Source organism: Alligator mississippiensis, chromosome 8, assembly GCF_030867095.1.
Source record: "Alligator mississippiensis isolate rAllMis1 chromosome 8, rAllMis1, whole genome shotgun sequence".
In the NCBI taxonomy this organism is placed as follows: Eukaryota; Metazoa; Chordata; order Crocodylia; family Alligatoridae; genus Alligator; species Alligator mississippiensis.
Window position 1 is genome coordinate 32,421,000 of NC_081831.1, and position 1,153,433 is coordinate 33,574,432.

Here is a 1,153,433-nt window from a genome sequence, read left to right on the forward strand (position 1 = left end):
TCCAGTTTGGGGATCCACAATTCAAAAAGGATGTGGAGAAGCTTGAGAGAGTCCAGAGAAGAGCCACGCACATGATCAGAGGTCAGGAAAACAGACCTTATTATGAGAGGCTGAGAGCTATGGGACTCTTCAGCCAAGAAAAGCACAGGCTCAGGGGTGATCTGGTGGCCACCTATAAGATTATCGAGTGCTCACCAGGATCTGGGGGAATGTTTGTTCACCAGAGTGCCCCAAGGGATGACAAGGTCGAATGTTTATAAACTCCTCCATGACCGTTTCAGGCTGGACAAAGGAAAAACTTCTTTACTGTCCAAGCCCCCAAGGTTTGGAATAGCCTGCCACCGGAGGTGGTTCAAGCACCTACTTTGAATGCCTTCAGGAGACAATTGGATATTTATCTTGCTGGGATCCCATGATCCCTGCTGACTTCCTGCCCCTGGGGCAGGGGGCTGGGCTCGATGATCTTTTGGGGTCCCTTCCAGCCCTAGTGTCTATCATGCATCAGCAGTGCGCAGCCTCAACCAGTTCCCTATTAAATTCCCAGTCAAGTGCTTCCTCTTGGTGGGGAGGTCTATAGGAGACTCCTACAAATATGTCACCCTCCCCATGTTCTCCCCATATTTTGACCCAGAGGGTCTCAAGATGCCCTTCCTGGTTAGAAAACTCAATTTGCAGGGAAGTGAACTGATCTTTGATGTAGAGAGCAACACCCCCACCCCTCTTCCAAAGACTGTCTCTCCTATTCAATGTCTAACCCTCTAAAGCAACAGACCAATCATAGGTAGAGTCCAACCAGATCTCTGTTATCCCTACAAGGTCAAGGGCCTGTTCCTCTTGCTTGTTTCCCAAGCTCCTGGCATTCATGTATAGGCAGTTGAGTCTGCCATGAAAAGCTCCATGCTTCCCTGAGGGGTGAGGCAGGACCTTTCCCTGGGCTGTCGTCAGAGTGAGTTCACTTGAGCTGCCCAAGTTATTGGTAATGCAGCTGACATGACCTGGGCTAGAACTGTTAAAAGACCACCCATCCCCCAGCAGTCTTAGTTTAAAGCCCTGTCAAGAAGGTCAGCCATTCTGGCCGAGAAGAACTTCCCTTTCCAGGTGAGGAGGAGGCCATCGCTTCCCAACAGTCCACTCTCTCTGAAGGAAGTCAAAGAAGCCAAACCCCTTGTGATGACACCATTGCCAGAATCTTCAATTCACCTCACCATTGCACTTTTCCCTCCAGAGCCCATGTCCTGTGACTGGGAGAATCGATGAAAAAATTACCTGTGCCCCCAGACCCCTGAACCCAGCCCCCAGAGCTCTGTAGTCATTCATGACCCAGCCCGGACTGCTCCGTGCCATATCATTTGTGACCAAATGGATGAGTAGCATGGGATGGTTGTCTGAGGGCTGGATAAATTTGGGGGTCCTCTCCATCATATCCCAGACATGAGCTCCAGGCAAGCAGGAGATCTCATGGGCAGACCTCAAGGGGTCAGGGCAGCAGATCACTCCCTCTGTCCCCCTAAGAAGGGAGTCACCCACCACAATAACTGTGCACCTTCTTCTAGGCTCAGGTGCTGGTGGCCTTCAGTCCTCACATGCTGGAGTTGGGGGTATGGCTGTCTCAGTTAATGTGAGAGGTGCAAAATGGTTGTGCAGCTCCAGGGGAGTGATAACCCTAATGCTGTGCCTCTTTGGGCCAGAGACAACCATTGTCCAGGCAACCCCATGCTGGACTTCATGGCAGTTCCTTGGTTCCACCACACTATTATCAGCCATCAGGTTGAGAGCCTGGAGGTAAGAGTCCAGCTCCTGCTCCACATCTCTAATGGAGCACAGCCACTGAACCATTGCCTGGAGTTCCCTGATCTGGTACTCCAGGGCCTCCACCATTGGGCACACGCCACAAGGGAAGGTATCAATGTCCCCAAACCCTGCTGCCTGCAATTTTGCTAGGCAGCCTCCACATGGAGCCAGGGGTTCTATCTGAGTGGAGGTCAGGGCCAAGTGTCCTGCCTGGGTGGAGGCAGGGACTGAGGCTCCATTTGGATATAGGCCAGAACCATGGGCTCCATTTGGGTGGAGACCCCAGTGGTGTCGGAGCAGGGGAGTCCAGGGGGAGCCTCAGGGTGCGACGTGTCCCACCCACCATGGTCCTTGTAGTGGCCTGGCTACTACTGTGCAGATCCTTGGCTATGACTTGGTGCCTGGAGCCTTGTGCCCTCCTGATTACCCTCCTGTGCAAATTCCCATGCTAACTTGCGTGCCAGGCCCAGAAGCATTCCTGTTTGCGTGTTCTATTCGCACAGCTCCGGATGCGTGGCTCCCTGGGGAGCTGAGCGAAGTAGGAGCCAGGGTAGGGGAGCCTGTCCTTGGCTCCTATCAGCTGCCTCCCAACAGCTGGCTAGTCTCCTCCAACCACGTCCCGCTCACCTCTGGCTCTGCTGAGGATCATATGGGGCCCGCTGTGGCTGCTGGGGGTTGTTGGGGGTCTTTGGGGTGTGGGGGTGTGACAGGTTTACACCCATGTGTCTCTTGCTGCTCCCAGACCCAAACTGTGTTTTTTTTCTGTTGGCAGGCCCTGTTAAACTGTGTACATGTGCACTGGGCCCGCTGCCAGCACTGCGCTGCTTCCAGGCTGGGGGGACCTTACTCAGGACTAGGCGGACCCTGCCCCACCGGAGAGGGACTGGTAAATACCCTCTCCCTCTCCTTGCTCTCCCTGGGGAACTGGGCCAAGCAGGAGCCGGGATGGGGCGAGCCCTTCCTTGGCTTCTCTCAGCTGCCTCCCTGCAGCTGGCTAGTCACCCACCACGGGTCCCACTCACCTTCAGCTCTGCTGGGGGTCAGTCGGAGTCCACCACAGCTGCGGGGGGTCACTGGGGGTCTTCGGGGTGTGGGGGCACAACGGACTTACACCCATGTGTCTTTTGCTCCCAGACCCGAACTGTGGGGTTTTTCTTTTTGTCTCTCTCTTTTAAGGCTCCTTCTTTAAATAGAAAGCAGGTTGGATCCTTTCTGTACAGTTCAGTTACCCACCTTATCCAGAACAGCCGGAGAGACTTGGCTTCGTTTTGTCTATGAACAGTGGTATTTACATGGGATTTATAATCTCCAGACCTCTTTTCAGAAGTGGTGCAGCTTTTCTAAACAGGCCATGGAGTATTTCCCCTATGCCAGCCCCATACGTTTTGGGCATTCAAGGAAATCATCCTGCCTGGACTTTATAATAATTCCTATATAAGGTAGGGTTCCTATATTTTGTTATAGTTACCATTGTGCTTTTGCTTATTTTTAAAACCCTAATGCTTTCCAGTGATGCAGATGAGGTGTAATCTGGCCAAAACAAAATGAGAATTATCTATTTTGGTCTGCCTTCATTTCAATGGTGATTGGTTCAATGTGATGCTGACTCATGAGGACATTCATGATGATTAAAACACTCATTGTTTCCTCCACAGATGGGAACTCAGTACAATAAAGGTACAGAAAATTCCCCCACAATCTGATGTTCTATATTGACAGTGTATAGATGCAGTGAATTGTACCCCTGGCCCCCCCCCCCCCCCGTAATATTTGCTGCAAAAGGGATTTTTTTTGACATTGGCACCAGGAGCACCCCCAAAATATTTAATAGTTCCCCACCAGTAATAAGAGCATAAGAATTATTGGTGGCTTTAGGTCTGACTTTTTTAGTCATATGATCAAAGTTCATATCTCATTCTGGCAGTGCAGGGAAATAATATTCATATGCTCCAGCAATTTATATACAGATGTATATGCCCATCCCATGAAGTAACTCAATTTCTTAGCTCCAAAAGTAATTTCAAAAGGGGTGTCCTCACTGGTGCTGTTCAAGGTGTGGGGATATGTTATTTCTGGTAAGCCTACCTCCCAAGTCTCCAAGAGTTCCAGAGGTTTAATTTTGAGCTGGTGTTCTGCAGGAGAATCATGGTGCAGAGGAAAGTGATATAAAAACCATCATCATTCATTGTTTTTTCTAACAGAGGTAATGATTTTCTTTTACATTTAAGCATTATAGATTTGAGAGGCTTCCACCTTGCTGTTGAATTTAGCCAGCCATCCCAACACGTTCACCAGTAACTGTTCTTCCTCCTCTTTCCTTTTGTAGCTGCAATCTTTCCAGTTCTGTAAACTCCAGCTTGTCTGGGGTTAACTTGTTTTAATTCTTCAGGGTAAAAAGAGTCAGTGCTACTTTCATCTTTATAATCTTTAAATCTATATAAGGGGAGGAGGGAGGGTGGGCTGTACTCTGTTAACAACTTCATCCACTGTGAAAATGTCATTGGTAAACATTTGTATTTAGATACCCCGACATGGTTTCCTTTTCCAAAAAAGGGTGCTATATCTTTTATTTTTAAATGGTTTACATAAATTGTTTTCCATACCTATGAAGAGTTTGAGTTCACATCAACAGGCCTGGCATGTTATAGTTCTGTGAAAGCTATGATTATAGCTCTTTTAAAACTCTGGTAACACATCAGTGAAAAGTGTGGGTTGTAAAATGTCTCTGTATCTTATTTTAAAGTTCTGTTAAATTGCTCTGCAACAGCAATTTCAACTTCATTATTAGTAACAAAATGGTGAATATAGAGTCATAAATTCATAGAGAAGAAGGGCTGGAAGGGACCTCCAAAGGTCATCTAGTCCAAACCCCTGCCAGAGGCAGGATCACCCCTCTCCAAACCACCCATATAACTATAATCTAAACTCTACATAAGACTACCCTCAACCCTGAGACAATGTAGGCCCAACACACTTAACGTGCCACAGTTAAAGTAAGGGAACCACTGCAGAAAATATCCTGCTTCCCAGCCCCACACACAGTCTGAGTGGAGAGGAGAGGCAAGACCCTCTAGCCAGAAACCTTCGATTTTGATCCTAGCAGGAGAACCAGCACATCCCATTGGAAGTCCCCAGCCTTGGCTGTAGCTGCACCCAATGCCTCTGGGGAGGCTAAAAAACACACTGACACATATAGCTGAAAAAAGTGTGTGTGTGCATGGGGGAGGGTAGGAGCAACCAGCAAAGTCCAGATGCATGGGAAATACCCATGATAGAAGATAGGCATAGCTATGCCTAGATCATCTCAGACCAGTAGCTATTATTTTAAAAGTTTTCTAAAAAGCTTGTTCAAAAATCCATTCTCCTGATTAGTCTGTCATTTTGGGTCAGATGCCCATCTGTGAAAATGGCTATAATGGCTTGGGATATTTTATCTCCCAACTTGAGTTTTAGGCTTGCAGCCCAGGCACACTTTGCTATGCTTTGATTTATCACTGTTAAAATATACTTAAAACCACTGTTGTATTCTGAGAACTGTTGCATATCCATCAACTCTGCTTACCATTGTGCATCTACATCTAAAACAACACTCCTGGTTTTTTTTTAATGTATTCATGCTGGTTTGTGTAGGGTGTAGACATCCTGATCTGAAAGCCAAGCAGCTAGCTGACTTATATTCAGAGCTCAGAGTACAGCACCTGCAGTTACAACAGAACTCTCCCTACCTTAAAGTTCAGGTTATTTACATCACCACTGTCCCCCTTGGATAGAATTGTCTGATATTTCTATGATCTCTGACAGTAAATGAAAGTGGCTAGTGGGGTTCCAAAACAGTTGCAGGGTCAGTTCTTGGAGTCTGAGCATCACTTATTTACATGGGGCACTTGTACACGTGATAAAATTGGCCTTTACAGATGCTTAAGTGCCCTTTTGCACCACTTCAATGGTGTCACTGTTTACACCTACAGTGGCATATTTTGTTTTAATTTCATCATACTGCACATGTGCAGTGGTGTATTTTGCTTTAAATTACTTTATTACATAGTAAAGGAAAACATATCCAATGAATTTTATTTTGCTGTGTAACAAATTGCAGCGATACATCCAGAGAAGGTGGTAGGGACAGTGCACAGGGTACTGGAAGCCCCCATGTGCTTGGGGAAGCTCAGACTTGATGGGCTTCCAATGCCCCGTGCACCATCTCCGCCACCTTCTCCAGCCACCAGCACACCCAGCTGCCCTCCTGCTGCCTTCCTGCACTGCCCCAGAGGCAAGCCGGCCCATTCCTGTGCATGGTAGGAAGGTGGCAAGGACAATGTGCATGGTGCTTGAAGTCTACCAAGCCCAAGCTTCCCCAAGCACACCTGGGCTTTCAGTGCCCCATGCACCATTGGATTGGGCTGGGTGCTGTCTGTGACCTGGGGCAGCACCCACCCACTAGCACCCTGCCTGGGAAGCCCTGGGGAGCACCAGCACCATGGAAGGAAGCAGCAGGCTCCCTGGCAGCTCAGGGACTGCACGGCCCCATAGCAGCTCCCGCAGGCAGTCTCCACTGAGGGGAAAAAGTAAACAAAACAGCGAGGGACCTCTCCCCCACCCCCCATGGAGCCTGCCCACCTCTCCCGTGGCCAGAGGGTGAGCTGCTGGTGGGCTGAGCAGCCCCTGAGCTGTGGGGGCCCCAGCCCTTCCTTCCACCATGGCAATGCCCCCTGGCACCCACTAGCACCCCTCTCTGGCAAGCCCAGGGGGCACTGCTACCACGTAGGGAAGAACCAAGACCTGCGCAACTCAGGCTGTGCGACCTGGCAGCAACCTGGCAGCAACTCACACAGGCAGACTCTGCTGAGGAAAATAAAGAGAAAAGTGCCAAGGGACCTGATCTTTTTTTTTTCTCCTAGAGCCTGCCTGTGTCTCCAGAAAGCCCTGAGTTGAGGGAGATCCTGGTCCTTCCCTCTGTGGTGGCAGTGCCCCCTGGGAAGCACCCACCTATTAGCAGGCTGCCTGCACAGTCCTGGGGGGCATGCATCACCACTGTGGAGGGAAGGACCGGTGCCCCCTACAGCTCAGGTGCTTCTCTGCCTGCTTGTAGCTCACCCCCTGGCCACAAGGGATATGAGCAGGCTCTGGGAGAAAAAAATTTAAGAACCAGGTCCCTTGACATATTTTTTGTCTCAGAGGAGCCTACCTGTAGGAGACTGCCCCCCTGAGCTGCGGGGGGAGGGCAGTCCCTCCATGTGTGGTGGTGGCTCCCAGGATAACCTGGGAGGGGTGCTAGTGGGCAGGTGTCACCCAGGGGCCTCCATCACTGTGGAGGGAAGGACCAGGGGTCCCCACAGCTTAGTTCCCACTGGAAGCTAGCCCCCAGCCATTGGAGAGGCAGGCAGGCAGGCTCTAGGGGAGAAAAAGGATCAGGCCCCTCACCACTTTTTAATTGTTTTTCCTGGAGGCGCCTGCCCATGGTGGCATTGGGGGGGGGGGGAGGGGTGAGCTGATGGGGGGCCGTCACTGTTCCATCACAGTGATGGATGTCCCTACATTGAAGCAGTGGGTTTTTAATCGACACAATTAAAAACCCACCATTTCAATTTAGGGGGAACAAGCAGCCATGGGTTTCATCTATCTTGCTATCAGCACCTCCCCCATGGTGCCTGGGGTTTTTTCCTACACTTGACCTCTATACTGATTCTGGTTGGTTCAACACCACTCTTGGGGAAGCCCAGCTCCCTCAAAACTTATACTCATTTGTGGAAAGTGACCAGGCTATTTGTCACAGGAGTCAAGTATGTCTGGCATCTTTAAGTTAAAAGGGCGTGTTTCCTGGTGGGCCACATGACACCCCTACCTTCTTCTGAAGTTGGAAGCAACACTTTGTCATTCAAAGGGTCTTCCAGAGATGTGGGGGCAGGACTTCTGGGTCCCTGCAGTGGGTGAGCATTGTGGCCATGAGAGCAAGATTTCAGGGGCCGTGAGGGTGAAACTTCCAGTGAAGTGAGAGGCTAGGCCTTGTGGCTGAGTGTGTAGGACTTCCAGGGAGCTTGTGGTTGGATTTTGTGTTCCTTGAGGGTGGTTTCGAAGGTGATGAGGGCAAAACTTCTATACCATGAGAATGGAACTTCTGGGGTTGTTAGGTCTTCTGTGGAACTTGGGGGTAGGCTTGTCTGAGAGGGCAAGACGTTCAGCACATGAGTGTAGAACTTCCACAGGCCTTGGAGTGGGACTTCTGGGCACATTGGAGGGGGGACTTGCAGACAAGAGGGCAGGGCTTCTGGAACATGGGGGTGTGGATTTGGGGGGGTCTTCTGTTGTGGGAGGCCTTGAAGGTAGGGCTCCCGGAAGCCCAAATGGAAGAGCTTCCAGATCAAAGGGAGGGGATACCAGTGTCAAGGATTGAGGGGGAAGGACTTCCAATTCCAAGATGGCTGTGAAATGCAAAAACAAGTAGCAAATTTACTCACAAGTACTTACTGCAGCAACGCACATATAGACACCAACCAGTATCAGATTTGCTTCCAGTCAGCCCTGCCACTAGGGGGCCAGCCTGAGATCAGCCCCAGGGCTGGGGGCCTCTCCTTCCCTATTCCTGGGCCACCTCTATGGCAACCCCAGCCACAGGCCCGTAAAAGTCTGCAGACATTTTTTTGAGCCCTGGATCACAACAGCAGGGAGCCTGGGGGGACTCTTGGGCTCTGCTGTCCCTGCACAGACTGTGGCCTACCTATGCCATCCTGCATGCATCCCTGTGTTGTGTCGCTGTGCTGGGTGCTGCAGGCAGCTGCCCAGGCCCAGTAGCACAGGGACTGCTGCACGGAGGCGTGGAGAGCCATCATGGGAGCCCGGATGGCATCATCACTAACACCATATGCCACCACCTGGGACTCCAACTGGTCACAGGAGAAGACTGATAACCTTGTGGCACTGTGGGTTGAGGCAGAGGTGCAGTGGCAGTTCACAGTGAGGTGGACACTCCAACACCCATGTCTATGAGGGGTTGTCAAGCTGGATGAAGGAGCACAGGCACAACTGCTTGGTGTTGCAGTGGTGCATAAAGACCAAGGCCGTGCAGGCACAGTGAGTCACCATCACTGACCAAAATCATCAGTAGGGGAGTGCCCACAAATCCATGCCCTTTATGTGGCAACCGGATACCATCCTTGCATCACAGGACCCAAGCTATGGTCATGCTGTGTACAGCATCATGGGTGGCCTGCCCAAGGCCCCGCTTTGGCCTAGCATCCATGGTGGCATGTTTCCAGGGGAGGGCCCCCCAGGGTGCCAGCAGCCTGCCCACTGAGTTCCCTGCCCCCAGCTTCCACCATCATCTCAGTGCCTGCCTTGATAGCTCTACAGCCTGAGTCCCAGCCATGAGGTGCAGCCAGCCATGTCACCACCAGCTACCAGCAGTGCCATCTCCTCTCAGGGGAGAGTGGGGGTGGGCTCTGGCCAGGCACCTGAACACTGTGCCCCACTGCCCAAGAAGTTCACCAGGAGTTGCACACCATCACTGCCAACCAGTACTGACTGGAGCCACTGGACATCCCAGCCGCTCCCCACATGGTAAGACCTGCATTGAAGGGAGGGCATTGAGGGGCGTGAGCAGGGACAGGGGGATTGACCAGAATCTATCTGGGCCCTAGTCTGCCCAGCTGACTTACCATGGTCTGTGGGCACCTGTGCATGCTCAACCCCCGAGCTGAGGCTGGGCAGTGCATGGCCTCTGGTACAGAGCATGTTATGTCTGAAATGTTGCAAACTCTCACAAACAGCTTCTTTCTTATGGTTCTGCAGGTTCTGCAGCTGCACATGGGGGAACAAGCCACAGCTGGCAGCTGGGATGTGGCCTCAGGATCACCACCACCTACAGCTGGGACCCTGTGGATGCACCATCTCTGCAGGAGGAGGATCCAGGATCAGACCATCCTCCTGGAATGAAATGGGTCTGGTGGGGGTCCAGCTGGCCAGTGTAGAGCCACATGAATCAGGCCAGGAGTGGGTAGGTGGGGTCTCTGATAAGGAGGGATGGGACCACCGTAAAACCAGCTGGAGGTCTGGCACCTACGGTGCAAAACATTCACTCTCCACCAGGGCTGGCAAGGCAGAGTTCTGGAAAATGCAGGCATTGTAGGCACTGTCCACCCAGCTGGCACTCATGTTGGTGAAAACACTGCAGTGGTCAGTGATGACCTGGAGCACAATGGACTGAAAGCACCACTGGCTGTAATAGGGGTGATCCCTTTGGAGTGGGCATGTGATGGGGATGTGGGTCCTGTCCAGGGCTCTGATGCACTGGGAGAATCCCAGGTCATGGAACCCCACCACCACTGCCAGGAGGTCATGCACACAGAGCATGGTGTATCCCAGCACATCCGAAAGGGTGTCACACACCTCTAAGATGGCCTCTGTGATGGTGGCCTTGCCCATGCCAAAGAGGTGGCCCACATAGTGAAGGCTGGCAGATGTGGCCAGCTTCAGCAGGGAGATGGCCAGCCAGGTGTCTGTGGGGAGGGGCTGCCAGATGTTGGTTTCCTTCAACTCCAGGTGCAGATGGAGCTGTTCCAGGAGGCCCAGGAAAGTGGCCTGGGTCATGAAGAACACCTCCAGCCACTTCTAATTGTCCCAGCAGCCCAGCATGGTGGCCAGTAGGAGCCCTGAGCACTGGGGCATATGCATAGGAGCATATTAGCACTGTCAGTGCTGTGATGCGCTACTGCGCAGTATTATTTGGTTACTGTGTAGTCAACATCTCATGTAGACAAACCCACTAAAAGCCATGGACTTAGCATAGACAATAGTTTTATGTCACATTACAATTTATTTGCTCCTTCTGTTAATTGTTGTGCTCCATAAGTAAGAATGAACCTCTCAACTTTTGAATGGGTTTAATCTTTTACATAATTAGGTTTTCCTATTTCAACTTTCTCTTGACTGGGGCTCTAACTACTTCTGATAATTCCTTTTTGCTCTATAGGTTTACTGTCTACTTCTCTTTTGGAAAGACCACTTTCATTTATAGAATGAGATTAAACAAAAGTAGTTGTTCTGCCTGTTATTTAGGGTAGGCTATACCTGCTTATATCCCAAAACCTGGAAAGGGCATCTTGTGCCCAAAAGCTGTTCTAGCTTTTCTAACATATCTAACAGCAGTATAATTGATCCGGTAAAATCTTGCTACAAACAAGATAGATAGATAACAATTAACTGTCAAATGTAAGGTTCCCAAAGCTTTGTCAGCTTGACCATACTAAATATTCTGTATATTTCACAATGTGGTACACTTGCTAATGTATTAAATTATAATATAACAAAGGAATTAAGAATAATAATAAAATACTTCTATAAATTCATCATGCCCAAATTAATGTTGGTGCTATAACCTTAACTTTCTCATTTCCTGACATTTCTTTTTAAATTTTCATGGCTTTGTTATATATCACAAAGGCTGCCTTTATAATAAATGCTGTATATTTAAAACTCTTTCTTCTTTTTTCAACAGAGTAGATTTTTTTTTTTCTGCTCAGTGCTGTCCTCTGAAATGCCTACTTAACTTCAGAAAGGAAAAGTAGAGTTATACCCCAAGCATTGCTTGCTCTTTCCATAGTAACAACTTAGTCTGCTCTCCTGCCATTTGGAGAAAAATGGGATGCCGACACCAAAATGGCTCCAAGTGTTTTATTATGGATAAAGCCCTTCCTGCATAATTCACCAATTGGGCTAGCAGGGTGTTTGGAGTTATTTATAGATGCTATAAATGTCACCAGGTTTCTCATTCTTCATCCTTTTGAAAATCATCATAGCTACCGTTTGGATGGAAAATGTTACAAGAAAATCAAGATTGAATAATTTGTTTCTTTGGAAGAAAAAAGTCTGACAAGTATAAGATTTCCAAACTGTATCTATTTCAAGAGGAAAATTAAATAAAACTGGCCAAATTATTCATAAGAAACAAATCATTAATCAAAGATTAGACTTCTCTGATCTTGTGTTCTTTAGGGCATCAGCCTGCATAGAGATACATTGCACACCTTTCCTCCCAATATTTGGGTTCTTATGCAGGTGAAAATAACCAAGTGGTGGAAGGTTATACTCCCTTATTCACTGGATAAAGACCATTGTCTTAATCAAAATTCAAAGAGCAACATTTTGAACTTTGAATCTCTTTCAGCTGGCTCTGCAACATTGCAGATTAAAGACCCTAGAAGGAAGCCTTGCAGAACTGAGGACAAAGCATCGTCCCACAGGAGATCATGAAAGGTCAGAGCATACTCTGTCTGCATGAGATGATTGTCTACATGTGATGCTTGCACAGTAGCATTGTTTACTGCAAAGTAAACATGTGCACATGCTTACTAGGCAGTAAACCTTGCTAATCGTGAGTAAACTTGCTATCTGCAAATGCAATTAGCAAATTTACTTTCACTTATTAATGGCACTGTAGCACTTGTTTAGACACCTGATTGGGAGCAAATCTGCTCCCAGTCAGCTGTCTACCAGGGGACAAGAGATTGCTCTCTGCCCCTAGGAGCTGCCTGCTGCTGGGGAGGGCTCTGGCATGGGAGCCTGGGCAGGGACTATGTCCCCCTGCTGTGGCAACAGGGAGCTTCAAGTTCCTCACTACCAGATTACTAACTGTGAGCCAAGACAGGGATCCTTATCTGGGAGCCAAGACAGGGACCCTTATCTCCCAGCCCCCACTCCACCATGGTAATTGGGGAGGGGGAGAGGGGGCTGGGAGATCCTTATCTCCCAGCACTAGCTCTGTGTCTGCAGGGCTGGTGCTGGGAAACCCTTATCTCCTACCACCAACTCTGTGACTGCATAGCTGGTGCTGGAAGATAAGGATCTCCCAGTGCCAGCCCCATGACCATGGAACTGGTACTGGGAGATAAAGATAATTATTTTACAGAAAGAAAATACAATTTGTACTCCAAAGATTTTGTACTGTTTAAGGCACAAAATAAAAAATGAAGGAAAGAGTTGAAAAGAGTTAGTAAAATAATTTCCCTTACACAGAGATGAGCTGAGCAGGGTGCAGGGCCCAGGGCAAATCAGCCTGTGTGGGGCCCTGCCCCTGGATGTGAAGAAGCCAGTGGCGGATTTGGTGGCGGGGGGAGGGGGGTGCTGAATTGCTAGAGGTGAAGCTGGAAGCAGCACGGAGTTGCCATGGCCTCTCCACCCAGCTCTGCAGGGCCTCCCAAAGTGCGGGGCCTGGGGTAGTCATCCAAGTTAAACCTCCGCCCTTCCCCCTCCCCCCCCCCCATGGCCCTGCCCTTACTAATTTTTCTCTAACAGCTTTTTGTAAGGAGATCAGAGGGTGGGGGTTAGGGTGGAGGGGGGAGGATGTTTTACACAGGGCACGTAATACACACGGGGATATTGAAGCATGGCTATTGGGTAACTCACCCAAGGTCACTCAGGACCCCAGTAGCTGAGGAAGGAGGACTCTGGGATGCCCCCATGTAAGCAGGCTCTTACACAGGGCACATACACAGATGGGGAAACTGAGGCATGGTTATGATTACAAGGACATCAAGATGAATGCAGGTGTTAAATTTATCTTCATTGTATTGATTGATTGTACTTATTGCCACTAGTTTTAAGATTAAGAAAGGATGCAACTATTTTATTAGATACTTTGGAGGAAAAAAAAGTGTGGTTTTGTTTATGTTTGGTTTTTTTTAATAATACAAAAATCTTTAACTCACTCGGCCTCACCAGGTGCATCTACATGAGTTAACTGATCATATGATTGTATTTACAAGTCCTACCCTGCTGCAATTTCTTCATGCACAGCAGCACATGTGTAGATGCTGACAGGGCTGGCTGAGGCATAAGGGTGCTTCAGTATGTGGACTGGCTGCATGCTAGCCTTGCACTAAATCACCCTCATGCTCCCATCATCCCCTCTGCAGCACATTGGAGCCCAATAGGAGCAGCCCCAAGCTGACCCCCACGGCCCCCCACCAGCCAGGACTGCTGTGACCGGGCTCCATGTGCTGAGCATAAATATGTTCTGGAAATGATTGCTCTGGAGTTAATTGCTACCAGATGCATGTTCAAACGGCATACCTGGGAACAAAAAACTGCAGACCAATAAGCTTCAGAGGCTATGTGCATTAATTGCACATGTAGACACACCAACTGAGGATAAATGCTTCAATATTTGCAAAAGTAATGGAAGATTACTTTAACCTGGGGGTTACAATGTGGAATCTCCATCTTTGGAGGTTTTTAAGGCCCAGCTAGACAGCAGGGCCCTCAATCAATGCACATAGATTTAACAGATTTCATAGACATTAGGGTTGGAAGGGACCCCAAAAGATCATCGAGTCCAGCCCTCTGCCCCAGGGGCAGGAAGTCAGCTGGGGTCACAGGATCCCAGCAAGATGAACATCCAATTTTCTCTTGAAGGTGTTCAGAGTAAGTGCTTGAACCATCTCTGATGGCAGACTATTCCAGACCTTGGGGGCTTGGACAGTAAAAAAATTCTTCCTTATGTCTAGCCTGAAACAGTCTTGCAGGAGTTTGTAATTGTTCGACCTTGTCATCCCTTGGGGAGCTCTGGTGAACAATCATTCCCTCAGATCACGGTGAACACCCCTGATAAAATTATAGGTGGCCCTCAGATTGCCCCTGAGCCTGTGCTTTTCCAGGCTGAAGAGTCCTATAGCTCTCAGCTCTCATAGTAAGGTCTGTTTTCCTGACCTCTGATCATGTGCGTGGCTCTTCTCTGGAGTCTCTAAAGCTTCTCCACATCCTTTTTTGAATTGTGGAGCCCAAAACTGGATGCAGTACTCCAGCTGCGGCCTCACCAAGGGTGAATACAATGAGAGCATGACGTCCTCGGATTTGCTTGAGAAGCATCTGTGGATGCAAGCCAGCATTTTCCTCACTTTACTAGCAGCAGCATCACATTGAAGGCTCATGTTCATCTTGTGATCAATCCTGACCCCCAAGTCCCTTTCATCTGTAGTGCTAACCAGCATAGCACTGCCGAGCTTATAAGGATGCTACAGGTTTTTCCTCCTAAGGTGGAGAACCTTGCATTTTTCAGTGTTAAACATCATCAGGTTCTCATCCGCCCATTTCCTGAGCCTGTCAAGGTCAGCCTGGATCGCCCTTCTGTCCTCATGTGTAAAGTTTGGTATCATCGGCGAACTTGGCCACTCCGCTTCTAACTCCAGTGTCCTCATTATTAATTAAGATGTTGAACAATATAGGCCCAAGGACAGAGCCTTGAGGGACTCCACTCATCACAGAGCACCATAACAATTGACTTCCATCAACCACCACCCTCTGGGTCTGACCATGAAGCCAATTCCCCAGCCAGCGGATCGTGGTGTACCTGAGGCCACAGTTGGCCAGTTTTGCCAAGAGGTGACCATGGGATACCAGATCTAAGGCTTTTTTGAAGTCAAGATATACAACAACAATCTCCTCTGCCTTGTCCAGGTGATAGGTCACCTGGTGGTAAAAGGAAATAAGATTGGTCAAGCAAGACCTATCCGCAGCAAACCCATGCTGGCTATCCCTCAGGATGTTGCCATCAGCCAGTCCATTGAGAATGGCCACTTTGATTTTTTCTAAGACCTTCCCCAGGATAGAGGTCAGGCTGATAGGCCTGTAGTTTTCTGAATCCACTTTCCTCCCTTTCTTGAAGATAGGCACCACATTGGCCTTCTTCCAATCTTCGGGCACTACACCAGAGCACCAAGAGTTCTCAAAGATCCATGCCTGGGGCTGAGCTATGATGCTAGCCATCTCCTTGAGTACCCTGGGGTGTAAACCATCAGGGAGGGCTGACTTGAAGATGTCCAGCCTCTCAAGGTGTTCCTACACAACAACAGCATTGATGGAAGACAAGGAATCTCCCTCACCCAGGCCTCCCTGTCCCATAATGGGCAGGGGCATCCTGTGGGATAGATGAAAGACCAACGTAAAATACCCATTTAGTAGGTTGACTTTTTCCTGGGCTTCAGTTGCCAGTTGTCCCTTCTGGTTTGGCAGGTATCCAATGTTGCCCTTGCTTTTCCCCCAGCTCCCCACAGATCTAAAAAAGGACTTTTTATTATCCTTGATATTTGAAGCTAGCTGGAGTTCAGTCACAGCCTTGGCTTTCCTTGTTTGCTCCCTGCAGGTCCAGACCATTGTGGAATATTCCTCCTTGGAGGTGGATCCCATCATCCATCCTCTATAGGTCTTTCTTTTTAGCTGCAGGAAGTCTGCTAGTTCCCTAGAGAGCTAAGGGAGCTGCTGTGCCTTTTTGCTGCCTTTCCTCCGAGATGGAATAGAATTAGTTTGTGCATTGAGGATCGTTCCCTTGAGGAGCAACCACTTTTCCTGAACTCCCTTCCCCTTGGGTCGTGGTCCCTTAGGGCCTCACCAACAAGTCTCCTGAGCTTGCAAAGTCAGTTTTCCTGAAGTCGAGGACTTCTGTATTGCTGACTGTCTTGCCAGCTTTACAGCACACGGTGAAGGTGATTAGCTCATGGTCACTGTCACCCAGCTTCCCATCAATTGTTAGGTCGCCGATTAGGTCATTCCTGGTTGCCAGTACCAGGTCGAGCAGTTCTTTACCTCTTTTTGGTGCATAGACTTCTTGTGTCAGAAAGAGGTCATCCACGCATGAGAGGAAGCTTTGTGATGGCTCAGATTTAGCTGAGCGCTGTTCCCATGAGATGTCTGAGTAGTTGAAGTCTCCTATGACAGCCATGGACTGGGAGCATGCAGCCTCATCCAATTCCCTGGTGAACTCCTGGTCAAGCTCCTGACTTTGGGTGGGAGGTCTGTAATAGACTTTCACCATTGTGTCCCCTGCACCGTGTTCCCCATGGATTTTAACCCAGAAGCCTCCAGTCATCCCCCCTTGTCACCAATATTGGCTTGCAGGAACGTGTATCTCTCCTTGACATAGAGAGCTACACCCCCACCCCTTTTGTTCACTCAGTCTCTATCTAGCCATCTATACCCGTGGTCCAGTCATGGGTGGAGTCCCACCAGGTCTCTGTTATCCCTATGACATCTTAATTATTTGTGTTAAGCGGGAAGACAAGTTCCTCCTCTTTATTCCCTAAGCTCTTGGCATTTGTGTACAGGCAGGCAAGTGTCCCCTTAGGGCTCTTGCCTTGACCACAGATTGTACCAGGGCTGGGGAAGGGGTGGGTTCCCTTAAGTGCCTTGGCCTGCTGGCTTTGCAAGGGTTGCTCAGTGGGCCAGCAGTGGCGGTAGTCCCCACGTCCCCTGGTGGGCTTAGTTTAAAGCCCGGTGGAGCAGGTCAGCCCATTTGGCTGAGAAGAGCCTCCTCCCCAGCAGAGAGAGGTGGAGGCCATCCCTTCCCAGCAGCTCGCTGCCTCTCTCACCAGAAAGCGGACTGTGGTCATGGAAGCCAAAGCCTTCCGGATGACACCAGCACCTCAGTCTTTGGTTTACTACCTGGATCCTCCTCTCCCTCCTCAGCTCATAGCCCAAGACTGGGAGGATCGAAGAAAACACCACTTGTGCCCTGAGACCCTTTAGCCCCACTCCCAAATCCCTGTAGTGTTTCATGACCCAGCTGGGAAAGCTCCGAGCCATGTCATTGGTGCCCACATGAATAAGGAGGATAGGGTAGTGGTCAGTGGGCTGGAGGAGTTTAGGGATCTTCTCCGCAATGTCTCAGATTCAGGCTCATGGGAAGCAACAGACTTCCTGGGCTAAGGGGTCAGGGCAGCAGATTGTCCCCTCAGTCCCCCTCAGGATGGAGTCTCCCATGACAAACTCTTTGCGTTTTGTCTTAAGGGAGAGTAGGGGCGTTAGCTACAGTTGAGCCTGTGTTGCCTACAGGAGCTGGCAGCTTAGCAGGCTCTGCTGGGGCTGCAAGAGGTTTGTACCTGTTGCAGAGCTCCAACGGGGCAGGGAGCTTGGTGCTGCAGGCTTTGGGGCCCTTGACCACCTTGGTCCAACCCCTGGTCTGGACAGAAGGGGAGATCCCTGAGTCCTCCCTTGTCCTGGAGGGAGACCGTGGTCTGACCTCCACTTCCCAGGGAAGAAGGGCCTGGTAGTAGGAGTCAGTCTCCTGCTCACAGTCCCTGATGGCTTGCAGTCTCCGTACTGTAACCTGGAGCTCCACCAGAGACCCCAAAAGGGAGCAGACCTCACAACGGGAGGTGGCCATGCTCCTGAGTCCCAGATCCTGAAAAAGTGAAAGGCAGCCCCCTCAGCCGAGAGCCAGGGGCTCTGTCTGCGTGGAGCCCAGAACCATGGGCTCCATCTGGGTAGAGGCCTCTGAGGAGCCAGAGTGGGAGGGGGTGGCACAGACCCTGAGGGGACCCCCAGGTTGTGGCGTGTGCCCATGCGCAGCATGTTGCTGGTAGGCCGGCTACGGTTGGGAATGCCTACCCAAGGGGGCTTACAGGCAGGGCTTCAGGCCCTCCCACTCATTCTCCTTTACAAACTCCATGCTAACTCACGTGCTGGGCAGAGAAGTGTGCCTGTTTGTGCAGCCTGTTCATGCAGCTCTGGTCACTTCGCTCCCTGGGAGGCTGGGTCAAGTAGGGGCCAGGGCAGGGCGAGACCCTCCCCATGGCTAGGCTGGGGCTAGTCCCTCCCACCAGGGGCCCTGCTTACCTCTGGCTGCTGCTGGGAGTTGGCAGGGGTGCTCCATGGCACCTGGGGGTTGCTGGGGGGCTTTGGGGTGCGCGGGCACAGTGGGCTTTCACCTGCATGTCTCACACTGCTCCCGGAGCCTAATATGAATTGTGTTCCCCTCCACCCCCCAGCATCATTTGAGCAGGTGTGCTAAGCCATTTTCACTGTGTACAATCCCTAACCGATATCATTCAGTGGGAAGCCCATTTTTCAATAGCCTGCCAGCCAGGCCTCTTTGAGTGCTTGTACACATGATGATGGGCACTTGTAGACATGATGAAAATGTCCCTTTTGTGTGGCTTAATGGCCTCACACTTTACACACAAGGGAGTTTTTGGTGGTTTAAATGACTTGCATCATCATAAATTAATCCCCATCCCAGTGTAGTTTAGTTTGTGAAGTCACAAATTGGAATGGTGCAGCCATTAATCTATCACATGTACATAGTAATTGTGGTGAACCCCTTTGTCCATTGGGTGTCACTACAATTTTTGTGTAGTGAGCCCCCTTGTCCACCAAGTGTCACTACAATTTCCAGGTATTTGCGTGTAAGGAATGTTTTAGGCTATCAGGGGAGAGCCTGGATGAACATCACTGACTAGCCCACATGCTAGTCAGCAAGTAAGCACACCTGCTTTATAAATAGTGAGTGAGTTCTGTCAGCATTCATTCCTTCACCATCTATTTCTGAACTGCTCAGCAATTCAGAACATGTCCCACTGGGAACCATTTTACATAACCCTGAAAAGTGGAGTTCTGTGAACCCTGTTATGAGCTTTAAGCATGCCCACTTTATGAATAGGGGGTGAGTTGTGTCAGCATTCATTCCCTCATCAGCTATGTCTAAACTGCTGAGCAGTTCAGACGGTGTCCCACTGGGAGCAGTGTCTTGACACGTCACTCAATAGCTTGCTACTGTGTCATGGCGTACACAGGGCTAAAGGACCTAGCAGGGCTAAAACATATCCAGAACAAGCATGCCTATTACAAGAAGTTGTCACTGGTGCAGACAGCGCCACCTCTCTCCCCCCTGCCTTGACCCTGCCTGGTGCCATCATGTGCCAGGTAAACACCACTGACTGGTGCCAAAACTTGCAACAGTAGCAGAGCCTGTATGCTGTCCAAACTTTGCCCAGACACAACAGGGTGGGGGAGGGGAGTGAACATCCCTTGGTCCTGTCACCTCAAGACTTATAAATTGAGCTCATACCTCCCCAGGTTACCCTTACTGATTTGAGATGACATTCAGGGGAGAATGGAACAGACTGGGATGCAAAGTGTTAGGTCCAATCAGTCCTTCACCAAAACAAATATTCTGGTTTGGGTGCTGGGTGACCCTTAGGTCATGAACCAGTTGGTCTGCAGCCCATGGGCCAACTGGCACATCTACCTTGATGTTGCCAGGAGAATGGGTGAGCAGGGACACAACAGGTCCAATGCTGCGTCAAGGTAAAGATGCTGTGGGCTATTTTTAACAGGGTTGTAACCAAAACACCATGGCAAGGCCCCCCACTGCAGGATGTGGCCCATTACAGATACCTGCAGCCACTAGTGGAGGTCTGGATTACTGTGAAGGTGCAGGGACAGAGGCCTCCAGAGCTTCCTTGCCTGTTGAGACATCACCAACCATGGCTATGACTTTTTGCTTTGTTTGATTCTTTACTTCATGTTCCCTGTGTGAAAGAAGGGAATTGTAGAAGGGTGGGGGGAGGGTGGTTGCTGGCCTGTAGTGGCAATTAGCAGTTAGTTAAGCCTGCCTGGTTTTGAATTTTCTTTGTTCTACATCACTGCCAATCATTCAGTTGAACTCCTGACCCCTGAGAAGCTGAATGCACTCAGGAAATATGTGCATTGTGCAGCACACACCCAATTACTGCTCCCTGCCTTAACAAAATTCTGGGCCAGACCACCACCACCCAGCCTTGTTTTGGCCATTGTGTCTTTCTCTGTTCACAGTAATAAAAGCCCAGGCCTTGAAAGCCCCTGCCTCCTCAAGCTCCCCTCTTGGATGGGGTGGCTAGGGAGCCCTGAGAATCTGCATGTGCTCAGAGGAAATATGGGCACTCTACAGGACACCCAATTACTGATCACTGCTGTACCCTGTGGTACCCACATTCTGGGCAAACACCCCAAACCCCCTTCCAGCCAGTCCAGAGGTGGGCATGTCCTCTTTCATTAGTGCAATGTGTCTGAAACAAGTCTGGTTTTATTGGTTAGGCTTACCTCTCCCTACAACCCATGCCTCTAAAACCCTTCCCATGACAGCAGACAGACAGACAAAACCTTTTAATTTCACCAAAGCATTTATTTTATTGTCAGTAATCATAGTAGAACCAAAAACAAAAATGCAGGAGCACACTGCCCACCCCTCGACTTCCTACAGAAGCAACAGCACTAACAACTAAAATCCCATCCTACATCATAGGCTCTTCTCCCCTCCCCCCCACCTCAGTATCTACTATGTCTCAACTTCCCCTTCATCCCTAAAGCATAGTGGTGCTCTCAGCCTGCTAGAATAGGGACACCCCTTGTTCACAGGCACAGTCACTGTCACTAAGGTTGTTGCTATGGGGGGGTGGGGTGCAAAGGAGGGCTCTCACCAAAGTCCACTCACCTATTTTGGGCCAAATACTTGCCTCAATTTTTCTGTATTCAGTCAGTGTCTAGTGGTTATTACCCTGTCTGGAAGATTTTCTCTCTTTCTTACTCTGTTTTCTATACTAAAACAGTCTTATCACTTTGGCTAGGTGACTGAAGCCCACCATGATGTCTTGATGGAACATTCCGCATGCCCATGATCTTGTCTGCCACGACTTGTTGTTAAAGGAGAAAATAAATTCCTGGACATGTGGCTTTTGATGTTGTTGGTCTTCATGTCTGCCTCAGTGTAGTGAGGTCTCCACCAACCCCTACACCCTCGCCTGTTCCACCAGGTCTTAATTCACAATCTGTATAGCCAGCCTAAGAGCTGTATAGACACTTCTTATCTCTCTGGGTCTGACAAATCAATAGCCATGTTGAGCCTCGTTATCCTCCACCAGGCTTGAAGCAACACGAGGAACTGACTTGTATTTTACCAGTTTTTTCCTAGCCTATTGTCTGGATAGTCGCGTCTCATTATCCTGCTATATCTGTGAGGAATTCTGTCCCACTCCAAAGAAATAAGAAAACAAACTTTGACTTCTTCCTTCCCTTATAGTCCAGTCTTTATGGTACCTCTTCTCAGACCTGCTATTAGGCTCTTTACAGTACCTCCTTCCCTGCTTGTCTCCTCAGACAGCCCTGCAGTAGTTTCAGTTTCCCTGAGAGCTGCTCCTTTAGGGTTTCTTCTCTGGTAGCTCCCTCAACAGATCTGCCTCTCTGAAAATCCTTTATAACTGCTCCCTCTGTGCCTTCAGTTGTCCCTGCTGCCTCTCTGGCTGAGTCAGCAACTTCTGGTTCTGGGCAGCCCCCATTTGCCTGTTCTGGGTCTCTTTTTATCTTGGAGCTAATGCTTCCTCCCTCTCCCCTCTGGAAACACTGGGAGAAGAAGGATCCCTGCATGGTTCTTTGCAGCCTCAGGGCTGGGGCGGGTGCTTGCAACTCTAGTGAGTTAATCTTTGCCCCTGGTGGCTCTTCTCTTTCCTTACAGGGTGCTGATCATGGATAGGGGCACACACACTGGATGTCACACGGGTGGGACCTGGGAACCTGGGGCGGAATGGAGGGCAACTCCTCTCTAAACATGCTCTCCATTCACTGGGTCTCCACAATATCCTAATGGCACTATCTGGCCAAGTCAAGGATTTCCCTCATGCTGGCCAAGATGTTCCGGTGAGCTGCTGCCTCTCTTTCTTCAACCTTTCTATACAACTCCCAGAGTTCATCTCACCATTCATCTGTGCGCCATACTCATGATTATGAGGTTACCACCAAATTCTCCATCATACTTTCTCTGTGGTGGTGTTCACACATTCCCTCAGGTCTGGTCTGTCCTGGTGTTCATGCTTTGGGTGCATATCCCTGCCTCCCAGTGGATGTGGTAGGTGGTAACAGGAATGGGGTGGAGGAAGGTGTTCATGGTCAAAGATCTCATCCACATTCCGTGTAGTAGATGGACTATTGGCAATTGCCAAGCAGCATCCCTGCCACTTGGCAAATTAATACAGCCACCCACAAAGGATGATTATGCAGGAACCCAGATATCTCCCCAGTCTACTGAGAAGTTCATAGTATATCTCTCAGCAGCACAGATTCCTGCCACTAAATGTATTAATACTCCTCCACAAGCAACTTTAAGAGAGGACACAGCATGCCCATCCCATTTAAGCAAAACATTGTGTGACTGCAAGCTTACAAAACGCCCTCCTTCCCACTTTGCTGCACTTGGCCTTGGTGCAAAATCGAGGCCAGATCTATGTAAAGTCTAGTCATCCAAGCTAATTCAATGCTCCTTTACCATGACTTACAAATCCCCAGGTATGAATCCTCAGGCATCTCCAGCACTAACACCAATCTTTAGGTCTCTGGAATTTCTGGCATGTCACACAATTCTGGAGACAGTATTATTGTGTAATCTGATACATCCTCTGCCTCTGGGTTATGTGGGCAAGGAGTCGGGGAGCGTGGGGTCACAGTCAAGAAAACTTAATCTTGGCTGTCCCCATCCTCCAGCTACTGTTAGCACTCATCCCCCACCTCCAACTGGTTGCCTGAAGGTTGCAGTGGCAGGACAGTCTGTGGACTCTTGCAGGTTAGATGATGCTATGGGCTCCTGCACCCCTATCATCCTGAAGGATCAGAGGCAAGCATTGCTTGCATCCTTCATGAGAGTACATGGCAGCTTTTCATAGAATGGGACTACTGTGCATCCTGCCTCCAAATGAGAATTCTGGTCCTTGGCCTGATGGAAAGCATACTGCAGGGCTTTCTTCTTGCTGCAGCACTGTGCCCAGTCCCAGTTATGGCTGCACACCTTCATTTCCTGGGCAATGGCCACAGAGACTGGTTTATTTCATTGATTTTCCAGCTGCTTCAGAACTGTTTGCTCCCCTGCAAAAATTAGTATAATCTTCCAGTTCTTCCTAGGCTTAGTTTCATAGTTGTTAGAGTCGAAAGGGACCTCAATAGATCATTGAGTCCAACCCCCTGCCTTGGTCAGGAAAGAGTGCTGGAGTCATATGACCCCAGCCAGGTGCTTGTCTAGTCTCCTCTTAAAGACCCCCAAGGTTGGGGAGAGCACCACCTCCCTTGGAAGTCCATTCCATATTCTGGCAACCTTTACCGTTAAGAAGTTATTCCTGGTGTCCAACCTAAATCTGCTGTCTGTCAGTTTGTGGCCATTGTTCCTGGTTATTCCAAGGATTCCTGGTAAACAGAGCATCTCCTATTTCTTGCTGTCCTCCCTCCCGCTGAATTTGTAAATGGCCACAAGATCACCTGTCAGCCTTCTCTTGTGGAGGCTAAAGAGATCCAGGTCCCTCAGTCTCTCCTCATAGGGTCTTACCTTCAGGCCCCTAACCATATGAGTGGCCCTCCTCTGGACCCTCTCAAGGTTATCTACATCCCTCTTGAAGTGTGGCATCCAGAACTGGATGCAGTACCTCAACTGCAGCCTGACCAATGCCACATAGAGGGGAAGTATCACCTCCCTGGACCGGTTTGTAATTCACCTGCTAATGCATGATAGAGTGCGTTTAGCTTTATTGATTACTTCATCACATTGATGGGTCATATTCATCTTGGAGTCAACAATGACTCCGAGATCCCTTTCTGCCACTGTGCTGCTGAGAAGATCATCCTCTAGCCTATAGGTGTGTTGTGGATTCCTTCTCCCTAGATGCAGCACTTTGCACTTGTGTTTATTGAACTGCAGCCTATTCTTTTCTGCCCACTTTTCCAACATATCCAGGTCTGCCTAGATTCAATCCCTTCCCACTAGTGTGTTTACTTTACCCCATAATTTCATGTCATCCATGAACTTGGACAGAGGTCTCTCCATGCCCTCATCCAAGTTGCTGATGAAGAGGTTGAATAGCACATGTCCAGGGGCCAAGCCTTGGGGGACCCATTGCCCACATCTTTCCAGTTCGATACTGGCCCATCCACCACCACTCTCTGGGTGTGACCCTTATGCCAGTTTGCCATCCACCTGACCGTGTAATCATCTATGTCACAGCCACTCAGTTTGTTTATGAGCATAGAATGAGATACCATATTGAAGGCCTTCTGAAAATCTAAGTAGATGACATCTACCTTCACTCCTGCACCTAAGCGTTTTGTGACCTGGTCATCAAAAGAAACAAAGTTAGTCAGGCAGGATCTACCTGCTATGAACCTGTGGTAGTTGCTCTTCAGCATTATTTTTCCTGCTGGGCTCCCACAAATGTGATCCTTGATAATTTTTTCAAAGGTGTTGGGGATTATGACCACCTTAGTTGGGCCCACACCTTAGTCAGGGCCACACCTTAGGGGTGTATCTGGCTGCTGCTCCAAGCCTGGCAGACATGGCTTGTTCTTCATGCCTTCATTGAGTATATTTTCATGGCCAAAATAAGTCAGAGAGAGAGGTTCCTATGCTCTGACCAGAGCTAAGAGCAGTTATATAGATGTGTGTGTAACCTTTTCATGCAAGTCTCAGTTTCCACATATGCATAACTGTGCAGGTATGAACTGTGTCTCGGTACCAGCACTCACGGAAATCTGCTTATGTGACCTTTCCTAACAGAACACCTTTAACATCCATAGCTTGCCCCAAATTGTTTGCCAGATCCCCCATTCTCCAGAAGGATAATTGTTAATTGCTTGCTGCTGCACACACCCAAATTTTTTTGCCTGGCAGCTTTGTGCTGCAGCTTGAAAGGAATTGCAGCTGTCCCTTCAGGCACCATCCCCGCCTGCCCCAGAAAAACTATCCAACCTATTGTGACAGGAGCCACCCCAGGGCTAAGTACATCACTGGGACACCCCATGTCCTAAGGCAGTCTGCCCCGACTTTCCTGCCATGCTTTTGATGTTACTACAAATTTGATGTTTAAATGTGGGAGGCTGCCCATGTTTTGCTTTGATGCCTAGGGTCAAAACACAGGGCTCTGAATGTCTCATATTACCATATCACATGTCTCACAGATGGCATCTAAACTGCTGAAAACTCTGGCCCCTTACTGGTCTGAACTCTGCCCCTCTCTGGATCTCACCCATTCTGCCCCACTTTGGGTACCACCTGGGCCCTACTTTACACAGTCCTTTGGGCTACTTTTCTCACACACTCCAGAAAGTCTACACACAGTCATTTAGGCCACCCCCAGGCCCTACTCTATGTGGCCTACAGCTTTCTGCTCCACACCAGGCTGGGTTTGGCTTCTCGCCCCTCTCTGGCCCATACTCTACCTAGGCATCTTAAGTTCTCTCAGGCCTATCCCAGCTCCACAGACCTGAATGGTGCTGCCCTTGTCCCTTCTATGGGGCATCCCACTAGGTCATGGGGGCTGGGGCTTACAGGCACCCTATCTCCACCTTTCACTGGGAAGGCAGAGGTGGGGACCACCCCACCACAGACAGCCCCACCACACCATCACACCCCAGCAGGTACAGTTTCAAGTCTTACCCAAGACCACAGGCCCCTAACACCCTTTCCTGGAGCCCTAATCAGTTCCTAACTTTAATGGCTCTTATTCCCCTCTGGCCCACACTTACTCCAGTCCCAATCTCTGCAAAGGCCCACACCTCTCATCTGTGGTTCCTGCCACCAGGTAACCTTATGACACCAGTGGTCCTGGGTTGGGCCAGCTGGGCCACTGGGCTCTGGAGCTAGGGCAGAGATGTAATCCCTGCCTGTGTGCTCCTGCCTGGAGCATGCAGGCTGAAGTTTGAAACTCTGCCCTGGCTCCAGAGCAAGATGCCCCCATTCCAAGATTCCAGTAGCTCCAGAGCAGCCCTCTGCTCTGCTCTGCTTTGATCTGCTCTGCCCTGCTGTGCACCTTGCCAGTGTAGTAGAGGCTGGTCTCCATGGCAACCCTGGCCTTGAGCTTTCACAGTGCAGGTGCAGCTAAGGTCTCCATGGAGACTGGCCACAGCCATGTGGGCAGGGGCTGCTGGGAAATAGAGTCTGGCTGTCGGCCAGATCAGCCATTTTGTCCACTGCTGCCCTAGTGCAAGTAGGAGGTACTCTGAGCAAAACGGTAGTACCTGTTATGTCCTGCATAACAACATGGCTTCAATGAATCCTCATAGAGTCTCCAAGGAGAACCAGATGCTTCTGGACACCCTGGAGGTTTCCAGGTGGAGAATAGAGGCACTCAATAATGCAGAAATACAGATACTGAATGCAATGCAGGCTATGATGAACCTACTACAAAGGTGCCAACACAGGGTAGCAGCTTCTTAGGTCTTGCTATACCAGTCAATGGTCCATGAGCTAGAGTTAGAGAACTGAGAGGAAGTCATGGATCTTGAGGCTGATATGGGTCTATAGTTCAATCTACAGAGCTATGATCATGAGGTCTGGGCTCATGCGAGCAGCTCTGACTGGTGGGGGTGCATCGTACTCTTGACTTGGGATAATTAACAGTGACTTGAGAGCTTCCACATGAGCAGGGACACATTTATGCACATAGTCTTGCTGCTGTTGCCACACATTGAGCATCACGACTCTGTTATGCATCACCCCATCACACCAGAAAGGAGGGTGGCCATAGCCATCATGAAACTGGCCACTTCCACTGGCCTCCACTTAATCAGGAACCAGTTTGGCGTGGCTCCCTTCATGGCTAGGGTGGCGATATATGAGGTATGCCAGCTGCTGCAGGATGTCACTGTGAACAGCTTCATCGGCCTCTATAACCCCCGGGAAGTTGTTGAAGGCTTCAAGGCCATGGTGTTTTTTCCATCATGCATGGCATGATGGAAAAAAGACAGTATTCACCTGGGGTCCCCAGTGCAGTGATCCAGGGTATTGCCATGCCCCTGCTTATCATAGAGGATGTGAATTACCCACTCCTGTCCTGGCTCATGAAGCCATACGGAGGACAAGTTACTGGCCAGCAAAAGATGGTATTCAAGTACTACCTTAGCAAATGCTTGATGATTGTTGAATGCACCTTTGGCCATCTGAAAGCACAGTGGAGGCCTGTGACCAAGGAGCCAGCAAACAGGGAATGCAAACAGGGAAGGCAGTTTGCAGGCAGTTGCTGGAGGCCAGAGGAGAGAAGGAGGAGAGAAGCTGGGAACAAGATCCTGTCCAGGAAATGTAAGTGATCCAGCTGCCCATACCTTTGGTTTTGCTGAGTGTTTGTTTGGTGGGCTGTGTGTGTTTGTTCTCTGAGAAGCTGGGAGTGATTGTTGACTGCTGAGTGATTGCTGATTGTTGTAGAAGTGCTGCCTGGGCCTGACAGGAGCCCTAGCAAAGGGGTGAGTCAGCCCAGGCCCAGAAGGGTATAAATAGAGACTCCCCAGGTGGCTGCCAATGAACAGGGACTGCAAATAGGGGAAACAGTTTGCAGGAAGTTTTCAGGCCAATTTCTAGGCCAGTTCATGGGTAGTAGCATAGCCTATTACCATACAATGGTGGGGACATGTACCCATGGCTTCCCACCTTGGCCGCAACTGGTGCTTCCTTCCCTTGCACCACTGAAGCCTCCACCCAGATGGAGCCCCTGACACTGGGCTGTGTGGGCTGCTTGGCATGGCTGCCAGCAACTTGGAATGGTAGCTAGGTTGCCCTCACCTGTTGTGTATGATCCTTAGTGGGGTCCCTGGAGTCCAAAGGACTGAGCTCCAGGCCCAGGTAGGCAGACTTCATGCCAGCAGGGCCCATGAGCAGGAGATTGATGACTACTACAATCAGGCTCTTCTTCTGAAAAATGAAGAAGAGAAGAAGATAGAGGAGAAAGTGGCCAACAAGAAGGCTGGCCGAAAAGACCCACCCAGCGCTACCTGGAAGACAGACATTTCAGGCTCCATGACATGCAGGGCTAGGGCTGCCCCTCCCCTGGCACTGCACAACAGGTATGCTCCCCTCACCCTGCACAAAGAGGCTCTGATGGAGACACCAGAGGAGGAGGTGGGTAGTCAGTGAACTGCCACCCCCAAGAGGAGAAGCACGGTGGTGGTGGGGGGGACTCCCTCCTATGGGGCACCGAGGGACCCATCTGCCATCCAGACCCCCTAGCTCATGAGGTCTGTTGCCTCCCTGGGGCCCACATCTGGGATGTTGCGGAGAGGATCCCTAGTCTTGTCCAGCCCTCTGACCACTACCCCATGCTCCTCATCCACATGGGAACGAATGACACAGCCAGGAGTAATCTGGACAGGGTCATGAGTGACTACAGGGCTCTGGGGACTGGGCTCAGTGGGTTGGGAGTGCAAGTAGTCTTTTCCTCTGTGCTCCCGGTTGTGGGACACAGACCTAGGAGGGAAGGATGCATTGAAGAAGTGAATGATGACTCCGGCGGTGGTGCTACGGAAAGGGCTTTTGTTTCTTCAACCACAGCACACACTTCAGGGAGAGAGAAATCCTGGGAAGACATTCACCTCATGTGAAGAGGTAAGTCCCTGTTCTCAGCCACAATGGCCTGTCTTCTCGATAGGGCTTTAAATTAAGATCGCCAGGGGTTGGGGAAACACTGACTGGAACATGCCAGGGACTGGCACACAAGAAAGCTCCGAAGTTGGGGACAATAGGAGAGCCTCTTTTGTAAGAGCTGAGGGAATGGTTCTTCCTCAATGTGACAGGAAATCGAGGGTCTCAAATGGAGGACTCAGGTGCCTGTACACTAATGCCAGGAGCATGGGGAACAAGCAGGAGGAGCTAGCCCTCCTACTCTCCAGTGGGCATTGTGATCTAGTAGGGATTATGGAGACCTGGTGGGACTCCTCACATGATGGGAACATAGCCATAGAAGGCTACACTGTGCATAGAAGGGACCGACTGGGGAAGAAAGGTAGATATGTAGCTCTCTATGTGAGGGAGCAGTACACCTCCTTGGAGACTGACATCAGCTCCAAAGAAGAGCAGCTCAAAACCCTCTGGGTCAAACTGTGGGGGTGGGAGAAGGGAGGGAGGGTGCTGTGAGACGTAACTGTAGGTGTATACTACAGACCACCAAACCAGGGGGAGGAGCTTGATCTGCAGTTTTCTTGAGAACTGGCAGAGGCCACACATGCACAAGACATGGTTGTCACAGGTGACTTCAATTACCCAGACATCTCTTGGGAGGAACACTGGGCTAAGTCAGATCAGTCCTGTTGCTTCCTGACCTGTATCAAAGATCTCTACCTGACTCAGGAAATGCACGGGCCAACCAAAGGTAACACTCTCCTAGACTTGGTCTTGGCCAAAGGAGACCATTTGGTGAGTGACTTGAATATAGAGGGTAGCCTTGGCAACAGCGATCATGAAACCATCACGTTCACTGTCTGTCACAAGGCAGGAAAATTAGCTAACAGGGTTGAAGTTCTGGACTTTGAAAAAGTGAATTTCAACAGGCTCAGGGCAATAGTAGGGGAAGCCTTGTGGGATCAGGGACTGAAGGTGAAAGGAGTGCATAAAGAAGGGTTGTTCCTCTAGAACATGATCCTCAAAACACAAAAGAAGTCCATTCCCATGTGGAGGAAATGTAGCAGAAGGGCTGGGAAGCCCTCTTGGCTTAATAGGGATATTATGGTTCTCTTGAAAAAGAAGAACAAAGCATACAAACAATGAAAGCTTAGGACAGTCCCCAAGGAGGACTATACAAAAATGGCCCACACTTGTAGGGAGCAGATTAGAAAGGCTAAGGTAGCAACTGAATTTAAATTAGCAACAGAAATCAAGGACAATAAGAAGTCCTTTAGGTATATAGAGAACAGGAGGAAAACAAATGGAACTGTGGGGCCATTGCTTAACAACTCAGGAGACCTGGTTACCAACACTCAGGAGAAAACTTAACTCCTGAATGACTGTTTTGCTTTAGTATTTCACTGAACTTAAGGGAAAAATCATACTAGATAAGGTTCAGAATGGGCATAGTGGGAATGACCACTTCCTACTGTTGACGTTGAGCTGGTGCAAGAACAGTTAAAAAAATTAGATATTTTTAAGTCAGCAGGGCTGGATGAACTTCATCCAACAGTGCTGAAGGAGCTGGCCAAAGTAATTGCAGGACCTCTGGTGAAACTCTTCCAAAACTCATGGTGCTTGGGGGAGGTCTCTGATAACTGGAAGAGGGCCAATGTTCTGCCCATCTTCAAGAAGGGGAGAAGAGAGGACCCAGGCAACTATAGGCCAATTAGCCTAACTTCTATCCCATGGAAAATCCTGGAAAAATTCTTCAAGGAGTCTATGTGCAATGTGCTTGTAGAAGGTAGGATTCTGAATGACAGCTAGCATGGCTTCATTGCAGGCAGGTCATGTCTTACCGATCTCATCTCCTTCTATGAATAATATATATAACTATAAATAAAATAAAAGCTTTTGTTGCAACATTTCTGTCTGTCTAATAAGTACCTATTCTCTAGTGGGGAGAGCAGGCTGTGGTGATGGTGGGCAAGGGGAGGAGCTGGAATGGGCTGAAATCTACAGGTTTTCCTTTGCTTTGTTGTATGGGGGGAAATGCAGCAAGGACATTAAAATGCATTACCTACTTCTGGTCATTTTAACTCAATGCCCAATATGCACATGAAGAAATAAGAAATTCACAGAGTGCTGATTTGTGTGTATATTTTAAGTGCTCAGAGAATTTCAGTGCCCTGTTTAGAGATGGGGAAGGTGATAATGAAGTGACTCTCTGCTTCTGGGGGTGGGGTATGTCCAGTCAGAAGGCCAGGGTCTTTTGTTAGCTGGGGGTGAGGGGATGTGGATGGGAACAGAGACCTGAACAGAGACACGGCAAGCAGTGTCTGGGTATAGAAGGGAAACATTGAATGAAACAATGACCCCCAACAGTGCAGGGATGTGAACACAGGAATATGAGTGCAGAAGAGGGGGTTCCAGGCATCTTCTGGGATTGGGGCCCCTGTGAGATAACGCAGGGAGCACATTATCAGAGTTCCAATTAGTATATCACAACCCTTCAATAGACATGGGATGTGGTTTGAGAAGTTCAGTGTCCTGTTAGTAGGGGTAGTTGTTTGAGTGAAATAAAAAAAAACAAGCAGATTTATATGCAAAATAAAGTTTACTTGATGACACAGAAATAGTAAAATAAAAAATAAGATCAGAATAAAGATAGGAATGAAAAAAATAAGAATAAAGTAATACAAAATTTTAAAAAATATTAGTGTAAACAAATTCAAAAAAGGTTTTAAAAATAGATGTAAAATGTGTTAAAGATGATAAAATTAATTAAATAAATTAATGATACTTAATTAAATTATTTAAACTAATGAAATCACACCACTCCCAGTCATCTGCATATATCACCAACCTGTGATCTATATACATCATTAGTTTGTAGCAGGGATTAGCAGTGTGCCGCTCCCCCTGCTGTAATTTAGTATGAAGAGATCAGCAGGGTGGATTCTTGTGCGGTGTCCCCTGCAGTAATGTACTGTGAATAGTGCACTGAGCATTTCATGAGATTTAAAGCCTATGAGTGATGCAAAAGTTAAACCCACCATTTGAATTTAGGGGGCATGGAATGTACCCCTGAAAAGCTAAGCCTTTGTCATGTGTACAAGTGCCCCTGGCGGGTAAATGATTTCATTATCTGGCGCCAAGCAATTGTTGGGGTAGGTACAGCCCAGTTGATGAGGCTCTGCAGCTGTATGGGAAATGCAAGCCTGATCCTGCCTCCTGCAGTATTCCCCCAGATGCCCCCCACCTGCTTAGCCAGCGTCCCCTGACTGGTTGGTGCCCTGAGACCTGACCAGCAGCTGCCTCAGCAGCTGTGGGAAAGTTTAAATTAGCTGCTTGTAACCATGGTTCTTTTGTCACTCACAAACTTGACTTCCTGGGATGGACCAGGGGGTGGAAATGTAAACGTACTATAAGGAAATTACCACAGTTAGAAAATGATGCTATGGGTTTTAATGGAGTTTAATATACAGGACTGTTATGGGGTCTTCTGGGATAAAGATTAAGAGATGCCTTCAAAGCCTTGCTTTTCTGGGCTGTGTATACCCTCTCAAGCCTGGTTTGAAGCCAGGTTTGAACCCTTCCTTAAGGAATTAAACAGACATCAGGCTCTTCATGTGGGTTACTTTTTGGCTGGGCTGGCTAGTGGGCAGGAACTTGAGGGGAGAGTCAAAATGCACTGATTGATCAACTGCCAATGGCTGGAAACTCAAACCTCCTGGCAAGGCACAGGTCTGGTCTGATCATAATCTCCCTGACCAAGCTGACTGCTCCAGCTATCTTTGGATCTTTGAGATGGTGGTTGGCAGAGTCACAGCAATAATTGCACTGTTTAAAGTGTTCCAACAGAAGAAGCACAGGCATTGTCTGCTGCTGGCCCTACTGGCCAACTACATTGAGGACAGTGACACTGCTGTGGGTGTCCTGATGGCCATGCTGCATGAGGCACAGGATGACTGTCTTGAAGCTGCAGTTCTGCATGTCCATTTTTGGGTCTTACGGAGGCTTTGGGTCCTACCTGTAGCTTGAGCTGGGGGAAGCAGCTTGCGTTCGAGACCTGGAATGATGACCACTACAGACAGAATTTCAGAATGACCCATGACATGTTCAAGGACCTGTGCTTCAAGCTTGACCTCCCCCCCCACCCAAACTCCAGCGCAGAACATGAGGCTTCAGCATATTGTGTTCATGGAAATATGGGTTGCAATGGAAGCTGGCAAATCCATGGAAAATGGCCCTAGCCATGTGGATAGTGGCTGCTGGAAAATGGAGTCTGGCTGCAAGCCAGATCCACTGTTTTTCCCACCCCTGCTGTACCTGGATCTCCCCTGTCACCCTCCCATGCACCCACACAATGGAGCAGTGTCATGCCCAGAGAGAATTCTCCTGATGGCCTCAGCCCTGCATTCAGCTCTGCAGGGACCAGGTGGCACAGAGGGAGAGGGGTCTTCCAAAACTGGCTGCAGGGGTATGTCATGAAAAAAGTGAGCTACTCCAAATTGAGGGGGCCTTGGTTTATAAGCTAACTCATACTCTTACTGGGCTTGGTTACCCCCTCAGAGACACAGGGGCCCAAACTTTAAGGCCAGGGGATAGTGGAAACAACAGATCAAAAGGGTCTGTGGGTATTTTGTAACCTGCCCTGGGTCCTTGCAACTTTCTGAGAAGACCCTGGATTTTTCTGAGGAGGTTGCACAGAGCTAAGTACCATCTGGCCAAGCTTTTCAAGAGCAGAAACCTCCAGCTTGATCCCTGAGCCCCTAGGTCAGCACTCACATAATGCTGAATGTTACATGGCCCTATAGACACCATACAGCCTCCTCTCCCAACTGAAATCAGGGTCTCCCCATCATGCCAGGAAGCTCCAACTACAATCATCTCTCCTTCCCACTCTTTCTGCCAGATGCTACCCAGACCCTAAAGGAGACCAGGGTCTCAACCCTCAGGAGCATCACACACCTGCGCTCCTACAGGTAGTGGCTTACTGCCACAAACATCAATGCGATGTCACACAGAGCTGCATCACCATGCGTGGAGATAGCCCTGTGGGAGGTGGATGAACACCACACACACCCACTTCCCCATGAGGCTCAAAACTGATGCAGTGGGCCTTTGCAGGTCTACACTATAGTTTAGGTTAGATATTACAAAAGAGTTTCTCACTAGGAGGGTGAGAAACAGGTTACCTAGAGAGGTGGTGGAATATCCATGTTTGGAGGCTTTTAAGGCCTGGCTGATCAAATCCCTGGCTGGAATGATCTTGTTGAAGATGGCCCTGCTTTGAGCGGGGTGTTGGAGTAGATGACCTCTTGAGGTCCCTTCCAACCCTAATTTTCTACGATTCTATACTTTCTTTCAGGTGAATTATGAAACAGGAGGTAGGCCAATTAAAAGACACTGTGTTAAGTTCAAGGAGAAGAGCAGCAGAGAGGATGTCATGGCGACGTCTGCTATAGGCCACCAAACCAAAAGGAAGAAGTGGGCAACACCTCCTTTACACAACTTAGTGAAACTTCCAAATGACAGGACCTGGTTCTTATGGGAGACTTTAATTATTAAAAAACCTGATGGGAGGGAAACACTGCAGTGCAAAAGCTTCTCTTCCCAGTGTTTTCCCTGTCTTGCAAGCTTTTAAAGAGTCCTCCACCTCTCTCATACTTAATTTATGCAATTTTTTTTCTTTCATCCTTGGTTCCTTTCTTTATCCACCCAAGTAACACTCTTATTTTTCTTCCATCCACTCCTATTATGTTGTACAGCTCACCATAAAATTCCACTGCTGAATCCAACACCTTCTCCCTCTCTTCTACTTGGATATCTTCCCAGTTCTCACTGCTTTCAGTCCTTTCCTTCTTTTCTTCAATTTCACTCTAAAATACTTATACCATCCTTCTCCATCCAAGGTGCTCTATTCAGAAAGATTTTTTTCATCCGTTTTCCTTTAGAACCATTCTTTAGTCCATCACTTTACAGCTTCTAGTTTTTTTTCCTTGTACTCCTCTTAATTCCTCCTTTAATTACTATTTCCTTGCCTGCAGTTCTTCTAGCTCTTCCATCCTTTTCAACCGATATTTTTGTTAATTCTCTTGTTCATTTTTTGATCGTTGTCCACCACTCTCAGACCTTTCAGCATCCTCCATCCTTTAATCAGTTTCACATATTCTTGACCTAATAATTGAACATTTAACTTCCACATCCATTTCCCCCTGATTTTGCTTTTGTCTAAACTCACTTCCATTCTCAACATCCAGTGATCACTGAGGGCCATATCTACAATCTCCTTACCAATTCCTATCCCATTTAATGTTAATACAAAATCAACCCTTGACCCCTGTCTCCCACTTGGTTCCATCCTCATAATCACTTTCTCACCAACCTATACATCTTTTGAGTCTCCTTCTCTTATTATATTAATCAATACTTTTGATCAGTTGTCTAGATTTCCCTCCCCTCCACCCCTGCTCCTATCCCTCTCCTCAATAATGCAATTCAAATCCCCCATCTGACCTTGTTGCCTACCTCCACCTACAGACACCTCTAATTTCTTAAACAGAGAAATCTTTCCTTCTCTTTCAGCTGGTGCATAAATAAAAAATCTCTACCACTTTCTTTTCAGACTCCACCACCATCCATCACACTCTCCCTTACACAATCACTTGCACTTGCCACACTCACACTTCCTCTCTTTTGAACAAAATCATGACTCCATCCACTTTGTTTAATCTGATCCCACCCACAACAATGTACCTTCTCCTCATTGTTTTACAAATTCCTTGTAATCCTTCTCTCATGGGACTCCAAATGCCTCTAAACATATTATGTCTACCTTGGCCCCACAAAATATTGGCATAATCTTACCCCACCTGATATTTTCAGCAGCACGAAAGGTGATCCCACTGGACACAGTTCAGGGTTCCCTTTCTAGCCCTCTCCACATGTGGGGTGACCAGAACGGATCCTGAAGAGGGCTACTCAGTCACAGTTCAAGCTGCCAAATCATGTTCCTGTCTTGTCCAAGTGCTAGATGACCTTCTTTTAACTGCTGCCTTAATGCCCATGCATGACTATGGGCTTCTAGACCTTACAATCCTGCTCCCATCACCATTAGCTGGTCACAAAAGTACTTGAGGAATGTGCTGAAAAAGTTGTTTTCATGGAAGACAGATGTGTGTGACTTCTTTTTTTCATGGAGAAGCTGCTGCACATTAGCTGTGGGGCAGAGCTATACTGCTATCTAGTGTGTCCACAGGTGGCAGATTGTTAAATGACCTTCAGGGAAAGTTACCTGTGAAATGAGAAGAAATAACTGATTCGTAAGCAGTTGCAGACCAAGCAGTGGAAGCACCACCAGGATGTGGTGAGGATAGCAGCTGGTAATACTTTCCATCCTGAAAAGCCACATATATCCTTTCACAGTGCCATGACATAGTGAGTATGGGTCACTACTACAATAAACCTGCCCATCCCACAACCATGAGTCTACAAGCCCTCAGTGGTGCAGCATCTGGAAGATGTTAGAATCTCAATGGCTGCAAAGGCAGATTAAGGCTTCAGAGGAATGAGATTCCTAATTGTTTTGGTCTCCTTGCCATTGGATCATGGTCGTGTTCTGTCATATGTCTTTAGTGCTCTATGGGAGAAGGAAAAAGAGCAGGAACCTACTGATTCTCTTCTCCTACATACCCTACTCCATTATCATGGCCTTCTTCTCAGCATCTTCCTCAAGCCTTCCTTCCATCACATATTATGCTCCTTCTTCTGACCTTCCAGAATCCAAGACTGTTCTCCACTCATTTTAGTTCCTCTGTCTCATCTTCCCACTAGAAAACAGGATGCCACAGAAGAGAGCTATGCCTTATTCTTTCAGTTTGTGCCTGCTTAATTTCATCCACCAAACCCTGCTCCTATTTATTTTGACCATCACTTTCTGTACACTCTTTCTCTAGTCACTCATGTGAAGCCTGGTGCAATGATACTCCTTTACAAAGCTTGCACATTATTTTGCAATATTTGAGACAAAGTGGCTGGCACCTCCATATTGCATCTTCCATTTCTTCTTTTACTACAGCCTTCCTCTGCTGGGATTTTGGGGATAGATCCAATAAAGGATTTACACAATACAACATTTCACTTTTAGGCACCTGGCCTCTACAGTGGAGGTCAGAACCCTGTTTACTGCCCAGGCTCCATATACCTGACATGAGAAAAATTAGGGAGCTCAAAATGGTATATACAAAAGTCAACACAGTGAGGAGAGAACCACCTTGAACTCACGAAACAGTGTCTGAAATCCAACCCACAACTCTTGCTTCCCAGGAAAGCACCCTGATCACCAGGTTATTGGTTGCTCTGGGGAGGTTGGAAGGGCCCTCTCCCCCTTTCCTGCTAAAGCTATGCTCCTGGGCAGAAGAGAAATTTTGATATATGGAACCAGAATGAGAGCGAGTATATGTAAGCAGGCACATCATATTGCGTCCTAGTAGTCCCTTTTTCCAGGTTATTTTTGTATTATACATTAAATAGTCATTGGATAGAATAAAGAATGAGATCTGGAAGCAAGGACCAGAACCTAGGACTTTTTTGTCCTAGGTAAGTACTGGAGCCCCAAGGCTGTATTTATGCTCTGCTTTGTTTGACCTCTTTCACTTAATAAATCTTGATTTTTTTTTATTGCACAGTGTCACAGCTTTGATAAGAAGGATGCAGGGTGCCTGCTTTTTACCCAGAATAGCTTCTAGTGATTGGGATGCCTTTTGAAGGATATGGGAGATGTGGGTTTAAATCTGTTCAAGATGAGAAGGAAATTTAAACCAAGCTTCCCAGTTCCTGGACAAGGGCTATAACTAATAGGTAGAGTGACTCTAATAATGTGAGAGAAATATGGGGCAGTGGGGTATCAGGGCCCACCAGCACATGCACATATACATACCTCCCCCCTGAACATAACCACATGACTCCCAGGAGCCATGCACAAATACACGCACACAAAACCGTGGCTTCTTCTCCCTCTGCCTCCACCCCAATTCTATTGAGGAAGTGACTAGTTGCAGCCCAGTGGAATCCAGACCAGGAAGAAGCCCATTGACTGAGCTCCTTGGATAAAATTGAAGCAAAATCCCTGGACTGGTATTGTGGCAGACTTATCGATACAGCCCAGCATGCCTGGACTTGGAGGAGCTTCCTTGTGATTGGTGGAGCATGTTTGCTAATCAGGTAATTGTTGGGAAGGGCTGGCCCAACCCTGCCGGGTAGGGGGGTGAAGAGCCCCAGACCTGATTGAAGCCTGCACCTTTCAGGTCTGACAGTACTCCAAGGGCGAAGCTTCCAGAGACAATAAAAGGAGCAGCATGCCCAGCACTCAGCAGCTGCATCAAGGGACAGAGAAGAGGATGGACAAAGAAGAAGCTGCTGTAAGCTGGCCAGCAGGGTGGAGCCATTTCCCTGAAGAGCCCTGAAGCTCCCCTTGCTGAATGGAAGCAGCGAGTGGCCACAGAAGAGCGTGGTGAACAGTGCACAGATCAGTGCGTGGAGCCAGACCCTGGGAGCTTGCTCGAGGTGGCTCAGGTTTCCACCCCCTGGTGTGTGGCCCGGAATGCAGTGCACAGGCCGGTGCATGGAGCAGAACTCTGGGAGCCGCTGGAGGCAGTACGGGTCTGCAACCCCTGGTTCAGGGGCAGGCAGTCAGTGCCAACAGTGTGGCACAGAGCAGTCTGGGAGCAGACCGAGCCCCGGTGTTGCACGAGGTGACCTGGGCCTCCAACCCTTAGTAGAAGGCAAAGCCCCTAGGAGCATGCAACAGTGCTTGGGGCTCCAAGCGGCTGAGCAGCCCAGAAGGAGTCATAGATCCAGGAGCCTCCTGGAAGCAAGGAGCAACATGCCTGAATGGCCAAGGACCACTTACTCCAGACCCCTGAGTCATGAGTTGTTGGGAAAAAGGATTCCTCCAGGGGAGGGGAAATTCATCCTGGCTAGTACAGGGATCCTGGGAGGGAGGTCCCTCAGGCGGTGAGGGCCCCTCCGAGTTCATAGGCTTCATTGGGGTTTGTGGAAGTTCCAAGGGCATTAGGGTTTTCCCCTCCCACTAGTCACTGGAGTGCAGCCAAGGCCTTAGGAACAGCCTGGGCGTTGGGGACTTTTGAAGATTCAAGTTTATTTTTTATGTTTATGCACCTTATATTTTGTGATGAGTGTCTCATATTTTGTAACACTGCATCTTATATTTTGTGCATTTTTATAACTGTATATTGGTAGCTTAATAGAGTGTAGAATATACGACTCTTAGCCAGGGCTCTGCTGGGACCCCTTCCTAGATGCTTACCTGTACTTACCTCTTGCTTACCTGCTTCAAATCAACTTTTTAGCCATGCATTGTTTGATACTTTTTGAGGTGGTGTAATCTTTTAGCCTTCATTTGTGGGATATAACACTATATGACAATTGTATATTTGTGTATATATGTTCCTCAATATCAATTTCTTTAGATTTTGTATATATTAATAAATTTGTACATAGTTAAACATTCCTTGCCCTGGCCTGACTCTATAGGGAATAGAGGGAACTAGTTTGCATTTGTAGATCCCTCTCACATCACTCCTGTCTAGCCACCCATCCCTTCTATTTGGAAAGGGAAGCATATACTGGGTCCATCCAGGTTACAGTGTGAACCCACCTACATGTGCCTAGTTCCTGAGTCAGCAGCTAGGCACATGTGAGCGGGTTCATGCCAATCAGGGACTTCTGTTTCAAGTTTCTCCAATGGCCAGGGCACTGAGACAGCCTCTGATATTCAGGACTGTCCTGGCTGTGGAAGTGGCTCTTGATGCATTTTGTGATGCACCATTTGGATGAATGTTAGACACAATCTGAGAACACCTACAATATTGGGGACATGCGATAAGGAAGCTCCTGCTGGCTTCCTGTTTCATGGATGGGCAACAATGTGTTGGATGTCCCTTAAGCTAGGAAGGAAGGAATTACTATTGCTGCTGCTTCTACAACTTAAGTAGTTCAACTTATGGTAAATGTTTTAGGAAAGAAAGTTTGATAGAAGGGGCAGTTTGGAGGCTGATGGAAGCAAGACAATTGTCATAACCCTATGATTTTTAGTGCCTTGGCACATTGGAATTTTCCTGCCACATGGAGCTTTTTTTGCACGGTGGATTTCTCAGCTGCAGAGAGAAAACCCTGGTGCAGAAGAGTTCCGCCACACACATGCAAATTTGTGTCCCACTATTGGTCAATTCTAAATTATTCCTACCTGGCGGCTAGCGATTGGTTTGCTAGCCGTATAAAAGGTTAGAGCAGTTTCCGCCCAAGTTGGAGGACCCCTCAACCATCTCGTGGGGAACTCTAAGCATGCTGTGGAGCCTAGCAAACTCCGCGTGTGTCTTGGAGGAGATCTTAGGGACCTGATCAGACTCTAACCACTCCACGTCATCGTGAAAATATTGACGTACCCCCGTGTGAAGCGCTCGTGGAATCGTACACTGATGACTCATCTCGGTTCGGTTCGAACAGAGATCTCACCCCTGTGTGTCTGTGTGCAACTGTAACTCAAACAAGTCTTCTTCCTGCACTGCGACCATCGGCAGTGTAACTAAAGCTTTCTTTATACAACCAATACGCTTTCGTGCCCTACTTTATTCCATCGTGGAAAAACCCCACCTGACGGTCCGGGCTACTGGCCATAGCCTTAGACTGCCCTCGGCTCCCAACATGGCGTCACGAACAGGATGTGGGGAAGACACGATGGCGTTAGAGTTAGTTAGAAACTGCCCTTGGCGCAGTGGGAAATGGCACATAACAGACGCCGAAGAACTAGAGGCGCATATCGCTTACCATCAGGTGGGCGGAACGGGTGAAAGGCCCATCAGCGGCTACTTTTCGCTGAAGGGAGAAGAGAGGGAAGCACATCTTCACCCCGGAGCTTTCGGGTGTGTGATGGGTGGAGAGTGGGTCCTATTCAGATCCCGAGAGGAAGGGGGCAACGTATCCTCAGCCCGAGTGAAACCGGTGAGCGCAGTAGACCTGACACCTCGACCCAGAGTATACCCGCTGCCTGTGATATGTGCAGGAGACGGAAGACCAATTCAGTCCCCAAGCAGTGTTGTCTAGATTGAGGAGCCACGAGCTCCCATCCGATCTCCGTGAGAGTTTGGAGACAGAGGGATGCGCTGCAGCTGAAAGGGCAGCCCCAAAGTACGACGGGGAAAATGTTAAGTGTAATGTTCCGTACTATGACAACTCTAATGCGGGAAAATGCAAGTTTAAAAGCCCAGCTGCTCACAGCCGTTCAGGCGGCTAAAGATGCGGCTGTGAGAGAGGATCCTGAGACGCCATTTCAAGATGGCGCCGAGCAAGAAGGGAGCCACGCAGAGGAGCCGGAAAAGACGGGCGGAGCTTCAAAAGAACAAGCGAGAATCCGTCCAGCGGTCCTGCCCACTGAAGTGACGTCGCTTCTGGCGGCCCCGCCTTCTTGCCACGGGGAGGGAGCATTGAGCGGAGGAGAGCATCCGCCCCTCCTACCAGAATCAATAATGGCTCTAGCAGCAGTTCGCCCTGTGACAACGACCTGCCAGGCAACTGATTCATCGAGTGCAGCTTGTGCCACCACTGATCGTGCTAGTGCTTGGACTGAGTTGCAGGAACTGTATGAGGAGTCAAAGATCAAGCCTGAAGAGACCCTAGCTGTGTGGATGGGACGCCTAGTTGTAGAATTTGGGTCCGACTTGCTGGACTTGGAAGAAGCAAGTGTCCTGATCCGGCGGGCCTCGTGGAGCAGAGGGCATGCCACCGACATCAATACAGTGACTTTCAATGCTCATTGGCCCATTCTGCTTCCAGAGTTTGCTGCAGGACAAGTCGGTCAGGAATCTCACGCGTGGCATGATGGCCGGCCGGAGAAAGCCAGCGCAGAGCAACTTCTGCTGGCCATAATCGGGACCTCATACTGCTCCTGGAACCCCAGAGCATGTGTACTGGGACTAACATCATCCCAACAGAGAGGGCCATGGCCTCACCGCCACCTGTGAAATCCTGGAACTGTTTCAATAAATCTGAACAGCGTAAAAGCCTGTGTTGAGGTTTATGGAGGAAAGAACACCATCGTCCTCCGGATTTTCCTCAACCCAATGGTTGGTCAACCTGTAAGCAACCTTTTGCGTCAGCTTTCGTGACTGCGCATCCTTATGAAGTCGAAAACACCCAGCAACTGGGAGCATTGATCTACTGCATACCCGATCGAAGCTCAGGGCGCAAGCCATAGCGAATCTGATCACCAGCCGTTGCCGCAGAGAACGCCCGAAGAGCGAATCATGTTTGGGTTTCTCCTGAGCCATTCTGGGCTCACTGGGCAACAACTCCGAATCCTGGGAGACGCAGGCCAATGGCAACTGGCCTACGAACTGGGTTTTCAGTATCCAGACAAGCCAGACGACAACTCCTCGACGTTGTCATCGACGTTTTCATCTTGCTGAACGCGGATAAAACCCCGCAGTGTTTGCCATCTACTTCCGCGTTGGTTGTGTCCACGAGCGTGCGAGAGAAAAATCGTCCAAAGCAGAGCTGTGCCCAAGCACCTGTATTGTGTGCTGTGAAAAAGCGGGAAGTGGCGACAAATCTAGCTGACTGCCCTATCGCGCGCGGTTCCATGTAAATACTGTAATATAAGTTAATTTATCGTTTTGAGGATTTTTTCTTTTCACAGGTTCAGGACTCAAAGTGCGTGGTGGAGGGAAGCCCCGAGAGAGAGAGAGAGAACATCATTGGAGAAGCGAGGGCTTGACTTGTGACTTCGTCATGACACCTACTGAAACCCTGATAGTTGAATTTCTTGTTATGAATATAATCATGTGTCTGTGTGTTGGTGCTGGCTATTATTTGGTTCGATCCTTAGAGGACAAACTTATTTTGTTGTCTGAATTTGTGTTTAACCGTTTAGTTTATGAACCAGCTGAGAGAACTCGTAACGACCCAAACGACGCGCATGTGGTTTAAATTCCAGCTGTGCCATTGGAAAGGGGGCATGTCATAACCCAATGATTTTTAGTGCCTCGGCACATTGGAATTTTCCTGCCACTTGGAGCTTTCTTTGCACAGTGGATTTCTCAGCTGCAGAGAGAAAACCCTGGTGCAGAAGAGTTCCGCCACACACATGCAAATTTGTGTCCCACTGTTGGTCAATTCTAAATTATTCCTACCTGGTGGCTAGCAATTGGTTCGCTAGCCGTATAAAAGGTTAGAGCAGTTTCCGCCCAAGTTGGAGGACCCCTCAACCATCTCGTGGGGAACTCTAAGTGCGCTGTGGAGCCTAGCAAACTCCGCGTGTGTCTTGGAGGAGAACTTAGGGACCTGATCAGACTCTAACCACTCCCCGTCATCGTGAAAATATTGACGTACCCCCGTGTGAAGTGCTCGTGGAGTCGTACACTGACGACTCATCTCGGTTCGGTTCAAACAGAGATCTCACCCCTGTGTGTTTGTGTGCAACTGTAACTCAAACAAGTCTTCTTCCTGCACTGCGACCATCGGCAGTGTAACTAAAGCTTTCTTTATACAACCAATACGCTTTCATGCCTAACTCTATTCCATCGTGGAAAAACCCCACCTGACGGTCCGGGCTACTGGCCATAGCCTTAGACTGCCCTCGGCTCCTGACAAAAATGAGTAGTTGTGAGTCTCCCATGGAAGTCTGCCATTCCATCTGGGATGGAAAGGGGGAAGAGGAGAAGGCAGAGATCTGAAGGCAGACCTTGATGAAGGAGGATGCACTAATGGAAATAGAAGAAGTTCCTAAAAAAGAAAAAAAAAAGTGACAGAAGTAGTTCCCAAGCTCTACAAAGTAATGGTGAGTTTAGAAAAATATGTCCCATCCAACCATGAAATGAACTGTAAATGTCTCATGGGCAAGAAGTAGTTATCTTTTCTCTGCAGTTTGATAAGCTAGTTAAACAAGGAGCAGTGACTGTGTTTTCCATTAGAGTGAGGGGAGGAGTTGTGAGAACAGTTCTGCACTAAACTCCCAGGAACAGGCTGAGCAAGGAAATGATGAATGGGTATTGCCAATTGATCCATTCACTGTCAGTGGCCTAATCAGTTGGAAAGTAGGCAAAATTTCTCCTGCCATATTTTTGGTATATTTATGGAGTTATATTTACTCCCACATGCCTTAGAACTACCACAGAGGTCTCCTGCACCTCCCCCTGCTCATCTGCAAGTACAGAGGTGTCAGGTTGAGATGTGCTCGATGCACAACATTTTATGGGCATTCCCCCACTGCTATGTGGTCTTGGGAAATTTGCCAACTGGCTCAAATTAGAGCATCCCACAGGGTGGGCTAGCACAGGGAACCAGGGATTGCATAGATTGCTGGGTCCTGGACAGCACGTATGGAGCAACCAAAGGCTGAATAACTAGCAGTTTTGGTGTCTTTGGTATAGATGTTGTTTACTGCTCTAGAGTGACTGGGGAGGGATCGGTGTGATCTGAATGATGGACAGCAGAGGTACACAGTGCTGCTGGATGCTGTTGGTGACATCTCTAAATTGCTCCCCAAAGCTTGTGCCCTACTTGCCCAACCCTAGCTACTGACCAAAGCTAGTCTTTCCTTCTCTGCAATGAAGTAGGTGGGTAGCAGGAAAAGAGAAAAAGCAGCTTCTAACAGCACTCCTAGCTCCAAATGAAGATGTTTCTGGGATCTATGGTAAAGGACAGAAGACAAATGAGGAAGCAACACCCTGAGTCTTCTGCCATCAATGATGAAACTGATTCATCTTAAGAATCTGAGGGTTCATGATTTCCATCCATCATTAAATATACATTTAAGATCATAAAATCGTAGAGAAGTATGGCTGAAAGGGACCTCCATAAGTCATCTAGTTTAACCTCGTGCCTGAGGCAGGATAATCCCTATCCAAACCATCCTATACAAATCCATAAAAAGTAGAAGTATCTTGGTAAAGTAAAGCTATCTTAGAAAGTAAAACTATCTTAGTAAAACTATCATCAACCCTGACACACCACAATACATAAAGTACTAATAGGTAAAGCAGGGGGACCGTGGCAGCAAAAGTCCTACTTCTGTAACAAGTTGTTAATATATGCTTAAGACATCACAGGGAGAGGCCCACACCCCCTGCTACAGAGGAAGGCAACCTCTCCCCCTCCCTCCAACACACACACACACACACACACACACACACACCCACCCACCCACCCCCCCCCATAACAATCTGACTTTGGGAAAAATTCCTTTCTGACCCCAAATATGTCAATCAGCCTGACTCTGAGTAGAGGTGCAAGACCCTATAGCTAGGAATCGCCAGCTTCATCCTCTTAGCGTCAGCCCAGCTTTGCAATCTGTCAAGAGCCTTCTGAATTGCACTCACATCCTCCAATGTGTTCACAATCCTTCCCAGTTTTGTATTGTCTGCAAAGTTGTTCAAGAAGCTCTCAATTCCAACACCCAAATCATTAATAAACAAGTTGAGCAGCACTGGGCCCAGAAAAGATCCTGTGGGGCTCCACTCAAAACTTCCTCCTATTTTGACATGGATCCATTAATAATTACCCTTTGCTTGTGGCTATTGAGCCAGTTGTCTATCTACCTTATAGGAGTTTTGTTCAGCCTACATTTCTCCAATTTCTTTATGTGAAGGTCATATGGGACTATTTGCTGTCCTCATGCTGCGGACTGCCGCATCTTATCTTGGGGCCACCAATGCGTGGGTGGCTGGTGGTCTTCTAAGGCATCTGGTCTCGCTGTGCAGGTCCGGACAGGTGTTTCAGCCTTCCCACAGGTGGATCTTCAGGGGCTGCCACATATGTTTGGGTGGCTGGGCGCCATAAAAACAGCAACTGATTACTTGGGACAACTAAAGAGAAAGGTCATATGGGACCTTGTCAAAAGCTTTGCCTAAGTCCAGATATACTACATCCACAGTGTTTCTTTCATCCATCTAAGTAGTTATTTTGTCAAAAGAGGTGGTCAAGATTGTTTGACATGATTTGTTCTTAGAAAATCCATGCAGGGCAGGCTGTTTGTGATCAGACTTTCTTCCTCCAGATGCTTGAAAATGGCCTTCCTTAGGATATGTTCCAGTAAGTTCCTGGGTATTGAGGTAAAGTTAACTGGTCTCTAGTTTTCTGGGTCCTGCTTGTTGTCTTTTTAAAAAGAGGCTCACTATATCCACCTTTTTCCAGTCCTTTTGGTATCTGGGACTATCTCCCACAGCTGCATGAAGAATTTGCCAAGGGCTCCATGATCTCATCTACTAGTTCCTTTAGTACCTTGGAATGAAGTTCCTCATGCCCTGCTGACCCAAAATCATTAAGATGCAACAAAAGCTATCTGACTATTGCGTCTGTTACCTCCTCCCTCAGTTTGTCTCCTCCCTTATCCAGATATCCTTATTAGGTATTTGACTGCAGTCTTTTTTTTTTTTTTTTTTTTATGAACACTGAGGCAAAGTAGCTATTAAGTAGTTTTGCCTTCTTTGCGTCTACTTTTAAGAGTTCTCCCTGGCTACTGAACAGTGAACCCACAGCTTCCTTAGTTTTTCTTCTCTGGTCAGCATACTTATAGAACCTCTTTCTGTCGTCTTTAACCTCCATTGCCATTCTTTGCCTTCCTGATTTTGTTCCTGCAAGTTCTTGCTATTTCCTGGTACACTTCTTTAGTGACATGCCCATTTATCTATTGCCTTCCTTTTGCATTTGAGACATCCTAGAAGCTCTTTGTGCAGCCACATTGGTCTCTTGTCATTCTTCTGCTGCTTTCATCACGTTAGAAGAGTTTTTGGGATTCCAGTACTGTGCTCTTTAGAAGTTCCCAGCCTTTCTGGGTACCTTCCTCCTTCAGTTTCTCCCCCCAAGGCACCTTGCCTTTTATTTCCTTCAGTCAGATGAAATAGAGAGAGGGAGACAGAGATTGAGAGACTCCTTCTTGGCTTCCTCCTTAGGCAAACTCTCTATGCTGACTTCTCTGTTCACAAAGGGCCATATTTTATAAGGATGCGTGGCTTGGGTATGCCCAGCCCTGCTCCTCAATTAACTAAACCAGCCACACCTGCAGGAAAACATGCCACAAAGAGTTGCAAGAACAAACCCTTTCAAGCTGTCACTCTAAAACAAGCACTAGTAAAACATACAGACACCACAAATCATATACCTAGATTTTCTGGTCTTCAAATCACAACTGTCCAGCAATGATTCCTTTAGGTTAGGTAATCCCTTTAGAGAGCTTCTTGTCTTCTTTCCTCTCTGCAGATCCCAGGAAAACTCCCAGGAAGCAGGATCAGGATTTTGTATTGTGCATCACACTTCTGCTTTAGCTCACAGAAGTCCTATACATACTTATATATTCCATTTAGCAAAGGCTTCTGAACACAATGGTTTCTGCATATTGCATTAAACCATTATCGGATATTAGGAGCAGAGGACAGAATTTAGAGGTGTGCGCTAATCACTAGGCAAGGTTCTCTGATGCTTGTTTTCTTTCTAGCATTAACTATTTTACCTTTTTCACTACCCAATGAGCCAGGCTTCAACAACAGAGCTTTCTTACCCCAGGATGGTTAGGGTACTTTGATTGGAAGTAGGAAATGTGGGATCAACTCTCTGTTCCCCAGAAGGGCTTCTATAACTAAAGTCTCTGACTTCCTGGTCAAGTTCCTTAGCCACTAGGATACTGAGATGAAAACATTTAAGTGATTTTTTTTAAACTATTTTGTAAAGTTTTTAATGCCCTTCTATGGGATGAAATCTTAATTTTCATGATTTTTTGTAGAGAAATTCTGAGCAGCTCTTAACTGGATCTAATATCACTCCCCATGTCCTGCAAGGATTGAACAAGACAGAGTTTTCCAAAAGGGCTAGGAAATATAAAGTTTTGGGGTCATATTTTATTCCTGTCTGGTCATTCAAGTGGACAGTTTTAATCATCTACAGGTATTTAAAGGTGTCCAGAGAATTTGATTCCTGGGTGCATATGAATGATTATCTAGTTGCAGAGACTGGCAACAAAGAATTTGTGTATGAGAGAGCACACCCTCCTATTTTTTTCTGCAAATAACTGAGTGTCTGGGCTAGAGTTCTAGGCATTTACCCTCATACAGGTTTGAAACTGGCTTGCTCTGCCTTCCCATAAGGGTCTGCTAACCATAACACCTCTGGTCAACCACTTCCTATTCTTTTCTACAGTATTCCTTTTGAAACTGCCCCCCAGGAAGCTACAAGAAAGAAATCTGTGGGAGATATGTGGAGCAAGAAGAAAGAACATAAGCCAGAGTGTGCATGATTCAGTGAAGTGCCTGCTGGCCTGAAAGGAAAAGAGTTAAGTAATTTATAGTCATTATATTTTTCTAAATTCAATCTGGACTACAGCCATCACTATATACACATGGGCGTCTCTAGTCTGAGTTAAAACTGGTTCCATTCCAAATGAACTAATCCTCATTGAATGAGGATTAAAGTTAATGCAGACTAGGGCATTCTGAATTAGGCAATCTGAACAGTTTTAATTAACACAGATGTAATAGTTTTCATAGACATTAGGGATGGAAGGGACCTTGTGAGATCATTGGGTTCAGCCCCCTGCCCCAAGGGGCAGGAAGTCAGCTGGGGTCAGATGACCCCAGCAGGACAAGCATCTAGGTGTTTCTTAAAAGTATCCAGAATAGGTGCTTGCACCACTTCTGGAGGAAGTCTATTCCAGACCTTAGAGACACAGACGGTAAAGAAGTTTTTCCTTATGTCCAGTCTAAAATGCTCTTCCAGTAATTTGTGACCATTAGACCTGGTCATCCTTTGGGGTGCCCTGGTGAACAGATGTTCTCCCAGTTCCTAATGAACACCCCTTATACACTAATAGGCTGCCAATAAGTCACCCCTGAGCCTTCCTTTCTCCAGGCTGAAGAGTCCCATGCCTCTCAGCCTTTCCTCATAAGGCCTGCTCTCTTGACCTCTAATCATGCATGTGGCTCTCCTCTGGACTCTCTCAAGCTTCTCCACATCCTTTCTAATGTGTGGAGCCCAGAACTGGATGCGGTACTCCAGCTGCAGCCCCACCAAGGCCAAGTAAAGTGGGAGGATGACTTCTTGGGTCTTGCTTGAGATACATCAGTAGATACAAGCCAGAATTTGATTTGCTTTGCCAGCTGCAGCATTCCACTGGTGGCTCATATTCATTTTGTGATCAATCATGACCCCCAAGTCTCTTTTGGTCTTGGTGCTAATGAGTGTAGCACTGCCGAGCCTATAAGTATGATGTGGGTTCTCTCTCTCCAGGTGGACTACCTTGCATTTAGCTGTGTTGAATGTCATCAGGTTTTGATCTGCCCACCTTGTGAGCCTGTCCAGGTGAGCCTGAATCACCAGCCTATCCTCTAGTGTGACCACACTTCCCCATAATTTGGTGTCATCTGTGACCTTAGGCAGGCTGCTTTTGACATCCGAATCCAGATAATTTATGAATATATTAAAGAGTACTGGTCCGAGTACTGAACCTTGAGGAATGCCACTGGTCACCATGCACCATGTTGACTCAATTCTATCATCTATCACTTTCTGGGTCTGACCATGGAGCCGGTTCCCCAGCCATCATACCGTAAGGTTGTCAAGGCCACAGTTCTCCAATTTTACCACAAGGACATCATGGGAGACCAAGTCAAAGGCTTTTTTGAAATCCAAATGTATGACATCAACCTCTTCTACTGTGTCCAGGTGGTGTGTCACCTGGTCATAGAAGGAAATGAGGTTGGACAGGCAAGACCTGCCTGCAACAAAGCCATGTTGGCTCTCTCTCAGAAGGTTGCCTTCCATTAGCCTGTTGTTGATGGTTTCATTGATGATTTTTTCCAAGCTCTTTCCAAGGATTGAGGTCAAACTGATTGTCCTGTAGTTCCCTGGATCTTCCTTCCTTCAAGATAGGCACCAACTGGCCCTCTTACAATTTTCTGGAACCTCTCCTGAGCGCCACAAGTTCTCATTTTCCTCGCCATTGGTTGTACTATGATGTCAGCCAACTCTTTTAGCATTCTTGGGTGCATTCCATCCGGGACAGCTGCCTTATGGATGTCCAGCCTCTCAAGCTGTTCCCTCACAAGATCTTTGCCAATTATCAACATGTATATATGATGTTGATTTTAGGAATAACAGTGCTTAGGAACTCAGATAAGCATTCTCTATGAATGCAGATAAGCATTGCAAATATCATCCCCCGTAAGGGAAACTTAGTTGGTTTTTTACAACACAAGGGAAGCTATCAGGAACAAAGTAACATTTTACGAAGTCAAATGTGCCAACAACACCTCACCCTGACTAAGTATCAGTATCCTGACTGAGCCCTCAGCCCTGCCCAAGCACAAGGGGTACTGGTCTGTGAAAAAAGGGGACAACCTCCCTTGATTATCTATTAACACTTAATTAAAATTGAAATTTGATTCAAACTGTAGTTAACATGGTTTTAAAAATGTGAGCATGCTACAAATAGCCTTAGGTTCCAGTCTTGGTGCTTGCCTCCATCCATTTTTGTCAATGAGTATGTTTCTGACTCAACCTTAAAAGGAGCACTGGAGTTGACTGATTTGCTTTGTGGTGAGTAGGTGGCTGGGAAATAAAAGGCACCCTGGTTCAAACTCTCTTTGGGTGTGGGGAGCCTATTACCCAGGGTCTCCAGTTTCCAGAGAGTCCTAGGGCACTGACCTTTGGGAACAAGAGAGGGACTTATATACATGGTCTGATAGTCATGGGCTTTGACTGACTCTATTTTCAGGAGTCTAATGTTTCTATGCATTCAAAAGAGGTGGGCCTGTGGGCCCCAGATAATACTGCATATGCTCACTCTGCACAACTATGTAGTTGCACATAGACATTTGCATGTGCAGGGCTACACATCAAGGAATAAAATTCCCCTGGGTGTGCCGAGTCAAATATGCCGTGCGGATGACTGTAATGGTGTACGTCTATCGCATTATTGTGTGGAAGGTTTGTGAGGGGGAAAAAAGGCAGTGCACCTTTAAGACTATGACTTTTGGGTTGGCAAGGGTGGAGCCAGTGACTACATAAGCTGTAGTAGGAGAGGAAATGATATGTTTGGCCCAGGCAGCACAGGAGAAAGTAGCTCCCAGATAAGGATTGCCAACACATAATAATTGTGAGTAGGCCCAAAAAGGCTGGAGCTGGGTCTAGGCATCAAGGTAGAAGCAAAAGCTTGGCAAAAACACACCCCAGAATGAGTCATGTACCATATTGTCTTAGGTATAAAGATGCCCCCAAATATAATACATATCTTTTTCTGGGAAGGTGGAATGAAGAAAAAAAAAAAAAAAAGATTTTTCCTTCAAAAATCCCAGTAAGTAATTTAATATAATAAATTATAAAATACAAAAAACCTTACAAAGATGAACTTATAAAATGCAACACCCCTCCTCCCCACCCCCAAAAAAGAAAAACCAACCCCCAAAAATATGGGCTTCACCTGTACCTCATATCCTTTATTACAATGCTGGGGTGAGTTTTTTTTCCTGCTTATGCTCACAGTTTTAATAGCACACCTACCTTCTCATGTGCCCCTACTGTAGCCAAGCTTTAAACACCAGCAGCTGCAAGGGGGTTGAGGGAAGCCTATCACTGTTCCATTACATTTCTAGCTGATGCTCCTGACTCAGCAGCAGGCTCTACCTGACAACAGAAGAAGTAGCTCTTTAAGTGAAAGAGTGTAGGGTTGTGGAAGAATCAAAGGTGAAGCAACCTTCTCTAGTGCCCTGGACAAAGCAGGAGAGAAGAGGAGGAATGACAGAATATTTTCTGACAACTGGAGGGGATGGTGGGTAATCATCATCAATAATGGAGGCCCAGGCACCCAAGGAAGAAGCAGCCGGGAGTGCCCTCTGCAGCAGAGTGGCAGACAGTCACAGCCAGGACCGGAGCAGCTCTCAGCGAACCGGTACCAGCTTCTCCAGTCTGACTGGTGAACAGGTACGAGGCCCTGGCGACCCTGCAGGAGATGGAAGGGGAGGAGGAAACCCTTGGGCAAGAAGAAACACCACGTTCTTCACACTCCGAACAGATCAAGAGATCCACGAGGACCCAGAGGAGGAGGCGATGAGTGCTCGTCATAGGCGACTCCATCCTGAGAGGTACGGAAGGACCCATCTGTCGCCAGGACCCCTCAGCACGAGAGGTATGCTGCCTCCCTGGAGCAAAGATTCGGGATGTGATGGAGGTAATCCAGGCCAGGATCAAGCCCACCGGTTACTACCCCATGGTCCTAGTCCATGTGGGTACTAATGATGCGGCCAGGAGAACCCCCGATCACCTGATGGCGGACTACAGTGCTCTGGGTGGCGTGCTGAAGGAGTTCGGTGCACAGGTGGTTTTCTCTTCCATCCTACCAGTGACCGGATGAGGAAGACGGCAGGAGAACTGCATCAGAGAGACCAACTGGCGGCTTCGGCAGTGGTGTCTCGAGGCAGGCTTCGGCTTCCTGGACAATGACCCGCACATCACGATGAGGGACATGCTCAGCTGGGATGGGCTTCACCTGTCCCCCAAAGGTAAGTGTGTGTTTTCTACTAGGTTGGCGGATCTCCTCCGGCGGGCTTTAAACTAGGCTGGTCGGGGGGAGGGGAGTACGAGGGCAGGGGAAGCTGTGGACCACCAAACCATGTGGCACCCACAAGGACAGCCCAGCCTGAAGAAGGAGAACATTGGAAACCTGAAAGCCATGGGGAGACCAGCACTACAGAACAGGTAAGAAACAAGAAGGTAAGAAACAATGGGAACCTTGGGACTCGGAGCGGGGGGGCAGCAAAGGCACCAGTCGCAGGGCTCAAGTGCCTATACACTAATGCTAGGAGCATGGGGAACAAGCAGGATGAATTAGCGCTCCTGCTTGCACTAAACACCTATGACTTAGTGGGGACCTGGTGGGATTCATCCCATGACTGGGCGGTACATATTGAGGGCTATAGATTGTACAGAAAGGACAGGTCGGGGAAGAAAGGGGGGGGTGTTGCACTTTATGTCAGTGAGCAATATACATCAATCCTCATCAAGACAGAATCCAAGGTTGAGGAAGTAGAAGGATTGTGGGTTAGGCTACATGGGGGGCAAGGAGAAAGGGATTTGGTGGTACGGGTCTGCTACAGACCCCCACACCAAGGGGAAGAAATAGATGCAGGGCTCCTGAGGCAACTCTCAGAGACCATAAAAGCTAAAGAGGCGGTAGTCATGGGGGACCTAAACTACCGAGACATCCGCTGGGAGACGCAGACAGCAAGGTCCCATCGCTCACGCAGGTTTCTAACCTGTGTACAGGACCTCCACCTGACACAGGAGGTGCATGGTCCCACTAGGGGGAATGCCATACTGGATCTGGTATTGGCAACGGGGGATGACATGATAGGGGACCTCCAGATCGGTAGCCATCTGGGGGACAGTGATCACCTAATAATAGAATTCAACATAAGACGGCGAGTGGGTAAGGTAACTAGTAGGGTGAAAGTGCTAGACTTTAGGAAAGCTGATCTCAATGCACTCACGCGATTAGTCAAGGACACACTGCAGAGTAGGAGTTTTGAAGGGATGGGAGCCCAAGAAGGGTGGCTGTGCCTTAAGGAAACGATCCTTTGGGCACAAAGCAAGACGATCCCCGAGCGAGGCAAAAAAGGGAAAGGGGCCAGGAGGCTTCCATGGCTGACCAGAGAAATCCAGGGCAGCCTAAGGGCCAAAAGGGGAGCACATAAAAAGTGGAAACAGGGTGAGATCACTAAAGACGAATATACCTCCTCTGCTCGTGCTTGTAGGGAGGCAGTTAGACGGGCCAAAGCTACCATGGAGCTGAGGATGGCAACCCAAGTAAAAGACAACAAGATATTGTTTTTTAGGTATATTGGGAGTAAAAGGAAGGCCCAGGGAGGAAAAGGACCCCTGCTAAATGGGCAGAAACAATTGGTGACAGACAGGGGGGACGAGGCTGAACTCCTCAACGAGTTCTTTGCCTCAGTGTTCCTAAGTGAAGGGCACGACAAGTCTCTCACTGGGGTTGTAGAGAGGCAGCAGCAAGGCGCCAGACTTCCATACGTAGATCCTGAGATGGTGCAGAGTCACTTGGAAGAACTGGATGCCTTTAAGTCGGCAGGCCCGGATGAGCTCCATCCGAGGGTGCTGAAGGCACTGCCCGACATCATTGCAGAGCCACTGGCGGGAATATTCACACGCTCGTGGCGCACGGGCCAAGTCCCGGAGGACTGGAAAAGGGCTAATGTGGTCCCCATTTTCAAGAAGGGGAGGAAGTAGGACCCGGGCAACTATAGGCCAGTCAGTCTCACCTCCATCCTTGGTAAAGTCTTTGAAAAAATTATCAAGGCTCACGTTTGTGAGAGCCTGGCAGGGCAAATTATGCTGAGGGGAAACCAGCACGGGTTTGTGGCGGGCAGATCGTGCCTGACCAATCTAGTCTCTTTCTATGACCAGGTTACAAAACGCCTGCACACAGGAGGAGGGGTGGATGTCGTATACTTAGACTTCAGGAAGGCCTTCGATACGGTATCCCACCCCATACTGGTGAACAAGTTAAGAGGCTGTGATGTGGATGACTACACAGTCCGGTGGGTGGCGAATTGGCTAGAGGGCCGCACCCAAAGAGTCGTGGTGGATGGGTCGGTCTCGACCTGGAAGGGTGTGGGCAGTGGGGTCCCGCAGGGCTCGGTCCTTGGACCGATACTCTTTAATGTCTTCATCAGTGACTTGGATGAGGGAGTCAAAAGTACTCTGTCCAAGTTTGCAGATGACACAAAGCTATGGGGAGAAGTGGACACACCGGAGGGCAGGGAACAGCTGCAGGCAGACCTGGATAGGTTGGACAAGTGGGCAGAAAACAACAGGATGCAGTTCAACAAGGAGAAATGCAAAGTGCTGCACCTAGGGAGGAAAAATGTCCAGCACACCTACAGCCTAGGGAATGACCTGCTGGGTGGCACAGAGGTGGAAAGGGATTTTGGAGTCCTAGTGGACTCCAAGATGAACATGAGCCGGCAGCGTGACGAAGCCATCAGAAAAGCCAATGGCACTTTATCGTGCATCAGCAGATGCATGACGAATAGGTCCAGGGAGGTGATACTTCCCCTCTATAGGGCGCTGGTCAGACCGCAGTTGGAGTACTGCGTGCAATTCTGGGCGCCACACTTCAAGAAGGATGCGGATAACCTGGTGAGGGTCCAGAGAAGGGCAACTCGTATGGTCAAGGGCCTGCAGACCAAGCCCTACGAGGAGAGACTAGAGAAACTGGACCTTTTCAGCCTCCGCAAGAGAAGGTTGAGAGGCGACCTTGCGGCTGCCTTTAAGTTCATCATGGGGGCACAGAAGGGAATTGGTGAGTATTTATTCACCAAGGCGCCCCCGGGGGTTACAAGAAACAATGGCCACAAGCTAGCAGAGAGCAGATTTAGATTGGACATTAGGAAGAACTTCTTCACAGTTCGAGTGGCCAAGGTCTGGAATGGGCTCCCAAGGGAGGTGGTGCTCTCCCCTACCCTGGGGGTCTTCAAGAGGAGGTTAGATGAGTATCTAGCTGGGGTCATCTAGACCCAGTATTCTTTCCTGCTTATGCAGGGGGTCGGACTCGATGATCTATTGAGGTCCCTTCCAACCCTAACATCTATGAATCTATGAATCCATTCTTCAGCTAAGGCTCTCTGCATTCTGATCTGCACTGCTATCATCCAACAGCAGCCCTGCCAGGACGGGTCTATTTGTCATCCTTCAGGGGCTATGCAGGACAGGTTGCCTGCTCTCTGACCCAGGCTGCTGTGAGCCATCTGCAGCTCCAGTTTGGGATAGACTCCAGCAGCCCTGCACTGTGCACTCCCCAGAGGACACCCAGGGCTAATGCCCTGATCACTACTCCTTTCCTTGACTAGCAGCTAAAACAGCATTGCCATATTTTCTTGCATTTAATGTGCACATTAAGTTCCAGCAGTTTGTTTTTGGAAAAACGATAGGGGTTACATGTAAGAAAGTATGGTAGCTCATTTGGAGCTGCTTATGGGGGCTTTTTTTTCATTAATTTGGGTAAGATATATTCTTAGTCTCAGGAACACTGCCCCAAAAACATAGGACAACTGAACAGGCAAGACCAAGGAGGCAACCAGGATACCAAAGTGAAAAGCAGTGTCAAATTGAATGCCGGGGGATGTCAGAATGCACATTAGAACATGGAACCTGCTACAATGACCAGGACAAAGTAAATATTTAAATCCCCCAAAGTGCCTTCTAGATGACCAAATCTGAACACCTAGTCATCCAAGAAAGAACAGAATGCTATCCTTCATAATTTATCAAAGGTTACAAAGGAATAGTGTGGCAGAGGAAAGAACAGAAACTTGATCTCTGAGGGCATGTTCCCAGGAGCAGGAACATGTGTTTTCCTAGGGAAAAAAAGCAGCAGCATAATATGTGCCACTGCTACTTGTCCTTGGGGAACACATGCTCTGGTAGTGGCATGTTGCCTCAGGTGGGGTACAGAAGGCTGGGGCCAGCATCTGGACTAGCCACAGCAGACTTACCTGACATTCTGGGGGCCTCTGGGAGCTGCAGCCATGGCCATCTGGCAGTGGGGAGCCTGGCCAGCACCTGGAGTGTGGCTCTCGCTGGCCAGGATCCAGTTTCAGGCAGTGCATGCTGCCACCATGTATGCTGCCCCCCACCCCTTTTTTTTTTTTTTTTTTTTTTTTTAGGAGTAGGGTTTTTTTTACACCAGGATCTCCCAGGGTCAACCCTTCACTGCTAATTTGCAGCACAGGGAGTGCCTGCATGTGTGGTATGCAGTGCCACAGATGGATCTGCAGCACTGCATACCACACGTGAGCACTCATCTGGACACACCCTGAGGTTTTAAACCCAGCTACTAGTTCATATTTATTTCTGTTCTGCGCAGTTCCTGTGCTGCCTCAATAATAGCATAACTCATTGTTTATTGAGGATATTGTGATATCAGGAGTAAAGGAATGACTGAATGAAAGACAAAGCACACTGTAACAAGGGACCTTCTCTGGGCCAATCTCACTGTGGCCCACCCACCTGTTTCTGGGCTAACTGCCCACCTTCTTGTCTGCCATGCCTTGTTTGTATTGATTAATAGATGTTGATAAAGTGGGAGGCTGCCTATTTCTTGCCTTGATGCTAGGGGGCACTATCTGTGGCTCTATTCCTCCCCTACATTGCAGTCCAAGCCTCACAGATGGCATCCAGTTGTTCTCACAATCACCAGCCCCATAATCCTAGTATTGAACCCCTCTATGATCCCTCCATTCCAGTGGCCTAGTCCACCTTCATCCTGGGCAGCATAGCTCCTTGAACTGCTTCCCCTTATGGGTGCGGTCCCCCTGGGACCTTTGGCTCACTAGCCCTGGCCCACCTCCAGGCCAGTCAGAGCCTGAGGCATGCAGCTGTTGGGCATCCCTCGTGGTGGACCCTGGCCCTTTGACCCTTCAGATCCTGGCCCCAGCATGGACCAGTCAGGGGAAGTCCAGACAGGCCTGAGTCTATGGCCTTTTCTCTCTCTCCAGAGATCCACCCTCCAGACCCTCCAAACAACAGGTAAGGCACCCGATTGTGGGGGCTAGGGGTTAAGGTGCCCCAACCCACCTTTCACCAGGGTGGTAACTGGCCTGGCATTTCCTGGGGGCTCCCACGCCACTGGGAGCCCCACCAGGCCATCCACTCCCAGCAGGGTGCGGTTTTAGGTGATGCCCAGGACCAGGACCCTCCTGACCATCCCTTATAGCTCCTCCCTTACCTCCAGATGATACCAGCAGCCCTCCAGCCAGACAATGTTATTGCCTGGCCCCTAGCAGCAGAACTGCCCTGTTTATATAGGCAGTCCCAGATGCAAAATGGCTGCCCTAACCAGACACCTGGCAGCTGCCAGCTCCAGGCCCTTTAAGTTGCAGGCACCCGCAGTGCCCTGCCCCATACACAAACAACATATGCTGCATAAAAACAATAGTATCATAAGAGAGGTTGAAAACTTTGAGAACACTTGAGAACTCTGGATTTTGTCTTGAACAGAGATGGATTAGCAGTCATTTTTAATATTGGGACAATGTTGTTCCAGAGATATCAAAAAACATTTTGGTATGTGCAGGATTGGGCAACTGGTAAAATGATGGGAGGAGATATATTTTTCAGTTAAAAGAAGCTTCAGTATTAAAAAGTGAACTTAAATTAGTTATTGAATTGAATTAGAAGCCTGGGTGATTTGTTTCTTTTTTTTTTTTTTCTTTATAGCATATATATATATATTTGAGATCAGAATAGGATTTACCAGAACAAACTCATTTTCTGAAATACGGATCCAGTTTTCTCCATCTGCATTATTTATGAAGTTGTCTTAATTATTTATGTCATTTTGATGGAATTTGGATGTTGCTAGATTGTGTGCTATTTTACTATACTCTGTGGACCTAATGAGCTCTGCCATAAATTACAGTAAAAAGTTTATTGGGAATAAGGAGCAGATTTAGAGGAAGATGATTAGATAATGAGATAAAATGCTATTTGTGGTTTCTTACTGAATATATACTGTGAACTGTCTAACTTTAAAAAAAATAATTGCGCCACTTTTTAATGAGGTTGTTTTATCATGAATGACAGGGCCCTGACCACACTTCCTTTGTCTGGATGGAAAGATGGGAGGCAATGTAAAAGGGATCCCCTTTTGTACACTCCCCTTCTGGCATTGATATAACAGAAGCTCCTTCTTGCCTGCACTCCCTCCTTTTTGTGCATTTCTTTTTCCTTCTAAGTATTGGCAGAGACCTAGCACACTCATTGCACGGATGTGGCAAGGCTCGGAGCAAGCCATAAAGTTGAAGTTGCTTTCTGTAGGAGAAACCTACAAACTATATCTACATATCAATTGAGCTAAGTGCCACTAAAGAAAACAAAAGAACTAAACTATCCACTTCAAAGCAAAGCCTGTAAGAGACAAGAAAAGCCAAGGTGCATTGAAAACATAACTGTAAATATATTCTGGTGAACACATTCCCCCTTTAATTAAGACCTATTTCCCAAAGTAAACTTCCCATAACTAAGGTTTTATGCTAAATCAGTCTACATGACTGCATTTAACCTAACTCACTTATTGTCCCCAATGGCCTTTGATCATCACTACCTCATATTGCATTTTTATATATTTTGCACAGTGCATTTTTATATTTCATCTGTCTCATCTTTGCCCAGGCATTCTGTATTTTATGTTTTTACTTTACCTTTACCTTTACCTTTTAACTTTCAATGAATGTATTCTTTAGACTAAGTCATACCTCATATTACTAAAATAATTATTAAAAGAATGCATTGGAATTGTACTGCTGTATTGGGCTGGTCCCCTGAGTGCATGTGAGTATGTATGAGCCAGTAGGTAATTGAATAACAAAGCAAGAGCCTCTGGCTGTTAATTGACAATAGCCTAGCCAGAGGAACTTACTATTACAAAACTCTACTCTACAAGCCATTTTAAGCTAATCAAGTGATGTTGAGCCTGCAACAACACACCCATTGAGTCAATCAAGTCAAGGGTGGACTCTCAAAACTTCACCATTGGGCAGAACCCCCAGTGACTGTGACTGACAGCTGTCATGCACTACATAAGTCCCATGTGGGACAGCGACCTCTGGATTGGGCAGCCAAGATGATGCTGGGGGATCACAGAAGTCTGCGAGAAAGGGATAAAAGGCAGTGATGTGTGACCTTCAGAGGTGCCCACTCATCCAGCACCTGACCTATGAAGACAGAAGAACAAGCAGGCAACCCACTTCTGGAGAAGACATCACCTTGGAGGAAGATGACCGTTGACAGCAGACTCCAGTGCCATGGATAGGTATAAACCAACATCAATGATACACTACCATTGCAGCAATTGCATGTGTGAGTGTGTGTATGTTTGTGTCAGTGTGTTAAGGTGGCCAGTCCCCTCACAACTCAAAGTTTGCATTTATGATTTTATTGGTAACTTCACATCCCGTACAATAAATTACAATTTATTATGATTCTGTGAGTTGGTTCTTTATAGCCAACAGCAGTAATACCAGTGCTCAGCATGTGGTAAAGCCTATGCTGCAAGGAGGTAGATACTGATCAAGAAGGCCTGGCATCATTTTATTTCTCAATTAAAACTGGGATAAAGTTGCCAGGTTTAAATGCAAGACTGGCTTCAATGCCTGGTTTAAATGAAAGGTGACTGGTTTAAATGAAAGATGACTGCCATTTGCAGCAGGTATGGCCGGAGTCTCCAGCTCTTCCAGCTGCTGCAGGGAGTAGCAACCTTTTACAAACAACCAGCCAAATTAATGCAGCTAAGCCCTGAGGTGGGCTGCTGCTTGTGACACAGTTGCTGCAGTTGCTATTTTTTTTGCCAGAAATTCCCCTGGCCACCACATAAAACAGATTCTCCTTGTTACCAAATGCTGCCACAGGCTGGATGGAATGTTGGTGGGCCAAATCGAATCTCTTCTCAGCCCAGATCCAGCCCATAGGCCATAGACTGCCAACCCCTGTGCAAAATGTTTCTGAAATGCTCTGATTCCTCCCCATACTACTTCCTGGGACATCTACATGAAACATGTTACTGCATAGATGCTTACTGCACAGATGCTTACCACACATGAGATGCTTACTGTGTGGTAATTTGCTCTACTCGTGAGTTAATTTTTTACCTGTAAATGCAAGTAACAAATTAATTTGTGAGAGTTACTGGTCAGTAACACAAATTTGCTACTGGTCAGCCCCACCACCAGGGGACAACACTCAGCCTAACCCCAGGGCCATGAGACTGGGAGCTTCTCCAGCCCAAGGGCTGGGGTGGCTCTTTGCCTGTCCCAGCTCCTTGCCCTTAAAAGCCCTTGGGGACTTTGGGGTACTGAGCCACCTGCAACCAGCCTCTTGCCACTGCATCTCCCAGCAGAGGCCCTAAGGCAGCTGCAGCAGCCTGCCTGGACCCCACCGCTGGTGGCTGGCACCATATCACAGCAGGCTTGCCTGTACTATGCCATGCCCCTGTGTTGGGTGTTGCATGGACTTCCCCAGGCCCACCAGCACCAGAACTTCCATATGAAAGCCCAGCAAGCCATTCAGGGAGCCACGCTGATATCTTCCCTGATGGCACACAACACCTCCCGGGGCTGTCACTGGTTCCAGGAGGAGACTGTGCTGTGGAGTGAGGCTGAGGTCCTCAGCCAGTTTGTGTGGAGCGGGTGCTCCAATGTGCATGTCTGCAAGGGCCTGTCAGGCCACATGTGGGAGCACAGGAATGGCTGGCAAGTATGCCAGTGCTGCATAAAGGTCAAGGCCTTGTGGGTCACCATCACCGACCAGAACCACTGGTCGGGGGCTGGCTGCAAGTCCATGCCCTTTATGTGGCAGCTTTATGATATTCTCATGCCCTGAGACCCTGGCTGGAGCTGTTCTGTTTAGTAGGACTGTGCAAAGTAGCTAGTATTTGCTTCGGATTTGGATTTGGCCTATTTGGGGGACAGTGATTTGATTTGGTGATTTAAATCACTGTCCTGAATTGATTTGGCTGAATCTGATTCAGAGATTTCACTGCTGCTGAATTAGCTGAATCTCTGAATCACACAGACTCCACCTCCCACCCATTCTCAATGACTGCCCTGCCTAGCCCCAGCTCCCAGCTCTTTGAAAAAAAAAAAAGCCCCCACTCACAGGCTCCTACCTGGCATGGAGTGGTCCCTGCTGCTCCCCACTGCCCCACAGTACTGGGGGGGCGGTGTTCTGCCATGAGCCCCCTGACCCCTGCTCACTCTCACAGATTCCCCATGGCTGCCTCACCCACCCCAGCTCCCAGCCCTTTAAAACAACCCCCCCCCCCAAAAAAAGCCCTGACTCACCGGCTGCTTCCCACTGGGGAGGGGCAATCCCCACTGCCCCCCACTGCCCAGCACTGCATGGGGGGCTCTGCACAAGCCTGCAGAATCCCTGATGCCACTGCAGCAGCCGGTGAGTTTGGGGGGGTTGGGTTTTTTTTTTAAAGGGCCAGGAGCTGGGGTAGGCAGGGCAGCCATGGGGGGGGGGGTGGTCTATGAGAGTGGGTGGGGGTCAGGGGCACTCAGGGGGGCTGGGGTAGCAGGCAGGGGATTGGGCCTGGTGGGGGTCCCCCCTTGGTACCCTCCCTGCTCCTCCAGCCTCCCTTTCCCCACCCCCTACTTACTGCTTGGAGTCTGGGTCCAGCTCCCTGCTGCAGCAGGCAGGGGCTGCCCGAATCACCAAAACTCTCCAAATCTTTTCCAAATCAATTTGGAGAGCTTTGAATTGATTTGGACCTTTTAATTGGTCCCTTGATTTGATTCAGATTCAGAGACTTGGCCACTGAATCAGGCTGAATCTCCTCGAAATAGAATGAGCACCCAAAGCTTTGCACAGCCCTACTGTCTACTCCAGCATGGGTAGCCTGCCCAAGCTTCCACTTCACCCTGGCATCCACAGTGATGCATCACCAAGGGAAGGCCCCTTGGGCTGACAGAAGCCCATCTCACTGTGCTCCCTGCCCCTTGTCCAGCAGCTCTGGGGGCCCAGGCCAGTACCTGCCTTGACAACTATGGGTGTACAGTCCCACTCAAGAGGCCAGTCTGGCTATGGCACAACCAGCCCTCAGCAGCTTCAGCTCCTCCCTGGAGGGGACCTCTGCCCAGGCAGCTGGAACCCATACCTCTGTACCCCAGGACACCACCAGGAACTGCACGTCCTCACCACCAGCAGGGACCAATTTGGGCTGCTGGACATTCCTGCCATGCCCACATGGTAAGGCCTTCACTGGGGGGGGGAGAAACCTCTCCATGACTTCCCCTGCCCCTGCCTGGCCCAGCAACACTTTCCTTGCCCCGGGTCCCCCCACCCCCATATCATACAGGGAGGAGGGACGGAGTGCAAAACTATATTGAACAGCTGTGCCCCTATAGCTAGGCAGGCATGGGCCTCTCACACATGGAGGAATGTGTCTATGCCTGAGGTGATGTCTTCCAATGCTGTGGGGAGCAGGGACATGTAGCAGAGCAGAGGTAGACCTCTAGGTGGTGGCGGAGGTTGTGGGGCAGTGTAGGCTTGCCTTCCACACTGTTGAAGCTCAGGGTCCTGTGCCTCATTCTCAGGTACACCCTGATCAGCAGCTGCAGCGCATAGTGAGACAGGCACCCCGTGGTCCATGCAAATAGCTCCTTGCAGTGCATCTGGGACATTCTAAGCAGGGACATGCTTATGATGCACAGCTGGCACAGGGAGAGCCTGACCCAGGGCACCTCTCTGGAGAGGCCCCCTTGGGGAAGGAGAGGGTGCTACCAGCTCTGCATCACAGTAAGCTGGGAGCCCCTTGACCCCCAACCCTGGGTGTCATTGGCTTGGAGGCAGCACAGGAGACAGGTTGGCCTGCAGGAGGAGGAAGAGGGGGAATGGCTCTGGAGCCATGGCAGTAGGTGCTGCCAGGAGTCAGGCCTCATCCAGCCTGGGAAGGGGGTGGGGTAGGCAGGCTGCCTGCAGCCAGCACCCAGAGGTTCTTGCCTCGCTGCTGCCTTTGAAAGTGGCACAGTGCAGTGCCATGTGAGTCCCACCTCTGGGTGGACTGGGCAGCAAGGCATATGGCACCGCGCCACTTCCAAAGGTGGCAGTAAGGCAGGGAGCAGGCAGATCCCAGCCCAAAGCTGCAGCCCACCCTTGCCTTGTGCAAAGTTTGGGAGGCCACATCCCACCCCCCACTTTGGCTGCCCATTGCTTTGTCTCAGGAGGAGCTGCCACGCTGTGCCAAGCTCTTCCCCGGGGATGATGTGGGGTGGGCATGAGAGTTCTGCGGGGTCCATCCCCTCTGGCCCAGCAGTGCAGCCAAGGATGGCCCTGTTCTGGCACCTGGCTCTGGGCCCCCCGGGCAGTGCAGGGAGGCAGCTGTGGATGGTGTGGGACAGGGGGTAGCTAATTCTTGGGGGCTGCTGCCGCTGAGCAGTGACTCCAGGCACAGGGGAAGGGACACAGGGGAAGGGATGGCCACATGGGTGCAGTGGGCCCCAGCCCCGATCCCAGTCCTGGCTCTGCTCCAATCCCTGCCCAGTCCCAGCCCCACTCCTCCCCTCCCATGGCCCTTTTCCCCCCTCCCCCCCGCACCTTCCCCTGCAGACTTTGTCATCGGGGGGGGGGGGTGAGATGTGTGTTTACATGCATGCTCAGCCCCCTCCCGCCTTCCAAAATTTTTTTTCTCCCTCCACCTATGGCACCCATGAATGCATGACCCTCAATCTGAGGGTGGGCAGCGCACAGCCCACTGGTATTGAACATGCTATCTCAGAAATGTTGCAAACGCTCACAAACAGCTGCACTTCAATAAGAACATGGAAAAACTTGAGGGGGTCCAGAAAAGAGCCATCCATATGATCAGGGACTTACAAGGCAAGCCATATGAAGAAAGGCCAAGGGATCTGGGCCTCTTTATCCTAAAGAAGAGAAGATTGAGAGGGGACTTGATAGCAGCTTACCACTATATCAGAGGAGTGCATCAGGAGCTCAGTGAACAACTGTTCACTAGGGCACCCCTAGGACACCAGGACCATTGGATACAAACTCCTGGAAGGTCGTTTCAGGCTAAATACCTGAAAAAAAAACTACAGTCAGCGTATCCAGACTGTGAAACAAACTCCCTCCAGAGGTGTTGCAATCACCTACCCTGGAGGTTTTCAAGAAGAGACTGGACAGTCACTTTGCTGGGGTCACTTACCCCCAGTTGTCTTCCTGCCTACAGTGGGGGTGCTGGACATGATGATCTGCGAGGTCCCTTCCAGCCCCTAACAATCTATGAATCTATGAACAACCTCTTTCTCTTGGCTTTGTAGGACCTGAAGCTGCACATGGGGGAGAGGCAGCAGTTGGCAACTGGGATGCACCTTCAGGATCACCACCAGTCTTGGCCAGGCCCTGTGTATGTGTTGGCTCTGGTAAGACCCATGACCAGACCCTGTTGCTTGACTAGCTGCTCATGGTGACTGAGGAGCAGGTAGTGGACTCATGGGCCTGGTGCATGGGGGACTTTGCCCATGAGTGGGAGGGAGATGATTGCAATGTGGAGAGGGATTCATGCAAGGCAGCAAGGGACCAGGAGTTCAGGGACAGGCTCCTGGCCCTGGAGGAGAGGCACCTGGATGCCCAGGAGATGCAGGCTGCCCTGGTGGCCTGGGTAGTGGAGACCAAGGAGAAGGACTGCCAGGTGCTTGACACCATCCTGGCTCTGGTGCTTACCTTCATGCCACTTGCTACCCTGCTCCCAGCCACAGACCCACCTGCTCCCTTGTAGCCACCCACTGCCCAAGAGCAGGCCCAGCCATGGGTCCTGGCTGATGTGCAGGGGTGCCTCCATCAGCCAGGTGCCCCTGCCCCAGTCACCCAGCTCCCCCACCTGGGCCCAGCCTCATTGCTCACCCTGGCTCCACGCAGCCCTGGAGCAGGACCTGCCTGCAGCAGGACCAGGACCATGAGTGGGCTCTCCTGGTCTGGCCTGATGACTGCATGATGTGGAACTGGCTGCACTGGCAGAGCATCACTTGCCATCACCCCCAAGTGAGGCCCACACCTGTCAGCCTCGCTGCCAGATGCACACATATGAGGTTGCAGCCAGAGGCCAGGCTGCTGGACACCTGTCCCTGGGCACCACTCCCTAGGTGCCCCACCCCACTTCTCTCCATCCTGGGAAGGCACAAACACCACTAGACATACTTTGCACAGGTAAAAGGGTGCTTTATCAGTGCTGGGTAGTGGAGGTGCTCTGTGGTTCAGGAAGGAGGGGGGACAGGTTTTGATGTGGGTGAGTGAGGGGAGTGGGGTTCTGTTGTTGGGGAGAAATAGGAGAGGAGGTTCTGTGTTTCAGGAGGGAAATAAAGTGTTTTTCTGAGAACTGCCCACATGAGCATGGTGCTGGAGATGCATGGTGGTGCTGGGGTCTGTGGGCAGTTGTCCAGGTGGCCTGTAGTGGGGAGTGCAGGAGGAGGTGGTCTGCCAGCACCTTTTGCATGCAGTGTTCTGGCCTCTGCTTGTAGGTGAATGGCTTGCCTGGAGTGTTGGCAGGTGGGGCCCTCTGCTGTGGCTGTCACTGCAGCTGGTGCTCCTAGTACCAGATGCCCTCTGCCTACCGCGCCTCCTTCACCCTCCTTGCAGGCCTCATGGAAGAGATCCTCCCAAGCCTCACAGATGTCATGCAGCACACAGGCTGTGATGAAGACCTAGGGGATGTTGGCCTCCATGACCTCAAAGCAGGCAATGAAATTATGCCAGCTTCCCTTCAGGCACCTGAAGAACCATACCACTAGCATGCAGATCTGGCTGAGGCACTGATTGAAGTGTTCCTGGTGGGGGTCCAACTGGCCAGTGTAGGACTGCATGAGCCAGGGGAGAAGGGGATAGGGCTCCCTGAGGAAGAGAAGTGGGACTGCCCCTGTAACCAGCTGGAGAGCCAGTACCCTTAGCGCAAAAAACTGGAAGGTGGAGTTGTGTAATATGTGAGCATTGTGGGTGCTTCCTGACCAGCCAGTGCTCACATTGGTGAAGGCTCCACAGTAGTTGATGATGATGGCTTGGAGCATGATGGCGTGGAAGCCCCACTGCCTGTAGTAGGGGTGATCACTGAGGGGCAGGGCAGGTGATAGGGATATGGGTCCTGTCCAGGGCCCTGATGCACTGGGGGAAGTCCAAGGCATGGGACCCCCCTACCTGTCCAGGAGGTGGTGCACCTGGAGCACAGTGTACCCAAGCACATCCCGAAAGGTGCACTGGCAGTTACCTTGCCTATGCAGAAGAGGTGGCCAATGTAGTGGAGGCTAGTGGATGTGGCCAGTTTGAGCACGTCCGTGGCCAGCCAGGTGTCTGCAGGAAGGGACTGTCACATGGCAGTGGTTAGCCACTTCAGGTGTGGGTGAAGCTGGTCAAGAAGCTCCTGGAATGTGACCTAGGTCATCTGGAATGGCTCCAGCCACTGCTCATTGTTCAAGGTGGTGTGGCATGGATGGCACCAGTAGTGTGTTCTGGCACCATGTTCTGTTCTGGCACTGTGTTCTGTGGACAAGGAAGACATGTGGTCATGGAGTAGGGAGTGGGACTGTCTCTTAAAGATGGCTGACAGCTGGAGGCAGTTATGGCCAGAGTTTCCAGCTCCTCTAGCTACTGAGGGGGCTGGTGCAGAGCTGGAGAGAGTAGGCGCAGATTGATGCCATGAGTAGCAAATCTGCTCCCAAATGGACACATATGTAGATGTGTGCCAAGGGTGGGTTTACTCCAGAGTAAATTGCCTGCTTCAGGTAAATTACCTGCTCCAGGTAAACGCATCCAGGAGCATTTGTATGTGTAGACACTCCCCCTGAGACTGGTGGGCTTGGGAGGCATACTATGTGAGTGGATTATGTGAGAGACTGCCAGCCTGTGTGTTTATTTTGCTAAGATTTTTATTCCATTTCTGTATGTTACAGAGAGAAAACCACATTCTCCTATTTCTCTTATCCAAAAGAATATGCATGGCTGAGTGTGGCAGGGCACTGTTTGTGCCTGCCACTTTAAGACTTGGGGACAAGCAGCCAGTAGGTGCTTAATTGCGGTGGCCATTTTAGAGCTCTGGTCGCCCATATAAACAGGGCATTTTGCTGCTAGCTGGAGAGGGAGCAACATCACCTGGCTGCCAGGCTTCATGGAACACCCTGGAGGTAAGGGAGGAGCTATAGGGGATGGTCTGGAGGCTCCTGGTCCTGGGCATGACCTAAAATTGCACCCTGCCAGGAGTGGGTGGCCTGGTGGGGCTCTCAGTGGCATGGGAGGCCCCAGGAAATGCCAGGCCAGTCACCACCCCAGTGAAAAGTGGGTTGGGGTGCCTTAACCCCAGCTCCCGCAACTGGGTGGGTTACCCCCTTGTAGGTTCTGGAAGGTGGACCCCAGCGAGAGCTTGGGGCCATAGACTCAGAAACTTATCTTGAAATCCCCCATCTGGTCAATGCTGGGGCCAGGACCAGAATGGTCAAAAGAGCCAGGGGCCCACTGCAAGGAATGCCCAGAGCTGAGGGCCTGGGGTTCTGACTGGCCTAGAGGTGAGGCCAGGGCCAGTGTAGCCAAAGGTCCTGGGGGACCACACCCATCATGGGGAGCAGCTCAGGGAGCTATGCAGCCTAGAATGAAGGCGGAGTAGGCCGCCTGAGTGGAGGGATCCAGGTGGGGTTCAAACAGGAGGATTCTGGGGCCCAGGGTGGGGCTGGTGATGTTGACAACTGTGGATGCCATCTGCAAGGCATGGGCTGCGGTGTAGGGGAGGTACAGAGCCACAGATAGCACCCCCTGGCATCGGGGCAGTAAATGGGCAGCCTCCCACTTAATTAACTATTAATTAGATATCATTAAGGCATGGCGGATGAGAAGGCAGGCAGTTAGCCCAGAAACAGGTGGGCGTGCCAAAGACAGGTTGGCATGGAGAAGGCCCCCTGTTACACCGAGCATAAATAAGGTTATTTACAAAAGCAATTGTTGGTAAAGATTTCTCTAATGATTAGTAAAAAGAGCAGCTTCTTTAAAACACAAATAAAACAAGTTCATGAGAAGCCCACTACATCTCACTAATGAGTGCAAACAACTGGCTTGCCAGTCATCTGGATTCAGTGTTACATTGAGCCGGAAGGGGCAATGGCAATGTCTTCCTGACTCTGTCATGGAGAGGAAGGTGAAAACTACATATGCCCAGCATGGTGGGAGCCCCATGCTTGCTGCAGTCTCTGCCCTGCAGTTGGCACAGAGTGGTTTATATAAATGTGACTTAATCAGAGCAAATAGATAAGAGGCAAATTGGGGCTATGCAGATGCTCTTCACAGACTAGCATTAAAGAGCCATGACAATGATTTCACGGACTTCTTCAATTGTGGTCCCCCACTGGTTCCATGGTGATTGTACTCCTTTCAACAAGGACTTGCTACTCTTTTACTTTTAAAATTGCCAGTCCTGAAAGTCTAGTTTGACTATAGGAGCCATGTGGAGGCAGGGAGGGAGGGGCTTAAACCCTCCCAGGCAATGGGGATAAAAGTGCACTCTCTATATACACACGAGAAGCCAAGAACACACCCTGTCCAACATTTCTTACTCAGATTTGGTTGGATTTTTCTAGAGAGGGAAGCAGGGTATGTGAGACAAAAACAAGGCATAGAACACTTTGAAATTGCCAATCCCTAAGTTATTGTCCCTGTTATAACCCACTTTGGCAGCACCAACTGCTGCAGTCCTTGTTGTAGGTCCCCAGGGAATTGGTCTGCAGCTGAGCACCCCTTTGTCTTGGATGCTGCTGACGGCCCTGGCAAGCAGTTTGCTTTAGAGATGCTGTTCTCCACTTCTGAATTCAACAGTGCAGAGGGAGGGGAACATGAGCAGATTTGTGTATTAAGTTAATGATTAGACCCAGTTGACCTGGCACTGATTAATTTTCTGTTTAGCTCCCAGAGACAGGCCCTCTTCTCTGCTGGCAGCAGTGAACTTGCACAGCATTATTACCTCTACTCTGCTGGGAAATTAGCTTTGGGAACAGCAAAGGTGAGAGGAATCCAGATTAAACAAGCCTGGCCTGGTTTATAGTTTAGCTGGGGGTCATATGATGCAGCTCCCTTTTGCCCATTGGTGCCTTCTTGAAGTGAAGGAAAGCTTATGATGCACACTGAAATAGCCAGGGTACAAGGTGAACTGTGGAGAGTGCAAATGTGCAGGCAAATCATCAAAGAGAACTGGACAGAGATAATCTTTGCTCTGTATAAAGCTGAGCACAGCTGCAGCAGGAGGCATCTCCTCCTTGAGTCTAAGTCCAGCCAGTTTGAAGTGAAGAAATAAAAAGTTAAAGGGTTGTTCTCTTCCTTTTCAGGTAGCAAGGCATAAATGCTACAGAAAATACCAGATCCATAGTTTATTATGGTGTGAAAGCCACCACCCAGGCTTGAAAGAGAGAGTGAGAGTTAGCAAAAAAGACTGAACACATCTTAATAAGAATCCCACCAAAAGCTAGACAGACAATGGATGTGATATCCTTCAGGTTTCAGACCCTGGAGACCAGGCTGGTTACAACCCAGACATACCCTGAACTAGACCTTGAAAAGAAAACTGCCTGAAATCTGCTCAGCATGGGCTTTGGAACATTCATACGGTATGAAATCCTTGGCATCACAGGCTGCTTTATAGAAAAAGCTGGCAATGCTCCTGATCATTGATTAGAAAGTGGAATAAATGTATATCCAAAAGTTGGTACCCCAGACTAGCTAGCCTCAGAACTGTTTTAATGTTAAAGAAAAGGATTATGGGGTGCAAATTCAAAATTTGGCATATTTCAGTCCCATTGGAAAATCAAAACACAGTTCATAGTGATTCTGTTCCAGCACTCACTGACAATCTAAATAAGGGAAAGGGAGGGACTTATCCAAGGACACACAGCAGGTTAGAGGCAGACCTGGGACTAAACCCAGATTGCTGCTCCCTGAGGGTATAGTTCCACATTACAATTAGGACATGCAAAAGTTAGGCAGCATTACAAGTTAGACTGTTGTCTAAACAGTTGCATGTTAAGTTTAATAAGCTCTCAAACTTGCACTGCTCACACTTTTTGCTGGAGGACTGGTGAACTGGGGTGTGGCTAGTAACTGTCAAGTCTGCCCTTGCCTGGCAGTTCCCTGCCTATCTGCCAGCTTCTCCTCTTATGCTCCTCCCCCTTCTGTTGGGTTTTCCCCTCTCAATTTACCTGCTGCTGCTTGGCTGTCCCAGCTATCAGTCCAGGAGGACAGCTAGTCCATTTGGGAGTGGTGCCCTCTAGGATACTGGAGGACTGCAGATCACTGGTATTAGCTTCCTAGAGCAGACTGAAGTTACTGCAAAATGAGTTACTTAACACCACCTGGAGTTAATCTTCATCTGAAGAGGATTAACTCTGAGAGCTCATAGGGTACTTATCTTATCTTTTCCTGTGATAACTTGAGGATGCTCTCATCTTAAGTGCATTTGACATGTTTGAAAGGTAACATGTAACTACACCTTAAGATCTCCACTCTGCCAAGAAACAGCACAGTTTTTTTTGAAAGTGAGGGAAATACTTCAAGAGAAAGATACAGATGTACAAAACAGCAAGTAATGGGTCTGAAAGGTTCAGGGTTCTGAAAGGCTTAGCTCCATGATTTGGACCTCCTAGGTCCTTAAAATAAGACTGGAAATATCAAATTGAGAGATGTATCATGGTATTTCTGGTTCTTCCTTTCCTATTTCCTGCCACTATGGAAGTACGATATGAAATAATGTCCCTCCTTTCTAGTAGCGACCAGAAGTGAATAAAAGTATGATTCTGAGGAAGACACTGGCTCAGCTGTTTGCATGGGTTGATCAGATGACTGCAGATAGGAACCCAAATATACCCAGTGTCCTGCTGGGACATGGCATGTCTGCAGGATGTTGCAGGTATTCCATATGCATTTTCCCCAGAAAATACTACTTTAATAGCTGTTCAGGGTTTTACAAGTGCTTTGGGCAGAGCACAACTTACCTGCTTTGACATGTCAAGGATTTGATTGAAGCTCAGGTCAGCTTGAAACAAAGTATCAGCTCTTATCATAAAAGCTGTTTTCATTTTTCATTGTTGGTGGATTTATTAAGGTGGTCATGAAAACAGGTGGACACTACCCTCTTCCCTGTCACTCAGGCTTGTAGCATGGATGTCATTCTTAACTACACTGTCTTTCTAGGTCAGCCAGGCCATATCTAAATCTTGTAGCCCATTCCTATATAGATAACTGTTGCTGGTAGGTGTTGTAAGGGTTTGGTACCTTTCTGGTCGGTGCCTTGTTCCCTAGCGACGTCAGGGTGAGATTGCACTCTTGGGCCACCTAGATGGTTCGGGTGTTGCTCGCCTACTCACCTGCCATACCTTTGATGTTAATTCATGGGGAGGCAGCTCCCTGTTGGTGGTCCCAAAGTAGTCTTGACTCTGGTCTTTCTTCGTGGGGCTCCAAACCTCCCCTTTACCCCACCCTTACCACATCCATGGCATGGGAAGACACTGCTCCCTATAGTCTTCCCTGGGATTATCTCTTCTCATCCATGTTACCCGCCTTGACCTGGGTCAGGTCTTTCTGGCCATCAATCTATCCTGAGTTGATCCCTTGTCTTTGGATCAGCTTTCAGGCAACTAAACCTGCCCCAGCCAGGGGTGACTGTAACTTAGGATAATTTCAACTGAAAAGCTGTTCAGCATCTGCCGATGGGCACCTGGGATTCTGGCTCCCAGGGCCACTCTGGGGAGGGAATCCATCTGTCTTTCCCCTTCTAATGGGCTCAGGGGGCAGGCCACCTCCCGGTGTTTTTTTTCCCGGGGCCCAGCTGACTCAGAGTTAATTACTCCTGGTCCCATCACCTGGTGGTACTTGCCACTTCCCCGTAGGGCTCGATGCAGCTGCCACTTGCTCCTCCCTCTTCACCAGGCTGCCCAAGGGCTTTAGCCATCTCTCATTGCCCCTCACAGCCATGGTACCTGAGCTTTCTGATGCAGCTGTGGCTTTGCCTGGACTTGTGGTGGGAAAGTGCTTCTCCCTGCTGGGGCTCCCTGGCAATACTCTGCTCCCAGAGCCCAGGCTGCTTGTTCCTTTGGCTGGGCTTTCCCAGCAGACACTTGGGTTCCCTTCCCCGTGCTTGGGGCCAATGCCACCTGGCTCTGCCGCTAGTGTCTCATGGCTGGCATGCTGCTCTTTGTCCCTGCGGTGAGTACTGGGACTCATCGGGAGGGGTCCTCGGACATGTTGGGGTGGCTTTTGCCTCCCTTCTCACAATAACATATAGGGAAAGAAAATCAGTCATTTTAGGGGGTTTGATTTGAGAGGTATATGCTAGAGTTCTCTGCAAATAAAACATTTCTAAAAACAGTAGATCATACAAAATGTACTGAACCAACACTAGGTAACTCAGCTTTGGATATCATAACGATGGATAAAAAGAATCATTGACTGAAAAATTGGAGGTTGCCTAGATTCCACTGATCATGACCTGACTAGGCTCAGTGCAGGCAGTCCTCGACTTGAGACATTTTGAGTTGCAATGAATGGCACTTATGAAATTTATGAATTGGCACCCTATTTTGACTTTCTGATGTCAGTTTCAACTTTACAATGGTTGATCTGATGCCACACCATACCAGCGAACAAGTTTGCTGTGTTGCCCATCTCCCTGGAGAACATCTGTCCAAACTTCCTCAGACACTTTCTTTAAGAAAGCAGACAAGACTCCAGAAGAACCTGCAGCCAAGACTCCTGAGAAGAGTCTAGCCACAAGACACCTTCAAAAAGTTCAATCAAGAGCCCTTCAAAAAGTACAGCAAAGACACCTCGAAGAGGTCATTCCAAATCAATATGATTGCTATTTACAATATAAATACATTATTGTAGCATATAACTCATCTATAATTGCTTGAGTACAAAATTTTGGGTTATTCTTGGTGAAAATAGGGTATCAGGCCTTGGTTCAGGAACCAATCCCCCATTTATAACGTTGCTCCTATGGGAAAATCGGTTCTAAGTTATGATATTTTGACTTAAAACACAGTTTTCAGGAACCTATTGTGTTGTAAGTCTGAGGACTGCCTGTACATGCAAAGGTAATTTGTAACCAGTAATATATATTTGGTGCTTCAAAAGGGCTAGTTTCTCAAAGCTGAAGAAAAGTATGAGCAAAATTGACTGAGTGAAAAAAAAAAAGAATTAAAACTTTTTTTTTCCTAAATATTTAATTTGATAATCAAAAAATCATAGATATTGAGATCTGAGAGAGGGTATAACAGTACCCAAAAATGTGTGTGTGTCCCTCCCAACTATGCAGTTGTTTCAATAAAAGATATCACCTGCAAAATGCCTTACCTCATGCACAGATACTTAAGAAAGTGCCTGACGTTGGATTGGCAATGTTGGCATTGTTATTCAATAGCCAAGTAAAGACAGAAGCTAGAAAAAAAACCCCAAACCAATATATAAGAAATGAAAAAGTGGAATAAATAATAATCAGAATATATTGAAAGTTATGACTTGGAAAAATGTAAGGGAAGGTAAAAACATCAGAAAGAAAAATTGGTAGGGCTAAGAATAAGAGTTAGTTTAAACTAAATCAAGGAAATCTTAACAATGAGAGCCCATTACTAGATAAAGATGATAATATTAATTACTAGTAATGGTCCATAAAAGACAGTAACATGATTCTGCATAAGCTCTACATGTTCATGAAAAAGCACAGGCTGCCTCCTGGCATATTTTTAGAACTGAAGTCCACAGTTACATCCATCTCACCTATAGTCTGTTTTTTGCTGATGAATTTAACAATCTAGAGGAAACACTGGATCTTTGGGAAACTCAGGGTTGTTGTTCTAGGCCAGGGTCAGCTGCCAATCCACTGCACAGTCAGCTGCCAGACTGGAAGTGGCCACAGATTGGCAAACTGCGGCCTCTCAGAGCTGGATGGAGAGGCAGCATCTCCTTCTGCAGGGCCTGCAGCAGTGCAGTGTTTGGCTCTGGCCCCCTCCCTGGGGGCGGGGGCAATCCTTACCTGTCTTCTGGCCAGAAAGTCTGGCCGTGGTCAGCTGTGACTACTGGGTCGTGGCCACTTCTGGGCTGTGGTTTGCCAGGCTATGGCATAAAAACTTTGGGAACCCCTGTTCTAGGCTCTTCCTTGTCCCCTTACCAAACCCAGTTGGTAAGAGGCCAAGCATGGGGAGTAGAGATTGCTTTTCAGCAGATGTTGGTGTTCTGCAGAAAAGCAATCCTTACTCCCCATGCTTGGCTGCTTACCAACTGAATTTTCCCTAAAGGATTTGATGGCTGTCCTCAGAGCTTTGTAGACATAACTAGGTGTATTTCAAACTAAATTGAAGACCCTTCAGCAGGAGAGAGAAGTCCTGAGGGCCCAAGATGCTATCCAAAGTAACCCAGCAGAAGCAGCTATTCATGCTTCCTGCAAGTCCAAAGCCTGAGTGCTTTGATAACTACCTGAAAACTTTGGGGGTTTACAAGCAATGAGACCACTTGTTTTCTTTTTGTCTCCAGATCTACCCCTCTGATAATTTGAAGGTATGTGTGATGATAAGCCATATTTTTGCCAGTATCCTCAGACGGGCTCATCCACTGATGTCCCCTTCTGGACATTATGGAAGTGCTTATTCAGGTCATAACAGGAATGCTTGACCCTGCTGGGCCAGGCCATCAGAGACAGCCATGCAAGGGCTAAAGCAGGGCCATAAACCTAATCCAGCTCTAGCTCCTGACCTGTTCCCAGTGTGATCCAGCTCCAGTTCTAGTTCCAGCTCCTGTGTCATTTCAGCTTCATTCCTAGAACCTGTAGGTCCTGTTCCCTTACCTGTCCTCGGTCTTTAAGGTGCTATCCTATCTCATTTTCTGTCTGAATATTAGTATCAACATACTTGGTATAAAACTTTAGATCAACAACAGGGTTGGAACACTGTATGGTAATACAGTATGTTTTATAATTCATGGCTCCTTGTCATCTACCTGCTAATCTATGTGAACTCCATGACCCTCTTCCATCCTGAATGGTCTTATCAGTTTATTCTTCTTACTGCATTTCTCCTGTCTTTCAGCTAATCCCAGTAATGTCTCTTTTCTCCCTTTAAAGACTTTCTCTATTCCTTCAGAAAAACTATTTTTATTTACATATGGAGTTTTCATAGACTATTGTCTGATTCATCACTTGCCTCGAGCTTCTGGAGCAGACTGGAAGAAGCATACATTGTGCTTAACAGTGTCTAAAATCTTTCTTAACCATACAGTTGGTCCAATAATGTGGGGTTTGCAGGAGGGGGGTGGGAAGGTGAGGGGGTGGATGTACAGTTCTTATGTGTGTGCATGGGCGGTGGGGGAGTTCATGGGTGGTTGTGTGAGTAAAGGGACAATGTGGGGTGTATGCGTGGTTGTGTGGGGGGATGTGTGTGGATGTGGTTGTGGGTGTGGGGCTTGTGGGAAGGCCTGAGGGGTCGTTGGGGCCATTGCTCAGCTGTAGGCAAAGCCTCATGGTGGCACAGTGCTGCCTCACCAGAACAGTGTGTACATACTGAATGGACCCAATCCAACCTGGCCCAGCCCTGCCCACTAGCTCATGGCCTTGGACAGAACTGGAGTGGCTCCTGCCACCACCTATCCAAAGCCACAAGCTAGTGGGGCTAGCTGGGCTGGGTCCATTCAGCACATACACACCCTCTGGGTGAGGGAGTGCTGCACTGCTGTGGGGTTGTGCCTGCAGCCAGACATGGCCCCAGTGACTTGACTGGCTGCTGCAGCCAGCACCGCAGGGGATGGGGTGGGGGGAGGCATTTGGCAGCCCCCCTCAAGCCTCCCCACAACCCTCCCCATACCAACCCTATATGCCTCTCACACCCCCACCACTCCTCACAATGCCCCACACCCACAATATGCCTGACCATATACCTGACACCCACAAACCCCCCACCCCCATGTCCCTGTTTACTTGGGACAGCACCTGAGTCTGATCCATCACTGTAGCCTTGCCCCACTGCTGTTTGCCCCAGCACACTAACGCAGCATGCTGGGCAACAGGAGCACCATAGAGGCACACTGGCTGGATGCCAGAACATCTCTCTGGAGGACTCAGCCTCCAGTTGCCTCAGGGCACATTCCTAGACCATGTCCTGCACCGCTTTGTTTCTGCAGGGTTTTTTCGATACCTGGATTTCCAGGTATCAAATTTAGAGCCTAGACTGCAAATATGCAGCGCAGGGAACACTTTCATGTTCCCGGCGTGCCTCTTGTGGCATCTCAAACTGCTTTGAGACACTACAACAGGCACATGTGTGCTCATCTGGACACGCCCATAGTGATTAAAGACTGTTGTAAAGGCAGTTCTACAAATCCCATAGTCAGAGATCTGTTTCTGTGTAAACTAAGACAAGAAGAATTATTTGATAAATAATTTTAGTTTACTCACAGGAAGTTGCTCAATCTCCCTCTTATAAGTAGCAACATGCTTTCCTGCTATTACATAGGACTTATTGGATGAATTAATAAATTCTGTGTAACCAGGGAGCCAGGGGGCACTGTGGACTAAAGCAAATCTAAGTCTAACATGATTCTGCTATTCTGGGAGATTTTTTAAACATTTTAGTTGTTAAAATTCATCAGACCCTTACAAAAATTATACTTGGACCTACTATATTTCCTTCTTTATATATAGGAAAGCTCTCACTACCCTTCATTGTGAGGAGCCATCAAAAATCCTCAAATATCAGCAAGCTTCTTGGCTTGCAGATGGAAGCCTCTCTTGTAAGATCTGAGGGAAATACTTGGCTTCTCTGAAGCAGGGAATGGCTAATATTGGGCATTAAAATTACATTGAACAAGGCTTAGGAATTTGTTATGAACATCCAGGTTGTGCTGGATGCCCTGATGAAGTGAATTCAGGGAGTGGAGGGCAATTTTTTTGCCTGTTTGAGGACTGGGCTGTTAAAGTGGCCAAGCAGATGGGCTTTTGCAGTAAAGAGCTGCAGACCCTGAGGGAATTTGTATACATGCACATGCCACAGTGGCAGGCGCTTTTTTAAAGTGCCCATCACTGTGGCACATACAGTTGTATAAGCAGTGAAATCTGCACTGAGAAAATGGCAGTGGCATGCTTTTGAACTAAAACATATCAGAGGTGCTTTAGTTTAAAAGCGCATTGCCGCCATTTTCTGCACACTGATGTGCATTTCTCCACTTATACAACTGCACGTGGTGAAGTACAGTTTGTATCAAGAGGCAGATCCCTGGCATGTCACAGGATGAAAATGTATGTATATAAACGTCCCGAGAGACAAAGTGCTAGACCTGAAACATCCAGGAGAGACAAAATTCACATTGCTAGAGTGATTCAGGGGTCTAAAAAAGGTAATCCCAGTGTGTTTGTAACAAAAATACTTGTCAGCATTTCAAAATTCCCTTCAGACATTTATTGGAGATAGAGGACTCACCAGTCTTACTAGAGGATGCCTGATCTGGAAGGAAAACCTAGAGCCTTTATACCCAAGTTCCTGTCATTTCCCATGGGAAAAAAGAGTGCTCAGTGCTGCTAAAGAACTCAGAAAGCTGACATGGAGGTGAGCCTGGCATTTATATAATGCTGTTTCCTGATCGTCCCCATTAGGTCACTGAAAAGCAGGCTCTGTTTAAACCAGCAAAATTATAGTCTAGATGCAAGCAGCTGAGATACTTTTATAAGGTATTCTGCCATCCTGAATATGATTCGGCAAGGGAAAACCTTTACTTTCTCTGAACCTAAGGAAGCAGAAACCTTTATTAAAGCAATAACATCAGGAAAGGGCAAACCTATGGAAAATTTTGAATTGTACAATTCCCCCTTCCCCCTCCTCCTCCCCCAAAAAACCAAACCATAAAACAAAGGGAAAATGTGCTTATTAATGAGTGGTATTCATATATTTTTGATAATGTTTGTTTTTATTGTCACAGAATGGTAGACAGGGTTGGGTTACAAATGTCTAAACCTTCCTGGTAGACATAATGGGAGTCTACATGTGAATTTAGTCACAATTAAATTTACTGTGCAGTAAGGTACTGAGCAGTAAGTGATTTTAGCTAGGTGTCTACACATGCGGCAACCTGCCAGGTCCCTCCAGCCCTGCTAGGCACCCCTGTGGCCACCAGAGGGAGCTCCAGCCTCTGGCCCAGCTGCCAGCACCTGCAGCCACATTTTGAAGCTAGCCCCAGCTGCCAGCACTTGGCAGCTGTCTTTAAAACTTAGCTCTGCTCTCTGGGCAGCCGGTTCCTGTGCACATAGGAATAGTGTGGAACATGTAGAGGGAGCACGTGGCAGCTGTGTTTGTGCCCCCTCTGCCTCTCTGTATTATGGCTGCCCTAGCCTCTGGCCCTGGTTTCGAGGAACAGTCTCCTGATCCTGCTTGCCACCTTGGTCACCCTGATGGCCTGCCACACACATTGTTGCCTGGCCCACAGCCATATCACTTGCTCAGCTCCTGCTTATGCAATGACTGCCTGTCCACCAATAGCATGCCCTCCCAGGTCCCCTACTGCAGCACAACTGCTGCCACCAGTGATGCTGATGAGGGGCTCCAGGAGGCCACCTCTGGGACTACTGTCACCCTCCTGGGCCTCCCGCCCCACCACCTGTGGGCCCACTGCTCCAGCCTGCACTGGTGGCAGTACCTAGTGTAGCAGAACTGAGATGATGAATGTTGTATGGAGGCCTTTAGGATGATCCAGGCCACTTTTGCAGATGTGCTCCACCATGTCCAGGCCCACCTGGAATGCTAGGGCACTGGTATGCAGGCGCTCCTCCCTGCCGACACCCGCCTGGCCCTGGCAATGCTCAAGCTGGCCACACTCACCAGCCAGCAAGTATGTGGGCCACATGCTTAGTGTGCACAAGGCCCCCACCATGGAGGACATCCTGGAGGTGTGCAGTGCACTCCAGGACATGCTGATAGACACCATCCTCTGTGTCCATGACCCCCAGGCTCTTGGGGTAGAGTTCCTTGCACTGGGGTTCCCCCAGTGTATCAGGACCTTGGAAGGGACCCACATCCCGGAGTCACACCTGAGTGCCAGTTGGTTTTTAATAATTTTTGTCATCTGCCTCTGGACCCTCTAACTTCTCCACGTCCTTTTTAAAATGTGAAGCCCAAAAATGCACACAATATTTTAGGTGAGGAATAACAGGTTAGGTGCCTGACAACTGTTATGATTCCCACTACAGGTCACTTCATCCCTACTAGTCTCTCTCTTTCTCTCTCTCTCTCTCTCTCTCTCTCTCTTTCTCTCTCTCTCCTGCCTCAAAATCTCACCTTGCTTTCTGTTCATGAGAGGGAGGCTGCCTTCAGACATTGATGACCTTAAGACACTTCCTCTTCCTTAATGGTCAATTCTCCTGACCTCATTTTCCTTCCTGCCATGCCTTGATGGAAACTTAATGAAAGGGAGGCTGCCCTCAGAGACTGACACCTAAGGTGCTCTTTCTTGTCCAGTTGACTCTCTTAACCTGACTTGCCTTAAGGGCTTAAGTCGTGACCCCCATCCACCTCCATAGTTACACCCATGCCTTGCTGAGGTTATGCAACATCACGTCCAGTGGGGCATTTGTGTTCAAAATGAACAGGTCACCTCAGGCCTTTACTCCCTTGTTGGTACTTTAGTCTTCCCGGCTTCCACCCCTCTACTCTAGCTGGTCCTTTAGCCAAGGTACACTGTTCTGGTCATGTCTTCTAGACTCCAGTCCCCTATCCTGCCCTCCAAGACCTTTTTCTCTACCTTCATTGGGCTCTGGACCCTATGGGCCCCAAGCTATGCCTCTTTCTGAGCTCTCACTGTCCCTTCTCAGGCTCCAGACCCTCTGGCCCTAAGCTCTGCCCCTCTCTGGGCACTCTTCACCCTTCTCAGGCTCTGGGGCCTCCGGGCATGTGTGGACAGAATGGGGACCCTAAATTGAAGCAGTGGGTTTTAAAAAACACCACTTCAATTTAGGGCTGATTAAACCCCCATGTTGTACACCCCCCCTTCCACCCCCGGCTGATTTACCTGATTCTTCGGTGGGGAAGGGAGGGCGAGCTGCCGGTGGGCGGAGCAATCCCTGGGCTGGGGGGAGGTGGGGCTGGTGCTTCCTTCCATGGCAGCAGTGGCCGCCCCCCAGGTGGCACCTGCCCCCGTAGGCACCCGGCTCAGGCAATCACGGGGGGCACCTCATCCATGGAGGGAAGCACTGGGCCCCTGCACAGCTCAGGCAGGCAGGCAGGTTTTGGGGGCCTCCAACTACCAGATCAGTCAAACATATGCGCACGCATGCACATGCATGCACGCACGCACACTCTCTCTCTCTCTCTAACAGGACGCACTTGAGCCAAGCTGGATTATTCAGCATTGACAGGTTGACACTCTCATGTGCCTTGAACTCAGTGCATCAGGGCAACAATAAAATGCAGTTAGACACAAGCACATGGGTTAACAGAACCCAGCTGAGTCAGGCCAGGTTATTCAGCATTGACAGGCTGACACCATCATGTGCCTTGAACTCAGTTCATCCCTTATTTCAGCAGGACAATAATAAATGCAGTTTGACACACATGCTAACAAAGTACATCTGAGCAGGTTGGGTCCAATCAGCACTTTCAGTTGATACCCTCACGCGCCTCAAAACTCAGCACGTCCCAATCTCTTGTCACAATGGTCCTAGTAGTAATTCCCTTGATGAGTAGACCCCACCATAGTTTTGGGCATTACAGGGATCTTTGGCTTAGGTAAAAGAAGCATTGCTGCAGAGCAAATGAGGAGGTAAAGGGGAAGGAAGAGTAAGTGAGGTTCAGAGAAAGAATAGCAACCAGCTTGACCATAAAAGTTATCTATTGCCAGGTGTATGAACTTATGATGATACCAAAAGTAATAGCCATACAAGAGAGATAAATAAAACAGTTACAGTATTATATAGTTTCAGTTAGGTATTTGGGCAAGTCTAGCTCAAGTTTGATTAGCAAAAGTCCAGTTTAGAAAGCTGTGCCTGGAGCAAGAAAACAAAAGTCAAGTTCCTGGAGTCCAAGAGAGAAAGAGAGAGGTGGGGTCTCACCACTCAGTGAAGCTTGAACCAGTCGAGGTTCCCAGGTGTTTGTTGGAGCTTGCAGACAGGCAGAGCCCTCAGCATGATCAATGCGGGGATTCCAGGCAGAAAAGGAGTGGAACTGGTGCAGCTTTTGGATCCAAGCACCAGGACAGAAACTTGAGCTTGGGTAGGGTTTTTTGTAGAGAGCTAACAATGTCTCAAGGGACAACACTAGGTTTGTTTATGGGTAAACAATACCTCATGTGCTGGATAATAGGAACTGAGCACTCCTGGCTATGGGTGGCATTACTGTGAAGGAGCTCACAATACAGACAGAGATTCAATGTTTTGGGTACTGATAAAGGAGTCATTACTACAACTGGTCTGATAAATGCTGAGCTGGGTGTGTGTAGATGGGGGTTGATTAGCATTTGGAGCAGGGATCCCTCATCATGCAGTGCTCCCCTGCTTCTCTGGTCCCAAAATTCAGTGTGGTCCTTGCCTTGGAATCTCTGTTCTCCATCCTGAATGCTAATGCAGATGCATTCCTGTCCCATCTCCCATTTAAATAAGTTGTCACCCAGTTCAGTCTCGATGCAAATGAGACATGGGGAGTTGCTCCACTCTTAACACCCTTGTCTGGAGGGTTTTAGATGAGTCTCCCACTGCAACTTCATTGTCTTTTGTATGTCCTTCTTCTAATCATTTCTTGTTCAGGCAGAGGTGGGGAGGGGGAGAATCCTTTGTGAGTCAGACAGGCTGTGCCAGGGTTCCCCAAGAACACAGAGATGAGAGGTAACAGACCACAAGGATGTTCCTTAACCCCTTCTCTCCTGGTTGCCTATGCCTGTGCTGCAAAAACCCTGCTCTATAAGGGGCCACATCACTTCCAGTAACAGGTCACAGTTTCCCTCTTATGTGAGGCCTAAAGAGTGTCAAGTGCAGGGGCAATATCACCTCCTATGTCTTGCACCTTATGCTTTTATTAATGTATCCAAAAAATGAACTTGCATTTTGTGCAGCTGCATCACACTCCAGACTCATACTGAGTTTCTGATATACCCAGATTCCCAGATCCTTCTCTGCAGTGCTGCTATCCAGCCAAGGATAATCTATTTTGTATTTGTATTTACATTTATTGTTCCTGAGGTGTAGCTCCTTGCATTTATCAGCACTGAACTTCATTCTGTTAGTTCCTATCCAGCTTTCCAATCTCTCAAGATCCTTCTGAATTATGCTCCCATCCTTCAGTGTGTTCACAGTCCTTCTCAGTTGCATGTTATTTGCAGACTTCTTAAAGAAGCTTTCTATGCCAGCATCCAAATCATTAATAAACATGTTGAACAGCACTGGGCCAAGGACAGATTCCTGTGGGATTCCACTCAAAATCTCCTGTCATTCTGGCATGGATCCATTTATAACTACCCTTTGCTTGTGGCTATTAAGCTATTTGTCTATCCACCTTATAGTAGTTGTATCCAGAACACATTTCTCCAATTTGTTAATAAAAGGTCATGCAGGACCTCACCATTCCCTTCATTCACCTAAGTAGCTACTTTGTCCAAAGAATGAAAACTTTGACAAAGGATCTTCTAGGGAAGTTATTAAAACTCATATGTCAGACTGGGGTTTAGTAGATATTTGGTGAATAGTGAATCCAACAATGAAAGATGATAGTTGTTCTTCAGTGCCTCATTCAGAATATTTTAGAATTTACTACTTTTTTTTATTTTCTGCAAGCCCAAAATGTAATTGACACTGTCAGAGCCTCACTTTGTTTTATAGCTGTTTCCAGCCATGCTGGGGTGGATCTTCAGGTTTTCCTCACACATAGACCAGATGTATATAATAACTCATAATTCAGCACCTCCCTGTTGAATTATTATAACTTTGAGCATTCATTTTAGAGGAGTTCAAAAAAAGTTACAAGCTTAACCAACCAACTGCTTTCTATACTTTGATATTATAGGAAACTACTAAAGCATTCTTATGACAATGTATGCTTCTGCAAAAAAGAAAAAAAAAAGATATATAGACACTTGAATAAGAAAAAAATAAGTCTTTAGAAAAGGTTTATGCCATAAATCCTTTGTCTGATAAGCTATACATTCTTACCAATATGAGGTATGACCTGAATAAATTACCGTCCCAGAAGTCAGAGCATGCTTTATATAGATTACACCAAGTTTACTGAGAATCTGGGGAATGTGCAGAAAAGGTACTAGCATATAAAATGTAGAATAAATCCAACCATAATAAAATATGAGCTAGAAAAGACTCTCTGGGGAATATGACCAACAGTCAACCAACAGTTCAATCAATTCTGTTTTAATTTATACACTGAGAATCTGAATGTTACTTGTGAGAAAACAGACAGGTTCTTGGACTTTATGCCCGTACCACAAACTTCAGAGATGGAGAAATAAATTTTAGAAGCTCCTATGCCATTAGGTTAAATAATTTTGGCCAGAAGGGACAAGAACAATAATAAATCTCTGGGCAGTGATGGATTTCCAGTGGATTTTTATAAAAAAAAATGTGAAGATATATGATTACCTCAATTATTGGATATTTATAATGATAGTAAAAATGAAGGTACACTACCAACCACTTGAAGCTCTTATTTATGTCATTCCTAAATCAGACAAATAATTGTTCTAAATATGGATGAATTTATTTAACGAATGTAGATGCCAAACTTTTAACACAGAGATTGGAGCAGGTCCTCCTTGATTGTTGTGAATTAATTTAAGTAGGATTTATCAAAAAAGGCAGGGTTCAGATAATGTGTTAGGTTATTTAAATAGTAGCAGCAGTACAAAATTCCAAAGTTCCTATAGCTCTATTAGATATAGAGAACTTTGACTGTCTTTCTTGTACCTTTTTGTAGATTTCAAAAGATGAGATTTGGTAAAGAATTCATAAGGTCGATACAATTGTTATATGCAAATCCCACATCAAGTGTAGTGACAAATAATTATGTTATCTAATCCATTTCCCTTGCAAAGGGAGACTAAAAAGGTTGCCTATTGCCAACACTCCACCCCTCTTCTTTCTATCTGATTTATCATTGGAACCATTGGCTTCGGCTCTGAGGAATAAGGGTGATATAAACCATGTTAAAGTAGGAGATAATGAACACAAGACCCTGCTGTATGCAGATGAGGCACTAGTATTTCTGATACAGCTTGAGAGATCAGATCCTGCCATTTTATTATTAATCAACAACTTTAGCAATCTATCTGGTTATACAATTAAGTAGACTAAACCTGAGCTACGTCAACTAAATAATTACATCACAAAGAACATATTTAGCAAATGGTAGTTTCAATGGCAATCAGAACAGATAATTTATTGGTGTGTTAACATATCCAAGAAGAGTAATATTATTGTCTGACAAAACTGTAAGAAGATTCTTGATACTATATTACAAGATGTGAACAAATGGAGCCAGCCATTTGGCAACATCCTTGTGGGCATGTCTACATGTGCATTAATGAGCTTTTCCTAATACACATTAAATTTAGTACCTCCAATGTAAGGTACTAAATTAATGTGCATTAGGCTGCCCTAATGCACAGTAGTGTAAGCGTATGGTTTTTAGGTGATGTTTAATGCTCAATAGCCTATTTTACTACTTATTAGCATAATAGCATGGGTTTTTAGGTGCTGCTTTAATGCACAGTAAAACAGCCTACTGCACATTAAATCACATGCGTAGATATGCCGCGTGTGTGTGTGTGCGCGCACGCGTGCATGCTGGGGGTGGGGGAGGGGAGGAAGTGGGGATGGTGTTAATATTTTAAAAATTAATGTTTTACCTCACCTAATTTACTTATTTTGTAATTTACCCATCATAACCCCCCAATCCTATTTTGTTAAAATCAAGCAAATGTTAGACAGGTTTCTGTTAGGAGATGATAAATGGGCTTGACTTTTACCAACAAATATTCAACTACCAATTAAAATAGATGGTTTTCATCTTTCAAACCTTCAGCAATTTCACAATGCCTTCTTAGTAAGTCAGGCTATGTACTGGATGACTAGTAAAGCTGATAATTCCCCTGTCTGGTGATTATTGAACAGGAACTTATGCTTTCCCTTCCATTACCAACCATCACGAACTCTACTTATCACTAGATATTTTTAACTCTCTAATCCCTACACATTTTGCAGTCCACCGATCTTCAAAAAATTTGACAAATTTACTGAAGTTCCATCTGTTGTTACATCAGAAGTCTTCTATCTAGGGCAATCCCTTTTTTGAAGTATAGGTCCCATGAACTAATGTAGAGAAATTGATATATGCATGCAGAATCATATTCAATCATTTCCTGAGTTATGTCATGACCTTCCAAAAACAAGAACGGCAATATATGCAATTGTATCAAGTTTTAAAAAGATCAGTTTGGACTTCAGACCTTAGATATAGCAAATACTCCAGACATTTTGTCTTGAAAGCTGCTTCTCTTTCCCATTCGGTGCCATCCCCTAATGAATATATAATGTAACATAACAGACCTGAGACAGACTATCTAAGACTGAGGTGGAATGGAAACCTAGGTATCCAATTAACATAATCCCAGTGGAAATAAAAAATTCACAATATGGAAATATCAGCAATTGATCTTAGACTTTGTCTTACACAGCAAAAGACCATTTTTCATCCGCAATGGGCTTCCTTTAAACTTAAACAATTATGGTATCATGAGTAGATACAAGGTTGGGGATGTCATGCTTTGTAGGAAATGTATGGTCACATGTTTTGGTAATGTCCCATTATCAGTTCTTTTTAGAAATAAATTATAGCTACAGTTAACATGGTTTTAAACACAGTATTGATACCTTTGGTAAATATGTGTGTTCTTGGGCATATTCCTAAGGAATTCAAACTGAATCCTTCCCAAATTGCACTCTTGCAGCAGGTCATATTAGTAATAGACAGAATTATATAGCTGCACTGAAAAAATAGGACATCTCTAAAGGCTGAAATCTGGCACAATGAGATGTCAAAGCTGACATCTATGGAGAAAGTAATTTTTATCAAGCTTAAGTCCTTCAGAAAGTTTACTGCAGTTTGGAAGTATTAGTAGAATGTTTTGGTAGACAGGTTGCTCATTGCACGCTTCTCTTTTCTTTGACTATCCCTCCCTCTTCATGGAATTAATTTCATAGATTTCATAGACATTAGGGCTGGAAGGGACCTCGGAAGATCATCGAGTCCAGCCCCCCGCCCAAAGGGCAGGAAGTCAGCTGGGGTAATGCTACGCAATAAACTCAGGCACACGTCCTGCTGGAGTTTATTGCTTCTAGGCACTGTGTTTACATGTGCACCCTGAACTGCAGCATGTTGAGCCAGGTATCAAAAGACCTGACTGGCAGGGGGCCTGGAGGGCCAGCGTGCCAGGTCTAGTCTGTTCTGACCCAGCTCAACATGCTGTGAAGGACATGCAGCCCCCACAGTGAAGCACCCTTATGACTCAGCTAGCCTTGTCAGCACCAACACTTGGGGTGCTGCGCACTTAATTCCTATGTTTACAAATACAAACTTATGGCAAAGTTAATTTCCTGCAGCCTAACAGGGCAGCATGTATAGCCGCTAAGATTTTACTGTGGCACTAATTAGGCAGCTCTGCAGTAAACATCTGTAGATGTGACCAATATAATGCAGATTATAGTGACTCAAACCAGAGGTAGATCCAGTGGGGGAGGGGGTGCAGTGGTGCAGTTGTACTCCATTTTGATTCCTGCTCCACTGAAACTTTAGTTTCTATTCAGTCAGGGCTCAGGAAGTCAATTGACTTCATGGCTCATTATAATCTACCTGATTCTGGCTACTTTCACTTGTTTCCAAAGATATTAATGACCCTTTCTCCTTTTTAATAATCTTGATGTTCCACTGTTCAAACTATCTTGTCTTCTGAAATTTTCTTGTCTGTTAGCCATTCCTGGTACCATCTCTGTTTCACATGCCACATTTTCACTTCCAGGTAAGTAGGGATGGAGGTAGGGGTGACTGGAGCAGGGGCTTCATGGGTACAGGGGACTGTGTGTGTGTAGAAGAGGAGACAGTGTGTGTGGGTGGGCTGCTTGAGAGGGGTGGGTCCCCCTTCTGCTTCCTGCATGGCCCACAGCACCCCTGCAGCAGTAGCGGCTATTGGGGTGCTTGGGGGCCCTCCTGGCACAGCCACCCCACAATGTGGGGCAGCACGGCTCAGCCTCAACCACCTAGCACCCGGAGCTGCCTGTGCCAAATTGCGTGGGCCCGGCATGGCTCGAAGCAGGGCCGCGTGCCTTTGAGCAACTTTGGGCCACTCAGGCTGTCACCTGGGGCTCTGCACTGCTTGCAGGGACTGCCTATCATGTCGGGTTGGGTCCTGCATGCATGGGCCCTGTGTGTTGTCAAACAGGGCCTATTCTGTGGAGGCAGGATCTGGCCTAGCATGACAGGCAGTCCCTGTGAGTGGTGCAGGGCCCCAGGTGACAGCCCAAGTGGTCAGGAGTTGTCCAAAGGTGCATGGCCTGTGCTGAGCTGGGCCAGGCCCACACGATTTGGCACAGGCAGCACTGGATGTCAGGCAGCTGGGGCCAAGCCATTTTGCCCCATGCCAAGGGGGGCTTTGGCAAGAAGGCCCCGAGCACACTGACGGCTTCTGCTGTTGTGGGGGGAGGACACGTGGGCCCTGCATTGGGGCACATGGGCCCTGTGGGGAAGCATGTGTGCCATGCAGGGGGGCATCTGCTCTTTGGGGGGAAGCTGTGGCCTTGTAGAAAGGGCTGTGGCCCTATAGGGGTGGTTGGCCCTGTGGGGGGAGCTATGGGCCCTGTGGGGGGGTGCATCCTGTGGGGGGGGGGCAGAGGACCCAAGCAGCCCCCCCACAATCCACCCACAACACCCAGATCCTCAAGCCACCCTCACAAACCTCTCACCCACATACACAGCTACAAACCCCAGACCCCCCGAACCTCACCCCCACAAACTCTACACCCACCCACAAAGTCCCCCAACCCTCCCCACCTCCAAATTGCTAAACACTTGTAGATATATCAGTAAAACTTTGCCTGACTGATCTCCCTATATATAGTGGCATTTCATTTTAATGGTGGAGAATTTTGGTTTCTTATCAGCGTATTTGCAGTTCTAAAACAGGGAACACCAGGATCTCTGCTGGTGAGACAAGTGGTGAGATCAGTGCAGAGAAGTCTGTCCAGGGCCAGCACTAGGGCCCAGCTAGAGGAGAAATGAGGTGGCTGACCTCTTGGCCATTTGAGGCCAAGAGGACATGCTTTAACAGTTCAAAGTGGACCACTGCAAGGAGCACATCTTCTGGGTGATAGCTGCCCACATGGCAGAGTGAGGACACCCCATCCAAGTCTGGCAGGGGTTCAGCCTTGGGGCTGCAGGTCCAAGGGGGCAGATGCTGTTGCAGGTGGCAGTAGATCACAGCCAAGCAGCAGGCCCGCCACTGCCCAAGTGCTGCAGTGGGTATAGAGTGAAGGGGCCACTCCAGGTTAGGGCTGCTTCAGCAGTCCAGCTGGCACAAGGGGTAGTGTCCTTAAATACCAAGTGACTGGACCTCAGAAGCTCCTAATTGTTTCACTCAATTACTGTGAGACCCAAGGCCCACCTGGGTAACTATTACTCCCTGCTGTTTGGGGGCTAAATGGTGAATGAAACAACAAAATGCTGGGGACAACAGAGGCAAAAAACAGGACGGGAGTGGCATGTGGGCCAAGGGGTCAAAACATGAAAATGAGTGCTCCTGAGGGGGGCACCAAACAGAGCCTCCCAGGCTGCACCCACCGGTCCTCAAAGGCACCCAAGGAGCCGGTGGATGCTACCCAGTGGTGCTCCGCTTGGACACATATGTGGACCAGTTAGAGAAAAGCAGCCCTACAGTCCCCAGGCACCTTCCCAGCCAGAGCCTCTTTCCTGGTCTGTACAGGGCCCACTTGGCCAGGGACAGAAGGAGGTTGACCAGGATGTCTGTGGAGTTGGTGGGGCCACAGATGGGGTGTCCAAAAATAAGAAGGTGGGGGGTAAAGTTCATCCAGAACCTAAGAGGAGGTTCTGGAGGTGAAGGTGGAGGTGCTGCAGCCTGGCACACTCAAGTGTCATGTATGACAGGGTCTCCCTCCGCCCACAGAAGGGGCAGGAGACTGGGGTGTCGGTAAAGCTCACCACATACACACTTGTGGCAATGACTCCATGGAGGAGCACCCAGATGAGGTCCCCAGTGGTTTGTGAGATGAGGGTGGAGTACAGGCTTAGCCACTGGGGTGCCCCAGCTATGCCCTTGCTGAGCAGAGCCCACCACTTGGTGTCTGGGCAGGATGTGAGGGTGGCATGGTGTCATGGGTAAACCCATGTGCTGGGCTAGTGCAGTGGGGTCCAGCCCTAGCCGCCTACCCTAGTCTAGGAGGTCTCCAATATGGGTAACATCACCCAGGGCCAGCCTGTCACAACTGGGGCACCTGTGCCATCGGCACCTCCAGCTGGGGGTTCCAGAGGAGGGGCTTGACAAGTAGGTCATCACCCTGGGAGAGTGTTGCAGGGGACCTGTAGGTGGAGACCAGCCTCCAGGCCTGGAGGAAGTCCTGGTAGAACTTGGGCAGCCCTCACAGGTCCTGCAGGGAGAAGCCCCGCAGGCCAAGGAGCTGCTAGTTGTACTGGAGTCCACAGAAGTGGTGGAGGAAGGTGTGCCCCATGTGGCCCCATGTTGTGTGGCTACCAACACCATATAGCAGTCACTGCAGGGCCTGAAGACAGAATTTCATGACCTGGTTGTGCATGCAAATCAGGCCCTGGCTGCCTTCCTGCAAGGGGGCGCTCAGGACCTCCACAGTGACCCAGTTCCAACCTGGCCAGGAAAACTCCAGTGCCCATCTCTGGAGCCCAGCTAGGACCTTGTGGGGTTCTGGCAGGTGTGGAAGCAGTGCCAGAGCATGGACAGGATCAGCTGGCTCAACACCAGCATCCTTCTGCACAGGGAGAGACACCACAGCAGTCCCACCCATGCCTGGAGCCTCTCCACCACCCTTACCTTCAGCTTGTGCCAGTTCTCTGGTGGGGAGGTGTCTGTGGAGGACAGGTAGACCCCAGATAGAGCAGCAAGCCTGTGCTCCACCAGATCCCAAGGAGTGTAGGGGGGAGTGAGCCCATCTGCCACCCATCACCCAATGTCAAGCTAAAGCACTTGACCCAGTTGACTTGGCCAGACAAGGCTGCTGAGTACAATGCCTGGGAGGCCTCCACCTATGCCAGGTCACCTGCATCCTGGACTGGGAGGAGTACGTCATCAGAGTATGCTGACAGGACCAGCCACACTGCTGGATCCTGGAGCATCAACCCCACCACCTGCCTGCACAGGAGGATGAGGAAAGGCTCCAGGGCCAAGGTGTACAGCTGGCCTGACAGCGGGCAACCTTGACACACCCCTCACCTGAATGGGAGGGGCTCCATCAGGGTCTAGTTAAGTTTGACCAAGCACTCTGCTGAGGTGTACAGCATATGGAGAGCCCACACAAAGTGGTGCCTGAAGCCAAAGGCCTGCTGCGAGCCTGTGAGGTACCTGTGATCCACCCTGTTGAACACCTTCTCCTGGTCCAGGGACAGGAGGGAGAAAGACGCCCTTCTGGTGCATCAGTTCCAGGAGGTCCCAAACCAGTTACAGGTTGTCGAAGATGGAACATCTGGGTACTGTGTATATCTTGTCGGGATGGATCATGTCCATCAGCATGGACCACAGGTGCAGCAAGACAGCCTCACTGCCACCTTGAAGTCAATGAGGAGGAGAGACACCGGACACAAGTTCCTCAGGTCATTGGGGTCCCCTTTCTTCAGCAGGAAGGTCAACACGGCCCTCTGGCATGACAAGGGGAGCTCCCCACTTCCTTCAGATTCAGCCCAGACTGCAGCAAAGTCCCAGCTAAGGATGTCCCAGAATGCCCAGTAGAACTCTGCGGTCATCCTGTCAATGCCCAGTGCCTTGTTGCCAGGCACAGGTGGAGGGTGGCTGAGAATTTAGCCAGGGTAAGAGGAGCCCCCAACTAGTCTTGATCACCCACACTGACCCTTGGGAGTCCCTCCCACAAAGTCTGACAGGCTTCAGTGTTGGTTGGATCCAGGGAGAAGTGCTCTTCATAGAAGGCCCACTCATGCATCGTACATCTCACCAGGATCCACGAGGGGGGTGCTGTCACCAGCCAGAAGGCAGATGTTGTACTTCTTGGCCCCCCCCTGCCTCCTCTCCAGGGTGCAGAAGAAGTGAGAGCCATGGTCCATCTCCCAGAGGAGCTGGACGTGCAAGCGGACAAACGAACTGCAGGTGTGGTGGTAGTTCAGAGCACGAAGCTCTTCCCACCTCTTCTGAAACTCTCCACAGAGAGACTTGTTGGTTGGGTCAGTGGCCAGGCACCTATACAGCTCTAGCACTTTCTATTCGAGCTGCTCCTGGACCACCTCCTTCTGCTGGGTGTGCCCCTGAGTGTAGCTGTGCCAAAAGAGTTACATGCACACCTTCCCCATGTCCCACCATTTCCGAGTCAAGGGGCAAGCTGCCTGTTGCTCCCACCAGGGCAGCCAGAACTCCTGGAAGGCCTTCCTGGAGACCACATCCTCCAGCATACTGGCATGAAAATGGCAGTAGGCCAACCCTGGCCGCCCAGGCCCCAGCATGGCCTGGGTCCAGACAAGGTGGTGATTGCTGAAGGGGGTCAGCTGGATGCCAGAGGAATGGGCCTGGGCAAAGTGTGCCAATGAGATATAAGTTCAGTTCAAATGGGAGTGGCAAGTCTGGTCCTCCTCCACGCTTACGTAGGTGAAGGCAGGGGATGCGTCAGGGTGACAGGCATGCCAGACATCCACCAGGGAGTACTCCATCAGGATCTCCCTGAGGACACCCACAGTGGCCTGTTTCCACTCCCTGCTTGACCAGTTTCCATGCATCCAGGGTGGTGTTAAAATCCCCGCCGAGAACCAGGCACTCATGAGGGTTGAGTGTGCTGATGTAAGTGGAAAACATGCCTAGCCAGGATGGCACTGGGTTGCTGCAGAGGTCCTGAGTGTCCCCTTGCAGGAAGGCAGCCAGGGCCTGGTTTGCCTGCACAGCTAGGTCATGACATTCTGCCTTTAGGCCCTGCAGTGACTGCTATACGGTGTTGGTAGCCACACAGCATGGGGCCACATGGGGCACATCTTCCTCCATCACTTCTGTGGACTCCAATACAATTGGCAGCTCCTTGGCCTCCCTGCAGGACCTGTGAGGGCTGCCAGAGTTCTACCATATACTATAATTATATATAATTAACACATTTCAAAAAATTCCAAGTGGGTTGAACTTAGGTGGGGAAAAATGCTAATATCAGACCCCAAAGTGATGTGGTGTGATTTGCTTTTTGGGTAAACCCAAGTTCAGGCAGTAACCTATTATAATAATTTCTAACACCTTTTAACCCCATAGGGTAAGAGATGTAGGGTAAGATTGTGAGTAGCTCACAGATTAGCCAACAGATTAGCATAGGACAGGATATAAAGGAACATGCACATCAGGTGACCAGTAGGAAGGACGGAACAGAATGGTCATTGCTGTTCCAAGCCTGGACTCCAGACTCCCAGTGTGAGCAAGGACCAGATCCTGACCGAGGGAACTTCCCCGGTGCTCCCTCTGACAGCGTGGATCAGGGATGCCTGACTTCGCTGAATCAACTTGACATGTACCTGGCTGAGGGACTATCAATAAGTTGCCAACCAAATGGGAACTCTGTCAATTTGTCTGTCTGTTTTCATTATCACTGTCAATTTTTAACTTTTATTGTTATGTTGTCTGTTTATTAGCTTAACATTTTTATTAACTGTTATACATGTAAACTATATTTTGCTGCTTAAATATATTTTTATTGCTATTTTGCTGCTATAAGTAAAATTTATCTTTACTTTTATAAGTGAAACTTGTCTTTGCTTCACTCCCAGCTCTGTCTCCTCGATCCCGAACCAAACAGCCCAGTGGCTGATACAGTTGCAGCAACTAGTCAGCCTGCAACTAAATTGATACACTCACAGTGCCCAGCTGGCCTGTGACAGTTCTCCCAGTTGGGCAGTTGGCACTTCACTCCATGCTTACAGGTGAATGCTGGAAAGGGGGCCCTGCTGCCCAAGCTGGAAGGACCAGCAGTGGAGGGTCCAGGCCCTGCAACTGCAAGTTGCCCCACAGCCACCTGTGCATAGCTGTGGTTCCCCTGTTGGGGGGCTGCCTTGGTGGGGCCAGGGCTAGGGCCAGGGACAGGATGAGTGTGTGTGATGACTGATGTAGTAAACCTGGTCCCCTCCAGTACCAGTGGTCTATTCTTGGGGGCAGGGCCCTTGCCCTTCCCACTGCCAGTTGAGAAGGAGCCCTTCCCACTGCTCCTGTCATGGGTCCCTGATGATGGGGGAGGAGGTCTTGGGAACCCCTCTGAGAGGCGCCTGGCTAGGGGAGACCCGCTGACCCTGCTGTATCCCTGTTAGAGCCCCCACAGTGGGAGTTGCAGGCTTGTCTAACTCTGGTGGGGGTCAGCTGGACTCTGCCTTCAGGGTGGGGGTTGTAGGGACATGCAGCCCCTCAGGAGTCTATCTGGAATCTGCCCCCATAGTGGGGGCAGCAGTAAGTTCTGTGAGGGCATCTGCTACCCGACCACCCAGAAGGCTCCTGCCCTGCCATTGCTCTGCATAAGGGAGAGAAAAACCAATAAAAAAAAGCAAAAAATAGAGCAGGGCTAGTGATTCTAATAGGGGCAGGCTGGGGCTGTGGGGGAAGTTGGGGTGGGGAGGGGAAAGGGGGCTGAAGCTCACTGAGCTACAGCCCCACAGGAAAACAGGTGAGCTATGCCTGGGGAAGGTGGGGGGGGGGAGCACACACATACACAAGGGCTGGGAAGACTCGAGCTGGCTGACTCAGCCACACAACAAACACCAGGGCAGAGGGAGTGCACCACAGGACTTACCACAGAAGGACAAAATACACAGTGGATACTGCTGAGGCTGGTGTAAAAAGATGGCTGGAGTGGTAGAGGGGCTTTGTTTACTGAAGTACAGTGCAGGAGCCCCTCAGGCCTCCAACCAGGCACTCAGCAGCAGGGCAGCAGGCAGGGAAACAAAGCACAGGATCAGATGCAGTGAGGCAGCTGTCAGGGAGTGCAGGAGCAATCAGTCAATTAGGGAATAATCCAGGGCAGGTGTGGTTTTAGGTGGTGCAAGGTGGTGCAGCAGGGAATCTCCCTCTCTCCTCAGAGGGGACAGCAGCAGAACAGACGGCACCAGTAGCAGCAACAGCAGTAGTGGTGGTAGTAGCCATCCAGTTCAGCCACTCAGGGTGTGCTATAGGTGAAAGTGGAGGTGAAGGTGGGGGGTTGCCTGACAAGGCAACTGGGGCAGGCAAGGCACCTTTAGGCTCCCACAGTGATGGTGGGAGAGGGGCCCACAGGCAGCTCAGGTTCCCTCCCCAGGCTGTCCCCCAACCATGGCTTGGCAGTGGGCTGGGCAGCAGGCCAGAACAGGGGTGCATAAGCTGGGGTGCAGTGTGGGGGTGCAGTGCTGGGGTGTGGTGCAGTGTGGTGGGCCCCTCCCTGAGGGGGGGCAAAGGCATGCAGCAGAGGCCCCCCCATGGGGGGGGCAGCAACAGCAGCAGCAGCAGCCCAAGGCAGGAAGGGGTGTGGCCAACTTATCCCCAAAAGTTCTGAGAACAAGCCAGCAGCTAGCAGTAGCCAGAGGCAGGAAAGGGCCTGGCCATCTCCCCAGAAGCTCCTGAGACCAAACTAGCAACAGCAACAGCAGCAGCCTGGGACAGGAAGGGGCATGGTGAACTTCCATCCAGAGGCTCCTGCCCCAGCAGCTCCTGTCTATCTGTGTTACCCAAATGCCATGGGCCCTAAGGCTCACCTGACTAACTAGTGGCCCCTATGGTGTGGGGCCAATGAATGAATAACACAGCAAAATGCTTGGGACAACTAAGGCAAAAGCAAGGTGGGAGTGTTGTGTGGGTCAAAGCATCAAAACATGAAAAGAAGAGTGCCTGAAGGGGACACTGAGCAGAGCCCCCCAGGTCACACCCACCAGTCCCCAAAGGCATCCAAGGGACTGGTGGATGTCTCCCACTGGTGCTCTGCCCAGAAACATACACGGGCAAGTGAGAGGAAAGTGGCCCTGCAGTCTCTGGGCACCTTCCTGGCCAGAGCTTCCTTCCTGGTCAAGTACAGGGCCCACTTGGCCAGGGCCAGGAGGAGGTTGACCAGGAGGTCCCAGGACTTGGTGGGGCCATGGATGGGGTGACCAAAAGCAAAAAGGTGGGGGGTGAAATTCAACCAAAACCTCAGAAGGATGTTCTGGAGGTGGAGGAAGAGGGGTTGCGGCCTGGAGCACTCGAGGGTCCTATGTGCCAGGGTCTCCCTCTGCCCACAGAAGGGGCAGGTGACCGGGGTGCCCATGAAGCTCACCACATACACACCCATGGTGATGGCTCCATACAGGAGCCACCAGCTGAGGTCCCCAGTGACTCGTGAGATGAGGGTAGAGTACAGACTCAGCCACTGGGGTGCCCCAGCTGTGCCCTTGCTGAGTAGATCCCGCCATTTGGTGTCTGGGTGGAACACGAGGGCGGCATGATGGATTATGTGGCATACAAGTGTGTACAGGTGGCAGCAATGGATGGTGGAAAAGTGGACTGGTCTGGTGTCCTCCAGTTGGGTTAGGTGGTGGAATGGGGAGCACCATGAGGCTAGGTGAGGTGCCGGTTCCACAACAAACTCTGGAGGGCTGGAGGACACGGTGGGGAGAGGACCGTCACCGTGCAGGACCTGGTTAACAAGGGCAAGGGCATCTGGAGGTAGGGCAGATTTCACCTTCTGGTCCAGACAACAGGTCGCAAGTCCCAGAAACTCCTGACTATTTGTATCACCCAATTATTGTGGGCCCACATGGCTAACTAATAGCTCCTAATGTATGGGGCTAATGGATGGATGACACAGCAAAATACTTGGGACAACTAATGAAAAAAACAGGATAGGAGTGTCATGTGGGTCAAAGGGTCAAAACATGAAAATAAGTGTGCCTCAGGGGGACACTGAGCAGAGGCCCCTGGGCTGCACCCACCAATCCTCAAAGGCACCTAAGGAGCTGGTGGATGCCACCCACTGGCGCTCCGCCCAGGGACTTGCATGGACAAATGAGAGGAAAGTGGCTCTACAGTCTCCAGGTACCTTCCCAGCCAGAGCCTCCTTTCTGGTCAAATATCAAATAGCCAGGGCCAGGAGGAGGTTGACCAGGGGATCCTGGGACTTGGTGGGGCCGTGGATGAGGTGACCAAAAATTAGAAGGTGGGGGGTGAAATTCAACCAGAACCTCAAGAGGAAGCTCTGGAGGTGGAGGTGGAAGGTTGCAGCCTGGCGCACTGAAGGATCATGTGTGCCAGGATCTCCCTCTCCCTCTGTCCGTGAAGCTCATCACATACACACCAATTGTGATGGCTCCATGGAGGAGCTGCCAGCTGAGGTTCTCAGTGGCTGATGGGATGAGGGTGGAGTACAGACTCATCCACTGGGGTACCCCAGACATGCCCTTGCCAAGCAGGTCCTACCACTTGGTGTTTGGGCAGGGCATGAGGGTGGCATGATGGACAGTGTGGTGCATGAGCATGTAGAAGTGGCGGTGATGGACACTGAGAAAGTAGACTGGCTGGTGTCCTCCAGCTGGCTCAGGTGATGGAGTGGGGAGCACTGTGAAGCCGGGGGAGGCGCCTGCCCTATGACAAATTGCAGTGGGCTGGAGGACACGGGGGAGCAGGTACCACTGCTGCCACACAGAACCTGGTCAATAAAGGCAAGGGTGTTGAGAGGTAGGGTAGATTTCACCTCCTGGACCAGACAGCAGGTCACACATCCCAGAAGCTCCTGGGGGCAAGTAGCCCTGAGATGCTTGCCAGGGCTGCTGGGGCCAGCACAGGGCAGATTTTCAGACTGCTGGGGCCAGCACAGGTGCTGGACCCAAGCTCTATCTCCCCCTGGCTGCAGAGCTGGGAGGTGCTGGCCAGAGTTATTTTGCCCCAAGTGGTACAACTTGCCCCACACCAAAGTGTACATCTGGGCACATATTCTAAGGCAAAAATCCCTGGCTCAAATTTGTACCAATCCTGTTTGAGCTGCTGCAAACACACGTGCCTGCATGTGTAGATGCACTCTTTGTGTGCCTAAATGGGAGTTTTCCAGCCATATAAGTGAGATAGAATTCTTCCCTGTGTGTACAACTTCTGCATTTTATGATTTTGAAGTGCTTTATCATATAGACATGGTGTTCTCCAAATATGGATTTATGTAAGTCAAATAAATTTGTTTTATACCCTAGTATGAAGTCAGACCTGAGAATGATACATCAAGTTAATGCCAACTAGGGAGCTTCTATATTATAGAATTACAACCAGGGATCCAAAGAATTTCTAGGTTAAACTGAATATTTATAAAGGGCTTCAAAGCAGACTGAGAAGAACAGTCACATATCAAAGGCAGCAAATATAGAAGGAAGTTTCTTTACAGGAGATATAATAATTGACAGCACAGTAATTGGTACATAGAGACTCCTGATGTGATAGAAAGAGGACTTTCTTGAAAGTAATGGTCTGTTTTCATTCCTAATTAGATTATATATTTATATCAAAGAAATTCCAGAACCATGAATTTGAAGTGAATACAATTTTTTGGGATCAGTCGTACCTGTTCATTATCCAAATAAATGTGTGTGGATGCTATTATGGTAGGTAATGATATTTCAGAATCTCTGTAATTAAGTTTCTCTGGCACTTCCCAGAAGCTTATACTTTAGTGAACTTTAATCAGGGCTTGTGATTTTTTTTCCCTGCAGCAAAAGTAGTTTGCAATCCTTTAGAGCTTGCAGGCTTTGAAGAAAGTGCTTGGAATACAGCAGAGAAATATCCTTTTTGTTATTCTCGTGAAAATGCATTCACATTAAAATGGGATAAAGCCTTTGAAAAATCGTTATTTGAACATTCTCAAGACAGACTTAGATCCACAGATAAAATATCTGAGGGATGCATCCTTATCTACTATGTTCCATCTCTTCAGAGCTCTTACATGGGACAAGACTGTGCATGTGCCATCCCCGCGGAATTGAAGATATGACAAATGGACCATTTATCTTGGCTCTTGTTCTGACCAAAAGGGAAGAATTGTTTGATGGTATGGGTGAATGTGAAGGTGATGGAAACCTTTGGAGAAAGTTATCATAATAGTATAGAGTTCATGATGCTAAGGCAGAACTAAGAGACTCGATTTCAAAAGGGCAGATTCCAACCAACTCAAGGAGATAGTAGGCAAGGCCCCATGGGAGGAGAAATTGAAAGATAAAGGAACCCAGGAGGGCTGGAAGCTTCTAAAGCCCAACAAGAAGCTTTTATGACATGATGGAATCATGAGAAGAATGGCAAGAGACACTGTGGCTGCACAAGAATCTTTTAGGATGCCTCAAAAGCAAAAAGAAAGTATATAGGCAATAGAAGGATGGGCAGACAACCAAGGAACAATTCCAGAAAATAGCAAAAATCATAGATGCAACAATAAAAAGCAAGCTGCACCTGGTGAGGGGGGCCAACAACAAGAAGAAATTGTATAAATGTGGGGGTCAAAAAAGAAAAATCAAGCAAATTGTTGGTCCATTGTTAAATAGCTAGCGTGAGCTTTTAACAGAAGGTGCAAAAAGGCTCAATGGCAGACAAGGTTCTTTGGGTATATGTGATATATCTTTTATTAGACCAACTGAAGAGTTGGAAAACTTGTTGTTTACAAGCTTTTGGGCAACAAATATTAATATTAATTTTCTAAAAATTTTAGGGCCCCGTGGGCCAGATAGTACGGCCTTGCAGGCCTGATCCAGCCCATGGACCATATTTTGCCCATCCCTGATCTAATACAAATTCATGATATTATATCATGTCGGTTAATTACAAAATATAAAAGCCTTTTGTAAAATGTTAGCAACTCACTACACAATGCTACTCAGGCAGCTCCAGAAAGGGCAACTCTTATACAATTTATTTTGGGAAATATCTTGGCAGGGAAAGGAAGGTGAGTGTGAAGAGGTGATGATCCTGATCTACAGTCATACCAAAACATTGAACTTTATGGTGCAGATGCATATAACAACTGGAATGTTTTGAAATGAAATACACTTGGAAATATTTCAATAAGCATTGATTTCAGATGGCCTATGTGGTGTTTCCCCGAATGGAACATTTCAAAATGCTGCAGCCTCATCTAGCACCAGCCAGAGCGCATTAGAAGAGGTTGCAGGAGCCTGTGTCTCTGCTCACCACTCCCCTCTCCCCTCATAGGGAGAAGCAGATGGAAGAAGAGACTGGAGAATGCTGGTGAGGCTAGGTAAAGGTGGTAGCCATCAGGGGATTTGTAGGGATCCCAATTCTACATCCCCAAATCCCTTAGGTACCACAGCCAGTAGAAACGTGGACCTGGAAACCCGGTTTAGATGGCTGGAAGAACAGCATCAGTAGTAGTTACAAGAAGATCAGTGAATGCACTTTCTGGACAGAGAGAAACACTTGTACATGTGAGGCCATTAATATGTACACATGATGAAAACCACTTTGTGTGGCTTAATGGCATCACAGCCTACACGTGCAAGACTTCTGGGAGTTTCAAACTACTTTGTATCATTGCAATCTAACCTACATCAGGATGCTGTCAGCTCATCCCATGGCCATGGGCAGGTAGGCTCCTCAGAAAAAAAGGATTGGGCCCCTCATTGCTTCTACCTCCAGCAGGCTCCTGCAGCCAGCAGGGTGCCTGGGGCTACCCAGGAACAGATTGGCTTGCCCCTGGAGCAGCACAGGAAGCAGCAGGAGAGTGGCTGGGTTTTCTGGTGGTCAGAAAAGGTGATGCGGATGGTGCAAGGGGCACTGTAAGCCCAGGCAGGCTGCTAGCTGGCTGTGTGCTGCCCAGCTCAGAGGCACCCAATTCAACACTTCCCCAAGCCCACCTTGGCTTCCACTACCCCATGCAAGATTTCTGTTACCTTTTCTGGCTGCCAGAAAACGCAGCCACCCTCCTGCCACCTCCCTGTGCTGCCCCAGGGGCAAGCCAGCTCATTCCTGGGTGGCCCCAGGTATCTTGCCAGCTGCAGGACTTTGTTTTCAAGCAGAAGTGGTGAGGGGCCTGATCCTTGCTGTTGAGGAGCCTCCCCACTCTGCTCCCCCCACCACAGCCAGGAGGTGGGTGAGCTTCCAGCAGGCTTAGTGGGTCCTGAGCTGTGGGGGCCCCCAGTCCTTCCCTCCTTGGTGGTAGGACCCACATCCCTGTCACCTGTCCTCCCAGTTGTGACTGGCCCTATTACAGCTGGTGGGGCTCTGTCATGCTCCAGGCTATCATCGACCACTGCGGCACCTTCACCAATGTGAGCAGCAGCTCAACTAGAAGCACCCACGATGCCCTCATGTTTTGCAATTCCACACTGCCAGCCCCGATGGGGAGCAGGAACTATGCACCAGGGGTGCTGGACCTCCAGCTGGGCAAGGTGATGGTTCCACCCCTCCTCATCAGGGACTCCAAGTTCCTGTTTGACCCCTGGCTCTACATTGACCAGCTGAACCCCTGCCGGTCACATTTTAACAGGTGCCTGGGCCAGACCTGCATGCTGGTGGAGTGTGCCTTTGGGCACCTGAAGGGATGCTGGTGCACCCTCACCACCTGCCTTGAAGTTGCGGAGGTAAACATCACCTTGGTCATCATTACAGACATCTGCGAGGTCTAGGGGAAGCTGTTCAATGAGGGGTGGGTGGAGGAGGTACAGCAGGTAGGGGATGCCTGGCCCTGGGAGCACCAGCAGCAGCAGCAGCAGCAGCAACAATGATGGGCTCCCCATTACTAAGGCCCCAGGCATGCCACACACCTGGCAGTGGGGCCAGGGCACTGGGTGCAAGAGGAGCTGGTGGACCACCTGCTGCTGCACTCGCCACTTTAGGCCACTCAAACTAAAAAGCCATTTGGCTCATTCCCTACAGCTCCCCTGAAAGGGAAATTCCAACGTAATGTGACTTCATACAGGTCAGAAAGCCATAGAGGCCATAGAACTGCAGTAGGCAGTAGTGTTCCCTGGGAAAATATATATGAAATGTTTAGATCCTGATTAGCTGAAGCTGACAGTGCCAAGACAATATTGGTAATTCTTTCCAGAAAAGCCAGTTAATTCCTTGTTCACATCTCTGTTCTGCAGCTCATGCACTCCTCAGAGACCAGGAATTGTTCACTCATGTACCTTCTCCTTTGAAATGCCTTCCTCCAACAGACAGAACTGAACTCCAACTAATGAGAGCTGTCATACTGCTGAGATAAATGGCAAAATTTCAGATTACATCACTTGGGGTGAAATGTTAATTTTCTGATGGCATAAATTTATAGTAACTTCACTGAAGTCAATGAAGATGCTCTGGAATTACTCTTGTCTAGCAGGAAGTACAGCCTCCACCACACATACCTGCAACAATCAGTGGGTATTGACTTCATATTTTGGTGACTATCACAATTTATTATATTTTGAGATAAGCATTACTCTCAACTTTACCTTAGTCATTATTAGGCGCTCTGCTCAACAAATCTCAACATTCTCATCAGCAGAAGTTAATAATAGCTTTGTGCCCTTTTAAGTGATATGAAGAAAATATCTGATTCCTAGTTGTTCCCAGCTCACATATTAGTGCTACTAAGGATTGTGTAATCATGAATAAAACTGCCTGTGAAAAATGAAAGTCTCTGTCTTAAAATGCATTTTAATGAACCCTGCCAGGATTATGCATCTATTATGACCTGCAGCTTTTGTCGTGCTAAACTTTGCCTTGCTAGACTTGCTAGTCTTACTGCTAATTTCCACTGTCCTTGTGAGAGCTGAAATGCTTGAAGGGTTGATGATCCCAAGGTTCTTAGCATTTATATATTTGAGATCTAGTAGCATACACACAGAGGGCCTTGTTACATGTTGCACTTTGAGCTGCTCAAACCTTGATCACTGTCAGCTCTAGTTCCAGTTCAAAGCAGTCACACCTTAAGGCTAAAAACCATCTCTGACTTTCCCACACCTACACAGCTGTGACTTGCCACTAGAGGTCTGGTGAGCTGGGGCCTCACTAGCAGCTACAGCTGTGAGTCGCCACTACAAGGCTGTTAAGCCAAGAAAGGCTTCTATTCCGTCTCTAGATCGGGGTGTATGAGAGATGGGTTCAGGGGGTGCATGAAGCTGGGAAGCAGAGAGTTAATGGGATAGGGTGGGTAATGAAATGGGAACTGGAAAGGAAATGTGGATAGGGAAAGGGTGGGGAAATTAAAGAAGTCAGCCACTGAAGGATAAAATAAAAAGAAGTAATTAAAAAAAAGAAATCAAGAGGAAGCAAATATTAATAAAAGAAATAAAGAAGCAGCCCTCATGTTTTAATGAATTTGGATTAGAGTATGTGTGTGTGGGGTGGGGTGCTGATTGAGCTTCTCAGAGTGTCTGGGAGGTGGGAGCAGTGAAGGAAGGAATTTTAGGAGAGCTACTGCCCCTGCCCTGGGAAGGAAGCCTCAGCTCATGGGGACCTAAACTGGCCCTCTACCTTGTTCCCCCCTAACCCACCCAGACCATAGTCCTGGTCTCCTGTACTCCTGCCAGAGTACCTGGCAGAGTTCCACCTATCCATGGCCTGCAACCTGGATGGCTGGCATGTGCTCTGCAAGCTGTTTGCACCATTGGGGGTGGGAAGGTCACCTCATTGGGGGCAGGAGGGGGACTTGGCTTGGTGTCAGAACTGCCTGCTGGGCAGTAGAATTCAGAGGGTGGAAATTTTGTCTGCACAGCAGGGTGGGGGAGGGGACTCTGACTCCTGATATGCTGGAGGACTGCACATTGGGTGGTTCATCTGTGGGAGTGGCCACACATTCATGGAATATGAGCTGGATAAACTGAATCAGAGATAAACCTGCCCTAGAGAGATGTAACTTTAATCCATCTATAGTGTGCTTAAACTTATTTTCAGTTGTTTCTCTGTGGATAATCCAGGGGCTAAGAGCTCCAGGAGTTGCTTAAAATTAATGTGTAACAAGGCCCTGAGTTCATGTCTTTGAAATATTAAGAGGTCAAAGGGGAGGAGTTGGATGAAGATGTGACATACACTTGACAAGAACAGCTTCTCACAAAGGCTCAGCAATACTTTGTCCCCTGATGAGTTGGATGGGACAAGTTCTGCCAAGCATCTTGAAACCTAACTGCAACGCACAATTTGGTACAGGCTGTACAACATCATAGTGGCCTCTTGGTATGTATTGGGCAGCTAGCCTACACTGATTTCCATGTTGCTATGGCTTCACTGCATTCTTACTCTGGCTAGCAAAATTAAAGCTAATTTTGGCATGTGTACTTATCCTGAAAGCCCCACCTCTGGCTGCAGTACAGGCAAACCTTTAGGCAAGCTTTCCTCTGTTTCCTAGAATCAAGGCATGAATCCAGCAGATGCTTCTTGGTCTCTTTTCAGCTTTCAACAGTGTGGCTTGAAAATTTTCCAGTGAGACGTTTCATGATAGAAAATGGTTTTATGATTTCATGGAAATCTTTTGTTTTCAACAAACATCAAGAAACCTGAATTCCAAGATTGCAAAAAACCCTAATAGTGGAGTGTATTAACAGGAATGTTGTATACAAATCATGGGAAATGATCCTTCCACTAGTAAGGCCTCATCTGGAATAAAGTGTCCAGTTGTTAGTGCTGAACTTCAAGAAAGAGAACAACACATTAAAAAGAATCCAGAGAGCAATAAGAGTGGTTGGAGATCTAAAAAAAATGGATTCTTTAGTTTAGAAAACAGAAGACTAGGGGGCAAAAACCTTTAAATACAAATGGGTTTTCTAACAGAAGATGGTGATCAATTGTTCTTTGTGTTCAAATTGGAAAAAAGAAGAAATTATGCCTTAAATCTCAACATAGGACATTTATGTGGGTTCTTAGGGGGAAAAAAAAATGTAATTATGAGGGTGGTTAAGCACCCAAGCAGATTAAACTGAGAAGCCATGGAATTTCTTTCATCAGAAATTATTAGTTCAGTTAGACAAAGGTTTTTTTAGGAATTATTTAAGCATGGATGATCCTGCCTTGAGCAGAGCATTGGGCTAAGTGACTTATTGAGGTCCCTTTCAGTCTTGTTATACCTAAGCTGCACAAATGTTGATGAGTGTTAGTGCTAGCTCCAATTTGGAACAATTACACTTCAGGCCAGGAGGAGCCTGAAGGACTGGAAAGTAAGGATCCCTCCTTTAGGGTGGCATTGATGCATCCCCAGAATACAGGACATCCCCTTGATGAGGTGGGGGGAGCCACCAGCACCTTTGGCCAATCAGTGGTAAGGGGGTGGGGCAACTGCCTCCTTAACTAATCAGCAATGAAGGACAGGGCCACCACAAAAAGGCCACATCCCTCCCTCCCTGGCTGGCTGGGAGCCTCGTTCCTCCTGGCTCTGCACCACCAATAGAATTGTGAGGATAAATGGTTGGCATGTATTTCTACCAAAGGACTGAAAAACAGGACTTCTTTTAGTTCATTCTTCATTTCAAAACAGACAGGAGACAAAGGGTTTAAAAACAGGATGGTCCAGTTGATATAAAACAGGATGGCAACCCTACCCCCTTCCCATTCCGGGTTTCCCCTATACCCCAGGGTGCCCCCCACCCAATCCCTCAGGCTTTACTTCTGCCTCTTGCCTCTCCCCTGCTCCTGGGGCATTATTTACTTGTGGCTGCCTGTGCTGTCTGTCCAAGGGGAGCAGGCAGGAAGAGGTTAACTTGACTGCCCTGCAGCCACTGCTGCCTGGGCCTGCTCTTCTTGTTGGGCAGGCAGGCTAACCCTTCCCTGTCTTCTTACTGGAGACAGACAGCATGGACAGCCAAATGTAAATGGGGGAGGTGAAGGGGGGCAGTGAGTGGGGATCTAGAGTGCTGGGGGGGGGGGGGGGGGGGGGGGGCAGTGGGACCAATCTGGGACAGCAGAGGAGGGATGGGTGGGATGTTTACAGTACAGTGTAGCTTAGGTATATGAGCTGGGTCCAATGCATCAAGAGATAATCCTGTCCTGGAATGACATCACTTTGAGCCACAAAATAATGTGCAGACAATCCAGGAGTTAGGAGCTCCAGGAGCCGCCCAAAATTGCCTTGTAACAAGGCCCTGATTCTATGAAATTCTGAAAAAATATACAATGCTTTTGCATGAAAATGGCAAAAAGAAACTGTTTTAATTGGAAGCGTATATGGAACTATGAAGGGAAGAAAACTTTTTATTTTTTTCTCAACAGATAATAAAAGAAAACAATTTTTAAGTTGAAATTGCTTTATTTTTAATCCATAAATATTTGTTACTGACAAAAGTGGAAAAATCCTTAAGACTCTAAATTTTACTAAACTGATAATATTTTTGTTTACAGTACATATAGAATGTGCTTTTACAAGTAAGTATAACAACAAGAATAATACAGAGAAAAACAGTCAAATACTGCTCATCTTGAAGCTTATTTAATGGTTAACCAAGATTCTGTGCAAAGTTACAGATACAAATGTACTTTCTCATCAGTACTATCATAGAATAAACATAAACTGGGCTAAAGCACAAAAAAGATCACTTAACCCCTCTTAGGAAATGTTTCCTCCAAACTAAAAATATTACATTAGAATTCTCTCTCTTAGAATCAATAAATTCTTGCTACAAAATGTCTAACTGATTTACAGAATTATGGTTGTAAGAAGCTAATACAAGTCATGTGAGCAGAACTTTAAAAACGCCATGATTCTCACATCTCACTGCTCTTGGTGTATAGGACCAACAGTGAGAATTTCTACAGATCATGAAAGTCACAAAAGAGACACAGAATGTCATTTCTCTAACTACTGATATTATGGATAACTTTTAGATTTACATAAATATATAAGAACAGAAAAATTCCATTTTCCCTAAGCCCACAGGCCTTCAGCAAGTGAAATGCAGATTTATTTTAGCCAGCTGAATTTAGAACTCAACATGGTCACCTTGATTGAAACCCTAAACCACCTAAAGACAGGCAATTACTGAATGTCTTTATGGTCAGCTTGTAAACATTCAATATACAAGTGACTATTTTCTATGAAACAGCTCGATACACGATTATTGCTAACACTTTTTATGATGATATTTATTTCAACTTTTCACATATTTCCCATAGTTTTAACTCCCCTGAAACAAACTAGCACATGGAATCCACATTTATTACATATTGTCCAGTAGAATCACTTCCTCCAGCTGTACACAATAAATCTGAAACAAAAACTAAGATTAGCTATGTCTCTTGTGTAAACAGAAAATGGTTAATTGCTCACAGAGTATAAAATTTATTTCCATTCCTGTTAAATATTACCCTGTTTCATGATGACTTTTCTCAGCTACTGGGAATATTTTACTTTTTTTCTGCAGTATGAATCTGTTCCTATATGATCAACACTCAACTCTCAGACTGCTGCAGATTTCTGATGGGCGTGCTTTTGTGATAGTTATGTGTGTGCAGCTGGAACATACATAATCAGGAAACTGGCTTTGCAAGTGGTCAGGAAAAAAAAGACAGTGGGTAGAAGTTAAGTCCAGATAAGGAAATGAGAGCTTGTATCCCATGGGTAATTGTTTCCCATCCCAATCTTCCCAAAATCCCAAAACATATAAACTCATTTATAAAAAAAAGGAGCATTCAAACATTGAAAAATATTGTCATTTTTTCATTAAAACACAATTTTATGCCTTTAAAACACTTCTGATAATAAATTTTCTGTTAGATTGTTTGTGGTACACTAAAAACAGTTTCCCCTATATACCTCAAGAGATCAAATTATTACAGGGTCACTCAAAACTTCTTGGTTATATTCTAATATACAGAGAGTTTTCTATATAGTTTTATATAGAGAGATATAGATATAGATACATTATTTGATAAAACTGTGTACAATCCACTGTTGTACAGTGCTGTCTGGTTGTACAGTCCTGCATGGGGCATGCAATGGGAAGGAAATAAAAATGCCATGTTCACAGGGCATTCTGGCATTCTATTTTGAACCTCTCCCCTTCCCCTACTTACATTCTCAGAAGTAGACAGTCCACAGAGGCTTGTGACTATCTGGGAACAGAATAAGCATTCTGTGCAAAGTTACAGATACAAATGTACTTTCTCATCAGTACTATCATAGAATAAACATAAACTGGGCTAAAGCACAAAAGAGTTGGAATAGATGAGTCCAGCAACAGATACTATACGGAGGAATCCTGGCTATATTCTGCTTATCTCCTCAGTACAGAATGACATGGTGGTTCAGATGTGGACAGGATAAAAAAAGAGAAAGTGGGGTTTGTGTGTCCAAGAAACCATGGGGATTGCATCCTGCTACTAGGACTGGATGTATATGCCAAAGGAAAAGGAAATGGAAGGGTTATCTCACAAAGCTGCTCCACCTAGTGCACACTCGTATTCTTACTAAAGTCAACACCTGCTACTCTAGAGACTATATTGCAGCACATGTTGTTTTCCTTTTATTCAGACTAGATATGCCAAAACAAGGATTTCTAGCAAACCAATAACAATAGCTATCCAGAGCCAGGACTCCCAATCACAGACCTGAGTCCTTTCAATGAAAGCCTTTCAGATGAAAAGAAGCTTAATCTAACACAACTGCTTGTACTGAAACTTTGTGATAATTACCAATTTAACACATTATACCAGGCAAGTCACAGACATGCGTAGTTTCTGGAAGTAAAGGGAGGCTTTCAACGCATGAAGCAGTCTCAAGAGGAACTTCTGTGGTCTGTCATCATAGTATTGGAATCCCTGAAGAAGTTTCATACTGCTAGTTTCTGTGGAACAAATCTTAATACAGCTGCATGAGATCAAAAAGTATGTGTATGGGAGAGAGGGAAAAGAGCGGGACATGCTGTCTTTGGAGGTTTATTATCAATGTATGTTTAGGATGGGTAAGAAAGGGTCCGTCATGTTTTGCAAACAAAGGAAGGCTCTGAAATCAAATGGCTCAGAACACAACACAGAATCTACACAGGTACTTGAGAAAATAATGTCAGTGTCTACACTTTCCCTAGAGGTTGTGGAAGCTGCAAGTAGCTCCAGTCTGTTCAAATTAACCATGGCTCTTGGACTGCTGGCAATTTGCTGATGGTGAACCTTTGGCATGGGTTTGGCTTGGAATAACTGGGCTGAGGTGGTAAGAGGTGGCCTTGGGAAGGTAGAAAAGAGAAGTCAGGAGATCTTGTGTGATACGCTTGAAGGAAGCCTTCCTTTTTTCTCCTTCCCTTGTCAAAACAGGATGATTTACTTGGAGTTTATAACCTCATCCCAAGGAGGTTTTTGTCTCTCAAAGCATGAAATAAGGAAGAGCATATAGACCAGAGAAACCCTCCTTAGATCCATGAAACAAAAAAATATTTGTCAGCGCTGGAATACATTCTTATCATTGTCTCTTTCATTTTGGGTATAACTAAACCCACTGAGCTAGGGATTGAGGTAAATACACTCCAGAAAGCAGTGGGAAATGTAATGGCCTTTTATTACCTTTGAGCACTGCAGCACAAGTGCCAAATGGGAACTAGCTTTAAAAGCCCTCCTAAGGAGATTACATTTCCACAGTCAGCCTTCCAACATTGTAACCTGGATGCCTCATAGCAAACCTGTGCATGGAAGAGCAGAGGCATAGAGACTAGAATCAGCTTGCATCCTACGCCTTTTGTTTGGGGGTGGCAAACCAAAGCTGAACAAATAGGAATGAGAGAGGGGGAGAGGCAGGACAAGGAGACTGAGGGGAGGCATCGGTTAAGGAGTGTATAGGCTGAGACTGTTAAGAAATGTAATTTTCAATTCTTATAGAAGGCAAGGATGATTTGTCACCTAGGAACACATTTCAGTTGTTCTTATTCAGCTGTTACGTCTGGAAGCTCCTCTAGGAATTTGAGTGAGCTAAACTGTTGTATTATTTAACCCTGAATGAAACAGAATTAAAGGGTATGCTCCACTTTTGCTGCTATGGGAGGATGCAGATGTAACAATGATATCAGAAAAGCTTATATAGCTATAACTGTGATCTCTGTCCAGACCCAGAGCAGGGGGTCTAATTAAGGGCCTAGTTATACATTACACTGTGATCTCCTTAAATATTGATTGGTGTTAATGCTAGCTCAAGTTTGGAGCAGTCACACATTCAGGCCAACAGGAGCCTGGAAGACTGAAAGTTAAGAAATTCCTCTCCCATCCCATTCCAGGCTACCCCTCTGCCTCCCAGGGCTACCCCAGATCCACGCCCCCCTCCACCTGTGGGCCTTCCCTCTACCCTTCAAGGCTCTTCCCACCCCCTAAGTCCCCTCGCCCCTTTACTTACTTGTGGCTTCCCAGTCTATCCCAGGGGAGCAGGCAGGGAAAGGTTAACCTGTCTGCCTGACCACCACTGCCACTGAAGGGCTGCTGTTCTTCTCAGGGATGAGCCAGTCCCAGAAAGTAGCAGGGGCAATGGTGGCTGGGCAGGTAAGTTAACTTTTCCCTGCCTGCTCCTCTGGGACAGACAGTGGGGGCAGCAACAAATAAGCAGGGATAGGGCGCAGGGCAGTGAGTGGGGATCCAGGGTGCTGCGGGGAGGGAGTGGGCCCAATCTGGGCCAGTAGGGGTGGGGGGTGGGGAGGTGTTTACACTAAGGTGAAGCCTAGAGTGGGTACACCTTAGTGTAACATGAGGTGCATAGCACAGATCAGAGATAAACCTAGTCTGGAGTGGAATAACTTTAAGCTGCCTAATGGGTTCTTAAAACTAGTTTCAAATGTTAATGTTTGGACAGTCCAGGGGTTAAGAACTCCTGGAGCTGAGTAGAATTAACGTGTAACAAGGCCCTAAGAGGAATGTAGAGGAAAGGCAATGGTAGGTTAGCTCCAGAGACTGGTGGGTAGGACTGAAGTTGAGTGTAGGGAAGGAGTAAAGAAAGACTGCTAGTTAAATGAGAAAGTATTAGGGTATGTAATTATATAATTATTCATGATCTTTTCCTGCTGGGTGATCCATCTTTCCCAGTTATAAAATCAACTTGCTCATGGGATGCGAATCTGAACATGTGGTATTACTGTGGAAATGCTGAAGAGAGATTGATGCTACCATGGGTGCAGTCGCTTGGTGTGGGATGATAAACTGGCCTGTAATACTATGATATCCTTCCCACAAACAGAGGTATATTCTAGTTCGATAGTTCTGCAAAATTTAAATATGAACTCAAAAAATAAACTCACAAATGAAGGGCCTTTGAGTCTATGTACAGACATTCAGTATCTTATTATCATTATATATCAGATTTACCACATGCCCGTTTAGGATATTTATGTTAGATATATAATTCATGTGCATGAAATGTTATTGTTTGCTCAGTTAGGATTAGGGCTCAATGAACCTGCATTAAGAAAGGTTTTTTAGGCCATTATTATTGATTCAGTGATAGAAAAATGCCCATCTGGTTTTCTGTAGACAGTGTTGCACTTTTGTCCAGGCAGTTTTAGCAGAAGAGTAGTCGAATATTGAGTTCATGATTGTAACTGAAAGGAACATTTAGATCAACAGTGGGCAAGCTGTGGCTCTCTGGAAACTGGCCAAAGCCCTGCCCACTTTTCTAGAGGTGGCTCCAGGGGACAGCACAGCCCAGCACCAGGCTGCCAGGGGTGGAGGCTGCAACCATGCTGCTTACCCTGGGGCATGCTCCGCACGGGGAAAGCTGGAGCGGCTTGGCAGTGCGGGGGGAGGGTGGTTACCTCCACTCTTGGTCAATCAGCATCCCCCTCTGTCTTCAGTGGAGGATCAGATGTGGCTCCCAGGGTAAGTAACTCTGGCCACCCCTGATTTAGACTTAAAAACAGAATTCTGAGAAAGTTGATTGAAGTTAAGTACTAATAGAAATAAAAACATTTAGGGATAAATTCTAGCTTCCTGAAGTCAATAGGAATTTTGCCATTTCAGTAGAACTAGAATTTTAACCTTAGTGTATAAGAGTAAGTAAGTACTTGTGTCTTAGGCATTGCATTGTTGAAAAGCTGAAGGAATGGAAATCCTATCCCTCCTTTGTATTTACAGGAGGGAGACATGGCAAAATTGTGATGAGTGCTGAAAAGGCCTAAGAAACATTTCAGCATAATTGTGCTTATTGACACATCAATCCTACTATTTCCTACACTAATAGAGCAGATGATTTGTAGGCACTAGTATATTTCTGTTTAATGAGTATATTTAATATAAACAGAACTTTAGCCAAACTAATCATGTCACTACATGTTATAATTCCTAGTAAAGTTTGCCTTTGAAGTCACTCAAAGGTTCAGGAAGAACAGCTACTTGGCAACTCACTAACATCTTTCTGCCTGGCTGTGACATTTAGCAGCCAAGGGCAATGTCCTCCAGTCACTGAAAGGTTCCACAGCAGCCCCAAGGGCTGAAGTGAGAGATGGCAACAGGGCCCCACCCTGCTATTTCCTTCTGCCATGCTTCATTTCCTCCTTCCTATCATGGGCTCTGTGAAAGAGAGTCTGCTTGTTGCAAAAAACATTAGTCTTAAATTCATAAAAATAATGAGTTTGTGCAGATAAGCCCTTGGAAGGTGCCAACTACTGCTATGGCTTTCTTAAATAGAAGCTGATACATGTCAGGAAATTTTTCCACTATCCCTTCACTATATCTTGAATTTTCTTCTCATGTCAACAACTTTTGGATGGTTTTAAAAACAATGCAGGTGTGACTGTTGGAAAAATCTTTTCAGATGCTGAGTTAGAGGTTATCTTGGCCAACAAGGCCACTGCAGTGTGGGGTGCTGGGGCCATCCCAGTCCTTACTGTTTATCTACAATGCACAAGGTCATATCAAACAGTCACCTCTGTTTTGCTTGCTGTGGGATAATGGTGGTATCCTGGGATAAAGTGAAGTTGTTCCACCGTGTTGTGCCGTCGGGAGGCAAATGCTTGGCGCTTAGCAGAAGTTTGGTTCATACTTAAGGTATTGTATAAGTTATTTGAGGCACTAGGATGGGAGTGCATCTTTGTCATCCTGTAGCGATCTAAGACAGGTGTTGAAAAAAAGACGTCTGTATGAGACAATGCCCGTGACATAGACTGGTCTGCGAAAGCCGAGTGCTCTGGGGAGAGCAAGGGGTCTTGGGAATGGAGACGCTCTGCCGACAAAAGCTGTTCATCAGAGAGAATTCGTTCATAGGACATGCTGAACTCCTCAGGCATGATCCTCTCAGGGGATAGCACCCGGTCCTGGGACATAGCCCGCAGGGGCCGGCGGGGCCTGTCTCTGTGGTTGGTCTGAGTCATTTTGATGACATTGAGAGGGAGGGTCCCTCGTGCTGCCAGATCTGGAAGGTGCCTTCTTCTCATGTAATATTCATCAGCTTCTTTGTCTGCTATGGAAAAAAAGAAAGTGACACAGCATTAGGTGTAGCAATTCTGCCTGCAGAGGCATTGTGTAAAGAGAACTGCACTCTGGAACAACGCCTTCCAGTGGGCCAGGTAATGCCTGAGGATGTGCGAACATGGAGACACAGCTAGCTTTTCAATGGATTCATAAGAACTGTAGACATGTCCATAGCTATATCACTATGCTGTCAGCCATGGAACACTATGGCCATTCGTTTGGAGTATATTTAAGTATAATACATAGGCATACTTTATATATACACACACATATAGCCAGATGTGTGTGTGTGTGTATGTGTATATATATATATATAACATATGTGTGTTCAGGTGACACATATACTCTTACAGCATGTCACACAAAATGCCGTTGAGTCCACATTACAATACCATGTGATTTATAGTGTCATCAGATCATTGAAAAATTAATCCATGTCACTCATTACTGTTCCAGCAAAGACACACTCTGTTAGCAAAAGAGGAGCCAGGCCAGTTTATCCATTCAAGAAATGACATGTCTTGTATTTCTTTTCAACAGTGGTCACTTGAGGTATCCATAACTTTTGTGAACAGAGCAGTACGCCTGTGCAAAGCGGCTAGTATTTGCTTTGGATTTGGATTCAGCCGATTTGGGGGACAGTGATTTGATTTGGTGATTCAAATCACTGTTCGGATTTGATTCAGCTGCTGCTAAATCGCCAAATCTCTGAATCACCCAGGCCCATCCTCCGCCCGCTCTCCCAGCCTGGCAATGGCTACCCCATCCACCCCAGACTTACTGGTTCCTGCTGGGCGGGGGGCAATCCCCAGAACCCCTTACTGCTCTATGCTGCATGGGGGCCTCTGCACGAGCCCCCTGAGCCCCCCCCCCGCTGTCCCACCCCCATCCCCCATGGCTGCCTTGCCTGCCACAGCTCCAACCCTTTAAGAAAAAAACCCCCTAAAACCCCACACTCACCATTTCTGCCCAGCAGAGGTGATCCCTGTTGCCCCCCACTACCCTGTGCCATGTCGCGGACTCTTCCATGAACCCCCTGAAACCCTGAGGCCTCTGCAGGAGCTGCTGACTTCCAGGGTTTTTCTCTTTTTTTTTCTTAAAGGGCCAGAGCTGGGGCAGGCGGGGCAGCCATGGTGGGGCTGGGGGAGAAGTGGGGGTTGAGGGGCTCATCCAGAGTCCCCCATGCAGTGTGTGGCAGTGTGGGGAGTGGGAATGCCCCCCCCCACCCAGCAGCACCCGGTGAGTCAGGGCTTTTTTTTAAAGCACTGGGACCTGGGGTGGGCGGGGCAGCCATGGTGGGGGGGCTGGGGGAGCGGATGGGGGTCACAGGGGGCCCAGCCTGGCAGGGGTCTCCTCATGGTCCCCTCTCCCCTCCTCCAGGCCCACCCTCCCCTGCCCCTACTTACTGGCTCTGAATCTGGCTGCAGCTCCCTGTTACAGCCACTGGGGACTGTCTGAATCATTGAAGCTCTTCGAATCTTTTCTGAAGATTTGGAGAGCTTCAAATTGATTTGGACCCTTTTATTGGTTCCCTGATTCAATTTGGATTTGGAGAATCGGGCCGAATCTCCTCCAGATCGAATCAGCACCTGAAGCTTTGCACAACCCTACTGAGCAGCACCCTATTAAAAAATTAAGTTATCTATCTATGTTGTACAATTTGTTCCTTAACAAGTGTACCTAGCACTTTGGTCTTCTCTTGTTTGTCCTAGATGATTAGTGTTACAGAGACTGTGCTTAGGAACTGAGCGCACAAACCTCCTTTGTTGGATTAAAAAAACAACATGTAAGACTTGAATTGGGGAATACAATGGTCTTCAGGTATTCCATTCCCACCCCCGAGCAATTGAGGTTGAGTAGGATGAAAAACCTTTAAAAATCTGGCCAAAAATCTGAAGAAAATGCCACAATTATTTGAAAGGAAACCCAAAGGAACAAATTTCCATTGCACCTTCTGGGTGTTAATTTGTCCTGATATTGGGAAACACAAACACCTGTTCAGAGGTATGTCGTATTCCTTGGATGCTAAAACACAGATCTGACTGTGTTCTGTCATGACCTTCATGGTAAAACTAAGAGCAGGTTGAACTAGAACACAGTGGGTTAGTCTACACAAGGTGTTGACTGCGCAGTAGCTGAATAATACTACGCAGTAGCACATCACAGCACCAACAGTGCTAATACCCTACTGCACAGTATTATTAGGCTAGTGCATAGAGGCATCACTTAAAAGATGTTTGCTGGCAGTACTGCACAGTAACTCTAGTTACTACACATTTATTTAGTACTTACTTATACAAGTACTAAATAAATGTGCAGTAACCACTGTGCAGTAGCATCTCATTTAAACATGCTCAGAGTAAACCTTCTCTTAAAGGGTAGTGGAAATGGTTAGTGAAAGGGTGTCAGACTTACAGCCCATGGGCTGCATTTGGCACACAGAGCTGTGTCATGTGGCCTGTAGGACTTGTACAGGGACCTTGAATTTGGGGGCAGAGGGTGAGTGTTGCTCTGTTAACACCCACTGCCACGCTTGCCACTTCCACTGTGACTGGATCTGATTCATGAGGGCCCCTCAGTCTATAACTGGCTGGAAGGAGTGTGGTGAGTTTGACAAAATTAGCTCATGGATAAAGTTGAGGAGCATTAAACTCATTTCTCTGCATTTCTTTCACTGAAATTGCCTGGAATATTAAGCTTGCATGGTGTCTAGAATTACTAAGTTGAAGGAACATGAGATATTCCCAAATCTCCTTGGATCACCAGAGTTTTTTAGTACACAAGATCCCAGTTCAAAACTCATTCAACACATCTGGAACACAGTTATTTCATCTGTGGAGGACAGCAGTTAACCAGCAACAAGCAACACTAGAATGTAGCAGAAATGTTGTTTCCACATACTCTGAGTCATTTGTCTGTGAAATTCTTGTCCCTACAGAGCAGATAGGGCATTATTTTTTAAGTCTCTCATTCAAATGTGCCTTACAATAACAGTAGGACACAAAGCATTTCTGGGCTGGGAGGTATTGAGGGAGACATGGAGCTAGCAAATTGCACAGGTTTGTCAATTGATTATTTTGTGAAAGTCATGACCTCAGAATGTGCTAAGGATAGTATAAAACATAAAGTTTCTCACTGATTTTAACTCATGAAACCAGAAGATATGAAAGTGAAAGGCAGTAAATAGATGAAGAGGGAAGTCTCTTCTTTACGTATTTAGATGGCTGAAAGAACAAACCTACATTGCAGGCCAGTCTGCAATCTCAATACACTTAGGTGTCTGGGAATCTACCTAGGTCCTTAGTCTATTGGGGAGTCGCACAAAAACACAGTCTAAATTTTCACTTTTTCAGTCAGACATAGATACAAATAAAGGCTAAGTTTACCTGCCTTCCCAGAAGAGATATAAAATCTGTTGGAGATTCCATGCAGTGATAACAATAAATGATATATGTAGGCAAGCTTCCCAAAGAAGCTTTCCTACCTATGTCCTTAGATCAACATGGCTACAACCCAAAACCTTGCAAGATGATATATGTGTTTTTTGGTAGCTTGATCAAGAAGTCAGAAAATCAGACTCCAAAAACTATAATGCTGTTTATTTACAGTAACTAGCCAATTACCCATCAAGAATGATTCACGGGGGGGAGGGGAGGGAGCAGGCAGGGACACAGCACCAGCAGCCACCACCCCATGCCACTTCTGCTTCCCAGGAATGGGGGGGGAGGGGGGAATTGCACGTGGCGGCCACCGCTGGCACCCACTGTCCCATGCTAATGCCACTCCGCATCCAGCGCCATGCCAACCCTATCACCCCGCACTTCACATCTGTCCCTGTGCCCCCCCTACCCCATGCCACTCTGCGCCTGGCCCTGCATCTAGAGGCAGATTAATGTGTATTGGGGCCCTGGTCAAATGCAAAATGAGAAGTCCCCTCTGCCCACGGGAGCTGGGCTATGGTGGGGTGGGGCAGGTCCCTTTCCACTCCTGGTGATGGCGGGGGAGGCTGGGGGGACCCTGCCAGGCTGGATGTGGGGGGGCACATGCCCATCTCTTCTCCCTGCTCCCTGCCCCCCCCCCCCGCCCTGTCCCAGTACAGCCAAACATACAAACACTCAGGCATACACACGCAGGCGTACACACAGACAGGTGCATGCTACTCTCACTCACTCTCTGCACCTGGGCACACAGATACAAACATACTCTCCCTGGCAGGAACACAGACACATGCATGCATGCACGCACACAAACACATGCATGCACACACGCAGATGGGCGCACACTCTACTCATTCACTATCTGTACATGGGCACAGACACAAACACACTCTCCCTGCCATGAGCAAAGACACATGCAGACACACTCACACATGCACATGCACTGACATACACATGTGCACACAGACACATGCACGCACAAACACAGACAAGTGTGGGCTGTATTCATTTTCTCTCTGCATATGGACACACAGACACAAACACACTCTCCCTCCTGCCATGAACAGACACACACATGCACACTCATGCATGCACATGGACACACAGATGCATGCACGAACCACTGCTATATGCAAATCATATAATTCCAGCTGCAAGAAAAGCTTCTTTGTTCTGGGAGGCTTATCTGCTAGCCCTTTTTTGGCTATAGTTATCATGTTTGTGATCAGATTCAGATAGAACAGGCCTTACATAAATGAACACACGATTTTTTTACAAGTTTATACTACAGCTAATGCTTCTTTTTTTAGTTTGTGCATATAGGCACTGTGTTTTTTGTATCTGAGTTGTCCCAATGTCTTTTTTAGAGGCATCCATTAACAGTTTACTGGGTCTTTTAGTGTTATAGTAGCTTAACATGGGAGATGTTTTGATTAATTCCTTCAGATTTTCAAATTTAGTGGTGTGGTTATATTTCCAAACTCACTAAACTTTTTTTTTTTTTTTTAGGTGTGTTTTCATGTGTGATTTTGTTGCATTCCTTTGTTTGGGTGTCATATGTTGGTAATGATCTCAACCCTGTCAGGCTCAACTTGAACCTCTTCTGTGAAACTTTCTCTTAAAGTGTTATTTGTTGCAGATCCCAATACAAAAGGAAATCTGCCAAAGCAGTATCTTCCAAAAGGTATATTGAAGATACATAGATTAACTGGGGTCTGGGGTCATGTGATCCCAGCGTGCGCTCCAACCAGTGGTGGGGGGTTAGACTAGATGATCTATTCAGGTCCCTTCTGACCCCTAACTACTATGAAACTATGAGACTGAGTGGTGTTCAATCTTCAACCTGGATATGTGGATCTTGTGTGTGGAAGGGGTCTTGGTCTGTTGACCAAATCCAGTGTGCAGTCAACATTTTGAGTTGGACAGCGAGTATGATCAAGTGCACTGGCTTATGCCCATGTGCTGGGTCTGGCTGCAAAGTACCTCGGTGTGCTTATGCAATCTGGTACCCAAGGCCATATCAACTAGCCTGCAGGGCTCCCCATGGGTCCAGAAACTTGTCAGTGGAGGAGCAGTTGTTGTGTTCATTGCCACAGCTCTGGAATTGAGGAATTTGGTATTGACCTTAGGGTCCACATTTGGCCCACTGCACTACTCTTGTCCTATTATTTTCCATGGGAAGTTGCCAAAACGTAGCACAGTGGTTCCCAATCTGTGGTATGTGTACCACCAGTGGTACACAGACAATCTGTTAGTGGTACGCGTTAAAAGATTTATTATAATTAGTTTGTATGACAAAAATTTGCTGGTGGTACTTAAGGTTGTATCATTTTAAATTGGTGGTGGCAATCTGTCTGAATTTGGGAACCACTGACCTAGCAGATGCATCCAGAATGAAGAAATATGTTTTTGCCATGCTTCAAAAATGTCTTCTCTAGTAGGTACTGAAAGTGTTCCCATTTGCTGTACCTGTTTAATTGTACAGGATCTTAAAGATCTTTTCTGTTGGTTGGTTCTTCTATTTTTTTTTTTTTTTATATTGAAAACAATCTGTCTAGTCCCTCTTTAAGTTTATTTCTTAAAGCAAGTGGAACATTCCTAGGAGCATGATTAGTAGGAGTGGCAGTATTTCATGCTATCACTTCTATCTTATACTCCGTTTCTCTTTACCATATAAAAACATCAGAAAACTGTTCTTCTACACTGCTGCCTAATTCTCAAGAGAGTTTATTCTTTTAAATTCAAAGCTTCACATGTTCTTAACCCAATAATAAACACTAATTCCTGGAACAATTAGAAACACACATTCAGCTCACACATATCTTTAGTTGGAATAAATACTCCATTCAAGGGTGGATCTAGGGCATTTGCAGTGGTACAGAGGAACAGCTGGGATTTTTTAAATTCCCAAATCTAGTAAAAATCCTGCCATGTTCCCCCTGCTCTTGGCACTGCTCCCTTCCCCTCCATCCTCAGCAGCATGGAACCCACCACTGGCACTGCTGCTGTCTCCAGTGACCCTGTTATGCCCAGCTATCTGTTGCTACAACCTTTGGATTTCACAATACATAACCACTCTGAATTGGCACATACAAATGCAAGCTTCTTCTCCTGAGGTGAGGGGGGCAGAGTGGAGCAAAGAAAGAGTGTGTCCTGGACTCCACTCTTAGGAGCGGGGATGTGTAACCAGGCATGGAGTGCAGAGGCAGCAGCACAGCTACCAGTGGTTAAAAGTGTTAACCTTCCAGCTCAGAGGGGGCAGCTGAGAGCAAAGAGTCACTGACCTGGCGAAAGTTAAAAGCTCTCAAGGAGCAGAACTGGGAAAGATAGGGATGGGGCGTTGCCAGTAAATAGCACTGAGTTGAGCGATGGTGTCCTCTCTCTGGGTCTGAAGAAGAACCACAACTGTGAGTTAATCCTTCATTGACATACAAGCGCCGCAAACAGGCACGCTCTTTAGGGGCACACCAGAGTTTGTGCGGGAGTGGGCACCAGGGGGAAAACAGGAGGGGCCTGAGACTCCATGTATCAGAGTTGGCAGCTTCGGATAGAGTCTCCAGAGTCTTTAGGTGAGTGCACATGAGGGTGTGTTAATGGGGATGATGACTTGGAGTGCAGCCAGGGACCCTGTCCTGATGCTGCCTCCTGCCCAGGGTTCCTCTGAAGCCTCCACCCAGACGAAGCCTTTGGGTGGGTAGGCAGCTCCCAGGCCCCCTGCCTGCAGGGGTTGCCTGGTGGGTCCTCAGGGGTTTGGGGGCAGCGGGATGGCCGGGAGTCCCCTCACCTGTCTCACATGTGCTGGGATTGAGGCCCTGGAGGGACAAGTGAGGGAACTCCAGGCAGAGGTTAGCAGGCTACATGGGATCAGAGCCATTGAGGATGAGATTTACAGGTACTTCCACTCTTTGCAGGATCACTCAAATGGTGGGATGGCAACACAAGAGGGACCTGACACAGATGGATGGAAGACAATCACCTCTAGTTCTAGATATGCAAAATTAGACCCAGCATTGCTGGAACAACTCCTCCAGTGCAGCTGGGGAAGCGATTTGGGGTCCTGGCATCACTGGGAGTGAGTGCAGCAATGGAGAGTGCAGCAATGGAGGCCGCACCCACAACTACCACCAGGTGGGCTGCAAGGTAACAGAGCAACTGTAGGAGAAGATGTCAGATAATCATAGTAGGCAACTCCCTGCTGAAAGGAATGGAGGGGGACATCTGCTGCCCAGATCCCACAGCATGGGAGGTCTGTTGTCTCCCTGGGGCATGGATCCATGATGTCACAGAGAGGATCACCAGGTTTATCCAGCCCACAGATTACTACCCTATGCTCCTTATCCATGTGGGAACAAATGACACGGCAGAAGCAATCCAGACTGCATTATGAGTGACTACAAGGATCTGGGAGCTGGGCTTAAAGAATCGGGAGCTCAGGTAGTTTTTTCTTCTGTACTCCCTGTTGCAAGCCATGATCCAAGGAGGCAAGAATGCATCAACAAGGTGAACTGGAGTCTCTGACGATGGTGCCACCAAGAAGGCTTCAGCTTCTATGACCACAGCGCCCACTTCAAGGACAGAGGACTACTGGGGAGAGACAGCATCCACTTAACACAGAAAGGTAAGTTTCTTTTCTCAGCCAGAATGGCCAATCTCTTAGATAGGGCTTTAAACTAAGATCACAGGGGATGCGGAAATGCTAATTGTAGCCCACCTGGGGACTAATATACAGGAAAGCTCCATTGACAATGAAAACAAGCAAGCCATGAAAACAGCTCCTCTTCAATGTGACAAGTGGCTAGTGACCTCAGTAGAAGGACACAGGTGCCTGTACACCAATGCCAGAAGCATGGGGAACAAGCAGGAAGAACTAGTCCTCCTGCTTTCCACTGAGCACTACGATCTAGTAGGGATCACGGAGACCTGGTAGGACTCCTCTCATGACTGGAACGTAGCCGTAAAGGTCTACATCCTTCACAGAAGGTATCAGGTAGGGAAAAGAAGTGGAGGTGCTGCCCTTTATGTGAAGGAGCAGTACACCTCCCTACAGGCCAATGTTGGCCCCAAAGAAGAACAGCTTGAAACCCTCTGGGTCAAGCTCCGGGGGAGGCGTGGTGAGAGATACCTGACTGTAGGTGTATACTACAGGCCGCCTAACCAAGGCGAGGAACTTGATCTAGTGTTCACCCGTGAACTAATGGAGGCTGCGCATGCACAGGACATGGTTGTCATGAGTGACTTCAACTACCCAGACATCTCCTGGGAGGAGTGCTTGGCCAGCTTGGATCAGTCACGATCCTTCCTGACCAGCACCAAAGAGCATTTTTTGACTCAGAAGGTACACAGGCCAACTAGAGGCAATGTAGTTCTTGACCTGGTCCTGGCCAAAGAGGATGGTCTGGTGACCAACTTAAACATAGAAGCCAGCCTAGGCAATAGTGACCATGAAATCATTACTTTCGCGGTTCGTCACAAGCCTGACAAAACAGATACCAAGCTTGAAGTCTTAGACTTCAAAAACACAAATTTTAAGAAGCTCAGGTCACTAGTAGAGAATGCCCTGAGAGATCAAGGACCACAAGTAAAGGGAGTACAAGAAGAATGGTCATTCCTTAAGGATACGGTCCTTAAGGCTCAGAGAAAATCCATTACCTTATGGAGAAAAAGTAGCAGGAGGGTAAAAAAACACCTCTTGGCTAAGCAGGGAAGTTGCAGCTGTCCTACAGAAAAAAGAAAGAGGCGTACAAACAATGGAAACTTGGGACAGCCTCTAAGGAAGAGTACTTGACAATGGCCTGCACTTGTAGAAAACAGATTAGACAAGCTAAGGCAGAAACTGAACTAAAACTAACTACAAGAATCAAGGACAACAAGAAGACCTTCTTTAGCTACAAAGGGAGTAAAAGGAAAACAATGGGAATGTGTGGCTGCTGCTCAATGCCTCAGGATACCTGGTCACTACCACTCAGGAAAAAATGGAACTCCTAAATGACTACTTTGCCTTGGCCTTTCACAAGACCAAGGGGAACAACATGCCAGGTAGGGCACAGAACAAACAGGGCAGGATTGACACCATTCCCACCATTGCCACAGAACTGGTGTATGATCAATTTAAGAAATTAGATGTATGTAAGTCAGCAGGACAAGATGAACTCCACCCAAGGGTGTGCAAGAGCTGACCAAAGTAATCACAGAGCCCCTGGCAAAGGTCTTCAAAAATCATGGGCCTCTGGAGAAATCTCAGAAGAATGGAAGAGGGCCAATGTTTTGCCCATCTTCAAGAAGGGGAAGTGTGAAGACTCAGGAAACTACAGGCCAATTAGCTTAACTTCTATTCCAAGGAAAATCCTAGAAACAGTCATCAAAGAAAATATGTGTGACAAACTTGCAGAAGGCACGATATCAAATGACAGCCAGCCTGGCTTTGTCACAGGCAGGTCTTGTCTGACCATCCTCATTTCTTTCTATGATCAGGTGACTCATCACCTGGACGAGAGAGAAAAGCTGTTGACATCATATACCTCGACTTCCAGATAGCCTTTGACCTGGTATCCCATGAGGTACTGATCAGAAAACTGGAAGATATTTGGCTGAATTGTGGGACTATCAAGTGGGTGCGAAACTAGTTGCGGGGTAGGACCCAGAGAGTCCAGATGAATGGATCAGTGTCATCCTGGCAAGATGTGGGCAGCGGTGTACCCCAGGGGTTGGTACTTGGCCCAGTGCTGTGCAATATCTTCATCAATGACCTGGATGAGGGGGTGATAAGCCCATTGGCCAAGTTGGCAGACGACATCAAGCTATGGGGCTGTGCGGACACACCGCAGATAGGCTGCAGATACAAGCAGCCCTAGACAGGCTGGCATGTTGAGCAGAATGGAACCAAATGAGCTTCAACATACAGAAATGCAAAGTGCTCCATCTGGGAAGGAAGAACCCCCAGCACACCTACAGGCCGGCATTTCTAACCTGACCAGCACTACAAATGAAAGGAATCTGTGGGTAACAATAGACCCCAGCATGAATATGAGCTGGCAGTGTGACACAGTAGCCGCTAGGGCCAATAAAACTCTGGCATGCATCAATCGATGCATCTCCGGTAAATCCAAAGACGTGATTCTCCCACTTTACTCAACATTGGTGTGGCTGCAGCTGGAGTATTGCATCCAGTTCTGGGCACCGCACTTCAACAAGGATGTGCTAAAGCTCGAGAGGGTCCAGAGAAGGGCCACCCACATGATCAGGGACTTGTATGGCAAGCCATCTGAGGAGGGGCCGAGGGATCTTGGACTCTTCAGCCTAAAGAAAAGAAGGCTAAGAGGGGACCTGATTGTGGCTTACCGTTATATCAGAGGCATACATCAGGAGCTCAGTGAACAACTCTTCACCAGGGCACCCTGGGGGAAAACTAGAAACAATGGCCACAAATTCCTAGAAGATAGTTTCAGGCTGAACATTAGGAAAAACTTCTTTACAACTGGGGTGTCCAGACTATGAAACAAGCTCCCCACAGAGGTGGTGAAATTATCTACCCTAGAGGTCTTCAACAGAAGACTGGACGGTCACCTGGCTGGGGTCATCTGACCACAGATGTCTTTCCTGCTCATGCAGGGGGCTGGACACAATGATCCTTCAGAGTCCCTTCCAGCCCTATGGTTCTATGATTCCATGATTCTATATATAGTTAAGTACTTGTTTTGCTATGGACAGTTTTTTCCTTGCGGGGACAAGTTTGCCTCATAAAAATTAAAGTACTGAGAGAGAACCTGCTACAATTACCATCCTATTCTTTTACAATGTTCACTTGCTCAGTAATAAAATCAGACACTACATTGCCCTGTGCCCCTATATCCAAAGTAAGTTACCATCAGTCTATCTGCCTCCAAGATGATTCTCCAGTCCTCAGATGAACTGACTTCCAATGAAATCATTCTAATGACAACTGTATCTTCCAAAACGTATTCTGAAGCTACATTGCTTTATTAGTAATGCTCAAATGAAGAAGTCTGGCAGTTATAATTTCAGAAGCCTGGATAAATATAATTGCTTACTCCAAAGTGAGTTTAGTATTTTCTAAAGCTTTTTTCTAATATTCATATCACTGGTTCCAGGAGCAATTTGGTCTCTCATAAGGGATTCTCTTTTCATTGTTGCTGTCCTTGTTGGGTGTTATTGTTGTGTTGTCACTGTTGAAGTTTCAGGGACTGGGGTGCTGACCAAAAAGTCACAGCCAAGACATCCTAACATTAATATCGTTTTAAAGAACAACCACCGCAGAGCCCTAACATACTTGCAGTCTGACAGACAAGGTATTAATGCATGTATGACTGTGATAAAGTATCAGCCAGGACTGACTGGCCTTTTTCTGTGAGGGGAATAAAAACTGGTTCTTCTGAGATGTGTCTACAGTGAGCATGGTGCTGGGGGTGGGCAGTCCATGGACGTTGGTGCAGGTGGGCTAGAGTGGGGAGTGCTGGAGGAGGCAGTTGGCAAGTGCCTCCTGCACCCAGTGCCCTGGCCCCCACTGAGAGTGCATGGCTTTCCTGGGGCCTTAGCAAGGAGGGCCACCACTGCCACTGTTGCAGCCACTGCAGGTGGTACTCCCACTGCCAGGCTGCCTTTGTGCACCACACCTCATCTGCTCAGGCCTCACAGAACAGCTCTTCCTGAGCCTCACAGATGTTATGAAGCACACAGGCTGTTACAATGACGCAGGGGATGTTGTCCTTGGTGAGCCTGAGGCAGGTAGTGAGGGTGTGCCAGTGGCCCTTGAGGCAGTGAAACGTACACTCCGCCAGGGCATGGGTCTGGCCCAGGTAGCAGTTGAAGTGCACCTGGCAGGGGTTCAGGTGTCCAGTGAAGGGCCGCATGAGCCAGGGCAGGAGTGGATAGGTAGGGTCCCTGATAAGGAGGGCTGGGACCACCATGGCACCCAGCTGGAAGTCCAGCATCCCCTGGTGTGAAGTGCCCATTCTCCACCAGACCCGGTAGGCTAGAGTTCTAGAAGATGCAGGTGTCATGGGTGCTGCCCGCCCAGCCAGCGCTGACATATGTGAAGACCCCACGGTGGTCCACAACAACCTGGAGCACTATGGAGTGTAAGCCCCTCCAGCTATAATAGGAGTGGACTCCATGGGGCAGGCAGGTGACAGGGATGTGGGTCCCATCCAGGGGCGTAATGCACTGGGGGAATCCCAGAGCACGGAACCGTGCTACTACTGCCAGAATGCAGTGTCTTCCAGGATGTCCTGGAGAGCACCTCACACCTCTAGGATGGCCTCCCCAGTCATGGCCTTGCCCATATCAAACAGGTGGCTGACATACCACAGGCTGGAGGATGTGGCCAGCTTGAGTAGGGCAAGGGCCAGGCAGATGTCGATGTGCATGTCAATTGGCTGTCACTCCAGGTTTGACCCAAGCTACTCCAAAAGATCCTGGAAGGTGGCCTGGATCATGCAGAAGGCCTCCAGCCACTGTTCATCATCCCAGGCATTTTGCATGACATGCTGCCGCCAGTCCTGGTGGCCCCAAAGGTGGCAGGGCTGGAGACCCAGGAGGGTGACACTAATACCAGTGGTGGCATCCTGGAGGGTGTTGTTGGTATCTCTGCCAGGATCCAGCCATGTGGATAGGGTCAAGGTGGCAGGTGCATGATGGTGGCCCTGGGATGGTGCACAGTGGCCTGGCAGGTGGTCGCTGCACCTTCAGGAACCAGGCAGGTGCACATAGCCAGGGTCAGGTGGTGATTGGTGCAGCAGGCCAGCAGGGTCAGTGTGGCAGCCAGCAGGAGAGCGAGGGCACTGGTCGTTGCTGCCAAGGACAGGGACTGAAGCAGCCATAATCTGGGGAGGCACAGGCAGAGCACTGCTACATGCTATCCCTAAGCTGTGCAAGCTGCTCCTGGCCAGGGAAGTGACTGGTCAGGGAGCAGTGAAGGAGCTGCCTTTTGAACGTTGCTGTTGGCTGCTGGCTGCTGGCAGCTGCAGCTGGAGCCTAGAGCTCTCCCTGGTGACAGTAGGGGCCCACTGCAGGACCCTGGGAAGCAGGAGAAGATCGGTAGCACATCTGCACCCTCTTCTATGCACACATAGATGCGTGCCCAGCCCTGTTTACTTATGAATAATTTACTTGCAAGTAAACTGGTGCTACATCAAATGCATGTGTAGACATGCCCACTGTGAACCAGTTCGAAATTGTACCTGTTTTTCCAGATGAAGTTTTGAACCATTTCAAATAGCTTTATATTGGTTTAATGGGCCATCCATTTCAAGTTAAGCTGTATTGAAGCCAGGTTGTTATATGTGTCCATACCCTGAAAAACTTAGAAGCACTGGGGAAGGAAGGGTTCTTGATTCTGTACAAGACTTGGACTAGATACCAAGGAAAGTTCTGTAGTGGTGAGGGAACTGAGGCAGGAAAGGGAACTCAGTAATATATAGTTTTGCATAGGTATCCATATTTCTTGTGCTCTGTATAGTAAATAGTAGTGACTTTAGACATCCTTTTGAAAAGTATGAGTCTATTTGTTTGAACTACCATGTCCCTGAAGGCATGAACTATAAACCAGAGTGCCAATTAGAGCAAAGCTCTGGGGGAGGTCTCAGGGTCTCAGCATTTTGTCCTGTAGAAGTAAGGCAGCAGGATCACACTTCCAGAAAGGATACCAGAGAAATACACTGTGCTCAGAGAGTGTGCCAGAAAAACTGAAGTCAGAAACGGTGACTGGAGTCTACTAAGATCCAGGAGAGCTTTAAAAATACATACCACAATCTATGGGTCCAAACACAGAAGTGGGTTAAATGATCATTGTACACTGATAATTCCCTAATCCTAATAATTACACCAATTTGCAATATTCAGAGGTCATGATTAAACAGGAATGTTTAACCTAGGCTGTGACTTTTTCATGTAAGATTGGTTAGTGAATACATAAGGACTACAGTGCCAGGTTGTATAACAATATGTATTGAGGGTAGTAAAGCACTAGAACAGGCTACCCAAAGAGGTTGTAGAATCTCCATCCTTAGAGGTTTTTAAGACCAGGGTAAACAAAGCCTTGCTTGGGATGATCTACTTGGGGATGGTCCTGCTTTGAGCAGGGGGCTGGACTAGATGATCTCCTGAGGTCCCTTCCAACCCTAATTTTTTATGATTCTATGTCAGAGTTCTGTATGTTTTCTTATAGAGAACTATAGGGGTGAAAAGAGAGAATATATTCACAAGTAAACTTGGAATGATTGATTTGCTTGATGCTATGAACTGTGTTGAGTATTTGATAGTCCAGGGTTATACAATACATGCTAGGTAATGTTTATGTCTGCAGTTTTAGCTACATAGTGGGGGAGGGTTTGTTTATTTTTGGTTTTTTGGTGGGGGGGGTTTTTGCAGTGACTGGTTCTGTACTATGTGTTAAGGGTCAAATATTACACACTTTGAAAGGTATTCTTTTGGAAAAAATATATATTTATAAGAAGATTACAGAAAGGTTTAGGACTATTATATAATTCATATTCCAGCAAAACCCCAGAAGCATTAAAATAATGATTTTAAAAGGAACACTGCTAGCTTATTAAAATGGTCCTTTTTACCCCTCTGAAGAGAAAAATCTACTGCTAATAATGTTTATTCTTCCACACTTTTAGAGGCAAAAGTGGCACTTGAGTTGGTTTTCATAAAGCTGTGGGGAGAATATGGGTGAACTGAACATAGGGCTCTGGGAAACCACCTTCACAGGCCATTGCAGAGTTCTTTGAAGTTTAGACTTTTTAGAGGTGGTTCTGTATGGGGTGGGCTGTAGCTTTATCAGACTTACGCTTAAGTATAACTATAACTTCTTTGTATCCCAGTTTATAAATCCTCTCCTACTTGCTTCCCAGGTTTTATCCTCCACCTCACCCAGAGCGGGTTTGAGCCCTCATTGCTCTAACTTCTAAAAAGTATGCTGTACGGTAGGGAAGGACCCTGGGTTCTAGTCTGGACCCTTGCTCCCAGTAAGGTAGAAAAGTCCCATCCTTGCTTTCTGTCTGGTTTATTCAAAGGCAAAGCAAAGGCTCAGATTTAAGAGATGGGCTGGAGAGAATTGCTGGCTAATAACCTGACTGTTACCTGATCAAGTACTGTGTTGGGAAGTTAGAGGTTCAAACGCTCTAAGAGCTACAGTGACTTAGACCCTGGGTTCCATGCTTATTGGATGAGTGTATAGAAGGACCCTCTTCCTCATTTTTTCCACTCCAGAATTTCTGGACTTAAATTCATAGATTCATTGATTGTAAGGCTGGAAGAGACCTTAGAAGATCACTGGGTCCAGCCCCCTGCACCAAGCAGGAAAGATAACTGGGATCAAGTGACCCCAGCAAGATAGACAACATATCTGGCTGTTATCTGACTCTTACCTGATTTAGATCTGAGATCTCAGTAATCTCAGATCACAGGAGCTTTTTAGATCAAAATGAATTGAAACAAACTCAGACTTCAGCTTCCACCATCATGTCTACTGAGTGAAATGTCTGTCTCTGAGCCTGAGTGAAGCTTTCATTTGAGTTTTCAGTAAATCCATTCTCTCAGTACAGACAGACTGTACACAAGGAGCTGGGTCCCAGGGAACTTTGGAGGAGATGGTTTCATTAGGGGCAGGTCATGTCAGACCAACCTCATTGCCTTTTACGATCAGGTCACAAAAGCATTGGATGCAGGTGTTGCCGTGGATGTAGTCTTTCTGGACTTCAGCAAGGCCTTTGACACTGTCTCCCACCCCATCCTCATTAAAAAACTAGGCAACTGTGGCATCAATGCCTACATGGTCAGATGGATTGCTAATTGGCTGAAGGGTCATACTCAGAGGGTGGTGGTGGATGGGTCATATTCGACCTGGGGGGAAGTGGGCAGCAGAGTCCCCCAGGGCTCGGTCCTTGAGCCCGCGCTGTTCAATTTTTTTATCAGCGATTAGGACAATGGGGTGAAAAGCAACCTGTTCAAATTTGCTGACGATACCAAAATTTGGGGTGAGGTGGGCCGCTAGTAGGGAGGGAAAGACTGCAGAAAGACCCGGATAGGTTGCAAGGGTGGGCTAACAAAAACAGGATGCGTTTCAATACGGACAAGTGCAGGGTGCTGCACTTGGGCAGTAGTAACCGGCAGCATGCTTGTAAGATGGGAAACTCCCTTCTTGAGAGCATGGAGGCAGAAAGGGATCTTGGAGTCATTATTGACTCCAAGATGAACATGGGCCGACAATGTGAGGTCAGGGTCAGCAGGGCTAACCGGACCTTATCATGCATCCACAGGTGCAGCTCAAGTAGGTCCAAGGAGGTGATCCTCCTCCTCTATGCGACATTGGTCAGGCCACAGCTGGAGTACTGTGTCCAGTTCTGGGCACCCCACTTCAAGAGGGATGTGGACAACATTGAGAGGGTCCAGAGGAGGGCCACCCACATGATCCAGGGACAGCAGGGCAGACCCTACAATGAGAGGCTACGGGACCTGAACCTGTTCAGCCTTCACAAGAGAAGGCTGAGGGGGGAACTTGTGACCATCTATAAACTCACTAGGGGGGACCAGAAGGGTTTGGGGGAGACCTTGTTTCCCCTAGCGCCCCTGGGATAACAAGGAATAACGGCCACAAGTTGTTGGAGAGTAGGTTGAAATTAGACATCCGTAGGAACTACTTCACAGTTAGGGTGGCTAGGATCTGGAACCAACTTCCAAGGGAAGTGGTGCTGGCTCCTACCCTGGGGGCTTTAAGAAGCGGCTCAATGCCTACCTGGCTGGGGTCACTTGAGTCCAGTTTCCCTCCTGCCCAGGCAGGGGGTCGGACTTGAAGATCTACAAGGTCCCTTCTGACCCTACTTCTATGATTCTATGACCACTGGAAAAATGTGGTGCTTTATGATGGCTTCAGGTTTTTTTTTTCCTTTGAATATGAAAGAAAGGAACCTGAGAGAAACAATTCATGGCTTCAGTGGTGGCCAGTCTCAGGGGGGACATGTGCCCCCCCCCCCCCCGCATGTCCCCCTATAATGTTCATAGATTCATAGATGCTAGGGTTTGAAGGGACCTCAACGGATAATCTAGTTTAACTCCCTGCCTAGGCAGGAAAAAGTTCTGGGGTCATATGACCCTGGCCAGATACCTATCAAGCCTTCTCTTCAGGACCCGCAAGGTAGGGGAGAGTACCACCTCCCTTAGAAGCCCATTCCAAATTTTGGCCACTCTTACCATGAAGAAGTTTTTCCTGATATCTAGCCTAAATCTGATCTCTGTCAGTTTGTGACCATTGTTCCCTGTTACCCCAAGAGGCACTCTGGTGAACAGAGCATCTCCAATCCCTTGCTGTGTCTACCTACAAATTCAAATGCAAGGTAGTCTACCTTGGGGGAAAAAAAACATATCATATTTATAGGCTCAGCAATGCTACACTCATTAGCATCATGACTAAAAGAGACTAGGGGGTCATGATAGACCACAAAATGAACATGGGCTACCAATGCAAAGATGCAGCTGGCAAAGCAAATAAAGCTCTGGCTTGCATCTACTGATTCATCTCAAGGAAGACTCAAAAAGTCATCCTTCTGCTTTACTCAACCTTGGTGAGGCTGCAGCTGGAGTACTACATTCAATTCTGGGCTCCGCACTTTAGAAAGGGTGTTGAGAAGCTTGTGAGAGTCCAGAGGAAAGCCACATGCATGATTAAAGGTCAAGAGAACAGGCCTTATGAGGAGAGGCTGAGAGGCATGGGACTCTTCAGCCTGCAGAGGCAAAGGCTCATGGGTGACTTGGTAGTAGCCTATAAGTATATTAGGGGTGTGCATCAGGAAATCGGAGAACATCTGTTCACCAGGGCACCCCAAGGGAAAACAAGGTTTAACAGTCACATGCTTCTGGAAGACCATTTCAAACCGGACGTAAGGAAAAACTTCTTTACCATCCAAGTCTCCAGAGTCTGGAATAGACTTCCCCCAGAACTGATGCAAGCACCTACTCTGGATACCTTTAAGAAATGCTTGGATGCTTATCTTGCTGCGGTGATCTGACCCCAGCTGACTTCCTGCCCCTTGGGCAGGGGGCTGAACCCAATGATCTCGCGAGGGCTCTTCCAGCCCTAATGTCTATGAAAGCTATAATGTCTATGAAATCAATGAGAGTCACTCTAAAGTGCCCCACCCCAGAGCATGTGTAAAGATGTCCATTATTTTTCTCACTCTCTCTCATTATCTCTCTCAATTATATATGTAGCCTGTATATGCACCCTAAACATATGCCCTCCAAGGCCTTCAAGCAGAAGCCAGTCACCACAAAACACTTTTTGACAGCTGTAACTATTTACAACTAGGCCTTTCAAGAAACCTAATAGTTTTGTGGCGGTTGTTTTTCAGAACCTGTCTTCCTCAAAAACTGTGTAAATATGGAGTTTGTCTTTAACCACTTCTAGATCCTGTCCCCCAGAAGCAGTTTCGGTGATGTTGTATTAAGAATGTGCCCCTATCAAAGTGTGGGGCAGCCATCTGGAGTCCAGTGCATATAGTTACAAACCACAGCATCTGGAGGGGGCAGCAAGATCAACAGACTGCTGAAGTAACATGCTACTTGGTGTGTATGAAGCCAGCCTAGCTGATGGGTAAGAGAAAAGTTAAGGCTTGTCAAATTTCAACACTATATGTCCACTTTGGGTTTTTTTTAAATACATTTTTGATGCTTCAGTAAGGTATGTCAACATATTTAATACTGTACTGTGCTTAAGAGTATTTTCATGAAGAACAGGTGCACTGTATAGCAAACAAATGACATATTTCAAGGAAATATAAGGAAATCAGTTATAGAAAAAGGCAACATTCTAAGGAGTAACTGATAGACATATATTTTGACATTACTACAGCTGAGAAATGGATTAAAAGATCTCAAGAAGGCAAAAGTTAAAATGTCATAGTATTATAACCTAGTAGTTCCATTGACTTATCAGTATCAGTTAATATTTGAAAAATTGTCTAGGAACATACAGTAAGTTTACTAAAGGAAGTATTAATGGTGATTTGAGATATTTACCCTGAACAGAAGTCTGACCTCTTCACTTACTTCATGAAGGAACAAATCTCCCAAGAAGTAATGAAATGTACTCTGTTGATGCACTGAGCACTGCTTTAAATCAGATTCTGATTTTAATATGTGTTTAAACTGAAGCAGGCAGAATTTACCTGATTGCAGTTAAACATGTGCTTATGTGCTGTGCTCAACCAAGGTGTAAATGAGTAGATATTGAACTCTTTATTAAAATACTGAAATTCAGGATCTTTTCAGACTACCATTCACTGAACACATCTACATGTGACACTACATCACTATAGTAATGCGCTATGGTGATGTAGCATCAGCAGTCACAAATTGTGATGCCACAGCTACGCTGCTGTAGCAATGCGCTCCCTTGTTATAGTACATTGCTACAGTGACATAGCAGATAAAAATAACCGTGCACGGTACACACAGTGCAGTATGGGCTGTTAATGTGTCATCTGTTACTGATGGCGCAGTAACAAAGGTGCCATATGGACACATGTAGACACACCCACTGTACATCCAAATTTAAAGAGATATAGCAGCAGTTCCCAAACTGACAGATTGCACACCACGAATTTAAAACAAAACACCTTAAGTACCACCGGCAATTTTTTGTCATATAAAGTAATTATAATACATTTGTTAATGCATACCACTGACAAGATGTCTGCATACCACTAGTGGTACAGGTACCCCAGATTGGGAACCACTGAGATAGAGTTAACTCAAATACTGGTCAAAAACCTACCAGAAATAGGTATGCTAAACAGATGGCCACCAAAGATCTGAGCTTAAGAAATATACTAAAAACATACTGTGTGAACTTGGAGAACGCATTGGCCCAAGACTGCAATAAGTTAGTAGTTGCTCACATGATTAGTCTCACTGAATCTAAAGAGAATAACTGTTACTCTTTAGAATAACTCTAAAGAGAGATGCAACTGTACCCTACAGGATGGTGTTTGGAGAACACTGGGTGCATCTACACATGCATTTACTATGGTCTAGATTTACTCTGGTATAAACTAAGCTAGAGTAAGGGTTTTCTGGCAGGCATCTACACATGCAGAGATTAGGGAGCAGATTTGCATCCAGTTTCATGCAGCTCTGCAATGGACCCCACAGGGGGAGCTCTAGGCTCCAGCTGTAGCAGCCAGGACCTGGCAGCCCTCTCTAAAAGCCAGCCCCGCTTGTTGCTCACTGACCAGCTTCTTCCTTGCTGAGGAGCAGCATGCCAAGTCCAGGGACTGCACATGGCAGCTTTCTCCTTGGCTACTCTGCCTCTCTGCACTATGGATGCTCCAGTTCCCACCCCTGGCAGCAACAACCAGTGCTCCATGATCCTGTTGGCTGCTGCACTAGCTCTGCTGGCCTGCCACACTGACCACTGCCTGGCCCATGGCTATTTTGCCCTGCCAAGCTCCCCCATGAACAGAGATTGCCTGCCTGGCTGCAGTAGGCTGTCCAAGGTCCTTCAGCACCACCATACCACTGCTGCCACCAAGGACACCAATGATGGGCTCCACAATGCCTGGGGCTACCATTATCCTCCTGGTCCTCCAGCCCCACTGTCTCTGGGCCCACCATGCCAGCCAGGACTGGTGGCTGCACACTGTCCAGAACGCCTGGGACGATAAGCAGTCACAGTTTCTGCATGATGAAGGCCACCTTCTGGGACTGCTTTAGCAGCTCCAGCCCCACCTGGAGTACCAGAACAGTGGCATGCACCTGGCCCTCCCTGTAGACACCCAGATGACCCTCACCATGCAGAAGCTGGCCACACCTGCCAGCCACCAGTACTTTGGACACCTGCTTGGTGTGGACAAAGCCACCACCAGGGAAGTTGTCCTGGAGGTGTGCGGGGCCCTCCAGGATGTGCTGGGCCACACCATGCTCCACATCCATGACAGTGGTGTCAGGGTTCCATGCACTGGGATTGCCCCAGTGTATTGGGGCCCTGGACAGGACCCACATCCCCATCACCCACCTGCCATATTGGAGACTGGCCCTACTACAGCTGCAGGGGATTTCACTCCATGGTCCAGCAGGCGGTTGTGGACCACCATGGGGCCTTCATGCATCTCAGTGCTGGCTGGGCAGGCAGCACTCATGACACCCAGGTTTCACAACTCCAGCCTGGCAGGACTTGTGGAGAGTGGGCAATTTGCACCAGGGGAGCTGGACCTGCAGCTGGGCACTGTCGTGGTCCCACCACTGCTCATTGGGTCCCCATCTACTTACTCCTACCCTGGCTTATGGAGCCTTATACCAGACACCTGGGCCCCCGCCAGGCCTACTTTAACTAGTGTCTGGGCTGGACCCATGCCCTGGTGGAGTATGCCTTTGGCCTCCTCAAGGGTCATTGGCATGCCATCACTACCCACCATGAGGTTGCCAAGGATGACTTCCCCTGGGTCATTATTGCAGCCATGTGTTGCATAACATCTATGAGGCCAAGGGGGTTCTACAAGGTCTGGGTGGAGAAGGTATAGTGCATGGGGGTACCTGGAGTACCCACCTGTCCTGCCAACAATGGACCCGCCACCCCCCTGCCCACCTCCAGCACCATGCTCACTCTACACATGCATAGGAAGAACAAGTCTTTATTCCCCTAACATGAACCAGAGACCCCCTCCCATTCCAACACACAGAATAAGGGGCCATGCGCTGCACTGCCCAGCCTCAGATTGGGGGTCAGCCATGCACGGGTGCCCAGGCACCCATAAGTCAGGCAGGGCAGGCCTAGACCCAGGCAGCTGCTGGCCAAGCCTCCCATCCCTATGTGTTCCCCTGGGGCCACCGGTGTGCTGGGTGCTGGCCACAGGCACCCTGCCTCCACTGGCTTACTTTTATGGCCCTTGCAGTTTACAAGCAAAGGAGATACAAAGAAATGGAATGAGATAACACCTACTTAATCTCTTCAGAGAAGAATATTTACTTGGATTAGTCTTGACTGCAGCCTCATAGGATGGTGGGAGGTGTGAGAGGTTCTGGAAGGACCTGGAAAAGGAGAGATCGTACGGCTCCGTAGCAGAAGTAAGAATATTGTTCATGCGTGGTTTTTCTGCAAAAAAAGAACAAAATCATATCCACACAGGGCACCAAGACACAGAGGGAATGAGAAAGACATTTCATTCCTACCCCATTCTTATTCAAGCCAGCCTTTACAGATTTGAGATTAGTAGTGCATTAGGCTAGCATGGTCAATGCATGCCACTTTTTATAGCCAAGAGAATGATTCAGCCAACATCACTTTCAAGCCAGCCCCTGTCTCCTTTGCATAAATGAGTAATTACAATACAACTCCTAAGATGCAGGAGCTGGGTTTTAGTTGCCTCCCCCACCCCCGCTCACCCCAAAGAGGTTGGAAGCTACATCTCAGCACAGTGTTTTAACAACCAGGACATAGGATGGGCATTATGCAGTGTTTTCTTCAGTATCCTCTGCGCCTTTGAAGCAGGCCTACCCCCACCCATCTTTGGATAAGCAAAGAGTGAGAAATCTGTGAGCCTAGAAGAAAGTGAATGTGAGAAGTCAGAAGAAAGGGTGTGTGGCTCACTGAGATAGATAAAGCTCTATAAGGGAAGGAGGCTGTGTTTTAGCATGAATCCTTGCTCCAAACTGGGCTATAATTTCTCCACTGCTCTTCAGTATAAATCATAGAAAAGTAGGGCTAGAAGGAACCTCATGAACAGGGTTACCATACATCTGGGTTTTCCCAGATATGTCCTCTTTTTGGGTCCTCCCATCTCTGTCCAGGTATTTTTATTTAAATATCAGCAAATGTCCAGGATTTTGCTTTGCCTCCACCCAGCATTCAAGTTTATTCCCAGCACTTCCTGGAGCTGCTTGGGGCTGGGGGGGAGCAGGGAATGGCTATTGGAGGCAGGAGCATCACATGCTCTATGTGCATGGCCTGGCAGCTGCAGGCAGGTAAGTCTGTGGGTGGTAGAGGTTGGAGGGCCAGGGCTGGGGACTGTAGGAGGGATGGGAAGGTGTGTGTGTGTTATGCTCACATGCATGCCTGTTGACACTGCTGCTGTGGTAGGGCAGGCAGGTGGGGGAGGGGCCTGCCCTTCCAGTGGAGGAAGGGAGTGGGGGGGAAGGGGGTGGGGGGGTTATTCAGGGGCAGCAGGGAGCTACATGGGTATCAGGGCTGGAGGGGCAAAGGGCTGTGGGTCAGGAGTAAGGGACACTGCAGAGAAGGGGGTGGGGAGGGGCTGTGGGTCAGGAGTAAGGGGCATTGGCACAACTGTGGGGGGGCTGTGGCTTGGGAGTGAGGGACACTGGCGAGGGTACTGTGTGTCACAGGCAGGGACAGGGGGCTGCAGGTTGGGAGTGAGGGGCACCAGCATGGTCGGGGTGGGGACTGTAGGTCAGGAGTGAGAGGCAGCAGCAGGGGTGTGGGGGCTGTGGCTTGAGAGTGACAGTCAGGGGCAGGGCACAAGCAGGCCCCTCACCGCTTTTCTTTTTTCTTTGGCAGAGCCTGCCCACTCTATGGCAGGGGGCCCGGGAGCTTCATCCTAGCTCTAACTTACCTGCATATCTCTTTGAAATGCCTCAGGATCTATAATAATAACATGCTTATTCTGTCTGTCTGGAGCACTGTCTGTCTGCAGCACTCTGGTTGTTTCAGTAAGCATTGATTGGCTATTCAGACAACCAGAGTGCTCTGGACAGACAGAATAAGCCTATTATTATTTTAGATTAGCATCAAACAAACAAGCATTAAACTCACAGGAACAAAACGGGTCACAAAAGCTAATCCAATTAATAAGATAAGAATCCTAGCCTCTGTTTAAGCCACACTTAACCCAGTCCAGTTTGTGGAAGATTTTTTGCTCATACTTTCCTATGCAAACTGGTTTTTATTTTTTATTTTTTTATTTATTTTGCCTGAGAACAGCAATCCCAAGGTCAGTAATGAAGTATCCATGGAGGTTGAAGTGTTCTGCCACATGCTTTTTTGTCTTTCTGCACCTGTCAGATCAGTTTTAATTCATTCTTACGCTTACAGATCATCCTTTCTGTCCAATGTAGACACATGTAGCAGATGGACACTATAAGCAAGTCATGGCATATATGCCATTTATAAAGTTGCACGTGAACAAATTTTGGATATTGAACTCCTTGTTATTAGGCTCAGTGATGATGTGGTCTGTATTGATGTGGGGACATGGCAGGCTTTTGGGTCCATTGCAAGGCCTCCTGCCTCAGTGAAGCTAAGAATTCATTAGTATTTTATTTTAGAGATGATGTTTGAGATTGTAGGGCTGTCTGTAAGCCAGGGCAGGTGCATCTCCAAAGTCAGTCAGCATAGATTTATAAATTAGGCCAGACAAACAACCTCCTTCTTCAAGAATACTATTTGGGTGGATGAAGGGAATGCAGTAGATAAAGTACATCTGGACTTCTGGAAGGTTTTTGACAAAAACATGGCTTTCTCATAAACAATTTGTAAAAATGGAGACTACACAAAACTACTGCCTTGTGGATAGAAAACTGACTCAATACCTGCAAGCAAAGGGTAATTATAAGTGGATCTATGTCAGAATAGCAGTAGTCCCACAGGGGTATGTCTTGGTCCCAGTGCTGTTTTACATGTTTATTAACAAATTGGATGCTGGAATAGAAAGCTTCTTGACCTAATTTGCAGGTGACACAAAACTGGGAAGGAGTGTGAATATACTGGTGGACAGGAGTGCAATTCAGAAGGTACTGTACTCAGAAGGAATTCAGAAGGAACTTGGCATATTGGAAGGCTAAGCTGGAGCTAACAGCCTGAAGTTCAATGCTGACAAATGCAAGGTGTTATACCTCAGGTACAATTATAAAAAACAAATGCAAGATGGGTGACAACTAGCTGGATAGCAACACTGCAGTGAATAATTTAAGATTCTTGGTGGATTGTGATCAATATGAATCTGCAGTGTGACACAGTTACACAAAAGGTGAATGTGATTGTGAACACCATCAACAGAAGAATAAAAAGTGCAAGTATAGAACAGAAGGTGCAAGACATGGGAGGTAATAGCACTTCTTTACTTGGCATTGGTCAGGCCTCATCTAGAATATTGTGTGCTGTTTTAATAAGGCATCCAAATTTTAAAAAGGCCTCTACACGGACTGCCACCTTGATGGGATAGATAGGGTCATCATAGACTGAAGACCCTAAGAGCTACACTGTTGGGAGTCTTGTACTCCTGGTTGGGTCATCTAGATTTAGATTGGATATCGGGAAAAACTTCTTCACTGCTAGGACAGTGAGGTACTGGCACTGTCTAGGGAAGTTGTGGAATTTCCATCATTGGGGACATTTAAGGAGAGGTTGGATAACAATTGCCCAGGAATGATCTAGGAGTAGCTATACTTATGCTAGCTATGGGTACTTCCCACTTTTCAGGGTTTTTCTGTTTCTGCCACATAGGACTGAGAAGGAAATGTTGTCCCCTCTGTTGTTAAATATCACAGGGTGGTAGTTTGTTTCTTTTTTTCTTTCTCAGAAGCATTGGGTATTGACTGCAATCAAGACCAGGGACTTTTACTGGGGCGTGCCAATCCTTCAGCTGGAACTAAAACCCAGAGGTTCTTGGCTAGAGGGTCTTGTCTCTCTGCTCAGGGTAAGACTGATTGCCCCATTAGAGGTCAGGAAGGAATTTTACCCCATGGTCTGATCGGTATGAACTGTTGGGGTTTTTGCCTTTCTATATAGTTGGGCTGTGGGGGGAAGGGGTGTTGCCTTCTTCTGCAGTTGATCTCTCAACTGTATTTTGACAACCCTTCTAGCAGCAAGACACTTAGCATGTCTACACGTGCATTTAGGTGCACCTAAATTTAATGTGTGTTAGCTTAATGCTCATTAAGGCTATTTAGGTCTACACATGGATGTGCTTAACCAAAAGCAGGTATCAAATTTAGTTGTGAATAGCCTAAAAATGCCATTTTAAGGTGCATTAAAGGTATTTACATGTAGACATGCACCCTTAGTGTGCCTTAAATTGGGCAAAAGTGCCTTAAATCAGCACGTATAGATAGACATGCCCACTTACCATCATTGTCACTTAGCCTTATTTATGGCAGTTTAGGTTGTGTGAAAGGGCTGGCTGTGTGGTTTTAGGAATAGGTTACACAAAGATTTACATAGGATGGTTTAGGTAGGGATATTTCTGCCTCAGGCAGGGGGGTGGACTAAATTGGAGCTTTTCAACCCTACTTTTACATGAGTCCATTCTTGAAAGCAAACTGGATAAGGTAGGTCTTGCAACCTGGGTCTTGTACTACCTGATTCAGAATAGCCACTAGGCTATTGGACAAAATATGTGATGACCCTACTTCAGTATCTAGTACCCATTAGTCATAAGTTTTTGCTTAACTATAATTCTGTGACTTATATATGCCTGGAGAAGATGTGTACAGAGCCATGTTCCCACTCAGCCAGAACACCATTCTCTTTAACTGAACTATACTACATGTTGAATGGGACTGTAAACTGTGTGTTAAGTATTAAATCTAGCAGTTTCATGGATGGGTAAGTGTCTTTTGGATGCATAACACGAAATAGGATTCTTCCCCTCCAGCATTTTCCTGAATGATGTAGCACAGCAGGCCTAGATTTAGCACAAACAAATTGAATCAGGATTATCAATTGGGGAGTACTATTCTACCCATGTGGTATATATGAGTTCCCTTTTGTTAAGATAATACCATGAACTGAAACAAAGAGAATACTAGTGGAAAATTATTCCCAACACTCACAGTAAATTTAAGAAGGAAAAATTAAAAATTTAGTATTTGACTAAAGACATAAACAAAGCTTGGCTACTGAGGTTACTTATATTGATACTGACTCTCATCAGAGAGTGGGTTTTAAAAAGTTTGCATCTATTTCTAAAGAGTGGATTGATTGTGTATCCCATCCAGATCATGCTGGATATAGTACAGTGTAGAGTGGTGGATGCTGAGTTGGTGAAACAACCTCTCCTTACCACCACCTGGGCCTCACAGTGTTGTCCCATTTAGCTTCTCAGTGTCCCATCCTGTTATCTCACTTTCCATGCCTTGATGTTATAAACTGATAGGGAGGCTGCCCCTAGAGAGCAAAGAGGGTTTTGGATGGTAGGCCTTTGTCAGGGTTGAGGCCCCCTGGCTTTGTCCTACTTTACTTTGGCTGAGTGCCTTGACTTGGGTCCACTGTCCCAAGACCACAAGCTCCTGGGCCCCAACCGCAGCCATGCCCTTGTGGCTTTGAGTCTCCTGATTCCTGCTTAGGCCTTCATGGGCTCTGGGCTTCTTGGCCTCTGGTCTCACCCTCATGAGTTTTAGGTTTGCACCCCAGTCTTTGCTATTTCTTGCTTCCCCTTGTGGGCTCTGGGCTTCTTGGCCTCTGATTTTGTCCTCTGTAGGCTCTGAGCTTGCACACCCTGTCTCTTCTATCTGACACCAAAGTCCTTCCAGCAATGACAGTGCCTAGAATCTGGAGTGTTCCTGGGTACCTTTCTCAGTAGCCTCACCTTCCCCTACAGTCACAATCCAGTCCTCGAGTGTAAGCTAAAACCAAAAACATGAGCATTTGGTCCAAACCCAAGGGTTCCCCTCCAGGGTTATTCTTGTCCTGAGGAAGTCCTTTGCCCAGAGGACCTGGGTACATATCTGTTCCCAGTTTCAGGGAACAGATGCAGGGTTTCTTTCACCTCCACTGCAGCTCAAAGTCCTTCCTCTGGTTCCCCCAGCAGCTCCTACAGCCAGCCTGCCCCTCTGCTTGGGGCTTGTGCTTGTAAGTTCCTTCCTCAGTCACCTGACCCTCCAATTCAACTTCAAGCCTTGCACCTGGGTCAAGCAGGCAATTTGTTTCAGGACTCCCAGTCTGCATTAGCTTATCTCAGGGGTTGGAGAGAGCCAGTCACCCCTGGGATCCCACCCTCTTTTAGTAATGGGGTAGGGTCCCTGTTAAAGAAATTAATTCAAATTTAAAGTTTCTTTCACACAGTTAAAGAAATTAATTCTCTACATGCCAATATGTACAGATGTCCAAAACTTGAAGACTATTCTAAACTGCACCAGCTGGCTCTGGTCCCATAGGGTCCATCCACCATCTGCGATCAGATGGAACACCTTACATTCCAGTAATTTCTGTGCCTGATATACCCCTTTCCACCCCTGATATACCACTGCATCATAATGTTCATGGAGTGTGTAGACTCTAGCTTTATCAGCTCTGAAGTGGCTCTATTATATCCTTCAATGCTTTATTTTTCTAACTCCTACCCAGCTTGCCTCTCCCAGCAGTGTGCTCTCCTTTCTCCTCCCCCTTTCCTACTCTTTGTATTCTAATCACTGATTTCTGTTTAGAAGTTCTGCTTCCTACAATCCCTTTGCAGTATCTGATGAAGTAAGCTGTTGCTGATGAAAATTTATGCATCTCTGATTTAGTTAATCTGTAAGGTGCAAATCTACACTGGCTTCTGCCTAATTCAAGACTACCATGGCAAATTAGTTCTCTCTATCAACTCATGGGTATTTCCCACAGGTACCAGAGTAGTGATTGGGAAGTACATTAGGGTCTTACAGGTTTTTGGTATGATTCACTAATGTTTTATTTGTTATGTTGTAACTGTTGTTGTGTGGCAAATGATATATTTTATATCTAGTTTGTTGTGGCATACAAAAGTATTGAATCTTGGTTTTCCACTGGTATTCTCTTCACAAAGAGGAACTCATAGGCCCCACTTGTCTCCTCTAACCCTTTGGATAGGTTTGCTCTTTCATTTCCTTTCCTTCTTCTAGCTTCACATTGTCAATATTTCTCTACAGTTTTGTATATAAAAAGTAAACATACCTATTTGTTTGGAGGTTTACACTAGAGGTCTGTTTATCTTTTGATTTCCTTGTGTGTTTATATATTGAAAATAACTCTAAATTTAAAAAGTACTTAATTCTTATGATTTTAAAAAAATGATATTTTAAATAAAACAGACAGAAAAAGCACAGCACATTGTTGGGGGTGATACCAAAGAGCAAGTAGATAATTGGGTATTCTTCCTCATATCAGAATGAACACACACTGAAAATCTATCAAAGACAAGAATACACAATTGCCATTGGGGCACATTTCTCACAAGAAAACCACTCTCTCTCCAGCCTCTCAGTTCTAATCCTCAAAGGGAATTTACAAAACACCTTTCACAGATGAGCCTACAAATTTTACTCCATCAATCTACTGGATACAAAAAGGCATGTGCTAAATATAAACGTTGGATGTATGACACATTATAACCTGCCTAACATCTGACTCTCCAGGTAACCTTTCCAATTTTTACCAGCTATATTCATTCCCCCCCCCCCACCCTGTGTCTCACCCTTTGACTACAGCTACATTCATTGCCACCCCCGCCACCCCCACCTGTCTTTCACTCATTGACTACCTCAATTTATATTTTCACTGACTGGCTTTCTTGCATATGTACTGGCCTCTGGCTGCTTTACTATTCCATCCAAGAAGAGCACAGACCAACTTCAGATGCTTCCTCAGCCTGACAAAGGGTATCTATATCCACAAGCTTGCAAAGAAGAATTTTTCCAACTATTTGAGTTGGTCTAATAAAAGATATCAGATTTACTCAAAGAACCTTGTCCCCCTTAATTATGTGTTTGTTTTATTTAGAATTAAAGTAAGAAGAATACATATCTACAGCTCTAGGTATCCTGTGTAATTAAACACATGCCATTAAATTACATTTTCACCAGCCTTAAAATCATCAGTTCCACAGAAACTTAGCCAGAGAGGCAGCATATATTTCTATTGTAACTTACCCTATGCTGCCTCAGCACTACTTCATACCCTATTCTTTTACATGAGCCACTCTCTTTTAATATTTATGTGAGAAAGTAACTCATACTTTAACAAATTATACTTTGCTTGAATGAAAAATTAGTAACTGAAAAATTCAGTTAAATCATTAAGACAAGTCTTTGTGCTACAGATGCAGAACATTTACCTAACTGAGTCAGAGCCAGGGACCTTACCCTAGGTCTTCCACATCTGAAGTAAGTGTCTGAGCCATATTGAGATGTGGTCTGAAACCAATACATTTTTTGTGAAATAGTTTGGTTTTGACAAAATTTCATTTTTGTTAAAAAAGAAATCTCAAAACAGTTACAACCAGCTCAGTTTACAACCTTAGTCCCATTGACTTTAAATTCACTTAAAGTAATTTAGGAATAAATTCTATTTCATCATCACATGACCAAATGGCACTTCCATAGCTGTGTAACAGAAATTTCTGACTCTTAAGCACATTTTGAATTACATTTGCACCTGTGGCAGAGTGGGATTTCCCTGCATATGTACCTGATGGAAGTAAAATGTTGACAAAACCTCTCAACTTTTTGCCCAACAACTTAGTGATTAAGGAACATACCCACATTCTAGCATCCCTCCAAGGACTTAAATCTGGATTTCTTGTTTGCTAGCAAAAGACTTTAACCACCAGACCACTAGGTACTGCCAAGAGAGCTCACTAGCCCTCCTCTTGAAGTTAGCTCAATGCACTAATCCAGCATTATAAATATGCCTTCTTTGATCCTCTTTCTCTCTCTCAACTGTGTAAAAAAAGTGAAGTACCTGTCAGATCCAGAAAGGAGTTAACATTTTTTGGATGTATTGTTACCTAAAACTATTGAAAGCAAGAAAGAACCTACCTGTCTGATTAGCTAAAAGAGAGGAAGCCAATGGAAAATTCCCAGACAGAAATATTAAGTAAACTGGAGACAATGCTGTGTTATAGTTCTATAAATTAAGCATGTGCTACCTTGGAAGAGCATTTGAGTTTAAAAGAATACTACTCTCCCATTGTAGATCTAAAACCACTTTACTTCTGAAAAAGAGCATCTGTACAATGGGATACACATGCTTTAAGATATACATAGTGGCTGCATTGACACAAGATACTGACTGTGCAGTCATTACTGTGCGGTCATTTAGTACTTGTATAAAGTACTAAAAGGGGAATGCATGGGCGACTGATGCAACCTTAGTCAGCAACAGGGGAGGGGTTTCCCCCCACCGCAGATCTCGCTGACTGGGAGGGGTCCCCCCATGGCTGATCAGCGGCGAGTACGGCCTGTCAGGGGGTGCACCCCCATATACCCCTATGCATCGCCACTGGGGGAATGTATAAAAAAGTACTAAATGACTGCACAGTGACCCAAGGTACTATGCAGTAGAACCAAGGAACAGCTTTTTTGTGACACTGAAGGCCTTAATACATGTGCAAGTGATTTATCTAAATGTGACTTCAACTTCATCTGATATAGATGCATGACCATGTAGATTAGGGTAATATATGTTCATTCGGTCATGTGTATTAAGTTATGTACCTTGTAGTGTCACTGGATGGTACTTACATGCCATGATGTTTTTTTAAAGAGTAGATTTATGTACTTCCATTTCTCATGCTTTGGGTGGCGCTGTTCTAGACAGAAAATATATCTATTTAATTTTAATTTAGCTTTAATTACTTAGCTTTAATTTAAATACCCCAAAAGCTTAAATATTTAAGATTTAAATAGTTAGCTTTAATAGCTTAGCTTTAATTTAGCTATAATTAATAATATATATGTATGTATATATGTATATAAAGTATATTAAAGCTTTCCTCTCTGTAAAGAATAAAATGTATTTGCTTGCTATTCTGAGCCTGGTTTCTTCATGGGGGGAGGGGGGAAGAGGAAATAGTTATCCCACCATTTTTTGTGGACAAGGAGCTACTTGTCTTCACAGTGTTAGCAATTATCAAGTTGAGCCCATTAGTGTTCCTGTCTGCTAGCATTCCAGTTTCTGTCCATTTGCTTGTGAAACTTAAAGGCTATGTGGGCATTCTTATTTTGGCAATGGCAGCCTGTACTTCTGATTATCATAAGGGTAAAATTATTGTGGGTTGGCATAAGGGTTAATTTAACAGGGTATAATGCATAAAACCATAACATCTCAGCTGCCTCCTCACTGTAGCTTAGCTGCAAAAATGCTTCAGGGTCTCAGGTCTTTCACTGAAGGTTGGGGGGCTGCTGGGAAGGACTGAAGGGCCCGAGCAAGGCCAGGGGCTCCCAGGGCTCCAGTGTGAGCTCCCTGCCCCAGCCACCCTCCTGGACTTCAATACCCACAGGCCCCCACAGGCCCCCAGCAGCTTGGGGCCTGGCTTCCACCTTGGCAGTTAGTCACACACCTCATCCACCACATTTCTCAAATACAGCTGTACTGAATAAAGCTCAATGTTACTCAGAAGCTCATTTCAAGGCTTAATGTTGTCTACAAAATGCTTTGAAATCACTTGTATTTTGCACTTCATGCAAGCATGTTCACTTGCAGCAGCTCAAACAGAGTGGTGCAAATTTGAGCCAGGGCTTTTTGCATCGGTGCACATGTCTGGACGTGCACTTTGGTGTGATGCAAGTTGTGCCACTTGGAGCAAAATAACCCTGCATGGCTCCTCCCAGATCTGCAGCAAGGGGGAGCTAGAGCCTGGGGCCAGCACCTATGCTTGCCCCAGCAATGTAAAAAGCAGCCCTGTCCTCACCCCATCAATACAAAAAGCTGCCCTGGCAAGTAGTTTAGGACTACTTGCTCTCAGGAGCTTCTGGGGTCTGGCCAATTTGGTACCTGGGGACACTACACCTTGTGCCAGCTGGACTGCTGAAGCAGCCCTGAGAGCACCCTTTACCCACTGCAGCAGTTTGGCAGTGGGGACTGCTGCCTCGCTGTGACCTGCTGCCTACCTGCCATACCCAGATGGGGACTGCATAGCCAGTAGAGGCATATGCCTCTCTGGGCAAGCTGCCAGTGGGCTGTGGGCTGTGGTTGCAGAGTTGGCCTTTGTGTAGCACCACTGCCATGTGTGCCCCTGCCCGGCCATCCAGGCAGCTATTGCCTGGAAGATGTTCTGGGTGTGGTGGCCTGCTTTGAACTGTCAAAGCATGTCCACCTGTCCCCAATTGGCCAGGAGGTCAGCCAACTCCAGCTGGGTCCAAGGCACCAGCTTTGAGCAGGCTCCTCTGCCTGGATCCTGCAGCTTGCCTCCCTAGCAGGATTTCTAGTGTTCCCTATTTGAAAACTGAAAAATCCCTGATAAAAAAATCCCAAAGTCATTCTGTAAAATACCCTGAAATCAATGTTTCTCCATAATTGAAACAAAAGACCACTATAGAGAGAGAGCGAGAGCAAGAGACAGAGAGATGGAGATAATCTGGGCAGTTTTATTGATATATCTACAGTGTTAAAGCAATTTGGAAGCCTACCAGTGTCTCTATCATCATAATAAAATAAATTCTAAATACCTAAATGTTTTGCTGTTTGCCTTTGGTTTTCTTACCATACAGCAGTTAGAGCTCCCCCTGACCCCTTCACTAACTAGGATGTGGGGACAGCTGCCCCTGCAGCCACAGTTCCTGCCAGCAGGTTTCATCCTGTCTAGCAGATGGGCATGCAGGGTGTGTTCTGGGGAGATGTAGGGTTTGTAGGAGGTGGGTGGGAAGAGTGGTGGGGGGATGTGGGTGGCTGTGGAGGGATGTGGGGGCCACATGGGGTGTGTGGGTAGGTGTGCATGGATCGTGGGGGGACTGTGAGGGCAGGGCTGCTCAGAAGGGGTGGGCCCCCTGCCCTGCACAGGGCACAGCCCCCCTGCACAGCTCACGGACTGATCCCCCCACAGGGCTACAGCCCCCCCAACAGGGGCCACATGGCCCCCACAGGGGCTTCCACCCCCCTTCCTTCAGGGCCCATGTGCCCCATCCCTGCTTGCTCCCCCAGCCCCCCAGATTGCTGCCCCACCTGGCCCCATCCCCTGCCAGCTCCTGCACCCCGCCCGCATGGCTGCCCCACCCAGCCCCAACCCCTGCTTGCACCCCCAGACCTCCTATGGCTGCTTTGACCAGCCCTACCCCCCACTTACACCCCCAGTCCCCCCATGGCTGCCCCACCTAGTCCCAGCCTCCCAGCACTTAGAGAAAAAAAAAAGCCTCACACTCGCCAGCAGCAGCAGCAGCAGCCAGGGTCACTGGGGCCTCCTGGCTGGTAAGTAGGGGCTGACTGGGGGCTGGAGGATGTGGGAAGGGGACCATGGCCCCATCCCCCATCTGCCCCCCCGAGCACTCCCCATCACTGTCCCACCCAGCCCCAGCATCCCAGCAATAAAAAAAAGCCTCACTCTCACTGGCTGTAGCAGCTGCTATCGGGGTCACTGGGGTCTTGTGGTAGAGCCCCTCCACATAGCACGGGACAGTGGGGGGCAGCAGGGTCCAGCCCTGGCTTCCTGGCACCTACATTGCCACTGCCCCATTGCATGGGTGTGGCCCAGGTTGGCAGGGCACTGCCTGGCTCCATGTGCTGTCAGGCAGCTGGGGTCACTGGGGCTGAGTGGTGCCAGATCCTGGGTGACAGCTGTAGGGGCCTCAGCTGCCACACAGCATGTGGAGCTGCGCAGCTCCCTGCCAACCCAGGCTGCACCCATGTGATGGGGCAGTGGCAGTGCGGGTACAAGGTGGCTGGGTTGTGCTTCAGCACCAGGGCAAGGGCCAACCATACAGACACTTTGGCTGGCTACCAGAGCATCTCTGTGGAGGACACAAGCCTCTGGAGCAAGAAAATTTGCAGCACAGGGAATGTTTTTTTGTTCCTGCATGTGCCTCTTGCAGCATTTCAAAGGGCTTTGAGACTCTGTAAGAGGCATGTGAGCGCTCATCTGGACACATCCTGAAGTGAATGTTGCTGCTCTCCTTTATTCATTGAAAAAGACTAGAAAGCAATAGAGATGAATTATACAGACAGTCTATATACCTTTCTTCCTTTTAAAATATTAATTCCTCACACTGCACACTACATAAGACAGATATTAAGACAAAATTCATTAGGAGTACTAAGGGTGTAGGTTGTAGCCATGTTGGTCTAAGGACATAGGCAGACAAGGTTCTTTGGGTTAGGAAGTTTCAGCAGTTGGTGCATGCTCTTCCTGGATGGAATGAAAAGTATAGAAGCCAGAGGCTGGGCTGGTCTGCATACAAGACAGGTAGTCAGTGAAAATGCTGGTTCTGTGCAGATATGTATGTTGGTCTGTGGGTTTCTTGTATAATGTGATCTGTATTTTATCATTCTGGACACTGACCATCGTGTCTAAAAAGGAGATGCTGGTGCTGGAGTATTCTAGAGAAAGTTGGATGGAGGGATGGTGATCGCTGAATTTCTGATGGAACTCAATCAGAGATTGTAGGTTTTCAGTCCACATGATGAAGATGTCATCGATATATCTTAAGTATAGCAAGGGTTTGATGGTGCAGTTCTTGAGGAAGTCTTCTTCCGGGTGGCTTGTAAAAAGGTTGGCATACTTTGGGGCCATTTTGGTGCCCATAGCTGTTCCCATCATCTGGAGGAAGTGTTGGTTATTAAAAGTGAAATTGTTGTGTGTGAGGATGAAGTGTATAAGGTCAGTAATATCTTTGGGTCTGTATTCTGAGTTGTAATTTTGTTCCTGTAGATATGTAAGGCAGGCTTGGATGGCATCCTGGTGTGGGATGTTGGTATATAGGCTGGTAACGTCCATGGTGGCTAGGAGGGTGTTGCTGGGAAGGTGGTCTATGTTTTTAAGTTTCCGTAGAAAGTCTGCAGTATCTTGTACAAAACTTGCTGTGTGGGTGACAAGCGGTTTCAGGATTGATGAAATGAAACCTGATATTTCCTCAGTTAGGGTCCCATGGTTGGATATGATAAGTCTGTCATGGTTCCCTTCTCTGTGGATTTTAGGGAGCATGTAAAAACTCAACAATACCATCAAATCATTTCCATCAAGACTACAAGACTACAAGAAAAACTACAGACCTTGATCCCCCCACTACCTAACCTGGGGACTTTTTACATGCTTCCTAAAATCCACAAACAAGGGAACCCCAGCAGACCTATCATATCCAACCATGGGACCCTTTTTATGAGTCACCTGGAAGAAGACTTCCTCAAGAACTGCACCATCAAACCCTTGCTATACTTAAGATATATCGATGACATCTTCATCATTTGGACAGAACCAGCAATCACCCTAAACACACCAAAAAAGCTGTGATAGACAGCCAAGCCCTCAGATACCACCGAATTTGCACTGAAGAGAACACCAGGGATTGCCATCTCACCAATCTCAAAAAGGCTTTCACCCTTCAGAGAGACAGATTGCATGTTTCAAAGAGCCACTCGGATACCACATGAAGAACTGCTGCAGTACAGAAGAAACCCCCCCCACAAATCGCACACTACTGGTTATGACATATCACCCCTCCCTTGAACCTGTACAGAAAATCCTCAAACAATTGCAACCCATACTAGAAAGAGACCCTAGTCTTAAAAAGATCTTCCCAGAGCCACCCATCCTAGCCTTCAAACAAGCACCGAACCTTGCTAACCTCATCACCAGAAGCAAACTTCCTCAAGCCCAGAGCACATCAAAAGGATCCAGACCGTGCCATGACAAGAAATGTAAAACCTGCCAACACATCTCCACCACCCCACTATCACTACACCCCACAACAGAGCCATCAGCATTCCTGGATCTTACAGCTGCACCTCCAGAAATGTAATATATCTCATCCAATGCACCAAAAGCCCTGATGGAAAATACATAGGCGAGACAAAACAACAACTGTGCACCAGAATGAACGCACACCGGAAATCTATCAAAGACAGGAATACCCAATTACCTGTGGGGGCACATTTCTCACAAGAAAACCACTCTCTCTCCAATCTCTCAATCCTGATCCTCAAGGGAAACTTACAAAACACTTCCCAGAGACAAGCCTATGAGCTCCACTTCATCAACCTCCTGGATACTAAAAATCATGGACTAAATATAGACACTGGATTTATGACACATTATAACCTGCCTGACATCTGACTCCCCAGGTATCTCTCCACTTTCATCCCCCTTCTCTCTCTTCCTCCCCCTCCCCAGCCTGTCTCTCACCCACTGACTCCTCAATCTACATTTTCACTGGCTACCTGTCTTGTATGCAGACCAGCCCAGCCTCGGGCTTCTTTACTTTTCATTCCATCCAGGAAGAGCACATACCAACTGCTGAAACTTCCTTAGCCTGCCAAAGGGTTTTTGAACCCGAAAGCTTGCTTAATAATTGTTTTCCAACTATTTAAGTTGGTCTAATAAAAGATATCAGTTTCACCCAAAGAACCTTGTCTGCCTTAGGAGTACTAATGCTTCCAGCAACCTACAACATTTTTACCCCTCCATAGAAAAAGAAAACACAGTCCTGTGCTACAACCTAAAGGGTCATACTATGATTGTTTCTTTACAGAGCTAAAAGGTTTTGCTTTTTCTGACCTTAACACTTCCTTCACTGTACTTAACATGGAGTGTAACTTTTTTATTAGTATAATAAATGAAAGTTTTGCCCCTCCCGTTGCTAAGACCGTGACAGTCTTCGATTGTATTTGTATGCATACTGAAATTTTCAGTGTTGGCACAGTGTTGGTAGCAACAGAACTTACTTTATTTTGAGGATCTGAGTTTGCAGATCTTGTCATGATTCCTGGCAGAGAACTAGCAGTTTCAATACATGTCACACTCCAACTTAAGCTTGGCCTTTAAGTATACCAAAGTCCACCTCTCCACTCCTTCATCCCACCCCAACCCCAACCCCACGGGTGATTGCTTGGAGGATGAGAGGGGAAACCTCTTAGAACAATGCATTGCCCACCCCACAATTGTGTATGTCAAGTGGCTACTTCCATTGTTGGCAAGTACTAGCTCCATCTCACACCCGTGTCTGTGCCCTGCACCAAGCATGCCCAGTCTCAGCTCCATCTCACACCTGTACCTGTGCCCTGCACTTAGCATGTCTGGGCTCAATGCCCTCTCATACCCATGTCTGAACACTGCACTGAGCATGCCCTGTCTCAGTTTCATCTCACACCTGTGTCTGTGCCCTGCACTGAGCATGCTCAGTCTCAGCTCCATCTTACACCCATGTCTGAGCCCTACACTGTGTGTGCCTGGTCTCAGCACCCTCTCACACCCATGTCTGAGCCATTATAGCTGCAGGACAATTCAGGATCCCACTGCTTAAACTTCCTAGCTCCAGTGGCTACTTGAATTTTCAAATTGGCAAATACCAAGGTGATAATCAAGTACTTTGCATTTCCAGCAACAAAACCTGCTTTATTTATTTCACCTCACTCATACCCACCCACAACAAGGAAGCATGGAGATAAGAAATGACAGGCTCTGGAGCTACACCTGGTGGACAAACTATGTAACTCTTAATGCAGACAATCCCTGAATCACATTTGCATGATAGATGTTACAAAACCAGTCACAGAACCTGGTTCAACTACATCTGGTTTAACTAAACTACATTGATCGAGCTTTAGATATCATGAGATGATCAGGCCCCAAAACAAGATTTAACTCCACGCGCATGTATCGTGTTACAGGCTGATGCACGTTATCAGGTTGTAAAGTGTAACATCTATCATGGCCTTGACTGCACAGGGTCCATGCTTTCAGCCACATGATGGTACTGCAAAATAGTCAAGGGCTACTGTGCAGTCAGTGTCTTGTGTAGACGTGGTCAGTGACTTCATACCTTTGGTTGATTTCCTTTACTTATCTTGACTGTTGCCTATGTAGACAAGCCCTATGTGTCACAGGGTACAGACAGAAATGCTGTAACAGAGAAGGCTTTGCTGGAAGTGTTCTGAGTTACAACGATCCCCCAGACCAAACAGAAGTTCACTCTTGGTTCCATGGAGGAAGAGAATCCAGCTTCTGGCTGAGAGCCTGCAGGTGGTTTACCTTAGTAATGGTCCCTCCTCCCTGTGAGTAGGGCTGTGAGGCTGTAAAGTTTTCAGAAAGGGAGGAGAGAAAAGGAGGAGAGGGAGCTTGTTCTAGGGCTTCCCCAGCTGGTGCTGGAGGGTGGGATCAGTAAATTGGACCCCCCCCCCATCACTTCTGTCTGTGTCCACAGTGACCTCCCAATTTTCCCTGTGAGTTTGAACTTGGCACATGTGAATACAAGTTCGATTTTTAAGTTTTTTTCTTCTTCTTTCTCACTCTCTTTTAGCCAAAACATCACTAAAAAAGTTAGGACACCTTTTTGGAACTCAAAATTACCTTTGTTTTTAAGTCAACATAATTTAGGAACACTTTATCCAATTTGTACAAGATTTAATAAAAATGTCTATCTTCATGCTACAGCTAACCTACTAGTCTTAAAGTCAACAGGACAACCTTTGTGGTTTTTGAAAGGCAGGGCAAAAATCAGCCTTATAATAGAAACTTATTTAGTTCTAAGTTCAAGGTTATTTTTTTTAAGGTCAACTATTTTCTCACCACTTCTCTACACCTAGAGATTTCAATTCAAACAGCAAAGTTTTCATGATAAATGGATCCTACAATATTTTCCAAGAGGTTGTGTAGCTGTAGTCCTAGACAATGAATTCTATGAGAGAGAGAGAGACGCACACACAGGGAAAAAAATTCAAAAGGAAAAACAATATGTATTCAGATAATATTTATATGGTGATGGAAAGCTGCTGTGATAAGACAGATATTTCAAAAGGGTAGATGTTTCAGAGAAGATACATGCAAGCCTAGCTGGAGGATTAAGGGGAAGAGCAATGAGGAGTCCACTGTAAAGTCAGCAGAGGGAGCAGAAACTGATAAAAGGAAGACCAGAATCATTAAAGCTTGACTAACCTATGGACTCTTTTAGAAGGAGGAAGGATAACTGTGACATGGATGGTGGAATACACTGGGAGCCAACACAGTTTGGAGCTGATTGTGATTCATTTGGAATGTTTTATACATGAGACAACTGAGGCAGCAGCATTCTACACACTAGAGTGTACCTGACTGGGTTTGTGCCCCAGGGTGCTGGAATGAAGGTAGAGAGCTTAAAGTCCTGGCAAAGTGGAATGGGGTGGGGACATAATGGGCACTTGTACATATGATGGGGTTTTAGTCCTTAGAGTTGCATTCTATGCCCCCTAAATTGAAATGGTGAGTTTTTAATTGAAACAGTGGTTTTTATTTTTCCATCACTGTATATACATTATTGTCCTGGCAACTGCAGGTGCCTAATGAAGCCAGAAGTGGTGAGGGGCCCAATCCTTTTTTTGGGGGGGGGAGGGGGTGGAGCCTGCCTGCTTCTCCCATGGCCAGGGGCCATTCATCTGTGCCATCAATCTATCAGCTCACCTTCTGGCCATGGGAAAGGTGGGAAAGCTGCACAGAAAAAAAATAATTGGGCTCCTTACCCCCTCTGCCTACAGCAGGCTCCTACAGACAGCAGGACAACTGGGGCCATGCAGGAATGGGAAGGCTTGCCCCTGGGGCAGTGCAGAGAGGCAGCAGGAGGATGGCTGGGTGTGCTGGTGGCCAGAGAAGACAATGAGGACAATGCATGCGGTGCAGAGCCACCTGGATGAGCTGCTAGCTTCCCCGAGCCTGCCCAGGCTTCCAGCACCCCATGCACCATTCCTGCTGCCTTCTCTGGCTGCAAGCACACCGAGCCACCTTCCTACTGACTCTCTGTGCTGCCCCAGGGGCAAACCAGCCTGTTCCCAGGTGGCCCCAAGCATCCTGACAGCCTCAGCAACCTGCAGAAGGCAGAACTGGTGAGGGGCCTGATCCTTGTTTTCTGCAGAGCCTGCCCACCTCTCCCATGGCCGGGGGATGTGCTGACTAATTGTTGCAATGGTCCAAGTTACTGTGCGGGCCGGGAGCAGTCCGAGGCCCTCGGGGGGTTTTTTGCGTGGCAGGCTGTGGCCAGCAGCCCGGACACGCCAGGTCGGGGAAAGCAGGCGGTACACTAGAATTAGGCACGGATGCTTAGCAGTTGATTTAAGATTATTTTACTTACACCGAAGATGGTCGCGGTGCAGGCAGGAAAACTTGCTTGAGTTGCAGTTACAGACAGAAAAGAAGAGAGGTGGACTAGAGTTCCTTCCCGTGAACCTTCTAGCCCAATCTGGTTGAAAGCTCTAAACCGCGAGCCCATCGTGTCAACCGAAGAAAGTAACTCGAAGCAAAGAGCTCTGAATACACTCACACGAAGTTTGCTAGGCTCCGTGGAACTTGCGCACAGGGAAGTGTACGTCGAGGGGTCAGGTGGCGACGGGGAGAGGCCAGAGGTTGATCAGACCCCTATAGCCTTCTTGAGATACATGCTGGGTCCGATAGGCTCCGCAGTGCTTAGAGATCTGCACAAGACGTGAAGATCTCCTCCTCCAGATGGTTGTGGAGTCCTCCCTTGCGGGGTTCTCCTCGGAGTTCTCCAACTTGGGCAGAAACCGCTCAAGCCTCTTATACGGCTAGCAGGCCAATCACTAGCCGCCACGTGGGAATAATTTAGGCCAATAGTGGGACACAAATTTGTATACAAATGGCGGGAACTCCTTGCACCGTGCATTTCTCTTTTGCAACCTAGAAATGCACCCTGCAAAGAAAGCAGTGCCGAAGCACACACAAACAAAAATCACACCCTTGGGTTGTGACAGTTACAATGATGCAAACTCATTAAAAAACCCCAAGACTCGCATATGTGTAATTTCTGATGCCATTAAGCCACACAAAGGGAAATTTTCTTCATGTGTACATGGTAACATTATCATATGTAGAAATGCCCAATGCTCCTGGGAGGGGAGGTATCAAAGCCAACAGTCAGGTTAATCCTCCTGTAACCCTGCAGATACCATAGTTTTATATGCTCCTTTTGCCTCCATTTTATGCCCTCCTTTACTGAGGGCTTGGAGCTTGTGCCCTGGTCACCTACCCATAATTATGCTACTGCTAGATTTCAAATAAACAGAGAAGAGATAAATAAATGAAAAGGGATTTTAGCAGAAGTGGATATGAGGCCCTAATCTGAGCATGAAATAAAATAGGGGAAAATAAAGATTCTGGCCAAATAGAAGAAGAAGGGAAGGAGACTGAAGGAATGAACAAACATACCTTGAACCATTGTTAAAAAAGGGACAGAGAGATGCTGTGGATTGTGCACCAGCTGTTATAATGTAACTATTACCTCTGCATAGGTCAGCACTACAAGTTAACTATATCACCTTAACTTTGTTAATGAACCAGGGTTAAAACTGAAGCATTTTTTCTGTACTTCTATTGCTACAGTATCATGCAGAGGTAACATTTACATTGTAACAGCTCATGCTGGTCTCCTTTGATAATACAGTTGTTACATCTCTCTATCTGGTTAGGTCTAGGATGATGTAAGGTTCTGGATCAATAAGGAAATCATCACTGAGGCTAAGGATATTGATCCTCCCCATGAGAAGTTTGACCATTGAAATGACTGACTGTAGGAAGCTAAGATAAAACCACAGGTTTACATAGCAAAAGAAGGGTGGTGGGGTGACCAGAGAGGGACTACTAAAGGTATTGAAAGGCTGGACTTGGCTTCCCAGCAGTACATGTGGCAGCAGCTTGTTCTCAAGCTGCCTGGCCCATCTACCCTGGACACACTGCCATGGGCGCAGTTCAGAGTGGGTTGGCAGGGGGAGTCTCCATGGAGACTGGCCTGGGACCCCCACAGGCAAGGGGCACTAGGCTGGATGGCTGGGATGGGGCTGTGGGGCAGGATGGGAGTGATGCCTGGGAGTGGAAAAAATAAGTGGGACTGGGGCTAGGACCAGGTTCATGGGGCAGCGACAGCATGGGACTGGGGCCTGGGGCAGAGCCATAATCTGCTCCCACCACATTGCTATGACATGCGCTGGTTCTGCTGGTTCCTGTGACATGGCTGGCCCTTGCCTGAGAAACCAGTGCCTATCACAGGGACATACAAGGAACAGATCATGGCTTTGCCCTGGGCTCCTGGCTCATTCTGCTATTGCCTTGCAATCCTGGCCCTACCTGCCTGTCACACTCCTGGATGCTGCTCCCAGTGTCCCCATGGCCTCATTCCACCTGCCTGGCTGAGTGCACTCTCCCCAAAGGGGTCCTGGACCAGTCTCCATGAAAACCCAATCTACCTGCCCATGTACTCTATCCAGCACCCCAGCAGGGTGGATGGGCCCAGGGCATATAGGATCAATTTGCATCTTCCTGGCCCCTTCCCCACCCCCACCCTGCTGGGTGGTTTAAACTTCTGTGTTGGGGGGGATGAGGCCAGGTCAGCATCCTTCACCCCTGGCCCTCAAGAGCTCATCAAAACTCCTTAAGTGGCCCTCCAGCCCAAATAATTTCCCATTCCTGGTTTAGGGCATAACTGATATGATCTTCACTACTTGCCAGCTTCAGGAAAAATGCCAGGAACAACAAAAACCCCTCTACATGGTCTTCTTTGACTTCATGAAGGCATTCAACTCTGTCAGCTGAGAAGCACTGTGGAGGATCCTTCTGAAGTATAGTTGCCCACCAAAATTTTCACCATTTTTGCCTGCTACACGATGGGGTACACGTAGTGGTTCTCAGTAATGGGTCTATCACAGATCCTTTGAAATTAAGACAGGAGTGAAGCAAGGCTGTATAATTGGTCCAACACTTTTCTCAATATTCCTTACTGGATACACATATACAACATGCTTTACTGAGTATTAGGCTAACCTAATACACAGTAAAGCATCAGTGTCTACGTGTGTGCACAACTTACTGCACAGTAAATTAGGCTAATGTGCTCTTTGGTAGTACCAGCAAATAGAGCTACTAGATTAATGGTGCATTAACTATACTGGTGAACTCCTACCCCATACTGGTGAACCCCACCCCATACTGGTGAATTCCCACCCCATACTGGTGAACAAGTTAAGAGGCTGTGACGTGGATGACTACACAGTCCGGTGGGTGGCGAATTGGCTAGAGGGTCGCACCCAGAGAATCGTGGTGGATGGGTCGGTCTTGACCTGGAAGAGTGTGGGCAGTGGGGTCCCGCAGGGCTCGGTCCTTGGACCGATACTCTTTAATGTCTTCATCAGTGACTTGGACGAGGGAGTCAAATGTACTCTGTCCAAGTTTGCAGATGACACAAAGCTATGGGGAGATGTGGACATGCCGGGGGGCAGGGAACAGCTGCAGGCAGACCTGGATAGGTTGGACAACTGGGCAGAAAACAACAGGATGCAGTTCAACAAGGAGAAATGCAAAGTGCTGCACCTAGGGAGGAAAAATGTCCAGCACACCTACAACCTAGGGAATGACCTGCTGGGTGGCACAGAGGTGGAAAGGGATCTTGGAGTCCTAGTGGACTCCAAGATGAACATGAGCCGGCAGTGTGACGAAGCCATCAAAAAAGCCAAAGGCACTTTATCGTGCATCAGCAGATGCATGACGAATAGGTCCAAGGAGGTGATACTTCCCCTCTATCGGGCGCTGGTCAGATCACAGTTGGAGTACTACGTGCAATTCTGGGCGCCACACTTCAAGAAGGATGTGGATAATCTGGAGAGGGTCCAGAGAAGGGCAACTCGTATGGTCAAGGGCCTGCAGACCAAGCCCTACGAGGAGAGACTAGAGAAACTGGACCTTTTCAGCCTCCGCAAGAGAAGGTTGAGAGGCGACCTTGTGGCTGCCTATAAGTTCATCACGGGGGCACAGAAGGGAATTGGTGAGTATTTATTCACCAAGGCGCCCACGGGGGTTACAAGAAACAATGGCCACAAGCTAGCAGAGAGCAGATTTAGATTGGACATTAGGAAGAACTTCTTCACAGTTAGGGTGACCAAGGTCTGGAATGGGCTCCCAAGGGAGGTGGTGCTCTCCCCTACCCTGGGGGTCTTCAAGAGGAGGTTAGATGAGTATCTAGCTGGGGTCATCTAGACCCAGCACTCTTTCCTGCTTATGCAGGGGGTCGGACTAGATGATCTATTGAGGTCCCTTCCGACCCTAACATCTATGAATCTATGAAACTACTGCACAGTAACGCATGTGCAGATACTGGCTTGGAGCAATTTGCTCATGATCAATCTAGGCAGCAGGGGGCCACAGAGGGTGTGTGTATGGGGGGTGGGGGGTGGGCAAGGAAAGGGGAACTGTCTACACAGTTCCAGTGTGGAGCTCAGGATTGTAGTCCAGCTTGCCGATGCTGGTTTGGAGGGATGTCCTGTGGCAGAGCTCTCCTCTCACTCGGCTTGCTGATGGAAAGGGGGAGCTCTCTGTCTCCTGTCCCAGAGCAGCTCAGCTCCCACAGCTTCACCCCATTCTGGTGCTGCTTATGCTTCCACATCTCCCGCCAGTCTCAGTGCTGCTTAACCCCATGCTCAGGCATGGGGCATCACCCCAAGCCAATGTCACTGAGCTAGGCTACAATCCCAAGCTCCACACAGCTGAGAATTGTCCCCCACTCCAAGATAGCTACTTCCAGTCCCTGGATGCCAGGCTTGACCCTTGTGCCCCCACCAGCCTGGGGCTGGCACTGTGGGAGCCTGGAGCTCCTCCTAGCTACCGCAGCTGGGCAGAGCAGAGAAAGGGGGCAGGAGCAGACCTTGACTCAATGGCTCCCATTGAGAGAAAATTTGTGCCCAATGTGGGCGCATGAGTAGATGCATTCCTGGGCATAGTTTACTGCAGCTTATTTTAATGTGCAGAAACCTTAAGGATATGAATTGAATGTGTAGATGCACCCACTGTGATGCTATATCTGACCATCAGTGAGCTTCCAGATAGAGTGGAGCTAAACTATTGAATGGATGGTAAGCTGTTTAATCTCAATCAACTTTGAGCCAAAACCACAACCACCCTAACCTTAATCAGTGAGCTCCAGTATGCTGATGATACTGTCCTGTGTGCTCACTCAGAACCAGACCTTCAGGGAATCACTGACGTCTTAAGTGAGGCATACAAGAAAATGGGACTGATGCTTAACATTCAGAAGACTAAGGTCCTCCATCAGCAAACTCTTAATGAGCAGTCTCCATCTCTGGTAATTCAGATTTATGGTGAGACTCTGTAGAACATTGAGTATTTTCTGTACGTTGGAAGCCATCTCTTGCAGAAGGCTGACATTGACAAAGAAATCAAACTTCATTTCTAAAAGTAGAAAAGCAGCCTTCAGGCACTTGAGGAAATAAATGGGTGTTGAAAGATTGCAACATCAGTTCTGAAACCCAGCTCATGGTTTCTCACGCAGTCATGATCCTCACCTTAGTGTACAGAGATATGATGTGGACAACATACAGGAGATACCTCAAGTCACTGGAGACCAGTGAGACTGCCTGCAGAACACTGCCTGCAGAAGATCCTTCAAATTCAGTGAAGACAGATGCAACATTAGCGTCCTCTCACAAGCAAACACCATGAGCATTGAAGCGATGATCATCTGACATCAACTTTGCTGGGCTGGCCACATCATCTGGATGCCCAATTCCAGACTCCCAAAGCAAGTTTTATTCTCCCAGCTCAGTCAAGACATATGCTCAAGTGGAGGGCAGAGAAAGTGCTTCAAGGATTCCTCAAGGCCAACTTGAAATAACTTAACATTGACATCAACTCAAAAGAGACTATCACCCAGCACAGCCTGAAATGGAGGAAGAGCCTGTTGCAACAATATCAGTACACTCTGTTGTTGTACTCTTACAATAACAACAGAAGATGGAAAATCTAGGGTGGCAGAAATAGCATGTGGCAGATGGAATCAAGAATCTGGAGCCATCCACCCCACATGGAAACACATGCCCAAGTTGCAAGAGGGTGTCTCAATTCTGGATCAGTCTCATCAGCCATTTTGGACTCACAGATAAAGCGATCATGGAAAAGAATCACCACCCTTGACCATGAGGGATTGGCGATATATTGCCTTAAGAAATCCTTGCCTCTCACATAATTTCTAGACCATCACAGCTACAACATCACTCTTATACTACTATATCACCTGGAAATGAGAAATGGCCTAAACCATCTACTCTGGGGTCAGATCTAGGGCTTGGAGGATAATTCAGTGAAGGCTTAAAGTGTGATTACACTTTAAGTGTGATGAATGATTACAATTAGGTGTTACCCTTTCATTCCTTCAACTGGTGAAGGGGGTGTCAGGAAAAGCAACAAAGAGCAAATCATGACAGCTACCTGTTATGAACAGGTGATCTTTCTTACAGAGCGAGAAGGAGTGGTCTTTCTGGATCATTTCACTTTCTTGCCTTTACTTTTTCTGTCTCCCTCTGTGACCTCTCAGTGATATTCCCATGAATGGAATAAATGCCCATTGACACCATATCAAAGATTTTTTAGGCAGAGTCACTTAAAAGCATGGTGTGGCAATCCTTTTTTAGAAGCTGCAGCTTTCTCAGATCCTGTTTGCTTGAGGTTCAAGCTGATGTGATCTTCTCTCAGGGACTATGCATATTGCCTTTGCAGTTCCTATAGGCTCTGTGGACCCAAATGAAAGGGACTAAAGGGAGCATGGCAAGGTGAGATAAAGGCCTGTGGCACACTCTGTCTGAAGAATCTTAATCTCTAAGGGTATGGATAGTTTGGGAAGGACTCTGATCAAATTTATTTGAGTTCAGATGTGTTGTGATCCCAACAACTAGTAAGTTCAGACCCTGGTTGTTCTTTATTGTATATGCTTAGTCTAACATAGCATATATATAAGCAATTTCATCTTGTATACAAGATGAAATGGCCAGGGTGACAAAGAGGGGCTCTTCTTTGCTTGTCATTACTGCTCCCCCAGTTATCTGGATCTGTGACTGCACATTGTGGTTATGGACATGAGTACAGAGCCTCTAGTCATGAGGAAAGACAAAACTAGCATTTAATTTAAGTTATGAATAACTCTGTTATATTTAAACATGTACATTATTAGAAATATGATCCTACACTTAATGGTAATAAAATAACTTACTCATATATCAATGACATATGAACAATTCTATTACCATTAATGTATTTTAATGCCAGTATGTGTAACAGGCTGGCAGAGGAAAGTTACAACATATGTAATTTTGCTCTTTATTTTCTCTTACCATTTGTAGGTGTCTGGGTTGCACTGTTAAGTACCAGGTGGTTATAATTTTGCTCCTGGTCATCTGAAATTCACAGAAAAAAATACCCCTTTAAGAAACAGTTCAGTGAATACACTGATCTGCAGATGATAATTATGGTTTGCATTATTCACAAGAAATCTCAGCATGATTAAAGAAAGGAGAAGAAAAAGCTTAAGAAAGCAGAAGTCTTTCATGTTATTTGATTAAACTTCCAGATGCTAGAGGAACATGATAATGGAAAACTGCATCCATTCTGCTGAGCCTGAAAATTGGAGTATCTGCAAGGTAAGAAGCTTGTCTTGACAGGAATAAACCATGCTGTGCATTTCAACTTCAACAGTGTGATTATGAGAGGTCCAGTACCTCTAGAACTCTCTATGAAGCCATTTTAGTAATACATCCCCACTCCCACTGAATACAGCATCAGGGTCAAACCATTGTTATTATTATTTTTTTTTTATTTGAAGTGGGCTTAACTACTCTCCTTCTTTGACTGCAATTGCTGACAACAGCAACACTCAAGGAGAAAAATGAGAACATCAACCAACAAAATGCATAAAATGCAATGCTTCCATAGGAGCTGGATCTAAACTACAAAATTCATTCTTAAAAGAATAATCACAGTATAGTGTATTCAATGCTAAATGCACTTTGCTGCAAAGCAACAAGAAAATATTAACAATGTTACTGGTGACAGAAGCCAGAGCCTTCCCAGGGTTGGGACCATCTTACTCAGCCATAACCCCACTGCTTTATAGTCTTCTTGGCCCTATGTATTGTTTTCCTCTTATTTAGTGAGCAAGCTTCAATAGAAGGAGTAGAGGATACTTTTGGCAATGCCTAGCTTATGGGGTGGTAGTTAGGGCATTTTGTTAGGAAGTTGGTTCAAACACCTTCCAGCTGAGCAGGAAACCTAGAACCTGGATCTCTCATTCCCAATACCAGGGGTGCTTAACCCTTGGCCACCAGCCAGATCCAGTCCTCAGCACCCTGTCAACCAGCCACAGTGCTCCCCACAGATCTGTGGAGAGCTTGATGGGCCATGGCCCTGTGGATGCACAGGGTGGTCTAGGGCCTGAACCTCGTGTCCAAAGCCTGCCTGGGGGTGGTGTATGCCTGCTGGAACCAAATCCTAGCTCAGCAGACTAGAGCTCCTACAGCCTAATCTCAGATGGGTAAAGCAGTGTGGAGCCTGATTCTGGCCCTGTGGGGGCAATGTGGGTCTCTGCACTGCCCTCACCCAGACAGGAATGGGTTCCAGCCAGGCGGAGATGGTGTGGGGCCCCAGAGTTCAATCTCAATGCACAGGAACCAATATGGCCTCCAGAACACCACTTCCCTGCACTATTAGGCTATTGAGCAAAAAGGTGGGAGGGCCCTCTTTCATGCAGTCTGTGATTCCCTGGGGAGGTAGACTCTAAATTCTATGTAAATAGTAAAAAATGACACTTGCAAAGCAAACTTAGGACCTTGCTACATGGTGCACTTTGAGCTGCTCAGATGTTGATCAGTATTAGTGGTAGCTCAAGTTTGGAGCACTCACACCTCAAGGCTAAAAAACCTTCTCTGACTGTCCCCCATCTACACAGCTATAACTTGCCATTAGAGAGCTGGTGAGCAGATCTGATTAGGAGCTACAGCTGTGAGTTGTCACTACAGGGCTGGTGAACCAGGACAGGCTTCTATTCCTGCTCTAGATGGGTGGGGGTAGGATGATAACATGAAGCAGAGATGTGGAGAGTTAATGAGATGGGGATGAGTAACATTGAAGGTGGAAAGGAATTTGGGGTGGGTATAGGGTGGTGCAATGAAGGAAGTCAACCACTGAAGAATAAAATAACAAGTAAAAAAGAAAAAGAAATAAAGAGGAGTAAATTAAATAAGGTCTCATGTTTTCAGAAATTGGGATTTGGAGTTGGTGTTTCATGGGGGGTGGGTGCTGGTCATGCTTCCCAGGGTGGCTGAGAGGTGGGAGTAGTAAAGGAATGTACTGTTGCAGAAGTTACTGCCCCTACTCTGGGAAGGAAGCCCAAGCTCATGGGGACCTGATCCACCCCCTACTATGTTTTCCCCAACCACCTAGACCCTACTCCTAGATCTGTTTGTACCCTGCAACCTGGCATGTGCTCTGCAGCCTGTTAGTATGGGGTTACACCCTTGGGGATAAGAAGATCACATTGTCAGGTTGGAAGGGGGAGTTGGTTTGGTGCTAGAACTGCTCCCAAGCAGTTGAGTTTAGAGGGTGGAAAGTTTGTCTACACAGAACAGGAAGGTGGGTGGGGACACTGCATCCTGGGATGCTGCAGGACTGTAACTTGCGTGGTTCCTTTGTCAGAGTGGCCACACATTAATGGAACATGAGCTGGGCAACTTGGATCGGAAATACACCTGCCTTGAAGTGGTGTTGCTTTAAGATGCCTAAAGTATGCTTAAAATTAAGTATAGTTGTTAATGTGTGGACAATCCAGGAGTTATGAGCTTTAGGTGCCATCTAAAATTAATGTGTAACAAGGCCCTTAGCTCCTTAAATGCTACTTACCCATGTCAGTTCACCTGGATTTTGGCCTATGCCCACACTGGTCCCTGCTGAGCCTGAGACTTCTGGGCACATATGGGATAGTTTTATTTTCCTTTGGTCAACTCAATGGAAGCTTTCTAGCCATGTAAGTGGTAGTTTGGACACTTACAGAAATCAGAGAAAATTAGATTTGGAAGGGAGCTCAGGAAGTCATCTAGTTCAACTTGCTCAAAGCAGGCCCATCCTCAACGATCTCATCCCAGCCACAGCTGTGTCAAGCTGGGTCTTAAAACCCTCCAAGGATGGAGATTCTACAACCTCTTTGGGTAATCTGTTCCAGTGTTTTACTACATTTACTACATTCACTATGCCAGAACTCAGATTGCGTGTCGTGCACACCCAGGTGCCCAGAGACCATGGTAAGTCAGTTAGACAGCCCCTCCACAGGTGGCTGTGACTGAGCCCTCTGTGCCCATTCCCTCCATGGGAGCAGGTGGCCTGCTTGGTGCTCACCTCAGGCAGTCTTCCTTCCCTGCCCCTGTCCCAAGCCAGGCCAGGCTATGTCAGGGCTGGCTCCTGGCAGAAGCTGCCAGGGCTGCTCCAGACCTATGCCCCTCTTCACTTTCTGGAGGCCAGGCAGTCTGCTCCTACAGCACCAGGTCCAAGCCAGCCAGAGTCAGGGGGCAAGGGCAGATGCAGAGCTGGTGGTGCCCCACCCTCCCTCTGGGGTTTCATAGATTGTAAGGCTGGAAGAGACCTTGGAAGATCATTGGGTCCAGCCCCCTGCACCAAGCAGGAAAGATAACTGGGGGTCAGGTTACCCCAGCAAGGTGACTGTCTAACCTCCTCTTGAAGATTTCCAGGGTAGGTGACTGCACAAACCTTGGGGTGGGGAGGCTTATTCCACAGTCTGGACACCCTGACCGTGAAGAAATTTTTCCTAATGTTGAGTCTGGATCAGTCTTCCAGGAGTTTGTGGCCGTGACTCCTAGTTTTCCCTTTCAGGTGCCCTGGTGAGCAGTTGCTCACTGAGCTCTTGATGTACTCCCCTAGTGTAGCGGTAAGCTGCTACCAGGTCCCCTCTCAGCCTTCTTTTCTTCAAGCTGAAGAGTACCAGATCCCTTAGCCTTTCCTTATATGGCTTTCCATGTAAGACTGATCATATGGGTGGCTCTTCTTTGGACTCTCTCAAGCTGTCCCTGCCCTTGTTAAAGTGTGGTGCCCAGAACTGGATGCAGTACTCCAGTGCTGAGTAGAGTGGAAGACTCACCTCCTTGGTTTTGCTGGAGATGCATTGATTGGTGCATGCCAGAGTATTTTTTGCCCTACTGGCTACAGCATCGCACTGCCAGCCGTATTCAGACTGTAGTCTATTATTACCCCCAGGTACCTTCCATTCATGGTGCTAGTCAGTTTGGTGCCACCAAGCCTGTAGATGCGTTGGGGGTTGCTCATCCCGAGGTAGAGCATTACATTTCTTGATGCTGAAATTCATCGGGTTCTGATCTGCCCAACTTGCTAGCCTGTCTAGATCTGCCTGTATCTGTAGTCTATCTTCAAGCGTGACCATACTTCCCCATAACTTGGCGTCATCTGTGAACTTGGCCAGTGAGCTCTTCACCCCAACGTCCAAATTGTTAATAAAGATGTTGAAAAGTACTGGACCAAGCACCGACCCCTGCGGGACACTGCTGCCCACTTCTCACCAGCATGACAGAGCCATTCACTATAACTCTCTGGGTCCTATCCTGCAGCCAGTTTATCACCCACCTGACTGTCTCAGAGTTTAGCCCACAATCCTCCAAGTTTCTTGTGAGAACATTGTGGGATACAAGATCAAAGGCCTTTTGGAAGTCTAGGTATACAATGTCAACCTGCTCTTGTGTGTCCAAGTGGCGAGTTACCCGGTCATAGAAGGAGATGAGGTTAGTAAGGCAAGACCTGCCTGTGACAAGCCATGCTGGCTGTTGTTCAGAATCTTACCTTCTGCAAGCTTATCGCAGAAAGGCTCCTTGATGAACTTTATAGGATTTTCCCTAGGATGGAAGTTAGGCTGATTGGCCTATAGTTACCCAGGTCCCCCCTCCTGCCCTTCTTTTGTATGGGCACAACATTGGCCCTCTTCCAGTCCTCAGGGACTTCTCCAGGAGTGCCACAAGTTGTGAAAGAGTTTTGCCAGGGGTTCCATAATGACTTCAGCCAGCTCCTTCAACACTCTTGGATGGAGATCATCCAGTCCCACTAACTTGTATATGTCTAATTTTTTTGATTGGTCATACACCAATTCTATGGCAATAGTAGGAAAGTGATTATTCCTACCGTGCTCATCCTGTACTCTACCTGGAGTTGTTTTCCCCTTTGTCCGGTGAAAAACTGAGGCAAAGTAGTCATTCAGGAATTCACCTTCCCCTTGGGTGCTGGTAAACAGCTCTCCTGAGTTGTTGAAAAATGGCCTCACACTCCCATTCATTTTCCTCCTGTTCCCCATGTACCTAGAGAAGGACTTCTTGTTGTCCTTGATTCCCATTGCTAATCTAAGTTTGGTAGCCACTTTAGCTTTTTTTATCTGTTCCCTGTAAATGTGGGCTGTGGTGGAATAGTCCTCCTTGGGGCCTGCCCCGAGCTTCCATTGTTTATAAGCCTCTTTCTTTTTTCTTAAGAGGACTGTGATTTCACTGTTTAGCCAAGAGGGCTCCCCAGCCCTTCTTTTACCTTTTCTCTGCATGGGAATGGACTTCCTTTGTGTTTCAAGGATGATGTCCTTAAGGTACAAGCACTCTTCATACACAACTTTCACCCTCAGTCCCTGGTCCTGCAGCACTTCCCTTACTAGTGACCTAAGTTTGTTGAAATTTGCATTTTTGAAGTCCAAGATTTCAATCCTGCTATCAGATTTGTCTGCCTTATGTCAGACAGTGAATATGATGGTTTAATGGTAGCTGTCACTCAGACTTCCCTCTATATTTAAGTTGGTCACCAGGTCATCGCCTTTGGCCAGGACCAAGTCTAGCAGAGTGTCACCTTTGGTTGGCCCATGCACCTCCTAAGTCAGGAAGAGCTCCTCAACACAGGTCAGGAAGGATCGTGACTGATCCAACTTGGCCAAGTGTTCCTCAATGTAGAGTTGATGGTGTCCCACCCTCCCTCTAGGGAGCCTTTCCAGACAAGAAGCTCAGAGCAATCCTCTCTCCACCCCCCACCCCCACACATGGCCTGTACCCTAAGCATGCCCCTGGTGAGATTTCTCCGAGCTCACTGCACTGAGTTGTTCAAGTGCACCAAGGGGTGTCCAACCCAGTACAATCTGCTGCTGCTGATTGCCATGGTGCCCCAGGCATACCTGAGAACCTGGTGCAGCACTCTGAGCTTTGATGGTTCCCAAGGCCACAAAGCCTGCCAGCTGTCAAGGAGATCAGTGCAGGGCTTCTGGGTTCTGTCTGTCTTCTTACTCTCTGTCATGGGCAGTTGATTTTCTGTATTAATTATTTCCTCTCCTTAGTCTGTGGTTTTGTAGGTGTTAATCATTGCTAATTAACTGGATTCATTAGCTAGTTACTGTGTATTGAGCTGGTCCCTGAATGAATCATGATTGATTGGTAACTGGTAACACAGTAGCTTAGCAGCCAGGCCTGCAGTAGTATCTCCCCTGCCCTGCCCCAAGACAGACACAGTCCCACAAGCACCCATGTCACGCGTTTTGCCTGTCAGCAGCTAGAGGCACAGGGCCAAAACTCAGAAGCCCTGCACCTATCTCCTTGACAGCTGGCAGGCTTCGTGGCCACAGTAGGGGCTATCATCCCTGCAGCTTTCATTCTGCTGCACCTTAACACACACACTGTCACCCATGTCACGAGTTTTGCTTGTCCGTAGCCTGAGGTGCAGTTTCCCCCAAGCCCCAGCACCTATCTTCTTGAAACTTGGCAGGCTTTGTGGCCTTATCAGGGGACACCACTCCTATAGTTTTTACACCCCTGTGGTGTAACACATACTTGTGACATGAGTTTTGCTTTCAATAATTTGGGGTGCAGTTCCCCCCGGACCCCTTCACTGAACTTCTTGAAACTTGGCAGGCATCATGCTCTCAGCAGGGGGTACCAACCCTGCAAGTTTCATCCAAAGCAGATAAAAAACAACAGAGTTATAGATATTTCATTGATTCCCCATTATATCCTATGGCTGGATCTCTGAGGCAGCTCCAAAGCTCCAGAGCCGCTTTGGCCAGATCAAAGTGGAAACCCAGTCCGGAGCTCTGGATCTGATCGCCGGCATCTGAAGTGGCCGGATCTGAAGCTGGATTGAATAGCTGCCTACTCACACAGGCCTAATGGCCACCCTCATCAACCACGTGGCAGCTCCCTGCTCCAGGCTTTAAAGTGACCCCAAAGGGTGTTCTGTCACAGATGGTCTCATATTGTCATAATTTGGGATTTAGATTGGGGTGTGGGGATGCTGGTCATGTTTCCCAGGGTGACTGGGAGGTGGAACCAGTGGTGGAAGGTGCTTTTGAGGGAGCTACTGCCCCTGCCCTAGGAAGGAGGCCCCCCTTACCCCCACTAGAACCTACTCCCAGACCTGCACGTGTCTTGCAGCCTGGTTAGCTGGCATGTGCTCTGCAGGCTGCTTGCATGAGGTTGCATACTTGAGGGTACGGAGTCACACCTGCAAGGCAGAAGGGGGAGTTGGCTTCATGTCAGAACTTCCCCCTGGGCAGAAGAGTTCAAAGGGTGGAAGTTTGTCCACACAGGACAGGAGGGTGGGGGAGGGGACACTGCATCCTGGGATGCTGAAAGACTGCCACTTGGGTGGCTTCTCTCTGGGAGTGGCCACACATTAATGAAACACAAACTGAATAATCTAGATCAGAGATAAACTTGCCCTGTAGTGGTATAACTTTAAAGTGTGCTTAAAATTAGTTTCAGGTGTTAATGTGTGGGCAATCCAGGGGTTACACTCCAGGAGCCATCTAAAATTAATGTGTAACAAGGGCCTGAATCTGCCTGAGCTGAGCCTCAGCTCATTAGACTTTCTCTTTCACCAAATCTGGCTATTTGCTCAGTTTTGCTGCTTATATCTGAGATGTCCATATCCCATTTTGATTCCAAATAAGATGATTATTGTTTTGGTCGTCATGAACTGTGTTCACAGTACCACTTGAATTATGTTCAAGTTTCTGCAAGTGAAGGTTGGGTTAGATATTAGGAAAAACTCTTTCATTAGGAGGGTAGTAAGTTACCCGAACAGGCTACCCAGAGTGGTTAGGGAATCTTCAATTTTGGAGGTTTTTAAGACCCACATAGACAAAGCCTTCTCTGGGATGATATAGTCAGGGTGGTCCTGCTTTGAGAATGGGATTGGACAGGTGATTCCCTGAGGTCCCTTTCAACCCTAATTATGATTCTATGTTCACACGGGAATGGTATTTTTGCATTTGTAAGGATGGTTGGGCCAGATAGAATTGGAAGGAACCTCAGGAGCTATGATTCAGAAGATCTTTTTACTATTAAACAAAAATTGATGACAAAAAAGACTTTCAGAGACGTCTTTTACAGTTTTCTTGTTCAAATTTTAGCTGTTTAAAAGATTTGTGAAAGCAGAAGTTGGACAATTTCCTATAGATTTCTTGTCAGGAAAATGCACACAAATACAGATATCTGGCAAAAGCAGACATACAAATCAATTTGGTCAAATAGGAACACTGGTTTAGTATAAGCTTAAGGGAAAATCAAGGTAGGGAGTCATAGAGCATCTCCTTGGGAGAGGAAGCAATTTTCTGCTAACCTGAGGCAGAAAGGGGCGGAGATGGGAAATGAAAGATCCCCAGTGGAATGGATAATGGAGGACCTGTCTTGGTGGTTGGATCCACTAGGCCTGTCACATGTTAAGCTCCAGCTGTAACTTATTGTAACAGCATATTCCCCTGATAGGAATTTCTCATAGGTGCAGGAATTTCTGCTCCATCCACAGCCCACCACAGCACATGGGCGTCTGCTTGAGAGGGAGAGCATATATAGGGAAAGACAAAGAATGGCCAATCTTCTAGTAATATCATGTTCCTAGGGGACCATATATCAGTGGCTTGACACAGAAAAATCCCTAGACTCCTCTTACACTTAGACTAGCTTGCACAAAACCAGAGAGTCAAAAAATGGACTGAAAGCCAAGGGTCAAACGTACCCTGCAGTGCTAAGTGGGAGCATGACCAGGTGGTTCTTAGAGTTCAGACCCCATCTCTGACTCTGCCAAGGGAACTGGGAAGGTCTTCCCTTTGTGAGCAAAGAGTAGGGATTGCAAAGCAAACAGGCTTGAATTATACATGTCAGAAATTGAGCCTACACCCCACAATCCTCAGAAAAGGGAAGGAAAAAGAAACTTCCAGTCCCCAGAACCTGCCTTACAGGAATGCAGTTCTCTGTTCTCAGTAGAGCTTGTAACAAGCTTTCAAATCAAAATTTATGGCTCACTATGGCCCCACTCTACACATTACAGGGTATTGCACAGTTACCTAGTTAATTGTGCAATTATCTTAAGACCAGCTACACATGCAAAGTACTTACCACATGATAAAAAACTCAAACCAGATACAAAGTTAGACCTCAAAAATGTGTACTAAGTTTATAGCTGGTTGCTATCAAGTTTTAATGTACACGTGTAGCAGTTTTCCCCTGGGGCTGAAAGTCCCATCAGCTGAAAGAACTCCCAGCCATAGGGGTGCATCATGCTCAGTATGAAACTGCTGGGCCTGGGGAATTGTGACAGCTGTGATCCCACAGACCTGAGGTTTCACGCTGGGCATGGTGAACCCCTATAGCTGGGAGCCTTGTGTGTGAAGACCCTGGGCCTAAGGATTGTGGCTGCCATGATCCCCAAGGTTCTGGGGTGTGTGGGGCACCCCCGCAGCTGGAAGTCCCAGGACTGGGCTCCCCCAGCACCAGCAATAAAGTACAATGAGATCTAATGCATGATCTCACAATCGCACTTCCTGCTATGCATGTACCTTTATCTGCATGTGTAGAGGGAACCTAACTGCAACATGTATAAAGCTGTTAATACTGGATGAGCATGGGCCTTTACATGTTGGTGAACATGGGTTAGAGTAGGGCTGCTCAACCTTCAGCCCATGGAGACATAGATATCCATCCCATAAAGATCCCCATGGATCGGGGAATTTAGTGGCAGGGAAGCAGTGGAAATAAGTATGCTGACAAATTTCCAAATCCCACAGCCAGATTTCCAAACCCCAATACCTGTAAAACAGGTTGGGGCCAGGTCATAACCCCTTTCCCCACCTTCATGGCTGGATGGCACTAGGTCACTCCCCCTTTCCCCCATATGGTCAGCTAAAGCCCCCTTCCTGCTCCCCTGCAAGCCTGACTCAAGCCGCCTTCCCTCTGCAGGGCTGGGTTGGGGCTGAGCCATGCCACCCCACACTGGGCCAGGCCATGGCCCCTCCGCCTGTGGGGCTACATTGGTGCTGAGCCATGTCCCCTCCCTCTACCCATGGGGCTGGTTTGGAGCTGGTTCTATCTTACCTGCCTCCAAGTGGCCAGGTGGGGCCTTGCTGTGACCATCCCCTGCCAGGTTGGGACTACCACCTGCATTCAGCCTGCAGATGACCAAAAAGGTTGAGCACCACTGGGCTAGAGGAAGAGGAACACAGAGGTACGAGGTATATTTCCAGAGAGGGACTCTTGGTTCCAATCATCCAGGGCTTACAGGTAACAGTGCCAATCCAGCTGTTCAAGAAACTCAACTCCAAGCCTTTGCTACAGACTTTTCTGATGTTTTATTTGAGTTTGAATATGGACTTCAATATCCTGCTGATGTTCCTTCTTTCATTCTAAATACTAGAGAGAGGTAGGTAGTCACGTTAGTTTTAAGACTAACAGACGGTAGGGCAGGAGGGATCTTAGTGGGGGGGATGAAGGGGGGAGACACTCTAATTAAAACACCTGCAGCATCTCATGTATTCAGAATCCCACATTTCAAAATGGTGTTGGGGGTGCTTTAACTAAAGCTTGTTCAATGAACTTGAGTTAAAGCACCCCCACAACAATTTTGAAACACGGGGATGCTGAATACATGAGATGCTGCAGCATGCTGGAGTGCTCTGATTAGAATACTAATCAGACTGTGTCAGAGTCCTAATCAGAATGCACTGGAGCATGTGTAAAAGTGCCCTTAGAGATTTATTCTGTAATGTGCTACCCTGTTCTGCCTTCTGCCATTCTAAATACTAGGGCACCCTCTCATCCCATCGGGATGAATGCTCTGCTGCCAGGACTCTAATTTTCTGGTTTGAAAGAGAAACAGCAACAGTAGGCAACACTAACATAATGTTTTCCCTCTCCTGCGTTTGTTGAGCCTGAAATGACAGAGAACCAAACAATGTAGGTTTTACAGTGCTTCCAAGTCCTGGGTCCACTATAGCAATGAGGACACTGAGCCAGTACTGCTCCAATTTCTGAGAACAGCCTATTTCAACCTTTGAACAGTAGGTTTGTTTGGAGTTCAGAAAGCAAGTAAAAGAACTAGAAGAGTTGGCTCATATTTATTTCTCCTCTTCCCCCTTTTTACATACTTTACAAAAAGAAAAAGAAACTTCGTTTTGGGACTAAAGCTAAAGTTCCAAGGGCTTTTTATCCCTGCAGCATCTTGAAACAGTTGCTGATGAATAGTATTCTCCTCTGATGTGATCTCTGGTAGGTAAAAATAATCATAGGCCTCTCTGCAGGAGTTTGTGAGCATTTGGGTCAGGCCACTGCAAGAATGTAGCTGGCTTGCTTTTCAAAGGCTAAACAAGAATAAATCCCTTGAGTCATAGGGAGGGAGGAAGGTTGAAATGAAAGAGGGCAGGCTGCCCCATACAAGGTGAGAAATAACAGAAAATAAAACACCTTCTCTTAATGTGGCAAGAAGAAACTCTAAACTGGATACACTCAGATGAGAAACTCTAGGGAGAGTTAATTTTATTGTCAGAGTTTAATTTTTCTGATATCTGATCACACCCAAACACTGGTACGTTATTGTAACTGCTGTCACGGTCCCAGAAGGGTTCACACCTCTGCTGCAACTGGATTTTTACAGATAACTAAATCATTCTTGCAGTAGTTTCTTATGGAGCCTAGTTGCAACTCCACAGCTACAGTCTTAATTCCAATTTCCATTTAAATTCAGATTTAACCTTATATCAACTAGTAATTTGTAGGGTTCTTAATTCAGTAATTGGCCATGTGTGTTATCAAGGCCCAAACTGCAAACTCAAAATTAATGGGAAATAAGGAGTCATTCTGAAATGTAGTATGACAGAACTATTGAACAGGGAATGAAGAACATGTCTGAGTTTCAACATGAACTCCCATTCCTCAGTTACATGTCACAGATATTAGACACTTAGCACATTTATACATGTGCTCTGGGAGTGAGTGGGCAGAGGGGATACTTTAATGAGAGCAGTTTCAAAAGCTGCTCTCATTAAAGCACCCAAAGTATCATTTGTATCAGTGTCCCCATGCTGAAAAATGGTGGCAGGGGTGCTTTAACTAAAGCTCGAATGAGCTTTAATTAAAACACCCTGCTGCCATTTTTTGGTCCACGGACACTAATACACATGAAGCTGGAGTCTGCTGGAGCGTGGTAATTACTACATTTCAGCAGACTCAATTAATCAAGTCTACTCCAACACACTATAATTACAGCATGCTGGAGAAGTCTCACTGCACATGTATAGGCACCTATAATTTCTTCTGCTACTAGATGCCCAATGATGTGGATGGGCTAAGATCAGAATAACATTTGTGCAGCTTTATCCCAACCTTGGTCCCAGTCTCAAAGGGTGTTTTTACATGTGCTCTGGGGTGGGGGTTGTTTTAATTAGAGCAGCTCTGAGAGACGCTTTAGTTAAAGTGCCCAGAGCATCTTGTGTATCAGCATCCCCCATGCTTCAAAATGGTGCTGGGGGGCACTTTATCTAAAGTTCATTGAAGGCGCTTTAGTTAAAGTGCCCCTGCTACCATTTTAAAGAGCAGGGATGCTGATACAAGTGATATGGAGACTGGCTGGAATGTGGTAATTACCATGCTCCAGGAAATTTGATCAATCATGTCTGCTCTGATGCACTGTAATCACAGCACATCAGAGCAGCCTCTGAGCTTATGTACAGGCACCCAAGCGATTGTTTTTATTTGTGATCAAGATTGATTCAGTTGTGCTTAAACCATACAATTAAGAAGAAAATACACAGAGGCTGTAGCCAGCCTGAAAGTATTCAAATGGTGAATGAGATCATCATCTGCTAATCTGTAGGCAAAATAAATACCCAGTTTGGTGACTTTTTACATTTGATTTTTTTTTTTTAATTTTACATTTCTTTGACTCTCTCCTGTAATAGGGTGCAGTAAACTAATTGGCCACATCCAGATGAACAAGTGGTGCACTTGCAGTGGTAAAAATGCCATGGCACAAATTTTTGCTGCTACTCTGTGCCACAGTGCATGCCCCTGTACATGCACTTTGTTCAGGGGCAAATTGCCCTGCTTCAAGCAAACTGCCCTTTCCCAGCTCCTCCCAGGTCCTGGCATGCTGGAGCAGCCAGGGTGCAAATGAAATAGTAGAGAGACTCTGGGTGGCAGCCAATGTCTCTCTGGAAGACCAAGCCTTTTTTTGATTTGGTGCACCCTATTGTAGCATGCTTTGTGCTGCTTTTTTTCCTGCTGCTTTTTAAGTTTTTTGCTACTGGAAAATCTCAGTAGCAAATTTTGTTCATGCACTGCAAATTTGCAGTGCAGGGCATGTTTTAACATTCACTATGTGTGGTTTGTGGTGCTACAAAGATGTTTGTAGCACCACAAACTGCATTCCCTGTTTTGTCTGGATGTGGCCATTAACTACACCATAAGACTGTATTGTTGGGGACAGTACTATCTTATAGCAGAGTCATTAAGTGCAATCAAACACATGTGTAGTTGGTGACCACTGGGTGCAAACTGCACCCAGTCAGCTCAGCCAAGTGGGTACCAAACCCCTGGCTCCTGCCATCCCTCTGCTGCCTGATGCTGCCACCCACAGTCTGGGGTTGGCCCCCTGCTCCCCCCACACCTCCCCTGCCAGCCGGGGGCTGTACCACCTCAGCAGAAATTGCTGCAGTCCCTGACACACATGTAGATGCTGCACCCAGGAGCAGTTGAATGGCTACACATTAATAGCATGTGTAGATGTTCCCAGTGTCAACCAAGATGTTAGAATCTAGTCCATGTCCTGGTTGTGTTCTATCATGCTCTGTGGAACACTTCTTCTCTAATGGATTAATTTACTAATGGAGAAGAGAATACATGATCTTAGAAGGTTATGGGAAAAGTACCCTAGGACAGATATATTAACTTTCACCACAAAGGAATGCTGTATTCCACCCATAAAATACAGATCTGCACATGTTTTATGTATGCCTGCTATTTAAAAAATTTTCAATAAATAATTAAAACAACAAACTTTCCCCATATGTTCTAATTAGAAATTTTCTGCTTGGCTAATTCAAACCCAACTTAAACTAGAAAGCTGTTTTGTTTTGTTTTGTTTTGCTTTGTTTAAATCTCATGAATACTTAAATAACAGTGATAGCAACTAAATTGTTTTAAATTTATGAGTATTTAAAATGAAGTTTTGTATATACTTAGTACAGCTTCTCCCCTCTTTCTTCCAGGAAGAGAGGTGGGAGAACTATTGAAGCAGGATGTGGTTTGGAAACTGAGACCAGACCTCTTTGTTAGTAGCCACAGGTATCTGCTTGTGATACCTGTGTTAGGAAAATTCACGGAGTCCAGCTACATGCACTTGTATTATTTGGGGCATGAACTCCCATGCAGGTTAGTACAGTAACATTTTTTTAAATAATATATACATTAGGACCTAATGTACATTAGGACCTAATGTACATTAAGTTACAGCAATCTGTCATAGCAGGCTTATCCCACTGGTAGCCTACAGGCCACATGTGGACCAGAAACCCTTGGAGCTGCCTCCCCCACTGCCATGTACTGCAGGAGGGCCAGAAGTGGCCCCAAGCGGCTAGGAGTGGAGGCTGTGTCTGCCTGTGCAGCCTATGCAATGGGGAAAGGAGGGGGCTGTGTGCTTTTGGCATGCCCTGTGCAGCAGAAGGGGTATACTGTGGACCTGCTGCTGCAGCATGTGGCTGGCACAGTGTGTAGCACCTGGCTGCAGGGAACTTGCACAACCCAGTATCAGATGGTCACAGTGCATCTATGTTGAGCATATTACTGGGTACCCGAGTTGCCTCAGACCACCTGTCAAAAGTGATTGGCGGGGACAGACTGCACCTTAGTGTAATGTGAACTCGGTAACATAGATCAGAGACAATCCTGTCCTGGAGTGGTGTAACTTTGATCTGCATAATGAGTGCTTAAAACCAGTTTCAGGTGTTAATGTGCAGACAGTTCAGGAGTTAAGAGCTCCAGGAGATGCCCAGAATGACTGTGTAACAAGGCCCTGAGGGTGGTCAAACAATAGAACAAGCTACATACTGAAATTGTGAACATTCCATCCTTAGAAATGTTCAGTGCAGGTTGGAGAGACACATGGGTGGGGTAGTTTAGTTAGGGATGATCCTGCCTTGATCAAGGGCAGGGTCTTGTGAGGTCCCTTCCAGCCCTACCTTCCTATGATTCTATGATAAGGTAAGAATCTGTGCTTCCATTAAAAAAAGATGTTTCTAATTATCATGATGTACAAAACACAAGAAACAAAGAAAACAAGCAAACAGACAATTCCCCCTCCCGCCCCCAAATGTGGCATGACCATACTCTGGAAGGTTCAGAAGTTAGATGTATAAGAAAACCTTATATTTAACATTATTTGTGTAACGGACCCAAGCAGGAAGGTCAGGTCAGACTGACCCAATGATGATCCCTGCCAGGTGGGAGGAATTACACACCCAAGACCAGATCAGGTGATTAGCCCATGAAAAACCAGCATAAAACCAGCGGTAGGAGACAGACTGATTGCCTTCGGGCACAAGAAAAGGTGAGAGAGACAAGGAGCTCATCTAACGAGCTAGGAAAAGACGTCAGGACTATGGGATCTTAGCCAAAAGATGCCAGGCAGGCTGCTTACCCTACTCCTCAGGCAATCCTGGTGAGTGTGAGGAGAGCTGAGACATGGCATAGCGGCTCGGCAGGGGAATCCCAAGTCATGATAAGAACCCTGGGATGATGGGTGGGCAAGAGGGTCCCAGGCTGGACTAAACCCCGACCCCAGATCCACAGCTTTGCCATGTGCGGCAGTGCGGAGAGCAAGAGGATAACCTAGTCTGCTCCTGGCACTTAATAGAAGCTAGAGGCATGGGGAACGCACTTTGCTAATAAGACAATTGGCGCTTAGACGGTTCAGCGGTACAATGTAACTGGAGAGGCATCCCATGTTGCAAGATCTGCTCAGCAACTCAAACATGTCTCGCTAATGAGGTAATTGGTGAGACTTCTGTTTCTGTGCTATTTTCCTCTGGGAAATAAACTTGCATAAAGTACGTACCATCTGGATGGTTTTATTCAATCCTTAGCCATAAAAAAACGCTGATCTCCTTCTTTTCCTTTTGATCTAAGTTGTGGCAGGTGAGTACAGCAGGGAGACGCAGCTAGGATCACCTTCCCACTCACAATTTTTAAAACTCTATTAATTGTTTTGTCTGATCTCATGATTTTTTTCAGACCGAACTCATGATTTTAAAAAAAATTGTGGTTAGCCAAACTGAAAGTAAGATGATAGCTCATGTCATATATACTATGTCTCTGTATCAAACCCTAATCAGTAATATAAAAAAAAAAATAAATGTAAAAATATACAAAGCAATACATCAATAAACTAATGTTAATATATATCCTATTTAATATTTGTCTATATATTATATAGGCAATATATTATTTATATAATATTTGCCTAATTTACTATAGGAAATCTGTTACCATCTAGTCTATTATGCCTTTATTGTGAAGACTTACAAGTTGGGACCTACTCAATTTGCAATTCTGCAGAAACCACAAAACTCGCAACCGTCCATGAAATTAACATTTTGGGTTTTTTGAAGAAAATGCTGGCTCCCTTCTAGGAGCCAGAAGTCCTTACTGCCTTGCAGCCTGTCTGGGAGGGGAAGGCACCAGCTGGTAGAACAGCACAAAGGGAAGCCAGCAGCCAATATGGTAGCTGCCCCCTCATCTCTCATCCCCCAGGTCTCTCCACCAATCAGCAGCAAGGGGAGGGGCTGAACAAAGGGCGGTTAGCAGCCAAGATGGCAGCCACCCCCTCATCCCTCCTCACACCCAGATCCTCTCTGCACATGGCAGGGTGAAATGGGCTCTCCAGCACTGGTTGGCAACCAGTCTAGGAGTGGAGCTCCAAAAGACAGATGGATTGAAGATCTTCAGATTGGCAGCTCCTGAAGTCAAGCTGGCTCCAAATGTAATAGCTTCTTCTTTGCCTTTGGGATCATTTAGCTAGGTCAAGAGGGGGACATTGATATATAGGCAACTCAGGCATCTCCATATCAACTGCCCCAGTCATTGCAGCCAAAACTGAATGAGAGGACAATCCATCTTTGCTACTTGCATGGGTAGACCATGGAAGGAGGTAGTTATGGGTTATAAGCTCAACTCAATTGATACAGAGTGCCACAGGTCACCTTCGTCAGTGGGAGGGACCAACTATGGTCCACTGGTCAGCCCCCAGCCAGTAAGGTGCTGCCCCACCATGGTCTGCCGTCTTCATTTGGTGCATGGGGATAGACCAAGAGTTGAAAAACAGATGGAAAATCAAGTACCTGGCAACAAGAAAAGAAACCTGAAAACCTTCTGGCTGGGAAGCTGGAATGTCAGGATCATGTGTTCTGGTATTGATACCAATTTACAGATGATGGACAATGTTCAGATGACTTCACTGATTGACTAAGTTCTACAAAAACTTAACATTGACATTGCAGCCTTGCAGGAGACAAAACTGGCCAATTCAGACTCCATTCATGATTTCAACTACATCTTTTTTCTGTGAGCAGAGGACAGCACACACCTCTTGAGGTAGTGAACAAGTTCTACTACCTTGGATCCACAGTGAGTGACAACCTATCACTGGATGAAGAGTTAAACGTGCACATTGGACAAGCAGCTACCACTTCCAATAATCTCTCCAAATGAGTATGAAACAATACATAACTCACAATCAAAACTAAGCTGCTTGTGTACAAAGCCTGTATCCTAAGTGTCCTTATGTATAGCAGTGAGACACGGTCAAAATACGCATATCAAGAAAAGAAGCTGAACATCTTCCACCTAAACTGTTTATGGCACATTCTGGACATCAAGTGGCAAGAGAGAATCACCAACACAGAGGTCATCACCAAAGCCAACCTGCTAACCATCACTGGACTATTCAAACAGCAGCACCTATGCTGGTTTGGCCATATTAGCAGGATGGAAGATGGATGCATCCCAAAGGACATCTTGTATGAGCAAATTGCAGGTGATAAGAGAAGAGTAAAGTGCCCAAAATTGCACTTCAAAGACATCTGGAAGCAGGATATGAAGGCTTTTGGAATAGACCCAAACCTTTGGGATGCTTTAGTGCCTTCATCATTCACTGATGAATGGATGCTATAAACTTAGCTCTGTTCGCACGGTGAAGGCTTTCTAACTTCTATAGTGGATTGTTCACAGAAGTTGCTCTCTGTCCCTAGAACAGTTAATAAACAGCTAAAGAAACAAATTCTCTGTATGTCTATTGCCTCTCTTTCAAAACAAATATCACAACCACATTCCAAAAAGGGAAAGGATTTTACAAAAGGCAACAAGCTTACTGAGAGCATGGACTAATGAGCAAATTACAGAAAGCTATTAGGAACTAGAGGCATATAGTTTCATAGTTGGTAGGGTCGGAAGGGACCTAAGCAGATCATCAAGTCCGACCCCCTGCCATGGGCAGGAAGGGATGCTGGGGTCAAATGACCACAGCTAGGTGGCTGTCTAGCCTCCTTCTGAAGACCCCCAGGGTAGGGGCAAGCACCACTTCACTTGGAAGTTGGTTCCAGCTCCTAGCCGCCCTGACTGTGAAGTAGTGCCTCCTGATGTCTAGCCTGAATCTACTGTCAGTCAATTTATGGCCATTGTTCCTTGTTACCCCTGGTAGTGCTCGGGGGAACAGGGACTCTCCCATTGCCTGCTGGTCCCCCTTGGCTAGTTTATAGGCAGCCACCAGATCCCCTCTTAGCCTTCTTTTGTAGAGGCTGAACAGGTTCAGGTCCCGTAGCCTCCCCTCATAGGGCCCGCCCTGCTGCCCCTTGATCATGCAAGTGGCCCTCCTCAGTATATATCATATACTGATTGCTTCATGGTAACTGTTCAGGCCTTGTCACACATTATACTTAGGGCATGTTAACTGCTCTTAAAATGCTAGCCTCTGAGCTTTCTAGCAGTAAAGCACATGCTATGTGCCATTGTAGCATTGTAAAGTTAGGACTTTTACAGTGAGGAGTATTTACAAGTTGGAGGATAGGGCTAGGATTCAGACTGACCTTGAGAAATTGGAGGATTGGGCCAAAATAAATCTCATGAGGTTCAACAAGGACAAGTGCGAAGGTTTGCATTTAGGATGGAACAATCCCATGCACCAGTACAGGCTGGGGGATGACTGGCTGGGCAGTAGCTCTTCAGAAAAGGACCTGGGGGTTACAGTGGACAATAAGCTGAATATGAGCCAACAGTGTGCCCTTGTTGCCAAGAAGGCTAACAGTATCCTGGGCTGCACTGGTAGGTGTGTTGCCAACAGGTCATGGGAAGTGATTATTCCCCTCTATTCAACACTGGTGAGGCCACATCTGGAGTACTGTGTTCAGTTTGGGGCCCCTATTACAGAAAGAATGCAGACAAACTGGGGAAAATATAGTGGAGGGCAACAAAAATAGTGAGGGTGCTGTGACCCATGATTTATGAGGCGAGTCTGAGGGAAGTAGGCTTATTTAGTCTAGAGAAGAGACGGCAGAAGGGATTTAATAACATTGTGGTGGAGCACCTGTGTGCCTGCCACTTTAAGGTTTGAATTTGGCAGTGGAGCAGCTGGCAGGTGGGTGCTAGCCTCATCAAGGCTAGCTCATGACCCCAGGAAGGCCATGGAATTGGCTGAGGCTGTGGAGCAGCCTCCATTTTAGCCAAGGCCCTCAGAAGGGAAGGCAGCAGTCTGTTGTGGGGAGAGATGGGACAGGACAGGACAGGACAGGACAGGACAGGACAGGACAGGACAGGACAGGACAACACTGGCTGAGCAGCTGCTCAGAAACACCTTGGAGGTAAGGGCAGGAGCTATGGGGGTTGGCTGGAGGCTCCTGGTCCTGGGTATGACCTAAAACTGCACTCTGCTGGGAAGGGAGGCCTGGTGGGACTCCCTGTGGTGGGGGAGTGCCCAAGAAATGCCAGGCCAGTTACCTCTCTGCTGAAAGACAAGGAAGGGTGCCTGGAAACCCCAGCCCCTGCCCATGGGCAGGTTATAATATCAGAGGAGAGTGGGGCCAGACCAGCACAGTGTCAGAGATGGCTGAACCCCGTGTAGAGGGCCGGTGGCAGCCACCTGAGCCCCACAGGGTCAGAGACCCCAGCGTTAGGGGCCAGGCATGGCAACAGCTACCTGAGCCCATAGGGTGGAAGATCCCAGCGGCCCAAAGAGGGGGCTGAGCATATGGAGCGGCCCAACTGAGGGGCTGTGAAATGAGTGGCCCTGGTGAGAAGGCAGAATTACCTAAATGAGGAAGCAGAATTATTGGATAAGAGAATGCTTGATTATTGGATGTGACAAGGCAGACTTACTTAAGCATTGCTAAAGGTCTGGTGTGTGCCACCTGACTGGAGGCTGGGTGCCAGGCCACATATGTGAATGCCCACTGTGTGCCCCAGGTTGGAGGCCAGGTGCTAGGCCAGAGATGGAAGGCCCGGTGTGTGCACCAGGAGGGAGTCCAGATGCTAGGCCTAGAAACATCTGTAAGGCATGGGATACATATAAGGGAAGGTTGGGGTGTGTATTAAGGCCCTTGGCATCAGGAAGGAGAAAAATGGGCAGCCTCCTGCCTTTGTAACAGCATTACTATTGTTTATCATCAAGGCATGGCAGATGAGTGAGATGAGGGTTAGCCCTGAACAGACAGGTGGCCAGCACTGAGACCCAGCCCTGTGATGTGAGCCTGTTACAAACAGCCTTCAACTACCTTAAGGGGGATTCAAAAGAGGATGGAGTTAAACTGTTCTCAGTGGTAGCAGATGACAGAACAAGCAGCAACAGTCTCAAGTTGTAGCAAGGGAAGTTTAGGTTAGCTATTAGGAAAAATTTTCTCACTAGGAGGGTAGTAAAACTCTGGAACAGGTTACCCAGAGAGGTGGTGGAATCTCCATCCTTGGAGGTTTTTAAGACCCGGATAGACAAAGCTTTGGCTGGGATGATCTAGTTGGGCACGGTCCTGCTTCGAGAAGGGGGTTTGGACTAGATGACCTCCTGAGGTCCTTTTCAACCCTAATTTTCTATGATTCTATTTCCAAATCTTAGTACCTGACATGTGTTGAGCTAGTGTCCAACTACTTGACAAAGTTAATACCATCAGGAGACTGGTACCAACTGCTTTGCAGTCCTAGCCCCCAGCACAATAGAGCTGGTCCAAGGCTCCAGTGAAGTGCTGAGGCTGGGAGAAAATTGTAAGGGGTCTGTAGGGCCACCTGGCAGATTGCACTTTAGAAGCTCCTGGGCCTATGAAAAGGTGCCTTCTGTGTGTATTTGTGTGTAGGCCTCTAGGGCAATGCTATATATCAATTATGTTTTTTTTTTTTTAAGTTATGTCCTAGGATGTATTCTGCATTCTGTGAGTTAAATGTCCCTTTTCACCCCTAGGGGGACAAATAGTCTGAGTACAGCAACAGGCACTGTCTAATCTCTGATTGGATGTTCAGCATGTTAAGTTTTATTTTATTGGATAAATTGTGGACCTTAGGTCCAACATTATGTTCCTGTTGCCTTATATAACTAACGCTGAGCGCTAAGGGTGCCTGTAGACATGCAGGACATCTGTTCCAACATGCTGTAATTGCAACATGTCAGAGCAGACTAGTAATCGAGTCCACATGCTTTAGTTAGAGTGTCCCCACCACCATTTTGAAGAGTAGGACACTGAATATACATGGCACTGTGGGGGCTTTAATTACAGCAGCTCCTGAGAGCCACTCTAATTACAGTGCTCCACCTGCCCCCAACCATGGAGCATGTGTAAAGACACCCTAAGCTTATATCACTGAACAGTGTGAGGATTTTGCAGGGAGTTGGTACCTGAAAAGAAGCCAGGCCTTCTCTGCATTGCCCCCCCCCCCCCCCCCCCCAGCAGATGGGGAGGGCCTTTCACTCTGTTGCGAGCTGCAGCCCAATGATTTACTGACAACAGGACCACTGTTGTATTGTTCCAGTGAAGGGTCAGTTAAGCCTGGCCCTCAAGAGCTATTCTTCATCTTGTTTCTCTTATTCCCTGTGGGGGATGGCAAAAGGCTAGATGTGACAACCTCTAGCGTGGTAGATTCTCCCATGGCTAAATCATCTTTTACTTTTATGTGCCTAATGGGCACTTACATACCTATATAACTGCTATTTTTGGCACTTACTCTGCTTGGATCCTGCTTCCACTTATAGCAGAACAGGACTGTCCTACATGTATACCTGATGGAAGGGGAGCCCTTACACCTTTTAGCCCAATAGCCTAGTGGGTGTTGATAAGAATGGAAGATCCAGGTTTTTAGCCACCCTTGCACAGATAAAGTTTGAATCTCAACTTCCAACTTCTGTGTGGCAGCTATCTCACTGAGCCACACCATTTAGAGCTTACTTGGTCTTTCCTGGTCACACATCTTTTTCTAGATTTTCTAGGAAGCAGCAGATGAAGGGTCAAGCCCATGATGGGTAAAGACAATTTAGAACCTAGGTTTCCTGTATTCTGAACTGGTGTCCTAACTGCTAAGCTACTGGGCTAAAATATAAGGGACCCTCTTCTATCAAACACTGACTGGTTATGTATTTTTCTGCAACTGAAATTTCAACACTTATCTGCCATTAAGCATGTTCCCAGGTGATTCTCTTCTGCCTGGATACCTGTATGACCAAAGTGCAGCCTTTAAGCATGTTTAGAAGGGAAGCAAAGGGCTATATAGAATCCAAACTGTGTGGAAGTTCCAGAAAGGTTACATGGCTACATAAGTACCACTTTCCCTAGCAGGTGTTATTTCTATCAAGAAGCAGGTGATGTTGCTCTATGGAAGCTGTCATTCCATATATTCTGCAAGCTATCCAGAGGGGAAAACAGTGTTCTGGGAACTTAGTCTGCCAGCACCTGCAGCTGGAGAGCTTCTGGATGGGATGTCAGCTTTCCTTTATTCCACGCCTTCGCCTCCCCTTCCCCACCACATACCTTCATCTGTGTTCTTAATGAGAAGTGAGCTCTGAAAAATTACTGGGTAATGGAGATGCTTATCCAACCCTTGCACAGAGCAGAGGAGGCCTATGTGAAGGGTTGGGGGCAGGAACATCAGAGCTCAAACTCTCTGGAACACTTTGAGGCCCTTTCATTTGTATGCTTTTCTTCTTCCCCCAACTTACCCCCTCCCCTCCCAACTACTGTATGCAAGTAGGCTTGGCAAAATTTTATTTTTTTTTATTTTTAATTTTGACAAATAAAATCAATATTTATTTTAAAGTATTTGTTTAGATTATTGGCCTAAATTGTCAGGATTGTGGAAACTTGTGGTGTTTTTTATTTTTATCAATTTATCACGCACATGCATGCACATCAGCTGCTGCAGGGGTTGGGGGCTGTGCAGGGAAGAAGGGGTTGAAGGGGCTGAAGGGGCAGGGCTGGCAGCACCTGGGAGCCCAGTACCATCAACTCCTCTTAGGCCAGGTCCCAGCCAGGGCAAGGGCCAAAGTCCCACGGAGCCCGGCCTAGTCCATCCTTTGCAGGAATTTGGCCTCTGCCTGAATTTTCCAGGGGTGGGAGTGGATTCCACATGAGGCTGGCTCCACCCTGATCATCCAGGGGTGGGGCTGGATTCCACAGGAGTTTGGTCCCTGCCCAAATCATGCAGGGGAAAACACCAGCAGAGCCTAGTCTGGTTTGGCCTACATGTGAGTGGGGCAGGGGCCAAACTCCTGCGGAGGCCAGGCCAGGCTCCATGAGAGTTTGGTCCCTGCCCTGGCTGGGACCTGGGCAGAGCAAGTAGTCAATGGCACCTGACACCCTGCTGCTAAGAACCCTGCCCCTCCAGCCTCCCCTCCCAGTAGCTTTACTGACATGGCCTCCAGGTCTTACAGCAACTGCCATGTGTGTGCACCCATATGTGCATGCACACATGCATGCCCACACCTGTGCCAGCTAGCCTAGCTCAAATCAGTCCTTGAGCCCTTTAATCTGGCCCCAGGGTCAGTCTTTCTCTGGGCTGAAAAACTATAATGCACTGGGTTCTTTTCCATCCTGGGGCTCAGACAAAAGCAAAAGCAAACAATCCAGGTGAACATTCCCCCTAACCTGTGCCCAGCAACACAAGCTTTGAAGCCCCAAGTTAATCTGCACCACAGGACTCTGTTGCTAATACAACACAACTCCAAAATAAACACTCCAACCAGGGCTAGTACTGACCCTCTGGTCTTCCTTTAAGGAGCCCACCCTCACCACACAAACAAGCTCTCCTCTAGGCCCTGCTCCCCACTTCCTCTTCCCAACTCCTTTTACATCCAGGTCAACCAATCAACTTCCCCTGATTGATTAACTGAGCCAGCTGTGGGCCCTTAGATAGGTGGCGTGTTTCCAGCTCGCTGATTTCTCTAGGTTGTCATCCTGCAGCCTGTTATAGTCCCCTTTGTGTAAATTTTGATGATTACTGATGGAAATGTTTTGTGTTTGTCTGTAAGTGTCAGGTGAAATCAATGTTTATGATGTCTACTGATAAAAATTGAATCCTGCCAAGCCTATGTGCAAGTAAAGCACATCATGTTGCATGTCTGTTTACACTTTGCTTATTACAGGTGCTAATGACTCTTTAAAGAAGCAGCTTTGAAAGGTGGTTGGGAAAAGGGAGAATAGGGAGTGAATCATGATGGCATTTCCTGCTGAGACACTCTGGGGCAGCAGAGTTTAGCATGAGTCAGACAGTCCCCTTGCAGAAGGAGTGGGAGATGGGGAAAGAGAGAGCAATTTACCCTGGGATACTAGAGCAGTGGTTCTCTACCTTTTTCACACCAGGACTCATTAGCATAACTATCAGCTTGCCCTGGCCCACACCCCAACACACAGTCAGTCTCTCTCTCTCTCTCTCTCTCAGCTACTTTTATATTGCCATGCTGTGTGCTCAACACCCCCCCCCCCCATATGGAATGTACCTTTAAGGGGCCAGCGGTGGGATGACCTAGTCTCTCCCCATGATGCCCTGTGGGTGTGGTTTGTGATGGTGGGTTGTTGTAGTTTTCTCTGCAAGCTGTTAGCATGTGAGTTGCTGAATCCTGTTCCTAATAAAGATAAAGCTGTTTACCATCCCACCGGTCTCTGCTGAATGGTGACTTGGGGACAGAGCCCCAAAGGCATGGAGGTCTGAGTGAGTGCCCCATCCCTGGAACCCAATGGCATAGAGTAAACATTATACCCCCGCCCCCAGTTTCATGCAGCCTTGCAGCGTTTCTCTCAAAACCCTCCCCATGGGCCTTTAAGATCTTGAAACCCACTTTTGGGTCATGACCCACAGGTTGAGAAATGCTCTACTTGAGGATCTGGAAATAGATCAAGGTCCCCCAGACCTCTGAAGAGAAGCAAAGAAATGTAAGGTCTAGGAAATCCTTACTTGGGAGGAGAGGCAAGGTTTTGACTACAGTGATGTGGGGTAAGGGGAAAGTACCATAAGGGGATAGTGCTCTCACCATCACGGATAGCTGAAACCATTCATTGCTGTCTTGGTATCTGTAATACATCTGTTGGATAGAGTTAATGTGATGATTTGCAAGTTTCTTTCTCTGGTATGAACTGTATTACACATCATTATCCTTGATGCTTTCAATACCAACAGAGTGAAATTCAACACTAATTTGCACAAATGCTTGAGTGGCTCAGCTGTAGTGAATTTCAGGTTTATACCAGTGTGGTATATCTGTCAGCAGGATTTGTTGTTTTGAACCCACTTTCCCCCTGCAGAAGATCCTTTGATGTCTCCTTAATGTGTTTGCTGTGTATTCTGTTCTCTGTTTCTGTGACTCCAGCTACTCTGTGTACAAACAGCTTGTAAATCAGTTTGCCTGGGTGAATGTCATTTACCCTGGCCTTTTCCATGGACACCTAGGATTCTCACACCTTGAGTTTTTAACACCAATTAAATTCTGTCAAAAGCATTTTGTAAACTAGGCCAGCAAAGTATAAAGTGCTGGCCACTGAAGCCTGGCTAAATGACTTGGATAACTGCTAAGCTGAAGACATCTTTCTTTCTCTTGCTTTCCTTTCCCAGCTTACTTTCCAAAATATTCTTTAGAGAAAGATGGATATCTATGAAGTCAGGATGTGGCAAATTCCACCTTGGCACTATAACAATATTACTTCGTTTGATCATGAACAACAGTAGCTACTTTATAAGGACGTCATTTTTTTTCGTCTAGTCCAAAAATCTTTGTCTCATTTTCTCAAATGCACAGCAGTTTCAGTTCAAAATATGTGAAAAGCTAATGTACTGGAAATATATGGACTTGAAACGCCTCAGAGAAATTCAGGCCGTCTTCAGTACACAGAGAGATGAATCTCTCTTACAGCTGGCAAACATTGCCTGATTTGCAAAAGCTCAGGCAGAGAGTGATGGAAATAAATAATTTGAAGATAAAAAGTTAAGCTTGGGTTTTCCCAACTGTAGACCTTTATAGTCTTGAATCCTCTTTCAGCTTCATTGTTTAACCATTTCAGCAGGTTGCTTTCTAAGAATCAGTGGGTGCATCGACACGTCTACACCCGACTGCACACTTGTTACTGTGCAGTCATTTAGTACTTGCTTTAGGAAGTACTAAATGACTGCACAGTAACTGCTGGTTACTACACAGTCCCAGTGCCGCATAGGGCATTTCTGATCCTGCTGTGCAATAGGAATGAGTGGTGGCATCATAATTTGTGTCCACTGATGCTATATTGCAATAGCTCATCACTACATTGACTTAGCATCTCATGTAGATGTGCCTAGTAAGTTTAAGTCAGTCTAAATTAGCATAAGTTAAGATTGGGGGGCGGGGGTGGAATCCACATGTATGCTTTACTGTGGAGTTGACTATTTAGTTGTACAGTACAGCATTACTGTTGGCACATGTGCCCCCTGTTAGGCTGAAGTAAACTAATTAATTCCACCATAGGATAGTACTGCCTGTCACAACTACTATCATAGAAAATTAGAGTTGGAAGGGACTTCAGGAGGTTATCTAATCCAACCCCCTGCTCAAAGCAGGAGCATCCCCAACTAGATTGTTCCAGCTAGGGCTTTGTCAAGTTGGGCCTTTAAAAAAACCTCCAAGGATGGAGATTGCATCACCTCTCTAGGTCACCCATTCCAGTGCTTCACCACCATCCTAGTGAGAGAGGTTTTTCCTAATATCCAACCTAAACTTCCCGCACTGCAACTTGAGACAATTGCTCCTTGTTGTATTATCTGCCGCCACTGAGAACAGTCTAGCTCCATCCTCTTTGGACCCACCCTGCAGGTAGTGAAAGGCTACTATCAAATACCTCCTCAGTCTTCTCTTCTGCAGACTAAATAAGCCCAGTTCCCTCAGGCTGTCCTCAGAAGTCAGGTGCCTCAGCCCCCTAACCATTTGCATTTCCCTTTGCTGGACTCTCTCCAACTTGTCCACATTCTTTCTATAGTGGCGGGCCCAAAACTGGACACAGTACTCCAGATGTGGCTTCAGCAGTGAAGAATATAGAGGGGAAGAATTACTTCCTTCCATAGGTGATGCGTAGGGGGGGGGGGCATGTGCACCCTCCCCCCCGAGATTGGCCTCACTGGCTAGGAAGTGGGGAGCACAGGCTGGTGCCACTCCTGAAGCACCGGTGGCACTACCAGTTTTACCAGTGCTTCCAGGGTCAGCAATTGGCTGCTGGGGAAACCCCCAGCCCCTGTTGGCAATCAGCTGCTGGTGCCCCGCCCAGAGTCAGGAGACACCAGTCACCCATGCTTCCTTCAATCTCCTGGCAACACAGATACTAATGTAGCACAGTATGCTGTTAGCCTTCTTGGCAACAAGGGCACACTAACTCATATGCAGCTTATCATTCCCTGTAACTTCCCAGGCAGAGCTGCTGCCTAGCCAGTTGGTCCCAAGCCTGTAGTGGTGCATGGGATTCTTCCATCCCAAGTGCAGGTCTTTGCACTTGCAAAAATCTAGAACTCTTGACCATCTTGAACCTCAGGAAATTTCTTTTGGCCCAGTCCTCCAATTTGTCTAGGCCAGAGGTTTTCAACCTTGATTTTTTTTTTTTTTTTTTTTAAGGAGTGTACCCTGTCTGGTGGGTACCCCTTCTGGAGTGTACTTCCTTCCAGATGGGGGAGTGGAGGGGGCGTTGACGGCCAACTAGATGCAAAGCCAGTGGCGTGGAGTGGTGAATGGTGGTGGCCAGAGGCAGGGAGCTCACACACAGCCGCCACCACCACAGCCATTCACCACTCCATGCCGCTTCCCCACGCGGCTGTGTGCACCCTGGGGCTGTCCCGGGTACCCCCAGGGGTATGCAAAACCCCAGTTGACAACCCCTGGTCTAGGTCATTATGAATTCTAGCCCTACCCTCCAGTGTATCTACAACACTCACCAACTTGGTGTCATCCTCAAACTTGTTGAGGCCACAATCCATCCCATCTTCCTGGTCGTTAATGAAGGTATTGAACAAGACTGACCCCTGGGACACTCCACTTGATACCAGCTACCAACTAGACCTCAAACCATTGATAATTAGCTGTTGAGCCTGACATTCCAGACAGCTTTCTATCCACCTTACAGTCTATTTATCCAACCCATATTTCCTGAGCTTGCTTGCAAGAATGCTGTAGGAGACGGTATCAAAAGCCTTGTTAAAGTCGAGACAAGGTTCTTTGGGTGAATCTGATATCTTTTATTAGACCAGCTTAAATAGTTGGAGAACAATTTTTAAGCAAGCTTTTGGATACAAAAACCCTTTGTCAGACTAAGGAAACTTCAGCAGTTGGTGTGTGCTCTTGTTAAAGTCAAGGTATATCACATCTACTACTTTCCCCACATCCACAGAGCCAGTCATCATCATAGAAGGCAGTCAGGTGGGTCAGACCTGACTTGCCCTTGGTGAATCCGTGCTGACTGTTCCTGATAACTTTCTTCTCCAAGTGCTTAGAAATGGATTCCTTGAGGACCTGTTCCATGATTTTTCAGGGACTGAAGTGAAGCTGACTTGTCTGTAGTTCCCTGGATCCTCCTTATTCCCTTTCTTAAAGATGGACCCTATATTTGCCCTGTTTCAATCATCTGGGACTTCCTCCAATCACCACAAGTTTTCAGAGATAATGGACAGAGGCTCTGCAATCACATCAGCTAACTCCCTCAGCATCCTTGAGTGTATTGCATCTGGCCCCATGGATTTGTACATGTCCAGTTTTTCTAAATAGTCCCTAACCCAGGGGCAGGCAAAATATGGTCCAAGGGCTGCGTCTGGCCCACCAAGGACTTTCATCTGGCCTGTGGGGACCCCCAAAAAACTGTGCCCTACACAGCTCTTCCACCCACGGGGGTAGGAGCGAGGTATCCATGTGTACGTGCACCCCCAAAAAGTACCGTATTGCCTGGCTCCTATCCTTGTGGGCAGAAGCTGGCCAGTGTGTAGCTTCTGTACAGGGCTGCTGCTGCCACTGCTGCGGCCCCGAGGGACCTGTTTCACTTCCCTGGTCTCCTTCTTGCTCCAGGGAGCAGGTAGGGAAGCAGCTGGGGTGGGGCTACAGGTGGGAGGGAGTGCAGAGCTTGGGGCTGCAACTGGTGGCAGCATGAAGCCCATGCCCAGGGGGAGAGGAGGGCAGCAGCATGGAGCTGGGGTGAGCAGTGTGTGGGTGTGAGAGAGTGGGGGGTGTGAGGATCCCCCACACTCCCTGCCCATGGCACGCAGCTCTGGCAGATGGTGGCAGCAGCAGCAAATGGGGTGCTCAAGGCACAGGCACCCAGAAGACGTGACTTTGGCTGTGCTGCACATTGCAGAGAGAGGCATAGCCTCCACCTGGATGCCTGTATTGCCAGAACTCCCTTCCACACACATGCAGCCCCTGCACATGCACAAGAGGGAAGCAAGCCCCATGTGCTGGAGCCAGCTGCCTTCCAGGCCAGGGCTGTGCAGCACTGGAGAGAAGCTTCAGGCATTGGAGCTGTCTGCCTTCCCCACAGAGTCTGTGCTGCAGGGGAGGGAAACCCCATCAGCCTTCCCCTGTGGGGTGGGGAAGGCAGCCAGCTCCAGTGCCTGAGGCTTCTGTCCAGTGGTGTGCAGCCCTGGCAGGGAAAGCAGCTGGCTCCAGCACATGAGGCTTCCCTACCTGCTGTGCGAGTGCAGAGGCTGCGTGTGAGTGGCATGGAGCACCAGCGATACAGGCGGCCAGGCAGAGGCTGCGCTCCTCACTGCTGTGTGCAGCACTGGCTGGAGCTGTGCCCCACTGGGTGCCTGTGTCCTGAACTTCCTCCCTGCTGCTGTGCCATGGGGGGGGAGTGTGTGTGGGGGGGGGTCTGCACACACCCCTCCTCGCACCCCCACCCTGCCCCCACAATCCCCCACATATACAAGAGCTCCCAACATACCCTATGCACCCCCACATACACAGCCATACCCCCCACCCCCCTCCACTATATAAAAAAACTAAGAATTTATTTTGAGGTATTATGCAATCACTTCTGTATACTGTATGCAAACACAAATCATGAAGAAATATACTTTTGGTAATAACATTATAATATGCTATGGTAGGTGTTTGACTTTTTAGTGTGTAATTTATTTTTTTTCTCTCTTTCTAAGATGGCAACCCCCTTTCCCAAAAGGCATATTTCTGGGGGGCAAGGGGAAGGACTTCTGGTGGCAAAGGTCAGGGATTAGGGGGTGGAACTTCCAGTCACAAGATGGCAGCAAGGGGCAGGGCAACTGTCAAGGGGCAGGACTACCCAGGCAGCCCTCAACAGCTTTTCAAAACTTGTTAAGTGACCCTCCACCCAAAATAATTGCCTGCCTCTACCCTAACCTGTTTTTTCACCACTGAGGGCTGCTCACCTCTTCCCCAAACTATGCTGCCCAGTGTAGTAGTCTGGGAGCTGACCTTGCCTGTGAAGACTGAGGTAAAAGGGCCTAATACTTCACTCCTTTATTAGACAAGGCTTCTAGGGCATCTATACACGTGCTCTGGGGTGAAGGACAGGGCATTTTAATTGAAGTGGCTCTTGGAGCCGCTATAATAAAAGCACCCATGGCATCATGAGTATTCTGCATCTTGCAATTCAAAATGGCAGTGGGGGCACTTGAACTAAAACTTGTTTGATGAGTTTTAGTTAAAGTGTCCCCACCACCATTTTGAAGTGCAGAGATACTGAACAGATGTGGCATGGAGGCTGCTGGAGTGCATTCATTAACATACTCCAGCAGATTCGATTGGAAACCTGCTAATCGGTATTCATCGGAGCAGATGTCTGGCTACTGGGAGACCCAGTATGAGAAGGGCATGTTCAAATATCTTCAGAATACCAGTGGCTAATCTCTTGGTTACAACCCTGCCCATTAGAGATTACACGGACCCACCTTCCCACCAATCCCCTTCATTAACAGCAATTACCCTTCAGGGAAATTATACAAGGAAAGGATTTATAAATAGTGAATACTCAAATTAAAGTGAAAGGTTTCTAATCTGACATGAGGGTGAAAAGTTCTTCCTGAAAAGGCATACTGCAGTGTATTTTTTATGTTTTAATCCTCTTCCTTATACACAATTTTAGGCCATAATGTTTGATTCACTGGGTGCATCCACGAGACCCCTTGCTGCGCCGTATGCTAATTTCCTGGTAAAATGTCACCATCTATATGTGCAGATGCTTACTACACAATAAATTCTTCTACTGTGCAATTAATTTGCTACCTGCAAATGTGCATGTAGAAAATGTAACTGTGCTGTAGTTACTGCATAGTAACTTATGTGTTGATGCCAACCAGAAGCAAATTGGTCCCTAGTTAGCCCCACCACCAAGGACCACCCTCAAGCTAGCCCCAGGGCCACGGGGCTTGGAACTTATCCAGCCACAGGGCTGGGTGACTCTCTGCCTGCCCCTTAAAATGCTGTGGTGACCCACAGCACAGGGACAGGCTCCTGGTCCTTGAGGAGAAGCACCTTGCCCTCATTGAGAGGATGGTGGAAGCCCAGGACCAGCAGGCCGCTGTGGTAGCCAGGGCAGTGGAGGGCACAGAGGAGAACCACCCAGTTCTGGACACCATCCTGGCCCTGGTGGTCACATTTATGCCACCTGCTGCCCTGCCCCCCAGCCTTAGCCTTGCTTGCTCCCTGGCAGCCATGAGCCCCTCAGTGGGTTTGGGCTCAGGTGCAACACTCCCTCCAGTAACCAGGTCCACTTGCCCCAGGTTTCCTCCTAGTCAGCTTCACTGCCTGGGCCCAGTTCCTCCACTTGCCCCAGCTCCATGTTGCCCCACAGCAAGAGCTGCCCACAGCAGGGCCAGCAATGTGGATGGGCCCTACTGGGTCTGGCCACTGGCTGCAGGAGGGGGAGCCATGCATGCCAGCAGAGCAGTGGCCATCTTTGTCCATGGGTGAGCCCTCCCCACCCCACCCACCAGCCTCACCATGGTGTCAAGGCCAGGGTGCTGGGTGCCTGTCACCAGGCTCCATCCCTTAGATGCCCCCACTCTGGGAGGGTACACAGAGAACACTGTACATAGTCTGCACAGGGAAGAGGGTTCTTTATTGGTGGTGGCTGGGTGGTTGGCAGAGGGGCTCTTTTGTTGGGGAGGGAGGGGGCAGAGATTGTTGTGGGATGGGAGCAGGGTCTGTTTTTGTGGAGAAGAATAACTCTCTGAAGACTGTCTGTAGTAAGAGTGGTGATGGGAGTGCATGGTAGGGCTGGGATCCAGGGCCGGTCAGCCAGGTGGCCTATAATGGGAAGTGCAGAAGGAAGTGCTCTGCTAGTTCCTCTTGCACTTGGTGCCCTGGCCCTTGCTGCTGGATGTGTGGCTTGCCTGGGGCCTCAGAGGTTGGGGGCCATTGCTGTTGCTGCCACCACAGCTGGTGTTCCCATTGCCAGGCATCCTCTACATGCTGTGCCTCCTCTGCCCAGGTCTCACAGAAGAGCTCTCCCTGGGCCTTAGAGATGTTATGCAACATGCAGGCTGCAGTGATGACCCAGGGGATGTTGGCCTCTGTGACCTTGAGATGGATACTGAGGGTGTGCCAGCATTTCTTCAGGTGCCTGAAGGTGCACTCTACCAGCGGATGGTTCCAGCCCAGGCACCTGTAGAAGTATGCCTTATGGGGGTCCAGTTATCCAGTGTAGGGCCACATAAACCAGGGGAGGAGCTGGTAGGTGGGGTCTCTGATGAGAAGGGGTGGGACCATCACCTCACCCAGCTGGAGGTCTGGCATCCTTGGTGTGAAGTGCCCACCCTTTCCCAGGACTGGCAGGGTGGAGCTGTGGAACACATGGGCATTGTGGGCACTGCCTGTTCAGTCAGCCCTCACATTGGTGAAAGTGCCACAGTGGCACAGCCTGCAACATGGAGTGAAAGCCCTGCCGGCTGTAGTAGGGGCAGCCGCCACAGGGTGGGCATGTGATGAGGAGGTGGGTCCCATACAGTGCTCCGATGCACTTGGGGAATCCCAGGGCATGGAACCCTACCACCACCTGCAGGGGGTTGTGAAGCCAGAGTACAGTGTGCCCCAGAACATCCTGGAAGGTGCTATAGGCCTCCAGGATGGCCTCCCTAGCTGTCCCTTTGCCCATGCTGAAAGGGTGGTTGATGCAGTGCAGGCTGGCAGGTATGGCCAGCTTGAGGAAGGTGATGGTCAGCCGGGTTTCCGTGGGGAGGGGCAGCCATATGGTGGTGGCCTGCTATGCCAGGTGTGGGCAGAGCTGCTTGAGTAGCTCCTGGAAGGTGGCCTGCTTCATGCAAAATGACTGCAGTTACTGCTTATTGACTCAGGTGTGCCAGATGGCATACAGCCACCTGTTCTGGGTGGCCCATCAGGCTCACAGACAACAGATCTAGAGCCCCAGGAGCTCATGGATGGCACTGGTGGCAGTGTCCAGGTGTGCATCATCAGCATCCCTGCTGGGGTTCAGGTGGCAGCACAGGGACTGGGTGATAGCAGCGTGGTGGCAGGGGGCTTCAGATGCCACACTGAGGCTGACCACACAGCTGTGCAGCACAGGGGGCAGACAGGGCCAAGAGAGACCGGGGCCAGGCAGTGGTTGCTGCAGCATTACATTTTCATGAGCACAGTTTTGAGGAGGAGCCTGGGAAGCAGGTCATCATTCCCAGGGCCTGGGAGTGCAGCAGCCATCATGCAGTGGTCACAGACTGTGGTGCCACAGTGACAGAGGGCTGTGCCAACATGCTGCAGCCTGATCCAGGCCAGAAAGGCAGGTGACCAGAAGCACCACATGGCTTTTAAAGAGGGCCCCTGGGCACAGGCAACTATGGCCAGAGCTTCCAGCTCCCCTTGGCTGCTGCAGTGGGGTGGTGCAGGGCTAGAGGAGGCTGGGAGCAGGCCAGTGCCATGAGGAGCAAATCTGGTCCAAAATGGCCGCATGTGTAGACACTTCTCCAGGGCAGGTTTACTCCTCAGTAATTACTGCAGAGTAAACCCATATAGCATTAATTGCATGTGTAGATGCACCCACTGGGTGCATCCAATGTAGGAAATTCCTTCTCTTCATTCCTTTCTTTTCCCATCATACATGTGCTTTTCAGAGGCCCAGAGTTTAGGAAGTATATGTTAAACACATCCTAGAACAACTTCCATCAATAACAGACCTTCCCTACCCTCTGCTTTGTATGTTGCGTCCTTCCAGCAAAGGAGGGAGAAAGGAGACTGGCTGAGCCCACAACATCTACTCCGCTTCATGAATTCTGAGTCAGAAGGTGAATCCTACACTGAAATCTTCCCCTGCCCCCGAAATGCAGATTACTGTTTACAGAGAGGCATCAATATTTCAAAACCTCTAATGCAGCTTTCCATCTTTGCTGCCTTCCCATGAATTCCCTCTGCTGGCTGAATAATTAGCAAGGGGAATGTAGATAGGACTTTTGCAGTTTGGTTTAAAATCACTGGGCTTAAATGGCTCAGCTCATGAGGATGTGGTGTGTAATACAGCTATGCTGTCTGACAAACTGTCCTTATCTGTTTTGCTCAGTGGGCTTTTATTACCATCACAGCCGCCAGCAGCTTTGGCCCAGTGCATGGGACCTGGCACATAACCCCTTTGCTGTAGTACAGTACTCTCAGCTGGGTGGATAGTTTATCCATCAAAAAATGCACTCATGGGTTAGCCAAACCTTTTTAGGTCAAATTAAACAAATAGTTTTGGCCAAAAGGAAAAAATGTGTATTTTTAAAAAGCCAGAATGATTCATTTTTTCATTTCATTTGTCATTTTGCCATTTTTGTTTTGAAATAAAATTTGAGACGAAATTAGCCTACATGTAATTTAAAAGGAATTTTAGAAAAGTTAAACCCAAAATACAACAACAATATTAAACCACAATTTAAATGAACTGCAGTATGTATTTGATTTAAAGACAAGTCCCCTCACCCCATTTAACGTGGGAAGAATGTCCCTTGTCTCTGAATCAACTATGAGGTGGTGGGGAACCAGGCAGCTGCTGCAGCTTCGATTCTGCCCCTGACCCAGGGCTGGAGCCAGAGCCAAACAGCAGCTGCTCCCTGTTCCCCTCTATCCTCTGCCTCTCCCCCCGCCCCCCATTACTCTTGCTCTATCATTGTTGCCAGATGGTTCTGTGTCCACTCCAGCCTGGGGCATGGAGAATGGTGCCACCCTGGCCCAGTAGCAGTGGCAGCTGTGGGGCAGCCCCAGCCTCAGCCCCAGCTCCAGGGCCCAACCACAGTTTCCACCGCTGCTGTTATTAGGCTGGGCTGGGGCCATGCTCTGTGCCCCAGGCTAGAGTGAGGATGGAGCCTGCAGTCTCTAAAGCAATGGTAAGTGGAGGGGAGGGGCAGGTGGGATAGATGGGGGATGAGGCAGTGGAAGGGCAGAGGGCCTGAGACTGCATGGGGAAACAGGCACAAGGGGAAAAGGAAGTAAGGGGGCATGTTGTTGGAAGGGTGAGATATGGCAGGGGGCAAGGGGCATAGGCCAATCTGCTTGACCTTCCCCACCACCTGCCCCTCCTCCACCTCCTCACCTCCTGCCCCCTAACTACCCCACACTGCCTGCTTCCCCCACCTGCCCCCCACTTCCTGCCTCCCTACTGCCTGTTCCCATGCCCCCCGCACCCCACTGCCTGCCCCCTTGCCCCTGATTTCTTTGCTGTAGCAGTGGGGGAGGGAAACAGATTTAAGGTGACCCTCCAATAATTAGATTCTATACATGGAAAATGATAACAAATGTATAAATTTTCCATGTATAGAATGTAATTTTTAGGGTTTCTCATAAATTTGAAATTACCTTGGATTCAGGTAAAAACAGTATTTGGTTTTGGTTAAAAAAAAAAAAAAAAGTCAGTTGATTCAGAATAATTTATTTCCTACTCTTCCTTTTGGCTAGCAAACCCTGATATGATTGGCATGGGCTTACTCATGGTGCCAGGACACAGGGTCTTCCTTTCATTGCATATAGCATAGACAAGTGGTTCTCAATTTGCAGCCCATAGGCCACATGAGGCCCAATCAGCACACTGCTGTGGGCTGTCTGAAATCCTGTTAAAATATTTGTTAAATGGATACATAGGAAGTAAGTGTGGGTATGGCCCACATAACACATTGAGAGCTGCAAGTGTGGCTCACTATGGCCAATAGGTTGAGAACCACTGGCATAGGCTATCTCAAAGGTTGCCCTACCACTGATCACAAATGACATCCCCACCTGGTTCCCTTGCAAAGCAAAACATAGGCCACTACTCCCAAGAGCCCAGTCGCACTCCCATGTCCCATGTAATCCTAGTGGTGTCAAAGAATCCAAAATGGGGGATCAGGCCCAGAGCTAGAAATATTTCAGGGCTTTTTTTAGTGCAACTATATTTTCTTCCTTCAGAATAAACCAAAAATTTTTCTCTTGCAATTTTGGTAAGGAGTAGCCCTGCAAAGCCCCATGGGCAGCTGGGTGTGGTCTTTCTAGGAGTGGGACACAACATGACTAGTCCACAGCCTTTCAGATTTTCATGATTGTCAACAGCCACCACTGATCAGCAAGAAGTGCAGAAAAAGAAAACAGCAGAACTTACATAGTAGGGCTGTGCAAAATTTCGGCAGCCATTTAGTTTCGGAGGTGTTTCAGTCCATTTTGGCACCTGAAACACTGAATCCAAAACAAAACAGAAGGCTAGTCTCTCTTTTTGGAAAGGGTTGGATATAAACCTTTCCAGTAGATTACAGATAGAAGATATAGTAAGCAGATAGAAGAAGATTTAGTAAAGACATAGAAAATATATTACACACACATATTAAGCAGATAGAAGATGTATTATACACACATACACATATATTAAACACATACAAGATATATTACTCACACATACATGTTCCAGTGCAGCAAACATTATGAAGCATGCTGGAAAGGCAGGTGCCAGGTCTTCTGGCAGGCGAGTGAGAGGGGGCAGAGGGAGAGCTATAAGTCCCCCAGGCCCCAAACATATATGCACCCTCTTTCCTAGCAGGCATGAGGCTTCTGCTGCTAGTGGCAACAAGGAGGTGGAAGCAGTGTCTGCATCTGCTCCACCTCCACTAATACCAACAATAATAATAACTCCCAGCACCACCAGCATGATAAGCACCAGCATGACAGTCTCCTCCACCCCAATTTCAGTTCTCAGCCTGAGCCTCCCAGTGCTGGAGGAGGAGCTGGATCTGGAACCAGGGGAGCTCATTACCATAGCCAGGGAAATTCTGGGGAAGGAGGGGGAATCTGAGTTTCTGCTCCACACCCCTCAAAGTTCCTCTAGAACCAGCTCTCCTTCTCCCGAAGGCATTGTGGAGGAGGTTTTGGGGGCAGGTGGCTCACCTTCCCCTGTCCTTGTGCCTCTGCCTGCTGAAGGAGGGGATAAGGCAGGATCTGCACCCACAACCCAGAAACAAGGGACTGGTTTAGTGTGGGATCATTTTGAGGTGGCAGATGATCCCTGTTATGCTATCTGCCTGCACTGCTGATGCAAGACCAGCCGGGGCAAGGACAAGAAATACGTCAGCACCATGGGGATGCTGACGCATATCAGAAGGCACCACTCCCTTGTCCTTTCTCCTCCTCAGCCTGGCAGCAGTGAGAGTGCGCCCAAAGGGAAGTCCCCCTCTCACTCCAACATCCCTGTCTCTGAGAAGCAGAGGCAGAGCACCCTGGACTAGTAGGGGAAAGGCGGAGGGAAAGGGGGGGGGGGTGTTCTCAAGGTGAGCGGGGTCACCCAGAGCATTGCAGAGATACTTGCTCTAGATGGTCAGCCCTTCTCCTCAGTTGAGCAGCCAGGGTTCAGGCAGCTCATGGCGCTCATGGCCCCATCATACCATGTGCCTGCATACACCACCTTCAGCAAGCTGGTGGTGCCCTCCTTGTATGAGGCATGCAGGGAGTACTTGAGGGAGGAGCTGCACAAGGCAGGGCCACAGGTAGCCGTGCACTTCACATTTGGAAGAGCTGGGGTGGCAATCATGCCTACCTCTCCCCCACAGGGCACTGGTGCAATCAGTCAGGCCATCAGTGGGCTCTCCAAGCCAAGGTGATGGATGAGTCCCACACAGCAACAGAGGTCAGTACGGCCTCAGTGTAATGTGTAACTTTATCCTAATTAAAGTACAGGGAACAGAGATTCCACTCCCTGTCTTGGGACAACCCCTCCTGACAGCAGTACCTCTCCTATTTGGATAAATTCTGATCCTTTTTCCTTCTCTCAGGGAAGAAACCTCCATACAGTTCTTTTCCTCTCCCTGCTTCAGTTAGCTGCTACATGCTGCATCCCTGCTGGTTGTTTGCTGTGTTTGTATTCTTTAACACTAGCATGAATATACATGGTCACTACTTCCCATATGACTTAATTGTGCCTTCCCTTTCTCCAACAGTGGGATGGCAGCACTGCCTTTACCCATTCTATTTCTCTTCTAAGTTCTTTGAAACAGGACCTGTTTCTATGATAGGTTTGCAGTGTCTAGTGCAATGGTTCCCTGATGCCTCGCTTATGAGTTACTTAATTGATAAGGTAGGGCTGCTTATTCTTGCAGAAAGTAAATCTTTGCCTTTAGCTGTGATCTATGAAAGCCAAGATGCAAAAGAACTAGAGCAGGTGACTTTCCATAAGGCCCATTTTAGGCCTGTTTCATACACCATGGGTGCATCTACGCAAGATGCTTTACTACAAATTAGCATAGTTTACTGCACAGTAAGCATGTGCATCTACATGGGTGCACAGTAAACCTCACTAATAGCAAGTAAATTTGCTACCAGTTAATGCAAGTAGCAGATTTACTTGTGAGTGGTTACTGTGCAGTAATGCATGTGGAGATGCCTGACAGGGAGAAAATCTGATTCCAGTCAGTTGGAAACCAGGGGGGCAAGAGATTGCTCCCTGCCCCAGGAGCTGCCTGCTGCCAGGGTGGGCTGTGCCACTAAAGCCCAGGTGGGAACTATGTCCTAGCAGCAGTGAGCTCCAAGTCCTACTGCTCCAAGATCATGAATGGGAATCCTTATCTCTGAGCCCCTACTTGACATGATCAGGGAGGAGCTGGGCTTGGAGCTCCATGCTGCTGGGGTAGGGGGCTGGGAGACCCTTATCTTCCAGCACCAGCTCCATAGTCACAGGGCTGGTGCTGGGAGATAAGGGTCTCCCAGCACAGCCCCTTGGTTATGGACCTCATGCTGGGAGCTCCCTGGTGGTTGGGGCTGGGAAGCCTGTTTCTCGCTCAGCTCTGTGATCCTGGTACTGGGTTGGGAACAGGCTGTGAATCTTGCACAGCTGTCTCCTGGCCCCTGCTCCCTGCCAACCCCTGGGTTAGCACCCAGGGGGAGTCCAGAGCTCCCCCTGGTGGTGGCAGGGGCCCACTGCAGGATGGCAGGAAGTGGCAGCAATTTGCTGCTAGGAGCAGGAAATCAGTTCCCATGTCCCTGCATGTGTAGATGCCTGCCCGGGAACATTTACTTCTGAGTAGTTTACCCGGAAGTAAACTGATCCTGAATCAAATGCATGCTTAGATGCACCCCATAAGATTTTCCCAGCAGTGCAATCTGGCTTGTTTCTCTGCTTCTTGCAATTTATTTCCTTTGTGCTTAAATTCTGTTTCAGATGGGAAGTTAACAGTGGCCATAAATCAGTAAACCTAGAAAGCACAATGACAACCATAAATGCTGCCTAGGCAATAGTGTACCTAAGGCATGGTGACCAGGGCACCAGCCTTGGGTGCCAGTTGTGGGGAGTGTGCAAAAATAGCAGCCACTGGGTGAACCTACACATTCATTAATGCACTGTAGTTACCGAACATTCTGTTTAGTACTTGGTTAACCAAGTACTAAATCAATGTACAATAACTTGTGCTACTGCACAGTAGCACCAGCACACAGGTTTTTCTTTATGCCTACTACACAGTAACCTAGTACTACCATGCAGTAGCATATTAGCATGGTTTTTGCCAGGCATGCTACTGCTCAGTGTTATTAGGCTACTGCACAATTAGCGTCTCGTCTAGACATGCCTACTGTGCAGCTTACCCAGCTGCTCCTTGCATTAGTTTCTTCCATTTTACTAGACTCCTTGTGCAATTTATTCCATGTAAACGTGCTCAAAACACCATAATTCTTCGCTCACCCATGTATACCCAGGGGCCACAGATGGCTGGCATAGTTTTCTAGCATCTCTTAGAGAACATCTTCTCTAGGACTTGATGGTCCCCCAATTTACTGCTGAGGAATAATCATCTATGGTTATTATATTTGCTACAATTTGGACAGCACAGTGCAGGGCAGAACTGTACCATCAGTTTAGCTAAAGAGGACCCTTCTAAGTTTTACAAAATCAAAACCATCTCAAATTTTAGATGCTAGGGCTCAATTTTATTAAACAAATTTGGAAGTAATGGCTTACAGACACCCTTGGTAAGCAACCCTCTTAACCTATCCTGAGGCTAGCTAGAAGGAGCCAAGCGTACCTAAGTATTTGTATCCTAAACCTGAGCAAAAATGTCTCTTCTCTTTTCCAAGTAGAAGCATGATCTTCCCTTTCCTTAGTTGAGAAGGCAACACCAACCTTGTTTATTTATTTATTGGTTTTATATGCCGTCTTCTCCCAAGCAAGGCTCAGAGAGGCTATAGTAAAAACAAGATAAAACATAAAAGTAGTTAAAATATTAAAATAAAAGAGTAATTGATAGTTTTTCTGGAAGATGATGGGGCTTGGGCTCTAGTACGCCCCATATGTGAGGGGCACAGATGATGCAAACCCATGCTCTTCCCATTCCTTAGATGTGGTGGGCAGGGAGGAATAAGCAGAGCTTACTCCTCATGCTGTCAGTCTACAGAGATAAGTATACATGAGGTTCAGGGTCAGAATTTACAAGACAAGGTGTCAGAGTAGAAGGGAATTGTAGCATTTCTTGGTACCCTGAAGTGTCCTGAAACATGGCACCTTTGTCCCACCTCTCATTCCAGTTCTAGCGCCTCCCAGCCCAGCCCATCCCAGCCCCTGCCTTGTTTACTTTTCATTCCATCCAGGAAGAGCACACACCAACTGCTGCAGCTTCCTTAGCCTGACGAAGGATTTTTTAAACCCAAAAGCTTGCTTAATAACTATTCTCCAACCATTTGGGTTGGTCTAATAAAAGATATCAAATTCACCCAAGGAACCTTGTCTGCCTATGTCCTTAGACCAACACGGCTACAACCTAAACCCCTGCAACATGGAAGATATCGAATTCAGCTGTCTGAAATGGAAACTGTACAACATGAAAAAGAAAGAAGCCAGACTCAACAGCGACATATATTTTCTAAGCCTTTGCAAGAAACACAACTTCATTCCCCGGGGACTAAACATCTACAATCCCCTGACTACTACACACAACTCCAAATATGCTGCACAGCTATGCAGAAGAACTTCAGAGAAAATTAGAAATCATCTACTTCACCTACTCTACTCCAAAAGAGACCAACTCAGGAAGGAAATCGTCATACACTACAACAACTTAAAAGATAGAAATCCATGCATGTTCCCTGACAATATACAGTGGATACAAAGAGACTACGAAAAACTTTCTATAGCATTCATCCTACATAAAAAGAAGAAATGGAACAAATTACTCCAAGAACAAGCTCCCCAGCCACAAAACAACCATCAGAGGAACAACACCAACACCTTACGACCTTCCAACCTCAGACTTGATGAAACTGCAAGCAGCAACCAACCCACAAATATTATCAATCTCTCCACACACACGCTTACCAAAACTGAAAAATCTGTCCTTTCTAAAGGCCTAAATTTCTGTCCAGAAAAATACCCTAATAAAATACTTCAATGTGGAGAACTAGAAGAATTCTTCCGACGCCTGCGCCTCAAAGAATATTTCCACGACCAAACTGAACCCACTCCCAACAACAACTCATCCTCTGACAACATTCAGGAAAGGATCAATGCCAAAAAGCCCCCAAAAAATCAGATTGGACACCTCGCAGTTGACGAAACCCTAACCTTGACCGCTACATTGACTACTTCAGGGAAAGAATGAACAATGAAATAATCAGCAACACACGCCACCACAACAACCTCTCTCTACCAGAGAAAAAGGCCATAGAATCTCTAAGATCTAACCACCAAATAGTAATAAAACCAGCAGATAAAGGAGGAGCCATAGTCATCCTAAACCGTGAGGATTACATAAAGGAAGCCAAGAGACAGCTCTCTGACACCACCTACTACAAAGAACTGCAAGAAGATCCTACTCCCCTTTTCACCAAAAAACTCAACAATACCATCAAATCTTTTCCACCGAGATTACAAGAAAAACTACAGACCTTGATCCCCCCACTACCTAACCCAGGGACTTTTTACATGCTCCCTAAAATCCACAAACAAGGGAACCCTGGCAGACCTATCATATCCAACCATGGGACCCTAACTGAGGAAATATCAGGTTTTGTTGAATCCATTCTAAAACCGCTTGTCACCCACAGAGCAAGTTTTGTCCAAGACACCACAGACTTGCTACAGAAACTTAAAAACATAGACCACCTTCCCAGCAACACACTCCTAGCCACCATGGACGTTACCAGCCTATATACCAACATCCCACACCAGGATGCCATCCAAGCCTGCCTTACATATCTACAGGAACAAAATTACAACTCAGAATACAGACCCAAAGATATTACTGACCTTATACACTTCATCCTCACACACAGCAATTTCACTTTTAATAATCAATACTTCCTCCAGATGATGGGAACAGCTATGGGCACTAAAATGGCCCCACAGTATGCCAACCTTTTTACAAGCCACCTGGAAGAAGACTTCCTCAAGAACTGCACCATCAAACCCTTACTATACCTAAGATGACATCTTCATCATTTGGAGTGAGAACCTGCAATCTCTGATTGAGGTCCACCAGAAATTCAACAGTCACCATCCCTTCATCCGACTTTCTTTAGAATACTCCAGCACCAACATCCCCTTTTTAGACACAATGATCAGTATCCAGAAGGGTAAAATACAGACCACAGTATACAAGAAACCCACAGACCAACATACATATCTGCACAGAACCAGCAATCACCCGAAACACACCAAAAAAGCGGTGATATACAGCCAAGCCCTCAGATACCACCGCATCTGTACTGAAGAGAACACCCGGGATCGCCACCTCACCAATCTTAAAAAGGCTTTCACCCAGCAAGGACACTCCTCCAGAGAGGTAGATTGCACGTTTGAAAGAGCCACCTGGATACCATGTGAAGAACTGCTGCAGTACAGAAGAAAAACACCCACAAATCACACACCGCTGGTTATGACGCATCACCCATCCCTTGAACCTGTACGGAAAATCCTCAAAAAATTGCAACCCATATTAGAAAGAGACCCTATTCTTAAAAAGATCTTCTCAGAGCCACCCATCCTAGCCTTCAGACAAGCACCGAACCTCACCAACCTCATCACCAGAAGCAAACTTCCTCAAGCCCAGAACACACCAAAAGGATCCAGACCGTGCCAGGACAAGAAATGCAAAACCTGCCAACACATGTCCACCACCCCCACTATTACTACACCCCACAACAGAGTCATCAGCATCCCAGGATCTTACAGCTGCACCTCCAGAAATGTAATATATCTCATCCAGTGCACCAAATGCCCTGATGGAAGATATGTAGGAGAGACCAGACAACATCTGCGCACCAGAATGAACGCACACCGGAAATCCATCAAAGACAGAAACACTCAATTACCGGTGGGGGCACATTTCTCACAGGAGGGCCACTCTCTCTCCAATCTCTCAGTCCTGATCCTCAAGGGAAACTTACACAACACATCCCAGAGACGAGCCTACGAGCTCCATTTCATCAACCTGCTGGATACTAGAGATCAGGGACTAAACATAGACAATGGATTTTTGATACACTACAATCTGCCTGGCGACTGACTGCCCAGCCCAGCCCAGCCCCTGGCTTCTTTACTTTTCATTCCATCCAGGAAGAGCACGCAGCAACTGCTGCAGCTTCCTTAGCCTGACGAAGGGTTTTTGAACCCGAAAGCTTGCTTAATAACTATTCTCCAACCATTTGGGTTGGTCTAATAAAAGATATCAAATTCACCCAAGGAACCTTGTCTGCCTATGTCGGCATAAGAAATACACATTTACATTCCAGCGTTTGGAGTGCAAGAGACTCAACAGCTGCCAGAATGGCATTTGCTTAGGAAGTAGCCCTAGAGGGTGTTGGGGAAAAACAGCTTTGATTGAGCACCAGTTCAGCTGGGTTTCCCATATGACAAATCTTTCTGAGATTTCAGGAATATTCTGGTTTCCCTGAAAGACAAAACCAAAACCATTGGAAGCTTTCTATAACAAAACAGAGTAAGGACACCTGCCCTCTATTAGATGAAATCTGAACTCGCCAATATGTGCCATTGGCTTTAGTAATTCTCTTTCAGCTTAAGTGGTAAGAGTTCGTAGTTCAGGAATATAGGGCCCTTGTACATGTGACTGCTGTCACAATGTACATGTGATGAAAAAGTTATTTGTGTGGCTTAATGGCGTTACACATTACATGTGCGACAATTTGGCAAGTTTTAGATGAGTTTGCATCATTGCAAACTAAACTACCTCCCAATGTAGTTTAGTTTGCAACATTGGATATGGGAAGGCTGGAGCTGTCAGCTCCCCCCCCCCCCCCCCCCCCAGTTGTGGGAGAGGTGGGCAAACTCCACAGAAAAAAAGGAGTGGGCCTGTTGCCACTTCTGCCTTCAACAGGTGCCTGCTGAAGGCAGAAGAGGTGGAGGGACCTGATTTTTTTTTTTTTTTGGCGTATCCTGCCCACCTTTCCTGCAGCTGAGGGGCAAGCTGCCAGCAGACTGAGGAACTCCTGAACTGCAGGAGGCCCCGGTCCTTCTCTCCATGGTGGCAGCACTCCCTGGGCCCGCCCAGGTGAGCTGCTAGCAGGCGGGGTGCTACCCCAGCTTAGGGTCAGGGAAGGGTTGGATCAGTTTGGTTGCTGTCTCCAAGCTGGGGCAGCACCCAGCCCACTAACAGCCTGCCTGGGTGGTGGCCCCAGGGGGCGCTGCCACTGCAGGGAAGGACTGGGGCTCCCCGCAGCTCAGGGGCCTCTCAGCCCCCTGGCAGCTCACCCCCAAGTACAGAAGAGGCAGGCAGGCTCTGCTAAAAAAAACAAAAAGGATCAGGCTCCTCACCGCTTCTGCCTTCAGCAGATACCTCCTGCCACTGTTATGGACAGAATGACCAGGGCCCTTGGCAGCTCCAGGGCTGCTCAGCCCACGTAGCTCATCCCCAGTACAAGAGAGGCAAGCAGGCTCTGCTGGAAAAAAAAAAAAAAAAAAAGAAAAGAAAAGAAAAAAGGATTGGGCTTCTCACCACTTCTGCCTTTAGCAGGTGCCTGCTGAAGGCAGAAGCAGTGAGGAGCCCAATCCTTTTTTTCTGCAGTGCCTACCCTCCCCTCCCATGGCCGGAGGGCGAGCTGCATGTGGGTTGAGTGGCCCCTGAGCTGGGAGGGGCCCAGTCCTTCCACCCACAGTGGCAGCACCCCCTGGGAATGTCCAGAAGGGCTGCTAGCAGGCTGGGTGCTGCCCCAGCTCAGTCAGCACCCAGCTCCATCCAACTTTTCCCTGAGCCTGCCCCTTGGAAGCCCACCAGGTGCTGTCTCCCAGCTGGGGCAGCACCTGGCTTGCTAGCAGCCTGCCTGGGTGGCCCCAGTGGAGGTGCTTCTTCCATGAATAGAAGGACCAGGACCCCCGCAGCTCAGATGCCACTCAGCCCACTGGCAACTCACCCCCCAGCTGCAGGAGGGACTGGGTGTGACAAAAAAAAGGATCGTGCCCCTAACCATAACATGATGGAAAAATTGAAATGGTAGGTTTCAATTGAAAACTCACCACTTCAATTTAGGGGCATAGAATAAAACCCTGAGGACTAAACCCCCATCACATGTACAAGCACCCATGACTCTTAGAAATATGTCTCCCTGATGTCTGTGAAATTCAAACCACCCATGGCATTCACAGCCGTAGTTCCTAGGTTGCTGTAGCTTTGGTACAGTCATTCTTCTGAACATCCTACCTATTAAAATTTAATAATAATAATAAAAAAATAATTTGTGTATTGTTGGATACTGTGCTGTAACCATGTTCAGCCTTCCTTGTAAAACTCATCACTTAGGTATTTGCTTTCTGAGACTCTCAGTGTGATAAAAAAATCTATACAGTATTTATATATATATATAAAGCGAGATGCATGAAACTGACCCTAAAGAAGCTTGCCTCCTAAAACCAAGTTATTCCTTTCCTGTTGTTTAAACTTCCTGAACTGTATTTTCAAAACAGAAGATAAATTAATCAAAGAAACATAGAGAAGAAGTTCTAGAAGGGACACCCATAGGTTGTCTAGTCCAACCCCCTGCCTGAGGCAGGATCATTCCTATCCAAACCATCCTGTACAAATCCATAATTTAAACTTTTAGTAAAACTACACAGTCAACCCTGACACAACACAAGACATAACCTACTTTGCTGCAATCAATACCAGAGATCAGGAGTCTCATTCCCCAAAGACAAGCTTCAGAGAGATAATTTCATGCTCTTACTGTTAGCTGCCTTGCACAGTTTATACTCTCATTACCTCTTCAACAGCAGTGATAGTCACCAACTGATCATGGAAAATATCTTTTGCCATGGAGACATTAGCTTTGGAGGAAAAGCAATAAGTAACATTGCCTTGCTGTAATAAACATACTAAATATCTGTACCAAGCAGCTGGGAACATCTGGGAGAGATAGGGATTGTGTGATTCCAGTGTTTATGAGTGGTCAGTGAAATGAAGAGTATGATCTCTTGAGATCGCTTCCAACCATACTTCTCTATGATAACTATGAAAAGTATTACTCCTTGGTTCTCAGATTTCACCTGACAGGCAGATACCATATTCTGGGAACTAAACCATTCTGGGAACTAAACCTTCCCCCCCCAAAACCCTCTTGGTTAAAAAAAAAAAAAAGTAACCTCAAATCCACATTTTTCCATGATTAAATGAAACACCACTAATATATATATTATTAGTGGTGTTTCATTTTAATCATGGAAAAATGTGGATTTGGGATTACTTTTTTTTTCACTGAAAATTGGGGATTTTCTAAGATCAAAGAAAACCAGGATCCTTGGTCATGAGTACCTTTGTTCAAGAACCCTTCAACCCTTACATCATCTTGAGGACAGAATCCTTCATAGAGAGGAAGCCCAAGAATTTCTGACTTCCAACCCTGAAATTAGTTCAGGAGATCACATCATGATGGCTATTGTGCTGCTGGGTCTGATGTATCAGCCTTAAGGAAAAATATGCTCTCACAACTATATATGGGAAATATAAAGTAAACAGGGAATCACAGCTGAGATAGGGCATGACACTTTTGGAAGAGTGTTTTCAAGGATCTAGTACTGCTCTCATTGACATCAAAGAAAGTCTAGTAAAAGTTTTAAATGTCAGTTCTGAGCAAATCAGCACAATAACTACTCAGCCCTTAGGGTGCTGTACAATATTCTTTCAACAGGGTGGTCTGGTCCTTTAAGAAAGAGCAGGCTACCCTGTTGCAGAAGTCCAGCTATTAGTATTTAGGTAATGAGGGAGTATTTGAATAATACCTTAAAATCCTAGAAGACAAATAAGGGGGGGAAACTGGATGAAGTATCAGTTTGCAGGCATGAAGCAAACTAGAACCTAAATAAGTTTACTAACAGGAAGGAGATACACTACTGTATTGGGCTAGAGCTAAAGGCCCCCTTCTATTGCTCAGAGAAGGGCTGAAGTCTTCTGTCTGATAGTCTGTTTGGAGCAAGGACTGTGTTTCTGTATTTAAAGGCCTGGCTGAGGAGCTCATAGGGAGCAGAAACAGCCTTCAAAACAGCAGGCTCACCAACCTGCTTGCAATCCTATCTTCTGCTGCTCAGAGATAATTATTAGGGGTGTGTAAAGCGGGCAGTATTCGATTCGGATTTGGATTTGTCCTGATTCAGGGGACAGTGTTTTGATTCACTGATTTGGATCACCGTCCTGATTTGATTCAGCCAGATCTGAAGATTCTGTTCTGATTTGGAGAATCAGCAATTCAGCCATAGACACAGCTTTATATGTTTTTTCTATGTATTTTGAGGTACCAGGTGCAACTTGTGAACGCTGAGATGATGGGGCAGATGGAGTGGGGAGTGTGTGGGGGGGTAGGGTCTGCTGCCGAGTGTGTGGGGGACCCCCAAGCATCTTCCTGGATTGGTGATCAGCTGCAGGGGGACCCCGGGTGCTCCCCCTAAGACCCAGGAGGCACCAGCACCGAGCCGGGGGGCAGGGGGTGCCCCATGCTCTCCATGGTGGACCCAGAAGTGGACCAGAAGTGCTTCTGGTCTACTTCTGGGTCCACCAGGCGCTCCCATGGGATGCTCCACCTGCCCCACCATCTCAGCATTCATGAGCTGCACCTGGTACCTCGAGGTACATAGAAAAAACATATAAAGCTGCGTCTATGGCCAAATCATCAAATCTCTCTCAATCTCTTTGAATCAAATCAGAGGCTTCCAATTTGATTTAGAGAAATTAATGGGTCTCCTGATTTGATTTGAATTTGGAGATTTGGCCACCGAATTGGGATGAATCTCCTTTGAATCCAATGAGCAACCGAAGCGTTGCATAGCCCTAATAACTATCTATCAGCTGTAGTGCATGTCTCCACTGAAACCGTAGATAAAAAATAGCTTAACTTTTTTTCCAAAATATAAAATCACAACAAAGTTTATGAAAATATGCACCCTTTAAATCCAAGGGAAATACAGTAGAGATAAAATTGAATGGCCAAGTGTGCCATACTGCTTTTTGTGTGCTGGATTAGTGAAGGGGCAAGGGGAGGCCTGATCCTGATCTTTTACTGGGTGCCTTTCTCTTTGCTTTTCTCTATGTGAATTACCTTATTTTTTCATTGTATTCAATGTCTGATTGACATTATGTTTCATTCTGAAAACACTTGTGGCCAAGGGCAGGGACAAGGATCACATAGACCCATATATATATAGGCCCTTCCATGTATAAGCAAGGCATGTCTTACAGACTTAGAAACATGTTACAGACAACCCAAATTGGTTGTAAAATACATTCTTTAGTTTTTAGTTTTAAGTATATCAATAACATTTAATGAGGTAAGTAATTTTATATAGTACAGTCCAGATACATTGCAGGGTAAAGTTCCTAACCCCATTGCAAAAATTGCAAATGAGCTAGAGGTGTACAAAATAGCAAACAACCTCATGAGACCACTGCAGTGGCAGCTAATCTCTGTGGCTTTTATGTCAGGTGTCAAAGAAAATATGGAAGGAAGTTTGGTACTTTCTTATTCCTCATGTTTGTTTGCTTGTTTTTTCCTGTTATAAGTGCTGGATTGTTAGTACCATGCTAAGAAGCTGATTGCAGGTATCTTAATAGTCTTATTATTCAAATAATTATTTGACAAAAAAAAGGTAAATTATCAGTAGGTACACTTAGGTTAACTATATGCAATCAGGATACCTCAGAGACCAGAATCATGCCCTCAAGCTAGAGATGGGCAGATCATCAATGACATGGTTAAATAGCCAAACCAAATATTTAGGTGAGAGAGAGAGAGAGAAGGAAAAAAAAACCTATTGTAGGATGAATTTTTGTTTTGCTTTTTAACCTTTCAAAATTTAATTTAGATAAATTTCAAAATACAAGTTTTTTAATTTTTTTTTTTAATACTTCATTTATACGTGTCAAGAATGGTTTTGGTAGTGTTGAAGTGATGTTGTCATAATGGTCTAGGAAATATGAGAGAAGGAAAAGTTTTTGTTGGTGGTATAGCTTATTAAATCAACTGCATGTTTGGGAAAGATTTAGACAAACTTTCATTTACCGTAATACCCTTCCTTGGGTATTTTGAAGATAAGTAGGCACAGCAGAACTAAATAGCAGATGAAATAAAGCGACATTTAAAACTCCATGTGTAAATAAAACCAGGATGTAAGAGAAATTATCAGGTAGCCAACAGACAAAAAATGTAGTATGTAGTATTAATATTAATGTATTAATGTAGTATAAAAACTGCAAGGCCAATGGAAAGCCCCTGCCTAAGCCACTGCCAGTGAAAGAGGAACAGCTGATTGTCCTGCAGAGGCCAATCAAATGGCAGTGGACGTGCAAGACATGGTGGCAGACCATGTTGCCAGAATCACAGATGAGGGTCAGGGTGGTAGCATGTGGAGGTGCTCCCCCCCCGCGTCCCTCCCTCCCTTCCAACCTTGCACACACTCCCTAATTAAACATTGCAAGTGAGTCTGAGCTCTCCTGTGGTCATTATTATGTTGGCAGATGGGGTTGGGGGAGCTGGGAGTGAACAGCGGCCTGACACTTTATGGATCCTGCCAGAACTGCAGGGGTTAAGTGGGGCTGTGGGTGACTGCTAACTGAACAGCTGCCATCCACAGCATGGGGAAGGAGGGAAGGGAGAGCTTGGAAAGCACCAAGCAAACTATTTTCTTTTGGGATAAAATGCCATTATACAGAAGTCTACTTCCAGTGTCCTGAGCCAAAGCTTGAAAATCCGTTCAGATAAGAAGCAGTAAGTTTCTTCCAAGACACTGGGAAGTACATCTGAGCACTTGTTTCAGAACACTATCCTGGGACAAGTGGCCTAGGCACTCCACAATGCACCACTTCCTACCCAATCTCAGCCCCTCTTGAAATTGAAGCAGCCACTCTAGCCCTAGTGGCAAAACTCTAGTCCCTAAGATGACAAGGCAAAGGTGGCCTCACTCACCTGTTAATTGCCAGCTATTCTGTGGTCACCAATCACTTGAGATCAGCATTGGAAATGAGTCCATTTGAACAATCATGGACAAATCTACTTATCCTTGGACATAGATTCATAGTTGGTAGGGTCAGAAGGGACCTCAACAGATCATTGAGTCTGACCCCCTGCCTAGGCAGGAAAGAGTGCTGGGGTCAGATGACCCCAGCCAGATGCCTATCCAAAAACAACTTCAAACTCATCCATCCTCTGTGCACAGCCACCCATTGGGAACATCTTCAGACCAATCCTTCATCCACTGAGCCAAGGTCTATATCACCCATCAATCCATTCACCTGGCTTCAGACATCCACCCAGTCATTGATCCTTCAGTAATGTCCCTACCATTTTTGTCCAGTGCCATTTGCAAGTATGGCATCAACTGGGCCCAAGAAGTACTGGATTTCCTTACTAATTAGAAAGAGATTTTGAACCAGTGACCACTCCCATTCAAGCAAGCAAAACCAGGAAGTCTTCAAATAGATCCCTGTGGAAATTGCAGCCTCTGACTGGACCCAGTGCTGCTCAAAGTGCAAGGTTCTGAGACAACAGTTCATGAGATTACAGGATTCCAATTACATGTTTGATGCATCCAAGGTTTCATGTACCTTCTATAAGGAAATGCCTTACTTACTCCTGAGGTATGATGCAGTACAACCCAGCTGCCTAGTGGACAAGGCCTGCATTGCACAGGACACCAACATGGACCCCCATGACACCTTAGTTGAAAGTATGCAGCCCCCTGGATGATCACAGAGACATCCAAGGAGAGGTACCATGTTGAGGACTCTGGTTATCACAGACAGACCCTGAGATGGACCTTGCCTCAGGCATAAAATGGTTGAATTCCTCCAGCTACCCCAGATCTTCAGCATCCTTGATATCCTGCCAGCACTCAAGGCAATTGACTTGCAGCCCACTCCAGCATGCAGAGACTCCCCATCCATGGAAATGCTTCCCTCCTTCAAGTCCCAAGGAACCAGCTTGTGAGAAGATCTAAATAGGGACAGTAGGCAACCTACATCTGGCAATGATAAGTGCCAGCCTACAGCTAGTGTAGGGTAGGGAAAAGCTGGTTAGGGGTGTCTGAGGAGCCAGAACATCTCCTGCAAAAGCCCCTGACCAAACTTCAGGATTTCCCAATTGCTTCCCCTGTCCCCACCCCAGAGCCAGAAGGTATAGTATCTTCATATGCACCTGGGACCACAGGAGTTTGAGCCAGTACAGAGCCTCCCTGGGCTGGCAGCAGGTTAGCGAGGTCAGTCCCAGGCTCTGGGCCATGGTGTTGGGCAATGTAGGGACTGGATACATATTGAGGGTTTTATATATCTATATCTATATATATCCCTTATATATTGAGGGACACATACTGGGACTGGACGGTACATATTGAGGGTTATAAGCTGTACAGAAAGGACAGGATGGGGGAGAAAGGGGGAGGGGTTGCGCTCTATGTCAATGAGCAATATACATCAACCCTTATCAAGACGGAATCAAAGGAGGAGAAAGTAGAAGGATTGTGGGTTAGGTTACATGGGGGTCAAGGAGAAAGGGATTTGGTGGTAGGGATCTGCTACAGACCCCCACACCAAGGGGAAGAGCTAGATTTGGGGCTCCTGAGGCAGCTCTCAGAGACTATAAAAACTAAGGAGGCGGTAGTCATGTGGGACCTAAACTACCCAGACATCTGCTGGGAGACGCAGATAGCAATGTCCCACCATTCACGCAGGTTCCTATCCTGTGTACAGGACCTCCACCTGATGCAGGAGGTACATGGTCTCACTAGGGGGAATGCCTTACTGGACCTGGTATTGGCAACGGGGGATGACGTGGTAGGGGACCTACACATCGGTGGTCACCTGGGGGACAGTAATCACCAAATTAGAGAATTCACCATAAGACATTGAGTGGGTAAGGTAACTAGTAGGGTGAAAGGGCTAGACTTTAGGAAAGCTGATTTCAATGAACTCAGGTGATTAGTCAAGGATGCACTGCAGAGTAGGAGTTTTGAAGAGATGGGAGCCCAGGAAGGGTGGCTGTGCCTTAAGGAAATGATCCTTTGGGCACAGAGGAAGATGATCCCGATGCGAGGAAAAAGAGGAAAAGGGGCCAGAAAGCTTCCCTGGCTGACCAGAGAAATCTAGAGCAGCCTACAGGCTAAAAGGGGAGCATATAAAAAGTGGAAACAGGGAGAGATTACCAAAGAGGAGTATACCTCCTCTGCTCGCACTTGTAGGGAGGCAGTTAGATGGGCCAAAACTACCATGGAGCTGAGGATGGCATCCCAAGTTAAGGATAACAAGAAACTGTTTTTCAGCTATATAGGGAGTAAAAGGAAGGCCCAGGGTGGAATAGGACCCCTACTAAATGGGCAGAAGCAATTGGTGACGGACAGGGGGGACAAGGCTGAACTCCTCAATGAGTTCTTTGCCTCAGTGTTCCTAAGCAAGGGGCAAGACAAGTCTCTCACTGGGGTTGTGGAGAGGCAGCAGCAGGATGCCAGACTACCATGCGTAGACCCTGAGATGGTGCATTGTCACTTGGAGGAACTGGATGCCTTTAAGTTGGAAGGCCTGGATAAGCTCCATCCAAGGGTACTGAAGGCACTGGCTGACGTCATTACACAGCCACTGGTGGGAATATTTGAACGTTCATGGCACACGGGTCAGGTCCCGGAGGACTGGAAAAGGGCCAATGTGGTCCCCATTTTCAAGAAGGGGAGGAAGGAGGACCCAGGCAGCTATAGGCCAGTCAGTCTCACCTCCATGCTTGGCAAAGTGTTTGAAAAAATTATCAAGGCTCACATTTGCGAGAGCCCAGCAGGACAAATTATGCTGAGGGGAAACCAGTACGGGTTCGTAGCAGGTAGATCATGCCTGACTAATCTAGTCTCTTTTTATGACCAGGTTACAAAATGCCTGGACGCAGGAGTAGGGGTTGACGTCATATACTTAGACTTCAGGAAGGCCTTCGATCCCACACCATACTGATGAACAAGTTAAGAGGCTGTGACTTGGATGACTACACGGTCCGGTGGGTGGTGAATTGGCTAGAGGGTCACACTCAGAGAGTCGTAGTGGATGGGTCGTGTCACAGGGAGAGAAAGACTGGGGAAACTCCTGAGTCCATGGGGGGAGCCCCAGGGCAAGGAGCCAGGGGTGGAACGGAGAAAAGGAAAATAAAAAAAGGTAATTTGCTCACCGCAGGATGGGAGGAGGAGCAGGGATGGCAGGAGAATCCTGCGCGGGGCGTAGATCACGCCTTAAATTACCCGCGGCTGGCGGATGACGTCACTCCCAATCGCCGGCCGGCGGAAATAAAAGGGCCTGCGGCGAAAGGGAGCAGGGGTGCGCACGTGGCTGCCGGGAGTGAGTGGCCAGTGGAGTCAGCTGGAACCTGGGGGCGAGCCAGTGCTTGAGGCCAGCACAACAGCTGCAAGCGAGCCAAGAGAGGAAATGGTGAGAGACCCAGCAGCGCGGAGAGGTCAGCGGGCCCGGGAAGACCCGGAGAGAAGGCTGCAGTTCGGGGAAGACCCGGAGAGAGGGACACTGCTCCCAGGGCACCCGGACAGAGGGTCACGCCGGTAGGATACCGGAGAAGGAGTGGCGTGAGGTTGGGATAGGCGGAGAGAGGCCACAGAACCGAGCCACGGGCAGGTGGCCCTGTCAACAAGCGGAGGGATAGAGAGGCTGTTGGCTCCATAAGGAAGCCCAATGGGGCAGAGTTAAGCCTCTTTTGAGGCTCATTGAGCTTTTCATTTGAGTTCTGGAAGGAGTTTTGTGTTTCCCTGTATTAGAAGGGGCTGAGGTGGTGGAGGCAGGGAATTGGAGTGAGAGGTGAGCTCATTGTTTAAGTATTTAGAGGAGACTTGGCCAACTATGGAAACAGCCAAGATCTGCCGGGCTGGGTAAAAGGCGAGGTGCAGGGGAGGAGGAACCTCACAGAAGACATCTAAGAAGCAGGTGACTGACAAGGGCAACCGCGCTGCATGAAGCTCCACCCACTGAAAGATTCAAGTCATGGCAGGCGAGAAGGGGCAGGTTGCGACGCATGGGAAGACCTCCCAGAAGGCCACCTGCGACGGCAAGGCGAGTACCGGCAAGCACTCAGAGCAAGGAATTCCGAGGTAAGATGTACGAGGCCTGGCGGGTACAGGTTGGTATCAACCTGGAAAGGTGTGGGCAGTGGAGTCCCGCAGGGCTCAGTCCTAGGACCAATACTCTTCAATGTCTTCATCAGCGACTTGGACGAGGGAGTGAAGTGTACTCTGTCCAAGTTTGCGGATGACACAAAAATGTGGGGAGAAGTAGACACGCTGGAGGGCAGGGAACAACTACAAGCAGACCTGGACAGGTTGGACAAATGGGCAGAAAACAACAGAATGCAATTCAGCAAGGAGAACAAAGTGCTGCACCTAGGGAGGAAAAATGTCCAGCATACCTACTGCCTAGGAAATGACCTGCTTGGTGGCACAGAAGCGGAAAGGGATTTTGGGGTCCTAGTGGACTCCAAGATAAACATGAGTCGGCAGTGTGACAAAGCCATCAGAAAATCTAATGGCACTTTATCGTGCATCAGCAGATGCATGACGAACAGATCCAAGGAGGTGACACTTCCCCTCTATCGGGTGCTGGTCAGACCACAGTTGGAGTACTGCGTGCAGTTTTGGGCACCACACTTCAAGAGGGATGTGGATAACCTGGAGAGGGTCCAGAGAAGGGCCACTCGTATGGTTAAGGGCTTGCAGGCCAAGCCCTATGAGGAGAGACTGGGGCACCTGGACCTCTTCAGCCTCTGCAAGAGAAGGTTGAGAGGCGACCTTGTGGCTGCCTATAAGTTCATCATGGGGGCACAGAAGGGAATTGGTGAGGTTTTATTCACCAAGGCGCCCCCGGGGGTTACAAGAAATAATGGCCACAAGCCAGCAGAGAGCAGATTTAGATTGGACATTAGGAAGAACTTCTTCACAGTTAGAGTGGCCAAGGTCTGGAATGGGCTCCCAAGGGAGGTGGTGCTCTCCCCTACCCTGGGGGTCTCCAAGAGGAGGTTAGATAGGCATCTAGCTGGGGTCATCTAGACCCAGCACTCTTTCCTGCCTATGCAGGGGGTCGGACTCGATGATCTATTGAGGTCCCTTCCAACCCTAGCATCTATGAATCTACGGATGTGGCATGAGAGTGCCCAAAGGGTGGAGTCCTGTGGCTAGGTGGCAGGTAGAGGTCTGGCCCTCTGCTGCCTGGGCTAACCAGGTGCAATTTATGTCCAGGTCAGCATTTACATGTTTGTTTAAGCACAGCTATTTTCTCCACCATAAGATAGTACTGTCAAGGACAGTACTATCATACAGCAGTGAAAATGAGTTTGCTGTAGTCTAATAGAATTGCATATGTAGACTGTGATGCTTTACACTGTAGCAAATTAGTCTATTTAGCAGTCAAGCACACATGTAGGTAAACCCTATGTGTCCTATTACCTGCATGTAACACTGCTCACTCTGAAGGCAGGCAGACAATAGTTATCTGTAGGTCTATGCCAGGACAGAGGGGGTGGGGCCAGTGGGTGTAAGGTTGGGAATAAGCATGGTGCAGGATGCAGTCTGGGATTTCAGGCTGTAGAGTGAGTAGGGAACCTGTGGGTGGGAGCATCACAGAATAAAATCATTGCTGTAGTCAAGCAAAGTTGCCAAACCAATCATTTATTTCCCCGTAATAATTGTTGGCTTAGAAATGGCATGTAAAGGTTTGCTTTTTGGGAATTGGCTTATAGGTATATATATATGCATTAGAATGGTTCAAGATGGGCAGCAGGGGTTAATTGATTTCTAAGAGCTTGGGTTTGACACACAAAGTGCCTCATGGCCCTGGAGGCAGATAGGCTGTCTACCACAACAAGACCAATGGGTATACACATAGCATAAGAATTGAGGGGGCATCCTATAACATGAGATCACAGCCTTCAAGGCAGGTAGGTTGTTTAACACAACAAGGACACACATCCTGGGAACCAAGGAAGTATGTACCATACTGCCCATAACACGAGATAAGTGACACCAGCTACAAGGCCTTAGAGCACCAGCAGGGGGAGGAGGAGGGAGGGGAGGGGCTGAGTCCTGGTTTTTGGGGAACAGACCAAATTAGGAGAAGGGTCGGAAGGCTATGTGGACGTGTTACCACAGAGACAACCAACCAGAGATAGCCACGAATAAAGAGTCATCAGTAGTCATCAGGAGAGACTGAGAACACAAAAGCAGACTTGAGAATAATAAAGGTTCCCTCCCTTTGTCTTGGCTCTCCCTGTCCCTCCCCATCCTTTTCCTTGAGAGGGGTACTCATCCCCATCCCTGTTCCCCAGGAAGAATCCCTGAGCCCACCATGGACAGCACATCACCAGCCCGTCTCATACACCTCACTGGAGGGGGGCGTGGGCCTCAGCATCCCATCTCCAGACTGCTGACATCTGACACCTAAGAGAGACACCCTCAGAGTAGAGCCTGCATCCTGACCAGATGTACTATGATTTGGTAGATATATAGAATTGTTTTATCGTTTGTATTCTTTTCTGTTATTACTGTGTATAAATAAATTTGCCTGTTATTGAATGGAAAGGTTGTGGCTGGTGTGAGGGTAGGTCCCCCTGACTCGAACAAGGTATCTGGATCCTAAATCCAGAGCCAACAATAATCTGCAAACTTTTTACTGACAACCAAATTTATTTTGGTTGATGTCTCCAGATGTCAAACCCTTATATTTGAGCCCAGCCCTTGCCCAGGGCCTGGCAGAAGGGTTATATTTATATTAAGTAAAACATATGTGAGTAAAAAAAATAGGTGAGTAAAAAAGTTTGGTTGTCATTAAAAACATTAAAGATTATCATTAAAAAAATGTCTTTGGTTGGGAACCTTGCCTGATCTCCAAAGGAAGTTTACTCAAGTGTTGCAATTTCAAGCTCATAAGTCACTTAGACATTTGCCCAATAACTGCTCCAGTGCATGCTAATTAGCACACTCCAGCAGCCTCAATGTCACATATATTCAGCATCTCCATGCTTCAAAATAGGTGTGGGGCCACCTTAACTAAAACTTATCGAATAAGCTTTAGTTAAAGCACCCCTCCACCATTTTGAAATGTGGGATGCTGAATACATGAGATACTATGAGTGCTTTACTTAGAGCTGCTCCAGAGAGCCACTGTAATTAAAGTTACCACCCCACCCCATAGCACATGTAAAGATGCCCATAGGAACCCTGATTCTTAGTGGTGTCCACAAACCTGTGTGGGGGTATTCAGGCTTTCTCTGAAATATATAGGGAGAATTAGGCAAGGTTCTTTGGTTAGATGTGATATATTTTATTAGACCAACTAAATAGATGGAAAATTTGTTCTTTGCAAGCTTTTGGGCACAAACATCCTTCTTCAGGTATAGAGACAGTCTGCTGGTGAATTTTTTGCACTTCTGGGTAGAATAGAAGCCAAAATGCAAAATTCAGGTTCGTGAAAATGCAAATGCATGACAGTGAAGATCAGAGGGATGGGAGACAATAGGTGTGAGACAGGTGGGGGCAGGGAGGGGGAATATAGAACTGGCAATAGAAAAATGTAGCTGGTAAAATACAGACAGGTTACCTGGGGTTATCAGATGGCAGGTAGGTTATAATGTGCCATAAATCTAGGCTTACATACATTCAGGTTTTCCCGCACATGTCCTCTTTTTGGGTTCTCCCATCTATGCCAGTTTTTAAAAATATATATATTTTTAAATATCAGTACATGTCTGGGATTTTATTCTGCCTCCACTTTCCTGGCTTGCCCCAGCAAGGAGCTGCTTGGGGCTGGGGGCAGTGGGGAAGGTGATTGGAGTCTGCGGCATCAGATGCTCTGCACACAAGCCGCAGCAGCTGCAAGCAGGTAAGTGTGTGTGTGTGTGTGTGTGTGTGTGCGCGCGCGCGCATGCCTGCCAGTGCTGGGGCTGCAGCAGGGTGGGAAGGCAGGGGAAGAGGTTGTTGAGGTGGTTTCTTCGGGGGCAGCAGGGTGCTGCATGGGCAACAAGGCTGGAGGTCAAAAATGAGGGGCACTGGCAGGGCTGAGGGAGCAGGGGCTATAGATTGGGAGTGAAGGGCACCGGCAGGGCTGGGTGGGGAGGGGGCTGCTGGTCAGGAGTGATGGGTATCCTCAGGGACTGGGGGGCTGTGGGTTGGGAGTGAGCGACACCAGCATGGTCTGGGGGCAGGGTACTGTGGGTCAGGAGTGAGGGGCAGCAGCAGGGCTGGGGGGCTGAGACCTGGGAGTGAGGGGAAGGGGAAGGGCACAGGCACTGCCCGCTCCACAATGATATACCTCCCCACCACTCCTCATCACATGAGTCCCCTGTTTTGAAACTGGAACTATGGTAACCCTAACAAATCCTATTTAGTCCATGAATTTTTGTATCCAGTAGATTTATGAAGTGAAGTTCATAGGCTTATCTAAGAAAAGTGTTTTGTAAATTCCCTTTGAGGATTAAAACAGAGGTCGGAGAGAGACTTGTTGTTGGTAATTGGGTATTTTTGTCTTTAACAGATTTTTGGTGTGTATTCATTCTGGTACACAGTTGTTTGGTTTCTCCTACATATTTTCCATCAGGGCATTTAGTGCACTGGATGAAAATATATTATATTTCTGGAGATACAGGTGTAAGATACAGGAATGGTGATGGTTCTGTTGTGGGGTATAGTTATAGTTTGAATGGTGGACCTGTGCCATGTGTTGGTAGGTTTTACATTTTTTGTCCTGGCATGGTTTGAATCCAGGGAGAGTTAGACACCTGAGAAGAAATTCATAAATTTAGGCTGAGCAATAAGAAATGCTGAGGAGAAAGGAAAGAGTTTCCTCTCTTCTCAGGAGTTTCAGCCATGAATTCTCATGTGAATTTGGTACTTAAGTCAGGCCTGCCCCTATTCATAAAAACCCATAGAGATCAATGCTACTCCATTATAACTAGTTTCCCACTCATGCTGGGAACTCATTTGAAAGATAGGAGATCTGCTTTCACATCCCCACTCTGCCTTAACCACTTAACTACTGTTGGATGTACTGGGACAGGCCTTTCTCACTCTCTATATTGGAGCTGTTCAACTTTATATAAATGATTAAATACTTAGTTTATTTGAGCCTGACTTGCTTGTATCCCAGGAGGATGTCCTAACTGCTGTGTTATGGAATCAGTCTTTTATTTTTTCTCCCTCTGGCTCAAAGAATGTTTATTCATTTATGCAAAGCAGAGCAACTTCCCCAGAAGAGTTTAGGAAAACTCATATATTTCATAGATGTTTAGGGTCAGAAGGGACCTTAGTAGATCATCAAGTCCAACCCCCTGCCCTGGGCAGGAAAGGGCTCTGGGTTCAGATGACCCCAGCCAGGTGCTTGTCCAGTCTCTTCTTAAAGACCTCCAAAGTAGGGGAGAGCACCATCTCCCTTAGAAGCCCAGATCGGGACCCCACTGCCCACATATTTCCTGGTCGATACTGACCCATCCACCATCACTCTGGGTGCATCCCTTAAACCAATTTGCAACTCATTCTAGAATACCCTATAGCCTACCAGGTAGGGCATTTTCCTGCAATGTGCAAGTCATAGATTCAAATCTTTGTTCCTAATCACCCATAGTGGAAATTTAAAAACAGACATCGTACCTCCCTAGTCAGTGTCCTAGTTTTGAGGTTGAATGGGACACCAAGCCAGCCTGCAGATATCTTGTCCCTAGCTCTTCCCTGTACAAGGCACAATATGATAAGCATGTCCCATAAAAACTTATTGGAACCAGACCACTGGGTGAGATAAGCAGGGAACCATTACATTTGCTGATCTTTCAAGGGATTAGTTATGAGCTACAGCTCTAAGTAGTTTGGTAGAATCAGGATTCAGGAAGTTTGGTGCATGCCTACTGGCAAAAATTTAGGTTCAAAGGGACTTTACACACTTCAGTGTTAAGCAATCGCTGAACCAGGTCTTTGAGGCTCCTCATGTTGCCTACATGCTGTACTGAGGTGCCTAACAACGCAGATGTGAACATATTGCTAAGAAAGGGGGCTTGGTGTTACAGCACTGCTACCTTTGAAATGCCTAACTACTGAGTGGCAAAGTACTCAATACAAAAATAAAGGTGATATGAACAACTTCAATAACTATTGCAGTATATCCTTACTTTGCATCATTGGGAAGCTGTTTGCCAAACTCATCCTGCTAAGAGTGCAGACCCTTGTGGACAGAGTCTACCCTGAGTCTTAATGTGGTTTCAGATCTTCTACATCCATGATGGATAAGATATTTTCCTTGAGACAGTTACAAGAAAAGAGCCGTGAACAAAGTCAATCTCATTTGTCGATCTCACCAAAGTTTTTGATTTGTCAGCAGAGATGAGTTGTTACATACATTCAGGTTTTCCTGCACATATCCTCTTTTTGGGTCCTCCCATCTATGCCAGTTTTTTTAAATATATATTTTTTAAATGTCAGTACATGTCTGGGATTTTATTCTGCCTCCACTTTCCTGGCTTGCCCCAGCAAGGAGCTGCTTGGGGCTGGGGCAGTGGGGAAGGTGATTGGAGGCTGCAGCATCAGATGCTCTGCACACAATCCTGAAGAAGATTGGCTTCCTCCTAAACTCCTGAGCATCATGAAGTCCTTTCATGTCAGTATGTATGCAATTCAAAATCAAGAGTGGTGCCAAACAGAGCTGTGTCCTAGCTCTGGCACTTTTGGGGATTTTCTTTGGTCCTACTTAAATATGTATTCAGTGGCTCTTCAGAAAGAATATACCTTCAGACCAGATATGATGGGAAACTTTTTAACATCACTTTTCTCAAAGTGAAAATGAAAACCTAAGAAGTTCTTGTCTGTGAAATGCACTTCGCCAACAAAGTAGCAATTGTTAGTCATTCAGAAGCAGGCTGCAAAGTCTCATATATCTCTTTTTTTGTGCTTGTGTGCATTAGCCTAAACATGATTTTGGTCTGACCACTAGCCTAAAGAAGATAGTAGTCATGGGTCAACAAGTTGATTGCTCTCCTGAAGTTAGAATAAACGATAAAAGCTTGGAAGTGGTTGAACCAAGAGTTTTAGTTTTTTGTATGTCTTCTTGGAAGTCGTTGAAAAATTCACTTGGACTCCACTGTCTCACAAAATCTTGGATTGGAAGCTGAAATTAATGCGTGCATCAGAAAGGCAAGAAACACCATGGCCAAACTTCAAATGAGAGTTTGGAAAAACAGAGCACTCACTCTATTGATAAAGAAGTCTGTATACAGTGCTTACGTACTTAACTCTGTATTGTATGGCAGTGAAACATGGACTCCTTATGCCAAGGAAGAAAGAATATTAAACAATTTCCATCTTTGTCTCTGCCATATCCTGGGCATAACATGGCATGTCAAATCTCCAACTTTGCTGTTCTGGAATAGGCCAAGATACCCAGTAGGTTCATGTTCCTGAGACAGATGCCTCCATTGGTTAGGACATGTGAATTGTTTGAGCGATGGCTGAATCTCCAAGGACATACTCTACAGTGAGCTCGTGGCTGGCAAACGTCAACTTGGACAGCCTAAACTCTGTTGTGTTGATATCTGCAAGAAGAACCTTTGTGAGCTGTGCATTGATGACCAACACTGGGAATCAGTCACTTTGGATTGCTGTGCATGGATCAGGGCCTACATCACTTTGAGATGGAGAGGGTCAATGATGAGATAGAGAAAAGGCATCAGAGGCAGGCAAGACAAGATGGTACTTGGCATACAAGTGCAAGCTCAACTGAGTTTATATGTGTAACTTGCCAGAAAGTGTACTTGTCACACATTGGACTCCTCAGCCACTCAAGAAGCTGTGGTGGTACCTGGTTACCCACCAGAGGCACAATCTCTATGGTCTTCTGAGACCAATGGCTGACAATGATGACTGAGTGGACTACATCATCCTGATGAATTGCCTGGACTCCCTATCCAGTGCCTGGGGAGAGTAAAGTACCTGAGAACAGGAATGTAAGACTGGAAGGGGCACCCCAGGACATCAAGTCCATTCTCTTGCATTAACAGACAATCAATGATACAAAGAGTCTAAATGTCATCTACTCTTTGATGCCAAACAGTCATAAATAAGGACATACTGAATTTGAAATGTGCGATTTTTGCAGAAACTGAAATAGTGGACTCTATGAGAAACAACAGGCTCTGCAATTTTGGCAGGCTTGCTGCAGAAAAATCCCTCAAAGTTACCAGCAAGCAGAGAAAATGGTGGGAACCCCTGCAATCTTGAAGCGAGGGGGAGAGGGGAGGGCAGAGGAGAGGGAGCAAGGAGGAAGGGGTGCAGGGTGGGGCCTCTCTCAGTGGGAGGTGCAACTACTGCCTTCAGCCTCCATGGCTCCTGCTGTGAGCAGCCCCACCCCACCCCTGCTTCTGCTCTTCACCTCCTCGGGGGGGGGGGGGGGTGTTTCAGTGAGCCCACCAAAACTGAGCCTGTCACTTGGGGATGGCCTGAAGCCATGGCTTAGTTACCTTAATTAAGCCTGGGGAAGCCATCAATCCATGCTTAATAACACATGGATTAATGGCTTTCCTGTGCTTAATCAGGGAAATTAAGCCATAGTTTCAGGCCATGTGGCAATCTGCTGGGACTGTTGGGGCCTCTTAGCTAATGAGAGGCTTAGGGGGCCCCACCACACTCGGCCCATAAAAATGGCAGCTGGCCACAGGATCTGCCCACAATATTGGCCAGCCATCTCCTCGAGTTTGGTAGACCCCTAATTATGAAAACAAAGCCAACATTATGTAACAGCATACCACAGGTATACTGCAAGCGGAATTAAGGACACTGCCAAAAACTTACTACTGTAATAGCAAAAATCCCACCGTCCTTGCCAGTATGACCTGGACCCCAAAGTGAAGCAGCATATTTTGAGGATCTAAATTCTGAAGTTGCATGTCTAAGTCTGTTTATAACTCAAGTCTTTAGTGACCTCTGAGGCCACATCCAGATGTGCAGAAATGTGCAATTTGTGAAGCCTCAAACCTCTTTTTGGTGCTGCAAACCTCAGTGCCTTGGGCTGCCTGTTGCCGCATCTTGTCACTACACGAACAGGCAATGGAAGGAAGAGTGGGTCACTAAGAGTATACCAAAGGATGCTTGCTAGGACAAAATCAGGAAAGCAAAGGCAGAAAAAAATAGATACAGCTGGCAACGGATGTTGAAGACATCAAAAAAAGGTTTTATAAATGTCAGACAAAAGAAAGAATAAGGAAACTGTGGGTCCATTGCTCAAAGGCAAGGTACTAGCAGGGTGCAAAGAAGGCAGAACAGTCTCATGACAACTTTGCCTTAATACACTACAGGGGACAGGCTGTAGATCATGATAAGTGAAGAATGTGTCAGAGAGTTTTTTGATAAAATTAAATTAATTTAAATAAGCAGGTCCTGAATACTGATAGTACTAACTCAAGAAATCTCAGTCACTAGCAGTAATCTTTTCAAAATCATGGATGACAGGCCAGGTCTTAGAGTATTTGAGAAGGGTTGACATTATTAAATGGGAAAAAGAAGGGAATTATGAGCTGATCACCTTAACTTCAACACCTGGAAAGTCACAAGTAGAAATTATAAAATATTCAGTTTTCAAATATACCTAGGGGATTATTACCACTAATGTGGATTTGATAAAAAAAAAAAAAATCATGCAAAATAAACTTAATTGTCTTCTTTGGCAGAATATGAGTCTGGTGATTAAAGGGAATGGGGTAAACATAATATACCACATTGGACTTAGCAAGTCTCTTAACACAGTTCCACATAATAGTTTCTTAAGTGAAATGGAAAAATGTGGGCTGGAGAAAATTGTTGCAGTGGCTAGGCAAGTATGTGGTTATGTATAACTACCCACTTTTGATGCAGAAGATTAAGTTACAGAAACATAGCCAGTCATTAACCCACAGTTAAAGAATGTTAAGTACCAGAGGAAGAGGTGGCCTTTCCCATGTTTTAGCCTTAGGAGCTGCATGGTTAGGGCACTCACCTGAAAGTAAGAGACCCAGGATATTGCCTCCACCTACCCAGAAGTTTGAACCTGCAACTCGTGACTTCCTGCTATAGTGTGCTAATCACCATAGCATATGGTGCTAATCACTGTAGGTTAAGTATTATATAAATCCTTTGAAGGAATTTTTTTTTTGCATGCTGATAATTAATCAAAGCCAGAAGAAATGTGTTTTACAGAACTGTGACTTGCAATGAAGAGCTCACTGGTCCCAGTGCTCAGAAGTGCAAGAAGATTCAGATAGAGTGGTCCTGCTTGGCCACTCCATTTCTTCATTCCCAGGCTCACCCTGATGGCTGTCTGATTCTAGGATAATGATAACAGAATGACTGTTGTGCAGCAGGTGCCCCAAGGGACACGGTCCCAAAGATGTGAGCACTAATGGCCAGTGGAATCTTTTTAATCACATCACCCTCAAAATGCCAATACTTTCTACTTCTTATTGCAGTCCTGGTGTCTCTGAGCAGATAGCAGTTGTCTTGTGTCTCTTAAACATGCTCTATTAACCGCTGTCACATTTTTATCACTTATATAGTAATATCTAGCAACACCTCTGTAATTTATCATCATTAGTTTTTATTTGTAACCATTACAAGGGTCACAGCATCAGGGGGAGCTGTGCACTTTATCTATTTTAGTGCTAAACACACTGGAATAAAAGCTTTTCAAATAGATTATATTAAATAGATATGAAAGGATAATGAGAGATGAGGGGAAGCAGGGTGAGCTGGAACTAGGCTTCCCCCTCTCCTCCCCATCCCCACAAAGACAGGGTATTTCAGTGTTAAATAACAGACCCATGAGGATCTGGTGTGTCTAAGATGGCTTGTGCTTTTGACTGCATATCTCTGAAGATAAGGAATAAACTCCTCTAGGCTGCTGGTCTGAATGTGGCCCAATCCAGGACTGAACAAATGTTTTTATTGGACATGAGGGAAGAAAGGGTTTCCACCCTGTGGGAAATTTCAGCATTCCAATATTTGCTTTCATCCTGATACTGGGGCAAAAATTTGAATTACCTAAACATTTTAAATTAGTGTTGGAAAGATACAGCCTTGATGGTCCAGGAATTATGTGGGAGGGCAAGGATGTTTGTGGGGGGATATCTTTTACTGGACCCACTGCATGGTTGAGATAAAGTTAAACAAGCTTTTGAATGCGAGGCATTTGACAAAAAATGTTTGCTCAGAGTTGTAGCTATATGGTTGTGTGTCCAGGGCAGCTGCCACACCCAGGGGCAGCAGTGACTTCTGGATGGTGTTGCACCACTGGTGTGATTGTATGTCTGCAGTGACAGTCATTCCCACCCACCCCTGTACTTGAAATGAACATAAAGCTGATCCTGGAAGGGTTTTTGCTTCAGTTAATTTTGTACTACAACTGTGCCACCCACACTGTATCTAACAAATGTCTCTCTCAGTGACAGAGGACAGAAGGGAAATCTGCCACAATGTGTTTCAGTGTTGTAAGTGAAGACTGTGCTCGTTCTGGCATTTCTTAAGGGGATTTACAGTTTCCCCTATTAAACAGACTGCTCAGTTGTGTAGCTGTTCTGGAGAGTGTAGTTGCCTCTAAGGATGTTATATTCTACTACAACACAGTTCAAATAAGCACACAGCAGCTTTTCAGTGCGGTAGTAACAAGGTCAATAACAAGGTAAAGGTCAAATCTCCCACTGTTACACTGATTTTTGCCCCAACGTCTGCTATATTGTGAACTTTTTGGGCAGAATCCTAATACACTCCAAAAAGGCACTTACACTGCTCTGTAACAGCTGGTTTTTGATTCTATGTCTTATGCAGTTAGGGCATGCAAGACTTTTACACCTACTGAGAATAGGCAGGAGGCTACATGGTAGCCAGCATGTATACAGCTACATATGCTCATGTTCTGGGTGAGTGTAAGTTACATATTTTTTACAGGGGAAAAGGCCATTACTATCAGGTATTAGGGCTTTCCTTATTCTCATCTTGTGATGTCTGTCATTTTTTATTCAGTAAAAGAGTGGCTAGAGCACTATATAACCTATATAATCTCCCAATGCAGTAGTCTAAACAGCAGTGGCAGAAGCTCCTCCTGGCTTGCCATCAGTTTTATCCAGTGACAACTAAATGTAAGGTGCAGTGACTTGGTTCCAAGATCAGATCTAGTAATTGAGTTTCCGGCTTCCAGGGTGAGTGCCCTAACTATTGAGCTAAAACAGGGGAATGTCACATCTCTGTTTTTGCCAGGCTACAATTTCTGAAGTTATATTCAGGTACGCATGGAAAGAGATGTATACCTGCACAGTCAGTGCACAGCCTACTGCAGGGGCTTTGTAGCTATTTGGACACATCCATTCTGCATGTGGAGTAGGATTGCAAACTATGTGTAAATGCCAACAATGAAAGGTACCGAGACAGATAACTGATGTTTGGGTATATAAAGTAAAATAAGATTCTATCCAAAGTATTTGCAGTTTCTTGATGTTCTGAGCAAAACCTGCCACACAAAGGCCTTCCTTCAGTGAATGGGGGATTACACTGGGACTCCTTCCCCATGAGAGTATCCGCACACTAATGTGCCCAGTTCCATGGATATATAATATGCCTGAGTTAAAGGGTTGAATTCATTACCCAAATGCACATACCTTGTCATTGAGCACCTGATGGGCTCTGTGGTTATTCAGGATATGAAATTTGAACTTGAGTAAAATTTGCACAGTTGAGCGCTAAGATCTGTGAGGGAACTTCCCTGCCAAATCCAGTTTTCTGTGCCTATTAAGTTGCCTGTGTTGCTTAACACACCCTTATCTGGGTAAGCTTGCTAACAGAGATACTTCTGGGGAAAAGTGCAATGTCCTTTGGAGGGCTTTTCCCACACTGTCAAGAACTGATGATGTTAGGGATGTTTCCAACACAATGGCATCCTTTTTATTAGGTTTCTCTGGGATGCACTGAATGCCCCATGAGACTTCTCTTCTGGCTCAAATGACTGTGATTCTTTAGAACACATGCTATACAAGAATTCCCCAGAGCTCATTGCATTTTTGCACAGGCTGGCAAGGAGCTAGCAGGGCTTGTTGTTGGGATGTAAGAAGGGTTAAGGCAGGGAGCTGGAAAAAAAAATGAGGGGATTACACAAATCTCACTTGCCCAAGGGGTTCTCAGTTTAGGACTAGACATAGGCAGCCACTCCCTGCTCAAATATATGTAACATTTAGTTCCAAAGACTCTGCACTTAAAAAGGTGTCTGTGATTTGTAAGATACCTTCAACTTCTGTGCAGTGTCTTGTTACAAAGATTAAGCAAATCACTTCAGAAGTCTGGGGACAGCAAATTGGATGACCCAGATGTTCAACATTAGAGAAGAAGAATAGATTTATAGCCTGGCTCTTTGGGGTGAACAGAGAGTCCTATGTATGAAATACCTTGGGAAGCTGGAGGAGTAACCTTCTAGCATCTATAGGAATGATATGCTGAGCCCCACAAAACATGTGTCTAGTCATTCACTGTTTCAAAAGAACAACCTGGTTATTTCATGTATTTAATTAAACATAACAGGTAGAAGAGGTGTTGGCTCCTCCAACCAAACTCACAGTAAAGAATTAGGAAATAATGCAGCCTGTAAAAAGACGCCAAGGGCTTTGTGATAGAGAACTACAGTCTGTAATTATTTCCCAATTGATAATTCAGATGTGTTATCTTGGAAAGAAGCAAATGAAAATTATGTTCCAATAAATATTTATATTTACTGAGGAGCTATTTTCATTCTTTCAGCACTGGGTATGTGGAAAAGAGCAGGGGGCCTTGCCATGCAAGATTAGCTTCTCTCGCTCCTAGGGAGGAAGCTGAGACACATTTTGAGTTTGTGAATCTTTGTGGTTCCAGCATTTGGTCCCCCTTGTGGAAGTACCTGAATGACTCCATAGACTGGAGCAGGGATAGGATCCATACAGGAACAGTTATGGGGTCCTGTGCTTTAGACCTAAACTCTGAACTCCCTCCAGTTAGATCATGGACAGAATAGAATTGCAAATTGGAGGATGAAGAGGCTTTGCGTGCTCCTGCTCCTTCCTCAGTGTGCTCCAAAACCTTTTCAGAGTTCTTTGTCTTAGCTGCGGAAGTTTAGATAGTATAATAATCTAATTGTGGCTTTACTACAAATAGGGTTTTAGGACATAAAGAATCATAGAAAAGTGGGGTTGGAACTGACCTCAGGATGTCATCTAGTCCAATCCCTTGTTCAAAGGAAGACCATTCCCAACTAGATCATTCCACCCAAGGCTTTATTCCACCCAAGGCTTTGTCTAACTGGGTCTTAAAAACCTCCAAGGATGGAGATTCCACAACCTGTCTGGGTAACCTGTTCCAGTGTTTTACAACCCTCCTAGTAGGTAGTTTTTCCTAATATCTACCCTAAACTTCCCTTGCTGCAACTTGAGACCATGGGCTGCAACACAACTTACTTCCCAAGAGAAAAGCATTAGTGGAACCCTGTTCATGATTTAGGGAAGTGCTGGGGTATATAACACTTGTATACTTCCATTGAACTTTTTCATACTATTTATAAAGCTACAGGAACACTTAAGGGTCCCAACAGCAACCAGGGCTCCATCAAAGTACACTGCTATGCAGACACATAAGGACAGATCCCATTTACCTTTCACTTGCCTAAGTGCCATGTCTGCAGTTCTTGGCATTTATGTACAATTTGGGATTCTGTTTTATCTTGTGTGAGTGCTTGCCAGAAATAAGGAAGGGGAAGAGAGCCCTCTCACTTTTTGACCCAATAGTCTAGTGATTAGGGCACTTGCCCAGGGTGCATCAGGTTCGAACTTGTATCTTGTGCTTCCAAACAAAATACTCTAAGTAATCACTAGTCCACAGGGCAGGCAATGCCCAGAGTCACTACTACCCCACCCTTGCAGCTAGTGCAGAGCAAAGTGTATTTAATATAGATTAGATGAACAGCTCTGGGAAAGTACTGTGCAGTCCTAGCAACGCATGGCTTGTTTCTGACCCTACTGCACAATAGCAAGAAGCTCATTGCTATTTTGCAGTAGAGGTGATGTCATGTTTAGTGCCTGTCAATGCTACATTGCTGTAGCAATGAATTACATCACTGTAGCATGTTGTATAAATGTGCATACTGAGTCACAGAGCATCTGAGTTATATGCTTCCTCCTAGACCCACATATTTCTCTCAGTTGACTAATCAATGGGACAGCTATAGGAGCAGAGCTTGAGAGGGGTCTGGGTAATTCCTAGCCGGTGGACTCAACACTTTTCAGGGAAGCAGGAGATACAAATTCAAACCATCTTTAGATGAGGGGGAGTTGGATCTGAGTCTCCTGCTGCCTGAGAAAATACAGGGATGGAGAGATTGGGGTTGAGATTATTAAACTGAGATTATTAAATCCCTGGCTAATGTTCCCATGGGGTGGTATGCCTGCCCCTCTTTTCAAAATCCTGGATCTGCCTATGCAGAATACTGGACCATTAGTCTAATCCAATATAACACTTCTTATGTTTTTATGAAACTACCTGGTTGATTACTGGTCTGCTGCAAAATGCTGTGGGCTGCATTAAGGTGGCCCTTGATATATTTCACTGCTTTTTAGTACTTCAGTGTGACAAAAAACCTACAGTAAAGGATCCCCAATTTATGCTGTTGTATTGTGGAAATTATGAAGCATGGAAAGCCTTTGGGGATCCTTGAAAAATCATGTTGCTGTATAAACCTTAAAATATTATTCATAATCATAATTATTATTAAAATAATAAAGATCTCATTACAGAACCATCAGGACCAATTCTCAGGTACTACTTTGAGTTATCCTTGGAAAACGCATCGATATGAGACATACTGACATAGCTTCTGGACACATGCATTCTGATAACTTCCACTTTTGCCATATATTTATTATTGTTAATTAGCACAACTGGAGGCCATGTTTCAGAACACAATTTTTACTACTCATTGGAACCTATTACATAAGTAACATTTTCTGTTTATTAATGTTTTGGCTTTTCAAAGGGATTTTAACTACCATATTTACTTGCAAGCCTCATGCACTTTTCTCCCCAAATTCAGCCTCCAAAACTGAATTGCTCATTCATGAGTGGAACAGGTTCACTGACAGTTTTGGCCAATCACCTGTTTCTTGTGTGGAAACAGCAAATGGGTCTTATCTGCAAGCTGCTTGTGGCAGCAGAGATGACAGGGATCTTGGTTTTCTCTGATAAAAAAAAAATTGAAAATTCTCTGATAAAAATGTGCAGATTCTCTGATACCCCCCTCCCCCCCCCCCCCCAGTTCACAATTAAAATGAAATGCCACTATATCTATATAGGTATCAATTGAACAAAATGTTTTATTGATATAATTACAGCTTTAAAGCAATTTGGAAGTCTACCAGTGCCTCAATCAATATAATAAAATTAATTCTAAATACCTATACATTTTTGTATTTGATTTGTGGTTTACCATGGCAAATCAGAGCTTCCCCTGCCATCTTAGCTCACAAAACGCAGATCCAGGCCCCTCACTCCCCCTGCAACCCCAGCCCCCTAGCCCTGTTGGTGTCTCTCACTCCCTCACTAACCCCTAACCTCCTGGACCTGCTGGTACCCCTCACTCCCCTGAACATCACCCCCATCCCTGCCAGTGCTCCTCACTCCCCCCCATAGCACCCCTGGCCCCATTGGTGTCCCTTACCCCACCCCGCAGATCCTCTACCCTGCTAGTACCCTTTACCCCCTACCCACAGCCCCCTGCCCCCCCAGACCTGCCAGAGGGGGCCCCCAGCTGCCAGGGCTGTGAAGCCAGTGACTCAGTTCCCCAGCCCCCAGGCCTCTGCAGCAGCCCCTAAGCCCCAGCTGCTGCCTGTGGGAGGCAGAGGTTGCTGCAGCAGAGCAGAGTGCAGAGATTGACTCCCCCTCCACCATGGGTAGCACAGCTGGAGGGAAGCCCATGTGGGGGTAGGTGCAGGCTGCCTGCTGTGGGCTCGGGTGGGGTGGGGCCAACTCTCCACCATGGTATGCACTGGGGGTGGGGTAGACAGGTGGACTCATGCCCCCTAGATCTGTGCACGTGGGCAGGGATGGGGCGGGCTGCCTGCTATGGACTCAGGCTCCCCACCCTGCTGCCCTCCCCCCAGGACCTCCACAGCCCGGTGGGTGAGACCTGGAACTGCAGGGCAGAATGGGGCCAGGCAGGGAGGCTCCTTGCTGCTGTAAGCTCTGTGCTACTCTGGAGACGTACTCCCTGCCCACCAAAATTATTCATTACTAGCCAGGTAAATGTCTAAAGTCTTTCCCCATCTTTTGAATTTCACTTCAAGCTATCTTAGGGAACTCCCTACTCAGATTTTTGAGGATACCTTGCTCTGGTGTCTATCTTTACTAATGCATTGGAGGAGGCAATCTGGGTTTTTAACTCATAACTGAAGATTTAATTAGGCACTGAGTCTTGTTATGGTTAAGTGTTGTAATGCTTATATTTCTTTAAGAATCCAGCCCTGATTTACTCAAGATGATGCAAGAAGTCTGCAGCGAGTAAGGGCCCCCTTAAACATGGAGCATAGCAATACAGAACAAATAAGAGGTAAGCCATTAAAGCAATGCACAGAAGAGGTGATTACCAGGTCAGGATATAACTGAAGCAACCAGCTACACTGAACCTACTCGAGCTCCTTCATACAGTGACTAGGTTCCTAGAGTAGAAACGCTACAGAACTAAACAGAAACACTGAACAAACTGAGTGTGCAGGTCACTTCCATCACAGATTATATGTTACTGCCAAGCAATCAAACAATCAAGTGTTCTAACTCCTCAGCTAGATAATTCAGCTGCTTAGGATCATCTCTCTACACTTGGCACAGTGCAAGTAGCAAGCACTAGGGGTGTGAGAAATGAGCTGTATTCGATTCAGATTCGGCCTGAATTGGGGACAGTGATTCCATTTGTTGATTCAGATGATTGTCCCAATTTGATTTGGCCAAATCCGAATCTGAAGGTTCAATATTGATTCAGAGAATCAGTGATTTGGCCACAGACACAGCTTTAAATGTTTTTCTACATGCCTGGAGGTACCAGACACAGCTCATGAATACCGCGATACTGGGGCAGATACAGCATCCCACAGGAGTGTGCCCCCCCCCCCCCCCCACCCGCTCCGTGGCGGACCCAGAAGTGGACTGGAAGTGCTTCTGGTCCACTTCCAGGTCCACTGCCAAGTGCACTGGGGATTCCCCCCCGCACTCCTGTGAGATGCTTCATCCACCCCAGCATCTCGGTGTTCATGAGCTGTCTGGAACCTTGAAGTATGTAGAAAAAAACATTTAAAGCTGTGTCTATGTCCTAATCATTAAAATTCTGCTAAACTGAATCAGCGACTGAAGCTTTGCCCAGCCCTAGCAAGCACCTTCACTAGCCTGATTGTTATTATAAAAAGGGAAGGAGAAGGTGGTATAGGGGCAGCTTCATTTTTATTTTGCCAAAAATCCTGAATAGTTTCTATTTGAGGTTTGTAATCCTCTCCCACTCCCTACTCCACAAAACAAAATAAACCACCATACACACCAATTCCTGGTTTGCGCCAGCTCAAAACATTTTTGTTTTGTAAATACAAATTCCGTATTTTCATCACTATCTAGTTTTCGTACTAAAGTTGTTTGGTGAAATGGGCAAGTTCTTAAATTGTGCATTACTGTGCTAAACCTCTCCAGAATTTATGCAAAACTTTGTTTTAGCTATAAGCTTTATGAAAATAAAGAATCACACCTCTACTACAGGGCACCACATGCTGCAGTTAGGGTTCAAATTCACGCCTGAATTTAGGTACTGGAATACCTAACTACTATGATTCAATCTAAGTGAGTAAAGTACCTAGAATGCCCACATAGTCAATGGAGAGACTCTAGAGGCATCTAATTGTGGTTCTGATTTAGGTACCTAGGGACTCCACAAAAAGAATAGGGTGTGGCAGACACCTCCAAAGGGAGATTCAGAAAACCCTGAAGTACCTAGAACTAGCTAAGCAAAGGGGTGTGACTGAACTTCTGCTCTTCTCCGTTTATCTACCTGACTCATACTATCCATTAAGGGGCATGTCTACACATGCTGATTTAAGGTGCATTAAGGGCATGGATCTACATGTGCATGCCCTTAATGCACCTTAAAAAGGTTATTTTAAAATGGCAAAAGCAGGTATCAAATTTAGGCACAGATAGCTTAAGCACCTTAATGCACATGTAGACATGCTAAGGCACATTAACACTGTGTATGTCGACTGACTTGGGACTAACTTTAGTCCCAAGTCAGTCTGCACACTGCATTAATACACCTTTGTATATGCACGTGTAGATGCACACCTAAATCACCTTAATGCACATTAGGCAAATGCAAATTAAGTTTAGGCACACATAAAAGAATGTGTAGACATGCCCAAGCATCTCTATTAACTTGCAGTTCACAATGCCAAGTTTCACTTCCAGTTTCTGAAGTTAGACAATGAATGGTACAGTGATGACATAGCCATGATGGTGCAGGAATTGTGAGCGGTGACAAGGATTTCTTTGAGTGATCTCTTTTATTGGACCAACTGCATAATTGGGACATAGATATCCTTTTAAATGCAAGACATTCTTCTTCAGCCAGAAACCAGGATAGATAAGAACCTTTATAGACTAATTAAATTGTTCAGTTCTGAGGAGAAAAGCCAGCACTCTTAGGCAATTAATTCATGACAATGCTGTCAGCCTTCTCCACTCACTGCAGGTACAGGAAGCCTGGGTTGAGATCCACTTTAGCTTTTGGGGATTTAAGGCACTGTTTCCTACTTCCCAGGAAAGTGTTCTAACCACCAGGCCATAAAATCAGCCAGAAAAGAGTGTCTTGGAAAAGGAACACTCTCCACCTCTTTTGTTGAAGCCAGGCCACTAGGCAGTGGAGTGAACAAGTTAAGGCCAGAGAGGAGAACATACAAGAAAAAGCCTACCCTGTAACATAGGAATTAGGGATACTGCATTATGATACTTGTTGCCAGCATTATTTCTGTTTGATAGCCAATAACTGTCTAATGTAAAAGCTGGAAGCAAGTAAAAGGGAACATGCTATACCTTATGATTAGAGCATTTCCCTAGGAGGAAGGAGTCCTGAGTTCCAGTCACTGAGGCCAGCTTTGTTTGTGCTTCACACATGGTTTTGACATGCTGATTTGAAATGGAATTTTCCTATGTGCATGTTAAAAAAGGGAAAATGTCTCCAAAACTTAATATTTTTTCTGAAAAAAGTGGCAAAAAGGCAGTTTGGGTGCATCCAGATGAGCATAAATGTGTACTTTGCAATGCTGCAGACCCATCTGCGGTGTCACAAACTGCATGCACCACACATGCAGGTGTCCACTTCACTGCACTGCTAATTTGCAGTATGGCAAGTTTTTTTGACAGAGTATTGGCAGAGACCTAGCACGCTCATTGCATGGGTGTGGCAAGGCTCAGAGCAAGCCAGAAAGTTGAAGTTCATTTCTGTAGGAGAAACCTACAAACTACATCTACATATCAATTGAGCTAAGTGCCACTAAAGAAAACAAAAGAACTAAACTATCCACTTCAAAGCAAAGCCTGTAAGAGACAAGAAAAGCCAAGAGTGCATTGAAAACATGACTATAAATATATCTTTCTGAACTCATTCCTCGTTTGATTAAGACCTATTTCCCAAAGCAAACTTTCCATATCTAGCTAAAGTTTTATGCTAAATCAGTCTGCATGACTGCATCTAACCTAACTTATTTATTGTCCCCAGTGGCCTTTGATCCTCACTACTGCACATTGCATTTGTATATATTTCTCACAGTGCATTTTTATATTTCATCTATCTCATCTTTGCTCTGACATTCTGCATTTTATGTTTTATACCTTTTAACTTTTAAGGAATGTATTCTTTAGAATAAGTCATACCTTGTATTACTAAAATTATCATTAAAAGAATACATTGGAATTCTAATCACTGGAATTGTATTGCTGTATTGGGCTGGTTCCCTGAGTGAATGTGAGTATGTATGAATCAGTAGGTAACTGAATAACAAAGCAAGAGCCTATGGCTGTTAATTGACAATAGCCTAGTCAGAGGAACTCCGACTCTAGTTACAAAACTCTACAAGCCATTTTAAGATAATCAAGCCACCTTGAACCTGCAACAACATGGCCATTGAATCAATCAAGTCAAGGCTGGACTCCCAAAACTGCCCTATTGGGCAGAACAGTGACTGTGACTGACAGCTGTCATGCACTACTCAGGACCCTTGTGGGACAGTGACCTCTGGATTGGGCAGCCAAGTTGATGCTGGGGGATCACAGAAGTCTGCCAGAAAAGGATAAAAAGCAGTGACCTGTGACCCTCAGTGGCGCCCTCTCATCCAGCACCTGACCTACCGAGACAGAAGGACAAGCAAGTGACCCCCTTCTGGAGAGGACATGGACTTGGAGGAAGCTGACCATGGACAGGTGCTATACTACTACTGCAGCAATTGCATGTGTGTAAGTGTGTGTCAGTGTATGTTAAGGTGGCCAGTACCCCTTATAACTCAAAGTTTGCATTTATGATTTTATTGGTAGCTTCACATCCTGTACTCTAAATTAGAATTTATTATAATCCTGTGAGTTGGTCATTTGTAGCCAACACTACTAATGAACCAATGTATCCAAGTTAAAGTAAATGCATGGAAACATAACTGGTTTAATGCCAAAGGGCACATCTACATGGTCATTAAAGCACTTTTGCTAATGTGCATTAAATTTAGTATCTCCATTGTGAGGTACTAGAAAAAAGGTGCATTAGCCTTTTTTAATGTGCATTAGCAAAAGCACATGGTTTTATTTGTGACACTTTAATGTTCATTAAAATAGACTAATACATATTAAAACACATGTGTAGATGTGTCCACTTTGCTCCATTCCAGTAATGGTCTGAAAGATACATTCATGGCATCTGTTTTTCCATTAACTATATCCCTAATAATGGATGTAAATAAAAACATTTCATTTTATATCCATGGAATGAAAGGGCCATTATGACTTTTTAATTTTTTTCTCCATAAGACAGCAGTTTTGGGGAAACAGAAAACATCTCAATTCTGCACAAAAGGGAGTTATACAATCTCCCCTGCAGGAACAGACCTTAGTTGCTCCTGCTGAGATTTTACAAAGGCACCTATGGGACACCACTGAATTTAAGTGGGACTTGGGAGCCTGCAACCAAGTTCCCATAGCAAGGGCCAGCCTCTCTGTCAGTGCTTACTGTTTTCAGAATCGGAGGGGGAGAAGGCAACAGAGGGCACTCATTCCTGGGGCTCCCCAGCTGGTGCTGAAGGGTGGGGTTGGTGAATTGGAGCTCCCTGCACCTCAGGGAGGGGGGCTGCAATACACCCAGACTAGGGTTACCATATTTCCAGGTCAAAAAAAGAGGACACCTGTCACTGGTCAGGAAGGAGGGGGGCTGGGGGAATATGCCGAGTGGGGGGCAGTGACATTCCAGTGCTCTGCCCCTGCCCATTCTGTAGCCCCTCATTGACAAGACACCCCCCCTCACTCCCAAACAGCAGTACCCTGCCTCCCAACCCTTGCTGGTGCCCCTCACTCCTGATATGCAGCTCCCTGCCCCACTCCCAACCCTGGTGATGCCCCTCAATCCCTACTCACAGTCCATGCCCCACTGCCAGCTCTGCTGATGGCCCTCACTCCTGACATGCAGCCCCCTGACCCCCAGCCCTGCTGGTGCCCCTCATTCCTGACCCAAAGACCCTGCCCCCCAGCCCTGCTGTCCAAGCAGCTTCCACATTGCACACATGCACGCGTGTTTTCTCTCTCTCTTCCCCTAACACTCCTGGCTTGCCAGAGCCCAAGCAGGAAGCACATGTCTCCTGAAAGCCAATCACCTTTCCTGCTGCTCCCAGCCCCAAACAGCCAACCCTGGAGAACAGAAAATGCTGACATTTGCTTTTATTTTAAAAACCCGCCCGGATGCAGCACAGGGATCCAAAAAAAGGAGACATGTCCAGGAAAACCTAGACATATGGTAACACATACTGAACTCTCTCTGCTCCATTTCCCCCCTACCATTCTGAAAACAGGGACAGGTTGGGAGCTCAGCAGACACAAGTTTCAAAAGAAGCTACACTTTGAAACATGTTTATCTGATACCTCATGCAATGAGGGGTCAGATTTTCACCCAATCGGCCATCTATTAAGCTGTCTGCAGCCATGCACTTGTGTTTGGTCACAACTATAAACTGTTTTCTGTGGCCAGATCAGGCAAAATTTTTCACTACTGTCTGCAGTCTTGGTTCTTATATGACTGTCTTTACCTCTAGTGGTGGGCTCATATAGGGTCTAAGGTACAGAAACTCAGTGGTCAACTTCATGGTGAATCTACAAACTAGAAATGGTGACCAGCCATCTCCGGCAGTTGAAACTATGCAGTGTCCTTCAGGGTAATGCAAGACCAGGAAGCCTTGGTCACTAAGACAGAAGTATGGTCTTTATTTTTTAATGTGAAAATGGAATAACTTCAAACAGTCTGTAAAATGGGGAGGAGGACAAAGTCAAGGAGAAACTTGGGATATCTCCCTGTGATTACTTTGCCTTCTTCAAGATATGATATTAGCCTTTACTATAGTGCTACTGCCTTGCTATAATGCCTTGATTTTACTTGGGTAAGGAGATGGGGCTGACTGTGGAACTCGCCAGAGGGGTATTTCTGAATTACTAGACAATAATGCGATACACTCTGATGCCCAAGAGAAGCATCTGCTAACTAACTAAAGTTTCTTAAACTCTGAGATACCAAGGTCTGCTACTAATCAATTTGATTGACTACCCATTTGCTTCAGCCTCCCAGATTCAGCCACTTCTACTGGCAATTTGTGAAAGTTAATGCCACTTAAGCAGTCATATGCTGGATCATAATTTCCATTCACTAGCAGAAGAGGGCACCATACATCATTTCACTGCAAATCAGCAACAAAGGCAGGTTGCTATTGTTCTCCAGACCAGTTGCTAAGGAAACAATCACAGGAAATTTGAGGGCCACTGACTGTAATTCAAGCAAACCTTACTTAGCATTCTCCTTACTTCCAAGATGAATTCAGTGTAGGCAGAGAAGAGCAGAACTAGCAAACTGTGATCAAAGAGCTGGAATGTTTCCTTTTAACTAAGGATCTTAAAGTGTGTTACTTAAAATATCACTGCTCAGTAGGTACTAATTGTCACTTTTCACCCACACTAGGCTGAATCAGGTAGGAAATATCAGATGACAGCAACACTATATAGCAGGACAGGACATGAGTATTGTGACCTGTGGATATTACGAGAGGACTTTAATGATAAATTGTATGGCATATTTAGCTACATAAGAGTTCTGCTGTTTTCTGTTATTGTTAGGGGCAAGTTTGGTTTGCTCACTCTCCATTCACTGTTTGCTTGTTACTTAAGTTACAGAGTCTAGAGTGTGTACGTTAGTTTGTGTAAACTTTAAGCATGTGCATTGATGCTGCACTAGAGGGCTTTCCAGAAGTTGTAACCTTCTGACCTAGTGATGTCAGTGACACACTTGCATATATTATCATGTGCACTGAAGCTTTCAGTTTTGGCAGGAAAGTATAGAAGATTGGCAGATGTAGAATTGATACACTTCTGAGGTGATTGTGATTTTGACTGGCTAACACGACTGAAAGTATCAGTTTGGCATGACTGATGCATGATTGATATGTGAATATGAATCTTGATTGGTTCTATACATCAGGTGATTTTAGCATTTATAAGGGCAATCAGTTCTGGTGTGAGAGAGTGACCACCACTGACTAGTCAGAAAGTGGACCTGTGTAGATGACTTTGGTGTAAATGACAGTGTCAGACTTTGGTCTGAGTAGGCCTCAATTCAGTCTGTGAGGATTGCAGATCGTGGAAACTTTGGTCCAAGTACACCAAGATCCAGCCTGTGAAGGCTGTGGATCTGGGAGACCCTCAGTGGAATCAGGAGATTCCATCACTCCACTGAATTTGGGTAAAGTTTCACCCTGTCTTTACTCCAGGGAACCTGGTTTGTGTTTTGTGCTAAGGGAGCTTGGACAGGATATCCCTGGTTGCTCCCATGTGTGTCATAGGAAGGTTTGTGTGTGAACTCTGTGGAATGCAGGCTAGTTTGTTGGTTCACAGGTACATTTTGGACATGTGTTAGTTGCTACGTTGTATGGTATCCTTGGTATACATGGGTGAATCAGTACTTACTTGCTATCAGCTGAAGCAAGTGAAAGATCAATTGGAAGTTTGCGTGTGTGAACTGCCTGAGCAAGGCTGCGTGAAATGCTGGGGTTGCCTAGCAACCATCACCCATGTTCCTTGTGGCAGAGGGAAAAGATCTGTTTGCTTACACTCAAAGGATTCTGATGCAAGTGTTTATAGGACTTGAATATTGGCTTGATATATGGCTATTGGCTATGGTCAGTAGTAAGCACTGGGCTGCTGCACATGCCCTGACTGCGCATTCAGTACTGCGCAGTCCTGGAGGCTCACAGTTATTTTTAGACACTACATCACTGCACTAGCGAGCTATGGCAGTGTAGCATTGGCATTACGGTTTGTGTCCACTGATGCTACATCACTACAGTTTGTTGCTACAGCGACGTAGCATCTCGTGTAGATGTGCCCAGTGTGTACAGTAGTTTTTGGTTGTGAAACTGTAAACAGTTATTGTTGTATTGTTGTTAAGACTGTAATATGGAGCTGTTCTTCTTTACACTATATTTTGTTAAACTTCTCTTGTAGCTGTGTTTATTTATAGTACAGAATACCCTCATGTGAGCCTGCTGGACACCCAACCTTAGTCATTATGTATTTCTTGAACCAGTGTTAGCTGGCCCAGAATGCCTAATTCTGAAACATGCTTTCACAAAGGGGAAAAAGGATCTATTGTTTCAAGCTCATGTATTATAAATATAATCTGTTAACACAAAGTAAATGTATTAGCACATTTGGGCTAATTAACATAATTACCAGGTGGAGTTCCCCCCCCCCACATTACTACAACTCAACTCTCTAAAGCAGTGATTCTCAGCAAGGGTGCTGCAGCACTCTAAGGTGCCTAGAGATTAGGGGTGTGCAAAGTGGGCCTTACTTAATTTGGATTTGGCTTAATTCAGGGGACAGTGATTTGATTAATTGATTTGGATCACTGTCCTGGTTCAATTCAGCTGAACCCAAATCTGAAGATTCGATGCTGATTTGGAGAATCAGTGATCTGGCCATAGACACAGCTTTAAATGTTTTTTCTACATACCCCGAGGTACCAGGTATGACTTGTGAATGCTGAGATGGTGGGGTGGATGGAGCATACCACAGGAGCGTGGAGGGGGGGGCCTGCATGCTCAGTGGTGGACCCCCCCCCCCCACACACACATCCTGGCTCAGCGATCTACTGCAGGGGGACCCCAGATTCCCCCCCAGACTTAGGGGGCACCAGTTGCTGAGCCAGGGGGTGGAGGGTAGGGGAGTCCCCCTCGCGCTCCATGGCGAACCCAGAAGAGCTTCTGGTCCACTTCCTAGTCCATCATCAAGCATACTGGGCCCCCCATTGCACTCCCGTGGGATTTTCCAGCCGCCCCATCTTCTCAGCATTCACAAGCCGCCTAGTACCTTGAGAAATGTAGAAAAAACATATAAAGCTGTGTCTCTGTCCAAATCATCGAATCTCTCCAAATCAATTTGGAGGGTTCCGATTCAATTCACAGAGATTAAAGGTCTCCTGATTTGATTCAGATTTGGAGATTCGATTCAGATTTGGAGATTCAGCCGCTGAATCAAGCCGAATCTCCACCAAATTGAATCAGCGATCAAATCTTCGCACAGCCCTACAAGAGATCCTTTCAAGGGTGCTATGGCATACCATTGTGCAAACTTAAATGATTCACAATAAAAACCCAGATATTTCAAATAGGAATCCATAATGTTAAAATCATTCTGAGTCCTTTCCAACAGAATGCCTCTACTATTTTTCCTTGGTCAAAAAAAAGTGAAAGTTAAAACTAGCATTTTCTCAGGGGTGCCTTGGGTCTGGGAAGGTTAAGAACTACTACTCTAAAGCATCTGTTGTCTGAAGAGACAGGCCACCATCTTGCTTTCAGAACAGACTGTCCTAGAAGAAAAGTCATATAGCTGTGCTCTTATGGAAGCTGTATATTTTCCTTACTTATTGTTGTTTTCTTGGTATGAAAAGAGTAATGAAAGTTTTGGTTTGTTCTGGAACAGGTGTTAACCTTGGCAATACTTTAGTACAGATAAAATACCTCTCTGATCCTGTCTTGTACAAATTCTGTTAAACTTAGTCTAGTGTAAATCCAGACTGATTCTGCTGATTTCAATAGAGTTGCTCCAGATTTACACTTATATCAATGGGAATGGAATTTGGCCCATTGCTTGATACCTTAACAACAGTATCCAGGAACATTAGCTTGTTTTCTGTGAGCTTGTACATGTAAAAGTCTATGCAAGTCAGAAAGCTCCCTAAAGCAGAAGCCTCAACTCCAAACCATTTCATCTGACAATGTAGAAAATATCAGAAAATAACTGTTGATACTAATGAGAATGAAAAAAGTGGGGTGGGGGGCAGAAATCACTTTGAAGTTGTGAAGTTGCTACTCTATGCTCTGGGCACAGCAGGGAGAAGGCAGCAAGCACGGGGCTTGCTACAGTTGAGAAGTAGCAGCTTCTCTGGAGGGAGATTGAGTTTAATAATGACAACAGAATCTCCCTGGAAGAAGCAGTGTTATCTTCCAGCCTGTAAGGCAGCAGATGAAGGAGACCTTGTTCATACTGTGTCAGAGTGTGGGAATTATTTCCTCTGGGATCATGACAAAGAAAGTGAGTTTCCAAACTTTTTCTGGATCATGACACTATAGCAAGGCAGCAGCATCTTGGGCTTTTCAAAGAAGTGGCTTTCAAAGCAACAGTGGTACAGATTTCAAGGGCTTGTGAGAACAAAATAAAACAGACAAATGAAAATAAAACAAACAAACAAACAAAAAAATAACACACCTTCCTGCTCCCCCCAAGCTTTTGGATTTGGCTTTGAAAGCTATCAGAAAGCTTTTGGGTCTGACTCTCATTTGGAAAAAAAAAAGGTCAGGTTTGAAAAAAAAAAAGGTAGATAGGGCCCAAGCATTCTGAATCTACATGAGATGCTGAGTGCAGTCATTACTGCGCAAGTACTAAATGACTGCATAGTAACCTGAGTTACTGCACAGCAGCACCAAACATTTTTTTTCACAATGCTACTGTGCAGTATCCTAATACTACTATGCAGTAGCATCACATCACAGTTTTTGTTATGCAATGCTACTGCAGGAATGTGTACACATGGCCAGTGGTACATGCAATGTACAAGCTGGTTTGTAGGGTTGCAATTGAAACTGGACATAGACAGGATTTCCAGTTCATGAGGAAATGTTTTTTGAAACAAGAAACATTGCACAAAATTTCCTGTGAACTGGATATTGAGAAATTTATGTTTTAGAAACATAACATATAGTGCTTCTGAAAGGAAGGATGCTCTCCAGATCCTGTATCTTCTCAGTATAATTGATATTAGCAGCCAAGCTGACAGGAATGTCAGTTTTACCAAGCAGCTGCTTGGGATTCTAGGGGATGAGACTCCCCTTAGAGCTAGGGCTTCCAAGGCTTTCAGACTCCCAGCTCCATGCAAAGAAGCCTGGGAGCTATGGAATGGCTGGCTTTCCTGGAGCTAAGGGTGTGGCGGGCCAGTAGGGGGCACTCCTGCGTTGAGCCACCCACCTCACTGCGCCCGGCCACCTTCCAGGCTCCGAGTGCCCTCCCTGGGGTGCCTCACGTCTGGCCCACCCCTTCCCTGGAGCACACCCGCTAGCCTGTGGTTCCCACTGCCACCATCCAAGGCTCTGGACTGAATTCTGGCTCTGTGCACCTTGGAAAACGCAGGCCTGATTGTCCAATGGGTACTAGACCCAATACAGGCACTTGGGGCACTTTCCCCAAGTCAGGGGCTTATTAGGAAAGTCTCCCTTAGTCCACAGACCTAAGGGGCCTTCTTGGCATAATTTAGACCCACCCCTCAATAAGTCTCCCACACCAGCCACAAAGGAGAACTTTATTGATTACAGGGGGTAGGGTGAAAACAGGGTAAAAGGTAGAGCAATATTAGAGGAATCCCATAGAGCAAACTAGAGTGGCTGAGGTAGCTGTTTAAACACACATCTGAGTTACTGTAAGCTAAATATCTAGTCTGATCTCGAGTAGCTTACTCACACACATCATCCAGAGGTGGTTGGAGTTCTCCTCTGGAGGCAGGTCACTCTGAGCATGCGGTTATGAGGAGACAGCCAGTTTCAGATTCACCTGGATGACCGCATGGCTAATGGCTACCCCTCTTCCTGTACCGGGCCTTTTTATAACCTCTCTGACCTCAACAGCCCAGTCCAATCAAAGCTGCTAGTGCTGGCCACTAGCCAACCAATCTAAAAAAGCATCACTGGCTACCTGGGCCGGTGAGCGGGGCTTTTCCCTCCCCCTCCCCAGGTGACCAGAGCATCCGCCTCCAAGGCACCAGGCCCCTGTCATGTGAGCAGGGAGGCAGATCCCCCGCCCTGAGGAATTCAACACCAGTCTTTCACGCTGGCAGAGACAGATGTCTGGAGAGGGGCACAGACGGTGGCCTTTCTGCCACAAAGGGCCCCATAAATTAAAAGTCCTGGTCCTGAAGCCATCTCCTTGGGGAGTCTGTCCCAAAGTCAGGGCTCCTACAAACACCTATTTCCCAGTCCTGGGGCACCCATACTAATGGGGCTGTCAACAGCCTTGGATCATGGAAACTTTGGATCCTATGCCCCTGCACCTGGTCTAGTGGGGCCGTCCTGAATCTTGGGACACTGTTAGGAACGCTGTACTACAAGCTACCCACATTGAATTCAGTGAAAGTTCATTAAACCCATATTATTTCAGATAAAATGTTTTGGTTTCAACACATCAATATTTTTTGTCAGAAAATTGATGACCAGTGATAGCACTGTGGCCTGGCCATGCAGCCTGCCAGGGAGGAACAGGGGAGGGTCTGCTGCCGCAAAGGGGAGCCAAGACTACCACTACCCCTTCCTGGGCAACGGTTATGCCTCTTGTGTGCTTCAGGCCCCTGGCCTTGGTTCTCACCTCTCTAGAGCAATGCTGGGCTCCCTGGCTCCCATGTCCACCCTGATATGGCTCTGAACCCTCTGACCCAGTCAGTGCCTTGAGCCTGACCCCTGGCAAGACTCAAGGCAGGCACATGTGCTTCAGGCACTAATGGGATCTCCAAGCCACCTTTCTGCCCCAAACCCATTCTGCTGGTACAAGTCATCACAGAAAAGTTTAGCCAAAGTTTGGCTATAAGCCAAAATCCAGCCCCCTAGCTGTATAAGAAAGTCCAGTTCACAGGCAAATCACAGTTCCTTATTAGTAACCCATCTAGTGCAAGGTCTGCAGTGATCTTGCAACCTTGGTGTAGCACAGTACAGTAGTTAGGATTCCTCAGGAAGCCTCTCAACCACAGCCATCAGAAAGGAGCACTTTCCCTAGCAGCCTGTAGAGACAACCTTCTTCTGGGCTCAAGCCCTGGACTTATATAGGGCCTAGGTCCCTCCACTCCAAGTCTTATGATCTCCCAGCCATCACAGGTGCTTTCTTTTAGGCTAACTAGCTGGTTTTTAGAGCCAGTCCTAAGGGCACTTGTACACATGGAGAAGGGTTTAGTCCTTAGGGTTGCATTCTATGCGCCCTAAATTGAAATGGTGGGTTTTTAATTGAAACCCACCATTTCAATTTAGGGATTTCCATCACTGTTACAGTGAGGGACCTGAACCTTTTTTTATTTTTTTTAGCAGAGCCTGCCAGCAGCCAGGGGTCAAATTGCCAGTGGGCCAAGTGGCCCCTGAACTGTGAAAGACCCCGGTCCTTCCCTCCATGTCAGCAGCACCCCCCGGGGCCACCCAGGTAGGCTGCTAGGGAGCCAGGTGCTGCCCCAGCTAGGAGGCAGCATCTACCCCAATCCAATTCTTCTCTGACCCCAAGCTGGGGCAGCACTTTGTCCACTAACAGCCCACCCAGGCAACCCCAGGGAGTGCCGCTACCATGAAGGGAAGGACTGGCCTCCACCACAGCTCAGGGGCTGCTTGGCCTGCTGGGAGTTCACCCCCAGACATGGTAGAGATAGGCAGGTCCACCAAACAACAACAACAAAAAAAGGATCAGACCCTTCACAACTTTTGCCTTCAGCAGGTGCCTAAGCCTTTTTTTTTTCCCCCACGAAGCCTGCCTGCCTCTCCTCCAGCAGGGGGGGGGGGGGGGGGGGGGGATGACTAATAGCTGCTATGCATCATTGTAAACTAAGCTATATCAGGATGTAGTTTAGTTTGCAATGAAGCAAACTCATTTTAAACCCCCAAAACTCTTGCATAAGTACAGCTTGATGCTATTAAGCCACACAAAGTAACTTCCTACATCTTTTTGAGCAGGGACCAAGGCATCTCCCCCACTGGGATCCCCAACAGACCCAGGGGAGGCGCTGCCAGGCCCAGGGTCAATGAGGACCTAGTCATGGAACTTCTGGTGGGACTAGATGTGTTCAAATCAGCAGGTCCTGATGATCTCCACCCCAGAGTGCTGAGGGAATTAGCAGAGGTCATTGTAGGACCCCTGGCACAGCTTTACGAGCACTCATGGTGCTCTGGCGAGGTGCCGGAGGACTGGAAAAGGGCTAATGTGGTCTTCATTTTTTAAAAAAGGGAGGAAGGAGGACCCAGGAAACTACAGGCCCGTTAGTCTTACCTCAATCCTGGGGAAGCTTTTGAGAAAATTATCCAGAAGCACATCTGCAAGGGACCAGCAGGGGACATCATGCTTAGCAGCAACTAACATGGGTTCATTAGGGGCAGGTCCTGTCAGACCAACCCAGTGGCCTTCTATGACCAGGTAACAAAATTCTGGGACGCAGGTGTCTCGGTGGACGTAGTCTTTCTGGACATTAGGAAGGCCTTCGACACTGTCTCTCACCCCATTCTCATTAAAAAAAAAACTAGGTGACTGTGGTGTCGATGCCTACACAGTCAGATGGGTCGCAAATTGGTGGGAGGGCCGCACCCAGAGAGTGGTGGTGGATGGGTTATTTTTGACCTGGAGGGATGTGGGCAGTGGGGTTCCCCAGGGTTCAGTCCTCGGGCCCGCACTGTTCAACATCTTCATCAACGACTTGGGCAAGGGGGTGAAAAGCACCTTGTTCAAATTCACGGATAACACTAAGATGTGGGGAGAGGTGAGCACGCTGGAGGAGAGGGACAGGCTGCAACTAGATCTAGACAGGTTACAGGGGTGGGCGGATGAGAACAGGGTGGGATTCAATACTGACAAGTGCAAGGTGCTGCACCTGGGGAGGAAGAACCTGCAGCATACCTACAGGCTGGGAACTCCCTTCTAGTCAACACAGAGGCAGAAAAGGATTTTGGAGTCATTATTGATTCCAAAATGAATATAGGCTGCCAATGTAGGGACGTGGTCAGGAAGGCCAACCGCACCTTTTCATACTTCCACAGATGCATCACAAGCAGGTCCAAGGAGATGATCCATCCCCTCTATGTGACACTGGTCAGGCCGCAGTTGGAGTACTGCATCCAGTTCTGGGCACCGCACTTCAGGAGGGATGTGGGCAGCATCGAGAGGGTCCAGAGGAGGGCCACTCACATGATCAGGGGCAGCAAGGCAAGCCCTACAAGCGGAGGCTACGGGACCTGAACCTGTTCAGCCTCCACAAAAGAAGGCTGAGAGGGGATCTGGTGGCCATCTACAAACTGGCCAAGGGGACCAGCAGGCTATGGGAGAGTCCCTGTTCCCCCAAGCACTACTGGGAGTAACAAGGAATGGCCATAAGTTGACTGAGAGTAGATTCAGGCTAGATATCGGGAGGCACTACTTCACTGTCAGGGTGGCTAGGATCTGGGACCATCTTCCAAGGGAAGTGGTGCTTGCTCCTACCCTGGGGGTCTTCAAAAGGAGGTTAGATAATAATCTAGCCGGGGTCGTTTGACCCCAGCATTCTTTCCTGCCCATGGCTGGGAGTTGGACTTGATGATCTGCTCAGGTCCCTTCCAATCCTACCAACTATGAAACTATGGAACATTTTTAACAAAGTACATGGTAATGGTGTCACATGTACAACTGCTCTAAATGCCCTGTTTCCCAGTACTACTGTGGTACAGCTAGGCCTTTGCAGTAAGCAGACCACTGTACTTACTCTTCTCTGCTCTATTGACCTATTGCTGTGCTACTACCTCAGCTATAAGCACCAGCCTAGGATATCCACATAGCCTGTCCTTTTGCCACTCTTTTGTGAGTAGCCTAGTCCATCTAAACTATTCCCTCCTGCCAGCTCCTTCTTTCTAGTAACAGGGAGTCCCTGGCTTCCTGTTACAAGGCCCCTGCCCTCTCCTTTTGCTAAACCTTTGCCACAGCTTCCCATGGCTCTTCTCTCCTTAGATTCCACTAGATCTATTGACAGAGGACTGTTCTTAATGGTATCAGATACACAGCTCAATCAAATTAACATTTCTGAATTCTAAGCAAAACAAATTTTGGACTTTATAACATGCTAAACTGATCCAATTAAAGCCTGATGGGACACAAAGATGGCCTCTTGAAATCCTGATCCAGCCAAAACCTTAAATAAAAGGGTTTGTTTCACTTCACCCCCCGCCCCAGCATGATTACTCTATACAATCTTAAAGCAGAGAAAGCCCTTATCTAGATGATTCAATTATATCCATTTCAGTTTTACAGGTGTTAACACTCTCCCTGATCACTTATCTTCTCATAAAAAGATGTTTTTTGTTTATCTTAAATTCCTTCTCAAGTGACGTAAGCAATATTAAAACAGGATACTCTGTTACTACAATGGCACATAGGGAGAAATATATATATTATATATGCATGAAGTGGAGAAAGCAGCATGCAGGTAATCTTCAGAGAAGCAAATACATGTTTTTGGAAAGGATTTGTCAAACATATATGTCAAACCATGTAAGGTTCATCCATGGGTATAAGCTACCATACCTGTCAACCAGTGAATGAGCAAACTGCAGCATGGATCAAGAACTCTGTGACACCCACAATGTTACAGTTTCCTGCTTTTTGGCTACTTAATTTTCCATAGAATAGTGTCTCCAAGGGCCTTGTTACACACTGCACTTTGAGCTGTTCAAATGTTGATCAGTATGGGTGTGTCTACACAACACATTTACTGCAGAGTAGACTAATTAGCTCTGCAGTAAATGTCTCAATGTCTACACATGCAGGGCTGTCAGGTGGGAGTAAACTGATAAACCCCACAGCAGGATAGTACTTGTAAATGCAAGTACTAGCCTGCTGCATTTTTTTTTCACTTTGAAGCCATGCATGTGTAGATGCTGATTCAGGTGGCTGGAGCAAAAGGGGGCTGCCTGCCAGCTAGCCCTGCAATGGAGCACCCCTGTGCCCCAGCCAACCCCTCCGTAGCATGTTAGACAGGGTTGGAGCAACCCCAGGCTGGCAGGCTGACCTCTCAGGTGCATTTACGACTGCTCTGACCCAGGTCAACGTGCTGCAGTCCTAGGCCCACATGTAAACATGGTTCCCAGGAGCAATAAACTCAGGTGCAATAAGTGCAAGTTTGTTGCATCACATGAATATGCATATGCAAATATATGCTGTTAGTGCTAGCTTGCATTTGGAGCAATCAAACCTTAAGGATAAAAACCTTCTCTGACTGCACAGCTGTAACTTGCTATTAGAAGGCTAGTGAACAAGGTCTTGATGAGGAGCTGCAGCTGTCAGTTGCTACTACAGGCCTTGGGAGCCAGGCCAGGTTTCTATCCCTGCTTTAGTTGGGGGTGTTTGAGAGATGGGTTGGGGGGCAGGGGTGGACAATCCAGGGGTTACAAGCTCCAGGAGCTACCTAAAATTAATGTGTAACAAGGCCCCAACTTCCTCACTAACTGTCAGAAAAAAACAAATAGCTTGCCATAGTGAAACTGTAATTCATTCTCCAGGCCTGATTATCATGTAACCCTTAGAGCAGGGGTTGTCAACCAGGGGTATGCGTACCCCTATGGATACTTAGGCTGACGTGGGGACAGAGCACACTATGGGGTGCAGTGGCAGCATCTCCCCCGGTGCGTTCTCATACTTGGCTTTTTACCTGGGGCAGGGGAGGAGTGTGCTGGGTGCTGCTGGCCCCACGCAGTACACCACAGTGCCTCCCTGCCCCCCACCTTCACTCATTCTCTGTGCCCACTCCCAGGAGCAGGGCCGGGCAGGGCAAGGGCAGTTGTGCCCCTCTGCAAGCTGCACATGCACTGCTTGGCTGGCTGGATGTGGGGGGGGGGGGGTGACTTGCACACTGCAGCCACCACTACCACCACCACCACCACTGCCCCTACCTCACCCCTTTCCCCCCACACAAACTTACCTGCTGGGAAGTGGGGTGTCTTTGTGTGTTACTGTATCTACGTACGTCTGTCTGTGTGTATATCTGTCTAAATATGTGTGTGTCTGCATGAGTCTGTGTTTCTATCTGTGTGCGTGTTTGTATCTGTATGTGTGTGTATGTCTGTCCCCTGCTCACCCAGAGGTAGCAGGCACATGGCATCATGCAGCTCTTGGGGGAGTGGCAGCTGGGTGCAGAGTCCAGCCTGCAGCAGCAGCTACCTTCACCCCACTCACAGATCTGGGAGGCACATGCCCCATGGGCCTCCGCCGGGGTGCGTGCAGTGGCGGAGGCCGCTCCCCCCTCCCCATGGATGAATTGCTCTCATGGCTCTGTCCCACATTCCACCCCAGCTGTGCAGCACCTACCCCTGTCCCTGCCCCAGCCCCACTCCCTCCCTCACCATAGGAGCCTTGATCTGCACACCTCTCCCCCACCTCTTAAAAACAACAGAAAAATATAAAGGGGTATATGAAGTGAAACTTTGAGGCAGAAGAGGTACACTTGTTAAAAAAGGTTAAAAACCTCTGCCGTATAGCATTGTTATCCAGTAATTTTGAGTGGCTTGCACAGCTCTTAGCACTGAATTGTCTGCACATTAACACCTGAAAGTAGTTTTAATAATAAATCCTCCAGGGTAGGATTATCTCTGAATTGTGCTACCCAGAGCATCTTGCGCTAAGGTGCAGCCATTCTAGGCTACACCTTAGTGTAAACACCACACCTGGTCCACCACCCCTGCTACCTCAAACTGGGTCCATTGCCCCCACCCAACACCCAGATCCTTGCTCACTGCCCCTCCCCACCCCCAATCTGGTTACTTATGGCTGCTTCTGCTATCTGTCCCAGAGTAGGCACGGAAGGTTTAACCTACCTGCCTGCCTGGCCACTATTACTCCAGCTTTCTGGGGGAGCTCAGCCCCTAGAAGAGCAGCAGTCCCATAGCTGTGAAGGTTGGGCAGACAGGTTAACTCTTCCCTGCCTGCTCCCCTGGGATAGACTGCACAGGCAGTAGCAAGTAGGGCTGTGCAAAACAGCACCATTTCTTTCTGACTTCCATTTCAGCATTTGGAAGGGACAGTGTTTCATTTTGCTGTTTCAAAGCACTGTTCTGTTTCATGTTATCAAAACTTTAGCTGTTTTGATACTGTTTCAATGCATTTTGATGTTTTACCCATAAGCTGTGATGGGGAATCACGAAAATGCCTATAACTTTATCATTTCTTTCCTGATCTGAAAGAAAACTGAAGGGATGGTAGCTCCTGCTAAGGCACAAAGCCTGTCAAATTTTAAGGGGATAGGTGCAGGGGTTTCTTGGAAACTTCACTTTGTCACTGGGTAGGGTCCCTAGAGATGGCCATGATACCCCTAGGGCCCTGTGACCATGCTAGCTCTGCCCTGTGGGTGCCTTCTCTTCTCACCACATATTTTTGGAAAAGATAATAGGGAGGCTGCTCTCAAGCTTCAGCTCAGTCATGGTCCTAATGGACCCCACTAAACCCTGTAGGTTCTTGGACCCCTTGCTGGGACCTGCTCTAAGTAGGTGCCTCAAGGGGACACCCTAAGCTGTAAGGGCTAGATGCATAGCTCCAGCCATCCCTTACTACACCCCATGCATCACAGATAGTATATTGATATCGTCCCTGTAATGAGGTCTCAGTCTCACTCTACATTCTATTGTCGCTGGGCTCTCTATGCCCCTGTCACTGCACTGTCATTGGCCCTGGGGCCTCTACATGACATGGTAGTGTGCCCCAATGAGGCCTCCTCCCCGCTACAGCCTCAGTCCAGTCCACCACATTAAATAATAACAGATAAGCAGCACAGTAGCACTAGCATCTCAGGCAGCCAAACTGTCACAGAGCCTTTCTTTCCTTTCCTGCAGGAGCTTCTTCTCCAGCAGCTGCCAGAGAACTTTCCCTGACAGCCCCAGCCCTGGGGCTTAGATGTCCCCAGGGCCCTGCCTCCTTCCAGTCAGCTGACTGGGAACAGGTGCTAGGCTTGTAGGTTGTAGCCATGTTGGTCTAAGGACATGGCAGACAAGGTTCTTTGGGTCAATCTGATATCTTTTAGTAGACCAACTGAATAGTTGGAGAAATATATCTTAGCAAGCTTTTGGGTTGAAAACCCTTCATCAGGCTGAGTAAGCACTTGCAGTTGGTGTGTGCAAGTGTGCTGTTCCTGGAAGGAAGAAATAGTAAAGAAGCCAGAGGCTGGCATGCAATGCAGGCAAGAAAGCCAGTCAGTGAAAATGGAAATGGAGGCATCAGGGGGTGAGAGACAGGTTGACATAGAGGGGAAGGGGGATGTAGCAGGTAAAAGTTGAAAGGTAACTGGGGAGTCAGATGTCTGGCAGGTTGTAGTGTGTCAGAATTCCAATGTCTATATTGAGTCCATGAGTTTCTGTACCTAGGTGGTTGATGGAAATGTAGGAAAGAGTCAGCATCTCAGTTTCCCCTTCCCTCTCCTTAATTTCTGTTTAGCTGCAAGCAAGCCCAGTTTTGAAACTTGAAACATTTTGAAACTTTCAAAACATTTCAAGTGCCTTCATTTTATTTTGAAGCTGTTTCAAAGCCCTTCATTTCATTTCGATTTTGCTGTTTCAAGCTCAAAATGCATTGAAACGAAACACCCATTGAAATTTCGTACAGCCCTAGTAGCAAGTAAGTGGGAGGGAGGTTCAGAAAGGATCCCCAAGGGGTAGGAGGGAGCCTGGGGGGTGGGGACAGATGGGGGGGGGGGCGGACCTGGAGGCAAAGGGAAGCCCAGAATGGGAGTGGGAAAGCTTCTTACCTTTCAGTTCTCCAGGCCCCTGCTGACCTAAATGAATGACTGCTAGAAATTCAAGCTAGTACTAACATCCATAAACATTTGGGCAGCTCACAGTGTAATGTGTAACAAGGCCCTTATTTGGAGAGCTTCTGAAAACAAGAGGTGTCCTGGGACACAGTTTAGTATTATTGGTCTGATTTCAATTGGATAATTGAATTATTAATTAGAGGTCATTATTTAAAGATCAGTAATATCCTTTATCCTGTTTTTCTGTCATGGCAAATCACATGTATAGTCCAACAATTTCTCTCTCGATATTGCAGTTTGTTGTCGGTGGTGAATAAAAAGTATCACTGGATAAGGAAAATATGCCAGTGTGGTCAATAAAATCAATTCTACACTATGTTCCCATAGTCAGATATTTGTGTTAAAGAGCTGGAGCTGGAAGATAGCTGTATTCTGAGAGAAGAGCAGCCTGGCTTGGCTTAACAGCAGAGGGAAGTTAACTATGGCAATGGAAAAACAGATGATACACAGTGCCATATGCCTGTAAACAACACCAACAGCTGCAGAACAGCAGAGCACAGTTTCCCCCAAGACAAGGATGGCATCATCTATTACAAACCCACAAGGCAGAAGAGCAGCACAGCACAGCCTCCCCCACGTTCAAGAGTAGCAGTCACTGCACAGAAGAGACTCAGGGGGTCCTTTTATCATTCAGAATAACTAACACTGGAGCTTTTCTCTGTGTGAAGGTCTGAAGACATGCCATCCTTTGTGGTGGCAATGCAGATTCCTTTATCTTGTTTTACTTGCCAGGATGGAAGGTGTGCCATCCTGTGTAGTGGCAATTGCAGATTCAGAGAAAGAAGTAAAATGAGATAGTTTTGAGGTCCTGATACCTCCAGGATGGTAGCCCCTGCTTAGTTTTTTCTTCCCCAGAAAGAACTTGCATGGTTCTATGGGTAGGGGTGGGAGGAGCATTCCATGGAAGATCCTCCCTAACAACGGGGGTGGCCTTTTTGGCACACAAATTAGCTCCATGCCTCCCCGAATGCCACTCTGATTGCTTTCCACTGTCTCATCTGTTGCTCTGCTTTCTGCCTTCTTATGATGTGCTGCCTGTACCCTCCCTGATCTGCACTGTGCTGCACACAAAGGCTACCCAAATCATTTGTGGCATGTATGCACCCAAATCATTTGTGGCTGCTGGTTGGCCACCCTTGCTCCATAACAAGCAGCACTAGCTTCCACTGCTTGGCTGCTCTCAGAAGGCTGGGCATGCAACAATGTCAGTGGCATTAGAGGGTTACACCTTGTATAGGAGAGACTGTGTGGGGAATAGAGGTGGAGATGTTCCTCTCTACATCAAAGATCAGCTCACCTCCCTGCAGACTGAGTTTCCAAACCACAGAGGGCATCTTGAGACCCTCCGAGTCAAGATACAAAGAGAACATGGGGACGGTGACTTGTAGGAATCTACTATAGACCCCGCCACCAAGAGGAAGACCTAGATTGGGAATTCAGTAGGGAACTGGTTGCAGCCATGTACTCCCAATGCTTGATCATCATGGGAGACTTCAACTTCCCTGACATCTCTTGGGATGAGCGCACGGCCAAATCTGACAGGTTGCATAGCTTTCTCATGTGCATCGATGGCCTCTACCTAACCCAGCAGGTCTATGGGCTGACTAGGGGAGAGGCATTGTTGGATCTGGTCCTGGCCAAGGAGGAGGACCTGGTGAGTGATCTACGGATTGATTGGAAGCTTGGTGACAGCGACCATGAATTGGTCACCTTCTTAGTTCACTGAAGACCAGGCAAACCCCTCAGTAAAACAGAAGTCCTTAACTTTGGGAAGGCCGATTTCTGCAAATTCTGAGAATTTCTGCAAATTGAGAGAATTGGTCAGTCAGGCAATCAGAGGCCAACGGGGCAACTGACATCAGATGCCCAAGAATAGGCCAATCTCCTAAATGACTTTTTTGCATTGTTTTGTCACCCACCCAGGAGGATTGCACTGCCAGGAATAGCACTAACCAATTCAGGAGTGGGCAACAGGCCCAAAGTCAATGTGGATCAGGTGAGGGAACATCTTGAGAAATTGGACATTCACAAGTCCACGGGCCCAGACATAATGCACCCAAGGGTTTTGAAAGAGCTGTCAGACATCATTGTATCCCCCTTGGCAGGGATATTTGAAAAAACATAGCACTTGGGTGAGGTCCCAGATGACTGGAAAAGAGCTAACATGGTTCCTATCTACAAGAAAGGGAGGAGGAATGACCTAAGGAACTATAGACCAATCAATCTGATGTCCGTCCTTGGACAAATCCTGGAGAAAATTGTCAAGGGATCCATCAACACCAGACTAACAGAAGGCAAGCACCTGAATGCCAGCCAATATGGCTTTGTGACTGGCAGGTCTTGCCTGACCAAACTCATCTCCTTCTATGACCAGGTGACACAAGCCCTGGACAATGGAGATGATGTGGATATCATATATCTGGATTTCAAGAAAGTATTTGACCTTGTTCCCCATGATGGAGCAAGCTGCAGGCAAGGCAAGGCAAGGGCCTCCAAAGGAACTCTTGCCTGCCTCTACACAAATGATAGGAGCTTGGGGAATAAACAGGAGAAACTTGTCCTCCTGCTTAACACAAATAATTATGATGTCATAGGGATAACGGAGACCTGGTGGGACTCCACCCATGACTGGACCACAGGTATAGATGGATATACCCTGTACAGGAGAGATCGAGTGGACAAAAGGGGCAAGGGTGTAACTCTCTATGTCAAGGAAAGCTATTTCTGGCAGAGGGCTGCTTACCAATTTTGGCAAGCTGTCAAGGGCTCCATTGGTAGCCTCTCCCCTTGACAGGTGCTCTGCCCCCAGGTTGCCATCTTGTGCCTGGAAGTCCCATCTCCTAACCCCCAACCTTTGGCACCAGAAGTCCCTCCCCTTGCCCTGGAAAGATGCCTTTCAGTAAGGGGTTTTGCCATCTCAGAACCAGAAAAATACCAAATTATATTCTAAAAGTCAAACATCTACAACATTCATTAATTTGATTTAAAAAAAATATTTTTGTCCTAACTGACACGTGTTTGTGTAGTGTACATAGAGGTGATTGCACAATAGCTTAAAATGAAGTCTTACACTTGTATACTGTGGGGAGTTAGGCAGCATGGGGGGTGGATATAGGTTTCTGGGGGGCTGTGGGTATGTGGGGTGTGGGAAAGAGTGTGGGTGTGTAGGGGTGGATAGGTGTGGGGGGTGTGGGGTGAGGGAGCACATGGATGTGTGTGTGGATATATGGGGTGTGGGTCTGCATATATGGCAGTGTGAAGGGGTTGTGGGTTAATGTGTATGGTGTTTGCCCTATGAACACACACACACACACACACACACACACACGGCCATCCTATACTGCAAAACCTGCAGCCATAGGAGGCCCTGCAGATAAGGGGCCCCCTGCATCTGGCCGCTCACCACCCCCCCCCAGCTGCCAACACCACTGGCAGCTTCACCTCCAGTCACTCAGCATCTCCCCCTGCCCTTGCCACCACCACCAGCTTTTTTGGCTGCTTGCCATTCCCCTCCACCCCCGCTGCCACCACCGGCAGCTTCTTTGGGGAAGGGGGCCCCAAAACTCTTTATGCAGGGGGCCCTAAAAAATTGTGGACCAGCCCTGCACACACACACACACACACACACACAGTCTTTCCCTCCCTCATTGCTTCCTCTGTCTCTCTCTCCCCCTCCCTCATTGCAGGGATGCACATGTGCGCACACACACACATTCACAAGCACACGCACATGCACACACTTCTGCTCCTGGCTCTGGGGTGCCTGTGCAGCCCTGTGCTCCCGTGGTCCAGTGATGCAGCCGGGGGCCACATGATGCTGGAGCAGCCAGCAATGTGCAGGGAAGCAGTGAAAGCTGCAGCAGGCAAAGACTTCTGGTTGAGGGGGAGGTGGGTGGGGTCTGGGGGGATGGGGTCAGAATGGCTTTGCTGGTGAGTTCTGTTGCCTCCCCCCTGGACAGGAAGCCAGAAGCAGATAAATATACATTTAAAAAAAAAATTAGGGGCCCTGCAGGCCAGGCCAGATATGGCCCACGATCTGTATTTTACCTACCCCTGCTGTACAGCCTTAGTCTCCATTTCCTTTTTTGACTTCTTGATGTTTGTGAGGGCATCAGGGAGGGCTCTACATTTCTGTCTTTCAATTCAGAGCTACTTAGAAAAGGAGCATATGAACTGAAGTCAGTAAATCTATATTTGGTTTGCCAACCCCAGATCACCTCAAATCTATGTTTAGATCTACTAAATGGTGATGGGTTGAAACTCAAAAGGTGGAGAACTTGGATGAACATGGAAGGTAACTGGATACCTTTCAGAGGTACCTCCCAAAAAGGTGAAAAACTGCAAAAAGTGGATGATCATATTATTGCCAAAGGTTATAAGAATGTTTTATGGACATGCAGGGAGAAAATAAGGATGGCCTGATTCTAAAAGGGATTCTAAAAATATGTCAAGTGTAAAAGGAAGACCAAAGAAACCAAAGGTCCCTTACAAAGCAAAAGGCCAAGGAATGAGTTCAGATGCAACTGACAAAGGACATAAAAGGCAATAAAAAAAAAAAAAATGATTGTACAAGTATGTCAGAAGTAACAGGAAGACTAAGAAAAGTAGTGACCCCTTATTAAATGCAGAAAGCAACTTAATTCTGGATGATGTGGAGAAGGCTGAAGCATTTTAATACCTTTTTTCTTCAGTCGTAACAAATGAGGGCAGCTGCCAGATGATGAGTGCAGTTGGCAGCAAAGGTAAGGAAGAAGCAAATAACTAATAGTAGTGGAAGAACAGGTTAGGGATTACTTAGAGAAGCTAAATGCTTTCAAATTGGCCTGACCAGATGGGAGGCACCCTAGGGTAATGAAGGAATTGACTGAGATCATTTCAGAGCTATTACCAATCCTTCTTGAGAACACTTGGAGGTCAGGTGAGGTCCCAGATGATTGGAAAAGGGAAAATACAGTTCCCACATTTAAGAAAAGGAAGAAGGAGGAGCTGGGGAATGACAGACCAGTCAGCCCTACCTTGACATCTAGAAAGCAGGTCCTCAAGGACTCAGGTGTGAAGCAACTAGAGGAACAGCCAACATGGCATGACCAAGAGCACATTTTGACAGACCATCCTGACTTCCTTCTAGGATAAGATGATAGGCTCTATGGATGAGGGGAGAGCAGTGGATATGATATACAAGAAACCCACACTATTCACGGGTTCAGCATTTGCGTTTTCAAATATTCGCAAATGCCGTACTCACATTTTAAATACACTTTATACACTTACACAAGCTTCACAGGAGCTTTATGCTTGCTGCTGCTGGTTTCCTGCCACTACTGCTGAGCTCCTGCTGCCGCCGCTGCCAAGCTCCCTCCGTCACCACCGGAGTTGTGCCCCCCGGCCAGCCACCTCGGTGCCTATTCATGGATTTTTTCATTCACGGGGGATACAAGAATGTATCCCCCGCAAATGGCAAGGGTTGCCTGTACCTTGATTTTAGCAAGGCTTTTGATATTGTCTCCCACAAAATTCTCATTAACAAGCTAAAGAAATATAAACTAGATGAAAGTACTGTAAGGTGGATACATCATTGGTTGGATCATCATACTCAATGAGTAATCATCAATGGCTCAATGTCTAGTTGGGAGGAGGTATCAAGTGGAGTCTCTCAGGGGTCTGTCCCAGGTCCAGTATTGTTTAATATCTTTACTTATGCTTTTCATGAAGGGATTGAATATACACTTAGTAAATTTGCAGATGGCACCAAGTTGGTTAGAGCTGGAGGGGAGGGCTGGGGTCCAGAATGACCTGGATAGACTGGACAAATGATCTGCAATCAAACAGATGAAATTCAACACGGGCAAGTGAAAAGTCCTACACTTGGAATGGAATAGTTGCATGCACAAATGCAAACTGGAGAATGACTGGCTAGGGTGCAGTGCTGAGGAGAAGGATCTGGAGGTTACAGTAGACCATTAGCTGTACAGGAGCTAGCTCTGTGCTGTTGCTGCAAAAAAGGCTGATAGTATACGCAGGATTAAGCAACCTTTTCAGGCTGCAGCCCATATTGACACATTTTGGGTTAGAGGTGGGAGGGCCAGGGGAAGCTGGGCACTAGGAGCCAAATGCTGTTACTGCTTTTCCTGGTGATTGCACAGTGAAAGTGTTCACCACTGCTTTCCCTGTGGTAGCACGGGGATAGTCTGCAGATGGCACTTACTCCTGTAGTGGCAGAAGAAAGTAACTGCTATCGAAGCCATCTGCTGATGGCTCTTCCTGTGCCATCATGAGTAAAAGCAGCAGAAGCAGAAGCTTTGTCTTTGCAGCCACTGGGAAAAGTGGCAGCAGCAGCTAGGTGTTAGCACCCACCCTCCACACATCACCCTGACTCTGACCCAAACTGGGTCAGTCCAGCTGCTGCCTGGATTAAATGGCTCCATGGGCTGGTTCTGTAAATTGCTGACTCCTTGTATATCAGGTTGTATTGACAAGTGTCACTTGAAGATCATGGGAATTGATTCTTTTGCTATTCTCAGCAGTAGTGAGGCCTCACCTGGAGTACTCTGTCTTGTTTTGGGCTGCACGCTTGAAAAAGGACATGGACAGAGTACTAAGTGTGCAGCAGAAAACAACAAAAATTATTGGAGGACTAGAAAGCATGTCTTATGAGGAAAGTCTCAAAGAGGCAGGAGTGTTTAGTCTGGAGAAGAGAAGACCGAACAGGGACTTGATAATAGTCTTCAACACTTAAAGGGTGATTATAGAAAGGATGGATGTGAGCTTTACTCTGTGGCTGTAGGGGGCAGGGCTAGGAGCAAAAGCCTCAAACTGCAGCAGAGGAAATTTAGGTTGGAGATTAGGAGGAATTTTCTGATTAAGAGGATACTCAAGCATTGGAATTGTCTACCTAGAGAGATTGTTGAATCTCCATCCCTGGAAATCTTCAAGAGCAGTTTAGAAAGATACTTGGGTGGGATGATTTATCAAGGATGATCCTGATACTGCCTTGAGCAGGGGGATGGAATATATGACCTCTTGTGGTCCCTTTCAGCCCTAGCTTCCTGTGATCCTAATTCTTTCAACCTGTCCTTGCAAGTTTTACCTTCCAAGCCATTTATCATTTTTTGTTTCCTGCCTCTGGACCTTCCCTAACTTCTCCATGTCCCTTTTTTTTTTTAAATGTGGGGCTCAAAACTGCACACAACACTCTAGATGAGGCCTAGACTTCATGTAATAAAAAGGCACTATCATCTCTCTTGTCTTGAGTCTAATTCTTCTATTGATACAGCCTAAATCCACATTTGCCTTTTGTGTGTCTAAATAGAATCATAGAATGACAGAAAATTAGGGTTGGAAGGGACCTCAGGAGGTCATCTAGTCCAACCCCTCTGTTCAGAGCAGGGCCATGCCCAACTAGATCATCCCAGCTAAGGCTTTGTCTAGCCAGGTCTTAGAAACCTTCAAGAAGGGATATTCTATAACCTCTCTGGGTAACCTGTTCCAGTGTTTTACTACCCTTCCAGTGAGAAGGCTTTTCCTAATATCTAACCTAAAATTCCCTTGCTGTAACTTGAAACCATTACTCCTTGTTCTGTCATCTGCCATCACTAAGAACAGTTTAGCTCCATCCTCTTTGGAACCCCCCTTCAGGTTGTTGAAAGCTGTTATTAAAACCCCTCTCAGTCTCCTCTTCTGCAGATTTAATAAGGCAAGTTCCCTCAGACTCTCCTCAGAAGCCATATTCCCCAGCCCCTTAACCAGTTCCTTTGCCCTCCTCTGGACTCTATTTGTCCACATCCTTTCTATAGTATGTGTGCGGGGGTGAGGGGGGGTGGGGTGGGTTAAAACTGAACAGAGTACTCCAGATATGGCCTTGCCAGTGCTGAACAGACAGAAATAATCACTTCCCTCAATCTGCTGGCAACACTCCTAGCAATGCAACCCAGTATGCCGTTAGCCTTCTTGGCAACAAGGGCACACTGTTGGCTCATATTCAGCTTATTGTCCACTGTAACCCCCAGGTCCTTTTCTGCAGAGCTGCTACCCAGCCAGTTAGTCCCCAGCCTGCACCAGTGCATGGGGTTGTTCCATCCTAAAAGTGAAAGACTTTGCACTTAGCCTTATTGACCCTCACAAGCTTTCTTTTGGACCAATCCTTCAATTTGTTTAGATCTCTTCGAATCCTAACCCTACCCTCCAATGTATCTACTACTCCTGCCAGCTTGGTGTTGCTATAGCACACTGCAGACTCATGTTGAATCTGTGATCCACCAAAGCTCCTAGATTCTTCTCCATAGTGCTCCCATCCAGCCAATTGCCTGCTATCTTGTATTTGTGTTTTTGATTATTCTTCATGTGGTATATTTGCATTTGTCATCATTGAACCTCATCCTGTTGACTCTGGTCCAGGACAGAACTCCCACTGAATTCTGTTTGGGTCAGGTTGTGCTCAGAAGCTGCTACCGGATGCAGCATGGTGCCAACCTAAACAACAAGTTCAGCAGCAGCCCTGTCATCTAAAGGTAGAGGTAGCAGATGACCTTTCAGAAAGGCCACAAATAGAAGTGACAGACTGAGGTGGGGAATCAGGACTGTATATGGAGTAGAACAGAGGTGTCAAGGAAGTGGCACCTTGCTAGCTCTGAGAGATAAAGCTCTGTATCAGGGCTAATATAGAAAGATGCTAAAAGATTTTTTATCCGGCAGCAGCTTAAGACAAACAGGAAAAAAATTAAAAACCTCCCCATTTCCTGTAACAGAGCTAGAGACATTTAGAAATAGTCAAGATTGTTAGATTTTTGGGTAAAGTCTGAATCATATTCTGCTGATATTCTGCTGATAAGTCATCTACATGAATTTTAGCCATCTAAGGCACTAAATGCTAACATATTACACTCCATGCAGCAGCTGTAAAACTACTAAGATATCTATATTCCTTAGGTGTGTCTATTCTGGGCTGGAATGTTCCACTGGCATTTAGACATAGGTGACTGGACATACTCAGAAATAATCCAGAATGGCCACTTACATAGTTATCTTCACCTAGGCTGTGTTGTGACCTATTTCTGTCTGGGAAGAGCATTAATTCTGTAAAATTCCCTGGAGTCTTAGTTGGAGAAAAAAAAAATACACAATGCCTGATATGCTAGTGTTGCCATCATTTGCTCAGTAGCCTAATGGTGAAGGTCAAGAAATGGAATAACTAGGTGTAGGTCTTCTTCAACTCAAGGTTATTTGAATCCATATTCCCTTCTTCAGAAGCAGGTACCCACAGGGCCATTAGCTCAGGCACTGGTCAACCAGGAGTAGAAGATTCATGGGGCCAGAGGAGGGCAAGTAAGAGGATATGGTGACTCTGCAGAGTTAGACTATCCAGTGGATGAAAGATTATCATGTTCTGGCCCCTGTTCCCAATGCAATGTATTAATTTTGCATTTGACATTCATAAGCCATTCCTATGAACACTGACTGTGAGACATCTAAAGACGCATGCAAATATGCCTGTGTTACAGCATCACATCAGATTACTACACCTTTCATGTGAAATTGGTTGTATAAAGTTATTCCCCTAAGGATGTGGTGACACTTTGCTAAGAATGTAATATCACTGCATTTTCCTATTAGCGTTGTGTTAACAGGTAGAGATGCAAAAATATTAGATGTGGATGCAGAGTATCAATGTGAAGGAGAAAGAATATGAGAATGATTACATAGTACGTAGATAAGATGGCATCTTTAGGTGGGACTTGAGTGAAGGGTTCCCAGGAATTCCTGTCTGGTTTTAATGTTTTGCAACTGTGAACTCATTAAGCCATTTTACCCAAGCTGGGAGTCAACAATGCTGATTCTCTGAATGCACTTAGCAGAAGCAGATTTGTATTTCTTAGGCGGCTTTTCTCTCCATAGCCCTGGCCCAGGTTGCTCTTGAGCAATTCCAGATCCACATATATACAGGTGATTGAAGGGAAGTCTCAGTACCTTCTTATATGTGTTCATTTAAGGTCATGGACACACATTATATTTTTAATGCTATATGCACCCTTATAGCACTAGAAAAAGTGAGAATACTTATATAGTCACTGCCTATAGCAGTGCTTCCCAACCATTTTCTCAGCAGCCCGCAGCCCCCACAACCCCTAGGTGCCCCTCACTCCCTACCCACAGGTCCCTGCCACCTCAGCAGCACCAGAGCCCTGGCTTTCACCAACAGGAGTCGGTAGCAGCACAGCCAGAGTGGAGCCTATGGATGCAGGCTGCCTGCTGTGGGCTTGGGGCTCCCCCCCTGATGCCTTCCCCCTGAGGCCTCCACAGCCCAGCAGGAGGGATCTGTTGTGGGATGGTGGGGAGGCTAATAGCACCAGTTTTGCAGAGTTGTGCCCCCTGCTGCTGCCAGGCATACAGGGGGTGCCTCACCATGGTGGTGTGGCCAGCTGGGGCTCCCAGCCTTCCTGTTTCATTCTGCTGCAGAAGCCCTGCTGTAAGGGTAGGTGGGTGAGGAGCCCAAAGCCTGCAGTGGGCAGACTCTATCTGCCCTTGTCCCATGCACAAATCTGGGGGACATGTGCCCCCCATGCCTCCCTCCCCTGGAGTACATGCAGCCTCAGGAAACTAGCCTCCCTCCCCCCACCCCAGATAAGCCACCCGTGGCTACAGCTTGCTCCCCTAGCCAGGCCCCACATTTCAACCCTGGCCCTAGGCCCCATGCATCAGCCCACCTGGGCAGTGCCCCCAGCTCCAGCCTTGCCCCACTCCATCCCTTTGTCACCATGGGAGCCTCAATTTGCCTTCCTCCCCACATAGACTTACCTGGAGGAAGCTGTGGGAACGCCTCTCTATGCTGCCTGGTTGCCATGTGCATGTGTGCATGCTCACATACACATGGTAACCCCTGCCTGATTGCCCTCCTCCTGCTCCCTCCATCCTCAAGCAGCCCCTTGCAGGTTGAAACTCTGCCAGACCACAAGGGGAACCCACCATTTCCTGCATTTTTTCTCCTTTAAAGGAGAAAATCTGTGATGGTTATCATGAGGTCATGACCCCAAAGTTGGGAACCACTGGTCTATAAGGCTTCAAAAATGGTGGATGAACCACAACAATGTTTCTGTTTGAAACTAAAACTTCTCTGAACTGCTATATTTTTTAGTGCCACAGGTAACATATGCGCAGTTACATGTAGCACTATAGGCAGTATCTTGATGATCTAACATCCCACAGAACTCTGCTCTCCCTCTCCGCCATAAGAGAGGAGGGAGGGAGAGTGGCTGGATCACTAATAGCCTGAAGGAAGCAAAGCTGACTCCCTGACAGCCCCACGGGACCACTGTAATGGCTGTACCACTGCTGCTGGTGGAGCAGCTGTGGATCTCTTCACCACCCTCCAGGGGAGGAGGGAGTTAATGTGTCAGGCAGTTCACTGGTAATCTGGACACCAAAGCAGCAGCACCCTGGCCTCCATGAGAGGCTGACAGCCTTTCCAGTCCCATTTCCCCAGTTGGGGGAGAGGGCAGACTGTCAATGGTTGGACTCACTGTTAGGACCCTCTTGGGATAGTGGTATCAAAGGAGAAACCTTCTGTCACCACCTATTTGCCACTTTGTAGCATTCCAACCAGGGGACACTAAACATGTGTATTCTCCTCAGTACTTTAATTTTTGTAGAGCTGTAAAAGAGCATGTCCAAGGTATACATGGCTCCAGTTTGTCATGATCAAAACAAAAATGAACTCAAAATTGTTACAGGGGAAAGAAAAATCACATACAGTGTGTGGGTCAAGTAATTTGACTCTGAATTCTCTGTATGGCTAACTGATGCTAATTAGGTTCTTAACAAATACCAATCAGATCAAATTAATTTTCTAATTCTGCATACTGTAATGCAGTTACCTGACCATTTTCAGGACATGTTGGAGGATATGTGCTCACCAGGATTTCCAACTTTTTCCCTCAGCTCATTTCATGAAACTCCTCTAATTATCCTGAGGCATTGAATTAACCACTTATGGAAATAATCAATGACATTAACTGCTAGGAGTGAATGGTGGAATGTCACCAAAGACCAAGGCAGTAGCTGCCAGGGCAGGGAACTGGTTTATCTGCACTTGGTCTATACATTTACTTAGTTGATGCACTCAGTCTTGCATCTTAACAGGGATTGTGGTCTGCATACAATTATTTATTAGGTATAGGAACTTATTTAAAGAACTATACACAGTAAAGAGTCAATAGTCTTACTCCTACCCTTGCAAAGGCCTTGGGGAAAGCCTTGATCCTATTCTACAACACCAGGGATTACCTGCTGACCCCACAAAGACATTTGGGATGCCACACTGCCTACTTTATGTTTCCAGGAGGACTTCCTGTAGTTAATTTTTCTGTTTTTTTCATTAAAAAAAAAACCTTAACTAGACAAATAATATTAATATAACAGCTACTACAAACTCAAACTCACATGTCTTAGTCTCATTGGCTGCTGTTGCAATCTTCCAGTTTTTGCTGTATGGGTTTACCTTGCCAACTACAGGGGTTAGTTTCCTGAAAGTTCCCATGGTTGGCAAAACTGTGGTTGGTAAGACAAAAGGCTTATGGGGAAAATGGGGTTAAGGACTTGAATATGAATAATAAAGGAACATACAGTGTATAAAAATATTTGTTTTTATATTTGCCACATTCTCTCCATGTGCTAGAACATCCAACAACTCCAATTTTGTTTCCAAGGACATCACTTCCCTCGCCCTCTTCAAAAATTGCTCACCTTTACCACTCACTCACTTAGAGGCCATGATTAAGGGCAAAATGCAAAAATCACAAAGAAATTGGGAGAAAAATGCGGAGCACCTGCAACTGGATGTTAATGGCGTGAAGCACAATGTGAGACTGAGTGTACATGAGGAGATGGGAATGCCACAGGTGGCTAGCAAGAGCATGGGTGATTTGAAATGGCAGGTGGTGGGCTGATGCATGACCACAGAAAACTGTGGTTACTCAAAACTGTATACCATGGTAGCCAAAATGATATATAGACTATTAAGTGTGGATACTCAAAACTGTGGTTGGCAAAACTGCGGTTGGTGAGGGAAACCTTTACTGTAGGCCCTCTTTGTCTATATCCTTGTCTGCATTTAAATGTTCAGTCTCTTGGTCACAATGTGAATCAATTTGTAAATCACTTTTAATTGGTCTCTCCGCTCTTGTTTTTCCTCTCATCCTTATTGTCAAGTATTTTGAGCAGATGTCTGTGATTCCATTTTAAGATATGGCCTTCATCTGTGTGCACCAAGCATAGGAAGGTGACCCCTCTTTGATTAGTGTAGCTTTAACTAGCCAGTGTCCATTTTGCCAAATCCATACTGAAACTTTTTTTTAGAACTTGGAAGTAGCCTTCCTCCTTTGTTGTAATTTCTTTCCATTTTTAGCTTTTTCTTTTGTTGTAAGAAGACCAGCTTGGCTTAGCAGGGAATTCCCCAACCAACTAAAACACAAGAAGGAAGCTTAAAAGAAATGGAAACTTGAATGAACTACCTGAGAGGAATATAAGAGGAATATCACTTGGGCATTAAGGGATGAAATCGGGAAGGCCAAAGCACAAGTGGAGTTGCAGCTAACAAGGGACATAAAGGGTAACAAGAAGGGTTTGTAGAACTCTGTCAGCAACAAGAGGAAGATCAGGGAAAGTGTGAGTTCCTTTCCTGAATGGGGGAGGCAACATAGTGAAAGACAATGCCCATTTACCCCAGTCTTCACAGGCAAGTTTAACTCCCAGACAACTGCACCTGGCAGCACAGTTTCTGGAGCAGATGAGCAGCCAACAGGAGTGAAAGAAGAGGTTAGAGACTATTTAGAAAAGCTGAACATGTACAAGTCCATGGGACTGGAAGCAATGGTGCCGAGGGATTTGACCAATGTAATTACAGAGCCACTGGCCATTATCTTTGCAAACTTATGACAGTTGGGGCAGGTCTCAAATAACTGGGAAAGAACAAATATAGTGCCTATCTTTAAGAAAGGGAAGAAGGAGGATCCAGGAGACTAAAGACCAGTCTGCCTCACCTCAGTCCCTGGAAAAACCATAGAGAAGGTCCTCAAGTAATCTATTTTTAAGCACTTGGAGATGAAGAAGGTGATTAGGAACAGCCAGCATGGATTCGTCAAGGATGGATCATGCCTGACCAACTTGATTGACTTCTGTGATGAGATGACTGGCTCTGTGGATGCAGGGAGAGCAGTGGATGTGATATACTTTGACTTTAGCAAGACTTTTGATACTGTCTTCTACAACATTCTTACAAACCACTTAAGGAAGTATGAGTTGCATGAATGGACTGTAGGGGGATAGAAAACTGGCTGGATTCTTGGGCTCAAAGGGCAATAATCAATGGCTCGATGTCTAGCTGGCAGTTGAGATCAAATGGTGTGCCCCAGGGGTTGGTCTTGGGGGCAGTTTTGTTCAATATCTTCATCAGTGACCTAAAAGATGAGATGGAGTGTGCCCTCAGCTAGTTTGTGGATGACATCAAACTTGTTGAGGGTAGTAGATATGCTGGAGGGTAGGGCTAGGATTCAGAGAGACCTAAACAAATTGGAGGACTGGATGAAAAGGAATCTCATGAAGTTCAATAAGAAAAAGTGAAAAGTCCTGCACTTAGGAAGGAATGACCCCACACACTGGTACAGACTGGAGACTGACTGGGTAAGCCACAGAGCTGCTAAAAAGGCCCCGAGAGTTACAGTGGACAATACTTAGAATAGAAACCAACAGTGTGCTCCTGTTGTAAAGGTTGAATAACAGCATACTCGGCTGCATTAGTAGAAGTGTTGCCAGCAAAAAAAGGGAGGTGATTCTTCCCTTCTATTTGGCACCGGTGAGGACACATCTGGAATCCTTTGTCCAATTTTGGGCCCCCCACTACAGACAGGATATGGACAAATTGAAGAGTCCAGTGGAAGGCAATGAAACTGGTGAGGGGGCTGGGGAATATGACTTTTGAGGAGAGGCTGAGGGAACTGGGCTTATTTAGTCTGGAGAAGAGAAGACTTGCGGGGGGGTGGATTAAATAGCAGCCTTCAACTACATAGGGGGTGCTTCCAAGAGGATGGAGCTAGACTGTTGTCAGTGGTGGCAGACAGAACAAGGAGCAATGGTTTCAAGTCACAGCAAGGGAAGTTTAGATTAGATAATAGGAAAAAAACTCTCATGAGGTGGGTAGTAAAACACTGTAACTTGTTATCCAGAGAGGTTGTGGAATATCTATCTTTGGAGATTTTTAAGACCCAGGTAGACAGAGCCTTGACTGGGGTGATCTAGTTAGGGATGATCCTGCTTTGAGGAGGGGGTTGGACCAGATGACCTTCTGAGGTCCTTTCCAACCCTAATTTTCTATGATTCTAATTCCACACATGATTGTATTTTCCCAGTTTATTCTGCACTCTCATGGACTCCTTTCTTATCTTTCATTTTTGGCCCATGTCAGATAGTCAGGTTTTTATATGTTTGTTGTAGAGATGTTATATACATATACAAAACACCTCCCTTGTTTTGCTGGCAACACTTCTACTAATGCAGCCGAGTATGCTGTTATCCAACCTTTACAACAAGAGCACACTGTTGGTTTCTATTCAGAGTATTGTCCACTGTATATACATACATACATACACACACACACACACACACACACACACACACAAACACACACACACACACGTATTTTATATATACATATATATATATATACACACACATATACATCGACCCTTATCAAAATGGAATCGGAGGAGTAGAAAGTAGAAGGATTGTGGGTTAGGTTACATGGAGGTCAAGGAGAAAGGGATTCGGTGGTTGGGGTCTGCTACAGACCCCCACACCAAGGAGAAGAACTAGATTTGGGGCTCCTGAGGCAGCTCTCGGAGACCATAAAAACTAGGGAGGCGGTAGTCATGGGGGACCTAAACTACCCAGACATCTGCTGGGAGACACAGACAGCAAAGTCCCACCATTCACGCAGGTTCCTATCCTGTGTACAGGACCTCCACCTGACGCAGGACATACATGGTCCCACTAGGGGGAATGCCTTACTGGACCTGGTATTGGCAACGGGGGATGACATGGTAGGAGACCTACAGATCAGTGGTCACCTGTGGGACAGTGATCACCAAATAACAGAATTCATCATAAGATGTCGAGTGGATAAGATAACTAGTAGGGTGAAAGTGCTAGACTTTAGGAAAGCTGATTTCAATGAACTCAGGCGTTTAGTCAAGGATGCACTGCAGAGTAAGAGTTTTAAAGAGTTGGGAGCCCAGGAAGGGTGGCTGTGCCTTAAGGAAATGATCCTTCAGGCACAGAGGGAGACGATCCTGATGCGGGGAAAAAGGGGAAAAGGGACCAAGAGGCTTCCTTGGCTGACCAGAGAAATCCAGAGCAGTCTACGGGTAAAAGGGGGGCATATAAAAAGTGGAAACGGGGAGAGATTACTAAAGAGGAGTATACCTCCTCTGCTCGTGCTTGTAGGGAGGCAGTTAGACAGGCCAAAGCTACCATGGAGCTGAGGATGGCATCCGAAGTCAAGGATAACAAATAATTGTTTTTTAGATCTATAGGGATAAAAGGAAGGCCCAGAGTGGAATAGGACCTTTACTAAATAGGCATAAGCAATTGGTGACGGACAGGGGGGACAAGGCTGAACTCCTCAATGAGTTCTTTGCCTCAGTGTTCCTAAGTGAGGGGCAAGACAAGGCTCTCACTGGGATTGTAGAGAGGCAGCAGCAGGGCGCCAGACTACCACGTGTAGACCCTGAGATGGTGCGCTGTCACTTGGAGGAACTGGATGCGTTTAAGTCGGCAGGCCCGGATGAGCTTCATCCGAGGGTACTGAAGGCACTGGCTGATGTCATTGCACAGCCACTGGCGGGAATACTTGAACACTCGTGGCACACGGGCCAGATCCCAGAGGACTGGAAAAGGGTCAATGTGGTCCCCATTTTCAAGAAGGGGAGGAAGGAGGACCCAGGCAACTATAGGCCAGTTAGTCTCACCTCCATCCTTGGCAAAGTCTTTGAAAAAATTATCAAGGCTCACATTTGCGAGAGCCCGGCAGGACAAATTATGCTGAGGGGAAACCAGCATGGGTTCATAGCAGGTAGATCATGCCTGACTAATCTAGTCTCTTTTTATGACCAGGTTACAAAACACCTGGACGCAGGAGTAGGGGTTGACGTCGTTTACTTAGACTTCAGGAAGGCCTTCGATACGGTATCCCACGCCATACTGGTAAACAAGTTAAGAGGCTGTGACTTGGATGACTACACAGTCTGGTGGGTGGCGAATTGGCTAGAGGGTTGTACTCAGAAAGTCGTAGTGGATGGGTCGGTATTGACCTGGAAGGGTGTGGGCAGTGGAGTCCCGCAGGGCTCGGTCCTTGGACCGATACTCTTCAATGTCTCCATCAGCGACTTGGACAAGGGATTAAAGTGTACTCTGTCCAAGTTTGCGGATGACACAAAACTGTGGGGAGAAGTGGACAAGCCAGAGGGCAGGGAACAACTACAAGCAGACCTGGACAGGTTGGACAAGTGGGCAGAAAACAACAGAATGCAATTCAACAAGGAGAAATGCAAAGTGCTGCACCTAGGGAGGAAAAATGTCCAGCACACCTACTGCCTAGGAAATGACCTGCTTGGTGGCACGGAAGCGGAAATTGATCTTGGAGTCCTAGTGGACTCCAAGATGAACATGAGTCGGCAGTGTGACAAAGCCATCAGAAAAGCTAATGGCACTTTATCGTGCATCAGCAGATGTATGAGGAACAGAACCAAGGAGGTGATACTTCCCCTCTATCGGGCACTGGTCAGACCGCACTTGGAATACTACGTGCAGTTTTGGGCGCCACACTTCAAGAGGGATGTGGATAACCTGGAGAGGGTCCAGAGAAGGGCTACTCGTATGGTTAAGGGCTTGCAGGCCAAGCCCTATGAGGAGAGACTGGGGCACCTGGAGCTCTTCAGCCTCCACAAGAGAAGGTTGAGAGGAAACCTTGTGGCTGCCTATAAGTTTATCATGGGGGCACAGAACAGTTAGAGTGGCCAAGGTCTGGAACGGGCTCCCAAGGGAGGTGGTGCTCTCCCCTACCCTGGGGGTCTTCAAGAGGAGGTTAGATAGGCATCTAGCTGGAGTCATCTAGACCCAGCACTCTTTCCTGCCTATGCAGGGGGTCGGACTCGATGATCTATTGAGGTCCCTTCTGACCCTAACATCTATGTATCTATGTTCTTTAGGTAACCTTCAATATTGCTACTGCAATATTGAAGTCTGAATATTGCAGCAACCTTGAGTAGTGCCAAGTATCTTTTTCTTCCTCCATTGTCCTATAAAGCAAGTTCTTTGCAGTGCATACTCCATATTTCACCAGTGCATTGCCTTAGGGTATTTGGGACTAGATGTTTCATTACTGAAGTCATAATTTGAGCAACATTACCTATTTTTGTCAGTAGTTACAGCTTTTGGAATCCTATGGTATGCATGTGTAGATGTGGTATGTGTAACAGGAGGGCGGTCAGGGTCGCTGTCCTCTCCCCCTGCCGCCTCCTTTACTGTGTCAAATTGCCAACTGGCACCCTTCAATTCTCGCCCGCCACGACTTTGATCTTATATATTTTATAGGGAGGCTGCCCTTCATCTGCTTGTCCACGGTGCTCCTGCTATCTCTAGATCTTCTCCGGTAGTGAGTGTTCCTGTACACTCCAGCCTTATGGGCTATGCGTGGCTCCAACCACCCCTGTACCACGCCCCAAGCCTCGCAGATGTGCCTGATATTGTTAGGTCTCTCTCTCACCTCACCCTCTGTAGTGCTCGGGCTCTCCGCAATTCTGTCTTTCTCAAGGGCCTTCTCAGTAATGCCGTCCTCTCTCCAGGGCTCACCACACCCGCACTGGGGCTTCTCAGCAACGCTCCCTCTCTGGGGCTTCTCAACTGCCCCTCTCTGGGCCTGGGGTTTGTGCACCCCAAATGCTGCGCCCTTTCTGGCTGTGGGGTTCCCACACTGCTGTGGGCCCCTATGAGGCCTCCTCCAACCCCTAGTAGCCTCGCCCAAACCACCAGTAATAAAACAGCAACACAAACACAAGCCCCTTTGGCTACAACACAAACAGAAGCCACCCAGCTATAATCATGCTCAAGCCTACTGGGGATCCTTTATCTCTCAGCAGTATCAGACGCTGCTCCTTTGTCAATCCTCTCCTCTCTTACATGGCAGAGAGCTCCTTCCTCCTTGGTCGCTGGTAGGGAACTGCCTCCTGCCTGTGATTTACATAGGAGCCAGGCCCTGACCCTTCCTTCAGCTGACTAGGCAGGTGGGGATAATTAGGTCCCTCTAGCTGCCTCAGCAACCGGCACCTGAGGAGTCTTCCTGGCTCTCTCAGTAGCAGGCACCTTAGTGCCCTGCTACAGTATGCTTAAAAACTGTTGTCGCTGTGGTATCTTCAAATATCACCACTTCTAGGAAATTAATATAGTATTCCATTATAATCAGGTGGTCATGCCTTCCCAAAACAAACAGGTCAATTCCCAATTTGTCCCATGGAATAAAAAGTTTCTCATGAGATATAATTTATTATTTTTGATGGACATCTCTGTGTTTCTGACATGGTCCACACCTTGTCAACATGTCTTCAATTCATTTTAGGCCAAAAGACAACATCTCTAACTCTACTTTTTTATTGGGTCTTTCCCTGATGTCCTTAATGTATTTGTTCCACTATTTTCTCTTTCCCCCTGTGGGTATCACAGTCTCTGTACTCAGGAGATTACTGAAAGTTCATTTTTACATTTAGAATATGTAGGTGGAAAATGGTGATTTTTTTTTCTTTCTTTACTTATTGCCTGTATGACTACTTGCATTGTTTCATATTTGTCTGTTTCCAGCATCATTTCATCTCAAATACCTGGAGATAAATTGCATGATGCTTTAATCATGTTAAATTGTATGATTACAGTTTGTTCCAAATCAGGCTGTGGACTGTTTGCTCTTGAAAGCACAACTGCCATCACCAGGTGGTATCTAGGTTAGAAATCAAGGATCATATCATACATCTGTAATTTAAAAACTAATTGCTGTATCTTTGGTTGTTCATCTCTAAATCCTTTTTTGAGTATTACAGTCATAGATTTCATAGATTTCATAGACATTAGGGCTGGAAGGGACCTCACAAGATCATCGGGTCCAGCCCCGTGCCCAAAGGGCAAACAGTCAGCAATGGTCAAATGATCCCAGCAAGATAGGCAACCAAGTGTTTCTTAAAGGAATCCAGAGTAGGTGCCTGCACTACCTGCAGGGGGAGTCTATTCCAGGCCCTGGGGACTCAGACAATAAAGAAGTTTTTCCTTATGGTCAGCCTAAAATGGTCTTTGTTTGTGACCATTGGACCTATGGGGTGCCCTGGTGAAGAGACGTCCTTCCAGTTCCCGGTGCACACCCCTTATATACTTACAGACTGCCACCAAGTCACCCCTGAGCCTACACTTTTCCAGGCTGAAGAGTCCCATGTCTCTCAAATGCTTTGCTCTCTTGTCCTCTAATCATTCATGTGGCTCTCCTCTGGACTCTCTTGAGCTTCTCCAAATCCTTTCTGAATTGCAGAGCCCAGAACTGGACACGGTATTCCAGCTGTGGTCTCACCAAAGCCGAATAAAGTGGGAGGATGACTTCCTGGGTCTCGTTTGAGATGCATCGGAAGATGCAGGCCAGAGTTTTGTTTCCTTTGGTAGTTGCAGCATTGCATTGGTGGCTTATGTTCATCTTGTAGTCAATCATGACCCCTGAGTCTCTTTCAGATGTGGTGCTACCTAGCGTAGCACTGCTGAGCCTCTAAGTGTGGTGTGGGTTCTTTCTCCCAAGGTGGAGCACCTTGCATTTCTCAGCACTGAATGCCATCAGGTTTTGATCCACCCACCTCGTAAGCCTGTCGAGGTCAGCCTGGATTACCAGACTATCCTCTAGGGTGGCTGCATTTCTCCATAGTTTGGTGTCATCAGCAAAGTTAGCCAGTTCTATTATAACACCTGAATCCAGATAATTTATAAACACATTGAAGAGTACAGGTCTGAGAATGGAGCCCTGGGGGATGCCACTGATTACAGTGCACCAAGTTGATTTAGTTCCATCAACTATCACTGTATGGATCAGTCCATGGAGCCAGTTCCCCAGCCATGGCACCGTGAAATTGTCTAGGCCACAATTCCCCAACTTTTCCATGAGAACATCATGGGACACCAGGTCAAAGGCTTTCTTGAGGTCCAAGAATAAGATATCCACCTCTACTTTGTCCAGGTCATGAGTCACCTGGTCATAGAAGGAAATCAGGTTGGTCAGACAAGATCTACCTGCCATGAAGCCATGTTGGCTATCTCTCAGAATATTACCTTCTCGTAGGATGTTGGTAATGGTTTCCTTGATTTTTTCCAGGATCTTTCCAGGGATTGAGGTCAAGCTAACTGGCCTGCAGTTCCCTGGATCTTCTCTTCCCCCTTTCTTGAAGATAAGAGCCACATTGACCCTTCTTCCAATCATCAGGCACATTGTCCAAGTGCCACGAGTTCTCTAATAGCCTCGCCTTAGGCTGTGCTATAATGTTAGCTAGTTCCTTTAGCACTGTTGGGTACATTCTATCTGTGCCAGCTGATTTGTGGATGTCTAGCCTCTTAGGGTGTTCCCTCAAAAGATCAGTGGTAATGATGGGTGCAGGTTCATCCTTCCTCTGGTGATCCGGCCTCTTGTCAGGCAGGGTGATCCCACTGGGCTGATGGAAGACCAATGCAAAATAGTCATTAAGGAGATTGGCTGTTTCCCTGAGTGTTGGTTATCAGCTGCCCCACTTGCAGTAGTAAGGGTCTAATGTTACCTTTGTTATTTTTCTGACTTCCCACATATTTGAAGAAGGACATTTTGTTGTCCTTAATTTGAGTGGTCAGTTTAAGCTCAGTTTCAGGCTTGGCCTTTCTTGTGTGGTCCCTACAGGTGCAGGCTAGTGCTGAGTACTCCTTCTTAGTGATGTTTCCCATCTTCAATCCTTTATAAGCTTCTTTTTTTAGGTTGAGTTCCCTATTGAGCGAAGGGGGTTCTCTAGCCCTTTTGCTACTTTTTTCTGTGGATTGGAATGGACTTCCCTTGTGCTTCAAGGATTGCATCCTTGAGGAGTGACCATTCATCATGGACATTCCTCCCTGCCAGATTGTGGTTTCTCAGGGCCTGGAACAACTAGCCTCCTAAGCTTGTGCAAGTCAGCTTTTCTAAAGTCGAGGACTTCCGTATTGCTGACTGACTTGCCAGCTTTGCAGTGAATAGAGAAAGTGATCAACTCATGGTCACTGTCTCCCAGCTTACCTTCAATTCTCAGGTTGCTGACTGACTAGATCATCCCCTTTGGTCAGTACCAGGTCCAGTAGCACCTTGCCCCTTTTCAGTCTGTAGACTTCTTGAGACAAATAAAACTCATCAATGCTTGTGAGGAAGCATTGCGACTGATCGTATTTGGCTGAGTGTTCTTCCCATGAGATGTCCAGGTAGTTAAAGTGGCCCATGACAACCATACACTGAGAGCTTGCAGCCTCACTTAGTTCCCTGGCGAACTCATGGTCAAGTTCTTGCTCTTGATTAGAAGGTCTGTAGTAGACTCTGACCATTATATCCCCTTCACCATGTTCCCCTCCTTATTCTTACCCAGAAAGTCTCAAGTCGCCCTCCTTGGTTGCTTGTCTTCGCCTGTAGGGAAGTGTATTGTTCTTTCACATACAGAACTACACCTCCACCCTTTCTTGCAACATATCTCCTGTACAAGGTATAGCCATCTATAGCTGTGGTCCAGTCATAGGTGGAGTCCCACCAGGTCTCTGTAATCCCTATGAGATCATAATAATTACTATTTAGGAGTAGGACCACCTGCTCCAGTTTGTTGCCCAGGTTCCTGGCATTTATGTAAAGGCAAGTGAGCTTGCCCAGTTTTGACAGCCCCAGTTTTCCCTGTACTCCTGAAAGAGCCCCATCCCTGCAGTGGGGTAGGAGTTTGTTTCCTTGTACAGCTTGACCTAATGGTTTGGTGGCTGATGCTTGGTGGGCTTGCACCAGTTATTATCTGCCCTTCCCCTGTCAGTGGTTTGTGATTTGTTTCTGTAGTGAATTACTAAACATAGAGTAAATCATGGAATCTTGTACATTCATAAACCTGGATATTTTCTCACATATAAACCCATATCTTTATGCCCAAACCAGCTGGGAAAAATTGGAGAGCACATTATATGCAAAGAAAAGGAATCCCATGGGTCTATAAATTTGGTCGGCCATGGCAATTAATACTAGCAATTAAAGCTGCTACTGTTCCCCTTTCTACTGCTAAATTTCTGGACCTGTAGGGATCCCTTTCCCCATCTGCACACTGGATTGGGTCAGCAAATAAGGCAGGTCTGTGGCCAGATCTAGCACACCAAGTCCAACCAAGCATACAGCCCTGGATCTGGCATGCTGGGTTCATCCCTGCACACTTGCTAAGGAGCCATGTGCTGGGTCATACCCAGTACTCCAAGTCTGGGATAGTGTGCTGGACATAACGTGTAATCCCAGATGTGGCATACTGGGCTGGACTCATTACATGGCTCTGGAGCCATCACATAGGGTTAGATATGGTGTGTGGCCTCAGCCTGGGTGAGTGGTGTCAGACCTAGCATGTGGCTCCAGAGCCAGTGATCATGGTTGGTTCCACTTGGTGCATGCAGTAAGCAGCACTTTGGGAGCAGGCCCAGCCCCCTAGTTACTGCCACTTACTTACCTCAGTCAAAGATCTTTATCTTTTCTTAAGGCTCTCCTTCAAAATGAAGGTGAATACTATATATAGCAGGGTATTATATGCAAGAAAATACAGTATGTGGGTTTGGACAAATGAACACTTGAAGCCTTTCCAAAAGAACATTTCAAGAGGATAGGAGCAGGCGGTTCTAATTGTTATATGTGAACAATCTGAGAAGGATTTACGTGGAATAACGTTGCTCTAGTTTTAACCCTCGATGAAGCAGTGTTAAAATTGGAGACATTGTTATACTTGAATTGTTCTTGGCTTGTTCACACATAACAATTAGAACATACCAGTTACTGCTCTCTTGAAGAGTTCCCCTTTTGAAAGGCTCCAAGTGTTCCTGTGTGCACACCCTATATGTTCCTATTTTATTTGCACATTTTAGCATAATGTAGTGTTTCTTTGTAAACTCAGGGCATCCTTCAGAAAATAACAGTTCTTAGCTTTCACTCATTTCTTGACTACAGAACAATAATAGATAAATTCTCTGTTGCAAAAGATTCAGAAAGACCACAATAGGTCAGAATGTTTTTTACACTACAGATTCCTATTGGAAATCCGTAGGTTAATTTTATGGATCAAGTGTAGGTGTTTGTACAAAGAGTGCTAATATTATGTGGCACCCAGGAGCACCCTTAAAAGGATTTTGTGGTACCCAGCATGCTTTAAAACTCTGATTAAGAATCAGTGGCATAATGGTTCAGTTTATTATAGCTTACACATTATGCCTGAATGCTGGGCACTTTCTATACTCATGCTGGTTGCCATATTGCTCATATTGTTTTTTGCTTCCCACATGACTCTGCTTGCTTTTTTTTTTTTGCTTTTTGCTGGTTTAATGATGGCACTAACAGTCAATTCTTATGTGCTTTTTTGTTGGCTTCTTACTTGGAGTTCTTGTTCTGCAGATTGAAATATACATATTTCTCTTTCTAGTTTCAGGTCCCCCTCTCTCAGCAATTGTTCCTAGACTTTTTTATTATAACATTACAGGACCATCTCATCTTTAATAAGACAGTAAGTGTTCCATATTCATGCAGTGGCTGACTTTTTAGTTTCGAATTTCTGACAAATGCTTCTTCTGATACCCATTCCTTTTGTGTTCTCATGCTGAACATGTTACATAAGTATTTTTTTTTTTCCTAGGAACACAATAATCTTCAAACATTTTCATTATTTCTGCAAGGCTTTCCTATTTTACCCCTTCCTCCTCTATATTATACCTGGCTAGTGCTTCATTATCTGCAACTGTTAAGAGTAGAGCAATATTTCACTCTTCCTCTAATTTATCTGCCCTTGCGGCTTTCATATACAACTTGAATTGCTGTTTGAACCTTTTCCAGACGTTTTCAGAATTCCCCTTTATTCTCAAGGGCTGGGGGCAAGGTGGCTACTTTGCAGTCTCACAGACTTTGTAGCAGCCATTTCTGTGATATCTCTTTCACTAGGTCTTACAGCATGCCGTGTCTTCCACTCTTGGTACCCTGTAGTATTTTGATAAGGCTTGTGATGTGCAAACATCTTTTTATTATGTACAGGAGCTTATATAAAGAACTATTTAGAGAAAAGAGGTAGCAGTCTTACTACTGCCTTTGTCAAGTTCTTGTGGTAGCCTTTGTTCCTGCTGGTTCCACTGTCTCCTGGGGTACCAGACTTCTGTTTCCAGGAAAATTTTATGTCACACTCACTATCTGGTTTGTTTCTTATGTATACATTTTCTATCAGCTAATTATAAATATGGGTTATTTTCCTGTGTTGACTTGTTTTACTTTAATTCCCTACCCTGAGAGATTGGAATTGCTCAAAAAACCAAAACTCTTCATTTCTCCAGATAGTCTATTTACTTTGTGTTATTTTTCAGTCATTATTTATATTTCTTTGGTGTTATAATTTTTTTTTATTAAGTTTGCAGTAAATTTTGCAATCTGCCAGAGAATCAAGAGAGGCCAATATGGTTTTCAGCAACATATACATCCTGTGTTATTGGTACTTTTCTACATATTTATGGTGCTTGCAAGAAACCTTCTGGGTTATTATATGTATTTCTGATACGAGGACAAATCAGAAGGCATTCACAGGACATGAGCAAAGCGAATGATGAGTAAAGCTGGAGAGACTAATTCATTGGAAAACAAAGAACTGCAGGAACTCTGTATCATATTGCTTACCCAGGTGAAAGAATGGCTTCAAACATTCTCTACATATTTATTATTAACCCTGGATGGAGTTTTGTGAAGACGGAATTAACTCAGAGAGTACCTGTCTGTACATTAAGGTGAAGAATATTATGTTTCTCTTAAGTACTAAAAATGCAAGACATTCAAAATTAAGTTTAAATGAAAAAAATCCATACCTGTTTCGATATAGCAATGCACAGTTAAAACACATTTTAGTTTTCATCTTAGAGGTTAAATGAAATGGATGGTTAAAATACACAATAATATTGGAGTGCCTAAGGACTAGATTCAATAGGCATCTGAAATGGTTCTTTTTCAGGATTTAGGCACTTAACTCTGAAGTTGTGATCCTGAAAACTCACCCAGAACTACCACTTCATTCTAGGAGTGCTAGAGGGTCTGAAAACTTTGGTCTTCAAATTTCTCAAGCTCCTGAAAATTGTAAACCTGTGCCTGGCCATGAGGGCCTCAATTTTGACAGGGATTAGCATTTTGATAATCGTATGCCTAATCCTGAATGTTATCAGAAAATCAGGCCTTTCTGCCAAATTCCCATTGATTTTAATGGGAGCTGGTGTCTAACTTGGACACTTTTGAATACCTTACTAAATGTCTGTCTGCATCTTTAGTCAATTAAATATCTTTGAATATCTACCCCTATGTCACATTTGAAATGGAACTTTTGCTCCTACCTCTCTTTAAGCAACATTCTTTCTTTTTTTTTTCTATGCTGGAGCCACTATTAATGGTTCAGATGAACGACATGATATACGTGTAAAAATACATTTTTTAAACAAATGGATCATTATGATAGCTGATGGTGTAATACTAGAAACTAGTCAGCTGGGTGATATTTCTTGAAATAAGCTGTTCTGCTAGCATCAGTCTCTTTTTGGGCTCTAGAAGGATAGCAGCCCTGTCAAAAGTTAATTTCAGGAGTGAAAGCTACTGCATTTGGTCAACAGCAATTCTTTGTTTTCTGAGCCCCCCCCCCCCCCCCTTGCACACTTTGGACACACTTCTTAGGGTTCTAGGGCAGCAGTTCCCAACCTTGGGGTCACAACCCCTTTTGGGGTCACAATGATAAAAAATAGGATCTCAAAGAAAATCACAGATTTTATCCTTTTAAAGGGGGAAAAAAGTGGGAAATGATGGGTTCCTCTTGCTGGCTGGAAGAGTTCTAGCATGCAAGGGACTGCTTGGGGCTGGGGGGAATGGGAGGAGGCCAATCAGGCAGGGGGCACCACATGCATGCACATGTGCACACATGCATGTGGCAGCCAGGTAGTGTGGTAAGCAGCTCCCACAGCTCCCTCCAGGTAAATCTATGGGGGGAGGGCAGATTGAGGCCCCCATGGGAAGGGAGGGAGGAAATGGGGCAGGGCTGGGGCTGGGGCCACTGCCTAGCTGTGTTGGTGCATGGAGCCCAGGGCCAAAGTGGGAATGTGGGGGAGCAACTGGGGTGGGGGAAGCTGGTTCCTTGCTTCTCCATGCATACCTAGGGAGGGAGACATGGGGGAACACATCGCCCCGCCCCGATTTGTGCATGGGGCAGGGGCAGATATGGGCTGTCCACTGCAGGCTCAGGGCTCCCTGCCCTGCTGCTGTCCCCCAGGACCTCCAGGGCCAGTGGTCAGGACCCAGCGGAGGAGAGTGGGGAAGCTTGGTGTCACTGCTGGGAGCCCCATGCTAGCTGTGCTACCATTGCAATGTGTCCCTTTCCCATCCAGCAGCAGCAGGTGGCACAAATCCATGGTAGCACAGCCAATGTAGGGCGCTCAGCAGTGGCACCCAGCCTCCCCATGCTAGGTCCTGCCCACTGGGCCATGGAGGCCCCCAGGGGGAGGGCAGCAGGTCAGGGAGACCAAAGCCTATAGTGGATAGCCCACATCCTTCTCCCCTGTCAAGGGCTCTGCTATGGCCATGCCACCTGTTGGGAGAGGGGGTGGGGGTGGGGGGAAACTGGACTCCATGCTCTACTCCACCTGCAGCAGCCACTGCCTCCTGCGGGCCTAAGATGGCACTTGGGTACTGCTGGGGTGTGGAGCGCTCTGGACTGGGAGTGAGAGGCATCTGGGGATGGTGGGGGTTGCAGGTTGGGACTGAGGGGCTATGCTGAGGAAATGGAATCATAAATGTGGCCATCCTGAGGAAAAGTTTAGGAAGGACTGTTCTAGGGCTTTTGATGAGTTTAAATTGAAACAAATAAAACAAAACAAAAAAAATTATGGGAAGAGATAAGCTTGAATAAAATTCCAGGAAAACATTCCATTTCAGAGAAATCTGGTTCTGGGGAAAGATATAGACCCTGCTTTCCAGAATCATTCCCTGAAATGAGACAGCTTCTCACACTTAGGCTAAGGAGTGAATCACAGGACCATCTAAGAGGATCCGCCAGATTGCCGGATGCTTCAACCTCTCCCTTTGTCAGAATAACAAAGTCTGAAACCTCCTTAATGCTAGTTGTTAATAAAGATTAATTATCAGAATTATGTGATAGCAGGAGGAGAGCTTTATCATCTTTAATTAGTCTCACCATTGCCAGCTGCTTGGATGTGAGTCATTCAGGAAATGCCACTACAAGAGTTGCACAGTCCTTATACATAGGTGGCATGGATTATAAATGCTGGTAGGCTCACTCACCTATGGGAATGCTCAAGGCTATGGAATAAATGCAAGGCAATTCAAAGTGTTAAATGGTTATAGTTGCTTTTGATATATTATGAAGATTGATGGGACTGACATAGGAATCCATATTCTGTAGCACAGAGGTTTGACATTAGTCTTAGAAAGGACATGATGATAGAGATGTTCAGACTCTGTTTGGGTCAGGCCTATATTTTTACTATACTTTACATATTTTTATGGAAAAATAGATTTCGAGAGGATATAACAAAGTATTTCAGATAATGGCTCAGATGGCATTGGGGAAAACAATTTAAGGGTCATATTACTCCCTATACAGAACTCTAAAGACTGCAACACTGCACACTTTGGGATGAGAAAGATGTCAATAGACTGGAAGAAGTTTGGAGAACAGCATCCAAAATGGTCATATGGCTGGAGGCAATGCTGTAGGAGGGAAGGCTCTGGGATCATATAGAAATAGGGTGGAGATCTAATCCAATTCCCTGCTTGAGACAGGATCATTCCTATCTAAACCATCCTATACAAGTCCTTGTCTAACCTATTTAAACTACACCAAGGTTGTCCAACTTCGAAGCAGCAAGAAGCCACATGTCCCAAACGCCACACCAGTGGGGGCTGCATACTATGTGGCATAGGTGGCAGAAGGGGGCGCTAATGGGGCATAGCCCCCCTAAATGCAAGGCAGTGGTAGGACTGCAAGGCAGCCCTGCTGCAGGCTTCTGGTGGCTGCAGCAGTAGGGAGGGCTGCACAGGCAGTGGTGAGGGAAGGAGTGGGGCTGAGACAGTCTGGAACTAGGGGAGGGGCAGGCACTGCACAGCTGGTGAGGCACGGAACTGAGATGTGGCAGTTCATATGGGAGACATGGCTCATGGTGCTACACACCCCCTGGGAGGCATAGTAGGCATGTGCCCCTGGATCTGCGCAGGGCAGGGCTGGGGCTGGGGCGGCACCAGGCTGTTCATGGTGGGAGGTGGGGGCTGGGCTGGGCTGGGCCAGGCTGTACTCAGAGTGCGCAGCAGAGGCACTGGGAGGGGGCTATGGAGGGGGAGCAGCAGACTCCCCAAAATTTGTTGTAGCCCCCGTGACCCGCCTTCCAGTGCTGCCACCCCCCACTGGGAAGAGCCCAGTGCAGCCCCAGCCCCAGCCCACAGCAGCAGCCTGCCCCATCCTGCACAGATCTGGTGGTGCATGGCCCCCATGCCCTCCCGGGGCATATGCGGTGGCAGGAGCCACCCCCCTCCCTGTGCCCCCCCCCTGATGAGATGCAGCTCCTTCCCATGCCCTGCCCTGACTGGGCAGTACCTGCCCCAGCCCTTGCCCCACTCCCTCCCCCCTCCCCCTTTCCCCTCCCACTGCATACTCACCTGCTGGGGGGGGGGGGAGGAAAGGAAGCACATGTGTATGCACGCATGCACTCAGTTGCCCCCTATTTTTTTTTCTTCTTCTGCCTATGCCATGTGGGCAACACTAGCAGGAGACGCAGGAAGATGCACATCTCAACATTCATATGTGTGTGTGGGCACTCCCCTCTTTGCTTTACTGAGCATACATGTGGATCCCCCCCACCCCATTGCACCAGATGCATACATGTGTGGGTGTAGCCAGGGCTGGGGTCAAGCCACTGCTATGCTTCTGTGGAGCTGGCTAAGCTGGCACGGGACTCACTGCCACAGGTCCAGGACAGTGACATGTCTTCAATATACTGAGGAAGAGGGTCTGGGGAAAACCTAAGAAACAAGCAGGCTGTGGGGGCATGAGACCACGTGCCCCAAGGAGCCTGCACCAATTGGCTCAGAAAATGAACCGGGCAGTTTAAAAGAAGATGCTAAAGAGAGGCTCAGCATGCACTGGAGTGTGAAAAGCACAGTGGAGCCAGGAGCTGTGAAGACCAGACAGCTGAATCACTGGGACCCAGGCTAGCCATGAGCGAGGATCACCCCCATCTTCTAAGAGAGATAAGTAAAAGCAGACATTGGGGTAGTGTGGGTCGCTCTGGCAACCCCTAGAAACAGGACAAGGCAGAGACATTTTCCAGGAAGGCCAACAGAACCCGGTAGGGCAAAGGAGAGGATGGACCTGACAAGAGTAGCAGGGCCTGGAGGGAAATTGAGGCAGTGAGAGTGAAAGAGGGATTTGCACAGTATACCTGAAAAAAAGAAAAAAGTGGGAGATTGACTGTTACAGATTAATGGAACCATAAGACTGGGTAAGAAACAAGAGTAATTACTTTTTTTAGTTTGAATGAACTGTAGGCCATGATTAAGAAATACTCTATAATTTACATTAGCTGTGTAAATAAAGGGCAACTGGAAAGAAGCCCAGAGGGACTGGTTTATGGTTAATCAGGGTCCTATAGCCCGTATCTTAGCATCTCCAAGGAGATTAAGTCTGTAAGGTCTGAAATAAGGGTGAGGAAAGACTAAAAAAATAAAATAAGTTGATCTAAAGACTAGTTATAGGAATTTTGAGTTCCGTGAGGGAAGACTGACAAACAGTGATGGAAAGAGAGTGGAGAGAAGGTCTTACTTGAGGATAACCCAACAGCTTAACAACAGGGAGAGATTCGACCAGAGGAGAAACAGGGACCAGGTAGAAACAGAATGAAAAAGTAGGCAGAGCCCAAAAAGGGGACTTTGCTATACATCCCCACTCCAGGCCAATAGGGATTTTCTACCACAAGCCTGAGAAGAAAGGGGCAGGGTGTAAGGGAGGTGGAGCCCTGCAGAAGACCTGTGACCTTGCCAGATGGACCTATGTCTGAAGAGCTATCCGGCCTCCCTAATAAAATTAAACCATCAAGGCATGGCAAGAAAGTGGGAGGACAGGACAAAGGTCAGTGATATTCCAACACAGTGGTAGGTTGAAGTTGCACACGCCTCCACAGCGGGCAAGCACTCCCTCCTGCCACACTCCCTCATGCAGCATAGCACCCTACCACATCTTCATGTCCCTGTGGGCTCCCCTGTGGCATTATGCTGGTTGGGCAGTCTGGGCTGCCATCTCCACCCAGCACTGCAGGTAGTGCCACACCTTGTTGCCCAGCCCCTTGGATCAGGGGCATGCTGCAGAAGCCAGAGGAGGAAGGAGGAGCCCTGGAACCTTGGCTTCTTCTGCAGCCAGAGCAGTAGAGGCAACAATTGGGTGGGAGCCTGCAGGCCACATGTTAACCACTCACAGGTTGCATGCAGCCCACAGGCCACCAGTTGGAGAACCTTAAACTAACTATACAATAAACTCTGTTGCACACCTACATATTGCCCAAAGACACCAAAAGTGTCCTAACCTGCCACAAGTAGAACAGGGCAATAAATGTTGTCCGTGGCCCACTGAGTCACCAAGGCTGCATCCAGATGAGTGAGCACATGCCTGTTGTGGCATTTCAAAGCAGTTTGAGATGCTACAAGAAGCATCTTGGGAACAAAAAATGTTCCCAGCACTGTATATCCACAGCACAGGCTCTAATTTTCATACCAGGAAATCCTGGTATAAAAAAAATACCCTGGGAAAAAGCAGAGGCTGGGTTCTCTAGAGAGATGCTTTATCATGCGGCCAGAGTGTCTTTATGACTGCGACATGCCCTTGGACCCAGGCTCTGCCCTAGGTAGGTAGGGATATGGAGTTGTGGGGACTGTGTGTGGGTGGGGGAGACTGTGTGGGGGTGGGGAGACATTGTGAGGGTGGGGGAATTGGGGGTGTGGGGGGATTGTGGGTGGACAGGATTATTGGGGTGGGGGCCTGCTCGGGAGGAGTGGGTCCTCCATCCACCCCCCACACAGCACACAGCCCCCTGCAGCAGCAGCAGCAGCAGTTGAGTCACCAATGGCCTGCTGCCACCTGACACTGGGAGCTGCACATGGTGCATGGCTCAGACCCGACCCACTGGCATGTACCCTCAGCCAGAACCAGGCTGGCTTTTGCTGTCACCTGGGCCCCCAGCACCACACACAGCAGCCATGTGCTCTCAGGCTGGCTGGGTCCTGCCTCCATATGTTCCATGCACTATCAGGCTGTGCTGGCTCCATGGAGGCAGGACCTGGCTAAGCCCAAGTGTGCGTGGCCCCTGCATGTGATGCCAGGACCCCAGGTGACAGTAAGAGCTATCCCACTTCTGGTTGAAGGTGTGTGCCAGTGGGCCAGGCCTGGGCTGTGCAACATGTGTAGACCCCAGTCTCAGGCAGCAGCAGATCATGAGCGACCTAATGGCTGCTGTTGCTGACTGCTGCTTTGGGGAGGAGGTGGTCTGTGTGCTGTGCAGGGGGGTGGGTGGGTGACCCACCCCTCCTGAGCAGTCCCCTCCACCCCCACAGTCCCCCCCACCTTCACACAGCCCCAACAGTCCCCCCACGCACATGGAGTCCCCTTCACACAGTCCCCCCCACCCCCACACAGTCCCTCCCACAGTCCCCTGCACCCACAGCCCACCCACCCACCCAGAGTCCCTCTCACACAGTCCCCCCACCCATGCACAGTCCCTCCCAATCCCACAGTCCCCCCACCCAGAGCCCAACCACCCCCATGCCCCTACTTACTGGGTACAGAATCTGGGTCCTATCCACTTCTGCCACCCTTGCCCTCTTCTGTTTACTCCAGCATGCTGAGGCAGCATGCTGGAGCAGCAGAGGCACGCAACAGGCACAGAGACGTTCTGGCCATGTCACACCCACAAAAATCCCTACAATCCACCCACAAACCCCACCCCTACACCCGCACACAAGGTCCAGCCCCCATAAAGGGGCCTGGCACTGGCATATCAGTTCTGCTCAGCGCCCCGCATCCTGATGAGTGAGGAGGGAAGGGGCAGCTCTGATTTTTTTATGATAAAAAAAAACAAAAGCAAATGCCAAAGTGTGTATATATATATATATATATATATATATATATATATATATATAGAATTCATTTTATTATGAAGTTAGAGGCTTCCGAATTACTTTAAACTTGTAAATATATCAATAAAATATTGCCAAACTGACCTCTCTATATATACTGGTGTTTCATTTTAATAGTGGAAGAACATGAATTTTGGGTATTTTAATGAGAGAATTTGGGGTTTTTTTCAGAGAATTTGCAATTTTTAAATGGAACACTAGGATCTCTGGACTCAATGATCTCATGAGGTCTCTTTGAGCCCTAAACTTTTGTGAACCTGTGGATCTCTGCTGGTGAGGCAAGTGGCAGGACCCAGGCAGAGGAGACAGTCCAGGGCCAGCACTGGGGACCCAGCTGGAGGGCAGATGATGTGGCTGACTTCCTGGCCATTTGGGTCCCGAAGGATGCATTTCAACAGTTCAAAGTGGGCCACTGTAATGAGCACATCTTCCGGACGCTAGCTCCCCAGATTGCAGAGCAAGGACACCACAAGACATGACAGCAGTTCTGCATGAAGGCCAACTGTGCAGCCATGCCTCACTGGCAGCTGGCCCAGAGGTGCAGGATGCTCTGCTATGGTGTCCATACCCAGTAGCGACATGTAGGGGGTGCACAGGGGTGCATGTGCACCCCCTGAGAGCACCAGTGCACCCCCTGATGGCCACGCTCGCCGCTTAGGTGATGGGTAGGGAGGGCAGGCAGGAACACCAGTGCCCTCCCTGCAAGTGCTGTCCGATCGCTGCGCTTGCTGCAGCCACTTTCAGGAGAAGCTGCAGTGATCAGCCAGTGCTTGCTCCCAGAAGCAGAAGCAGCCACTCCTGGAAGCAGCTGCAGTGAGTGCAGTGATTGGACATCGTGGGATTGCCCAGGGGAACCTTCCCCCCCCCCCCCCCCCCAGTCCACAGGATCACCCATGGGGGACCCTACCCCCAGACCTCAGGATTGCCCATGGGGGACCACTCCCTCTGGGACTAGTCACGGGGGGGGGGGGGGGAGGGCATGTGCCCACCATGACTAAGGCAGCATCAGTCACCCATGTCCACATCACAGTCACAGCCCAGGCAGCTGTGTGGTCCCAGTCTGGGTCTGGCAGCCATGGGGCTGCAGGTCCAAGGGGGCAGATGCTGTCGCAGGTGGCAGAAGGTCACAGCCAGGCAGCAGTCCCTACTGCCAGACTGCTGGAGTGGGTTGAGGGTGCAAGGGCCACTCTAGGTTAGGGCTGCATCAGGAGTCCAGCTGTTCACAAGGGGCTAGAATCCCCAGATACCAACTGGCTGAGCCTCTGAAGCACCTGAGGGCAAGCAAGCCTAAGCTGTTCACCTATAGCTGGACTCTATAGCTTAAGCGAGCATTTTGAATACCTGCAGGAGAGTTATATACTCCTCTCTTAATAGGTTATTTTTGTTCAGTGTTAATGGCATATAGATGCACCATGCTGTTACACAAATTGAAAGCACTGGAAGGCAACTTTCACATCAGAGGGATACTTAGCTGTAAGCAAAAGAATAATCATACTTTCAAACAACAGTCATCATCCATAATAGGCAATTTAGCTAGACCAATTTTGAACTGAACTTGGTTAATAAATTGAATGAAGCATCCTATAGCTTTTGAATATTAAGAAATTAATCCAACTTGATTAACAATAAATATATTTTCTTAATTTCTAATAACTACCAAATAATTTCCAGCCAACTTTGTCTTAATTCCAATTTATGGTACATGAAAAAATCAATTCCAGCTACGGGGTTATTAAGGGTTATTAAAGTATTTAGTCTATCTGAAGATGTGATTAGATCGAAATGCTCAAAACTGGTTTTAATACCCTTGCTGTAGTAATGTCACCAACTAATTAGAATCTCCTGTGAGATTACTGCTGTGCTGTACTTCACTTCCCATAAAGAAACTACCTACTGGAGTCTGCCGCATTACTATCTTTGAAACAATATACCTACTGGTGACATTTCTGTCACACTTTAAACCACCACCTAATTTTATTCACATTTGGAATATTACCCTATAAAACTTTTTTTCTCTTTGAAGAAGGATTTCAGTCCAGGATTAAAAAGATCAGTATTGCCCCATAAAAAGACATGGTCAAAATTTGATTTGGAGCCTTACTGTAGTGTTTTACTCTTTATTGTGAGTTCCTTGCTCTTAAATTCTGGAGTAGAAAACTGGAAAAAGGAGTTGTCATTTGTAGGGAAAATATGGTGCTTGCCATCCTTGACTGGGTTCATTTTGGGAAGCAAGCAATTGTCATGTTCTAGCCTCTGGCTACAATCACCAGAAGAAGAGTTTTCAGAGCAGCCAAGGGAGGTAACAGGTTATTCTGCAGGGAGAGATGGAAGGACCAGAGCTCTTTGGGGCTGTATATTCATTTCACCTGCTTATACAGCTTCACTTCAGCTCAATTATATTCACATTGGAGTAAAGTCATTTATTAGGTTAATTTTCTAACCTGATTCAGGCTCTAGTTATAATTATCCCATCTATGATTTGTATTTGGCACCCATCAACAAAGTATCTGGAGGCCTCACAATTTCTCATGCAGATGTGTCAGCTCATAGGGCTCTTGGCAAGCCAGATAATTCAAGGGTAGGACCATCAGGGTATAGGGCCTACTGCAGAATCTAGGACTATGGAATCCTATTGCACATGACTTGGCAGGCAGGTGAGCAAGTGCTGTGCCAACATAGCCCCACTTGCCCTGAAGCTTCTTGGTCTACAGCTGCTTGCCCCTCTGCCTCTATCACTGGCTCCACTGCCACCACTTGTACTGTCTCTGTCACCACTTGGTGTGCTGCTAGCTTCATTGCCAGCTATTTCACGGCTGATGCTGCAGCCCTGCCATTACCAGGTCTGGATCCAATCATCAGGGAGTTCTGTGATGTGGATTTGGCCCAGGGCATGGGGTGAGTTAGACACCCCTACTCTAATGGATTTATTCTCAAAACAATCCTAAGAAGTAGCACAACACCATGATTTCCACTGCACAGATGGGAGCTAAAGGAAGTAAGGCAGAGGAACAGATTTTTAAAGGTATTTTGGTACCAAAAAGATAGAGAGAAGGAGTCTGTAGATTTTTTCAAAGGCAACTAAGTGATTTCATATGGGAGTTTAGTTGCCTAGGTACCTAAGGATCTTTAACAAACTGAGAAAGAGACTGAAGGTACATTTTCCAAGTATGTTTCAATCCTATTTTCCAAAATAATTTAATAACACATGACTGAAAGGGACTTCCTGCTGTTGTGCGCACATCTGGGGGAGATATGGGAGGCATGTGCTGCCCAGATTTGTGCATGGGGTGGAAGAGGTCCTGCTGCCATTGCCCTGGGAACTGTGTGATGCCATACTGTGTCTTCCACTGCTGGGTGGGCAGGGGATTCAGTGCAGCCAGCATGCAGCTCCCGGGACAAAGGCAGCTGGATGCAGAGCCCTGCACAAAAATCCAGGTGGCATGTTCCCCCCACGCCTCCCCTGGGGTTGGCACAGTGGTGAGATCCTCCCCCCCCGATGCCCCTGGACGAGACGCCTGCTGCTCCATCCCATGACCTGCTCCACCTCCATTTGCTTGCCATGGTAAAAATGGCTCAAAGGACAGGTGGCTGTGTCACTATAGCCTTCGCTCAGCCCTTGGCTGCTGATCACCATGTCCACTGGGTCCACAAGGTCCTAGAGTCTATGGACTCTATCCACGCTGTAGCCGGGTAGGCCTATGATTGGTGTCCAGCCATAACCACAAATTCACTGGCCAACTGGTGGGCTGGGCAGAAGCCATATGTTTGACACTCCTGTATTACACTGTATTCATCTGGACTGCAGAAAATTTCCTTTCGTTACCACAGTCCATAGGAAATGCTGAGGAAATGGTCAGGAGTCCAAGCCCTGCCTTTCAACTATTATACTCCAGGTTGGAAGGAAACACCATCTGCCACTTAGGATTTTCACGTATGACCTCTCTTCTGGAGTTAGGTGCCTAAGTCAGGTAAACAATTTTATATAACAAATGAAAAAGAGATGATATTTTCACCCACCTGATAGGTCTGTGATTGTAGTACTTATATGGGCAGTGTAAGACCAGGTTTCAAATCTCTCCTCTTCCTGAGTTGGAGTAACTGCAGTACGGTAACTATGTTACATCTGTTTTAGGGACTAGCCTGTGTGGATTGCTTCAGTGCAGTTCTGCCCAGCATTGTCCTCAGGTGATGAAAATTTGACATAGCTGATTTGTCCAAGCTCATACAAAAAAGTCTTTAGTACAGCAAATCTTAACCAAGTGTCCAAATCATTGGGTCATTCTTCCCTCCTTCCAAATAAAACTAATGTATCCTTCTTCTACAGCCACTTTTATTCAAAAAGATCAGAGCACTTTGGAAAAAAACAGTTTATCAATCCACACAGACTTCTTGCAAGGTACAGAGGGATTACTATCCCTGTTAAAGAGAAGGACACTGAGACAGAGAGGTGAAAAGACTTGGTTGCAAATGCATCTATAATGTGATTGATAAAGCACACTGGAAAATCCTTAATAACTGTGCCAACCTTTACAAACATGGGTGTATAAGTAGGCAGGCACTTAGAATATTAATGAAGTATCTATATATGTAGCTGAAGACCATATGAGGCCACAAACTAAAAAGAAGACCAAGGCTGCACTTACTACACCAGGGATGGGCAAAATATGGCCCATGGTGGGTTTCTCAGTCCTGCCCATCCCAGGTAAAGTGGGTAGTTTGGGCCATGGCATGTGTGGCTGGGGCAATGTGGCTGGGGCAGTGTGGTGGCCAGATTTGCTTCCCAGCAGCCCCAGCAGTGGTGGCTACTTTCAGCTTCAGGGTGTGCTGCTGGCAGATGGGATGGGGCAGGCAGGGAGCAGTTTTTGGGAGTGGGATAGGTGGGTGATACCAGGATCATGGGGCAGGACCACAGGGTGGTGAAAGACACTGGCACGGGTTCAGTGGACAGGGCTTTGTGGACAGCAGCTTAAGACTCTGGCCCAGGCCCCAGCCCTGCACTGTCACTGCCTCAAGATCTTGGACCTGGCTCTGGATGTATTCCCCCCCTCCCCCCTGCTACCGGTGGCCCCATCCCATCCACTTAGCCATGTGACCTACCCACACTTGTCCCATCTGGTCTCCATGGAGACCACGGGATTGCTGGGCAGTGGTAGTATGGAGCTGGGGCCTGGGGCAGACCCATGATCTGTTCTCCAGATGCCCTGCCCTCAGAACCGATGCTCATCACAGGAGCTTGTGGGCAGTGGATTATGGCTCTGGCCTGGGCCCTGGCCCTGCACTGTCACTGCCTTGTGATCCCAGCCCCAGCCCCACCCACCCATCCTGCTCCCAGATGCTGCTCCCCACTGCCCACAGCCCCGTCCTAGTCACCTGGCTGAGTGCAGCTCAGAGCTACTTTGGGAGTTTTGGTGAGCTGTTGTGTGTGTGTGTGTGGGGGGGGGAGGAGTGGGGGATAGTGCTGACCAGTGGCAATGTGTAGGGGGTACATGGGGGAGCACATGCACCCCCTGAGAGTGCTGGTGCACCCCCTGAAAGCAGCGTTCCCTGCTTAGGTTATGGGGGGGGGCAGGTGAGAGCATTGGCACCCTCCCTGAGAGTGCCAACTGGGGACGGGGGGCACCAGGAGAAGCGTTCCCCGCAATCCCCCCCACAGCCAATCATGATGGCCCGGAAGTGCCAGTGGCACATCGCCTGCTCCCCTGCCCGTTGCCTAAAAGGGGAACCCTGCTATCAGGGGGTGCAGCAGTGCTCTCAGGAGGTGCGATCAGCTGTGGGGGACCACCCCAGTCAGCGCAATTGGCCGCAAGGGGGGCAAGTGCCCTCCCTAACTCAGGAATCACCAATCGCCCATGGTGCTGACCTAACCCATGACAGCTCACCAAACTTCCTGTGGCCTGTAGGCTCAAATAATTGCCCACTCTTCCTCTCTACATCAAACTTGGCACAACAGGCACCGACAGATATGAGGAAAAAAATAACACAATTTACCACAAGCAGCAGTGCATTACTTCAACCTGGCTCTGCAGCATCTGTTGGACACTTCAGCAGGGCTTTTTGAATCAGCTGTTAGATAACAGCACCAAAAAGTCCCCACTATAGAACGCAATCTATACAGATGTTGGGAAAGCTGGGTCCAACTAATGTGATGCCTGTGCTGGGGCCTGGCATGGAAGCACACCGGGTTTAAATTAAAGCACCTTTTTGGGTTTTTTTTCCACATCTGCAAGCAGCCAACATGTTTATCTAAAGCAACAAGAGGTCTTGCCAAAGGGTATGGGCATGTAAATGATTTCCTTCAGGTCAAAAAGGGGAGTAGAACAGGGACAGGATAGTGGTCACTGCCAATGGCCAGGTTAACGATCTCCTGGCCTCACAGCTGTGGAGCAACAACACAAAGCCCTTATTTAGTGGATGGTTGCAGGGTCAAGGAAGGGTTTACTTGGTAGTTGGTGGGGACACTTCCCCTCAGAGCAGTGTCTTGACCCTGCTCAAGCTCCCCTGATGCTATTCCAGTGCCCCCCTGCTTCCATTCTAGTGTGCCCCTTTACTGAACACCAGGGGCTCATGACACTTTACTGACACTAGGGGCTCTAGTGTGACCCTTTACTGAAGCCAGGGGCTTACACTACTGCTCTAAGTAGACTTAGTTGCTAAAGTGCAATTATATTCACTTTTTTTCTAGTCCCTTAAAATCCATGTAACATTAGCTGGCCAGTCAGAGCGCTCTTTCAAGGATGTCCCTTGTCTAAGTACAGAAAAAACCCTCTCCCAGGAGAACAAAGTTTACTTCCATAAAGTAACTCTATTGTCTTTGCTCCTCATTTATTTCTACATAAGTGAAATCAAAGAAGGTCATAACATTCAGAACAAAAATCAAAGTGTTCCTCAGATCCTTCTCTTGATACTGTACAGTGGAGTGATGTTCATCTCAACACTTTGTGTGCATCTCATGACAAATTTTAAGCCAGTTAAAATTTGATAAAATTTACATCTAAATAGAAATTTCCTCTGAAATAAGTAGACTTAAGCTGATAAGCAAAGTGAGATATGCTGGGATCCTGGTTTTCTCTGATAAAAAAATCCCCAATTTTTATTTTAAAAAGTAACCTAAAATCCACATCTTTCCATGATTAAAATGAAACACGACTAATATATAGATACATATATAGTGGTGTTTCATTTTAATCATGGCAAAATGTGGATTTGCGGTTACTTTTTTTTAACCAAAAATTGGGGATTTTTTTATCAGAGAAAACCAGGGTCCCTGGAAATAAGACTGCTATGTGGAAGAGATGGAATCTTTTGGGAAGCCCAAAAATATCCCCTAAGTAGGTCAGCCCTGTGACCTGGATATGTACTTTTAATACAGGAGTAGCCTATATATCCTCAAGCTGTTTGCAAAGGATATTGCATATTTTGGAGACTATGGATTATTTTTACTAGTTAAAAATGTGACCCTTGTATGAGATCCTGTACTGTAATGAGAACAGCAGTGCAGTTTGCTTTTGCTAAGGCAGGGCCACACCAAATACCTTTGAATTAAAGATGACTGGCACACACCATTTGATGAAAGCTTGGTACAACAGCTACAAAACATTGCTGTGAATCAAGTAAGCATTTCTACCAAGAATGTCTTGGCTACTCCAAATACCAGTATTCCTTAGAAAACAAAGTTGACTGCTGAAGAAGAAAAACTCAGAATCCAAAATTGTTTTGGTGGAACAAAAAGACATTCCTAAGAAGTCTAAAATGAATTATAAACATTAGGCCTCAAATGAGTGTCTCTGCTTGAGACAGGGTGCCCATTAAAAAGTGCAGGTTTCTCTCCTTGAATTTTAGGGATATTTATCTTGGTATACTACTGCTTTTCAAATTCTAGCATAGGCTATCAGGTAATGCTCTTTTCATCTAGGAATATTTTAAACAATTTACAGAGTGGAATCATTATTTATCAACCTATATCTTACTGAAATGGATCCAAACTAGACTGCCATCAGCACAATGTAGCTAGAGATGGGGTTAATCTGCAATATTGTGTTCAACTTCCTTTCCTCTTTGGGATAACTTTGATCTTGAATGAAATAGCTTGGGTCCTTCTCAATAATAAGCCTCAATCAGAATTCCAGATTTAAACTCCCCCAATTACAGAAGAAACAGGAATATAGATCTGAAACTCCAGTCCCACTCAACCTGTAACACCTCTGCAATAAGGAAATGTCACTTTGAAAAATTATTCTATCATTACCTAGGCCTCAAGATATAGAATAATAGACCCCTGGAGCACTCCACTTGATACTGGCTGCCAACCAGACATTGAGCCATTGATTACCACCCTTTGAGCCTAATGATCCAGTCAGTTTTCTATCCACCTTACAGTCCACTCATCCAACCTGTACTTCCTTAGCTTGCTTATAAGAATTTTGTTGGAGACCATGTAAAAAGCCTGGCTAAAGTCAAGGTATATCATGTCTACTGCTCTCCCTGCATCCAGTCATCTCATTATAGTAGGCAATCAGGTTGGTTGAGATATGTCCACATTATTGAATCGAGTCCAGCAGAGGACAACAAAAATGGTTAGAGGATTGGGGAACATGAGGAGAGGCTAAGGAAACAGGGCTTAGTCTGGAGAAGAGAAGACTGAAAGGGGATTTAATAGCAGCCTTCAACAACCTGAAAGGGGGGGGGGGGTCCAAAGAGGATTTATAGATTCATAGGATGGAGCTAAATTGTTCTCAGTGGTGACAGATGACAGAACAAAGAGCAATGGTTTCAAGCTGCAGCAAGGGAAGTTTAGGTTATATACCAGGAAAAAAAACTTTTTCACTAGGAGGGTAGTAAAGGACTGGATCAAGCTACCTAGAGAGTTTGTGGAATCTCCATCCGTGGAGGTTTTTAAGATCTGGTTAGACCAGGGGTGGGCAATTATTTTGGCTGGAGGGCCACTTAATGAAGTATAGTGAGCTGTCAAGGGCCACAAGGGTAGCCCCACACCTTGACAGGTGCCCTGCCCACTGGTCACCATTTTGGGAATGGATTTATACCCCTAACCCCTGACCTTTGCCACCAAAAGTCCCTCCCCTTGCCCTCCCCCATAAGTATTCCTTTTGGGAGGGGAGGTTTGCTGTCTTGGAATCAGAAAAAAGCCAAATCATATACTAAAAGTCAAACACTTACTATAATGTATTTTAATTTTATTACAAAAAATATTTTGTTATGATTTGTGTTTGCATAGTGTATATAGAGATGATTGCATAATATCTAAAAAATTAAGTCTTACTCTTGTATGTTGTGTGTGGACATGTGGAGTGTGGTTGGGAATGGGTGTATGTATGGTGAGGTGTGGGGGGTTGATTGTGAGGGGGTGTGGCTGTGTTTGGGGGGAAATAGGGTATGTTGGGTGTCGCGGCACACCTCGCTGCCCCGCTCCTAGAGAGGGGAAAACTGCTGGGGAAAAGCCCTAGCAGCCATAATGAGTACAGCTGTAGGTTGCCAGGGCGACTAATAAGAGTCAGCTGCCTGTAGGGGGCAGGGCCTGGCTCCTATAAAGCCAAGAGTCAAGGCCAGGCTGGCAGTTCCCTGCCAGCAGCCAGAGGAGCAGGAGCAGGAGCAGGAGCAGGAGCAGGAGCAGGAGCAGGAGCAGGAGCAGGAGCAGGAGCTCGAGCTCGAGCTCGAGCTCGAGCTCGAGCTCGAGCTCGAGCTCCTGGAGTTAGGATGTGGAGAGAAGCTTAGTAGCAAGTACCACGGTTACATTGAGCAATGTTGTTATAGCCAGAGGATGTTAGTTTGAGTTATAGCCAGGAGGCTCTAGTTTATGTTTGTGTTGTTATGGATTAAACCGGAGGTTTGGGTGAGGCTGTAGGGGTTGGAGGAGGCCTCATAGGGACCCTATAGGGGTGTGGTGCCCTAGTGCCAGTGAAGGCGCAGCTTGCGCGCCAGTGGAGGCGCAATTGGCGGCAAGGAGTGCAACCAGTGGGTTGCGGGCGGGCAACTGAGGCCCCGGGTTGTGTGTGGGGTGCATAGACCCCAGCCCCAGAGAGGGGCACTTTGAGGAGCCCAGTGTGGCCCAGAAGGTCCCAGAGAAGGGGACCAGTGCGAGGCCCAAGACGGGCCATATGTGAGAGGCCTGAGAAGGGCCATATGTGAGAGGCCCGGCAACAGGCCTGCACTGCAGGAAGACCCAGGGCAGGGGCAGGGTGCTGCGGTGGACCCAGACCAAAGGGGTTAGCAGCACAGCGCCCCAGAGAAGGGCGGTGCTGCGGTGGTCCCCAGGAAAAGGGGGTAGCAGCACAGTGCACCCGACAAACAAGGGGAAGGCCAGTGGCTCGATAGGGAATCCCAGAGGAGACAAGTGTCCCGAGGAGGGACGATATTTTAAAGAGCGAGCCCGGAGCGGGACAACATTGTTAGAGAAGGCCCAGAGGGTGCACTGAGACCCCGGAGAGGGGGATATCTAGGAGAAGGCCCAGAGCGGGCACCGAGAGCCCTAAAGAGAAGGCAAGATTAAAGGAAGAGCCCCAGAGAGGGGCAGTATAGTCAACAAGGTATTTCTTTGACAGTCCAACGTCTTGTACATCTGTGAGGCTTGGGGCGTGGTATCAGGGGTGGTAGGAGCCACGCATAGCCCATAAGGCTAGGGTGTCAGAATAACACCCATTGTACGGGGAGACCACGAAAGTCCAGGAGAACCACAGGGGACAGAGGTCCCGACACGCTGTGATCAAGGCGGCATAAGGCAGCCTCCCTATATACAGAACATCAAAGTCGTGGTGAGCGAGAATAAGAGGGTGCGCTTGGGCCGGCTTTGACATGGTACGAGGGACCTTAAGGAGATCACAGTCTTCCTGGGGGTCCCGCCGTGACATTGGGGTATATATGTGGAGGGGATGGGGGCAGGGTGTGAGGGAAGGTGGGAGGTGTGGGGATCCTCCAAACACTGTCCCCCATGGCGCACAACCTCCGCCACTGGTAAAAGCAGCAGCAGGCAGTGGGTCCTCAGGGTGCTCATGGCCCATGCAGGTGCTGCCGCCCATTGGCACATGGGTTTGGCCAGCACTGCAAGTGGTGACAGGGAGCACACCCAGGACGGCCTGCCTCTATCACATGGGGTCCACATGGTACAGATGCAACTCCTGGCACTTGCATGCCACCATGGGAAGCTCTGCCCAATGGAACCAGCTGCCTTTGCTGCTCCCTGCAGTGCAGGTCCTAGAACTCCACCAGAAGTGGAGGGGAGTCCCATTCTGTTCTTCCCTGTGGAGTCCTGGGACTTGCACAGCACAGGGCAGGGAAGGCAGCCAGGTCCATTGCATGGGGCTTCCCCCAGTGGCACGCAAGTGACAGGAGCTGCAAATGTGCTGTGCAGAGCCCTATTTAATAGAGGTGGGCTAGCCTGGCTGCACTCCTTGCTACCACATGCAGTGCTAGTAGGAGCTGTGTACCGCCAGGTGGTAACACCTGTGCGGGCCACGAGCACCCTGAATGCTTGCTGCCTGATGCTACTGCTGCTATCAGTAGGGGTCTGTGCACCATCAGGGGGAAGTATGTGGGAGGATCCTTACACTCCCCTACCCTCCTTCACACCCACACCCTGCTCACCCAAGCTCTGCACTCCTGCTGCTCCACTGGGATGACAGAGAAGACAAGCAGGTCCCCAGCAACTGCAACAGTGGCAGCAGCAGCCCCATTTGGAAGCTGTGTGTTGGCTGGGCTGGGCTCTTTCGCCCATGAGGATGGAAGCAATGCTTGTGGGCTGGGCAGGGTACAATTAGTTGGTGAGCCCCCGTGGGCTGGATGAAATTGCCTGGCAGGCTGGACCCAGCCCATGAGCCATATTTTGCTCACCCCTGGGTTAGACAAAGCCTTGTCTGGGATGATCTACTTGAAGATGGTCTTGCTTTGAGCAGGGGTTTGAACTAGATGACCTCCTGAAGTCTCTTCCAACCCTAATTTTTTTGATTGTATCCAAGTCTATGGACATGTGAAGAGGTGGCAAGTTAGGTTGATCCAGTTTTAAAATGCTGCAAATATATGGCACAACCCCTATATGTTCCCCTTCCCCACCACTGGGAATTTTTCCCTTGATGGATTTTTTCATACTTTCAAAAGCTTGTGTGTCAAAAAAGAGCATTGCTGATATGAAAATGTTAAGAGAATGACACGTTTTACTTAATATGATACATATCCAGCCTTAACTGGGAGACTCATTTTGAGACATCACATGCATCTCCTTGGAGGTTGAATCTTGGCCTACTTTGGTGAAATGAAAACTAAGTTAAGCAGAGTGTATGCCCTCTGTGGCAAAGACTTTGTATAGTTACAACCACTAGTTAAGTAAATTTGAGATGGGGTGCCTTGAGATGCATTCAAGGGTGTTGGAGGATGCCACATGATGTTAGAACTGTTACAGTATGTAAATATGATTCTGAAGATAAAAGCAGAGATTTCCTATAGAAACCCATAACTGTGGCCTTTCTGAGTTCTTTGCAACAGCAAAACTGCTCTACTATTTTTTCTGTAATCATAAAAGAGTGAAAACTAAGACCTGGAATTTTCCAAAGAGTGCTGCCAGTCTATCGGGTGAGTTTGTGCTGTTAACCCTTTTCTAAGAAGCAGAGGGTGGCAGCTAGTTAAGATGTCAGTTATGGAGTTTGTAAGTTAGCAGGGTTCTCTTGTCCCCAGACAGTTTGGATCTAATTGGAGATTAATTGACAGGACCCCATTGTAAAATGCAAAAAAATCTGTAGACTCCCTTTAGGATACATTGACAATATAGTCATACATTTCATAGACATTAGGGCTGGAAGGGACCTCGGAACATCATCGAGTCCAGCCCCCTGCCCAAAGGGGGCTGGACTTTCATATTCTAGAAACAGTCCCAATTAAATGCTTTTAGTTTTCTGTTGTGCCAACATGACTTTAATATTTCCTTTTCTGCACAGCAGCTTTTAAATGGCCGATCACCTAAATGAAAACAAATCTCCTCCAATGCACTGACTTAAAGAAAAAAATCCTGATGTACTGATGTAATATGTAAACAACATATTTTATGATCACAGGTTAAAGAAATATGGAAGAGACTTTAAGAGGTCATCTAGTCCAGCCCTGCTCAAGGCTTGATCATCCCTGACTAAACCATTCTTACCTGTCAGCTCTGTGTTCCTGGGGAACCCTGGCACAGTACCCAGCCTGTTTGACTCATGAAGTGTTACTATTCAGTAAGGCATCTACATGTGCATTAATGCGCAGGAACTAATTGGGTGTAATGCAGGTATCAAATTTGGGGCATGATGCAGGTATCAAATTTGCACTCAAGTCAGTGTAAATCACCATATTTACTGCACAGTAAATGTGAACGTGTAGATGCACCCTTTGAGTTTCAAGTCATTACTGTTCTATTTCCCATTCTTCCACTGCATCAGGATAGCTTGCTTTTCAGTCCTTAAAAGGGCCTTGTTAAACTATAAACATCTCTTCTGAACTACTTTTACCCAGGAGATCCAACCCACCAATTCCCTGAGTTTGCTAAAGTCTGCTTTTCTGTAGTTCAATCTTTTTATTCTGCTCCTCTCCTTCCTTTCTCCCCTTGGGATCTTAAATTCTATCATGTCACGGTCACTTTCACCCAAGTAACCTTCCATCTTTATATTCTCAACCAATTCCTCCCTCTTTGTGAACAGCAACTCAAGAAGAACTTCCCTGCTACTTAGCCCGTCTGCCATCTGTATCAAAAAGTTATTCTGAACACACACTGAGAATTTGTTGGGCTGCTTTTGGACTCCAGTGTTTCCCTCCATGCATATGTCCTGATTAAAATCCCCCCTGAGAACTAAGTCATGCAATTTGGAAGTTTCCATCAATTGCTTAGAGAAGGCTTTGTACACCTCTTCCTCCTGGTTTGGTGCCCTAAACCAGATTACCAGTGTGATATCCCCACTGCTTCTCTTCCCTATGAGCGTTATCCACTGCTGATTGGCTGGGAGGGCTGCCATTCATGCTGTTCTGCCCCTCTCTGCTGATTGGTGAAGAGGGGCAGGGCTGTATGACAGGCAGCCTTCTCAGCCAATCAGTAGTAGAGGAAGGAGGGGGTGGCTGCCATCTTGGCTCTCTTTCTGTGTGCCAGGGGCTGTGAGAACTTCTGGCTCCCAATAGGAAGCCATCACTTTATTTTCAGTGAGGTTTTTTTCCCCTGGTGATTCCACTGAAAATCACAGGGAATGCTGATTTTCATGGAAACCTCCTCAAATTATGGTTTCCTCAAAAAATGAAAAATCACAGTATGAGTAGGTCCTTACCTATATATATATATATATATATATATATATATATTACTTTTAAAAAATCCATTTATTGGTGGATTTAGCATAAATACACCCTAAGATAATATAGCCAAGGAATCTGTCAACATCTGTATTTTCTTCCTGGTTTTTCTTTAAAAAAATAACCCAAACAAACCTGGAGCTAAAAAGATAAGATAAGATGTGTGTGATAACCGCCCCCCCCACCCCCATTGCTTTATTGCCCTTAGAATGATTTTATATTCAAAGTTTTTAGGAATCCATTGTAGTGTCAGAATACAAACTAGGTCCCAAAAAACCAGATATAACCCAAGGCTTGGCTTTTGTTTTTTTATGGCTAGAATATACAGCTTGTGTTCATGACTAGAATAAATAGTCTCACTACAGTCAATTGCAATAGGTGCTCAAAAACACAAGTATGGATTGCACAGTTTAAGCAGTGTGTGACCAATATCTACAATATTTGAATGTTCTATGTATAATATAGTCAATGATTTTTTTTAAAAGTATACTTCAATATCTATTCAGAATTTACAGATGTATATTCAGTTCAGGCCTTCCTTAAAATAAATTAAGATTTTATCATTAGATTCCATTTAATCTCCTAAAGCAAAAATGTGCTATTGGGGAAACATGAATTAACTGCTTCTGAATCTAAGAAAACTGTGAGGCATGATCTAAATCACCAGAATGCTCTTTTCCTGTAATGCCCAGTACTGCATTATTAGTGTTAATAATTCCATTTTTGTGTAGAAAATAAATATATGTTGTGATGACTTTTGTATACAACAGGACAGACCTTCAGCTGGTGTAGGCAGACAAAGATGCACTAACTTAAAGTCAATATTTATGTACAGTTATGCACACTGTCCCTTTTGCAGAGCTCCCTGCAGGCCCACATACTCATGAGAGGATGGTGAGGCAAGTTAGTCTTCAAGGAGCTGGGGTAGGGGGTCATTGTTCAATCTGTGTCTTGACTGATTTTTGTTGGAAGCAATATGGAAGGAAGAATGGGGGGCAGATGAACCTGCTAATTATTTAAAGGATGTCTGGAGCAAATGGAAGAACAGTCATAGTTATTCTATATAACTAAACAAATAATAAGGAATACATACTGTCTGAATGGATGAATTAAGATAAGCCTGCAGTAATGTTCACAGTCATTGCTCTTTACACTTTAACAAGGCCTTGACAACAGCAGGATCCAAGTCATGGCCTACTGCCATGGGATCTTATTTTTGCAAAATAGACCTACATACCAAATTTTGCTACAGTTGGCACATGTACAGCCCTAGAAAAATCAGTAAAGTGGTATGCAGCAATACATGCAAGTTAAATGGTAGGAGCCAAGCAGTGTTTTTTTCCTCTGCCCAATCTGCTGCTGTACTTTCTGCTTCCTACCTGGTTCTCCTTTCCCCATTTCCTGCTTTTTTGTCTGCCACTGTGCTGCCTGTCCCCTCCCTGATTTGCCATGTGCTACACCCATGTCACTTGTAGTACTCATGGCACAGGTAGGCCACCCCTAACCTAAGCCATGCAGAAAGCATTGACAAATCCATGGCAGGGATTTTTGGTTGTATAAAAAAGCATATTAAGACCATTATTTTGAGATTTAATGAAGCAATATTTTATGCAAGCATAAGTTAATATTTGCAAAAGGTGCCTTATCATCCCCACCAGCTCCTAAAACTCTGCAATACAGACCTTCATTATTCCTCTTAAAGAAAAAAAAAAAAGTCAGCAGAGATTCCTTGCGTGTAATTCTCAGCAAAATTAGCATTTTGTCAACCTCTGCTATAATCTCCTGAAAGCCAAACAACTCCTCAAGGAATCTAAGAAAAGAGAATTTATTTTAGGACATCACCACACATCTATCAAAAAAGAATATTTAACAAGACAGTCTCTCCCTTCTATCCTCAGTGTCTAGAACTTGTGTAGGTGCCTGTAACAAGGTGCATGATTTAGGGGCTGGAGCCCAGATGCAGAGATTAGAGGGTAATAGCTGACCTGCCTGCCTAGGACCCCTGGGCTAGCTGACAGAGATGATTGGCTGGCTGTAGGAGAAGTAAAAAGCTCCCAAAAAAATAACCCAGGTGAGGGAGGGAAGCTGAGAAGAAAGGAAGTACAGCAGCTCTGTGTTGAAGCCCTTCCCTGGCTAGGAGAAACAAGGGGTGTGGATTCTGATGTTTTGCTATTGTTTAGTTTGAGGTAGGAAAGGGGGAAGGCTGGCTCCTGGGTCTGGCTGAGAGAGTAACAACCTGCTACACCTGGTGGAGAATGTGGGTATTCTAAGTTAACTCTGACAATGAAGACAGCAGCCCTGCTAAAATGGCTGGAGGGGCTGAAGCAGCAGCAGGAGCAGCTGTTTCAGCAGCTCCAACTCCAGAAGCAACAGTTGCAGAGGGAACAGCAGCAGCAGCAACTGCAGCAGTTCCAGAGGGAGTAACATCAGCAATAACAGGAGTTCCTAAAGCATTATTTGGAGTCAAGATGGACCCCCACCCAAATTGGTAAATCACCTGATTCCCAGAGGATAGAGGGTGAAGTACTCACCTGGATGGGAGCTACAGATGACCTGGAAGACTTTCTTGTAATATCTGAGTGGGTCTCAGAGGTTTATCAGTGGCTATAGGACACATGTGTTATGAGGGTGGCCCCTCTGTTAACTGGGGAGGTGCACAGAACTTACTGGGCCCCAGGTAAAAGATTTGACCCAGGATCATTAGACACACAAAGGTGTTATACTAGACTGGTTGGGTCTCGCAGAGAAGGCCTACTGCCACACGTTTCAACAGGAGACTTGAGACCCAAATGCATGGACTTGAGCCATGGCTCAGAAATTAAAGGACTTGTGCATCTTCTAGCTAAACTCTGACACATGCTCGGATGTGGAAATATTTCAACTCATGGCCCTAGAGCAGTTCTGCACCATCCTCCCAGTAGGAGCCTGGAGGTGGGTGTCAGTTGGCACTGGCCAGCTTGGAAGGAGCCATTCAGAAACCAAAGCACTTCATGGGGGTGGAGTTAAGACTGGCTGGATCTCTTGGAAGGCCAGCAGGTCCCAGGACTGAGTAACCCTGGACTGCAAAGGAAACAGGCAGGGTCTCTAAAGAGACCTCTTGTAGGGGTGCTACTTCCTTCTCCTCTGAGACCCCAGCCAGAGAGAGGGCCCTTGATAGCCCCCCCTGAGGAAGATAACTGCATGGGGTATTCCTACAGCCCAAGAGGAGGAAGGGATTCTCTGATAACATATTTACAATACAGGCAGAAGCACCATTAATATCAGGACTGCCCTCAGAGGGAATGTGGTTTTACCGATGGTTATATCTCAGAGGCATCATGGGATAGCCCAGACCAGAAGGGATATGTGGTCCCAGTTAAGATATGGGATGTCCATGTTGTAGGGCTCATAGGCTCCAGCTTTACCCAAACCTTTGTCCATGAACAATTTGTAAACCTGGCAGACATCCTGATAAATCGGCCGGGGAGGGGGCAGGGCAAAATATGGCTTGCAGGCCAGATCCAGCCTATGGAGGGACTTTGTCTGGCCTGTGGAGGGTGTCTCATTCTCATCTGGCCCAGGTGCCATCCAGCCCATGGCACATCCTGCCACTCCCTGGGCATGCAGCAGGACTGTGTTGGATCAGCAGTTGGACTGCCTTTCTAGGCAGCACAGGTGGTGGCAGCTCCTTACAGCTGCCACTGCCTTGGCCCTGTTGGGGACCCTCGTGCACAGCACAAACCCAAGCCCAGCCCACACCCACTCCGGACTTGCCTGCCCATGCTGAGCAGGAACAGCAGCCATGGAAGTTGGGCAGAAGCTGCTTCTCAGCACTGGGTAAAAACAGCCCCTCCTCTTCACCTCTGTCAGGCCCTTTTCGCTGCAGCTGCCCAGAGCCCACACCTGGGCTTCTATGCAGCTCCTCCACACTGCCTTCCTAGGTGGCCTGGAGGTGGCAGTAATGGTAGCAGAGAGGAGTCACAAGATAGCCTGAGTGCAGGCTCTGGGCAGCTGCAGCAAGAAGGGTCCAGCACTGGTGAGAAGGAGGGTCCACTTTTCCCCCATGCAGAGCAGCAGCTTTGGTCTAGCTGCTGCCACTGATCAGTGTGGGCGGGGTGGTCTGGAGCAGGCACGGAGCAGGCCAGGCTGGGGCTGTGTGTGAGGGTCCCGGCTGCTCTGCTCTGGCTGGGGTGAGTCTGGAGTGGGTGTGGGATGGGCTGGGGTCATGGCTGTGGTTGTGAGCTGTTGGCTGTGACGGGGAGGAGCCACAAGGCGTGCAGGCTCCAGGATGTTGTGAGGTGAGGTGCAGGCTAGTGCTGACTAGCTCAGGGAGGCATGTGGGCATGTGTGTGTGCATGCATATGTGTGTGGCTACCATGAACACCCCACCATACCTGCACACTTTCCCCCACAAACTGTGGTCTCTGAGCTATTACAGAGATTCTCTCAGATGGGCATTCTCTGAGAAATTTTGACTGTCCCAGGTATAGTCTTCATATCCTGGTTATTTTAAAAAGTTTAAAGGTCCATTCTGTAAATACTTCAATGTACCATCCCCAAACAGATGAATAAGTCAAAGATTTAATTGGACACTGAAGAGGATGTTTAGACAATTTGTCTTGAAAGAGCCTCAAAAGTGGGACCAGTTATTGCCATACTTATTGTTCACCATTTGAAAAGTTGAAGTTGAGTCCTCCATGGGCCTTTTGCCCTTTGAAATATTTTATGGAAGGCATCCCCATAATGTGCTAGATCTCTCACAAGAATCCTGGCAAGCCCAGAGGACAACAGCACAGGACATAGTCCAATATGTTCTGAAGTTATGGGAAAGATTAGACCTGGTAGATGCCCTTGCAAAAGAAAATCTCAGGCCTACACAGTTTGCACAGCAACAGCAGTATAATAATAATGTCCAGCTCCAGGTTTATCAGCCAGGGGATAAAGATAAAAAACAGGCCTTATGATGAGAGGCGGAGAGCCATGGGAGTCTTCAGCCTGGAAAAGTGCAGGCTCAGGGGTGATCTGGTGGCCACCTACAAGTTTATCAGTTCCACCAGGATCTGGGGGAGCATTTGTTCATCAGAGTGTCCCAAGGGATGAAAAGGTTGAATGGTCACAAACTCCTCCATGACCATTTCAGGCTGGAAATAAGGAAGAGCTTCTTTACTGTCCGAGCTCCCAAGGTTTGGAATAGACTGCTGCTGGAGGTGCTTCAAGCACCTACTTCGAATGCCTTCAAGAGACATTTGGATGTTTATCCTGCTGGGATCCTATGATCCCTGCTCACTTCCTGCCCCTGGGGCAGGGGGCTGGACTCAATGATCCTCTGGGGTCCTTTCCAGCCCTATTGTCTATGAAATCTATTACTATTCCCCTCCTCTGAGAGTAAATTGCTGGCTAAGTGAAAAGGCCCTTTTGAGGTGCTGTATAGAGTAGGCCAGGTAAATTAGGTAGTTTGCTTGGAAGGAAAACAGTGGTGTTGCAGCTATATCATGTAAACTTGCTGAATCCCTGGAGGACCCAAGAAGCCTGCATGTCTCAACATGTTTGCTAGAAGCTGGCCTGGGGATTCCAGATCCCCCACCAGATCCTACGGCTTGCTTCATGCAAGGGAGGCTTTGACCCGCAACTCAGTGGACTGAAGTAAAAGGCCTACTGGAGGATTTTAGAGAGATGATTATGGGTATTCAGGATAAAAGTGCACTGATCAAACACCAGATTAACCTCAAGCTGGGCTGTGAAATTCAGAAGGGATACTGAAGAATTCCAGCATGGTTGAGGAAAATGGTAAAACAAGAGATTAAGAAGACGTTGGACCTAGTGGTGATAGAGGAATCTCCTAGTGAGTGGAGTAGCCCAGAGTCTGATCACACCGTCCAGGTGGTGCCAAACTCTGATCACACCATCCGATTTGGTATTGGTTTTCATAAAGTCAACACAGTTTCAAAGTGTGATGCACATCCTTTGCTGAGAGTAGATGAAATAGTTGAAGGAATAAGTAATGAAAAATATATAACCACCTTGGACTTAACCAAAGGTATTAGAAAATACCTCTGGACCCAGCATCCCAAGAAATCACAGCCTTTGCTACCCCCTGGGGACTCTACCACTTTCAAAATCCACCTTTTGCTCTCCACAGGGCCCCTGAGACCTTCCAACATGTAAAGGACAAAATACTCTGCCCACACCAGACGTATGTGGCAGCCTATCTGGATGATATAGTAATATTTGCCAACATGTGGGCAGAATACCTCCAGTGTGTGAGAGAGGCACTTTGGTCAATACAAGCAGCTGGCCTCATGGCCAAACCTGCTAAATGTCACCTGGGATGCCTGGAGACTAGATATCTAGGGTATATACTGGGCAAGGAAAAGATCAGATTTTTGAGATTAGTGAGCTGTTATTGGCAATCTATCCCACACTTTGCTGCCATCATGGCCCCACTAACTGACATGCACCTCAAAGGATCCAGTCGTCACCCAACTGTGAGGCAGCGTTTGGGACAGTAAAACAAACTATTTTGCAGTGTGCTAGTCCTATGCAGCCTCAATTTAACAAAGGAGTTCATATTATAGATGGATACCTTGGAGTGAAGCTTGGGGGCTGCTCTCTTCCAAGAGGTTGAAAATGGAGAATACCCCATCCTATAGCTCAGCAGGAAGCGCTTCCTCTGGGAACAGAAATATGTGGTGATAGAGAAGGAGTGTTTAGCAATTATGTGGGCAGTTGGGACTCTCCGTTATTACTTCCTAGGGGCCCATTTTCTTTTGGTCACTGATCATGCCCCTTTAACATTGCTTCATACTATGCAGGAGGCCAACCCCCTGTCCCCTCAGTCTTTTGACTTTTAAATAAGCCACCATCCTGGCACTGCACATGCAAATTCAAACTACTGCTGAGAGGGAGGAGGATGGGTTAAAAATGGAAGAGTCTATCCTGGGCTCCACTCATGGGAGGGGGTGTGTATTTCAAGATGCATGGCTCAGAGACAGGAGCCCAGCTGCATGGGGCTGGGCAGTAATAGCCTGCCTGCCTAAGAGTGCTGGGCCAGCTGACAGGGATGACTGGCTGGTCCTGGAGGGAGTTAAAAGCTCCCAGAAAGGAATTTAGGCACTATGACATTGAGACTTACAAAACCTAACTTTTAAGCTTCCAGGCCCCAAATAGAATCCAGCACTTCATATTAGATGTCTAGACCCCCTATGCAGTGCAGAGGGCTGTCTCAGAATGGGATCCACAAATGAGAGCAGGCTAACTAGAAAGCTGCCTAGAGATAGATAGCTGAAGCACTCAAAGCAGTAACTTATAACATCATACTAGAATATTAAACAGTGATGTCACACAGGCTGAATAATAAAGCAGGGGCTATAACAAGTGTAAGATTAAATAGCAACAGATAAAGGTTATGTGTATGGATGTAAAATGAGTGTGTATGGATGCATACAAGAGCATTCTTGTGTGTGTGTAGTGGTAGTCTATGTATATTATGTTAGATCATGTTGTATACAGGTTGCCCTCACTTTTTGTGGTACATGCATTCCCCAAAAACTGCATAACTCAAACGTGCATAAAGGGAACCCAGTTTATAAGGTAACAAATAGGAATATGTTCCCGCAGGAGTGAGGCTGGGGCTAGGGAAGGGGCAGGGGGAGGGGTGCAGTGCAGCTCAGTGGCTATAGGCAGGTGATGTCAGCTGCTCCCAGGGCTGCAGCAGGGAACAAAATGGAGGGAAGTGTCAGTGCATGTGGGGCATGGCTCTTGCTGCTACACGCAGCCTGGGAGGGCTGTGGGCTGGGGGGGCTGCGCTGGGCTCTTCTCAGGGGGCGCATGCCCCTGGACCTGCATGCGGGGCAAGAGCAGGCTGCCACTGTGGCCTGGAGTTAGCAGCAGTACCAGGCTCTTCTTGGTGCTCAGGGCAGATGGCAGCAGCTCTGGGAGGGCAGGTTGGGGGCTGCCAACTCCCACCCTGAGCACCAGGAAGAGCCCAGTGCTGCCACTGGCCCCAGCCCACAGCAGCAACCTGCTCTCAACCCACATGCAGATCCATGGGCACATGCCCCCAGAGAAGAGCCAGGTGCAGCCCCCGAGCTTGCAACCTTTCTGGTGTGCGCGTAGCAGCAAGTGCCGTGCCCCTGCCCCATGCCCCTCACCCACTGATAGTTCCCTCCACTTTGCTCCCTGCTGAAGCCCTGGGAGCAGCCAATGCCACCTGCCTGCAGCTTCTGGGCTGTGCCACGACCCTCCCCCTGCCTCTTCCCCTACAGACTTATTTCACATATAACAAATTTTCCTCACATATATTGAATTTTTGGATGTAAAAAGGGTAATCACATAAGATCAAATTTGCATATACAGAACCCACATAAAGCAAGGGAAACCTGTATTGTTAAACTACAACATCCCATTAACTACATTTGCAGAAGAAAATAATCTAGGAGGTGATACAAAAGCCCTATTGAGGAAAACAGAAAAATAATAATAAAGGATCTAGGGATTTTAGAAATATGGGCAGGAAATAACACAAATGATAGTCTCCAAGCTGCTTTTGAGACAGCTTATATTGGCCATTTACTGGAGAGTCCAATAGGAGCTGTAAATGGAGAGATGATATTTTGAGTATCTTACCCCAGGCATGATGTACCATAGGATTGTCTCAGCATGGGTAGATGAGTCAAAGGGAGCAGTCACACACTTAAAATTAGGCACACACTTAAGTATCTTGGGAAGCTTATTCTAAGAGTGAGACCCAGACAGAGTCCTTAGGTAGCCCCAATACAGGGTTAATGATGTGCAAAACGGGTGCCTGGCTCCATGGAGGCGAGCCACAGAAACACAGAACTGTTTCAAAGTCAATGTGGATTTGGGCATCTAGCTTGTGGTGCCTGGTTATTTCTGTTTTTTGCCCAATGACTGTCCAATGTAAAATGCTTAAACATCCCTAGATGAAGAATTCAGCACTGTCCCCCAAAATGAGTGTTCTAACCCCTACACTACAGTCAAATTCCCTCTTGCTTTCTCTTCTTCTGGACTCATGACTTGGACTTGAAGTTTTCTAGTTATCAAGCTTCAGCAAGAGGGATGGAAGGTGCCCTACCCAGACTATTCTATGTCCTGAGGTTAGGGCACTCTCCTGAATGTGAGAGAAATGGATTTGAATCTATTTGGGTTGAAAAACTAGGGCCAGAAACAAGGTTTCCCACTTCCTGGGTAAGTTCTCTAACCATTATGCTATTCCATGAAAGATAGGCACAGGTTCCTCTTGCACTGCCTTTGTCCATGGTTTTGAATGATAAAAAGTGATTCTGGCTGTAATGTTTTGTAACAAAATCAATGCTCTTGATGTGTTTTAGGTGTGCTCCAAGCATGGCTACTGGACCAGGACTTCCATAAACCTACACACTTTTTTGGTTCATTTTTGTATTCTGACAGAATTAATGGAGGAACATAAAACCTAGCATATCAGACCTTGATATGTATGTGTAGAAACTTAAGGTTAAATGACTCAAAATTTGAGGAGCAAAGTGTCAGTGCTGAATGAATGTAAGTACCTGGGGTCTTGCCCCTTCCCTCAGAGTGAAATGAATTGCCACATCTTCAGTTGGGAAGGATTTTTATACTACAGTCAAACGGATATGGACTGTGGAAGCTTTGGCCTTCCTCTATGGAGGGGGTCATGGCCCTCTTCTTTGGATCTCTTAGGTGCATTTTAAAAACTTTTGCAGTAGCAGCATAGTCCTAATCCCCCTGCTTTACCTGTTGCAGTTTAGGGGACGCATGGTGGTTTCGGGTAATAAACCTTGTTGTAGTTTTGTGACAGGATTGCTTGTGTGGTTTTAGGAATACTGTAGCCAAGCACTTTATGGGATGGTTTGTATAGGGATGATCCTCCAGTGAGCATGGGGGTTGACTAGATGACCTTTTGAGGCCCCTTCCAGCCCTTCTTTTTTATGATTCTATGACCAAGAGATTTGTATCTGTTGGATTTCCAGATACAGTATCAGTGCTTTAACTACCAAGGCACAGCTTAGGCATTATCCACTGCCTTCTCTGTTTCTTTTGAAACTGAGACATTGCCCCATCAGCTCAATCATGAGCAGTGGGGCAACCCCCTCTAATCAGGAATCTCTGGGTTTTAATCCCAGCAGGAGCACTGGCACATCCAATCAAAATCCACAGTCTTGGCTGCAGCCAATACCTAGCACTTCTGAGGAAGGCAAAAACAACCTATGGCCTGCAGTGACAGGAGGAAACCCTTTCCGAGCCCCAATGACAATCAGTAAAGCCTGAAAGCATGGGAAAAAGCAAACATCCTCTCCCTGTTCTGCAAACTGAGGATAACACACCATTCCTATATCATGCCCCCTTTCTGTCATCCTTCCCCCTCCATTCTCTTCTTTTGTAACTAAGTAGGCTTAGAACTCTGCTTTGTTCTCCCATTGTTGAGTATTGGCCTCTGCACAGCTTCTCTTGTAATCTCCCAGAGATCTATGAGTGTAGGATCTTCTTGGTCTCCAACTGTTGCTCTTCACAGCACACTCTAGGCATTGCCATGTCTAGATTTTCCCTAACCAATGCTTATCCAATGCCTTTTCAAAAATCTCCAGTGAAAAAGATTCTCCAACTTCCTTGTGAAGTCTATTCCATTGTCTCACTGTTCTACCGGCAAAGACTTTTTTTCCTGGTATCATGTCTAAACATATCTTGCTACAATTTCAAGCTATTGGTATGAATCCTACTTTCTGCAGCAATGGAGACAAGTTTTCCTTTTTCTTCTTTACCCAAGTCCTTCAGATATTTGAAGATTATTATAATGCCCCCTCTTAATAGCCTTTTCTGCCAATTGAAATATTTTAACCTCTCTTCACATGGCTTGCCTCCCAAGCTTTTTATTATTTTTTGTTGTTCACCTCTAGACCGTCTCTAACCTCACAACTTTTTTAAAAAATGTGAAGCCCAAAATGGCACAGACTCTAGATAAGACCTAATGTGCAGTGAGTAAAAAGGAACTATCACATCCTATGTCTTGAGCCTAATGTCTCTACTAATGCAGCCCAAAATGGCATTAACTTTTTTTACAAATGCAGTACATTACAGATTCTTATTGAGTCTGTGATCCACCAGAACTCCTAGATCTTTTTCCATAGTGCTGCCATCAATCCAGTTTTCATCATTTTGATGTGGGCGTTTGGTTATTTTTCCTAAGGTGTAGCACCTTGCATTTATCAGCATTGTACATCATTCTATTGGCTCTATCATAGCGTACTAACTTATCAAAATCTTTGAATTGCCCTCCTGTCCTCCTGCTTTGAGATCCCCATTGCCAGGCCTGTCAGGACCCTGGGGTGAGGTTTGTCAGTACCCTGGAATGAATTTCATCAAGTCCTGGTATGAGGGTACTAGAATCCAGGCCTCATGTTGTCTAATTAATCTAACCACTCAGATCTTGGGGCTAATACATAGAAGAGTTGAGTTTCTCTTTGATTTTTCTTGAACATATGCTTAGGAATACATGTTCATGCCAAAATCAGTACATAACCTACTCTGTATGTACATTTACATGTTTGCAGTGAAGAGATAACAAAATCTCAACACATGAGTAAGTGCCAAAAAACCATTTATGTGGCTAAAAAAAGTGTCATTTAGGTGCACAAAGGGAAATGGAATTCTGGTCCTAATAGATTTTGTGGCCACTGGAGCAGGGGTATTTTAAGTAGCTTTTTTTGGACTTAGGTGTCTAAATTCCCTATGCTGGCACTAATGTACAGTTCATATACCATATCATGAACAAACCCATTTGCTTTGTGATTCTAGAAACACAGAAAAGTAGCATAATTGGCAGTGTAAATTAGGGCTGTTCAATTGGGAACTCACCGACCACTCAGAAGTTGGATAGCCCTGGTGTAAATTACATTTTTGAGCAGTAATTCCTAGGAGTATGAGAAACATGAGAGCAGACTGTGCAGCTGGAGCATGAAGACCAAGTCAGCAACCTGCTTTTTACTGAGCAGCCTGGGACCCTACTGAGTCAAAGCAAGTGTTTTTGTTATACAGACTTGTCTTCGTAATGAAGTAATCATTGAAAACCAGAGGCACATGTTAGAAAATAGCAGGGAATTTCAATACAATATCATTCTGTGCCTAAATTCAATGCATAATTTACAGCATAGACTATGTATATCTTCCTCCAGCTGCCTCTTACAGGAGCCTCTTCTGGCTTTTTGCTTTAAACAGGTTCTCTGACAAAAGAGGACCTTCATTTGTCATGTACAAGAGGATTTTATACTCAAGGTAACTTTAAAAATCTTTCCAACTAGAACAGGAATAGAATTTTCATGCAGTTTCCACTCTACCCAACTAATGTAACACATGAAAAAATGATCCAGGAATCTGCAGGTTTAAGGAAAATTATGAAGAATTCTGAATTTATGATACCCTGTAGGATACCTATTTGTAGTGCTAATCATGTAACTTACCAAATAATATATATATTCAACTAAAATATATTCAACATACAGAATATGTATGTGTATATAAGGCCGTGATATTGGAACAAGATATGAATGAACCTAGGTGGTGTGTCTGAATGGAGCAAAAAGCCTAGTTGTATAAAATTATGTCATAATCACTGGCCCACAGAAATCTGCAAAGACACTAGCAAATTCTCTTGCAATATTGCTCCAAATCTCTGGGCTTCCCTAAATGATACTAGTAACAACAAACCATATTTATTAAGTGCTTAGCATTGGAATTCTAGGCTCCTTATATAAAGCAATAATAAATCCTTATAAATCTCATTAAAAGATTAACTTTGTATCACAAGCTTAAAGTGGTTAGAATACTGCCAATGCTGAGCTGCCTGTATGAGAAAATGAAGAACCCCCCAAAAATTCCTCTAAAAACCATATTGTATAAAACTCCCTTGGTATCTTGTTGAACAAGCTTTTACAAACTTAAGAGCAAATAGCAGTAATTTGAAGATGCTACTGTGCAAATCTGAAATAAGAATTATGCTCAAAATCATGGCACAGCAAGCCCTGCCATTCTCAGCTCCAGTTAAATACAGTAGTCATCTGGGGAACTGAGACAGCACAGAAAAGATGTTTAGGGGAATGAAGGAACATAAAAGGAAAAAATACCAGTCATAATCTCCCCCTACTCAAAAGCGTTGAAAGTGCAAAAAAGACTCAAAATATAAAACATCAGCCCCAAAGCCTTCTGAGTGTGGAAGAAAGAATACTATTAGGGACCATGTTATACCATATTTACCTACATCCAAGACAACTTTGATTTTAAGATGACTCCCTCATTAATTAGACTCTATACATGGACAATTATAATTTTTTTGTAATCTTCCTTGTATAGAATCTAATTAGTGGAAGGTCATCTTAAATTTGTCCTTCCAGCATGCTACTGTGCCAAGAAAAGCAGTGGTGGGGGGGAGAGGGTGAGGGGCCAGGCCCCTTCCCCTGTCACCTCTGCTTACTCCCACATCATACACCCCTACTCCCCACAGCTGCATATCCCCTCCCCTGCCAAACAAGCCATTCCAAGCTAGGGAAGGCAGCTCAGCTCTGGCGTCAGCCTGGGGCTAGGGGCCAAAATCTGGAGCTAAGCTACTGCTTGCCTTGGGCAGGTACTTCAATCCAAGATAAGACTTTTTTTCCCACCATGCTGCTTGAGCTGGGGGTGTCTTGCATTCAAATAAATCCAGTACATGTTGCCCATGCTTTATGCTGGTTCTGTATGTGCAAATTCGCTCTCATGTGATGACCCTTTTTATACCAAAAATGTGTTATATGTGAAGTAAATTCACTCTGATGAGTGTGGTGGAAGCCCATAGTCAGCTACTTTGTACAGTGCATTGTGGGAGTGACGTGCACCAAAATATAGTCTCCTGTGTAGATCTGCGCTCCTCGCTTGTTGTCTGCAACATGTTTCTGTAGTTGCCATCCCCATTATGATAGTGCCCTGTGCTTGTGTGTACTGTCTGCTATTGGTGAGTACCAAAAGTGTCTTGTAAAAGTGGTAGAAATGGGTCTGGGGATCTGTACAGCCAAGGTCTTGAAACGTATCCCTATTTGTTACATTGTAAAGTGGGTTCCCTTTATGCAAATTTAAGTTATGCACCATTTTTCAGGAACGCGTGTTCAGCACAAAGCACGGGAAACTTGTACGTAAAGTGGTTCTGGCCATGATCTGAGAAACAGAAAATCTCCCTATTAGAGGAAGAGGAAGAATATGTCATGGATGACATTTCTATTAAAAATGTCCCAGTTGACCTCACAGGAAAGTCTTTTAGGTCCTGTCTACATACAAAAGTAGGACTGTTTGGATAATGTTGGTAGTCTCCCTGCAGACATACAAGTATAATCAAGCTTATAATTGTATAACTTATTTCTGTACAGGAAGGAGAATATGCTATATTGAGATAAAAGCAGTTTTATGCCAGTTTTAGTGTGGTAGGGTACTGATATTACTCTATCCTTTAGCACTTTAATTAGCATAGCTATACCAATGCAAAACTGTGTAAGCTGATGCTGATTCATCGCTAAAGCATTAGCAGTTTGACAGCTGATGTCAACAAAACATCCTTTGTTTTGACTAATCAAAAAACAGCCATGACTTGTTAGCTTCTAGAAAACAAGTATTTTCCACATAAGCCATGAAACCACTGCACTGCCGATGACACCTAACTGTTGGTCCTAAAAGCCCCAACACGCTGTTTACAGAACTCATCATTGCTTCATAACCCGCTGTTACCACTGGTAATGACTATCCTGCCAGAGTGTCAACCACTTGCATCTTTACCTCAGGCTGTTCAAAATACATTCCTCAGAGATTATTCCTATACTGTAAATAGCATATGGATAAGGAGAATCACTGCCCCTGTTGTGAAAGGCTTTCTAAACCGACAGGAAAACAGCATGCATAATTATGTTATAAAAATATTCCTTCTGTTCAAGAATGACTTACAATGATGGGAATGTCAGTATGACCTGCCGGGACTGGCAGCACACTTTGAATCCTGAAGAAGTTCACTATTCAGAACTGACCTCTGAAAAAAGTATAGAGGCAAATAACCCCCTCTTTCCTCACTACCTCCCTCTTTCCCTCCTCCCCCCTCAACCTCCCACACACATTCTGGAAGCCAGCAGGTTGTGGTGACCTTTGACACTGCGGGGGAAACAAACAAAGCTGCCCATTCATGGAAGGAAGATACTGAGACACAACAGTGGTGGGGATTCCCCTGTATGCATCCCCTTCAAATCAAACATCAGTTTTCTTCTTCAGCCTGTTGGTTATTGTCCTTAGTTTTCAGTAATATTTGAGATGCTGATGGATGGTTCCAGAAGATGTTCCTTTCCCTGACATGTATATTTCAGCATCAGTGAATGAAAGAAGCACATTTTATTTGCAATATATAAAGGCCAGCCTCTAGTCCCTTCTCTCCCATTGCCTTTCTTGAGCTGAGGAGTTTTCTCACTCTCTACATGGATAGAATTAGATGCTAGAAAAGCAGTGTGCTATGTTAGTTCATCATATCGTAGAGTGAGTGATTGGCATGACGCATAGAGTTATGTTAACCATTGTTTTCTTTGTGAAATGTTTGTGGACAGGTTATGATTTCCTCAGATTTATTTACAAAGTTCATGAAGTGATCTGCTACAGACATTTACGCTTCACTGCTGTTCCCTTCCACCTGAGAAAGCAAAGAATCCTGTTCAAGTGCCCAAATATTAGTCGGAGAAAAGCTTTGTGGCAACTGTTTGCAGTTGGTGCAGGCCCTCCCACTTTTTGGTCCAGAAGCCAATAGTGGTTATGATACTCCCAGTAAATAGGAGACCCAGGTTTGAGCCACCCTCAGCCAGAGAGGGTTTGAACCCTTTTCTCTTGGACCTTAGCAATATCACCTAACCATTAGACTATGGGTTAGGCAAGGCCAAGAACACCTTGCAGATCTATAGAAGCTGGCTGACTGTGTAGCCAGATATGGGGGCTCAGAAGGCTTCCCTGTTTTTTGGCCCCTGCTCCATGCTGCATTAGTCTTTGGATAAAATATATAAGTAGCACTGGGGGCAGAAAGGAGAAGAACCCAGACTTCCCCTCCTCCTTCCCTCCCCCCCCCCCCTTTCAAAAGAGAACCCAGCTCACTGAATTACAGAGCAAAGCTCCCTGAACTGTGTTCTCCTAGTGGGCTGATCTACCTTCCTCACTTGGCTGACACTTGGGCCAATTTCATGAAGCAAAAACTCTAGACAATGCTTAACAACTGGTGAAGTAGGAAATTTGGGTTCAAATCCTCCTGCCCAGCTAGAAGTCTAGAACCTGAGTCTTTAACTTCCTAGGTAAGTGACCTAACTACTAGGTATGGGAGGGATACCTCTGTCAAATGGTTGCTAGTCATGGCTTATCTGCAAGTAAAGTTTTGGGAATTTAAAGAGGATTATGTACTTTCCCAGGTGGAATAAAGTTGCAAAGGTGTGAAAGTAGCCATAGCCTTTTGAGTGTTCTCAGAAAGATGTCTAATTGTTTGGGTAGGAGTATTTAAAATCCACGTGTGGCTCCTAAAGTTAACTAACTTTAGGAGGCTAAGTAGCATTTAGATGCCTAAAGATAAGTTGAATTTTGGTCATAGTATCTGGCCTAGAAACCTTAAACCACTTCAGATATCCCATAGTCTCTTATGATGGAACCAAAATTTATCTGGGGAACAACATTATCCAAAAACCTGCAGTTAGGGTTCTCTCCCACCCCCCTATATAAATTACCAGAAGATGCTAACCTTGAGACTGGAAGCCTTTGTTCACAGAAACAGATACTAAAGGGAAACTTCTTTTGCTCTAGTCCTACAAACCTTCAGCTAGACAGTCAACAAGTTATCTGATCATCCATCAGTTTGGATAGGTTAGAAACAATCCTATGATCCTGACTTGAGCAGGAAGTTGGATTAGATGACATTAGGAGGTTCCTTCCAGCCCTTATAAAATGTGTTCTAACCTGTTACTAAACTTTGGCATCATCCAGTCCTATGGTGTTACAGTATTGATAAATATGACTATTTGTCCAAGCCAGGTGGAGAAAATGACTTTTTCCATAAAGATATATCCCAGTTATGAGCTGGGAGAACAGTTTTGAGGGCTAAAATGACACGAGTTACATGAATGGGTGGCTTAAGCTTGCAAGTATTACCATTTGCTGACTATAAAAGCTGTTTTAAAGTTATTTGGAGTGCCTCTGAAAGCAATGTTATAAGCATACACTGGGTACATCTACATGAGACATGGTACTGCAGTGTTGCCTAGTTTGCTGTGTAGTAAAAACCCTTAATTTTGTTTAAATTTGCTACCTGGAAATGCAGGTAGCAAATTTAAACATGATTAGTAACTATACAGTAATGCATGCACAGACAGGACCCAGCAGCAAATTTGCTCCTGGGTATGCCCAGCCACTTGGGGTCTACCTCAGGCTAGCCCTAGGGCTGCAGCTCAGGAGCCTCTCCTGTTCCAGGGCTTGCTGTTTGCAAGCTATAAAAGCCTTCAGCCATCTTGTGCCCTGGGGCCCACACTACAGGTAGCCTGAGGGCTCTGCAGGCCCTGGGGAGGCCACAGCCAAACTGTGCCTGCTTATCTCAAGCCTTGTGCTGCTGTTTGGCCATGCAAAGCTTTGCCCCTGCCAGGGCACTGCTGTCAGCCCAGCAGGGTGCTGAGCAGTGCTGCAGGCTGCTGCAGCCCTTGGCCAGCACTATCAGCTCCCCAGGGCTGCCTGCAGGCTGCTTCTGGCAGCAGGGCCAGGGTCATCTGCCTGCTGCATGCCCCCAACAGTCTGTCCTATGCCTGCAGCTGCTGCAGAGCATAGCCTGTGCCGCATGGCTGCCATTCCCTTGCTGTGCCCTTGTGAAGAGTGCTGCTAGCAACTGCCCAGGGCTGGCAACAGAGGGACAGCTGCACGAGGGTCCAGAGAGCTGGTATGGGACCCAGCAGAATGGCCTTGTCCTTCCCATCCAGGCCTGGGACCATGTGTGAGCATGCCTGTGCCTTCCACCTGGGGCCACAACTGGAGCTGGGAGGAGATTGGTGACCTTATGGCACTCTGAAGTGAATCAGAGGTGCTGCATCAATTTGAGCAGGGCAGACACTCCAGTACCCACATTTATGAGGCTCTGTCAGGTGGTATGTGCGAGTGAGGGCAAATTAGTCAGCATGGCAGTGCAACATAAGGTCAAGGCCTTGTGGGTGGCCATAATCGATCACAATCATTGGCCTGACCATGCCCACAAGACCATGCCCTTTACATGGCAGCTGACCAGCATTCTAGCACCTTGGGACCCAGGCTATAACCGTGTGATTTATACCCATGAGCATCTTACCCACCCACCCTGACCCCTCTGGTGACACGTCACTGGGGGAGGGACCCTCAGGTGTGCAGTGTCCCATCCCACCCAGCTCCCCAACTGCGTATTCCACCAGCAGCTCAGGGAGCCCTGGTCAGTGCCTGCCTCAGCAGCTGTGTAGCTCTAGGCACCTCCACGAGGAATGGCTGGCCATGTCATTGCTGGCTGTCAGTAGTGCCAGCTCCTCCTGGGGGACAGTGGGGGTAGGGGGGCTGGCTGGGTGCCTGCATGCCAAGTGCTGTGGGTCCAGGACACCAGGTGCAGCCTGATGCATTACTGATTGGGAGGACTATGCCAAGCCACCAGCCACACCAGCCCCCAGACCTGTGGTAAGACTTGCACTGTGGGGAGGGCTCTCCATGCCCCAGCCCACAGCCTGCCCATGGCCCTAGACCTGGCCATGGCCCCTGCCCCTACCCCCACCTCCTGCCTGGCTGACCTGCACTCCTTGGCCCCGTGTTCCCCCTCACAGCATGTAGGGAGATGTGACACAGTGCCAAACTTTATTGAGCAGCCTTTGCCTCTGCAGATGGTTGGGCACAGGCCTCTCACACCACAAGGAATGTATCGATGCTGACAGCGATATCTTCCTTGGTAGCAGGGGGCAAGGACATGCAGGGCTTGCCCCCTGCACTGCTGTAGCTCACAGTCCTGTAGCAGGTGTGCAGGTGTGCCCAGACCACCATAAATATCAGCAGCAGCAGGGCATAGTGGGTTGGGCACCCCTCAGCATGCACAAACAGCTCATTGTGTACTGGCCAGGGCACACACATCAAAGAGACACTCTGGGCACAGCAGCAGTACGGGGCAGGGGTGGGCTGGCCCAAGGACACCTCCTCAGAGAGGATCCCTGCGGGGAGGTCAGGGACACAACACAGGCAGCTCCTCATCCCAGTTGTTTGGGTGCCCCATGCAACCTGAGTCTGGACCTGCAGGGAGCAAACCAGGAAAGCCAAGGCTGTCATGGAACTCCAACTGATCACAAATATCAAGGACAATAAAAAGTCCTTTTTTAGATATATGGGGAGCCGGAGGAAAAGCAAGGGCAACATTGGACCCCTGCTAAACCAAAATGGGGAACTGACGACCGACACCCAGGAAAAAGCCAGCTTGCTAAATAGGTACTTTGCGTCAGTCTTTCACAAGTCCCATGGGATGCCCCTGCCCATTACGGGACAGGGACGCCTAAGCAAGAGTGGTTCCTTGCCCTCCATCAATGCTGACCTCGTAAAGGAACAGCTTGAGTGGCTGGACACCTTCAAGTCAGCTGGCCCTGACAATTTACACCCCAAAGTACTCAAGGAGCTGGCTAGCATCATAGCTCAGCCCTTGTCATGAATCTTCAAGAGCTCCTGGTGCTCTGATGAAATGCCCGATGAATGGAAGAAGGCCAATGTGGTGCCTATATTCTAGAAAGGGAGGAAAGTGGATCCGGCAAACTACAGGCCCATCAGCCTGACCTCTATCCCAGGGAAGGTCTTAGAAAAAATCATCAAGGAGGATGGACTGGCCGATGGCAGCACCCTGAGGGACAGCCGGCACAGGTTTGTTACAGGTAGGTCATGCTTGACCAATCTCATTTCCTTTTATGACCAGGTGACTTATCACCTGGACAAGGGAGACGAGATTGATGTCATATATCTCGACTTTAAAAAAGCCTTCGATCTGGTATCCCATGATCACCTTTTGGCAAAACTGGCCAACTGCAGCCTCGGGTCCACCACGATCCACTGGCTGGGGAATTGGCTCTGGGGTTGGACCCAGAGGGTGGTAGTTGATGGAAGTCAATTGTCATGGTGCCCTGTGACCAGTGGGGTCCCTCTAGGCTCTGTCCTTGGACCTATTTTGTTCAACATCTTCATTAATGATCTGGACATTGGAGGCAAAGCGGACTGGCCAAGTTCGTTGATGGTACCAAACTTTGGGGTAAAGCATCCACACCTGAGGACAGGGTGGTAATCTAGGCTGACCTTGACAGGCTCAGTAAATGGGCAGACAAGAGCCTGATAGTGTTTAATACTGAAAAATGCAAGGTTCTCCACCTTGGGAGAAAAAAACCTGCAGCATATCTATAGGCTCAGCAGTGCTATGTTGATTAGCACTACAGACGAGAGGGACTTGGGGGTCAGGATTGACCATAAGATGAACATGAGCCTGCAATGTGATGCTGCAGCCAGTAAAATGAGCAAAACACTGGCTTGCATCCATAGATGCTTCTCAAGCAAATCCTGGGACGTCATTCTCTGGTTGCACTCGGCCTTGGTGAGGCTGCAGCTGGGGTAGTGTGTCCAGTTTTGGGCTCCACAATTCAAAAAGGATGTGGAGAAGCTTGAGAGTGTCCAGAGAAGAGCCATGTGCATGACCAGAGGTCAGGAAAACAGACCTTATGATGAGAGGCTGGGAGCCATGGGACTTTTCAGCCTGGAAAAGCACAGGCTCAGGGGCGACCTGATGGCTACCTATAAATTTATAAGGGGTGTTCACCAGGACCTAGGGGAATGTTTGTTCACCAGAGCACCCCAAGTTATTACAAGGTCGAATGGTTATAAACTCCTGTAAGACCGTTTCAGGCTGGACATAAGGAAGAACTTCTTTACTGTCCAAGCCCCCAAGGTCTGGAATGGCCTGCCACCAGAGGTGGTTCAAGCATCTACTTTGAATGCATTCAAGAGAAACCTGGATGTTTTTCTTGCTGGGATCCTATGAGCCCAGCTGACTTCCTGCCCCTGGGGCAGGGGTCTGGACTCGATGACCTTCCATGGTCCCTTCCAGCACTAATGTCTATGAAATCTATGAAAACCATGGGCTAAATGGCAGTACAGCAGAGTGGTAGGCCTGCAGGAGGACGCAGGGGTGGGGGCAGCGGGGTCTAGAGCCACGGGAGAAGGTGCTGCCAGGAGCCTGGCCTGTCCCAGCCTGGTGAAAGGGTAGGGGAGACAGGCTGCCTGCAGCCAGAACCCAGTGGTTTGCCAGCCCCAGGGGTATGTGTGGAGATGGGGGGCTTGGTGGTGGCTGCATGGGCCTGGGGCTTTCCACCTGACTTACCATGGTCCCTGGGCACCTATGCACAACTGACCCCCAATCTAAGGCTGGGCAGTGCATGGCCCCTGGTGCAGAGCATCTTATCTCTGATATGTTCCAAACTCTCACAAAAGGCTTCTATCTCCTGGCTCTACAGGCCCAGCATGTATACACAGGGGAGAAATTGGAGTGGCCAGCAGGCATGTCAGCTCAGGGTCACTGCTGCCCACCACTGGGGCCCTCCGGATGCACCTGCTGCACCACAGGCGCACCATGGACAGAACCCTCCTCCTCCAGCACCTGGTAGTGGTGGCTGAGGAGTGGGAGGAGACTGCTCAGGCCTGGCAGGACAAGGACCTGGCCCAGGAGGAGAGGTGGCGGGTGGAGGACTTGGGGTTCCAGGCCAAACTCCTGGCCCTGAAGTGGGGGTGTATCTAGGTCCTGTGGGAGCCGAACGTCATCCTGGGCTGGGCTGGGCTGGGCTGGGCAGTGCAGGCTACAGACGATGACCGTCATACTCTAGACACTGTCCTAGGCCTGGCAGTCTTGTTCATGCCCACTGCTGCCTGGCCCCTGTCCAAAGCTCTACAGGCCCCCTAGCAGCCACCTGCTACCCCACAGCAGGCCATTGCCTGGGCCTGGGAGGAGGTTCTCTGCTGTCTCCTGCTGGTAGGAGCCCCTGGACTGGCCCCGATCCCAAGCTATTTCCCACCTACCTGGGCCCAGGCTTATCATTCACTCCACCAGCTGAAGGGGGAGACACCCACCCCAGAGGAGCACCAGACACCATTGCCCATGGGCAAGCCCCCTTCCCACTACAGTCACTGTGGTGTGCAGATCCACGGGGGAACAGCCTATGGCCGGGATGCTGGTCATCTGCTCCCGACCTGTGTACCCTAGATGCCCCCTTTTTCTGAATGTGATGGATGTTAGTAGAATAAAGATTTCTTCTTTGGACATATGCCTGCAATGAGAGTAGTGCTGGGGCTGGGTAGGTGGTCTATGGGTGGCAGGACAGGTAGGCTAGAACAAGGAGAGCTGAAGGAGGTTCCCTAGCCCCCACTAGTGGGTGTGTGGCTCTCCTGGTGCCTCGATGCGGGGGACCCGCCACTGCTGCTGCCACTGCAGCTCATGCTTCCACTGCCAGGCTGCCTCTGCCCACCATGCCTCCTCTGCCCAGGCCTACCAAACACCTCTCCGTGGGCCTCACAGATATTATGCAGAACACAGGCTGTGACGATGACCTAGGGGAGGTTCTCCTTGGTGACCTCAAAGCAGGTGGTGAGGGAGTGCCAGTGGCCCTTAAGAGGGCCAAACGCACACTCGACCAGTGTGCAGTTCCAGCACAGGCAGTGATTAAAATTGGCCTGGCAGGGGTCCAGGTGGCTGGTGTAGGGCCTCACCAGTCAGGGCAGGAGCCAGTAGGCAGAGTCCCTGATGAGCAGGGGCGGGAGCACAATGGTGTACTGCTGCAGGCCCAGCACTCCCCACGGAAAGCGCCAACTCTGCAGCAGTCCCATCAGGCTGGAGTTCCAAAAGATATAGGCATTATGCATGCTGCCCACCCAGCCAACACTTGCATAGGTGAATGTGTCCCAGTGGTCCATGATGGCCTGCAGGACCATAGGGTGCAATCCCCTGTGGCTGTAATCTGGCCAGTCTCCATGGGGCAGGCAGGTGACCAATATGTGGGTCCTGTTAAGGGCCCTGATACACTGGGGGAACCCCAGTGCACAGAACCCTGCCACCAGTGCCTGGCAGTCATGGACATGAAGCACGGTGTGCTCCAGCACATCCTGGAAGGCCTCACATACCTGCAGGATAGCCTTCCTGGAAGTGGCCTTGCCCATGCCAAACAGGTGTCCCAGCTGGCAGGAGTAGCCAGCTTCAGCAGCACAGGGGCCTTGCAGGTGTTGGCAGGGAAGGCTGGGCACATGCCAGTGTCCTGCCACTCCAGGTGGAGCTAGAGCTGCTGGACCAGGTCCCCAAAGGTGGCCCAGGTCAGCCAGAAGGCATTTGCCCACTGCTCGTCATCTCAGGTCTGCTTTTTTGAATGCAGTGGCTGTTATGCTTGTCCCAGGGCCTTCATATATATATATATTACTCTAGCCACAAATATAGGAAAGAGTGCTGCCAGATTGGCAGGCACGAAAAATATTGGAAACATAAAGTAAAACTATATCTGTATTGGCATCAACAAATTCAACAGAAAGTAACTTTAGATTCCAATGTGCAGATTCAACACTGCTACATATCCCACAGCAGCCACTCTGGCTGAGAACCGTTTTTGGTATTGCCTTAGTTTACCTCAGTGGTTCTCAGTGGGATGTTCCTGCTTACAGGTGTAACTGCCCCATGTGACTTCTGCACAGCCAGATCAGGAAGGGTAGTGGCATACATACATGCTGCTCTTGCTTTGGGGCTCTTTGATAACCCTAGAGACTGGCTCAGGCTGTAGACATCCCCAGTCCAGGCCTTTCCCTCTCCCCTTCCCCACTTTCCTGCTGAAAACAGAGGCATATAGGTAGAAATGTCCCTTGCACCCCTGTTCCTTGCAGCCATGGGGGTGGCTGGACTGGAAGGGAATATAGAGAAAACTAGCTTGCCTGTCCTGCTTTAGGCTTATCAAAGAGCTGTAGTGCAGGAGGAATGCATATGTGTCACAGCCCTGTGCAGAGAACAGTTTTGTCTAGCTGCCACTGAGGGGTCTTCCAGCACTACTCCCATTGAGAACTGCTGGTGTACAGTGTAGAGATAGTCACACTAATTTTAAAAGAACTAGATTGGATACTAATAGCAGACTAACCATGGCAACAGAGAGATGTCAGCATGGACAAGGTTACCTTATCCAATACCAAAACTAGTTAGTTGCTTTCATGACTGCAGTGTTTACAGGCTATTTGATAAAGGATCTCCACTTTTATTTTCTTTCAGCAGCTCCTCAGTGTTTGGTTAAAAGCCCTGGAAATTTCCCCTGCTACTAAGTGTGAAATAGATTTTCAGATACGCAGGTCTAACCATACTTTTTCTTTCATCTGCCTGATATTTTGGTAGCTGGGCTGGAAAAGCAGCAGGGGTGGGAAAAGGGGGAGGAGTTTGCTATCAAGCAGAGGATAATTTCTACCTGTGGCTAGGATCCCCTCTGCTAAAATGTCAAGACTGTTATGGAGGTAATCAAAGCCATTCCAGATTTATCTACTCCAGTGCTTAGTTTTTCTGTAGAAGCTGAATGAAAACCTCCATTACTGGGAGACGATCTTGTATGTTTCCTCTGAGAACCATAGGACCAGAGATGCATGCAGCAGCTCTTCCCATCTATTTAGAAGTCACCAAGTAGTTCATATTTGTGGAGTTAAGCACATTCACTGAAAACTGTAATTAGGAGAAAAGGAACTTTTTAAGGACACAGAGAAAATTGTAGGCAAACCCGTGCTAGTACCACTCAATAATGATTCCCAGTGATTATTTCATCCTTCCCATACCTGGAATGTGATATGATGACACTGCCTCTCTCCTCCCACTAGCATAGCCTGTCAAGGGCACACAATGCAAATCTTTTCCTCCAGAAAGCTGTTGTGGCCATGGCTGGTAAATAACTTATTGCCCCAGTGCCTGCCAATTTCTATATTACAAGCTTTTTGATTAAAACCTGCAGTGACTTCCCTGCCCCTCCTCAATTCCTCAGCAGGTATGTCTGGTGTCATTAGTGGCTATGCTACATACTAATTAGAGAAGAGGGTGAGCTAATAGGCCAGGGCTCCAAACCCAGTCAAGAGGTGCTCAGAGGCCAAGGACTGCTTGTTTTGTCACTGCTTTTCCCTATCAGGATTAAGGGAAACCTCTGAAATCAGAAGACTAGAGGTGGAAAAATCCACATTCATTCTCAGATCCCCAGTGAACAGCTGATGCCTTTCCTATACTTTCTGATGCTTTTGCAGACAAGTATGCTAGAAAATGATTCCACCAGAAATTACAAATTCAGCAGTGAAATGCAACAATGTGAGAGAGAGAGAGAGAGAGGGAGAGAGAGAGAAGAGAGACATGGTATGTATGAAGAGATTAAGAGATTCACCATTCCCAAATTTTCCTTTTAAACAGCCTAGATTTTTCTCACCTTGCTCACTCTGTACAGAATCATACCCCCCCTCCCCCCACCACCACCTTCCTCATTGGTTATTCCTCTTAATTGCCATTATCAGACTACACTGATCTGCCTATGACTGTCAACCATTATGGACAAATTTTGACATTTAATCACAGGTGTGAAGAGGGAGTAGTGTCCTTGCTTCATGGGATTTCAGGAGAATTAGTCTCAGGAAGGCCCAGTGCCTTCCTGACAAGATGGTGCAGTAGATGCTGGGCAGGCTGCATGTTGCTTCCTCTTGTACTTGCCCTTCCCATCTGTCCTGGACACTTTGGGATGCTATATACTCAAGAAGGTAGGGCCTAAATTTCTGTGACTCCAGGGCTGCAAAGGTACAAGTCTTTACCAAAGCTGTGCAAAAGTGGGGTAGGCCCCTCCCTACCCATGGCCTGTCAGAGTTAGTGTTTTAGCTGCAGTTTTGCCAAACTTTCCATATTTAGCTCTATCATTCGTTTCCTAAAATTCTTTATCCCCACTTTCCATTTCTTTGTTCTTCTCTGAACTTGTAATTGGAATGAACAGGGCAGATGAGCACAATACTCCCATTCCATTTGGCAAGTAAGACTGGAGTTAAGAAGAGGCTATTATCATTCCAGTCAGTGGCAGACTTTAATGGGAGTAGCATTAGGCCAAACCAGCCCAGGAAAAGTCTGTGGTTTCTTCTGAAAGGCCTAAAGGAATCAAATCATCAAATGGAAGACTGAAGTGATAAGCTACTTCTGGGAGGAGGCTGAACATCACCACAATAAACACATGGAGTGAGTCACAAATCAGAATTGGGGCTGCAAGGAATGGAAAGACCATTTTCTTTAAGCCACTACCATTTTTTGCACAATTTTGTTGTTGTTGTAAAAAGTGACGTCTTTCATTGTAATTTGGAATGGAGCATGATTTTGAAATCCCCAAATTTGCTGTGGCAGGAAATGACCTTTCTTTAGAACAGCTCTAGAGTTCTCTCTAAACACTGTGCTTCAAACTGAGGTGAGGAATGAGGTATCCAGCAGTCACAGAGAAGAGGAAAATGAAATGTTGACAATTTAAAATGGCTAAATGCCAAAGCAGAACTGGAATTATTGGAACTGGAATTAATGAAACTGTACCATTAGCCAAGAGAATAGGATGGGATTAAGGAGGAGAGCACTACTATCTACAATATTCCCAGGAAAGTAAAAAATGAGGCCCCAAGAAGATAAAAACCTGTAAATTTAACTTCATTGTCTTATTAATTACTAGAAGCACCATATCCATCTGCTATAAGTAACTAAAAGAAAATAAAATGATAAACAACGTTGTAGATGACACAGTTCTGTCAAAAGTAAATCAATGCTAAGCAAAGTTAATTTTTGAGAGAGGATAATAAGCCTGGGTCCCATCTATGCTTTCTCTATTGCTGAATAGTTACACCAATGTAGGGAAAGATTAATTGTTAGTTGTGACATTTCAAACTAGCCAGCGCAAATTCTATCTACCTAAGGGAATTCTATGGCCTCTGTAATAATAAATCCAAGCTTCCCATAGTCTTTGACATATTTATCCTCCTAGCACTGCTGAGAGGGCAGAAAGTGATATCATCCTCTCCACATTACACATGAGAAACAGTGACACCAAATAAGTGGTCCAAGGTCACAGTCTGTAATTCACAGTATATATGCATACTACAATTACTGTGGATTATTTCCCCTTCAATTTTATGTATAGTAAATGTAATGCATAGTGGCTATACTTACACAAGACACTAACTGCTCAGTAGTCCGTGACTACTGCACAGTAGTGTCACATGGCAGAAACTGTGATGTAATGCTACTGTGCAGTAGTCCTAGGCTACTGCGCATTCAGCATCATGAAAAAGCCGTTCCTTGGCGCTACTGGGCAGTAACTCTGGTTACTGAGCAGTCATTTAGCACTTGTTTATACAAGTGGGGTGACAAACAATAGATGAAAAACTTACAAAGAAAATATCTAAAAATCACAATATATATGCATTATATTTGAGAGCTGTTCTCAATGCATAGTGAATCCACCTCCACTGAAGCCCCTGGATGGATTCAAATCTTTATATTTGTTCTTCCCAGCAGGTGCTGACAGCAAGACACACACCTCTCTGGATGACAGAAAAGTCATTCAAATTCCCCCAAACTTCCTTTATTTCCTGGGACAATGGACAGACTTGCCACCCTTCTGCTAGCAGAAGTGAAAGCTGACCCAACCCTGATCAGTCAGTGTTTTCAAAAGAATAGTCCATTTCAGTCAACCAGACTGTGTCCACTTTCACAGTGAGTTCTCTCAGGACACTTCCCTTTGAGTCCCAGCTGCCCCACTGTCTCCAACCTGGTTGCTAAGTTAGTGTTTTCTTCTCTCAAACTCAGTGGTATACTTGCCATGGCTTCCAGCCACCTGCATTTCACCACCAAACATGCTCAAAAGGGTTCCACCAACCTTCCAAAGATGGACACATTTTAAAAAGTTCCCTTCTGCAGTAAAAGGGAGTTGCAATAGCACTTTCATAGGAGACCTGCCATGATTTCTGTTGTGCAGAAGGTGAAACAATGTGAATTCAGTGGCAAGTACTCTTCCCTCAAGCATGGTTTTAAGTTAGTACTACCAGAAAAAGTGTTATGATCTGTCCGCTATGAGACATGTCCGCTACTGACAGTTTTGTTCAATACAGTAGAAGAAAATGACTATCTGGTTGGTTGGCTATGAAGAATTTTTTATGGTATAAGTTTGCAAGCACATAAATGCCTATTTATTATTATTACATTTGGATGCAGTGGTCCCAGTCAAGGATCAGGGGACTGTCCCTGGTCCAATCAGCCTTTTTGCTAAATAATATTTTTCATCTCTCTTTCCAACTCAGGTGGAGCAGGGCAGATCTCAGGTTGAATCTGTTTTCACAAGTTTCCAGAGCAATGAAACTTGATGAAGCAGAAGGTTATGTTATACATGTATTTTGCACCATTGTCTCCTGGCCCCTGTACTTCTGCTTCAAAGACAGATTGTTAAACTCATCTTCCACTGGCTAGGTTTCAGTTCTAGGTTGAATCAAGAGCCAAAAATATTTCTGTCAGCATCGATTTTAAAACTGATGAGCAGAACGGTACAAGGGTTTTTTTTTCAAATCCAGGAGAGTCCAAGTGAATTATATCAGTAGGGAGATATCACTACTTTAGTGCCTTTGTGCCCCAGTATCAGTACAAAGAATATCTAGTAAGATAGCAAGCACCAATTACGAATCTTGACAATACAATAATAAGTCTGTGATTTCCAGCCATGATCTCAGGGTGCAGACAGATATGACACTTTTTGACCGATCTGGCCACAGAAAGCAGTCTATATCCATGACCAAACATAAGTGCACAGCTGCAGTCTGCTTCAAAGATGGACAATTAGGCTAAAATCTAAACCCTCATTGCATGAGGATTCAGATGAAAATGTTTTAAAACAGAGTGCTTTCTGTAACTTGTGTCTGTGCTGCCTGCCAACCTGTCACTGTTTTCAGAAGGGGGGGGGGAAGGGAATGGAGGGAGTTTGGTTAGGGGTTTGAGCCCTGCCATTAGGTGGGAGGAGGCTCCAATTCACCCACTCCACCTTCCAGCACCAGCTGGGGAACCCCTAGAACACGTTTACTCTACTCCCTTTCCCCCATCGCATTCTGAAAGCAGTTCAGGCTCACAGGAAGGAGGGACCATTGCTAGGGGATCCAGCTGCAGGCTTGCGGCCAGCAGCTAGATTCTCTTTCCCCCTGGAACCAACAGTGAACTTCTGTTTGGTCTGTGGGAGTGTTGTAACTTGGAATACTTCCTGCAAAGCGTTCTAAGTTACAGTGGGAAGTTGCACTTCTGACTGCAGCCTCAGTAAGGAAAAACCCAGTAAACCCATTCCTAACGTGGAATCTTTGTTGCTAGTCATTGAGCACATCTACACAAGATGCTACTGCACAGTAACTCTGATTACGGCGCGTTTATTTAGCACAGTAATCAGAGTTACTGTGTAGTAGTGTCAGTGAACATCTTTTATGTGACACTACTGAGCTGTAGCCTAATAATACTGCACAGAACATATTAGCATTGTTTGTGCTATGATGCACTACTGGGCAGTATTTTTTGGCTACTGTGCACTCAGCATCTTGTGTAGAGTGCCCACTGCATTGTAAGTTAGCACTGTCATTTGCCAGCATTTTAACTGTCTGAGGTCAATGAGCTTAAGTCAGATCCATTAGAGGAAATTGTTCATTTACATTTTCTTGTATTTACAGTGTTGCTTTCATTTTATTCCAATTTAGCATTCTAGAAATATTATGATTTATGCAACAGACTTTCTTTGATCTGAAACAACTTGCAAGAGCTTTCAAGGTGCCTTGCCTTTTCAGTCTCTGAGTAGGAGTTGAGCAGACAAGTTCTGGGGATGGATGTGCATCTTTTAGTTAGCTGAGACGGCAGCGGCTTTTTTCTGCAAAAACTGCTGGGTAAGTTATTCTGCGTAGGATGAACTTGTGAACCTAAACAAAGAGCTTTCTTAATTTGAGCTGAATTGCCTCTAAAGTTTTACACAAATTGGTTAAACCTAGCTGCAATGTTTGCTTATTGCCTATACCAGGAATAGCAATTTCACAGGGGAGAGGTATTTGTTTTTAATGAAAGCACTCTAAAGAAATTAATCAGGGTCATTCCATAGAAAAGCACAGCCAATGCAGGGAAGAGCCAGGAACTGTCAGTGAAAGTGGCCTACATTAAAATATAGATCTTTGCCTTATCTTGAGAAATGCCTAAGCAGGCTCACCTGAAGAGTCTTTTGTCATCCAAGAGAACAAAAACAACCTCATAGTAATGTACAACCATCTCCTTCTAACAGGCTAAAATGATGGAGAAGGCCATAGGATTTCACAGTCCCTGGCATGAAATAAAAGGTTGTGAGGGTCATGGATCCAGCCAATATAAGTTCATGTCTAGACTAGGAAAGTCAGTTGTGTTTAAATTTGTTATCCACAGTGGTTTGAAAAAACAAACAATGGGAATGAAATTCTAAAATAGTCAAGTGTTTTTTATGAAATAGAAAAAAAAATAAAGTACAACATTTCTGATGAAAACACATGATATTTTTAGATCCAAAAGAAACTAAAATACATGTTCAAATCACTTTCTGTATGACATCAATTAGCATTCAGACTACCAGAACTCATAGATACAACTCCTAGGTATGTCATATACATATATATTTACCCTAGCTGTATGCTGAACCTCACTGTCCACTTCTACATGAGATGCTGACTGTGCAGTAGCCCAGGACTACTGTGCAGTAGTATAGCATGGCAGAAACTGTGATGAAACACTACTGCACAGTAGTCTTTCCAGAGGACATGCTGGGAAGAGTGCAGAAGTGGCCACTGCCTGCAGGCCACAGCTAGCACAGGCAGCCTGCACTCTCCCGTCCTCTGCCCCCTCCCCAAAGGCAAGTATGTATACTGCTTGCTCCTAATTTAAACTAAACCACTTACAAAAGACTGCATAACTTAGATCAGCAGTTCCCAATCTGTGGTACACGTACCATCAGTGGTATGCGGACAACCTGTCAATGATAAATGTTAACAGATTTATTATAATTACTTTATATGACAAAAAATTGCTGGTAGTACTTAAAGTTGAACTGAAAAATTTGCTGGTGGTACTTAAGGTTGTATCATTTTAAATTGGTGGTGCACAATTTATCAGAATTTGGGAACTGCTGACTTAAATCAGTTCCTCCCCTGACTTTTTAAATGTCTGTACTGAGAAAAATGTATCCATAACTCAATTTTCTGGAAAAATTATAAAAACTCAAACAGGCATTTAGAAGTGAAATGAATTCTTAGCTGACATTGCAGCATCATTTCCAGGAGGGACAAAAATGTGATTATGAAAGACAGGATCTGCTAAACCTGCAGGATTTCTGCTTTCTACAGATTTGTTAGCATAACAAAAAATCCAACAACTGAAGACTCTGAGGTTTTGATCTGTCTTTACTGTACATTTTGTCCCATGTACAAAGAAATCAAGTTAGCAATTCACCATGAAGAGTAAGCATTATACAAAAAAAAACTTTCACAGAATCATAGAAGTAGGGGCGGAAGGGACCTTGTAGATCTTCAAGTCCAACCCCCTGCCTGGGCAGGAGGAAAACTGGGCTCAAGTGACCCCAGCCAGGTAGGCATCGAGCCACTTCTTAAAGACCCCCAGGGTAGGAGCCAGCACCACTTCCCTGGGAAGTTGGTTCCAGATCCTAGCTGCCCTCACTGTGAAGTAGTTCTTACGGATGTCTAATCCAAACCTACTCTCCAACAACTTGTGGCCGTTATTCCTTGTTATCCTGGGGGGCGCTAGGGGAAACAAGGTCTCCCCCAAACCCTTCTGGTCCCCCCTAGTGAGTTTATAGATGGTCACAAGGTCCCCCCTCAGCCTTCTCTTGTGAAGGCTGAACAGGTTCAGGTCCCGTAGCCTCTCATTGTAGGGTCTGCCCTGCTGTCCCCGGATCATGCGGGTGGCCCTCCTCTGGACCCTCTCAATGTTGTCCACATCCCCCTTGAAATGGGGTGCCCAGAACTGGACACAGTACTCCAGCTGTGGCCTGACCAGTATCGCGTAGATGGGGAGGATCACCTCCTTGGCCCTACTTGAGATGCACCTGTGGATGCATGATAGGGTCCGGGTAGCCCTGCCGACCGTGATCTCGCACTGTCGGCCCATGTTCATCTTGGAGTCAATGATGACTCCAAGATCCCTTTCTGCCTCCGTGCTCTCAAGAAGGGAGTTTCCCATCTTGTAAGTGTGCTGCCAGTTACTACTGCCCAAGTGCAGCACCCTGCACTTGTCTGTATTGAAATGCATCCTGTTTTTGTTAGCCCACCCTTGCAACCTATCCAGGTCTTTCTGCAGTCTTTCCCTCCCTACTAGCGGCCCACCTCACCCCAAATTTTGGTATCATCAGCAAATTTGAAGAGGTTGCTTTTCACCCTGTCGTCCCAATTGCTGATAAAGAAATTGAACAGCGCGGGCCCAAGGACCGAGCCCTGGGGGACTCCACTGCCCACTTCCCCCCAGGTCAAATATGACCCATCCACCACCACCCTCTGAGTATGACCCTTCAGCCAATTAGCAATCCATCTGACCGTGTAGGCATCGATGCCACAGTTGCCTAGTTTTTTAATGAGGATGGGGTGGGAGACAGTGTCAAAGGCCTTGCTGAAGTCCAGAAAGACTACATCCATGGCAACACCTGCATCCAATGCTTTTGTGACTTTATCGTAAAAGGCAATCAGGTTGGTCTGACATGACCTGCCCCTAATGAAACCATCTCGTCCAAAGTTCCCTGGGACCCAGTTCCTTGTGTACAGTCTGTCTGTACTGAGAGAATGGATTTACTGAAATCTCAAATGAAAGCTTCACTCAGGCTCAGAGACAGACATTTCACTCAGTAGACATGATGGTGGAAGCTGAAGTCTGAGTTTGTTTCAATTCATTTTGATTTAAAAAGCTCCTGTGATCTGAGATTACTGAGATCTCAGATCTAAATCAGGTAAGAGTCAGGTAACAGCCAGCTATGTTGTCTATCTTGCTGGGGTCACTTGATCCCGGTTATCTTTCCTGCTTGCTGCAGAGGACTTGACCCAATGATCTTCTAAGGGGGCCCCACATTTCCCGGTGCCTTCTTCATCCTCCCTATATATTTGAAAAAGGATTTTTTATTATCTTTGATCTTGGACGCTAGTCCTAGTTCTATGTCCACCTTAGCTTTCCTAACAGCCCCTCTACAGGCCCGAGCAGTGGAGGTATACTCCTCTTTGGAGATATCCCCCCTCCCCCCCCCTTCCACTGGGTGTATGCCGTCTTTTTGGCAACCAGGTATTCCCGGACTTCCTTGGTGAGCCAGGGAGGCTTTCGGGCACTCTTGCCCCCCTTGCTTCTTGTTGGGATCATCACCCCTTGGGCCCTGAGTATCGTCTCTTTAAGAAACGATGACTTATCTTGGGCACTGAGTTCCCCTGCCCTCGAGAACCCCAGTGCCTCTCCCACCAATCTCCTCAACTTGTTGAAGCTGGCCCTCTTGAAGTCTAGGGCTACCGCCTTGCTGCAGGCCCTTGTCACCCTGCGCTGGATGATGAATTCCATCAAGCTATGATCGCTGTCACCCAGGTGGTCAAGGACCTGGAGCCCCCTTACCAGATCATCACCTGTGGCCAGGACCAGGTCCAACAGGGCATTTCCTCTGGTGGGACTGTGCACCTCCTGGGTTAAGTGGAGGTCCTGTATTTCAGCCAGGAACCTCCTGGAATGGTCCGACCTGGCTGACTGATCCTCCCAGCAGATGTCCGGGTAATTTAGATCACCCATGACAACTACATTCCTTGCCTTAAGTGCCTCTGCAAGCTGGCCCGAAAATTCCTGGTCCAGCTCCTCCCCTTGGTTGGGGGGTCTGTAGTAGACCCCCACTGTTAAATCCCTCTCCCCACGACCCCTTTGTATCTTGACCCAGAGCATTTCAGCTTGTCCCTCCTCCAACCCCATTTTGCTGGCAGAGGATGTGTATTGCTCTTTGACATGGAGCTCCACACCCCCTCCCTTCCTTCCTTCTCTATCCCACCTGTAGAGCCTATAGCCCCTAATGCTAACTGCCCAGTCGTGGGATGAATCCCACCACGTTTCTGCAAGCCCCACTATGTCTGGGTTTGAACTGGCTATTCTTTAATAAAGAACAAATTATAAGGACACTTATCTCTTGATGAGGATTTCATACAAAACAGAATTAAAAGTAAAAAGATTTGTGGGTAAAAGATCTGAAAACTTTAACACACACCTATCCCAAGTTTCTGAAGTTGAGACTACTTCTGTGCCTTAGCAGTGCATATTGCTCAGTAAAGAGATTAGAAACAGAGGGCTTAAACCAGTTCCGGATGACATTAATGGGGATTTTGTCACTTGTGGCATTTTTACACATGCTTTGGGTGGGGGGCGGGATGCTTTAATTAGAAATGCTCTGAGGGCTGCTCTAATTAAAGCTCCTGCAACATCTCATGTATCAGTGTCCTGCACTTCAAAATAGCAATGGGGGTGCTTATTAAATGAGGTTTAGTTAAAGAACTTTTGCTCCCATTTTGAAGCCTGGAGATGCTAATGCATGAGATGCGGAGGCTGCTGGAATGCACTAATAGGGACGCTCCGGCAGACTCAATTAATCAAATCTGCTTTGACGTGCTGTAATTACAGAGCATCAGATCAGCCTCCCTGCACATCTACAGGCACCCTTAAGGCCCAGATTCAGTATAGCATTTAGCACATTCTTAAATCCAATTCAGTGCTTTGCTAAACCATGGCCTGTGTGCAGGAGTAAAATATTCTTTATTTTAATAGCATCTGCTGTGTTTATGGCCAACAATTTCAGGGGAAGATGCAATCATTTGCCTAATTCATATTTGCAGCATCCCAACAAAAATGAAAGAAACTACTGAAGATGGAAGAGTAATAGAATTAACAGCAAAACATACTGAAAGCTGACTACAAAGAGGACATTGGGTCTTCTCTGTTTAAACAAACAATGTCTGTCCAATCAAATAACCAGTTATCAAAGAGTATGTGCCACTCCATACAAGTGTTTTTATCACATTTCAAATCCAAAGCCTTTATTTAACAGTGCAAATTAAGATGGGGCACTGCACAGTGTTTGAATCATAACAAAATAGATGGCAAATATACATTAACTCTCATCTAGCCACCCTCTAAACCATGCAAAACAGGATTGCAGTCTATTTTCAAATTCATTATTTCCAGTTTTAATTATAACAAATCATTTCCTAATATTCAGCCTGACACTTCTAATTCATCCCCTTACATATAAAATCCTCTAATCAATTTATTGCCCTCCTGGGGCTTACATTAAAATAGGATGGTGTTGTAACAGAAATAGATGATGTTTCTTGAAATTCTGAGTGTCAGCCAGTGTACGTTCTCTCTTGGAACATGATTTGATCTGTTACTACAGAGACAGAAATGGCAGTCAGATACTGAAGCAGCCTCAGGAAGCTAGACATTTACATAAACATCCCCCACATTACCATTTCAACTGTTCCAGAGCTTCTGAACCATGTCCTCCTGAAATTTTCCTTCGAGGATCGCTGCCATTTGTGGCAAACAGATCATAACAATCCATAACAGAAGGTGAAGGAAGACAGCTGGGTGGGTTTCCATGGTGACAAGTCCATCAAAGACTGAGGGTGAAAATGACATAGCTAACATTGCAAGAGTTTCCAGGGCTTAAGACTTTCACATAACTATGCATGCATTCAGGTAGCTCCAATACTGGGTGTTAGAAGAAAACTGCTGTGAAATAAAGAAGAGATGTTGCTTGCTATATCTCATCATAAAGTAACACAGAGCACATTTGCTTTGGGTCTATATAAAAAAGAATAATCATCAGTCAAATAGGAAGCATCCACTCTAAACTTGAATATTTTGAAACCCAGAAAATGGAGTTGAGCATCTGAATGAATGAGAAAGACAAGCAGCTTTTAGTCCTGCTGTAAGGTAAGTGTTATTATTGCACAAAATAAGAAAATCCTGAGTCATGACTGACTGAAAAGAATCATGGTGACAAGGAAGGAAATCTTCTCAGTGTTCTGAGGAGACGCTAAACACTGCAGCAGAATTAATCTCACAGGACATGTGATAATAGAAATCACTTGACCAGACCACACCAAAACTCTGGCCAGCTCAGCATCCAGTCTTCAGAAATAACCAGTATCAGGTGAGAAATCCCAGATCCCAAATCAAGCAAACACACAGTGTCCTTGCCAGGTGCCCACAGCGGCTTCCTACTCCCCTTAAAGCCACACCATGCCTTGTCGCTAAACAACCCAACTCAGAGACAAAAGCATTAACCAATTTAACTCTCTCTTGGGACTCTCTCTCTTACAGTACCCAGGCTCTCCTCCCTCCTAGCCTTCAAGGATCCCAGCCTGGACCAGACTGACTCTGTTCCCAGAGCAAGGTTTATACCCCTCCCCAATCTTTAGTTCCACCCCTTCTGGTCACATGTATTCCCATTCCCTTAACTGGGCACAGGAGTCCTACATAGTTAGGGTGACTATGGGCCAGCTACACAAAACAACTGATGGCGAATTAGCATAGTTTAGTTTACTGTAAAGTAAGCATGTGGTTCTACATGTGCACATGATCACTTTACAGTAAATCTCCCTAATCCTGAGTATATTTGCTACCTGCAAATGCAAGTAGCAAATTTATTTGGCATTAGTAACAACACTGTAGCACTTGTGTAGATGCTTGCCTGGGAGCCAAATCTGCTAGCAGTCAACTGTCCATGAGGGGATGAGAGATAGCTCCCTGTCCCCAGGATCTTCCTGTTGCTAGGGCAGGCTTTGTCACAGGATCCTAGACAGGGACTATGTCCTTCTGCCCCAGCAGCAGGGAGCTTCAAGCCCCCTGCTCCCAGATTGCTATTGCGGAGCAGGGGCTGGGAGCTACCTGCATGGGGACAGTTACCTGCCCAACCTAGAGCTGGCTGGGACCTGCCCCTGACTGGAACAGTTCCCAGCTAGTGGCTGGCTGTGTGGGGAAGCACACGAAGCCTGGAGGAGACTGGGGACTGTCCTGTTTCAGGCCGTCCCCAGCCAACTCTGGGCTGCATATGCAGACTTCCCCATGCTAGCTAGGAACTGTCAAAGTCAGGGGCAGGTCCCAGCCCAGTACCCCAGTTGGGTGATCAAGGCACAGGGCTTAGAAAGAGGTGTAGGGGTGGGGCAGGTCCCAGCCCCCTGCCCCAATCTGCCAGTGAAGCAACTAGCACCAAGCTAGCTGCTAGGTGCCCCACTGGTGGATCGAGGCAGGGAGCTGGGACCTGCCCCTCCCCTGCAGCTCTTCCCAAGCCCCATGCCCCTGATTGAGGAGCCAGGGCCAGGAGCTCCCTGCTACTGGGGCAGGGGGACAATGTCTCCGCCTCAGCAGCAAGCATCCCCCTGGGGCCAGGAGACAGCTGTCTCCTGACCCAGTGATCTTTGACAGCCTCTGGGCTAGCACCCAGGAGGAGCCTAGCCCCCTCCTCTCTCCCCCCCCCCCCACCCTCTGCAACCACAGGAATGCATTTCAGGTCTGCAAGCCAATGAGAGCAAATCTGTTCCCTAACTCCTACATATATAGAGACCTACCCAAAAACTCTTACTAGGAGTGTCTACATGTTGCTGTACGGCAATGCTATGGCGCCATGCTTTAGTACTTCCTTTTGGAAGTACTATAGCATGGTGTGGGTGGTGCACGGTTAGATTTCCCTGCTATGTTGCTGTAACTGTGCACTGTATGTGGGGAGCGTGTCACTACAGTGACATAGCAGGTGATCACATGAGTATACACGTGATCGCTACATTGCCATGGCATGCTATGCAATGACATAGCATGTCACTACGTCACCACAGGGCAATGTGTAGACCAGGGCCTGGTAATTATTCCAGGAGGAGGGCTGCTTACTGAGTTTTGGCAAGTCATAGAGGACCGCATGACAGGTAGCCACAGGCAGATAAATATTAATTTTTTAATTTTTTTAGGGGCCCTGTGGGCCAGATAGAATGGCCTGGTGGGCCACATCTGGCTCACGGGCCACATTTTGCCCACTCCGGTGTAGACGCACCCACTGTACAGTAGCTTGCTGCACAGTAAGTCTAGGCTGGAGTAAATGCATGTGTAGACTCACCCCACGTGTCCAGGGTTTGGTTGAGAGAGTTCTAGATTTCAGAGGCTGGTCCCAGCAGGCTGTTGAGAATTATAATGGATGTCCCAGAAATTCAGGTGTGCAGGGTGCAATCTGGCCAGGAGTCAGAGCAGCACTGAGCACTTTGCAGGTAGAAAGGGAGGCACCACTGCCTATCCAGCATGAAGCCCTGCTGCTGCCTTATAAGAGTGTGGGGGAAGGTGGCCAGTGTCCCAGATGATGTCCCAGATTTCTGGGATTTCCATATGGTCAGCCTATCCATAGTGTAAACAGCAGCTCACTGTTTCTGCTGCTTGCAGCTCTGTACTCTGCTTTGTAGCATATTTTTCTTTGCAACTTTACTCTGCCTCTTTGCAGCACTGTACTCTAGCCTGGTTAAGAGTCCCTGTTATATACCCACCTCCTTTTTATAAGCGTACTGTAGTGAGGGTTTGGCTGCATATGGTATTCACATCTTAAGTCTTGTTATCTATGCCTTTGATGTGATTTATTGGATTCCATGCTCTGCAGCCAGGACACTGCTGTTTTGCACCAGAATCTTCTCTCATTCTGATACCAGAGGACATTCTCTTAAGATCACCAACATTATTTCTCTCTTCCCTTCAGCTGATATGCACTCTTAGGACTCAGTGGGTTTTTACCAATAGCCCTTCCCACTGGTCCAAGTCCCACCCTAGTGCCCCTTAAGCCACAGGGCAATTGCGGCACTCTCTAGACTACTGCTTTGACGTTTCTACAAGAAACCAACATTACATCCATTTTTATCTGCAGGGACCTATCAAAGAGCAACTGTCCATTGAACATAGATATAGCCTATATGGCTTCAATGGCTTGTTCAAAGATAACTGTTCCCATGGCTTGACTTTTACTCTTTTTAACAGGATTTCTTTCCATTTTACAATTCCTGCAACCTTCTTTTAGCCAACTCTAAATCATCAACAAAGGCAGTGGACCTAAGTTTGTCAGCCTTCAAGTTCCTGTTAACTTTGGGAGGAATATACAGATACTTGAAAACCAAAGATGGTAAATCCCTTAATCCTGGGGCTACCTTGACTCCCTCTTTTCCAAGGAAAAATCCCTTATCACACTATAATGCCCTATGAACATGTTGACCCTCAAGATCTTCCTAATTCTTAAAAATCTTCCCTACAAGGTCATAGTTGCCCATAGTCTATAATACTTTTTTCATGCATTCCTCATCTTTGAATTTAACCATACCACAGTAACCAGGTTGCCCCTTTGTATTCTTAAACAGTTTTACATATGCAAATCCCTAGGGGTGCATCTAAGTGGGAGAGGGGCTTGAAGTGGCATGGACACAAATGGCTTACAGTCAACCCTGCTGTGGGAGCAGCAGCCAGGGACTTAAATTTTAAGTCTTTGAAGCAAATCAGAATCCTTCCTACCTTTCCCTCTACATTCAGCTGCACATCCCGTCCTCTTTCCTTCCCTTCCCACCTCCTCCACTACTACTGCTGTCTCTGGTTTCCCCAGAGCAGGCTTGTTCAACATACGGCCCGCAGGCTGCCATGTGGCCCACTAGCTTCCTAATGGCTGCTGAAGAGCTTGGGAAGGGCCAAGGTTCCCACACGTACCGCGTCAACTTGATGTTGCTGACACGGTGTGTGTGGGAAGAGGAGTAGCCGGCAGCGAAAGCACGGGTCATTGGTGCGGCGCGGGGTTGTCCCAGGCAGAGCTTGCACTGGCCAGCACTGCGGGCAGCGAGCAGAGCCCGGCCAGGCACACGTGGGGTGAGGGGAGCAGGGATGAAACCCCCCCAGACCCTCCCGGGTCAACTTTCCCCACGCTAAATTGTGGCTTGCACCTTGCTCTGCCCCTCGGGGCTGTGGCTGGGGAGAAGGAGGCATCATCCCGGGGCCCCTGTGCCTGCCCCGCTCCACGCTCACCTGCGTGGTTCATCTTCCCAGCGGCGGGCAGAGAAGTTGCAGCCGGAGGCTGCCTGGGCGCTGCCCTGTGCCCGGCTTGCACATTCCTGTGTGAGCGCATGGCGCCGGCCTGGGCTTGCTGAGCCGCCTCTGCTTCCTCCGCCTCCTCCTCCTCCCTCCCCGGCAAAAGCAGCCCCCCTTTTTTTTTTTGCTGGCTCTGGGCTGGGTCCTTTAAGCCCCACGCTGGGGCGGTCCACACTGCATTGGTGGGGAAGGGGCGGCACGGTGCAGTCCAGTGTGGGGATGAGCACACGAGCGTGAAACATGGCTGCCCAGCTATCAGCAGGGCCGTGTCTCCAGGCGGGATGCTGAGGAGACCACACAGGGGTGCCACATGTGTGCGTGCACTCATGAGGAGGAAGAACAAGGTCACACTCGCGCCTTCCTCCTCCTCCATGGGAGCCGGGGGTGAGGAGGGAGGCGGGCTGCGTGCGCTTGGCCATGTGTGAAGACTGGGCTTCTTGTCCCTGATGGAGCCGGGCAGTGTCCTGAGGTGCTGCTTCTCCTCCTCCTTCTTGCTGCTGCTGCTGGAGGCCAACAGCCGGCTGCTCCTCCATGGCTTCCTCTACCTGGTGCTGTACGCCCAGGTGTCCCAGGGCAAGCCTACATTATGCTTCTTTCATTCATTGAGAAGTGAGTAGAAGCTAAAGTGTTTATTTTAGTCAAGTGTTTGGTATTATTTCATTCTTGCTTTTATATTGTTTTTATTTTGGACTTTAAACCACATTTCCAGACCCATTTCATTGTCACTTCCTGCAACTTCATTGGTGTCAAAGGTCATGTGACATCACTTCCTGATGTGATACCACTTCCTGTGAGGTCTTTGAATATGGCTCGCCGGCCCACTGGGTGATAAAAAGTTCGTGATCTGGCCCCATATTCAAAAAGGTTGGACACCCCTGCCCTAGAGGCAGGGACAAGAAGGAGCTCCAGAGATACTTCTGCCTGCTCCAGCTGGGCTCTGTGGGGAGCTGGGCTCAACCCAGAACAATAGCACATGGGGTCTGTTCATACACATGACAGCAAGCACATCTTCCTCAGAGAAATCTGACCTGTTTCTTTGCTGGGTTTGATAGTTTCTTGACTGTTTTCTTTTCTCCACAGAAAGGCGGGGGTGGGGAGTATATCAGGTTTTCACTTCATTATGTGTTATGTTCTACTTCAGTCACTGACACTTACTGACCTTCCTAGGTCTGGACCTCAGACCTTTGGAGCAGGGACCTGTAAGTTAACCTGGTACAACAATAACCATGAGATCCTAGCTCCTGAGAGGGGCTCCTAGTGGTGACTTCAAGATTATTATTATTTGCATACTACCATAGGCAACTCGTAGGGGGGTACAGGGTGGGCACATGCCCCCCATGAGACTGGCTGCTGCCGAAGTTGCCGCTGGCTTCTGCAGACGGTCATTGCCCACACCTGTCCCACCTCACTGTTGACGTGACCGGCGGTGGCTGTGGGCAGTCCTCACTTGCCATCGCCGACACTGCGGGCAGCGGCTGAGGGTGGTCCCTGCTCGCTGCTATGGTGCCCCCCAGTCATGGAAGGCACCACTTGTTCATGCATACTACTACTACTAATGCTCCCCCTACTGCTAATACCATTATAAAGAACCATTGGTATTATTAAACCTGGCCCCCCACCACACACCAGGCTCTCCTTCCTCAGCCAGGCAGCTGAGGAAATTCACAAAAGGTCCCCCTTTTGACATGTTTAGGATGAAGCTGTTTGGTGACCCCCAGTGGAAAAATGGAACGAGGAGGCTATTTTAAACAGTGGGTATCTATTAATTGTCCCAATGCGCTTTATTTAAGATGTGGCTCTTGTTGACAATCTAAGGGCTTCCTTACTTTGTCCTCTAGAAAGAACTTTTATGGTAAACATCCCAGCAAGAACAAACACCTTTCCAGATGGAGACAGGTTTCCCACTTTGCCTGTGAGGTGGCACTCCAGGCCCCACATTTCTCTTGCCTCCAGCACAGACTTATCATTGGCTATTGCAGCTTCTGCCTTTCAGGGCAGCTTGTAAGAAGGAAACAAAGCCCATCTGCTACTGAGAGCAGGAATGGTGGATTAGCAAAAGGAGCAGGATAAAGAAATCTTTTATATTCTACAGTAGACACAGGACAGAAGTGTCAAAGCTGGTGTACAGACTTCCCAGGTTATCTACAGATACAAAAATGGGCATTGATGGTGGTGCTGTAGGAAGTGTTCAGGTGGACCAGGCCCAGAGAGTCATAATCAGACACCAGGATGTGTTACTGTGTCTTGGAAGAAGGCACCATGTAAGGCTCACACAGCAGTACTGTGCTGATGCTGCTGGACCCTGAGTAGGGCCTGCGGCATGTTCTCTGCAGAGGAGTGAAGGGAGCTGACCATCTCAGCAATACTATGAGTTTCCCCTCTGGGGTGATTTCTTATCCAAGGCCATGAAGGCTTGGAGCCTCTAGAAAGAGACGTGCTGTTTGGGGTTAATACACTCCCTTTTCTTGGGACAGTGGGGGACAGACATTGAAGTGATTTCCGTTTACCCCTTTGGCTCTCACACCAGGTAAAAAACATTTCAAGAAATTCATTAAAAATTCTCCCTTGAAAACATAAATGGCCTTGCCTGATATAAGGGCATCACTGAGGCAATTTTCTTGAGTTTCAACAGAATGTGTGTGGGTTTCATATGGAAAGTATTTGGAGCAGGTGCAGGAGAAGGGAACACACCCACTGCTGTTGCTGTCTCTAGCAGAGCCTGGCTCCATGTACAATCTGGCCAGAACAGGGCACAAGCATCTCTGGGGCCCCTTCATCTCTGGGTCTGCTGGGGAAAGTGATAGCAGTGGGCAGAAGAGGGCAGGGAAGGGAGGGGAGGCACCATGCTTCTGAGCAAGGAGGGGAAGGGAGCAGGGAGGAAAGATTTGTATCTGCTTGAGGGACTTAAAAAGAGGTTCCCCACTGTTGCTCCTGTGGTGTGGTATGCCCACTATTGTGAGGGAGGAGGCTGAGAGCTGTAGTGCATCCACCCCTGCAACTCAGGTCACTGATCACGCACTCTGCTTTCCAAAATCTGGATCTACCAATGTAATTCCCTCAACTTTCTTATCAGACTCATAATAGTCCTCCAACTTATATCATTTGGGAGGCTACTCATACATACTGTCTCAGAATCACAAAATCATAGAAAAGTAGGGCCGGAAGGGACCTTCAGAGGTTATCTAGTCCAACCCCCTGACTGAGGCAGGATCATCCCTATCCAAACCATCTAGTAATAACATCCATTGCTATTTTTATTTTACCAATACTGCACAGTCCATCCTGACACAACACAAAACATAATGCTCAAATCTGCCACAGGTAAAGCAGGGGAACCGTAGCATCTAGGGTCCCATTGCTGCACAAGTTTTTAAAAATACACTCAAGACACCTCAGGAAGAGGGCCATGATCCACACTACAGAAGATGGCAAAAACCCCCATAGTCCATACTAATCTGATGGTGTGGTGGGGTAAAATTCCTTCCTGACCCCAAATATGGTGATCAGTCTGACCCTGAACAGACAGGCAAAACCCTCTATCCAAGTTTAAATCCAGCAGGAGCACTGGCACATCTTAAATCCCAATCCCCAGCCTTGGCTGCAGCCAAAACCCAATGCCTCTGAGGAAGGCCTGAAAAAAACACTGACACATATAGCAGCTGTGGAGGGCAGGATCTGGTGCAGTTGGGCAGGTGGGGAGGGTGCCTTCTAAAGCTCAGAAGCATGGGAAATATTTATAACAGAACATAGGCATAGCTAGGCCTAGATGATCCCTGACCAGTGGCTGGCTGACCTCTTCTTGAACAGCTCTAAGGATGGAAAGTCCACAACTTCCATGAACAATCTATTCTATTGCTTCACTGTTCTAACAGTGAAGAAGTTTTTTCCTGATATCCAATCTAATTAGCAGCCCTCTGGTTCTGCTGCTTGCAGTGCTGTAGCCTGCTCTCTAGCATGAAGATTTTCTTTGCAGTTTTGCTCACTTTTTTGTGCATTGCACACTATGTCAACCACCTGCAGGTTTGCAGCACCCTCTAAGTAACAAAGTTTAGGAACTCCTGTTTTGTTAAAGTGTGTGTGTGCACGTGCATGTGTGTGTGCGTGCATCTTCTCCAGACTGTGGAATAAACTCCCTCCAGAGGTGATGCAGTCACCTACCCTGGTGGTTTTCAAGAGGAGACTAGACAGTCACCTTGCTGGGATCACCTAACCCCAGTTGTCTTCCTGCCTAGAGGTGGGGGTGGTGGGGAGGTGGACCTGATTATCTGCAAGGTCCCTTCATAACAATATGAATCTATGAATTACATCTCTATGAACTTCCTTATTGACAAAGTTCAGAGTGGGAGCTGAGCTGGTTGAACAGCAACATGGCAATGGAAGAGATTGAGTGTTGACAGGTAAAAGGGAATGCATATTATAAAAAGCAGTTTGAAATTTTAATGCTAGGTTATAAATAAACTATTTCCTTGGCGGGGGGGGGGGGGGGGGGGGGGCAGGACTGGTGACACTGAGAGTTCAATGTCACTATTGGAACAAAGATCTTAACTGAATTCAAGAAAGGATTTTATAAACACTCCCCCCATAAGTAATTGATGTGTCAGCTGCAAATTTTTTCAGTCAAGTCATGTATGTATAGAAATAAAATTTCTGTCTCCTCAGTGGTGAAAAACAGGGTTTATTAGATCTGTAACTACATCGCCTCTTGGAATATGGGAAAACTATCAATATATGAAGTTCAGACACTTCCCGTAAAGGCCTTCAGGAGATGTATGATAAAGGTGTATCATAAAGGAGGTGTATGATACTGACATTGTTTCATTAAAAAAAAAAAAGCATCATTTCTTCCAGTTCTAGAAATAGTAGCAGCCCGTGTACTTAAATCAATAAACCTTGATAATCACCTCAATAGTAGTCAAAGCTTATACCATTGCTGCATTACCCAGAGGTCAATAATCTTAAAAGTCTAGCATACTATTATACAGTCACATCTTAAATGAAATGAATTACTGCAGGAATATGTGCCGTGCCATGGAAAGCATTGTAATCTAGTGAATAGGGCTGATGATTCTATTTCCAGCTCTGCCTCTACACTAATGTTCATTCTAGACCACTGTTTCCCTGCCTTCCCATTGCCTGTCTTGCCTATTTAGTTTGTAAGCTCACTATGAAAGAGCAGCTTTCACAATATGCTTGTGCAGCATCCAGCTTAGCTGTGGACTAAAAGTTATATAAATAATAGCATACACTGTGTATAGAATTGTATCATAATACTTAGGGTCAGAAGGGTCCTAAACAGATCATTAGGTCCGACCCCCTGCCCCAGGCAGGAACAGGTGCCGGGATCACATCACCCCAGCCAAATATCTGTCCAGCCTCCTCTTGAAGACCCCCAAGGTAGGAAAGAGAAACACCTCACTTGGGAGTCCATTCCAGAGCCTGGCAGCCCTAACCATCTTCTTCTGTTGGCTCTAAATAAATTGCATTTCCATTTTTGTCTTTTATCTTAACTGTTATTCATACTCCTGTACCTAGGATAAAATCTCACAGGCCTTACAAAGAGCTGACTTTGTACTTTCTTGGGGCCTATAACCTTAGTGTGAAGCTTTGGGGATGATCATGGTAGCAAATATCAGGCCCCAGGGGTGACTGGTGGCCACTCAGTTTCAGCTTCACCGTGGTTCTCTGGATGCCCTCCTCATTTTTCCACCTGCCATGCCTTGATGTAAATATTTAATTTGGAAAAGGGAGGCTGCCCAGGGGTCCCAGAATGAGCCCTCACCCTCTAACAGGCTGTGTTATAGTGCATTAATCACCTTAAGAGATAATTTGGTGGCCTCTGAGCTCCCCTTCAGCCATGTCCATGCCTTGCAGATGTTACTGTCCATTTGATCTCCCTTGTAGGTGTCTTGGCCTTCTCAGCTTTCATCCCTTTTCTCTCGCTAGGACTTCTAGCCTAGGCCCACTGTGTTAGACTTGGCTTCTGGGCTTTAGCCCTTGCCTCTGCCCTCTCTCAGGCACGTCTTGCCTGCTTTGGCTCTGGGCTTACTGGCTCAGTCTTCACACTGCTCTGGGCACTGAACTTAATGGCCTTGTCTTTCTGCCTTGATTTGGGCATTGGGCTCTCTGGCCCTTTCTTTGCCCTGGGCACTGGGCTCAATGGCCCAGTCTAATACATTCATAGATTCATAAATGTTAGGGTCAGAAGGGACCTCAATAGATCATCGAGTCCGACACCCTGCATAGGCAGGAAAAAGAGTGCTGGGTCTAGATGAGCCCAGCTAGATGGTTATCTAACCTCCTCTTGAAGACCCCCAGGGTAGGGGAGAGCACCACCTCCCTTGGGAGCCTGTTCCAAACCTTGGCCACTCGAACTGTGAAGAAGTTCTTCCTAATGTCCAATCTAAATCTGCTCTCTGCTAGCTTGTGGCCATTATTTCTTGTAACCCCTGGGGGCGCCTTGGTGAATAAATACTCACCAATTCCCTTCTGTGCCCCCGTGATGAACTTATCGGCAGCCACAAGGTCGCCTCTCAAGCTTCTCTTGCAGAGGCTGAAAAGGTCCAGGTTCTCTAGTCTCTCCTCGTAGGGCTTGGTCTGCAGGCCCTTAACCATACGAGTGGCCCTTCTCTGGACCCTCTCCAGGTTATCCACATGCTTCTTGAAGTGTGGCACCCAGAATTGCACGCAGTACTCCAACTGTGGTCTGACCAGCGCCCGATAGAGGGGAAGTATCACCTCTTTGGACCTATTCGTCAAGCATCTGCTGATGCACGATAAAGTGCCATTGGCTTTTCTGATGGCTTCGTCACACTGCCGACTCATGTTTCTCTTGGAGTCCACTAGGACTCCAAGATCCCTTTCCGCTTCCATGCCACCCAGCAGGTCATTCCCTAGGCTGTAGGTGTGCTGGACATTTTTCCTCCCTAGGTGCAGCACTTTGCATTTCTCCTTGTTGAACTGCATTCTATTGTTTTCTGCCCACTTGTCTAACCTGTCCAGGTCTGCTTGCAGCTGTTCCCTGTCCTCTGGCGTGTCCACTTCTCCCCATAGCTTTGTGTCATCTGCAAACTTGGACAGAGTACATTTCACTCCCTCGTCCAAGTCGCTGATGAAGACATTAAAGAGTATCGGTCCAAGGACCAAGCCCTGCGGGACCCCACTGCCCACACCCTTCCAGGTCGAAGCCGACCCATCCACCACGACTCTCTGGGTGTGACCCTCCAGCCAATTCGCCACCCACCGGACTGTGTAGTCATCCAAGTCACAGCCTCTTAACTTGTTCACCAGTATGGGGTGGGATACCGTATCGAAGGCCTTCCTGAAGTCTAAGTATACGACATCCACCCCTCCTCCTGTGTCCAGGCGTTTCGTAATCTGGTCATAAAAAGAGACTAGATTGGTCAGGCATGATCTGCCTGCCACGAACCCATGCTGGTTTCCCCTCAGCATAATTTGTCCTGCCGGGCTCTCGCATATGTAAACCATGATAATTTTTTCAAAGACTTTGCCAAGGATGGAGGTGAGACTGACAGGCCTATAGTTGCCCGGGTCCTACTTCCTCCCCTTCTTGAAAATGGGGACCACATTGGCCCTTTTCCAGTCCTCTGGGACTTGGCCCATGTGCCACGAGCGTTCGAATATTCCCGCCAGTGGCTCTGCAATGATGTCGGCCAGTGCCTTCAGCACCCTCGGATGGAGCTCATCTGGGCCTGCCGACTTAAAGGCATCCAGTTCTTCCAAGTGACTGCACCATCTCAGGGTCTACGCATGGAAGTCTGGCGCCTTGCTGCTGCCTCTCTACAACCCCAGTGAGAGACTTGTTGTGCCCCTCCCTTAGGAACACTGAGGCAAAGAACTCATTGAGGAGTTCAGCCTTGTCCCCCCTGTCTGTCACCAATTGTTTCTGCCCATTTAGCAGGGGTCCTATTCCTCCCTGGGCCTTCCTTTTACTCCCTATATATCTAAAAAACAATTTCTTGTTGTCCTTTACTTGGGATGCCATCCTCAGCTCCATGGTAGCTTTGGCCCATCTAACTGCCTCCCTACAAGCATGAGCAGAGGAGGTATATTCGTCTTTGGTAATCTCTCCCTGTTTCCACTTTTTATGTGCTCCCCTTTTGGCCCTTAGTCTGCCCTGGATTTCTGCGGTCAGCCAGGGAAGCCTCCTGGCCCCTTTCCCTATTCTCTCTATTCTGGGCACTGGGCTCAATGGCTCTATCTCCAACCTGCTCCCTGGCTGCTGAGATCTCCAGCACTCCTTTATAATCCCAACACAGACCTCCGATATAAACTATAACAAAACATATGCCCATTGGCTATAACACAAACTAGCTTCACACAGGGTTCAAACATAACCCCACAGTGTTGGCTGTACCACTAGGCTTACCCCCACCCTGTGCTGTATTCCTTGCAAGTTAGCAGCATTCTACTTGCATTACACCCAGGTTGGCCAGGTGTTTCTCTGCAACTCTCCTTTCATGAAGCTCTTTCCACAGCAGTCTCCAGGCCAGACTGCCTGCCTAGGTTCAGACCTGGGCTTATATGTTCCCTAAGCCCTCCTCCATTCTGGTCAGATGGCTTCCCCAAGCTGGTTGCAGGTGTGCCTTTACCTTCATGGACCACTTACTGCCTAGGCAGTACATGGCCCCTGTTTAGCTGCCTGGGCTCTAGCTGAGGCAGTTTCTCCCCTTAAAGTAACAGGGGCCCTAAGCTCTTCATTACAGTCATCAACACAGGTACAAAGCTGATGGTATTTAAAAAAAAAAAAAATTGAAATGCTTTGGCATCTCAGTTCTATTCAAAGGAGAAACAATAGGGTTTATTTTTATAGGGCTGTCTTCATAGAAAGTGTTAATATCTCTCCAATCAAAAAACCTTTGAGGGAGAATCTTTATGCTTTTTACAGAATGCAAAGCAAAGGGATGGCATAGAAATAAAAGAGGAATAAAATGCTTGCTTCACAATTGACAGTTTAGGATGAGATTACACATTACAATTAGACCTTGTTAAGGGCACTTAAAATGTGAATAATAATGTGTTCAAGCTCATTAACAAGTGCTAAAACCCTCTGAGAATTTTAAAGTTACCCCAGTTCAGGCAAGGATTATCTATGAGCTGTGCTAGCCAGTTCAACTTAGTATAACTTCTGACTGGTTCAGAGATAAAACAACCAATTTGTGGTCCTCTAGCATCCCAGGAAGCACCATTTCCCAGTGGACCAGCCATCCTCCTGGATTTTCATGCCCTGACAATGACAGGCCAGACGTGGAGCAGTGGCTGATGAGAGGAAAGGGGAGAAGTAGGGAATAGGGGTGAGGAGCTGCTGGGCTGCAGGGAGTCCAGTGGGATGCATACTTGCAAGTATGCACACACACACACATCCATACATAGACTTGTCTTTATCTGCCATCACCACTGCACAACACAGCTGGAGCAGTGACAGCAGGGGTCCTGTCTTTGACTGCATGGGCCTGAGAGCACACAGGAAGGCCCTCCCATTACTGCATAAGCAGTTGTGGGGGTTTGTGGACCGCTGCGCAGCGGTGTGCACCGCTGACTGTCACCACCCCCAGCAGCAGCAATAAGTTGGGTACTCCCTGCACACTCCTGAGCTCTATGCAGCCCTGTGCTGTCAGAGACAGCACCTGCTGATGCTGCTGCCACTCCAATTCCCCAGCTATGCTACTTGGTAGTGATAGCAGCCAAACGCAAGTCTCAGAACAAGTCTATGTGTGCACTTGTGGCTGGGATTGGGTGCATTGCTGCTAGAGAGTGGCGTGAACAGAACAGGCATGGAGCAGACTTGTTAGTTCCTTGCCATGCCCCTGTTTATCATCTCTCTAGCAGAAGGTCAGAGCTGTGCACATTGCAGGTTTTAACCCTGAAGGTGCAACTGCAGGCACATCTACAAAAGACACTGACTGTGCAGTAGCCCAATACTACTGTGCAGTAGCATCGCGTGGCAAAAGCCATGATGTGAGGCTACTGCACAGTCGTATTAGGATACTGCACAGTAGCATCACAAAAAAGGTGTTCGCCAGCACTACTGCACAGTAACTCGGGTTACTGAGCATTTATTTAGTATTTGTTTATACATAAATAAATGCACACTAACCACTGTAGACATGGCCTGCTTGTACTAACTTTAATAATGATTTAGCATTCCTTAGAGTTAGCAAATGCGAATTATAAAGTATTAGCACACCCTTAGAGACAATAGTAGATTAAAATAAGCAAAAAAGCTTTCAAGGCTGACTCTGCTAAAGGCAAACTGGTCAAGCAGTCTCTAACGGTATTCACACAACACTTTATACTCTCCCAGATGAGTAAGGCTGTACTAACCGTAAAGGAGTGGAGAAGAAGACTAGGAGGTCATTATGCTAAATAGCACTCTGGGTTCCTGCGTTAAATCAGCCATCATGGATGAAAGGTGGCAGAAAGGTCATTTGAGCCTAAAAACATGTAGATAAGGCTGGCAGAAAACTTTCCTTTAAAACTGTATTTATGCATAACTTGCAAATTTTTCACTAATGGGTTTCTTCTGAAGAAAATGTCCCTTCTATTTGAAAGTGCTTTTAATGTTAATTTGAAAAACAAAGCCTTTGGGGCTGAGAAATTAATTTTTTTTTTTTTTTGCTTTTCAGTCCAACTGATTTGTTTTTCAATTTTTCAATGAAAAGTCAATATTTTACACAAAGAAAAAGGCCCTGTTTTCCAAGGAGCTCAATGTCCAATAGAAAAATGTCATCAACAGAAATCAAAATGCTTCAAAGCTTGCTTGTGTAAACTGGATAAGCTAAATAGCTTTTCTAGTTTTCACAAGGGGACTTACAAGGACACAGACTTGCCATAGCAACAGAGCAACACCTGGAGGGAATAATTCTACTAGACAATATTTAATGCACATGGATTTCATGTGTTAGTATGTTTCAGGAGAGTTAAAACTATGGGAGATATGTGTAAAGTTGGCTATTTGTGAAAAGTTGACTGTTTTCTAAGAAGGAGCACAATACATGATTACTGCTAACACATCATAAAAAGTGTTAGCAATAATCATGTACTGTGCTGTTTCTTAGAAAATAGTCACTTGTGTAAAGTCTATCAAGCCAGCTTTCTGTTTTTAGCCTCTGAGATCAGAGGTGTGTGCACTAAGGCCTGCTGTGTGGGTGTGCGCATGGAGTGGGAGGCCAAAAGCAGACAGTCAGCTTGATGCAAGGCATCTTGATCTATAACTTGTATCAATACTGGTTGAGACAGTGGGTTACATAGAGCTTGTATTAGACACAGTTGTTTTGTGGCAAAGTGTTAATAATTTGGATAATTCACGGGTCCTTTATGTGTAATGGTAGGCTTAGAATAATAGAATCTTAGAAAATTAGGGGTGGAAGGGATCTCAGGGAGACATCTAGTCCAACTATCTGCTCAAAGCAAGACACCAGCTGTATCACCCCAGGCAAGGCTTTGTCTAGCTGGGTCTTAAAAACCTCTTGTCAGTCTGTGGTTTGGTGTGGGACAACATCTCGCATGTGAACTTAGCTCACTGTCTGTTCTTAGCCAGAATGAATGGTTAGGGCTTGTCTCTCTCAGTAGCAGTCTCAGGTTTACCTTGGAGGTAGTATAGACATCTCCTTACTGCACAGGAGGTTCCAGGTAGCTTGCCATTCTTTCAAATCCACTGCATGCTAGAGCTTCAGGGTTCTGGGGCACCCTGGGGTGTTGCCAGATCCTCTGAATGGTGCCAGCAGGTGTGAGGAGATAAACAGATAAGCAAAGTAGAGAAATGCAGGTTTAGTCTTTTCTCCTACTTCCCAGCCCATCTGCAAGGGATTAAGCACTCTAATATGTAAAATCATTTTTTAAATTGGGTGTTACTCAATTTACAAAAGTTACGGATTGTATCTTGAGTTCAAAAAGGTTGAGAACTACTACTGTATGTGAAGAGCAGGGCCGTCCCTGTGGGGAGGGGAACAGGGGCGATGGCCCCAGGCCTCACGCTTTGGAGGGCCCCACAGAGCTAGGCAGAGAGGATCATGGTCTTTCCTGCAGGGCCAGCTTAGTGCTGGTGACTCTGCACTGCCACTGGCACTGATTTCACATTCAGAAGCTCAACACCCCCTTTTCCCCCCACCACCACTACCACCAGCTTCTTCGTGTTTGGGCCCCACACAGGCTGTTTTGCCCTGGGCCCTGCACCCTGCCAAGGTCATCTCTGGTGAAGTGCATTTAATTTTGGAGTTTGTGTGGAGTAATGAGTGTGCTGTCACCCCCTAGTTTAATTTAGTGCATGTTAAGCTTCCCATATAGACAAGTCAGTATGCAATTTTCTTACTGCTTGCTTTAATTTTTCAAAATCTTGTGGTTACTTTAGCTTGATGTTAGGATGTGCATTGACTTTTAATGGGCACACCTACACATGCAATTAATGCAAAGCAATAAACTCTTAAGCCATTTGAACATGTGCCCAGAAACAATAAACTGTGAGGCAATAAACTCCGGAGTTAATTTCTGCTTGAACGTGCACCTAGGAAAGCAGCATGTTGAACTGGGTCAGAGCAGCCCCAACTGGCAGGGGACCCAGAGGTTCAGCTCCCCCTGGCTCAATGTGCTGCAGAAGGGCTAGCTGGGACATGAGGGTGCTTCAGTGTGGGGCTAGCTGACAGGCAGCCCATACACTTGAAGCACCCTTGTGCCCTAGCCAGCCAGGGCAGCATCTACATGTGAACTGCTGCAGAGTTTTTTACTCCATACTAGTAAATACAACTACTATCCCACTATGAAGTAAATTAGTTTACTCCAGCCTAATAGAGGTGCATGTATAGATGCCAAAACATTTACTGCACAGCTAATTAGCCTACTGTGAAGTAAATGTCTCAAGTAGATGTGCCAAGTTATCACAAGGTGCTGAGTCTTTAATTATAATGATTCTGTGCAACACATTTTTGTGTTATACTACCCTATCTGGGGGCTGAGGTGGTGTGGGTGCTAAGGTGCACAGTTGCTAATCCAGAGGTCACAAGGTCAAGACCATAATAGAAGTGCCCATGGTGTGGCCTTGTCAGATTCTGCTAAAGATCTTCCTACAATAAAGACATGAGAAGGCAAGAAAGGCAAGTCTATATTGGGAGGCATGTCCATATGTGTAGACTTACTTTCATTTTGATGTGATAGTTACAACCTCAATAGACATTTCCCAGGATCAGTTGGGTAACTGTTGATGCATGGAGGTATATACATTTCATAGAACATTAATCACATAATTTTTGCACTCACTACTGCCCCATCTACTATTGCACTCACTACTGCCCTCATCCCCACCCCTGGAACTCAATGCCTTCTCCTTACCACCTTTTCTTAGCAAGCTAACATGTGTGACTCTGTGAGATGAGCACTTCATTGGCAAGGGGCCCTGCGTTCTAGGCTAACCTCTTGCCACCCACAGAGTGGAAACTTCACAGTAGCTCAGTTTCAAGAGCAGTGCTGAAGAAGTGATTGGATAATGTATTTCCTTTGGTCTGGTGGCTGTAGCACTGTGCTAGAAAGTAAGAGTTCTAAATTTAAACCCCAACTGGATGAAGGAGGCCTAAAGTCCGGGTCCTGTTCCTTTTACTATCCACTGGGGGAAAATATGATAGGACTTTCCACCTCCTACCCTCATCCCCCAAAGGTCTTTGCTGGGGTACAGCCTTATAATGTACTAGCAAATTGCCTGTCAAGAATGGTGGGCAGGGCCAGAGGCCTGTGTACACCCCTCCACCCCTGATCAGGGCCAGGGATTCTCCCCAGCTCCCCCCCCCCGCTGCTTCGGGCCAGGTCAGAGTCCAGGTCCGGGTCCACAGCCCCCTCTGCCCTGCTGCTTTGGGCCAGAGCCTGGGCCAGGGCCAAGGCCAATCCCCTCCTCCCTTCTGCCACTTCAGGCCAGGCTGGGCCATGGCTGCTCCCCTCTCCTCCCCACCACTTTGGGCCAAACTGGGGCCAGAGCCAGGCCTGACTTCCCTCATCTTCCCCCTGGGCTATTTCCCCTCTCCCCTCTGCCACTTTGGGCCAGGGCCACTCTGCCCCTACCCCTTCCCCCTGCCACTTTGGCTGGAGCTGGGGCCTTCCTGCGCCCCGCCCCCCATCTGTTGCTGCTGTCATGAGAGGCAAGGGCAGCAGAGAGCTGGCTTTGCCCTCCCACTCCGCTGCCACCATCATGGTGGCGCAGCCATCACCTCCTGCCTGAATACTCACACTCTGATTGGTTGTTTCAGACAAAGGCTGAAGTGCGACTAAAGCATTACGAACAGACACAGGCTTTTATAATATTAGAATGTTCAGGTATGGAACTATGAACTTATCCAACCAGAGCACGGCTTACAGTCCATGCTCAGTAGCCACACATATGCACACCATTTGGACATTTATGCTACATATGGAATAGGACTACAAACTGTGCATAAGTGGGAAAAAAGGCAATTACTTGGCTGAGTAAATGCTATTTAGGAGCATAAAGGGAAAGAGATTCTGCCCCATTCTTCCATAGCACTTTCTTTTTTCCTTATTCTAGAAAATATTTTGACTAGAGGTACACTGATACATCGGTCTAATATTGGATCAGTACTGATATAAAGAAAATTTGCTGTATTGGATATTGGCCCGATGGGGCCAATAAATTGGCTGATAAATGGCCGTGCTGCATGCAGCCACAGTGCAGCACATAGACAGCAAGGAGCAGAGCCCAGCACCTTGGAGAGCTGCCTCCAGCTGGTAAGTCTGGTGTGGTAGAAGGGGAGGGGGGAGGGAAGGGGTGTAGTGGGGGGCAGATCAATGCCTCCGCCCCCATGCTGAGGGAGGGGGCAGGGGCATGTGCTGCCCAGGAGGGATGGGGGGGGGGGGGGCAGAGCTGTGGCTTGCACCCTGGGAAGGCAGGGGGTGTGTATGTGCCCTCCAGATCTGCATGGGATAGGGCAGGGTTGGGTGGGCTGCAGCCAGGGCTGCACAGGGCTCTTTTTGGTGGGGGCTGGGCTTGGAGCAGGTGCTGGTGGTTTTGGGAGGATGCTGCATCTGCCCCAAATTTTGCCGCTGCTCTGCACCCAGAGTGGCTGCCACCAGCTGCAGCCTGGGCTCTTCCCAGTGACTGAGTGGAGGCGGGGCGTTGAGCCAGGGCTGGTGGCAAAACCTGGGGTGGATGCAAAATCCTCTCAGTGCCCTCCCAGGGTGCAAGCAGTGGCAGGAGCTGCCCCCTCCCCACCAAATTCCCACTGCTACTGAGATTCAGAGGCTTGATCCTGTGGGACAGCTGCAAATGAGGGAATTCTGGGTTCCTTGCTTGCAGGTACATGCCCTGGGAATCTCTTGCAGAAGGATTCCTAGGGTATGCATCTGTAACTGCAGAACCTAGAGGTATGAAGACTGGAAGAGGGCCTATGTTGTGCCCATCTTCAAGAAGCAGAAGAGAAAGGACCTGGGCAACTATAGGCCAATTGTAGGGGAGACAGCTGCCCTTGCAGCTCACACAGCTCCCCTGCCACATTGGGGCTTGGCCAGGGGGCAGGGGTGGAGCAGCTGGCTGGGGCACAGTGTGCCTTGAGACAGGGGAGCAGGCAGAGTCTTCACACTGAGGTGTCACATGAAGCCCCCATGCTGAGGCACCCTGCACCCCAGCTAGCTGTGGAGCAAAAGGCTGGAGCTCAGTGTGCCTTGAGATGAGGGAGCAGGCTAGCTGGACCAGCCAGCTGGAGCAGACCAGTTAGAGCAGGGGCTTGTGTTTGCAGGGGCATGCATTTCAGCAGCACAAATAGTAGTGGTACAAATTTGCGCCACTCTTTTGTGCCACAGTGTATACCACTGCCCATTTGCTTTGCAATGGAACACAATGTCCTGTTGTTCCATGTGCTGCAGGGAGGCCAGCTGAGGCATAGGGTGCATCAATCAGCATGGGGGCTAGTAAGGAGGCAGGCCCTGCACTGAGGCACCCTGTGCCCCAGCCAACTGGGGAGTGGCACATGAACACAGGAGAGAAGGCAGCAAAAAAAAAAACACAAAAAAAAACAAAGAAAAAAGCAGCACAAAACATGCCAAAGTGGCATGTGCTGGGACAAATGTGGAGATGGGGGAGCAGGCAAACCAGGACTGACTGTTCTCCCTCTCCACACACTAAAGAGCCCTGCAGTGAAGCACCTGTGCCTCAGCCAACTGCTCCCTGGCTGGCTGGGGTGCAGTATGCCTCAAGACAGGGGAGCAAGCAGCCCTGGGATGACTGTTCCCCTGTCTCTGCATGCCTCAGCGCAGGGGCTCTGCTGAGAAGCCCCGATGCTGCGGCAGGTGGAGCTCCTGCACTGAGGCACCCTCTGCCCCAGCCAGCTGCAGAGCAGCTGACTGGGGTGCAGTGTACCTTAATACGGGAGAGCAGGTGGAGACCCTGCACTGAGGCATGTGGAGCCCCTGCACTGGGGTACAGTGTGCCTTGTCACAGGGGACCAGGCAATGCTCCTGTGCTGAGGCACATGGAGACAGGGGAGCAGCCAGCTCAATGCTGCCTGCTCCCCTATCTCAAGGCACACTATGCCTCAGCTAGCCAGGGAACAGCTGGCTAGGGTGCAGGGTGCCTCAGCGCGGGGGCTCCACAGTGCATGGAGAGGGGAAGCAGGCAGACCAGAACTGTCTGCTCCCCTATTTCCATGTCTGTCCCAGTTTATGCCACTTCAGTGTGCTTTCCTCCACTTTTTTCTTCAGGGTTTCTATTTTGTTTTTTGCTACTGGGAAACCCCAGTAGCAAATTTTGCCCCAGCACTGTGGATTAGGAGCACCATGCATGGTTTAACATGCAAGGGGTGCAATTTGTGGCACCACAAAGAGATTTGCAGCAACACAAACCGCATGTGCCTGCACGCCTGAATCTGTCCAAGAGGTCCAAGGAAGAGGGCCATGCCCTCTACTACAGAGGAAGGCAAAAACCTCTTCAGTCTATTCCAATCTGACAAGAGAATAAAATGATTTCCTGATCCTGAACTGGCCAAATTGGCCTCATCATGAGTGGACAGGGACACCTCCATGTTTTGGTACAGGTTTCCCTCACTTTATGTTGTACATGTGTTCCTGGAAAATGGCACAAAATTTGAATTCACATAAAGGGAACCCACTTTACAATCAAACAAATAGGGATACGTTTCAAGACCTCAACTGTGCTAACCCCCAGATCCATTTTGTACTCACCAACAGCAGACAGTATACACAAGTACAGGGCACTATCATAATGGGGATGGCAACTACAGAAACATGTGTTGCAGACATGGGTGTCTAGTATTTCTTGAGTCAGGGCAGGCACATGACCCCCCTGACACCTGTCAGTGACTGGAGGGGGGTCCCCCAGCAGCCGATCCCACTGACTGGGGGGCGAGGGGTGTCCCCTGCAGCCAATCTCACTCACCATGAAAGCAGCTGTGTTGCTTCCAGAAGTTCCACGGTCACTTCTAGAAGTCGTGTGGCTGCATTTGCTGGCGGCTCTGCTCCCTGGCCGGCACTCCTGGGGGGGGGCACTGGTGCTCCTGCCTGCCCCTCTGCCTGCTGCCTGCTGGCCTGGCAGGGGGTGCACCAGCATTCTCAAGGGGTGCACGTGCACCCCCATGCACACCCTACGCATCACCCCTGGTCACAGACAATGAGTGAGGGGCACAGATCCACACAGCACACTATATTTTGGTGCGCGTCACTCCCACAATGCACTGCACAAAGCAGCTGACTGTGGGCTTCCACCACACTGATCGCGTAAGAGTTTTTGGTATAAAAAGGGTCATAGCATAAGAGCGAATTCACACATACAGAACCCGCATAAAGCGAGGGAAACCTGTACGAGCAGGAGCACTGGCACATATCCGTCAAAGTTGCTAGCCTCCACTGAAGCCAATACCCAATGGTTCTGAGGAAGGCAACCTCCCCTCCCTCCAGCATTCAGAGGAAACCCAAACACCCTTAATTATGCTCTGATACCTGGGCACAGCAAACATAAAATTTGCAGAGCTCTTCTTGTCTCCCAGTCATATGTGTGTGCAAATTGGAGATTGGGGAGAAGAGGAAGGGGGAGGTCCTGGAAATCCAACTTTTGCTCTTTCTTGCATGCTCCAGGTATAGCTATTCCAAGACCATCCCCAACCAATGCATATCCAACTTCTTAAAAAACAAGAATGATGGCTTCCCTAGAGAGTCTAATCCACTATCTCACTGTTCTAACAGCAAAGAAGGTATTCCTCATATCCAGCATAAACCAACTTTGCTGCAACTTAAAGCTATTGGTTTGTGTCTTTCTCTCTGCAGCGATGGTATTCCTTCTTTTTAGCATTCTTCTTTTTTTTGGTGTCCCTTCAGTTAGTTATTTGAAGCGTGATATTGTATCTCCTCTTCAGTGCCTTTTCTGCAAGATGACTATGCCTATTTCGTCTTCAGTGGCTTTTATACACATACCTTTTAGTGCTGCGACACACTGGAGATCCAGCACGTCAAAGAAGACTCAATGAATCGTTGCATGCATTTGTATATGTGGTGAAATGTGCGTCAGTGCGCAGAAAATGGCAGCAGTGCATTTTTGAACTAAAACTGATGTGTTTTAGTTCAAAAGCAGAACACCACTGTTTTCTGTGTGTTGACACACATTTCGCTGGTTATACAAATGCACGTGCTGAAGTGCTTTTCAAAGTGCTCAGCACTGCAGCGCATACAAGTGTAAAAATGCCTAGGAGCCTATCTTTATCTGTAGGTGCCCTAGTCATCAAAGCATTCTTAAAAATTCTCCTAAGAATGTTTCAGGACTTTTAGTCAGCTATATATCTTTCAGACCAGGCCTCTAATGGCCTTGAGGGGATCCAGAGGGGGTATGGTGACACAAAGATGGATCATACCACAAGACCAGAAGCCAGGGGCTTTTTTTAAGGCTCAGAAGCAGGTAAAGAGTCCCCCACAGCTCTTGACACCTCTCATCTCTTTCTCCTCCCTAGCCCTGTCTCTATTTGTACCTCTGGGTGCAGAAAGGGGAGACCCACCACTTCAGCTCCTGTTCCCAGTTACCTTGGGTGCAGTGAAAGCCCCAGAACCATCCTGCTTTACTTCTGCCAGGTCTGTGGGCAGCAGCTACACAGGGAACCAGGCTCAGCCAAAAGAAACAGCAGTGGTGGCCAGATTCCCCCTCCCTGCCTAGTCCTGCCAGGTTTCCTCACCAGCCAAGGAGCAGGGAGGGGGAATCCGCCTACTGCTGCTGCTGTCACCAGCCAAGCCCAACTCCCATGCAGCTGCGCTTTACAGCCCTGACTGGAGCTGGAAAGGAACAGCCGGGACAGCAGCGGCAGTGGATGCATTTTCCCTTCTTGTACAAAGAGGAATAAGTAAAGAGGAAGAGAAGAGGAATGGGAAGGAGGGGAAGATAATGCTGAGCATTGAGGGAAAGGGATGGGGTGCTGAGGGGAAGGTAATTTAAAAAAAATTCCCAGGTGCTTCTTCTACAGCATGGTCTTCCCATCCTGGAGGGGGATGGGAAGCCTGGCAGTTCCTGCACCTGTTTCCAAAATTCTTGATCTACCTATGCTAATGGCTCCTCATCATGATCTTCAAGGGAGAAAACCAAATGATGAAAAGTTTGAAATTTATGTTGGGTGATTTTTTTTGGATTCAAACTCTTTAGCTGAAAAATACATTATCAGACTGGTGAAAACAATTTACAAATTCCAGTAAATTCATTGAAATCCTTCAATTGAAAAGTATATATATACACAGTTAAAAAAAGAATCGCTCCTCCTCTCCCTTCCCCCACAAATAAATTATTTAATCCCAGCAGATAAACCAAATTATGGTAATTTTATTCCAAAAACCTTAACAAAAAATCCAGTCTAACAAAGAAACAAACCAAAACCAAAACAACAACAAAATCAAACACGCAGCTCTACTTTGATTATCAGAGAGCCAGTACTGCATTTGATTTGCAGATATGTGTAGGAGACCAGTGAAGTTGACAGTGAAAAGATGGCACCTTGTAATGAGTACTCCTGCTCTGCACAGGAACCATCTGGCTGTTTACAGCCTTCTGTGGAAGTGTTTTTAACTGTTCCATTCCTCTCTGGGTCGGGGGGGGGGGGAGTATGTGAATACCACAGCTTTTATATTTATATTGTGACATTGATTGCTAAGGAAGATTGTTCATATCAGTGCTGGACTGAATATATTAAAATAGGCTTCTTCTGACACAAGCTAACTGAAAGCTCTCTGTTCCTGACCTCAGGTGAAATTTGTGTGGGAGGCAAAAGAATTCCTGAAGGAGCGTGCTCACGGTGGTGGGTTTTCTTGCTGGGTTTGGGGAGAACTGATTCCCCCTCTTCTCCACAGGATGTGCTTCTTGAACTTTGCACACCAGAAACAATCAGAAGGCAAAAAATGGGTGTAGTTTTGAAATAATAAAATTTACTAAATATGAAATAATATGCTAAACACAACTACATTCACATGGATACTCAGGCTAATTTCTGGTGGTTTTTTACAGCATAGAAGTCTGAGTGCCATTAGAGTGCTTACAAACTATGGAAACGGATACTGCCCTATTTCTAAATTCCAAGGGAACAGATTTAACTGCTTAGCACTTAAATCATTTAAAATGCTGTTTAAATTAGAAGCATCCAGAACTACAAGCCAATTTAGAATTGTTTACATGTTCTGGAAAGTTTCAAAAGTATACTTAGATAATCAAGTATTATTTTTAACTGGGCTTCCTTGAACTGGTTCAGTGATGCATGCAGTGTCTGGTGGGTCCTATAGGCATCTTACACTGCATCATTCCTTACCAACCCCAACCCACATCAATCCCACTGTAGCAACTCTTACGCAGCCAGAACTCTACAGTCCCAACCTATATTGACTGCATTTGACCAAGCGCATGCCATCGCAGGGTGATGGGGGGTGGGGAAGGGGGGTTGTGTGGGTAGATCAAACCACTCTAGTCACTTGCCTCAAATCCTGGTCAGTTGCCACAAATTGAATATACAATTGATAAGCAGCAGAGTTTTGGGCAGACCCCAGAATACATAAAAACCTCAGAGCAAGAGTCCAGGGCATTACCCTGAGCCAGGGCACCATCGTACAGATTTTAATACAGTGCAGAAATGGTCTTTATTGAACTCAGTTGCTCTTTATCAAATTCATTGTTAGTGAGAAAGTGGAGTCAGGAAATTGAAATTACAGGCATTTGATGAATTCTCCTGATATAGCAGTAACTGTCCCCTCTTAGCCTTCTCTTTTTTAGGCTGAAGAAACTCAAGTCCCTCAGCCTTTCCTCGTATGGCTGGCCTGGAAAGTCTCTGATTATACAGGTGGCTCTTCTCTGAACACTCTCAAGTTTTTCCATGTCTTTGTTGAAGTGTAGTGCCCAGAACTGGATGCAGTACTCCAGGTGTGGTCTTACCAGTGCTGAGTACAGCAGAAGAATCACTTCCCTGTTTTTGCTTGAGATGCATCAGTTGATGCATGCCAGAATATTGTTTTCCCTACAGCATCGCACTGACTATTGTGGTAATAGTCAGTTTGGTGCCACTGAGCCTGTAGGTATTTGGGGATTGTTCATTCCCAGGTAGAACACTTTACACTTCTCAGTGTTGAAGTTCATCTGTTTCTGATCCACACAACTTGCCAGGCTGTCTAGGTCCTCCTGTATCTTCAGCCTATTTTCAAGGAGGACCACTCTCCCTCATGACTTGGTGTCATTTGCAAACTTATCCAGTGAGCTCTTCACCCCCATATCCAAATCATTGATAAAGATGTTGAAAAGCACCAGACTAAGCACGGACCCCTGAGGAACACCACTGGCCACTTCTCACCAGAATGACACAGATCTATTCAGTAGAACGCTCTGAGTCCTACCCCAGAGCCAGCTTCCTACCCACCTGACTGTCAAGTAGTTAAGACTGCAATCCTCCAATTTTCCTCGGAAAACAACATCATGGGATACCAGGTCAAAGGCCTTTTGGAAATCTAGTTCAAAGCTCTCAAGTGTGTTCCATGGTTTCACGTGTGTCATGAGGAGCAAATGGCAGAGGTAGGGCATGCTGGCAGTGCTATGACACTACTCTTGCAGAGACCAGGAGCAAGGCCCTATCTCTAAAAGACTCTCTGATCTACATAGGCAACTGATGACTCCCAAGTTCGGGGGGGCACCATACCGACCGTGGGGGGCGGGAGGGGGTGGAGTTCCCCAACAACTGATCGCTGATTGGGGGGGGAAGGGCAGGGGGGTCCCCAGTGACCAATCACTGATCTCAGGGGGTGCATGTGCACCCGTGTGCATCCCCTACACATCACCAGTGCTGATCTATGCTCTTCCTGGGTCCATCCCACCCCATTCCCAGATGGTAGGTGGGACAGAAATCCAGGTGACAGAAATCCAGTGCCAAACTCTCAACTCTGACACCTCAGGCCAAAAGAGAATCCTGCTAGATCTGCCTGCTAGGTGCTACTGCTCTTAGGGCTTGAGCGGGAAGCAAAATTTGACTGTGCTCCCTATGTGCAGAGAATCCTCCATGTCACTGAGGCAATTTCAGTAATAATTCTCAGTGTCTTATCTCCCCTGAGAGGAAGAAGTGTCAGTATGCAGAAGCTAAGCCTTTGTAAGGCTAGCTCTGTTATATCTACAGCTTCCTTGGGCCCCAGTGACCTTGAAGAAATGAAATAGTATAATGAATTATTAGTGAAGAAATATCTAATTAATTCACCTTTAAACTACCGTATTTATTCTTATACAAGACAAGGGTGTCCCCTCCCCCCGCAAATGGCGTGGGAAAAAAGCCTCTTGTCTTATATTCACATAAAAGGAAACCTCATTAAATACATTGGCTATCACTAAATTGCTGCCAAAAGCAGTACATGCTCAGGATTGGAAACCAACTATGAAGATGATTAAATGCAGCCAACACTGAGTATGACTATAAAACACATGGCACAAATTGGGCAAACAAGGTGATGAGAATCCTTTTTTTATTATAAACACAGTAAAAGAAAATACATTAACACAAAACTTAACAACCTCCCCTACAACAATATCTTATTCTTATTATCCTTCCTTTCACCACTAACACACTAACCTCTCACGAACTACCGTACCAACCCAGGAGGAAGCAACAACTTTCACTCAGTCTCTTTGTTCTTTTGGAATAAACATTGCCCTTCTTCTTTCCTCTATCCCTTCTCTGCTTTCTCCTTTCCCATCTCATCTGCATCTTGACCCACATAGTGTTTCAATTCATATATTGCCATTCTCTTCTTGTGAAAACCAGTCCCTTTACCAACAGTAGGTTTTTCACCTTCCATCATTATTGTTGCACAAATAGTATGGTTCTCAGTCTCTGTCTCTCCAGTCATTTGGGCATTAACCCATAAAACACCATTTCATGTTAAGTCACAGTTCATATTGATTGCCCTCAAGAAAATGACACACCCACTCCCATTCCTCTTGGACAAAAGGCCAGTTCCAAAATACATGCAATACAGATTTTTCAGCTCCACATCCACCCCTGGGCCATGCTACTGATTTTACCAAACCCTATTTATACTGACTGCCCCTCACAGGAAGAATATTCTGTATCATCCATATGATATTCATATGTTGTCCTTCCACTCTATTATCTGTCATCGGTCCTTCTGTCAAATGCCCAACTATTGCCATCTTAACTTTCTTTCTTATCATATTAATCACCTTCTTATGGTCTTCCAAGCACTTCAATCCCACTCCCTCTACTTTATTTACCCTTAATAAACTCCATTTTCACAAAGTGGTCCAAACAGGAGATTTTACCAGACCTTCAACTGTCCTATGGAATACAAACTTTCATTTCTACCCAGAAGAACTTTTACAATCTTTTCTCCTATGCCTGAAGAAGGGTGTTTGGGCCTGAAAGCTTGCAATTAACAATTTTTTTTTTTAAATCTAGTTGGTCTGATAAACAATATCACCTCTACCACAAGTCCTGATTCCTTTTGCCTCTAGACCAATATGGCTACAACCTGGATACCTGGGAAATTATAACAAATTTATAAACTTTCCATATATGGAATCTAACTATTGGGCATCATCTTATAAGCAGGGTCATCTTCTATTCAAGTAAATACAGTATATTGAAACTATTAAAGAAGGAAGGGAAGGCTTGGGGTAGTTCCAGCTTCCACTGCTGCTCATCATCATTTCATTTCCCACCCCCTCCCTCCTGCCCCATGATTCCCTTGGTCCCTAAACTAAAATGCCTTATTTTTTCCTCTCTCTTAGAGCATGTCTGTTTGTACTCAAACTCTTCAAACATAAAATATTAACTCATGAAGGCATACAAACCCCACATACTGATGTGGGGCAGATTACAGTGGTGTTGCTAGGCACATTCACTATTCATTTCAATTAAGCACTCATGGCTGGAAGAAGAAAAGAAATGCATTTCAGGAGATTATAATGCAAGTATGCAGCCATTAGAAAATTTGCCAGAAATTTGGCTTGGATTTTTTCATTTGTTTTTCTATGATTTTGCTGCAGTGAAAAGCATGTGATCAAATTCTCTTAGGGAAATACCAGATCTGGAAAAGATTTCAGATGTGCTGAATGCTGGCTCCATAATTTGGAAACACCAAGGCCCATCTGAATCTTCCCCTTGTGGTTCACTGATTATTCCAGTGTTTGAGAACCTACATCAGGGCTGTCCAACTTCTAAGCTCCTAGGGGGAACATACTCCAGGGGCTGCAACACAGCAGTCACACCAATTGGGCCACGGGCCACTGGCTTGTATGGACAGTCCTTCTCACCCTGCTGCTGCACTGCATGCCTATGTGAGCACCTCCTCTTCTGCAGTTGTACTGGGTTCCCTATATCCTGGTGCAAACATGGGCACATGAGTACAATTCCTGCCTTCCTTGATAGAACACACACCCATGTGGGCAACACTTCCTCCTCCCCCAAGGCACATCCCCTATGTAACACCGTGGAGATGCAGGCATGATACTTCATGTGCTCCCCTCCCCACTCCCCAGCCCTATAATCACCCTTAGCTCTATATGCCACATGTCAGGGACTCTAATCAAGCAAGCCTGCCTGGGCCAAGCATGTGAGTTACCACACCTGTCCCTAATCTCTGCCTAATGTGAATGACCCAGTTCTCTGCAACCAGATTGGTTGCTGAAAGTGTTACTCACCCTTCTTAAACACACCTGCAGTCTCAGGCTGCATACATGCCTTGACCTGGCCTCAGTCTCTTCTGGCAAGCCTCACATTCAGAGCTGTCCCTGGTTCTTCTGACTTCTGATCCAGCTTTGGTTTTTCTCTAAACTTGATCCTGGATCTCCCCTGAAATTTGATGCTGGCTTTGCTGTCTCTGGTTTTCCTGGCATTCTGACTCACCTTGGATTCCTTGACCTAGATCTCAGATTCTCCCTGGTACTCAGCACCTTTTTTTCTGACCCCTGACTTCAGCTTGCATGTCAGACTATATCTCTTGGATCTCCCCTTCTGTCTCCCTTGGAATTTGGTCTCACACTCCTCACTCCACTGACTCAGACCCCAAACCCAATGCTCTGGTAACCTATGCGCCTGCCCTGCTGACCTCCTAGTTGTAAACCTCTAGGTTCTGTCCTCAGGCCTGGACACGTATGGCCTGGCTAGACCCTCATATTACTCACTGCACTGTCCAACCCCCTGGTCCAGAGGCAGGAGGTGGCACCTAGAGAAGGAAGAGGAAACTGGTTGTAGTCAGAGTGATGAGGAAAAACAGTGGCTGAGCAGGAACCACAACTTAACCCCTCATGGGCTGCCAGAAGGACATCCATTACCTAGATCAGGGGTGGGCAAAATATGGCCCACGGGCCAGGGCCAGATCTGGCCTGCCAAGCACTTTCATCTGGCCCGCAGCGCCCCCCAATGAATTGCACCCTGCCCAGCCCTAACACTCACGAGGGTGGAAGCAAGGTGCCCATGTGTACACATGCCCCTGATATACCTCGCTCCCACCCTTGTGGGCAGAAGGGCCCAGCCTGGCCAGCACGCAGCTGCTGCAGCCCCCAGGGACCTGCTCTGCTTCCCCAGTCTCCTGCTGGGTCCAGGCAGCAGGTAGGGAAGTGGCAGGAGTGGGGCTGCAGCTGGGCAGGTGCACGGAGCACGGGGCTGAGGCTGGTAGCAGTGTGCTTGTGCCCAGGGGGTGGCAGCAGCGTAGAGCTCGGCTGGGCAGCATGTGAGTATGAGGGAGGGTGGGAGGTGTGGGGACCCCCCCACTCTCCTGCCACGGCATGTAGCCCCAGCAGGCAGTGGCAGTCACAGGAGCAGCAGCAGCAAGAGCAGGCGGAGGTGCTCTGAGCACTTGTGCCTGATTCAGGTGCCCGGAAGGGCATGGCTCGAGCCAGCACTGCATATCACAGCGAGGGGCGCAGCCTCCATTTGGCTGTCTATATCACTGGTGCTCCCTGCACTCATGTGGCATGGGAGGGAAGCCTTGCACTCTGGAGCTGGGTGCCTTCCCCTCAGGGGTGGGGAAGGCAGTTGGTCCTAGTCCCTGGGGCTTCCCTCCCATGCTGCACATCCCCAGCAGGGAAGGCAACCAGCTCCAGTGCATGGGGCTTCCCTCCTGTGCCATGCAAGTGCGGGGACTGCTGGTGATAGAGTACACTATTGGCTCATATCGACTGTCACCCCCAGGTCCTTCTCTGCAGTACTGCAGCCTAACGAGTCATTCCTCAGACTGTATTTGTACAAGCAATTATTCTATCCCAAGTGCAGGACTTTGCAGTCATTCTTGTTGAATCTCATCTGATTGATTGCAGATCATTTATTCAGTGTATTGAGGTCATTGTAAATCCTAACCCTACTCTCCAGGGTATCTACAGTTCCACACAATTTGATGCCATCCACAAATAAGCTAAGAGTGCATGAATCTGGGTGGCAGAACAGAAACAGGGCAGGCACAAGACCCTTGCAAAGGTATTAGTTAAAACTGTTACCTCTTACTGTAAATAGTACTGCATATAAGTTACTGTTAGCAGTAGTGATTGATGTAGACAAATATATTAGATATTATTATAATATGTAGAGATATAATTTATATATAAAGAATTGATTTATATGATATATTTATTATTAAAATAAAATAAACATATAGATATAATTTGTTAAGATTCTTAGATAACTTGTAAGAACAAAGCAGCCTTGTCAGAGAAGACCATAAACTAAAGAAAAAGGGGAAAAAGGACAGAATCGAACAACATTCCACCATGGAAAAATAAAGGAGATCAAAACCCCTCCCTCTTACTTTCCCACGGACATAAATCCCCACTAATTGACACCTTCTAAGTCCACAAAAGATTTGATTCAGTCCAGTCTCTAAAATTTAAATAAAACAAATTGAAATAAAAACAAATCAGGGAACATTTGGTAGAGTATTTAAAATAAGCCATCTACAAATATAGGGCAAAAGCAGCAAATTCAAGAAGATCTGCTACCACCTTGCATGCCACCATCCTCCCTACCTCTTGTGTCAGTATATATATGCACTGTCTATGTTGTGCTGTCATGGGCAGCCAGATGGACTTTGGGGTAAAACAAAAGGCCCAACTATAGCACTTTCTCTTGTCTTTTTTTATCAGTAGCCAACATGTATGCAATATTTTAATCCTTCCTAAAATAAATTAGTGGCTTTGTGTACAGAGCTTACAATCTGCTATGTTTTCCATGTTTTATCAAGTGGGCACAAATATTCAAGTGGGAACAGAATTTAAATTATGTGGTAAATGTTAAACATTTTCAGAGTGAAACAACAAAAGGTTTAGTCATTGCTTATGTGGATTTTAGCATTAAATATGAAGAAAATAAGCAAACAGCAAAGCAAAGAAAAGAATGCTTAGTGAAAATTCCACTGCACAGTTCATAAATTGAACAGCTAGAGTTTTAATAATAGGAACTACTGCCTTTTCTTAATAGCATAGCTTAAAAATAAAGCTAACTGATGGATGCAGAAGAATCATAGCTGTCCCAGGGATCATATTATTAGCAACCTAGGAGATGCTACTCATCTCATTTAGGCCTCACAAATCACAGATTTTTAGGCTAGGGACAGAAATTACACACAAACCAGTTTAAGTGATCAGACACTGATTTAAACTTGTAATAGAACAGAAGTTCAGTGCAAATAAGCCAGTTTCAAAATAGCCAGAAACGTTTTAAGATAAACCTGGTTGAATGTATTATCAGACTTAACTGACTGAAACTCAACTGATTGAAACTGATCAAACTCGTTTCAACTGATTGAAACTGATCAAACTCATTTATGGAAATGTTGTCCCAGACCCCTTCCTGGTTTAAGTTAAATCAGAGTCCCCCAGCATCTCAGCATGCTTTGCAGCCTGGACTGGGCTGCATTGTCTGCTCCAATAGAGCAGGGCTGGCCCTGCCCCTCTGCTGTCTAGCCAGAGCAGGGGCAGGGCTGTGGCCAGATGCCAGCCCACCTAAGGCAAAAGGGGCAAGGAAGGGGTTAATTCCTGCCTCCCTCCTCTGTCCCACCAGCATGGGCCCCAGCTGGGGTCTGCCAGGCAGGGGTGCAGCAGCCTGTCAGGCATTTTGCAGGGTTTAATTCCCCCCTCCCTCCATTGCGCCACCAGTGTGCCAGGGTCTGCCTGGCTGGGGCAGAGCAGCCTATGTCAGGGACCCCCTCCCCCTTGCTGCTACAGTGGCAGGGGTGGGGGCGTGGCCAGATGCTGGCTAGTATGGCCCCCTGAGGTGAAGAGGGCAGGAAGGGTGTTTATTTCTTCCTCCCTCCTCTCTTCCACTGGGGAACCCCAGCTGAGGTCTGCCTGGACAGGAGTGAGCAGTGAATGTGGCGGCCAGGGACTGGCAGAGCCCAGCTGCAGTTCCCTGGTGGCAGAAGGGACAGAATGGGGAATAAGCTCCCTCCCTGCCCCCTTTGCATCAAGGACCATGACGGCCTGTGTCTGGGCATGCTCCTGCCCAGACAGAACCCAGCTGGGGTCCCTGGTGGTGTGACAGGGGAGAGAGGGGGGAATCAAACCCCACTCCATCTCTCTGTTCACTTTAGGCTGCTGCCACGGATGGCCATACCCCCCACCCCTCAAGCAGCGAGGGGCAAGTGGGGGTAATGCCTGGCAGGGGCTCCTTCCCCCTCCAGATACACCCCAACTAGGGACTGTGCAGACCAGGGTGGGGGTTTAAACCCCTCCCCAGTCATACCCAGCTTGCCAGGACATGGCCACACACCCCTCAGCTCAGTTTCCCTCCAGCCAACTTCTTTCTCTAGTGCCCCCCAGCTTCTGACCTGAGCCACTGCAGGCATTTGCCTGAATTTCCAGAATCAAAAGTGAATGTCTATCCACTTTCAAATTGGTTCAATCTACACAAGTTAGACTAACCTGCAGACATTTAATTGATTCAGGCTTGGGCTTTTTGAATGTCTGTACTTAGTTTTAATGTAAATAATGCTAAAGTGGTGGAAGGATATGATGCCTCCTTTATTCAGGAAATGGATTCTTACTCTTAGAATTCTGAGGAGAGCTTTATATTAACATTGGGTTACAGAGACAGATGGAAAGGAGGGGAAGAAGTACTTTTCTGTTGGCCATGTTGCACAAATGCTATAAGTTGTTAAAGAACCAGGGACAGCCAGCTGTAACCAGCCCTCACTGACTTCCCAGTGGAACATAAGGCATCCTTATTGCAAAATTTCATCAAAATTCTTACGTTGGTGTTGCACCAACCCAGCTCCCATCCTCTCATAAACACCTCTTACCCAAGCTTGTTGGCAGTTGGAACCTGGGTAGGTGGTCTGATGCGGGGTATGGATTAAAGTTCATGTAACCTCTCAGGCTTATCATCCTCACAGTATTTGCTGAGGATGCACCCTAAAACCTTCAAACATTGATAGTTCTACAGTGCAGTCCAATAAGTCTCCCCATAGGTCAAGGACAGTCAAGTTCTCCACAGTTCACTAGGTAGGAGGCACAGAGCAGTTCAGATTACAGTAACACAGAGAAGCCTGGGGTGTGGCTTAGGATTTCTAGCACAAATGTGGGACAGAGAAGAACCAAACAGGGTTCTGTACTGTAGTGTTTTTGTAGTAATGGTGGTCAAAGAAACATTGCTTCTTGCATATTTCCTCAGTACTATATTTACCTGAACCAAATATATAATTGGGAAAGAAATTAGAAAAGCTTCTAGATACAAAATACTATATTCTTCAGGTCTGGGAAAGACCTGCTTCAGGAAAGACCCCAGACCTGAGGAAGGGTATTTGGGGAATTCTAATTTCTCTTTCCGTATCTAAGTAGTATGTTTTTCATTTTCTCTCCTTTTGGTTGTTTTTTTTTTTCTTTTTCTTTTTTTTAGATCTGGGTAAGTACTAAAAATGCCACTTATATACAGGTAGCAGTTCTGTTTCAGCAAATGTAAGTAGCTTAACATTATCATGTCCTGGCTGGTCAACATTGTTACTGTCTGGTATAGCATTGTTGCTGTAAGTTGCAAAACTGATGGCTCAACAACAGGTGGGGCTCTAACTGTTGCTGCTGTGCTCTGCTCAACAGGCATGCCTGTATCTTGTAATTGGTCAATGTGGCTGTGGCAAACTATTCAATGCCACTTGTAGTGTGTAAGATAAAGGGCCTGTTTGTGCATTGACAACTACAGACTGTTATTTTTAAATCCCTGGTAACCATGAACCAATATCTTTTGGCCTGTATGTAGCTGCTGACAGGTACCTGTTCCCCTTGTCAAGGCCTGATTGTTTGGAGATTTCTAACGTGTTGTTTTAAGTCTGGCTTTAATAAGTCCAACCATGATGTGAGATTCCAGCCCATAAACAGCATTGCTAGCATCTTATTTCTTGTAGCATGCACTGCATTCAGGTATGCTAGGAAAAAGTAGGTTATCTTTTGTTGTACTGACTTCGTCTCTTCTTTCACGCAAGTCATTTTTGAAAGACTGCAAATTTTTCTGTCAGCTCACTTGTGGCTAGGTGGCACAGTGCAAAAGTGATGTTCTGGGTGCCATATTTCATCATGAAACCTTGAAACTCATTCAACTGAATTATGGGCTGTTTTCTATTAAAACATGTCCTAGCAATCCCGCGTGTGGAGAGTTCACACTAATTCCGTGGGGTTATAAACTTCAGTTGACTAACTTAGGTAACAACTAAACTGTTATTTTTTTTATTTTTCTCTTTTAGTGGTGACCCAAGTCCCACCTGCCATGCCTTGTTGGAAATAAAAGGTTTATTTGGGAGGATGTAACATAAACACCACCAAGTAATAAAATATTGATATATTATTGAGGTTTTAACCTCTCTCACAACACAGAAATATTTATTTATTTATTTATTTTAGACCAAAAAGGCAAACTCACCGGGTGTTCTTTGAACTAAGATTTTCTATTAAGTGTCTATCTAATTTTTATATTTTTATCTTTAGGTTTAAGCATCTTTTTAGTTGGTTGGATCAACAGAAGCCTAATTTTTTTTTTTTCTTTCTTCTAGGCAACTGCTTGACGTCTTCCCAGTAGGGGTAAGTATTTTGTCTTTTATAATCTTTAAATCTCAAACATAAACTCAAACAGTATACAATACAAATAAGGTTTTATCATTTCTTTTTAAAAATATTACAAAGAAAACGGATTGATTTCACCTTAAAAATGCTTTAAGGTGAGCTGGGCGTGTTGTATCTTTCAACTTTTATTTTCTTTTTCTTTTCTTTAAAATCAAGGATTCAGAAAAATGTTACTTGTTATCCTCGGTCTCTGCCATTTCCTCCTGTCTGCTCCTCCACTCCTCAAATGCTAAGCTGACTTCAGGACCCCACTCCGGCAGAACCTTTCTTTCTTTTTTGTTCCGTTTTTATTATATCTTTTTTCTTTTATTTTTTTTCCTCTAGGCAGATGCTGTTTCCCATCCTCTTCGACGCACCCGCAGACACTTCATTTTCACTGCCGACAGCCGATTCTCTTCCCTGATCTGCCCCCGCCATCCCGTCTTCCCTCTCTCCAACACACGGGTCTCTCCTCCCTTCGCTCTGCTTTTGGAAACACTCTAGGTGCATCGAGCAGGTACTCCGGAAGTGCGGTTTCCTTCCATCCTCTCCCCATCTCTGCCAGCTCTCCTGTTGCTCCCCTGCTAGTTCTCTTTCTTCATGACACTGCCCTTTCAAATAGACTTTACGATTTTTATTCTAATGTCTACGCCATAATAACAGTGTTTAATACAGAAAACTTCTAGCAATTTAGAGTGGTTATCCACCACCAATAGGTACATCATGTCTAAAAATGGTCCCACAAAATCAATATGGATCCATTGTTAGGGAGTAGGCAGCCATTCCCAGGGGTATAATGATTTGGGCTTCTTCTGTACCTGGTAGCATCCCACACATTCTTTAACAAGGTGTTCTATTTGTTGATCAATACATGGTCACCATACAAAATTTCTGGCTAATGCCTTCATTTTTACAAATCCTAGATGCCCTAAGTACAGTTCTTCTAGTTCTTGTGTGCAGTTTGCTGGGTATAGCAACACACATTCCCCTTGTGACACTGATGTATAGTAAATTCATCTTTATGTATATAAAGAGGCACTAAATTGGAATTGGCTGTATATGTCCAGCCTTTCAGGGTGGTTTCATACCCCTGTGCCAATGTGGGATCTTTCTTGGTTTGTTGACCAATCATACTACAAGTCACTGGGACAAGATTCTGGCTGAAATAAGTTAACAATTTCAGTAGATACTGTTTGTATTACAGAACGTTCTTTCACAGGTAAACAAGAGACTCCATCAGCATTTCCATGTGCCTTTGTTCTCTCGTACTAAAAGTCATAACTTTAACTGGGTAAAAAGAGAGCCTACAGTTTCATACATGCCATACATGTCTTGGACTCTCCTATCTTGGGACAGAGAAATGTAATTAAGGTTGGTGATTTGTGAACAATATAAAAATTTTCTCCCATATAGGTATTGGTTAAATTGCTTTATTCAGCACACCAGACTTAAAGCTTCCTTGCCTATCTGTGTATAATTCCATTCTGCTGCAGTCAGTGAGTGTGATCAAAATGTCATGGGCCATTCGGTACCATCAGCCATGCTGGGCATGTTTACATGAGATGTTTACTGTGCAGTAGATTAATTAGCTGCACAGTAAACATTTTGATGTCTACATGTGTACCCCCATTAGGCTGGAGTAAACTAATTTACCCCACAGCAAGATAGTACTTGTAAAGACAAGTATTATACAGCACACATGTAGATGCTGCCCTGGCTGGCTAGGGTACATTGACTTACCTTCATGCCGAAGTCAGCCCCTCCATAGCACGTTAAACTGTGGGGAGCATCCCCAGGCTGGCAGGCTGACCCCTTGCCCCCCCGCCTCAGCTCAACATGCTGCAATCCCAAGTGCATATGCAGATGTATGGCCAGCAGTAATAAGCTCCAGAGCTTATTGGTGTGCATTAACAGGCATGTGTAGATGTGCCCACTATGTGATACAACAACAGCCCCAATGCCATGTAAAGATGCATCACATGGTAGCTTGATAAACAACAATGGGTTAAAGTGAACACCCTATCAGATGTCCTCAGACTTTTTTGCTTTTAGGAAAGTTACTGACGCTCATCTGACTAAACCCATTTGTGGTTCACTTGCCACAAACTATTTAATGGATACAACACAAATGCTAGGTTTGCTATAAGTCTGCTCTAGTAATTAATAGATCCTAGAAAAAAATCTAAGTTGTAAAACATCTTTTGGCTGTAGGTAGGATGAACATAACAATGTGAGGGAAATAATTTGAAGTGGGGGGGGTTGCATGCATGTGCGCACATGTGTGTATGTGTGCACACACATACACACACACAGCCCCGATCTCATGGCTCCTAGGAGTGGGGTCAGGCAGGGAAGCACATCACACATGGACCCCCAACCCAATGGCTCTCAGGAGTGGAGCAGGCCATACACACACACACGTGACTGTGACTCCCAGGAGTGGGCCAAGCAGGACAATGGGGAGTGTGCACATGCACCCCCCCTATAGTTTCCAGGAGCAGGGCTGGGCGGGACAGTGCAGTGCAGATATGCACAGAACCCTGACCCTGTGGCTCCCCAAGTGCTCCTCTCCCCCAACCCCAACTCTACCACACAAGCAACTGTGGTCACAGCCTGCCAGGGTCCAGACCAGGAAGCAGCCTACTGATCAGGCTACCTTGAGAAAATTAAAGAAAAAGTCCTGGATTTAAGCAGAAGTCAGGAGCTGCCCATTAGAGGTGTGTGAAGCGGGCCCTATTTGATTTGGATTCAGATTCGGCCCAAATCGGGGACAGTGATTCAATTAATTGATTCAGATCACTCTCCCTGATTCGAATCGGCTAAATCAGAATCTGAAGATTCGATGCTAATTCAGAGAAACAGTAATTCGGATACAGACACAGCTTTAAATGTTTTTTCTACATACCTCAAGGTAGCAGGCATGGCTTGTGAATGCTGCAATGCTGGAAAGCATGGAGCATCCCACAGGAGTGCAGGAGGGCCCTCCATGTCCTTGGCAGGGAACCTGGAAGTGGACCGGAAGTACTTCCAGTCCACTTCTGGGTCCACTGGGGAGTGCACTGGGGACCCCCTCACACACCCCCCCCCCAGCTCAGCAATCAGCTGCAGGGGGACCCCAGGTGCCTCCCCACCAGACCCAGGAGGGACTAGTCACTGAGTGGGGTGGGGGGTGGGAGGGGAGCAGCACTCTCCCCGGCAGACTCAGAAGTGGACCAGATGTGCTTCTGGTCCACTTCTGGGTCTGCTGTCGAGCACGCTGGGGAGCCCCCTGTGCTTTAGTGGGACAGTCTATCCACCCCAGCATCACAGTGTTCACGAGCGGCCTGCTATCTAGAAGTATGCAGGAAAAACATTTAAAGCTGCGTCTATGTCAGAATCGCCAAATCTTTGTGAGTCTCTCCAAATCAATTCGGAGGGTTCCGATTAGATTCAGAGAAATTAAAGGGTCCTCTGATTAGTTTTGGATTCAGAGACTTGGCCACTGAATCAGGCCAAATCTCTGCAAAATTGAATCAGGGACCAAAGCTTCGCACAGCCCTAATGCCCATGGGGGCAGGTTCCTACCAATTCAAGATTTTTGCTTCAATTTTCTCCAATGGCAGGGACGGTCTCTGAAATCCAAGACATATGGTCACACTTAGGGTTACCTTACATCCAGGTTTTCCTAGACATGTTCTCTTTTTGAGCCCTCTGATCTCTGTCTGGGAGGGTTTTTTTTTTAAATCTGACCAAATGTCCAGGTTTTTCCTTTGCTTTGCTGGTGGAAGCAGGGGGAGGGTGATCAGAGGCAGCAGGGAGCACAGACATATCTGCCTGCCACTGTGGAGGGGTGTGCAGACCCATGGGGTGTTCCCTGCTGCCTTTTATCACCCTCTCCCTGCTTCCACCCCTAGAGCAAAGGGAAAAACCTGTGACAGGGCAGGTGTGGTGGGGGTTTGCCTGTTCTCCAGCAGGGGAAAGGGGCGGGGGCCTTTGAGGGCAGTGGGGAACTCTGTGGCCAGGCCAGCAGCACAGGGGCTGGTGCCTGTGTTCACAGGGGCTGAGCGGCCAGGAGATGCTGGAGGGGCGGGAGCGGGGACAGGTGGAGAAGGTAGGGGAGGGGGTGGGGGCCGTGGCCAGGCTGTCTGGCCCAATGCAGCAGCTGCATCCCAGGGCAGGGGGTGCCACAAGCCCCCCGTCCTCTTCTCTCCAACCCGCGTTGGGGCTGGACACACTCCTCCGCCACCTACATGAATTGCAGCCACTGCGCTCCAGCCCAGTCAGGATGGGGACAGCTGGGACCCCTCAAGCAGGGCTAGGGGGCAGGGGGCTACAGGTCAGAAGTGAGGGGCACTGGCAGGGCTGGAGTGACTTTGGCTTGAGAGCATGGAGCACCAGGGTGGGGGTGGGAGACTGTGGGTTGGGAATGTGAGTCACTGGCAGCGCCAGTGGGTTATGACTCTGGAGTGAGGGGCACCAGAAATGACAGGGAGGGGACTGTGGGTCAGGAGTGAGGGGCACCATCATGGCCCAGGGGGCAGGGTACTGCAGTTTGGAAGTGAGGGGCACTGGCAGTGCTGGGCTTAGTGGTTTGGGAGTGAGGGGCAGCAGCAGGGCTGGTGGGGGCTGTGGCTTGGCACTGAGGGGCAACAGAATGGACAGGGGCAGGGCAGCAGCATGTCACTGTCCCCCCACCGTCATAGTCCCCCCACCCCCCTCCTCCACATGACAGGTGTCCTCTTTTTTGGACCTGAAAATATGGTATCCCTAGAGGGTATCTAAAACTATTTTAATCTTCCCTTGAGATTAATTTCATAGGCCTTGTGCATCAATAACGTGTCCAAATACATAGCTGCCTATTTGAAAAAAATAGTATTTTGCACATTTGTTCACAACCCATATTCTTTTAGACATTGTAATTCTCTGTTCAAATTTCTCAGAGGTTCTTCTTCATTTTCACCAGTTACAATCATTTCATCCACATAACACTGCATTCTTGGAAAGCCTTGTAACGTTTGACCCATTGTTTGCTGCCATATAGTAGGAGTGGAGGCAATATGACATTTATTTATTACACTGGTATAATTCTTTTATGTTTTTATGGCAAGGTAACCCTTTGAAAATTCCATGTGCAAGTACGCTTGTGCTAAGTCAACTTTGCTAAATCTCTGCCCCTCCCACCCCACGCTAATGAGGCAAGAGTATCTTCAATTTGAGGTAGGGGATATTTATCAGCTTTCAGTGCAGGGTTTACTGTACTAGAGTTACCATATTTCCAGCATCAAAAAAGAGGACACCTGGGAGGTAGAGGGGGAGGGGGAGAGGAGAGGGGGGAGGGGCATATGATTGTGAGGGGTAGTGATATGCTCATGCCTTGTCTCTGCCCCTCACTCCTAAACCCCTGCTCCCCCAGCCCTCCATCACTCCCAACCTCCAGCCCCCTGCCCCCCCGCCCCCCCAGCACTGAGGTACACCTCACTCCTGACCTGCAGACCCCTGCCCCCCCAGCCCTGCTGTTCAAGCAGCTCCTGCATTGCGCATGTGTGGCCACTCTCTCTCTCTCAAACACACACACACACACACACACACACACATGCCCACAGTATCTCTTTACTTGGCTTCCTGGGGCCCATGCAGGAAGCATGTGACCCCCAACATCCAATCACTTTGCCCACTGCTCCCAGCCCCAAGCAGTCCCAAGCAGCCAGCCTGGAAGAGCACTCGGCCTAATCTAAGCGGTTGCAAAGCTTCCTTTCATGCGTGGATGAGCCCTATCTAACACAAGAAGTCTACGGGCCAACGAGACGTAAAGCACTGCTCGACCTGGTACTGGCAACCAGGGACGACCTAATCAGTGACCTAACTATCGAAGGGAAGCTGGGTGACAGTAACCATGAGCTGATCGCCTTCAACATCCACAGAAAAGCTGGCAAGTCAGTCAGCAGTACAGAAGTCCTTGACTTGAGGAAAGTTGACTTTGACAAGCTCAGGAGGCTTGTTGGTGAGACCCTAAGGGACCACAACCCCAAGGAGAGGGGAATACAGGAAGAGTAGTTGCTCCTCAAGGAAGTAATCCTAGATGCACAAGCTAAGGCTATTCCGTCTTGGATGAAAGGCAGCAAAAGGGCACAGCAGCCTTGGCTCAGCAAGGAACTAGCGGACCTCCTGCATCTTAAAAGAAAGACCTGCAAACGATGGATGATGGGATCCACCTCCAAGGAGGAATATTCTGCACTGATTTGGACCTGCAGGGAGTGAATGAGGAAAGCCAAGGCTGCGATGGAACTTCAACTGGCCACTAGTATCAAGGATAATAAAAAGTCCTTTTTCAGACATGTGGGAAGCCAGAGGAAAAGCAAAGGCAACATTGGACCCCTGCTAAACCAGATGAGACAACTGATGACCAACGCCCAGGAAAAAGCCAACTTGCTAAATGGGTACTTTGTGTCAGTCTTTCATCAGTCCCACGGGATGCCCCTGCCCGTTACGGGACAGGGAGGCCCAGGTGAGGGAGATTCCTTGCCCTCCATCAACGCTGACCTCATGAAAGAACACCTTGAGAAGCTGGATACCTTCAAGTCAGCTGGCCCTGACAGTTTACACCCCAGAGTACTCAAGGAGCTGGCTAGCATCATAGCTCAGCCAATGGCATGGATCTTCTAGAACTCCTGGCACTCTGGTGAAGTACCTGAAGATTGAAAGAAGGCCAATGTGGTGCCTATCTTCAAGAAAGGGAGGAAAGTGGATCCGGCATACTACAGGCTCATCAGCCTGACCCCTATCATGGGGAAGGTCTTAGAAAAGATTATAAAAGAGGCCATTCTTAATGGACTGGCTGACACCAACATCCTGAGGGATAGCCAGCACAGGTTTGTTGCAGGTAGGTCTTGCTCGACCAATATTATTTCCTTTTATGACCAGGTGACTTATCATCTGGACAAGGGGGAAGAGATTCATGTTATATATCTTGACTTAAAAAAGGCCTTTGATCTGGTATCCCATGATCACCTCTTGGCAAAACTGGCTAACAGCAGCCTTGGGTCCACCATGATCTGCTGGCTGGGAAATTGGCTCTGTGGTTGGACCCAGAGGGTGGTGTTTAATGGAAGTCAATCATCGTGGTGCCCTGTGACAAGTGAAGTCCCTCAAGGCTCTGTCCTTGGACCTATTTTGTTCAACATCTTCATTAACAATGTAGACATTGGTATCAGAAGCGGACTGGCCAAGTTTGCCAATGATACTAAACTTCGGGGTAAAGCATCCACACCTGAGGACAGGAGGGCGATCCAGACTGACCTCGACAGGCTCACGAAATGGGCGGATAAAAACCTGATGGTGTTTAACACCGAAAAATACAAGGTTCTCCACCTTGGGAGGAAAAACCTGTAGTATGCGTATAGGCTCGGCAGTGCTACGCTGGCTAGAACTACAGATGAAACGGACTTAGGGGTCATGATTGACCACAAGATGAACATGAACCTTCAATGTGATGCTGCTGCTAGTAAAGTGACCAAAACGCTGGGTTGTATCCATAGATGCTTCTCGAGCAAATCTCAGAACATTATTCTCTCGTTGTACTTGGCCTTGATGAGGCCGCAGCTGGAGTACTGCGTCCAGTTTTGGGCTCCACAATTTAAAAAAAGATGTGGAGAAGCTTGAGAGAGTGCAGAGAAGAGCCACATGTATGATCAGAGGTCAGGAAAACAGACCTTATGACGATGCTGAGAGCTACAGGAGTCTTCAGCCTGGAAAAGCACAGGCTCAGGAGTGATCTGATGGTCACCTATAAGTTTATCAGGCGTGTTCACCAGTATCTGGAGAATGTTTGTTCACCAGAGCGCTCCAAGGGATGACAAGGTTGAATGGTTATAAACTCCTCCAAGACCATTTCAGGCTGGACATATGGAAGAACTTCTTTACTGTCCGAGCCCCCAAGGTATAGAATAGCCTGCCATCAGAGGTGGTTCAAGCACCTACTTTGAACACCTTTGAGAGAAATTTGGATGTCTATCTTGCTGGGATCCTATGAGCCCAGCTGACTTCCTGCCCCTGGGGCAGGGGGCTGGACTCGATGATCTTCCGAGGTCCCTTTCAGCCCTAATGTCTATGAAATCTAGGAAATCTATGAAAAGACCTGGACATTTGCTCTTATTTTTTTAAACCCCGCCCAGACGCAGCACAGGGGGCCAAAAAAGGGGACAAGTCTAGGAAAACATGGACATATGGTGTCCCTAACTGAATCCTTAAAATCTCCACATATCCTTACTGTACCACATTTAAAAAAAAGTCACTATAGGCATGCCCCACTCACTCCAGACTGCTTTTGAATGTATGTCTTCTCCTTTTAGGCGGTCAAATTCCACATCTGCCTTGGCATGCAAGCTGTAAGGGACTGGCTGAGATTTGTGAAACTCGGCCTACTGTTTTCTCTCTCATTATCCTAGCTTTGATATATTTTAAAGTTCACATGCCTTCGTTGAACACTTCAGAGATTTGGTTTAATAATATCCCTTCTAATTGTTCTTTAGCTATTTGTGAAGGGACTTTGGAGAATGCTTGCAGTGTCTTTATAGAATTCTAGTCCAGGAATATCTCTATTTAAATATTCATGATCCCAGAATGGCTCCCCCTTTTCAATTACATCAATCTAAGATGTGCTGCATATTATTAAATTCTATGGATACTGGTCACCCCTGGCCTGTGGCACAATCTTCTTTCCTGTGTATGTTTTTAACAAAACCATGGTTTCCTTTAATTAAAAAAAAAAAAAAATGTTTTTAATAATCATAATATGAGATAACAGCCACTGATAACCCTGTACCTAACTCCATTTTAAAAGTTTTCCCAGCAATCCTGTGTGTCACCTAGATGGCTGATTTATCACCTTTGTTCACAATATAGACCCAGAATAGTTACTCCATTCTCACTGTTACATATATCTTTTTAATTTCCTTTCTTGTACCTTACTACACTTTTCTTTATTTCTTTTAGCATGGTGCACTGCCTGGACATGTCTTTTGTTTAGACATGTCTACAACATTGTCAGTAGCATTCTTTAAACTAGCAATTTCCTGGACCCTTTCTAAGACCCTTTTCCACACCAATATTACATATCAGGCTGCCGACTTCCCTGGCTCTTCTCTTGCATATTTAAGAATTCATTCATTTCTATTCCTATAGGCACTCCTGTATACAATTCTGTGGCATCTTTTGTTGCAGTTTTGATGGCTAAACAATCTCAATAGCATGTTTAAAGGTAAGGCCTTCCTCTGTTAAGAGCTTCCTTTGTACGGCTACATTAAGTAACTCGCCCACAAATCTGTCTCTGAGGGTGTCATTAAACCTATCCTTAAGATTGCAATATTCAGACAATTTCTTCACCTCTGATACAAAAGAAGAAGCAGATTCAAGTTGATTACTCTTATGGAATCTGAGCCTTTCTGCGGTAACCAATGGCTTAGGTGCCAGATGCTCTTGGACAATTTTCACTAATTCCTTTAGAGTTTTGCTTGCTGGCTTTTCTCGGGTGAGCAGGCATCACAGTAAACTGTATGTTTTTCCTCCCAAAAATGCAGCAGTGCAGCTACGTGTTCCTGTGGAGGAATCTCTACAGGCTGGGGAGATTAGTGGCTCCAGCCACTCTATATATAGGCCAGTTCTACTGGGTGCTTTCATAAGACCCTGTTGATCTAATCTATACAACCATTTTAGGTTCCAACAGATTTTAAGCACTCACAGTCAGAGCAGATTCTTCTTATAGCTTTAATGCATGCCCCACTTCTGGGATCCCATTCTTATCATCAGTTGTTATGTTTGTCCCACAGCACTCATAAATAACTTATTCCAACCACAAGTATGGGGAAAAGTGCAGTCAGACTGGCAGGCACAGTGTGAACACAAAGTAAAACTATATATGCATTGGCATCAGCAGATTCAACAGAAAATAATAACATTCACAGAAGCAAATTCAACACTTCTCTATATCTTACAGTTAAGTCACTCACGCAGTAAGTCAGATGAGTAGCATTCTTTTCTTTCCTGGTTCCTAAGGTGGCATTCTTATCTTTCTTGGTTCTCTAAATAGCCATTTTTGGGGTTCCTACAGGGCAATTTTGGTGCTTTCCACACCATGGGGAATTCTTTGATGGACTTAGCCCTACAAATGTAGATGGCTATATACATGCCCAAACCAAAAGCAGTAAACAGTGAGACAGCTCCCATCTTTCCCCTAATGAGTTGAGTAGCTAGGGCACTCACCTGGGAAGTTGGAGGTCCTGAGCTACCCCTCAAGCAGAGGAGGACTTAAAGCTAGGTTTTTAACTAGCACTCTAACCTAACGCTACCATGTCAGTCATTATGGAATGCCTTTCTCTGACATTCCTTTTGAAGCCGCACCCTGGGCAGCTGTTAGAGGGTGATCATTAGGGATCATGGTTTTCTCTGATAAATCTCAAATTCTCTAACAAAAAGTTGCAAATTCTCTGATAAAACCCCCAAAATCTGTTAGTAAAATTAAAAGCCCCCCACAGTCCCCCCCTAGCCCTGCTGGTGCCCCTCCCCCCATGTCTCCCTCGGCCCTGCTGGTGCCCTCACTGCCCCCAAAGCCTCCCGCAGCCCTGCTGGTGCCCCTCACTGCCCCCACAACAGCCCCCCCCACCCTACTCATGCCTCTTGCCCCCCACCCACAGCTCCTGCCCCCCAGCCCTGCTGGAGGGCTGCCCCAGCTCCCAGGGCTATGGGGCCAGGGACCCAAGTCTGCAGCTCCCTGCCCCCAACAGCAGGCAGATGCAGCAGCAGCAGCATGGAGCCGACTCCCCCACTTATGCCACCTGCTCAGGTGGGGGCAGAGCTAACTCCTGGCTCCCCTACAGCCCTGCTGGTGCCCCTAGCCATGACCTGCAACCCCCCTCTCTCCCTCCCCCTTCAGGCAGGACTGGGGGTTTCCTGCCCTGTTTGCAAACAGCTCTTGCAGGCTGGAGCTCAACCATCAAGCAAAGCTCTTTTCAAAAGCAGGGAATCTGTGGGTTTCTCTGCTAAAAGGAGAAATCTGCATTTTCTCTGATAAAAAGGGGAAATCCGTGGTTTTCTCCATTTTTCCATGGCATACAGAAAACCCAGATCCCTGGTGATCATCTGTTTTTTTCCCAAGCATTATGTCTGTTGATTAGCTTCAATAGTAGTGCTGGAAAAGGCAGTAAGCAATGCAGTAAGAACAGAATATAAATCTGTATTTCTAGTCCCACCTTGCCCAGAGGTAGTTTGAACTTGCGTTTTTCAGGTTTCCTAAGCTAGTGATCTAAATATCACACCATATCTCAGAAATTATATTCTATCTTTTTCTAGTGCTCCCTTTGAAGCTGTCCCTCTGAGCAATCAAGGAAGGACAATATGTGTGGCCAGAAGAAAAGCAGCAATCCCGTCAGTGAGGTGGTGCCTACACCAGGAAAAAAGCAGGCCTCTGGTTTTAGATTTGTTCCTTCCTCCCAGTGGGCAAGTGTCTTCCTTGCACTAGCCTCTATCCATTTTACCCAATGATTACGAAATGCAAGGGGCAGTGGTTCAGCTTCAAAAGAAATCCCAGAAAGACATCTTAGCTGTCCTGTGGCATAGTAGTTGGAAAAGTCAGAAAGATATATACTCAAACCCTTTCTGGACAAGGAGTCTAGCCTTCAGGCCTCTGGATTCCTGGGAATGTGCCCTAATAATATAGCTCTTGGAGCTAAACATGGGAGGGTCTCCACCCATCATTTATTCCAGCAGCTATGTAGTTATGCATACATGCAATCTTCATGAGAAGTCTTGTGTGTCCAATACATAAGGTAGGAGCCAAAAACAGCTAGATAGAGAGCAAGAAAACTACCGCTTAGACACGGGCAGAACTAGGATTTTGAAAAGGGTGCTGTAAATGGTGTGGTACTCTGTCACATGGAACATAGTACATATTCTTCTCCAGTTAAAGAGAAGCTAAAAGATTTACTAATCTGTTAGGGCCCAGCACCATGTTATTCAGTTTAAGATCAAAGCAAAAACAAATACAACTTTATGGGAATTTGATCAGTCAGTTTTGGGAGTTATTTCAGTAATGGAAAAAAAGTCAAATGATGAAATAAACTCTCTAGTCTCCCAGGGGTTAAAAAAAAAGAAGAATAAGAATCGAGTCCTAAGAAGGTATATTGAATCAATGTTACCACATCTCTAAATAGGGGCAGCTTTCCTCCCTATCACTGCTAATCCTGTTAATAGAAATCACATCAATAAACCAAATTCCTTTTGATGTCTCCCTCCCTAATCTTCATGGTGGATTACTGCATTAGGTCACCTTGCATCCTATTTTATCCCTGTTAGAACAGCATCCTTTGAAATGTGTAATTATCTCACCAAGATAATTGCCAAAATCATATGCAGTCCTGAAGAGAACTTCAAAACCTACTTGTTTATAGAAGTTAATGATTAAGATTAATCAGATATTGCAAAATTCATCATTCATAATTCTGCCCATGTATGTATTTATGCATCTGCACTTTGACTGTAGTGCAACTAGTCTCCAAAATATATTTATTACAAGACCTTGGAGATGTTATTTGTTAGATGGGGGCTATGCTGATCTGTTTAACTGCAAACTAACAATCTAGGTTGGGGATCAGTTCTTATCCCTTAAGGGAAAATGCCTTAGGAGTGCTGTACCACAGGGAATGTTTTGATGGACAGGCCAACTCCTGAGAGGTGCTGAGCACTTCCAATGCCAAGGTAATCCAGCAAAGCCAGTAGCTCCACATTAGCTTTCAGGTTTTTGTCTTGTGTGCTTAGCAGGTATTTTCAGTCTAACACTGGTGATTTTAGCAGACTATATGATGACAAACAGAGCCGGCTTATATCTCAGGGGGGTGTTTGCTGGAAAGGAAACCCAACTTTGGCAAACCTTTGTTGCTCATTCACTGATCTCTCCAGCACAGGTGTATCCATCCCCAGCTAGGCAAAGTAATAGTATTCACATTTGATCAGCAATACCAATCCTAGATCCAACCTGCAAAACTCTCCAAACCCAACCTCCAAGTTGTTGTGTTTGAAAAGAGACAGAATGGTAGAACAGAATGGAATTGGCTAGCTCCCAAACTGAACCCAGTACATGCCATACAAGGGGTCCAAGGAGATTGAAGGAGAAGCCAGCCTCACAAACTGCTTGCCCTGAGCCAAACAGAAGATATGGGAGAAAGCAGATATATTCCCAAATGAAAAGCAGAAGGAGCAGGACAGCCAGAGAGATGAAGGCTAGGCACAGAGGCTACCAATCTAGCACAATCTCTATGAGGCTCCAAGAGGCGACACACCCCAGACCCACAATCTGGATGACATATTGATGCTTCTGTCTCTCACGGAAGGGAGTCTCCAAGCACCACCATTCTTCTCTTCCTTTTTGGTGCAGTGGTAATAGAGGCCCTGTCCTTGGGGTCTTGAATTTCCTGCTCTCTAGGCTGCTGACTCCTCTGCCTCACGACTGCAGATGGTCTCTCCTCTGTATTTTCCTCAGCAGCTCCACTGCAGTGTGTTGAAAGCAGTTGCTGACTTCAATCTGCTCCCCTTAATGTCTGAAGGCTCTTCCTTCTTTAAGTAGTCACTTGCAGACACTTTTCGTTGCCTTTTGGCCTCTCCAGTACCAGCCTCTTGTAACTAAAGCAGCTTAACTGCCCTTTTGCACCGCTTTAATGGTGCTGCTGTTTGCGCTGTCGGCAGTGTATTGCATGTTAAATGACTTCAGGATGTAGCAAAATAAAACATGTCCAAGGTGTTTCAGTTTGCTACCTTACAGCTGCGGAGGGAAGCACCGGGCCCTGTGCAGCTCAGGGGCTGTGCAGGCAGCTCATGTAGGCATCCTGGTGGTAGCCCATGCAGGCAGGCTCCACTGAAGAAAAAAAAAAAGAGCAGTGAGCTTTATCTTTTTTTTTTCCTTCCTGGAGCTCGCCTACCTGCCTGAGCTGCACCGGGGCCCTGTGCTTCATTCTGTGGCTGTGGTGTCCCCTGGGACTGCCTGGGCTGGGTGCCTGTAGGCAGGTGCCACCACTGCCATGGAGGGAAGCACCATACCCCCTGCAGCTCAGGGACTGCTCAGCCCACCCGCAGCTCGCCCTCCCCTCACCTTGCCGTCGAAGAGGCAGGTAAGGATCAGGTCCTACCCTTGTGTACATGCTACAGGGGTTTGCTTTGGTTTAATTTGAAGTGGTGTTTTTAAAACCCACTGCTTCAATTTAGGGAGAATTAAATCGAAGTAAACCACCGTGGTGTGTACAAGCTGCCCCTGTTTCCTGATGCAAGGCAGTGTAGATACATGTGCTTCCAACCTTTGATTTTCCTTCTCCAGGGCAGACACCAGTTTACACTTGGTGCAGAGGAAGTAATCCTGACCCTCCGGGGTGACATGAACATGATACACCCTACGCAGGTCACAAAAGCTTACTTAGATTATTTGTGTCTCCTTTGCTCCCTGGAGAACACATCCACTATAAGGATCAAAAAAGAGGAGGTGAAGGATGGGGGAGAAAACACCACAAGAACCTATACTCCAAGCACTCACACCTATGCCTTTGCACATGCTTGTTCATATGTGCGGGTGCGCGTGCATGCATGCACGCACGCACACATGCACGCATGCACGCACGCACACAGAGTCACCTGCTTCCTGGCTCTCTCCTCAGGCAAACTCCCTGGGCAAACTCCTTCTCTGTTTGCTGCTCTCTGTTCACAACTTTCATGACATGACTCATTCATGTTCCCTTCTTGTGAAATGACTCATGTTCCTTTCCTTTGCACTTGGGCCACCTTTTTTAATCTACAAGGAAGAATCAGTGGGTTGTGTGCTTAAGCATCCTCTGCCACCGCAAAGAAAAAAAAGGAAGTAACTATAACATTTTAGTCCAACTCCTCTTGAATAACATTTATTATATGCACTTCACTGTGCAAGGCTCTAGTGATATACACTTCCTATTTATTACCATCAGCTCCTAGCCTATTCCTTTGATGTTTCAGAACTGGTTCAGAATTGTCTGATTAAAATGTATTTAAACTGGAAAAATACAGATATTTTGAAACAAAAACTGTCCATAGGAAACAGTCACTTTTGATTAATCTCTTCAACCACAACTCTGAAAAAAAAGTGTTTGAAATTATTTGAATATTCTATTTTAACATCTTGAAAACAAATTACATAATTTTTATCATAAATGTTTTTGTTTAGAAAAAAAGTCTAATTCATAATACAAAAGGTTAGAAAAAAGTTTCAAAATGAAATTAAATGTTTTGAGTCCTGATTAAGAGAGCTTTTTTTTTTTTCCCCTTGGATTGGTTTGAAAAAAAAAAATCTTTTTAAAGAATTTAACTACACTTTAGTTTAAATGGGAATTTTTATTTTTTTCAAAATATCAAAAAATCTTATGGGACAGGAAAACTATTTCCATTCCAGTTCAATTTTGATGAGGCATCTTCTCTGAGCTCCCACAGCCAAAACTGCAGAAAGTTGCTTCCTATACTGCACTGATCAGTAGTCACAGATATTCTAAAATGTCCATGCATCTATCCTACATCTCTCCAATGGGAAAAAAAACAAAACATTTTATCAGAAAACTCAAGTTTTATAACAGCTACACAATTTCATTCTGGGAGTGGATTTGGTATCAACATGGGACCAATTTTCTCATGTATATTTATTTTTTTATTGATTTATCAAGAAAGTAATATATACTCTTATAATGTTGCAGTGTTGTTGCTATTTCATTAGAAGAGGCACTTTCATTCTATTTACCTTTAAAAAAGTACTTCGTGAACTTGATTGCTTATGTCTCATGTGGGTGCTAAGGCAAAGTTTCAATTTAAATCTCCACGGTCACTTCTGAATTGTTAAAATACTTTCTTTGTTCTTAGGTAAACCCAATTTGACATGTTCTAAATCTGCACAGTACGGCATTTTTTACTACTTTAATATGGTTAAATGAGAAGAAATCATTGGTAACCACACATACTATTCTATCATGAGTCCAGCAATATTTTATATTTATAAAATCTCAGCACCTGTAGTCCATTGACTATATGAAAGTCTTATCTGTAATTTTTAATAAAAGTAAGTTTCTTGTTTTCATGTTTGAAGATAAAACTTTAACATGTGAACTGAGTGAATGCTAAAGGTCAAAGGCCAAACGTATTTCTTCTATATAATATTTTTTAATTAAATCTCATGATTCCTATACTAGTGATTGTCTCACCAGGTGTGTCTATAGGAGATGATTTACTGTGCAGTAGACTAATCTACTGTGCAGTAAAGCATCACTATGTAACTGTGCACAGCAGGCACTGTGCATTAAAATAGGCTAATGTGCAGTTTTCTACTACCTGTAAATACAGGTAGTATTATTGCACATTAGCTAATGTACAGCAGTGCACTGTTATATAGCTGACTGGGAGCAATTGGCAACAGGGGGCAGGAGAACTATCCCCTCCCTTGGGCAGACCCACCTCCGATCAGCCAATCAGAAAGGGGGCTGGGACAATGTCCCCTGCCCCTGCAGCAGGCAACTCCTGGCCCCAACTCTGAGATAGGAGCTGGGGCTGGAACATTGTTTCCTGTCTTGGGCAGCTACCTGCTGTCAGGGATGACACCAAGATTGGAACCAGCTCCAAGATTGGAGCCAACCCCAGCAGCAGGCAGCTGCCCAGGGCAGGGGACAATGTCGAAGCCTGACTCCAATTTTGAGGTACCCAGACCTGACCCTAGTGCCCCTTGTCAGCCTGAGGTTGACACCTGGGGAAGCCTAGAGCCTCCCCCTGGCTGCCATATAGGAGCAAAGCAGAGCAGAGCAGGAGTAGCCTTGCCCTGAACTGCTCCCATTGGGAACAAATTTACTGGCAGTGGGTGCACATGTAGATGCGATCTCAGGGAAAGAGTGAATTAATTACACATGTAGATATGCCCACCTAATCTTAAAACTGCATGAACATGCCTGTTGCACAGCTACCAGGCATAATGCCCCCAAAACACCAAAAAACACTCTGTCTTGCCACTGATAAAGCAGAGGGATGAGGGTGATGTCAGTGTCTTGACATTGCAAGGAAAGGAAGCTAGGAAGTAATTTTGTAATCACCAGTTAATCTCAAAACACTTTACCTGGTGGTGAGACACTGTAAAAGCATCTACTACAAATGTCTGCTTTGGAATAACTGGTTATCTATCGGCTCTGGATCGCAGGGCCTGTCTACATGCTCATTAATGCACTTTTGCTAATGTGCATTAAATTTAGCACCTCCATTGTGAGGTACTAGGAAAAGGTGCAGTAGCACTTTTTAATGCATATTATAGAATCATAGAATCATTAGTGAAAGCACACTTTTTTGTGATGCTTTAATGCACATTAAAATAGGCTAATATGCATTAAAGGATACATGTAGATGTGCTCACAGTTTATTCTTATTGATGTATAAATAGATGTAAATTACATCAGTGTCAATATATGGTGGGTGAACAGGTTCAATAATATAAAGAGGAATATTGCAAAACTGAAGATTGTATAATTTTCATCTTCTGCTAGAAATTAAGTCACTTTTGGTCATTTATCTATAAATCTCTGAGGGGTAATGTCAGAGTACTGGTCAGATCTTTCAGAAGAGCAGGCCTTGAACATTATATTTTAGATTCCTCACAATATCTTAAGTTCACATTAGAATGTGCACCTTACTTATTATTGACTCATGGTTTGCACTTGTGGTAGAACAATTCTCTCTGTATTCCCCAACCATTGCTTTGCATTGAATATTTATTTTGTGTTATATAGATAGGATGGTTAGCTCTTGGCAGCAGGGATGGTCTTTTTGTTTTGTTTATATAGCACCTCACACACCACAGGGTCCTGATCCATGACAGGGGTTATGCGGCCATATTTCAATACAAGTAATAATAAAATGTTCCTGACAGGGCAGTCTTATTTATCTTTATATGTACAAATTACACTTATCCAATTATATAACTTGTACATAGTTTTAAATCCTAGTCCACGTGCAACCTAGACACACAAATATTTGCACAGCTACTGAGCACATGCAGGAGGTTGCACACTTTCTGGGCATGTATGAATTCTGTATGTCCATAGCTGGATGAGCAGAAGTACCAAAATCCATGACTATCAGCTAGTAGATGCTAAAGGAAGAGAAGAAAGACCATCCTTTGTTTTGACCCAATAGTCTAGTTGTTAGTATACTTACTCAAAAAAACACCCAGATTATGGGCTATAGAGGGGACCAGCAGGTCTCAAACTTCCCAACATAGTATTCCAACCACTAGCCTGTATACTAGGCTAGGTAGACCATGAGAGGTCATTTGCAGCCCCTGGACTCTCACACAGGTACTGCTCCCCCATCACTTCAGCTACAGCAACAGTAAGGACCTTTGGGTTCCCCATCTCTCTTCTGGCTTCCACTTCTTGCTTCTGCTCTAGGAGACAGGGCAAGGCAGTGCAGCACAGAGCAGTCCATGGTACTTAGGGTTACCATATGTCCAGGTTTTCCTGGACTTGTCCTCTTTTTGAGTCCTCCTATCTCCATCAGGGTGTCTTTTTCAAATCTAAGCAAATGTCCGGGTTTTTTGTTTTGGGAGCAGGGGGAGGGGTGATTGTAGGCAGGGAGATGCAGACAGGTAAGTCTGGGTTGCAGGGCTGGGGCTGCAGCAGGGCAGGGCAGAGCAGGGCAGGGAGGCTGGGGGGGTTGCCTGACCCTCCAGTGGGGGAAGGGGGTGGGGGAGCCTTTTGAGGGCAGTAGCCAGGCCAGCAGCACAGGGACTGGTGGCCATGCTTGCAGGGGTGGAGCGGCCAGGAGATTCTGCAGGGGTGGGGGAAGGGGGAGGTGGGCTGTGGCCAGGCTTCCTGGCATGGTACAGCAGCCCCAGCCCAGGGTGGTGGGTGTCACAAGCCTTCCCTCCTTTTCCCTCCGGCATGTGCCAGGGCCAGATTTGCTTTGAGCCACCATGCTCCAGGCTCGTTGGGATGAGGTCAGCTGGGGCCCCTCCGGCAGGGCTGGGAGGGTGGGGCAGGGGGCTACAGGTCAGGAGTGTAGGGCACTGGCAGGGCTGGGGGAGAGCAGGGGGCTGCTGGTCAGGAGTGAAGGGAACCAACATGGCCCAGTGGGGCAGGGTATTGTGGTTTGGGAGTGAGGGGCATAGGCAGAGCTAGGGTCTGTGGGTCGGGAGTGAGGGAGAGCAGCAGGGCTGGGGAGGGGCTGTGGCTTCAGAGCAAGGGGCAATAGAATGGGCAGGGGCATGGCACTGCCATATCACTGCCCCACTACAGTCAAATCCCTCCCTGCCTATGCGACAAGTGTCCTCTTTTTTGGAACTGAAGATATGGTAACCCTAATGGTGTTGAGGGAACCTGAGGCCTAAGACATCTACATAGCACAGTACACCCACATGGCATAAGGCCCAGAGAGCCCACATCTTGTGCTGGTGTGGCCTGAATTGGGGGTGACTCACAGGGCATGAGACCTCAGTCTCTTAGAAGTTGGACAGCACTGGGCTAGACATTACATAATACTCTAGAAGTTGGTCTCCTGGATAGCTAAGAGAAAGAGATATATTGGGCCCAAAGGAAAAAGATAAAGTAAACTGTGTGTGGCTCAACAAGGTAGCTGCTGCTACTTCGGAAGGGAGGGGCCCTGGGTTGTGGCCTGAACCCTTGCTCTCAATGGGGCAGAAACTTTCCCCCTTCTCCATCTATTTTATGCAATAACTGCAAAATGCAAAGTGTGGTGGCTCAGCTTCAAAAACTATTGCTGGAGAGGGAAAAAGGCCAGAAATGGCATAATTTGTATGAGAATATTTGATTTGTTAATTATTGTATTATAGTAGCACCTAGAATCTCCATTCTGCTGGTGCCGAGACTTATGCATAATGAAAGCCCCTACTTTAGCAAGCTTATAATATAATTTTAAAATAAAATACAAATAAAAAGAAGGATTATTATTCCCATTTTACAGATGACAGAACTCAGGCACACAAGGGTTAAATGATCTGCCCCCAGAGCAGAACTAAGAATTGATTTTAAAAAATCCAACTTTTTTAGTCCATTAATTTAAGTCATACTATAGCAGTATGTAGCCACATACAGAATAATATCTGCCTTTTACTTTACAATTTTCTCACTGTCATCCCCTTGCATAAAATGTACTTGTAAATGTTTGGTCTCAATGTAAGTAGGGTTACTATATGGCACAATGTGAAATCCAGTAAGCTGCCAGCCTCTCCTCCTCCCCTACCTCCACTGCTGCATGCTGTAGGGCAGGGGTAGGCAAAATATTTTGGCTGGAGGGCCAAAAACCCCCGCAATGCCTACCTTGGAAGGTGCTGGAGTGCTGGCATGCCAGAAAAACAAAATGAGGGCAGGGGATACTTGGCAAGATGCCCTGCTTGTTCCCCTTGCCCCCCACCCAAATCCCTGGCACCCCAGTCCTGCTGCCCCTTGCCCCCCAGCCCTGCTGCCCTGTGCCCCCCCACCCAAAGCCCCTGCCCCCCAGCTCGGGTTCTGTGGCTGTCAGCAGCTACCCAGAACCTGGGCCAGCTGCACACATTTGCTGCCTCTCTGCCCCAGCCCTGGCCCCAGCTGCCTCCCAGCCCCAACCCCAGCCCCAGGCTCTGGGGAGGCAGCACATACCAGCAATTCTCCCCGCTGTGCAGCCCTTGCCACTTCTGCAAAGCAGTGTCGGAACCTGGCACAACAGGGCACAGTGGGGGGTGGGGCACAGAAAGCTGCTTGCTCTCAGCTCCCCGCTACCCTCCCACACTTCCCCTGCAGGTGGGGGCAGCAGCGAGGGGCACAACCCTGTACTGCTGCCCAAGTTGCTTCTGCGCACAAAGGAGAAGTGTGGCAGGGCAGCTCCAAGTCCCCTCCCCCTAACTCTGAGACTGCAACTGGGGAGTCAGGGTAGGGAGATCCTTATCTTCCAGTGCCGGCCCACAGTTGTGGAACTGGTGCTGGGAGCTCCCTGCTGTCAGGGCCTGGGGAGCCTGTTCCCTGCCCAGCTCCATGATCATGGAGCTTAGTGGGAACAGGCTCCCCAGCCTGTTCCCCACCCAGCTCTGTGCTCGTGGAGCTGAGCAGGAAACGAGCTTCCCAGCCCCTGCCCTGTGATCATGGAATGGGGTCTGGGAACTGTCCCAGTCAGGTGCAGGTAGAGGCAGTTAAGTCAACAGGGTGTGTGCATGACAGGACGGTTTAATCCACCCTAAATTGAAGCAGTGTTTTTTTAAATCCACACCTTCAGTTTAGGGCCCCTGTTTCATCTAAACTTGCCCAAACATACTTGCTGGCCTTGCCTACATGTCTTCTTAGTCCGTGTGTCTGTTTGACTCCACTGCTTTATCCTGTACATTACATAAACAGCTCTGGTAATTTTGGTTGCTTCTCCAAAGTTCCTCCTCCCGCTATATTATCCTCAGCCCTCACATGGGGATTGGGCTGTACTGCAATTTGAATCTTCAGGAATCAAAAGCAATTAGCTTCTGTATCTAGCGCAATTTTTTTGATCACTCTATCATTTGGGGAGGGCAAAAAAGAAGGCATATAAGTTGTGGAAGCAGGGGGAAGCTACCAAGGAGGAATATACCTACTTGGCCTGCACTTGCAGGAAGGCAGTTAGAAAGGCCAAAGCAACTACAGAGCTGAGGCTGGCAACACAAATCAAGACCACAAAAAGTCTTTTTTTAGGTATGTAGCTGCATCCGAGAATACTGAAGGAATTGGCCAGTGTCATAGCAAAACTACTGGCACGGCTGTTTAAGAGCTCATGGTGCTCAGGTCAGGTCCCGGAGGACTGGAAAAGGGCCAGTGTGGTCCCTATTTTCAAGAAGTGGGGGAAGGAGGATCCAAGTAATTATAGGCCAGTCAGTCTCACCTCATCCTTGGAAAGGTCTTTAAAAAGATTATGAAAGATCATATTTGTGGGAGTCCAGCAGGGACAATAATGCAGCAGGGCAACCAGCATGGATTCGGAGCAGGTAGATCGTGCCTGATCAATCTGGTTTCATTTTATGACAGGGTCACAAAACGCTTAGATGCAGGAGTAGAGGTGGATGTCATTTTCCTGGATTTTAGCAAGGCCTTGGACATGGTATCTCATCCCATTCTCATAAATAAAGAGGATGTGACATGGATGTTTACATGGTCCAGTAAGTGGCAAATTGGCTTAGCGCTTGCACCCAGAGAGTGGTAGTAGATGGGTTGGTAACAACCTGGAAGGATGTGGATAGTGGGGTCCTGCAGGGTTCAGTCCTTGGGCCTGTACTCTTCAATATCTTCATCAGTGACTTGGATGTGGGTGTGTGAAGTGTACTCTGTACATGTTTGTGGATGATACTAAATTGTGGGGTGAAGTGCACACTCCGGAGGGTAGGGAACGATTGCAGGCAGACCTGGACAGGTTAGAAAAGTGGGCAGTACCCAATAGGATGCAGTACAACAAGGACAAGTGGAGAGTGCTGCACCTAGGGCACAAAAATATCTAGCACACCTACTGGCTAGGAAGTGATCTTCTCAGCAGCACAAAAGTGGAAAGCGATCTTGGAATCATAGTGGACTCCAAGATGAATATGAGTTGTCAGTGTGATGAAATCATCAGCAAAGCTAACTGCACTTTATCATGCATCAGCAGATGCATGACAAATAGAACCAAAGACGTGATACTTCCCCTCCGTGCAGCATTGGTCAGACTGCAGTTGGAGTACTGCATCCAGTTTTGGGTGCCGTACTTCAAGAAGGATGTTGATAGACTGGAGAGGGTCCAGAGGAGGGCCACTCATATGGTTAGGGGCTTGTAGGACAAACCCCATAAGGGGAGACTGAGGGACCTGGACCTCTTCAGCCTCCACAAGAGAAGGCTGAGATGTGATCTTGAGCCCGCCTACGAATTCATTAGGGGAACACAGCAAGGGATCAGAGATGCTCCGTTCACCAGGGTGCCTCTTGGGGTAGCTAGGAAAAATGGTCACAAACTGACAGAGAACAGGTTTAGGCTAGATATCAGGAAAAAACTTTTTCACAGTGAGGATGGCCAAAATTTGGAATGCGCTTCCAAGGGAGGTGGTGCTCTCCCCTACGTTGGGGGTCTTTAAGAGAAGGCATCTGGCTGGGGTCATCTGACCCCAACACTCTTTCCTGCCTAGGCAGGGGGTCAGACTTGATGATCTGTTGAGGTCCCTTCTGACCCTAACATCTATGAATCTATGAATCTATGAATTAATGGTAGTAGCAGTAGTGTCAGAAATTCTAACAGGAATATTAGTGTCTGCTTTTTCCTGTTTTTGAATTGTTCATTTGAGAGTCAGTGGGTGTATCTACATGTGCTGTTAATGCACAGTAACATTACTGCACATTAAAAAAGGAGCAGTAAATTGTCCCTGGGGAAAGGGTCTACATGTGTCCCAGAATGGGAGCAATTTTGCTCCCAACTGGGGCAGGTAAGATGAGGGAAGTTCCTGCCCCCCTGCTCTGCTCTGCCTGATTGCAGCCAGGGTGGGCTCCAGGCTCTCCTGGGTGCCAGCCCTTGGCTGGCAAGGGGAAGGGGGCTGGTCCCAATACCCATGTGTGGAGGGACAGCTGTCCTGGAAGACAGGAGTGTTATATCCCAGCCACATGGGGATTGGACCCAATCCTCACGTGGTTGGAAAAAGCAACCCTGCTTGGCAGGGATGCTGCCTGGCAGCCACATAAAAATCAGGATGGTCCTGATCCTCATGTAGCTGGAAAAAGTGTCCCCACCTGGCAGGGCCACTGTCTGGCAGCCCCACAGGGATTGGGATCAATCCCCACGTGGCTGCCAGGCAGTGTCCCTGCTAGGCGGGGATGCTTCTCCCAGCCATGTGGTGATCAGGAAAGTCCCAATCCCCATGTGGCTGTCCCCACCAGACTGGGACAACTCTCTCAGCCACATGGAGATCAGGTCCCAATTCTCACCTGGCTGAGATGCAGCAGTCCCAGCTACCAGGATAGCTGTCTTGGCCATGTGGGGATCAGGATGGCCATGGTCCACATCTGTGGGCAGTCACTGCTTGCAAGTCCCCCCTTGCTGCTTGCCACCTCACCCCTCTCACCACCAACATCAGCATCTGTGGGCAGTCCCTGCTTGCCACTCGCCATCCCCCCTCTGCCGCCACTGGCTCACCGCTCACTGCCGATACTGCCACCTACAAATGGTGACCTCCCAATCTCAGGAGGCACCAGTTATTCACATATCCATTCTATGCACTTAGTTCCTCTATGTAAAGACACAGAAGCACAAATATATAGAAGCACAAATATCCTCTACTACTTCAGATCTCATCTGGTCATCCTTGCAAAATAATTGCCTTAAGATTTGGAGAGCTACATCATTTGTAGTAGCTGATGGAAAGGCCTTTCATCTCTGTTCTGATATTAGCAAATGGGACGTCGTTAAATGTACCGCAAAATCAGCTTCTTCTGAATTTTCAACACGAATACAAGGTATCTGCAATTGCTAACTCTTTTCCTGGTGTGTGTACAATTTCCAGTTTATATTTCTGGAGCATTATCCACTCTCTTTAAATCCTTCATAGCAACATTATGTAACCCTTCTGCCTGGCCTTGGATGGCAATAGCCATGTTCAAATGTGGGGGTTTTGGCTCAAGTCCTCACTCAGAAACCTTGGAAAATAACCCTTAATGGGGGTCCTAAAATAACAACTTTCCCACTCACAAGCTATTTGTTATCAAACAGAAAATACAAGTGTATTAAAGGAAATGAAAACAATAAAACTTTACCAACCACTGCAACTGTCAACCATTTCAATTATTAAACACCCCAAATATCAAACACCCCTACTATTGAAACACTCCCTTTGTCCCTCAGTTGCAGTATATATCTGAAACTCCCCTTCCCCCCAGGGAGTTGCTACCTTGCCAAGACCAGGAAGGAGGGAGTCTTCCTCAGGATAACTGGTGGAAATTGTGTTGCTGCCTACCACTCTGGGGTCATCTGCTGGTGTCACCACAGTTCCACCACCAAAGATCACCATGGAGGTGTGCCAGCTGCCAATGGTCCTTTTGGGGTCATGAAGCCTGCCATCATTTAGGGTCTCTGCCATTACATGGGAAGCACCTCTCAGAAGTCATGCTACTTGAACCACTCGAGGTCTTTGCTGTTGCTCAGGGTCTCACCTCCTCTGCTACCCCTCCTCATTGGGTTGTCAAAGTAACCTTAACTCTTTTGTTACTCAGTTGCCTATCAGCAGTTCCTGTAATTCAACACTTTTGGATCTTAAGCTGTTTGCCAGACACTCAGGGATTTCAGCATTGGATCTTACTAATACGGTGACCTGACCTGCATATTTTTAGGGAGAGTTTTAGCAAAAATTTCTCCAAAGGGTCATTCTAATCTGAAGCCTCCCTGAATGTTCCAGACTCTCTTTCCACTTAAAAATTGCAAAGAATCTCATCGCAGGCCTCAGCTGAGCTCACAGTGAACATTTATTTCCGAGTGGCCCCTGCAGAACTATCTTCCAAAGCCTGTGTACCTTCCAAATGTAAAAATGTGGGAGGAAGCCTAGTGACACAAATATGGCCAGTGACACAAAGATTTTGCACTCCCCTCAATCCCCAGTCCCAAACTCCTTACATTTATTCTTTTAGGATACAAATCAAGGAACAGCTGTAAACAGGCCCCTAACCTTTTGAACTTGCATACCAAATGAAAGTATACAAACTTTAGAACAGGGTTGGGCAAAATACAGCCCACAGGCTGCATGCAGCCCACTGAGGGATTTTGTCCAGCCTGTGGTGGGTCTCTCAGTCCTGCCCAGCCCAGGTGCAGGGGGTAGTCAGGCCATGTCACATATGCCCATTGCTGCCACCACCAGGCATGCAGCAGGGCTGGGGCAGCTCAGTGGTCCGACTCACTTCCCAGGAGCCCTGACAGCAGCAGCTCCTTCTGACTGCCATCCCTGTCAGACCTGGCCCCGCTGCCCAGGCACCCTAGCAAGTCTGCCCCACACCCATCCCCATAGGTGGGACCCATGCAGACAGGGCACATGGCTCGATGGATGGGATGGGGCCATGGGCAGGCAGGGAGCTACATCTGCGGCTTGATTCTTGAGACAGTGACAGCATGGGGCCAGGGCCAGGACAGAGCCATGATCCACTCTCCACATGCCTCTGTCTGCAGAAACAGTGCCTGTTGTAGGGGTATGCAGGCGCTGGATCATGGCTCTTGTCTACACTCTCTTGGGATGGGAGAGTTCAGTAAAACAGTACCCAGTTCTTTGACATTATAGGAAGTCAGTAGCCTTCTAAGCAGTTCTTTTAAATGTGTGTACACCATCATGTGCTTTGGCATCCCTGTGCTGAGCCACCTCTGTCACTGCACCCATTTACCTACCAAGCTCTGAGGGCCTCCCCAGGGGTGCCTTGCATCTGTCTGACCCCCTTCCTGGAGCACACCCGCAAGCCTGGGGTCACCACTGCCACCACCCAGGGGTTCTGGTCTGTCTTCAGGCCCTGTCCCCATGGGGAACACAGGCCTTGTAGATCTTAAAGGTGCTTGATCCACTGCTAAAACCAGGGGTGCTTCCTTTAGCCTGAAACACCAAAAAGTAACCTCCTTTATTCAGTCAAGCATAGAGTTTGAAGGCATGCTTCCAATCCCTCTCCCAATGAGTTCACCACACCTGTACATTGGAGAACTTTATTAGTTACAGAGGGTAGGCTTGGGGAAGGGTACAAGTTAAATAAATATCAAAGAATAACCTTAGAGCAAACAGTGTCAGTTAACTGGTTGTTTGAAATGCTTCTACATTACAGAAAGCTATACATCTAAATAAGTTCCAAGTAATTTACTTACTTCAGGTTCCTGAGAGAGAAAAAAAGGTTGCATATCTTCCAGTTGTTGTAGGTGTCTCCACATGGCCAATGCCCCCTCCTCCTGGGCAGTTTTGGCTTATACAGGCCTTTTGACATCACCTACCTGACCCAATCCCAGCCAGGTGCAGTTGGACACCAACCAACCAATTTAAAAAGCACCATCGGTCAGCTCCTGGAGTGACAGTGGTCAAGTCCCTGCCCCCATGCCATTAAGTCAATGCTAACACAATAGAGAGCTTGGTTCATGCCCTCTCACCTGGCCCAGGTCATGCAGGCAGAGCTGGTTGCTTAGCAACTGGTTGGCAGACAGGTGAAGAGATAATAGCAAGAAAGAAAAAAACAACAAAAAGAAGTGACTGAGAAGAGACTAGTATGGAATTTTTCCACAGCATCCTGGCCTATTCAACAGAATTTTTCCATTAGTTGTTTTAAAAAGTTGTTATTGTCAACCAGGTAAGTAATCATTCCCAGGAATCTTTGCAATTTGACATTTCAAGTTGAAGGAATCATTTCAGTTACTGGTGCAATTTTTAATTTATCACATTTTTAGATTTTCTTTTCTCAAACAATATCCTAAATATTTTGCCTGTGAGAGCCACTACACTTGTTCTTTTTCAGCTTCAGATTGCTTTCAGACCACCTGATCAAAATTCTTCTAAACCTTTCATTGTGGTCTTGTCTAGCATTTCTCCACACCTCTGTATCATGAATATAACATACAAAACCTTCCAGACTTCAAATCCCTTTTGTATCACTCTTAGGTATGCTTCAGGAGCTGAAAACATACAAAGAGAAAATTGGGTAAATCTGTACATGCCTAACAGAGTTAAGTCTAGAAGTTTTATCAGGCAACTGAGCTTGCTAAAACTCACTGATAGTGTCTAAAACATGAAAATGGCAGCTTTTGCTAACTTACTATGATTTCTTTTACTATCCCATCTTACTTCTTTGTTCAAATTTCTCAGAAGTAAGCATATTCTCCTTGGTTTGTCTACATTCTTGCACTTTTGTTGTAACTTATAATTGTTCTATACAGTACAATTCTCTTTTCACTTCATGCCTTAATTCCATGAGAATACTACAAGATGCATACACTGCAGGTAGTATTTGTAAATGTATCATTATGGTCTCCTTATCTTTATTTTGTTTAACTGGCAAGCAAAGTATGCTTTCAAATATACGATTGTGTTTTGTAAATGTCTCAGTCACATTTTATTTTATTTTTTACCATATTGACTCTTTGAACTAAATTCAAACTTGTCACAACTGGTAAACCACTCAGGGCTTACAATTCAAATTCCACTGTAACAACCTGCAAAGACCCTGTAGATTGGGACAGGAATTTCAGGAGGAATAGCTTGGAGGGTGACATGCGTAATAGTTTTTTGGAATACAGATTGAATAGTCTCAAACTGAAGCATATTAAAAACCTCTACTGGTTCCTCACCTGCTCCATGAAGTAACAGTTATACTAGCAGCCTTTCATTTATTTGTCTGTACTACTTACAATGCAGCACAGTTCAAATGCTTGCTTCTATTTTCCCTTGTTTTTTGCTGTATTTCTATTTCCTGGAGGCTTTAGTTGGGATATTTTCTCAATCGTGTGTCTAATATTGCTAGTTTTTATTCCGGCACCATATACTAGCATCTTCAATTTCTGTACTGGATAAAAATACTAACACTTAACATTACACTATACTTAATTTGAAGTCTAACTGTACTCTCTCTATATAAAGGGCTTAGTCCATCTTTCTGTCTGTCTGTCTGTCTGTCTGTCTGTCTGTCTGTCCATAATGCTCTTGTGGGGTGTGGCTCCCAGCAGGACATGGCTCCAGACAGTGCTGCATCAAGAATGCCCCTCAAGAATGATGGGCAGGGCATGGCTCCAACTGAGTGGGCCAGGTGGAGCAGAGTGGGAGGGGGATGGTGCAGGGCCAGATGTGGAGTGGGGGGGGCATGCGGCTGGGCACAGAGCTGGAGCACAAGGCGGAGTTCAGGGGTGGAGCCAGATGTGAAGCAGGAAGGGAGGGTGGGATGGGTATGTGGATGGTGCAAAGCTGGATGCAGAGCAGCAGCAGCACAGGGTGGTGGGTGGCAGTGGTAGCCACTGCATGCAAGCTTCCCCCCACCCTGCTCCTGGGAGGCAGCGGCGGCACAGGGTGGTAGGTGATGGCGTTCCATCCCCACCTGCCTCCTCATCATTTTGAAGGAAGTGTGAGGATACTGAATACACGTGACACCAAGACTGTCCATACCCACCCACCCCAGCTGTTCTTTTCTGGGCTGGCCGTGGCTGGGAAGGCAGATTAACCTTTTCCTGCCTAGTCCCTCCCCGCCCTCCACAGACAGTGTAAGCAGCCACACAAGTGGGGGTAATCCTGCCCCAGAGTAGCATAACTGAATCACCTAATGAGTGTTTAAATATAGTTTCAGGTGTTAATGTATGGACAATCCAGGTGTTAAAACCTCCAGGAGCCACCCAAAATTACTGTGTAACAAGGCCCTTAGATGCTTAAAACTGCATAAGGGTCAGTTAATGAGTCTTAGCAGGGATATGGAATTCAGCTCAGAATTGTTTGGTGTTTGAATTGTTTGTTTGGTGTTTGGACAGCAGCATTTCCAGGGAGATTATGAAATCTTGTGCATAGTGCAAAAGAAGCACACCCATAATCCTGCTGCGCTTTAAAATCACCTCCCTTTTGTCCTTGGCTTTGTCTTTGGTTTCTTTATGATTTTCCTCTTTTCTTAATAAACCAGATTTTCATGAGGCCATTTCAGTCTTATAAATGTTTTCTGGATAAATCTTGCAGAGGGGAAACAAGTTACAGAACAGAAGAGAGTGGGAGCCTCAGTCCTTAAGAGTTCCTAGTCCAAAGGGATGGAAGAATCTTCCCTAAATTGCATCTCACTGAAGCTCTGGTCAGAATGACACACAAGGGAATGCTATGAGTTTTACAAGAAACAAAAGGCGGAACAGATTCTGGTATGCTGACTTATGAGCATACTCTTACTGGAGCCAAATGCCTTATGAACCCCTCATAGAGACTGGGGCATAATTACTGGTGGGCCTTGCTGCAACAATTGGACTCAGATTCAAGTTCAGAATCTGGATTTTCTTAAAATTCTACACTGAGCAAATATGGAACCTTGGTCCAGGACCATATTTGTTTAGAAAAAACAATTATAATTTGGAGCAAGGACCACACATATGAAAAGCATGCATCACCCATTTTCTTGTCTCTTTCCTCATCTTTAGCAAGCCTAATAGAATATATATATAAAACAGGAGGAAAAGTCAAGTGGCAATTCCAACTGTGGGTATGTTGACTCTATAATTGAAGGTCTTATTGGAGATCACCTGAAAATACCCAAGCTAGAGATCTTGGATACCAACAGTAGTGTAACTACAGCAAGATGGTGTTTAGGATGGGGTGCAAAAAACCTGTCCATGAATCTGAAGAAATACTCAGTCATTAGGCCACATGGAGCTTCATGTTGTAGTGGTTACATGGTTAGAAATACTTGAGCTAAGTAGTTGAAAACTAGCTTGGGTAGTTCTTCAGGAGCAGTATTTACAGTTTTGATTGTATTGAAGATGTACCTTGTAAATAAAAATAGGTAAGAGCTTCTTAGAAATAGAGGACTTGGCAGTAGTTACACCGCATGGCAAATCCTCAATATCTGAATGTAGTCCTGTTTCCAATATTCTGAATGAAATAATTCCAACACACACACACACACACACACACACACACACACACACACTTTGGTAATGCCTAGCCATAAAAGACAGGTAGTCATCAATCTGCCTGGCAATCTCTGGGATCTCAGGAAGTGACTGGGTGTCTTTGTGGCTAGAAACTAAACAGTGGGTTTGCTCTGTTTTTCCTTTCAGCTGTGACTCATCAGAAAGGGCAGCCTCGTACTTATTAAAATGTAATAATGCACAGTTCTGTGCCCTCACACCATCAGCTGCTTTTTATTTATTTGGTATCAGTAATATTTTATGATCAGTCTCAATACGTGATCCTTTAAATAAAACCTGTTTTTACAATGAGATTGTAAAATGAGACATTTTATATCATGGCATCAGGGCTGGGAAGCAGCTTCCTGGGGGGAAGGGACAGTTTCCCCACTCCCAGCTGTCTTATTGGCCCAGCTGTCTGGGCTGACTGGGAGCAATTTACTCCTAGTCCGCAATCTACATGTGTGCTACTGTACAGTAGTTACTGTGCAGTTAATCTACTACCTGTATTTACAGGTACTAGGGAACCATGAAGTAGACTAATTTACTGTGAAGAAAATTTGGCGGACATGTAGATGGTGATGCTTTACTGCACAGTAGATTAGTCTACTGCACAGTAAAGTGTCTCATGTAGACACACCCTAAGATCAACAGAGCCAGACTCGGAACTAGCTCTAACCTGCTTCAATACCAACTCTGGAACAAGGACAACATAATTCTTCTGGCTGTCACCTACAGCCCCCATCTTCAACACCTGAGGCACATCATTAATGAATAGGATGACCATCTCAAGGTAGCCTTTGGGGACAAACCTGTTCTGGCTTATAGACAGTCCTCAACCTCAAACAGCATCCCTGAAACAATAGACTAACAAACTTTTATCATCAGCTAGACACCAGCCTTGCAATGAACCCAAATGCCTGCTGTCCCCCCATGTCAATACAGACCACAACATCACTGAAGATAATAACAAGGAGTACAACATCCAAGATTCATTCACCTGCAACTCTATCAATATCATATACATCATCATCTGTGTACAATGTCCATCTGCTGTTTACATTGGACAGATGGGGCAATCTCTATGCACAGGCATGAATGAATAGTAATCTGACATGGACTGCAGAAAGACACAAAACCCTGTGTCAGAATGCTTCAACTTCTCTGGACACTCCATCACTGACCTCAAGATTGGTGTTCTCAGGCAGAAAAAAAATTAAAACCTACTTTGAACAGGAAACTGTGGAAGAAGACTGGACTGTGTTAAGTATGGTTTAAACGGACTATGGATTCATATCATATTACCTGAACTAGCTTTTGTGATCCCTTTGGGCACCTGTACATGTTCCTGACACCTGCTCCAATACATTTTATTTAGAACATTAGCATGCTCCAGCAACCTTGGTGTCACATGTATTCAGTATCCTCACACTTCAAAATGATGGCAGAGGTGCTGTAAATAAAGCTCATTGAACAAGCTTTAATAATAGTGCCCCCATTACTATTTTAAAGCTCAGGACACTGAATACATGAGATGAGAGTCTGAGGGCACTTAAATTAGAGTGGCTCCTGAGAGTCTAATCCAAAGCACATGTAAAGAAACTCTTTTTTCCTATGGGTTCCTTGCTCATATGCCTGTCCCACTATTTCCTACACAAAGCTTTGGTCCATGATTCAATTCAGAAAAGATTTGGCCTGATTTGGAGGCCGAATCTCCAAATCTGAATCAAACTGGGAGAAGACAAAAAACCTCTGAATCAATTTGGAGTCTGTGGATTGATTCAGAAGAGATTCAGAAAAGATTTGGAGATTCGGAAGACTGTCTTTCAAGGGAACAGAAGCTGAGAAGAAGGAGGGGAAGTGGGGATGGGGGTGGGGGGGAGACACTGACTTCTCTAGCTATCCAGTGACTGTGATCTTTCCCTGACTCCCCTTCCAATCACAGTGCTCTGGGGAAGGGATGTAGAAACAGCATATAAGCCTCTGTCTGCAGGCTTTCTGTGTCTTCTGTGAGCTGTTTCTGCCTGAGCAACAGCATCTGAAATGTACTGGACTGGCTTGGCTTCCTACCTAGTCAGTCTCCTGCTACTTTTTGTTCTTGGAAAGGATTGGATATAGCTTATTAACTAGAATTCCTCTACTTATCTCGATCCAATCCATTTCTTTCAATTTATATTTGTCCTTGGGTTTTTTTTCCCAACGCATTTTAAAAAGAAAGCTATGTTTTCCCTGGCAGTGTGATCCATCATTGTGCAGGGAAGCACATACATTACACACACTCACACACATATATCATAGAAGAAGTCAGATATTATTACAACACAGAAGAAGTCAGCCATTCATAGAAGAAGAAGAGATTATATATAGTTATTAATATTATTAGTTATAGTTACATACAGGCTAAAGACAACACAGAAGAAGTCAGATAGAGATTCATATTAACACAACACAGAAGTCAGAGAGACATAGCAGAAGAGATTATTTTAGTTACAAACACAACAGTAAACACAACAAAGAAGTCAGAGAATCAGAGAAGAGATCAGATTATATATAGTCATTATTATTAATTATAGTTACTATCAGACTACAGACAACAAATAAATCAGAGATTTAGATTAACACAACACAGAAGTCAGAGAGTCATAAAAGAAAAGAAGATTATTTTAGTTACACACACAATACTAAACACAACATTGAAGAAGTCAGAGATTCAGATTAACAACACAGAAATCAGAGAATAATAATATAGTTATTCATAATAATATACTTATTATTATTAGTTATAGTTACAATCAGACTACAGACAACACAGAATTCAGACAGAGATTCTGATTAACACAACACAGAAGTCAGGGTGTCATAGAAGAAGAAGAAGAAGAAGAAGAAGAAATATTATTTTAGGTACACACACAACAGTAAACACAACACAGAAGAAGAAGTCAGATACAGTCATACATCAGAGAAGAAGAAGACATACATTGTTAGTTAGTTACACACACAGACACATTTTCCAGCACAGGAAAGATTACTATGAAGCGTACTGGAAAGGCAGGTGCCAGGTCTTCTGGTAGGGGAGGGAGAGGGGCTAGAGGGTGTAGGGGGAGAGCTAGAGCTGCAGGTTCTCCCCCCTCCCCCAAAATATAGACACACCCTCTTTCCTGGCAGCTATGAGTCTTCTGCTGCAAGGGGAAGCAAGCAGGTGGGAGCAGTACCTGTCCCTGCCTCCCCAAACTCCAGAAATAGGAACCAGCAGCAGAATGAGTCTCCTCTACCCAATTTCATCTCCCAATGTGAGCCTCCTACTGCCAGAGGAGGAGCTGGATCTGGAACCAGGGGACCTGAACACCCTAGCTAAAGAAATTCTGAGGACCGAGGGGCAATCTGACTTTGTGCTCCACACCTCTCAAAGTTTCCCTAGACCCAGCTCTCCTTGTCAGGAAGGCACCTCAGAGGAGGCTGTGGAAGCCAGTGACTCAGCTGAGTCAGATCCTCCTGTTGTTGTGCCTCTGCCTGCTGAGGAGGGGGATAAGGCAGGGTCCCCACCCTCAACCCAGAAGCAGGGGAGAAGTGTTGTGTGGGATCATTTTGAGGTGGCAGATGATCATAAGTATGCTGTCTGCCAGCCCTGCCAAGAGGACCTTGATCTGCCGAGGCAGATCATCTGGGGCAAGGAGGTGAAACACTTCACTACCATGGTGATGTTGCTGTATCTGAGGAGGCAGCATCCCTTGGCCTTCCTCCTCCTCAGCCTGGCACCAATGGGAATGTCTCCAAAAGAAAGTTCCCAACTTGCTCCAAAGCCACCATCCCCCCCAAAGCACAGGCAGGCCACCCTGGAGTGGTGAGGGAAAGCAGCAGATAAGGAGGGGCACATTGCAAGGGTGAGTGAGATCTCCCAGAGCACTGGGGAGATGCTTGCTCTGAATGGCCAGCCCTTTTCCTTAGTTGAGTGGCCAGGGTTCAGGCAGCTCATGATGCTTATGGTCCCATCTTACCAAGTGCCCACACATACCACCTTGAGTAGGATGTTGATCCCGTTCCTGTATGAGGCATGCAGAGACTTCTTGAGGGAGGAGCTGCACAAGACAGAACTGCAGGTAGCTTTGCACTTCACCTCCAACATCTGGAGCAGCTGGGGTGGAGATCATGCCTACCTCTCCCTCACAGGACACTGGTGTGATCAGTCAGGCCATTGGTGGGCTCTCCTTCAAGCCAAGCTGATGGATAAGTCCCACATGGCAAGAGAGATCACAGTGGCCATGAACCACATGGTACAGGGGTGGCTTGTTAGGCGGGGTGAGCTCACCCATGGGTTCATGGTCACCAACAATGGGGCCATTATGGTCAAAGCCGTCCATGATGCCAACCTTGTTGGCATCTGCTGTGTGGCACACAAGCTGCACCTCAGTCAGGGACACCTTGGAGCAGGACACAGCTGCCAATGATGGTACCATCACTATGACCCAGCTTATTTCAAAATGCAGGAAGGTGGTGGGCTACTTTCACTGCAGCATGCTATGGGAGAAACAGGCAGAGCTAAGCATCCTGCAGCACAAAATCATGCAGGATGTGGAGACTCAGTGGAACTCCACATACCTCATGATGGAAAGGCTGGTGGAGCAACAGATGGCCATCCATGCACTCTCTCTCTCTTTCTATTATTTAGTCAGTCTATAAAGGTGCATATCTACCCTGCTTTCTGACTGAGTTCAGACTAACACAGCTAACTACTTCTCACAGGGTCTACTGCCAGAAAGGCCATTTCCTCAACTATCTGACTTTAGCTCCTGAGACCTGTCTTCTGCATGAATCTGTGTCATCTTATTAGCAATGTGTCCCAATCCCTGGATTTGTGACAGGAGATAGTGCTGTCTATTTTTTCTAAAGTGAGCTGTGAGGAATCACTGAAGTTGCTGATTTAATGATGAGCAATTGGAAAATTTGATGTTAAGGTTTTCTTTAAGATAAGTTTCCACTTTCTAGCCAGTTCCATAAGATGTTTTGAAAACATTTTCCAATGGAAAATAGAGTTAAAGATCTGGCACAGTTTCCCTGACAATACTTTTGGTTTCTCGTGATGTATATACATTTTTAGAGTTCCCCTTCTTCATATGTTATACAAAATCTTAACAGTGTTTTGTTCAAGGTTGATCACTGTTCCTAGGTTTAGCATTGTCAAATGGTTCTAGGAAGAGAACAACCATACACACAGTCCTGTCTCTCACTTCGGGTATATAGAAAATCTAGCATAAAGGGGCCTTTATTTCAGCTGGGTCTTCTTGTACTAAAGTAACACATCTGGACTTTGGGGCATGGATCCCCTTTCTGTCCTTGTGACTGCTTCATACAGTGGGATTTGGATCAGTGACAGGGGCTCCTAGATGGTACTGCAGTATAAATAATAATACCAAAAACACAGTGATAATAATACAGCTGCTCTCTAGATAAGTTTACGTGCATATCAACAGCTTAACACAGATGCTTGGGTAAGAGAGTGGCAGACTGCTTTAAGAGCTTTAAAGATTTTCACTTCCAGCCTGCTGTACTATCACCGTAGATGTACAATGGGTAAATAGCTACATCTGGACATGACAAATTCATTTCCTCTTAGGTCAGCCACAGGGCTAAGAAGCTCCTTTTATTTGCCTATTACCCTACATGTTGCTGGCTGGCATACAAAACCTTTCCTGCAATATTCCCATATTTTATCACATACAACATGCACTCTTAAGCTATAGATAGATTTAAGTTATGCACCTTGTTTTTGAAAGGCAGAATGAAGGAATAAAAAGGTATTTATTTTTTAAAATACTAGCAAGTAAAGTATTTTCCTTATTTACCAGTTAAGTAAGAGGCGGGTGAGAGATGGCATTGTGGCTACTCTGTTAACCCCCTAGCTAAAGGGCACTGCAGGTGCTGCTGGCTGACTCAAAATACCAAACTGCCTGTCCCCTCTTCTCTTTCCAATGAGAAGTGAGTAAGCAGTCAATTTCTGCAGCAAGAGTCTCTGCCAGGAAAGAGAAAAAGTATACAGAGTCAGCAGCTGGGAAATCCTACCCACTTACTGGGCTGTCTCTCTGTGCAGCATATGCAGTCTTACCTTCTCTGCCCCACAGCAGAGGCTCAAGTTGAAGAAGCTGCTTTTACCACATTTTATCATTTAAAATGTACACCTGAGGAGAGTGCAGGAAGTTATAATTAGTGCAGCTTTGTTGGGTAGAAGCAGCCAGGCTCTGATAATAGGTTGCATGTGGGAATTCCACCTTCTGTTTTTGAGATTAGATATTCTGCTAAGTATAACAATGTTTCTAATGAATATGCTGTTATCCTCTCCTTAACTGGCCTGGCTGCACTATGTCTATTGCCTGGGCTACTGGATAGTGATAAATGATATTTTTAATTACTTTGTAGCTGGAATTGTACCTCACAAACTAACAGAGATGGGCAGCATGCTAATGAACTACATATTGCTAGACCATGGCAGAGCCCTGGATGCAATCTTCACAGGAATATACAAGCCCAGATCCTCTTCTGCCTGCTACATAACTAAGCATGTGTAGCTGCTTGACCAAAAAAAACCATCTTGCCCCAGGAAAGCAATTGTATTGTGCTTGGCAAGATAAATAGCCTTCACTCTTTCAACAGATACCCCCAGAACACAAAAGCACTCAGCAGAAAATCACCTATATGCAACCAATAGGAAATGCTAGGCATGGGGGAGAGGGATGAATTTCACCCCCAGGTAACTAACTGGGCTGTACACTGTGCACCCCTGTCTTTTTCTCAAGGCTCAAATCTACTCAGAAGGGAGGCACTTGGTGGTGGAAGAATCACCTGCCTTGGCTGGGACACTTCTCCAGGAAATAGGAAACCTAGGGTGTCTATGCACAAGCTCCAGGGTGGTAGTGGTGGGGGAGGGGGGGACTTTAGATTGTCTCTCAGAGAGCCACTCTAATTAAAGTGCCTGCAGCATCACATATTCAGTGTCCTGCACTTCAAAATGGTGGCGGGGGTGCTTTAACTAAAGCTCGTTCAACAAGCTTTAGTTAAAGGGTCCCTGCTGCCATTTAAAAATGTGGGAATGCTGAATACATGTGACGCAGAGGCTGCTGGAGCATGCTAATTAGCACACATCAGCAGACTTGTAGCAGATTCAATATATTTGAGTCTGATATATTGAGTCTGCTCCCACAAGCACTATTTAGCATGCATCAGAGCAGAGCTCCATCACATGTAAGTGCCCTTGGTTTTAGACTCACTTATCTCTGAGGAGGTATAAACACATATCACCCACTTCCTAAGAGACTCCCTTATCTACCAGGCTATAGTGTAAATAGGACTTCAGGCATCCTCTACCCTTCTGTTGAATCCAGGCCACTGTACAGAAAGAAATGTACGAGTCACACTCCTGGAAGGATAGCAAGCAAGACAGAACCTGGTGATTGGATTTCATCATATACCAATGCTTCCTACTTGCTAATAGCTAAAGAACCTATTTGTTTATGATAAGTGGTGAAGGCTTATGATTTTAGTTCCAGGTTGTCAAGTCTTTCCCCACAAATAATACTTGTGACTATCTATACACAGTCATGGATTTGAGGGACACAAGCAAATAGTGTTTGAGCAGGTAAAACTCAAAGGCAGGGTCAGTTTGTATGTACAAAACAAGAAGTTATATTTTGAAAAATGCAATGATCTGATACAACGTCAGTAACACAGTATAATACCAGGGCTGTGCATAAATGATATTCAACAATAACATGACAACAATACCATTCTGGTTCATTTACAAGGTACAACATGTTAAATTGATTTACACATAGTATTTACTGTAACAGCCCCTGTTGAAAGGTTTGCATGTCTTAGAATTCACTTCTTAAATATGAAAACTGATCTCTACTGCAATTAAATTTTAAATTTCAAAAAGCTAGGAAACAAGATGATAAATATGATGGACTTTTCACAGAACACAAGAAATTTCAAAAACTCAAAAGGAGATGCATGAATGTATTATGTGAGGCTTCTGAATCATCTTAAAAACATTTCTGCCTTCCCCAGAGAGAAGTGAGAATTAATTTATTAGTCTGCAGAAGGGAAAGTAAATATCAGTGAATTATTCTACAATACCCACACTCATAATCTCCCACAGACTTCAATAATAAGCCAGGTTAATGCCTGGGATATTACCTGTCCTGGTAATGAAGCAGACTTTGGATACAGACATGCCTCTATGAAAATAATGATGGACTCAAATTTCCTCTAGATGTCTGAGAAGGTATAAATATTAGGACTCTTCTACAAGTGCAGAATATCTAAGTACTCTAATGTCTGAGAGCAGGATCATCCCCAACTAGATCATCCCAGCCAAGGTTTTGTCTAGTCAGGTCTTATAAACCTCTAAGGATGGAAATTCCACCACTCTCTGGGTAACCTGTCGCAGTGTTTTACTACCCTCTTAGTAAGAAAATTCTTTCTAATATCTAACCTAAACTTCCCTTGCTGCAACTTATGACCACTGCTCCTAGTTCTGTCATCTGCCACCACTGAGAACAGCCTAGCTCCATCCTCTTTTGAATCCCTCTTCTGGTAGCTGAAGGCAGCTATTAAATCCCCTCTTAGTCTCCTCTTCTCTAGACTAAATAAGCCCAGTTCCCTCAGTCTTTCCTCATAAGTCATGTCCCCCATCTCCATCACCATTTTTGCTGTCCTCTGCTGGACCCTCTCCAATTTGTCCACACCCTTTCTGTAGTGGGGGACCCAAAACTGAACACAGTACTCCACGTGTGGCCTCATCAGTGCTGAATAGGGGTGAAGAATTCATTTCCTTGACCTGATGGCAACACTCCTACTGATGTAGCCCAGTATGCTATTAGCCTTCTTTACAACAAGGGTGCACTGCTGGCTCATATTCAGCTTATTGTCCACTGTAACCCCCAGGTCATTTTCTGCAGAGCTGCTGCCCAGCCAGTCAGCCCCCAGCCTGTACTGGTGCATGGGATTGTTCCATCCTAAGTGCAGGACTTTGCACTTGTCCACGTTGAACCTCATGAGATTTCTTTTGGCCCAATCCTCAAATTTGTCTAGATCACTCTGAATCCTAACCCTACCCTCCAGCATATTTACTACTCCCCCCAGCTTGGTACCATCTACAAACTTGCTGAGCATGCACTCTATGCCATCTTAGAGGTTCTTGATGAAGACATTGAACAAAGCCGGCCCTAAGACCAACCTCTGGGGCACTCCACTTGATACCGGCTGCCAACTAGACATCAAGCTACTACCTTCTGAGCCCAATCCTCCTGCCAGTTTTCTCTCCTACTTATAGTCCATTCATCCAGTCCATGATTCCTCAGCTTGCCTGTGAGAATGTTGTGGGAGATGGTATCAAAAGCTTTGCTAAAATCATGGTATATCACATCTACTGATCTCCCCACATCCACAGAGCCAGTCACCTTGTCACAGAAAGCAATCAAGTTGGTCAGGCATGACTTGCCCCTGGTGAACCCATGCTGACTGCTCCTAATCACCTTTTTCTCCTCTAAGTGCTTAGAAATGGATTCCTTGAGGATCTGCTCCATGATTTTTCCAGGGACTGAGGTGAGACTAACTGGTCTGCAGTTCCCTGGGTCCTCCTTTTTCCCTTTATTAAATATGGGCACCCAATCATCCAGGACCTCTCCTGATCACCATGAGTTTTCAAAGATGATGGCCAGGGGCTCTGCAATCTCATCAGCCAACTCCCTCAGCACCCTTGGGTGCATCCCATCCAGCTCCATGGACTCCTAGCTTTTCTAAATAGTACCTAACCTGTTCTTTCACCAGTGTTGGCTGCTAACCTCCTCCCCAAGTTGTGCTGCCTGGTGCTGTAGTCTGGGAGATGACCTTGTCTGTGTGACTAAGGCAAAAAAAACCCCTTCTTGTTACCCTTCATGCCCCTTGCTAGCTGCAACTCCAATTACACTTTGTCCTTCCTGACTTCATCTCTGCATGCCTGAGAAATGCTCTTATACTCCTCCCTATGTATTTGTCCAAGTTTTCACTTCTTATAAACTTCCTCCTTAGTTTACTGAAGAGTTCTGTGCTAAGCCAAGCTGGTCTTCTGCCATACTTGCTAGTTTTCTTGCACAACAGGATGATTTGTTCTTGCAATCTCAGTAAGTCTTTAAAGTACAACCAGCTCTCCTGGACTCTTCTCTCCCTCAGATTGGCTTCCCAGAGAATCCTGCCCATGAGTTATCTGAGCAAGTCAAAGTCTGCTTTTCTGAAGTCCAGGGTCCTTACTCTGCTGCTCTCCATCCTTCCTTTCCTCAAATCCTAAACTCTATCATCACATAGTCACTGCTGCCCAAGTCGCCATCCATTACACTACATTCCCCACCAATTCATCCCTGTTTATGAACAGCAGGTCAAGAAGAGCACTGCCCCTAGTTGACTGCTCCAGCACTTGCACCAGGAAGTTGTCCCCATCACTCTCCAAAAACTTCCTGGATTTCATGTGCACTGTTGCATTGCCTTCCCAGCAGATGTCAGAGTGACTGAAGTCCCCCATGAGAACCAGGGCTTGTAACTGAGAAACTTCTGCTAGCTGTTTGAAGAAAGCCTCATCCACCACTTCCTCCTGGTCTGGAGGTCTATAGCAGACCCCCACAATGACATCAAACTTATTGCTCTCTCCTCTAACCTTAACCCAGAAACTTTCAACAGGCCTATATCCAGTTTCATATTGGAGCTCTGAGCAATCATATTACTTTTTTATATAAAGTGCAACTTCCCCTCCTCTTTTTCCTTGCCTGTCCTTCCTGAACAGTTTTTACCCACGCATGACAGTGGTCCAGTCATGCGAGCTATCCTACCAAGCCTCTGTTATTCAAATCAGGTCATAGTTCTGTGACTGTGCAAGGATTTCCAATTCTTCCTGCTTATTTCCCAGGCTATGTGCATTCATATACAGGCACTTGAGTTAACTAGTTGATTGCCCTGATTTCTCAGGATGTATGAGAACCCCTTCCTCCAGGTCTCCTCCTTTCCCATTAACCTCAAGGCTTTTGTCTCCAGCCCCAGAGAACCTAGTTTAAAGCCCTCCTCATTGGGTTAGTGAGCCTGTCTGTGAAAAGGATCTTCCCTCCCTTCATCAGGTGGATTCCATCTCTTCCCAGAAATCATTCTTTTTGGAACAAAATCAATGGTCAAAGAAGCCAAAGTCCTGTTGGCAACACCACCTGCACAGCCAAGTATTGATCTTCAGGATGCACCTGTTCCTGCCTAGGCCCTCTCCCTTGACCAGAAGGATCCAAGAGATCATGACCTGAGTCCCAGACCCCTTCACCCTTGCACCCAGAGCCCTGTAGTCATTTTTGATCCACTCAGGGTCTTCCTTGGCTGTATCATTGGTGCCCACATGGAGGAACAGCATGGGGTAGTAGTCAGAGGGCCAGATGAGTCTCAGTAATTCCTCCCTGAATTCTTGGATCTGGGCTCTGGACAAGCAGCAGACTTCCCAAGACAATAGGTCAGGTCAGCAGATGACTCCCTCTGTCTACCACAGAAGGGAGTCTCCAACCGCCACCACCTGTTGTTTCTTCTTAATGGCTGTTGCCTCAATCCTTCTCACCTTGGTAAGGCCTGGTCCACATTAGATCATGTTTTAGATCCCATCTTGCCTTATTGCTGGAGCAGGGGGAGCCCGAACCTGGGCTCCCACTGCACCAGTAAGAAGCAAAATCCTGTGGCTGGGACCCCCCTCGGCTGCTGTGATCTCCCAGTCCCAGAGGTGCATGGGATGCCTTGGAGTTGGGAGGTCATAGCTATGCCTCATAGCTACTTGGATCCAGAGTCCTGCAACTGTAGGCTCTGTGTCCTGACAGTTCCCCATGGCTGCCGAAACCCAGTGTCCACAGCTGCAGGGCAGTGGGTCCTGCCAACTGCAATGCATAGCTGTGATTTCCCAGCCCTAGGGATGCATGGAGTGCCCCTGAGGCTGGGATATCACAGGTACTGCAGTCTCCCAGCCTCAGAGGTGTGTGGAGCCATAGGGTGCTGCCAAGACCCTGCATGCTCAGATGCAGGATGCTGAGTCAGCAGCACCACAAGGCACTGTTGGTACCCAGTCTGCAGTTGTGGTACTCTGGATATCAGCAGCTGTGGGGAACTCCTGGACCCAGTGTCCACAGCTGCTGGTTGCTGTAGGGATTTAGAGTCCTTTGAGCAGTGGGACTTCTGGCCCCAGCTGGGCATAGTGCACTTCTGTGGCTGGGAGCCCGGTCAGCTGATGGGACTCCCAGCTGCAAGAGAGACCCTGTTACATGTACAAATTAAAGCTGAATAGTAACCAGCTATAAAATTAGTACACATTTTTTAGGTCAGACGTCATAGCTGGTTGACAGTTCTTACAGTGTCATAGGTACTTTGCACATGGGTACTTTGATCCGTTAATTGCACAATTAACCAGTTTATTATGCAATAACTATAAGGTGTAGAGCAGGCCTTATATACATCATGTAAATCCCAACCCTACTGTGGTTTTCTGTTCTTGTTGAAAAAGTGCTCCATTTACAATTCAGAAGATATCAGTGGTATACAGATACTCCAAAAACTCACTAGAAAGGAAACAGCAATCTCTCTAATAGCAGTATGGAGAGCAGTAAGGCCAGATTTTCAAAAGGGCCCAGTCAATCACATTTTTCAGTTTGGATCATTGACCCCAATAGATTCTTCTCTTGTGAGCAGGGGTTGTTTAGTCTATTTTCAACTCTGGCATACATATTACATGCACTAGGTGTGAGTTCACGTACAGATGGGTTGGGCTGAAGGGTTCCCAAAGAAAATGGCTCTGAAGAAAGAGTTGAAGGATGGGAATGTTGCAAGTCATATGAGAAGGAGGAGGCAGTCCAATCATTATGAGGCAGCTCAAAAGAAGTAGAAGAGTAGAATGGGACAAACAAATAAATTATGAAGATCTAAATTTGGAAGAGGTCAGGCTAGAAGAGTGAAAAAGAAGAGGTAGAGAAGCAGTGTTTGAGCATTGGATGGGAGACACAAGACATAGGTTCTGTTCATAGCTCTGCCACTCGCCTGTTATCTGCTATATACAAGTCACTTCAGCTTTCTCCATGTTGCTGTTTCCCTTCCCACCCATTATCCATTTTGTCTAGTTAGAGGATAAGCTCTTCAGAGTAGGGAGTATATGTCCCTTGTATGTGGATATAATCCCAGTTTGGTCCTGAAATGGTTTCCACTTTCAAGAATCCAGGCTGAAAACAGGAGCAGCACTGTCCCCAAACTATGTGGGATTTCCCATGTAATGTACAGTATGTTTGACTTCCATATGCTATGATTTCTCATGGATCCAGCTGATCACATAAGAAGCAGGCACTTCCTGACTGTCTCTTACAAAGGCCAGAACAGCCACAGGTACTTTATTACAAGGCAGCATTCCATTTCTTTAAATGTATATCAATCTCTACCTAATGCATAAGATTAGTCTTTTTAACAATTTAGAAGGAATGCAGTGGTCTAAAATATGGGACTATTTACATTACAGTAACCATTACATTGAATGAGCAGAGCTACAAAGAGATTGGATAGATTATAGGGCATTTAATCATCTTTAACCTTTCCTGCCTGTAAAATTGCTTTCATTCATGTATCTGAATTACTTTTAAGCAATTATATATTTCTAGGCTTCCTTTCATGCTTATTTTTTGTTTAAAAACAAAAGGAGAAAATAAAAGACTGATAAAGACATGACTAAATAAATCAGATGATGGTTTCCATTTATAATGGAAAGTGTTATCTCTTTGGTGATTCCAAGGAGCTCAGTTGCAATTTTTCATGGAATGAATTAAACATTTTGTCGGCTACTCATGTAAAATTTGCTGAATCTCCTATTATATCCCCAGCATTTCAGATTCCCAAAGCCAGGATAGGACATCTTGGGCACATCTACCTGTGCTATTAATGCTATAAAGGCTTACTGCACAGTAAAATACTGTGCAGTAAGTCTTCCCTGGGAGTACATCTACACCTGCTCCCTACTGGGAGGAAATTTGCTCTCAATAGGAGCATCCTGGTACAGGGATACTCCTTCCGTGCTCTGGCCCTCTTTGCAGCCACAGGGCTAGCAGGGAGCATGGGGCCAGTCCCAATGCACCCAAGTCCAGAAAAGGATGTTGGCTACAGTAGCAGCTATCTCCTGGCCCCATGCACATCAGGAGGAGTCCTGATGTGCATGGGGCTGAGAGAGCTGCTGCTGCAGAGGTTGCCCAGCCCTATGCACATGGGGACAAGCCCCATGCCTAATGGGGCTTTCTTAAGCAGCTGGGGGCTGACCAAGAGCTGTCCCACTTCTGGGGGGACAGGAGGGGAGGGCACTCCTCAGAGAAGTGTTCAGCATCTCATAAGGACATATGTTGGCAATAAAATTTAACTCCCTCCCTCACCATGGAGGCCTTGATCTGCTCCAAACCTCACACATACTCCCATAGCCTACCACACTTTCACAAATAACACCCCCCCACACACACATACTTCAAAAATAGCATCTCATGATTTACATGCCAAATCTCTTGATTTTTAAGGAGTTCATCTCATGATTTTTGACATGGTGGGGATTACAATACTACATCAGGTTAGTACTTGTAAATACAAATACTATCTTGCCGTAGATTTTTTTAGTTCACAGTAGTGCACGTTGCTCTAACTGGTGCTGCAACCTTGTGTATACACATCCCCATCCTTAAAAATGGTGGCGGGGTACTTGAACAAAAGGTCATTTGATGAGCTTTAAAGAGCCTCCATCGCCATTTTTAAGCATGGGGACACTGATACACAAAACACAGGAGGCTGTTGGAGTGTGGCAATTGCCATGATCCAACAGACTCAGTTAATTTGGGTAGTTAAAATTATCCTTTTCTTTTCATTAAAAAAAATCTTCAGCTTCAGCTCCTTCTGTGCAAAAATCAAATTTATTTCCTACCTATGGGGACTTTTTATCATCTTGCACCATCTAATTTTTCACAGAGCCTGATGAAGGGACTGTGATCCCAAAAGCTTGCAGAAAAGGACATTTTCCTTATGATTTCCCAGTTTGTCTAATAAAAGGCATAATTTTGGAACCAAGAGTTGTAGGGCTTTTTTGTATATCTTCTTGTCTCAGACAAACACAGCTACCAAATACACCCCTGAACTAGCTTAGCTTTCTACCTAGTCAGTCTCCTGCTACTTTCTGTGCTTGGAAAGGATTGGATATAGCTTACTAACTAGAATCCCTCTACTTAACCCTATCCAATCCATTTCTTTCAATTTATATTTGTTGTTGTTGCTGTTGTTGTTGTTGTTTTTCAGCAGCACTTTTTAAAAAGAAAGCTGTGTTTTCCCTAGCAGTGTGATCCATCACTGTGCAGGGAAGTACATACATTACACACACATACATCATAGAAGAAGTAGTCAAATATTATTACAAGACAGAAGAAGTCAGACAGTCATAGAAGAAAAAGAGATTATATACAGTTATTAATATTATTAGGTATAGTTACATACAGACTAAAGACAACACGGAAGAAGTCAGAGATTCAGATTAACACAACACAGACGTCAGACAGTCATAGAAGAAGAAGAAGAGATTATTTTATTTACACACACACAACAGTAAACACAGCACAGAATAAGAAGTCAGAAAGAGATTCAGATTAACACAACACAGAAGTCAGAGAGTCATAGAAGAAGTAGAAGAAAAAGAAGAAATTATTTTAATTACACACAATGCAGTAAACACAACACAGAAGAAATCAGACACAGTCATACATCAGAGAAGAAGAGGATGACATATATTATTAGTTAGTTACACACACACAGACACATTTTCCAGCATACAAAAGATTAATATGAAGCGTGCTGGAAAGGCAGGTGCCAGGTCTTCTGGCAGGGGAGGGAGGGGGGCTAGAGGGGATAGGAAGAGAGCTAGAGCTGCAGGTTCCCACCCCCTCCTCCCAAACATAGCCACATCCTCTTTCCTGGCAGCCATTAATCTTATGCTGCCAGTGGAAGCAAGGAGGTGGAAGCAGTACCTGTCCCTGAACCTGCACCACATCCCCAAACTCCAAGCACCAGCAGCAGAATGACAGTCTCCTCTACTCCTCACCTCCCAGCGTGAATCTCCCACTGCCAAAGGAGGAACTGGATCTGGAATCAGGGGACCTGAGTGACCTAGCTAAAGAAATTCTGGGGACCAAGGGGGAATCTCAGTTTGTGTTCCACACCCCTCAAAGTTCCTCTAGACCCAGGTCTCATGCCAGCTGCTGCCAATATGGGCCAACGGCATGGCTTCAGTGTTGGTGTCCAGAGGCACCAGACCCCCAGACTCAGGCAAGTAGCACCAAGACTTCAGTCACTACCTATCTCACTGAGGACGTGGAGCCACTGGACTGCAACCTCTTGGCCTATTGGGTAACCCACAGCCAGATGTGGCAGGGTCTGGCCACAGTTGCCTGGGAACACCTGTCCTGTCCACCAAGCAGTGTTCTGAGCATTGCTAGGGATGCAGTGACACCCCACTGGACCTATTTGGATCCTGGTTTGGTGGAGCAGCTGGTGTTCCTGAAGATGAAACTCCCGCTGCTGGGGTTCCCCAAACTCTACCTGCAGACAGAGTGCCACCCTCCTCACTTTGTCCACACCTATTTCCATTTATGTTTTTAAACCAGTTAATGCCTTGCTCTCAGAGCTGGAGGGGGCACTCACTGCATCACCAGCCAGCAGGGGAAGAACATGTCCCTGCTGAGCTTCCATGCCAAGATGAACTAGGAGATCTGGGCTGAGGCTATGGGGAAAGAGGTGGCCCCAGATCCTGGGCATGACACTAAAACTGCACACTGCCAGGGGTGGGGAGGCCTGGCTGGACTACTGGTGGCATGGCAGCTCAAAGAAATGCCAGGACTGAGGATCTCCCTGGTGAAAGGTGGGTAGGAGGCACCATAACCTCCAGACACCACACGCACACACACAGTCCTGGCTAGGGAAAGCCCAGACCTGTAACATCTTTGATAGGCCTGAGGCTTGCTGGTTGTAGTTGAACTGTGAGGCTCCAGGTGAGTTCATCTAAGCTGCCTGGGATGCCAGCTTTCAGGTTGAGCAACCCTTCGTTAGGCTGAAAAAGCACCTGCAGTTGGTGTGTGTGCGTACTGTTCCTAGATGGAAGGAATAGTAAAGAAGCCAGAGGCTGGCATGCAATACAGGCAAGAAAGCCAGTTGGTGAAAGTGGAAATGGAGGAATCAAGGGGTGAGAGAGACAGGCTGGGGTAGGAGGGAAGGGGGATGTAGCAGGTAAAAGTGGAGAGGTACCTGGGGATTCAGATGTCTGGCAGGTTGTAGTGTGTCATAAATCCAATGTCTATATTGAGTCCATGAGTTTGTTTACCTAGGAGGCTGATGAAGTGAAGTTCATAGGCCCGGCTGTGAAAAGTGATTTGTATATTCCCTTTCAGAATCAGGCCTGAGAGACTGGAGACAGTGTTTTTTGTGAGAAACGTGCCCTCGCAGGTAAGTGGGTATTCTTGTCTTTCATAGATTTCATAGATTTCTAGGGTTGGAAGGGACCTATTAAATCATTGAGTCTACCCACCTGCTCTGGGCAGGAAAGAGCACTGGGATCAAATAACCCCAGCTAGGTGATTGCCTCATCTCCTTTTGAACACCTCCAAGGTAGGGGAAAGCAACTCCTCCCTTGGAAACCCATTCCATATTTTGGCAACCCTTACCTTAAAGAATTTCTTCCTGATGTCCAATCTAAATGTACCCTCCTTCAGTTTATGGCCATAGTTTCTAGTAACCTCGATGGGCGCCCTGGTAAACAGAGTACCCCTTATTCCCTGCTGACCCCCTCACCCCCACCCGATGAGTTTGTAAACAGCCACAAGATCACCTCTCAGCCTTCTCTTGTGGAGGCTGAAGAGATTCAGGTCCCTCAATCTGTCTTCATAGGATCTTACCTGCAGGCTGTCAACCATATGAGTAGCCCTTCTCTGAACCCTTTCCAGGTTATCTACATCTCTCTTGAAGTGTGGTGCCCAAAACTGAATGCAGTATTCCTGTAGTGGCCCTACCAATGCTGCATAGAGAGGAACTATCACCTCTCTAGACCTGCTTGTGATGCACGTATTAATGCAAGTCAGAGTGTGGTTAGCCTTAATTATTACCTCATCACACTGGTGACTCATGTTCATTTTTGCATCGATTATGACTCCAAGATTCCACTACTGTGCTACTTAGAATGGTACTTCCAATTCTATAGGTGTATTGGTGATTCCTTCTCCCCAGGTGCAGCACTTCGCACTTATCTTTGTTAAATTGCATCCTATTCTGATCCACCCACTTACCCAGTCTATCCAAATCCACCTGAATTTGCTCCCTACCCTCTAGTGTGTTTACTATAGACCATAGTTTGGTGTCATCCACGAATTTGGAAAGAGTACTTTCTATACTCTCATACAAATCACTGATGAAGATATTGAACAGTACTGCTTCAAGGACAGAGCCTTGGGGGACACCACTGCCCACATCTCTCCAGGTAGAAACCAACCCAACCACCACCACTCTCTGGGTGCGTCCCATAAGCCAGTTTTCTACCCACCCGACTGTGAAAAAATCCACATCATAGCTACTTAGTTTTCTTGTAAGAATTGGGTGTGACACTGTGTTGAAAACTTTTTTAAATTCTAAGTAAATAACATCTACCTCTACTCCTGTATCTAAACACTTTGTGAGCTGGTCATAAAAAGAGACCAGGTTAGTCAGGCAGGATCTGCCTGCTATAAACCCATGCTGGTTGCCCCTTAACATTGTATTACCTGCTGGCCCTTCACAAATGTGATCTTTAATACTTTTTTCTAAGGTCTTGCCAAGAATAGATGTGAGGCTAACTGACTTATAATTACCCAGGTCTTCCTTCCTCCCCTTCTTGAAAATAGGGACCACATTGGGCCTGTTCCAGTCTTCTGGGACCTGTCCTGAGCACCAAGAGTGCTCAAACAGTTGCACCTGTGGTTTTGCTATAACACCGGCCAATTCCTTTAGTACCCTTGGGTGAAGATTATTGGGGCCTGCTGACTTAAATATGTCCAACCCCATCCAAGTCAGGTCAGTGCTAACCATTGGTAGATTGATATCTCTCTCAGGCCAAACTAAAGTCTTATTGGGATGTGTGTTTGTATCCATGACCAGGAACACAGATGCAAAGAAATCATTTAAGAGCTAAGCTTTCTCCATCCTATCTGTTATGAGTTGCCCTAGTCCATCCTGTAGCAGCCCTGTGTTACCCTGTGCCTTCTTCTTGCTCCCTATGTACTTAAAGAAGGACTTTTTGTTACCTTCTTTGATAGATTCTGGTGTGCAGTTTGTGGAGGTACTGGAGATATGTTGACAGATTTTGTGTTTTGAGCTGTAGGAATCTGGCTTCTGGTGATGAAGTTAGGTTAGCAAGGTTCGGTGCTTATTTGAATTTACAAACCACTTTTCACAGCCGGGCCTATGAACTTCACTTCATCAAACTCCTAGGCACAGAAACTCATGGACTCAATATAGACGTTGGATTTATGACATACTACAACCTGCCATACATCTGACTTCTCAGTTACCTCTCCACTTTTCCCTGTGCTGCTACATCCCACCCCACCCCACCCCACCCAGCCTGTCCCTCACCCCCTGATGCCTCCATTTCCATTTTCACTGACTGGCTTTCTTGCCTGTATTGCATGCCCACCTCTGGCTTCTTTATTATTCTTTTTTCTACATACCTCAAGGTACAAGGTGGCTTGTGAATGCTGAGATGCTGGGGTGGATGGATCATCCCACAGGAGCACGGGGGGCTCCCCAGTGTGCTCATCAGCAGACCTGGAAGTGAAACAGAAGCACTTCCTGTCTGCTTTTGGGTCCACCTGGGAGTGCGCAGGGGGGTCCCTGCACCCTCCTCAGTTGAGCAATTGGTGCCTCCTGAGGGCCCCCCTGCAGCTGATCACTGAGCTGGAGGGGTCGGGGAAGGGGGGGCCCTGCACTCCTGTGGGATGCTTCATCTGCCCCATCATTGCAGCATTTACAAGCCACACCTGGTACCTCGAGGTATGTAGAAAAAACATTTAAACCTGTGTCTATGATCGAATTGCTGATTCTCTGAATTAGCATCAAATCTTCAGATTTGGTTTTGGCCGAATCCAATCGGGGACGGAGTGATCTGAATCAACAAATTGCTACTTCCCTATTTGCACAGGCCTACTTCCAGACTGCTATATCTTTTTCAGCTAGGCTGTGCTAACCTGTCCTTTTGTTAAGTACCCATCATTAACATAGCTTTTCAGCCTCCCTTGGCTAAGATCAAGTGTAGTGCCCAGGCAGAGGCCCAGTATTTTGCCTGGACTGATGTCAGAAAAACTGAAGGGATAGTGATGGAGTACTAGGATGGAGGAGGAGGAGAACTTCTCAGAGACTGGAAAAACATTGATGGTGGTCTTGGACAGGAGAGTGAGTGTTATGGAAGGGATAGTGCACCAAGAGATGAGAAGCAAATTAGAGATCGGAAGTGAAGATCAAGAGCATCATGACTGTGCCCCGGGTCCTGGCCTTGCACTGTCACTGCCCTGTGATCCCAGCCCTGGCCCTGTCTGCCCATCCCACTCCCAGATGTCACTCTACAACCCACCCATGGCCCCATACTAACCTCCTGGCCAAGAACAGGGAAAAGCCACTTAGGGAGTTTTGGTGAGCTGTGGTGCTGGGGGAGCGGGGGGTGCCTGCAAGGCAGGGAAAGGGGCAGGCATAGGCAGGGGTGCTGACCCAGCCAATGACAGCTCACCAAAACTCTCTATGTGGCCTAAAGGCCCAAATAATTGCCCACCCCTGCCCTACTGTGATGGGAAGTATATAAGTTCTGTGATCAGAGGCCTCTCCAGGGACCTCCAAGATCCCAGGCTGGACATAACTATAGTCTGTGAGGGGGGTAATCCTGGTGATGGTGACCACATGAAAAGCAGACCAAAAGCTCCCTTTTCTCTGGATCTAATACCACCTCCTGATGGTGATCCTCTTATACCCTCATGCCCATGGCTTGAGTCAGCTGAGACTTCCTTTACAGAGATTGTGGTATGATTTCTGGGCTGAGTGCATGAACTCTGTCCAATGGCTCACAAGCCCTTACTGGCTTGTCCCCACCTGCTACTTCAGCTTTTATGGGCCTCTCCTTTTGGCCTGGTCCAAGACTCCCCATGATCTATTCTGGACTCTAAAAAGTCTTCAACATGGTGGACTGCCTCCTTGAGACCCATAACCTGATGTCTACAGACCCACTCCCTGGCCTCCACAGCAATATTTGTTTAACTCATTCTAACATTTGTTTAACTCATCCCCACAGTTTTCATGAACAAATTGGACTCTAGTTTCAGCTACTGGATGCATAAGTTTTAAGACACTGTGCCACTCCTTGGGCTCAGGGGTCTGGATGAAATGTCTCTTCCTGCAAATGGCATTTGTATGTCTTCTCTGGGACCCTCACATGATCTAAAATGGTGGATTTGAGGGTGTCATAATTGCATGAAAACTCAGCTTCCCAACATGGTAGGCTGCCTAAGCTTCTCTGGTCAAGTAGGCCACTGAGGTAATGATATCTTATGGCCACACACTCCAAAGATTCTTAAAATGTTTTGGACTCATTGTCAGGCTCTATTTTTGTAAGCACCTGCTTCTGCCTGTTAGAGGAGTTACACCCGTGCATGTGCTTGGATTCACCTATTCCAGCAGTTGAAGCATAAAAAGTGTTTTTGCTTCTCTTGCCATTTTTGATAGAACTGCTGTTATTGCATCTAGAGTTGATAAAATGCTGCTGTGTGGGAATGTTTGTTGCTGCTGCTGGTGCAGCCCTTCCAGTCCATTCCAACATGACTGTCATCTGCCTGCATTCTCCACCAGTTGTAAGGGATTTAGTGAGCCTGCTGCCTCTTCACAGCTTGTTTTTGACCCAGGGGACTCTTCACTTAGTCTTTTTAAATTCAATTGCAGTCCTTGCTCAGGCAGATGAACAAAAAATAATTTCCAGGCATGACCTTCCTGGTGTCAAGCTATCTGTATTCATCTATCTCCACTCATGGAACACTTCTTCCCCCTAGGTCTAGCTCCTTGCTTTCTCTCTGGGTTTTTTTAATTGCCTGTGGGTACTCACTGGGCACATCTACACATACACTTTAATGCACAGCAGCTTAGCATTAAAGTGTCATGACAAAAACTGTGCTAATATGCTAATGCACAGTAAAATTAGGTTACTGTGCATTAAGCTTTACTAAAAAGCATGTGCTTTTGCTACTGTGCATTAGGGCAGCCTAATGAGCATTTAGTTAGTACCTCATATTAGAGGTACTGAACTTAATGCACAGTAGCAAAAGTACATTTATTTATGTGTAGACACACCCCTTGAATAGCTAACCAGCTGCAGCTGGACCCCTATCAAAGGCTGTCTTCTCCCTCTTAAAGGGCCAAGTCATTCTGTTGAAGCTGGTTATAACATTGCCAAATTGAACTATTTCAATGCTTGGTGTCTCTTTCAGGATAATCTTTATCTTGTGGTGGGTAAGGGGAAATGAGAGCATTAGGGGATTTCAGTCAACACAGTTCAACTGCTTCCAGGAATTAGGTTATAAAATAATGCATTTTTGCCCACATTCAGAAATTATGTGTAAAATGGTGGGCTATGTTTGCTTCACGCAGGGAATCATTAATAACTACCTCTACCTCTGTAAGGTGTTTCATGGTACCTGAAATTTGTCAGGTGCTGCATAATATCAAATTCTTCTCTATTTAGGCAAGCTATAGTGAGACTTGATGATTTTCATTTATCGATTCCATTCCCTTGGCATTCCATTTCCCAAAGCTATTTATCTATTCCCTCTTATAAATTACACTTACTATATCAAAAAGTTACAAGAATCAAACGATCCTCCAACTGTTTCCATGGAACTCCCCTGATGGCAGAAGAGACACATGCTGAGAGAAAAATAAAACTTGTAATATACCACGCAGGTTGAGATATAGATTAACTTTACTGAGCTGGAAAAACAGAGAAAATCATCTTGCAGGATGCTCTAGTCTCTGTTCAGCACATTGTATCTGAACATTACAACATGGTGTCCTTAATTTATGCATTTCAAATGAATTGGGCCCTGCACCCTGTATGACAGCACATCTGTTCCAGGTACACCAACATGATTTCAGGTCTAGAGAGTGTGTCTTTTTTTAGAAGCTCAACCATTTAATTTACAGAAGAGAAGGAGATGAGTTTGTATATATTTACAAATGGATGAGGTGTGTGATAATGGATCAATCTTTAATCTAGCAGTTAAAGGAAAACATCCAACAGATAGAAGTTGAAGCTAAAACAATTCATATTGAAAATAAGGTTTTTTCTTTTTTTTTTTTTTTTAACCAGCACGGGTGATTAAACATCAGAACAACTCCAGTAGAATTGAAAACACAGTCAGTTCACCACATGAAGCCTTTAAATCGTGGCTAGATATATTTATGAAAAACATGCTCTTGTTCAAAACAAAAAGTATGGGTTTGATGGAAAAAATGAATGGTCAAGGTTCTCTGGCTGTGCAGCACAAGTGGGGAGAGCAGGAAATCATGAAGGTCCTTTCTAACCTTTAAAACTTTGGACCTATAAACTATCCTGGATGTTCAGAGCTACTGACAATCCACCAATCCTTGCTGAAATCAGTAAAGGTTGCAAGTGCCCATTGCAATAGGGTGGCCTGTCCTTTTTAGAGAAGGCAACTAGGGTGGCTGAAGGGTTGCAGCTATGGGAAGGCTATTGGGGGCATTGCTCACTGGGATTCAAAAACCTCAGCAGGCAGGACCAGGAGGAGGACTGGAGAAAAAACACCAGAGACTGGAGACCTCTGGACGATGAGGAGAATGAACCTGGGAAAGGAAAGCTGAAGCTACAGCAGTCATCCCAGGATGCAGGACAATAAGGTGGTTGTTGCTGTTTGCTTATTTTGTTTGGTAGGTTGGTCAGTGATGCATCCCCAGAACATAGGACATCCCCTTGGTAAGGGGCAGGACCACTGTCCCCCTCAACCAATCAGAGGTGAGTAGCAGGGCCACTGACTCCTTGGCCAATCAGCAGTGAGAGTTGGGGACACAGGGCCCCTCGGCAAAGTATGGGGGGGAAATAAAGTGCCATATAAGGGTTATCATAATATGTAAAGCAGGTAAACAGTAAACAGGGGTGGGATCATAGAATGGGAGGGGAAAAGTTGGGAGAAGGGAGGAATTAAGGTAGGGTTTGTGTAGATTATGCTTAATAAAAGATCATTAAGAAGAATGCTCTGGGTCAGTCCGGTTCTGAGCATCCCGAGTGCTGTCATGCAATAAACCACAGCTCTGATAACCACAGTACTGGCCTACTGCTATCGAGGCGTTAGGCGTCACATGGAGTCGGGGTCTAACAGACATGTATTTCCACAAATTAACTGAAAAACAACTTTTTGCAATCTAGTTCTCATTCAGAAACAGACAGAGGACAAAAGGTTTAAAAACAGGACCGTCCAGTAAAGAACAGGACCATTGGCCACTAGGCCTGTGTGAAGCGGTTAGTATTCGCTTCAGATTCAGCCAATTTGGGGGATAATGTTTTGATCTGATGATTCAAATCATTGTCCCAAATCAATTTGGCTGAATCTGATTCAGACATTCGGATCCTGAAATCAGCCAAATCTCCAAATTTGGCCCGTCCCCTGCCCGCTCTCCCAGCCATGGCAATGGCTGCCCCACCCACCACAGCTCCCTGCTCTTTGACTTGCAGGGGCAGGGTAGGTCCTAGCCCCCTGTCCCAATCTGCTGATGGGGCAGCTAGCAGTGAGCTAGCTGCTAGCTGCTCCAATGGCAGATTGGGGCAGGGGGCTGGGACCTCCCCCTTCACTGCAGGTCTTTCCAAGTCCCCTGTCCCATATCAGGGAGCCAGGGCTAGGAGCTCTCTGCTGCTTGAGCAGGGGAACATTGTCTCTGCCCCAGCAGTAGGTAAGCCCCCTGGGGGCAGGTGCAATGTCCCAACCCTGCCCAAAAAACAGCTGTCTCCTGGCAGGATGCTCCCTGGGCTAGCAACCAGGGGGAACCTAGAGATCCCCCTGGTGGTGGCAGGGGCCCTTTGCAGGGTCCCTGGAAGGAAGAGCAGTTTGCTGCCAATTAGCAGTAAATCTGCCCCCACTTTCCTGCATGTGTGGAGACCTGCCCAAGAACATTTACTTGCAAGTAATTTACTCATGAATAAACTGCTCTTGGATCTAATGCATATGTAGACAGAACCACTGAAAGCTAAAATTAACAGGCAGGAGTCTTAATTCTTTCCTCTCATTGATTCTTAGGCAAGGATGGCTTCACTGTCTTTGATGGCACTAGCATCTGTTTACTCTATTGTAACTGGTCGCGGAGGACCAGCAGGCAATGGGAGAGTCTCTGTTCCTCCGAGCACTACCAGGAGTAACAAGGAATAATGGACATAAGTTGACTGAGAGTAGATTCAGGATAGACATCAGGAGGAGCTACTTCACAGTCAGGGCAGCTAGGAGCTGGAACCAACTTCCAAGGGAAGTGGTGCTCGCTCCTACCCTGGGGGTCTTCAAAAGGAGGCTAGACAATCACCTAGCCGGGGTTGTTTGACCCCAGCATTATTTCCTGCCTATGGCAGGGGGTTGGACTTGATGATCTGCTCAGGTCCCTTTCAACCCTACCAACTACGAAACTATGAATGGAGTTCTTACAAGCACGTGTACGTAGGTTGCCTAGAGATTTTCATCTCAAGAAAGCCATGGATCTCAAATATTGTGCCATGTAGTCTCTCACATGGTCCTGCAGGCTGCCCCTTTTCTATATAGCCCTCTTACCTAGGTATGACAAAGCAGAACAGTAGCTTTTACTGTAAAGAAGTAGAACTGTCGTAGCATGTTTTCTCCTTATCATTATTTTAGCAAGTGTTTTTGCATATAATTTCTTCCATCTTACAGTAGATTTTTATCAAGATTTTTTTTAATTCTGTAGCATTGTTCCTGATTTCTACTGTTATAAAAAGGGTTCTCTTATCAGATCTATTAGCTGCAATGAGCTCAGTGTGTCAGTCACATTGAGAGAACACATGAATACAGCTCTGAATTAAAGTACCATATTTTGCACCTGTGGATCAATATAGTTGATTTACATATCTCTGTTTATGCATCTGCAGGTCTGACAGGTATGCTGGTATGGCCACAGAATCATCAAGAATTTGCTTTGATAGAATACATGAGGTTGGGAAGTTATAGGATGAATAGCAGTAAGTGGGATGGATGGGAGCTGTCTGGGCATAAGATACATTTAGAAGGAAGCTAGGGATAAATGAGTCAGGTGGAGTAGCCAGGATTTGAACATTTGACTCTGGGCACATCTACATGTGCTATTAATTACATTGCACTAGAGTTTATTGCTCCTAGGCACTGTGTTTACACATGAGCCTGGGACTGCAGCACATTGAATGAGGTTGGAGCAGCCCCAATTAGCAAGGGGCCCAGGGAGTTAGCCTGCCATCCCGGGGCTGCTCAAATCTAGCTCAGCATGCTGTACATGGGCTGGCTGGGGCACAATATTGCTCCAGTGTGGGGATATCCACCCTTATGCTGCAGCCAGCCTTATCACTATCTACACGTGTGCTGAGTCTGTTCTGATGCACTGTAATTACCAGGACTACCATACATCCAGGTTTTCCAAGACATGTCCTCTTTTTAGATCCTCTGACCTTGGTCCGGGTGTTTTTTTTAAATACGATCAGATATCCGGGATCTTGGTCAGCTCAACTTTAATGTTTTTCCCAGCACTTCCCAGCTTTCCCTAACAAGACGTTTCTTGGGACTCGGGGCAGGGCAATCGGAGGCAGTGTGCATACACATATGGCTGGCATGTAGCCAGGCAGGGTGTGGGAGCCACCAGGCAGCTGGATACAGGTACATCTGTGGGGGGGTAGGGGTTGTGCGCGTGTCTGCGTGTGTGTGGTGGAGGGTGGGTCCGGGTCTGCAGCAGGGTGGGGGAGGCACATGCCCTGGACACATGCCCCTTCCAGCAGGGGAAGCAGGTAGAGGGCCCTTCAGAGCAGAGTGGAGCATGACCCAGCCCCAACCCAGCTGTGCAGGGCTTGGGAATTTGGTAGTGGGAGAGGGACAATAGTATTAATTGCCACTGCTCCCCACTGCCAAATTTCCTTACCTGTGGGGAGCCCTGCAGCCCAGATGCCATGGCTACATGGGCTGAATGTTGCCTGCAGGCCAGGGGTTGAGCACCCCCGGTTTAGACATAGCTGTCAGCACCTACAAGCCATAATCTAACTGAAGGTCAACAGGATTTAGGTACCCAAGTCCTTTTTAAAATAGGATGAAGATTCTTAAATCACTTCTGGGCCTTTGAAAATGTTCTTTTTATGCAACTGAACATGTAAGAGAAATTTGGAGTAGGCAGAAAACTTGCCTACTCTGGTCTCGTATCACTTTTTTTTTACTGAGGTGAGCACAGGTGATCAGGATTCTGCCTTGGTACCTTCATCTAAAAGATGAAATACACTGGATGAAGTCAAGTCAAGTCAGTCCTGAGGCCACTGCAACTGTTGGGGCACCTTAGATGCTGTGTATCATTGATGATTTTTTGGGCAAAGTGACCTGGTGTTGCCCATCTCCTCTCTATGTATGGATGGCCACTGGCTCACAGGGAGCTCATCTGTCCTTGAACAGGTCTTGTTTTTAGTCCTGCTGTGTGTCCACACACCCTCCTCACCCAAGATAGCCCATGTGGGGGCATTGGTTTAGTCACCAACAACCTGACCATGGAACAGGCTGTACTGGTTTATTTGGTACCAGATATCAGCCCAAGATGAAGAGCAGGATAAATTATATTAAAAAAAAATTATACATAAGCGTTAGTGCAAACAAAACTACTGTGATATATTTGCCATGTGGGTAGAATAATTGGCATAAGCTTGTGTAAATACCATATTTACTTACATTCCAGAAACACCCTTGTCCCAAAAATAATTCCTCCAAAACTGGGGTGCATGTCTTACATGGGGAAGCTTATGTTATTCACTGGAATAGAAGCATGGAGAGGTATGTTACAAAATGACTACTGCTTATCTCTCAACCAGCAAGCATCAGCGATGGAGTCCACTGTTAACCCTTTAACAGATACTTCTGAATTGGCTTAGGCTGAGCAGTCAAATACTGCTATCAACTGGCACATCTACACATGCCATTAATGTGCACCAAAAAACTCTGGAGCTTATTGCTCCAAAGTTTATCATTCCCAGGAAGTTTCTGAGAGCTCCGTTTATATATGCACCTGGACAACAAAACATTCAGTCACGTCTGATCTGCCGTGACTGGCAGAGGACCTGGCGGGTCAGCCTGCCAGCTGGGTTGCTGATCCAACTGGGTTTAATGTACCACGGAGGGGCTGGCTGGGAAATGAGGATGCTTCAGTATGGGCCTAACTGGCAGGCAACCCCTGTGCTGAAGCACCCTCATGCCCCAGCCAGCCGGGCAGCATCTACACATGTGTTACTGCTCCTGTGGTGGAGCTCAGGCCAGAACAATGTCCCTCTCCCCCGGCAGCAGGTAGCTCCCAGCCCTGGCTCCATGATTGGGGGCAGGGGGCTGGGAAAGAGCTGCTGGTGAAGGGCAGGTCCCTGGCCCCTGCCCTAATCCATCAGTGGGGCAGCTAGCACTGAGTCCCTGGCTAGGCAAGGACTCCCTGCTCAGCTGGCAGTGGCTAGGAGCTGTCCCATCAGTGGGGCAGGTAGCAACGAGCCCCTGGCTGGACAGGGATTCCCCGCCCAGCTGGGAGCTTGATGCTAACTGTCCCATTGGTGGATCAGGACAGGGCACTGGGACCTGCCCCAAAATGGGATGGTTCCCAGCCAGCTCCAGGCTGCACATGCAGACTTCCCCACACAGCCCCGGACTGGCCAGGAACTGTCCTGGTCTGGAGCAGGTCCCAGCCAGCTCCAGGCTGCGTGGGAAACTGTCCCCATGCAGGGAGCTCATGGCTCCAGCTCCATAATCAGAGTGGGGGATGGGAGATTGCTCCCTGTCCCTGGGAAATGCTTACTGCCAGGGTGGACTCTGATGGCAGACTCCGGGCTGGGACAATGTCCCCCTGCCCTGGCAGTCAGGAGCTCCTGGGGCAGGAAGCAATCTCCCAGCCGCTACTCTAATAGTGGAGCCAGGGCTGGGAGCTCCCTGCTGCTGGGGCAGGAGGACATTTTCCGAGCCTCGGCTCCAACATTGGGGACCTCACTCACAGCAGGCAGCTCCTCAGAGCAGGGAGCAATCTCCTGCCCCCTGCTATCCAGCTGACCGGTGGCAAATTTGCTCCTGGTTGGTCATCTATATATGCCTTACTGCACAGTAACTACTCTACAGTTAATGTGCTACCTGCATTTGCAGTTAATCTGCTACCTGCATTTACAGGTAGCAAATTAACCATGGAGTAGACTAATTTATTGCACAGTAAACAACTGCATGTGTAGATGGTGACACTTACTGCACAGTAAATTGGTCTTCTGCATAGTAAGGCATCTCATGTAGATGCATCCAGTGTGAAGTGAATTAGCTCATTAAATGTTAGCTGGTCCTCTACCTCTGTACTGAACTCATGCAGCCATCGCTGCCCTGAAAGTTCCACCCTGCACACAGGGGTTAGAAGAGCTCTGCAGTACTTGGGGGTAGTAGTGGGCAGAGCACCCAGTCCCCTGGGAACCACAAGTGAGTGGCTACAGAGCCTCCTCAAACCCTCTCCCCAACACCTGGTAACCCCCTCATCTGCTTCCCCCAAAATGAGTCTTCCTCCCCTTCTAGGGAAATCCTGAGGAAAACTCCAGGCCCTAATACCTGGAAGGCAGGATGGCCCGGGTACTCTACTATTCCCTGGTGACATCTTTGCAGCAAGGTGCCCGGATTTGGGAGCCTGGGAGTTGCAGGTTAAATCCCTGGAATTTTTCAAGAGTGGTTTACACAGACACTTGAGTAGGATAGTTTAGTCCTTCCTGACATTTTACTTTATTTTATTACTGGGTCTGAGAAAATTCTTTCATGGTAATAACAATTCTGAACACTTTTTTCTCAATACCAATTTTAATTTCCACTAGTTTGGTTGGTAGTGATGGTGACTTTGTGAGTTGCAGTCCAAACTATTTAATTAAAAGATTTCTGCAAGGAAGGACTTGGACCAAAAAAAAAAAAAATGATTTATTTGTTAAACTGCTGGCCTAGAACCCAGGAAATGGTAGTTCTATTCATCCTTTGCCACTGATATGAAATGTGGACCTGGGAATATCATGCCACTCCCTTATAATATTATTTCCAGGTTTCCTAGGGCTTGTGGCTTAGCTTTGAAATCACGTACAAGTCATGGTTGTGATATGCAGCCAGAAAGACCTCAATTATGGTTCTTCTGGAAATGGAAATTAATTACAATTAGCGTGAAAAGGAAGGAAATACTTGCATAATAATTTGCAAAGAGAAACCACTGAGCTTTGCAAGTCTTAAACAAGTCTCATAAACAATGTTAGATGTTCACCATGGGATTGGGAAAGTGTGTGCTACTCTGCATAAGAAAGAACTTCTCTTTTAATGATGAAATGGTGTCTCAATTTACAGATACAAATTAGGGCAGCTCAGAGTCACAGTGAACAGAGGAAGAGCTTTCTTATATGCAAATGAGGGATCATATTATTTCCTACAGTACTTCGAAATTAGTAAATATTTTCAGATCCTTCTCAAAGGCAAAAAAGGCTCATCTAATGTTCCTGAATAAAAATGACAGCAATTGAAAGTTTGATTCTATTCCCTAATGAGTGTTAGTCACATTACTGTATTCGATGGAAATAATTATTAATTACTTGGTATCACTTCAAATTAGGTTATTGCTTAAATATGTTAATATATATAAAATACTGATTTAGAACGCTAACCTTTGTTCTTATGATGACTTTCATAATACAATGTATTAATAAAAATGAAATGGATATCATACCAATACTTGCGCAAGATGTTGCAAGGGGCAGCAGCAAAGGAGTCTTGGGAAATAATTCTTTTACACCTACTGGACAATCAATGTGCAGCTTGCAAAAAATTCCAAGTTACTTGACTGAAGTTTAGGAACTATATTATTACCACCTCTGGATGCCTAAATGCCCTGATAATAGCTGTCTGCTCACCTTCAAAGGGAACAGTGAAAAGTGTAAGACGATTTAGTCAACATGTACAATCCTATTGCTTTTCAGTGACCCTCCTGGAGCTGGAACTTAAGGAAGTCCCAGCACTTAAGGAAGGGATTAAGTGAGACACAGGGGAATACATTAAGAGCTCAGTGAACAACTGTCCACCAGGGCACCGTTGGGGAAAACCAGGAGTAATGGCCACAAACTCCTGGAAGAACATTTCAGGCTTAACACTAGGAAAAACTTCTTCACAGTCAGGGTGTCCAGACTGTGAAATAAACTCCCTTCAGAGGTGGTGTAATCACCTACCCTGGAAATCTTCAAGAGGAGACTGGATGGTCACCTCACTGGGGTCACCTGATCCCAGTTGTCTTTCCTGCCTAATGCAGGGAGGCTGGGCCTGATGATTTTGCTTGGTCTCTACGAGCCTCCAACAATTTATGAATCTATGAGACATGAGAAAGAGTGTCTTATATTCAAAAGCTTGTCTAACTTCATTGGGCCAACTCTGTATTTGGGATAAAAGATAATACCATAAGAAATCATTGCTTCTCATATAATTTCTCAACCATCATGGCTACAACATCACTCTTACACTACCAGGATTTAAGGAACGTATATTCACATAAATGTTAGGAACAGTGCCTAAATTTATTTAGTTTCAATGAGTGCTTTAAGTAGGAGACAAGTCAACTGCCATAAATGAAAAACTGATTACTTTAATTTGCTGTTCTTCTGTTAAGCCCCCTGATGACTTACTAGTGCTTTATGCTTGTTGGGGCAACTGATTTGGAAGTTATCTTCTCAGATGAAATCACATCCCAATTAGAGGCCAATGTCAATTGCTACATTTTAAAATATTTTGGCTTCAAATAATTAATACAAACTGTAGAATAACAACTACTGTACTATTCATTTTGCTCATCATGTCCTGTTGTGGCATTGTGTAAATTATCACTTACAATTCTCAGTTCTCACCTATAGCTATAACAAATTTTATATTCAGTGCAAGATCCTGTTAACCCATTGCAAATACTTAAGAGGTGAAAAAACATATGCAGATTGAGCAAATAAAACATTTGAGATTCTATTAAGGTTGCTAGTGTGGGTGTGCTAGAGAGAGAGAGAACACAAATAGCATCCACACTCCTCTGGTGCCTTTGAGAGTGAAGCGGATTAAGGTTGCTGGGGTTACTGTAATAAAGCTGGTGTTAAACCTGGTTGGCAAATGGGTAACACTTTCAAGACAGCATACAAGTAACAGTGGCGTGTGCCATACCCCCAGAACCCACTCAACATGGCCACATTGGAGTGCAAGGTAGCCCTCGTAGGAATGCTTTAAAAACTGCCATCTGGTTTTGAAATTTTCAGCTTTCCCATAAAACCACAAGGGGGTAGACATTTCCTTTTAACTGGAATTTAAAATTTTCTCATTATCACAGGAGACTAGGAGTGAGGGGCTGTATGCAAAACAAAATATTGTGAGACTGGTAAGAAAATTGGAAGAGATGGCAATGGGCCCCTTCCCCCCAGCACTTCACAGGAATCTCTTCCAAAGACACCTGTTCCCAAAGGTTCCTGAACTCTCATCCTCCCTTCATGCTGTAGCTCACAGAACCATGCAGAAACCCTTAAATGCCAATAGAATATAATGAAAATGTCTCTCTGAAATGGTCATATTTGGTAACACTTCTTTTCTTTTTTTACAAACACCGACTAGACATATCTATGCAACACCCAGCACAAGGGGACCCAGTAGGCATTACTGGAACAACAATAAATAACGATAGTAATGACTGAAGCTCCATCTGCCAGGGCGAAACTGCAGCTTTGAGAACGAGATGTAAAGTTTGGAACATGATATGTAAAAAGCCTGGACCTGTGCCAAAAGCTAGTAAACAAAGTGGAAGCTTTTTTCCCCCTCTAGCTTTCACTCAAATCTAGTCTGTTTGTGGAGCAGAGAGCATGGCTGAACTAAGCAGATTTCTCAGCTTCTGAAACTGCCACATTTTGTTTGGAAAAGAAGTAGAAGGTAAAATTAGTCCCAACTTCTGAGTGCCAAGTAAGCAGTGGGGGAGCAGCGCACAGACTCTAGACTTAGATACGAGATGACACAAAAGAAATAGCTTACAGCTGTCACATCTCATTTATGGAATGATACTATGGTAGCAAATTCAGACCATGGACAAACATGAAAAGCAAAATATATTGATCAAGTACATCTCTGGCAACCAACTGTGCTGGCAGCAGACTTACAAAGGGCTGTGCTGCAGTCAGAGTCAAGCTAATGAGGATGAAACAGTGAAGTCTGGACTGGGTGAGATTTATTCCTAGGGAGAAATTGTGCTTGTCCCAGCATCAGCTAAGATGGTTTGCTGTTCCTCATAACGCCTGTCTTCTAAATGGCTGAGTCTGTCTAGTAATCGCATTGCTGTGAAACGCTAGCAACCTCCTGCATAGAGACAGTGAAGGAGTGTCAATGCTGCATGAAGCACCAGGACTTCAAAGCTGCACTGAATGAAGGGCCCACAGTTCCATAACTGCTGCTTCATCTGAGCTTTGTTCCATGATTTGCAAAGTGTGTGGCACACAAGGTAAGACTTCAATTTCAGATTAATACCATTATGTGCAATTAGACTGCAAGGGTGTGTCGGCTTCCGTGCTAGTGATAGCTCAGGCCTCTGTATATCCAGGACAGATGGCAGCACAGGCAGTATATATTGAGCTGTCTGTAGTTTAAGTCAGTGAGAGATGCTGAGAAATGAGTAATATGGGTAGGGTTTATGGGATTTTGAGAGCCACAGACAGATTAGCCTCAGATCCACTGCTGCACTGTTGTGTTTGCAACTTCATATCATTACCTGTCCGTCTTCACTTCCCCTGGCTATCCTCTGGCCCCTGCCCCATGTCATGCATGTCTGCCTGTGGCCTCTTCTGAATACCTCCCTCAGAGGAGGAGGACAACGGGAAAAGCACATATCATGACCTTGATCATCATTTAGATTTATATCTCACCTTTTCCATAAGGGTCCAGAGAAGCTTACAATAAAATGACAAACAGCAACAACAGATTCTGTAAATGAAATACCAATATTTGAAAAGTCCACCTCACCCCCATCCCCTCCTGCTTTCCTTCTTCTCACTCTTAGGGCCTTGTTACACAGTAATTTAGGGCAGCTTCTGGAGCTCTTAACCCCTGAATTGTTCACACATTAACACTTAAAACTGGTTTTAAGCACTCATCATATGGCTCAAAATTACACCAACCCAGGGCAGGATTCTCTCTGATATGAGCTACTCAGTTCATGTTGCACTAAGGTGCTGCCACTCTAAGCTACACCTTGGTGTAAACACCCCATCTGCCCCCCCCCCCCCACTGGACCCACTGTCCCCCTCCCTGGCCTCCCCAAGACCTCAAATTCCTGCTCACTGCTCTCCATCTTGCCTCCTGCTTATTTGTGGGTGCCTGCACTATCTGCCTTGAAGGAGCAGGCAGGGAAGGGTTAAACTACCCACTTGGCCCTGCTGCTGCTCTCTGGACCAGAAGAGTAGCAGCCATGCAGGAAGGTTAACCTTTCCCAGCCTGCTCCCCTAGGACAGAGAACATGGCAGCCACAAGTAAATGAGGCCCTGGGGTGGGGAGGAGGCAGGGGCCAGCCAGAGGGTCAGGGAGAAGCTCAGAATATGAGGGGGGGTAGGGGGAGGATTATTACCTTTAAGTCCTCCAAGCCCTACTGGCCTGAACATTTGACTGCTTCAAACTCCAGCTAGCACTAACACCAATCAACATTTGTGTAGCTCACAATGTAACAAGGTCCTTAAAGAGCAAATTTTCTAGCCATTTCCAACCTCTATTAACTAAATATTAGTTAAATATTAGATAAATATAACCCCCCTTCTATTCACATTCACCTGCTTCACATCCAGGGGAGATTCCCCACCCAAGACTGCACTCCCCTCTCCTACAGAGGATCTGTGGCTGTGCCAAAAACCACAAAACAAAATAAATCCTTCCCTTTCTCCCAATAAGCACAACATTACCTTAAATTGAAAAGAACTGCAACAGAAAGACCTTGCCTTGAGCATCTGCAGGGCTTGTAAGCTGGCTAGGTCGTTCTCCCTCCACTTGAGTGGCTAATATGGTACCTGAGGTCCCAGTCATCCCCCAGAAGAACCTTCCCCAGACAGCCCAGTAAGTAAAAAGGCAGTTGAAGATGCTGATTATTAATGGCAACCTCCCAAGTAAAGCTACCTACATGATTACTATCCTCTCTGCCAGTACTGTGTGCCTACAGAGAGAGGAGGGGAAATTGTCCAGGGCTCAAATCTCAGAGGACACAATCCCTATACATAAAACAGTGAGAGATGACATGACTTGAAACGACAGTATGGGACTCTAAAAGGGCTTTAGGCTTTTTGATATAGCCTTTTAGACATGTCCAGATACTATGTTTTTAACAGGTCCCCTGCCTCATTCAGTGCCCAGGGTGGGTGGTATTCTGGGGAGGAATTAGTGCTGTTGTTTGTGAGACTCCTGGTTTATCCATTGCAAAAGTTGGAAGGTTTGTGAGAGAGAGAGATGGAATTGCAGTAAGAGAAAAGATAAGATGACAATGAATGAGCAAGGAACACTACTCTAGAGAACTATATTTACTTGAATCTGAGACAACTCTGAATTTAAGATGACCCCAAATAATTAGATTCTATACATGAAACATTTATAAATGTGTTATAATTTTCCATGTATAGAATCTAATTATTGGAGGATCATCTTAAATTCCCCCCCACCTCTCCTTCCCCCCTTGTTGCAGCGAGGAAAGCAGTGGCAGTGAGGGGCAGACAATGCCGAAGGTAATAGGGGGAAGGAAGTAAGGGAGTCATAAGCAGCCTCTTCCCTGCCTCTTGACCCCTCACACCTTTCCCCCTGCTATCTTTCCTCCCACCACTAGCTCCTCCCTGCTCCCCCCATGCTAGGGTTACCATACATTTGGTTTTTCCAGACATGTCCTCTATTTTGGCCCCCTTTTTTTGAAGGAGGAACCTGCATGCCACCGCTGAAGTCCCTGGCTAAGTCAGACTCCCTGCAGTTCAGGGCAGGAGCAAAGCAGAAACCTCTCTGGAGCTACCACAGCTCCAGATCAGCTCAGGAAAGCAGCAAAATAAGGGGCAGGCAGCAAGGGGAAAAATGGCAGGGGAGACAGGCAGGGTGGGGAGGTGCTGTAGGATCAAGTGGCAGAGGGGCAGATGCTGGGAAGGCGGGGTGCAGGCACAGGGAGGAAGCAAGTGGCAGGTAGGCCAAAGGTGGGGCAAGGGGCAGCAATCAGACCACCTGCTTACTTCCTTGTTGCCTGCCCCCCTGCTGCTGCTTTCCCTACTGCAGAGGTTGAGGAAGAGCTTAAGATGACCCTCCATTAATTAGATTCTAGAAATCGAAAATTTTAAGAAATGTATATTTTTCCATATCCTGAAAGTAATTATTGGGAGGTCAGATTCAGGTAAATGCAGTATTTTCAGGGACTTGAACAGGGTAGAATAAAATTACACTTAGGCACCTAAAGCTACCTAGATTCCCCAAAAGTTTTGCAATTGTCACTAATTCTGCAGTCCTTGTGTTCTGGCTGTCCAACCTTAAATACCTGGATTTTAACCAGTGAAGTGCTGAGTCCTTGCAACTGCAACTAAGTTGATCGTGATCTGTGTTTTACATTTCAAAATGATATAAAACTTCTCTAAAAATACTTTTGATGTCTTAACCTGAATTCAAATATTTTGTAATTTCAGGATTTGACGTTGAAGTATTGATGTTCTTGGCCTCCTAAAAATGCCTCTTTCATTGCAGGGGATTTTATGTTAAAAAATGTGAAGTTCATTGAATCCCAGACCTATGATTTTATGAATACCATAAATACCCTATACAATAAACATTCAGGTCCAGATCAAAGTAGTTTTCCAAGGTGCCTTCACTTAGACATCACAACACCTAAAGATAAGATGTGTTGCCATAGGATGGTTATTTAGGTCAATAGGATCTGTTATAGCCAAAGGAGCCAGTGATTTCCCTCTTAAAAAAAGCTATCCAGATTCCTGAATCAGAAGGCGCTTACAGGTAGTGGATACTCTGGAGCTTAGATGCAGGGACTTACATACTTAACATACTTCATTCAACAACTGCTGTGAGACAGAGAAGTGGGAATTCCTTCTGAAGCATTTTTGAAAAAAAATTGCTGGAGTGGCCAACTAGGGGCTATTCATTGTTTGACTTGCTGCTCATAAACAGGGAAGAATTGGTGGGGAATATAGTAGTGGATGGCAAGTTGGGCAGCAGCTACCATGAGATAACTGAGTTCAGGATCCTGAGGAAAAGAAGTAAGGAGAGCAGCAGAGTAAGGACCCTGAACTTCAGAAAAGCAGACTTTGACTCGCCAAGGGAACTCATGGGCAGGATCCTCTGGGAAGCCAGGCTGAGGGGGAGAGGAGTCCAGGAGAGTTGGCTGTACTTTAAAGAAACCTTTCTGAGTGCAGGAACAAACCATCCTGATGTACAGGAAGACTAGCAAGTATGGCAGAAGGCCAGATTGGCTTAGCAGGGAACTCTTCAGTAAGCTAAATCACAAAAAGAAAGCTTATATGAAGTGGAAACTTGGACAAACAACTAGGAAGGAATGTAAGAGTATTGCATGAGCATGCAGAGATGAAGTCAGGAAAGTCAAAGTGCAATTGGAATTGCAGCTAGCAAGGGATGTAATGAGTAACATGAAAGGTTTCTACAAGTATGTCAGTAACAAGAGGAGGATCAGGGAAAGTGTGGGTCCCTTACTGAATGGGGGAGGCAACCTAGTGACAGAGGCTGCAGAAAAGGCTGAAGTACTCAATGCCTTTTACACCTCAGGCTTCACAGGCAAGGTCAGCTCTCAGACTACTGCACCTGGCAGCACAGTTTGGGGAGGAGGTGAGCAGCCAACAGTGGTGAAAGAACAGGTTAGGGACTATTTAGAAAAGCTGGACATATGCAAATCCATGGGGCCAGATGGGATGCATCCTGGGATAATTTCAAAACTGAATTATGGTGTGGTTTTGACACCAATAACTGGGACTTCCAGACTCCAGTCATCCTTTCTGAAGCTGCCCTCATAAAACAACCTCTTATAGTTCAAAGTAGAAATCCTGAGCAGTTAGGTGAGGGTCTGTCACTATGTTATTTGTTCAGGCCAAGTGGAAATAGAGTGGTCAAAGACTTAGTCTTCCCTCTTCCTCTATAAAATTAGGCTTCTCTCCAATGAGCACAACTTCTCCCTCAGGTTGGCTGCCCAATAAGCCTGGTTCTGTGGAGTCTTCCCTTCTGCCAGCTAGTTCACACTGTTCCCCACCTCCTTTACCTGGTCTTTTACAAGGCCTATCCCCATAGCCAAAAATGTTTCCCTTCTGAACTTTTAGTATTTCTAGTGAAGTTGTAGGCTGTGGTCCAAAGGCCTCTGGGTCAAATCCTCTAATTTGTCCTCAAGGTGGTCCTGACCCACCACCACTGGGTGGGAAAGATTGCTGACTACGACCTCTATCAATTATGAGGTCCAGTCCCCAACCAACAGCCTTAGATTCATGGTTGGATAGGGTCTTGGAGGTGGCAGCACACCCCCAATATGTGGATACCAGTTTTCCAGTAAATAGGGATGTCATCGCTGAGTCAGTAGATGACTGAGGAGATCAATCTAAGATCTGCATGTTCAATTGCAAGTATGGCAAATACTTCCAGGAGGAAGGAGAAGACCCTGGGGATGTCAGGTAATATTTATTTCCCTCTGTCTATCTGCCTCCATAGTGAGGCAAATTTGCTCAAAAGTGATGCCTTGTCATACACCGTGGTGTAACTGGGGATGATTTAGGACTCGAGTCTTCAAGGCATTGGTGTCAATGCCACATTTCTCCAAATTGGCCTTCAAGGTGTCTTTAAATCTTTTCTTTTGCTCACCTTTAAAGTGGTAACCATTAAATTGGGAGCATAGGACCTGTTTTGGGAGCTGGCTTTCAGGTATCTTTATGACATGACCTATCTTTGTTGCCATATAAACATGGCTTCAATGCTGTTGGTGTTTGCTTGAGCCAGAAAGCTAGCATTCATTCTTCTGTCCTTCCAGTTCATACAGACAATTTCATACAGAGAATTTTTGAAGACATTGTTGATGATGATGTTCCAAAGCTTTCAGGTGTTCCTGATACATTGTTCAAGTTTCACACCCATACGAAAGGATAGGGATGACAACAGCCTGATAGCTGAAGTTTGGTTTGGGTCCTGATATCATGATTATCAAAGACAATTTTGGAGATGTCCAAAGGCAGCACTGGCAGATTTTATTTGTTGTTGAATACTGTTGTCCATGTTTACTTTTTGGGATTGGGGGCTACCCAGTTGGTAAGGGAAATGCTCAACATTTTCCAATCAATGCCCTCTAATTGTAGCATATGGAGAAGCAGCTGCTTGATATGGGGTAGATTGATAAATGATCTTGGTTTTTGTGAAGTTGGCGGTGAGTCCAAGCATTGCATATGTTTCACAGGAGCAATTGAGTGACCTGGAGCTCATCATTTGAGTGGGAACACATGACAATCATCAGCAGACTGGAGATCAGTAATGGAGGCGTTGGTTTTCTTGGATTTGAAATGTAACTGGTTGATATTAAAGAGATTCCTGTCTATGCAGTATTGGATGCTGACTCCATATGGAAGTTTCTCAGCAATGAGATACAGAATAGCTGTACAGGAAGTCCTTGACTTACAACGTTTCGAGTTACAATGTTTCACACTTAAAATGTTTCTCAATTGACACCTGCTTTGAACTTTATGATGCTGGTTTCAACTTTACAATGCTTGATCCAACGTGATGCCTTGCTAGCAAACACGTTCACTGTGTTGCTAATCTCCCTGAAGAACATCTGTCCAAACTTCCTTAGAGACTTTCTTTAAGAAAGCAGACAAGACTCTAGAAAAACCTGCAGCCAAGACTCCTGAGAAGAGTCCAGCCAAGAACCCTTCAAAAAGTCCAGCAAAGTGATCTCAAAGAATTCCTATTTACAATATAAATACATTAATGTAGCTATATTACTCATCTATAATTGGTCAAGTACAAAATTCTGGGGTATTTTTGGTGAAAATAGGGTATTGGGCCCTTGGTTCAGGAACCAATCCCCCATTATAACATTGTTTCTTATGAGAAAATTGGTTCTGAATTACAACGTTTCAACTTAAGACACGGTTTTCAGGAACCAATTGTGTCATAAGTCTGAGGACTGCCTGTAATATAGATGGGAAAGAGTGTTGGTTCAATCATACATCCTTGCTTGGCTCCAGTTCCAATAGTGAAGCAGTCCATTTCTAAGTCTGCTTAGGACAGTTGCAGTTATATCATTATGAAGAAGTTTGATAATGGTAACAAATTTTGACAGGCATCCAATTCTCACCAGAATCTTCCCTAGGGTCTTCCTATTGATTGCATCAAAGGCCTTAATCAGGTCAATGCAGGTCATTCAAAGAGCTCTGTGTTGTTCATTACACTTCTTCTACAGCTGTCTATTGGACCTCTGTGTGGTCTGAAACCACACTGAGACTCAAGCAGAATCTTCACAGTGAGAGAAGTGAGTCTACTGAAAAGAATGTGGGTGGAGGAAGTACTCCTGTCCATCCCAGCTATGGACAGGAGTGCAATACCATGATAACTTCTGCAGTCCAATATATTGCCTTTCTTGAATTTGATAACCATGTTGGCATCCCTGAAGTCACTAAGGATCTATTAATTTTTCCAGATTTCATTATAATGGTGAGAGAGGATTTTTTTTCCATCTTGGTTACACATTTCAGTTGATAATCTATCAGAGCCACATGTCTTTTTGTTCTTCATCTGCTTAATGCCTTTCAAGGCCTCTTGATAAGGTGGCACTTAATGAGGTGTTGTAGAATGGCTTGACTGATACTGTCTTCAACATTAGAATCCCAGTTCAGGAGCTCTTGAAAATGCTTCTTCCATCATGCACTGATGGTGGAACTATTTTTAAAGAGTGTTATTCCATCCTTGAACCTCAGAGGAATGGCTCTTTGTGTGCTTTGCCCATAGATAGCTTTTGTTGTGCTGAAGAAATGATGCATGTTGTGGCTGTTGGCAGACTTCTGAATAGGATCTACTGTCTGCATGGGTGCAGGTCGTGTATCCACAATTGACAGCTGGACAGGCTTCACAAGTCACTCATGAACAGGGAGCCTAGTTTTCCATGAACAAAAAGCAAAATTATCCAATAAAAAACATAAAAAACCCTGCATTTTTCTGCAGCAAGCTCCCCCCACAACATAGTTGGGTGAGGGCACCCAGCGGTGGCCCTTCCCCTTCCTGCTGATTTGCCGAGAGGGCTGCCCTTCAGGCAGTTTCGCCTGTCACCTCAGATTGGCAGAGAGGGTTGGGACTGTACAATGGGCTGCCCTCTCAACCCATCAGCAGCAGAGGAAGAAGGAGGGGGCAGCTGTTATCTTGGCTGCTTTTCTGTGGGCAGGCAGCTTCTCCACCCCTCTTCCCCAACCTTAGCAGGCTGCTGCAGTGTCCATGAGAACCACTGGTTCCCACTGGGAAGCCAGCATTTTATTTTCAGTAAGTTTTTTTTTTTCCCCTTTCAGTGATTCTAAAAATTCTAACATAAATTCTGCATTTTCTGTGGCAAATGGATTTCTAGGATTCCTGTTCATGAACAAACTCATGTCCAGAGCCTGAATCTACTAGGCCCAGGACCTAGGTGTCCCCTATCTTCATTCAGACTACATAGCCACTCTGCCTTGGGACCTCTATCTGGACCTTAGAGATGTGATATTGGTATACATGTAGTTGTAGTCCATCTGTGGGCAATCCCTGCACCAGTGGCCTGGTTGTCCACATGTAAAGCCGACCAAGTTTCAACATTTCTCTCATTCTAGCATTATCTCCTGGAGGAAATATTCCATTAGACAAGCATTGTTGAGCCTGCCCTTGTCTCCTTAAGGATTGGGCTAGTTTCCAGGATCAGATGTTGGACCTCTAACCAAAGGTCTTCTAGTTGAAGAAGGTCCCTCTTTTTAAGTTTGTGTCTTGCTGGGCACAGACCTTAGGCCCAGCAGCATCTTCCACATTCTAATTTAACCTCAAGAAAGTTCTCAACTAGGCAAACTACCTCCATGACTTCACCAATCCAGTGTCTGCATGTGCATTCCAGGAGCCCCGCAGGCAACTGCTCTGGTAAAACTTCTTCATCTTTAACACCTCTACTATTTCTTTGGATGAATGGTTTAAGCCATTGAGTAAACAAGTCTTTGAGGTGCTGGGTAACTGCTCAGGTCTGGGAATCTGAGTTTTTTCCCAGAACTGGTGCTGGTATGTATCTTAAGTGAGACCCAGGAGGTCAAAGATGGCAGCTTTGATGACTTCACAGTCCAATGTGGCCTCTACTCCTAGAACCCAATAAGCTTCCTGGCCTTCTGTCAAGTAAAGGTCTAGCTGAGTGGCCCACCAAGTCCAGGGCCATTGGCACATTCTGGTCACCCACTCAGAGGTTTCCAGAAAGGCCTTAGGATCATCCTGTGTCCCTATCTTTGTGATGTTTTTCCCCCCTTCTTTTTGAGCTAGAGTCATAGCACCCACTTTTGTGCTAGGCTTTCTTCAGTCCAGTAAGCAAAGAATCAAGTGGTGATGTTCCTACAGCAATTTTTGCTGAAACTGTTGCTGCTGAACCTGGAGCAGCTGAAATAGTGGCTGTTACTTCTGGTGTAGAACCTCCAGCCATTTTAACATGACTTCCATATCCATATTTCTGTTTCTGGAGGCTCCCAGAGCACCTGAGTCTCTGGCTCCCTGAGCAAATGGAAATGGTGTTAGGTTATTGGGCTAAAAGATGGGAGGGTCCTAATCCATCACTTTACTTTTGACAAGTGCACACCCACGACAATTCTATTTCATCACAGGTGAAAGAAGACTCCTCAGCTGCCTAAGTGTCAAAACTTGTGGTTATATGGTTATGTACATGCCACTAAAGTATGTAAAGAATAGTATTTTTCCTTAAGATATTTTGTGTGTGCCTGGTTGGGAAGTCAGGAGTTCCCCCTTTCTAGTATAACCACGCTATTTCTTCTAGTTCTACAAGGCCATGAGATGACTTTAAAAACATTATATTATTATAGAGTATCATCAATACAGGCCTGAACTGTTCACATTCTAGGCCTCAGACTGGGATAATCTAGAGAAGATAAAGAAACTTCATATTTGGGATGGAGAAAGAAACATTTCTGTCAGGAAGATTAAAAAAGAACAGCTGTTTGAAGTTATTCAGAGGCTTGGACTATATGGGCTCAATACTACACAAGATGAATTAATGGCAGCAAAAGTATGATAAATAAATGTATCATACTCTTCTGTTATGCATTATGCAGTGATCACTGATGCATATATGTACAGTTGGACCTCAATTTACATGATATTATTTTGCACGGTTTCAGTTATGCACAGTCAATTAATTGTGACCTTTTATTTTTGTACACAGCATGGAGTCACTTTAACATAGTGCAGCACAGTTGCCAAGATGCTCAGATAAGTCTAGAATCAGCTGGTTGCTTCTTGTCCCCCCTCCACCACGCTGCTCTCAGTGTAGCTCCTAAGTGTGTTGTGGTGGAAAGGGAGTGGGGGGGGGGAGAAGGGGCGTGGCGGGGGCAAATCGACACCCCCCACAGTGAGGGAGGGAGTGGGATAGGAGCTGGGGCAGGTGCTGCCCAGCAGGGGCAGGGCAGGTATGGGTCAAAGCTGCAGCTCATCCGGGAGGTACAGGGTAGGCAGCTACTGCTGCTGCATGCACCTCAGGAGGACATGGGGTGGGAGGTGTATGCCCCCCAGATCTTTGTGGGGCAGGGTGGGGCAGGCTGGAGCTGGGGCTGCATGGGGCAATTCTCAGTGGGGGCTGCGCTGGGCTGGGCTCAGGGAGGGCAGTGGCGGCACTGGAAGGGGGCTATGGCAAAATTTGGGGTGGCTGCAACCCCCCGTAGCCCCCTCGCAGCGCCACCACCACCTGAGAAAAGCCTGGCACAGCCCTGATTCCAGCCCGCACCTGCAGCCCTCCTGCCCCACCCCGCCACATGCAGATCTGGGGGCATACACTACTCCCCACTGCCGTGCTCTCCTGGGGTATGCACAGCAGCAGAAGCTGGCCCTCCCTGCACCCCCAGACAAGCCATGCTTCTGTGCCATGCTCGTCCCACCCCGGCTGGGAAGCATCTGCCCCTGCCCTTGCCCCACTCTTCCCTCACAGCGGGGGGTGTTGATGTTCCCCACCCCCCATGCCCCTTCCTTCCCCCCTCCTCTTCCACAACACCAGACTTAGCAGCTGCACACAGCTCTCCAAGCTGCCAGGCTCTGCTCCTCACTGCCTGCGTGCTGCGTTGTGGCTGCGCGCACGCAGGGCATTTATTGGCCAAATTATCGGCCACATCTGAAACCTAAACCCTTATTTCCCACAGACCCTTGGTATCTTTTTACATGATTTCTATGTGCATGTTATTTTTTCAAGAATGTAATCACTGTATAAACTGAGTCCCGACTATTCCATATATATGAGGAAGGACAGAGAGCTCTAGGCTTCAGCCTCGTACAGCTTTGTCTCTTGATAGATTTTTTTAGTAAGCAATCTGTCATTTCCTGTCTCCATATAAACCTCTATAATGGAAACAATTTAAAAGTATTTATACCATATGAACTAATAGAATAAATTAATTCCAGCAACAGACCAAGCATCACTGAATGCCATGTGGGAACTTCAGTGGCTTTTCAGGCTCAAAGGGATTGTTCTAAAGTTGTTTTTTTTTCTAAAGGAAACTGGTTTAGCTCATTATTTGCAGACAGCATCTGTCACTTCTTTATGCTAATGGATGCTTATCATTCAAAAAAGAACACAGTAAATGTGAAGACTGCTGTTGCTGAGATAGGTTTGTTGTTTTACCGGTTTTCCATTTGAAAGCTGCAATAACAGCAAATAAAGCCTAAGACACATTGCACTGTTGCCTCTTGGTCACTTACACTAATTTACTAACACTGACTTTACGAAAGGAAGTAGGATGGAAGGTGTCTGCAGAATTTTTTTGTGATTTTTTTTTTTTTTTGTAAAAGTGAATATTTCTCGACTTTCAGCAACCAAGAACTAAAAGTCCATACTTTTCAGCTTCAGCAACTTTAAACCAAAAGGTGAAGAAAAAAATCAGCCAATTAAGCAAAAGCTTTATATTTTTACTGATTTTTTTTCACATGACTTAAATATTTCCCACAAAATTGGAAGACAGCTTCAGCCTTTCTTACTAAACACTACAAATTTCTCTGAAAGTAGATGTTTACATAGAGATTTCATTTTTGATCAGATAACCATTATGGATGGAAAAATGATTTATAAGCTCTGTTCACTGAGCAGATGTAACAAGCACTGTCATTTCTTAATGCTTCCCCAGATACCTGGGTCCCTTGAGCATAATCTGAAAGTCCATCTCAGTGGGAATTGGGAATAAAGTTCAGGAAGACTATCAAGTGGTAACAATCCTGAAATCAAATTAGATCTTGCATGTGGTAACTGGAGGGGATATCTGGCACATCTTCCTTATTCAGTTGTGCCAATATCTCTAGAATGCTGGTACGTCAGATAGTCTGTAGACAGAGTGTCTATGCTGCTTCTCTGGTGTTCTTGAAGAAGAGGGATGCCCATCCAATTCGCTCCCACTCTGCATGCACCAACCAAAGAAAAATGTAGTGAAGCTATGGCAATGCCCCACCACCACTGCGTGAGATCTTTTTCTTAAGTGTACTTCAGAATGTTGGTGGGGCATCCTTGAAGTGACTTCACTGTCTAACTGCTGGTTTTGGTGCATGTGGAGTGGAAGCAGATGAATGGCTTGAGCTTCTCAGTGATGCTTTCAAGAGTAAAACATATGCAGACCTAGTCTATTCTATGTATATTGTTTCTTTGGAGTCTTACATCAAAATCACACTCTCTAGAATCAGCATTACAAACTGGTATCTTTCATCTCAAGTCATGTGCTGTAAGTGATTTTCAGGGATGTACTTTTTGTCCTCTTCCTGCAGAAAAATGTGGATTTTTGCCTTTAAAGGAGAAAATATTTTTTTTTCCCCATTGAAGTGGGAAAATGTGGATTTTCACTTGCAGACTGGCTGTGTTCTAGCCTGCAAGAGCTTCTTGGGACTAGGGAGGGCAGGAGGAAGGTGACTGGAGTAAGGGGACAGCACATGCATGCACACAGGCGCACACATGTGGCTGACAATACAGCCAGGCAGGATGATAGGAGCAACCTCAGTAGTTGGATACAGGTAAGTCTATGGTAAGAGAGCAGGTTGGAAGCCTAGGGCTTGGGGACTGTCTGGGGAGCTGTGTGCAGCATGTGCATTTGTGGAAGGCCTCTGTGGAGTGTGTTCGTGTGTGAGAAGGGAGGTGCCTGCTGGTACTGGGGGAAGGTGTCTGGACACTGCGGCGGTGGTGGGGCAGTGCAGCCTGAGGAAGTGCTTGGTGCTGCCAGTGAGCCCAGCTCTGTGCTGTTGACAGCAGGGCCTGGCCAGAGGCACATGTCCCTCCAGCGGAAAAGGGGGTAGGGGTGTCCTTCAGGCGCATGCCCTCAGGGGCAGGGGAGAGGCAGTTGGGAGGTGCTGCCCTGCGGGGTGGAGCTGTGGTCAGGCCACCTGGGGCAGTATGGGAGCACCAGCTCAGGGAAGGCATACCACAGGCATCCCTTCCTCTTCCCTCCAGCCTGTTCTAGGTCCAGACTCACTCTGCCACCACTTGCATGAGTGGCAGCCACCACAGCTAGAGCTGGTGCTCCCTGGCCCAAATGGGACAGAGACCACCTGGAACCCCCTCCGCCATACCCCACCACCACCATCCTGCTGCCCACAGCATGGCCCAGGCCAGAGCCATGCTTGGCTTCAAGCTGCTTCTGTGTTGGTCCTCCCTGCCATACTGCAGCCCCAGCTGGTGGCACAGGCCACCGTGTGGTGCCCCAGCCACTGCCTATGCTTCCACATGAGGTGTACTGCATGCACCCCATGCTGAAGACCACCCCCTCCATTTCCCTGCAGATAGGGGTGCACTGATAAGGGTTTTTTGGGCTGATACCGATGGCTGATTTTTAATGAGCCATATCAGCTGATACAAATTTGATTGCCTCGTAGGGTTGAAAGCAGAGACTTGCTGGTAAGCCTGTTGTGGGGGAAGGGGTGGGGGACAGGAAGGGGCATGGGGGGGCAGATCAAGGTCCCCGTGGTAAGGGAGGGAGTGGGGCTGGGGCAGGTGCAGGAGCTGCCCAACCAGGTGGGGCAGGGCACAGGACAGATCCAGGAGTGGTTGTTTGGGGGGGTGCTGAGGGAGCGACTCACCACTGAACTCACCCTGGGAGGTACCCCCAGATCTGTGCTCAGGGTGAAGGTGGGCTGCTGCTGCGGGAAGGGGCTAGGGGCAGCTCCAGGCTCTTCCCAGCAGGAGGGGTTGAGCTGGGCTGTGCTCGGGGAAGGTGGCGGTAGAGATGGGAGGGGGGTACGATGAATTTTGGGGTGACTCTAGCCCCCGCAAGTCCCCCCTCCCAGTGCCACCACTTCTGCCTGCCCCAAGCACAGCACAGCACATCCCAGCCCAGCCCGTGCCCCCTGCTGGGAAGAGCCCAGCACCACCCTGGCCTGCAGCAGCAGCCTACCCTGCCTTGCACACAGATTTAGGGGGCACACCCCCCTGTGCCCTCCTGGGGTGCATGTAGTAGTGGGAGCCACCCCCCTTCACCTACCAGATGAGCCACAGCTCTGTCCTATGCCCCATCCCGCTTGGCTGGGCAGCACCTGCCCCAGCACCAGCCCCACTCTCTCCCTCACCATGGGGGCCTCAGTCTGCCCCCACAACACCCCTTCCCAACCCCCGCTCCTTCCCCCAAAACAGACTTACCAGCCAGACCCAGCTGTTTTCCATGCTGCTGGGCTGCGCTCCTGGCTGCATGCATCCTGTGCTGTGGCTGCACACATGCATGCAGCATTTATCGGCCACATCACCCAAAAAAAGCTGATTCCCAATACTCTCAATTTTCTTCTTTTTGGTGCTGATTCAATATGGGACTAATGTATTGGTGCACCTCTACCTGCAGACCACTATAGTGTGAGTCCAGGTGGGGTCAAGTGGGGAGGGGGAGGTAGCTAGTTCCCCCTCTGGCAGGTCTGGAGAGGGGGCAGAGGGCTGCAGATCAGGAGTGAGGGGTACCAGGAGGGATGGGGCACTGCAGGTTGAGAGTGAGGGGCACTTGGGGGATGAGGAGCTGTGAGTGAGGAGTGAGGGGCACCAGAAAGCCTGTAGGGGGTGGAGAGCTACAGGTCAGGAGTGATGGAGATGGGTAGGGATGGGGGAGTGCAGGTCATGAGTGAGGGCCACTGGCATGGCTAAGGGGGAGGCGGAGGACTGTGACTCAGGAATAAGGGGCATTGGAAGGCCTGGGGAGTCGGTGGTTTGGGAGTTAGGGGCAATAGCATGGGCAAAGCACTAGAATATAAGGGCTGCTCAGTGCTACAAAGCAGCTTGGGGGATAGATGCAGCAGGACCCACATCCTGGTGAGCAAAGGGGGCAGGGGAAGCTGTGATTTTACATGATAAAAAAAATCTGAAATCAAACACCAAAATATGTAGGTATTTAGAATTTATTTTATTATAACGATTGAGGCACAGGTAGGTTTCCAAATTGCTTTAAAATTGTAACTATATCAATAAAACATTGTGTTCAAAACTCATACACACTCATACAGAGTGGTGTTTCATTTTAATCATGGAAAAATGTGGATTTGGGGTTTTTTAATCAGAGAATTTTGAGGTTTTTTAACAGCGAAAACCAAGATAATATCACACCAGATGTTATTTGCAAATAATGAGCTACATCAAGTTTCCTTTGGAAAACAACTTTAAGCAGCTTTAAAAGATGATGAGGAGTGAGAACAGAAGCAAGGGCAGAAGAAATAAAAACCTCTAATTTGGAATCAATTCTTAGTTGATACTGGGTGTGTCTACATGACACATTTACTGTGGAGCTGACTAATTAGCTCTACAGTAAATGCCTCGGCATCTACAAGTGAGTCCCTATTAAGGTGCGGGAAAATAATAAACTTTACAGCAGGACAGTACTTGTAAATACAAATGTTAGCCTGCCACAGAGTATTTTTCATGCTCAGCAGCATATGTGTAGATGCTGACCCAGCTGCTGGGGCATGAGTGTGCATCTGTGTGGGGGCTGCCTTCCAGCTAGTTCCAAACTGAAGCACCTTCATGCCGCAGCCAGCCCCCCTGAAACACATTGAGCTCAGCTGGAGCAGCCCCAGGCTGGCAGGCTGATCTCACAGGGTCCTCTTCCAGTTGGGGCTTCTTCAACCCAGCTCAATAGGCTGCAGTCTGGGCACATATGTAAATGGCACACCTGGGAACTTCCTGGGAGCAATAAACTCTAGAGCAAGAGAGTCCCAGAGTTTATTGCTATGCATTAACAGCACATGTAGACGTGCTCACTTTTAACAATTCTGACCCTAATATCTCTGTGTATCAGCTACCTATGAGCATATAAGGAATAATATCACATCATTTAACAGGATTATTTTTCAGCACCAAAACTCATTAATATTTGTAAGGTACCAATATATTATATATCAGCCAATTGCCTATCAAGAATGGTGGTCAGGGGGCGCAGGCAGGGACAGAAGCCTGTGTCTGGCTCCCTCCCACACTTTCGGAGCTGGGCCTGCTCCCTCTTTCCCCCACCCTACCATGGGGCTGGGCCTGGCCCTCCAACCCTCCCCACTGCTGTTCTGGGGCTGGTCCCGCCCCTCCCCCCACCTCCCTGCCACCGTTTTGGGGCCAAGCTTGCCCCCACAACCTCCGTACTGCCATTTCTGAGCCAGGCTGGGCCTGGCATGCCCACCCCATACCCTCCATTTTGGGGCCAGGCTGGGCCAGCATGCCCCCCCCACCCCCACCCTCCGTGCCACCATTGTGGGGCTGGCACCAGGCCTGCCCTCCCATCTTCCCCGCCACTGTTTAAGGGCCTGGTGGCTCCCCTACACTCCCTGCCACTGTTTCAGGGCCAGGCCTGCTCCTCCTATCCCTCCACCCGCCCACATCAGCCTGGGTCTGCTGCTCCCCACCCCCCACCACCGTGGTAGGCTGGCTTCTCCCCGCCCTTTGGGCCTGCTCCTTCCCTCCCACCCGCTGCTGCTGCATCTGCCTGGGCCCGCTTCACCCCCTGCCTTGTCGAGAGCGAGTAGCACGGGACAGAGAGAGAGGGCAAAGCCAGCACTGCTGGCCTGGCCCCCCCTTCCGTATTTGCTGCCTGCAGGGAGCAGGGCTGGGGGGAAACCTGTGGTGTCCTGACCCTGCTCCCGCCCACACTACCACCATTGCCACCACCTCCAAGGAGGCAGCTCTGCTGGCCTTCCCCCCACCCCACCAGCTCCATCTCCTGTGTCCCCACCATCGTGGCAGCACTCTGCTGCACTGCCACCTCCTATCCAGATGCTGTATTTGCACTCTGATTGGTTGTTTCCATCAGCTAATCAGAGTGCGAATAAAGTGTTATGGACAGCTAGACAGACAGACAGACTATGGCTTTTATAATATTAGAACTATACATAATAAGGAAAAATAGTATAAAATAAGTATAAAATTAATATAAAAATGAGTGCACCATAGAAAGTCTCTGAAAAAAATAGTTTTGTATTTAATTCATCATTTAGAGAGAATGCAGTAAAGCATTCCTGGAGCTGTACAATGAAAGATAAGGATAAACCAATACTAAAAGGTTCGTCATTCAGGCTTATGCACAGAATGAGACAGGGGTCAAGTAACTAACCATGTGAAACTTGTGTAATAATGTATATGTACAAACATGTGAAATTAAAATTGTATAAGCAATCATAATTTTGACACCTTTCACTTCCTCATGGAGACATAATTGCACGACTGTTATGACTAGAACATCAACATTGAGGACAACATTTTGTTTCAGAAGCACAGGATTGGACGAATAGGTAGTGGTATTGCCTTGTATATTGAAGACATGTACACTTATTTCCTGGTTCAGGACAAAGAAGATAGCAGAATGTATTTGGGTGAAGAAAAAAGGGTGAAAGATACAGCATCAGTGTAATGGTGGGGATATATTATAGGCCACCAAGCTAGGAGGAAGAGGTGGATGAGACACTTTTCAAGGGGTAACAAAATGACCCAAACACTGTGAGATGGTAATAAATGGAGACTTCAGTTTTCTGGACATCTGCTGAAAGAACAATACAACCAAATGTAACATGTCAAGTAAGTTTCTAACTTATCTGCAGCACAACTTGCTCTTCCAGAAGGCTGTGGACACAGCTAAAGGATCATTTATCTTGGACACTGTTCTGACCAATAGGAAAGAACTGGTGGAGGATGTGAAGATGATGGGCAATGTGCGAGAAAGCGATCATGATATGATAGAATTCCAGATCCTGAGATGGGGAAAGCATGAGATTATCAAAACTAGGATCCTAGCTTTCAAAAAGGCAGATATCAGCAGTCTCAAGGAGTTAATAGGCATGGGAGCTTCTAAAGGGCATGGTATTGGAAGCCAAAAAGAAACCACTGTAACATGATAGAAGCACAGGAAGAATGGTAGGAGATCAATGTGGCTGCATAAGGAGCTTCTAGGATGCCTGAGATGCAAAAGGGAAACATGCCCATTTTTCCATTGCCTGCATGTCAGCAAGGAAGCTTTCCAAGAAATAGAAAGAACCTGCAAAGACAAAATCAGAAAGGCAAAGAATGAGCTGCACCTGGTGAGGGAGGCAATAAGAAGAGGTTCTATAAGTGCTTTGGCCAGGAAAGAAAGTTCAAGAAAGGTGTGGGCCCACCACTAAATATCCAAAAGATGCAAAGGTGGAGCTCCTCAACATCTACTTTGCCTCAGTCTTCACAGGGGAAAAAAAAAGCTGCAACCAGACACCTAATAAAGATTATCTGGATAAGAAGGGATCAATTGAGGGAGGTTATAACAAAAGAGATAGAGATCTTTTGGTGGGTCTGAATGAATTCAAATCAACCCTGTCTTTGCCCTTCTTGAGCACTGGGCCCTCATGGCCCCATCTCTGCCCTTCTAAGGCACTGGGCCCCCTGGCTCCAGGCTCTGACCCTCTTTGGGCTCTCTGCTGTCTTGGACACCTGACTGCACCTTGAGCCTACCCCTACCAGGGCTCAAGGCAATTACATCCTCCTAAGGCACTAATGGGACCCCTAAAAACTATCCCTCATGGTCCCACCTAAACCATCAGTGAAAACAGTAAGCTGTATCCTGTTACTTTGCAGCCAGGCATCCCTTACCCAGGGCTGTATTCTTTCTGAAGGCACCAGTATCATGCTGACAGTCCTAAGAGCAGATCTGGGGTCATCCCAGCACCCCCCTGCAGACTTCCTGGCCTAGAAAATTTTCATTTTAAGGCCTGCAGGACTAGATTCCCTGACTTAGCTCAACCCTGGGCTTCCATGTCATCCCCATGTATGGCATGCTGTGGCGGAGCACAATTGAGATGCTCGCCACTTAGCATGGGCTGCAGCAGGCTGGAGAAGTGCCTGCATGGAAGGCAGCCAGGAGACACTCCTGAGCAGTCATTTTAAGGGGGAAGGTGTGTGGCAGAGCACCAGTGGGGTGGTCTCCACTGTTGCAGGTTCTGAGTGAGCCTGCTTTGTGAGCGGCAGGGGAAGTCTCTCTGAAGAAACACTTTAAGGTGGAAGATGGGTGGCAGAGCACCTTTGGTGTCTGCCAGTTTAAGGAGGGGAGCAGGCAGCACACAGGTGCAGGACAGCTCTGATGAGATGACCATTTTAAGTTCCTGGTGCTCAGGGCAGGGCAGCAGTTTTCTGCCAGGAGCTGAAGGAGCAACATCACGTGTCTGTGCTGCTGCTCATGAAACATCTTGGAGGTAAGGGCAGGAACTACGGGGGATGGCAGGAGGCTCCTGGTCCTGGGTATGACTGCAAGCTGCACCCTGCTGGGGAAGGGAAGCCTTGTGGGACTGGCCATGGCAGGGCAGTCCCCCAGAAATGCCAGGCCAGTTATGTCTCTGGTGAAAGGCAAGAAGTGGCACCTTAAAACCCCAGCCCCCACCATTCGGTGGGTTAACAATATCAGAGGGGAGTAGGGCCAGGTATGCCCTAAGAGGGGCACCTGAGCCCAGACTGGGTAGTAGAGCCAGGCATGCCTATCAGGAGGCACCTGAGCCCATTGGGGTGTAAGGCGCTGGGGAGTAGTGGGGCCAGGCATGCCCAACCAGAGGCACCTGAGCCCGATAGGAATAGTGGGGCCAGACATGCCCATGGGGGTGACAGCCCTGAAGCCCCAGGGAGGGGGTGAATGTTTTGAAGCCTCAGTGAAGGGGATGAATGCATTGAGGCCCCAGAGAAGGGGTGAGTGTGTTGAGGCCCCAGGGAGATGGGGGCAAGTGGGGAGGCCCAGGTAAGCTTTCGGGCACCTGAGGCCGCAAGTGGGCCTGAGGCTGAGTGAGGTGGCAGAGAGGGAGCCGTAAGTGGAAGGGTTGAGTCACTAGCCCCAAATTGAAAACAAGTGATCTGTGTCACCCGATGAGGGGCCGGGGTGGAGTTAGTCCAGTGTTTGGCTAATTGCCTGGCCACCATGCAGATGATGGTCATGGGAGTGGCCAAAAAGGCTGCACCAGGGCCAGCCAAGGAGTGAAGGGACAAGCCTGATGGCCCACATAGTCACTCAAGGAAGCAGGGTGGGGTGAATGAGGCCCAGTAAAGGGCAAGAGTGTGAGGTCTGGCGAGAGCAGGCACAGTGGTAGAGGCCCCAGTGAGAGGGGAGCAGTATGAGAGAGGCCCAACAGTGCACTAAATTGGGCCCAGCCTCAAGCCAGAGCATAACAGAACTCACAAATATCATCTGCGAGTCATGGAACATGATAAGGGGAGATTGGAGTCATTTATGTACTGCCCTTTGACATCAGGGCATTTGAAGGGTGGCCTCCCACCTAGTTAACATCTTAATTATTTACCAGTAAGGTGTGTCAGGAGAGTAAGGTGGACAGCATGCCCAAAGACAGGTGGGTGGGCTGGCACTATGACTGGGGCCTGGGAGATTGCCCCCGTCACACATGCTCACTGCCTGTCTTCAGCAGGGAATCCCCCTGCAGGTCTCCTTTTCCCTCTGGCTCTAGAGACAGTCTGTTGGCTCTGGCTGTGGCCAGGATTTATATGCCCAGAGCCCTGCCCCATTCTGGTCAGGTGCTCAGTAGCTGACCTGCCGGCAAGGCTGATTATTAACCCCAGCCTGGCCAGTTGCCTTTGTCTGGTTCACAAAAACCCTTCCCTTAAAGGGGCCCTTCTACTTGTCTGTAACCGAGTAAGTGTTCCCTGTTACAACAGCCACTGGTCGGGGATGATGTAGGTGTAGCCATGACTTTGTTCTATTATGGACATTTCTCATGTTTCTGGGCCAGAAAGCAGTTTTTTTCCCTCCTGCTGCTACATGTATTAGGGCGTGTCTTTTTTTAAAGTCTTGCTCAGAAAAATTGGCTATTGGCTCCAGTCAAGGGTGGGGATCTTGATGGGGTGTGCCAATGTTCCTGCTGGGACCTAAACCCAGAGGTTCCTGGGTGTTGCCCTTCTGCTCAAGGTCAGAGTAATTGCCACATTTGGGGTAGGAAGGATTTTTACTGCATGGTCAAATTAGTAAGGACTGTGGGGGCATTTGATTTCCTCTGTAGAGAAGGTGGGGTAGGGAGTGGCCTTTTTCCTTGGATCACTTGAATATATTTTAACAGCATTTGCAGGAGCAGGATGTTGGCCACCATAGTCCTTCATCTTTGTCTATGGCAGATTAGGGTATTATATATTGTGTTTGTGTCAGGGTTGACTGCATAGTTTTGTAATAGGTTATACAATGGATTTGAATAGGGTGGTTTGGATAGGGATGATCCTGCCTCAGGCAGGAGGTTGGACTAGATGACCTTCCAGCCCTATTTCTCTATGATTCTATGACAGTCCCTATGGCGCTGCTATGATCTTCAGTGTTATACTAAGATTGTGCTTCGCAGGCCAATTTAAATTAATGCTCATGTATCCAGTATGTGCCAAAAATTAAGATTCATAAGCAGCTTTCTAAAGAAGTAGTAGGTAGTTTCGTATTTCAGTGTTTTACAAACAAGTGCGTAAGTCAGTATAATTGAGGTAGCTATTCTGCACTCAGCCACTGTACTCACACAACTAGAAACAATGGGAGGGAATGCGGTGAGGGTATCAGGTTTGCCCCATTATTCTTTTTAATTAGGGTACCATGGAAAGTTTAACTGTGTCCATAACACTGTCCCCCAAATATATGCAGAAATCACCTGAAATTAACCTGCCATCTACACTAGAACACTGCACTGCTACCCTCACAAAACAATGCGGTACCTTTCCCTTCCTAAGAATTTTGGATATCCTCATATCCATAATATTTGCTTTCATAAACACATGTACATGCCCATTAAAATGTTTTGCAAACAACATAGAGAAGGGTTTTTTGGAGATTTGTTTTAAGTGCAGTGCTTGGTAAGTAACTTCATGTAATGTTAGGCTATCATTAGCCTAACACTGAATATTGCATTCCCACCATAGCTTGGGCTTCATTCTCTCTTGTATGGCATTTGGTCTCACAGCCAAATGACACTGAACTGAAAACAATCTATAATGTAGAATGTCTTTCTTATCTATCTCCTAGATGAGTTGATGATATCTTTAACAGTCATTCATGCCAATTAGCCAAAGCCCTAAAGAGGAGGACAAGATATATAATACCATCAAGAGCTGGTGTTTAGCTGCTGAATCAAGACTAGAACAAAGAGTCATCGTTCAAATTCCCAGTCACTGAGATGCTCCGGTTTCATCCAGGAAATGCTCATTTTTAGTGAAAACCTTTCATCTGCTGCAGCTGGTAATAAATCAAATACATAATGAGGTGAACCTGCTTGTGGAACATGCTGTTAACTATACAGTCAGGGTCCAAGATGATCTATTTGGTAGAATGCGTGTTTGATCTATACATGTTTAATTTACAGTCATTCTACTGCAAGACCTAGTAACTGTATTGCTTAATGGATGGACCAAGATGACTTGGAATATCGAAAACACATCTACTGATATGAGAACATTTGGTGAGAAATTTGCAAACTCTTTTACAAGACTGTGATGGTTGCTAAATGGCCAGTGACAGGAGTCCATACTTCTCCTTTCCTAGAAAATATGTTGCTACAGAAAAATGATTTTGCATTGACATGACACTTTATCCCAACTCTCTTTACAAAAATGGTAACACAGAATATATTTTCTGACTCCCCCTGGTTGCACAGAAGAGCCTTAAAAGCATATTATATAGTATCTTATCCAGTGCTATTTTAAGGGTAGAATTCACAATCACATTTAGAGGCTTTAAATTGTCATTCATTTTAACGGGGGGTGAGCATCCAAGTCTCTTAGGTAGCTTGGAAAATGTACATCTAAATATCTTCAGAGATGGATGAGGTTTGCTGCCAAAGACTGACCTAAACTCTTCTAGACTGTTTTTTCCCCTGATGTTCATACTAATGGAGCAGACAGAAGTGCAGCTCCCAGCTGTAAATAGGAATGTTTTCTGTAGTGTCCTGAGTTACAAGTTACCTCAAACCAAACATAAGTTCACTGTTGGTTCTAGGTGGAAGGGGAATCTAGCTGCTCCAGCCAGGTTCCCACAGCAGTGGCCAAGCTCTCTGCTAGTGCTCACTGTTTTCAGAATGGGGGGTGGGGAGGGAAGGGAGGGAAGGGAGCTCATTCTTGGGGTTCCCTTGTTGGTGCTGAGGGGTGGGGTTGGGTGAATTGGAGTCTCCCCCCCCCCCCACCACCACAAGGAAGCTCCAATACACTTGCCTCACCCTCCAGTGGAGGCTTAAAAAACCCCAAACCAAACCCCCTCCATAGGCAACTGGTAGGGGATAAGGGGGCAGGGGGGAGGGGCAAGTTCCCCCCCCCCCCCCCTTCAGGGCCATCCCTGCTATCACCGCTGCCACTGGCTTCTGTGAGTGCTCACCAGCTCTGTCCCCACCACTGGCTTCTGCAGGTGCCCCCCCCCCCCCCCCCCCGCAGACTCAGGAGACACCTGCTGCCTGCGACTCCCTCCATTCCCTTTCCCCGCTCCAATTCTGAAAACAGCTGCAGGCTGGCAGGCAGCACAGACACAAGTTACAGAAGATGCCCTGTTTTGAAACATCTTCATCTGAATCCTTATGCAATGAAGGTTCAGATTTTTGCCCAAATGGCCATTTTTGAAGCAGTCTGCAGCCATGCACTTGTTTGGTCATGGCTATAGACTATATTTTTGTGGCCAGATAAGTAAAAAAGTCTCACTTCTGTCTGTGCCCCAAATGTTTGCTTCCTAATTTTATTCATTAATTCTCAATTATTCCCCTTTGCATCAATCACATCAAACCCCACTTTCTAAAATATACATCCTTCTTATCTGTGCAAACAGTCATCACTCAACCACATTAATGGGGGCACAGCATATATTTGTGGTTACTTAAATACTGTTTATAAGTTGATACATTTGGCCACACTGGCAAATTTTGTTTACATTCTTTCAGTAAAGACACCCTGGAGACTTGCACAAAACTATCCCTAGCCTTGCCCAACTCAGAAAGTTTCTTCCAAGTCTTGCTCAGTTGTAATAACATTATCACAGATCACCTTATGCTGGTTTAGGCCATTTGCTGGGGTCTTGATTTTGGCCATTTGTTCTGATCAGATTAACACAGCTATTTGTTGGCAGCAGTAGAATGCTTAAACTCATAGGTCCTGAGTTTTATAGAAATGGACCGTGGGGTTTTTCAGGAGGGGGGATGTTCTCTAATGGTCATAGACCCTTCTGTCTCCCTCCCCTTCTACCTGTCCCTATCCTCTAACCTGTCCCTCCCTACCCTTTTCTATACTATCCCTGCCCATCCTATTCCTAACTAACCCTGTCACCAATGTGCTCCTAATCCCCTTCATGTTCCAGTTAAGTTGCCTTTTTTCTTGCTGTTTGGGCTTCAGGTGGGAGACACTTACAGGACAGGAGAGAGAGTCTGTTTGCCCTCATTTCTAGTATCACTGCAGCCCCCAATAGCCAAGAAGAGCAGCTGCTGGGAAAGTTCTGCTCAGTCCTTGTAGTCCAGGGATGGAGTATGCTCCATGGGGGCTGTAACCTGTACTATCTGATCAGCCCAGTGGTGCTATGAAGAAATGGCCCATGTTCAGGGCAATTAATAATCATTATAATACATGTGGCAAAGCTATAAACAATCAAAACAGAAACTTATACTAGAAAGTTTTAGGCAACCTCAACCACAGTTATCACTACCATCTCTACCTATAATTTGGTAGTCTCAAAAGCAATTAAATATCTCTTCCCCATTTTGTGCCTTATCTTCGCCTTCTGAAGCAATGGGACTGAGAGCAGATTTTTAGCACATGAGATGGCTATCCTTTAATCAGCTTTGATTATAGCCTTTTGAGGCACTCTGAAGTACATGCAGTGCTTGCAATTCTGTTCAGCACACTGCATATTTGCAGTGTGGTGGCAAAATTAGATACCAGAAAATCCCAGTATCCAAAAAACCCACAGCATAAAAAACTGGGGCAGTGCACATGGCTGCAGCCTGCACCACCCAAAAATGCAGCCTGACCAACCAGAGCCACACTCTGGCTTCTGGCCAAGCTCCAGGCACCCTGATTGCTGCCACTGCAGCCCTTGGAGGCCCCAGAACCCCAGGTAAGGCTGCTGGGGCCAGCCCAGGTGAGGCTTACCTGTGGGTGAGGGCTGCTGCTGCTCTGCAGTTCCCCCTCCTGCAACCTGGGGCCAGGGCCAGGAGCACCTGCATGCAGTGCTGGTCCTGCTCAGAGCTGGTCCTGCTCAGGGGCCATGTGGAGCCTGGGTGAGCAGCAGGATGCAGGGAAGATGTGGAGGCTGGCTGAGGGAGACTCATGGGTGGTGCTGGGTAAGGGGGTCCTGGCCGCTGGAGTTGCCACTGCACCGCAGCCTAGGCCCACTGGGGGGCTTCCTGCTGAGTGACAGGCACCTGCCAAGGGGCAGGCAGCACCAGGGCTGGGGGCTGAGCATCAGGTGGCATGAAGGAGACTATTAAGACCAGGATGGTGTCCTGCATCTGGCAGTCCTCCTGTATGGCCTCCACTGCCCTGGCCACCATGGTGGCCCGCTGCTCCTGGGCCTCTAGCATCCTCTCAAGGTGGGCAATGTGCCTCTCTTTGAGGGCCAGGAGCCTGTCCCTGAATGCCTGGTCCTCCCAGGCCCTCTTCTGGTCCCTCTAGCTCACACACAATCCTCTCCAACTCGTGCACAAGGTCCTCAGTGGGCCAGACCCATGAGTCTGCCAGCCACTCCACCACGGTGACCAGGCGGTCTAGCAGCAGGGTCTGGTCTTGGGTCCACTGCTGCCAGAGCCAGTGCATATGGAGAGCCCTGGCCGAGGGTGGCGGTGACCCTGAAGATGCATTCCTGCCAGCAGCTGGTGACGCTTCCCCGCCTGCAGCTGCTGCACCTGCAGAGCTAGGAGAAAGAGGTTCTGTGAAAGTTTGCAAGAGTTTGCAAAATTTCTGAAATAACATCCACTATACCATGGGGCTGTGCATTGCCCAGCCTCAGATTGGAGGTAATGAATGCATGCAGGGGCGACACGTAGGGGGTGCATGTGGGTGCACGTGCACCCCCTGAGCATGACAGTGCACCCCCTACAAGAAGGCACCACTGTAGCCCTGGGTGGTCGCCACTTGCCACCACACCGCCCACACTGTTGGCAGCATCTCTGGGTGGTCTGTGATCCCCGCTGGATGCTGCTGAGGCTGCTGGTGGCATCTGCGGGTGGTCACTGACCCCTGGTCAATGCTCACCACCACCTGCCCTCCCCCCCACTGACAGCACTGGTAGCATTTGTGGGAGCTTCCCTGCTTACCACCACCATGTTCTCACCGCCGCTGTGCCCCCCCAGCCACCAGGGGCATGCGTCATTCATACATGCATAGTTGCCCAGGGACCATGGCAAGTTGGCCAGGCAGGCTCTGGCAAAGGTGTCCACCATCTGAGCCTTCATCCCCATTTGCTGTGTAAGGTCAGGTTGGTGGTTTGGTGCTTGCCACAGGCAACCTGCCTTCCCTGCCCCCTTCCCAGGCCAGGCCACACCTGGCTCCTGGGAGCACCTGCCATGGGTGCTCCAGGCCCACTCCCCCCTTCTCCTGCAAGCCAGGCAGTTTCCTCCCATGCCACCAGGCCCACACTGCCCCATCTTGGAGGGTGAGGAATTCCTGGCCAACTGGGACATGGAGCTGGTGGTGTCCCCACCCTCCCCACAGTGAGCCTCTCCAGAGAGCTGACCTGGGCCAGGCCCCCTCTCCCCCCGCCCCCACCTATGCATAGCATGAGTATGCCTCTCATGAGTGTCCTGGGTGCATCATGACAAGCTGTTTGTATGCACCAAAGAGTGCCCAACCTACTATCCCTTTCTGCTGATCGCTATGGTGCCCCAAGTGCACCTGAGAACCTGGCATGGGTCACTGAGCTTTGACAGTATTGCAGGCAATCCTGTGCTTCCCTGCAACAGGCACCACTGCCTGGAGAAGTACTTGTGCCTGCATTATGCATCCCTACCCCTCTTGGCCAAGGACAACATCATCACAGGCACCAACATGTTTCTTCACCTGTGAGAGGCCCATGACTGTCTAGCTGAGGGAGTGCTGGCTGCTGAATAAAGCTTTGCATTACCTTCTGGCTCAATGCATGCTGTGGGGGAAAATTCCTGGGGCCAGGAGGGAGCTCAGCCAAGCCAGGTGAGGACAGGGCAGGGGCAGGGGCAGGGGCAGGGGTAGGGGTGGAGGCAGGGAGAAGAGGGCAGGGCTCTCCTCCCAGTGTGGGGGTTACCAGATGGGCATGACAGATGTCCCTGATCGCCTGCATTTTTCCCCATTGGTGGCAACAATGTATAGCTCCTGCCAGTATCCTGAGGTGAAGGGGCACAATGCCTGGCTGGCCAGGCAGTGTCCCCCTCCAGGGAGGAGCTGGAGCTTGTCAGGGTGAGTGGCATCATCCATGGCTGTCCTCCTAGGCAGTGCTTCACAATTGGAGGTGGCATGGCAGCTGCTGGCCTGGGACCCTGGAGCTGCTGGAGGAGGCCAAGTGTGGGAACAAACCAAGACATGCTCCTGGTGCCTCAAGGGGCCCTCCCCCACAAAGGATTCCTTTTCACTGCCAAGCCATGGCAGAGGTTCCAGCAGGCTACCCATTCTGGAGAATATGGCATGACTCCACCCAGAGTCTTGGGGCTGGAGGATTCATAGATTCATAGATGCTAGGGTCGGAAGGGACCTCAATAGATCATCAAGTCCGACCCCCTGCATAAGCAGGAAAGAGTGCTGGGTCTAGATGACCCCAGCTAGATACTCATCTAAACTCCTCTTGAAGACCCCCAGGGTAGGGGAGAGCACCACCTCCCTTGGGAGCCCGTTCCAAACCTTGGCCACTCGAACTGTGAAGAAGTTCTTCCTAATGTCCAATCTAAATCTGCTCTCTGCTAGCTTGTGGCCATTATTTCTTGTAACCCCTGGGGGCGCCTTGGTGAATAAATACTCACCTATTCCCTTCTGTGCCCCCGTGATGAACTTATAGGCAGCCACAAGGTCGCCTCTCAACCTTCTCTTGCGAAGGCTGAAAAGGTCCAGTTTCTCTAGTCTCTCCTCGTAGGGCTTGGTCTTCAGGCCCTTAACCATACGAGTGGCCCTTCTCTGGACCCTCTCCAGGTTATCCGCATCCTTCTTGAAGTGTGGTGCCCAGAATTGCACGCAGTACTCCAACTGCGGTCTGACCAGCGCCCGATAGAGGGGAAGTATCACCTCCTTGGACCTATTTGTCATGCATCTGCTGATGCACGATAAAGTGCCATTGGCTTTTCTGATGGCTTCGTCACACTGCCAACTCATGTTCATCTTGGAGTCCACTAGGACTCCAAGATCCCTTTCCACTTCTGTGCCACCCAGCAGGTCATTCCCTAGGCTGTAGGTGTGCTGGACATTTTTCCTCCCTAGGTGCAGCACTTTGCATTTCTCCTTGTTGAACTGCATTCTGTTGTTTTCTGCCCATTTGTCCAACCTGTCCAGGTCTGCTTGCAGCTGTTCCCTGCCCTCCGGCGTGTCCACTTCTCCCCGTAGCTTTGTGTCATGAACAACATGATGTGGTCCAACTGCTGCATAAAGGGCACAATCCTGCAGGCAGCCCCTGACCAGCAGTTGTGGTCCATGATGCAGAGCCACTGTGTCCGTAGCGACTTGACCTTTATGCAGCACTGCCATGTGTGGTGGGCCAGTAGGAGGTGCTGCTGTGCTGAGCCACCCACCTCACTGTGCCGGACCACCTTCCAGGCTCCAAGTGCCTCCCTGGGGGTGCTTCATGTCTGGCCAACCCCCTTCCTGGAGCATACCCACTAGCCTGGGGGTAATGCTGCCACCACTCAGGGTCTAGACTGTTCCTGGCCCTGTGCCCCCTGGGAAACACAGGCCTAGTAGTCCTTGAGAGTGCTTGACTCACTGTAAGAACTTGGGGTGCTTCCTTCAGTTTGAAGCACAAATAGTGGTCTCTCTCAGTCAGCTGAACCAAGAGGACCCCAAAGCATAATCTAGCCCCTATCCTAATAAGTCTCCCACACTAGGTACAAAGGAGAACTTTACTGGTTACAAGGAGTAGGTTTGGAATAGGGTACAGGGCAAAGCAATATCACAGAAATCCAATAGAGCAAACAGGGTGGCTGGGTAGCCTTTGATCATGCATCTGAGTTACTACAAGCTGTATATCTAGTTAGATCTCAAGTAGCTTACTCACAAGTATCATCCAGAGGCAGGTGGAGATTCGTTCTGGAGGCAGGCAGTTCCTTGATCATGAGTTTCAAGAGAAAGAGTAAGTTTCAGATGGTCCAGCTTCTCACTGAGTTTTCATCATGGCTACTGCCCCTCTTCCTGGGCAGTCCTTAACTTATATAGACCTTATGACCTCATTTACCTGGTCCAATGGAGGCCAGAATCTGTTGGCTGCCTGCCAACCAATTTGAAATGCATCACTGGTTGCCAGGTAGGCTGGCATTGCTTAGAACAATAGGAAGCCTAAGCCCTCCACCCAGGTATATGATGCCAGTCACGTAGGCAGAGGGAGCAGGTTTCCCCCCTCCCTCAGGAATGTATCCAACTCAGGTTAAAACTCAGGGTTACCTAAAGAGATGGGATGTCTCCCCTCTGCAGTGACAATGTTAACCAAATGGTCACATAGCAGAGTTTTGGGAAAGACAGCGGTGACATTCTGCCACACCATGCTGACTGGTCATGCCTGCGCTTCTACATGCAGCCCACTAAGGCCTCATGGATGTGGGCACTGGAGTGCCTGCCCTCAGCAAACTGGCTCTGGACCTCAGCATCACACCACAGCACCATGAGATCCACAGTCACATCCTGGGATCAGCTGGGCCTCCAGAATACAGTGTTTGACTTTGTGGATGACACTAGCATGGCTCCCCTGACAGCCCTCAGGGGCTGCAGGCGAGAATCCGGGTGCTGATGGGCTTGGGCAGGTGCCTGCAGTGCAGGGCCACAGTGCATGGCAAGAAAGCAGGTGGTTGGGCTGGCCTGGAGGTGAGCAGGTTGTTGTGCAGGTTGCTGTGGGACCCAGCGGCCAGAGGTAGGCAGCAGGTGACTCAGGTCCTGGGGTCACCACAGAGTTTTAAAGGCCAGGCTGGTGCAGGGCAAGAGCTGTCCCAGACCTAGAGTTGGAGAAGCTCAGAGCCCTGTCCCTCTGGGGCAAGCCTAAGGGTGGGCCCCTAGTAGTGGGGCTGATTGAGAGAAAATTTACTCCTGGGCAGCATCTACATGTTTGCAACTGTGTAGTAACTACTGCGTTGTTATTTTAGTATCTGCATTTTCACGTAGCAAACTAACCACATAGTAAAGTAATTACTGCATGTATAGACCATGATGCTTTATTGTGCAGTAAATTAATCTACTGCACAGTAAAGCATCTCCTGTAGACACACCTTTAGACTGCGAATTCTCTACACTCACTGATTAATTGCCAATTGTGATTATTTTCTCCTCCAAAAGAATACTAACTTGCTCAGCCAAAGTCTTCTTTTGCAACTTTCCAGGAACTAAATGTTCCTTCTATTTGAATGAAATAAAATTGACTGCAGCCTTATCTTTCTGTATTCTAATATTATAAAAGCCTTAGTCTGTCTATCTGTAATGCTTTATTCTGAAATAACCAATCAGAGCGCGAGTGTTCGGACAGGAGCTGGCAACCACGCCACCATGACGGTGGTGGTGGAGTGGGGGATAAAGTCAACAGAGCTGGCCTTGCCCCCCATGGCATGAGGTGACAGTGGTGACAGATGGACAAGGGGGCCCAGGAACCAGGTCCAGCCCAAAGCAGCGGTGGGGTGGGGAACAGCCCCAGCCCCAGCCCCGGGAGGGCAGTGGATCCAGGCCTCTGTCCCCACCCCCAGCCCATCATTCTTGATAGGCAATGAAGCAGGGGGTGAGGCCAGTGGAGCTGGACTCATCGTCTTCCCCCGAGCCTGAGGTGACAGTGGCGATGGGGGTGTGTGGCCCCAGCTCTGGCTCCAGCTCTGGCCTGAAGCAGCAAGTGGGGGGAGGAGGAAGGCAGGCACAGTCTTGTTCTGGCCCAGCTCAAAGCAGCAGGGGCGGGGGTGTGTGTAGAGGGGTTGGCCCTGGCCCTGGCCCTGGCTCCAGCCCCAGCTCCAGCCCCAGCCCCAACTGGTGGAGGGGAGGTGGGGGGGACCTGTCCTGGCCCCAAGTGCCAGAGGGGAGAGGGGAAATGGCCAGAGGGAAAGAGGTGGGGACTGGCACCGACCTGGCCTGGCCTGAAGTGGCAGGGGGGAGTGGGGAGCAGCCCTGCCCTGGCCCCAGCCCTGGCCTGAAGTGGTGGGGGGGAGCTGGGGAGTGTCCCTGGCCCTAGCTGGGGTGGGCTGGGTAGACTTGGATTCACAATAATTTGCAGCTGTAAGCTCATTCATGGCAAAAATGTCTTCAGCCCATGCAGATGGTAAATTAATGAGAGAATTCAAAAGAATGTAGTAATTCATATTTTGTTTGTTTAAAAAGATACAAAAAATGAATATAGGGTTTGAGGGAGAAGGTTGTGCTAAAATAAAATGAGTTCTTGGAAATATCCAAGTGTGTTTTTTGTTTTTAATTATAAGTAGTTCTTCTGGTTCTCATGTTTTTTTTATTGCACAGCAGGCTTTTGCAAAGGGTAAAGTAACATTTTTATAAGTTTCCTTTGCTCCTATAAGAACATCTATTGCTATCCACTGTGCATACAGTAAGTTAGAGTCTGTTTGTGTTTTATTTAAAATATTCTTGCACAAAGGCATTTTTTTGTGATTGTACTAATTCTTCAGATGTTCCCAGACACTGCTGGCAAGAGCCTAAATACAGTTTTAACCACTGCTTCTTCCAATCAGTACTTCTGGAATGCAGTTTAAAATAAAGCTGTAGTGCAGGGAGATATTTAAAGAGTCTTTCTTAAATTGGCCTAGTTCTATTTGCACCATGGGGACTATCATAGCCCTTCAGGATGGAGCACACTGGAGTACAAACTGCAAAAGTATGCTCATATTGTTAAGAAACAAATAAAAATAGAGTCTCTTTTCCACTAACAGGAATTCTCCTATATAATCATGTTTTTGCTTTAAGTAGTCTTAAGATTTCAAGGGTGACTAGATGCTTTGTTAAATTAATCCTATTATTTAAATGGTTACTGACTACTTATGTCTTTCTCCATATCACATATGTCTGATTGCATATAAAGCATATTTAGGGAAGAGTTGTCCCCCTCTTTAAAAAACATAAAATATTTTTCAGTTATTCCTATTTATATTTATGGAAAATCTTTAGTATTCTGCTTAACTAAGTAGAGGGTGAGAATAGCCATGCTAATGTGAGCTGAAAAATATTTAGCTCATCAAAGATGCAGCTGGAATACAAATATGGACACAGAGGTCGCATCTGCACATTCATTAATGTGCTTTTGCTAATGTACATTAAATTTAGTACCTCCAAGCACTTTTACACATACTATGGGGTTGGAAGGGGCAGCACTTTTAACTAGAATGGCTCCAAGAGCTGCTCTAATTAAACCACTGCAGTGTTTCATGCATCAGCACCCACCTACTTAAAAATGGTGGTGGGGGCACTTGAACTAAAGCTCATTTGAAGAGCTTTAGTTCAGGCATCCCCCCCTTCCCCCCCCCCATTTTTAAGTGCAAGGACACTGATACATGAGATGCAGGAGGCTGTTGGAGCACAGGAATTGCTACCCTCCAGCAGGCTTGATTAATCAAGTCTGCTCCCACACACTGGAATTCCAGCACATTGGAGCAGCCTTGCTGCTCGTGTATAGGCACTCTCTATTGTGTGGTACTAGAACAAAGCACATTAACTTATTGTAATGCACAATAGTGAAAATGCATGGTGTTTTGTGATTCTCTAATGTGCATTAAAATAGGCTAATGATCATTAAAGTGCATGTGTAGATGAGCCCAGAGTAAGCTATTTAAGGGCCCACTGTAAACTTTGGTAACTAAATAGAAACTGGAACAGATAAAGGTCAGATGCAGAAGACTAGAATGTGTTCATTTGTAAGTTCATTGATTCGATGAGGATTTAAATGTGCTTAAAATTTACCTTGTGTTGAAGTGGTTTTCTGAGTCAGGCGCTTTAATGATCGCAGATCAGACCATGGAGGGAGAGGGAAAGAGTAACACCAAGCACATCAGCAGCTGCAATTATAGACCAGGACTTAGATTCACAAAAAGAGCTGGACCAAGAGAATGACCCCATGTTATGTGTTTGTAATGTAAATGTTGCTAAGAGGTGAGCAAAGAATAAACCTTGCCTAAGCTCGCCATATACCTTATATGCCCACACTGAGCATGGGGTCACTGTTGCCTCCTCATTTTTCCACTCCTGCCTAAACATGATCTAATTTAACTTGGCATTCATTGGCTTGAGACACCTTTTTTCCATTTCTCATTTTCCAAGCAAAATTTTTATCTTTCCAAGCTTGCTGCAGCATGTATTTGACACATGTTCACCTCCAACCCAAAGTGTCTGAAAATCATTTGAAAAAAAGCCATGCAAACCTGGAGACAACTTTAAAAAGGATTGGTTAGGAAGGACAGAAGGACTAAAGAAAGAAAGAAAGAAAGAAACAGGAAAGGAAAGGAAAGGAAAACCAAACACAAAGAGAGACAGGAGAGAAAAGGACTTATAAGAAGTCATTTGCATTTCCCTGACTGAAGGGATTTATCTGTATTTCCAGTTAATAAAAGATGCTAATTGATTCATTTGTTATGGCTGGGCACAGCTATTTCTGGTTGGAAGGAAAGACTCTTAAATGCAATGACTCAGCCTAGCCTGTTACATCACCATGGGACCCCAAAAGATTTGTTAATAGCACTAAATAAATCAAGTTGCTGAACAGGGCTATTTTCTGTTCACATGTGAAAATAATAAAGTGCTGCAATTCTGATATTTGAGGGGAAAAATCTCCATAGTCGTATGCATCTGCTAAATAACAAATGGGCACCTGAGTAGCTTTGGAGCCTTGTTCAACAGAGATTTCCCACAGAATACAAGAATATTTCACCTGCTTTGGCAGAATATAACATTTTAGCTAAACACATCCTAGGGCTGTAGTAGAAATAGAAAAATTCCAATGGGTCATCTAGTCCATTCCAGAACAGTTCCTAGCATTTTGTCCAGACTACTGGTACATTTTAAAATTTCAGAGCTCTATCATTTGCCTCCAAATGCTGTTCTAGAGTTGGGCATGTCAATTATTTTCTCCAAAAAGCTGCTTTAAAATCGAATTTTTGACTAAACAAGATTTTTTCACAGAAATTATCTGATTTTCACAACAATATTAGTCGTTATGTTGAGAAACTGAAAACTCAGATCCCAACCTGCAGGCCAGATCTCACCTCTGTGCCAGGCCATTTGGTCTATGGGGCTCCCCATGCATTTGTGGGGAGCCTCATGGACCATGGCCTTGTGCACTAGATTGAATGTACAGAGTGGTGCAGGATCTGATCCTGGCATGCAGAATCTGATCTGGCCCCCAGACCAGTTTCACACCATTCACCTGACCCACAGTACCAAAAATATGAGCACCACTGCTCTAAGCCATAAGGTTTCAGCTGAAAACCAAAACTTTTTGATGTAGAAATGCCACCTGGGGTGTCTTAACACATGCTCCGAGGTGGATCGGGTGCTTTAATTAAAGGAGCTCTTGGGAATTCATTGGGTCTGCTCTTGGGATTAACTGAGTCAGCTCTCCAACGCATGCTAATTACCATACATTGGAGCAGGCATCTGGCACATGTATAGGTGCCCTTGGTGACTGTAGAGCAGGGTTGGGTAGTTTTAACCATTGCAGTTTTAGCCACAGTTTAAAACAGATTAAACTGTCATGCTGTTACATGAGATTTGATGGCTGACAGTTATTTAAATAAATAAACACAGATTTAGGGCCTTGTTACACCTTACGCTGTAAGCCACACACATGTTGATGGGTGTTAGTGCTAGTTCCAGTTCGAAGCAGTCACACATTCAGGCCAGCAGGGGCCTGGAGGACTAAAAGGTAAAAATCCCCGACCCCCTTCCCATTCTGGGCTTCCTCCCTGACCCCTGGGACTTTACTCCGTCCCTCTTTGCTGATCCCCCTCACTGCTTACTTGTGGCTACTTGTGGTAACCTGCATGCCCATCACCACTGTTAGGCTGCTGCTCTGCACTGGGCTGAGCCGAGCCTAGACAGTAGTGGTGGTGGTGGCGGCTCGGCAAGCGGGTTAACCTTCCCCTGCCTGCTTCTCAGGACAGACAGCATGGGCAGCCACACGTAAGTAGGAGGGAGAGGGGGTGGGGGTACAGTATGCAGGGATCTGTGGTGCTGAGGAGGGGTGGGGAGGGCAGTGGGCCCAATACAGGCCATTGGGGGAGGGCAGGCAGGTGGGGTATTTACACTAAGGTGTATTGTAGGGTGGCTACACCTTAGTTTAACATGAGCCCGGTAGCAGGGATTAGAGATAATCCTGCCCTGGAGTGGCATAATTTTGAGCTGCCTAACAAATGCTTAGAACTAGTTTCAGGTTTTGATGTGCAGACAATCTATATGTTAAGAGCTCCTGGAGCTGCCCAAAATTACTGTGTAACCAGGACCTTGTTACACAGTTATGGTATTACCATTAATACCATATTCATACCATGATATCAAAGCGCTGAAAAGTGAAATACCATTTTAAATAAAAAATAGAAAGTGAGGATTTTAAGGAAAAAATCCTGCGTGTGCTATTCTTAAATAATATTTAATTTATGAAAAGTAAACAAAGAAAAAAAAAAGTAATTGCACTTCATACTTGACTCTCTTCAGAAGTCTGATTCAGAATTTGGCTTTTTTCCACCTACTTGACCTTAAGCATTTTATAGCACACTATAGGTTTTTATCATTTTCTTCATTTTTAGCCTGTTTCCTTGTTTATTCTGGATGAAACTAAAAATTTAGAAAATTCTTCCTGCTGAAGTGGATGATGTGCTATGCATGCTTGCAGATGAGTCACAAATGTAACAAACTTTAGATGGAAGGTTTATTTTGTTTTTTTTTTAACAAAGAATACTACCATGTTGATGATTTTGCATTAATTCTCATAACCTCTGAGAAGAATTTATGGTAGGGACTTTCACATTCCTGGAACTGAGGTATTAGGGGCAAAAATAAGGACTGATTTCTTGCAGAATCTGCTGTTCAGAAACTGCTTCTTTTTCTGCACTTAAATTTACCCCCATATATTGATAGCTGCTCTAATTAAAGTGACCCTCCGCCTTCCCCCCCCCCCCCCCCAAAGCACATGTAAGGATACACCAGGTCTCTAGCCTTTGCAGCAAGTGCCTTAACTATTCAATTTTTGGAGCTCAAACATGAGAGGGTTCCCCCATCTCCTTTTCGTCCATCATCTAACACCTGTTGGTCATCATTTGTTTGTCCAGCTACAATGTTGTGACTTAAACATGTGCATTCTGCATGCATGTGTAGCCTTCTATCTGCCTGGACAGTGCATAGGCTACTGAGGCTGCTGAGCATATGCACACCTGTTTATGCATCCACACAAAATCAGGATGACTGAATGTAGGACAGAGAGTAGTCATAAATATAATCCATATGGGTACCACAGCTGAAATCCAGGGAGAGTTAACTCACATCTCTGAGAAATCTCCACATCACCAATCTATTTTATTTTTAGTGAATATATTTGGTTCCTGCAGAATAAAGGTTTAAACAGAGCATTCCTGAATTTTCTTGAATGGAAAAGTCAGAACAGTTGGAAGCTTATTTACTGGTACTTAAAAAACAGCATTCTTGGAACAAAACTCCAAAGACTCAGAGAATTGTATACAGTTGGTACCGCTTATCTTTATATGTTCTTTATTCTACCATCTGGAATGGGTTTTGCAGCAAAATCTTCCCTCTTCTAATCCCCAAACACCTCTGCATAATGGTGCTAAGCAAGAATCATAGAAACTTGGAATTGAAAGAAACTTCCTGGATCACCACAGTCCACTACCTTGCAGACAATCTTATCAAAGGATTCCTTTCATATACAGATCAAGCTCTTTCCCTTCTTGATGTTTTGCCCTGATGTATTTATAAGACAAAAATCAAGCACCTTGTCGGCTTTAATTTTGCTAGGCTAAATAAATCAAATTATTTGACTTTCTTCTGATAAGATAGGCTGACAGGCTCCCTAGCATGTTAAGAGCCCTTCTCTAAATCTTTTTGAATTAATCTAATGTGAACGTGGATGACAAGGAAGAATCACAGAGTAATGCTCATACCTTATGTTCATTTTTTTTTTTTTTTTAAGAAGGCAAGACAATAGATTAAATGTCCTTAAATCCCTATTAGGCTCAGAGGCACCATTATCTCGCATAGTGTCACTGACTTTTAAGAACACAAGAACTTAAAAAGTACCATACTGGACCAGATCAATGGGCCATGTAGCTCAGCTTTCTGTGTCGACAGGGGTAGAAATGAATGCTATAAAGGGCGGCAGTGAACTGGACAATTAGAGAGTGATCTATGCCCTATTCATTATCTTCCCTGCCTGACATCCACCATTACTGGTTTAGAGATGCCAGAAAAAAATCTCCAACCATTCTGTTCTATAGCCATTAATATATCTAGCACCTATTAATTTATCCAGTCCCTTTTTTGACCTGGCCATGCTATCTGCTTCCACTACCTTCTGTGGCAATTTAACTACAAGTTAGCTACAGAGTAAAGACATGTTTTCTCTTGTTAGTTTTAAACCTGTTACCTACTAATTTAAGCAGGTGCCCCTTAGTTCTAATATTCTGAGGTTTAGTGAACAGCAGATCCGTGTTCATTTGGACCACATGTTTCACGACTCTTATCATAGCCCATCCTTCCACCTTCTCCTTTCTATTGAAGAGTCATAGCCTTTTAGTCCCTTCTGTTATGGCAACTGCTCTACGCCTCTGATCATTTTGGTTACCCTTCTCTATACCTTTTCTAACACTACTACATATTTTTTGAGATGTGGGGACCAGAACTGCACACAGTATTCAAGATGTGGGTGCACCATGAAATTGTATAGGAGCATGATCTCTGTTTTGTTTTTAGTTCCCTTCTAAATAATGCCCGACATTTTATTGGCATTTTTGGTCACTGCTGGGTACTGTGCTGATGTTTTTAGAGAATTATCTATGATGACTCCAAGGGTCATGTCTACATGTGCATTAATGCACCATAATTATGGTACGTTAATTTTAGTACCTGTAAAAACAACTACTAATCTAATGTGCCATAATTGGCACTATTGAGCAGTAGCACTGGCTCACATCTTTTATGTGACACTAATGCTTAGTAAATTAAGTCCACTGTGCATTAACACCACTTTCACTGTGATGCACTAAAGTGCAGTCGAATTAGTTTATTGTGGCTTTAACAGCTTGTGTAGACACAGCCAAGGTTTCTTTCCTTAGTAGTAACAATTAGTTCAGAACCCAGCACTGTGTATGTAGAGTTGAGATAATTTTCCCTAGGTGTATTATCTTGCACTTGACAACACTGAAGTTCACCTGCCTTTTTTGTCCACTTACTTACTGGGCATGTCTACATGAGATGCTAGCTGCACAGTACCTTAATAATACTGCGCAGCAATGCATCACAGCACAGAGAGTGCTAATATGCTACTGTACAGTATTATTATTACAGTATTATTAGGTTACTATGCAGTAGCATTACTAAAGAGGCGCTCACTGGCACTATTACACAGTAACTCTGGTTACTGTGCATTTATTTAGTACTTGCTTATACAAGTACTAAATTAAATGTGCAGTAACCACTGCACATTAATTAACATGTAGATATGCCCACTTTCTGCAGCTCTATTTTATCTATTTTGGACATAACTATCCTGAATAATTTGGGATCATTTGCAAACTTTTAGATTTGATTTGTCACCTCCATTTCTGGGTTATTGATGAAAATACTGAACAAAATGGGACTCAGCACACATCCCTACAGGGCCCTACTGTTGACCTCCCTCTATCCTGAAAAGTGACCTTTTAACCCTAACCTTTTTTACCTCTTTTTACCAGTTCTCAGTCCACAAAAAAACCTTCACTCCCAATCCTGTGGCGAGGCAGTTTTTTTTTTATTTTTTAAGTCTTTGGTAAGGGACCTTGTCAAATTACTTTTGAGAGTCCAAATGTATTATGTGAACTAGATCCTTCTCATCTATGCGTTAGTTAACACCCTCAAAGAACTCCAGAAAATTTGAGAGGCAGGGATTCCCTTTACAAAAACCATGTTTGCTCTTCCCTAGTAGTTCACATCTGTCCATGTGACTACTGATTGTATTCTTTATTATAGATTCTACCAACTTGCCACTGATGGAAGTGAGACTCGCTGATCTGTAGTTTCCAGGATCATCTCTGGAGCCTTTTCTGAAGATGGATGTTATGTTAGCAACCCATCAGTCTTCTGGCACAGAGGCTATTTCTAATGATAGGTTACATACTACTGCCAGCAGTCCTGCAGTTTCACGTTTGAGTTCTTTTACAACTTTTGGGTGAATGCCATCCAGTCCTGGTGACTTAGTATCTAAACTATTTGCTTTAAAACTTCCTCTGTTTTTCACTTCAGTATGGTACAATTCTTCAGATCCATCTACTAAAAAGGATTGATATGGTGTGGGAATTACCTCAGTGCTTTCTGCAGTAAACAGCAATGCAAATAATTTGTTTAGCTTCTCTGCTATGGTCTTATCCCTGACTGCATCTTTTACACTTTCCCCATTCTGTGCTAAAAGATCCTGGCTTCTTTCATTTCAGCCAGCAGCCCATATATTCATCCCAATGTCAGTGGATGTATTTGATGTATTTGTATACATTTTTTTAGTTGGTCTAATAAAAGGTATCATCTCTGAACTGTCACAACCCAAGGGTGTGATTTTTGTTTGTGTGTGCTTTGGCACTGCTGAATTATTTCCCGCCATTTGTAGCTTTCTTTGCAGGGTGCATTTCTTCGTTGCAACACAGAAATGCACGTTGCAAGGAGTTCCCGCCATTCGTATTCAAATTTGTGCCCCACTATTGGCCAGCTCTAAATTATTCCTACGTGGCAGCTAGCGATTGGTTTGCTAGCCGTATAAGAGGCTTGAGCGGTTTCCGCCCAAGTTGGAGATCTCCGCAGGAGAACCCTGCAAGGGGGGACTCCGTAAGCATCTTGAGGAGAACTCTAGGTGCACTGCAGAGCCTATTGGACCCAGCGCGTGTGCCTTAGAGCTGGCTATAGAGGTCTGATCAGCCTCTGGCCTCTCCCCGTCGCCGAGCGCAATCCTTTGACGAACCCCTTTTCCCTGCGCGCAAAGTTCCACGGAGCCTAGCAAACTTCGTGTGAGTGAATCCAGAGCTCTATCCGAGTCCTTTGAAACTGGGACTTAAGCGAAGTTTTCCTGGAAGTTTTCCAGCCTACACCGCGACCATCTACGGTGTAAGAAAACAATCTTAAATCAACCATTAAGTGTGTGTGCCTAATTCTAGTGTACCGCCTGTCTTCCCCGACCCGGCGTGTCCGGGCTGCTGGCCACAGCCCGCCGCACGAAAAAAGGGCCTCAGACCACTCCCCGGCCTGCACATGAACCAAGAGTTTTACAGTTTTGCATTCCCAGTGGCAATGGCACTAATATTGAAAGGCTTCTGTCCCAATAGAATTTCATGTCTGGTCCTTGCAGGCCTTGCAAGCTGAGTTACACATAGTTTTTATAGATTTTATTCTTCTCTTTTTCAAAATGAAATATAAAGGAGTGATTACCTATTCCTGCTTAACTCTGTGTGTGGACACTTTGAATCCAGTATGAAATGGTTTAAACTAAACAAGAACAAGGGACCCTCAAACAAGAACAAGGAACCCTCATTCCAGAACCAAAGTGTTCACATATGGAATTAAGCAAGAATAGCCAATCAGAAATAAGTGCTCACCTCACACTGACATGGGAGATTAGTTCTTCATTGCATGTTTCAGAAAAAAAATAAGCATTAAATTTAAATCTTGCCCAGTACTGCTGCTGCACACAAACAAGATGAATAAGTGCTTGATGGCATTATGCATTTGGATGGGCAGCATCTCTTGAGAAACATGCAGTGCCTCTCCCTGTCAGTAATGCAAACAAGTAGAAAGGGCCTGATTCCCATTCTAGCCTTTGGAAGACAACTCATGGCCCAGTTTTTATTGGTGAGGAGCTCTGAAAACTCTACAGCAGTTTCTGACATCGTGTTATGTTTCTGCTGGTACATCTACATCATTAACCCTAAAGATACTGCCATCACTGAAGCCCCAAATTTGTTCATAGTGGGCATGTCTACACTTGAAATTAGTGTGACTCAATTCACTTCAGCACAGTTTGTGCTGCAGTGTATTGCTCCAGGAGCAGTGTTTATACATGCACTCAGGACCACAGCACATTGAGCCAAAACACTGCAGCCCCAGCTGGTAGGGGTCATCCTTCCTGCCTGAAGCTGCTCTGCCCTACCTCAATATGCTGTGGGGGGGCTGGCTGGGGCACAAGCATGCTACAGTGTGGGACTAGCAAGCATCCTCGTGTCCCAGCCAGTTCCATCAACATCTACATGTGCGTTGTGGTGCAGTAAACTCTGCCATGGGATAGTACTTGTGTCAGGCATTGCTAACTTATGGCAGAGTTAATTAGTTTACTCTGGCCTAATAGCTCCACAAGTGTAGATGGGGACACTTTACTGCAGAGCTAATTAGGAAACTTAAAATAAAGCACAAGCTTCTTTTGTAGATGACAGAAACAGGTCATAGCTGATGGCACAAGAATTTACCAAAATATTTCTATAAAATATATGAATAAAATTGTAGTGAAACAATTTTAAGGTTCCATTTCCAAAGACAGGCCCTTTAACTATTTCACAGAAACACCCTCATATAAAGACTAGATCTGTTCAGAAATATGACAATCTAAAATGAGGCTTTCATATTTAAGAGATCCATTCTGTGTGTATTCACAGTCCTAACAGGTGTATTTACTGACTAATATTTTTTAAGCCTTTTACGCGCCTTTTTACTAATCTGCTAATCCATCCCATCTCTGAGGCAGGAACCTGGGATCTATTCTATTTTGTGCACTGTCAGCAGAATTTGAACTATATTTCCAATTGTGAAACATTTCTTAGTATATGAGTTACAGTAGCATCCGGAGTCTTCACTCAGAATATGGGATCTTATTAGATGCATAAGGCAGAGCTCTAGAAGTAGCTTGATTTTAGGATCTCAGGTTCAGTTTTCAAGGTTGGCCTTCAAAAATAAACACCTTTCTACATGTAAATTAAATATATTTGTTCTAGATTCATGATGAACAGAACCTTATGACTTTGTTTTACAGTTACTGAGCAGAACAGGAAAACATTGTAAGAAAGCAAATCCTCTTGAATGCTCCACCAAGACAGAAAGGTAAATGAGTTGTAGAGGTTGACTACCTGTTGAATGCACAAGTGCATTTTCAGCATAGGCTCCAATACAATGACCACTAAAGTTAATGAAAAGATTCTAATTATTTAAGTGGTTTCAGGGCCATGCCCGTAATCAGAGTCCCAGCTGTGCTCCAGAACCTGATTGCCTACATAATTTTATCATTATGAAATTCTAACTAACTCTGAGCCTTTCTATTCATACATTTTATTGCATCATGTCTAAGTGAGAGTGTCTCCATTGTCTGCCTCCAGCCAAAACATTCCTTTCTTTTCTATGGCCATTAATACTGACAGTAAGTCTGTACAAAGCAATGCTTCTTACTTTGTGCCTGGAAAGCACAGCTTCACCTGATCTCCCACAGCACAGAATCCCAGAGTCCAGAAGAGTCTTGCCCCTAAGAATAGCTTCTAGCAGCTCTACCTTCTAACAATAACTACAGCATCTCTGAAAATACCTTAGGAAAATGAGGCCCTAATCCACGTAGGAATTTAGAGACAAGCACCAAAGTTTGGGCTTAGAAGGGCAGAAGGACCATGTGCATGCTGAGACAATGGCAAGAGGTACTTTCAGCCATATGTTTTTCTCAGTAAATGATATCAGGGCTGATTCATGTAGAACCAACGGACGCTCTATGCATCCTTCACATTTACTCCCATGTAGTGACAATAGTGAGAACGTCACCATGACTCATTTAACTTCAGACAGGAAGAAGTGAGTCCTCTTAACTAGCTGGAAACAGGAAAAGTACTTCTGGCTTTGACTCCTATATGAGGGTTAGGAACAGCCACCAATGGACCTTGACAATAGGAAGGCAGGCACCCTCAGTAGAGGATACCCTGCTTTTTCACGAATCAAGCAGCTATGGGAGTGGTTTGGTATGAAGGAATGGCCTTTAGCATTCATTTTACTTGGCACAAGTTTAGTCATCCTCATTTAAAACACAAATAATCATGTATTACTATTAAAATACCACAAAGGACAAAAGCCATGGTGCAGCTCTCACTGTCCATCCATGCTGACAGATCCAGGAAACATGATCCACTACACAGCACCCTGCAGTTATATTCATGATGAGTCCCGGTTTCTGATCATTAACCTACCAAGCTCCTCTGGCAGTTGTCCACATCAGAGCACTGGAGAAAGATACATATATTGTCTTTCAGCACACCTGCAGAAGTAATGCAACTGCTCACTTCTAGTGACAGCCAGAATCAAACTTAAAAATTTGCCTGGAACAGTTGGGACACTAATATACAACTGGTCAAACTTTACCTTGACCAAAGCTCAGTGTTTCGTTGGTATCACCTCAGGAATATGCTCTTACTTACTGGTGACCTCATACTATCATTCCCTGTTGGCTCAGAACAGTACCAACGGACCTTCTTGGTGGACTAGAAAGGTGACTACTTTGTAGGGAGATTTTGACAGAAGGTCAGGTTGGGGGAGAATCGGATTGTTTCTGTTCATTCCCTGGCTCTTTCTCTGCCTTGCTTTTCCTCAGTTTCCCTCCCCATAGCCTGTCCAACAAAGCAAGCTCAGCTTGTGCATCAGGACAAGGGAGAGAAGGAGCTACATATGGGAGTATGCTAGAGGAAGGTTGCAGAGTAGAGTCAGCAAATGTCTCTCTAATTCCCATTTGCAGCCCACATAGGAGGGCTGTCTTCAGAAAGTCTGCTAGCCCTAGGATGTTCTAAGGCTTCAAGGAGTGGTCAAGTCCACCTGAACTCAGCAGGACAGTCTAAGAGATAAGCCCTTTTTTACAAGTGCAACCAGCCACACTGAACTACGGTCAGTGAGTTCCCTATAAAGTCTAGCCCAGTGATTCTTAGCCAGAGTACCACAGCATCATGGGGTGCCCTGAGATCCTTTTAAGAATGTTGTGGAATGCTGTGCAATGTTAGCCTTGGCAAATGTGCAAGTACTTACACATGGCATACAAGATAATAAAGAGATTTCAAACAGCAATCCATAGTATCAAAAACATTCTCACCAGTTGGAGTCTGAGTTCTTTGTGATAGAAAAATTACTCTATTATTTTTCTGTTGTTAAAAAAAATAAGTGAAAGCTAACAGCTGGCACTGTCCAAGTAGTGCATTGAGTCTAATGAGGGGTACCATCAGTCTAAAAAGGTTGAGAACCGATGATGCAGCTTTATAGTAATTGTTATAAACTGTCCCCTTCTCAAGTGGAACACATACTGTAGTAATACCCCTTAACTCCCCCATAGTGATTCCTGTTTAAAGAATCCCACTTTATCCAACAGCCTTAAAAGGGTGTCTAATTAAAGAGGGAATAGTAATATATTATACAAACAGACAGTCCACCAATCAGCTTCAGATTCTAAATTCAAACACTGCATCAGTTTTAGAAGGCAGAAAAAGACTGAGCTCTGTTCCCTTTAACAGCTTCAGAACCAAGATTTATGACTGATGCAAAATCTCTAATGCTTGTATATTCACACCAGAGAATAGCCCTTTTATACCTGGGAATAATGTCCATCAATGCCTTTCTGGTTTACCAGAAGTGAGCTTATTGCTGTTAGTTTATGAGAGGATTCCAGCCTCAGCTATGCCAAGATGAGTATATTATCTTCCTTTGACTTGTGGGCAGTATAACACTCACCAGCTGTGGCTGTCAACAGCTCAGATTCCATTAGATCATGCACGGCTGAATGGGAGCTAGATTACAAGAGTGGAGTTCTAGGACTAGTACTATCATGTGAGTCCTGTCCTTGCAGCAGGGTTGGGATCCAGGCACAAAAAACCCTGAGTAGACAGGGTCTGTAGTATATAGAATCCCTTGGGAACCATTGGGCTAGGAGAACGTGGGACAATACACTATTTCCTGAGGCATATATGAACAGTTTGTAGTGGCAGATGAATAAGCTGGAGAGCGAAAGGATCTGGAACAAGACAAGGTGTGGGGGCAAAAAGAAGAAGTAGAGGAAGAAAGAGGGAATCCCTTGCTGAGAAAGTATTATTAAAGTTCTATAGGAAACATCTTCAAAGTCAGCCTATGAATAAAAATTCAACTAGCAAGCCACAAAAACAACCAAACAACTGCAGCTAAGGATGTTGAAGAGAGATGGAGTGAGAAGATTCAGTCTATAGGTTCTGCACTAGTCTGGCACAACCAAGCAGACCAACTTAGAGGCCAAAAGTAGTAGAAAATGAGTGAGCAAGCAAATCAATGCAAACTGCTAAGATCCTTCACTAGCCACACTAGAGTTAATAATGCCCTTCCCCTTCCCAGTGGGGAGACCTGCCACCAGCAGCAAACTTGTGAGGAAATGACTTCCAGGGTCACAGAATGTCCAGTGTCAAGATATTCCTTCCTCCTAACTTCTTTCCTTGCAATACATTAGTCTTGTAAATGTTCAACAAGAAATCAGGCCCTCAGACCCTGTGCAGGGAAACAGGAATCCTCTATAACACAGGCTCATGAAATTTTAGGCGGAGTACTACTAAGTCTGGATGGCATATGAATCTGGTTAATTTAAACCAGAATTTTGAGGCTGAAGTAGACCTTTATGAGTGTGGAGACTGTATTATAATATGTTACTATCTGGAGGTCTCAAAGGGACAGGTCAGGGTCTGTATCCACACAGAGAATAATGGAGGAAGGGCTTAACACACTCACAGTCAAATAATCTATATTTTGGTGGGGAGAAAGGCACAAGGAGAATGTATTCAGCATCATGCCCCATGTGCTAATTTGGAAGCAAACTGTGAGCCAGTTCTGAATGAATAATCTGAATGTCCGTTAATCTCCATCTCAAACTTCCTCATATTCCTGATTTGCCAGATGACTCCTCTTTTCAGGTGTTTGTATCAGTGAAGTTTAGATTCTATGAATGCTGGTGGAAAATGAAAGTCAGGCCTGTAGAATACTACTTTACTCCCAAAACACAATTTGTTTTGGAAAGATGTGGAAGTTGTTTATAGAATTGACCTAAAACAGATTTTTAACAGTGTTTTTCAAACACAAAGTAAGCCAACAAACAAATAAGAAACAACAGAGACCAACCTCAATCTTTTATTTGACTAATAATAACAACAACACTAATAATAATAGGTTCACTTTATAGCTATTAAACCACCTTTTATTTTTAAAGCTCTATTTAAAAAATGAAACTTTCTGGCTTTTCTGTTTTCCCATTTGTGAGGAGGATGGGTTTTGCATTCTAGTCATCAAATTCAGCTCAGAATTTTGAATAGTTTCACTTGATGGAGTGTATCAACCTGACACTAGCCGAGAAAGAATTAATAGGAGCTTGATAGTATGGACAAACATGACTTTTAAAGACTTTAAAAAGGGGGAGGAAGGAGCTGCCATTAGAGACAGAGCATCAGCTATGATGATAAATCTGTTAGATAAATCAGTGTAAGTCTTTTACCCTACAAAGGTACAGGCCCATTGACTCACTTTAAATACCCGTTAAAAATATGAGAGAGAAAACACACTAATGCTCCCTTCCCTGTGTTGGCCAGACTTGTACTGAGGGAGGTACCAGGCTGCATACTTCACACTTTGGTTCCTTTGAAATGGCATCTTTCTGTGAAGTTAATATTTGGGGCAAGAACAAAACCAAATACATGACCCCCTGTTTCCATCTGGAGTTGTTAGAACTGCTAAATACTTTATGGAGCTTCATAGACAGAGCTAGAATTTTAAAGAGGAGGCATGGCAAATGCTACTGGTGCTACAGCTTGACCGGGGGGGGGGGGGGGGGAAGAGGGGGGGAAGTACAGCTGGCACCCCCAAGCCAGTGCAGGACAGCAGAGCGGAGCCCCGTACCCCATGTAATCACTCCCCACAGCCCCTAGCTAGAGCAGGGTAGAAACAGCCCTGGGGCTTGTTATGTCTCCAGGTCAGCTGGAGACAGCATCTGCCTGCTCCTGCTCCAAAAGCCTACAGGGAGCAGGTGTGCAGGGTGGCAGGCTCTGCAGGAGATAGCAGTGATGTAGTGGATGGGTTCCTGCTCCCTGCCTGACCCCATCTAGGTTTTTCCCACAAACCTTGGAGACTCCAGATGAAATAAGGGGTTGCATGGGGTGCTGGACTCCACTAGGACTGCATCAGTACCACCCTGCTACACAGCAGGAGGGGGAGATGTGACCCCTTCACCACACCCCTCTAGATCTGCCCATGTAAAGATTCTAATGTCACGTTAGCTGGTTAACTCACTTCCTCTCAGTTAGTGTTCTCCAGTCTTGGTTTTTACGGATTTTCACTGATAAATTCTTTAATGATTTACACCCATTTTTCAGTTCAAATCTCTGTTAACTCGCATGAGCGGGGAATGTACCATTCCCCACTTGTGCTGGTTAACAGGGATTGGAACTGAAAAACTGGTGGTGCCAACAAGATAGAAGTGCCACAGTGCCAGTTACCTGAGGCACAGGTTTCCGGCTGGATGCAGAAGGGAGGGTGGTGGTGGCTGTGGCCGCATGCAGAGCGGGGGGTGAGGGGTGGTGGTGGCTGCACAGGGGCTGGAGGAGGGTGGCTAGAGCCACTGCCTGGGGTGAAGGACTCCTGGCTCTGACCCTGGGGTAGGCAGGTCCAGCCTGCACCCTGGTTGCTCTGGCTCTGGCCTTGCCCTGGACGCTGGGAGCTGTGAGCCCCACTGTGGGGGGCCCGGGGGGAACAGGCAGTAGAGCCCGGCCCCCCTCCCTGTGGTAGGCACTGCACCCAGCCGATCAGCATGGGCCCACAGGGCTGGAGCCACTGCCTGGGGGCGTGGGGCTCCCAGCTCTCGCCCCAGGAGGGGCAGGATGGGCCATAGGCATCACTCCCGGGGCAGGCGGGTCCCACCTGCACCCTGGTGGCTCCAGGTGCAGTCTTGCCCTGGGCACTGAGAGCTGCAAGCCCCACTTATCAGTGGGGGGCAGGCAGGAGCGCCCAGCCCCACTCTCAGAAGCAGGGGGCTGCACCTGGGGGCTCAGCATGGGCCCACAGGGCTGGATCCACTGCCCTGGGCCATGGGGCTCCTAGCTCTGAGCCTGTGTGGGGGTGGGAGTTGCCAGGGCTGGGCTTGGGGTTGGGTTCTCCCCCCCTGGGTGCTGCTGCCCAACTGACTGCCAGGAAGAGCCAGGTGTTGCTGCTGGCCCCAGCCTGCAGTGGCAGCAGGCTGCAGTGGGAGCAGGTTGCCACCCACCTGAAGCGCTGGCAAGAGCCTGGGCCAGCAGTGGCAGCAGGCTTTTCCCAGTGCTTTGGGTGGACAGCAGTCTGCTCTCACCCCATGAGCAGTTCTGAGGGCACACGCCCCCCGGGAAGAGCCCAGCACAGCCCCTCAGCCCGCAGCCCTCCCAGGGGGCATGTAGCAACAAAAGCTATGCCCCCTGCCCCGCACCCACTGACCGCACCCCCCACTTTGCTTTGCTGATGCATCCCTGGGAGCAGCCAACAGGCTGCACTGCGCCCCTCCCCCTGCCCCTTCCCTAGTCCTAGTCTCCCTCCCTCACCACCAATTTTTCCCCTATTTAAACCAGTTTTTCCTTTTTCTCCTTTTACCCCAATTTCATCCTGGTTTTTATGTTTTGAAGAGAAACCTCTAAAAATTCCCAGATTTTTTTTTTTTTTAAATAAAAACCAAGAATGCGGAGCACTACTTTCAGTCGAGGAAGAAATGATGAGCCAGTTTGCTCATAAGTTTCTTTTCCCACGCCTTCCACTCCTTGAAATACCTGTTGCATGTTCCCTTTTCCTTCCCCATCCTATGTGTGAATCTGGTCTCTGTTTTGTTATTGTATGTGCACATTTACCTATTGTTCCTAATTACAATGATTAGATAAAGCTTCTGACTTTCAAAAACAACTGTTGGTTGTTTATTAAAGTCAGAAGCTTCTCAGTTCTGAACCAGAAATACCATCGCTATCTCTGCTGAAGTGAGAAGCATCAGCCTAGAAAGCTAATGTTTTTTCTTAAAAGGTTTCTAGATGGTGTCTAGTTGGGAAGTACCTCTCCCCACAGCTTTCACTGAAGGAAGATGTCTGGAGATACCTGAACCCATCCTGTCTTGCTGTTCAAAACACCTGACAGAAGGTAACTCTACAGAGAAAAAAAATTCCTCCCATTTATCCTTTCTCCTGCAGTACCTACAGCAATCTGCTGGCAGGCTGCACTGATGCTTCCAGGAGCATCATGGTGTCAGCACCAGCTTCTGACCTGTGACTATGTCTGGGTGCACCTGCATGTGCATTAATGAACTTTTACTAATATGCATTAAATTTAGCACCTCCTATATGAGGTACTCAATCAATGTGCATTAGGCTAATGTGCAGTAGTGCAAGTGCACATTTTTTTAGTGATGCTTAATGCTCAGGAGCCTACTCTACTGCGCATTAGCATATTGGCACCGTTTTTTACATGCCACTTTAATGTGCAGTAAAATAGGCTACTGCACATTAAAATGCATGTGTAGACACACCCTCTGAGACAGATGTTATCCTCCCACTGAGCCATTCAGGACTATAAAAAATAAACTGTCCAGACATTGCTACATCAAAGTCAAATAATTCAATGTGGATTGAAATGCCTTATTACATAAATGGAATCTTTCTACAAAGTTGTGAAACTGTTTCCACATTTCAATTACCCTATTGTCAAATTAATACAAGTGGTAGAATGTGCAACAGTGGTCAGGTCTATATGTGCTGCTATGGTGCTGTTTTTACTGCACTGTCATTTAGTACTTCCTTTTGGAAGTACTAAAAGACAGCGCAGTAACTGCCTGTACTGTGCCGTTACTGTGCACACAGTTATTTTTAGGCACTATGTCACCATAGCAATGCACTATAATGAGGGAGCGCGTCACTACGGCAATGCCACTGTGGCATCATAGTTTTTGCCCACGGATGCTACGTCATTGTAGTATGTTGCTACGGTGATGTAGTGATCTTTAGTAGATACACTAGAAGACACCATCAAAGTGATTACTTATTGTCTGAAGTGAAAAGAAAAAGATTCTTTGGGATGCAGCAAGCTGTAGTTTGACATCCCTTCATTGATTTGATTTAACAAGTGTTTAATGAGGACAGGGACCTGACATACCTAAACTCTAATTTTTGCATAACCTCTTCACAGTGCATTATGGCTGTTGTCATGGGAAAAAAGACCTTATAGCTCTCCTCAGTTTAACTAGCAAGCAACTGGGGTTTTCTCCCTGTTTAATCATTGCAAGGCATTCTGCACACATGGATCATTGATAAAATGCTGTAAGGAAGGAGGGAGGGTCATTTTCATCCAGTGCTTATCTAGTTATTTTGTATCCATGTTGGGCCAGGACCCCTTCTGCAAAGTCTCAGCCCAGAAGCACATTGCAGCAAATGGATCTAACAATGGTATTGCTTTGTTTCAGATGCAGATACAAAACTGAGAATTGGTCAGCATTTAGTTAGGAAATAAGGTAAAAGACTCTAGCAGATGATGATACTGCTGGGCTTCCTCAAGAGCTGAGTGACTACACTTATCCACCGATTGCCGTCAGTCTGGGAGCTGCTGTTCTATTGCTTTCTCCCCCCTTTCACACATAATCTTGTCTCCATCTTCTGCAGCTGCCTCTCCTACCCAGTCTTGTCCCTCCAATTTCCTACATTTCTACCCAGGTCCCTTCTAGTTTGATCCCTTTCAATTTCTTCTCTTGCTTCCATCCCATTTGAAAAAAATGGGTGACTCAATGGGTTTCTAGTGATCTCAAACATATTGTGCTCACTTTAAAAATGAAAGATGTTTTCCTAGCAGGGTTACACATTAATTTTGGGCTTCAAGAATCAATCTGGGTGCATCTACATGAGCAATTAAAATGAAGAAATGAACTCCAGTGCAGTTTGTGTTGGAGTCAACTGCTCCTGGACACAGTTTGTACATGCATCTAGGACTGCAGTAGTTTGAACTGGGTGGAGCAGCCCCGGGCTAGTAGCAGGCTCGGGGGGAGGGGGATCAGCCCCAGGCTCTGGGTGCTGTTGTTGGGTGGCAGAGGGGCTGGCTGGGGCATGGCAGTGCTAAAGTGAAGACCTCTGCAGCAAGCAGCGCTAGCACTTTAGCACCTGTGTCCTAGCACCTAGCAAACAAAGTCCTGTCACCGTTTACATGTGCATTTCAATGGAGTAAGTAAGTGCACCCTATGATAGTACTGCTGGCGGCAGTACTATCTTATGGCACAGTAAATTTACTGCACCCTAATACCAGCACACTTATAGACAATGCTGCTTTACTGCGGAGCTGATTAGTCAACTCTGCAGTAAAGCATACATGTAGATGCATTCCCTGGGCTCTTTATTTTACTTTGCTTTTCATTATCACTACTAATAATGGATTTGCAGGTCAAATTACACAATGAGCTGTAATCTACATAGCTCATTTAAAACTATGATGCACAGATGCCAAAGAGGACAAAAAGGTTACTTACTCAAAGGTAAAATTAGCTTGTAATTTCTCTTGCAGAATCTCTATTGCTGATAATAGCCAGAGATTTGGGAGAAGCCCAGATTGATGAAGAGCCTCAGCAGAGTTTGTGAGACTGACAAAAGTAACTTCTTTTTGGCTACAAACTGTGAAAACCTGATCTAGAGTAATTAAAAAACTAGTGAATATTGAAAACATCAAGGCTAAATTTGCCAGGCTATTCTTCAAGGCTTCCACTCATTAAGGTTACCACTCACACTTAGTCTACCCATATTTTTGTAGTTTCTACAGGAATCTTTAGTAAAAAGCAAAGGATTTATGCAATTTGAAGGAAAACCAGAGTATATATACAGTAAGGCAAAGACCTACAGTGCTTGGCAAGCAGGGTGAATGGAATCTGCGTGATGATATTCTTATGCAGGTACAATCAACATTCAAAGCTGAGACAGATAATTAAATCAAGCAGCTAACAGTGAAACACAACAGTTATTCACAGTGATTCTTTCTTTATTGCATTAGGTGGTAGCCTAACCCAGAAGCAATTACAGGAAAAATAAAACAGAGTACCCACCAAGGAGATGTTTGAACATTTTGGATCTGTCTCTGGTTCTTTCTATCTGAGAGTGAGTCCTATCCCATGGTATGGAGAACACATTGTATAGTGATTTAATAGACTTAAATGTCAGGCAATGATGCATCACCCAGCAATATGTAATACAGAAATCATAAATCAAAGCCTCCCAGGAACTTGTGAATGTCAGACACTTGAATTCACCAATTTGGTATCCATGGTATCTTGGCATGTCTCACACTCCTGTCTCCTTCCTGAAATAGCTCAACTCTAAAATATTACTCTAAACTATTACTGCCATATCACAGAACACACGTGAAAAACAAAAACATTAAAATGTGTTTCCTGGTGCAAAGAAATATTAAGATGCACTCTCAGGGATTCTGTTCAGACTAAAGATGGAAGCTACTTTTGTTATATTACAGTTAATGAGGCAGGACAAAAGTATTTGTAAAGATCATCTACCTCACTTATACATTTATCATGAAGTCTGTATGTCTACAATGTGAAATAGTATGAAACATTTTCAGTTTTTTAAACATTTCTTGAGGCTGGGCCGTGTTCTCTTGCCTTATCTTTAAGTGCAATTTATTATGACATTTAGAGCCTACTGACTGTTTTCAAGTAAGAATTTAGCAGATAGGATTTTTTAACTACCTAAATGACCTAGGATTCCTACTCTGCTGAAATAACTCCTACATTACTTAGAAGCTTCTTAAACCCCTACCTACCCTTCACATCCAAACCGCTGCTTTCACAACATATATAGGAACTGCAGTTGCAACTGGGCATTGTTGCAGAAGGAGATGTATCTTCACACTTATTGATTTATACATGCAAATATAGTAGTCTGCATGCACAATATGTACATACTTTTAAAACCACACTACTTGTGTATAAGCTGGGAAGTTTGCTCTCAAAATTTAACTGACCTGAGATATTGGTTACATTTAATGGAAACTTGCAGGCATTTTAAAATTAATTGCAAAGGCCAGCTAGTCCATTAGAGAATGCTGTGGTGGTTGACTTTATACACATCCAAGGCAGACACTTTTCCCCAAGTAACAAAGAAATTTCTCATCTTTGAAACGCACCTTCGTACCATGGTGACTATCTTAATAGTTCATACAAAGATTGCCTATTCTTCCATCCTCCCACTGACAAGGATGCATTGTGTGAAACTCCCAGTAAAGCCACCAAGAAATGTGTATAATCAGCAGCTCATCTATGGAAGAATAGACCCCCGAGCCTCTTCAGTTAAAGAAGAAAGGTAGATTTTATTTCACACAAAAGTAACTTTAAAAAAAAAAAAAAGCACATTAAGTTAAAGATGAACTGAAGTCTGAGACAAAGGAGCATGTTGCAAGGTCTTGCCCAGCAGTAAACCTCCTGAGCTTTAGGAAGGCTACTATACCAGTCCATAGCCCACATCCCCCACTAAGTACAATCTTCATATTAATCATCTCACCCTAAATACATTTTAAAACATGTTCTTTGTGAACCTACGGCTTGATAAGATATAAAATCACTGTAAATCCCCCTTTCTCAGGGAATGCCTCGTGTACCACCATCCATGAGTTCTTCCTTGTACCATTTAGTCCCCAGCCTGTTGGTAGGTTAAGTGGTGTCTCCCTCTGCTTTCTTCTGGCTGGAATCTCTACCCAGGCTGGAATTGAATGTATTGCATTACAAGTCCCACAGGTGCTGCCTCAGCCTCAGTAAACTTTATTTAAACACACACAGACATACATGGACAATATACATATATTTGTTTCTTCTCTGACAGTTCTACAGGACTGACACTGCTTTGAATGATGTTTGTGGAGAATTTTTAAAAGTGCAGGAAATGTATGAAAAATAAAGCTCTTTTAATAACTCACAAATGATGGTCATTCACAGAAACAACAACAGATGTGCATTCAATCAGGTGAGCACATGGACACATCTCCACATACAGTACATTGTGTCTATATAAGAGTCTCCACATACATTATATCTATATAAATGTACAATAGTCTCATACATAAGGAGAAAACAAAGTCAGATTAATATTGATATGGCACACACTTGCATTTTCAGCAGTATGACCAGCTTTCAATGAACTAATGTGACTTTGTTAGAATGGAATGTAAATAGAAAGGTGTTTCAAATAGACATTCTCACTGTATACTATAAAAACCCACCAAATATGCAACAATGATATAAAAGAAACATTTAACTTAGTCTTCTGGTGACAAATCACTAAGTGTCAGATCTTGTAATTTTGGGGTCACCATAATTTTGGAGTCCTGGGGTTATGTCTGCTAATCTAATATAGCTACAACTTTCTCTCAACATATATTGTATATACAGTACATATACACAGAACATACACAGTGAAGAATATGTGTACTGTTGTGTTTTCATGATTGTACAGTATTTCACAGATTATATGAACACATAAAACACACGTATTTAGACCCCAAAATTAATAATTTTATAAAATATTTGTAATACCAAAAAAAACCTCTCTCCATCCCCAAAATACCCCCCAAACCCAACAATAACAAAAAAAACCAATAAAAAGCAAAAAACCCAAAACAAAATGAAAAAACAACCCCCCAACCCTCCCCCCAAGAAAAAAAAAACCCAAACAACCCCCCACCCCACCCAAAATGTCAAACAAAAAAAAATCACTCTTGAAATGGTTCCATTTGCCCCTTTGGTGGCATTATAGACCCTTCTATTTCCATGATAAATATAGCAGCAAGATAGGCAGCTTGCATCCATACACCCAGAACAACACAAGCAATATAAACTGTCAGATTGCTAGTTAAAGTGGAGTCTGTTTTTTCTAAGTTTGCACTCTCCCACTCTGTCCCTCACTAGGGTTTAAAAGCTCTGCCAGTGGTACTATATTTTACTTGCAACAATGTTTTCTAGAATAAATCTACTAACTTTGGTTCAATATCATTATCTCATATTGCTTAGAACCCAGCTTCTGAGTCATAGTGTTTATTTAAAACCTTTTATTTTAGCAAAAAATGGTTTCCACTGTACCCTTCGTGTGTCCTCTTCCTAATGTGACAAATCCAGAGGAGATGAAATTATGGAGGTCTGGCCCTCCACTTCGATAAATATCCTTCCCATAGTGCCCTGCCAAAGAAAAAGACAACAAGCAAGACATTACTCAATATATCCATTACCTCCATTATTGCCAGTTCAATGAACATGAAGGCCCTATCACATTGCATCTGTAAAAGACGAGTCAAGGATGTAAGGGCCAAATTTCAGAGAGCAGGATTGTCTACTCACAATACCAAAGGAGTGACTTGCAAAGGAAATTCCTTTGGCGCTATCACTATGTCATGAAGTTAGCACACTGGAATAACATGCCATAGTAATACACATTTGCTCTGAAATCATAGCATACCTTTAATAGTTAGAAGGACCTGAACATTCCCAGTACCATGAATAGCATTTAAATTAGGACAAACTCAGTTGAGTTTTCACACACTAAGTATAATTTTTCATTGTTGCTGAATTTTATCTTCTATTTATTAAAAAAAAGGCAAAGATGAGATTTGGAGGCAATGGGAGGGAACTGAAGCAACCTGAGTACAGTAGTTTCATTTTCTGTCTACATCTTCCTGATGTCTTAATGTACCAGTGGAGTCTACATAACTATCCTTTTGAATGTAGCAGGCTCACCTTTCAGAGCTTGGGTTGAGTCCCAGGTTTGAGATCCTCCTGTTTTGATTGGTGGAGCCCATCCACCAATCAAGAGGCAACAGGAGAAATAAAGTCATGCCCCTTTCCTGAGGGGAGGGGGAGAAGAGCTCCCTCCTACCTGATTGAAGACTGCAAACTGTCAGGTCTGGAAGACTTCAGGGTCAGAGCCCTGGAGCGTATAAAAGGAGCTGCATGCCCAGCATGAGGGAAGAGGCAGTGAGAGACTCAAGAAGAGCAGAGCCAAGAAAAGCTGGGGAGCTCTCCCTCAGCGGGCAATAGGCCCACGGCTCCTGAATCTGCCACTGGAGGAGCAGCCTTGGGAGTGGTGCAAGACCTCTCCAGCTGTTGACAGCACACAGGGATGGTGCGCAGAGACCCAATCCTGGGAGTGCTGTGGGACTGTTTGGGCCTATCACAGTGCACAGTTTGGTGCACAGAGCCCAGGCTTTGGGAGCTGCAAGCAGCGGCTTGAGCCTGCAACCCTGGCAGGGCCTTGGGGGCCACAGTGAGGTGGCTCAGGCCCCATCTCCCAGCAAGCAGCCAGGTCCCACGGTACGAAGGGCAGAGCACAAGCCCGAGCCTTGGGAGCCAGGGAGCAGCAGAGGCTGCTTGGGTTAGCCACCCGGCATGAGGACAGCTGGCCAGAGCCTGAAGGGCCCAGCCTGTGCTAAGAGAGCCCTCAGTACTGAGCCAGGGCACAGGGTAGTGGTCGTGCTGCAGCGTGAGGCCTAGCAGCAGTGGTGCAGCAGCTGAGAGGAGCTGACAGAGCAGGGCGCAGGGTAGAGAGGATCCCAGTGGTGTAGGAGAGGCCTGGAGAGGTGCTCCAGCAGAGGAGACTCCATCGAGCTGCATTGTGACCACTGCCACCTGAGGGAGCGTGAGTCATTGGGCCCTTGGGTCCCACAGGGGAAAGACATTTTCGGTGGGCAAACCCAGAGAAGGGGCTGGGTGAGCAGCCCCCCGCCTAGTCAGAGCCCTAAGGGGAGGGGCCCCTGGTGCTTCCTGGACACCCCCAAGGGATCCCATTAAAAGGAGGACTATCTCTTGCCATGGGTCAGGGACTATATTAAGTAATAGATGTTATTAAGATTGCTTATGTTTGTGCCTTATATTTTGTAATTGAAATGTTGTATTGTGATGTTGTAAATAGTGTTATTTAGGGTTAGACCTTGGTTATTGGTTAGTGTTCTCTGTGTAAATATATATATATATATATGATATTTAGTTTTATGTTTATGTGTATTATAACTTAATAAATTGTATATAGTTAAGAACTTTGGGCTTGGGATAACTCTATAGAGGAAAGCGGGATCTGTTTGACATTCTGGCATCCCTCTCACAGCACCCCTTCCTGCCTACCCATATTATTCAGTTGAGAATAGGGCACACCCTTGGGTGTACCCAGGTTACATGAATAATGGTGCTTGGAAATGCACAGGTTGTATTAAGGCACACAAGATATTCCCCTGGGCTGGGCTAGAACTCTATTGGGTGACACATGGATATAATTGATAAAAATAAAAAAGCAGCATGTAACCTAGTTTTCTGTGGGTTGGGCCCACATTTGACAGATCACTTGGAGATTGCATTTTTTCTTATGCGATTGCCAGACTAGCATAACTTGTCATGCCAATAAAGTTTTATTGAACTACAGTAAAAGCTGCGTTATCAGGCACTTTACAAGCTGGAATGCTCTATTAACCGCATGCCATCTTGTAAGGTAAAAGCAAAACCAGAAGTGCCCACCATGGCACTTCCGGGTTCACCAAGCCCCCACAGCCTGGGACAAAGCAGCCTGTGCTGTCAAGCCCCCACAATAACAGTTCTTTTCCCCTTTCTCTTCTGCCCCCCTCCCTGTCCCTCGCAGCAGGTGGGGTGGCGACATGGCGGGAGGTGCGGTGGCACACCAGACGCAGCAGGAGAGGTGGCCTTTCAGGTAACCAGCATACTTTGTTATCTAGCACCCCTGATTCCCCATGGGTGCTAGATAACAAAGCTTTTGCTGTATATGGAAACTGACATGCTCAAGGTTTGCATAGAAATGTATACTGGGCTCTCATTATGCAGTAGTTCCTATCCGCTGACCTGGACACTATTACCTGCATTATAGGGTGTTGTTATAGGGTCCCCCCAGCATGTTATTAAATGTACATGGGTAACAATACCTTCATGGACCTCTGTGCTGATCCAAAAGATGCCACCTTTCTAACCTATGGAGCTGAGACTCCTAAAAACCCAATACTTGACTCAACTGGAACACAAGCAACTGATCATCTGGGGTTGCGCAGTTCATTGGCTGGAAACCCCAAGTTTTTAGTCCAGGAGTGTATTTCTGATCATCCCTGGTTGTGACTACATGAGACATTTATTGTGGAGTTGCCTAACTATCTCCATAATAAATGCCTTGGTTTCTACACGTGTAGACTTATTATGCTGCAAGACACTAAAATACTCCGCAGCAGGGTAGTTCTTGCAGTTACAAGTACTAATCTGATGCAGAGTTTTTCATGCACAGCAATGCATGTGTAGATGCTGATGGGGCTGGCTGGGGCACAAAGGTTCTTCAGCGCGACGTCTGACATCGGACCATCCTCGTTACCCAGTCAGCTGCTAGAGCCTCTACAGCTCATTGAATTGTGTCAGAGCAGCCCTGGGCTGGCAGGCTGACGCCCTGGGCCTCTGCCAGCTGGGGATGTTCTGACCCAGTTAAACATGCTATGGTCCCAGGCATACGTTGAAACATGGTGCCTGGAAGCAATAAATTATATGCATCAGAGTTTATTGCTGCATGCTCCCTGTGTGTTATATCCCATAGAAGGAGGCAAAGGAGGCCACGGAACAATGACAATTTTATAAGAATGTAAAATAGCATTATCCAAACTATGGTTAAATGGCTATTTTAAGTGATCTGAGGATCACACAAGATCTCTCCCTCTTTTCAATTAAAAGTTTGATGATAAAGATTCATGTTGGACTGTGAGACATTTTAAGAGTTGACAGAAGTCTGATGGTCCTAAACGTGGATAATCACTGATTTAAAGCAAAGAAAATATGGCTCCTCCTCCCCCCCAAAGAGCTTACCTTTCCAAGGTCAAGTGTTCTCTGTCAACTTCTTGAAATACACACAGAAGTCAGTTCTGTAAGTTTAGTATTATTAGCTGTGATATATTTTCCTTACTTTTATGGTGAATGTAAAGCAATGGGAAACTTTTTTTAGCTTAGTATAAGAGGTAACCAACTGATCAAGGCTGAGAATCACTGTTTTAATTTGAAGAAGAATTATTTTGGGGAAGTTTTCCATGGAAGCTTCTGTGGGAAAGAATATAGTTTCTTGCATTTCCCTATTAGTTTGCTCTTCAGAGATTTTTGAACACTGACCCCTGAAAGAAGGGCGGTGTCAGCTCCATTTCTTTTTCAACAGTAGTTTCCTTTTATGTGATTTCTGTGCTGGACTGTGAAAAATATTACTTCCCCCTTCTCTTTCTCTACCTTTTTCTTTAAGTTGCTCCTTCATTCTTTCATTTAGGACAGTTAACTTAATACTACTATACTATCAATTTATGGGCTCTAGAGTCAAACTGTTATAATGCTTATTATTCTATCAGTGACACAGATAGGTAGCTATTTTGTCATATAAGCAGGAAAGAAATGTCACTGTATGCCATTACATATAACTAAAGGGATGGCTATAGATTTTATACCCCTTTGGAGTAACTTTTTGAGTCAGGGGTCAAGCAATACCCACATATAAAAATCTAAAGATCAACAAGAATATTGAAAGGTTGACGACTGTTGGTTCCCCCTTTTGGTAATCAAAAAGACTTAGATTAAGAGGTTCTAATGGTGACAAAACACTAGAATTTGCACAGAAGTCACATTTCCCCATAAGAGGCATGTTTCATTGCAGTTCAAATAGCAGGATTTTATTTATTTTCAGAGATATAGGATGTTAGGTCTATTTTATATAGTCCTTTTTTCTACTCATTGGTTGTCATTTCTCATGGTTTTCCAATATAAAATTACTGATATATGAGCTTTCACTTTCATGAGTACTGAGAGAGCAGCTAGTGGATCAGACATGACTACCATTATTTATCAGACATTTTTATAATTACTACCTGATTGGAGTATTTCAGAGAGAGAGGGAGAGAGAGAGAGAGAGAGAGAGGGAGAGCACACAGCCAGGTTCAGATTACAAACACAGGTCCTGACCTGGAGACCTGTACAGGGAACTGCAGGACTAAGGCTGGTTTGCAGGGTACATCTCCTGGAAATGGGATGGGAACTTAGATGTAATATGTGTATTTGTGGGACTGACTGTTATCAGCCTTGCATGTATGTTGTGATACTTCATATTGACCTGTACTTGTTCTTCCTACTTGGCCACTTGCCCTGTGACCCAACTCCACAATACCCCATAGATAATGTTAGAAACCCCAGTTGGCTCATCATGTGATCTGGAATACATCATCAGAGTACGCTACAGTGCATTTCACTTGTATTCAGTGACTTGGAATCCATAACAGAGGCATAGCTAACTGGTTTTGTGCCCTGGGGAGAACTCTGCCATAAATATGAAGGGCAGGGAGGGAAGGGTGGTCATGTTTTATCTGCCTTGGGGACTCAAAGACCCTGGCTCTTGCTACCACATTGCTGTCTGCCTGACCCTGGCAGCTGCAACTACTGCTATTCTGGCAAAGGGCTGTTGCTATCACAGCAAAGGCTCCTCAGGGGGCTGACATTCCAGCAGCTCCTCTAGGATGCCACCTGGGGATGGTGCCACAATTAACTATCTGTAGTTACACTACTGATGGACAAAAGAAAAATAGCCCATTCTATCAACATGCCACAGGCAAACCACAATGCTGAAAAAAATAATGCAGTATTGCCCAAGTTATTATTTTTTCATAGCCTGGAGGTCACGCATCAGATTTTACAGATCTGGGGGACAGTTACAGAACTGAATTCTTAAGGCCTTGTTACACATTAATAGTAGGTGGCCCTTGGAGCTGTTAACCATACTAACACCTGAAACTAAGTTTAAGCACACTTTATGTGGCTTAAAGTTAGACCACTCCCAGGCAGGTTTATCTCTGATCTCTGTCATCCAACTTTTGTTCCATTAATGTATGGCCACTCCCCACAGATGAGCCACACAAGTTGCAGTCCTCCATCATCTCAGGATGCAGTGTCCTCTCCCCAACCCTCTTGTTTTCTGTGGGCTAACTTTCCACCCCCTGAACGCTACTGCCCAGCGGCCAGTTCTGGCACAAAGCCAACTCCCCATCCTACCCCCAAGGTGAGTGACCTTCCCACCCCTAGGGGTGGAACCATGTACAAAAAGACTGCAGAGCACATGCCAGCTAGCCAGGTCATAGAGCAGAGATGGGTCCAGGAGTGGGGTGGGAAGGAAACAAGGGGCTGGATTGGGTCCCCATGAGTTGGGGATTCTTACCTGGGGCAGTGACAGTATCCTGCAAAAGTGCCTTCCCTCACCACTCCCACCTCTCAGCTACCCTAGGAAGCACAGCCTTACTTCCTCTTTATTTCTTTTAAAATTCTTTAATTATTCTTTTTAAGTTATGAGTTTCTTATTATTCTTCCTACAAAGACAGACTTCCTTTATTTCATTTCACCACCCTTGCCCCACCTCCCATTTCATTACCCACTTCAGTTCCATTAATTCTCTACCTCCTGGCTTCATGTTCCTGCTGCCCCCTCTCCCCTATCTCTCACCCCACCTCCCCCAACTTAGAGCAGGGATAGAAGCCTGTCCTGGCTCATGAGAACTGTAGTTGCAAGTCACAGCTATAACTCCCAGGCAGGACCTTGCTTGCTAGCCCTCTAGTGACAAGTCACAGCTGTGAAGGTGGGGGGCTGTCAGAGAAGGTTTTTAGCCTTGAAGAAGAGAGAACACATCTCCTCTCTCTTGCTGCAGAAAGTAGGATGTGAATTATAGCAAAGTTGGTTTAGACTGGATATCAAGAAAAAATTCTTTATTGCTAGAATAGTGAGGCTATGGAATTGATTGCTTAGGGAAGTTGTGGGATCTCTGTTATTGGAGATGTTCAAGAAGTGGCTGGGCAGCCACTAGTCGGGGACTATAAACATGTAGCTATGCCCATGTTTTATGATGGATATGCCCCATGCTTCAGGGCTTTGCTTTTTGCTGCAAGGGGCTTGGAGGGAATTACATCCCCCTCACTATTATATGTGTCATTTTTTTTTTTTTTTTAAGCCTCCTCAGATGCACTAGGTTTTGCCTGCAGCCAAGGCAGGCGATTTTGACTGGAGTGTGCTGGGAGTTAAATCCAGAGGTTCCTGGCTGAGGGTCTTGTCCCTCTCCCCAGGGTCCAATCAAGTGCCATATTTGGGGTTACCCCACGGTCATTTAGGATGTTTACCCCATGGTCATATTGGTATGGACTGTAAGGGTTTCTGCCTTCCTCTATAGCGTGTGGGGGGCGACCCTCTTCTTGGGATCTCTTGATATGACTGACAGCAATAGGACATTGGCTAATGTGATGCTCCTACTTTACCTTGTCTCAGGTTAGGGTGCTATGTCTTGTGATTTTCAGGGCTCACTGTGTAGCTTTACTAAAAATTAGACAATGGATGTATAGGATGTTCTGGATAGGGATGATCCTGCTTCAGGCAGTTGGTTGGAGTAGATAAGCCATGGAAATCCCTCCCGGCCATACTTCTCTATGATTGTGTGAGTTATTCTTCCTTATACAATGCTGTTTAAGAAAACAGAGGGATGTCATGGTCTTTCATAACTGATAAGTTAAAACCCAAGAATCATAGAAAGGTAGGGTTGGAAGGGACCTCAGGAGGTCATCTAGTCCAATTCCCTGCTCAAAGAAGGACCATCTCCAACTAGATGCCAAAGCTTTGTCTAGCTGGATTTTGAAAACCTCCAAGGATGGAGCTTTCATCACCTCTCTGGGTAACCTGTTGCAGTGTTTTACTACTCTCCTAGTGAGAAAATTCTTCCTAATATCTAACCTAAACTTCCCTTGCTGCAACTTGAGACCATTGCTCATTGTTCTGGCATTTGCCACCACTGAGAGCAGCCTAGCTTCATCTCTTTGGAATCCTCCTTCAAGTAGCTGAAGGCTGCTGTTTAATCCCCCCCTCAGTCTCCTTTTCTCTAGACTAAATAAGCTCAATTCCCTGCCTTTCCCCATAAGTCATGTCCCTCAGCCCCATCACCATTTTTGTTTCCCTTCACTGAACTCTCTCCAATTTGTCCACATGCTTTTTGTAGTGGGGTGCAAAAAATTCTACACAGTACTCCAGATGTGGCTTCACCAGTGCTGAATAGAGGGGAATAATCACTTCCCTTGACTTACAGGCAACACACCTGCCAATGCAGCCCAGTATGCTATTAGCCTTCTTGGCGATAAGGGCACACAGCTGTCTCATATTCAGCTTATTGTCCACTGTAGCCCTCAAATCCCTTTTTTGCAGAGCTGCTGCCCAGCCAGTCAGCCCCCAGCCTATACTGGTGCATGGGATTGTTCCATCCTAAGTGCAGGGCTTTGCACTTCTCCTTGCTGAACCTCATGAAATGTCTTCTGGCTCACTCCTCCAATTTGTTTAAGTCACTCTGAATCCTAGCCCTACCCACCAGCATATCTACTACTCCTTCCAGCTTGGGGTCATCTGTAAACTTGCTGAAGGTGCACTCTATGCCCTCTTCCAGGTTGTTGATGAAGACATTCATAGAACAAAACTGGCCCCAGGACTGACCCCTGGGGGACTCTACTTGATACCCACTTCCACCTAGACATTGAGGTATGGATTACTACTCTCTGAGCCTGATGCTCCAGATAGTTTTCTATCCTCCTTACAGTTCATTCATCCATTCCATACTTAGTTAGCTTGCCTGCAAGAATGCTGTGGGAGACCATATCAAAAGCCTTGCTAAAATCAAGGTACACCACATCCACCAGTCTCCCCACATCCACAGAGCCAGTCACCTCATCATGGAAGGCAATCAAGTTGGTCAGCCATGAGTTGCCCTGGTGAATCCATGCTGATTGATCCTAATCAATCTTTTCTCCTCAAAGTGCTTAGAAATGGATTCCTTGAAGATCTGCTCCATGCTTTTTCCAGGGACTGAGGTCAGGGTGACCTGTCTGTAGTTTCTTGTATCCTCCTTTTTTCCTTTATTAAATATGGGTACTATGTTTGCCCTTTTCCAATCATCTGTGAACTCTTCTGATTGCCATGAGTTTTCAAAGATGATGGCCAGCGGCTCTGCAATCAGTTCAGCCAACTCCCTCAGCACCCTCGGGTGCATCCCATCCAGCCCCATGAACTTTTATATGTTTAGCCTTTCTAAATAGTCCCTAACCTGTTCTTTCACCACTGTTGGCTGCTTACCTCCTTCTCAAACTGTGCTGCCAGGTACAGTAACCTGGGACCTGACCTTGCCTATGAAGACTGAGGTGAAAAAGGCATTAAGTACATCAGTCTTTTCTGCATCCTCTGTCCCATTCAGTAAGGGACCCACACTTTCCCTGATCTCCGTTTGCTATTGACATACTTTTTGAAACCCTTCTTGTTACCCTTCACATCTCTTGCTTGCTGCAACTCCAGTTACACTTTGGACTTCCTGATTTCATCCTTGCATGCCTGAGCAATACTCTTATACTCCTTCCTAGTTGTTTGTCCAAGTTTCCACTTCTTATAAGCTTCCTTTTTGTGATTTAGCTTACTGAAGAGTTCCCTGCCAAGCCAAGCTTGTCTTCTACCATCCTTGCTAGTCTTTCTGCAAATCAGGATGGCTTCTTCCTGCTCTCTCATTAAAACTTCTTTAAAGTACAGCCAGCTGTCCTAGACTCCTCTCCCCCTCAGATTGGCTTCCAAGGGGAGAACCAAACTGAAGACCACTTGCCCACGCCCAGACTTGAACTCCCAACATTTCCATTTCCAGCTTAACATTTGGGGCTGTCAGCCACAGAATTCAGTCTGAGCTTCAGAATAACTAAGGTCAGAGATTTCATCCAGAAATCCCTATGATGACCAAAGATTAGTGATTAAGCTAAGTACTGTGTGGCATTCACAAAATGAGATGTTGTTTACAAAAGCTTATGTATCTTTGATTCAGTTAGTCTACAAGATGGAACTATACCCTGCTTTCTACCTGTTTTTAGTTTAACATGGTTAACTGTCTCTCTGCAGGTATATTTAAATATAATTTAAATGTCTGATCATACAGGTGTGTGGAGGCTTTAAGTTGCCCAAAAAATGACACACCCTATCTAAGTTAGTTCACCTGAACTAACTTAGATCGACAGCAGGTTAAACCAATCTAAGAAATGTCTCTAAAATGTCTGTACATATTTGCAGTGCATCCCTAAGGCTAGGAGAGCCCAGACACTCATCCCAGACTCAGTGCTAGACTAATCCTACCTCCTTCACCCAGACTGGACTATTATAACTTCTCTACTTAACTGGGCAACCTTCCCCCCACCCCAACAAACCCACCAACCTCCCTCCCGTGGACCTGCCAGCCCCACCCAATGCTGCCAACCTACCCTTCCCCTTTTCCCACCCCAAGTTACTCACATTACTGTCCGCATGTGGCTCCCAAGAGCAGGAAACAGCTGCACATACTGCTTCTGAAAGCAATGAACTTTGTTATGCACCCTGCACAATGGCTTTAGAAACTGGCAGAACTCTTTCCCTGATTTTCTGTGCACCCCAAAAATAAAACCATTTAAAGTAGTTTTATCCTTATACAAGTATCCAAATTGAAAGCTGAAGCCATCTAAGCAGACAGTAATGTTATTCATGGGATCTGATAGTGCCCTGAGACATAAGACAAAGGTTCTCTTCCTCATTCAGCCTGTGGCATACCGAGTAACCTAGGGTAAATCATACCTACTCTTATGTTCCTCTGTTTACTCATCTATAAGGTACTTTGTGATTTACAAATAGGAAATATTATATGAGAACAAGGTTTTTTTCATTAAGGGTGCTGACAGAAGTTACATTTGTCATGCAATAGGCCCCATGAAAATGCTTTACAGATGTTCCGTGACACACATGCACAGTTGCAGAGCATTTTAAAAGTGGCCTTTTGTATGGCAAATTAACTCTTATCTAATGAGGAATTAGATGAAGGCACTCGAAAGTGGAGTGCCTTAGGGAACTTGTGTTCCCTAGGGGCAGTCTGTCAGCATGATTGGGACTGGACTCATGCAGCCTAGCCCATCCCTAATGTTGTCTGCAGGAGGGGGGGGGGGGGGGGAAGGGGGAGAAAGTGGAGCTGTGGGCTAGGGTTTTCCCAGCCTGAAATGGGGGGGGAGGGGAAATTGATTGAAGCCCCGCCACCCTGCCTTCAGTTATGCCAGGCAAACCCCAGTCTACAGGTTTTCCTCCCTTCCCTCCCTTCTCCTTCCTTCCTGCACACAACACCAGAGCTGGGGGCGGGGCGGGGCGGGGAGGGGCGGGGCGGGGGGGAGCTGCATCAGCCCAGCCCCTATTGTGGAACAGGCAAGCAGGCTTGATCCCCCACCCCGCAAAAGAAGAACGTCTGTTGGAGGATGAGGGCGGGTGCTCGCTCTAACTCAGCGCTTTAAGCAAATCACTATGAGTTAGAGCAGGGACCTGCATGTCTGACAGCACTCTTAAATCATATAACAAATTTTGCTTCCAATTCAAGCAACCATCTGCATTCCTTACTTCCTTGCAGGGAATAAAGTAGAGAGTTTGGAACTTTAGGGTAATTTCTTTCCAGTTAATGTAAAAACTAACAATGCTGATTTTTATTATTGTTTGACACTTTTAAAAGCCACCCACCCCTCATCCCTTCCCAAGATTCCATTAGATAAGATAGTTTTGGAAGGCTTTTGTGAGTTACTTGGGAAAAAGGAAATGAACCCTTTATGCTACTGGAAGGGATAGAGTTCAAACATGGAAGAAAATTATGGTTTTCCTAAAAAGTGTAAGGCATAAATGGACAAAAGTGTAAATGGATAAAGGATGTACATTTTTGCTCACTGCACAATAAAGGCAGACTCTTTAGGGCATACAGCTCAAAAAAAAGGATTCTTCTTTGCAATTGCATCCTAAATAAATTGAATATGAACAAAATTGGGTACAAAAAAGCAGTTGGAACCTCAGCTTGGGTATAACAGAATTATTAGAGCTGAACTAAAATGCTGTAATCTGCCTTTTGAAAATGTTTTACTAAATACTACTACATGAGCCAGGAAAGAGGATGAAATGGTCTTCATATATAGAAAAGAGATGTTTTGATAGAGTCTGGACTTAATGTCCCAAAATTTTTTACAGGGTTCTTACAAAAAATGTAAAATTAATAATGGGATGTCAGGTTCCAAATTGCTTGATTTAAGTTTAACACATTGGGGACCCAGGGGTGGCTGTGATTCCCTGTTCTATGACCATGTCCAGCTCTGCCCCTAGGGTGCCTTCCTGTCTTTCCTGCCACACCTTGATGATATTTATAATATATAGGGAGGCTGCCCACAGGTCTTCGCTAGGCCTTAGTCTTACTGGTCCCAGCCCCCTGGCTGGGCCTTTTTAGTCTACTGTGCCCAGCAGGGTACCCAAAGCCTTAAGGGCTAATTGCATGGCTCCAAATCCTTCCCTTTAGCACATCCCATGCCTTGCAGGTGTTACAGGTATGTCATTCCCTCTTTTGGGGCCTATACCCCTTTAATCTTGCTAAACCGTCTAGCCTAGGCCCACTGAATCAGACCTGGCTTTGAGGCACTAGCTTCATTTGTCCCTTCCAGTTACTGGGCTCCTGGCCCCCATCTACCAGGCTCCTGGTCCCTCTGTGGCTGAGCCTCCCCCAGCAGGGCTCAAGGTAGTCAAGTGCCCTCTGGGCACTAATGAGGCCTCTTTACCTCACCTTCCAGCCTTATCCAAAACCACCAGTCAAAACAGCAACATAGCATAAGCCCCTGGGATATAATAACATAATAACAAAGTAACAGCCCTCTGTCCCTTTAAGAGGGCGAACCTTCTTTCTTGCCTCGTGCCCTTGTACCTCCCAGCATAGGCTCCTTGTGAGCTCCCCAAGTCTCATCATTCCTACGGGCAGCATTCCCAATGGGCATCCCTGGGTTGCTCCCCTGGGCAGGGCGTCTTTCCCCTGTGGCAGAAAAGGAGGGACTCCAATGTTAGCCCCAGCCTATATGCTCCCAGGGCCCTGACTACATCCAGTCAGGTGACTGCCTGGGCTGGCTGCTAATTGCCACATTCTTCCCTGTTGCCCTGGCAACTGGCAGCTGCTGTACCTTGCCTGCCCTGCAGAGGTCCCTCGCTGAGCTGCTTTTCCTCTTAAAGAAACAGAGAGCCCCAGGCTCTCTGTTACAGTAAACATTCTCAAATACATCATGACAAGTAAACTATAATTATGTTTAAGGGAAAAATATCTGGTATATCTAATTTTTTCTGGAGTCATTCTTTTTTGGAAAATTTTAAATATTTGAATGAACTGAGGAAAAGAATGTCAGTAGCACAAATACTATTAAAGTACATATTATGTGCAAAAAAAATGCTATGCACTCTCTTCGAACTGAGAAACAACCCCTATTTATCCTGTCAATCACACATAATCTCTAAATGTAAAGAGTAGTGCAGCTCATATAGCAAAAGAGAATAATACTAAGGACCAATGTAGGGCTGCTGAATAGCATGGTGGAAAAACTGCTGTAGCAAAGAGAGTCACTCCAATTTGTAGAAACTGTCTGTAATAATTGGCCAGCATTAGATGGAGCTGCATGCTGAACACTACTCTTTTAAAGGAATTTGTTTATAGTCAGGTCAGGAATGTAGCTATTTTACCGCAGCATGAGAGTACAGATTTTAAAAGATTACAATGGTAAGAAATTGTATCAGAGGGATCTCACAGAAGTAGTACCATTTGCTTTCAGCAAATTGAAGCCAGGTGTCATTTCTAAAATTTGTGACAAGAAAGACACAATTAGGGCCACCATGGCATATTTCTTCAAGTTTAACAGCAGTTATTCCAAGATCACTGTGTGCATCCTTTGTATATACATGCAGTGACAAGCAGCCAAAAAGAATTCAGGCTATGGTTGAACTAGAAACAGGGGAAGTGGGCAGTTCATGATATCCCTGCCATGATAAACAGTGGTCATCCTCACGACAGTAAATGCATACTTAATATTCAAAGTTTGAGGTCCTAGAGCAGGGTAGGGCACTTATTTCGGGTAGAGGGCTGCTTACCGAGCCTTGGCAAGCTGTTGAGGGTCGTATGGGTAGACCCACCCCTTTACAGGCGCCCCACCCCCTGGTTGCCATCTTGTGATAGGAAGTCCCACCCCCTAACTCCTGACTTTTGCCATCAGAAGTCCCTCCCCTTGCCCCCACAAGAACTCTTTTTAGCAAGGGTTTTGCCATCACAGAACCAGAAAAATACAAAATTATGTTCTAAAAAATGAACATCTAAACAATTCATTAATTTGATTTCAAAAAATATTTTGTCCTAGTTTACATGTTTGTGTGTAATAGCTTAAAATGAAGTCTTACTCTTTTATATTATAGGGGGGGTGAGTATAGGTTTGTTGGGGGCTATGGGTGTGTGGGTATGTGGGGTGTGGGGGAGGATGTGGGTGTGTCTGTGGGGGTGGATAGGTGCGGGGGAGTAAGTGTGGGGTGAGGGAGCATGTGGGTATGTGTGTGGATAGATGGGGTGTGGGTGGTATGGTGTTTATGGGGGGCTGTATGTACGGGAGGGTGGCTGGGGTGTGTGAGGGGATGTGGGTGTGGGGGTCTGCATGTGTGGCAGTGTGAGGGGGTGTGGGTTCATGTGTATGGTGGGGTGTGCATGTGGGACTCACCCTATTGGGACTCACCCTATGAACACACACACACACACACACACACACACACACACACACACACATTAGGGTACCGCTGTGGGCCCATGCTCCCTGGTCCAGCAATGCAGCTGGGAGCCACATGGTGCTGGAGCAGTGCGGGAGCAGGAATGCAGGGAAATGGCTGGGGGTGGGGCAGGGCTCTGCTCCTATGTTCTGCTGCCAGCTCCCCCCTGGGGCCTACTGCTCTTGGTTCCTGTCATCTTTGACAGGCAGCCAGGAGCAGATAAATATTCATTTTCTAAAATTTTTAGGGGCTCCACAGGCCAGATAGAAAGGGCTGGTGGGCTGGACCCAGCCCCCAGGCTGTATTTTTCTACCCCCTGTCCTAGAATTATTCCCTAGTGTAAATTATACTGGTAAAGATGTAAGGCAAGTCAAGAGAGTCACTTCTAATTTGCACATTCTGTGAATGTGAATGGCATTCACATACCTCCAATATATCTCCAAAATAGTTCTCCAGAAAACTCTTGTCTCTGTATCACCCTTTCCTCCCTTAATTCATTACTAACCATATTCTTGTCTCCCTTTCTCCCCCTAGAGTTCTTCCCATACATATGTTCTCTAAATGCCTTTTTTGTAGCATTGCCATACAAATGGGGCTAGATTAACAGACTGCAGAACATGGCTCTATCCATCTCCCAGCTCAGGCTCCATCATTAGCTTTCTATCCATAAGTATATTTAGCTTAAAACAGACAGCTGGCTTGGTTCACATGTGAGGATCTTGTCTCACAGCAAACCCCAGACCTTATAGACTGACAAGTCCAGTGTCTCACACTAAGAACCTATGCATTATTCAAATAAACACTTTGCTTTGGAACAATCATGGCCAATTCAACTGTTTGGCCATTTAGGCCTGGTGTATAAACCAGGGGTAGGCAATTACTTGGGCCTGCAAGACATGTAAGGAGTTTTGGTGAACTGTCATAAGCTGGGTCAGCACCCTGTGCAACAGCTTGCCAAAGCTCCCTAAGTGGCTCTGCTCCACACTCAGCCCCCAGGTTGTATTTTTCTGCCCCCTGTCCTAGAATTATGTTTTAAGCTGGGATGGGGGCTGCGGGTGGGTGAAGAGTGGCATCCAGGAGCAGGATAGGTGAGCGGGGCCAGGGCTGGGATCACAGGGCAGTGACAGTGTGGGGCCAGTGGGGCAGAACTATGATCTACTATCCACAAGACCCTGCAACAGGCGCTGGTTCTGTGGGCAGGGGCATACAGATAACATATTGCAGCTCTGCCCTGGCCCTGGACCAGGCTCAGTGCTGTCACCGCCCCACAGTCCCACCCCATGATCCTGACCTCACACACCTGCCCCACTCCTGAACAGCACTCCCCACCTGCCCTCAGCCCCATTCCATTCTCCTGGCCATGTACCCTGCTTGCGTGCATCTCACCCTGGCAGTGGGTGCAGGGCAGAAGGGCTGGAAGGAGCTACCGCTGCCAGGGTTGCCAGGAAATGAGTCTGGTTGCCATACCGCCTCAGCCCCACTGCACGCCTGGGGGAGAGGAGGGTGAGACTGGCCATAGGCACCATGGCCTGGGCTGCCCCCTGTGCCTGGATTGGTTGGGACAGAGGGATCTGATATAGGCTGGACAAAATTCCTCAGCAAGCCGAATCTGGCCCATGGGCTGTATTTTGCCCACCTCTGGTGTACATGGCTGGGCCACACCTGTTTTGATCAGTCATATCCCAGACCAATCAGGGCTATACCTAACTGGTTTACTGTTTTTAGCCTCAGGGGCTGTGTTCTAGACCAGTGTCTCTATGGGTAAAAAGACATCAACAAAAGTGAAACAGATACAGGACAATAGGTGCATATTCCCCACATCTCTTGCTACCCTGTGCCTCCTTGCTGGGACCTGCACCTGATCCCTGTCTGTACTTAGTAATTAAAAGTGCCTCGACACAGCAGAATTCTTAGCACAATGCAAGTACTCGGTGCAAGGGGTTCCTCGCTACGGCGGGAAAAGCCTTGGTGCAGTGATCAGCTCCCACCAAAACTAGCAGTTGCACCGTTTGGATGCATGCTACCGATTGGCTCATTGTAAATTATTCATACCCAGCAGCTAGCAATTGGCTCACTAGCCGTATAAAAGATTGGGTAATTTCCGCCCAAGTCGGAGAACTCTGCATGTACGTTGGGAACGAGTTTCTCGTGTACCTTGGAGCAAAATTGGAGGCCTGATCAACCACCAACCACTCCCCGTCGACAACCGTCCCAACATACCCCGTACTCTGCATGCTCGGGAAAACATCAGTGTGCCACCCGGTTTTCTTTCTTTCTGTGTTTTTGTAACCTGTATGGAGCATGCCTACACTGTGTGCATCGACGCAAGTCCCTGTGCGTCAGTTTGTAAGTAAAGTTCTTTTCAATTCAACCAGTACGCGTTTCTGCCTAATTCCACTCCATTGGCGTAGCCCCATTCCGGCTATACTCGGCACCCACGATCCCATGCTGACCTGTGCCTTGTGCAGAGGTACAAGATGGCACTAAACCTTGCGTCTCCATGCCAGGACCCATGCCAACCCATACCTCCATATGAAGCACAGGTCAGCTGAGGTCATGGCAAGGAGCCAGGGGTGACACAGGACTCAGGGAGTTCCCAGCACCCAGTGCCTCCATGCCAGGGCCCATGAGGGTTTTATCTACTTAAGAAGAAGCACCCATGGAGATCCCAGGGCAGATTTCCATAAGTTGGGAACCTCAGCTTTCTTACTTATAGAGAAGTGCTCCGAGATTCCTCGGGGGGCATCTCTGTAAGTGAGGAAAGTGGGGCAGGTAGGGATGTCTATTTGTTCACCATTTGCATGACCATAAAAAATTCTTATGGTGGCACAGATGTGATGTCAGGCAATGTCTGTTTCTGCTCACCCTCAAAGATGCCCAAATTCCCTGAGATCTTAGTGATCCTCCTGAGAACTGGAGGTAAAGGTAGTAGAAACTAAATTCATTGCAATTGAGGAAAAAAAAAAGGTATATGTGCCAGTGTAGCCTTCATGAACATGTCTACTATTGGGGAAATGTTGTGGTAAAGTAAAATTAAAAAAAAAAAATTAGATGTTAAATGAACTATGTAACATTTTGTAATTGGATTAAATAAGTAAAAGTGCCTTGACATTTTATAGTATTCGTTTTCTACAAAAAATGGGCATGTTTCCAAGGATTATGGGGTTCCTGCCATAAATTATGAGAACCATTTGAGAGGGTTTACAGAACATCAGCTCCCACCTCTGCATATATATTTGCCTTGTCTCAAAGGGCCAATTCTGAAGTACCCTGCTGTAAAAGAGTTGCTTAGCCTGCTAGCTTTTGCAGGGAAATTTGCTCCCTGAGATGCTCCTCAGCCAACCTTCTTAAGAAAAATTCTATCTTTTACAAACAAACCAAACAAAATCCCTCTGCCCTGTCCTAGTACCCCTTTTACTCTAGCCACAGAACAGCAGCTTAGCTCCTCCTTGAAGAAAGCTGTTCTTACCATAGTGCACTTCCTCCTCCTTTTGCTTATTCTTATGGGAGCTTTTAATGTTCCCATTGGGACATTCCCTTCTTACCCAAATACACCACAGCTGGGCTTTCTTAGCAGGCCTCACTGTTCCTCCTTGCATGGACAGACTGCCTTGTTACACCCACCTACACAGATAGGACACAGGAAATACAGGTTCAATTTTCTCCTCTACCTAAGGGAATTTAGGGTCACATCTCTCATAGCATCAGCCTGTATATAAATTATTCCAGGATCAGAATATGAGCAGTCTCCTCCTTTCCTCTTGAAGCTATTCTGCTTTGCAAATCATTAATTAATCATTGGCCAGCATGAAGATGCAAAAAAGATAATAAATATGTGCATAATCATCAGGGCACTATACTGGAATAGAACAGTCCTGAGTTCTGGTTCCAGCTCCAAGGACTGTTTATACGTTTTACCTTATATACTAATGGGATAAAATATTGAAATAGGTCTTGAAGCAAGGACTGTAACCCAGAAATCCTACTGTCCATGTGAGTGCCATAACCATTAGGCTGGAGATTCAGGCTTCCTCTTACTCTTTTTCTTCAGCCCAAAACATCTTAATTCTTTTTAGCAACATGGTTCCTGAATTTTCAAGAAGTACATGCTTTAGGATCATGTCTGCTTTTAATTTCTCTCTCCTGCAAATTTTTGCATAGATATGATGACATCAAATCTAAAAGGGCAGTAAGGAAGATAAGTAAAGTCAGGTGAAAGACTTGTTGCTCAAAGTTGAAACAGATATTGTTGGGGTAGATAATAGACACCTGAGGCTGGGTACTGACCTGAATGAGTACTTCTGGATTACAGAAACTTACTGCCCACTGACCACAAGATGAAAGTGGGGTGTGGTAGGGCAGGGATATCTGCCCACTAGAAATCCATGCTGGTGAACTGGAGAACCAAGACAAAGGTCTATTGCAAGAGATACTGGTTTCTTGTATAAGGATTTTGGAGAAGGAATGGATGATCATAGAAATCATAGAAATTAAGGGCTGGAAGGGACCTCGAAAGATCATCGAGTCCAAACCCCCTGCTCTGGGCAGAAATACTGCTGAGATCAAATGACCCCAGCAAGGTGCCTGTTCAGTCTCCTCATAGCAGCTAGCATGGATTTACTATGAATAAACTGCACCAAACAACTGATACTCTTCAACAGAATAACTAGCTCAGTGTGTAAGAATCCTGGTTATGCGAAACTGTAGTTATGCTAAGCCATGGTTAAGCTAAGGTACCAAAAACACCTTGAGACAAGTAGGTGTCACTAAGCAGTAAATGACATGGTAAGAAAGGCAGGGAGCAAAAATGGTGATTCAAAGAAGGGAATTACAGAAAAAAACAGTAGCTGAAAACTTGGTAAGTGAAAAGTGAGAACTCACTAGTAAAATAGAGATAACAAGTGAGCTTCAGGTGTCTGAACTTGGCAGAGGCAAACTGCAGGGGTCTGAAATTAACACAGAAATAGATGAGAACTGGCACAAGACAGGGGCATCTGGGACATAAATATGGGGGCTGAGAATCTTGCTTTTTATAGTGACCTTGGGGCGTGTGACTGCATGTAACGAGTTACTGCCATTGTCCTAGGCACTTTCACTGCACTGGCCTAATTAGGAAACACCAGCTAGTGCACTGTCTTGGACAACGTTACATGTTACAGGTGTTGAACAATTAACTGGTTACTTGTACAGTTATCTTGAGACCAGCTACACATGCAAAGCTCTCAGCTGCAGGGTGCACCATGCCCATCCTAGGCTGGGAGTCCTGTACCTGAGGGGACTCTCAGCTCAGCAGCTGATGACTCTGGGTCTTGGCAGCATGGGGACTCAGAGTTGTGAAGCTCTAGATACTGGGTACTGGCACCTGGGGGGCACAGCTGCCCCAATTTTCCAGCCCCAAGGATTTCACACATCCCTGAGGCTGGGGGACCATGGCAGCCATGAACCCCAGCCCTGGGGGTTTCACACACCCCTGATGCTGGGAAATCACAGCAGCTGTGATTCCCCAACTCCATGGCTGGGAGATTGAGGCTACCACTATCCCCCAGCCCCAGGGGTTTCACATATCCCTGAGGCTGAGAGATCACAGCAGCTCAACCAAGGGGGCTCCCAGTCATGAGAGTCTGCTTCTTGCTATGGTATGGGGTGCACTAGCAATAAGACACGATGGGATCTACTACGTGATCTCACAATCACGCCTCCTACCATGCATATGTGGCATGGCAGGAGGCATGATTGTGTGAATTGTGCATTAGTTCCCATCACACCTTTACCTGAATCTGCATCACACCCAAGCTCCAGGAGGCTGCTAGTGGTCAAAGGCCTCTTAAAGTATATCAACCCAGACAGCCTAAACATCAAGGGTGCTTACACAAGTTACATTTTTTGCATGATTACACCCCTGAAAGTGCTCCACAACTATGAAGTAACACAGGCATAGCTGCAGAGTGCTTTTAAATGGCTGATCATGCAAAACATTAACTCTGGTCAAATGAGGTGTTAGATGAGAAGGGTGTGGGCAGTGGGGTCCCGCAGGGCTCGGTCCTTGGACCAATATTCTTTAATGTCTTCATCAGCGACTTGGACAAGTGAGTGAAGTGTATTCTGTCCAAGTTTGTGGATGACACAAAACTGTGGGGAGAAGTGGACACACCAGAGGGCAGGGAACAACTACAAGCAGACCTGGACAGGTTGGACATATGGGCGGAAAACAACAAAATGCAATTCAACAAGGAGAAATGCAAAGTGCTGCACCTAGGGCGGAAAAATGTCCAGCATACCTACTGCCTAGGAAATGACCTGCTTGGAGGCATGGAAGTGGAAAGGGATCTTGGAGTCCTAGTGGACTCCAAGATGAACATGAGTCGGCAGTGTGACGAAGTCATCAGAAAACATAATGGCACTTTATCGTGCATCAGCAGATGCATGACGAACAGAACCAAGGAGGTGATACTTCCCCTCTATCGGGTGCTGGTCAGACCGCAGTTGGAGTACTGCGTGCAGTTTTGGGTGCCGCAATTCAAGAGGGATGTGGATAACCTGGAGAGAGTCCAGAGAAGGGCCACTCATATGGTTAAGGGCTTGCAGGCCAAGCCCTATGAGGAGAGACTGGGGCACCTGGACCTCTTCAGCCTCCGCAAGAGAAGGTTGAGAGGTGACCTTGTGACTGCCTATAAGTTCATCATGGGGGCACAGAAGGGAATTGGTGAGTATTTATTCACCAAGGCGTCCCTGGGGGTTACAAGAAATAATGGCCACAAGCTAGCAGAGAGCAGATTTAGACTGGACATTAGGAAGAACTTCTTCACAGTTCGAGTGGCCAAGGTCTGGAACGGGCTCCCAAGGGAGGTGGTGCTCTCCCCTATCCTGGGGGTCTTCAAGAGGAGGTTAGATAGGCATCTAGCTGGGGTCATCTAGACCCAGCACTCTTTCCTGACTATGCAGGGGGTCGGACTCAATGATCTATTGAGGTCCCTTCCGACCCTACAATATATAAATCTATGAATCTATGAAGCCACTCTAAAGCAGAGTGCCTTAGGGAACTTGTGTTACCTCCAGAGTTACTTTTTCCCATTTTATGGGGCTGTCAGTTGTTGAAGGAAGGGAGGGAAAGGGGGAGGGGGAGAGAGAGGGAGCAGTCAGCACTGAGCTGCCAGCTGCTTTGCCCGACTAAAGCTTAGGGTTGCCAACCCTCCTGGATTTGTCGGGTGTCTACCGAAATCAGCGTCAATCTCCCAGCAACTCTTGAAAGCAATCTGGGAGCTTGTGCTGCGTCATCAAAGTGGGGGAGGGGCAGGGGGGCTGGGGGCAGGGCCGCCTCCTCCTGGAATGCCGTGAGAATCTCCTGGAACAGCTTCACTCAGAGTTGGCAACTCTAGCAGAGCTGGGTGGGGTGGAGTGGAGCACCCTCACTTTGTGCCCTGCCCCCAGCTTTCCTGTCTGGGGTATTGGTGGGGAGCTGGGCCAGGCCCATAAGGTGAGGGGGGGCTCCCTTCCTCCACTCTCTGCCCAAGCCTCTTGACAGTGGCAGCACAGAGCTGCTGGCTGCTTTGGATGGCCAGAGGTGGAAGGGCAGGACAGGGTGAAATGGAGCTCCTTTGCCTTGTGGGCCTGACATGGCTCCCTCCAATACCCCAGCCAGAGAGTAGCTACAGAGGGAGGGGGTGTGGGGGGGAGGGGCTGCTAGGCAAGGGGTCTCCATTTCACTCCATTCTCCCCTGCAGCTTTGGCTAGACAAAATAGCTAGCAGCTCTGTGCTGGCTGCTCCCTCCCTCTCCCCACTGACAGCCCCGGAGACTGCTGGAGCACACCCGCCTGCTGGCCAGGGCTGGTGCAGGCAGCCTCTAGCACCCCGCCTCCCCAACCCAACTGGCTAACATCTGTTGGGCTTGCAGGAGGGAGAGGGAGGACTCTAATTCATGGTTCTTTATGTAAATTAGAGTGGGGCCCTAAACATCTGTAGGCATCCCAAGAGTAATAGCAGACATGAGTATACCCATTCACTTCCCCCATGCCTCAAGAACAGGCTGGATGAAGGGAATGCAGCAGATCTAGTGTATCTGGATTTCATCAAGGCTTTTGGAAGTCTCACATGATGCTCTCATAAACAAATTGGAGAAAGGTGGGCTAGACAAAATAGCCATATGGTGGATAAACAACAACCTCAATACTGTAGCTGAAAGCAGAGAGTAATTATGAATGGATCCATGTTAGAATGGCAGAAGTTTCAAATGGAGGCTCACAGGGGTCTGTTCTCGGCCCAGTAATTCAACCTGTTCATTAATTATTTGAATGCTGAAACAGAACTTCTTGTGAAAATTTGCAGGTTACATAAAATTGGGAATAATTGTGAATGCACTGGAAGACAAGAATACGATTCAGAAGGATCCTGATAGATTGGCAAGCTGGGCTGAACTGAAAGGATGAATTTCAATGCTAACAGATGCAAGGTGCTATACCTCGGAAAGAATAATAAAAAACACAAATGCAAACTGGATGACAACTGGCTGAAGGGTAGCACTATAGGAAATAATTTAACAGTCCTGGTGGATCACAGATTCAGTATGAGTCTACACTGTGATGCAGCCACACAAAAGGCAAATGCTGTTTTGGCCTGCTTCAACAGGAGAATTAGGTCCAAGATGTGGGAGGTGATAGTACTTCTGTACTCAGAACTAGCTAGGCCTCATCTGGAATATTCAGATCTATATTTTAAAAAGGATATGGAGAAGTTGGGAGAGGATCCAGAGGCATGCAACAAATATGATAAAGAGCTTGGAAGGCAAGCCTTGTGAGGAGATGTTTAAGGAAATGTTCAGCTTACAGAAAAGGCACTTAAGCCGGAACCTAATAGCAGTCTTCAGATATATGAAGGACTAACATAAAGATGAGGGAGAATGCCCTGCAAAGAGTAGGATGCAGACCAATGGCTTGAAGTTGCATCAAAGTAAGTTTAGATCATATATCAGGAAAACGTCTTTACTGTTAGAATGGTAAAGCAGTGGAATAGACTGCCTGGATAAATTGTGGAATCTCTATCATTAGAGGTATTCAGAAAGAGGTTGGATAAGCATTGAACAGGGATGATGTCGATACTGAACTATGGGTATTAACCATGCTTCTGGATGTTGCTAGTTGCCACATGAAGCCAGAAAGGAATTTTCCACTTGTTGCTACTTGTGTTAGGTTTTTGGATCTTCCACACCCCCAACTCCCTCAGAAGAATTGTGCATCGGATGCAGCCGGGCCTTAGGATTTTGACTGGGGTGTGCGAATTCTCCTGCTGTGACTAAAATCCAGAGATTTCCGGCTAGAAGTCCTTGCCCCTTGATTCAGAGTCATACTGATTGCCACATCTGGGGTCTGAAAGGAATTTTACTCCATACTGATACTATGGTCTGTTGGGGGTTTGCTGTTCCTCTGCGGTGGGGAGCATGGTCCTCTTCCTTGGATCTCTTGAGCGTTTTTTAATAGTGCTTGCATCAGTAGGAAATTGGCCACCATTGTCCCCTTGCTTTACCTGTGACAGGTCAGGGTACAATATGTTATGGTTGTGTCAGGTTTGACTTTGAAGTTTTATTAATAGGCTAGACAATGGATTTGTATAGGATAGTTTGGATAGGAATGATCCTGCCTCAGGTACGAGTTTGGACTAGATGACCTCTGAAATTCCCTTCCAATCCTACTTTTCTATGAAAAAATGGACACTGACAGACATTCATGTAAAGGTACAACAGGAGCCAGCCACAAAATTATTACACATATATTGTGTAATTATTCTGTGGCTTAGTCTCTGTTTTACTGTATCATTAATTGCATCAATGTGTGGCTGGGCTACCACTTAAGACACAGTTAACTGGCTAATCACATTTTAAGCATATTATCTGCCAGCAGTTTATGATTCTATGACTGATGCTGTATGTCCTGAATTGATACCATTTGTCCTTTGACTTACATAGTTTTCACAACTTCAAACACAAACACCACATTTTCAGAGGGGGAATGTTATCTATTAAGGACCTTCAAGAAAGGTATTAAGTTTATCCCAGATTTCTAAGGGAGTGATTGATCTGGTGAAGTGATTGCATGACAGCAGCAGCAACCTTCTTTCCAACACATCACCCTATCCAATCAGAGCCCAGAGCAGTTGCCTCTGTCACTCCATCCTAGCTAGCTAAGCTAAGTCTTCAAGAAGACTGATTTATGTAAATGCAACCTATGGTTGGATACCAAATGGGCATGAGGACACAGCTGTAGAAATTACTACATCTAAGAGGAAAGCAAAACTTAGGCTAGAAATAAATCTACCTTTTAAATGCTTTGCAACATGTGGGGGAGCTGTGCAAAGTGTATGGGAGCTGCTCTTTGGGGTATGTGCATTAGCTGTTACAATACAAATGTTATATCTTCCTTCTGTAGTAATACAAGCTGGCAGCATTCCTGTAGTTTCAACCCTGAATGAAACATGGTTAAAGTTGCAATAGTTTTGCTATACTTGTATTACTACAGAGTCATAGGCATAACCATTACATGATAACAGATTATATAGGTATCATTTAATATTTTTATGTCTCTTTATACCTTTAGAGTGCATGCTGTCACAAAATTCTGGTGCCTGGATAATCTCTTCCTAAAATACTGAAAGAACTAGCACATGAAATAGCAACTCCTTTCTTAAGTGAATTTACCAGCTCAGGGATAGTTCCTTATGACTGGAGAATAGTTATTATGGTGCATATATTTTAAAAAGGCAAAAAGGGTAAGCCTGGGAAGTACAAGACTCTTGCTTGACTTCAATATTATGCAAGTTCTTAGAACAAATATTGAAGGGAAGAATAATAAAAGATGTGAAAGTAAAAGCATAGTTTTATCGAAGGAAAATAGTGCCAGATGAATTTGACACCCTTCTTTAACAGGAAAGTTTACTTCAGTGAACTTAATTTATCTATATGTAAGAAAAACATTTGACACAGTGCATCTTGGGAAATTGTTAGAGAAGATGAAGATCAATAGAATCATAGAAAAACAGGATTGGAAGGGACCTCAGGAGATCTAGTCTAACCCTTTGCCTGAGGCAGGATCATCCCTATCCAAACCATCCCAAGCAAATCCTTGTCTCAACTTTTACTAATATTGTAGTTGTGAGGTGGTTAAGGAGTTGGATCAAAGGGAAACTATAGCAGGTTATTTTGAAAAGTAAGTAATAAGACTGGAAGTTCCTGGAACAGGCATTTTCTGAGTGCTTGTTTATTTGTTTGGGGTTCTTTTTTGCCTGTGTTTGGTTTCCAATTCAGTTCATCATCCTCTTTTGTCTATTTAATTTTCTGTTGTGCTATTTAACAAAAGATCAAGCTGCTGTCTACCATGTAACTGTAGCATACACTGCTTCTGTAGGGCTGTAACACTGGCCAGGTGGTGCAAGTGCTCAGGACAAAGAAAAGCATTCTGGCAGAGAATCTTGCCAAATCTCTCCCTTCTTCCCTTTCCGCTGCCAGGGAGTTCTGCTCAGTAGCTTGTGGTTACCCAAGAAATCATCTTTCATAGGAATATCTTGCCTGGTCTAGTCCACATGCTTTCCTCATGGGAAAGATGTTGGTTCAGCAGCTGAAAGTCACCCCCAGCCCTACCCAGTTTCCTGCAACCATGAGAGGCTGACAAAAGAATGTTCTGGCTGCTGTGCCATTCATTATGCATGTCATGCCCACAGTCACTCCCCACAATGACCCCTGCCAGCACTAGAACTGACTACATGAGAGCTCAAATTCAGTTGAGAGTGTTTAATCTCATGCAAGAGGAAAGCTTTGTAGGCAACGTCCTCATCCCAGAGTCTCATGCCACTTGCTTATTAGTGTCTGTGTGATAATAAGAAGGCACGACACCAGTGGGTTCTGGGGGGCCATTCCATTTAAACTGGCAGGGATAGGGGCTTGTGCTTGGCCTTACAGATGTTGTGCAAGATGCAGGCAGATATCACAAAGCAGGGCATGTTGTGATCATTGGCATCCAGGCACATTCTCAGGCACCTCCAGTGTGGTACCCAAAAGCATTGAGAAGACTGGTTGATAGCAGCAGGTCACAGTGGTAGTGGCACAAATGTTACATGTTACAGGGCATTAATTGCACTGCCAAAATCTTTCCCGTGATAATTTTGCCAGCAACTCCCACTCAGCCAAACATTCAATGGATACTTTGCTTAGTACTCAGGAATCATGAGAATCAATGTACCACTGACCACTGTGAGGCATGCTGAGATGTGTACTCACTGGCCACCTGCTGGCAAAGAAGTGACGGTGTCTTCAAACACCTACTGAGTCCCATTTAGAAGAGTGACGATATATGATAATCCCAGGATTTCTACGATCAAGGACAACCAGAGGCACAAGTGGTCCCAGGACAAATGCAATATCTGTCTGTACCTTACTTGGTTTCCTGGGAATGTGTTAACTTATTTCTAATTATTTCCAGTTGCAGAGCACCAAACAAAGGAAATCCTATTTTGATACAGGCACACAGTTCTGCCTTTATCATGAAAACATGGTGTGTAAAGCCAGCCAGTATTGTTTTTGGGTGACAACAAAGCAGTAAAATATTATCACAATTTGCCTGTAAATCAGTTAAAAGATTTGCAGTTAGCTTCTAAGATTCTTCATGAACTAGCAGTCTTATTGCTTATGATGAGTAGATGCCTTCAATTGTCAGAATCACCAGATATTAGCATCATTATTAGCAGCTAGGACAGCTCTCCCAGCCCCGCCCACTGCACCCTGTGGCCCCCTGCTACATAGGTTGACAGGGAACAATTTGCTCCTAGTCAGTGTCTGCACATGCAGTATGGTGCATTAGTTAATATTCCATTTTTCTAGTACCTGTATCTACAGGTACTAGAAAATGATGTATTAGACTAATATATTGAGCAGTAATTGCTGTGCACATGTAGATGCTGATGCTTTACTGAACATTAGACTAATGTAATGTGTAGTAAAGCGTCTTGTGTAGACATACCCAGAGTATAATATTAAATAGTTCTGGTCACTGATATTCAAAACAGATGAGCTTAAACATATATAAAGAAGGGCAGGTAAACTGATTAAGGGAAAGCAGAAGTGATGAAAGGAGATTAAAAGAGCTTGGCTTGCTTAGTTTACCAAATCAAAAAATTGAGAGAATATACATTAGCATTTTATAAATAAATTTGTGGGGTGAAAATCTGGGAAAGAAAAGAACTGTTTTACATTAAAGACCAATATCCATGCAATACCAACAAGATCAAAAAGCTACAAAATCAGTTATGAGCAAATGTAATTTACAAGCAGATTTCTAAGTTAGGAGAAGTGAAGTTTTGGAATGCTTTTGTAAGCAGACACTTTGGAGTGCCCTAGGGAACGTTTGTTCCCTAATGTCAATCCATCATGCAATCAAGGATGGGGTAATGCAGCCCAGCCCAGCCCAGCCCGTGGTGCTGTGTGCATGAAGGGAGGGTGGAGAGAGAAAGGAGAGGGGGAACTTCAATCTCGGGTTTGCCCAGCCTGAGCTGGATGGGGGTGGGGGTCAGGTAGATTGGAGACCCCCCCAACATCGCAGCCCCTGCCAGGCCCCACTCCCTCCAGCTCAAGCCAGGCAAACCACTGCCCACAGCTCACTCCCACTCCCTTATCCCCCTCCCTTCCTGCAGACGGGAAGGTGGGAGGGGCAGGTGGGGCTAGGGGAGAGAGGCTGCAGGCAGGCTCCTTGGCTTCATTAGCTCTAAATTGGAGCTCAATTCTGCACTCCCCCCCACCCAACAGGTGAGTGTCTGTTGGGTCATGGGGGCTTCTCTAACTCATAGTGCTTTATGTAATATACCATGAGTTAGCACAAGGGAGCTGCACGTCTGTTAGCACCCTCAGTTTTGGTCCTCCTGGCCTCATTAGTGCCCCAGGGCAGCAGTTACCTTATGGGCTATGCATGGCCTCTGTTTGAGCTTATAGCCACACCTTGCCTTGCAGATGTTACTGTAGATCTATGCACCAGCTATTATGGGCTTCAGCCGTCTTGACCTGCTGGTTATTCTTATTGTAGACTGTTAGCCTAGGCCCACTTCCTCAGGCCTGGTTTCTGAGTCTCATCCTGGTCTGGCCTTTGGCCTGTCTCTCTCTGTTTCAGTCTTTGGTCCTCTCCACTTTAGCTTGCCCCTTTCTCACTGTCACCCAAGATCTGAATGCACTCGTTGCTAATTAACAGGGATCCAGGTTTTCCATTTCTGAGAGAAAATCCAGAGTAAACTGTGGATTTCACCTTTTACCAGAGGCAAATGTGAATTTCTCATTTTACTGGAGAAACCCACAGATTTTGCAGTTTTGTGATAAGCCCTCTCCAGGCTGGAAGAGAAGGAATAGGAGGAGGGCAGTCAGGCAGGGGGGTACACCATGTCCATGTATAGGCAAATGGCCCAAGGCAGCCTGGAGAGCATCTCCCATGGGTAAATTGTAAGGGGGGATTGAGGCCCCTATAGGGAGAGAGGGAGGGAGGGAGGGAGTTGAGTAGGGCTAGGGTTAGGGCTGTTGCCCAGCCAGGCAATGTGTGGGGCTTGGGGTCTGGGGCCACAATGCATGGCTGCAGGGCCCCAGTGGGGGTAAGATGGGGCTGTGGGAGGTTCACCTGAGGGAGTGAGAGGGGGTGCGGCTGACTCCCTGCCACTGTGCGCACTCACAAGGGGGAAGGAGGGATCTACACCCCCAGATATGTGCGCGGGGCAGGTTAGGGGCAGGGGCAGGCTGCGGGCTCAGGGGGTGGTGGCTCCCCACCACAATGCACACTCCTAGGGGGCAGGAGGGACCTGTGGCTCCCAGATCTGCGCGTGGTGTGAGGGCTGCATGCTGACTGCTTCAGGATCATGCTTCCTGCCCTGCTACCCTCCCCTGGGGCCTCTGCAGCCCAGCATCTGTGAACCAGAAGTGCAGGGAACATGCAGTTGAGCCATGCTCAATATAATACTGGTAAAGTTTCAGTATATAACTCTTCAACTAATGTTTTCTTTTCCTTATGACATGAGGAGAACAAGCCACAGCATTCCATGCTAAAACCATTAGCAGTTTCCTATCTCTCCACTGCTGTTCTTCCACTATGCCTGCTGTGCTACTGTAATCAATAATGTTCCATTTACATCATGATAGTGCTGATACAGTCACACACAGCAAGTGTTCACATGGACATATCTGGAGAATTCTGCAGCACAGTCATTCTACTGAAATAATAATAAAAGGGACACACTGCTGTAGAACACAAGTGGGTATTCATTTAAGCTGGAGGGACATCAGTTTTGGGGACCTGTCAAGGGCCACATCCATCTCTCTCTCTCTCTCTCTTCTCCTCTCCATCTTTCTCGTCTCTCTCTCTCTCTCTCTCCAGAACCCAGGAGCCTCGATACTCAGCTGTGGACTCAGGCAGGAGCTGCTGCTGTGCTGGGTGAGTGGTGGCATCAGCTTCGGCTGGGCTCAGGAGGGAGGGGAGGAGGGAAGGGGAGAGAGACAGAGATGCTGCTGCTCACGTGGTATGGCAGCAGCTCTTGCATGGGTCCATGGCTGATGACAGGCTCCAGGTTGGGGCTCCAAGCAGGAGCTTCCACCATGCCAGGAGAGTGGCTGGTCAGCTGTGGATGGTACTGGCAGATTCTGCACCCGGGCTTCTGAACTTCCCTGTGGAGTCTACAGTTGACACTGCTGTCTGCCTGCTGCAGGGGAAGCCCTGACCGAGTCCACAGCTGATGTTTGATGCTGCTGAGCCAAAGCAGTCCCCCACATCCTCCCAGCACTATGTGGTAGCTGGAGCTCCCAGTCATCCATGATCCAGATCTAGTGAGTTGGCAGCCATCAACTCATGGGCCGAATCAAATCTGTTGGCAGGCCAGATATGGCATATGGGCCATATTTTGCCTACCCCTGCTGTACACAGGAGGGTGGATAAAAATAAATGATTTTTTTTTAAACAAATTTAAATCAGATTATTTTGCTTTAATCATATTTTTTTAAGATGCTTTATTAAAAAAATAAACCTATATAAAGATAGTTTTAAGATATGTAAAAGCTCAAAGATTTGTCATGGAATAGGTATTATAACTTCTAATTATATACTATTCGAGACTATATATTCATGTAACTTTTTTGGACATTTTTTATAAATAGGTCACAACAGGCCATGGACTATATTAGGGACCCAATCTTATGGGGTTCCCAGAGGCTTCCCTATAGACTGGTAAAGATTAAAGAAAACCACTTTACCCAGGGGACTCGGTGCTTATTCTAGAAGATCCCATTAAGCCCCAGTGTGGACACATCTACATGAGATGCTATGTCACTACAGCAACATAGCGCTGGCAGTTGCTAACCAGGACACTGCTCCTACTGTGCAGTAGGGTCAGAAATGACCCATGTGCCACCAGCACTTTGCAGTATCAGCGGGTACTGCACAGTCCCAACTGCATAGTGGGACGCATGTGTAGACATGATCAGTGATACTTAGCTTCTGTTCTTAAACTGTGGATTTGTGTCTCCATAGATAACATCCTTGTTAACAGTAGCATATGGAAATGAGAGAGAACAGACCTGATTACCTACCCATCAGCCCTACTGCGTCTCTGCAAGTTTGTGTACACAGGATCAAGCCCCTATGTCTCTCTAAAAGTGCAAAGTTTCAAGAAGATAAATAAATAGAGTATTGTTGGGGTAGAGTAGATCTGGGCAAGGAGGAGAAGTCTACAGATACATGCAAGGAGGGAGGGGCAGTAGAAACAAAGGAGAAACATTTTGAGCAGAATATTCTAGAAGTCTTGAGGGATAAGTTTCTGAGTATAGCCTCTCGATCGATTTGAGATCTAGTGAGGGATGGTATGGTAGAAGGGAAAACCTATCATGGCAGCAGGCTTGCCAGGGCATAAATGAGACCCTGCTTGAGAATATTTTAATGAAGTTCCTCTATCTGTGGGTAAGACAGGCATGCATGCAAAATGCAAAAAGTGCAACAAAGAAACGCAAGACCTAGTTGCCCAGGTGAAACTACATCATGAGAAGTTCTCCTTCTCAGGAGGAAGCTGCTTTGAAGCTTATGAATGGAACATGTCTGAACATGCAGGATCTCCAGGTTAATAAACTTTCTTATTTTGTACTTCCTTCTTAAGGACTGCTTGTCTCCCATGTCCATATCTCTTGGGTGGACTTCTGGACTACTTGAATTCTCATAAAAATGTTTGATCAAAAATATAATTGTTACTTTATGTAACTATCATATTTTAATGTAGTTATGATATAAAAAGATAGCTGAAATAGGTAGATCTTCCTTGTACAGTTTCACTTCTGAAGTAGTACTGAGTGCAATGGGTAATAATAAATTAGTGGTACTGTAGTGACTGCATTGACTTATTTTGTTCAGGAGGATCCATCCTCAACATACAGGATTATAACTATTCATCTTCAACATCATCATCACTATCTACAGTTTTAGAGTTATCTACTAATGATACTAGTGTTCCACTGAAATGTATATCACATAGTATATCATATGGAGCAAAAAGAAAAAAAAATCTCCATCATCCAGAACAAACATAGATACATTTGTAACAAGGACCAGCAGATTATAGCAAGAGGTTATTGATAAAAATGCTCAGCTTGTTTAAGCAACAAACTCTCCTTTCTGTTTGCTTGGGAACACATACTTCATTGGCACGGTTCAATCATGACGACAAGAATACAGTCCACCCAACAGAGCAGATAGAGCAGGCAAATTGCTGGATAAATTGTATGAAAAAGAAACTGAACAGTGCACAGAAAGTCTAGAGGGGAACATTGTTAACCTGAGTCTTGATGGGTGGAACAATGTCCACAATGATTCAGTAGTAAGTGCTTGTGTGACAACAGAAGAAGGGACTGTCTACCTTACAGAGACAACTGATACATCAGGAAATGCATGCACAGCAGAATACTTACAAGAAGTGGCAGTAAATGCTATAACAAACTGGAAAAAATGCAAATGCTTAGTATGTAGCTTTGTCACAGACAATGCTGCAAATATATCAAAGATGAGAAGAAATCTAGAAGAACGTGAAGAAAGCCACAAGCTAATGACATATGGCTACAGTGCTCACCTGATGCACCTCTTAGCCAAAGACTTCAGTGCTCACAGGCATCAATGGAGATAAAGGCTAATGTTGTTGAAACTGCAAAATAATTCCATAACAACTACTTTTCAGCAGCTGCACTGAAAAAAGCAGGAGGAACCAAACTAACTCTCCCACAAGACATGTGATGGAACTCAGTAGTGCACTGTTTTGAGCAATGTATTGAGAACTGTCCTAATTTGATGACAATCTGTGAACAAAATTATGACAAAATAGATGGGACCGGTCGTGGCCAAACTTCTCAACATTGGGCTAAAGGGAAAAGTAGGATGGATGCTGACTACACTGAAGCCTATTTCTGTAGCCTTGAACAAAATGCAGGGAAATTGCTGTTTTATTGCTGATACTGTTGAAATTTGGAAGGAACTGAGTAATACCTTGAAAAGAGAAATATGCAATGACAGAATTAAATTACAGGCATTAAAAAAATGAATGGATCAAGCACTATCTCCAACTCATATTTTGCCAGTATTCACAATACTCAGTACTAGGTATACTGAAGAAGAGGAGTTGGCTATGACATGGGCACCGAACAATCATCCCACCATAATACCAACCATAATAAATTTCAGGGCTAAGGGTGCACTATTCAAGAAATATGTTTGCTGATGAGGTTATAAAGTCATACCAGTGAACTGGTGGAAGTATCTTAAGCATCTGGATTCATCAGAGACTACTGAAGTGATAATCCAGCCTTTAACAGCAGTAGCTTCTTCTGCAGGTACAGAAAGAATATTTTCTTCCTTTAGACTAATTCATTCTAAATTGAGAGATTGCTTAGGAACTGAAAAAGCAGGAAAGATTTTCTTTCTTTTCTAGTCTATGAATAAACAGGAAGAGGAAGGTGAAGATCGAGTTTGTTGCATAACCCATTATTTTAATTTTCTCATGTTGACCTGGCTCAAAAACCTTTTTTTTTTTTTTTTTTTTTGTTAAAAACATGTTTCACATTTATAGCTAAAATGGTTAAACATTTAAAAATACATATGCTCATTTTGTTACAGAAAACAAAGATCCAAAATACATAAGCTTGTTCTTGTCGTTAAATAAAACAATTTAAATGTCTGTTGTTTTTGGTGATGGTTGTTGTTGTCCTCCTAATACATCTTAGCAAAAACTCATACAGCTCATCACACAAAGCACCAAGCACCAATTCCTTGTGCAGTGTTCTGAAAACATGCTCCCAAATGCCTTTCAGACTGGATTGCTTCAAGACTAATAATTTTTTCCAGTAATGATATATCTATGAGTACTGTAAGTAAAATCTTCCACCAGGAATTGAACATCATCAGAACTGGTCAGACTAACTTTGTTTTCCTGAGTTTAATTTGAAGACAGCCTAATATTCCCTTTCTAAATAATTTGTTCTGCTCACCTGCCTATATTCTCTGGGGGACCCTCAAAAATTAGATTCAACATCTGACGGGATTTAATAATATAGATTGAGAGAATGTGATTATGGGCAAGGATGGGATTGATCACACTGCACACATATTTGAAGTGTTTTAACAGAAGAAAGGGATGATCTCTTTTCTGTCTCAGAAAAGAAAAGAAAAACAAAGACTCCCACTATAACACATAGGAGCATTCAGATTAGAGATAAAAAATTTGATAGCCAAATGCTTTTGGAAGCATCACCTCAGTATCCTTAGAGCTTTTCAGATCAGTCTGGTGCTTCACCAGATACAGAGCTTCACCAGGTACAGTTCTAGTGAAATCAGGGCTGTATTCCACTTTTTCTTTTGCATAACAGATATTATCTCTTCTGGATTTTTTGTTCCAAGGGAGTTATGTACATATATTAGGGGGTAGGGTCAAAAAGTACATATACACTGATATAAGTAATTGGAAACAAGTTCAAATCTGTAATGCAACAGAAGTTCAGTGCATATAAATGACTTTCAGAATGGTCAAAACTGGTTTAAGATAAACCTGGATGGATCAGGTTATCTGAGTTAACTGATTTAGGTTAAATTGGTTTATTGAACTTCTGTCCCAGATTCCCTCCAGATTAAGGTTAACTCAGTCCCCCACCCAGGTGGTGCGGGGTTGCGGCTGGACTGGGGCCAGTGCGGGGAGGCAGCCAAGGCCAGTGCAGGGCTGGGGGTGGAGGATGTCAGCACCGGGCAATGACCCCTGGCTCAGGGGAAAGGGCAGCTGCATGGGTACAATGGACCCTGGCCCTGAGCCCGATCCCTGCCTGGTACCAGCCTGAGTCTCGCTCCCACCCCACTATGGCCCTTTCCCTTTCCCCACCCCCTCCCTAGTTTTAAGAGACACCAGTCACTCATAACTACTCAGGAGTTAAATTGCTACTTGTATTTACAGGTAGCAAATTAACTCTGGAGTAGAGTGATTTACTGCACAGTAAGCATCTGCACATGTAGACAGTGACTCTACTGCACAGTAAAGTGTCTCATGTAGACATGCCCCTGGATAACTACATTTACAATCTGACCTTCCATCTTTTCCCCCAAAGTTCTGAGTGGCTGCACCACTGCCTCTTTACCTTTTTGGACTCAAGGTATCCGTGACTAGATTTGAAAAATGTCTCTGTAACTTTTGTGAACTGAATGGCACTCAATTAAAACTAATGTATATATTACAGTGTTTACCTCCTTATACAGGGGCTGGGCAATAGGGGCTGGGGATCATCCAGACAGGGACAAGCCCAAGCCTGACTTATCTGTTTACCTTATCTATCACTTCCTTATGCCTCACTTATCTGCTTATACTTTACAACACCCTTCAAAGGAGCTGACAGCACCCAAGGGTGCCCTGGTACCCTGGCTGAGAATAACTAGGCTATAGCATCCATGGGGGAAGATAGAAATCCTAGATTCTACTCACCCAGAGGGAATTCAAACTAGGTGCTCTCTGACTTCTTAGCAGAGCATACTAACCACCACAACACAGCTCAGCCCTTAGCCAGCTGTTTCTTCAGCATGTCTGTTAAGGCTGGTCCCCTGAGCAATCATCAAAGAGGAGATATATGAGGCAAAGAAGAAAGGAACAAGCTGGAGTTTGTTTGGCTCATCAAGGTGGCTGGTAGCCTGGAAGGAAAGGAAGGATATGGAAGATATATAGTAATGAGGTGACATCTACCACGTGACTACATATCCCCCAAATACTTCGTTATAGGATAAAGCTTACCAAAACCTGATGTCAATTTGAGAATGTCTGTGAAAGGGTTACCACTGGACTGTGTGATCTCCTGTGTTCTGGAAGGGACAGAGAAGCTGGCAGCTATCTTGTACCAGTGTCTTCATGAAAAAGCTAGCTTGAGGCCATATCTCTGGAAATATTTTTTTTTCTACATTTTTCCTTCCAGAAACAAGTTGAGCATTTTATTTGGGGACGGTTGGTGTGCAAGAAAATATGGTATTCATTATTAGTGTAAATAGTCTTTTGAATTTCCCATGTTCCCCTCTCAGGCTATATTTTGAGTAAGTATATCTTTCTAATGAAAGCTCAGCTATAGAATACAAGGTATTTCTGAGCCAGATGACAGTTTCATTTTGCCCATTTTCGTACTACAGGACATATTTCACAAAATGCACTCTGAAATTATGTCCAATTTCTTGAAGGGAATTAGAAGAAAGCAAGAAATTATCTGTTTTCTGCCTCAAAAAGGAAAACAGGCATTTTACCTCACCTAATTCAAATTGGAATAGCTCCACTAATTTATTCAAAGTGAAAATCTAGTCCATAATGTCTAAATTACTTGTACCTTAACTCTACATTCTGCTTGTGAAAATGCAGCTCTGGGGTCAGAAATCAATTCTTCAACCACTTGACAGGATGGCTGACTGCCCCATGGGAAAGTGGCCCCATTTGAACACTAAAATGAGACATTAATAGATTCATAGATTCATAGATGTTAGGGTTGGAAGGGACCTCAGTAGGTCATTGAGTCCAACCCCCTGCCCTAGAAAGGAAAGGCTGCTGAGGTCAGACGACCCCAGCTGGGTGTTTGTCCAGTCTCCTCTTGAAGACCCTCAGGGTAGGGGAGAGCACCATCTCCCTTGGAAGCTCATTCCAGATTCTGGCAAGCATTACTGTGAGGAAATTTTTCTAATGTCCAACCTAAATCTGCCGTCCATCAATCTGTGGCCATTGTTCCTAGTTACTCCAGGGGGTGCCCTAGTAAATAGAGCACCTCCAATTCCCTGATGCCCTCCCCTGATGAATTCTATAATGTAAATATTGCATTAGAACAATGGACCAGGGGAATGGCAAGGGTTAATTGGTTTCTAAAATTCTTGTTTGTGACAAAGTTTCACATTCCCAGCCTTTTAACAGACACTATGTCTTAAGGCAGGAGACAAACAGGCTGGGAAACTGAAAATATGCCCTGAAAATGCATGACAAAGATAAGGACCTACAGAATTGGTATCAGGTCACAATGACCAGCTGTAAAGCCCCTGGGATTTCTAGTTTTGGTGGACTGACCAAATTAGGAGGCCAGGAATGCCCAAATTAAGGTACCAGCAAATGACCAAATTAAGATGTATGCATGTGATTAGTTTGTGGGGACAAAGAACTATACTGACAGAACAGAACATGGACAGTATGAGGACCACAGGGAAACCAATCAACGATGCCTGGAAATAAAGAGTCATCAGAAAAATACAAAAGGAGGGAGTTTAGAGCATCGGGCCGGTGTGTGTGTGGGAATCCTGATGCCACCATGGAAAGAGGGCACACCACTGGCTCATCTCACCCACCCCCTGGAGTGGGGGGTAGGGATTGGGCCCCTGCCCTTAACCTCCAAGACTGCTGACATTCAAGCAAAGAACCGTAGGGTGGTGCTCACATACTGGCCAGGCATACTATTCTCCTTGTGAAGCCTTATGACTGGTAGTTAAATAGGATCGTGGGTGGGGAGGTGTTTTATTTGCTTGCCTGTATTACTCATATCTACTATCACTATGTATCAGCAACATTTGCCTATTACTGAATGGAGGTGTCATGGTTAGTCTGAGGGTTTGGGTCTGTCCGGAACCAGGTATCAGGACTGGGTCATAAATCCATTGCCAACAGCACAGATTCCATGTGTCAGGGGTATAGCTTGTAGACATGTTGGTCTAAGGACATAGGCAGACACAGTTCTTTGGGTAAATCCAATATCTTTGGTCCAATAAAAGATATTGGATTTACCCAAAGAACCTTGTCTGCCTAGGTTCCATGAGGGCAATTCATACATTGCATGCGGTATACTACATTCTGGGATAGATATGTGTAGGAAAAGAAATTCAGCATACAACTTACTTTATAAAACTATTCACCACCATTATGCAGTTTTGTATTAGTTGCATGCATGAATCAAATTCAAATGCACAAGCTTAGTGGCTTGTACAACCCACATATAAGTGTGTATCATAAAAACATAAGAAATGCCACATTTAGTTAGACTGCAAGTCATATTGAGTCAGATTGCAGGTCCATCTAGCCCAGTATCTGGTATTTTTCAGGATATGGACATATGAATGCTTTGAGACCTTCTAAAAGTGGAATGTTTCAAAAGGGCAGCCACTTGTATAGGCCCCACTTATGCAGCCACCTGTGAACAGCACTGCAAAAGTTTAAATGGGTGTAGCAGGATGGCCATACAAATGTCTAGCTGACTGGGTCATCTGCTATCCATGCTCTGTGCTCTTCCAAGATGATGGGTAAACATCTTTCCCTTAACAAGCTACTGGTAGCAACAGTAAAAAGGGATCTCACTGACACACCTCCAACATTACAGAAACTATTATTTCAATTGCAGTTGTATGATGTAAGATTAGACTATAAACCAGGAAAAGAATTAGTGGTGGCAGCTACCTTATCTCAGCATTTCCCAACCTTTTTCACCACACGACATACTTACATGGCCTCTCCCACCCCATGGCACACCAGCTAAATGCAGAGTGGGGGGGGGGGGGTGGTGAGCAGCCAAACACAGAGCAAGGGGGGGAGGATGGTGAGCAGTGAGCAGCTGGAAGCAGTGCAGGGGTGGGGGGTGGTGCACGGCTAAGCACAGAGCGACAGGGAGCGGGTGGTGTGGCATTTGTATCACTGGCTAGAGCCACGCTCCCCATGTGGCTGGCTGGGGGCATGGCAGGGGTGTGGTTCCAGCCAAGTGTGGGGTGTGGTTCCAGCCCAAAATGCCACAGCACACCTGGACATGCCTGACAGCACACCAGTGTGTCGCTGCACACTGGTTGGTAAATGCTGCTCCATCTTCAACTTTTGAATGAACAGAAATAGAACCAAACCCACAGTTAGACATTATGCATATCAATCTGTTAAAAAAAATGTGCCCACTTTCAGATAAAATATGGATTACTCTTGTAATACAAGCCATTAATCCAGGATGACCTGAAAGGTAAATACTTAGTCCATATGTTTGAAGCAGAATTGTCAGTAATAGATAGCTGCTTGTTTATAAATTACAGACTTATTGGGCATCTTTACATGTGCTCTGGCTTTGGGGTAGGGGGGTGATTTAATTAGACTGGCTCCCGGGAGCTGCTGTAATAAAAGTGCCCATAGAATCTTATATATTCAGTGTCCCATGCTTCAAAATGGTGGTGGGGGCACTTTAACTACAGCTTGTTCAACGAACTTTAGTTAAAGCGCCCCTGTCACCATTTTGAAGCATGGGGACATTGAATCAAAAGACTCCAAGGCTGCTGGAGCATGCTAATTAGCACGCTCCAGGAGACTCGATTAATTAGTCAAAATATATTATATCAGGGTATGTTACAGAGGATACATGAAGGACACTTGGGTATAGAAAAATGCAAAAGAAGAGCTAAAAAAAACCTCTGTACTGGCCACAAGTGAATATGGACATAGAAAAGTATATTAAAGCATGTTCAACCTGTCAAAAATGCAGAGATAGTCAATGATAGTGACTGTGGAAGAATTAGCCTCATCGTCCAAAGTAGTTATAGATCTCTTCGTCCATGCTGGAAAAAAATCTATGTATTGGTTTTAGAGTATCACACACACTATCTGGAAACAGTGAGAGTTGAGAACACTACTGCAGAGGATGTAATAACACACATAAAATCTATCGTTACCAAACATGGCATAGCAGTTGTGGACAATGAGAAAATAATTTGATGGGTATGAGTTCAAGTACTTTGCAAAGGAATATGGATTTACTTATATTGGCTGCATTCCCATAAGCAGGAATATGCAGTTTGTGGCACCTTGAAGCCTTCTGAAGGCACCATAATGTGGATGTGACACTTATAAAACTGTTTCCTGTGTTGTATTTTTGCAGCACAGTGGCAAAATTAGATACCAGGAAATCTTGGTAATTAAAAAAAAAAACAACACAGCAGAAAAAAGTGGGGCGGTGTTTGTGGCTGCAGCATGCACCACCAGAAACCAGAGCCTGGTCAGCCAGAGCCACACTCTGGGTGCCAGCCAAATTCTGCATGCCCAGATCACTGCTGCTGTTACCCCAGGAAGCCCTAGGCAGCTTGTGAATGCTGCAATGATGGGGCAGATGGAGCATCCCACAGGAGTGTGGGGGGCCCCCCCACATGCTTGGCAGCAAACCTGGAAGTGGACCAGAAGTACTTCCATCCCACTTCTAGGTCTGCCAGGGAGCGTGTTGGGCCCCCCCTGCATCCCCCTCGGCTCAGCAATCAGCCACGGGGGGACCCCAGGTGCCACCCCAGACCCAGAAGGCACCAGCTCAGCAGGATGCCAGTGGGGGGGGGGGGGGGGCAGCGTGCTCTCTGGCGGACCCAGAAGTGGACCAGAAGTGCTTCTGATTCACTTCTGCATCTGCTGCTGAGCGCACTGGGGTCCCCCCACCCTGCACTCCTGTGGCATGGTCTACCATCACAGCATTCACTAGCTGTCTGGTGCCTTAAGATATGTAGAAAAAACATTGAAAGCTGTGTCTATGTCCAAATCATCAAATCTTTCTGAATCTCTCCAAATCGATTTGGAGAGTTCTGATTTTATTCGGAGTGATTAAAGGGTCTCCTGATTCGATTTGGCTTCGGGGATTCAGCCACTGAATCGGGCCGAATAGATGCCAAATCATATCAGGGACCAAAGCTTCTCACAGCCCTAACAGACACTGCTTAGGACTAAATCAAAAATAGCTCCTCCTCTTGTGGGTTTCAAAATTAATTGTTCCAAAAAACAGTCATTTATGGAGTCTAGAAAGCTAGTCTTTGCATCCCACTCTTAAATGAGATTTATCAAATCCACATAAGGATAACTGAAGTCACTAAGTAGTATTGTGTTCTCTGCTTTTGCAGCTTTCTACTCTCCCTCAGAAGTCCTGGTTTTCTGCTACAATCCTAATAAAGCGCTCAATAGTACAACTCGAAAAGACAACTTTCTATTTAAACATGGTGGATGGAATTCAGTTTCCCTTTTCACAACTCAGAGGTAATTTTCTGGATATGTAAGTGGCATTTTTGGCACTTATGCACAGGTAGCAATTCTACTTCCCTTGCAGTGCGGACATGTGCGTGCAAACACATAAACTGATCATAAGCAGGAGGCTATGCGTGGACTGGGCAGACGTGCCCATTGTATAAAATCATAAAAAGCAGGGCTTGAAAGGACTTCATGAAGATCATCTAGTCTAATGCCTTGCTCTAGCCAGGATCATGACTGTCCAAATCATCCTTCACCAGTATTGTCTAACCCTGGGTTTGGCAACCTAGAGCCCATGGGCCAGATCTGCCCTATGGAGCCTTTAGATATACCCTGTGGATCATGATTTTAGTAGCATTCAGAGGAAGGAGAGTTTTACCCATGTTGCACCTCAGTCAGGTGGCATCAACTCTGGCAGAGAGGGCTCTCCCTGGGCAACAAGGGGAAGCACAGTTGTAGCAATCAGGTTTTACTGCTGGACCACCTCAGGCCTGAGCTGGTCAATTTCAGCCCACTGTTGCAAAATGTTGCCCAACACTGTTCCAAATCATTCATTAATACATTAAATAAAACCAGACACACAAAAGACTCCAGGAGTTTCCACTTGATACCTCCTTCCAATTAGGTATCAAGCAATTGATGATCACTGTTTAAGCAAGATGATCCAAGTAGTTATGTATTTACTTATTGCAGTTCTAGCTAGATTTTGTTTCCTGAGCTTACTAATGAGAATATAATAAGAAACTGTGTAAACAAAGATCTTGCTAAAGTCAAGATATATCACATATACTGGTTTCCCCCTTGTACAGGGCCCATCACTTTATCACAGAAGGAAATCATGTTGGTCAGGCATGACTTGCTCTTGATGAATTCAAGTTGATTATTACTGATCATCATTGTCTCCAGGTGCTTAGAAATATATTCCTTTATGATATGTTCCATGATCTTTCTAGGTATCTGTCATGACCCAAAGGTCTGATTTTTTGTGTGTGCTTCGGCACTAGAATTATCCCCGTGGGATTGCAGCTTTATTGCACGGTGGAGTTCTGCTGCACAGAGAACCCGTGTGCAAAGGAGAGAGTTCCCGCCACTTTGCAGCTGTCTTTGCAGGGTGCATTTTCTTTGCAACACAGAAATGCACGGTGCAAAGAGTTCCTGCTCTTCGCATGCTAATTTGTTCCCTGCTATTGGCTAGTTCTAAATTATTCACACGTGGCGGCTAGCGATTGGCCTGCTAGCCATATAAGAGGCTTGAGCAGTTTCCGCCCAAGCGGAAGAGGACTCCACATCCATCTCGTGGGGACTCTGGGTGCGCGGCAGGGTCATTGAAGCCCTGTGTGTTACTCAGAGGAGTTTGGCGGCCTGATCCACCACCCACCTCTTCCCGTCTTCGAGCGGTAACTTTCTATAAGACGTATCGACGAGTTTTCTATTTTGAGGCACGCTTGTCCTGGACATCCGGAGTTCTGTCTGCGTGGAGCCTAGCAAACTCCATGTGATGGTTCGAGTTCTGTCTGCGTGGAGCCTAGTAAACTCCATGTGATGGTTCGAGTTCTGTCTGCGTGGAGCCTAGCAAACTCTACGTGATTGTTCGTGTTCTGTCTGCGTGGAGCCTAGCAAACTCCACGTGATTGTTCGTGTTTTCTGTTTGTAACCACAACTCAAGCAAGTTTTCAGCCTGCACCGCTATCATCTCGGTGTAAGTAAACAATCTTAAAATCAACCATTACGTGTCTGTGCCTAATTCTAGCACAGCGCCCGCCCTCTCCGACCCGGCCTGCCCGGGCTGCCGGCCACAGCCCGCGTGCAGCGCGACAAAGGGCCTGGGTTCGCGCCCGGCCCGCACAGTATCAAGTAAATTCCTGGCTATAATACCCTGAATGCTCCTTTTTCCCTTTCTTAAAAATGGGTGCCATATTTCCCCCTTTTCAGTCTTTCAGGACCTCTTTCAATCTCAGTTAGTTCTCAAAAAAAAATGCCAATGGTTCTGAAATTACCTCAGTAATTCCTTGAATACTCTAGGCCTGTTGTCTTCAAAACATTCAGCTTTTCTAAGTAATCTCTAACCTTTTCTCCCACTACTCCAGGCTGCTAATATCTTCCCATATCCTTGAGGTCAAATGCACACATCAACTGGTAGCAGGCCTTATATTTGAACATTGAAGTAAAAAAACACTAAATATCTCAGCCTTCTTTGGAACATCCATTATTAGATTACCCTCCCCATTCAGTCAAGGACCAACACTTTCCTTGGGCTTCTTACTTCTGACAGATTTAAAAAGTGTTTTGTTGTTGCTGTTGTTGCCTTTTACATACCTTGCTAATTGCATTTCTCATCATGCCTTAGCTTTCCCTATTTTTTCTCCCTGCACATCTCCATGACACTCTTTTACTCATCCTTGGGAACATGGCAAAAACAGTCAAATGTCGGGAGCAGCCCTCTGCAGTTGAATCATATAACAGAATGGGTTGGATTGGTGCATGAAGGAAGACATAGATTGAGGAAGTCTTACTAGTTATTTTCCTTCAGACAGAGGGGTATCTGGGTAGCTCTGCACCCTGGGATGCAGCAGACCACAGAGTAGAGGTAGTGGCCATGTTGGCACCACCACCAGTAGCACTGGGACGGCAGTGGTGGCAACTGCTATTTTTGCATCCAACCCAAGTCATCGGCTGGAGCTGGTACCTCCTCAACCCTCTTAGTTATGCTACTGCTTTCAGAGGGATGCATTTCACTAAACCAAGGAAAAGCACTCCCAGAGTGGAAAGGCAGACGTGATCAGACTGGGACAAAGTTACAGAGGTTGGGAAGACTAATCACCAGAGATCCTGGTTTTCTCTGATTAAAAATCACAAAATCTCTGATTAAAAACCCAAAATCTGTGATTAAAATTAAAGGCCCCCCACAGCCCCCCTCAGCAGTGCTGGTGCCCCTCACTCCCCACACAGCCTCCTCAGCCCTTGTGATTCCCCTAACTCCCCCACAACAGCCCCCCAACCCCACACACACTGGCACAGACATGCATGAGCAGACATGCAGACACACACACATGCAGATACTGACATCCACCCCAGCAGGTAAGTGTGTATGGGAGGGAAGGGGCATGGCAGGGTGGGGGAAAGAGAAGGTGCTGGTGGGGGCACAGACCAAGAAGAGGGAATTGTGCCCCTATGCCCTCTTCCAGGATCAGGGCCAGGGGTGAGGGCAGGGGTGCCGCTCTGAGGGCTGCACACAAGCCGGCTGTCCTGATGGGGGGGGTTCACACACAGTGGCTGCTACCACAACTCTGCTGCTGCAACCCATGCTGCCTTCCCACAGCTGGCTACACAGCTTTGTGGGCAAGACATGCAGGGCATGGCAGCAGCGGTATGGTGTCAGCCTCTGTGTGTGGGCCTCACAGATGCTGCCCAGCCAGCTAGCTAGTGGGGGAGGGATTGGGGGTTCTTGCATGTGGGGGCTGCCACTGCACCACCACTTGTACCCCATGGCCAGCTGCATGGCTCCACAGTGGTGCAGGGTGGTGGCTGTGGCAACTGTGAGCTGGCTGGGGGGCAGCCACCATTGCTGCTGCTTGCCTGTGGAGTTGTGCCTGCGCAAGCCTCCCATCCATAATCATGGCTCTGAAGACAAGCGGCAGTGGCGGTGTGAGGTGGAGGCACCCGCTGTGTGTGAAACCGCCCCACCTCCACTGGCTGGCTGGGAGGCACACAGCTGCCACCACCACCATCCCATGCCACTACTGTTGCTTGTCTTAGTAGCCATGCTTGCAGACGGGGGGGCTCACATGCAGCTGCCACAGCCACCACCACACTGCTGCTGCCACCCCATGGCCAGCTGCACAGCTCCATAGGCACAGCTCTGCGGCAGCAGAGGTGGTGCTGGGTGGTAGCAGTGGCGGTTGTGTGCTGGCCAGTGGTGGAGGGGGGAGGTTTTGCACACAGCAGCCACCACTGTGGTCATGGCTCCACAGGCAAGCAGCAGCAATGGCAGCTGCCATGTGCAAGTCCCCGCCAGGCCCCCTAGCCAATACACAGCTGACATAGTCACCACCCCTCACTGCCGCTACCGCCAGGGAGCTGTGCCTGCAGAGGCGTGCCTATGGAGCCGCGTGGCCAGCCGCAGGGCAGCAGTGGTGGTGCAGCAGCAGCTGCCGCATGTAAGCCACCCCCTCCCCCTCCACTGGCCAGTCAGCTGGGTGGCACATATGTGGCCCACATGCAGCAGCCACCATCGCGCCACCAACGCCATGCCTCACGCTGCTTGCCTGCAAAGCCATGCAGCTGGCGTGATGGCAGCATGGGGTGCAGCAGTGGTCGAGCAGTAGAGGCCACTGTGTGCAAACAATCCCATCTGGCTAGAGCTGTGCACCACGCAGAGGGGTACTTCTGCCCTCATGCTCTGGCCCTGCTCCTGAGAGCGTGCTGAGGTTGGGGACAGGGAGGCACTGTGGTGTGCTGCCTGAGGCTGGTGGTGCTCGGTGCACTCCCCATTCCCTGAGCCTCCAGCCACCTTCCCCCCAGCCCTGCCCTACAACCCCCAAGCCCTAGTCTCCAGAGGCAAAGGGTGAAGGGTGATGGGCAAGCCTGAGCCTGAGCCTCTAAGTCACCCAAGGTAGGGCTCAGCAGGGATCCACCGATTCTCCACTTTTGCAAAGAGCTCTTGCAGGCTTGCACAGTTCCAGCCTGAAAGAGCTGCTTGCAGAAAGGGCAGGAAAACCCAAGGCCTGCCCAGAGGGAGAGGGGGAAGGGCACGGCCTGAGCCTCTAAGTCAGCCAAGGCTAGGCTTAGGCTCAGGCCTTGCCCTTCACCCTCTCCCCCTGGGCAGGCCTTGGGTTTTCCCATCCTTTCTGCAAGCACCTTTTGCAGGGTGGAACTGTAGGAGCCTGCAAGAATTCTTTGCAAAAGTGGAGAATCCATGGATTTCTCTGCTAAAAGGGGAAATCTGCATTTTCTCCAATAGAAACAGGAAATCCATGATTTTCTGTGTTTTTCCATGGGACACAGATCCCTTCTGATCACTAGTTACTTTGCTGAGAAATTCAATTGAGAGATCAGGTTTCTCATAAAGTACTCTAAGAATATCTTTCCTTCTGAAATCTAAACACTTCTATTGCAAATGCTGTAAAGAAAACATAATTTTTTTAAAACCTCATAATAGATCTGGGGTACAGGTCATTTTGATTATGGGGCAGACAGTTTGAGTAAATCATCACAAAATAATATTCTACCCTTAATACCAGTGCCTTAATGTTTGCTAAGCAAGCCTTTCCTAATCAAATATTGGTCTCCTTCTTCCCTTCCCTTTCAGAAGTTTGTTGAATATTCTTACAGCATACATGCAACTAGACCAGAGATTAATAAACCTATGGCCCAAAGGCTGGATCCAGCCCATAAAGAGACTGGATGGCAGCTCACTGAAGTCACAGCAGCAGAGGAGGCATCCCCTGGGTCCTATTACCTGCCATGTTCAGTTTATTCTCTACTGCAGCAGATAAGGCATCCCCAGAGTCCTAGGACCTGCCTTTTACTATCCTTTCATAGCATCTGATGAGTGCTAGGGAGATGAGGGGTTGCTGCCTACAGTGGGGGGTGGCCCATGGTGGCAAAACTGACAACCTCTGAACTTGACAAAAACAATTAGTTCAATGTAATCACTTCCTTCAGTTTCACAAATGACACCAACTGCTATGTGTGCAATTTCTTTATTCTTTATTGCATTCTCACCCTACACATAGTTACACATTAACCTCCATAAGTGTCTCCACATACAATATGAATGTTGACTGTCTGGCATATTGTATCCCTTGTTCTTTGGCCTTATGGTAGAATTTGAAGCTCTGCAATAGTTGACACGATGCTCTTCTAAAGTCCAGAAAGAGAACTGACATCTTTCAAGTGATCTCAAAATATCAGCACTGAGGCAGACACCAGTCTTTAATCTCATTCCTTTCTACTCTTATTTTCTGGCCTAGACATTAGAAAAGGGAAGCAACTCTACTAATATTTTTTACATGCTTTTCCTGAAATCCAATGCCACCTGAAAAGGAGAGTGATCTAACCTGGCACTGAAAATATGAATCCAAATGTTCACTGCTAAACAAGGTTATGGTAATGCAGATGGTCCCTAGGACCAGATATCCACAGGAAAAAAAAAAAAAAATTCTCATTTCTAAATGAATGTGATGCTGTAGGTGCCCCCAGGCAAAATGCATTTGCTGTACTGCTGAGGAGCACTCCAACTGTTTTCAGGTATAATGCTCTTACAATACTCCAAATATGCTTGGGTGGGGGAGCAATACCCTGCAAGACCCTGATGTGCTATGGAGCATTCTTCACGTGTCTAAGTAGAATGCATCTGCCATGCTTCCTCACATTTCAAGGCAATCAAATGGAAAATCCTTCAGTTACTGTCTTCTGAGTGCTATTGGGCAGTCCAGGGGAATTTACCTATTTAGTTTGTTATAACCCAGAAATTAATAGCTCAGTGACTGCAGGTGAGAAGGTGTAGAAATTAAACATGGATTGCAAAGAATGCTTTATTAGCCTCTAAAATGCTTTTTACCATATTTTCTTGCATATCATGTGCATATGTTTCCCAAAAATCAGCTTCTGGAAATTGGAGTGTGCATATTAAGCAAGGAAATATGGTAAAAGCATCTTCTGCAGCTTGAGCCCCTGAGGGAAGGGGGAGGAGGTAAGAGAAAGTAATGCTGCATGTACTGCACAGGGAGCAATACAATGAGCACCCAGGGATCCCTAATTCTGGGATGGGCAATTATTTTAGTGGGAGGGTCACTTAATGAGTTTTGGTGTCTTCTCAAGGGCCACATGAGTTTTGGTGTCTTCTGGATGGCTACATCTTTCTCACTCTCTCTTCCCTGCCCCCAGCCCCCCGTCCAGAGCTGTAGTAAGCCCTGATCCTCATCCCCAATCTGAAACCTGCTAGCCCTGTCTGCAGCATAGATGATAGGGCTGTGCGAAACACCATCATTTCATGTTGATGTCCATTTCACCATTTCAATGAGACAGTGTTTCATTTAAACATTTTGCTTCATTTTGAAGCACTGTCCCGTTTCATTTTGTCAAAACGGTTTCTCTGTTTTGATGTGTTTTGCCCATAGGCTATAATGGGGAATCATGAAAATGCCTAAAACATTTTCATCCATTGCCTGATTCAGGTGAAAGTTTCAGGGATAGTAGCCCCTTCTGAGGGCATGAAGCCTGCCAAGTTTCAAGGAGATAGATGCAGAGGTTTCTTAGAAAGTGCACCTCAAAGTTTGGACAGCAAAACTCATGACACTTGCCAGCAGCGGCAGCCTCCTGTCATCCAGTGCAGATCTAGGGACTCGCACCCCCAGGAGGGCTGTGGGGCTATGCCACACTCCTCCCAGGGGTGCGGGCCCCCAGATCTGTGCAGCATTACTTTCTCCATGGAGCTCAGCCCAGTGGTGGGAGGCAGGGTGTAGCCCTGACTCTGCTTCCCTCCTGCCGCTGGGCTGCACTCCGATTGGCTCTGGCAGCCCCACAGAGCACAGCTCAGAGGCAGAAGGTGGGCAGAGCCAGGGCTATACTTTGCCTCCCACCACTGGGCTGAACTCCATGGGGCTGCAGAGATGCTCGGAGCACAGCCTGGTGGTGGGAGGCAGGGAGAGCCATGGCTGCATTCTGCAGCCCCATGGAACACAGCCCAGTGATGGGAGGCAGGCAGAGCCAGGGTTGTGCTTCAATCAGCTCCACCAGTCCCATAGAGTGCAGCCCAACAGCAGAGGGCAGGCAGAGCCAGGGCTATGCTCCACCTCCCACCAGCGGGCTGAGGTCCATGGGGCTGTGGAGCTGCTTGGAGTGTAGCCCTGGCTCTCTCCTGCCTCCCATCACTGGGCTGCTTTGAAACTTGAAACATTTCAAAATGTTTTGAGTGCCCTCGTTTTGCTTCAAAGCTGTTTCTAAACTTTTTGTTTCATTTTGATTTTGCTGTTTCGTGCTTGAAACATATCAAAACAGCTTCGAAATGAAGCACTTGGTGAAATTTTGCACAGCCCTAATAGATTACATGTAAGTCCTGACAGTAGGGGACACAATTCTGTGCTGCCACCACTATCCCTTCTGCTGCCAGGTGCTGAGTCCAGCCAGTCTGCAGCCCCATGCCCCACCATCAGTGCAGAAATCACACTGCCACTGACTCACCCTGCTGCTGTGCCTTGGCATTGGCCAGGCTGCAACCCTGTGCCCCATTGGTGCAGAAATCTGGGGCAGCACATGCCCATACTTCCCCATGTGTTGCCTATGGTCTGCAGTTTATGCTACCACCTGCCCAGAATGGATGCACCTGCCCTGTAGATGCTACCACCTGCCCTGTGGATGCACCTGGCAGGTTCCAGGTTGGGATAGGGGCATCTGCCTGGGTTCACAGCTGATGCTTCTGCATCAGTTGAGGACAGAAACAGCCCTGGCTGCCTGACATTACACAGAAGCCAGAGCTGCAGCCTCCAGCCGCCCATGACCCAAATCCCATGAGTTGGTGCCCACCTGCCTGTGGGCCACACACAATCAGTTGTCAGGCCAGATCTGGCCCATGGGCCATATTTTGCCCACCTTTGCCCTAATTGCTGGCTGTGGACACTAGGATTCCTGCATGCTCACTGCACTGCCCATGTGCAGCATTACTTTCTCTATTCCCTGGCAGAAGTTAGTGCTGCAGAAGCTGCTACTGACTCAGCAGGAGACTTTGTTCCAGCACCCATGGCTTGGATCCTCTGTATGTCCTTGCTTGCCAGCAACATAAATAGGGGTAGCTTCAGTAGGGGGAGCAACAACCTGTGGCTGCCCTGTTAACCTTCTAGCTGCTGGCTGACTGTGGACCATTTCTCCTTCCAAAGCAGCAGAGTCTAGCAGCAGCAGCTGGAGTGTCCCTTCAGCACATGGCAACTGGTACCTCCCGAGTCTGGGGGGGTACCAAATTACCAACCTGGGGTGGGGAGCAGCAGCTGATTGCCGATTGGAGGGATCCCCTAGCAACTGATCACTGAGCCCAAAATCACCAGTGGCAAAACTGGAAGCGCACTTCCACCAGCACTTCCAGTTTTGCAGCTGGCATTTCCAGAGGGTGCACAGCCAATCTCGGGGTTCACGTGCACCTGCGTGCACACCCTACATGTCACCAATACTTCAGCATGCACAATGTTAGTTTCCCCTTCTCCCTGTTCTCTCCTGTGCCCTCCCTTTTTATTTCATTAAAGGAACACCCTCAAGCTACTTCTGGGCAGACCTGCTGATGATGAGGAAGAAATTGTCTGCAACCAGGAACTGGGGGGAGGGGAGGGTAACAGAGCAGAAAAGGCAGATAAGTTGTGGTTCCATACTACTGCAGTTGCCCCAGTTAATGTTTCTGACAAGAAAAATCTTTTTTCTTTACTCTACCTTCTGAAAATAGAGTTCATGTCTTGGGCAAGGTGGAGAGACATGTGGCATAAAAGTAAATACAGGAAGCACCAGCTAAGCGAGGAAACACAGTTTCTCAGTGAACTAGGAAGAAGGGGGCATGAGGTTGAGTCTGGTGCTAGGGAGTCTTTTGTGTGAACAACAGACTCCACATCAAGCAACAAGGAAGCAGACTGCTATCAAAGAGACTGCAGATACTTGGATGCTGACATAAAGCATCATCTGGGAAAAGAAAACAAGTAATAAAGAACACTCAAATGAGGCAAAACTAGGCACTAGGAAAGGAATCAGTGGGAGAGAAATATGTGGCTAGCAGTACAGGACAGGATGAAACTCACAGTGCATCTGAAAAAAGGGCAGACTGAGGTCTAATAAAATGATAGATCTTCATAAAAATAGGCACACTGGGTGCATCTACATGTACTATTAAGGTGACATGATAAACTCCAGTTTGTCACAGTACCGCATTGGCATGTGTAAATGTTCAAACTGATGCAGTCCAGGGCACACATACAAATGCTGTGCCCAGGACCACAGCAATTTGAGCTGGGGCGAAGCAGCTCTGGGTTGGTAGGGAGCCCAGGGGGTCAGTCCCAGGCTCTGGAAGTGTCATCAGGTGGTAGAGGGGCTGGCTGGTAGGGATATGAAAGGTTAAATGATTAATTGTTTAACTGATAAGTGCATTGATAACCAATTAGCATACCGGTTACCATTTAGCTCTGGGTGGGCTCAGTCTGGTGCGGAAGTGGGGAAGGGAAGCCATGCAATTCCTCAGCAGGAATGGGAAGGCATCAGGGCAGGCATGAGGGTAGGAGGAAGAACAAGGGGAACTAGTACACATAGCCTAAGAGGAAAAGAGCAAGCAGCCTAATGACACATCAATTAAGCAAATAGCTGCTAGTTCACAGGTGGATGACCCTCCCAGCAGGGGGCTTCACCTGTGCTACGTCATCAGGCTGGGCTTGTTGCCTCCCCACCCTCTCCCCTTGCCAAAGGGCAGGGAGCAGCTCCCAGCAGGAGCTGTGTCCAAGCTGCTATGTCAGTTAATGGTTTAACCAATATAATTAGAGGAGGTTAAATGAATATTTTTTAAAACAATATTTACATCTCTACTGGTTGGGGCATGAGATTGCCCCTGCATGTACAGCCTGGGGTTAGGTAGCACCAAGGGGTCTGGCCCCTTGCTGCCTGGGCTGACTGGATGCAATGTATGCCTGGGTCAGTGTTTACATGTGCGTTTAGGCAGTTATTTTCACCACCAAAAGATAATACTGTCCTTGACAGTACTATCTTATGGTGGCAAACATTAGTTTGCTGCAGTCTAACAGCGTTGCAGGTGTAGACTCTGCTTTATGCTGCAGCAAATTTGTCTACTGTGCAGTTAAGTGCACGTATAGATGCACCCATTATTAAGATAAAAACAATTTTTCTGAATTATGCAACACACCTGTGGGAGGGGACAGACATGCACATAAACATGGAAGGTACAGCATCCTAAGAAACATGAAAAATAAGCCACTATCATATATATATGTGTGTGTGTGTGTGTGTATATATATTTATATATATATATATATATATATATATATATATATATGATACTACACATGCATATCTACATGTGCAGTTAATATGGACTAATAAACTCTACAATTTATCAGAGTTTTTTGCTCCTGGGTGCACAATTTGAATGTGCGCTGGGTAGCAAATTGCTCCAAAGTTTATTGGTGTGCACCACGTGGAGCCCAGCCAGAGCAGTCCAGGCCAGGAGGGGACCCAGGGAATCATCCTGCCAGCCCGGGGATGTTCTAACCAGGCTCCATGGTGTCATGACCCAATGATTGTGTGTGCGCTTCGGCACTGCAGAATTATTTCCCGCCACATGGAGCTTTCTTTGCACGGTGCAATTCTCAGCTGCAGAGAGAAAGCCCCGGTGCAAAGGAGTTCCTGCCACCCGTATGTAAATTTGTTTCCCACTATTGGCTGTTTCTAAATTATTCCCACATGGTGGCTAGCGATTGGCTTGCTAGTCATATAAGAGTTTTGAGCAGTTTCTGCCCAAGTTGTAGAGGACTCCACAACCATCTCGTGGGGACTCTGAGCATGCGGCAGAGTAATAGAAACTTTGTGTGTGTCTCGGAGGAGTTCGGCGGCCTAATCAACCACCAACCTCTTCCCGTCTCGTTCGTTAAATTCTTAAGACGTATCTACGGTTTTGCGCGCTCGTCAAGGGTATCCAGAGCTCTGTCGTGTTTGTTTTTGCGGAGCTTAGCAAACTCCGTGCGTGTGTCTTCGGTGGAGCCTAGCAAACTCCACTTGCGTTTGTCTGTAACTGCAACTCAAGAAAGTTTTTCCTGCCTGCACCGCGACCACCTACGGTGTAAGTAAAATAACCTTTAATTAACCGCTACGAGTCCGTGCCTAATTCTAGTCTGTCGTGCAAAAGTACCCGCCCTACCATTGCGGGTTCCCGGCCACAGCCTGCCGCGCGCCCCCGAAAGCCTTGGACCGCTCCTGGCCCGCACACATGGGCTACTTCATATTCTGCTTCTAGTAGGCAGCCCCTGCACTCAAGCAACCTGCACCCCAGCCAGCCATGGAGTGGCATGTGGAAACTGGGGAACAGTCAGCCAAGGGCTGCTCCCTCAACTTCACATGGCCCCAGCCAGCTGTAGTGTGCCTCAGCACAGAAGCTCTGCAGTGCATGGAGAAGGGGAAGCAGTGAGCCCTGGCCTCGCTGCTTCCCCATCTCTGTGTGCTTCAACAGGGGTTCTGCAGTGCACAGAGATGGGGCAGCAGCAAGCCCAGGGCTGGCTGCTCCACCATCTCCACACACTGCAGAACCCCCACTGAGCTGCTCCTCTGTCTCCAGGCGCTGTTCCATAGCTGGCTCGGGTGCAGTGTGCCTCACTATAAGACCTGCCCCATGATGAAGCACTCTGTGCCCCAGCCAGGGAAGCATCTACACATGTGCTACTGTGCATGAAAAACTCTGCAGCAGGGTGGTACTTGTATTTTACAAGACTACCCTGCTGTGGAGTTAATTAGTGTCACATGCCCTAATAGGGATGCACATGTAGATGCCAAGATGTTGACTGCATACTAAATTAGTCAACTGCACAGTAAATGTCTCAAGTAGATGTGCCCACTGATGCCCAAATGATCTTATTCAGTGTGGGAATTGCAGTGTTCCTGTGCTAGTTTGCTACCAGAATGCACAGAGACAGACTGTTGCTTCTCTGTTATGCCACCTTCCACGCACTCTGTGGTAAAAGCCTCTAGCAAACTGCTGAGCATTTCAGAAATGGCCTCATGCTACTGTGCGTTAATGCAGATAAAAAAAGAATGATAGCAACCGCAGATTCACTGAAAGAGGGGCAGTCCCTTAAATTAAAGGGGGTGGAGGTGGTTGTTAATGTTTTGTTCATACTTCAGCTTGTTTATAACATACTCAAGCTTACAGGGGAAAAAAAAAACATTTTAAAACCAGCTTCTTCCTTCCCCCTCACCAACCTGTGTGCTCCCTCATCACAGTTGGCAACTTTCCTTGAGAAAAGCAAAAATTTGCATGGAATGCTGCTCCTTATGTGGTGGAGGGGTAAGCAATATGTTCTATGTTCAGACATTATATTTGTAGCACTATATGTGGCCTTGTCTCCATATGCTACTCTGTGGCTGGTTGTGGTTCAGCATCCCTCAGTGCAGGGGCTACCAACCAGGAGCAGCCACATATAGGGTGTTCAGATGTGCATTCTACCTGTACTGCTACAAAAATGTCCCAAGCACTATAGATATGGCAAAAAATGCTTAAGAAACATTCCTGGGTGAAACAGGAACCTCTTCTAGCACTATGCTTTCCAGGGCCAAATGCAACAACTTAAGTTACACTTAGTACTAAAGGGGTCTCTCAGTTTCCCAGAATCCCAAAAGTGATCTGCTGTCCTTCCTCTCTCTCCAAGGTAGGGAGAGAGAGAGAGCAACTGTAGTGAGCTCAATAACAGCCTGCTGCTCCCAAATCCAGCTATCAGTGTCTATGTCTACATGAGATACTGACTGCACAGTTGTTACTGCACAGTCATTTAGTACTTGCTTATACAAGTATAACTTGTGTATAAACTTATATGCACATAAACATAGTACTTCTTTATAAACAAGCGCTAAATGACTGCACAATAATGTGCATTACTGCACAGTAGCGCGAACAAACTACTTCTTTGTGACGCTGACTGCACAGTAGCCCTAAACTAGTGCACAGTAGCATCACAGCATGCTTTTTGCCACACAACCCTACTGGGCAGAAGTCTCAGGCTACTGCGCAGTCAGTGTTTCATGTTGACACAGCCAGTGAGTCTGGACCAGGACCAGGTTCACTCATAGGGAGCAGAGTTGCAGCCCAGCCAGGATGGAAGGCTGCATCTCTGTTTTGTCAGCTGGCAGTGATGGTGGTGGTGTTATGGCCAGGACTGTCAAAGCAAGGGCTGGTGCTGCCCTTGGGACAGGTATTGAGGCTGCCTCCTTTCCTTATTGCTAACAGCCTGCCCAGTACCCACTCTCCAGAAGGAGGGAAGGCAGACTGTCAGTCATCAGGCTCATGGACAATCTTCTCTCCCCCAGGGAGAGCTTGAGGAGTAGCCCCCTATTGCTCCCTTGCTAGAAAGCATGCCTTTGCCCTGGCTTTGTAGGACTCTGGCCAGGGTGACCCTGAATGTGTGAACAGTCCTCATAGTAATATATTTTTGTAACATTTCAGAGTTCTGTGTTATTTGTAGCACTATAAATGCACATCTGAATATGGCTAAGGTTTCTGAAGGAGTACTTAACCTTTGGCTTGGAATGTTATTTATTATAACAGCTATATGGAAGCACTGCACATGAGCTCAGCCTCACACACCTGGTATGGCAGACAGCACCGAAAAAATTAAGGTTCCAAATTACAGTTCACTGTCACCTTTTACTGGGAAACAGCTAGTTAAGGCCAAACAGCCTCAGTACTCTATGTAACTGGCCCTCTCCAAGCACCAGGTGGATCTGACAATTCTCTTAGCTGCTCTGAAGCTTTGATTTAGAGAAAACACATTTCAGGGTTGTCAGCATGTTTCCTCTTCTCTTTTTCTAGTTGTCCTTTATCTGCCTTGCCAGTTTAAGTGTTTTACCCTCACCAGTGTACAGCAGCACATGCCCATTAAAATGAATGTGAAGGCTAGAAGAGCACCCAGAAATATTGTATATCTTGATTTCAAAACTTTTAATGAACACAGGAAAGATTTGAAATTAATTTGATTTCAAATCAATGTATGTTAGATGTTTAGATCCTTCAGAAAATCTCCGTAAGTGTCTATATGCATCTTTAGGCATCTAAATATTTATAAAATGTTGGCTGTTTATGCTTCTAACTCCTCTTCTTCCTCTTCCTCTTTTTCTCATGTTCTGTCACCATATTTAAATTTGGGCCCAAAATGGGCACATACTAACTCACTTGGGAGTATGTTAAAATGTTACCCTAAATCTAGCTTTTTCCCTATTGTGTTTGGCACGTTTTTCCCTATTCCCTCTTGGCTTTGCCAGGTTGGTGATACTGACCAAGTTCCTATGCTCTTTTCTAATAAAATGATAATAATGAGTGATGATAGTGATAAAGATTTTGACCTCCATTGTTAATGTTTCCTTATTTTCCATGCATATCATCTTTTTCCCTATGTGGGGGTTTTCAGCATATCCATTTCTCTTGGTCACTGACTGTTTAGATGTTCTCATTCTATTTTGCACTAGTCTGTTGTCACTGCCCCCTTTATTTCACTGGCCTTTGTATTTTCATTTATCAAATTCTTGTTCCTTTGCTCCCTCTCCAGATTTTTTTTTTCATTTTTCTTCCATTTATAATGATTTGTGTCTCAATTTCACATGAAAGCACAGGATAGACATCCTCCTTGAGTTCCCTTTCATCTCCATTTTTTTAGCAGCCTTTTCTGTTTATTGCCCCTTTTTACTGTCCTTTTCCTGCAACACATCTGTTTTTCTGCCCTTGTTTCTGTGCCATGCTATGTATCTCTCTCAATCTTTCCTCCAGCAGGCCCATGGCTCTTCTGGGATCACAAGCACACTAGTACTGTGTACCTGCCATTTTTTGTCTACTTCGCAATTGAGAATATGACAAATACCAATCTAGCACAATGAAGCATCCTACCCTTTCAAAATGCCATTCCATAGGCTGAAACCACAGAAGGATATGGCTATGATCCTGCATAACTTAAAGGGTTTGTCACAAATTACACTTAGCACATGCTAATTTTAATTTGTGTAAAAATTAGCACATGCTTTCAGCAGTCACACATTAAGGTTTAACACCCTGTACATTGCTCTGACCTTCCCTTAGAGGGTTAGCAAGTAGAGGCAGGGCTAGTAGCCAAGTTGGCTTTGCGTCTGCCCAGCTCACCTGCTCTCAGGGGCAGAGTAGGTGGTCCAGATTGTGGTCAGCCAGGGGCTGGTAGGGTCAGTCCCACTGGGCATGCCAGCCCCTGCCTGACCTGACTGGGTCCCTGCTGCCCCCTGCACCCTGGATCTAACCCAGCATTTCCCAACCAGTGTGCTGCAGCACACTGGTGTGTTGTCAGGCATGTCCAGGTGTACTGTGGCATTTTGGGCTGCAGCCACGCCCCCCACCTGCTGCTGCTGCACTAGAGAATGTTATGAATATTTGGCCTGTGCAAATAGGGAAGTATTCAATTCAGATTCAGCCAATTCAGAGGACAGTGATTCGATTAGGAGATTCAGATCACTGCCCTGAATTGGTGTGGCCAAATCAGCTTCAGAAGATTTGGTGCTGATTAAGAGTGATTCGATCATTTGGATCAGCTGGGGAGAGGCAGGCACATCTGGGCGGCTGCAGGTTCTCCTGCAGCTCCTCCGGCTGCCCTCTTTTTCAGACCTGGAAATACGGTAACCCTAATTAACACCTGGAGCTAGTTTTAGGAAGCTTCTAGGCTTCTTTAGGAAGCCTATAATTATGCCACCCCAGCCTAGGTTTGTCTCTGATCTATTACCCAGGTCATGTTACACTAATGGGTAGCCACTCTAGGCTACATGTTAGTGTGAACACCCCACCTACCACCCACCCCCACTGGCTCAGATTGGCCCCCTCTACCTTGTGGCTGCCCATGCTGCCTGCCCCCAGCAACCAGGCAGGGAAGGTTTAACCTGCCTACCTGCCACCACTGGTACTGGTGTTGCTTTCTGTCTCAGCCCAGAGAAGACCATCAGTAGTGGTGGGGACCAGGCAGCCAGATTTCCCTGACTGCTACCTTGGGGCAGACAGCATGGGCAGCCACAAGTAAGTCTGGGCTGGGGGAAGGGGCAATCCCGAGGGGAAGGGGTGGAAGCGTGGGAGCCCTTGTGGGGGCGGGGGGAGGGCAGGGGGCAAGCCTGGAATGGAAAGAGGTGGGAGATTCTTATCTTTCAATCCTCTAGGCCCAGTGGCAGCGCATATGGGGTGGACCCCCTGAAAGCATCGGTGCACCCCCTGTCAGGCCATGCTACCTGTTTAGTCGGCGGGCAGGGGGGCAGGCAGAAGCACCAGTGCCCACCCTGCAAGCGCTGGCCGGGGAGCGAGGCCACCAGCAAAAGTGTCCATGCCGTTTCCAGATATGGCTGTGGGAGTTCTGGAAGAGGCACCAGACACCCATGTCTAGGCCCATGGTGCCCTGAAGCATGACAGCATCAAAATGGAGATAGCACTAACACCAATCAGCATGTGGCCATTTTACAGTGTAACATGCGACAAGGCCCTTAGGCTAAAACATGAGGGCCCTCCTCCCATCCCCACCATGGGTTTTTCTGGGTAGAATTTTGTGACTACTGCAGATCCAGCAAACATGTATACATATTTATATATAGCTGTGCACCTGCCGGGCCATTGCATATCTTACTGGGCACATCTAGTAGCTGATGATCAGGGATCCAGGTTTTCCATTCACCATAGAAAAAAAAAATGGTAAAACCCAGATTTTCTCATTTTAAGGAGAGAAACGCAGCCCAACCATAACACTTGTTTGCCTGTCTCATGATGTGCCCCTATGCTGGGTGCTGCAGGCACTTGCCCAGGCCCAGGATGCCTGGAAACTTGTGGACAGCCCATGAGGGCCATTGAGGGAGCCACACTGCATTGAGAGAACCACACTGGCATCATCCCTGATGCCACACACTGCCTACTGAGGGCAGAACTGGTCCCAGGAGGATACCATGGACCTTGTGGTGCTGTGAGGTGAGGCCAAGGTTCTAAGTCAATTTGCTCAGAGTGGGTACACCAGTGCATGTGTATATAAGGACCTGTACCCCTCCAGGTGGTGGTGAACATTTCAGGGAAGTGCAGGCTTGCCCACAGCAACATCAAAGCTCAGTGTTCTATGCCAGGTTCTCAGGTGCACTTGGCACATCACGGTGATCATCATCAGCAGAGTAGTGGGTTGGGCACCCCTTAGTCCATGAAAACAGTTCCTCATGGTGCACCCAGGACACTTTCATCAGGGGCACACTCAGGGTGCAGGCCATGCACGGGGCGGGGCCCAGGGCACCTGTCTGCAAAGGCCCCTTGGGGGGAGGGCAGGGGTACCACTAATTCTGTGTCCTGGTAGACTGGGAGCCCCTTGCATCCCAAACCCAGGCTCCATGGGCCTGGAAGCAATGGAAGAGACAGCCTGGCCTGAAGGAGAAGAATAAGGGGAGTGGGTCTGAAGCAGTGGTATCAAGTATAGCCAGGAGGTAGGCATGTCCCAGCCTGGGAAGGGGGCGGGGAAGGCATGCTGCTTGCAGCAAGCACCCAGCAGCCCACCAGTCCTGTGGAGTAAGTGGGGATGGGGTCTCAGCCAGTGGCCACCTGTGCCAGGGCCTGCCTGGCCAACTTACCATGGTTCCTGGGCACCTGTGCATGCATGACCCCTGATCTGAGGCCGGGCAGCACATAGCCCCCTGGTATACTGCATGTTGTCTCTGAAATGTTGCAAACTCTCACAAAGAGCCTCTTTCTCCTGACTCTGCAGGTCCAGCAGCTGAACATGTGGGAGAGGCACCAGCTACATGCAAGGCTGCACATTCAGGGTCACCACCAATTTTGGCTGGGATCCTCCATATGCACTGGCTCCAGCAGCGGTGGGCCCAGCACCAGACTCAGCTGCTGGACTGGCTGGTTACTGTGGCATAAGAATACTGGGGGTCTCATGGGCCTGGCACATGGAGGACATCATGTGTGAGTGGGAAAAGGACCAGGCAGAGCAGGCATTCCAGAAGAGGCTCCTAGCCTTTGAGGAGAGGCACTTCATGCTCCTTGAGAGAATGGTGGAAGCTTAGGAGTGGCAGGCCACTGTGGAGGCCAGGGCAGTGGCAGCTACAGCAGAGGACCACCAGGTGTTGGGCACCATCCTGGCCCTGGTGGTCACTTTCATGCCACCCACTGATCTGTCCCTAGGCCTAGCCTCACCTGCCCCCTGGCAACTACCTGCCACCCAGCAACAAGCTACCAAGTGGGCTTGGGCTTAGGTGCAATGGCACCTCCAATGGCCAGGTCCCCCTGCCCAGGTCTAGCAAGGTGCAGGGCCCCCATCAGCCAGCCCCCTGCCTGAGTCTACCCTCGCCACTCACCCCGGTTCTATGCAGCACTGGAGCAGGAGCTGCCTGCAGCATGACCAGCACCGCACGTGGGCCCTGATAGCCCTAGACACTGGTTGCAGGAGTGGGTGCTGGCCACTCTGGCAGAGCAGCAGATGCCCTCATCCCCACATGAGTCCTCTGCCTGCAGGCCTCATCACAGCATGTGCAGCTGAGGTGGTGCAGTCAGAGACCAGGGTGCTAGGCACCAGGCTCCAGGAACTGCTCCCTAGACACCCCCACCCTGGGGGGGTGGGGCACACAGAGCACAATGTACATAGTCTGTATGGGGAAGAGGGTGTTTTATTTGTGTTGAGTGGGATGATTTGTGGAGGGGTTCTGTGGGTTGGGGGAGAGGGAGGATGAGGACTGTTGTGGTGGCAGGAGGGGGGAAGGGCTCTGTTGTTGGGAAGTAAGGAGGGATGGGGGTCTGTATTTGTGGAGGGGAATAAAGTGCTTTTTCTGAAAACTGTCCACAGTGAACATGGCGCTAGGAATGTGTGGTAGAGCTGGGGTCTGGGCTAGCTATCCAGGTGGCCTACAGTGAGGAGTGCAGGATACAGGGGGGTCCAGGGGAAAAGGACTTGGTAGTGGGGGTCTATTACAGACCTTCTCATCAGGATGATAAGCTAGACCTGGTATCCTCCAGGCATCTCTCAGAGGCTGTTCAGGAGAGAGAGGCATTGGTCATGGGGAACCTAAATTACCCGGACATCTCCTATGTATGATAAACCCATATAGCACTAACTGCACATGTAGCGGGGTGAGGTGGGGTGGGGTGGGGTGGGGTGGGGTGAGCCGAGCCAGGTCAGGCCAGGCCCATTCTCCATGAGAATCAGGTGGCAATGCATGGCCACAGGGCTGTGCCTGCAAGCAGGCCATGGCCCTGACACCTCAGTTGGCTGCTGCTGCCAGCACTGGGGGCTGTGCACTGCAGGGGATGGGTAGGTGGGTGGGGGAGTGGGCATGTGACAGCCCCCCCTCAAGCCCCACCCCCCACACCCATCCATACACCCCACACCTCCCCACATCCCCCCATACCCACCCACAGTCCTTCCTACCCCCCTCCTGCAAACCCCACATCTCACATCACACACCCAGCATGCCCAGCTACCAGACAGGATGAGACCAGGCAGGAACTATGGCTGTAGGGGAAGCTGCACCCACATCCTGGTTAGTGAAGGGGCCAGGGGGAGCTCTAATTTTTCAATGATAAGAAACCAAAATCAAACATCAAAGCATATAGATATTTAGAAATTATTTTATTACAATGATAGAGACACTGGTAGGCATCCAAATTGCTTTGAAGTTGTAAATATATCAATAAAACATTGCCCAACTCGTCTCTTTCTCTCTCTCTTTCTCTCTCTCTCTCTCTCTCCCCCCCCCCCCCCCGGGGGTCTTTTCTTTTAATTGTGGAAGAACATGGATTTTGGCGTATTTTAAAGAGTGAATTTGGGATTTTTTTTTTAATCGGAGCATTTGCAGTTTTAAATAGGGAGCACGAGGATTCTTGCTAGTGAGGCAAGTGACAGGGCAGAGAAGCCTGCTCAGGGCTGTCACCTGGGGCCCAGCTGGAGGACAAATGAGATGGCTGACCTCCTGACCATTTGGGGCCAGGAGGACATGCTTTGAGAGTTCAGTGCAAGCCACCACACTAAGAACATCTTCCAGGTGATAGCTGCTCAGATGGCTGGGTGGAAGCACACATGGTGGCAGTGCTGCACACAGGCCAGCTGCGCAGCCACAACGCACTAGCAGCTGGCCCAGAGGTGCAAACAGTTCTGCTACAGTAGCCATGCCACAGCCCAGGCAGCTGTGTGGTCCCGGTCCAGGTGTGGCAGGCACGCGACCTTGGGATGGCATGCAGTCGCAGGTGGCAGCAGGTCATAGCTAAGCAGCACCCCCCACTGTCAGACTGCTGCAGTGGTAGAGGGTGCAAGGAACTGCAGGTTAGGGCTGCTTTAGCATTCCAGCTGGCAAAAGGGGCTAGTGTCCCCAGATACCAATTGACTGGGCCCCAGAAGCTCCTGTCTATTTGTATCACCCAGTTTACCACAGGCTTCAAGGCCCACCCAGTAACTAGTAGCACCTACTGTATGGGGCCAATGGCTGAATGACACAACTAAATTCTTGGGACAAAAAAGGCAAAAAACAGGACAGGAGTGACGTGAGGGTCAGAGGGTCAAAACATGAAAATGAGTGCTCCTGAGGGGGACACCGAGCAGAGCCCCCTGGGCCGCACCCACTGGTCCTTAAAGGTGTCCAAGGAGTCTATCCTATGGCGACATTATTAAATGCACTGCACATGTAGATGCTTGCCTGGCTGGCTGGGACACAAGTGTGCTTTAGTGTGAACGCTGCCTGCTGGTTATACATTGAAGTACCCACATGCCCCAGCCAGCCCTCCACAGAATATTGAGCCAGGTCAGAGCAGCCCTGGGCTGGCAGGCTGACTCCTGGAGCTCCCTGCTAGATGAACCTGTTCCAACCCAGCTCAACATGTATAGTCTCAAGTGCACATGTTAACATAGCACACAAGCACAATAAACTCCAGTGCAAACTGCACCGGAGTTTATTCAGCCACATTAATTGCATGTGTAGATGCGCTCAGAAAGTAGCTGATTTTCAGGCTGCCCCAACAAATATAAATTCAATAGGAATGAAAAATGAAACCGTTTGGGGTTTTCTCACCACAATGAACATTTAAAAGATTTGTTTCCATTTTGCCCAATTTAAACAGAAACTACGCAGTGAAAGGCTAGACTAAGACACTATTGACAAATAGTGACTCAAATCATATTTGAGTACACAGGAAGATTAAAAATAGGTAAATAAGCATATGGCAATAGATAGAAAAATATCACTGGGCAGAAGGATGAACTGAAAGGACAGAGTGCTAATATTGGTGAGAAAGTCATTTAGGCAACACAATTAAAAAAAAAAAAAAAGACTGCTTTTAATCCAGCAGGGGTCCAAAAGAAACAAGTGCAATGTATAGAAATACTAGGACCTTGGGTAACAAAACGGAGGCATTTGTAATAACAGTGTAGAGCATGAAAGCTATTATTATGGGGATAATAGACATACTATACTGAATACAGATACTACAACATATATACTCTTCAAGAATGATGGAAATAAAGAACAAGGTTGGGGGTAGTATTGCACAATGTTATGATACACTATTAAGATATAAAGTGGAAGAGCATGGATAAATCTGAATCTGGGTCAAAATCATTTTGAGAAAGGATAGTAAATAGAGGTTTTAATGGGATAATGGTGGGAAGTCTGCCATAGACCCCAAGCTTGGAGGTGGAAAATAAACATAAAACTGCTACTGGAAATTGTGTCATTGTAGAATATTTTAACTTCCCAGATATAGGTCAGACAACAAATGATACTACTAACATCAGGACTCAGATACATGAGGATCTGAAAGCTAACAAATGTCTTTACTGGATAGTCACTGAATCAACAAGTGGGGATATTTTTAGACTGTGTTTTGGTAAATAATGGGAATATTATAGAAATGCCATTTTCATAGATTTCATAGATTTCATAGACATAAGGGCTGGAAGGGACCTCACAAGATCATGGAGTCCAGCCCCCTGCCTGAATGGCAGGAAGTCAGCTGGGGTCATAGGATCCTAGCAAGATAAGCATCCAATTTATTCTTGAAGGTGTTCAATGTAGGTGCTTGAACCACCTCCGATGGCAGGCTATTCCAGACCTTGGGGGCTCAGACAGTAAAGAAATTCTTCCTTATGTCCAGCCTGAAATGGTCTTGCAGTAGTTTATAACTGTTTGACCTAGTCGTCATCCCTAGGGGGCGCTCTGGTAAACAAGCGTTCCCCCAGATACTGATGGTCACCCCTGATAAACTTATAGGTGGCCATCAGATCACCCCTGAGCCTGCACTTTTCCAGGCTAAAGAGCCCCATAGCTCTCAGCCTGTCATTGTAAGGTCTGTTTTCCTGACCTCTGATCATGCACGTGGCTCTTCTCTGGACTCTCTCAAGCTTCTCCACAACCGTTTTGAATTGTGGGGCCCAAAACTGGACACAGTACTCCAGCTGTGGCCTCACCAAGGCTAAGTACAACGGGAGAATGACGTCCCGGGATTTGCTTGAGAAGCATCTATGGATGTAAGCCAGCATTTTGGTCGCTTTACTAGCTGCAGCATCGCACTGCAGGCTCATGTTCATCTTGTGGTCAATGATGACCCCCAAATCTCTTTCTTCCATAGTACTAGCCAACATAGCACTGCCGAGTCTATAAGGATACTGCAGGTTTTTCCTTCCAAGGTGGAGAACCTTGCATTTTTCGGTGTTAAACAGCATCAGGTTCTCGTCCGCCCATTTGCTGAATCTGTCCAGGTCAGCCTGGATCACCCTCCTGTCTTCAGGTGTGGATGCTTTGCCCCAAAGTTTGGTCTCATCGGCGAACCTGGCCAGTCTGCTTCTGACTCCAATGTCCACATCATTAATGAAGATGTTGAACAATATGGGTCCAAGGACAGAGCCTTGGGGGACCCCACAGGTCACAGGGCAACATGACGATTGATTTCTGTCAACTACCACCCTCTGGGTCCAAACACGGAGCCAATTTCCCAGCCAGCAGACCGTGGTGGACCCAAGGCCACAATTGGCCAGTTTTGCCAAGAGATGATCGTGGGATACCAGATCGAAGGTTTTTTTGAAGTCAAGATATATGACTTCAATCTCTTCTCCCTTGTCCAGGTGATAGGTTACCTGGTCGTAGAAGGAAATGAGACTGGTCAAGCAAGACCTACCCACAATAAACCCATGCTGGTTATCCCTCAGGATGTTGGTGTCAGCCAGTCCATTAGGGAAGCCCTCTTTAATAAACTTTTCTAAGATCATCCCCAGTATAGAAGTAAGGCTGATGGGCCTATAGTTTGCCGGATCCACTTTCCTCCCTTTCTTGAAGATAGGCACCACATGGGACTTTTTATTGTCTTTGATGCTGGAGGCTAGCTGGAATTCAGTTGCAGCCTTGGCTTTCCTGGTTTGCTCCCTGCCGGACCGGACCAGTGCAGAATACCTTGAAGGTAAATACCATCCTCCATCCTTTGTAAGCCTTACTTTTTAGCCTCAGGAGGTCTGCTACATCCCTGGAGAGCCAGGGGGTCTGCTGTGCCCTCTTGCTGCCTTTCCGCCAAGATGGAATAGAATTAGCTTGTGCATTGAGGATCGCTCCCTTGAGGAGCAGCCACTCTTCCTGGACTCCCCTCCCCCTGGGGTCATGGTCCCTTAGGGCCTCACTGACAAGCCTCCTGAGCTTGTCAAAGTCGGCTTTCCTGAAGTCAAGGACTTTGGTGTTGCTGACTGACTTGCCAGCTTTATGGTGGATTGTGAAGGTGATCAGCTCATGGTCACTGTCACCCAGCTTCCCATCGATCACTAGGTCGCCAATTAGGTCATCCCCAGTAGCCAGTACCAGGTCGAGCAGCACTTTACATCTCATTGGCTCATAGACTTCTTGAGTCAGGTAGAGGTCATTCACACAAGATAGGAAGCTTTGCGACTGCTTGGGTTTTGCTGAGTGATCCTCCTATGAGATGTCTGGATAATTGAAGTCACCCATGACAATCATGGTCCTGGAGCATGCGGCCTCAGCCAGTTCCTGGGCGAACTCCTGGTCAAGCTCTTGACTTTGGGTGGGAGGTCTGTAGGAGACTCCCACCATTGTGTCCCCTCTGCCATGTTCCCCATGGATTTTAACCCAGAGGGTCTCCAGTTGTCCACCCTGGTTGCCAAAATCAGCTTGCAGGGACACGTAGCTTTCCTTAACATAGAGAGCTACACCCCCACCCCTTTTATCTACTCAATCTCTCCTGTACAGGGTATAGCCATCTATACCCATGGTCCAGTCATGGGTGGAGTCCCACCAGGTCTCCATTATCCCTATGATGTCATAATTATTTGCATTAAGCAGGAGGACAAGTTCCTCCTGCTTATTCCCCAAGCTCCTGGCATTCATGTACAGGCAGGCAAGTGTCCCCTAGGGGGCTCTTGCCTTGCCCACAGATTGTACCAGGGCTGGGGCAGGGGTGGGCTCCCTTAAGTGCCTTGGCCTGCTGGCTTTGCCAGCGTTGCTCAGCGGGCCAGCAGTGGCGGTAGTCCCGCCATCCCCCTGTGGGCTTAGTTTAAAACCCGGTGGAGCAGGTCAGCTTGTCTGGCTGAGAAGAACCTCCTGTCCAGGGGAGAGAGGTGGAGGCCATCTCTTCCCAGCAGCTCACTGCCTCTCTCGCCAAAGAGCAGTCTGTGGTCATGGAAGCCAAAGCCTTCCTGATGACACCAGCACCGCAGTCTTTGGTTCACTACCTGGATCCTCCACTCCCTCCTCAGCCCGTAACCTGAGACTGGGAGGATTGAAGAGAACACCACCTGTGCCCTCAGACCCTTTAGCCCTGCTCCCAAATCCCTGTAGCGCCTCATGACCCGGCTGGGAGTGCTCCAAGCCGTGTCATTGGTGCCCACATGAATAAGGAGCATGGGATAGTGGTCTGTGGGCTGGAGGAACTTAGGGATCTCCGCAATGTCTCGGATGCGGGCCCCCAGGAAACAGCAGACTTCCTGGGCTAAGGGGTCAGGGTGGCAGATTACCCCCTCAGTCCCCCTCAGGATGGAGTCTCCCACGACAAACACTTTATGTTTTGTCTTGGGGACAGTGGGGGTGGTAGCTGCAGTTGGGCCTGTGTTGCTTGCAGGAGCTGGCAACTCAGCAGGCTCTGATGGGGCTGCAAGAGGTGCGTACCTGTTGCTAAGCTCCAGCAGGGGAGGGGCCTCGGTGCGGCAGGCCTTAGGGCCCTTGACCACCTTTGTCCATCCCCCTGACTGGACAGAATGGGAGGTCCTGGAGTCCTCCTTTGTCCTGGAGGGAGACCGTGGTCTACCCTCTGGCTCCCAGGGGAGAAGGGCCTGGCAGTAGGAGTCTATCTCGCTCGCAGTCCCTGATGGCGCACAGTCTCTGGACTGTGGCCTGGAGCTCCTCCAGCTGGCATGCCAGAGACCCCAAAAGGGAGCAGACCCCACAAGGGGAGGTGGCCATGCTCTCAGGCCCCAGAGCCTGAACAGGGGACAGGCAGCCCCCGCAGCCAAGAGCCAGGGGCTCCATCTGCCTGGAGCCTGGAACCATGAGCTTGGTCTGGGTGGCGGTCTCTGAGATGCCGGGGGGGGTGTGCAGATCCCGAGGGGGCCCTCGGGGTGCAGCACATGCCCATCTGAGTCATGCCGCTGGTAGGCTGGCTACGGCTGGGACTGTCTACCCTGGGGGGCTTGCAGGCAGGGCCTTGGGCCCTCCCACGCTCCCTCCTGCGCGAACTCCACACTAACTCATGTGTTGGCAGACAAGCATGCCTGTTTGCGCAGCCTGTTTGCGTGGCTCCGGTTATGTGGCTCCCTGGGGGGCAGGGTGAGACTCAGCCTGGCTCTCACTCAGCCACCTCCTCCCACTGTCTAAGGGTTAACCCCCTCCCACCACAGGCCCCGCTTACCTCTGGCTGTGCTGGGGGTCAGTGGGGGGCTCCGTGGCTGCTGGGAGTGTCTGGGGGGTTTCAGGGGAGCAGGGGTGCAGCAAGCTTACACCCACATGTCTCTCGCCACTCCTGGAGCCGCTTGTAGAAAATTATTTTGAATCAAGTGATCAGAAGTTGATTCCATTTGAATTGAATGAAAATCTGAACACACATAGTTCCTTAACTAAGGTCCCCAATTTCAACAGAGTAAACTTAGTAAATGAAAGGAAACTAGTTGACATAGTCAGCTGGACTGAGAAGCTGAGGGGCTTGAGTGGGGAGGAGGCCTAGAACTTTTCCAAATCAAAGATACTAAAATTACTAGAAATCTGGCAGAAACTAGGGCAGGGGAGCATCTTATGCCCCTTCTACATGTTATATTTATGCTGCAATTAATGTGTTAAGTGGGAAAGGAGCTAAACATGCACCCACAATTTAACATGCCATAAAATGAGGAATGAGCCATAAAATTGTTCCACATGTTATGTAGAATATTTTTATAGCTAGTTTGTATGGTGCCTTAAATTTAACATGTGGCTGAGGCTGGGAGGGTGGAAGGATTGGAGGGAGGTAAGGTGAAGGACTTCTTGGCTGTGGACTTTAAATCCCACACCTGATAGCTCTGGCTGGGCTGCCAGGTACACTGAATCAGAGGCTTGTGGTAGGGGAGCTGAAACTGTCCAGGGAACAGAGCTGATAATCCCAAAGCTCGACAGTCCAGAGTCCATTTCACCCAGGGCTATCCAGATGTCTCACTGTGAGTCTCTGATCATCCGTGCCTGGCATCCTGGCCAGAGCTCCTAGGCACAGAATTTTGACAGTCAGTTGAATGTTAGCCCCAGTCAGGACAGCTCCAGGTTCAAGACCCAGGGGTGTCTATGCTGGGGCTGACAATCAGTTGACTATCAGCTCCATGTGTGAGGCTGCAGTACCCCATTTTCAATTTGCTGGTATAGGAAGAGCCCAGGATTATGACCTCAGACTTCCTGCACTGGCAAGTTGCAGTGGTGTGATTGTGATATGATGGGGATACAATTGTTGATACCAGGGATCAGATCCCATTTCATCATGAAATGAACATGTGCCAGAGGCCTTGGAGACTAACTGGAGATAAATTACTATTTAAGGTGCCACTCTGCCATACCTTTTTCTTGGTTTCAGACTAACATAGTTAACCACCTCTCTATCAGCAATCCATGTCCTAAAGAAAGAGCAAAACTTGTAGGAAAGGGCTTCAGACTGACTGACTGAATAATTACCTCTAGAAAGATTAGGAAGAATCAGAAGCAAGTATATAAGCATGAAAAAAGGACTGATCAGAAAAATAGCTATGTCAAAGAGGACAGGGTCTATAGGCAAAAAATGAGAAATGCCAAAAGACAATCTGAATTAGACGTTGCAAAGAACGTAAGGTGGCAACCATCAATCTTCCTGGATCATGGTGTATGCATAAGGGCCACCCAGACCTTCAATGCATATTCCTGAGTAAGAATTTTTGGAGGAGTGGAGGCTGCCCAGACCTTCCATCTTCCCTTTAGGCCACCAAGACAGAATCCAAAGACCAGACTGAGTCCAGATGTTTGATGCCTCCATGGCTATAGTTGTATAAGTGTCTGGGAATCAAACTCAGGTCTCCTGCAGGATAGATAAGGATTCTACCACTGAACCACAGGGGACTCCTGTAAAAACTATTAAAACAAATAGTTAAAAAAAGAAGATAAGGGCCAGTCTGTTGTGAGTGCTGAGTAGAGATTAATCTAGATGTGGCCCAAAAGCTAAATTAATACTTTGACCATATTTGAAAGACACAAGAAGTCATCCTCCCGCTTTACTTGGCCTTGGTGAGGCTACAGCTGGAGTACTGCATCCTGTTCTGAGCTCCATGCTTTAGAAAGGATATGGACAAGCATGAAAGAGTTCAGACGAGAGCCACAGGCATGATTAGAGGACAAGAGAACAGGCCTTATGAGGAGAGTCTGAGAGGCATGGGACTCTTTAGCCTGGAGAAGCAAAGACTCAGGGGTGACTTGTTGGCACCCTATAAGTATATAAGGGGAGTGCACCAGGAATTGGGAGAATGTCTGTTCACCAGGGCATCCCAAGGGAAGACAAGGTCTAATGGTTATAAACTGCTGGAAGACTGTTTTAGACTGGATATAAGGAAAATCTTTTTTACTGTCCAAGTCTCCAGAGTCTGGAATGAACTTCCCCCAGAAGTGGTGGAAGCATCTACTCTGGATACCTTTAGGAAACGCTTGGATGTCTATCTTGCTGGGATCATTTGACCTCAGCTGACTTCCTGCCCTTGGGCAGGGGGCTGGACCCGATGATCTTGCTAGGTCCCTTCCAGCTCTAATGTCTATGAAATAAGAATCATAAGGCAAGCTAGGTAACAGGATTCAGAGTAGTGTGGAAATGGAAATGAACAGAAATTAAATGAAATAAAATTAAAAACTCCATTCCAGAATTCAGAAACAAATGGAAATACAATTTCAGATCCAATAACAAGCTTTTGAACAAACCTGTCAAGTGTTGTACTATATGAATGGACAGAGGTAAATGTGGTGCTCGTATTTAAGAAGGGGACAACTAGAGGCCTGCAAGTGTGACTTCTGTACTATGAACACTTTAGAGCAGATTTTGAAGGAAAGGATAGTAGAAGACATGAAGGCAAATGGATAATAGGATAAATTACAATTTTGTTTTACCAAAGAAAGGCTATCTCAAATGAATCTGGTTGCTTTCTTGATTAGAAAGCTTAATTTCCAGACAAAAAGAGTGTGTCTACATGTGCATTTAAGCATGCCTAAATTTATGGTGCATTAGCTTAATGTGCATTAAGTGGGTTTAGGCAGGCATCTACACATGCAGGCATTAAATTGCATTAACGCTGTGTGTAGACTGACTTGGGACTAAGGTTAGTTCCAGACTTGGGACTAAAGTTAGTCCCAAATCAGTCCACAGACACAGTGTTAATGCACTTTAATGCATCTACACATGCGTTAATGTGCTTTATCCATGCCTAAAATTGATTTCTGTATTTGCAGATATCAAATTTAGGTCTGAATAAGCTAAATTCACCATTTTGAATGTGCATTAAGGGTGTGCAGGTGTAGACACGCACCCTTAATGAGCATTAACTTAGGCTAATGAGCATTAAAGCATCATGTGTAGGCGCTCCCAAAGAAATGCAGTACACCCTGTCTTCTGGGACTTCAGTAAAGTCTTCACTATAGGACTCCATGAGTTACTATTAACTGGAAAAGACAGGTGTTAGTAAAGAAATTGTAAGATCAGGGGAGAGCACCAACTAGCAGCACTGAAAAAGGAGGTATCAGTTGGAAAGGAGATTACTACTGGAGTTCCATAATCATGGGACTGATTTTATTTAATATTTTCAGAAATTATGTTAGTTCATTTAGTAGGAGTGTGTGGATGGAAACTGCTGATGAAACAAAGATGGGAAGCATCATCAATACAGAGAGGGTTTGGAATATCATACAGAGAGAACTGGATGACATTGAGGACTAAAGTATTAGAAATGGGATTAAATTAAAAAATATAAAATACAAGTAAAGTAAATACAATTAAAATACACATATAACATACAAAATGCTTGGGGCTAATAGCAAAAATGTCTATTAAAATATGGGAGTTCATCAGGTGGGAATGAATAACATGAAGAAGTTTCTGGTTGCATTGGTTGATCATAGGATGACTATGAGCTGCCAGTGTGATGTAGTCAGGGAAAAGGCAAAAGTGTTCCATGTTCCTTCAGGAAGTGTTAATGGCTTTGTTCCAGACACTGGTAAGACTTCATCTACAATTCTATGTATAGTTTTAGTCACTAGTGCTGTGCGAAGCTTTGGTAGCCAATTCGATTTGGAGGAGATTAGGCCTGATTCGGCAGCAGAAACTCCGAATAGAACTGGGAGACCCATTAAAAGGTCTGAATCGATTCGGAATCCTCTGGATTTAGAGAGATTCAGAGATTCAGCCATAGACTATACAGGCAGCAGTCCTCAACAACACTGGGCACAGCTGCCTCCAGCTAGTAAGTCTGTTGTGGTGGGCGGATGGGGGAGGGAAAGGGTGTGTGTGGGGGGCAGATCAATGCCCCCACAGTGAGGGAGAGATTGGTGCTGGGGCTGGGATAAGTTTCCCAGCTGGGGTGGAGGTGGTGGTTTGGGACTCAGGGAGGAGGCTCCTGTCACTGCATGCTGCCATGCACTGCCGATCTGAGAGCTGCCCTTCCGGTGGCTCCTCCAGCAGCTCTTGCTGCTGGTTTGGGAGGGCATGGGAGTGGGTATGTGCCCCTGGATCTGCATGGGGTGGGCTGAGCCGGGCTGTGCTCCAGGAGGCTAGCCCCAGCTGCCCGCCACTGGGCGGAGCTCTGCAGGGTGGGCAGAACCAGGGCTGTGCTCTAGGCGGCTAGCTCCAGCCTCAGCCTGGAGCACAGCTGTGGCTCCACCCGCCCCGCAGAGCGTAGTGGTGAGGGAGCTAAGGGGGTGCTGCAGCCACCCTACAATTCCCCATAGCCCCTGCCGCTGGCTCCACCCTGATCCAGGTGCACGCGCTCGTCCCCATGCCCTGCCACTGCTCGCCCAGCCAGGGTAGAGTGGGGCAAAGCCGCAGCTTGTCTGGGAGGCCCAGGGAGGCTGGAGCAGCTGCCACCACTGTGCACCACTTGTCTGAGGCACTGTGCACTGTCCTGTACCTCCCCAGCCTGGCTGGGTGAGTGGCGGGAGGGCATAGCCCCAGCTCCCAATGACTTCCACTGCCGATCCGGAGCGCAGCCTAGTCCAGCCTGCTTCGTGCAGATCCTGGGCACATGCCTGCTCCCATGCCTTCCTGGACCGATGGCAAGAGCCGCCGGAGGAGCCACTGGAAGAGCAGCTCCTAGACCAGTGGCACGCAATGGCAGAAGCCCCCCTCCCTGAGTCCCGCACACCTCCTCCCCAGCCTGTTTGTCCCAGCCCCAGCCCCAATCCCTCCCTCACTGTGGGGGAGTTGATCTGCCCCCCACCGCGCCCCTTCCCTCCCCTTCTCCACCCACCATAACAGACGTACCAGCTGGAGACAGCTGTGTCCAGTGTCATTAAGTACTGCTGCTTGTATAGTCTATGGCCAAATCTTTGAATTGGCACTGAATCTCTGGATCTGAATCCACCAAATGGAATTGGGACAGTGATTCAAATCATTAAATAGAATCACTGTCCCACTGAATTAGCCAAATTTGAATCTGAAACAAATATTTGCTGCTTTGCACAGGCCTACCAGTCACCCATGGTCAAGGAAGAAAAACTGGAACAATTACAGGGAGAGCTATCAGGATAATCAAGGAAATGGAGAACATATTTTACAAATTTGGCTTGTTTAGTTTAGCAAAGGAAACTGTCTGACAGAGGTTTTGATTTGTTTCTATAAATATACTGGGGGTGGAGGGGGGAAACAACAGGGAGAGAAAAGAAATCACCCTGGTCATAATCAGATTTAGGCTGGAAATTAGCAGATGGTTCATCAGCAAAAAACCTATGAGGTTCTGGAAAAGTCTTCCAACTGGAGTAGTATGGGGTGGGGGAAGGAGGCAGGGAATCCATAACCAGGGATACTGGTTTTCTCTGTTTAAAAATCACAAATTCGCTGTTAAAAAAACTGCAAATGGTCTGACTAAAACCCCTCAAATCTGCATTTTTCCACAACTAAAATGAAATGCCACTATTTATATAGGTACCAGTTGAACACATGGTTGTATTTATATACGTACATGTTTTAAGTAATTTCAAAGACTACCAGATATAGTGCCTCAATCACTATAATAAAAAATTATAAATACCTATACAATTTGGTGTTTTATTTTGGGTTTTTTATCATGGAAAAGCAGAGTTCCCCCTGCTCCCTTCACTCAGCCGGATGAAGGTCCAGCTGCAAGTGACGCCCACTTCCCCTCCCTCCCAGCTGATTTGTGGCACTGAGCGGCCCTGATATGCTGATGCCCTTCCCCTGTCCATGTCAGTGCCCTTCACCCAAGACACACAGCCCCCCAGCCCTTCTGGTGCCCCTCACTCTTGACCCAAAGCCTCTCTTAGTGCACCTTACTCCTGACCCACAGCCGCCTGGCCCTGCCGGTCCCCTCACTCCAAACTTGCTGCCCCCCAGTCCTTCTGGTGCTGCGCACTCTCACCCCACAGCCCTCCAGCCCTGCCAGTGCTCCTCACTCCTGACTCACAGAACCCCAAGCCCTCCTGGTACCCCTCACTCCAAACCCACAGCCCCCTGGCCCTGCCAGTGCTCCTCATTTCTGACCCCTCACCAGCCATTCTGGTGCCTCTCACTCCCAACTCACTGTTCCCCTCCCCAGCTGCAATGTATGAGGAAGGGGTGGGTGTATGGGGAAGACAGAGTGGGGCACAGGCAATGCAGTGGAGGGGGATGGGGGAGCCATGGCAATGCAACATGGGGGGCCCATGTCCCCTGATACTTTTGCACTCACTGTGGAGTATGGGAATGCAGCTGACCTGGACCATCTCTGAAGGAGCTGCCTTTGCGGCCCGGTGGGTGGGACCCAGTGCGGGAGGGAGCGCAACTCTGTCATGGTGACGAACAGCAGTGGCAGGGGTGGCGGTGAGGAAGTGTGCCCCCACTGATTCTGTGTGGGCAGGGGGCACCTCAGCTTGGTGGCCGTGGTGGCACTCCTGCACTGGGTCCCACGCACTGGGCTGTGGAAGTGGTACTGCTTGAACTGGTCTGGCCCTACTACAGCCCTGTGCCCCACTGGGTGCAGAAATCTTGGGGGGAACATGCCCTTCCATGCCCCATCTGTGCTCCCCATCATGTGGCCTGTGCCCCTTCCACCCTCACCCAATGTGTGGCCTGTGCCCCACCCCCAATGAATGGCCTGTGGCCAACCCCCCTGCCCAATGTGGCCTGTGCCCCCTTCTCCCCCTCATCCCCCACCCCAGCCCCATAAATTTACCTGGAAGAAGCTTCAGGAGCTTCTCTCCGGAGCTGCCTGGCTGCCATGTGCATGTGCGTATGCACATGGCACCCCCTTGCCTGATCACTCTCCACAGCCTCAAGAATCCCCTTGCAGCCTGGAACTCTGTCAGCCTGAAAGGGAAAACCTTCTGTTTCCCATGCTTTTCTCCTTTAAAGGGGAAAATTTGCATTTTTCCCAGTTAAAGGAGCAAATCCACATTTTTCCACAGCAAATGAAAAACTCAGATCTCTGATCATAACCATGTTTAAGATAAAGCTTGCTTAGTTTATGAAGTAGATTATATAGCATGGTACTTGTAAGTGAAAAAGAAAAGATTTGACTTAAAAGGTTCCTTTTAAGCATATGTTCTCTTGTTCCCTTTTTATGCAACAGCATAGTACTTAAGGCACGCACCACAAGATATGGGATACCTGGCTTCAAATGTTTCTTCTTCCTGTGGGGTTTTGAAACCATACCTTCCTTTGAGTGCTCTAACCAACAGGCTATGATTTCTGTCACTCTATGGCTCTTTCAGTCAATATGGAAGTATTTAATATGAAGTGGAACACCTCCAACATGAGAGATTGTGGGAGATTCATCTTAGAGCACTCATCTAAAAAGTGCAGATAGATAGAGGCAGAGCAGGTAACTGAACCTGAGTCTCCTACCTTCTAGGTGAATGCTTACACCATGGATAGCAGGTAAAAGGGACACTCACCATCAATAAAAAATTCCCAGCCCTCCCTGGGATTTCCAGGTTTTACTGCAATAAAAATATTAACTGTATTAACAAGTGATGAGTATAGCAGTGGAGTGTTGATTCCATGTTACTGGGGAGATATGCATATATACAGGGTGTGTCTACCCATGCATTTACACCAGTTTAAATTGACTGCACAGTAAGTGACTGTGCAGGAAGCAGGTATAAACCAGCATCTACACATGCAGATGACCTGGGATTAAATTTAATCCCAAATCAGAGCAGCCTGCCATGTGCCCCTGTGGCCACTAGGGGTAGCTCCAGCCTCTGGCCCCATGGCTCCCAGCCCTTAGGACTAATTTTAGACCCAAATTGAAGCCAGGAGAGATGGCCAGTCAGGAGCCCTGGGGCAGGGCTCAGGCCAGTCCCCTAGTGACTGGGCAGACCCATCAGGGAGGTCTCCTTAGTTACTGTGCAGTAACGCATCTGGCACCAAACTAACTCTCTCTCCCACCCCCAAGGTTAATATGGTTATATTAACAGAGCAAGTAGATGTAGACAGTAAACAAAAACATCTAACAGCAGTATCTGAGTCCAGTAATTATACAAGCAGAGGCCATTCTGAGCTTTCTTGACATATTAAATCTTGACATTTGCTTAAATAAAGGAAAAACAACAAAGTAATGCCTGGCCTTATGTTGAGATATTAGCATGAAGGTTTAGTTGAAAGAACAGTATTAGCAAACAATACATGGAAATCTATGGGGCTAAATTCCAGGACACTGTTTGGAAGATTAATAAAATAAATATAACTCAGAAGCTTCTTTCTCCAAACACAGGTGGCACAGTTTAGGAGAGTGATTCCAGTAGAGCAAAATGCATTGGATATACCTACCTTGCCCTCATAAGTGTGAATGGAGAGGTCCTGTCTTCTTGAATCTCACTGTGCACAAAGAATTTTGAGATAAACCCAAAACACAGAAACCCTTCAGAAATTGAGAGGAAAGACAGCAGCAGTAGATTCCATGCCCTCTAGTGCTCACACAGGGAAAGAACAAGCCATGTCGAATCTGAAATCCATCCTCGTAAAATATGATTGCATGATGTATATTGCAGCTGGCACTCTTTCTTCCCTCTCTCTCCCATTAAGGTATCTAAGCACATACTATAGCTAGGAAATGAGCTATTTTTTTCATTCATGAAGTGGGGGAAATACTTCCCAGATCAATCTAAGACTCTCCAAGCTACTGTCTCCATGTTAATTTCCCATAGATTAATTCTGCATCTATAAATCATCATGTGACCTCCCACAGCAAGGAAAAGGATCTAGATAACTGGAGCAAGATAAAATTGCAAGGGGCTACAGTTTCCTCATTGCCATGGTACTGGGGTCATATGATGGCCCATTTATACTGAAAATATTGCCCAACACCAAACTTGAAAGGCAACCTGCACCTCAAGTAGAAAATGACTGGGTCACCTGATGTACCATAAAAAATCCTAAACATGAATGTCCTATATTGTTAACAAACACATCAACAGCACAATATACTGATTTTCAGACATGTCAGAAAGTGGCCAAAGTAGCTCCAAGCAACTCGCCTAATACAACATGCTATTCCTCCTTCTATAAATCAGGAGAATCACAAACATTACTCAATTATTCACCAGTCACTTATCTATCAGAACCCAGTGAAAGATAAGCTCAGACTTAACTATATTAGGCAAATGGAATGGTATTGTATCATTATTTCATCATTCTCTAGCACTATTCTCAGTGCTACCAGAGCAGCATACTGATAGAAAAGGAAGGAGAAAAATGCAGAAACAGCAAAAAGAATCTTCTCAGAATCTCAGCTCTGCACATGGCACATCAGAGCCAAATGACATCACATCAAAGACCTCTGTGACCATCCCCATGCTCTTCATATTGCAAACCAAAGAAGATCATTCTTCTGGGATTTCATCTGCATAATATATAGTGGATGTTCTAGCTGTTCATGCTGTATAGCTGTGCTAATGTGAGACAGATTTTAAGTGATATGATTCATTATTTTTCTGAGGTTGTAAACATAGCAAAATCAAGAAACCTGGAAACCAAGACATGACATGGACACACGCCCCTGATCAAAGAGCTGAATAAATTTGATTTAAGGAAGACCTGTTAGGTTAGTGGTGCACACTTATTTCATTTGGAGAGCCACTTAATGAGTTTTGGTGAACTGTTGAGAGCCACACACAAAATGAATGGTGAAAGTATCATCTTAACAAATAATAGATAAAAAAAGCATACGCTAAAAGTCAAACACCTACTACAAAATATTTTAATTTTATTTAAAAAACTATTTTTGTCCTGAGTTATGCTTTTTTGAGTAGTGCATATAGAGGCGATTACATAATAGCTCAAAATAAAGTCTCTCTCCCAAGGGAGCCAAAACCAGCCAGTAGGACACCCAGCCAGTGGAGGGATGCCCCCACCCCCAGGAGAGCCCTACCACTGCCCAGCCACCCCCACCCAAATCACAACAGAGCTCCTGCCTCAGCCTGCACCTCAACATGCCTCTCAAGAGCTGCTTGCACCCCAAACCCACCTGCCCTGTCACCCCTTCTCATTTACATTTTCCCACACAAAGGCCGAGGGAAGAGCAGGATCCCCCTCCAGCTTGCCCCAGCTCCACATCAGAGCCATGCAGGCTGTGCCCACTTGCAGTCTGGGGGTTTCCCCTTTCCCCAGGAGGAGCCCCAGCCTCAGGGCACTGAGGCCAGCCTCACTTGGGTGGATAGGATGTGAGCTGTGCTGGCTGCAGTCAGGGGGCTCATGGTGCTGCATGGGGCCAGGTGAGAGGCATGGCCGGGCCGAGGCTGATGCTGTGGCCAGGGCTTGGGCTTCACCTGCTGAGAGACAGTGCTCTGCTGCCTCTGGGCCCAGGTGTATACTTCCCACTGCACAGTCCTAGTGCCCGGGGCAGCTCCCACCAGCTCTGAGGAGCAGGCAGACAGAGTACTGCTGACCCAGCCTGAGCAGATGCACCGTGGCCTAAATGCAGCCAGTCCAGAGCCTGCTGCACAGAGCCAGGCAGGTGGGTGGACAGCTCTGCTTCCACCCAGTGTCTCCTGTGGCATTAGCAGAGGCCAAAGCAGCTACCCACACCACCCGTCCATGGGCCAGACAGAATCAAAATTGCCCACCCCTGTGTTAGACCATCAAATTTATACCATGAGGATCATAAAATCTTAGGAAATTAGGGTTGGAAGGGACCTCAAAAAATCATCTAGTCCAGCCCCCTGATCAAAACAGGATCATCCCTGACTAAACTATCCCATCTGAGTGTATTTCTAACTTGCTCTTGAAAATTTGTGAGTGTGGAGATTCCACAACCTCTCTAGCTAGCCTGTTCCAGTGCTTGACCACCCTGACAGTCAGAAAGTTCCTCCTAATCTCAAGTAAAAAGTTCCCCTGCTGAAGCTTGAGGCCATTGTTCCTAGTCCTGTGTCCCTACAGCCACAAAGAAAAGCCTATCTTCATCCTCTGGGAAATCAGGCTTCAAGTATTTGAAGACTGTTATCAAATCCCTACTCTTTTCTTTTTTATTCTAAAGGCTAAATAACACTTGCCTGTTCAGCCTTTCCTCATAAGTCATGTTTCTGAGACCTTTAATCATTTTTCTTACTATGCACTACACTCTTTACAAGCTAGCCACAACCTCCTTGAAGTGTGAGGTCAAACCTGGGCACTGTGGGCACATCCAGATGAGCATGCACATGCAGTTTGTGGCACCACAGATGGGTCTGAGGCACTGCAAACTTTATACACTGCACATGCAGACATTTTCCATGCTGTTAATTTGCAACAAGGTGGACTTTTTTGACACTGGGATATGTGGACAGGCTCCATATGCCCATATCATCACTGCTGGATCCTTGGGAAGTCCCCAGTACCCCAGGTAAGGGTGCTGGGGCCAGTCCAGGTGCTGGCTTCAGCTTCCCTACCCCACCTGCGACAACTTGCAATGCATCAGTGTGCATGCAAGGACATTCCCTGAGGGCAACTAGAAGCAGCACAAATACATGCCCCTGCTATTTGTCCCCAGGGAATGCATGTTGCCACTCATGGGGAGGTGCTCTGCTGGCTCATATTCAGATTATGGTTTACTGTAACACACATTTCCTTCTCTGCAGTCATTTCCTAGTCTGTATTCGTGCATGTAATTATTCCATCCCAAGTGCAGGACTTTTCAATTGTCTTTGTTGAATCTTACTAATTGTTGACACTTTATCCAGTCTATCCTGGTCATTCTAGATCCTAGATCCAGCATTTCAGCACCATTTCCCAAATTGATGTCTGCCACATATTTACTAGGGCTCTGTGAAGCTTCATTAGCCGATTCAGTTCAGAGGAGATTTGGCCCAATTTGGCGGCCAAATCTACGAATCTGAATTGAATCAGGAGGCCCATTAAAAAGGTCCAATTGAATCAGGAGCCCCTGAATTGATTCGGAGAGATTCGGCACCAATACAGATATTTGGCCATAGACTAAACAGGCAGCAGTCCTTGACCACACTGGACATAGCTGCCTCCAGTTGGTACACCTGTTTTGGTGGGCGGAGTGGGGAAAGAATGGGCATGGTGGGGTGGGGGGGGGAGGGGCTCAGATCAACGCACCCACAGCAAGGGAGGGATTGGGGCTGGGGCTGGGACAAGCTGCCCAGCTGGAGTTGGGGGGTGCAGGACTTTTGGATATTGGCTCCTGACACTGTGCACCGCTGCACGCTGCCGGTCCAGGAGGGCATGGGAGCGGGCATGCCCCCGGATCTGCATGAGGCGGGCTGTGCTGGGCTGCACTCCAGGAGGCTGTCCTTACCTGCCCACCACCAGGCTGCACTCCATGGGGGGTGTTAAGCCAGGGTTGCACTCTGGGCAGCTAGCCCCAGCCGCAGCCTGGAGTGTAGCCCTGGCTCCACCCATCCTGCAGAGCACAGTGGAGCAGGGGCTATGGGAGTCTGCAGTCACCTTAAAACTCCCCATAGCCCCTGCAGCCGGCCTGCCCTGATCTGGGTGCATGCACCCGCCCCCATGCCCTGCCCCTGCTTGCCCAGCAAAGGCATAGCTGTAGCTTGTCTGGGAGGTGCAGAGAGGCTGAGCGAGTGGCGGGAGGGCATAGCCCCCACTCCCAGCACCTTCTGCCTGGAACAATCTATGCCTGCATGGCTTCCCCCCCTACCCCCCGGGCAAGTGGAAGCAGGGCATAGCCCACAATCTCAGCACTGCCGTGCCCCCATCCTGCGCCACCCCCCACCCTGGCTGGACAAGCGGCAGCAGGGCAGAGCCCCCACTTCCAGCACCTTCTGCCACCCATCCGGGGCACAGCCCAGCCCAGCCTGCCCCATGCAGATCCGGCACCAGTCGCCATTGAACTGGAATTATTTAGTCTAGAGAAGAGGAGACTGAGAGGAGTCTTATTATCAATCTTCAACTAGCTGAAGCAGAGTTCAAAAGAGGATGGAGCTAGGATATTCTCAGTGGTGGCAGATGACAGAAGCATTGGTCTCAAGGTGCAGCAAGGGAAATTTAGGTTAGGTATTAGGAAGAAGTTTCTCACTAGGAGGGTAGTAAAACACTGGAACAGGTTACCCAGAGAGGTGGTGGAATCTCCATCCTTGGGGGTTTTCAAAACCTGGCTAGCCAAAGCTTTGGCTGATATGATTTAGTTGGGGCTGGTCCTGCTTTGACCAGGGGGTTGGACTAGATGACCTCCTGAGGTCCCTTCCAACCCTAACTTTCTATAGTCTGTTTTTCTAAAGCCACTTCACTGTTTTCTGTTTCATAGTCCCTAATTCTGACAAGTGACTGCTATGCTGTGCACAGTTTAACACCTACACATCAATCTGAACGCTAGAATCCGATTCATAGATTCATAGAAATTTGGTGCTGGAAGGGACATCGTGAGATCATCGAGGCCAACCCTCCTGCCAGAGGCAGGAAGTCTTCAGGGATCAAATAATCCCAGCAAGATAAGCATCCAAACGCCTTTGGAATGAATTCAGAGTAGGTGCTTGCACCACCTCTGGGAGAAGTCTGTTCCAGACCTTAGACACTCAGACTGTAAAGCAGTTTTTCCTTACATTGAGTCTGAATTGACCTTCAAGAAGTTTATGGCCATTAGACCTGGTTATCCCTTGCAGAGCCCTGGTGAACAAGTGTTCTCCCAGATCCTGATGTACCCCACTTGTATACTTACAGGCAGCCACCAAGTGCCCCCTGAGCCTTCTCTTTGCCAGGCTGAAGAGTTCCATGTCCTTCAGCATCAGTTCCTTGATGACTGAGTGAAAGCTGACATTCCCAGAATATTTCTAATCTGGTGCTGGAAAGCCAGCAGATCTGGACTGTTGGGAGAAAAATCCAAACATTTAAAATGAAACTTCTTAATGCACAAGAAAAAACTTATTAATGCAAAGGTCTCTTTGTCCCCCAGTGACTCATTTCCACTGCTGGTTTGAACATTGTTTTTCTTTGGCTCATCCCTTCTACTGCCTATTTGATTTTAATTCTCAATGCATGATGACGATCAAGTAAGTCCTGGTTCTGTTAGGATAATGATGGCAGATACACACACATAAACTCTCCCAAAGTGTATTATGGCCAGATGGCATTGTTTTGTGGGTGGCCAAACAGGAATGCACATTCATATCTGGGGGGCATTCTGCCTATGCCAGACAAACATATTTGGTAACTCCATCCATTATGGTGTTAAAAGGTCATTCACTGATCATCGTGCACAAGCTAGAATGTCAGCTGTTCATTTCCATAACAGCATTTTCTCCTTACCAGTGCATTCAGCCAAAAAAGCATAATGAAGTAAATTCCTCACATTTTCCCTGTGTTTTGTTATATTCGCTGCAGTGGATTTAGTTCCACTGTGATGCTTTGTTTCAAAGAAAATCTATATTCTTAATCCTCTCTCCTGCTTGCTACATTTATTAGCCTTCCTTTAAAAAAATATATTGTTACCATAGTAACCTACAGTTTCTAGATCTTGCTGAGGATGATAAACGTTACAGTGCTTGGCCTTGTGGCTAAGCCTCAGGACATGTGACTGCTCTGTCAAGTGAATGCTAAATTCCTCTGCTGCACTGTTAGCAGTGGCTTGATATTACATGCCTTAGCTTTGGACTTGATGTTGGCTATATGGCTCAAAGGGGTATTTAAATGTATTTTTATGTATGTTTCTATATCTTCTGATTTTTTTCCCTCCCTCTTACCTTTCTGGAGGAGTCACTTTTTTCATCCACTTATTATCCACATTGCCCTACGAAATCACATATGGATGTGATATTACTTTCTCCCATTCTCCTCTTCTCTCCTCATCTGTCAGTTATATTGGAAAATCTGTGGTCATTTTGCAAACTTTTCACATATGACATCACTGAAGAATCCATTCTTAGGAGGAATATTTTCCTACCTCAAGAGCCCTGTAGTGGCTTTAACTAAACCCAAACCAAGAAAAAAAAAGTTAAATTTTTGTAAATTGTCACAGATGCAGTGCAATACCGAAGGAAAACACATTATCACTATTATCTAAAGTGGGTCTGTCAACTTTAAACCATTGTTTCTAAATCCAGTCAAGGTTAGAAGTGATTGAAGTTATCTCACTTTCCTAGAGTGAAAAGTTAAAGAAATGGAGACTTTCTCCTAGTTGACCTATCTTTGCTATCCTAATTCCTGTATTCAGTCATGACATATGAATATAAAACTAAGAAATAAAACTTCAAATAAAACTAAGAAAATAATTCTGCCTCACACACAAGTTCAAAGACTTCAGTCTTACTTGTTATGAGCTGCCCAGACAAGATTCCTTTCTCTTGTCCTCTACTATTAAGTTTCATGCTGAGCAGTCTTAAAATGGAATTTTTTGTGGGGGGAAAATAAAGAAATTTCAAAGTTATTTCCCTTTGCAAAATTTGAAATGGAATAATTTCCCATATTTTGGAAAGGGCACCATATACTTTTTATCACTGGTATAGGTCCTTTCCCAAAAGGGCTAAGGAAAATCCTTGTCCAGACATAGCCTCATGGGTAGGAACAACTTAAATCAAAGGAAAAAGGAAAGGAAAAAAATATCCAAAGGCAGAGATTGTCTTTGCCTTCCCAGCAGTCCAATCTTATTTGCACAACCTGGGGTTCCCTCCCCCCCCCCCCTTACTCAATAACATCCCAAATCAATAAGTCACCATTCTTTCCATTATATAATATCAACTCAAATGTAAAAGGACAAAAAAAAAAAACAACCCTTCCATGCTGAGCGGCTTGCAGCTGCTTCGTCCTTCCCAATGCTTTCGTAGCCGCTGTCAGAGAATGCCCATGACAGTGTCCTCTGTAGTCAGAGCTTCTCTGAGCTCTGGGACCGAAATCCAGTCCTCTCCCTGTCCTTGGGGTTCTTTCAGCTGGGGCTACAGGCTAGGCTAGAGAAACCTGTGTGCTTTCCCAGTCTGCCTTCCTCCCCCGCCAATACGGCTATTCTGTTGGAAATAGTGCTGTGGTTGTGGAGGATGCAAATCCAGAAGGATTGGTGGCTGATAAAGTGGTGTTCTGGCAGCAGCAGTGTTCCTGGTATAGGCGCCATTTCCTGTGGGTCTGGTAAATTTTCTGGGCTTTCCTTCTTGTTCTCTGAAGAGGTAGAGAAAGTCTCTTCACATCCCCCCTCGACTCTGGTTCCCGGCACAACCATGTTAACAGCAGCCCTGCTTGGCTGTGGTGCCAGGACTGGCTCCTTCCCAAGACCCCACCTGGAGTAGCGAGGCTGGGCGGGCACAGCAGAGTAGCTTGGACTCTACCCCCTGCCCTGCCCCAGCTCCCAGCACAGCCACTGTTAACATGCTTGCTCTGGCAGCTGCTGTGTGTGTTAAGGCTGTGCAAAACAGCACCGTTTCACTTCAACTTCTGTTTCAACAGAACAGTGATTCGTTTTGAGTTTAGTTTCATTTTGAAAGCACTGTTCCATTCCATTTTGTCAAACCAGTTTCGATGTTTCGATGCTGTTTCGACGTTTTGCCCAAGCTATAATAGGAAGCATGAAACTGGAGGAGGAGCAGCCTCCTCTAATCGCAGGCAGATTGGGACCCACACCCCGGGGAGGAGTCCAGCAGAGCCCTGAAATGTACCTGGAGGTAGTGGGTACTATTATGTGTTGTTTCATTTTGAAACACAGGTCAAGCCCTCCAGGCATCCCACAAGGCAACACTCCCCCACACAGTCTCCTCACATTCTAGGCAGTGCAGGTGTTCTATAGGGGCCTGACACCTTGGGTAGTTTGGGCACTGCTACTCCAAGCACTCTGACTGCTGAATGCCAGCTTGGCAATTCTGAAGTGCTCTAGTGAGAGGGTGCACCAGGGGGCTGTAGATCTGTCCACGTGTGAAACATTCAATGTTTTTAAATATTTCATACAGAGTTGCACTTTGAAACATTTCAAATATTATCTCTCTACACCCTTAGATGCTCAGTGTTTCCCTTCTCAGGGAAATCTTAAGAGAAATAAAAAATGGTTGTTTCTTTAATTTGTACAAAGGGGCTGAAATGCAAACCACAATAAACAAAGGAAGTCAAAAACCTCACGATGAGCATATATATATAGGGCTTTTCTGAATGGAAGTGGTTCAGAGAGCAGTGAGGGCTTGTATCAAGAGTTGTGGTGAGCAGAAAACGGAATCAGTCACGTACAGATCTTGGAGAGTTCAAAGAAAGACGTTCTTTATTTCAATTAGACATTTTGGTACCTGCAGATTTGATCCCTAGTTGGACTAGGTGGTTTCTTAAGGTCCTTTACAGCTTTACTTCTCTATGGGCTTTAACACTAAGATGTGGGGAGAAGTGGGCATGCTAGAAGGGAGGGACAGGCTACAACTAGATATGGACAGGTTACAGGAGTGGGTGGATGAGAATAGGATGGGTTTCAAAACTGACAAGTACAAGGTGCTGCACCTGGGGAGGAAGAACCAGCAACATACCTACAGGCTGGGGAACTCCCTTCTCATCAGCACAGAGGAAGAAAAGGACCTTGGTGTCACTATTGAGTCCAAGATGAACATGGGCTGCCAATGTGAAGACGCGGTCAGGAAGGCTAACTGCACCTTGTCATACTTCCACAGATGTATCACGAGCAGGTCCAAGGAGGTGATCCTCCCCCTCTATGTGACACTGGTCAGGCCGCAGCTGGAGTACTGTGTTCAGTTCTGGGCACCACACTTCAGGAGCGATGTGGACAGCATTGAGAGGATCCAAAGGAGGGTCACTCACATGATCAGGGGGCAGCAGGGCAGGCCGTATGAGGAGAGACTACGGGACCTGAACCTGTTCAGCCTCCACAAGAGGAGCTGAGAGGGGATCTGGTGGCCATCTATAAACTTGCTAAGGGGGACCAGTAGGCATTGGGAGAGTCCCTGTTCCCCTGAGCACAACCGGGAGTAACAAGGAATAATGGCCATAAGTTGACTGAGAGTAGTTTCAGGCTAGACATCAGGAGGCACTACTTCACAGTCAGGGTGGAACCAACTTCCAAGGGAAGTGGTGCTCGTTCCTACCCTGGGTGGTCTTCAAAAGAAGGCTAGACAATCATGTAGCTGGGGTCATCTAACCCCAGCATTCTTTCCTGCCCATAGCAGGGGGTCAGACTGGATGATCTGCTCAGGTCCCTTCCGACCCTTCCAACTATGAAACTATGGGAGCATCTACATGTGCATGTAAGTGTGACTAAATTTAATGCACATTAAACTAATGTACATTAAGCAATTTTTAGCAGGTGTCTACACATGCAGAGACTTGGCCCTAAAGTTAGTCCCAAGTGCCTGGACTTGGCACTAAAGTTATTCTGAAGTCCGTAGCGGCCAGGCAGACTCAGCACTGAAGTTAGTGCCAGGTCACATCTACGTATGCGTTAATTAACCCCCAGGGCATTTGCAGGGATCAAATTTAGGCATGATTAGTCAAAGTTAATGCACATTAAGGGCTTGTATATGTAGACACATGCCTGTAATGTGCATTAACTTAGGCTAATTTGCATTAACACGTCTCATGTAGATGCACCCTGTAACTCTATGAAGGCAGATATTAGGAGATCTTATACACTAGAAAATGGCTTTTGCTTAGATGTCTCTGGGCTACTTTCCAGAAGTTCAGCTGTGCACTTGCACCTGTGAATGGCCTTAGACCATTTAACATGTTCAGCTAGTAATGGTGATTGCTATGCTGAGAATGATGAGGCCAAAAGGATGTAAAGTTTTGATTCATAGATTCACAGATGTTAGGGTCGGAAGGGACCTCAATAGATCATCGAGTCTGACCCCCTGCATAGGCAGAAAAGAGTGCTGGGTTCAGATGACCCCAGCCAGATGCCTATCTAACCCCCTCTTGAAGACCCCTAGGGTAGGTGAGAGCACCACCTCCCTTGGGAACCCATTCCAGATTTTGGCCACTCTAACTGTGAAGAAGTTCCTCCTAATGTCCAGTCTAAATCTGCTCTCTGCTAGCTTATGGCCATTATTTCTTGTGACCCCCAGGGGCGCCTTGGTGAGTAGAGCCTCACCAATTCCCTTCTGCGCCCCCACAATGAATTTATAGGCAGCCATAAGGTCACCTCTCAACCTTCTCTTGCAGAGGCTGAAGAGGTCCAAGTGCCCCAGTCTCTCCTCGTAGGGCTTGGCCTGCAAGCCCTTAACCATATGAGTGGCCCTTCTCTGGACCCTCTCCAGGTTATCCACATCCCTCTTGAAGTATGGCACCCAAAACTGCACGCAGTACTCCAACTGTGGTCTGACTAGCGCCCGATAGAGGGGAAGTATCAACTCCTTGGCTCTGTGTGTCATGCATCTGCTGATGCACGATAAAGTGCAGTTAGCTTTTCTGATGACTTCATCACACTGATGACTCATGTTCATCTTGGAGTCCACTAGGACTCCAAGATCCCTTTCCACTTCCATGCCTCCAAGCAGGTCATTTCCTAGGCAGTAGGTATGCTGGACATTTTTCCTCCCTAGGTGAAGCACTTTGCATTTCTCCTTGTTAAATTGCATTCTGTTGTTTTCTGCCCATTTGTCCAACCTGTCCAGGTCTGCCTGTAGTTGTTCCCTGCCCACCACTATGGCCACTTCTCCCCACAGTTTTGTGTCATCCACAAACTTGGACAGAGTACACTTCACTCCCTCATCCAAGCCACTGATGAAGACATTGAAGAGTATCGGTCCAAGGACTAAGCCTTGTGGGACCCCACTTCCCATGTCCTTCCAGGTCGATACTAACTCATCCACCACCACTCTCTGGGTGCAACCCTCTAGCCAATTTGCCACCCACCGGACTGTGTAATCATCCAAGTCACAGCCTCTTAACTTGTTCACCAGTATGGGGTGGGATACCGTATCGAAGGCCTTCCTGAAGTCTAAGTAGATGATGTCAACCCCTACTCCTGCATCCAGGTGTTTTGTATCCTGGTCGTAAAAAGAGACTAGATTAGTCAGGCATGATCTACCTGCTATGAACCAGACTTCTTAACTAGAATATATTTTACAGCCAAATTCCCCCCCTTACAGAATCAGGATTTGGGAGACAAAGGTAGTTTGAAACTTTTGCACTTTTATACTCCGACCAGCCAGAGATTTGCTTAGTTCCTGGCACAAGTTACTCACATCTGTCTCTACACCTACACTGTAGCAGCCAGAGATCACTTTGGCATGCCACTTCCAGGACTTCTTACTATACAAAAACGGATCTCCCAGGAGCTGGATCAGTATGGAGTGCTGTAAAAGAGGCAGCAAGAACCTTTAGGCTCCTTAGCATATTAGACCAGGAAAATTTTACAAGAAATTTTACAAAAGTTACATGAAACGTAAGTGGGCTTGTCCCTATACTCTTAGAGGAGTGTTAGGTCATTTTAATACAACTGAAGACTATGGAAACATATTGGTGTGAAAAGCTGCCTTGGGAGATAGTTCTGACCTGCACAAGAAGCCTATAGCACGTAGCATAGATTATACTGGAGCCACACTGATTTACATCAGCTTTGAAGCTGACCCCAGGTGCCTTTTGGATTTTCATTTGGGGTAGCAGCTATTTTTGTGATTTGGTTTTGGCTGAGAGCATTGCGCTACACCCCTCCTTGCAACAAGCTCAGCTAAAAAAGCTCCAGGTTGACTCAATGCTGGGAATCTAATTTTAATATGTAATTTGCTGTCCTGTTCTATGTGAACATGACCTCCAAAGCAACAATTTCCTTTAATTCTGTCCTCTAAAGAGAGCTGAACTGTTCTGAACATTAGTGGTGGTCTGTCACAGGTGTTTCAACTGCCCCTTAGTCCACACCCTTTTCAGTGATATCTCAGCTAATTTAAACTATGATAATCAGTGGCACTTTTAACTGTTATTGGGCTTTTGTACCAAACACTACAGCATTCTCTTACAGAGGTCAGGGGTGCTACCTTTGTGTTACTGCTTATACGTTATAATCACAAAACCCCGAAGCCTGCTCAATTCTCTATTCATTCTTCCTCATGCCTGTTTATACCTTTTCACTCACAAAGCCTGAAATGCATACCACTAACTTTTATAACAGGTGTCAGAATAAAGGGCACAGCCGAACAACAAAGCTCAGGAAAAAAGAGTTAGAAATTGTGTAAGATTATTCTAACATATCTAAAGGTGCTGCAATGGTGAACACAGGGGCATATCCAGAGGGCTGTGGTTGCATCACTCTTTTCCCTGTGTAGCAGAGTGAGCTCCCCCTCCCCTTGGGCACTGGGAGACACCCTGGGTGGAGGGGTTGGGCAGGAAGTGGGCACAGAAAGGGAGGTCACCCACTGCCTCTTATCCCCAGCCAAAACCAGCACCCCTTGAAGCTTCATCCTGGAGCTGGAGCCCCAGCCTCCAAACCAGTAAGCTAAACCCAGGAGCATGAGGGGCAGTCAGGGAATAGGTGCAGGAAGTGGGGGCCCACCCAGCCACTGCCATTATCCCTTGCTGACCTGGGTGTGGAGAGAACCCCAGAGCTTTTCGTGCCCCACTCCAGGTGCAGGAAGCAGCTGCATAGGATGCCAGGCTCATCCAGGGACAGTGGCAATGGCAAGCAGATCCCTCGTTCCACTGCCTGCTCCCCAGCTAGTTTCTGGAGACTGAAATGGACAGAACACTACATTCTGAAGTTTTCTCAGTTGGTTATAATTATGCCAGGTCTGGGCCCCTCTGGTCTAAATACCCCAAAAAGGAGTGAGGGAAAACAATATATCTCCTGGAAAGCTATTGCCACTTCTTTGGATCCTGCTATAGCATTCCTGAGGTCCCTACTGAGGCGGCATTTACCTGTGACTTCTGTTTAGTCTAGCTAACCTGCCTGTAACCTCAGGTAAACAATACCAGTTAAATCCCACTACTCATTTCTAGGGTTTGTGGCTGTTCTCTCTGAAACAGGTCATCCTGGCTTTGCAGCTCCAGTAGAGGAAGTATTGCCAGCTTATGAAATATATCCCTACAGTTAGGTCTCCTCTTCCACAACAAAGGCAAATCTGAACTCATCAATTGCTCTGAAAATCACCTGTACTGTAGGCAATGAGTAAGCTAAATAAAATAGCAGAAAGATTTATATACAAGCAGGGTGAATCACATAAAACGCAACTGTAGTTTGTAGAAATAGAATGTAAGAAAATAGCCATACAAATTAAAGAAGGATTCCATACTACATTTCTTACCAAAATGCAACACCTTTCTCTGCACAGAAAAGTGTCCTGCTTTCTCCTGACGCAGCTTTTCTGAAAGTAGCTTCCCACAGCTTTCAATACCAGTTATCCCCATTTCTGCCACATGGGGGTATGGATCATCCTCAGGCTAAGAATCTCAACTTTTTAGACACCCCTCCATAACTTGTGAAATGTTAGCTTTTGAAATGGGGTGATACTCTTATTTATCACAGAGTTTACTTCCTTCCAGAGGGGTTGGGCAATAGGGGCAGGGGAACAGCCAGGCAGAGAGGAACCAGAGTCTGTGCTTATTTGCTTATTTCCTCACACCAGGCTTATGACTTCACAACTTGCAGGACCCCAGGATACCATGACTCCCCAGTTGAAAATCACTGCTCTAGACAAAGAACATTCTCCCAAAGCATCCCATATATTTGTATTTTTCCATTTGATCCTCAGGGATCATGTATATATTATACATAACTTCATCCCTGTAGATATCTGTCTGTTCAGCTAGGTGTTACTACTGATTTCCAATTATTTTTAAAACGCATATAGAAATAGTTACAGTCTTTCAGACAGATAAACTACTACATGTGCTTCACTGGTCATCAATTATTCAAGAGATTTAAGGAGCGTCTACACATCACCCTATGGCATGTTGTGGCGGTGTACCAATCACATGACTCTGTGATCAGCAACAATGTCACCATAGCAGTGCACTCCCCTGGTATAGCACATTGCCATAATGATGTAGCAGCAAAATCTAACCACGCACTTCGCACACAGCACGCTTGGGGCCGTTACTGCATCATGCTTTAGTATTTCCAAAAGGAAGTACTAAAGCACAGCGTCATAGCAACATGGCCGTACGGCAATGTATAAATGCATCCATAGACTCTGTCATTCTATTCAAGGGTGATAAATATTTTGCATGCAATTTCTTCTAGGTGTTTCTCTCCTGAGATAGGATTCTCCTGCTAAAGTTTTCCCCTTTGAATTTTGTTTGGGGATTGGTTCCTCTCTCCACAAATACATTGAAATTATACTACTTTTCTGGCTGACTGATATGCAAGGCTATTCCATACTTAAACTCTCAGAGATTAATTTCCCTTTTGTAAACCAGGATTCTCTGAAGAGTGACTAGCTATTGACTGGCCTGGGTATTCTTGATGCTTAATTTAGCCATCACTTGGCTATTTCCTGAGAGAGCTAGGTAGCCATGTTAGTCTAAAGTCAGGCAGAAGGCAGGGTAGAGATGAACCTTATAGACAAATGAAATCAGAAATGTGGATTTTATGAGCTTGAGCTCACATCATCAGATGGTTTTGACTATTTCTAATCACACTATAAAATACATTCATATCAAATACCACAGTCAGTGTTGCAAAGTCTCACAAGAAAAAAAGCGGCATTGCCCTTAAAAACAAGCCCAAAACAAGCCAAGCCCATTTCAAAGAGAGGGTGCTTATACAAATTCCATATCTTTTTGTAGTTCTAGTTTTGCTGCATATAATATTAAATTACACATTTAGCGGTGCTGGAAGGCAGCAGTGGCACCAGCCTCATCCTGGTAGGGAGAGGTTAGGGGGGGAGGCTGTGCTGCAGGCAGAAGCGGGGCAGGCTCATTTGCTGCTGCCTGTGCAGGGAAGTCTATGGTGGTGGTGCTGGGAGGGGTGACTATGGGGGCGATGGGAAATTTTGGGGTGGCTATCCCCCTTCCCAATCCTTCCCTTAGCACCAGTTCTGCTCGCAGGGCCTGCGGCAGAGTGTAGAACTGCTCCACAGCCAGGCTGGGATTTTGTGGCAGTGACAGCATGGTTCGGAGCTGGGGCAGAGCCGTGATCTGCAGCCAGCATGTCCCAGGCAGGGGCATGCAGGCAGCAGATCATGGCTTTGCCCTGGCTCTGGACCACACTGTCACCGCTACAAGATCTCATCTGGCTCTGGAGCAGCTCTGTACCCTGCCATACACCCAGCCAGTGCTGCTGGGGCCAGTCTCCATGGAAATCCCAGCCCCATGGTATCATAGTGTGGCTACTGCTGCGGTTTCCATGGAAAACAGCCTCAGCCACTGGGGCAGGGGCTGCTGGGAAATGCAGTCTGGCCACCGGCCATATCCACCATTTTGCCGACCCTTGAACTATAACTTTTTTTTGTTTAAGTCACCTATTACCAAAAAACAAAAACAAAATAAGCAACCTCCAAATAAAACAAGCCCAAAAAAACTGCAACCCGCGACTCTCAAAAAATTAAAGTGACTTTTTTTTACAAAAACATGTCCAATTCCACTTATTATAAGTGGACTCAGCAACTTGACCACAGCTCATACTAACATAAAAGTGATAAAACTGACCATAGTTTATCATTACCTATAAATAGAGATGAAACTGCATTAGTAAATCTAGTTCTAGAAAGTATCTTTGAATGAAACACTGCAACCCTCAAATCAGCCCTGCTTTGCGGGCTTTCATGACACATCCATACTTCCCCCTTGTGTCCTTTCAGTGGCTGAGACTGAACAATGCATTCCAGTTTATATGGATGTCCTCCTTTTGAGCTGCACTGTTCAGAAACCATGGTGGTATTTCACAAAGTCTTTGTTTGGTTGATAACAAGTGACAATTATCAATTCTTCACAAACATCTCAGTATTAATTCTACATACTCCTTACTGATCTTGACATTACTAAAATAACTCTATAACATGGTGACTTCACTCAGATGTACACCTTAAAGAACTATCGCAACTGCTTCTTGCAGTACAGTTTTAAATTTGATTGCCCAAAGCCTTTTCCACTGAACACATTGCATGCCAGTGTCCACACCTGAAAAGGTGTAATGTATTCTCTAGCTTCCTTTTAGCTCATTTTCAACATGTTAAAGGAACGACCAACTACACCGGAATACAGTGGAAAGGCAACACTTACCTGGATTGCTTTTGGAGGTGCGTACTGGTGTGTAGTGGTTTTTGGAGGATGTTCTGACGGGTGTGTTTTCTTTGGGGGAGGTATCTATAGCTGAGATAGTTTCTCTTTCACAGTGTGCTATTGGGATTGGTCCCTGCTGCCTTAAGATGTCAGCTAGAGCCCTGGGAAGAAGAGAGAGAAAATACAACAAGTTCACAAAACAGTTGGAATGACATTCTAAGGTTTAATTAATTTACTTTTCAGTGATTCTATGATCTATGGTGTCTAGATTTGATTTGCTACATAAAATATAAAAGCAACAGCAAACCATATAGCTTAAAAGCTAAACTGCCTTGGTTACTGAACAAAGTTTAATAAATTCACAGGATAGTAAGGCTATTATTTAGTTTTTCATATGTTCCCACTAATTGATTTAACCCTGAGTTTATGTTATCTCTTCATTACTGTATTTACTGCTGGTGCTATTGCAGTTGAATGTTTTATCAAAGGATAAAACACTGTCTTCATAAAAATGACTGCTCAACAGATTGGATACCCAGTACAGAAGCAGCATACGCTGCTCCCACAAACTATGCTGACCCTGTCACAATGGTGTGAATTATTTTATTTAACATTCTCAAACCCTGACCCCAGTCCTCAGGGTTGGAAGTGAAGCTCGGTATCTATGCCAGGGGTAGGCAACGTTTTTTGGCCAAAGTGCCGAAAAACACCACAATGCCTACCTTGGAAGGTACCGAAGTGCCGGCATGCCAGAAAAACAAAATGAGGGCAGGGGGTACATGGCAGGATGCCCTGCCTGTGCCCCTTGCCCCTCACCCAAAGCCCCTGCCCCCAGCCCTGCTGCCCTGTGCACCCCATCCAAAGCCCCTGCCCCCCAGCCTGGGCTCTGTGTCTCCCAGCAGCTACCCTGGCTCTGGGTAGGTGCTGGAGCCTGGGCTGCTCCCAGCAGGGCTTGCAGAGTCCCAGCTGCCTGCTGGGAGCAGCCTGGGCTCCCGGCTGGCAGTAGCTACCTAGAGGCGGGACCAGCTGCAGCCGGGGGGCTGCAAACAGCTGTGCCAGGCTCCAGAGCCCAGGCATCAGCCCTGTACTGGCATGTGCATACGTGCCTTGGAGTGGGCAGTGGGGGAGGGGACTGAGGCAGTTCAACTCTGATCTCTCCTGCACTCTCAGCACAGAGCTGATGACTGGGGTCTGGAGCCCAGTGCAGCTGTTTGTAGCCAGCCTGGGCTCTGGGAAGCTGCAGCAAGCATTGGGAAGGCTGAAAACAGCTGTGTCAGGCTCCACGGCTCCGGCATCAGCTCCATGCTGGTGGCGACTGTGCGCGGACCTCAGGGCAGGCTGCACTGCCCCACTGTCTACTCTGAAGTGCGCATACAGTAACCGCAGGATGGAGCTGATGCTGGAGCTGTGGAGCCCAGCACAGCTGTTTGCAGCCTTCCCACTGCTTGCTGCAGCAGCCCAGAGCCCAGGGTGGCTACAAACAGCTGTGCTGGGCTCTGAAGCCCAGTCACCAGCTCTGTGCCAGAAGCAGGGGAGAGACCAGGGTTGCAGTGCCTCAGTCCCCTCCCCCACCACCCACTCCAAGGTGCACGTTCATGTGCCGGTATAGAGCTTATGCCTGGGCTCTGGAGCCTGGCACAGCTGTTTGCAGCTTCCCAGCTGCAGCTGGCCCCAGCTCTGGGGAGCTGCTGTCAGCCGGGAGCCCAGGTTTCTCCCAGCAGACAGCTGGGATGATGCAAGCCCTGCTGGGAGCAGCCCAGGCTCTGTCGCTGGCAACAGCTACCCAGAGCTGGGGGCTGGCCGTGGCGTGCTGAGCAAAATGGCCTCACATGCCATGCTTGACACACGTGCCAGGGGTTGCTGACCCCCGATCTATGCTAATACTAACCACAGTAGTGTTAGAGTGATACTGAATCATGATGGTTCAGGAATTATGGAGAAGGCAAGGATTTTTCTTGGGGTAATGTTTTTTATTGGACCAACTGCATAATTTGGAGAGAGTTAGACAAAATTTCAGTTGCAAAACATTCTTCTTCAGAGACCTTAGAAGAGACCTGAAGAAGAATGCTGTGCATTTAAAAGCTTGTCTAACTCTATCCCAACTATGCAGTTTGCCCAATAAAATATATCATCCTAAGGAATCCTTGCTTCTAATAAAACCCATGACTTCTCTGCCAAGAGAAGGGAGAATAAGTATTAATCACAGTGGTAGGCTTTTGAAGCAGGACCAATATCCAACAAGAGAGGGGAGGTTGGAACATTTCATGTCTTATAGCTATCACAATCATTAACTTATCAGTAGCAACTTCCCCTTTAGAAATTTCCTTAATGGCATCAAAAGATTAAGAGAGCTCCCCATAAAAATATCTGCGTTCAATGGATATAAAAATTATTTTTCTTTTGCATATATGATATGCACTGTAGAATAATGCTAGAATGAAACACACTGGCCATGTCTACATGAGATGCTGATTGCACAGTCATTCCTGGACAGACATTTAGTACTTGTATAAACAAGTACTACATGACTGCACAGTAACCGGAGTTACTGAGCAGTAGCATTGCCGAACAGTTTTTTCGTGACACTGATTGTGCAGTAACCTGAGATTACTGCACAGTGGCATGGAATCATGCTTTCTGCCATGCAATGCTACTGCACAGTAATCACAGGCTAATGCACAGTCAGCATCTCATGTAGACATGGCCACTGAGTTTTAATGTGGTGAAAAGCTTTCTCTCAAGTCCCAGGAGAAACAGAGGGAGGGAAGTGAGAGTGAGAAAGAGATGGAGAGAGCAGGACTGTTTGGGTTATAAAAAATGGTGGTGTTTTAAGGTTTGACAGTTCCATTCTCTCAGACAGAGGGAACATGCCCAAAATCACCTTAGGTGCTAACAAGAGAAAAAATTTCTTCTTGCATATTCATGAATTTGGTGTTGATGTTCCTCATATCCATTATCTTTACTTAACTGCCTTTTTTTTTTTTTCTCTTGTATATCAAAAGTTGTTTAGGACCTAAATTCATTCTGTTTTAGAAACCCTTTCCTTTTAAACTATGCTATCCTTGTGCATAATTAAATGCATCAATAATCTGTACTATACAAAAACCTTCATGACCCTGCAGATCACAAAGGATCCTGAGGAGCACTTTAGCCTACCACGCCCTTGTGGCTAAAGGAGCTATTTTATTCCCAATTTTATTACTATTTGTTATTTGGATTACACTGCACTTAAAGGCCCCACCCATGATTAGACTACTCATGATAAGTACAGTACACATTCAGTATGACACAGGCAAAAACTGGTTTGGGTGGTACAGGTGTGCTTAGTGCAGGATGGAGGTGGCACTAGTCAGATAATCAGTTACACCTATTCTCTTGGTCTGGCCCATGTTTAATTTCTCAAAAAGTACTGACCACCCAGGAGTTCCACTGACTTAAAGCCCTCATAACTGCTCATCACCTCTTAAAATTAGGCCAGAGGTGTCTCAAATTGGGCATTAAACGTCAATGCATCTCAAATTACAGGCTGCTTTAACAATATGGCTCTCTTTGACCTGCTCAAGATCACACATGTCAGTGGCAGGGCTCCTGGGCCCTGATCTATAAAATGCTGCATGAATCCTCCCTTCAAACAGGATTCATTTCCCCACTGTGACCCCACACTGTTGCACAAGACAAAGACATCTTCACCACCACATTATAAATCCTGCAGGCTGGTAGTATGTGCAAGTAAAGCAAACTGTTTCTTTACAAGTACCATCCTAGCAGTCTATGGCAGGGAGAAATTCCAACAAAGAGTTTCCAGGAGGGCTCCAAGTACATATTTTCAAGAAAAGTTAATATTAAATGTCTGTGCTAAGAGCCATTTTTCAATCACAGGGATAATGTTATTTACCTGTCCATGGCAGGTTAGCTCTCCAACAACTCATGAAGGATGCTCTTAATCTTAAGGAGCTAGCACTCAAAGAGTTAATAGAAACTGAGGGATAGGGAAGGCCAGTCAAGTATGTATACAGGTCAGCTGTAATCACTGAAAGGACATAGCCAGAGAAGGCAGGAAAGGCACAGCGCAACAAGACCACAAAAAGGAAGCTGGAGTCAGGAAAACCAGTGGAATGGAGAGGGCAAGAGCATGAACACAGGGCATTTTTTGTCTTCTCTTCTCTTTTCTGCTATTATCAGCTTTCATTTAAAAGAGGGAGACAATACTTGGTGTTCAACAAAGCACTAATAATGTGGCTTTACTATTTCCTAGGTATAAGGTTTGCTTTTATTCATTAAAATAATCAAACCAGTTAAAGTAATATGCTCTGGAGGCATCTGAATAAACACGAAATACCCAATCATCTCAGTCTTCGTCTACCTGAAAACTAGAGCTCCAAACCAACTGTATTCCATAAGTGAAAGCCCACATGACTGGAATATGTTCTGATTTGTGTACAGTTTCTAATAAAGTCAAGAACTGAGGTCACTAATTATTTTTGTAAACACAAATAAAACTTGCAAGCCATGTAAGAAAAAACAGGCCCTAGCTAGAAGAGAGGTTCTTACATGAGGGAAAAAAGTTACCATAAATTTACTCATAAGTGAAAAAGAAATTGAGCATGATAATGACATCTGCTTTTAATTCTGCAGCACCTTAAAACTGTATATTAGCAAAATTGAACATAAGAAAAAAGGAAAAGCTTTGGATAGTAAGGCTTCAGAAAATTGGCTTAGTTAAGCAACACTGAAGAAGACACCTGCCAAACAGTGCCCTATCTATTAAAAATGTTTGTCATGAGTGTTTACTGATCTGACTCCTCATTACTTTCTGTGAGGAGGAGGGAAATCTCATAATAACCCCAAAATAGAATGCAATAAAGCAGTGTTATAAATAAAAGCTTTGTGTGTGCGCTGCTTAATTGCTTTCTAATTCAATTTTAATGTTGTGTGTGATCAAAAATATTTTTCATAACACGTATAATGATCTAAATTCCTCTGTGCTGAAATTGCTGTGATGTTAGGGTGAAGATGTATTTGACACCATGTAAATAATCCTATCCATCCCTACACTTCTCTGTAAAAGCTATATGTTGGGTAATAAAAGAAGCTGTAAATACTTAAGTGTTGAATATGTAGCCCTTTTGGTGCTAGCAGGCCACTGAAAAGAAATAAGGTATGTATCAGGCTATGAGGCATTTCTTATCCCAGAGAAGCAAGCTTCACTCAGTAGATTGCTTTACATATGGCAGCAGACGGGATAGTCAGAGCTGTGTAACCATACACTTATATCCTGAGATAATGATTTATGACACAGCTTTTAATAACAGATTTAAGTGAGATCACAAAAGGCCAAATTCTGCTGTCAGTCACCCCCAAATAAATCCAGAGTAATTCCACTGATATCAAGAGATTTATTCCAGATTTACACTGGTGTAACTGAGAGCAGGATTCAGATCTAGTACAAGCTGCATGTCAGAATGCTCTGAAAAGAAAGCAGTTCATATCCTGCTGTCATTTACACTGGTGTATGATCAATAGTGCAGAAGCCAGTGGAGTTACTTTAGTGATGGTGTTGAGAGCTTTTCTGGAAGGAAACCTAGTAGGTCTAAAATGTATTACTATGTCTCCAGCACAGAGTTGTACATGGCTCCTTTTAACACGTAAAAGGAAAGGCTGTTGAAAGTAGACAATCCTGAGAAGCATGGAAATATGCAAGAAGGTGACAAGGTGGAGAAAGCACTAGTGAGAAAAACAAAGAACGCTAAAATGTGAACTCAGGGTGAGGCATGATGGAAGAATGAATGAGGGGAAGTGACAGAGGCTGAAAGAGAGAAAAAAACTAGAGTGACCATATGTCCCAGATTATCCAGGGCAGTCCTGGATTTCAGAGGTTCAGCATCCTGGACATTGGAGAAAATTGAAGTAAAAGTCAAATAGTGGGAACCTGCCCAAACATGTGGCCCTGAATCAGGATCTGGGTATGTGTGGGCAGGTGTGTACCAATCTGGGGCTTTTGCTTCAGTTTTCTCAAGGGAGACCAGCCATTGGGCTGCTCCCTGGTCTGGACCCTGCTGGGCTGCATGCAGAGTCGCTTGTGCAGTAGAGTTGGGGGAGGGGTGCACATGGGGAGCAGTGGGGTCAGGGCTGTGCGTGTGTATTTGTGCATGCTATGCTGTCCTGACATGGGGTGGGGGAGCCATGGGGTGGAGGAAGCAGGGGTGTCTGTGTCCATGTGCACACCATGCCACCCAACCCAGCCCTGCTCCTGGAAGCTGTGGGGTCGTGTGTGTGTGTGTGTGTGTGTGTATGCGTGTGCATGTGCATGTGCATACTGGCACCTCTGTGACCCCCCTTCAATCCTGGATTTCCTTACCCCATCACAGATTTCCCTCAAATTGTTATGGTAACCATAGAAAAACCAGAAGCAGGGGGAAAGTGAGCCAGAAGGATAGAACATAATAGAAATAACCAAAAGACACCAGATGACAAAGGAGAAGGGGTGGAAAACCCAGCTGAAAAAATGGAGTGCTTCTCTCACTACCTTACATTAAGGACTTAGAGCTTCCCTGCAGGCCAATCCCACAACAGGTGTAAGTCCTCTGTGGACATCAGCTACATTAAAGTCAGCACACAAACACTAGTTTATACTAGTGATCTGAAGAAGAATACCTTGCATTTGAAAGCTTTTCTAAAACTATTGCAACAACGAAGTTAGTCCAATAAGATATCGCCTACAAAAAACCTTGCCAGTCTATGCCATGTTGGAGTCTGGTTCCACCACAAGACACCCCAAGAGAAAGTAAATAGGGATTTATTATTTAATAAATACAAGGACTAGGGGTCATCAGATGAAACTAGTAGGTAATAAGTTTAAAACTAACAAAACAAAGTTCTTTTTCACACCATGGGTAATGAAAATTTACATGGACGTGACGTTAAATTGCATCTTCTGCTGCCTTGTGGATACTTATTGGTTGAAAGGTTAAAGGACCTCACATTGAAAGAAAAGGTGCTCACATTGAAGTGACAGGAAGTTAACAGCTCTATTCAGGTTGCTCTCTGGCAGAAGCTACAACCTCTGTGTCACTGAATGTCTAGACTCATCCTGGCCTTTTGATTTTGGCTCAGTGGTTTGATTTTGACTCCAAAGGCGGGATGACAGGTCTATGGCAGCCTCTGCTCCTCCATAACTCTGATTAAGTGTATACACTGAAGGTCTTGGCAAGATGGTGACAGGGATCCAAGAGAGGCATAAGGGCCCTGGGTCAGCTACCAAGATTTCCAAACAGCCCTGTTTAGGGATGGTCTTCTCGTCTCACATGAGGGTGACCCTAGAAAAGGTAGGTCAAATAAGTCTTGCCTCACTACTTACATCCTGGCTCAACCAATTTTATAAACAGAATTGCTTGCTGAAATATACAGACTTTCACCCCTGGATATGACTTTGATCTGGATTTGGATCTAAAGAAAATGGCTGTGTTGAGTAATGAGCTTGCACATTTCAGAATTGATATTGCAGCTGTTTTGGAAACTCAGCTCTCAAATACAGGCTTCATAAAGGAGATGGACTACTGGCATGGCAAACTTGAAGGAATAAGGAAAGAGTATAGTGTAGGTTTTGCTATCAGAAATGAACTTATGTCATTGTGTAAAGCTTAGATTGCTGTGTTCATACATACTATGACACTTCAAGTTGGACTACAGAAGGGATTCATCCTACCTCATCAGTGTCTATGTTCCAACTTTGCAGGCTAGTGATGAGGAGGACAGTTTCCATCAACAGCCAGAAGAACTGATCAGCAGGATTCCATGGAAGGAACCCATCATAGTACTTGGAGACTTCAGTGCAAGAGTTGGATCTAATGCTGAGAGCTGGCTTGGGATTCTGGGTAGGCATGGCATTGGAAGTATGAATGACATACTTGGAGAGAGTTCTTGACCTTTGTTCCAGTCAAAGCTTATTGGTGACCAACACCTTCTTTGCTGGTAGCATCAGAAGAAGAATGTTATGGAGGCACCTGAAGTCTAAGTGCTGGCATTAGCTGGACTTGGTACTGACAAGACCTACACTCTTGAAAGATACCCTGCATGCATGATCCTTTCAATGCACAGATTGTGAAACAGACCACTCCCTTGTCTGCTGCAAAGTGAAATTTCAAGCTAAGAAGATCCACTGCAATAAACCTGCCAGACAACCTTCTATTGACTTCTGCCAAAATAATGATCTTGTCAAGGAATGGCTTTTCAAAGAAGTAGCAGCAAAGTCAGACAGAATGAATGAAACTGCATCAGCTGCATGGGAAGTTATGAAGATAAGCATGTACAATGCAGCAATCAAGAGTTTTGGGAAAAGTACTAAGAAAAATGTTGACTGGTTTATAGACCATTCAAAGGTACTGCTGCCACTCATTGAAAGAAAAAGAACTGCCCTAATCACCTGTGAATCTACTCCTACTATTGATTCACTCAACAAACTAAGAGAAGCTCATAAGGCTGCTCAAACAGCTTTCAAGAGGTCTGTGTAAGAATTTTAGCTGGGTCTCTGTGAGCCTCCAAGAGTCAACTGATGCAGGAGACGGTAGATGGCTATATGAGGGCATCAGAAAGGCCATTGGGCCAACACAGTACAAGACAGCTCCACTGAAAGACCTGGATGGTAATATCACAACTGATAAGGGGGAGCAACTGAAGAGGTGGCTTGAGCACTATGGAATGATATACTCAAGGGAGTTTCTAGTAGACCAATGTGTGATAGACAAATTGCCTAGGTCTGAATTTATGACTTCACTGGATGTCAAACCTGTGGTGGGCCAGTAGGAGGTGCTCCTGCACTGAGCCACCTGCCTCACTGTGCTCAACCAAAAATCACTTTGGGTATCTCCCCTGGGGTACCTGCATCCAACCAACCCCCTTCCTGGAGCACACCCACAAACCTGGGGTAACCACTGCCACCACCCAGGCCGTGGTCTTTGTTAGTGCTGTGCAGCCTGGGGTACACAGACCCTGTTGACCTTAAGGATGCTTAGCCCACTGTGATATTTTGAGGTGCTTCTTGTAGCCTGAAGCATTCAAAAGTAGCCCCCTGTATGGGAGGAAGGTAAAAAGCCACACCCACCTTAGCCAGCTGAGCAAAGTGGGGCTTTAAAGGTTTGTTTCACCCTCATAAGCATTTACAGCAAGGCGTGCTATAACAGATAGCTTTACTGATCAAAGAGGGAGAGAGTGAGAAAGGAATACAAAACATGGTAGATTGAAAAAAAACCTACTTGAGCAAAAACAGAATGGGCTTGTTGGCCCTTTTGATATACATCTAGTTCACTTAATACTAAGTTACTGGCTCACATGTTCATCCAGAGACTATTGGAGCTCTGGAGGCTTGCTGCTAGTTTCAGGGTCCCAAAGATCACCTCCCCCTTCAAAATGGAGTGACCCCTTTTAAAACTTTTGTGACCTTATCATTAAGTCCCAACCAGAAACAGACAGTATTGGATACAGACCAATCTTTTTAAAAGTCATCAGCATTCTCAAGTAGAGACCAGGGTCACAGGTTGTTCAGCAGGAAAAATTTAGGATAAAGGAAGAGAGAACTCCCCCCCATGGAATTTTCACAACGCAGTCACCCAGTTTGACCAGGAAGATCCAACAGTCAGAGTTTGAAACAGAGCAGGCTGGGCAGACTTAGAGCAGGGAGACAGATGAAAAGGGTGATTTCTTCACAAAACCTACATTAAAGGAACTTGAACAATGCATCAAAAAGATTCCCAATAACAAACCTTCATGATCTGACTGCTTATCTGCTGAAATTTACAAATGTGCAAACAAAGCCTTGCTGCAAAGATTGCATGAGGTACTGCTACCCTGTTGGAAGGAATTAACTGTTCTGCAAAATTTCATGGACGCTCATTTCATCCAATTCTATAAAAACAAAAGAGACAGAAGTGACTGTAATAACCACAGAGATATATCTCTTGTCATCATTGCAGGAAAAATCTTAAGCCATATTCTTTTACCTAGACTTCAAACATTAGCTGAGAGAATCTATCCTGAGAGCCAGTGTGGCTTCCACTCAGAAAAGTCTACCATAGTGGTGGTCTTCTCTGTAAGACAGCTGCAGGAAAAGTGCAGAGGGAGCCATATCCCACTGTACATGGCTTTTCTAGATTTCACAAAAAAGCCTTTGACATGTTTAGTCGATCAGAGCTTTACATTGTTCTGAAGAAGCTTGGTTGTCCACCTATACTGTTAAACCTTGTGAAATCTTACATGATGGCATGAAGGCAACTGTAATGTATGAAAACCAAGAGTGTGACTCATTCAGCATTAACACTAGAGTGAAGCAGGGCTGCAAACTGGCTCTCGCATTGTTGAATATTTGCTCGTTCCTGCTTCAACATACATTCCATGTGTTCAACAGGGTGCACTAGACATGATGGAGGACTGTTTAACATTGCAAGCTTCAGAGATAAGAGAAGGGTGAAGAAGATCACCGTAAGGGGCCTCTTGTTTGCAGATGATGTAACCCTTGTGGCTCACAGTGTTGATGCCCTACAACATCTCATTACCAAGTTCTTTGACTCATGGAAAATCTCTGGGCTTGAAGAAGACTGATATCATGCACCAAGGCTCTTCAGAACTAGTTCTAGATATCACCCACAGATGGTACTAATTTGGATGTTACTAACCAATGTTTCTACCTTGTCTATACTGTTACCAGCAATGTAGATCTTGATGCTGAGCTTGCTAGTAGGATTGGCAAAGCAGCCAGGAACTTTGGTCTTTTGCAAGACAGAGTCTAGAACAATAATAAACTGTCAACTACAGTGAAAATCCATATTTACGAGACACATATTTTGTCCACTATTCTATATGGCTCAGAAATATGGATGACCTACGCCAAACATATTAAAAGACTAAACAGCTTTCATATCAGATGCCGGCATAAAATTATTCAAATAAAATGGCAAGACAGGGTGACAAATGTGGAAGTGTTAAATCATGTTGGTATATCATTCGTGAGAATGTTGGTTGGTAAGAAAAGACTCACGTGGCTTGGTCATGTCACGGAAATGCTGGATCACAGGATCCCCAAAAATGTGCTGTACTCTGAACCTCACAAAGTGTCTAGAAAGAGAGGCAGACCACTGCACAGATTTTGGGATGCTTGCAAAGATGACTTAGCATCCTTTGGAATCTCTGTGGATGACTGGAAAAAGAGTGCAGAATGCTGCTCTAGTTGGCGGAATCAGCTTGCAGATGGAGAGATTCACTGCGAGGTGGACTGGATAAAGTTTTGTGATGACCTGCATCAGAGGAGGAAAGAATCTGCTGCTCTGATTCAGAGTATTCCTAATGCATGGTTGTTCCCTACCCATGGTTGGGACTGTCACTCGTGCATTGGACTAAGCAGCCATCAAAAAACTCATCGGCACATACATCATGCTCTGTAAAGAGCAACAGTGCCAAATGACTTGCTTTTTAATTAAAGTGTAGAACTGATTACAACCAGATGTTGTGGAAGGTGATAGTTTAGCCAGATTCAAAAAGGCAAACTATTGGAGGAAACGGGAATCAGTAGCTATTGAGCATGGGAGTTCGAATGTCCTAGACCTTAAATGCTGGAGGCTGCAAGTGAAAGAAGAATAGTGGGAAAAAACCCTGGTCGTAGACAGTTCACTCTCCCTTTCAGCATTCATTGTTTGCCACTGTGACAGGATCCTGGGCAAAATGGACCTATGGTCCTACCCAGTAAATGGCAGTTCTTATGTTCTTAAACACAGAATTAAAACATGGTAGTGTAAAGTCCTGACCAGAGTCTATAAGCCTTATTCTGACCTCTGACATCATCTTTGCACCAGAAACATTTCTAGAAATTGATAATAGACTAGATTCAATGAGCAACATACTCTTCATATTTGTGGCTCTTATAGAAGTAATTTTACACACATAGGTCCTTTCTGCTTTCTGTCAAAGACTGTAAGGGCACTTTTACACATGCTCTAGGGGCTGGGGGTAGCACTTTTAATTAGAGCGGCTCCAAGAGACACTCTAATTAAAGTGCCACAGTATGTCAGAGCAGCTTCTGTGCTCATGTACAGCCACCCTAAGAAGATCCTGAATTTAAGATGAAACCCCTCCGCCCCAATTAGATTCCCTATATGGAAAATGTATACATTTATTATAATTTTCAGATATAGAATCTAATTATTGCAGGGCTGTCTTAAATTTATCTCCCTGCTCCTCACCGCTACAGCAAGAAAAGCAGCGGCTGGGGGTGGTCAAGTGGCTGGGGTTTGTCACGTAGCCCCCTTGTCCTCTGCTCCCCCTATTCTTCCCCCTGCAGCCTTCCTGCCCTCCTCCTGACAATCTTTGCTCTCCCCTCACTGCCCGAAATCTCTGTCCCCACAATCTCTGTTCCTTCCCCCTCATGCACCACAATCTCTACTCTTCCTCACACTCTCCCCACAGTCTGTTCCCCCCCCCCCACAGTCTTTGCTGTTTCTGTTGGGCCATGGAGCACAGCATGTGGAAGCACAGGGCCATGCAGTAGCAGCACCACTGCTGATTGGCCAGGCAGCAAACAAAGTTTCCCTGTACTCTGTGCCCAGGAGGGAATCCAGCCTGACTGAAGCTAAGCTTTGCCTGACAGTAAGGGGAGTGGGGGAAGAGAGCAGAGTAGCTGGGGGGGAGGCAGAAGTAGAGTAACCATATTTCCGGTATCAAAAAAGAGGACATCTGTGGGGGGCCATAGGAGGGGGTCCTGGTCCAAGCTGAAGGCCAGACTTAGATGCACAGCAGCTTCCTGCCCCTGCCCTGCCCCCACTCCCTGGCTTTGTATGTAAATGTAAGACAAGGGGCTTTTCTTCCCATGCTGATGGGTGGGGGGGTAGGGGAAGGGGTGGGGGAGAGGACTTGTCTTAGATTCAAGTATATACAATACTATATAAATCCCAAACAATAAGCAGCCTCAGAATGGCACTGGCTGAATCAACCTATTTAATATTTATTGGACATTGCACTTCTCTTGGATAGTTTTAAATGAATCATGCAGTTTGGGAGCAAAAATTAATCTGAAACAGAAGACTGGATGACTGGATTTAAGAAGTGGAATTAGGCACACACAGGCTGTTCCCAACACAGATAATACAATATGACAGGTGCTGCCTATTTTCTGCCGCACTATCTGTACTACTAAACTAAACTAATACTTCAGATTATTCACGTCAGTAAAGATTGCAGGATTGGGACCTGAATCTTTCATAGATTCATATAATTAGGGTCGGAAGGGATGTTGCAGATCTTCTAGTCCAGGCTTGTCCAACATGCGACCTGCCAAGCCATTTTCTGAGGCCCGAGGTGCTGCGACGGGAAACGAAAATAAACACTGTTTACTTTTGTTCCCACCCCTTGTCCCTCCCCCAGACCCTAAGCAGCTTCCTAATGGCTGCTGAAGGGCTGGGAAAGGGACAAGGTTCCCACATGTACCGCATCAGCTTGACATTGCCAACGCGGTGCGGGTCCTCCCCTCCCCCTTCATTTCACTGTGTCCTGTCCTAGCCCCGCCCCTCCCTTCCTCATTTGCATGCTGGCCCCGCCCTGCACTGGTCCCCGTCAGCCGTGCGGGCCAGAGCAGGTTGCGGTGCAGCAGGCAGGTTGGTGCGGGGGGTGTAGATGCCAGAGTGGAGGGATGCTGCAGCCGGGCCCGTGGGAGATGTTGCTGCGCTGCTGCTGTGGCTGTGGCTGTTGGGGCAGAAAGCTGGCACCACTCCCGCCTCCCTGCATCCCCCCGCGGCCGCAAACATCACATTGGGGGTGGTGAGTCACGGGCCCTGGGGAGGGAAGGAGCCCTGCCGGTTGGGCTCGGGCTGCCCTGGTGGAGAGGGAGCAGGGGGGTGTCCCTGAATGTCCCGCACCCCCCTGTAGGGTGCCCGCATGTCCCCCCCCGGCTGCTGAGCCCAGACACGCAGGTGTGGAAGCATCCTCGAGGCCACCCAGGTGGCAGAGAGGACACAGTGGGGTCAGGCGGCTTCTTGACTCCTGCCCCCCCAGGCCGCTGCTGGACTGGACAGGCCACACAAGTGCCCGCTCCTGCCGGCCCACTAGGTGATAAAAGGTTCATGATCCGGCCCCACATTCAAAAAGGTTGGACACCCCTGTTCTAGTCTAACCCCCTGCCCTGTACAGGAGAGAAAACTGGGCTCAAATGACCCCAGCTAGGAAATCATTAAGCCTCCTCTTAAAGACCCCCAAGGTAGGAGCCAGCACTACTTCCCTTGGAAGTTGGGTCCAGAACTTATCCGCCCTGACTATGAAGTAGTGCCTTCTAATGTCTAGTCTAAACCTATCCTCTAAATTATGGCCATTATTCCTTGTTACTCTGGGAGGCACTCAGGGGAGCAAGGTCTCTCCCATTCCCTGCTGGCCCCCCCTAGTAAATTTATAGATGGCCACCAGGTCCCCTCTCAGCCTTCTCTTGTGAAGGCTGAACAGGTTAAGGTCCTGTAGCCTCTCCTCGTAGGGCCCTGCTGTCCCCAGATCATGTGAGTGGCCCTCCTCTGAACCCTCTCAATGCTGTTCACATCCCTTCTGTGAAGTGCGGCGCCCAGAACTGGACACAGTACTCCAACTGTGGCCTGACTAGTGTCGCATAGAAGGGGAGGATCACCTCCTTGGCCCTGCTTGTGATCCATCTGTGGATGCACGACAAGGTGCAGTTAGCCCTACTGACTGTGGCCTCGCATTGGTGGCCCATGCTCATCTTGGAATTGATAATGACTCCAAGATCTCTTTCTGCCACCATGCTATCAAGAAGGGAGTTCCCCAGCCTATAGGTATGCTGCTGGTTCTTACTACCCAAGTGCAGTACCTTGTACTTGTCAGTATTGAATCCCATCCTATTCTCATTTGCCCACCCCTGTAACCTGTCCAGGTCCAGCTGTATCCTATCCCTCCCTTCTAGCATGCCCACCTCACCCCAAATCTCAGTGTTGTCCGCGAATTTAAACAGGGTGCTTTTCACCCCCTCGTCCAAGTCACTAATAAAGAAATTGAACAGTGCGGGCCCAAGGACCAAGCCCAAGGACTCCATTGCTCACGTCCCTCCTGCTCGAATATGACCCGTCCACAACCACTCTGAGTGCGGCCCCTCAGCCAATTTGCTATCCATCTGACTGTAGGTATCAATGCCACAGTCGCCTAGCTTTTTAATGAGAATGGGGCGGGAGACAGTGTCAAAGGCCTTCTTGAAGTCCAGAAAGACTACCTCCATTGTGACACCTGCGTCCAATGATTTTGTGACCTGGTACTCTTCTGAGCCTCAACTCCTTTTTATTAGCCATAAGACAGCTAAGTGTTTTTACAATTAATATAAAGAAAAGTCTAAGCATACAAGAAAATCTTTCTGACTTCAGAAAGCTTATTTCCAGAAAGATGTAATCAGATTGAAGGGAAAAGAAAGAGATTGACCAGACACTCAGAAAGTGCTTTGACTTATTTGGCATGGGTGGAATGACTTTACTTCAGGGAGATTTTAAACTTACATAAAGATGTTAGTCTGTAAAAAAAAGGACTCTGACATAGGCCTGTCCCAGGTTTGACTCAAATCAAAAGAGGCAGATCACAGCAAATTACAGGAGAAAGAGACTAGAAATGGGCGTGGGGAGAGGCAGGGTTGTTAGCCCATTTTATCCAGTAAACTTCATGGGTACTTGAAGCAGGACAGTATCTTTGTAGGAACCCAGAGCAACAGGCTTCTCCCAGGGCAAATGTGACATCAACATCATTTACAAACTTACATGCATAGTTTCCCTCTGCCTTAGGCAGAGTTTGGGCAAGAGGAAGGGAACCTTGCTTTGCTTTGGAGCTGATCCCACAATGCCACACAGTACCTTGGGAAGCACATCAACTGCCGCTGAACATGATGTGAGGAGCAACTGGAGGTGATAGTCTTACTGCTCCCAGCTGCAACCATCAGCCTCATCACTGTCACCCTCTTCCCATGTACCAGGACCTACCTAGAGAGGTTCCTGAAAGACATCATGCAGGCCAAGTACATTGGTGACCTAAAGGCAAAGTTTGACCAGGAAAATGTCTTCAAGGTCACCTCAAGGTGGGATGCCAGCAACCACTTCATGCCCCAAAGGAACTTAATGGGCTTCAGAGAACTATGCATGTAAGGCTGTAAAGAGATGCCACATGTGTCCTGGGAAAGCCTTTTGTCCCTGGTTCCTGCAAACTACACATCCATTGTCCCGCTTTAAGTACCTGTGAAGTATGCAGGATAAAATGTGCTAACAACCCCACACCCTGCCCCTCCTTCCTCCTCCCCCCCCCCACATTGTGGTGTGTGTCTGTAAGGTTTCTGTGACCCATGTCAAGGACATGTATTTCAGGCTGTGTGGTCTCACTGGCCACCTACCTGCAGAGCATCAGCAATGCAGCTTGAAAGGACTACATGTGTAAATATCAATGCTGCTACTGTTTTGATGTGGACCAAAACCTGGGACAATCAGCACCACCTCAGATAAGACATCAGATCACAGCCTTTAAAATCTTTCCCTTTGGCACTGAGTATATTTGCTAGATAATCCTGTTATGGAAGAGTGAAGTCCTATCACTACAGTCCTATTTGCAATTGTCTCTCATGGGTACTGATGTTTTCATATGCCTGTGGCCCTTCTGAGGCATAAGCAACTAAATACTGATTAAACCAAATTTGCTACCCAACAAAGACAATAGGAGTTTTACCAATGGCTTCACTATGGACTGGATTTAGCCCACACTGGGTAAGAACAGAGAGATTTTTAAGTGTGGATACACATATATTTGGAACCCTTTCAAGAGGGGACATTTCAAAAGGGCAGTAGCTAATGTGTTCTAACCGTTGTGGTGACTGAGCTGAGAATGATTCAGATATAGCAGAATGACTTCAAAATTAAACCTGAATGAAGCAGTGTCAAAGTCTGGAAATTAAGGATGCTGGCTACCCACTAAAGCCAGAGACCCCTTGTTCCCTGGAGCACAGCCTGGAAGCCAGTCAGAGCTCCTCAATCTGCTTTCTGTAGCACCACTTCAATCTCTGTACCTCCTATCCTAGTCATTCTCCACATTAACCAAGTCATTACCCACGTTCCAGCTTGGAACCTCTTATATAATGTTTTAAGCCCAGCAGCTCAGTCATCCTAAGGGTGATGTCAAACTGAGACCACAGTCTGAGCAATCAGATGAACTTGGTCAGAGGATGCAACTGCCTCTGTTTCAAAGCACTGTACCTAATCACTTAAGCTCAGAATCACCTTTCTAGAGACACTCTTCTTAGCCATGGTTATTAGAAGGAGCTGGGGAAGAGTGTAAGAGAGCTGGAGTCTCACTTATTAGTGTCTCATAGGGTGTATCTACATGTGATGCTTTAATGAGCATTAGCCTAAGTTAATGCACATTAAGGGTGTGTGTCTACATGTGCACACCCTTAATGTGCTTTAAAAGTGGTGAATTTAGGCTATTCATGCCTAAATGGAAATTCAGGTTTCAGATTTATGTGCAAATAGTTAAAGTGCATTAACACACATGTAGACTTGTTAAAGTGCATTAATGCTGTGTGTGTGAACTGATTTGGGACTAACATTAGTCCCAAGTCAGTCCATATACAGCGTTAACGTTCTTTAACTCCTGCATGTATAAAAACCTTCCTAAATATACTTAATGCACATTAAGATAATGTGCATTAAATTTAGGCGTGCTTAAATGCACATGTAGACATGCCCATAGACTACAGTTTTAGAACAGAAGCATATACCTCTGGCAGGAAACAGAAACAGCTGGCCCATCCAGGCAGCCTTCTCTTACCTTCTTTTGGTATAGCTCAGTAAGAATCTCTTAAATAAGGGTGAAAAGTCTGAATGCATTGTATTTAAAATAGCAAAGCTGAGCTATAACTAGGATGTTAGCATGTGTGTGTCAGATAATTAACTAAATCTGAGCTGTAGTATTTTGGCTAGAGAAATCCAAAGAAATGCAGAAAGAAGGAAATACAAAGGTAACATTTCCAAAATAGATTTTTTTTAAGCAATTACCCTGACAAAGCTAGGGGAAAAATCTTAAATAATGCAAGGGAAATTCAATTATTTCCTAAAAAAATAAATGTGGCAACTTCAATGATTAAGTGTAAAATACATGTATTTTAGTCCTGCTTTCAGGGCCAGCCTCAGTGAAACCTTAATTATGGACTCAATAAGGGCTAAGAACCAGACCTCAAATAACATTAATTCAATATCAACATGAACACGGAGTTACCTCTAATTTACACTGGCTTGATGGAACTCAGAATCAAAGATTCTAATATAATAAAAGCTTACTATATCTGACTATCTGTCTGTCTGTCCATAACACTTTTGCTCAAGTGTGCATGCACGGCCGAGATAGGTTTACCATATGTCTAGGTTTCCCCAGACGTGTCCCTGCTCTTTTTAAGCCCTCTGATCACCGTCCGGGCAGGTTTTTTTAAATCTGCCCAAACGTCTGGGATTTCCCTTTGCTCCACTGGTGGGAGCAGAGGGAGGGTGATCAGATGCAACAGGGAGCATACGTGGACATGAACAACAGAAAAGCGGTGGCAGCAGCAGGAGCATGGCAGCAGTAAGCGGGAGCTACCACAGACACTGCTGGTGCTGTTGGTGATGGGGGCATGGCGAGCACTGACCAGGGCAGCTGGCCACCTGCAGAGGCCACCTGTGGTGTCAGCGGCAGTGGGGGTGGTGGTGAGCAGTGACTGCCTGCAGACAGCGGTGCTGCCTTTTTGTAAGGGGTGCACCCGCTATGCGTCGCCCCTACACATGGACCTGCCTGTAGCTGTGGAGGTGGCAGACCCATGTGGTGCTCCTGCTGGCTCCCGTCGCCTCCCTTTCTCCCACCTCTAGAGCACAGCAAAATCCCAGACATTTGGTCAGGGCAGGGGGAGAAGAGGCTCCAGCTGTGACAGGACAGGGGGGGAGGAGAGGGTTGCCTGCCACTCCAGTGGAGGCAAGGCGTGGGGGGCAGTGGGGAGCTCTGTGGCCTGGTGACAGCACAGGCTCCAGCGCCTGTACTCGGAGGAGCTGAGCAGCCATGAGACGCTGCCTGGGGAGGTGGGGAACAAGGGGTAGGGGGAGGAGGAGGGGGTGGGGGCTGTGGCCAGGCTACCCACAGGGCACTGTAGCCCTATCCCAGGGTGGGGATGCCACAAGCCTCTCCTCTTCTGACCCCAGGCCATGCTGGGGGTGGACACACTCTGCCACTGCCTGCATGAATCGGAGCCACAACGTTCCAGCCTGGGCAGGACAGGGACAGCTGGGGCCCCTCCGGCAGGTTTGGAAGGGGGCAGGGGGCTGTGGGTTGGGAGTGATTGGCAGGGGACTATGCATTGGGAATGTGAGGGGAACTGGCAGTGCCAGAGGGCTGTGGGTCAGGAGTGAGGAGCACCAGCAGGAATAGGGGGTGGGGGGCTGCAGGTTGGGAGTGAGGGGCATAGACAACTCATAGGGGGTGCATGTGCCCCCCCCCGATGGTCAACACTGATGTTGTCAGTAGGGCTGGTGCCTCCCGTGACATGGCTGCCACTGTCGGCAGCTTATGCGGGTGCTCCCCCCAGATTCAGGAGGCACCAGCCACTCATGGTAAGGGGCCCTGGGGTGGGGGCGGGGGACTGTGGGTTGGGAGTGTGGGGGGCACTGGCAGTGCCAGGGGACTGTGGGTCAGGATGGAGGGGTACCAGCAGGGATGGGAGGTGGGGGCTGCAGGTTGGGAGTGAGGGGTACCATCATGGCTCAGGGGGCAGGGTACTGCAGTTTGGTGAGTGAGGGGCACTGGAAGGGCTGGGGTCAGTGGTTTGGGAGTCGGGCAGCAGCAGGGCTGGGGTGGGTGGGGCTGTGGTTTGGTAGTAAGGGGCAACAGAATTGACTGGGGCAGGGCCACCCTTTGGGGGCAGCCATGTAAACACTCCTTTGAAATCTGATATTCATGACAGGCAATCGGCTAGTATAGGTAATATAACTATAAATTATAATTATGCATATAAATATATACCCATGGCATTCAATTTTTTGGAGCAATGGGACTGATGAGTGGTATAGGGCCCGTCTGCTGGCTAGATTGGGCCACACGCTATGCTACTCTCAGCCACATGCCCACAGATCAGGGTCCCATACCACTGGATTGTGCCTTATGTCACCCCACCACTTCCATCAGCCACACATGACAGGATTAGGCCCTGTGCTACCAGATCAGGACCCCATGCTGCTAAATTGGGGCCTCTGCATCACTAAATTGGGGCCCCAGGTTGCCTCCCTGGGGCCCATACTACCCTTGGTCCTGCATCACTGGATCAGGACCCTGTGCTACCAGATCAGAGCCCCATGCTGCCTCCTGGGGCCCCGGTGTGCCCAGATCAGGCTCCAGACCACCTCTATGTGCCAACTGGTACCACTGCTCCCCCACTGCCAATTTTTGGATCCATGGAGAACTCTGCAGGCTAGATGGCACAGCACTGTAGTCTGTATCTGGCTTGCAGGCTAGGAGTTGAGCACCCCTGATAAATATATAAAATATATGAAGTTTTATTGTGTACTTATGGGTACTTGTGTACTGCTTTCTGAGCAATCCTTTCAGAACAAATGAAAGCAGTAAATGAGTTAAACTGTCATCATAGAAATAAAAAAAAGTATCATTTTGGGGTTAGCACAGGTCAAGCCTGTTTGGCTAGTGACAGAAGTTACATAGAACCTGGTTTAAGTGATCAGAAACCAGTTTAAGCCTGTAACAGAACAGAAGTTCAGTCCATTTAAACCACTTTCAAAATGGCCAAAACCGATTTAAGATAAACTTAGTTGGATGTAGTATCAGACTTAACTGATTTAGGCCAAACCAATTTATGGAACTTATGTCTCAGGCCCACTTCCAGCTCAAGTTAACTCACAGGCCCCCAGCATCCCAGGATGCTTTGCAGCCCTGGGTTATGCTATCTGTTCTAGCAGAGCATGACTGGCCCTGCCCTTCTTCTCCCTAGCCAGAGCACTATCACTGCTTCTGCTGGAAGAGAAGGATAGGGGGGGGAACCCCAGCACTGGACCTCAGCTGGGGTCTGCCCGCCAGTGGGGAGGCACATGGAGAGGGGAAGAGGGAATTCTTCCCAGACTTTTCCCTCTCTCTCTGCTCGAGAGAAGGGCAGGGGGTTTGGCCAGGCCAGGCCCTGGTCCGGCCAGCTAAGGAGGATGGAGCAGGGGTTAAGCTTCCTCCCTGGCCTGTGCCAGGCCCCAGCCAGGGTTTAAATGGGAGTGGGGGGAAACCCCTGTCAGGCTTTTCCATGCTCTCTGCTGAAGTGGGGAGTGGGGAAAAATCTGGGAGGGGTTCCTTCCCTCTGCCAGGCAAACACTGGCTGGGGTCTGGTGTGAGCCAGGGAGGGGGTTTAACCTCCCCCTCCCCCCGCATACTCTGCCCTCGTTAGATGGCTGGGCCCGGTGAGGACCTGGTCACACTCCTCACTATCCACTTGAGTGGGGAAAAGCCTGGGAGGGGTTCCTCCACCAGGGGTTCCCTCCACCTACCAGGTATATCCCGTCTGGAGTCCGGTGTGGGTAAGGATTGGAGTTTAAACTCACCCTCACCTCTGTCCTCCTCAGCTAGCTGGGCTGCCTTGTGGCCTAGCCATGTCTTCCCCTGCTCTCTGTTCAAGCAGGAAGTTGGGAAAAGCCTTGGAGGGCTTCCTGGTTTCCCTTCTTACCTCTTCTCCCTCCCCATCCTGGCAGACTTGGACCTGCCAGACAGAACCTGGTCCAGCCACACCCTTGCCTAAGCTAGGACCTGGGGGCATGGCTAGGGGAATCACTTCCACCTCCAGGCAGGAATGAGGAGTAAAGCCCCTGCTTCAGGCTTCTCCCCCACATGTGGTGGGGCAGCAACTGGTTGGGGGTACAGTGGGTGGGGCGATGTTTTTTCACTCCTGCCCTAAAGTCTAATATTAAGTCTGGTAACATGCCACCAGGCCCAAGTAACTAAATCCTTGGATGATGGTGTTGCCACGGACATAGTCTTTCTAGACTTTAAGAAGGCCTTTGACACTGTCTCTCACCCCATTCTCATCAATAAATTAAGCGAGACGTGAGCAGCGGGATCCCCCAGGGCTCAGTCCTCAGGCCTGCACTGTTTAACATCTTCATCAGTAACTTGGATGAGGGGGTTGAGAGCACGTTGTCCAAGTTTGCTGATGACACTAAGATATGGGGCGAGGTGGACACACATGAAAGGAGAGAGAGGCTGCAACTAGATTTAGACAGACTACAAAAGTGGGCAGATGAGAATAGGATGGGGTTCAACGTAGACAAATGCAGGGTGCTGCACCTTGGGAGAAGGAATCCACAGCATACATACAGGCTGGGGAGTTCCCCTCTTGAAAGCACAGAGGCTGAAAGGGATCTTGAAGTCATTATTGACTCCAAGATGAACATGAGCCATCAGTGCCAGACCGCAGCCAGCAAAGCCAGCCATACCTTGTCATGCATTCAAAGGTGCATCTCAAGCCGGCCCAGAGAGGTGATACTCCCCCTCTATGCGACTCTGGTCAGACCGCAGTTGGAGTACTGCGTCCAGTACTGGGCGCCGCACTTCAAATGGGATGTGGCCAGCCTGGAGAGGGTTCAGAGGACGGCCACCCGCTTGGTGAGAGGGCAGCAGGACAGGCCCTATGAGGAGAGACTGAGGGACCTGAACCTGTTCAGCCTCAGCAAGAGGAGGCTGAGGGAGGATCTGGTGGCTGCCTACAAGCTCATCAGGGGAGATCATCAGCAAATAGGTAGAGCCCTTTTCTCCCTAGCACCACCTGGGGTGACAAGGAACAATGGTAATAAGCTGATGGAAAATAGGTTTAAGTTAGAGATCAGAAGGCAATATTTTACAGTTAGGGTGGCCAGAATCTGGAACCCACTTCCTAGGGAAGTGGTCCTCGCCCCTACCTTGGGCAAATTCAAAAAGAGGTTAGATGATTACCTGTCTGGGGTCTTGTGAACCCAGCATTCATTCCTGCCTATGGCAGGGGGTCAGGCTAGATAACCTGATCAGGTCCCTCCTGACCCTAGCTACTATGAAACTATGAAACTGTGAAACAAGGGGGTGGGGAAGGGGGGATGGTTCCTTCTCTGCACCCTGCCTAGGGCGGGGAATACTCTCTCAGGCTGGAGGACCCAGAAAACCCTGGGGTACAAGAACTGTTTCCTCCTGGAACCAGGGGCTGCAAGGGTTTGAGGAGCATATGTTGGGCACCCAATTAAGGATAAACCCTGTTTGGCTGCATTCGGATGCCTTTGGTAGTGGCTGGCAGGCTGGGAGGTGTGCTCTATTGCTCCCGAGCTACTGGTATGGGCCACTGCAGGGGTCTGACTGCTTTTCTGGTTTCAAAAGTGAATGTCTGTTCACTTGCTTCTTGGTTCAATCTATGCACTTGAGACTAATTTGCAAAGATTGAATTGATTCAACCTGTGGCTTTCTGACTCTGTACTTAGCCTTTATAACTAGGGCTGTAAGGGATGACTCCTAGTTTTCTACTACATATGTAGCAGTAATGCTAACTATCATGAAACCATTGTGAGACTTGGGATTTCAAAGTAAAAATAACTCCAACTCATGATCTCCTGATCCAACTCTCAGATCTCTAGATTTCTGCAGCTGGAGGGAAAGGGGCAGGGGGAGATGGAAGGGGTGGGGGGGAGATCAAGGCCCCGTAGTAAGGGAGGAAGTAGGGCAGGAGCTGGGGCTGGGGTGAATGGGGCGCTGGGGCTGGGGTGAGTCATTCAGATGCACGGGGGGCAGAGGTGGGCTTTCCACTGTGGGCTGGGGCTCTGTGCCCTGCTACCTTGGCCCGGGAGCTCTGCCATGCAACCCCAGTTCTGCCACCAGACAGGCAGGGGATGTGCTATGCAGCCAGTACACCCCATGTCCCCTGCCTGCCCAGCAAGCAGCAATGGCATTTCAAGGCTGAGCTCCTGGGGCAAGGCAGCAGGGTGCAGAGCACCAGCCCTCAGTGGGCAGCCCACCTCTTCCCCATGGGGGGCTCATGGCCCCATGATTCTGCTGGGGGTATATACTGCTGCAAGGAGCTGCGCCCTTCCCCTGCACCTCTGGACATCCCACCCTGGCCCCAGGGCCCCATTCACCCCTGCCCCTGCTCCTGCCCCACTCCCTCCCTCACTGTGGGGGCCTCAATCTCCCCCCACAGGTCTCCTCCCTCCCTCCCCCACCCCTTTCCCTCGACTTACCAGCTGAGTGCTGTCTGTGTGTCTGTCAGTGTGTCTGTGTGCATGTTTCTCTGTCTATCTGCTCCTCGCTCCCAAGCCACAGCCCCCCAGCACTGCTGCTGCTTCTCATTCCTGACCCACAGTACCCCACATCCTGCCAGAGTGTGTGGGGACCCCTCTCTCTGGGCTCCAAATCCCACACAGACACCCAGAGCCCCCAACACCTTCACAAATAACACCCCCCCACACACACAGACGCACCTCAAAAGTAGCATCTCATAATTTACTGGCCAATTTCTTGATTTTTTAACAGTTCATTTCATGACTTTTGGCAATACTTTTGGCAATACAAAGCTCCATGGTGGGGTTGGCAATACTGATGTAGTAAGATATCCTACCACTATTTATAGAGTACTTTTCACACAAGGAGACCAAGGTTCTTTACACATACTAGCTTGTATAATAAGACTCCATGTGTTACTCTGAAGTAGGTAAGGGATCTGTAAAGATTATTAAACAAGGACACTCCTCCAGATAGATAGATCACATCTTTGAAAAAGCCATGCAGATTCTATGTGAAAAATTACTGCAGTACAGAAGGAAACCCCCCATGAATTGCACACTACTCATTATGACATATCATCCCTTCCTGGAACCTATATGGAAAATCCTGAAACAATTGCAACCCATACTAAAAGAAAACAACATTCTTAAAGAGATCTTCCCAGAACAATACATTCTAGATTTTAAACAAGCACTGAACCTCACCAACCTCATCACCAGAAGCAAACTTCCTATAGCTCAAAACATACTAAATGGATCCAGACCATGCCATGACAAGAAATGTAAAACCTTCCAACATATCTCTACCACTCCCAGAATAATTACAGAAACAACAGAACCATCAACATTCCTGGATCTTACATGTGCACCTCCAGAAATGTAATATATATCATCTAGTGCACCAAATGCCCTGACTGAAAATATGTAAGAGAAACCAAAAAACAACTTTGGAATGGGCTTCCAAGGGAGGTGGTGCTCTCCCCTACCTTAAGGGTCTTTAAGAGAAGGTTGGATAGGCATCTGGCTGGGGTCATCTGACCCCAGTGCTCTTTCCTGCCTAGGCAGGGGGTTGGACTCAATGATCTGTTGAGGTCCCTTTTGACCACCCCATCCTCATTAAAAAACTAGGTGACTGTGGCATCGATGCCTACATGGTCGGATGGATTGCAAATTGGCTGAAGGTCGTACTCAGAGGGTGATGGTAGATGGGTCATATTCGACCTGGAGGGAAGTGGGCAGCGGAGTCCCCCAGGGCTCAGTCCTTGGGCCCGCGCTGTTCAATTTCTTTATCAGCGATTTGGACGACAGGGTGAAAAGCAACCTGTTCAAATTTGCTGATGATACCAAAATATGGGGAGAGGTGGGCACATTAGCAGGGAGGGAGAAACTGCAGAAAGACCTGGATAGGTTGCAGGGGTGGGCTAACAAAAACAGGATGCTGCACTTGGGCAGTAGTAACCAGCAGCACACTTACAAGATGGGAAACTCCCTTCTTGAGAGCACGGAGGCAGAAAGGGATCTTGGAGTCATCATTGATCCCAAAATGAACATGGGCCAACAATGCGAGGTCACGGTCGGCAGGGCTAACCGGACCTTATCGTGCATCCACAGGTGCATCTCAAGTAGGTCCAAGGAGGTGATCCTCCCCCTCTATGTGACACTGGTCAGGCCGCAGCTGGAGTACTGTGTCCAGTTCTGGGCACCCCACTTCAAGAGGGATGTGGACAACATTGAGAGGGTCCAGAGGAGGGCCACCCGCATGATCCGGGGACAGCAGGGCAGACCCTACAATGAGAGGCTATGGGACCTGAACCTGTTCAGCCTTCACAAGAGAAGGCTGAGGGGGGACCTGGTGACCATCTACAAACTCACTAGGGGGGGGACCAGAAGGGTTTGGGGGAGACCTTGTTTCCCCTAGTGCCCCCCGGGATAACAAGGAATAACAGCCACAAGTTGTTGGAGAGTAGGTTTGGATTAGACATCCGTAAGAACTACTTCACAGTTAGGGCGGCTAGGATCTGGAACCGACTTCCAAGGGAAGTGGTGCTGGCTCCTACCCTGGAGGTCTTTAAGAAGCAGCTTGATGCCTACCTGGCTGGGGTCATTTGAGCCCAGTTTTCTTCCTACCCAGGCAGGGGGTCGGACCTGAAGATCTGCAAGGTCCCTTCTGACCCTACTTCTATGATTCTATGATTCTATGACCCTAGCATCTAGCATTTATGAAAAAACTGCATATCAGAATGAATGCACACTGAAAATCTATCAAGGATAAGAATACCTAAGTACCTGTGAAGGCACATTTCTCACAAGAAAACCACTCAATCTCCAATCTCTCAGTTCTAATCCTCAAAGGGAATTTACAAAACACCTTTCACAGACAAGCCTATGAACTTCACTTCATCAACCTACTGGATACAAAAAACGGTGGACTAGATATAGACAATGGATTTATGACACATAACCTGCCTAACATCTGACTCCCCAGGTAAACGCTTTACTATTTAATGGCTATATTCATTTCCCTTCCCTCCCGCATCTCCTGTCTCTCACCCATTGACTACCTCAATTTACATTTTCATTGACTGGCTTTATTGCATGCATACTGGCCCTTGGCTTCTTTACTATTCCATCCAGGAAGAGCACAGACCAACTGCAGATGCTTTCTCAGCCTGACAAAGGGTATTTGTACCAGAAAGCTGGCAAAGAATTTTTCCAACTATTTGAGTGGGACTAATAAAAGATACCAGATTTACCCAAAAAACCTTGTCTGCCTATGTCCTTAGGTAATTTTTTTCTGGCATTTTTTTTCAATTCTGGCCACAAAAATATAAACACTTCTGTCTCTGTGTGTATTCCTGTGTCTGAAGCAGTAAACTCAGTGGTTACTGTCTGAGAGGGCTAAACAAGGGTCACAGGGTGTTACATCTAGCACTGAATTATTTATGTACTGCAGCATAGGGATTTAGGGTCATGACCAATAGAAGAGAAGATTCTGGGCCATACATCTATGCTTCAGAAACAGATACTGACTTCAAAACAAACAAAAAAACTAAAGACAACTGGGTTCCCTATTCTGTTGTCAGAGATTCTTTAACTGGCTCTATTTAAATTAGGAAATGGCAAAACCTAACTAAAAATGTCCAAGTAGAAAATATTTGCCATCATAAAAATGCATTTGTATGGAAATCAGTAACAAAATGTTGCTTGGTAGAACTGTTATAAGCTAAAAGTGATGTCTGTCTAGGACACAATATGACTTAGTTATGACTACAGAATACTAGAGTAGTGCAACAAGACTAAGGATCAAGGTAGTTGAATATAATAAGGCCAAAAGATTTCATAATATTCTTAACATAAATTTGTAAATGTTTTCCATATATTTCTATAGGCTACGTGCATTTTAGCTTCTGCTTATAAAACCACTCAATTGACTCTTTTTACAGACTGACTTAAATGTCTATAATTTGTTGTGCCTATCTTGATAGTCACGCAGCATCACTTATTGTCAGTTTTATGCTGCTTTCTTAAAAGAAAAAAAAGCCACCACATTTCTGGTTGTGAGATGCATTCATTTAACTCAGTAAAACTTGGCCTTTCATTTGGGAGCTCCTACTAAAGTCCATAGGAGTCTTGGTATTAAGTTCACTGGGAGCAAGGCTGGGCTCACAGAGTTATTTCTAGAAACATGCTGATTTTTTATTTAGTTAAACAGTCACACTTTTCATTCCAAACAATTTGGTGGGATGCAAGACCTAAAGTTTAATGTACTTATTGACCCCTGCAAAGTGCTTTGTTCAAAATGTTCAAAGCAACTGCAATGTGTATGGCCCCAATAGTATGCACAGGCATGTCTACATTCTGGTTTCATCCCCATCCCTCTTATTCAGCAGTGGTCCTCAGGAACAAACAATGATGTACAGCTCTATTCCATGTATGGACATGTTTTACAATGTAAGTAATATCATTCCTTAGACTAGGGATGTCCAACCTGTGGCATGGGTGACACAAGTGACATGGGCAACCTCTGTGTGTGGCATGTAGCAGGTTCAGAAGGGGACAAGCAGCACAGTGACAGAGAAGGCAGTGATCAGAAAGGAGAACATCAGATCAGACAGGGAGCAAAGTGCAGGAAGCAGAAAGAACAGCAGCTTGGTCAGGGAGCGCAGGACTGGGAGCAGAAAGCTGAGCAGCACATACAGTAAGGAAAAGGGATCAGAGTGGCATGGGTGGGGAGTGCAGGGCTAATTTGTGGCATGCCTATCAAAAAGACTGGTCCCCACTGCTTTAGACTATACATCCTCTATCAATTGGCGATTCAGTTCATAATATTTAAAGCAGTGTGTCATGTTGATCACATTTGGTTAAAAATCTCCAAAAGAATAATCCTTTATCAGGTACAACAACAACAACAACAACATAATAACAACAATAATAATAATAATAATAAAAGTCAATCAATTCTTTAAAATGCACTGAAAGTCAGGCTTTCCAAACACTCTGTCATGCATATGGCTCATTCATGCACAGGTGAATCATTTTACCAAAATTTATCTAAATATAGAAAAGGAAGCATCAAAGCAATGGAACTGACAAGCAATTTAGACAAATCTGAAAATACTGTTTTCAAGGGTGCAGAATGCGGTTTTTTGCATACTGGGACTATAACAAATGGTATGTGGTTGGAAGTTTCAGATTTCCAAATGTCTCTGGTTAGTGGGGTGATAAATGATAATATTTGGAAAAAACAGTCCAGCAGCCACGAAAGTAAATGGGACCCTGAAAATAAAATGGCCAAATTTGTTTACCTGATGCTAATGGACATAGATGTGAGGACCCTGATTGAGGTAAGTCAACTGACAGTACTTGATGATCTAGACTGCATGAATTCCAATATAATAAAAAGCCGGAACAAGGCTACTCTTAGAATCACTTCACTGTACATACATATATTAGTAAAGTTCAAAATTAAAACCAAAGGGAACTAAATTCAGTCATACACTGCAACTTATTAAATAATGCAAAGCTTGTCTTGCAATGGATGGGTTGTGGTACATGTACAGAAACCAAATTCACAGCTAGTGTAAATCTGTATAGCTCTGGTAATTTCATGGAGATACAGCAACTTGCATCAGCGGGACTTTAGAGTCTCGTGCATGTATGATAAGGTCAAGTATGTAAGAGATATGTTATTTTAAACCACCAAACAGAAATACTTTTTTGTTGTCACTTTACATTTTTTATTCCCTGTGTGAGAAGTTAAATTCTCTAATCTTCAAACTGTGCTTACATTTGAGGTTCAGCCTTTAAAACATGCATGATCAGGTTTTCTTTTTCTTTTTTTTTAAACAATTTTAATTAGCATAATTTAAATGAAACATCGTCTACCAAAGACAGTTGCTCTTTCCCAGTAGTGAGCCCTCCAGTGCATTTTCAAGACAAAGCTCCATTTGATTTAGGAACTTCATGTGCACATAACAGAGATGTACTATACAATTTTTAAAAGATTATTCAACATTTTAAGATTATTCAACAAAAATAAATGCCAGCCTGAGAAACAGCTTAAGGAAAAGTGGTACAAAAATCTGACTTTTAAATTATCAAATGGAGTCTCTATGAATCTATACTCCTAGAATAAAATAACTTCCTAATAGTAACCATAGGGAATGGTCAGGACCTGTAGTATGAGTTATTAGAAAAAAATCCCCTTGCACTGCTTTCCTCACATGCTAGTTGGGTTTCTCTGGCAAAAACCTTGTTAAAAAGGACAGGTTTAGTTGTTTCCTTTATCTCTTTCTATCTTTTTTTCTTTCTTTTCCATTTGAAGTCTAGACAGCATACTCAGGTCTAGACCTTAGGTTACAGAGGCTAAAAATTGAGTACAGTCAAGAATCAAAGAACTTGGGGTTTGGTTATTTGTATCTACTGTAAACGAAAAAGGAGGGGTTCGTGGGGAAGAGGAAAAGAGGCAGGAGGAGAAGGTAAAAAGCAGAGAAGAAGCACCTTCCAAAGGCGAGAGAAGAGAAAGAAAGCCCTGTGTGGTAGGATGAAGATGCACAGGCAGCCTGCTTCTTAGTCAACTGTATGGCTGAGGCCCACATGAGGATCTGAATAAAGAGCAGACAAGAATGTGAGGAGTATAGGGCAGAGTGCCCACGCCAAGAAAGGGGAGTGCAGGCCCCCCACCAATACTGGACATGAATTGCACAGCTCTCCTGGATCACAAGAGTGGGGCAGGCTGGAACCTGGAGCTTTCTCCAGACCATCTCACAGATCTGTTCAAAAGGGCTCATAGGGCCCACCTCTCCACGCTGGCTGGAGAAGAATCTCCCTTTGGCTGTGGGGTGACCAGAGCCTGCCGGGGAAGACTCTCACCTGTGCATCTTCAGCCCCTGGCAGACTGGAAAGGGGTGGGGACAGGTGCAGGCGCTGGGGTGTGGGTTAGTATCCCAGGGAATGGGGTCTCACCTGTGTATGTTCATCTCCCGGGGTGGGCGATGTGCCTTGTCATAGGCCACTTTGGCAAAGACACCGACGATGAGCACGAAGGCGATGGCCCCGCATGAAATGTACACAGTGGCATTGGTGCTGTCCTTATCCGGGTCGTACTTGTAGTTTGGGTCCTCGGGGCCGCCCTCGGGGAATGGCAGGCCACGGGAGGTGGTCGTGGGAGCCCAGTCGGGGGTCTGGTAGTTGCGGCACTGGCTCTGGTTGAGTTTCTCGGTGCGCTTGTTGCAGCAGAAGCGGTAGTGGCAGGTGCCGCAGCAGTAGCGGAAGCCGCTCTGGCTGTTGTTGCACTCGAACTCCTTGTCCCACTGGCCGCTCACGTCGTAGTAACCCCAGCAGGTCTCGTGGGCCGGGCTGGAGCCGCCGCCGCCGCCTCCCGCAGGCGCCCTCGGGCCGCCGCTCCCTGGGCCCCTGGCTCGCCCGTCGCCAGCCCCTGTCGTAGGCGCCGCGGCTCCCTGCCCGGCCAGAGTGTGGTTGAGGTCCTTGACCGGCTTGGGAGTCCTCCGGGGCGCTGCCGCCCCCTGGGTCCGGTTGCCTTTGGCCCGGGGGGGTCCCGCCGCCTGCGTGGCCAGCAGCAGGGCCAGCAGCAGCAGCAGCAGCTGCAGCAGGTGCCGCGGGCCCATGGCGGGGACGGAGAGCGCGGCGAGGGCACGGTCCGCGCGCGGCGAGGGGCAGACGCTGCTGGGCGCGCTCAGGGGCCGCGGCGCCGCCGCTGCGTGGGCATCTCCCGACCCAAGGGCGCAGCCGGTCCCGCTGCCCGGGCTGGGCTCTTCACTGGCAGACCCCGGGCTCCGCCGCCGCGCTTCGGAGAAGCCCCTTCATGCCGGCAGGAAGCGAGAGACGCTGCCCGGCGCTGTGCCCCGCTGCTGGGCGGAGATCTGCTCGAGCCTCACGCGCCTTGTCCCGACCAGGCCCCCGCCGGCGACGGGCTACGGAGAGAAACAGGAGAGGGGCTCAGCACCCGGGGGCAGCGGCGAGCTGGCAGAGCGCGGGCTGCTGCGGCGGGAGCCGGGCGCGGGGGGAGCGAGGAGCGAGCCCGGCCCTTCCTTCCGCGCCCGGGAAGCGGAGCAGGGCACCGCGCTCGGCGGCGGGAGCGGGGCAGGGGTCGGGCAGGTGCGGGGACGGGGACGGGGGCGGGGACGGGGACGGGGAGGCAGCAGCTAAGGGCAGAGGAGGCCGGGGGCAGAGCAGAAGTCCCTGCTCCTCGCAGTCGCGACGCGGCTCGGCTCGGCTCGGCTCGGCAGCGCTGCGGGTGCCAACACAGAGGCTGGCCAGAGCACCCCGGCACCTCTGTAGCCTCCCGCTCCGGCGGCAGAGCCCCGTCCCCGTCCTGCGGCTGTCCCCCAGCCCTGCAGCAAGGGCTGCAGCGCGCCGGCAGCCTGGAAAACCCGTTCCGCCGGCCTGGGACCGCAGCCCTTACCATGCCGGAGCGCGACTGCAGAGGCGCTGGAGGGGTCGGCGCTGGCGCGGACTGGAGCGGCAGCGGGAGCGGATGGAGGTGGCCGGGAGCCGGCGCCGAGGAAGCGCGGGAGGGAGCGCGGCAGAAGCGAGCTCCGGGTTCGACCCGCCCACCGGCCCCGGCCCGCTCCTTACATCACTCCGGCACCGGCGTCACGGCACAGCACGGCACGGCACGGCACGCGGGGCGCTACTCCAGCAACGCGCCGGCTCAGGTGCGGCTCACCGGCAGGGCTGGCTGCTTGCTTGCTTGCTCGCTCGCTTGCTCCTGCAGCCCCTCCTCGGTGCCGGGGCTTCATGCGGGCGGCGCAGCGCAGCGCAGCGCAGCGCAGCGGCGGGCCGGAGCCCCCTGTCTTTGCTCCTGCGAGTTGGGGCCCCTGCGGGGCGTGGGACGGATCCCGGCGGAGGGGAGCCGCTGCGTGCGGAGACAGCGGTGCGCTCCCAGGCGAGCAGGACCTTGTCGGGGTCCCAGCTCTCTGCTCCCTACCGTAGGGCTGAATGGAGACAGGGATCGGCATGGGCAGGGGGGTGGTAGCCCTCCATCTCCAGGCACCTAACTGGAAAGACTTGTCCTGACCCTCGGGGCGGGGTTCTATTTCACTTGGACTCTTGGGCGGCGGGGAGAGGTGTCTGCAAAAACAATAAAAATACACGGGTTAATTGATTTACAAGTCCACCGAAGTGAAGGAGCAATACGATCCGAGACCCCCGAGGCAGACAACGATTTTCAAATCTTACAGGGGGCTCTCATCTCTTATGGGGGTGCTCAGGCCCCGGAGCTCCCCCTTAATTCTTACCCTGCTTCCAAGCATGAGGAAGGAAGGCCAGGGACAGACAGCTGGACCACCTCCCACAGCATTACCTAGGAGGAATTCCTTGGGCCAGAGAGGAGTCTGCAGCAAGAAGAGGAGGGAGACTGGGGGCTCAGGTCACCTATAGCCTGTGGCCTGGGTGTGGTGGCTCCTAGAGATTAGAGAAGACTGCTTATTCAGTGTATGTATAGGTGGGATGAGAGATATGTTATGCCTGTTCTGTGCTGATACCAGGCATCTCTCAGAAGGGTGCTGGCAACCTCCACTGAAAAGTCAGAGATTAAGGAGAGATGGGGACAGCAAGACAGTGATGCCTTTTGCCCCATGGAACTAGGCAGTGAGGTAGGACAGGTCAGATGACTGCTGATCTTCTCTAGGGACAGGCCTTAGGTCACTTGCACTAACACCAAATCCCCTTCATTCAAAATAAATATCCCCCCACATAGGGTGCATCCCGATGAGCAGGAACGTGCATTCCCCAGGGCCAAGCAGCAACAGTGCTGTTGCTAGTTACCTCCAGGGAATGCCCCTACACATGCTGTCTAGTGCATGGCAAGTTACCCTGGGTGGGATCTGGGAGGCTGGGGACAGCACCTGGGCTGGCTCTAGCAGTCTTAGCTGGGGTTCTGGAGGCCTCTGAGAGATCTAGCAGTGGTGCTCCGGGAGCACAGAGCCTAGCCAGCACCAAAAGCCTGGCTCTGGCCAGCCAGGCTCTGGTTTTGGGTGGCGCATACTGCCACCATGCGCACTGCCCCACTTTTTTTCTGGTGTGTTCTTTTTACATCAAGATCTCCTGCTGCACTACAAATTAGCAACAAGGCAATGCTTGCATGTCCAGCGTGCGCAGTTTGCAGCACCACAGATGATTCTGCATTGCCACAAACCTCACATGTGCTTGTGGGGATGCACCCATAGATTTATTTTGTTTGCTTAGTCTGATACTGGCCACTGTCTTCACAAGGCTAACAGGAACTTTAAAAAAAATCTGTTAATTGAGTGACTAGCTCAGGAGCCATTAAACTTTGACAGCCTTTAGTGCTGTTTGAAACCAGCGCTGGATTGAGAGTTCTGAATGCTGATTACCTTGTACAAAGTGTGACATGGGCAGCAGCAAAGATACACATTTCCAGCATGCTCACCTAGCAATTTGCATCCTCCTGGAACTGGAGGAACACTTCCTTAATAAGAGAGGAGCTGCTTCTCCATATCCTGGATCCTTTGGCTATCCATTTAAGAATATTATGAAGGGAAACAATTCAGGTAGTGATCTTGTAATGATGAAATTTTCCCTTGGGGAACTAGAATTCTCAACTCTGTTCTACATTGGCCATAATCACAATGGATGTGCAAAAACCAAAGGAAGTAAGAAGCAAGTCAAATATTTTAGGTAAAAGTGTGTGTCCTATTTTCATTCCCATGGGCCACCCCGGCCCCTCAGGAAACTTTGCTTTGACTAAGTTGTGATAATTTATGTCAAAAGGTTAAAGCCCAAACACTTTGCTGGCACTTCATGGAGCGGCACTCAGAATTACCATCCTGTCACCACTTAAATGCCACTGTTGCCAGTGTTGCCACTCAGGGAAATTAGGCTTAGTTAGGATTTTTTTTTCTCTCTCAAGAGTGGAAAAGATTCTTATCTGACAAGAAATGTACAGAGACCAACCTTTGAAGTTGTGCAGCACTACAGATCACCAGACAGAGGGGAACAATAAATTGGTAGAAGAGCCCTCAACTGGCCTGTAGGACACTTAGGCTCACTGGGCACATCCAGATAAGCATGCATGTGCCTCTTGCAGTATCTTAAAGCAGCTGAGAACAAAAAAATGTTCCCCATGCTGCATATTTGCAGTGTGGGCTCAAAATTTGATACCTGGAAAACCAGGTATCAACAAAAAACCCACACAAAAAAGCAGGGCAAGGCACAATTCAGGACCATGCCCCAAGACAATCTGGAAGCTGGTCCTACAGAGAGACGCTCTGATTTCTGGCCAGAGCATCTCTATGGTGCTTCTGATGCCCCAGCATGCAGGGCATGCTCCCTTAGCTTGCTGGGGTAAACAGAAGCAGGGCAAAGCTGCAGTGTGACCAGGACCAGGGTGCTGTCCCAGGTAAGTTAGGGACATGGATGTGGGGTGTGTGGGGGCAGATGGTGATGGGTGTGGGGGTGAGGGGGATGTGGGGAGTGGTGGGGATGTGTGAGGGGATGTGAAGTTTGTTGGGGGGCTTGGATGGGAGACGCCACACTCTGACCATCCCACCTACCCCCTGCAGCACCAGTGGCAGAAGCCAGCTGGGACATGGGCCCGCTGCAGGCACAGCCTGTGGCGGCTTGGCATTGCCTGATGGGGGCTCTGTACATGCTGATCTGGCCTGGCCCAGCCCACTACTGCATGGCTTTGGACAGGAGTGGGAAAGCTGTGCACTAGTGGGGCAGGCCGGGCTGCATCGGGTCCATTCGGCATGTACAGAGCCTGCATCAGGCTGTGCCTACAGTCAGGCCATGTCCCAGCTGGCTGCTGTCACGAGCACTGCAAGGGTGAGTGTGGGAGCAGGTGTGTGGCGGTTCCTGTTCAAGACCCCCACAAACCTACCTACAACCCCCATATCCCCCCTGACACCAGACAAACTTGGCATTGCCTCACGTGTGGTTTGTGCATGGAGAACGGGCCTGGACCACCCTGGCCCAGCCTGCTAGTGTGCCTTTGGACAGGACCAGGATGGCTCCTGCCACCACCAATGGTTCGTGTCCAAACGTGCATGCTAGCAGGGTGGGCTGGGTCAGGTCGGGTCAGGTTGGATGCATTCTTCATGAGGGTGAGCTGGTGATACATAGCCGCAGGGCTGTGGTGACAGCAGGCCATAGCTCTCACAGCCTGGCAGGGTGCTGCTTCCTGTGCCAGGGACTGTGCACCGCAGGAGGTGTGGGGGGATGGACATGTGTTGGCCCCCTCCTCAAACCCCTCATCCCCACCCACACACCCTACCCCACCACCCGCCTGCAGCAAAACCCATATCCCCTACACCTGTCTCTCACTCCCCTCCTGCAAACCCCATATCCTCCACACCCACTCATAAACCACACATCCTCCCACGCCCTCCTGAAAACCCCACATACCCCCACACCTGCCCACAGACCTCATACCCCCCACATCCCACTACACCTACTCACACACCCCATACCACCCCCACACCCATCCACATCCCCCCACATTCACCTACACACTACACTCCCCCACTTCCCCCTATACACCCGCATCCCTCCACACCCCTTCCCACACCCCTCCTGCAAACCTCACATCCCCCATCACATCCCCAGCATGTCCAGCTCCCAGACAGGGCAGGAGCTGTCCCCAAACCCAGCATCCCCACATCCTGGTTAGTGAAAGGGGTCAAGGGGAGCTCTAATTTTTCTATGATAAAGAAGCCAAAGCAAACCTCAAACTATATAGATGTTTAGAATGTATTTTATTATGATGATAGATGCACTGGTGGGCTTCCAAATTGCTTTAAAATTGTAAATATATCAATAAAATATTGCCCAGCTGATCTAGTGGTCTTTTCTTTTAATTGTGGAAGAACATGGATTTTGAGGTAATTTAAAGAGTGAATGTGGGATTTTTTAATCAGAGAATTTGTAGTTTTTAAATAGAGGGCATCAGGATTCCTGCTAGTGAGGCAAGTGACAGGATCCAGGCAGAGGTGCCTGCTCAGGGCTGGCACCTGGGACCCAGCTGGATGGCAAATGAGGTGGCTGACCTCCTGGCCATTTGGGGCAGCTGGCCAAGAGGTGCAGATGACTGTGTTGCAGTGCTCATGGTACAGCCCAGGTGGCCATGCAGTCCCTGTCCAGATCTGGCAGGTGTGTAGACATGGGGCTGCAGGTCCAAGGGGACAGATGCTGTCACAGGTGGCAGCAGGTCACAGCCAGGCAGGATCCCCCACTTCCAGACTGCTGCAGTGGGTAGAGGGTACAGGGGTCACTGTAGGTTAGGGCTGCTTCAGCAGTCCAGCTGGCACGGGGGCCTAGTGTCCCCATATGTCAATTGGCTGGGCTGCAGAAGCTCCTATCTATTTGTATCTTTCAATCATCATGAGCCCTCAGAAGCTTCTGAAAATAAGTAGCCCTGAGATGCTCAGCAGTATGAAAACCTGCCCTGATGAGCATCTCTGACGGTGCTGGCCTCAGGCTCTAGCTCCCCCTGGCTGAAGATCTGGGAGGAGCTGGGCAGGGTCAATTTGCCCCAAGTGGCACAATTTGCCCCACACCAAAGTACACGTTCAGGCACATGCACTGAGGCAAAAATTTCTGGCACAAATTTGTGCTGCTCCTATTTGAGGTGCTGCAAGTGCACTTGCTTGCATGTGTGGACATGCCCTGTGTGTCCTCGAACAGGTCATCATGCTTTAGTTCTTAACATTCCAGTTGGGTGACTATCTCCTAATGTCACAGGGGTGATATGAGTATTGAAAGTCATAACTGTAGTGGTGATGAAGGCCATATAAAAGGAAGAAACCAGATGTTCAATAACTTCTGGTCAGCGGTATAACAAGCAGAGTTGGTGCTCACAGCAAACCCTGTGAGAGAGTGGCGGGGAGAGGGGAAGGGGAAGGCACCTATGGGTTCTGGTAGCTGGCAGCACATGGTTCCAAGAGTGGGGATGGGGAGTGCGCAGGTTCCAGCATGGGTTTGCTGCTGGGGCATGGATTCTGTGGGGACAGGGCATGATTCCAGCACCCTTCCTAACTTGGGATCTAGGATGGGTGCCCCTCTATCTAATCTCTAGTTATGCAACTGCTTTCAGTCAGTAATTTGTAGCTTATTTAATGGACTTGTTCGCCTTTGGCCTGTTTTTCTCCCTGTCCCTTGTTGGACCCCACTAACTGTATAAATAGTTTGTAATGATTATAATATGCTCAAAGGCTGATTATTTTCTGTCAAGGGATAAAAATGTGGCTATGAATCAAAAAAAAAATATTGGACCTACTTTTTTCTTTTAATTTTAATGTAGACATAAGATGCTGACATTAGGGTTAATTAGTATTATATTGATGAACTGGCTCTTACTAAGATACATATAAGCTGGTTTTATAAGTTTTATAGACGATATTAGCACCCAAGAACCTTAATCCTGGCTCAAGGTCCATTTTTGTTAGGTACTATGCAAACACAGAGCAGAAAAAGTGGTTTCCCAAATGACTTGCAATCTAAGTATTAGACAAGAGACAGATGGCTAAAGAGAGGGGAACCCAAGAAAACAAATGAAGCTATATTGGTCAGCATTATAAGTTGGGCATAGAGATGTTCTATGGATCTATTTATGGACATAGAACATTGGGCTATGGGGCCTGATCCAGTCTGACAGTTCCTATATATTTCTGTCTCACAGTGGTCAGTACCAGCTGTTTTAGTGGAAGAAACAAAACTTTATGATGGACAAAAATGGAATAACTTTTCCAAAGGGGAAGGGTTTTGCCCCACTAGGAGTAGTACCATATTTACCCGAATCCAAGACAACGTTAAATTTAAGACAACCCTATGATAATGAGATTCTATATAGAGAACATTTATAAATCTGTTATAACTGTCCGTATAGAAAATCTCATTATTAGAGGCCTATTTTAAATTTGTCCCTTCTACCATTGCAGCCTGAAAAAAAGTGGCAGAGGTGCAAGCTGTAGGAAGGGCGGGTGATAGGGGGGTATCAAGCAGCTTGACTCCTGCCCTGTGTGCCTCACACCTTGCTCCTGATCACCTGCTTTCCCCCACTGCCTATCTCCCACCATCCCAGCCTCATGCCTTCCACCCCGCTTCCCCACTAGTGCTATGCCAGTACTGCTGTACTCAGGCCAGACTGGGGCCTGAGCAACCACATGTTCCAAGTCCCATGCTGGAGCAGGGATGGAGCCTGCAGTACTGCAGAAAGGGAACACAGAGGGGGCTGGGGGAGTGGAAGGGAAGGGACCCATGAAGCACTGGGGGCAGAGAGTAGCTGTAGCTTTGCCTTCAGGTCCAGCCCCAACCCAGGGTCAGAGCCAGAGCTATAGCTGCTACTTTCCCCACCCACCTCATACTTCCTTTCCAGATGAGGGGCTTCACCCCCCATGTTAAATGGGGCAAAAGACCTCATCTTGCAATCAAGTAAATATGGTAAGTTGACTTATACACTAAAGCAGTAGTTCTCCAGGCACTCCCTGGAGAATGCCAGCTTTTAGTTGTGTTTTTTGTCATTTTTGACCATGGAAAAATAATAAGAGTAGTTTGCACATTGTGAAGGAATCAGAAAGACTACACCAGGTCAGAATGTTTCCAATACTATGGATTCCTAGCTGAAATCTATGTTTTTGGTTTTTTGTTTTTTTTTTCTGTTAGTCATGTTTGCACACCTAATAGTGCTTACATTGCATGGCATCCTGTGGCATCCTTGAGAAGATCTCAAGGCACCCCTGAGTATAGCAGTGCCCTAGCCGAGAATCACTTTCAGTAAAGCATGGAGTTTCCCACATTCATATATTTTCATCCAATTTTATATAACTGTGAGAGTAATTATCCAGAATAATATCTAATTCTTTTCTCAGGCTTATTAAGCTACTGGCCACTATAGAGTGTGATTGAATCCAAAGGGTTAATTATGTATTTGATCAATAAAAATGCATGTATTTTATTGAAAAACATATCACATTCATTCCTACACAATCACTTTTTGCTTTGTGGCAGGGCATCTTTGGTGCCTGCCATTTTAGGAGGCTGGAGAGGCTGTGAAGCAGCTGGCAGGTGCTCTGTGGCCTAATAAGGTGGTCACATGACCACAAGAAGGCTCCTGAATGGAAGGATGGGGCTTGGCAGCCTCAGTGTAAACCCAGGCACTCAGAGCTGAGCTGGCAGTTGCTGTAGGGATGCTGCTGGAGTAACGTTGCCCAGCTAGGGATCTGCTGCTCCTGGAACAGCCTAGAGGCTAAGGGTAGGAACTATGGGGATGGATGAGGTTCCTGGTCCTGGGGAATGACTTAAAACTGCACCTTGCTAGGGTTGGATGGTGTGGTGAGGCAGGGTGGTCCCCAGGAAATGCCACACAAGTGCCTCCCTAGTGAAAGGTGAGTATGGGGGGGGGGGGGCGGGGGCTGTATAGCCTCAGCCCCCACAACCTGGTGGGTTACCTCATAGAGGAGACAGGCAAGGGATCCAGGCATGTCATCAGGGGCCTGAGAGCTAGTAGCCCTGGTAGTTAGGCCCACTGAGGGGGCAGTTTAGTAGTTCTGGTGAGGGGGTGGTGTAGTGGCCTCAGTGAGGGTGTGTATGAGAGTGAGTGGGTTGCATAGAGTAGGGTCTTTGGGGGCCCCAAGGGACTGAGTGTGTGCTGTGTAGAGTAGGGTCTTCATGGATGAGCCTGAAGGACTGCACATAGGTTGGCCTTAGAGATCAAGTGAGCTGTGTTTGGAGGGGCCTGCACAGGCGGACACATATCAGAGGGTGAGAGCTAGCTGCTCAAGAACCTAGCCAGGAGAAGCCTTGATTGGTCAATACTGGGGCCAGGACCAGAATGGTCAAAGGACAAGGATGCTCACCGCAAGGGACAGCCGGAGCCAGGGGTCTGGAGTACCGACTGGCCTAGAAGTGCGGCCAGGGCCTACAAGGCCAAAGGTCACAGGGGGGGCCACTGCTAAGAGGGAAAGGGATCTAGGGAGTTTGCGGCTCCACATGATGATGGAGGTTAGGCCACCTGACTAGGATGGATCCAGGTCGGGGTCCAACATGACAGACTGGAATGTAATGGGGCCCAGTGTGGGGCTGGAGCCACATAGTAATGCCATCTGCAAGGCATTCAACACGGTATAGGGACAGTACGGAGCCATGTATTACACCCTTGGTACTGGGCATTAAGTGGGCAGTTTCCTACCTATAAACTACTTTCAAAGTTACATCAAAGGTGGGGAAGGTGGACAGGCCAATGATTAGACCAGCCTCATGACCCCCCCCCGTCACATGCTTTGATAAAAAATCAGTTTTGATTCCCATGGCAACTAGTTCTTGTACACATTAGACAGCTTGCATAAAGTTACACAAAGTGGGTAGCATTAATCAGAATCAATACAACTGCCGGCAGCAGACAACACCACCAGCTTAGAAAGCCCTGGCATCCCAGGTGGAGGTTCAACAATTTCTTTGGAGTTACACTAGGGGTAGCTTTCACATAGAGAATTAGTCACTGCAATTATACAACAAATCACTTAAAATAACAGACATGATGTCTTTGTGAGCCACTTGCAAAGCGAACAAGAAGAAACTCATCCACTAAATGATTAATTGTACATTATTCACCCAGTTCTGTTTGCAAAGGCAGCTGTGGAACCCACCATAAAACTGACACCCTAATCTATCTCTGCAAAACCTGGGGTCCATAGGAGGCCAGGACCATATCCCTGCAGAGGCCTGACTGTCCTATAGGCAGCCTTCAGACAAGGAAGGGACACTGACAGAGATCCATATAGTACCCAGGACATCAGCTTTTCTAACTAAATCCTGTGGGGATGGCTGCAGCAGCTGGGCTGACAATGGCAGCCATTCATGTGATCCCTCTAATTCAAGGGTGGGCAAAATATGACCTGTAGGCAGGATCCGGCCTGACAACAGATTGAACTGGCCTGCAAACGGACAATCACCAACTCACTGGATCTAGCCTGTGGGGGCCCAGAGTGGTCCGGGAGGGTGGGAGGGACTGCTTTGCCCAGCAGAATCAGGCATCAGCTGTTGACTCAGGTGGGGCTTCCCACACATGGTGTGGGTGACAGCAGCCACTGTGGATGCTGTGGGCAGGTTTAGAAGCCCTGATGCAGAACCTGCTGCCATTGTCCACAGCTGATCCACTACTCCCCCGACATGATAGAAGCTCCTGTCCAGAGCCCCGACCTGGAACCAGCCAGCAGCATCTGCTGTGGACCCAGGCAGGAACTGCTGCTGTGCCAGGTGGGCAGCAGCATCTCTCTTTGTCTTTTCACTTCTCTCTGTCTCTCTCCCCCAACCACCTACCCCCTTCCTCCAGAGCTCAGCTGAAGCTGATGCAGCTGCTCGCCTGGCATAGCAGCAGCTCCTGCCTGAGTCCATAGCTGAGCACTGGGGCTCCTGGTGAGCTACAACTTTGGCTGGGTTTTGGAGGGATTTTGGGTTTGGGGCCTGATCTCCCTCCTTAGCTTCATCTACAAACTCTACTAACTTCTCATCCTGCAACAAATTTTGTGCTTGGTAGTTTCTAAACTTACAGGAAACCAAGAGGGTTTTAACCAAATCAATCCTGTGCAAGCCATCTACTAAACCTCACACAGCACACAGAAGATGGATTCCAACAGAAGTTGATCATGGATACAGTGTTTGTTGACTTTTTTATTCAACATCTACATTAATGGCCAGCCACTTCCTGCTGAATGTCAACATTTCATCTATGCTGACAATCTCTGCATTACCACATAGCAGAAGAATTTTGAGGACATGGAAAAGATCCTGGAGAGAGCACTGAGTGAGATGCCAGATTATTACTTAAACAATTATCTTAAACTCAACCTCAGCAAAATCCAAATCTGTGTTTTCTATCTGAGAAAGCAGGATGTGGAATGACACCTGAATGTCATGTGGGGTGACCAGAGTCTTGAACATCAGAAACACCTGGTCTACTTAGGGGTAACACTGGATCATGCACTTAGTTACAAAAAGCATGTATAAGATACCAAAGCCAAGGTGAACACATCAAACAACATTCTGTGTAAGCTCACAAATTCCAAGTTGGGAACACATCCAGCCACCCTAATCACTACTGCCTTAGCACTTTTTCTCTGTGGATGAATATACCTGCACCACTTGCGGATGCTCAAGTTCCAGTAAACCCTGCCTTAAATGATACATGCAAAATTAAAAAAGGTTGCCTAAAACCCACACTATCTGGCATAGTGCCCCTTACATCAGGAGGAAAGTAGCAGGGAACATTGACTGGAAGGTACAAGAGTCAGATGACTGCCATCCACTATGCCAGGTGGGTCAAGTCCAGTTCATGGGCTGGTTCCAGCCTGCAGTGGACTCCATTTCCCAGCAGCCCCTGCCTGCATGGGGGCTGGTTTCCATGGAGACCCCAGCAGCAGCTGTGCTGTGATAGTGCAGGGCCATGGTTTCTGTGGAGACTGGACCCAGCAGCACTGGCAGGCAGCAGCAGTGCCAGCTTTTTCTTGGTGCGGGGGATGAGGGAGGGTTGTGCTGCAGGTGGGAGCAGGGTGGGTTCAGCTGCCACTGCCTGTATGGGGTGCCCACCCCATACAGGAAGCAGTAACACTGCTGCTGGAAGGGGAGGATACAGTTGGCTATGGAGAATTTAGGGGTGGCTATAGCCCCCCCCAAGCCCCCTTTTAGCACTGCCCCTGCTGGCAGGCCATGTGGCAGGGCAAGGAGCTGCTCTGGAGCTGGGCTGGAATCTTGTGGTGGTGACAGCATAGACCAGGGCTAGGATAGACCTGCAATCCTCTGCTTTCACATCCCAGCCCAGGGCATGCAGGCTGCGGATTATGGCGGTTCCCTGGCTCTGGACCAGGCTGTCACCTCTGGAAGATCCCAGCTCAGCTCAGGAGCAGCTCTGCATCCTGTTGCACACCCTGACAGTGCTGCTGGGGCTGGGGCTGGTCTCCACGGAAACCCCAGCCTCACACTATCACAGCTGTGGCTGCTGCTGGGATCTCCATGGAAACCGGCTCCACCATAGGGGCAGGGGCTGCTGGGAAATGAAGTCTGGCTACTGGCTAAATCCATCATTTGCCCACCCCTTCACTATACAGATATCAATCAGTGCACTGTCATCTCCCATCAAGAAATAGCTTTTTGTTCTCTACTATACCATTGACTACATCACCAGAATTAGCCAGAACTACCATCTGGCAAAAAGAATGGGAGAAACTAGGTGACAAAGCTGTTGAATGGAGTCAGTGAGGAATTACCCCCAGTAAAGAGTTAGCATTTGGCTCCAAATGGCACACTTGACAGAGCCTGAACAGATTGAGCATAGGTTTCAGCAGATGCAATTTTCTCATAAAATCATGCAAACAATCAATGTGTTTGTTAGGAGATGCAAACCATGGATCATCTCCTGAGGTGCCCTGTAGCACCACAATGCACCCCAACACCAGAAGCAATGGCCCGTGTAGAATATTGGGAGCAGAACATATAAAAAGGTTGGGCTGGAGACGCAACACAAATGACAACTAATGTCATGTGTAGATACACCCTTGGTTGCACTAAGCAGCTTACTGAGAGATTAAAAGAACTGCAGGTCAAATTCTTTCCATTGTTGGGTGTCTCAGTCAACTTAGTGGACTGAATTAACTTAAATTCTATTCCACCTGGTTCAAGTCCATTAATACCCCTACTATTGTAATATACTATCATTTTACTTTTAAGATTTGAGAGAGCAAAAAAAGAAAAAAAGGCAGTAAGGAGGATGGGGGTCCATACATATTTTGCCTTATCTGTTTTTTTAGACTTGAACAGGGTAAAATAGAATCACACTTAGGTGCCTAAGTTCTCTTATACCTCTGTGTCTGGCAGCTGCCCAGAGCAAGGGTATGCATAAAATACAGCTGTGAAAAAAACACAGCTAACAGGACTTAGCTGCACACTGTTTATAGCCATTTGAACCTGGACTGCATATACAGAAACTTGGGGCCTCAGGCACGTGTAGGGCAAAAGGCATAAGGCAGACAATGTGAAAAAGGAAGCTGAGGGAAAAGTCAGAGATGGCACAGAGCTACATAAATGTCAATTAGGATAGCTATAGTGGGTGGAGGTAGAAACAGGCTAGAGAGAGCTGCAGTAGGCAACCAGGATTAGGAATCAGGTTATACCTAGCCAGACAGCACCAGGGGTTAGGAAAGAACTTTTTATGGCAGAAGTGGTGGCCAGAAACCAATGAAGTGGAGTTCTGAAGAAAGATTGCATGGAGGAAGGCTGGAGAGCACACATACTTCTGCACTCCATCATGTTGTTCCTTGGGAGGCAAAATGTTGCATAAAAGAACTTCTTTCCTTGGCCCCAGAGATGCTTGACTATTGCCCCAGACCAGGCCATACAGCAGAGCTTAGCTGCAGGAGGAGACATGCAGATGACCCAGATGAGGCTTCAGCAGTAGCCTCAGGCCTATGTGTACCAACATCACCAGACCTTTGAGGAGCTGAGTGATTACTATATTTACATTGATTTCGTTAATCCAGAATTGAAACATTTGGCTATTTTTGCTTTAAAACAGGTACTCCATACACACACTTTTAAGCACACTTAGTCTTACCTCGATCATGGGTAAGCTTTTTGAGAGAATTATCCTGGAGCATGTCCGCGAGGGCGCAACAGGGGAGATTATACATAGAGGCAACCCACATGGGTTCATTAGAGGCAGGTCCTGTCAGACCAACCTGGTGGCCTTCTATGACCAGGTCACAAAATCCATACATGAAGGTATAGCAGTGGACGTAGTCTTTCTGAACTTTAGGAAGGCCTTCAACACTGTCTCTCACCCCGTTCTCATTAAAAAAACTAGGGGACTGTGGTGTCGACACCTACACAGTCAAATGGGTCACTAACTGGCTGGAGGGCCACACCCAGAGAGTGGTGGTAGATGGGTCTTATTCGACCTGGAGGGATGTGGGCAGTGGGGTTCTGCAGGGCTCGGTCCTCGGGCCTGCACTGTTCAACATCTTCATCAGCAACTTGGACGGGGGTGTAAAAAGCACCCTGTTCAAATTCTCAGACGACACTAAGATGTGGGGGGAAGTGGGTACGCTAGAAGGGAGGAATAGGCTGCAATTGGACCTAGACAGCTTACAGGGGTGGGTGGATGAGAACAGGATGGGTTTCAACACTGACAAGTGCAAGGTACTGCACCTGGGGTGGAAGAACCAGCAGCACACCTACAGGCTGGGGAACTCCCTTCTCATCAGTGCAGAGGCAGGAAAGGATCTTGGAGTCATTATTGATGCCAAAATGAACATGGGCTGGCAGTGTGGGGACGCGGTCAGGAAGGCCAACCACACCTTGTCATACATCCACAGATGCATCTCAGGCAGGTCCAAGGAGGTGATCCTTCCCCTCTAATTGACACTGGTCAGGCCGCAGTTGGAGTATTGTGTCCAGTTCTGGGCACTGCACTTCAGGAGGGATGTGGACAACATGGAGAGGGTCACCCACATGATCAGGGGGCAGCAGGGCAGGCCCTATGAGGAGAGGCGAAGGGACGTGAACATGTTCAGCCTCCACAAGAGGAGGCTGAAAGGGGATCTAGTGGCCATTTACAAACTAGTCAGAGTGGACCAACAGGCATTGGGGGAGTCCCTGTTCCCCCGAGCACTCCCAGGAGTGACTAAAAATAACGGTCACAAGCTGGCAGAGGGTAGATTCAGGTTAGACATCAGGAGGCGCTACTTCACTGTCAGGGCGGCTAGGATCTGGAACCAATTTCCAAGAGAAGTGGTACTGGCTCCTACCCTGGGGGTCTTTAAGAGGAGGCTAGATGAACACCTTGCTGGGGTTGTTTTACCCCAGTACTCTTTCCTGCCATGGCAGGGTATTGGACTTGATGATCTGCTCAGGTCCCTTCCGACCCTACCAACTATGAAATTGAAGCAACACTTTTGTACCTCTTTATCTGTAGTACAATTAAAAAGTGTGTGTGTGTGTGTGTGTGTGTACACATACTGAAACACTTGCCATCTTGTCTCATGACCAACACAGTCCTTTGACAGTCTGTAACAAACATTAACAATTGACCATTGTCATCCATGTTAAAATAAATGCAACTGTGCATCCATGCTCCCAAGCACCCATGTGCCCATCTCTGACTCCTTTAACCATTACAAACACCCTCTGCATTCCCCCATCCCATTTCCACTCCCCCCACATCCCCTCTGCCTCTATCCCCAGTCTCTTCACAGCTCCACTACCCCCAAGTCCCCATCTTCCTCATCATCTTGTCATCATCTTCCTCTCTGTTGGCATCATTGGTCTCCTCTTCCTTGTTTTCATCGTCTCTAGAGGTCCCAGTCTTGAATAGTCTGTGCTATTCTTTCCTCTCTAATGTGTTTTCTGTTGTCTTCTCCCTGTCTTCTTCCTGCTTCTTGTAATACAGCTGTAGCTCACTCCCTTTCATTTTGGTTCAGTCCTCAACTGGGAGATTCATGTTTCTGACCTTCCACAGGGCATTCATGAAGCAGGAGGTGAACTGGTTAAAGTAGGCTGTTAGGGTCCCTTGCATTTGGTCTGACTGAACAGTGCTACTTCTCCAGTAAGGGCCTTGACCCCTGTCACCATCTGGAGGAGTTTGCTTACTCTCCCTCACACCTCCTTGGTGCACTGCCTGTGGTCAGTACACCAGGCAGCACAGAATAGCACAGAGCATTCAAGGGTGAGACCTCCAGAGAAGATTACAATAAGGAAGAGACCAATGAGAAGATGGCTGATTGTTTCCTTCTTCCACCAGCATGTTTGTCTGGGGCAGTCTGTTGACCTCTCTGCCCCTGTCTGTGTCTGCACACCCACACAGGGAGTGCCCAGTGGGCTACCTGCCAATTCAAGTCTCTGTGCTCCTTCTGCAGGTGCTTACGGAAGATTTGGTACAACATGCTGTGGCAGCCATTGCTAGCTAGTATGTCCATGGACAACAGTCTTTCCCTTGCCCTTACCACCTGCTGCATCTTACAGTGACATTTGCATTGTCACTGGGGTTCATTGTGTAGTTTATATTTGTTTTGGAAGCACTGCAGCACTAGGAAACACTATAGAATCATGGTGGTTCCCAGGTTCATGGGTGCATGTTGAACAGAGTATACCCAGCAGTGTCATAGCAGGTTTCCTGCATAGTATCTCACAAAGCAGGCTATTTTCAACCCTGACCCATTGCCAGTTTGCAGATCTGACTCGTGTATCTAGCCCAAAGGAACACTGGGATGTCTGGCAATCCTTGGCCTCTAGTCTTTTGGCAATCCTCAGCCTCTAGTCTTTTTCTTCTTATATAGCATAGTCCTAGTTACCTTCTCCAATCTGGAGCCCCAGATGAAGACACACATGGCCCTCTGGATTCTGCAGATGGTTTTCTCTGAGGGGGAGGAAGACAAGTGCAGTGCACAGAAACACCAGTAACAACACAGCTTTCATGAATGCCAGGCACCCCTCCCCCTCCATTATCAGGCAGCACATGTTCCACAATCCCAATCTTTGTTTGACCATGGTCTCAGTCTTCTCCCATTATTTTTCTCCAGTCAGCTCCAAGTAAAACTCCACCCCAAGAATCTTTACCCCCACATAAGGGACTGAGACCCCCAAAGTTAACATGTCCCCAAGTTTGCCCATTGCTAGACAGATGCACTTGCCCATGTTAAGCTTGGCTGCTGCCACTGCTCTGTACACTTGGGTGTGTTGTAGCACCCTTTCCACTGAGCATTTGTCCCTATACAGGATGTTGAGGTCATCCATGTAGGCCAGGACTTTTGCCTCAGTGGCACTTTCTGCAGAAACTTCCACTCCATGGACTCCAGGGTCTTTCCTGAGCCGCTGGGCCAGCAGTTCCATCACACAGATGAACAGGATAGGTGGGAATGCATAGCCGCACCAGATATCTGACTCCACTGTGATCAGGACAGTCAGGAACCCATTTACCAGGGTCTTTATCCATGTGACAGAGGTTTGGAGGACTCCCATCTTATTCAGTATCTCAAATGGGAACTGGTGGGATATTTAGCCATGGGCCTTCTCCAGGCTGAGGTTCAGCACAGCAACATTCAGCCATCTCTCCTGTTGGTACCACAGTGGGTCTTGCAGTTGCAGAAGAGCGTTTTGGATCTGCTGCTCTAGTACTGTGCACATCTGATTTTCATGGATCATTGCACCTATAACAGACTTAAAATGCTTGGACAAGACTTCGCCCATCAGTTTATAGTTAAAGTTTAGGAGCATTATGGGTCTCCAGTTCTACAACTCCTTCCTCGCTCTCTCCTTGTAAAGAAGGGTTATGATGCCCTGACCCATCTTGACCCCTAGGTGGTAGTCACTCCCTATATACCTCCAGCAGGTCTGGGCCCACCTGGTCCCAGAAGGTGATGTAGACCTCCTTGGCAAGCGGTCTGTCTCAAAAATCTTACCATTCTTGACTCTGTAAAGACTTGTAGTGAGCTCCTCCAGGGTCTACTCCTCCAACAGCCTCTGGCCCTCATCCCTCCTGAGGACCTGGGTGAGCTTTTACAGGCAGTTCTGCATTGCCCCCAGGTCCTTTGGATGTGCCATGTATAGCTTCTGGTAGAAGGCCACTAGTGTCTCTAGCATCCCTTCATTTGACTGGTGCTCCACTCTTGCTCCATCTACCAAGCTGCTCATGGCCTCCCTCTTGGTTTTCTTTAAACTGCTAGAGTAAGCAGGCCATTCCCTTGTCTTCCACCAAGGAACCAAGTCCAGGAAGATCTTCCTGGCCTGTTCCCTGTACCAGGCCCTGATCTGTGTCTTCACCTTCTGCGTGATCTATCTCAGGTCCCAATCCCAGGCCATCTGCTTATTCAGGCTCTGCAACTTGTGGTTTAGACATTCATGTTGCCTCTTCTAAATTCCAGCTCACTTCCTGTCAGTCTGTTGGAAGAAGTCTCTTGCTCACTCTTTACCACTGTCCCACCACTCTTCAGTATCCAGTAGTTTCAGTATCCAGCACTCAGGATCCTCCATTAGGCCTGTGCAGAGTGGCAAGTATTAGATTTGGATTCGGATTCAGCCGATTTGGAGGGACAGTGATTCAATTCGGTGATTTCAATCACTGTCCTGATTTGATTTGGTTGATTCAGATCTGAAGATTCAGCACCAATTCAGAGATTTGGCCATAGACTAAACAGGCAGTAGTTCTCAACCATGCTGGATACATTTGCCTTCAGCTGATAAATCTGTTGCGGTGGGTGGAGAGAGGAGGGAAGAGGCGTGCGGGGATGGGCAGATCAACACCCCCACAGTGAGGGAGGGAGTGGGGCTGGGAAAGCTGCCCAGCTTGGGTGGGGAGGTGCGGGACTTGGGGCGGGGGGCTCCCACCACTGCACGCCTCTGTGCGCTGCAAGTCTGGAAGGGCATGGGAGTGAGCATGTGCCCCCAGATCTGTGTGGGGTGGGCTGGGCTGTGCCCTGCATGGACAGTGGAAGGCGCTGGGAATGGGGGCTCTGCCCTGCAACCTCTTGTCCAGCCAGGGCAGGGGTCATGGGATGTGGATGCAACAGCACTGGGAGCAGGGGCTATGCCCTGCTGCCACTTGCCCAGACAGGGCAGGGGCGAGAGTGCGATGCAGGTGCAGCTCGTTCCAGGTGGAAGGCACTGTGCGTGTGGGCTATGCACTCCCACTGCTTGCCCAGCTGGGTCAGGGAGGTGCGGGATGGTGCTGCTGTGCTGCCTCGGACAAGCAGAACACAGTAGCGGAAGCCACTCCAGGCTTCCTGCACCTCCTGGACAAGCCATGGTTTCGCCCTGGCTGGGTGAGCAGTGGCAGGGCATGAGGGTGGGCGCATGCACCCAGATAAGGGCAGAGCTGGCAGCAGGGGCAATGGGGAATTTTAAGGTGGCTGCAGCCCCCACAAACTTCCCACTCCACTGCGCTCTGCAGGGTGGGTGGAGCCAGGGTTGCACTCTGGGCTGCAGCTGGGGCCAGATGCCCAGAGTGCAGCCCTGGCTCCACCTGCCCTACGGAGCACAACCCAGTGGCAGGTGGCTAGGGCTAGCCTCCCAGAGCACAGCCTGGCCCAGCCTGCCCCATGCAGATCTGGGTACACATGCCTGCTCCCATGCCCTCCTGGACTGGTGACAAGTGGCAATGCTCAGTGGCAGGAGACCCACTCCGCTTCTGACTCCAGTGTACACATCATTAATGAAGATGTTGAACAATCTGGGTCCAAGGACAGAGCCTTGGGGGACCCCACTGGTCACAGGACACCATGATGAATGACTTCCATCAATTATTACCCTCTGGGTCTGACCACAGAGCCAATTTTCCAGCCAGTGGATCGTGGTGGACCCAAGGTGACAACTGGCCAGTTTCACCAAGAGGCAATCATGGGATCATGGAGTTTTCTGTGGGTGGGTTCAGTTTGGAAGGCTTCATAATTAACTGGCCCCATATCTCTTAGGACCTGGAAGGGTACTTGCCACCTAGATAATAATTTGTGGGAATTATCTGGGAGGAGCCCAATACTCAATCTCTGACCTGTAGCTCTCTCTGCAAGGTGTGAGTGTCATAGAGTTGTTTCTGTTTTGCCTGTCTTTTATGTAGATTCTTCTGGGATATATTTCTGGCTTTCTTTAGCTGCTCCCTAGAGTCAGCCACTGCTTGGAGTAGGTTTGCAGCTCCAGGCCTAGACTCCCACCTTTCACATATCAAATCCAGCAACCCTGCAGACTGTGTCCATACACCAATTCAAATGGGGTGTACCCTCTGGACACTTGAGAGGCCTCTCGGATTGAGAAGAGTAAGGGAGGAATCATAGCATCCCACCCTCTTGGGTCTCCTTGTATGCATGCCTGAATTATCCCCTTGAGTGTCCTGTTAAAATGCTCAACTAGACCATCCATCTGTGGATGGTAGATTGAGGTCCTTAGCTGCTTGATTTTCAGTGTGTTACATATTTATTTCAAGATTTTAGACTTGAAAAATTTGCCTTGGTCAGTGAGAATTTCTTGGGGTATTCCAACCCATGAGACCCATTTCATGAGTGCCCCTGCAATCATAGTTGCCATTACTGATCGTAGGGGAACTGCCTCAGGGAAGCAGGTGGTGTAGTCAATGATTACTAGAACAAACTGATATCCAGCTTGGCTGTGGGTAAAAGGTCCTGCTATGTCCAGGGTGATTTGATCAAAAGGTCTCCCTTACCAGAGGCAGTGGCACCAACAGGACTCTTGCTGGCTTTACCCCTTTGGTCTTCTGACACTCAGGGCATTCAGTGCAGTACCTCTCAACCATTTTATAGAGACCCAGCTAGAAAATCTGCTGCTTTAATTGGGCCTCCATCTTGTCCCTCCTCAGGTGCACCACCTGCAGTAAGTCACCCCAGTACCTTCGTGGCACTAAGATCTGTTGCCTCTCCTCCCGGTCTTCCTTATCTTCTACCTGATATAGAATGCCTGTCCTTACCTCGAAACACAGGCTGTGCCTCATCTTCTGAGGGTCTAGCACCTCTTCCTCTTGCTTAGCTAGTTGGCTTTGCCAGATGTTCTGAAAGAGTGTGTCCTGACCCTGTTCCTCTCAGAAATATCCATCCCCAATTACCTGTTCCAGATCGAGGTCTTCTCCTCCCTCCACGTCAGGGTTTCCAAAGCACACCAATCCGGGGTCACTCCTCCACTCCCCTCTCCCCTGGCCCTCTTCAGGACTTGGGTGACTGCTTCTCATAGGTGGGACCAGTCAACCCCCAGGAGCATGGGGCATGGGAGAGCCTCTGCCAATGCAACTGCGATCTCTTAGGTTTGCCCCATCACTGTGAGCCTGTTGTCTATGCTCATAGGTGTATGAGGCTCTGTGTATGCAGACCATGGTCACAGCAGTTTCTGGGACTTCCAGATGTGATGGGATGAGGTCAGCCCATATCATGGACTGGGAGTAACCAGTGTCAACTACCATAGGGATTAGAGTGTCCCCAACCTTGACCTCTGCCAAGGGTTTATTCTGGTGTCCTGGTCCTTTGTGTTGCCCAAAGCTACAGTCCATTCCCCCTCCCCCCCCCAGCCTTCACAGCTCAGGGCTCAGGTTATCTCTGTTCTTTTTCCTTTGCTGGGCCCTTCAGATTTAGGCCCCACCCTGGTTCCCCTTGGGCATTTTCTTTTGGAAGGGTCCCCCTTTTTTTCAGCCACCACATAGTCTTCAGCCAAATGTAGGGCTTCCTCCACTGTTTTGGGTTTGTGCCTCCTCATCCAATGTTGGACATTGCCCCTGAGATCAGATAGGAATTGTTCTAATACTATGAGACCTACCACTCCCTTGATGGACCTCTCTTCGGGATGCAACCATCGCTTGACAAATTCCCTGAGGGTCTGAGACAGTAGGCGGGGGTAAAATACCTCTGTCCCTTTACGTGCCCAGAATTTCTGTTGGTAGGTCTCAGGGAAAATTTAAAGGTGATAAAGTATGGCTTTTGTTACCCTATGGTAGTTCCTGGCTTCTGTCTGAGTGAGGGCTCTGTATTTTGCTTAGGCAGGGCCAATGAGGAGTGGCCCTATTCGCACTGGCCAGCTGCTTGGATCCCATTTGGATGCCATTGCTGTCCTCTCAAATGCCTCTAAGTATGCCTCCACGTAGTCTTGGGGAGACATTCTGGGGAAGCGTAAGCTTTCCCCCTTCCTCCCCAGAGATACCTGTTGAGCCTTGATTTTTCTCATTTAAGTCACACCGATGGGTGAACAGCTGGATTCTGGTTTTGGCTTCTTGGGTCCACATCCAATCATTTCCTGTAGCTGTGCCTGTTGTCCATGTAAGATCCATAGGGAGATGTTGTGTGTTGCCAGTCTGTTGGGACTTGGATGTCCATGGACTTCATGGCTTCCCAGGTCTTCTGTCAGTGTGCTGTTTCCCAGCCAATGCACCAATTTTGTGGGAGGATGGATGTATCTCCCAGACCTCACTCAGAGTTTCCTGCCATGACTTGAGATGGGAGAAAGAATAAGAATTATTCCCTAAGTGAGGTATGATACCAATGACCACCTGGTTGGCTTTTGACAAGGTATTTCATTTATTGAACAATGGTTTCAAAATCATAACAAGCCACACTTGTTTCTCATTAACTGAGACATGGTTTCCTCACTGCTCAGCTGAGTTACTAGTGGTCCCCTTGCCCGTTGGCCTTCTAATCTCTTATCCAACTCTGTCCTTACAGGTTCCCTGGACACATCTTCAGCAGCCCTTATTGCCTGCACCCCCTTGGGTAAGTACTCCTCTGCTCACTAGTCAGCGGCAAATTCACGGTTACCCGGGCTTACGTGGTCCCGTTATGTCTCATTGTCCGCTGTGGACTCCTTCTCTCTTCTAGTGCCTTGGGGGCAAGTTTCTTCCTCTAGATGCCTGCCTTTTAATATGACAGCCACTTTCATCTCCTTTACTTCCACCCAGTGCATAGTTGCTTGTCAGCTGGGTCTGATCAGCTATCAACTTGGCCTTTCCATGACCCCCTTCAGGAAAATGAGTTCCATGGTCCTCACTCTGGTCAACAAGTAACAGGGTTTCTTTCTTCACCGTATTATACTCAGCTTTACCTTCATCAGGTCTTGCATGATCTTGGTAAATAAATTCTCTCTCTCCATCAGTAACTTTCCTGGATGAGGTTTCCTTGTATGTGAGTGTAAGATGAGGGACCTTTTCCTCCATGCTGATTGGGGGAAAAAAACCTCATGTTTTATGTGAAAAAATATTGTGGACTAGTATGCAGCACTATCACCTCACAGTATGCATCATATATGATTTCTGCAGGGCAGCATGGAGGGGTTCCATCCCACATGTCCTCTTGGTGTCCAGCAAGGTCAGTGCTGTCCCAGCTATATTGGTTTCAGGCTTTTTTCAGAGGGTCACTGCCCAGACCATGTGTATAAGTCAACCCATTGCCTGTAGGATCCTGGGACAGTTCCTAGATTTGCTCTTCTTGTTCATCTCAGATTGTCACCTGCCCTCCAAACCCCAGGCCCTAGAGGTAGACCATGTGGGAGTTTTTGCAATTAGTCAGCATTCCACAAGTGCAGAGGGTGGTGGATGGGACACATGTTAGAATTGTGAAGCCCATGCAGGACTCCTACTTGTCCGTGAGCAATCATTGCACATATGACATGATGTTCACCTCTAGTTCACTGACATTGTGACTAGACTTCCCATGTCTAGTCATGTTGCTTCTGTGTGATCCCTATTGTTCTTGCTTAGATGGTTCTCTGAGAGGAAGTTGCATTTGGGTGGCTGCTAGGTAAGAAGGTTATCTTTCTTGTCCCCTACACAGGCACTACAGTAAGACTTTTTTGGCTGTTGAAATATTTGTTAGTTTAATCTGTAGCAGGAGCTAGGCTACAGTTGATGAACATATTGAAAAGCACTGGGCCAAGTACTGACCCCTAAGGAACGCCACTGGTCATCTTCTGCCATGATGACTTAGTTCTAACAATCAAGACTCTTCCTTGCAACAGCTGTCCTGCAGCCTAGCGTACCCCAATCCCTGGAGCCCTGAGTGGTTGGCCTGCAGAGGCAGAGAGGAGGGTAAGTGGGAGAAAGGCTTTGTAGCACCATCTCCCTGAGGCCATGACCCACCAGGCCACTGTGCATAGCACAACAAGCTGTGAAAGGGGGAGGGTGTGATCACCTGTCTGAAGGCCAGATTTGACCAGTTAATTTACCATGCTCACTAGGCACCCCCATGCACAGTGAAGCACTGATCTGAGAAAAGGCAATGGATGGCACAAGGTGCAAATCATTTTAGCTGTGAAATGTTGCAAAGTTTTACAAAAGGCTTCTTTCTCTTGGTTCTGCAGAGCCAACATCTGTACATGGTGGGGGAGTCCAGTTCAGGGTTCTGGACACCTCAAGGTCACATGAAAAAGAGAAATAGTGTATGGTGGCCAAAGAAGGCTTTTCATCTTTAATCATCATTTGCCTTGCATAACCTTGATGGGCAGGCAGGAACTGTCTTTTCAGTGCAGTCTGTTATCAAATGCTCAAGGCAGGCTTCCTGGCTTTGTTTTCCTCATTTGAAAAAGCAGTAGTAGTTGACAGAGGCACCCACCCATAGAGGGGTTTTTGAAATTTCTATAACTAAGAAACCTGTTAAAATTGTACATCAGATTCATTGGTGGGGGTGATGAAAAGAAATATCAGGACTCAAGGGGAATCGTGGACCAGGGTGGTTCTCTGGCCAGGCACATGTGTGGTGATTTCCAAATGAAAACACTTCCAGCTGCCCACTTTAGGCACATGGTGGTTTATTAAATCCTTGCAGGAACAGGATTAAGTGCAGGCATGGCACAGGGGGTGACAGTGGCCATGGACATGTGGAAGAGCACAGCACACGTGTCTCTGTGCTGCCTGGAAGCAACATGCTTGGCTCCACTCCTGTGCCCTGCCATTTGTGTATGGCTGCCCACTCACATGATACCAGAGCTCCTATTACATTAAGGGGCAGCAGCAGCCCATGCAGGCAACTGGTGTCGTGTCTTCCCCTGCCAAAAAACCTAAACTCCATTCCACTGAACCCGGGCTTACAGAGGTAACCTCCTTCAGTGCAACCACCGTCCCCCACCCCCCGACACACCCAGGCACCCATCCACCCAGCCACTTATCCACTTGAGTGCAAGTACCATCTCTCAGGGACACTATATGTTTGAAGCAAGCCAGTAAATGTCTGGCTTAGCTTACATCACCCAAACCCCCAAACCAGGCATTATCAACCTTTCCCAATAAAGCAGGCATACATGGCTGAAAATTAAATTGTATTATATCAAAGCATTTACTTTATTTACAATGAAATGACACGGGCTGCCCACTCCCTAATTTACAATATAAAAAGCAGCAATACAAACTAAGAACCCCTCTCCCAGCATATGTTCTTCTTTCCCAGTATGAACCCTGTGTGGCCTGCATCTTCTTCCCTGAAGCACAGTGATGCTCTCCTGGCCCTGCCAGAATTGGGGTGCCCCTCACTCACAGACACTGTGGGTGTTCCTGAGATTGTCTTTGTGGGAGATGGGGGAATAGGCACAGCAGTTTCCCTGCTGATGACACCCCAACAGACATATGAATAATGGATTTTGCTGGTTTGTTCCCGGGGGTGGGGGAGCCACTTATGAATTGTGGGCTTGTTCATGTGCTTAAGGATCTGTTCTTTAATAATTTCATGGGTCACCTCAAGACCTGCATTCAACTTTGAGGCTAGTTCAAGGAATGGTTTGGTTTTGTCTAGTAGGGCTGTGTGAAAGAGCACTGTCCCATTTTGACTTCATTTTGCTATTTCAGAGACAGTTTTTCATTTTGCTGTTTCAAAGCATTGTTCTGTTTCATTTCATCAAAACTTTTTTGCTGTTTTAACGCTGTTTCAATGCATTTCGACATTTTGCCCATAGGCTATAATGGGGAATCTCAAAAATGCCTATAACTTTGTCATTACTTGCCTGATTCAAATGAAAAAGCAGGGAGGGAAGCCCCTGCTGAGGCCACAAAGCCTGCCATGCTTCAAGAAGATGGGTGCAGGGGTTTCTCAGAAACTGCACCTCAAGCTGCTGGCAGAAAACACTTGTGACATGTGTAACTGTTTGTGTGTGTTAAGGTGTGCCCTCACTGGTGCTGGGGCCTCTACACAACACAGTAGTGTGCCCCAATCAGGTCTCCTCCTCCTCTACAGCCTCATTCCAGTCTACCACTTTAAATAACAACAGGTAAGTAAGCAACACAGTAGCACTAGCATCTCAGGCAGCCAAACTGTCATAGAGCCTCTCTTTAGTTTCCTGCAGGAGCTTCTTCTCCAGAATGTCCCAGAGAACTCTCTCTGCCAGGTACAGCCCTGGGGCTTAGGTGTGCCCAGGGCCATGCCTTCTTCTGGTCAGCTAACCAGGGACAGGTGCTAGGGGTGTAGGTTGTAGCCATGTTGGTCTAAGGACATGGCACTGGCAGACAAGGTTCTTTGGGTGAATCTGATATCTTTTAATAGATCAAATGAATAGTTAGAGAAATCTATTTTAGCAAGCTTTTGGATTTAAAAAAATCCTTTGTCAGGCTGAGAAAGCACCTGCAGTTGTTGTGTGTGCTCTTCCTGGATGGAAGGAATAGTAAAGAAGCTAGAGGTTGGCATGCAATGCAGGCAAGAAAGCCAGTCAGTGAAAATGGAAATGGAGGCATCAGGGGGTGAGGGACAGGCTGGGGTGGGGTGGCAGGGAGAGGGGGATGTAGCAGGTAAAAGTGGAGAAGTACCTGGGGAGTCAGATGTCCAGCAGGTTGTAGTGTGTTAGAAGTTCAATGTCTATATTGAGTCCATGAGCTTCTCCTGTACCTAGAAGGTTGATGAAGTGCAGTTCATAGGTTCATCTGTAAAAAGTGATTTGTAAATTCCCTTTGAGGATCAGGCCTGAGAGACTGGAGATAGGTAGTTGGGTGTTCTTGTCTTTGATAGATTTTTGGTGTGCGCTCATTCTGGTGTATGGTTGTTTCTTGGTGTCTTCTACGTATTTCCATGAGGGCACTCAAGGAATGGCCTGAGGGACACCAATATCTGGGAAATGGTATCCCACTCATCTCTGTTAAGGGGGCCACTGATCCCAATCTCCCTGAGCAAGGCCATTTCATGGATGGCCTTCTGTTGCTCCACCAGACTTTCGAATGCATCAGCATCCCCGTGGTGCTCATGTGTTTTGTTCCCTTGCCCCGGCTTGTTTTTGCTCGGCAGTGCAAGCAGATAGAATATGTGAGATCATCTGCTAGCTCAAAATAATATCAGACCACACCCCCTCTCACTTCTGGGGTATGGGTGCATGTGCAGATGCTGTGTTTTCCCCCTCGTCTATAGGCAGAGGCACAGCAACAGGAAGAGCAGACTCAGCCGAGCCACTTGCCTCCTCAACCTCTACCTCAACCTCCTCCAAAGTGTCTTCTGGGGAAGGAGACCTGGCCCTAAAGGAAACCTGAGGGGTGTGGAAGAGAAACTCAGATGATTCCTCCACCTTCCACAGAATTTCCCTTGCTATGGCACTCAGATCCAGCTCCAGCTCTTCCTTTGGCACTTCAAGGATCAGCATAGGAAGTGAAATGTGGGTGAAGGAGACTGTCATGCTGGTGCTGCTTGTTGTCATGGTGGGGGGGGGGGCATGTTATGGGTGGTGCTTTTGGAGGGGATGTAGAATCAGGCAGTGGCACTGCTCCCCTCTCCTTGCTGCCAGCAGAACTGGAAGCCTCATGCCTGGTTGTTGTAGGAAAGAGGCTGTGTCTCAGTCTGGGGGAGGGGGAGGTACAGCTCTCCCTCTACCCCCTCTTCCACCCCTCCCTGATGACTTGCCAGCTGTCTTTCCAGTATGCTTCATAGTGTGTTTCATAGTGTGTTTGGTGTGCTGGAAAATCTGTGTGTTCTTCTGTAGTGTAATGTGTATTTATGTAATATATGTAGATAATTGTATGTATGTATTTATATAATGTATGTATGTATTTATATATTTATTTCATAAATTAAATATATAAATGTACATATGTGTTCCTGCATAAATTCTATATTATAATATGCAATATATGCTGTGTTTCTCTGCACAGTGAATGGAATGCACACTGTGAGAGAAAGTACAGATTTATTTTTTGGGGTAAAAGAATCAAAATAGATTAACAAAAACAAAAAGAGGGTTTTGGGGGAGGAATACGTTGAAAGGAATGAATGGGTATTAGGAAAGCAAAAGGTATTGGATTCCACTTGCTAGTAACAGGCTAGCAAGTAGTAAATGATAGCCTTTCACTGACACTGCTAGGCTGCTGGAAGACACAGCTCAGTAACTGACCCCAAGGCACAGTGAAACCTCAGTTCAAACTGTAGCAGGACACTAAGGTGCCTGCTACTAGAAGTGGGGGGATAACCCTTCAGGTGCCAGTTGCTGAGGCAACCAAAGGGAACTAATGGCTCACACCTGCCTAGCCAGCTGAAGGAAGGGGCAGGACCTCATTCCAATAGAAAGCACAAGCAGGAGGAGCTAAGGAGGAAGGAGCTCCCTGCCAGAAGTGAGAAAAACCTGGATGCCAGAGCAGCATTGGTCATCATGGTAGGAGAGAAAACCTGGTAGACCTGAGCATTGTTATAGCCAGGTGGCTTATGTTTATGTTATAGCCAAGAAGCTTGTGTTTAGGTTGTTGTTTGTATTTGCTATTGATTACACTGGTGGTTTGGGTGAGGCTATAAGGGGATGGAGGAGGCCTCATAGGGAACTCATGGCAAAGTGAGGACCCCAGCCCCAGTGGGGGTGCAGGGAGCCCCAGGAAAGGGGCAGCGTACAGAGAAGGCCCCTGTGAGAAGGGCAGCATTGCAGAGAAGGCCCGAGAGACAGGGCAGCAGTGTGGAGAAAGCCCCTGTGGGAGGGGCAGCATTGCAGAGAAGGCCTGAGAGACAGGGCAGCAGTGCAGAGAAGGCCCCTGTGGGAGGGGCAGCATTGCAGAGAAGAGCCCTGTGAGAGACAGGGCCACGGAGGGCCCGAGCGCCAGAGGGGTGTAGGCCAAGACAGGGTTGTACACACGTAGCCCACAAGGCTTGGGTACACAGAACACTAGAAGCAGGAGAACTGTAGCCAAGCAAAAGAAAGGTAGCCTCCCTATAAAGAACTCGCATACAATCAAAGTCGTGGCGGACAAGAATAGGAGAGTGCAAGTCCGAAGCTTGGCACAGTAAAGGAGGCGACAGGGGAGAGCACAGCAACCCTGATGCCACTCCTGCCACACAAACAATGCTTTTTATGCTGTGTTTGCATTCCTCCCTCAGAGCACTGGGATTGGAAGGGACCTCGGGGAAGGATCACAGTCACTGGCCAGCTACACGTATCAATATCAGAACAGTCCTTCCCCCTCACCCCTCCCTCTTCTTAGTGTCTGTTTTACTGCAAGCAAGCCCAGCTTCAAAACACAAAACATTTTGAAACTTTTGAAATGTTTCAAGTGCTCTTGTTTCATTTCGAGGCTGCTTTGAAGCCTTTCATTTAATTTTGATTTCACTGTTTTGAGCTCGAAACTAGTTGAAAAGGCATCGAAATGTCTATATAACTGCTCCAAACTCATCAAAATTTTGCACAGCCCTACTGTCTAAGATACCCTTTTGCAATTCCCTACCATTGACCATGTATGAGATTTTAGCCATGCCCACAAAATAAAATCAGAATCTCTCACTTAATATGGACTGGGTAATCTCCTTTATGTCTTGCCTACTATGACTTTGGTGGAAAGCATCTCTTCCTGAAGCAAAATTCATTCATCTTTTGGGCTTCAGTGCAAGCTGGTGTATGCTGTTCAGGCACCTATTCCTCGGTTCCCTCAGATGTGGTAGCTGGTAACAGGAATGGGAAAACAAAGCATTGGTGGTCAAAGAGCTCATCCCCACTCACTAAATGAAAGGTTAACCTCCAACCTAAGCAAGTATCATAAAACCCACAGCATGTCCAACCCAATGAAAGAGAAGCATTGTGTGCATGCTTTAGTATTCCAATTCAATGTAATGTCCATTCTCCAATACTTACAAGTCCCTGGGCACTAATCCTTTTGCATCTCCAGAACCAAAACCAATGTTTGGATCTCTGGCTCTTCTGCCGTATCACACAAGTCTGGGTGGGAAAGCAGAGTTACATCTGATACCTCATCCTATGTGAACAGCACTCAATGTATGAGGGAGACTGGTTCCAGATTTAGGATTACATCATCTTGGGTGTCCCCATTCACCAGCTCCTGCAAGCAGTCTCACACCACCTCCAACATGTTTTATCTAGGCGGGTCAGGATAGTATGTGGTCTCTTGGCTAGGTGTGACCTCTGAAACACCTGTTGTCCTGGAGAAGCAGAGACAAGAGTTGCCTGCATCTTTGGTGAGAATGACAGATATCTGGTCAAACAATGGGGCTGTTGTACGTGCTGCCCAAGAATGGGAGTTCTCATCCTTGGCCCAATGAAAAGCACGTTTCAGGGCCTTGATCTAGCTGTGGCACTGTGTCCAGTCCCAGTTGTGCTCACACACCTTAATTTCCTTTGAAATTGCCATATAGACTCACTTCTTCTATCTATTTTTAAGCTGCTCAATGAGGTTTTTTTTCTCACCAAATATCGATCAAGTCTTTCAGTTATTCATGGCTCCAGTTTGGGCCACAGTTTATAGAAGTAGCTGGATCTTGTTCCATAGCCAGCAAACTTGATTTGTTCTTCATCATCAGCATGGTGATTTTTTTTTTTTTTTTTTTTTGTGGCCAACACGAGGCAGGAGAGGGCTTTCTATGCTGTCACCAGAGTTGTGAGATACTTTCTGGTGAAGTTTGGAGCAGTTATATAGACATGTTTTTAAAGAAATGTTACTGAAATTCCAAGTATGCATACCGATGAAGGTGTGAACTGTGTCTCCAGCTCTAGTGAAGTTTCCTAACAAAGCACTGGTGATATGCATAGGCTGGCCCAAATGGTCTCCCATTGTCTGAAAGGATAGATGATAATGACTCACTGCTGATAACACCCAAAAGTCTTTGACTGGCACCTGTTCCTTCAAGCACAAAGCATAGAACCCCTTTCTACACTGTGCCACCTATCAGTCATTGAACTGTTTTGGGGTGTCTATGGTGTGAAATGAAGGGAAAAATGGGGATTGTCCATTCCTTGTGCATCTGAGAACTGCAATTTTTAATGACAATTTTCAGGAGGGTATTGGGGTTATTGTCCAAAACCTGAAAAACCCAAGTTTTGGATGGAGGCTGAGTTACAGGAACATGGGTTGATTTCACTTCATTGAGACTGATAGGTCACTTGATGGTTCTAGTGTCTTGATGGCTGGTATGTTCATTAATATGCTGATGGGCAGTATTGAAACATAGCACTGGCCCATTGAACCACTTGGCTTATTCTGGAGTGGAGAACATTGATTGAGAGATGATTATTTTAGTGCTTATTCATAGGAGCAGTAAACACCAGTATCTGAATCCTCTCTGTGTATAACTGTTTTTTTGTTTTGTTTTGTTTGGGGGTTTTTTTGGGGGGGGAGGGGGGGAGAAATGCTACACCCCAGAAGGAACAGACATGTGTTTAAAGAGCCTTTCCTTGAATTCCACATATCCACACCTATGAAAATTTGAACTGTATCTCTAGCCAGCTCTAGCCTTTCCTAATCTTTAGCTGGGAAGTTTTCCTGAAGGCACACATCCCCTTCTCCCACTGTGCCACCTATCAGCTGCTCAATTGTTTTGAGGGTATATTTAGTGTGAAGGGAAGGAAAACATTGGGTTCATCCATTCCTTGTTCATCCAAGCACCATGATTTTAAACAATATGTGATTGTCAATTTTCAGAGTTCTTTGTGGGCTTTCCACCCAATTTTCTGTTCTATCCCCCCAACACTTGCTGCAGGAAAAAAAAGGTCTGATGAGGCTATGCCCACCCCAAGACCTCATCATGAGATGTGTGACAATTGAATTGTAAATAGCAGGACACTTAAAATGCTAATAGATTGTATTCATAAGCCCTAGATATTTAGCTGAGCCCCCGAGTAAAGGTTGGTGGTGCTGTGTGCAAAACAGCAACCCCGCTGTGTACTGCAAAAAACATGACTTCAGTGAACCTTGATGGAGTGAGTGAGGAGGATCAAATGGAGTTGGATGCCCTGTGGATGGTCTTGTATGCAATCCATACTGTAGAGACACAGCTAATGATCACAACACAGGGTATGCTGAACTTTTTAAGAAGTTGCAAAGACATGGCAGATACAAAGCACAGGTCACTATACTGGGCAATAGTCCTTGTGGTGGACTGTGAAAACAGAGAAACCATATGTGCTGGCTCTGGAAGCCATGGACCCAGGACCAGACCCAGCTGCTGGACTGACTGGTCACTGTGGTAGAGAAGTGGCTGGCTAACTTGCAGGCCTGGCACTTGGAGGACTTTGTGCACAAGCAGGAGAGGGACCAGGAGAGGGACTGGGCAGACCAGGAGTTCTGGGACAGGCTTCTGGCCCTCAAGAGGAGGCACCTGGAAGTCCACGAATGGCAGGCTACCATGGTGGCCAGGGCAGTGGAGGCAACATAGGAGGAACTCAAGGTGATGGACACCATCCTGGCCCTGGAGGTTGCCTTCATGATGCCCACTGCACAGCCCCTGGCTGCAGCCCCAGTGGACTTGGGTTGAGGTGCAGTGGCACCTCCAGTGGGCATGTCCCTCTGCCCTGGTACTCGCCCTGCATCCCCTGCAGCCAGCCCCCTATCTGGGCCCTGCTCTGCCACTTGCCCTGGCTCCATGTGGCCCCAGAACAGACTGCCTGCAGCAGGGTGACCACCATGTGTAGTCTCTTCTGGCCCTGCCCACTGGCTTCAGGACCAAGAGCCAGCCATGCTGGCAGAGTGGTGGACACCTTTACACCTGGGTAAATCCTCCAACTGTGGGGGTCACTGCAGCATGAGCACCTACAGTCATATAGCCAGAGGCTGGGATGCTGGTCACCTGGCCATGGGCTCTGCTACCTAGGCACCCCCACCCCACTGTACCCCACCCTGGGAGGGGACACAGAGCATGCTGTATATAGTCTGCAAAAGGAAAAGAGTGCTTTGTTGGTGGAGAGTGAGGTGATTGGTGGTTTGGGAGGGAGCGGGGATGCAGCCTGCTCTGGGGCAGGGAGGGGTGAAGGCTCTGTTGTTGGGGAGGTAGAGGGGACAGAGTCTGTGTTTTTGGAGGGGAATAAATTGCCTTTCTGAGAATTGTCCACAGTGAACATAGTGCTGGTGGTGCACAGTGGGCTGGGGACCAGGGCTGGCCATCCACCCAGGGGGTTGGACTCGATGATCTATTGAGGTCCCTTCCGACCCTAACATCTATGAATCTATTAATCCAGATGGCCTACAGAGGGTAGTGCAGCAGCAGGTGGTCCACCAGCACCTCTTGCACCTGGTGTCCTGATCCCCACTGGTGGGTGTGCAGCTCACTCAGGTCCTTGGAGATGGGGGCCCATTGCTATCTCTGCCACCACAGCTGGCTCTCCCAGTGCCAGATATTCTCTGTCCACTGCACCTCCTCTGTCCAGGCCTTATGGAAGAGCTCCTCCTGGACCTCGGAGATGTTATTCAACACACAGGCTGCAATGGTGATCTGAGGGATGTTGGCCTCCACAACCTCAAGAAGAGTGGTGAGGGTGGGCCAGCATCCCTTCAGGTAGATGAAGGCACATTCCACCAGTGCATGGATCAGGCCCAGGCTCCTGTTGAAGTATTCTTGGCAGGGGTCCAACTGGCCAGTGTAGGGCCATATGAGCCAGGGGAGGAGCAGGTAGGTGGGATTCCCAATGAGGTGCAGTGGGACTGCCACCCATCCAGCTGGAGGTCTGGCACCCCTGGTGTGAAGTGCCCACTCTCCACCAAGGCTGCCAGGGTGGAGTTGCAGAAGACATGGACATTATGGGTACTGCCTGCCCATCCAGCACTCACATTGGTGAAGGCACTGTGGTGGTTGATGATGGCCTGGATCACGATGGGATGAAAACCCTTTAGCTGTAGTAGGGGTAGTTGCTATGGGGCAGGCAGGTGATGAGGATGTGGGTCCTGTCCAGGGCCCCACTGCAGAGGGGGAAGCCCAGGGCATGGAACACCATCACCTCCAGGGGTCATGCATCTAGAGCACGGTGTGCCCCTCCATGTCCTGGAGGGCACCACAGACCTCCATGATAGTCTCTCTGGCAGTTGCCTTGCTCACAATGAAGAGGTGTCTGATGTAGTGCACGCTGGTGGGTGTGTCCAGCTTCAGCAGAGTGATGGCCAGCTGTGTGCCTGTTGGGAAGGAACAGGCCAGGTGGTGGCCTGCCACTCCAGGTGTGGGCAGAGCTGCTCAAGGAGCCCCCGGGAGGTGGTCCAGGTCATCCAGAATAACTCCAGTCACTTCTCATCATCCCAGGTGTGCCGGATGACTTTCAGCCACCAATTGGGCTGGCTTAGTGAGCCCACAGGCAGTGGGGTTGGAGTCCCAAGAGCTCATGGACAGAACCAGCGCTGGCCTCCAGGTACATGTCACAGCCTTTCCTGCTAGCACAGGGTCCAGGTGAAAACAATGCGGTGGCAGGGGGCCTCAGATGCTGAGATGAGCCTGGCTACTCAGCCATACAGCATCGGGGGCAGGCAGGGCTAAGACTCACCTTGGCCAGGCTGCACTAACTCTGGTGGTGAAGCACAAGCAGGGTGGCTAGCAGGAGTCCAGGGCACGGGTCATTGCTCCTGGGGCCTAGGGGTGGAGCAGCCATCATGCAGTGGGCATAGCCTCTAGTGACAGAGTTGCAGAAGACTGTGCCAGCACATTGCAGACTACTCTGGGCCAGAAAGGTAGGTGACCAGGGAGCAGCACACAGGGATGGCTTTTAAAGATGGCCCCTGGCCATAGGAAGCTATAGTTGGAGCCTCCAGCTCCGTCTGGCTGCTGTAGCAGTATGGCACAGGGCTAGAGGGGACCGGGAGCAGGCTACTAGAAGGAGCAGCAAATCTTCTTCCAAATGCTGTGTGTAGACACCTACCCAGCACAGGTTTACTCCACAGTGAATTACTTAGGAGTAAACTCACACAGCACTAATTGCATGTGTAGATTGCAGGTAGCAAACTAACCACTGAGTAGAGAAATTGACTGCACAGTAAGCATCTGCATGTATAGACAGTGATACTTACTGCACAGTAAATTACTCTACTGCACAGTACAGCATCACATGTAGATGTATCCACTGTATAGTAAGCTGTATGCAGTAGGTTGTGTCTGGCCAGGCAGTTATGCAGCTTGTATGTGCCTCTCCTATTGTGTGTAACTCAAAAGTGTACCTTTAAAAAACCCATAGATAGAAGGAGGTGAAGAAACTCTTAAATTTTGGACTAACAGCCAAAGTTAGTTGCCCAGGGAGTAGGAGACCCAGGTTTGAGGCATCTCCCCTCATCCAAAGCAGGTTTGAACCTGCATCACTCCAGTGAAGCATGCACAGAGCTGTGTACTTGTGTGGCAGGGTCACAAATGTAAAGTGAACAGGATTCCCTCCTCAGTCTGGCTCACAACAAATCCAATATTCCCCCAAGATATCTAAATCTACTTATCTTTTGCTATGATTCTGTTCCACCTGGGAAAGCACATGCATTTTGTATAGGTTTCCAAAACTTCAGCCAGAGAAAAACATGACTAGTGACTGTGCTGGATGAGAAACAAATCACCTAGGAAGTGAGTCTAGGCTCTCCTTAGTGAACTCACATCTTCCACTTTTCAAGAAAGTATTCTAATCATCAGGCCATGGACCACTTCAACATATACTAACATAGGAAGGAGGAAAGCTTAGTTTCTGGCCCTGTTTGCATTGCCATTTATTCATTGTATCTAATAGTTATTTAATGTAAAAATGCAGAAACAGCATTAAGAGCAGGAGCATATGTGGGGACCCAAACTTAGAAAATCCTCTGAACACAGGTACTCTAAGTCCTGCCTAGGTGGTTAGGGAGCTATTCTGGAAAGTATGGGTTCATACTATATCTAGCTGCAGTGGGCCTAAAACCTAGGCCTTCTACCTGCTGGGAAAGAGCCCTAACCATGAAGCTATTAGGTGGGTGGGTTTTGTTCTCCAAGCATATAAGTAGACACCTGGTAGAATTTGAGTCTCTTTGGAATGTCTACACATGCTTCTTTTAAGTGGGCTTAGCCTAAAATCACCATTTTAAAGGTGCATTAAGGGCATGTGTTTACATGTGCATGCCCTTAATGCACCTTAAAAATGGTGATTTAAGGCTATGTGATACCTGCAGGTATAAGTTTGATACCCGCATAAAGCACTTAAGATACCTGCATAAGATCAGGTATCTGATCTTAATCAGATCAGATCTTAATCACTTAAGACTCCTAACTTCCTGGAAACTTCAAAAGGAAACACAATGAGGTCTCAGTGGGTGCCATTACTCAGCTCTCACAATATTAAATTTCATTAATATTAATGTAAAAGTAAGTTTGGAAATTCAATCCCATGCTGCACAATTCACATATTAAGACTGCAAAACTTAGCCAATTCAAAACGTTGTACGTTACCAAATTTTGGTCTGTTTTTGGTTATAGTATCTGCTTACGGGAGTAAATTCAGCATATAATTTCACCCAAACAACTTGAGAGTTAATGTGTCTATGACATGAAAACTTACAGAATGAGCTAAGTCACATGCAATTAAGCTGAAGAGAAGTTTTCAAAAATACTACACTATATTAGCATACAAATATTTTTACAGGTAACCAGCTGTATTTTAAGAATAAAGAAGCCATATTGAGAACTAGATCTTTGACTCTTCAGCAGACAGAATCAAGACCCATATCAAACAGTCCATAAGAGGTACCTAAGCTAAAGACCACACTACATTTAGGTTAAACCACTAGGCCATTAAAATAATAAACAAAACATTCTGAGAGTTTGGTTAACTATTTAACTAACACTAAGAAAATCTTATTTAAATAAAACACAAAGTTTAAATAAGTATCATATATCAACATACTTAGTATTTAGTAGGTTCCCAGTGTCAGATATGTGGGACATGGGCTCCTTACTATCTGTCAATGGAACTCTGAGATGAGTGGAAAGAAGAAAAAAAACATGTGCTTACTTGTAAAGTAAGCATGGTTGGTCTTGTTAAACTGTAATGTGAAACCACATTTTTGGTAAGGCTACAGGGATTTGGGACTGGGGCTTAAGGGGCTGGGGGTGCAGGTGGTGTTTTCCTCGATCCTCCGAGTTTTGAGCTACGGGCTGAGGAGGGAGAGGAGGATCAAGGCAGTGAACCAAAGACTGCAGCACTGGTGTTATCAGGAAGGCTTTGGCTTCCATGACCACAGTCCACTCTTTGGTGAGAGAGGCAGTGAGCTGCTAGGAAGGGATGGCCTCCACCTCTCTCTGTTGGGGAGGAGGTTCTTCTCAGCCAGATTAGCTGATCTGCTCCACCAGGCTTTAAACTAAGATTGGCAGGGGATGGGGGAGACTACCAGCACTGCTGGCCTACTGAGCAATTTTTGCAAAGCCAGCAGGCCAAGGCAGTTAAGGGAGCCCACCCCTGCCCCAGCCCTGGAATGATCTATAGGCATGGCAAGGGCCCCCAAAGGGACACTTGTCTGCCTGTACACAAATGCCAGGAGCTTGGAGAATAAACAGGAGGAACTTGTCCTCCTGCTTAACACAAATAATTATGATGTTATAGAGATAACGGAGGCCTGGTGGGACTCCAGCCATGACTGGGCCATAGGCATAGATGGCTATACCCTGTACAGGAGAGATCAAGTGGATAAAAGGGGTAGGGGTGTAGCTTTCTACATCAAGGAGAGCTACACATCTCTGCAAGCTGACATTGGTGCCTAGGGTGGACAACTGGAGACCCTCTGGGTTAAAATATATGGGGAACATGGTACAGGGGAAACAATGGTGGGAATCTACTACAGACCTCCCACCCAGGATCAAAATCTTGGCTAGGAGTTTGCCATGGCTGAGGCTGCATGCTTCTGGTGCATAGCTGTCATGGAAGACTTCAACTACCCAGACATCTCGTGGGGAAAAGTGCTCAGCCAAATCCGAATGGTCGCAAAGCTTCCTCACATACGTGGATGAGCTCTATCTGACTCAAGAAGTCTATGGGGTGACCAGAGGTAAAGCATTGCTCAACCTGGTACTAGCAATGGGGGACGACCTAATTAGCAACCTAACAATTGAAGGGAAGCTGGGTGACCATGATCTGATCACCTTCACCATCCGCCGTAAAGCTGGCAAGTCAGTCAGCAATATAGAAGTCCTTGACTTCAGGAAAGCTGACTTTGACAAGTACAGGACACTTGTCAGTGAGGCCCTAAGGGAACATGACCCAAAGGGGAGGGGAGTTCAGGATGAGTGGTTGCTTCTCAAGGGATTGATCCTGGATGCACAAGCAAATTCTATTCCATCCTGGAGGAAAGGCAGCAAAAGGGCACAGCAGCCCCCTTGGCTCTACAGGGAATTAGTGTACTTCCTATGTTAAAAAGAAAGGCCTACAAAGAATGGAGGACTGCATCCACTTCCAAGGAGACATACTCTGCACTGGTCCAGACCTGCAGGGAGTGAACCAGGAAAGCCAAGGCTGTGATGGAACTCCAAGTAGCTACAAGTATCAAGGACAATAAAAAGTCCTTTTTTAGATATGTGGGGAGCTGGAGGAAAAGCAAGGGTGACATTGGACCCTTGCTAAACCAGATGGGGCAACTGACAACCAACACCCAGGAAAAAGCCAACTTGCTAAATGGGTACTTTGCGTTGGTCTTTCACCAGTCCCAAGAGATGCCCCTGCCCATTACAGGATGGGAATGCCAGGGTGAGGGTGATTCCTTACCCTCCATCAATGCTGACCTTGTGAAAGAACACCTTGAAAGGCTGAATACCTTCAAGTCAGCCAGCCCTGACAGTTTACACCCCAAGTTACTGAAGGAGCTGGCAAGCATTATAGCTCAGCCACTGGCATGGATCTTTGAGAACTCCTGGCACTCTGGGGAAGTGCCCAAAGATTGGAAGAAGGCCAACATGTTGCTTATCTTCAAGAAAGGGAGGAAAGTGGATTCGGCAAACTACAGGCCCATCAGCCTGACCTCTATCCCAGGGAAGGTCTTAGAAAAGATTATGAAAGAGGCCATTCTTAACAGACTGGCTGATGGCAACATCCTGAGGGATAGCCAGAACAGGTTTGTTGTGGGTAGATCTTTCTTGACCAATCTCATTTCCTTTTACAACCAGGTGAACTATCTCCTGGTCAAGGGAGAGGAGATTGATGTAATATATCTTGACTTTAAAAAAGCCTTCAGTCTGGTATTCCATGATCACCTCTTAGCAAAACTGGCCAACTGTGGCCTCAACTTCACCACAATCCGCTGGCTGGGGAATTGGCTCAGAGGGTGGTGGCTGATGGAAGTCAATTGTTGTGGTGCACTGTGACCAGTGGGGTCCCTCAAGGCTCTGTCCTTGGGCCTATACTGTTTAACATCTTCATTAATAATGTGGACATTGGAGTCAGAATTGGACTGGCCAAGTTCATCGACAACACCAAACTTTGGGGTAAAGTGTCCACACCTGAGAAAAGGAGGGCGATCCAGGCTGACCTTGACAGACCCAGGAAATGGGCAGACAAGAACCTGATGATGTTTAACACCAAAAAATGCAAGGTTCTCCTCCTTGGGAAGAAAAACCCTCATCATGCTTATAGGCTTGGCAGTGCTAAGCTAGCACTATGGACGGAAGGGACTTGGGGGTTGTGGTAGTGAAAAGCCCCCACAGGCACTAAGGGTGCTGGGGGCAGCTCCGGGCACCCCCAGGGTGAAGAAGCAGTCCTCCCATGCCCCAGTAAACTTACCTCCAGGACTTGGACCAGATCCAGAGCCACAGCCACACGATCTGGTGTTACGCCAGCTCTTCAAACAGCTGCTCCCTGGTTGGGGCAGTGCCTGGCTAATTGCGGCAGCTGATGCTGCCACCAAGGAGATTCAAAAGCCCTGCTGGAAACCAGCATGGGAGGAGGAGGAGAGAGCCAACGCAGAGCTCACCAGGCAGGCGGTCGCTTCAAACGCTGGCATTAGCAACCTAGCAGGCGCTGCCCCACATTTAAGGCAGGGGAAGCAGCATCCTGCTTCAGGCTGGGGAGGGTCTTTCCCCAGCTACATTAATTTCATAGTTCACAGGAGTGTCCCTCTCCCTTGGTGGGAGAAATAAGCCAGAGAATGGGCGCTCAACCAACTGGAATTAGGGTCTGAGGCTCCCAGCGCCTAAGCATGCGGGCAATGGACGGGTGCTGAAGCTGACACCGGACCACTTTAAGAGAAGGCTTGCTGGGAACTGCAGAACCATGATCAGAACACCAGAGTGGTGGGCAAATGGATGAGGTATAGGGGAGGCAGAGCCCCGAGGAACACCACGGCACGGCGGTGAGTACCCCCATCATTGGGTCACTCGGGAAGAAGAACACCAGTGAACCCCTCCTTCCTTCAACTAACAACAAGTTGTGTTAGGCAAGTTGGGGGAACCCTGACCAAGGGGACGGGGAGTTACCCACAGCATCCACTAGAGTTGCCACAGTGTTCATGATTGACCACAAGATGAACATAAGCCATCAATGTGATGTTGCTGCTAGTAGAGCGAGCAAAACGCTGGCTTGCATCCATAGATGCTTCTCAAGTAAATCCCAGGACATCATTCTCCCATTGTACTCAATGTTGGTGAGGCTGCAGCTGGAGTACTGCATCCAGTTTTGGGCTGCACAATTCAACAAAGATGTGGAGAAGCTTGAGAGAGTCCAGAGGAGAGTCACATGCACGATCAGAGGTCAGGAAAACAGACCTTATGATGAGAGGTTGAGAGCTATGGGACTCTTCAGCCTGGAAAAGCTCAGGCTCAGGAGTGATCTGATGGCTACCTATAAGTTTATAAGGGGTACTCACCAGGAACTGGGTGAACGTCTGTTTACCAGAGTGCCCCAAGTAATGACAAGGTCAAATGGTCACAAATTCCTCCAGGACTGTGTTAGGTTGTGCATAAGGAAGAACTTGTTTACTGTCCAAGCCACCAAGGTCTGGAATAGACTGCCGCTGGAGGTGGTTCAAGCACCTACTTTGAAAGCCTTTTAGAAAAATGTGGATGTTTATCTTGCTGAGATCCTATGACCCCTGCTGACTTCCTGCCCCTGGGGCAGAAGGCTGGACTTGACAGTCTTCCAAGGTCCCTTCCAGCCCTAATGCCTATGAAAATCTATGAAATATTATAGTGCTGCTGTAACATATTGGAACTATTAAGGCATTTCACTTGGTTCTGCACAAAGTAAGTAAATTAAAAACTGGGTAACTGATTGTAAATGGTGTGTTGTGTGGGTGTTTTCAGTGGATCCCAAAGACAAGATCCAAACTGAAGCATGACTCAGATGCTATCTGCGAGTAATCAGAGCCATTCTGCTGGAAATTAAGAACCTTGAGGTAAAAGACTTGCTGTTTGAAGTAATATTAACACCTTGTCCTACTGACAAAGAATAAATCTAAGGTCTGCTCAGCTACAGTATCTCTAAAGGATCATCTTGCACTGTTCAGATTTTCCCATGTGGAAGTGTTGTAAAAATGGTGAAGATTTGTTGCAGTTCTTAAAGCTGCAGAAGCTAGCATTGGGTTATTCCCTGATTTTATTTATTTTTTAAGAAAGGTTCTAAACCTTCTGGTTCTAGAGAATAGCTTGAAAATGTGATGTGTAAATACTCCTGTTCCATTAAACTAATAAAAAGAACTAAGCATTTTTATTTCTAAATCTTTTGATTTTTAAGTCAATAAATGTCATCATGAGGTTTTTTTTTCTGGGCCTGGCTCTTTTTTTAAGGAGTTGGGAGTGACAGTGAAGGTATTACACAGTTGTACTTTGCTAACTGGAATAGGAATGATTAGGATTGTAAACCTGTTGCTTTTAAAACTATGTCCTTTTCCACAGAGCAGCTTTCACTAAATATCCAGGTAGATGGTTCAGTATGGTTCAGAACCTATTTCATGCACACAGGTATAACTCCAAAGTAATTCCACCTCAGTCAATGGTCCCAGAGACATTTGATATACACTGAGGTCACAGCATCAAAACCATACCAAAATATCAACAACACATTTAACAAATACCAAGGCTCTGGTATTGTCCTTCAACCAGTTATGGTTCCAACCTTCAATTGGGAATATTGTCCCTCAACCAGTTATTCTCCCAACCTTCAAACCCCTACTAGTAACAGAAAAATAGACTGCTTTCTATACCATATATTCATCATTTTTAAAGGTATTTTTAGCTGATGGTATGCATGGCTTGAGTTGTGCTTTTAGCATGGATAGGCTTGCCTATGCTAGCTTTAACTTCATTAGTTTTTCTCATAACAGTATTAATTCAGTAGCCTGGATCTCATCACCTGGTCTCATCATTTAGGTCTAATTACCAGAGTAAGTAATTACAATCCCAGGTGGGTTTATACAGCTCACACTTAAGTCTAAAACTGCCATATCCTCACTGCATTGGTAACTGGGCTTGATAGATTAAAGTTAGCCTGGGTATATTTCCTCATGTGATAAGTCACATGCAGCTGAACATCTTACGGTCAGGCCCTGGTCTTCTTGGCCTCAGCCTGCCTGTGCTTCATTCAGGGTCAGGCCCTGGCCCTGGTCCTCTCAGCCTTAGCCTAATTCTACCTCATGCCCAAAAGTGACAGGAGAAAATATTACTTTGGGGGGGCTGAGTTGTGTGGCTGGCTCACGCTGGTGCGGCAGCAAAGGAGTACACGGCTGGGGTGCTGGGTGCAACACTCTGGCAGCAGGGCGTGGCAGTGGTGTTGGAGCAGTGGAGCTACACTGGCCTAGCTGCATGCCAAGCAGCTTTGGGCACTGTGGGATAGTGGTGCTATGGTGCTGCTGCTGTTGCCAGCTGCTGCAAAATTATTTTGGGGGGGCTAAGGCCTGTAAGCCCCTGCCTTCTGCTGCCTATGCTCATGCCCCTGCCCCTACAGGGCTCACAACCTGGTGTGCCCCTCAGGCACCTCTGTGACCTCCTTTCTACCTCAGCATCCACATACAGTCTTTGGTATAAGACTTTACAAAAAAAAGAAGCAAGCAAACTCAAACAATTATTGAGACACTGTTCTCCTGCATAGCCAATTAAGATAATACTTGTTTTCATTCAGATTCATCACCGAACTTGCCAACCATAATACAGATGTTTTACAAAACAGTTATTCTGGCATAAGAATGCCCATATGTTGAAGAATAATCATTTTGGAACACTTCCAAGTGTAGATAACTCCTGAGTTACACTGTAACTCAGAGGTGATTGCAGAGTAATTTTGTTGACCTCAGATTTAAACCAATGTAAATGAGGGGAGAATTTGGTTGCAGGGGCTCAAACTTGCTTCTGTTGAAGTGCAAGTTATGCAGAACTGTGCTTAAATGATGTACAGAGTGAGCACATCTACACAAAATGCCTAATTAACTCTTCAGTAACCATTACAGTGTCTACATGTGCAGCCCTGTTAGCCCACCATAAACTAATAAATTCCACTGCAGATTAGTATTTGTAAATACAAGTACTATCCTGCAGTGGAGATTTTTAGTGTACAGCACTGCAAGTGTAGATACTGACTTGGCTGGTTGGGGCATGAGGGTGCTTCAGTGTGGGGGATGCCTGCCAGCTAGCCCCACACTGGAGCACCCTCATGCCCCAGCCAGTCCCTCTGTACCACATTGATCTGGGTTGGAACAGCCCTGGGCTGGCAGGCTGACCCCTAGAGCCCCTTGCTAGCCAGGGCTGCTCTGACCCAGCTCAACATGCTGCTGTCCTGGGTCCACGTGAAAACATGGTGCCCAAGAGCAATAAACTCTGGTGTGATATGCACCAGAGTTTATTGCTGCAAATTAACTGCTCGTGTAGACATTCCCAATATCGTCTAAAGTGTGTTCTTGTCAGAATCTGAATTCCCCCCAGTATGAACAGGCACTATCATATACCATATTTCATAATATGTTCTGAATCTGGTGAAGTAGTGTAATTGAATGGAGCAACTAGGGCAGTAGTCATGGGCCTCATGTTTCAGAAGGTGCAAAAAAAAAAAAAAAAGAGCTACTGTTATAACTGGCAGCTGGCTGTGCTGATGTCAGTGGCAACACAGTAGCTGGCACTGCCCCATGCATGAAAGCTGCCCAAGTAGTGGGGCTGCCCTGTTTTGATTCTGGTTTGGTGAAAGATTCTCTTTCTTTCTTCTTGGAACTGGATGACATTTTTAAATTTAAAAATATATATATATATATTTTATTCACTAAGGAAATTTGAATCTTTGGTCAAAAAAGATTTTGTGAGTATTTTCTATTTATTTTAAACATTTATATTGTTTTATGGATGAAAACATGGTAAAATAGTAGTTAAATGTTATAGTTTTCATACATTTTTGGTAAATTTGCATGTGTGTGTATTTTGAAACTGAAAATGCTTGGATTTTTTGTTGTTTTGCTTTTTTCATGAGAATTTATGTATAGAAAAGAAAAAAAATAAGGATAAAAAGGACCCTCTTTTGGAAAATCCCCTACAAAAGTTAGAACTCCACATGCCACACCAAGTTACTGAACAGCCACAACTCCCCTTTCTGTTGCCCATCCATAAAACTCAAAGCTTCTTTCAACACTTAGCTGAATGTGGAGCTCTGCTTCATTATCCGGCTGTCCAGTGGCAATGTCCAGGAGGTGCTTGGCAGACTGGGGAGACATTCACTCATTCACTCAGTTTGCTGGCATACCTGCTTAGGGAATAGTGAAATTATGTATTCCTGTTTTGAGGTTCTTAGAGGCATTGTGTTCTAAACAGCTCTGCAAGTCACTACTCCTAATGAGTCTGTAAGATGATTACTCTCTCAATTTACAATTTCAATGGCAGGAGAACTTTAACCGACTTCTAGCAAAGCACCAAGAATTATTCAGTGTGCACAAAAAGGACAAAGCAGCACCTTTTGCATTCTGCAGTCACATACATGGTGAACCATATAGCAAACTACATGGTTGGGAATGATAAAGTCAGAAACAGCCCTAAAACACTGTTAACTGAAGGGTTCAGTGACAGTGTTATGGTCAACATCTTGGAAGGCTCTGATTATATGGAGCTGGATAGAACAGCATGTCCATTACATCCATACCTGGACACGTAGTGACAAGCAACCTCTGAAAGAAGCCCCTAAATGCTTGTGTCTGACCATTACAGACCCTCCTGTTCGAATAACTAAGTACTGTTGGGAAATGCCAGATGGATGGGTCTAACAACCGATGGTTCTATGTGTTAGGGTGACAGTATTTGGATCTTGGGGAGCGCTGAATTTGCAGCTGAATAAAGGCATGATCTGTGGCCCAGCAAAAGCTGCTGACCATAAGACAAAATGATATATTAAAGTAACATTGCAAGATGCTTAGGCAAGCAGATTTTGCTTATGAATGCTTATGCTAAGCCAGCCATTTACTTTTGCTAAGTAACCATCTTAATTGTGTCAACTGTTTTCTGGAAAAAGCAGCAAATAAGTCTGTGTGCTGTGAACCAGCTACAGTGAGGAAGAAGGTAAGATACAGGGGCCTAAGGAATGTGGAGATGGTCTAACATGGGACAGAAAAAAGGATTGGAATGTGGAAGATAACACATAACCGATATGAACATATGCAAAAGGGTGAATGGTGATTGATAAAGAAGCCTCCAGAATCCGCCCAGTGACTGAAAGAAGGGAATTCATGGCCTTGGACATAGGCAGACAAGGTTCCTTGGGTGAATTTGATATCTTTTATTAGACCAACCCAAATAGTTGGATAATAGTTATTAAGCAAGCTTTCGGGTTCAAAAACCCTTCGTCAGGCTAAGAAAGTTTCAGCAGTTGATGTGTGCTCTTCCTGGATGGAATGAAAAGTAAAGAAGCCAGGGGCTGGGCTGGGCTGGGGAGTCAGTCGCCAGGCAGATTATAATGTATCAAAAATCCAATGTCTATGTTTAGTCCATGATCTCTAGTATCAAGGAGGTTGATGAAATGGAGCTCATAGGCTCGTATCTGGGAAGTGTTGTGTCAGTTTCCCTTGAGGATCAGGACTGAGAGATTGGAGAGAGAGTGGCCCTCCTGTGAGAAATGTGTCCCCACCAGTAATTGGGTATTTCTGTCTTTGATAGATTTCCGGTATGCGTTCATTCTGGTGCGCAGTTGTTGTTTGGTCTCTCCTACATATCTTCCATCAGGGCATTTGGTGCATTGGATGAGATATATTACATTTCTGGAGGTGCAGCTGTAAGATCCAGGGATGCTGATGGCTCTGTTGTGGGGTGTAGTACTTGTGGGGGTGGTGGAGATGTGTTGGCAGGTTTTGCATTTCTTGTCATGGCACGGTCTGGATCCTTTTGGTGTGCTCTGGGCTTGAGGAAGTTTGCTTCTGGTGATGAGGTTGGCGAGGTTCGGTGCTTGTTTGAAGGCTAGGATGGGTGGCTCTGGGAAGATATTTTTAAGAATAGGGTCTCTTTCTAGTATGGGTTGCAATTTTTTGAGGATTTTCTGTACAGGTTCAAGGGAGGGGTGATACGTCATAACCAGCGGTGTGCGATTTGTGGGGGGGGGGTTTCTTCTGTACTGCAGCAGTTCTTCACATGGTATCCAGGTGGCTCTTTCAAACATGCGATCTACCTCTCTGGATAAGAGTCCTTGTTGGGTGAACGCCTTTTTAAGATTGGTGAGGTGGCGATCCCGGGTGTTCTCTTCAGTACAGATGCGGTGGTATCTGAGGGCTTGGCTGTATATCACAGCTTTTTTGGTGTGTTTAGGGTGATTGCTGGTTCTGTGCAGATATGTATGTTGGTCTGTGGGTTTCTTGTATACTGTGGTCTGTATTTTACCCTTCTGGATACTGATCATTGTGTCTAAAAAGGGGATGTTGGTGCTGGAGTATTCTAAAGAAAGTCAGATGAAGGGATGGTGATTGTTGAATTTCTGATGGAACTCAATCAGAGATTGTAGGTTTTCAGTCCAAATGATGAAGATGTCATCGATGTATCTTAAGTATAGCAAGGGTTTGATGGTGCAGTTCTTGAGGAAGTCTTCTTCCAGGTGGCTTGTAAAAAGGTTGGCATGTTGTGGGGCCATTTTAGTGCCCATAGCTGTTCCCATTATCTGGAGGAAGTGTTGATTATTAAAAGTGAAATTGTTGTGTGTGAGGATGAAGTGTATAAAGTCAGTAATATCTTTGGGCCTGTATTCTGAGTTGTAATCTTGTTCCTCTAGATATGTAAGGCAGGCTTGGATGCCATCCTGGTGTGGGATGTTGGTATATAGGCTGGTAACGTCCATGGTGGTGAGGAGTGTGTTGCTGGGAAGGTGGTCTATGTTTTTAAGTTTCCGTAAAAAGTCTGCAGTGTCTTGTACAAAACTTGCTCTGTGGGTGACAAGCGGTTTCACGATTGATTCAACAAAACCTGATATTTCCTCAGTTAGGGTCCCATGGTTGGATATAGGTCTGCCAGGGTTCCCTTGTTTGTGGATTTTAGGGAGCATGTAAAAAGTCTCCGGGTTAGGTAGCGGGGTGATCAAGGTCTGTAGTTTTTCTTGTAGTCTTGATGGAAATGATTTGATGGTATTGTTGAGTTTTTTGGTGAAAAGCGGAGTAGGATCTTCTTGTAGTTCTTTGTAGTAGGTGGTGTCAGCGAGCTTGGACATGCACTCATAGCAAAAAGGCATGTAAATGAGTAAAATGTATAGGCAATTCCATATTAATGAAGAAAACAGTAAACAGAGGCAGAACTTTAAAGGGGAGGAGATGTGGGTGGAACAAAGGAGAAGCGAGGGTGGAATAAATGTTAATAAGAATGAACCAGGGTGTATAAAATGTAAAAAGAACTAATATTCACTGTAGGTCCCGGGTTGCTGGTTTTTTTTGGGACCTGGCCCGAAGCTGTCTCCATTCTAAATAAAGCTGTTGTGAGCAATGCATGCAAGTAGCATTTGTTCCCTGCTCACTCTGGCTAATGAGTAACAGGATCTATGAGCAATTGAATCATTGTCTCCCTAGTTGTTGGGTGCCGCATGGAGTCGGGGTCTAACACTATGTACTGAAGGCTTCTATGTATTCATAGAATGGATAGCACAAGCAGCACACAATCCCATTCTGCTCCTGAACTGAAAAGACATTTCTCCATTACTGGTTCATTCCTCGGTTTCTCTGCATCAAAAGGAGCCTATTTTTGTGCCACCAGTGGGGAGTCATTTGCCTTCCAGGATCCAAGCAGAGACCTTCAAACCTATTTCTCTCAGACAGTCATTTTGTTGCCAAATGCTGACAAGACCAAGTCACCACTACTCAGTCTTTGGATTTATTAAGAGCAAATTATGAGAAACAAACTTGATCTCTTTCTTTGACAAAATCATTAGCCGGATGATGCAGTGGATATGGTATATCTGGACTCTAGCAAGCCTTGTGTTAAATTCTCACATGACCTTCTCATAAACACACTTGAAAAAATGTGTTCTAGACGAAACTACTGTAAGGTGGATAGACAACTAACTGAATAGCCATGAACAAAGGATAATTATAAATGGATCAATGTCAGAATGACAGGAGGTTTTAAGTGTAAATTGTACAGGTGTCTATTCTTGTCCCAGTGTTGCTCATCATATTTATTAATGGTGGAATAAAGAGCTTTTTGAGCAAAATTGCAGAAAACACAAAACCAGAAAGGACTGAATTAGACTGGAGGACAGGAGAGCAATTCAGAAGAATCTTGACAGATTAGAAAGCTGAGCTAGAGCCAGTAGGATCAAGTTCAGTGCTGACAATGAAATATGCTTCACTTTAGAAAGAATAATCATAAACTCAGTTAAAAAATGGTTGACAACTGGCTGGATGAGAACACTATGGAGAAGGATCTAGGAGTATAGGTGGATCACAAACTCAATATGAATTTACAAGGTGATGCAGTTGCACAAAAGGCAAATGCATTTTTGGCTGTATCAGTAGGAACATTAGGTGTAAGACATGGGAGGTGATAGTACCTCTCTACTTGACACTAGTTAGGCCTCATCTAGGTAATTGTGTGCAGTCTTGGACTCCATATTTTAAAAAGGCTGTAAAGAACTTAGAGAGGGTCCCAAGTCAGGAGACAAAAATGATCAAGGGTTTGCAAAGTAAGTCATATGAGGGGAGGTGGAAGGAACTAGGTATGCTCAGCTTGTGGAAAAAGTATTTAAGAGAAAACATGATAGCAGTCTTCAAATATCTGAAGGGCTGCCTAAAGAAGGGGGGAAATGCCTTCTCTCTCTTGCTTTGGAGAGGAGGATTTGGACCTATGACTTGAAATTGTAGCAAAGTGGGTTTAGATTGGATATGAAGAAAATCTCTTCACTCTTAGAACAGTGAGGCAGTGGAATAGACAGTCTGGGGAAGTTTTGGAATCTCCACCATTGGAGATGCTCAAGAAGAAGTGGAATAACATTGTTTAAGGATGAGCTAGGTATAGAAATACCTAGAATGCTCTGTAAGGGGCAAGAGTTAGAAGTCCAGGGGCACTTACCTTCCCCCCAAATTGATGGAAGATAATGACAAGAGTTCTGTAGCCTGAAGTGGATGGATATTGGAGAGGACCATACTTGACAGCAGGATAATGAAGCAGAGCTCCACATTCAGCTAAGTTATGAAAGAAGATTAGAGTTTTATGGATGGGCAACAGAAAGGGAAGTTGTGGCTGTTCAGTAATTGGGTGTAATGTGCTGAGTTTTGACTTTTCTCAGGTTGTAGAGAAGAAATGACGGTGTTCGGTGTTTCCCACTCTTCTGTGTTTTTCTGGTTGCCAGATGGGACCAGGAAGCAATTATTTTTCTCCTCCTGTTACTATGGCAGGCTTTTTTCTTTTTTTCTCAATTCCCTTGGAAGTATTGGGTGTTGGTTGCAGCCAAAGATCGAGATTTTGAGTGGGGTGTGCCAGTGCTTTGGCTGAGACTAAAACTGGGAGGTTCCTGGCAAGAGGTTCTTGCCTTTCTACTCAGGGTCAGACCAATCATTTTATTTGGAATCAGGAAGGAAATTTACTCCATGATCAGATTGGTATGGATACTGCTAGTTTTTTCCAACCTCTATAGCAGGGGGAAGCCCCTCTTCTTTGGATCTCTTGAGTGCTTTTTAATGACCCTTGCAGCAGCAGGACGATGACTGCCACTGTTCCCCTGCTTTACCTCAGAAACCTAGGCTGGTATGACCTGTAGCTGTGTTACACACTTGATACTGTAGTTTAATAAAAGGTTAGAAAAGGAGTTGCATGGGATGATCTGGACAGAGATGTATCCGCCTCAAGAAAGGGGTTGGTCTTGGTCAGGGATGGGCAAAGTGGCAGATCCAGCTGGCGGCTGGACTCCATTTTCCAGCAGTCCCTGAACACATGGCTGCTGCTGGTTTTCATGTAGACCACAGTAGAAGCAGCATCATAGCAGTGCAAGGCCAGGGTTTCCAAGGAGACTGGCCCCAATCGCACTGCCTGGGTGCCCAGCACATACAGCTGGGTGAGGAGCTGCTGTGGGGCTGGGATCTTGCAGTGGTGACAGCATGGTCTGGAGCCAGGGCAGAACCATGATCTGCTGCCTGAATATTCCTGCCCAGGGTGTGTGGGCTGTGGATTGCAGCTCTGCTCCAGCTCTGGACCATGCCATCACCTCAGCAAGATCCTAGCCCCAGACCTACTCCCTGACCAGCTGCACACCCTGCCAGAGCTGCTGGGGTTGGTCCCCTGGAAACTCTGGCCCTGCGCTATCATGGCACTGCTGCTACTGGGTCTCCATGGAAAGTGGCTGCAGTGACACAGGCAGGGTCTGCTGGGAAATGGAGTCTGCTATGGGCCCGATCTAGCCTGCTGGTTGGTCTTTGCCCACTCCTGCTCTAGGTGACTTCCAAGGGTCCCTTCCAGCTCTACTTTTCTGTAATTCTGTGATTCTAGGGATACATTGTAGTCTGTGCTGCTCTGCAAAACACTTTGGAATCCTTCAGGGATAGCCATATTATGGTAGAAATTAATCATATGGTTCTTGAAATTCTGGAGGACAACTAGTGACCAGGTTTGTGTATGGAACCCAGGGAAATGAGGCTACCTCTGACAGTCTCAGATATGAGAAAGCTAACACTACTCTGAAAAGCTCCCTGCCTGTGCCTCTGGAGGTGCTGTCATCAGCTCTACCATGGCAAGTGCAGATGGGAGCTAATAGCCAGACTGCAACCAGGCACATTTTTACTGAGGCTAACTTACTTGCTGCTGTAAGCAGGTTAATGTGCCAGCTCCCTTTTTGCATCTGAGGTTTGCTCAGAGAAGGCTCTTCAGCTGTTCCTTTAAACTGAAAATAGAGTTCTCAGAGAAACAAACAAATCAGCAAGGCAGAACTGATAGCCATTCTCAAAGCTGTAGAAGAGGCCCTTTTGCTCTGGCTCCTTCCTACTGTTGAGCTTGTCTGGATTTCAGTGTCTACTGTTTATGAACTGCTTCTTCCTCCTAGCTCTAGCGCCCTGTTCTCTTCCATATGTTTTAACTACCAACAGGTAGTCTTTAAGTAGCTAACCAACAACAGATGAGATTCCACTACAGACTGTGTTCTTCCACTTAAAGGACCAGTTTGCCCTATAACACTGCTTAAGATTTTGTACTCTCTTGAAGATGATGGGCCTCATCATTCTGTCCTGTGCTGTACAAATTTCTGAACACCTGTTCTGATGTTTATGGGAGACTGGGGATCTGTTAGAGCTAGAAAATGAGAACTTTCCACAGGTAAGTTTTATACAATTCTGGTAGATTAGGAGAAGCAAGAAGACACAATGAGCTACCATACACTCCCCTCACTAATCCTATATCAGGCCTAACTCAGATGAAATTGCATTTCCAATTGAAACACTGGTGGTTTTGTTGGAAGATTCCCATTCAAATAGTTGTCTAGTGTACCACAAGCTCCCAAATCATCACACATGCTTTGAGTCTGCCAGGTCATACTAGCAGATTTGATTTGGGCAGTTAAGCTCCTTGAGTCAGACAGGGTGCATCTACATGTGCACTTTACTGCAGAGTAGACTAATTAGTTCCCCAGTAAAGTGTTACCTCTACACGTGTGGCTATATTAGGCCACAGTAAACTAATTCACTCCACTGTAAGAAAGAACTGATCAGTACAAATACTGGTTTATGGTGGAGTAAATAACTGATTAAATGCACATGTAGGCACTGTGCATTTTGCCCAGACTCCTGCTTGCTGCCTAACCACATGGCTCAGCAGTATCAGCAGCTTCATGCCCCAGCCAGCTTCTCTACCACCACCTGCTGCCTGGGCCTTATCCTCCATGACACCTGCCATCCCAGGGCTGCCTCACAGACACCTGGCCAGGCTGCTTCCACCAGCCACTGCCTAATGCTGCCACCCACTGCCTGGGCCTGAAACCACAATTCTGCTCCTGAACACTGCCACCCACCACCACCTGACCAGATTGCTCCAACCCACTGCCATGTCTGTCCCCACACCTGCTGACACCCAGGGAGGGGGCCCCAGCTGGACATATGATGAGACCACACAACTCATAGCCATCTGGAGGGATGTCAAGTTCCAGTGACAAGTTGCCCATGCCACGTAGGCCAACACCTAAGTGTTTGATGAGATGGCCTGGTGGATGCAAGAGTATGGTCACTGTTGGACTGGTCAGCAGTCCTGGGTGAAGGCCAGGGACTTACGGGTGCCATGAGCCCACATCCAGGACCACAATAGGTGATCTGGGGTGACTTCTAGAATCCTGGCTTTTCTCTGGAGCTCAAGAGTATCCTGTCCCCTATAGAACCTGGTGAGGCCCCTCATATGTTATTCAAGATGGGCAGAATGGATAAGCCCAAGCCAGAGGCTGTAGGCCAGGAGGACTCTCTGAGGGAGGGCACCTCAGGGCTCCCATTCCAGGTCAGAGGATGATCCCTGCCCTCAGCCTTACCCAGCAGCTTGCGCAGCCTGCCCCCCCCCCCCCCCCCCCCCCCCCCGTCCCAGATACTCCAGCAGCAGCCCACCAGTGAGGAGGACATGGCAGGGATGTCCCCTGTGCATGCCAGCTCTGGATTGGTGCTGGAGGCTACTACTGCCTGGCTGGCACATTCGTGACCTGGGACATGTCAACAAGCCGGACCTTATTTCCATGGCCAGGGACATCATCCAAAGGCTGGGAGTGGCTGCCACACCTGCCCAGTAAGCCCACCCCCTGGGGGTGGGTGGGGAAAGGGAGCGCCGCTGCCACCTGTGCCTGTGCCAGCTCACCTGCCCACCCCAGGACTGTGTGCCTGGAGCCAGGGATCCTGCACAGGGGTGATACCCCCCACTTCCCTTCCCTTTCCCTCCCCTCCACTCACTTCCCCTCCCTGCCTTGCCTGGCCAAGCTCCACTGGAGCAACATGGAGGGAGGCAGGAGGCAGTTCAGAACTTTACTGAGCACCCAGCAGGCTCCCAGCTAGGCAGCCGTGTGCCTGTCAAATGTGGAGGAACTCATCAATGCCAGTGGTGATGTCCTCCTCACCCACAGGGGTCAGGTTCTTGTAGCATAGCCAGAGATACCCCTCCAGGGGGCGATGCATGTTATGGGGCAGTGAAGACTTGCTTGGGGTGCCCTTGGAGCTCAAGCCCTGCACTAGGTTCTCAGCTGCACCTGAAAAACCACTGCAATCATCATCAGCAGGGAATAGTGGCTCAGGCAGTCTTTGGAGCACTCAAACAGCTCATCATGGTGTGCCCAGATGTTTCTGACTGGGGCACACTTGTGGCAGCCCACATGCAGTGAGGGCCTTGGCAAGAGGTGGGAGGGGGAGACATCAATAGGTCCATGTCCCAGCCAGGCAGGAGACCCTAACCCCCAGGACATGGACACTACAGGCCTGGCAACATCGGAGCAAAATGCCTGGCTTGTAGGAAGGAGAAGTGGGGAAATTGCTCTGGAGCCACTATGGCAGCTGCCAGGAGGAACCAGCCATGGCTCAGTCTGGGTAGGGGACAGGGAAGGTGGGCTTCCTGTAGCAAGTGGCCCACCTGTGGAAATGAAGACGGAAGACTCACCTGGTGGCCACCCTTCAAAGGGGCCACCTGGGCAACTTACCATGGTCCCTGGGTGCCTGTATGTGCAGAATCACTAATTTGAGGGAGGGCAGCACACAGACCCTTTGTATAATCCATGTTATCTCTGAAATGTTACAAACCCTCTCAAGTAGTATGGCTGTGCAAAATGGGCCTGTCACAGAGCACTGAGGTGCCCTGCTCCCAAAGAGGGGAAACTGCTAGGGCTTCCTCCCTAGTAGGGAATAAGGAGCCCAGCTGTACATTGCTGGGGCAACCAGGGAAGGTCAGCTGACCAGAAGGGGCTGGGGCCAGAGGCAGTTCTCTGCCAGTGGCCCAAGGGGAAGGAACCCTTTCAGGGAAGAAAGGGGAGGCCTGATTTCAGGAGCAGCGTTTTGACACTGCTGAGGGAAGGAGTGTTCCCCAGTAGGCTTGACTGATGTTTTAGCTGGGCGGTTTTAATTTATGTTACAGCCCAGGGGCTTGTGTTGGTTTTGGTGTTTATGACCGGTGGTTTGGGTAAGGCTATTAGGGGTTGGAGGAGGCATCATAGGGGACTCACAGCAGAGTGTGAGGGCCTCAGCGCCAGTGAGGGTGCAGCATTCAGGGTGCATAAACCCCCAGCCCTAGAGCGGGGGCAGCATTACTGAGAAGGCCCCAGAGCGGGGGCAGCTTTACTGAGAAGGCCCCAGAGAGGGGCAACATTACTGAGGAGCCCTAGAGAGGGGGGCAGCCTTACTGAGAACCCCAGTGCGGGCACAGTGAGCCCCGGAGAGGGGGCGGCATTAGTAAGAAGCCCAGTGTGGGCACGGTGAACCCCGAAGAGAGGACAGCATTGCTGAAAGACCCCAGAGAAGGGGCAGTGGCTGAGAAGTCCAAGTGTGGACATGTAGGCCCCAGAGAGGGGACAGCATTGTTGATAAGGCCCAGAGAAGATGGCACAGAGTCGGGAGAGGGCATGTATCAAAGGAAGGAAGGCCTGGAGAGGACAAAGTGGGGCCAGATTGTGATAAGGCTGAGACATAACGGCTATTCCATCGCCGAGGTGTGGACTGCGGTGTAGGGGAGGAAACGGAGCCGCAGATAACGCCCCCTGGTAGCGGGGCAGTACAAGGGCAGCCTCTCACTAATTAACATAAATTAATTAAGTAACAGCAAGGCGTGGCAGAAGAGAAGGCAGGAGGTTGCCCCAGGAACAGGTGTGCAGGCTACATTTTAGCTTGGCCCAGAGTGGATACCTATTACAGGTTCCTATTCAATGTCACCCAGCTGTATATCTGGGACTCCTGGGGTAAACTAGCTGCTTTCCACCAGTGCTGGCAGGATGAAGTTCTGGAAAATCGTTGTGAGCACTACCAACCCAGCTGGCACAGATGCTTGTGTAGGTCCCCTGGTTGATCCACCATGGCCTTTGGCAATATGGAGTGGAAGCCCTGGCAGCTGTAGAAGGGACTGTCCACCCAGAGAATGCAGATGACAGGGATGTGTGCCTCACTGAAGCCCCGGATTCACTGGGGGAACCCGAGTACTTAGAAGCCTGCCACCACCTCCAGGGGGTTGGTGACCTGGACCATGGTTGGCCAGCACATCCTGGAAAGCACCACAGACTTTGAAGATGGCCTCCCTGGCTGTTACCTTGCTCACCCTGAACAGGTGCATGACATAGTGCAGGCTGGCAGGCATGGTGAGCTTCAGAATGGTGATGGCCACATGAGTCTCTGTGGGGAGGGGCTGGCACATGATGGTGGACTAATGCTTCATGTTTTGGATGAGTGCTGGACTAGCTCATGGAACATGGGCCATGTCATACAGTGTGAGTTCAGCCACTGGTACATAACAACATGGTGCCACCAGTCCCAGCTGGTGGGTGGGCCCAGAAGTGGTGGGGCTGGAGCACAATGAGCTCATGGACACCAGCCTCATCAGCAACCATGTGACCATCATCAATATCATGGCTGGGGTCTGTGAGGTGGGCCAGGGGCTGTTGGTGGATGGCCTGGTGGTGGCAGATAAAGCAGGGCCAGTGGCAGGGTGGAGAGGATGGGATCAAGGGCCATCAGGGCCAGGTGACAATCAGCATGGTCCTGGAAAGAAGGTTATGGCACTGGTCATCACTGCGGGTGGAAGGTGAGGAATACCCATGGCATGCTAGTCACAGGCTCTCAGGACAGCGTCCTGGAGGGCTGTGTCAGCAGGCTGCAGACTGCAGACTGCTCGGATCCAGAGAAGCAGGCGCCTGGGAAACAAAGCATGGGTCAGCCTTTTAAAGAGTGGTGCTAGCACCCAGATGGCTGTGGCTGACTGTGGTCAGGTGCGGCTGGAGCCTGGAGCTCCCCTTCACTGCTGCAGTGAGAAAAAGCAGGATAGGAGCAACCCTGGCCTAAACTGCTCTGCACTGGCTCAAACTGCTGCTGTCCTGGGTGCACATGTAGTGCTGTGCCTGGGAGTAGTTTACTCTGGTGCAAACTGCAAAAGAATTTATTCAGTTGTGTTAATTGCACATGTAGATGCACCTACAAACAGTACATTTTGGACATGTATCCCATCTTCTTTCAAATACTTCACTCATAAAGTGACCCTTGTTATTAATATCTGTTTGTACTGAAACTGCCTACAAGGATCAGTTATGACTCCAGGTCTGTTTGCCCCAGCTGATGTACAAATATAAAACACCCTTTGTCACTGCCTGCTTTCCTTCAGGTAAGTGAAAACAAGAAAATAGCATTTCCTGAGTCACTTCTGGTTATAGTTGGGCAACACCAGGCTGCACAACAATCAGTAAACAAGAGGGAAACTTGTAAAAAATAAATGGAATTATTCTGAACTCACTAATGATGTAGTGTAAAGGTTGGGTTATGACTTCACTTAGAAAGATGAGGAAAGTTTCAGGTTTATGTTTAGTTGATGGTCTGAGTAAAGATTTTGGTGGATTTCTGCTCCTCCAAGTTTAATCTTATAAGAATACTTCTCCACATATTTTCATTGGAAGAGCACAATATGTTCTATAAACACTACTTAATAAAGCTTCATTTATTCTACATTTGATCTACAGAGATTGCTTCATGTGTCACAAAAAAACAGCTGCCTCTGGGATAGATTGCAGTAGCTGCTTAACAGGACACACTGCTCCTGACATTTTTACTTCATTTGGGATAGGAAATAAAAAAGAATAATGTACCTAATTGACATTACAGAAAGAATTCAGGTTGGAAGATTATAATTACCTACAGTGGAATTTAGCTAAAATGTCTGGATTAGCACCTTTTAAAGAATTAAATGAACCTTGGTCTTTAAAGAGTTTCTGAAGCATTTTCTGCAGACAAACTCTTTGGGTAGAAGTGATACCTTTTATTTAGACCAACTAAATACTTACAAAAAGGTTATTCTTTGCAAATTTTTGGACACATATGTGCTTCTTCAGTCAAAAAAAAAAAAAAAAAAAGGGAATTGAAAATGGTGAGAGAAATTAAAGATGGTCAGAAATCTCTTGGGTATGAAAAAGACAGTCTTTGGAAAGCTGTTGTGCCAGAACCCAAATGTAGAGGAGTTTCAGAGACAAAAGGAGGCTGTTTACCTGGAAGTATCAGATGGCAGACAGGCCGGGGGAGCAGAAAGTCAATATTAATATTTAGTCCAGGTTTTTGTGTGTCTGAAAGCTTGCAAGGAAAAACTTTTTTTGCAACTATTTAGTTTGTCTAGTAAAAGACATCATCTCTACCCAAAGAGTTCATCTTCCTTTGTGCTTAGGCCAATACAGATACAGCCTAGATCACTGAAGCATTTTCTTTCACTTATCTTCTAAGAAAAGAAGTCAAGGTGTCTTACCAGAGTACACTTCCTTACACAAAACAACAAAAGTCCTATTTTCTGTATAAGTAATTTAAATGACTCAAGAAACTTTCCTAGGTATTGTAATGTTTCACAAATGAAGTGAACAGAGCAGGATATCAGGATAAATTCCCATTTCTTGCTTACTTTGTTTTCTCTGCATAATTCTTTCTATCAAGACTTCCTCCAAATAAGCTGGATACTAACCAATTGCAGCCAGTATGATATACAAGCCATATGGACTCATTTATGAAAAAAGATTAAATGAATGACCTGTTTGATTGTCAACCTACATCTGCAGAGCTGTGCTGAAGTCATTGTAGCTCTGCTGATTTTCATCAGCTGAGTAACTAGCCTTTAAATATGTATTGCTTCTTAAAGAGTTAGGTTTGGTATTCATCTGACTTTCCATGAAACATAAGCCCCACTCCCATGGACAGCAGCAGGAACAGGATTACAGGGTATGAGCAAAACATGGGAATAATCTGCATGATTTTATAAGGTATGAAGGAAGTCATCTAAAATATGTACATTTACTGAAGATAAATCAGAGAGGTTGTTTGATACAAGTGGGACCACCCAGTGCAATGGGGGTTATTCATCTATTGTTGTGGTTGTAAATTCTATTAAAATTGTTGGTTCTATCTATCTATCTTCTCTTGAGTAACCACTTCTTTTCTGTATATAGTTGTGTATAATAAAGAAAGCCATTTGTTTATTGGACTTAAAGACAATAAAGTCTTTATGTGGCACTGCACACTGACTGGTATTGCCCACGTTCTTGCATGTGGCTCACCAGGGCCTCATAGATGTCAGCATTGGAGTGCCCGACACGGGCAAACTGTCTCTGAACTTCATCATTGTCCCATACTGCCATGAGGTCCATGGTCTCTTCCTGGGACAAGTTAGGGTCCCAGGACATGGTATGTAGCACTAGGGCTGATACCAGTGTGGGTCTCTCAATGGCCCTTGGTGACCGTGGTTAAAAGTCCAGGTGCTGCCACCTGGACAGCACTTGCAGTATAGAGGCATGGCACATGGCAGGCAGACAGATGGTGGGGCTGACCTGGGGCACAACACTGTGGTCCATGAGGCTTCTGTGGCTGGCATGGGGTGACTGCTGTGGGACCCAATGGCCAGAGGCAGGCAGCAGGTGGCACAGGCCTTCGGGGCAGGACAAAATTTTAAAGGCCAGGCTGGAGCAGGCAAAGAGCTGTCCCAGCCCCAGGTCTGGAGAAATTCCAAGGGCCATGCCCTTGGGGCCAACCTGAAGGCAGCCTCCTCGTGATGGAGCTGACCAGGAGTAAATTTGCTTCCGGACAGTGTCTACACATGTGCTACTGCACTGTAAATAGTACACAGTTAATGTAGTGTAAAGTAACACACGCAATAGAAAAATTTACTGCACAGTAAGCACCTGCACATGTAGGCAGTGACACTTTACTGTGCAGTAAATTAGCCTACTGTATGGTAAAGCATCTTGTGCAGATGCACCTGGCATCAGTCAGTGTTAAAGTCCAGTGAATGTTTTGGAAACACCATTTCACAGGACATTTCAAAATGAACTTAATGAAGTTATAAGGCTCAAACTGCTTCCTTGGTCATGGAAGAAGGGCTTGATATTGGCTATTATTACTTGCTATTTCTAAGTGGAGTGATTCTAAATTTCATGGATTGTAACTCAGAATGCTCTAAAGTGAATGCATCTGCCAAGTAAGGCTGAATGGGTTCCCTCATTGAAATCAGTCAGCATTATGTAAACCCTCTTATATGATGAATTAGCCTCAGATCAATGAACCATACACAAACCTTTGCAAACAAAAATCTGTTTCCAGAGGACACATGCCCTTGCCTAAATTTAATTAAAAACAATATTTTATGTGACTAGACTGGTGTGACCATGGTGCTGTAAGTATGGGAGAGATCCCGGAACATGACAAGTTATAAACATAGACAAAATAATGATTTGAGACTTCATGTTGTACAAGAAAAGCTTCACAATTTCTAAGACAACTTCTTAATAATCATGGATCTTTTCTGTTTAGAAATCACAAATTCTTTAATAAAAAATCCAAAATTCTCTGATTAAACCCCACCAAAATATGTGTTTTTCTATGATTAAAATGACATGCAACTAAAAATACAACCCCCACCTTTGATCTTGCCCCTCATTCCTGACCTGCAAACCCCCCCATCCCCACCAGGACCCCTTGCTCCTGACCTGCAACCCTGCCCCCCAGCCCTGCCAGAGGGGGCCTCTAGCTGACAGGGCTATGGGACCCAGGAGCTGCATCTTACCCACTCCCTGCCCCATGGGTGCCAGCTGCAGTCAGCCAGCAGCACCACCCAAACCCTGACTGCTTCATATGACAGGTAGTGGCTATTGCAGCTGGAATGGAGTGCGAAGCCTGCCCCCTCCCTGCAACCCGCCAGCTCAGGCAACATGGCCAGTGTGGAGCTAAGTGGATCCCATGGGGTGTAGGGAAGGATGCTGGCTGCCTGATGCAGGGCTTGGGGCTCCCCACCCTGCTGCCCCCCACCCCCAGGGACCTCCATGCTTGGAGCACCACCATAGCAAGATATACCCTCCCAACTTACCAGTAGTGGGGGTGGAGGCAGTGGTGGTGGTGAAGAGTTGTACCCACCCACTACTGCCTGCTGGGTGGGCAGGGGGCACCTTACCTTAGCAGTGTGGCTGGAGCGGGGCTCCCGATAGTGGTTGCAGCGGCACCAAGTCTTGCTGTTCAGCTCCACCCTTCCACACCACATCTTACCTGCTGAGGTGAAGAGTTGGCCAGGATGAAGCTCTCCATCCCATTGAGGGTGAAGAAATCTGGGGTTGGCATCCATTTCCCCCTGTTGCAATGCCTCTGGTACCCACCCCCTCCCCTGGAGTTCACGCAGCAGTGGGGAGCCAGCCCCACCCCTGGATGAGCTGCTTGTGGCTCTGCGCTGCTTCCTGACTGGGCTCTATGGACATGCATTACCACCCCAGCCCCAGGCCCTGGGCACGTCCCCATCTGGGCAGTGTCCCCAGCCCCAGCCACAACTCTGCCCCCACTACCCCTCCCCATATTGCTTATGCTGCTTCCACATAGACTTACTTGCAGGCAGCTGGGGAAGCTGCTTTCCACTGCTGCCTGGCTATATTACTGGCCACGTGCATGTGTATGCACGCACATATGTATGTTGTGCCCCCTCCATCCTGCTACCCCCATCCCCAGGCACCCTCTTGCAGGCTGGAACTCTGACAGCCTGCAAAGGGAAACCCATGGTTTCCAGCATTTTTCTTCTTTAAAAGAGAAAATCTGTATTTTTCTGCAGCAAAAAGAAAGCCCAGATCCCTGCTAGTAATTCACTTAGCCAGGAATAATCTACTTTCCCATGAAGTGCTATGTGAAAAGTAAATGCTTTACATCAGAAAATTCAACAAAAGTACTCTGACTTGTGTTTTACAATAAATATAATATGAAGCAATCACATTGGCATGCAGTTCTCTAAACAACAGGAGGACAGGAAGTAATGGCTTTAAACTATAGCAAGAATCAAATCTCAAAAACACAAACATCTTCCTAACTGTAAGAACAGAAGGACAATGGTGTATGTGGCCTTGTAAAGTTGTGGAATCTCCTTCATTTAAGTTTTTCAAGAAGCATCTGGATAGGCATTTACCTGGGCTGACTTTAGAATAGTGGATATCCTGTGACTCTCCCAGGGGGAATAGACACAGGAGGATAGACATGAACTGATCTTTGAGGTCCCTTATGACTGTATGATTCTTTGAGTTCTTGAATACACATAATATTCAAGGCATAGCTATTTATACAGACACTGCTGAGTCAAGTCCTGGTAGCTTGTAAAACAGAATATAGTGAGCACCATTAGAGGGTTCAAAAATTACTTAGGACAGAAAGGAAGAGGAAAGGACAGGGGAAGGGGTATTGCTGAGAGAGGCAGAATTGAAAAGATTAAAAGGGATTAACAAAGCAGTTAACCCATTGGGGGGGCATAAGAGTTGTAAAAGCTCATTCAGGTAATGGGGTAAGAATGATCTCTCTCTGTTGAGAGAATACTTAACACTTTCCATTCTGCAAATATTTTAATGTTCAAGTGGTCATATACATACATACATATATATATATATATATATATATATATATATATATATATATATATATATTTTAAACCAGCTACTCTGAAGTGAGTCATGGGCTATCCAGGGAATTTAACTTGTTCTACCATGGGCTTTTGCATCTTTCTGGAATTGATGTCAAATCAGTATATGTTCATTCTTTTATGTAGGGATCACTCTGTCTGTTCCATCTGGACAGTAGAAGGGCACCATAAGCAGGTGATAACATATGTGACATTGGTAGAGAAGCAACTAAATGAACCTCAGATATTGTAAGGGACTGGATTACAGGCAGTTTGGTCTAATGGTTAATCCTCTGAGAGAAGGCAGAGACCAGAGTCTAGGTCAGAGTTTAGGAGTCACATTACCAAGCCTAGAGGGATATCCAAGGACAGAGTCCATAAGACAGGCCAGAATCAGGGTCTGGGAATCAATGCTGTGTTACCAAATCTGAAGGACAATCGACAAGGTAAAGTCCAGGAACAGAGTCAAAGCAAGGTCAGGAGCCAAGAAATAGATCCATGGGGAAATCCAAAACAAAGTCTAGAGCCAAGCCAAAACCAGAGTCAGGAACAAGGGAGGCCAGAGGGTACAGGAATGAGGAGGCCTACCATAGCAGACTGAGTTAGAGCTGTTGGCTGACCTGGAGGATGTTGCTACAGGTGATAATATATGGAGAGACTGAGCTCCCAGGATCCAATCAGGAACCCAGCTGGTTAGCTAGCTGGGGCAGAGGTGTTCAGTTAGACACACAGGGCAGGTGTAGCTGCCTAGGCAATCAGCCCAGGCTAGGCTTCCTGATAGGGTCCTTGACAATAATCCATATGGGGTCTGTGTTGATGAGGAGGCACATCTGTTATCTGGGTCTGGAGCAAGGCCTGGTGGTTGGTAAAAAGAGACGTTAAGTAGTATGTTGCTGAAGAGATTTCATCTGAGGTTGTAAGCCAGGAAAGATTTGTTCCTTAAGGCTACTTGAGATAGTCATCATTTTCCAGGAGGGATTAGATGTCATTAATAATGTATCCAAGGTGCTGAAGATGAGGACTATAGTGACAACAAGAGGGATTCTCTTATCTTTATCATGGGGTTGATATTTAACAGGGCCTAAGTCTGGCTCTACTGATTTGAGTGGCTATGGTTTGGGCATTATAAGAGTAGGAATCCCTGCTTCATACCCCTAAAGTGTATATCCTGGACAGTGGGATCAGTAAAGATATGGCTATAATGAAGAACTTGGGTGTAAATGATGGATCTAGTAATGTAATTAGGATGACAGCTGGTGGCATGCAAGTAGTTGTAGCCATTGGTTGGTTTCCAATACAGTGTGGTGCTAATGTGGCCATTGCAAAATTTTCAAAAGTGAATTGGCTGGTGGAGTATTTAAGAGTCAGTTTGATGGAGGGGTGGAAGTTGTTAAACTCCTGGTGGAATTTCTCTAGAAATTACTCCCATGTGTCCATAAGATGAATATAACATTTATATACCTTAGATATTCTAGAGGGATGAGAGGACAGCTGTGGAGGAAGTGGCCTTTCAGGTCTGTTATAAATATATTGGCATATTGGGGGGCTCAGCAATTTTCCACATGAGAGTAACACCCTCCTTAGAGCCTTCCTTTTTCAGCCTACTTAGCTCCCACCACCTTCTACACCGGTAAATAAAAGCAATTGTTAACAAACAAAAGCACATCATGTCCATTTTCCTCATCCTTGTCCATCCATCGTGTCTTCCAACTACCAGTTCTGTATGAACAAGTGTCAAGTCTCTCCTCCACCAGGCATTTTCTCCATAATCTATACAGTCTTGGCCATGATAGTTTTTTTAGCTCTCTTGTTGCCCTGGGGGATCAGACCAACTCTCAGGATCTCAATATTGCACTGTTAGACAGGAGGATGTGACACAATTGCACATATACAAAACACACACAAATCAATTAGGTGCATACACACACACACTACCAGCTCAGGCACATACACATCCAAACCAGCCTAGGCACATGCATACTGATCAACAATTCAAGCACATGCACTATACACCCCAAAAGTTAGACACAGATCACTAATTCATATATCATGCACACAATGCCATATATATTATATATAGATATATATATATATATACACACACACACACACACATATACACACACACTCACACTAGCAACTCAGATACACACACATTCACAATAACCAGTCTAGGTTCATGCACACCTATCACCAATTTAAGCCCATACACACTACACATACCACATTTAGACAGAATCAGTTACCAGTTACCAACACCTGCACATCCAATACACATACGTGAGTTATTAATTCATATACCACACACACACTGATATCTATATATGTGTATTCACTAATACACACATACCACCTACCTACACACACTCACAGGTGAGTTCCTAAGTTGGGTGTTGTGATGTGTATGTATGCACGTGCTTGGTGTACTTGGGCTACCTGGGGAAAGGTTAAGGTAAGAAAGTAGAAGTGTCGGGAGTTAAAGTTACTGGAAATGAAAGTCACCAGGACCAGGATTAGAACCAATAGACTGCAGGGGCCTGGGATGAAGAACTTCTCAGGAACCAGGAGCAGGGAGGGATCTAGGCACGTGTGTCAGGTACATATGTGTGTCCCCTTACCAGACCCGAGGCGGAGGCAGACGCAGTGGAGCCAGCAGCGGGGGCAGCAACAGTTGATCCCCCGAAGGTAAGTGGGGCAGAGGGACCCGGCACAGCTGAGCTGGATCTGGAGGGAAAGCCCCCCGGATCCCTTTTAGCTGAGCCCATAGGGAGCCGCACTCCTGAGCTGCATTGTGCGAACAGAGCGCGCAAACAGGCATGCTCTGTAAGAGCACGCTGGCGTTTGCGCCGGTGTTCGCACCGGAGGGCGGGCAGGAAGGGCCAGGAGGGAGACTCCTGCAAGGGTAGGTCAAAGGCACCACACAACTCTAAGTAAACAGCAACTTATACAATGGTGTGGACGTGGAGTGCTGCTAGGACCCCTGTCCGGGGGGCACTGCCTGCCCGGGATTTGTCTGAGGCCTCCACCCAGAAAGAGCCCATGGGGGGGCTGGTGTCCACCTGCCCCCCGGCCTGCAGGGGATGCCCAGCAGGGCCGGGGGGCAGGGAATGGGGGCCCCCACACCTGTCCTGCAGGTGCCCATCATAGGGCCCTGGAGGCGCAGGTGACAGAGATCCAGGAGGAGGTTAGTAGGTTGAGGGGAATCAGGGAGGCAGAGGATGAAATTGATGGTTATTTCCTTTCCCTGCAGGACCATGCACACAAGAAAGAAACACCCCGGGAGGTGCCTTCCACTGCTGAGTGGCAGACGGTCACAACCAGAACCAGGGCTGCTCGCAGCACAGCAGTACCAGTTCTTCCAGTCTGGCTGGATAACAGGTATGAGGCTCTGGCAAATCTGCAGAAGGAAGGAGAGGAGGAAACCTCCAGTGAGGAGGCAACTCCACTCCCTTCACACTCCGAACAGGCCAAAGGAACCAAGCAGACCCAGAGGAGGAAGCATCGAGTGATCATCATAGGCGACTCCATCCTGAGAGGTACGGAGGACGCCATCTGTCGCCAGGACCTCCAACATGCGAGATGTACTGCCTCCCCAGAGCAAAGATTTGGGATGTGACGGGCAAGATCCAGGCTGTGATCCAGCCCACTGATTACTAATCCATGTGGGTACTAATGATGCGGCCAGGAGAAGCCCTGATCACCTGATGACGGACTACCATACTCTGGGGGGCGTGCTGAGGGAGATAGGAGCACAGGTGGTATTCTCCTCTGTCCTACCAGTGAGTGGACGTGGAAGACGACATGAGACCTCCATCACAGAGGTCAACTTGTGGCTTTGGGAATGGTGTCTTGAGGCAGGCTTCGGCTTCCTAGACAACGACCCGCACATCACAACAAGAGTCATGCTCAGGTGGGATGGGCTTCACCTTTTCCCCAAAGGTAAGCGTGTGTTCTCTTCTGGGTTGGTGGATCTCCTCCAGAGGGCTTTAAACTAGGCTTGTCGGGGGACAGGCAAGATGAGGGCGGAGGAAGCCTTGAAACAAAAAACCAAGAGACACCCTCAAGGACAGCCCAGCCTAGACCGACGATGAGCAGAACAAATACCCAAGTAAGCAACAGGGGCCCGGGTAGTACTGAGATTAGGGGGACAGTGCATAAATCTTCAGGAGGCCTCAAATGTCTCTACACAAATGCTCGTAGTATGGGGAACAAGCAGGAGGAACTTGCCCTCCTGCTAGCTGACACCAACCCAGACATAGCGGGGCTCACAGAAACATGGTGGGACCCAACACATGACTGGATGGTGAATATCAAGGGCTATAGGCTGTATAGGAGGGACAGGACAGGGAGGAAAGGTGGGGAGTGGCGCTCTACATCAAGAAGGAATACACATCCTCATCTAGTAGCACAAGGTCAGAGGAGGGGCACACTGAAGTGCTCTGGGTTAGAATACAAGGAAGTCGAGGGGAAAGGGACTTAACGGTGGGGGTCTACTAAAGGCCACCCAACCAAGGGGAAGAGCTAGACTGGGAATTCTTAAGTCAGCTCACGTAGGCAATGAGGTCAAAGGACATGGTCATCATGGGTGACCTAAATTTTCCAGACATCTGGTGGGAAGAGCAGTTAGCCAGGTCTGACCACTCACGTAGGTTCCTAGCCGAGATACAGGACCTCCATCTAACTTAGGAGGTGCACAGCCCCACCAGGGGAGACGCGTTGTTGGATCTGGTGCTGGCCACAGGCGATGACCTTGTGAGGGGGCTGCGGGTGCTCGACCACCTGGGTGACAGCAATCATCGCCTGCTGGAATTCACCATCCAGCGCAAGGTGGCAAAGGCCTGCAGCAAGGCAGCAGCCCCGGACTTCAGGAGGGTGTATTTCAATGAGATAAAGAGAATAGTCAGGGAGACACTGAGGTCCTTGAAGGGAGGGGAGTTGGGTGTCCAAGAAGAGTGGTTGTTCCTTAAGGAGATGATCCTCCAAGCACAAAGGGAGGTAATCCCAACATGGATCAAAGGGGGCAAGAGGGTGCAAAAGCCCCCGTGGCTCACCAAAAGCATCCAGGAATGTCTCCTAGCTAAAAAGGAGGCGTACACCCAATGGAAGGGAGGGACCATCACCAGGGAGGTCTATACCTCTGTTGGTCAGGGCTGTAGGGGGGTGGTCAGGAAGGCCAAGGCAGAGATGGAACTGGGGCTAGCTACCCGGATCAAGGACAACAAGAAGGCCTTCTTTAAATACATAGGGGGCAAAAAGAAGGTACCCAGTAACATGGGGCCTCTGCAGGACACGCTAGGAAATCTGGTTGTCGCACCAGATGACAAGGCTAACCTATTTGATGATTTCTTTCCTCCATTTTCCTCAACAGGGACCAGATCAGCACGTCCGCTGGGACCCCCTCAGGCCCCAGGGGAGGTGCACCCAGGACTAGGGTCAGTGAGGATCTAGTCTCTGCCTGTCCACATGGCTCCCTTGGGCTCCATGGGTTCTTCCCAAGGTTCCATGTATATTGAATCACCCATGCCAGAAGAATATGTTATACTGGGCACATCTACATGAGATGCTACATCACTGTAGTGATGAGCTACAGCTACCTAACTCATTGCTATGTCAACGTAGCATCGGTGGGCACAAACCATGATGTTGATGTTACATCACCATAGCAACAAGCTATGTCACTGTAGCTTATCGCTACAGCAAAGCAGCATCTAAAAATAACCGTGCACCACTGGGACTGCATAGTACTGGCAGGTACTGTGCAGTCATTTAGTACTAAAGCAAGTACTAAATGACAGTACAGTACCAAATGCACAGACAGGGGTACATGTAGACATGCCCACTGTGAGACAATTCAGTTTGATGTGATCCACTGTTATTGTTTTCTCAGTGATGTTGGTCCATATCTAATTGGACAGCTCATACGACAGATGTACTGGTGCCAACATATCTTCCACCCTCACCTTTCCAATTATTTTTTCTGACCCGTTAAGACCCCCAGCTCTGCTTCCTTCAGTTTATACTTCATTAAAAGGCTTCCATCTTTCTGTACAAGGGAAGACCATGCCACAAGGGCAGGCCATGGGCACTACATATCTTTAGCTTCCACAACATAGTTCCAAAGAAGTACCATGCAAAAAGCCCAGGTTTCATCTCCTGAACCACCACTGTCTAGCAGCATATATGCACCAGCTTTGCATAGACAAAAACACATGAGCTAACCTATTGTAGGCCTTTTCAAGATCTAGATCCAAAACTATGTCTGCCAGTTTTCTCTGTTGATAAAATAACAATGTGTCTCTAATGGCTATCAGAGAGTCTGGTATGCAACAGTCTGATATGGCACACTTCTGATCTGTATTGATCACTTCAGGTCATCACCAGGGAGGACTATACCTCTGTTGCTCAGGGCTGTAGGGGGGTGGTCAGGAAGGCCAAGGCAGAGATGGAACTGGGGCTAGCTACCTGGATCAAGGACAACAAGAAGTCCTTTTTTAAATACATAGGGGGTAAAAAGAAGGTACTGGGTAAGATGGGGCCTCTGCAAGACATGCTAGGAAATCTGACTGTTGCACCAGACAGCAAAGCTAACCTATTTAACAATTTCTTTGCCTCCATTTTTCTGAGCAGGGACCAGGTCATTTCCCCCCCCCACCCCACCAGGACCCCTGTAGGCTCCAGGGGAGGCACACCCAATTCTAGGGACATAGAGGACCTAGTCAGGGAACTTCTGGAGGGACTGGACATATTTAAATCAGCAGGTCCTGACGATCTCCACCCCAGAGTGCTGAGGGAATTAGCAGAGGTCATTGCGGGACACCTGGCACAGCTTTACAAGCACTCATGGTGCTCTGGCATTGTGCCAGAGGACTGGAAAAGGGCCAATGTGGTTCCCATTTTCAAAAAAGGGAGGAAGGAGGACCCAGGAAACTATAGGCCAGTTAGTCTTACCTCGGTCCTGGGTAAGCTTTTTGAGAGAATTATCCTGGCACATGTCCACGAGGGGCCAGCAGGGGAGGTTATGCTTAGGGGCAACCAACATGGGTTCATTAGAGGCAAGTCCTGTCAGACCAACCTGGTGGCTTTCTATGACCAGGTCACAAAATTCTTACATGAAGGTGTCACAGTGGACATAGTCTTTCTGGACTTTGGGAAGGCCTCCGACACTGTCTCTCACCCCGTTCTTATTGAAAAACTAGGAGACTGTGGCATCGATACCTACACAGTCAAATGGGTCGCTAACTGGCTGGAGGGCTGCACCTAGAGACTGGTGGTGGACGGGTCAATTTCGACCTGGAGAGATGTGGGCAGTGGGGTCCCTCAGGGCTTGGTCCTCGGACCTGCACTGTTTAACATCTTCATCAGTGACTTGGACCAGGGGGTAAAAAGCACCCTATTCAAATTTGTTGATGACACTAAGATGTGGGGGGATGTGGGCACGCTAGAAGGGAGGAATAGGCTGTAATTGGACCTAGACAGGTTACAGTAGTGGGCAGACAAGAACAGGATGGGTTTCAACACTGACAAGTGCAAGGTGCTGCACCTGGGGAGGAAGAACCAGCAGCATACCTACAGGCTGGGGAACTCCCTTCTCATCAGTGCAGAGGCACTGCACTTCAGGATGGATATGGGCAAGATGGAGAGGGTCCAGAGGAGGGCCACCCACATGATCAGGGGGCAGCAGGGCAGGCCCTACGAAGAGAGGCTAAGGGACTTGAACCTGTTCAACCTCCACAAGGGAAGGCTGAGGGGGGATCTAGTGGCTGTTTACAAACTAGTCAGGGGGGACCAGCAGGCATTGGGGGGTTCCTGTTCCCCCGAGTGCTACTAGGAGTGACAAGAAATAACGGTCAGAAGCTGGCAGAGGGTAGATTCAGGTTAGACATCAGGAGGCGTTACTTCACTGTCAGCTCGGCTAGGATCTCAAACCAATTTCCAAGAGAAGTGGTGCTGGCTCCTACCCTGGGGGCCTTTAAAAGGAGGCTGGGTGAACACCTTGCCAGGGTCGTTTGACCCCAGTACTCTTTCCTGCCATGGCAGGGGGTCAGACTTGATGATCTGCTCAGGTCCCTTCCGACCCTACCAATTATGAAACTTCCCAGAGACATGTGTAGTAGCATTGCCAAATGGCTTTTTTGTGATGCTGACTGCACAGTAGCTCATTACTACTGTGTGGTAGCATTGCATTATGTTTCCTGCCATGTGACACTACTGCTTAGTTGTCATGGGCTACTGCACAGTCACTGTCTTGTGTACATGTGGTCAAAGAGAAGGTTTTAACATGGGAGCCACTACTTAAGCATTTCATTTCCTATCTTTCATGAATTTGACTGTGTAGATTTAAACTCTGACAAGTTATACATAATATTTTTCCTTAAAATGATAAGTGCCACCACAGGTATCAGTGGAAAAGAAAGAGTCAAGATAGCCATCTCAGTAAATATTAAGGAGTTCTTGAGGGTCAAAGCCAGAATTATTACATTTCAGAATTTTGCCTTCTTTTCAGTCAATCTACAAAATTGGTTTTGACTGGAATGGTTAGAGAGAAGGACTACAGGAAAACAAAGATGTCTGATAGGGTTAAAAGGTGATAGTAGTTTGGAGGAGGAAGACTGAAACAGGTGCCACTGGGGTGGCAGAAGAAGAAAGACCTACCAAAGTCACCATCAAATGATAACAGACAAGTTAGACATTTTTATAGCCTATTAAAATACTTTTGCCCTAAAAGCTGTGTTCCTATTGTTAAATTGTAATAAGAAAATGCTTTGAAGAGGACTGGTGGGTTACTAGACACTGCTGTAACAGAATCCAGAGTAAAAAACTGCAGATGTCTGAGCTCAGTCAAATTTCCAGGAAAAGATCAATGGATACTCCAGTGTTGTAGCATTGTTGTGGAATTCCATCCCAGGACAGTGCAATAGGCTTACTATTTCTGACCAATCCCAGTGTGGTTTTGTTTCCTGATCTCCTGCTTTTAAGACTTAAGCTTCTAATCAGATCTCTTTGTTGGCCAACCTCTTCCAGAGGAAGGATGTATTTCACCTGTATTAAAAAAGAAATGAAGAAGCTTAAATGTTCTACTGGGCATTCTGGGACTTCACTCCTTCTAATAAAGATAATATCAGATGTTCACAATGTTGGATCTCTCTCATCCCTTATAGGGTTGAGGTTTATCTGAATTTTCCTCTCTCTCCATTAGTGAGAACACCCCTATTCTTGTTGCAAAAATGTGAGTGTAAGCAGAGCAGAATGCAGAAAGCTTAATGGCAAAGGACAGCCCGTCTGAATTACCCATTTAAATTGAACTGTAGGCTGCAGAATACAAGGTTGCTAATGGGAGAATCAGCTGCATCTGGGCTCTGTGGGTGGGGCGGGTCTTCTAGAAAGCTGGGTCAGGTGACCAGATGGAGGTAGAGCTTGAAGACATGTGAGTTCAACCTCTCCACTTGGAAAGTAGTTTGACCCTGGATGTGTATAGGGCAAGGAGCTCCAAGTGGAATTGACTGTAGTTTGGAATTAAGCTAGCACAGGTGAAGCACTTGGTGGATTGGGGAAAACAAGCCTGACTAGGTAGGAGGGTTTTATATTTGAGTTAGAACTATTTGGGATGGTGTTTTGTGCTCTAGTTTTACCAGGGGTTTGGGTAATGACTGCGGGTAAGGTTTGGAGGCCACATGACAGAGTGCACAGGGCGCTCTGCAGAATGAGATTTGCTGTGGGTAGCAATGCTAAGGGCTGAGGCCCAGGAGCTAAGGCCTGAAACAATGGACTGGGTCTGAGGGCTTGGGCAGAGAAAAAGGGACCAAGGCCAGGATGGCTGAAGCTTTGAGGCCTGAGTGAGCCTGCCTTAAAGAAGAAGCACCCCCAGGGGAAGTGGGACTCAGTCTAGGCAGAGAAGCTCCATGGCAGAGATAGCTACTCTTGGTCTCCAGGGACCTCCTTAGTATAACAATAATATAAAAAAGTATGGCAGTCAACAAACTTGAGGGCGGGGGAAGGAGGTGGAGAGTGCAGCAGGTGGGTCAGACCCCATGGGGCAACAGGTGCTGGAGTAGAACTGAGCCTGCTACACTATCCTTTAATCTTCTCCCCATAACTGCACTTTCTATTCTGAGTTCCTCTCTTTTGACACTCCTCAAGTGCCAGTTAGGATCAATATAGGCTTTTAACCTCATAACTTAGGTGTTTAACCCTTTCTGACTGCTTAGAGATGTGAAAAAACCCAAAGGAGTGCTTTAATTTAAGCTTGATGTGCCCCTGTGCCAAGCACAGCACATGCCCAGAAGAGGCACTCTATTAGTTGGAGCCAACTCACCCAACAGCTGTATAGATTGGGTGACTCAGCGGAGCTTTTTGGTGCTTTTGTCTAATAACTGATTAAATCAGCTTTGGATAAAAGGATCAAAAAGTCTTGCTGAAGCATTGGATCTATACAGATGCTGCAGAGCTAGGTCACATCTGGGGTTGGGGTGGGGGGATGTTGCTGACATCTCATCAGATCTATGTGGCCTTTGGGCTCAAATAATTGCCCAACCCTGACCTACGTGGATCCACTGCAGAAAGGTTAAGACACAAAGTGTGATACCCAAGATGCATTCCGAGAGATTCAGAGAGGCAAGATGAGAACAGAAGTGCAGCCAGACTTGTAACTGTGACTTTAGGCTTCTTAAAAATTTCCAGAAAGCAGACTTTCTGATAGCAATGGCTGTTGCACTTGTGTGATGGCTTTCCAAGAATGCTCACAGCTGCAGTCCATAAACTTCTTCAAACCCCTGGGAAATGCAGTAATTTAAAAATTGAAATAAATAAGAGAAAAGAAAGTTGTCATGATATGATTGGTAATCAATTTCTTCAGGTCCAGAAACCAATACAGAAGCCAGTTGAGAAACAATTTGTGAACAGATAAAAGGATTGTATTTCTTATGAATAAATTGTTTGCTAAGAATAGCTCCTTTGGATTTGCTGCTAATCTGCCTTCTACTGCTTCATTTACTAACTTAATATACTCCAGCCCTTTCTATACACCTCTATGATCCTCTTCTGTATCATCTCCTAGTTTCTCACTTATTCCACTCTGTACTTTAATGATGCCACATTCATATATCTTATCAAGTTACCTTCTTTTAAGGCATCCTCTTGTATGCTCTTTTAAACCAAAGCACAGGTATACTAATGTTATTCCTTCTAGAATTTACATAATTGTTTCCAGGCTTTGTGTTATATATAAATAAAGCCTGGTTTTCTTTTTAGCACACCATGGTGCATGTATGGGATTCAGCCTCTCTTAAAAACAAACAAACAAACAACCCCCCAAGACCCCCTCCCCCTCCCCCCATTCTGTTTTCCCCACATCTCTTTCATCAGACAAGTATAAGGAGAGGGGACACAATCAGAATGCACTATAATATGGTCAATTTGAAATTCATGCTCAATTTTTACTTCTGAACTAAATGCATGTCTTGGCTGAGGAGCTTATTCATATTAGTTTTTACTACTGTTTTAATCTCTGTTCGTAGTACAGATGATCAGGTAATGCATCAATCTTATTTATTTTGCCTGTCTCCATCGGAAAAGAACTGTAAATAGTTTACTTGACAAATATTGGGCCAGATCAGGCTAACCAGCCCCTTCTACTATAATGAAGCTGCAAAGAACCCGCTCACTTCTATCCCATTGCTTCAATACAATTCCTTTTAATCTCGAAACCTCTGCCAACCCAAACAAAATCCCTTTCAATCTCTAAATCTCTGCCACTCCAAACAAGATGAAATCATTAAAATATAATCAAATATGAATATGAAATCCTTCCCAAAGAAAGGATTGGTCAGGAGCTGCGACTTGAGTATCCGGAACATTTTTTTTTTCCAGAACCAAGAGATACACTGTACTCCTTTATCAGAATTTTTCTCTGCTGGTAGACTATGAAGCCAAACACTATTATTAAAAATATTGTGCTGTTCTTGGAGCTGTTTGGGTATTTCAGACTGCAATAAAGTGTTCCATCTTGGTTAAGGAGCCAATTGCTACCATGATGGTGGCATGCCTCTTACAGTCAGGTAGTTCAAATATGAAGTCCATGGACACTGTGGACCATGATTATGGCAAAGTGTGGAAGGGATGAAGGAGCCCCAACAATCTGGCATGGGGAGCTTTTGTTTGGCACAGGTGTAAGAGGAGCCAAGCACTTCTTAATGTCTTGGATCATTTACGGCCACCAAAAATGCCTAGTGAACAGACTTTGTGTCTTGAAGGTACCAAAGTGGCCACCTCTAGGAGATATCATGACATTGTTTCAAGACCTCCACCCTTGTTCCCCCTTCTAGGAAATTAATCTAGTCTAAGATGCCATCATGGATTTGAAAGTTTGACTGGGGGACAGATTGTGGATTGTGTATTTGTAGGTGGGCATATCTATCTTGCACAGATATCCTAGATGAGGGTTATTAGTCCAGGGTCCAATGCTCCCAATGCAAAATGTATGTGGTGTGCAGGAGAGGGAGCTTCAGGACTTGGCATGTGGTGTTCACCTCATTGGGAAAGAGATTTATATTTTCTGGCTACCCATGGGATAAGTTATATATATTAAAAACAAAAAACAAAAAATAGCACTCAGAGAATCTGGTGCTGGGTTACACTCTGAGAAGAAAATAAATTATCTAGTTTCTTATGATCTGTGAAGACTTTATCGGGGAAATGTACTCCCTTCAGGTGGTGGCACACTTTTCCAAAAGCAGCCTTAAATGCTAGAAGTTCCTTAACTCAAATTGCTTTCAGGTGGTGTTAGTATCCTGGAACAAGTACATAACAAGTTCCAAGGCCCTGTGCATTGTGATAGGAATGCCCCTATGGCAAAGTTGCAGGCACCTGACTCTACCACAAAAGATTTGGATGGATCAGGGTAAATCAAGACAGGGCAGAGGTGCATACATGTTTCAAGCGTTCAAGGGTTCCAGAAGTATCCTGGGTCCATGTAAATTGTATCATTTGTTGGACTTGTGTCAGGCATGGTCAGTCGTGCATTAGTACCAGTCATCTTAGGTTTCCCTAGTCTGTATTGTACATGCATGTGCTGTCAGGACGCCATTGGTGATACTGCACTACTACTATACCTAACAGTCTTGTTAGTTATAATATAGAGACCACAGGTTCTGGTTTGTATGAACAAAGATTTTGGGTTATATTATCTAAAACAAGGGTGAGCAAAATATGGCCTGCAGACCAGTAGGCCCATATAAAGCAGCTAGTATTCGCTTTGGATTCGGATTTGGCTGATTTCATAGATTTCATAGACATTAGGGCTGGAAGGGACCTCGGAAGATCATCGAGTCCAGCCCCCCGCCCAAAGGGCAGGAAGTCAGCTGGGGTCATAGGATCCCAGCAAGATAAGCATCCAGTTTCATCTTGAAGGTGTTCAATAAAGGCGCTTGAACCACCTCCGGTGGCAGGCTGTTCCAGACCTTGGGGGCTCGGACAGTAAAGAAATTCTTCCTTATGTCCAGCCTGAAACGATCTGGAAGTAGTTTGTGACCATTCGACCTCGTCATCCCTTGGGGCGCTCTGGTGAACAAACGTTCCCCCAGATACTGGTGGTCACCCCGATAAACTTGTAGGTGGCCATCAGATCACCCCTGAGCCTACGCTTTTTCAGGCTAAAGAGCCGCAGGGCTCTCAGCCTGTCATTGTAGGGTCTGCTTCCCTGACCTCTGATCATGCGCGTGGCTCTTCTCTGGACTCTCTCAAGCTTCTCCACGTCCTTTTTGAATTGTGGAGCCCAAAACTGGACGCAGTACTCCAGCTGCGGCCTCACGAAGGCCGAGTACAAGGGGAGAATGACGTCCCGGGATTTGCTTGAGAAGTATCTATGTATGCAAGCCAGCGTTTTGGTCGCTTTACTAGCCGCCGCATCGCATTGCAGGCTCATGTTCATCTTGTGGTCAATGATGACCCCCAGGTCTCTTTCTTCCATAGTGCTAGCCAACATAGCACTGCCGAGCCTATGAGGATGCTGTGGGTTTTTCTTCCCAAGGTGGAGAACCTTGCATTTATCAGCATTGAACACCATCAGATTCTCGTCCGCCCACTTGTTGAGCCTGTCCAGGTCAGCCTGGATCACCTGCCTGTCTTCTGGTGTGGATGCTTTGCCCCAAAGTTTGGTGTCATCGACGAACTTGGCCAGTCCGCTTCTGACTCCAGTGTCCACATCATTAATGAAGATGTTGAACAGTATGGGTCCAAGGACAGAGCCCTGGGGGACCCCACTGGTCACAGGACACCACGATGAGTGACTTCCATCAATTACTACCCTCTGGGTCTGACCACGGAGCCAATTTTCCAGCCAGTGAATCATGGAGTACCCAAGGCAACAATTGGCCAGTTTCTCCAAGAGGCGATCATGGGACACCAGATTGAAGGCTTTTTTGAAGTCAAGATATATGACATCAATCTCTTCTCCCTTGTCCAGGTGATAGGTCACCTGGTCATAGAAGGAAATGAGATTGGTCAAGCAAGACCTACCCGCAACAAACCCATGCTGGCTATCCCTTAACATGTTGACGTTGGCCAGTCCATTGAGGATGGCCTCTTTAATAAACCTTTCTAAGATCTTCCCCGGGATAGAAGTCAGGCTGATGGGCCTATAGTTAGCCGGATCCACTTTCCTCCCTTTCTTGAAGATAGGCACCACATTGGCCTTCTTCCAGTCTTCGGGCACTTCACCAGAGCGCCAAGAGTTTTCAAAGATCCATGCTAGAGGCTGGGCTATGATGCTTGCCAGCTCCTTGAGTACCCTGGGGTGAAGATTGTCAGGGCCGGCTGACTTGAAGGTATCCAGCTTCTCAAGATGTTCCTTCAGAAAGTCAGCATTAATGGAGGACAGGGGATCACCCACACCAGGACTTCCCGGCCCTGTAGCGGGCATGGGCGTCCCATGGGGCTGATGAAAGACCGACGCAAAGTACCTATTTAATAGGTTGGCTTTTTCCTGGGCGTCAGTTGTCAGTTGCCCCATCTGGCTCAGCAGGGGTCCAACGTTGCCCCTGCTTTTCCTCCAGCTCCCCACATATCTGAAGAAGGACTTTTTATTGTTCTTGATGCTCAAAGCTAGCTGGAGTTCAGTTGCAGCCTTGGCTTTCCTGGTCTGGTCCCTACAGGACCGGAACAGTGCAGAATAATCCTCCTTGGAGGTGACTCCCATCCTCCATCCTTTGTAGGCCTTTCTTTTTAGTCTCAGGAGGTCTGCTAGATTCATAGATTCATAGATTCATAGATGTTAGGGTCGGAAGGGACCTCAATAGATCATCGAGTCCGACCCCCTGCATAAGCAGGAAAGAGTGCTGGGTCTAGATGACCCCAGCTAGATACTCATCTAACCTCCTCTTGAAGACCCCCAGGGTAGGGGAGAGCACCACCTCCCTTGGGAGCCCGTTCCAGACCTTGGCCACTCGAACTGTGAAGAAGTTCTTCCTAATGTCCAATCTAAATCTGCTCTCTGCTAGCTTGTGGCCATTGTTTCTTGTAACCCCCGGGGGCGCCTTGGTGAATAAATACTCACCAATTCCCTTCTGTGCCCCCGTGATGAACTTAAAGGCAGCCACAAGGTCGCCTCTCAACCTTGTTTTGTGGAGGCTGAAAAGGTCCAGTTTCTCTAGTCTCTCCTCGTAGGGCTTGGTCTGCAGGCCCTTGACCATACGAGTTGCCCTTCTCTGGACCCTCTCCAGGTTATCCGCATCCTTCTTGAAGTGTGGCACCCAGAATTGCACACAGTACTCCAACTGTGGTCTGACCAGCGCCGTATAGAGGGGAAGTATCACCTCCCTGGACCTATTCGTCATGCATCTGCTGATGCACGATAAAGTGCCATTGGCTTTTCTGATGGCTTCGTCACACTGCCGGCTCATGTTCATCTTGGAGTCCACTAGGACTCCAAGATCCCTTTCCACCTCTGTACCACCCAGCAGGTCATTCCCTAGGCTGTAGGTGTGCTGGACATTTTTCCTCCCTAGGTGCAGCACTTTGCATTTCTCCTTGTTGAACTGCATCCTGTTGTTTTCTGCCCACTTGTCCAACCTATCCAGGTCTGCCTGCAGCTGTTCCCTGCCCTCCGGCATGTCCACTTCTCCCCATAGCTTTGTGTCATCTGCAAACTTGGACAGAGTACATTTGACTTCCTCGTCCAAGTCACTGAGGAAGACATTAAAGAGTATCGGTCCAAGGACTGAGCCCTGCGGGACCCCACTGCCCACACCCTTCCAGGTCGAGACCGACCCATCCACCACGACTCTTTGGGTGCGACCCTCTAGCCAATTCGCCACCCACCGGACTGTGTAGTCATCCAAATCACAGCCTCTTAACTTGTTCACCAGTATGGGGTGGGATACCGTATCGAAGGCCTCCTGAAGTCTAAGTATACGACATCCACCCCTCCTCCTGTGTCCAGGCGTTTCGTAACCTGGTCATAGAAAGAGACTAGATTGGTCAGGCACGATCTGCCCGCCACAAACCCGTGCTGGTTTCCCCTCAGCATAATTTGCCCTGCCAGGCTCTCACAAATGTGAGCCTTGATAATTTTTTCAAAGACTTTACCAAGGATGGAGGTGAGACTGACTGGCCTATAGTTGCCCGGGTCCTCCTTCCTCCCCTTTTTGAAAATGGGGACCACATTGGCCCTTTTCCAGTCCTCCGGGACTTGGCCCGTGCGCCACGAGCATTCGAATATTCCCGCCAGTGGCTCTGCAATGATGTCGGCCAGTGCCTTCAGCACCCTCGGATGGAGCTCATATGGGCCTGCTGACTTAAAGGCATCCAGTTCTTCCAAGTGACTCTGCACCACCTCAGGATCTACGTATGGAAGTCTGGCGTCTTGCTGCTGCCTCTCTACAATCCCAGTGAGAGACTTGTCGTGCCCCTCACTTAGGAACACTGAGGCAAAGAACTCATTGAGGAGTTCAGCCTTGTCCCCCCTGTCTGTCACCAATTGTTTCTGCCCATTTAGCAGGGGTCCTATTCCTCCCTGGGCCTTCCTTTTACTCCCAATATATCTAAAAAACAATTTCTTGTTGTCTTTTACTTGGGTTGCCATCCTCAGCTCCATGGTAGCTTTGGCCCGCCTAACTGCCTCCCTACAAGCACGAGCAGAGGAGGTATATTCGTCTTTGGTGATCTCTCCCTGTTTCCACTTTTTATGTGCTCCCCTTTTGGCCCTTAGGCTGCCCTGGATTTCTGTGCTCAGCCATGGAAGCCTCCTGGCCCCTTTCCCTTTTTTGCCTCGCTCGGGGATCGTCTTGCTTTGTGCCCGAAGGATCGTTTCCTTAAGGCACAGCCACCCTTCTTGGGCTCCCATCCCTTCAAAACTCCTACTCTGCAGTGTGTCCTTGACTAATCGCCTGAGTGCATTGAGATCAGCTTTCCTAAAGTCTAGCACTTTCACCCTACTAGTTACCTTACCCACTCGACATCTTATGTTGAATTCTATTATTAGGTGATCACTGTCTCCCAAATGGCTACCGATCTGGAGGTCCCCTATCATGTCATCCCCTGTTGCCAATACTAGATCCAGTATGGCATTCCCCCTAGTGGGACCATGCACCTCCTGTGTCAGGTGGAGGTCCTGTACACAGGTTAGAAACCTGCGTGAGCGATGGGACCTTGCTGTCTGCGTCTCCCAGCAGATGTCTGGGTAGTTTAGCTAGGTCCCTGGAGAGCCAGGGGGGCTGCTGTGCGCTCTTGCTGCCTTTCCTCCGAGATGGAATAGACTTAGTTCGTGCATGGAGGATCGCTCCCTTGAGGAGCAACCACTCTTCTTGAACTCCCCTCTCCCTGTGGTCACGGTCCCTTAGGGCCTCACTGACAAGCCTCCTGAGCTTGTCAAAGTCGGCTTTCCTGAAGTCAAGGACTTGCATGTTGCTGACCGACTTGCCAGCTTTTTGGCATATGGTGAAGGTGATCATCTCGTGGTCGCTGTCACCCAGCTTCCCATCGATCACTAGGTCGCTGACTAGGTCATCCCCAGTAGCCAGTACTAGGTCGAGCAGAGCTTTGCTTCTCGTTGGCCCATAGACTTCTTGAGTCAGGTAGAGGTCATCCACGCATGAGAGGAAGCTCTGCGACTGCTCAGATTTTGCTGAGCGATCCTCCCATGAGATGTCCGGGTAATTGAAGTCAGGGCGGATGGGGGGGGGGGGGGGACGGGGTGGACAGGGGGGACAGGGATTCAATTCAGGGGGAAAGGGATTCAATTCAGTGATTCGAATCACTGTCCTGAATTGATTTGGCCAAATCTGATTCAGAGAGTCAGCTGCTGCCAAATCTCTGATTTAGCCAGGCCCATCCCCCAGCAGCCTAGCAATGGCTGCTCCACCCAACCCAGCTCCTGGCACCTGGGGGGGGAAAAAAGCCCTGACTCAGCAGATGCTGCTGGGTGGAAGGTAGGGGGATTCCCACTGGCCCATACTACATAAGGGACTCTAGATGAACCCCCTGACCACCCCACCCCTCACTGCCCTAGCCCTCCCCCCATAGCTGTCCTGCCCGCTGTGGCTCTGGCACTTTAAGAAAAAAAATAAACATGAAAACCCCTGCATTCACCATTCCTGCTAGCGGGGGGTGATCCCCACTGCCCCGCACCATTGTGGGGGGCTCTGCATGAGCCTTCTGAAGCCCTGAGGCTGCTGCAGGAGCAGTGAGTCCTGTGGCTTTCCTCCATTTTTTTTCTTAAAGGGTCAGAGCTGTGGCACACGGGGCAGACATGGGGGAGCATTGGGGGGCTTGTTGAGAGCCCCCCATGTAGCATGGGGCAGTGAAGGGCAGCAGGGATCACCCCATGCCTGGCAGCACCCAGTGAGTACCAGAGCTTTTCCTTAAGGGGCTGGAGAAGGTGGGGCAGCCATAGGGGGTCTGGGGAAGTGGGTGGGGGTTGGGAGGGCTGGTGGAGAAGGCAGGGGCTGGTGGCTGGCAGGGGTCCCTCCATGGTCCCCTCCCCCAGTCCCGCCTCCCCCTCCCACTGCTTACCAGCTCAGAGTCCAACTGCAGCTCCCTGGTGCAGCCACTGGGGAATGTCTGAATCATCACAGCTCTTTAAACCTTTTCCAAAGATTCGGAGAGCTTTGAATCGATTTGGACCTTTTACTTGGTCCCTGATTCAATTTGATTCAATTCAGATTCATAGATTTGGCCACCAAATTGGGCTGAATCTCCTTTGAATTGAGTCACCACCCAAAGCTAGCACAGCCCTACAGACCAGATCTAGCCTACCAAGGGATTTTGTCCAGCCTGTGGTGGGTCCTGTGGTTGTGCCTGGCCCAGAAAGTCCATGCTGTGGCACATGCAGCTGATTCTGCTACCCTGGACATGCAGTAGGGCTGGGGCAGTGCGGTGGCCAGATTCACTTTCTGACTTCCCTGGTGGCAGTGGTTCCTTCTGGCTGCCACTCCTGCCAGGCCCAACCCTGCAACCCAGGTACCCTGGCCTTTCCATCCTGCACCCACCACTGGAGGCAGGACCTGTGTGGGGAGGGCACATGGCTGAGCAGGTGGGATTGGGCCATGGGTGGGGAGAAGCATCTATGAGTGGGATGGGTGGGCAGGGGTGAGGGTACAGATCACAAGGCTGTGACATTATGGGGTTGGGACCTGGGGCAGAGCTGCAATCTACTCCCAGAATGCCCCTGTGATTGTTGCCAGTTCTGCAGGCAGGGGCATGGGAAGAGTGGATTGTGGCTCTACCCTGAGCATACTGCCACTGCCCCATAATCCCAGCCCTGATCCCACCCACCCATCCTGCTCCAATGCGCCCATCCACATGTGATGCCATTTTAACCAACTGGCTCTTCACCTGCCTACATGGGTCCTGGCCAGTTTCCATGGAGACCATGAATGCTGCATGACCCCAGGTTCACAGGGCAGTGACACTGAAAAGCCAGGGCCCAGGCCAGAGCCACAATCCCCTGGTTTATGGGGTGATGACAATGCAGGGCAGGAGCCTGGGACATAACTGTGATCCACTCCATGCATGATCCTGCCCATGGAACTAGGGGCTACGTGGCAGCAGGGGTGTAAGGGGAGTGGATCTGCCCCAGGCCCTGGCCCTGCCTTGTGATCCCAGCCCCAGTCCTGCCTGCTCATCCCACTCCCAGATTTGGTTCTCCACCCACCCTTCTGCAGTCCTTTCTGAGCCACCTGGCCATGCACCCCACACAGGTCCTGGTCAGTGTTCATGGAGACCCCAGGTTCACATGGCAGTGACAGTGAGGAGCCAGGGCCAAGGGCAGAACCACAATCCCCTGCCGATTAGTGCTGTGTGAGTCTTTGGATCCTGTTTCAGATCCAGAGCTGCTTTGGATGCTTCGGTGTCCGAAGTGGCACACCCGGATCAAAGAAGGACCTCAGCAAAGATATCCAAAGGGGGACAGAGCATCCGAAGCACTTTGGATCCACTTTGGACTCTTTGGACCTGCTTCAGACATCTTGATTGACAATTAGAAGAGGTAGGGGGAGTGGCAGAGGGACAGAGAGTGAGAGGGGGGAGCTGGAGGCGGGGGGGGGGGGGGGAAGACTGACGTCTGTAGGTAGCCAGTGAGAAGGATTTCTCCCTGGCTACCTTTCCAATGGCAGCGTCTGTGGGGTGGGACTAGAAATAGCATAAAAGCCTCTGTCTGAAGCCCTTCTGTGCCTTTTCCAGCTTGTTCCCTGTCAGCAACTGTGTGAGAGATGAACACTCAGACTGAGACTTGCCTGCTCCTTTTTATTGTTATGAAGGAATGGGTAGGATTTAGCTTAGCTTATCTTAGTTTACCTTAGCTTAGCTATTCTATTCAATTATTATTAGTATTACAAGTCAATTTATTTCTTTGAATTTATATTTGCTATTTTTTTTTTTGTTTTTGTGGAAACTTTGAAAAAAGAAAGGTGTGTTTTCCCAGCCAGTGTGATCTATCACTATGCAGGGAGACCCAGATTGCTTGCATGCACACATGCACACACGCATACACAGACAGAGACCCACAATATAGAAAAAAAATCAGATATTCACAGCAGAAGACAGACAGACAGACAGCACACAGTTTTTACATAAGCCTTAACACCAAAGCAAACATTCAAAGAAGAGGCCAATGCACACATGCAACAGAGGGAATAAAACACACAATACAAAAGGATTGACACGCACACAGACCTTTTGCAGCACAAGAAAGGTCAATATGAAGCATGCTGGAAATGGAGGTGCCAGGTCTTCTGGCAAGGGAGGGAGAGGGGGTAGAGGGAGAGCTGCAAGTGCCCCCCCTCCCCCCAAACACAGATCCATTCTATTCCAGAGCACCCATGACAGTGGAGGCCAGGAGGTGGTAGCAGTGTCTGCACCTGACATCCCTGCACCTGCACCACCTCCACTCAGTCCAGAAGTGGGCAACAGCAGTGGAATCACTGCCTCCTCCACCCCAATTTCAGCTCTCAGCGTGAGCTTCCCGCTGCCAGAGGAGGAGCTGGAGCTGGAACCAGGGATGCTGAGTGTGCTGGCTCAAGCAATTCTGAGGACTGAGGGGGAATCAGAGTTTGTGCTCCACACCTCTCAAGTTTCCCCTAAACCCAGGTCTCCTCCAGAAAGCAGCACCTTGGAGGAGGCTGAGGTTGTGGAGGCAAGTGCCTCAGCTGAGGTAGCTCCTCCTGCTCTTGAGCCTCAGTCTGCTGAGAAGGGGGAAAAGGCAGGGTCCTTGCCCTCAACCCAGAAGCGGGAGAGTAGTGTAGTGTAGGATCATTTTGAGGTGGCAGATGATCCCAGGTTTGCCATCTGCCAGCATGGCCAAAGGCATATGAGCCGTGGTGAGAACATGAGACACTTATTCACCACGGCCATGCTCCTGCATCTGAGGAGGCAGCATCCCCTTTCCCTTCTTCCTGCTCAGCCTGCCACCAGTGTGAGTGTGCTGAAAGGGTAGTACCCTGGTTGCTCCAAAGCCCTTTCCCACCCAAAGCAGAGGCAGGCCACCCTGGACCAGTGGGGGAAAGGTGGACAGAAAGCGGGAGCATGTTCCCAAGGTGAGCGAGATCACCCAGAGCATTGGGGAGATGCTTGCTCTGGATAGCCAGCCCTTCTCCCTAGCAGAGCAGCCAGGGTTCAGGTGGTTTGTAGCACTTCTGGCCCCATTTTACAGTGTCTGAATGCACCACCTTTATCAGGGCGGTGGTGCCCTCCCTGTATGAGGCATGCAGGGAGTACTTGAGGGAGGAGCTGCACAAGGCAGGGCCACAGGTAGCCTTGCACTTCACCTCCGACATCTGGAGTAGCCGGGGTGGTGATCACGCCTACCTCTCCCTCACGGGGCACTGGTGCACTCAGTCAGGCTGTCAGTGGGCTCCTCTGCAAGCCAAGGTGCTGGATGAGTCCCACATGGCAAGGGAGATCATGGGGCCATGAACCGCATGGTGCAGGGGTGGTTCTTTCGGTGGGCTGAGCTCACCCATGGGTCCATGGTCACTGACAATGGGGCCAATATGGTGAATGCTGTCTGTGATGCCAACTTTGTTGGCATCTGCTGTGTGGCATGCAGGCTGCACCTAATAGTGAGGGTTGCCTTGGAGGGGGACAGGGCTGCTGGTGACATCGCCGCCAGCAGTACTGCTACAAGCCAGCTGATTTTGAAATGCAGGAAAGTGGCATGCTACTTTCACTGCAGCATCAAGGGGGAAAGATGCTGCGGGAGAAACAGGCAGAGCTGAGCATCCCGCAGCACAAAATCATGCAGGATATGGAAACTCGGTCGAATTCCACATACCTGATGCTCGAAAGGTTGGTGGAGCAACAGAAGGCCATCCATGAGATGGCCTTGCTTGGAGAGATTAGGATCAGCGGCCCTCTGAACAGAGCTGAGTGGGGTACCATCTCCCGGATCTTGGTGGTCCTCAAGCCCTTCCTCGAGGCCACTGAGACCCTTAGCGCTGGTGATGCCCTCCTCAGCCAGGTGATCCCCCTAGTGAAGGAACTGGAGAACCAAATGGAGAAGTTCCAGGGGATCAATGTTCCTGGCTGGGGCAGGCCACTGTCACCAAATGTGCAGGCACTGGTGTGCGGATGAAGGAGGGCATCAGGACACAGCTGGATCCCTTGCAGTCCAGTACAGTCCACATGATGGTGGGCATGTGTGACTTGAGTGTGAAGGGGAGCATGTGCACTGGCAGCCCCAAAACCCTTGATCACTGGATGCAGGTGCTGGTGAACAAAGCTAGGGAGGCTGAAGTGCAGAGGTGAGGGAATGTGGAAGAGGAGGTTCCACTTTCCCATGCCAGCACTCCTAGCACCAGTACCGGTGCCAGCACCAGCACTGGCACCAGCACCGGCCAGTCTTTTCCATGCCAGCCACTGCCAATGTGGGCTATAGGCATGGCTTCAATGCTGGGGTCCAAACGCACCAGATCCCAGCCTCGGGCAGGTAGTGCTGAGGCTTTGGTGGCGACCTATCTTGCTGAGGATGTGGAGCTACTGGACTGCAACCCCTTGTCCTACTGAGCAAACTGCAGCCAGATGTGGCAGGATCTGGCCACGGTTGCCTAGGAACACCTGTCCTGTCCACCAACTAGTGTTCCAAGTGAGAGGGTGTTCAGCATTGCTGGGGATGTTGTCACACCCACTGCACTTGCTTGGATCCTATGTTGGTGGAGTAGCTGATGTTCCTAAAGGTGAACCTCCTGTTGCTGGGGTTCCCCAAGCTCCACCTGCAGATGGACTGAGTGCCACCCTCCTCACTCCATCTGCACCAATTTCCTTTTTTGATTTTTTTTTAAAGCTGAGTAATGCCCCACTCTCAGCTGGAGGGGGCACTAACTGCATCGCCAGCCAGCAGAGGAAGAACATATCCCTGCTGAGCTCACTCCCCTGCCAGGATGACCTTGGAGGTATGAGCTGGGGCTATGGGGAAGGAGGAGGCCCCAGGTCCTGGGCATGACCACTAAAACTGCACCCTGCCAACGTAGGGAGGCCTAGTGGAACTGCTGGCAGTGCAGCAGTCCCATAAATGCCAGGACCAATGATCCCATGGTGAAAGGTGGGTAGGAGGCACCATAACCTCCAGCTAATGCACAAAGTCCTCACTGGGGAATGCCCAGACCTGTCACGTCTTTGACAGGCCTGACATTTGCTGATTGCAGTGCAGTTGTGAGGCTCCCAGTGAGCTCAGCTTAGCTGCCTGGGATGCCAGCTTTAGGGTTGAAAACCCCTTTGTCAGGCTGAGGAAGTACTTGCAGTTGGTTCTGGATGGAAGAAATAGTACAGAAGCCAGAGGCCGTCCTGGCCTGCAATGCAGGCAAGAAAGCCAGTCAGTGAAAATGGAATTGGAGGTATCAGCGTGGGAGGGACAGGCTAGGGGAGTAGTGGGGAAAGGGGGATGTAGCAGCGCAGGTAAAAGTGCAGAGGTTTCTGGGGTGTCGGATGTTCGGCAGGTCGCAGTGTGCCAGAATTCCACTGTCAGTGTCTATACTGAGCCCATGAGTTTCTGTAAGCTTAGCCTGGCCATCAGCTCTATTGTTCCAATAGCTTTCTGGAGATTCCCCACTTTGACCTTTTATAAGAGTAACCTAGGTCTACCCAGTTCTTCACATCACCAAGACATGTATTTCTTGCCACTGGCTGGCATGGGCAACTGGCTTTCCATCCCCAGTACAAAAATGTTGCCTTGTCCAGATAGGTAACCAGGTTACCATAGCTCCAGTAACCCAATGAGAATCAGTAAAAATAGCTATGTCTTCATCCAACCTTTTTCATTTCAAAACCTGTAACACAGAAGCTATTTCAGTTGCTTGTGCTGAATGAGGACAAATAGTTTTAGTGATTTCCTGGCCACCATTTACTCAAATTGCCCCAAAATCTGTTTTCATTTTTTCTCTTCTGATAGTAACTTGCCCCATTTACAAACCCACCAAAAACTTGTGTTTTTCCCAAATACACTTCTTGAAAGAGTTTAAAACATTTTACTAACCATTCATATGTTGATATTCTGGTAACAGACACTCATGCTCTTCCCCATCCACTATTAGGCCATAAGGGATTGGAACTAACCCTTTTTCCAGAGTCCATTGAGCTAATCCAGTACTCAAGACTGTCCCATCTTTAAGTTTTTAGGATACTTCAAAGGGGAATGAGTAGTTTGAACTACATTTTGACTACTTCCAATGATTTATTCCCAATGTTCCATAGCACAAATTAATGCCCAACATTCCTTTTTATAAGGGGTGAAATTTTGCTCGGGACAGTTTAAAATCTTAGGTGCTTAAGTGTCGGGATAACCCAGTATGGCTGAGGTCCCCGCCTGCCAGACACCCTGCTCATGTACCCCACTGTGAAGGAAAACATTAGACTGATGCTGTCCCCTACCTCAGATGGTTTCCCTTTTGCCTGTCATATCTTGCTGGAAAATTCTTATTCTGTCAGGAGTTGAATGTAGCATAGGTCTTTTCTTCCATGTCTTTCCTGGGGTCTTCCATGTGAGGCTCCTCCTCCCCTTACACCTCACCCTTGCCACTGATTCAGATGGTACCCTTCATGGTCTTTTTCTTATGGAGAGAAAGTGTCTATGCCAATTATTCCCCTTTGAGGTGGATCAATTTTTACGAGGCTGAGGTTATTCCCCGCTCATCAGGCCATGGTTCAGTAACTTAAATTAATGCCAATCTACTATGGGTCATAATCAGTCTTAATTAAATCCTTTCTTAAAGTCCAGGTAGCAAATAACCTTCAATGACTTCCCCACAGTCCCTAGCCTTTCCATGCCTCTGGGTTGTTGGGAACACTTAACTGAAGCAGCTCAAATCCATTTCTGTCCTTCTTCACAGGACAGCAGGTCCATTATTTTGCCCCCTAGTTCCATAAATCAATAGAAACCAAGTCTACTGGGCTGTTGCCTTGCCTACATGCCCTGAAGTCGGAACTGATGTGGCTTCTCCTGGGAGAGGAGCTTTGACTCCTGCTGCCACTCTGGACCACCTGTTGGGGAGTCTCAGTTTCCCTTCTCCCTTAACCATGAGGAAAAAGTCCATAAAAGTTGAGAGGAAAAATAAAGTGCACTTCACATCAGAGGGGCAGAGTCCCTTTAAGACTCACAGCACTGGAGCAGGAATGATTACTTCCACTTTCACCTTCCCTTCCTCTGCAGCATTTGACCCACTGTCTTCACAGTCAGTAGCTTTTTCAGTTTTTTAAGGATTCTAATTGTGATCCTCTGATGACCCTGGTCGTGGGTGTCGCCTGGTTCCCCTCTGCTGCCTGCAGGGAGCTGAAGGCTGAGTAGGTCTCTGGTTTCACTGCTTGCTGCTGGCCGTAAACCTCCTCCTTGCTTCCCCTTCCTAGGGCCAGAAATACAGCTTTCCGCTGATCCAGAGGGAGCAAGAACTCCAGAAGAACATTCCAGTCATCCCTTCTCCAGTGGGATTTTCTCCACACTTGTAATGAGTGTTTCCACCACTGAGAATTCAGTCACTTTACCCTTTCTTTCTCTCACTCCATCACAGATCTCACCCCCACCTCCCACCCCCACAAGATACCGTCATGCGTTCTTCCCCTATTACCTGGTAAAATGGCTGGATGTGGGCAGGGTTCCTTTTCCAGTATGTTGCTGCTCTGGAGGGGTTCTTCTTTTGTATGGCACCAAGACAAAAAATCTGTCACCATGCTGAGTCTCTCTGGCCTATATTCAATACAAAACTGAAATGGTTGTAACGCCAAGGCTGAGCGCATTATTCATGCGTTATCTGTCTTGGCTGTCCATAGCCATTTCAATGGTGCATGGTCTGTTACCGAAGTTAATTCTTTTCCTAATAAATAATATCTATATTCAACTCCTCATCTGATAGCCAGACTTTCTCTCTTGCTCTCTCACTCTGGTGGAAAACCTCTGCTCATACACACTCAAAGTTCTAATAACATAGGCAAATGGTTGCTCTGCGCCATCCGCCTTCTGAGACATAATTGCCTCTATAGCTCCTCTGGAAGCAATGGTCTATAATATAAATGGCCATGAGAAATTGGGGGGGGGGGGGGTGTAGTACCACTTCTTGACATAGGGCATTTTTGGTTTCCTCCAAGGCCTTTTGTCAGGCATCATGCCACTCAGTCTTATTATCCAGCCTTCCCTTGATGGTCTCCACTAGAGGGCTGGTTAGCTCAAATCCAGGGATAAACTGCTGGTAATCTAGTAATCTAGTGCTAGCCCTAAGAAGGCGCTCAGCTGCCTTTTAGTCTGGGGTAGCAAGTAGTTCTTAATTACCTTTGCCTTATCCACTAGAGGCCAGATAGACTCCTGTCCAATTAGAAAACCCAAAGATTTGGTCTCTGCCTTGCCCAGTGCACACTTCTTGGGATGACCATCAGTCCCATTTGTCTTGATTCTTGCAAGACAACCCTTATAGCTTCCAAATGTTGAACCAATCCTTCAGTGCATATCATTATATCATCAACATATATAGATGGGATACCCCATGGGATACCCTTGATGGGAGTGTAACGCCCAATTGACCAACAGCTGGAAAGTGGCTGCCACCCCATTAAGCCCAAACAATATCTGTTTAAGCTCATAAAGTCCCCAAGGGGTCCAGAAGACAGTTTTGGCCTTGTCTTCTTTTTCTTAGAGGTATCTGCCAATACCCCTAGGATAGGTCAAGGGTTGAGATTAATTTTGCCTACCCAATGTGTTCTAGTAACTCACTCAACTAAGGCATAGGCAAAGCATCAAATTGAGAAATGGCATTTAATCACTGAAAATCAATTCAAAAGTGCAGGGTCTCATCCAGCTTTGGTTAGCTACTAGAGAGCTCCGTGAGGGATTTCATGACTCAGTGATGACTCCTTGTCTAAGCATCCTTTCTAGCTCCTCTTTAATAGGCTTGTATCTATGGTAAGGGATCCTGCACCATTTCCCCCTGACTATCATAGTTTCATAGTATCTAGGGTCAGGAGGGACCTGAACAGATCATCTAGCCTAACCCCCTGCCACAGGCAGGCATGAATGCTGGGTTCACAAGACCCCAGACAGGTGATCATCTAACCTCTTTTTTAATTACCCAAGGTAGGGGTGAGGACCACTTCCCTAGTAAGTTGGTTCCAGATTCTGGCCACCCTAACTGTAAAATATTGCCTCCTGATCTCTAACCTAAACCTATACTCCATCAACTTATTACCGTTGTTCCTCGTCACCCCAGGTGGTGCTGGGGAGAATAGGGCTCTTCCTATTTGCTGATGATCTCCCCTGATGAGTTTGTAGGCAGCCACCAGGTCCCACCTCAGCCTCCTCTTGCCAAGGCTGAACAGGTTCAAGTCCTTCAGTCTCTCCTCATAGGGCCTGTCCTGCTGCCCTCTCACCAAATGGGTGGTCCTCCTCTGAACCCTCTCCAGGCTGGCCACATCCTTTTTAAAGTGCAGCGCCCAGTACTGGACACAGTACTCCAATTGTGGTCTGACCAAAGTCGCATAGAGGGGGAGTATAACCTCTCTGGACCAGCTTGAGATGTATCTTTGAATGCATGACAAGGTATGGCTGGCCTTGCTGGCTGCGGTCTGGCATTGTCGGCTCATGTTCATCTTGGAGTCAGTAATAACTCTGAGATCCTTTTCCGCCTCTGTGCTTTCAAGAAGGAAACTCCCCAGCCTGTATGTATGCTGTGGAATCCTTCTCCCAAGGTGCAGCACCCTGCGCTTGTCTATGTTGAACTCCATCCTATTCTCGTCTGCCCACTTTTGTAGTCTGTCTAAATCTAGATGCAGCCTCTCTCTCGCTTTAAGTGTGTCCACCTTGCCCCACATCTTAGTGCCATTAGCAAACTTGGACAACGTGCTTTCAACCCCCTCATCCAAGTCGCTGATGAAGATGTTAGACAGTGCGGGCCTGAGGACTGAGCCCTGGGGGACCCCACTGCTCACATCTCACCAGGTTGAGTATGACCCATGCACCACTACTCTCTGGGTGCGCCCCATCAGCCAATTTTTTACCCATCCAACTGTGTAGGCATCATTGCCACAGTTGCTTAATTTATTAATGAGAATGGGGTGAGAGACAGTGTCAAAGGCCTTCCTAAAGTGTAGAAAGACTACATCTACGGTGACACCATCATTCAAGGATTTAGCTACCTAGTCATACAAGGCAATCAGGTTGGTCAGGCAGGAACTGCCTTTGATGAACCCATGCTGGTTGCCCCTGAGCATGATCTCCCCTGCTAGCCCCCCACAGATGTGCTTCTTGATGATTTTCTCCAAGATCTTCCCAAGGTCCGAGCTAAGGCTTATGGGCCTATAGTTACTTGGGTCCTCCTTCCTCCCTTTCTTAAAAATGGGGACCACATTAGCTGGTTTCCAATCCCCTGGCACTTGGCCAGATGATGACGAATGCTCATATAGTCAGGCCAAAGGCTCCGTGATGACCCCTGCCAGCTCCCTCAACACCCTTGGGTGGAAGGCATCTGGACCTGCAGGTTTAAAAATGTCTAGCCCTTCCAGAAGATCCCTAACTATATCTGCTGACCCAAGGCCTGACAGAGCTATCCCCAGAATTGTCCCTATCTCTGGTAGGAGGGATGTCCTGGTCCCTGTTCAGGAAAACAGAGGCAAAAAAACTGTTAAAAATATCGGCTTTCTTGTCTGGCATCGCCACAATGTTACCATTTGAGTCTTGCAGGGGCCCTACATTGCCTGGTGCCCTCTTCTTGCTCTCAATGTACTTGAAAAAGGACTTTTTGTTGTCCTTAATTCTGGATGCTACCCTGAGTTCCATCTCTGCCTTGGCCTTCCTAATAGCCCTCCTACACTCCCAGGCTGAGGAGGAGTACTCCTTCTTGGTGATAGCCCCTCCCTTCCACTGGTTGCACACCACCCTTTTAGTCCTCAGGCATTCCTGAATGCCCTTCTGAGCAAAGGGGGTTTATCTCTCCCTCTGGATAATCCTATGCATCATACCTTTGTCTCTCCCCAGTACTTCAATGAAAAGGTCCTCGACCTCTGCTACAATCTGTTTTAGCTGGTTCTTTTGTGTCTCTGTTAGTTGTTGTTGGAGGGGGCCTTGGTTTCTGAGGCCCTGACTTCCACTAAATTTATCTGTAGACCTTCCAAATTCTTCCCTTTTAGGGTTTGGGGTTACAAGGAGGCCCTCTGGCTCATGCCATTACTATAATAAATTTATATGATAAACCTGTTTTGCCTTTCTATATCTTGGCCAGTACACCTTATAGTCTACAGGACTCACCCTTCTAATCACCTCAAAGGGTCCCTGCCAGCATGTCAGAAACTTACTTGTAGAACTGGGAAGTACTAACACTTTTTGGCCTGTCTTAAACTCCTTTTCCTGGGCATCTTTATCATACCTTTCCTTCAGTTTTCCTTGGGCCTGGGCTAAGTTATCTCAGGCTATTTGTCCTGCAAGCTGGAGCCTTTGCCACAGGGACCTAACATACTGAGAGGTGTCTTTCCCCTGTTCTTGCTTTGCCTCCCTTCCCTCCCAAACCAGGTTCATCAGGCCATGGGGATGGTGACCATACACAAGGTTGAAGGGGGCATATCTTAAGAAAGACTGAGGAGCTTCCCTGACTGCAAAAAGTAATGGAGTTATCAAAAGATCCCACCTCCTGGGATCATCCTGGGCACAGCAGTGCAACATATTCTTTAACATCCTGTTAAAGCACTCCACTAGCCCATTGGTTTGTGGGTGATACATGATCATTCTTAAATGATGGATCCTTAGGACCTGACATACATTTTTCAAAACCTGTGACATAAAATTAGATCCCTGGTTGGTCACTATTTCCCTGGGAATCCCTACCTGGAATACCCACTTCACAAGTTCTTCAGCTATTTTCAGTCCCATGACCATATGGAGAGGGATGGCCTCTGGGTATTGGGTTGCATAATTTATAATCATCAAGAGAAACTGGTATCTGTCTGAACTCTTGGGCAAAGGGCCCATGACATCCAATGCTACACCACCAAAAGGGTCAATCACCACAGGCATCAACTGCAGCAGTGCCTTAGGGAGCTTCCGCAGCCTTACCTGCTGGCACATCATGCATGTCTTACAAAATTGCTCTACTTCATACATGTGGGGCCAGAAACACCACTGAGAGAAACAGGCTTCTGTTTTTATGCTCCCCAAATCCCACCCCCCCAGGGATACTTGTGTGCTAAGTGAAGCAAAGGTGTCCTAAATGGCCTCAGCATCAATAGCTGAGTTATATCTTCCCCTTCCCCTCTGCCCTGCTTGATTCTATATAGCAGCCCCCTCCTAACCTCACATCAAGGAAGTTGATTACACCACCCTGGGCAGATTACCCACTGTTCTCAATGGGCCAGATCAGTCTTCATGATGGCTTGGAAGTCCACCTCCCCTGCTTGGGCCTTATGGAACTGGGTGCTGCTGGCTACAGCCTCAATATCTAGAAGGTGAACAGCTTCCTCAGTTTCTCCCAGCAACTCCTCCTGATTTTTCAAATGGACCAAAAGTGAGTTTCAAACATCATAAACTTCAGGCCAGTCAGTGCCCACCATCACTGAATGAGGTAAATCTGGGGCCATCCTGATTGGTATTTCCCGGGCCACTCCCTGAACCTGGACCAAAACTTTTTCCTGTGCGTAGGTCATTGCCTTTCCACGAGTACAGACCATTTTTACTGTAGGGGATTGGTCCCCTGGCATTAATTCTGCCTGTACTAAGGTTTGTGTACAGCTGGTGTCAACCACAGCTGGAATCTTCCTTCCAGCCACCTCTGCCATGACCAGGGGCTTTTCTTTAGCTGTCTCTATCACGTTTCCTAAGCTACAATTCATCATCCGGACTTGGATATTTGCTTTTGGGCTGGGTCTATCCACTTTCTGTTTGCCCCTTGTCTCAAGGCTGTAGTGAGGTTCAGGGAATATTAGTACATTTTGGGGCTATATGCCCCACTCGTCCACAACAGAAACAAACCACTCCAGGTGGCAGAGGTCTCCATGCTTTCCTGTTTTCTGGCTCTCCCTGCCTGTCTGATTAATGAGAAATGGCAACTTCCCCTGCTCTAAAACCTCTGTCTCATATCAGTTCTCCCTGGGCACTGTTGTAGTCCTCAGCCAAATGCAACACCTCCATTGAGGATTTAGAGTGGTGACACATGACCCATCACTGAATGCTTTCTTCCAGATCTGTCAAAAACTGCTTGAGAAACACTTGATTGCATATTTCCTCATTTGTAGCAACTGTAGGCCTTAACCATTTATCCAAAAGATCCACCAGCTGTTGCAATAGAATCCATGGTGACTTCTATTTTTTTTTTTCCTGCCCCCTGAATGCCCATCTATGATTTTCCAGTGTAATATCTAGCTCTTCACTTTGTCGTAATCTTCTGCATCTATGCACAACATCAAGTGATATGCTGCCTGGGGTCTTCCTATGTGAGCAGTATGCCTAACTGTCCCTCCCACCTAGTTCTATCCAAGCAGGAGGTTATTGCTGCTCATTCAAATGTTTTTAAAAAGGCTTCTGGATCATCATCCTCTGTCAGTTTTGGCATCTTTAACTCCATCAGGTTTCTTTGTACCCAGGCCTGCTGTTGGACCAACTTTTCCTCCAGAGCCATCTGCCTGTCTGCTTGCTGCTGCTGCTGCTGCTGCTGTAGAAGTTGGCACATGAGGGTTAAGGTCTGCTGCAAAACATCTTCCTCTGCCATTGCAGGGTGATGATCTATACTATCCACAGCTATGGGTCTATGGTCATGATTCCCAGCCAAATGCACCAAATTGTTGGGGGAAAACCTGAGGTCCCTGCCTGCCACACGTCCTGCTCACAGACCCCTCTAGAAAGTAAAACCACACTGTCAGATGATTTCCCTCTCGCCTGCTATGTCTTGACAGAACATTCTTATTCTGTCAGGAGTTGAATGTACTGTAGGGTGTTTCCTCCAAGTCTTTCCTGGGGTCGTCCGTGTGAGGTTCCTCTTCCCCTTACAATAAGCAATTTGAATATAACAAAAGGACTTCTCACTTAAGGATATGCCAAAGCATGAGCTTTAGCCAAATTCTCCTTAAGGATTTTTAGGGCTTCTGCTTGTTCTGGGCTGTATTCCCAGTAATGATTTTTCTTTAATAATTTCCACAAGGGCCAGGACTTTTCAGCAAACATTTTAGAGAAGTCCCAAGAGAAATTTAGGGTATCCAAGAGAGATCTTAATGAATGAGTATCAGTAGGGGCTGGTAATTTTGCAATTACTTCCACCTGCTGTGCATCTGGAGTTCATCCATGCTGTCCCCAAACAATTCTCAAATACTTTACTTCTTGCTGCACTCATTGAGGCTTTTGCCTGTTAACTTTAAACCCTGTGTTTTGAATAATTTGTAATAGTGCCCTAGTGACTTCCTGAACAAATTTCTTCATGGGCCCATGAATCAGAAGGCCATCCACATATGAAAGTACTGTGGTTTGGTATTGATTAGGTAATTGGTTCCACATGTGCATTACAAGAGCATGACAAATAGCAGGAGGATTATGGAAGCCCTGAAGCACATTGGCAAAGCAGAGTGTTGTCCCTTAAAACTAAAAGCAAATTTATACCATTAATCTGGCTGTAAGGGAATTGCAAAGAATGTGTTAGCCAAATCAGTTACAGAAAATCACTTTGATTCTCCTGCCACTACTGCAACCATCTCCTGATATTTTTGCTACTACAATTGGTGGAGTCACAGTATTTATTGCTCTAAAATCTACTGTCATTCTCTAAATTTTTCTATCAGTCTTAGAACAGGCCACAAGAGAGCATTATTAATGTATCCTTTTGAATGATTACTCTTTGTTCCAGCAATTTTTTCAGCATATTTTTTTATGCTGTTTTATGCCTGTTGAGGGAATTTACATTGCATTTGGGGCTTTGGATCAGGACCTCAGATTAATAAGGCTGTGTGAAATTTCACCAGCTGTTTCATTTTGATTCATTTCAAGTTCAAAATGGTGAAATTGAAACAAAACCAAGGGCTTTGAAAAAGCCTTGAAAGAAAACAGAGGCAGTCAAAACATTTCAAAAGTTTCGAGTTTTGAAGCTGAAGCTAGGCTTTCCTGCAGGAAAACAGAAAGTAAGGAGAGAGAGGGGGAAGAGGGGGGAAGGACTGCTCTGATACTGACATGTGTAGCTGGCCAGTGACTGTAATCCTTCCCTGAGGTCCCTTCCAATCCCAGTGTTCTAGGGGGGGGGATGGAAAAACAGCATAAAAAACAGCATTGCTTGAACTGAGATGCTTTCTGCCTTGGGATAAGTTACTGAGCTATCTTCCAACAGCTCAGCAGCATCAGACAACAAAGGCTACCATGCATTTTCTACCTGCCAGCTTAGCAAGTGGGATTCAGCAATACTTTTTCCTTTCTAAAACCTTTTATTTTATTAATATATTTATTGATTCCTTCCAACTCATTCCTTCCCCAAAATCTTCTTTTTGTTTTTGTTAGTCTATTTTGATTCTTGTCGCAGGGCACCCTGGTGCCCCTGCTTCTAGAGAGGAGAAACTCCCAGGGAGCGAGTGAGCGAGCCCTGGCCTGACATAACGAGCCCAGCTGAGGGTTGCCCGGGTAATGAGCGCAGCTGCGGGTTGCCGGAGCAACTAAGGGGAGCCAGCTGCCTGTAGGAGGCAGGGCCTGGCCCTTATAAAGCCCAGGGCTGAGGCCAGGCTGGCAGTTCTCTGCCAGCAGCTGGAGAGGCTGGAGTTCCCTCAGCCAAGATATGGGAAGAAGCCTGAGTTGCAAGTATAGCTCATGATAGCCCTGGAGGCTTGAGCCACGATACTAAGTTATGGCCATGCGGCTTGTAGTTATGTTATAGCCTAGAGGCTTGTACTTTGAGTTTATGTTTGGCTCTGTTTATTACACCGGAGGTTTGGGTGAGGCTGTAGGGGTTGGAGGAGGCCTCATAAAGGGCCCCACGGGAGTGTGGGGGCCCCAGCGCCCAAGGAGGGCGCAGTGTCCTCATTGGGGACTCACAAGGGAGTGTGAGGCCCCGGCGCCAGTGAGGGTGCGCTAGGCCCTGAGAGTTACAGGGCAGAGTCGTGAGGTCAGTTAGCTCAGAGAGGAGCGGCTGAACCTCATAGGGACCCCAGAGAGTGTGGGGTGCCCTAACGCCAAGAGGGAGCAGTGTCCTCATAGGGAACCCATAGGGGTGGGGTGCCCAGCGCCAGTGAGGGCGTGGTCTAGTGCCAGGAGGGTGCATCATTCTTACAGCACCAGTGAAGGTGCAGTGTACGCGCCAGTGCAGGAGCAACTGGCGGCAAGGAGCGCAACCAGTGGGTTGCGGGCGCAACCAGTGGGTTGTGGGCGGGGAATGAAGACTCCAGGTTGTGTGCAGGGTATGTAGACCCCAGCCCCGGAGAGGGGCAGCTTTGTGAGGCCCCAGTGTGGGCATGATGAGCCCCAGAGGGGGGCACTGCTAGGAAGCCCTAGCATAGACGTGGCAAGCCCCAGGAAGGGGGAGCGCACTTTAGAGGAGCCCAGCATGGGCCCAGCGAGTCCCCGAGAAAGGGGGGACTATTGAGAAGCCCAAGGTGGGCACGGCGAGCCCCGAAGAGGAGGGAGCGCCATATTGAGAAGCCCGAGACGGGCGTAGCGAGCCCAGCTGTAGGCTAGTGCGGCAACGCCCCTCAGAAAGAGGCAAGGTGCTGAGGCTGTCCCTGAGGAGAGGGGATAGCAGTGCGATGAGCCTGGGTCAGAGAGGGTACCCGTGCAGTTGGCCTGAAGGACCGAAGGCCTGCTAGAGGATCCGTGAGGGGGACCACACTTTCAGAGAAGGCCCAGAGTGGGCTTGATGAGAGTCCCAGTGAGAGGCTGGGTATTAGAGAGAGCCCAGGAGTGGGCTAGACTACAGGGGAGGCCCAGGAGTGGGCGAGATTACAGAGGAGGCGCAGGAGAACGGGCATGTAATGTGACAGACCAACGTCCAGCACATCTGCGAGGCTTGGGGCGTGGTATTGGGGGTGGTAGGAGCCACGCGCAGCCCATAAGGCTAGGGTGCCTGGGGAGCATCCAGTACACTGTGAGACCACAGGAGTCTGGAAGAACCGCGGGGACAGAGATCCTGAGTAGCCGTGCCCAGGGAGTCATAGGCAGCCTCCCAACTATATATAACATCAAAGACGTGGTGGGCAAGAATAAGAGGGTGCCTTGGGCCGGCCTTGACATGGAGCGAGGGATCTCGAGGAGATCACGGCCCTCCTGGAGGACTCTGCCGTGACAATTCTTTTCAAATCTGTGCTTTCTGTCACAGTATGCATTCCATTCACTGTGCAGGGAAGCACAGCATAATTATATTGCATATTATAATATAGAATTTATATAGGAACACATACATACATACATACATACATACATATATTTAAATTTTGTTACATACATACATACATTTATCTTATCTACATATATTATATAAATCAGATAACATTACAGAAGAAGACACAGATTTACCAGCACACAAAGGCAAAGACAAGGCACTATGAAACACACCATGAAGCATGCTGGAAAGGCAGCTGGCAAGTCTTCAGGGAGGGGCAGAAGACGGGGTAAAGAGAGAGGTGTAAGTCCTTTTCCCCCCGCCCCAAACTGAGATGCAGCCTCTTTACTACAACTAGCAGGCATGAGGCTTCTACTTGTACAGGCAGCAAGGAGAGGGGCGCAGTGCCAGTGCCACTGCCTGTGCCTGAGTTTACATCCAATCCAAGAGCACCAGCCATACCCCCCCTCCCACTACCACCATGATAACAAGCAGCAGCACCAGCATGACAGTCTCCTCCACTCCCATTTAACTTCCCATGCTGAGCCTTCCAGTGCAAGAGGAAGAGCTGGAGCTCAATCTGAATCCAAGTGCCCTAACAAAGGAAATTCTGGGGAAGGCAGGGGAATCATCTCCATTTGTGCTTCACACCCCTCAAGTTTGCCCACCCCTGCTCTAGGGTAAAATATGGCCCACAAGGCCATTCTATCCAGCCTGCAGGGCCCCTAAACTTTTTAGAAAATTAATATGTATCTGTCTTTGGTTCCTGTCAAAAATGACAGGAACCAGGGGCAGTAGGACCCAGGGGAAGCCCGGTGGGCTCCCACAACAGCAGGGCCCACCCGGCCCCACACCCCAGCCAGAAACCCCAGCAGGGGCTTCTGGTCTGGGACCATGTGGCTGCACTGGTGCCAGAACCTGAGGTAAGGAGGGGGGAAGGGCAGGGGAGGACCGCAGGCAGGGAAGAAGCCAGGGGAAAAGCGGCCCAGGGAAAAACAGCCCCTTGCCCACCCCATGGCTGGCGCTCCCTGCTGCAGCCACTCGCAGCCTGTGCAGGGCTGTTCTGAGCAGGCACAGGCAGCCGCATGTGGGCTGCGAGCAGCTGTAGTGTGGGTCGCTGGCCATGCGGTGGTGGCGGGGCTGCTTTTCCCATGCTCAGCACCAGCTTGTAACCTGCATCTGCTGCCAGCCTGGGCCCTGTGCCGGCTCCGGGCTCACCCATCAGGGCTGCATGTGGTAGCAGCAGCTGCAACCCCCCTGCTTGCCGCGCCAGGCAGTGTTTGTCACCTGCTCAGTTTGTGCCTGCTGAAGACAGCCCCACATGGGCTGTGAGCAGCTGCAACAGGTAGTGCTTGCCATGGGGCAGGGGAGGGGCCACTTTTCCCCTCACTCAGCACCATCTCATTCCCTGTTGGGGAGCAAGGGGTCAGGGCTGCCACAGGGCTGGGGGGCACTGGGTGTAAGTGCATGCATGGGGCCCACACCAGTGTCCCAGGGCCAGCACCAGCAGGGCCCAGAGCAGGGTGGCAGGAGGACAGGGTCCCAGCTGGCAGGGGCTCTATGGAGCCAAGCCAGCTCCCCCATCTCCCTGCTGGTGCAGCCCAGCCGGGTTCCACAGACCAGACTGTGTCCCACTCTGGGCCCCACTGGTGCTGGCCCTAGGACAGTGGTCCCAAGACGTTGGTACATTGGTCCCAAGATGGTGACCATAGGGTGGGGCACCTGTCAAGGGGCAGGGCTACTCATGTGGCCCTCAACAGCTTGCCAAAACCCCTCCACCCAAAATAATTGTCCACCCCTGCCCTAGAGCCAGGTGTCCTTCCTCACAAGACACTTCAGAGAAGGCTGAAGTAGAGGTTGCGGAGGCAAGTGGCTCAGCTGAGTGCACTCCTCCTGTTGCTGTTCCTCTGCCTGTTCCATCATGTCTTTGACAGGCCTGAGGCTTGCTGGTTACAGTGGAATTGTGGGGCTCCAGGTGAGCTCAGCTTAGCTTCCTGTGGTGCCAGTTTTTGGGTTGAAAAACTCTGTCAGGCTGACTGTGGCAGGGGCAAGGGAAATTCTGAGCTGCAGAGGTCTGGTGGCAAAAGCAAAAGCCCCTCACTGCTGAAGATGGTAGCGGCCTGCCAGACTCCAAGTTGTGGGGACATGGCAGTGGCAGCAGAATCACCACACCACCTGCAATACCAGTGACCCCACAGCACATGGGGCAATGGAAAAGCAGCAGTAGGGGTGGGAAAGCTGTGCAGGCAATTCATCAGCCCCTGGGGACACAGGAACAGGACAGCAGTGGTGGGTCTGCTGCCCAGCAAGAATTACCAGTAACCTGATGGCATCCCACACTGCAAACATCTGGGGCCTGGGGCCGAGCTACAGAAGAAAAGCCAACACTGGCTTGGAGGTGCTGCCTGGGGCAGTGAGACACAGATAAAAGCCCCACGTTCTGCTCCAATGGTGGGACTGGAAGGAAGTCCCCAGTAGCCTAGGACAGGCTGCAGAATGAGCAGGGAAGGAGCTGAAGATGACTGTTGGTGGTGACCCCCATGTGGGGAGCTACCTCCACCCATTGAGTCCAGGGAGTTTCCCAAGACATCCGGAAGGGGGAACGTGGGGACCCTCCTGGGGAGAGGGTCAAGAAGAACAATGATACAACCGAGCAGGAAGACTGAGGATGGTGACCAACATCAACGCCGGGTCCAAAGAATATCGATGCAATAACAGGTTGGCACTAGGTGTGGTGCAGGGGAGATGGAGCCCCCAAATCCTTGAATTACCAAGAAACCATAGCCAAACACCACTGAACTGGGTGTAACATCAGTCCCTGAGAGAGAGGTTACCATCAAAGATGTGGCAGGTGAGAAGCTTCAGTGGGTTAGGTAACTGGTGCCAGGACAAACTATTGGCCTGAAAGCCTGTGGTTGGCTCAGGGCAATCAGAAATATCTAGGCAGGAAGCACTGGACAGGCATGGCCAATTACACTGAGGAAGCACCTGCACTTTTTATGTGTGCTGTTCCTGGATGCAAGGAAGAGTAAAGAAGCCAGAGGTTGGCATGCAATGCAGGCAAGAAAGCCAGTCAGTGGAAATGTAAATGGAGGCATCAGCTGGTGAGGGACAGGCTGAAGTGAGTGGGCAGGGAGGGGGATGTAGCAGCACAGGTAAAAGTGGAGAGGTACTTGGGGAGTCAGTTGTCCGGAAGGTTGTAGTGTGTCACAATTCCAATGTCTATATTGAGTCCATGAGCTTTTTGTAGCTAGGAGGGTGAAGTGAAGTTCATAGGCTCATCTGTGGAAAGTGGTTTGTAAATTCCCTTTGAGGATCAGGCCTGAGAGATTGGAAATTGGTGGTGTTCTGTTGTTGTCTTTGATAGATTTTGGTGTGCACTCATTCTGGTGCGCAGCTGTTCCTTGGTGTCTCCACATATTTTCCATCAGGAAAATCTTCCTGATGGAGATATGTATTTTATTGTGAAGATATCTCCATATTGGAAATATTGTTGGCAGGTCCTGCATGTCTCATCATGGCATGGCCTTGATCTATTCAGTGTGTTTTGGACTGTAGAAAGTTGGCTTCTGGTAATGAGGTTAGCAAGGTTCAGTGCTTTTTTGAATTTACAAACCACTTTTCACAGACGAGCCTATGAACTGCACTTCATCAATCTCCTAGGTATAGAAACTCATGGACTCAATATAGACATTAGAGTTATGACACAATATAACCTGCCCAACATCTGACTCCCCAGGTATCTCTCCATTTTTACCTGCACTGCTACATCCCCCTCCCCCCCACACCCTGTCCCTCACCCCCTGACGCCTCCATTTCCATTTTCAGTGAGTGGCTTTCTTGCCTGCATTGCATGCTAGCCTCTGGCTTCTTTAATATTCCTTCCATCCAGGAACAGCACACAGATCAACTGCAGGTGCTTCCTCAGTCTGACAAAGGGTTTTTCAACCCAAAACCTTGCTAAGATATATTTCCGTAACTATTCAGTTGGTCTACTAAAAGATACCATTTTAGATTGACTCAAAGAACCTTGTCTGCCAGTGCCACGTCCTTAGACCAGAACCCCTAGCACTTTTCCCTGGTCAGCTGACCGGAAGGACACAGGTTCCTGGGCACATCTAAGCCCCAGGGCTGGGGCTGGCAGGGAGAGTTCTCTGGCAGCTGCTGGAGAAGATGCTCCTGCAGGAAAGGAAAGAAAGGCTCTAGGCTGTGACAGTTTGGCTGCCTGAGATACTGCTCGTGCTACCGTGCTTTTTGCTAAGTTATTACCTGTTGTCATGTAAAGTGGTGGACCAGCCTGAGGCTGTAAGGGAGGAGGAGACCTCATTGGGGCACACTACCATGTGTAGAGACCCCAGTAGCAGTGCGGGCATGCCTTACACACACAGAGCCAGTCACATATGTCATGAGTTTTACTTGTCAGCAGCTTGTGGTGCAGTTTCCCAGAAACCCCTGCACCTATCTCCTTGAAATTCATGCCCTCGAAAGGGTCTACCATCCCTGCTTGTTTCATTCACATCTGCCAAAAAATTACAAAATTGTAGCCAGTTTCATGTTTTCCTATTATAGCCTATGGGAGAAACATTGAAACAGCAAAACAGTTTTGATTAAATGAAACAGAGCAGTGCATTGAAATGAAACGAAACTCAAAATGAAACACTGTCCCATCAAAACAGCAGAACAGAAGTTGAAACAAAATGGTGCTGTTTTGTACAGCCCTAGTGTTCGCCTTCTTGAACACCTTCACTTCATCTCTGGGAAGTTGAGTGGTCCACGGCTACCTGTGTTTTTGGTGTGCTGTTTGTTTGGTGGGCTGCATGTGTTTTTGGTGTTTGCTCTGATCATTTGGCAGTGCTGCTAGCTGAATGATTGCTGGATCATTTTTGCCTTTGTCTAAGAAAAGCCCTAAAAAAGGGATGGAGCCAATCTAGGCCCATCAGGGTATAAAAGGAGATGCACCAAGTAACCAGGGAGTGAGCAGATAGGGACAGAAAACAGGGAGCAAATAGAGACAGAAAAAAATTTGCAAGCAGTTTCCAAGTCAGTTTATCAGTCAGTTTGATGCACCCCTCTTTGAAGGGGAACCTTTAAGGTAAGCTCTTTCTTTTGATTAAGAGTAGCTAAACTACATATATTTAGTGTAAGTATCTCAGGAGTTAGAGACTTAATACTTAAGGCCCTTGCTTAACTACAGTCCTGAGTGAGGAGGAGTTCATTAGGGAGTTTTCCTGGAAAGTCTCTCTCAGCTTCCTTCACTGTAAGCCTGGTGAGAGGATGTATGGAAATGGAACTTAGGGCAAAGGAGCAGTAAACAAGGCAGTTTACAGATAAGTTTGCTAAAGAAGGTCTAGTTGGAAGAGAAGCAGGAAGAAAAATGTAGCAGATTAAGAGACTCACATAAATGGCTGGGGGACATCACAATGCCAGAGCCCCTGCCACTCTGCCGCTACTTGGCTTCCACCCAGGTCCTTGTTTGGCACTGTGGAGTCTGAGGCTTGTCGGATGCATGCTGGTGTGCCATCTACACCTTGGTGCATCAAATACCTAATAATTTGTGGTTGTAGCACAACAGGAGGAAGCCACAGAACAGTGTCTCCCTTACAGGCAAATAGCTCATAATTAATTTTCAGAATATTCCAGGTTCCCTGCTCACAAAAAGGCATGCCAATCTAAGTCAGCATCTTGTATTCATACAGGGGAATAGGGGTGGTCTCAAAAGGGCTCTGAGCTTTTGATTGGGCTCAAGTGACCATTGAAATGGACACTATTGGAATGTCCATTAACACTGCTTGTTTGGCAAGGCTGTCAACTTTATTGTTCCAGAAAAATTCAGGTTTCTTGGCCTTTTTGTCTGCAGCCACATGTTTAACATAGGAGCATAACACTGTTGTAAAAATTAGCTGACAGCTTGCCAGGTTTGGCTATATGCCAGTGGCTTTCCATCACATGTAAGCCATCTTTGAGTCTCCCATACAAGGAGTCATAGAGACAATACTTGTGCAGTCCAGTGGGAAACCACATATAGAAAAAGGGGACAATGTGATTCAGCAGTCTGTAACACTTGGACTACAGCAGCATGCTCAGCAGTCTGTGTGGAAAAAGGACACAATGGGCATTGAAATATGTGTTGAAAGGTAATTTTTATCTCAGCACACCTAGTGAAAGGTTTTCCCTAGACATGATAGAAAGAGCCATCAGTAAACCATACTTGTGAGTCAGGAATTTTAAGTGCCTCTTCAATGTCAGAATCCACAGAAAGTAATGGCTGTACCTGAAAAAAAAAAGGCAGCAGAGGGCACTCATGCATAGAACCCTAACTAAAAGACCCAAGGGTGCTATTGCTGGCTTTGGAATTTTCTGAAATGTAACTCCTTTCATATTTAGCCACAACATCCATTGTGAAAGCGAAGTGTTAGATATATGACCCTTACCAGTTTTTCCTGATACAATGAACTTTATAGGGGAATGTACCGATTGCAAGACAATTTGTGACATTCCAGTAAGGTACTTGCAACGCTGAATAGCCCACATTAGAGATAAACACTCTTTTTCACAAAATCCCATTGTTACTCATGCATTGTTAACATCTGAGAAGCATATGCAACAGGGCATAATTTCTCACTAGCTGGATCCTTTTGCAAGAGGATGCCTCCAATCACTTCTTCAGTGTGGGAAACCTATATAACAAAATGATGGTCAGGGAGAGGATAATATAAGGTGGGGGTGTTAGCAGTGTCAATCTTAAGCCAGGCAAAAGCAGCCTCCTGTTAGGGGCTCCACTGCCACTCAGGTCCCTTCTTTAGATACCACGACAAGGACCATGGTTTAGCTGCAGACATATCAATAAACTCTGTATTGAAACCTAACATTCCCAGGCCTTGCTGCAAACTATGCTTGTCTGTGGGAACTGGTAAATTTAAAAGGAGTTCTACTTGTTGTTTCTGCACTGATCTGCCTTGTTCCTCCACAGTCAATTCCAGGTAAATAACAATTTGTTAAACCAACTGGGCATTATCACAACTGACTTTGAAGCCAGAGTCCTGCACAATTCGCAAAATGACTTGTGGTTTCAGTGACAAAATGCTTGGTAGGCCCATGGACTAAAATACCATCTACATGTGACATAACTTAATTCTGAAAAGATTGGGGCAATATGTCCCATATTTTAGATACATGGTAATGCACAATGGCTGGGGCACTGTGAAAACCTTGTGAAATGTGAGTGAAACTAAACTACTGGTCCTGAAAAGTAAAAGCAAAATGGTTCCTGGAGGCAGGATGCAGAGATATAGCAAAGAAACAGTTAGCCAGATCCAGGACACAAAAACTCTTAGCTCTCTCTCCAACAGCTCCCAAAATCTCAGGCAGTTTTTTTTCCAGGATTGGAGCAGTGATAGGGGTATGTGCATTAATTTGGCAATAATCAATAGACAAGCAATAAGTCTTACCATCCACTTTCATTACTGGCCATATTGGGGAATTAAAGGTAGACTGTGTCAGGACCAGTACTCCATGTTAGAGTAAGGAATCAATAACGGGTTTCAAACCCTGCTCCATAGCTTTTAGATAAAAATACTGTTTCTGCAGAGGAAGAAAAGGGCACTCTAATAAGAATTCTGTTTTAATTATATTATAGTCTAGTTTATCTTTTGCTCAAACATTTGGGAACTTAGCCCACCAAGGATCCTTCAGAGGGTTCTCAGAACATCTAGAGTCCAAATCCTTAAGAGCACTGACAGAAAAGGCAGAAGGAATGGTAAAAGGCCAGTCTTGCTCCCCTTGTGGTTACCTTCACATTCACATATTGGCTGAATCAATACACAATATATATTTTTTTTAATTACAGAAAATCCCAATAATAACTATTTCACTGAGGCCGAATTCAAGTAAAGAGCTTCCAACACTACTGTGTTACCAAATGTCAAGATAACATTGGGAATTACATTTGCACTTGTGGCCTCTCCAGTGAAACCTTGGAGAGAAACAATACTAGTTGCTGGAGAAAGCAAAGCTTGAGATAGACATGAGGGCTGAGCTACAGAGACAGATACTCCCATATCAATGAGGGCTCCAGTAGACACAGACTCGCTGCCCATCCCTATAATTATGGTGATATAAGGTCTGTCCAATAGGTTATAAAAAAACTCACATAGTAGGACCCATGAATCCATAGGGGCAGAGACAGCAGAGATGGAGCACCCTCAGTAGCTTGTGGGGAAAGGGGGACACAAGGAAATAGAGTCCGGAGCAGAAGGGACTTCTAAGATTTCTTGGGTTACGCAAAGAGTAGCTCCTGCTGCCAGCTTTCAAATCTGGGTCAATGCCATAACCTTAACTAATAATTCATTATCAGTTTTACCATCCCATTTGCCCTGGGGTTCACCTGCCTCCACAAAATATTTCCATAACTGAGCCTTGAGAGAGCTGTGCTCAATTGGCTCCTTAGGGATCCAATGTGGCAATTCTGCTTCTACTGTATATACAATGACTGAAAATTGTTCACAAACATAACATGAAGGGAAAGAGGAACCAAGTCATTTGACCAAAGTTACAGAATGGGTCAGAGCCAGAACTGAATGTAGATCTAAGTTTCTTGAGTGCTAGGCCTGCTCTCTGCCCGGAAATATGTACATTTTATTCTAATCAATAACATTCTGCCCACCTAAATGCCTGTTTGAGCTTCAGCTGACTACAGGACGTTTCCTTATTTTCTTCTAAAGTGTGATGAGAAGGCTGAGCTGTTTGAGGAGCTGTTTGCAACTGATGGTATCTCTGCAGACAATGCTATTTTTCAGTCATGAAGGAGGAGGTGATTTGTAATGTGTGCCAGCCAGTGGGTGCTGTAATAACAACAACAACAATTTTTCTTCTGTAACCCCTCGCAGTCAAGGATTATTGTCTTCCATGATTGTCTTCTCTATATGTCTGAAGATGGATGATGAGGCCTATCCATGATCGACAAACTCTACTGCAACTTAGATATGTGTTTCTGTGTGGGGTGGGTGGCACTGGATTATGGATTTAGTCTACAACATTCTGCTTTTGCTGCTCCCGTTTTTCCATCTCCTGTTGTCATGAGGTTTCAAAGTACTGAGATCCCTGCAGCAGACTCTTCCTCTATTTGGAGCATTCCTGGGTGGTAGTCTCCCACAAGTTGACACTGATGTTGCATTTTTTTAAAGTTGGTCTTGAGGATGTCTCTAAAGTGATTTTTCTGCCTTCCTCTTGAGTATATGCCTTGGCTGAGCTGGGAGAATAAAATTTGCTTCGAGAGCCTGGAGTTGAACATCCAAATGGCATGGTCTCTATAACAAAAAAAGAGATTTTCAATGAAAACACCCTTTTTTGGTAGGAAACTTTTGCTGAATATTTAATTGCTGAGAGAACTGCTTTCCTCTAAGGAGATGAGGAAAAAAAATACCATTAATTACTCATCCTTGGTCTTTGAGTGACAAGTGGTTAAGCAATCTGCTAAGAAATGAGTTATTTACCAATTGGTGGTGATGTGCTCTTTTGCTTATTGGAAATAAAAACACGCACACTGTGTATAATTCCCTGCTAAGGTGGCAAGAGAATAAGGCTGAGAGACAGGAGTGTGCTTCATCTCTTGCTGATAAACTACCTTTCATAGTGCTTCTCACACCTCCCATCTCTTGCAATAACTCTTTAATAACTTACAAAACACCAAAGTTTTCTCATTAATGGAAGGAAAGAAATATATTTCAAAGTGCCACAATGTAACATTTTCTTAGGGAGGTTCATTTCTTGAGCTCCTTTTAACACAAATTATTAAAAACATTTTTCAGCAAAGATGTGTATTAGGTGACCTTTAGTAACCTTCTATATAAACAATGCCTTCGAAGTGCTGGGGGTGGAAGGAGGTGGGGGGAGAGGAAATTAGAAACATGGAAATGTAATAACTTTCCATTATGCAAATTTGATTTAATCAAAGATGAAGTTGAAGTGCAATAAAAACATACTTTCATTATGTTTATGATTTTAAGACTGTGTAATATCCCAGAAATGTCAATTATAAAGGTACCACAGAGATAGATGGTTACAACTTCTAAGTAATCATTTTTCCTTACTGAGAGGCATATTGGGATATAATATCATTAGTTTATGTTAAATTCCTTGAATCAGAAAAAAACTCCAACTCCATTCCCAAACAACTATGGACCCGGTAAATCAAGAAGACTGAGCCAGCTGATGGAAAAGGAATCCCTGCTTCCAGGGGCAGATATTAGGAGAACTACATTTTCAGCTGTGTACCATAACTCTAGACCAGTAATCCTTAACCAAAGTACAACATACTTTTTAAGGGTGCCACAGGCTGCCACAGTGTTCCATGCAATATTAGCATTCTTAGGTGTGCAAACATCTACACATGACTCACAAGTTAAACCTACTGATTTAAAATAGGAATCCAATTCAAATAGTATAACAAGCAGTGTTATTACCTTTCTGATCTGTTGTGGTCTTTCTGGCTTCTTTGCAGTAGAAAAATTGCTCTATTATTTAACCATTGTAGCAGAAAGCTCCCTTTGTACGTTTTCCTTCTGGAAATTGATATAACAGAAGCCCCTTCTTGCCTGAACCCTCCCACCACCATTTTGTTTTTGTTTTTTTTTTTCTTTCTAAGTATTGACAGAGACCTAGCACACTCATTGAATGGATGTGGCAAGGCTCAGAGCAAGCCAGAAAGCTGAAGTGGCTTTCTGTAGGAGAAACCTACAAACTACATCTACATATCAATTAAGCTCAGTGTCACTAAAAGGAAAATAACTAAAATATCCACTTTAAAGACTGTAAATATATCCTGGTACTAACTTATCTCACTTACTGTCCCTAGTAGCCTTTATTCCTCACTGTCTCACATTGCAGCTTTATATATTTCTCACAGTGCATTTTTATATTTCATCTGTCTTGACTTTACCATGGAATTTTGTATTTTATATTTAATACTTTTAAACCCTTAATGAATGTAGTCCCTGTAGAATGAAGTTACACCCTGGACCTTTGTTAAAAACTGCATTGAAAATGTAATTGTAAAGTGATAAAATCTGCTATATTGGGTGGTCCCTTGAATGAATGGGAGTATGAATGACAAACCAAAAACCTATGGCTATTAATTGACCATAGCCTAGCCAGAGGAACTTACCATTACAAAACTCTACTCTACAAGCTATTTTAGGCTAATCAAGGCAAGGAATTGATTCCTGGAACTGAGCACCAACCTTATTGACTATTCCTATAACCCATGACAATACAGCCATTAAGTAAATAAGTCAAGGGTGGACTCCCGAAATTTCAGGTACCAGCAGGCAGGAACCCCTGTGTCAAACAGTTGCCATGCACTACTCAAGACCCATGTAGGACAGCGACCTCCAGATTGGGCAGGCAAGATGATGCTGGGGGATCACACAAGTCTTCCAGAAAAGGTTAAAAGGCAGTGAAGTGTGACCCACAGTGGTGCCCTCTCATCCAGCACCTGACCTACTGAGACAGAAGGACAAGCAGGTGACCCCCTTCTGAAGAAGACATAGCCTTGAAGGAAGCTGACCATAAGCAGCAGACTCCAGGGCCTCAGATAGATATACAGACACCAGTGCTCTCACAATCACTATAGCAGTTACTATACACTATACTACATGGGTTTAAATGACATGGGCTTGAATGAGCGAGTGCATGTGTGTGTGTGCATGCTAAGGTAACCAGTACCACTTGTAACTCAAAGTTTGCATTTATGATTTTGCTGGTAACTTCACATCCCATCCAATAAACTAGAATTTATGATGATCCCAAGAGTTGGTCCTTTGTAGCTAACACCATAGGCAAAAAAAACCCAAAAAAACCCCCCAAATGTGAGAAAACTAAAAAATTACATTTTCTGAGGGGTGCCTTGGGTCTAACAAGGTTTTTAAAACATTGCTTTAGACTTATGTCTACCCCTCCTCAGATTCTGATGTAAGTTAGAGCAGTAGGAAAGCAAAGTGGATATTGTCTGTTTTATATTAGGGTGCTGAAAGCAATCTGGGTACTGATTTCTCAACAGTTGGGTCAGAGTGCCAGCTCTCTTTCCTTGTCTGGCACTCACTGCACAAGCTAGGCACAATGGAGTCCAGCTACTAGATTATTGTACCTCCCAAGGTGGAGAACCTTGCATTTTTTGGTGTTGAACACCATCAGGTTCTCATCCACCCATTTCATGAGCCTGTCAAGATCTGCCTGGATCACCCTCCTTTCCTCAGGTGTGGATGCTTTACCCCAAAGTTTGGTGTCACTGGCAAACTTGGCCAGTCCACTTCTGACACCAACGTCCACATCATTGATGAAGATGTTAAACAGTATAGACCCTAGGACAGAGCCTTGAGGGACCCCACTGGTGACCGCACACCAAGACAATTGGATTTCATCAACCACCACACTCTGGGTCCTACCATGGAACCAATTCCCCAGCCAGTGGATCGTGGTGAGGTTAAGGCCACAGTTAGTCAGTTTTGCCATCAGAGGTGATCATGGGATACCAGATTGAAGACTTTTTTAAAGTCAAGATATATGGCATCAATCTCTTCCCCCTTGTCCACATGACAGGCCACCTGGTCGTAAAAGGAAATGAGAATGGTCAAGTAAGACCTACTCACTACAAACCCATGCTGGGTATCCCTCAGGATATTGCCATCAGCTAGTCTGTTAAGGATGGCCTCTTTGATAATCTTTTCCAAGACCTTCCCCAGGATAGAGGTCTGGCTGATGGGCCTGTAGTTTGCCAGATCTACTTCCCTCCCTTTCTTGAAGACTGGCATGACATTGGCCTTCTTCCATTCTTTAGGAACTTCACCAGAGCACCAGGAGTTCTCAAAGATCTGTGCCAGGGGCTGAGCTGTGATGCTTGCCAGCTCCTTGAGTACCCTTGGGTGTAAACCATCAGGGCTGGCTGACTTGAAGGTATCCAGCCTGTCAAGGTGTTCCTTCACGAGGTCAGCTTCAATTGAGGGTAAGGAATCTCCCTCACCTGGGCCTCCCTGATCCCTAGTGGGCAGGGGCGTCCCATGGGACTGTTGAAAAACTGATGCGTAGTACCCATTTAGCAAGCTTGCTTTTTCCTGGGCATCAGTTGTCAGTTGTCCCATCTGGTTTAGCAGGAGTCCAATGTTGCCCTTGCTTTTCTTCCGGCTCCCCACATATCCAAAAAAGGACTTTTTATTATCCTTGATATTTGTAGCTAGCTGGAGTTCCATTGAAGCCTTGGCTTTCCTAGTATGCTCTCTGCAGGTCCAGACCTGAGCAGAATATTCCTTCTTGGTGGTGGTTCCAGTCCTCCATGCCCTTTTGCTGCCTTTCCTCTGAGATGGGAAGGATTTTGCTTGTGCATCCAGGATTGCTCCCTTGAGGAGCAATCACTTTTCCTGAACTTCCCTCCCCTTTCGGTTGTGGCCCTTTAGGGCCTCACTGACAAGCCTCCTTAGCTTGTCAAAGTCAGCTTTCCTGAAGTCAAGGAGTTCTGTATTACTGACTGACTTGCCGGCTTTATGGCAGATGGTGAAGGTGATCAGCCTGTGGTCACTGTCACACAGCTTCCCTTCGATCGTTAGGTCACTGATTAGGTCATCCCTGGTTGCCAGTATGACATCAAGCAGTGATTTACCTCTCATCGGCCTATAGACTTCCTGCATCAGATAGAGGTCATTCACACATGAGAGAAAGCTTTGCGACTGCTCAGATTTGGCTGAGCACTCCTCCCACGAGATGTCTGGGTAGTTAAAGTCTCCCATGACAATCATGCATCGGGAGTGCGCAGCCTCAGGTAATTCCCTGGCAAATTCCTGGTCAAGATCTTGACCCTGGGTAGGGAGTCTGTAGTAGACTCCCACCATAGTATCCCCCGTGCCGTGTTCCCTATGGATTTTAACCCAGAGGGTCTCAAGTCATCCACTGTGGGTGCCAATGTTGGCTTGTGGGGACGCATAGCTTTCCTCGATGTAGAGAGCTACACCCCCACCCTTTTTGACCACTTGATCCCTCCTGTACAGAGTATAGCTGTCTATACCTGTGGCCCAGTCATGGGTGGTGTCCCACCAGGTCTCCGTTATCCCTATGAAATCATAGTTATTTGCGTTTAGCAGGAGGACAAGTTCCTCCTGTTTATTTCCCAATCTCCTGGCATTTGTGCATAGGCACACAACTGTCCCCTTGAGGGCCCTTGCCTTGCCTACAGATTGTTCCAAGGCTGGGGAAGGGGTGGGTTCCCTTAAATTCCTTGGCCTGCTGGCTTTGCAAGGGTTGCTGTGCAGGCCAGCAGTGGCAGTAGTCCCCCCATCCCCCGGTGGGGTTAGTTTAAAGGCTGGTGGAGCAGGTATGTCAGTCTGGCTGAGAAGAACCTCCTCCCCAGTGGAGAGAGGTGGAGGCTGTCCCTTCCCAGCAGTTCACTGTTTCTCTCACCAAAGAGCGGACTGCGGTCATGGAAGCCAAAGCCTTCCTAATGACACCAGCTACGCAGTCTTTGGTTAACGACCTGGATCCTCCTCTCCCTCCCCAGCCCATAGCTCAAGACTGGGAGGATCGAGGAAAACACAACCTGTTCCCCCAGACCCTTATGCCCCGCTCCCAAATCCCTGTAGTGCCTCATGACCCAGCAGGGAGCATCCCAAGCTGTGTCATTGTTGCCCATATGGATAAGGAGCATGGGATAGTGGTCTGTGGGCTGGAGGAGTTTAGGGATCTTCTCTGCAATGTCTCAGATGTGGGCTCCCAGAAAGCAGCAAACTTCCTGGGCTAAGGGGTCAGGGTGGCAGATTACCCCCTCAGTCCCCCTCAGGATGGAGTCTCCCACGACAAACACTTTGCATTTTGTCTTGGGGAGAGCGGGGGCAGTAGCTACAGTAGTGCCTGTGTTGCCTGCAGGAGCTGGCAACTCGGCAAGCTCTGCTGGGGCTGCAAGAGCTTTGTACCTGTTGCTGAGCTCCAGTGGGGTGGGGACCTTGGTGTGGCAGGCCTTGGGTCTCTTGACCACCTTGGTCCAACCCCTGGTTTGGACAGAATGGGAGATTCCCGAGTCCTCCCTTGTCCTGGAAGGAGACTGTGGTCTACCCTCTGCCTCCCGGGGCAGAAGGTCCTGGCAGTAGGAGTCGATCTCCTCCTCACAGTCCCTGATGGCACACAGTCTCTGGATTGTGGCCTGGAGCTCCTGCAGCTGGCATGCCAGAGACACCAGTAGGGAGCAGACCTCACACGGGGAGGTGGCCATGTTTCCAGGCCCCAGAGCCTGAAAAAGTGACAGGCAGCCCCTGCAGCCAAGAGCCAGAGGCTCTGTCTGCATGGAGCCTGGAACCATGGGCTCCGTCTGGGTGGTGGCCTCTGAGGTGCTAGAGGGGGGGGTGCCGCAGGCCCTGAGGGGACCCTCAGAGTGCGGCGTATGCCCATCCGTGTCATGCCTCTGGTGGGCTGACTGTGGCTGGGACTGTCTACCCTGGGGGGCTCACAGGCAGGGCCTTGGGCTCTCCCGCTTGCCCTTCTGCATGAACTCCCATGCTGACTCATGCACTGGGCCTGTGTGCCTGTTTGCGTGGCCTGTTCGCGAGGCTCCAGTCGTGCGGCTCTCTGGGGGGCTGGGCCAAGTAGAAGTGAGGCGGGGTGTGATCCTCCTTGGCCCACTTAGCCCACTCCCAGCTGTCTAGGTCCCTCCCTCCACAGGCCCCCACTTACCTGGGGCAGGCTGGGGTCATCGGGGGTTCTGGGGTCTTGTTGGGTGTCCCTGGGCTCACGGGGGTGCAGTGGGCTTACACCTGTGCGTCTCACACCGGGGCCAGGACAGGAATGAGGCTTGTGCCGTTCCCTGGCCCTTTTTAAACTGCACACATGGAGAGAAGTGCTGGCCGGTGCCTCGCTACTCTTTGGAGGCTAGAGGGGCTAAGCGTGTTCCTCCCCGCCACCAAGGGAAAGAAAGTGTGCTCACACACCGGCAGCTTGGTCACACAACTCCTTAGGGACTGGGCCAAGTAGAAGCCAGGGGGTGCATGACCATCCTTGGCCCACTTAGCCTGCTCCCAGCTGTCTAGGTCCCTCCCTCCATGGGCCCCCACTTACCTGGGGCAGGCCGGGGCTCATCGGGGGTCCTGAGGTCTCACTGGGGGTCCCTGGGCTCATGGGGGCACAGCGGGCTTACACCCATATGTCTCGCACCGGAGCCAGGACAGGAAATGATACCATCTGTGGGGACGGACCAGAAACAGCATAAAAGCCTCTGTTTTGAGGCATTCTGTACCTTTTTGCAGCTTGTTCCTTCTCAGGAACTGTGAGAAAGGAACCCTCAGACTGAAGCATTTCAGCTTGCTTGCTGTACTCAGTAGTTGAACTTGCCCGCTCCTTTTTCTTGTTGGAAAGGATTGGGTAGGATTTAGTTTATCTTATATTAGCTATTCTATTCAATTACTATTACTATTCAATTCATTTCTTTGAATTTATATTTGCTGGGTTTTGTTTTGTTTTTTTCGAAACTTTGAAAAAAGAAAGCTGTGTTTTCCCTGCCAGTGTGATCCATCACTGTGTAGGGAGGCACACAGATTGCACACATGCACCATGCACACACACAGACACACAATATAAAGAAGAAAAATCAGATGTTCATAGGAAAAGAAGACAGACAGCACACAATTTTTACATAACTCTTAACAGTGAAGCAAAGAACCAAAGAAGAGGCCAGTGCACGCACGCCACAGAGGGAACGGAACACACAATACAAAAGGACTGACACACACACAGACCTTTTGCAGCACAAGAAAGATCAATATCAAGCATGCTGGAAAGTGCACCTGATGTGTCTGCACCTGCACCACCTCCGCTCAGTCCAGAAGTAGGTACCAGCAGTGGAATCACTGTCTCCTCCACCCCAATTTCAGCCCTCAGCGAGAGCCTCCCACTGCCAGAGAAGGAGCTGGAGCTGGAACCAGGGATGCTGAGTGCGCTGGTTCAAGCAATTCTGGGGACTGAGGGGGAATCAGAGTTTGTGCTCCACACTCCTCAAATTTCCCCTAGACCCAGGTCTCCTTCAGAAAGCAGCACCTTGGAGGAGGCTGAGGTTGTGGAGGCAAGTGGCTCAGCTGAGGCAGCTCCTCCTGTTCTTGATCCTCAGTCTGCTAAGAAGGGGGAAAAGACGGGATCCTCGCCCTCAACCCAGAAGCGGGAGAGTAGAGTAGTTTGGGAGCATTTTGAACTGGCATATGATCCCAGGTTTGCCATCTGCCAGCACTGCCGTAGGCACATGAGCCGTGCAAGGACATGAGACACTTCCACCATGGCAATGCTGATGCATCTCAGGAGGCAGCGCCCCCTTGCCCTTCTTCCTGCTCAGCCTTCCACCAGTGTGAGTGTGCTAAAAGGGAAGTCCCCTGGTCACTCCAAAGCCCCCTTCCCCGAAAAGCAGGGGCAGGCCACCCTGGACCAGTGGGGGAAAGGTGGACAGAAAGCGGGAGCGCGTTCCCAAGGTGAGCGAAATCACCCAGAGCAGTGGGGAGATGCTTGCTCTGGAAAGCCAGCCCTTCTTCCTAGCAGAGCAGCCAGGGTTCAGGTGGTTTGTAGCACTCCTGGCCCCATTTTACAGTGTCTGCATGCACCACCTTTAGCAGGGCGGTGGTGCCCTCCCTGTATGAGGCATGCAGGGAGTCCTTGAGGGAGGAGCTGCACAAGGCAGGGCCACAGGTAGCCTTGCACTTCACCTCCAACATCTGGAGCAGCTGGGGTGGTGATCATGCCTATCTCCCCCTCACAGGGCACTGGTGCGATCAGTCAGGCTGCTGGTGGGCTCTACTGCAAGCCAAGGTGCTGGATGAGTCCCACATGGCAAGGGAGATCATGGGAGCCATGAACTGTATGATGCAGGGGTGGCTCGTTGGGCAGGCTGAGCTCACCCGAGGGTTCATGGTCACCGACGACAGGGCCAATATGGTGAAGGCTGTCTATGATGCCAACTTTGATGGCATCCCCTGTGTGGCACACAGGCTGCACCTAATAGTGAGGGATGCCTTGGAGAGGAACAGGGCTGCCGGTGATGGCATCACCACCAGTACTTCTACAAGCCAACTGATTTCAAAATGCAGGAAGGTGGCAGGCTACTTCCACTGCAGCATCAAGGGGGGAAGATGCTCTGAGAGAAACAGGCAGAGGTGAGCATCCCACAGCACAAAATCATTCAGGATGTGGCGACTCGGTGGAACTCCACATACTTGATGCTCAAAAGGTTGGTGGAGCAACAGAAGGCCATCCATGAGATGGCCTTGCTTGGGGAGATTGGGATCAGCGGCCCTCTGAACAGAGCTGAGTGGGGTACCATCTCCCGGATTTTGGTGGTCCTCAAACCTTTCCTTGAGACCACCGAGACCCTTAGTACTGGTGATGTCCTCCTCAGCTAGGTGAACCCCATGGTGAGGGAACTTGAGAACCAAATAGAAAAGTTCCACGCGATCAATGTTCCTGGCTGGGGCAGGCCGCTGGCACCAGACATGCAGGCACTGGTGAGGTGGATGAAGGAGGGCATCAGGAGACAGCTGGATCCCTTACAGTTCAGTATGGTCCACATGATGGCAGGCATGTGCAACCCAAGGGTGAAGGGGAGCATGTGCACTGGCAGCCCCAAAACCCTTGATCGCTGGATGCAGGTGCTGGTGAACAAAGTTAGGGAGGCTGAAGTGCAGAGGTGAGGGGATGTGGAAGAGGGGGATCCACTTTCCCATGCCAGCACTCCCAGTACCAGCACCAGCACCAGCCAGTGGTTTGCACTGTAATTTGTTCCCTCTCAGCATCAGGCCTCAGAGACTGGAGGCAGAGTGTTTTTTTGGTGAGGAATGTGCCCCCACAGGTGGTTGAGTTTTGTTGTCTTTGATAGATTCTGGTGTGCAGTTTGTGGGGGTACTGGAGACAGTTGGCAGGTTTTGTGTTTTGAGCTGTAGGAAGTTGGCTTCAGTTCTGGTGATGAGGTTAGGTGCTTGTTTGAACGTACAAACCACTTTTCAGAGCTGGGCCTATGAACTGCACTTCATCAGCCTCCTAGGTAGTAGGTGCAGGAACTCATGGATTCAATATAGACATTGGAATTCTGGCACACTGTGACCTGCCAGGCATCTGACACCCCAGGCACCTCTGTACTTTTACCCGCGCTGCTACATCCCCCTTTCCCCCCTACCCCAGCCTGTCCCTCAGCCCCTGACGCATCCATTTCCATTTTCACTGACTGGCTTTAATGTCTGCATTACAGATTAGGCCAGCCTCTGGCTTCTTTACTATTCCTTCCATCCAGGACCAACTGCAGGTACTTCTTCAGCCTGACAAAGGGGTTTTCACCCCTAAAGCTTCCAAAGATACATTTTTTTAAGTACTCCTTTTTTTTCCATAATACACATATAGACATAAAAACACAAGATAAGCCATCACACACCATGAGTAACATCATATGTCCAACACAACACAACATCTTTACTTCTTGCTGTCAATTCCTTTATAAAAATAAAGGCTCTGTGACAGTTCCATGTGGGTACTTCAATGCTGCTGGTGATGCTATTGGTGTTGGGCTAGGTAAATTATTCTACCTGTTGTCGTGTAAAGTAGAGGACCAGGCATGAGGCTGTTGGGGAAGAGGAGGCCTCACTGGGCCACAGTGCTGTGTTGTGCAGAGGCCCCAGCACTAAGAAGGGTGCATCTTAACACACACACACAATGTCACCCACCCACATCACGAGTTTTGCCTGTCAGCAGCTTGAGGTGCAGTTCCCTGCAAACCCCTGCATGTATCTTCTTGAAATTTGGCATGCTTTGTGGCCTATGCAGGGGCCACCACCCCTGCAATTTTCAGCCTACTGCACCTTAACACACAGAGGGTCATCTGGGTCACAAGCTTTGCATTTCAGCAGCTTGAGGTGCAGTTCCCTCCAAACCCCTTCATCTATCTTCTTGAAACCTGGCATGCTTCGTGGCCTCACCAGGGGATACAACCCCTGCAGTTTTCACCCCATTGTAATGTAACATATAGATGTGACATGAGTTTTGCTTTCAAGAATTTGGGGTGGTTTCCCCCAAACCCTGCACATATCTTCTTGGCAGGCTTCATGCTCTTAGCAGAGGCTACCACCCCTGCAAGTTTCACCCAAATCAGAGGGAAAACAACAAAGTTATAGATATTTCATTGATCCCCCATTATAGTCTATGGCTGGATCTTTGAGGTGGCTCCAAAGCTTCAGAGCCGCTTCGGCTGGATTGAAGAGGCAAACCAATCCAGAACTCTGGATCAGATTGCTGACATCCAAAGCAGCTGGATCCAAAGCCGGATCAAATACCTTCCTACCCGCAAATGCCTAGTGCCTATCTTCAAGAAAGGGAGGAAAGGAGATCTGGGGAACTACAGACCTATCAGCCTGACCTCTACCCCTGGGAAAATCTTGGAAAAAATTATCAAAGAAACCATTCTTGACAAACTGGCTGATGGCAACATCCTGAGGGACAGCCAGCATGGGTTTGTTGTGGGTAGGTCTTGCCTGACCAATCTCATCTCCTTCTATGACCAGGTGATATATCACCTGGACAAAGGAGAAGAAATTGATGTCATTTATCTGGACTTTTAAAAAGCCTTTGATCTAGTGTCCATGATCTCCTAATGGAAAAATTGGCCAACTGTGGCCTGAGCTACATCACAGTCCAATGGCTGTGGAATTGGCTCTGCGGTTGGACCCAGAGAGTGGTAACTGACAGAAGTGAATCATCATGGTGCTCTGTGACCAGTGATGCCCCCAAAGGATCCATCCTTGGACCTATACTCTTTAACATCTTTATTTATGATGTGGACATTGGTGTCAGAAGCAGACTGGCCAAGTTCACCAACGACATCAAATTTTGGGTAAAGCGTCCACACCTGAGGATAGGCTGGTGATCCAGGGTGACCTTGACAGGCTCAGAAAATGGGCAGATTTAAACCTGATGACATTCAATACTGAAAAATGCAAGGTTATCCACCTTAGAGAACCTGCTCTCTCCCCCCCGCCCCCCCGCCCCACAACCGCATCACGCTTATAGGCTCGGCAGTACTATGCTTGCTAGCACCATGGCTGAAAGGGGCTTAAGGGTCATGATTGGCCACAAGATGAACATGAGCCACCAATGCGATGTCGCAGCTGGTAAAGCAAGCAAAACTCGGGCTTGAATCGATAGATTCTTCTCAAGCAAATCTCAAGATGTCGTCCTCCTGCTATACTCAGCCTTGGTGAGGCTGCAACTGGAGTACTGCATCCAATTCTAGTCTCTACAATTTAAAAAGGATGTGGAAAAGCTTGAGAGTCCAGAAGAGAGTCACACACATGATCAGAGGGCAGGAGAACAGGCCTCATTGAGAGGCTGAGAGCCATGGGACTCTTCAGCCTGGAAAAGTGCAGGCTCAAGGGTGACTTAGTAGCTGCCTATAAATATATAAGGGGTGTACATCAGGGTCTGGGGGAATGCCTGTTCACCAGAGCAACCCAAGGGATGACAAGGTCAAATGGTCACAAACTCCTCCAAGACCCTTTTAGGCTGGACATAAAGAAAAACTTCTTTACTGTCCAAACCCCCAAGGCCTGGAATAGACTGCTTCCAGAGGTGGTGCAATTACCTACTCTGGACTCTTTTAAGAAACATTTGGATGCCTATCTTGCTGGGATCCTTTGACCCTAGCTGACTTCTTGCCCCTGGGGCAGGGGGCTGGACTCAATGATATTCCGAGGTCCCTTCCAGCCCTAATGTCTATGGAATCTATGAAATCTATTCAATTAATCTTAATACAATATTTGAACAGGATGAAGCAGAATGCCATTTTGTGACTTAAATGCCTAAAAATATTCAAGTGTCATAGGGCCATTTCAATGTCTCTGGTATCAAATATTTTACAATGTCTATCCCATGGTAAAGTTTGACTTGATTGCAGTTGGAGATGAAAGGCATTTTCAAAGTGTCTCAATTTTGTGAGAGATGCGGTCATCCAATTAGATGTTTTGCTGTTCAGTTTTTAAGTTCTGAAGAGATATTTATATCTTAGATCAGGGCTTTTCACCCAGTGGCCCATGAGGGACCATCACAGACCCCTGCAACCACTTCTCCCACAGCCATATGATGAGTGAATACCCAGAATAAAAAGAGCTGCATGCTGCTCTTCCTGGATTGTGTGTGGTTCTCTTCCCCCTGTGCAGTCCCTGCAATTTGGGGAGGGGGGGCACTGTATCCCAGGGGATGCACCAGCACTGGCAAGGGAGCGACAGCAGATGAGGCGGCACATGATGCTGGCACGGCTCATCCAGCCTGATGGGGAAGGGTCCTGAGGAACTGCACACATCATGCCAGCCAAAAACCACAGAGGGAGCCATACACTATAGTTCCCAGACCTGGGGTATTTGGACAGTCTTGTCTGTCAATAGGAAGTACAATTCCAGTCAGGTTGGTGTAGTTTGATACTCTTCCATTGAAATTAAGAATTAGGGGCTGCCTGGGCCACAGTGTAACTGTCTCAGGAAGCATTGAATTGCTGCCTATTGAAATGAATGGGAAAGTGATATAGTTTTGCAAAGCAAAGTAGAATGTACATCTAGCACTCCATTAAAAGTCTAGCACTATGTTTTTCCTCAGGCAAAGTAGAATTCACCTGAAAAAGAGAACAGATTGGAGGCAGATTGGTGGAAAAGCAGAATTTAGCCTTTAGAGGTCAAGAGTACAGATGAGGCCTATGCAACCAGGAATGCAAAAGTTTAAAAAAGGAAGTGAGGCAAGTGGCTCCTCCTCACACCTCCCTAGCTGGCATATCTACACCATATTCAGCACTCTTTTGAAAAGTGATCCACACTTTGTCTTCATAAAAGGCTTCAGCTAGTAAAGTGGTTATGCAGGGGTGTTCAGAGATGTAATCCATGACCAACAGAGCCGTGTCAGCAGGCAGCCTTGGTACAGACACTGTTGTATAGTCAGAACTGCTTTCACTAATATATAATGTAGGGAGAGGGATGACTTACTGTACAAGCACTAAGCAGAGCATTCCATATAGCTGTATCCGAGCAAGGGGAACATCTACATGTTCATTAATGTGCAGTGGTTACTGCACATTCGATTTTGTACTTGTATAATCAAGTACTAAATAAATGTACAGTAACTGGAGTTACTGCACAGTAGTGCTGGTGAACATCTTTTTAGCAACACTACTGTGCAGCAAACTAATAACAGTTTGTGCCATGACATGCTACTGCACAGTTACTGTCTTGTGTAGATGCACCCAAGGAGTAGTATTCCAGTGCAATATACAAGGATGCCTGTATAGATAAGACTTGCCTAGCAGAGTATAAGGACTCAGAATAAGGACTTCATGGACTCTCACTCAGGTAGGGAGAAGCTCAACTCTCAGCACAAATATGTACCTCAGCATTAGTAAATTAGCTCTTACTAAGGCTAATGAAGGTGGCTGTGCAGCAGAACTTTCATAGATTTCATAGATTTCATAGACATTAGGGCTGGAAGGGACCTCGGAAGATCATCGAGTCCAGCCCCCCGCCCAAAGGGCAGGAAGTCAGCTGGGGTCATAGGATCCCAGCAAGATAAGCATCCAGTTTCATCTTGAAGGTGTTCAATGAAGGCGCTTGAACGACCTCCGGCCTTGGTGGACCAAGGCTGTTCCAGACCTTGGGGGCTGGGACAGTAAAGAAATTCTTCCTTATGTCCAGCCTGAAACGATCTTGTAGTAGTTTGTGACCATTCGACCTCGTCATCCCTTGGGGCACTCTGGTGAACAAACGTTCCCCCAGATACTGGTGGTCATCCCTGATAAACTTGTAGGTGGCCATCAGATCACCCCTGAGCCTGCTCTTTTCCAGGCTAAAGAGCCCCAGGGCTCTCAGCCTGTCATTGTAGGCTGCTTCCCTGACCTCTGATCATGCACGTGGCTCTTCTCTGGACTCTCTCAAGCTTCTCCACATCCTTTTTGAATTGTGGAGCCCAAAACTGGACGCAGTACTCCAGCTGCGGCCTCACTAAGGCCGAGTACAGGGGGAGAATGATGTCCTGGGATTTGCTTGAGAAGCATCTATGGATGCAAGCCAGCGTTTTGGTCGCTTTACTAGCCGCCGCATCGCATTGCAGGCTCATGTTCATCTTGTGGTCAATGATGACCCCCAAGTCTCTTTCTTCCATAGTGCTAGCCAACATAGCACTGCCGAGCCTATAAGGATGCTGCAGGTTTTTTTTCCCAAGGTGGAGAACCTTGCATTTATCGGCGTTGAACACCATCAGATTTTCCTCCGCCCACTTGCTGAGCCTGTCCAGGTCAGCCTGGATCATCCACCTGTCTTCTGGTGTGGATGCTTTGCCCCAAAGTATGGTGTCATCTGCGAACTTGGCCAGTCCGCTTCTGAATCCAGTGTCCACATCATTAATGAAGATGTTGAACAGTATGGGTCCAAGGACAGAGCCCTGGGGGACCGCACTGGTCACCGGACACCACGATGAGTGACTTCCATCAATTACTACCCTCTGGGTCCGACCACGGAGCCAATTTTCCAGCCAGTGGATCGTGGAGGACCCAAGGCGACAATTGGCCAGTTTCTCCAAGAGGCTATCATGGGACACCAGATCGAAGGCTTTTTTGAAGTCAAGATATATGACATCAATCTCATATCCCTTGTCCAGGTGATAGGTCTCCTGGTCGTAGAAGGAAATGAGATTGGTCAAGCAAGACCTACCTGCAACAAACCCTTGCTGGCTATCCCTTAAGATGTTGGCGTCGGCCAGTCCATTAAGGATGGCCTCTTTAATAAACTTTTCTATGATCTTCCCCGGGATAGAAGTCAGGCTAATGAGCCTATAGTTAGCCGGATCCACTTTCCTCCCTTTCTTGAAGATAGGCACCACCTTGGCCTTCTTCCAGTCTTCGGGCACTACACCAGAGCGCCAAGAGTTTTCAAAGATCCGCGCTAGAGGCTGGGCTATGATGCTCGCCAGCTCCTTGAGTACCCTGGGGTGAAGATTGTCAGGGCCGGCTGACTTGAAGGTATCCAGCTACTCAAGATGTTCCTTCACGAAGTCAGCATTAATGGAGGGCAGGGGATCACCCTTACCCGGACTTCCCGGCCCTGTAGTGGGCATGGGCGTCCCATGGGACTGATGAAAGACCGACGCAAAGTACCTATTTAATAGGTTGGCTTTTTCCTGGGCGTCAGTTGTCAGTTGCCCCATCTGGTTCAGCAGGGGTCCAACGTTGCCCCTGCTTTTCCTCTGGCTCCCCATGTATCTGAAAAAGGACTTTATATTGTCCTTGATGCTCAAAGCTAGCTGGAGTTCAGTTGCAGCCTTGGCTTTCCTGGTCAGCTCCCTACAGGACTGGACCAGTGCAGAATAATCCTCCTTGGAGGTGACTCCCATCCTCCATCCTTTGTAGGCCTTTCTTTTTAGCCTCAGGAGGTCTGCTAGGTCCCTGGAGAGCCAGGGGGGCTGCTGTGCCCTCTTGCTGCCTTTCCTCTGAGATGGAATAGACTTAGTTTGTGCATTGAGGATCGCTCCCTTGAGGAGCAACCACTCTTCTTGAACTCCCTCTCCCTGTGGTCAAAGTTCCTTAGGGCCTCACTGACAAGCCTCCTGAGCTTGTCAAAGTCATCTTTTCTGAACTCAAGGACTTCTGTGTTGCTGACCGACTTGCCAGCTTTTCGGCGAATGGTGAAGGTGATCAGCTCGTGGCCGCTGTCACCCAGCTTCCCATCGATCACTAGGTCGCTGACTAGGTCATCCCCAGTAGCCAGTACCAGGTCGAGCAGCGCTTTGCCTCTTGGCCCATAGACTTCTTGAGTCAGGTAGAGGTCATCCACGCATGAGAGGAAGCTCTGTGACCGCTCAGGTTTTGCTGAGCGATCCTCCCACGAGATATCTTCATGGTGCAGCCCAGGGACTATTACCTGGTTTTGTGCATTATTGTAAGTCCTAGAATTACCTTTTGTGTATTGTAAAGTGGACTAGGCTTTACAGGTCAGGCCTCCTCCATCTCTTCCTCCATCCAGCATTTCATAAAGTCACAGGGACTTGTTACACCTGATTGTGTAGGCTACACAAATGTTGATCTGCTTAGCTTAAAGTTTGGGGATTTGCTACTTAGGGTGCTAGAGCCTGGCCAGGTCTGAGGGCTTTCTGGGGCTGTTCACATTCTCCTCTGATCCGCAGGGCTTGGGGTCCAGCATTGGTCACCTGCCCAGGCAAACTAAGGTGCCCCATTTTTCCTGGACAGGGGGACTGGAATGAGGAGGTTCCTTCTGAACACGTGGCATGTCATATGCAGATGCCCAGCCCTAAAGCCACCATCAGGCCCTGGCTCTGGACCTGTGGGCTGGAACTAGGGGCAGCCACAACCACTAGCAAAGCCACCACAATTTTTGGGGAGGAGCATCTTTAACAGCAACTGCCCTGGGAGGGCTTGGTGGGGAACAGGGCTAGCGGTGGGGCCTTGACTTCCCTCCAGTACCTGGGGCTGCTTCTATGCTTTCTCACATGTGGGACTGCCTTGGGGCTCTGATAAAACAGTAGGAGATATAAGGAGTGAGGCACAGGGAGCAGAGCTAAGCTGCTGTCTGATTTCTCCCAGTCCACTACCCTACCCAGACACAGGCTGCACAAGCCAGTGCCTCGCCCCCACGTAAAGGCAGGAGGAAGAGAATGTGTTGCAATTGGGCTTGAAGTGCATCCCCCAGAAAAGCTCAATCCTGAGCTGCTGCTGCTTCTTGGAAGTGGGTACATGTACATGCAGTATGTATGTGTAATTGTTATATCCGGTATGGCATTTTGTTTTGTTGTATTAATATCTAATAATCAGCAAAAAAGTAAAAAAAAAGATGCTTTGATTCAGAGTGATTCATGTCTGAGTCTTTTCATTCAGATGGTTAGGAATAGCAACACACACACACATGAACACACACATACTATATGGCCTAGCAGGGGACTGGGAGTCTCAGCTCAGGGCAGGAGCTGTTAACTGGAGCTCGTTAGTGGTGCTGGTCATGAAGCAGCTGGGCATGGTGTGGGAAAGAACATCTTTCATTTTTTCAGCTCTGTGTAGGCAGGCTGGGAGCACGTGAGGCAAGGAGATGGGCTCTGTGGCTCTCACAGAGGCTCAGGGGTACCTGCCTGTTGTGATGTTGCTCCTGTGCTTGAATTTACCCCCAACCCCACTTCAGTCTTCAGCCAAAAACTGAATATCTCCCAGAAAGCCAGGGTTCATCTTAGGGCAGGAGCCTGGAACGTCTGAGCAAGGGGTTATCTCCCAACCTTGTGAGGTGAGGGAGGAGCCACTTCATTCTGGGATATAATGGAACAGGGTCAAGGTTATACGGATTAGAGATTATCATGCCCTGGAGTGGCATAACATTGAACCTAATAACGAGTGCTTTAAAGGCCAGCTTCTTTCTCAAACCAAATGCCTGTGCCCTCTAAAGCTCTTGGAATCTTTGGCTTCAGATCTTTGATGAGCTTTTTGCATTCTAAGTAAAATGGACAGCCAGAGTATTTGGGTGCATCTACACGTGCAACTAATATGACTAAACAAATTGCAGAGCAAATTGCTCCATGGTAAACTACTCCCAGCACAGCATCTATATGTGCACCTGGGACAGCAGAAGATTGAGCTAGGAAGGAACCATTTGGGCTCTGGCTGGTGGCCGTAGTGCGGCCCAGGGTCTAAGGGGCAGCCCTGGGCTAGCAAAGGGCATGGGCGCAGGTCTGGGAAGGAGGTGGCAATGTTGAGTGGTGGAGGATCTGACTGAGTTAAGAGGCTCCTGCAGCTGCCAGGCCATGTGGCTAGGCAGCAGGCAGGAGTGTGGCACCTTACTGGCTGGCCTGAACGGGACAAAGTTACAAAGATGCTTGGTCAGCATCTATACATGTGTTGCTATGCAGGAAATAAATATGCAATAGGATAGTACCTGTATTTATAAATACTACCCTGCTACATAGTTTATTAGTTTCCTGCAACCAAATAGCACTTCACATTTAGATGTGAGACATTTACTTTGGAGCTAATAGGGCAACTTTGCAATAATAATTTCACATAGATGTGCCCTTTGTGTAGTAGCAAAGGACGATGCAGAAGATCTGGTTTTTATTGGATCTGCCACTTCTCATTCCCTGCATATCCATGTGCATATACCTTCCCTGCAATGGCAAAAGCTTGGTTTTGGTGGATAGTTTCTAGGAACTTTTTTTCTGCTTGGGAGGGATGGGGGGGCAATGAGTATTTTTAAAATGAAAGGTCCTCTCTCGGATGAATTGGGCCATTTATGACACAGTTCAATAGTATCACACTGTGATCAGCCGATGTAGTCAAAGAGTAATCATTGCCCCCCACTGTGGGTAACAAGAGCTAGGTCTCTTTTTCACAGATTTGGTGGGCAATGAAATCTGACAGAAAGTCCCATGCCCCCTTCTTTCAATTAGCTCTCCTCTGAGTGGTAGAGGAGAAGGAATGTGTTGCTGCTACAGTGATACAGCAGGCAGAGCCTGATAGTCAGACCCAGGGAACAGCCAGTCAATGTGAGCCTATCCTGTAGGTGATAACCCTCCAGAACCCAAATGGAAAGAAGCCTTTACCTAGAGGCTGATTCTGACTAGGGGTTTAACTTTGCAAATCCTCTGACTGGTGCTGTATCTTTGTCTAGTAATGGAACTGTTGCTGATAAACTGTTACAAATGTTATGATCCCTGTATCCCTATGTCCATCCCGCAACAATGGGAAATATTCAATTGCCAGAAAAGGGAGGTACCCACCACATGTCAAGGGAATCTATCAAATCTTGTGCTCATAATTCACACAACTGATAAACAACTCGTGCAATATGTCCTCCCAAGTGATTTATTAGCACAACCTGATTCATTCTCCATTTATCAACCAAACCAAACCTAGAATCATTTCCTGTCTATCATCCCTCTTTATGGAGATATCAGTCAGACTCTGATCTCATTTACGTTGCTGTAAATTTGCAGTGACTCCAGGAAAGTCAGTGGCATTGTTCCAGATAAGCACTGTTACTGAGGAACGATCTGTACTGATGCAGGCGGTGTTCGAAGGGTATAATCTGTCATTTTGCTTCCTCTTTCTTTCTTGTAATCATTGGCTGCTTCTGACCCCACATATCTCCCACTCTTAGCTAACCAGAGGGCTAATTTCAAAAGAAATGCTGGAGAGGGCACTGTGTAGGAGTCATACTTGTGGTCCAGTAGTTAGAGCAATGTGGATGCAGATAGAAGTGCAACTTCCTACTGGGATTGAGAATGCTTTGCAGGAAGTGTTCTGAGTACCAGTGATCCCTTGGAACAAACAGATATTCACTGTTGGCTCCAGGAGGGAGGGGAATCTAACTGCTGGTTTCCAGCCTGCAGACACTTTCCCCTAGCAAGGACCCTCCTCTCTCCCAGCCTGTCCATGTTTCAGAATGGGAGCGGGAAAGGCAGCAGAGGGAACTTGTTCCAGGGGTTCCCGAGGTGGCTGTGGAGAGTTGGGGGGGGGGTGCTCCAATACACCCACCCCACCCTCTAGCAGGAGCTGAAAACCCCCAAGACTGAACTCCCTCCACTCCCTTTCCCCACTCCCATTCTGAAAACAGCTTGAGGCTGGCAGGCAGTGCAGACAGACAGTTACAGAAGATTCTCTGTTTTGAAACATCTTCATATGACTCCTCATGGAATGAAGAGTCAGATTTTCACCCAGCCATTTTTTAAGCTGTCTGCAGTCATGCACTTGTGTTTAGTCAAGGCTATAAACTGCTTTCTTTGGCCAGATTGGGCAAAAATTGTCACTTCTGTCTGAACCCTATGATAGGATGTCAGTAGCAGGTAAATTCCCACTTCACTGAGTCTCCTGCTTCCTGGCTAAGTGTCTTAGTAGCCTGGAGACTTGTAGCTAAAACATGGAAGGGCCCTTCTCCTCCAGTATCTAGCACCTGCCAGGCATGGGTTTTTGCTGGGTACATAGCTTACATTTGCTTAGGGCAGATATTTTTACCTGTCTGGCCAGAGTACAGTCTACTGATAGTATTTAGTAGCTGTGTGGATGCTTACATATTGTAACTACCTAGCAGTTCCCAGGGGTATCCATGGCACTCCCTTGTGTTTACACTAGGGAAGTATCCCTACTCCCATTTACTAAAGCTGACCTTGGTTCTTTGCATGCTGCATCTTGGGTGTCCAAACCTCTGTAAATCTCAACATGTCTTTGATTGCTTTCAGAAATCAGAGGCCTTTGGGTTGCCTATAGATGTGCTTGTTTGCATTCTAATTAAAACATGAATGAGCAAACTCTGTTAATCAAGTCTGCTCTGTGTTCTGATTAGAATGAGAATGAGTCACCTTACTGTCATGTGTATTAAACTCCCCACCTTCATTTTAAAATGGCCACAGGAGGCGCTTTAACTAAAGCTCATTGAATAAGCTTTAGTTAAAATGCCCCCAGGGCCATTCTAAATGTGAGGAGTAGGGAGGGGGACTTAATTCACATGATGGCAATCCATTTTAATTAGAGTGGCTGTCGGGGAACCACTGTAATTAAAAATACCTTCCTCATCCCTGAGCATATGTATAGGCACCCTAGGTGCCTCCTCCATGTGGATCATTGTCAGGCTGCTGGTCTGCCTTGAGATTTTACCCTTGCCTAATTATAGATTTAGGCTTCACTTGTACAGTCCTTTTGTCTGAAGGTCCCACTCGCAATTCACAGCCTTTTACTCATGCCATACAGTGGCAACACCTCCGCACGCACTCCACATGGTATCCTCTCTCCAGGCCACAGCCTTATCCTCCATCTTTACATAGTTACATAAACAAACATACAACATAAACTACTTGACTTTGGTGCAGGGTCACTGCAAGTCATCCTTCAGCCCCAAAGTCTAGAGAATTTTCCCCAAGGCTGACAAGGCTAGAATGCAACCTTATCAAGGGTGTTGTCCTTAGAAGACCTTAGCCACACCCCATTTGGTCACCTGACTTTCCTCTTCTCCATCAGGCCTGTCAATCATATCTCTTAAATCTCTGAAAAAAACCCTTCTTTACTGACAGAACAGTAGGACAATGAAATAGATTAGGGTTTCTGGAAAGGGGAGCCCCTCAGCTCTCCCAAGCTTTGGAGCCTTGTACCCTGTTCCTGTGGAAGCCCATTTTCAACACTGGGGCCAGGGCTGTCCCAGGCTAGATTCTAAACATCATGTTGATGGCAGTGCTAACAGTTAGCTGATTGACAGTATTGCAGAATACTATACATTTCATTTATGGCATGATACACATATACCACAAAGATGTTCCACATATTTGGTGGAATACCTTTGCGTTTGGTGTGCCACTTTATGATAACATAAATCAATTGAATGTCTAGCACTATTACGATGTATGGCATGATTAACTGGTGAATTTCACTATAAATATAATATGTGCAGGGCCAAATATCTGACTGGAAGCTCTAAGTAAGTAAATAAATAACAAATACATAAAAAGCTAAATCAAATAAGCAACAAGTCTTGAGTCTTGATTCAGCAAAAACTGCTTTTTATTTTCCTTTTAGATGCTATTTTTAAAGAGCATCTGAAGGTAATTTATGCAGTTTACTGACAATTTTAAATTACTTCTGATAAAGCATTAAATCTCACCATCATTAAATCCACAGTGATATTCCTAATTTCCTCTTATCATAGCCCTAAAAAATGTGTGTACCTTCTGTGGGATAATTAGATAAATCTTTTACTTCAGAACTCATCTTCAAGTACTTCTCTGGTGGCACTGATTCATCCCCAGAGCTAACAATCATACAATCTGTGTCCCACGTTTACAAGCAGATGGCTAATAAAAAGGCACAAAATGTTCATTAGCACTGAAGGTTGGAAATGCAGGAAATCTGAGTTTAGAACTGAGGCTACACAAACAGAGGGAAAGGCTATGACTACACTGCAATTGGGAGGTGACACTGCAGCTAATGTAGGCATGCCCAGTCTACTCAACTATCATGGGTATCAACAGCAGTGTAGATGCAGTGGCAAGGCCTCTTTTACAAGCGCTTCAAGTCCGATGAAGACCCATGATATATAGGTAGAATACTAGGATGATCTGCCACATCTCAGAGGCCTGGTGGAAGGATGATAATCAATGGGATATTGCTATACCAGTGTATAAAGTATGTAAGAATAACAGATGTGTAGGTAAGGGCGTGACGCTGTATATTAAAGACAGTATAGGCAGTAATAGCATAAACATCTTATCTGAAAGGAAATATACCATAGAAACTCTGGGTAGAAACTCCATACTTGAATAAAAGGAACATAGTACTAGGATTGTACTACTAGCCACCTGATCAGGATGGTGAAGTTGATCACAAAGTGTGAAGGGAGATTATACAAGCTTCAGAAGTGGAGCAGGCAATAATAATTGAAGTCTTCAACTATCCTCACATAGACTGGGTAAACTCCTCATCAGGGAGAGATGTGGAGATAATATTTGTATATACAATTAATGGTGCTTTTCTACCACAACTCATCTTGGAAGCCCCAAGAGGAGAAGCAATTCTAGACCTAATCCTGCAGCAAGAAGCCCCTTTTGCCTGCCTTGCATGTGATAGGAAGCCCCTGCCATGTAGCAAGAGCCTCTTGCCTGCATTGCATGTCCTCCTCTTTAGGGTACTTTCTTTTTTCCTATACCCTTTCTTCCTTCCTCCCTTTTCTTTTTCTGTTTTCTATAAGAATACAGATATAGAATTATTTGAGTATGAAATTATGTTTTATTAAATTATTTGATAAGTGCTTCTACAAGTATAGTATGCTATTTTGCCTTTGTATTCCCCCCTTGTATTTTGTCTTGCATTTATTTTATGGTGCCTTGGCATTTTATTTTTTCTGGTCTATACTTTATACTTTAAACTTTTAATCAATGTATTTTATTTAGAAATAAGTTGTATCCTGTAACAGTATTAGAACTATGATTGAATAGGACATTGACATTGAAATTATAAGGGTGGGAATCAAACCTCCACTTCTCTGGATCAGGCTGCTTTTATGAATGACTAGGACGGGCAAATGAACGAGCAATTAGATGCATAATACAGTAGTCAGTTGCAACAATAAGTTAATGAGCAGCAATTCACACTTGCAAAACCGCAGACTATCAGGAGGAAAAAATCTATACCAGAGCCAGGAACTCCCTGAAACTCCAATGTGAGTGCAACAGAGTCTTCAATTTGAATTAACCAACATTGGGGAACGGTATCTGAGACTGAATGCCAACCAATCATCCACTCCCAGAGACCTATTCAAAAACCATCAATGGACTCCTGAAACTGCATATACCAGTGGATGTGACCCTCTCCAGTGACTGACAGCAGTCATTCAAAAGTCATCAGGAGACAGTCTAGGGATGTCACTCAAGGGCCAGCAACCCTTGGAATGGACAAGCTTGTCAACTAGGTCAAGGGGAGCCCATTCTGGGCTTCCTACCTTGTCCTCTGGTGCTCCTACACTCTCCCTTTCCACCCAGACAGTGGCAGCAGTGGCAGGTAGGTTCTCTTTCCCTGCCTGATCCCCTAGGGCAGTGTCAGAAACCATAGGTGAGCCAGAAGTTGCTTTGGGGGTGAGCAGGGGTGGATGATCAGGGGCTGATCCCAGAGATGGGGGTGCAATTGAGGGTCAGCAAACCTGATTCCAGGGGGCGCGGGGGGTAGACCTAATCCTGAGTCTGTGTGGGGGGGGGGGGAGGGAGGTGCTCGGTGCAGCTAGCTTGATCTGGGCGAGCAGGGGAGCAGTGAACCCAATCCTGGCTGGTGGGCCCTATCCAGATTGGTGTGGGGGTAGTGGGGTGGGTACATGGTTTGGGCAGGTGGAGACCACCTACACTGCCCTAGAGAGCAGGTGAGCTGGGCAGGCACGGAACCATCTTGGTTCACCACCATACCCCTTCTCACCAGCCCTCTAAGGGAAGGTCAGAGCAGTGCAGATTACAGAGAGTATTAACTCTTAATGTGCTACTGCTCAAAGCGTATGCTAACTGTAACATCAACTAACATTCCGTAAGGTTAGCATCATAATTGAAATGTACCTATGCCCTTACAGAACCTTTTGAAGAGGCAAGCCACCCTGTAAAGGAGGCTGTAAAATAGTCAAATTCAACATTGACTATTTTAAGCTTGAGAAAGTCCAGAGAAGAGCCACGTGCATGATCAGAGGTTAAGAAAACAGAATTTACAATGACAGGCTGAGAGCTATGGGGCTCTTTAGCTTGGAAAAGCGCAGGCTCAGGGGCGATCTGATGGCCACCTATAAGTTCATCGGGGTGACCATCAGTATCTGGGGAACATTTGTTCACCAGAGTGCACCAAGGGATGACAAGGTCGAACGGTTATAAACTACTGCAAGACCGTTTCAGGCTGAACATAAGAAATAATGTCATTACTGTCCGAGCCCCCAAGGTCTTGAATAGCCTGCCATCAGGGGTGGTTCAAGCACCTACATTGAACACCTTCAAGAGCAAACCGGATGCTTATCTTGCTGGGATCCTATAACCCCAGCTGACTTCCTGCCCTTTGGGGCAGGGGGCTGGACTCAGTGAGTCCCTTCCAGCCCTAATGTCTATGAAATCTATGAAATATTCTAGCAGGGGGTGTAAACCAAAAAGTTCATCACTCTAGTGTATAACTTTATGAAGGAAAATTACTCAAAAATGAGGAAGCCAGTTTGAAAGAAGCTAAAAGAAACAGTGAGAAAAGCATAATAGGTCTGTAAATAGAATGGAACCTGTTAAAAAAATCATATTACAGACTCAGGAAAAGTGTCATTTTTTTTTAATCTAAAAGGGAGTCAAGTGGTCCAGTAAAACCCTTTAAAGATTTAATAGGAGAGTTAATGATGCTATTCAGGGCAAAAGGTATCCTTAAGAAAAGTAGAAAGCATTCAAGCATTTGAGCATTCAAATAAGGAAACAGGAAAGCGCACAAATGCTCATAGTTCAAATATACAAGCAAAATGAGGCATGCCACAGAAAGAATTCAAGGAACATCTTGAAAATATAGTTAAAGTTAATAATAAAAAAAAATTTAAAATTGTGTAAATGCATCAGAAGCAGGAAGCCAGTGAGAGAATTGCTGGGACCTTTAGATGACTAAGGTGTTAAAGATGCATTCCAAAATGATGGGGCACTCGCAAAGATGCTAAATAAAATCTTTATTTTTTGTTTTCCTGGCTTCTGTTATTTTCTTGTTTTCTGTTCTCTTTTCTTTTTTCTTGTTTTCTGCTCTCCATAGAATGGAGTCAGTCCAGCAGTTCTTGGATCTATGGGAGCAGGTAGAGGTTTCAAATGATGACTTTATTTAGGGCTGTAAAGAGGAACCCTAATCCTGTTACTGGGAAAGGAGTGTAAAGATGGGAAAACCAGCAAGGCCAAAACTTTTGTAACTTGAAGGAGAGGGCAGTTACCTGCAGCAGAGAGCAGTTTTGCTGGAGAAGCCACAGCAGTAGAGTGTTACCAAATTTGCCCATTACTTTGGGGTGTGCTTATTTATTAGGGATAGTTTCTAGGGTCTTGGTGATTCTGTCAATGTGCTGCTTGTGTTACTATACGGAGCTGTATCTCTCCCTTCTGCAAGCCCTCACCCCCAATGGAGCTATCTTGCAGGACTCAGTCTCAATGGGACTGGGTTCCTCCAGTCACCAAATCAGTCATGCACACAAACACACACAAATTAATGTGACACGCCTGACCTGGCCGGGCTGATCAGCATGGACAGGCTGACACCCTCATATGCCAAGAATCAGTTCATAAGAGCAACAATAAAATGCAGTCAAACACAAGCACACAGGTAAACAGAATCCCTCTGAATCCAGCTGGGTGTCCAGCTGACACCCTCATGGGCCAGCATTCAGTTCATAAGGGCATGTCTGAGTCAAACTGGGTCAATCAGCCTGTACAAGCTGATCCCCTTATGTGTTTCAAACTCAGCACGTCCCAATCTTTGGCCTCTTGATGAGCAGACCCCACAATAATTTAGGCTTCACAGGGATCTTTAGCATAGGTAAAAGAAGCGTTGCTGCAGAGCACGGGAGGAAAAAGAAGCAGAGAAGGAAAAATATACCCAATTACTACCAGTTTGCCTATAAAAGTTATTTATTGCTAAGCATATGAAATATATAATAGTACTAGTAGTAATAGACATGCAAAAGAAAAACAAACACAACAATGACAATACTACCCTGGTTTCACTAAGTATTTGGGGAAACTTAGCTCAAGCTTAACTGATACAGTTCAGGTTCAGAAGTTTATGCCTAGACAGAAGAGAGAGAACTCTGGGGTCTCACCTAGTCCACAGTACTCAGGCTGCAAAGCTGACAGGCACAGTCCGTAGCACAATCCTTGAAGAGAGAGATGATCTGTTCTTCCAGCGTCCCAAGAATGACAGGGGATGGTGTCAGCACAGGAGTTTTCTTCTTCTTTCCTTTTCTCCCTCTTTCCTCCTGCTTCTTCTTTTTCTTTCTTTTTCTCCTTTCAGCACACACACTTACAGATTTTTATACCCTCAGTTCAGCTGCTTCGAAGCACCCTCAGTAGTGTAAATCATTGTCTTTTCTATTGACAAGGGGTTATCTGGTTTGGACCATCTCAGGAAACTGATTGATAATCAGGAAACACTTAAGATTAGGGAGTAACCCAAATACGTGGGAGCCAGCTTGAAATTCCTATGGATGGCAGATATACTGATGGGATATCTCATGGTTTCTTCAGGAACGATAGCTTGCAGCATCAGGATTTTGGATTTTTACTTGTTGTGCACAAACCTCAGCTTAGCATGACTTTTCCAGATCTTACTATAGTCTTTTAACAGACTTAAAGCAATTATTGGGGTGCTCATAACCTTTTGTGGAGAGGACTCCCACCAGTCGTCTTGGGAAAGATATGACACCACCTGGGATTAGGGCTTCAGCAGGCTGGATGCTGTGATGAACCCTTAACCATTGTTCAAATGTTGCCCATACCCCATCGGACTCGGTCTCTTGCCTCAGCATTCCCTAACCCAGCAACCGAGTTTTAGTCAATCAAGTTTAAATAGGCCTCCCATAGTGGGACCAGGGAATGTACGGCCCAAGATGCCTATTAAACTTAGAGCTGTGTGTGTGTGTGTGTGTGTGTCTGGGGGGGGAAAAGTCCTTAGCAAATCCAGATTAAAACTGGTCTGATAAATGCTGAGCTGGGTGTGTGTGAACATGGGTTGATTAACATTTGAAGCACAGATTCCCCATCATGCAGCGCTCTCCTGCTTCTCTGGTCCCAGAATTCACTGCAGTCTCTGCTTCAGGCTTTCTGTTTTCCATCTCTCATGTAAATAAATGGTCATCTGGTTCCATCTCGGATGTAAATGAGACCTAGGGCAGTTGTTTCACTCTTATCACCCTTATCTGGAGAGTTTTAGGTGCGTCTCTCACTGCATCTTAATCAGTTTCATTTAGGTAGAGGAGGGGGGGGGGGGGGGGTGAGTCCTTGTGAGTCAGACAGACTGCATCCTGTGCCAGGGTTGCCCAAGAATACAGAGCTGAAGCGTAACAAGAGCTCCCAGCTGCCAGAATGAATACCCAGTTTAACAAAAAGGGGCAAATGGCCTGCTGCAGAAGAGACTGCCTAATGAGGGCTGGTTGGACCCAGGTTATGGACTTGTCTGTTGCAGGGCCTAGCCTGCAAGTGGCTGGCTGCATAATACCTAATGGCTGATGGGGAAACTTAGAAGCCCCTGGTTCAGATGAACAGGAAGCCCAGCTGATCAGTGGGGAGGGGCTGATCAGTATATAGATTAGGGGTAAAATGGGCAAAGTGGTGGATCTGGCTGGTAGCTGGACTCCATTTCCCAGAAGCCCCTGCCGATGTTGCTGCAACTGGTTTCCATGAAGGCCATAGGAATGGCAGGACCGTGACAGTGTGGGGCCAGGGTTTCCATGGAGACCAGCCCCAGCAGTGCTGGCAGGGCATGTGGCTATGCAAGGAGCTGCTCTGGGACCGGGGCTAGGATCTTGTAGTGGTGACACTGTGGTCTGAAGCAAGGGCAGAGCTGTAATCTGCTGTCTGCACATTCCTGCCTGGGGTGTGCAGGCAGTAGATCACAGCTCTGCCCCAGCTCTGTACCACACTGTCACCACTGCAAGATCCTGGCCCTTGGAGCAGTTCCCTGGTCGACGGCCTGGTTGAAGACCTTCTCTGTTTCTTGGCTTATTATGAGTGTGCTTTGTGCAAAATGGGGAAATAGGCTGGGTTGGTTTTTTTTTTAGGGTTAGGGGGAGAGAAAGAGATATGAAAAGAGGGATTTTTTTTTTTAATTTTTGTTTCTTTATGGATTTTTTTCCTTTTTTAATGTAACATGGGAAATTAAGTCTTTGGTTGGTTTCTGTGTTGATACTTTTATAACAAACAAAAAACCCCAAAACAAACAACCCCCAAAAAACACCTCTTGCCTGTTCCTCTTTGGGCTTCCCCTCTGGCCCAATCTTCTATCTTTCAGCCCAGGTCAGCTGCTTGCCCTAACTCCACCCTTGTTTTGACCCTAGCCCTTTTGGCACCTTGGACTTGGACTTGGATTGATAGCTAGCTTTGAAATTGGCTTCCTCTGTGGTAAACCCTGATAGAGTGATCTATTCATGGTGACTGCCTTTTCCCTAGTTAACCTTTACAAACACTGTCTTTAGCCCTTGGGCATAGGAGTCTTTCCAGAAAGCTTGTCTGGCTAGGAGTGGTAAGCAGCCTAAGCTGGATCTACAAAACTATTGCAACACGTAACTGTTAGGCAACCTCCCCTTAGTGGAACTCGTAATCCAGACCAAGTACCCAGCCTCCCTCTGCAATGTATAAGGCATGTTGTGTTCCTACAAATGATACACAAAAGCCAGAACACTAATCAAAGTGTTATGTAATGAACCAATAAGGCATGCCAAGTAGAGGACTAGGTCTTCAGTTGCACTTCTTAATGACAGTTAGGATACATCTGTTCAGTCCAAGGCAGTGCCATAGTGATATAAGTTTCAGTCACTGCGTTTCCACTTCTTTCCCATTTGTAAGTAGTGTACATGTTCTAATGCGGCACTATGTGCATAAGCAGACTCTAAGTACCTAACTGCAAGCCAAGAGAAGTAATTGTCTTTGCTCAGGATTCTCATTTATGAAGCTTCTCCTGGAGATTGGGATCTAAGCTAGGTCAGCTCTCGAAAAAACATTATTACCACACTTCTAATGATTATATCACACAGCTGAATCGTGGCACACTTTTAAAATTTGAACTCTGTCCGTTTTGTAGCAGAGATCTCAGCACAGGTCTCCCGTATTAGAGGAACATGTCAAAAAGGGGCTATGACATCAAACTCTTGTTTTATTTTCCTATTGCAGTGTAGAACCTGGGTTCCAAATCAGAAAATGTGGGGATTCACATTGGGTGCTCCTACATCATGAAAGAGTGTTTTAAACAAGAATTTGGTAAAAATAATGGGACAAATAGACCTATTGCTCTTTCTGCAGGTTAGATGTCCTCTAATTGTTTGGCTTTGCAGGTAACAAATCATAGAAGAGAAAATTAGGGCTGGAAGGGACCTCAGGCATTCATTTAGTCCAACTCCCTACTTAAAGCAGGACCATCCTCAGCTAGATCATCCCAGACAAGGCTTTGTCTAGCCAGCTCTTAAAAACCTCTGGGGATAGGGATACTACAGTCTCTTTGGGCAACCTGTTTCACTGTTTGACTACCCTCCTTGTGAGATAATTTTTCTTAACATTTCATTTAAACTTTCCTTGTTGAAGCTTGAGACCATTGCTCTTTGTTCTGTTATCTAACACCACTGAGAACAGCCCAACTCCACACTCTTTGGTACAACCCTTCAGTAGCTGAAGGCTGCTGTTCAATACCTCCTCAGTCTTCTCCAAACTAAATAAGCCCAGTGTTTTCAACCTCTCTTCAGAAGTCATATGCCCCAGCCCCTAACCGTTTTTTTTTACCCTCTGGTAGACTCTCTCCAATTTCTCTATATCCTTTCTGTAGTGGGGGGCCCCACAACTGGACAAAATACTCCAGGTGTGGCCTCACCAGTGCTGAATAGATGGGGAGAATCACTTCCCTTGATCCGCTGGCAATGCATCTACTAATGCAACCCAGTATGCCATTAGCTTCTTGGCAACCAGGGCATACTGTTGGTTCATAAATAGCTTATTGTCCACTGTAACCCCAGGGCCTTTTCTGCAGGGTTGCTGCTTAGCCAATTGGTGTGCAGCCTGTACTGGTGCATGGGATTGTTCCATGCTAAGTGCAGGAATTTACAGTTACACTTATTGAACATTGTGAGATTTATTTTGATTCAATCCTCCAATTTTCCTAGGTCTCTCTGAATCCTAGCCCTACCCTCCAGTGTATCCATTAGTCCCCACAGCTTGGGATCATCTGTAAACTTGCTGAGGGTGCACTTCATCCTATCTTCCACGTCATTGATGAAGATACTGAACAACATCAGCCTGAGGACTAACCCTTGGACCACTTCACTTGATACTAACTACCAGCTAGACATTGAGCCATTGATAACTACCTCTGAGCCCCAGAGGTGAATTAATGTGTACTGGGGCCCTAGGCAAGCACACAATGGAGCCCCCTCCCCCATTGGAGCTGGGCTGCGGTGGAGGGAGGGGGGGCTTCCCCTTCTAGTGCTGGTGGGGGAGGCTGGGTAGATCCCAGTGGAATGGGGGGCACATGCCCGCCTCTTCCCCCTGCTCCCCAGCCCCATTATGGCTGAATGTACACACACACACACACACACACGGGCGTGCAAGACACAGGTGTGCACACTCTCACTCTCTGCATGTGGACACAGGCACACAGACACAGACACACACACACACACACAGGCAGATAGACGAACACACACATGCATGCAGACACACACACACACACACACGTGCTCATAGAGACAGAAACAGACACACACACAGGCAGGCACACAGATACACACAGACAAATGTACACACACAAACACACACACACAGACACACACAGGCAGGCGCATGCACACACACATGCACACAAACAGACAAGTGTACACAAACACAGACAGGCACACATAGAGAGGCACACACTGACAGACACACATGAATGCAGACACACACACATGCACACAGACAGGCACATATACACACACACTTTCCCCTGAAAGGACCTGCCCTCTCCCCCACTCTCAATCACATGGAGACAGCCCTCTGCACCCCCACTGTGAACCACCTGTGGCTCACTCTCGCTCCCTGCCTAGCCCCTGTTATGCTTACCTGCAGGGAGTTGCTGCCTGGCTGTCCCATGAAGCACCACAGATGCAAAGGGCTGGGCTGGGCTGGGCTGAGAGCACTGTGCTGTGTCTCTGCGGGGGGAAAGGGGGATGCAGCACTGGGAAAGGTGGCTGCAGGGTGCTAAGATGAATTTTGGGGGTAAATAGTCCCCAAGGCCCTCCCAGCACTGCTGCCCCCAAAGGCACAGCAGAGTGCAGCGCGGCACAGTGCAGCACAGTGCTCCTGACCTGGCCTCAACCCCCACCCCATGCCAGGTGTAGCACGGCTCTCCCAGCCCGGCTCAGCCCCCTCTGCCCAAGACATGGTACCACCCAGCTTGTCCCCCTCCCTAAGGCACAGCACAGCTCTCTCTGCCCAACCCCAGCCCAACCTGACTCCACCTCACTGGGGGAGGGGCCTCGCTTCCAGCTCCTAGGGTAGCAAAGGTGAAAGACACAGTTTTAAACATGGCACTAAAAATGGCTGCCAAGTTAAAAACTATGGCTTTCACTTCCCTGCTGATGACTATCCCAGGGTGGGGCCCCTGAGTTTGCCCGTTCATTAATCTGCCTATGCCGCGTCTAAAGATCCAACCAGTTTTCTATCCACCTTGCAGTCCATTCATTCAACCTTGTCCTTCTTTAGTTTGCTTGCAAGAATGTTGTGTAACACTGTATCAAAAGCCTTTCTAAAATTAAGATATATAATTTTCACTGCTCTCTCTGCAACCACAGAGCCAGTCATCTCATCACAGAAGGCAATCAGGTTGGTCAGGCATGACTAGCCTTTGGTGAATCCATGTTTACTATTCCTAATGACCTTCTCCCCTCCTTGAGAAATTGATTCCTTGAGGGCCTGCTCCATTATTTATATAGGGACTGAAGGGAGGCTTACTGGTCTGTAAACCTTTGGACCCTCTGTCCCTTTAAAAAAAATGGACACTATATTTGCCCTTTTCCCATTGCCTGAGGCCCCTCCCGGTAAATGTGTTTTTAAAGATGATGGCCTGCAGCTCTGAAATCACATCAGTCAACTCCCTCAGCACCTTAAGGTGCATCACATCTATCCCCATAGACTTGTACATGTCCAGGTTTTCTAAATGGTCATAAACCTGTTTTTCTTCCACTTTTGGACGATCACTGTGGCAGGTACAGGGTCCTGGCCACTGCCATGCTCTCACAGAAATAGCTCTGCAGGAGGGGGAACTCACACATTCAGGTTCAGACATGGGATATGAATCAGGCAGCTGGGGAATGCAAGAAACTGTGCAAGAAACTGTGCTCCAGGGAACTGGCTCTAATTGGCCCAGGGCAGGTGGCAGACAGTTTAAAGGGAAGACACTGATGGAGGTTTGGCTCTTGGGGTCCCCAAAGAGAAAACCTGACTGGAGGGAGCAGGAAGAGGGAGGAACCCTGGAGAAGCAGCTGCAAAAACTTGGACAAGCTCTGAGGATTGATCTTTCTGCCCACAAGACATAAGTAAATGGGGAAAAAGGGGAAGGAAGGAGATCTTGTCCTCACAGAAGCCTGAGCTGGTAATCCAGGAGAACGATACTTATGGGAAGTAGTTGGACCAAACCACTGAGAAAGGAGGGAGTGGGAGTGAAGGAGAGTGGACTAGTTTGCAGGGGCAAGCAGGGACAGAGGTGACCCTGAATCCACCAGCATAAAGAAACCAAGTATATGTAACCTACTGGTGAATAAAAAAAAAAACTGAGCAGGAGCCTGCTGTCAATGGTAGAATAAACCTAGGAAGGAGGAGAAGAGCCCCAAGAGAGATACCGGTTAATTTAGAGTTATAAAACAATTTAAAGTTTAAAGGGGTGAAGATGCCTACAAGCCCCAAGAATAATTGAAAAGGTCAGAGGTGGAAGCCTGAGGACCTTCTCTGGTCCCAGAATTCAGTGCAATCCTTACCTTGAAATCTCTGCTCTCCATCCTGAATGCTAATGAAGGTGCTTTTCTGTCCCATCTCCCATGTAAATGAGACCAGGTGAGTTGCTTCACTCCTATCACCATTGTCTGGAAGGCTTCAGGTGTGTCTCCCAGTGCATCTTCATTGTCTTTTGTAAGTCCTTTCTCTAATCAGTTCTTGTTCAGGAAGAGGTGGGGGGTGGGGGCGAGTCCTTTGTGAGTCAGACAGGCTGCATACTGTGCTAGGGTTCCCCAAGAAAACGGAGCTGACAGGTAACATAGTAGTCTGGGAGCTGACCTTGGCTGTGCAGCCTGGAGTAAAAAAGGCATTTTCTGGGTTTTTCTGCATCCTGTCACTAGTTTGCTTCTCCCATTTAGTAAGGGGCCCACCACCCATCTTCTTCTTGGTGACATACTTGTAGATTCCCTTCATGTCCCTTGCTAGCTGTAACTCCCATTGTGCTTTGGCCTTCCTGATTTTACCCTTGCAGGCCTGAGCAATGCTCTTATACTCCTCCCTAGTCTTTTTTCCCCACAAGTTTCCACTTCTTGTAATCTTCCTTTTGGTTTTTTTTAGCTCACTGAAGAGTCTTCTGCTAAGGCAAGCTGGTCTTTTGCCCTACTTGCTAGCCTTTCTGCCCATCAAGGTGGTTTATTTCTGCACCTTCAGTAAGGTTTCTTTTAAGTACGGCCACAATCCTTTCCCCCTCAGACTGGCCTCCCAGGGGATCCTGCTCATCAGTTCCCCAAGTGAGTCCAAGTATCCTCTTCTGAAGTCCAGGGTCTACACTCTGCTGCTCCCCTTCCTTCCATTCCTCAGGGTCCTGAACACGATCGTCTCATGGTCACTGCTGCCCAACTTGCCATCCATTGCTAAATTCTCCACCAACTCTTCCCTGTTTGTGAGCAGCAGGTCAAGAAGAGTATGGCCCCATTTGGTCTCTCTAATTCAGGGGTGGGGAAAAATACAGCCCGGAAGCTGGATTTGGATCACCAGGAATTTCATCCAGCCCATGGGAGTAGTATATAGGATAAACCTTATGTCAAACTGAAAAGCCCTCCCCGCCTGCCAGGTGCCCTACCCCTTGCCCTACCACCTGTCCACCATCTAGTCCCACCCCTAACCCCTGACCTTTGGACCTTTGGTTCCAGAAGCCTCACCCCTTCCACCAGAAATACTCCATTCTGGGGGGGCGGGGGGAGGGGTATTTCTGGAGCTGGGGCCAGAAGTCCTGCCCCATCACATGGCCTATGAAATCAGAAAACCTGCCCCTTGCCACCATGTTGGCAGCCATCTTGGTGGCCATCTTGGCTGCCATGTTGGTCTCAGAACACCCTGTTCCCATCACATAGTCTGTGACATCAGAAGTCCCGCCTTCCTGGCCACCATCATGGTCCAATAATCCTCTGCCACCTTGTCACGTGTTCTGTGACATCAGAAAATCCCACCCCCCTGGTTGCCATGTTGGCCACCATCTTGTTCCCACAATGGTTCCAGAATCTCCTGCCCCTATTAAATGGTTTGTGACATCAGAAGTCCCATGCCCAGACCACCATGTTGTCTACCATGTTGGTCCCAGAATCATAGATTTATAGATTGTAAGGGCTGGAAGGGACCTTACAAGATCATTGGGTCCAGCCCCACTACACTAAGCAGGAAAAACAACTGGGGTCAGGTGATCCCAGCAAGGTGACCATCCAGTCTCCACTTGAAGATTCCTAGGGTAGGTGATTGTACCACCTCCAGAGGGAGCCTTTCCACAGTCTGGACACCCTAACTGTGAAGAAGTTTTTTCCTAGTGTTAAACCTGAAATGGTCCTCCAGGAGTCTGTGACCATTACTTTTGATTTTCCCCTCGGGTGCCTGGATGAACTGAGCCCCTGATGTAGTGGTAAGCTGCTACCAAATCCCCTCTCAGCCTTCTCTTTTTTCAGCTGAAGAGTCCCAGATCCCTCAGCCTTTCCTCCTATGGTTTGCTGTGTAAGACTGTAATCATATTGGTGGCTCTTCTTTGGACTCTCTCAAGCTTGTCCACATCCTTGTTAAAGTGTAGTGCCCAGAACTGGACACAGTACTCCAGCTGCAGTCTCACCAATGCTGAGTAAAGTGGAAGAATAACTTCTTTGGTTTTGCTTGAGATGCATTGATTGATGCATACCAGAGTGTTATTTGCCCTGCTGCCTACAGCATCAGACTAATGGCTCATATTCATACTGTGGTCCATTTTTACCCTAGGTCCCTTTCAGTCGTGGTGCTGGCCAGTTTGGTGCCACTGAGCCTGTAGGTATGTTGGAGATTATTCATTCCCAGATGGATCACTTTAGATTTTTCTATGTTGAACTTCACCTGGTTCTGATCTGCCCAACTTGCTAGTCTGTCTAGGTCTACCTGTATCTGCAGTCTATCTTCAAGCATGACCCTGCTCCCCCATAACTTGGTGTCCACAAAATTGGTCAGTGAGCTCTTCACCCTCAGATCTAAATCATTGATAAAGATGTTGAAAAGACCTGGACCAAGCACTGATCCCTGAGGGACACCACTGGCGCCCGATCACATGCCCCATGACATCAGAAGTCCTACCCTCCTGGCAGCCATACTGGGCACCCTATTAGTCCCAGAGACCCTTGCTGCCCCATCACATCCCCCTGTAACATCAGCAGGTTTGCTTCTTGACTAGCACAGGCTATCAGGTAGTGATGGATTGTGACCCCCCCTAACAACTTGCCCTATGCCCTCAACTAATCTGTGGGGTGGATGGGTTTCAGGGGCATCAGAGCTCCCCTGAGAATGGCACTGAACCAATCAGAGCAAGTATAGTGGTGGGACCTAGGCTGGAAGTCCTTGTCTTGCCTCTTTTTGAAATCCTGTTGGGAATCCCTCCAAACCAGGCCGTGTGTTTTCTGAGACCATGCTAATGCAGACAGAAGCAAATATGGATTCTTACACTGTGGAAACTTCAGACACTGTTCAGACTTCTAAGCAGTAATATAGATGAGCTCTCAGTGGTAGAGACAGATTCCTGGACTGCCAAAACAGATCTGGGGACCGTGGCAGACCCCCAACAACCCGCATCAGAGCCAGCAGCAGAGAGCATGGAAAGGGGTGACAAGCTAAGCCCCGAGGACTCTGCTGAGGTAACTAATCTAGAATTTTTTGGAGGGAGCTGCTTTCTATGGTAACAGGGTGGGTCTGTGTTAACTATATAATCTCTTTGGAGGTAGATGATGCCTTTATAGAGAGCTTTCAAAACCAACACATCAGTGGACTTGTGAGAATAAAGGTCTCTTGCATGAAGTGGTTTTGTTAGTGTCTAAAAGAAATGAGTTCAAGGCAAGATTGAAGATAGCTGTATCAATTTTATCTGAATCCCCAGAGCCTGTGGTGCAGGGGTATGAACTTATGGAGGTAACAGAGAACCCCTGCTCAGAGAAGGATTTTCTGTGTCTAGAAGAGAGGAGTTCAAGATATGGCTGACTACTTCTGTATATGCTGTTTTTCATTAACTGATTAATAAACCTTGTTTTACTATTGTTTAAATTTGTTGTCTGACACTTCAGTTTATCATACACACCTTAGCAAGGAGGGTACCATAGTTACCAATCATGTCTACACAGGGGGCTTTGTTAAAGGAAATTTATTACAACATGGGGAAGTGAGGAGTTTTGGCGGGGTGAATTTGCTTTTTGAAGGGGCCAAAAGTCAGAATAAGAATCTAAACAGAAGCCAGGTGACTGCCTGGCTTTCAGATCAGGGTGTTTACACCCTACACAAGTTGGAAAGAAGACATTTTAAAAGAAACAAAACTGTTGTTTCAGATGTGGATGTGCAATGGCAGGCAGATTTGGTGGATATACAACAGTTCTCCAAACACAACAGTGATTTTAAGTACATCTTAACAGTGATAGATATATTATCCAAGCATGCCCAGGCCTTGGGATTAAAAGACAAGTTGGTGGGTGAAATAATGAAGGCCTTTAAAGAAATTTTTTTTTAGTGGGTCGTGTCTCTCAAAAAATACACACTGACCAGAGGAAAGAATTTTTAAATTAGCCTTTAAGCAAACTTCTAAAGCAGTGTGATATCTACCATTTTGTTACAAATAATGAAGTGAAAGCAGCAGCTGTAGAGCAGTTTAACAAAACATTAAAATCAAAGATGTGGAGGTATTTTACACCCCACAATGCCTTTTGCTACAACGATGAGTTACCATAGTTTATGAAGAGCTATAACCATAGCTTTCACAGAACTCTCTGTGCCAGGCCTGTTGATGTGAACTCCTCAGCCTCTCCCCATGTGTTGAAAACAGGGTACAGAGACTACTTTAAAACAAAAGGAGTGACACCCCTGTTCAGAAAAGGAGACCATGTGAGGGTGTCTTGAACCTAAGGGAGATTTGAAAAAGGTTATGAACAAACATTCACCAGTGCAATCTTCACAGTGGATGAAGTCATTAGGCAAATGCAGAACCCCCCATCTACTGCTTACAAGATTAGCTAAAAGATTATGAAGATGAATCTATCAAGGGTTCTTTTCATCCTGAAGAACTATAGAAAGTGAACCCCAAACAAGACAGCGGTTACAGGGTTGAAAAAGTCCTAGCAGAGAGAGGGAAGGGAAGAAAGAAACAGTTGCTGGTGAAATGGTTTGGGTGGCTAGATAAATTTAATAGCTGGGTAGAAGCTTCCTAAGTCTGTAACATTTAGAGTAAAAGACAAATCATAAACACTGCTGGAAGGGCAAGATACATGATGGTGGTTTTTACATCGCTTTATTCAGTGATGCCTGTATAAGGATTTCCCCACAAAACACCAGCTCAAACTTTACCATACAGATGCTTAAACCTCTGGACCTCCTGGGGAGCTGGAAGGTAGGGTTAGCAGAAATACAATACCCTCACTGCTGGAACAGCATTGATGAAGACTCCCCTTTTATGAGGCTAAAAATGGGGGTACATCCTGCATTGGAGGTATTATTCATCCATCACAGAGTTGCTGGAATTTATAAAAAATAGTATTGCCATCCACCCTAGCCCACCTAAATTCATTATGATCTATGATCAAGCGAGTGGAAAAATGATACTCAAGCCAGCGATAACTCTTATGCTTTTTCTATCCGTGGTGGGCTAACCTGTATTTTGGGATTGCTACCGAAGTCCCCTGTTAAAAAAATGCAAAAACCTTTACTTCTGATATGACTGGAGGATTCAATTCATGATATCTCTACATGGGCATTGTCAAACATTAGATTGTCAGGGACTTTTCTGTTCCCTTACTACAGGGGTAGGCAACCCCTGGTATGGGTGCTAGAGTGTGGCACTCAAATGCATTTTGCTTGGCACACATGCCTGTATGTGGATGGTGGAGAAGGGGCCGGGGCTACATGGCCACAACAAAGATCAGGCCCCTCATGGCTTGCCCTCCATCTGCCTTTGGCATGCCAACATTTTACAAGTTGAAGTTTCAGGTGTTTTTAGCATGCTGCCCAAAAACATTGCTGACCCCTTCCTTACTCTGTTGCGTACCTGCCTATGGAAAAAACAATGAGTTTGTTACTATCACATATGACAAGCTACATTATGTCCCTGAGTCAGCATTACACTGAAACAATCAGCATTGAAAAGAAGATGGATCAGAACAGATACATCTCATTTCACTTTGGCAAGGTGATTGTTAAGCTTCATTTGTCCACGGGAGGACTTTGAGGTTTTAAAATAAGAAAAAGCACAATGGTGATGGTAAAAAATTATGAGGACCCTACTTAGTACAGAAATTATTAAAAAGCCAAGGCAGGGTATGCTGTCCCAAGTTATAAGGGGATGCCTGTGATGTATGGGGCTGGTGGGGGGCATACTCAACAACCTCTTTAGAAAAGCCATCCGGCTTTTGAAAAGGGGCCTGGAGATTATTAAAACCCACTTTATAGATTCATAGATGTTAGGGTCAGAAGGGACCTCAATAGATCATGGAGTCTGACTCCCTGCATAGGCAGGAAAGAGTGCTGGGTCTAGATGACCCCAGCTAGATGCATATCCAACCTCCTCTTGAAGACCCCCAGGGTAGGGGAGAGCACCACCTCCCTTGGGAGCCTGTTCCAGACCTTGGCCACTCTAACTGCGAAGAAGTTCTTCCTAATGTCCAGTCTAAATCTGCTCTCTGCTAGCTTGTGGCCATTATTTCTTGTAACCCCCGGGGGCGCCTTGGTGAATAAAACCTCACCAATTCCCTTCTGTGCCCCTGTGATGAACTTATAGGCAGCCACAAGGTCGCCTCTTAACCTTCTCTTGTGGAGGCTGAAGAGGTCCAGGTGCCCCAGTCTCTCCTCATAGGGCTTGGCCTGCAAGCCCTTAACCATACGAGTGGCCCTTCTCTGGACCCTCTCCAGGTTATCCACATCTCTCTTGAAGTGTGGTGCCCAGAATTGCACGCAGTACTCCAACTGCAGTCTGACCAGTGCCCGATAGAGGGGAAGTGTCACCTCCTTGGATCTATTCGTCATGCATCTGCTGATGCACGATAAAGTGCCATTAGCTTTTCTGATGGCTTTGTCACACTGCCGACTCATGTTCATCTTGGAGTCCACTAGGACTCCAAGATCCCTTTCCACTTCCGTTCCACCAAGCAGGTCATTCCCTAGGCAGTAGGTATGCTGGACATTTTTCCTCCCTAGGTGCAGCACTTTGCATTTCTCCTTGTTGAACTGCATTCTGTTGTTTTCTGCCCACTTGTCTAACCTGTCCAGGTCTGCTTGCAGCTGTTCCCTGCCCTCCGGCTTGTCCACTTCTCCCCATAGCTTTGTGTCATCTGCAAACTTGGACAGAGTACACTTCACTCCCTCGTCCAAGTCACTGATGAAGACATTGAAGAGTATCGGTTCAAAGTTACCATTACTACACTGCTAAGTTTTGTAATAAGCATTCATGGCACACATCTGTTTTAGCAACATCCCCCACCCCCAACACCTGCCCACTCCACCACCACCAGCTACAATTGCCAAAGGTGATGTGGAGGAGGATGAGGAGCTGTGAAAGTACCCACTGCTCTCATCACATAGAAATGTATATTTCTGATATGATATATATCTAGTTTAAAAAATCCATATATATGTTTATATTATTTTCTAACATGGGGGGGAAGGGGATGATGCACACGGCTTGGCGTCGGGATCCCCGCCACAGGGTTGTCTGCTGGAAACCAGACAGAGCCTAGGGAGGTGCAAGTGGCAGGGATTTGGGGTGACTGTGGGTAGGGGTGGGGCTTAGAATGAAGCTCCCGTTGGTGGGTGGAGACTGTGGAGCGAGGGGATTAGTAATACTAAGGTATTATTTACGGATTTACTGGTGAACATGCACCTCCTGCTGTAATTCAGTAGGAAAGACAGCACCAGGGTATACTGGTATTTGGCTCCCCCTGCTAGAATTTACAGGGAATTGCACACGGGGCTTCATTTGTTTGTAAGCCCTGTGTGTGCAAACACAAATGCAATGTGCCAAAATAAACAAGTTTAAAATTTATAATCCTCTTTAAATTAGTTAGGATTAAATGCCATGGTGTGTGCATACACCCTAGATGATTTTCCAGTAAGATGCCATATTGCACTCCATAAGGGCCTGTTGGTGCTTTGACCTTATTGAAGAAGTGGTCTCTCCTTTAGCATTGTGTTCTTTCCCTTAGCTTTCATTGACCTCTGTGTCCAGACACTAATTCTGTGAAGGTCATTGTGAGAGTCTCCCTCCATAGACTGGTTTGACTAAAACATATAAACCCAAGTGGGCGAGAGCCTTCTGGACCATGTTGCACATATCCAAGATAACAAGATGCCCTGAGTCCTTCTGCATACCCCAACACAGTCTGTGACAGTAATAACTCACAGTCAGCTTGCCCTCAGTTTTCTTTAGGTCAAAGCCCTTGTGTTTTATAATACCATAATCTCAGGTTGCTTTTGTGGCTTCTCGCTTCTCCCCAGTAATAAAGTGTAGCCGTATAGAATAGTGATGAACCCACACACCAGCCAGCCTTGACCTGCTTCCTGATGGCTATTCTTAGGAACTTAGGTATTCAACTGATGATGTGCCTGCTTGCACTCCTACATATGGCTTGCCAATACAGGGCTGTCATGGAAAAGAATGAGGAAAGATAGCCAGGTACTCTGGATTCAAGTTCAGTAATTGCTAGGACTTTGAACAGGACCTTAGGATGAAAGGTTAGCTGTCTCTGCTTCCCTGTGGGAAAGAAATCTACAGTGACAGGTATGTGAGAAAGACAGAACAGGGACTGAATAAATGGAGAGGCTGCTACAACACAGAAAATGAAATAACATGAGAAAGCAAGCGTAACTCCAGCCAGACCTCAGCATGTTAGTGGTCATGGAGGTATGGCTAAGGAAATGTCTTTATTAACTTTCACGAAGGCCGTTCCAAACATACCATTACTCCAGAGTTTTCATGGGTTTTCATGGAGCCCTTTGGAGCTTTACAGAATGGGAGACAAAAACTTCTTTTCAGCAGTGATACAGATAGAAGCCCAAATCAGGTTTGTTTCTCCCTATAGAATGGCAGCAGCTTTAACAGAACCAGTACAAAGCTGTGACTGATACCTGTAGTACTCAGGCCAAATAATCACATCCTTCACTGAGGCAAGTTGTGGAACCTAATGGAAATAAATTCTTGATCCAATACTATCAGGAAGTAGGCCATTACTAGATTGCACCCTAATTTTTCAGGTAGGGAGAATAAGGTATTTGAGGTGAATTAACTCACCAAGTCAGTGGCAAAGCCATGAAGGACATAGAAATCCTGAACTGAAACACATCTTTATTTTCCTGACTTGTGCTCCTTCTGCTTCACAATGCTATGTTCCTTTAAGAGTATTTTGTGTGTAAATAACTGATGCAAACCTAGAATTTAGTGAAGGGTGCTGCATTTCCCTGGCATTTGCAAAGGCTGTGATTTTGTAGAAGTATGTACATTAAGTAAGGCATTGTCTAGTGGATTAGGGCCTTGATATATCTAATCATACCCTTCCTCAGTCTCCTCAAATTTTGAGAACCCTATTTACTGTCATTCAGTGTTTTTCTGGGTGCTATTTCAGATGCAGAATAATTAGCAACATGCAGGAAAAGCAACAAAACCATGAATGGTATTTAGTCACAATTATTCCACCAAACCATTGCTTACTATTATAAATGGAGTTTATTAGCACCAAATTGTTTCCATAGGAAGCAGCATCAGCATTAAAAAGAATGGCTGCAGCTCATTCAACATTGTGGGTGTCAGCACAATGGAACCAGACAGTTTGTTCCTTCTCTGCAAGAATTCTTACTGTGAAAAGATGACCTGACTGATGATGCAGGAATGGTGATTCCAGGTGACCCAGATCTGTGCTCTTCTTGGTTTTTATCACCCCAAGGATATCCCGCTGTCTGGAGTGAAGGATTCCAGATTGCTGAAGAAAACTTTTCTGACAGCAGAAGGTAACAGGAAGGGGACAAATAGAGATTTCAGTGCAGCAGGGATTCTACCCTAAATGATGTTTGAAGAGATTTTCAGCAACTTGGACGCTCATAAGCTCTATTAGTCTGCTCTTGTTCTGAGTACAGATGCCATGGAAGGGGGTTGTAGCACTCTCTGGGACTGCTTAGGATACATTGTGGTCCCTACTGTCAGCCTTGTAGGATGCTTTAAGCTAAGTTCTGATCCAGTTATCTCTTGACCAGAAAGAATAGCCAAAGCATAGCACAGGGAAGCCATAGATGTAAAACCAAACTTGTTAATGAAACCCCCAGGGTTGAGACTTAGTAGGGCTGAAATAACCCAATACATATATTCAGGGTAAAGGGATTTCCTTTTATGTTGGCTTCACGTGAACATGTTTTTATAGGGGGAAAAATGAAAAGTCTTTGATGTGCTGCCATTTGTTTCATTGTGGACGCTGTTGTCATGAGTGTGCAGGGGAAACCACTTCTCTAAAAATGGCATCTAGAATCAAGGTGTGTTCCCCTTGTTTTTAGACAGAGATGAGAAACACCAGAGGCCAAGTATTTTCCAGACATAGTACTAAGGGAGTAAAATCCCTGCTCTCCTTATAAAGACTTCCCCTCACTGCAGTATCACTGCCCTTGTGGACACATGATGTCACACACTGAGTTATGCAATGTTTCATGCTGGAGTGGAGAGTGTTTACTTCCAGACACATTTAACAAATAATTTTGACTGAATATTTTCCTACTAGATAATGAAGTTTTCTCCATTATGCTAGCCTTTCTCTGGTGATTTTTCTTCAGCTATAGCTGATCTACTAATATAGTTATTGGAAAAAAATATATGGCAGGCAGTTCAGTGTTGGGAAGCTTATGTCTTATTGGGAACAAGGGCTGTAGCTAGAACCAGGGATAAGTCCCTGGCAAGCCTGAAGACACACTGAGCCATGCCATCCTGGATTGCTAGTATCATCTTTTGTCCTCATATCTCCCTTATGACTGCCAAGGAGGCAGCTTCAAAATGAGAAGGAACTGAACAATGACTCGCCTATGGTGTGGTGATAGAATACTATGCTGGAAAATGAGAGAGACTCAGATTCAAACTCCTTTTAGTGGGAGATACCTCAAAGCCAGGACTTCCAGCTTCTGTAGCCCCTCAGGCACTTAGGGGAAAAGATAGGAAGCCCCTCATTCACAATGAAAAGCCTGAGGCTGAATCGATTCAGTCTTCTCTGGTTAGTCGAAACTGAACAGATTAAATTGAAACAGAAGTGGGCAGATACTTAACTTTGATTCAGGAAGTGCAGCCACATGCCTGCAGTGGCTCAGGCCAGAAGCAAGGGAGCACTAAAGCACAGCTTTCTGGCTGTGTGTTCATTTACTCTTCCTGCTGCCCCCAAGGTCTCTGGGATTTGCAGTTCAGAATTACAGCAACAGGACTATGCAGGGTTGCTCATTACTTCCTCTTCCTGCTTCCAGGTGCCTCTGGGATTTGTAGTCTACAGTCATAGCCAGCAGTAAGTTTGAGCAGGGGAAGGAGCATTTAACGCACCTCCCTGGCCACAGACCCCAGCCAGGGTTTGCTGGGGGGGGGCGTCCCGTCGCGTCCCGTCCCGTCCCGTCCCCCCAACCCTGCAGATCGGGCTGCATCCCAAGCAGGGCTGGAAAGCATGCTGAGATGCAGGAGGACTGTGATTTAACTTTAACAAGGAAGGGGTCTGGGACAGAAGTTTCATAAACCGGTTTGACCCAAATCAGTTAAGTCTGATACTACATTCAACCAGGTTTATCTTAAGCTGGTTTCAGACATTTTGAAGCTGGTTTAAGTACACTGAGCTTCTGTTCTGTTATAGGTTTAAACCAGTTTCTGACCATTTAAACTGGTTTATGTGTAACTTCTGCCTCTAGCCAATGTGTTGCTGCCAGTCTGCACACAACTACATAATCACCCATATAAATTCCAGGAATAGAACTCTCCTACACAAGTAAATGCCAAAAATGTCCTATAACATATCAAAAATGGTCACTTAGATGTGGAAGAAAAAACAGAATGCCATCTTCACTAGTATTGACATTTTTGGTGGAAAAGAATCCTCTAAATGTCACATGTTCTCTGAGAATATGCCCTGTTTTGGAGCCCTGAGGGAATTTTGACAGAAAAATCACCTCATTTTGGGATGTTAATTAGATTTAAGTGGGAAGTGGGCAACAGAATATGGCAGTTCAGACCTTGCACAAAAGCAGATCTTTAGGTATGATTGGGGCTAACAGTACTGACGTTGGGAAGGGTTGAATTGAAGCATCTCAGGTTCACTTACATCTTCTTTTATGCTCCTAAGCACTTTATTATAGCTAACTTTAGTCCTTATTGATTTAGACTGGAGTGAGATTCATAAACATTTGACCTTCTGAAGCAACATGGGAACTGGTCAAGAATACCATATTGGAGGAGCAGAGCAAATGCATACCACAAATTAAAAAAAAAATAAAAATAAAAATGGAAAGTAGATCAGAAGAAAGCCAACACAGTTTAATGACCAAGCTGCAGAGGCAATAAGCAGAAACAAGTCTTTCAAAAAGTGGAAGTCAAATCCTAATGAGCAAAATGAAAAAAGATCAATACTCTGATAAATCAAGCATAAAACTATAATTCATAGGTTCATAGATTGTAAGGTCTGAAGGGACCATGAAAGGTCATCATGTCTGGCCCCCTGCACAAAGCAGGAAAGATAACTGGGGGGTCAGGACACCCCAGAAAGGTGACTGTCTAGTCTCCTTTTGAAGATTTCCAGGGGAGGTGATTGCACCACCTCTGGAGGGAGCTTATTTCACAGTCTGGACACCCTGACTGCGAAGGAGTTTTTCCTAATGCCGAGCCTGAATCAATCTTCCAGGAGTTTGTGGCCATTACTCCTGGTTTTCCCCTCTGGTACCCTGGTGAACAGTTGCTCAAAGAGCCTTTGATGTACTCCCCTAGTGTAGTGGTAAGGTGCTACCAGGTCCCCTCTCAGCCTTCTTGTCTTTAGTCTGAAGAGTTCCAGATCCCTCAGCCTTTCCTTGTATGGCTTGCTGTGTAAGGCTCTGATCATACAGGTGTCTCTTCTTTGGATTCTCTCAAGATTGTCCATGTCCTTGTTAAAGTGTGGTGCCCAAAACTGGATGCAGTACTCCAGCTATGGTCTCACCAGTGCTGAGTAGAGTGGAAAAGTCACCTCCTTGGTTTTGCTAGAGATGCATCAATTGATGCATTGCCAGAGTATTATATCCCCTACTGGGTACAGCATCACATTGCCAGCTCAGATTCATCCTGTGCTCTATTATTATCCCCAGGTCCCTTTCAATCATGGTGCTAGTTAGTTTGCTGCCACAAAGCCTGTAGGTGTGTTGGGGGTTGCTCGTCCTGAAGTGGAACACTTTACATTTCTCGACGTTGAACTTCATCAGGTTCCGATCTGCCCAACTTGCTAGCCTGTCTAGGTCCACCTGTATCTGTAGCCTATCTTCAAGCATGACCATGCTTCTCTGTAACTTGGTGTCATCCGTGAACTTGGCCAGTGAGCTCTTCACTCCCCACATCCAAATTGTTAATAAAGATGTTGAAAAGTACTGTACCAAGAACTGATCCCTGCAGGACACTGCTGCCCACTTCTCACCAAGATGACACAGATCCATTTACTACAACTCTCTGGGTCCTATCCTCTCTGGGTACTTTGTGTCGGTCTTTCTCCAGTCCCAAGGGATGCCCCTGCCCATTACGGGATGGGAAGGCCTGGGTGAGGGAGATTCCTTACCCTCCATCAATGCTGACCTTGTGAAGGAACACCTTGAGAGGCTGGATACCTTCAAGTCAGCTGGCCCTGACAGCTTACAGCCCAGGGTACTCAAGGAGCTGGTGAGCATCATAGCCCAGCCCCTAGCAAGGATCTTTGAGACCTCTTGGTGCTCCAGTGAAGTGCCTGAAGATTGGAAGAAGGCCAATGTGGTGCCTGTCTTCAAGAAGGGGACAAAAGTGGATCCAGTAAACTACAGGCCCATCAGCTTGACCTCTATCCTGGGGAAGGTTCAAGAAAAGATTATCAAAGTGGCCATTCTCAACAGACTGGCTCATGGCAAAATCCTGAGGGATAGCCAGCACGGGTTTGTTGCAGGTGGGTCTTGCTTGACCAATCTTATTTTCTTTTACAACCATGTGACCTATCACCTGGACAAGGGGGAATAGATTAATATCATATATCTTGACTTTAAAAAAGCCTTTGATTTGGTATCCCATGATCACCTCTTGTCAAACTGGCCAACTCTGCTCTCAGCTTCTCCACGATCCACTGGCTGGGGAATTGGTTATGTGGTCAGACCCAGAGTGTGGTGGTTGATGGAAGTCAATCATCATGGTGCCCTGTGACCAGTGGGGTCTCTCAGGGCTCTGTCCTTTGACCTATATTGTTCAACATCTTCATTAATGGTGTGGACACTGGCATCAGAAGTGGACTGGCCAAGTTCGCCGACGACACCAAACTTTGGGGTAAGGCGTCCACACCTGAGGACAGGAAGGCAATCTAGGTTGACCTTGACAGGCTCAAGAAATGGGCAGATGTGAACCTGATGGCATTTAACACTGAAAAATGCAAGGTTCTCCAACTTGAGAGGAAAAACCCACAGCATGCTTATAGGCTCGGCAATGCTACACTGGCTAGCACTTTGGATGAAAGGGACTTGCGTCCAGTTTTGGCCTCCACAATTCAAGAAGGACGTGGAGAAGCTTGAGAGAGTACAGAGGAGAGCCACACGCATGATAAGAGGTCAGGAAAACAGACCTTATGACGAGAGGTTCAGAGCTATGGGACTCTTTGTATGGTTAAGGGCTTGCAGGCCAAGCCCTATGAGGAGAGACTAGGGCACCTGGACCTCTTCAGCGTCCGCAAGAGAAGGTTGAGAGGTGACCTTGTGGCTGCCTATAAATTCATCATGGAGGCACAGAAGGGAATTGGTGAGGCTTTACTCACCAAGGTGCCCCCGGGGATCACAAGAAATAATGGCCCTAAGCTAGCAGAGAGCAGATTTAGATTGGACATTAGGAAGAACTTTTTCACAGTTAGAGTGGCCAAAATCTGGAATGGGCTCCCATGGGAGGTGGTGCTCTCCCCTACCCTGGGGGTCTTCAAGAGGAGGTTAGATAGGCATCTGGCTGGGGTCATCTAAACCCAGCACTCTTTCCTGCCTATGCAGGGGGTCGGACTCAATGATCTATTGAGGACCCTTCCGGCCCTAACATCTATGGATCTATGAATCTTCAACCTGGAAAAGCACAGGTTCAGGGGTGATCTGGTAGCCACCTATAAGTTTATCAGGGGTGCTCATCAGGGTCTGGGGGAACGTGTGTTCACCAAAGTTCCCCAAGTTCCCCAAGGGATGAATGGTCACAAACTCCTCCATGACCGTTTCAGCCTGGACATAAGGAAGAACTTCTTTACTGTCCAAGCCCCCAACATTTGGAATAGACTTCCACCAAAGGTGGTTCAAGCACCTACTTTGAATGCCTTTAAGAGACATTTAGATGTCTTTCTTGCTGGGATCCTATGACCCCTGCTGACTTCCTGCCCTTTGGACAGGGGTCTGGACTCAATGATCTTCTGAGGTCCCTTCCAACCCTAATTTCTATGAATCTATGAATCTATCCTGAAGCCAGTTTCTCATCCACCTGACTGGCTCAAAGTTAAGCCCATAATCCTCCAATTTTCTCAAGAGGACATTGTGGGATACTAGAGCAAAAGCCTTTTGGAAGTTAAGGTATACAATCCCAACCTGCTTTTTCGTGTCCAGGTGGTGAGTTACCTGGTCACAGAAGGAGATGAGATTCCTAAGGCAAGACCTGCTTGCAATGAAGCCATGCTGGTTGTCCTTCAGAATCTTGCTTTCTCCAAGCTTACTGCAGATAGACTCTTTGATGAACTTTTCTAGGATTTTCCCTAGGATGAAAGTTAGGCTGATTTCCCAGGTCCTTTCTCTTGCCCTTCTTGTGAATGGGCACAACATTGGCCCTCTTCCAGTCCTCAGGGACTTCTCCAGAGCACCACGAGTTGTGGAAGAGTTTCACTAGGGATTCCACAATGACTTCAGCCAGCTTCTTCAGCACTCTTGGATGAAGATTGTCCAGTCCTGCTGACTTGTATATGTCTAATTTGTTTAATTGGTCATAGACCAACTCTGTAGCAATAGTAGGAAGGCGGTTATTCCTACTGTGCTCATCCTATACCCTACCTGGCATTGTTTTCCCCTTGGTCCGGTGAAAGACCAAAGCAAAGTAGTCATTCAGGAGTTCAGCTTTCCCCTGGAAGCCAGTAACCAGCTCTCCTGAGTTGTTGAGGAACAGCCCCACAATCCCATTTGTTTTCCTCCTATTTCCTATCTACCTAAATAAGGACTTCTTGTTTTCCTTGATTCCTGTTGCTAACAAACAAGCTTCCACTGTTTATAAGCCTCTTTGTTCTTTCTTAAGAGGACCATGACCTAAGCTTGTTGACATTTGCATTTTTGAAGTCCAAGACTTCAATCCTGATATCTGATTTGTCTGCCTTATGTCAGACAGTGAACACAATGGCTATGCTGAAGCAAGAACCAGCTGCCAGCACCTGTCATCTGTCTAGGAAGCTCTGATCCCTGGCCATCCCCTTCCCTGCCCAGGACCCACATGCCCAGCACAAGGGGAGCATGCTTACCCATGCCAGAACTGCTCCTGACAGTGATGCCCATTGCTCTGCTGCTCCAGCCCAGCCCCTGCCATTGATGACCAGTGCCCCATGCTCCTGCTGGCCATATTGTTGGCCCTGCTGGCCCGAGCATCTCCCCTGCCCCCAGGCCCCAGGACAGCTGCACACCTGCCAGGAGGAGCCAGAGCACTAGCTGTGGGAGGCCGTCTGACTCCCTCCACCTATACTCTCTACTTCAGTCTGCCTGTCTGACCACCCACACACCCTGTACCCCTTGCATACCCCCAGCACCACCCTCAGGACACACACATGAGTGAAACAAGAAAGCTTTATTACCCCCTGAATGTTCTCTGGATCTGTGCTCAGGCCAGCTCCCTAGTGGCAGGGCAGATGCAGCACTAAAGTTAGTACTGGGTTGTGTCTATACACTTGAATTAATGCTCATTAACTAATCACACATAAATATGATACCAGCATTTGCGGGTATCAAATTTAGGCATGATTAGCCTAAGTTAATACATATCAAGGCTGCACACATATAGAATGAACCCATAATGTGCATTAACTTAAGCTGATGTACATTAGCCCATCTCATTTTTTTTTTTTAATGTATATTAGAAGCCAAAGACTGTCCAGAAAGTAAGTTGGGCCTTTGGATGATCATGGTGTAAATGAGCACTAAAGAATGACAGGGCCATTACTGAGAAACTAAATTCATTTTCTGCATTTGTCTTTACTGTGGTAGACGTTAGGGAGCTTTCATTACCAGATCCACTCCTCTCAAGAGACAAGTCAGTGGAATTGACCCAAATGGAGGTTTCAGTAGATGAGGTCATAGAGGAAACTGATAAACTAAACAAGAACAAATTACCAGGACCATGTCTCATTCACCTTAGGACACTAAAGTAGCTCAGGTTGGAAAATGCTGAACTCCTAACCGTACTATGCAACCTATGACTATACATAAGAACCCATAGTCTTGGTTGAGACCAAATATAACACAATCACAGATTGGATTAAAAGAACATTCTTAAGTTTCCAAGTCAAGCAGTCAAAATTTTTGAATTGCCAGAATGCAAAATATTTACACACCCTTAATCCAGTTTCTTTGTGCATATATGCATTATATGATATAGTCTTTAAGTACATAATCAACTACTATTTCTACAGGATCCCTGCCATATTCAATGCACAGAATGGACCTACTTTTGGGATGAATCAAGGTTATGAAGGAGGAGGTTGTTTCAAGGATCACTGTTTCATTTGTTGTGGATTGGAAGGCATGATATGACTGAGGCCCTGACGTTACAACTTTGATGTGATTAATGTGTTAAGTACACCATAAATTGTAACAGTGCTACATGTTCCACTAATTTCTGGCCCTGGTCCCAACGCCAGAAAATGGCTGCCAGGAAAGTGGATTGTAAGGTTCCCTGGTGGGGGCAGCTGAGGGTCTTCCACCTCCAGAAAGCCGGCAACACCTGAGCCCAACAACCTTTCTTGAACTGACTAAGGATTGTTGGGGCATGTCCAACAATCAGGTGATTGTCAGACTGTTTCTTTCAGTCCAGGTCTCACACCAGATCCAGGACTGTTAGGGATAGGGCTGGAAATAGTTGGGAGCTAGGGGCAGCCCCAGGTCTGGGACAAAGCTCCCCCTATGCAATCTGCAGGATTAAGCTGGTAGCAGCTCTGGTGGCATGACTGAAATCAGAGGAATGTTATGTCCCATTCCAGACATCACACTGTTGTTATGAAGCAGGTGGAGTATTTTCTCAGGTGGTATCTGGTTGCTGTCACTTTTGATATACAGGCTGCAGGCATCAGTGTGCTCTGGAGGGCCAATGCTAGCAAGCCGTCTTCCAGATTCTGAAGGCAACACAGAAAACAGAACTCTGATGTGCCTTCAGTGGTAAAAGCTTCAGAAAGGTTTATTGTGATCAGACAGCATGTCTGTCAATCTGATTAACAGTCAGTTCAAATTAATGAAGCTTTTACATCACACATTATTCATGCCCTACTAGGTCTCTATGGGGGATAGCTCTCCCCTGTATTTATCCTTGCATGTCCCCCTTCTCATGCTAACTCTTATCTCTCTCTTTGATGACATGTTCATCTCTACTTGTTTCTTTTGCCAAGCTTACAGACCTACATTTATTATGTCTCTTTAATAAGTTCTTACTTTTTATATTTGTTCTCAAGTGTTTTAGCTGCAGCTTTCATAACCCCTTCAGTTTCTTCTTGCTTATTAGTCCTTTTTTGTTTGTCTTTTATCTTACTGGGTTATTCAGTGATCATGAGGCACTTTTCTATAACATTGCTTTTCAGCAGGGATACTTAATACAACTCAACATAACTACAGCTTAGCACACTTCAAACTCCTACATGTGCCTCCTGCCATGCATGTTTGGCATGGAAGGGTAGCAAGCTGCATGACTCAGGGACTGCAGCACAACTTCAGGGAGTAAGGGTGATTGCAAGACTACCTAGAAGGGCTATGCCAGCTGATGAGGTTACTTAGCCTGCATAAAACAAGTTAAAAGCTTCTAGGGAAGGAAGCTTAGAGTGAGTGGGACAAAGAGAAAGACTGTGAAAGTGAGCTTTGTGGCTAGTAGCTGCAGCTTTGAGCCAGGGACTCAGGGGCTGGGGAAGATGAGAGAGAAAGCTGCAGTGCTGAGGAAGCAGCATGTAGGTGTAGTTGCCTTCAGGGTCTGGCAAAGGATGGTTGTGAGTTAACCTTTATGAACTGTGTTTACTTTTATTTGCTGATTACTGGTTTATGTTTATGTTGTGTCCTGTGAGACAAATGTGCCTGGGAAAAAAGAACTGCTGAGTTAACTCCTAATGCACTACAGGCAGTAGGTATGATATTAGGGATGGGGCATAAACTTCCTCCAACTTCAATCACACCATCATTTTAATATCTTCAAGGGCCAAAGATGATGGATTGTAAAATAAAGAACTTGACAGCTATTCTGAAAAACAAGTCTATCCTTGCCTCTGAGACAGATTTTTTTATGTGATACTGAATAAATTAGGTAAACAAAACTTTCCCAGGCAGATCCTAACTAATCTTCATTTTATGAGTGCCTAAACTAATTTATTGGCACATGATTTGCAGAAGTGCTGGCCACTAACACCTACACCTACTGTTCATAGAAGCTGTTCTCAACATTCACACTGTTTACATAGTACTAAATAGGCTGAATAATCAGGTCCCACAAATTAGTGGATTTTTTTTTTACTCTAATTTGTCTATGACCTAGTTCTGTGAAATGTGAAATTATACCACCTCACCTGATAAACTGTTGTGAAACTACAAAATGTCTGTGAAGCACTTGGGTGCTATAGCTATAAACAGTATAGTAAAGCCCATGAGGAAATGCAATTCTGTCTTCAGTGCACCATTCAAATGGTGAGCAATAAGGCCACACACCTATACAATGGGAATAATACAAATTTATTGAAGGAAACAAAAAAACAACAAGAAACTATTTATTTAGGAGCAACAATCATCCTATCCTCTGGACAGAGAATAAAATAGAATGGTATGTGGATAAAATGTGATCATGTAGTGAAAGACCATATGAGGGTCTGAATTACAGACCCTCACAAGGGTTAGCACAAGGGATCTGAATTACTTCATACCATTACTATCCTCTTTGAATATAGCCTTCTTCTTCTTACATTATAAATATCTATATCTATATGCCCTCTTAAATGACCATTTATCATGTATATAGGAAAATACAGTATATTACTTGCACCTTTCCCTCCAGAAGCAGAAGGGAAAACTAAGAGTGAATATCATATGTGAGGGAAAAGGGATTCCCCATGGGCCTGGAAATTTGGTGTAGGGGAGTGCAGACTGCTGTTAGAGTGCAGCCACCACTTCCCTGCAGTCCATGGTGCCAAGTCTCTGGACCCATAGGGAGACCCCCTATCCAACAATGCAACCATTCAAACCAGCACATGGAGCTGGTTCACAGATGGGCATGGTGCACAGAGTCTGACCCAGCACATGGCTCCAGAATGGTATATCTGGCCCCATCCTGAAAATGGTTATTCAGTCACGTGTTGGGCCAAACATGATGCACCAAGTCTAAAACCACATGCTGGCTTTGGGATCATGACATGCAGGATCAAACCTGACACATGACTCCTGAGCACTAACATGCAGGGTTGGACCCAGAACATGGCTCTAGATCCAGTGGGCAGCACAATAGCCAATGTAGGATCCTGGACCCATATGCTGGATCTGACCCAGCACATGGCTCCAGAGCCAGAACATGGGATCAGACCAGGGGTGGCCAAAATATGGCCTTCAGGCTGGATCCGGCCTGTGAGGCCATTCTATCTGGCCTGCAGGGCCCCTAAAATAATTAGAAAATTAATATTTATCTGTCTTTGGTTCCTGTAAAAAATGACAGGAACCAGGGGCAGTAGGACCCAGGGGAAGCCTGGCAGGCTGCTGCAACAGCAGGGTTTACCCAGCCCCACCCCCCAGCTGGAAGCCCCAGCAGGGGCTTCTGGCCTGGGACTATGTGGCTGGGGGGCACAGGGAGTGAGCGGGTGCACGGGGCCCACACTGGTGTCCTAGGGCCAGTGCCGGTGGGGCCCAGAGCAGGGAGGCAGGAGTACAGGGTCCCGGCCAGCAGGGGCTCTATGGAGCTGGGCCAGCTCCCCCCTCTCCCTGCTGGTGCAGCCCAGCCCGCCTCCACAGACCCCTGCCACTCTGTGCCTCACTTTGGGCCCCACCGGTGCTGGCCCTGGGACATTGGTCCTAAGACATTGGGACATTGGTTTCAAGATGGTGACCGGGGGCGGGGCACCTGTCATGGGGCGGGGCACCTGTCAAGGGGTGGGGATACCCATGCGGCCCTCAACAGCTTGCCAAAACTGGGTAAGTGGCCCTCTGCCTGAAATAATTGCCCGCTCCTGGGTTAGACTCAGTGCATGGCCTAAGACCTGGTGTACTGGCAGTCTGTGGGCCCATCCAGTCCCCATAGATGCTGGCACTTATCACAATCAAAGACCCTCTTTATTGTTTCAGCTTCTTTTCAAAATCAAGCTATGTTTCGTACATGAGGGTACACTATATAGGAGAATTATAATGTGTATATAGAGCTACAACACTCCAGTTTACATGCCCTCCTCCCCCCTTAAGAACTATTTTTTTTTTCCCCTTGGGTCAGATCATAGCTATCTGTGGCCCAGCTGCCTGCATCCACCAGGAGGTACAACCACTTCACCCTGGATGCTGCTGGAATTAGTGGGCCACAGAGCTGCAGGAGATCCTCCAGGGACCCTGCTGCCTTGCCTGACTCCTTCCCAAAGGAGGTTCCTGCTGGTTGTCCTGTGCAGCACGGAGCCTCATAAGGCATACATTCCTTTGCTGTCTCTTGAGTATAACTGGCAGCTCTTCTCCCTGTGACACTTCCCCAGTCAGGAGCTCAAAGAGCTGCTGAAGTTCTACCAGTACCTTTTCAGGGTCTGGAGGCTGGTCACCACCTCTAGACCCCCAGAGATGGTTGCCCAGATGCCGGCTTCCTCACTGAGCCCTTGCTGAAAAACCTGTATTTGGTGGTGCTGGCAATAGAGGTGCCCTGGGTGTACTAGAGATCCTGGCCAACATCACCTGTATCAGGATCCTCCTGGACTATGCCAGATAGTTGTGGGGAGATGACAGAAGAAGGAGCAATGGTCCCAAGTTGCAGCAAGGAAAGTTTAGGTTAGATATTAGGAAAAAAAACCTTTCTCACTGGGAGGGTTGTAAAGCACTGGAACAGGCTACCCAGAGAGGTGGAATCTCTATCCTTGGAGGTTTTTAAGACCTGGCTAGACAAAGCCCTGGCTGGGATGATATAATTTGGGATGGTCCTGCTTACAGTAGGGGGGGGTTGGATTAAAGGACCTCCTAAAGCCCTTTCTAGCCCTAATTTTCTATGGTTCATTGGGCACCTATACACACATTCAATGCCTGCTCCAATGCATTCTAATTAGAAGGTGTTGGAGCAGGCTCGATTAATTGAGCCTGCTGGAATGTTCTCCAGCAGGCATCAGCATCACATGCATTTACCAACCCTGCATTTCAAAATAGTGGTGGGGACACATTAAAGCAGTGATCACTAACCAGTTGATCTCAGAGTTTCTTGGAGTCGATCTGAGGCTGGGGGGAGAGGGAGTGAATGTGTGCTTGCATGCACATGCACCCCACCCCCAGCCCAGCAGGTTAGTCTGTTGGGGAGGGAAAGCGCAGGAGCAAGATCAAGGCTCCCATGTTGACGGACAGAGTGCCACAGAGGCAGAATAAGGGGTAAAGTGAGTGGGGCCCTGGCTATAGGGTGGTTGGAGGACTGAGAATGGGTAGCTTGTCCAGGGGTGTGGGGATGAGGGGAGAGAGAGCTCCTGCCACTGTGCACCCTGACAGAGGCCCCAGAGGGCATGTGCACCCCCTTCTGTGTGTGGCACAGGCAGCTGCTGTTGCAGGCTGGGCTTTGTGCCCTAAGCCCTACTGCAACCCACCCAGGAGTGGCTCCATGCCACATGCATCCAGCCAGTGGGCAGGCAGGGGATGAGGCTCAGCTCAGCAATGGAACACACATGGCGTGGGGCCATTCCCGGGCCAGCTGCAGTGGGGCACGGAGTGCAAAGACCAGCCTACAATAGCAGCTGCCTGTGCTTCACACAGATGGGGGGCACATATCCCGACAAATGCCAGGCAGTGCAGGTGGCTGCAGAAGCCATGAGGGAGGGAGTGGGGGTGGAGCAGGAACAGTCCCTGAACAGCTGGGGCACAGGATAGAGTCACGAGTGGCTCATCCATGGAGAACAGGGACAGCGGGGCACAGAGCCTGGGAGGGCATGGGGGGGCATGTGCCCCTGGATTGGCATACACAGATCCCAGGGGGGAAGGGGCAGGGGAAGGCAGCCCCATGCTCTTCGTGGCTGGGGTTTGGGCTGTGCTGCATTCAGGTTGGGCACAGTGCTGGGAAGGGAGGTCACGTGTGGGGGGGCAGCTAAGGTGAATTTTTGGGTGCCTGCTGCAACCCCCGCCCCTCGTAGCCCTGCTTCCTGCACCGCCACTGCCTGGGCGAAGTACAGCCTGGCCCCAACCTGCAGCAGCAGCTGGCCCAGCCAGCATGCAGATCTGGGGGCATATGTCCCGTATGCCCTCCCCACGCCCCCTGGATGAGCAGCTACTTGTGCAGGGCCTGCCCCTGCTCCAGCTCCACTCCCTCCCTCACTGCCATTGTGGGGGGGGAGATCAAGGCTCCAGCGGTGAGGGAGGACGTGGCCGAGGGCTAGGGCTGGGGCCCCATTCTGCCTTGCCCCTCCCATTGACCTTCCCCCTCCCCCTGCCCCTTCCCCCACAGACTTACCTGCTGGGGTGGCACTACCCCAAATATTATTTTTCTCCCTCTTCCTTGATCTTCCCCCCACTTCCCTCCCCATAGACTTATCTGCTTGGGGGAGGGGGGAGGGGACATGGTAGATCTTGGGTTGCATTTAAATGCCAAAGGTGATCTGCTTAAAAAGGTTGGAGACCAGTGCTTTAAAGCTCCTCAAACAAACTTTAGTTAAAGCACCCCTGCTGCCATTTTGAAGTGAGAGGCAATTAATACATAAGATACTGTGAGCATTTTAATTAGAGTGGCTCCTGAAGGCTACTGTAGTTAAAATGCCCTTGCCCCCACCCTGGAGCACATGTAAGGCTTCCCTATGATTCTAAGGCTGCTCTACAAGATTCTGCTTGTTTCTATATTGGCCAGGTCCTGTGCAAGAGCAATCCCCACCCCCCCAGAACCCTGGAGCTTGTTGTGGGGCCCCTGGCTCGGCAGGTCCCATGGCACATGCCACCACATGATCTTAGCAGGCTGAGGGATACAAAGCCAGTCCACTTCCAGGAATGGGATGGTCCCAGCAGCCTTACCTGGGGTTCTGGTGGCCTCCCAGAGCTGCAGCAGTGGCAATCTTGCTACACGGAGCCTGGCCAGCAGTGGAGCATGGCTGCATCCATCCAGGCTCTGGCTTTGGGTAGTGCACATTGCTGCCACCTGCTCCACTCCGCTTTTTTTCCCCCATGGGTATTTTTTGACCCCTGGATATCCAAGGGTAAAAAAAAAATCACTATATATGCTGCTCTGTTACATTGTGGAGAACCTGAATGTGCAGTCTGTGGCACCACATACCACATGGCCTATGTGACTGAATAAACTCTCATCCAACATGACCCAGAGTAAATTACTCCAGACATCACCTTCTACACATGCATTTAAGTGCAGTAATTTACTTTACCGTAGGATAGTGTGGAAGAGGAAAACCCCAGGCCTTAATTTCTGCTGACTTCTTTGAGTTAGTGCACTTATTTGCTAATGATTGCTTTTTCCCCACATATTTTGCAATCTGCTCTTTCTCCCGCCCTTTTCCCTTGTTGAGCTGAGTAGACCTATGAGGTCAATAGATCAAACCACAGTCTATGCCCTCTTGCAGCTTTCTAGTTCAAACCAGTTTTTCTTTGACTTGTTATATCTTGCTTCATGTGACCTGAATTGAAACATATAAAAAGCTTGCTTCAATTGTCTGTTGGGGGGGCATGCGGAACTGATAAGAGGAATTTCTGTCTGTCCAGTATCCTCCCCTGCAGCTGCTTGTATAATAAAGGTCTCTGACAACTTCGTGCCCAAACAATAAAGTGAAGCTTGTTTCTTCCACAATAGTACTTGTGTCTGATGGGACTACTTGACAGTGTAGTAAATTAAACTTCAACAGCCTAATTGTCATGCATGTGAAGATAGTGATGTTTTCCTGCACATCAAATTAGTCTACTGCTCAGTAAAGAACACTTGTAGATGCACCTAGTATATTTTACAAGTGAAGTTAAGACAAAAGCAAGTTTGTAATAACCTACCATGAATAATAAATTATATTATTTTTGTTAATCATTTCAGCAGAGTGCACTCCCCTGTTAGGCACAGGGAACAGAGAGCAATGTTTCAGAAGGAGTATTCCTTATGCTTAGGAATAAAGACGCCAATATTCTGGAACATTTTTCTGCCAATCTTCGAGGGGGCTCTATTTCTTCTTTCAGTTAGGGTCCGTATATGTAGTCTGGGATAGAAGAGGGTATTGCTTGTCCAGCACCAAGGACAGGGATAGGGTGCATGTGCTGTGGATTCCTGCCAGAATATGTGGATGTGGGTCATTGTACCTGTTGATGGTACATATGATAGGTGAATGGCCTCAGTGGAGGGTCATACTGGCCTGTTAGTGTGTGAGGCTGCTCTGAACATATAGCTAATCCATGCTTGGTTAGAGAATTGACAGGCTGAGGCAGAGATTTAGGAAAAAGGTTTTACAGCTTGTCCTTACTTGGAGGGAAGGACTTCATCTTCAGACTCAGCCTTTAGGGAGAGGCATCATCTGTGATGAAATGGAGGGAGCCCACAATGGTGCTGAAAGTCAGGCACAGAACTGGATGTGAGCTTGAACTTCATATATAAGTAACACAGACCTCAGGAATCCAACCCAATGAGTTCTGTCTTCCACGTGATTTCACTTATTTTATGAACGACCAAGGGGCACCATGATCCAAATCTACACACCATCACAAGCATTCGCAACACATTCTCACTTATGACTTCCAAGGCCAGAACATAGGGTATGTCTACCTTGTAAGCTAAAATCCCACATTCAACACCTGGTCTGAATGTAATTGCTATCATTGGATGCTTATACACAAACACAGAGGCTGCTCTGATGTGCTGGATTTGCAGTGTCAGAGCAGACTCAATTAATCAAGTCTGCTGGAGCATGTTAACTGCCATGATCCAGAAGCCTCCTGTGTCTCCAGAAGCCTCCTGTGTTTTAAGTATCCCACACCTAAAAATGGTGGTGGGGGTGTTTTAACTAAAGCTTTAATTAGAGTGGCTCATGGAGTGCAGCAATGGCTCATACTGCTGCTGGTACTGTTGCTCCTGCTACCAAGCCATGGGGGGGGAGGGAGGGGATCCCCAGGCACACACAACTGACCCCCCCTTGAGGTGGGGGCACCGCACTGTACTGTACACCTGCACCACACCCTGGGTTCTGCACTCCTGTTCCAGCCTGCTTCTGAGCCTGCTGCCAAGCCTCGGCTGGAGGAGAGGCCGGGGAGGGGGATTATGATGCCTGTGGGCCCTTCCCCCCACCATCACTACTGTCACCTAAAGGCTCCTTGCCTGCCCCAGCTGCCTTAGCAGGCACCCCCGCCTTCACCTTCACTTTCATCTTTACCTGAATCACACCTTGGGTGGCTGATCTGGATGGCTGTTACCACCACTGTTGCTGCTGCTGCTGACTGCCTGTACTGCTGCTTCCTCCTCTCAGGGGGTGGAATTCCCTGCCACACTGCAATGCACCACCCTGCACTGGATTACTTCCATATTTGACTGTTTGCTCCTGTGCTCCCTCACAGCTGCCTCACCATGTTTGATCCTATGTTTTGTTTCCTGCCTGCTGCCTGGCTGCTGAGTGCCTAGCTGGAGACCTGAGGGGTTCTTGCATTGAGCTTCAACAAATGAAGCCCCTCCACCACTCCAACCACCTTTTTAAACCTGCCTCATCAGCCTCCCCTACGTGTTTTACCCTTGTGTGGTAAATCCTATGGTCCACTCTCCCTGCTGTCTGTTGTGTGTCTGAGTAAGCCAGATTGAGTCTCCTGAGCCTTTATGTATGTGTCCCCTCCTCCCCAACTACCTCAGGCATAGCCCACCTGGTTTCCTGTGGAGCTGTAGCTCAGTGAGCTTCAGGCCCATTTCCCCTCCCCACCCACCTCACTCCCTTCCCCCACAGCCCCAGCCTGTCCCTATTGGATTCACTAGCCATGCTGTATTTATTTTTGTTTTTCTTTATTGGTTTCCTTCTCCCTTTTGTGAAGCAGATGCCCCCACAGAACTTCCTTCAGCCCCCACCATGGGGACAGATTCCAACCAGGATCCCAAGAGGCTTCATGTCCCTACACCCCGTGTCCTGGAGAGACAGTCCACCTGACCCCTTCCAGAGGTAGACAAGCCTTTAACCCCTGCTGCAGAGACAAGCAGGACTCTAGCAGGGAGCCAGCAGGGCCTGGGAGCTCCCCTGGCCAGGCCTTCCCAGTAGGGATTCCCAAGCCCCTCCCACTCACCATCAGGGACCCAGGGCAATGACAGTGGGAAGGGCTCCTCTTCAGCCTCCTCCACACCTGTGGGTGGTAAGGGCAGGGGCCCCACCCTCAAGGCTAGACCAGAAGAACCTGAGAGGACCAGGTGTGCTACACCAACCAGCACACTCACTCAGCCTGTACCTGGCCCTAGACCTGGTCCTCACCAAGGCAACCCCTCAGTGGGGGAACCTACATTATGAACAGGTTGATGAGGGGCAACCTGCAGCCACAAGACCTGGACCCTCCACTGCCTGCCCTGAACTGAACTAAACTGAACATGCACTGAACCTTGCTAACCTCATCACCAGAAGCTAACTTCCTACAGCACAAAACACAATGCATGGATCCAGGCCATGCCATGACAAGACATGCAAAACCTGCCAACAGTATCTCCAGTATGAAGATATCTTCACAATACAATACGTATGTCCATCAGAGCACCAAGTGCCCTGATGGAAAAATCCGTGGAGACACTAAGCAACAACTGTGCAACAGAATGAGTGCACACTGAAAATCTATCAAAGACAAAAACAGAACACCACCTGTCTTTAATCTCTCAGGCCTGATTCTCAAAGGGAATTTACAAAACACTTTTCACAGACAAGCCTATGAACTGCACTACATCAACCTCCTGGGTACAGAAACTCATGGACTCAAAATAGACATTGGAATTCTGACACACTACAAGCTGCCAGACATCTGACCCCAGGTACCTCTCCACTTTTACCTGTGCTTCTACATCCCCCTTCACCCTCCCACCCCAGCCTATCCCTCACCCCCTGACACTTCCATTTCCATTTTCACTGACTGACTTTCTTCCCTCTGGCCTCTGGCTTCTTTACTATTCTTTACTATTCCTTCCATCCAGGAACAGCACGCACACTAAACTGCAGGTTCTTCCTCACGCGTGTCAAAGATGAGACAGGTCTGGGATTTCCTCAGTCAGGACTATGTGCATATGTGTGGTAGCTGGAGGTTATGGCACCTCCTACCCACCTTTTACCAGGGGGGTCCTCAGTTCTGGCATTTCCTGGGGCTGCTAGTCTCACCAGGCCTCCCAACCCTAGAAGAGTGCAGTTTTAGTGGTCATGCCTAGGACCTGGGGCCTCCTCTTTCCTCATATCCCCAGACCACACCTCCAAGTTCATCCTGACACAGAAGCACAGCAGGGACATGTTCTTCCCCTGGCTGGTGATGCAGTGAGTGCCCCCTTCAGATCTGAGAGCATGGCATTAAATGGATTTTAATAAAGGAAATAGGTGTGGACAGAGTGAGGAGGGTGGTATTCACTCCATCTGCACCTGGAACTTGGGGAAGCCTAGCAGCATGAAGTTCACCTTGAGGAACACCAGCTGCTTCAGCAAACCAGGACCCAAGCAGGTGTGGTTGGGTGTCACTAGATACCCAGCAATGCTGAACACCCTCTCACTTGGAACACTGGTCCATGGAAAGGACAAGTGTTCCTGGGCAACTGTGGCCAGATACAACCACATCTAACTGCAGCTTGCTCAGTAGGCCAAGGGGTCACACAACAGTGGGTCCACTTCCTCGGCGAGATAGGCAGCCACCAATGCCTGAGTGTTACCTGCCTGATTGTGGGGTCTGCTGCCTCTGGACCCCACCATGGAAGCCATGACCAAGGCCCACATTGGCAGCACCTGTGGTGGAGGAGGAGACTGGATGGTGAATGGTGTGCTAGCATGAGACAGTGGATCCCCCTCTTCCACATCCCCCTGCCTCCACTGTTTGGCCTCCCTGACTCTCTTCAGCAGCAACTCTGTCCACTGATTCAGGCTTTGGCTGCTGCTTACGCTGCCCTTCACCCTTGGCTTACACATGGCAGCCAGCATGTGGACCATACTGGACCACAAGGGATCAAACCATTTCCTGATGCCCTTCTTCAGCTGTCTCACCAGTGGCTGCACATCTGGTGACAGCAGCTTCCCCAGCCAGGAACATTGATCCCCTGGAAGCTCTTCATTTGGCTCTGAAGTTCCCTCACTACAGGGATCCCTAGGCTAAAGAGGGCATCATCTGCACCTAGGGTCTCTGTGGCTTTGAGGAAGGCCTTGAGGACCACCAAGATCTGGGAGCTGGTATCCCACCTAGGTCTGTTAAGGAGGATGCTGATCCCAATCTTCCCAAGCAAGGCCATCTCATGGATGGTGTTTTGTTGCTACACTAGCCACTCAACCATCAGGTATGTGGATTTCTACTGAGTCTCCACATCCTGCATGATTGTGTGCTCTGGGATGTTTAGCTTTCCTTGTTTGTCCTGCAGCATCTTGCTCCCCTTGATGCTCTGGTGGAAATAGCCTGCCACAATTCTGCATTTGGAAATGAGCTTGCTGGTGATGCTGGTGCCATCACTGGCAGCTCTGTCCCCCTCCAAGGTGTCCCTGACTACAAGGTGGAACTTGTGTGCCATACAGCAGATGCCAACTTGGCATCATGGACCCCTTGACCATATTTGCCCCATTCTTGGTGACCATGAACCCACAGGTTAGCTTGCCCTGCCCAAAGAGCCACACATGCACCAAGCGGTTCATGGCCCCCATGATCTCTGTTGCCATGTTGGAGTCATTCATCACCTTAGCTTGAAGGAGAGCCCACCAACGGCTTGAAGAGGGCTATGCCTATGTAATGGTGGGGGGGGGGAGGCAAAAGCCAGTGTTACTAAAAAGGGGGACTCACAGCATACTAGCCTGGTTGTGTATATAGGCAGGCAACTGAGACAAAGTTAGCTGCATAATAATAAGATGGAGGAATAAATCAGATTTCCAGGAACCTATGGAATAAAGGCTGCAAGCAGCAGGCCTAAGTTGGAACAGGGAAGACCGTTAGGTGTAAGGAGAAACCCCTGTGTATGACTAAAGATTCATGTGGCCCAAGAGGCTGGGGCTCTGGGCATATAAGCTTAGTGCCTGGACAAAAGCAGTCAGTAAGGTCTGGTGTATTGCTGGGAACAGAGCTCCCAGGTAGAGAAGCTGTAGGAGACACTCTGACTGTCACCAAAACACCCTGACAGTGGACAGGTGAGAACTCAAGGTAAGGGAGGCTTGCAAGACTTTTTCTTATAAAGGGTGGGGAAGGTTTTGTTTGAAAGTGGTGGCTTGAATTTTTGTTTTAATTAATGCAGGAGGACCAGAAGTGGATATAAGGGGTGTAAAGGAGGCCACAGAAGTGTCTAAAGGGCATATCAGGTTTGAGCGCTGCCAAGGGCAGGGGCACAAGACACAGGTAGACAGAGGCCAAAAGGGCCTGATTCTGAGTCAGAAAGGGGCAACAGAGGCAGCCTGAGTCTGAAAGGGAAGGGGCCCAGACACTGGGAAGGGCAAGACCAAGATGGGACGTGCTCAGATGGGATGGGCTTCACCTTTCCCCTAAAGGTAAGTGTGTGTTCTCTTATAGGTTGGCTGATCTCCTCTGGCGGGCTTTAAACTAGGCTGAAACGCTCTTGAAGTCTGAAATGGTTTAGTGCTCAACAGGAGCATAAGCACACCCTAGGGAAGGTTCCCTATCCTTGGCTGTAGCCAGCATCCAGTGCTTCTGAGGAAAGTGAACCCCACCTCTCCAATTTCCATGTCAACATATTTAGCAACAGATAACTACAACCCAGTTATGAATACAGGTTAATGGGGCCATTTTTCAACTCATCAGGGCCAGATGGGATGTACCTCAAAACGCACCTCAAAATACTCAAGGAATTGAATGAGTTTGTGGCAAAGCCATTGGTTATGATCTTTGAGAATTCTTTGAAGTCAGGTGGGGACTTGAATGTCTGGAGAAGGGCCAAACACAGCAATCTGACCTCAGTACCTGAAAGAATTATGGAGCAAATGAACCAGGGCAGTTAACATGGACTGACCAAAAACAAGTCATGTTTGGCTGACCTGATTTCCTTCTATGACAAGTTGCTGCCATCTCTGGATGGTAGACAAGCAGTGGATGTGAATATCTTGACTATAGCTAGGATTTTGTCACTGTTTCCCAAGACATTGTTATTAATAAACTAAGCAAAATGCAGACTAGATGGAACTGCTGTAAGGTGACTACATATCTGTTTGAATCCTTGAGCTCAAAGAGCAGTTACTGATGACTTAAAGTCTACTTGGGAGTGTTGTTCAGCAGGTCCTCCAGGGGTCTGTACTGTGTCTGGTATTTTTCTAATATTTCCATTAATGATTAAGACTAGAGGATGGTACTGTGTGAACACTTATCTAATTTGCAGAGGTATCAACCTCTGTGGCACTGAAGGATAGGATTAGGATTGATAATGACATAAATGCAAGTGGTCCAAAATTAATCAAATGGAAGTCCCTGACTTTCAGAGGAAACACACATACTAACAAATGCAGACTGAAGAAGACTGTTTAGGGTGCAGTACTTCAGAATAAGACCTGGTGGTTTAGGTTGACTATAAAATGAATGTAAGCCCATAGTCTGCTTCAAAAAAAGCCAATAATTTTATTGGTTTACTTTGCAGGAAAAGCACACTCTTAGCATGCAGCTGTTACTTCTGTCTGTATCTTAGAGAGAGTAAGGCAGAGAGAAGCTGCTGTTGTTTTGGGTTCCTTGGGCAAACTGTTAAAAACAAGACCAACAACAATGAAGCAGTTTTCAAAATATTATATGGATCTTGAATGTTTAAAGAAGGCTTGGGAAACCATATGTAATAGTGGCATATGGTAACTCCAAACATAATATTCATTGGCTGTTTATCCTGTGGTACCCCCAAGATGTCCCAGTCAAAATCAGGGCCCCATTCTTTTGGGAGATATAAACATTTAAATTAAATATAAGTCTCTCCCCTGAAGAATTTGCAAAGGCTCTAACTGCCCAAGGGCTTGCAATGACAGCACACAGCGAGTAAAGTTAAGACTATGGTAAGGTTTTGCAAAATCAGGGTATAAATCTATATAGAATTCATTTTCTCAGCACAGTTTGAGGTCTGGTTCTTGAGTGTAGCCACAAGTATAACACAATATTTTTGCACCCCTCCCCCCCAACACCCTGAAATAATGAGTCAGAATACAGACAAAAATATTTTTTCCCCAAGAACTATGCTTGCATAGAGACAGAGCCTAATCTTCAGTTTATTAATCCTCCCAAGAACTAAAACCCTAGCTGCTACTGAAGTTTGGTCTCCATGGCTGTATCTACGCATTTACACAGAGGTTATTTTTAGCTCTTTTTAATGGAGCCCTTACCCTATTACTGAAGAGGAGGGAACCATGGAGCAACCAGTTAGCTCCAAGGTCCCGGAGGAACCAGTAGGAGTGTGTTACAGAAATTGCCAATTGCTCAAATTACGAGCGAGACTTTATAAAGAGTGATAAGGCAAGGTGCCGCGTTTATTGATTATGTGAGTTAGACATAGAGATTCAGGCACACTATTTATACAAACACACACAAATTATCATACACTTCATTATACACAGGCATACACATAAACAAAACAACTATTTTATTTACACATACACCACATATAGTTACCAGCAATAATTGCTCATTATCAGCCCAGGGTGGCCAACCTCAGCTTATTGAATAGATGATGATGATTTGAATATAGCAGATTTAATGATAACAGCTGGAGGAGGGTGGACAGATGCACCTGTGCTCAGATGAAACAGCAGTAAAGAAAGACTCATCCAACTTGCCATTTTCAAAGTGTTTTTTTATAAGGATTGGTATCCTTTGTTTCAGTGCTTTGGGGTTTTTTCATACCCAGCTTTTGTGTTTGCGGTTGTTCTTCTTTTGTCTTCAGCTTATCTTAGCCTTGGAGTGTTCTTGTTGCCCATCTGGCAGAATTTCTTTTTCTGTTATTTCTTCCTCGAGCTTCAAAGGGATTCTTCAGCCGTTTGTTAACTAGTTACTGGCTGGTAACTTAACATTTGGTGCCTTGTTGCTTACATAAACAGTTAAATCTTCTTCTCCCATCTCTATGCCATTCTCTCACCATTCACCTTTTTGCACACAGTCATACATAAAGGCTATGCAGAGTTGATTCACTTATGTCAAGCAGAAGGATACAAAATGGAGTTTTCAAGTTGCTTACAGGACAAGACTAACTTGGTTATATTTTACTATTATTACACTCTATGTTAACATTAGCTACATTAGTTCAGTTCATGCTACAAGTGAGAGATCTTTAAGGAAAATGGCAGCTTGTTCCAGGCGTAGGAAGTATAGTTGAGATCTGGTGGGGAAATAGTGAGTCATGTGACCCAGGAATGTGTGGCTACAAGTTTCATAAAGCCAGTAACATGGCCAAGGTGGCAGACTGGCTGAGACCTGCCATGGCAAAGGAACTCCAGACCTCATGGGGCTGAGAGGAAGCCCTAAGTTTAGCCTCTGTGGCTCCTCCATGTGTTGTGAGATGATTATCTAAAGTATTAAAATTGATTAAATATTGTCTCTTTTTAGTGATGAGCTGGGAATAGGGGATAGAACTTATATTTGGGTGCTTATACACATTATGAGTCATCCTCATACATATTACAGAATATTATGAAAAATCACCATGTATATATCATAATAGCATGACCATGTACATGAGCACTGTTTTGTTTGTTTTCATGACAGATTTCGATTTATCATGGCAATGTAGACCACCTCCAATATGTTTTATTTTTACCATTGCCAGTTGTTCTAGGAAACTTCTTTTTATAGTGATAAATCCAGCATGTGTACATTTCACATGCAAGTAAATTTGTGACTTGCCATGTACTGACCCCTTGCCCATCAGGTGCCACTTGAATTCACTCATAACATCATGTATTTTGCAGGTCAGTTGTTAGTTTTCTTCTGTAATGAATGCTTTTTCACAGCAGGTGTCGCTGCAAAGCCTGACACAGACTTGTGAGCCTGCCTATGGATCATTACTTCCTCTTTAATAAGTGAATCAATTTCATTAAAATTTATTTTTTGTACTGAAATTAGTGTCTGTTAGTAGACTGGAAATGTACTCTAGTCACTGCTTCAGTGTGCTGATGTCTTGAAGCATATTAATTTTGAACTATGCCAAGCACCCTTGAGCACAAGATCCCAATTTTATTTTATTATTATCTTTTAATAGGAAATTATCTTGTGGGAAAACAATTGGCATCAATTAGTGAAACACCTTTTTTGTGTCTGCTGTGTACTGCTGGTGTCCAGTTTGGCACTGCTGATCCCGTGTCTTAATCATTGCTCCTGACACAGGACAGACTGGTTGCCCCTCTCAATGTTTCCTCATCCAAACTCCCATGCAGCTGCTGCTGACTCTTGTTTTCCTAATCTTTCCTGCCACACCACATTGAGTGGCTGGAAAATTGCCACTGGTGGCATGGTAATGAGCGCTCTAGGTGGCAGAGGGATCAGGAGGATTCAATGGTGGAAGGGTGTATGGTGAAGTGGGAGAAGAATAGGGCCCCAGGTTGGGTAGGGAGGAAAAGGGGTGGGGGCCATTGATATGCCAGGCTTCTTAGATGATCTGTTCTCCTCACCATCAAATTACTAAAACATGCTTCTGTGAAGCCACTCATGGCCCTTAAATTGAAATAGGTTTATGCACAGACCTCTTCCCCCACCCCACCCCGCCCTCCGCCCCCCTCCCAGTCTCCCCTGGGCTCACCCCATTCTGTCCCGCAAATGACCCCTGTGAACACTTTGGTCTGGACCCCAAGTGGATACATTTCCAGAGCATGTCTCCATCCCATCACCATCTTCTTAACTTGCATCTGAGTCATACAAATGTCCCCTAAAAAAACAGTCGGTTTTAAGCACCCCACAAATGTGAAATTTACCCATGTCTGATAGTCTGACTCTTAGTCTTGGTCTGACTCTTGGTCTTGGTCCTGAAGCAGTGACTGGTGGTCAGGGGTGTGGAAGTGGTATAGTGGTGGCAAGGACGGCAGGGGGACCATGATCACAGTGAGTATATGAATTATAGCCACTGTGGGTGGCGGGAGGTTTACCACACTGTGAATGGGTACGGATATAAGAGTGAGTAAGGATGTATGAGACAGTAGACAAGACTGTAGTTGCAGATATGGTAATGGAGAATGTGGGGGTTGCAGAAGTCAGGCCTATTGGTAGAACCAGTGCTCCTACCTCTGTAGGAATCCATGCTGCATTGGTTGGTTAGGTGGGTAGGTGGTATGGTGTCTGTATACAATTTATAGGGTCAGTACATGTCTGTTTCTCAGCTGTTCAAACAGAAATTCCTGCCCCGCCTTTCTCAAGGGACAATGGCCGGTGATGGGAGACTATTCATTAAAGTCCTCTGAGGTGGTAAATGCTCTGAGAAGAATGTACAATGCAAAGGTCCAGGGAATACTTCTTGAGAAGATACCTAGATGGCTGTCACTCTAATTAATCCCCCACAGGCAGAATTCTGGGTTTGGAGTGAACAGCAGCAAACTCAGATATTTTCCGTGACCCATGCCTGATCCTGCAAGTGAGTTTTCCCATGACTTTTGGGCCATGGAAGGGTGCCTGACATCTCCCCTAGCCAGCAAGCGCTTTTTTGAAAGCAACTTGCTCAGCTCTGAAAAGTCATATGCACACATCAACCAGAAGTCACTACCATGCAGGGAAATCCATGTTCCATGGTATAGCCCAGAGTGTTAATTTTTTTCCCTACGGTCAAATGTTTCTTCTCAGGGTCCTCATGACACTTACTGATCAATCTATCCCTTAAAATTTCTCAACGTCCTTTATGTTGACAATCACCCAGACAGGTCTTGGCAGCATGTTCCCCTACCACTACAAGATAAGCTTTGCTTAGCACTGCCCATTCTTTCCTGGGGTCCAACTTAAGGGGTCCTTGAGTTCCCCAACAAGCCAGAGATGAAAACAGGAAAAGCCAGCCTTAGAGGTTCCTTATGACACTGACCTGCATCCTCCCACCCCTTTCCCTGAGGTTTCCCTATTATGAACGCTGGGTTTAAATGCTGGTTGGTCACTCCAAGCTGCAAATAGTGCTTCTCCCAGCAGTGTACATTCTCTCTCAGTGTCCAAACTTGGGGCTGTCTACTCCCCCTCCCCCCCCCCCACAAAGGCCTCAAGTCATGGGAAGGAAAGATAACCACCCCTATAGGTTCCCCAAGACCCTGGCCAACCCTTGCCATCCCTGGTCCTGAGGTCACCCCAATCATGCCTGCACTTATTGAAAGCAGCATTCCCTTAGCATTAGGTACTTGCTAGGTTTCCAACTTAAAGTGTCACAGGGATCCCTGAAACTGTAGGCGTCTTGCAAGCAGCCCATGGCAGTACTGGCCCTGCACACAATTGCCACACCTTGCCCCTACCTAGCAGATGGGGATTGTCATCTGGTGTGCATTAAAGGGGCTTCCCTCCTTGCCTGTCACTGGGGCTTTCTTTTTTCAGGACTTTGGGGTCAGTGGGATCAGCCACTGGGGAACCCCTCCCCTGGTTGCTGACTGGTGCTGGAGGGGCACATGCCCCCCTGACTCAAGAGGCACCAGACAACCATGAGGCATACCACTGACCCATCTCATCCACCCCACTGGAGAGGGGGTGTAGGCCTTGGCATCCCAACTCCAAGCTGCTGACATGCTGACGTCTGGCACCTAAGAGACAGCCTCAGAGTGAAGACTGCATCCTGGCCAGATGTACTTTGACTCTGATGACAGCCCTAGGATTTGATAGATATGTAAAATTGCTTTATTGTTTGTATCTGTTCTTTTCTGTTATCACTGTGTATCAATAAATTTGTCTATTATTGAATGGAAAGGTCATGGCTGGCCTGAGAATGGGTCCTTCCCCCCCAACAAGGCATCTGGGTCCTAAATCCAGAGACAACAATTGGTGCCCAACATGGGGCTCAGGACTCTGACTCAGTAACTGGGACCAGGTCCAGTGCCAGCAATTGGTGACTGGGACTCTGGAACTAGAATTCATGGGTAGTAACCTGACTTATCAGAGAATTTGTTGATACAGAGTGGCCCTTTCTAGAGGGGTTAGCTAAGACTTGTAATAAGGTAGACCTGTATGGTAATTATGGTTGTGAGTTTTGTGCAGGAGATTGTTTTCTTGGTCAGCAATATAACAGACATTGTTTGCCTAGGTCAGGCAGAGTAGTGGACATGGGCATGATCTGTGGTCCATTTGGGATTAAGTAAGAACCTCCTGCTGTTTTTGCAATAGAAAGCTAGGAGAGAGCAGAGAAAACAATCTCTCTGCTAGAGAACTGTGTGAATGAACAGGGAAATAAATTCCTTGTAAAAAGCTACAGTCTTCTGTGGATGATTACAAGAGCAGTGTTGTGTGTTTGCTGTGAAGCCTGTAAGGTGGAGGTTATAAGTACAGGTTATGGCAAGGCAGAATTTGTGATTGGAAGTGAGGGAGATAACTTCATTTTTCACCTGCCTCTCCAGGAATAGTGTGTAACAGCTGGTTTGAGAAACACCAGTGTGCAGCTGTATAAACACAGTCCATGCTAAGAAGTTACTCTGAGTCAGAAAAAAGAAGATTAGCCTTATCAGTGCCTCCCCTCCTTTTCAGATGCATGATTTGAGGGGTCTTTTGGGGCCAGGAGGACTGTCCTGAGAGAGATCACCCACAATCTTTTGGAGGGGAGAAAGGGGGTAGGCTTTCTCGGTCCTAGAACAGAGCTTAATAGATTGTGTGTGTGTTGTAAGAACTGACAGACTGTGAGGAAAAAAGACAGAGATTGTTTTTAGGTTGTAGAAAGTAAGGCCAGCACACATTGTAAAGTGTGCAGCTGTCAGAGAGAGAGAGACCAGTGTACAGTCCAGTCAGAGTTATAAGATCTGTCAAAGGAAAAGAAAGCTGGAAGCTAGGTAAGACCCAGAAGGAAGTGTAGGGATTCCAGAAATATGCTGGAGAAAGACCTGCCAGAGAGAAAAAGGTCTATGAAAGGGTTTGAAACAGACTCACAAAGCCCAGAGAGGAATCAAGAGTGTGTGCTGAAGGGCAGAGCTTAGCCAACATTTGTGACAGCATGGAAAGGCAGGGACTCACTGTCTGAATGGTGTGTGAGGCAGAGTCAGTGATTTGGAGTCCAGGAGGGGGCAGGAGAGAATAGAACTGGATGGGTTCAGAGGCTCTGAGTAAATCTGAGGAAAATGGAGGAGCCAAGAGGGAGAGGGAAAGAAAGAGAAAGGTCTGATGAGAGGTCTGCAGGGCCCTGGAAGGCCAAGTGGTCTGGTAGCCGAGAGGAGGGGCACAAAGAGAAGACCACTGTTAAAGCTGCCAGAGCCAGGAGCCTGAGATCTCAACTGGCCTGAGGAGGGACCAGAAAGTCCAGAAATAAGAGACTGTGCCCATGAGGAGTGAAGAAGACCGATCAAGAGAGTGAAGAGATTGGTCCTGGAAACCACCACCCTCCTGGGAATGGTTAGTGTGGTTCAGCTACTCGGAGCAGGGTAGGCTCTGCAAAATGCCACATAATAACCACCGTAGGGAAAGGGCAGGGGTGAGTATAGGGTGCCTAAAAGCCCTAGCTTCCACTGCTTTGTGGGTTACCCTTTATTAGGAAAAGGCTAGGGGGGCTATATCCTGACAAAAAAACCCTTGGTGAAGGCCAAGGAGAAAAGATGTGAAGCAGGATACATTTTGGAGCCACTTTGAGAAGAGAGCACAGTTGAAAAAGCAGCCTCTGCAAGGAGCCAGGAGGGGAATTTCTGGATAAGCGCCAGCATGGCTATAGGCCAAGAAAAGCCAGCCACCATGCATCAGCGGATAGTGAAGTAACTTAGGGGATGAGCCCCTCCCTTTTTGACTTTGTGTTTCGCAGGATGTGAAACACCACTGAAGCATCATGAAGTTTGCTTGATACAGAAAGGAATTGAACTTGATTGTGTTATATAAAGCAATTGTGTTTTGCTATGTTTGTAAAATGTTATTGTTGTAAGTGATTGTGATATCAACTGTGCTAAACTGTGAAATGTAAAGCAAAACTTCTTGATAGGCTATGAAATACCTGCAGAGTGGCTACAAGAAGTGGTGCATCATGTGGAGGACCTCAAAGAATTTAGCCCCCTCCAGGGCTTCAAAGAGTTCAGTCATGCCTAAGATTGAGAAGGCTGGATTGACTGGTTGTTATATCATCATCCTTTTGGCTTTTTTTCCCCCTTTCCTTTCTATTTTGCTTTGCTTGTGCTAGATATGTATTTTAAGTTTTTTGGTTTTTTTTATAGTAGAAGTAACAATATAATGTAGTTTTATTAATTCCCATAATTTCTTCAGGGAATGGGAACACAGAGTAAAATGATAAGATCCTGCTGAAAACCAGGCCCTTACTGTGAAAATAGCATGCCTGATTTCCATGTCTGGTTCAGAAAGACCTGACCCTTGGCATTTCTCCAGCCTCTTACAGGATGGAAGGGCACTAGTAGTGCTACAATGGCACCAAACATCCAGTTTGGGCAACAAGAAAGCATTACCCAGTATACAGGAGGGGTAAAATTCCCAAGAACATGTCTGGTCCCCAAAGATTCTGACCATAAAAGATTTATCTGATCTAAATAGACATCTTGAGAATTGGATATGACACTGATTGCAGAGTGAAATGCTACCTGCAAGGCTGAGTAAAAGGTTTGCTAGGTATGTCAGGTCATACATCCCCTGGTCCCAGCATGGGAGGCCTGTTTAAACCTAATTGGCTAAAACTCAGTTGCCAGCTTAGGGAGTGCTGAGGCAAGAGACAGAGTCAGACAGGGTATCGGCAACATTTGAACAATGGTTAAGAGTTCATCACAGTGTCCAGCCCATTGGAGCCCCTGACCATGAATGCCATACTTTTCACGGGATGACTGGTGGAGGTCCTCCCCACAAATCTCATGAACATTCCAGGCGATTGTAGTGATTATGATCTATTTATGTTGTGAACCTTCAAGGATGGGATTATTGGCTTAAAATGGTATTTTAAAGGTTAGTTTTTGGGGAATTGGCTTATAAGTATATGTATATGCATTAGAATAGTTCAGGATGGGCAGCAGAGATCAATTGATTTCTGAAAAGCCTAGGTCTCACACACAGTTTCACACAGTCTTCAAAGCAGACAGGCCATAATAATTCCTCAAGGCACTCCCCAACCTATGACACCTGGTGTCCTTTTTTGGGACCCGTGACTCCCTCCAGTTCTAGCATTATCCTGAGGAGAGGCAAGCCATACAAATGGCATCCGTTAATAATGACCAGCTACCCAACACCCTTTTTCTTATCCCTCCTTTGCCTGCAGGTTAGAGCCTGCTGCACATGGAAGAGATCCCATTGGGACTGTGAATGTTCACAAGGAAACGAGGCAGGCCTATGCAGAACAGCGACTGGACTAATTGATTTGTTTTGCTGTTGTGATTGGGATATGAGAATGTGACCCCAGGTAAAGGGGACATGGACTGAGCCTGGCAAGGAGTCTGAGAACAGTCGCGGAGGGGGGAGGGGGGAAGGGGGGTTTGTTTTTTCCTTGTTTGGGATACTTGAGCGCAGGCCAAGGCCAGCACTGGAAGGGGTGCACCTAACCAATGCCATAGGTCACCCTGGTGGTAGAGGGCAGAATAATAGACTAACAGGCAGTACTTCAACCTGGATGCAGAGGATTTTGAGTACCATCTGGAGATGCTAGGCTAGGGTAAAGGGGAGGTTTGGAGCCCCACAGAAGAAAATGGGGATTGACACTAGGTAGGATCACCTTGGGCGTTGCCTCCTAGGAATATAATTTCATCAAAGTCATGGTAGGTGAGAAACACAAGATCAACTTCCTGGCAGACCAGGTAATCCAAAGCCGAGGTCCACCCTGTCACCGCCTGTAGGAAAATGAACTCAGGGCAATGGTAGCAAGCCCTACAACACTTACAGCCATCACAGTCATACATAAATTTTACAGCAATAGTAGGAAGATGATTATTTCTACCATGCTAATCCTCTACCCTACCTGTTGTGGTTTTCCTCTTGTTTTGGTGAAAGACCGAGGTGAAGTACTCATTCAAGAGTCCACCTTTCTCCTGGGTGCTGATAACCAGCTCTTCTCAGTTGTTGAGCAATGGCTTCACATTCCCATTTGTTTTCCTCCTGTTCCCTATGTGCCTAAAGGACTTCTTGCTATCCTTGATTCCTATTACTAATCTAAGTTTGGTCACCACTTTAGCCATTCTTATCTGTTCCCTGCAAATGCAAGCTATCATGGAATAGTTCTCCTTGGGGCCCACTCTGAGCTTTCATTGTTTATAAGACTCTCTTCTTTCTTAAAGGACCATGATTTCCCTGTTTAGCCAAGAGGGTTTCCCAGCCCTTCTGTTACCTTTTCTCCACATGGGAATAGGCTTCCCTTGCACTTCAAGGATCATGTCCTTAAGGAACAACCACTCTTCATGCACACCTTCACCTTTGGTCCCCGGTCCTGCATCACTGACTTAGCTTGTTGATATTTGCATTCTTGAAGTTCAAGACTTCAATCTTGCAATCTGAGTTGTCTGCTTTCTGTCAGACAGTGAACATGATGGTTTCATGGTTGCAGTCACCAGGCTTCCCTCTTATTTAAGTCGGTCACCAGGTCATCTCCTTTGGCCAGGACCAAGCCTTGGTTGATAGGGCTGTGTGAAATTTCACTGGCTGTTACATTTTGACACTATTTCAACTAATTCTGAGCTCAAAACAGTGAAATCAAAATGAAGCAAAGGGCTTCAAAACAGCCTCAAAATGACACTAGGGCAGTCAAAACATTTCAAAAGTTTTGAAACATTTCAAGTTTCAAAGCTGAAGCTGGGCTTGCTTGCAGAGAAAGAGAAAGTAAGGAGATGGAGGGGGAAGAGTGGGGAAGGACTGCTCTGATATTGACTGTGTAGCTGGCCAGTGACTATGATTCTTTCCTGAGGTCCCTTCCAATCCCAGGGCTCTGGGGGAGGGATGGAAAAACAGCATAAAAAGTAGCATTGTTTGAACTCAGCTGCTTTCTGCCTTGGGGTCAGTTACTGAGTTGTCTTCCAGAAGCTTGGCAGCATTAAACAACAAAGGTTACCATTCATTTCCTACTTGGTAAGAAAGTGGGATTCAAAAATACCTTTTCCTTTTTTTCTATATTCCTTTATTTTATTATTATATTAATTGATTGATTCCTTTCAATTTATTCCTCCCCAAAAATCCTCTTTTTGTTCAGTCTATCTTGATTCTTTTCAAATCTGTGCTTTCTCTCATAGTGTGCATTGCATTCACTGTGCAGGGAAGCACAGCATAATTATATTTTATATAATAATATAGAATTTATATAGGAAAACACATACATATATTTGCATATTTTTATTTTATTTATTACATAAATACATACATACAAACATACATACATAACATAAATACACATACATACTATTATTTTAATATTTACATATATTACCTAAATCAGACAGATAACATTACAGAAGAAGAGACAGATTTTCCAGCACACCAAGGCTAAGACAAGACACTATGAAACACACCATGAAGCATGCTGGAAAGGCAGCTGGGAAGCCTTCAGGGAGGGGTGAAAGAGGGGATAGAGAGAGAGCTGTAAATTCCCTGCCCCCAAACTGAGACACAGCATCCTTGCTACAAGAAGCAGGCATGAGACCTCCACTAGTACAGGCAGCAAGGAGAGGGGAGCAGTTCCAGTGCCACTGCCTGCGTCTGAGTCTGTATCCCCTCTGAGAGAACCAGCCATAACCCCCACCCACTACCACCACAGAAAGCAGCAGCAACATCATGATAGTTCACTTCCCATGCTGACCCTTCCAGTGCCAGAGGAAGAGCTGGAGCTGCAGCTGGATCTGAGTGCCCTAACAAGGGAAATTCTGGGGAAGGAGGAGGAATCATCCTCAGAAGGCACTTCAGAGGAGGCTACAGTAGACGGTGTGGAGGCAAGTGGCTCAGCTGAGTCCCTTCCTCCTGTTGTTGTGCCTCTGCCTGCTGAGAAGGGGGAAAATGCAGCATCCACACATCCAATGGCACCCCAGAAGCAAGCAGGTAGTGTGGTCTGGGATCATTTTGAGCTGGCAGATGATCCCACATATGCTATCAGCCTGCACTGCTGAGCCAAAACCAGCTGGGGCAAGGGAACAAAACACAGGAGCACCATGGGGATGCTGATGCATCTCTGCAGGCACCACCCCCTTGCCCTTGTTCCTCCTCAGCCTGGCACCAGTGGGAGTGTGCCCAAAGGGAAGTCCCCCTCTTGCTCCAAAGCCCTCATTTCCCTAAGGCACCAGCAGGCCACCCTGGAACAGTGGGGGAAAAGTGGGCAGAAAGGGGTGCGCATTGCAAGGGTGAGCGAGGTCACCCAGAGAATTGGGGAGATACTTGCTGTGGATGGCCAGCCCTTCTCCTTACTTGAGCAGCCAGGGTTCAGGCAGCTTATGGCGCTAATGGCCCTATCATGCCAATAGCCTGCATGCACCACCTTCAGTATGACGGTGGTACCCTCCCTGTATGAGGCATGCAGGGAGTACTTGAGGGAGGACCTGTTCAAGGCAGGTCCGCAGGTGGCCTTACACTTCACCTTGGACATCTGGAGCATCTGGGATGGAGATCATGCATACCTCTCCCTCACAGGGCACTGGTGTGACCAGTTAGGCCATAGGTGGGATCTCCTTCAAACCAAGGAGATGGATGAGTCCCACATGGCAGCTGAGATCATGGGGGCCATGAACTGTTTGGTACAGGTGTGGCTTATTGGGCAGGGTGAGCTCATCCATGGGTTTGTGGTCACTGACAATGGGGCAAATATGGTCAAGGTGGTCTGTGATGCCACCTTTGTTGGCATCTGCTGTGTGGCACACAAGTTCCACCTCATTGTCAGGAATACCTTGGAGGGGCACAGGGCTGATGGTGATGGTGCCAGCACCACCACCAAGGTAATTTTGAAATATAAGGTGGCAGGCTACTTCCACTAGAGCATCAAGAAGAGCAAGATGCTGCAGGATAAACAGGAAGAGCTGAACATCCTGGAGCATAACATCATGCAGGATGTGCAAACTTAGTGGAACTCCACATAACTGATGCTTAAGCGGCTGGTGGAGCAACAGAGGAACATTCATGAGATGGCCTTGCTGGGGGAGATCAGGATCAGTGGCCCCCTTAACAGAGCTAAGTGGGATACCATCTCCCAGATCTTGGTGGTCCTCAAGCCTTTTCTCGAGGCTGCTGAGACCCTCAGCACTTGTGATGATCTCCTTAGCTAGGTCATCCCTGTAGTGAGGGAACTTCACAGCCAAATAGAGTGTTTCCAGGGGATCAGTGTTCCTGGCTGGGGCAAGCCACTGTCACCAGATGAGCAGGCACTGGTGAGGTGGCTGAAGAAGGGCATCAGGAAATGTCTTGAGCCTTTGCAATCCAGTACAGTCCATGTTCTGGCCACCATGTGTGACCTGAGGGTGAAGAGCAGCATAGGCAGCAGCCAAAGTCTGAATCAGTGGACGGAGGTGCTGGTGAAGAGAGTCAGGGAGGCAGAATGGTGGAGGTGGGGGGACGTGGCAGAGGGGGATCCACAGTCCCATGCCAGCACACCATGCACCAGCCAGTCTCCTCCTCCACCACACGCACTGCAAATGTGGGCCAAGGGCATGGCTTCCATGGTGGGGTCCAGAGGCACCAGACCCCACCATCAGGCAGGTAGCTCTCAGGCCTTGGTTGCTGTCTATGTCACCAAGGAGATGAAGCTACTGCTGTGCAACCCCTTGGCCTACTGGGTAACCTGCAGCCAGAAGTGTGTGGATTGGCCACAGCTGCCGAGGAACAACTGCCCTGTCAACTGACCAGTGTTCTGAGTGAGAGGCTGTTCAGCATTGCTGGTAACGTAGTGACACCCCACTGCACCTCCTTGGATCCCGGTTTGGTGGAGCAGCTGGTGTTCCTCAAGGTGAACCTCCCATTGCTGGGGTTCCCCAAGCTCTAGGTTGTAGATGGAGTGAGTGCCACCCTCCTCACTGTGTCCACACCTATTTCCTTTTTTCTTTTTCTTTTTTTAAACCATTTAATGCCCCACTCTCAGAACTGGAGGGGACACTCACTGCATCACCATCCAGCAGAGGAAGAACATATTCCTGTTTAGGATTAACTTCGAGGTATGGTCTGGAGCTATGGAGAAAGAGGAGGCCCCAGGTCCTGGGCATGACCACTAAAACTGAACTCTGTCAGGGTTGGGAGGCCTAGTGGGACTGCTGGTGGCATGACAGGCACAGGAAAGGCCAGGACTGAGGATCCACATGGTGAAAGGCAGGTAGACACCATGATCTCCAGCCACCACAAGCACACACACAGTTCTGGCTGGAAAAAGCCCAGAACTGTTATGTCTTTGACAGGCCTGAGGCTTGGTGGTGGCAGTGGAGTTGTGAGGCTCCAGGTGAGCTCAGCTTAGCTGCCTGAGATGCCAGCTTTTGAATTGAAAAACCCTTTGTCAGGCTGAGGAAGCACCTGCAGTTGGTGTGTGTGTGTGTTGTTCCTGGATTCATAGATTCATAGATGTTAGGGTCGGAAGGGACCTCAATAGATTATTGAGTCCGACCCCCTGCATAAGCAGGAAAGAGTGCTGGGTCTAGATGACCCCAGCTAGATACTCATCTAACCTCCTCTTGAAGACCCCCAGGGTAGGGGTGAGCACCATCTCCCTTGGGAGCCCATTCCAGACCTTGGCCACTCGAACTGTGAAGAAGTTCTTCCTAATGTCCAATCTAAATCTGCTCTCTGCTAGCTTGTGGCCATTGTTTCTTGTAACCCCCGGGGGCGCCTTGGTGAATAAATCCTCACCAATTCCCTTCTGTGCCCCCATGATGAACTTAAAGGCAGCCACAAGGTCGCCTCTCAACCTTCTCTTGCGGAGGCTGAAAAGGTCCAGTTTCTCTAGTCTCTCCTCGTAGGGCTTGGTCTGCAGTCCCTTAACCATATGAGTGGCCCTTTTCTGGACCCTCTCCAGGTTATCCGCATCCTTCTTGAATTGCGGTGCCCAGAACTGCACGCAGTACTCCAACTGTGGTCTGACCAGCGCCCGATACAGGGGAAGTATCACCTCCTTGGACCTATTTGTCATGCATCTGCTGATGCACGATAAAGTGCCATTGGCTTTTTTGATGGCTTCATCACGCTGCCGACTCATGTTCATCTTGGAGTCCACTAGGACTCCAAGATCCCTTTCCACCTCTGTGCCACCCAGCAGGTCATTCCCTAGGCTGTAAGTATGCTGGACATTTTTCCTCCCTATGTGCAGCACTTTGCATTTCCCCTTGTTGAACTGCATCCTGTTGTTTTCTGCCCACTTGTCCAACCTATCCAGGTCTGCCTGCAGCTGTTCCCTGCCCTCCGGCGTGTCCACATCTCCCCATAGCTTTGTGTCATCTGCAAACTTGGACAGAGTACATTTCACTCCCTCGTCCAAGTCACTGATGAAGACATTAAAGAGTATCGGTCCAAGGACTGAGCCCTGCGGGACCCCACTGCCCACCCCCTTCCAGGTCGAGACCGACCCATCCACCACGACTCTCTGGGTGCGACTCTCTAGCCAATTCGCCACCCACCAGACTGTGTAGTCATCCACGTCACAGCCTCTTAACTTGCTCATCAGTATGGGGTGGGATACCGTATCGAAGGCGTTCCTGAAGTCTAAGTATACAACATCCACCCCTCCTCCTGTGTCCAGGCGTTTCGTAACCTGGTCATAGAAAGAGACTAGATTGGTCAGGCACGATCTGCCTGCCACAAATCCGTGCTGGTTTCCCCTCAGCATAATTTGTCCTGCCAGGCTCTCACAAATGTGAGCCTTGATAATTTTTTCAAAGAGCCTTGATAATTTTTTCAAATTATCAAGGATGGATGGAAGGGATAGTAAAGAATCCAGAGGTTGGCATGCAATGCAGGCAAGAAAGCCAGTCAGTGAAAGTGTAAAAGGAGGCATCAGGGGGTAAGGGACAGGCTGAAGTGCGTGCACAGGGAGGGGGATGTAGCAGCACAGGTAAAAGTGGAGAGGTACCTGGGGAGTCAGATGTCTGGCAGGTTGTAGTGTGTCAGAATTCCAATGTCTATGTTAAGTCCATGAGATTCTGTACCTAGGAGGTTTATGAAGTGCAGTTCCTAGGCCTGTCTGTGAAAAGTGGTTTGTAAATTCTCTTTGAGATCAGGCCTGAGAGATTAGAGACAGGTGGCATTTTGCTATTATCTTTGATAGATTTTTGGTGTGCTCTCATTCTGGTGTGCAGCTGTTGCTTAGTGTCTCCAGCAGGTCACTTGGTGCCCTGATGGAGTTATATATTGTAATGTGAAGATATCTCCATACTGGAGATATTGTTGGCAGGTTTTGTTTGTCTTGTTGTGGGATGGCCTGGATCCATTCAGTGTGTTTTTGGTTGTAGGAAGTTGGTTTCTGGTGATGAGGTTAGTGAGGGTCAGTGTTTTTTTTAATTTACAAACCACTTTTCACAGACAAGTCTATGAACTGTACTTCATAAGCCTCCTAGGTAGTGGGTACAGAAACTCATGGACTCAGTACAGGGCTTTGGGTTGTAGCCATGTTGGTCTAAGAACATAGGCAGACAAGGTTCCTTGGGTGAATTTGATATCTTTTATTAGACCAACCCAAATGGCTGGAGAATAGTTATTAAGCAAGTACAGTACAGACTCAGTACAGACATTGGAATTCTGACACACTACAACCTGCCAGACATCTGACCCCAGGTACCTCTCCACTTTTACCTGTTCTGCAACATCCCCCTCCCTGTGCACTCATTCCAGCCTGTCCCTCACCCCCTGATGCCTCCATTTACACTTTCACTGACTGGCTTTCTTGCCTGCATTGCATGCCAACCTCTGGCTTCTTTACTATTCCTTCCATCCAGGAACAGCATACACACACACCAATGGCAGGTGTTTCTTCATCCTGACAAAGGGTTTTTCAACCCAAAACCTTCCTAAGATATATTTCTGTAACTATTCAGTTTCTCTACTAAAAGATACCCGATTAGATTGACCCAAAGAACCTTGTCTGCCAGTGCCATGTTGTTAGACTAACACCTCTAGCACCTGCCCTAGTCAGCTGACCTAAAGGACGCTGGGCCTTGGGTACATCTAAGCCCCAGGGCTGGGGCTGGCAGGGAGAGTTCTCTGGCAGCTGCTGGAAAAGAAGCTCCTGCAAGAAAGGAAAGAAAGGCTCTACGTTGTGATAGTCTGGCTGCCTGAGATGTTGCTAGTTCTGCTGTGCCGCTTACTAAGCTTCTTACCTGTTCTAATTTAAAGTGGTGGACCAGGATGAGGCTGTAGGGGAGGAGAAGATCTCACTGGAGCACACTGCCATGTCATATGGAGGCCCCCGTGTCAGTGAGTTTGGGTCTTAACACACACACACATAGTCACATATGTCACGGGTTTTGCTTGTCAGCAGCTTGAGGTGCAATTTCCCAGAAACCCCTTAAAAATGACAAGGTTATAGGCAGTTTCATGCTTCCCCATTATAGCCTATGGGCAAAATGGCAAAACAGCGTCAAAAGAGCAAAAGTTTTAATGAAACATAATGGAAGATTTCTTCAAAATTAAACAAAACTCAAAATGAAACATTGTCCCATTGAAATGGTGAAATGGAACTCCAAACAAAATGGTACTGTTTTGCACAGCCCTAGTAAGTACCCAGGAGGAAACAGCATGGCACAGAATGGGTAGGGTACTGTGAGTTGGGATTAAGTGTGGGATACTGTTAGGGCCACGGATGCCCTTTTCATGATTTAGGGGCAACAGGATGGCTCAGGGTCCTGAGTCCTATAGAGTGAGGGACAACAGATTGGGCTGGACCAGGGCACCAATGTCTGTGGGGTCTTTGTGGGTCTGACTGTGGGGTGAAACTGTGCAATTGTGACTGGCATGGGCACCAGCATAAGGGAGCATGGCAGCTATGGACTACCTGCCCTCAGGCACCAGTTGCTCTAAGGGCATCTCACCTGTTATCATTGGCCTGACTGTGGGGTGACCTTCCTTGTGTAATCACAAATGGTGCAGCAGCCAGTACAAGAAAGATAAGGCAGCAATCAGTCTGGGGTAGGGGCATTTTATGGGGTGATGGTGCCATGTCACCCTGGCCAGGGCATGGCTGGGGGAGGGAGTGCGGGGGACGCAAATGTGGATATGTCTGTGCGATGAGGCTGTGCATTTGTGAGTGGCCTGGGTGGCAGCATGAAGGAGCGTGGTGGCTATGGACAACCTGCTCTCACTGCTATGACAAGGTGACCGCCATTTGCTCTGTTTGACTGAAGGGCAAATTAAATCAGTCCTTGTCACCCTCTTTAGGCATCCAAGCAGTTCTTCATTCATGGATTGAACATGGGGCAAATAATATGGTAACTGTCCCATTCTCATTAAGGACTGCCGGCTGCCATGGGTCTGACTGTGGGCTGACCTTGAACAATTGTTAATGGTGGGGCAGTCAGCACAAGAAAAAAAAAAGCAGCATTCATTCAGGGGCAGGGACAGGGGCAGGGGCAGATAATGGGATGATGGTACTGTTGTCACTCTTGCCGAGGCATGGCCAGAGGAGTTAGTGGTGGCAGGGAGGAGGAGGAGGTGGGGTGTCCATTCAGTAGAATGAACATTGATTCATATTGGGCAGGGTGGACCACAGCATCTGGCATGCAACACCTAGTGTCCGAAGAAACACATTACACCCAGTTATCAAACCAGGGCAGATAACCTCATCCCCTCCTATCTGCAATTTGAAACTACATCTGGAGGACAAATGGGTGAAATACACAAAGGATGCAGTGCCATCTTGTGGACAAAGGTGTGCATCACATGTCTTTGAAGACAAGGTTCCTTGGGTGAATTTGGTATCTTTTATTAGACCAACCTAAATGGTTGGAGAATAGTTATTAAGCAAGCTTTCGAGTTCAAAACCCTTCGTCAGGCTAAGGAAGCTGCAGCAGTTGGTGCCTTTGGATGCATTTCTGTTTGCACATGATGAATCCACGAACACAATGTTTAAATCTATGGCAACCCAAACTAAAATATGTCCAGATGAAATTTACTCAGGAAGACTTTTAAAGCATCAGGAAACCCCACTCATGCAAGCAGTAACATTGCTGGAATGCAAAAAAGGGCAAATGTTGTTACAAGTGCTCATAGTGATCAAGGAGGTCACCTCCAGCCCTACTTCTATATGATTCTCTATGCTTCATTCATCCCTCACCTGCCATAGTACCAGTATCCTAGACTTTGGGGAGGTAGAGGGTGGCAGTGGGGCCCTTTGAGAGTGAAGCTGAGGGACTTGTCAGGGGGCTATGTGGTGAGGTTGCTGTAAGCCTGGATCCTGGCTCCTGGCACCTGGCACTGACATGCTCTGGACTTACTGTCACACATCTCCAAGCGGGCCTCCCAGCCACGCATGTCACTAATAATGTTCCTAGTGCCGGGACAACTTCAGCCTGAGGGGGAATCAGCTTTTCGCCTGCCTCACTCCTCCTAAGGTCTGCCACACATCCACCCTATCCCCACATACTCCTCCTTGATGGCCCCAGGCCTAGCAGAGGCATATGGGATAAGCAGATAGACACCCCTGGGACTGGGGCTGGGGGAAACTGAGGCATCAGCCCCTGGAATCTGGTGATGGGGGCAGAGGTAGGAATGGCTGGATCCTAATAAGACAGGTGGGGGCTGCAGTCAGCTCCCCCAAAAATGGCTTCACTTCACAGCTAGGAGTGGAGTCCACCCACAGTCCATTCCCACATCCACATGGGCAGTGGTAGAGCCCTGTGTCTGCAGCTTGGATACAACCACTGCTGGTCCACTTTGGAGCAGTGGCTTACCTGGCAGCAGGCTGGCCCCCACCCTACAGCAACCACTGCCAGCTCTCACCACACTACATGTGGAGTGATCAGGGTGCTGCTGGAGCCACAGGGTTGGAGATCAGGTCTTGCAAGAGCCTGGACAGGTCTTGGTGTTCTCTGGGCCTGGCCACAATCTCTACCTCATGCCCTTGGAAAGGGCATGAGGTCCAGCAGTGGCCACATGCCCAGACAGGCTCACTACTGGTGGGGAAAGTTGTCCCAGGGCTGCTGTTCCTGGACTGGGGAGCTGGAGGCTAGGGTAAATAGAAAAGCTGCAGCTCCAGTCCCTGGGCCACTCCACTGAGCCGCAAGGGGTATGACAGCACCCATAGAACAAAATAATGGGTAAGATACCACTGTATACAGATATACTGGAGGACTTGAGCTGCACATCTGTGAGGGGTAGCCACACATTAATGAAACAGGAACTAGGTTGTACAGATCAGAGATAATCTTGCTATGGAGTGGCATAATTTTGAACTGTGTAACGAGTTCTTTAAGCCACTTAAAGGTGTTAATGTGTGGACAGTCCTGGGGTTAAGAGCTCTAGGAGCCACCCACAATTAACATGTAAGAAGGACTTTAATTTGCACTTCATACTGTTAGCCTCAAAGGAAATTTACTCATTGTCAAAATGACTTTATGGATTTGAAGGCTGAAGGCTGAAAGTACTCAATGCCTTTTTTTACCTTAGTCTTCAGAGGGAAGGTCATCTCCCAGACTACTGCACATGGTAGCATAGTTTGAGAAGAATGTGAGCAGCAAAAGGTGGTAGAAGAACAGGTTGGACTTTTTGAGTTGGGTTTAGGGAGTGGCACGAGTTGGGCTTAGGGAGTGGTACGAGATGCATGGGTAAAATCCTGTCATGCCCTGGCACCCTGCAGCCCCCCAGCAATCCCCAACAACCATGGACCACCCCTGCTGATCCCCAGCACAGTTTGAGGTAAGTGGGGCCCATGGTGGGAGGGGACTAGCTCAGCTGAGCTGTGGGGAAGCAGCTGAGAGGACCTGAGGAAGATCTCACCCCACCCTGGCTCCTACTTGGCTCAGCCCCCCGGGAGAGAGTAGGGAGGGGGAGAGGGTACTCACTGGTCCCTCTACAGTGGGGCAGGGTCCCCCAAATCCCAGGCAGGGCCCCTTCTTGTCCAGGAGTAGCACGGTGCTGACAGTGGGCCCACTGTACATGCGCATAGTTTAAAAGTGCCCGCCAGAGGAAAAAAAGCTCCAATTGGGCTTAGGGAGTGGTATGAGATGCACGGGTGAAAGCCCGTTGTGTCCCTGCACCCTGAAGTCCCCCAGCAACCCACAACAGCTGTGGAGCAACCCTGCCAACCCCCAGCACAGCTGGAGGTAAGTGGGGCCCATGGTGGGAGGGGACTAGCCCAGCTCAGCTGTGGGGAGGTAGCTGAGAGGACCCAAGGAGGGTTTCATCCAACCCTGGCTCCTATTTCACCCAGCCCCACAGGAAGTTACATGACCAGAGCCTCATGAACAGGCCGCACAAACAGGTGTGCTTGTCTGCCCAGCATGTGAGTTAGCATGGAGTTTGTGCAGGAGGGCCAGTGGGAGGGCCCTGCCAGTTTGCCCTAGGGAAGCCAGTTCCATCAGCAATGGACTACCAGTGGCATCATGTGGATGGGCATGTTCCACACCCCTCAGAGTCTGTGGCCTCCCCCTCTGGCATCTCAGAGGCCTCCACCCAGACAGAACCCATGGTTCTGGGCTCCATGCAGATGGAGCCTCTGGCTCTCGGCTGCAGGGCTGGCTGACAGTTTTTTAGGCTCTGGGGTCTGGGAGCATGGCCACCTCCCCTTGTGAGGTTTGCTCCTTTTTGGGGGCTCTGGCACACCAGCTATAGGAGATCCAGACTGCAGTCCAGAGACTGCATGCTATCAGGGATGGTGAGCAGGAGATCAACTCCTACTGCCAGGCCCTTCACCCCCTGGAGGCGGAGAGTAGACTAAGGTCATCTTCCAGGACAAGGGAGGACTTGGGGACCTCCCATTCTGTCCAGCCAAGGGGTTGTACCAAGGTGGTCAAGGGCCCCCAAGGCCTGCAGCACCAAGGTCCCCACCCAGCCGGAGCTTTGCAACAGGTACAAACCTCTTGCAGGCCCAGGAGAGCCTGCTAAGCTGCCAGATCCTGCAGGCTACACAGGCTCAACTGTAGCTAGTGCCCCTGATCTCCCTAAGACAAAACACAAAGTGTTTGTAATGGGAGACTCCATCCTTAGGTGGACTGAGGGGGCAATCTTCCACCCTGAGCCCTTAGCCAGGGAAGTCTGCTGCTTCCTAGATCCCCATATATGAGACATCGCAGAGAGGACCATTAAGTTCCTCCAGCCCACTGACCACTACCCTATGCTCCTTATCCATGTGGGCATGAAAGACATGGCTGGGACCAATCCCAGATGGGTCTTGAAGTGCTACAGGGATTTGGGAGTAGGGCTTAAGGGGTTGGGGGTGCAGGTGGTGTTTTTCTTGATCCAGTTTCAGGCTATGGGCTGAGGAGGGAGAGGAGGATCGAGGTAGTAAACCAAAGACTGTGGCATTGATGTTATTGTGAAGGCTTTGTCTTCCATGACCACATTCTGCTCTTTGGTGAGAGACACAGTGAACTGCTGGGAAGGGAGCCTCCATCTCCTTCTTCTGGGGAGGAGGCTCTTCTCAGCCAGACTGGCTGACCTGCTACACTGGGCTTTAAACTAAGCCCACCGGGGGGTTGGGGGGATTACCACCATTGCTGGCCTGCTGAGCAACCTTTGCAAAGCCAGCAGGCCAAGGCACTTAAGCGAGCCCAACCCTGCCCCATCTCTGGAACAATTTGTAGGCAAGGCAATGGCCCCCAAAGGGACACTTGCGTGCCTGTACACAAATGTCAGGAGCTTGGGGAATAAACAGGAGGAACTTGTCCTCCTGCTTAACACAAATAACTATGATGTCATAGGAATAATGGAGACCTAGTCAGACTCCACCCATGACTGGGCCACAGGTTTAGACAGCTATACCCTGTAAAGCAGGGATTGAGTGGACAAAAGGGGGAGGGGTGTAGCTCTCTATTTTCAAGGAAAGCTACTCATCCCTGCAAGCTGACATTGGCTCCCAGGGTGGAAGACTGGAGACCCTCTGGGTTAAAATCCATGGGGAACACAGTACAGGGAACACAATGGTGGGAATCTACTACAGACCTCCTACCCAAGGTAGCCACCTTGACAGGCTGGATACCTTCAAGTCGGATGGCCCTGACAGTTTAGACCCCAGGGTACTCAAGGATATGGCAAGCATCATAGCCCAGCCCCTGGCACGGATCTTCAAGAACTCCTGGTGCTCTGGTGAAGTGCCTGAAGATTGGAAGAAGGCCAATGTGGTGCCTATCTTTAAGAAAGGGAGGAAAGTCAATCTGGCAAACTACAGGCCCATCATCCTGACCTCTATCCTGGGGAAGGTATTAGAAAAGATTATCAAAGAGACCATTCTTAGCAGACTGGCTGATGACAACATCCTGAGGGATAGTCAGCATGAGTTTGTTGTTGGTAGGTCTTGCTTGACCAATCTTATTTCCTTTTACAACCAGGCAACCTATCACCTGGACAAGGGAGAAGAGATTAATGTTATATATCTTGACTTTAAAAAAGCTTTCGGTCTGGTATACCATGATAACCTCTTAGCAAAACTGGCCAACTGTGGCCTTGGCTTCACCACAATCAGCTGGCTGGGGAATTGGTTCTGTGGTCGGACCCAGAGGGTTGTGATTGATGGAAGTCAATTGTCGTGGTGCCCTGTGACCAGTGGGGTCCCTCAAGGCTCTGTCCTTGGGCCTATACTATTCAAAATCTTCATTAATGATGTGGACATTGGTATCAGAAGCAGACTTCCAAGTTTGCTGATTACACCAAATTTTGGGGTAAAGTGTCCACACCTGAGGACAGGAGGATGATCCACACTGACTTTTGACAGGTTTAGGAAATGGGTGGATGAGAAACTTATGGTATTTCTCCACCTTGGGAAGAAAAAACAGCAGTATGTTTCTAGGTTTGGCAGTGCTACGCTGACTAGCACTATGGACAAAAGGGACTTGAGGGTCATGATTGACCACAAGATGAACATGAGCCATCAATGTGATCCTGCAGCTAGTAAAGCAAGCAAAACCCTGGCTTGCATCCATAGATATTTGTCAAGCAAATCCCAATATGTCATTCTCCTGTTGTACTCAGCCTTGGTGAGGCCACAGCTGGAGTACTGTGCCCAGTTTTGGCCTCCAGAATTCAAAAAGGATATGGATAAGCTTGAGGGAGTCCAGAAGAGAGCCACGTGCATGATCAGAGGTCAGGAAAACACACCTTATGATGATGGGCTGAGAGCTATGGTACTCTTCAGCCTGGAAAAGCGCAGGTTCAGGGGTGATCTGGTGGCTGGTATAAGTTTATAAGGGATGCTCAGCAGGACCTGGAGGAACGTCCATTTACCAGTGCCCCAAGGGACACCAAGGTCGAATGGTCACAAATTCCTTCATGACCATTTCAGGCTTGACATAAGGAAGAACTTCTTTACTGTCCTAGCCCCAAGGTTTGGAATAGACTGTTGCTGGAGGTGGTTCAAGCACCTACTTTGAATGCCTTCAAGAGACATTTGGATATTTAACTTGCTGGGATCCTATGACTCCTTCTGACTCCTGCCCCGGGAGCAGGTAGCTGGGCTTGAAGATCTTCCAAGGTCCCTTCCATCCCTAATGTCTATGAAGTCTATGAAATCTATGAAGTTTTAGAAACTCTGGACATGTACAAGTCCATAGAGCAATGTACCTGAGGGTGCTAAGGGAGTTGGCCAATGTAATTTAAGAGCCAATGGCCATCATCTTTGAAAACACATGGTATTTGGAAGAGTTTCTATATGTTTGGAAAAGGGAAAGTATACTTCTCATATTTAAGAAAAGGAAGAAGGGGGCCCCAGGGAACCATAGATTGGTCAGCCTTACTTCAGTTCCTGGAACAATCATGGAACAGGTCCTTAAGGTCTCCATTTTTAAGCACTTGGAAGAGGAGAAAGTGATTCAGAACCATCAGCATGGATTCAGAAAGGTCAGATCATGCATGAATAACTTGATTGCCTCTGATGGGCTCTGCAGATGCCAAAACCCCCCCCCAAAAAACAAAAAAACCCAAACATTAGATGCAGGAAATGATGTGTGATACAGTCTCTGACAGTATTCTTGCAATCAAGTTTAAAAAAAAAAAGTATGGATTGGATGAATGGACTGTAAGGTGGGTAGAAAGCTGGCTGGATCATCGGACTCAGTGCATACTGATCAGTGGCTTGACATCTAGTTGGCAGCCAGTATCAAATGAATTCCCCTGGGGTTGGTCATGGGCTCATTTTGTTCAATACCTTAATTAACAATCTTGAAATTGGGATGGAGTGTGCCCTCATCAAGTTTGTGCATGAAAACAAGCTCAGAGGAGTAGATATGTCGGAGAGTAGAGCTAGGATTCAGAGTGACCTAGACAAATTGGAAGATTGGCCAAAAGAAACCTCATGAAGTTCAACAAGGACAATTGAGAAGTCCTGTATTTAGGATGGAAGAATCCCATGTACCACTACAAACTTGGAACCAACCGGCTAAGCAGCAGCTTTGCAGAATAGGACTTACAAGTTACAGGGGACAAGATCCTAAATATGAGCCAACAGTGTGCCCTTATTGCCAAGAAGGCTTACAGCATACTGGGCTACATTACTAGGAGCATTCCCAGCAGACTGAGGAAAGTAATTATTCTGCTCTATGCAGCACTGATGAGGTCACATATGGAGTATTGTGACCAGTTTTGGGTCTCCCACTATAGAGAGGATGTGGACTAGTTGGAGAAAGTCCAGCAGAGGGCAACAAAAGTGGTGAGGGGACTGAGGCACATGACTTATGAGGAGAGGCTTAGGGAACCAGGGTAATTAAGTCTGCAGAAGAGAAGACTGAGGGGGCATTTGATAGCAGCCTTTAACTACCTCAAGGTTGGTTCCAAAGAGGATGGATCTAGACTGTTCTTATTGGTGACAGATAACAGAACAAGGATAAGTGGTCTCAAGTTGCAGCAAGGGAAGTTTAAGTTGGTGTAACCTCCTGTGCCATTCACCTGTGCACCAAGTATGTGGGGTCCTCTCTGACTTTGCCATTGCTTTAGGGAACAAACAGGTCTGTCAGTAGGGTGACTTTGGTCGGTCACCCAGGGAGTCTCTTCTGCCACATCTTTGGTGGAAAAATAATTTTAATTGGGAGTAAGATGGTCTGTCCTGTCCCTCCTGGTGCCTTCCTTTGGTTGTCCCAGTTGTTCTTCCTGCTTGGGGCTCCACCCCCTTGAACCCTGCCTAACGCCAACCAAAGATGTTGTTGCCTGAACTGTCAGAATTGGTATATCATGCACCTTGGTGCTTCAGCCCTTTAAATTTATGGCAGTAGGATCAGGACATTGCTTGGCTCGAGTGCTCCCTACTGCCCCTTTGCCTCATCTGTGTGTCTTTCTAATCCGGTGCCATCTTGTCCCCCACCATCTTGCTCCCTGCTTGGGCTGTGTACTTGCTGTGTGTCCCAGGGGAGCTGGGTGATCATATTTTCCCATCTTCTCCCCTAAATTCACTAGTTCCTTCCAAATCATTCTCCTAAGGGTCTTCTTGGGCTGGTGCTGCCCAGGATTTTGAGAGGTGGGGGACTAAAGTTGGGAGGGCAACTGGTAGAGTGAGGACCACTATTTGCAAAGGTAATGTAGACTTCACGGGTTCTGATGTAATCCTTTTGCCTGCTTGTCATTTTAAAATACCAGTGTCTCACAGCAAATCTCCTGCCTGTTTGATTTTTGCCACTAGTTCATTCCAGGTTAGGTTTTCTAAATCCACTACCCCCATGGTCATTTTTGTCTGGGAATTTAAACCTGCATAGGTGCCCTGTACCAATTTGGGTCCCTGATAATGGAAAGTGATAATCCCATTCTCTTCTGTCTGGGGTAATGAATCAGAGAGAGCTGCCAGCATTTTCTTTCGAATTAGGAAAGCTGCTGGGGCCTTTCCTGATTTCTGCTCTTCTATTATATACAGTTTCTTAAAGGGAAGACGATGACAGTAATATTTTAAGAGCACTTATCATCCATTCCTGGGGTCCAGCAGCAGTCTGCTCCCAAGAACCTAAGCCTATGTCCAGAGCATCTGCATCACAAGGATTCATAGATTCATAGATATTAGGGCCGGAAGGGACCTCAATAGATCTTCGAGTCCGACCCCCTGCAAAGGCAGGAAAGAGTGCTGGGTCTAGATGACCCCAGCTAGATACTCATCTAACCTCCTCTTGAAGACCCCCAGGGTAGGGGAGAGCAGCACCTCCCTTGGAAGCCCGTTCCAGACCTTGGCCTCTTGAACTGTGAAGAAGTTCTTCCTGATGTCCAATCTAAATCTGCTCTCCGCTAGCTCATGGCCATTATTTCTTGTAACCCCCGGGGGCGCCTTGGTGAATAAATACTCACCGATTCCCTTCTGTGCCCCCGTGATGAACTTATAGGCAGCCACAAGGTCGCCTCTCAACCTTCTCTTGCGGAGGCTGAAAAGGTCCAGTTTCTCTAGTCTCTCCTCATAGGGTTTGGTCTGCAGGCCCTTGACCATACGAGTTGCCCTTCGCTGTACCCTCTCCAGGTTATCCGCATCCTTCTTGAAGTGTGGCGCCCAGAATTGCACGCAGTACTCCAACTGCGGTCTGACCAACGCCCTATAGAGGGGAAGTATCACCTCCCTGGACCTATTTGTCATGCATCTGCTGATGCACGATAAAGTGCCATTGGCTTTTCTGATGGCTTCGTCACACTGCCGGCTCATGTTCATCTTGGAGTCCACTAGGACTCCAAGATCCCTCTCCACCTCTGTGCCACCCAGCAGGTCATTCCCTAGGCTGTAGGTGTGCTGGACATTTTTCCTCCCTAGGTGCAGCACTTTGCATTTCTCCTTGTTGAACTGCATCCTGTTGTTTTCTGCCCACTTGTCCAACCTGTCCAGGTCTGCTTGCAGCTGTTCCCTGCCCTCCGGCGTGTCCACTTCTCCCCGTAGCTTTGTGTCATCTGCAAACTTGGACAGAGTACATTTCACTCCCTCGTCCAAGTTGCTGATGAAGACATTAAAGAGTATCAGTCCAAGGACCGAGCCCTGTGGGACCCCACTGCCCACCCTCTTCCAGGTTGAAGCCGACCCATCCACCACGACTCTCTGGGTGTGACCCTCCAGCCAATTCGCCACCCACCGGACTGTGTAGTCATCCAAGTCACAGCCTCTTAACTTGTTCACCAGTATGGGGTGGGATACCGTATCGAAGACCTTCCTGAAGTCTAAGTCTAAGGAGAGGCACATAACTGAGCCAACTAGGTTAAGTCCATGCCATCAGCAGAGGGCTATATTTGACAAATGCGAGCCAACCATACAACAGCAGTGTCATGGTTCAGTGGCCCCAGTCTCTCAGCATTAGCCTTGGCTGGACTAGGAGAACATCTCACTACATCAGTAACCATCTCTGCCGTGGGAAGATCCTCTCCTGCAACTAGGCATTTGACCTCCCTTGTGGAAATAGAGGCAACATTATGCATGTGGGGACAATCAGGGTTGAATGGGCTTTTGGGGACTGCATCCAGGGGTATCTCTATTTTCCCAGAGGACTCAAAGTCACAATCCTCTCTTAACCTTAAAACTGCTACCAACCACATATGGGCAATAAGTTGGCATGCAGTTTACTAATCCCTGCCGCACATTTCTAATGACTTGCTGCTGCTTTTGCTGCTTTGTTCTCATCTGCCAGGAAGTTAGTTGCTGCTCTTGCTTCTGCTAACAATACTTTTGTCTTCCCTATACTGCTCTACTCTGCAGTCCTGCTTGCCTTGTTTTTCTCCTCTTGCATATCTCTAAGTAAAGTCACCATTTTAAGCTTTTCTGCCATAAAGTCACCTTCATCCATCTCACATTCATTCAAATGCTGTTGTAACTGCTTTTTCTCCAGCTCCAGTTCCTGCCTCCCCTTTAACACTTCAACTATTACCAAACATGCATGGAATAATGCCCATGCAGCAGCTCCATCCTTTGCACTACCACATGGTTTAATGGTTGTGCAATACCATTCAAAGCCCAGATTCACTTCAGTCAGGGGATTCTCACCCTTGAAGTACCCCCTTTCCCAGGGACATTTCCCCTTCTTCATTACCCATCTCTCTAACCTGCTGTTTTTCTCCTGTCTCAGGCAAGCAGCTAAGGGAGTTTTTCCAGCCATCTCAGCTTCCCTTACCACACTACCAAAAGCCTCTTTCACACAGTAACTCACATCTCTATCACAGACACAATATTGCTTTAAAATCTGAATTCTAAGGTATAACTCTTTATGGAAGTGTCTTAAAGTTATTATAAGCACAGTTCTTAACTTAAAAAGTTACAGAAGGTTACAAAATAGTCTATGAGAGAGGGACCTTGCTAAAGGAGCTTGTTCTGATAAAAAAGAAAAGAGATAAAGCTTTCTGATGTCTGTACCTCAGTTTCCCCACTCTGCAGCAACTACTCAACAATTACCTCATGATGAGGGTCACATGCTGCCCACCATTCTCCACCAATTTGTTACCAGATTTGCCCATCACTTTGGGGTGTGCTCATTTATTAGGGGTATGTATCTGGGGGTCTCTGTAATTCTGTCAATGTGCTGTTTGTGTTACTTGTGTTTCTATATGGAGTTGTATCTCTCCCTTCTGCAAGTCCTCACCCCCAGTGGAGCTACCTTGCAGGACTCAGTTTCAATGGGGCTGGCTTCCTCCAGTCACCAAATCAGTCAAATACACACACACACACACACACACACACATACAGATTAATGTGACACACCTGACCCATCCTGATTGATCAGCATGGACAGGCTGACACCCTCATATGCCAGGAATCAGTTGATTAAGGTAACAACAAAATGCAGTCAGACACAAGCACACAGGTAAACAGAATACCTCTGAATCCAGCTGGGTGTCCAGTTGACACCCTCATGGGCCAGCATTCAGTTCATTAGGACACATCTGAGCCAAATTGGGTCAACCAGCCTGTACAAGCTGATCCCCTTATGTGTGTCAAACTCAGCACATCCCAATCTTTTGCCCTAACTATCCTACTAGTAACCCGCTTGATGAGCAGACCCCACTGTGGTTTTGGGCATTACAGGAATCTTTGGCGTAGTTAAAAGAAGCATTGCTGCAGAGCAAATGGGGAGGTTGAGGGGAAGAAAAAGTAGGTGAAGTTCATAGAAAAAGGTATAGCAACCAGCTTGACCATAAAAGTTATTTATTGTCAGGTATGTGAACTTACGATGATACCAGTAATAATAGCCATACAAGAGAGAGACAACTAAACATTTACAATATTACATAGGTTCATTTAGGGTTTTGGGGAAGTCTAGCTTCAGTTTGATCAGCAAAAGTCAGGTTTAGAAAGCTGTGCCTGAAGTAAGAGAATAAAAGTCAGGTTCCTGGAGCCAGAGAAAGAGAGTGAGAGAGAGAGAGTTGGGGCCTGACAGACAGGCAGATTCCTCAGCATGATCAATGGAGAGAATCCAGGCAGAAAAGGAGTGGAAGTGGTGAAGCTTTGGATCCAAGCACCAGGACAGAGACTTGAGCTTGGGTTGGGGTTTTTGTAGAGAACTAACAATGGCTCAAGGGAGAACACTAGGTTTGTTTAGGGATAAACAATGGTTCATATGCTGGATAATAGGAATTGATCACTGCTGGCTATAGGTGGCATTATTCTGAGGGAGCTCACAATACAGATAAGAAGATTCAGTATTTTGGATACCAATAGAGGAGTCATTACTAGAACTGGTCTGATAAATGCTGAGCTGTGTGTGTGTAAATGTGGGTTGATTAGCATTTGGAGCAAGGATTCCCCATCATGCCATGCTCCCCTGCTTTTCTAATCCCAGAATCCAGTGCAGTCCTTGCCTTGGAATCTCTGTTCTCCATTCTGAATGCTAATGAAGGTACATGCCTGTTCCATCTCCCATTTAAATGAGTTGTCATCTGGTTCCATCTCAGATGCAAATGACACCAGGGGAGTTGCTTTACTCTTGTCACCCTTGTCTGGAGGGCTTCAGGTGTGTCTCCCACTGCATCTTCTTTGTCTTCTGTAAGTCCTTCCTCTAATCAGTCCTTGTTCAGGCAGAGGTGGGGAGGGAGAGAGTTCTTTGTGAGTCAGACAGGCTGTGTCCTGTGCCAGGGTTCCCCAAGAACACGGAGCTGAGAGGTAACAGTCTTGATTGTGAAAAATTGTCTCAGCTGGTGGTCATTATAGTGGCAATAGTTTGTGATGTGCTCAGTGTAGACCTCTCCTGACCATAGCATGGTATCAGGTACCATGAGGTACCTCATCAGTTTTGAGTAGTGGTGGGCTACTCTACAGGCTCACAGGATGTTCTCACTGCTTAGGTCCTGTGCTCGAAGCACCCCCATGATCAGAACCTGCACCATCACATCATACTCCTTTTCCCTCAGAGTGTCAGCCTGTGCTTGGACAGCATTCTCTTCTGGGCTTTGGTGAAAGCCTGCTACCCATTTTCAAACAGGATGGTCACATTGATCATCAGAACTTTTTATTATTGTCATTTACTACTGCAATGTCTGAACACAGATTGTTGTCACAGCTTGAAACAACATGGTTCAGTTACCATCCTGAGTAACACTGAGATGGTCTTTAACAATTGGTCCTGGACAGCATTGTGGGAGAGTTGCCAGGCTCTCATATGAGGCTTGTAGCTGCACAGAACATGGGGCAGGGTCTCCTCTCATAAATGCACCTCAGGTACCTCTTGTCTCTGTGGTCTCACCTGCCAATGTCTCTTGTCTTCCAGTATGAAAACATGAGAGATGCCAATTTCATTTCAGTTTTAAAAATCATGTAAATACAATTAATTTTATAGTACATGAATAGAGTGGCTTCTAGTGATCTCCAGAGACTCCAGCACACTTTTTCCAGAAGTATCTGGTCAACTTTTCCATTCAATGGCCCTTTAGTTTGTATGTGTGATGTTTCTAGTTGGAAGGAGGTTTGAGGATCTACAAAAACCCTGACACTCAGTTTTCCAAAAACGATAAGTTATGTTGAGTGCCCAGGAGGAAGCATCCTTATGTGACATATTTTATGAAAATATAGGTCATTTCATATAGGGCTGAGAGTTGATTCAGGTTTCTGCTCTCCCATAGGTTCTTGAGGATAGAATTCTGTTTCACCTAGTGGATGAGTGAAGTGCTGATTGCAACCACTTTTGAATTAGAATAACAGAACCATAGGGTTGGAAGGTACCTCAAGGATTATCTGGTCCAAACCCCCAGGGACATGAGAGACCAAAACTCCAAACACAGAAGGGATTGTAAAACTCTTCAGGTTTTAATTAATAGTTCTTTGGTGGTTACACAAATCCTTGTATTTTGATTATTCAAAAATGGTCATAAGTTTGCCAGAGTCCTGGGAGGTTCAATTTACTGTTATAATTTTGTCTTCCAAAAAGCATGACTTTCAGCAGTGTAGTTGCCCTCACCAGCACTTTGATGTCTGGTGGAGGAAGTTGCCATTTCACAAGGCTGAGTTACCTCAACAGGCTACAGATGCACACAGTATTTTATAGAGATTTTACTACTGTTTCTTCTTTTGTTGGTGGTGATTTTTTTACTCTATAATCCAAATAACTCACACTAAAAGTAGGCTGTGTTTTTACGTAGAGTAAATATAGTAAGAGACTACATAGTAAGTAAAAAATAATAATAATATAAAAGCAATAGTAGCATATACATCAAAAACCCAGTACCAAACATATTTCAGAGACAGGTCTCACTTGAGAATAGTGTACAAACCTATGTACCATAGAGATTTACAACATCAATCCTGCCTGACATGCTAGGGTCTGAAGGAGGGACCTCCAGAGTAATATCCTGGGTTGCTATGGCTTGTGCTAAAAATGTAAGACTTATGAGCTGGAGATGTAACCATGGACAGAGGCAAAGGGGGTACAGTGGCATGACTGCACCCTTCCCTTTAGGACTGGACCACACCATGAGTGCTTCTGGGGATTTTTTAGCTTTTAAAAGAGGTGAAAATCTCCCATTCCTTCTTTCCCTCTCCCCTACCTGCTGCTGTTGCTTTCCTCACTGTTCTGGGGGTTGGAGAAGTACCAGAACTATTCCTGTCCACATGGCAGCCCTGCACCCTAGCTGGCACTCGAAGCGGGGGCACTGGTGCTCCTGCCTGCCCCCCCGTGCCTGCCAGCTAAACAGGGAGTACAGCCTGGCAGGGGGTACACCAGCACTCTCGTGCTTCCCCATGCACCCCGACATGTCACCTCTGCCTGTCCATCCCACCTGACTGCATGTATGCTGGGCTCACTCAGCTTGGGACAGAGAAGGCAGCAGTGGGGATAGGAGGGTGATTCCCTTCCCCATACCTGCTCTCAGAGGATGGGGCAAGGACAGGGGAACTACTTGTCTCTTCCCTTTGGCCACTGTCAGTGGCCCCAGCTAAGCCCAGTCCTGGCACAGCCCTTTCCTCTTTAGATATGCCTTAAGGGGCTCCTGAAACATACACATACCAGTAAGTATGCACTACTGCACTCTAACTATCCAGGACAAGTCCAGTTCAGTGAGTATCACTGTAAGAGAAATTAATTAGCTATCTAATGCCATAGTTGCTCTTATGTGTATTTTTGGGGGAAAAAAAAGGATTCCAAATGCAGTCATAATTAAAGCCAGTGAGATGGCAGAACTATACTGATTTAGACTGATTGTGGGCAGAATTATGCTTCCTGACATTCTCCAAAATGCCAGAAACTGTTGCTCATTGTGATGCAAATTCTGTCCATGCTCAGCTTTCACAGTCCAACTCAAAAAACAACAGATTTTTCTGGACCCCACCAAATATAACCTGATATCCTGAAATTTACCCGTTTACTCTGAATTCAAATGAAAGATGTGGATCATATGGTTGAGGGGAGGGAGGGATTCTGGGTATAGTCAAAGGATTGATTAAGATCCAATCATCTTATTAAGACAGTTATTGGATTTTCCAATCATACTACCTGCATGTAAGCAATCTGTTGCCAGATGGAGGTAGATCCAAAATTGTGGAATACGTAAAAAAAAAAAAAAAAAAAGCAGCTGTGAATCCTGGGTGCAGAATGACTATGGCTTTGGCTGGATTTTTTACTGTCCTGAAAGGGAAGAAAAATTACTTCAAAATACATTTTCCACCAACAGTGGATCTCTTCACCATCAACCTGGCTAGTCACCGATCCTGTCAGCAATTCATTGCTATAGCAACATATGTGCTGCCAACTGCTTACTGTTACTTCTACATCCTCTGAAGGAGAACCTAGACCAAATGTGGTTAATTTTAAGTACTGGTCTGCTTGCATGCTGCCCTTGGGCCTGACTGATCTCATTTCCAATAGTGTAAATCCAGAGCTAATGAAATATAGCTGTGCAATAGGGGTCACTAGGAAGTAGAGTTTTAAAGTTTCTGAGCCCCAGATAATAAGCAGCTGATACCCTCAGTTTAGAAAGAGAAGGAGACAAGGGATATATGAGCCCTGCACCAAAGATGGAGATGTAGTCTAATCTGGGCAAAGCTGGAGTCAAGGACTTATTGCTAGGAGCAAAGAGAGAAGTAGTATGGGGAATTAGCAACTGAGCCCGGGTGTGCTGTGAAAGGAGCTCTTTGTGCTGAAGGGAAAAACAACATGGGAGATAGGGCTGTGTGAAACAGCACTGTTCCATTTCAATTTCCATTTTGATATTCAGGTGGGATGGTGTTTCATTTCAAGTTTTGTTTAATTTTGAAACAGCTCTTCTGTTTAGTTTCATCAAAGCTGTTTTGCTGTTTCAAAGCTGTTTCAATGTTTTGTCCATAGGCTATGATGGTGAAGCAAAAAATTGCCTATAACTTTGTCATTGCTTGCCTGATTCAGATGAAACTTGCAGGTGTGATATCCCCTTCTGAGGCCATAAAGCTTGCCAAGTTTAAAGGAGATAAATGGAGGGGTTTCTGGGAAACTGCACCTCAAATTCTTGAAAGCAAAACTCATGTCGTGTCTGTGTGAAGGCACAGGGGGGTGGAGACTGCAGGAATAGTAGCCCCTGATAAGGCCACAAAGCCTGCCAAGATTCAAGGAAATAGGTACAGGGGTTTCTGCGAAACTGCACCTCAGGCTGCTGACAAGCAAAACTCATGATATGGGTGACACTGTGTGTGTTAAGGCATGCCCTCACTGGCACTGGGTCCCCTACACAACATGGTAGTGTGCCCCAGTGAGGTCTCCTCCTTCCCTGCAGCCTCAGTTCAGTCCACCACTTTAAATGACAACAGGTAATAAAATCACTTAGCAAACAACACAGTAGCAGCAGCAGCAGCCCAGGCAGCCAAACTGTGGCAGAGCCTTTCTTTCCTTTCTTGCAGAAGCTTCTTCTCCAGTATGTGCATTAAGGCACGCTCTCACTGTGTGACTGTGTGTGTGTTTTAAAGTGCACCCTCACTGTTACTGGTGCCTCTACACAACACAGTAGTATGCCCCAATGTGGGCTCCTTCTCCCCTACAGCCTCAGCCTGGTCCACCACTTTAAATGACAACAGATATTAACTTAGTAAGCAGTGCAGTAGCATCAGCACCATCTCAGGCAGCCAAACTGTCACAGTCTTTCCTTTCCTGCAGGAGCTTCTTCTCCAGCAGCTGCCAGAGAACTCTCCCTTCCAGCCCCAGCCCTGGGGCTTAGATGTACTGAGGGCCTTGCATACTTCCAGTCAGGTGCTAGGGGTGTTGGTCTAAGGTCACGGCACTGGTAAACAAGGTCCTTTCCTTTGGGTCAATCTAATCTGATATGTTTTAGCAGACCAACTAAATAGTTACGGAAATATATCTTAGCAAGCTTTCAGGTTGAAAAACCCTTTGTCAGGCTGAGGAAGCACCTGCAGTTGGTGTGTGTGTGTGCTCACTGTTCCTGGATGGAAGGAATAGTAAAACAGCCAGAGGCTGGCATGTAATGCAGGCAAGATAGTCAGTCAGTAAAAATGGAAATGGAGACATCAGGGGCTGAGGGACAGGCTGGGGTGGGGGGTAGGGGGGAAAGGGGGATGTAGCAGCGCAGGTAAAAGTGCAGAGGTGTCTGGGGTGTCAGATGCCCGGCACTTTGGCCTCCCTGACTTTGTTCACCAGCACCCACATCCAGTGATCAAGGGTTTTGGGGCTGCCAGTGCACATGCTCCCCTTCAACCTTGGGTCACACATGCCTGCCATCATGTGGACCATACTGGACCACAAGGGTTCCAGCTGTCTCCTGATGCCCTCCTTCATCCGCCTCACTAGTGCCTGCATGTCTGGTGCCAGTGGCCTGCCCCAGCCAGGAACATTGATCCCCTGAAACGTCTCCATTTGGTTTGGTTAGGATTTTGTTTTTTGTTTTTTTTAAAGGGGGTAGGTGAGTAATTTACAAGTTATATGCTAGGCAAAACTTAAAAGCTGCTTTTTATTGTAAAGGAAAATTAATAATATATATACAGAGATTATCATAATAAGATTACAAGTTGTAAGTGCGTTGGGTTGGAGGAAAGGTACTTTATACTTTATTCCTGCTTATTACTTGATAGGTCTTGGGGATTCCACCCTGCATTCAGGGTGGCAAGACTATTTTTTTTTTTATTGGGTTCTTAGCTTTTTTTTTTTTTTTATAGTTTTACTTGGGATTTAGTGTTTTTACTTTATATACTTTTTTTCTTACTGGTTATATATATATTTTTAGAAGGGGGTGTTTACTTTTAGCTTTATTGCCTTTTTTGGGATTAGAACCAAGTTGTTATCTCATTTTGGAAGCTGTTACTTCTAAGAAAAATTGCTATCTTTGCATTCTGTTAGGCCCGGGACTTTCCAGGCCTGTTGGTCAGTCTAGGGCAGTTCCCTTTTTTTCTTTACTAATCAGCAAGCTGCAGCAGATGCATTAGGTCATTACCTCGTGGCCTCCATGTTCCGCGAAACTGACCCCCACTTCAAGGTGTCAGATCGGCCTCCTCCCAGAAGCCTCCTCAGGTTGGACCTCACAATCTTTTTTTGACTGGTTGTATTTGCATATATTTATGCCAATTAAAATTGCGTAAGGTAAGGTACTTATTGATATAATTTCTTAGACTTTTAATTTTTTAATATAGTTTTTGAGTATAGTAGGTTAATATATATATTAAAAAGTATAATACAGTGATATATAATAATATAATGATTATAAGATGTATTATTAAATTTATTAATTTACTTTATGTGGGGTTATATTTTAGGAAAATATTATACTAATGGTGTTTAGATATTGATTTTAACTTTGCTGTTAGCTTTATTAGTTTACTTTTTATGTATTATATGCAGAATTGTTTGCTTTTTTTATTTAAAGTGTTGCTATAGGCGCTAATAATTTTTTTTATATTTTAAATTTTTGGTCCACAGTTTTTTATGATGGGTTTAATGACATGGTTTAATTTACTGGGAAGACTTTTGCTGAAGTTATTGATTGGGAATAGGTTACTTGTGTATAAATGTGTTTTTTATTTTTAATTGCCGTAGTGTTACAGTGACATTTTTTAACTGAGGCTTGGGAAATAATTTTATTATTTTAAGTTATTGAAATTATTGAGGTTATATATAGGTATTTAATAGCATTATTTATTACTATTGTGTTTTGGTTAAAGATGTTATTTAATATACAATTTTTAATGCTTTTTTGGTGTAAACTATAGGGATTTATTAAGAAATTTTTTTGGTAATACATTTACTTATGTTGCTTTTATTGTTTATATTTTTAGGGTTTAGGAGTTTTTTAGATCGCGTTATTTACTTAGCGTGGGATTTAGGGGTTTAAACTTTTTATGCTAATATTAATATTTATATAAGGGTTAGGTTTTTGTTTTTATTTTTATAGACAATATGTATGTATTTTTTAAATGGTGTTTTTATTTTTGAAGCTATTACTTTGGTAAAAATGGGTGTACATTTTGGGCAGTATTTTACACAGGAACTGGAGAGGACTGCTGGGTTTTTAGATTTAATTTAAAGTTTTTGTTTTTTATACTGGTGTAACAGGTTTGTATTGTGACAGAAGTTATAGCAGAACTTGGCTTTATTCCTTTTTTTTTTTAACCTGTATTTTTTTGTGTGTGTTTTTAATATCTTATTTCGACTGGACCCAAGGCCTGTCTTTTGACATGGGGACTACCTTTTTGATGTCTATCACCCTCTGATGGCAGGCTATTTATAATACAATGACTCAGGGCATTGGTTTCTAATATCCATAGTGGGTGGCGGGTAGCGGTTACTACTGTGGAGACTTTGTTTTTTAAATTTTACTACCCTTTTAATTTTCCTTCCCCAGACTGCCCCCCCCCCTTTAGAAATATGGGATGCCCCCCCTTGGGGTGGTGCTCTTGTTGGAAAATGGTAACTTTTACCCCAATGTCCATGAGGAACCACCCGGACACTTGCTCTCCTTGGATTGTGATTTGAGTAAATAGGTACCCCTTGGAATCCCCGGGGACTCGCCCTATCAGGACTGAGGGAGGGGATGTCCTTCACCTCGCTTCCCTGGGCCCCCCCTAGTTTAGGTGCAGGTTCTTCGGATTGGGGTAGAGCCCGATTGGAGCATTGGGCTTTTCAGTTGGGGGGGGGGCGGGGGCTGAGGGAACAGCTGCGACTGCACAGCAGTTTTTGTTCTTTTTCTTGAGGTTGTTCTTTTTCCAAAGCCTAAACAATGCCCCGGTGGGTTTTCCATCAATTTGCTCTAAGGGGATTCTCGCTTTCTGTAGCTCAATCCAGAGCTGTCAGGGATTTTCTTTGATTCTGCCGACATTCCTTTCACTACCTCTACTTGTTTCAATTTTGGGTGCTCTCTAGCTAAGTTAATTACGGTCTGCAACCCTTTAATAATGTCCTTTAGGGAACGGTTTTGCCAGGTGTCGTACTGTTGCGTCAGGAGACCATGCAAGGGTCCTGTCCCCTTGCGGAGGATGCTTTCCCATGCAGTCCCATTTACTGTAACATGCAGGGGGTCTTTGTCTAACTGATTATAAAATGCTGCTTTAATGAACGTGTCCCCACTCAATTGGTGTAGGGTTCTCCCCTAGTTTACCCATTTTGGCTTTCTCGCATGCTGGTCTCAGGCCAATTTCCAGTGATCCAATGATTTCATTGCATATCTTATTAACTGATAGGTATAATTTCCTGTTTTGTTGTGATCTATCGTCGCAAAGGCTTGGGCTGACTTATACCATTTCCCTGGAACGACCTTTGCTAGCACTGCTTGTGACTCTTGAGGAGTGAAAAAAATATCTAACCCTTGGGATGCTACTCTGCTAGTCCACAGGCCCCAGCTTTCCTTTGCATTTTTCATCCAGATGGCCAGTTTAGTTTGGAGGTTGGTTGGCTTCCAAGGAACCACTTCCCACTCCTGTCCGGCAGTCCTGTCATCTGCCCCCTGCTGTACTGTGGATCTCATAATTTCACTTACCTCTGATTTTTCTAGCAGAATTGTGTCTACCTCTGTTCCCAAAGAGGAGGGGGTAGGTTGGTCATTCTGATCCCCAACTAGATCAGTCGCCACCACCTCTCACCCCTCCTCTGACCTTGGATCCTCTAAGGGCAACAAAACCCCCACAATTTCCCACAACAAAGAGATGGAGCTTTTTAGCAATGCTGTTTTCCCTGGTTTTCTGCCCACCTGCCACTGGGCGAAAATTCCCTCCACCGCGGCAAGGGACCTGAGGTCCCCTACTCTGGAGGGGGACCATGGATGTACTTTCTTACTGAGTTCAGAAAGACTCGTGTTTTTTCCCCGGCATGTGAACATGTTTATTGTTCCTTTGACACAGCTGGCCAAGCCGTTCTGAGGAGGGGTCTCTCATGCCCGAATTCTCCACCACTTGTTAGGGGTTCCCTCCCTTTCCAAAGGGGTAGGTGAGTAACCCACAAGACACACACCAGGTAAAATCCAAAAGTCACTCTTTATTGCAAAGGAAAATCAACAACACAGACACAGATACTATTATCTTTAACAAGCTGTAACAAGCTTACAAGCTGCAAGCACGTCAGGCTGGAGGAAAGGCACTCGACACCCTATCCCTTGTTATTACCTGATAGAGCTCGGGAACCCCATCCTGTGTCTAGGGTGGTGAGACTACCTCCTTTATTTGGTCCTCAGCCTTGTCCTCCCCGAAATATTTCCACCCGGGCCCCAGTGCTTCCACCTTATATACCTTTCCTCCTACTGGTTTCCTACAGAAGGGGGGGGTTCACATTTAGCCTTACTGCCTTTTCTGGGATTAAAGCCAAGCCATTATCTCATTTTGGAAGCTGTTACTTCTAAGAAAAATTGTTATCTTTGCATTCTGTTAGGTTTGGGACTTTCCAGGCCCGTTGGTCAGTCTAGGGCAGTTTCCTTTTTTTCCTTACTAATCAGCAAGCTGCAGCAGATGCATTAGGTCATTACCTCATGGCCTCCGGGTTCCGCAAAACTGACCCCCCCCCCCTTCAGGGTGTCAGATCGGCCTCTTCCTAGAAGCCTCCTCAGGTCGGACTTCACAGGTTCTCCAGTTCCTTCACTATGGGGATAACCTGGCTGAGGAGGGCATAGCCAGTGCTAAGGATCTCAGTGGCCTCGAGGAAGGGCTTGAGGACCAGCAAGATCTGGGACGTGGTACCCCACTCTGCTCTGTTTAGGGGGGTGCTGATCCCAATCTCCCCAAGCAAGGCCATCTCATGGATGGCCTTCTGTTGCTCCACCAACCTTTTGAGCATCAGGTATGTGGGATTCCACTGAGTCTCCACATCCTGTATGATTCTGTGCTGTGGCATACTCAGTTCTGCCTGTTTCTCCCAAAGCAACTTGACCCCCTTGTTGCTGCAGTTGAAGCAGCCCACTGTCTTCCTGCATTTCAAAATCAGTTGGCTTGTAGAAGTACTGGGGGCAGTGCCATCACCAGCAGCCCTTTCCCCCTCCAAGGCATCCCTCGCTATTAGGTACAGCTTGTGTGCCACACAGCGGATACCAGTGTCCCTGCCTTGCACAGCTCCTCCCTCATGAACTCCCTGCATGCCTCATACAGGGAGGGCACCACTGCCCTGAAAAAGGTGGTGCATGTGGGCACTTTGTAAATTGGGGCCAGAAGTGTTATGAACCACCTGAACCCTGGCCACTCTACTATGGAGAAGGGCTGGCTATGCAGAGCAAGCATCTCCCCAATGCTTTGGGGATCTTGCTCACCTTGGGAATGCACCCCCCTTTCTGTCCACCTTTCCCCCACTGGTCCAGGGTGGCCTGCCTCTGCTTTGGAGGTTAGGGGGTTTTGGAGTGATTGGGAGTCTTCCCTTTTGGCACACTCTCACTGGTGCCAGGCTGAGAAGGAAGAAGGGCAAGGGAGTGGTGCCTCCTCAGATGTAGCAGCATTGCTGTGGTGAAGAAGTGTCTCATGTCCTTGCCACAGCTCATGTGCCTTCAGCAGTTCTGGCAGATGACAAACCTGGGATCATCTGCCACCTCAAAATAATCCTACGCTACACTACTTCCCCGCTTCTGGGTTGAGGGTGAGGACCTTGCCTTTTCCCCCTTCTCAGCAGGCTGAGGCTCAACAGCAGGAGGAGCTGCCTCAGCTGAGCCACTTGCCTCCACAACCTCAGCCTCCTCCGAGGTGCTGCTTTCCAGAGGAGACCTGGGTCTAGGGGAAACTTGAGTGGTGTGGAGAAATCCTTCTCACTGGCTACCTACAGATGTCAATCTTCTCCCCTGTTCCCCCTCCCCCCCCACTCTCCCTCCCTCCCTCCCTCTCTCCCTCTCCCTCTTCTAAATGTCAATCAAGCCATCTGAAGTGGGTCTGATGTGTCCAAAGCAGATCTGAAGTGCTTCGGATGCTCCGACCTGCTTCAGATAACTTTACTGAGCCCGCACTTTAATCCTGGCATGTTGCTTTGGATGCCAAAACATCCGAAATAGCGTTGGATCTGAAGCAGGATCCGAAGACTCACACAGCCCTAGTATCCTACCCCCACCCCACTCCTCAGCTAACTCAACCTATTATTTAAAAGAAAGTGATAGAGTCCTAGAGAAGTAGGGATGGAAGAGATCTCCAGAGAATAGCTAGTCCAACCACTTGCTTGAGGCAGGATCATTCCTATCCAAAACATCCCATCCAATCATATTCTAAACTCTACATTAAACTGTCATCAACATTCACACAGTGTAGACCTAACAACCTAATATGACACAGGAAAAGCAGGGGAACCACATCAACCAATATCCTGCTTCTATAAAAGGTTGTCAAGATATACTCAAGAGGTCACAGGTAGAGGGACATGCCCCCCATTACAGGGGAAGGTAAAAGTCCCCACAGTCTATACAAATCTGATCATGAGGTAAAATTCCTTCCTGGCCCCAAATATGGCAAGTGGTATGATCCTGAGTGGAGGGGAAAGATCCTCTAGGCAGAAAATTCTGTCTTTGATACCAACAGGAGAATTAGCATGCCCTAGTTTAAGTCTCTGGCTTTAGCTGTAGCCAATGCCCCATTCCTCTGGGAAAGCTTAACAACTCCCTGACACATATAACAGGAAAAAAAAAGGTGGTGGGTGAGTGGGAGCAAAGAGCAATGCCCAGAAGCATGGGAAATACCCAGGGTAGAAAATAGGCATAGCTACACCTCGATCATCTCTAACAAGTGTCTGCCCAACTTCTCCAGTGATGGATATCCAATCTAAACCTGCTTTGCTGCAATTTCAAGTCATTGGTCCATGTCCTCCTCTCTGCAGCAAGAGACAAAATATGCTTTCCCTCCTCTTTATGGCAGCCCTTCCAAGTATTTCAAGGCTGTTGTCATAGCCCCTCTTAAACACCTTGTCCACAAGCTGAGCATGCCTAGCTCCTTCAGCATCTCTTCATATAACTTGCCTTGCAAGCCCTGGGTCATCTTGTTTGCCTGCCTATGCATCTGTTCTAACTGTTGCATATCCTTTTAAAATGTAAAGCCTGAAACTGCACACACTACTCCAGATGAGACATAACCAGTGCTGAGTAGAGAGGTACCATCACAGGGGCGGGCAATTATTTTGAGTGCAGGGCTGCTTACCAAGTTTTGGCAAGCTGTTGAGGACCGCATGGGTATCCCCGTCCCTTGACAGGTGCCCCACCCCCTGGTCTCCATCTTGTGACTGGAAGTCCCACTCCATAACCCTTGATCTTTGCCATCAGAAGTCCCTTCCCTTTGCTCCCAAAAGTACCCTTTCAGCAAGGATTTTGCCATCTCAGAACCAGAAAAAAAAAATTCTAAAAAGTGAACATCTAAAACCTTCATTAATTTGTCTTCAAAAAAATTTTTTTTGCCATGGTTTACATGTGTTTGTGTAATGTACATAGAGGTGATTGCACAATAGTTTAAAATGAAGTCTTATGCTTCTATATTGTGGGGGGTATAGGTTTTGGGGGGGTGTGGGTATGTGGGGTGAGGGAGCATGTGGGTGTGTGTGTGGATATGTGGGGTGTGGCTGGGTATGGGGTTTCTGGGGGTATGTATGTGGGGGGGCTGATGTGTATGAGGGGGTGCGGGTATGGGGGTCTGTGTTTATGGCAGTGTGAGGGGGTGTGGATGCATGTGTATGGTGGAGTGTGCATGTAGGACTTTCCCTATGAACACACACACACACACTGCCCCTGCCCCTCCCTATACACATACACTTTGCTGCTGCCTACAGACAACCACACTCTGCCCCTGCCTGCATGTGCGCATACACCCCTGTACCCATGGGGCCTCGTGTTTACTAGTCGGGTGATGAAGCCCATCACTTTTATCTTGCTGGGATCCTATGATCCCTGCTGACTTCCTGCCCCTGGGGCAGGGGGCTGGACTCGATGATCCTCCAGGGTCCCTTCCAGACCAAATGTCTATGAAAGCCTGAAAACACATGGAGCTGTAGCAGGGTGGGGGCAGGAAGCAGGGAAATGAATGAGGTGGATGGGAGTGGGCTCCTGCCTCCTGCTGCTGGCTCCCCCTAAGTCCTACTGCCCCTGGCTCCTGTCATCTTTGACAGGCAGTCAGGAAAAGATAAATATTTTCTAAATTCTTTAGTGGTCCCATGGGCCAGACAGAATGGCCTGGTGGGCTAGATCTGGCCCGTGAGCCATGTTTTGCCCTCCACTGCACTATCACCTCTTGTGTCTTGCACCTAATGTTTCTACTGATACAGCCCAAAATGACATTGGCCTTTTCTGTAGCTGCATCACACTGCAGACTCATATTAAGTCTGTGGTCTATCAAGTCCCAAGTCCTTTTCCATAGAACTGTCATGTAGCCTGGTGTTCCCTGTTTTGTATTGTGCTTTTTATTATTCCTCCTGAGGTATAGCACCTTGCATTTATCTCCATTGATCTTCATCCTGTTGGCTATAGTCCAACTTTTTAATCTGTTTATATCCTCCTGAATTGTGCTCACCCTCCTTAATGTGTTTTCAGTCCTTCACAATTTTGTGTCATTTCCAAACTTGTTCAAGAAGCTGTCAACAGTATCCAAATTGTTAATAGACATGTTGAACAACTCTGGGCCCAGGACAGTCCCCTGTAAAAGTCTGCTCAAAGCCTCCTGCCATTCTGATGTGGATCCATTCATAATTACCCTGTGCTTGTGGCTTTTGAGACATTTATCTATTCACCTTGTAGTAGGTTTTTCCAGGCTTCCATTAAGAGTTACTTGTGGCTTGTTAACCCACAGCTGCCTTGGTCCTTCATTTTGGCAAACAAACTTATAAATCTTCTTGTTGTCCTTAACCTCTTTTGCTGGGTGCAGCTCATTCTTTCTCTTAGCCTTCCTGATTTTTTTTCCCTTTAGATTCTTGCTATTTCCTGGTACACATCCTTAGTCTCTCCTCATAGGGCTTCGCCTGCAAGCCCTTAACCATACAAGGGGCCCTTCTCTGGACTCTCTCCAGGTTATCCGCATCCCTCTTGAAGTGCGGTGTCCAGAATTGCATGCAGTACTCCAACTGCGGTCTGACCAGTGCCCGATAGAGGGGAAGTATCACCTCTTTGGATCTGTTTGTCATGCATCTGCTGATGCACGATAAAGTGCCATTAGCTTTTCTGATGGCTTCGTCACACTGATGACTCATGTTCATCTTGGAGTCCACTAGGACTCCAAGATCCCTTTCCGCTATGTGCAACCAAGCAGGTCATTTCCTAGGCAGTAGGTATGCTGGACATTTTTCCTCCCTAGGTGCAGCACTTTGCATTTCTCCTTGTTGAACTGCATTCTGTTGTTTTCTGCCCACTTGTCCAACCTGTCCAGGTCTGCTTGCAGCTGTTCCCTGCCCTCTGGCGTGTCCACTTCTCCCCGCAGTTTTGTGTCATCCGCAAACTTGGACAGAGTACACTTCACTCCCTCGTCCAAGTCGCTGATGAAGACATTGAAGAGTATTGGTCCAAGGACCGAGCCCTGTGGGACCCCACTGCCCATACCCTTCCAGGTCAAAACCGACCCATCTACCATGACTCTCTGCGTGTGACCCTCTAGTCAATTCACCACCCACCGGACTGTGTAGTCATCCAAGTCACAGCCTCTTAACTTGTTCATCAGTATGGGGTGGGATACTGTATCGAAGGCCTTCCTGAAGTCTAAGTATACAACATCCACCCCTACTCCTGCGTCCAGGTGTTTCGTAACCTGGTCATAAAATGAGACTAGATTAGTCAGGTATGATCTGCCTGCCACGAACCCGTGCTGGTTTCCCCTCAGCATAATTTGTCCTGCTGGGCTCTCGCAAATGTGAGCCTTGATAATTTTTTCAAACACTTTGCCTAGGATGGAGGTAAGACTGACTGGGCTATAGTTGTCTGGGTCCTCCTTCCTCCCCTTCTTGAAAATGGGGACCACATTGGCCCTTTTCCAGTCCTCTGGGACCTGGCCTGTGCGCCACGAGTGTTCAAATATTACCGGCAGTGGCTGTGCAATGACGTCAGCCAGTGCCTTCAGTACCCTCAGATGGAGCTCATCCGGGCCTGCTGACTTAAAGGCATCCAGTTCCTCCAAGTGACTCTGCACCATCTCAGGGTCTACGCATGGTAGTCTGGTGCCTTGCTGCTGCCTCTCTACAATCCCAGTGAGAGACTTGTCTTGCCCCTCCCTTAGGAACACTGAGGCAAAGAACTCATTGAGGAGTTCAGCCTCGTCCCCCCTGTCTGTCACCAATTGTTTCTGCCCATTTAGTAGGGGTCCTATTCCTCCCTGGGCCTTCCTTTTACTCCCTATATATCTAAAAAACAATTTCTTGTTATCCTTTACTTGGGATGCCATCCTCAGCTCCATGGTAGCTTTGGCCCGTCTAACTGCCTCCGTCTAACATGCCTTTTTGGAGACCTGTCCTCTCTGGACTGTGTCCTGTGCTGCTTGAGGGTTTTGATCACCATTGCCTGTGGAACATAGTTTAAAGTACTCCCTACTAGGTTGGCCAGATGATGCCCAAAGATACTGTTCCCCATTTTCATCAGATGGATGCCACACTTCAAGAGGGATGCGGGTAACCTGGAGAGGGTCCAGAGAAGGGCCATTCATATGGTTAATGGCTTGCAGAACAAGCCCTATGAGGAGAGACTGGGGCACCTGGACCTCTTCAGCCTCCGCAAGAGAAGGTTGAGGGGCAACCTTGTGGCTGCCTATGAGTTCATCACGGGGGCACAGAAGGGAATTGGTGAGGTTTTATTCACCAAGGCACCCCCAGGGGTTACAAGAAATAATGGCCACAAGCTAGCAGAGAGCAGATTTAGACTAGACATTAGGAAGAACTTCTTCACAGTTAGAGTGGCCAAGGTCTGGAACGGGCTCCCAAGGGAGGTGGTGTTCTCCCCTGCCGTGGGGGTCTTCAAGAGGAGGTTGGATATGCATCTAGCTGGGTTCATCTAGACCCAGCACTTCTTCCTGCCTATGCAGGGGGTCAGACTTGATGATCTATTGAGGTCCCTTCCAACCCTAACGTCTATGAATCTATGTATCCCTTGTCTTTATAATAGCCCTCCTCCCAGGAACATCTATCTGTTTTCAAGGAAGCAAAAGGCGTCATTTCAACTCCACGATCTCAGCCACAAGATGATCTCCACCTAGACCCCTGCCTTCCATGGGAAGGATCAATGAGAAAAACACTTGTGCTCCAAGCTTTTTAATCCTCCTATCAAAAGCATCATAGGCATCTCCAATCTGGTCAGTGCCATTCCTTGGCAGTATCATTGGTGTCTACATGGACAAGCAGGATGGCGTACTGGTCTGAAGGATGGATGCGCTTTGGCAGACTCTCAGAGATGTCTTGAATTTGGACTCCAGGTAGCCAGCATACCTCCTTGGCCCCCAAACATGGATGACAGATTGCTGCCTCTGTCCCCCACAGAAGGGAGTCGCCAACCACCACCACTCTTCTCTTCCTTCCTGGTGCAGTGGTCCTGTAGTCCCTGTCCTTGGAGCCTTGTCCTTCCTGCTCTCTGGGGAGCTGCCTCCTCTGATTTATGCCTGCAGATTAACTTTCTTATGCCTCTTCCTCAGAAGTTCCACCACAGATTGCTTGAAAGCAAGTGCTGACTTCTCCTCTTCAATTCTGGGGACCCTCCTTCTTCAACTTGTCACATACTGCCACTTCTCATTGTCTTTTTCCCCTTTACACACCAGTCCTGGCCTCTCATAACTTTTGTACATGTAATCTTTTTGGTCCCAGATACAATGCAATATGGATATCCATACTTTCCATGTGTGAATGTTCTCCTTCAGGGAAGACAGCAGCTTACACTTGGTGCAGATTAAGTGGTTCTGATTCTCTGAGAGGAAAACAAATATGATACATCCCACACAGGCCACAGCAATTGACCCAGACTCCATTTGTGTCTCCTTTGTTCCTTGGAGTACACCTATGCTGTAAGGGTAAAAAAAGAGGGGTGGGGGGGGTGGAGGAAAGAGAGAAAAAAGTAACACACACTGCACACCAAGGATCCACACTAGAGTACTTGGCCACATCCCCACCCATGCACACATATATGCACCAAGTCTCCTGGGGCATTTTTACACTTTCAATTACCACAGCTCCAGGCACTTTGAAAAGTGCCTGATGCTGAGACACTTGCACTTATATAACTGGCAAAATCCATGTCAATGCTGAGAAAATGGAGGCGGCACACTTTTGAATTAAAACACATCACAGATGCTTAAGTTCAAAAGTGCATCACTTTCATTTTCTGTGCAGTGACACACATCTTGCTGCTTAATTAACTGCATGTGGCACAGCACAGTTTACCTCAACTCACATGCAGAGCAGACTCAATTAATTAATTCTGTTCCAAAATGGCAGATCTCTCATGTGTCACAGGACAAAAAAACTATGTATATAAATATCCCAATCTCTGGCTTCCTCCTGAATTCCCTAGGCAAACTCCTTTTCTGTTTGCTGCCCTCTGTTCTCTGCTCTCATGGTTTGTTAGGGGCTGCCTTTTTATAAGACTGCCTATCCTATCTCCACCCCTCAATGACCTAAACCAGCTCCACTCAGAGCAAGCCCCGTCACTCAGTCACTCCAGAAAGGGGGAGAAATGAAAAGAAGAAGAAGAGAGACAGAGAGAGAAGAAAAGAAAGAGAGGAGAAAGAAAAAAAAAGAGGGCAAAAATAATCACATACCACAGGGGGGACCCCCAAACAGACACAAGGCAAACATTCTAGCTGCAATCAGCCATCCCAAATCACCAGCACAGAGAAAAACCTTTTCAAGGTAGTCCTGCATCTGAAGTGCTTATCACAGAGCCACTTCTCTCTGCTTACTGCTCAGCTTTCCAGTGCATCTTGTGAGGAGGCTGATATTTATCTGCATGTGTTAGGTGTACTATGAGAATGTTTTGGGCCCCTCAGGGGGGTTAGGCAGAGGGAAACTGAGTTTCTGTGTCCCATTCTTAGGTGTGAGCCAGAATGTTAAATGCTAGACTCTCAATTAAGCAAATGAGGGCATTACTCCTCTCAGGACCCAGCCCAGGGAAAGAATATTTAAGGCAGCAGGTTACTCCAAGCAAGGTGTTCACCTGCAGTCCAGCGCTGCCCCATAACAAAAACAAATGAGCAGACTCTTCAATTAAACTAGAAACCACAGGACTGCATTACTGATAACAAACAGCAACCATACTTATGATGATTACAAAATAATTTACAATCATAAGTAAGAAAACAGTGAGAGAGAGAGAGAACTGAACAGAATGCAGACTATCTGTCTGAGAGCTGCAAACCATGTTGCAAATTACATTAACACAGACAGTGAGACCCTGGATGTTACAGGCTCTCAGTTCCTGTGCTTACAATGAGAACTGCACAGATTCCCCACCTTCCCAGGAGATTTTTCTCTCTCTAGGGTACTCTCTCTCCTTCTATCCAGGGAATGGGTGATACGTTACCACGTCAGTGTTGGCCCACTGACACCAGACCTGCTTTATGGTTGTGCTCCCAGAAAGGTCACCAGGAAGTCTTGCTTTACCTCCAATACATACTCACCTCCAATCACTCCACAGACACTAGACACTCACCAAACACCCTTAATCTCATCCAGTCTCAGACTCAGTAAACCTAGGCAGTCTCTCTTCAGATGCAGGCCTCATACTCACAAGTCTCTCTCCTCAGAGATACACCAAACTCACACAAGACATGCCCAGTTCCTTACACACAACTGTCACACACACAGAGCAGAGCTCAGGCCCCTTTTTAACCCTTAAAACATTACATTTCACACTTCTGACCAAACATCATTTACTTTACTTCAGAGAATAGTGGTCATCACTTTTGGCACCAAAATCCCTGTTGCTGGGTCTCTACTGCACATGCTAATATATGTATGTGGTGGGCTTGCCAGGCTTTGCCCAGCTCTCCAGGCTTAGGAGACTGTAAATGTGATTTGTGGGGCAAAACCGACCAATCACAGACAGGCAGGGGAAGAGGGAGGAGGAGAGTCTGCTCCCCCTCTACTCCAAAGGAGGGGTGGGCAGGAGAGAACTTAATTGGCAACTGCAGTTGGAGCGCCTGTAATTGGTTAATTTTCAATCTGCCCCAGAAGGGGATATAAGTAGCTGCATGCCAAACACACAGTGCAGTTGGTGAGGGATGAAGAAGAAGGAAGGGATCCTGGGGTCAAGAAGAGCTGGGAAAGCTGCCCACTAGGTGTATCTGGCTGCCCAGAAGAGCCCAAAAGATTCTGCCGCTGGACGGAAGCAGTAGGCAGTGAAAGCGTCACTGCATGGAGGGTCTGCAAGGGAACAGGACACTGGGAGCTACAGTGAGGTGATTCAGGTCTCCAACCCCAGCACAAGGCTGGGCAGCAGTGCAGGCATTGCTGCATGGAGGGTCCATGAGGGACTGAGATCCTGGGAGCCATGGTGAGATGGCTCAGGTCTCCAACAATGGTGTAAGGCCAGGCACAGGAGTCAGCCCTACTGTGGGGTGAGTCACTGCGGGGCAGAAGACCCAGGAGAAGGAGGGGTCAGGTGGTCTGGGACCCATTCCCTGCAATGTGTCCACAAGGGCCCCAGGAACAGAGCAGTTCCTGAGTGTGGGGAGCAGCATTCAGAGTGGCATGGCCCTGGGTATGCATGAGGCGGCCCAGGCCCGCAAATCCCCCATAGGAGGATTGAGCTACTGGGATGTGTGAGTGAGTGACCCATCTCCTCTGAGGCCTGGAGCAACATCAGCCAGACCAGGGAGCTTATGAACACTGCTGTACCTGGCTCTTTGGGACACGCGGGTCAGTGGAGAAATGGGTCTCCCACCAAGGAATGACACTCCAAGAAGGTAGCCTCAATAAAGAGGCAGGAGGAAGAGATCCCTTAGAGGAGGGGAACCACTAGAGAACTCTTGGAACTTATATTTTGGAGTGTTAGGGATTGTTTCATATACGCTGTGCATTTGGGAGTGTTTATTAACTGTTAAGAGTACGCCTTGAATTTTAGAGTGCTATTTATTATAGTATTTACCTGTTCATATAGTTTGGGACCATTATGCTTACCATTTGTATTTGGGTGTGCATATAGTTATAGTTATATGTATTTATAACCTGTACATACTCACTTTAATTCACTACCAATATATATATCTATATTAAATTTTGTAGCTAGTTAAGACACAGCTTCCTGTCTCTGCTTTATTGAGACATGATAGGTGGGAGTGAACTGCAAGTGACTGCAGTTTCCACACCAGCACATGTGCCCTGTTGGCTTTCCCCTTTTATTGGGCGGGGGAGTGGAGCGGGGGAGATGACTTATTTTGAGGACACCTGGGTTACATGTATTTAGTTGAGCCCCATCTCAGAGGTGAAAAGTTCACTGCAGAAACTTGACCTACTATGCATATACAAGACTGGAGCTTTTAACATTATATCATCACCTCTTCAGCTTTAGATTAACTAGGTCAGGGAAAGTGGCAGCACCATGCACTCTACATGAGGCTGAATAGATTAGAGTTTGAAAGTTCTGAAACCTGCAGAAACAGAACTCTGGGTATGCAGTCCTTTAAAATTATTTTTATTAGCTTGGGTACCTCCAAGTATAGGCAATATGTCAGTAGGGGTTTTGGATCAAAATATCAAACTTAGCCCTTTCAATTTTGCTTTTGTGATTCATTGGATCTAGTCCCTAATTTTCCAATGCCTTAAATTCCTCTTCAGGATATTTAGTGTGAGAGCATCTCCTTATCCAGCAGTGTTTTAAATAACTAAGTATAATGTAAGATGTTTCATAGATTTCATAGACATTAAGGCTGGAAGGGATCCCAGAGAGTCATTCGGTCCAGACCCCCACATCAAGGGGAAGAAAGAGATTTGGGGCTCCTGAGGCAACTCTCAGAGACCATAAAAGCTAAAGAGGCGGTAGTCATGGGGGACCTAAACTACCCGGACACCTGCTGGGAGTCACAGACAGCAAAGTCCCACCGCTCACGCAGGTTTCTAACCTGTGTACAGGACCTCCACCTGACACAGGAGGTACATGGTCCCACTAGGGGAAATGCCATACTGGATCTGGTATTGGCAACGGGGGATGACATAGTAGGGGACCTCCAGATAGGTAGCCATTTGGGAGACAGTGATCACCTAATAATAAAATTCTTCATAAGACGTTGAGTGGGTAAGGTAACTAGTAGGGTGAAAGTGCTAGACTTTAGGAAAGCTGATCTCAATGCACTCAGGCGATTAGTCAAGGACACACTGCAGAGTAGGAGTTTTGAAGGGATGGGAGCCCAAGAAGGGTGGCTGTGCCTTAAGGAAACGATCCTTCAGGCACAAAGCAAGACGATCCCCCAGCGAGGCAAAAAAGGGAAAGGGGCCAGCAGGCTTTCATGGCTGACCAGAGAAATCCAGGGCAGCCTAAGGGCCAAAAGGGGAGCACATAAAAAGTGGAAACAGGGAGAGATCACCAAAGACGAATATACCTCCTCTGCTCGTGCTTGTAGGGAGGCAGTTAGACGGGCCAAAGCTACCATGGAGCTGAGGATGGCAACCCAAGTAAAAGACAACAAGAAATTGTTTTTTAGATATATAGGGAGTAAAAGGAAGGCCCAGGGAGGAATAGGACCCCTGCTAAATGGGCAGAAACAATTGGTGACGGACAGGGGGGACAAGGCTGAACTCCTCAACGAGTTCTTTGCCTCAGTGTTCCTAAGTGAGGGGCACGACAAGTCTCTCACTGGGATTATAGAGAGTCAGCAGCAAGGCGCTAGACTTCCATGTGTAGACCCTGAGATGGTGCAGAGTCACTTGGAAGAACTGGATGCCTTTAAGTCGGCAGGCCCGGATGAGCTCCATCCGAGGGTGCTGAAGGCACTGGCCGACATCATTGCAGAGCCACTGGTGGGAATATTTGAAAGCTCGTGGCGCACGGGCCAAGTCCCAGAGGACTGGAAAAGGGCCAATGTGGTCCCCATTTTCAAGAAGGGGAGGAAGGAGGACCCGGGCAACTATAGGCCAGTCAGTCTCAACTCCATCCTAGGCAAAGTCTTTGAAAAAATTATCAAGGCTCACATTTGTGAGAGCCCAGCAGGACAAATTATGCTGAGGGGAAACCAGCATGGGTTCGTGGCAGGCAGATCATGCCTGACCAATCTAGTCTCTTTTTATGACCAGGTTACGAAATGCCTGGACACAGGAGCAGGGGTGGATGTCGTATACTTAGACTTCAGGAAGGCCTTCGATACGGTATCCCACCCCATACTGGTGAACAAGTTAAGAGGCTGTGACTTGGATGACTACACAGTCCGCTGGGTGGTGAATTGGCTGGAGGGTCGCACCCAGAGAGTTGTGGTAGATGGTTCGGTTTCGAACTGGAAGGGTGTGGGCAGTGGGGTCCCGCAGGGCTCGGTCCTTGGACCGATACTCTTTAATGTCTTCATCAGTGACTTGGATGAGGGAGTGAAATGTACTCTGTCCAAGTTTGCAGATGACACAAAGCTATGGGGAGAAGTGGACATGCCGGAGGGCAGGGAACAGCTGCAAGCAGACCTGGACAGGTTGGACAAGTGGGCAGAAAACAACAGAATGCAGTTCAACAAGGAGAAATGCAAAGTGCTGCACCTAGGGAGGAAAAATGTCCAGCACACCTTCAGCCTAGGAAATGACCTGCTGGGTGGCACGGAAGTGGAAAGGGATCTTGGAGTCCTAGTGGACTCCAAGATGAACATGAGTCGGAAGTGTGACGAAGCCATCAAAATGCCAATGGCACTTTATCGTGCATCAGCAGATGCATGACGAATAGGTCCAAGGAGGTGATACTTCCTCTCTATCGGGCGCTGGTCAGACTGCAGTTGGAGTACTGCATGCAATTCTGGGCGCCACACTTCAAGAAGGATGTGGATAACCTGGAGAGTGTCCAGAGAAGGGCCACTCGTATGGTTAAGGGCCTGCAGACCAAGCCCTACGAGGAGAGACTAGAGAAACTGGACCTTTTCAGCCTCCGCAAGAGAAGGTTGAGAGGCGACCTTGTGGCTGCCTATAAGTTCATCACGGGGGCACAGAAGGGAATTGGTGAGTATTTATTCACCAAGGCACCCCCAGGGGTTACAAGAAATAATGGCCACAAGCTAGCAGAGAGCAGATTTAGATTGGACATTAGGAAGAACTTCTTCACAGTTCGAGTGGCCAAGGTCTGGAACGGGCTCCCAAGGGAGGTGGTGCTCTCCCTTACCCTGGGGGTCTTCAAGAGGAGGTTAGATGAGTATCTAGCTGGGGTCATCTAGACCCAGCACTCTTTCCTGCTTATGCAGGGGGTCGATGATCTATTGAGGTCCCTTCCGACCCTAACATCTATGAATCTATGCGAACTGTCAGGACTAGTTGACTTGAAGGTGTCCAGCCTCTCAAGGTGTTCCTTTACAACGTCTGTACCAATGTTGGGTATATATTGACCCTGTTCAAGCAATGGGAACTTAAAAGTACCAAAATAGGTTTGCTTGCCTTAATAGTATGGTGGCAGAGCACTTACATTGTATTTCTATAGCTCTAGAGGCATAAATTTTAGTCTTGGTCTGTGCTTATGCCTTGTCAACCCTGCTGTAGAAGAAATATCTGGTCATTTAGGCTGGGAAGTCAAAGGTGGCAAGATATTATGCTAGATAGCTACCTCTGTGGCAGGCTGGCCAGTGGACTCACTAGCAGCCCGGATTGTTGCATTGAGCCCGAATGGCTCAGGCCCCATTGGTGGAGGCATTTTTCCCTTCCCCACTGTAACCTCCCATGCCGTTCACCAGTGCACCTTGTCTGTATGGGTTTTTTGGACTTTGCCATTGCCTGTGGAAGGGACAGCCTGTTAATGGGTTAGATTCCAGAGGGTCTTTAGGGGTTCTCGCATGCCATGTCTTGCTGTAATAAATTTGTTTAGTTTGGAATGAGATGGTATGTCCCACTCTTCCTGGTCCCCTCCTTCGATCTTCCTGTCTATCTTCCCATTTGGGGCTCTGCCTTCCCTACACCCCACCTAATGCCAATCAATGACATTGAACCCCAATCTTCTGTGTTTGGTTCCAGTATGATTATATTTATCTTGGCCTTTCAAATTGTGGTAGACACATTTGGACATCAGTTTGTCCTGTTTTGCTTAGGCCGTAGTGGGACTAGCCTAGACTCTTCCTAACCCTGGCCTTCCAGCACCATTTCCTTTCTCACTGGTTTGTATTCACCATGGTTCAGATGGCCATCTCTCCTTCTCTCCTCAGGTTCCCAGTGGATCCAATCCAGTCTGAAGACATTGGGAGTCCAAGGTTCTGTTTCAGGTGAGTATTTTATCCCTCCTGGGCTTAGGTTATTTCCAGAGGCCCCTTCCTGGGGCTGCCACCACTTTCCCTCAGTGGAGCCTTGCGCCATTCTGGGCTGCTCTGTGCCTGCCGGGGAACCCACTTCCAGTCCCGGCTGCCCCTTGTTCATTGGCTTTTTTATTCCCATTTCAAGGGGCCAGCCAGTGAATCAGCACCAGCACACTGCCATAAAACATGCCTACACCAGTGCAGGAGCTGGTCCTTACTCCTCCTGGATTAGCCGTTGTCTCTCTTTTTTGTTTTCTGGTGCAGCATTTTTCCTAGCTATGACTCTGGTCTTGCCATTCTTCAGGTTTGGCGTGACTTCCTGACGGCTCCGTTTGTCTTTCTCCTTAGGTAAGTCTTCCTCCTTGGCTCTGTGCCTGCCACCCACCGATCAGGGGAAGGCAGGAAGAAGGCTTCCCCACTCTGACCGAAGGGCAAGGTGAAAGTGAGGACCTCAGGGGGAACCAACCCCTTGGGCTTCCTCACTGGTCCATTTCCAATTTGGGGTGGAGTCTGCAAAAAGGGATAAAAGCCTGTGTGCCAAGCACACAGGCAGCTTCAATGAGGATGACGGAGAAGGGCTACAGAAGAGTTGGTGGAGCAGTTTTCCCAGAAGCACCTTGAAGATCCTGTGTCCCTGCCCCACCACAGAGGAAGCCATGGTGTTGATGCATGGGTTGGTGCACATAGGGTCCAGAGAGTGGACAGGACCATGGCAGCTGCACAAGGCAGTGCAGGTCCCCAACCCTGCACAAAGCAGGAGCCCTCAGTGCATGGATCAGTGCACAGGGATGGAGAGGGTCTGGGAGAGTAGACAGGACCTAGGCAGCTGCATGAGGCAATGCAAGTCCCTGACCCTGCATGAGGCAGGAGCCCTGACTGCGCAGATCAATGCACGAGGCTGGAAAGCTGAGATGAAGGGACCTCAGTGGCTGCATGAGGCAGCATGGGTCCCCAGCCCTGCACGAGGCAGGAGCCCTTGGTGCATGGATCATTGCATGGTGCCAAGGAAGAGCTGAAGGGATTCTGCAGCTTCACAAGGCAGCATGGGTCCCTGACCTTGTGAGCAGCAGGGGTCCAAGAGTGCATGGATTGGTGCACAGGGCTTGCAGAGAGCTGAAGAAATGCCCACAGTTGCACAAGGCAGTGTGGGCCCACATCCTCACAGGTGGCAGAGGCTCCAGGTCACCGGAGGGTGCACAAAAGGTCAAAGAGAGTGGGTAGGCCCTGGTAGCTGCACGAGGCAACTCAGGCCTTTCCACTGCAAGCAGTAGCTGGATGAAGCATCAGTCCCCAGCAAGATAGGAGCTTCAACCAGCCCAACCCACAGTGAGAGAGACGAGCCAAGACCCACTGGAGGGCTAAGGAGCTATGAGTATCTGGGTAAGGGGATTGGGGTCCTCAGAGGGCAGAAGCAAATGTCTCCACAGGGGAGGAGGGGCCCCAACGTTCAGGGGAGGTTTCACTAGTGAAGGGAACTAGTTGTGGTTAGCTTTGTCCCTGTTTTCCCTTTGTATTACTCCTCCATCCAGCATAATTACTGTGCCATTGCTGGTTCCAGATATAATTGTTAAGGTTTATGTAATTGGGTTCATATATAAGCAGGGTGGGCCATAATTTGTATCTTTCATTGTAAATGTATTTAATTCAATATTGTATTATAAGAGGTTTATGTATTGTTCTGTTCTGTTTGCTAATTGGTCAGCTCCCAATACACGGTGGAGGGTCTTGTGATTATCACTTTGGATTCAAGTGGTTGCTATGCCTATGTGTGCATTTGTATTGCTGTAACCTTGTTTACATATGCTTTAACTATTGTTTATTTATCGTTGGGTTCCATTCAGTGAACCACTGCTTAACCTGGTGCCACTGTTTTTTTGTTCCCTTGCCTGTGGCCTGCAAGGCCTAGGAGTGTAGGGGCTATACCCCAATAAGAAGACCTCTGGAAGTCCATGTTTACGTTGATAAAGCACCTCTGTCTGTCATATCTACTTATTTCTGCCTGTGTGTAAGAGGTTGATGCCATGCTGCCCCAAGCCCTGTCATCTCCCAACTGAAATCCTAGTGCCTCTTCGTTGGAAAGATCACCTGTCATGCTTTCAGTGTTATGGGAGATATGTCCAGACACTCCTAGGGAGGCAACATAAAATGGTCATAGGCTCAGGATGCAAGTGGCTCTTCGCAGGGCTCCACCATCGCCATCCCCTGCCCTCACCACACCTGATGTTCCGGGCATTGTTACTTGCCTTTGAGACCAATTTTCCTACCTTTATTCAGAATACCCTCAGCTGAGGTCCTTGGCTATATGGCTGCTTGCCCTGTTCTTCCGCACATGGGTCCCAAGACAGCTGTATCTCTCTCCTCTGCTTCCCCTACTGTCTGCCTATGACTGAGTCTGGCTTTCTCTTCTTCCCCCCCTCTTCAGAGAGTAATTCTGCCTAGGCCCTCTCCTTCTGCTAGGTCACCAGAGTGGTTCTTTTCACCCCCTGGTCCTGGACTCAACAGTTGGTCAAGTCTCCCCACTGGATCAAGTTCCTTGCTGGACCTTGCCAGGTAAGTTACAAGGCCAGAGCTCTCCCTTTGGCTCCAGGGTTGGTCTTCTCACCACTTCTGCTCTCCAATCTCTTCCTCTTCTCTTCTCTTTTCCTTAGTTTCCTCCAACCCCTGGATGCTCCCTTGGTGTCCCTTAAATCTTCCTTTTCTCAGCACAGTCCATCATGGTAGCCTCCCATTTGCTGCCAGTCTGACCCAGCTGTTCCTTCTTACACTCCCTGGCATGTTCTCTTTTTCCCCCTCTTTTTCTTTTCTAATGCCATTTTCCTCTTCCCAGGTTTTAAACCTGGTGGCTGGGTTTGCCATGGCAGCCTTTGATCTGCTGCGGCCCCAGTTGACTCCTCCAGTTGTTTTGGGTGTGGCGCTTTCTGTGTCTGGTTTTGCCATGGCTTCTCCTGCTCCTTGAGGTAAGTTTTTTTTTTTTTCCTTTTGTTTCTCTTTTTCATTCCTGTGGCAGGGTGCTTCAGGCACCCTGTTACACTGTGTAGATGAGTAATAAGATGTATTGCCTTAGTAATATAAATTTGTAAATAGGGCTCAGATATATGTTTAATATGTTTTATTGGTCCTGTAAATAAAGTTCTATAAATAGTTAAATTCTACTGGGTGACCACAGTCTCTGGTCTGCTCTGTAGAGGAGGACAGTGAATTGGCTCAAGCTAAGCAGCCACGATCCCATGGTGCACACACCTCCTGGCATCCCATCAGTTGAAGAGGGGGTACCAGCTGTGTACCATCCTGGTTAAACCTCCATTATTTACTAATGACTATGGAACATGGTGTGCCTAAAAGGACCTGAACACAAAATACATTGTTCTGTTTAAAAAAACAGATTAGTTATAAGTAGCAGCACTGGCAAGGCAGGGTAGATTAGAACCTTATAGACTGACCAAAGAGAGAGAGAGAGAGAGAGTGTGTGTGTGTGTGTACACAAGCTTTCACAGGCTGAAGCATACTTTATAAGATGCTGTGAAAGGATGTACACAAACCTGTGTATAGCATAACATAGGAGTGACTATGACACGCATGTTGGCAGCAGGTAAGTCCCCCCTACAGAACTGCCAAATTTGCTCAAAGGCATGCCCTGTAGAACCTACACACTAGGGACCACCACACACAGCTTCAGAGGGATTACTGCCCCTGGCATATCGCATTTCATGGGGAGCTCTGCCTAATGCCCAGCCCAGGGAGGGTACAGACAGAAGTGATCATTTTGACCTTATCTGGTCACAGAAAGTGGTCTATAGCCATGACCAAACACAACTACAGAGCTGAAGACCAGTTCAGAAATGGCCAGTCATGTGAAAATCTGAACTCTCATTGCATGAGTTACAGAAGATGCTCTGTTTTGAAATGTCTTCATCTAAACCCTCATAAGATATTTCAAAACAGAACATCTTTTGTAAATTGTGTCTGCTCTGCCTCCCAGCCTGTCACTGTTTTCGGAATGGGAAGGGGAAAAGGGAGTGAATGGAGTTTGGTCTGGCATCTTTTTTTTTTTGCCCCTGTTGGAGGTTGGGGTGGGTGTATTAAAACCCCTCTCCCTGAAGTAGGGAGGGGGGCTCCAATTCACACACATCACCCTGTAGTGTCATCTGGGGAAACCCTAGAACAAACTGCTCCTGTTCCCTTTCCTCCCTCCCATTCTTAAAACAGTGTAGATTGGTACGGGCTGGCTGGGAGGAGAGGCCGTTGCTAGGGGAAACTGGCTGCAGGCTGGGAGCGAACATCTAAATTCCCCTTCCCCCTGGAACTAACAGTGAACTTTTGGGGGCTGGGGGATCAGACTGTTTCCTGCAAAGTGTTCTGAGTTACAGCGGGGAGCTGCACTTCGGTTGGTGCCCCTGGTTGGCACTACTCCATGTGGAGACTGCTTGCTAGCCAGCTCCTGGACATGTTCCTATGGACCAGACTATGGGAAACATTCCATCCCTCATTGCTCCCAGAACAGAGACCAGGCACAGTGGAACCACCATCCTGTGTTTCTGCACACATCACCTAGAATTCTACAAGTATTATAACACTCTTCAGATGCTGGGCATATGCCTACCAAAAGACCTTCTGGATAAGTAAGTCACAGACTTGCCTCCCACTCTGCTTCTCTGTAAACCATTGCTGGATACAACACAGCAGCACTGTGCCACCTCTCAGTCCCCTGTGCTTGAGTCCTTGCCAGACAAGGCATTTGCCCCCCTCGCTTCTTCCTTCTACATTATGACACGACCCTCCAGATCTTATAGAAATATAATGCAAAATACAACATGACATAAAAATCCTATTAAGCTTTTCAGGGCCATACTGCAATGGAGATAGATTTATAGAGAAAGTGCCAACAAATTTGAAGGTGGGCAATGGCACACACGACAATAGATTACCATATTGTACAGTGTATAAATTTACCCCATTTTTCTGATCCAAAAAATTAGGAATTTCATAGATCTGGTGTATAAGTCAACCTAACTTTTGGATCAGAACTATGGGGTCAACTTATTTCAGCCTCTGCACACCTTCACTGAAGGCCAGGCACCTGGTGGGCAGACAAGTGTCACAGTGTTGCTCATAGGGGACAGGACCAGGCTCATTGCTCAGTTGGCATGACCCAGGCAGCACCACTCACAGGGGGTGGGGCCATGCTAGTTGAATACCAAGCCTGGCCCTGTCTGCTGTGAGTGGCACTGCCAAGTGCCGAATACAGCCCTGTCCCCTGAGAGAGGCGCTGCACTCAACACTCAGCTGGCATAGCCAGGTTCTATATTCAGAAGAAACACTCTCAGCCAACAGGGCTGGGCTCAGTGCTTGGCTGGCATGGCCCAGGCAGTGGAGCTCATAGGGGGTGGGGCCATGCCAATCAAACTTAGCCCTGTCTCTGTCCCCATCCCTGTCCCCTACAAGTGGTGCTAGGCTCAGTGCTCATCTGGTATGCTGCCATCCTCTACAGGCAGCGCTGCCTGGGATGCACCAGCCCAGTGCTGAGCCCAGCCCCACTCACAGGGGATGGTGATATGGTGTATTTTAGGTTAAATTTTAGGCGTTAAAAACTGAGCTTCAAAACTCAACTTTTACATTGCAAAATACAGTAGGTGCAACTGTGAGAGTAGTTGTAGCCTTGATCACCCTAATCCTCAGGATGCATTTGTAACTCTTTTGCCAGGTACCTGATAGCAGTGACAATGGCCAAGTTCATTTGCTGGGGCACTGGTACCACTTTTAGATAGAATATCAGCTCCTTCAGGATCTAGCAAACAGGCTTCTACCTCCTAGTAGACTAAGGATTTCAGCTCTTTAGGACAAAGTGGGTAATAGCCTCAAACTGAACCTATCAAAGGTGTTAGACCCCTACTCCAAGTGGCGCCCAATGACTAGGGAGATAATGATACAATTGCTCATAGAGCCAATTGCTCAGTTGCCAGAGCAAGCAGGGAGCAAACACCAGCACACATTGCTCACAACAGCTTTAATCAGAATGGAGACAGCTTCGGGCAAAGGTCCCAAAAACCCAACAAACCGGGGATCTGCAGGAAACATTAGTTCTTTTCACATTTTATACACCTTGGTTCATGCTCATTATCATTTACTCCACCTTTGCCCCTCCTTTGCCCCACCCATATCTCCTCCTATCTCAAGCTCTGCCTCTGTTTACTGTTTACTTCATTAGCATGGGATTGCCTATGCATTTTATTCATTTACATAATGTTTTGCTAAGTGCACATGCTCAAGGCCATGAACTTGGCTTCTCCCGGTCCATTGTGGTTTCTTGCTGACTTCAGCACTATCTCCAAGGTCTTGCTTCTGCTTTATCTCATGAGGATAGCTGGTGGGCTGCATCTTGTTCTCCTTACACAAGGAATCATGTATCCCACACACTGCCATATTTTTAAGAAACTGCTTGCCTACGCATTTTGATTTTGCAATGTTACTTTTAATATATAATTCTGTCTTGTGGTCAGCAGCTTTGCTGAGACACAGAGTAAAGCCTTGTATTCAGATGCAAATCCAGTGCTCCCCAAGATCCAAATATTGTCACCCTAACACTCCCTCACAGAATTAGTATAGGCAGCAAAAGAGAAACCGAGCCAACATCACTCTCCAGAGGACATCACTCTCTCCGCACAATACACCCCTTGTGCCTGGCAAGGTAGATGGTGCTTTTGTGTTACTCGGACAAAGGAATGACCGTTTTGCTCATGAGTGAGTGAAAGAGTGCTGAGGCTATGTAATTTTTTAGCCTGGGACTGAGCCAGGAACTGGGATGATTTTCTTTGCTTTTCCATTGACATGAATATGCAGCTGAACATTAACTGGATACTTGGTGCTATTGTAGCACTATTAGTGCCCCTCCATTCTGTAAAAGTCTGGATAAATATCAAGGGTTAGGACTTTTTTTAACTTGCTATGGAAACTAGGTATGCTGTCTGTATAGGAAGGCCCTGGTTTTCCTTAGGATTCTATCATTTTACTTTGTGTTCCTAATCTTTGCACAAATTCTGGGAATTAATAAAACTACATTCCATTACTATTTCTACTATACAAACTAAAATACATTAATTTTAACACAAATAAAACAAAAACAAGGGGGGCAAGGAAACAAAGGATGTCAATAAAACTAACAATTCAGTAGCCTCCTTGATCTTTGGCATGGATGAACTCTGCGAGGTCATGGAGGTGATGCTTTGCATGATGTATCATTTTTGTAGCCACTCTTCAGGTATTTCATAGCTTATTAAGAAGTTTTGATTTACATTTCATAGTTTAACATAGTTGACATCACAGTTACTTATAATAATAGCATTTTACAGACTTAGTAAAACAAATCACTACACATAACACAGTTAAGCTTGATTTCTTTCTTGTACCCAGCAAACTTCATGATGCTTCAGCAGTGGTTTAATCCTGTAAAACACAAGGACAAAAAGAGAGGGTCTACCCCTCTTGGTTAATTTATTCTTCTTATACACTGTGGCTGGCTTTGATTGGCTTATAGCTAGGCTGACACTCATTCAAAAATTTCCCCTCCTGCATCTTGCAGAGACTGCTTTTACAGCAGTGTTCTTCTCTTAGAGTGGTGGGCATTCTATGTCACACATCTCTTTTTTTCCTTGCACTAAGGGTTTTTCTGTTGGATTAAGCTCCTGATAGCCTTTTGTTAATGAAGGATAATCTATAAGGAGGTGGGAGCTAGTGTTTGAAGGAACTTTATATATTCACCTTTGCCTATTCCCTAGGGTGGTTATTATGTAGCATTTTTCAGAGCCTACTCTACTACAGGTAGCTCTACTACACTAACAACACCTAGGAGGGTGGCAGTTTTAGGTTATACCCAGGATTAAACTCTTTACTCTCCTGCTTTGCTGTTCTTCACTTCTTAGGGGCACAGTCTTTGACTTCTGGGCTTTTTGCCCCTCCTCCCACCCTCGGGTCAGTTGAGATTGCAGGCTCCCAGCTCTGGCAGCTCTAACAGTGATTTTTTTTTTTTTTTTTTTTTGTCCCCTTTCTCTGGACTGCCAGATTACTTGGTCTTTTAGGGTGTTGCAGACTCTTTATTAGACCTTTCTTTTTTCTCTTTCTCTTTTTTGCAACTCTCAGAATCCTCACACTTTTTCTAGGTTTTACTTCACTTTTAGTTTTCCCTTTCCTTAACAGATTTTAAACATATCCTTTCTAGGCTACAGACTTCACAATCTATTTCCGTTAGTGGCTCCTTCTTGCTTTGCTCTCTGCAAACTAATTTATTCATTAAATTTCTCTGGCTTACAGCTATACAGCCCAACAAGCTTCACTTTAGAACTAAGAAAGTTTCCTGAAAGACCATGGGTGACAAATTACACACCACACACAATCCCTTTAGGAAAACTCTTCCTACCTTAAAAAGGAAACCTTTAAACTACGCCTCTGCAGAGAAAAATGAAACATGCCTCTGATAAGCCTACTTCTCTTTCCCTGCTCAAAGTAACTCAAAGTAATTCTGGGCACTGATCTCTGTTTACACAGCTGTACCTTGATGTTTCCTAAAACAGGCTGTTATACTCCTATAACAATCTATCTCTTTTAGGCTCTTCACTATTCCTGGAGAGGTGAGAGGGAGAATCAGGTTTCCCTTCATTTCCAATCACAAATTCTCTACCACTGCCTGAGCAGATGTCTAGTAACATATCTTGTCTCTTTCCATGCCCTTTGCCTTTATTGTCTGGTACACACAGGATCCTAGAGTATCTGTCTCATGTTTTTCTAACTGTCTTTGATTTCTCTAAAGCTGTAGTGCTTATATAACACTTTGTCTTGCTATAACCTGCACTGGTAACTTACACTTTACAAACCTCACAGCAAACACAAACCTGCTTTTGTTCTTTTCTCCACAGAAGACTAATTATTCTCCCAAGGACCCTAGAGTCAAAGGACCCTGTTCATTCACACAGCTTTTCTAGCAGAGAGATGACTTTCTTTGCTGTTCTAGCTTCCAAGGTTCTTACTTAATTCCAAGTGGACTACAGAATATACTTATGTCCACTACTCTGCCTGACCTGGACAAACAAAGTCTCCTGGTTAGCAGTAACAAATAACATCTCCTGCACAATACTTATAACTTTAGTTACTTCCTATATAACTTTACCTTACTACAAGTTTCAGCTAACCCCTCTAAAACAGATCACTCTTCATCAACAAATTCCCTGATCAGTTAGGTTACTACTCCTGTGTCCTGGTGAAGTTGCCAATTGTTGGACTGGATTTGAACCCAGCACTTATACCTTTGTTCTGGATGGACACAGTCCTCAGACTGACCACAACACTTGCCAGTCAATAATAGGTGAATTTATTGATGCAGAGTAAAAAACAAAAAAGCAACAATACAAACAATTAAACAATTCTATATCTACTAAGCCTAGGGCTGTTGTCAGAGTTAAGGTACATCTGACCAGAATGCAGGCTTTACTCTGAGGCTCTCTTTCTTAGGTGTTAGTCACCTGGAGGTGAAGTCTTGAACATCCCAAGCTAAAGCTTACCACCCCCCCCCTTTTTTTTTTTACCATCCCTCACGGGCGCGCACATGTGCACATACACACGCACACACATTCTGTACCTTTGTCAATCCATCAAGGGACCACTGTAGTTCACTTGGCAGACTAAAACACACAGTTAAACTGTTTCAGTCCCGTTACAAAGTTTGCACTGAATGCCTGAACACCCCCACACCCACACACCCATAAATGTTCCAGTGCTTTCACTCATTGTCATCATCTTTGTCATCATCATCACTGTCCTCACCATTTTCCTTGTTGTTCTCTTTGGACAGCTTGCCTCTGAAAAGTCTATGCCAGTCCCCTCTCCACTATATAAGGTCCGCCATCTCTGTCCCATCATCCTTTTCTGACTTCCTGTAGTCCCAGTACATCTCACTCAGCCCCATTTTAATACAGTCCTTGACTGCGTGGTCTGAGTACCTATTTGTGAACAGGTTCCTGGCTTTCCATAGGGCATACCTGAAGCAGGAGATGAACTGATCAAAGCAGGCTGTTGGGGCCCCTTGCTTTTTGGTCAAGTGCCCAAGGATCACTTCTCTGGTCAGGATTCTTACCACCCCCCCTCCCTTTTTTGATTGGGAAATTGTTCATGTTCCAGGTCAAAATAATCAGATCAGTTCCAAATCTGTTTGACTGAGCAATGCTCAATCATTCAAATACAATATGTGTCACTGAAACTGGTGAGTATCCTCTTCCCCAGACTTTTCAGCCTGGGGTTTCATATACTTCCAAATACATCAGCAGGCACCCTATGTGCAGGCTGAAGCCTGGAGGATTGGGGTTCAAATGCCTTCAAGTTTCACTTGTCCTCAGCCAATGGCTGTAGGAGCACGCTAGGGAGAAGTCCCCCATTTTGATAAAGCAGGCATATAGCTGAGATCCTCCCATTGAAAGTTGGACAATGGGAAGCTATCTATGAGCCTCTCATAGAGAATCTTGTCTGCATTTGGACTGGGGTGCACCCTCCACTACACAGTGCTATTTGAATCCATTGCAGCTTGGGTACCAAACCAGTGTAATGACTCCACTTGATTTTAGTCTGTAAGAGACCAAGATACCCACTAGGAAAGCTCCAATCTCAAGCCTCTTTTCTCTCTTTCATGATTTCTGAGCTGGGGGTCCCTTCACCTTAGACTTCAACACAAGTCATGGTGAGCACTGACACCTCAGCTACACTTACTCAACCTTCCCTTACAGCATCAGTCCCCTTATGAACTTACAATTTTAGAAGGCACACAAATCTGATTTCCCTGGCTTATTAAATTCAAGATGTTTTTAAAAATTCAAACATGTTATCACAGGCAAAATGAGAAAAGCAGAGTGTTTCACTCCCTCACCAATTGCATACAAATGGGGAATATGCAGATAAGAGATGCAGCCACCATAATGAAACCTTGCATAGCTATATCAGTATGCAAATAAGCACCACAGAGAGGTTGCCAGACAGATACAGCAGCAACAGGGCATGTCTACATGAGATATTTACTGTGCAGTTGACTAATTAACTGTGCAGTAAATGTTTATCTACACCTGTGCCCCTGTCCCAGGGACAACGGGGCTAGAGGGAAGCCCCGGCCTGGAGCCAGAGGGAACGCTCGCTTATGCTCCGCAGGAGGTGAGGACGGTAGCGGCAGGCAGGGCGGGGAACCACCCGCACGGCTCGTTAGCCACGCTTTCATACAGCTGGAGCGGAGTGACGTCAGAGAGAGGCGCCGCTCGGCAGAAATAAAATGCGGCCCCGAAGGCAGAGGGGGCACACTGCAGGAGGACGCAGGGCTCGGAGGGAAGCCCGAGGCCAGAGCCAGGCACCTGCATGGGGCCTCTGCCGCGGGCAGAGTAGACTGTAGCAGTGCCGGGAGCGGCGGAGCTGGAAAGAGCTGCAGCCGCGGGGATAGAGGCGGTGAAATTGATGCCAGAGCCGGCAGAGGTGCCGAGGAAGAAACCGGAGAGAGGGCCAGCCAGAACCACTGGTAAGGTAACCGGGGAAGAACCGGCAGGGACTCCGGAGGAGGAACCGAGGAAGAGCCGGCAGGGATCCCGGTGAGGGAACCGGGGAAGAGCCGGCAAGAACCCCGGTGAGGGAACCGGGGAAGAGTTGGCAGGGACTCCGGTGAGGGAACCGGGGAGAGCCGATGGGAACGCCGGCAAGAACGTCGGGGAAGAAACCCGCAGGTGCTAGAGGGCTCAGGACACGTGGTCCTCGGGCCAGGGATGAGGAACAGAAATCCCACAACTAAAGGTGGCATTGGCCGGGGTGTAGGGGAGGTCGGAGACCCGTGAGAACCCGCCCAGGGGCACTTTGGCACTGGAGGCCATAGAGAAGGGGACCCCCCTACTGTGGGCTCAGCCGAGACCTCGATCAGCGAGTTCCGGGGATCTGCCACCGACTCCCGGGGCAAACTCCGGGGACCTTCCAGTGAGACCGGGGCAGATCTGGTTAGTCACCCGCGCAAGAGTTGCCTGAGAGCGCCTTCTTGAGCGGAGGCGGGCACAGCCCCTATTAGGGAACATTAAATTAATAAATGCTGCAGTAGAGTAGTTCTTGTAAATGCAAGGACTACTCTGCTGCAGATTGCTGCAGATTTTGTTCATGTGTAGCAGCACACACATAGATGCGGACTGACTGGTTCGGGTACAAGGATGCTTCAATACTAGGGATGACTGCCAGCTACCCCATGCTGAAGCATTCTCATGGCCCAGCTAGCCCCTCTGCAGCACATTAACCCCAGTCAGAGCAGCCCTAGGTTGGCAGGTTGACTCCTGGTACCCCCGTCAGCCAGGGCTCCTGTGACCAGGGTCCATGTGTTGTGCATGAATAAACACCAGAGCATATTCCTCCAGAGTTATTTGCTGTCATGCACATGATCAAATGGCAGCTACAGAACAGGGGACTTTTAGTGGAGCTGACTAAATTGAAAAATCAAGCCAGTCCAGTGCAGGAGAGGTACATGATGGGCTGGAGGGATGAAAGAATGCCAGCCTAAGTAGGAAGGATCAAAGAACAGAGATTAGAGAGGTCTATACTTGAGTTAGGAGGAGTTAGGTTGCTGTTCTGTATTTGAGTTTGACTGAAGTACCAGGTTATGATTGTAGGGGTGGATTGGATTGGTCATATAACAGGATGTCTGGGGCGCTGTGGGTATCAAGCCCTCCCAAGGGATCAGAGAGAGAAAGGCTAGGGCAAGGGGATAAATCCTTGGCACAAGCCAAGAACCAAGAGAGATGGGATAGGGCCAAAGCCTGGGAGCTGAGGTCCAGACCTAGACAGTGGACCAGGGCTGAGGGCTTGGCCAGAGGAAAAGGGAGCCAAGGCTAGGACAGATGAAGGCCCAGCAAATAATTGGAGGGCTGTTGAGAGTTTATCTCAAGGGAAACACAGAGTCTACCAAGACTGAGTGTAGACTTAGTAGCTCAAGGATAGAGTAAGAAGGGTAGAGCACCAGAGAGACTATTCCTGGCCTCCAAGGACTGCCTCCTCAGCAAACTAACAAGACCATCAAAGGTGTGACAGAAGAGAGAATGGAGGTGAGGTGGAGCCAGAGAGTGTGGACAGAGAGTGTGGGTTGGAGTGGGGGCACTGGGCATTGAGGAGAGTACCCCTGAGGCTTACTACAGTTACATGGCAATATAAAAAATTAAAAGGGGTATACTACTCCAAAACATTTGAGATCCCTAGACTTAGCCTTTGTTTTTAAGTACAATAAAGAGAAAGGACTGAAGATTTTGCCCCCTTATCCATTTTGATGTGGAGAAAATAAGCATGTTTTTTCTTGAACTTGAAATCCTTCCTTTAATCCTCAGGTTTAATTCTAAATGGCAACATTTGAAAGCAATTTAAAGTCTTGGGTAAACTGAAATCTTTTCATATTCTGAAAGGGAAAAAAAAGATTGTTGCAAAAGCAGCTGTTGCATCTGTTTAATTGTTACTCTTTAAAACAGCAGCTTGTTCATACAGGATAATAAATATCCTCATTTCCATTCCGATCCATGGAGGTCAAAAAGCAGCAATTGGAGTTGTGATGAAATAAAGAGATATCATTGATGCAGATCTGGAAGAGCAGAGAGCAATTAGAGAGGGATATTCTCTCTCTCATTTTCACTGTAGGAGTGAGAGCTTAACTAGAGAACAAGGAGTGTTCATAAGAAGATTTGTAAATTGATTGTTTTGGCAAAACTGCCAAAGTTATAATAACAATACAGTGATTCTATTAGACCTGATTCTGAAGTTAGTTTAGTAAAGTTTCCATTTAAATCAACGAGAGAGTTTCTCAGTAAGGATCTAAGGTCTGGACCTTTTGTTTTCATGGGAGTTTTACCAAACAGTAGACTGAGGGAAAGGCTTCGGATTGTGAGGTATACAGAGTGTCCTTCATCCCAAAAGACTGTCCGGGATTTTCACTGGAGAGCCTCCAGTGGGGATTCAACTTAATTTCCTCCTAGGAGTCTCTGTGGGGTAGATGAAGTTGACACCTACTTTGCATCCAGCCACTTCTTTATTATTTCCTCTTCATTCTGTAGCTTTTACCATTCATTCATCTCTAATTTATAAAGATACAATTGCTTGATCAGAGTCCTGTCTCTCTTCTTTCCATAGAGCCATGTTGAAATTTCCTGGCCATTCAATCCTGGGTAATGTAGACTGAATGGCTAACTACATGTTAATACGCATCAGCTATGTATGTATGTATATAGTTATCACATGTAGGTCCTGTGTTGTCTTCCAACTCTACAAAACCATGTAATAACAATAGTTGTTAACATTTTCTCATGAAGTTTTAAATCTGTTGTTTTGCCTGCTTCAAACATAAGGGTCCTGTTCTGGTACTATTTTTTGCCCTTTTACAGAGGTCAGATTCTCAGAGGCCAAAATAGCACAACTCAACTGCTTTCAGTCAAACTAAGCTCGTTGTTACTGGCTGACAATGTGACCAATAATTCACATTATTTACAATGAATAATTTGCCCATCTGTAACAAGCAGCCTTAGCCAAATCTCCTGAGCTCTGTCTGCCTCTTATGTACTCTCATGTTTCTGGTCTTCAAGGCAGGAAACTTCTTTATATTGATCCTGTATAGAACATAACTAATGAAAATAAATAAATCATCATCACAATATGGGGGTACTTAAGTATAGTACTTGGGCATAGGAACTATTGTTTTAATTAATCTTTTTTATAGCAAATGGGAAAATACTTTTACCCCCTAAGCAGAGCAGCTTCCATGCAGCAAACCACATAACATCTTTCTGAAAAAATCTGGCCTGCTCAAAGGATAGTATAGAAAAGGAGCAGGGAGAGTAACACCCCTCAGAATAATTCTTCCTTTCCACTAGTTCTGCTTCTGGTACTCCCCCAACTGAAGAAAGTGACTTTGAATACACATTGCAAAAACAAGTTAAGAGCCCAGACTAAATCTAGAAGACTTCAGAGTCAGCTGACACACGGGGCCAGAAAAACTCCCCTGATAACAATTCCATTAACGGTAGCAGTAAGGTGAGGTCAGGCAGAAAGGAGAGGGTACAGTGAAAAGAATCAAATTAACAAAGACCTATGAACAACATTGGGAGATAGGGGGTGTGTTTACATGACGAATAGATCCAAAGAGGTGATACTTCCCCTCTATCGGGCACTGGTCAGACCGCAGTTGGAGTACTGCATGCAATTCTGGGCACCGCACTTCAAGAGGGATGTGGATAACCTGGAAAAGGTCCAGAGAAGGGCCACTCGTATGGTTAAGGGCTTGCAGACCAAGCCCTACGAGGAGAGACTAGAGAAACTGGACCTTTTCAGCCTCCGCAAGAGAAGGTTGAGAGGCGACCTTGTGGCTGCCTATAAGTTCATCACAGGGGCACAGAAAGGAATTGGTGAGGTTTTATTCACCAAGGTGCCCCCGGGGGTTACAAGAAATAATGGCCACAAGCTAGCAGAGAGCAGATTTAGACTGGACATTAGGAAGAACTTCTTCACAGTTCGAGTGGCCAAGGTCTGGAACGGGCTCCCAAGGGAGGTAGTGCTCTCCCCTACCCTGGGGGTCTTCAAGAGGAGGTTAGATAAGCATCTAGCTGGGGTCATCTAAACCCAGCAATCTTTCCTGCCTATGCAGGGGGTCGGACTCGATGATCTATTGAGGTCCCTTCTGACCCTAACATCTATGAATCTATGAGATGCTTTACTGCACAGTGGACTAATCTGCTACACAGCAAAGGATCACTGTCTACATGAGTGCACATTTATGTGTAGATACTGGCTGGGAAGAAATTTGCTCCCTGTCAGCCCTCCACTAGAAGGCCATGGTGGGATGGGAACTCCCAAGGTCCTTGAACTACTCAGCTCACAACTCCCCCCAGGAACTGGGAATTGAGCTGCAGTGAGATGGGGTAGCTCTCCGCACCCCTGTCCTGGTGCTGCTCCATCCTGGCTTCCCACAGGATCTGGGACCCAAGCAGTGCCAAGATGTGAGAGCTCTCTGTTTCCTTGTACAGCTGGGCTGTGTGTGGAGAATTCTCTGCACAACATGGGACTGGCTGGGAATTTTCCTGTTTGTGGGCAGGTCCCAGCCAGCACCAAACTATGTGGAGAGTTCTCCCAGTATGAGACAGTTTCTGGCCACCTGTTAGCTATGCAGAGGACTCTCCATACAGCCTGGAGCTGGTTGAGACCTGCTGCAGAATGGGACAGTTTCAGGGCAGCCCTGGGCTTCACAGAGAACTCTTCTTGCAGCCCAGAGCTAGCTGGGATCTGTCCCAGAATGGAACAGGTCCCAGCTAGCCCTAGTCTATGTGGAGAAGACCTGCTGGGCACGAGTTGTTCCCATGTGAACAGGTGGGAGAGCTCTGCAGCAGCAGCTGTCTCCCAGCCCCATGCATACCATGATCCCTCCCAATGTATATGGGACCAGGAGACAGCCAGCAGAGCTCTCCTGGCTCCATGCACATGGGGACCATCTCTATGCTCCCTGCCAGCTCCTGCTGTGTATTGCAGGGTAGGCTTACTGAGCAGTATTTTTACTGTGCAGTAAGCCTACTTTGAATTAATAGCATGTGTAGATATGCCCAGTCTGTCTCCTTTGCTACCCTACTCTGTGATGTGCATGGATGAATCCATAATTTCAGTGGTACAAGTTCAGGCATGCCCCCTTGGGCTATATGGAGGAGTAAAGGTAATGAAGAGCATTCATTACCCACATGTCATACAGCTGAACAGGGTGTAGCCACCTTACTGTGATCCTGGATGCCAGTGAACTCTCAGAGGTCAGCAGCATGTCAGCACATCTCCTTCTGGGAGCTCTGAATGTGATGTGAGTTCTATGAAATCACCAGCATGTCTTCCAAAAGTCCCTTCTTTCAAACACCCCTCTCCTCTCCTCTCCTCTCCTCTCCTCTCCTCTCCTCTCCCCCCTCCACCACCCAAGCTCCTTCCCTGAATTCAGCATCAGGCGAAAAGAGGGAAGAAGTTGCACCAGTGTACAGCCCCTGGGCTGTGTGAAAGAAAGGGCTGTAGGTCATTGCCAATGCTGCTACCACTCATACGGTCTTGCTACCACTCATCTAGCCTTATAGAGTTCATAGAGTTTCCAGCTCATGCAGAGCTCATGACAGGAGTTCTGCTGACATCACCTTGACCTCTGAGAGTGCACTGCAAATGCAGCGTAAAACCAAAGAAAAATTCAACCGTGCCACTGTATGCAACCTGGATCCACCTTGGATGTGTACTTGGATACTGATCACTGAATGCTGGAGACAGCACAGTGGACCTAAGAGAAGGAATAGTAGTCAAGGAACAATTAGATACCAAGGCTACCTTCTCCTGAGCTCTCCTGAGGCAAGTGCTATCAAGGAACCATTCTAACATGGGAGGCATAGTGCGAGCAAGTGAATCATTAGCTTCCTAAGATTCCATAGATAGAATTCACAATGGTCTCTTCAGTCTTTCAGTTCTTTGTTAACAACTGTTCACACAGAGCACATCTACACATGCATTTGGTCTGGTACCAGTTGACTTGCGAGTAAACTGCTTGTGAGTAAATTCTTTCAGGCAGGCATCTACACATGCAGGGGTGTGGAAGAAGATTTACTGCTCCTAGAAGAAAACTGCTCTCACTTCCTGTAGCCCTGCAATGGGTACCTGCTGCCATCAGGGGGAGCTTTAGGTTTCAGCCACACCTGCCAGAAGCTGGAAGCCATCTTTAAAAAAAAAACCCTGCTCCTTGGCCAGCTGTTTTTCTGGACAGAAGTATACAGAGCCCATGGCCAGCACAGTGTCTGCCTTGCCAGAGCATCTGCGTCCCCACACCATGGCTACTCTAGCCCCTGCCCCTGGCACTGAGGTCTAGTGCCTTGGGTTCCTGCAGGACATGGTGCTGGCCCTGGGGGCCCCAGCAGGCCCCCCCATAGAACCACATGCCCACCAGCGGGGGCCAGGACACTGGGTGAGCGAGTCACTGGCCAACAACCTTCTCCTGCACTCCCCACTGTAGGCCACCTGGACAGCTACCCTTGAATGCCCCCTGACCTGCTGCCCACCTCTAACACCATGCTCATTGTGAACAGTTCTTAGAAAATCACTTTATTACCCTCACAGCAAACAGCCCCTCCCTCCCATCTCCCTCCCCAACACCAGAGTCCGTTCACCAGCAACCCCACCCACCACCAAGAAAACACTCTCTTTCCTGTGCAAACTATGTGCTGTGGTTGTGTGTGTGCCCTCCTGTGATGGGAGGTCATGGGATATGAGCACCTAGGGGTGGAGCCCGGGTGCAGGCAGGCAGAACCCTGGCCTCTGCCTGTTCCCCTATGGGTACACACACCAGAAAGCCCAGTGGACAGTGAGCTTGCTCAATGGCAATGGCAGCCACTTATCCCTGGGTGTGGGTGGCTCCCCCTTTGGCAGCCAGTGGCCAGGGCCAGCAGGTCTATCACATGATCCTCACCCTCCTGCAGGAAGCTCCAGCTATGCACCCATTTGGAGCTGGGGAAAGCAGTGGACCAAGGCCCAGATGGCAGGGCTAGGTAGCAGGGGACCCAGGGCAGAGGCTTCCGGCTGGTGGATGCAGACATGGACCTCCGCCCAAGTACATGGGGTAGCTTGATGTGGGTTGGCGTCTGGCTGACAGTGACAGGCAGTGATATGATCAGAGGCAAGGACAGAGGCAGGACAGTAGGCAGTACCAAGGTGACCACCAGGGCAAGGATGGTGTCCAGCACATGGCAGTCCTCCTCTGTGGCCTCCACTACTCTGGCCATGAGTGTAGCCTGATCCCACAGGGCCTCCATGTTGTCCCATTCCAAGGCCAGGAGCTGTGCCCTGAATTCCTGGTCCACCAATTACCACACATCCATGTGGGCCATGTCCTCCACCTACCACATGTCCTGGATAGCAATGTCCTCTCCCCTACACATCCACATATCTCCCAGCCAGTCATCCATGGCCATCTCCAGCCAGTCCAGGAAGAGGGTCTTATCCTGGGTCCTCCTTCTGCAGAGCTGCCACATCCGCATGGCTGCCAAATGCAGCCTCTCCCTGCAAGGCCTGCAGAAGCAGGAGAAAGAAGCTGTTTGTGAGAGTTTACAGCATTTCTGAGAAAACATGCTGTATACCAGGGGCCTGTGCACTGCCCAGGCTCAGATTGGGGGTCATACATGCATGGGAACCCAGGCACCATGGTAAGTCACCTGTGCAGACCCAAGTGCAGGTAGACACTGGCCTAGCCCCCGATCCCTGCTCACTTCCCAGGGGCCATAAGACCACTGTGTACTGGCTTTAGGCAGCCTTCCTCCCCTACCCCCTCCCCTGGCTGGGCCAGGACAGGCTCCTTGTAGCATCTTCTATCATAATTCTGGCTGCCCCCACGCCTTCTCTTCTTGCAGGCCAGCCTGTCTCCTGTGCTTCTGCCAAGCTCACAGTACCTAGGTTTGTGGGGCACAGGACTCACAGATGACTGGAACGTGAAGCTTCCAGTACCCTGCCCTCCATTCAAGCATCCTGTCTGGGGAGGTGCCCCAGGGTCAACCCCCCCCCCCCAGCTGCTTTGAAACCCAAATGAGCACCTGCTGCCCATGTCACAGGTGCTATCATGGCAGCACATGGTGAATCCCTGCAGCTGGGAGCCCCATTATCTGACAGGGCTCCCAGGTATGCAGGCTTAGATTTACTACAGGTTAAAATTTAACTTAGATAGAAACTGGCTATAAAGTTATTACACACTTTCCAGCTCTAACTTTATAGAGGGTTGGCAAACAAGATTATTTGGGTAAATCTGATATCTTTTATTATTATACCAACTAAAATCATTGGAAAAATTCTTATTTGCAAGCTTTGAGGTACAAACAGTCATCTGCTGGCTGAGGAAGCTTCTGCAATTGTTCTGAGCTCTTCCTGGATGGAATAGAATAGAATAGAATAGAATCCAGAAGCCAGTATGCAAGAATGCCAGTCAATGAAAATGCAAATTGAAGCAGCCAATTTGTGAGAAATGGGTTGGAGGGGGAGGGGAATGCAGACCTGGTGATAAGATGTAGCTGGGAACCAGAAGAGAGGTTATCTGGGGTATGAAATATTAGGCACATTATAATGTGCCATAAAGCCAACGTCTATATTTATCCCGTGATTCTTTGTATCCAGTTGGCTGATGAAGTGAAATTAGTAGGCTCACCTGCAAAAGGTGTTTTGTAAATTCCCTTTGAGGATTAGAACTGAAAGATTGGAGAGAGAGCTCTGAATCTTGTGAGAAATAGGCTTTAGTGTGCATTCATTCTGTTACACAGTAGGCTGTGCAAGAAGGCAGCTATTCAATCTGGCTTTGGATCCGGCCGCTTTGGATGCCAGCGATCTGATCTGGAGTTCCAGACCGGATTCCTGTGGTAGTCTCTGCTGAGAGCATGAAGCCTGCCATATTTCAAGAAGATAGGTGTAGGGATTCAGGGGGAACTGCACCCCAAATTCTTGAAAGCAAAACTCAAGTCATGTGTATGTGTTACACCACAGGGGAGTGAAAACTATAGAGAGAGTGGCTCCTGCTGAGGACACAGTCTGACAAGTTTCAAGAAGATCAGTGCAGGGGTTTGGGGGTAACTGCACCCCAAATTCTTGAAAGCAAAACACATTTCAAGTCTATGTATTACAACACGGGGGGGTGAAAACTGCAGGGATGGTGGCCCCTGCTGAGGCCATGAAGTCTGCTATGTTTCAAGAAGATCGGTGCAGGGGTTTGGGGGGAACTGCACCACAAGCTGCTGACAGGCAAAACTTGTGACATAGATGACCCTGTGTGTGTTAAGGCACAGCAGGGTGAAAGCTGCAGGCCTGCTAGCCCCTGCTGTGGCCATGAAGCCTGCCAGCTGTCAAGGAGATAGGTTCAGGGGGGTTCTGGTGCCCTGCACCTCTGGCTGCTGACAAGCAAAACTCATGCCATAGGTGTTTGTACAACTGACTGTCTGTCTTGGGGCAGTTAACTGTCTGTATTGATTATTTCCTCTCCTTAGTCTGTGGTTTTGTAGGCATTAATCCTTGCTAATTAAAGTAATTATGAGTTAATTCAGGGCCCCAGAACCCAGAACCCCTGCACATATCTCTTTGACAGCTGGCAGGCTTCTTGGCCGCAGCAGGGGTTAGCAGGCCTGCAGCTTTCACCCTGCTGCGCCTTAACACACACATTGTCACCCATGTCATGAGTTTTGCTTGTCCACAGCTTAAGGTACAGTTCCCCCAAACCCCTGCATCTATCTCCCTGAAACTTAGCAGGCATAGGGGCCACAGCAGGGGCTACTATCCCTGCTGTTTTCACCCCCCTGTGGTGTAACACATGTGCGTGACATGAGTTTTGCTTTCAAGAATTTGGGGTGCAGTTCCCCCTGAACCCCTACACTTATCTCCTTGAAACTTGGAAGGCTTCATGGCCCCAGCAGGGGCTATCATCCCTGCCATTTTCACCTACCCTGTGGTGTAACAAATACACGTGACATGAGTTTTGCTTTCAGGAATTTGGGGTGCAGTTCCCCCTGAACCCCTGCACCTATTTTCTAGAAACTTGTCAGGCCTCATGCTCCTCATAGAGGCTACCATTCCTGCAAGTTTCAGCCAAACCAGATGAAAAACAACAAAGTTATAGATATTTCATTGATTCCCCATTATACCCTATAGCCAGATGTCCGAGGTGGCTGTGAAGCTTTTCTGAAGTGGTTCGTAAGCTCCAAACTGGTTTGAGAAACCTAAAGAAGCCAGCGCTTCAATCTGGACATGCTTCTTCAGACACTGAAGTGTCTTAAGCTTCTCTGGATCTGAAGCATGGGCCGAAGCCTCACACAGCCCTAGTACACAGTTGTGGGCCAGCTATTGGTGTGTGAATAAGGCACTGAAACCACGTGATCTTTAACAATTTACTGCAGAAATGACTTCCCATGGACATGACCATGAATGGGCTCAATACCACTCCAAGCACAAAATACTGAAGCAGCAGTTTGCAAGGGCATAGAAAACCAGCTGCATCACATACAGATAGGGTCATAGAGTCATAGATTCATACATTATAAGGGGCTGGAAGGGACCTTGCAAGATCATTGGATCCACCCCCCTGCACTAGACAGGAAAGACAACTGGGGTTAGGTGACTCCAGCTAGGTGACTGTCCAGTCTCCTCTTAAAGATTTCCACTGTAGGTGATTACAGGACAGCTATTCATAGAATAAGCATATGACTGGAGTACTGAGTCCAGTTTTGGAGGCCGCACTTCAACAAGGATACACAAAAGCTTGAGGAAGTCCAGAGAAGAGCCACCTGTATGATCAGAAACTTGCAAGGCAAACCATACAAGGAAAGGCTGAGGGACTTGGGCCTCTTCAGCCTAAAAAAGAGAAGGCTGAGAGGGGACTTTGTAGCAGTTTACTGCTACATCAAGGGGAGACATCAAGGGCTCGGTGAGCAACTGTTCACCAGGGCACCCGAGGGGAAAACTAGAAGTAATGGCCACAAACTCCTGGAAAACTGATTCAGGCTCAACATTAGGAAACATTTCCTCACAGTCAGGGTGTCCAGACTGTGGAATAAGCTCTCTCCAGAGGTGGTGCAGTCACCTACCCTGGAAATCTTTAAAAGGAGACTAGACACTCACCTTGCTGGGATCACCTGACCCCCAGTTATCATTTCTGCTTGGTGCAGGGGGCTGGACCCGAAGATCTTCCAAGGTCGCTTCTGGCCTTGCAATCTATGAATCTATGCCAGAACATGATGGACATGGCCTGCATCACTCAGTACAGCAATGAAAGAACTCTGATGCCCCATGTCTGAAAGCACACAGCCATCACAGATGATCTCAGCAGCAGCCCAGGAGATGAATCAAGTCAAGAACACCCAGGCTGTCCTCAAGAGTTTAGATACAGACCAAGTGTCACAGATCAAGTGGCTGAATTCCTTTGCCTGCCCCCTGTCCACAGCATCCTGGACACCCATATTCCTCTGGGCCAGCATTTCAGAGTCAGTGGGCACTTCAAAAGCTTCCTGTCAGAGCTAAGATACCTGCCACTTAGTCCTAGGGACCCAGCACATAAGAACCCCAATTCATGTTTGCAAATGGTAAGTGTCAGCCCACCACTAGGTTAGGGTATGGAAAGGACAGGGAATGCCAGGATGTGGAATAGGAAGTGGAATGCTCCCCGTGGAACTCCATGGTATTTTTTCTTGCCTGAATATTGTCCCATTTCCCCCCAGTCCGTCATACAATTACATTGTGGGTGTGATTTGGAATCCCAAGCCCTCATTTGGAGGTTGCCCCACTGGCCTCTTCCCCCTGCCCCCATGCACTTGACTTGCACACTGAAGGTTGTACCATTTCAGTTAAATCAGGTGATTAATACCCTGCCCCATGGCTTTACGTGCCTGTTTTCAGAAGAATCATTATGCCATCATTGTACTGTGGTTCATTGTGATTTGATAGTGATTGAAGATAATGTAAGGTCATGGCTTATTTAATTCATCATGTAGCATCCCTGCCCTACTCACACAACAATAACCGGCCCACAGCTACAAAGACCCTTCCTAGTCTGCCTAACTTCACTTCCAGACCTTGAGATAAGACACTGGGCATCACATCAAGGAATATGATGGCTTGCCCAACCCCTCCTCTGGCCCTTCTTTCCCATGGCTAAGTGATTTCTAATTACTTGTTCAACACTGCTGAGGAAATCAGTGGTTTTATCACCTGAGCACAATGCATCACCCCATGACTTTACTTCACCCTTTGCTTACTACTCTATCCCTTCACTATATCCCCCCACTCCCACTCCAGGGATGGATAGAGTCCTAACTTCTGGCCACACTACTGCTCAACAGGCCTTCTGGTGGCAAGTCACAGTTGGCCGGGTCAGAGATGGCATTAAGCCTTGAACTGTGAGTGCTCTGAAACTGTTATAAATTGAACATCACCTAACATTCTCAGATTTAGAATAGTTTAAAGGTAACATGTAAAAGAATCCTTAGCTGCAAGGAGTTATTAGTTGAATTTTATTGAGGATTAGTAAATTGTTAATTTTGTAGAGTAACAAACAAAATGAGGCACAGATGCATTCAGGGTGATGAAGGGTGGGACAGATAGTTGAAAAAGAATACAAACTTAATTGACTAAATCCAAAGAATCTGTGTCATTTTATACTTAGGCAAACCAACTTGGAATTCATGAAGGATAAGAAACAGGGAGGGAGCACTCAGGTGAATTACAGCGAAGATTAACATGAACAGACTTACTGAGTAAAAGGTTACACACAAATAGACAACCAGGCAATGAAAAAAAAATCAATGCCAGAAATCTAAGCTCCAAGATTGGAAGGCGGGGGGGGGGTGTTGAATGCTTAGTAGTAAACAACAATATTGACATAATAGGTATCTCATAAACATGGTGTAATGAGAAAAATCAATGGGATGCTGCAATACCATAATATAAACCATACAGGATTGATATAATATATTGGCGAGGGAGTGGCATTAATTAAAAAAGACTGCATTGATTCAAAAAGAGTAGATTTTCAACTGATACATACCACAGAATCTCTGTGGATAGGAATTCTATGTTTCAATAAATAAGTAAATAAAAATTATGTGGAAATATACTATTGACCCCCATACCAGGAAGGTAGGAGTGAGCTGGAAATGCTAAGGGAGCTGAAAGAGACTGCAAAAGCAGAGAACACACTAATAATGGGTGACTTATTCACAAAAAAAGGTTCAGTCTAACCTCTGGCCAGGATTCAGACATCAAATATATTGACATTATAAAAGATTGCTTTCTGGAGCACTTAGTCCTAGAACCAGCAAAAGCATGGGCCATTCTTGACCTAGTCCTAAGTAATAAGAAGGATTTGGTACAAAGGGTAAATATTACTGAGCCTCTCTACAATAGTGACCACTTTGTAACTGAGTTTAATGACCATGTAGGAGGGAAGACAAAAAGAAAAATCCACTGTAGTAGCCTTTAACTTCAAAAGCAAAGACTATACCAAAATGATGAAGATAGTTAGATAGAAATTAAAAGGTGCCTTAAGAAGGTACACGACTTCCATGCAGCATGGGCACTGCTTAAGAACCCCATACTGGAGTAATTGCATACCAAGAATAAAATTTTAAAAATTGAAAGCAAGCCAAAAGACAGCCAGCATTGGTTAATGACAGAGTTGAAGAAATAATAAACAGAAGAAAAAAATTCTTTCAAATGATGAAAGTCAAATCCTAAAGTTGAAAATAATAATAATAAAAAAGTACAAAATCTGGCAAATCAAATGTAAAACCATAATAAGACAAGTTAAGAAAGAATTTAAGAAGAAACTTGCCTGAGACATAAAAGGTAACAGTAAAAATATATTTAAGTGTATTACAAGTTGAAGATCTCAGGGATTAAGCTGGGCTTTTTGGTGATCAGAGAATAAAAGGAGGATTAAAGGATGATATGCAATTACTGAGAAACTAAATGCATTCTATGCATCTGTCTTCACTGTGGAAAATGTTAGGGAGATTCCCTCACCAGATCCACTGCTGTTTAGGGACAAGTCAGGGGATCTGACCAAAAATGAGGTTTCAGTAGATGAGGTTGTAGAGAAACTGATAAACTAAACCATAGAAAATCACCAGGAGCTAATGGCTGTAGGAGCTTCAGTTATTCTGGGCCACAGTTATGCTAAGGTATAATTAAGCTAAGACATCTCAAAGTATCTTGGGAGTCACAGGTTTCACTGACCACTAGATGACCTGAGGCAGTAAGTGAAAAGGCTTATTTAAAGTAAGAAACAATAGCTGAATAAGTTGAGGAGTAAAAGGTTAGATTTTGTTAATAAAAGAGAGATAACAAGAAGTGACCTGTACTTGGTAGAAGTAAGATGAAGATATTCAAAGTCTGTAAGGGAGTGAACTAGAAAAGCTTAAGCTCAGCAGAGAGTGTGTTCTACATACACAAACTTGGAAGCAGGAAGCTACAGTTGGCAAGGAATGAGCTTCAGGTTTTTGGATTTGGCTAAAAGACAAAGAGGGACATCTCAGCAGAAACAGAAGTGCAAATTGTTATTGGGTGGGGGAATCTATGCTATAAATGCAGGAGTTGTGAGACTCGTCATTTTGTAGCAACTTAAGTCAGGGGTGCCCACACTTTTTATGCTAGGGACTGGCAAAGCGTGGGCCAGAAGTGACCAGCATACACTGGGCAGGCAGGCAACCCTTTTTTATACTGAGTATAAAAGTTGCTAAGTTTTTATACTCAGTATAAAAAAGGGTTGGCTGTCTGCCTGCAGTATGCCAGCTGCCAGTCCACATTTTTCCAGTCCACCATGTGTCGATCCATGGTCACTTCCAGTCTGCAGCAGCCAACCCTCCTGTGGGCTGGCAGTCAACACTTCATGGCCCTGTACTGAGCTGTGGCCAGAGGGGTAGGAATCCCTGACTTAGGGGGTTTCTGTGCATGTAATGCATTGCTAATCATTGTCAGGGCAATTTCACTGAACTGGGCTGATTGCTATGCAAACCCACTAGCTACTGCCCTAAAAGACAATAAACTATCTAAGCTTTCATTATCAAAAATGAATTTGAGTAATCTTTTCTGCATTGCACTTGAGCTCCAGGAGGATGGTTGTAGGTAACTGTCTATAAAAGAACCCAGACCCCAGTATCCTGAACACCAAGACTGACATCAGGCAGGAAGCTTTTAGGGAATCCTTCCAAGCCCTAAGTGCTTCAGAACAACAATGACATACACCCTAGGTCCTGAAGGAGCTCATATGAGAAACTGCCAAACTCGTAACAGTGACATGTTATATCTAAAAACAGGCTGGAGGGTTGCTAATGTGACTCCCACATTTAAAAAAAAAAAAAAAAAAAAAAAAAAAAAAAAAGATTAGTGAGGATATGGAAAAATGCAGGCCACTGACTCTAACTTCTATTCTTGGAAATCTGATAGAAAATAATAATTATAAAATTGTTCAGTATATGGATGAACATTAGGGCTATGTGAAACTTCAGTCGCTGATTCGATTCGGAGGAGATTTGGCCTGATTCAGTGTCTAAATCTCCAAATCCAAATTGAATAAGGGTACCAATAAAAAGGTCTGAATCAATTCAAAAAAGATGTGGAGACTGTTGATGATTTGGGTAGTCCCCGCCCACTGCAGCAGGGAGCTGAAGCTGGACTTGGAGCTGGTAAGTAGGGGGAAGTGGAGGGGAGGCTGGAGGAGGGGAGAGGGGACCATGGGAGGACCCCTGGCAGACCTCATCCCCTGCCTGCTCCCCCAGTACCCCCCAACCCTCCCCCTCTCCCATCACCCCCTCCCCCATGGCTGGCCCAACCCTCCAACCCTTTAAGAAAAAAAATCCCAGGCTCACCAGCTCCTGCAGTGGCCTCAGTGCTTTGGGGGCTTGTGGAAGAGCCCCCATGTGGCACAGGGCAGTGGGGGGGGGGGCAGTGGGGATCACCCCCACTGGGCAGGAACTGGTGAGTTCAGGGTTTTGTTTTTGTTTTTTCTTTAAAGGGCTGGAGCTTGGGTGGGTGGGACAGCCATGTGGGGCTGGGACAGTGGGGTGTCAATAAGGGTGGATAAGGGTGATCAAGTTGACATAGTATATCTGGACTTCTTAAAAGCCTTTGACAAGGTACCCCATTAGAGGCTCTTATTGGGGAATGGAATGGAAATGGGATGGAAATAAGTAAACAGTAGGATCTATACAGGGACCAGTGCTGCTTAACTTTTTCATAAATAATCTGGAAAAGGGGGTGAGTAGTGAGGTTGCCAAATTTGTGTATAACACAAAATTATACAAAGTCGTAAAGACCAAGGTGGAGTGTGAGGAAATACAGAAGGAATGGAAGATGAAATTTAATGTAAATGAGTGTCAAGTGATGCACATTGGCAAAAATAACCCAGGCTATACCTACACTATGACGGCCTCTACATTAGCTGTTGCCACATAGGAAAGATATCTGTAAATCATTGTGGACAGTTCACTAAAAGCAATAGTTCATTGCTCAACAGTTAATAGAAAGGCAAACAAAATGTAAGGGATTATTAAGAAGGGAGCTGTAAACAAAATGGAAAGCATCATTATGTCCCTTATAAGCCCATGGTGCAGCCACATCTTGAATACTGTACCCAGTTCTGGTCCCCACACCTCAGTGAGGATATAGAAGAACTAGAGAAGGTACAGAGAAGGGCAACAAGGGTGACAAGTTGTATGGAGGGGCTTCCATATGAGGAGAGAATAAAGAGGCTAAATTAGAAAAGAGACGTTTGAGCAGGGACTTGATAAGGGTTTAATTATTTCACTAATTACATTATTACCTGTCTCTCAGAATACAGGAACTAGGGGTCATAGAATTAAATTAGTAGGTAGTAAGTTTAAAAGTAACAAAAGGAAGTTCTATTTCATACTGTGTGTAATTGTAGGTGTGGAAGCTGACAGTTTAGCCACATTAAAAAAGGGATTGGACAAATATATGGAGCAAAGGTACATCAGTAGCTATGGAGCATGGGAGTTAGGGGTACAGAACTTTCTAGGCTATACATTTTGGATACTATAAGTGGGAGAGGAACAGTGGGAAAAAAATCCTTAGGTTACCCTGCTCACTCTCTCTTTCACATCCACTTACTGCCATGGTGTGATACAGAATGCTGGGTAAGATGGATTTATGTTCTGACTAGTAAATGGCAGTTCTTATGTTCTTATTTGTTTAATGGCAGGGTCATTGGGCTAGTAGTAGTATCAGCCTGTGCCAGAGTTCTTCCCAATGGTGACATGGGAGTAGATAAGTCCTTCCACATAGACCATAGTAAGTATGATCATCCTATTTGATTGTCTGCTTGTATTAGTAGCTCTAGTATCAAGGGAAGAATCTGAAGTTATTTCATGAATGGCTCGTCAATTCTGAATCCTGTGACTGTTGCTTTAAGCTCCTCTCCATGCCTTCTCATTTCCTAGTTCATCTTTGTATTTCTCTTCACATTGCTTCCATTAAAAACTTCATCATGCTGACAGTACAGTTGGTGGATGTTTAAATTTCCAAAGTTCTGGCTGAAAACAGAGTCCAATCTGAAATCCTCATCCATTTCTCTCTCTCTCTCTCTCTTTCTCTCTGCTCCTCCCTCTCCACTTTTAGAAAACAGTACTTCCAAAAATAAGGATCAGTAAAATTCCATATTACTATGCCTTTGTTCATCCTATGAGGTTCTACTACATCATCTTAGTGTCTTCAAACTTCTTCAGTTCATCAGTTATCACAACTTTCTAAATCTATTGCAAAAAGTTTTATAACAATTGCTATTAAATTTCACCCCGCTCCAATCACACCCCCTCATTCTCTTTTCTAAGTGGAATGTTTTTAATTAAAGCACAGTTTCAAAGGTGCAGAAATTCCTAAGTAAATGCAATTCCAACATTTGTACAGTAGCATGTGCAGGCATATTATAGACAAGCAGGCTTTACTAAAAATGCATATTACTCTAATGGACTGAGTGCACAGATGTCTACTTTGTAATGGTTTTCTGCCAGTGAAGCATTTTCTTTAATGTTTGAAAACATCTTGGAAACATTTGATCATGACTATGCTAAGCTCCAAAGATTTCTGAGGTGTAATAGGTAGGAAATTCTTCAAGCAATTTAGTCTAGGAATCAACTGTCGTATGAAGTAAATAATTATTTGTCTATGCATATATAATTCATGTTTAGGATGGTCATTCTAAAAGCAAAACTGGTAGATACAGGTGTAGCTCTGCTAAGGATGAGAAGTTTGACTTCTATAATACCATCTCTACAACAGGTTTCACCTGTGAACCTATGAGAAATCTACCTCAGTGTAAAGGGCATCTTTGTTAATGAAAGGTAAACTTAATAGATTCATAGATTGTTAGCGGTTGGAAGGGACTTCACAATATCTTTGGGTCCAGCCCCCCTGCACTAGGCAGGACAACTGGGGATCAGGTGACCCCAGCGAGGTGACTGTCAAGTCTCCTCTTGAAGATTTACAGGATAGGTGATTCCACCACCTCTGGAGGGAGTTTGTTCTACAATCCAGACACCTTGACTGTGAAGGAGTTTTTCCTAGAATTGAGCCCGAAGCAGTCTTTCAGGACTTTGTATCCATTATTCCTGGTCTTCCCCAAGGGTGCCCTGGTGAACAGGTGTTCACCAAGCTCTTGATGTACCCCTGATGTAGCAGTAATCTGCTACCAAGTCCCCTCTCAGCCTTCTCTTCATTAGGCTGAAGAGGCCCAAATCCCTAAGCATCTCCTCATCTGGTCTGCCTTGCAAGTCTCTGATCATACAGGTGGCTCTTCTCTGGACCCTCTCAAGTTTTTCCACATCCTTATTGAAGTGCAGCACCCAGAACTGGATGCATTACTCCAGCTACAGTCTCACTAGTGCTGAGTACAGTGGAAGAATCACTTCCTTGGTTTTACATGAGATGCATCGGTTGATGCACACCAGAGTGTTGTTTGCCTTGCTGGCTATAGCATAGCACTGATGGCTCATGTTCATGCAATGGTCAACTATTACCCCGAGGTCCCTTTCAGTCATGGTACAAGTCAAATTGTTGCCACCTAGACTGTAAGTATGTTGGGGATTATTTACCCCCAGATGGAGCACTTTATACTTCTCAGTGTTGAACTTTATCTGGTTCTGATTCACCCACCACCCAGTCTGTCCAGGTTTACCTGTATCTGCAGACTATCTGCAGGAATGACCATGCTCCCCCATAACTTGGTGTCATCCATGAACTTGGCCAGTGAGCTCTCCAATCCCACATCCAAATCATTCACAAAGATGTTGAAAAGCACCAGGCCAAGCACAGACTCTTGAGGGACACCATTGGCCACTTCTCACCAGGATGACACATATCCGTTCATAAGAACTCTCTAGGTCCTACCTCACAGCTAGTTTCCCACCCACAGAACCATTGAGCTGTTAAGCCTACAATCTTCCAATTTTCCCATGAGGATATTGTGGGATACTAAATCAAAGGCCTTTTGGAAGTCCAAGTATATAATATATAATTACTGGATGCTCATAAGGCTTGGTATCTGATGGAAAATCTCTTAAGAACATGTTCTCTCCGGTGTTTTCAGTATTTTTCCAATTTTGGCCTGGTCAGGAATCCTCCTTCTGTTAGTGTGTCTGCACAAAGTGCCCTATAAACTGTGCCGAGACACTACTGCACAATAGTATTAGGCTATCGCACACTTAAACCGTGTTTGTTGGTGCTACTGCAAAGTAACTCTGGTTACTGAAAATTTATTTAGTACTTGCTTATACAAGTACTAACTTAATGCACAGTAAACACTTCACAGTAGTGTGTCATGTAGATGTGTACAGCATCGACCTATTTAGAAAGTCCTTATAAAAAGAGATGTAAAAATCAGTGTTCATACCAGTGGGCCCATTTATACGAGACATTTATTGAGGATCTGACTAATTAGCTCTGAAGCAAAGTGTCAGTGCATGTGGGGTGCTATTAGGCTGGATTCAACTAATTAACTCTGCTGAAGGATAGTAATGCCCAACACATTGGTAGACAGTGATTGGGCCTGACTGGGGCACAAGGGTACTACAGTGTAGGGCTGCATGCTGATTAGCCCTACACTGTAACACCCTCATGTCCAGCCACCCCCTGTGCAGCCCACTGACCCCCTACCAGCTAGGGCTGCTCTGCCCCAACCCAATGTTCTGTGGTCCCAGATGCAGGTGGAAACACTGCATTTGGGAGCAATAAACTCCAGTGTGAACTACTCCATTCCACCCCAATCCCCCAGCTCCAGTCATACCAAGCTGAGATGGCCACTGTCAAGAGGCTGGGTGGAGGAAGGGAGCCTCCCTCACTCATGAGCCCAGCCCTCCTCCCAACACCTCAGTTGGGGTATCTTGGGGGAGGGGCATGATGTGAGAGACCTCCCTTTCACCCCCCCCCATCCCTCCAGCTCCCAGATGGCAGCTCTATGTTACTCTCTGTCCCTCCCTGCTTCCCCCATTGACATGGAACTGGTAAGTGGGGCCAAGGAGGGGGGTGGTTTGGAAGCATCCTCAGAGGCTGACAGAGCATCCCTACCTGCTGGCCAGTGCTGGTGCCAGCAGGCTCAAGCACCCCCTGAACTCCTGTTGGGTTGGGTGGGCTCTAGCTAATGGCACTTTGTGTAAAGTTCCAGAAATTAGAGCAGGGCTGTAAACATCTGGAGACACCCATAGTTTTCAGGAAGTCAGATATTTTAGAAGATAGTCTGATAAGGCTAGCAGGCATTCAGGGTGGCACAACAGGAGCAGACCAGACACTGTTACCTCGTACTGTAAAGAGTTGCATATAAGTGCCTCTATGTAATAAAGAGTTGTTCCACATTACAAGCCCAAACAATATTACAGCCATGACACCTTCATTCATATTCATTGGTACACATGTTCTAGGATGCAGAGCTGTACACTGACATTTTAATAAGGATATATCTTGGTATCATATTGGGTAGGGACTGCTCTAACTGTGTAAAGAGCATACACGCTCTACTCTGATACTAAATGCAAGAAAGAGAAAAATGAGAAGTGAACGTGTAATATAATGTGATATACCTTATTAATGTTATGGAGGAAAAAAAGATGACATAACATCCCTGAAAGGTTGTCCAAAAGATTAAGCCTAGTGGTTGTGGATTTAATAGCCAAAGTCAGTGGTTCTCAAATGTTTAAAATTCAGGACACCCCTCATTAGACTCAAGGCACTTTTCAGAAAGTGCTAACTCTTAGTTTTTACTTGTTTTATGACTCCAGAAAATAATAGAGTGATTTGTCTGTTGCAAAGAACTCAGTAAATCCACAATAGGTCATAATGTTTTTTACTCTATTGATTTTTCTTTGGAATCTTTGGTTTTAACTTCTGAATGATACCTGTACACCTAACAGTGCTAATATTGCATGCCATGGTACCATGATTTAGATTTGCTATGTTTACACTCAGTGAGGGTTTTATACCTGAAGAAAGATGTCCATCTGGCATCTTTTTTAATCTTGAAAGGAAGATAGATGAATAATCAAATGTTGCCACAGAAATTTTAAGTCAGTGTATCTTTTTGTAAAATCAACTACAGCAAGTTGTCTTACTGCAGTGATTTAAATATAGCCTATCATGTGCTGGAGTATTGAACAGCATATTCATTCACAAAAGATCACAAGAATATATGTTTTTATGTTTTACAAATATTTCTAACATACAACTGCAGAACAAGAGATTAGCCAAATGCTATATCTGCAGCAAAAGCAGGTCAGATACACTTCTAAAATTCTCAAACAACTAGATTAATTAATGAGTAGTGACTAAGCATACAGTATGTATATAATTTGATTATTATCATACAATCATGGAAAAGTATGGCTAGAAAGGACCTCTGTAGATCATCTTGTCCCGGGGTTTTCAATCTTTTTTTAGTCTAAGTACCCCTGGTACAAGTTGTCTAAGTACCCCTGTCCAAGTTGTTGGACTGCAGGACCTGACTGGGTGCAAACAAGTCACCTGCAGAGCCTTTGTGTGTGTGTTGCCCTTCACCTTCTTTCATGATAATCCAACCCCCAACCCACCTGTCAGTTACTTGACAGTTTAATTAACCCTGCCAATATCTCATGTAAATTAACTGCAATCCCCCAACCTGCGCCCTCACATCACAGCTGTAGTATATAGGGTAGGACCGCTGGATGAGGGTGGGGGCACCACCTCACCCATCTTACCAGGGCAGAATGGGCCTGGTGTCAAGGGAGGAGACTGCCTGGCCTGCAAGAGAAGAACGGGGAGAGTGGTTCTGGAGCACACATGGCAGGTGCTACCAGGAGCCAGGCCTGTCCTGACCTGGGAAGAGGGCAGGGAAGTCAGGCTGCCTGCAGCAAGCACCCAGTGACCCATCTGTCCCAGCAGAGTGAAGGGGGGCAGGGGGCTTGGCCAGAGGCCACCTGTGTCATGGCCTGCACAGTCAACTTACCATGATCCCTGGGCACCTGTGTACACAGAGGCCCCCAATCTGAGGCCAGGGAGCACACAGTCCCCTTGTGTAGTGCATGTTAACTCATAAATGTTGCAAAATCTCACAAACATCTTTCTCCTGGCTCTGCAGGTCCAGCAGCTGTAGACAGGAGAGAAGCACCAGCTGCAAGAGGGGATGCACCATCAGGGTCACTACCTGCTTTAGCTGAGTCCTTCCATATACTCTGGTTATGGCAGTAGTGGACCCAGGATTGGATCTGGCTTCTGGACTGGCTGGTCACTGTGCTGGAAGGAGTACCTGGCAGGCTCATGAGCCTGGAGGATTGAGGACATGGAAAGGACCTTGGAGGGCTGAGATTGATTAAGAAACTAGATAAGAAGAAAAATCATTCCTCCAGGATGAAGCCTATAGTGCTCACAGCCTAAAATACAGGTCAGAGTGGAGACTGAGAAGGTGATCAAGTAAATAGGGTCCAAGTGATGCAAGAGGTTCCAATGCTACTTAGCATTGATTGAGAAAGAATGATTTATCAATCCAATGATAGGATACTTTTATTTGCTAATTTAGATTAAGTTTGTACTTACAATTTCATAAATACCAATTTGACTAGGGACAGACCTAGAAAAGGGAACTGTGAGGATGATTACTTGTAATCAGCCAACAATATCTAAGTACATCAATTGTATGACTGATGGACCAGTGTGTAGGGAAGGAGGAGCCCTGGAAAGGCCTCTGCATGGACTTACAGAAGGCGTGTCCACACATGCAACCATGTGTGCTTGCAGCAGCTCAGATAGAAGTGGTGCAAATTTGAGCCGGGGCTTTTTGACTCACTTCACATGCCCGAACATGCACTTTGGTGTGGGACAAATGTCACGAGTTTTTTTGCCTGTCAGTAGCTAGGGGTGCAGCTTGCAGGCTTTGTGGCCACAGCAGGGCCTAGCAGTCAGGCCTGCAGTAGTGTCCCCTCCTCCCCGCCCCCCGACCGTGCCCCAAGACAGACACAGTTGCACAAGCACCCAGACACAAGTTTTGCCTGTCAGCAGCTAGAGGTGCAGGACCCCAGAACCCAGAAGCCCCTGCACCTATCTCCTCGACAGCTGGCAGGCTTTGTGGCCTCAGCAGGGGCCACCATCCCTGCAGCTGTCACCCCCCTGTACCTTAATACACACAGTGTCACCCATGTCATGAGTTTTGCTTGTCCACAGCTTGAGGTGCAGTTTCCCCCAAACCCCTGCATCTATCTCCTTGAAACTTGACAGGCTTTGCGGCCTCAGCAGGTGCTACCATTGCTGCAGTTTTCACCCACCTGTACCTTAATACACACACAGTGTTACCTATGTCATCAGTTTTGCTTGTCAGCAGTTTGAGGTGCATTTTCCCAGAAACCCCTGCACCTATCTCTTTGAAACTTGTCAGGCTTTGTGGGATAAACAAGAGATACCACCCCTGCAATTTTCACTCCATTGTGGCTTAACACAAACACGCAACATGAGTTTTTCTCATCAGCATCTTGAGGTGCAGTTTCCCTGAATCCCCTGCACCTATTACCTTGAAGCTTGGCAATTTCATGCTCTCAGAAGAGGCTACTATCTCTGCATGTTTCATCCAGACATACCAAAAGACAACAACGTTATAGATGTTTCAATGATTCCCCATCATACTCTATGGCCGAATGTCCGAGTCAGATCCAAATCTTCTGAAGCAATTTGGCTGAATTAAATCAGGAAAACGATCTGGATCTCCAAAATGGATCTCTGGCATCCAAATCAGCTGAATCCAAATCTGAATTGAATAGTTCTCTATTCACACAGGCCTATTCAACAGCCATCCCAACTACACAATCGGTCCAATAAAATATATCACAAAAAAATACTTGCCCCTAGACATTTCCTAGACCATCATGGCTATAACAGTCAAACCCTTTTTTACTAAGCATTTTGTTCTGCAGAGGAAAGAAATTTCTACTTAGCAGCAATACCTCCGTGAGTTCATTTTAAGATCATTTGCCTCCTGGTTTTGCTCCTCCTTATCAGTTATTTCTCTACTGCAAGCTTAGCTGTGGCTAACAATGGGTTGGATTGTTACAGCATTCATCATGATTATTGGAATACTTCTTAAAGACAGAAATGAGTTTTCCCAGGTTTAGCATCAGATATAGCAGGGAAGTGTAAGAACCAAATGCAGCTTCCAGTTCCATAAATAGCCATCCTCCATGTGATTGAATTAAGGGAAAACGTTCTTAGGGGGATGTCTTATCTGCAAAACATTTTAAAGGTTGTTTTTCTCTTTATCTCAAATGTATATAATTTTCCCTTCTGTAAAGCTTTCCCCTAAAGGTGCAAGCTATCTTGCATCTCCCTGTCCCAGCCACTGTGTCTGGTTTTGGTAAGGGCTCTAGTTATCAAGCTGACAGCACATAGCCCATTCTTCCATTCTTGTTTTTTTTATTTTTAATAATAGTGTAGATAAAAGTTGACAGCAGTATACCTGAAGGCCCCCATCCACAGGACAGGCTATGCTGTAAGAGGAATCATACAGGTTTCTTTTACACAATTCCGTGAGAAGGCGTCACAGCACTAATATTGATAGGACAAATCAGGAGACATCAGTCATGTTGCCACTCAGTACTGGTTTCTTCACTAAAGCTGATGCCAACTGGTTAAGAAGTGTTGGAGGTAGGTCAAAAGTCACAAACATATTCTATATGTCATGAAACACTGACCACAATACTCCCAGTATTACTAAATTCTCCAAATATTTTTAAATGTACCAATCAATGAAGTATCCAGACCTCAGTGCTACCATGTGCAAAAAAGCTGGTGAGCAGGAGTCATTGTTAGTGGGATTCAGGTTATCTGGTATCTCTGCCATGCATTCTGTGTATGACATTAATCAAGTCACTTAATCTTTCTCACTTCCCAATCTGCAAAGTAAAATCCACAAAGACAATGACGTGATCAGATACTACAGAAGCAGCAGCCAAACTGTGTTTTACAAGATGTACATGGGTCCCAGGTATCAGAAAATCAGAAAATTTGGGTTAGAAGGGACTTTAGGAGGTCATCTAGTCCAAACCCCTGCTTAAAGCAGGACATCCCCCAATTAGACCATCTCAGCTAAGGCTTTGCCAGGTCTAAAAAACCTCCAAGAATGGAGAGTCCACAACTTCTCTGGGTAATCTGTTCCAGTGTTTTACTACTCCCCTCATGAGAATATTTTTCCTAATATCTAACCTAAACTTCCCTTGCTGCAACTTGAGACCATTGCTCCTTGTTCTGTCACCTGTCAACACTGAGAACAGCCTAGCTCCATCCTGTTTCAAACCCCCATTTCCATAGTTCAAGGCTGCAATTAAATCCCTTCTCAGTCTTCTTTTCTCGAAACTAAATAAACCCAGTTCTCTCAGCCTTTCCTCATACGTCATGTGTCCTAGGCCCCTCACCATTTTTATTGCCTTGCACTGTGTTCTCTCCAATTTGTCCACATCCCTTCTGTACTGGGAGGCCGAAACTGAATGTAGTACCCTAGATGTGGCCCACCAGTGCTGAATAGAGGGGGATAATGATTTCCATTGATCAGCTAGCAACACCCCTACCAATGCGACTCAATATGCTGTTAGTTTGTGTGGTTGTTTGTTTGTTTGGGGGTTTTTTTGTGGTGGGGGGCGGGGGGCAAGGGCATGCTGTTGGCTCACATTTAGTTTATTGTACACTGTAACCCCCAGGTCCATGTACGCAGAGCTACTGCCTAGCCACTCACCCTCCAACCTATACCAGTGCAAAAAGTAGTTCAAAAGCAGATCCTGAAGACACATTACTATTTGAGCTGGGGAACTCCATAAATATCATTGACTCTGAGGCAGGCAGATCTCTAAAGACATCTGTTCTGAAGCTCTTTGCCATGGAAAAATATGATTCATGGCTAAAAGGATGAAGAAGTTTGGTCATGCCAGTACTGTGATAACTTAAGTAATAGAAATAGATGGGTAAGAGAGAGAACTTTGAAGATGCTGATTTCTGAAGAAGTTGATATGTCAGTAAGTGAAGTTTTCTGTCTGGCAAAACTATTTAACCCTCATCCATTCTCATGAAATCATAACTGTTGTTGTTCTCATTGGGGTAACTCGTTACCCTGAAATTCAACATTGTTGGTCTCATGGGGTAACTTCTTGCCCCACCTGTGTGAACAGAATGGAACCAGTGACAACAGTATAAGTGTACCAAAAACTATTTATTAGAAATACAGATTGTTTGAAAGAGTATTTATGATGATTTGAACCCAAAATATTATTTAACTAGAACTATGAATAAAATTTAAACTTTTTTTAGTGTTTCAAAATGTGAATGAACAATTTGCTAAGTCTGCAATTCACACAGTTTTCAAACTAACAATTACTTCCAAAAACATTTCCTAACTGTTTTAACTAAATTTTGCATTCCTCACAAAGCAGTAGTGTTGCACTGTGGTGCTCACAAGCAAATCACTTACAATATTTGCATCACTTTCGGGTTTTGCGTTCATATGTCCTTGGACAAAAATCACAATGTCCACTCATGCTTGCAGAAGGTTCTACTGGGGTGCGTTGTGGCAATTTGTAATTTAGGGCAGTCATACCAGACTTGATGAACTTAGATTATGTGTATCCATCATTCTTCATTTTATTTGTCCCTCAATCAACTGTTCTCCAAGCTCCTGCAAAAAAAGGTGCCATCTTCTTAAATGTGACCTTTGCTTCCCGTTTGCGTTGTGACCTAGCCAAATGATTAGGTTGGCAATGGCAGCCACATCCAGCATACTGAAAAACAGTGTCATTGGCCACCTGTTGAATTTCCATCTGTAGGTGGTCATATGAACTAAGTGGTCAGGGTTATCCACCCCACCCTTGTTTTTATTGTAGTCTCATAGTTTCATAGTTTCTAGGGTTGGAAGGGACCTGAACAGATCATCAAGTCCAACCCCCTGCCCTGGGCAGGAACAAGTGCTGGGATCATAATACCCCAGCCAAATATGTATCTAACCTCCTCTTGAAGACCCCCAAGGTAGAGGACAGCACCACCTCCCTTGGGAGCCCATTCCAGAGCCTGGAAGCCCTAACCATATAGTAATGCCTTCTGATATCAAGCCTGAACCTGCTCTCAATGAATTTGTGGCCATTATTCCTTGTTATCCCAGGTGGTGCCCAGGGGAACAGAGCCTCACCTATTTTTCACTGGTCCCCCTTGGTGAGTTTATAGACAGCCACTAGATCCCCTCTCAGCCTTCTCTTGTGGATGATGTCTGGTTTTCTTTGCTCTCCACCCAGTGACAGGTCATGGTGCATGCTTGACAGGAACAGCACAACTTTGGAACATAGAAAACTGTGGTGAGTTCCCTCTCAAAAGCTAAAATGTATGAAAAAAGTTTCCTTTCTTAAATTTGTTTGCATTTAATTTGGGATCTCGGCCTTGTTTTTCCAAATTGTACCCACATAGGTCAAGTCCTGCTGTAGCAGTCTTTCTGCCAGGTCAAAACCTGTGAAGAAATTGTCACCCACAATATTTCTTCCCATCTTGTACCAGAGATGAACCAGTTTTTCAATGACCTGGGTACCAAGATTACCTTGGCATGGAGCTTCTGGTTGCTTGCTGAGGTGGATGTCTTCAGACAGGGGGAATGATGTTGCTGCATCACAGCACCACCACATTTTCAAGCAATATTTGACAGGCTTGCTGGGCATATCTTGTCTGAAGGGACAGTGACCTCTGTATGCAATGAAATGCTCATCAACTGTCAGGTGTATTCCTGGAATATATCATTTCCTGAGCTGCTCCACAGATTGTGTCCAAATATCTCTGAAGGCAGCAAGCTTGTCCACAGCTCTCCTTTCCTTACATGTCAGTTTGTTATCAAATCTCAGGTCATTGGTGATTTGACAGAATCATTTTAAACTCATGGTGGCAAAGAAGCAAGGACACCTGGTGCATTGCTCCCACAACTCCTCCAGTGCCTCATGACCACAGTGGTATAGACCACTCAGCAGTAGGACAACAATGTAGTCTTTCAGCTCTGTTTTGACCAGCTTTTTCTACTCCTTTCTATTTTCAGGACAGCTATCTTTCCACTCCCTGAATCTTCTTTCTTCCTCTCTGTTTGTTTCTCTTATGATAACAGTCAGGATATCTTGTGAGAGAAACATGTGGAATGTTTCCACCACTGTCTCTTTATTACTTTCTCTTGTTGGCCCAGCACTTTCATGGACTAGGTCCTTGGCTGTTCTCCAGTGATGTATTAGCTGTGGACTTTTTTTCCCACATTCTTCCATTCTTTCCTCTACAGGTGTCATCATCTGCAATGTTCCCTGGGGTTGGTGGCAGTGGTTCTGCTCCATGTCCTGTTGTAGCTCTCCTCCATCTTCCATGGTGGCCCCAGTGTTGGCATCGCTTCTGCTTGTGGCACCAACCGCTCCTCAGCTGAGCTGGATGAAGCTACCATAGACACATGGTTTTCTATCTTTGAACAATCTCCCATGTCTGGAACAAAGTCAGCATCTTCACTGCCTTGGGATAAGATTTCATCAGTGGATGAATGATTTTGGCAAAAAAAATTTAAGAAAAAAATAAACAACATTGGTTCTTTTGAACATATCATTAATAAAAATGTGTCCATATTTTCATTTCAAAGTTATGGTTAGTTTTGAAACTGAGCTAAATTTAAGAATTTAGTAAAAGCTGGAAACACTAGAAAACAAAACAAAAATTTTGCTTATGTGATTTTTTTTTTCATTTTTCCTATGGGCAAGAAAAACAAAGTATTTTTGTCAAACTTGAACTGCTATATTTTTGAGTCAGTCACAGAACCAAGAAATCCATTATGTACACTGCTGGAGCTGGAGTTTTTACTCTCACTTCTCTTCAAAATCTTTTGCTATTTTCTAAATGTACAGAACTTTCCCGCTCTGTCTCCAATGAAGACACATGATTTCATTGGTTATGCTCCCCTTTCTAATTAAAACATCACTTTGCACCAGTGTGAAGTAGCAGCACGTTTGGTGCATTAAGCATTGAAGCACACCAACAAAAATCACTTTACATTTAACTCAGCTGCCTCTTTTCCCAGACAACAGCTAATGCCCTTCTCTGAAAGGCAATTATTTGAACTGTGCTGTAAGGCAATGGCCACCTCAGCTCCTGACCATGACTCGGTCCTCTTTTAACTTTATGACAGTCTTGTTAACAGCTGAAATCAATGCAGTCCCAAGGTCTCAATCTATTACAGTGGCAAAGTCAAAGATCCAATAGGATGTTGAGTGTTTCAGAGTTAGTTCATTTTGTGTATGAGTTAAACTTTACAGGTGTCAGGCTATTATTGTGTACATTGCATTGGAAAAAAAATGACTTTGTATTCTACATTTCCATGTAAAATGACCACAAATGGCCTGTGTTTGATTAACAGTCAATTCTGTGACCCACAGATCAGGCTAACAAGGAAAAAAAAAAAGATTTAGTGCCACCATGTGCATGGTAAGAAAACACCACCCTGTACCCCAGCCAAGTAGTGATCAGGTTCTATGTTTCACAGGGAAAAGCCAAGAATGAATAAGAAGTACCAATACAATCCTGACTCAGGCTTCTGCTAGAGGGACTGGTATAGGATATTTATGTGCCTAGTCAGAGACAGTTTCATATGTGATAAAGAATACAGAGCTCCAGTCCTTCCCTCGCCCACCCCTTGCCCCAAAACATTTTTCAAAGTATTTATGGTTGCCTATACACATTATTGTTGGTGCTGTAATTAGAATGCATTGGAACAGATTCAATAGATCAAGTTTGCTCTGCATTCTAATTATAAGGCTGCAGCATTCCCGCAGTGCCACATGTATTAAGCCCCAACATGTTTAAAAATGGTCATGGGGCACTTTTACTAAACCTCATTTTTAAATGTGTGGTGGCTTAATACACATAGTGCTGTGGCATTTTAATTAGAGCAGCTGCCCAGGAACTGCTCTAATTAACACCCCCCCCCCAAGTATGTGTATAGCCTATGTGACTTAAAATCCTAAGTAGAATCCTAAATCCTGGTCCCAGAAAAGGATTCTAGGCACCAATGAGCCTAAGTGGAGTTGCAAATTAATGGTATTTAGGCCCCTATGTCACTCAAGTGCTCTTAAACTTTTCCCACTTACTGGCAACGGGCTGAAGAACCTGAAAAGACCTATCAGAAATGGGCAAATATCATCACTATGACAATTGAGGGAACTGGGCTTATTTAGTCTGCAGAAGACAAGACTGAGGGGGGATTTGATAGCCACATTCACCTGCCTGAAGGGTGGTTCCAAAAAAGATGAGCTGGACTGTTCTGTGGTGGCAGGTGACAGAACAAGGAACAATGGTCTCAAGTTGCATCAAGGGAAGATGAGGTTAGATATTAGGAAAAAATTGAGCTGGAGGACTAATCAGGGGTCAGAGTATCAGTTATTAGGACAGGTGCCATGCAAGGACTGGAGACCAGTACATCGTGCAGCGATGTCTAAGTACTGAAGGGGTTTCTGTCCCTTAAGAGCAGACACAGAATAAATCACAGGGAAGTGGTGAGGGATTAGCTAGTGCTGGTTAGTTTTTTAGGCTCAGTTACTCTGGCTACAGGGCAGGAGCCTCACTTAACTTTGTCTGTGCAGGCTAGGGCTAATCTGACCATGGCTAGTGCATTGGGTCCAGCTGTCCCAGTTGCTCACTTAGCTTCATTTACCCTAATCTAGATATGACTGAGCCCTTTTCCCATATCTTCTGCTTGCTGCTTTTCGTTCTGTTCTGCTGATACTGCTAATTAAGCAGAAAAGCTGCCAATTGGTTCTGTTACATAAAATACATGGTGGAACCGGGGGTGGGGGAATGGACATGTTTGCCTGCCTTTAGTCTCTGCTGTTCTCTATTTTGGAGTCTACTACTCCCCAGACTTGCTGTACAGATCTCTGGAATTTGAATGGTTCATGTAGTCCTCCTATTTTTACCAGACCTTGATAGCTAGAAATCTCCCAGCACCTCACAAAAGCAAAACTGCAATGTTTCATTAAAAACAAAGCTCCCAACTTATTTTTTGTGCAAAACTCTATTTCTTTCTCAGTAGCCCAGGGAAAAAAAAGTCTCTTGGAAACACCTTTACTGAAGCAAAGATCCACATTTCTGGCCTGGACTGACAAGGTCTTTCAGGCACCGAGGAATATTTCACATGTCAGTACATAGCAAACGGAATAGCAGCTGCATGCATATGGAGCAGAGGGCTACATCTTTACAATTCTGTTGGTTCAGAGCAGTTAATGCTTAGGAAAGAGCAAGAGATTCAGGCTGACAAGATTGAAGCTACACAGGGAAGCCAAGGTTACTGCCAAAAACTTGAAGCAGCCTTTAAGTAAGAGAATTTTAGATACTTTTGCATTACCATGGGTGTGGTATGTACATGTATGTATGTGTGTGTCTGGGCATAGTCTGGGTGCCTGCATAAGTATATGTGTGCATGTATGAACGAGAAGGAATGAGAAAGGAAGATGCAAACCTACTAACTCTTTGCCAAAAAAAGGGATAGTGCCTGCTTTTAATTAGCATGAATATTTACAGTCAGTACATTTTTACATTGCTATGAATGGATTTTTAGAATGCTAAACTTGACTCTAAAATGAAGCTCATGCTTTATTATTTACTTGTGGAATATACCCTGCAAGATGGTCTAGGATTTATGGGACCTGAGATCAATTCCTGCCTTGCCCCAGATGACATTGGGCCAGTTACTTAAGGGCAAAATTCACAATGTCCCTTTAGGGCTTATCTACGTCATGACAATGATAGTTTTTAGAAAGGTTGAGGCCAAGCTCACCTGGCCTGCTTGAGCCTACTGACATACACAAAATCTTCATGTGTGAAACTGCCCTTAGCTTTTCCCCAGCACACTCCCAAGAACATTGGAGACAAATGGTTTATGGGTAAGCACAGGGGGCTGAGGCAGGAATGGCCTCACCAGCAAATCTGGAGTGTACCTTCAAGCGTGAGTGGCCAGGGCATGTCCAGTGTGTGCCATGAGGCAGGCCTGGAGTAGGAGTTAAAAAGTACAGGTTTGAATTTTGGTCAAAAGCAATGGGTGCATCAAAACATTTGGAATCTAGTCAAATACATCTTAATATGGACAGAATGAATACAACACCAGTAGAATAGATAAGATAGATAATAAATAAAATAAGTATGTAGGACCGTACAAAGATGCCTAGTACAAGAGAGAGAAAAGGTATGTAAGAACACTACAATTTTCTGATTTAATTAACTTATTTAATCTGAGTTTAACCATGCATTATCTCTGCTGTACAAATCTGATTACCTGGCTGACAGTATGAAAAGAGAGGCCTGGTAGACCAAGGTCTTTCAGCCAGTGGGTTACCTGACATCTTACTAGGATTGTTATGGTTACCACTGGTTACCTGGGGCCTCAGGGACTGATACAGGAGGTTATTTAACACTCTTGTGGAACTATTGTTGTGGAAGGTAGTAGATTACCAAAAGTAGGCTGAGATGGAAAGTAAGCAGGAGCCATCATGACTGAACAAAAGCATATATAGTAATATGGGGAAAGACTCAGGGTGTGCATCTACATAAGAAACTTTACTGCACAACAGAGTAATATACTGTGCAGTAAAGTATCACCATCTACACGTGTGTGGCGTTTGTTGTGCAGTAAATTATTCTATTGCAAAGTTAGTAGGGCTGTACAAGGCTTCGGACACAGCTTCGGATCCGAAGAAGCTTTGGATGTTTCGGGGCCCAAAGCAGCATGTCCAGATCAAAGCACTGGCCTTGCTAGGCTTCCCAAAGTGGTTAGGAGCTTCCAAAGCGCTTCAAAGCCACCTTGGAGCTGCCTCGGAGATCTGGCCATAGGGTATAATGGGGAAACAATAAAATATCTATAACTTTGTTGGTTTTTGTTCAATTTGGACGAAGTTTTCAGGGATGGTAGAGTCTGCACAGAGCATCAAGTCTACTATGTTTCATGAAGATCAGTGCAGGAGTTAGGGGGGAATTGCACCCTAAATTCTTGAAAGCAAAACTCCTGTCACATCTATGTGTTACAACACAGCGGGGTCAATACCACAGGGGAGGTAGCTCTTGCTGAAACCACAAAACCTGACAAGTTTCAAGAAGATCAGTGCAGGGGTTTAAGGGGAACTGCCCCTCAAGCTGTGGACAAGCAAAACTCGTGCCATGGGTGACACTGTGTGTGTTAAGGAGCAGCGGGGTGACAGCTGCAGGGATGGTGGCCCCTGCTGTGGCCACAAAGCCTGCCAGCTGTCGAGGTGATCAGTGCATGGGGATTCTGGGGACCTGCACCCCTAGCTGCTGACAGGCAAAACTCATGCCATGTGTGCTTGTGCAACTGACTGTCTCTGTCTTGGGGCATGGGAGACACTAGTTCAGGCCTGGCTGCTAAGCTACTGTGTTACCAGTTACCAGTCAATCATGATTCACTCAGGGACCAGCTCAATACATAGGACCTAGCTAATGTAGCCAGTTAATTTCATCAATTAGAACCTACAAAACCAGACTAAGGAGAGGAAAGAATCAATACAGACAATCAACTGCCCCAAGACGGACACAGTCAGTCCCACAAGCACCCATGGCACGAGTTTTGCCTGTCAGCAGCTAGGGGTGCAGGGCCCCAGACCCCCCTGCACCGATCTCGACAGCTGGCAGGCATTGTGGTCTCAGCAGGGGCCACCATCCCTGCAGCTGTCACCCCGCTGCGCCTTAACACATGCAGTGTCACCCATGTCACGAGTTTTGTTTGTCCACAGCTTGAGGGGCAGTTCCCCCCAAACCCTTGCACTGATCTTCTTGAAACTTGGCAGGCTTTGTGGCCTCAGTAAGAGCTACTGCCCCTGCAGTTTTGACCCTCCTGTGTTGTAATACATAGACGTGACAGGAGTTTTGCTTTCAAGAATTTTTGGTATAGTTTCCCCAAAACACCTGTACCAATCTTCTTGAAACTTGGCATACTCTGTGGACTCACTAGGGGCCACCATTTCCGCAGTTTTCACCCCCCCTGTGGTGTAACACACGGCTGTGACATGAGTTTTGCTTTCAAGAATTTGGGGTACAGTTCCCCCCAAATCCCATAACTGATCTTCTTGAAACTTGACAGCTTTCATTTTCTCAGCAGGGGCTATCATGCCTGCAGGTTTAATCCAAATCAGACAAAAAACAACAAAGTTATAGATATTTCATTGATTCCCCTATTATACCCTATGGCCAGATCTCTGAGGTGGCTCCGAAGCTTCAGATCTGCTTTGGCCAGATCGAGCCAGAAACCCGGTACAGAGCTGCAGATCGGATCACTGCCATCTGAAGCAGCCAGATCTGAAGCTGGATCAGATCGCTGCCAACTCACACAGGCCTAACAGTTAGCTAGTACCTGTAAATACAAGTACTACATTAACTGCACAGTAATTATTATGCTGTAGTCCTTGTTTAAATGCTGACCGAGAGCTAATTTGCTCCTGGTCAGCCACACCAGCAAAGGGGACACAGGGAACAGGGCAGTTCTCTGTCCCTGGTGCTAGCACTGATTAGTTCCTGGGTCATCTCAAGAGCTGATCAGCATCTCTGCCTCCCCCACTCTGTCCCCCAGCCCTCCCTCATCTCAGTGCTGCATGGCTCTTGGCTCCCAACAGGATCCAGGAGCTCAGAAGAGCCAAAACTGGAGAACATTGATACCCTGCTCAGCTGAGAGCTTACGAGCAGCTTTCCCACTTGTAGGGCAGATGCTGGCAAACTCAGTGCCCAGTGGAGCTTCCTTACCCAGCAATGGGCTCATTGGGACCTATCCTGCTCCTGTGGCTGCTTTTCCTGGCTGGCTGGAGCATCCCCACCCTATGTGGGGCCCACCCACAGCTGCCCCAGGAGCAGGGCAGCTCCTGGTGAGCCCCCTGCTGGATGTGGAAGCCCCACTGGGCACTAGGATCCCTGGCAGCTGATTCCTGGTTTTCATGAGATGGGGAAAGTTCTGATCAATGCAGCAACAGATGTCTTGCAGCCCTGTGTACATCAGGACCCCTCCCAATGTGCATGGGGCTAAGAGACAGTTGTTGCTGCAGCTGACATAGCTTTCCTGGCCTCAAGTACATCAGGCCTGGCCCCCAAACACCCTTCCACCCCTGAGCTAACATTCCAGGGGAACCTGGAGCTCCTTGTAACTCCTACAGGGGGCAGAGCAGGGCAGGAGCAGCCCTGTTCTGAGGTGCTCCCGTTGGGGGCAAATTTGCTCTCAACAGCTTGCATTAGTAAATGTGTTCTGGGGGAAGGCTTACTGCACAGTATTTTACTGTGCAGTAAGCCTATATCACATTAATAGCACATATAGACACACCCATGGAAGACTACAGCCCTGAACAGTCTCAGTTAGGGTAGCAGCCCTCAGATCTGGTGGACTTAATTGGCAGGCAAGTAAGTTCTGAGATGGAGTTATCCCATGAATTGAATCAGTTAGAGGCACCACATAATTATTATAGCATGGAGAGGCACCTGGTGTCTCTCCAGTTTAAACTAAGGGCTGTGTCCTTAATTTATAATTGCCAACAAAAGTGTGATGTGATGGGCAAAATCAATGGAAGTAACCAATGGTGAAGTGAGAATGCTTGATAGGTCTCAGTGTATGCAAAATGTTGTGACTGTCAGTGTGTGCAAAATGTTGTGTGGAAACTGAGGCATGTTACAGCGCCTAACTAACAAGAACTCACTCTTGCTAAGACACAATCAGTGGTGCCACCTTTACTATGAGTCTCTTGTAGTTGGGGCAGTCACTCAAATAAAATGAAACCTGGGTCCTAGGCCTGTTTTACTCTGAAAAGTCTCACACTTTCATTCCCTACTTCCAAGAAAAATACTTTAACCATTAGATTGTAGGATAGCCTAGCTCAAACCCTCCATCTTCACATCTTATTTTGAACTTGGGGTTCTTGGCAGCCAGAAATGAAAAGGCCATGGACCCAGAAAGTGAATGAGAAAGAGGGAGCCTGTCTCTTTAGTCTAGGGTTTAAGATAGTAAGCTGAATGGTAAAGTGCTTGGTTAAGTAGTGACTGTATAATGTGGCATACATAAGAAGCCCGCTAAAAAGGATACAGAACCCACGTCTCTCCTTTTGAGGACAGTGACTTCATCACTGGAACACAGGGTCAATTCTCCTGCTCCTCATTTAGCCCTGTGGCTCTTGAACTCTTTGGTGCACAATAGCCCAGCTTCAACAGGAAAGGTGAAGGGTGTATTAAACCAAACTAATTTATAGATTGAGAATTAAGACAATCTCTTAGCAGGTAGGATATATGGATTTGATTTTCCTTAGGCCAAGAAGATCCTAAAATTCAGGTCTCCCATATCCTGGGTAAGTCTGTGTGGAAGCCTTATTATTCAAAAGCTTTGTAGTGGAACCACAATTACCATGCTTTTTGACTGCAAGTGACTAGTTATTCCACTTTGCTCTGTAATGAATTCTGTTAGCAAGTGTTAGATACACTCTGAGCATGCCTATTGAATCAGGACCCTTAGCTGGAACTTGTGCACTGCTCTGTCTTATTTTTTAAATTGCAAGAGAGCAAAGGCAGTAGCTAGATATGCAGCTGTTTAGATGGGGACATTTTGGGGCTTGTGTGAAAGCTTTAGGTTTAGATGACTAGTTCTTATGGCTGGTGGAGTTATGATTATCTTTTTGTCATTGAGTGTAAAATTCCACCTAATTTCCATTTAAGAGCCCATTTCCCAGTTGGCATCTTTCCCTTAATTTTACTTGGCCTTCAAATCTCTTAAGTGGGACTAAGAGCAATTCCTTTGTTTATTGGAAAATTTTTGGGACAGAAACTTTCTGTGTGGGTGTGTGTATGTAATGCTCATTGATCTTGGCACTATTTATAGCTAATAAACACAGTAACAATTACACATTCTTACGGAATTATTCCTATAATACATTCAATAATAATTTAAAAGAACAAATAAGCCCAGGAATTTTACAATCTGCTAAAAATCTTGAAGAAGAAAGTATTGATGGAATAACTTAGGTGTTACAATTATTTTTTCTACTCCATTGATTACCATTATTAATAAGATATAAATGATAGAATTTGGCATGATTTAATTTCTTTTCAATATTACTTACATCTCTTATTTGACAAACATTGAAAGTCATTATTTGCATGAATGACTGGTGCCTCCTGAGACTAGGTGGGCACTATGGCAGTGAGCAGCAAGCAGGAGCAGCCTGCAGCTGCTGGTGTCAGTGTTGGCAAGCGGGGACCACCCACAGTCACTGGCATCAGTGTTGTTGTCGGTGAGTAGCAAGCGGAGACTGCCTGCAGCTGCCACCAGCCACATCAGTTGGGAGGAGGAGGCAGGTGGAAATAGCAACTGCCTGCAGAAGCCGGTGGTGGCTTCAGCAGTGGCCAATCTCAGGGGGGCACGTGCCCCTCCATGCCTCCCCCTACACATCGCCTATGATTATCTGTTAATTGGCTAAGTAACAAAAGTAGTTACTTTTGACCTTCCTAGTTGAATTCCAGGGTTCAGAGCTAGACATATATCCCTGCAACCCATAAGCTATTAATTAAGGACCTAGACCTGTCAGGTCTGAGTATTTTCACCTCTGTGGGTACTGAAGGTACATAACCTTTTGGATAGTTACACTATAGCTTTAACAGGTGGGGGGAAAACTTTATACAAAATAGAGCTTAGCAAATCTAATACATTTCTATGGGTGGTTCACACATTCATCTTAAGACTTTAAAGACATTTTTAAACACAAGCAGACAAACTTTCAAGAAGTATCATGTCTTTAAATGCCTTCCTGGCCTTTCACATGTGTTCCCTTTCAGGTAAGGTTGTTTCTTAAGAGGTACTAAAATTAAGGGATCACTACATTTCAATGATTTGTAACAGTTGCAAGTGAACCCGTGACAAAGCCCTATGAGAATGGTGTTGATTTCTAACACAAGTTAAATTTCGTCTTATTGGTTGTTCCCCACTTCTGCTCTCTTCTGGGATCATTTACATCTTCCAGTGGGACACTCCATTATCCAGCAGAGTACTTCACAGTTAGACATCCTTAACAGGGCTGGCTCCCTCATACACAGGTCATAGAATCATAGAAAATTAGGGTGCGGAGGGACTTCAGGATTTCTTGTAGTCCAACCCACTGCTCCAAGCAAGACTATCCCAAACAGCCATGGTTTTGTTAAGCTGGGCCTTAAAACTTAAGGGCCAGGTCTAGTCTTAAGCTTAGCCATAGAACAGCTTCACTAATGACTACAAATGCTTTACACCCCCCCCCACACCTCCCACCCCCCCATGAATCTAGATCCAAAGGAGAAATTCCTCTGGGATGTGCTATGCTCCAGCAATCACTATGTGGTAGGTGAACCACTGGGGACTGGTGATAATCAGCATCACTTAAAACAGCTCTTATGAATTCTAATGTTAAGTAACCAGATAAAGCTCCTCCACTGAAAATATGGCCAAGCACACCTAGGACAGCACAACTGTTTGTATTGGAAGAGGTACTGATCTCTACCTAGTCCTAAAATTATCCATATAATTTTTATGAGGGTCAAAATAGTTCAGGTGACTTTGAAAAAGCAGAGACCAAACACATTCTCAGTCATATAGCAAGACTGAGTTTGGGAACCCTATGTTCTAAATGCATGCTTCTAAAAGGGTCAAGAATGTGTTTGATAGGCTCATATCATACAAGTTGAATGGGACACCCCAGGGAATAAAACCTAGTCCCCTCCTATTGGAAGAACCATGTCATATAATTCTGTCCAAAAATATATAAAGTTCAACAGAACATAAGGAAGGGTGAAGTCATCCCAGGAACACACAAAGTAGAAGGCTGTGTGAGGATGAAACCAAACCCAGGCAGCTAGCAGGAGCATCCTCAGTGCTTGACTGGCTGATGGCTAGCAGTAAATCAGAGGAAACAGCCAGAGGGAACTCAGCTGAAATCCAAGAGTGAGTGATGGAAAGCTGATACCTGAACAGGCACCTTTCCTGTGCTTCTCCTTTGCCTACAATACGCTTGATGTCCAGGGGCTGCTCCATGCAGGAATTGGAGCTGTTCAGTGCGTTCCAAAGAAACTACTAGGAAAGCAATGTTTTCATCTGAGTCACACACCCTGAAAAGGCCTGGCTTGATTTTTATCATGAGAATGATTGCCAGTTATAAGGGATATTTGAACTAGAAGGTATTTGTGGCGTCAACTGTGAGTGCATCCACACATGCTATTAATGCAGTTACTATGCATTAAAAACAGAGCAATAAATTGCCGCTGGGGAAAGGGTCTATAAACATGCTGTCTTGGGAGTAAACATGTCCCCAACCAAAACAGGTGCAACCAGGGATTTTCCTGCACCCCTGCCCTTCTCTGCCCTATTGCAGCACCCAGGGGGAGCTCTAGGCTCCCCCAGGTGCTAAACCAGGGCTACCAAGGAGCAGGGGCCAGGTGGACAGCTGTGTCCCAGCCACATGGGGATCAGATCCAATCCCCGTGTGGCTGGGAGAGGTGTCCCTGCCTGGTCAGGACAGCCATATGGGAGTTAAGAGGGCCCTTATCCTCACATGGCCAGGAAAGGCATCCTAGCCTGGTGAGTAAGCTGACTATGGTCATGATGCATTGCAGCCATGTGGGGATCACTAGGGACCTAATCCCCACATGGCTGCCAGGCAGCATGCCTGCCAGGTGGGGATGTTTCTCCCAGCCATTTGGGGATCAGGTTCTGACCTAATCCCCACCTGTCTGTAATGCAGCAGTCCCAGCTGCCAGGACAGCACTCCTGGCCATGTGGGGTTCAGTACAGTCCCATTCCTCACATGGCGGGGAGACAGTTTCCCCTGCAACCAACCCAGCTCCATCACATGCACAGTACAGCTCCATCAAATTTCTTCTAGCCAACAGCTGCACATTCACTGCTGCACAGTAACTAATGCACAGTTAATCTACTACTTGTATTTTTGGGTAGTAGATAACTGCACATAAGTCTATTTTACTGTGCAGGAGCCTAGCACATATTTAAATAGTGATGCTGTACTGTGCAAGAGATTAATCTAATACATAGTAAAGCAGCTTGTGTAGACATACTCAGTGTGTCCAATCTATGGAACTTAGATTACAAAAGGCATAGTGACAGGCATAACATCTGAAACAGTCCAAATGTCTTTAAAGTCCTCCAAAAAGTGGGATTTCAAGTGCTTCAAAATAGCATCTGTTAGTATCCATAGAATGGTATTTCCTATAAATGGTTCATGGAAGGAGATCCTCCCCATGATGGTGAATGGGATGGGAAGTAGCCCGAATGGGGAATGGGGGTTGGGAGTGCAAGGGAATGTAATGCATACTAATAGGGTGAAAATATTTTGTAAGCCTGTTTGGTGCTAGGTAGATAAGGTTCTTTGTATAAATCTGATATCTTTTATTACACCAACTCAAATAGTTGGGAAAAATCTTCTTTGTAAGCTTTTGGGAACAAACGCTCTTCTACAGCTGAGGAAGCATCTGCAGTTGGTCTGTGCTCTTTCTGAATGGAATGAATAGTAAAGAAGTGAGAGGCTGGTATGCATGCAAGAAAGCCAATCAGTGAAAATGTAAATTAAGGAGTCAATGGGTGAGAGACAGGTTGTGGAGGGGGAGGGGAATGAATGTAGCTGGTAAATAGTGGAGAGGTACCTGAGGAGTCAAATGTTAGGCAGTTTATAATGTGGCATAAATCTAGTGTCTGTATTTAGGCCATGATTTTTTGGTAATCAGTAGGTTGATGACATGAAGTTCGTAGGCTCATCTGTGAAAGGTGTTTTGTAAATTTTCTTTGAGGATTAGAACTGTGAGACTGGAGAGAGAGTTGCTTTCTTCTGATAAATGTTCCCCCACAGGTAATTTGGTATTTTTGTCTTTGATAGATTTCCAGTGTGCATTCATTTTGGTACACAGTTGTTATTTGGCCTCTCCTACATATTTTCCATTAGGGCATTTTGTGCATTAAATGGTATATCTTATATTTCTGGAGATGCGTCTGTAACAGTCAGGAATGCTGATGGTTCTGCTGTGGGGTATAGTAATTGTGGGATTGGTGGAGATATGTTGGCGGGTTTTACATTTTTTGTCATGGCAAGGTCTGGATCCATTTGGTGTGTTTTGGGTTGTAGAAAGTTTGCTTCTGGTAATGAGGTTGGCAACGTTCAGTGCTTGTTTAAAGTCTAGGAAGGGTGATTCTAAGAATATCTCTTTAAGATATGAGTCAAATTCTGGTATAGGTTGCAGTTGTTTGAGGATTTTTGATACATGTTCTAGGGAGGGGTGATATGTCATACCCAGAGGTATGTGATTCATGGGGGTTTTCCTTGTGTACTTCAGGAGTTCTTCATGTAGTATCCAGGTGGCTCTTTCAAAAGTATTATCTATATCTCTGGAGGAGTGTCCTTGTTGAGTGAAAGCCTTTTTTAGATTCATGAGGTGCACATCCCAGGTGTTCTCCTCAGTGCAAATTCAGTGGTATCAGAGTGCTTGGCTGTATATTACAGCTTTCTTGAAGTGTTCAGGGTGATTGCTGGTTCTGTGAAGATCTGTATGTTGGTCTGTGGTTTTTTGGTATATCATGGTCTGTATTTTACCATTCTGGATAGTGCTCGTGCTTAAAAAACAGATGTTAGTGTTGGAGTATTCAAGAGATAGTCAGATGGAGGGGTGCTACTCGTTGAATTTCTGATGGAAATCAATCAGAGATTGCAGGTTTTCAGTCCAAACGATGATGTCATCAATATATCTTAAGAATAGCAAGGGTTTGATGTTGTAATCCTTGAGGAATAGATTGTAAGAGGCTGGAAGGGACCTCACAAGATCATCGGGTCCAAGCCCCCTGCACTAGGCAGGAAAGACAACTGAGGTCAGGTGACCCCAGTGAGGTGACTGACCAGTCTTCTCTTGAAGATTTCCAGGGTAGGTGATCGCACCACCTCTGGAGGGATTTTATTCCACAGTCTGGGCAACCTAACTGTGAAGAAGTTTTTCCTAGTGTTAAGCTTGAAATGGTCTTCCAGGACTTTGTGGCCATTGCTCTTGGTTTTCCCCAAGGGTGCCCCGGTGAACAGTTGTTCACCAAGCCCTTGATGTATTCCCCTGATATAAGTGGTAAGCTGCTACCAAGTCCCCTCTCAGCCTTCTCTTTTTCAGGCTGAAGAGACCCAAGTCCCTTAGCCTTTCCCTATCAGCTTGCCTTGCAAGTCTCTGATCATATAGGTGGCTCTTCTCTGGACTCTCTCAAGCTTTTCCACATCCTTGTTGAAGTGTGGTACCCAGAACTGATGCAGTACTCCAGCTGTGGTCTCATCAATGCTGAGTAAAGTGGAACAACCACTTCCTTGGTTTTGCTTGACATGCATTGGTTGATGTTTGCCAGAGTATTGTTTGCCCTGCTGCCTACAGCATCACACTGATGGCTCATGCTCATACTATGGTTTATTATTACCCCTAGATCCCTTTCAGTTGTGGTGCTAGTCAGTTTGGTGCCACTGAGCCTGTAAGTATGTTAGGATTTTTTTATCCCCAGGTGAAGCACTTTACACTTCTCAATGTTGAGCTTCATCTGGTTCTAATCTCCCAAACTTGGCAGCCTGTCTAGGTCTGCCTGTATCTTCAACCTGCTCTCAAGCATGACCACCCAATAACTTGGTGTTGTCTGCAAACTTCACCAGTGAGCTCTTCACCTACACATACAAATCATTGATAAAGATGTTGAAAAGCACTGGACCAAGCAGTGACACATCAGGGACACCACTGGCCACTTTTTACCAGGATGACATAGATCCATTCATTAGAACTGTCTGGGTCCTACCCCACAGCCAGCTTCCTACCCACCTAACTGTTGAGCACTTAAGCCTGCAATCCTACAATTTCCCTGTGAAAATATCTTCAGATACCAAATCAAAGGTCTTTTGGAAGTCTAGGTATACAATGTTGACCTCCTCTCTCTTATCCAGGTGGCAATTTACCTGGTCATAGAAGGAGATGAGATTGTTAAGACAAGACCTGCCCATGTAGCAGAAAGCCCCCTTTTCCTCTTGCCTGCATTTGCTCTCCCCGCTTTGGATATGTTTCTCTTTTTCTACCTTTTCTTCCTTCCTCTCTCTTTCACTTTAAGATAAGGAATTGTGTTTAAAAATTTGTATGTGTGCATTTTGTATCTCCCCTTGTAGTTTGGTATTTTTATCTATTTGTGTGCCATGGCATTTGTAGCTTATATTTTATACTCCTCACCTTTCAACTTTCAACTAAATGTGTTTTAGTAAGTTATACATTGTAACAATGTTAATAAGGGTAGGAATCAAACTGCCCTTCCTTGTATCAGGCTGGCCCCTGAAAGAGCGAGTGAATCAGTGATTGAATGTGTAACATGGAAGCAGGCAGCAATTAACACGTGTAAGCTGCAGATCAGCCAAGGGAAGAACTCAATAGAAGACAATGTAACAACCGGGAAATCGCTAAATGTCACTGATCAAGGGCTAGAAGCCCTGGCCTGAGTTAATCAACGTCAGAGACAAACTTTTGGGCTGAATATCTCCACATCGACCACTCCCAGAGCCCTATTCAAAATTCATCAACGGACTCCCAAACCTGCACGTACATGCGGACGACCCCTGGGGCTGACAGATGCCATCCAGTAGCCACCGAGGAGGGGGAAGTCCCACGAGGGTCAACGACCCCTGGATTGGGCAAACCTGAAAACTGGGGAGTCACCAAAGTCTGCCAGGGACAGATAAAAGGCAATGAAAAGTGACCCTCAGGGGCACCCTCTTCATCTCCAACTCAACCAGACCTGTCCAGCCAGAAGGACCAGCCAGCGACCCCCTTCTGGAAGATAACACCACGCTGAAAGAAGCCTCAACGACGGACTCCAGCACTTGTAGGATAGGTATACCTGACTTGTAGCCTGCTACTGTGTGTGTGTGTATGTGTGTGCATGTGTGTGTGTGTGGGGACCAGCCCCAAGGTTTATGATTACAGTGTTTCAATCCACCTAATAAACTAGAATTTTAAGGATCCCAAGTTGGACATTTGTAGCCAACACCCACAACGAAGCCATGCTGGCTGTTATTCAGAATACTACCTTCTGCAAGTGGATAGCTCACAGACTCTTTGATGAATTTTTCCAGGACTTTCCCTGGGATAGAAGCTAGACTAATTGGACTATAGTTGCCCAGGCCCTCTCTCTCTCCCCCCCACCCCTTTCTTGAAGATGGGTACAGCATTGGCCCTCTTCCAGTCTTCAGGGACCTTCCCTGAGCACCATGAGTTTTGGAATGATTTCACCAGAGGTCCCACAATAATTTCAGACAGCTTCTTTAGCACTCTTGGATTAAGTTAATCTGGTCCTGATGACTTATAAATGTATAACGTTTCTAACTGATCATGCACCACCTCAACATCAACAGTAGGAAACTGGTCATTACCACCATGCCCGTTATTAACCTTATCTAGTATGAATTTCCCCTTAATCTACTGAAATGCCACAGCAAAGTAGTAATTCAGGAGTTCAGTTTTCTCCAAAGTGTCATTAACCAGCTCTCCTGAGTTGTTAAGCAATGGCCCCACGCTTCCATTTGTTTTCCTCCTGGTCCCTACATACCTAAAGAAGGACTTCTTATTGTCCTTGATAAGAAGTCCTTCTTCTTCCAGGTGGTTTATAAAAAGGTTGGCATACTGTGGAGCAATTTTTGTGCCCTTAACTGTGCACATGGTCTAGAGGAAGTGTGTTGCTTATTGAAAGTAAAGTTGTTGCGTGTGAGGGTGAAGTGTATAAGTTCAGTAATATCCTTTGGGTGGTACTCAGAGTTGTCATTTTCTCTTGTAGGTATGCGGGATGTTGGTAAAAAGCTGGTAACATCCACGGTGGCTAGGAGGGTATTGCTGGGTAGGTGGTCTATGTTTTTATATTTTAGTAGAAAGTCTGTTGGGTCTTGACAAAACTCACTTTTTAGGAGACAAGATCTTTTAGGATTAATTCAATTATAACTGATATTTCCTCAGTTAGGGTTCCATAGTCGAATATAATAGATCTGCCAGGGTTCCCTTCTCTGTGGATTTTAGGGAGCATGTAAAAAGACCCTGGGTTAGGTAATTGGGTGATCAAGGTCTGTAGTTTTTCTTGTATTTCAGATGGAAATGATTTGATGGTAATTTTGAGTTTCAAGGTGAAAAGGGAAGTAGGATTTTCCTGTAGTTTTTTTTGTAGTAGGTGGTATGTTGGTGTGGCGGTGAACACTTAACACATATGCCCAAACCCCTGAGAGCTCCTTCAGGCCCTACGAGGAAAGGGAGGGAAGTGACACAACCCCTACAGGACTTACCAGCAAGGGAGAAGGAGCCTGGACAGGTATAGTGTGTGGTGCTACAGCACCACTTTTTAAGTATGCTGTTGCTCCAGCTGGGCAGTTCATGGCTGATGACATCAGCCCCATGCACCACTGTGAGAGATTTAAAAAGCACAGGTGATGCAAAAGAAAAGGAAGCAAGCAAATCAGCACCAAGCAGAGAGGGCCAGGGGGGGGGGGAGGGGCACACAACAACATTGAGGGACATCACAGCAGTGGGGCACTGTGACGACTGTATGTATTGTAGGGCTTACTGCCCCTACTAAGAGTTCATTTACCTACAGGCGGTGACAGGATGGACCTTAATCTCAGACCACCTAATCTGCCAGAAGACTGAGTTTACTGTTCTCGTCTGCCACAGTTTTGTTGGTACAATGTTAATATGAGGCAATACCTCAAGATGATCCTTCAGGTCTCAATCTCTGTCTTCTTCTGTGGGACTCCAAACCTCCCTGTGACAGGGGGGCCTCCCGGGGCCGAACTCTGTGGCCCGCCCGCCTGTCACTGTGACAGCAGGCCTACTCAGGGCCGAGCTCTTCATGGCCCGCCCACCTGTCTCTGGGCAACCGCCCGCTCATCTCGCCCGCCACGCCTTTGATGATAATAAGTTCAATTATGATGATAATTAAGCGGGAGGCTGCCCTTCGACTGCCCCGATGCCCAGGGGCGCTCTGAGGCTCCGACCTCCCCTAATACCACAACCCAAGCCTCGCGGATGGCATCATGGTGTTCCTCCTCACTGGCCCCCGCACTGGGCCCCAGAATCTTCTATGCAAGACCCCACTATGGTCTTTTCTACTCAGGCGGCCACTCCGCCGTCATCTGGGCTACCTCACCCTGCCGAAGCCTTGTTCCCCTCTCAGGTGTGGTTCCCCTGGAACCTTCAGCTACCTAGCCCTGGCCCACCTCAAGGCCAGTCGGGACCCCAGGCCCCCGGCTCTTGGGAGTCCCTCGCGGTGGGCCCCCGGCCCTTTTGACCCTCACTGGTCCTGGCCCCAGCATAGGCCAGTCGAGGGGACTCTCCCCTTCGGGCTGGGTCTCTCTAGCCACTCTCTACTCCTCGGGCCTCACTGTGCCACTACTCCCTTCCTCCTAGGAGCAACCGCGGCACCTCGCCCACATCACTCCCACTCTCGGGGTCTGCCCTCTCTGGGCCCCTCACACACACGGGCCCTCTTGGCCCTCATCACACGGGCCCTCTCGGCCCTCCTCCAACTCAGGGGTCACCCACCCGGTGGTGGTGGGAGCTAGGGGTTAAGGCGCCCCGACCCGCCTTTCACCGGGGTGATCACTGGCCTGGCATTTCCTGGGGGCTCCCGCGCCACTGAGAGCCGCACCAGACCACCCACTCCCGGCAGGGTGCAGTTTCAGGTCATGCCCAGGACCAGGAGCCTCCTGCCAACCCCTTGCAGCTCCCCCTTACCTCCAGGTCATTCACAGCAGCCCTAGGGCCAGGAGATTTTGCTGCCTGACCTCCTGCAGCTAAATTGCCTGGTTTATGTAGGCCCCAAAATGGCTGCCCATATCAGGCACCTGGAGGCTGCCAGCTCCAGGCCCTTAAAGTGGCAGGAGCACCCTGTGCTCCGCCACACTCCCTTTTACCCCACCCTAGCCACTCCAGGTGGAACGCAAAGCTTCTCTTCAGCCTGGTGTTAGCTGTCCAATTCTGTAATGCACAGTCTTCTGTACCCTGCAACCTGGATGACCACAGTCTTAATCTGACATGCACCCACATCCAAGGGATGGCCTTAGACTGGGCTCAAACATCCCAGACACAACTGTCTCGGTGTCTCTTTAGAGTAAGTCCAGGTCCCCTTTACCTTGGGGTCAGTCTCTCATATTCCAAACCATTAATCTAGCACTGCTCATTACAGATCTGCATAGATCTATTGATGAGCAGACAGTCCCTCAGTAGGATCTCTCTTCTGAGCAAAACAAAGACTCATGAGGGTGGCTCTAACCTTAGAAGGAAGTTTTCCTTGCTTCCCTCTGGGATCCTTAGCAGCTACTCCATTTAAGTGCTTTCAAAATCCTCATGTAGGCATGCCTCTATATGCCTCTTTCTTTTGGTCACTCCCACAGAGTTTCTCTGGCAGGGTCAGCAGTACCTGCTTGCAGGAACATTCAGTCACTCCTCTCAGGAGCTTGCAGGGAATCAACACTATCTGCCCCTCTCCTGGACTGGAAATACCTCCTGACAGCTTCCCTCCTCAAATCCAGAGTGAGAGGCTGCTCCGGAACTGTTGCTGCAATTCCTTTTATTTTCCTCTGGGCTCCAGCTGAAGCCTCACTGGCTTCTGATGCTGTAAGTTCTGCTTACTTTCATTTTCTCTTGTTGTCACTGCCAGCTGCTCTTTCTCCCTCAGTCTCAGCTGCCTGGCACGTAAAACACCCCAGGGTTCTGTTTACTGTCTCTCACTCCTTCACATACTTCTCCCTTAAGACACTGTCAGGCACTCTTCTTTGCTCACGAGAAGAACTTTCTTCCTGGGCTGTCACTTGCTCTCCTGATGTTTGTTGTGTTTCGAGGGGCTCCCTTGAGTGGCATTGAAAGAGAAAATCAGCCACCACATTTTCTTTACCTAGTTGATATTCAGCCATAAACTGAAATAGTTGCAAGGCCAAAGCCCATTGTGTTATATGGGCATTTTCCATTTTAGTGGATTTCAACCATTTCAATGGTGTGTGATCCATTACAGCTATAAGCTCATGCCCTAATAAATAATGTTGCAAGTACTCTGCACCCCATTTCAGCACTAAACACTCCCTCTCTACAGCAGGGTACCTTCTTTTGAGGTTATTTAATCTCCTACTGGCATAGGCTATTGGTCTTTCTTCTCCTTTGAACCTTTGGGAAAGCATGGCCCCAAACACCTACCGCAAGACATCTACCTGAAGAATGAAGGGCAGCGCAAAATTCGGTGTGTGCACTATAACATCCTTATATAAGACCTGCTTAACCACCTGAAAAGTTGTTGTATCTCTGTCCATCATATTGGATGGCCATTCCCCTTGCCCTTAATCATTTTAATAAGTGGGACTGCTAATTCTGCAAATTTTGGAATAAACCTCCTCTAATAACCTGCTAAACCTAAAAATGCTCTCATCTGCTTCTTAGTTTGAGGAACCTTGTAACATTTAATTATTTCCACTTTGCCAACTAACAGTTTAACCTTCCCTTGCCCCACACAAAAACCCAAATAATCCATCTTGCGTTGCCCCAATAAGCACTTTTTAGGATTAACCTTTAACCCCAACCATTTTATCTCCTGCAGCACTGCCTGGCCAGCTGCCACGTGTTGCTCCCAGGTTTTAATATATACGACTATATTGTCAATACAACTGGCTGCATATTCATGATGCGGGGCTAGCAGCCAATCCATTAACCTTTGAAGCATTGTAGCCACCCCATTCAGGGTGAAGGGCATTCAACAGAACTCACAAAGTCCCCAAGGCATTCCAAATGCCATTATGGCCTGATCCTCTGGTTTTAAAGGGGTTTCCCAATATCCCTTTGTAAGATCAGTGGTGGAGATAAACTCCTCCTGTCCTATTCTTTCCAACAACTCCTGAACCTGAAGCATGGAAAATGCATTTAACTGGATGATAGTGTGAAGTTTATGGATATCTATACACAAATGGAGTGTCCCATCTTTTTTGGGGACATTCACTATAGGGCTTCTCCACAGACTTCTGGAGGTGTTAATTATCCCTTGCTGGAGACTTTTCCTTATCTCATCTTTTACCACCTGATAATAGTGGTGCAGTATCCTTTGCCACCTTTCCCACATAATGGCCTCTTCTGGTGTTTTAATTTCATGTACTGTATCTCTTGTTCTCTCTTGGGTCTTGCTGAACACACCAGCAAATTTCTCTAGGACTTGATTCAACTATTTTAGCTGCCTATCTGTCAATCTGGACCCTGTAACAACTGTTCCCAGGTCTAATCTGCTTGTCCCCCATATCTCCTAATTCCCTTCCAAACTCCTCTTTCTCCAGAATAGGAATGGCCAACAATCCTTCAGGCTCCTGCCATAACTTCAGCAGGTTAGTATAAAATATCTGCCTGTCCCTCCAATGCCCCAGTTGTGAAACTTCGTAAGGTACTGGGCCAACACAGCATATAATCTGGAAGGGCCCTTGCCAACAGGTCAGAAATGTACTGGTTGAACTGGGTAACAGGACTAAAACTCTGCCCAACCTGAAAGAGGATGTCCCTTCATCTCTCTCCTTTTCCCACCCATCATGAACAACATCTAACAAGTTCTGTGGGGTATACCTGTATACTAACTCAAATGGTGCATATACTAATGAAGCTTGGGCTGTTTCTCTAACTGCGAACGATAATGGTGGGATCAGTAGGTCCCATCATCAAGGGTCCTCTTGAGTGCATCTCCTCAACATAGCTTTCAATGTCCTGTTAAAACACTCCACGAGGCCATTGGTCTGGGGATAATAAATTGCTGTATGCAAATGTTTTATACACAGGACCTGGCACAATCCCTTCATTATGTGGGACATGAACTTTGTGCCCTGCTCATTAACAATTTCATGAGGCAGCCCCGTCCTCAAAATCCATTTAAACATTTCCTCCACTACTTTCAGACTCAGGGCAGCCCTTAATGGAACTGCCTCCAGGTATTGCTCAGCACCAATACAAACTGATACCCTCCTGCACTTTTGGGGAGTGGACCTATCATGTCCAGGGCTATACATATGAATGGTTCAGCCATTATGAGCATCACCTGCAAGGGTACCCTTGGAGGCTTCTTTACACTGACCCCTTGACACTCAGGACACTTATTACAAAACTGTTCCACATCTTGATAGCATCCAGGCCAGAAGAAACTGTGTCACCTGAGCTATAGTTTTCTCTTTACCCAAGTGACTGCCTAGTGGGTTGGAGTGAGCCAGTCACAATAAATGATGATGAGACTGAGGTATCATAATCTGGGCTAGCACCTCATCCTCCTGCTGCCCACTTTTAAGTCAGTGAAACAACTTTTCATTTAATAGATTTCATAGACATTTGGGCTGGAAGGAACCCTAGAGGATCATCGAGTCCAGCCCTCTGCCCCATGGGCAGCAGGGATCATAGGATCACAGCAAGATAAACATTCAGATGTGTCTTGAAAGCATTCAAAGTGTGTGCTTGAACTGCCTTTGGTGGCAGTCTATTCCAAACCTTGGGGGCTTGGACATTAAAAAACTTCTTCCTTATGTCCAGCCTGAATCAGTCGTGGTGGCGTTTGTGACTGTTTCATCTTGTCATCCCTTAGGGCACTGTGGTGAAGAGACATTCCCACAGATCCTGATGAGCACCCCTGATAAATGTATATGTGGCCACCAGATCACCCCCGAGTCTGCACTTTTCTAGGTTGAAGAGTCCCATGGCTCTCAGCCTCTTATCATAATGTCTGTTTTCCTGACCTCTGATCATGCGTGTGGCTCTCCTCTGCATTCTCTCAAGCTTCTCCACATCCTTTTTGAACTGTGGAGCCCAAAACTGGATGCAGTACTCCAGCTGCAGCCTCACCAAGGTCATGTACAATGGGGGAATGACGTTCCAAGATTTGCTTGAGAAGCATCTGTGGATGCAAGCCAGCATTTTGCTCACTTTACTAGCCTCAGCATCACATTGAAGGCTCATGTTCAACTTGTGGTCAGTCATGACCCCCAAGTCCCTTTCATCTGTAGTGCTAACCAGTATAGCACTGCCGAGCCTATAAGTATGCTGCAGGTTTTTCCTCCCAAGGTGGAGAATCTTGCATTTTTCTGTGTTGAACACCATCAGGTTGTCATCTGCCCATTTCATGAGCCTGTCAAGATCTGCCTGCATCACCCTCCTGTCCTCAGGTATGGATGCTTTACCCCAGAGTTCGGTGTCATTGGCAAACTTGGCCAGTCCGCTTCTGACACCAATGTCCACATCACTGATGAGGATGTTAAACAGTATAGGTCCTAGGACAGACCCTTGAGGGACCCCACTGGAGACCACACACCAAGGCAATTGGCTTCCATCAACCACCACCCTCTGGATCCTACCATGGAGCCAATTTCCCAGCCAATGGATCATGGTGAGGTTGAGGCTGCAGTTAGCCAGTTTTGCCAAGAGGTGATCATAGGATACCAATTTGAAGGCTTTTTTAAAGTCAAGATATACGACATCAATCTCTTCTCCCTTGTCCAGGTGATAGGTCACCTGGTCACAAAAGGAAATGAGATTGGTCAAGCAAGAACTACCCACAACAAACCTGTGCTGGCTATCCCTCAGGATGTTGCCATCAGATAGTCTGTTAAGGATGGCCTCTTTGATAATCTTTTCCAAGACCTTCCCCAGGATAGAGGTCAGTCTGATGGGCCTGTAGTTTGCTGGATCTACTTTCCACCCTTTTGTGAAGATTGGCATGACATTGGCCTTCTTCCAGTCTTCGGGCACTTCACCAGAGCGCCGGGAGTTCTCAAAGATCCATGCCAGGGGCTGAGCTATGATGCTTGCCAGCTCCTTGAGTACCCTTAGGTTTAAAACATTAGGGCCAGCTGACTTGAAAGTATCCAGCCTGTCAAGGTGTTCCTTCATTCAATGAAGGGTAAGGAATCTCCCTCACTCAGGCCTCCCTGTCCCATAGTGGGCAGGGGCGTCTCATGGGACTGGTTAAAAACTGACACAAAGTACCCATGTAGCAAGTTTGCTTTTTCCTGGGCATCAGTTGTAAGTTGTCCCATTGGTTTTAGTAGGGGTTCAATGTTGCCCTTTCTTTTCCTGTGGCTCCCCACATATCTAAAAAAGGACTTTTTATTATCTTTGATATTTGTAGCTAGCTGGAGTTCCATCGCAGCCTTGATATTCCTCATATGCATTCTGCAGGTCGAGAGCAGAGTATTCCTCCTTGGAGGTGGATCCAGTCCTCCATCCTTTGTAGGTCTTCCTTTTAAGATGCATGAGGTCCGCCAGTTCTCTGGAGAGTCAGGGGGCTGCTGTGCCTTTTTGCTGCCTTTGCTCCAAGACGAGATGTACTTTGCTTGTGCATCCATGATTGCTCCTTTGAGGAGCAACCACTCATCCTGAACTGCCATCCCCTTTGGGTTCTGGCACTTTAGGGCTTCACTGACAAGCCTCCTTAGCTTGTCAAAGTCAGCTTTCCTGAAGTCAAGGACTTCTGTATTACTGACTGACTTGCCAGCTTTATGGCAAATGATGAAGTTGATCAGCTCGTGGTCACTGTCACCCAGGTTCCCTTCAATTGCTAGGTCGCTGATTAGGTCATCCCTGGTTGCCCGTATGAGGTCGAGCAGCGCTTTACCTATCATCGGCCCATAGACTTCCTGCATCAGATAGAGGCCATCCACACATGAGAGAAAGCTTTGCAGCTGCTCAGATTTGGCTGAGTGCTCCTCCCATGAGATGTCTGGGTAGTTAAAGTCTCCCATGAGAATCATGCACTGGGAGTGTGTGGCCTCAGCCATTTCCCTGGCAAACTCCTGGTAAAGTTCTTGACCCTGGGTAAGGGGTCTGTAGTAGACTCCCACCATAGTATCCCCTGTGCTGTGTTCCTCATGGATTTAACCCAGAGGGTCTCAAGTCATCCACCATAGGTGCCAATGTCAGCTTGCAGGGACATGTAGCTTTCCTTGACATAGACAGCTACACCACCACCCTTTTTGTCCACTCGATCCTTCCTGTACAGGGTATAGCCATCTATACCCGTGGCCCAATCATGGGTGGAGTCCCACCAGGTCTCCTTTATCCCTATGACATCATAGTTATTTGTGTTTAGCAGGAGGACAGATTCCTCCTGTTTATTCCCCAAGCTCCTGGCATTCGTGTATAGGCATGCAAGTGTCCCCCTGTGGGTCCTTGCCTTTCCTAAAGATCTTTCCAGAGCTGAGGCAGGGGTGGGTTCCCTTAAATGCCTTGGCCTGCTGGCTTTGCAAGGGTTGCACAGTGGACCAGCAGTGACAGTAGTCCCCCCGTCCCCCGGCAGGCTTATTTTAAAGCCCAGTGGAGCAGGTCAGCCGGTCTGCCCGAGAAGAGCCTCCTCCCCAGGGGAGAGAGGAGGAAGATGTCCCTTCCCAGCAGCTCATTGGCTCTCTCGCCAAAAAGCAGACTGTGGTCATGAAAGCCAAAGCCTTCCTGTTGACACCAGTGCTGCAGTCTTTGGTTAACTACCTGGATCCTCCTCTCCCTCCTCAGCCCATAGCCTGAGACAGGGAGGATCGAAGAAAACACCACCTGCACCCCCAGACCCTTGAGCCCCACTCCCAAATCCCTGTAGCACTTCATGACCCAGCTGGGAGCACTCTGAGCCATGTCATTGGTGTCCACGTGGATAAGGAGCATGGGATAGTGGTCAGTAGGCTGGAGGAGTTTAGGGCTCTTCTCCACAATGTCTCAGATGTGGGCTCTTGGGAAGCAGAAAACTTCCCAGGGTAAGGGGTTGAGGCAGCAGATTACCCCCTCAGTTCCCCTCAGGATGGAGTCTCCCATGACAAACACTTTGCGTTTTGTATTGGGGAGAGCGGGGGCAGGAACTATAATAGTGCCTGTGTTGCCTGCAGGAGCTGGCAACTCAGCAGGCTCTGCTGGGGCTGGAAGAGGTTCATACCTGTTGCACAGCTCCAGCAGGGTGGGGGCCTTGGTGCAGTGGGCCTTGGGGCCTTTGACCACCTTGGTCCACCCCCGTGGCTGGACAGAATGGGAATCCCTCCCTTGTCCTGGAGGGAGACCATGGTCTACCCTCTGTCTCCCAGGGGGAGAAGGACCTGGCAATAGGAGTCAATCTCCTGCTAACAGTCCCTGATGGCACGCAGCCTCTGGACTGTGGGCTGGAGCTCCTTCAGCTGGCGTGCCAGGGACCCCAGTAGGGAGCAGACCTCACAAGGGGAAGTAGCCATGCTCCGAGGCCCCAGAGCCTGAAAAAGCAACAGGCAGCCCCCGCAACCAAGAGCCAGAGGCTCCCTCTGTGTGGAGCTTGGAACCATGGGCTCTGTCTGAGGTGCTACAAACCCCGAGGGGACCCTCTGTGTGCGGCATGTGTCCATCCACATCATGCCACTGATGCACTGACTGCAGCTGGGACTGTCTACCCTGGGGAGCTCACGGGCAGGGCCTCAGGCCCTCCCACTTGCCCTCCTGCACAAACTCCCACAGTAAACTCCCATGCTAAACTCAGGCTCCCTGTGGGGCTAGGCCAAGTATGAGCCAGGGAGGTGTGACCCTTCTCGGCCCACTTAGCCTGGTCCCAGCTGGCTAGGTCCCTCCCTCCATGGGCTCCTGCTTACCTCGCACTGGAGCTGGGACCGGCTCACTATTTCCTCATCTTGCAATGCAGCAGTTGATTGCATAGTTCCAAAAGAGGCCCTCTCTGGCAGGGGAAGGCCCACAATCTTTAAGTCAGGAATAAGGATTGAGAGCAAGTGACTGAAGAAAATGCTGGGCACAGCTATGCCACAACCTGTGGTGGCTCAGTGTAGGATTATACATTGGAGCTAAAATCAGTGGGAAGTGAATGGGGCCAAAGAGCCAGAGCAGTGGCTGTGGACCACAAAGCACCATCATCCACAGTTGGCAAGTGGACCAGTGTAGGGGAGGCAGGGCCCCAAGTCAGCCACAGCTGTATCCCTATAATGGCCCACTCCATACAACATTGAATCCCTTCTTTTCAAGGTATCATCAAGACATGGCAGGTGAGTTGGGGAAGTGCCCTGCACAGGGTACTCATGAGGTTATTCATCAGTCAAGCCATGGCATGACGGTTGGCTTCTTGTATGTAGTCTTCAAGTTTAAGGATGCCTACTCCTTTATATACTGGTTTTATTACTAGTAGAGATTCTATGGCCCTTCTCTCTAATAGGGTGAGGTTGTTATGGTGGCATGTGTTGTTGATTATTTTATTTTCCCTGAAGCAGTCAATATAGAGTTCAAGGTTAGAGTGTCATCCACTGTGAGGTGTCCAATCTGATTTTTTTTTTTTTTTGTGATTTTTGGGGTTGACTATTTTCCTTGATGCTATCAGAAGATGAACTTTTGTTGGAAGGGGAGTCATTTTGATTGTGGAAACCAAAATGATTCCTTGAGCTGGAACCATCACAAGAATTCTTCTAGTTCTCCATATTTAAATATTTTATTATGGTATTTTTCTGGACAGAAACTCAGGTGTTTACAGGGGCAGATTTTTCAGCTTTGCTAAGTGTGTGCATGGAGAGATTGATAATATTTGAGGGTTGATTGCTTCTTTCAGTTGCATTGAGTCTGAGGTTGGAATGTTGTTAGGTGTTGCTATTGTTTCTCTGATGGTTGTCTTGTGGCTGGGAATGCTGTTCATGGAGTAAGTGGTTCCATTTCTTTTTATGTTGGATGGATGTTGTAGAAATTCTTTGGCAGCCTCTTCCTACATGTTGTATAATATTAGGTAATTTTAGGGTAAAAATCCATGGGGAACATGGCACGGGGAACACAATGGTGGGAGTCTACTACAGACCTCCTACCCAGGATCAAGAGCTTGACCAGGAGTTCACCAGGGAATTGGCTGAGGCCACACACTCCTGGTGCATGGTTGTCATGGGAGATTTCAACTACCCAGACATCTCATGAGAAGAGCACTCAGCCAAATCAAACAGTCACAGAGCTTTCTCACATGTGTGGATGAGCTATATCTGACTCAAGAAGTCTACAGGATGATGAGAGGTAAAGCGCTGTTCAACCTGGTACTGGCAATGAGGGACAACCTAATCAGTGACCTAACGATTGAAGGGAATCTGGGTGACAGAGACCACAAGCTGATCACCTTCACCATCTGCCATAAAGCTGGCAAGTCAGTCAGCAATACAGAAGTCCTCGACTTCAGGAAAGCTGACTTTGATAAGCTCTGGAGGCTTGTCAGGGAGGCCCTAAAGGGCCAGAACCCAAAGGGGATGGCAGTTCAGGATGAGTGGTTGCTCCTCAAAGGAGTGATCCTGGACGCACAAGCAAAGTCTATTCCATCTAGGAGGCAAGGTAGCAAAAGGGCACAGCAGCCCCCTTGGTTCTGCAGGGAACTAGCAGACCTCCTGTATCTAAAAAGAAAGACCTACAAAGGATGGAGGACTGGATCCACCTCCAAGGAGGAATATTCTGCATTGGTCTGGGCCTCCAGGGAGTGAACCAGGAAATACAAGGCTGTGACTGAACTCCAACTAACTACAAGCATCAAGGACAATAAAAAGTACTTTTTTAGATATGTGGGGAGCCAGAGAAAAAGCAAGGGCAACATTGGACCCCTGCTAAACTAGATGAGACAACTGATGCCCAGGAAAAAGCCAACTTGCTAAATTGGTATTTTGAGTCAGTTTTTCACCAGTCACAAGGCCCCTGGTGGGATGGGAAGGCCAGGGTGATGGAGATTTCTTACCCTTCATCAATGCTGACCTTGTGAAGGAACACCTTGACAAGTTTCATACCTTCAAGTCAGCCGGCCCTGACAGTTTATACTCTAGGCTACTCCAGGGTACACAAGGAGCTGGCAAGTATCATAGCTCAGCCAATGGCATTGATCTTTGAGAACTCCTGGCATTCTGGTGAAGTGCCCAAAGACTGGAAGAAGGCCAATAGGGTGCCTATCTTCAAGAAAGGGAGGAAATTGGATCCGGCAAACTACAGGCCCATCAGCCTCACCTCTATCCTGGGGAAGGTTTTAGAAATGATTATCAAAGAGGCCATTCTTAATAGATTGGCTGATGAGACATTCTGAGGGATAGCCAGCACAGGTTTGTTGCGGGTAGATCTTGCTTGACCAATCTTATTTCCTTTTATGACCAGGTGAACCTATCACCTGGACAAGGGAGAAGAGATTGATGTCATATATCTTGACTTTAAAAAAACCTTTGATCTGGTATCTCATGAACACCTTTTAGCAAAACTGGACAGCCTGGCCTTGACCTCACCATGATTTGTTGGCTAAGGAATTGGCTCCGTGGTAGGACCCAAAGGGTGGTGGTTGATGGAAGTCAATCATTGTGTTGTGCTGTAAGCAGTGGGGTCCTTCAAGGCTCTGTCCTTGGGCCAACACTATTCAACATCTTCATAAAAAAAGTGGACATTGGTATCAGAAGCAGACTGGCCAAGTTTGCCGCTGACACCAAACTTTGGGGTAAAGCATCCATGCCCGAGGACACCCGAGTGCTAACCAGGCTGACCTTGACAGGCTCAGGAAATGGGAGGACAAGAACCCGATGGTGTTTAACACTGAGACATGCAAGGTTCTTCACCGTGGGAAGAAAAACCCACAGCATGTTTATAGGCTTGGCAGTGCTATATTGACTAACACTAAGGATGAAAGGGACTTGGGGGTCCTGACTGACCACAAGATGAACATGAGCCATCAATGTGATGCTGCAGCTAGTAAAGCAAGCAAAACACTGGCTTGCATCTTCTCAAGCAAATCCCAGGATGTCATTCTCCCATTGTACTCAGCCTTGGTGAGGCTGCAGCTGGAGTATTGCATCCAGTTTTGGGATCCACAATTTAAAAAGGATGTGGAGAAGATTGAGAGAGTGCAGAGGAGAACCACGCGCATGATCAGAGGTCAGGAAAACAGACCTTATGATGAGAGGCTGAGAGCTATGGGACTCTTCAGCCTGGAAAAGCGCAGGCTCAGGGGTGATATGGTGGCTGCCTATAAATTTATAAGGGGTTCTTACCAGGATCTGGGGGAACATCTGTTCACCAGAGCACCCCAAGGGATGACAAGTTTGAACAGTCACAAACTCCTCCATGACTGTTTCAGGCTGGACATAAGAAAGAACTTCTTTACTGTCTGAGCCCCCAAAGTCTGGAATAGACTGCCGCCGGAGGTGGTTCAAACACCAACTTTGAACACCTTCAAGAGACATTTGTATGTTTATCTTGTTGAGATCCTATTACCCCTGCTGACTTGCTGCCTCTGGGGCAGGGGGCTGGACTCGAAGATCTTCTGAGGTCCCTTCCAGCCCTAATGTTTATGAAATGTCTGGATTTTTCTCTTTTAAGTTTTTGTAGCATGTGTTGGCTTCCTTCCTGAGTTGATCTCTGTTGGAGTAGATTAGGTGAAGAAGATGATTTCTAATTTTCTCTGAAGTTGTCCTGAATAGCTGTGAAGCATATTTGGAGTTGTGTGTAGTAGTCAGAGGATTGTAGATGTGGTATCCTCTGGGAATGATGTTGTGTTTCTTGCAAAGGCTTAAAAAATGTATGTCACTCTTGAGTTTGGCTTCTTTCTTTTTCACGTTTTGTAGATTCCATTTTGTTTGGTGGTACCTGTTTTAGAAGATAGAAGAACTTAGCCAGCTTGTATATAGCTAATGCTGGTGTACTTGTATTTACAGAGGATACAGTTATGTGGACTTTACCATATCTCTGTAGTTCTTTCATATTATGCTGTTGTGTAAAAAACATAAAACTTAAGAGGTGTCTGTCTCACTATAGCTTCTGACTTCGTACCTAGTACCTGCCCGGTCACTCCTTGTGTCCAGCCTAAGGCCCTTTGTTCTAGACTTCATGGGGCCTGACCATCATGCTCCTGACTCTGGTCTAGGTTCCTGTCTTTTCAAACCCAGCTCATGGCAGGTGTTGTTTGATCACCCACATCCTGGATTCTTTAAGCTGCAGTTGTTTGCTGGAGACCCTCTAGCCAGTAATTCTAGCCTAGATTTATGCCTCTGACTTTCCTGTATAATGACTTTACTTCAGTGACTGCACATAGAAACACAGAAAAGTGGGCTGGAAGGGACCTCAAGAAGTGACCTAGTCCAATCTCCTGCCCCAGGCAGGATTATCCAGCCCTAGATTATCCAAACTATCACATACGAGTCTTTATCTAACCTATTTCTAAAACTATGTAATTTACCTTGTCAACCAATGACAATGTATATTGTCCAAAGACCAAGATAAAAATCAACAACAACAAACAGCCTAACCTGCCATAGGTAAAGCAGGGTGATCAGGGTCATCAATATCCTGGCACTGCAAGTTTTTGTAAAATGTACTTGAGATTGAATGAGAAAGGAAGAGGGCCATGCCCCAAACCTCACTGCAAATGCAATCATAAACTCCCATGGCCCATAATAATCTGATCATACGTAAAAATTCCTTCCTGATATCAAATGTGACTAATCTGACACTAAGCAGAAAGGCAAAACTCTCTAACCAGGAATTTTTTGGTTTTTTGTCTAAGCAAGAGCAATGGCTCATTCTTATCAAAATACCCAGCCTTTGCTGCATCCAACATCAAATGCTTCTGAGGAAAGGGGGTGGGACAGATGTAGAGGCGGCAAAAACAAAACCCTAAGATGCAGAATCTGTCCAAAGAACTGGCTTTGCCTAAATTTTTGTTGTTGTTGTTTGTTTTGTTTTGTTTTTTTTTATAGATTCTGGGTTTGGGTGGTGTTGGCACTGGATTTATGACCCAGATACCTTGTTCCTGGCAGCCCCAAATCCTCAGACCAATCACAACCTGTCCATTGAATAATAGGGAAATTTTATTGATACACAGTGAATGCAGATAAGAATAATGCAAACAATTCTATATCTACCAGTCCTAGAGCTGTCACAGAGGGAAGGTATGTCTGGCTAGTATGCAAGATTCACCCTAAGGTTCTTTCTGGAATGTCAGATGTTAGCAGCCTGGTGGTTGAAGGCCAAGGCCCACTCCCTCCCTTTCTAGTGGGGAGGGTGAGATGGGCTAGTGGTAAGCCCTCTGTCCATGGTGGCTTCGGGTTCCCCTCTTGGGGACCCTTGCATTGCTCTAAAATCTCTCCTTTTGTATCCTTTTCCTCCTCTGAAGACTTTTCACCTCTGTGCGTCATTGATTGCTCTCCCTGTGGTCATCATACTGGTCCACATTCTGTAAGCATATTCCTTTGTTTCACAAACCCATCAAATTCACACGTCTTAATTTGGTTAATTACCAGTCCTCCTAATTTGGTCTGTTCACTAAAGCCAGAAATCCCAAGGACTCTGAAGCTGGGCACTGTGACCTAGCTAATATGGCAGAATCTCTTATCTCTACACCTGCCAGCACCACAACTGAATGACATCTGGGTATCATGATAGACCACAAAATGAACATGAGTGACTAATGCAATGCCATATCTGGCAGAGCTAATCAAACACTGGCATGTATCTTCCAAGGCATTTGAGCAAGGCTAAGGATGTCATCCTCCTACTCTACTCAGCCTTGGTGAGACTGAAGCTGGAGTACTGAATTCAGTTCTGTCTGCTGCACTTCAGGAAAGATGTGGAGAAGCTCAAAAGAGTCCAAAGGAGGGCCACATGCATGATTAGAGGCCTAAAGACCAGATCATATGAGGAAAGGCTGAAAGACTTGGGACTGTTCAACCTGGACAAGAGAAGACTCAGGGAGGACTTGGTGGCAGTCTATAAGTATATCAGGGTGTGGGGGAGCATCTATTTACCAAGGCCCCTCTAGGTGAGGACAAGAAACAATGGGCATAAACTCAGTGAAAATCGCTTCAGACTAAAAATAAGGAAAAAACTTCTTTACAAGTTGAGTGTCAAGGGTTTTGAACAGGCTCCAGCCAGAGGTGGTACAATCACCCACCCTGGTGATCTATAAAAGGCATCTTGATGCCCACTTTGCTGGGGTCATCTGACCCCAGCAGTCTTTCCTTCACAAGTGCAGGCAGGGGCTGGACCTTCATAGTTTCATAGTTGGTAGGGTCGGAAGGATCTTGAGCAGATCATCAAGCCTGACCCCCTGCTGTGGTACTGGGTCAAATGACCCCGGCCAGGTGTTCATCTAGCCTTCTTTTAAAGACCCCCAGGGTAGGAGCCAGCACCTCTCCTGTGGTAGGAGCCACTTCTCTTGGAAGTTGGTTCCAGATCCTAGCCACCCTGACAGTGAAGTAGCACCTTCTAATGTCTAGCCTGAATCTACCCTCTGCTAGCTTGTGTTTGTTGTTTCTAGTCACCCCTGGTAGTGCTCGGGGGAACAGGGAGTCTCCCAATGCCTGCTGGTCCCCTCTGACTAGTTTGTAAACTGACAATAGATCCCCCCCTCACCCTTCTCTTGTGGAGGCTGAACAGGTTCAGGTTCCATAGCCTCTCCTCGTAGGGCCTGCCCTGATGACCCCAATCATGCAGGTGGACCTCCTTTGGAACCTCTCCATGCTGTCCACATCCGTCCTGAAGTGCGGCGCTCAGAACTGGACGCAGTACTCCAGCTGTGGCCTGACCAGTGTTGCATAGAGGGGGAGGATCACCTCCTTGGACCTGCTCGAGATGCATCTGTGGATGCATGACAAGGTATGGTTGGCCTTCCTGACCACATCCCCACATGGTTGGCCCATGTTCATTGTGGCATCAGTGACAACTCCTAGGTCCTTTTCTGACTCAGCACTGATGAGAAGGGAGTTCCCTAGCCTGTAGGTATGCTGCTGGTTCTTCCTCCCCAGGTGCAGTACCCTGCACTTGTCAGTGTTGAACCCCATCCTGTTCCCATTGGCCCACCCCTGTAACCTGTCTAGATCTGATTGCAGCCTATTCCTCCCTTCTAGTGTGCCCACTTCTCCCCACATCCTGGTGTCATCTGTGAATTTGAACAGGGTGCTTTTTACCCCCTCGTCCAAGTCGCTGATGAAGATGTTGAACAGTGCAGGCCTGAGAACCAAGCCCTGAGGAACCCCACTGCCCACATCCCTTCAGGTTGAATAAGACCCATCTACCACCAGTCTCTGGGTGCAGCCTACCAGCCAGTTAGTGAACCATGTGACTGTGTAGGCATCAACACCACAATCTCCTAGTTTGTTTGTTTTTTGTTTTTTTTTTTATGAGAATGGGGTGAGAGACTGTCTTCCTAAAGTCCAGAAAGACTATGTCCACTGTGACACCTTTGTGTAAGGATTTTGTGACCTGGTCATAGAAGGCCACCAGGTTGGTCTGACAGGACCTGCCTCTAATGAACCCATGTTGGTTGCCCCTAAGCATAAACTCCCCTGCTGGCCCCTCGCGGACATCCGCCAGGATAATTCTCTCAAAAAGCTTCCCCAGGACCAAGGTAAGACTCACAGGCTTATAGTTACCTGGGTCCTCTTTCCTACCTTTTTTGAAGATGGGGACCACATTGGCCCTTTTCCAGTCATGGGGCACATCTCCTGAGCACCATGAGTGCTCATAAAGCCATGCCAGAGGTCCCACAATAACCTCTGCTAGTTCCCTCAGCACTCTGGGGTGGAGATCATCAGGACCTGCTGATTTAAATACATCTAGTCCCTCCAGAAGTTCCCTGACTAGGTCCTTGCTGACTCTAGGCTTGGGTGTGTCGCCCACAGGACCCGTGGGGGTCCCAGTGGAGGAGATGACCAGGTCCCTCCTCAGATAATGAAGGCAAAGAAATTGATAAATAAGTCAGCTTTGCTGTCCCGTGCGATGACCAGATTTCCTAGCGTGTCCAGCAGAGGCCCCATGTTACCTGGTACCTTCTTTTTACCCCCTATGCATTTAAAAAAGGACTTCTTGTTGTCCTTGATCTGGGTTGCTAGTCCCAGTTCCATCTCTGCCTTGGCCTTGGCCTTCCTGACTGCCCCCCCTACAATCCCTGATGATCTGTAAGGTTCTTTCCAGTCCCTAACATCTATGAGACTATGAAACCCTAGCCATTCCCCTGGACCATTGTTCTAATGAAATATCTACTTTACATACCAGCCAATTCTCAAAAGCAAATTTCTAAATAGCATTTTCTAGCCATCAGGCAGGAGGCAGCATCAGATCTTGGACCTAGGACCCATCACTGCCTCCTGGGATCAGGCAGGGGACAGTGATGGTCCCAGAACAAGGACCTGACACTGCCTCAGATTTCATTTTGAAAGCTCATAGGATTGGGCATGGGACATTTGTGGGTTCTGGATCTGAGACCCAGTGCTGCCTCCTAGGATTAGATATACAGGGAAGTCTCTCAAATCTCAAGACTGCCCCATTCCCCATACTAAACCTCAAACTAAGTGCCAGGATCAGATGTGGGGCAGCTCTGGGGCCCAGCTTGGGAGTAGGGGATATCAGCTTCTTGATCTAGGGAATCAGGTTTGTAGTATGGGCTGTGTTTTGGGCTCTGGGACTACTCTTCTCCTGATCCCAATGCTTAGTTGAACATTGGGATCAAGCCTGAGGCAGCCCCAAGTATGGGGCACGTGCCACTTGTTCAATTTAAGCCATGACACAAAACGGCCATAAAGATGTTCCACATTCAATGCACTTGAGAAGCACTTGCACAGTCCATTAAATGCAGAACATGTTTTATTGCACCACACATTGGCTAAATGTGGAATGTGTTATAATTTATGGTGTGCTTAGCATGTTAATTACACCATAATAATAACAACATCTGTGATTGTCCTGTTACATGAAAGCCTGAATGGGGTATACAATACATCTCACAAATAAACCAACAAACAAAAATTATTAACACTTCCTTATTGCCACCTCCTGAGGCCTTCTCTATACCCAATACCTTTCCCTATATGAATATAAAGTACAGTAAATAGGCCTTCCATGCCAAATTTAACAGAGCCTTCTCTCAGAACAAAATGACATATAGTATCCCTTATGTGCATACAACCTCTTAATTATCCTTCTTTAACCAAGTAGTGATTCATTTTTTTCCCTTTTAAACCAGGAAGTCTACTCACTTTTTTTTCTAGGTTTTTGTTGTTCAATCTTCCCCCTAATTCATGTTTCTCTTCTAAATAATAGTCTTTACTCCAAATCCAATTTTAAAATAGTATATGGTTTCTAAATCAAGGGTTTACAAAACAAGAAAGTTTCTTGTTTTCCACAATGCTAATTTAAATATCCTGTGATCTTTTTAAACATCTTTCTGTCCATGTTTGACTTCCTTGTCAGCACCCTGCAGAATATAGCATCTTTAGATAACTGGTCCACTTGAGATCTATTGAATCAGACTGTGCACTTTGTCCCACACCTCTTTTGTATGGAAACAGTGCAAAAATGGATAGAGGTCTGTCTCTTCTCCATTGCAGTCATGCTTTAGGCACTTGGGAGATTTCACCAGGCCCCACATACAGTTAGTAGTTTTTACTGAGGGCCCTGATTTGCTAATAGCCAATTTAGGTCTATGTGATCCTTAATCATTCCTTTACGATTCCCACCCACATCTCCCTGCTTTTACATGTTTCTGCTCAAGTGATCCATTTCCTCTTGAATTTACAAAAAAAAAAAAATGTACAGATTTCTCTTTACACTCTGCTCCAGGCAGCAGGAAACAAGAAAACACCACATTCATTTGTAAAATGGCTGATAACAGTACCACCTCAGTCATCCTAGATTTCATTTAATGATAATTGTCTCTTACTTCACAACCCCAGGGCTGGCCAGATTTTGGTTTTTACCATCTTTCACTTTTTCTTTCCCAGTAACTTGAATCAGAGTACTGCCAAAACCCATATTCTGAATGGCAACACTTTTATACCAAGACTCCCCATATCTTCCACCACAAGGTAGATACTCTTTTTTCTATTCAGCTTTGCCCATCACATTCCATTGTGCACTTAAGCATGCTTTCCAAGGATAGCTTGTCCCTCACAATGACATTGATGTCATCCATATACACTGCACACTTAGTTTCTTTTCCCCTTCCTTCTGGAATTGGATACCCTCATATGGTATTAGGATTCGTAATCCATTCTGCCAATGGCTGTATTGCATGAACACATATCAGAGGTGATAATGGGCACCCCTGTCTCACCCCAGACCAGATACCAATGAGCTGACTGATGTTTCCATTGATGAATATTATTTGTAAGTGGGCGATAGAGTTAGAGTAGTTTATGGACTTACCAGAGGCTAAACCAAGATCCAGACAGATACCATTCCAAGTCTGCAATATGAAGCCAAAGGTTGAGAAAAGGTTGTGGTCAAGGAAAGCAGTCAATACAAGATGCTTAAGATAAGAACTAAAGCAATCAGAAACAGGCAGGAGGGTCTAAGCCAGACCTTTAGAGCAGGGAGTCAGGTTTAATAGTTCCAAGAAAGTCAGAGGCACTGCAAAGCAGCCTTATTGTCTGATTACATCCATCTGGGGCCTGGGTTGGAATCAGCCCCAGCTGAGCTTTTGCTCATTCCATCACTTTTTTTTTTTCTTCCCCTGGGTGTTTCTCTGGTAACCTTTAGGGCAGGTTTGTCTTGGTGGATGAGGTGGAGAGCTTGGACTTACTCAGGGGTGTATACATTCTCTGCTGGTTCCTATGAATGGTTTGCTGGTCCAGAGTCTTCCCAATCAAAAGGAGAGATAAGTTTAACTTTTTTTTTTTTTTACTTTCAAGGACTTCTTTAACAATGTACTCCTTTTCCCCTGGTTTAGAATGGGTGTAAGTGGGGCAGTGGAACATATTGGGAATTGGTATTATGCATAGGGCTTTAATAGAGAAACTTCGAAGATAGGATGTACTTTCATGGATTTGGGAAGCTGCATTCAGAAGAAGAATCCTGGGACTGTGAAATGATGAAGGAGATGGAACTTTGTTTTCTGCATGTATCAGAATAATTGCGCCACCAAAGTTTCAGAGACAGGAAAGACTGGACAGTCCATCAGTCTCAAGTCTTGCAGGAAACCACTCAGAAATGCTTATGCTCAGAAGGATGGTCTACAAAGTAGTCAAGAATATAATCTGTGGTTTCACCCTTTGGGTGCCACAAGACATGTCTTAGGACTTAATCAAGTGAAACTGTCCCAAAAAAGTGGAAGAGGAAGTGAAGTTAGCTGATGATTTTTCAAAAGCTGCTGTGGCCTGAAGAGAACATGGCAAGAAAGATAAGACTGAGTGACATTGTGCTAACTCTATGGAATGTTAGACTGTATTAAAGTTAGCATGTGCTGTGAGCAGTTACCCATTAAGGGTTAATAAAATCTCTAACATGTACTGCTCAGACCTGCCCCAAGAGGGTTGGTGATCAGGGGCATGGCTAGGAGCTTCCATGTCAGTTCCATGCCTGTCCTACTTGCTTGCTGCCTAGTTGCAGTATAGGCAGGGGAGGGGTAAAGCCCCTGCACCTATGCTGCTGGACCACTCTCTACCCCTCAGATCATTTCCCCAACACTCTTATCCTCCCTGCTCACTGAATTACACATCTCAATCTCACATATCCAAGTTGTAGCCATATTGGACTGGAAGAAAAAGCAATCAGGACTCATGGTAGAGGTGATATCTGTTAGACCCCGACTCCATGCGGCACCCAACAACTAGGGAGACAACGATCCAATTGCTCATGGATTCTGTTACTCCTTAGCCAGATCACGAAGGGAGAAATACCAGCAAACATTGCTCACAACAGCTTTATTCAAAATGGAGATGGCTTTGGACTAGCTCCCTCACAGACACACAGCCTGTGAACATGGGGAGCTGCAATGAATAGTTCTTTCCACATTTATACATTCTGTTTCATACTTATTAACGTTTGTTCCACCTCTGTCCCTCCTTCTGTTCCACCCATATCTCTTCTCCTTCCAAGTTCCGCCTCTGTTTATGGGTTGCTTCATTAGCATGGAATTGCCTATGCATTTTACTCATTTGCATGCCTTTTTGCTCTGAGCGCATGTCCAAGGCCATGAACTTACTTCTTCTGTCAATGGGTGGACTTTGACCAAAACCTGGAAGCTTCTTCACCAATCACTATTCACCTTTTTTCATATGTTGATCCCAGATTCTGTTACCAATTACATGTTGTATTTTACATTCCAATCTGTTTTTCTGTCCCATGTTGCACCATCTTCCACATTCCTAAGACTTCACCTAATGCAGACTTACATAGGCTCACTTGAAAAAGGTTGACACAATTAAGATGGTTACTTAACATAAGCAAATGGCTAGCTTAGCATAAGCATTCGTAAGCAAAATCTGCTTGCCTAAGTGTCTTGCAAGATACTTTTAATATGTCATTCTGCCTTGTTGTCAGCAACTTTTGCTAGGCCACAGGTTATAGCCTGTATTCAGCTGCAAATCCAATGCTCCCCAAGATGCAAATATAGTCACCTTAACAATATCTTTTATTAGACCAATTAGATTTTTGGAAAAAAAAAAAACAACTTTAATTGCAAAATTTCAGGCACAAGCACCCTTCTTCAGGCATCAGATATGAGATTATAAAAGTTCTCCTGAGTAGAGGTTAATGTTCTTATTAAATAGGAGAGTTGAAGGTATGGTAAAATCTCCTGTTTGGAACAGTTCATTTTATATGCAGATTAGGCTCAGAGTAAAGTTGGAATAGTCTTTTTACCTCAAAGTTGTTCAGTGGTAAGCAGGATGTAGTCATATTTCCTTCTCCGTTATAGTGTTCCATATTTCACAGAGGAGTAATTAGATGCACCTTCCAATCTCCTCATTCTGATTTGGAAAAACAAGGCCGATATCCCAAATGAAATGCAAGGAAATCAAAGAAGAAATACTTTTTCATACATTTTTGTTTTTGCTGGGTATGTGCTGTGAGCTTTTGGATGACATCACTCTAGTTTCTTATGTTCCAAAGAAGTCCAAAGTTGTTCTGTTGCTGTCAAGCATGCACCATGACCTGTCAGTGGGTGGAGAGCAAAGAAAGATGGACATCATTCATGGCTACAATAAAAACAGGGGTGATGTGGATAACCTTAACCACTTAGCCCATATGACTACCTGCAGACAGAAAAAACAAAGGCGGCCAATAATACTATTTTTTATTATGGTGGATATGGCTGCCATTGCCAAACTCATCATTTGGCTAGGCCACAACACAAACTGGAAGCAAAGATCACATTTAAGAAGATGGCACTTTTTTTTGTAGGAGCTTGGAGAACAGTTGATTGACGGGCAAATAAAAACAAAGAATGATGGATACACATAATCTGTCTAAATCTGTCAAGTCTGAAATGAGTGCCTTAAATTACAAATTGCCACAACACACCCTAGTAGAACCTTCTTCAAGCATGAGTGGATGCTGTGCTTTTTGTCCAAGGACAGATGAATGCAAAACCTAGAATCAATGTGAAGATTGTAAATGATTTACTTGTGTGCACCAAAGTACATCACTGCTGCTTTGTGATGAATGCAAAATTTAATTTAAACAGTTAAGAAATGTTTTTGGAAGTATCATAGTATCATAGTAGCTAGGGTCAGAAGGGACCTAAACAGATCATCAAGTCCAACCCCCTGCCTTGGGCAGGAATGGATGCTGGGGTCATATGACCCCAGTCAGGTGTCTATCCAGCCTCCTCTTAAAGACCCCCAAGGTAGGGGTGAGCACCACTTCCCTTGAAAGTTGGTTCCAGGTCCTAGCTACCCTAATCATAAAGTGATGCCTCCTGATGTATAGCCTGAACCAGCTATCTATCAACTTGTGGCCATTATCCCTAGTTACCCAGCGTGGTGACTGGGGGAACAGGGCATCTCCTATTCCCTGCTGATCCCCCCTGGTGAATTTGTAGACGGCTACCAGATTCCTCCTCAGCCTTCTCTTGTGGAGGCTGAATAGTTTCAGGCCCTCTAGTCTCTCCTCAGCCTGACCTGCTGCCCCCTGATCATGTGAGTGGCCCTCCTCTGGACCTTCTCAATGCTAGCCACATCTCTCTTGAAGTGCAGTGCCCAAAACTGGACCCAGTACTCCAACTGTGGCCTGACCAATGCTGCATAGAGGGGGAAGGGGATCTTCTCATCAGCACAGAGGTGGAAGGGGATCTTGGAGTCCTTGTTGACTCCAGGTTGAACATGAGCCGCCAACGCAAGGAAGCTGTTAGTAAGGCTAACTCCACCTTGTCATGAATCCAGAGATGCATCACAAGCAGGTCCAGGGAGGTGATCCTCCCCTGCACCCAGTCACTGACTGTCCACTGACTCAGGAGGCAACAGTTTCCCATGGGAACATGAGTGAAAAGAAGATGTCTAATGGGACCACTGGTGAGATTCTTGAATCATGGATGTGAGCAGTGGTGTGGGTAGGAATTAGCAATGAACTAATGAGCTAACAACTTATCCCACAGCTCTCAACCAATAGGCATGGATTTCAGGGTCATCAAACCTCTCTAAGAGCAGCACTGAACCAAATGAAGTAAATATAAAGGTGGGATCTAGACTGGTAGCCCCAGCACAGTGGTGGGGTCTCTAAGAAATCTACTGATGAGATTTGGGTGGTTGAGACAGGTTTCTGGGATCAAAAGCAGACCCTGTGATGATGACAGACCCCCATCAGCTGGCATCAGAGCCATCAGGAGAGAGGATGGAGGTGCTGGACTAGTCTGTCTGAAGTGGCTATGCTGATGTAACTAATCAAGATTTTGTTGAGGGAGGAGGGTGGGGGAATGGTGCTTAACTGCATAGGTCTTCACTAATTACAATATCTTCACAGATAGATGATGCCTTTATAGACAACTTTCAAAATCCTGCACATTGGTAAGTGTATGAGAGTAAAAGTCTTTTGTGTGATGTACATACTTGGCAAAAATTCTCTCAGTTTCACTGTTCTCACCAGCAGAGTCCATCTAATCATCCACCACAAACATATTTACTTTATTAAATATGGCAATCCCTGGCAATCCCTCCACAAATTTGATAAAAAAAGATATTTACAAATCAAATCTTTATACAAAGGAAGCCAACATCTAGCACCACATGATATTCTCAGACATAAATACAGTTTGCGCTGTATTTTGTTTTTTGCACAACTTTGTCCTTTGCACTATACTTTTCAGTTTGCACATGCACAGGTTTGTTTATATTTACTGGAGAAAAAAAAGAAGTTTGCATTTTTGTATATATCTGCATTGAGTTCCTTGTGCACTTTCTGCCCACGCGCTCTCTCCAGCTCAAGATATGAAAAGCACCTCTCAGTTTCCTCACAGACTCCCCTCTAGCCTTCATGTGTAGCATCTCCCCACATCCCTTAGCAGCTTGAGACTTTCACTTCCCCTATGGAAGTTTCCCCACCAGACTGGTTTCTTTCCTAGAAGACACATCCTGTACCTGTGCCCTCCCTCCTGTTCCTTCCACACTGCAGTGGTAACTATATTGAAGGGCAGTTGCCATATGGTTATGAACTGCAAACACAGGACATCTTTACATGTGCTCTTGTGTGTGTATGGGAGGGGAGGGGGGCTTTAATTAAAGCAGCTCTAGGAAGTCACTGTAATGAAAGTTCCCTCAGCATCTTGTGTCTTCAGCATCCTGTGCTTCAAAATATTGGTGGGGACACTTTAAGTAAAAGTCATGATGCCAAGGCTGCTACATTGTGCTAATTAGAATGCTCAAGAGACTCAGTCGAGTCTTCTATGATGCACTCCAATTAGCACATGTCAGAGCAGGTGCTGGGCACATGTATAATAGAGTTGTGCAAAGCTTTGGTAGCTATTTTGATTCGGAGGAGAGTTGGCCAGATTTGGTGACCAAATCTCTGAATCCAAATCAAATTGGGAGACCCATTAAATGGTCCAAATTGAATTGGAATCATTGGAAATTTAGCCATAGACTATATCGGCAGTCCTCAATGACACTGGATACAGATGCCTCCAGCTGTGTAGTGGGCAGAGTGGGGAGGGAAGGGGCAGGGGAGGGGGGCTGATCAACGCCCTTACAGCAAGGGAGGGATTAGGGCTGGGGCTGGGGTTGGGACCAGCTGCCCAGGTGAGGCAGGGGGGCATGGGACTCAGGGACAGGGGCTTGTGCCACTGTACACCACTGCATGCCACCGCTCCAAGAACTGCTCTTCTGGTCTGCTCTTGCTGCCTGTCTGGGAGGTCACGGGAGTGGGTGTGTGCCCCTGGATCTGAGTGGGCTGGGCTGGGCTGGGCTGGGCTGGGCTGCACGCTGTGAGGCTAGCCCCAGTTGCCCACCCTGGTTCTTCCCACCCCATGGAGTGCCCCAGCTGCAGCCCAGAGCACAGTCCTGGCTCCACCTGCCCCAGGGAGTGCAGCCTGGTGCCAGGTGGCTGGGGTTAGCCTCTGGGAGGGCAGCTCAGCCCAGGCCACCCTGCACAGATCCAGGGGCACACACCCACTCCCATGCCCTCCCGGACTGGTGGTGAGAGCTGTCAGAGGAGCCACCAAAAGAGCAGCTCCCGGATCAGCAGTGCATGGTGGTGTGCAGTGGCAGGAGCCTCTCTCCCTGTGCCCCATGCTCCCCACCCCGGCTGGGCAGCTTGTCCCAGCCCAAGCTCCAATCCCTCCCTTGCTGTGGGGGGATTGATCTGCCCCCCCCCCCCATCTCTTCCCTCCCCTTCTACTCACCACAATAGACTTATCAGGTGGAGGCAGCTGCGTCCAGTGTCATTTAAGACTGTCCATATAATCTATGGCTGAATCTCTGAATCGTCGCAGAATCTCCAAATCTGAATTGACTGAATCAAATCAGGACAGTGATTCAAATCACTGAATAGAATCACTGTCCATCCAAATCAGGTGAATCTGAATCTGAAGCAAATACTTGCTGCTTCACACAGGCCTAGTGTGTAAGTGCTCAAAATGCCAGCAGTTCACAAATCTTCCATGATGTATCTGGAAAGATGGCCCTCCCCCAACCCCAGGATAGGAATGCACCAGTCAGCACACTGACAACTGCCAGTCAATCCACCTGTCCTTTGCCCAAGACAGAACAGGGCAGTCCCAAGAGCCTCATTTCTCCCCTACACCCATGGATCTATCGAAATCCCCTTCCTTCACCCCTTCTCTGAATCCCCCAAAACAGGGCACATCTTGCCAAACCAGTGAACTGAAAGGCATTATTAGAAAGCAAAAGTTTCAATGATCAATTCACTTGGCCCTCCTGTTCTTTCTGCAAAGCAGCATGTTCCTGAAAGAAGTGGTTGGCCAGGACCTCCCTGGTAAGAGTGGCCTCATGGTAGGCCTACTTTCAATTCTTTCAATTCCTCTACACAGGTCCACCATGTGCACTTGCTTTAGGACACTGGCCAAAGGCACCAGAACTTAATGACCTGGAGTCTGGAAAGGCATCCCCCTTTTTGCTCACTCACATTATGTAGCACGCAATCTGTATCCATGAAGGTAAGAATATTTTCCATCTGGATCTCAGAGAGGAACCTCAAGGTCCTCCAGTATTTCTTTAGTCACCTAAATGCATACTTGACTACCATCCAGTAACTTCTCTGTCAATAGTTAAATTTCTCCTTCCTGGGGTCCAGCCTGCTGGTCTACAATTTCAAGAGCCATGAAAGAAGGGGGGAAGCTGGATCCCTGTGTTCAAAGCATGTTCTAAGGTTCACCTTGTTTAACATTCCAGTATAAATATAATTTCACCATGCATTCATTGCAAATTACTGTCTGTTTCTGACCCCTTTTTCTGAATTTTCTGACCTCTGTGTTTTGAGCATTTGGTTTTCTATTTGAGCCTTCCTTGTGGCTTAATAACATTTTAGCAGTTCTCCCCTTTATCTGAGAAAGATACACAGTCTGCTTGGATGAGCATCATTCTCATTACCACAGCAAAACTGTGTTCTCTACTTAACCTAATTATACAGTTGGTTCCAATTACTTTCATATGCAGCTTCTAACTGGTGAAGGTCCCACAGGCTCCACATTCTGGTCATGAGAAAAAGAAAATGACCTCCCTTTGTCTGAGACACACATTTTCAATCAATGCCTTGTTCAATTTCATGTTAGCTTCAATAAAGTGTATATTTAATTATAAAATACATATATTTTAAATAGTTACATTCTTCTTTGTTAAATTATGGCATCAGATGATGGATAATTTGAATATTGTTAATCAGACTAGGAACCAGATGAGGTCTAAGACTGTGATTTCTTTTCTCTTTAAATGGTCAAGTTTTATGGTAGAAACAAGTCTGCCTAATTATTTCTTACATTTTAGTAGCTACTTAAAAAGAACAAATTATTTGCTGCCAGACATACATTTGAAACTGACTGTTTCTTTTTTTTAGTCAGATTTGTGGGAGGGTGGGGGCGGGGATGGGGGGAGATGGAACCAAGCAATGTAGAAATTAATTGGATAAGGATACCATTTTATAAGGATTTAATTTCTTACACTAATTCAAATATCTTGTAGAAAATTCATGCCCAACCATACCCCCACATGTATACCTCTAGCAAAATTGCAAGAAGTACTATTAAAGTAATTATGTTGATGTGACTCAAATCACAGTTTTACCTTATGTTGTACACAGATAGCTCCAGACTCTGTTCAAATTTACAGGGTACATCTACATGTGTGCATTTACGATGTATTAACTGAAATTACTGCACAGTGTAGGCATCATCTAAATGTGCACATGTGTACTGCACAGTAAATATGGTGACTTACATCAGCTTGAGTGTAAATTTGATACCACATGTAGATGAGTTACTGAGCAGTAACCCAGTAACCTGCTGGATAAATGCATGTGTAGACACACCCACAATAGTGTAATTCTGGAGTAACTCTACTGATATTAGGTGGATCTATACATGCATTTCCTAAGGCACCGGTTTACTTGTGAGTAAATTACTCATGAGTAAATGGTGATGGACAGGCATTTACATATGCAGGGAAGCAGTAGCAGATTAGCTGCAAATCTGCTTCCACTTCCGGGGGCCCCCAAATGGGCCCCTGACACCACCAGGGGGAGCTGCAGGCTCTGGCCACAGCTGCTAGCAGCCTGGAACCCTCTTCAAAAGGCAACCCTGGATGCTACTTTCTGGCCAGCCACTTCCCTGGTCAGGATCAGCATGTGCAGCACAGGGACAGCATGTGGCAGTTCTCTCCTTGTTGTATCTGCCTCCTTGTATCATGGCTGCTCCTCCCCTGCCCCTGGAAGTGATGACCAGAATCCTGTGCTCCTGCTGGCTGCTGCACTGGCCCTGCTGGCCCACCATGCCAAGTGCCAACTTGCCCATTGCCATCTCACCCTGCCCAACTCCCCCACATGCAGTTACTTCCTGTCTACCCACCGCATGCCATTCCAGATCTAATGCCATGAACCTACCACCTCCACTCCTTCTGCCTGGCCAGACTCCAACAGGGATACTGATGATGGGCTCCATCCAGTCCCAATGCCTCTGGGCCCACCAGGATAGCCATGACTGATAGCAGAACCATCATTCAGCAGACCTGGGACAACAAGCAGTGGCTGGAGGCCTTCAGGATGACCAGGGTCACCTTCCAGGATCTCATGAAGTAGCTCTGTCCACACCTGGAAAGGCAGGGTATTGGCATGCAGGCACCTGTTCACATGGACAGCTAGATGGTCCTTGCCCTTCTTCAGCTGGCCATGCCTTCCACTTGTTTGGTATGTCAGCCACTAGTTTGCTGAGGGCAGGACCACCACTGAGGAGGTTGTCATGGAGGTGTGCAGTGCCCTCCAGGACATGCTGGGGGACATGGTGTTCTGCCTGCATGACTGCCTGGTGGTGGTGGCAGAGCTTTGTGCACTGGGATTCCCCCAGTGCATTGGGACCCTGGATGGGGCCCACATCCCCATCACCTGCCCACCCAATAAAGACTGCCCTTACTATACCCACAGGGGCTTTCACTCCATGGTGCTCCAGGACATGAGGACTACTGTGGGGCCTTTGTGCACATGAGTACAGGGTGGGTAGGCAGCACCCTTGATGCCCACATCTTTAGAAATTCTGGCCCACTGGGACTTATAGAGAGTTGGCACTTCATACTAGGGATGCCAGACCTGCAGGTGGGTGCCATGGATATCCTTTCCCTCCTCACCTGGGACCCCACCTACCCACTCCTCTTCTGGACCATGTGGCCCTATAGCCACTTGGATCCCTGCTAGGCCCACTTTAACCACTGCCTGGGCTGGACACAAGCACTGGTGCAGTAGACCTTCATATGCCTCAAGGGCCACTGTCACACCCACACTTCCAGCCTCAAGTTAACTGAGTCATCATCACAGACTGTGCTGCATAACATCCATGAGGCCTGAAAGGAGCTCTTCTGTGGGGACTGGTAAGAGGAGGCATTCCAGGAGGATCCCTGGCAGCAGAAGCACCACCTGTAGCAGTGGCAGCAGCAGTGTCCTCCCCCCCACAAGGCCCCAGGAGAGCCACACACCCAGCAGTGGGCGCCAGGACACTCACTGTGTGTAAGAGGCACTGGCCTACCACCTCCTCCAGCACTCCTAGCTCTAGCTCACCTGCATCACTGCCCATGAACCCCCAACCCCTCTGTGCCCACCCCCAGCACCACATTCAGTGCAGATACTTGTCAGAAGAACAAGTTTTTATTTCCCTCACATCAACCAGAGGCCCCCTCCCCACATCCCCCCCCAAAAAAAAACTGGCTAACTTCCCTTCCCTCCCCTTCCATCCCCAACAAACAGAACCCTCCTCTCCCCTCCCCACTCAAGAAACAGAGCCTGTCCACCACCCACCCACCAAAATTAAAAAAAAACAAAACTTCTTTCCAGTGAAAACCTTGTACAATGTTCTTTGTGTGCTGTCTCATGGTGGGGCCTTTTGGGTGGGGGTGCCTAAGGGCAGAGACCTGGAACAGGTGCCCAGAACCCTGGCCTCTGACAATTCCCCCATGGGTCCACATGCTGCAATGAGTGCAGTGGGCTGGGGATTGCCCAGGGGTGAAGGTGGCCAGCACTACCTCAGTGCAGGCAGCTCCCCCTCTGGCATCTGGTGTCCAGGGTCATCAAGGCTTGTGTGTGGTCTTGGCCCCACTGTAGGAAGCTGTGGCTTCATGACTGTATGGAGTGGGGTTGAGCAGTGGGGACTTCATTCAAGCAGAGGAGCTGGGTGGCACCAAAACTGGGGGAGGGGGAGTCAGGGGCAGGGACTCCTGACTGCTGGAGGAGGTGCAAGACCTACTTCCAGGCCTGGGTGGGGGACTTCTGCTGGGTGGCAGGTGGCTGCCAGGAGGCAGGTGGGGCTAGAATCAGGGGCCAGGGAGTGGGTGGTATAAAGTCAACTGCTGAGGCCAGAATGGAGTCCAGCACACAGCAGCCAACATCTGTGGCCTGAACTGCCTGGGATAGGATGCCATTCTGCTCCTGAAGTGTCTCCACCCACACACTCCAGGGCCAGGAGTCAGGAGCTGCACCAAGAACTCCCTGCATGCCTGATACCACACCTTCTTATGCGAGTCCCACTCATCCTCATGGGTGATGTCCTCTGCCTGCCAGGCCTAAGTGTCCACCAACCAACCTTCAGACACTGTGACGAGATGGTCCTTGAGGATGGTCCTCTCCAAGGCCCTGTGCATCTACAGAGTCCAGGTGTTGGCACTGGCAACCCTGAGGCCACATCCTGGCTGCCAGGTGTGGCCTCTCCCCCACGTGCATGTGTGCCAAGGGACTATGGTAAGTTGGATGGAAAGGCCTGGACCCAGGTGGCTGCAGGCCACATGCCACATCCCCACTCACTCCCCTAGGGCTGATGGGCTGCTGGGTGCTGGCCATAGGCAGCCTGCCTCCCCTGCCACATTCCCACGGCAGAAGAGGCCTGGATCCTGGCAGCATCTGTTGCCATGGCTCCAGATCTTCCTGATCCTCTCTCTTCTATTGGAGGCAAGCTGCCCTGCTGCACTGCCACAAAACCCACAGCGGACAGGCTCAGCAGGTGTGGGGTTCCCAGATTACTGGGACAAAGAGCTGTCTGTGCTCCCACCCTTCCCACAGGTGCCTTCTCCAGGAAGGCATCCCAGGGCAAGACCCCAGCCACCCACCATGTGCTGCTGTTACACCACTAGTGTGCCCCTGTTATGCATGTCATAGGTGGTACATGAGGAGCTGTTTGCATATACTGAGAGGTGGCCAATCCACTACACCCTGCTGCTGCTGCTGGCCTTCGTGCCCCGGGTGAACCTGTGCTTCTGGCATGGGACTCTGAGCTTCAGTGATGTGCGGGGCCAACCTGGTATGCCCTGTAATGTCCACCACCACCTGGAAAGCTACCTGTGGCTGTGCTATATGTCCATGCCTCTGAAGCTGAGGATGACATTGCTGTTGTCATTGACACATTCCTCAGCATATGAGAGGCCATCTAGCTGCTGGGGCACGGGCATCTCAATAAATTTTGTCACTGTCTCCAGTCTCTCTGTTTTCTGTGGGGGTGAAAACTGGGGCCATGGGAGTGCAGTCTGGTTGGGCAGCAGAAAGGGCCAGTGGCAGAGGCAGGGAGGGCCTTCCCCACAGTGTGGTCCTTGCCATGTGTACAGGACTGGCATGGCTGGCATGGCTGGCAGTTCTGCATGGTCACAGCTGGCAGAGACAACATGTAGTTCTGGACAGTGTCCTTGATGGAGGGGCATGGTGGGTGGGCACACAGTTAGGGGCCCCATTCTGGGAGGAGCTGGCTCTTCTGGCAGCCAACATTATGGCCAACTGTGCTTCATGGTGGGGGCTGGGGCTGCAGAGCTCTTGAGGCAGGCTGGTGGAGGGTGCAGCTACATCTAGCCTGACAGTTCTTCACAGGCATGGGAACTGGAATGCCAGCCCCACTCAAACTGGTGCTGCACCTCTGCCTCTCCCCACAGCTGCATGAGGTAACTAGTATCCTCCATGGACCAGTTGAAGCCCTGGGTGGTGGGCACAGGCATAGGCATGGGCTTCAGTGATGATGAGGCCTTAGTGGGTCCTAATCCATCTCCATGGGCCTCCACACAGCTGTCCCTGTGCTGCTGGGCCTGGGCAGCTGCCTGCAACACCCAGCATGGGGGTCCAGCATGGGACTGATGGCCAAGCAGCTGAGGCAGTGCTCTAAAGTGTCTCCAAGTTCAGAGCAGTCTGGTCAGGGTAGGTTGGGGGCTGGTGAGGCTGGCCTGCAGCAGCCTGAAGGCCTGGACAGCATGGGCCTGGCAGCCACTAGCACTGTGGTGCCAGGCAGTGGGGCCAGGAAGCAGGTAGGCTGGAGAAGCTGGCCTGTGGCTTGCCAAGTGGGATACAGGGGCCTGGAGTGGCCTCAGGCTTCCTGCTGGTGTGTCCCAGGGCTCAAAATGCATGCAGGCTTTTAAAGGCTTGAGGCAGAGGCTTCCATAGAGGCAGCCCAGCTCTGGAGCAGAAGAGGCTCCCACCTGGTGCCCTAGGACTAGCCTCAGGCTGGCCTCCTAGTAGCAGGTCTGGCCTGGGAGCAAATTTACTCCTGGGTCATGTCTACATGTGCATTATTGCATAGTAAGTAATCATGAGTAAAGTTGATACCTGCATTTGTGAGTATCAAAATTACTCACAATTATGGGTTTTTACTGTGCAGTAAGCATGTGTAGACATATGTGCTTAATGCACATTAAACTATGCTACAGTGCAGCGAAGCATCTTGTGTAGGTGCACCCAGTAGGGATGTTACTCCTGATTGATATTAGGGTCTCTAGGATCAGAATCTAACCTGTATTATATCAGAGTATATTAAAGGAGCACCTCCTCTTCACATAAGGACCAAAGATGGTGAATTCACAGATGGAACTGACTATGGTAGGCCATGCTTCAAAGACAACCAGGACCCATCTCTCTAACTCTACAGAAAAGTATGTTGTTGCTCTGAAGTACCTCATCGAAAAGCCCTCATGTCTTGAAAAGTCTGATGAAGGAAGGGTGGTAAGCAAAATCCATCATAGCGGATATCAAAAACTCTATCATAGGAATGTAAATGCCTTCTTTTCTTCTTTTTGTTTTCTATGCAGAATAAATTGAATATGTAATTTCATTTTCTCTTTCAGAACTTTAGCAATCTTGGAATTGTTCCGATGCAGAAAGAAGAGAACAAATAAGTAGTTACTGACAAATGGATATTGGCATTTAGACGAGAATGCAATTGATTTTAATTCTCATCATCCAAGTTTACACTTTCATTGCATTTGGCATAATAAAGTATTACAGCAAATGAAGTTATGCTGCAAAGTAAAATTTTAGCAGACACAACAAACTGCTTCCCTTATTACAGAACATGACCAAAGTAGTATTGTCCTGGCTTTCCAAGCCACTTGGGAAGAGCACATTCTGCTTCTAGAATTAAAATGATCCTGCAGTAGAACCAGATATTGACCAGATACTGCAATCTGATGGTCCAGTATAAAATAAAATAAACTGGAGAATTATGTACCCTAGATTTTTGTTTCTTATCTAGGACACACAATTAGGTTTAGGTGAATAGCTGGTTCATGGGGGTCTTTGTCAAATAAGATGCTTTGGAGAGCACACAGAGAGACATAATTAGCCATGTTACTCTGAAGTAAAGTAGAAGGCATGGTAAATTTGTACCTTAAAAAATATATTTGAATGGAAAATTGGGAAACAAGAATTTATCCAGGACAGGCTCTTGGCCCTCAAGGAGAAGCACCTCACCCTCCTCAAGAGGATGGTGGAGGCCCAGGAGTGGAAAGTTGCCTTAGTGACCAGGGCAGTGGAGGGCAGTGGAGGCCATGAAGGAGGACTGCCAGGGGTTGGGTACCATCCTTGTGCTAGTGTGTTAAGGCCCTGCTCACTCTGGCAGCTAGCTGCAGGAGTGGGGTACAGCAGTGGTCTCCCTCACCTCTGAGCTAGCCCCCACTTGCTGGCCTTGTTGTGGCATTCATGCCCACAGTGGTTCAGCCAGAAGCTGGGTTGCTGGGTGCCTGTATCCAGGATCCACCCTTTAGGTCCCTTCACCTCAGTGCCCACCCACCCCAGGAGGGCAGACAAAGCACACTGTACATAGTCTGCATAGGGAAGAGCATGCTTTATTGGTGGTGGGTGTGGTGGCTGGTGGATGGGCTCTGTGGGTCAGAGGGAAAGGAGAAGGGACCTGTGGTTCAGAAGGGAGAGGGGATGGGATATGTTGTAGGGGAGGTGGGGGGAAGGGGGAAAGGGTCTTTTATTGAAGAGGGAGGGAGGATGGGGTCTGTGTTTGTGAAGGGGAATAACATGCTTTTCTGGGAACTGTCTACAGTGGGCATGGTGCTGTGGGGGTGTGGTGGGGTTGGGTCCATGGCCAGATGTCCAGGTGACCTACAGAGTGGAGTGCAGGAGGAGGTGATCAGTGCATGGCTGCATGAGTCATGGGAGGAGTCAGTAGCTGGGATCCTCAATGAGCAGGGACAGAGCTGCCACCATACCCAACTGGAAGTCCAGCACTCCTTGTGCAAATCCCCTGCTCTCCACCATGAGTGGCATGGATCAGTTCTAGAAGACCTGCTTCCATCATGGGCACTGCCCACCCAACCAATGCTCACATTGGTGAAAGTGCCTCAGTGGTCAACAACAGCCTGCAGCAAGGTGGAGTGAAATCCCTGCTGGCTGCAGTAGCATTTTTTCCCATGGGGAAGACAGGTGACAGGGATATAGGTTCCATCCAGAGCCCCAATGCACTTGGGGAAGCTCAGGGTTTGGATCCCCACCACTGCCTTAAGGGGGTCATGCTCCCAGAGCACATAGTTTCATAGTTTCATAGTCTGTAGGATCAGAAGGGACCTTACTAGATCATCAAGTCCAACCCCCTGCCATGGCAGGAAAGAGTACTAGGGTCAAATGACCCTGGCAAGGTGTTCTAGCCTCCTCTTAAAGACCCCCAGGGTAGGAGACAGCACCACTTCTCTCAGAAGTTGGTTCCAGATCCTCAGAAGTTGGTTCCAGATCCTAGCCGCCCTGACAGTGAAGTAACGCCTCCTGATGTCTAATCTGAATCTACCCTCTGCCAGCTTGTGACCGTTAGTTCTAGTCACTCCTGGCAGTGCTCAGGGGAACAGGGACGCCCCCAATGCCTGCTGGTCCCCTCTGACTAGTTTGTAAGTGGCCACTAGATCCCCCCTCAGCCTTCTCTTGTGGAGGCTGAACAAGTTCAGGTCCCTTAGCCTCTCCTTGTAGGGCCTGCCCTGCTGCCCCCTGATCATGAGATTGGCGTTCCTCTGGACCCTCTCTATGTTGTCCACATCCCTCCTGAAGTGCAGCGCCCAGAACTAGACACAGTACTCCAACTGCGGCCTGACCAGTGTCACATAGAGGGGGAGGATGACCTCCTTGGACCTGCTTGAGATGCATCTGTGGATGCATGACAAGGTGTGGTTGGCCTTCCTGAGTCCCCACACTGTTGGCCCATGTTCATTTTGGCATCAATAATGACCCCAAGATCCTTTTCTGCCTCTGTGCTGATGAGAAGGGAGTTCCCCAGCCTGTAGGTATGCTGCTGGTTCTTTCCGCCCCCCCGCAGGTGCAGTACCTTGCACTTCTCAGTGTTGAAACCCATCCTGAAACATGTCCTGGAGTGTGCTGCAGACTTCCAGAATGGCCTCCACAGTGGTTTCCTTGCCCATTCTGAAGAGGTAGATGACATAGTGCAGGCTGGTGGGCGTGGCCAGAGGAAGCGGATTGGAGGCCAGCCAGGCCTCGGGGGGAAGGGGGACTGCTCTCCCCATTTACATTGTATCAGATCCTTCTCTCCCTGAGCACATGGGAATGAGAATGAGGAGCAAATTTAAAACTACAGGCATTTTTACATGTGCTCCAGGATGCAGAGACAGCTGATTTAATTAACAACCCACACTATATAAAGTGTTCACGTGTCACATGTATCAGCATCACAGCATGTTCCCATGCTGAAAAAATGGTAGTGCTACACATGCCAGACTTCTCAGTACCCTTTTTCTTACAAGTAGACACCTCAGGCCAAGCACTGGGAGCAGTCTTATCCCAGAAAGTGGAGGGGGCAGAAAGACCAGTGGCTTGTGCCAGCAGGAAACTCAACAACCAGGAAAGGAGGTAAACCACCATTGAGAGGGAGTGTTTGTAGAGTATTTTCAATATTATTTACTCAGCAGAGAATTCACAGTCATTACAGAGCACGCTCCCCTGAAATGGATAAAATCAACCAGGACTGATAACCCCCAAATAACTCATTGGGCCTTGGCACTGCAGACATTCCAGTTTCCTATAGAGTATAATTCAGGGGGAAATAATGTGGTGGCTGATTTTCTGTCCCACTGCCATTCAAGGGACACACCAGAGGACCCCCAAGATCCACAAGGGAAAACATTGCCATCTACACATACGACACCAGGTAATGATAGAAGAGTGCCTGGCAGTATCTTGAGGGGAGGATATGTGAGAGGGGAGGCAAAATCCACCCCCAACATGGCCGCAAACCCCTCCTGATGAGCCCTGATACTTACCACAGGGCAGGACACAAGCGACATCTGCTGGGAAATGCCGATGTAGACTTGGCAGTTCCACAGCTGCCTGAGCCTGCAAATTGGTGAGCCCCAGGGGCGGGGCCTCAGAGGAGCCTGGGCTGCTCAAACAGCAAGTGCAAGAGGAATCAGCTGGAGAGAGGGAGAGGCATGGCACGGCAGCTGGGAGACGCAGGTGGCAGAGCCAGGTGGTAGCAGCGGTGGCCCCGAGCATGGGGAAGGAAGCTGGAGCGTCTGCCAGGGAAGCCCAGCTGACAGAGCAAGGAATCCAGGCTTTGGGAGCCAAGAATTGCTGGAGAGCTGCAGTGGGGAGAAGCAGTTCCCCATTACCAGTCCAAGCAGAGTCACAACTGCTGCAGAAAACTCAGGTACAGTGGTGGGGAGGGACAACGAGTGACAGCTAAGGCTTGTGGGCAGACCAGTGAAGAGGGAGGAACAGGCGGCAGCTGCATTGGAGCCCTACAGGGAAGTAGCAAGTACCACCAGATGGTGGGACCGGGAGTGATTAGCATCTAGTCAGAGGGATCCTAGGAATCAGAATCTTGGGCACCCGTCAGCAGATGCCGAACACCTTTTTCAGTTAAGAATTAGTCTAAGTTACCGTTATCCCAAGCCAGGGCAGATTTGGTACATGAACCTTTCTCCATCCTCTTTATTTTTACATCTAGTTTCTCATGCAATTTTATTTATTTATTTATTTATTTATTTTGATTCCTTCTTTCTTTTCTTAGGTTCTCTCCACAATTATCAGGACCAATTTATCTTTCTCCCAGGTTGTCTGTGTGACATCTGTAGGTATTATAGGGCTTGCTCGTGCTGCCCTGTGCTTGTCTGTCTACAGGTGGCAACAGGCTAGACCTTGGCTCTGGATCACCAGGTCTGCCAGGGAGTGGATCTTACGTTTTTCTTTCCTGCCATGACTTTGATGACCTGTATATTTCCGGGAGGCAATGTCCACAGTGATCCTGACTGGTCTTGATCCCTGTATCTTCGGTGGGACTCCAGACCTCCCCTTTACCCCAGCCTAGCCTCTCCAGATGGTGTTTTACAATGTTCTTCTGCAGCCAGGTTGCAGTGCTGCCTGTTGTAACCTTCTCTGCATCCCAGGGTGTCCTAGTGCCTTTTGTGGGTACACACCTCCAGGGGCCGGTCTTGGCCTGTGCTCAACAAAATCAAAATAGACAACAACAACAAAATGTTGTTGAAACATTTTGAAACATGAAATGTTTTCTCAAAAAAAACCCAATCCCTTAGTCCATCCTCTGCTGTGTGCTGACCTGCCCTGCACCCCTATGAACGTACACAGTCTTTTTGGGGTCTTCTCTTTGTGCAGGAAGGCTCTACCTATAACTCTAGACCACGTCCGGACCAGCGCCGGACCTAGATGACATCAGAAATGCCAGCCGCACACCTGATGGTGGCCCAAAGATATCTGTGATCATTGCGGAACTTGAGGACGCAAAATAGTCCCTTGCGGTCCTCCTCCGGATCCTCTGTTGGAAAAACTCATCCGAAGATTCTCTCTGGCCTCATGGGCTCCCTCACTCTGGATCCTCAGCTGCAGCTCCACTCCAGAGATTCCCACTAGCTGCTTGTTTGCAGGCCTCCACCTGACTCAGGATCACTCCCACAGTGTTCCTCAGGCCCGTTGTGCAGTTTCTGCCTGCCGAGATGCTCAGCTGCTCCTCTCTCCTTGTGGCCTGCAGGGAACTGACCTCTCTCTGCCACTCTCCAGGGCCAGAAATACCTTTGAGCGGCCTCCCTCTGCCAATCCTGAGTGAGATGCTACTCTGGAAAATTGGATGGGTAATTTCTTCCCTTTATGGGCTGCAGCTGCAGCCCTGCCGGCCCTCCATCCTGCAAGTTCTGTCTCACTCCTTCACAGTCTGCTTCTTCCTCTCCTCTCTCTTCTCAGTCCTTCCATAGGTACATTTTCACTCTGAATAGGCCTAGCTTTAACCACTGTTTAGCAGATCACTCTGATTTTTTGAAGACCAGCAAATTTGTTACTGTCCACAATGCATTTTTTTAGACTAATTACCATCTTCTGTCAACCATGCACTCAATTTTGTTCTACTTTTGGCATTTCTCCCCACTGCACCACTTCAGCTGTCAGCTTGATAACTGTTATTAACTAGTATATTCATCTTACCCTTCCCCACACCTTTGTGCAAATTCCCACCTCTGGGCACTTTGTGATCCATTAGAGATACCAGCAAAGTTGCAGCTCAGGAACTGAGAGTATTTTGTATCCCAGCATCCAGCTTAGGTCTTGGTGATTATTTTAAAAGTATTTTTTTCACACACCTGCTTCCAGATATCACCTACCTACTTTTTCATTAGGGAACTTCCCAATCAGATCTGTTATAGCTCATGCTAATATCAATTGTTGGATCTTGTGATGGTTTTTCATTTCCTCTGCTTCTATCTGCTATAAATTATATCAGTTCCAGAAAGTTTCTACTACCACATACAATTTAGGGGGCTATCATGCCCATGGTTATGTGGACTGGCAGTCTCCTATTCCTATTTGCTCTATAGTCTTCCTCCAAAATATCTGACAAAGTATTATGCTGTTTTGGACTACCCTCCTACCACCAAATTACAGCACAGGCTTATGTACTTGGCTATCATAAACAAAAACTTACCTGTGAGGTCTCCCACCTCATGTTTCTTCTATCTGTATAATATGTTCCATACTAGTTTCTTCCATTGTGATCCCCAGAAGTACATATACATGCTCCTTTGTATTGCACAGGCCGTGCTCCATGTTGGGAGGGACGCCAGTCCTGTATATAAAATCATTCGCAAGATCTTGGCTTTTAGGAGATTCACATTTTCCTTCTAGGTTTAGCTTTCAACATTTCAGATTCCCAGCTTTTGCTTGATGCTTACAGTAGTTTTTTGACACATCTCCTTCCCTTTAAACTCTTAATTGACCGTACCCATATCCTTATGTTTTGTTTTTTTTTAACCACTGTGTCCCTTATCCCTGACAGGTCCCCTATCACTAAGCATACAAGTACTCTTTGCAATGTTGAGTTTCTCCCTCACCACTTTCTCATAAAGCTGAATATGGCTTATCACTTCCCAGATGGATCATTGGTCCCTACATACAACATTTATGTCATCCATGTACATGCTGCACTTGGCCTGCCTTCCACTTCCTCCTAGTATTTGGACTCCTACCACATTGTCATCATTCTGAATTAGTTCTACTAGAAATTCCATCACACAGATGAACAGCAGTGGGGCAGGGGGCACCCCCACCTCACCTCTGATCTCACTTTTACTGGATCTGTCAGGTGTCCATTTATTAAAACTTGACATTTTACAACTGCATAAAGGATCTTCAGCTAATCAAGGAAATCTGTAGGGATCCCCAGCTTTCCCAGCATTCAGAACAGGAATTTGTGATCAACCCTATCAAAGGTTTTTTCAGGTCTATGTTTAAGATTGCCAGGCTTAGGTTTCTTTCTTTGCAGTATTGGATGGGATCTCTTAGTTGGATCCTGGCCTCCCGGGAAATGGGCACTTGATTTTCTGCTAGCATTTTTCTGATTACTTCTTTTAGTTTATTCATTATCACTTTGGCTAGGAGCTTGTAGTTGCAATTTAGCACACTTATTTGTCACCAGTTCATCTGTGTTTTATCTCCTTTCTTAAATATCAGGCTTACTATTCCTTCTTTCATGCTTCTTGAGAGTTTTCTTTCTCTCCTCTTCATGTAGACTTCTATCAGGTCTGGTCCCAGTTGGCCCCAGAAAATTACATAGAATTATTTTGGCAGTCCACCTTTTCCTTGTGTTTTCCTATTTAAAAAATAAATAAAAATGTCAGGTTGTCTCAGATTTCCTGAACCTTCCAGTCTTCTTCCAGTTGTTTTTCGTCTTCTTTCATTAGCTTCTTTTGCAGTCCTTCCAGGTAAATTGGTCTGGCCTCCAGCTCTATCTTTCTGTCTGTATAGTTCCTAGTAGAAATATTTCCCTATTCACATGTATAGCTTCTTTTGATGTGTGTTCTTCTCCTTTCTCATCCTGGAGGCATCACATTCCCTCTTTTCTTCCTCTTCTGGTCTTGGTGAAGTACTCCATCCATTCTTCCTTTTCTTCCACACACTGTGCTCATGCCAGGAGCACATATTGAGCATATGGTGTAGGGACAAACCAAAGCTAAGTGCCCATCTTCACCACATATTATGAACAGCTTTGTATGGCCATAGTAAATCACAAACCCCCTGTTGACTCCAAGGGTTATTGTTGGCTGGAGCTGTTTTCTTGGTACCCCCATAGTAGAGTGCAAGTCCTGCAAGCCCCAAGGTCCAATTTGGTTCCCATACCTTTTCAATCTCATCCATCTTTTAGCAATACCTTATGAGCCATCTCTTTATGTCTTCTTCCTTCATTGCCAGGTTAACTGTCTTCACAATTACTACATGCTTCTGGTTCCCCTCCAGCTCTCCAAAGTCAAAGAACCAAAGCTCTGTGTCTTCTCTCTTCATATTGTACACCCCTCCCCCCCCCACACACAAATAATCTATTTGCTAAATAGCCCACACTCAGGACTGGAACTGGCTGTTCTTGTCACAAGTCCTTAAATTATCAAAAAAATGCAGATAATGCACAGGGCAACCTGATATGACTTCACCTCATGGAGAGTGGAGCCACACTAATCTTATGTACCAGGCTGAGATGGGAGAGGTGACAGAGGAATTCTGGATGAATTGTTTGGGGTCCCATTTCATAATGTTTGCTAGGCATTTAAGGATGGTGAAGAAACTGGAATCACTGGAAATTGGGACGGAAGGCAAAGCTCAACTGTGGAAGTAAGACAGGTCGGGGAAGAAAGGGGGGGGGGGTTGCACTTTATGTCAGTGAGCAATATACATCAACCCTCATCAAGACAGAATCCGAGGCTGAGGAAGTAGAAGGATTGTGGGTTAGGCTACATGGGGGGCAAGGAGAAAGGGATTTGGTGGTAGGGGTCTGTTACAGACCCCCACACCAAGGGGAAGAAATAGATGCGGGGCTCCTGAGGCAACTCTCGGAGACCATAAAAGCTAAAGAGGCGGTAGTCATGGGGGACCTAAACTACCCGGACATCTGCTGGGAGACGCAGACAGCAAGGTCCCATCGCTCACGCAGGTTTCTAACTTGTGTACAGGACCTCCACCTGACACAGGAGGTGTATGGTCCCACTAGGGGGAATGCCATACTGGATCTGGTATTGGCAACGGGAGATGACATGATAGGGGACCTCCAAATCGGTAGCTATCTGGGAGACAGTGATCACCTTATGATAGAATTCAACATAAGACGGCGAGTGGGTAAGGTAACTAGTAGGGTGAAAGTGCTAGACTTTAGGAAAGCTGATCTCATTGCACTCAGGCGATTAGTCAAGGAAGCACTGCAGAGTAGGAGTTTTGATGGGATGGGTGCCCAAGAAGGGTGGCTGTGCCTTAAGGAAACGATCCTTTGGGCACAAAGCAAGACGATCCCCGAGCGAGGCAAAAGAGGGAAAGGGGCCAGGAGGCTTCCATGGCTGACCACAGAAATCCAGGGCAGCCTAAGGGCCAAAAGGGGAGCACATAAAAAGTGGAAAAAGGGTGAGATCACTAAAGATGAATATACCTCCTCTGCTTGTGCTTGTAGGGAGGCAGTTAGGCGGGCCAAAGCTACCATGGAGCTGAGGATGGCAACCCAAGTAAAGGACAACAAGAAATTGTTTTTTAGATATATTGGGAGTAAAAGGAAGGCCCAGGGAGGAATAGGACCCCTGCTAAATGGGCAGCAGCAATTGGTGACAGATAGAGGGGACAAGGCTGAACTCCTCAACGAGTTCTTTGCCTCAGTGTTCCTAAGCGAGGGGCACGACAAGTCTCTCACTGGGGTTGTAGAGAGGCAGCAGCAAGGCACCAGACTTCCATGCGTAGATCCTGAGGTGGTGCAGAGTCATTTGGAAGAACTGGATGCCTTTAAGTCGGCAGGCCCAGATGGGCTCCATCCGAGGGTGCTGAAGGCACTGGCCGACGTCATTGCAGAGCCACTGGCGGGAATATTCGAATGCTCGTGGCGCACGGGCCAAGTCCCGGAGGACTGGAAAAGGGCTAACGTGGTCCCCATTTTCAAAAAGGGGAGGAAGGAGGACCCGGGCAACTATAGGCCGGTCAGTCTCACCTCCATCCTTGGTAAAGTATTTGAAAAAATTATCAAGGCTCACATTTGTGAGAGCCCGGCAGGGCAAATTATGCTGAGGGGAAACCAGCATGGGTTTGTGGAGGGCAGATCGTGCCTGACCAACCTAGTCTCTTTCTAAGACCAGGTTACGAAACGCCTGGACACAGGGGGAGGGGTGGATGTCGTATACCTGGACTTCAGGAAGGCCTTCGATACGGTATCCCACCCCATACTGGTGAACAAATTAAGAGGCTGTGATGTGGATGACTGCACAGTTCGGTGGGTGGCGAATTGGCTAGAGGGTCGCACCCAAAGAGTCGTGGTAGATGGGTCGGTCTCGACCTGGAAGGGTGTGGGTAGTGGGGTCCCGCAGGGTTCGGTCCTTGGACCGATACTCTTTAATGTCTTCATCAGCGACTTGGACGAGGGAGTGAAATGTACTCTGTCCAAGTTTGCAGATGACACAAAGCTATGGGGAGAAGTGGACACGCCGGAGGGCAGGGAACAGCTGCAGGCAGACCTGGATAGGCTGGACAAGTGGGCAGAAAACAACAGGATGCAATTCAACAAGGAGAAATGCAAAGTGCTGCACCTAGGGAGGAAAAATGTCCAGCACACCTACAGCCTAGGGAATGACCTGCTGGGTGGCACGGAGGTGGAAAGGGATCTTGGAGTCCTAGTGGACTCCAAGTTGAACATGAGCCGGCAGTGTGACGAAGCCATCAGAAAAGCCAATGGCACTTTATCGTGCATCAGCAGATGCATGACGAATAGGTCCAGGGAGGTGATACTTCCCCTCTATAGGGCGTTGGTCAGACCGCAGTTGGAGTACTGCGTGCAATTCTGGGCGCCGCACTTCAAGAAGGATGCGGATAACCTGGAGAGGGTACAGCGAAGGGCAACTCGTATGGTCAAGGGCCTGCAGACCAAGCCCTACGAGGAGAGACTAGTGAAACTGGACCTTTTCAGCCTCCGCAAGAGAAGGTTGAGAGGCGACCTTGTGGCTGCCTATAAGTTCATCACGGGGGCACAGAAGGGAATTGGTGAGGATTTATTCACCAAGGCGCCCCCGGGGGTTACAAGAAACAATGGCCACAAGCTAGCAGAGAGCAGATTTAGACTGGACATTAGGAAGAACTTCTTCACAGTTCAAGTGGCCAAGGTCTGGAACGGGCTCCCAAGGGAGGTGGTGCTCTCCCCTACCCTGGGGGTCTTCAAGAGGAGGTTAGACGAGTATCTAGCTGGGGTCATTTAGACCCAGCACTCTTTCCTGCTTATGCAGGGGGTCGGACTTGATGATCTATTGAGGTCCCTTCCGACTCTAACATCTATCTATGAATCTATGAAAGTAAAGAGGAAGTTGAAATGTATGCAATGTAGTGATTCACTATGACTTGAAAAAGAGTCATTGCTGAGAGGGACTGTGCTTAATGGGCACTATCATATGTGTTATTCAGATGGACTGCACTAACTTATCCTTCTGGTAAGTTCCTTTCAGTGATATGGCCTTGTAGCTGTTTCTTCACTAAGATCAAGTGTAGTGGCTAGACAGAGGCCCATTTTTACTTATTTGATTGATATCAGGATCACTGGGGGGATAGTGGAAGAGCACCAGAATAAAAAAGGAAGACAAGTTTTCAGAGCCTGGAACAGTATTGGTTGACATTTTAGAGAGCAGAGAGGCAGTTAGGGAAGAGAAAGAGGATTAATAAGTGAAAAGGGAAGTGGATAGTGGAAGTGAAAATTGGGTGTCTGATGGAGGATGGATGAAGGTGGGGAAGAAAGGCTAAGAGAATGTAGGAAAGAAAGATGTGGTGGGATTGGTGGTGTTGGAGGAGGATTTATTGAAGAATTTAATGAGGGAAGAGTCTAGTTGGCAGGAAGAACAGGAAGAGAGGAGAATGAAAGGGAGAAATGAGGAATGAAAAGTGATTGAAGGGAACAGAAAGACCAGTGGGAGGAATATGCAAGACCTGTAAAGATAAAGAAGATGGGAGGAAGTGAGAGTGGCAGGTAATCTATGCCCCAGAAGCAAGATGAGCAGACTGACTTTTCCCTTCCAGGTACTTTTCCATTTATTTAGGTACTTCTGCATGTGCTGAAAGGCATCATTGAAAGTGTCCTGTGACCTCTGTAATTCAACATGGGACTCGTGGACCATGTCTTGAAAATTCTGCATGGTGTCTCACACTTGCTCAAGGATGGTATCCACCTTACGCAGAGACTTATGGAGTTTTTTCCACCAGGCATCTGCACATTCCACTCTGGCTACTGAGGGCTCCCCCAAAACCTCAAGCAAGGTTTTGTGGGACCATCTCTACTTGCTTTGAAAATCTCTGCAGTGCTCTGCTGTAGTCTGAGCGGGGCACCATTCCTGGTGTCCCTGGGTCACAATGGCTGATAAACAAAGAAAAAATAAGTGATTGCCTTCCTCTCAAGAGAAGGAAAGTGCACACCCCCACCCCAACAAGGCAGTGCACAAAATGCTGGCAGGCACAAAAAGAGATCCTGCAACAGTGGACCACCACTTGTACTATGTAAACGTTACAAGTACTCACTTCAAAAACAGGTCCATGGCTGCCACTGTGCATGTGAGCTGCAAAAACTTAATTAAAGCAAATAATTACTTCGGGAGCTTCTACATTACAAGCTATCAAACCCATCATGCACTACCACCCAAAGACAACCCACCTATAGAAAAACATGAATTTCTCCCCCTTCCCGCAACCCCCCTCCCCAAACCCAACCAGCATGAACCCAGGCATTGGTTGGCAGTGGCAAGAGGCACGTTACAAGAGACCTACCAGGTCCAGCATGTTCTTGGGTCTCAGTAACAGTAGATGATGTATTGACCACATGGGTTTCTCCCTGACCCTCCACCTCCTCTGCTTCATCATCTGTGCTAGTTCATGGAATGGGGCTAAGAGGCATTAAATGTATGGTGACTGACACTTCTTCCTGCCACTCATGGCCAGGGGTCAGTCTCTGTACAACTGAGCAGGGGTCAGTCTGTGTACAACTGAGATGTGCTCATGGTTTCACCCTCAGGAGGGGCTGCTGCTGTCACATCCTCCTCCTCCTCCTCTTATCCAACCCCAGCGGTAAAAGCCTCCATGCCTGTGTTGTCACCCACATCCTTGGAGAGAATAAGGGACAGCTTTTCATAGAAGGGATCAATTGTGTGGCCTACCTCAAAATGAGAGTTCACATCTTTGTCTCTGTAAAATGCTGATCTCAGGGACTTGATCTTGTACCAGACATGGGGCCAGTCATGATTGTTTGCAATCTTGATTACATCAGAAATTCAGTGGCTGCTAAGCTCAATAAGAAAAGATGAAAGAATGTGAAAAAGCCCCAATACCCCAGGGTGCTGGGGTGAAGTGTTGAAAAAGCAAGTGCACCAAGCTCCAAACCACACAACACCCTACAGTCTCTGCTGTCTGCTTGGTGCAGATGGGTGAGAAGCCGCTGCTGATGGAGAGGGACAAAGAGGAGATTGAGGATGAAATATGCAACGATGAAGAACAAAGCAGTGAAGAGTCCTCTGACATAGAGAATATGGAGGACATGGGTGAGCAGGAGGTTGAGAAGGAGGTGGTAGTACTGGTTCTGCAAATGCTGTTTACCTGGGGATTACTGCTGCAATACTTGAGACGGATAGGGGCTATGCTACAGCGTTCAGTGGCAGGTTTATTATTGTCATTAATAAAAAGAAGATACAGGTACTCAGAGGACTTGGAATACACAGATGAAAGCAAAGAAGTGGAATTTGACCAGGCCCTGTTGAGAAACCTGAGGAGGACCAGAAGCCACACCATGTGGGCTCATGAGAGCAGCTTGGACTGGTCGGAGTGAATCGTACTGATGACTTGGAATGACCAGCAGTGATTGGAGATGTTCTGAATGAAAAGGGAGATGTTCTATCATATCGTCTTGATGCTAGGGCCCTACATTGTGAGGCAGCACACTAACATTCATCAGGCCATCCTGCCAGACCAGATGGTTGCAATGACCACCATAAAGCTAGCCATCCCATGAGGCATCCGCTACATCATGAACCAGTTCGGCATAGCTGTTTGCATGGCTGGGCTGACAACCTGTGAGATATTTCAGCTGCTTAAGGAGATTGCTGCAAACAAAATTATCCACCTGGCGAATCCGCAGCAGCTCATAGATGGCTTTAATGAGAAGGGGTTCCCGAACTGCATAGGGACTTTAGACAGCACTAACATCCCAGTGCTGTGCCCTGCACAGAGGGGAAGAACTTTCACAAACAGGAAAGGATATGCCTCTGTGATCCTTCAAGCCATGGTGGACCACTGGGTGGACCACATGCATGATGCATGCATGTTCAGAAACTCCCCTCTGCCTGGCCTCAGTTGATTATGAGGATGGAATAAAGTGGGAGAAAGGGGTCAAGGACTGATTTTATATTAAAGTTAAATGGGATAGGGAATGGGAAGAAAGAGATCTTATATGTGACCTTCAGTGATCACCATATTCTGTTAACTTTAATGAGTTTAGAAAAAGCAAGGGTAGCGGGAAAGAGATGTGGAATTTAAATATTCAAGTATTATAGGATGAGAAAACTGGTCAAGAGTATGTGGAAATGTATAAAGGATGGAGGACTCTGAAGAGATACCATAAAACCATCTGCATGCTAAACATCCTAAAGGAGTCCTAACAGGCCCAGCAGACTATGACACAGAACATAGTTAGGCATATTTTAAAGATGTGGGAGAAGTTAGATCTGATGGGGTCCTTGCAAGGAAAAACTTTGAAGCAGTCAACCATGAAAAGTAACAGAAATATAATAGAAATGCTCAGCTCTGTGTCTACCAGCCAGGGGATAGAGTTATACTATTATTCCTCTCCTCCATGCGTAAGCTACTGGGGAAGTGACAAAGATTTTCTGAGCTCCTGCAGAGGGTAGGTCATGTAAATTATGAGGTTTGCTTGTTAGGTTCATAGATATTAGGGCTGTGTGAAATGGCACCATTCCATTTCAGTTTGAGTTTTGAGGTTTCAACAGAACAGCATTCCATTTCAAATTTCATTTTGATTAAAAAACATCTGTTCCATTTCAGTTCATCAAAACAGTTCCCCTCCCCAGTACTATGATTGGGCTGGGGAAAGAAACTCAGTCCAGATGGGCTGAGTTCCCATCCCCAGCCCAATTGTAGCACTGAGAATGGGAACTCAGCCCAGCTGGGCTGTGTTTCTTCCCCATCCTGATCTAGCACTGGGGAGGGGAACTCTGCTCAGCTGGGCTGAATTCCTTTCCCCAGCCCAATTGTAGCACTGGGGAGGGAAACTGAGCAACTGGGCTCAGTTCCCTTCCCCAGCCCAATCACAGAGCTGGAGAAGGGAACTGAGCCCGGTCTCAGTTCCCTTCCCCTACACTGTGATCGGCTTCCTGCAGCCTGGCCATGGAGGGCAGGGAAAGCAAGGGCTGTGCTCCCAGCTGAGCCATATGGGGCTGCAGAGCATAGCCCTGATTCTCCCCTGTCTCCCACAAACCTGGCTGCTGGCTGCTTCCAAACTCAAAACTTTTTGAGATTTGAAACATTTCGTCTAGCCTCATTTTGTTTCAAGGCTGTTTTGAAGCCCTTCGTTTTGATTTGATTTCACTGTTTCAGACTCAAAATGAGTCGAAGCAGTGTCAAATTGAAACAGCCAGCAAAATTTTGCACAGCCCTAATAGATATACCATATTAATCTGCTAAAGCACTGGAAGGCTTCAGGGGCCTGATCACTATGTGTCTACTGGAAGCTCACCTAGTGATTCTGGATCTCCTCCTTGATCCAAGAGTGGGGCTCAAGCTGGCAAGACATTGACCCCAACTCAATGAGTGGAAATCAAGAGCCTCCTGGAAAAATTTAAACAGATATTTACTGAGAGTCTGAGCCAGACTACATTAATAGATTAACAGATTATCCTCAAGCCAGTCTGTGCAATTCAAAAGTGATACTTGGTAATCCCCACCCAACTGAGGGAAACAGTAAAACAGGAAGTTAAAACGATTTTGGACCTCAGAGTAATTGAGGAATTGGGCAATGAGTGAAGCAGTCTGACTGTCTTGGTGCCAAACCCTAACCACACCATCTGTTTTTGCATTGACTTTCGCAAAGTCAACATGGTTTCAAAATGTGGCACATAACCAAATAGATGAGATGGTAGAGGAAAAAGGTACCACAAAGTATATAACCACATTGGATTTGACCAAGGGATACTGGCAAATCCCTTTGAATCCTGTGTCTCGGGAAATCACAGCCTTTGCAACACCCTGGAGGCTCTTCTACTTCAAAATGTTACCTTTCAGTCTATACAGAGCCCTGATGACCTTTCAACAGTTAATGGACAAATTAATCTGCCCACACCAGGCATATGCATCCACCTGTTTAGATGACATGATTATATTTACCAATACATAGGCATAACACCTCCAGCAGGTAAAATGAGTGTTGCAGTCAATACTGCTGCTGGTCTGATGGCTAACCCAGCTAAGTGTCACCTGGGGTACATAGAGATCAGTGTAAAGTGAGGAAATGGGATTCAAGACTAGTATATAAAGGATTCACACAACAACTCATTCAATGAATGACAGAAATACCTTATTTACTACAAGTATTCACTGTTAAATGAGCCTAAAGCAAAGCAAAGTCCAGTATATTTAGCTGTAAAAGTGATAGCATCTCACCAGTACAGGCAGAGGTGGGCTCAGTATTGTCAGCTTCTCAGAATGTGGATATGTTCACCAGAAGATTTACTGGGTGCAGTAGCAGTTCTTGTCAGAATGATTTCTCATTCTTGAAGTGTGCTCTGTTAGCTGTTTCATACCATTTTATATCCTTTAAGCTCAGAATTTTCAAAGCATTTTTGTAACTAAGTAAAAAAAAACCCCACAAGCAACAACAAACAAGAAGGTCCTGTTTTCTACTGTTCATCACTTGTTATCAGAAATAGTCAGTTGTGACTTAATTACCTGATTCGGTAACAGGAAGTTGTCGATCTCTACTGAGTTGAAACATATCAGAAAATTGATTAATGGCTGGGAGCAACACAAAACATTTCTGAAGAGTTGTCTTTGGAAGATCAAGGGAGCCTCTGAGGCAAAGCAAGAGCAAATCAGGAGGAGACACTTATGAAAGCCCATATGGAGAATGTCTATTCCTGCACATAAACAAACATTATCAAAAAGAAATATTTACTATACTAATTAACCAAAGATAGACTTTTCACACAGTTACATAGGAGCCTTTTTAAAATCATCTTAAATATAGTAAAATAAGCTGGGAGGGATGCCTCATTATTTCTTTTCAGAAAGTCCAGCTGCAAACTTACATCCTCTTTTATTATGCAAATATCATCATTATTTTGTATTTTAACTTTTGTGAGTAGGCCCAGCTCAGCTAGAGTTTCACAGTCATTAGTCCTCCCCTTGATGCCCATAAAGCATTTATGTGGCATCACCTAGATGTTCCAACAATATCATTAGGGATTATGTTTTCTTAAAGTGAGTATGCAGCTCTTCTTCACAGGCATGATACTTGGCTCTTAAGAGCACTTTCTAGGTCCTACATGCTAGAATACATTGTGTTATTGCTAGTAACACACCAATACTTAAAGTCAGCACAATTGGATGCAAAGCCTTATTTAGAATGTTAATTCACTTAGAGACCATCCAAGAAGAGTTTCCCACCAACAGTGTTGTGAGATTGCCTTTGCCTTGTTTAAGGAACTGATAACAGACTTGCTTATATACTACATTGTAACAACAGTGTGTTTTGCTGAATGTTGAACTTCTTTCTTGAAACTTTAAATATAAATACGGATACTGAATTAATTTTTGAAGCTTGTCTGGAGACATTCCTAATTGGACATCAATTAAGTCTTTTTTTATAAAAAATATAAAAACCCCAAGTAAAAGACTATTGACTAAACATTTGTCTACTGAAGTTAAAGTCACACCCTAAAATTTCAACAACATTAGAAATACAGTTAGAACTCTCCTCTAAGGAAACATTTTGTGAGTTAACTAACAGTACATTACACATAGTTTGAAAACACATACATCCTTCCTCAATATCAATGAGAGTATTTTGGTTAGAATAATCTTTGTACATAGAATGCTGACATTCTGCTTGATTGTTACTTAAACCAACATCTTTATAAACAAAAAACATAACTTGAACATATATAATCACATCGATTAACTTTTTCAAACAGCTGCAAGTTGGTTTCTTTCCAGTAGCCTTGTATTTTAGCTGCCCATTGGGACAATATATTAAGCATGAGAGCTGCTTGAATAACGATGACACCAAGGGGTATTATTGTGCTAGCTACTAGGATTTTCTGTGCATGATAGTCAAGAATGGTAAGACTCATCATGTGTGAGTGATGATTTTCAGTTCAGATATAATCAATCTTGCCCAAGCGTTGGTCACCTGTTTCCTTTTGATGACTGCAGGTATAATTCTTCTTAAGGATTGGTTGACTACATTTTTGGCAATAACATATTGCTACAGTTGCACTTCTATGCATGTAAGGGCTGCTGAGGTATTTGCTCCTAGCCACAAGATAGCCTTTGCCAGGGTGGCACTATCAGCAATAAAGGTATTACTTAGACTTTGGTTTAAATCCACCATCTGCAGTTGTAAATGAGTAACTGCATGTAAACCTTTTTGTGAGGGAGTGACAATTTTCTGTGAGATTGATCCCAGGGTACTTGTTTTATTTGCCATTACTTCTGAATCAATGGAATAGAGTACTACCATCCCAGTTTCTGCAACTCCAGGAACTGTGTCAATTAATCTTTTCTTCCTTTTTTTGTGGTGACAAGTAGGGTTGTGCAAAGCTTCCAGTGGCAATTCGATTTGGAGGAGATTTGGGCCAATTCGGTGGCTGAATCTCTGAATCCAAATCAAATCAGGGGACCAATTAAAAGGTATGAATCAATTTGGACAGTCCCCAGTGTTTGCAGGAGGGAGCTGCAGCTGGACTGGGAGCTGGTAAGTAGGAGCAGGGGAGAAGGGGCTGAAGCGGGGGGAGGGGACCATGGGGAGACCCCTGCCAGGGCCCTTCCCCTGCCTGCTGCCCCATTCCCCCCAACCCCCTACCACTTTCCCAGCCCACCCATGGCTGCTGTGCCCACCCCAGATCCTGGTGCTTTAAAAAAAAGCCCCAACTTACCGGGTGCTGCCGGGTGGGGAGGCAATCCCCACTGACCCCCCCACTGCCCTAAACTGCATGGGGGGCTTTGCCACAAGCCCCCTGATCCCTCCCTTGCTCCCCCTGCCCTCCCATGGCTGCCCCAGCTGCCCCAGCTCCAGCCCTTTAAGAAAAAAAAAAAAAAGAGAAAAACCCCAGGACTCACCACTCCTGCAGCAGGCTTGGGGCTTTGGGGGGCTCAGGGAAGAGCTCCTCACATAGTGCAGGGAAGTTGGGGGGGGGGGGGGGGCAACGGGAATCACCCCCTGCCGGCAGGAACAGTGAGCTCAGGGTGGGTTCTCAGTTTTCTTTTTCTTAAAGGTCTGGAGCTGGGGTGGGCAGGGCAGCTATGGTGGGGGCTGGGACAGTGTGGGGTGGAAGGGGGGGCTCATGCACAGCATGGGGCAGTGAGGGGCAGTGGGGATCACTCCCTGCCCAGCAGCACCCAGTGAGATGGGCCTTTTTTTCAAAGTGCCGGGAGCTGGGGCGGGTGAGGCATCCATTGCTGGGTTGGAAGAGTGGGTGAGGATGGGCCTGGATTGGGTAATTCAGAGATTCAGCAGCAGAATCAATTCGGGACAGTGATCTGAATCACCAAATTGAATCACTGTCCCCCGAATCAGCCATATCCAAATCCGAAGCAAATACTAGCTGCTTTCAACAAGCTTAGGGACAAGGACTTCACTTCTTACCCATTTTCCCCAACCCCTTCATAAAGGCTGTGTAAAATTTAAGTACTGGGGTTTTTCTTGTTGGATCAATACAGAGGGCAAATTGATTGAGATACTTATTGCACAGAGCATTGGCTGAAATGCCACATCTAATTTTACATCTGTTTTTACTACAGCTGGACTTAGTGTCATTTTACATGCTACTCCACACACCTTAACTATTGGGACCCCAAAGTTTTGTCATGCCATTGGGTCCCCAAAGTTTCCAAATACTTTTTTACTACTATCAGGGGTGTCTACAAAAAAACCCCAAAAAACCAAAAAACAACCAAAAAAGCACAAAGGTAGTGTATTCATGTTGTGAGTGGCAGTATGTCAAGCCTGAGGGGTATCAAATCTCCAAATGAAGTTGGAATGATAAGAATTGATAATGATTGAGAAAGACGCATTGAATTAGCTGGCTGGCTCCATCTGGGGATCATGGACCAATTTAGTTGCCGATAATTGGAATATTTAATCATTGGGAATACAGAGGATTCAAATTTAAACTGTAAGTCTAGGGGGTCTATTGGGTTTTCTGGGGTGGTCAGTCCCCAGGATAAGGTTTTGATTGTGCTTGCCTCAGGGAACATTTTGGTAGTCAAATACTGGTTCATTATTTGGACCTCTATTTAAATTTGCATGGACTTCTTTGTCCATAACCGGATAATAGTTAGTGGGCATGTTTAAATGAGATCATTTACTGTGACATTGCCTAATTAACTGTGCAGTAAGCATGCACTTCTAGACATGCGAGTGCTTCCTGCACAGTAAAAATCCCTAATCATGATTAAATTGTAGGTAGAAAATTTAAGTCTGATTAGTAACTGTGCAGTAATGCACATGTAGATGAGGCCCAGCACCAAATTTGCTGCTGGGTCTGTCCAGCCACTAGGGGTCCAGCCTGAGACCAACTCAAGGGCTCCTGGATGGGAGCCTGTCCTGCTCCAGGGCTGGGCTGCCTCATTGGCAGCCCCTACCTGCAGGCTATAAAAGCCTTCAACCATTTTGTGCCTTGGGGCACATGACACAGACAGCCTGACACCAGCATAGGCCCTGTGCGTCCCCCTGGGCAGGCCAAAGCTGAGCTCTTCCTGACTTCCTGCACTGCTGCCTCACCCTGACTAGCTCTGCAGCTGCCAGGGCACTGCTGTCAGGCCAAGTGGGTGCATAAGAGTTGCTACAGACTCCTGCAGCCCCCAGACAACCTGTCAGCAAGCCAGGGATGCCTTAAGGCTACTTCTGGCAGCAGGGCCAGCAGCATCTGCCTGTTACACAGCCATAGAAGCCTATCCTGCACCTGAAGCTGCTGTAGAGCATAGTCTGTGATGCAGAGCTGTTAGTCCCTTGCCGTGCCCCTGCACTGGACACTGCTAGCAGCTGCCAAGGACTGGCAAGACAGAGACAGGCACACAGGGGCCCAAAAAGCCAATGTAGGATTCAATATGTCATTCTCCTGATCCAGAGCTGCCCCCACCTGCATGCACATTCCTGTGCCTCTATTTTGGGCCCCAAATGGAGCCAGAAGGATGTTGGTGACCTTGTGGTACTCTAGGGTAACATGGAGGTGCTCTACCAGTTTGAGCGAAGGAGGCACATGAAAATCCATATTTATGAGGCCCTGCTGGGTGGGATACAGAAGCGTGAGCACTCCCCATCCATGTAGCAGTGCTGCATAAAGATCAAGTCTTTGCAGGCAGTGTGTGGCTGTGACCAATCACAATCGTTGGTTTGGTTGTGCCTGTAAGACCATGACCTTTATGCAGCAGCTGATGGGGAGGACCATACCAAGTCAAAAGCCTTGCCAGGCCCAGACCAGACTTGGAGTGGGGGGTGAGAGTCCCCCATCCCTCAGCCCTCACCCCTGCCCCTCACCTCTACCTCCCTCCCTTCCTGGACTGCCCACACTCCCCTGGACCTGGGTTCCCCCTGACAGCACACAGAGACGTGGAACACAGTGCAAAATTTTATTGAGCAGCCTGTGCCCTCACAGCTAGGTGGCCATTGGCCTCTCACACCCTGAGGAAGGTGCCAATGCTGGCAGTGATGGTGTCCTTGGCAGTGGGGGCCAAAGATAGCCCTCCAGGTGGTGGCAGAGCTTGCAGGAAAACCTGGGCTTGTCCCTCATGGTGATGTACCTCAGGGTCCCAAACCAGGAATGCAGGTGCACCCAGGGAATTAGGAAGATCAGCAGCATGGCATCGTGGGTCAGGCACCCCTCAACCTGCAAAAACAACTCATCATGCACCACCCAGGGCATACACATCAGGGTATGCTTGGGGTGCAGCAGCAGTGTGTGTGTGTGTGTGTGTGTGTGTGTGTGTGTGGTGGGGTGGCTTTGGGGCACCTCCCCAGAGAGGTCCGCAGTGGGGAGGGTGGAGGCAAGGGTAGCTCCTTATCCAAGTTGTAGGAGAGCCCCACACATCCGAAGACTGGGTGCTATAAGCTGGGCAGCAGTAAAGCAGAGCAGCTGGCCTGCAGATAGTGGGGGAGCATGGTCTGGAACCATGGCAGCAGATGCTGCCAGAAGTCTGATCTGCCCCACCATTGGGACGGGCCAGGGAAAGCATGCTGCCTGTGAGCAACACCCAGTGGCCCACTGGTCCAAGGGAAGCATACAGGGAATGAGGGCTTAGCCAGTTCCTGACTGTGTCCAAGCCAGCGTGGCTGACTTACCATGGTCCCTGGCACCCGTGCACGGCTGACGCCCAATCTGAGGCTGGGCAGTGTATGGCCCCTGGTGCAGAGTATCTCATTTCTGAAATGCTGCACACTCTCACAAAAAGCTTCTGTGTCCTGGCTCTCCAGATCCAGCATGTGGACACTGGGGAACAGCCACAGGGGCCAGTGGGTATGCCAGGTCAGGGACACTGACAGCCAGCACTGGGGCCTTCCAGATGCACTGGCTGTGCCGAAGGTGCATGCAGGACAGGCCCCTCCCCCTCCAGCAGCTAGTGGCAGTGCTTGAGGAGCAGGAGGAGGCCATGCAGGCCTGGTGGGTACAGGAGGAGAGGTGGCAAGAAGAGGACCTGGCCTGCCAAGAGAGGGTGCAGGTGGAGGACATTGCCCAAGAGGAGGAATTTTGGACTGACCTCTTGGCCCTGGAGTGGAGTGGCTCTATGTCCTATGGGATCAAAATAGGATCTTAGGCCAGGCCTTGAAGGCCATGGATGATGCCCATTGGACCCTTGACACCATGCTGGGACTAGTGTTTTAATGCATGCCCACCACTGCCTGGCCCCTGGCCCTAGCCCTACAGCCCCCCTGCAGCCATCTGCTGCCCACAGCAGGTCCCCACTTGGGCCTGGGAGGAGATTCTTGCCTGTCTCTTGCCTGAAGGATCCCCTGACCCAGCCCTCACCCTAGATTCACTGGCACACACCTGGGACCACACCTACAGCTTGCCCTGACTCCACAGTGTGGAGACAGAGCTTTCTGGAACAGGACCGGGACGAGGACCCTGAACGAGGACCCTGCTGGGCCTGGACTCCACCAGCCACAGGGGGAGCTTCCTGCCTCGGAGGAGTACCAGGCACTGTCAACCCTCAGGGAGCCCTCCATCCAGTGCAAGCACCATGATGTGTTCAAACATGGGGGAACAATCCAAGGATAGGGTGCTTGCTGCCTGCCCCAGGCTCTGCCCCCTAGAAGCCCCCACCCCATGCCCCCCTCCCCTCTGGGACAGTAAAACACAAACTTTGTAAATAGTTTTCACACTGGGAAGATGTTTTTGTTTATGGTTGGTAATTGGGGAGTGTGGTGGAGGGGCTGTTTCTTGAAGAGGGAGGCTGAGGGGGCTCTGTTGAGGGGGTGGGTACTCTGTGTGCTGAGGGGAAGCGGGGAGGATGGGAGCTGTGTGCCATGAGGGTAAGAAAGATTTCTTTTTTAGACATGTGTCTACCATGAGAGTGGTGCTGGGGGAGGGCAGGGGGTAGAGGATCTGTGGGCAGTGGAGTAGGCGGGCTAGAGGAAGGAGTGCTCCAGAAAGTGGCCTGTCAGAGCCTCCTACACCCATTGCCCTAGCCCCCATGGCAGATGCACGGTTCTCCTGTGGCCTTGGTGGAAGGGGACCTGCCACTGCTGCTGTTGCTGCTGCTGCCACTGCAGTGGTGCTGCCACTGCAAGGCTGCCTCCACATGATGTGCCTCCTCTGCCCAGGCCTCATGAAACAGGCCTTGTAGGTCTTGTAGATATCATGCAGCACACAGGCTGCAACAGTGACCCAAGGGAGGTTTTCCTTGGTGACCTCAAGGCAGGCAGTGAGGGTGCATTCAAGCAGAGTGTTGGTCAAGCCCAAGCACCTGTTAAAGTGGGCTTGGTGGGGTCCCAATGTAAGGCCTCATCAGCCATAGCAGGAGAGAGTAGGCAGGGTCCTCAATGAGCAGGGGCAGGACAGCTATGTTGCTCAGCTTCAGGTCCAATAGCCCCAGCAAAACACACCCAGTCTCCATTAGTCCCACCAGGCCTGAGTTCCTGAAGACCTGGGCATCAAGGTGCTGCCTGCCCAGCTGGTGCTTGTGTGTGAACATGCCCCAGTGGTCCATGACAGCCTGCAGAACCATGGAGTGTAACCCCCTGTGGCTATAATAGGGGTGGTATCCAAGGGGCAGGAAGGTGACCAGTATGTGGGTCCCATCCATAGCCCTGATACTTTGTGGGAACTCCAGTGCATGGAGCCCTGCCACCACTTCCTGGGGATCATGGACACAGAGGACAGCATCTGTCAGCATGTCCTGGAGGGTACCACACACCTCCAGGATGGCCTGGAAGTGGCCTGGAAGGGTACCACACCTCCAGCTAGGCCTGGAAGTGGCCTTGCTCACGCCAAACAGGGGGCCCACTCACCGGAGGCTGACAGGTGTCACCAGCTTCATCAGTGCTGGGGCCAGATGGGTGTTGACAAGGAGAGCCAGGTGATTCAAGTGGGGCTGGAGCTGGTGAAGCAGATCCCTGAAGGTGGCTCAAGTGAACAAGAAGATGTGCACCCACTGCTTATCACCTCAGTTCTGCTGGACTAGGTACTGTCACCAGAGTTGGTTGGTGCAGTAGCCCTAGAGGCAGCAGGGCTGGAAGCCCAGAAAGGCAATGGTGGTCCCAGAGGTGACCTCATGGAGCCTCTCACTGGCACCCCTGGTGGCAGCAGCTGTATGGTAGCAGTGGCCCTGGGAGGGTGCTCTGTGGAAAGGCAGGCGGTGGCTGCTAGTGGAGAAGCCGGGCGGGGCAAGACGGCTGTGGGCTTTCAGCCACTGTGGACAGCCAGGAGGGTGATTGAGGCAGCCAGCAGGATCCTTGGACACTGTTCATTGCTGCCAGGGACAGGGCCTGGGACAGGCATAGCTCAGGGAGGCAGGGTGGGCACAGACAAAACTGCCATGTGCTGCCTCTGCACTTGCCACACTGCTCCTCAGCATGGGAAGAGGCTGCACAGAGAGCACGGAGGGGGGCTGGGTTTTAAAGAGAGCTGCCAGGCTCATGGCAGCTGGAACCAGAGCCTAGAGCTCCCCGCAGTGGCCACAGGGGCTCATTTCAGGGCTGAAGGGACCTGGCAGCAAATTTTCTCTCTAGTCTCTGCAAGTGTAGATACCTACCCAAAATCACTCAATGCACAGTACCTTGTTGTTCAGTAAATCTAGGCTGGAGTAAATGCACATGTAGATACACCCAGTGATCATTAAATTAGTGTAACCACAATTTTCATTACACTGTACCATCATTCCTTAGCACCTAGTAAAATTATCCCAGATTAGATAATCAGTACCCTGTATGTCTGTTCCTTTAATTTGTTTATACCACCAAGGAATTTTAGATTTAGTCCAGGTAGATGCCAATCCAGAAATTTTAAAATATACTGCCTGGGAATTAACTGCATCACACTACATTTCCTTTAGTAATTTCCAACAATAAGCTAGTACCACATGACACTAACAACCTTGCTTGTAGAATGGTAGGCCCCAGTGAAAGTCTCTTCTGTATTTTCTTTTTGGGGTGTCTATTCACACCAGGGGTATAAGCACCAGCAGCAGTGTGATTTTTTTTTTAAAACACAGAGGCCATGTCTTAATAATCCCAGAAAAACATAACACAAAATTACAGGGCCTAACAGACCCATTAATAATACAACATAATCATAAAATTTCTTTTAACTTCCCTTCCATTCTTTTAACTGGGATGAATGGAACAACTTCTGGATTTTTCTTTTGCATCACAGATTTCCACTTGATACACAAGGCCTAGCCTTGTTGATGATATATACTGGACCCTTCCAGATGGGAACAAAGGTGACTTTATCCAGGGATCGATACATGACCTGGTCCCCAACTTCCCACTCCTTGGGTCATAGCAATAGACCTAGTTGCTTGTCCATCTTCTGCTGATTTCACTTTAGGGATACTGCAATTTGCTTGTGGGTTACATAAATTGCTTGTAACAGATTTCCAATAGACTTGTCATTTATGGCATGTGACTGTAATGGGTCAGGGATGGTATCCCCTAACCACGGCTGTTCAAGCATTTTCATTTTCTGACCTGTGAAGGCTTCATGTCAGGAGAAGCCATGAGCAGCCACAGATCCTCACACAGCCATTAATATGAAGGGAAGTGTTTCATCCCAGTCTTTTCCTTGCTACTCAGATACCTTTTTCACTACTTGTACTTGTTTTTTCACTACTTGTCAAACTTGTGTTTGGTTTGTTCTTTTAACTCTTCCTGAGGATTGTGAGTGGTATGCAATATGAAATCACTGTTTGATGTGCAGGGCTTCACACAGGATTTAAATTCATTCAGCAGTAACGTGAAAGCCCTGGCCTGAATCAGTTTTATTCAGATAATCAGATTCACAGGCAAGTCGAATCAGGACATTTCAGTTATCAGTACCTTGACAGTTGTCATAGCATCATTCTTCTGACTGGGAATTGCTTCAACTCAGTTAATGAAGGCATCTACAATTACAAGGCAGTATTTGAATCCTTTTCAACTGTGGGGCAGTTCTATATAAACAGCATGCAACTGATGTCATGGTCCTTTAATAGGCTGATGCCCTAGTGGCCCCTTTATTACCTGTGCATTTGGGTTGTTTGCAATACAAGGTAAAAAGTTATAAATAAAGTGCTCTACATCTTCTCTTATGCTCGGCCATCACCCTGCTGCTTCAAATCACTCGAGTGTCTTTTTTTTATCTCAAAACGTGCATCCCAATGGGCTAATTAAATTATTTATTTTCAGAGGCAGCATTATCATCCCCTTCCTTCTGAGCTAGTACCAATCCCATGGTATCTTTCCAGATTCCCCAAATTCTGTGCTTGCTTTACTTTGCCAATTTTTGAACTGGGCCATCAGCATCCTGTAAGGAACCCTCTGTATTATTATTTTGGATGGCAGCCATGAATGGAAAATCACTTGGGACGGTCCATATTAGGTCTGTCTTGGCTCCTGGCTTTGCCAGTTCACCTGCTTGTTTATTACATTGGAAGACAAAACATTTTTTTTTTCTGGCGTGGCTTTACCTTACCTAGTTCTGTATGCCCTGTTCTTTGTTCTGCTAACTTCCAAACTTATTGTATTTTTTCTTCCAGGTGTATCTGGCTTGCCATCTGATATTTTCCAGCCTCATTTTTTCCCACAAAGGGATCCAATCTAGCAATGCCTTAATGACCTAGTCCAAATCTAAATATGAGCCACATCTTGAGATTTTTCGCAACTGATACAGCCATGACCTCAGCAGCTTGTACTAAATGTGGTTTGCATTTGGCCTGTATCTTTTGGCTAGTTTTAGGATTTATGACCTTGAATCCTGTGTTGGACTTGCCTTTGTCATAACAACAAGATCCATCTACAAACCACACAATGATTTCTTCTGACACCTGGTCCAGCAAGTACAGACAATTGTTGAAGGGGATCAATTTTTCTGGCGTCACTAATGCCTTAGGGTACTTGTGGTTGTCTGCAGTTTTGTTACCTTTGTCATCATCCTCCCTTCCTTCCATCGGCCATGCCATAAGGGCATAAATGAGGTACAGGTGGGGAATTTTCTCAATGGTGATGTTTTTATTTACCAGTGGTAATATCCAGTGGGCCAAGAATGGATTAGAAACATGGCCATCATTAGCTTTTTCAGATAGGATCAATCTAATGGGAATATGACTGGTGTGCAGTACTATTTGGCTAGATCCTCTGAGATACTCCCAGTGTTGGAGTGCCCATATTAAAATAAGCACTTCCTTTTCACAAGGTGTATATGATTTTGCTGTGAGTGTTAGGACTCAGGAGACATAAGCCACTGGTCAGGGTTTTGTGCCATGATTTTGCAAGAGCACTGCACCTAGGATCTGGTTGGTGGCAGCAAATCATAGCTCAAAAAGGTAACTCAGGCTGGGACATGTTCCCGCTCTAGCCCATGTGCACTGCTCCCCATGGATCACACCAAACTCCCTGCCCCCGCCCCCCCCCCCATGAACCATACTCACTGCAAACACATCTCACAAGAACAAGTTTTATTCCCTTCATATCAATCAGAGCTCCCCACACCACTCCCTCCACAACAGAGTCCCCACCACCTCCCTCCCCAACAAACAGGGCCCCTCCACCACCCACCCCACCCAACAACAATAAAATGCCTTCTTCCCCATGAAAACTTTGTACAATGACCTTTGTGTGATGTCTCAGGGTGGGGGGGCTGTGGAGTGGGGTGACTGGGAGCAGAGCCCCATGGACAGGTGGCCAGCACCACAGCCTTTGGCCGCTCCCCTTTGGGTGTTCATGCTGTGGTGAGTGCAGCAGGTGGAGGATTCACTCAGGTGTGTTGGCAACTGGTGCTCCCCTGGAGTGGGCGATTCTCCTCTGGCAGCCAGTGTCCAGGGCCAGCAGGGTCTGCATACAGTCCTGGCTCCACTGCAGGCAGCTCTGGCTCTGCAACCACAATGAGCCTTGGCAAATGATGTGCCTGTGCTCAGGTAGGGGGCCAGGTGGCACTGGATATGGGGTGGAGTCTGGGACAGGTGTTCTGGCTGCTTGAGGTGACACAGGATCTCCTTTCAGGTCCATGCAGGGGCCTGCTACTGTGTGGCAGTTGGCTGCTGGGGGCAGGTGGGGTAAAATTCATGGGCCAAGCAGTGGGCAGCATGAAGGCAACCACCAGGACCAGAAAGGTGTCCAGTACCTGGTGATCATCATCCATGGCCTGCACTGCCTGGGCCAGGATTGCTGTTTGCTCCCACAGCACTTCCACATATTCACACATCAGGGCCAGAATCTTCTCCCAGAATTCCCTGTCCAGCCAGTCTCACACGTCATCAAGTTGGTCCCATGCATCCTTGTGGACAATACCCTCCACCCAAAACTTGTCTTAAAGGGCCACATCCTCCTCCCATCAGGCCTGAACACACGCCATCCGGTCCTCTGATGCTGTGACCAGGTGATCCCGCAGAAGGGTCCTGCCCAGGGTCCTACTTTAGCAAAGCTGGCAAATCTTCATGGCCCCAGCTGTGGGCAGTTTCAAACCTAAGGCTGCATCTTGACTGCCAAGTGAAGATTCTCCCCTGTGTGCAGCTACAGATACTGCAGAGTCATGAGATAGAAGCTGTTTGTGTGAGTTTGCAACATTTCAGAGGTAAGATGCTTTGTATCAGAGGCCATACAGTGCCTTGCCTCAGATCATGGGTCAGCTGTGCACAGTTACCCAGGGACCATGGTAAGTTAGGTGAACAGGCTTAGGTGACCATCATCCAAGCTCCCCATCCTCGCACACTCCCCTGGGTGCTGGCTGGTTCCCAGAGCAGGGCAGGCCAGGCTCCTGGCCACACCTGCTGCCATGGCTCCAGACACCACTTCCCACACCCCTGCTGATGATGCCCAACCCAAGGCAGCGAGGCTCATGGGGTGCAGGGATCCCAGACTACTGGAAAAAGGATCTGTCCTCCCCACAGGGGGCTTCTCTGGGGATGTGCCCCAGGGCCAGCCCCCCTTTCCAACATCTGTGTCCTGAGTGTGCCCCTGCTGTGCATGGCATGGGCAGTGCTTGAGCAGCTGTTTCAATAGAATGAGGGGTGCCTAACTGATTACACCCTGCTGCTGCTGATGGCCATGGTACCCTGGGCATGCTACCCACCTGGCATGGGACCCTGAGCTTTGATGGCATGGGGGCCAAGCCCAGGCTGCCTTGCAACCTTCATCAACACCTGAAGTACTACCTGTGCACTGCCCCCCCACCCCCTGCCAAAGAAGATATAACTGCTGGACTCAATGCATTCCTCATTGTGTGAGAGGTTCATGTCTGCCTAGCTGTAGGGGCATAGGCTGCTCAATAAGGTTCGGCATTGCCTCCCACCTCCCTGCATGCTGGTGGGAGGAGTCTGGAGAGTGTAGGTAGACTGGGTGGGGGATGGGGGTAGAGGCAGGGGCTGGGGGCAGGGGAAGGGGTTGGAGCAGGCAGGGTCATCCCCCCCTAGTGCAGGACTTACCATGTGGTTGGGTCTGGCATGGTTGCCCATTCCACCTGGTCACAGCTGTTGGCAATGGCATGAGGCTCTGGGTGGTGTCCTTGGATGGTGGGCCATGGCAGGGGGATGCTTGACTGGGGACCCCCTCAGGGAGGAGATGGCACACCCTGTGGTGGGGACTGGGGCTGTAGAGCTAGCACAGGAGGCTCTGGCCTTGGATTCCCAAGATTCTGGTGGAGAGTTCAGCCAGGGAGCTCAGTGGCATGGTCTACTGGACCCCAGAAGGCCATGTGTCACCAGGGGTACTAGCCTGGGGTGGGGGCTCAGGTAGGACACTCATGCTGTTGTAGACAGCATGACTGTGGTCAGGGTCCCAGGACATAAAGATGTGCATCAGTTGCCACATAAAGGGCATGGACCTACAGGCACTCCCTAACCAATGATTGTGGTCAGTGATGGCCATCCACTGTGCCCACAAGACCTTGACCTTTATGTGGCACTGCCGCACTGACCAGTTTTGACTACACTCCCTGGGCTGACAGCCTCTCATAGATCTGCGTGTTGGAGACCCCACCCTACTCAAACTGGTGCTGCACCTCTGCCTCACTCTACAGTGCCATGAGGTCACCATTCTCCTCTTGTGACCAGTTGGGGCTCTGGGTGGTGTGCATGGGCATAAACATGGGTATCGGTCAGGAGGATGCCATCAGATATTCCATACTGGCTCTCTGGGCCTCTATGTGGCTGTCTCTGTGCCCCAGGCCTGGGCAGCTGCCTGCTGCACCCATCACAGGGGTCTGGTGTGAAACTGGCAGCCAAATGGCAGAGACAGTGCCATGTAGCACCAGCAAGTACAAGGCAGTCTGTTGAGCAGGGGCTGCATGCTGGTGGAGATGGCCCCAGCACTCAAAAGCTTCCTGCAGTTAAGCCTGGGTGCTGACAGGCCTGGCTGGAGTCTACAGGAGCCTGAAGCAGCCTGTAGAACCCTGGAGAATCCTGGAGGCCTGGATGGTATGGCCTAGCAGCTGTGCAGCACTGTGGTGTGAGGCAGAAGTGCTGGAGTGCAGGCAGGCTGGGGCAGCTGGCCTGTGGCCTGCCCAGGGGGACACAGGGACCTGGAGTGGCCTCAGGCTCCTTTCTGTTGTGTCTTAGGGCTCAAAATGCATGCAGGCTTTTAAAATCCTGAGGCAGGATAAAAGCAGCCCAGCCCTGAGGCAGGAAAGGCTCTCACCCAGAGCCCTGGGACTAATCTCAGGCTGGCCCATTAGTGACAGGGCTGACTACACATGCATTGTTGTGCAGCTATTTATCATTAGTACATTTGATATCTGCATTAGCAGGTATCAAATTTACTTGTGATTATGGGTTTTTACTGCACAGTAAGCATGTGCATATGTATATATGCATGCTTATAGTGCAGTAAACTATACTAGTTCACAGTTGAGTGCCTCCTGTAATGTCACCAAGTAAATTAATTCTGACTTCTATTTTTGACAAGTAAGTAGTTACCTGAAAACTCCAGTGTTCTAAGATGCGAAAGGATACTAGGACTCACCTCCTGGGTGCCAAGAGTTTGAGAGATTGTTCATTGCCCATGAGCAGAACAGGATATTCTCATGAGTAGGTACCTCACTGATATGCTATGTTTAGGTTTAAGTGAACACAAGATTACCATAGATATGGGATGAGGTAGCATTGCATGCTGTAGTGACCTAATGTTTATTTATGGAATGTAAATGCTACCCTTCCCAAAGAAGCCTCAAGACATCTTACAGTTAAGAGAAACGGAACTACTTACAAGAGCAACTAGACTAAGTAAAAGAAACAAAAAATAAATAAAGCAGAGACCCACAAAAACAATGTCCTGACCAGATTTGGTTGCTAAATGCCTGCCCAAATAGAGCACACACCAACTGCTGAAACTTCCTTAGCCTGATGAAGGGTTTTTGAACCCGAAAGCTTGCTTAATAACTTTTCTCCAACTATTTGGGTTGGTCTAATAAAAGATATCAAATTCACCCAAGGAACCTTGTCTGCCTATGCCCAAATAGAAACATCTTATAGAACCTCCAAAAGATGTTCAGGCTTGGGCTCTGGGAAACCTTAAGAGAGAGGGAGTTCCAGTTGAAGCAACTACTGAGTATGACCTCCCAAATATTTTTCATAAGTGAACTCAGTATACTGAAGGTACTTGCATGAAATTGCTTTACTTTTAATTGCCATGGGGCAAGGAAAGAAAGTAGCCCCTTAGGTTTTTAGTACCCCCGCTGTTTAGAGCCATATCTATTAAAATTAGCACCATTTCTCATTCATCTTGTTCAGACATAAAACTGAGTCTGGGTTTAATTCAAAATGGCACAATATACCCATTTTTCAATCTAAATCTCTCCCCCACACTCCCCAAGATGGATTGATACTTGGCCTCCCTTTCATTTAAGTTCTCTCCAGTTTGGGATTTAAGGGCTGCTATGGCTGGCAGATGTTTTAGAGTTAAGTTCCCTGTGTCCAGGACCACTATTAACCTCCTCCTGCCCTGTCTCAGCCATCACATTGTATAAATTATCTGATGCTGGGGGACAAGTGAATGTCAATGAGGCATAGTGAGCTAATTCTGAGCATGGGCCAAAGAGTGTAAAATATCTTTGCAAGAAAAAAAAAATCTCTAGGGTTTACAACAAATTGCTTCCTTGCTCCCAAAGGCTCCTTTAAAATACTTGAAAAAGTGACCTCATTTAATTAAATGGATTAACTCTCTCTCTCTCTCTCTCTTACTCTCTCATATATATATATAATTTGTATATAATTATATGTATATATGTATATGCGTGTGTGTGTGTGTGTGTGTGTGTGTGTGTGTGTGTGTGTAGTTTTATTCTGTCATTTCTGCAGAATTCTTAAAGCTACATTTATTTTTTTCAGGGCTTTATGCAGTCAAATCATATATGCTTAAAGAAGTGATTAAAAACATAAAGAATGAGGCACATTAAACAAGCCAAGTCCATCTTCAGTTTATTTAGCATTTGAGAGCAAAATGCAGAGAAACATACTTTCATTGTTTGTCTAATTAAAATGGAGAATAGACTAAAATGTGCTTTAATCCCTAATACATGTAAAAAATATTTCCAGCCATAATAATCCCAATTAGTAACATGTTCTACATTATGGATGTCTTGTTCTCTTTCCCTTAGTAATGATAATGGCTCTTGTGAGAGCTATCATTGGATATGGACAATCCTTGAACTATGTATTGCTTGGAGATGGGAAGTCACATAGAGATTGAGGATATAGAAGGATATTTGTCTAAGAGTTGACTGAGGTTAAACATCTTGCCATCCATTTTTTTAGCTTAGCTTCAGCCCATCTGGAAGCTCGTTGATGGTCAGATTCATAGATTCATAGATGTTAGGGTCGGAAGGGACCTCAATAGATCATCGAGTCCGACCCCCTGCATAAGCAGGAAAGAGTGCTGGGTCTAGATGACCCCAGCTAGATACTCATCTAACCTCCTCTTGAAGACCCCCAGGGTAGGGGAGAGCACCACCTCCCTTGGGAGCCCGTTCCAGACCTTGGCCACTCGAACTGTGAAGAAGTTCTTCCTAATGTCCAGTCTAAATCTGCTCTCTGCTAGCTTGTGGCCATTGTTTCTTGTAACCCCCGGGGGCGCCTTGGTGAATAAATCCTCACCAATTCCCTTCTGTGCCCCCATGATGAACTTATAGGCAGTCACAAGGTCACCTCTCAACCTTCTCTTGCGGAGGCTGAAAAGGTCCAGTTTCTCTAGTCTCTCCTTGTAGGGCTTGGTCTGCAGGCCCTTGACCATACGAGTTGCCCTTCTCTGGACCCTCTCCAGGTTATCCGCATCCCTCTTGAAATGTGGCACCCAGAATTGCACGCAGTACTCCAACTGCGGTCTGACCAGTGCCCTATAGAGGGGAAGTATCACCTCTCTGGACGTATTCGTCATGCATCTGCTGATGCACGATAAAGTGCCATTGGCTTTTCTGATGGCTTCGTCACACTGCCGGCTCATGTTCATCTTGGAGTCCACTAGGACTCCAAGATCCCTTTCCACCTCTGTGCCACCCAGCAGGTCATTCCCTAGGCTGTAGGTGTGCTGGACATTTTTCCTCCCTAGGCGCAGCACTTTGCATTTCTCCTTGTTGAACTGCATTCTGTTGTTTTCTGCCCACTTGTGCAACCTATCCAGGTCTGCCTGCAGCTGTTCCCTGCCCTCCGGTGTGTCCACTTCTCCCCATAGCTTTGTGTCATCTGCAAACTTGGACAGAGTACATTTGACTCCCTCGTCCAAGTCGCTGATGAAGACATTAAAGAGTATCGGTCCAAGGACCGAGCCCTGCGGGACCCCACTGCCCACACCCTTCCAGATTGAGACCGACCCATCTACCACGACTCTTTGGGTGCGACCCTCTAGCCAATTCGCCACCCACCGGACTGTGCAGTCATCCACATCACAGCCTCTTAACTTGTTCACCAGTATGGGGTGGGATACCGTATCGAAGGCCTTCCTGAAGTCCAAGTATACGACATCCACCCCTCCTCCTGTGTCCAGGCGTTTCGTAACCTGGTCATAGAAAGAGACTAGGTTGGTCAGGCACGATCTGCCCGCCACAAACCCGTGCTGGTTTCCCCTCAGATGTAGCACTGTGGCAAGGAGTATTGACCAAGTGTGTTGGAGCGATGAGTGTTGGAGTGATGAAGTTAAGCTGCCTTGCTTAACTCCCATTTTAACCTCAAAGGAATCTGTAATAGAGCCATTACTGGGAACAAGCACTTGCATATCATCATGGAGCAGGAAGAGAATGGTGACAGGTTTGAGTGGACATCCATACTTCAGAAAAATCCTCCACAACACTTATTGCCTGACATAATTGAACACTTTTGTGATGTCAAAAAGGCCATGTAGAGAGGCTTATGTTGTTCCTGGCATTTCACCTGCAGCTAGTGAGCTATGAAGATAATGTCAATTGTACCTCTTAATGCTCTAAATGCACACTGAGATTCCAGGAGGAGCTCTTCAGCAAGTTGAAAGAGACAGTTCAAGAGGGTTTTTGCAATGATCTTTCCTCTGATGGATAACAAAGAAATTTCTCTTTAGTTTCCACAAATGGACTTGTCTTGTTTCTTGAACATTGTCATAATCATGGCATCCCTGATGTCACCTGGGATCTTCTCATCATTCCAAATCCTTAAGATGAGGGCATGGATCTCTGATGTGAGCTCTTCTCCCCTCTGCTTGAAGATTTCCTTGGGATTTCTATCCACTCCAGATGCCTTGTCATTCTTCATCTGATTGATGGCTTTCCTCACATTATCAAGGGTTGGAGGGATTCTGAGATCATTTCTGAGTGGGTGTTGAGGGATGAAGTTGAGATCACTCCCATCAGCAACAGAGTAACAATTGAGAAAGTCTTCAAAATTCATTGCCTCAAGTGTGCAAAAGCAGCTTTTGGGCACCTGAAGAAATGGGTTTTCAAAGATCATGACATTAGATCTGAAACCAAGCTCATGGTTGGGAAGACAGATGCAACAACAACTGTGTCCTCCTGCAAGCAAATGACACGACTATATAGATGATGATCATCCAGAATCAACTTAGTTGGGCTGGCCATGTAACCTGAATGTCCAAATCCAGACTCCTGAAGCAAGTTTTATTTTTACAGCTCAACCAAGGCATATACTCAAGAGGAGGGCAGAGACAGTGTTTCAGGAATGTTCTCAAGGCCAACTTAAAAAAAAATGCAATGTTGATGTCATCTCATGGGAAAATATTACCCAGGACTGCCCGAAATGGAGAACGAGTCTGCTGCAGATATCTCAGGATTTTGAAAACTTGCAATAACAACAGGACATGGAAAGTGGGAGTTGAAGAAAAAGCATGTTGCTGACCGAGTCAAGAATCTATCTCCACTCACCCCACACAGAAAGAAACATTCAAGCTACAGTAGAGTCTTCTGATCTCAGATAGGCCTTGTCAGCCATCTTCAGACACACAGATAATACTGTCATAGAAGATAATCATCCTTGACTGTGAAGAATTGCCAAATAAAAAGAAAAAAAAAAAGTTATATTTGTAGGCCACAGTAATTTTAGTAATGTGCCTTGTGGTCAGTGAGGTGGCAGGAGTGTGCATGGCTTCTATAGTAAGAATTTCATCTTGTGCACTTCTGCCAGTGAGGTGGCAGGAGGTGGCAGGAGCTGATTGTGGCACGCCTTTCTAGCCATACTTGTTCTGCTTGCCCACTCTGCTTTTCAGAATATCGCCTACTGTTTCACTTGTCATACCCTGATGGCAAAACAAACAAACAAACACTTCCCCCCCTCCCCCCAAAACACACACAAAACCAAACAAACCGTAGGGAGGTTGTACTTAGAGGCTTTGAGTGCTTCACCTGGTCCTGTTCTTCTTTGGGCTCAGTTCTCTGCTCTAAGTAGGATTCCTCCTCTTCCTCCCAGTCTTGGTCCTGAAATGATCAGCTTGACTCAGGGGCTTTCACCCTGTTACATTCAGTTTTTTTGTCCTTGGCTCTATTGGCCCCATGCATAGCCCCACAAGCCCTGTTTCCCTTAAAGACTATAATTGTGCCTTGACCCTTGAAGGCTCTGCCTTAGCTTCAGCTTTCTTACAGCATGGAATACCTCCAAGATATGTCACCCATGGCCTCCACTACCACTGTAGACACAGCCCAAAACTTCAAGTCTCCTAAATCTCTGGGCCCCAGGCACATCTCATCCTCTTCCACTAGCTTTCTCTGACTTCCTGCATACCTGATCTGACTGGATTGTCCTCCTTAACAGCCTGGATTCCTAGGAGTTATTCTCTCACCACACCCTCAGGGACAGACTACATCTCTAGATCTGGTGCCAGGCTCTATACCTTCTGGTCACGTGCATTGTAGACCCAGGGGTTTCTGCTCAGTGCATTACTTAGCCTGCTTTTATTTACTGCATTCTGTGCAGTTATTCTTTGTTCCTCAGCTGCCTGTCTGTCCAAAGCACTGCCCCTGTAACTTATCTGACCAAGGTGCACTGTAATAATTGTAGTGTGCAGGTTTGTTATTACCCTGAAATAGAATAGTTTTCTGATAGCATACTGTTAGGTTTACAATAATTTGGATTATTAAGAAGTATTAGCTTTACAGCTGAATACAAGGCATGACCTGTGGCCTAGCAATGCAGCTGACCACAAGGTAGAATGATAGCTAGGCCTTTGCTTGTGTCAAGTAATCATTTTAACTGCACCAAGCATTTTCTGAGTTAAAAAGTGAATCTGTGTCTGTGTGCTAAAAAAAATCAGCTACAGCAAGAAGTAGGATAAGACAGAGAAACCATTGTTTTGAGCTTACTAGTTGCGTCCTTGAGAAGTATCTTCTACTGTGTAAGGTTTTGCTAACATATTATAATGTTACTGTTACTTAACTTTTAGCTTTTAAAAGTGCTAGTTCAGCTTAATAGAAATATGCTGTTACAAAGATTTGTAGAGCACCGCCCCAAGTATTGCTTTTTGTTAACCATATAGTCTTGCTTTGTTGTAAGAAGTATAAAAGATCGCCTCACCCTTGAGGGCGGGCCATTTTGCCTTTTGCTGGCTTTATGGTCTTTGCTCGAGCAAATAAACAGCTGTCTTTCTTTACCCGCGTTGTCTGTCAATCAAATTACAGCTAGACAACGGACCTTAGGGAGGTTTCTCCCACCACAATTTGGCGACCCAGATGGGACCCGTCTAGCTTGACACCTTTGGAGACCTCCATCCCCCGACACCCCAGCGCGCACCAGGTGAGTTCACCTATTGGGTTAGTCTCGGGAGGTGGACGGTCCCCTCAGGACCAATAAGGTGGGATCCTCAAGTCGGGTAAAGGAACGGTACCAGCGAGTACCTCAGGTCAGGTATGTTTTTGGTTTCTATCTGGTTTCTGGTTTTCTGGTTTTACCTCTAGAGGTCTCTGGAAGCAGTCTTTGAGGGTATCTGTCTGCTGATTTAAACGCTGATAGAGCCAGCAGCCTAGCTGAAAGGCAAAAGACACAGATATAAGGTAGAAATGCTGTTATAACGGCCAATGACTAGGGTCTCGGACTCAAGACGCCCCTCCTCACGGAGAAAGCCAGTGGGGTCCGAGAACACCGGTTGTTGTACGTGGACGAAACAGCTTCTAGGCAGGTAGAACTTAGGGAAATAAGACTGCTTGTGCTTGGATATAATCATGGGTTCCGGTTTAGGGAAAGTTATTCCTGATTCCCCACTTGATTTTATGATTAAGAATTGGAAACATTTGGAGGGACGGGCGGAACTGTCCAAGTCTCGTATGGCAGAACTCTGTTTAACTAATTGGACGTCTTATACGTCCCAGTTAGATTTGGGAAGACAATGGCCAGAAAATGGATCATTTGACCTAAATCGCCTGGCTGCCTTACGAAAGATCTTGGAGGACCTCTGCCCCGGCCAAATTAGTTATTGGTATTTATGGGACAACGTTGCTAGCAAGCAATTAAAACCTTTAGCTTCCCAGACCCCTGCACCTTTTCCAAATCTGTTAGCTCCCCTTCTATATCCAAAACCTGCTGCACCACCGTCATATTCAGAAGATGATTACAGACCCATGCCTAGGCCCCCTAACCTACCATTGATACCACCCCAAATGTTTGAAACCCAAAACTTTGCCCCTGGGCCGGCCGAGGGACTGGGAAGTCTTCGGGAGGCATCACCTAGATTGTGTCTCTCGGAATCCCCGAGTCCCGGCTCTGGGGAGGGATCCAGAGATCCCTCTCCAGATTCCAGTTCCACTCCAATTTCAAATCGCACTCGTCAAAAATTGTCTAAGCCTGCACTTCAGTTACCTCTAAGAGAATACCCTGTGCCTGGCGAGGGTGGAGAAGTTATCAGTCACTGGACACACGCTCCGTTCTCCACCACAGACCTCTTAAACTGGCAAGAAAACACCCCCAGGCTCAGAGATGATCCCGAAGTAGTTCTAAGATGCTTCAAAACCATTTTCATGACTCATAACCCCTCCTGGTCAGATGTCATGCAGCTTCTCGAAAGCCTCTTAACTACGGACGAGAAGACTCAAGTACTACGCCATGCTGACCAATTTCTAGCCGATCAGCCCCATGAAAACCACCCCATGCCTAATGGCGTGCCCAGGCAAAATCCGAATTGGAATTACAATCAGGAAAGGGGGCAAAATTCAATACGAATGCTGAAAGACAGCATTTTAGAAGGATTAAAGAAAGCAGGAGATAAAACTACAAACTGGTCCAAAGTGACAGCTACTGTTCAGGGTCCCGAAGAACACCCTTCAGACTATTTTGAAAGACTCTGTAAAGCTATACGTCAGTATGGAAACATGGACCCCGAGACACCTGCCACTTTGCCTGTGTTAAGACTTGTGTTCATAAGTCAGGCTAGCGAAGATATTAGAAAAAAGCTTCAACATAACACTGAGGGTGTTGAGGGCAAATCCATGGCAGAAATCTTAGCCATTGCTACTAAAACTTTTAATGGAAGGGAAGAAAAAAAGAAGAAAGAAAAACAAAAGGAAGATCAGTCCAACATTCGCATGTTGGCAGCAGTAATACAGCCCACAAATCCCTATAGAACCAATCTGCCCCATGGCCCGAGGCCCTTTGTGCCTAGGCCACCAGGCCGTACCTACCAACCGTATGGGCCCAACGTATGTCATTACTGTAGACAGGAAGGACACTGGAAAAGAGAGTGCAAGTTAAGACCAAAAAGATCCCCAAGTGATAACCCTGAAAATCAAAAATTCAAGAACCCTCAGTTCACTACTGTTACCCCAGATCTTGCTCAAAACCAATGTGACGACTGACGTGATGAGGGAGATTCTTCATGCCACTTTCTGCAACTATCCTCTGTCCAACCTAAAGAAGTCACCCTAAACTGCAGTGCTCAAGATCCCCTAATACCCTTAAAGATAGGAGAACACGTCTACGAGTGCCTGCTAGACACAGGGGCAACTTTTTCCAGTATTTCCAAAGGACATCTTTCACCAAGTGAAAAACAAGTCACTGTTATGGGAATTGAGGGAAAACCCTTCCGTTGCTCATTTTCTCAACTCATGAATGTAAAAATTGGCCCCATCTCAGCAGAACACTCTTTTCTTCTAGCAACTGGCCCTGTTAACCTTCTTGGATGGGATCTTCTTTGCAAACTACAAGCCACCATACAGTGCTCACCTGACGGAATTATTCTAACATTTCCGTCCTCCCTGGTCCCAATGATAGCCACAGTGCTTGCAGTTACAGAAGACTCGAGCTTGCAGTCTCTTCCCCTTGTTCTAAAAAAAAGGGTACCCCCAGAACTTTGGGGCCTCACCTCCAGCTCGGTGGGACTCCTAAAATCTGCAGATCCTGTCAAAATTCTAATTCGTACCAATCTTGAGCCACCTAAAGTACCCCAGTATTCTTTGAAAGCAGAAGCTATTGAGGGACTCAAGCCTTTAATTGAAGATTTTTCTAAACAAGGAATTTTAATTCCCTGTCAGTCCCCCTGTAACACATCTATACTTCCAGTAAAGAAACCCAAGCCTGGTCCAGACGGGAAACCTATGTATCGTCTGGTTCAAGATCTCAGACAAATTAATAAGTATGTCATTCCTCGACACCCGGTCGTTCCTAACCCCAATACTATTTTAACTGCAATACCCCCTGACACTGCTTTTTATACCGTAATAGACCTCTGTTTTGCTTTCTTCAGCATCCCCATCCACCCTGAATCCCAATATCTTTTTGCCTTCACCTGGGGTTCTTCTCAACTGACCTGGACAAGGTTACCCCAAGGATATGTAAAATCTCCCAGCATTTTTTCTCAAATTCTTCACAAAGATTTGCAAGATGTTACTTTTCCTAACTCCTCATCCCTTCTAATATACGTGGATGATTTACTCTTATGCTCTGCCTCATCAGAAGCATGTATTCAAGACACCATCATTTTACTCACTGCACTAGCCGTCAAAGGCCACAAGGTGTCACCAAGTAAGCTTCAGTTTTGTAAATCCACTGTTAAATACTTGGGCCACATTTTGGAGCCTGGCCAAAGACGCCTGAGTGATGACAGAATCCAAGCTATCCTAAATATTCCCAAGCCTATAACAAAGCGTCAAGTTCGGGGTCTGCTGGGAATGGTGGGGTTCTGTCGCTCCTGGATTCCAGCCTTCGGAGAGTTAACCAAACCACTTGTACAGCTTACTACAAAAGAGGCAGAAGAGCCAGTCTTTTGGAATCATGAAGCTGCCCGTAGTTTCAATAATATAAAATCTGCTTTAACTTCTGCCCCTGCCCTAGGGCTACCAGATTATCGAAAACCTTTCACGCTCTTTGTCCATGAGCGACTAGGAGTAGCCTCTGGGGTACTTACTCAACCCTTAGGCGACACCCAACGCCCAGTAGCTTACTTCTCTGCACAATTAGATCCAGTGGCAAAGGGGGGAGTAGGCTGCCTTCGCACAGTGGCAGCAGCTGCAACCATAGTCGAGAAAGCCCAGGAATTAGTCCTCGGATATCCCCTTATCCTAAAGGCTCCACATGAAGTAGCCCTACTTCTCCTCCAGAAAAATACTCAATATTTTTCTCAACAGAGAATGAACAAGTATGAAACCACACTTTTAATGGCTACAAACCTGGTCATAGAGAGATGCAATACCCTGAATCCAGCTACTCTATTACCTCTACCCAGCGATGGGGAATCAGACTCCCATGATTGCCTTCAAGTTGCAGCATTTTCAGACAAACCCAGGGTAGATCTTAGTGACTTACCCTTAGACAACCCTGACTTGATTTTTTTTGTAGATGGCTCTTCAAAATTAGTAAATGGAGTTAGAAAAATGGGTTATGCAGTAGTAACTCCATTTGAAGTACTTGAAGCTGAACCACTGCCTGGGCAGTTGAGCTCGCAGGTGGCTGAACTTACTGCCCTTACACGAGCTTGTCAATTAGCATCGGACCACTCTGTAAATATTTGGACTGATTCTAAGTATGCCTTTGGAATCTGTCATGCCACTGGACAATTGTGGAAACAGAGAGGATTTATGACAGCTTCTGGAACTAAAATATCAAATGCTAAACAAGTCAATGATCTCCTACAAGCTATAATGTTGCCAAAAGCCATAGCTGTAATGCATTGCCCAGCCCATACCAAAAAGGGAGATCAAGTCTCAAAAGGCAATGCCCTGGCCGATGCTGCAGCTCAAACAGCAGCCTTACAACCACTATCCGTCCTAGCATTCCAAGCTCAAATTCCTCAGTCAAAGGCATATTTGGGAATATTGCTAGAGCCAAAATTGTACAAGTCTGCACCACCTTTAGAACAACAGAGATGGAAAGTGGCAGGAGCCACCTGTGAAAAAGATGGAATATGGCGATTGCCAGATGAAAGGATAGTGTTACCTAAAGCAGCTCTTAGACCCTATCTGTAACAACTCCATCAAAGTGAGCATTTAGGTTGTGAAAAACTTGCCACTATCACTAACTGGCTGTTCTACGCACCCGGAGTCTACCAGGAAGCAAAAAGGCTTTTAGAACACTGCAGTATATGCAAAAAGTTTAATATCAAAGGAGAAAAATCAGGACCCCCTGGGGCCCGCCCCTGGGCTTATACTCCCTTTGAAAGACTACAAATAGATTTTGCTGATATGCCTAAAGACAATGGGTAGAAAAACCTCCTAGTAATTGTTGACCAACTCACGGGGTGGGTAGAAGCTTTCCCCACCAGAAGAGCTACAGCACAACAAGTAGTAAAAATACTCCTTAATGAAATTATACCCAGGTTTGGTCCTCCATGTATTGTTGAAAGCGATCAAGGATCACATTTTACTGCTGACATAAACAAAACACTGGCCAGCTGCCTAGGAATAGAATGGAAATTCCATACCCCTTGGCACCCAGAAAGCTCAGGACAAGTAGAGAGAATGAATCAGACCCTGAAACAAAAATTGGAAAGCTATGTGCTGAGAGCGGGTTAAAATGGACTAAGATTCTCCCACTGGCCCTTATGTCCATCAGAACTACCCCCAGGAGAAAACTAAAGCTCAGCCCTTATGAGCTGCTGTTTGGACACCCTGTTCCCCAAAATTTCCCCTTACTACCGGCTCACACTTCTTCTCTTTTAGGCGATGAAGGACTCACCTCTTATATTTTATCTCTACAGTCTCAGTTAAAATCTCTCCATAGGTATGCTGCTTTAAGCCAACCCCTCCCTGCCGATGTCCCAGCACATCGCATCCAGCCTGGAGACTGGGTGTATGTAAAAACTTGGAAACAGTCTCCCCTTGAACCTAAGTGGCAAGGACCGTATCAAGTCCTCCTCACCTCCCACACTGCCATAAAAGTAGCAGAGAAGGACAACTGGATTCATTATACTCGTACAAAGAAGACAGAAGTTTCACCAGAGCTCAGGATCGGCTCCAACGCGAGCTTCCCTGACCTGGAAAAGGGGAAGCCAAAAGAAGACGACTGCAGACTTTGTGGGAGCACCGCATACCCACCTGACCGTGACAAGGGTGAGCCAGAAGCAGATGAAAAAATAAAAACAAACACCTCCTGGACCTGCAGCCCGTTAGATAATATAAAACTCAAACTAACCAAGATCCACTAATGAACTGTCACCCTTTTGGGGTCCTGCCCAGCCCAGAGAGCACCGAACTCCAAGTACTGCATCCTCTAGACACTTTTGGATCAGCTGAAACCGAGCACTTTGAGACTGTAACATGTCCCAGAAGATCAGTTATTGGAGCTGCAGGGTTGTACATACTGTTTGTGCTGATTTTTGTTATAATATGGTTTTTATAACTATGTTATTTCTAATCTTTCTCTTTGCTGGAGAAATAAGTCTCTCACAGGGGTCGGCTATAGCTGCCAGTTGCTGCAGATGTGCTAATCCTGGTGCCCGAGGTTTTCCTGTCTGGATAAGCGATTCAATCGAACTCTCTGATATAGACGGGAAGGTCAACATTGCCCGTTGGTATCCTCCCTCACATTGCTGTAGTTCAGCAGAAGTTCGGGTATTTACTTATGGAACAGAATATTGTGTAAAGCCTAGCCACCCAGTTTTCAGACAATTTGCAGAGTCTCCTCAGGCTAAGACTACTCTTAAACCTAATGTTGCCCACCTCTCTGATAATAATATGTACCTCCAATACGTTGAGAGAGCCGCTAAAGCAGAAAACCAAAGTGATTGTTGGGTGTGCAGTCATTTTCCTTTCCACACTCAAGGAGGCATTCCTATGACTCCCATCCCCTTGGGCCCCATCGAGTCACTTTTAAACCCCTCTAATAACCAAGCTTGGGACCAAAGTCAGCAGGAGTTCCTTTTAGTAAAGCCTTTTGTTGGAGATTGGTGTTTCTATGTAAACTGCTCAGTATCAGACTGCATTAATTTAGGCACAAGCATATGTCACCACTATTTTACTAGTTCAAGTGGAGGAGACTGGCGTAATAATAACACAGCAACTCCTACCTATTGCAGCTCTTACAATGATTTCTACAGCAGCAAAAATTTAACCAAGGGCACTAATCCTATCTGCACCCCCATCTCCTCTTTAAATAATAGCTTGTGGTATTGTTTGTACACTGATACCTCCCGGGGACAATGCTTCTTCAATGGAACTGCAAATCCTTCCTTTAAATCAAAGGGTGAACACGGGGTGCTAGGATTAGGAAACGGGGGCCGAATACCTCCTAAGTATTCAAACCTCACTGCTTTAAAAGGACAATACTGGGTCTGTGGCTCCCACACCTACCATAAAATCCCTGCCAAAGGAAAAGGTATCTGCTATCCGACAATGCTAAAACCCTCTACATCCTTCGCCACACACCTTCCACGGGGCAGGTGGCGAAACAAGAGGGATTTGCAAGAAAGCCGTGATATAGTAGATAAATATCAAAAAACTCTGCTTACCAAAGGAGTGTTAGTTGGGTGTTCTTTAGCAGGTATACTCCAGGAGTAGGCACTGCTTGTCTTGGAAGATTTACACTACGCCTGCAAGCTGTGATAGAAATCATGGCTCATGAATTCAGTGAAGGTCACAAGGAACTCTCAAAGGCCGTTGCTGCCTTGGCTGACACCCAAGAAGAACTCCGACAAATGGTAATTCAAAACCGCATAGCCCTTGATTTTCTCCTCGCTTCTCAAGGGGGAGCTTGCGCAGTTATCGGACCAGAATGTTGCGTTTGGGTTAACAGTTCTTTTACAATAGTACAAACCCACCTCAATGATGCAGCTGTCCACATCCAAAAAGCCGAAGATATAGCAAAAATCCCCAAAGATACATCTCTTAGTTGGCTCACAAATTGGTTGCCTTCCCTTACAGGATGGCTTAGACCTTTTGTATTAAGCTTAATTGGAATTGTTATAACTATAATCTGCCTGTTGTGCTGTTTTCAGTGTCTATGCTCTCTAGGACAACAGTTTATGCAAAGGCAAGTAAAAATGTATGGTCAGTTTGTACAAATATCCAGCATCAATCATCAAAACCTAACCCCACAAGAAGTTGAATACCTAAAAGTGTGTTCCAAAATTTCCTCTGAAAAATTGGAACAAAGTGGGGATTGTAGTGCGCAGGTTTGTTATTACCCTGAAATAGAATAGTTTTCTGATAGCATACTGTTAGGTTTACAATAATTTGGATTATTAAGAAGTATTAGCTTTACAGCTGAATACAAGGCATGACCTGTGGCCTAGCAATGCAGCTGACCACAAGGCAGAATGATAGCTAGGCCTTTGCTTGTGTCAAGTAATCATTTTAACTGCACCAAGCATTTTCTGAGTTAAAAAGTGAATCTGTGTCTGTGTGCTAAAAAAAATCAGCTACAGCAAGAAGTAAGATAAGACAGAGAAACCATTGTTTTGAGCTTACTAGTTGCGTCCTTGAGAAGTATCTTCTACTGTGTAAGGTTTTGCTAACATATTATAATGTTACTGTTACTTAACTTTTAGCTTTTAAAAGTGCTAGTTCAGCTTAATAGAAATATGCTGTTACAAAGATTTGTAGAGCACCGCCCCAAGTATTGCTTTTTGTTAACCATATAGTCTTGCTTTGTTGTAAGAAATATAAAAGATCGCCTCACCCTTGAGGGCGGGCCATTTTGCCTTTTGCTGGCTTTATGGTCTTTGCTCGAGCAAATAAACAGCTGTCTTTCTTTACCCGCGTTGTCTGTCAATCAAATTACAGCTAGACAACGGACCTTAGGGAGGTTTCTCCCACCACATAATGTACGAAAAAACCCAGGTTTTTCTCTTTTTTTTAACTTAAAAATACATTCCCTCCCCTTCCCCAACCATTTCTGACTTTCTCTCTGCCCTCTCTATCCCTTGTAAGTAATTATAAGTAGTCATAGGTAAGATAAGTTCTTGTATGCCATTATTGTAATAAGCCGCCTTTAAAATTGTAAATAGTGTTGTTATGTTTGTATTGATTTTTACTGTTTTATATTGTATTATATTGTATTCCTTTTATTTTTGCATTGATTTTTATGGTTTCATATTAACATTGTATGATTTAGGCATGTGTCTGTAAAGGTAACCAAAATAATGTCAAGTAATGTCACGTTTTCATTTTGTAATGTCAAGCCTCCATCTTGTGTCCCCTGCCTGGGCATACACTATTGTATAGCATATTGCAACTCTGACTCATACCTATGCCTCCTATGTAAATTGGTTCCTGAATGAATGGGAATAAATGAGGGTGCTTGAGGCATAATGGTAGCAGGCCTCTACTGAATGACCAGTAATGACCAGACCATCAACTCAATGGCTTGACCATTACTTTGCATTGACTCACCCAGGAACCACAGACCTCACCCAGGAACAGAGTCAAAACCCAGCATTTGCAAGTTAAAGAACCTACAGGAACCCAGCATTTGGAAGACAAAGACCCTACAGAAACCAGCAACCCCACCATTGTATCCCACCAGACAATGAGGACACCTAGATCTGCACGTATGCATTTGAGCAGGACTGGCCCTTGCCTGGGCATGCCCTTCCCATAGGAGACACAGGTAGCCCAGCCCTATAAAAGAGGTGGTAGAGTGTGACCTCTTTGGGACACCTTCTCCATCTGGAGCAGCACTACACCACACCACCTATCCACCCAGAGGCCCAGCCAGCGACCTGCTCTGGAAAGACCTTGCTGGAGAAGACCCCAACTGGCCATCAAGGATCAACTCACAGCCCAGGAAAGTTGGCAATCACCCACCTTCTTTCCCTGGACAAAGGACCTGGACTCTGTCCCCACACACCTTGACATCAATCCCTCCATCAAGCATTACCTCTTCTGCTACCATTATGTGGGTGTGTGAGTGTTTATGTGTGTATGTGAACCAATAACTTCATGGGGCTGGGTAGTGTGTCACCTGTTTAATGAAACTGTTATTTTGGAACCTCAAGTTGGGGGTTGTCTTACTGACCTCCCAGCCACCTCCCTTGGTTCCTCTGACCTTCCTCCTTTCTCTCTCTTTCTCTCTCTGCCACCTCTGACCCCAGCTGCTTTGTTGCCTTTAATCCCCATCCTGGGTCCCTGCCACCTCCAACCCCCAAAACCCCCATCTCACTGACCTCCGCCCTGGCTTAAACCCTGGCTTTCAATGTTCCTCACCCCTGCTTCGCTGCCTCTCTGCCTTCCTGGCTTCTGCCCCTTTGATCTCACTGCTTTCCTGACTCTCCCAGCCATCTCCCCTGGTTCCTCTAACTTCCTGGACCCCTCCATTTCTTTCCCAACTCTCCAACCTGCTGTCCCCCAGTTTGCCTCTGCTGCTTTTCTGCTTTCCTGGCTTTCACCCCACTGTCTCCCAGCTCTGACTTTTGCTGCCACCTTTCCCCTGCATCTGCCACCTCTCCAGCTTCCCCAGCTCCACCCTCAGTCTCTCCAGTCCCCAGCTCCCCTCTCCTTGTGCCTCCCAGTTCCTGGTTCCCTCTGTCTCTGAAGCCTCTGGTCCCTGGCTTCTCTCTGCCCCATTGTCTCCTGGCTCTGTCTTTTGTCACCACCTTTCTCCTGCATCTGTCACTTCCCAGCTTTCTCCCTCAGTCTCTGCCACCACCTCCCGGCTTTCTTCTCCCCCTGTCTCTGCCGCTGCTCCCCAGATATCTCTTCCCTCTGTTCCCGCCACTGCTGTTCTAATCTCCCCTCTTCCCTGGTTTTCCGCCAGCTTCACCTTGGATCTCCCAGACCACCCGATCACCCCAGCAATCACCCCCAGCTTCTCCGCAGCCTTCTCCTGTCTCCTGCCTCTGTCACTTTTTCCTGGATTCCCCATAGCCTCTTCCCCCAGTACCCAACTACCCAATCACCCCAGCTATCACCCCCAGGCTCTCTGCAGCCTCCTGGCCCTGACTTCTGCCTCTGCTGCTTTTTCCAGATTCTTCGTAGCCTTTTCTCTGGCTTCCCCACAGCCTCTCTTTTTCCTGGCCTACCTGGCTTTCTGGCTTCTGACCCAGTCCTCCACCCACCATCTCCGGTCCCTGGCTGGTTGCTTACCTGGCCCCAGCCTTCTCCCCAGCTTCCCCATAGCCTCTCCTTCTCCACGGCTTACCTGACCTACCCCAGCCCAGGCTTCTCTGGTCTCAGCACTGCCACTCCTTCCAGCACTGCTCCTCCACTCTGCTGGCTCTCCCCATTGACCCAAAGTAAACCCAAGGCACCTTGACCTTGAGTAACCCCAGGGCACCAAAGTGACCGCAGGGCCCCAAAGTGACCCCAAATAACCCCAGGTCACCTTGACCTAAAGTAATCCCAAGCCCCAGTGACCCCAAGTAACCCCAGAGCACTGTGACCCCAAGTAACCCTGAGCCTAAGTTACCCAAAACACCCCCTAGTGTTAACACACAGCCACAAAAGCACATGTTTGTGTGTTTGTGTATGTGCATGTGCATATGACCCCATAGAGTGTTTTTGTAGTTTGTGTGTTTGTATATAATTTTGTATCATGCCCTCCAGTCTAACAGTGCGATATTGAGATCCCGAGTTTTGATCGGGCATGTGTCAAGTCAACAATAACAGCCTATAGCTCTGCAGCATTACTCTTTCTCTTCCCTTGTATTTCTCCCTTCTTCATAGCTTGCCCTAGCTCAGCTGCCATCACCACATTGCAATCCTCTAGTGTTGACCTCTTATTCTCCCAGTATCAGGAACTAGAGGACACTGCTACATGCACAAAAGCCTCAAATCTCTCCGCTTTGCTCATCAGTTTACTTATCCATAATTAAAGGAAAACATAGGACTGGATAGAACATCCTGGATCAAGACTAGTCCCTTGCTATCAGAGTCAACCATATCACATAATGTTTCAAACCTCCTGCCTTGTTAACTGTTACAATCCTGTATAAATGAACAAATATTATCATGTTTATTTTCCACCCTCCTCCTGCAGACCTGTTCTGCCTTCATCAGCATGAATTATAATATCCTATTCTACAGCTACAATTGCTGTTTTTGGAATCAATCATTCTACCAAAATCTTTGATATATTTATGGGACTGTTTCGAACATTCTTCTCCAATCTTCACTTTTCAATGGTATTCTCAGTGACATTATTAGGAATCTTTTAATTCCCTTTGGTGTGCTAACTGTGATGTTCTGCATAATATTGAAATCAATATTTAAAGTAAACTGTTTTTGAAAATTTTCAATGATGTTTAAAAAACAAACAAAAACCCCTCCAAACCCCCCCACCCCACCCCCAATTTTGGCTGGGTGACAGTGACTATGAGCTGATCACCTTCACCATCTGCCATAAAGCTGGCAAGTCAGTCAGCAATACAGAAGTCCTCAACTTCAGGAAAGCTGACTTTGATAAGCTCAGGAGGCTTGTCATGGAGGTCCTAAAAGGACACAACCCAAAGGGGATGGGAGTTCAGGATGAGTGATTGCTGCTTAAAGGAGTGATCCTGGATGCACAAGCAAAGTCTATCCCATCTCAGAGGAATGACAGCAAAAGGGAACAGCAGCCCCCTTGGCTCTCCAGGGAACTAGTGGACCTCCTGCACCTCAAAAGACAGACCTACAAAGGATGGAGGACTGGATCCACATCTAAGGAGGAATACTCTGCACTGGTCCAGACCTGCAGGGAGCAAACCAGGAAAGCCAAGGCTGTGATGGAACTCCAATTAGCTACAAGTATCAAGGACAATAAAAAGTCCTTTATTAAATATGTGGGGAGCCAGAGGAAAAGGAAGCCCAACATTGAACCCTTGCTAAACCAGATAGGACAACTGACAACTGATGCCCAGGACAAAAAAACCCTGCTAAATAGGTACTTTGTGTCTGTCATTCACCAATCCCATGAGACACCCCTGCCTGTTATAGCTACCATCATAGCTCAGCCCCTGGCATGGATCTTCGAGAGTACCTGGTGCTCTGGTGAAGTGCCTGATGATTGGAAGAAGGCCAATGTGGTGCCTATCTTCAAGAAAGGGTGGAAAGTAGATCCAGCAAACTACAGGCCCATCAGCCTGACCTCTATCCTGGGGAAGGTCTTGGAAAAGATTATCAAAGAAGCCCTTTTTAACATACCGGCTGAATGGCTACACCCTGAGGGATAGCCAGCATGGGTTTGTTGCAGGTAGGTCTTGCTTGACCAATCTCATTTCCTTCTATGACCAGGTGACCTATCACCTGGACAAGGGAGAAGTGATTGATGTCATATATCTTGAGTTTAAAAAAGCCTTTGATCTTAGATTCATAGATTCATAGATGTTAGGGTCGGAAGGGACCTCAATAGATCATCGAGTCCGACCCCCTGCATAGGCAGGAAAGAATGCTAGGTCTAGATGACCCCAGTTAGATGCATATCCAACCTCCTCTTGAAGACCCCCAGGGTAGGGGAGAGCACCACCTCCCTTGGGAGCCAGTTGCAGACCTTGGCCACCCTAACTGTGAAGAAGTTCTTCCTAATGTCCAGTCTAAATCTGCTTTCTGCTAGCTTGTGGCCATTATTTCTTGTAACCCCCGGGGGCGCTTTGGTGAATAAAACCTCACCAATTCCCTTCTGTGCCCCCGTGATGAACTTATAGGCAGCCACAAGGTCGCCTCTCAACCTTCTCTTGCGGAGGCTGAAGAGGTCCAGGTTCTCTAGTCTCTCCTCGTAGGGCTTGGTCTGCAAGCCCTTAACCATACGAGTGGCCCTTCTCTGGACCCTCTCCAGGTTATCCGCATCCCTCTTGAAGTGCGGTGCCCAGAATTGCACGCAGTACTCCAAGCGTGGTCTGACCAGTGCCCAATAGAGGGGAAGTATCACCTCTTTGGATCTATTCGTCATGCATCTGCTGATACATGATAAAATGCCATTAGCTTTTCTGATGGCTTTGTCACACTGCCGACTCATGTTCATCTTGGAGTCCACTAGGACTCCAAGATCCCTTTCCACTTCAGTGCCACCCAGCAGGTTATTTCCTAGGCAGTAGGTATGCTGGACATTTTTCCTCCCTAGGTGCAGCACTTTGCATTTCTCCTTGTTGAACTGCATTCTGTTGTTTTCTGCCCACTTGTCCAACCTGTCCAGGTCTGCTTGCAGCTGTTCCCTGCCCTCCGGCGTGTCCACTTCTCCCCACAGTTTTGTGTCATCCACAAACTTGGACAGAGTACACTTCACTCCCTCATCCAAGTCGCTGATGAAGACATTAAAGAGTATCGGTCCAAGGACCGAGCCCTGCGGGACCCCACTGCCCACACCCTTCCAGGTCGAAACTGACCCATCCACCACGACTCTCTGGGTGCGACCCCCTAGCCAATTCGCCACCCACTGGACTGTGTAGTCATCCAAGTCACAGCCTCTTAACTTGTTCACCAGTATGCGGTGGGATACCATATCGAAGGCCTTCCTGAAGTCTAAGTATACGACATCCACCCCTACTCCTGTGTCCAGGCGTTTCATAACCTGGTCATAAAAAGAGACTAGATTTGTCAGGCATGATCTGCCTGCTACAAACCCGTGCTGGTTTCCCCTCAGCATAATTTGTCCTGCCGGGCTCTTGCAAATCAGAGCCTTGATAATTTTTTCAAAGACTTTGCCAAGGATGGAGGTGAGACAGACTGGCTTATAGTTGCCCGGGTCCTCCTTCCTCCCCTTCTTGAAAATAGGGACCACATTGGCCCTTTTCCAGTCCTCCAGGACTTGGCCCATGCACCATGAGTGTTCAAATATTCCTGCCAGTGGCTGTGCAATGATGTCGGCCAGTGCCTTCAGTACCAGCTCATCTGGTATCCCATGATCACCTCTTAGTAACACTGGTTAACTGCGGCCTCAGCCACACCACGATCTGCTGGCTGGGGAATTGGCTTCATGGTTGGACCCAGAGGGTGGTGGTTGATGGAAGTCAATCATCATGGTGCCTTGTGACCAGTGGGGTCCCCCAAGGCTCTATCCTTGGGCCTATACTATTTAACATCTTCATTAATGATGTGGACATTGGTATCAGAAGTGGACTCGCCAAGTTTGCCAATGTCACTGAACTCTGGGGTAAAGCGTCCACACCTGAGGACAGGAGGATGATCCAGGCTGACCTTAAGAGTCAGGAAATGGGCAGATGAGAACCTGATGGTGTTTAGCACCGAAAAAGGCAAGTTTCTCCACTTCGGGAATAAAAACCTGCAGCATCCTTATAGGCTCAGCAGTGCTACACGAGCTAGCACTATGGATGAAAGGGACTTGGGGGTCATGATTGACCACAAGATGAACATGAACCTGCAATGTGATACTGCTGCTGGTAAAGCAAGCAAAACTCTGGCTTGCATCCATAGATGCTTCTCAAGCAAATCCCAGGTCATTATTCTCCCATTGTACTCGGCCTTGGTGAAGCCACAGCTGGAGTACTGCATCCAGTTTTGGGCTTCACAATTCAAAGAGGATGTGGAGAAGCTTGAGAGAGTCCAGAGGAGAGCCACGTGCATAATCAGAGGTCAGGAAAGCAGACCTTATGAAGAGAGGCTGAGAGCCCTGGTGCTTTTTACCCTGGAAAAGCACAGGCTCAGGGGTGATCTGGTGGCCACCTATACATTTATCAGGGGTGCTTACCAGGACCTGGGGGAACATCTGTTCACCAGAGTGCCCCAAGTGATTACAGGGTCAAATGGTCACAAACTTTTCCATGATTGTTTTAGGCTGTACATAAGGAAGAACTTCTTTACTGTCCAAGCCCCCAAGTTTTGGAATAGATTGCTGGTGGAGGTGGTTCAAACACCAACTTTGAATGCCTTCAAAAGACATCTGGATGTTTATCTTGCTGGGATCTTATGATCCCAGATGACTTCCTGACTCTGGGGCAGGGGGCTGGACTTGATGATCTTCCATGGTCCCTTCCAGCCCTAATGTCTATGAAATCTATGACATCTATGAATCACTGTCCCCCGAATCAGCCAAATCTGAATCCAAAGTGAATACTAGCCGCTTTGCACTGACCTAATAAATACCCTTTCTGTTCTGCAAATATTTCAAAAGAGTTTATCTTTAATCACAATTCTTCTGGCAAGTGTTTTGCATTGCCTTAATCTTGAGAATAAGATGTCATCTTTAAATTTCTCACTTTTCCATCTTCTCCACATCTTACTAATAAGATGTTGATGGGACTCTGTTCTTCAGAGGAAGCATCTGAATATCACTGTGCTCCCACTGGCACACAGGAGTAAGCAGGAGCAGATTGGGATGTAAACTTATGAAGTCAAGACAATTTTCTTGTCTAGACTTTGAAATGCAACAGCAGCAGCCTGCAAGTGAGTGAGAAACCAGTGGTGAGTGACCCATCAAGCCCCACCATGGAGGGGGATAAAATGGAATGATACCATTAGAATAAGTAATATTTCCTGATTAATGACTTATCATCACATCTGAGACACCACCATCATTTCCTTACACTCAGCTTGTGAAGCAACTCTGGTAACTGAAATAACATTGCTTGGGTTTCCGGGCTGCTCCAGGATCTAAAAAGCAATATAACAAAATATAACAAAAGCAACCCAATTGATTCCCTAAATGAAAGTGGCATTTTAAGGGTCTATGAATTGCTTCACAGTGGGCATGTCTATACATGCATAGTTGCACATAGATTTGCTGCTCAGTAAGCTACTGTGTAGTAACTGATTTTGGCTAGGAATCTACACATTCAGGGACCTGGCAGCATATATGATGACCCTGCTGTCCCACTCAATGATCCTGCTGCCCCTCTATGCTGACTGTCACCTGGCCCAGGCCCATGACCAGTTTGTCCAGCTCTCCCACATGCCGTGACCTCCTGCCTGCCCACAGTGTGCCCCCCCATGGCCCCAACTGATGCTGCACAGCTCCCGCTGCCAAGGACACCAATGAGGGGTTCCATGAAGCCACTGCCAAGACTACCATTGCTCTTCTGGGCCTCCAGCCTCTCTGCCTCTGGGCCTGCAATGACAGCAAGCACTGGTGGCAGCACCTGCTGCAGCACACCTGGGATGATAAGCAGTGTCTGGATGCCTTTCAGCTGACCTGAGGCACCTTTGGGGACTTGCTCTATAAGCTCCAACCCCACCTGGAGTGCAAGGACACCAACATGCATCTGGCCCTCCACGTTGACACTTGCCTGGGTCTGCTGCTGCTCAAACTGACCACGCCCACCAGCCTCCAGTATGTGGACCACCTGTTTGGCATGAGCAAGGCCACCAGAAGGGAAGCCATCCTAGAGGTGTGTGGCACCCTCCAAGACATGCTGGTGGACACCATTCTTTCATGGCCCCAGGTGGTGGTGGCAGGATTCCATGCATTGGGGTTCCCCCAGCATATTGGGGCCCTGGACAGGACTCATATACTGGTTACATGCCCTTCCCATGGAGACTTCCTGTATTAAAGCCACAGGGGGTTCCACTCCATGGTCCTGCAGCCCATCGTAAAACACCAAGGGACATTTACTCACATGAGCGCCAGCTGGGTGTGTAGCACACATGATGCCTGCACCTCCAGGAACTCCAGCCTGACCATGCTGGTGGAGAGTGGGTGTTTTGTGCTGGGGGTGGTGGAACTACAGCTGGGTGCCATCATCATCTCACCCCTGCTCATCAGGGAACCTACATACCCACTCCTGCCCTGGCTGATGAGGCCCTAAACTGATAACCTGGACCCCAGCCAGGCCTACTTTAACCAGTCTTTAGGCCAGATCTGCACCCTGGTCAAGTGCACCTTGAGCCACCTCAAGGGCCTCTGGCATGCCCTCACTGCCTGCCTTGATGTCACTGAGAACCTCACCGGGGTCATCCTCACAGACTGTGTGCTGCACGATATCTGTGAGGCCCAGGGAGAGTTGTCCCATGAGGCCTGGGGAGAGGAGGTGCAGCATTGAGAGGCAGCTTGGCAATGGGAACGCCAGCTGAGGCTGTGGCTGTGGCAGTGGTGGCAGCAGCAGGAGTGGCAGCAGCAGCAGTGGGTCCTCCCAACTGGGGCACCAGGACAGCTGTGCACCCACCAGTGCAAGTCAGTGCACCAGGTACAGGAGGCTCTGGTTGAACACCTTCTGAAGCACTCCCCCATCTAGCCCACCTGTCCCACTGCCCAGAGAGCCCCTACTCTCTGCCCAACCCCAGCACCACTCCCATGCCAAACACAGATCCAAAGAAAACATCTCTATTCCCTCACAGTTCACATTCCTATCCCTTACCCCTCTCTCCCCAACACACACAGTCCCCTCCCCCCTTCAAAATACAGAGTCTCCCTTCCCTCCTTCCCCAACAAACTGAGCCCCCTCCCCAACACACAGAGACCCCTCTCCCCTCTCTCACCAACAAAAAAAGACCCTCCAACAGCCTCCACATGCACCAACAATAAACAAACCTCTTCCCAGTGTGAAAACTATATACAAAAGTGTTTGTTTTTCTGTCCCAGGGTGGGGTGCTGTAGAGTCAGGGTGCCTAGGGGGAAGATACCAGGGGCAGGCAGCCAGCAACCAAGCCTCAGGCTGCTTCCCTGTGGGTCCAGAGGCCATGGTGACTGTGGTGGGCAGGGGGCTTGCCCATGGGCAACAGCAGCTGCTGGTCTACTCATGTGGATGGCTCCCTCTATGTCAGATGCTGTCCATGGGCAGCAGAACCACTGTGTGGTCCTGACTCTGCTGCTGGTTGCTCTGGCTGCTCTGGCTCTGTGTTTGTGTGAAGCCAGGGTGAGAAAAAGGCCTGGGCCCAAGAGGGTAGCTGTGGACTAGAGGTGGGGGCCAGCCCAGGGGTTCCTGTGGGCCAGACAGTCTCCCTGGCAATATCCTCATCCTGCCACATCTCCTGGCAGGCCAGTTCCTCCTCCCATCAGGCCTGAGCTTGCTTCTCCTGCTCTTTGGTCACCTCCACCAGCTGCTGGAGGAAAAGGGTTCCACCCTGCAAGTATCTCTGGTACAGCTGGTGCAGCCACAGGACTCCATTACTGGGGGAAAGCATCCCTGAGCTTGCATCCTCACTTGGCCCTGCAGCCTCTCCCCCATATCCAGAAGCAGGCCCTGCAGAGGCAAGAGACAGAAACCTTTTCTGAGAGTTTACAACATGTCAAAGCTAAGGTGCTCTTCACTAGGGGCCATACACTGCCTGGCCTCAGCTAGAGAGTCAGCTGTGCACAGGTTTGCAGGGACCATGGCAAGTCAGGTAGGGCTGGCCTGGGCACAGGTGGCCACCAGCTGAGCCCCCTCCCCCCACATCCCCTTGCACTACCGTAGGGCTGGCAGGCTGTTGAGTGCTGGTGGCAGGCAGCCTGCCTTCCCAACTCCCTTCCCAGGGTGGGACAGGCCAGAATCCCAGTAGCACCTGCTACCAGGGCTCCAGACCCCACTTTGCCACCACCCCCCAAGCCAACCACTCTGATGTGCTGCCACCAAGCTCTGTGTGGGGAGCTCCCAGACAACTGGGGCAAGGATGTGCCCACATTGCCAACCTCTGTGCTCAGGGCCTCTATGGAGAGGCATCCCAGGGCCAGTCCCAAGTGTCCCCTTGCTGTGCATGCCTTTGTGATGCATGATGAGCTCTTTGTGCAGGCCGAAGGGTGTCCAAACTTCTGCACCCTGCTTCTGTTTATTCTTCCGGTGCCCTGGGGGCATCTGCACCCCTTGTTTGGGACCCTGATCTATGACGGTGAGGGGGTAAGACCAGGCTGCCTCACAATCTCCACTGCCACCTAGAAGGCTACCTGTGGCAATGCTATATGTCCCTGCCCTCACTGCTGTGGAGGACATTGCCAGTGGCATCAACACAGGCATGCTCTGTGGGGCACAGGCAGGCAGCAGGCTAGGGGGAGGACTTCCCTCCCACCCCCCTGGGTGAGTGGGGACTGCCCTGAGGCTGATCCCTGGGGCAGCGACTGCAGTCACCCTAGGAACTGGGGCTCTTCCTGTGGGAGGGAGAAGGGAATGGGTCAGCCAGCAGGCTCTTCTGGAGAAGCCCGGAATAGCCTGATTGTCTGAGTTAGCCTAGAGCAGCCTCAGAGACCAGAGGGGGCAAAGTCCCTGTTTTGGAGGAATAGACCAAATCAGGAAAAAGCCTGGAAGGCTACGTGGATGTGCGACCACAGAGAAACAACCAACCAGAGATAGCCACGAATGAAGTCATCAGGAATCATCAAGGGGGAAGGAGAATACAAGAGAAGAAACTTGAGATTAACAAAGGGTCCCTCCCATCCCTCCTGTCCCTCCCTTTGTCCACAGAGCTGCTAGAAAGAGAAATCTGCTGAAGAGAGTATTGCCATCAGAGCTGAGAAAGAAGTGCCAGACCCAGAGACCTGCTAGAGTGAGCGATGTATGAAGGGGTTTGAGAACAGACTCACAGAGCACAGAAAGGAATTGAAAGTGGGTGCTAAGGAGCAGTGCCCAGCCAGAGTTAGTGACAGCATGGAAAGTCAGAGACTCACAGTCTGAAAGGTGTGTGAGGCAGAGTTAGTGACTTGGAGTCCAGGAAGGATTAGATCAGGAGAGAATAGAACTGGATGAGTTCAGAGGCTCTGAGGGGAGCCGAGAGAGAAAGATCTGAGCAGGGTCTACATGGCCTAGGACACCAAGTGATCTGGCAGTCCAGAGAAGGGGCACAGAGAAAAGACCACCATTAGAGCTGCCAGAGCCAGGAGCCTGCCATCTCAACTGGCTCCAGGAGAGGCCAAGAAGCCCAGAAGTGAGAGACTGTGCCCACAAGGAGTAAAGAACTCTAGCACAAGAGAGTGGAGAGTTTGGTCCTGGGTATGACCTGAAACTGCCACCCTCCTGAAATGCTTCCCCCTCCGCAAGAGCCCCAGGCTTGCCTTGCTCTGGGACCAGAACAGCAACTCTACTGGAGGGTTGGAGCATGCTTTACAGGGAGGGGCCATGAGGGGGCAGGAGGGATTTTTTCCCCAGCACAAAACAACAGGGAGCTAGGGAGGGAGGGGATTTTTCAATCAGCATGAAGCAGGGTGCTAAGAGGCCCCAGCATGTACGTGTGTGTGTGTGTGTGTGTGTGTGTGTGTGTGTGTGTGTGTGTGTAAGAGGTAGCTAGGGAGGGAGTTTGGCAGGCTGGGACATGGCCAGTAACCAGGAAGGAGGTCCTTAAAACACTACCCTGGGTGCTAAAAGCCCACAGCCATGGGGCTTGAGGAAGAGTGGGAGGAAGGGCTTTGAGGAAAGAACTCCTTGCTGTGCAGGAAATTCAGAGAAAATGACTGCTAACTCCAAAGCTTCTTCCCCCAGTGAAAATGTGCAGACCAAGGATTGGTTTATTTTAGCTGAAACCAAGGATACACTGATAGAACTTGCTTAAGTCACTTGGAAGGCTAAAGAAAATTAGTTAAGTCTGCTACTGCCTATAGTTGGGGTACATACCACTGGAAGAGCTGGGTGCTAAGAGGCAGCAGGTAAGAGGGAGGGAGGGAGGGAGGGTGGACCTTTGCCCAGTCCAAGCTCCACCATGTGTGCTAAAACCACTAGTCAGGGAACCAGCAGAAGGGCCTTGACCACAGCCCACTGATGGTGATAAGAGCAGCCAGATTTACATATTTATTTATTGATACACTTATTTACATATTTATTTTATTTATTACCTATTTATTCACTTAAGATTTCTGCATTTATGTATGTATGTATGTGCAATAAATACTGAAATTACTTTTGCTGTCTCTAACTGATATAGTTTTTGATTGGGAAATCACAATACATTGAAATGCTGCTGCCACTGGGAAATCAAAGTCGACTGAAATGCTATTGAAATTAAAATCTTACATATTCATATTACAGCTGAAATAATCACAAGAAATCAGAATATTAATTAGCCTAGCTCTTAGGAAATGGAGGAGTAAGCCATATTGCAGACCTTCCAATGTGGAGGCCTTGCTCATTTGCTGAGACGTGACAAGCCAGGTGGAGGGGAAGTGTCGTTGGTAGTCAAGTGGTGATGCTGTGAACATAATATCACAGATCAAATGTTCCCCTTAATATCCCTTGAGGGGACATTCCCCTCAATTTTACTACTATCAAGTGACTGTTCTTGTAAACATTTGTGTGTGTGCATGTGTGTGTGCATGTGTGTGCAAGCATATATGTTGACCTAATGTTAGTTACTCTAGTACTGGTGTTGGTAGTCAAGTGGTAAAGCATTACTCAAGATGGAGCACTTATTTACAGCAACAGTCACTTGATAGTAGACTACTGATTGAAGGGACTGTCACTCAATTAGAGTGAGTCCACTCATTGCTATGCTATGCTATTCATGCATGTATATATAAGTAGTATATACTGCGTAGTGTCCTATAGAAAATAGTGTATAGTATGGTATAATTAGAAAGTGTTTTAATAAACAATGTGATGGGTAGTCAAGTGGTGAATAATAATAATAACGATAATAATATGTCTGAAATGAAGTGCCATAAGTCACAATGCAGTGACAAAAATCAAGAGGCAGCTTGCTAAAAGTTAACAGGCAACTTGCTGTACGAGTGAGAAAGATGGGAGAGACCTCACCTGACCTGAACTTGAAACAGGCAGGCTGTGGTCCTGAGACCGAGCCAGGCTAAGACCCACTAGAAGCCAGTTTGTTAAATAGTGTAGTAATTTGATATAGAAAATAGTGTATGTATAGTTAAATAGTGCATAGATATTGTATAGATAGTATGTAGGTATTGTACAGGTGTATGGGTGTTGTATAGGAGAGTAGGTATTGTATAGATGTTTTGATTTAAAGATTTTGATTCACAATTATAAGTAATAATATTTTAAGTAATATTATATATATTATATGTAACAATACTTAAATTGGTATAAGTATTATTTATTCACAGATATAAGTATAATTTTTGATTGACAAATTTTTGATTGTGTAACCTGGGTACACCCAAGGGTGTGCCCTATTCTCAATTGAATGGGATGGGTAGGCAGGAGGGGGTTCTGTGAGAGGAATGATGGAATTTCAGGTGGATCCCTCTTTCCTCTACAGAGGTAGCCCAGGCCCAAAGTTCTTGACTATATACAATTTATTGAGTTACCAACATGTATATATAAAACTCTTTAAGATAGATACTATTTATAACACCACCAATAACAATAGATGCCAAATAGGAAACATAACTATACCAGATATTAGATGAACCCTATCTGGGTTCCAATCACTTGGTCTCTCAAATGGGATAGGGTCTTCTCCCCCTAGGCTCCCTGGGGGTTCCACAGAACCCTCCCCATTGTATATTTGGGGTCTCCTTCTATCCGATCCTGGAGAGCAGAGGGTGTGTGGGGCCTTCCCCCTTGCCTATTCTTCCCAGGGGCCCTTGTCTGGGGGTGCCTCCCCTGCAGGACCCGGGTTCCCAGTAAATCATGGTCCTTCCTCTGGAGGCTGTCAATCTGGCCGCTGGGTCCCCACACCATCTCAGGTCTCCTGGAGCTGTAAGCCTTGAGTTGAGGGTCCTTCCTTCTGGGCCCTGTGCCCCGGGCTGGGAACCCAGGAAGCTCCTATGGAAACAGAGCCCTCACTGGCTCCAGTTCCCAGCCTCACATTGGGGGTCTTTCCCCTTCCCGGGCCCTGCTCTGGGCACCAGAGCTCTTTTAGTTTAGTGTTTAGCCACACTGCAGTGCTCCAGTTACCCAGCCAAAAGCTGGGGCTAACTTGATCAGCCTCGAGCTGTTCCCAGGGCTGACTCTCCATGTGCCAGCCTGTGCACCATGTGGGGCCCAAGCAGCTTTGAGCTGCTCCCAGGACCGGCTCTCCGTGTGCCGACCTGTGCACTGCATGAGGCCTGAGCAGCCTCGAGCTGCTCCCAGGGCCAGCTCTCCATGCACCAATCCATGCATCGCCTCACCAAACCACTTGCTGGGTTCACAGGCTCAAGACACCTCGAGCATCTCCCAGAGCCTTAGCACCATGTGCTGATCCACACACCATTGAGGCTCAGGTGGGGTCCCGATGATGTTCTTCTCAGGATCTCCTCTCCTCGCTATCCCTCACGGCATCTGCCCAGCGTGCTGAGTACACTGGGCTTTTATTTACACTGGAGGCCCCACTCCTGAAGTCTGCCAGACCTGCAAAGCACAGTCTTCAATCAGGTCCAGGGGCTCCTCGCTGCCCCCCCACCTCCAAGCAGCAGTGGGGCAAGCCCCTCCCAGCTGTTACCTGATTGGTAGAAATGTTCCACCAATATGAAGTGTCCTTCTCCAAGCCAGGCTTGCTGGGCAAAAGCAGCAAGCCCCCCACAATTGCAAAATCACAATAAATTTTATGGGCACCAAGTCCAAAATTAAAACCAGACCAGAGATGGTTGCACTCCAAAAGCTACAAAGAAGCACAATCATTACTAAGACACGATCATTATTATTATTATAAGTTACAATTATTAATATTATAATAACACTGTAATATATAAGACTATAATATATACTAAAAGCCTCCTCTATGAACAATTTTATAAGTGTATATAATATAAGTCTATATGATATAGGCTATAGATAATATAAGTCTCTATATAAGTCTAAATAAGAAAAGTTTACTATAAGTAATAGCATAATAGTTGAGAGAATGCTGAAGGAAGTGGTGCCAGACTCTTTCTCTTCTTCGTCTTCCTCTTCTCTTCCTCTTCTCTTCTGTCTGTTGTTACCACCAGTGGGACCGAGCAGCATGCAGCTAGCAATTGAATGGGAGCTAAAAATCAGAGGGAGGGAGCATAGAAAGGGCATAGGAATTATTATTGAAAACCAGCATGCAGTCCCTCTTGTGCACCTCGTGTACCTTCCTTCACAACAAAAACAATCCACCAACCCAGTTTACAAGAAAGTTGAAGTAAACAATCCCATTCCCCCCACCCCCACAAACCCCTCAGTGCACAGACAAGTGCACACTTACCAGTTGTAAAGGTGCAGCTTGTGGAGCGCATCACAATGTCCTCTTTCAAGTCTTGCATTGCGAAGCTTCACTGCACCCCACTTCAGCATCCTGCAGCCTTCTCAAATGCTGGATTTGCGTTCCAGTGCCCCCCAAAGGCAACTCTTCCCACTGGGCTGAGTCCTTCTGCCTCTGTTGTGCTGCTATCTCATCCACCTCAAACCTCCCTCATCAATACAGCGAAGGTGCATGCCAACCACTGCTCCCCTAATTTATAGGTCTTGAGCAAGGCAGGACCCCCACCCCCCTACAGCCTTGTTTTGTGTAATAAAAACCCAAACAGTCTGGTGCTTGTCTGGAAAAAAAGAGCAAAAACAAGGCAGAAAAAGTGCCTTTGCAAAGTTTCTGGCTTTGCTAAATGCTTGTGTGCAAGCCAGGCTTGTGAGGGGTGACCCAGCCACCACCCCCTGCCCCCCACACCAGCTCCCCCCTCATAAGCAGAAAAAAACTGGGCAGGTATGAGCCCCTGTGGGCACCTTTGCAAGGTGTGTCTGGCTTACCAAAATGCAGGCAAGGCTTGTAAGGGGTGACACACCACTTACACTTGATGGGAACTGTAACAGGGCAAAGACAGCCCTGTTCCTTTGATGTTACAAAGTTGCAAGTATAGGGAAGAGTCAGGTCAGGAACAGGGCAAAGTTAATAGCTTAGTAAACATATTTGGGAAGGAGATTGAACTGGGGGTGAATTTTATCTGATTAGGAGCTAGCAGCTACTTAAGTCCACAGCAAGGGGTTCCTCTTCCCCCTTGGGGCACAGCATGGAGAGATTCAGTGGGGACACCAGGAGTGGCAGACCCAGTGCTGGAGCAGCTTTCTTATAAGACCAGCTGACTGGGTATAGCTAACCACGGTGACCAGCAAAGCAAGGAGATGAGGAAGAGAGGAGAAACTTACTGAGAACTTACTTAGCCTATGAGAGAAGGTCCCATGGACAAAGGTTCTGTTTGTATTGGCAGGAAAGAGAAAAGAGAGTGGGACTGGAGTGGAGCTAACTGGCTTGGGGCAGTGGGCTGCAGAGTGGCGGAGGGCAAAAGGAAGACCATAAGCTGTGAGAACAGCCAGGGTTTCCCACAACCTGTGGGGAAGTTACTAATAAATTAATTTTCTTTTATCCTGCTTCTGGGGTGATTTACTACACCCTTTCACACCAGGGAATTAATTTCATATCCTTCCATCATTCCAAAGCATGGCAGGAAAACCCCAGGGAAAGAGATTCCCTTATTCACCCCCACCCAGCCATAGGAATATTAGGATGCTTCCCTTCTTCAAACTGAGGAAGGTCAAATCAGAAACAACCTGGCCTCCAACGTGAATTTTCTGAGTGGCTACTGCCTTGGCAAACTTCTGATGTGCAGGCCGGTAGGCCAGCCAGACCTGTGAAGGGGAACCCACCCAGGCAACCCCCTGTGTACCTATACAAAAAGATTGCCAGCCATCCCCCCACCCCCACGCCCCATGCAGCAAGCACCTAGGAAAGCGGCAAGCAGAAAAATGGGGGGGGGGGGAAATGAAACCAAAACATGAACAAAATTCCCCTTCCCCACCCAGAGCAGTGTCAGGGGGGATTTGGCAAGCCCTTCAAAGATATGGAACCAGTCACAGGATGCCAGGATAACATGAGATTTTATTGGAAGGAACACCAAAATATTGTAAGCAGTCAGTTACTTGGGCTTTTTTGCCTTCATCCCACCATTACCCTGAACTGGCCTTGGCTCCCTGAAAGCACAGTGATGGCTGCCTGGCCCTCCCCTGATTGCACTGTGTTTGGGGGAACAGTCTCAGCTGTAATGCTTCTGGAAAGAGGCAAGCCAAGTGGAGCTACTTCTTCCTTTCTGGAGTGGTACCCACTTTTTAAAGAGGTGCTTCAGCAAGTGCTACAGGTCATCATCTATCAAGTCCTATGACCTCTGGTAATCAACATGGCACTCCATGGCAATGTCGACCAAGCAGTCAATGCAGCCTAGCACCTTCTCATGGAAGGCAAAATCAGAACACATTGCGTCCCACCAAGCTTCTGCGTCTGACACTCTGGCTTGTGATGACTGCACCAAAACCTTCAGTGAGCTTTCTCATGAGTGTTGCTGCCTGCATCACATGTCACTTGTAGTGTGAGCAGGAGGCCAAAGTTTGGGGCCACCACTGGGAAAAGCAGCTCATAAATGAAAAAAGTCTTCCTGGTTTTTGACATTTCCTTCCCCCAAGAGGAGGAAACTCCACACCCCCACCCCATACCCTGCTGTGGAGAAAATGCCTGCAGGCATGTGTGGAAGAAATCAAACTTTGCATTGTGGTTGTATCAGAATTGATAGAGCCATCTTGGTTTATTTAGAGGTGTACAAGTGATCACAAGGAGGGTTCTCAAAGGAACTCTGAACTCTACAAGTTTACAAGCGTATTTATACTTTAGACAGCAAGAAAAGATGCATGGTTCAAACAGAGCAACCTTGAAGAAACAGGAAGAAGTTGATCATTCATTTGTCACACGTAGGCAGTTTACTTGTTCAGCAAACACATTGTGTTTTGGGAACAGCTATCAGTTTCTGTTCCTGGAAAGGAGGAGGTTAACATCTGCACACAGAGATTAATATATTAAGACAAAACAAGGCATGAAGGTTTTTCCTTATCTTAGAACATTTTGAAACACATAGCATCAGCATCTTTTTCTCTTCTCTTTCTCTCTCTTTGTCTCTCCTCTTAGTCAAGTAAGAGACCTGGTTAAACTTATTTCCACATTCCCCCCTTTGGGCTTTTTTGGCCCAACATGTTAGATATTTATAGCCATGAGCCTTTTAACTTCTAATTTTTCTTTCTCTTTACCTTCCATTATTTTAACATACATATCACAAAAGTCGGTCCAATTAAGTGATAAAGCAATCATGGGCACCCTTGTCATTGTACTAGGAGGCAAGTGGGAACTTACCCAGCATTTAGAAACATTTAAATCCTTTGCATATTGATAAGACAGGTGAAAAAAAAGCATTTTGATGAGCATGCCAGTGTGGGAGTGATCTTTTTAACCTGTTTTGAAGTTCAGTGTGATTTATAACGTTTTTGTTTTTGTTTTTAGCTGGTGAGTCTTTAAGTTGATATAAGATGATCCAAAAGGAAAGACTGAGAAGTACCCAAGTCATGACTAGCTACCCCAGCTTGGGAACCAGGAACTAGGTAGAGACCTTTTTCCTTTCCCGAAGGGCATAGATTTCATGTGGGCTAAGTCCAGTCTTTTGGTTGACAGTAGATCTCATACTCATAAGGGCTATAGGAAGTGCATCTGGCCATTTCAGGTGAGTCTCAGCACAAATTTTGGCCAGCTTATTTTTTAAAATGCCATTTTGGCATTCCACTTGGCCCGAGGCCTGTGGATGTTATGGACAATGAAAGTTCTTCTGGATTTGCAGGACTTTGTAGACTTCTTTCATTATCTTCCCAATAAAATGAGTTCCTCTATTGGAGTTTATGGATAAAGGAATACCAAACCTTGGAATAAAGTCTCTGAGCAACTTTTTGATCTCAGTGATGGTATCAGCTTTTGCACATGGGTAGGCTTCTACCCATCCAGAGAACATACATACAATAACAAGAACATATTCATAAGAACAACATTTCTGCATTTGAATAAAATCTATTTGTATATTTACAAATGGCCCCCAAGGTGGGGGATGTACTGCCCTTTTTGTTTTTCCAGGCTTTGAAGGAGGTAGATGCCAAGAGCAGATCATCAATGTACTGCACAAGCACAGAATTTTCTTTAAATATTATGTCATCTAAATCCTTCTTCAGAATTTGAGAAAAAAGAGAAGGGGATTCAGTATAGCCTTGGGGCAATCGAGTCCAGGTATACTGAAGTCCCCGATAGGTGAAAGCAAAGAGAAACTGGCTATTAGGGTGTATAAGGATAGAGAAAAATGCAGAACACAAGTTAACAACAGTAAAATAACAGGCATTAGGAGGAATACAGGACGCGATACTGGCTGGATTTGGTACAACAGGAAAAGTAGGTAAAACTGCATAATTTACTGCATGGAGGTCTTGTACAAAGCTATAGGTATTCTTTCCAGGTTTCTTTACAGGAAGAATAGGTGTATTACAAGGGCTCTTAGCCAGGACAATGATACCTTGCTTCAAAAGGGCCATTATAACAGGGCGTATCCCATCTTCAGCTTCTGGGTGTAAAGAGTATTGAGCAACTTTAGGTAACGGCTTAGCTGGGTTTAATCTAATTTTTACAGGCAGTATGGATTTGCCCTACTTCATTAGCATGTTGGGACCAGAGAAACGGAAGGACAGCCTTTATGATTTCCTGTTCTAACACAGAAAGATTAGGGGACTCAGGCTCAGGAGGTGAGCTAGCTAGGGTAGCAAGTACAGCCATTTCATTAACACAGGGAACATCAAATAAATACCATTAGGAAAACAATAAATAGTACAGCCGAGTTTACAAAGCAAATCTCTGCCTAAGAAATTAACAGGAGAACAAGGACTGAGGAGAAAGGCATGTTGATCAGAAACAGGACCAAGAGAAACATGTAAGGGTTGGGAAACAGGATGAGGAACTATCTGATTGAAATTGCTACAGCGTTTACAACAGCAGAGGAGAGGGGAGTTGTAGAAAATTCTTCAGCTCAGAGAGTAGAGCGCCTTGTGCCGGTGTTTACTAAACATTTTGTAGGAGTGCCACTTATTAAACAGGAAACAAAGGGATCCTCTTGATTAAGTGAGAGAAGCGGGGCTGTGATGATGTTATCGTTCCTCAGGCTGTCCTGAGGCTCCTTGATTCAGGACAGAAAATTGAGTGAGAGGAGGTGGTGGCTGGTCAAACGTCATCCCCGGATGGCCAGGCCGGTGAGGACAGTGAGCCTTCCAGTGTCCTGGTTGGCCACAATAATAACAACTGTTATTATTTTGGGACTGAAATTCTCCTCATCCCATCCCATGACCACTTCCCCTGTCTCTGAATTGTCCTTGATGGAAACCTCGGCTTCTACCTTTGCCTAAAGTCTATATTTGTAAAGACATTAACTTAATTTCCGTGGATTCCTTTTTCTTTTCTTGGCAGGCTGTACAGTGATTAGCAATGGTGACTAATTCTGTACGTGTCTTAGCTTGCCAATCTACAGCAATTGTACGCAGCTGTTCCTGGACTTTAGAAAGAAGTCCTTGGACAAAAGCGGCGGCAACTGCTTCTGGGGCAGTTTCAGCTGCATCTTCAATGCCAGAATGTCTTTCAAATACGAGTTTCAAGTGATCCAGCTAGTCTGCTGGGGATTCGCCTTTATTTTGTTTACAGTTATTTATTTTGTCCCAGTCAGTTTTCCTGGGGCAGATTTTAAGCACGGTCTCAAGAAGGCATTCTCGGGCACCTACTAAGCAGCCTCCCATTCCGGGGTCTTGAAGAGGCCAATTAGCCCATGCGATGAGGTGGTTATGGACCTCGGAGGGCAGAACACTTCTCATTAATTGGTTTAAATCCACCCATGTTGGCTCATAACAATTGATTACAGTTTCCAATTCATCTCTAAACTTCTGTGGTTCTTCCCTGATATTGGGGAATTGCTTAACAAGGTTTAGGAGATCTCTTGGGGTCCAGGAGGCATGGACTATGACTGTAGTTTCCCCATTTGGACCCTTCCCTGGGAGTTGGTATAAAGGCATAAGATGAGTCTTTTTCATTTTAAAAAATGGGACTGGACCATATTGGGTGCCAGACCTTAAATAAGAGGAGGTCGAGGCTTCAGGAGACAAATGCCATGTCTCTGGTGGCCGTGGGCATACCCCGGGGGTAGGTGATGGTTGTTGAGTGATGGTTTCCTGATGGGGTGGGCTGATGAAGAATCTATTTGGTTATTTTGAACTTCCTCGGGTTCAGATTGTGCCTGGGACTGGTATGCGGATGGCACACTAAAAAAATCAATGATGTCTTCTACAGATTTATTCTCAATCAATTGTGGATAAAGTTGTGTTGGTGCTGATGGTGCTGTTGATGGGGGATCCACTATTGGTGCATTTTTCTGTTTTAATTCCTTTATCTGAGATTTTAGTTGTTCTTGGGAGTCCTTAAGGCTCTGAACTTGAGATTCTTGACATCTTTTGGAAGCTTCTGCATACCAATCAAAAAATGTGTCCCACTGAGTCTGTGGCGTTTTACTGCCTCTTGACTCAAGGGCTCCACGGAGATGAATGATTTTACTTAAATCAAATGTTCCCTCCAGGGGAAACTGCAAGGTAGAATCATCTCTGGTATACCAATTCTATTTGTCTAGAAACTTACAACTTTTATAGGCATAGTGTGTGTACATGTACAATGCTGGAGTCCCTTTTGGCGGAGCCAGTATGTCTTTAGACCCTCTGCTCCCCATGTCTTTAAGATCAATTTACACAGGTCTTTCACACAGGAGAGGCTTATTGAGGGTGTCCGGTCAGGTCATGAGATTTGCTAGTAGCACAGGAATGCTGTGGCTAATGTCCAAAGACAAGATTTCACAGCACTGGCACACAATGCAGTTACTCACTGTTAGACACAGCTCATTCATGAGGGTGGGGGTAGGGAAAATTCATCTCGCAACTCTAATCTCCTTCAGTCTAAGAGTTTCCACCTTGCACCCTTGCTTTCGAAGAGCACATAGAACAAGTCTGGAGTCCTCGGGCCAGCTGCACAAGATTTCCACTCCTAGCTTCAGAAAGACCTCATAGTTCTTTACAGAACTTAACTCAATTCACATGGGGAAACACATTCACTGACAACAGCAACACAGTTTCAAACTCTTTTCTACTCACAGTTCCTACTTACATAGTGGGTCTGACAATTCTGGCAGAAAAGGGTCGGATAGGATAAGCCTCAAACAGCGAACAGGAAGACACACAGGCAGTCTCTCACTGAAAAGCCCCAATAGAGATTTCAAAAGGTTTCTTACCTTAGTTTGGCCCTGGGGCGTCAGTGAGGAGAAAGTCCGTATCTCAATCGATCACTCCAGGCGTCCCTATCCAAGTCACAGCACCAAATTGTGGAAGAAATCAACCTTTGCGTTGTGGTTGTATCAGAATTGACAGAGCTATCTTGGTTTATTTAGAGCTATACAAGTGATCACAAGGAGGGTTCTCAAAGGAACTCTGAACTCTATAAGTTTACAAGCGTATTTATACTTTAGACAGCAAGAAATAATGCATGGTTCAGACAGAGCAACCTTGAAGAAACAGGAAGAAGTTGATCATTCATTTGTCACACGTAGGCAGTTTACTTGTTCAGCAAACACATTGTGTTTTGGGAACAGCTATCAGTTTCTGTTCCTGGAAAGGAGGAGGTTAACATCTGCACACAGAGATTAATATATTAAGACAAAACAAGGCATGAAGGTTTTTCCTTATCTTAGAACATTTTGAAACACATAGCATCAGCATCTTTTTCTCTTCTCTTTCTCTCTCTTTGTCTCTCCTCTTAGTCAAGTAAGAGACCTGGTTAAACTTATTTCCACACATGGAATCAGACCCCCCACAAAAAACGTACAAGTACACGGTTCAGAAATACATCCACAGCAACTTCTCTGTTGCATTCTGAGCTACCCAACGCCAAAAGAGAATGGCGTATACTCTTCTTCCACCACTACCTAAAGAGCATGGTGACCCACCTCCAGTGATACATGAATTTCCCCCTACCCCGCAGCCCCTCAAATCAAACCTGCATGTATCTGAGCAGTGCCAGCCAGTGGCAAGAAGCACACTACAAGATACTTAGAAATCACTGGTAGCGCATAGCACATCTTCTTGGGTCTCAGAACAGAAAGTGTTGATTGAGTGTTGTTGTGAAGATAACCCCCTTTGGTTTCTTCCTGTTCCTCCTCCTCCACCTCATCATCTGTGCTAGTCTGTGGAATTGGGGGGTGGGGGGCAGTGGGGACAAGTTCATGGTGTACCACTGGTGTAGGTTGTAGCCGTGTTGATCTAAGGACATAGGCAGACAAGGGTCTTTGGTTAAATCTGATATCTTTTATTAGACCAAGTTAAATAGTTGGAAAACAATTATTAAGCAAGCTTTTGGGTTCAAAAACCCTTCGTCAGGCTAAGGAAGTTTCAGCAGTTGGTGTGTGCTCTTCCTTCATGGAATTAATAGTAAAGAAGCCAGAGGCTGGTCTGGTATGCATACAAGACAGGTAGTCAGTGAAAATGTAGACTGAGGAGTCAATGGGTGAGAGACAGGCTGGGGGCAGGTGGGGGAGAGAGAGAAGGGGGATGAATAGTTGAGAGATACCTGGGGAGTCAGATGTCAGGCAGGTTATAGTGTGTCATAAATCTAATGTCTATATTTAGTCCATGATTTTTAGTATCCAGGAGGTTGATGAAGTGGAGGTCATAGGCTCATCTCTGGGAAGTGTTTTGTTAGTTTCCTTTGAGGATCAGGACTGAGAGATTGGAGAGAGAGTGGTTTTGTTGTGAGAAATGTGCCCCCACAGGTAATTGGGTATTCTTGTCTTTGATATATTTCTGGTGTGCATTCATTCTGGTGCACAGTTGTTATTTGGTCTCTCCTACGTATTTTCCATCAGGGCTTTTGGTGCACTGGATGAGATATATTACATTTCTGGAGGTGCAGCTGTAAGATCCGGGAATGCTGATGGCTCTGTTGTGGGGTGTAGTAATTGTAGGGGTAGTGAAGATGTATTGGCAGATTTTGCATTCCTTGTCATGAAATGGTCTGGATACATTTGGTGTGTTCTGGGCCTGAGGAAGCTTGTTTCTGGTGATGAGGTTAGCGAGGTTCGCTGCTTGTTTGAGGGCTAAGATATGTGGCTCTGGGAAGATCTCTTTAAGAATAGCGTTTCTTTCTAGTATGGGTTGCAATTGTTTGAGGATTTTCCATACGGGTTCGAGGAAGGGGTGATATGCAATTTGTGTGTGGGGGGGGGGGGGGTCTCCTGTACTGCAGTAGTTCTTCACATGGTATCATGTGTACGACTGTTTTTCTTGGCAGCCCCCATCACCCAGGAGCATGGAGTTGTCTCTGTACTGCTCCAACATGCTCATAGTTTCACCCTCAGGAGAAGTTGCCTCTGTTGGTGTGCTCTCCTCTACAACCCTGGTCCTGAAAAGTGGCATACCACGAGTGTCACCTGCATCCTTGGAGAGAATGATGGACAGCTGGTCAAAGAAAGGAGAAATTGTGCACCCTCTCCCAGAATGAGAGTTTGCATCTTTGGCACAGTAAAACACAGATTTATGGGCCTTGATCTTGCACCAGACCTGGGTCCAGTCATGATTGTGCTCTCATACCTGCATGGCTTTTTCAATGGTGACATAAACAGGCTTATTTCTCTGACTTCCCAGCCGGTCTATAATCTTTTGCTCCAACCAAATGTTGATTAAGTCCTGCAGTTCTTCTTGAGTCTATTTGGTTCCACAGGCATTGGAGGTATCAGCCTTCTGCTCTGTCATGTCTGTACTGCTGGCTTTGGCTTTATGAGACATAGCAAAACAGTTCATGGTCAACAGCAAGTGGTTGACCAAAGGTCACTGGCAAAATTTGGGGTTGGATTTATACACATGCCATCCCTGCATGAGGATTTTTGAAAATTCCAAAGATTGTGAAGTCTCACAACACCCAAAAATTGATGAAGCACCCACCTCATTTACCAACAAATACATGGTGATGGGCTTTAGCACGGGCTAAATGAGGCCATTGTCCACTGGGGTGGCTGCTTACTGCCCTAGAATCTTGCAAAAATCGATCACAACTGCCTGCTTGTGTTTTTGCCTGTCTTTCACGAGTTAGTCCCAGAAAGGCCTTTTTTTATTGCTGAATAAAACAATTTTACTGCAGAAGCACAGTCTGTTTTCTCTGACTTCGCAAAAGTATTCAGTTCACTGGTCCTATATTAAAAGGAGAGGACTACGGCAATATCTTACGTTTGTAAGCTTGATTACACTACTGTTGTCTTGAACAAAGACTTAATGTATCAGAACATATCTTGCTTATCTCAGGACCAAACAAAGCTTGTGCAAACACCCAGTGCTCCCAGGTTACTTGTTGACAAAACAGTAGTCATCTACTGAATGCAGCTAGACAGAGCTCTAGCCCAACCCCCCTAGCTGCCACTTGGTGCGGGGGATGGTGTTGGTCTGAGAAATGGGTGAGATCTGAGAAGTGGCTGGTGATGGAGACAGTCCAAATAGAGAATCAGGATGAAATGTCTGAGGAATGGGAAGTGAAGAATGGAGAACAATGCAGTTAATCCTCCTCCAACATGGAGAATCTGGAGGACATGGGTGATCAGGAGGAGGAGGATGTGACAGTGCTGCTGATTAAACTACTGAAGGCCTTGAAAATTATACAAGACATGCAGCACTGCTGGATAACAATGAAAGCATATCCAGTGTTAGCATGTCCCTGACCTTTACATGAGGACATGGGTAGGGGCACTTGGAGAGATTCTGAGGATTGGGAAAACCAAAAGGCATGTGAAGAAGTGAAAGCTGACTCGGCTGTGTTGAAAAACAACAGGAGCAACATTCACACTATCTTCATGTCTTCATCAGTGACTTGGATGAGGGCATGGAAAGCACTATGTCCAGTGTAGCAGGGCACTAAGGTGCCTGCTACTGAGAGAGACAGAAAGACTCCTCAGGTGCCGGTTGCTGAGGTAACTAGAGGGAGCTAATGATCCGCACCTGCCTAGCCAGCTGACAAGAAGGGGCAGGGCCTGGCTCCTATATAAAGCACAGGCAGGAGGCCAGGTGGCAGTTCCCTACCAGCAGCTAAGAAAGAAGGAGTTCCCTGCCAGAAAAGAGGAGTCAAGCTGAGTTGGGATGCTAGAGCAGCATTGGTCACTGCGGTGGGATAGAGAACCCTGGTAAGCCTGAGCGTAGTTTGGCCGGAGGCTTATGTTTGTGTTGTAGCCCAGGGGCTTGTGTTTTATATTGTTGTTTGTGACTGGTGGTTTGGGTGAGGCTATAAGGGGAGGGAGGAGGCATCACAGGGGACTCACGGTAGTGTGAGGACCCCAGCCCCAGTGAGGGCACAGTGTTCGGGGTGTACAGACCCCAGCTCCAGAAAGGGGCGGCTGAGAAACCCCAGAAGAGGGGGTAGTGGTACGGTGAGCCCGGAGAGAGGGCCGCTTTGCCAAGAAGGCCCTGGAGAGGGACAGGGCCACAAAGGGCCCAAGTGCCAGAGGGGATGTAGACCTAGACAGAACCTGGCCTTTTCCATCTGCGAGGCTCGGGGCGTGGTATTGGGGTGGAAGGAGCCACACAAGGCGCACAAGGCTTGGATGCACGGAACACCCAAAGCAGGAGAACTGTGGCCAAGTAGAAGAAAGGTAGCCTCCCTATAAAAACACATACAATCAAGGTCGTGGCAGGCTAGAATAGGAGGGTACAAGTCAGAAGCTTGGCATAGTTAAGGAGGCAACAGGGGATAGCACGGTGACCCTGACATTGCTCTTGTTATATCCAAATTCACAGGTGATACCAAATTATGGAGTAAAGTTAACACACTAGAGGGTGGGGAAAGGATCCAGGCAGATTTGGACAGGTTGGAAAAGTGGGCAGAACAGAATAGGATGCAGTTCAACAAGGACAATTGCAAAGTGCTGCACTTAAGGAGAAGTCATCACCAACACACTTATAGCCAGGTGAGTGCCTTCTCAGCAGCACAGAGCCAGAAAGGGATCTTGGAGTCATGGTTGACACCAAGATGAACATGAGTTATCAATGTGATGAAGCGATCAGTAAAGCCAACCACACTATCATGCATTATTAGGTGCGCAACAAACAGGTCCAGGAAGGTGATACTTCCCCTCTATGTGGCATTGGTTAGGTTGCAGTTGGAGTACTGCATCGAGTTTTTGGCATTCCCCCCCCCCCCCCTTCAAGAGGGATGTGGACAATCTCAAAAGGGTTCAGAGGAGGGCCACTTGTATGGTTAGGGACCTACAGTCAAAGCTCTAGGAAGAGAGATTGTGGGCCCTGGATCTCTTCAGCCTCCGCAAGAGAAAGCTAAAAACTGATCTTGTGTGGCCACCTACACATTCATCAGGGTGAGGGGAGTGAGGAGCAAAGAATAGGAGATGCTCTGTTTACCAAGGCACCCCTTGGAATAACTAGGAACAATAGCCACAAACTAAGGTCAGACTTAGGTTAGACATCAGGAAGAACTTCTTTATGATAAGGATTGCCAGAATATAGAATGGCCTTCCAAGGGAGGTGGTGCTTTCTCCTACCTTGAGGGTCTTTAAGAGGAGGCTTGGACTGGTGGGAGTGAATTGTGCTGACCACTTGGAATGATCAGCAGTGGCTGGAGACATTCTGAATGACCAGGGAGATGTTTTATAATATCATCTCAATTATGTGGCCACAAATTGAGAGGCAGGACACTAGCATGAGTCGAGCCTTCCTACCAGACAAAAGGGTGGCCATGGCCATCGTAAAACTGGCCACCCTGTCCAGCCTCCACTACATCAGAAACCAGTTTGGCATGGCTCCCTGCATGGCTGGAGTGGTGACTAGGGAATCCTCAGGAAGTCATAGATGGCTTTAGTGCAATGGGGTTCCCTAACTGCATGTGGAATTTAGACAGCACTTGCATCCCAGTGCAGTCCCCTTTGGGGAGGGGGAGGTGTCTCACAAACAGGAAAGGATTTGCCTCTGATCCTGCAAGCTGTAGTGGACCACCAGAGCTGGTTCATGAGCACTTTTACTGTGTGGGCTGGCAGCACACACGACTCGTGCATGTTCAGACACTCTCCCCTGCCTGGCCTCATGGAGAAAGGACACTATGCACTGGGAGTGTCAAGATGGTGATCCACAGTGTTGCCATTCCTTCACTTATAATAGCGGACACTACCTACTCCCTAAAGCCCTGGCTCATGAAGCCTTATGGACGGAACATTATGGACCCACAGAAGCTGGTTTTCAACTACCATCTGAGCAGTTGCAAGTTGGCTGTTGAATATGCTTTTGGCCACCTGAAAGGATGATGGAGGATGCCTCGCATACATGACTCGCCAGAAGTTAGTCAAGATGGAGCCAGAAAATATCAAGGCCTTTATACTGGCAGCCTGCATGCTCCACAACATCTGTGAGACCTGCAGAGAAGTTGTCAGCAATTCATGGGCTGAAGAAGCATGACATTCAGTGGCCAGACAGAAACATGGCTGGGCAGCAGTTCAGGGACTGAGGAGATATGTACAAGGAGAAGCTGGCTGGGTGGCCTTTGTGTGCAATTGCTTGGCAGCACATATTATGGATATGAATGGCCATGGACAACTAACAGTGCTTATTCTTTTGATTGCAATAAATTCTACATTGTTTGTTTTGGTGTGAGGGGTGTTCTGAGAAGCTGGAAGTGACTGCTGACTGCTGAGTGAGGGTTGATTGTTGATTTCTGTGGTATTGCTGACTGCTGTTGATTGCTGCCTGGGCCTGAGTCGGTCCAGGCCCAAAAGGGTATAGAAGAAAACTCCCCAGGTGACCAGGGCGCCAGTGAACAGTGACTGCCAACAAGGGAAAAGTTTGCAGGCAGTTGCTGGACACAAGAGAAGGGAGGAGAGAAGCCAGGCCAGGCACCAGATCCTGCCCAGGAAAGTTAAGTGATCCAGCTGCCTGTACCTTTGGTTTAGCTGACTGTTTGTTTGTTTGTTTGTTTGTTTGTTTGTTTGTTTGTTTCATGGGAAGTGTGCTCTGAGAAGCTGGGAGTGAGTGCTGACTGCTGAATGAGTGTTGTGTGTCAGGGACTCCTGGCCAGCGGAGGTGCTGGTGCAACTTTACGCAGGCTCATGGGGGAGCCTGCTGCTCCATGGTGGACAGCTGTCAGGAGATGGGCAGGGCTAAGACCAGGGTCAGGGTAGTGGACTGCATGAAGGCATCCACCAGGGCCAGGACAGTGTACAGCACCAGTGGTCTGCTTCCATTGCCCTGGCAACTCCTCCAGGGCCTTCACATGCCTCTCCTCCAGGGCCAGGAGCATGGCCCAGAACTGCCAGTTCACCCAGTCCTTCACCTTCTTGTGCTGGTCCACCCAGTCCCTCACTCATGGGTGAATGGTGCCTCCTGAGAATGGGGGGGGGCACAGTTTGTGGGTGTCAGTGTTGGCGGCATTGGCGGTGGGGTGGTGAGCGCTGACTGCCTACAGAAGCCAGTGGTGGTGTAGGCAGTAGCAGCGGCAGGGTGGCAAACAGCGACTGCCTGCAGAAGCCGCTGGTTGTGGTAGTGGGGGGAGGGGGGGAGTGGCAACTGCCCGCAGAAGCAGCAGTGGCCAATCTTGGGGAGGCACATGCTGCCCCCCCCCCCCCCATGTGCCTCCTACTTGTCCCCTATGCCCTCACCTCACACTGGTCTTTCACCTCCTTGAGGGCAACATGATCCTTGTGCCAGCCCCATGAATCCATTAGGTGGTCCTCCACCACTGTGACCAACCAATCCAGCAGCTGGATCTGGTCCTGTATTCTATGCTGCCAGAGCTGACATGTGTAGGGTCCCAACCAAGGCTAGCAGTGACTCTAATGGTGAATCCTAACTACCAACTAATTAACCCTATAATTCCCCCTGGCCAGTTCAAACCGGTGTTTATATAGCTCTGGCCTGAGCTCTCTTCTGGTCACCTGACACTCCAATCACCTAGCCAGCCAGGCTCACCTTTTCTGTATCAAATTTTCTTTGTTTTCCATAAGAATTTCCATTGAATTTAGAATTAAAATATTGTTTTATTTCTTCTTCCTTTTTTGGATTTTCATACTTTCCTTGAATTTATACTCCTTAGAACTTTTGCTTTCCTTTTGTTAGTAGGGGATATGAAACAGAAACCTATAAAAGTGAAATTTTAGTAGGAATTCAGAATGTGGATTTAAAAGGGAAAGTCCTGAAAAAAAAAGGAAAATAGACATTTTCAATTTCTCCAAAGCAAAATATTTTGAATTTGACTTGCAACAAATAGTCCAATTGTAATGTCCTTGTCATAAACATATGTTTAAAAACAAAGATTTTTCCTTAAGAAAGAAAACACAACAACAAAACATTGTCCTTTAAGAGAAAAAAAATCCCTGCTATTGTGGAATAGATTTCATTAAAAAAACAAAACAGAAAAACAAACCATCAGGAGACTTAAGACCAAGTTCCATTATCTGTAGGAGAAACCTGCATGGAAATAATTTTCTAAGGTCCTTCCCTGTGAAAAATGGAAACAGTGTACTCTTTCCTATAGGAAGCAAGGTTGGACCTTTTAACTCTTTAGGATGTACATGTTGCAGCTGCCAACCAAATTCTATCTTCAGTAAGGAATGGGTGACCTGGATTCCTGAGCCAGAAGTGGTTGTAATGCCACACGGGGAGGAAATCTACCTCACATGTGTGAGAGCAGCTGCTGCTTTTAGCTGATGCCTATGTGATGGTAGGACACCATGGACACTGACAAGCATGCAACACCCCGTCCACTAACTCATAGTGCTTTGTGTGGCAGAATGCTACCTCTGTCTCTCCCCCAAAACTCTGCTCTGTGACAACTTGGTCAATATGGGCTCTGTAGGTAACCCTGAGTTGTAACCAAAGTTGGATTCATTCCTGAGGGAGGGGGGAAAACCTGCTCTTTCTGCCTACATGACTGGTATCACATACCTGGGTGAGGGGCTTACACTTCCTGTTGTTAAACAATGCCAACCTGATTGTGGGGGGAGGGGTAGAGATTCTGCCAGTCTGCCTAGCAACCAGTGATGCATTTCAAATTGGTTGGCTGGCAGCCAACAGGTGCTGGCCTCCACTGGACCAGGTAAATGTGGTCATAAGGACTATATAAGTTAAGGACTGCCCAGGAGGAGAGGCAGTAGCCATGATGAAAACTCAGAGAGAAGAGCGGGGCCATCTGAAACTTGCTTTCTCTGGAAACTCATGATCAATGAACTGCCTGCCTCCAGAGGGAATCTCCACCTGCCTCTGGATGATACTTGTGAGTAAGCTACATGAGATCTAACTAAGTATATAGCTTGCAGTAACTCAGATGCGTGATCAAAGGTTACCCCAGCCACCCTGTTTGCTCTGTTGGATTTCTCTGATATTGCTCTACTCTGTACACTACTCCAACCCTACTCCTTGTAACCAATAAAGTTCCCCTTTGTACTTAGCATGGAAGACTTATTGGGAGTGGGTCTAGCTTATGCATTGGGGTCCCCTTGGTTCAGCTGACTAAGGGAGACCACTATTTGTGCTTCAGACTGAGGGAAGCACCCCAAGTTCTTGAACTGAGGTGAGTACCCTTGAGGATGACTAGGCCTGTGTTTCCCATGGGCACAGTGCCAGGATTGGGCCAGTCCCTAGATAGTGGCAGCTCTAACCCCAGGCTAGCAGGTGTGCTCCAGGAAGGGGGTTGGCCAGATGTGAAGTGCCCCTAAGGAGGCACTCAAAGGCTGGAAGTTGGTTGGGCACAGTGAGGTGGATGACTCGGTGCAGGAGCACCCCCTACTGACCCACCACACTTTGCAGCATGACTTAGACCCCCTCCCCTGACCCAATAGATATTCTCCTGTTGGGTTGGGGGGAGGGGGGTGGGGATTGACTCTGGCTGCAGAAGCCCAGGGAGCTTGCCTGCAGTGGAGTAGCCACCCATCTCCCCCAGCCACACCCCTTCTCCCAGCTCCATTGTTGTCTGTAGAAAGTGAGGTGGGAGAGGGGAGGTGCAGCAAGCTGCAGACTGAGGTTTGCTTGGCTTAAGCTGGAAGGTGGACAACTGTGGGGGAGTGAGGTGGAGGGACCGCAATACACCCATCCCCCACCCAGCTCAGACTTGGAAAACCCCAGTGGTTAGCTCACTTCCCTTCCCTCTCTGCCCTCCCTTCCTGCAGACAGCCCTGGGTGTGGGGCTGGGCAACATCAACCCAGTCCCAATCCTGCAACAGATTAAACCTAGAAAACACTAAGGTACTTGAAAGTGGAGTGCCTTCATCTGATCTCTCATTTGATGAGGGTTAATTTATTGTGCCATCAGCCACTTTTTTTAATGTGGTCTTCAGCCATGCATGTGTATCACAATATGGCTGTAGAGCACTTTCAGGGGGTATCTCATGACAAATGTAACTTCTGTCTGCACACTAAGTGGGCTGTTGTATCGTGTGTTAGGCTGGCAGTAGGTGAATGGGGAAACATCCAGCTGGAACAAAGATTGCTAGCTGCCCTGAACTCATCCAAAGCTCCCCAGTCATCCTCTCTGTGAGATAACACAATCTGTATTGGAAACATAACATTGCCTGAGACAAAAATTCAAGGCTTCATCCACTCTGTATATTCAGACTCAAATTGGGATAAACAGCAAGGACCCAGTGTACTACAAAGCCCAGTGATGGGGATGACTAGTTGCCAAATTACAGAGTTTATTAGGGGAACATGTTCCTCTGGGACTGAAACTTCTGTGCCAGCTTTTGCTAGCTGGTAAAGATACGTATGTTATTAGTTGGAGATATGCACAAGCTACTCCTCTGAAGTGTGATTTCTTCTACAGCAAAAGCCAAGATAAGCTGGCCTCTGCTTACATCTTACTTCACATGGAGGGAGGTTGTAGTAGAGCTACCACTGTAGCAATGAAGAGTTTATTCGCTCCAAAATAGAAACAGATCAGACTTTATCTTTGAGCAAGCCACCCAAATACCCCACAGTAACCTATCATGGTATCAAAAGAAAACCCCCAATGACTGCACACTTTTGATTGTCACATACCATCCTAAACCAGACTCTATAAGAAGGATCATCAAACAATTGCAGCCTGTACTCCAAAAGATTAGACTTTGAGGGAAATATCCCTAGTACCCATACTCTCCATTCCTGGCCTCCAAACAATGCACAAACCTAAGTACATTTCCCTCTGATCAACATGAACCAGTTAGGACACAACACTGCCTTAATACACATAAAACCTGTGAACACATCTCCACTGTCACTGCAATCCACACACCCCTACCTCCAGTTGAAACTAGCAGAATCCATGGACCCTACACATGTCTATCATGAGAGGGGTACAGTCCATCCAATGCAACAAATTTGCCATTGGAAATTATGTGGCTGAAATTAGATAGAAACTATGCTCCAGAATGAGCTCTTTCAAAAAAAAAAAATATATAAAGGACAGAGAAACAGGAGCACCTGTAAGGGAACACTTTCACATAGCATCTATTCCTTTTATGACCTCATAATCCTTGTTCTTAAGGGAAACTACAAAATACCTTCAAAAGTTAGGTTTGGGAATAGAAAGTCATAACCTTCCTGGACATTGTGAATTAAGCAATATGAAACAGACAACAGCTTTATGGCTTACTACAATTTTTGCATTCTAACCCCTGATGAGGTAACTGCTGCTTACGAAATCTTATACAACTCTGATTTAATTAGTCTATAACAAGGGTGCAAACCTGAGGCATATGTGTCATAAGTTTCTTGGGCAGCCTCTGTGTATGGCAAATAACAGACCAGAGAGAGGACTGGCAGCACAGCAGAAAATATGGCAGCAAGTAGAAATCAGAGAATAAAAGTGGTGACCACAGGGAAATAAGAAGAATTCTGAACAGTATATTGGTTTGGGAACACAGGGAAAACAGCATGAATCAGAACAGTAGATCAGTTAGGGAAAGAGGATTGAAGTGGCATTGAGGAGGGTGCAGGGATAATTAGTAATAGCTTATCAACAAGGGTGACTGGTGCCTCCCGTGTCTGGGGGGCACAATTTGTGGGCAGGCCTGGGGGTGGGTCAAATGCCCCATATCCACTCCTATACTTCTATGCTGCAGCCTAGTCCTCAGCCCCACAACATGCCACTGGTCCACACGGCAAAAAAACAGCCCCATCCTGAGTGATGCTGAGTTGAAGGCCAATTTCAGGGGAGGCACATTTCCCACCACCACCAGTCACCTGTGCCTGTCAAAAAATTCTGTCCCCACTGGTCTACAAGGTGCAAATCTACCTCACCTCCCGTCTTATTATAATCTACTAATTACTTCTACTAAACCTTACTGTACTCTACAGTTACAAGGAATCTCTTTCTCCTTGAATGATCTTGCTCTTCAATTTATTAGGTTGCCTACTCTATGACATTTCTCTTCTTTTAACCACTCCTCATAACACATATTTGCACCTAGTTTACAGCTCTCCTCCATTTCTTCAAGCAGACTGTATACATTTACATATGGAGAAAAAGCTTTTATCTGCTACTTAGATCAATGTGTGCCAAAGGAAGGGCAGTTTTGTGCCCAAAACTTAATCTAAACTCTATCCCTACTATACAATTGGTCAAATAAAATATATGAAAAAAATGCCTCCTTTTGTGCTGCATGCCCCATTTTTCACCAGCTCTTTGACAGAGCAACACTACCACCTAGTGGTCCAGGGAGCTATTTCACTGTATATTCCTGGGGCTTATCTCAAGCTTGCTCTTCTTTCTGTTTCATGTTTTTACCAGTATTTCTATGCATAGAAATACTCATTCCCACTGGTCCATTTTTATACATAGAAATACTTGTAAATCATAGTGTTAAGTAAAACACAAGTAAAACATATTTTACCATAAAAATAGATAGTGTTTTTACCAGTATTTCTATGTCAGTTAGGTATACAATTTCCTACTGGTAGAGCCTCCAGCCACTAGTGTGTGCACTGTGCATGTACAGCACCAAACATATATCAATAGAATTATAGAAAAATAGGGTGATAAGGACCCCTGGAAGTCATCTAGCCCAACTCATTGGTTGAGCTAGGATTATCCCTGTCTAAACCATCCCAGACAAATTGAAGGGAAGCCCACTATCCTTAGAGTGGAACAAAGGGAGCCTGCTATGTCAGGCAGAGTCTTAGAATGAAGAGAGAGCATGCTCATGAACAGGAAAGAATTAGTGGGGAATGTAGAAGTCAATGGCAACTTGGGTTTCATTGGCCACGAGATGATCACGTTCAGGATCCTGACAGAAGAAAGGAAGGAGAACAGCAGAGTAAGGACCCTGAACTTCAAAAAAGCAGACACTGACTCCCTCAGGTAACTTGTGGACAAGATCTCCTGGGAGGCCAGTCCAAGGGGAAAAGGAGTCTAGAGGAGCTAATTGTATTTTAAAGAAACCTTACTGAGAGCACAGGAACAAAACATCTCAATGTGCAGTAAAAATAGCAAATATGACAGACAACCAGTTTTGTTTAGTAGAGAACTCTTTGGTAAGCTTAAACACAAAAAAGAAGCTTACAAGAAATGGAAGCTTGGACAGATGACTAAGAAGGAGTAATACAATATTGCTCAGAAATGCAGGCAGGGATGAAATCAGGAAGAACAGTTGGAGTTGCAGTTAGCAAGGGATGTGAAGGATAACAAGAAGGGTTTCTACAAGTAAGTTAGCAGCAAGAGGAAGGTCAGGGAAAGTATGAGTCCCTTACTGAATGGAGGAGGCAACCGAGAAACAGGATGCTGAAAAGGCTGAAGTATTCCATGCTTTTTTCACCTCAGTCTTTATAGGGAAGGTCAGCTTACAGACTACTACACCAGGCAGCACCGTTTGGGGAGAAGATGAGCAGCCCTCAGTGGTGAAAGAACTCGTAGGGACTATTCAGAAAATCTGGACATATACAGGTCAATGGGGCCAGATACACTGCATCCAAGGGTGTTGAGGGAGTTGGCTGATGTGATTGCAGAGCTGCTCGCCATTATCCTTGAAAACTCATGGCAATTGGGGGTGGTTCCAGGCAATTAGTTCCATTGGGAAAGGACAAATATAGTATCCATCTTTAAGAAAGTGATGAAGGATGATCCAGAGAACAACAGAACAGTCAGCCTCACCTCAGTCCATAGAAAAATCATGGAGCAGGTCCTCAAGGACTCCATCTATAAGCACTTGGAGGAGAAGGAAGTGATCAGGAACAGTCAACATGGATTCACCAAGAGAAATTCATGCCTATCCAGCCTGATAACCTTCTATGATAAGATAACTGTCTCTGTGGATGTGGAGAAAGCAGCAGATGTGATATACCTTCACTGTATTAAGACTTTTGATAGGGTCTCCACAGCATTGTTGCAAGCAAGCTAAGGAAGTATGGTTTGGAGGAATAGACTGTAAAGTGGATGGAAAGCATCAGGCTCAATGGGTAGTTATCAATGGCTTGATAATCAATGCCTATTTGGCAGCTGGTATCAAGTGGTGTGTGCCAGGGGTCAGTCCCAGAGCTGTTTTTGTTCAATATCTTCATTAACAATCTAGGAAATGGGATGGATTGAACCCTCAGCAAGTTCAAAGATAACACAAATCTGAAGGGAGTAGTAGATATTCTGGAGGATAGGGCTATGATTCAGAATAACCTACACAAATTGGAAGATTTGGACAAAATAAATCTTATGGGTTCAGCAAGGACAAGTGTAAAGTCCCACACTAGGGATGAAAAAATCCCATGCACTGGTATAGGCTGGGGACCAATTGGCTAAGTAGCACCTGAATGGAAAAGGACCTGGGGTTTACAGTGAAGTGTGTGTAGGATATGAGTCAATAGTGCACCCTTTGTTGCCAAGAAGGCTAATAGTGTATTGGGCTGCATTAGTAGGATTGTTGCCAAAAGTGATTCTTCCCCTCTGTTCAACATTGGTGAGCTCACATCTGGAGTACTGTGTCCAGTTTTGGGTTCCCCACTACAGAAAGGATGTTGACAAGTTGGAAAGAGTCCAACAGAGGACAGTGAAAATGGTGAAGGGGCTGGGTCACATGACTTGTGAGGAGAGGCTAAGGGAACTCAGTTTATTTAGTCTGGAGGAGAGGAGAGAAGAGGTATTTGATAGAAACCTTCAACCACCTGAAGAAGGGTTCCAAAGAGGATGGAGCTAGACTGTACTAAGTTGCAGCATGGGAAGTTTAGGGTGTGTATTATGAAAAACTCTCTCACTAGGAGGGTGGTGAAGCACTGCAATAGGTTACCTAGAAAAGTCGTGGAAATTTACATCCTTGGAGGTTGTTATGGCCTGGCTCATCAAAGCCCTGGTTAGAATGATCTAGTTTGGGATGGTCTTGCTTTGAGCCAGGAGTTGGTTTAAATGGCCTCTTGAGGTCCCGTCAAACCATATTTGTCTATGATTCCATGCCTTGCTCTCCTGAGGACAATCACTTTATTGGAAAGCTAAATGTAAGTTTAACTAGAAGTCATATCAGAGAGAAATTTAAGAAACATACTTATGCCTTGAAAGATGGTTCCTGTGACCCAGGAACTCTTATGTGTTAGTTGTTCAGTTTCTGCAAGTGCTCAGGTCTATTGTTCACCTCTTCCTTCTTCCTGACGTTCATACTCATAGCTGAACAATCATTAATTGCATGCTTCTGTCTTCAATCTGATTGGGTATATGCAAATGAGATGGTTGATCATGGAGACCTACCCTAGCAAAAGGAAGAATTTTGACAAACATTTGATAACTTTTTAACTTGGATGGCCTTTCAGATATGATCAGTTAAGTTTTGACTCCTGATAATAAGTGTAATTTTTTATGAGAATGGGTTTCATTTACTTTGTTTGTGTTACTATTGTCAAACACTTAGTGCTTTTCTGTTTAAATCAGCAGAAACATGGGGTCTGGACTTACAAGTCTGTCCCTATGTTCCTTACATAAGTCGATGTCTAACCTATTTCTAAAACTGTCTCACAAAATGAGACACCACTAGAAACACCCTAACCTGCCACTGGTAAAGTAGTGGAAAGGGGGCTGTCAGTATATTGCCACTGCAAAGTCAGTACCAGTAACATGGGCTCAAGAGATACTAGGAACTCTAGAGGAAGGCAACCATCCCCTCCCCCTTCCCTCCCCTCTGCACTACAGAGGAAAACAACCACCCACTTCTGTTTCTTCCTCTCCTCTTCCTTTCACACCCCCCAAGTCCCCAAGAAGTAAAATTCCTTCCTTATCTTAAATCTGGCAATCAATCTGACACTGGGAAGGGTGCAAGACCCTCCAGTTTTAGTCTTTGCTGAAGCATTAGCACATGCCACTTAAAAACAAACAAAGAAAAGATTGTTGTTGTGACATTAGATCCTGCCTGGGATAGGTAAGTTATCCAGCTGCCTGTACCTTTGGTTTAGCTGACTGCTTGTTTGTTTGGTGCAGGGTGTGCTCTGAGAATCTAAGAGTGAGTGCTGAGTGCTGTCTGCTGAGTGAGTGTTGATTGCTGACTGCTGTGTGATTGCTGACTGCTGTGTGATTGCTCCCTGGGCCTGAGTCAATCCAGGCCCAGAAAGGTATAAAAAGAGACTCCCCAGGTGACTAGGGAGCCTGTGAACAGGAACTTCCAATAGAGGAGTAGTTTGCAAGTCAATTCATGGGCAGAAGTACATGGGAGCTTCTGACAGAGACTTCAGGTAAGTGTAGGAGGAGATGGGCTACTATGGGAGTGGTGACACAGAGCACAGCCAGGGCCCCTGCTCTGCTGCTGCCTCTGGCCCAGAGCTCCTGTGAGGCCTCCACCCAGACAGGTGCCTTGGATTGGTTGGTAGTGCCATGGCCCCCTGTCTGTGGGGGTTGCCTGGTGGGACCTCTGAGGCATAGGGGTAGCAGGGGGGCTGGGGGTTCCCTTGCCTATCCCACATGTGCCCAGATTGAGACACTGGAGGGGTAGGTGAGAGAACTCCAGGCAGAGATGAGCAGGCTGTGGGGGATCAGGGCTTCAGAGGATGATGGATACTTTCTTTCTCTGCAGGACCAGACACCTGGCACAGAGACATCATGGGAAAGTCCCAGGACAGCTGAATGTGGAGGACGGTCACCTCCAGAGATGGACAGTGTCTGGCTATGCCTGCTTTCTCAGTGCAATTGGGGGAACAAACACAAAACCCTGGCAGCACTGGAGGATGATGCAGCAGAGGAAGCCACAGGGGGAAGACACATCTGCAACAAACAGCAGGAATGCTGAGCAACAACCAAGCAGCCAGAAGAAGAGCTGCCAGGTCATTGTGGTGAGAGGCACAGAGGGGCCTATCCATTGACCAGATCCTATGGCATGGGAGGCTTGCTGCTTACCTGGAGCCAGGATTCAAGACATCACAGTAAGGATTCCTGACCTCATAAGGCCCTCTGATTACTATCCCATGGTCCTTTGTCCATGTGGGCATGAATGATGCAGCCAGGAGCAGTCCAAACCATGTCATGAGTGACTACAGGGCTCTGGGGGCCAGGCTTAGGAAGTGGGGGCACAAATAGTCTTTTCATCTATCCTTCTGGTCAGCTGTCACTATCAGCATCAGGATATCTGGATCCAGGAAGTCAACCTGTGGCTCTAGAGTTGGTATCATCATGCAGGTTTTGGCTTCTAAAACCACAATCCACACTTCCATGAGAGAGACATCCTGGGACAAGATGGTCTTCATCTCTCTTTTAAAGGTAAGAGTCTATTCTCTTACAAGTTGGCTGATCTCCCCCAAAGGGCTTTAAACTAGGTTTGTTGGCGGATGGGGAAGCTGAGGCTAAAGATAACCCAGGATCAGCGAGCCATGATTGTGGATTGCTGACTGCTGTGTGGATTTTTGCTTCCTGGGTCTGAGTTGACCCAGGCCCAGAAATGTATAAAAAGAGACTCCCCAGGTGACCAGGGAGCCTGTGAACGGCTCAGGGAGCCTGGATCAGCCCAGATAAGCACTATGGGGTCTGATAGACATCGGGGGGGCGGTACCAAGGGAACCCATCGGGGGGGCTTTAAATGTCTCTACACTAATGCTAGGAGCATGGGGAACAAGCAGGAGGAACTTGCACTCCTGCTTGCAAGGATTCCCTGGTGGGGACCCTACTCACAATTGGGTGGTAGGCATTGAGGTTACAGGTTATACAGATGAGAGAGTGTGGGGTGAAAAAAGGAGTGGGGTGTTGCTCTCTGTTAAGGAACAATATACATTCTCTTTAATGAAGATGGGTTCAGAGGAGGGCCAGGCCAAGGTACTGTGGGTCAGGATACAAGGGGGTTGGGGGATGGGAGGGGAAGGGACTTGGTAGTGGGGGGGTCTACCATAGACTGCCACACCAGGAGGATGAGCTAGACCAGACAGCTCTCAGAGGCTGTATGGTAGAGAGGTATCGTTCTCATGAGTGACCTAAACTACCCTGACATCTCCTGGGAGGAGCAGTCAGACAATCTAACCACTTGCATATGTTCTTAACCTGCATACAAGACATCCACCTAATGCAGGAGGTATACGATCCCACTAGAGGGAATGCCTTGCTAGACTTGGTGTTAGCTACAGGGGATGACCTGGTGGGGAATCTGCAGGTACAAGGTAACCTAGGGGATAGTGACCACTGACTTGAATTTGCTACCTGGCAAAGGGTGGGTAAACAAACCACCGGAGCTGAAGTGCTAGCCTTCAGAGGCTAATTTTCAATGTGCTCAGGAGATTGGTTAGTGAGGCATTAAAGCTAAAGAGCATTGGGGAAATGGGGGTCCAGAATGGGTGGTGGTTCCTCAAGGCTTTGGAAAGGGGTGGGGGGGTAGCTACGAAGAAGGAGTATGCGTCCCTGGCTTGCACTTGCAGGTAATTAGCTAGGAAGGCCAAAGCAGGATTAGAATTTAAGCTGGCAACAGAAAATCCCTCTTCAGGGATCTAGGGAACAAAAGGAAGGTGCAGGATGGCATAGGACCCCTACAGGAGAAACTAGGGCAATTGGTGATTTTGGGGGGGGGGGGACAAAGATGAGCTCTTCAATGAGTTCTTTGCATCTGTATTCCTAGACGCAGACCAAGACAAATCTCCCAGTTAGACTGTGGATCAGGGGTGGGCAAAATGGGGGGCCAGATGTGGCCCACCAGGCCATTCTATCCAGCCTGCAGGGCCCCTAAAAATTTTAGAAAATGTAATATTTATCTGTCCCTGGCTGTCTGTCATGCAGCCCTTGATTGCTTACCAAAACTTGATAAGTGGCCTCCACCTGAAACAATTGTCTACCCCTGCTGTAGATAGACACAGGAGAGACACCAGTCCAGCAACTATTATCTCAGAGTTAGTGAAGGGGCACTTGAAGGGGCTGGATGTATTCAAATCAGTGGGCTTAGATTAACTTTATCCAAGGGTGTTGAAGGAATTGGCCAGTGTCATAGAGCCGTGCCAGCAGCTCTGTTTTGAGCATGCATGGTCCTCCAGTCAGGTCCAAGAGGGCTGAGAGGGCCAATGTGGTCCCTATTTTCAAGGAAGGAGGAACTAGGAAACTATAGGACAGTTAATCCCACCTGCTATCCTTGGGGAAAACTCTGGAAAAAAATCATTAAGGGTCACACTTGTGGGAGCCCAGCAGGGGAAATAATGCTAAAAGGAAATCTGCACAAGTTCATTTAGGGTATATCCTGCCTGATTTAACTTCTGCTTTATTTTTCTGACCAGGTCACAAAATGCTTAGACGCAGGAGTCAAGGTAGATATCGTCTATCTATACTTCAAGAAAGCTCTTGATATAGTTTTGTCAGTAAATTTATGAGAACAGAGTGCAGACTGTGATGTAGATGATCACACGGTTAGGTGGGCAGCAAACTGGTGTAGGATCGCACTGAAAGTGGTGCTGTATGGGTCGACATCGACCTGGAAAGATGTGGGCAGTGGAGTCCGACAAGGCTCAGTTTTTGAACCAGTGCTATTCAATATTTTCATTAGTGACTTGAGCAAGGGTGCAGAGAATACCCGGTCCAAGTTTGCAGAAGATAACACACCAGGGGGTAGGGAACAGATCCAAGCAGACCTGTACAGGCTGTTGAACTGCATCCCATTTCATTCTGCCCACTTTTCCAAAGACAAATGCAAAGTAATGCACCTGGGTAAAAAGAACAACCAACACACTTACAGGCTGGAGGATGACCTTCTCAGTAGCACAAGAATGGAAAGGGAGCTTGGAGTCATTGATGAATCATGTTCATCTTGAAGTCAACTATGTGGTGAAGTGATCAATAAAGCTAACCACACTTTATCATGCATTAGTAGATGCATCACAAACAAGTCCAGGGAGGTGGTGCTTCCCTTGAACTGCAGCCTGACTAGTGTTGCATAGGAGTACTGCATCCAGTTTTGGGCACTGCACTTCAAGAGGGATTTGGAGAATCTTGAGAGGGTTCAGAAGATGGTCACTCATATGGTCAGAGGCCTGCAGGCAAGGCCTTACGAGGAGAGACTGAAGGACCTAGATATCTTCAGCTATCACAAGGGAAGGCTGAGAGGTAATCTTGTGGCTGCCTATAAATTCCTCAGGGGAGGGGAGCTGGGGTGGGAGATGGTCTATTTACTAGGCACCCCCAAGAGTAATTAGGAACAATGGCCATAAACTGAGGGAGAGCAGATTTAGGTTGGACATTAGAAAGAACTTCTTCACAGTAAGGGTTGCCAAAATCTGGAATGGGCTTCCAAGGGAGGTGGTGCTCTCCCCTATCTTGGGGTGGGGGGGGGATCTTCAAGAGGAGACTGAACAAGCACCTAGCTGGGGTTTCCTGACCCCAGTTTTCTTTCCTGCCCAGGGCAGAGGGTTGCACTCTGTTCTACTGAAGTCCTTTCTGACCTTAACATCTATGAATCTTTAAAAAAAATAAATAAAAAAACAACAAAAAACACCCTAGCCTTAGCTGTACCAATGCTTCTAAGGAAAGTGAGAAAGAAACAAAACATATGTAGCAACAGTCCGGGGAAAATATCCTTCTGACCCCAGGAATCAATCGGCCACGCTCACAAGTATGGGAAAAGCCAAACCTCTTCCATACTGTTCTGCAATCTGGGGACTGGAAGCATACTCCACATACCACACCTTCTAAACCAGGGGTGGGTAAAAAAAACAGCCCACAAGCCATATCCAGACTGTAAAAGGACTCTCTCCAAATAATGGTGGGTTCCTCAGTCCCACCTGGTTGCGGGGGAGCAGCTTGGGCTGTGGCACGTGGCCAGTCATGCCACCCCTGGGTGTGTGGTAGGGCAGGGGTAGTACGGCTGCCAGACTCAGGTTCCCAGCAGTCCCCAAAACAGCAGCTTATTCCAGCTGCTGCTGCTGCCGCTGCCAGACCCAACCCCACTACCAGGCACCCCAGCCCAGCCACCCTGCACCCACCACTGGGAGTGCTGGACAGAGCAGGTGGGTAGGCAGCCAAGGTCTCCATGGAGACCAGCCAGAACCCCCATGAGCAAGGCATACTCAGCCAGGCAGATGGGATAGTGATGTGGGTGGGTGGGAAGTGGCATCTGGGAGGGGGCCAGTAAGCAGGGCTTGGGCCAGGATTGAGATTACCTCTCAGCCTTCTCTTGTGGTGGCTGAAGATATCTAGGTCCCTCAGTCTCTCCTCATAGGGCCACCCCTGCCTGATCTCTCCCTTTGAATCCTCCTGCCTCCCTCCTCCAGATCCCCTTACCTTGATCTCTGCCATCTCCTCCTGCCTTAGGGCTTGCCTTCAGTCCCTGCAGGGTTGCTCTGCCCCACCCCCAAGGCCGATTTTGGGGCTGTTCCAGCTCCCTCCCAGTCCCTAGTGTCAGTCTGAGGTTTTTTGTTTGTTTTTTTCCCCTGTAGCAGCCTGGGGGGGGGGGGAGAGTTAACCCTCTCCTGCCCAGGATGGCTGCCAGCAGCCAGGGCACTTGGCATGGGGATGTCTCTCCGGGCCTTCCCCTCAGCCATGGCCTGCAGGTGCATGCCTCTCTCCATGTCAGAGTGGAGAACTGTGCCAGAGCCCTGGCAGACCTGCTGGAACACCAGAGTGTCCGGTATGCCTCCCGGGTAAACTCAGTGCCCATCGTATACTTGAGCTCTCCCAGCCTGGTGAGGGAGGTGTGCACGACGGGGCTGGAAATCTTGGGTGTCCACTACTTGGTTACACCCTGGAGACCCTGGCAGTGTGGGTGGTGGCCTCCAACGTCCCCCCACACCTGCCAGACTGGGACCTTGCCAAAGAGCTCGAGCGCTATGGTGTCCTCACCAGTCCCTGGCGCAGGCTGACCATGGGGCTTAGGGACCGCAAGCTCAGACACATCTTGTCCTTTCGGAGGCAGGCGTTCATGCTCCTCACAGGTGGCACCCAGAAGCTGCCTCTCTCCATGACCTTTATGTTGGATGGGAGGCCCTATGTGGTGTAGTTCTCCCAGGGTGGGAATTTATGCTACTACTGCGGTGGCAGCTCCCATCTGACTGCCCAGTGCCCATTAGGGCAGTCAGCCGGGGCACCGGCTGCTGCACCCACACAGGAGGATTGTGCATTCATCTCTGGTGTGGGACCTTCATCAAACGGTGGGGTTGGGGGACCCGCCAAGCCACCCTCCACCCCTGTTCCATCCAGGGGGATTGACACCTCTGGCAGTGGCATGTCACCTGGGAGGGGCCTGGGATGTCCTCCCAGGTTTCTCCTGCCCCTGTCGTGGCTGATGCCCTGCCCGGTGGAGGGGTTGGGGAGTCCTCTCAGTCCCTCCCTGTCCCAGTTCCACCTGGGGTGGCTAGCATCTCAGGCGCTGGGGCCCTGTCAGGCAGAACAACTGAGACCTGCCCTCCACCTCCCTCCCTCCCTCCCCCCTTGCCTCAGTCGAGGTGGTGGACCCAGAGGTGTCAAACCCCAAGCAGCCTGGCCCACCCCCTATGGGGGAGGTGCCAACTGCTCCCAAGGAAGTCAAGAGCAAGAGGCAAAAAGGAGCTTCTAAAGGAGCACCTGCCCTTTGAGCACCAGGGAAAATGTTATCCAAGGAACCTGACCACACCCTGCCTGCCCCACTGGAAACCCTGTCACCTCAGGCCATGACTGAGGGTGTCCCAGTGATGTCTGGCAACCCTTCACCCCCATCTGAATTCGTGGGACTTGTGAGTGGCAAGGCAGAGAGAGAGTGCCTGCCTTCCCAGCATCAGGCATGGGAGACAACAGAGGGTCCTGCCACCGCTCCACCCGCTCCTCTGCCCACTGAGGCTGATGAGGAGGAGATGGAGTGCCTGCCCTCTGAGGGCTGCAAGCAGCCCCAGCAGTGGAATGACATTTTCCCCCCAAAGTGGATGGGGATCGATCTCCCAGAAATGGTCTTTGACCCAGATACTGAGGGGGGCCTGCTAGGGAGCCTGGCCATTGAGGGCACTTTCACCGGTCTCGCTGGGAGGTCCCCTCCCAGAATAAAGCCCCGCTGGTTCTCGGTTGGCAACATCCAGCTCCTGCCAGAGAACCCCCCTGGGTGGCCCCCAGCTATGGAGGCCTCCTCAATCTCTTAGAACAGACCAAGGGCCAGAGGAATGTGGCAGAGAGTATCTAGCAATGGTGCCCAGACCTTGCATGGTTTGTCCACGCTGCCAGTGACACAGCAAAGCTCATGCGCTGGGACCTGGGCACGCATAAACATTCCTTCCAGCTTGAGAAGCTGGTGACCTGGCTGAGGGAGGTGTGGGGCTGAGGTGGGCCCGTGGAATAGGGTAGGGCAAGGATAGGCCTTCCCCTGTCTCTGTGGTTTTTGCCAGGCTCTGTCATCTCCCACCTGTACCCTGCCTACCCTTCCTCTCTATTCTCCTGCTCATGGTGGCTACCACAATTGGCTGGCTAAACACCAACGGCTGCAGAGACCTGGTGAAGCAGACAGCTGCCCTGGAGGGTTTGCAGCAAAAGCGGCTGGCAATCACCTTCCTCCAGGAGATGCACAGTGACGTGCATATTCAAGCTGACTGGCATGCTGCCTGGAGAGGTCGCTTGTTTCTGAGCCACACCAACCTCAGCACAGGAGTGGCGACCCTCCTCTCCCCACAGCTGCACTACAACTCAGCGGTGGCACGAGAGGTCATCCCCGGCCTGCTTCTGACTGTCCACATCACCCTGGCACACCAGAGCTTGCTCCTCATCAACATTTACATGCCCATGAATGGGAGAGAGAGGGTAGCCTTCCTAGAGAACCTGGGCAACCTCCTGCGTGATGCCAGTGAGAATGATGACCTGCTCCTCATAGGCAGGGACTTCAACTGCACCGTCAACACGCTGCTAGACCGGATGAGGTTGGAGCCCCACCTGCCTTCGGTCTGCAAGCTGCAGACCGTGCTAGAGGCAGCAGATCTTGTCGATGCCTGGCGGGTCCTCCATGCTGACACATTCCAACACAGCCCGGCAAACACGAGTGCCAGTGGGATCGCCATGGCCCACCTCGACCACCTCTACATCAGCCAGCACCATCTGCTGTTACTGCGTGGCAGCCGCATCATCCCATCGGGCCTCTTGGACCACACCCTGGTCTGCTGCAAACTGAGCCTGCCTGGCAGAGCATGCACATGGGCCCCTTACTGATGCCTCAACATCAGCCTGCTGCAGGACACCCATTTCAGGGACTGCTTCGCCCACCTCTGGAGGAGCTGGGAGGCTGCACAAGCTGACTACTCCTGGCGGCTGTGGTGGGACATGGGGAAGATCCAGATCCAGACATTCTGCCAGCAGTATTCCCAGCTGGTGGCAAGTGAGATCCGCCGCCGCACCCAGGAGCTGGAGGAGGAGGTGGAGGAGCTTGAGGCAGCCCTGCTTCATGTGGGCAATGACGTGGCACTCCTTGAGAGCCTCTGGTCCCGCAAGAAATGCCTGTGGCAGCTGGTGGAGGGTGTGGCCTGCAGTGCGTGGGTACGTGCCCACTGCCAGGAGCTGGCAGAAGCCGAAGCTCTGACTGGCTTCTTCTTCTGCCTGGAGAGGTGACAGGCTGTGGCAAAGACACTGGACCATCTCAAGACCCCGGAGGGATGGCTGCTTGTGGACCCAGGTGAAGTGCAAGGGCATGCCATGGCCTTCTATCAGTTCTTGCTTGTTGCTGAGACCATTTGTTCACAGGCCGCTCAGCAGCTGTATAAGGACCTGCCGTGCCTCGGCGCTTTGCAGGTCGAGGCCCTGGAACACGAACTCTCCCTGGCAGAGCTCAAGGCTGCTGTGGGGGGGGCTTGCCTCAGGCAGGGCCCCAGGCCTTGACAGTCTGCCCATGGAATTTTACAAGGCCTTCTGGCCCCTCCTTGGGCCCAGCATCCTCTGCAACTTCCATGAGAACCTCGCCAACGGGACCTGCCGACCAGCTGCTGCTGGGCAGTGCTCACCTTGCTGCCCAGGAAGGGGGACCTCGGCTGCCTTAAGAACTGGCGGCCCGTCTCCCTTCTGTGTGCCGACTATAAGATCCTGGCCAAGGCACTGGCAAACTGTCTCCGCAACATCATGGCCTGTCATCAGGCCCGAGCAGAGCTACTGTGTCCCGGGCAGGACCATCCAGGACAACCTGTTTCTGCTGTGTGACCTGCTAATGGCTGCAGAGCTTTTTGGCCTGGACGTCGGCTTGATGTCCCTGGACCAGGAGGAGGCCTTCGATCGCATCAACCACCGATACCTTCTCGGCACACTTGAGGCTTTTGGCTTTGGGCCACTTTTCCTCGCGGCACTCTGGGTCCTGTACCACGATGCCTCCAGCCAGCTCAAGGTGAACAGCGTGCTGTGCTCCCCATTCCCGGTGCATCACGGCATATGCCAGGGCTGCCCCCTGTCAGGCATGCTGTACGCCCTGGCCATTGAACCACTGCTGCATGCTCTGCGACGTCGCCTGACCGACCTAGCCCTGTCACCGGCACCAGACCCGACCACTGGTCCCCCGATCCGGCTGACAGTGTACATGGATGATGTGACAGTCTTTCTGGGCAGCCAGGGGGGTGTGCGGGCCCTGGTGGACTGCCAATGCACCTACGACCTCACGGCGTCAGCCCTCGTCAACTGGGGCAAGAGTGACATGCTCCTATTTGGGACGTGGGCCAACAAACCACCTCCAGACCTGCCAGGAGGACTGGCCTGGCACTGGGAAGGCCTCAGAGCCCTGGGAGTGTTCCTCGGGCCGCTGGCCTTTGCAGCTCACAACTGGGAGGACCTGGTAGAGGGAGTGGAGGTCCGCCTTCAGCACTGGTGCTGGCGCTTGCCCACCCTCTCTTACTGCGGCCGGGTCCTCATCACCAACAACCTGGCAGCAGCGACCCTGTGGCACTGCTGCGCAGTGCTGGACCCTCCGCCGGAGCTACTTGAGAGACTGCAGTGGCTCCTAGTGGACTTCCTGTAGGAAGGACACCACTGGCTCCCGCAAGCTGCCCTCTCCCTGTCCACCACTGAGGGTGGCCAGGGCCTGATCGACCTGACCAGCAGGGTGGCCGCCTACTGGCTGCAAGCCCTCCAGCGGCTTCTGTATGCCAAGGGCCACCTCCCATGGTGGCAGCTGGCATGTCGATTCCTACAGTGAGTGGGGGGCCTCGGCTTTGACCAGGAGTTGTTTCTGCTGGACCTCACCTTCCTGAATGGGGCAGTCCTTCCCCTGTTCTACTGCAGCATGGTACAGGCCTGGCGGGCTGCCTTCCATCTCTGTCCCCAGGCCAGGCACCCGCGGTTCCCGCAACTGCTTCGGGAGCCCCTGGTCTACAACCCGGCCCTGCCGCATGTGATGCTGAGCCTGGTCTCCACTAGCCTCATGGCTGCTCTCATCAAGGTGCATACCACCTGCCTGGGGCACCTCCTGGACCCTGCTCAGTCGGACTGGCTATCGCCCAAAGCCCTAGCTGCCCAGCTGGCACTGTGCTCCGTCTGCACTGCGGGCCGACTTCTGCAGGCCATGAGGGCTGCCTTCCCGATGGAAACAGTGACTGCCCTGGAAGGCTATCTCCAGGCTCACCAGACCCTCCCCACCACAGACGCCACAGGTGACACCTTCCCACCACTACCGGTTATCCCAGTGGTGCCCAGCAAGCTGGCTGAGTGCGCCACCACACTGCTTAGGCTCCCTGTGCCCCCCAGCAGCAATACGGGCTGCCCTTTTTTGGCACACTGCCCTGGAAGGACCTCTACGTGTGGGTGGTGTGCACCCGGCACACCCAGGTGCTGGCTGGCCGCCCTGACACCGTGTGGCGGCGGCGCCTGGTGTGGTCTGGGACCCCAGTGTGGCTCACGCTGTACAAGGCACCCACTGCCAAGAAGACCGGAGACTTCCAATGGCAACTAGCGCACAGCATCCTGGCCACTGGCACCTTTGTGCGCCACCGGTGGCCTCAGCAGCCTACCCCTTCTGCCCAGGTGTGCTGGATGAGGACATTTTCCATACTTTCCTCGACTGCCCGCAGCAGCAGTCGCTCTTTGCCACCCTTGGAGTGCTGCTTCGGGCAGTGGGCCGTGACTTCTCAGAGGACATCTACATTCACTCCTTCCCATACCAGGTGGCCGAGCGAACTGCAGTCAGTCTGGCCAACTTTCTGCTGGGCCAGGCCAAGATGGCCACCCTGAAGAGCTGGCGAAACTGGCTCACCGGGACCAGGATGGTCGATGCCCTGCAGCTCTTCCACCTGCTGGTGCGGGGCCCGCTTCTCGCTTGAGTTCGAGCATGCCGTCTTCTAGCAGACGGTGTCCGCCTTTGAGGAATGCTGGCCCTCAAGGGGGCACTGTGCCGAGTCGAGGTGGGATGCCTGTTCCTTGCCTTGTGACACCACCAGCTGCTCAAGGTGCAGAGACGTATCCAGCAAGCCGAGACCGCAGACTTTGTTCATGCGGGCCGACCCCTGATGCCCTGAGGCCCCCCTGGGTGTCCCCACTGGCAGAACTGTATATATGTAAATACTCCTTTTTTACTTTGTGTGTGTTGTTTTTTTTGGGGGGGGGGGGGGTTGGTTTTTTTGTCTAGAGTGTACGGGCAGGCCTTGCAGGCCGTGAGCCCAGGCCTTGTCCATGAACCCCAGATCTTCGGGCCAACCTGTACATAATCTCTACTGGCCCCAATTTGTCACCCTCCCTGGAATAAATGCCTCTTCAAAGTCAAAGTCTTTCTTGCTTGCTTTCTTTCTTGCCAGTCTGCCATGGGGAGATATCTTATTTTATCTTTTGTCTTTTCAGAGATGCTAATTGCCCCCTAGTCTCTGCCTTTCTCCTTGAACTTCACACTCAGTGGGTGGAGGTTTGCGATTTATTTTTCCTTCAGGGAGACCACTTATTGCCAGTGTGGTAGCTCTTCCCACCTAACAGACCACTGCCCTCAGGGGAAAGCGGCCAGAACTTCAGGTGCTGCAGTGGTGCCAAAGGATTGCACATCCTCTTCTGGGGCAGAGGCCCTGCCCAGTGAGACCTCCTTTCACACCCATTCCATCTGAGGGGCCTAGGGTCTCTGGCATCCAGTGGAGGGGGTGAAACTATTACCCAGCCCTTTCTCCCACCCATCCCACCTATGGTACAGAGGTCCCACCAGGTGGAAGGGTTGATGCCTCCATTTGCCCCCACCTGCCCTGACTGCCCCAGCTAAGGCAGCTAGGGTGGCCGGTGACTGTGGCACCAGGGCCCTGTCAGACTATGGGGCTTGGGCCTCCTTCTGGCCACCCTCCACCATGGCCTTGTCTGAGGTGGCTGGCCCTAGGTTGGGGGTGGGCTGGGAGTGATCTGGCCCATTCCCTATGAAGGAGAGTGGCAGAGGAGTTTGCTGACCTCTAGGTCACATGCCAGTCTACCAGATTGAATGGGGAAGCTAGTGAGATGGAGATTTCTGAGTGTTGCAAATGATCTTGAGAACAGGATGACCTCTCTCCCCCCAAGAAGGTGGGGATCACTCTCCTGGAGACATTCTTCAACCTGGAAGATGAGAGGAGTCTGATTTGTCTGGATGTTGAGGGTCAAGACACTGTATTTGCGGGTGAGCTCCCACCTGAGCTGCAGCATTGCTGCTCTTCTGTCTGTTGGCAGAACCCCACTTCTTTTCTGCCTGGCATTCCTATAGAACCTCTTCTTCTGGTCCTTAATCTCCCTTTCCAGTTGCAGCTCATTCCTTATCTTTGACTACCTGAACGTCCAGACAGCTTCCAGGACCCTGCTGTTGGTCCAGATGGGTGCTGAACAGGGTTGCAGGCTGCTGCACCCCCTGACCAGGCTTGTGGGCTCCACAGGTCTGCCTGCAGGCTGTCTCTGGTGACAGAGCCATCTCCCTGATGAACTCTCAGCAGCCTCTCCTACATCTGCAGGTGATATGGAGCATAGCCTCCACTGCATGGCTGCCAGTCCCTTTCTCTGCCCCTGCTCTGGGTGCTGCTGGAAGCTGCCCAGGGCTGGCAACAAAGGAAAAGCTACACAGGGGCCCAGCAACCTGGTTCAGGATCCAGAAGCATGGCATTGTCCTCCCAATCCAGACCTGGCACCACCCAGGTGAACACGCCCATGAGCTGCATCCAGGGCTCCAACTAGAGCTATGAGGATGTTGGAGACCTTGTGGCACTCTGTGGCAATGAAGAGGTGCTGTTCCAGTTTGAGAGGGGCTGCTGAAACACTCACATCTATAAGGACCTGTTGAGTGAGATGCAGGAGTTAAAGAACAACAAGTTGGCATGGTAGTGGCACATAAATGTCAAGGTCTTGTAGGCACAGTGGATTGCCATGACAGACCACAATTCTTGGCCCAGCTATGCCCATAAAACTGTGCCCTTTTTGCAGCAAGTCATTAACTTTCTTGCACCAGCTCCAAGGCTGGAAGTTCCCAGCCATGCCAATCCCAGACACATGGCAAGCTCTGCACACCAGCCCATACCCCTGCCCCTGCTCCCTGCCTGACCCATGCACATTCCACAGGCCCTCCCCCCCCCCAGCCTGAAGAGAGGCAGGACACTGTGCTAAACTTTGTTAAGCAGCCCATGTCCCTGCAACTAGGTGGCCAGAAGTCTCTCACACATTGTCCTCAGGCATAGATGCTGGTGGAAATGTCCTCCTTTGTAGTGGGGGGCAGGGATGTGTAGCGCTGCCACAGGTAGCCCTCCAGGTAGCAATAGTGATTGTGGGGCAGAACAGGCCTTCCCTGCACACTGTTGTAGCTCAGGGTCCTATACCAGGTGTGCAGATTTTCCTGGGGCACCAGGAGGATCATCAGCTTAATGGCATAGTGGGTCAGGCACCCATCAGCCTTCATAAACAGCTCATCACATTCCAGCTGGGGCATACACAGCAGGGGTATCCTTAGGGCACAGTGGCAGTGTGTGTGGGGCAGGGAGGGGGGAGTAGGGTGCATCCTTGGAGAGGCCACCAGCAGGGAGGACAGGGGTGTGAGCATCTCCTCGTCCCAGTTATCTGGGAGCCCCACACCCCCTGACCCAGGGTGCTGTGGGCTGGAGAGCAGTGCAGTAGAGTGGTGGGCCTGCAGGAGGAGATGGTGGGCACCAGGGTCTGGATACATGGCAGCAGATGCTGCCAGGAGTCTGGCCTGTCCTGCCCTGGGGGAAAGCTGGGGAGGCAGCTGCCTATGGCCAGCACCCAGCAGGGCCGCCAGCCCCAGGGGAGCATGTAGGGATGGGGGGCTTTGCCAGCACCCACCTGGGACCAGGCCTGCCTGCCCAACTTACCATGGTTCTTGGGTACCCTTGCATAGCCAACCCCCAGTCTGAGGCCAGGTAGCTCATGGCTACTGCTGCAGAGCATCTTATGTCTGCAATGTTGCAATTTCTAACAAAAGGCTTCTGTCTCATGACTCTGCAGATCTAGCATCTGGACATGAAGGTGAGGCTACAGGGGCCAGTAGGGATGCAGGTTTAGGGACACCGCTGCTCACTGCTGGGGCCCTCCATATACGCTCTCTGTGCCAGAGGCACACCATGGACAGAACCCTCTCCCTCCATGATGGCTGAGGAGTGAGAGGAGACCACACAGGCAGGCCTGGCAGGAGGCGGACCTGGCCTGGAAGCAGAGGTGGTGGGAGGAGAATTTGACCCACCAGGACAGATGGAGTAAGGAGGACCTTGCCCAGAAGAAGACATGGGACCTGATGGACTAGGAGCACTAGCCTGAGCTTCTGGCTCTGAAGTGGATCCAGGTCATGTGGGAGCAAGATTACATCCTGAGATGTGCTTTTCAGGCCACAGAGGATGACCACTGGACCCTGGAGACCAACCTGGGCCTAATTGTCTTGTTTGTGCGCACTGCTCCCTGGCTTCTAGCTCTGCAGGCCCCCTGGCAGCCATCCACCACTGAACAGCAGGCCCCCACCTGGGCCTGGGAGGATGTCCTCCACTACCTTCTACTGGCAGAAAACCCTGGACAGGCCCTGCCCCAGGTCCTCTATCACCTGCCTGGGCCCAGCTCTGCCACTCGCCCTGATTCTACATGGGTGTTGACCTACCTGGAGTGGCACCAGGACTGAACATCAGTGCTGCTGGGCATGGAGTGCACCAGCCAGATGGAGAGACACCCACCCCAGAGGAGCACTGGGCACCATGGGTCCTGGGAGAACCCCCCACCCATCATATTCAACATGGCATACAGATCCATAGGGGAATAGCCAGAGGCCAGGGTTCTGGCTGCCTGTCCCCAGAATCTTTCCCATAGGCACCACAACCCCACAGTCCTCCCCTCTTGGAATCAAGAAAAAACACACCTTTGTAAATAGTTCTCACAGGGAAGAGGGTTTTTTTTTATTGTTGGAGGGTGAGGTGGGTGGTGAAGGGGCTCTGTGTGTTGGGGATGGAGGGTGGTCTGTTGGATGTGAGGGGAATAAAGTCTTGTTCTTCTGAGATATGTCTGCAATGGGCATGGTGCAGGTGTGGGCAGGGGGGTGGGAGTTCCGCAGGCAGTGGGGCAATTGGGCTAGAGCAGGAAGTGCAGGAGGAGGTGGTTGGCATATCTATACCTTGAAGATCTCTGAAATCAACTGACTAGGACAAGCTACAAAGACTGCTGTGCCTGGGAGTATTGTTAATATGGGTAAATGTTACTTGGATCGGTAAGGTAGTACGGCTCTTTTTATTATTTACTGGCAATGACTTGCACGTTGTGGTGAACAGTGTGATAGTAGGTGATAGCATCCCTGAAGGGGTCACAACCCAAAAAGTGAGTCACAAGAATATCTGAAAAGATGGCAAACAAACTTTTCAAATGGATTGTCCTTTAAAGGAGAAAAACATAGGAAACAGTGGCTTTTCCCTTTCAGGCTGGCAGAGTTCCATCCTGAGAGGAGCTCTTGGAGCCCCCATGTCACACACACCCACCCCCTGCCCCACACACTAGGGTGCTGGGAACTGGGGTCACAGGAAAATGGGTCACGAGTGAGGGAAACTAGGTCAGGACTGGCCTTTGATGTTTACAAATGGGTGCTGGTACAAAAAAGATTGTACCCTCGAAAAACAATGTGTTTACCTTTTGTACTTGGCTGGGTAGTTGGTAGTTACTCATCATGAGCACAGGAGTTTTGGTTCATTCTGCCCTGTACAACAGCACACCCACTACCAGAAGGCATCTAGGTACATCATATCAGCTGAGTTTGTTCTTTCACTCACGATTTTATTTCCTTCTGGTAAAATTATGGAAATCCCTGACCATGACCATTTTAATTTTTCTGCCCAAAATCCATATCCAAGTCTGGCATCCCAACCCACGCAGGGCCTTTGTGTTTGGTTCAGTCAAGAACATCTTACCACCAGATGGCAGAAGAGCCCCAGGAGATGAAGCCATGGTTTGGAGAAGAGCGGCACTGGCCGCTGCAGGAAGAGCTCCCTGCCCAGGGGATGTCCTTGTCCTAGTGACAAAACAACAATAGGTCCAGTCCAGGCTGTCCATGTCACGGGTGCTGATAATAGCTAAGGCAGAAGACAGATCAAGTTTCCTTGGTGTATCTCTGACTCCTATTCCTTATATGCCCAGGAAACTAAACCCCAAACTATACTTATCTACAGGCATAGATGAATTCACAACAGTAGAAGTCTGTGATGAATATAGCAAACCAAATTTCAGTGGGAGTCAAACCAGAAGTGATTTTTAACCAGCACCACAAGGGAACACCCAAGAGGAGTGATCAGGCAACACCCACTATGCTTGTCACCATGGAAACATTGATTTTTAACTTCAGCAATACAGGGATGTAAACAGCCATTGAAACAGGGGATGCAAAGTATTTAGAGTCCTAGGTATTAAGGCCACCAGGAATCTTTGTGATCATGTTGCCCAGAAATCCTGAAATCATACCAAGTCACCTATGTTTGACCTTGATTTTTTTTTAAATAAACCTCCAGTTGAGGGAGAATCTGTCTGCCCTAAGCAGTTTTTTTCCAGCTGACCATAAAAATCAGTGCCCAGCTGTGTGCAAGAGATGTTTTCCCATTTCAGGAGGGTGTAAATATGATAGAAGTAGTACCCACTTTGAGGCAACTCTGAAGGGATGGGATGACTGGAGCTGAGCATGACAAGGATTGGGGAACTGAGACACTGGGGAGGCTAGGTAGTTTGTGACTTTCCTCTGGGAGCTAGGGCAGTCATCTTTATGGAAGGGGATGGAGAGATGGAACAGGAGAAGCTAACAGGAAACAGAACATGGAACTGACAGGAATCAGTGGCACATTAGAGTTACATGGTCTGGCTGAACAGGCCTTTGTGAAGATACCTGTCATGTCTTTGATCTATTGTGTCCTGGGTTGCACTGTCAAGCACAAGGATCAAAAAAATATATTTGCGTTTTTGTAGCTCAATCCATAGCCCACTGATAATAATGGATACAATTCCAGGTGACTCAGGTCCTAGGTAAATAATTCAGCTTGTTCTCTTCACCAACTATTTGCTGTGGCAGTTTCACCTCATACTGTGAGCTCTTTGAAGTGGGACTTGTCTCTAACTAGGTATATGTGCAGAGTGTGGCAAAGCATAAATGTTCACAAGTAGCCATCATCAGAACAGAATTATTATACACAGCTCTGAGCTAATCCAAAGTCATGTTGTCTTTTTCTGTTCCCAGAATGAAAGGAAGTAAATCTTGGAGTTGAAATTCTAGTACCAAATCCAATCTGCTACAATCCTTGTCAATTCACACCATATGTGAACAATCCTGCAGGGAAACAGTTGTTAAGGCTTGCACGGGGAATGGAAACAATGGAGGAGAGAAATGAGATGGTTAAGCACTTAGCTGAATGTTTGCAAATCAGGAATTCACTTTCTGTGTCTGAAACACTGAGATAATTCCAAACCAGGTAATTCAGCATCAGTTTGGCTTGTCTCAGATCCATGCATAAGGATGGTCCAGCAGCCTAGATCTATGTAGCTCTGACAGTCTCCAGGCAGGCTATGATTTGGCTGCTTTCAAGATGTCTGTTAAATAATAATAAATAATAAATGTATTTCTCAATACCTGTAAGAATGAAAAAAGGCAAATTCAACACTGATCATAAGATGTTTTTCTGGCTCACCGTGTCATTGGACTGGAATTCATTGCTGTAGGATCTTGCTGAGGTCAGGAACTTACTTAATTCCAATGAGGGATTCTACAATTATATGTATAATAAGACAATCCATATGGTGTTCAGTGGGATCTAAAACCTTGCACTTCAGGTAACAGAGCATTGTTCAAGATTAGTATGAGACTTTTGAGAGGCAGATTACCCTACATACATCTGTTGTGGAGTTCCTTGGATTTTGTACCAAAGCATCTACTGCTGACCAAACAGGACGGTAGACTCAAGGAGTTATAAGTCTGGGTCACTGTTTTTGCAACCATGTCTCTGATAAAACTGTGTGAATAATTGATTATTTTAGTTTGCTAGTCAAGATGGAGGGGAGGTTGAACATGGAGGGAAGGGTATGAACAACCAGAAAAAAAAACCTTGAGATTGAGTTCCTCCAAAAATCTTTTGTTGTTTTATTTTTTCTTCCCTTTTTAATTCAAAATATTCTGGTGTTGTGACTCAATACCAGCCTGTACCACCCCTTCTCCTTTTCATGTTCATGCAGCAGGTACCACTCTATGAAAGCATCCAAGTTCTCACCTACAGCACTCCAAGTTTGCTCAGACCTTGACTCTCCCAGGCTACTTTCTGCATAGTATCTCAATATGGTCTTTGGTTGGATGGGTGCTGTTGACAGTGCCAAAATAGCAAACACCCTTTGAGGACTAAAATGAAACCACAAGATATGGAATCTGTTTCCTGGATTACAGGTTCTGATCTCAAAGATGATGCTGTAAATCCTATATTCCGCACAAGTGAATGACACTATTCTGATTTTACACAAATAGCAATACCAAATCTGGCTCCAGGTCTATGTAAAAGAAAGGTGCCATGTCTGAGCTAGTACCTTCTCATACAGTTCTTCTGGCATGTGATTTAATTGCTAAGTGTCAATACATTGCATTACTCTAGTTCCTGTCAGTCAAGGATCTCAAATACCTTTACTGACATTGATTACAGTTCCTTGCATTGTGAAGCCAGAAAATAACATTTTCTCCTTCTGAAGATGGGGAAATAGAGACAGAGAGAGGTGTGAGTGACTTCCTTAAAGTCACATACTAAATTGGCAGCTGAACCCAGGAGTTCTGATTGCCTCTTTCCTTAACTGCTGACCCTCCACTCCCACATAGCCAGACTTACTACTGGGATTCAGCATTTTATAAAGCCATTCAAACCTATATGGAGCCAACTGCACACTGTCAAGGATGAGAGTCAGGGAATCAGAGAGTTAAAATATTTCCTGATATGCTGGTGAGCTCATCAGTGCTGGAATATGCTTTGTTGTTTATTAGCCACTCAACAGAACCCTGTAGGTAATGTGAAGGGGAATGTATCGGGCTGCAAACGTGATTAATTTAGGAAATTGTAACACCCACTTACTGCACATCTTATTCATGTGTGGGTCAGAGGCACCAACCCTGAGCTGTTAACCATGTAAGTAGGATTGTTTTAATTTTGTTGCATTGGAAAACTGCAGAGAATGTTCTCTGGACACAGAATAAGTAGGCTGGGAAGATTTTTCCTCTGGAAGGTGGGACTGTGTCCTACATAAATAGCTCAGGAAAAGGATGTTCAAATGTCTCATATCTCCTGTTCAGTAATAATGTGACTCTGAGCAAGTTTATGAGACCCACTAAACTTTCTCTGACTCTAGAATCTATAAAAAGCCTGATACCACATGTTCCAGAAAACAGGGTAGGTCCAGTTGTCAGGTACCCAAGTGGAATAACTCTGCACTGATTGCAAGATAATAATTCTAAATTTCCATGACTATAATTTAGAGCAGTCTGCTTCCTTGTCATTCTGCTGACCCCATAGCACAGCTATTAGTCAGTAAAAATCCTTTTACAAAGAAAATGTATATATCTGTGACAAGAGTTTGTGGATGAGGACATGTTCCTAGTTACACGCTGTGGGAAATCTCTTCGCTCAAAGGAATGAGAAGTAGGGTGGAGTAGTTGGTTTTAATATTCTTAAATGCTTTTTAAAGGCTTCATTTAGCGCACCTCGTAAATGAAAAGCTCCACCTGGAATCAACAGGAGCTTTTCCTGAAAGATCATGGTATGGAGGAAGTGTTGGTTGTTGAAACTGAGGTTGTTGTGTGTGAGGATGAAGTATATGAGTCCAGTGATATCCTGAGGTCTGTACTCTGAGTTGTAATCTAGTTTTTGTAGATAAGTGAGGCAGGCTTGGATACATCCTGGTGTGGGATGTTGGTGTATAAGCTAGTAACATACTTGGTGGCTGGAAGGGTATTACAACTGTGCTAATTTGCAACCTCTGCATGGCTACATTCCATTTACATTGGACAAGCTCCCTCACTGATTCATAGCAACAGATATCCATTGCCCTGATTCTTATCTCATTAGACAGCAGTCAGTAGAGGTACTCTGGACTTGAACAACCGTATCTCGGATCACAAACCAGCATTATCACTCAAACACCCATCTTACAAGGCAGCCAAATGCAGGAAGTGGAAATTTATGCAACCACAAAAATAAAAACAACAGAAAAAAATTGTAAGCATAACTAATGGTACTGCCTGTGAGCCAAATGAAATTGCAAGTTGTGACAGAGCACCTTTTGGGTGCCTGCCACTTTAAGGGCTGGAGCAGGCAGCTGCCAGGTGCCTGATGGGGGCGGACATTTTCAAACATAGACCAGCCAGGCAGGGCCATCAGTTAACTTCTGGCAGCAGAGGAAACAGCACCATCCAACTTCCTCATAGCATAACAGATTCTGGAGGTAAGAGCAGGAGCTGGGGGATGGCTTGGAGGCTTCTGGTCTTGGGTAAGACCTAAAATCACACCCTGCTGGGGAAGGGTGGCCTGGTGAGGCTCCTGGTAGCATGGGAGCCCCCAGGAATTCCAGGCCAGTTACCTCCCTGGTGAAAGGTGAGTGTTGGGTGCCTCCTAACCCCATCCCCCACATCCCTAGTGGATAAGATCAGGCAGGGGGAGTCCAGACTCCTGGTGAACTCTGAGGCAGGGCCCGGGTCAGGAGGAGGGACCCTGGGCAGCACCTAAGCTCACCTTAGGGTCCTGTGGCTGCAGAGGGAGAGACAGAGAGAAGCTCCTGAGGGTAGTGGCCCGCAGAGGTGGTGTAGTGAAGAGGCCCACAGAGCGGGTGAGAGAGATGCAGTCCTGGTGAGGGGACTGAGAGTGAGAAGTGAGAGAAACCAGCATGATGGTGCTGGGACTGTGAGCTCTGGTGGGGAGTGAGAGTCCCATGTGAGACTCCGGAGCTTGGGTCTCAGTGCCAACCGCTGAGGAAACATCTGTGAAGCATGGGACACGTGTAAGGGAAAGTCAGAATGTGTACTGGTGAGGAGGAGAGCAAGAAAATGGGTAGCCTCCCACCTTAGTAACAACTTTCATATTTTTTCTACCAAGGCATGGCAGGTGAGCAAGGTGAGAGGTTACCCCAGAGACAGGCAGGCAGCCAGCGGAGACCCAGCAAATAAGCCACCCTGTTACAGAAGTGTTTTTAAGAATTAATCAGTTTTGGTCAAAAATCCCTTTTAGGGGGGGGTGTCTATACTAGACATTTTACTGCACATTAGACTAATCTAATGCATAGTAAAGCTTTAGAGGGCACTTTTTACACATGCTCCAGGGGTCGGGGGGGGCAGTGCTTTAATTAGAGCAGCTCTGCCATGTTTCCTGTATCAACATCCTGCACTTAAGCTCATTCAACAAGCTTTACTTCAAGAGCCCCCACCACCATGGGGGACTCTGATACACGAGATGCAGGAGGCTTCTCGTGTATGGCAATTGCCACACTCCAGAAAACTCAGTTAATGAAGTCTGCTCTAACACACTGAAATGCCAGTGTGTCGGAGAAGCCTCAACACTCATGTATAGAAGCTCAAGATCTGCATGTGCATGGCATGTGCTGTGCAGTAAATTAAACTAGTGTGTAGTTTGCTAGTACCAACAAACACAGGTACTAGATTAAGGACACATTAGCCACTTCTCAGTAGCACACATGTGGATGCTGACCTGGAACAAATTGCTCCCAGACAGCCTAGCCAACAGGGAGCCACAGGGATTGGGGAGAGCCATCCTGGTTCAGCAGGATGCTGTGTGCCATTTACATGGAGACTGGGACCCTCCTGATCACCACATGGCTGAGAGAGCCATCCCCACTGGGTGGGGACACTGCCTGCCAGCCACATGGGGACTAGGAATCTCCTGATCCCTATCTGGCTGGCAGGCATCATCCTGCCCAGTGGAAACAGGTCTCCCAGCCATGTGGGGATCAGGATTGGTCCCAGCCACCTGACAGCTGTGCTGCCACATGCTGCAGGTTTGGCCCAGCTCAGCAGGGCACACTGCAGCAGCTCAGGGCCCCTGGGGCTGTCACCCGGGGCCAGCCCCACTCAGTCTGAGCAGCCCTGAGCTGCATGACAGTATGTGGCACCATGTGGCACCCTGCTGAGCTGGGCCACACCCATGAGATGCGGCAGCATGGGTGCCAGGTGGCTGGGGCAGAGACCCACTACCCCCTGCTGCCCTGCGCTGCATGGAGGGGCTGTGCCATGAGACTCTGAGCAGCCCTGACAGCCACTGCTGCTGCTGGTGAGTGCAGGCCATGCTGGGGGACACAGCTGGGGCTGGGGGTGGAAGGGGGTCTGAGGCCGGGCGGGGGACCCAACTCTCCCTACCTGCCTCCCCCATGGTTTCCCTCCCCTCCTCCAGCCCCCTACCCCCTACTAACCTGCCATGGAGCCAAGGTCCAGGTCCCTGCAGCCTGCAGTCCTGCTTGCCCTGCCTGGGTAGGCAGCATGCATCAGCACCAGGGCAAGAGCCAGCCATAGAGATGCTCTAGCTGGTTACCAGAGCATCTCTGTTTAGGACCTGAACCTCCGGTTGCCTCAGGGCATGGTCCAGGACTGTGCCCTGCCGTGCTTTTTTCCACCAGGGTATTTTTTATACCTGGATCTCCAGGTATCAAATTTTGACCCCACACTGCAAATATGCAGTACAGGGAACTGCTTCTTGCAGCATCTCAAACTGATTTGGGATGCTGCAAGAGGCACATACATGCTCATGTGGATGTGCCCAAAGGGTTTGTCTTCTACCAGGGATAACCTAAGCTCTGAAGGAAATGTAGGAAAGAGTGTCATGTGATTACACAATGCACAAACAAAGTCTATGCTGTGTTCAAGTAAAAGGAACATGAAGCCAAAGACTGTGGGGAGGAATGAAAGTGTAAGCTGTGGAAAAGAGGGTCACATCTTTAGAGTGCCCCAGAGCCTATGCTAATGTTAGGAAAGGGAAACACAAGAAAAAACCCCCAGAAAGTGATCTCCTCCCCTCCCTACAACACCCAACTGAGGCCAAGGAGGCAGAAAGTGTCCCCCACCCCCATACACACACCACACACCACTGCAACTAAAGGGGGAGAAACAGAGAGGAAGGGGACAAAAAAACCCAGAAAGGGAGGAGGCAGGAGGGGAACCTCTCTCCAAAAAGGAGAAAGAAACCCATGCTCAGGAAAATGTGATAGCCTTGAGAAGGATTGTGGAGGAACTTAAAAAACTTTAGGGAGAGGACAACCTGGCTGTAGAACTGGAAAGGTAAAAAAGGAGGAAAGAGAAAGGGAGACCCAAACCTCCTAAGGGGGCAGTCTGGAAAGAGCCCCAGAAAAGGAGGAGGAAAATGAAGGCTCAGATATGGAAGTCCAGGCAGGAAAGGGGGAAATCCCAGAGTCTCTATAAGAAAACCAGAATGCCTGGGTAACCCTCCCACTACCAAAAGAGAAGCAGGTCCTCCCAAACACATATCAGACAGCAGGAGGGGGTCACAATTCTGGAAAGGGGCCCACAAACAGATGGAAGACTTGGGTCAGGAGAGGGGAGAGAGCCTCAAATGCCATAGGCTTAAACAACAGAAAGAAGAGAGCTACAGTTATCCCTCCCAACCCCCCAGCACTTTTTTACTCATGGGGATCTTTATAGCCTCACTGAATGTGAGAAGTTTGTTTAGGAAGGAGAAATGAGACACCATTGAAATGGCCCTGGTGCAACTACAGGCAGACATCCTTTGTAATCATGAATGTGCCCTGCCCAATTCTAATGACTATGCTTTGTTCAAGAAGAGGTGATAACACTGTCCCTCTTTCTGGTCAAGTGGCAGTGACAATTTGGCAGCAGGAGTCATGGGACTCCTGAAGGAAGACAGAGTGTGCCCCCTGAAGCACAGAGAAATAATTGCAGGCAGGTTGCTGTAGGTCACCCTGGAAACAGAAGAAGGTTTTGAATGCATTTGTACAAGCAAATAAGACAGTGAAACACATCTTCCTTAAAAACATGTCGGTGACGGTAACGGTGCCCAGTGGCCAGCCAGTGATGATGGCAGGAGACATGAGCTGCATCCTCAAGGTGGGCAACAGAGTAAGTGGAGGCCAAATAAAGGGATAAGATACTTCCTCCAATTTGCTGTAGTAGATCCTATGTGAACACAGCCTGATGGATAGAGGCAGAGGAGACAGGACCGGGCAGAAGTTCACCTGTGTAGACCCCTTGGGCTAGTCTAAATCACACATAGACTTCATCTTCCTCCCAAAAGGGTGGAAGGTAGTAAAAGCTGAATCCATGCTGGTCTGCTTCTTGGACCACTGCCTCCTAACAGTGAAAGCAGAAATGGGAGAGTAGCTCAAGAGAGGCAAGGGGATGTGGAAACTGAATGTGACTCTTACGGAAGACGAGAAGATTCAGCTGGAGTTAAGGCAGTGGTGGGCCAGCGTGAAAAAGAGAAGGAGGGACTTCTTCCAGAAGTCTAGAAGCAGGTGAGCCTGGTTCCAGAGAAGGCAACAGGAATGCCTCAACCACAAGTTGCAGAGCCTGCACAAATAGCAGGCTTGGGATTGGGATGTGAGGGAAGCCATGATGGAGGTGAAGACCCAGATCAGGACCTGATAAAAAATAGTTGGAGAACAGGAATGAGAGAAGCTCAAAGTGTGACAGGATGTAATGTGAATATAAATAGGTAGAAAGGAGAAACAAAAGGTAAAGCAGAGGAGAGAGGGGGAAGAAAGCAGTGAGGGGGAAATGCCAAAGGGAAACATTAGAGAAGTAAATATACAGGGCAAGAAAGAGGCTGTCAATGAAGAAGGAAATAGTAGGAAATCAGGGTGACAAAGGGCAGAAAAGTAGGGGAGGGGAGGGGAGAAAAGGTGGGAGAAAAGAAGAATGTAAGAGGTCACGTCAGGCAGGTACTTGTTGAATCAGATGTCAGGCAGGTTGTAATGTGCCATAAAACCAATGCCTATATTGAGTCCATGATTTATTTATTTTTTTTGTATCCAATAGATTTATGAAGCGGTGTTTGTAGGCTAGTCTATGGAAGGTATTTTGTAAGTTCCCTTTGAGGATTAAAACTGAGAGGTTGGAGAGGGAGTGATTGTCTTGTGAAAAGTTTGCAGTCAATGTAGCGATCAAGGTTTGAATTTTCTCCACTGTTAGGTGTCCAATCTGAGGTTTGTTTGGGTTTTTTTGGTGTTGATTTTTTTCCCTCAATGTTGTCACCAGATGAATTCATGTTGAAAGTGGATTCCTTTTCGTTGTGGAAATATTCCTTCAGACAGAGGTATCAAATCCAAAGGGAATCCAAAAGGAATCCACTTTCAACATGAATTCATCTGGTGACAGCATTGAGGGGAAAAAAAATCAATGCCATAACATCCAATAAAACCTCAGATTGGGCACCTAACAGCGGACAAAATTCAAACCTCGTTCACTACATTGACTGCTTCAGAGAGGGAATGAATAATGAAATACTCAATGACAAACACCACTATATAACAATGACTTCCTGTCAGAAAGAAGGGCCATAGAATCTCTAAGAGCCAACCACCAAATAATAACTAAACCAGCAGAAAAGGAGGAACTATATGTAACCCAGGTACACCCAAAGATGTGCCCTATTCTCAATTGGATGGGGCGGGTAGGCAGGACAGGGTGCTGTGAAAAGGATGCCAGAATTTGGGGTGGATCTCTCTTTCCTCTATCGAGTTAGCCCAGGCCCAACATACTTAACTATATACACTATATTGAGCTGCAAACATCTATATATAAAACTTTAAAAAATTAATATAGGTACAGATATAGATAGAAGTATACATATAAAGGTCTGTAGCAAGAGGAAGCCTGCCCCAGGGAGCGCATTCAGGTATGTACCCATGCCCCAGGCCCTGAAGAGGGGTGTATCCTGGGATAGTCAATCCAGCGAGTTTGTACCACAAGTGGATTAGCTAATAAAGACATCCTTACAGAGCCCATTACACAGAATTAATACACCCAACTATTTATAACACCAACAATAGTAATGAATACCAAATAGCTGTACCAGATATTAGACACACCCTACCTGGGTAAAAGAAGCCAGCAGACAACTCTCTGACATGATCTACTATAAAAAAAAAAAAACAAAACAAAAAACTAGAGGAAGTTCCTACTCCCCTTTTCTCCTCAAAACTCAAAACTACCATTACATAATTTCCATTGGAACTACAAGAAAAACTTCAGACCCTTATCCCTCCACTACCCAATCCAGGGATTTTTTACCTGCTCCCTAAAATCTACAAACAAGGAAACCCTGGAAGACCTATCATTTCAAACCACAGAACCCTAATGGAAGAAATAGCAGATTTCATCAAATCGATCTTAAAACCACACTTCACTCAAAGACCAAGTTGCATCCAATATACAACTGATTTCCTGATAAAACTCAAAAACGTAGACCACCCTCTCAGCAATACCCTGCTAGCCACCATGGATGTCACTAGCCTATACACCAACATCCCACATCAGGATGACATCCAAGCCTGCTTCAAATATCTACAAGAACAAGATTACAACTCAAAGTACAGACCTCAGGATATCACTAACTCACTTACTTCATCCTCACACACAGCAACTTCAATTTCAACAATCAACACTTTCTCCAGACTATGGGGACAACTATGGGCACCAAAATGGCCGCACAATATGCCAAACGTTTTATGGCCCACCAGTTGGACAGAAACCCTGAAGTCTCTGATTTCCACCAAAAATTCAACAAACATCCCCCGTCCATCAGACTATCACTTGAATACTCTAACACCAGCATTTCCTTTTTGGACACCATGATCAATATCCAAGATGGTAAAATTCAAACCACCATATATAAGAAAGCCATGGGCCAACATACATATCTACACACAACCAGCAATAACTCTAAACACACCAAAAAAGCTGTAATATACAGCCAAGCTCTATGATACCACCACATTTGCAGCGAGGAGAATACCCATGACTGCTACCTCACAAATCCCAAAAGGACCTTCAGCCAACAAGGACACTTCTTCAGAGAGAGAGATCACACTTTTGAAAGAGCTACCCAGATACCACATGAAGATTTGCTGCTGTACAAAAAGAAAATCCCCAGAAACCGCACACCATTAGTTATGACATATCACCCTTCCCTAGAACCTACATGGAAAAAGCTCAAACAATTGCACCCCATATTAGAAGAAGACTCCTCTCTTAAAGAGATCTTTTCCAGAACCACCCATCCTAGCGTTCAAACAAGCACCAAACCTCACTAACCTCATCACCAGAAGCAAACTCCCTATGACCCAAACCACACTAACGAATGGATCCAGACCATGCCAGGACAAGAAATGCAAAACCTGCCAAAACATCTCCACCACCCCAACTATAACTACACACCACAACAGAACCATCACCATCCCTGGATCTTACAGCTGCACCTCCAAAAATGTTATATATCTCATCCAGTGCACTAAATGCCCTAATGGAAAATATGTTGGAGAAAAAACAACTGCACACCAGAATGAATGCATACCAAAAATCTATCAAAGATATGAACACCCAACTACCTGTGGGGGCACACTTCTCACTGGACAATCACTCCCTCTCTGATCTCTCAGTTCTAATCCTCATGGGGAACTTACAAAACACCTTCCATAGATGAGCCTATGAACTTCATTTCATAAATCTACTGGATACAAAAAATCATGGCCTCATTGTAGACATCGGTTTTATGACACATTACAACCTGCCTGACATCTGATTCAGCAGATACCTGCCTGGTCTGACCTCTTACATTCTTCTTTTCCCCTACCTTTTCTCCCCTCTCCTCCCCTACTCTTCTGCCATTTGCCACCCTGATTTCCTACTCCCTTCTTCATCGAGAGCCTTTCTTGCCCTGCATATTTACCTCTGTAATGTTTCCCTTAATCCTTTCCCCTCCTTTCTTACCCATCCCTTCTCTGCTTTACTTTTTGTTTCTCCTTTCTACCTATTTACATTTACACTACATCCACTCACACTTTGAGTTTCTCTCATTCCTGTTTTCTCCAACTTCTTTTTCACCGATAGCCTCTTTTTCACCCCATATTATCTCACTGTAGGCTGTTTGTAAATGCCATGGCGGTTAATTTGGTTTAGTTCTCCCTAAATTGAAACGGTGGGTTTTTAAAAACACCACTTCAATTTAGGGAGAAGTAAACCAAACTAAACCCCTGGGGCATGTACACAAGGGTGGGGGCCTTACCTGCCAAGGGTGGGGCATCCACCTGCTAGAACCCGGCCTGGGCAGTCCTGGGGGAACCACATCGATGAAGGGAAACACCAGCTCCCTAACTTCCATGGATGGAAGCACCAGGACCCCTGCACAGCTCAGGCAGCCACACAGGCTCCAGGAAGAGGAAAAAATAAAATCAGGCTCGCCACATTTTTTTTTTCTTCAGTGGAGGGGGTTGGGGGAGCAGGATGGCAGTGGTGACTTGGTCTGCAACAGGTCACCAAAACTCCATGTGTAGCCCATGGGCCAAAATAATTACCCACTCCAGCTATACAGGGCGGATCCATTCCTATGGAATTCAAACCTATAACAAATGAAAGACAGGGAAGGGAGGGGCAGAGCTATAAGAAGTCTTAGCTGTGCAGTGCCACAGCAGTCAAAGGCAGGAGGGAGTTGTAAAGGTAAGGCAAAGAGGTAAATTACTGCTGGAATTATTTCTGGGATTATTTCATTGCAGCAGATGTGGGAGGCTGAAGCAGCAGTGCAACCAGGGTGGCCTAAAGCGGATCCAGAAGGCGGGGTCTCCCTGGATAGGGATACTACAAGTGGGTCAAGTGAGTCCTCTCCTGATTCCAACTGCTTGTTTCTGTATATTGAGGGTGGAGAACTACCTATGGACATGGTGCAAGGAGGGGGAAGCAGTTGGGGAGGCAGTTACAGCCCTTCCACCACTTGATCCATGGTCAGGAGCTGTGAGATGTGAGGGGAGACTGTTTGGGAGTATTTTTTAGGGAAAGGGGATCCTCTGGTCCATGAACAGCTGGATGGCAAGGACACAGGCACCACAGGGAGTTTCAGGGGAGGGGTTTCTGTGGGGTGAGGAGCAACTCTGGCATTATGTTGATGGGGATGTATAAGAAGGTTTGGAGCTAAGGGAGGTGGTGGGGTTATGAGCCTGAAATGCACTGTGAGGGGGCTGGGAGCAGGAGGGATTTTGGTGAGAGTGTCCAAGGCTGCAGTGAGATTTGAATACTCAAAGGAGCAAGGGAGGCCTCAGTGCAGTGTGAGCAGGGTGCTGAGGGATCAGGGGGGTATAACTGTTTTGTGCAGGGTGTAGTAGATTCATGGGGGTGCTGAGGGGGCACGTTAGAGCTCATGAAGGTTATGGTAGGTTTTAATGTATTTAGGGTAATATGGGGTCAGACTGAGCATGAGGGCATGTGGGATTAAGGGGGCAGAGCAGAGCCAGGGAGCATTTGAGGTGGCAGGGCAATGGATAAAGGGTGGTGAGAGGTACTTTGAGACCATAGCAGAGTGTATGAGGGACTCATGTGGGGGTTCAGGGAGCAGTTCTATCCATGGCCAGGCTGAGGGGTAACAGCTGTTCCCCCCTTTCATCAGGTGCTTGCCATACCCTGGAGCTGGCAATCAGACCTAGTTATTTTTGTTTTTGCTTGTATCACAAATTGAATAGCATAGCTTTAGTAGCCTAGCATATTAGTAAATCTTTTATTTTATTTCATTTTTAATTGGATGAAAATATGCTCTGTGTTATGGCATGATGCATCATAACACCTCCACCTGCATTTTCAAAATCTTAGATCTGCCAGCGGAGACAGCAGAAGCCTTGTGAATTGTTTAGTGCAAAGTCTCTCCCTGCTCACAGTCTAGATACAAGTAAAGGTCATCTGCTTTTCTGCTCAGTGCCTGGGCTCAGTGGGAGCATCTGTATGAGACATTTATTGTGGAGGCCCTTAATTAGCTCCTCAGTATAAGTTTCAGCATCTAAATGTGCATCCCTATTAGGCTACAGTAAACTAAACTAATAAATGCCACCACAAGTTAGTACTTTTAAATATGGGTAATATCCTGTAGGAGAGTTTTTTAGTGCACAGTGATGCACATGTAGATGCTGACAGGGCCATCTGGGGCACAAGGGTGATTCAGTGCAGAGACTGCCTGCTGAGTAGCCCCACACTGGAGCATCCTTCTGCCCCAGCCAGATCCTCTGCAGCACACTGAGCTGGTTTGGAACAGCCCCAGGTTAGCAGGATGATCCCCCAGGCCCCTGCCAGCCTGGAAGGCTCCAGCCTGGATCAACATGATGCAGTACCAGGTCTTCATTCAAACGGCACGCTCAGGAGCTATAAGCTCCAGCATGATATGCACCAGAATGTATGGATGTGCATTAATTGAACAGGTAGACATGCCCAGTCTGGCCCCAAGTAAGCCTTGGTGGTACAAACTGAAATCAAAGTACTTCCAAAGAAATGAAATGCTCCTCTGTTAACAGAGAAGTACCAAACTTTTCTGCTCTGTGGGTGCATCTACACATGACACTTTACTGTGCATTAGACTAATCTGACGTGCAATAGTGTCAGCATCTACATGTGCATGGGACTTGCTGTTCAGTAATTAGGCTACTGTGCTGTTTGCTAGTACTAACAAATGCAGGTACTATATTAACATTGTAATAGTTACTGCACAGTAGCATACGTGTAGACGCTGACCATAAGAAAATTTCTCCCAGTCAGCCTGGCCAGAGGGAAGAGCTGTCCCAGCTCAGCAGGACGCTATGTCCCAGCCATGTGGGGATTGGGACCCTCCTGATCACCACATGGCTGAGACAGCTATCCTTACTGGACAGGGACACTGTCTGCCAGCCAAGTGGGGTCTGGAGGGTCATGCGAGTGAAAGACAGCATGTCTTCTGAGGGAGGTGGCTCTCCTGGCCATATGGAGATCAGGACCCTCCTGATTCCCCATGTGGCTGGCAGGCAGCAAACCTGCCAAGTGGGGACAACTCCCTCAGCCATTTTGGGATTGGGACCAGCCCCCATGCCCCTGCCAGCCTGTGTAGACATGTCCTGTATTGAATAGCACTTACCCCAGGTAAACAGGAACCACTGAACCAAATTAATCTCTTAATTGAGTTCAGCCTGTCCATCATTAACCTGTTCTATTATCTGTCCTTCATTTCAGAGTTTTCTACCCAGATCTTACAGAGCCTGATACTATGGAAACCCATCCCACAAGCATGGAGGAAACTGAGAAATCTCTTCAATCCCAGACCATTCACACAAGTCACACTACCAGTATCTTGTGCATTAGCTCCAGGAGTGAGTCTGTCTGGATCAATGCATCTAGGAATAAGTGGGATGTGTATCACAAGCCCATTATTGTAATGTCTGTTGGAGCAGCTATTTTCCTTTTTGGTATGGTAATCACCAGCTTGTCCTGCATTGGAAATGAAAATCAAAGCATTTACAAAATGTGTGGCCCAGCTTTCCTTTCTCTGGGACTAATGCTTCTAGTATGTGGCTTAGTCTGGATCCCTATCATTCGGAAGAAACAGAGACAGAGACAGAAGTCACGGTTCCTACAGAGCCTCAAGTCTTTCTTCTCCACCCGCTGAGGACAGTTGAGGTGCAGCATTTACAGGAAGAAGAAATGCTTAGCAAATCCTTTCTTCCCATTTGGATTAGCCATGAGAATAAATTATGGTCTAGTCCTACTGTTGGATATATTTTGTCAGTCTTTCTCTTCTGATCTTCTCTTCTGTCTGTGGGTGAAGGTCTGCCAAGGTGCTTTACTGTCTGCAAGTAAATTTCACATAATGTGCAAGGAATTTCATGATAGGGGAACAGATTTCTGGAGTTGAGACTAACAGGTCAGGTTTAAAACCCCCTTTTTGACCCAGCTTTCACTGTAGCATTTGACCTTGTATTATATATCGTACAGAATAAAACTCTAAACCTTTTGTTCCTTCCCAACAGCTCTGTTCCTGAAAGATGTTTCACTAATAAGTATGATTCTAATCCTATAGTCTTTACTCTTGGGAATGACTCTTAGCTATGGGAGAAACCCCACTGATTAGGCAGCACTACTGCTGTGACTAAGAGTCACAAGATAGAGTAATGGACAGTCTAAAGGATTTCAGATGATACGGATATATTGTTTTAGCATAAGATAAATCACTATGTTAAGAAGAATCATTATTATTGTCAGTAACCACATGACCAAAACTCTGTTTTTCACTAAGATGTCCAAGCAAGAAATTTCAGATCTAAAAGTGTCACACTGCTAAGGACAGTACAACTGATAAGAGAAAACACACTGGCTGCCTCCAGATAAGTAAGTATGTGCCTGTTGCGGCATCTCAAAGCAGTTTGAGATGCCGCAAGAGGCATGCTGGTAGCAAAAAAAATGTTCCCTGCACTGCATGTGTGCAGTACAGACTTTAATTTTGATACCAGGAAATCACAGTATCAAAAAAACAAACAAACAAAAACCACTCTGAAAAACAAGCAGTGCAGGGCATGCTCCTGAAGCCTCAGCATGCTGGGGGCAAATAGGAGTGAGGCAAGGCTGCAGCAGTGAATTGGACCCGCTCTGTCCCAAGTAAGCAGGGACATGGGGGTGGCAGAACTATGTGGGGGTGGGGAAACTGTGTGGGGGTGGTGGGGACAGTGCGGGAACTGTGTGGGGATGGGGGGACTATGGGGTGGAGGGGACTATGTGGGAGGGGTGGGTCCTCCGCTCATTCCCCACATGGCAGACAGCTCCCCCCAACAGCAAAAGCAGCAGCTGCCAGGGCGCTCCTGGCCCATATGTGGCAGAGAGCCCTGGTTATGAGCACTGCTTCAAACCCAGCAGCTGTACATGGCACCACACAAGCCTGGCCCCTTGGTGTGAGCCCTCGGGCAGAAGCGGGCCACTTATGCTGTCACCCACAACTCCCAGCACCAGACACCAGATCTGTGCACCCTTGAGCCTGGTTGGGTCCTGCCTCCCTGGAGCCAGTCCTGCCTGATGTCACATGGGGCACATGGAGGCTGCACCTGGCCCAGCCCAAGGGCATGCAGCAGTGACGTGCAGTGCCAGAAGTCATGGGTGACAGCAAGAGCAGCTCAGTTCTGCCCAAGGGTGCAAACCAGTGGGCTAGGCCGGCACAATGCCATGGGCAGCCACTGGGTCTGAGGCAGTATACACCACCAGGATAGCTGCTGCTGCTTCTGCTGCTGCTGTGGCTGCTGCAGGGAGGCTGTGCACCATGTGGGGGGCAGGCAGGTGTGGGAACCACCCATCCCACATAGCCTCACCACCACACAAACCCCACACCCACAAACCACCCCCACAACGTCCACCCACATACCCCCCCACAAACCACACACCCACAAACCCAAAATCCTGAACCACCCCACAAGCCCACCACACCCACAAATCTCACTTCAACAAACCCTACATCCACCCCTACACCCACCCACAAACCCCACCAACCCCTCATAAACCACATCCCCACACCCCTTCTCCCCCAAACCCCACACCCCCCCACAAATCTGGCATCCTGCAGGCCCAGCACTAACAGGGTAAGTTGGGCCAGGCTGGGTCAGGCTGGCTTTGTTCATCATGTACAGACCCCAGGTCAGGTGGTGCCACACTGCTGTGGGGTTGTACCTACAGCAGGCCATAGGCCTGACAGCCCAACTGGCTGCTATGCCAACACCAGGAGTTCTGCAGTGCAGAGGGTGGGTGGAGAGGTGGGAATGTGGCAGCTCCCCCACAAATCACCCCCACAACCTCTCCCTACAAATCCCATATATCCACCAACCCCCCACAATCCCCCAACATACACCCATGCACCCCACATCCCCCCCAACCCCCACACACCCACCCACACATGCCACATGCACAACCCCCCCTCCCCATAAACCACACTGTCCTCCCTCACCCTCACATTCCTACTTACCGGGGACAACACCTGTGTCTGGGTCACCACTACAACCTTGCCCCACCTTCTATCTACCCCAGCATGCTGAGGCAGCATGCTTGGCCAGCAGGGGCATGGGCCGCTATAGAGATGCTCTAACCAGATGCCAAAGGATATCTTTGGAGGACCCAGCCTCCGGTTACTTCATGGCATGCTCCAGGAGTGTACCACTTTTTTTTATTTTTTTTTGCTTTTTTTTTTTTTTTTTTTTATATACCGGGATTTCCCAGTATCAAATTTAGAATTCGCCCTACAAGTGTGCATACATTTGACTCAGAGCAAAACAGGCGAGGTACAATTGCTCTCACATTGTGCTTCCAAGATGCATTCTCTTTCTTTCCCTGGAATGAACCACAATAACCATGCACAAATACAACAGGATATTCCAGGGGGAAAAAAAATTAGTATATTTTATCCAGCATATTTCAGATGAAGTGGGAAAATGTATATGCACATGTGTATGATCCCAGAGCAAAAGGCTTTCTCTTGGGACAAATGAGACATCTGCTCATACCCTTAGGGGTTCAAATTTCTTGGGGTAGGGGGAGAAGAAGAATGGTTTGTTTTTGTATCCTTTAAAATTCACAATCTTTTTTTTTGTTGTTTCAATTGTAGATGCTTTGATAACTTCCTTTTAATTTCTCCTTATAACCATAATAGCCTCTTGAAGCCTTAAAAATGTATGCAGCAAATGCTCAGAAAATTTATATTGAAATAAAGGAAAGATAAGAATTTACACCTCCTGGACATCTGTCCCTCTGACACTGGCCCACTGGGAGAGTGTGAACCTCCCTTACCTGATGGCAGACAGACTGCATCAGCACATTTGCTTCTTGTTGCTGGAATCACGAGATCTTAGCTGAAGAAGAAAATGTTCAGTGTGGTTCTTTCTACAAAAAGGGGTTTGCACTTATAGGGTAAGTTTTCATTCAGTCAGGCAGGAAATGACTTGAATACCCTTTGTACAATAATCCCATTCTCACACTACCAGCTTCCTGACACTACAAACATTTTTCTAATTACTTTTTGTAGTACAGGATGAGTCCATCAGACTAGTTATTAAATTTAACTGAATGCAGAGTTACCTTCAAAAGGTTTCCAAGGACCTTGCACAGCTTATAACAATATTAGTGAATATAAGCAGAAAATCAACTGTACTTAAGAAGCAATTCATCCAAAAATAAATCCAGCTTCATTAAAATCTCAGTTCCTTCCAGGAACAACTACAGTTCAAACCCTGATACAGGAGTGCAACCCTTAGATGCAGAGGAAGAAATTTAGGGGTTTTTTTTATATATTGTTGCAAATGGAATTTGCCCTCTTGAAGCAAATGTAGATGTTGTATGTAGTGGATATTACACTACTGCTTCTTGGAAGGGGTTCCAGGGTTTATGAACAGTAAGTAATATGGCAACAGTCCATCAAATAGGTTAATGAAAAATACTGCTCTTGAGAGGTTCTCAAATTAATGGAAAACAAAAGTGCTGTGTGTGGTCAGGGATCCCAGAACATCAGGATAATGAAGGACCCAGCACTAACTCTGAGCTGTAGTCTTAACAACCTAATCTCGATGAGTGCGGCCATATGATATGTGGCACTATAAACACATCTGTGGTGCCATGTACTACACATTTAGATGGTCTCCGTGCAGCAATGGAGCATTGCCCATGCATGCACTGCATTTAGGGTACTATAGGGTCAGACTGAGCATGGGGATGGATGGGATTATGGGGTCAGAGAAGAGTCAGGGATCATTTGAGGTGGCAGGCAATGGCTAAAGGGTGGTGAGAGGTACTTTGAGGCCATGGCAGAGTGTATGAGGGTGTCATGTGTGGGGATGCAGGGAGCATTTATGTCCATGGCCAGGCTGAGGGGTAAGTGTTGTGTCCCCCTGACACCATTGCCTGGCTTACCCTGGAGCTGGCAATCAGACACCCTCCCACAGGGCCCCTCTGGATACTCAGTTGAAGGCATGATAAGATCTGATCCATGATCCACACAATCAAGCCTTCTGTCATGCCCCACATTGATGGGCTGTAGTAGGGGCAGCTTTCCAGGTGTTTCTTCTGTGACAAGTCTCATCAGCTGACAAGCCTCTTGGTATTTCCAGTGCTGCCCCTGCTGCCAGGCCCAAGGCTGAGGTGGTTCATAGCAGCATCAGCATTACCCTGGCCATGAGCTTCCTTAGTTCCAGGGCTCACACTGGGAGGAGCATGGGGACCCAGTCCTCCCTGTATGTCGCCTCAGTTGTGAGAATCACTGCAACTACTGAAAACCTCATCAACTGTGATGGTGGAAGATGGTGAACCCCTGTGACTGGAAACCCCTCAGTTGTTGGGGCTCCCAGACATGGGTCCATACTGGCCACATGTTCAATTAATGGAGTGATAATTAGTCACAAAGTTATTATACTTTTCTGTTTAATAATTTTGTGTCTTATTTCTCATTTTATCACAATTTAAGGCACCATGAACTGTCTAACCACACCTTAAGTTTAACAAGTAGATGAGGCCATAGCCTGTGTTATTTGTTTTTGCTTGGATCACAAACAGTAAGATAGCCTAGGCCCTATTATATTAAGAAAGCTTCTAGTTCCCTTTTAATTGGAGAAAACTATGCTCTGTGTTATGTCAAATGGAATTGTCTGTGTCAGATGTAATTGTCCCATTTGCCTCTGTTTTCAGAAGAAGCACTGGATCCAAATTGAGAAGTGCCTTCAGATAAAAGCCTCTTCTGTCTGTATTATATTATGCAGGCAGGCGTGCAGTTTTTGCTGCAGTTCTTCCTCGTTCATCTCCGATGTGCTTCCTGAAATTGGAGGCATGCAGGGCAGTTCCCTCCTGCAACAGCAGTGCTGAAGACACCAGCTTTGCAAAACCCATTGCAGGTTCTTGTGGCACCCCGGCATACTGTAGCACTTCATTTGAGAACCACTGTACTACAACGTTACTTCACTTTCTTCAGAAGCTGTTGTGGCCATTATAAGAGATTGGATATTAGATTATCTGGAGTTTGGGTCTAATCCCGTATGGGAAGACCTATGTTTCTTGGTATCCCTGAAGGACCTTACCAAATCCCTGTGCTCAACGCCATTACACCTTTAACACCATTCATCAAAATTAAGATGTTTGAGACTTTTTCAGACAGTTGTGATTGAGCATAAATCCACATTGTAAAAAGATATCAAGTTACACAGCAGATCTAATTATCTCCAGCTCTTGTTAACATAAGATTAGGTGCTGTTTGCCTCCTTCCACTGTTCTATAAAAAGACAAGGAAAATCTTTACAAAACTCATTACCTCTGCTGGTGAACAGTTCAAACTGGAGCTAGTTTTTTCAGCATGTGAAACCACAGATTAGGACTTGCCTCTAGTTTAAACCTCTGTTCATTTATTACCACCTACCTTCTGTAAAAGGGCTGGTATTTCTTTTTAAGCATAAACTAAATTAGGCTTCAATCATGCTGTCTTTAGGCTTGTGAATTAGGGCTGTGGAATCAGATGCAGGGCCTACCAGTACCTACAGAAACAAACCTAAAGCCAATGAACATCTATATAAGGGTGTCCATTTTTACTAGGATATCATAACATGTTTCATTTCACCATATGCTGGGCCCTGGTGTAACATGCTTGGACCATTTCTACAGGGTCCTACATTAATGCATATTAACGTAGGTTATCACACCCATTAAGAAGGCTGTTATTATTGTACATAAGACAAAAAAAAAAAGAAAGGGAGAAAAGAACATGGTAACACTCAATGTCTGAGGCACTCCTGTAATCAGATGGAGTTGATTAAGTGGACGATGATAATTTGATTCCAATAGGCAATCCCACTCAAGACCCCAGAACAGTGAGATAGTCCTGCAGTTACGGAAGTGTATTCCTTATGAAGTCTAGATACAGGTGTCAGTTTCACTTCTGTGTAGGGGGCAGAAAACCCCAATTCACTGTTTAATTCCATATTTCCAAAATGCTTCAAAGTTCAAGTAATATCCCATTATTTTCCTTGCATCCTAGTCACATGGATAGCTCTCACACGCATGGTTTGTTCCCCCACCATAGAGAACTGAGAATGTTAACCAACTCACTTCAATAAAACAGCACTTTGCTATTTGCCAGTATCTGTGTACTAAGCCTATGTGAACAGGGAAGTATTTGATTTGGATTCCAATTCGGCTCATTCGGAGGACAGTGATTTGATTCAGAGATTCAGAGCACTGTCCTCAATTGGTTCAGCTGAATCAGCTTTGGAAGATTTGGCACTGATTCGGACACATTCAGTGATTCAGATCAGCTGGGAAGAGGCAGGCACAGCCAGGTGGCTGCACATTCTCCTGTGGCTCCTCCAGCTGTGCCTGCCTCTCCCTGGGCAGGGGGAGCCATTGGAGAAGCCCCCACAGATGCCCTGCCCAGCCCCATCCCCCAGGCAGCCCCAGCCTAGTCCCAGCACTTAAAAAAAAAAGCCCCGCACTCACTGGCTCTGGCAGCAGTGACTGGGGCCTGTGGGCACTTGTGGCAGAGTGCTCCCATGCAGCACATGGCAGTGAGAGGCAATGGGGATCACCCCCCACCACCTGACACCTGCACAGCAGCTTCCCCATGGCGTGGGTGCAGTGTAGCTTGGCAGGGTTCCATGTGCTGTCTGGGGGCTGGGCCCACTGGTGCTGAGCACTGCCAGGCTCCGGTTGACTGCTGGAGCTGCCCCAGCTGCCAGATAGCACGCAGCACCTTGCTGAGCCGCACCACCCTGCACCCATGTCATGGGGCAGATGTTGCATGGGTGCCAGGTGGGGGAGTGATCCCTGCTGCCCCCTGCTGTCCTTGACGGATGGGGGGGCTCTGCCATGGGTGCCCAGAGGCCCCATTTGCTGCTCCTGCAGACAGTGACTACGGTGCTTTAAAAAAAAACAAACCCTGCACTCACCAGCTCTAACAGCAGTGATCAGGGGCCTCTGAGGACTCATGGCAGAGCCCCCCCCATAAAGCATAGGGTAGTGGGGGGCAGCAGGGATCACCCTTCCCACCTGGCACCTGTGTAGCAGCTGCCCCATGGCACAGGAGCAGTGCAGCTCAGCAGGGTATCGCACGCTGTCTGGGAGCTGAGGCCTCTGGGGCTGAGCACTGCCAGGCTCTGGTTGACTACTGGAGCTACTCCACCTCCCAGGCAGTGCACAGCACCCTGCTGAGCCACACTGCACCCGCACCGTTGGGCAGCTGCCATGCAGGTGTCAAATGGTGGGGGGGGGGCATCCCCACTACCCCCCGCTACATGGGGGGCTCTGCCACAAGCCCTCAGAGGCCCCTGATCACTGCTGCCAGAGCCAGTGAGTGCAAGACTTTTTTTTTTTAAGTGCCGGGAGGCTGGGCTGGGTCAGGGCTGGGGCCGGGCAAGGTAGTTATGGGGGCTTCTCCCATGGCTCCTCCAGCTGTGACTGCTTCTGCTTCAGTAGGGGGAGCCACGGGGGCTTGCCCAGCTGGCACCAGTGGGGGGTGGAGTGGTGCAATGGAGGTGCAGCTCACTCCATGTGGCAGTAGGGCATAGTCCCCACTCCCAGTGCTGCTACACCTGCATCAGCACTGGCAACAGGGGCTCTGCTCTGCTGCCGCTTGCCAGCCAGTGGGGTGGGGGGGGGATGCAGGATGTGGGTGTGGCAGCACTGGGAACGGGGGCTATGCCCTGCTGCTGCTTTCTCCCTTTCATCCAGAGTGAGCCATTCCTGCATCCCGCCCCTCTCCCCACCCTGGCTGAGCAAGTGGCAGCAGGGAAAATCTCGTATCCTACTCCCCTCCCCCAGTAATGCGCCCCCCCCACCCCGTGGTCCAGCTGGCCAGTTTGTCCCCATCCCAGCTCCAATCCCTCCTTCCCCCACACCCCTTCCCTACCCTCCCCCTTCCTCCAACCCCAACAAACTTATCAGCTGGAGGCAGCTGTCAGCTGCCTGTTTAATCTATGGCTGAATCTCCAAATTGGGCTGAATCTCCTCCAAATCGAGTCAGTTACAGAAGCTTCACACAGCCCTACTGTTTACTTCATAGTCAGAGTGATAACTTCTGGAAAAATGTTCTTCACATTTTCATGCTGGGTAGTAGGAATTTAAGAAGTACATGACTAGTACAACTCAAGACTAGGTTCAGGTGCTTCAGAAGAAATGGGGGGAAAAAAAAAAACTTAGCAGATTCAGATGTAGAATAATCTGTCCCCTGTATGAGTCAGAGATTAGAGTAAACCCTGAATCCTAATATTTTATCTTCCTTCATTATATCACTGTGATTAATTACAGTATCAATTGTCATATTACCTTAATAAGCACCTGATTTCTATTTGAATGTTAGGATATGGAGAGATGTAAAACTTAAAACATTCTAAATATACTTTAAACCCCAAAAGTATTTACAGGTATATATGCATGCCACTTAGACTGAGACTGGTTAAAATGTCCTGGAATATTTTAACAGCATACCAGGAAAATCAAGTACTATTTTGAGCCACTCTTCCTTGAACCAATTCAATGTTTATGTGCAGTCACAGAGCATTCCATACCTAGTGTCTGCTAAGTCCTCCAGGTATCCCAAACTGCACCACTCCACAGCTCCCTCAACCCATGCATGTCAATGGGGCTTCTCTGGGATGCAACTAGAACTCTACTGCCCAAAGAACTTTTGTATACAGAAACCACAGTAGGAAAGTAAAAAGCTTTTGTGTTGGTTTCACTTCCCTTCTAGGAAACCTGGGTGGGTGTTCCAGGTTTATTTGAGTTGAGGGGGGTATCCAGGTTTTGTGTAGTGTCTGTGTAGTCCCCTACTTGTGATGGGTGTTGGTTGTACCTGATCATATCTACATGTGCACTTTCACGTGCAGTAGTCTATTTTACTGCACATTAAAGTGGCACATAAAAAGTGCTATTACACTAACGCACAGTAAAATAGGCTACTTCACATTAAGCATCACCTAAAAAGCATATGATTGTGCTACTCTGCATTAGGGTAACCTAATACACATTAATTTAGTACCTCATATTGAGCATTTATACACATGCTCCAGGATGGCGGGGGGGGGGGGGCTTTAATTAGAGCAGCTCCAAGAGCTACTCTAATTAAAGCGTCTAAAGCACCATGTGTATCAGCATTCCCACACTGAAAAATGGTGGCAGGGATGCTTTAACTAAGGCTCAGATGAGCTTTAGTTAAAAGTGCCCCTGCTGCCATTTTTCAGCATAGGGATGCTGATATGTGTGATGCTGGAATCTGCTGGAGTGCAATAATTATCATGCTCAAGCAGACTTGATGAATCTAGTCTATTAGTGGTACTAAATTTAATGTGCATTAGGAAAAGCGCATTAATGCACGTGCAGACCTCCCCCTGGTGAGACATTGTTAGACATGTTAGTCTGAAGTCAGTGGAAGGCATGGTAGATTTACATAAACTATGATCTGAAGCTCATTTAATCTTATGCTGTTACAGGTAAGAATAAATACCTGTCAATTGCTGGGTAGTGGTTGGGGGAAGGCAGGAGGGAGGGAGGGAAACAAGCCCATTGCACAGTGGATAATTAATAGCTATCAATTCCATGCTTAATGTGCAGTGAATTAGCCCATTATCACTCTGTTCTACACTCTTGCAGCCAGCCTTGCTACCAATGCATGCACATCTCTATGCCATTGCTATCAATACAAAGTACTTTAGTGGTTGGAAAAGCCAGGAAGTTCTTGGATGTGGGACCCAAAGCTCTCATCCCCCTGGGAACTACAAGCAGGGGTCCACTCCCAGCATCTAGAAAAGCCTGCACTCCAAATCCCTACTACAATCCAGGTCTTCTTACCCCTCTAGAAGAATTCTAGGAAAATTCCAGCACTCACCTTTGGAAGGCTTGATGGTCTGGGTATGCTTTAGACATGTATGTGTGGATACTTCTGTCCAGGGACAATTGTGAACTAATTCCAAATTAGTAACAGTCTCAGATTTGTTCAAGTGTTTTGCCTATCCACACCCTTAATGCCAATAGTGATAGGCTCTGCACCCCATATATTCATAGATTGTTAGGGGCTTGAAGGGACCTCACAGATCAGCGGGTCCAGCCCCCTTCCCGCTCTCTGCAGGAAGACTAAAGACAACTGGGGTTAGGTGACCCCAGTGAGGTGACTGTCCAGTCTCTCTTGAAAATCACCAGGGTAGGTGGCTGTACCACCTCTGGAGGGAGTTTATTCCACAGTCTGAATACCCTGACTGTGAAGGGGTTTTTCCTGGTATTAAGCCTGAAGCAGCCTTCCAGGAGTTTGTATCCATTGGTCCTGATCTTCCCCAGGGGTGCCCTAGTGAACAGTTGTTCACCAAGTTCCTGATGCACTCCTCTGATATAGCGGTAAGCCTCTATCAAGTCCCCTCTCAACCTTTTCTTCCTTAAGCTAAAGAGCCCCAGGTCCCTCAGCCTTTCCGCATATGGCTTGCCTTGCAAGTCCCTGATGTCCCTGATCATACAGGTGACTCTTCTCTGGACCTTCTCAAGCTTTTCCACATCCTTATTGAAGTGGAGTGCCCAGAACTGGATGCACTAATCCAACTGCAGTCTCACCAGTGCTGAGTACAGCAGGAGTATCACTTCCTTAGTTTTACATTACATGGATCGGTTGATGCATGCCAGTGTGTTATTTGCCTTGCTGACCACTGCCTCGTACTATTGGCTCATATTGATGCAATGGTCAATCATTACCCCTAGATCCCTTTCGGCCATAGTGCAAGTCAAGCTGTCACCACTGAGTCTGTATATATGTTGAGGGTTGTTTGCCCCCAGTTGGAGCACCTTACACTTGGAAGTGTTAAACGTCATCTAGTTCCGGTCTGCCCAACTCTCAAGCCTGTCCAGGTCTGTCTGTATCTGCAATCTATCTGCAACAGTACCACTGGGCTTCTTACTTTGTTTCTGCATCTCTCAAAGCTGTTTCATCTTCTCCTCTTTGAATATGAACATGAAAAGAGGAGGAGAAAATAAAACAGCTTTGAGAGATGCAGAAAAAAATGAGAGGCCCGGTGGCACTGCAGTAATCACAGAGATGTCTAATGCTGTGTGTCATATGCATCAAGTCTCAGTAAGTGTCGGGGAATTCTCCTTTGCCAGAAGTTAGATGTTTCAGCAAAACAACAAGACTATGGAGATACTATATGCAACAAAGCCTGCACAGAAGCACAAACTGTTCACTTAACAAGCCCTAGCTGAGGACATTTAAAACTCCACTATAATTATGATCTTCTGCAGCAGAGAATTGCAGGAGAAGAAAGGTGAGTCTGGGTGACCTACCAAATGTTCAGAGGTTCAGCATGCTTAAGTAGCTAAAAGTTCAGATGTTTCTCAAGTGCATTGGGTATAGCTGTATTGGTCTAAGGACATAGGCAGACAAGGTTCTTAAGGTAGATGTGATATCTTTCATTAGACCAACTAAATAATTGGAAAAAATGTTCTTTGCAAGTTTTTGGGTACAAACACCCTTCTACAGGCAGAGGGAAACTCTTCTTCAGACAGAGGAAGACTGTCTGCCTGAAGAAGAGTGTTTGTACCCAAAAGCTTGCAAAGAACAATTTTTTTCCAACTATTTAGTTGGTCTAATAAAACATATCACATTTACCCAAACCTACAGAGGTTTCTCAGACACTTAACTGTTTCAAACCTCTTCTGCCTAGAGATGAAGCAGAAAATATCGCAATAGTAGGCTTTCTTATGGCATTGCCAGGGTTTTAATCCAGTTTGAACAATTAGTCTTCAACATAGTGCATAAGACTAGGAAGGTCAAAACATGAAAAGACACCTTATCAGTACATAGAAAAGGGAGGGAAATCATCAAGTCTAACGCAGTTCTATTCATTAATCCTCTCTCTAAGGCACCCTGCTATTTGCTGTGGTTTTTACCATCCTATTTTCTTGAAAAAATAACACCCTTCCTCCATTCCTATGTGAAAGATCTACAAAAAGGAGGGAAAAACCCCAAAAAACCCCAAACCCCACAATACTCACATGCATTAATTACTTTTCTGTGAAAGTAGTTCCATTGAGTTGCACTGATCACTCATGGAAAACAGAAAATTGGCTGAAGATAAAGTGATGTCAAGTTACTAGTAGGTAAAATATTTACAGAAGGTAATTTTTAATTTGTTGGTGACTGTCTCTTTAAATTTGTTGCATTTATAAACACCCTTTCTCATGCCTATTAAATATCTGATAGATTAGTAACTTTTAAGTGCTAAGCATTACCAATCCCAATGAAGTCAGTGGGAGTTGAAGCTGTCCATAAAGTTTGACAATAAATATCAAGTCATACAGTAGATTTCAATGAGAATCAGATTAAGGCTTAGTTGCCAGAGATCTACAATTGTAATGTAATGGTAATAATCAACAGTGGGCCATGAGGTATATCTAAATTAAAGCAGCAGAGGGGGTTTCTCCTGAGAGTTCATAGCAGCAAAAAGCTCTGATAATTCATGTGATTTCTGTTTGTTTTTATTGTCTCCCTCATAACCTTGACAATTAACCTATTAGACAAGTTGAGGAAACAAAGTAGCCGTGTTTCTTTGAAATAAAACTTCTATTAAAAAAAAAAAAAGCTCTGCTGATTGCTGTTAATTTATAAACAAGTGCCAGTTTCCCAGAAATAATCCAAAGCACAATACTTACAATGGAGCAGTGTCTAGGGATACTACTGAGAAATAAGGCTATATTTTTCATTTGATCATCATGATCAAATGAGGCTAAAAAGCTCTGGCTAAAACTATGACATTTATTTATATCTCAGGAAACTGTTACTGCCTGAGCAACTTTCTTGGACACGGTCTCAGAATATTTGTTTTTTCATATTCAGGATGCTTTAATTATTTTCTGTATTTGACACAAAATGTATTTTATTGTTTAATCCATTACGTTCATTCCAATTCTTAGGAATCATGGACAGACCATGATAATTACAGAGATTTTTCCACCCGTTATGGGGGTTGTGCCAGACCATCAATTTATAGGCATGCCTTAACCATCAGTTTCCTCCCCCTGAGTTAGAGTTTACCTCCTGTAGCAAGACTATCCCTGCCAGCCTACAACAGCAACCCTCAGCCAGTTAGCCTGCCCCATTCCACCTCTTTCATACTGCCACCCAACACCTGGTCTGCCACACCTTGGTGGAATAATGATTTATTTGGGCAGCATCCAAAGCCTTAGACAGGTATTTCTTTCAGACCACCCTTATTCCATCCTTTTTATTTGTCTAGGTATCAACATTCTTCATTTTGTCCTACTTGCTCTGACTCTATGTTTCTTACTCTGGTGTCAACTTCTCAACATCAGCTGCATGCCTGGGGCTTAACCCCCACAGTCCAGATCCAGAACACCCTGGTCCTCTGGTTTAGAAGGGGTTAAACACTCTCCTGACATGGGGCCTTCTTGGCCCTCACTGTACTCCACTCTGGCCCTTAAACTCTTGGAGTAAGGAAGCTTTAAGGCACCTGCAATGCAGCCTCCAAACCTCCCCTCATAGCCACTCACAGCCCTCCACATGTTACTAGCTTAAACACAACAAAACACTGCCCTCCAGGCACTCACAATCAATGCCCCCTCCCCCCCAACAACAAAAAAATTCTCCCACAACATAAACTCACATCTCTTGCTGGGTCTATTTGACAGAAAAAACAATTTCTCTGCCCTTCCTTCTGGCCAGCCAGGTCTAGATTCCTCTTTCTAGCTTGAGAACAACACTTTCATCTGCATAAGCCCCTCCCTTTCTGGTCAGCCAGGTCTATCACCTGGCCCAAGCACAGGGTTTGCTCATTAGTCCTGCAACCTTCCCTTGAGCTGAAATCTCTTCTTATCCCAGCTCCCTGGGGCAGGCTACTGGTGACTGTGGATTCATTGCCTCTCCCCTCTTCACTGCTTGCCCTCTGGGGTTTCTCTCCAGTGGCACTCCTTTCTCTCAATGAGCATTCATCCCTCTAAGCCTCAAAAACCCTGCTCTTAAAGAGCCTTTGCCAGGCCTTCTGGTCCTGGAGCCTTCCCACAGTAACAGAACAAACTTTTTTTGTTACACTCCATAGTAGTGTTTACATTACCCCATACAAAAAGGAGAATTTGATCATGGTGGTCCACCCAGGCTTTCAAACCAAAAGCATCAGATCTAAGAACCTAACTACACCTGGAGTTATTCATGAATAGCTATTTCCAATAACTCCATATGTGGGCTCAGTTTGGGTTATGTTTAACATGACCAAAGAATTCTTATTATGGAATAAGATTGTTCTCAAATGGAGTTATTCTGAAATGGCCATGTGGAGAAGTCCTAAGTGGAATATCATATGAGCTGAAAGGATGCCTTAGCTGCCTGGGGAAAGGGTTTGTGATTGCTTGTGAGTGGAAGGCCTGCCTGGTTTGGGCTTGATGTTGTAGGTTCAGTTTAGTTTCCATTTTACAGGGTTGCTTGAGACATGAACAGGAGAAGTTCCCAGCTGCAGATCCTAGCAGTCAATTGTAATATGTAGGGTGCAGACAGAAGTGCAGCTCCCAGCTGTAACTCAGAACCATTTTTACAAAGCATTCTGAGTTACACCATTACCCCAGACCAAAAAGAAGTTCACTGTTGTTTCCAAGAGGGAGGGGAATTTAGCTGCCCCTGGAAGTCTGCAGCCAGGTTCCCATAGCAATGTCCAGGGCTCTCTGTTAGTGCTCACAGTTTTCAGAATGGGAGGGGGGAAAGGAAGCTAAGGGAGCCCATTTTGGGGGCTTCTAAATTTGTGCTGAAAGGTGGGGTGGCTGAAACCCCCCAGACTGAACTTCCTCCTCTCCCTATCCCACCTCCCATTCCAAAAACAGTGACAGGCTGGGAGCTTCACTGACACAAGTTACAAAAGATGCTACATTTTGAAATGTATTTATCCAATACCTCATAGATTCATAGATTAATAGATTGTTAGCAGCTGGAAGGGACCTTGCAAGATCATCGGGTCCAGCCTCCCTGCACTAAGCAGGAAAGACAACTGGGGTCAGGTGACCCCAGCAAGGTTACCATCCAGTCTCCTCTTGAAGATTTCCAGGATAGGTGACTGCACCACCTCTGGGGGAGCTTATTTCACAGTCTGGACACCCTGACTGTGAAGAAGATTTTTCCTAGAGTTAAGCCTGAAGCGGTGTTCCAGGATTTTGTGGCCATTATTCCTGGTTGTCCCCAAGGGTGCCCTGTTGAACAGTTGTTTACTGAGCTCTTGATGTACTCCCCTGAAGTAGTGGTAAGTTACTACCAAGTCCCCTCTCAGCCTTCTCTTTTTTAGACTCAAGAGGTGCAAGTCCCTCAGCCTCTCCTTGCATGGTCTGCCTTGCAAGTCTCTAATCATAAGGATGGGTCTTCTCTGGACTCTCTCAAATTTTTCTACATCCTTGCTGAAATGCAGCACCCAGAACTGGACACAGTACTCCAGCTGCAGTCTCACCACTGCTGAGTACAGTGGAAGAATCATTTGCTTGGTTTTAAATGAGATGCATCGTTTGATGCATGCCAGAGTATTGTTTACTCTGCTGGCTACAGCATCACACTGCCGGCTCACATTCATACGATGGTCAATTATTACCTCTAGGTCCCTTTCGGTCATGGTGCTAGTCAAATTGGTGCCACCGATCCTGTAAGTATGTTGAGGATTGTTTGCCCCCAGATGGAGCACTTTACACTTCTTACCGTTGAACTTCATCTGGTACCAATTTGCTCAACTCTCCAGCCTGTCCACTTCTGCCTGAATCTGCAGCCTATCTTCAGGTGTGACCATACTCCCCCATAACTTGGTGTCATCTGTGAACTTGGCCAGTGAGTTCTTCACTCCCACATTCAAATCATTGATAAAGATGTTAAAAAGCACTGGAGCAAGCATGGACTCCTAAGGGGCACCACTGGCTACTTCGCGCCAGGATGACAGATCCGTTCATGAGAACTCTGGGTTCTACCTTGCAGTCAATTTTCTACCCACTTAACCATTGAGCAGTTAAGCCCACAATCTTTTGATTTTCCCATGAGGATAGCATGGGATACTAGATCAAAGACCTTATGCAATGTGAGGTTAGGTTTTAACCGGATAGGCTATTTTTTAAGCTGTCTGCAACTGTACACTTGTGTTTGACCACAGCTGTAAACTGGTTTCTGTGGCCAGATCAGGTGAAAATTGGCACTTATCTCTGCACCCATAAAGAAAGACTGTGAATGAGGAGGCAGGGTGTGTCAAAGCATAAAGACTAGGCCATCTACAACCCAGTGACAAAGGAGCCAATGACATCAATACCAGTCACTTTCTAGGAGGTAACTGCAGAAGAGAAAGAAATAGGTAGCTAAAGAGTCAACAGAATGGCTAGAAGGCTTTTCAATACAAAAGCCACAGCCACTGCCAGCACTTCCTCTGCTGGTACTTTTCAGGTTGTGTCCAGGGAAGGCCACTGACCATGAGGCTTCCATCCAGGGTCTGGTCTGGCTTTGTGGGAACTTGGCCTGCATGTCACAGTTGAAGACAAATAGTGCTTGTGATATGTGCCTCCTGTTGGATTGTCTCACAGAAATCATGTAAAGGAGGCAGGAGGAGGAAGATATTGCAGGGGGGTGGAGGGGTGGATAAACGCAGGAAGTATCCAGGAGCATGAGAACTTCAATGACTTACTATGCAAAGAGACCTACAGTATTATAGAAAACTGATACCGAATGAACATTTGAGATCACCAAGCTTCTGAATAAACTGGGCAGGGTAAAATCAGCTATTCTCACAGGGCCATATTCTTATTTTCTGGATCTCTGCTTTTCTGATATGCTTGCAACTGTGGCTGAAGCTTTTCTATCTCTTCCCTAGGATTTTTATTTTTGGTCACTAACTGTTCAGGTGGAATCCTTTTCTCCCATCTTTCTAGTACCTTTAATTACATCTACACCTTGATTTTTAAAACCAGGACCTTGATAACATCAAAACAAAAATCAAAGTGACCTGGCAAACAAGCATCCCTATCTCATGGACTAGATGATCTCATGAAGTCCCTTCCAACCCTGCGCTCCTATGATTCCATGAAAGGCGGAAAAAGTTTGTAGATGCAAGGTTTTCTGGCTCTGATACTATAAAATACAATGTGGTATTACCCCTACTAAGCCCCTAAAGTAAACTGTTTTCAGAAGCAGTTTGCAGGTGGTTTGCAAAGGGTCTCCTTGCCAAAGGTCTGCTTAGGGTTAGGCAACAGGATTTAAATTGTATCTTTCATTCCCAGTTCACCAGGGGATTTACAATGGAAAACTATTATTATCCTCTTTCTTTTTTTTAGGGAAAAACTGAGGCATAAGGAATTGATCAACATCATAAAGTGAAACATAGCAGTTAGGTTTCTTCAAAATGCTAGTCCCTTCTTCCAACTTTTTGAACATATTGATCATATGCACAGCTATGTGGCAGCAAGTTTAATGATTTCTTCACTTCCAAAGTCAGTTGGGGCCAAAAGTTTTTGCAAACATGCCACAAATTATTACATCATGGACTCAAAGTTCAACTCCAATCCACTTCCCCTGCCTGCTCTGCTGGTCAGCATCCTGCTTTGTTCCCTGTCCAACCTGCTACTTTGTTTTCTGCTCCCTGCACCCTCCTTGATCTACCACATGCCATACAGAGAGGCTGCCCACACCATTTGTGGCCCCCAATCCACAGCTTGGCCACCCCTCTTCTAAGTTAAAGAGGTGCCTTCCTTGTGGGACCTGAGTTTTCCTTTTCTCAGTAAGGCACCAAAGCAAATTGTACCAGCCAGTCCTTTTAGTAGTCTTAACTAGATGTGAACAACACTGTATGCAAAGTCTCATTGCATAAACAGGTGAAGTAGGCATGTCTGTGCTACATGCAGAGAAATGGGGGAGGACTGAGTTGACAGAAAGTCGATCTTTGTGTAGGTGTGCTGCACTGGGTTGATGGAAACGGTATGAGCCGGGGTTGCAGGCATTATGTTATCTTCCTGCTGGGGTGCTGGCCCTGGACACTGCCAGACTAACGTCAGCACTGGTGGGGGTGATAGTGCAGCCAGCATCGGCTGTGCAGTCATATGGGGACTGCCTGGTGCTGTCTGGAGTGCTGCCTGGAGTGCTGCTGATTTTCCTTTCACTGCTCCTCTGGCTACTCTGGTATATGGGGAACCTGCACAGGATTCCAGCCATTGACCTGCCACCTAGGAATCACAGCCCACTTCCTAGGCATTGCTCTATCCTGTTTTGCCTAGGCAGCAAACTCTCAAGGTGCCTGTCTCAGCACCCTCCCCCCCCCCCCCCCCCACTTGGCTCCTCCATGCTGCACTTCTCAGGGAACCCCCAGCCTGGTCCCAGAATTGTCTGTACCAGATCCCCAGAGCACAGGCTCTTGTCTGTCATGGAGACACTGGCAATGCACATCAAGCACCTGTTATGAAATGCCTGCCCCAGAGAAGCAGGGTCCTCATCTCCTATAGCCCATGTACTGCCACTTCCCCAGAAAGATGTTCTCAGGAGGCAGCAGCTCTAGCATCCTCAAGGGGCAAGGGCTCAGCACAGAACCATGGTTGCCCCTTCCCCCAGGCATGACTGTACCTATGGGGTGGGGGCTCTTATGGGGTGGGGTACCCAGACAGTCCTATCAGAAGATTACCAGGCCCTAGGTTTGTGGTGACCAAGAGAAACCTGTCAGGGATCAAGGATGGTGATGGGAGCAAGAAACTAGTGTGCTGGTGGCCATGCACTCTATTTAGTTTGAAAGTATGAGACAAGAATTCAAGCTGCTGAGCAGAGAGTATTAGAAAAAAACCTACAGCATGGAGGAAGGGAATAAAATATATGTGGAACAGAATATATGTATCCATCTGGTGACTATAGACTTCTGTTTCCTCTGCTCTTGGGGGCAGCATGGAAGGAACCCCTATTTTGAGAGCAATGCTTCACTGTGGAGCTTGAAACAAAAGTGTTCGCTCTGCTTTATGTGGAATCTCTAGAAGAAGCACCTAGTTATCTTCATGCCGGATCAATAGATTGCTACTATGTGACTAAATGGGATTGGGGTGCCTGGAAACTGATTCTATTAAAGCATCCTTTCCCATAGCACAGTAAGTGGCATTATGGAGCATTAGCTAATTAAGGCATGCAATATTACTATGACGGGGTAGGAACATTATGCCTTATTTACAGTACTCTTCTGGCTAACAGAGCATCCTTAATGTTCGAGCTATTTACACAGATACAGTTCAGCTGGCACAGGGGAACAAGAATATTCTGGCTTCTAATAGTATAGAAAATGTCAAGACAGATATTTCAAAATTATTTGTAGAAAGAGAAAAGCAATGGAGTAACTAATTGATGCTGTGATATAGAAGATTACCTCATTGGAGCAATGTGTACTGGAGAAGGGAGAAATCCCACATTGTAACAAGGTAGCTATGACATTGGCTGATTCTCTGCCCCTTTAGTAAAGTACCTATTGTCAGTGCCCTGTAAATTGGCCTTCAGGGGAGCTTGATCTTGTTTAAATATACTATAGTATGACTTCGGAAAAAGGCTTTTTCTCCCATAATCAGCTCAATTTATTTGGGAAATGAGTAAAAGCTAAACCAGAAAGGCAATTTTTCTTCAGGAATAAACGTATCCCCATTTGGAATTAATTCTAGAATAATTGCTTGAAATAACTTTCATATGCACACAAGTACTTAATGGGCACATCTACACATGCATATTTACTGCAAAGTAACCCAAAATTACTGGCCTTGTCTTCCCTAGGGTTGATTTTTTGCCCATTGGGCTGCATCCCAGGGGCTGTCAGCAAAGGAAGGCAAGGGGAAGGGGAGGAAGTGAACAACACCAAGGTGTTGACTGGGGTTGGCTGCCCACTCTGAGTTGAAGAGAGTGTGAAATGAACCCCCCTTGCCTCTTGGACCCAGCCCCACACCCCCCCCCCCAGTACTCCAGCCAGGTACTGGGAGGAGCCAGGCCAGGCCTGTGAGGCTAGGGGCTTCCTTTCCCTTCCCCCACGTCAGGACAGGCAGCAATCCCAGGTGGTAGCTCAGTGCTGCTCCTCCCCATGCCGACAGCCCTGGAGCTCAGAAAAGGGCAGAGGCTGGAGAGAGGGCTGATTCAAAGAGCCCCCACCTGCTGTCCAGGAGAGCTAGTGCAAGTAGGCTCAATCTCCCCAACCCAACAAGCGAACATCTACTTGGGGCAGGGAGGAGCTCTACCTCATGGCGCTTTGTGTAAAGTGCCAAAAGAGCCATGAGTTAGACTAGGGTTTTGAACTTCTGTCTGAACCCTAGTCTTCAACTTTTAATAGCTTTCAATGGCTCTGCCATATGAATGGTGTTGAATTCAAACACAAACTTTGTGAGATGTCTCTATGGTGGTGAAATTACACATCACCAGGATGTGTGTAAGAAAATAGTAGCTTGCTTGGAAGACAGCTAAAGCATTCTAATAGTGTGTAAAAAGCCGCAAGCTTTCCAAATTGGCTTCAAAATCTTTCTAATCAACTTGATGCTTTTATATTTTCATTAACATAGGCCTTTGGGAGTGACTGTCAGTGAATTACAGTTCTTTAAGGAACCCTTTCCTAATTCCACTTCCTTGGTCTGTAATTGGAGAAACTTGCTGAGTCATAAATAAAGGCTTTTGAAATTAATAATGAGGAACTTGGTAGATAAGGGCCCTTGTCCACCTAATGAGTTACCGAAATACACCCCAAAAAATAGTGGCAAAAATTGCCATTTTGCTAGCTTAATCATGCCTGGAGATACATGTTCACCTGGTTTTATTGTGGTAGATTTCCAATTATCATGGTAAATTAAACCACCTCCCATGTGTTTTATTGTTAGAGTGCTATGATTTGTCCACTAGGTGCCGCTTGGCTTCACTCAGAAATCCATGGAATTTCTGTTGTAATAAGGCTACTACACACCAGGTGTGATTCTTGCAAATCTGTACTGGTCAGGCAGTTCAAGGTTCAGGTTAATAAAAAATAATATTTGTTGGACTGAACAAGGTGCCACCAAGAGACAGGAGCTTCCCCATCCCCTCACCCGTCCCCACTCTCTGCTGACAGCTCAAAGTCACTTCACCCAGCAGGCAAAATTTTTCTTTCTGTCTTATATATACTCAAATGTAGGCACCCCACCCCACCCCTTCATGGCACTGATGGAGGAAGCACATACCACTAGGGCACTCCCTCCACCCCCCTTCAGGGCACTGAGGCAGTCAGTTGACTTTGAGGTTTGCCCAGCCAAGACCCATCCAGGGAACTGTTGGGACAATCAAAAGCACACACCACTGGGGCACTGGCACCAATTTGGGGGGTGTGCAGGAATCCACCAAGCTCACAGAAGGAGACAGGACCTTCAACCTTCCCCCCACCCCCATGGGTTCAGGCATTGTTAGGGCAAGCACAAGCACACGCTACTGGGGCACTGGTGGGACTTTGGGGGGTCCCAGCAAGACCCCCACCCCACTTCTAAGCATGTATGCCTTAATTAATGCAGGGTGTCTCAAAGAAATAGTGACCGGTGATCAGTGACCATTAGTTAAAGTCCTCTGAGTTAATCAATGCTCTGAGCCAAAGACACAGCCCTCAGTAACTGCAACATTCCTCATTGCAATTAAGGGGCCTCTCCCTGGTTCCCCCACCCACCCAGCCTGAGATTACGTGCAAAGTTGCAAAGGCAAATTATCCTCCCCCCCGCCCCCACTTCAGGCCATTGATGGGCCAAGCACACGGTGCTTGGTGACACAGCAGCTGACTCAACTTTGTGGGTCCCCCACATAGTGGACCCTGAACCTTTTCCCAAGTACCTCTTTGAAACCCAAAAATGAAGCTTTGCCCAGTCCAGCAACCAACCATTTCTTCCAGTGTTGATAGAAGGTGTTCCCCAGGCCCCATAAAAACTTGCTTACACCTCACCCTTTCAGTGCATCCCCTCATCACACTGTCAGGGCATGCACACAGTACCATGACCCTGCCACAACTTGGAGGTCCCTCCCCAGTGGACACTGAATATTTTCCCAAGCACCTCTTTGAAACCCAAAAAGCTTCGCTCAGCACCTGAACATTTCTTCCAGTGTTCATATTAGGTGATCCCCTGGCCCCCCAAAAGTTTCCTTACACTGTACCCCTTCAGTGCACATCTTCAGCACACAGTCAGGCATTCACACAGTACTGTGCCCCTGGCATGAGTTTGGGGGTCCCCCCACCCAGTGGACACCAAACGTTTTTTCAAGTGCCTCTTTGAAACTCAAAAAACTTTGCCCAGCACCCAACCATTTCTTCCAGTGTTCACATTAGGTGCTCCCTTGCACCTCCAAAAATTACACTCACTATACCCCTTCAGCACACCCCTTCAATGCACTGTCAGGGCATGCACACAGTACTGTGCCCCTGGCATGACTTTGGGGGTCCCCCCACACAGTGGACACCGAATGACCATGGTGATTCAGTTTCATAAACTGAAATTCATGGTACTGTAGTACACAAGTATACACCAAAGGAAAGGAGAGACAGTAGTCATTTACATTATTAATCTTTAATGATTTATTTAACATAAGTTACATAAACATAAAAATGGCATTAATTTCCATTTAAACATTGAAAAGCTTTGGGCAAAAAGATTAAACAGTAAAGATGGAAAACACAGTTGAAAACCCCCAGATAACAACAATCGTATATCTAAAACAAATGAGTAATGTATTTTCTGAAAATCAGGCATTCCTAGTCCTAAGTATTGAAGCACATGGTTTCATTTGTGAATGCTTATGTCCATTTAATCACATTTAATTATCTTTATTTGTCGCTAGCAAATCAAGGGAAGAAATTCTTCTGCTCCATTCAGCATTAGTGAGGCCTCACCTGGAGTGGTGTCTACTTTGGGGCCCCACACTTCAAGAAGGGTTTGGACAGTGTTCAGTGGAAACTCGTGAAAACAGTTTAGTGCAGAACAACAAAAAGATTAGGGGCCTGGGAAACATGACTTATGAAGACAGGCTAAAAGAACTAGGGTTATTTATTCTGGAGAAAAGAGAACTGGGGTAGAGTTTTATAACAGACTTCAAATGCCTTAAGGGCAATTACAGAGAGGATGTAGATGAGCTTTTCTCTGTGTCTGAAGGGGACAGAATTAGGAGAAATAGCCTTAAGCTGCAGCAGAGGACATTTAGGTTGAAGATTAGGAGGAACTTTCTGACTATAAGGGTGGTCAAGTTTTGGAACAGGCTATCTAGAGAACTTGTAGAATCTTCATTATTGGAAATAATTCAAGAGCAGATTGGATAGACATTTGACTGGGATGGTTTAGTTATAGATGATACTGCCTTGAGAAGGGGCCTGGACTAGATGACCTTGTGAGGTCTTTTCCAGTCCTACTTTCCTATGATCATGTTCCAACCCAGTTACTTCAGCTTATTGAAGACAGCTTATTGGACCAAATGTAACTTATCGCACCCAGGCCAGATTGCCCACCCCATGCCAAAAAAGACTGATGAGGCAAGACAGGTTGGTGTATCAGAAGAGGAAGCAACTTTCATAGGCTAAACTGGATAAAGTTGCACATACATCTCTGTTAAAAACATAAACTGTAGCATCTCTTGAAAGTTATTTATATTATTAATGATTTTATAATCCATTACCATTGAGCAAAACACTGTTTTGGAAAAGCCTCAGGAGGCTTGACACACAGGCCCAAACAGATACAATTCCCCCACCCCACACAGGGAAAGGGTCATGGGAACTACCCTGGAAAGACATCTTCATATGATTAATGCTTTACATAAGCCTATGGATTTTTAATCAGGAAACCAGCACCCAAAAGAGACAAGCAGATGCTCACCCAAATCTCAGCCAAGCCTCAGCAGGTACGGCTGTGTAAAACAGCACTGTTTCATTTTGACTTCCACTTCACCATTTCAAATAGACAGAGTTTCATTTCATTGAGGTTTTTTTTAGTTTTGAAGCACTGTTCCATTTCATTTCATCAAAACTATTTTACTGTTTTGATGCGTTTCAACATTTCACCCATAGGCTATAATGGGGAATCATGAAAATGCCTAAACCTTTGTCATTTCTTGCACAATTCAAATTAAAATTTCAGAGACAGTAGCCCCTTCTGAGGGCACGAAGCCTGCCAAGTTTCAAGGAGATAGGTGCAGAGGTTTCTGGGAAACTGCACCTCAAACTGTTCAAAGCAAAACTTGTGACAGTTGCTGGCAGCGGAAGCCTCTTCTCATCTGGCACACAGATTTGGGGGTCTGCACCCCTGGGAGGGCTGCAGGACTGTGCTGGACTCCTCCCAGGGGTTCAGGCCCCTGGATCTGCATGCTGAATGAGAGGAGGCTGCTTCTGCTGACTGGGACCAGCACTAAAGCCAAGTAAGCCCAGCTTTGAAATTTGAAATGTTTTGAAACTTTCAAAATGTTTTGAGTGCCACTGTTTAATTTCAAAGCTGTTTTGAAGCCTTTTGTATCATTTCAATTTCACTGTTTTGAGCTCATAATGCATTGAAATAGCTTTGAAATGAAACACCCAATGAAATTTTGCACAGCCTTATCAGCTGACGTAGTACAGAGGGGCAAACATATAATTCCCCCACCCCACATAGAGAAAGAGCCATGGGGACCAGCCTGAAAAGATATCTTCATATGATTAATGTTTTATACAAGCCTATTATTACTAGTGCTATTTTAAAATTCATAAACCCCTAAAATTGGAGCCCCCCCCCGCAACCTGAGAAATAGAGGCAGCAGCTTAGAAAGGTATCTTCATATTATTAATGCTTTAAACAAGTGTATTTCTATTAAATTACGTTAGAGCACGTTTTGATCATACTTTAAGGATGGGAGCACCAGAAACAATCTATTGCTATTAATTAATGTTACAGCATGCTGCGATCATACTTGACAAGTAGGAGAACCAGAAGCAATCTGCTCACTGAGACATGTCACTTGGAAGTGGTTGGATGCACGATAACCTTGTTGGGGGGCTTGGTGGAGAAGCTGAGGGGTGGGAAGGTGACACTTTTCCTATGGCCATCAGGACCAGAATGGTGATCAGCACACCAGCCAGGACCTGTAGATCCTGTTGGCTTTCTGTATTCTTCATCTTTCTGTCTCGGCCGGGCTGAGCCGACTCGAGGTGATTCAGAAATTACTCGTTCGTCTGGGCGGGCTGGTGAATGGAGAGGCAGACGAGATTTAATTGTTGTAAAAAACTTTGCTTACGTCGCGGGTGGCTGCGACGGAAACGGTTCGGTCGTCCGGACAACAATGTGAGTTGCTCCAGCTGGCGAGGCCAATGCCAGTAAATCTGTCCGTAACGCAAGCCGGCGGGAAAAGGGTACGCCTGGGACTGCATTCGGCAACGGGAAGAGGGATCGATAGGTGATCAGTCTATCGACCAGCTAGCCGCAAGTCAGATCTCTAAGAGGCACTCTGCAGCGTGCTCAAAGCTCTTCGACTTGGGCAGAAGTCGCGCTAGTTTTTAAATGGCCAGCAAGCCAATTACTGGCCGCCACGTGTGAATAATTTAGCACTAGCCAATTGCGGGGCACGAATTTGCATCCGAATGGCGGGAACTCTTTGCACCATGCATTTCTGTGCTGCAAAGGGAAAATGCATCCTGCAAAGACAGCTGCAAATTGGCGGGAACTCTCTCCTGCACACGGGTTCTTTATGCAGCAAAAACCCTCACTGTGCAAGAGGCTCTCATGTGACAAGAAAACTCCATAGTGCCGAGGCACCAAAATCACTGGGTCGTGACATGCCCCCTTGCCGACGGCACAACTGGAATTTTCGACACATGAGCACATCATACGGCATCTTTGTTAGAGGATTCACTGACTTGGCAAAGCCTTCACAATAAATATATATATATATATATATATATATATATATATATATATATATATATATATATAAATACATAAACAAATAACTTTGAACACATAACAACAACTGTTGATCATCGTCTGATTGGAGAACATCTGCTTCAGTCCATCTTCTCCTATAACAGACAATGTCAGTAAACACCCAACAAATGAAAATAGTGTCATAACAAGTCCTGAGCCAATGGGTTCCTCACCGTATCAGTGCCTCCCTCGCAACCATCACTCTTTGGCTTCGAATGGACTGCAGTCTGGTCTCATAATCAGATAGTTGTGAATTACCGCTTTTGCTGGGGTCAAACCTGTGAAGAAAACAGAACAACAAGACAAAACAAAACAAGAAAGAATCACAATTGGCTTTACTGTAAGGATACTGGGTGAACGTCGGAACTGCGAGTCATCCAGTTGTGATGAACGATAATGGGAGGAGAATCAGGCTTCTCTTCCAATTGGACAGAATAGGTATTGGGATACTGTCTTGACCGCTGGATGGTCCCTTTGTGAACTTGTGGATGAGACTGATGAGGGTGAGGTATTGAAATCCACACTAACTTGTCAGGTTGGAACTTGGGCTCCCAAGGTGGGAGTTTCTGGACATCAGCTTCATCCCATAACGGTTTAGCAGTGTTTAGTGAAATAAGGACATCGTGATTAAATTTAGTCCAATTTTTAAACGTCCCTCCTCCTCTAAGGCGAAGCTGCTCCTTGTATAGACCTATGTGTCACTCCACCACGCCGTTGGACTGCGGGTGGTATGGCAGATGAAGATGCCATGCTACGTTGTGAAGACGAGCAAATTTATCCAGAGCATTAGAGTTAAACGGAGGTCCTTCATCAGACTGAATTTCATGAGGAGGCTGCCAGGTGGCAAATACAGCAGTTAAGGCAGCAATAACAGCAGTGGCATTGCTTTTCCATAAGGGAATAACCTGCAACTGCCTGGTCCCCAAATCAACCACAACTAGTCCTTTATTTGGCGGTTTAGACCCTGGGAGGGGTCCCAGTAAATCTACCTGCCAAACTTTTCCTGAAACTGTGAAGAATCGAAAGCTCCGATCTGATGCTTGGTTTTATGACACTTCTCTTTAGCACATGTCTCACAGGCCTGAGCTACCTTTTCCCAATCCCGCCAAGCTCCATATGAGGCCGGCTCTGTAATGGTTCGGCACCAACGTTGATGACAAGCCCGTGGTCCCGGGTGACCCCAATTTTCGTGAAGCCACGCAAGAAATGGATTTCCTTCAGGATCAGTGGTAGATGTGACAGGCAAAGCTATGTCGGTCCGGAGTGGATCCTCCAAGAGCTTATCAATTACCTCATGCACTGGATCAGTATCTGGTTGATGGGACTTAGTGTGCCTAATCAACGGAAGGCGTACAAATCTAGTTAATGTCCTCCAGATGTCTCGCCAATCATCCAAGTTCTCGGTGGGAAAAGCTATGCCCGTAAGAATTTTATAGATATACTGCGAATCAATTGCGATGATCGGAACTGGGAGTGTATCGTTATGATACATCAAACAATGTTCTAGTACCTTCAGGAATCCTAATAATTCACATTTTTGGGACGAATTATCATGTGGGTCGGCCTGGAATATTTCCTTGCCGTGGCAAGCTTTACAGTAGTATCCATAGCCTCCTTCATGTCGGGAGGTTCCATCTGAGGCCATCCACGCTGGGGCTGAAGTTCCATACAGTATAGGAACCTTTTCCTCATCTTCTGGGCTTGGATCAGGTACCGTGTCTTCCAACTTCCAACAATGCCAATTATAATGGTGGGTAAGTACTAGCGTATTCCAGGTCTTAGACTCCCCTTGAAAATGTGGGTTGATTCTTCCCACGTCCAGCAAGGGTAACAATGTGGCACCAGGAGCACGTAACATCCCATGCCCCCTTGCTAACGGCTCCACCAGTTGTTCAGCTAGGAGAATCTTTCCCATAGCTCCATATCGATGTTGCGCCGCTTGAAGCGTCTTATGGGCCATATATACTAACTCATCGCGGGGGTTGTGCACGACAGCCCACACGTGATTGGTGGTGAATCCAAGGGTTACGGTTAGTGACTCACCCAGATCGATGGCATGGAGTTGTGTACCTTTAACCGTGGTTAGCAGGCGAAGCAGATTCTGCTGATCCTTTTCCGTCCAAGGCGTGGACTTTCGGGACTTGTCACGAATCTGTCGCTGTAATTTAGTGAGGAGTGCCAAATCGCTGGGTTCAACATAATGTTGATACCAATTTAAATGACCCAAAAGCTGTTGAAAATGCCTCTTAGTGACAGGGTGGAATGTTTTTAGCGGATCGATGTTAGGACCCTCATGCGAGACTCCGTGGTGGATACAACCAGTGTATCGAGTGCCAAAGAGCGTAATGTCATCTACAGGATGTAGGCTTGACTTTTCCTCATTGATTGTCCATCCCTTACTTTGAAGGTGAGCAACTAGTTGGTTTACTACACCGGCAACTACAGAGCTATTGCGACCCATGATGGCAATATCATCCACATAACTCCAAATTTTTAATTCCTTTTCTGGGGGAAGAGAGTGCAAGGCTCGAAAATTCTTCAGGGTGTTATTCATGGCACCAGTGGCTAACGATGGAGTATTGCGATATCCTTGCGGACAAACTGTCCACCTGTACATGATGCCATCAATACACATATTTAGTATTCCTTCCGGGTCAGTTATTGGGATAGAAAAGAACATATTTTTCAGATCTAATGTAACTCCGACCCACGGACTTCGCTGGAACTGTGCCATCTCAAACATACACTGTGGCAGAGTAGACAGATTAGGTTGTTGAAGTACTTGGCATCTTTTATTGACTTCTCAATAGTCTACAACTAACCGGGCTTCATTAGCTTCCCAGGTTTTGCAACTCCCCATCCTGATGATAGGTAGGTGCTGGCTGTTATGGTCTTAATACAGCCTCGTCGCTCGAGTCACTGCAGAAGGTCAATAAGGGACTGTTTTAGAGAATCCTTAGTTGGGATTGGCCGATATCGCCAGGTGGAAGTGTCACAAAGCGTTGGTCGATGCCAGTCCTGCTCTGGGATAATTACGGGTAATGCCTGTAGCACTTGTTCCTTAAGGTCAAGCGTTTTTATCCCCGGGATTCCTAAAATGTTGATGCCCCCTAGAACAGCCTCCAGCGGATATCGGTCATCCTGAACCCAAAACTTGACCTTGGTTGTGACGGCGATAGCGTTAAGCCCTTGTACCTTGATCGTCTTGGTGGTCTTTTGATGAGGTATCATTGAGGTAATCACATTGGTCTGAGCTCCAGTATCAAGAAGAAAGAATACCTGTTGTTGGTCATCCAGATCGGTAGGGTTGTAAACAGTGAGTTCAGCGTATGGTCGAGAATCAGTAGGATCAGGTCTGAGTTGGGGAAGGCTGCCAGCAGAGCCGACGGCCATTACTCGTTTTTTGACGGATCCTCAAAATTAAATCCCAATGCTTCAGCCATACTGGCCTGGGCCTTGTCTCCCAAGAGTCTCAATTGAGCCTTTGTCAGTCCGGAGTAAGCGAAAAGAAATCTGAACATAGTTCTTTCCTTCTGAGTTCTTTCCTTTGAGGTTCTTTCTTTTGGGGTCCTTGGAGGTGAGCCCCATGGCTCTCGCCGAGGGGTATACCCTTGACGCCTAGGCCTCAATGTTGCAGCCAGGTACGCTGAAGGTCGATCCCTTGTGTCATTAGAAGCTTCCTCACCTTGCTTCATAAGTGCCTGCAATTGTGGGAGATGGCCTAAAAGATTTCCCACTGGTTGACCTACCATCGGGTTCAAGAAGAGTTGGAGTGTAACAGCATTCGCTCCTCCGTACACCTCCATGCAGTCATCTATAGCTTCCAAGGGCGTTGGAATTGCCCCGGGGTCCGATAGGTGACGATGAGCCCATCTCTCCTTATGCTGGACTGCTGTTAGTCCCATTGGATTTGTCCTTGGGCTCCATGAGAGATACGACACTCCATCTATAGCCAGGAGAAGTTGTTCTGCAGTAGCCTTCTTCGGGCAACCCTCATGCCAGGTGTGAAATTTGTGGGTCACCTGTCCTACCACAAGCGCCGGGAGCGGGATGGGCTAGTGGGCACTGTCCATGACCACATTCAAATCAGTAGCACGCCCTCCGCTCCACGCTGCTTGTCATGTCAGGGCACTCGCCTCTTCCTTGTCCAGAGTGTCTGATCCAAATTCCACTATCAGTCTTCCTAACCACATGGCCAAGGTTTCTTCCGGCCTTATTTTGGATTCTTTGCAAAGCTCTTGTATCTCTGGTCTGGTGCGTGTGCGAGAGATAACAGTGGTACGTGTGGTACCTTCTTCATCCTCAACATGCTTCGTCACAGCTATCGGGTAAGCTGAGGCAGAGAGAGGGTTAAATTCTGTATCTGGGAGCGTTGGGTATATCCCTCCTCCCATTGCCCCCTTCCCGTGGTAAGGAGGCGTGGTTGCAGGGAATGACGTCACCTCAGGAGGTGGAGTCACCAGGTGAATCTCCTCTGGGTCTTCCAAAACTCTGCCCCTCCTTTCCAGGTTCCCCGGGTAGCTCGCTCTTTCGGTGCCATTTTCTGCTAACAGCATCATGCGGCTGGCACTGTTAACAAACGCTGCTCCAGAGCCCTTTGCTGTCCACTCCAGCGACTCTTTACCCGCAGTATGCATCTGAGCCTCCAGATTCGCGTATTCCCTCAGTAGGCCCGTTACTGCATGGAACAGCACGTTTATCATTTTCCCCTTTTTCCATTTAATTAGACCCCACTTCGGCTTGTGACAGCCCTTAGTTTCCAAATCCTCCCGTAGCTGAACGAGGAGCTCATGGCCCCGTGACTCAGGCACCAAATCCGGACAGTTGAACCAGTCCACGGGGGTGGGTTCCTCCCCCTCTTTTAAGTATCGGGTGCATTGGGCGAACTCCTGAGCGGGGGTCAGCTTTTCTGCCTTCCGCGCTTTCACCCCGGCTAGGGATATTGTTGATGTTTCCTCCGGGGGCCGATAGTAAACCCGGTCGCTCCCCATTATGCATCCGAACTCCCCAAGGGATAGCTTTGTTCTCCATTCTTTCACTATGGTCTCTTCTCTTTTTACGAGAAGTAACCATCAATACTTCTTTCCTCCCCTTCTACCGCCTTGTGGTAAGCGATATGCGCCCATAGATCGTTAGCGTTCTCTACGTGGCGGTTCCCAGTGCGCCAGGGGCAGCACCCAACTAAGTTCTTCTACATCACCGTGCCCTTTAATCCCATCCTCGTCGCCATGTCTCGGCCGGGCTGAGCTGACTCGAGGTGATTCAGAAATTACTCGTTCGTCAGGGCGGGCTGGTGAATGGAGAGGCAGACGAGGCTTAATGGTTGTAAAAAACTTTACTTACGTCGTGGGTGGCTGCAACGGAAACGGTTCGGTCATCTGGACAACAATGTGAGTTGCTCCAGCTGGCGAGGCCAATGCCAGTAAATCTGTCCGTAACGCAAGCCGGCGGGAAAAGGGTACGCCTGGGACTGTGTTCGGCGACGGGAAGAGGGATCGATAGGTGATCAGTCTATCGACCAGCTAGCCGCAAGTCAGATTTCTAAGAGGCACTCTGCAGCATGCTCAAAGCTCTTCGACTTGGGCGGAAGTCGCACTAGTTTTTAAATGGCCAGCAAGCCAATTACCGGCTGCCACGTGTGAATAATTTAGCACTAGCCAATTGCGGGGCACGAATTTGCATCTGAATGGCAGGAACTCTTTGCACCATGCATTTCTGTGCTGCAAAGGGAAAATGCATCCTGCAAAGACAGCTGCAAAGTGGCGGGAACTCTCTCCTGCACACAGGTTCTTTATGCAGCAAAAACCCTCGCTGTGCAAGAGGCTCTCATGTGACAAGAAAACTCCATAGTGCCGAGGCACCAAAATCACTGGGTCGTGACACTTTCTTGCTTAGTCTCGCAAAGCAGCCCAGTTACAGTTCCCACAGACTGGCAAACTTGTCAGATGATTTCCTTGATTCATTCTGTGCATTCATTCAGCCTCTTCACAATCCAATAGGTTGGCATATTGGCCATGGTTGGTCCCCCTAATTGTTCTTGGGGAAGGGTTATAAATTAGAACTTTAACATGAAACACACGTGACAGAACAATAATCATTTTTTGAAAGGTAGAAGTCTTGCTGAAACATAGATTCATATAGGTTTGGGTCATAAGGGATCTCAGGAGATCATCAAGTCCAGCCCGCTACCCTGGGCAGGAAAGAGTGCTGGGGTTAGATGACACCAGCCAGGTGCATGTCCAGCCTCCTCTTAAAGACCCCCAAGGTAGGGGAAAGCACCACCTCCCTTGGAAGCCCATTCCAGATTCCAGCAACCCTTACCATAAAGAAGTTCTTCCTGATGTCTAATCTAAAGCTGTTCTCCGTCAGTTTGTGGCCATTGTTCCTAGTTACTCCAAGGGGTGCCCTGGCAAACAGAACATCTCCTTTTCCTTGCTGTTCCCCTCCCACCCCCTCCCACCCCCCCCCCCCACACAAACCCCAATGAATTTGTAGGCAGCCACAAGGTCACCTCTCAGCCTTCTCTTGTGAAGGCTGAAGAGATCCAGGTCCCTCAATCTCTCCTCGTAGGGCTTTGACTGCAGGCCCCTAACCATACAAGTGACCCTCCTCTGAACCCTCTCAAGGTTGTCCTCATCCCTCTTGAAGTGTGGTGCCCAAAACTGGACGCAGTACTCCAACTGTGGCCTGACCAATGCTCATAGAGGGAAAGTATCACCTCCCTGGACCTATTCATCATGCACCTGCTAATGCATGCTAAAGTGCAGTTAGCTTTACTGATCACTTCATCACATTGACAACTCATGTTCATCTTGGTGTCAGCAATGACTCCAAGATTCCTTTCCACTGCTGTGCTGCTGAGAAGGTCCTCCCCCAGCTTGTAAGTGTGCTAATGATTCCTTCTCCCTAGGCGCAGCTCTTTTCACTTGTCTTTGTTGAACTGCATCCTATTCTGTTCTGCCCTTTTCCAACCTGTCCAGATCCACCTGGATTCATTCCCTACCCTCTAATGTGTTAACTTTACCCCATAATTTGGTATCATCTACAAATATAGCTTTCACAACATTGCCAAGGCTGCCTGTGAGTGTCTGCATCCCTCAAGGCTTGTAGAGCATGCCAACTCAAAACCATGAGTGAGTGAAACCTCAGAAAGATCAGACTAATAACACCTGGTTGTGTGCTCTGCATTTTGACATATGACATCACCAGCAGTTTTTTTTAATACCCTGGCAAAATCACACTGGCACTCCGCCAAGTTCACCAGACACAAGTCCCTCTGAAGTTGTACAGCTTAGGTAATATACTTTGTGGGGACATGGAGGACCCAGGTCTCTCCTCCTGGTGCTCGGAGCCCACTTAGGATATGTCACCACATGCAACACTGCGCTCCAAACTAAAGTCACTGACAGCAGCCCCTGTGGCTGGTGTGGTGGGAGAGCCACTACCAATAGTGGAATATCTCAGGGGAGAGGATGCCCTGGTGCTAGTGGTTGTGGATGTCCATTGTTCCAACACATCCATAAGTTGATATGTGTATTGATAGTTCAGTACATGCTTGATCAGCATGTCCATGAGCTTTGCCATGGTGACATCCCTAAAGAATTTGGCACAAAGCTACTTCACCTTGACACGGCACTGCTCTGGTGATTTCTTGTGACCACGGTCCACCATTCTTCTGCAGACATCACAGTGTATGTGCCAGTTTGCTTTTGGGCTGATCACGAAATGGCAAAGTACCTCTGGTTGCGCCAGTACACACACAAGGCTCTTAACTTCTGGGATGGTCCATGATATTCTAGTCTTTTTTGTTGCTATCTGCTTGGTCTTATGAGATTCCTCAGCCATCTCTGTTGTGTGGGTGTATCCCCAAGTGTGCTGGGCCATCAATTTATAGAGTTTGGAGTGACCTATCCTTGGAAAAGGCATCCCCAGCAAAGCAGCACATTTTTGCAGGGATAAGTAACAAAATTTGGTTCCAAATACAAAAGACGATTTTGGAGCACCACCACAATATGCCTGCTCCATGCAAACACTTTGAATAGGCTTGTTTTGTCATTGCAAGTAGCACTCCAATATGCAGAACTAGGAGGAGTCATGCCCCTTGGGGTGAATCAGCCTTGTGAAGCACACAGTGCTGGATATGTAATAATGATGGGTGGCACTGGGTTTAGGGCAGGTGCTGCCATGGGCACTGTTACTTCCCATAGAAGGGCTGGCTTGGCAATGGTTTTCTGTGCATGTTTTGGTGTGGGTGCCTACCTGTGCCATACATGACTTGGGGAACTGTTGGGGTTGCCAGGGTGAGCCCCTAATTCAAAGACCAAAGGAATTTTTTGCTTGATGGGTAAAGCAACTTTGCATGCTTGCAGTGATCACCCTGTCCACATAAACCGAGGGTGGGCACTAGGGGCACCTTAAGGAAGACGGTGACAAATCTGGGGTGTTTCTAGGGTGAACCTTGAAGGGCTGGCTTTCCCAGCTTGCAGGGGAGCTCAGGCACCCCAGAATATGCACACCATCGCAGATTGTGTGCCACTGGGTGCTACACACTCTTAGCCATGAGGGTTCCAGAAAAGCAGGGTGCTGGCAAGGCAAAAGCCTAGGTATGGGGGCTTCCCACCAAAACCGTGTGCAGGCTGGAAGGTGCAGCCTGTGGTACAAAAAGCATCTTTCTCTGTGGTGCTGAACAGTCAGGTGGAGCCAGGTCATTCCTGGGTCATGCCACTTGTGTACAGAGAGATCAGGAGACAGTGCCATGGTCTGCTGCTGTGATGGTGTCAAGGGGAGCTGTGCTGGCAATAGGGCCCCTGCCTGGCTGAGCACTGGGGTGGGTGACCCTAAAATCAAAACCCAACTAAGTCTGACAGGGAGGGTGTGAAGCACCCCTGACCTTTGGAAAGCCCAAAGGGCTGAGTCATGCCCAGGATGTCAGAAGGTGCTGGAGCAGCATGGGCATGGGCAGCTGCTGTTGCCTTGCAGCACAGCCGGCACTCCTGGGAGCCCATGTGGCACCCTAAATCGCTGAGGGACCTAGAGTCTCTCACACTGAGAGAAACTCCTTTTGGGGTGTTTGAAGTAGGGGTGGTCCAAAAGGGGGAGGGGGAAAGGAAGAGCTGTGGGAGGAATGGGCTTGGCAATGGTTTGCTGACCAGCCCTAGCATGGTGCAGCTCTCGGGCTGCCTACCTGTGCCATCCAAGACTTGGGGAATTGTCAGGGTTTTGGGGGAGGCAGGGTATTCCCTAATTCAAATAATGAATGAAATTGTTGGCTGCTGGATGAAGTGACTTATGATGCTTGCAACAATGCCTTCAGGGAAGTGTGAAAGGAATTTTTGGCCAGTCTTCACCTCCAGCTGTGCCAGGGAGAAATGAGAAAAAAGCACCAAGGTGTGCTAAGTTGCTGAGTGTCAGGGAAAGGAATTAATGTTGTTTAGGGACTAGTGGCAGGAATAGATGGAGAACACAGGAACTTCTATTGGTAGAGGATGGGGATTGGATTGCTACTAGGAGATGTGATTTGTGTACTCTTTGGAGAATGTACAGAGGTGGTTTTAAAAGGGAAATTACACTTTTCCTTGTTTGGAAGTAAACAGTTCTGCACATTTTCAAAAGTCTTTTTCCGAACTTTATTTCAGTGACAATTTAACAAGAACTACTAAAACAATTAAGCCAATAGTAAGAGTGTTAATAACAGGGAGATAGATAGAATAATGCAAGATAGAAGGATAATCTGATTCCATAAATTGAGCTGAGAGCAGATGAGGGAGCACTGCCTCACAAACATACCTTAGAATCCCATCACCCCTCTTTTGACATGTATGTCCAGCTAATTAAAATTGAAAAAGGTGCATGCATTGACTACATAGTAATAAAAAGTAATAACAAGTTAGAGAACCATTAAAGTATGAACACTGCTGACTGCCTGTGGACTGGAAATTTTAATAGGACATCACTTAGCTTTGGGTACAATCATGCTTTAGGCACTAGAACCTGGTACCCCATGAGATGCACCCCTCTTGCACCTCTATGCCCCCCCCCCCCGGGGGGTGGTGCTGCTCTGTATCCTCCTCTCCTTCATCCCTGAAGTCTATTGGTGATCTCCTCTTGTGGATAGAGGAGGCATGGCTCTTTTTTGGAAAAGAGTGCACAGTGGGTTGGGATGGCCTAGTCTCGCTGTTGCTCTCAGTAGAGTTGCCATCATCAAAGAATATTAAAAGCTGCTGTCTATACCTTGCCTCCACATGCCCTCTATGATCAGCATCCTTATAGAAATGCTGAACAATTTCTAACACTTGGGTCCTGCTCTCCATAAGATTGAAATTGGCTTCCTTCTGCCTCAATAGCCTATTGAAGATATCACTAATGTCACCTACCAATTGGTCACTGATTGTAGATGTGTTTTGGAATACTTCTGCCAGTAGCTCAATAATGTTTTCCTTAGTTGCTCATTACCTTGTTCTGTAATTATGTTGATGTTGAGCATTATCAATTGTTGTTGATGATCTAGGAACCACAGCTGCAATACAAAGGGCAGCTATGGCAAAGAGAAAAAAGAAAGGTCTCATAAGGTGTTAGGCTATTTTAAAACTTTTAAGAAGCCTCTATTTTTAAAAATGTTAACAGGACACCATTAGCAAGAATTATCAATCTGGGCCCCATTACCACCCCATTATCAAGACCTCCACCCTCAAACTATTCTAAACAGTCACAAGGTATCCTCCTCCTCACTGGGCTGCACCTGGTACCCCTCCACCAGGAAAAATACCTACCAGCAATCACCCAGTGCAGGGAGAACCTGAGATTTGGTTAATGCAAGCAGTCTCCCCCAAACTGACAAACTAAAAATGCGTGTAGCCCAAATATTTTAGCCTAATGTCTACTACCACTGCTATAACTTACAAGTCTCTAGTCATGAGGCTTGTGGGGTCCCCAGCACAGAGCTGAACAATCTCTCTTGGGAACCTGAAAACTCATGTGATAGAATATTGGTGGAGTCAGAGTCATCTTCATCCTCATGAACAGAAGAGTCATTTCTGAGCACCTGCTGCTGATCATCCTGTGAGTCTGGTACAAAATGTGTGGGGTGACAACAGTAGAGGGCAAGCTCATTTCTGGCTCCATGCCAGACATATCCTTTGAGCAGTCCCAGCCAAGGTTATTTGTCTGTGACTGATACTGTGGCTGAGGCTGAGTGCATGCAGTTTTCAAAGTAGCTGCCAACGTAATGGGGGGTGTGGATATAGCTTCAGGCTCCTCAACCGGCAAACCTGATGCCCCTAATTCCTGCAGGCAAAACTCAGCAGGATCTCTTTTAAGGATGGTAGCCAGCTTGTCATAGAATAGAATCATTCTGTGTGAGGCACCAGAATGAAAGTTATTGTCCTTAACATGATGGCAGGCACACTTCAGGGACTTGATCTTACTCTGACGCTGTTCCCAGTCATGATTGTAGCCATGTTCCTTCAATAGGTCTGCAAAAGTCACATTCACCGGCTTATTTCTTCGATTTTTGAGTTGCATGAGCACCTTCCTTTCACCCCAAATGTTGCTCAGTGCCTCAACTTCTGCAAAAGCCCAGTTTGGACCCTGGCCTTGGTAAGTATCTGGCATATCTTCCAAATGTTGCTTTTTCTTTGTCCCCTCCATAGCCAACAAGTGTGCTGGGTGAGAGCAGATCAGAGAGTGTAGTTTGCAGAACAGACTGCTAGGACTTGTTCTCATGTATGTCCAATGACCTAAGACCTGCAAACCTTTTATAAAGAGAGTAATAGTAATACCAATGTGATCTGTGCAATCTCCAGACATCTGTGACAGTTTTTCACTTTGCAAGTCTAGACGCTAGCATTTAGAAACATACTAAAAGAAATATTGTGCTGGTGACTGGTGAAAATGATGGCTAATTACTGCAAGTGAGAAAATAGCTCCATGATAGACCTTGATGGAAAAATATTTCCATTAAATTTGGAAGCAATCCAAGTCCTGCATGAGCAGTTTTCACAGGGTGGTCATGTTTTTTACAATGTGGGAGGGGATGGGTAATGGGGGGTGGGAGAGGTTGAGTACACAGCATAGAACAAGTTGAATATCCCATGTCCTTTGGTGTATATTGTGGAAGTGGACCCCCGCCTTTGTCCTGGGGGTGGCTGGCTACTGGGCTACAGGCAGGCAGTGAGTCACCTTAGAAGACACAGTGTGGCAATGGTTTGCTGGCAATGTTTTGCTGGCAAGCCTGGGCAGGCTGCACCCCTTGGGGTGCCTAAAAGTACCATCCATCATGACTTGGGGAACTGATTGGATTTCCCAGGCAGCCCCAAATTCAAACACCATAAAAAATTATTGGCTGCTGGGCAAAGTGAACTTGAATGTTTGCAGTGATCAACCTGTCCAGAGAAAAATGGCGTGAGTCACAGTGGGATCTCAGGGACCAGCAGGGAAAAGGTGTGGTGCTGCTTTGGGAAAGTGTGAACGGCTGGCTTGGCCAGTCCTCACCTTCAGCTTTCAGGGGACACCAGGCAACCATGAATTTACAGACCATTTCAGAGTGTGCAGTGCTACGGGCAGCCCAACATTAGTCATCCAAGGTGCAGAAAGGAGGGGACATGGTAGGGGAAAAGTGCAGGAAAGGTGGCTTCCTGCCAAAATACTGTGCACACTTGCTTTAGCACCCCGGTGGGGGGAGAAATGCAACTGGTCTGTCTGTGGGGGTGAGCGGGGTCAGTGCTGGGTCAACCCATTTATGCACAGAGATATGAGGAGACACTACCATGGTCTGCTACTGTTATCAGTGTCAAGGGCAGCAGTCCTGGCATTGGGGGACCTGTCTGGGTGACCAGTGTGGTGATGCAAGTGCAATATTAAATATCCTTCATTGTCCAATGAGGCAGTTGTTAATTGTGGGGCCAAACCCCATGTAGTGTCCGGGGTGGGGGGGAGAAGGAGGGCGAGGTTTTGTTTGTTTGCAAGTGTACAAGCAGACAGTCAATTTTCAGAAAAGACAGACAAGTCTAACCTACCTTTTTCCAGAGGGAGGGGGCAGGAGTGTTGTGTGTGGCACACATCAAGTGTGAAATATTAGAAGGTAATGAAGGATTGTGGATTTTGTAGGAATGGTGATTTTGCCAGCTGTGTTCACCCAAACCAGAAAAGAGGCAGGGAGGAATTGCAAGAGGACCTGGTTTGGATAGCTATTGACATGTAAATGATGTGAGTGTTTTCATGCTAATATACGACTGTTGCAGGTTTTGGGGACCAGAGCACAGAGGCAGAATTGGGTGTGTGGACTGCTTGCTAAAGATCATGGTTTCCTTGATTCCTAATGAACTAAGCAGAAAGAAGAGATTAATCTTCATGGCCATAGAAGATTCACATCGCAGAAGTCTGGTTATAGAAGAGAAAATTATCAAGTTTATGGAAGTGGGCTGATGTCTGGTAAAACTCTTGCAAAGACACCTTTGGATGTCTGCCTACAAGCACAGGTTCTTGATTGAACTGTACAAGGTTCTGTCGCATTTGGAAAGAGATAAATCATGGATTCATAAGACTATAGTGGCTTGCTGGCCATACATTAAGGGCAAGGATTGCCAGATATGGGCACATGAAATCTGCTTGGACTGGTGGGAACGAATTGTTATGTTGAACTGGAATGATGATCAGTGGCTGGAGACATTAAGAATGAGCAGGAACACCTTCTTCCACATTGTTAGTATGCTGTCACCACACACTGAGCTCCAGGCAACTGTCATGTGGAAGCCCATCACCCCAGAGAAGCATGTTGCAATGGCCGTGATGAAACTGTCAACTCCAACACGGCTGCGCCATGTGGTGAATCGGTTTGGTGTGTCTCCCTGCACTGCTGGGAGAGTGATCAGAGAGGTATGCCAGCTGCTGCAGGAGATGGCAGCAAACAAATTCATCTGCCCAAGTAAACCCAGGGAGGTGGTAGAAGGATTCTGGGTGATGGGCTTCCCAAACTGCATGGGAGGACTGGACAGCACACATTCCCATCCTAAAACTGTCCCAGAACAACTGGTCATTCATCAACAGGAAGGGATTTCCTTCAGTCATTCTCCAAGCTATATTGGATCACTGAGGAAGATTTACATTTATACAGGATGGGCAGGAAGCTCCCACAATGCATATGTGTTTCAAAACTCACCACTGCATGGGATGGTAGAGAAGAGACAATATTCCCCAGGACTGGAGGACTGGAGGAGGTTGTCATCTGGGGTATTTCAATTCCTCCCCCCCCTGATAATTGTTGATGTGACTTACCCACTCCTGCCCTGGCTCATGAAGCCCTATGAGAGGCAAGTGACTAAACTACAAAAATACATCTTCAATTACCACCTAAGCAAGTGTCACATGAGCATAGAGTGTGCCTTTTGGGTACTTGAAAGCCCATTGGAGGTCACTCAACTACTGATTGGAGGTAGGTCCAGAGAACATCACCTCTTTCATAGTGGCACCTTGTGTGCTACATAATATCTCTGAGACAAGGGGGAAGGTTTTCAGTAAGTCTTGGGAACAAGACTTAAGGGAAGCTAGAGAAGCTGCAAGATGTACATGGAGACTAGCAGGGCAAGTTGGGGGGCAGGGGGGAAGACGGTTAGACATTCAGGCAAACAGCGGAAAGGGAGCTGTGATCATAAATTGCCTGACAGCGGGCTTCATGGCTGCTCAGCCAGAGGAATGTGCTCTGTAAATGTGCTCTCTAACTATGTAACTGGACAGTTATTATATTTCATTTTGTATTTCCTATTAGTTTGTAATTGAATAAAGTCTTTCTGAGAAAAACATTTTGGATACCTTGTTAATACTGGGCTCTGGGGGAGGTCTAGGTATGGGATGGGAAGAGGACATCCTCCATGCAGGAGGGAGGGTGTGCTGTGGGTGTGGCACATGGGGGATGGCTCTGGGGTGTATTGGGGTGGTGATTCAAGCAGGTGCCTGAAAACCAGTGGGTGGGTACATGACTGTGGGCCCTGAAAATAAAATAAGTAAAAATGTGTGAAGACAGACATTGTTAGGTAACGTGTAAAATACAAAGAAAGAAAGAAAGAAAAATAAAGAAAGGGGGGGGGGGTTAATGCTGTAATATGAGGTGCGCCTACAGACCCTAGGCACACCTGGATCATAGTAATCAGGGATGCAGGAAATTGAAATTGACTTACAAATAGGGTAACTGATAAGACAATGCCTCTGACTGAGCCAAAAATGCTTTCAAGACCTGCAAAAAAATATGTGCTTATGCGAGGTGTTTCCCAAACACCTTTGTGCCCTGAGGACCCCCAAGCATGCACTTCAGGTTTCTCTGGCCAGGGTGATGGCTGCAAGCATCCAAGAGGCTTCGTGCAGCAGGCAACAATGCCTTTCAGTGTGAGAATTCAGGGCTGTACTGGAAACCACGAGTGACACCAGCAATGGGAAGGGGGAGGAGGGGAAGTGGGGGAAGGGGCATGTGGGGTATGAGTAGGGTGGCCGATAAAGAAGACATAAGCTGTGTTTGCATGGTTTACAAATGTGTTGCCTGAGGCAAAATTGCAAGCATGCTTGAAGTTGGTTTTTAAAAACCATACAAAGAAGATTCACCCTTTGGGTGCTGAATTAGGGGGTGCAGTGTCCATGCCTCCCAGCAGTGCAGAAAGACTGCTTCCCAAAAAGAAAACCCCACCTTTTTCCTTGCCTGCCCAAAAGAGGCTTCTCCAAGCAGGCAACATGCGTCTCTTGTATGTTGTCCACATCTCAGCTCCATACAGTAAAGTGGGGATCACAACTGCTTGATAAACCATGAGCTTGGTTTTGAATCTGATGTCATGATCTTCAAACATCTGTTTCCTCAGGTGCCTGAAGGCTGTACTTGCACATTTGAGGTGAAATTGGATTTATTTATCAATGTCAACCTTCTGCAAGAAATGGCTTCTTAAGCACTGGAAGTACTCAACATTCTCCAGAGATTCCATGTGATTTTAAACTACCAGAGCTGAGGACTACTCATTAGGAGCTTGGTGATGGAGGACCTTAGTCTTATGAATGTTAGGCATCACTTGTATGCTTCAACAATTGCCTGAAGGTCTGCTTCTCACTGAGCACAGACTAGAGCATCATCAGCATACTGGAGCTTTCTGACTGAAGTCAGAGTGGTCTTGGTTTTGGCTCAGAGTTGGCTGAGATTAAACATCTTACTGTCCATTCAGTAGCTTAGCTCCACTCCAACCAGAAGCTCATTGGTGATCAGATATAGCATCACAGTAAGGAATATCAAGAAGAGGTCACAGTATCACTACAGCCAATCTGGCTGGAGCTGCTACTCTTTGTTTTGTTTGTTGTGTTTTGTAACTCAATAAATCAACTTTTCACCCATTCTTGCAAGGAAATCCTGTGCCTGGCAAAAATCCCATTGTGGGGATCACTGTTCTTTGCCTTGGTGTAGGAGGGCAGCTGAGTCTGCCTCGGTCCCCCTCTGAACTTGCCTGCCATGACTTCGATTGAAAAGAAAAAAGGTTCAGTGATACTCTTAAGGAGCGAGGAAAATACCACAGACCTCCCAGATGGTGAACTCATACAGTGCTAGTTTTATTTAGCAAGCAATTACAAGTGGCATTCACCTCGCCAGTTATCTCATTAGCAAGAGAAACTCTGTAGCTGAGCAGATAACTTTCCTGGCTTGGGCGTGCCCCAGATGCTTAGGCTATTCTTGGTTCAAGCAGCGTTTTCCTATCAATTAAGTCAATTAGCAGGGCACATTCCCCACATCTCAGTAGCGTGGGGAGAGCTACCTCTGCAGTTACTTTCCATGCCTAATGGTGGAACCAGCTTGTGTCTCAGCTATCCAATAATGAAGCCAGCTCCACACCACCTTAGCTGCCCGATCTTTGCTCCAGATGCCTCTACCGTGAAATTCCTCTTGGCCCGATGATCCCTGGAGCCCCAACTCCTCCCTGGACTATCTGCGTTGGCTGCAGGTCTTGGGTGAGTATCTCATGTCCTTACCCACCAGTCATAGTGCCCTGGGACCTGTTGTCTTGGGTCCTCTATGGTGGTCGTTCGGGTTTCTTGCACTCTCTCTCTCTTTCTCTCGTCATGCGGTTCGCTCTTCCCTCCAATGCCAGAAGGCAAAGTGTGCTCACTTGCCACTGGCCTTATACCAGCCATGGCAAGTTAATTACCCTGATCACTCCCCAGTGTGTGACTCCCCTTGCCTGTGTAAGGTGCCCTCTATGACTACCCACTCCCGTGGTTACCCTAGTAATGGGGCTCCTGCCTGAGCCCCTGTTACACACTTATCTCCCAACAGCTAAGAGTTCTACAGTGTCAATGTTTTGGCTTACTTAGGCTCTTATTCTGCGCTGTGGCACTTCCTGGCCCTCTGGATGGCTGATGTTAGCTGAGGAGCTGCCATAGGATAAATTACCGCACACACAGCTCAACTTGCTTGGCCCTATATTCTATGCACCCACTTCTGATTATCTAATAAGCTAGACTCCTACCACCAATGTGGAAAAAACAACACTGTTGAAATAACCTACAATGGAAAAATACATTTGTGTAGATTTTCTCCAGTGGTATGAAGCAATTCCTTTATCTATAACAATGCCAACAAACATAGAATTAGCCCTTAGAGCAGCGGTGGGCAATTATTTTGGCTGGAAAGCCACTTAATGAGCTTTGGGGACCTGCTGAGGGCCACATCCATCTGTTTCCCTTCCCTTCCCTTCCCTCATCTCCTCTCCTTTCTCTGCCTCCCTCTCTGTCCACCTGTCTCTCCTCTCTCTCTCGCTCTCTTATTCTCTTCTCTCTGTCTCTCTCCCCCTCCTTCCCTCTCTCTCTTTCACTCCCTCCAGAACCCAGCTGAAACTGTAGTTTTCCAGAATCCCTGCCACTCAACTGTGGACTCAAGCAGGAGCTCCTGCTGCCATCACCTTTAGTTGGGTTCTGGAGCAAGGAGGAGGGTGGGGTTGGATGGGGAGAGAGATAGAGAGGAGAGAAGAGACAAAGAGACGCTGCAGCCTCCCTGTCATGGCAGCAGCTCCTGCCTGGGTCCATGGCTGACACCGCTGGCAGATACCAGGTCTGGGCTCTGAGCAGGAGCTTCCACCATGCGGGGCTGGTGCTGGGCTGAAGAAGTCCCACCCACCCAGTGGCCAGAGTTGCTGGCCCCTGCAAGCCAGATCTAATAAGCTGGTGGCTTTTTACCCATGGTTCTGGATGGAATCTGTTAGTAGGCTGGGTCCACCTCACAGGACTTATTTTGCTCACCCCTGCCTTAGAGTAATGTTTTCATTTCTTTATTACTAACCAGTTATGCTCTACCTCTTCTTTATGAATTTGTGGAATTTCTGTTCTTATGTGTATGCACTCCTTGGGGTGGGAGTGGGGGGAGGGAGGGGATCAATCTTTTTCCAGTTGGAAGAATCCTGGTAGTAGGATTGGAGCAACAAGGTGACAGCTTGTGGAGAGAATCTCCTTTTGTCAAAGATTGTTCTACCCAAATCTGATTAATTCCACCATTTTAAAATTGAAACTTTCACAAAAGGTTAACTTTGCAAGAATGTACACAAAAGCCACTTCTGGGTCCACCACTGAGCATGCAGCCCACCCTCCCATCCCCGCCCATGCTCCTATGGATGCTCCATCCACCCCACCATCTCAGCGTTCATGAGCCATGCCTGGTACCTTGAGGTATGTAGAAAAAACATATAAAGCTGTGTCTATGGCCGAATCGCTGACTCTCCGAATCAGAATTGAATCTACAGATTCAGATTTGGCCAAATTGAATCAGGAGAGTGATCCAAATCAGCTAATCAAATCATTATCCCCCAAATCAGGCCAAATTTGAATCTGAATTGAATACGGCCTGCATTGCACATCCCTACTGGGTATATACTAATTTCTCCAAACCTTTGCCCCTCCTTTCTTTTGTTAGTTTTAAATCTTCTACCGTATATTTTCATGTTGTGTCCCCTAGGTCTAATATTATGAGATGGAAAACAGGGATTTTTTAATTTTTTTTTTACTTTTTTTGACCCATTTATTATTTTGTAAACCTCTATGTCTCCCTTTAAACATCTTTTTTAGAAGCTGAAAAGTCCCTACTTATACTGGGCATCTCTACACAAAATGCTTCATGCCATTTGAACTAATTCTACTGAACTAATTCTACTTGTGAGGTGGGCAGGCCTCAACCTGATGTCATTTAATACAGAGAAATGTAAACTGCTCCATCTGGGGAAAAATAATCCAAAATATACTTAAAAGCTTGGCAGTACTAGGCTTGCCAACACCACAACTGAATGAGACCTGGGTGTCATGACTGACAACAAAATGAACATGAGCCACCAATGCAATGCCATAGCTGGCAGAGCTAAATAAACACTGGCATGCACCTACCAAGGCATCTCAAGCAAGGCTAAGGATGCCATCCTCCCACTCTACTGAGTCTCGGTGAGACTGCAACTGAAGTACTTTGTCCAGTTCTGGGTGCCTCACTTCAGAGGGGATGTGGAGAAGCTCAAGAGAGTCCAAAGGAAGGCCACACACATGAGGCCAGAGACCAGGTCATACAAGGAGAGGCTAAGGGATTTGGGACTGTTCAGCCTGGAGAAGAAAAGACTCTTCACTCAAGACATCCCAAAAAGCATCTCTGGACAGGTAAATTTACACTTTTGTTTTTTGTTTTTTTTCCAATTTACAATTGTTTTATCTGGCTATAGTAACTGATAAAACAATGTTTTATGATTATTAAAGGTTTTGATGGTGTTTTAATACATAGTCTGTTACCTATGTCTATGAAAAAGTTTCTGGTGATGCTTAAGGCGGTATCATTTTAAATTGGTGATGCTCTGTCAGAGTTTGGGAACCTTTGCAAGTCTAATGCACAGTAGATTAGTCCAATAGGCATTAAGTGTCACACACAAAGTGTTCATCTGCACTAATATTCAACAGCTTTAGTTCAATGGGCATTAAGCATCATACAAAAAACATTCATCTGCGCTAATGTGCAGTAGCAGAAGTTATAGTGCATTAAGTTAGTAGTATCTGTTATTACAGGTGCTAAACTTAATGCTCCATAATTACAGCATATTAATGAACATGTAGACATGCCCTCCCTCTCCCCTCCATGTTCCTCATTGTCCTTATTTCACTTCCCTGTAACTTTCCTAGTCCTTCCATCACTTTTTGAGGTAAGGGGAGCAGAACTTCATGAAGTAAATTAAGTACAGTGGGGTATATCAAACTAAATTTTTGCACTATAAAATCATGCTGCTATTCTCATCTAGCCCTGGTGGTGGTCTGCCAAGATACTAGAAGGCTGAACCACATTCAGGTTAAAAACAAAAGAGGGATAGGCTGTCAGTTTGAATGACAAAGAATTCCAATTATCCCCATTGTCCCAGGAAAAAGTGTTATTTCAGAGGTATTTAGGGTGGGACAATGGGCTTGTAAATATATAAAATCACAGAATAAAGGGCTTTGTGGAAGAAATGCTTGTAGGTCTTTGACCTCAGAAAGCCTTCTCTGCACAGTAGCAGTGGGGACATAGGGACTGAGAAAGATACATGGTAATTTGTCTTGTATCTCATTCATGCATGCCAAGTGAATAAATGTATATTGGAAGAACATTCTGTTACTGTTCTATACTCTGCACATACTCCTCATTCAGTGCCCGGGGCATAGACTTGGGGGGCCTTATTTGCAAACCTCAGCTATCTGTTAAGGCCTTGTTACATGCTAGATTGTAAACTGAAATGTTGATCAGTGTTAGTGCTAGCTTGAATTTGCAAAGGTCACACATTCGGGTCAGCAGAGACATGGAGGACTGAAAGGTAAGAATTCCCCCTGCCCCTTGGGTCCTCCACTGCCCCTCAGGGTTCCCCTGTGCCTCTTGTCCCCCCATCTCCTCTGGGGTTCCCCTGGTTCCTCCCCATCCCCAGGGCTCCCCACCTGCTCCTCAGATCAGGGGTGCTCAACCCCCAAACCACAGGCCAAATCCAGCCTGAGTGGCTCCACACAGGTCAGAAAATTTTGTGGCAGGAGAATTGGTGGTCATTCTTCTCCTGTTGCCAAATTTCTAAGACTTGCCTGGCTGCTGCTGACCAGTGGCTTCCATGCACGCATTTCTGGGTGAGGCTGGGCCATTGCCACACTGCCACTGCCAGACAGTCAGGCCAGGCCATGTCATTTCTATTGTTGTGTGCCCACCCTGTGCACTGCACTGGCCTAGGCCCATGTCAAGGTAGGCCATAACCCTGCCAGGAGAGTCCCAGGCACCTGGATGGGCCTATTGGTCAGATCAGGCCTGTGGACAGGCCTGAAACTGTTAATCCAGCATGCAGAAAAGAAAGTTTGATTACTGCTGACAAATATTTAGAAAATCTTCTTGGCTAAGCATTCAAAGGAGATTTAAGCTCAGTTTTGCAGCACCTATCATTTGTACTGTGTTATTTGTGAACCTTCTATGTCCAGACTCCCCAAACAAGGCAATGACTTTGCAGAAGCTGATATGCTAAGCAGGAGCCAATAAGAAGCTGGCTATTAGGAAATGTTGAAGTAGTTAGGTGCACGAATCTAAACTGGGGAAAATGCCCTCATTCCTTTGTGATTCAAAGTCATGTATCTGTTTCTGCAGCAGATTATCTGGGTCATGTCAGTCCTGCCTTTAAAAACAAAAATCATAGCAAACAACACCCCCCCCCCCCCCACTAGAGCTGTTCTTTTCTATGGGTTTATTAAGTAGGAAAGGGAGGATTTGTTAAAGCCGTCAGGGGAATGCTTGGCTTAAGAATTCTTCTGAAGGCTATCCTGCTTGAACAGAGGGGCAAGGAGGGTGAAATGATTATTCAATATCCTTTGGGAGAAGCATAGTTATTTGAGGAAGAATTGTAGTGGGAATCCTAATATCCAGTGATCTTAAACACCATCATGGTAAAATGGCCATTATAAACCAGCTTAGGTGCCCAAGTACCACTGCTGTGTGCCCTCTCTCTGTCTCTCTCTCCCTCTCAATTTTCCATTGGTAATATGGGAGTAGCTGCACCTCCTTTTGAACAGAGGTTTTATGGGCATCCATATGTTAAAATATTCTGATGCTCAGGGAGTGGGAACATTATGGTAAGGCAAAGGATGGTAGTTTTCACATGCATCAACCTGTCTAGGAAAACCACCTGTGTTCCTAACCTCAATTATTGTACTTGTGGGTATCTTTTTTATAGAAAATAGGTAGGGCCTAGTTCCATTTGTGTTTTAACCTCGGATGTATCCCTGATATATGGAAGGTGCCTGACTACAAGGCAGCTGAGAATGAATACAACACAGGATGACAGGGTCAAGAGAAGGGCAAAACATTAGGAGGAGATTACATGCACATTATCATCTTTTTCTTTTAAAAACTACAGTGTGACGCTGAAGACAATGGCCAGAATGGATTACAGGCATAAGCTGTGAGTGTAGGTAGAAAGTCAGTGTTGTGCAAAACTCAAGAGTGCCTCCTCCCCTCCCCAACAACTTCCAAGCACAAAACCTGGAAAATGATTCATTGCATAGGCTACAGAATTGCCACATAAAGCACAGGGAAAGGTGAGGCAGGGTTAAAAGAGAATTATTCCCCACAGTTTTTGATTGCAGGGATATAGCAATCATGTTTGTGCTGTCCATATACCAGTTAGGTGGGTGCATATTGTGATGGATAAATAAATAAATAAACTGTATTTATATGACAACCCTGGAGAGTGAATTTAACAACCAATCTCCGTGAGTCCTGCCATCAGGATTTTAAGAAAGGAGAGGGGGAGGGAGTAACTTGGATCCCTGTTTTGGGGGGGCTTTTATAGGCACTCCTTTATTCATGTCTATGCCTGATTATTTTCCTGTTTCAGTAACACAAGTGTCATTGACTTTGATGGAAAAATTCTGAACCAAATAAGTGTCCTTCTATTTCTAGCATTTCTACTCAAGAATTGATTTAGTGCTAAATTACCCACAGCACAAACCATCTCTCTCTACTCTCTACTGGGTATCTGTGTGTTCCACCTTGTTCTCAGGTTGTTGGGCTGACATCAGATGGGGGAAAGAGTCATACGAAGCTGGCTTTACAGCTGCTTAATCTGCTATGCAAGAAGTTGGTGTAACTGTGACCTGTACAGATCAATGTTTGTTGTAGTCTGCATGCTGAGCTGAAAGCAGTCTCTTCACTTCCATTTACTGCTGAAAGCAATAAAAGCTTTATCTTACCCTAGAAGTAATAATGTATGAGTACTGTGTAATTTAAAATCACATCACTTATGCTAAAAGCAGAACTTCCTTGCCTGATAAAGAGATTGGCATTTGCTGCTGACTTAGAACTTCAGAGTAACATGGTCTACTTCAATTAATAGCTGTTAAGGCAAAGCTGTTCCACATGCCAGACAATTACCTAATAGTGAATTACTGATAACATCAGTGATACAATTTAGGGGCTTTTTACACATTAATTTTAGGGAGCTCCTAGAGCACTTAACCCATGGATTGTCTGTACGTTAGCACCTGAAACTAGTTTTAAGCACACTTCAGCCAGTTTACAGTTATGCCACTACAGGGAAGATTTATTTCTGATCTGTGCTACCCAGTTTATGTTGTATTAATGTATGGCCATATCCCACACATAAGAGGCCCAAGCTACAGTTCTCCAGCATTCCAGGATACAGTATCCCTTTCCCTACCCTCCTGGCCTCAATATTCCCGCTAAGGTTTAGTGATCCGTGAGCAATCCTAGCTGGAACTGCACAGGTATCTCAGTGTGCCTGCCCCTCCCTGCTCCTGCAGCAGCTTGTGGCCAGGTTGGGGTGGGTGGCAAGTGGACAGATGAGAAGCCAATGCCGGTGGCACAGGGAGCATCAGCACCCACTTGCTATGGCACTGGGTGTCTCCCCCAGACCGGCACTCAGGGACCATGGCTCCCTACCGCCCTCCCTCCCATCAATACACCACTGTGTGTGCAGAATTAAAAAGTTATTGTGTGGCAAGATTTTTTATTGTGTGTGGCTGCACACGTGCACAGCTGGCATGCACACAGCTTAGAGGGAATGCTGCCTGTTCTGTGTGGACAAACTTTCCACCCCCTGAACACTACCGCTCAGGTGGTGGTTCTGGGACCAAGCCAACTCCCCTCCTGTCCCCAGGGATGTGGCCTTTCACCCCCAGGGGTGCAACCTTGTTCAAACAGCCTGTACAGCACATGCCAGCCAGCCAGGTTGCAGGGCACAGATGGGTCCAGTAGTTGGATCTAGGGGCAAGAGTAAGGGGGGGAAGAAGGTAGGGGATCAGGTTAGATCCCCATGAGCTGGGGGTTCCTTCTCAGAACAGGGGCAGTAGCTCTCTCAAAAATATTTTTTCTCACCACTCCCATCTCTCAGCCACCCTGGGAAGCACTACCAACACCCCACACATCCCAACCCCAAATCCTAATTTATTAAAAAATGAAACCTTCTTTAATTTACTTCCTCTTTCTTTTTAAGTTTTGGTTGTTTTTTTTTACTTCTTGCCATTGTATCCTTCACTGGCTGACATCCTTCATTTTACCACCCTTTCCTCACCTCCATTTCCTTTCCACCTCCTATTTCATTACCCAGCTTCATTCCATTAACTCTCCACCTTCCAGCTTCATCTTTCTGCCCCCTTCAAGCCAACTCTCACGCATCCGTAAGGGAGCACAGCACAGATAGAAATCTGTCCTGGCTTATCAGGCCTGCAGTGGCAAATAACAGATGTAGCTCCTACTCAGGCCCTTCCGTGCCAGCCTTCTAGTGGCAAGTCATAGCTATGCAAGTAGGGGATACTCAGATAAGATTTCTAACTATAAGATGTGGCTGCTCCAAACTCAAGCTAGCACTAACTCCAGTCAACACTTGATCAGCACAAAGGGCCCTAAAACTGTTGCTTTAAAAGTCATTTAAGACCTGAACCAAAAAAGGTTGCAATAACCTCCAGCCAAATGTTCAACTCAACTGCTACTAAACCCTGGGGGTAACAATCTTTTGATGTTAAAAGGCCCTGGATACATAGAGTTGCATATCTGTTCATAGAATCATGGAAAATTACGATTGGAAGGGAGCTCAGTAGGTTATCTAGTCCAACCCCCTGCTCAAAGCAGAATCAGGGTCTAGATATGGGTCTGAACATTTTAGATAAGGAATCAAAATGGCCAGATGAAACTAAACTGGAAACAAATACAGATGAAAAATAGGACACCTGGGGAAAGCCAGTCCTTCCTTCTGGGTGAGAAAGACAGTACAGGTTAATTGAAAGTTAGTACTGCATTACTTTTGCTGTGAAAACATTTATCAGTTTTGTCACATGTCAAAATGCAGCTGCTTTGAAGTGATGGAGATTGAACATAGGGAGCTCAGGCAAATGCTGTTTTTGATGTGCTATGGGTATGATGCATTATAGAAATGTAGTGCAACATATATGGCAACAGATGTGCATCTCCCTGACTGGAGAACAACAAAGCTGACACATAGGCATGTTTTCCAGCCAGAGTGATGGGGGAATGTTCCTTGTTTCCCCTCCACCACTAGGGAAGCCTGTTAGTGACTTGGCCAGGCTTGCTATAGGCTTGCCTGAACAGCTGTTGCTTGTATAGCAATAGCTATTGGCAGCTACTGCAGAAGCAGCAGGTAGTTTCCAATATGGGCTTGTCTGTAAGCTGAGAACTTTTTGGGACTCCTGCTATTTCAGCATGGGGTATGACAAGGGGCACGGGACTGCCTAGACCCTACTTCTTGCAAATCTCCATGACAGATTTCTTGGTGGGCAGAAAATCAGGGAGACAACTGATCTCTGTCCCTCCCCCTTGGAAATGGGGAGAGGGGAGGAAAAGCAAAGTAGTGTGGGGTACTTAGAGTTTCTCAGATATGCACAGGCATTGACTTTGTGACAGAAAAGCTTCCTGTGACAAACACATCACTGTATCACATTTTTTTCATCCCTGATCCACCATTTCTGTGTCTGATTGGACATTTTTTTAGTGGGACAAGCAGCATGAACATGTGGCCATTTGCTTTTTGTCCCATTAAGCTCAGATATAAAGTGCCGCAACCACGTTTGCCACAGTCTTTGAAAACCTTATTTCCATTCGCTAAATCAGTTTAAGCCATTTATAATCATAACAAAGCAAGACTGGAAGGTACCAGAAGAGGTCATGTAGGGGTGGCCAACCTGTGGCATTCATGCCACAAGTGGCACAGACAGCCTCTGTCTGGGGCACATGGCAGATAAGGGAGGGAGCAGAGGATGCAGTTGCAGATCAGCAGGGAGCAGAAATCAGAGTAACAAATTAAATAAGGGAAAGGGCTCAGCATAGCACCTGGTGGAGTCGTAAAGGGCTTCGTTTGTGGCACACCTGCCAAAAAACGTAGCTTCAACTGATCTAGTCCAAATCCATGCTTAAAGCAGGAACAGCTGTATCAAAATGATCCCATACAGATGCTTGTCTAACTTATTCCTAAAACTGTGCGTTTGATCCCTGACCAAATGCCAAGGAGAATGAGCATTGGATCACAGGATCACAGAAAAGTAGAGCTGAAGGGACTTCACAAGGTTATCTAGTCTAGACCCCATCTCAAGGCAGGATCAGCCCTGACTCAAGGCAGGATCATCACAGTCAAGTGTCTATACAGCCTTAAAAAATTCCTGGGATGGAGATTCCACAACTTCAGTCAGTACTGCTCTAATATTTGACCACCATCATAATCAAAGGCACATCTACACATGCATTAATGCTCTGTAATTACTGTACATTAAGTTTAGTACCTGTAATTTTTTATTTAGCGAATGCAAATCCACAAAGCCAAGCAATAGCCTGTAATAACAAGTACTAACTCAAGGTGCAGCACCTGGCACTACTGAACAGTAATGGCAGCACATACCTTTTTAGTGAAGCTAATGTGCAGTAGACTGATTGTACTGCACATTACTACAGCTTTTGTTGTGACATGCTAATGCACAGTGGAATTAGTCTACTGGGCATTTAGCGTCCCGTTAGATGTGCCCAAAATGTTTATTCTAATCTCCAGCCTAAACTTCCCTTGCTGAAGCTTGACACTTGCTCTGTTTTGTCCCCTACAGCCACAGAGAAAGCCCATTTTCATCCTTTCTTAGATTCATAGATTGTAGAGTCGGAAGAGACCACAATGGATCATCGTGTCCGACCCCCTGCCCCTAGCAGAAAAGAGGACCGAGGTCAGATGACCCCAGCCAGGTGACTATCTAGCCTCCTTTTGAAAACCTCCAAGCTAGGTGATAGCACCACCTCTCTTGGAAGCCCATTCCAGATCCTGGCCACCCTTACTGTGAAAAATGTCTTCCTAATATCTAACTTAAATCCACTTTCCACTAGTTTATACCTGTTATTCCTAGTCACTCCCTGGGGCGCCTTAGTAAACAGCACTTCCCCTATTCCCAGTTGACCTCTCCTAATAAATTTATAGCCAGCCAAAGTTCATGGACTTCTTGTTGTCCTTGACCTGGGTCGCTAGTCCCAGCTTCATTTCCACCTTGGCCTCCCCTCAGCCGTCTCTTGTGAAGGCTGAAGAGATTCAGCTCTCTCAACCTCCCCCCGTAGGGTCTGTCACGAAGGTCACTAATCATGCGAGTGGCCCTCCTCTGGACCCCCTCGAGATTTCCCACGTCCCTCTTGAAGTGTGGTGCCCAAAACTGGACACAGTACTCCAACTGTGGCCTGACCAGTGCCGCATAGAGGGGGAGCATCACCTCCTTTGATCTATTAGTCATGCATCTGCTAATGCACGGCAAGGTGTGATTGGCCTTGTTGATGGCCTTGTTACACTGCCGGCTCATGTTCATTTTGGAGTCAGTTATGACTCCAAGATCCCTCTCTGCCTCCGAGCTGCTGAGAAGGACACTCCCCGATCTATAGGTGTGCTGGGGTTTCCTCCTTCCCAGGTGGAGTACCTTACATTTATCTTTATTAAATTGCATCCTATTTCTGTAATCATCTTTCTGATAATTGAAGGCTGTTTTCAAATGACCCTTAGATTTTTCTTCTAGGGATTAAATAACCCTAGATTTTATTTCAGTCTGTCCTCAAAAAATATGATTCCCAACCCCATAATCTGGGGGGTTGGGTGGTGGCAGGCGGTTCAGTGGTTTGTTTGTTTGGGGTTTTTTTGGGGGGGTGGGGGTTGCCCAGCACTGAACTCTTTCCAAAATAGTTCATATCTTTCTGGAAAGATGGTGCCTAGAACCAGACACAGGACTCCAGGAAAGGCCTGACCAGTGTTTAATAAAGCAGAAAAATCACTTTCCTTGATTTGCAAGTTATACTCTCATTAATAAAATTCAGTATACTGCTGGCTTTTTTTTGGGGGGGGAGGGGGGGCGTTGCACAAAGAAGACACTGTTGGTTTATATTCACCTGCAGCCCTACTGTAATCCCAGGTCCTTCCCTGCAGTACTGGAACCCAGTCATTCATTTCCTATGTGTATTTGTGAATTCAATTACATCTTTCCAAGCCTGGGCCTTTGAATTTTTATTTGCTGAATTTCATCTGATTGACTGTGGACCATCTCCCCACTTTACCTAGATCAGTCTGGATCCTAGCCCTACATTTAGATTATCAGCAGCTTCACCCAACTTGGTGTCATCCACAGATGCCCCAAGTGTGCACTCAATCCCGTTGTCCAAGTTATTAATAAAGATATTAAATAGTACCAGGCCCAGGAGAGACCCCTGGGGAATCCCACCTGAAATCTCCTTCCAACTAGACATTGAGATTTTGAAGACTACTCAGGATGAAGAATGGCCTCTCATCCTGCTGTTTGTGAACATTGTCTGAAATATTTTCTATTCTGATTGGCAGTGGCTGTTTTTTCATAATAACGTTCACAAGTTGCGCAGCCAAAATATTTTTTAAATTCACTTCTTATCCTAACTATTCTTTCCTCATGTGTTAATAAGCTTTAAATCAAGGAACAGAAAAATAACATGTGACTGAGGTAGCCAGTCATCCACTATCCTTAACGTTAAACAACTTGTTCACAAGGAGGCGTACACCCATTGGTGTAAAGGAGGCCTCAAAAAAGGAGGTGTACACCCATTGGAAGGGAGGGGCCATCACAAGAGGGGGCTATACCTTGGTAGCTCAGGAATGTAGAGGGGCCGTCAGGAAGGCCAAGGTGGAAATGAAGCTGGGACTAGCGACCCAGATCAAGGACAACAAGAAGTCCTTTTTCAAATACATAGGGGGGCAAAAGAAGGTGCCAGGTAATGTGGGACCTCTGCAGGACATGCTAGGAAATCTGGTCACCTCATCTGACAGTAAAACTGACATATTCAACAATTTCTTTGCCTCCGTATTTCTGAGGAGAGACCCAGATATCTCCCCCACTGGCACCCTCGAGGGCCCTGTGGGTGGTACACCCAGGCCTAGGGTTAATGAGGACCTTGTCAGGGAACTTCTGGAGGGACTAGATGTATTTAAATCCGCAGGTCCTAATGATCTCCACCCCAGAGTGCTGAAGGAAATAGCAGGGGTCATTGTGGGATCTCTGGCACAGCTCTATGAGCACTCATGGCGCTTGGGCGATGTGCCGGAGGACTGGAAAAGGGCCGATGTGGTCCCCATCTTCAAAAAAGGGAGGAAGGAGGACCCAGGAAACTATAGGCCCATGAGTCTTACCTTGGTCCTGGGGAAGCTTTTCAAAAGAATTATCCTGGCACATGTCCAGGAAGCACCAGCATTGGAGGTTATGCTCAGGGGCAACCAACATGGGTTCATTAGGCACAGGTCTTGTCAAACCAACCTGGTGGCCTTCTATGACCAAGTCAACAAGTCCTTGGATGCAGGTGTCGCAGTGGATATAGTCTTTCTGGACTTCAGGACAGCCTTCGACATGGTCTCTCACCCCATTCTCAGTAGAAACTAGGAGACAGTGGTGTTGATGCCTACACGGTCAGGTGGGTCACTAACTGGCTGGAGGGCCGCACCCAGAGGGTGGTGGTGGATGGGTCTTATTCGATCTGGAGGGATGTGGGCAGCGGGGTTCCCTAGGGCTCAGTCTCGGGCCTGCACTGTTCAACATCTTCATCAGTGACTTGGGCAAGGGGGTAGAAAGCACCCTGTACAAATTTGCAGATGACACTAAGATGTGGGGTGAAGTGGGTACGCTAGTAGGAAGGAATAGGCTGCAATTGGACCTAGACAGGTTACAGGGGTGGGCCGATGAGAACAAGATGGGGTTCAACACTGACAAGTGAAGGGTAATGCACCTGGGGAGGAAGAGCCAGTGGCACACCTACAGGCTGGGGAACTCCCTTCTCGCCAGTGTTGAGACAGAAAAGGATCTCGGATTCATCATTGATGCCACAATGAACATGGGCCGACAAAATGGGGACACAGTCAGGAAGGCCAACCATACCATGTCGTGCATCCACAAATGCATCTCAAGCAGGTCCAAGGAGGTGACCCTCCCCCTGTATGCAACACTGGTCAGGCCGCAGCTTGAGTACTGCGTCCAGTTCTGAAAGCCGCACTTCAGGAGGGATGTGGCCAATATGGAGTGGGTCCAAAGAAGGGTCACCCACATGATCAGGGGTCAGCAGGGCAGGCCCTACGAGGAGAGGCTGAGGGACCTGAACCTGTTCAGCCTCCAAAAGAGAAGGCTGAGAGGGGATCTAGTGGCAGTCTACAAACTAGTCAAGGGGAACCAGCAGGCATTGGGAGTGTCACTGTTTCCCCGAGCACTCCCAGGAGTTACAAGAAACAACAGACACAAGCTAGCAGAGGGTAGTTTCAGGCTAGACATTAGGAGGCGCTATTTCACTGTCAGGGTGGCTAGGACCTGGAACCAACTTCCAAAAGAAGTGGTGCTGGCTCCTACCCTGGGGGTCTTTAAAAAAAGGCTGGACGAACATCTGGCTGGGGTCGTTTGACCCCAGTACTCTTTCCTGCCACGGCAGTGGGTCGGACTAGATGATCTCCTCAGGTCCCTTCCAACCTTACCAACTACGAAACAAGCAATTAATTAGCTGAAATTTGCTAACAGTGAGCATATCCATACATGCAGGCAAGTGCACTTGCAGCAACTCAAATAGCAGTGGCACAAATGTATGCCAGAAATTTGTGCCTCAGAACACATGCCTGAACATGAACTTTGGTATGGGGGAGGTTGTGCCAATTAAAGTAAACTGACCCTGCCCTGCTCCTCCTAGGTCTGCAGCCAGGGGAAGCTGAAGGCTGGGGATAGCACCTGTTCTAGCTCTGGCAGTATAAAAAGCTGCCCTGGCAAGCAGCTCAGGGCTACTTGGGTGGCATGCCTTCCTCCACCATTTCTGGAGGCTCTGATATGACCAGTAGCTTCTCGTCCTGCAGGGCTTCTCCCTGCAGGACCTGAGAGGGCTGCCAGAGTTCTACCAGGACCTCCTCTGGGCCTGGTGGGTGGTCTCTGCCTCCAGGTCCCCTGCAGCACTCGCCCAGGGTGCCAACCTGCTTGTCAAACCCCTCCTCTAGAACCCCCAGCTGGAGGTGCTGACAGCAGAGGCACCCCAGTTGTGACAGAGGTTGATCCTGGCTGCTGTCAGTCATGTCAGAGACCTCCTGGAGTATGATAGGCAGGAGCGGGTGGACCCCATTGTGCTGGACTGGAACATGGGTCTACCCACGACACGTGCAACCTGCTGTCTGGTCCAGGAGGTGAAATCTGCCCTACCTCCTGACACCCTTGCCCTTGTTGACCAGGTCCTATGCAGTGGTGGTTCCCACCTCCCCCACCCCATGTCCTCCAGCCCACTGGAGTTTATCGTGGGGCCGGAGCCTCTCCCAGCCTCATGTCACCCCCCGCCACCACCACCTAAGGTGGCTGGAGGACACTGGACCAGTCCACTTTTCCACCATCCATCACTGCCACCACTACACACTTCTGTGCTGCATGGTTCATCATGCTGCCCTTGATTCCCACCCAGACACCAAGTGGCGGGACCTGCTCGGTGAGAGTATGGCTGGGGCACCCCAATGGCTGAATCTGAACTCTACCCTCATCCCACAAGCCGCTGGGGACCTCAGCTGGTGGCTCCTCTATGGAGCCATCACCACAGGCATGTATGTGTCAAGCTTCACAAACACCACAGTCTCCTGCCCTTTCTGCAGGCAGAGGGAGACCCTGGCGCACATGACCCTGGAATGAACCAAGCTGCAGTCCTTTCACCTCCGGAACCTCCTCTTGAGGTTCTGGTCAAATTTCTCCCCCTACCTGTTTGGATTTGGTCACACCATCCACAGCCCCACCAAGTCCCTGGACCTTCTGGTCAACCTTCTCCTGGCCCTGTGCTTGACCAGAAAGGAGGTTCTGATCGGGAAGGTACCCAGAGATTGTGAGGCCACTTTCCTCTCACTTGTCTGTGCACATTTCCAGGCAGAGCACCAGTGGGCAGTGCCTACTGGCTCCTTGGATACCTTTGAGGACCAGTGGGTGCAACTTGGGGGCTCTGCTCGGTGTACCCCTCAGGCACTGTTGTTTTCACATTTTGACCCTTTGACCCACACAACACACCTATCCATTTTTTTTTTCATTAGTTGTCCCAAAAATGTAGTTGTTTCATTTGTCCATTAGCCCCCATGAAAAAAGGTTCTACTAATTAACCAAGTGAGCCTTGCCCATAGTAATCAGAAGGACAAATAGATAAGCGCTTCTGAGGCTCGAGTGCACCAGGCTGCAGCCACCTCCACCTCCACCTCCAAAACCTCCTCCTGAGATTCTGGTTGAACTTCACCCCCTACGTTTTTATTTTTGGGCACCCCATCCGTGGCCCCACCAAGTCCCAGGACCTCCTGGTCAACCTCCTCCTGGCCCTGGCCAAGTGGGCCCTGTAAATAACCAGGAATGAGGCTCTGGCCAGGAAGGTGCCCAGGAACCATGGGGCTGCTTTCCTGTCACTCGTCCATGCATGTTTCCAGTCAGAGCACCACTGGGCGATGTCCACCAGCTCCTTGGATGCCTTTGAGAACTGGTGGGTGCAGCCCAGGGCACTCTAATCAGTATTCCCCTCAGGAATGCTCATTTTCACCTTTTGACCCTTTGACTCTCATGTCACTCCTATCCTGTTTTTTACTTTTGTTGTCCCAAGAAATTTAGCTGTATCTCTCACTCATTGGCCCCACACAATAGGGGCTATTAGTTAGTTGGGTGGGCCTTATGGCCCTCATAAATATGAAGGATACAAATAGACAGGAGCTTCTGAGGCCTGTCCACTTGACATATAGGGACACTAGCCCAGTGTGCCAGCTGCACTGCTGCAGCAGCCTTGCCCTAGAGTGGCCCCTGTGCCCTCTATCCACTGCAGCAGTCTAGGAGTGGGAGCTGCTGCCTGGCTGTGACCTGCTGCCACCTGCGACAGCATCTACCCCCTTGGACCTACAGCCCCATGTCTGTACACCTGACAGACCTGGATGGGGACCGCACAGCCATCTGAGCTGTGGCATGGGCACTGAAGCAGAGCCATCTGCACCTCTGGACCAGCTGCCAGTGGGCTGTGGCTGCACAGTTGGATTTTGTGAGGCACTGGTACCATGTGTGCCCCCACCCTGCCATCTGAGCAGCTATCACCTGGAAGATATGCTCATTTTAGTGGCCCGCTTTGAACTATTAAAGCATGTGCTCCTGGCCCCAAATGATCAGGAGGTCAGCCACCTTGTTTGCCCTCCAGCTGGGTCTCCAGTGCCAGCCCTGGGCAGGATTCTCTGCCTGGGTCACCAGCAAGGATGGTTCCCTGTTTAAAAATTGATAATTTTCTCATTACAAAATCCCAAATTCACTCTAAAATACCCCAAAATCTATGTTTTTATATATAAAGAGAGAGAGAGAAAAAGAGAGGGAGAGAGAGAGAGTGATCAGTTGGGCAATGTTTTATTGAATATTTACCATTTTAAAGCAATTTACAAACCTATCAGTGCCTCTATCATCATAATAATTTTTTTTTTAATTATTTGTATGCTTTGGTGTTTGCTTTTGGGTTTTTTATCATGTAAAATCAGAGCTTCCCCTGATTCCTTCACTAATCAGGATGTGTGGACAGATGCTCTTGTAACCACAGCTCCCACCAGAAGGCCCCTTCCTGTCTGGCAGCTGGGTATGCAGGGTGTGAGATGTGGGGGGACGTGGAGTTTGCAGGAGAGGGGTGAGAAGGGGTGAGGGGGTGGGTGTGGGGATCTTGCATGTGGGGGAGGTGTCTGGAGAGGTTCGTGGGTGGGTGTGTGGGGGTTGTAAGTATAGGGGGAATGTGGGGTGTGTGGGTAGGTGTGGGGGTGGGAGATGTGGGGTCTGTGGTTGGGGTCACCCCTTGTGATGCACAGCCCCTGGGACTGGCAGTAGCAGCCAACTGAGCCATTGGGCCATGGCCCACTGCAAGCACAGCTCCACAGTGATGAAATGCCTCCTGACCCAGGATCTGTACATGGCAAATGGGCCTGGACCTGCCTACCCGAATAGCATGCGGCTTTGCACAGGAGCCGCCAGTGATAGCAGGAACATCCCAGTCCTGTCCAAAGGTGTGCACTAGTGGGGCAGGCTGGACGGGGCTGAGTCAGGACAGGCCCATTTTCCATTTATAGACCTTGGGTCAGGTGGTGCTGCACTGCCAGGGGCCATGCATCACATGCCTGCAATGAAGCATGGCTCCAATGGCCTAACTACTACTGCTGCCAGGGCCAGGAATTGTGCACTTCAGGGGGTGGGTTGGGACATGGGTATGTGGGGCCCCCAAGATCCCCCCACACCTCTGATACCCACCCCAACACCCCACATCTCCCATACCCCTGCCACTTGCCACACCCTGCACACCATCCCCACACACCTACCCACATGCCCTACACCCACAACCCCCCCACCCCAGAAACCAAACAGTCCCCCAACATCTCTGCTTACCTGGGACAGCGCCTGGGTCTGGGTCATGCTGCAGCCTTGCTCCTCTCCTATTTGCTTCAGCACACGGAGACATCATGCTGAGGCAGTGTGTCCTGCTTTTTATACACGTGTTTTTATTTTGATACTGGGATTTCCCATTATTCGATTTAGAGTTCTAATGAAATTTATTAACAAATAGTTTATTCAGTAAAACTCCAATTGCAGCCAAAATGAGAGGAAAAGTCCTTCAAAAGCCAAACTTTTCAACATATTCAAAATATTTTTTTTTTGTTTGGTTTTGGTTGGGAGGGTGGTTTACTTCTTCCTTCCTTCCTTCTGCTTTGGACACCTCAAACTGAGCTCACTTGGAGCTGCGTGGGGTGATCCTGAGCATAAGACTCCCTGGCTTCCTATCTCTTCTTTTCTGACTCCCACCTGTCTAAAGATGTCCTGCTTTTGTCTATCTCCCTTTCTGATTTTTTTCTTGCATTTTTGCAGGGTTTTTTCTTCTTTTTCTCTATTCTCTGGCCCCTCCTCCTTCTACTTTTGGTTTCTCCATCTGCAAAGTTGCATGTGTCTACTTCGCCGTTTCTCTCTTACTGTTTCTCTTTCTATCTTTCTTTTTTGCTTGTCTGCTGTGGGGAGTTATTTTATTTTGCGGGGCGCTCTCATCCCCCCACTTTTATCTCTTTTTCTTTTTTGTTCTTCCCCCCCCTAAACCCCAAACACTCGCTCCCCCCCACCCCTCCACCCCTTTCTCACTCCTCCTTTATCCTCTCTTAGCACTTACCCCCCTCCCTTTTTGCTTTTTATGGCTGCATTCCCAGACACTTATCTCTGTAGTTTATATATACATTTTTTTTCCATTCCCTTAGTTAATTTTAGCTTTTGGGATTAACCCTGTCCTATCAGGAATGGCCACCCCTACACTCAGTGGCTGGCATGGGGATGCCTCTCAAGACTTCCCCCTTAACCATAGCTTGAGGGTCTTTACCCCTCCCCATGTCGGGGCGGAGGCCTGCGCAGGTGCCCTACCTGATTTCCTGGGTAAGTGTAATATACATTGCATGTTAAAATGGTCCTGGTGATTTACCTGAGCACTCCCACCCTGGTCAACAGAGTGTGTGCAGAGGACCTGGACATCTGAGGCATACATCCTGTCATGCCCCTATATACCCAGGTAGTGAGGGTGGTGATATCCAACATGACCCCACACCTGTCCAACTGGGAGCTGGCCAAGGGACTCGAGCCATATGGATTTCCAATGAGTCCTTTTCACCGACTGGATTGGAAGCATGACTGGACAATTGGAAGCAAGGACCCAAAATGGAAGCATGTCCTGTCCTTTCAAAGGCAGATCTTCATGCTCCTCAGGGAGGACTCCTGGTCTCTGTCTCACTCCTTGAACCTCAGGCTCGAAGGTCAGAGTTTTGTGATTTATTTTTCCTTGGAGAAGACCACATGTTTCCAGTGTGGTAGCTCTTCCTACCTAGTGGCCCTGGACATTGGGGAAAGTGGCCAGAACATTGGGTACTGCAGTAGCACCAAAGGATGGCGCATCCACTTCTGGGACACAGGCCTGCCCAGTGAGACTGAGTTCTCTTCCTGTCCTCCTTTCACTCCTGTTCCATCTGAGGAGGCTGGGGTCTCCAGCATGACAGCACCATCCAGCAGAGGATCTGGGACTGCTGCACAACCCTCTTCCCCCACCCATCCCATCTATGGGGCCTACCTCTCTGATGCAGAGGCCCTACCAGGCAGAGGGGCTTATGCCTCCACTTGCCCCCTGCCCACCCCAACCGCCCCAACTGAGGTGGCTAGGGCGGCCAGTGACGGTGGCACTGGAGCCCTGTCAGATGATGGGGATCGGGCCTCCCCCGGCTGCTGTCCACTGTGGCCTTGTATGAAGTGAACCGCCCCAGAGGCGCAGACTGGGAATGGGCCAGCCCATCCCCTATGAAGGGGTGGCTGCCTGCTACTCCTCCAAAGAAGAAAAAGAACAAGGAGATGAAGATTAAGGGAGCCCTGCAGGACACCCCACCCCAACCAGGACCCTCCTCAGCCAGTGCTGGGGGGTGCCCAGTGGAGAGCCTGACCCTGCTTCAGCTGCCCCACTGGCAAACCCATTGAACACGGCCACACCGAGAGATGACTCCACAGCAGGGGAGGCAACAGCAGAGGTAATCAACCCCTCTCCTGTCTCCCAGCTCCCAGAGTTGGGTGGCAGTGAAGGTGATACAGAATGCCTCTCTTCTGGAGGCCTGACACAGGGGGCAGCAGAGGGGTTTGTTGCCCTCTTGGTCACATCCCAGCCTACCGAATTGTATGAGGAAGCTAGTGAGATGGAGATCCAGCTTTCTGAGTGTTGCAAGCAACCTTAAGAGAAAAGCAGAGATTGCTTTCCTGGAGCCAGTCCTTGACCTGGACAATGAGAAGAGGCTGCTGTGCCTGGACATTGAAGACATAGAAATTGTATTTTTGGGCAAGCTCCCACCTGGGGTGCAGCCTTGCCATTCTTCTGTCAGAAACATCCAGCCCAAGTTGGCAGAGTCCCCACCCCCTGCCGGTTTGCCCCTGACTATGGGGGTCTCCTGACCTTTCTTAAGCAGACCAAAGGACAGAAGAATGTAGTGGGGTATATCACCCAGCGGTGTGCAAAACCTAGGCTTTTTGTCAAGGCTGCCAGGGCTGTGGCCAAACTTATGCAGCATGATCTAGACACCCAGCAGATAGCTTACTGTCTGGAGAAGCTTGCACAGTGGGTGAGAGATGAGTGGGGCCTGGGAGGGTCCCTGGACTAGAGCAGGGCATGATAGGCCTTCCCCAACCTGTCTCTGCTATCTTGCTCTGCTCTTGGGTGCTCACTCTTCCACCTACAACTTGCCTTTCTCTTCCTCTCCCATACCCACACCCATAGCAGCCATGACCATTGGCACTTTTAACATCAACAGGTGTTGAGATCCGGTGAAATGGGAGGCCTTCCTGGAGCTCCTGCACCAGAAACAGATGACTGTCACCTTCCTCCAGGATGTGCATTCTGATATGCTAGGCCAGGTAGGCTGGCATGCTGCTGGGTGAGGCCAGTTGTTCCTGAGCCATGGCACCAACCAGGGTCATGACTCTCCTATCACCACAGCTGCAGCTTCACACAGTGGGGCATGGAAGGTGGTCCCCAGCTACCCGCTTACTGTCTATATCACCCTAGCACAATACCACTTGCTGCTCATCAATGTCTACACACCCACTGATGGCCAAGAGAGGGTCATTTTCTTTGAGACCTTGGCCACCCTTCTGCATGATGCTAGTGAGGACGAAGACTTGCTCCTCATAGGCAGTGAGTTTAACTGCATCTTTGATGCCTCACTCAACTGTACATGGCCTGAGCCCTCAGCTCAGCTGCCCCCACAAGCTGCAGTCTGCCCTGGAGACCATGGACCTTGTTGATGTCTGGCAAGCCCTGCATCGTGACATATGCCAGTACACTTGGGTCAGGACTAGTTCTGGCGGTCTAACCATGGCCCACCTTGACCACCTTTATAACACCAAGCAACGTCTGCCGGTCCTGCACAGTGCACAGCATGCCCAACAGGGGGCAGCCCTAACAGAAGTCCCTGTGTGCAGGGAATGAAGTGCAGAGCATGCTGTTCACCTTGACCAGGCTGGAAGTGTCTTGGTACAAGACCTGGAGGGCCCTGGTGAATAGGTGCCTGAAGCCAAAGGCCCCCAGGGTCTGGAAGAGGTAGGCATGGCCTACCCAGTCAAAGGCCTTTTCCTGGTCCAGAGAGATGAGGCCTATGTCCAGGCCAAAGAGTTCACTGGCTGTGAGTAGGTCACACAGCAGGAACAGGTTGTCTTGGATGGTTCTGTCCAGCACACAGTAGCTCTGCTTCGGCCCAGTGATGTAGGCCATGATGGTGTGGAGGCAGGTCACCAGCACCTTGGCCAGAATCTTGTAGCCCACATACAGCAGGGAGACAAGCTGCTAGATGTTAATGCAGCCAAGGTCTCCTTTCTTGGGAAGCAGTATGAGCACTGCTGAGAGGCAGCTGAGTGTTAGGACCTTGTTGGTGAGGCTCTTCCAGAAAACATTCAAGAGGCAGGGGCTGAAGAGAGGCCAGAAGGTCTTGTAGAACTCTGCAGGTAACTCTTTGCGGGCTGGGGCTCCGCTGGTGGCAAGGCTGGCCACAGCAGTGGCCAGCTCCTCCAGAGACAGTTCCTGCTCAAGCTGTCTGGCCTCCAGAGTGCAGAGACATGACAGGCCCTTGTTGAATTCCCCCATGGCCTCAGGGCAGGACAGCTCCACTGCAAAAAGGTCATGATAGAAGGCAACAGCATGCTCACGCACCTCGCCCATGTTCATGATTACCCAGCCCTCGGGGGTCTTGAGGTAATCTAAGACTGCTCACTGCCTGCAACTGCTCCAGGTTGAAGAAAAAGTGGGTTGGGGTGTCAGTTTCTGCCAGCTCTTGGCAGTGGGCATGGATCCTCACTCCACAGTCTGCACTCTCTACCAAGTTATGTTGGCATTTCCTACAGAACCAGAGGCTCTCGGGCAGCGCTGCTGGTAGCCAGCAGGACAACCTGAAGCTCTGCTACATCTTCTGGCAGGGAGCTCCTTCATCCCTAGCTGCTGCTAGGGAACTGCCTCTGGCCTCCTGCCTGTGCTTTATATAGGGGCCAGGCCCTGCCCCTTTCTTCAGCTGGCTAGGCAGGTGTAAGCCATTAGCTCCCTTTGGTTGCCTCACCAACCGGCACCTGAAGGGTTATCCCAGCACTTTTAGTAGCAGGCACCCTAGTGCCCTGCTACATACACAAACACACACAGATTAACGTGACACGCCTGACCTGGCCGGGTTGATCAGCATGGACGGCTGACACCCTTATATGCCAAGAATCAGTTCATCAGAGCAACAATAAACTGCAGTCAGACACAAACACACGGATAAACAGAATCCCTCTGAATCCAGCTGGGTGTCCAGCTGACACCCTCATGGGCCAGCATTCAGTTCATAAGGGCACGTCTGAGTCAAACTGGGTCAATCAGCCTGTACAAGCTGATCCCCTTACGTGTTTCAAACTCAACACGTCCCAATCTTTAGCCTCTTGATGAAAGACCCCACAGTATTTTTGGGCTTCACAGGGATCTTTAGCTTAGGTAAAAGAAGCGTTGCTGCAGAGCACAGGAGGAAAGAGAAGTAGAGAAAGAAAAATGTACCCAGTTACTACAGTTTGACTATAAAAGTTATTTATTGCTACATATATGAATATATATAATGGTACTAGTAGTAATAGACATGCAAAGGAAAAACAAACACAAACAATTACAGTACTACCCTGGTTTCACTAAGTATTTGGGGAAACTTAGCTCAAGCTTAACTAATACAGTTCAGGTTCAGAAATGTATGCCTAGAGAGAAAAGAGAAAGAGAGCGCTGGGATCTCACCAGTCCAAGGTACTCGGGTTGCAAAGCTGACACAAAGCAAGCACAATCCTTGAAGGGAGACAATATGTTTCCTCCAGACTCTCGAGAAGAACAGTGGATGGTATCAGAGAGATTTTTTTTTTTCTTCTTGAAGCACACTCATGCTGCTTTTTTACAGATTTTTATACTCTCATTTCAGTTTCTTCAAAGCATTCTTAGTAGTGTAAATCATTGTCTTTTCTATTGACAAAGGGGTTATCTGGTTTAGAACATCTCAAGAAACTGATTGATAATCAGGAAACACATAAGGTTAGGGAGTAACCAGATACTTGGGAGCCAGCTTGAAATTCCTATGGATAGCAGATATACTGATGGGATATCTCATGGTTTCTTCAGAAACAATAGATAGCTTGCAGCATCAGGATTTGGGATTTTTACTTGTTGTGAACAAGCCTCACCTTAGCATGACTTTTCCAGAACTTACTATAGTCTTTTAACAGACTTAAGGCAATTATTGGAGTCTTTATTACCTTTGGGCAGGAGGACTTCCACCAGTCGTCCCAGGAAAAGTATGACAACACTTGTGGTCAGGGCTCTAATGGGCTGGACACTGTGATGAACCCTTTACCATTGTTCAAATGTTGCCCATACCCCTCTGACTCGGTCTCTCGCCTCAGCATCCCCTAACCCAGCAACTGAGTTTTAGTCAATCAAGTTTAAATAGGCCTCCCATAGTGGGACCAGGGAATGTATGGCCCGAGATACCTATTAAACTTAGAGGTGGCGGTGTGCAGGGGGTGAGAAAGTCCTTTGTAAATCCAGATTAGAACTGGTCTGATAAATGCTGAGCTGGGTGTGTGTAACTGTGGGTTGATTAACATTTGGAGCACAGATTCCCCATCATGCAGTGCTCCCCTGCTTCTCTGATCCCAGAATTCACTGCAGTCTCTGCTTCAGGCTTTCTGTTCTCCATCTCTCATGTAAATGAATGGTCATCTGGTTCCATCTTGGATGCAAATGAGACCTAGGGCAGTTGTTTCACTCTTGTCACCTTATCTGGAGGGTCTTAGGTGTGTCTCTCACTGCATCTTAATCAGTTTCATTTAGGTGGGGAGTGGGGGGAGTCCTTTGTAAGTCAGACAGGCTGTGTCCTGTGCCAGGGTTGCCCAAGAACACAGAGCTGAGACATAACACAGTGCAGTTTATTCATGGCCAGCTGGGTGTACTGCTGGCAAAAAGCCTGGATCCGTACCTTGCCCACATCCCACCATAGCTTCCAGGAGGAGTAGCTCAATCTTGCATCCTCCCAGCCCCGCCAAAAGTAGGCGAAGCAGTTCTAGAAGGAGGAGTCTTGAAGCAGGCTGATGTTGAAGCACCAGTAAGGCACCTGCATACATGCTTTGCCAGGCAGGCTCAGTTCACAGCAGGCCAGACCATGATCTGACAGGCCCAAGGGAATGGTGAGCCTGTAAATTCAAACAAGCACTTAAACTCATCACCAGAACTGAAGCCAACTTCTACAGTTCAAAGCACAAAACCTGCCAACTACCTCTAGTACCCCCACAAACTGCACACCAGAATCTATCAAAGATTCTGGTGTGCAGAATCTATCACAGCTCTACCTGTTTCTCCCACAGCATCTTGCCCCCCTTGGTGCTGTGGTGGAAGTAACCGACCACCTTCCTGTATCTTGAAAATCAGCTGGTTCATAGTGGTAGTGGTGGTGGTGCCATCACCAGCAGCCCTGTCCCCCTCCAAGGCATACCTCACTATGAGGTGCAGCCTGTGTGCCACACAGTGCATGCCAACAAAGTTAGCATCATGGACAGCCTTGACCATATTGGCCCCATTGCTGGTGACCATGAACCCGTGGTTGAGGACCTGCCCACTGAGCCACCACTGCAAGCATGTGGCTCATGGCCACCATGGTCTCCCTTGCCATGTGGGACTCATCCAGCACCTCAGCTTGGAGGACAGCCCACTGGTGGCCTAACTGATCACACCAGTGCCCTGTGAGGAAGAGGTAGGCATGACTGACACCTCTGCTGCTCCAGATGTCCAAAGTTGAATTGCAAAACTACCTTTGGCCCTGCCTTGTGCAGCTCCTCCCTCAAGTAATCCCTGCATGCCTCATACAGGGAAGGCACCACTGTTCTGCTAAAGGTGGTGCATGCAGGCACTTGGTAAGATGGGGCCACAAGTGCCATGAGCTGCCTGAACCCTGGCTACTCAACTAGCGAGAAGGGCTGGCTATCCAGAGCAAGCATCTTCCCAATGGTCTGGGTGATCCCACTCACCTTGGGAATGTGCCCCCCCCCCATCTGCAGCTTTCCCCCACCACTCCAGGGTGGCCTGCCTGTGTTTTGGGGGGATGGAGCATTTGGAGCCAGTGGGTGATTTCCCTTTGGGCATGCTCACACTGATGCCAGGCTGAGCAGGAGCAAGGGCAAGGGGGTACTGCCTCCTGAGATGCAGCAGCATCACCGTGGTGTTGAAGTGTTTCATCTCCTTGCCCCGGCTGATCTGTTTTTGGCAGTGCTAGCAGATAGAAAACCTGGGATCATCTGCCAGCTCAAACTGATCCCATACTATTCTAGTCATCCGCTTCTGGGTTGAGGGTGGGGATCCTGCCCAACAGCAGGAGGAGCTGCTTCAGCTAAGCCACTTGCCTGAGCCTCCACATGTTCCTCAACCTCCTCCATGGTGGTGCTTTCCAGAGAAGAAGACTTTGGTCTTGGGGAACTTTGAGGGGTGTGGAGCACAAACTCTGATTCCTCCTCAGTCCCCAGAATTGCTTGAGCCAAGGCGCTCAGGTCCCCTGGTTCCAGCTCCAGCTCCACATCTGGCAATGGGAGGCTCACACTGGGAGATGATATTGGAGTGGAGGAGACATTGATTCTGCTGCTGGTGCCTATTTCTAGAGTTAGGGGAGGTGGTGAAGGTGCAGAGATGTCAGGTACTGTGCCCACCTCCTTGCTTCCACTGGGAGCAGAAGGCTTATGGTTGCTTGGGAAGAGGATGCATCTGTGTTTGGGGGAGGAGAGGAACTTGCAGCTCTACCTCTTCCCTACCCCCTCTAGCCCCTCTCCCTCCCCTGCCAGAAGACCTAGTACCTGCCTTTCCAGCACGCTTCATATTCATCTTTCCTGTGCTGCAAAAGGTGGGGGGGGGGGAGGGTGTATGACTTCTCTGTGTGTTTCTTTACTCTCTGTGTTGTGTACTGGAGTCTGCTATGATTATTATGATTGATTATTAATAACTATATATGGTGTATTCTTCTGTGATGTGCTATTCATGGGAATGTGTGACTACTTCTTGTTCTTCTTCTGTGTAGTGTGCCTAAAATAATATATCTCCTTCTTCTGTGAATATCTGATTTTTTCTTTTTCTCTGATGTGTGTGAGTATGTGCAATGTGTGCTTTCCTGCACAGTTATGGATCACATTGCCAGGGAAAACACTAAGCTTTCTCTTTCAGAAGTATTGGGGGGGGGGGGGAACAAATATAAATTGAAAAAAATGATTGGAAGTAGAGAGTTGCTAAGCTAAGCTATGCTAAATCCTATCCAATCCTTTCTAACAGCAAAAAGTATCAGGCTACTGACTAGGAAGCCAGGCCAGTAGCCACAGTACCTTTGAGATGCTGTTGCTCAGGCAGAAACAGATAAAGAAAGGGACAGAAAAGCCTGTACACAGAAGCTTTTATCCTGTTTCTATGTCCCTTCCCCCAGACACTGTAATTGGAAGGGCAGTCAGAGAGAAATCAGAGTCACTGGCCAGCTAGAGATATCAGTCCTTCCCCTGCTACTTCCCCCCCCCCCCCCCGACCCCCATCCCTCTTATAAGTTTCTGTTTCCCCATAAAGACTGCATTCCAGATCTCCAAATCACTGAATCTCTTCCATGTTTCAGGGGTGTACTTGGTGTACTTGGACTTTGATCCTGAAAGCTTGCAGAATAGGACAATTTTCTTGCTATTTTCCAGTTGGTCTAATAAAAGGTATCATTTTGGAACCAGGAGTTGAGTTCTAGTTTTTTGTATGTCTGAATCTCTTCCAAAACTTTTCCAAATCGATTCAGAGGTTCCGAATAAATTCAGAAAGTTTTAAGCTTCTACCAATTCGATTTGGATTCAGAGATTCAGCCTCCAAATTGGCCCAAATCTTCTCCAAATTGAATCATGAACTGAAGCTTTGCACAGTCCTACCATCTTCCTTAAGACCCAGAAAGGTGTGTGGGACCTGACGGACTGCCAGCAAGCTTATGAGTGTGAATCCTTCACCTGTAACAATTGGAGAAAGAGTGATACCCTTCTGCTCAGTGCATGGACCAGTGTGACCCCCCCCCCAGCTTTTTGGGGGGGCCTCACCTGGTGCCGTGAGGAGATCAAGGTCCTGGACATATTCCTGGGCTGCCAACCTTTATGGCACGCAACTGGGATGGCCTTGCGGAGGGGGTGGAGGCCCACCTGCAATGGTGGCACTGGCGCCTACCCAGCCTCTTCTACTGTGGATGGGTCCTTATCACCAACAACCTGGTGGCAGTGACCCTGTGGCACCATTGAACCTTACTCGACTCACCTCTGAACCTACTGCAGCACCCCGTGCTGAGCCTGGCCTCCACCAGCCTCACAGACGCCCTCATCTGGATGCATATCCTCCACCTGGGCAATCTCCTTGACCCCGCTCTGTCAGCCTGGCTCTCACCCAAGGCCCTGACCACCCAGCTGGGCATGCACTCCATCTACAGCATGGGCTGTCTCCTGTGTGACATCTAGGCTGCCCTCCCACTTGAGGCAGCAGCCACCCTGGACTACCATCCCCCACCGCGCCAGGTCCCCCTCACCACAGATGCCCCAAGCGAGGCTTTCCCCCCATTGCCGGTGTCCCTGGCCATGGCTGGAGAGCTGGCCAGTGGACCTGGCACTCTGCTAATACTGCCCGTGCCTCCTGACAGTAACACGGGTTACTCCTTGGTTCCCTGCCTTGTAGAAGCCTGTATGCCTGGGTGGCTCATGTCCGCCATGCCCAGGTGCTGGCGGGTTGCCCAAATACACTGTGGCAACAGCACCTGGGGCCACAAGATTCCCCATTGGCCCACCCAGCTTGGCAAACAGTGTATGAGCCAACAACCACCAAGAAGACTGGCAACCTGAGGTGGCTGTTGCTTCATGTCATCCTAGCCACTGGCATGTTTGCGTCCCACTTTGGCCTAGCCACCACAATGGCCTATGCCTTGTGCCATGGGAGCATTGAGGAGAGTCTCTTTCATGCCTTCCTCAACTGTCCCTGCCTGCAGCCACTCTTTGTCACCCTTGAGCCGCTGCTGTGGGCACTGGGCAGGAGCCTGTCAGAGAACACCTACATGTGGTCTTACCCATACTGGGCAGCCGAATGGGGTGCCATCTGCCTGGCTAACTTTCTGCTGGGTCAGGCCAAGATGGCTGTTCTCCAGAGCCACTGCAACTGGCTTGCTGGGACTGGCTCAGACAATGCCCTGTGGCTTTTCAGCCTCCTGGTGCAGGTGCGCCTCTCACTGACGTTTCAGCACACTGTGGCCCTTGAGGGGGTGCTGTGCCATGTGGAGAATGGCCACCTTCAATATGCACTCTGATATCATGACCGGTCTGAGTGACTGGGCAGGCTCAGTGGCAGACTGCAACTCCAAGCTTGCATTGTGCCCTGGGCTCTCACCAGGCTGCTTTTTTTCTTTGTGTGTGTAGCTGAAGGTTTTGTTACATGTACTATTGGCTAGAGCAGGGTAGGAATACTTTGTTTATAGAGGGCTTTGGTCTGTACAACTGCATGGCCAGTGTCCTGAATGCATAATAGCATGTTATGCACAACGTGTAATACTGCGAAGGTGTCTATCATGGTGTGATGTTATGAATGTAATGGCATGGTGTTTTTAGTTTGATGGTGATTTGTCTGTCTTTGCTTTTCATATTGGATCTGGATCCCAGAGGGGCCAGCTTTTTGTAGCCTGAACCCCTGAATAAAGTAGCTAAAAAGTTACAAAGTCAAAAAGTAAAAAAGCCAAAAGTCCTTCCTTCTGCCAAAATAGGGCTCTTGTACACGTCATGATTTTTGCACTTTTTTGAGTTCCAATGGCGTTACTATATGCACATATGGGTTTTCCAGACACTTTAAAAGTCTTTCTGATATACTAAAGTGAAACTCATCTGGGCGTAGTTTAATTTCGATCACCACAAATTAAAACGTTGTGCCCACATTATCATCCCCTCATTCAGTCCATGAAGGAAGACCCACTTGGGTGCCTGTAGGGGGTGCCATGTGCTGATTTCATTTTCCTTTCAATTAGACCGAGCAAATGGCAGCCACCTTCTCACTCATAGCATGTAGCTGTCATGCTCCCTTGTGCTGGTGGCCACACCAGTTATTGATTGCACAGTCTCACCCCACAGTCAGAACCACCCTGCTTCACTTCCCTGGCCATGCCCTGGACAGGGTGACAACCATCACCCCATAGGATGCCCCTGCCCCTGTCCCTGCCCCTGAATGAATGATGCTTTTTTCCTTGGCTGTGGCTGCTGGACCACTCACACTCAGACCCATGGTATGGCAGCAAGTGAGATGCCCTTAGAGGTACTGGCACCCAACTGCCGGTAGCCCGTAGCCAGTCATGGCTGCAAAGACTTACTGTACAGTCAGACCCCCCCCCCCCCCACACACACACACACTCACTCCCCCAGCCATGCCCTGGCCTGAGTGATAACAGCACCATCACCCTATAAACTGCCCCTGCCCCTTTCTCTGCCCCTGCCCCTGAATGAATGCTGCTTTTTTTTTTCTCCTTCCTCACTGTAGGACTCAGAACCCTGAGCCACCTAACTCATGAACAAGGCACCCCAGGCCCTGGTAGGGCCCCCGCAAATCTGCAGTACCCTTCCGTCCCTGCACCTCCTGTGTATGTACTGGTTTTTCCAGTTTGGCAAGCTAGGGAACCCTCCCTAATGTTGCAAACAAGTGTTCATTTGGCACAAAGGCTGGCACCTTGACCTGATGATTTACTGATGGCCGCCCACATTGAAAGAAAAGAAGGCAGAAATGTTTATTTACATAATTATTTTTACAGATTTATTAACCATAATTTAAAGAAATAACTAGTGTTTACTGATTATTTAAGGTAAGCATTAGCAAGAGGCAGGCAGTATGCAACTAGTTTAATTATATTAGACCTTTTTTACAAGCACACAGTAACCACAGGCATTATTTATGATAAAATCAACAAGCAATGGTTAAAGCAACAAACAGGGGATGACCAGTAATTATAAGCAATTATGACTACATAAGCAACACTGATTTTTCTGCATTTCCACACTGGACAGTCCTTCTCTCTCTCTTTCTCAAGAATATCTCTTTCCACGTTGTCCTGGCAACAGTCAGTCGCACACTTGGCCTGACTGTCTTGCTATTTACCTCAATCACACCACACAGGTACTGATGGCACTGACAATCTTATCTCTCTGGCCATCATTCTCAGACTTCCTATGTACTCTGCATTTTTTCAGTCGTGGTGACATTTCTAGTGGTGCTGGAAAAAAAGGAATGGGGTGGGATTATTGTGTGCTCTGAGAATCAGATGAGCAGATAATAAGCATTGTAGAAAATAATCCAAGAAGGGCTTGACTGCCTGTCTTCCTATCTGTCTGCTTGTGCAAGTTGTTGGACTGCAGGCCCTGTCCAGGTCAGACAAGTCACCACCATGCTTTTTGCTGCCCTTCACCTTCGAACAGGACAATCCATCCCCTTCCCCCAACCACCACCTGTCAGTTAGTTGTCACTTGAATCAACTCCCACATTTCCACATCTCATGCCAGTTAATTGCAATCCCCCAACCCACCCCCTCACGTCACAGCCCAGCCTTATCTCAGATGTCAGCTCTGATGTCAGATGTCAGTTCCCCATGACTTAACTTACCTGCTGTGGAGGATGTCCCTAGTCTATCCTCTCATCTGAGTCATTGAGGGCCAATTCTTTTGAACTTCCACTGCCTTCCTTGCTTGAGGCAGGAGGAGGACTCTCAGTCAAACCCATGGTCAGCAAGCTGGCAGGAGCAGAGGATAGCTTGTAACCCTCAAGTCTGGTCTGTGCTTGGAATTTGAGTACCTCCATTAATGTTTGGAGGTACTGATAATGCAGTACCTTGTGCACAGGGGTGCCATTCTAATAAGCCTTTGCTACTCCATGTCAGAATGAAGCTCTCACATTCTTAGCTTTCATCCTGCACTGGACTGCCATCTTGTTGTGCCCCCATTCAGCAGGTCTCCTGGATACATCCAGGTAGATGTGCAAGTTCATTTCCCCCCACACACACCCCATCGGTGACTGGTGCCAGGGAAAATTCTTACATTGGGAAAAATATGGTAACACAACAGTGCTCCCAGGACTTTGCATGAAAAATAGCAACCTTGACTAACTGATTCTAGCCCCTACCCTCCTCTGAAATGTAATTTTAGCCCTGCTGTGTCTGAATTTCCAAAACCCCCCTACCCAAAACCACTGATTCACTTGCCAGACTTACTTCCATGACCATGTGGGACCATTAAGCACGGCTGCCCACTTTATGAATACTTATGAAAAATGGGTCATTTATTTCCTCAAGATGTAGGAATGCACACACTAAGCTTTACTATAGGGTAGATAGAGTGGCACAACAGCACCGCCCTGGCTTCTTGGTCACACCACTTCAGAAGACTGCTGTACAGCACACACACACACACAGGCATGATAAGATTCACACACCATTTTATTTGTCATCCCCATCCCCAGAACTGTGCAGGAGTGAGCATGCCCCTCACATGCTGAGGAAGGCATGCATTTGCTGAGCAAGGATATATTGTCCTTAGTATCAGGGCTTAGGGTCATGTGGCACTGTGACAGATATCCATCCAGGCATCAGTGGAAGCTATGTGGCAGGCCATGCTTGCCCCCTGGACTGTCGTAGTTGTGTGTCCTGAATAACAAGCATAGGTGTGCACGGGGCACCAGCAGGATCAGCAGCAGCAGAGCATAGTGGCTAGGGTGGCTGATAGCCTGCACAAATAGCTCATTGCACATGGCCCAGGGCACACGTAGCAGTGGCATGCTCTGTGCCCATTGCTGTCATGGGTGGGGCTGCCCCCAGATCACCTCCCCAAAGAATGCCCCAGGGGGCTTGGCAGCTGTTCAGCAGGACCCTCACAACAGTTGTCCTGCAGCCCCATGCAACATGACCCCAGGCATCAAGGGCTGTGCAGCAGCACATCATAGTAGTTGTCCTAGAAGCACAGGAAGGAACGATCTGGCATGGACATTTCCCCAGTATCTTCTGCAGTAAATACCATTGCAAAGAATTTTTTTTCACTTCTCTGCTATGGCTTTATCATCCCTGAGTGAGCTTTCTAAACCTTGGTCATCTAATGCTTCCACTGATTCTCTAGCTGGCTTCCTGTTTCTGACGTATTAAAAAAAGTTTTATTATTAACATTAGCACCTTTTGCAAGACACTCCTCAATTTCTTTTTTGGCCTGCCTTATTTTGTTTTTACACTTGACCAACCAATTTGTAAGCTTTCCTATTTCCTCATTTGGGCATACCTTCCCTTTCCTGAAGGATGTCTTTTTACCTCAAACAGCTTCCTTACCTCTGTTATTAAATTATGCAGGGGTTTTATTGGTCCACTTGGTACCCTTTTTGATTTGTCATATACAATTTCCCAAGCTTCTAATATGGTATTTTTAAGCCGCTTCCAAGAAGCCTGTGGACCTTTTGCATTTTTGGCTGTTCCTTAAAGTCCTTTGTAACTAACTTCCTCTTTTCTGTGTAATGTCCCTTCCCAAAGTTATATATTATCACGGTGGACTTTTTTTACTTCCTTCTTCCTGCTAAAATGTTGCATGTGATTATTTTATGATTACTAATATGGAGTGTCTTACCAACAGATACTTTTGGAATGAGGTCCAGTGTGTTACTCGGGATTAGGTCTAGATTGCTTCCTAGATTGCTTTTGGGTTCTAAAATAACCCATTCTACGAAGCTGTCATTTGTCACCTCCAGGAATTCTATCCCTACATCTTGCCCTGATGAGGTGTTTACCTAGCCTATGTGCGGGTATTTGCAATCTCTTGTTATTATTGCTTGTCCAATTTTAGCATCTTCTCTAATCATGCTGAGCATTTCATAATCACCTTCACCTTCCTGATCAGGTGGTTGGTAGTGCAGTCCTAGCACCATATCCTTTTTATGCAAGTAAGAAATTTCTATCCACAGGATTTGATGATAGTTTTCCCTTTGGATGAGATTGTAGGAGTTTCAATTATGTTAAGTCAGGTGTGGGCAATTATTTGGTCTGGAAGGCCACTTAGGGAGTTTGGGCGAACTGTCATAGGCCAGTTCAGTACCCCACCCCCAAAACAACTCACCAAAATTCCCTCAGTGACTAAATAATTGCCTACCCTGATTTTGGGCAGAGAAAACAAAGGTTAAGATCCCCTAACTTTTGTTCCTCCTTTTTCACTGCACCCTTCCCTCCTCCCCAAGTCCTAAACACATGGCCAGGTGGTGCTGCATTGTATTCCCATGCACCACCTTGGGCCATATGGGCATAGCTGGTGCAGCTCCTGCCTGACCAAGCTGTGTGCCAGGGACTCAGGGTGGGGGAGGGGGTGCAGGGAAAAGTGTGTGGGGGGGAAACAGAGCACAATGCTAGCCTAGCCAGGCTTGGATGATGCATGGCTCCTAGCCCCCTTCTCCCTGCACCCACCCTCCTCCCCTACCCTGAGTCCCTGGCACACAGCCAGGCATAGCCAGGCCAAGTTGGGCAGGATCCATACCAGTTATGCTCATATGGCCTGAGGCAGTGTGCAGGAACACATCACAACACTAGCCTAGTCATGTGCCAGGAGCTGAGGCAAGAGAGTTCCTGCAGAGAGAAGGGGGATGGAAGCTGTGGGTTATCCAGGCCCAGCCAAGCCAGTGCCATGCTGTGTTCCCCAATTCTAACTGCACTCCTCCCCTCACCAGCTGGGCCAGTGCCATGCTATATTCCCATGGACTGATTTTGGCCATGTGGGTGCAGCTGGCATGGCTCCTGTCTGACCCAATCATGTTCCAAGGACTTGGGATTGGGCAAGAGCCATGCTGGCTGCTCCAGTTGCACTCACCTGGCACAGCCCAAAGTGGTATGCAGGAACATGGCATGGCACCATGTTAGTGGCATCCATGCCAATACCAGGCTCTGGCTCAGCAGAGCCCAGATAATCCATGGTTCCTGGCTCTCTTCTCCCTGCACCCCTTCTTCCTCCAGCAGGGAGAATTTTATGTTAACTTTGATTCATCGGGGATCACACTGTCTGGTCTGTGAATGACCACAGGGTCATGGCAGTGCATAGACAGCGTCGTCAGGAAGAAGCTTGGCCAAGATCTTAGTGCCCCCTGCCCTGGAGCATACACTTGGGGCTGGGTGGTAGGACAGGGTTGTCCAGCCAGGGAGGGAAGTGGCTGATGCCACTGGAGGGCATTGAGAAGGGAAAAGGTTGAGAGACACTGAAAGTCAGGGCAGCCACAGGCTGGATAGAATTCTTCTTCAGAGGACCAGCTGCAGACTGAATAAAATTATTTGGTGGACTGAATCTAACCCATGGTCTGTATTTTGCGTACCCTGTGCTAGGTCATAGTTGTGCTAACCTATAATCAAATTAAGACACAATAAAAGACCTTTGGAGTAACAGACTTCACTGACCATTGGATGACCAGATATAAGACACAGTTAGTGAAAATGCTAATGCAAAGTAAGTAACAGTAGCTGAAGTAAGTAACTTTCCATAGCATTTCAATCTGAAGCATACACCAAACAGGAGAAATTTCATCCTCAACAGTTAAAATCTGGAAAGATTTTAGCAGCTGAAAACATGGGGCATTTATACACCTATGTTTGTCTGCTCCAACGCCCCAGAAATCCAACATGTCAAAGCAGACTCAAGCACAAGAACTGAAGCGCCCAGTGCTGCTTTGCATATATTTGTATAAATGGTGAAATGCATGTCAGCAGCAAGAAAATGGCAGTGGTGTGCTTTGAAACTAAAACACCTTTGATGTGTTTTAGTTCAAAAGTGCACTGCCACCATTTTCTCAATGCTGATTGCCATTTATACAAACATATGCAGTGCAGCACTGGATGCTTTTAAAAGTACATGTGCTTTGTGTAGATGAAAGCTCTTTATTACTAGAATATTCTGGGAAAGATCAGGTTTTTAATATGGAAACAAAACTTGTTCTTTTCCCAGAGCTCAGATACTTGGAACTTGATGAGACTGGATGCTTTACAACCTGTGATGATTGACAGCTGCAATGCATACTCTTTTAAGAATAAATTTATGTTGTTTGTGCCAGAAGCCTTTTTGTAAAAATATGACCAGCAAATGAGCACCCAGCCAAGCTGTCACCCTGGAAAAAACAAGTTTTACCCAACTACAACAACTATAAGGAAAAAGAAATAAGGAATATGAAATAACCAGTGGTCATACAACTAATCTGAGTTTCACCTTAAACTCAGCTGATCAGGAAACATCACTATAATAGCACTATACTATGTGAGTTATGTGTCTAATATAAACCACTTCAGCTTTGGGAATATTAGACATTTGTAATTAAGTGCTGGCAAACAAGCAATACAGCAGGAATAAGGAATATCTGGGAAAGCACTTCAAATTAGAGGTACATCTGAGGAACTCACCATCTGTGCCCAGACTCTCAGCTTGTGACATCTGTCAGATATTGCTGACACACATATGTTGCATGATCATGATCTCATGATTTTTTTCCTTCCTCCCTGCAGTGAGAATGATCTTATGTTTCAATAACAGTTTCTTTCTAACTGGAACTGATAAAAGGATTTTGCAAAAGGGGCTCTGGGAACACCAAATGGCACACCCTACCTCCAATCTCCTATCCTCACTGATATGGGCAGACTGTGCCATGGGAGCCTCCACAGATTTTTTTAAGTCCCCAAAGCAGGTAAGGATCCCCTCCTTCCCCTCCATGCTCAAAGGCATGTCTCCTCTCCTTTCTCCCCTTCCCCACCTGCCTCTGATGCTTCCCCCTCTGCCCCAGGGGCAGGGGAAGCTCCAGAGCCATTCCTTTTTATTTCAGCCAGCCTCTATGGGAACCAGACTCAGCTGGGTGGTGACAGTGGCAATAGACATGGACATTCCCCTTTCCACAGTTGCTCCTAGGGGAACTGGGCAACGAAGGGGAACCTACCCTCCTGCTGCTACTGCTGCTGCTGTCTCCAGCTGCTAGCAATAACTGGCCTTAATAAGAGCTAGAGTATCAAAGAAAAAATCATTATAAGTCCTTATCTGCAGTTCTATTAAGGAATACCTCAAAGCAAGCAGCCCTGGGAAAAGAGGTGAAAATACATCATGAAACATGATGTCTGACGGTAAATCATTGAAACACTCTTGCAGTCTTGCCACATAAATTCTGTAATTTTATATTCCATCTTCGAAATTGCCCTTGTTCAGTTGGAGTAGAAAATATTAATGCTGCTTCTTTCAGTCACTAAAAACAAGATAATGAATGCCAGTTAAAGGGAAAACCCTTCTGTAGGTTTGGTATATCCACAAGAAGGGAAAACAGTGCTCCCATTTAAATAGATTTGTGTATACCAGACATCTTAGTATACAAACATTTTGAAAATCTACCCAGTTGGCATGTGGAATAGGAGTGCCTGGAAATGAAGAGTTTTATATGTAAGGACCACTTCACTTGTAATCTTTTTAGAAGATCTACCTGGTTCAGGGGCAACAAGTTGAGACCCAGTTTTTGTTTCAGAATTTGTTGATATTGTGAAACCTTTTCTGTGAGAGCTAACATCAGCAGAACTCACTAATGGATATGTGATGTTTATCAATAGCAAAGACTTTCTGCCAGATTAATTACACCACCTTCCTGAAAAGCACAAACTAAGACAAGAATAAATCTTTTTTGTTGGCATAGCTGTATCCACCTAAGGGGATTTGTCTGAAGAGCTACTTTGATTAAGGGTTGTGAACTTTTCATACACCTTGTTGACATAAATGTGTTGACAAAACTATGCACTCAAGATGAGATACTAGAACTCCCACTCAGCTGCATGTCATCGGGCAAGTCACTTTTCCTGTATGTGCACCTGCTTTCCCATTGTATTATCTACTTAGCCTGCACATACACAACATGAGATTTCCCATTTACGCCCCTGCAACTGCATTTGTGTTTGCACAAGTGGGATTTCCCACCACTTTAAAAGTATTTTCAGCACATTGAACTAAAGCTGCTAGGTCACAGTTTAGCTTGTGTCACTGCTGATTACATAATCATATCTATGGATTCATGGTGTGTAAACATGGGGGGAGGATGGGGAGACGGGGGGGGGGGGGGGGGGGGGGGGGGGGGCATCTGTAGTAGTTACCCTAGCACAGAATACTTAATACAGAAATAAATGAAGAAATGTAGGAGCAACCCATATTGCCAATTACTGTTGTATACTACCCTCTAGTAGTGGTCCTGCCCATACCTCCACTATCAGCCATGTATGCATTCCCCTCCACACACACCCATGCTCCCCACCCCTGCGCCCCCCACCCACTGTGCCCACCATGGTGCTGGTGTTCTGAACTGCTGAGCACAGCAGGATCAGTAGAATGCTAAGTTTGCAACCATGTTTGGAGTGTGGTACCTCTTAAAACTTCAGCATTTCAGAGGTAACCTTTCCTATTTCTTATAATTGACATTGCCATTCCAGAAACACAATGAGTAGTGCAGGCAGATACTGTATGCCAGACCCGCCCCCCAGGATATGCAGCATCCCAGGTGATATATAGGTAAGATCAAAAAATGTTATTTCTACTAATGGGGGGGTGGGTAAGAGGGAGATGTTTGTACTGTGGTCCAAACCCCCATCCTCTTCCTCTTTCTTCCCTTCCCTGCAGAAGACTTTCAAGATCAGAAATCAAAAAGGATCAATAAGAAAAGCATCAAGAGAAACTTAGGGAGCAGCACAAGATGCACGGGTGAAAGCCCATCACGCCCCCACACCCCAAAGCCCCCCTAGTGACCCCCAACTGCCGCGGAGCCCCCCCACTGACCCCCAGCAGCAGCTGGAGGTAAGCAGGGCCTGTGGTGGGAGAGGACTAGCTGAGCTCAGCTGTGCCCCGCCCCGGCCCCTATTTTGCCCAGCCCCACAGGGAGCCACGTGACCGGAGCCACGTGAACAGGCTGCGCAAACAGATGCACTTGTCTGCCCAGCACATGAGTTAGCATGGAGTTCACGCAGGAGGGTGAGCGGGAGGGCCTGTGGCCCTGCCTGTGAGCCCCCCTAGGGAAGCCAGTCCCAGCCGTAGCCAGCCCACCAGCGGCATGACATGGACAGGCACACACCACACCCCAAGCGTCCCCTTGGGGTCTGTGGCCCCCGCTTTGGCACCTCTGAGCACTCCACCCAAACAGAGCCCATGGTTCCGGACTCCATGCAGACGGAGCCTCTGGCTCTCAGTTGCGGGGGCTGCCTGTTGATTTTTCAGGCTCTGGGACCTGGGAGTATGGCCACCTCCCCTTGTGAGGTCTGCTTCCTACTGGGGTCTCTGGCACGCCAGCTGGGGGAGCTCCAGGCCACAGTCCAGAAACTGCGTGCCATCAGGGACTGTGAGCAGGAGATAGACTCCTACTGCCAGGCCCTTCTCCCCTGGGAGACGGAAAGTAGACCACGGTCACCATCCAGGACAAGGGAGGACCCACGGACCTCCCATTCTGTCCAGCCATGGAATTGGACCAAGGTGGTCAAGGGCCCCAAGGCCAGCTGCACCAAGGCCCCTGCCCTGCTGGAGCCTTGCAACAGGTACAAACATCTTGCAGCCCCAGCAGAGCCTGCTAAGTTGCTAGCTCCTGCAGGCAACACAGACTGAACTGTAGCTACTGCCCCTGCTCTCCCTAAGACACAACACAAAGTGTTTATCATGGGAGACTCCATCCTGAGGGGAATGGAGGGGGCAATCTGCCGCCCCGATCCCTTGGCCTGGGAAGTTTGCTGCTTCCCAAGAGCCCATATCCAAGACATTGCGGAGAAGATCCCTAAACTCCTCCAGCCCACTGACCACTACCCTATGCTCCTCATCCATGTGGGCACCAATGACCTGGCTCGGAGTGCTCCCAGCCGGGTCATGAGGCGCTACCGGGATTTGGGAGCGAGGCTTAAGGGGTTGGGGGTGCAGGTGGTGCTTTCCTTGATCCTTCCGGTTTCAGGCTATGGGCTGAGGAGGGAGAGGAGGATCCAGGTAGGGAGCCAAAGGCTGCGGCACTGGTGTCATCAGGAAGGCTTCAGCTTCCATGACCACAGTCTGCTGTTTGGTGAGAGAGGCAGTGAGATGCTGGGAAGGGGTGGCCTCCACCTCTCTCCACTGTGGAGGAGGCTCTTCTCAGCCAGAATGGCTGACCTGCTCCACCGGGCTTTAAACTAAGCCTGCCGGGGGACGGGGGGACTACCGCCACTGCTGGCCTGCTGAGCAACCCTTGCAAAGCCAGCAGGCCAAGGCAATTAAGGGAGTGTAGCAGGACACTAAGGTGCCTACTACTTTTGGAGCAGTGAGGAAGGAGCCCAGCTGTGGGTTACTATGGCAACTGGAGTTAGCCAGTGACCCACACCTGCTAGCAGTCAGCTAACTGGAAGGGGCAGGGCCTGGCTCCCATTTAAACCCCAGGGCGGAGGCCAAGGGGGGAGTCCCCTGCCAACAGCCAAGGGGGAAGGAGCTCTCCCAAAGCAAGCAGAGGGGAGAGGCCAGACTGCAGGTAGAGCCTGAGATTCGGGAAGGATGCAGCACCCCTGTGGTGGCTGGAAGAATGTTATAGCCGGGTGGCTAGGATTTATGTTATAGCCCAGGGGCTTGTGTTTCATTTGCTGGTTTGACCAGTGGCTTGGGAGAAGCTATTAGGGAATGAAGGAGGCCAAATAGGGGGTCCACGGCAGCGTGAGGACCCAAGCACCAGAGGGTGCAGCATTGGGGGTGTGCTGACCCTGAGTGTCAGAGAAGGTGCAGCATTGGGGGTGAGCCAACCCTGAGCATCAGAGAAGGCACAGCATTGGGGGTGCGCTGACCCTGAGCACCAGAGAAGGTGCAGCATTGGGAGTGAGCTGACCCTGAACACCAGAGAAGGCACAGCATTGGGGGTGTGCTGATCCCGAGTGCCAGTGAAGCGCTGAGCAAGACAAGGCTGTGGAAAGCCAGAGCTCCAGTGAGGCACAGGGTGAGACAAGGCTGCACAGAGCCTGAGTGCCCGTGAGGTACAGCTTGAGACAAGTGTGAGACAGGGCTGCGGAGGGCCCAAGCGCCAGTGAGGCGCAGTGTGAGACAAGGCTATGGAGGCCCCAAGTGCCAGTGAGGTACAGTGGGAGACAGGGCTATGGAGAGCCTGAGCACCAGAGAAGATACAGAGCGAGACAGGGCTGTGGAGAGCCCGAGCGCCAGTGAGGCACAGTGCGAGACAAGTGAGAGACAGGGCTGCAGAGGGCCTGAGGACCGGTGAGGCACAGGGTGAGACAGAGCTATGGAGAGCCCGAGCACCAGTTAGGCGCAGTGAGAGACAAGGCTACAGAGAGCCCAAGCACCAGAGAGGACGCAGAGTGAGACAGGGCTACAGAGAGCCCGAGTGCCAGTGAGGCATAGTGTGATACAAGTGTTAGACAGGGCTGCGGAGGGCTAGAGCACCAGTGAGGCGCAGGGTGAGAAAGGGCTACGGAGAGCCCAAGCGCCAGTTAGGCACGGGGTGAGATGGGGCTATGAAGATCCCGAGCGCCAGTGAGGCACAGTGCAAGACAAAGCTACAGAGAGCCTGAGCGCCAGTGTGAGATAGGTCTATGGAGAGCCCGACCACCAGAGAGGGCACAGAGTGAGACAGGGCTGTGGAGAGCCTGAGTGCCAGTGAGACAGTGAGAGGCCGAAGAACATCAAATCCATCAGCGAGGCTTGGGGCGTGGTAAAGCCGTGGTTGGAGCCATGCATAGCTCATACAGCTGGAGTGCACCAAAACACCCATTACAGAAATGGGGCCAGTGTACAGCAGGAAAACCATGTCCCAGAGGACAAAAAGGCAGCCTCCCTATTATATATTTAACATCAAAGAGGTGGCAGGTGAGAATTGAGGGTGCTTTTTAGGCTAAGTTGGCACAGTAAAGGGGCATTAGGTTAGATCACGGTGACCCCTAGGATGCCATCCTGTTACAGAGAGCCTACCCCTACCCCAGCCCTAAAACAAGCTCCAGGCAAGACAAGGGCCCCCAAGGAGACACTTGAATGCCTGTACACCATGCCAAGAGCTTGAGGAATAAACAGGAGGAACTCGTCCTCCTGCTAAACACAAATAATTATGATGTCATAGGGATAACAGAGACCTGGTGGGACTCCATCCATGACTGGACCATGGGTATAGATGGCTTTACGCTGTACAGGAGGGATCGAGTGGACAAAAGAGGCGGAGGTGTAGCTCTCTATGTCAAGGAGAGCTACGCATCCCTACAAGCTGACATCAGCACCCAGGGTGGATGACTGGAGTCCCTCCGAGTTAAAATCCACGGGGAACATGGCATAGGAGATACAATGGTGGGAGTCTACTACAGACCTCCCTCCCAGCATCAAGAGCTTGACCAGGAGTTCGCCAGGGAATTGGCTGAGGCTGTGCGCTCCCATTCCATGGGTGTCATGGGGGACTTCAACTACCTGGACATCTTGTGGGAAGAGCACTTGGCCAAATCCAAATAGTTGCAAAGCTTCCTCACATGCGTGGATGAGCTGTATCTGACTCAAGAATTCTATGGGCCAACAAGAGACTAAGCGCTACTTGACCTGGTACTGGGAACCGGGGACAACCTAATCGGTAACCTAACGATCGAAGAGAAGCTGGGTGACAGCAACCATGAGCTGATCATCTTCACCATCAGCCAAAAAGCTAACAAGTTAGTCAACAGTACAGAGGTCCTTGACCTCAGGAGGGCTGACTTTGATGAGCTCAGGAGACTTGTCAATGAGGCCCTAAGGGACCATAACTCAAAAGGGAGGGGAGTCCAGGAAGAGTGGTTGCTCCTCAAGGGAGCGATCCTAGATGCACAAGCTAAGGCTATTCTGTCTCAGAGGAAAGGCAGCAAGAGGGCACAGCAGCCCCCTTGGCTCTCCAGGGAACTAGAGATCCTCCTGTGTCTAAAAAGACAGACCTACAAAGGATGGAGGACGGGAGCCACCTCCAAGGAAAAAGACTCTGTACTGCTCTGGACCTGCAGGGAGCAAACCAGGAAAGCCAAGGCTGCCATGGAACTCCAACTCGCTACAAGTATCAAGGGCAATAAAAAGTCCTTTTTTAGATATGTGGGGAGCCAGAGGAAAAGCAAGGGCAACATTGGACCCCTGCTAAACCAGATGGGACAACTGACAACCGACGCCCAGGAAAAAGCCTGCTTGCTAAATGGGTACTTTGCTTCAGTCTTTCACAAGTTCCATGGGATGCCCCTGCCCATTACGGGATGGGAAGGCCTAGGTGAGGGAGATTCCTTGCCCTCCATCAATGCTGACCTCATGAAGGAACACCTTGAGAAGCTGGATACCTTCAAGTCAGCCGGCCCTGACAGTTTACACCCCAGGGTACTCAAGGAGCTGGCAAGCATCATAGTTCAGCCCCTGGCATGGATCTTCTAGAACTCCTGGAGCTCTGGTGAAGTGACCAAAAATTGGATGAAGGCCAATGTGGTGCCTAGCTTCAAGAAAGAGAGGAAAATGGATCTGGCAAACTATAGGCCCATCAGCCTGACCTCTATCCTGGGCAAGGTCTTAGAAAAAATCATCAAGGAGGACATTCTTAATGGATTGACCAATGGCAACACCCTGAGGGACACCCAGAATGGGTTTGTTGTGGGTAGGTTGTGCTTCACCAATCTCATTTCCTTTTACGACCAGGTGACCTATCACCTGGACAAGGGAGAAGTGATTGATGTCATATATCTTGACTTTAAAAAAGCCTTTGATCTGGTATCCCATGATCATCTCTTAGCAAAACTGGATAAATGCAGCCTTAGCCTCACCATGATCCTCTGGATGGAGAATTGACTCCGTTGACAGACCCAGAGGGTGATGGTTGATGGTGCCCTGTGACTAGTTGGATCCCTCAAGGCTCTGTCCTTGGACCTATTTTGTTCGACCTCTTCATTAATGATGTGGACATTGGATTCAGAAGCAGACTGGCCAAGTCTGCCAATGACACCAAATTCTGGGGTAGCATCCACACCTGAGGATAGGAGGGTGATGCAGGCAGATTTTGACAGGCTCATGAAAGGGGCAGATGAGAACCTGATGGTGTTCAACACTGAAAAATGTGAGGTTCTCCACCTTGGGAGGAAAAACCTGCAGCATGTCTATAGGCTTGGCAGTGCTACACTGATTAGCACTATGGATGAAAGGGACTTGGGGGTCATGGTTGACCACAAGATAAACATGAGCCTTCAATGTGATGCTGCAGCTATTAAAGCGAGCAAAACGCTGGCTTGCATCCATAGATGCTTCTCAAGCAAATCCCGGGACGTCATTCTCCCGTTGTACTCAGCCTTGGTGAGGCCACAGCTGGAGTACTGCATCCAGTTTTGGGCTCCACAATTCAAAAAGGATGTGGAGAGGCTTGAGAGGGTGCAGAAGAGAGCCACACACATGATCAGAGGTCAGGAAAACAGCCCTTATGATGAGAGGCTGAGAGCCATGGGGCTCTTCAGCCTGGAAAAGCGCAGGCTTAGGAGTGATCTGGTGGCCACCTTTAAGTTTATCAGGGGTGCTCACAAGGATCTGGGGGAATGTCTGTTCACCAGAGCACCCCAAGGGATGACAAAATTGAACAGATATAAACTCCTGCAAGATCATTTCAGGCTGGACATAAGAAAGAACTTCTTTACTGTCCAAGCCACCAAGGTCTGGAATGGCCTGCCATTGGAGGTGGTTGAAGCACCTACTTTGAACGCCTTCAGGAGAAACCTGGATGTTTTGCTTGCTGGGATCTTATGACCCCAACTGACTTCCTGCCCCTGGGGCAGGAGGCTGGACTCGATGATCTTCTGAGGTCCCTTCCAGCCCTAATGTCTATGAAATCTAGGAAATCTATTAAATCTATGAAGAATCCACACCCAGTGGAAGCAAGTTATTTAGTAAAAGTGTAATTGTTAAATAGTTTCTAGTGTATGTAATAAGCAAGGTATAGTCTTACAGTAAATAATGTATAGTTAAATAGTGTATATATGTAGTTTGTAGATATAGTGTATAGAAGCTAGTGCTTTGATAAACAGTGCTGCATAGATATAGACATTCTGAGAAAGGAAATCCCTTTTTTTCTCCTTTTTTCTTCTATCTTCCTTTTTTTCCTTATTAATTTAACAATTGTAAAAAAATTATTTAATTTATTTATCTCAATTTTTTTTCAATAATGCCTTTTTTATTAAAAAAAAAAAAAAAAAAAGGAAATGTACCACATTTTTAATGTAAAGATTTGAAGTTGTGTTTATGCATGGTATGTTTTCTTTCATAGGCAGGTTGGCATGCATGGTAGTCTGTCCATGCAGTTTGGGATTGGGTAGGTGGGGACAGGTAATGACTGCACACACCCACCTCAGAGTGGGGATCCTTTGTTCGGGGGCCTTTATGGAGTGATGGCGTTACTGGAAAGAGTTGCAAGGGGGACTGCTAAGGGAGGTCCTGTGCTTGTTTTACCCCCTATCCCAAAGTACAGTGATCCTGTAAAGCCTCTCTGAGGGTGCAGCACCTTTTTGCAAGAAAGGCTCGTTCTCCCCACCTACCACCACACAGAGCACCGTATCCCAAACCTGACAGACAAAAAAAATGTGGCAGTACCTTGAGCATAACAAAGGGTGACCTGAATCTAATTAGGTTGAGAACCACTGGCCTATTGATTCCAGAGATCATAGTAGATACCAAAATTCTACTTTAAATCACAGTTGCCTAGCCCCTCTAATATACAAGTATTTCATAGACATTAGGGCTGGAAGGGACCTCAGAAGATAATTGAGTCCAGCCCCCTGCTCAAAGGGCAGGAAGTCAGCTGGGGTCATAGGATCCCAGCAAAATAAGCATCCACTTTGCTCTTGAAGGTGTTCAATGTAGGCGCTTGAACCACCTCCGGTGGCAGGCTGTTCCAGACCTTGGGGGCTCGGACAGTAAAGAAATTCTTCCTTATGTCCAGCCTGAAATGGTCTTGCAGTAGTTTATGACCGTTCCACCTAGTCGTCATCCCTAGGGGTGCTCTGGTGAACAAACGTTCCCCCAGATACTGGTGGTCACCCCTGATAAACTTGTAGGTGGCCATCAGATCACCCCTGAGCCTGCGCTTTTCCAGGCTAAAGAGCCCCAGGGCTCTCAACCTGTCATCGTAGGGTCTGCTTCCCTGACCTCTGATCATGCACGTGGCTCTTCTCTGGACTTTCTCAAGCTTCTCCACATCCTTCTTGAATTGTGGAGCCCAAAACTGGATGCAGTACTCCAGCTGCGGCCTCACCAAGGCCGAGTACAAGGGGAGAATGACGTCCCGGGATTTGCTTGAGAAGCATCTATGGATGCAAGCCAGTGTTTTGGTCGCTTTACTAGCCGCAGCATCGTATTGCAGGCTCATGATCATCTTGTGGTCAATGATGACCCCCAAGTCTCTTTCTTCCATAGTGCTACCCAACATAGCACTGCCGAGCCTATAAGGATGCTGCAGGTTTTTCTTCCCAAGATGGAGAACCTTACACTTATCGGTGTTGAACACCATCAGATTCTTGTCTGCCCACTTGCTGAGCCTGTCCAGGTCAGCCTGGATCACCTGCCTGTCTTCTGGTGTGGATGCTTTGCCCCAAAGTTCGGTGTCATCGGCGAACTTGGCCAGTCCACTTCTGACTCCAGTGTCCACATCGTTAATGAAGATGTTGAACAGTATGGGTCCAAGGACAGAGCCTTGGGGGACCCCACTGGTCACATGACACCATGATGAGTGACTTCCATCAATTACTACCCTCTGGGTCTGACCACGGAGCCAGTTTTCCAGCCAGTGGATTGTGGTGGACCTAAGGCGACAATTGGCCAGCTTCACGAAGAGATGATCATGGGACACCAGATTGAAGGCTTTTTTGAAGTCAAGATATATTTTGATATATATATTTAGATATATATCAAGAACAAGATGTATTTGTTCTGTTTATATGATTTTTATGTGGAATTCAAGTCCCTCACTAAATAATTCCATGACTGTCCATATCGTTCCAATTCTATGTAGAAGGGCCACATGGCTGGAGGAACCTTTCACCTTTTAGTCACATCAGTAAAAATCAGAGGGAACTCTGTTAAACCAATGAAATTATCTTACTATGACATGGATATGAGAAGCAAATCAGGACCCCAGTGTGCCCACACAAGGAGAAGAAACTCTGCTAGCTTTCCATCCCTCAGGGAATCTGTACAGGAATCACTTCAAGGTTTGTTTGAAATTTTTTTCATTAAACTTTTTTTTTTTAATTGGAGAATAAGCTCTCAACCAGGTTCCCACCCCCGAAACATTTGTTGCTTTCAACTGAAATATTTTGATTTTTGTCAGGAACCTGAAAACGTTGGTTACTGAAAACTGACGTTTTCAGTTTTCAGATGAAAACAAAATATTTGCTATGATTTTTGGAACAAAACAAAAAAAAAAAAAAACCTGCCGGAAAAAGTCAAACTAAGCTTGAAGGCTGTGCTGAATATCATATACATGCAGTGGGGACCATAATATTTTGTTAACTACAGGCTGAACTACAGGCTGTAACTTCAGGCTGTAAATTCCTGTGTACCCTAGTGCTGCTTCAAGTGAAGAACCTAGTATCGGATTCTTCCTTCCTTGCCCCTGCTCCATCCACCCTGTCCCAAAGAAGGAAATGTTTCATTGGGAAAGAAATGAAGTATTATAGCAGCTCTAGAGGAGCAATATGCTGTGTTGGAAGAGAGAGAGCTCTGAGAAGTCTATGTTTCAATTACTCAGCTGCAGAGATTTAAGTATGATTGAACTCCAGCTTCCAAAAGCTCATTTCTAATGAAGCTTGCTCTTCTGTCTAACCAGGAAGCCCTCAGTACCCTACATAATTCCCACCTCTGTGATCTTTGCATCACAAAAGTACCACCTTTCTACAAGGAATGCATTATGACCCCATTATCAGTGTAACAGGGGAACCTTCTCAGGGCTGGTCTGCCATTGGCCCACCCACCTGTTTCTGGGCAAGCCACCTGCCTCCTCACCTGCCATGCCTTGATGATACATAATTATGGTGTTAATTAGGCAGTAGGCTGCCCATTCTTGCCCCAATGCCATGGGGTACTATCTGTGGCTGTTCCTCCCCTACACCACAGCTCATGTCTCGCAGATGGCATCCAAATGACACAATGCTTCTGGTCTACAGCTGGACCAAGCTTAGCCCTCATTGTCAGACCTCAGACACATATGCATTCATACCACCCGCCTCTCACTAGGGCCTCTCACACTCCACCCCCTCTCACAGCGTCTCTTTCATGAATCAACAACTTACAACACCTTGCTCCCTCCCAGAGCAGATCCCTTCGGCCAGAAGCTTTATCTAGCTCATACCTTGGGTGGCAGATGTACCATCTTTTGGGCCTCTCCCATGGCCCTCACTAGGGTAGTGGCCAGCCAATTATCCAACCAGGTCCAAGCTTGCCCTGGTCCCTCCTGGGGCAACTCTATACACTCACACACACATACTAGGCTCCCAGCCCTCTGGTTTCCCCCTCACTGGGGCTCCTCATCTCTGCCCCCTCACCAGAGCTGCCCCCTCACTGGGGCCACAGGGCTTCTGTCCTTGATGGGGGCTCAGGTGGCCATAGCTGTACTTGGCCCCATCTGGGTCTTACACCCTCCTTAGGCTCAGGTGGCCATAGCCATGCCTGGCCCCCTTGTAGCCATAGTATTGTGGGGGCTAGGGGTTAAAGCACCCCAACCCACCTTTCACCAGGGTGATAACTAGCCTGCTATTTCCTGGGGGCTCCTGCTCCCAGCAGGGTGCAGTTTTAGGTTATGCCCAGGACCTGGAGCCTCCAAACCATCCCCTTAAGCTCCTGCCCTTACTTCTATAATGTTGCATACAGCCTTACAGCCAGGCAATGTTTCTACCTGGCCTGCCAGCAGCAAACAGTTCTGTTTATATAGGCAGCCAGAATTTTAAGATGGCCACCATAATCAAGCACCTACTGGCTGTTTGGCTCAGCCCTTAAAGTGGTAGGCACCAACAGTGCTCTGCCACAATCAGATATTAGCCTTAAAGCTTCACTGCTTGTAATTTGAATCACAAAAGCAGTAAACATGATTCTCTTCATGTTTTGAGCCACCTTGGTTCTTATGGGTCCTGGGGTATGTCTACACAGCAAAATATACATGAGCTTGTAGCACATGCTATCATACCTATGCCAGGTGTATTAATTATTACACATGTAGGGAAGATGCACCTGTCCAGGTTTTAGCATGCAAAACCAAACAGGGACAAATCCAGGGTCCCAAAAGTTTTTATCTTTGTTGCTCACACATGATAAATTTGCTGGCACCATAGTTTTACTGCTATTGTTAACCCTTATAACTCACATAGATAGAACATGAATGCTAATACATGCTATAGTTGCACCTTTGCTTGGTCACCACTGGTTGTCCACCTGGGCTTATGCCAATACCTGCAGGTGCTTTTAAATGACAGATAAAGCAGATAAAAGGCGCCAGAAAGAGAACCAAGAGGATGAATACTTCCTTGATTACTCCTTATCAGCAGGCCCTTCTGAAGCCTGTACCCTCAGAGGGTGAACAAACAGGCTTTCTCTCATCAATGGCCCCCTGTAGTATAAGGGGTACACCTCTAGTCAAAATTTTAAGACCCACCCTTGACAAGTACCCCAGTTCCTGGCTGCTATCTTTGCCACCATCTTGAAACTGGATATCCAGTCCCCAACCCCTGAATTTGGTATCGTAAGTACTCCTTTTGGGAGGGAGTTTTATGTCTTGGAACTGGAAGTTCAAGCCTGCCACATGGTCTCTGACTTCCCACCCATGTGACCACAAAATGCATACCTTTTTCCCACAATGTTGGCTACTATGTTGGACAAAGTTTCAGAATTCCCTGCTCCTTGTAACATAGTCTGTGACATCAGAAGGTTCATCCACCTGACCCAAAACCTACCACCTCACCACCATGTTGGCAGCCATCTTAGCTACCATGTTGGTCCCAGAAGACCCTCCCATGCTATATGGTCCATGGCATCAGAAGGTCTGCCCCTTGACTAGGAAACACTGCTCCTCCAGAGGGCCCACACTCATGGTGCATGCCTCACCCCAAGAGCCCCAGAAATTCAACCTCTCCTAGGGCCACGAGACACAGGTATGATATATCAGCTAGCATGAAGTTATGACCCCTCTAACAACTTGCCCCACCATCCTTAAACAATTTTCAAGGGATTTGGGGTCTTCAGATCTTCCAAAGAATGACACTAAACCAAAAAGAACAAGTATAAAAGTGAGCCTTAGACCAGAAGCCCCTGACTGCATGTTTTTCAAATCCTATTTGTAAACCTTCCAAAGCAGACCATGTGTTTTGTGAGGCCACTTTAATGAAGTCAGAAGCAAATATGGATTCTTACATTACACCAGTAAAACCCTTCATTACACTTTAACACCAAGGCTTGCCAAACACTTACCAAGAAATTGCTACTGTAGTGACAGTTCTGAGGAAGAGAAGATAAAGGTATGTAGTCTCCTAACCCAATGGTTGCCTGATACCCAAGCAAGTATTTTCATAGACATTAGGGCTGGAAGGGACCTCGGAAGATCATCGAGTCCAGCCCCCCGCCCAAAGGGCAGGACGTCAGCTGGGGTCATAGGATCCCAGCAAGATAAGCATCCAGTTTCATCTTGAAGGTGTTCAATGAAGGCGCTTGAACAACCTCCGGTGGCAGGCTGTTCCAGACCTTGGGGGCTCGGACAGTAAAGAAATTCTTCCTTATGTCCAGCCTGAAACGATCTTGTAGTAGTTTGTGACCATTCGTCCTCGTCATCCCTTAGGGCGCTCTGGTGAACAAACGTTCCCCTAGATACTGGTGGTCACCCCTGATAAACTTGTAGGTGGCCATCAGATCACCCCTGAGCCTGCGCTTTTCCAGGCTAAAGAGCCCCAGGGCTCTCAGCCTGTCATCGTAGGGTCTGCTTCCCTGACCTCTGATCATGCGCGTGGCTCTTCTCTGGACTCTCTCAAGCTTCTCCACATCCTTTTTGAATTGTGGAGCCCAAAACTGGACGCAGTACTCCAGCTGCGGCCTCACTAAGGCCGAGTACAGGGGGAGAATGACGTCCCGGGATTTGCTTGAGAAGCATCTATGGATGCAAGCCAGCGTTTTGGTCGCTTTACTAGCCGCAGCATCGCATTTCAGGCTCATGTTCATCTTGTGGTCAATGATGACCCCCAAGTCTCTTTCTTCCATAGTGCTAACCAACATAGCACTGCCGAGCCTATAAGGATGCTGCAGGTTTTTTTTCCCAAGGTGGAGAACCTTGCATTTATCGGCGTTGAACACCATCAGATTCTCATCCGCCCACTTGCTGAGCCTGTCCAGGTCAGCCTGGATCATCCGCCTGTCTTCTGGTGTGGATGCTTTGCCCCAAAGTATGGTGTCATCGGCGAACTTGGCCAGTCCGCTTCTGACTCCAGTGTCCACATCATTAATGAAGAGGTTGAACAGTATGGGTCCAAGGACAGAGTCCTGGGGGACCCCACTGGTCACAGGACACCACGATGAGTGACTTCCATCAATTACTACCCTCTGGGTCCGACCCCGGAGCCAATTTTCCAGCCAGTGGATCGTGGGGGACCCAAGGCGACAATTGGCCAGTTTCTCCAAGAGACGATCATGGGACACCAGATCGAAGGCTTTTTTGAAGTCAAGATATATGACATCAATTTCATCTCCCTTGTCCAGGTGATAGGTCACCTGGTCGTAGAAGGAAATGAGATTGGTCAAGCAAGATCTACCCGCAACAAACCCGTGCTGGCTATCCCTTAAGATGTTGGCATCGGCCAGTCCATTAAGGATGGCCTCCTTAATAAACTTTTCTAAGATCTTCCCTGGGATAGAAGTCAGGCTGATGGGCCTATAGTTAGCTGGATCCACTTTCCTCCCTTTCTTGAAGATAGGCACCACGTTGGCCTTCTTCCAGTCTTCGGGCACTACACCAGAGCACCAAGAGTTTTCAAAGATCCGTGCTAGAGGCTGGGCTATGATGCTCGCCAGCTATGATGCTCGCCAGCTCCTTGAGTACCCTGGGGTGAAGATTGTCAGGGCCGGCTGACTTGAAGGTATCCAGCTTCTCAAGATGTTCCTTCACAAAGTCAGCATTAATGGAGGGCAGGGGATCACCCTCACCCGGACTTCCCGGCCCTGTAGCGGGCACGGGCGTCCCATGGGGCTGATGAAAGACCGACGCAAAGTACCTATTTAATAGGTTGGCTTTTTCCTGGGCATCAGTTGTCAGTTGCCCCATCTGGTTCAGCAGGGGTCCAACGTTGCCCCTGCTTTTCCTCTGGCTCCCCACATATCTGAAAAAGGACTTTTTATTGTCCTTGATGCTCAAAGCTAGCTGGAGTTCAGTTGCAGCCTTGGCTTTCCTGGTCTGCTCCCTACAGGACCGGACCAGTGCAGAATAATCCTCCTTGGAGGTGACTCCCATCCTCCATCCTTTGTAGGCCTAAAGTATGCAGAAGGCCAGTGAGCCTGATATCCAGAAGCACAAAGAAAATGCTGAGGATTCTGGACAAGAGGGGAGCCTTATGGTGGACTCCAAGTGGAAAGAAAATATCTATGAGGTAATGGATACATTGATAAGAGTCTTGAACAATGGACATGGGGCAGTGTAACAGACAGCCAGGGACTCCTTGCTACTTTAAGGAAGTAATGGGCATTTGTACACATGGTTGTACCACAGCGCAGGTGCTTTTAAATGATGAAATGTGCATCAGCCCTGAGAAATGGTGGCAGCACACTTTTGAACTAAAATGCATCAAAGGTGTTTCTGCTCAAAAGTGCACCACTGCCATTTTCTCAGTGCTGATGCACATTTCACCGTTTATACAAATGCATGCAACAGCACCGGGTGTGTCAGCTCATGTGCGGAGTGGACTCAATTAATGGAATCTGCTCTGATGTGCTGGAGATCCAGTGCATCAGAGCAGAAAAAATGTATGTGTATAAATGCCCCGAGGGCCCAGGGAGAGCCCCAGGTGGAGGAGAGACTGAGAACGGAGGCTCAGTGTTTCAAAAGAAGCTGATGGAACTAACTGAGCCTGTCTCACCTCAAAAACAAAAGTAGTGGGAAAGCCTTTATGTGTGTTTCTTTTTATGGCACCCTTAAATATTCCTTGAGAAAGTGGCTTTTTGAAGGCTGCATGTGTTGTGCCCTATATGCACCAGGGCAGGTAAGCCATGACTGTGTGAACTGGTCAGATGAGGACATAAATCAGACAATTTACGATTTCTTTGCTGAATTGTCTATGGAAAGTTGTTTAAATGCTGTTAATGCAGGAGGATATTAGTAATAGTAAATGGCTGCACATCACAGAGAAATATTCAGCCCAGGGCATAGCAATTATAAATGCTGTTCATTTTCTGAAGACCCTAAAGCTGCTCTGTATGGGCTGATAATTGAGGATGATAAGTCTCTGGTGCTCTATATTGAATGCTTAATTGACTCTAGAAATTGTAAAGACCTACTTAGGAGAAGGCTCTAACTAGTGCATATAAGACTAGCCAAAGCAGGTTTTTTTACAAATTTTGATGGAAATAAGGACTGTTTTAAAATGCATTCTCACTGGTGTTGTGTGCTGCTCCTTCAGTTCCTTGGGAATTTGGTTTTGGGGCCCAGAGGGTGCGTTGTGTGGGGTGCAGTGAAGCAGCCCTGGAGGGTATGGATAGGTGCAAATTCTATTGACCCAAAAATATTGCAAAAGGTCTAGCTGGGGCATGTATTGTCACTTCTCCTATATAATGAGTGTAAACAGAGTCCCCTCAAAAAGGCATATTAGAACATGGCTGAGGAAAGCTGAAAATGTGTGGAAAATTTTGATGAGCACTCCTCCCTGCCCCCCAATTAATGAGGTCTGTTGACCACAACAGACTTGGAGGTTTTCACTTAAGAATATTACAATGGGCCAACCAGGATGGTACTGCACCAGGGTTGCATGAATTAGATTACATCACAATGGTTCTACATGTGCCCCCCAGATCTTGCACCCTCCTGGGGTGCAAGCAATGGTGGGAGCCAGCCCCCCCACCATGAGCCGCACCTCTGTCTGGTGCCCCCGCCTCCCTGGGCAGCACCTGCCCCTGCCCCCTCCCTACCTCACTTAAGGGGTGTTGATCTGTCCCCGCCCTTTCCTCCCCACTTCCCTTCTGATTCATCAGCTGGAGGCAGCTCTCCATGCTGCCGCCCTGCTGTGTGCTGCACTGTGGCTGCGCGCAGCATGGGCATTTATTAGCCAAATTATCCGCCCCATCAGGCTGATATCTGATACATAAAATTTTCTTTATATTGCTACTAATATGATATTCGACCGATGTATCGGTGCCCCTCTAATTATTTTATCTCAAATGTAACCGTGATTGATATGTATCTATATTGGCCGCTTATTGTCCCCTCTCCTTTGTTGGTTGATCAGAGGAAAAACACAGCACATAAGCAACAAAGCCCCCTGCAGTGTTCTGATACCTGTGGCTTTTGTATTAGGCCCT

The 1,153,433-nt window shown here is 47.1% G+C and overlaps 2 protein-coding genes across 5 annotated transcripts; one reads left to right on the forward strand and one right to left on the reverse strand.

Moving 5' to 3' along the window:
- Nucleotides 1–105,954: 105,954 nt before the first annotated feature.
- On the reverse strand, nt 105,955–620,909 carry SHISA6 (shisa family member 6). Its single transcript, XM_059732610.1, has 6 exons — nt 620,408–620,909; nt 618,949–619,916; nt 588,182–588,342; nt 495,132–495,227; nt 135,488–135,640; nt 105,955–113,084 (listed from the first exon to the last, which is right to left on the reverse strand). Exons 2-6 carry the CDS (start codon nt 619,608–619,610, stop codon nt 112,540–112,542), a joined length of 1,617 nt encoding a protein of 538 aa, XP_059588593.1. The 5' UTR covers nt 619,611–619,916; nt 620,408–620,909; the 3' UTR covers nt 105,955–112,539.
- A 422,441-nt stretch (nt 620,910–1,043,350) lies between these two features.
- On the forward strand, nt 1,043,351–1,056,102 carry PIRT (phosphoinositide interacting regulator of transient receptor potential channels). 4 transcript variants are annotated; one of them, XM_019481853.2, is made up of 3 exons: nt 1,043,351–1,043,490; nt 1,053,107–1,053,203; nt 1,055,571–1,056,102. In XM_019481853.2, exon 3 carries the CDS (start codon nt 1,055,605–1,055,607, stop codon nt 1,056,001–1,056,003), a length of 399 nt encoding a protein of 132 aa, XP_019337398.1. In that variant the 5' UTR covers nt 1,043,351–1,043,490; nt 1,053,107–1,053,203; nt 1,055,571–1,055,604; the 3' UTR covers nt 1,056,004–1,056,102. The 4 variants fall into 4 exon arrangements, with proteins under 4 accessions (XP_019337398.1, XP_019337397.1, XP_059589093.1 ...); XM_059733110.1 differs by lacking the exon at nt 1,043,351–1,043,490 and adding an exon at nt 1,044,722–1,044,802; XM_019481852.1 differs by lacking the exon at nt 1,053,107–1,053,203.
- The last annotated feature ends 97,331 nt before the right edge of the window (nt 1,056,103–1,153,433 follow it).

Excerpts from the sequence above, each read along its gene's own strand:
- PIRT (XM_019481853.2), top strand. The coding sequence starts at position 1,055,605 with ATGGAAACCCATCCCACAAGCATGGAGGAAACTGAGAAATCTCTTCAA.
- SHISA6 (XM_059732610.1), bottom strand. The coding sequence starts at position 619,610 with ATGGGCCCGCGGCACCTGCTGCAGCTGCTGCTGCTGCTGCTGGCCCTG. Across the intron at positions 588,343-618,948 it reads CGGGAGATGAACATACACAG|GGCTCTAGCTGACATCTTAA; the intron begins GTGAGACCCCAT and ends TCTTCTTCCCAG. Across the intron at positions 113,085-135,487 it reads TTCTTCTCTGAAGAGATTAA|CAGACAAAGAAGCTGATGAA; the intron begins GTAGGTGTTATC and ends TTTTTTCCATAG.